General features: G+C 38.3%; 33 protein-coding genes, 3 long non-coding RNA genes and 1 pseudogene across 73 annotated transcripts; 16 read left to right on the top strand and 21 right to left on the bottom strand.

Moving 5' to 3' along the window:
* The first annotated feature begins 30,871 nt into the window (after positions 1-30,871).
* On the top strand, positions 30,872-224,162 carry LOC138178377 (uncharacterized). Of its 3 annotated transcripts, none has more exons than XM_069110173.1 (17): positions 30,872-31,385; positions 39,886-40,238; positions 47,226-47,427; positions 90,604-90,774; positions 166,995-167,159; positions 193,732-193,868; positions 196,487-196,775; positions 197,583-197,854; positions 201,412-201,564; positions 203,129-203,323; positions 203,981-204,369; positions 206,948-207,184; positions 211,460-211,639; positions 214,997-215,144; positions 216,888-217,157; positions 217,684-218,018; positions 220,128-224,162. In XM_069110173.1, the coding sequence occupies exons 4-17, from the start codon at positions 90,768-90,770 to the stop codon at positions 220,465-220,467; spliced, it is 3,117 nt and encodes a 1,038-aa protein (XP_068966274.1). In that variant the 5' UTR covers positions 30,872-31,385; positions 39,886-40,238; positions 47,226-47,427; positions 90,604-90,767; the 3' UTR covers positions 220,468-224,162. The 3 variants fall into 3 exon arrangements, with proteins under 3 accessions (XP_068966274.1, XP_068966273.1, XP_068966275.1); XM_069110172.1 differs by having other exon boundaries at positions 30,872-31,389; XM_069110174.1 differs by lacking the exon at positions 90,604-90,774 and having other exon boundaries at positions 30,872-31,389.
* LOC138177968 (uncharacterized) lies at positions 179,008-182,182 on the bottom strand. Of its 3 annotated transcripts, none has more exons than XM_069109363.1 (8): positions 181,954-182,182; positions 181,438-181,561; positions 181,220-181,364; positions 180,849-181,124; positions 180,584-180,749; positions 179,807-180,337; positions 179,459-179,659; positions 179,008-179,372 (listed from the first exon to the last, which is right to left on the bottom strand). In XM_069109363.1, the coding sequence occupies exons 1-8, from the start codon at positions 182,048-182,050 to the stop codon at positions 179,140-179,142; spliced, it is 1,773 nt and encodes a 590-aa protein (XP_068965464.1). In that variant the 5' UTR covers positions 182,051-182,182; the 3' UTR covers positions 179,008-179,139. The 3 variants fall into 3 exon arrangements, with proteins under 3 accessions (XP_068965464.1, XP_068965463.1, XP_068965465.1); XM_069109362.1 differs by having other exon boundaries at positions 181,438-181,564; positions 181,954-182,181; XM_069109364.1 differs by lacking the exon at positions 181,438-181,561 and having other exon boundaries at positions 181,220-181,392; positions 181,954-182,015.
* Positions 224,163-230,332: 6,170 nt separating the features above from the next.
* LOC138178380 (bifunctional methylenetetrahydrofolate dehydrogenase/cyclohydrolase, mitochondrial) lies at positions 230,333-232,591 on the top strand. Its single transcript, XM_069110178.1, has 4 exons — positions 230,333-231,246; positions 231,353-231,537; positions 231,628-231,996; positions 232,115-232,591. Exons 1-4 carry the CDS (start codon positions 231,173-231,175, stop codon positions 232,474-232,476), a joined length of 990 nt encoding a protein of 329 aa, XP_068966279.1. The 5' UTR covers positions 230,333-231,172; the 3' UTR covers positions 232,477-232,591.
* Positions 232,592-232,800: 209 nt separating this feature from the next.
* LOC138178379 (glyoxylate reductase/hydroxypyruvate reductase) lies at positions 232,801-234,519 on the top strand. Its single transcript, XM_069110177.1, has 4 exons — positions 232,801-233,198; positions 233,452-233,772; positions 233,852-234,309; positions 234,376-234,519. The coding sequence occupies exons 1-4, from the start codon at positions 233,011-233,013 to the stop codon at positions 234,501-234,503; spliced, it is 1,095 nt and encodes a 364-aa protein (XP_068966278.1). The 5' UTR covers positions 232,801-233,010; the 3' UTR covers positions 234,504-234,519.
* Positions 234,520-234,597: 78 nt separating this feature from the next.
* On the bottom strand, positions 234,598-236,619 carry LOC138178382 (mitochondrial thiamine pyrophosphate carrier). Its single transcript, XM_069110181.1, has 5 exons — positions 236,415-236,619; positions 236,124-236,291; positions 235,885-236,037; positions 235,319-235,521; positions 234,598-235,251 (listed from the first exon to the last, which is right to left on the bottom strand). The coding sequence occupies exons 2-5, from the start codon at positions 236,241-236,243 to the stop codon at positions 234,783-234,785; spliced, it is 945 nt and encodes a 314-aa protein (XP_068966282.1). The 5' UTR covers positions 236,244-236,291; positions 236,415-236,619; the 3' UTR covers positions 234,598-234,782.
* LOC138178381 (uncharacterized) lies at positions 236,567-237,432 on the bottom strand. Its single transcript, XM_069110180.1, has 2 exons — positions 236,983-237,432; positions 236,567-236,884 (listed from the first exon to the last, which is right to left on the bottom strand). The coding sequence occupies exons 1-2, from the start codon at positions 237,415-237,417 to the stop codon at positions 236,669-236,671; spliced, it is 651 nt and encodes a 216-aa protein (XP_068966281.1). The 5' UTR covers positions 237,418-237,432; the 3' UTR covers positions 236,567-236,668.
* A 567-nt stretch (positions 237,433-237,999) lies between these two features.
* On the bottom strand, positions 238,000-243,635 carry LOC138178378 (ATP-dependent RNA helicase p62). 3 transcript variants are annotated; one of them, XM_069110175.1, is made up of 7 exons: positions 243,540-243,627; positions 243,191-243,232; positions 241,902-242,891; positions 241,510-241,688; positions 241,366-241,425; positions 239,110-239,346; positions 238,000-239,024 (listed from the first exon to the last, which is right to left on the bottom strand). In XM_069110175.1, coding segments are annotated over exons 1-7 (1,602 nt in total). In that variant the 5' UTR covers positions 243,542-243,627; the 3' UTR covers positions 238,000-238,932. The 3 variants fall into 3 exon arrangements, 2 of the variants coding, with proteins under 2 accessions (XP_068966276.1, XP_068966277.1); XR_011172686.1 differs by lacking the exon at positions 238,000-239,024 and adding an exon at positions 240,112-240,528 and having other exon boundaries at positions 239,206-239,346; positions 243,540-243,629; XM_069110176.1 differs by lacking the exon at positions 243,191-243,232 and having other exon boundaries at positions 243,540-243,635.
* A 1,097-nt stretch (positions 243,636-244,732) lies between these two features.
* On the top strand, positions 244,733-250,080 carry mys (position-specific antigen beta subunit myospheroid). The gene is made up of 10 exons (XM_069109235.1): positions 244,733-244,940; positions 245,886-246,051; positions 246,162-246,468; positions 246,554-246,782; positions 246,886-246,970; positions 247,041-247,688; positions 247,768-248,079; positions 248,160-248,360; positions 248,441-248,944; positions 249,022-250,080. The coding sequence occupies exons 1-10, from the start codon at positions 244,933-244,935 to the stop codon at positions 249,085-249,087; spliced, it is 2,526 nt and encodes an 841-aa protein (XP_068965336.1). The 5' UTR covers positions 244,733-244,932; the 3' UTR covers positions 249,088-250,080.
* Positions 250,081-253,275: 3,195 nt separating this feature from the next.
* Positions 253,276-257,029, top strand: LOC138177816 (uncharacterized). Its single transcript, XM_069109019.1, has 7 exons — positions 253,276-253,434; positions 253,878-254,187; positions 255,155-255,280; positions 255,375-255,471; positions 255,596-255,746; positions 255,869-255,997; positions 256,119-257,029. The coding sequence occupies exons 2-7, from the start codon at positions 253,955-253,957 to the stop codon at positions 256,394-256,396; spliced, it is 1,014 nt and encodes a 337-aa protein (XP_068965120.1). The 5' UTR covers positions 253,276-253,434; positions 253,878-253,954; the 3' UTR covers positions 256,397-257,029.
* Positions 257,030-258,332: 1,303 nt separating this feature from the next.
* LOC138177817 (tRNA methyltransferase 10 homolog A) lies at positions 258,333-260,131 on the bottom strand. Of its 2 annotated transcripts, XM_069109020.1 has the most exons (6): positions 259,975-260,131; positions 259,609-259,868; positions 259,148-259,457; positions 258,835-258,981; positions 258,660-258,765; positions 258,333-258,585 (listed from the first exon to the last, which is right to left on the bottom strand). In XM_069109020.1, the coding sequence occupies exons 2-6, from the start codon at positions 259,788-259,790 to the stop codon at positions 258,362-258,364; spliced, it is 969 nt and encodes a 322-aa protein (XP_068965121.1). In that variant the 5' UTR covers positions 259,791-259,868; positions 259,975-260,131; the 3' UTR covers positions 258,333-258,361. The 2 variants fall into 2 exon arrangements, with proteins under 2 accessions (XP_068965121.1, XP_068965122.1); XM_069109021.1 differs by lacking the exon at positions 259,975-260,131 and having other exon boundaries at positions 258,333-258,564; positions 259,609-259,965.
* A 128-nt stretch (positions 260,132-260,259) lies between these two features.
* Positions 260,260-262,773, top strand: LOC138177906 (uncharacterized). The gene is made up of 5 exons (XM_069109225.1): positions 260,260-260,670; positions 261,499-261,802; positions 261,898-262,158; positions 262,321-262,473; positions 262,593-262,773. Exons 1-5 carry the CDS (start codon positions 260,378-260,380, stop codon positions 262,749-262,751), a joined length of 1,170 nt encoding a protein of 389 aa, XP_068965326.1. The 5' UTR covers positions 260,260-260,377; the 3' UTR covers positions 262,752-262,773.
* A 92-nt stretch (positions 262,774-262,865) lies between these two features.
* Positions 262,866-266,030, bottom strand: LOC138177908 (NECAP-like protein CG9132). Of its 2 annotated transcripts, none has more exons than XM_069109227.1 (3): positions 265,903-266,030; positions 264,878-265,274; positions 262,866-264,786 (listed from the first exon to the last, which is right to left on the bottom strand). In XM_069109227.1, exons 2-3 carry the CDS (start codon positions 265,229-265,231, stop codon positions 264,535-264,537), a joined length of 606 nt encoding a protein of 201 aa, XP_068965328.1. In that variant the 5' UTR covers positions 265,232-265,274; positions 265,903-266,030; the 3' UTR covers positions 262,866-264,534. The 2 variants fall into 2 exon arrangements, with proteins under 2 accessions (XP_068965328.1, XP_068965327.1); XM_069109226.1 differs by having other exon boundaries at positions 265,782-266,026.
* An 828-nt stretch (positions 266,031-266,858) lies between these two features.
* Positions 266,859-274,877, top strand: SA1 (stromal antigen). 3 transcript variants are annotated; one of them, XM_069110151.1, is made up of 19 exons: positions 266,859-267,016; positions 267,114-267,277; positions 267,336-267,514; positions 267,688-267,861; positions 267,930-268,134; positions 268,257-268,586; positions 268,669-269,274; positions 269,347-269,689; positions 269,760-269,993; positions 270,071-270,263; positions 270,335-270,521; positions 270,603-270,907; positions 271,000-271,211; positions 271,360-271,526; positions 271,644-271,695; positions 273,512-273,547; positions 273,756-273,929; positions 274,010-274,094; positions 274,707-274,877. In XM_069110151.1, exons 1-19 carry the CDS (start codon positions 266,994-266,996, stop codon positions 274,722-274,724), a joined length of 3,687 nt encoding a protein of 1,228 aa, XP_068966252.1. In that variant the 5' UTR covers positions 266,859-266,993; the 3' UTR covers positions 274,725-274,877. The 3 variants fall into 3 exon arrangements, 2 of the variants coding, with proteins under 2 accessions (XP_068966252.1, XP_068966251.1); XM_069110150.1 differs by lacking the exon at positions 274,707-274,877 and having other exon boundaries at positions 274,010-274,476; XR_011172684.1 differs by lacking the exons at positions 274,010-274,094; positions 274,707-274,877 and adding an exon at positions 272,523-272,946 and having other exon boundaries at positions 266,861-267,016; positions 273,756-273,858.
* Positions 274,878-275,187: 310 nt separating this feature from the next.
* Positions 275,188-282,051, bottom strand: mud (mushroom body defect). Its single transcript, XM_069110149.1, has 11 exons — positions 281,896-282,051; positions 281,492-281,580; positions 281,289-281,350; positions 277,062-281,203; positions 276,694-276,992; positions 276,398-276,573; positions 276,165-276,319; positions 275,893-275,982; positions 275,716-275,778; positions 275,503-275,619; positions 275,188-275,376 (listed from the first exon to the last, which is right to left on the bottom strand). Exons 1-11 carry the CDS (start codon positions 281,926-281,928, stop codon positions 275,302-275,304), a joined length of 5,301 nt encoding a protein of 1,766 aa, XP_068966250.1. The 5' UTR covers positions 281,929-282,051; the 3' UTR covers positions 275,188-275,301.
* A 68-nt stretch (positions 282,052-282,119) lies between these two features.
* Positions 282,120-283,172, top strand: LOC138178369 (uncharacterized). Its single transcript, XR_011172685.1, has 3 exons — positions 282,120-282,412; positions 282,784-282,988; positions 283,035-283,172. It is a non-coding gene; the product is annotated as an uncharacterized LOC138178369 (long non-coding RNA).
* Positions 283,173-283,306: 134 nt separating this feature from the next.
* Positions 283,307-284,585, top strand: LOC138178366 (thioredoxin, mitochondrial). Its single transcript, XM_069110152.1, has one exon. It carries the CDS (start codon positions 283,436-283,438, stop codon positions 283,859-283,861), a length of 426 nt encoding a protein of 141 aa, XP_068966253.1. The 5' UTR covers positions 283,307-283,435; the 3' UTR covers positions 283,862-284,585.
* Positions 284,586-284,774: 189 nt separating this feature from the next.
* On the bottom strand, positions 284,775-294,909 carry pcx (pecanex). 2 transcript variants are annotated; one of them, XM_069110147.1, is made up of 15 exons: positions 294,557-294,909; positions 294,028-294,274; positions 293,594-293,872; positions 293,139-293,491; positions 292,918-293,061; positions 292,593-292,837; positions 292,260-292,519; positions 288,852-292,162; positions 288,308-288,769; positions 288,095-288,239; positions 287,757-288,015; positions 287,331-287,684; positions 287,124-287,248; positions 286,777-287,054; positions 284,775-286,695 (listed from the first exon to the last, which is right to left on the bottom strand). In XM_069110147.1, exons 1-15 carry the CDS (start codon positions 294,707-294,709, stop codon positions 286,414-286,416), a joined length of 6,897 nt encoding a protein of 2,298 aa, XP_068966248.1. In that variant the 5' UTR covers positions 294,710-294,909; the 3' UTR covers positions 284,775-286,413. The 2 variants fall into 2 exon arrangements, with proteins under 2 accessions (XP_068966248.1, XP_068966249.1); XM_069110148.1 differs by having other exon boundaries at positions 287,124-287,236; positions 294,557-294,908.
* A 184-nt stretch (positions 294,910-295,093) lies between these two features.
* On the top strand, positions 295,094-304,994 carry LOC138178367 (mitogen-activated protein kinase kinase kinase 11). The gene is made up of 15 exons (XM_069110153.1): positions 295,094-296,189; positions 296,291-296,525; positions 296,606-296,823; positions 296,908-297,248; positions 297,383-297,563; positions 297,663-297,811; positions 297,896-298,068; positions 298,209-298,229; positions 298,398-298,644; positions 298,746-298,865; positions 299,407-299,604; positions 301,041-301,070; positions 303,348-303,759; positions 303,870-304,205; positions 304,268-304,994. The coding sequence occupies exons 1-15, from the start codon at positions 295,999-296,001 to the stop codon at positions 304,992-304,994; spliced, it is 3,579 nt and encodes a 1,192-aa protein (XP_068966254.1). The 5' UTR covers positions 295,094-295,998.
* A 4,179-nt stretch (positions 304,995-309,173) lies between these two features.
* Positions 309,174-311,081, top strand: LOC138190101 (galactose mutarotase). The gene is made up of 9 exons (XM_069132617.1): positions 309,174-309,243; positions 309,349-309,528; positions 309,606-309,754; positions 309,830-310,057; positions 310,111-310,275; positions 310,333-310,433; positions 310,502-310,607; positions 310,689-310,895; positions 310,989-311,081. The coding sequence occupies exons 1-9, from the start codon at positions 309,174-309,176 to the stop codon at positions 311,079-311,081; spliced, it is 1,299 nt and encodes a 432-aa protein (XP_068988718.1).
* Positions 310,720-314,613, bottom strand: LOC138190097 (ATP-dependent DNA helicase DDX11). Of its 2 annotated transcripts, none has more exons than XM_069132610.1 (7): positions 313,720-314,610; positions 313,165-313,641; positions 312,484-313,025; positions 312,127-312,350; positions 311,843-312,022; positions 311,551-311,766; positions 310,720-311,454 (listed from the first exon to the last, which is right to left on the bottom strand). In XM_069132610.1, exons 1-7 carry the CDS (start codon positions 314,400-314,402, stop codon positions 311,197-311,199), a joined length of 2,580 nt encoding a protein of 859 aa, XP_068988711.1. In that variant the 5' UTR covers positions 314,403-314,610; the 3' UTR covers positions 310,720-311,196. The 2 variants fall into 2 exon arrangements, 1 of the variants encoding a protein (XP_068988711.1); XR_011176201.1 differs by having other exon boundaries at positions 311,317-311,454; positions 311,551-311,689; positions 313,720-314,613.
* Positions 314,614-314,641: 28 nt separating this feature from the next.
* Positions 314,642-316,051, top strand: LOC138190100 (probable palmitoyltransferase ZDHHC24). 2 transcript variants are annotated; one of them, XM_069132615.1, is made up of 2 exons: positions 314,642-314,792; positions 314,858-316,051. In XM_069132615.1, exon 2 carries the CDS (start codon positions 314,983-314,985, stop codon positions 315,838-315,840), a length of 858 nt encoding a protein of 285 aa, XP_068988716.1. In that variant the 5' UTR covers positions 314,642-314,792; positions 314,858-314,982; the 3' UTR covers positions 315,841-316,051. The 2 variants fall into 2 exon arrangements, with proteins under 2 accessions (XP_068988716.1, XP_068988717.1); XM_069132616.1 differs by having other exon boundaries at positions 314,655-314,792; positions 314,843-316,051.
* Positions 316,052-316,187: 136 nt separating this feature from the next.
* On the bottom strand, positions 316,188-319,247 carry LOC138190098 (sulfhydryl oxidase 1). Its single transcript, XM_069132611.1, has 3 exons — positions 318,852-319,247; positions 318,258-318,510; positions 316,188-318,173 (listed from the first exon to the last, which is right to left on the bottom strand). The coding sequence occupies exons 1-3, from the start codon at positions 319,129-319,131 to the stop codon at positions 316,763-316,765; spliced, it is 1,944 nt and encodes a 647-aa protein (XP_068988712.1). The 5' UTR covers positions 319,132-319,247; the 3' UTR covers positions 316,188-316,762.
* Positions 319,248-319,703: 456 nt separating this feature from the next.
* Positions 319,704-323,615, bottom strand: tra2 (transformer 2). 2 transcript variants are annotated; one of them, XM_069132613.1, is made up of 5 exons: positions 323,466-323,615; positions 322,482-322,988; positions 321,957-322,171; positions 321,778-321,872; positions 319,704-320,923 (listed from the first exon to the last, which is right to left on the bottom strand). In XM_069132613.1, the coding sequence occupies exons 1-5, from the start codon at positions 323,478-323,480 to the stop codon at positions 320,913-320,915; spliced, it is 843 nt and encodes a 280-aa protein (XP_068988714.1). In that variant the 5' UTR covers positions 323,481-323,615; the 3' UTR covers positions 319,704-320,912. The 2 variants fall into 2 exon arrangements, with proteins under 2 accessions (XP_068988714.1, XP_068988713.1); XM_069132612.1 differs by having other exon boundaries at positions 319,704-320,288.
* A 613-nt stretch (positions 323,616-324,228) lies between these two features.
* On the top strand, positions 324,229-328,791 carry LOC138177899 (protein Loquacious-like). 5 transcript variants are annotated; one of them, XM_069109198.1, is made up of 7 exons: positions 324,229-324,439; positions 325,214-325,538; positions 325,857-325,992; positions 326,078-326,372; positions 326,831-326,980; positions 327,102-327,213; positions 328,655-328,791. In XM_069109198.1, the coding sequence occupies exons 2-7, from the start codon at positions 325,223-325,225 to the stop codon at positions 328,789-328,791; spliced, it is 1,146 nt and encodes a 381-aa protein (XP_068965299.1). In that variant the 5' UTR covers positions 324,229-324,439; positions 325,214-325,222. The 5 variants fall into 5 exon arrangements, with proteins under 5 accessions (XP_068965299.1, XP_068965298.1, XP_068965301.1 ...); XM_069109197.1 differs by lacking the exon at positions 324,229-324,439 and adding an exon at positions 324,460-324,756 and having other exon boundaries at positions 325,872-325,992; XM_069109196.1 differs by lacking the exon at positions 324,229-324,439 and adding an exon at positions 324,462-324,756.
* On the bottom strand, positions 327,257-328,360 carry Mthfs (methenyltetrahydrofolate synthetase). Its single transcript, XM_069109201.1, has 4 exons — positions 328,143-328,360; positions 327,782-328,037; positions 327,606-327,653; positions 327,257-327,527 (listed from the first exon to the last, which is right to left on the bottom strand). The coding sequence occupies exons 1-4, from the start codon at positions 328,299-328,301 to the stop codon at positions 327,355-327,357; spliced, it is 636 nt and encodes a 211-aa protein (XP_068965302.1). The 5' UTR covers positions 328,302-328,360; the 3' UTR covers positions 327,257-327,354.
* Positions 328,792-330,338: 1,547 nt separating the features above from the next.
* LOC138190252 (uncharacterized) lies at positions 330,339-333,856 on the top strand. The gene is made up of 2 exons (XR_011176245.1): positions 330,339-332,601; positions 332,709-333,856. It is a non-coding gene; the product is annotated as an uncharacterized LOC138190252 (long non-coding RNA).
* Positions 333,857-337,276: 3,420 nt separating this feature from the next.
* On the top strand, positions 337,277-510,940 carry Dh31-R (Diuretic hormone 31 Receptor). 10 transcript variants are annotated; one of them, XM_069110641.1, is made up of 14 exons: positions 339,445-339,796; positions 367,612-367,683; positions 390,081-390,149; positions 392,808-392,925; positions 453,498-453,608; positions 492,131-492,237; positions 501,498-501,589; positions 503,468-503,594; positions 504,429-504,655; positions 506,176-506,346; positions 506,651-506,774; positions 508,187-508,228; positions 508,324-508,407; positions 509,991-510,940. In XM_069110641.1, the coding sequence occupies exons 4-14, from the start codon at positions 392,808-392,810 to the stop codon at positions 510,186-510,188; spliced, it is 1,401 nt and encodes a 466-aa protein (XP_068966742.1). In that variant the 5' UTR covers positions 339,445-339,796; positions 367,612-367,683; positions 390,081-390,149; the 3' UTR covers positions 510,189-510,940. The 10 variants fall into 10 exon arrangements, with proteins under 10 accessions (XP_068966741.1, XP_068966742.1, XP_068966740.1 ...); XM_069110640.1 differs by lacking the exons at positions 339,445-339,796; positions 390,081-390,149 and adding an exon at positions 337,277-337,474; XM_069110639.1 differs by lacking the exon at positions 390,081-390,149.
* LOC138178608 (UDP-glucosyltransferase 2) lies at positions 394,678-406,672 on the bottom strand. Of its 2 annotated transcripts, none has more exons than XM_069110637.1 (5): positions 406,326-406,672; positions 399,177-399,593; positions 397,466-397,697; positions 396,622-396,850; positions 394,678-394,985 (listed from the first exon to the last, which is right to left on the bottom strand). In XM_069110637.1, the coding sequence occupies exons 1-5, from the start codon at positions 406,614-406,616 to the stop codon at positions 394,694-394,696; spliced, it is 1,461 nt and encodes a 486-aa protein (XP_068966738.1). In that variant the 5' UTR covers positions 406,617-406,672; the 3' UTR covers positions 394,678-394,693. The 2 variants fall into 2 exon arrangements, with proteins under 2 accessions (XP_068966738.1, XP_068966737.1); XM_069110636.1 differs by lacking the exon at positions 406,326-406,672 and adding an exon at positions 401,340-401,852.
* On the bottom strand, positions 410,364-420,980 carry LOC138178607 (UDP-glucosyltransferase 2). The gene is made up of 5 exons (XM_069110635.1): positions 419,647-420,980; positions 415,452-415,871; positions 413,748-413,979; positions 412,582-412,807; positions 410,364-412,228 (listed from the first exon to the last, which is right to left on the bottom strand). The coding sequence occupies exons 1-5, from the start codon at positions 420,046-420,048 to the stop codon at positions 411,943-411,945; spliced, it is 1,566 nt and encodes a 521-aa protein (XP_068966736.1). The 5' UTR covers positions 420,049-420,980; the 3' UTR covers positions 410,364-411,942.
* On the bottom strand, positions 424,023-429,913 carry LOC138177976 (UDP-glucosyltransferase 2-like; annotated as a pseudogene).
* Positions 432,811-447,978, bottom strand: LOC138178606 (UDP-glucosyltransferase 2-like). Of its 2 annotated transcripts, none has more exons than XM_069110634.1 (6): positions 447,480-447,978; positions 437,836-438,270; positions 436,951-437,373; positions 435,427-435,658; positions 434,414-434,639; positions 432,811-433,541 (listed from the first exon to the last, which is right to left on the bottom strand). In XM_069110634.1, the coding sequence occupies exons 2-6, from the start codon at positions 438,244-438,246 to the stop codon at positions 433,265-433,267; spliced, it is 1,569 nt and encodes a 522-aa protein (XP_068966735.1). In that variant the 5' UTR covers positions 438,247-438,270; positions 447,480-447,978; the 3' UTR covers positions 432,811-433,264. The 2 variants fall into 2 exon arrangements, with proteins under 2 accessions (XP_068966735.1, XP_068966734.1); XM_069110633.1 differs by lacking the exon at positions 447,480-447,978 and adding an exon at positions 439,173-439,374.
* On the bottom strand, positions 456,336-462,622 carry LOC138178601 (uncharacterized). Its single transcript, XM_069110618.1, has 2 exons — positions 462,579-462,622; positions 456,336-460,083 (listed from the first exon to the last, which is right to left on the bottom strand). The coding sequence occupies exon 2, from the start codon at positions 460,056-460,058 to the stop codon at positions 456,462-456,464; it is 3,597 nt and encodes a 1,198-aa protein (XP_068966719.1). The 5' UTR covers positions 460,059-460,083; positions 462,579-462,622; the 3' UTR covers positions 456,336-456,461.
* Positions 463,564-503,513, bottom strand: LOC138178605 (juvenile hormone esterase). Of its 2 annotated transcripts, none has more exons than XM_069110631.1 (8): positions 503,421-503,513; positions 473,656-473,944; positions 471,676-471,861; positions 470,479-470,681; positions 468,628-468,784; positions 466,519-466,845; positions 464,979-465,123; positions 463,564-463,884 (listed from the first exon to the last, which is right to left on the bottom strand). In XM_069110631.1, the coding sequence occupies exons 1-8, from the start codon at positions 503,496-503,498 to the stop codon at positions 463,722-463,724; spliced, it is 1,548 nt and encodes a 515-aa protein (XP_068966732.1). In that variant the 5' UTR covers positions 503,499-503,513; the 3' UTR covers positions 463,564-463,721. The 2 variants fall into 2 exon arrangements, with proteins under 2 accessions (XP_068966732.1, XP_068966731.1); XM_069110630.1 differs by lacking the exon at positions 503,421-503,513 and adding an exon at positions 477,326-477,523.
* Positions 510,941-511,346: 406 nt separating the features above from the next.
* Positions 511,347-513,613, bottom strand: LOC138178611 (transmembrane protein 19). Its single transcript, XM_069110649.1, has 6 exons — positions 513,248-513,613; positions 513,047-513,157; positions 512,505-512,792; positions 512,294-512,398; positions 511,890-512,105; positions 511,347-511,808 (listed from the first exon to the last, which is right to left on the bottom strand). The coding sequence occupies exons 1-6, from the start codon at positions 513,396-513,398 to the stop codon at positions 511,651-511,653; spliced, it is 1,029 nt and encodes a 342-aa protein (XP_068966750.1). The 5' UTR covers positions 513,399-513,613; the 3' UTR covers positions 511,347-511,650.
* Positions 513,614-517,557: 3,944 nt separating this feature from the next.
* Positions 517,558-529,429, bottom strand: spoon (A-kinase anchor protein spoonbill). 4 transcript variants are annotated; one of them, XM_069110629.1, is made up of 8 exons: positions 529,239-529,429; positions 521,924-521,990; positions 519,879-520,733; positions 519,290-519,802; positions 518,983-519,198; positions 518,784-518,914; positions 518,545-518,641; positions 517,558-518,465 (listed from the first exon to the last, which is right to left on the bottom strand). In XM_069110629.1, the coding sequence occupies exons 3-7, from the start codon at positions 520,687-520,689 to the stop codon at positions 518,546-518,548; spliced, it is 1,767 nt and encodes a 588-aa protein (XP_068966730.1). In that variant the 5' UTR covers positions 520,690-520,733; positions 521,924-521,990; positions 529,239-529,429; the 3' UTR covers positions 517,558-518,465; position 518,545. The 4 variants fall into 4 exon arrangements, with proteins under 4 accessions (XP_068966730.1, XP_068966729.1, XP_068966728.1 ...); XM_069110628.1 differs by adding an exon at positions 522,409-522,581 and having other exon boundaries at positions 517,558-518,641; positions 529,239-529,428; XM_069110627.1 differs by lacking the exon at positions 521,924-521,990 and having other exon boundaries at positions 517,558-518,641; positions 529,239-529,428.
* A 45,307-nt stretch (positions 529,430-574,736) lies between these two features.
* On the top strand, positions 574,737-794,504 carry E75 (ecdysone-induced protein 75). Of its 5 annotated transcripts, none has more exons than XM_069110620.1 (5): positions 574,737-574,944; positions 774,920-775,008; positions 784,297-784,441; positions 787,998-788,239; positions 788,595-794,504. In XM_069110620.1, the coding sequence occupies exons 1-5, from the start codon at positions 574,752-574,754 to the stop codon at positions 790,560-790,562; spliced, it is 2,637 nt and encodes an 878-aa protein (XP_068966721.1). In that variant the 5' UTR covers positions 574,737-574,751; the 3' UTR covers positions 790,563-794,504. The 5 variants fall into 5 exon arrangements, with proteins under 5 accessions (XP_068966721.1, XP_068966722.1, XP_068966723.1 ...); XM_069110621.1 differs by lacking the exon at positions 574,737-574,944 and adding an exon at positions 683,573-684,227; XM_069110622.1 differs by lacking the exon at positions 574,737-574,944 and adding an exon at positions 708,809-708,981.
* Positions 794,505-795,174: 670 nt separating this feature from the next.
* Positions 795,175-806,053, bottom strand: LOC138178614 (uncharacterized). The gene is made up of 3 exons (XR_011172758.1): positions 805,900-806,053; positions 805,559-805,814; positions 795,175-795,228 (listed from the first exon to the last, which is right to left on the bottom strand). It is a non-coding gene; the product is annotated as an uncharacterized LOC138178614 (long non-coding RNA).
* Between the last annotated feature and the right edge of the window lie 11,834 nt (positions 806,054-817,887).

Genomic DNA, 817,887 nt, shown 5'->3' with positions numbered 1-817,887 from the left:
ACGAGTAGTTCTGCACATCCGAATTTCTCAAACTTCGTTGCAGGGATTACAGTTTCTATCGCGAGGAAATTACGTTTCGACTTTAACGTCAACTTTCCGTTCTATGATTCCTTGCAATACGAATCATTTGTAACATTTTCATACGATATCGTGCAATTATTGAATGTAATACGCGCGATGTATAGAATAGAGCAACGAAGAGCGAATTCACATAGATAAGTATTAAAAGAATCATGAGGCAAGAGTTTGAACTTATCGATAAAATAATCATTCGTTCGATCAGTTGTTTGTCAGCTACAAAAATAACAATGATAGCAAAAAATATGATCCAAAGATAGATCGTTTAAATACAAGTGGTAAAAAAATAACAATTTCATTGTCCTCGATTTTTTCGTTCTCGTTTTGCGTGATATTGATCCAATCAGTGTGCAATATCGCGAGGTATATATATATAGAAAGAGAGAGAGAGAGAGAGAGAGAGAGAGAGAGAGAGAGAGAGAGAGAGAGAGAGAGAGAGAGAGAAAGAGAGAGAGAGAGAGAGAGGAAGAAAATAGTATTCGCGAACCAATGAGCAACAGTCGGATTAATTGTTCTTTCCGGCGTTGTATTACGTAGTGCACCTGTTGCATTCGAGCATTGGGAAAAAAAAATCGGGCTTTTTGATGAATGGAATTGGAAAACATGACGGATGTACGATTACGTACGTTGTAACAATGAAGTTTTATATAATACACTGTATCTATTATACGGTAGATCCGATTTTAGCCAGTTCTCATTACGATTCCTCTTCCGGTTTCCTCCTCGCTGAAAATAATTTGATTTCGCCATCATTTCCCTCGGGTGAATATTACTTCGCTTCGTAAACTTTTAATTAGCGGAATGTTTCGTTTTAGAAGTTATTCGGCCGTGATTCGATCGATTTTGTAATTTCAATTAGTTTTCAGAAACGGCAAGTCCTCTAGATTTCAGTTCAAAGACGCGTCTGTAAAAAACAAAATAAAAAATAAAGAAAAACACCAAGGGGGATTGTTCGTTTAAAGAGATCGAGGGATCGAGGGATCGAGGGATGTAAGCGACTTCCTGTCCAAGTATCTCCATCTGTTCCGATTTGGAAGAGACCGACGACCAAGTCGGTAAAGTTGCTTCCTTCGTTCTTTGTTTTCGATTCTCTGCGCTTATGGGATCGTTTCGGACGATGCTCTATCGTAAATCCTACAAATACATCTTCTGCAATGAATTTACGATAAAACAAAGATACAATTGCGAGGAAACTTCGTCGAAACTGCGTATATCGTCTGTAGTTTCAAACTAATAACAAAAATCGACGGAAGTAAGTATATACATATCCAGCGAGACGTCGTGACTTCGTAAACGATCGTCGATCACGAAGGGAATTCAAGGTAAGTCCGTAGTCGATAAAGCTGTAAAATCACTTATCGATAGATATTCTCTCCACGCATTTCCTAGTTATTTCATATCCCATCGAAAAAACCATCACGTAAATTACATCCGAAGTGCCAATAATTATTCGTTAGATCCAAAAACTCTTTCCACAATTCCAAATAAAGTACCGTTACATTCAAAGAAGGAACACGATGCCACGTCTCTCGACTCGAATAATCCTCTCCAATTACTTCCCTTCTTCGCTTTGCAATTAAGAAGAGCCAGCTTCCTACTTTCAATTCCTGTTCCCTATCTCCGGCGAACTCGCAATTCGCAATTTACCTCCGTTCTCTGCAAATGTATATCCTTGACACGCGTGTTGCCTCCTCGGAGGCAAGTTGGTTTCTACATCAAAGAAGAAAGTTATCGTTCCACGATGGTCCCGTTACGTATCGCGGCACACGAACCGCTTCTCGCGATTGCTTTTTCATGATTCGGCCGTGCGCTGGGAAAAAGACACGGCTGATGGTGGTGGTGGTTCCCGCGAATGCGATGGAGGTATATTTACGAGCTACATGGCCCGGGCACATATTTACTCGGAGGCTCTTTCACAAAAATTTATTCGGCCGTCTCGCGGGGATGCGAGCTACTCCCTGCGGAGAGGATCGCTAGCGCGTTTATTCGCGTGCTTCTCCCTTCTTCCGAATTTCCACCACGCGAGCACCCGGCAGCATAAAGTTACGGGCCCGCTGTAAAACTAAGCTACGCTGCTCCGAGCTAAGTTTCAAAATATTTCCTTCGATACATACACTGCCACTCGAAAATGTCGCAACATTTACTTATTTCTTTTTTTTTTTTTTTCTGAAAAATGATTTCATAATTACACGATTATGGATAAGTCAAATCGCTATAGTATCGACTTACTTTCGCACGAATTTCATTCTTTCTGGATGTTTCACGATTTGCGGAAATATGAAATTTGCGCAAACTGCATTCTCTGTATACGGTATAAACAGTAAAATATATTATAGCTATGTTTCTAAATATTTCTTTGATGTTCGTGGTCCGATGATTCCATGAAAAGGTAGTAAACGTTCGAATTGCCAACTCGTCGTACTTTCGTTCCACAAATCGTGCAAAGGTGTCCGGGTACGTATGATCGCTAACGCGTATATATATATATATTTTTTATTATTATTTAATTTGTATTTTACAATTTGTCCAACTGGACATTCGGCAAATTTTTCTAACTTAATTGCTAAATAACACGTGGATGGCTATCCCCAGTGGGATATCATCTTCGAGTTTGACTATTTTATTTCTTTAGCGAGTTCTGTGGAGTGTTTTCCTTTTAGTCTTCTTTCTATGAGAGTTTTGCTCGCGTCAGCAGCCAGCTGGTGCTAACGCGTACATGGAAAGGCTAAGCCGTAGCAAGTTACAGTTTCCTTCGTTCTGTATCCTAAGTCCTACGAATGTCCGTGTTTCTGATAACAAATTTACGATAATACGAAGATAGAATTCTGCACGTTGTAATAACTCGATCGCGATATAACACTTCGTTTCTGATCTAACGTTAAGAAAGAAAAACTGACGAAAGCGAGCAGCCACTGCGACTCGTAAAACGATCATCGGTCGCGAAGCTAATCTCAGCTAAATTACACTGTGCTAGGTTCTAGCTTTTGGTGGAAACGCTCCCCATATACGTACGCGTCGAAGCAAATATTTTTTAATTTAGCACAAAGTGTTGACACTTTACCGACCGCTAGCGATTCAACGGCATACGCGCGTCCGACCGGCAGCTCAGGCGCAGATTCTCCCTGACGCCGGCTCTGTTTCGGTTTAGACTCTCCAATACCATTCTTTTCGTTCATCGCGAACGGTAAGTTTTTCAAATTGGTATAAAACTGTGTGAGCTTAGAAAGCAACGCAACCGACGCAACTGATGCAAGGTACCTTGGTACTAAATAACAAATTACTGCTCGAATAATGAGAAAGATTGTCGGCGACAAAAAAGCCGATTAATCGGTTATCGGTCGGTAAAGTGTTAAGAGAGAATTCTGGCTGTTTAGAATAGCTGCGAGAGGATGTAAGGATGTGCCGAGGACGAAGGCAAAGTATTAGGTTGTCCGGAAACTTTCTTTCTTTCGTTTTATAAGGAAATAATGGACGCACAATGTTTTTTGTTTTATATCAGTTTATTGAATTATGTACGAAGCATACGTAATTCGACAAAATAATATAAAACAGAAATTGTCGTTCATCTATTATCAGCTTATGAGACGAAAGAAACTTTTCGCACAAGCCAATATTTGAGAATTTCTATGTTCTCGCGTAGGGTATTTGTCGCCGGCTTTGCTGTTCAGTTTCCTACATTTCTCGATATATTATAGCGTTTAGTCCAAAAATACGTAGGAGAAAAAAGAAAGCGACCTTTGTCTGACCCTTGACAATTCCTCCTACGTAGTCCTCTAATCTCCTAAATATGTCTAAGTTGTCCCCTATAATCCCCTGAAAGCATTTCCCTCTACCCAGCGTACTTCTCCAACTATTCTCGTTAATAGATTAAAACGGAACATCTTACAGAACTAGGCTTCAACGCTTTAGTACGCTGGCGTTAAGTAATTTGTTTGCGAAGCGTGTTCGCTTAGATATTCCTGATATCTTCTGTATTTACGTGGACGTAGAACGTGAACTTCGTGCTGGTAACAGTTACGCGACGCGAGTTAACGATTTATACGTTGAGCGCAAAAATTCTTACGTCGAACCTGCAGTTTCCATCTTCTTCGTCACAGCGAAACGGTGCTGTACGAAGGACGTAAGTTTCGAGGGAGGTAAAAACGAAAGACGAGTGAATAAAGGGTCGACGCTTGTTTTTCGAGACACCCGATGTGCACGGTGGCCCAGCTAAATGCGATCGTCCGAATATCCGCTTTATTTATCGTTATACGAGGAAATTTATAAAAATAAAATAAAAGGAAAGGATACGTGTGACGGTGGGCAGAATCTTTCCTCAATTTTATTTTTAAACGGAATATTTTTAAACGGAACCGCGTATTTCTCTGCTCGCCAATCGACGTATTTGTCTTCTTTATTCTCATATCGGAAACATATTAATTGATAATATTAGTAAATAATAATTTTATCGTTAATATTATCGTTAAAATATCAATAATGTTAACCGATATTATTATTCTTTGTATAGAGATATTAATATTATTCTCTGTACAAAAGTATTAGCATTGGAACTACCGATAGTTAACACGGAGCTATTTCTACCAAAACTAGTAAAAATGACTGATTTTTTAAAAATACGTAGTAATAGAATATTTGTATATTTATTGATTTATTATTTCCTTACGGAAGCAATTCCATGTTATGCAGTACATTTTTCGTATTATCAATCCATCTGGGACTATGATCCCTAAACGAGGGTTGACACATTCATAAAATTGTAGAACCAGTCATTTTCACTGGTGTGGTATTCTAGCGTTGGCATCTAGCTATCCAGCGATCGATCCGCAATTTTCCTGATAACTGATATCATCGTATCGAATGATACGCAGCAAAAATTTTAAAAACGTTTGTGGGAAATTGTACAAAACGAGGAAACTGGTTAATTGGGTTCGATAAACAGATTGCAGGACCCTTTTACACTTTAACAAATACCAGTCATTTTCACTGGTATTGGTATAAGTAGCCTTGATACAAAATTATTTTCAGTTTCAATACATACAAAACGAAATAAAATTCGTTATATTATTCTTTTAGTTATCGTTGTGAAAGTCATTACATCATTCTGGAAAAAATATAACATGAAGTGGGAATTTTAAAATAAAATTGTGAAACCAGTCAATGTGGTAGTTCTAATGTTAAGATAGTTGCGTCTAAAAATGTTCCAATTAGCGTAACCTTGCTCCCACAAGCTTTCTCACATACAACGATAAATAATGCAGATATTTGGATGATCGAAATTTAGTTGGACACTCCGTCGATTGGCCCGCAAGGAGTCGACGTCGAAATTGCAACCGGATAGAGGTCGGATGCGAACGAAAGTTTTCCAATAAATAACGTTTGCGTCGAACGGTTGTCTCCTTCTCGCGTTGCGCGTCGAAATATTGTAAAGAAATTCCGTGACGTCCACGAGACACCGATACGCGTCCCTTTCCTCTCGAATATTTATGAATTTTCAAAAGGCGAACGCTGCGCCACGTGGATACGAAGGAACGCGTCTATTTCCTTCCCTTTTCGTTCTTCTTCGTCGCTTCTACTCGCTTGCCGACCACGAGCTCAATTTCTAACGATTCCGGGGTACACTGTGCTTTTTGTGCCAATTTATGGTCAACTTAGCCTGGTCGCCAACGTTCCAATTTATCGCCGCGAGTGAATTTTCACGTTTCGAAAGAAGGAAACTTCAGCGAGAACCACGTCCGAAGAGTTTCTCAATTACAAGTTCGATGACTTCGAGAAATTTGACGTACAGCAGTGGAAAAAGCGTTTCCGCGTATCCTTATTTTCCAACGAAACGTCTTTTCATCAGCTTCCATACGTTTCGCTTTCGTAGTATGAGATTTTTGTACTCGCACGAAAAATCTAATACATCTACGTGATTCTAATTAATTAGTATGCAAATGCAAATACTCTTCGTAGCCATTGGGATACTGTTCGTTGGCTACAAAGATCGATATGCATAGAAAATCATGGGATACGATCGAAGAATATATTGCCGATTCTCGAGGTATCAGACTCGACGATAAAACGCTAAAAAAAAAAAAAAAAAATAAGAAAACGACGAGAATCGATTCGCCTAATTCATGAAACAAGGAAACACCCGTGGTGAATGCGTAGTCTATCGCAATGACCCGCATTAGTAAATATCTTCGAACGATTAAAATCAGATAAATTTCGTGGACTAACAAATTTCCAGCATTTTATTATTATTATTATTATTATTATTATTTAATTTGTACTTTACAATTCGTCCAGCTGGTCAATCGGTAAATTTTTCTAGCTTAATTGCTAAATAACATGTGGATGGCTACCCCCAGCGGGATACCATCTTCGTCCAACAACACGAACCATTCAGATTGTTGGACAGGAAACACTCCTTACGAAGTATGATCTCGTAATTTACTGGCAAAGACGATGTAATATTTAGTAAGAATTAAATGTTGTGGCATAATATATTATACAGGGTGGTTGGTAACTGGCGGTACAAGCGGAAAGGGGGTGATTCTAAGCGAAAAAAGTAGTCGAAAATATAGAATAAAAATTTTTCGTTCGAGGCTTTGTTTTCGAGAAAATCGACTTTGAATTTTCGCTCGGTACGCGTGCACTTTATCGCGTCTCGTTATAACGGATCTCACTGTAGACCGTTGTCTCGATTGACGTTATTTTTTTAAATTTTTAAGTTTTTATTCTATATTTTCGACTTCTTTTTTTGCGTAGAATCACCCCCTTTTCGCTTGTACCACCAGTTACCAACCACCCTGTATATTAGGTCGTCCAAAAAGTTTCTTTCGTTTTATAAGGAAATAATGGATGCGCAATATTTTATCGAATTACGTATGATCCATTTTGCTTTATCGAGATAAAGATCACAACGTTCGACAGATTAGGTTTCATGTTTGTATAAAGATGCGTCGTTGTAAAAGACGTGTCTGTAAGAGAAAGACACTTTTCGGACAATCTAATATATATATATATATATATCTCAATCTATCGTTTCCAGGAGAAAATGTACAGTGGCTAGAAAAATTAGACGCTATATTTGTACGTATTTTCATTTCTCAATGAAGCGTTTTTTTATCAGTTTCCACGCGTTCACGTAAATATGCAAATGCTACGATAAATACAATCAGCGAGCAGATACGTTTTGTAACCACAGTACAGAATTCACGGAACGGTGAACGCGTTAAGAATTTTATCTGACAAAACGGTCTATTCGAGCAACCTAATAATCTGCAAGCAAAAAGGGAACTCTGCTCGCGATGATCCTCTTACATGACAAAGAGCCTGGCCTGAAACAGCCTATATAGCCCGGCACGCTCTATCTATCCTTTTCTTTCTGAAACCGCTGCATAGGACGCGAGGCAAAGCGCAGGGCCGTTAAAGTTTGGAAAAACGAGACCGTCGGAAGAGGAAACGCTCCGGCTCGGTTATTACTCTCCATTTCCCAAAGCGTTTCTTCCGCGCCAACCGCACGGATGTTTCAGGTGACTCTACTTCCTGTCGTCGTGCATACTTTAAAATCGACAACATTTTGCCGTATCGGAAATTCTACGCCGCAAGCATATCCGTCCACGTTTTACCGCCGTACGAGGGTCAAAGTTTCTAAGTTGCCTTCCACTTAGGCTATCGAAGGTTATTTATATAATTCTTTTTGTTTATCGTAGAGTTGTTATAATAAAATTATCGTGTAAGTATCGTGTAGGAGAACAGCTACTAGTTTTTTATTAAATTTCTCTCGCATCGTCTTTGCGTTTTATTCTTCTCTGTTTATAAAGGACTCCTTCTTTTTCTTTTTTTCTTTTTTTTTTGATACGGAGAGATTATTCTCAGTTTTGGGAATTTCGTTAGCATATTATTCTATAAATATCGCGTAGTATCGGGAAAGATCCCTTTTGATATTGACATAGTCATGGTTTCCAGGATACGGCTCTTCTGTATCTTTGTCAGTGTCCTTATCAGCGCTTTTGTATCCTGCGCTTTCCTGTTTTGCAGTCTGTAGTTTTGGGAATTTTCTTGGACCATTATTCTATGAATATCACGTGGTATCGGATTCTAAGTTTCCTGTTTGATATAGAAGAATTGCCATTGGTTTCTTCGATCGTCCGTGTTCTACGTAGTGCTGTTCAGAAGTCTGTGGATTGCAGCTTGCGCGAGAGAATTATTCTCAGTTTTGGGAATTTTGTTCGCCTGTTGTTCTATAAACGTCACGTAGTATCGGCCAAGTTTCCCTTTTATTTGGAATATGGTTTCCAGGATTCTTCCACTGTCTTTGTATTCTCTTTCCAAAGTCCGTACATTCCTCTTTACACGAGGGAATTATTCTCAGCTTGGAGAATTTTGTTAGAGTAGTATCCTATAAATATCACGTAATATCGGATAACTTTCCTTCTCACGCGAAATCGCCATGGTTTCGATGGGATCGCCATGGGATTCGATCGTTCCGTTACCTTTCCGCTCTACTTTTCTCTCCTTAACCCGTTAACTGCGGAATTTAGTTTCAAAATTCCCTCACGGGGTGTGCGAATAAAATCGAGCAACGACGAGTATACACGTGGAACGCAGGCCAAATGTTACACATTTTACGAAAGAAGTAAAGCGAAACGAACAACGACTATATTCCAATCCGATAAAACGTTAACGATTCATAGTTGAGAAAGATGTGGTGGACGGTGAGACGTATTGTTGGTTAAATTAATAACGCGACGAGTTAATTCAATTAACTATATTTACAGATATTTTAAAATGTAGAATACAAAGTTAATCGCAAGCGTTGTTCGCTTGATGATATTCGTTGTAAGATTGCGCGACACTGCGGTTGTTTATTCGACCATTCGCGGAGAGACGCGATCGCGAGAAAGCACGTCAACGGGAGTCATAAATTACGATTGAATAATCGACTTCACGAACTGATCGATTCCCTTATTTCTGTTAGGATAATAGGGGGGGGGTGGTTCAATTGAGTATACATTGAATTAACAGGTATAAATTAATGTTTATTTCAACAACTTTATAAAGAAGATAGTTACACTGATGCGTATGTATAAGTAATTGATTGATCTAAGGGTAGAAACCCGGTAAAGATATGTTGACTATTCTAAGGATGAAGAATAAGCGAAGTTCAGTAACGATGCTGTGCCGGAGGAAAACTAATGATGGGACACGGGACCATCGGATTTTTTTTTTTTATTAATTGTTTACATTCACAATTTGTCCAGTTTGGACATTTGGTAGAATTTTTTAGCTGGTAGATTATCATGTGGGTGGCTATCCCCAGTGGGATACCATCTTCGTGTTTGTTAGGTTGTGCCCTTTGTGAGGTCTGCTGGGTGTTTCCTTTTCAGTCTTCTATTCATGTTTGTGGTGTTGATCGTTTCTACAGCTAGCCGGTTTGGGTGTGTTCCTATTCTTTCTTTATATTTTCCTGCGTGTCTGCTAATTTCTTCTTTGACCGTTGGTATTCCCAGGTCCTTCCGTGTATCCTCGTTTCTAACGTACCATGGGGCGTTTACTATTGTTCTAAGAATTTTAGCTTGTATCGTCTCTATTTTGTTTATATGGCTCATTGCTGCTGTCCCCCATAGTGGTATTCCGTACGTCCAGGTTGGTTTTATAATCGTTTTGTATATTTTTAATTTATTTTCTATGCTAAGAATCGTGGAAAGAAAAATCGGACGACGGTCGCCGGGATTTGAACCCGGGTTCCGAACGTTCGAGAAACCTAAGGCGCTAACCACTACTTTTTTTTTTTTTTTTCGTTTATTAAAACCAAGTTACATATTAATACATTTGGGTATTCACAATAAACTATGAATTTGATAATATGTGTTAGGCAAAAGTACCGATACGCGACGGTACGACATAGCCATACTATATTATGTGTCGGCGCTTTACATTTTTCTGTGTTAAGATCTAATCTTTGGATTTAAGCCGCTGTGAAGCGGAGCTTTTATGTAATTTTGTTTTTGGTTGATTTTTCTGTCCTGAAAACTTGATCGCAAAACAGGACGCTTCGGTAGTCTACTTTTTGGGTGCTGTATAACTTTGGCGAGAGGCGGGATGATAGGGAGGGGGCGGGGGAGGGGGATGTCAAATAGGTTTATTTTCAATATTTACAAATATTTACAGTGCAAACCACTACGCTGTCATCGTCCAACAACAGTTGGTGTCGTCCGGTGGTATTTGCCGTCGAGTTCTGCCACAGGTATTGTTATTAAAAACTTAAAAATTACCATGAAACAATAAAGGAAAGTACAGAAAACAATTCGAGGAATAGCCGATATACGCAGCGAAATCCACAAATGAGATGCATCGAGGAAAATAATCAACTGAATTTATAAAAAGCAATACGTTATACGCAGCATAACCGACATACCAAAGAGAATAATCAAATAATCAAACTTTTTTTTTTATAAAATACACAACAGTTTTACTGAAAGTACAAAGGAAACGTACCACTAAATGTTATTTATATCACGTTTTGCTAAAAGTCTGAGTTTCTATAGTAAATGGTAATCTTATTTTACACGACGAGTATACGCGTCGAACGCAGTTGTCTGATTAAACTTTACATCCTTCTCTTTGCGTTCTTTTTGCACGCAGAAATTATCTTTAATTTCGTGCATTTTTATTGAGAGAATTCTTCGTTTACCTATAACGATATTGCGTTATTAAAGTTACGTTTCGTTATTACATCGATCGACATGGATAAATAATAACATATAAACAATATACGTAGCGTATCGCATCGCGTTTACCATGATACAATATCCAGTATATTATATTTAATATGTAGGTTGCATTATAGGCTTGGACTGGGTATCTGGTGGAGGGTGGAAGGGTGGAAAAAAGTGCACCCTCGGTGGCAGCCAGTGACGTAAGAGGCTGCAGCCAGCGACCGGCAGATAAAGGGGATGATGTAAGAACAGGGCTGGAATAAGACATTCGCGCACCCCTCTAACGATCCTTCTTTGTTCGTTATCAATCCGTTATCTGGACTGGACGTTCACTCGTCTGTTCTAGATATTTTAGACGATTCCCCTTTTTCAGGAATTCTTCGTTCTTCGAAATATCGTGTTACGTTCGTGTTCGATACGCGTTATATTACATTTACATTTTCTTCGACGAGTAAGCGAGTCAAATTCGACGAAGATGGTGTACTTTTCCATTCGTTTTTCTCGTCGAGAAACCATTGCATGTATATCAATTAATTCCATTAGAATCCAGCGCGAAGAAAGAAGAAATTATGTTCGAACTTGAACGCAACGCCTGATTAAAAATTTCTCCAACTTATTATCTCGTTGTATTTGGTTCGAAATTATGGGGGAAAAGTTGCTCGTTGATCTACTTGCCTTCCCTTTATGTTCCAGCAGAAAACCGATAATATTTACGTAACACCGTAAGTAAAATGCTACGCGCGGTTCTCGCCTCCGCTCGCCAGTCGCCGTACAAGAAAATTAATATGACGATCATAAAGCGAGCTTGATGCATCATTATCTACGTTCCATAATTATTTCCTTTATAATTATTCGCGATACATCGTACAATTAATATGTACTATACATCGAGTAACGTTTTCGTGTTACGTATCGTAATTATTTCCAGAGCAAACGGAGGTAAATTACACGAAGAATGAAAAATTAATATCCATCGATTCGCGCACGTATTTTCTCATCGAACGACCGCACTCCTGCAAATTCACTCACGTTACTCGCTATGTATACGCGTTTGACACGCTCTCTCGATCACATCCGCGTAATTTTCGCGATATCGTTAAACCATGTCGAAAGTATCGGTAAACGGCCGTGTTCAAAAATATCCGGATACTTGCTGATCTTTAACAACACGTGTCTCAACCACAAAATTACGAACTAATCGAACTGTCTCGACTTAATTCTGTCTAATCGTCCTAACTACTTATGTCAGATCTGTAAGTATGAAAACGGAATTGGCCTAGAGATGGCCCTAGCTGATAATGTAGTTATCACTGAACTGCGTCATTGATGCCAAAAGTCTTTGTTGACATCTCACAAACATTTTCCACTCGGAACAATACAAGTTTCATACGACAGCATAGTTTGTAATAGCGTTGAACATGTCAAATTTTGTGCCTGGAAACTACGATTTGCGGACAGCGTTGATTTTCTGTTACCATTTGAAGAAAACTGCTGCAGAATCGCATCGAATGCTTGTCGAAGCTTACGGTGAGCATGCTCTTGGTAAATCACAGTGCTTTGAGTGGTTTAAAAAATTCAGAAGTGACAATTTTGACGCGAGGAACGAAGAACGTGGAAGACCACCGAAAAAGACCACCGAGCTGTTAAAACCTGGCGAAACCGTTAATACTAAGCGCTAGCAACGACAAATGATCGATTTGAATCGAGCTTTGCGTGAAAAACGACCAGAATATCAAAAAAGGCAACACAAAGTAATTTTGCTTCGTGATAATGCACCATCGCATACAGCAAAACCGGTCAAGGAAACGATCGAAGCGTTCAGTTGGGAAATACTTTCGCACGCGGCTTACTCACCAGACTTGGTTCCGTCCGATTACTATTTATTTGCATCGATGGGACACGCACTTTCTGACCAGCACTTCACTTCCTACGAAAATGTACGAAAATGGCTCGATGACTGGTTTGCCTCAAAAGAGCGACAGTTTTTTTGGCGTGGCATCCACCAATTGCCAGACAGGTGGGAGAAATGTATAGCTAGCGATGGGCAATACTTCGAATAAAATATTTTTAATCATTTTCATACAATAAACGTGTACTTTCTATACAAAAATTCCGGTTTCATATTTACATACCTGGTAATTGAATTTCACGCGATCCTATCGATTAGGAAAACTCAACACGCAGTTGATAAAACTGACGTTCGTAGCCGTCAGGCATCGATCTGAACTACTTTATTATTAGCAGGTTCTTGTCTCTGCTTCCTTTCATTTCGCAATCGAAGATCACAGGAGAAAAACGCGATCACTGTATTTTTCTGATTTTCCGATCTCGATGATTAACGACGTAATCATTCGCAAGTGTTTGGATACTTAGCAACGACAGTGCGAGTGTCTTCGTCGATGGTTGATTTTTGCCTGCGTGCCGTTTCTTTTACAAACTTAATTATCGCTGGCTACAGTGTGTCGTCCTTCAAGCAAAAGTGTTCCGTGTCATTTGCGACGCGTTTAGACCAATCGAGCGAACGATCGCTCTCTTGCCGCTCTCTACTGAAAATGAAAGATAAAATTGCGAATGTTTGCATTCGTTCGGTGAATGAACGAGCAAATGATTTCACGGCGCATTCTCGTAAATGTTTGGTTAAGTTCGAACGACAGTTTCGTTCGTCGCGAAGAGGGTAGAAATGTAGATCGCTTGTCGAAGAGGAGATGAAAACGTGATATCACTTTCTCCTTCTAACGGACATTTGCTTCGCCCATGAAAAAGAAAACAGAGCTTCGCTATTTATTTCCATCTGTTTTCCAACGAAACACATTTTCGCAACAATGTATCCGCCGTCTGTGGCTTTTAAGGAGTGTGTTCAGTCGATCAAGATTATCGTCAATATTACTGTCAATATTTAAGATTCTCAACATTATCGTACGTAGGAAACTGTCCATACTAGACGATCGATATATACAGGGTGGTTGTTTAACTGGTGGTACAAGCGGAAAGGGGGTGATTCTACGCGTAAAAAGAAGTCGAAAATATAGAATAAAAATTTTTCGTTTGAGGCTTTGTTTTCGAGAAAATTGACTCTGAATTTTCGCTCGGTACGCGTGCACTTTATCACGTCTCGTTATAACGGATCTCACTGTAGATTTTTAAAAAAATTAAAAAAAAATTTTTATTCCATATTTTCGACTTCTTTTTTCGCGTAGAATCACCCCCCCCCCTTCCGCTTGTTCCACCAGTTTCCAACCACCCTATATATACTGATAGTACAATATCGAGAGTCTTAAATACCGACAACATCCACGATATAACGTCGGTCGTCGTGAACGTTGCTTTACGTTTATCGCGAAGACACAGGCGAGTAGGGGACGAGCGTTCGTTCGTATTTTCGATTTATCGAATTTCATTGGAATGGCAGAAAGAGCGACGATACTCGTTCGATTCGTCTAAATCTTAAACGCTTCCTTTACGCTTCCTCTAATCTTACCGCTGCAACCTCCAAAGTCCGAAATTCAACTTCGATCGAACACGCATCCTTCCCCCTCCAACTTCTCCCTTTGTGACGTTCATTGTTCTCGCCGGGAATCTTCGGCCAATTCGAAAGTTCCTCTCGAAACTGTCCCGAACCGACATGACTGGGCGAGGCGGAGCTCGATCGCGGCTCCGTCACTGACAAACTGAGAAGCACAGATAAGAAGAGGGTGTGCGGGGTGGTGGAATCGTATGTAGGTCGTACTGTCAGTGCCACGACCCGGTTTCGTCGCATTCCTGCTACGTCCCACCCCCGCAGACCCAGAATCCATCCCCGAAACCAACGTCCTGCGTCACCTCGGCCGGTCTGCAAATCCCTAAATACATTTCCACCCTCTCCAACCCTCTCTCTCTCTCTGTCTCTCTTCCCTTCGTTCTCACGACCATGTTATAACGCCGTATTATTCTCGCGACACACCCCCTTTCACTGATGAGTTCTCGCCGAGCCTTTTTTCCTTCATCCAGCGAATTATTACCGAGGGTGGAAATCGCGTTTTGGGAGGAGCGGAACCGTAACGACGCAAAGGACGGATAAACGGCGGAGATTCGGTTTTTAAGGGCCCATTGTAGGTGGTATGGAAGATACGGTTTGTCAGTTTGTTGGTTTCAACGATTCCGTGGTTTCTTTTTTTGGGTTTTTGTTCGGATAGCGGTGGAAGTGGGTAATTGTAGCTCTAGATAATAGGGAAACGTTGCTGCGATGTGTCACAGGTTAGATTAATACTGTATTGTGGTTGGTTAATTGGTTATATTTAATGCACGTAGGCAGTGCTGCAGTTGTTACAGTTGTTGCAGTGTTACAGACCAGATAGAAAATGATACGTGTTTACTATTCCTGACAGATAGTGATTTTCCTAATAACATTTCCCTTGATATTCCTAAACAATGGTATGGATATTTTAACTATCGTCTTCAGGGCATCGTTTAATTAGAATTATAGGCTCTGCGGTGATAGGGAGTTCCAATGTTTAAATTGTATTTATTGGAAGAGCGAGAAAGATGTAGGTTCCAAAATGTGATAATTGATAACAGATATTTCTTTTTTCTTTTTGAGAAATTCGATTTTGATTAATTTTGAACCGACTCGCTCGAATGACTGGAGAATCTTTGCCGTGGCAGTCTGTTCGACCGTCGTTAAGATCGTCTGGTCTGTAGAAAGTCTGTAATCCGAAGTTCGATAATTTTTCCAACTTCGAAAATCGAAGGAAGACGGTCGAAGCGCCTACACCAGATTTGCTTATTAACAAGGAGAGAAAAAAGTTTGTGAATAGAAAAGCACACACGATCGAATGAAATCCGACAAAGTAGCGATTAAGAGAAGTCTACGTACACTGGAACCGAATTTCACTGTACGAGGAATGGGAAATAGAACGCTGAGAGTTAAGTCGCCCTAAAACTTGTCGTTCCTCGGCAAATTTTTCCCCCACAAAATTGAAATGAAATAATCATCGAAGAATTCTCGCGGCATATCTCTCGGCTCTTCACAGCGGAGTAATTATCCTCAGTAATTATTCAAATTGGATATCGCGAAACGATTGGCCGACACGGTTGGAGCACGACGCCTATTCGCGCTCGTTGTCGCGAGCTAATTCGAGCACCCAGCTGAATTTCTTTTCCTCCCCGCGTCCTCTTCGTTTCTCCTTCCTCTGAATATTACTCGGCGGGACACTCGAAAGCAACCGAAAACCCGAGTGTTTCGTCCCTTAGAACGCGGCCGCGCATCTGTCGCCGGCAATTATCCGAAATAATTACTCGAATCGTATATCGCGGACTAATTACTCGAAACAGTGGTCGACATATAATTCCAGCACGTTTAATCATCCTTCGTTCACGCTGGATTTTTGAAAATCCTGCGATATGCCATTCTCGCCTCTTTCACACCTTTTCTCTTCTTTCGCGATCCTTTCAGCATATTTGGTAAATATTTTGCGAACGATTATCGCTGGTATTTCGCCGATAATTAGCGCGCACGATATCTTTGCCGCGTTAGCTGCACAAGCTTCTCTCGGAGCGAGTCTGCACTTTTATCGCGTTACTCGCTGGCCCTGGAAAAATGTAGAAACCGCGTCAGTTGAAAAATCGTGTTTAACCCTGTTAACTGCCTTCGACGTGTATACTCGTCATTGCTTGATTTTAACTCCGTAAGGGATTTTTGAAACTAAATTCCACAGTTGACGGGTTAAAACGGTTTGTCGAATAATTTCGTCTACAGTTTCGTTCCGTATACTTAGCTCTTTTTCCAATCGTGCAAACACTAGCTACGGAAGCTTCCACTTTCCAAATGCAGTGCGAAGAGATTCGACAAGTTCCTATAACGTTAAAACGATCGATGTAGTTGGGAAATTATTTTGAAAAGCTTTGGTCGAGGCACGGGGTGCGAATGACGAAGCGGAGGAAAGGGAAAAGTAATTTATCGCCGTATATTCTCGGTTCGATTCTCAGACACTAAACTCATTACCCTGGAAGCACACGCGTATCACGAGTTGGTATCAGCAACTCGTCGCAGCCGGCGCTCCGCATTTGCATTTGTAGAATCCACTCAGACGCGTGTTTCGCGCAGAATCACTCCAAACAACCATTCAATCCGTCCAACGCGAACCCGGCCACTTGTCACCCTCGCCGAAAAGAATCCAATAACAAACACGCGTCAAACAGCCTCTCGTGGATCGAAAGGAACGTCGTTCCACACATTCTTTTTCATCCCATAATTAGTAGCAAGGTAATAAAATGTGAAAACGCGATATTAAAATTACGAAATAATATTTTTTAGCCACGCTGTTCTTCTCTCACGATCTGAAACTCTCGCTTGAAACGGATGCTATATTTCGATAGATATTATCGTAACACAGACAGTTTTGAAATATTTCAAATATTCTAATATAATTTATAACGTATTTAAATCTTACGATTTTTGGGTATTTCACGTTTTTCGCGAATAAAATGTTTTGACATTGCGAAAGAAGATATATTTAAAGGGATAGAAATTTGCAAAAGACGGAGCAACAACAGCATCGATAAATAAACCGTAGAAAAGTTGAAAGTTCGATGAAACGAGGTTCGTTTAATACCCTAATAGTTCAACGTAGTATAAATTCAGATTAGACTGTGATAATTTCAATCGCGTCGCGGAGGAAGCGCGCGGTCTGAGATAGCAGCGACCGAATCTACTGAGAAACGTTTCCTCGCGTTAAATCTATCGCTATGGATTAAAATGACGGCGTGCTACGATAACTGTGTGAGTTACATTAAAAATAACCAGATGCTACGCAGAATTAAAGAAAAAGTTGTTTGCTGTGGATTTTGGATATACAGAGTGTCGCAGAAATTCGGGACAAAACTTACGCTATTTGTTAATGAGGTCAGGTGGATAAAGAAAGTTCGCGTAAATTTATATCCGAAGATGCTTTATCGAAGAATTGTAAGCGTTCGAAAATTTGTCTTAATTGTTTGTTTGGTATTTGTAATAAATGTTGGAAATTTCTCCCTTCTGCAAGAATGCAGCTTCGAAATCTATCGAATATTCCTGCTGTCGTAGAAATTTATGGTAGTAAATGCATCTTGGATACAGTCCCGAAGCTGGTTTTCCTTTTCCATCACATTTTCATAAACCAAGAACAACTTTCCTGGAAATCCTTGGACTCTTCAGTCTTTAATAAATTTATCTTATATACGTTTTATCTTTAATAAACTCTTTAATAAAGCATTTTTTCGGACATAACATCTTTATTTACGTAACATTTTTCACCTACTTGATCTTATCAACACGTACTCTATGTTTCGTCCTGGTCTTCTCATACACCCGGTATTACTGCATTATATTACGTACTTTTATTTATTGCTCAATATGCACTCCTGATACGATAGATATTACAATACGAAATTACGTAACGATTCGCGTATATCAACGACTAACAATTACAAATCTTAAGCATATAAATGTGAACGTTGAAAGGATCAAAAATCTCAATCGTCCTTTCTATCAAATATCACGAACATTATAGAAAGTTATTGAGATATGTATAATTTTGTGTGCTAAACTAGATCAGCAGCGTAGTAGTGACACGCGTATGTGAATATGAGTGTATGGAAGTATGTGTGTGCACAGCGTCTGGAAACACAGACGAATGTAACTGTTCCATTGGTAGTGTGGTACAGAAGATGGTGAAACTCGTGCAAATGTATATCCACGAAGATCCTGGAAATCGTTCATTAAATAAATCTAAAACTATTTTGATATGAATTCTAAGTGTAACCTTAGTGTTGCTTTACTTTTATTTCGGCAATTAAGATGCACAAGTCTCAACAAAAATGAATGAAAATTAGATAATCCGATGGCGCTTTCGCGTATAATAATGGAAAAAATTCATTCCGCAACGACGCAAGCTTGAGATTATTTTTTGATCCTTGGGAAACTGCGACGAGGACGGTGTTCCATGTCTGGTAAGCCGGTCTGGGATCCCGTAGCCGGTGTTATCCTGTCGCAGGATGTCCGCGTGAGAGACGCGACGCGCTGAATATTCAAGATCCTAGCGAGCGTTTGCCCGAATTTGAATAGCTGGCAGGTCGTTCACAGACCCGTGGTAATCGGAAGATTTCGCGCGTGTATGCGAATGCACACTCGCGTTTGGACTTTCCTTTCATCGTCAGAGGTATTTCCCTTTTTTCATTCAGTGTGTTAACCTACCCTGCCAAAGTTACTTCGAAATCTAAAAAAAGAGTAAAAAAAAATGGAAAGAGAACGAATAAAATTATCGTACAATAGTTCTCGCTCTGCGGTTTCTTTCAAGCGTTTTGATCTTTCTTTTTTTATTTATTTATTAAAATTTACAATCAATTCTCGCATTGAGAATTTTCAGTAATTTTTTCTGGCGTGGCGCAGTGGCATGGCTAATTATTTATAATAAGTTAATACTTATTACAGATAAGTATAATTTATAGGTATGTATTATAAATAAGTAAATATTAATTAATTTAGATAACTAATTGAATCTAGCGTTTAGGTCTAGCGGGTAGTGTCTCTTCAGCCTGCGGATCTGGTCCGACGTATCAAGTAGTGCAGTAATTAGGGGGTTTCGGTGTTTGTTGACTCTTTTGCTATATCTGTCGCTATATTTTGATATTTCTTCTTTCACTGTTGGTATCTCGAGGTCGCGATGTATTAGTTCGTTGGTGACATACCAGGGTGCATTTATAATGGTCTTAGCGTTTTCGATTGGAAGCGTTGAAGTATTTCAATGTTGGAATTACTTGCCGTTCCCCATAGTTGGATTCCGTAGGTCCAGACAGGTTTTATTACGGTCTTATAGAGGGTAATTTTATTCTGTGTGTTTAGTTTGGATTGCTTTAACACGTTGACCGATGACAGTGATCATCATCCGGTGACCCTCGTTCTATTAGATCTTTTAGAACGATAAGTTTGTACGAAGCAAGATAAGTTTCATGGACTAACAAATTTTCAACAATTCGGGCTGTTTGTCTTCCGATTAAATTTATCGAAATTCTACGTATCGCTGTTCTTTGAAATTTCATAAGATCGTAGAATCTTACGTGGACAAAGTTGTGGCGAAAAAATATCAAACGAATTCCCGGAATTCCTCTTTATACGTACAATATTAAAAACCAGAATTTCATAATATGTTATCAATACGTTGCTTCGATACCTAATCGCTCTAAATTCGTTTAAAAGAGAAACATAATTGAGCAATCCACGTGTGTAAATGTGTGATTGGCGTAAAGAATGGAAATTGGCGATAAAGCTCTTGTAAGTCCAAACTCCGCACAATAGTATTAAACTTAGTAAACTTGAAATTCAGTTTCCTCAATTTACGAACTAATGATACATAGAACAGTGAAGAACTAGAGCGACGAATTGATTGGGAAAAATTACAAGTGAAATAACGAACCGACCCTCGACAGTTTAAGTTCATCTTCGAGAAAATCCGTTTTTTCTTCGCGTCTCGTGAAACTTTCGAATAAAATGCAACAACTTCCCGACAGGTTGAAGGGATCTTAAAAATGGCGCAAAGAGAAATAGATTGGCGAGTGCCTGGGAAATTACTGTAATGAGGAAAAGTGGACGCACACTGTCTGCAACAGACTAACTCTTTTAAGATTCGACCAAATGACTTGATTCTTTTTTTTTTTTAAATTAAGAGATTCAGTTTATTTTTGTTACTGGCTCGCATAGTAAATTTGTAGAAAATGACCTCTACTTTTTTCTTCATGATCCCGACTAATTGCGCTTTATTCGACAATTTTGTACACGTCATGTACGACACTGATCTTCCAACTTCTCAAAGAAAAAGAAAGAAAAAAGAAGAAAAAAGAAAACAGCGAAATTGTTTGGTCTAATTTAAACAAACAAAGAAACAGTATTTCCGTCTTAAGGTATTCGTCGCGTAGATTGTTTTTCCTAAAGTTTCTTTGAAACTTCGTCGATACGCTGTTTAGTATACTATCTATACGTAATTCAATCTTTACAGAGCTTAAATGGAAAGCTCTATCTAAATGGACATATTCATCTTCAGAGTTGAAAGTTTTAGCATGTAATCTTCGTAGCAAGCCGCTGCAAAAACTGGTTTTTGATTAATTATGGAAAAGCCCTTCTTAAAAAAGTTGTTAAGGAAACTACGTCGCGTAAAATGGCTAGAAGATTTTTTTCTAAAGAAGAACTCTGCTCCGACCTCATCGTTTTCGAATAAAAGTAATGTAAAATCCGTCATATCGGTAATTTACCAACGACTTTGAGCAAAACTCACCCGAATGGCCGTAAACTCTTTCGCATTTATAACAAAAAATAAGAATAAAACGTATAACAAAAAGAAACACGTTGTAGACAATTTGTATGTAAATATTCCTCATGACATACACGATATGTCGTCGGACATTCGTAACAATTTTGATGTTGGACGACCATTTGAGTAAAATACCGTTATAGTTCAAATTTCAAAAAGATAAGCACGCAAAAGATAATGTAATTCATTTGAAGAATGAGAAAATTATGCGACATATACAGGGTGGTTGGTAACTGGTGGTACAAGCGGAAGGGGGGTGATTCTACGCGAAAAAAGAAGTCGAAAATATAGAATAAAAAAATTTTTTTTTTAATTTTTCCATCGAGACAACGATCTACAGTGAGATCCGTTATAACGTACTTCGCGCGCACCGAGCGAAAATTCAAAGTCAATTTTCTCGAAAACAAAGCTTCGAACGAAAAATTTTTATTCTATATTTTCGACTTCCTTTTTCGCGTAGAATCATCCCCTTCTCGCTTGTACCACCAGATACCAACCACCCTGTATATCGTAGATATAAACATTATTTGTACTTACAAGCCAGAACAAAGATACACGCACAATATAAAAATTTCCCTAAAATATCAAGATATATTTAGACATACAGAAACGAAAAATATTTTTCCAAGAAATATAAATCGCTAATGAGCCTTATGATAATTCTCGTAACACTCCGCCAAAAATCAGCTTGCACTATCTCTACAGTCACTGTAAAAGTAATTAATACTCTTTCGTATTTCTTTCGCAAAACCATCACCTACACTTTTCCTTTCTCATTAAAAATACCGATAACACACGCGTGTCGTCGTCGATCATTGCGGCGAGATTCTACGCGGTATATGCGCTATGCCATCGGTCTCGAACGCGTCGTAACGTCAAGTCTCCGTTCTGTAGATTTCCGAATTGTTCGTTAGTGTGCGCGTGCAGAAAATACAATAAAAAAATTTCTTCCCAGAGAAAGAACGTCCGCGAATCGAGTCTCTGGATGTCTCAGTCTTGAGGGATATTGTCGAGTTGCGAACTCTTTAAACGACGCGCGTTCAGTTTTGCTCGTTACCGTGGCTGTCGGCGTAGGATCGGATGAATCTACGGAGACGCGAGGCAATTAAAGAATGCGTCGTCGCTGATGGTTTCCGGTGGTTGTTCGCGTCGATATCGCGTGTCGTCGGGCCTATCAGAAATTGATCAGAACGCGGGCCACGCGCGCAGGGATGCGCAGCCGTTGGGAAATCCGAGCCGACCTGCTGCCTCTGCTGGTTTAATTAATTTATCGCGGCCAGACGATGTCCCGTTGATTCGACTCGACGTTCATTATAGATATCCTAGCGGACATTACATCGATGTTCGCGCCTCATCTTCTGGGAACCATTTCCGTTTAAGCTCGGAATAATTTCCCCGGAACCGTAAACCGCGTTCCTCCATTTCCGCTTTTATCACTTTCATACCTTCTTCGTAATACGCTCGGGCTCCTTCCGCGAAGAAACTGCTGCCGGTTTTGGACAGTCGATTCGTTTTCCATCGTCCTCGCTGCCTTCTTATTCTTCGCGTGAAAAATTACTCCGCATGTCCGGGATTTTATTAGTAGGATCTCGTATCTCGACGATCGTTCGTTTTCCATTCGTCTGGTATCTTCACGAACAATACCGGAGAAGAATATCGTTAAAAATCGCTGGTATCGATACGCGAGTCGATGCATTGAGATGGGAAATTTACAAAACCTTGTGCGCGCTTGCAGAACACGTTTTCCACTTCTCTTTCGTTTCGCATTTCTCTTATCGTCTCTCGTGTTTTACTCCTACTACTTCTTCCCTTCTTTGTATCTTTATCGTCGCAGAGAATATCGCAGATGATTATACGACAAATATTATAACAAGCGATTAGCAATTGTGTTCTGACGGGAATTTCTCTCGCGTGTATGAGATAAACGAATAAATGATCAAAGTAAATGTCCGTTCGATTATATTACTCTGAGAATTCCTGTCCGCTATATTCCTACAGTATATTCTTTCTGTCTGTCTCGTAAGAAAAGAATTCCAGCGTAGCAGCGTCGGTTTCCGGTATTCTATTAACGCGACTACAGACCCAGCTGATTCTGCCTGCCTGAGAATTACACCTTCCACTATGCCGGTTCTCCTCGCCATTTTTTCCATGCTTCTTCCGTCTCCTCCACTGCCTGCCGTTCCGGCAGGTTTCTTCACGGCGAAATTACGTTCTGCGGGGGCCAAGAAATCTCATTTCCGGGGGCCAGAGTGTTATTCTATTTTCCGGCGTGTCTTCGTGCGCTAGCGTCAACGAGTTTTGCGATTCGGCCCGCGGAATAATCCCACAGAGAAAATGCGAAACGTTGTCGCAATAAAGGGCCACAGACGTAAACGAGCCACGGTTCTAAGGAGGAGAGGGGAGGCGGGATGAAACGAGGATGGTTCTTCCTCTTTTACCTTGCAAACAAGCTCGTTTCCAATCCCCGAAACGCCACTGTTACGACCGCCGGTGAGCTTAAACCAACGCCGCGCTCTTCTTTTCTCTTGAATATTCCACCAACGTTCGGCCAAACTGGCCAATCAAACTCGGTGGCTTTAGTGGTGTTGTTCGGGTAGAGGTATTGCCGCTCTTGATATGTGCGAATGGTTGGCACGCGGGTGTCGGAAACGTGTGATTTCGGTCGTTTTCTTGGCCGAATGGGATCGTTCGCGCGCTCCATTCGTATTTGGATTATGACTGTTTTCCGACTTTATCGCAGCTTTAGAGTTTGTTTATGGAGTATTATTCAACGAGCGGATACTCGCTTTGATCGTATTCCGCATCGTCAACCATTTTACTCACTCCACATTCTTTCGTCGTTCAATTTTCCTTTCGTTTTCATTTTTTCCCAATTACCAGCTTATCTCCTTCTCGTTACTTTAACTATTTATCGAAATAACGTACGCGTGTATCTTCGTCTTTGCCAGAGGGACACTAAGAGACAAGTATCGCTTTCATTCTCCGTATGAGGATTGCTGAGGTTATTAGATGTACGAACAGAGGAACGCGTGGATAAATTGTAAAGCAGAAATATATTTTAATACAGAAGTGTAAGTACAAGTAGGAATATAATTTGAGCTGGTCCCGATCCGCACGCTAGTAGTGTTACCCTATAACTGAAAAGCCCGAAGCCATCGTCACCTGTCAACTGTCTATGGTCTGCCTTCGTCCCAGTCTATACGCTGTCGATGGCTTCGGTGCTTGAGAAAACTAAAAAGACCAGATGTAGAGTTTTCTTAGAAGTGGTGACCACCTCACCAAGGATAAACGCGATGCGTATGTGTATGCGTAGATGCGTGGAATTTTACGTCGACGAGGGAATAAATTGTTGAAGTGTCTTGATGTACTTGTCTCTTGATTATTTAAGAAAACAAAGACACACGCGAAACGACACCTTCCGCGTGAATATTCCGATACAATGAGGACCACGTCGAAATTAAAGAGAGAAGTCGTGGAGAGAAGACAAAGGCGCTCGGTTCACGGGCCACTTAACCGACAGTTGTTTCGCACGACGAATCCATCGAAGCGGCGAGTATAAATTAGGTCAGTCGGAGCGGCCGCTCTGCGTTCGAATTTCATTTATTAGTCGATCGAGACTATCGATCGAGTTGAGATTAATCAACCGCCAACGTATTCAATTAATTGCCGCCCGATATCCCGAGCAGAGGAATTCCAACTAGAGGAATTTTTAAAGCAGGAACAGAGATTCGATAGGGAAAAATTGGGTTCGACGTTCGAATAGTGGTGGCTTTAACTTTTAATTATAGAATTTTCTTTCGGCAAATTTCCACTACGATTGGAAATTTGGGTCGTAATAATTGTTCGCGTATGTCGGACATATCACGGAGTAGTACCATTTACTCGTAGTAGCGAGAAGTCTTAATCGTTGGTTAGAAAATTTCTCCACTTACGTATATTACACGTCGATAATATTATTTGCAGTAAAGTGGCGTCAGCATCGATCGTGGCGTTAATTAGAAATTTCCCTCTCGTACGACATGTCATCGAACCATGCTGCTTAAACTAATACTACCGCTGTACTAATTGCACTTAAGAATTTCGATCAGGAATCTGTATTACAGATGCAGCGGAAAGTCTTAATCGTTGGTTGGAGAATGTTTCCATTTTTTCACATTACACGTCGATGATATCGCTTACGTTAAAGTATCAAAGTACCGATCGCTGTATCAATTAAAAATGTCCTTCTTGTCTCAGATATCACGCAGTTATACTACTTGAAGCATTTGGATCAGAGAATTAAAGATCCTATAGCTATCATCGACCAGATCTTTCCTATCGACAGATAAGTTACAGAGCTATAGTATTGGCATTCGAGAGTCAATCTGTTGATACCTCCCATTTATCTCGGACAGAATGGACATAATACTTGGTAGCTACTCGTAGACGTGCCTGAGGGTGCCAACAATCGGCGACCCAATAAACCAACCCAATAAACCTTCTACTTTCATCCCACGATAAACTTCTTACCGTTCTTCATCGCGAATGAACTGGCGGATATTATAGGGTTACTCTACTAGACTCCCTGTAGACCCTTCCAGCAACTATTCTCGTCTCGTATTATCATCTGCACAAAGAAACTTAGCAACAGTTAAAATCAAACGAGAACTAGGTGGAATTTATTTATCACCTGTACTACTTACTTACTTCTTACTACGCGAAGATGAGAAGATAACTGGGCAAAAGTATATGGGTCTGATCGGTTATTTCTGATAAATCCAACACCATCGTAAAGTATCGCATTTATAATTCCATTTATCCGAGCTCCATCTGTTGCAACGAAATTTTAATTAATGCTCGATTAGTTGAACTTTCGCTGGTTGAATTCGCTTACCTGAACGCCACCTCCTATTATACGAACGAAGATAATAAATAGCGAGGAAAATTGGTCGCTGTGAACTTCGATTACCACATACGAATATAACCTATTTATCCCGCGGCAAGTTCGAATAAATAAAATTCTACCGTACACACACTGAAACATGAAGGTATTTGAACGTTTGCCGTACTTTATGTTCGTATTGTATGTGCCGTATGAAACATTAATTAGTAAAATTGAATTAATTCCGAGACGAGACTGTCACGCGATGATATCGATAAAATTCGGAATCAAGCAACGCGTAACGCGATAGAAGACGCTATTTTCTTATCGAAATTTAGTCGAAAGTCGCGCGAGTATGCACACACGTGCGAATAGCTCGTCGATTAAAAAAAAATCCTCTCGTTAGGCCGGTAATCATCTCGAAATCGTCTTTTTCCATCGCATTCCTCGGCCGCTTTTCACTCTGCCCCACTCTTGGACAGACGGGGAACAGGGTTAAAGAGCGGAAGGAAGGTCCATTCACGGTCGTAACGGCGGAAAATCTCGGCTTCGGCACGGGGCCAGGGGCGAAGTGGCCAGAAGAAGCGGGGGGAGAGCGGTGAAACGAGCTGGAACCGTGGGAACGCGCGACTTTAAGTTCCGACGGAGGCTCGAGCTTTCGAGGAACGAAAGTGAAAGCTCTCCTCCGCCTCTTTCTCCTCTGCCTCTGCCTCCTCTGTCCTTTCACCGGCTCGCGCCGCGATCGCGGCGGGGACATGCATTTCGAAGAAGGTCGACGGATGCCTCGAGACCGTGCAATCTCCTTTGGGGAATGCACTTGATTTTCTTTCATCAGCCAGCTCTCTTGGCTATCCACCGGAAGGGGAAGATGGTCTTAACGAACAAGAGGTCGACGGCCTCGGCAGTTTTTTATTCGTTCGTGGCGGACAACTTTCGAATTAGGTGGATTTCTTTATTTGCCAGCGAACTTACCATGAATAGGCGATGCTGAATTTTTCGAGATTTTATTGAGCGCCCAGTGGTCGTTTCACGAACCGTCTCCTTAAAGAGACCATGGGGAGATATTCCGCTCGTTTTAGAAGAACGTTTGATGCTCGATTCGATATACAGTGGATACACAGTACACTTGTCGACGTCTTTTATGAATATATATGGATGCCTTATACGAAACAGTTTGACATTTTGTTAGTACCGTTGTGCCACCTAATTGAATTGATTCTGAAAATGTACGCGGATGTTTGAAGTAAGTATTTAAGTACGAGTATATTTTTCGTAGAGATCGTACAAGTATGTAAACTGGCAATCATCCGTGATATTAAGGAGTTTCTGTACTCGACCGAACTATTTTTAATACTTGTTATCACGCTTAAAGGTGACCAGTTCGTAGACTAATTTTTTTTACTACCAGGTATGTAAATATGAAAATGTATCATGCGTGTGTATGGTAAATACAAGTCTCCAGAAAATATCTTCAGATTAGATTCAAATTTTGCCTATATAATGTTGGCAGTCGCGTGTCACAGCGTCGATGAAATATCCAATCGTTTTATGTTTGTTACACGCACAATGTGCGCGTAGAAATTTTCTCCGGTAAATGTGCGGCGAAATGTTCTCACATTTCCTGTTCGCCGTTCTCTATTATCTCTGTACGATTTAATTTAACACGATTATTTGCTATAATAAATCGAGTAACTTTAAATCACATATTATTCGAAGAAATATATGTCCATCTTGATTTTCGGTTTTTCTAGCGGTGAAATGTTCAACGAGATAATACGTTTCCGTCTGAACATTCGCGAAATAATATTTCGCTGTATTTATTTGTATGTGTGTGTGTGTGTGTCTGTTTAAAAATCGCAGAAAATAGCGGCGAAATCTGCAACAAAAACGTGCAGCAACCTGCGAATATAATATTGCTACGCACACGTGGCTAAAATCAATTAATAAACCCGTTTGGTTCACACCTGCGACTCGCGGCGGTTGCAAGCGCCCGCACGCGACTCGCCCTCGCGAATTCAGGGGCCGGCTGTTTATCCTGGCACGGTGGAAAGTGTAATATTCATATTAATACGGACAGTCTATTAGCCGGCTGTCGATACCGTTAATTAATGGCAGAACGGCTGGCCGTGATTTAGAGCCGGCAGATCTTTTTTCTTTAGTTATATCGCCGGGGAAACGTGGTCACGATTTTTGCTGCCGTTACTTCCCATCGGATTGCCGTAGAATTGCGTCTGCGATCGATTTCAGACTTCGTCCGGCCCGTTTTTACTTTCCGTTTTTCCCCGGATCTGCTCTCGGCCGACCGATTCTTTAATAACTTCCGTACATTATCTCGCGAGCTTTCCGCGGGACTGTTTACAGTCTAAACAAAGAGGCGCGGTTGAAATTTGTAGGAAAATAGCGCGCTCTGTGAAAAAGCAAGTTTGCTTTTTCATTGTCATTATTATATTTCTAGCTTATAGATATCGTAACGGGGGTTGAGCATATTATTGTATTTTTCGGTGCGGTAGTTTAAAATTGAAACGAGCGATTATCGGTGAAATTTGTGGCGGAAGCGATAGCAGGGAAAAACGAATTAATAGTCGAACGTATTAAATAAAAAATACTCGAGTAAATGTTTAAAAATGGGGCAGGGTGGAAACGATCGATTACGCGTGAAACGTAGACGCGCGACTGTAATGTGCGAGCGAGCAGGACGGTTTGACGGAGGCGGATGGTTTGACGGATGACAGGATGATTCGCATGATACGCGAACAAATCTGTTCTTACACGTTGGAAGATTCGGGCTTCGTTTTTAAAGCGAAGTATCGCGCGTTTCAGACCGCTTTCCTGCAGAGCCGATCTAATAGTTTCGCGTCGGAAGAGGAACATTGACGCGAACCGACCAGTCCTGGCTAAACGAAGTAACAAGTAAGTTTTCTTTGCGAGTTTCAAACACCGAGCGCCGCGGATCCAAATCCGATTAACGTTGTTATTTCAAAGCGGCTATTTCGTGCTTAATTGAAAGCAAAGACGTTTCGTTTCGAATCGAAAGTTATTCGCGAACTTATTCGCTGTCGCTGTATCTTCGTTCTATATCCTCCAATTATAGTATATATAACTTCCGTAACCTATTGAAAATTCGCTATGGCATTTCCGATAAAGTTTATCGTGCTAGGTTCGTAGAAAAGTTTGTAACGCTAATTGAAAATAATATACGCTACGCGACGCGTATATACGTCGTTGGCTGGATCGATGTATACGAAAATCTACGCATTTAAACAATTTCGAATTTCACCCCGAAAGGGCTAAGAAAGTTTGTTCCAGCTTCTTGACAAAAGCCAATCCATGAATTATTTTGAAATAAATATTATTCGTCTTTATTTGTTCCATTCACGATACAATATACGCTACTAGTATTCGCAAAATTTAAACGATCGCCATTTTACAGCCGGGCATTACAAAATCGAAAATTTTGCACAACCGTTTAAACATCTCGTGCGAAATTTCGTCGAAATGCCCTGTAAACATCGGTGTCTCGATTAATCGATTCCTATGACGACAAGAAGTTGGGTAAGTTCGAGAAAATTTCGGCAGTTTGCAGAGTTCGAACAACCGCTATTTCATAGCGGTAATTGGACATCCTTCGAACATCTCCGTTTACCGTAAACAAAATCGATGCATCTTCTTTGTCTCTTTACGCCTTACGAAACACATGCCGCTTCTCAAAAGAATTCCACGTAGATTTCTCCGCTTCGAACGCAGTGGTTCGCGCTTCCCATCGACCAAAACGTACTACGTTTGTTCATCGATATTTGCATTACTTGATCCAAGATCTCTGGAAGAGCGTAGATCGGTCGCTGATTTGTATTCGCTACATGAAATAATCAAACAGTACAAACAGTTGGCGTATTCTTGCATCGATTGATTTTAATTCGCCACTTTTGTTGGATCTACGAGGAAATCGTTGTTTCAACGGTCGTTGCCTATAAATTCAAGCGTTTCCATCTAGTTATTCTGTTTAAATGGTATTTGCTGGCCAACTGATAATTTTTCTCACCGCATAGATCTTCTCTGCACCGGTGTTGCGTCTGCCTTTCTTGCGTTATCTTCATCTCAAATTTACCGTTACAACTATGCCCTTTCGCCTATATTTTGCTCTACTATTTTCCCAACTGACTGTATCTAAAACCACCAGTCCTTGTAAATGCATGTATCGTAACGTAATGTATCGTAACTCGCTCGGTACATAAATAAGCAAATAAGATCAAGAATGCATTACCATGTCTGTTACCGCCGAACCTGCGAAATTTCCTGGAAATCCCTCGGAAACACCGATGTCTCGATTAATCAATTTCTATCGCGACACCCTAACCACCCTCGTGCTCCTCGTCCGCGACTTCGCAAAGAACCCTTAACCCCCGGCGGCCCGACCACCCTTCTATGGTTCTCCCATCGGAGTGGGGTTGACCATCGTTGAATTTCGGTTCGGCAGGCATGTTGACAGCGTGTAGCGGAGCGGAGCTCGTCGCTGGATGCTGTGGTGGCCCGTGCGCGCACTAATCAATATGGAGGGGAGCGCGTTCGAAACTGGTAGGGGTTGCTTTCGCCCTACCGCGCACCACTTTCCCGGTCGTGTCGCTTCGATTCTTCCTCCTAACCATTTGCAACCGTTCGCCTATACTCGAAAAATATCATCGTCGACTATGCAAACACGACCGACATACGGGGGCAGAGTTAAGAAAAATTCCGGTTTTCGGGAAAGCAACGCGCCAAGAGACAAGACGGAAGGTGGTCTCTGCGGGAAGCAGACCTCGCACGCTCGCGGTTCGTGCGTACAGGGTTGACGGAGAGATGGAAGGAACACGGAAGGGGTGGAAGTGCGCGCAGCTGGGGCCGGAGAGCGCGATCCGCTCAGTAGGTATCGCGACGCGCTGCCGGCCGTAGCGCGCACTCTCCGGCCCTGACTCGAACTGGGTCACAAGCCCTCGGACGAGGCAGCGAACCTGTTCGCTCCAACCGGAGCACACCGGAGCCAGTTGCGCGCCACAGAACACGCCGACCTCACGCGACGCCGTTCTCTCTAATTGACTTTACCCATCTGTTTCTCTCACTCACACACACTCTATTTGTCTCTCTGTCTCTTTCTCTTACTCTATCTCTCGTTTCGATACGATCGCTTACTTTTCGACGCGTCGTACACGCTTCTACGGAGTTTCGTGACCGTACGTACTCGTTGGATATCTAGAACGTACATATCACGCAAGGATACACGCGTGTATGTATGCGTGTACACGTATACCGGAGGACGTGGCGTCCTAGAGAGGATCTGCAAGGGCGATCTCAAGATCGTTCGGATCGCAACGAGAATCATCGGGGTTGTTGGGAGAAGTCGATGGAGAGGAGACTCGGCTTTGGATGAGACCAGCTTGCGGAGGAATCGGGGTTGGTAGGTTTTACGCGGACAACCGGGCTATTCGTTAAGTGTTTGTAGTATTTGTCCGTGCTTCGGAGCACCTGGACAACTTGCGAGGAATTAGCATTATCGTTGAACGTACGTCGTGTATATGGCGATACGGGTGGTTTGACTAGTGGGGTGAACGGAGGATCGAATGGTGAGCGTGGTCAAGGACGTTCGTGGAACTTGGCTAGAGTTTTACGCAGTTAGAGACTGGCTGTGGGAGAGTCCGTGGAAGTTGTACGGCTCATCCTTGGCATTTCGAAACATCCTTGACGTTCTGGAAACGGGGTGAATCGGGTTGACTGATTCTTGGGGTGAGCGAGGGCTTTTAGTTGCGAGACTGGTCAAGGACGTCTGGCGCGTAGATGGTCTCTCGGTGACGCAAGTTCGGAGAAGTCTCCGGTGGCCTTCGTGTTCGACTTTAAACGCGTGTTTCTCGACGCTATTCCTAAAGTGACGTAAATTCGTTGCACATCGGACGGAAATAGTCGGTTAGAAATTTCGAGACGTGTCCAGAGTTCTGCGAAATTGGAGCACGACCCTATCACGGGTTTCGAGCGTTTGGTCGAGAACGTTTAGTCGGCGATTTCTCGGAGAGTTTGAAGTTGAGAAGTCGATCGAGAGATTGGAATCGCTGACACGTTCGAGACGGCAACAGAATCGAGAAGTCAAGGCGAGTCAAAGGAAACGTCGTACCGGGTGGATCGATGGATTCTTTGTGAGTTCGTTCGAGAAACGCGTGTTCTTTGATCGAGTTGAAAAGCACGAGCAAGAGCGCGACGATCGTACGAGCCGTTTTCCACGCTCGTAACGCCACCGAAACGAACAGTTCCGATTCTTCAAAGAGGGTCTCGTACATCCACTTAAACTTCACGCGATTTTTCACGCGCAGAAAAATAGCGCGCGCTTTTTTCCTTTCTTTCTTTAACGTTTTCTTCGCCGCCTTTCCGCCAGTGCTGTGATAATTATCTGGAATAACGTTCTCGAAACCTCGCGCTTTTCACCTCTTACGTTTTATGAATTTTTCCCAAGTGTCGTGCCAATTCTTCCAGAAGCGACTCCTTTGCGCACACGTTTTTTTCATCTTTGTGAATTATGTTTTATGAGTTTCTCTCCAAGTGTCATACCAACTCTTCCAGAAACGAGTCTCTACCCTTGGAAAGAAGGAAACCACGTTCTCTACTATCCCTTTACAACTGTCACAGGGATCATCGTGGAACCTATCTCGTTCGAATCTTTGCTCGAAAATCGTTCGTACAATTCCTTTTATCTTTTTCGAACTTTCACTGTATGAGCCTCGCCGATTAACACGGCGTTCCTCTTGTCACGTTTTCCGCCGAAAAAGCCTCTCTGCACTCGTCAACCGCGTTACTTCCAACGTTCGTCCTCGAGCGTGCTACTCGTTCATCGGTCAAAAGTCCCTGTTTCTTCTACCCTTGTAACCGTCGTCGCGTAGTTTCGACTAATAGGTCGCCGTGCCGTCGGGACGCCGAGATTTCACGGTATTAAAAACGATACCGCCGCGGAAATTCGAGCAATCTGTCTGATGGAAGGCCGCCGTTGACAAACTACTTTCAATCAACGTCAGAATATGCCGCGGTACATTTCCAGATTGCCCGTTTCTTCCGCGCTTCGTGTCCTTTTACAACAAACGCGAGCTACCTTCTTCTCCTTTCCTTTCGTCTATTTTCGTCTCGTCCTCGTCCTCCGCTTTCTCCTCTTTGCCCTTTTGTCCCGACGTGTTTGTCGTTTCGCTTCGCGAGAATCGTCGCCCACGCTCGCTGTCCGAGAAATCGGTATCTCGCGTGTCCACAGCAAAGTGTCAGGAGGTCATCCGTGACTTTCGGCTCTTTCGTCCGCTGTTCCTGGGGATCTCGTGATTAATGTACCTGGGGAAGGTCGGTAGACGAGCATCTTGGCTTTTGAATCGACCGAGGGAGAGTTAGGTTTGAGTTATCGGTGCACCTTTTCGCTTGGCTTTCCAGAAGGTCCAATTTATTGCCGAGTGTTTCGCTTTCTTTACCTCCGAGCGAATCGTTCGATACTTTTTCGAATAATTGCCGCAAGATTTTCGATTCCAAGGTATTCGTTGTTTGATCGTCTCGTTCCGTGTGTTCGAACGGTGAACGAGTATATAGTCCTTTGGTCTGTTTAACAAATAAGAAATGGCAGCAGCTTGAAACAATATTGTATTTCTTAGGTTTTCGTATTTATCGTATTTATAACGACAGTATCTCGAATTTTAAGTGGCACGAGTGCTTGGCTTTCGAAACGATCCAATTATTCCCGTTCTGTTCCTTCGATATCGAGTCGCTCGATATTTTTTCGAATAATTGCTGCAACGGAATTTCAGTTTCCGAGTCTCTCGACTTTGGTTTTCTCGTGTTTAAACAACGAACGAGTGAGTAGTCGTTGATAAATAAAGTGAAATTTGTTAACATTTTCCAATAAGCGTAACGAACGAGTGTTCTCATATTTATGATCGACGATACACGTCCTACGTTTCATCGTTTTATTCCACGTGCTTTGATGATAAACGAGTAGCCTTTTCAATTATTTTAGAACGAATGACAGCTCTTCGAAATAATGGGTATCTCGAATTTGAAGCATCGCAAATGCCAACCATTGGCGAATTTTTTCCCCCTGGGTTACGTAATATCTTGTAGAAGCGGATCGAGCGAATAAAATATCTGGCAGGAAATATAAAGTCGTCGACTGTTTGAAGTAGAATATCTCGGCCGAAGGTGCTTTAACATTTTTTTTTTATCCGCTGAAAGCGACTAAGCGTTCTACGTTATTTGATCATAGTCGCGGAATCATTAGCGACAAATGCACATAGACGGGATAAAATTGCGAAATACCATGATCGTTATAAAGGTTCGTTTCTCTGTAACTGTACGTGGAAACGTTTCATAAAGGTAGGATCATAATCGTGGTAAATCGCCGGTCTTTTCGCTGGATATCTCTGAAGCGATCGGACATTTTCAAGAACTCCGCAAAATGGTTTATGCTTGGTGCAGTTGTTACGCTCGGGGATGGTTGCTCGTATTTATTGGGTGTCGCAGGTACCGTGTTGTTTAATCGTCGCCAACGTCCGTGAATGGCGACGAGCACAAAGAGCCGAGGTACTCCTGGGTCAGTGTACTCGTGTAAACAGCCTCCATCACGCTGCAAGGCGGTAGTATAGCGTTCCATTCAGACCAACGAATACAACTTGCACGGTATTGTTGAAAGTGTTTCTATCTGTAAATTGTAATGGGAGTTCCTAATGAAAAGAGAGCTCTCGTTGCGACTCATTCTTTACGCACGGTTCGCTATCACAATTTTTCCGACGGTTCTTTATCTCCGATTTCATTTTATTCCGCGTCCCATTTTCGATATTTTTGTCACTCTGTTTATGCCGGGTCGTCGTTTAATGCTGCTACGATTCTATGCTATGATTCTTCAATTTTGATATTTCAATCTTGCTGTTATTTTAGCAAAAAGGAATTTTTAATATTTGGAAAAAAAAGAAAAGAAAAAGTATAATGCAAGTTTGACGTATTAATTAAAACACGACTTTTTTTCGTTTATATTTTGTACAGATCGAAGTTACTTCGTAAGGTTGGAAAGATGTAATTGAGTGAAAAATGGCCGACAGAACGGAGCAAGGTCGAGATCGATCGAACGTCGTTCATTTACGCGGTGTCCTTTCGAGTGGCGTGGAAAAATTTGAAATATCGCTGTAAGATAATCGTAGGTTTGTTGGAAAGCGTTGCGTTGGCCAAAGAAGGGGCTCGTTTTGTCTCAGACTCGATCGATAATTTAATCTTCGGGATTAAATTATTCCATCAATCTTTTTACACTTTCCAATTTGTCGCCAATAAATTTAACAATGGCGTAATCCTGCGACGCGGACGAGTATCCCGAGAAAGTTATACGATCCTTCTTAAATCTTCTGAATTTCCAGAGAAAGAGAGGTTTATCTTCGACTAAATCGATAACTTAATCTTCCAGATTGAATTATCCCACCGAGCCTTGTACATTTTTTTAGATGTATCGTCGATAAATTTAAAAAAGATCGCGTAATGCCGCAACTTTTCCCAGTATCGTCTGGAGAAGGGCGTAGGCTTCGGAATCTTCTTCTGTTCCAACGGAAACTTTAACTTTAATCTTCGAAATTAAATTATTCCATTAATCTGCTCGCGCTTTCCTAAGGCTGTAGGACTGCGGCGGCGTTTTATACGTGTTACGCGTTACAACGTCCAAGTAGAAATTGTGCGCTTTAACGCGGCTGTCTACACAGACGCATGGAACGCTGTCTGTCGCGTGTTGTACGCGGAAAACGAAGCGCGTTGGCAGTACGACGCACTGTTTGGTATCGGTGTGTGACACGCGCGTAAACTGCTCATCCAGCCAAGACGCTACTTCGGCGGAGAAAACGCGACGTGTAATACGCAGCCCGTGTAGTCGTAGCCAGATATACAAAATTGTCATGCTCGATTTAAAAATTCAAGCGGGATCTTCTCGTCCAACGCCTGCGACTCTCCGGCTGCGATCTTCGAACGCTCGTTCGAACACTCGTGTTTCGCGAAACTCGATTCACAGTAACTGCGAAAGTTATTTGGACGCCGTCGTATTTATTACGTACCATCGATGTACGAATCGATTGAGTGGAAACATATCAAGTTTCGTATCGTTCGGTCGTCTTATTTAAATATCGCAACAAAAATTTAATGAAAATGAAACATGGGAGCTGATAAAAACCGATTCAGTGGGAAACAGGGCTGTGCGCGAATATTTTTTTGCGGTGAAACGTAAAATGTGTGTAAAAAAGAAAAGGAAAAAAAAAATAGAATGTAAAGGGAAGCGTGTGAAACGAGAGAAAAAATCGCTGGCGGGTTTGACGAAGGGAAGTTGTCCTTCGACGATGGCAAGCAGGTCAAGTGTGCTCGTCCCGGAGATGACCTTCACGGGTGCAGGATGCAGAATTCTTTCCGCACTGCGCACCCTCGTTCCCTCTTGCTCGCTCGCTTGAGAACGTTCTTCCTCTTTGCAAACGTGCTAGACAACCACGAGAAGCCGCGTTTCTCTTGACCTTTCACCCGCGGAATCTTCTCTTCCCTCCTTTCTTCTCCTCGTCTTCTCCTCCTAAGTCTACATTGGTCTCGTTCGGGGTGGAGCGGTACAACTATCGACTGGCAACTTCCTGGACTCCGGGGCAACTTTTCCGTCCCGGTTCCACATTGGCCTCGTTGCTCTTCCATTCGACCTAATTTTTTCTTTCCGCGCCTCTTTCACGCGGGTATTCGTCTTCTGATAGACTGGTTCGCTCTTCGTTTTGGGTTGCGTTAGGACATTTTTTGGCATTCGGGGACACTGACCTTTGGGGAATGTTCACGGAGAATGGAGGTCAGTGAAGTGTACTTTCTCGGGTGACGATAGGTCGAAAAGTAGAACAGGCTCTGACAATGAGTTACGATCGAGGAAGAACCGTTCTTTGTCTTTTTCGTGGAATTCCAGATATAGTGGGCGATGAAATAACAAACTATAGTCTCCACGATTCACGTCTTTTTTTTGACAAAAATATAACAAACAGAAGAACGTGAAGAAAAAAGTTCCCAAGGGATCAACATCGGAAGCTCGGAGGAGTTGCACGTGGGAATATTCGGATGTTTTATTACAAAGCACGAGGAAACTCCAAATCGTTCTTCGATTCTTTCGGAATTCTGTCCAAAAATAAACGGGACATATGAATGAAATAAAGAATTGCTTCCTACAATCGGCGCATTTCTTGAAAGGAAGATAACGAGTAAAGAACGAAGAAGGAAGAAGTTTCTAAGTAAGAAAAATCATAAGCTCGTGGGAATTTTCCATCGAGCGTTCTTCAAGGGACGGGGGAACTCCAAATCTGTCCCTCCTCCGATTCTTTTGCAATTCCAGCCAGAAATAGAAGACTATGAGATTTCCTCGATCTATGTATTTCTTGAGAAAGAGAAAAAAAATGACAAGCAGAAAAATAAGAGGAAAGAAGCTTCTGAGAGAAATCAGAAGCTCGTGGAAATTTTCCATCGAACGTTTTTCAAGCGTCGAAGAAACTCCAAATCTCAGCTTTCCTTCATTTCTTTGAAATTCTCACCAGAAACAGCAACGAAATAAAGGACTAGTTTCTATAATATATCACGTATTTCTCGACCAAAAGCAAAATAACAAGCAGAAGGAGGAAAGGGAAGAAGTTTATAAACTCGAGAGGGTCGCACGTGGGAATTTTCCATGGAGTATCTCCCAAGGGACGAAGAAACTCCATTGGAAGCATTTGAAAGATCGTTTCGTCGGTCCAGCGACGAAGGAAACGAAAGTGGTCCGAGCGACGGTGGGAGGACGAGTCGAACGGAAACGGTCGCGTTCGTTTCGCGCTCCGGCCACTTGACGGTCGTTGATCAAAAGCGAACGCTCGAGAATTTCTCAAGGAGGGTTGTTCTTTGAAGCTGGAATTCCTTCGAGATCGCTCGGCCGTTTGTCTTTGACAATAATCACCGGTTTCCAGCACTCGACTGTCCTGTTTTTCAAGCGCGATACTCCCTCGTCGAAACGAACGTTCTCTCACAGTCGATGCTCTCTTTTTCTCCCCCCTTTTTTTTCCTCTCGCGTCTTTTCACGGCTACTAAGAAAATTCCTTTCGTTATTTCGACGCGGCGAGAGATTCGTCAAAGTTTTTTTTCGAATCCTTACGAACTTGCGAAGACAACAGTGCCGCGACGTTAATTCGTGTTAGAAAATTAAGTTGCATTCGATAACGTGTTGTATCGCTGGTGATTAGGTCTTAGAAAATGGGACGTAGAAACGAAGAAAGATAACGGCGAAAGATAAAGGAAAAATGTTTCCACGAAGCAAGAGAAAAGCGGAGAGGAACGATAGACGGAACGGCCGTAAAATCATTCCTGATGGTTAATTCATAGAGCGTGGCATGTATAAAGCGAAATAAAAGTAACGGGAGGCGGGGATAATGCGAGTGTTGCATGAAAAATATTTCTGCGCGGCAATAGGAACAGGGGAGAGTATGATGGATAAAATGATAGTGGTATAAAGGATGCAAGAACTGCGACGAAATAATAGCGATTCGAAGAAAAATCCTGCGGGAAAGTTGCGTCTGTATAAAAAACGAGCAGCGGTTTATAGCGAAATGGCGGTAACATGAAGAAGGTGTTCTACAATCTGGATAAGTAAACCGACGATATTGTGCGATAACTTATACAAAAACTACTGTATCGTATTCATCGAGCGTACAAAAGACGAGAGACTCTGGAAGTTTAAGGGCAGTTTTAAACGAACGACTGTATAAAAGATCTCTTTGAGAAAACATTTTTAGAAGACAGATTCGTATTAAGATCTTTTGCAAAGGTCGAGCGTCAAGGACGAATTATTCGCAGGCAAACTCGATTAGTCGGTGTCCTTGTTCACGTGTCCTTGTTTCCACGACCGAGGTTGACGGCGGTCGAGGACGAACGACGACCCTTCTCGGACCAACCCCTCACTGACCCCTTTTGTCTCTCCAATTCTTCTCCGTCTAACGTCATCTTGCGGTTTGGGCACGAAATTCGCACGAATTCCAGTATTCCAGCAATGTACAATTCGTTGTTCGACCTTACTGCGTAACATAAATCGCAGTGTTCGTTGTTTTTGGTAGAAATGAACCAAAGAGATCGTCGATGGTTTCAAATTCTCCATGGAATCTGCAAACATTCTTCTCCGCGATTTTTAAGCTTTCATAGGCTGTGTTAATTGGATCGTTTCTTACGGTTAGAGAAAAATGCCAGGCAAATTAATCTCAGTCAGAGCGATTTTAATGCTCGTGCAAATAATATAACACGGTTAGGGTGGAAAAACGTAGCGGCGCGTTAAAAACGAGGGAACCCTCGTTTAACCGGATAATAAAATTCAAGGTTTCGCATGCCGGAACACCGATCCCTGTTTTTTCCCCGAGTTTCGTCAACTACCGTTAATAGGAATCGAGGATAAGAACTTTCATCGGGAGCGGCCAGAGATTTCTCTGACTAAATTAAAAAGAAAATAAGTATAAAATAACGTCGCTATTTCTCCGGAAATTAAATATTCCGGCGTAAGTGGTTCTCGCTCACTGTTTTAATTCTGCCGCGCCAAGAAGTCCGTTAACACGCTGGAAATAAACCGCTTTCGAGATGAAAATTCTTCGCTCGTTGCTGGTGGAAAAGCAAGGAAGAAAAGGAAAAGGAAGGAAGAAAAATTGTAGAAGGTTTTTGCTCACCGCGAATCTTGTCCCTGGTTCTTGGAAACTCTTCGAAAACAGCCGTCAGTCGATAGAAAAGCGAGCATTTCCACTTTCCTCCCGCTAACGACTATCCTCGGCTGGCGCACGCTGAAGAAGCAAGTTCAGCCCGCGTCCTTGACCCACTCGCGTGTTTAACGATCGCCGAATCGGAGCCAGCCTAAAAAAAGGAAATTAATTAGAACACGGTCGCGTTCCAGAGGAAAGGGGTCGCGAGAGAGGAATTAAAGGGAGAATCGATCGGTTTCCAAGGGATCTGCGAGCACGCGAATTTCCAGCGAGGCGACATGGCCCACGAGTACAGGGATTATCGCGACGACTCGTAATCGCCAGTTCTACTTTTTCCTGTTAATAACTGGCTGAATCTTGTGGCGGAATAAAGTCGCCGAGGTTGGTGATTAAAACCGAAAGATGAGAAATTTCAACACCTAAAAAGCTGGGCCACGGCTTTTGGGATTAATCGATCGCGAGCTATGACGTTGTGTCGTGTGCATTTGTGACGTGTTTTGGATTTTCGAGGAATTCTGCAACCACGTCGCCGGCATCTACGCAGGTGAGCTTGTACAACAAATACGTAATATTTTGAATGAAATTTCGTTCGACTCGCGCATAGTAGGAATGGAGTAGTATAGCGATTTTGCGATTAAAAAACTTTATTCCAACTATACACGATGCTCCGTGAGAAATTGGAGAAAACTCGTCCGAGAACAATCTAATCAGCGCCAAGTTCTCAAAGTGGTAAATTACTTGAAATAATGCCGATTACCCAAGAACTGTAGTTACGTGAAATTTTAGTTGCGAACTAATTCTACGATCGAAGTTGGAACTCGTAGAGAATTTTCAAATAAAAATCATCGCAATTAACCTTCATCCGTGTCTCACTTTCGCTGATTCATCTGTCCCTGGTGAGTGAAATTGGGACAATGGTGAAACATCGATGAAACGAAAAGATAAATAATTGATTTTCCACTTTGTCGTTTATGTGCATTCGCGATAAGTCTCCTTCGGGGATAGCGAATTTCAATCGCACGTATTCCACTTTCCAATGCTTCCATCTTACCGTTCTTAGCTCTGAAGAGAAGACAAAGAGAATAACGAAGAAAAGGCGTCTCTTCTTCTCTTCTTCGAACTCTGATATTCAAAGCTATACGTGTCTAGCTGCATTTTGAGAGGATTGTACAACGAACGCATAATCGTCGCGCAACGATTACAAAGCGATGAATTAGCCATCGATGGAACTGATAAGAATAACGTACGTCGGATCGAACGAATTTTGTAATCTCCTGTAGCAAATATCGTCACACCTTTTTATCGCATGTTTCACCATTCATAGCATTGAATTCCATGTTAGACAAATAAAAGTCACAAAGTCTCGGATCAATCTTTCCATAGAAGGTGATCTTCTACGCGAAAAACGTGTCGAGTTGACACGAAACGAGGCATGGGCGAGGGTTAAACTTCGACTTGCTCGAATTTCAAAGTTGGCGAAGGACTCGTGGAAATCGATCGAGATAGTAGCGCATTCTTAGCAGCGTTCTTATCACTTTTGTCCGCGTTAAATCACAGATAGCGGACTAATCTCGTAGATTCACGTGCTCGTAAAGCAAGAAACGCTTGCAATATCAGATTTTCCGCGGATTCCCTCGGATCTAGTGGATGGAACGCGTCGTTGGCAGTGTTCTTAGAGAAAAGGAGAATCGATGGAGAAGTCGGTGTAATCTGGATCGTTTGGTTGCGAGTCGAGGCCACGTCCGCTCTGTTTCCCCGGATTTTTAAAGTTCGCTCGATACCTCCGCGCTCCGTCTAGGGTTATTTGCACGCTAGACGAGCGGCAATCCGGATGGAAAATTAATTTACCTTCAAAGAGAGGGCAAAGGAGCCGGAGTTGGCTCGCCGAGATCGGGTCGCTTCTCTATCGGTTCTCTCGATACGCCACCGATCGAGATCATTCCGAGCACTCGAATCGAATCCTTCTCATTTTCTAAGGAAGACTCGCGATACCCGTTTGGAAGAATAGTCGGAGTGAAAGGTCGAGATGCTTCGTTGAAAATGTTTCGGATGGGCCGACATCTTTTACGTTAGAATTTTGTTCGATTTAATACAACGTAGTCTGGATTAACGAAGGTGCTTACGAAGTATTCGAATTAGATCTTAATTAACCCCGTTGATTGTCTAGACACAATTACTCCAAGTTTGCTTTCATAAAGAAACTTAATTTTACTGGCGCGTATTACGACCTCGCTAATTCCCAACAAATTGATTTTAATTACGTTTTAACCCTACGATATTATAAAATCATTGGGCCGCGATTTTCGCCAAAGTTCCTTTTCGACGACCTGCCAAAACGTTCAAGGAACGAACTTTATGCCTTTCCATATTTTTAACAAAAATTCCATCGAAACAACTGGATGTTTTCAATGAGAATTGCAACGAGCAAGCTTTGTATTTCTAACGTAAAATCTGTAACGTATTAACTGTACGCTTTTAACGAAAATAGCAAACGAATCGACTTTATGCTCGAAACACAAAAATTACGATTAATCCCCGGTCGCTGTTTGCTCTGGAAAGAAAAGAAGAGAAGAAAAAACAAATCTGTATTTTCCGATGCTGGTAAGCAGAGCAGAAGAATAGAAGTACATCGAGCGTTCCGTCTGCCGTTTTTATTTTTTTTCGGACACGATAAAGGTTGCGACGATTCTCAGACCCGGAGCGTAACCACTGGCCGTAAATTGGCACACCCCCGAGAGTAAGACCTCGAATTTATCTCGTGGAATAACCGCGGACGTAGGAATGGGACGATCATTCGGCCCACGGCCGCCTTGTCGAGTTTTCTTTCTTTCTCGTGACACCCGAAGGAATTTCATTACGCCGTGCCGCTCATTCCTACTGACCGAAACAACGCTGCGCCGATTTCCTCGACACTTTTCTACGAAAACTTTGCCTTTTTATCGTGACAGCTATGTTTGTATATTTTTGAGAACGCTTGGCTGATTTTTATCTCGAGTCTGGCCGAATAGCGTTTATTTGAAAACGATTTTATGAAGTTAAGTTTCTGTACGTTTCTAGACGCGTTCCTCTTCCCGATATTTTAATATAATAACTGCAAATTGCTGGATATATCGGACGCTTTCAGTTTGTTAATTTAAATCTATATTTTTTGTATCTACAGTGGCGCACAGAAACTTTCTACGTGTATGCATATATACAAAACGTTTTAAAATTTCACAAATACCACAACGAGGTACAACTATCCTGATATTTTGGTAATCCTGTATTGATGAAATTTGAAACGGATTTGTAAATGTATATGCAAGTTGCAAAATATTTATCGCAAGCATACACCTCGCAAAGATCATCAAAGTATTTGAACAGTCAATTATTCGCTGTATTCATAATCATGATATGTAACCATGAGTTCATCTTTAATACCAATTGTGCGTTTAAAGCTACTATTCATGCTGTATACTAATTTTTCACGCAATGTCTCGCAACTTTTATATACATTTTCGGATTGGTTTCAAATTTCACTGTCGTAATCACGATAGTTGTGTCTAGCTTCCTATGATACACGTAATGCCTTCATTAACCCTTTCGCTTCGGCAGTCCAGTCCACCGTCACTGAACAGAAACGCGTGCCAGAAATACGCACAGTGTGCGTGGTTGCTGTATATACGTTTTCCTAAGTCTTAAATAACAACTGTGCTGAATAAAACAATCTCCGCTCCAATATGATAAGTATAATTTACATCTTTAATATGAAAAGGCTTACAAAATCACAGGTAATATAGGCATTTATACAGGGTGGTTGGTATCTGGTGGTACAAGCGGAAAGAGGGTGATTCTACGCGAAAAAAGAAGTCGAAAATATAGAATAAAAATTTTTCCTTTGAGGCTTTGTTTTCGAGAAAATCGATTTTGAATTTTTGCTCGGTACGCGTGCACTTTATCGCGTCTCGTTATAACGGATCTCACTGTAGATCGTTGTCTCGATGGAAAAATTAAAAAAAAAAAATTTTATTCTATATTTTCGACTTCTTTTTTCGCGTAGAATCACCCCCTTTCCGCTTGTACCACCAGTTACCAACCACCCTGTATATTTACAAGACTTTACGATCAAATGTTTAATATAATTAATTATGAAACGCAAATTAGTAAATATATTAATATGCAAAGATTAGTAATGTAATTCTGTACGATATATTTTGAAACAAGGCCAACGTTGCAATTTTTACACTCGTATCGTGATTAGGATCTTTTATCATTTTTACTACAAACGACAACACTTAACACGTTTGTCGCTCAGCGTGATTCGGCTAAGTTTCCTGCGCGTAATAGAACATAAATAGAGCGACAAGCGGGAATTCATTGTTTATGGCCTTCGATTCATTGTAAAGAAAAGATTATTTAGTTCTGAAATGGAAAAAGCGATAGCCTTTCAGCTAGAGTATTCCGAGGGATCTCATGGCAGATATGTCAGATGTTTCATTTAGTCGAGAAGCATGCTTGTGAGACGTGCATCAGTGATTTTTTCATCCTCAAAATGTTCAGTAAACAGTGTGAAAATATATTTGAAAATGAGGAGAGTAGTGACGACCGAGTCTACAACTATCGTTCCAAGTGCCCAAAATCACCCCAAATGTGTTTGGAACGTTTTAACAAATACCGTGCGATATAGGATAATGTAATATATTATCCAGAATGTAAATTAATAAAAAGTATGGTATAATGTGTTTTTAATATTTTTATCTTGTATATCCTATATTTAATTAACTCGAACTTTGATGACGGGGCTCTCACGGAATTATACCCGTCACATAGATATGCGTGACGTGGCGACGAACGTGTTAAGAAGTGATTAATCCAATATCATCCAATATCAATAAAATCGACAGAAAATGTTCTGCCAATAACGAAAAAATATATTATTGACTACAAATAGCACTTGTATATGCATCATTTGGACGCCGGGCCCACGAGTCGTCGTGTGATGCGACGTTCGAAGCGGAAGGGTTAAAAAAGACAGTCTGCGGCAAACGTTCTAATATTTTCGCGAATCACCGTATTTTTCACCATCGGAATTTTCTGTGATTATTTTCGATCATCTACTTTTCGATAAATTACGACCATGGTTCGGGTACGTGACGATGTAAATTTACCGAGAAGCATAATATTCTGTGACACGAACTATTGTGATTTGTTTACTTTCAGCCGAATGTATTAATTGATCTAATAGGATCTCGTTGAAATCCGGATGCGCTAATCTCGTCTAACACCGAAACGTAACCATTCTGTTTCGACGCAAGCTACTATGTGTAATTGCCTAAACGTTTCAACTCGCTTTAATCCGAGACTAACAACTTAACCATTCTAATTTTAATTTGACGTAGCTCAAAACTAATCCACTTTTAACACGCCAAATCATCTTCGCTAACTGTAACGTTACAGCTACAATAATAACTGGATATATTCCTATAATATTAGAAATAAGCCTAATCAGTGGTAGATAAATAATTCTAGCTAGTTTAGAGCTCGATTAGAATTTCTTTCGTCGTGGTTTTATAATTCTCACTGCTCGCGTGACTCTATGAAAATTGAACTTTCTTTCCAGCTTTACATTCCGGCACGAACCAGACACGCTTAATCTACCTAGATTCTGTTAATTTAAAATTTAAAGTTCTCGACTATCGACTGTGTGCCACAAAAGGCAGCGCGTTTCAACGCTGAATACTGTACGGTACACGGATTACAAAATTCCTACGATGTTAAAATTCGACTAACATCGAGAAAGAAATGGAAGATTTATCGTCGATGATACTTGAACATCTTTTCGTATAGCAACATTGTTGATTAAATAAATCGATCGATGTTCGTATTCGCGTTCGTTTCGATTCAAAGAAACGGTCAACTTGTTGTTTTTGCGGTAGAAATAACTTGGCAACGAATTTAACGCGGTTGTCTTCTTTCTTTGGCTAACAGTGAAACGTGCTACTTTTCGCGACGGATTACCGAAACGTGCTAGTTTTCGCAGCGAAAAAGCGCAACCTGCTACTGCTCGTCGCTATAAATGAAAACATGCTACTTTTCAAACGCAAACTCGGAAACCGCTGGCTCTCGCCGTTACAAAGTCCGCCAGTCTTCGTAATACAAACGAATCGCGTCGTTTTTCGCGACGCAAGCAACTACAACGCTTAAACGCTCCAATTTAAACACGCGGATCGATTCTAATTCTCTAGAATCTCCGTTACACCGTCGTTTACTAGTCACGCGTGAATTCCATAAAGGTTTAATCTTCGTTTGAATTCCAAATCAGCCGTGCGGTTGCGTGTTGGCGAGATCGGGACCGCGTTAACGGGGCTCGTTCTCCGGAAACGCGATTCGCGCGAACGAGCAGTGAGCTATTGCGTAACGCTACCGTCGTTACGTCCGCCATTAACTTACGTCCAGGCTATTCCACGAAACAATGTATTTAGCTTAAAAGCTTCCAACGACCATTTTAATCGGAGGAACACGAAACTGGGTGGCGCCCAACGTTTATCGCGGATAAAAATTGGCCAACGACACGAAAAGGACGAAAGTAGGGTAATTTGAATAAAATCGAGATCCGTGACAGCGATTAACGGCACTTTATCGAATATTCCTCTATTTTTCTCCGCGTTTCTTTCATTTTCGAAACACCGTTGCCGTAACGTCGTTGACGGATACGTGAATCGACGTTTTTCATTTTGCGAACGTTGAGAATGGCGAGACGCGAGTCGACGTTCCCCATTTTATTTGATTCGATACGTTTGCGAAAAACGCGCGTCAGATTCGCTTTGTTTCAAAGTATACCGTCAACAACGCGTTGTTAATGACGACTTTGATGTCGGAATTCTCAACTCTGATCAAATCGAAAGTTTATTGCTGTTTCACAGTATCGATCATGACGCGCAAATGAGAATTCATGGATATGGGGTGGCGATCGAGTAGTGGTAGGTCGAACGTTTTATCTGGACTCTATTAGTATCGATAACGAGAGAGTAGTGATTCTTCAAACGTAATGCGAAAATCGATGCGTACGTGGTATCGCGTGGAGATCGAGCCGAGCGTGACGAGTGTTGCATACGTGATGTCGTTAAAGTTGCAGGATGTCATGTAGCATGAACAGCACGATTGAAAAGCCAGAGAGTCCTGAGCGAGTCGTCGAAGAACAGGCAAAGAATCGGAATTAACATTTTCGAAATCTATTCTGTATCTTCTATAGTAGTTTCATTTTATATCCAACGAATAAAACCCTAATATTCTTATAGAGTTAGCAACGTTTCATTTCCATTCGAGACATTCGTCGATGTATTCAACAATTTTGAAGATATTCGCGGAGAACAATTTAAATGGAACACCACCACTACGTGCCATTGTATCACCATTGTAATTCTATTGTTCGGATGTATAATACCAGGCGGCGTGTATAGTCGTATTCTGTAACAGCTATTCGAGCCAAGTCAGCGCATAACGAAAAAGTTAGAAGCGCTTACGATAACCGATCATTTTCCTTTCTTTGCAGACAGTGTTTCATGTTCCTGAAATCGTCGATAGATCGTTGGTGCGCGGTGTTGCGATCGAATCGGGATCGCCAGTGATCGTGAAGTTTGAAAGCTGCTGGCCGAGCGTGTGGCTGGTAGGGCGAGAAGCCCGATCGACCAAGGATCGTTCGAACGAGGGTGTCCCTTTCACCGGAACAACGGTGCTGATCCTCGGCATGAAGGGTAAGTCCTTTGAAATCCTATTCACACGATAGAAACGCTATTCCTCCTCTTTTTCCCAAACGTGAAATATCTCTATCGTCGCCTTCCTCGCTCGCGAGCTTGTCTCTCGAATTTCCAGCAAGCAGAAGCTTATCTCTGACCCTCGACGCTGAGAAGAAGCAACCTGATGCGAACGCAGAGATCGAATACAGCAGTAGATAAAAAAAAAATATCTAAATTGAGCTAGGATTGCCTTTGGATACTATTACGCGTGACGCCAATGATGGTCAATCGAGAGGAAATTCGATGGCTACCATTGGACAAGATAGCAGATTAGTAGCGTAAAATTCACGCAATTTCTAGCAAATTTCACATTTACTGCATCTCGTCGCACGATATCAACGACAAGTGTCGTTCCGATCGGTTACCGATGTTTCTCGAAAGTGCTCGTATTTTTATGATATTCAATGGGAGCGTTAATGACGGAAGCGCAAAAAATTTGCGAAATCAACGTTGGCGAACGATGGCTGGTGGTTAGGACAGCGCGTAACAGCTGTTTTGCATAACCTAATTAGTCAGCGAGCCGCACACTCTGGCCGGAATTAAAATTGGAGCTCGAGCGGGTCTCGCACCGCCTCTCGCAGCATCGTTCCCTTCGACCTTTTCCGGTAGACTGGCTGCGAGAACTCTCGAGAATAGAATTTGTTACGTCGCCATCTGGCGTCGGACCATTTGCCTACCTTTCGAAGAGGTTCTACGGGCAAATAGCCCAAGACGTTATACGGTGGCATAGCAACTACGTTGGACATGGGAACACACCGAAGATTTCCACGAATGGTAACGATATTTCTCTCGGAAAGTCGTACTTTGCAAGGATATTCGAGCGTTAGTGAAACGTAAAATCGCGAGCCGACTCGGTCGAACGACCTTCGACCTCTGGAGTAACGTAAATCCGACGGCTAGCGCGAATAGAATCCTCCGGAGGGCTATTCGCCGACGAATTTGATTGCTATCACCCGAATTCTCTTTATGAAACGTTCCAAACGACGTGGTCGAAGCGACGTACGCGAAGAAGGATTTTCGCGAATGAAAAGGATCGCACGGCAGAAGGAAGGAAATTGGTGGACCACGGCTGGATGAAATCGGCAGGACAGAGATTAATCTCGCGATTAACAGAGCCGGTCGTCCGGTCGAAAACGAACATCGCGATCGTAGTGGCCTGATAATGGATTATCTGCTCGCGGGCATAATGTATCGCCCGCTGTCACGGCGGCCACGATGAATCACCTGGCTGCGACTTTCTCCGGTGAACGTCTCTCCAATTAACGCGACTGAAAGCGACGATTAAGCGATTCGCTGGTAAATAATTTTTAAGCTCGCGCTGCTCATTTTTGCGTAGGAAACGTTTCCAAAGTACCGATCGTTATCGTTTGGCAGCCACTCGAGTTCCTTTCCTCGCGACCAAAATGCCAGTTTCTACCACTCGATCTCTTCTTTTTCTCGTAGCATCGAGTCAATCGTGACACGAATAGTGGCATACGATAGACACAAACGTCATTAACACGCGAATTTTATATATTTTACGTCGATTGTAAAATGTTATTATACAGGGTGGTTGGTAACTGGCGGTACAAGCGGAAAGGAGGTGATTCTACGAGAAAAAAAAGTCGAAAATATAGAATAAAAGTTTTTTTTTTTTTTAATTTTTCCATCGAGACAACGATATACAGTGAGATCCGTTATAACGAGACGCGATAAAGTGCACGCGTACCGAGCGAAAATTCAAAGTCGATTTTTTCGAAAACAAAGCCTCAAACGACAAATTGTTATTCTATATTTTCGACTTCTTTTTTCGCGTAGAATCACCCCCTTTCCGCTTGTACCACCAGTTACCAACCACCCTGTATTTTACGTCGATTGTTATATATAACATATATATATATTTACATATATTTACATATATATTTATATATATATATTTACGTCGAAAATATTATATATAGTCCTTTTTATACGATATTACTTGGATTATTTGTATCGTTAAAAATTCTTTAGCTCGTCAGATTCATCTTATTTCGATCGTACTACAAAATTTAGTTACACGCGGGTCACCGATGACCACCGTAGCAGCCGGCGTGTTAATTTAACTCGCTTCCCCTCACAGGACGAGCTATCTCGAGATACGATAACGTTCGTATAATGGCCATGGTCCAGAGTTGCCCTATTATTCCAATTATGTACAATCGTAATCAACGTGCCATCAACTACGACAAACCTTGTATATTAATAATTGTTAATAATTACCGCAAGACGAAAATTTAAGCACGCGTTCTAGATGTCCGACGAATATCCTTTTCCTATCGATCGGAAGAATATGGCGATGGACCCAACCAGGGTAACCGATTAATTGTTAATCAACGGTGGCAGCGGCCGAATAATTAGCGGCGCGGCTATCGCCGCCAGGACTATCAACACAAGTTGCTACTTATTAACGGCGAGTTAATCGCGGCCGGTCGGTAATTTATTCCTCGCGAGTTCCACTCAGCAATGTCGAGTACAGCAAATATTTATCTCGGACTTGCTCTTTGAAACTGGCGAAAGTGGCTGTCTAAACCGCGCCTCTCTTTTTTTTTTATATTTGCCCGACGCAGCGGCGAAATTAAAATTCCGCCTCGAGGGAGGGAAAGGTCGTGGGAACTTCGAGTCTGGAAAATTCGCCACTTCTACTGTTCCTCTTTTTCCAACCGGTCTCTGCGGACACGGGGCGCGAGAACGTGCAATTAGTGGCACGAGTGGAAAGGAAAAATTTTAAATATCCCGAGGAATCTCTTAGATTCGATGAAATTCCATAAAAACGTGGAACTTGCGAAAAAATACGGTGCATAAGGTGGAAAATATCTTGTTCCATTGATACGTTCGATTGTCACATGTATCGATGCGACTATCGTTTGGTATCTTTCAACGAAGTAACGCGTGTCCTGGCTATCTTCAAGTAAAACCAAGTAAAAGAATTTCTTCTCAATCTCTGTCGTCACAGGAGATGGGAATCCTAAAGATTCTCGCGGACGTGTTAATGGACAAATGTTATGACTTGCCGCGCGTTTCCTCTCGAACGCGTGCAATGCCAATTTGTAAAAGTTGGAAGCGGCGCTCTGTAGCAAATATTTTGCCAATTAGTTAAATCGACGCGCAACAGGCGAACCACGGGCGTCAAGAGTCTTCAGAAAACTCCGCAACGTCGAGCCACACGGCACGCGAAAAATATAACACTCGACTCGAACGTGGAACAATTAATTATCCCGTATCGAAACATGGCGTAATTATTTAATTTCGCGCTTCTCTGTGGTTCGACTCTTTCGTAAACACGGCACGCTGATTTCCAAAGGTTTCAAGGGTGTTACGTAGGTAGCACTGTCGCAATTAATTGAATCGCGGCGCAACAGACGAGATCCAGGCGTCGAGAAGGGTCGTTGAAGACGGCCGATAGAAAATCCTCGGCAAATTACCGCGAAATTTCGCGTTTTGCGTTTGGATACGCGCCAGCCGTTCGGTTAAAGCGCGAGTTCGCGATGAAGGGTTACGGGGAGTAAGCTGCTGCTCCGACACACTGGATCGGCTCAAAAGTTCCTTTCTCTCTTTCTCTCTCTCTCTCTCTCTCTCTCTTTCGCTTTCTAGCCCCAGAAACTGCGCAGTAATTATTGCATAACTTCGACAGAGTCTCTTTGTTAACAACGAAAGCCTCTCTCGAGACGAGTATCCGATATTGAGCGCTCGAGGAAGCGTAAACTTGGTCTTCACGCTTCGGTTTCCGGTGGCCGTCATCGGCCATTCCCTCCTCTTTCGCCTAGCCGTTTGCATAACTTCTTTTTCCCTGGTGCGCTTTCGCGCGAGCATTTTTCTATTTCCCACGTGGGAAGTCGCGGGAGCTCGTAACATTTTGCATTACACGCTGTCCCGGCTCGCTTTGAACCTTTTCTGATTTTTTTTCCACGCTTTTCTCTTTTACACGCTGTCTGTCCACCGTTTTGCGTTTTCCGTTTTTTACAATTCTTCGTATATAGTCAAACAACTTCTTTCGCCGCCGTTGGTCTCGGCGAACTCAAACGTTGACAAACGAAAACCTCAAATATTTAGCGGTGGCACCTCCACCGTGTTTGTTTCTCATCCATTCGCAACTTTCTCGCTACTTTCGCCTCTTTTTCCTTCCGTGTCGTTCCTCTTAATTTAATAGCCTGTATTTCTCGCGGTTCTGTCCTCTCTCTGTCCCCGGTCTTTCTGAATTTTTCTCGCTTATCTTAGTCTCACCTCCTTTGACTCCATTTTTCTTCCATTTTTACACACCGACCCGATTATTATTTTTCGCGCCGGATTGTCAGCTGTTCGTCGTCAGACGGTTTAATAACTCAAGCGAGTCACCCTCTTCGTCGTTTTTCCGAGAGCAGCTACATCGTAAATATTGAAACTCTAACGATCCTCGGTGTTCAACGCGAGGCGTCTGAAAGACCTTTCGAACGTTCGAGCTTTCCCAAGCTCGAGAAGAACTTCGATGTAACACGTGTACAGACGCTTATTAAACGATGCATAATTTTACGCCATCTAATGAATTTGAAAACTTCTGCCAGAGCAAAGGGGAAGGTAAATCGCATTAGAAAGCTCGGGAAACTCGCGGGGAAACTTCGTTCACGGTCCTCGTGAATCTTCGAAAGTCCCACAGGGACTCTTCTTCGTTACCTCAAAGATCCACCACGCTTTCATCACTTTTTAGTACTCGCTTAATGGTCGATGGGAAATTTTTGTAAATTTTTCAAGTCGCTGCAGGGAGTAGCGTCTAGTGGAAATCCACCAGGACATATTAACGCGTTATTGATGGAACACTTAGAACAGACGTTTTTAATTTTTTAAACATCGCGTGGAGGAGACGCGAAACGACGTTTGTTATATTGTTCGATTTAACATATTTTATATACAATATAATATGTTGATACAATAATTATTTATGTATTGAATAAATAATAATATTACAAATTATAGTCCGTTCGTACAAACAATTGTGTTTATTTTATAGATAGAAACCAATTTAACTCACGTTGGGTGGATTATTAAACCTCTCCATTAAAAATTGATCTTAGTTCAATGTTATCTTAACGTGTTAAGATTTCTCTTAACCGATTTCTCGATTTCTTTACCGAAGGGAATAATTTTGGAATAAATCTTGAGCTGATCATCGAAGAGCATTAAAGATTTGTAATTAAGATTGTTTCGTTACTTGTATATAATTGTTCGCAAGTGTGGTTCCTTATGTTACGTGAATTTTAACGTTCTAATAGGACATTTGACGAGTCGACGTTCTGTTGCGGCACTTAACAGCAAATACCACCACTCGACACCAACTAGTGTCGGACGACGGCAGCGCAGTGGTTAGCGCCTTAGGTTGCACAAAATCACATAAAAGCTCCGCTCCCCAGCGGCTTAATTCCAAAGAATAAATTACATCATAAAAAATGAAACATGCCGACACATAACATAGTATGGCTTCGTCGTACCGTCGCGTATCGGTACTTTTGCCTAACACATCTTACCGAAATTCACAGTTTATTGTGAATAACCAAATGTACTAATATGTATCTTGGTTTAAATAAACGTTATAAGAAAAAAAAGCGCTTTAGGTTGCGAACGTTCGGGACCCGGGTTCGAATCCCGGCGACCGGAGTCCGATTTTTCTTCCACGCATCTAAATTAGAAGAAAAAAGTAGTAGCAGTACCCCATCAGCGACATCTACAGCCCAGCATCTACAAGTATCACGGACGACACATACGCCTCAGTTCCTTTAATATCGAAAAATATTCTTTGAATATTAAATGAATTTAATCGACGACCCAATATGAACAAAATATTCATACACCATGAATCATTCACTATGATTTCGAACAGGAGGTAACTTTTCTTGCCAAGTCGATGGAACTGAGATTTTCTAAGCGAGTTTCGCGATTTCAAATTCCTGTCCGCGTTATTAGACGGATGGAGCTTATGGCCACGGTAGATAGCTAGGTTTGAGAACTTGCGGATAATCGCGTTAAAACACAGCGAGCTACTCGGGCCCTCGTTAATCCGTTCCGATGAAGTATAGCCAGCTCGATAGTGGGAAGAGTCTGGCCGACGTTTGAGAAATTCGCTTTCGGTACCGCCTATTCCCCGATTGATTAATATCCTCGAAAATTCATCCAGCCAGCTGGAATTTTAATTTTCAAATAACGAGTTTCGTTTAACGTTAATTCGATTAACAAATTTCCGATTCGTTACACTGGCAATAAATTCTCAATTTTCCAATATCGCAGAATCACAATAACACTCGACGCTAGCGCGAATTTCAATAATATCCGATGGTAATCAAAATTTAATAATTGCGATAATTTCCATGCGATTTTCTCGTAGACTAAATTTAACTGCACGCCTACGTGTAACAGTTTGTATGGACTTTTTAGGAACAGTCTCAGCGAGGATCGGATAAGGACCAGACGACGCGTATCCCTTCAACGTGGGCAATCATCTCGATACTTTAATCCAATCTACAAGTCCATACACCCTTAGTTGACCCCTTACGATCCTCACGAAAATATCCTTCGCATGAGCTAAAGATCTCCATCTTGCTAACCTATCTTCAACATCATCTTTGTCCTTATCTTCATCTCCCTTGCTACGGCGATTCAGCGATCGCTCTGTCGTTCTATACCAGTGTTTTAAGAAACGTTTCTTGACATAACGTCGTGCCTGGTCACACTCACCCTATACCGGTCTTAAACAAAATTATTTGTTTCAGGGTCATTCGTAAGTAGGACAAAACGAGTGACTCTAAAATTTACAATCCAACACCGGCAACCAGAGAATTTTCGCGAAATATTAAAGTTACGACTACGCAAGCGAGGATACGATCGTCGTTTGTTGAGAAACATCCTGACCAAATTATTTCCCTCGAAGAAAAACCCGCTGTACGCAAATGTCTCGGTGACGAGTCCCTCCGCTTCCGGTTGAATTGGCCGAATCACAGGAAACGGTACCCCATCACCGTGGAAGGAACGTTTTGCCAGGTTGCGATCGCTTCGAAACTGGCTGACTTTCGCGTGTTCCATTTTCCAGGGCGGATCGATAAGCCCGATGAAAATTCCGGGTTCGGACCACGCCGGCAAACCGTGGAACGTTTCGCGTAATGCGTCGCGGTTCTCGGTGAGCCGAGACGAGCGTCGACCGGATAAATAATCGATCGATCGGCGTCGTGGCAGCGCGCAACAAAGTTGACGATGGCTACGGACCGACTCTGCCTATTGGCAGAGAGAGTTACGCAACACCTCTGGCCACTGGTGACCTCGAAACGCTGTGAACCGCTTGGAACGCAGCGCGAAATGCCTCGAATGGCTCGCCGCGTACCTTCGAAACCGGAAGTCCCAGCGAGCCGTTGCTAAAATTTCCGAATCCTTGCGAGGAATCGTTGGATCGTGTTTGATCATCGACTAAGAGGGTTTCCATTGATCGGAATTCTTCTGTTAATACGTTTATCGAGATTTTGCGTTGAAATTAGACGTTGATGGGAAGATTCGAGAATTTTCTCTGGATATCGTTCAGAGGCAACGAATCTCAAATTGAGAAATATTTTACGGATCTGATCTATTTTAAATTATCGATAGAGACTTTCTATTTAGTTCTTTTTGTTTTCGACTGGTTAGAATTGTCGTGTTAACTGGATCAGTGGAATTTTACGTAGAAATTAGAAGTTTAAGAGAATTGGATAGAAGTTAGAAGCGACGAAAGAGTTGGAGAATTTTCTCTGAAGATAGTTTCTAGCCAACGAACCTCGAAATTGAGGAATATTTTTTGCCTTGGTCGGTTTTAAAGTACCGATAGAAACCTCGAAGCATCTAACACGAATCCGATACAGCTCTATTTATATGACACAGTCACGAGTAACTGGATCAGTCGGATAATACGTGTCCATTGGCTCCTCTTTTCTCCGCTGTTTATAGGTTCGCATAATCGAAGCTAATTTTCATGTACGGCAGAATTTCTTTTATCCCAAACGAACGAAATATTTCGGATTCCTTTGCTAACCCCCATCAACCGCTATGAGTTTCGATAACAGAGATCCAAGTTCGGATAACTGAGATTGAACAACGATTTCGACACAAATTGTGTGAAATTATTGTTCGGGATTTGGAGTGGCCGCCTGGTAATTACCGCGACGCTTCATGTGAACCAGATGCGATCCTCGGGCAGGACGACCGTCAAGGGTCTACGCTACCCTAGTGCGGATCCATCATAAACAGTGGGCCTATTGTACAGTCAAGGTACTTTAGGACCCCACGGAAAAAACCCATAAGGCTCGAAACTTCTTTATTTTGTGGTACATCTCAGGAAGACCGGACACGCGGGCTTTCCCAGGTGTAAGGTCACCGGCGCGCGAACCTTCATGAAGGCAGCCAGCCCATCCTCGAACATACGTCTTTACCCAATGATCAGTTAGGAACAGACTGGAGACACACCCACCACGAACCTTCCTCTACGACAGCAACATCACCAGGAGACACTCTTTTTTTTTTTTTTATTTATTGTTAGAATTTAATCTTGAAATTAAGATTAATAAACTGTGGAAGACACAATGTGTGTATTGAAACAATACTTTATGATTTTTATTAAACGAAGTTACAAGTAAAATACAAGTAAGCGTTATGAATGTTGACAGTTGGCTAGTTGTTCACAGACTGGCTTGCTTAGTGACCCATGGCCCTTAAAAAGGTTTAGAACCCCACTCTGTATGCAGTAATGAGTGTGACCTGTGTGGGTGTCTGTGTGGCGTCACATGTGCTACAGAACCTTCTAGTAGCTTCTCGACGTGCCCATCGAGAATGTTCCATCCATATCCTTAAGCTTCTTCCGCCAAATTCTCGAAAGAGCATGCACGTGCTAGCCGCCATGGTACATCTCACGAACGTGCACTAGTGGGGATAGCGTTGGACAATGAAGGGAAGAATCCATACGATCAACCACCTTATCTGCATGCGATTGATATCGTTGTATTCCAACATTTATTAAAATTTACAATCAATTCTCGCATTGAGAATTTTCAGTAATTTCTTCTGGCGTGGCGCAGTGACATGGCTAATTATTTATAATAAGTTAACACTTATTACAGATAAGTATAATTTATAGGTATGTATTATAAATAAGTAAATATTAATTAATTTAGATAACTAATTGAATCTAGCGTTTAGGTCTAGCAGGCAGTGTCTCTTCAGCCTGCGGATCTGGTCCGACGTATCAAGTAGTCCAGTGATTAGGGGGTTTCGGTGATTGTTGACTCTTTTGCTATATTTGTCGCTATATTTTGCTATTTCCTCTTTGACTGTTGGTATCTCGAGGTCGCGATGTATTAGTTCGTTGGTGACATACCAGGGTGCATTTATAATGGATCTTAGCGTTTTCGATTGGAAGCGTTGAAGTATTTCAATGTTGGAATTACTTGCCGTTCCCCATAGTTGGATTCCGTAGGTCCAGACAGGTTTTATTACGGTCTTATAGAGGGCAATTTTATTCTGACATCACCAAGAGACACTCTTGCACCAGTATTGTAAGAGTCAACATTAACAGTATTCAATCAGTGACCATTATATTTAACAGGATAGCCAGTGAACTTAAAGACAGTTGTATTCAGAGTATTGAGTGGAACAAATAAGGTGAACTAAACCTCGCTCTGTACATTTATTATAATCCTCCACCTTGGACGCTAATAACGTTCGAGGCTCGCGATATCAACCGATCAGTTGTGCCTGACTGGTTGCTAGTTAGTCGAGTGTCGCAACAATTATATATCAGCTTAGACAAAACACGCGGACGTGTACGATCTCGGAATACGCAATCGTCTGACTGAAAGTACGTACGAGCGTAGTTCGAATAAAGAGGCTCAGCTCGTATAACAGACGGTAAACGGAAAGTGGTTCGTATAAGCGGAGCTCGGATAAACGAAATAACTGAATGTTGTTACTCGTTCGAAGACGAAAGTGAAATTAAATTGGACTGAAATTTGTAAGTAGTACCGAGGCAGAAATATTAATTCATATAAGCGATACATCGAGCGAACCGGAGTTGGATAATAAGAGTTCAGTGACGCATTCCAAATGTAAACCGAGTACTGCGGCGACGTTAGTTGGGCTAAACGGAGTTCGCATAAATGCAGTTTTATTATAAAAATACTCGCCATACGCTATCAGAGTTTACGCAGACAGTCTGTGAGATAATGCAAAAAGTTGTGAAAACATTACGACCGTTGCACAGGTTCGATTCCACGCGGACCACTAAAAATTCCGAGTAAACGAACTTCCTGCATGGCATTCCGACGGGAAACCGCGGAATTTCTCGTAACGCGGACTCCGCAACGATTCTCTTTAGCGACCAATCCGCGCTCGAATCTTCGTCCATGGAACATTAATTAGTGGACGGATCGATGCTCGGCGTTTCTTTTCTCTCGCTCAGCCTCCCTTGCCCCCATGTTTTCCCCGGTTCCTGTGTTTTCCTCATCGGCAGCCCCTTTATTAAGCCTCCGTTGTCCGAGCTGCTTTTCAATTCGGCCGCTTTTTCGTCGCGTGTCTTTGATCCATTGGAAACCGTGGAGCGTTTTCGAGACACGGGAAAAATCGCGGCGGAATAATGGAAACCGAGGAATCAAACCTGCTCCGATCCGAAACCAGTATTTTCTCCTTGTTTCCTCCATTGCTTTTCCTTTTTGACGTAAAACAACGATTTTAGAAAGAACGATTATCCGAAGCCTGCGCGCGTCCAACCGGCGGTGACTCTCTAATTGCAACGTGTTCGCACCAAGTGCTTGGCACGATATTTTTCATAGCGCGTTCCTTCTCAGAAAGTAAAATTAAACAAGCTACCGTAGCGTAATTTTCATTATGGAAATTAAAGTATCCTTCTTCGCGATTATGCAAATCCACGGAAACTGAATAAAAAAGAATCAAAATTTCGTCGAAAGAACGTACCTAAAGACGAGAAACGGAGGTGCGTAAAAAAGACAAGCGAGCAACCGTGGCGCCTGACAGACGCGTTTAATCGTCGAGCGGTGCCGGAGTGTTCCTCGAGACGCGGAGACCACTTGAAAAATTCATCCTCACCTCTGGCAATCCCAGAGGAAAATCGAACAGAGCTCGAGGACCACCGCGAGTCCTCCACGGTGAATTTTCCTCTTCGTTCCGGTCTTATCGCTCATGGATATTCATATTTCACTCGTTTATCGATCCTAACGGTGTGGAAACTCAATGAATTTATCAGGAAATAATTTCGTTAGCAACGTATTATGAGACGAAGCTTTTTCCTTGGTTATTTGTTCCCGGATGAGTGACGATAGAGCGAACGATAAAGAGTCGATAACGTGGACAAAGTAGCGGGAATCGGTCGGCGAAGTTGGCGATTAAAACTTTGCTCGTGAAAAGTGTCATCCGTTCGAAATCGGCGCATTCAGCTCGCGTAGAGCGATTCTATTTTCCAATTTTTCACGCTGTTCAAACGCGCGTACGTGGGTTCCCGTAACGCGTCGTACCTGGCCCTCGAACGACGCGAATGAGAAACAAATCGTCGTTTAGGTGTTAAACTACGTTGTCATAGGTCTGCGTTAACGTGGATTAATTCGCGACAGTTTAGATTTTGGATAACGCGCGTTGGATTAGGAATACGTTAACGAGTATCCATAGTGGTATAGGTCAATAATGACGTAGGACCACGTCTAGGAAAATTCACAGCAGCTTACTAAGCCGGATTAGCTAGCCGTTAATGAATATTCGCAGTAGTACGAGTCAATCATCAGGTAGAATTACCTTTGAGAAAATTCACAAAGGCTTAGCGAATTCGACTAGGGCTAGGTTAATGAATAACCGCGGTAGCATAGGTCAATTATGGCGTACGGCTATGTTTAGGAAAATTCACAGTCGGTAAGCCGGATTAGGGATACGCTACTGAATATCCGCAGTAGTAAAGGTCAATTACGACGTAGGGCTGCCTTTAGGAAAATTCGCAAAGGCTTGGTAGGTTGGATTAGGGATGCGACAATGAATATCCGCGCTAGTATAGGTGAATTATGGCGTAGAGCTACGTTCAGGAAAATTCACAGTGCCTTGGTAACTTGGATTAGGGATACAAATGTTCGCAATAGTATAAGGTCGACATTGACGTAGGTTACGTTTGGAAAAATTCAGTACAGACAAGAGTAACGTAGGCAAACCCTTGATCAATTTAGTAATAACGCAAGCTAATGACAGTTAGTAGGTCTACGTGAACGTAGATTCACGGTACTCGTTAACGCGTTAACGCGAGCACGGATCGTTGATTCGCAGTAGCGCAGCCCAACGACGACGCAGACCTAAATTCGGGAAACCATATGATAACCCAGATTTGCGGTAGACTAAGTCAACGTTATCACGAGTCTACACTGATCGAAATGCAACTCAACCACGATTGCTCCAATGTTACGCAAACTCAAACCTCCGCTTAACCCATCTCGGAGGTAACTCAGGTCTAGGTTAATCCCTACCCACCATCTTCGGAACTAGAAGCAACCCAAGCTTAGTCTAATCTACACCTGGCTTACCCTTAAATCCGTACTTACCTCGACCAAGAGGCAATGGAAGTCTACAACAGCATCGTGTACGCGCCGCTTCCACCCTACGATAAACTAAATTCACAGCTATGAAACCGAACATCAGCGCTGAACACACGTTTCACGCATAATAATATAATCTGAATGCACTGTGTCGGAACCTTGGTCGAACATCGACAAACATTCGCGGGACGTAGCAATCGTTCGAATTAGTTTGCGGCAAAATACGATTCATTGTTCGTCGTTGGCCAGCCTCGAATTCGATAAATTCGATTCGCAAATTCGTCGTCGAAATAGCGTACGGTTAATCACCGGAACGATGTTTTAGCCTATTGTGCGTCGGACAGTGGCGCAGAGAGAAGAAGAGAGAGAGAGAGAGAGAAAGGGCGGGGGGGAGAGAAAGAGAAGAAGAGAAGCGCGTCGAATATTTTTCCTGTCGCGTATTTCCACGCGGTCACTCGGTCGGGCTGGCATTAATGAAAGTTATATACCGCGATCGTATTAACGTATGAATTCGATCGTGTATTTTGCCGCAGTAGATACAACGTTGTCATTGTAATCGACGAAATCCCATGGATATCGCGAATAATCGATTCGAGGAATACGAATTAAATATTCATGTCGGCTGGGAATACGCGAAATCCAATTGACTTGCTCTCGTAGCAAAACGGTGCATATGTATTTTTTATTTTCCCCCCTTTTTTTTTTATGTTAGCAACGAAATAAAGCGGACCGGTAGTTTCATATTTTACGAGCAGATTTTCATTTTCTGAAATTCATCGGTGAAGATTTTACGAACAGATTTTCATTTTCTGAAATTCATCGGTGAAGATTTTACGAACAGATTTTCATTTTCTGAAATTCATCGTGTATATGTATGTATGGTCGTTCTAAGAGTGAAATGTAGATCATTTAGGCTACACACAGGCAGAATATGTGAATTATACGCATTGATGGCATGTACGTTACTTGTGGAATATACGGTCTAGAATTTGGAATATATCTGCAAATTAATCGACCATGCCTCAGACATAATCCCCTAGCATCAAATTTCAATCAAGTACATTAAGCGTATCGCATACAATATCGATTCCAATTCCTAACTAAAACATAATTTATAATATAGTTTGATTCACGTATGAAACACGTATGAAATCTCTCGATTGTCTTTGTACGATATAAATATAAAATATCCCCCGCTTGATCATGAGGAATGGTGGTAGAAATGACAAAAGCTACATGTGAAAAGCTACCGCTTAACTGCGTGCAGTGACTAAGTTGATCGCGTTTGCAATTACCGATAATGCTCGCGATTCGTCAGAGGCTCGTGGTTAACGCGGTAAAATATCGCGCGACGATTCGCTACCGCTTTAATCCCGCTATTTGTGCGCGTATGCCAAGCTGGCCGAGCGATTTCAACTTTATTACTCGTTCTTCGTTCGCTTCTCCCTTGTTATCCTCTGATAACGCGTTATTTAAATCGGTCGGTGATCTTGCCGATGTTAGAAAGGAATTTTTATTCCATGTATTATGAAAGTAAATTCGCGTTAACGTAAATCTCCGTTCATCCGAACTACTATATTTCTAGACCGATAGATCGCCTAATTTATGGTAAATATATGCAAACGTAGATCTTTACTAACGTCGATATAGATTACCGCAGGTTTGCCACACCGTTGACCTAAACTACTGCGAATCTAGGTTAACGTTAATTTCAATCGTAAATCTACGCTAACTTAGACCTTGGTTAACATCGAACTCAACTGCTACGTAACTCTTCTATGGTGCTATGAAATATTACTAACATAGACCCACGGTAGCGTTGACACACGCTAATGAGAATTTACGCGAACGTTGACTCGTGACACTGTGGCTGGTCGCCAACTCTCAGTCGGTCTACCGTAAACCTACGTTAACGAAAACCTACCCTAGCGTTGACTTACACTACTGTAAATTTACATCAACGTGCAAATGAACGGACGTGAGCCTATACCAACGTAGACCTTAGAAATAAATGACGTACACTACCACAGGATGCGCTAGAAACGCAGAACGGTTTTCAAAATTGAATCCCTAATCAGCTCGATTAGCGTCGCTGTAGTACTAGCCACTATCGCGTTCTCTGTTCCTTAGGAGCTTAGTCGAGATGGAATTCTCGATAACATGTTTCCGGCGCCGGTAATCTCTCACTTTGGTCGAAACGTAAGGTGTACGAACAACAAGGCAAGTCTGAATGGGGTAAAAGATCGAATTCACAATTGTTGAGGAAGACCCGAGAGACGCGTTACGTTATCTATCCCGGACAGGTTGAACGAGCGTATTCAACGGAACGGTGGACATTTAACTAATTTCATCCTCAAGGAGTAGCGTTATCCATTAATTTCCTACACAGATTCCATCGCTATGAGACAACAGATCTTTACGTTTCCCTCTACGATGCGTCTTTTTAACGTTACAACTACCAACGACTAAGACGTGAAATTTACCGATCAAAGAAACCAAAGTGGAAGAAACGAAAAAGTATCTGATACAAGAAAGAGAGGCTGTGTTCGGAATTTTGAGTGGCCGTTTATGGCACATTCCCTTCTTTAGGAAATTCCGAATTGCATGTCCTCCCCGAGCTGTAAACCTAACGACTCCGAGGTCGGGTAAAAAGTCCCTGGAAAGGACCAGCCAGAAGGGCATGATGGACAGACGAAGTCCAACGGCTGGTAGGGAGAATCAGCAACGTAGAAGGACAGTTCATCGACAGACATCGTACTGTACGGGTGAAAGACTTCACTCCCAACAAGATTTTACCACCGCCGTGCATCACATCACACGTTACGTTTATACAACAAGTTCAACACAGTGCTGGATTACTCTAACACTCGATATATTAAACCTCCTCAACCTTGAGCGTTAATTCATTCGAGGTACGCGATATCGACCGATCGGTTTGACCTGGCCGGTTGCTCTTTAGTCGATAATTCGCAACAGGCTGTTAAAGCCACGTATTTGATAAAAACGATCGTTCGAGTCCTGCGCCCAAAATGCCAGACTGCGTGCGAGTCCTAAAATGCGCCACTATCCGATTTATAAAATTTCTATTATCGAGATATGTATAATTTTGTGCGCTAGACTAATTTGGCCGCGTAGTAGTGACACGCGTATGTGAATATGAGTGTGTGCAAGTATGTGTGTGTCTCGAAAAACAAACGAATGTACAGTGACGAGCAAAAGTGTAAGCACACTCCGCTGATTTTATGTAAAAGGCGATACTACGACTAATTTTTCAAGTGATCGGTAAAGATTAGGTAACAGTAACTGCAAGCTACGTCTGATTAACAAAATGTAATAGTCCATTTTTATTAACATTAATAATGTACAGAACATTTTACAAAAATGGACATCTCAAATCATGTTTACAGTTTTGCACTTTAATTATACTCGTCGAATTAAGGTTTCAACCTAGTATTTTGTCCACTTTCTTTTACTTTTTTTAATGCTTTTAATCTACGGGGCATACTGTCAATCAAATTTTTAATTATTTGTGGTTCAATATTGTACCATTCCTGTTTGCCCGTCACTGTAACTGTTCCATTGACAGTGTGGTATGGAAGATGGTGAGACAAAGAAAATGCTGAGACTAGTGCAAATGTATATCGACGAAGATCCTGGAAATCGTTCATTAAATAAATCTAAAACTATTTTAATATGAATCCTAAGTGTAACCTTGGTGTTGCTTTACTTTTATTTCGGCAATTAAGGGGGTATTCTGGTCTAGAAATTTGAAAAAATCGAAAAATTTTTTTTTCATATTTCCAAAGTTTAGACATTCAAGAATATGCCCTTAAAAGGATTTTTCAAAATTTCAATTATTTTATGTGTTACACCCATTTTTGTGACGCGGCATCTGCTCCGGTCTGACCGCAACAAATGAATAGTAGACGATAGACGTTGTCCGAGTAAACTTGCCTCAAAACTTTAAACGCGTTTTTCTCGAAACTACTTTTTTCGAGTTGGCGTGCACGATATCTCAACTTCTAACGAACCGATTTATTTTAAATTTGGTCCGAATATTCTTTGTATACTCCTCTATCGTCCGGACCACGCTCAGTTCAAAATCTTTAATATTACTATTTTTTAAACGTTCGGAATTGTCAAAAAAACGTGCGAAATAAGGAATTTTTTTTCAAACGGCCGTTATTTTGTGAAAAAATGTTGTATTGACATTTCCAAGGTTCAGACGACAGCGGCATCCACGCTAATTAAGAATCCGTTCGAATTTTTTGTTTCGGATGACCAGAAGGGTTGATATCATGCACGCCACGACACCTCAATTTTTTGGCAGCACCCACTTTGCAGCTCGTAACTTTTTAAATATTGAGTTTTTTCAGTGAATTTTTTACGTAATCTCGAAACATCAATAAACAAATGCTAAAAAGAAGGATAGCAAAAATATTTTTTTTCGCTTGTACAGAGCTTCAAAAATCGCCCGAAATTCATGCCTCTAGACCAGAATACCCCCTTAAAATCCACAGTTCTCAACATGTATAAAAAGTAAAAGATTAAGAAAACGGGTCGCTATAAACACCGCGATGATTCTAGTATTAAAAAACCTTCAGATGTTTTTGCCGTACCCCAGAGAAACATACTTTAACGTTAATCCACATTATTACAAAGCTTTATCAACGCAGACGTTACTTTAAATCTACCGTCATTGTCTCGAACTGCTCTATATTCCTACGTTAACGACGATTTAAATTACCGTAATTCCGACGACAATATTAATCCTGGCTATCGCGCACTTTTATACGTGGTATGCAGCTCCATTCGCAGAATTAAACTTTGAGAAGAATCACCCGATTATAATATCAAGGCGAATGCCATTCGAGGCATTCCGTTCTAACGAAGTGGAGGGCAGCTGATTACAAAGTTCAATGCGCTCGTTCCGAATCGTTAGACGTTCAGAAGGAATCTGACGACGATCGTACATCACTCGGATACGGTTTCTTCTCCGTAGGATGGTGAACTCCGCGTGCAGCGAGAAAATAAGACGGATAAAGAATGGAACGACGGTCTGCTCTGCGCGAACATTATGCGGGGGGGCCCGTCGGTTAATTTGATTTGCAGATAAAAACAAAAATAGAGGAACGAAGGCTCGAGAGGGTGGCTCTTTCGACCCTCTTGAATTCATTCGATGGACATTTGCAAGTAATGCGAGAGCCCGGCTCTCGACTGCTCGGTGAAATTGGCGGCAAACATTTCCATCGTGTCCTAGGAAACGCTCTTAGATTCCTTCGTCGTTTAAATCGAAGAAAGGAATGGCGAATGGGTGAATGGAATGTCATTTTTCTTCGCGATATACATTCTCGTTCGAAAGTCTTAGGATATCGATTTTTAATAGGATTTTGATATCTCGGGTGAAAGATGTACTTTTAATTGCACTTTTAAGTGTATTGGCATCGTGTAATTTTAATTAAGATTCCATTTCTTTGTTACGTATGCTGTTTTCTTGAATTAAGAAGTCAACGTAGTAATTGTCCTGTGACTTTTGAGCGAGGATGTACGGTAAAGCGTATCCTCGGCTTTCGATTCTTCTATTCGTGTAACGCACGACGCTCGATATTTCCAGGAATAAATGAGAGAGAATAGACATGAAATAAATTTCGTTTCTCCTCTGTACCATTTGTCGTTTCGTCCGCGTATTTTATAATTTGTATCCAAGCAGCCCGGAGTATTTTTTTTCAATTCCGTGACACAGCGGCACGACCTGGGATAAAATGCTCGCGGTACGGCCTCGTTCCCGGCGATTTGATTACGCTCGAAGAAAATAACAAATCCCCTAATAAAATTTGAAAAAGCAACAGAAATAAATAAACCGTTCTAACTAGGGAGGAAAAATCCCGACGGAGCAATTATTAAACCGTAGAGTTGCACGCGCGGTAATTTCACATTTTCGTCTTTTCGGAGCACGACGAATCAACTAAAAAATCAAACGGAAATTCAAGAGAGAATTTCCTCGCGATAATTAACGGAAGTCGAAAGAAAAATAGAAAACTGAGAATCCGCACGATGAAAACTGCGAGACTAGAGTTTGAGGATTCCAAAAGGAAGAAAAAAGCGGAGGAAAAATCGGGGAAAGAGGAAAGGCCGGACCGGCCGAAGCAAATACTCGTGTTCCCGCGTCTTTTACATCGTGTCAACGCTCGTTCAGTTTGTCGAGGGTCGTTTGAACGTGCCCCAACTTCATGACTTATGGATACGTGTTACACTTCACCGATCAACTCGCGGCAACCATGCTGTTTCCGCTTGCATTCGCCCTCAAGACGCGGTTATTTTGTCTGTCGACCGACGTAGGAGGCGGAACAAACTTGTCTCGACGCTATTTACCTCGGTTACCTACTCTAATTTTGCTCGACAATGGACGTAGCCACTTCCGCATGTAGAAAATAGAAACTGAAATCCAGTCCGAGGAAACGTAGTCGTACCGTGATATTATTTAGATTTAAGCGTCGTTTAGCTTTATTTTAGGATTGATTTTCGAATTTATTTTGATATCATAAATATTGCACCATCTGTTCCCACGTATCGTATCTCGTATCTCGTTTAAATAGCGAGATCGAAGAAAATTGAGGCAAATTTACCGAGCTTGACTCACGATAGCGATCGCGTCAAGTTCAAAGCACCGATCAAAATCGCTTGCACGTAATCCAATAAGAGCATTCACCGTAGGTGGTCCGATCAAATCAAATGAAAATCTGTCGACCGTGGCGTCGGTTTGCTGGCGATCAAGACCGCGGTCAACAACCGAAAAGGAACATAGAGGACGAACGTTTAATTACATTAGCAGGACATTACAGCGAATTATACGATTACAGTTAATATTCTAAAAAATATCGTGACGCGTCTCGTAAAATAAGATTGTGCATTGAAATAGAGAAGAAATTTCAAAAGAATGGATAAGCGAATTGCAACGAGATTTGGTTGTTTTTGATCGAAAAATTCTAGATTCCCATAATCTAGGTTTTGTTCGAGTATGTACGAGTACAGTGGCAACGACGTAAGACGTAAGCAAAAAGAGTGTGAAAAATATCGGACAGTTATACGACCTCGTGCGCTCCCATAATTCCGTCTAATCCGAAATTAGCCGTGTTAAGGTATAGTTGATAAATTTTCCAACTCGATTTTCTCGGCAGCTAAGCCGAGAACGAACAGAAAATGTTACATTATATCTTTTTCTTACTTTTGCACAAGGAATCACGTCCTGTCTCCTTTTACCTGTTACTCGGTCGAATCCTGTGTATTACGACACATAACGATAACATTTAGTATCTTTTCAAGTATAACAATAAAGACGACTTAACACGCGTTATTATTCTCTGCAATCGAGTTTCCTCAATGGCAATATTAAAATTAGATAAATTAGCTTTGCTTTGTCTTTGCTTGGTCTTCGCTGCTTTACTGCTCCTCGCTGTCTTCCAAACTTGGAGAAATCTGCATTCGGTAGACTCGTCTAGGACTAAAATCCTGAAAGTCTAGAGATCCAGAGAGACTTAGATTCAGGTAATTAAAATTACCAACGTAATCAGCGTCCAAGCGAACTTCTTTCACTGCGACCAACACCCGGCATGACCCAGATTTTAAGCATCCAAAATTCAACACCGCCCATCATTTGGCCCAACGTAGACGTCATTATCTCCATCCTTTTAGCGCTTTCCACCGGCCTTCGTTTCTCCGTGTTCCTCCCCTTGCGATAAATCATGGCTCGAATCCAGAGACAGCGAAACAGGTTGCCTTAATTTGATTCACGAAAGAAATATTCCGTTCTGTTCTACCGCGACGTATTTAGTATGCCGCGGCGCCTGCTCCCAGCCAGCTAATTGGAAATTATGTAACGTCACAGCCACGACAACGTGTTTCCCGTGGAAGGAACGCAGGAATAATGTCGCGTCCCGCCTGTTTTCCTGCCGTTCCTTTGTTCCTCTCTTTAGACCGCGTCGCGGCGCCGCCATGGAGACTCGAGTTATTAAGGGCGTAATCAAGTTCGCCGATGACGCCTCTTTTCTTCTTACTTCGTTGCGACCGTTGCCCGCTGAAAAATGAACCTTCTTACCGTCACGGCCAGGTGGAAGACGCCCAGTGGTTTAATTAGTCATTCGATTGCTGCCTTGGCGGCTTCGTTTCGCGTTTTGTTACAGCGAAAATCAATTTTTCACGTACAATCGCGAGAAGCTCGCGAGATACAAATAGATTTACAAGCTTGCTGCTAGCTTAGCTACCGTATCAATTTTGTATCGCGTACTTTTTACCACGTTGCCTGACAGTCGCATATACCCAAGTGTATACAGGGTGGACGGTAACTAGCGGACAAGCGGAAAGGGGGTGATTCTACGCGAAAAAAGAAGTCGAAAATATAGAATAAAAATTTAAAAATTTAAAAAATAACGTCAATCGAGACAACGATCTACAGTGAGATCCGCTATAACGAGACGCGATAAAGTGCACGCGTACCGAGCGAAAATTCAAAGTCGATTTTCTCGAAAACGAAGCCTGAAACGAAAAACTGTTGTATCAAGTTGTCTTCTCATTTCTTCGCGTAGAACCGTCGCATTGCCCGGCTGTACTACGATTACCGTCCCACTCTGTAGTTACTCGCTGCTCTTGTCAAGTACAGATTTGTTTTGTAAAATCACGATATTTTTTGTACCAGTTGTGTTTAAATTTCCTTTCGTCCGCAACTCTGCAGTAATATGGTTTGAAATGACTTGTATATACCAACGTTTCAGCCCATTCTGTTCCACAGAATCCCCTGATAAATTAATTGGACGTGGAAATAATTAGTCTGTTTCACCTACAAAATTAATCGACTTCGTTACATTATTCCATGCAAAACAAACAGGCCTCGGCCCTGCGCCCCCTGCCCCCGCTTTATAGGGTGCTTCATTAATTGCCGCGTCTCGGTCGTCCACGTTTTCTATGAATTAACAATTACGGACTCACTGATAAATCAATTTAACACGGCACGCGATTATGCCGCGTTGACTCCGAAATTAATTGTAGCAATTATACCGTCGTTCGCAAAAACAAACACATTGCCCGAACGCAACACCGCGTGTTACAGACTGCTTTAAAAATGGTGCGTCACGCACCAAGGATTTATTGCGTTTCTCCAAATACATCGATCCATGACGGACCAAAGTTTTACAGATTTTTTACAAAATTACAGCGTCAGAGATCAACAACCGCGGGTTACTTTACAAACGAAGAAAATGAAACGACCCCTCGACTCTTTTCTTGATCGGTTTCGCTGTTTATGAATTCGTAAAAAGTCCTTGCAAAAATCCTTGCAATTATCGGATTCCTTCCGAATCGGATAATTCTCGAATGGAATGGCGATAAGGTGGTTTAAGCTTCGACGAATGGATCATTTCCCAAAAAACATATTTTTCTCATTGTTTTTTTCTGAGAAATAACATATCAGCTACTCACAAGCCGAAGTGATTGACGTCGCCTTTTGGAATTTTAAAAATTTTAATACCAAAGGATTTCTTTGATACTTATCTTGTATAGTTCCATTAATTTTCTCTACATTTTATCCTGTGTGGCTAGTACGATTCGCGTGGCTCACGTAATTGCAATTTTCACTGACGGCCGCGTGAATCATATTGGGTTGGCAACTAACTGATTGCGGATTTCGTCAATACCAGCTAATGATAGAATCCGCAATCACTTAGTTGCCAACCCAATAGATTCTCGGAGCGTCGAGTTATGCTTCTCACGGCTGGCAACATGTTAATCCCACGTTTTTCGATTTCTACTTGTCTCAACGATATAGTCGCGGCCAGCAACCTGAATTCCATTTAAGCCAGACAAAGCAAGGTCGAAGTTAACGTAAAATCTGATAAGAAGATAGGCGACTAGACGAACCCAGAGATACTCCAAAAGTCTGACAGACAACCTAATTTCGAGTTTCATCAGAATTAAGATACTCGCGTCGCGGAACCTGTCTGGATCTTCGTTGGTCTGGTACTTTCGATTCGCAATGGCCAGCTCGACTAAGATGGTATTTTAAAACGGTGCAAATAAAGCAACAAAGTGACGGACCATTAGCGGTAGCCAGGCTTCCGAAGCCAGATATGAAAAGGTCTTTCTAAACGGCCAGGACATTACGACGACGATAATTAATGAAACTGTACACCGTTCCGCTGGCATTAACTCGTTAGGGGGCTGCTGCTTGGGAAATTGTGCCCGTCTCGCGGAGATTAGGGTGTAAATGGTAATGAGCGAGCCGAAGGGAACACCACGAGCAACTTACGTTCCTGGTAAACGTATTTATGGCTCTTCTTGTCCGGTTTCGAAAATCCTTTGTCTTTTAGTATTACGCGAGTCTAGTCTACAAGGTTTGATTTCTGGTCTCTGATAAAGCTTAAATCCTGGACTGATAATATCCGCGATCAGATAATTCGAGCGTCTAGGCTCGCAGTTTCTCTCATCGCCATTGCGCGTTACAATTTTCGCTGCAACGTGAAGCGAAAATTCGTATGGTTCGCGAATAAAATTCAAACTTGTACCATTAGCCAGCTCCTACAGTGGCTCCGAATATTATTTGCACGCCGTTGTGTACCTACTACAACGTCGAAATACTAATTAATTGGTACGTTGAATCCCGAAACGCTCAGCGGTGCTTTCGCGCGACTGCAGAAATTTGGTGAAAACGAAACGTGCACCGCCTAATAAAAGAAAAGCTTCGTAGCAAAAGGATAAACGTAAGCGCAAATACTTTCTGCTGCTACGTAAAGGCATACAATAGCTACGAACATACAGAAGCAAGAACAGCATGGAGAGGAAGTAACGCGCGACCGAGTTAAAATAAACTCAGAATCCTTTTTCCCCCGTTTCTCGAATTTTTAACAATTCGCTCGTCGAGTCGGCCGTACACGTCATCCTCGATTACCGATCGATGTCACCGATCTCCGGTCGATCCTCGCGATATCACGATCGCCAAGATCGTTATACCTAACTGGTCAAAGAATCAAAGAGCCTCATCTCGGCTGCGCAAGGGAAATCGATCGAGCCGGGTCTGCCATCGTGCCATTTTCATCACGCGCGCCCCGTTAGGTTAACGAAGAAGCCTCCGAACAGGACACTCCGGTATTTATTGCGCGCGTAAACATCGACGATCGGCTCGAAACGACGTGTCCCGATATCCTGTCGAACGGCGGCGGTCCACTCGACTCATCCCCTCGACCGTACGGGAGTGATCGATATCGGTATCGGACCGAGCACTCCAACGTACGCGGTGTTCGTGTAAAGCCCGCGTGTGTACATTTTCCGCGAGGCTGGATCACGTCGAGCCACGAGACTCTGCGATCCGGATACCGCTCTTCTCTTCGCTCTCTATGTCCGCCGTAACCGACAGAGGCTGGACGAACCGAAAACAGGACGGATAAGCGTCCACTGGAAACACGCGATCCTCGAATTGAGAACGACATGGATAGAGATCGCAGCATTTCGATGCGATCTGACTTTTGTAACGTCCTGTACAGTACGATCTTTATCCGTGGTCCTGATCCAGGATCTGACAGGTTTTGGTTGTCGCGGGCTGTATTCTATCTGTTTCGATAATTCTACGGTCGTTTTAGCGTCTCCACGAGCGTGTGATAGAAAATAAAGAAACGAAGTTCTTGCTGTCTTGAGTTTCACTTTCCCAATTTCCATACTCTTGGATATTCCTCGTCACTTCTAATCTAGTGACTTGCCAAGTCGTTCTAGACTTTCTCTAGCCTTATTTTATCTATCGATCGCGCACGTTCAAATTCACCCGCCCTGAACCTAAAATCCAAAGTAACAACACGGTCAAGCAATTTTTCCGACTCCGTGTCAGACTTCCATTACCAACGACGAACACGCCGGTCGTATGTTGAACCGTGTCTCCAATTTAACCAACTTTCCCAGCTTGTGCCAAGCTTTGCCCTGTCTATGATTTTATTTTACCCATCTTTACTCGTGAAAAGCAGAAGCGACGCGAAACGATCGCACGCGTCCGAGTTCGGAAATCTTGCGTAAACGCCAAATACAAAAGTAACAACGCAATCAGGCAAATTCTCGGAACTCGTGTCGCAATATGCAAACACGCTAATCGCCGCGTTTCCATCCATTTTTCCATTCTTCGTTGCATCCGTCACGCTGTCAAGCGAACGAAATTGCATCGACCGGAGAAACGAGGTTGCATCAACGATGATCGAGCAACCGCGTTCCAATAATCCGCTCATCAGCGAGGATTAAAGGCCATTCCTCGTCGGATCGGATCGTCGCTTTTCGGCGAATGAAACATATCGCGGAGACAAAGGTGGATGATTGCTACCGTGGAAAGATGATAGGAACGTTCTACTCGTCGTTCGGATCGTCATCTGTAATGGAAACCCTCTGGAAATAATTGCTCTCCTTTTGCCCTTTTATCCAAGAACCATCGAGACATTCGTCGTTCCTCTTCCGACGTACACATGTCGGATCGAGTAAATTGAACGGTTCAAAGTGGAACAGAAGGAGGCTCGATCGAATCCGCGAATCTTATCTCTCATAGCGCGACTGTAGGATCAGGAAATGTATCCAATGTACGTACATGGACATAATTAATTCGTCTTATTTTCACTGGTTACGTATGTAGCGGCATATGAGTCAGAGGACAATTCAAATCGTGTCGTTGTTTTGCCTCGGAGTATCAAGATCGTTAGGATACACGTAATGTAAGAAGAAATAAACTCGGGGTAAAACAATGTCGCCGCTACGTGCAACCGTCGAACAAAGACGAATTCGAATTTTTCGACTCTCCCCCGACCAGTATAAATAAACGGACACGATCGCGAGCGGATCAGCTATTATACGAATTATACGAGTTATTTGCGAGCAATTATACACTGTCTTTGCGAATACGTTTGTACGAGCGACTTTGGACATTGTCTATATTTATTTATAATTTACTTAATTTATTTCAAATATATTTAACGGGTTGCAACAGCAAGTTCTCGTTACCGTTTTATCAATCCTCTACAATTCCACCACACTTTGGAAACTGGTTAAGACATGATAGTCGAAAATAACTGCACCATTGAACGTTTGAAACGATGTAAGTTTAACGCTGATGTAGAAGTAACATTTCAGAGAGGAGAATATCTTATTCTTCATTCGCCATAGCTGATATTTATTGGTACAGATGTGGTCACTACAGGAGGCTACAAGTAATAGCGGCGATCGGAATGTCGAGATGTCGATGACAACGAATTCAGGTTCGACAACGAATTCACGGTCAACGGGACGACGAATGCGATGTGATACACGTATGACTCAACGTACAAGTAAAACTTATCTGATTGAACTAACTCGCAGTCCAAGTGGAACTTCCCTTATATATTCTTCTCCCCACCTCTCGGGTCGATCTTTGTTTTTAAGGAGAGCTATATAATTATTCCATACCTCTGTCAAGTACACGTCCCTCCCGTGACCGTGGCTACGTTCAGTGACCCGTTATGTCACTTCCAGCCCAAGCCCATCGTCGTAAAATCGGATTAGAAAATTAATACTATTTCTTAGATTTATTACTTAAGTGTAGCTATAGTAAAAGTCTGGACTAGGGTATTGGAGTTCTTCCCAACATTCCAAAAGGGAAGCCCTGATGTCCTTTCATCTCCGACATATATATTACACTCTGAAGACCTCGATAACCTTCTTGCACGCACGCTTGTCGTCAACCGATTCCACCAGATTCTTCAAACGGCTTCCAACCGCCTTTTGTCTCAACTTAGCCTGGACGCCCTCTGACGCTTACACACACATTCACATGTACAGTGTAAATGAATCATCCACCTAACACGAGTATACTCGTCGGAAACAACTAACTAGTTAAAGAGACGTTTCGAAATTTCTTTAAACTGGGGCACAGCATTCGTTCGAACTAGGTCTAAACGTACGTTTACGAGCAGCCACACGAAATCCCGGTAATATCTGCCGATCTTCCGATATTCCACGAGGAGGAAGAATTCTCTGTAATCGTGGTCCAAGTTGGGCGGAAGGAAGCAAGCTCGGGGGAAGTTAAGCCTCTTGCTGGGTAATTCTTTCTAATTTGTCGATACTCGAAGGGGCAGGATATTCTCTCCGAGTCTGTAAAGGAGCAATAAGAAGATCGTTATCAACCGTTGGAAATTATAATTAACAGAATGGTGCGCGGAGCGAGCCTGAAACTGTAGCGGAGAGCCAGATTCGAGATTTTCGCGTGAAAACGGGCATTCGACTCTCGCAAGGATGATAAATGTGTTTCTATGGTAGCGGCCGATGATCGATACGAAGAAGCACCGCTGGAGAAAGTAGGGCGTAATTTTCTTCGGATTCTCTGGCGCGCGCGTTGTCTAACTTTTTGATAGACATTTCCAGCTTCGGACGAACATTGTTCCGGCGGAGTTATCGATCAACGCGTCGTTGGGACGTAACCGAAGCTCTCGTAGATCGCTCCATGCCCTTTAAATATTAAAACGCGCCAGTGCTTCGTTTTCTGTTGGCGGTACGCGTCTCGTTCTTTCCCTTCCGGGATATCCTTCTCGTTCCAACGACGATATTACGACGGGAATAAATGTAAACCGTACGTGGGATCACGGTGCTGCGAGATATCGCGTTCAAAACGAACTGGAGATACACTCGCGTTCGTGGGTATCGGGCCACCTTTCGGCCTCGTGTAACGCGAGATAATTCGTTCGAGTCAGTGTTTTTCGACCTATTGCACCTCCTGACGCGGACAGAGCAATTGCCGGACCGTGGATTTTTGTGCAATTATGATAAATTTAAAGTTAACATCCGCGGAATGAATATAATGTACAAAAGTACATAAAATAACGCGGGTTTACTCGTCGCAATTTTTAGTAAGCGAAACAAATTACCGTGTAGCTTTCATTTCTCTAGTTCTCTTCGTGAAAACACGAAACTGTATAAAAATTCCCGCTTATTAAAATCCTGCGGTATACTAAAAAATATATGATACTTGGTTCAAGAGAGGGCGTTCACACCGGACGGCTATTGTTGGTTTTATTTGACAGCCTAAGGAGAAGCGGGTCAGTTCCCTTGACTAACGTAGTCACATATCGCATGTTTGAAAAATTCTTGCAGCACCTGTTGAAAATATTTATGTCATCGAGCGAACGATTAGCCGATCGATTCTACGTTCGTGCAAGGCAACCGCGTTATAAATTTGTGAAAACTGTTCGCGAGAATGGCAAAGAAAAACGCGGTGAATATGAATTAATTACACACACACACACACATATTGTATATGCATCGTACACGTCTCTAACTTCGTTGGCGAAGTACGAATTAAATGCAAAACTCACAAACGTTTACTTCGAATGTCAAGAAGAAGTCTCGAAGTTGCAACAGAAAAGATGGAAAAACAGGAGCGTCGGGAATGGTTAAAGCAACGATCGTGAGACGTAACTGACATAAACGAGAAGGAATTTAACGCTATTACACGCAATCGGATTTTTATCGTAACGTTGAATGTACAGATCCTTTTTGCTTGTCTCGACATTCCATAGACTCGATCTGATTTCGCCTGAGTTTCGAAATCGGGCGATAATCGATAAAGGCTTTGGTAACTTCTGAATTATTCCTCAGGTTAATCTCGCTCTCCCCGAGTGTTCTAATACTTTCGAGCAGGAGCGTACGTATAGGTGAAACTCGATGCAAAGAGCTTCGTTATGTTCGATTTAATACGTAGGGACGGCGCAGACGATGATGCAATTAGAAGATGGCGAATTCAGGTTGAGTCGTGTCAGGTTGCAGGGAAAGTAGAAGCTAGGTTTAATTTAACCCGGGCAAAGTGAAATTTAGTCGCAACTCGGTCTAAGCAAACTGAAATCTAGACTCGGCCGACGACACGAGAAACCCAGCTTTAATTTAACCGAGGCATGTAGAAACTCTAGATCCGAAGGCGAACGTAGGTGCGAAAATTTTGGGATTTACGTTGACCTACATTCGATCTATAATTTAATCTAATCTAACTTCCAAAGTGCTAATCCAGGCGAGCGATCTGGATCTACGTTAACCGAGAACTTAAGAAGCCTAAGGCTGCTTTACTCCGGATCTCGGGAAACCTAAATCTACGCTGACCTAGACCTACGTTCGTTTACCTCTTCTTGGGTGCCCTACGGCAGCGTCGCCCTAGGCCTGGCAATTTTATCTCCGAAAGATCTTCCGCTTTGTAAAATCTAAAGACTGTCCCGAAACTTCAAGCTCGAATGCGATTCTTCAATTCCACGGATGTTACTTTCTCGTCCAACTTATTATTTCCGATGTATCGCAGGAATACTATTTTTCGTTCTCTTAACTATTTGCGATTTCTTCATAGGATCTAAGGATTCAAATTATCAACGCTAACGCTCTCAGACTACTATATCGTCGACTGACGAGACCTATTTTGGAACACGGATGTATAATCCAGTCACCGTACTGTAAATCTTGCAGCAACGATATTGGCAATGTACGGCATAAATTTGACGTGCTGCCAGACATAGCGGTCGCCCCGTGGCATTTCATTTTCACGACTCTGATATAATCCCCGACAATTGAAATCTTCAGACATTCAGCGATAGAGTAATAACCTTTGATATTACGTTTATAAGTAAAATAGCCAAAGGTTTTATACTTGGTCCTCCAAGATGCTTAACAGCATACTCTTTGTTACATGCAGCATCTCGCAACATATGATTATTTCAATCGCATAAATCGAACGTCTCTTCGCGCTATCTCCGTCTATTAAGAATATCGATATATTCGGTCAATCTCTAGCAACCTTGAGACGCTCCTCACGGCGTATACTATAATTATTTCTTCTTAGTTTACGCTTAAACTTGTACGTCTATCTTCCTCTTTCTTCTCTTTTCTTCGTATAATATGCGCATATATATTATTTTCCCTCGCGCTATAGCCTTTCGTAGCAAAGGATTCATCCTATAAATAAATAAATAAATAAATAAATCGAGTCTCCCCTAACTTGTCGTACGACGCTATTTCTCCGCTCCGTATAATCCCAAATAATCCCTCTTGCCGTTCTCCAGTCACAGCCACGGTCTGACCGCGACATTCTAAAATATGTCTTTGTTTACCGGTAAGCCGGAAGCTTAGGCGTCACTCGTCTCGAATCGATTCGGTTCCCCTGCCGATACGGGTCTACGTTACCAGTTCTTCTTCTTTTCAAAGCATCGATCGGATCTGGAAAATTATAAGGAGAGAAAAAAAGTTATTCTTTGATAAAAAGAGCACCGACGTTGTCTACGTCGAAGTTGTAACTGCCCTCGTCTTGACTCTTGCAACCCCCGTTTCTCCATTCAGCTCGACCAACCTTACCTCTTTTTTCGCTCGTTTTTTTCGCGTCCTTTTCTCCTTTCTCTGTCTCTGTCTCTCTCTCTCTCTCTCTCTCTTTCTCTCTTCTCATTTTTTCCCTCGTTGCTCCCCTTTCCTCCCCGCGCTTTTTTGTTCTTTCAACTATCCCTGGTAAAACATGTCACCCTCTCTCTGAGTTGTATTCCTCGCGAAGACGTTCTTGGTCCCTCTTCGTATCCCCGAGGACAAGCGTACCATTCTTCAACACGCGTTTTCCGTATTTTCCACTGGATTCTTTTTTCCACGGCTCTCTGCGTTGGTCGAGGCGGGCAAGGTTCATGTTTTCCAGACTGACAAGTGGTTCCTCGTTTTTCGCGGTCGCACGAGTGCCCTTCTTTCTGTTTTCTACCTGTTTTCTTCCCGTCCCTTTTGCCTCGCGCACGACGTTTTATAAAACGTATTTCTAGTTCTTCGTTTCCTTTTTCTCGCGCACAGTCGACGCCAGACTGTCAAAAAACAATTTCGCTTTGTCTTATATTAGATACTTTGCTCTCTCGTCGCACACAGCGTTCCATTCCAATTGTCCACTCTCGAGTTCTTCAGCCTCGCACAAAGGATTCTCGAGCTTCTAACTCCAATTTGAGTAACGGAACAGAAAGGCCACGGTGTTAACTCGCTAGTTTATTTATTTCGTATAAATTCTAACTTTCGAAACACCGTACGTACATTCTACGTGAAAATGGTACCTGATTAAAATTTCCTTTGTATTCTCTGTTTTACAAATCTGTTTCTTGTTTCTCGGATAAACGCGTTCACCTCCAAACGGCTACTCTTTTATGAGCGAATAGTCTAATGGAAACTAAGTGATTGCGGATTTTGTCAATACCACCTGATGACAAAACCCGCAATCACTTAGTTGCTAACCCAATATACAGGGTGGTTGGTAACTGGTGGTACAAGCGGAAAGGGGGTGATTCTACGCGAAAAAAGAAGTCGAAAATATAGAATAAAATTTTTTTTTTTTTTTTTTTAGTTTTTCCATCGAGACAACGATCTACAGTGAGATCCGTTATAACGAGACGCGATAAAGCGCACGCGTACCGAGCGAAAATTCAAAGTCGATTTTCTCGAAAACAAAGCCTCGAACGAAAAATTTTTATTCCATATTTTCGACTTCCTTTTTCGCGTAGAATCACTCCCTTTCCGCTTGTACCACCAGTTACCAACCACCCTGTATAACCGTATTATCACTGTGACTCGAAGTCCAATTCTGGGTCTTCCCTTTCCCAGTACACAAATTGTGTCAAATAAGATACCAAGTATCGCTAATCGATAACAGGAAACGCGTCAAGAACTATCTGGCAATCGTTCCCTAGCATCTAAAGCAAACTAAGAGATCCACACGTTAAATGTAATAAATTCGTGATGGCTGTCGCGGCACTCTTGATGGCACTCGTTCGTGATTCAGCGCGTTACCAGTGTACACAGTAGCTCGTAAGTACGTGGACATTCTGATCGATATTTATTAACCCGGTTATTACCAAGAATACATGAATTAATCAAAAGTAATTCCTCTGCTCTAGTATCTTCTTGTATTATCGGAATTAGAAACGCGTGTACATCGTAGGAAATTTAGACTGTTTATTAAAAATCTTATCAGTGGTATATTCAAATTAAATACATAACTGGTCCAAGTAACAAACGGTTTTAAACAATATTATTATTGCAATCGATCGCAGCAATCTCCTGATCGATTTGGAAGATCTTTTTTCATCGTTATTTCTATCCTTGACAAGCTAAGTGCAATAAACTCCTTAAATACAAAAATTGCTGCTCTGTCGACGAAAGACCCAGAGAAATAGCCGACGCGAGCGAATTTATTTCACTAGAAACGGTCTAACTTGAACAGTCGCGCGAGAGATATTCTCGAATTTGATCGCAAGCAAGTCCGTAAGCCAACGCCTAATCGTACAAGCTCTAACCGTCGATATATTCTCTGCTTTGAAGCGGACCTTACCACCTAGCAACAGAGTCCTCTCCCCACTCCTATACTCTGACCTGCTAATATGTAAAATGCTCAGTTTTTCTATACGTACATAGTGTACATACGTACGAACCTATATAAGCGTGTACATAGATTTCATTTACATTTACTGCAACGCTTATAAATATCAATCTCTTTGTCGTATATTAACTTGCAAAAGCGAGTCTTGTCGCGTCACGATATTCTACGACAGTTGTTACAAAGGATAAAATGTTGCACCTCTTCTTTTCTCGATATTCATCGATGACATAGAAAATGCACATAATGACGACATAAAAGACACGAAAATCTTTCAGGCAACAAATACTAATTTTAACGTTAACTTCGATGTTATTGATCTTTAGGAAGACGTCATCCAGTTCGAACGTTGCTCCAGTGAAAACCTCGCGGATCTCGACTTAATCAAGTTCTACCGGAGCAGGTTCACTCGCAGTAAACTCTTTGATTCTATTGTTGCGGCGATTACCAGGCTGAGAGCCTTCGGTATAGTCGTCGTCGATTCCAATCTCGCGTTTGCTGACCATTTAGGCCATTTAGCCACGCATCGCCGCTATTTCTTCTAGGATTTCATTAAGCTTGGCGCTATGGTCGTTTCAACACAATCCCTACATCTTAATCAAGCTTAACGCCTTCCTTGTATTCCCTCGCGTCCACTATGCCTCGGTCATCCGACAAACCCTATATGATCAGACAGAGAAACCAGCTACAGAGGATCCAGCACTTTTCCAAGGTTCGTTGCTTCTAAATCCGGCTAAGGTATAAATTTTGTCCAAAATTTCGCTAACGAGTAATCAGCCGACGAAGCTATTTTTCTATTCTTGATTCTAAATGGATTTGTCGACTGTCCACAACTACTTCCTATTAATTTCCATTATTTTACTTTTCCACTCCATCTCTTTGTTCTATCTTCCGTACTTCTCCAGATTTGGCTACACGAACGCTATATCTCGTGTATGCGAGTCAGGCGATACTTTATGCAATAGTACCATCTTCTTCTCTATCTCAGTGGCAGCAATTTCCAGCAATCTTAAAGGGAAGGTTCACGCAGCCTTAGCTAGCTTTACTTCAGTTTATTTATACGCTTGTTTGTCTTAGCAATTTGTTTGTCGTCCAGCGTCTGTATCATTCCGATACTTAAATATCTTCCTGCAACTTTATATCAGCTTCCCGTGAAAAGAAATCTTCCCTCGTCTAGTTAACAAATTAATCGAATCGTCAAATCGAAATCGTCGGCAGTCTTTCTGTCTCTAATTTTCTAACTAATTTATACTCTGCGAGAAACGAGCGACCAAATATTTTCTAGCTGTAGATGGCAAGATCTATCCTGAAAACCGACAATACGGCGGCTGATACGGTGTATCCAGTTTATCATCGGCGGAAATTAAACTAGTTTCGAGGCCGGCCAGAAACGATATTAGCCAGGCCGAATAATCGCCGTGGAAAACTGGGCCGCGTTTATCGAGTGTCGAGGCTCCATCTCATCCTCGAATCTTGCTTTTCTCTGTTCCATTACGTTCGTATCGCGATTACGAGATCATCGCGCTGCGCCAGTCCCAATCAACTTCCCCTTGAAACCGATCTATTGTTCCATTGGAATATCGGGCCGAAGTTACAATTGGTTTAGGCAAGGAGGATCGAAAATTACGGGCGAATCGAAAGGACAGAAAGCTACGGGCGTAGCGGGTTGTGTTGCGGTGTTGCGCCAAGTTGTATCATAGACCGCTCGCGTGCAAGTTCGAAGACGATGCTCCAAGCAACCGGGCAATCGAGAGTTTCGTTTACGAAGCGAAAGCCTAGATTCGTCGAAACTTGTAATTGGGCCACGGTGTAGTTGCATCGAGAATCGGTTGCAGTTCGGTGCGTGATCGTAAGACGCGAGATTCGAAACAGATCTTTGTAACTTTGTAGCAGTGTAGATTGTTCCAGTTTCTGGTTAGAACGTGGGAATGACCGTAAGCGTGTCACGATTAATGCTTACTATATCGCTGAAAACTCTAGCAACTTTGACCTTCGCCGCGCCGAATAGAATCAGTTTAGTAATATGTCGCAATACGTGTAATCTGCACGCGACAAAACAAAATATTATTTCCTGTACGAATTGTAACTGAATAAAAAGTAGTGAGTTTATAGAATATTTATACGATATAAGCGTATAAAAGTTCCATATTTTTTTTTTATTAAAATTTACAATCAATTCTCGCATTGAGAATTTTCAGTAATTTTTTCTGGCGTGGCGCAGTGACATGGCTAATTATTTATAATAAGTTAATACTTATTATAGATAAGTATAATTTATAAGTAAGTATTATAAATAAGTAAATATTACTTAATTTAGATAACTAATTGAATCTAGCGTTTAGGTCTAGCGGGCAGTGTCTCTTCAGCCTGCGGATCTGGTCCGACGTATCAAGTAGTCCAGTGATTAGGGGGTTTCGGTGTTTGTTGACTCTTTTGCTATATCTGTCGCTATATTTTGATATTTCTTCTTTCACTGTTGGTATCTCGAGGTCGCCATGTATTAGTTCGTTGGTGACATACCAGGGTGCATTTATAATGGATCTTAGCGTTTTCGATTGGAAGCGTTGAAGTATTTCAATGTTGGAATTACTTGCCGTTCCCCATAGTTGGATTCCGTAGGTCCAGACAGGTTTTATTACGGTCTTATAGAGGGTAATTTTATTCTGTGTGTTTAGTTTGCAGCGTCGGTCCGTGAGCCAATAGAATTTTTTTAGTTTGTTCTTCAGTTGCTTCGTTTTGTCTGTGATGTGGTTTCTCCATGTTAGTCTCCTGTCCAGGGTCATACCCAGGTATCTGACTGTGTCCTTGCTAGGAATTGTTGTATTGTTGATGGTGACCTGGGGGCAGGTTTGAAAAATTCAATATGCGGAGCAAAGTGACTCTATTCGATCGTTCGTACTGCTACTTTTGATGCGCGGTGAACAGTGTACAGGTACCTGTACAGGTATATGGAATAAGCGTAACACAGAAAAGTATATAAAACATAATTGAACGAAAACATGGATAAACGTCTATTTAGCTTTCGTCTTGTTAATCGCATCGACATAGATACGCAACTGCGTACACCTGCGCAGTTTAATTATCGTAAATCGTTGGCACGAGTGCGAGAAGGAAGAGAAAAATTGCTTGTTTCTTCTTTTTGCAATTTTGCAATCTTCCTGGCTACATCTTAAAATTTTCATCCTGAGCAGGCAACAGAAAGTAATTTCATTTCCTTTTGCCAGTAAAATCATCGAGTCTTCTCGGCTGGCTGGCTTTCTCCTTGCAAATCAGTCTGTTTACGGCATCAGTTGAATATTAATCGAACTCTATGACGAGAAACTTCTGCGGAAAACTCGGAGAAGTGTTTTTTCTCGGTATCCTTCCTGTTCGCCGACTTCTTCGCGGAAAGTTGTAATTGAATCGGCGACGCACTCGCTTCTTTGTTTGAATTTTAATCGAATCCTCGGCAGCTTCTTACTGTCGCTGGCGTATCGACGAGACCGGGTAGTTTCCGCAATTTAATGGACTCGATTATCGGGCATAAACCCGGCCGCAAGGACGTTCCCCTCTCATTCGCCAGTTCTCTCGCATAATTGACCGAGCCGGCCGCTTTTTTCTGACGAAACTTTCGATTTTACGAGTATCAAAAGCTACCATACGACGTTGTTTCGCTTTACAGAGTTTCAACTTGTCTCTTCCTTCGTCTTTGGAATTTTCCTCGGATTCTTTCCTTTGGATTTTTCTTGAATTAATCCCAAAGAATCCTTTCGCGACACAGACGGCTAAACTTTGATACGAAGGCTAAGATGTTCGTCTAAATTATTGCAAACGTGTTACACGTGGTTTAAGCTTCCCAAAGATCCAAGAAACGGAAGGTTACTATCCTAAGCCTAAATTGTCGCGCAAATAAATGAATCTCATCCGACTCTATATCGGTCGTAGTGGACCATCAATGCACCGATAAATTGCCTAAAATATATTTCAAAGGAAGCAACGACCTACGAGCATCCTCGAAGCTCATCAAACGGCCCAAAAGTTCCATTTTTTTTCTCCATATGGCCTTCGAGACGCGTGTTGAGAAAACGAAAGAGGGAAAATAATATAACAGGATGAAGGAGAATAAAAAAGAAACGAAAGGGCGGTTCGAGGGAAGAAACGAGCGAAACGAGCGGTGTAAAAGGATGATTCGGAAAGTTTTACAACGAAAGGCGAGGCTTCGGCTCTCCTCTCTCTCTCTCTCTCTCTCTCTCTCTTTTCCCCATTCTGTCTCCAGAGAACACCCATGAAATTCTCGGCCGCCATATTTCTTTCGCCTGCCCCTCGGTGCTTCCTCCGCTCGCCTTTAAATCCACCAACGCCAACCTCCTGTGCTCGACCATTGTTTCCCCGATGGGGCGAAACAACGAGACGAACGAGAAAGGAGGTCGGAACGACAGGGAAAATTGCCTGCGCCCCGTTTGCACGCGATTTGCAGGGGAAAAAATGTAGACGAGCCTGGCTGATTAAGAGTCGGAACGCGGTTCGCAAATTGTTTCAAAGCGAAACAATTTGATATCGGGTTGGCGATATGACCGGCGAAAAAACAGATCCTCGTGGTCGATCTACTCTTTTGCGTATTCGTTAAACATCGAATTCTTGTAAAATTAATATTTCATTGGCGATTTGAACAACGGTCGATTCAACAGAATCCTCTTTGAAAGTAAAGAGGAGGAAACACGGAATTGGTTGGAACGTAGGAATATAGCGTGGGACAATGTGAAAAATCCTGAATGGCCAGGGGGAAGTTTGAGAAAGAATTGGCAAGCGATGGCTATCGCGTTTGCGATTAATCGAGAATGAAAAAGAATTGAAATAAAACACAGAGATAGAAAAATCCATGTCTTTAAATATTTATCAAGTGAGGATTGAATCAGCCGGAAGTGCGACCGGTCTCCGATTCGAAAACGATGCTAAAAGCAACAGACGGAGGAAGAAAGAGAGTCGACGATAGAAGAAGGAGGAAGGAAGGAGAAAATAAAAATAAAACAAAGGGGGAAAACGGTGGGTGAACGGTTGGAAAACGATAGGGTGGAAAGTGCTCGCGCAGCTTTGGCTTTCCAACGGATCGTTGCTGATAAAGCGCGATAAGCGACGCCGCGGCACGTTATGAGGACGGAAACGATAACGCCGGCACATTTCCAGGGGAACGTCGACTCGCTTTTCCGCTCGGTCTTTGCGCTTTTCGAGCAGCCGGATCGACGCGACGCGGACCTAACCGGAGGATAGATCGTGCTGCGGCAGGTTCGTATCTCCAACAGCCTTGTAGCCGGATATACACCGGCTAATTGAATGTGTCCGCGTTTGTGCTCGGATTAAATCCCGCGGTCAGGATTCGTTAGCTGTCGTGCTGCTTGCCGGGTTGTTGCTGTTGTCGCGACCGTTACGCCGATAATCGCCTACACGCAGTTCGATGCTAAGCTCCTTTTCATGGATTTTCAACGACGCTTCGATGCGCGCCGCTTCACCATCTTTCCAGGCGATTCCACCCAAACGTATCTTCTGTTTATCCTTCACCGAACGGAAAGAGACTACGATCCTTTCCGGGAAACGATACGAAGTATCTGTTGCGTGCTAAAAAACGGTAGAATCCTTTTTTGTTAACTCTTAGCGTAGACTGTTTGCGGCTGGTTTAACTGCTTCGACCGAATATTTGGTTGGTGTCGATACATTCCGCGAATTTCTCAACTTACGTTTCTTCTCGTGTTAGCTTCAGCCGGAACCAAGCAGCTTTTAAAGGGGGGCTAAGGTTAATTCGTACAAAATAAGGCATGTTTTTGTGAATTATTTGCGACGACACAGTTAAAATCTCTTTATTAAAACCAATAGTACATTAAAGTATGACATTCGAAGAATATTGTTTAAAATTTTCACGGAGAAATATTAAAAAATACGGCAATGACAGCAATTATTCAGACGTGTCTCGGAAAAAAGTAGAATTGCTCATAACTTGGTGCTGGATCATCTGAAATCAAAAAATCAAAGTTTATTCGTTAGGTAACAGTTTTCCCCAGGTAACGCTGGGAGGGTTTTTCGAAATTTCAATTTTTCACTTTTTTGAAACACTTTGAAGGGAAAATTAGCCGATTTTGCGAAAATTTGCAGCTAATTTTCCCTTCAAACAAACAGGACAGCAAACAGGACAGATCTCTATATTCTAAGGAAAAGTGTACAGTTTTAGAACTGAAACGAAAAATCATAAACACCAATAATATTTTTTCCATATTTTACTCAAGCCTGAGGTATATTCTTGACGTGAGAGAAATACGATCGGGCGGAGAATGACCCGAAGAACACAGGTGCAGTAAAAGTTACAAGGAGTCCGTTCGACGAAAGGCTCGGGCTTGAAAGAGAAGGATATTCTTTCGAATTAGCGTCTTATTTTCCTTTGTGTAATACACTTTCTTTGACACGAGCATCAAAATCTTCCAACGTTAAACGAACAGCGTTCCTTCTTTTTCCGTATCCTGGTAATTCGATAATGAGAAAATTCCTTTTTATCGTGACTCTATCGCAACCGAACAATCCGACTCTTTCACCTACATACTCGAATACGTTTTACAGAGAACGCATTAAGCGACAGACCATCAGGCGCCTTCGTCGGAATCGTTTCCTGGTAACGATCATCCGTAGGCATCGATTCTTAGGCTCGGTTCCCATCAAAGAGATCCCAATTTCCGTCGATTTGTTTGACGCGAGCGATTCCTCGACACAAAAGCGCCCACCCACCACGGGCATTGTTGCCATCCAGAAGCCCTCTCTAATGATTCAGGATTACCGTCGGTCGACTCGTGAAACAGTTGTCTAACGACCGTCTCCGCCTGTCTCTCGATTCCAATTCTCCTAGTCATTTTCCTTGTGCATCTTCGATGTACATTTATGCACAACGGATGACTGTCATTTAAAAAGAGCGTTTGTACGGAGAAAGGTTTAGTCACGTTCGAACGGAAGAGCGTGATTTAAGTTGCCGAGGTTCCTTGCCTTTTAATACGCAGACTGTCGCGGTGGACATCGATGACTCGTGTTAATAGATTTGTTGGAATATTTAAAACTCGCGTGGATTAAGAAACGTGGACTTTTCAACGATACGACATTTCGTAAAACTGTTGCGTATTGTTGACATATGTATAATTTTCTGTGCTGGACTGAGTCAAATGCGTAGTAAAGATGCTTGTATGTGAGTGTCGGTGTGTGGAGGTGTGTGTGTGCGCGGCGTCCCAAAAAACAGATGAGTGTAAACTAGTCAGTCGGTTAAGAGTCGGGTATGGAAGAAAGTGCTGAGACGCGTGCAAGTATGTATCGATGAATACATAAGGAATCGTCCATGAAATAAATATATTGCTATTTTAATATGAATCCTCAGTGTAAATTTAGTGTTCCTATAACATTATTTCGGCTTCAAAGATCCACGATTCTCAACACGTATAATAATATCGCGGCTGCCAGGGCAAAACGTAACATAGAATTGACGCATCGAGTAGAATAAAGTGAAATTGATCGAACGCGGTGCACGATTGGCGTGCCGTTTTCAAGAAGCAACGAAACGTAATTTCTGATAACGCGCGAAGAAAATTTGGTTTCATAGAAACACACTTGGTCGGTTTTGCCTGCTTTTCGAATATCTAGACGAAATAGTGGAAATTCGATATTTCACGTTAAATATTTCTCAAGTAGCGTAGCTCAATAACACGTATTCGATATTTTTCTGGTAAATATTTTTCAAGTACCACGTCAAACGATTTTCGATATCTCGGTTTCAAATATGCGTTGAAATAAATAATATAACAGACACGGGTATCCGATATTCTCTTTTGATCTACTTCGTCCGATATCCCGTTTGGAAATATATACTCATCTTCTAAGTAGCACACTATAACTGCGGACAACCGGTGCGCTTCGATTCCATCGGACCAACTCAAAATACCCCTCGAGCAACATGCTAATTCCAAGTTTCGTTCCTTGGTAATTCCCAAAAGCCATTCGGCTCGACCCGAGCCTCTCAGCAACTAAAGCGATCAACTTCAGCCGTCATCAATTTCTGATTTCACTGTACGCATATATCAGTGTTCAATTTCTCTTACGTTCTACTTACGTTCATAACCGTTGCCCATCCGCTGCTCTATGGATATTTATGGAAATTTAAATTTTTACGAAAACGACCGAAACAGCAGCATTTATCGTTAGATATAACTTTGTTTCACCCGCTAAATATTTCAACGAGTACCTCGTTTTCGATATTTTACGTACCTTCGCACGTCGTATGTATATTGTATTGTACTGTATGTATATTCGATGCACTTTTGCATTTGTAAATGTCCCGTAAATGCACGAAAATCTGCGTCTGCAGTCTACTTACCAGGAACACGCGGTGTCGATAATCGTAAATTTCAACGCTTTGGTAACGTCGTTATTTCTCTACTCTTCTAATTTATGGATTTAATCAGCCTGGCTTCTCGGCGACTCGTAGATCCACGAAGACGAAAAGAGCAATATTCCCGATTGGCCTCGGGTCAACGATATTCTCGCCAACAGTTTCATCGACCAGAAATCGGCCGTGAAACACGCACGTTCACGAATGCGAGCGACGGCAACGAGAAGCTTCCGATTCTGCGCCGTAAACGATCGGGTGTAACGTACTCGATCGGACCACGGCGCCGAAGGATTCCTTCAGGACCGCAGAAATCGAGCCTCGGCTCGTACCCTTCCACGTATCGCGATAGCAAACGCAAATTTATAGCCTCCAGTTCGCTCCTTCTTCAGCCCCGCCCTTTCCCTCCGTCCCTTTCCTTACTTCCAGCCTGTTCTAAACGCTTTCGAGCTGTTGCAAATTGCTCCAGCTGTCTGGAGAATACTGATTCAGTCGTGGATTTCGCTGCCGACTCCCTGGAGGAGGATTAAACCGTAGGGTTTAATAGCGAATTGTAAGAATGGGTTTTGCGTAGTGACGCTGCGAATGTTAATTGCAGTGGATTTTAACGGATGGTAGATCGTGCGATGTAAATTCGAAACGAGACCCCGCTACGTTCGACACGCGTTTTGATACGAGCTGTTTATTTGTTGAGTCGGTTAACTCCGAGGAACAGAAAGTAGAGAAAATCGACCAAGTTACGGATGAGACGAGCGAAAGCGCTTCGGAGCTTAAAATTTAAGAAATTTTTAAAAATAGAGGTGACGGATTATGTTCACAAAGCGGGCGATTTTTGTAACACTGTTTGACACTAGAACTACTGATAGTTAACAGGAAGCTATTTCTACCAAAACTAGTAAAAATGACTGGTTTTTGAAAAATACGTAGTAATAGAATATTTGTATATTTATTGATTTATTACTTCCTTACGGAAGCAATTCCGTGTTATGTAGTACATTTTTCGTATTATCAATCCATCTGGGACTATAATCCCTAAACGAGGGTTGACATATTTATAAAATTGTAGAACCAGTCATTTTCAGTGGTGTGGTATTTCTAGCGTTAGCATCTAGCGATCCAGCGATCGATCCGCAATTTTCCTGATAACTGATATCATCATATCGAATGATACGCAGCAAAAATTTTAAAAACGTTTGTGGGAAATTGTACGAAACGAGGAAACTGGTTAATTGGGTTCGATAAACAGATTGCAGGATCCTTTTACACTTTGACAAATACCAGTCATTTTCAATGGTATTGGTATAAGTAGCCTTGATACAAAATTATTTTCAGTTTCAATACATAAAAAACGAAATAAAATTCGTTATATTATTCTTTTAGTTATCGTTGTGAAAGTCGTTACATCATTGTGGAAAAAATATAAGATGAAGTAGGAATTTGAAATAAAATTGTAAAACCAGTCCATTTGACTGCTGTGGTAGTTCTAGTGTTAAATACAGGGTGGTTGGTAACTGGTGGTACAAGCGGAAAGGGGATGATTCTACGCGAAAAAAGAAGTCGAAAATATAGAATAAAAATTTTTTTTTTAATTTTTCCATCGAGACAACGATCTACAGTGAAATCCGTTATAACGAGACGCGATAAAGTGCACGCGTACCGAGCGAAAATTCAAAGTCGATTTTCTCGAAAACAAAGCCTCGCACGAAAAATTTTTATTCTATATTTTCGACTTCTTTTTTCGCGTAGAATCACCCCCTTTCCGCTTGTACCACCAGTTACCAGCCACCCTGTATAGTTGGAGCTAAACTGCCGACGCTTTTACGTTTGTTTAACCCGTTCTCACACAACCGTTCAATTTTGGGCTATGAACGCATATATGCGTTCTCACATAACCATTCAATTTGGGCTAAAAATGGCGTTAAAGTGGCCTGATAAAAAAGACGTATAGATGTTATCCATCTCACATTCTGATGGTTTCGTTGGAACAAAAGAAATTAATTATCAAACTGGCAAAGCAAAGCGAAAACCAAAGTGTGTAGCAGACTACAATGCCTTTCGTAAAAAATACACAGCCCGCGGTGTGCTTCTTCGTGAAGAGTGGGCAGCCCATGGTGGACGCTTAACGTCGGACAACGCAGCGCTCAAAGAGTTAAAAGCGTAAATATCTATAAAATGTGCTAAATTCGACGCTAAATAAGATAAGATAAATAATTAAAATATGTCAATTATTATAGAATTGAACCCCTTCACGTGCCATTTTTCCGGATCTAGGTGGTCAGAAACGCACAATTTTGTTCTCGACGCAATTGTTTCTTGATTACGTGATAATATACTTTTCTGTTATTTTCTGCAATTATGATACTGTGTCCTGCCATGTGATATATCTGTGTTCTCGATGCGATAAGATGCAAAACGCGAGACAGGAAATAAAGTGAAACAAGTGTTTTTATACGTACGAACAAACAATTGTACTTTTATTAATAGAAGAATCGATTGGTTGACTACCTCGCAACGACACGAGCTTTGAAGGTTAATGGACGGTGCGAATTTCTTCAGTTACGTTGATGAAAATAGGAATTTGCATAAACATCTACGTAACTCGATTTAGTTCTAACTGAGGTCAATTTTCCCGCGTTAATGTGCAATTTAAATACATTAAGAACTGTATCCCGCGGCACGATCAAAAGCGGCAACATTCACAGTGCAACGAGGCAATTTCTACGCTCTTCTCAACCGATATTCCATGGTGTCTGTTGCAGGCAGTGTTCTATGTTCCTGCGTATTTTCCTGATCAAAGTAGAACCTACGAGTAAACCCGGACTTTCGAGTTACGTCTCCAAGCGTATCGATATCGTCGCCTCGCGGCCAGCAAACAAGCACAGGAAAGTGTCCTCTCGACCAGAGGAGAGTGCAAGTACTCGGCATGAAGGGTGAGTCCTTTAAAAGTTGCCTCGTTCGATGCTCGACCTATGGTCGATCGACCACCGTCGATAATTCTGACCTCTTGTTCGTGCACACGATGCTCTCATCTACGTTGTTTGCGTCGTTAGAAATTAACCACTAACCGACCGCCAACAGATTGTCCAATTTTGTTGCGTGCGCGGTTGTTATCGAACCGAGAATTTTCAAAATGATTTCTTCGTTATTCGCGTTGGCAATTGATCCACCGAAAATAGAACGTTACTGTTTCACGAACGATCCGATTTCGTAATTTATTTCACGAGCTCGGTATATTTCCGGTTACTAGTTAATGGACTCGATGATAAATTCATTCGAGTTACAACGTTTCATGGACACGCGGACTATTAAATCTACCGATTTCATCGAGATACGATTTCGAGGCTGGCAATTTAGACTGTTCTATGACAGTTAAATGATACGAGAGGAAACACAATTTCTTATATGACGCTTAAAGTCAAATTCAAATTCAAACACAACTGACAGATCTTCCACCTCGATTTTCTCGAAAACCAAGCAATTTTAACGAAAATTTTATTCCACCTTTCATTCTCAATTTTGTCTTACTTTTCCATAATTCGATTATCGGAGTTTTTTTTTTAAGGAATCACCTCGTGCTCGTATATTGTCTCGCCTCGACGAGCTCATCGAGTGTTCCGCTGATTCTCCCAACAGAAAGATCTATAATTAATCGATTGAGAAAACGCGCGACAGAAACGGTAATTGTTAGTCCAACTTCGCCAAGAAGCTTATTCGACCGTTCAACTCGATCGTCCACAACAGACGCAAGAAAAATCTACCCCTTTAACCCGCGGTGCGGCGAACTAGACCATCGAGAACTCGATAAAGAAGCGCAGCAGGCTGCGGAATTGTCCTCAGCGAGAGAATATATCTGCAGGCAGCGATCTCTCGTCCGCTAATCTGGCTCCATTAAGAACTTCATCGACCTTTTATCTCGGCCGAGCGTAGCCTCCGCGTTATCTTTTAATCGTTTAACCTACATCAGAGTGCGGAAGAAAAAGCTGCGAGGTACGGCACGGGTCGATTCCGTCGCTGCGAGATATATGGCTGGAAACGCGGCGTAAACCGAATTTCCAAGGCACAACGGCAACGTTCGGTTATCTCCTGGAGCTACGATTACGGCTGTAACTCGCGTTTATCGTCGGGAAAGCCGCTCACGCGCTAGACGGCGCACGTACGAAACGCATAATGCATGCGATCCGCGTAAATTCAACCAGCCGACCGATCGTTCGTTACATACTCGAGTTCTGTTGCGCGCACGAGCCCCGACAGGCTTCTTTTTTCTCCGACTTCGAGCGACCCGATCGAATTGTTTGGAAACGTCAAAGAGCCGCCAGCGAGGAAAATTAACAGCAATAATCCGTCGAACTTGATAGTAGGTTCGCGTTATTCGACCCTGCCCCTCGCCTTTCGTTACGTTTCGCGCTACGTTTTCCCCAGTTGTTTCTGCCCTTTCACGGGTAATCAAATAATAAAGCTCTGACGAAATAATTCGCCGCGAATTAAAATATCGTAATCGAATATCGTATGGACGAAATTGTTTTATACGAAGTTAACTCGATTAAATTATCTCGTATCCACTCGATATTTCAGAGCAGTGGCTCAGGATGAAGCGGCACCTTCGTGATGTTCGTTCGCACCTTTTATTTCCGACGATTGTTCGCCTCTCATTGTCACTGAGTCGAAGCTTTGCTCTTCGAACGAAAAATCCTGCAGGTTGGAACCTTTTTTTCAGAAGCACGGAAAGATCGTAACAAATAGAAGACGCGTCTAGCTGGGAAACAGCAAAGACGTTGAAACGAAATTTTTAGAATTGTTCAAATTTTCTCTGAAACGTTTCCCGTAGTTTCGTTTAATTTTGTTAGCGCGCCGTTCTTCCTCAAAGTCGGAATTCGCGATGGTTTCGTTCCTTTCTTCTGCCTTTTCATTTTTGCCTGATCTTGTTTCGACGAAAAGGGAGCGGCTTTCTTTTGAAACAAAACGCAATGGAAGAAAGGATGTCACTGAAAATGTAGAACAGCCGGGTTGACGGTTGCGTGCGAGCAATCTGCGTGGTTGGCTTGATCTGGGTCACGGAAATCGCTGGAAACGTAATTTCAGGATACGCGTTCGACGCCCTTTTCTTCGCCGCCTTTGGTGACCCGCTTTCCCTACGCGATCGCTGTTTCGATTTAAGGGGCTTTCCACGACCCGAATACGTTGCCTCACGCCGCTTCGTTCCATAGAAAATTGTTCTCCTCTTTTATCAGTTTTATTATCGTTATCGGATGAACGACGACCGAATAAAACGTTTCGAAATTAAAAAGTTTGAAGTTCAAATTGAAACTATTTCTGTTTAGCTTATAATCTAGCCGTCCAAAATTTAAAATGCTATCCGACGTTTAAAGTAAACTTTAGAATAATAAACGAGGGTAAAACGCGCGAGAGTATGGTTAATCGGATCGAAAGGAATTCAAGGCTATCTCAGAGCCAGAGAACCTTCAACCTGCCGCGGACAATGAGCTCTTTTATCAACGACAGCCATTTATATCGTAAATCGTGCAAAACATCCTGCTGAATTTCTCAGGAATCGTGGACGCCTAGCCGGTGCTTAACCCAGTCCAAAACACCTTCGAGAACGTCACTGTTCGAGCCAGAGGATTCAGAACCATCTTAGACGACTCTTCTTGCTCTAGAATCTTCGTGAAGAATTCTACTTCTTACACTTACGAAAATATTTCGTCCTTAAGCTCCAAAGTCAATTTTATACCGAAACGATCGTCCATGCTACGATTAATACGCCTTAGCGAAATGAATTTTAATCGTCGGAATTTAATCGAAACTTCGATCCAAAATTCGCTCTTATTCCACCGAACTGCTCATTGTCAGATCGAACTAATCCCAAATCTAATCTTATTCTCCTAAACATGGCATTCTGCGGTTCAAAAGCGCGTAATCGTCAGTCGTTGTCGCGGATACTTTGCAGCATGTATCTAGCCAGTTAATTCCAACCTAATTCATCTCGTATCGACGTAACAGCGAATGTTAGATCGGTAAATGTACACACTTTCTGGCGAATGTATGCGCATACTAATTGTCCCTCGAACGAATAGTCGATAATTTTGCTGAAATCTTTGCAAATGTACGCGTTAACAAACCAGTGTTTATCAAATTTTACACTCACACTGTGACGCCTACATTGTTGAACGCGATAGAGGTGTACCAAGAATTACAAATTGTTTACACAGAGGCGACAATAATCGATGTTACGTTTCCCCTTATAGACGACGTTCGATGCGTGTACTTTCATGTTACATTGTATGATATTGATTACATTGTATGATTGCTTCGATAAACATATTTCTCTAACTATTTCAAGTTACGAAGAGAAAACGATATACCTAGTTTTTCCAATTTTTGGATCGTCACACCGTTTCCCTTTGTTTCCTGTAAAACGAATAACGCGACGTTTTATCGGTAGCTAATCACCGTTGTACAAAGCTTTTTATTTCTACGATGGGTTTCACACGGCGGTACGCGTATGATAGATACCGAATATACGTTATTACACGTGCATACGAATGCGAGCGTTCGCACGGCGATTCTCACGAGACGCCGTATCGCGACACTCGTTTCGTGTATCTCGGCAACGATACTTCTCGTACCGAGACAGACGAGACATTAAAATAAATGGCGACATTTACACGGTACGCAACTCGCGATACGTCTATCACGGTACACGTACCTCCGTGTGAAACCGGCTTAACGAACTCGATACGTCGATAGAATCAAATATGTACATAGATTTTTATCACTGCATGCATCGCAGTCTTCGGATGTTTCGTTCGTCAGGACGCTAGTTCGTCGGAATATGTATGCGCCGTAATCATGGCCTTGTGTCTGTATAAAAGGACAGAGCAGAACAATGAAAAGAGAATAGAGGACGAAGGAAACAAGAGAAGGAGAATAGAAGACGAAGGGAACAAGTTAGTCTGCTGAAAGAATAGGTCAGCGAGGGTCGTCCGGTCCGGCGGATATCGCAGCGATTTTCGAGGCGCGCCGGGTTGCGCGGAATTGGGGCTGTAGCCCCCTGGCGGCCGAGCAAGGGGGTAGCACTGACACCACGACCCAGATACGGGCCATTGTGCACCGTATACTGTATACTCGGATTGCGTCACAGCTCGGCACAGCCGCAACGTCGGCTCCGGATTCCGGCCGAGGCTGCTCGAACTCGATCGTTTTCCACTGACGCAGTCGTGGCTGCCGTTTTTCAGCCACCAACCACCCCCGGCCTGCCTAACACCCTTCCTTCTATCCTACACGCCTGCCTGTCTTTTTCTCTTTCGGTCAATTCTTGACCCACTTGGCCAGGCTCGTTTTTTTCTTCTTCTTATCAACCAGGCCTTAGCCTCTTTGGCCACGGTTTCCCGTCGTTGCAATTCCAGGGAGTACAAAAATCGTGTGGAACTTTCGATAGTGGCGGTGGAGTAAACTCGATGGTAGCGAGGGAATTTTTTGGTTCGAAAGGTATCTCTTCTGGAGAACTAACGAGGACGATGAGGATGAGAAATATCAGACGTTAAGCTTTCACGAGGATCGATGCACGTCGTGCTTTTGCTTCCTCGACAAACGACCGCGTTACGAGTTCCACCTTTGCACTGGGGTCTCGTGACCGTGACGGTTCGCAGCTTCTGGTCTGTCCTGAGGGAGAAGAGGAAAAATTCGAAGCTTAATACTCCGCGTCCTTGGTTGTTATTCTTTTGGTCTTGCGGTAGACAATCGCGTTACGAGTTACACTTTCGCCACGACGTTTCGCGAACGTGGCACTTTGCTTGTTCGGAGCGGGCGTGATACTGTGAATTGTTCACAATTTGTAACTGAATTGTTCGCGACAATTCGCACTTCCACGTTCACTTTTGGAGGAAGCGAACTCTAATGTCAACGCGAAGGAGTAACTCGCGACACGATTACCTCTCGAAGAACGAAAAACACGATGTGTAAAGATAAAATACACCAACGTTCGTGTTCTTGCTTTCGTAAAAACATGGAAACGTTGAAATGCCGAAACTTGGACGAAGCAGAGGTAAAATGGAAAATTGCGAGCTTACTTTATCCGTTCCTAAAGTTACGCAAATTCACGGTGGTCCGAATTCGATTCGAAAGCTGCTATAAATTAGCGAATAGCTTAATTCGAAAATCGAGAAAGTTGGTTCCAAGTCTTATCGCGAGAGGAGAGCCGGGATTTTAGCAGATGCTAGCGCACTGGCATCGACGTAAATCGGCTCGATTTCAAGTTCACTAATGGCCGTGGTCACGGAGGAACGCGGTATGTCCAGCGTGAGGATGGTTTGGGTCGGTGAATGCTTTTCGTCCAGTGGAACGTCCAGTTTTCAACGGTTAAACGACTGCAACGCTTTTAGCCAGATCGTTAGCGTGCTTGCTCTGCCCGTTTCTGGACCGCTGCCTAAATACACGGTGCCCGGCAAGTTACGATTTCGAAAGTTACAGACTCTAGGTTGGCTGCAGGAATTTGCTTAACTCGAGAGAGTCCCGTCTTTTGAGCTAAATATGAGTCGGCTCTAAACACGACGTAGAGGCAGCGCGTACGTTCGTTTAATTCGATCCTTAATTTTCTTAATTGGAAAGGATCAAATTTATCAAGAGCTTGCGATTCATTTTACGCGTAGAAAAGCAGGACAATTTTGGTAATTGACTTTCTCTTGATATTTAACGGGCTTCCCGATTTTCTTTTGGATAAAAAGGATCCTCCGCGGATTCCAACTCGCAGATTCCATCTCTAGGCAATCGTGCTTCGATTGTAAAATATTACCGGAGGAAGTTTTATACGTAATAAGACCGAAGGAAACAATATTCGTTTCCAAAGTAGCAAAATCTTTGATCTCGTTCTACTCGGTTCCCGACCAGGTTACGGAGTACATCAAGAAATTTGATAAAATCTAGCCAATATGGAGAAAGTACGTGGAAGAAGAGCGAAGAACAGTGAACTGGCTGAGAGGGAAGGTAGAGGAGCAGCAGCTCGATCGAAGGTTGCTTCGAGTCGTCTACTCTATATTCTACTTATACGAAATACAGGTCCGGAAGCGGTGGTGCACGGATTATGCGAACGGAAGCTTATGGCGTGAACTCGTTGCAACGAAAAACCATCCGGCAACCTCGACGAAGCTGAAGCTTTTACGTCGCCCTACCACTACAACTTCTCATTGTTCAAATCTCCATTTTCATTCGACGGCAGGTACCGACCGCGTGATTACGAAATTGCGTGCAAGTAGAGGGCAGAATAAACGAAACTTTATGGAAAATTTAATATCTTTCAAATGCTTATGTTGCTCCGATTCTCCGATCTAATTTTCCAATTTTCAAATTCTATCGTCTTCGTCGAATTTATCAAATTTATTTCAAGGCTGTGACAACGTTCGACGAAACGGAGGAACAGATCGACGAGACTGTTCGTTTTCAAACGTCTCTTAATTTATCAACGTAGAGACTAAGCAAATGTTTCCGTGGAAAATTCCTAGGACTTTGGCTACGGGTTTTCGGTATTTACAAGCATCGTCGCGGCTGGGTAAACAGAAAAGTCCATTCATTTCGGAGAGCTGGAGGTGGACGAATGCTCGAATTCGCGGGAACGATTTAAAGAGAGCGAAACTCTCTTTTTCCCGGACGAATCGTTCCGTCCCTTAACTTTTCCCATTCTTTCGTCGGCCCCTTTGCAATTCTCCGCTGCGCTGTCTCCTTTTTCTTCCACGAACTCACCCCCTCCCCATCTTTGTTTCATCCGTTCCACTCTTCTTCTACCTTCTTCCTCCTCCCTCGTCTATCACACCCCAACCCCCATCCTTGTGTCCTTTTCACCGAGTCTCGACACGCTTTAACGCAGAAAGCTGGAAACTTGTGTTCCCATCGACTTTCTCTTCCCAGAACCCACTGTTTCCACGGCGTTCTAGTTGTACTTTCAATGAAACGCTCTGTCTTCCCCCTTCCTCCGCTCTTACAGCGCTCACCCTTCCTTCGTGTTTCTTCGTCGATTCCACTGGACTGCACCACCCACGCTGCTGCAACAGCTTTCTTATTTACGAGATCCTTCAGCGGCCAGCCTCTTCCGCTTCTTGCATCGTCCGATCGCTCAGAGTGCTTAGCCACACCGCGACCCTTCTCTTTCCTTCTTCTTCGCGAACTCTCCGTGTTCCTTTCGCGTTCTTCCTCGTCGGGGGGAGCAGCTGCTGTTGAACGACGTTGAACGACACGGGTGCTGCAGTACATACGTCTTTCGTTTCGATACCTCTTGTACCTTTTCTCCTCGAGTTTCCGTGTTGGCGCTTGCGTGCGTGTACGCCAGTGTGCCGATTCCCATTAGACGTGGCTTTTTTTTATCCAAGCAACACGAGAGGAGGAGTGGATGGACTGTTTAGGGAGAAGCTGTTGCACCTTTGCCGCTTCTTCTTTTCTTCTTTCTGTCGCTCCTTCCTTCCTCCGAGTAACTAACTCTTCCGTTATTTGCCTTCCAAGAAGAAACGGGTTAGGGTTTTAGAATTTAAAAAGTAAGGTTTCTCGGATCGAAGAAACGTCGAGACAGAGCGCAACGTGCTATCAAAAACACGAAAGAAAGAGCGCGAACGAACGTCGGACAAAGAATTCCTTAAAATCTGATCCAACGATATACTTCGTCGAAAGTATCGCGTAACCACTGTCAGAGTTAATCGATCATCCCTGTATCTCTCCATTTATACGCTACCCTTGGTACTACCTTGCAATTACCAGCGCCGCATTTCCAATACAACTCGCCAATCCTTCCAACGAACCCGAAACGCGTCCGGAAAGACTTTCATTAAAAATATCTACGAGGACGAAGGAGGGATCGGGACGTTCTCTATCGGATTCCAGCTAAATGAAACAATTTTTTCCCGGCGTGGCGGGATCTCCCTCGAAATCCTGGATATTCCCGATCGGGATTCGCCGTGCAACGGGGCAAAACGGATAAATAAACGAACAAATGGAGTGAAAAGAGAGCCGATTCACGGCCAGTCGTGGCTCAAAGGACTGCCAGGCATTCCGGCAGATGCAAAGCGCATCGAGCCAGTCCTACCATCCTGGTTCAATGGTTGTTACGCTCCTGGATAACGAACAGCCGCGAGACGTTCTCCTGAAAGCGCTCTGGAATCCCTTTGAGTCGCGTAAGTCGCTGTTTTCTCCTACTCCGAACGATACTGACCGTTTCTGCAAAGCGGAGAACGTGGAACGTTTACGAGGAGGAAGAAAATTGCTCGTTATACGAGCAAAGATTTCGTACATAGCAGAGGAAAGTAGTTTTGAAGGTAGTTGGTTAAGGATCGTCGACCGAAGATGATCCGAGTACGATTTAACGTTACTTTCGTCCATTGGAAGCGTGACTCGGGTTACTTCTTTCCGAATTCCTTCTCCAATTTCGTAAAAGAATTTTTCATAGCTTAATCGACTATTCTTGATTATCCGTACGCGAGCTGCTTCCTCTACGATGGCTTCCAAGAAAAAATTTACTCCGACTTAAGTCTATGATAATTTTGAGTTAACACTGACCTTACCAGGCCGGGGTAAATTACCGATATCAAAATGTAATTTAATAATTGTACATTCATTGTTATTACTTTTGTTCGTTTAACTTTATGTAAATTCTTATATTATCAGATTAATCGATTTCTCAATTTGTTGTTAATATAAGAATGTACATAAAGCTAGGTGAACGAAAGAAATAACAATGAATGTCTTTCGCTGTCTGCTTTATGTGACAATGTTTATACGAAACTTAATCCGACAAGTATAATAGAACAAAATGGATCACACGCAGTTCGATGAAATAATATAAAAGAAAAAGTCCTGTGCATCTATCATTCTCTTATGAAACGAAAGAAACTTTTGGGACAACCTGATACAATTTTGTTGAAGCGGTCGCCACTTCTAAGAAAACTCTACATCTGGTCTTTTTAGTTTTCTCAAGCACTGGAACAATCGACAGCGTATAAACGATAGACTTTTTTTTTTTCTTTTTTTTTTTTTGTACGTGGAGAAATCCACATGGACACTCCGCTGTTCTAATAATCGCGTAACAGCAGAGTAGTGTCGGACTCCTACCGACTAAAACTCCACGATGACCATCCTACGCGTATGACAGGAGTGCTCCAGGAACCTCTTCTGAATTAACTTCTGTTGCATCCCCTTCCCGCGTCCTCTTGTTCGAGCCAGTCCTAATGATTCCTTACATACATGGGACGAGGGCAGACCATAGACAGTTGACAGGCGACGATGACTTCGGGGTTTTCAGTTATAGTGTAACACTACTAGCGTGCGGATCTGCACCAGCTCAAATTATATTCTCACTTGTACCTACACTTCTGTATTAAAATACAGGGTGGTTGGTAACTGGTGGTACAAGCGGAAAGGGGGTGATTCTACGCGAAAAAAGAAGTCGAAAATATAGAATAAAAAAAATTTTTTTTTTTAATTTTTCCATCGGGACAACGATCTACAGTGAGATCCGTAATAACGAGACGCGATAAAGTGCACGCGTACCGAGCGAAAATTCAATGTCGATTTTCTCGAAAACAAAGCCTCGAACGAAAAATTTTTGTTCTATATTTTCGACTTCATTTTTCACGTAGAATCGCCCCCTTTCCGCTTGTACCACCAGTTACAAACCACCCTGTATATTTTCTACTGTACAATTTATCCACGCGTTCCTCTGTTCGTACATCTAATAACGTGAACAAATTTTAAATGAAATTTTGAAACCGGTCGTTCGACAAGCCCTGGTAAGACTAGTCTTAAATAACCGTGAAGATCTTCGATTGTGTGAGAAACTGAGACGACTATGAATAAATGCGTATCGTATGTTAAATACGTCGATCGGGAAACGACAGTAGCACGTACCACGTACTTGCTAATTTAAGAAGGAAACGCTCGGATATCACAAAGTTCCGTACAATTATCGTCAATTCAGGCTCTCCGATAATTTGTCAAACTACCAGACGAACTTTCCATCACGCGAGAACGGAGTTTCTCGCGGGAGGGTTCAACGATCGCCCGGAGAAACTCGGCGAGTCACGAAATTCCCGAGAACCGGAAGTTCTTCCAGCACAAGTCCAACCTCCGCGCGGCAATAATAAAAAGTCCGAGCGACGATCGCTCATCGTAATAAGATGGCGTGATCGCCGCCGAAGACAGGCTTTCGCCAGGCTGCATTAAGCCATTAAAACCACGCCGAGATTTATTCCATTCCTTGACCCTTTCTCGGTTCTACGTTCGATCGTCTTTCACGCAACTTCGTGCCAATTCCTCCAACACCGCCTCCCCCTCTCCTTTTATCAGCTGCTCGTCTGTCATTCGCTGTTTAACAAGACGAATCTATTCGTTCGCGGTTACACGAAAATCGAGGGTTGCTCGTTCGAGAATTGATTGATCGATGGATAGCGAACCGTTGATGATATCTCTTGATTTACCGTTGGAAAACTTGATCGGTCGTTGCAGTGAATTTTTCCGACTATCAACCGTGTTCAACGAAATGACAGAATTCCTTCCTTAACAGGTTCTACGTCGCAAGAAGATCGAGATGATCGATAGAAGTTGAGAAAGTATAGATAGTAAATTTAAGAGTAAAAAGAATGGCTATGAACTTACAGGTTACTTTGATCTTCTTTGAAAAGCTGATGAAAGTTTCATGTTTGATTAACATCGTGTAAAACAGGGGCAGTTTGCATTGTACGTGTATCGTGCGAGAGGATGGATCGCGAAATTCCGCAATTTTCCTACAGCGGAAGCCCGGTGTCAATCAATAATCGCTTAATTAAATTCCTATAACAAGCGAACTGCAACATAGTTTGCATAATCGAAACCCAAAAATCCCACGTTAAATATAACACGGCTGGATATGATACCAACTATCGTGAGAAAGAACCAATTGTTCCTTCTTCGAGTACTCAGCTTCAAACTCTAACTCGAAAAACTCTTCCGTGCTCTTGCGGTAATTTTATTTTCCAAACTTGGCTAAAGGTTGTCCGAGTTTTCTCAAATTTGAATCCTTCGGATCGTTCGAAACGTTCCCAAGAGATTTCACCACGGTACTCTCTTCTTTCTACATTATTTGCTCGTTTGCCACTCGACGAGACTCGGCGAGTATACAGATAGAATCGCGTTTAACAATGACATTCGTTCCCGTCCGCGACATGCTTTCTATTAAATTGATATTCATTGTTGCTTTCCATAGTATTTAATTACGAAACTGCGTATTTCTATACAAATTCATACCTTCGTGAAAACAATTTAAAAGGGAGAACATAGATAGGGGCATGTTAAATATCATAACGAATATTGTATTTCGGATATTTTACGTTTCTTCGTGTAACCGTACGTTCTATGAATGTTTGCGCCTTCAAATTCTCCACAAATTCATAAAAATCCGCAGTTTCATAACCATTGTAGATACTGTTGCGAGTATTTGACGAACGCAGCCTGGTTAAAGCCTATGTGAAACGAAGAAGACGACCCTCAACGATATCCGAGATATCGATTACATACAATTATAACTTTTGTGTTAAACGTGTTGAACGTGTTACCGTATTACACGTTTTGAATCGCACCTCGTTATACCGTATGCCGTACGCGCGTATAAATTATGATTATTGTAAATAAATAATAATTAGCAAGGAGGAAACCACCAGTGCTACATTGATTTTGTAATATTTTCTGTTTGAAACGGGAATAAAGGAACGCTCGGTCTGAAAAATGTAATTACCGTGTCAACAACGGAGTCGCAAAATGTTTCAGCGGATAAGCAAATAACATGGTGGCTTGGAAAACACAATTTCTCGGGCGTTTTCCAAAATCTGATAATCATAGGCGAAAGACACAGGACCAAGCCGACAGGTGAATCAGTGGAAAAGGGGCTGTTAATTGAGAGTCCTGCCGCGGGCCAATTTACCGGGAAATCGTTTCACAAAGCCTGTTACGACACTTTTCGGTTTAATTAACGAGCGATTTCGAGGCGTTCCTGAAACGTTTTCCCCGCCCCGAATCATATATTACGCGTGCCGACTCCTCTGGCACGTGATAGTTATTTACAACGCGCGAATAAATCTCTCTTCGATGAAATACGTGAAATTTATTGGCCCAACGTTGTCGACTGCTCTTAAATATGCAAATGCCGTTGCAGATTTGGGTAAACACCGCGTGCGCCGCCGCTTTTTCCAGCCGACCCATCGCCTCTCTCCGCGTCATCTGTCATTTCTTTCGATCGGCGAAGAAACGATCGGAACCTCGGCCCGGCGATATTTCGCGACACGAATGTCGGGCCGGCTGGAAAATACTCGGTTTATTTCGAATTTACAGGAAAATATGACGAAATACGGGGAAAATTTGTAATACCCTGTATATCATGGAAAAAGGGTTTGTTCGCTCTTCTGTGCAATTCGCGAACGTAGATTTATGGCGGAACGAAATTGTTGCGTAAAAGGAACGTCGATACGATGAAGCATCGAATGGTATCGCGACTCGATGGATGGATTTCCTGATCGAAAAACTCAGCTCCGCCACTTTCGATGAATAAATTTCTTCGCTCTCTACGAACACGTTGTACGTCGTTATACCACAGAAGCCAGAAACATCTTGGTTCTCCTTTCAATTTTCCTGGGACGTCCGAGCCACCGAGAACAATTCGAAAATAGTGCAAGAACCACGTAGACCGGTGGGTGGGGGGGGGGGGACTGACCGAAAAACGAACACATGGAAAGGCGAAAACCTCGAGTCGTTTTCGCAGGAATCGTGTCTAACTGGCTGTTTGTCTCGGAGCCAAAATTCCGGGCGAACCAAAGTGGAGGAGCCTGGAGAACGAGCCGGGGGTGTTTTCGCCTCGTACAGTCGCGATCGTAGGTCGTACGACCGTACGTCGGACAAGTAACCGAGCCGAACATGGCCGTAGTGACAAAGAGACCGGGTTCGGATCGCGTGTAATTTAATTCGTGGCGTGCTCCAAGTTACGACGACGAGGGTGTGCAGGGGGCTGATGTGCGGAACGGTGGTTACGGAAGCGCGCAACGCTTCGTGGGAAGGAAGAGAGGCGAAGAAAAAGGGGTTGGTTAAGGTAGATGTCGTTGTCAAAGTGCAGCTAGCCGAAAGACACACAACTCCGGGGGCCGGTGTGCGGTGAATCCCCGCTGCACCGTCACGATTTCGTGGTGGTGTGGTATTGATCCACCCCCAGAGAGCGCGACCGGGGCTTTTGCTCTCTCGTCTGCGTGTTCTCGCGCATTTGTGTCGGCGTTTTCTCCTCCCTGCGTCTCGCCTTCTTTGCCTCTCCTTTCGCGCCTTCTTTCCCGCTTCTTTCGGCTCTTCCTCTCGCGCTTCTTTCTCCTTACCGTTTCTGGCTCGACCACGGTTTCTTTCACGGATCCCTCGTTTGCCCCTGTTTCCTTCGTGCTCCACGGCATCCTCGCTCGTGTCTCCCCGCGATTTTTCCGTCTCTAATCTTCCCCGTCCCATTTCGTTGTCTCCCGCTGACGTATCTGTTTATCACCGTTTTTCTCCGCCTTTGTTCCACCTTTTCCCGACTCTTTGTCCCCTCCCCCCTGCCTGCCACTTTTTCTCGGTACGTCGTTTCTCCCGAAGATGAACAAACTTTTCGTGGCTTTCGTCGACTCTCGACCTGTCTCGTTCCGATGAAAGAATTGGAATTACGCTTGCATCTACATTCCAATGGGGATACTGCAGTCGTAATACGCGGGATATAGAATTCATCGAGTTGGCGGACGACGTAAGACAGCGATTCTATCCCGTAGGAATTACCCAGCCACTGGGTCTCGACAAATAAAGGATTAGAGCCGTCGCAGCAGTCCGACGTTTACGGCCTCGTCCCGTGGTGTCGTAAAAGTAATCGCCGCACGACGACTTGGTCGGTGATTTTTGTGTTTAATTGCCACTGTTTCGTTGTCCAATCTTTTCAGAAGCTGTTCCGCAACGACAGCCGATCGGACTTCCTCTGTTTCCCGAGGAAATTGCGCGATGTACGTGTCGATGGCCATCGTCAGGGTGTCAGGGAAGATAGAGCTGGTGGAATATTCATGCCTGCCGCATTATGTCTGCTCGTTGGCAATAATGTGACGCAAGCTGCGCCACGTGTGCAGCTGACAGCCGGTGGAATATATCTCGACGCATGCAGCTCTCTGGGGTCGATCGGCTAGGAAACAAAATTCAACGTCGTCGAGCAGTAGTTACTTCTCGCGATAATTCCATTCCCGTAATTTTCTCGGATCTTGACTACCAATGGCGAATAAAAATTTCCACAGTCGCATCCCGCGATAATTTCGTCTTCGTATTTCCCCGTGTCTCGACTGCCGACGAGTAAAAAATTTCGAAGATCCGCTAGAATCTTCCCTTTCAACTATTTTGCTTTCTGTGGCAAACGAAGATGTCAAATATTCGACGATGAAAACACGAATGATCGAGAAATTTCAGTAAAAAGAGTAGGCTAATACGAGAAGCAAAAATACGTCGCGACGGATGCGTCCTTTTTCGCTCAATTTTCCGCTTGATCCGCCTAACCGCGAAACCAGATTGGTGGTTTGCCTTGTACCACCTTGCGTGTTCCATAAATTAATTGTAACTTTCAGCAGGTCGTATTGTTCGCATTACACAGCCATTAATGGCAACAATACGGCCCGGTGACGATGGATCAATTTCCAACTGGGCTCCGCGTCCCGCTCGATGGATATTTCGACGTGGAAAAGTTGGCCGCCGCGCACCGAGCCGAACCAGCGTCAGCTATCTGGGTCCCACCGGTAATTGGAATAGCGGATTAGAATCGCGAATATCGAGCCCTGCTCAAACTTTCCCTATTCTAGGCCTAACCCACCGTCAAACTTGCGATAGAATCGCCGAATCGGATATAGGTACACCTGTCGGTTTCAGTTCGTTTCCGAAACGTTCGTATTAAATTTCTTAGATTAGGATCGTTTCGAATCTCACAAAGAGCCTATTTCGAAGCTTTGTTACGCATAAATTGTTACGCGTTCGAACGTTCTACGCGTAAGCGAAAATTAACACAGTAGGCTCCCGTATAACGCGAGTTCTTACAACGCGCCAAATAATAAAACACGGCAATTACCTGATTTGAGAATTAAATCTACTTTAGTCGAGCGTTAGATCGTTTTCTCCATCGTCACTGGCTTCTTGTGTCTCGTGGTTGTTTGGTCCTTCACTTTTACTATGACTAGTGTCTCGTATTGGTGACTCGAGAAAGCATACACTTGCAACACGTTGGTACACACAATACAAAGATATTTTGCAAATTATGTAAGGACGCGATGGATGAAGTTAAAAAGAAAGAACATTGAAAAGGAACTGGATTTCTATCGAAGAAAAAGTCGCAATGTTAGATCGGCTGAATCCCGGGGGAAAAATAAAAGATATTTCCATTTTTTAATACATTAATTATATGCTTTTTTGAATCAATTTCGTATATACGCCATTTATTTTTTAAACACTGCCCTATTTGATAAAACATAGAAAATAATAGTTGGCGTAGCAATAATCGTTTCAAACATGTTACTGTAGATTACACGAGAAAAATTCCCTATAACGCGGATTCGTATTAACCGCGTTATACGCGAGTCTACTGTATTCGTAGTAGATAGTAGTTTTGTACGTGTTTGTTCGGAGGCCAAAATGTCAATTCACAGAAACGATAATTCACGGAAGAGATTGCTCGTGGTGGATTCGCAAAGTGGCGAGATTGGTAGATGCAGGTCCGAATATTCGCGGTCACACGACGATCTGCAGTGCACATTCTAACGTTCACGATCGAGAGGAGGCAAACGGCGAATCAGTGGAATCTAATGGCTTTGGTCAGACCACGCGGCAGACGCTCGGTCGACGAAGTAGTTTCGGATGTTTGTGGCCAGACATGCTGATACGATCGTTCGACTACGTTGCACGCTAACGATTTTTCGATCGATTAATTAACCAGGGGCGTCTCGGTTTCGTTTCGAAGATTCGGTTTCGTCTTAACCCGTTGATTAACTTTACTTTGTACGACCGTGCATGTACATATATTGTGGGCTAATTTTACGTATTACTTTTTTGTGTTTATTAAATGTATCTATTTTATATACCCATTTCGTGTGGTCCACCAACGAAATTACCAGTTTTCCGGTAGAGATAGTTCGTGTGTTTCAATTACAATTGTAATTATTATTCTTATTATTTTTTATCATAAACACCATAACTGTTACGTCGGTTGACTCTCTACCTAAACCAGACCACACACCCCGGGCAAGATGGCATCCAGATGTCTACATATCCTTACTGCGTACCCTCGATAGTCTTAAGGATCCACCATAAATCTTGGTATTTTCATAGCTAAGGTCCCTCAGATCAAACAAATATTTTTTTTCTAAATCGTTTTCTACAGATTATGGTCTACGACGGGTTGACACGGGAAAATTAGTTTTTCTCGCGTATGACGAAGAGCTAAGACCCTTCCTAGTCCACCAACCTTCTTCTTATCTAATCAGAAGCAATGTCTACCGCCCTCACTTTCCTAACCAAAATTGTCACCAAGAAATCCGATGGTCCCGTGCGCTAGACACACCCATCACTAGCTTTCCTCCGCCACAGCATCGTCACTGAACTTCGCTGATTTTCCATCTTTCGAGCAGTCAACATCTCTTTGCCTGGTTTTTAGCCTTAGATCAGTCACCTACTTAACTTATACATACGCACCAGCGTAAATATCTTCTGTACAAAGTTGTTGGAAATATACAGGGTGGTTGGCAAATATAAAAATTTTTTTTTTTTAATTTTTCCATCGAGACAACGATCTACAGTGAGATCCGTTATAACGAGACGCGATAAAGTGCACGCGTACCGAACGAAAATTCAAAGTCGATTTTCTCGAAAACAAAGCCTCGAACGAAAAATTTTTATTCCATATTTTCGACTTCTTTTTTCGCGTAGAATCACCCCCTTTCCGCTTGTACCGCCAGTTACCAACCACCCTGTATATTATAACCTGACAAACTCAGTATTATACTAACTCAACCACTGCTGTTATCCTAACAGAAATTGGAGGATCGATTTGTTCGTGGCGTCTCGCGATTGCGTCTCTCCGCAATTGGTCGAATAAACAATAACTATATTTAATCATGCGGGTATTGAACGTTCCTTACCGCCTCTGATCCTGCGATGTCCAATACAAAAATTTAGCGGAGTAAAAATATCAAGATTTCAAGATTCCGGTTTCATCTCACAAAGAAAGGGAATCAATTTTTAAGTGAATTGCGCGCGTGAGTGAGCGGTAATTGACTTAATTAACGGTTAAAGTTTCACGGTGGAAGGGGGCAGGGGGCAAGACACGTAACGCGCGCCACTTTCGCGGCCCAGTGATATTTATTGGGAAAAGTTCGGCGGTCGAACCGCGGGACAAAAAAGTTGGAAAGGCTGACGCACGTTGGAACGGGAACGAGGAATATTGAAACGAGCTTCCCGGCTATAAATCGCGCTTGTCCGCCTCGTCCTACGGTTATTCCACTTAGGAGAAATTAAACGGAGCCTGGCAATTCCTGGTTCGCGAACTTCGATTCGTTTCCCCGCGTCTACGTTGTGATTAAGGAATCCCTAGGCTGTCCGACCTTTGTTCCCCTGCTTTTATATCAATTAGAAGAATTACACAGGAACTTCGTTAGCCACTTCCAAATATCGAAAGCTCGTCGAAGAGTCGAGTATCGACACTGGAACTGACACGAACTCGGCCAAATGACTTCTTCCAAATGATTTTCTCCTTTTACGTTTAGCGAAAATATACAGATATTTTTGCCACAGTTAATTTTTTATTTACAATTATATAGATCTATTTGCTTTAATCGATGTCGTTTAGGTGCATATCAAAAAGCTCGATGGTTCTAACGTTAAAGAATGATCATCAAAGCGGTCTCAGTGGCTGCCTAAATTCACGACGATGCATTTTCTACGAACGGATAAAGGAATATAGCTTCTATGATTCTTTTTGCTTTTCCTTTTGCCGCATGGAGCCAGAATAAAAATGATATTTAATTAATTATTCGCATCTACTCGCGGACGGGTCGAAAGACGAACTCGTGGCTGAAAGTTCACAAAGCTGCCGGACTAATTCCAATTAACCCGGTAGAAATTTCTGACTGGTCGATAAAAGCGACTGGGAGACGGTCAGCCGTGATAAACATCAACAACGGCCGCGTTTTAGCCTCTGCTGGCCCGACTGCTGCTCTTTCATCCGGCCAACTGTTCCTTGAATCGCGAGCTGCAAACGCTTCGTTCGACTGGGCTCAACGCTGTCTGCAGTAAAGTGTGAAATACCGTTTAGTCGGCTGAGTTGCCCGTTTATCGAGTATTTTCATATTCTTTCCTCGCGATCTTCCTAACTTCTCGGTAGCTGCGCGTACGAGATTCTCTTTACGTTTCCTTAACGACTACGAGTTTGCTATCCTACGAGTACGCTACCACCACTGTACGAAATAGAAAATACTGGAATATCGTAATAAACGAAGAAAGTTCTTCCGAATTAGTTTCAACAAATCTTCTCTATTTCGCGACATCAACAATTAATTCACCGCCCCTCGTTAAATAGAAAACATTAGAAAGTCTTTTAGAATTCTTGAATAAAAATTGAATAAAAATATATTAGATTTAAATTATCGTCGATGAGATTCAACAATACTTGAGTTACGATTTTTCCTTAAGAAGTACTTTCGCGTCATTGTAATTTCCTAAATTAAATAGGACGATAAGAAACTTTGTCCGACACAACCGAACACTCGTAAACCTGTATAAACCACAAATGAGCAAATCTATACCTACGTCGAATATACGACTATCAAACCAAAAAACGATTCTTCTTTTTCCACGTTTTTTCCCGATTGTTTGTTCTCCGTTATGACACGGAGAATGTTCGCGACATTCTCCAACCATCCGGAACGGGATCAAACAAATCGCGTTTCCACGGGAAACCTCGGCCACCCCGCGAGCCGGTATCGACGATCCGCACCGTAAAAACGTTTCCTGGCTGTCGCGAGTGAGAGGGGAACGGCAACCGGTCGAAAACAGTGGCGCGATAATCGCTTAGGCGAATAATTCCGGCTGCGTCAGGATGGATTCTTTGTTCTTGCGCCGGTTGCCCGCTCGCAGAGTCATTAATTAGCCCGGTTGTCGCATCATCGTCGGTATTAATTACCGATGCAAGCGCATAATAAGCCAGCCCGCTTAAATTACAATCGCGTTACGCCCCAGCCGGGACTTAACCCGACCGCGTCGCGACACTTCCACGTTCGAGGGTGTCGCGAGGGATGTTAGGCCGATGAATACACGGCGATTAACACGTAACGGAGCAAGGAAAAGCGTTGGCAAATTGGGACGAAGAAAGATACCTCTAGTATCGAAGTTGGTATCGACGCCCTGTAGAGCATTCTCGGGGGAACGTGCAACTTTATATCTTGTGGAAAGAAGGAAAGTTCGACGAGTGGTTTTTGTAAAATTGCAGTTAGAAAAAAGACGATGGAATATTTTTGACGTTTCGATATTTCGAGAGAAACGTTGAAAAATATAGACTTTTCTTCGCGCGTTTCTTGCGAAATTTTCTACCACGTTTCTTCGTCTATCGCTTGCTACCGTTACGATAAAACCTATAAAATTTTTACGTCTTCTCCCGAGCTTATCAAGTTCCCGTCAGGAAATATGTGGAATAATCGTTTTTCTACTCCACTAGGCACACGTGCCTCTTTTTCGTCGAAAATGAGAAACCTCGCGTTTTACCTGGGATTTTAACTGGCCTGGACGAAATCCATTTCGGAGAACGAACACGGTAATGACAGTTAACGCAGGCGACTGTAATTAATTCGCGCGTTTCGAGCCGGAATTACGTGCACGGTTACGTGACCTTTGTCGTTAGGTTGCCAGTCCTGGAGGAGTCCGAAAGGCGTGCCCGTAACCTGATCCGTATCACCTCAGAACTTAGAGTAACACCGTTCCGGACAAACGCGATCCTCGCCGCGCCGACCGCGTTTCAAAAGGATTATACAGCCAAGACAAATTCTATTTAGCCTCGTCGAGTCTTCTGCGTTCCTCTCGCTTCTCGCTGGATGATCACCGAGGTTCACTCTGTTGCATTAAATAATCGTTTCGACGACTTGGAAATCGCTTCGTCCACGTTATCAACGCTTGCCCGCGCGAGAAAAAGCGATGCAAAGCAAAAAGATAATTCTACGTTCTTGAAAATAGGTCACGGAGAACGAGAAGAAAATTTGACGATGAAAGCAGCGATAGAAACCATTTTCAATGTGTACGCTACTCTCCGATAGTCTGGCACACTTGGATGGGCTCGCGTATAAATCGTATCGAATTATAAATCGATTATAGATTAACACAGAGCAGCGGTATTTGCTGCCTTCTTAGGGAATTAGCAAACTGTAGATTTAAATTATCCAGTAAAAAGTTTGTTTGCCTAATGATTTTAAATATCACCGTTTGAAAGAAGAACCATAAACTCACGGCTGAATCTCAACGTCAGACGTTCTCGAGATAAAGAGCCTCTTTAAAATATCCATTTTGCGGTAATAGAACAAAACATGGATCATGCGTAATTGAATAGAATAATATAAAAAGAAGAAAAAACGTTGCAAATCTATCATTTATCCATAAAACGAAAGAAACCCTTGCGACAGCCTGATAAAACAGAGACAAGATAGAAGAAGAAAATAGTTTCACGATATTCGACAGCCACGCACGATACCGTTGTTGCGTATTAGCTTCTCCAACTTCGTTTTATCATCGTGATATTTTACGGTACGTAGCTGTGACGATCATAAAGAATGAAATCGTGGCTGTAATCTTACCTGTAATCTTACGGTTGCGTTGTATCCTACGCACTCGAGATAGGAGAATGCCTGGATGCTTTCAGACGATCAAATTCTTCGACTGTCGGCGGCGTTGTCGTGAGAACGCTCGTTATACTAAGATATCTAATTCCAATTCCTGTCGGTTGCAACATTCTTCTCCCCACGGACGTATGAATTTACGCTCGTCGTAACATTGTTCCCTCCTGCGCGCAACTTCGCAAATTGAGTCGTTTCCGGCGTCGTTCCCCTCCGGCGGTCCGAATTTCCACGCTCGTGTCATTTGCAACGTTATTTCCACCGGTTTCCCGACTAACTCGCGACTCTCTCCCTTCTCCGTCGACGCCGAAAATCTCCATTGCCGACTGGGTCCAAGTAAGAAACTCGATTTTCCCCCAATTCGCCGACGTTCCGGAGTTGTCGCTGTTAATTGCCGTGATATCGAGCTAGATAATTAAGGGATTAGTCGACAGGGCTTTCCCTCCCCCACCCCACCGTTTGTCGGATATACATATACGGTATAAATTAGAAGCGATGTGTGTCTCAGAATTAGTGCATGCTGTTTGGCTGCTTCCGATGGTTGCAACCAGCGTGAGCACACACGCGCGAGAGCCAGCTACACACCTCTGTACACATGTGATTTATGCAATTGCGCACCGCCACTTTATTGGGTTTACCAAGATCGTCGTCTCTGATACAACCATCCGCGGCTCTCTACTCTTAACTCAAACGCTATTGAAACTGATCGATGATAATTTCAGCTGGTTTGCCAGGCCCAAAGGCACAGGGGGTTTTTATTCTTCCACCGTGATTTGAAGTTTTCAACTCTGTTTTAATTATGGACGATGGATTTCCTCCGGCATCGTGGAGGATGTTTTAAAACTAATTTAGCAGAAGTTTCTTTCGCTCGGCTGAAGCGAATTTCCCGGGCAATCGGGAGAGAACGAAAACTCGAATCTAATTCGATCTAGTTGGTAATCGGTGATACTTTGTGGCTGAACGCTTTGAAAAAACTATCGAGCTTTGTCCTCTTTCGAGTTCACTTTTCCATCGCGTGTTAAGTAGAAGTCGCCAAAAATTCCGACAAATCGTAGAAGATTCGACGAAGAACCGGTGTTTGGAGTTTGTTACGCCACGAGGCTTACCACAGACTGTGTTTCTAACCGTCGCTCGCGATCCTACAGTGTCGCAGACAGATCGTCTTATCTGCTCGACGGAACATGTACAATGTATCGACGAGCGTGTCACGTAAACCTAAGGGTTGGTTGATGAAATAAAATAGCTGAGTCGTAACACGACTATCAATTTTGTTTTAATTGAACTTTATTATGAATTCAGCAATCACAATGTAGTACACACTGAATTAACATAAATCACAATTCACTGCAACCACGTTATGTAAGACTTAGTTACAATGATACGTTAAGTACGCGACTGTTATAAGGGTAGAGACCGGTAAAGATACGTTGACTATTCTAAGGATACAGAATAAGTGAGTCTTACCGACGATACCGTGTCTGAGGAAGGCTAGGGTTGGGTGTGTCTAAGGACACGGGACTATCGCATTTGTCGATGACAATTTTGGTTAAGGAAGCGAGGGCAGTAGACAACGCCTCCGATTGGATAATAAGACGGTTGGTGGACCAGGAAGGGTTTTAGCCGCCCTGTTGGCTATTCTAAGGATACAGAATAAGTCTTACTGACGATACAATGCTTACTGACGATAATTGCTGACGATAATGCAAGTAAAGCACAAACGTAAAATTGGCCGGTCAACTTCCCTGTTTGTGCGATTAAGCTCGAAAAAGCTGGCCGCCGAGAATCCGCGTAGGACAAACCGAAGAATAGGCGCGTTTCGAGATTCTCACGGTTAGCAGAGGCGATTCGTTCGACGATTGTAGCGCGACACTGGCGGTCTCGCGCGCGTACTTTGAATCTTAATGGCTCGATTTGTATTCACAACGAGGGGATGAATTTTTCATCGACGCGCGAAGAGACGACGGTCCGTCGCAGCGTCCCGACGCTTCAGCCATCAAGATGACCGATCATCGCGTGCTGACGCGCGGCCCTTCCTTTCATCGACCACGACCTTGATTCGATTTCTTCCTTATAGCGGCGGCGGGGAGCGTGACTAGGAGATAGAGCAGATGCAAATTTGCCACGCTTTGATTCAGCATTCACGATGTCGGAGCGAACTTAATATGGTCGTGCGCGGATTTTTCGAATTCTTTCGGTTCGTCTATATTGGAGTGGATTTAATATCGTAGGCCGCAGATTTCGAATTTTTCACATTCTTAGATTCACAAGTTTAATATGCGTGGATTTGGAATTTTCCACGTGCGCATAGTCAACATACTGGGCCAAATTTAATCGCGCATGAAATCGCGGGATATTCTACTCTCTCGAATTTCCTAGTTTTCATATCCGACGTTGTTATGGCCGTAATTCGCGTAAACGGCGGGGCAATGGCAGTGGGCGCGTTATTTCGGCACGATTCATTCCGCTCGATTACCGAGCTTGCGATCGAAATGTCAGAACTCGAGGCGACTTTCGCGACATTGTCGTCGAAGTCGGTTAATTAATTTCATTGGTGGCCGCGCTCCACCGTTCCGACGAAACTCTTCACGGTGCTCGTACGCACCGAAATTAAATCGTAACGAGACCGGTCCGACTGTAACCTGCGAATTAAAAGTTTTTAATTAAAAAATCCCTCGACCTGGTTCCCCTTTTTAAACGACCGATGAAAACAGAGAAAACCCGTTTCCTTCGGCTGATATCCCCTCTGAAACGAGACTAATTATCCCTCGAAGAATGTCTGTCCAGAGACGATCGTCGTTAGTCTCGATTTTTCCTTCTCAATCGCCCTTTATCTCTCTGCTTTATCCGGATCGATCCCGGTTTATTAGGTCCCTGGTAATTAACGGGCAAGTGCGAGAGGCAAGATCGACGCTTTTTATCCGGAAGCTTATCAGGCGCCATTATCGCGGCGGAGAATTGAAACCGAGGCGGGTAAATACGGGACAAACGTTTCCGTATCCGAGGGAACGCATGCAAATGGTTTATCGGGCAAAATATGCGGCCCACCGTCGTTTGAATAATCGCATATTCATGCGTAAGTTGGCGAAACTTTTGATCGCGAGCGAATCACTCTGGTGTCCCGCGCGTATAAATTGCCGCCCATTTTTCCCTCCTCGGCTTTTCCGCCGAATTTATTCCGTCTTTTTATCGTCCGCCTAAAATAAACTCGGTTTTTAAATCGCGTCCAAGATGCGGTGAAACCTGATGTTCGTTAAATTACGCGCCATTTTTTACCCATTTTAAAAATCACCTTTGGGAAAGATTCGGTTAAACTGAAGCTCGAGGTAACACGGAAAAGCTTGCGCGTATCGAACAAACCCTTTCGGAGACGTTCCACGTGAATCGTTTAAACGTTCGTTTCGTGTTCCGATTTAGATTTGATTTAGACCAGATCTCGTTTCAACCTAGTACCAACAGCCGCAGATACTTAAGGTTGTTCCAGTTGCTCGAACTTTACAATTAGACGTAGCTGTAATCTGATCAGGATCTGGCTCGAATCTAGACCAGACATAGTCTCGATTTAATCTGGACTAGGCGCAAACCTAATCAGGATTTAAACCACGCGTTTAGACAGCTTAGCTCGCCTGTACTAGACCGACGGTCGTTTACCGTAATTACTCGTGGCCGAGCTGCCGCGAGAAATCGAAGAAACGCGCACGAAGAATTAGAATGCTCGTCTAATCGCGTGAAAGTTACTGCGGCGTGCAAAAAGAGAATGAAAGGTACGAAAAGCATCGCCGTGGAAAAGGCACGTAGTAGAAGATATTTGGTCGGACGATGTTTCCTTGCAAAACCAAGGCCTCGTTTATCGAATAAAAAGCAGGCAGAGCGTTTCCGGAAATCAGGCGTATCAGACAGGCAGCGAGGCGTGACTCTGCGAATCGAGCTGGGATTTATATTTGCGGTCGGAAGGCCAGCTTCTGGTCACCCCTCTTACCCAAGCATTATTTCACCGCGAGCCAATCTATCCTACCGACCGACCAATTAATTTAATTGGCAAACCGTAATTTTTTATTATTCCTCCATCGCGGTGAATGTGGAGCGGCGATCACGCGCTGCAGCAAATCGATCGGACCTCGGTCCTCCGTCCCTGTCCATCGTTTTCCCCGAATACGTTCGACGGTCGTTCCTCTCCAGACGAGTACACCGACGTTAATTGAAACGAAACTGTAGCCGAGTTCTCCGCTGAAAAGCCACTCGAAACGATGCAGAGCTATCGCTTTTCCAACGACAGTGGAAATCGTGTAAAATATCGCTTCGATTCGATTCGAGTCATCCGCGCGGACTTCGACTTTGTTTACCATGCTGGAACAGCGAATATTTCTCCATCAGACCAACAGACTTTCGAAACTTTTGTCTCGTCCTATTCGGCGGCCGAACGACTCTTTGTTTCTTCGATGAAATCGCCTTTACACCTTCGAACGGTGGCAGTTAACGTTTCGTCGACTGCCTCGTGGGCAAAAGTATATTTCCCTGACCGAAAGTTGGTCGGTACCGATCCTCGTCCGTTAGTCGAGGAGGAAGTTTGGAAAGTCGTCGCGTGCCTGGAGATGGGGATAGGATGCCGAGACGGTGATCCTCTGGTGTACAATCGACGAGAACTTTAATTGGATAAGAGGGTCGTGTTGTGAGGCCGCTGCTTCCTCGAGGAGGGACGAATAAATCTTCGAGTCGCGAGGACAAATAAATCTTCGACTTGCGAGGATGTGTGAATCGGTCGAGACACATACGAAATCGGTCCGATGAGAAATATGTCAGAGAAGCGGATTTACAGAAAGAAAAGACTGTCTGGTTTTCTAACTCGCGGAAGATACAAATGTCGATGGAGATTATAAAAATAGGAGAAGCAGTAAAGAAGGAAGTAAAAGAAGGAAGTAAAGCGAAGAGGAAGGAGAGTAACGCCGCTGAAAGTTGGAAATCTTTATGATAATGCTCGCAAAGGAAAACCAACTGTACTTGTAATCATATTGCGTTTCGATGGTTTTTAACGAACAACGAAAATCATTCCTTGCGTAACGATAACGACAACGACAAGAAAATGTAAGAAAAAGAGAGAGAGAGAAAGAGAGACAAAAATTAATAGAAAGAATAAACCTGTGCTGTCTCGACTTGTAACAAACGAAGACAGCGACAGAAATTACAGAAGCGTAAAAATAAGGCTACTGAGCGACTCAAAATCTCTGAGAGTGCAACGATCATTTTAACGCGTTGACTGCCACGCGTGTTTTCAAAGAAATCTCCGTCAGGCCACGCGTACAGCAGTACCAAGCGTTCTCTGCTAGGTGCTCCCATCGATATTTTAGTAATGCGAATCGCTCAAGCGGTGGTCTCAGGAATGATCTTTCGTTTCGTTTGTTCGCAACATTAAAACCACTAGCTGTTGTTGAATATAACGAAGCAAAGTGTGGTATAGATTATTCCGACCAAATGGTTTCTTATGCCACCACAATTAGAAAAGGAATCAAATGGTACGGAAAACTTGGCATTCGATTCCTTCTGGGAATTTCTGTTGTAAACGTTTCGACGGTTTACAAAATTGCAACAAGGAAAAATATAAATATTAGAATATTTGGACGATTATTAGTTGCAAAATTATTAGGGTTGTCTGAAAATACAAAAAATCCTTGTCTTCGACGGAGTCGGCATAATATCGTCGTTGGGAAAAACGATTCCGGAAGAAGCATTAGACGCGCGTGCAAACTATGTTATGCGAATAAAAGACGTCGAATGGACCGAACAGAGGCAGAAAAGAATTTGAAGAAAACAACAACTTATTGTCCTAATTGTCCCGACCAACCTCAGCTATGTATAGAATGCTTTAAAGTTTTACATTCTAAATAATCTTTTTAATAAACCATTTTCGTATTTTTATGTTATAACAATTCAACAGTTTTATTATTATGGAATATCTTTTCAAATACCTACGACGATCCTTCGCAAGTAGTCAAATAAGCGACACCCGAATATGGGTTACGCGGCAGTCAACGTGTTAAAAGAAGACGAATTATACTTATAATCGTACCGAGTCCCAATTTTTATTCGCCGAACAAGAGGGACCATTCTTCCCTTTAATCTCTGTCTGCGTGCAACGCAATTAACAAAATTGTTGCACGGATAGCACCAATTTCGGAGCAAGCACGTTACGAAATGCACGATGACACGAAGGGTGTGAAATAAACTAGACAGAGTTTCAGGCAAGTCGCCGGGACTCCTACGACCGCTTAATACAGTTCGCACAATTTCCTGGCTGGACACGTGTTTACGCGAGCGAGCCAGAGTTTCCATCGAACGACGACTCCGACAGACTCCAACTAACGAGAATCCTTCTTGCGCGAAACGAGAACAACAGAGATTATGAGAGCGACGTTTTTCAACCTCGTCGAAGTTCGTTCGGTGGTCTGAAGAAAGTCTCTACGATTCGACTTGTCGTTTTGCCGAATAATTCCGCTAGGTTTTATCGTTATTCAAATGTGTTATAGCATCATGAACACGCGTATCTTCATTTTTCTTTTTTCTTTTTTGATTTTTGAGTAAATAAAGCAAAGCGCGCATTTTTATGCATCTATGCGAAATTTGAAGATGCGAAGATGCGTAAGATGCATTTAATATTCAAAAAAGTATAAAATATCCAAAGTATAGTATCATAATACATATTTAGTGGGTAGTAGATTTTTTTATCTGGATATCACGTTTCTATTTGTCTCCGTAGAAATATGAATTTGCGTAAACGTCAGCGGTGCAATGATAAGTTACGTTTCGTTCGTTCTTTGTAAAAGAGCAATTCTTTAATTTATCTCTGTCGACCAATTCTACACGAGAATTATCTTCTCGTTTAATTTCCCGATTAAACACGTATTTTGGATATATTCGTTCGATGTTTACGCAGACTAACAAAGCTAGGTTACAAAAATTGATTTATCGTATTTTCCTCTCGTGGTCTTCGAGTATGTTCAGTACCTTGTTTCAGTTATCCGATTGTATCTTGTACTCGATCTTGAATTTCCGTAATTTATCAAATGAAATATTCAAATGTCCGATGACTGCGCGTAATACAAATGTAACTGCGTATTAAAAATATATTCGGCAAATAATCGCCAAGTCAAAGATACCGGCAAGCCAAACGACGAATTAATTCGTTTGTTCCAGTTAGTAGATTGGAGATTATTTGAGGTGGATAATGGCATTGCCGTGTTGACGGTGACTGAACCTGACAGCTCGGTAATTAGAGTGACGTTCTGACCGTAATTTACACGGCGAAGATTTACGTATAACATAACCAAAGTTGATTTCTCCCACAAGATTATTCGGCTCGCCTCGTCGCCGTTTCAAACTAATTCCGCCAAACTAGAATTATTCCTTGTCTCGAAACCTACGCCAAACTGTATTTTAATTATCTTCGAAAAAAAACCTAATCACTATTGATATTTAATATATACATAAATTGTAGGATCTTTACTACAATTAGCTTATTTACAATAAATGGATTAAACGGATGTTGATTAAACAGAAAACGATGGCTGTTTAACGTGAACTAATCGCAATAACGTATTATAATTAAGACAACTAGATAATTAATTTGCAACTCTCGTCACCACGGTCCCACCCTCTCTCTCGACAACGCTAGCAACACTATCTCGATAACGCAATTCGCACTCTCTGGCTTCTCAACTCACAATGACTGTTAATTCGTTTTTGTCCCTTAGCAACCCTTTGTCTTTTGTTTTAGTCTCACGTCTTTTGTCTTAGCCCCACCACGCACGTGTTCCGCAGCCGCTTGTTTATAATCCGCCCGACACCCCCAGGCTCCTCGTCCACGATACTACAATATACAGGGTGATTTGTAACTGGTAGTACAAGCGGAGAGGGGGTGATTCTACGCGAAAAAGGAAGTCGAAAATATAGAATAAAAATTTTTCGTTCGAGGCTTTGTTTTCGAGAAAATCGACTTTGAATTTTCGCTCGGTACGCGTGCGGCACGTTATAACGGATCTCACTGTAAATCGTTGTCTCGATGAAAAAATTAATAAAAAAAATTTTTTATTCTATATTTTCGATTTCTTTTTTCGCGTAGAATCATCCCCTTTCCGCTTGTACCACCAGTTACCAACCACCCTGTATATACAAAATGTTCACACTATTAGTTTCCAGTGCTTTTCAGCGTTTTTCTCACAAGCGATAAGTACGAGTACACATTCACGATAATATCTTCTTCGCAAACGCAAAAATGCATATGCATTTTGCAGTTGCACTAGAGACTTAATTAGAAACCTTAAATAAAACCTCAAAAAAGTTTGCACTTAATTAGAAACCTTCCTCTTTTTGCATACGTCTAATCCTCTTGCCATTCTACGAAAAAGAGTATCAGGCTAACCGGATGATCGAAAACCGATTGGTTTAAAACGTATTTTAACTTTAATTTCGTAACATATCATACGAAGAACAAGGAAAGACATAACGCGATACTCGCGTACGTATGTTTTACGTACGATAAATTCTGCAAAATTAAAGTTAGAATACATTTTCGTTTCGCGTTTCCCTCGTACCCTGCATCGTACTCTTCGTTTACGAGAAAAACACTGGCAATTAACAGCGTGAACATCTATCGTATGCAAAGTAGCGGACGAAACAAAGTTCAATACTACGAGTTCTAGCAACTTCTGCGCTAACAATTTTTGTTTATTCATTGCTCTTGTTACGTATAGATCCATTTCGTGAAATTATCGTGTCCTTTTATACTATTTATGTTATAAACTTTCTCTCATCGCCCACTGCGTGTGTAAATCTTTCCCTACAAATATCGTTCTTCTTCAACAAGATACGTCGGGAAAAAATGCTAAAACGATTTGTTCCAGAGCGAATAAGGTGCGATCGACGTCTGGAGAGATAGGATGAAAATTCTGTGAATACCAGGCACCTAGAACGAGCAGCAACTCAAACGCGGTTGGTCGAAGCCGGAAGTTAGCGCAGGGCAACGAGTAGTTTCGCGGGGTGGCACGCGAAAATTTCCCCGGCTCTGTTTGCACGTGCACCGTGTGCACGCGGCCAGACTTTCACCTACATTCCCTGCTCGCTTTCAGCGCACGCCCGAAAGCAATTTCCTGCGGCTTTCGCGTCTTTGTTTGCTCGTTGCTTCGTTCTCGACTATCTCCACGGTATCGCGGAAGAGAGCCTCCTCTCTCTTGCCTCTCGATGTCTCGTTTCGATTTATTTGTAATTGAAACGCCGGGAAGAATGACCACGGAATGGAATGTTATTGCTTCCTCGGGTTTTTGGATTTGATCAGGGGGACCTGATGAAATTCCCAAGTAAAATATCGTCCGCCGGTGATGTATGGCCAAGCAAACTTTCGCAAAGGTTTAAGAATCAGCCAGGGAGACGTAAGAGGCTCGTTTCAACGACTTTTATTCAGGATATTTATATTCCTCTTCCCACGTGGAAACATTCGAGTAACGTTATCTCCCGTCCACGTTTGTTTGGAAAAAGAATAAGAGCGCTTCGAATTTCGCAATTGCGGAAAGTTTGTAAGAGATCAATGGAGCCGCTTATTCGCGGATAATTCCACGAAACGAAACATCGATGAAATTATACGAGACGAGCAAGAGCTTTGCATGCAAATTAAAAACTGCTTTGGCCTGTGAACGACTCGATTATCAGCAAATCACAACAAATTATCCTGGTTAATAGCTCGTCGTTTCCCTTCTTTCTATTAATCGCGTGATTACTCCGGCAAGGAGAAGCTTGAGAAAAGAGACCGCGACGCGAGAACAATCGCGTAAGCTTGCGACTTTCTGAACAACGGCGAGGCTAGTTTCAGACCAGGCGACTCCTTCGAGGCGTCCATTTTGATCGCATGGAACGTGGCCAACATTTCGAATTCAACCGGGACGAGGGGAAACGAAACATCCTGGCTGATGTATTATGACAATAATACGATGTATAGGCGGGCGAGTGGTGTGGAGAGGGGCAGACAGCAATTCGCGATGGCTCGAGGTAGCGGCTCGTGGAATAAATTGCTTGTTACCGGCAGCGATCCATAACGACTGCCATCAACACACTGGCTAACTCTGTATTCCCGGATCTGCCTGCTTTTCTGACACCCTTCTCTCTTTCCATCGCCCTGGATGCTGCGAGACCCGGCTTGGTAACACGAGGATCGCAGAGAGAAATTTTCGGCAGAATCGTTTCCATGGTGGGAGTTCGATTTTGCAACTCGAAATTGAAAGTTAGTGGCGAAAATTGGTATAACAGAGCCGAAGCAAGTTATTCCCGCGTTTCCCATTTCCTCCTCTGTATCGATATTTTTTGTTCATCAACTACGAGATATCGGCGAGAATTTTGATCAAAGTACAGATAGAAATTACACCAAGTAATTGTGATATTTCCTCAGAAACATTCCCACCAATTCCAATATTCAGAAAATGTCTGCCGTGGGAAGTTGCCGTCGAACCGTACTTGATACGCGATATTCCAATTTCTCGATACATATAATATCGCGTATCCGCTTCCTATGATCCATTTTCCTCTAAAACCTACGTATCCGCTTCCGCTTCTCTACCCATTACCTATTCTTCTTCAATTTCCAAACTTTACAATGGAAAAAGCCTGTTTCAAAGGAAAGGCAGCCGGCGTCCTCTTTCCACCACCTATCCGTGCAAATTCAAGGATCTCGTTGCACCATCGATCGAACGAAGCAACGACTACCGCGTCGTGTCTGCGCTTAATCAGCGGAAACGACCAGCTGAAACGTTCGTTGGAAAAATAATTTATCCGATTCGAAGGGCGGCGAAAACGCGTTCCTGGCGAAGTTAACGAAACCGTTCGCAGCCTCTTTATTCCCATCGTCGTGTTTCAACGCGCCACGTAAACCCCACAGCTCTTTCAGCATCGATGTTTTTTTATTTCGTCGGCTGGCTGCCCTCTCGAGCGGGCGTCGCTCGTGTCTGAACGGCTCGACGACATCTTGGCATTTTATTATCCTTGCACATAGCTCGTTATCCGGGGCTGGCGTGCCCCGGGGGTGGTGTAGTCGGGGATTATCCCGACGACAGGAAATCTCCACGCTGCTGATGTTATATTTTCAAGAATCTTTCAGAGGCTCAAGGAACGACGCCCGTCGACCGATAACTTGATTGGGTTTACGTTCGACAAAGAAACATTAAAGTATTCTTTTAAGAGTTTTTGCATTTACGATATGCATGACGTTTGTTTCAACGTGCTACGTTTTCCAGAATCTTTTTAAGCATCGAGCTGGTCGCGAAACAACTTGATTTCAATGTGAAGCGATTGGAAACTATTCTCTTCGGAGTTTTCGATTTCGTAGTAAAGACGGTCTTTTTCCAATTTCGATGCTCCCAGCGTTATATCTTTGAGAACGGTCTTTCGGAGGATCAAGCAACGATGCTGGTCAATGACGCGATTCGACGTCTCAAGAAACTATTCTTTCGAGAGCTTTTATTTTTCTAGTAAAAATGATCCTTTGCCAATTTCGGCGCTCCAAGTGTTACACCATCGAGGATCCTTTAAAGGATCGTGGAACGACGCTTGTCACGCGGCAACCTGATTCCAATCGCGTGATTGAACGAGGCAGGGTGGAACTATTCGAGTAATTAACTAACGAAGTAATTTACTAATGAAGTAATTATCTATTGTTGTATTTTCAAGGATCGTCTTTTGAAGGATAAAGAAACGACGCTCGTAGAGTGTCATTGTTGATCAAGTTTGAAAATGTTTTGTATAACAAACTGGATGAACTTGTAAACTGGAAAGTTCGCTATTATCGTTTGAAGGACAATCGGGGCAATGCAGTGGCAAAATCCACGCCGAAATGAACCCCGAATCGAACGCAACCGGCCACAGGGCAAATAGTTTCGCGGAATTGGGAAATCGAAAATTCCTCGAACACTCGGATGGTTTCGAGTTTCGAAATGTGACGGATATTTCGCTTGTTTCCTTGCCGAACAATTACATATTTAGGGCAGGCTGAATTTTATCGAACACTCGCGGCTCGCGCTGGAACACGATCCGCAGACGTTCCTCGAATATCGTGTCGCATTAACGTTGCACGACGAACCGGAAAAGGGAAAAAAGAGCATACCATTTTCGAGTATTTGCACACCCGCGAGCTTCTATTCGCGATATGCATTTACCGGATTAAAATGAAATAACACGGTACATAAAGCTGCAACAGAGGAACTTTACGTTGTTTAATAATCCTAGTATTTTTATCGTAATGTTGAATATATCGTTTAAGAGATGAAAAACGGTGATTGTGAATGATTTATGTTATCTGTTGCGGTGCATTTCATTCGGTTTCAAAAGTGAGATTTACGACGTGCAGCTCTTTTCTTTTCGTTGCTTGATAGACGCGTTTTCATTCAATCTTTAAACGTCTAAAATTAAATCTACATTCACGTAGGATAAAAATGACCGCCGATTAAGAGATTTCATACACTCGTTTGCTTGTTCCACGATAAATTTTCAATGTCCCACTTCGCCGTTAGGTGCAAACAATTTTCCTCGCTTTCGCCTTCGCGAAAGTAGCGACTGATGCCGCGAGAAATAAATTATTCCAGTCGCGTATTGCCAGGCCTTCGAGCGTAGCACCGTCGACATTGACCAGATAGCAAAAAAAAAGGACCGAAATGGCACAATTTTCCAACGCGTTGCGCCCAGTCCGCCAGTACTTCTCCTTCTTCTTTTCCTTTTTTTTTCTTTTTTTTTTTTTCTTTGCCACCCGGTTCCGCCGTATTCAACCGCGGAATAAATCAGCCTGAATGCGGCCGGTGATCGTGATCGTGATCTACGGCATCAGCCATAGATCGCGGTCTTTCCACACCGAACAAAGATCTATCCTTACGAGATACCAAGTCCGTGCGTTTCTCTCGGCTATTGCTCGCTTCCACCAGCTACCCACGCACGTTTCTCGTATCCAGCTACGTTTCCTGCCGCCATTCATTGGCTATACAGAACAGTTCTTTTCGTCCATAACGACCCATCTTTAGGAAGAGTGATAAAAGACAGCCGCAAATGGAATCAACGAGATAGTCGGGAAAAAAAGGTGTTCTCGTCTTCGGTTTCGACGAAATAATTTTGTTTCGCCGCGTCTTAGATATCCGACAAAGGGAGAAAATTTCGACGACTGGAGAAGATCTTTGTTCGCCAAGTCTGTCGAGGAACGACGTACTGCAAAATAGAGAGAGATTACTTGGAACAGACTACTGAGACAGAAACCACGGAGTGGAGAATATTTGTGATAGAGATGGAGATGCGACCTTGAACGACGTAATCTTCGCTGCAGACTATAGTCTTCCTTCTAGGGAATTTCGAACTCTGCGCAGAATGCTATTTAGGAGGTTTCGAGCGAACTTGGCCGGATAATCTACGGTTTAATACGAATGACAGAGCGAAGATCGTTTCGAACGAACGTGCGCGCAGACATTGCTATAGAAATATTCGTAATAAAAAGATACGATACGTAAGATCGTAATTATAAGTCGTAAACCGATGTTTATCGAGCTCCGACGGAATGTTTTTAACTTCTTCGAACGCAAACAGTTTCCGAGCCGTCTCGATCGATCGGAGAGTTAATTAATCGTTGGACGCAGATGAAAAATCGGGTTCGCCGGCAGAGGCAAGCGTTTTTCCAGGTAAACGCACGGCAGCAGTTCAACGACGCCTCTACAGGCCGGTTGATCGATGGTCTAATTTCTATTCAATTAAATCCGCCGCGGTACAAACTACCATTGTTCAAAGTCTACGCCACGGCGCTGGCTGGCTCGAGTCTCGTTCGAGTCTCGCTCGAGTCAGCAAACTTTTCTCCTCCGACGCTGGTGCGTTCGATTCCTGATGAAAAGTCGCGGCAAACCCTGTCCAACTTCTGTTTCCTGTCTGACCATGCTACGCTAGAATTTGCTGCATAAACCCTGCCGCTTCGTGTTTCCTCAAATAGTCAAGTCGCGAATTCCTCTTTTTAGATCGGATTAGGTTTCTCTGGAACTTGGGAAACTCGATTCGAGGATCTAGAAACGAGACACGATTCTTTGGACACCGATAACAGCTTTGTAGAGAATTCCACAGTTTGGACACTTTTCGATTTTGTACCCTTCTTACGTTTTTCTTTGGAGATCCTACAAATTCCCCGAACTTTCACTCAAAGTCGCTTCAATTCCCTGACAAATCTACCTTCGTTCTTTCCAAGCGCGCGTTCACAACACGCTACATTGATTGGCGTCGGCGATATCTGGGTCAACTTTCAACATCGCAAGCGTAAACAACGACGTCCGTAGAATTCTAAAACTTGGATGTCTTCCAATCTTAGAAACGTTGTTAGGAATATTCTATATCCCCTTTTGAAGATTCTACCAATTTTCCAAAATTTCGTCAAAAGTCGCTTTGATTTTCCAGAGAATCTCTTCCAGACCGTTGCAACTGCGCGCAGAAAGCACATCACTGCGCTGATAACGACGCAAGCGGAGATATACCGGTCAATTTGGAAAATTAACAAACGCGTAAACGACGACATTCCTAGAATCCTAAAGCTTGGACGCTTTCCAATTCGGAGAAATATTCTGTGTCTCCTTGCAAGATTCTACGAAGTGTGCAAAATTTCATCAAAAATCGCATCGATGTTCTATAAAATCTACTCTAAATTCTTCCAACTGCACGTACAAAGTACACCAACAACGATGGCAATGACGGAAGCGGCGATATCCCGATCGACTTTCAAGATTAAACTCGTATGCAACGACATTCCTAGAATTCTAAAGCTTTTGGACGCTCTCCAATTTGAGAAATATTCTGTATCCTCCTCCTTCCGATATCCTGCGAAGTGTGCAAAGTTTCATCGAAAGTCGCGTCGATTTTCTAGAAAATCTACTTCACGCTGTTCCGACTGCGCCGAGAAATCACGCCACATCGCTGACAACGGCGGAAGCGGCGATATCCCGATCGACTTTCACGATTAAAAGCGTAAACAATCAGCCCCGTTCCTCGATCCGCGGAAAATCTGGCGACGGTGTTCTTAGGAGGAGAGCGCGCGGGACGAAGTGGAAGAGGAACGGCGTAGAAGTCACGATGTCCGCAAGCCGTCATTGTCCCCGCGGGCTCTATAATAACTTTGCCAGTCAGCAAAATTCCTCTAATTGCTCGGAAGCCTGGCTGCTTCCGGCACGCGGGAAACCTCGCAGCTCGATCGGCTGCCGGTGAAAACGGCCGGAGGCGGCGGTGGAGGCAGAAGCGATGGGATCGAGAACGAAGCGGCAGTGTTACCTATCGATTGCACGCCACCCTGTCCTTTCAACCCTCTGCGACAGGTCTCCCCTCTTCTACTGATGGAACGATGAAATTGTTCTGTCAGCAGCCACCAGCCGTACCTTCAGACTACACCCTATCCTTTATCTTCGTCCCTTTTCTTGCGGATTTTCATCCCGTCGCTTCGCTATCTGCGCTCCTTGCACCGATATTTTTCCAGGACTTCTCGCTGTTTCCTGTCGAGCCTGGTGCTGATTTCTTGCTTGGACTTGCTTCGCGATTCCACCGGTGGGCCCTTGCTGTGCCGCATCCTCGATCTCGGCAGGATGAAATTTTGCGACGAACATCGTCGAGATACCTCTGCGAATGCGTAAGGCAGCGGTCCTGAGAAATTACGAACTGAATTTTTTAACGGAAGGAGAAACCTTTCGGCTGGCAGTTTTCCATTTCCGTGGAGTTAGCGAAGTGGTCCGGAGATTCGACGCTAGGATCAGCGGCCCGTAACGTGTACATAAATGTTCTATGTGTAAATCGGTGTAATTCGAGTGATATCAAATAAAGCAAGTAGATTCGTACGATTACGTCTGCATGTAAATAACAGTCGATATCGAATCCGGCAAAGGTGTACATTTTTGATAACTTTGAAAAGAAGAAAATCTGAAATCCCTCGCTTCCACGAGTTTGGTCGTGCTAATGTTAACGCGCATCGTCGCCGATATATTCCCCGAATAGTAGGATTCTCAGGCAACATGGTAATCTCCAAAATGATCGAAAGATCTGTAATTTCGACGTTATACCGTCGTTCCGCCCAATTATAGTTGCCGCGCGTTCTTTCAGAAAGTTGGTTCCCCCGAGCAACACGTCTGCCGTTTATCGCGTTTTTCGAGATAAACATCCAGCCGCGGATAATCCACCCCGGCGATGCCCATTGTTCGGCATTCATTAAACGTTCCCTTTCGAACGACTCGAAAATTCCATCGCGATAATGGGTCGTCCTTGTCCCGTCGAGTTTCCCGCCTTCCACGAAGAGGAAAGCCAGTCAGCTCGTCGAAGGTGAAGGTTCCCGACTCTAATTTCTCTGGTTCGGCGGTGGCCGCGCGTAAACTTGGAAATTTAATCTCCGGATCCTCCATTCGTACTCGAGAGTTCCTTCGTCGTCGGTAGAGGGGGAAGAGAAAAAAGAAAGAAGAGAGAACGTGGTATTATCGTGCGATTGCAGTTGCGGGAAATTAATTCGTGGCCAGTCTCGCCACTCTGTGTTCCCTTGATATCTCTTTCCGCATTTTCCTCTTTTTAGATTGCTCGTTCGAAAGGCCATAGAGATGTACAATGGCGCGGAAGATTAAATCTTGATGGACATTGTGTCATGCAGTGTCTATTAAACGAACAGTGAACGCGCGTTTTGTAGACAGAACACCCCGTTGCGCGATCGCGAACAGTAGCCAATGGCACATGATCCAGAAGTTCGATAGAATAGAGGCTTATTACGGTGGCGTCCGCTTAAACCCGACAGAAGTGTTCTTCTAAATTCAAATGACCTACTCTCCTCTACTGGGTGACTCGAACGTAGTGTAACGAAAACTTAGGAACAGAGGCGATGGACGAAAGTTGTTACATTATTTCTGCTCTGTTCTTGCTGGGTCTATTCTCTTCCACCGTGCAGGAACTCGAAAGCACCTCTGGAACAAAATCGTTACACCGCGAGAAGCACGAACCGATCTGCCGATTGACTGGAATTTGAAGAAGCACCACCTTCCTCGTTTCTGTTACGATTCTCGAACCTTTCTATCTTAACCTTGGTCTCGTTTCAGGGAACAAAGAGAATTCCTAACGATTAATAAGATACGCAACATAAGACTGGAACGAGAGACCACGTTTTTATATTTTTATATTTTTTAACGTTTTTGTATTTGAAATAAAATGCCAAACCGAGGAATATTTGTTAACGATCGAAAACAAGCGAAAGAGCGTAGCCACTGCTTAAATTTATTCAAAATTTCCAATAACCTAGTTCGATGTATCTACGCGCGTCACAGCCCCTGCCAAAAACCTCGGAGCGAATCAATCATTCCGCAAAATAATCCCAACCTCCGTCGAACGGAACCAGCCTTGCGAAAACCCATCCCCTTTCCCTTCGAATTCGCGTACAACCGCTTCTGACTGCACGAGGTCGACGTGCCCGGCGGTAGCGGCCAAAATCCATCGACCCTTTTCACCCTGTCGCGTCCAGGTTCGGTCGAACGGTAAGAAGCTCTCGTTTTAGGCAACGAAATTTCGGCGCGAGGGGGCAACGAAGTGGAGCGTGGACGAGGGTCAGGCTGTTATCGCGTTTCCCAGCTGGGCCCGCGGCCAACGCGTGCCATCCCTACCGAAAGAATCGAATAAGAGCGGCTGGCGATCGAAGAAAATTGAGCTGGCCTCGATTTTGTTAACCCCTCCTCCTGTTGCAAAAGCTCCGGGTCGCTTGGGATTCGATTTTCACCGCTCTCCGCTTAGGTGTTTCTCCAACTCCAGGCGACGCGGGTTTCATCTCATCGGGGATGGGCTCGATAGGGTGACCGAATATGAGCGAAGTCCATTGTCGAATTTCGGAGGATTATCATGGGGTAGCGTGTGCCATCTGGCAACGAAATTTTAGTCGAGGCGCGTCGTAAAGACCGGGTTGTTTGAGTCGAAGTTCATCTCCAGACTCGGACTATTGTCGTTCTATCCCATCTACTCGGATACACCGACATCGAATCGCACTACACCTAGGACATTCGTGCTGGAGGCGTGATTACTTCCAGCGAGGATCGTTTCAAACGTGGAACAAGGAACGTGTGTGTTTGTGCATGTCGGTGTGAGATAGAATATTTTCTTTTTTTTCTTTTTCTATAAATTCGTAATCCGACGTTTTGAAAATTGCACGTATACAGCGGGGAATAAAAGAAAGCTTAAAGCTACCAAGTAATTAATTTATCGATGTACATGCTCATGCAAGGTCTCTACGTCTAGTATGGCAGTCTAAATCGACTTTTTATTAATTCCAATCGTTATTGCGACTCTCTTGACTCTTTTATTACTTCTTTTAACTCTTTTAAGCACTCTGCTCTGATCGCTGTTCGTGGTTCCATTTAACTTTCCTCTCTCTCTCTCTCTCTCCTTTCCTTTTTACCCTATTCCACTTTATTTTACACTGCAGTATGAATTATGCTATTATTATATTCGTTACTTTCTTATCTTCATTATTATAATTTTATTCTAATTATTAATTTTACTTTCTACTAATTTCTATTATTATTATGCATTTTATTCCTGTACTTTGTTTCTATTATTACGTTACCCTGCGTGTTTATCTTCCTCCTCGTTTTAATATTACTCGTACTATGTCGTTTCACTTGCGTGACTGCTACTTGTAATGTTCGTACGAAAGGCTCGATCCCGTTGATCTGAGTAAGTAAATTCAACTAAACTTGATTAAATTATACGCGCATATCGCTGTATTTTGCACATATTTTCGTATTTTTCAGCGTGTCGGTAGACCGTCGATATACAGTTATCTATTCTAGAGTATTTGCATATTTATATTAATTCGCCGCTTTTCTCAAATACAATTACAATTACAATTACAATACAAATACAATTCCGCCTTGTAAAACTACGGTATTTTTCTAATTATATTTAAACTTTCTTTTATTCGCTTCACTGTAGAAGCAGCTTCGTCTTCGAATTTCTTAACTCTTTTCAATGTTAGGTCGGTAATTTAGAAAATTGTAGATGAAATTACATTTTTCACTCGTTTGTTTACCGTTTATTAATTCCAACTATCCATGGACAAGGTTTCTTAAGAAATTTACCTATGAACGACGCTTCTCGAGAAATACTCGCCACCGAAAATAAATTAAGTTCCTCGTCCTTTCTCCTCGATCAAAAGATATTTTCTTAGTAGACGCTTAGTCCTCGTAGAGAGAAGAATCCTTCCATGGCTGTCCCGTGTTTGTCGAAATATCCCGGCATTATGAGAGTTTCGATTACGAGAGCGAGCGACTAGCGACTAGCTCTTAAAACAAGCTCGATTTTAATTACAGCCATTAGAGGGCAGGGGCACGTTGCCGATGGAAGCGGCTAAATTGTCCCTTGGTTCGCGAGAAAACTGCAGGAATTTTATTACTTCCTCTCGATAAAAGTAAAGGAGAAAGGGTCACGACCGGAAGAGACATCGATAATTCGAGTTCGCGAGTTACCAAGAAGTTTCAGCAACGAACAGGAGGACGATCATTTAGATAATGAATAACTTTCGCCGACTGAAAGGTTGCTCGATGAAACAACCCCTGCTAGACAGCGAGAGTGAAGGGAGAACGAAGTGGCATTTTATCATAAAAACCATTGGAAGCTTTCGTTTGAAAAATATGAAATTAATTATGAGACTTTCAAAGCGAGTGAATTTTTATTACTGAAATTCTCTGAAACTCGAACCGCGCAAAAGGTTACAGTGACTAAAAAAAAAAAAACATATCTGTACACAACTGAATTATATTTATTACGCTCTAATTATATAATTAAATTAATTAATTCCAAGTATATTTAAATTTCATATCATTTGATAATACTTTCGTACGAAACTTCCATGATACTTTCTACGGATATTTAAATACATAAAATTACTGCTACTGCGAAACTACATTTCGTGCTACGGAAACTGTTTCGTGTTAGAAAAATATTATAAAAGCGGCAGCTGGTAAGAAAACGATTCGTTAGTAAACAAAGATACGTAGAAATATCTTTCGTAGTCACTATGTATGTTTAACTCGGTTCATTTTCTAAGTTGCCATCGTATAATCTAAATTCCAAGCGAACGGTGCTTAGGGTAACTTCGGTATAATGCGGTCTTATCGCAACTTAAACATGCCGGGTTATGGTCCGAGAATATCGTCCGCATGAATTTAGAACAAGGCGGCTTCGCTGAACGTTAGTCTTGGAATATTCCGACTCCTATAACGACTAAGTCGTCGAATAGTTTACGCCTGTCGTAACTCCGAGCAAGAATGGACCCGGTCCATCACTGGTTCAAGCTTGCAATAGCTTGGTAAGGTTATAGCCCGGACGTGGAACAGTCCATCTTGGGTTCGCGACTGTCTACGTTCACAACGGCGAGGGAAAGCTTAAGCTCGTCATAGCCATGGATTTGAAACGGCTTAAGTTCTCAACAGCTTCGACTCGTACAAACTTCTCTCTGCTTCTATCACACTTCGCAAAATTTAGAGATTCTAAATTTATCGTTAATTAAATTTACACCATTTGCTCGGCTCCATCGTAATTTTCTCTCGAGAAATTTCAAATTTATCGCGAAGTGAATTCGAAAGAAATTTCCTACCAGTTCGGTCTGCCCTGATTTATCCTACGATCTGACTTCGCCGTGAATCTACGATTTCAAACTGTTTTCTAACTTAATCGATTGAAATTCAACGTGAAACAAATTTCAAGCGACGATTAGAAGAATTCTTCGCGTTCGTCTTCGGAAATGAACTCCAGGGGTCTGAGATCAGCGTAAAGGGCAACCTTCTTCGGTCGATGGATGGTCCAAGGAGGAAGCAGCGATTCTAAATCATCGAAATGACGATTGCTCGTTGAACAACGTCGAGGAATCGACATTCACGACCGCGCGTAATCTCGCAGCTCGATTAAATCGGGCTCCTCTTATTTTTCTTCAGCCGGCTGGCCGATTCTACGAGTTTTACCCCTCGTTTTCGCGCACCATTGCGCGTAACAAAGTACTCGGCCGAATAATGAAATTCCGAGTTCGACTCCGGCTAGAATCACGGACGACACTTGCATTATTAACGAACGGAATTAAAGATCCGGCCAGGCGAACGCTGAACAACCGGCTGCAAGTAAATCACCGGACTCCGCAGTAATTTCGTAACTGGGATTTTTCTCGCGCGACCTCCTAGATGAGAAATCGAATCGGTCGAAGGGTGACGCGCCAAGTCCCTCGGGAATGGCAGTAGACTCGGCAATTGATATTGAAGAGTCTTAAAAGTCGTGGGAAGTTACCTGGGAATTTTCGAATCGTGGGACAATTCAAATTCGAAGAAGGGGAAAATTATTATACGAAGTCGGATATCTGGGGATTTACATTCGTTTAACGTTTCGCACTAAATGCCACTTCGTAGGCGGAGAACTTCGTAGGAGAGGAATTTAATTTCGCCTGATTTATCGATCCACCGGCCGAGAACGAGCCAGGTAGGTACGATAATAAATAATAACCAAATCAAATGAAATGGTACGACAGACGGTACGATAAACAATAAATAAGATTAGAGTGAAATTAGCAGTCGGTCTATATAATCAAACTAAAGGTCACAAGTAGAAAGAAAAGTGGAAACTAAAAGAGATTAACGAATAATTATCGTGAACATAATTATCGGACAATTCTACTGGCTCATTGGCAGACGTTCCAACTTAATCGTGCAGAATAAAATAATGTTGTATAAAGCCATATTAAAACCTGTTTGGACCTAATGGGACCCAACTATGGGGAACAGCGAGTAATTCCAACATAGAAATTCTTCAAGGATTCTAATCGAAAACTCTAAGATCCTTAATAGATGCACCTTGGTATGTTACCAACGAAACAATACATCGCGACCTTAAGATACCCACAGTTAAAGAAGAAATATGCAAATTCGGTAATAGATATAACATAATAATTAACAGCCACCAAAACCCACTAGTTACTCAATTTCTTGACACGACGGATCAGATCCGCATGTTAAAAAGACTTACCCTTTAGATTTGAACATTAGATTCAGCTAGAATCAAACGTACGATAGTCATTTATTATTCACGTTATAGTACCGCGTCAGAATAATTTAATTATAATTATTGAGATATTTTTTTTTATTTAGTTGTTTACCAGGTATGTAAATATGAAACCGGAATTTTTGTATACAAAATACACGTTTATTGTATGAAAATGATTAAAAATATTTTATTCGAAGTATCGCTAGCTATACATTTTTCCCACCTGTCTGGCAATTGGTGGATGCCACGCCAAAAAAACTGTCGCTCTTTTGAGGCGAACCAGTCATCGAGCCATTTTCGTACATTTTCGTAAGAAGTGAAGTGCTGGTCGGAAAGTGCGTGTCCCATCGATGCAAATAAATAGTAATGGGACGGAGCCAAGTCTGGTGAGTAAGCCGCGTGCGAAAGTATTTCCCAACTGAACGCTTCGATCGTTTCCTTGACCGGTTTTGCTGTATGCGATGGTGCATTATCACGAAGCAAAATTGCTTTGTGTTGCCTTTTTTTATATTCTGGTCGTTTTTCACGCAAAACTCGATTCAAATCGATCATTTGTCGTTGGTAGCGCTCGGTATTAACGGTTTCGCCAGGTCTTAACAGCTCGGTGGTCTTTTTCGGTGGTCTTCCACGTTCTTCGTTCCTCGCGTCAAAATTGCCACTTCTGAATTTTTTAAACCACTCAAAGCACTGTGATTTACCAAGAGCATGCTCACCGTAAGCTTCGACAAGCATTCGATGCGATTCTGCAGCAGTTTTCTTCAAATGGTAACAGAAAATCAACGCTGTCCGCAAATCGTAGTTTCCAGGTACAAAATTTGACATGTTCAACGCTATTACAAACTATGCTGTTGTATGAAACTTGTATTGTTCCGAGTGGAAAATGTTTGTGAGATGTCAACAAAGACTTTTGGCATCAATGACGCAGTTTAGTGATAACTACATTATCAGCTAGGGCCATCTATAGGCAAATTCCGGTTTCATATTTACAGACCTGATATATTCACAATTTGTCTGATTTGGACATTTGGTAGAATATTTTGGCTGTTTGACTATCACGTGGGTGGCTACCCCAGCGGGGTACCATCTTCGTGTTTGTTAGGTTATATCCTTTTATTGAGATATGTATAATTTTCTGTGCTGGACTGGGTTAAATGCGTAGTGGAGATACTTGTATGTGGGTATCAGTGTGTGGAGGTACGTATGTGCGCGGCGTTTGGAAAACAGATGAATGTAAACTATTCTATTCAGTCGGTTAACAGTCGGGTATAGAAGAAAAGTGCTGAGACGCGTGCAAGTGTGTATCGATGAATATCTTAGAAATCGTCCATAAAATACATATATAACTATTCTAATATTAATTCCAAGTGTAAATTTAGTGTTCCTATAACATTATTTCGGCTATCAAGATCCACAATTCTCAACAATAATTCTCAATGAGCATTGATTGTAAAATACTTTCGAATAAAAAAAAATAATTATCGGACAATTTAAATGATAAGGACAGAACAAAAGATTACTCTTTCCTCGGTAAAGCATGTAAATCCCATAAGGAATACGATGGTGGACGCAATAACAAATCAATACTTCAGCTTATTGCAAACGATCGGAAAGAAAAATGGAATACCCACTTATCACGTTGGAACGCGAAGTGGTACCAAACGAAATTCTTCAGAGTCCATTTACACATCACTGTGCCGTGTTCGTTTTGTATTCGTTCCGGGCGTTTATGCGTCGATATTTCTTAGCTAGGCAGACTTAGCTACAGCAGCGATAGTTTTGAACGAAGAAGAGGAAGAAGAAGCGTATAGTGTATATTCGTTGCAACAAAACCGTAAAGGAAGTACAAACCAAGTGGACACAGGTCAAACACCGAACATTGGGCAGCAAAGGGTTCATATCTTTTACATTTCATATCTTTTATAAAACCGTAAAGGAAAAGGGGAATTTCGTCTTTACAAGCAATCGATAGATCATGGACTAAAATTTTATAAATACTTCGGAATAACACGGTACTCTTATAACCGCGTAATTAGACTGTACGCGGTCTTCGCAGCAAATTTTCTTCGCTGTAAAAAATAACGTCACACGCGAACACGGGACGCGTTCAGATACGTTCGTATTTTAGAAATCCGTGCTATGACCGTGACTCTGCGTGTTCTGTCCGGCAGACAGAAAAAATACCAGAGTCTACGAAATGCGTTCGGGGCACGAATAACGAGCGAACGCGACACGAGTGATGTATTAAACTGTTACATCTAGAATTACGAGCAGCGGTTACGTATAAATGGACTTTTTAATGCGCTGCCATGCGCGAATCACAAACCGCGCCGTTAGCCACTCTGTGAACCGGGACGGTTTCTCGAACTGCTTGGAAAGCGGCTAATCTCGTCGAAACGGCTTCGAAATTTCCCAATTTCCTGGGGGGTCGGTTGCTCCGTCGGAGACAATCGAACGGTTACGTTAATGGCCGCGGCCTTGCCTTATCAGACGACATTGTTCGCCGGCCAATTAAATCTAACGGAGACTGTCTGTCTCGCGATTGTAACGCGCGGAATCAGCCTTCGTGGAGAACTTCCGGCGGGCGTTCAGACGTCCTCGAGGAGTAAATCAAGCTGGAGTATGTGCACGACTGGCTGCCGAGTGAATTAATTCGATTAGACGGGCCTGATTTGACTGACTCCTCGGACTAATTTACCTCCTCCACCTCTTCGTCGTCCTCGTGCTCATCTTTCCCCTCCCCTTGTGGCACGGTTAGCTCGACGTCATCAAGATAGATCGAGACTGATGATGAACGTCTGAGATACGTCGTGGAACCTGGCTCGAGAGTCGATCCGTCCGACAGGAAATTTGTTGCACGTCCTGTAATATTCAGGCCGTCGGATGGATGTTTATGGAGGATGCTTTCACGTTCAAGATGCACGAAGATGGCCAAACGCGTACGCGTATATAGGCGCGTTATCAGTGGGGATTTAGCGCAGATCCGCTGGCTGAAGGTTGTTTCAGTTTTACAGAGTTTACGAGCTTCTTCGAGAGATTGTTAATTAAGGGACTGAATTAATCGGCGACTGGGAAATTTCCAGGTGATTATCTCTGCAGCATTTGGGACTCTGCGGTACCTTAGGTTTGCCGATGCTTTGCAATTTTTTTAATATTTCGTGTTTGAGTTTGCCAGCGGTGGTTTCATTCGCGAAACTTCGAAGATTCATAAATTTCATTTCACTTGCAAAATTTGAACCTTTGTAAACTTCTTGGTTCGGCAGGTTTGTAGACTGAGGCTCGCAGATGCTACGGAATCTTCGTGAATTTTTAACGTATCGAGTTGAAAAACGCGCGGATTAAACGTTAGTTCTCCAACGCTTTGCGACGAATTGCGGCAATTGTCAGCAAAGATCGTGTCGATTTCACCGGAGTTTCAACAATAGCGCGTGGACACACGCGGGGAAATCAAGTATTTCCAAAGCAAACGAGATTGCCCGGTACGCGATGAATACGCAATTTCGAAATTAATTAACGTCCGAAAGGTATCGCAAGAGAATTGCTGCGACGCTACCGTGTTATTTTCGAGTGTCGAGCCTGGAACAGAAAGAGGTGGGTGGCGAACGCGTATCGTGACGCGATCAAATAGCATCGAACGCCAACAAATGCGCCAACAATTTTCCAAATTTCAGGCAGTCTGTAAACCCGGCGGCATTTTCCGAAAGCTGATCGACGTTAATTAACATTTGTACGTCTGAATCGGAAACAAACGAGCAAGCACGGCCGACGAATTCAGTTAATAGCCGGGTTCTCGTGTCCGGCGTTAATTTATGAATCGACCGTACCAAATGGAAATCCATTTGCAAGAAACTTCTGTGGAATAAATCCACGAAAACGATCCCCTGTCATTTCCTTCTGTATTCTTGGTTAACAAACAGCATATCCAGAACAATGCTCGCCGATCATTTGATCAATACACGGACGTTTTCGTACCGTGAGAATGATCGAATCCACCGTCAGGCTATCGAGGAACTGGCTAACGTGAAAATTCGACTGTACGTGTCTGTTTGACTACTTGATTAAGACAAATCGAAAGCCAATAAATTGGCCAAAATTGGAAATTTTCAATTCTCGTAATGAATCGATCGGATGCTCAGCCTGTTTTCATCGCTGTTTCTCCATTTATTCTACACCCCTTCCAAATTTGCTTCTACGTATCTACTTGCTCTTCGCGTTTAACCATTTATTCCTTTGTTCCTCCTCTCTCTCTCTCTCTCTCTCTCTCTCTCTCTCTCTCTCTCTCTATCTCGCTCTCTGTATGCTATCAATTAACATCCGACGGATATTATGCAGTTTACCTTTTCGCGCGTGTAGCACAAGCTTTATCGTTTTATTGGATATTTTACGAGTAATCCGGGCCAAACTCCGGCCGAAGCTTAACACGTCTAAAACGTGAGTGGACTCGCAGCCCGTGAAAGTCGAATAAATCGATCAATGAGGAATTTTCAGAAGCGGCAACTCGTTTCAGAGGCGAGTTAGCGGTCTTGCCCGACAATTAACTGTCCGCCGGATTTTCCAGCAATTTCCCAGCTGAATTAATCACTGCTGGTCGGTATCAACGCTCGAAATTCAGAATGGCGCGGTGTGGCGCCGGTTAAACGCGATTCGGAGACGCGTAATTGCCGCGAGCCGGATAGATTATGCGACTATCCTACGCGGCCGGCTTTATTACCACTTCGCTCTCTACCCCTGTGTGCATTGATTTTATCATCGCGTGAACCTAGTTTCAACGCATTAACCCATTTTCGAGCCAGTTAGTCCTTTGGCGCTGTTCGTTTCTTTCGTTCTTCTTTTTTCTCCAGAAAATTTTCTCGCTCGTTCGACGATAAACGAAGAACCGAAACCATATTGCTTCGTGGTTAATCATCGAAATAGTCGTTCAGGTATGACGAACGGCCTCGCCAAGCTGCGTCACAGCTGTGGCAATTTATGGAAACTCGGTGTATAGCGTATGAATGAGAATTCGCTTGAACGAGAAGAGATTGAGTGCCGAGCAAATGTTTATACCAAAGCACCGATAGCTAGCGAGCAAATTCGAGAATTGAACTGCACGTGGCAAGCATTTGTACATATCGCGAAAAATATGAGATTCTTAACACTTTCCAATCGGACGTCATCCGTGCACGATATTTACAATTTTTCTAGGAGGTCGAATAGCACGATAAATATTTTATTAACTCGAGCTACCACTACGAGTCCCGCCAGCAGAATATGGCGAACGCGTAGCGTTAAAAGTGCGTCGACGCGATTGTCACGTAAACTTAAGGGTTGGTTGATGAAATAAAATAGCTGAGTCGTAACACGACTATTAATTTTGTTTTAATTGAACTTTATTATGAATTCAGCAATCACAATGTAGTACACACTGAATTAACATAAATCACAATTCACTGCAACCACGTTATGTAAGACTTAGTTACAATGATACGTTAAGTACGCGACTGTTATAAGGGTAGAGACCGGTAAAGATACGTTGACTATTCTAAGGATACAGAATAAGTGAGTCTTACCGACGATACCGTGTCTGAGGAAGGCTAGGGTTGGGTGTGTCTAAGGACACGGGACTATCGCATTTATCGATGACAATTTTGGTTAAGGAAGCGAGGGCAGTAGACACCGCCTCCGATTGGATAATAAGACGGTTGGTGGACCAGGAAGGGTTTTAGCCGCCCTCGTGAGAAAGTTGCTAACGGAACATACCAGAAGTGAAGAAAACCAACTTTCCATGTTAACACGTGGTAAACAATAAACGTAAAAGGAAATCTAAGACAAGAGATACTCGCTTGGTCCGAAGGATCTTAACTATGAAAATTCCAAGACCCCTGGTGGGTACTTAAGACTATCGAGGGTACGCGCCAAGGATGTGCAGACATCTGGGTGCCATCCTGTCCGCGGTGTGTGGCCTGGTCTCTGATGTGAATTGACGTTACACGATCAACGGACGAGAATGTCCTATGAGAATAGAAAAATTAAGAGAAGAAGAGTTGTTGTTATCTTGTCGTTAGGAGGAGTCGTCGTTGTTATCTTGTCGTTGGGAAGAGTTGTCGTTGTTATCTTGTCGTTAGGTACAGTTGTTATTGTTTTAATTTATGTTCGATATAAAATAAATATTCCAACGATAGCGAGTTATATCGAGTAGGTCGCTTGTTGTTCTTCTGCTCGAGGAAGTTTGCCTTGTCGGCGTAACTGCTCGGCGTAAGAGGGCTTAGCCATCTTCCGGTCCGAAGTATCGGGCAATCGAAGAAAATCGCGCACCTCGGTAACGAACGGCAAGTTAGAACGTAAGTTTTCGGCCGGCGTGAAAATTAGAAACAAAAAAGAACACGATGGCCATTGTTTCGAATCGAAAGGGGAATTTATCGCGCAAACCTTTCCTGGATAGCAAATAAGTTCCGCAATTGCGACTTGGTCGAAGATATCCTTGTTACGTGAATCGTACAATTTTAACGCGCCTCGTAGAGTTTCAATGGAATTTCACCTAATGTAAAGCGTAGTTTAAGCTTTAATGTAATGCAGTTGTAAGAACGCAGCGGTATCGTACTCGGTTTCTGTTATATTTAATTCACTTCCACTTGTTTCTCCTTTTATTTATATTACCCATCGGGGCCTGTGTCGGAGAAACTTAAAATTCCAAAGAAACTTCACTATACCCGAGACTCGCACGTCTACCTGGAGAACAACCGAAATTATTCAAGAAATATTCTTCGTAGAGTGTGACGGATCTCGCCCCAGAAATAGGTCGATGAAGTTGAACCGGCGCGACTCGGGGTAACGAGGCAACGAAACGAGGTAACGCGATCGTTCCGATAGGATTTTGGCAGGGAAAATCGTCCGGGAAACCCGACAGGCGGCCCGTAGTCTCGTTCAAAGCGACGCCATTCAGACGGATAATGAAGCAACGCGGCAAAGAAAATAACGAGAGCCTCGGTGCAGAAGGGCATTCGATCGCTTTCTCGCCAAATTATAACGAGCCGGCCGCGAAATAAAATAGAGGACGATCGATCCGAGAAAGAAGAAATTCGTGCAAGAGCGCGGCAAGGCCGATGATACCGGAAGTTCCTTCCCGTCGTCGATCGAACGTGACGGGAATCAAGTGGATCGATAGGAAGGGAGAATAAGCTTCTTTCGGTATTGTATCCACTTCGATTCTTCGTGCAACTGAAACGTTTCGTGGATTAATCCAAGCTTGGATAAATTGTTCGTCCATTTTCATTGAGTTCGTAGGGTTTATCTGTGAGAAACAGGTGTCTGCCTGATAATTCGATCAGTCGCTACGGAAACGCTCTTTTGAAACAGCGTCCGAAGAATTTGAAGCAGGGTTAATTAATATTTATGGTAGTGGAAGGCAGACAATGTCGTTCAAATTGGAAGCCCAGACACTCTTCTCTCCTCGCTTCTTTCTATATTCGTTGCTTCTTGTTCCTTCATATATTATATACTTTCCTTTAAGGTAATCGATCGATTAATCGAGCGTTAAAAATGCATAAAGTTGAAAGGAAACACTCGACTAGATACGAGAAAGACATTGACTCGTAAATGAACGTTTCTTTTCTCTCCTAATATCGTTCCTTGCTTCTCCATTGTACTGTTCGTTATTCTGCCTTGGAAATATCCATAAGTACCACGAAAACGTTATCTAACCTGCCCCCAGGTCACTATCAACAATACAACAATTCCTAGCAAGGACACAGTCAGATACCTGGGCATGACTCTGGACAGGAGACTAACCTGGCAAAACCACATCAGAGGCAAAACGAAGCAACTAAAGGACAAACTAAAAAAATTCTATTGGCTCACGGGCCGACGTTCCAAACTAAACACACAGAATAAAATTACCCTCTATAAGACCGTAATAAAACCTGTCTGGACCTACGGAATCCAACTATGGGGAACGGCAAGTAATTCCAACATTGAAATACTTCAACGCTTCCAATCGAAAACACTAAGACCATTATAAATGCACCCTGGTATGTCACCAACGAACTAATACATCGCGACCTTGAGATACCAACAGTGAAAGAAGAAATATCAAAATATAGCGACAGATATAGCAAAAGAGTCAACAAACACCGAAATCCCCTAATTACTGGACTACTTGATACGTCGGACCAGATCCGCAGGCTGAAGAGACACTACCCGCTAGACGTAAACGCTAGATTCAATTAGTTGTCTAAATTAATTAATATTTACTTATTTATAATACTTACTTATAAATTATACTTATCTCTAATAAGTATTAACTTATTATAAATAATTAGCCATGTCATTGCGCCACGCCAGAAAAAATTACTGAAAATTCTCAATGCGAGAATTGATTGTAAATTTTAATAAATAAATAAAAAAAAAAAAAGTTATCTGCGCGTAAAACAAAGCAACGATACATTTGGTCCGCGATTGGTTCGCTTTAACAATCGGAAGAAAACGATGCTCGACGTTGGACACCGCGACGAAAATACTTGTAAATTACAACCGGAGTATCGGCGAACGGATAACGAAGGCCACGATCATCGAATTAGAGGGCTACGCTATCGACAGATCGAACGGCAAATGGATCGACGTCGATTACCGTGGGAAAGCGCGATACGGCCGCATCGATCTGCATTTGCCCGGTCGTGTCGATGATGGAAACGATCGGCGCGCCTCTTGTTACCTTGGTATCGGACCGCGATCGATAACGAGTCTTCGAATTCACGGGCCGAATACACGCAGTTAAGCTAATCGCAACGTGTTTCCCGATATTACGCGCCGCGCCTGTCCCTGTGAATTATTTTATTGCGCTTCCGGCAACCACCGCGACCACCCCTTATTTGCATCGAACGAGGTGAATTCGGATCAGCCGTGGAATCGCCGCGGTCGCAAAATCAAGCTCGTTTGCTCGATAAGAATCGAATCGTAATTGCAAAAAGTGGCCTTTAACGAGACGATTGAAAAATTGCTGCAAATTGCATTCCAATTCTCAATTTCTGTGACTCTTTTACAGGCCGCGTGTTACAGCGAGGGTTGACTATAGCCTGGGATCTCGCTATTCATCTCGAAATCAAAAATATTTCAAGTATAAATAGAAATTTACGAACGAACGACCAATCGTTTAATATAATTTACAAAGTGAATTTTATTTCGTATTTACGCGGTTCGTTTTTAACCCATCGCCGGTATTTTTCTGTGAAAGGGAACTTCCGCTGGATCGATGGTTTCAGGCCACGCAAATTCTTTAATCCGGCCTTACGCCCTTACGATCGAGGGTAATTTAGATCCATTAGATAATAAATCCATCGACAGATAAGTAATGATAGCGATTTTTCCGAACCATCGACTTAACGCGCAATGTTTTTCTCTCCGCGTTGTGCGAATGTTCTCTTCTCCACGTGAAAGAAGAAGATTGGCCGTTAAGCGCAGGTTGTTCCAAAAATGGCACGCCACAGAAGATTCTCAGATCCTGGACATATTGCCGCAACGAGCCAGTTTATCCGCTTTAATACGCAGGCTAGCGGCGTTCAAACGACCCGCGTAAAATCACGGGTCTCCTTTTGTCGCAAACGAATACGCCGCGGTTTCGCCAGAAACCGTGCTATCGTAAATCGGATTAGGCAAATCCGTTTTCCGGCCTCGACCTCGAGAAGCTCGTGCCACACCGCAACCGGCTTCCGATACAAGCGAACAGCATAGTAAGAAGGCTTTTTAATATCGTTGTTTCGTTCTACGGTCGAACCACGGTAATTCGAACACGGAGGGAGGAGGTGAGATTTTCGAGCTACAGAGGCTTCCACTTACCGAAATTTTTTTTTTTTTTTTTTTTAATTTCTACAGGGAATAAACAAAATTTTAGTCTTATAGAAGTATTCGAGTTATCAAGATTCGACTGTACGATATACTTGTCAGCGCGTATCCTAACCGGGTGAATCGTATCGCGCAAAGATTCTTAGCTGGGGATTGAATACGAATCTTTGGAAATGAACTTTTCGTTTTTCTTCGCCAAGCTTTGGTCCTGACATTCGTTTTTTCTCTCATGATAGCGTTTTTTTTAATTTGTCACTCTCCTAGAAGCGAGTGTTTTTGTATTCTGGAAGAATATTTCAGGCATGATGTCGTGTTTCTTGCTTAAATCAATCTTCCCCGTGTCGTTCAGAAGGAATCTTCCCCTCGAATATGTCCGTCAGAAGTATCTGCTTTAGATACGATGGGGTGGAGCGATTCTATCGTCTTCTTCCTTCGTTCTTTCGCGTCCTTTCCACCTCGTCGATCTGTCTTTATCGCAGCCAAGGAAATTCCTTCTCCTTCGCGTGGCGTGCAAGACTTACCGGCTAACCTCTTCCGCCTCGAGAATTCATCCTTTTCTTTTTTGCCCAACATCTCAATCAATTTCCAGCATTGTTCGTTAAAAACCCCATCACCTTGAATTTTACACGTATCTAGTGCTTTTTCTACGCCCCTTCACTTGATTCGCTTATTTTTATCGCGCTATTCTTTTTCTCGCCGATCCGCGCTACGAGGGAGTCCTCAAGTAACCTCGGTCAGTTTTTCAAAGTTCTACTTTTCCATTCTTCTCCTCGTTTTACCATCTTATTTCGTGAAAATCGTTTGTCTATCGGTATTAATCCTTTGCACTCGTTCGAGCGTAGCAGCAACTCGAGGTCTTGTAGGTAATATAAAATGATTTTATAGAAAAGTTAACTTGAAAAAACATTATATTTTAATAATCTATTTATACTTACATCTTTGAGTATATAATTTTTTAACATTTTTTCTGTATTTTGTTTTTTACGATAATTTATAAAGCATCTGTCAAGATGCATCCTTGGCTTGTCGGGACAAGTTTCGTGTCTTTCTCCTGCTTTGTTTCGGTAAAAACACACCTTACAATCCCTTTTTGTTAGTGTTAAAATTACATGTAGCCAAGCAAGTCGAGTACGACTTGGGCTTTGGAAGAAGGCGCGTTCTGTTATCCCGTTGACCGCGGATTCGTTATTGAACCTAGGATCATTGTCATTAGCTTCTCGAGTATCTAATTACCACGGTTACTTGTCAAATTCTGCAATAATCGTATCTGTACTAGTCAACGTCTTCTCTATTGCATAATAACAACGTGTAATCCAAATGCAGATTCGTTTCACGCCCCTAACCCTAATCATAATGTGAACCCGATATATATGTATAGCTGTCGTGTTTGAAATAAAGCAAACCATGCGTATTTCCGAATCCTTTCTATACCTTAACAAATGCTATGACGGATCTAACGTTTATCTGCGAAATCGTCAACAATTACGCGAATCGCCCTGACATCCTCAGTCTCGTAGAACTTGATATTCCGCCTAGAACTTGCAGGCCCCATCCGCCATTCCACTCATCTCGGCATTTAACGAACTTTGCTGCAAATAACTGTCTTGGCCGTATCTGTAAACTCTGTAAACAGGGTAACTCCTTCGTTCACCGACTCGACTTCTTCGCCGACTAATGACTATCGTTCAAAATTCTAGCGCTATTTGCTTCGCACGTATTAACTCGAATCGTAGATCCTCGATAGTACACGGTTTACGTTTATTTCGTATTATCTTCTTACCGACGTATCCTTGTACGTATTCTCGTCATTATTCGTACTTGTTAATTGTTAACTAATTGGCAAATAATAATAAGTGATATTCTCGAAAGATGAGAATCGGATGAAACTGTTGAGAATTGTGGATCTTTGAAGCCGAAATAATGTTACAGGAACGCTAAATTTACACTGAGGATTCATATTAAAATAGTAATATATTTATTTCATGGACGATTCCTTGTATATTCATCGATACATACTTGCACGCGCCTCAGCACTTTCTTCCATACCCGACTCTTAACCGACTGAATAGTTTACACTCATCTGTTTTCGAGACGCCGCGCGCACACACCTCCACACACCGACACTCGCATACAAGTACCTCTACTACGCATTTAACCCAGTCCAGCACAGAAAATTTGTTGGAATACAACGATATCAATCGCATGCGGATAAGGTGATTGATCGAACGGATTCTTCCCTTCGTTGCCCAGCGCTATCCCCACTAACGTACGTTCGTTAGATGTACCGCGACTGCTAGCGCGTGCATGCTCTTCCGAGAATTCGGCGGAAGAAGCATAAGGATATGGATGGAACGTTCGGCACGTCGGTGTCGCGCTTTGACGGCATGGCGCTTTGTATCGCGAAGCTGCTGGAAGGTTCCGTGGCACGTGCCGCCACAAACACATCTACACAGGTCACACTCATTACTGCACAGAGAGTGGGGGTTCAAAATCTTTTCAAGGGCCATGGATCACTTAGTTAGTCTGAGAATAACTAGCCAACTGTCAACATTCACAACGTTTACTTGTATTTACTGTAATTTTTGTTTAATAAAAATCATATAGTATTGTTTCAACACAAACATTGTGTCTTCCACAGTTTATTAATCTTAATTCTAAGATTAAATTCTAACAAAATTATACATATCTCAACAGAAACACCGAAGCTGGTAAAAGCTGTGGGATTCGAAGCTGAGCGAAACTTCAGCAATTCGTCTGCTCACCATTCCTATGTTCTTATTTCTTTCATCGTTAACAACCTTTTCCAATTCGTTCTACCTATTCTTCCTTCTCACGATCCACCTACGAATCACCAGAAATCAATCAATCTACCAATCAAACACCCCTTGCAACCCTCTCTCCCCAGACATCTTATTCTTTTCAAACCACAGTTCTATTACACTCGAAACTTTTCAGCTACCTGCCGTTCTCCTTCAAATTTCTATTTTTCGAACATTTTGACTCTATCTCTTCTCGACGTTATTCTCAACGCGATCATTTATTTCACGTTGCAATCGCCTTTGCGCGACCTGTACACTGTTTGATCGCTGGTAGCCGAAGCGACAATTCACGTGAGCGTTGTGCTCTGATTACACTTTGTTATACTTAACGCATCGAGGGCAGGCTCTGACCAGCATATAGCCTGAACCCACTTGTATTTTTGAACCGATTGAAAAGATTCGAAAGAGCGTATAGCATTTGACAAGCGTAATATCTTCTTAAAAATCAATGAGCATTTTTAAAGATCTGTAGCGGCACATGAGCCAGAGGACAATTCAAATCACGTTGCTGTTTTGCCTCGGAGTATCAATATCGTTAGGAAGCACGTAATGTGATAATAAATAAACTCCGGGCAAAACAATGTCGCCGCTACGTGCTACCGTCGAACAGACGAATTTGAATTTTCCGACTCTCCCCCGACCAGTATAAACAAAACGAACGCGATCGTAAGGAGGCAGTTATCAAGCAGCTATCAGTTAGTCGCGCGAATCAGTTATCTACGAGTATTTACGAGTATCTATCGAGCATTTATCGAGTATTCATCAGACTTGTACACTGTACGAGCGTCTCAGCGAATATTGTCTGTATATTAATTTATTTAATTATTTTAAATATATTCGACGGTTTCAACAACGACCAATCTCGTCTAATAAATCTCACGATCAAACATCCTCCTCTACAGATCATTAGAATTCTAGCAACGTTTCTTGCGGTAAACACGCGGAATTTTCTCCTTGGATACTTTTGTTTTTCAGTGGCAACAATTTGCTCTGAAATATGCTGCCACATATTCCCGGGCAATCTTCCGGTAAGAGGATCGTGAGAAACATGGCGCTTGTCCCAGAACCTTGAGCGTCTAGCAAACTTTTCGATATGATTTTTTACGTCGACGAAATTTCTTAAACCTCCGGACGAACTTTCAACCGATCGACGTTACATCCAACACATTGACAACAGCTTCGTATTACTCGAGCGTGTAATGTAATAAAAACGCGTTCGTAACATTTTGTTTATAGCACCAGTTGCTTTCTTTTTTACTGTTTTATCGAACAGTAGCTAACACGTTTTATAGGATACCGTAGGAAGTACGTAAGACGCGAATTAGCGTCTCCTGTCCTCAACGTGTTAACATTGCTACGTCTAACACCGTAACAAGGACGCAGTGGGTGCGTCGTGTATTCGTCGAACGCTGATAAAGCTACGTTAGCGAAACATCGAAAATCCCTTGCTGTCGAACACGGCTCACGCCCAGAGGCCTTTAACGGTGTTAGCCGCAACAGCGTTAAGTGCAACGATGCAAAGTATATCGGCATTACGCGTGATAACCCAGGCTGTGAAAGCATAGAGACTCTGAAGGCTCGAGACGGTCTTATCTTTCACGGGATAAAATAAAATCCTGCGAGAGCGTACGCCGTATGCGAAGCTCGTCAGGCAAGAAAATTTTCGCATTGTTCGAACGACGCCGTTGCTCGAAAGAGGGCAAAGTGGGAAGTTTCGAAAGGACGTTAACGGAAAGCCGGAGGCTGGAGTGGCGAAGATGCTCTCTCCTGAGCTTCGCATCGTCTCTACGACTGCACAATGGGCTTCCTTATATCGAAATCGCCCACGGGCCACACCTTTGCCTCTTTTATTTTTACGTTCTCTCTATTACTTGCAGCTATTCGTTGCTACGACTCTTTCCACGAAACATCCTTTCTTTGTGCTAGAGCCAGGCGTAACGTTCGCCGAACGCTATCCTTTTATCGCCACAGGTGCTCGCCTCGCTGTTCTAGGTTCTAACTATAGGTGGAATTAAGAGAATTCGTGAGGTATATTTGAGAAGATTTGCAAGGGGTAAAGTTCGTGAAAATGTTCTTGAAACGAGGATGAGTATGCCGATAAACAAGAGCGATGGGAAGATGCCTCGAGAGCTCTTGCACCGTTTTCCTTCTAATCAACGATAGAAGCGATTAGTGACGACGAAGAGATAATTGTCAAAACTTCCGAGAATCCGCGAGGATTCTGATCCTCGCTTGGTCTCGTTTCATTGCCGATAATCCACGATACTTTCGATTATTTATTCATTTCATTTTAAAGTATCTTACGAGGTATAATTCTATCGATGATATTCAGCGTAATGCATAGCATGCAAATTGAAATTACTGAATGTACATGTATGCGCGATATTTTTCAATACTTTGCGTTTAAAGCACGAAGTGAACTCTGTTTAACGCAACAAGTTCTTACTACTCTGCGAGGATTGTTTCAGATTATTGCAACGTGATTAGACGCCACGTGAAACTCATTTTTCTTTTTAGATTCTTAACCTATGCCACTTTCTAAGCCGCAGCTAAGAATCGAACTAGTTGGTTTATAATAATCTATGTTTAGAAAACTATTCCAACACTTTGAGGGATACCATGAGGAAAGTTCCTTCCGATTTACATTTCGATTCGATATACATTTATTGAATTATTTTCTCCATCCTTCAAACGCCTTGAATATTCCATCCTTCTAGAACGTCTCAGGTTTATCGGCGAAAAACTTTTCAATATGACTTTTTACGTCGACCAAACATCGGGACGAAGTTTCCAAGCAGCATTTAACGAGTGTAATATTTTATTAAAAATCAATCGACGTATTTAAAGATACTTCTGCTAACGTTTTTTAGCACGATATGCATGAAAATAGCAACGCACCCGAACCGGCTGGCAGCGGAAACGATCAACACATCAAGCATAGAAAGAAGACTAAAAAGGAAACACCCAACAGATCTCATAAAGGATATAACCAAACAAACACGAAGATGGTACCCCGCTGGGGATAGCCACCCACATGATAATCAAACAGCCAAAAATTCTACCAAATGTCCAAATCGGACAAACTGTGAATGTAAACAACTAAATAAAAAAAAAAACATGCATGGGAACAATCTGCCCGATAGAGAGATACCAAACAAAATGTATTATTCTATTAAATTCCTTAAAAATCTGGACGAGCTTTCCGAGCAATCGATATTATATCTAACATACCAATGACGGTTTCGTGTGATGTAAAAACACTCTCGTAACATTTCGTTTATAGCGTCCATTGCTCTTTTGCAGTTTTATTTAACGATGGTTAACATTTTTATAGAACGCCGCGTAAAATGTTAAACGCGCATTCGACTCGTTCGCTCTCTCAAATTGAAATTATACTAAATTCACTGAAATTCTCATCGGGGAAGTCACTTTCCCTCGGCCATAATTCTGTTTGTACGAAAGAAATTCTCTAAACATTTATTCGTCGCGGGTTACATAGAACAGACGGCGAGAAGAAAATGGACTGGGAAAATTCTCGAGGAAGATTCGCCAAGTTCTGGTGGTTAATTAGGTAGCGATTAATGCAATAATGTGATTCGACAGCCCTTAACGGACCCCCGACTACCCGGCTACCATTATGAAATCCGCGTGCAATTTTCCGTGCGCACAGAACAGACGAGAAAGATCTTAATTACGGCATTGTTCGCGAAACGCTGGCGTTCTGACGAATCTGTCGCGATAGAATGTTTCTACGTCGTCCAAGTTAATCGCCTGATTTTCCGACTAATGGCCTTTCCGATCGCGAAGGGTAGGGAATCGGTGAAAGAATACCAGTTAGATAAGCTGCAGCTTTGTTGCGAGCAATATCGCGCTATTTCCTATCGGGAAACGTTTTACGTGCGTCGTTTTGCAAAGGAAGATAGTTACGTTAAATTGTATTCAGATGTAAATACATCTGAAATACATGCTACTAACATATGGTTGCAGCTTACCGAGCAAAGCTGATCCTATTCGAAGTTCGTATAAACGATATTTCTGTTCGGATAAAATCGGCACCGTAGAAAAATGGCACTTGCGAGAACATTTGGAAATATTCTCCATCACAGACACCTTTCAGCTGCGCTGGGTCGCGAAAATATTTGAACGCTTGCTACGGCAAGTTTCTGTGTTTATAATCTACAGTGACGAACGAAGGAAAGTTAAAAATTAGCGCTTGTGCGTAACAACTACGTGGACACAAACATTTTTCGCCATGTTGATAAAAAGTCATCTATGTTACATTTATCTACAATTTTCTTTTTTTTCCAAACATTTTGATGTTTCTGTATCGCTCAGGCCTTAAATCGTCTTTCGTCCACCGCCGTACGTACGACAAGCCATTTATTAAATTTTCTCTCCATGTTTCTTATTCCCGTAAATGCAGAAACGTGACATCGCAGCAGCCTTTCTACGAGTAAAAATTTACGCTTGAACAAATCGACCGAGTCCAATTCCACGACTCTTTGATTACTCCAAGCTGTGCGTGGACGCTCTACAACGGGGAAAAACATTCCCCAAAAGAATTCTTTCATCGAGAATTTCAGATCCTTTTACCATTGATTCCGGCGAACAATTCTCCATAGTAATTCTTTGGCGGCATGGCTGGCACTACGTATCGTGGTCAGCTGGAAACACGATCCGGCAAGGGCGAAGCGTTATTTTCGTATATGAAAATTGGCACGTTTCCACGTAACGGGATACGCGGCTGCATATATCGATTCATATCGGGTTAACAGCCGGCCGCGATAAATCCAGCGGCTCGTTATTACCGGCGCTTGATAATAAGTCAGCAGGCAAAACGGTAATAAACGTTGTCACCTGTGCCGGCGATCTCGGAAGCGACGAGCCAGCGTTTCCCTCGTTATTACGCGATATTTTCATCGCGAGCCAGTTCCCCTCTCTTTACGGACGATTTTCGCCGACGTAATATCCCTCCGCCTTTGTCGTTTAGAATCGTAGCCGGTTGATAGCAGAAATTTGCAAACTTACAATCGCGATCTCGCGCAACTCGCTTGGGAACGCGAAGCTTTGGGCGCAGCAGATAGAGGACTGGGCTTTTGTTTAAACGTAAACGACGCGCGTATTTTCTCGTTTATTCCCGCATTTGGTAGAAATTTGCCAACCGGTTATCTCAAACTCAACCGACGAAATAGAAATTCGAAGTCTCGCACGCTCGAGATAAACGCTTCGCTCGTGTTCTAGTTTAACGTTCTTTCTTGCTTGTGCTTTCGCTCTGATTGTAGAAAAAGCGCCAGAGAAATTTCGGTTTATTATTTTAAAATTTTTCGGCGCGAAAAATCCAGTTACTCGGATATTCAACAGCCATTCTTCGTAGGAATTTAAGGATCTCTTTTTCGCTTATTTTCGATAGAAAATTCTCGCCTCCCGCGTGAAAATTTGTATTAGTAGCGCGGTTGAACTTTCTTCGTTCGTTCGAATATTTCGCGGAGTTTCGAACGGAGACGAAAAATCGAGATATTTCCGCGGACACGAGAGTACTTAGCGCGGCGTCGCCGATTCTCAGACACTCCGCCGCGGCTTGATCAATATCCGCGGAAAGAAATAGGTCGCTCTTATTTCCGGTCCCCGGTGATTCCATTTAAAGTTCAGACCGCCAGTCTACGCTGGCGGGAAGCCTTGATTTCGCTCTTTATACGCCCATAAACGAACTTCTAGACGCCTTTCAAACGCCCATTGTACTTCGACGATCCCTGTATTACGGTACTCTTATACGATATTTTCCCTACAAGTATTAGAATCATTTCACCATAATCCATAAAAATCTTCCTTTTTGCCAACGCCGTAAATTAACCTGCCAGCCGTCAGATTTGCCCAACGAAAGCTACGTTTTCACAAAAGAGAAAAGGTAAAAGCCAGAGTAAAATGAAATTTCCATCAAAGGGAAATCCTTTTCTCGACGTATCGATCCTTCGCTCAGGTTCTCGAAACTGGCAGGGAAGAGCCGCGTCGAAATTTCATCCGACGCGTATCAACGAATAATCAAGCCCCTTTTCACCGGAAATCAACGTGCCTCCTATCCCGGCCAATAAGAACGCGGCTACGGCAGTCGGAATAAAAATTCGAATAAAAATTCAGTTTCCTATGGAATGGCCAGCAGCATCGTGAAACCAACGGTGGATCGAAAATTTCCCCATCGAGTTATAACGGTGCTCGTAAATCACGCGTCCCAAGGGACTTTTTTATTGTTCCACCTATCGGACCGACGATAACACGAATTTTATGGACAAGAACGAAAAGAAATCTGTGCGATTCCGGTCGCGATTCCACCAATCTTTTGCCTCGTTTCTCTCTGCAGAGAGAAAGGGATCCCTCTTGCCGAGTAATTTGGCGGAATGTCAGTCGGCTGGCAGGCATGGCGCAAATTTATGCCAGATCTTGTCCCTTTTTCGGACGTTTCCGGCCGCTCTGCAAGACGATGCTCGCGATAAAAGCGTCAGGACGCTTTTCGTCACGGGCCACGGGACAAAAAGGGCCACGATGCCGTCGGTGTATCTCTTGCAAAGCCCGCGTTCGCCGTTCTTTATCGTCGAAACGTTGACAAAAGCCGGCCAGAGGCTGGAACCTCGTGGAAAAAAGTCGATGTGAAAAACGTACACGCAGAGAAAAGCCTCCCCCTCGCTTTATTCACCTCATCGTGGTCGTGAAACCATCCCGATCTCGAATATATCGCGCGCAGCCAACGACTTTCGCCTAACTTTCCCCACCCTGATTCTTTTGTTTGTCCTTGCTTTCTACCGCTTGTTCGTTCTTTGAAACAAAAGAAAGAAACGTAGGAAGAAATGGAACGAAACGCGTGCGACTCGCCATCTTTTCTCTCTCAGCAAGCTGTATTTAATCGCGAGAAATCGCTGGAACAAGTCTTTGGAAAATTGAATTTCGTGCACGCGAAAGATTAAAAATTATGGACGCTGCTATAGTATAGGCTATGATATAGCGAGGTCGTAAAATCAGTCGAGGACAAAATGCGCCAGGCGATTTGGCAAAAATACGAGCGGATAAGGATCTAAAATTTCGTGCAGAGGTGCTTTTCAATTTACAGCAGCTATAAAATTCCTCTATTTATTATTTTCTTTATACATATTATTTGATTAGGGACAAGCTCGTATCCGGTAGTACTTTTATAAGAAGATACAAATTTGTTATTAAGAAAAATGAAATGTAAAATCTAATGAAACAGGTCTAGAAAAAAAAAAAAGAAAAAAGAAAAGACAAAGGTGTACGCAAATACTTAGCCAATGTGTATTCCAAATAAATAGAAATAATCATTTTCAGAGTTTTTCCACTACCGAACGACGCGTCGCTAGCGCGAGTCTTCCATTTTTCTTCGTCGAATTAGAAAATTGATAGAGACACGGCCGTTTCTAATCCATCGATACGATTTACGGTGGTTGTCGGATAAGGCGAGAAACGCGGGCAGAATCTTCGTCGCGATAAATCCAATTCCTGTCATCGGGTCGAGATTGCTAACCTACTCGCCGACTAACTTCCAACGTAACGTCGATCTCCAACTCGATCGGGAGTTACCCTCTTCACCCTAAAACGTCCCTAAAACGGGACAGAGCGAGCGAGTCACGTTCTATCGTCTCGTGGAGGAAAGTACCACGAGGAATCTCGCAGGGCAGACCCAGTTGCCAGACTCCGTGCCATTATGACGACAGGAATTCAGATTCGAAGGACGTTCGAGTTACCGTGCCATTGTCGCAGCCAGTTTGATACTCGTAGCAATTACGTCGCGAAATTTCACCCTCGATGGATGGGGAGGAAAAGCTGTTTGCGTTTAACAAGCGACCATTTTCCGCCAACATTTTCCATACGGGCGTCGAGGACATGTCGATTTAAATTGGACAATCTGTTTCGAAAAGCGGCTCTGCTGCTTTTTGGCCAGCTGAAGTGCCGTTTAATATTACAGTTAATTTTGTTGGGTCTGATCGATGCTTTATGGATACTCGATAATGGTTTCTCGAACGATCGACATATAAATAGAGTTCGAGCGAGATCATTGAAGCATTTTCGGTGTAATTTTTCGGTGTTTAACCAACTACGACCCTCGAATTTTTATATTTCAATTCTTGCAATCCACTTTAGCGAACTAAAAGGAGATCTTTAACGTGACATCGACACGAGCAAGAATTGCTTCGTATTTTGTTCTAACGAAAATATACTTCAACGTTGGAAAAATATAATGGGGTCGAAAGTGACCGAAAGAACACAGTAGACTGTGTTAATACCCGAATAGCAAACGCTCCTTGCTTATTTAGTATTCAAATAACGTTCCACAAAGTACATTTTTATTTTACACTGAACGAATCTAGTCGTTTATTTTAACGAACTACGAATTGTAGGGAAAAGAGCATGTAACTGTGTCATTTACGAGGACTACGAGAAAATTGATAAGAACATCGGTTTGTTCGAAAGGTATAGTCTTCGAGAAGCATTTGTAGGAAGTTGCGTGATACATGTGACGAAGTTGCAAGGGACTATTTGTTACAAACTTCTACCAACTAGAGTAAGACGCTTAGTTCGAACGAAACTTGCGTGTAAGCTCTACAACGCGATAGTTAGTGTAACTCGCTCGATTAACACGTTGCGTCGTTTCCTTTTTAGAATATTGTTTAACAAAGCCGAGGAACCGTGAAGATGTTGCCACGCGAAAACGCCAACCAACAAAATATTTAGACTAATAGCATGCTATCTACCAGATTTTATAGCTCACGTGTATTTCTCGTACCTTTCCTACGCGTGTACTGTCGCTCATCGATATGTCACGTAAAATAAAAAAAAGAAATCGAAGATGAAAATAAAAACGAGAGAATTTATTTTCTAACATCTTTATTACACTAATGACAGTTTAGTTCCGAACTCCAGCCGTGACTTCCAAGCCTTTTTTTTCTTTAACGTGGAGGAAAGCCGCATGGACACCAGGCCGCTTCTGGGGAAAAGCGGCGTGGTTGTGCCGGACTCCAACCGACTAAATCCTCCACGATGACCGTCCCGGCTGCGATCGAGAGAGGCCCGGGAACCGGTGTAAGCGACACACCGCCCCCCTCCCCCCGCGCACAATACATCCCCTAATGGAGCGGTGTGCGGCGTTGCCACACCGCGCCTCGTCGCCGGAGCCGCCGTGCCAGGCAGTCTGGTTTCCCTACCGGACCGCTTGGCGGCCCCGAGGCGCTGAGTTGCCAGCGCCTAAGTTCGAACCCCATCGGGGGGCGCTGCGGACCTAGCGCGCCTCGCCGAAACGCGTCCACGGCCTCTGCCGCGTCCTCGCCGGCCGATCCTCTCTGAGTGGGAGTCCCGCACCCTTACCCTCTCCGCAGCCTCTTTCCGAAGCATAACCTGCTCAGAGAAGGAGGCCCTCCTCCCCCTCACCAACAATGAGGTCATGGCGCGGCAGCACCCACGCCGGGCAGTACTCCAGCGTGTGCCGCGCCGAGCCTACGCTCGCATCGCAGTGGTGGCAACGCGCGGTCGCCTCTTTCCCGATTCGGTGCAGGTACTCACCGAAGCAACCGTGTCCGGTGAGCACCTGCGTCATCCTGTAGGTCTGGTGAGCACTTGCGTCACTCTGTAGGTCAGGGGAGGCCCGCCACCGTCCAACCAAATATTCCAGTTTGGAAGGACGACCTCGAGGACCCTTAGCCCTGGCGCACCCGCTCGCATGTCGAGGCTGGCGCGCCACCTGTCGAGCAAAGCCCGCCCAGCCCGAACCCTAACGTCGGCGCTCACCGGGCCGACCCCGTCCGACAGACCCCGAGTGCGGAGATAGATCTCGCGACACCTCAGGGCCTGCAATTCGAACGGGGGAAACCCGCCGAGCACCGCAAAAAAAATCTCTTTTCTTTTTACGTGGGGAAATATTCATAGACACCTTTCTTCATCGCACAGGGCGGAACAAGGTAATGCCGGATTCTTACTGGCTAAACCACCGCGGGCGGGACTCGGTAGTCAGTACGAGTGATCGCAAACTCTGTGGCTACTTAACAAAGCACTCGTAGAAAGTACTACAACACAATACGGCAAGGGGTCTACTTGCCCGTTGTTATATTAGTTCTAAGAAGATATTTTGGCTTTCCATCTTTGCAAATATATCCAGGTAAGGATTCGAACTCGCGACGCGTTCTCTACCGTACAGGCCCGTACAGCGTAGCTGGCTGGCCCGCCGACTTTTCAAACCTGGAGCTCTTACAACTCGGTCGCATCCCTACACAAGTGGTTATCTTATGAAGTAAGGAGGGCCTCCGGGTGTTAGGTTTGGGCCCTGGACCTCCTGCTGCCGCGTGCACTCCCTTGCCGTTTGGTGGGTGTCCGTCCATCGGTTTTGAAGTGTGCCGGTCGTGACAAATACGTGGACATTTTTCTCAGCAACGCTGTTAACTCTTTGGCCTATAACCACGAGCGAGTGATTCATTATCCACTTTGAAATAATACATTGTTTTTGTTAACTGATCAATTGATCATGATTACGCCCTAGACGTCTTAAAAACACTATTTGTCCTCAAACGTTGTTTATTATTTCACAATTCCTTTTATAGTCATGTCATAAGAAGTATACATTTTGCTCTAGTTCGAGCACACGGCTGAACAGATGAATGGCACGGCCGCGACCGAACTTCTTGTTTACTATGGCTCGCGCGATCGCCAGATAGCGTGTAGGCCAAGGGGTTAACTGATCATTACTAAGAACGCGATTAACATTATTGATGATCAGAAGCAACACTAATTATCTTTATTGAAATATGTGTAATTTTCTGTACTATACTGGATTAGCCTCGTAGCAGTGACACACATATATGAGTATGAGTGTGTGCGGTAGTGTAGAAGATGGTTGGTTGTTTTGTTATTTAAATGACGAGATAACTCGAAATTGAAACCGTCAATTATATTTTAAAATAATAAATAAATACAGATTATGTTCGCTAAGATGCTCCTACTAACGGATTCGCTAAAGACAGTGTATAAATCGCTGATAAGATCGATCGAGTCTGACTGATCGAAAACTGCTCACCTAGCGATCGCGTTCGTTTCTTATACTGGTCAGGGGAGTACCGGAAAATTTAAATTCGTCTTTGTTCGACGGTTGCACGTAGCGACGACATTGTTTTGTCCGGAGTTTTTTATTATTACATTACGTGTATCCTAACGATATTGATACTCCCAGGCAAAACAACAACATGATTCGAATTGTCCTTTAGCTTACGTCCCGCTACAGGAGTATGTGCGTACGTAGCGTCTCGTAAAACAGAAGAATGCAACTGTTGCGTACGCATGGTGGTGAAGAAGAAGATGATGAGACGAGCGAAAAAGAGATCTGAGACGCGTGCAATGTGTATCTACGAATATCTTGTGAATCACATATCAAATAAACCTGAAACTATTTTAATATCATTTCTACGTGTACTGTGAGTGTTGCTATACATTTATTTCGGCGACTAAGATCCACAATTGTCAACGATCTTCTTACGGAATTGCGAACCGTGTGTCATATAAAATTTCGATCGTTTGTCTTACACCCTGATCGATGGTATGTTGAAATTATTTTTAACAGATTCGTCGAAGTATCAAATAAGGTTTTAAATATCTTTGTTGCAATCAATCATGGTAGTCTCTCCATCAATTTGGAAGATTATTTCCTACGTTATATAACTCGACGAGCGGACGAGTCGAGCGCAACGAACTCCTCAAACAAAGAAGCTGCTGCATAATGCAACTGCTTCACGCTTGTAGATATCAATCTTTTTATCGTATCTATATTAACTTTCAAGAACGAATTTCATCGAATTGTGATATTCTGCTACAGCTCTGACAAACGATAAAATCGTGCCTAATCTAATCTAATTTTCCAACTAATTAATATTCGACCAAGAATAAATAAATGTCCATATATTTCCACGAATATTCTTCCTCGATCACCGCGAATCTTCAATTTACAAACGTTTCGTGTGGCGAGCAAAGCGGAAAACGAGTGACATTGTAATCGATTCTAACTAGCCGTAGCAAGGTACGAAGAATTAAGCGAAACGTTTCAGACGAAACACGCTCGACGAGAACACAAGGTTTCCGTAAGGCGAGGGACAAACGGTAAAGCGAGGCGCGCTCGCAAAGACATTCCCGTGGGATTCTCGTGGCAAATGCGTGCCTTTTAGGCCGGCTGCACGCGACGTTTATTCCTCGCAAGCCAGCCTGTAATTGAATCTCACGAAAGGGGAACTTAAAATTTCAGCGACCGCTTTCACGTTCCCAGAGCTTCTGCTCGTTGTGTCCGGGATGGTTCGCGCGACCGTCGATGAATTTTTCAACGACGAAGATCGACGCTCGGAACAGCTGACGGGATCACGGTTCCGCTTAATCGGTTTACTTCACCGTCGGCTACGAGCCACGCGACGCTCGTGTTCTATTTATGACGCGTGTTCCACCATCTCGTCCATTTTCCATCGATCCATCTCGAGTTTCCAACTTCTTCCTCGCTGAAAACGAAATGCAAAACGGTTCGATACGAACGTGCAGGGAATGCGAATATGTCTACCAAAACAATTGGTGACAGAGATTTTTATTAAACGATTTATATACTATAAAATTGAGGAGATCGTATTTATTCGTATCGTAACAGACTCGTGCAAGCTTTGTAAAGAAGAAGCGCATACGGTAGATCGTAAAAGTCTACAAACGCCTCTTAAATGTAGAACATGATGGGAAAAACGTTAGCTTTACGCAGCTGTTTGACGTCTCAAAAACACAGTGTTAAAACGTCGAAATAACAATCTACTCACTTTCACTTTTATCAAGAAGAAAAAAGTAAAAGGAAATAAAAGGAAATGTGCTACAAAAATCACACACGCCTGTTGTATCTATTAGTCTTTCTTTCACAAACGTGTTTTGTACAACAATGCACCTTCGTACAAACGTGAAACCACGTCTGTGAAATGTCGCGGTGTTTATCTCGGCAGAACAAAACGGATCGTACGTAATTCGACAAAATAATATAAAAGAAAAAATATTGTGCGTCTATTATTTCCTCATAAAACGAAAGAAACTTTTCAGACAACCTAATACACGAAGTCATAAATACAATAAGCTTCGTTCATCTATTTATTTGTTCATTTATTTATTTATTTATTTATTTACGGGATAAATCCTTTCATATAACGCGTTAAAAATAATTCCGTGCCAAAGCGCGTTACTTTGACAAGACAAATAGAGAAAAGTCGATAGGTGTGTGTAGACTTTCTTGGCCGACTGTATACGTTCGAATCTCCATCAGGTTGGACATTTCGCCAATGTTCGGTTAAAAATTAGCCGACTTCCCGTGTATGTTTCGAAAGGCAAACCACCAATGTAACTCTCTCTTCGAGTTGAAAAGCAAAAAAGTGACGAATGAGTGGAAACGCTCTCGAAACCTACTGTTACAATATTTTCGACAGCTCTTTCGCCGAAAGGATTTGCAACTGAAAACGACAAACGCATAAAAATTGAATCTCTGACCGATCGATTGTTTACGGGGCCGATCACACTTTGTTACCGTTTGTTACGAAAAATGTCACGGTTCTATTGTCTCGATGCCTCTCGTACAGATAAATGGAAAACGCGGATTATCGGTCGATAGATCCACTTTGAAAAATCACGCAGCTGCTTCTGATTTGGTTCGTCCTCCGCTTCTTCGCGATCTCTCGTCCGTATCCCCTTCCGCTCGCGGTTTTCGAGCACCCAGACAACAGCTAGCTCGCTGATGAATAAAGGATCAGCAAACAGGATAAAGGCGAGCACGATGCCTCTTAATGATTTCCTGGCGAAGTCAGCGAATAAATTAATAATCAAGTTTGTCGTGGGCTTTGGTCGAGGAGCTGTTTTAGGAAAATTGCTCGTAAAGAACTTGCCAAGCTACTTCATTTAGCTTCTTTAAATTGAAAGATGCGATCTAGAAAAATTTAAAGTTGAATATTTCTTCTCGTATTCTCTTATTCTGCGTTCCTGATCTGTGGTTCATTTTGCGCTTCTGATAACGTTCTTATTCATCGAATCGTGGAACTTCGATCGTCGATGGGTTTGATTATTGAAAACATAAGATTCGAAAGAAAGATTTTACAGATAACAAGGAGATCAACGTGTTTTGTTGAAAACCAACAAAATTGTATCGAAGATTCGTGCGACGAGAAAAACAAAAATATTCCTGCCATAAGAGGATTGCGAGAAACAGCTCAGCTCAGAGCCTGCTAATGGAACGCATCTATGATGAAATGATTCACCAATCCCTTGTTACAAAAAACTACTACTTATTATTTTTATAATTTTTAATATTTATATTAAAAATAACCACTCCGTAGAAGCTTCGAATTTTTCTAAAAAAAAAAAAAAAAAAAAAATGTAACCCGTATCTCGACCGAGTTAATCTTCGCGATCGTAAAGGGCGCATCGGAGGTGAAAATGTTTTTCTCTCGTCCTTTTCCTTCTTTTTTTTTTTTTCTTTTTCAAAAGTCTCCCCGATACTCGTGATTTTCCCAGCACCCTCGAAAAGAGTAGGTGGCGCGAAAGAGCCGAAGTATTTATTTCCAGTGCCCTCGAACCGTTTAATTTTCCGCGTGCTGTTCGAGCGGACCGAATAATTGGCCTCTGAATTCTCGATTTTCGTCCCTCGCCCATGCTCTCGCTCTTTCCCCTTTTTTTTCCTCTTCGCGTTTTCCTCCGAGTGGCTGCCGGCTGCCAGCTACTCGGAAAGAAATTGCACGTTCCGTTGCTTCTAGAACGTTGAAAACTGAAATCCGCCTTTACCGCTTCTACACTCGATTCGAATATCGATGGTAGAGAAACCGCTTTATCGATGGGAGAACACTTCGAAAGCCGCGCGCCAAGTCGAACACTGACTATTTAATAAAAACTGTTCTCGGATGTACGCGACTATACGCGTAATTCGGCTTCCTCGTTCATGATTATTTCGTTCGTACGATAATACGAAATACGAGTACTTTCCAAATATAGTGGAACATCGATTGTTCCAACTGCTCGAGAGACATTTGCATATTCGAATAGAGCAATTTCCAGATAACGCAACAGTTACATTTCTCGCGTTCGTCTTCGTATATATAGAACATAAATATTATCTTTAAAGATTTCGTGTGATTTGGTAAACGCAAATCACAAGGCACTAAGAACGAATCGCAGGATTGTCATCGATAGCTCGAGGATTCTAAATAGAAAGAATCGAAAATTCTCCTTAGAAATTGTTGAGATTATTCGATGTGTAAACAGAGAAAACTCGTGGATAAATTGTAAGGCAGAGAATATATTTAAATAGAAGCGTAATTATAAGTAAGAATACAATTTGAGCTGATCCAGATCCGCACGCTAGCTGTGTTACCCAATAACTGAAAACCCCGAAGCCAACGTCGCCTGTCTATTGTTTATGGTCTGTCTTCGTCGCAGTCTTTTGTCTACACGCTGTCGATGGCTTCGGTGCTTGAGAAAACTAAAAAAGACCAGATGTAGAGTTTTCTTAGAAGTGGTGACCACTTCAACACCCTCCCTAAAACTCTACATCCCTACAAACAATTATCTCTTAATATTTGTCTAACTCTTGTCGAAAATATTTGAAAATTAATTTGTCAATGCCTTCGCAAGTACATTTGCCAGCCGCCTTTCTCTTTTCCATGCAAATTAATTTATTACAAAAAAAAAAACGAGAAGACCAAACAGATCATGTAGAGTTTTTCCTTTTTTTTTTTAGAAGTGTTAACCACTTCGACAGAAATTACGAATAGCTTCGTTCCGATTGTGTAACTGCGCTATAAAAATTCTGCCATGTAACAAACACAATTACAGAATCTAAAGAAGGAAACGACGATGAAAATGAACTGTCTAGCAACAGTCAAAGTTCATCGAGTACTATCGAAGGCAAGAGACGATAGACGTTAAACGCTTATACCCGAACAAAAGATTGTAAATCGACATCGACGAACTAATAAAGTGCCGTTTTACGGTGGCACGAGACAACGTTTAACGCCCAACGATGCGACTATAAAAATGAACTTTACGAGGAAATCGGACGATCCAGTATCGAGGTCGATAAATTTTATCAGATTTTCGCGTTTCTTGCGTCGACCACCTTGAAGTTTATCGATGAACCTAGCGTTCCGCCAACTTCTTTATGTGTTTTCCCAACGTTGCGCCGCTCGAGCGAGTGGAAAATTCACAGGAGATATTCGAAAAACTCCGCGAGACAGACTCTTCCGCCGGTGTATTCTACTTCTTTTTCCAGAAACTACCAAGGATTCCGAGGATGGGATTCTTCGCGCTAACTTTCATGCAAATTACTCTTGGCGAAACTTCTCCAGACTTTCTCCTTGTCGCTGTCTGTTAATTTTAATTTCGATCCAGGATTCCACCGAGACAATATCTTTCTTGCTTGTCTTTTACAAAATTCAAGGCAATCGTTCTCAACAAGGCGATATGCACTGACCCAAAAGTATCGGAACGAAAGTACGTGCTGTGCATTTTTAAATTTCATCAGCATCGAGACTCAGGTGGTTTCTGTAGGACGTGTAGAGTGTCAAAGATATATAGGGCTTCTTTTCAATAGTATATATTCATTAACAATTCTCGTTTTCAAATCTTTACGTCCAACTCTCGATTTCGACTGCTCAGTCTCGCTTCTCGGTCACAACTCAACTGTTTTCTCAATCCGATTCGTTTCTTTTTTGTCGCCTCTCGATATCCTCACTACGCACGCGTTCGTTAGGCGTCTGCAACCGTTGCCACGTACGCCTTCCTCCAAGTATTCGCCGGAAGGACCGTAAGGATCGGCACTTACGCTTCGGTGATATACTTTGTACCGACGAAACTGTTGCAAAGTCCTTGTTGTCGAGTGCCGTTACAATTGTATCGATGAATTTCAAAGCGATCGGACAAATTACAAAATACTTACTGCAAACATCCGTTTAACAAGAAACCATCACACAGCGTGAACAATTATTAAACGAGTAACAAGTGTTGAAAATGGCGCTACTGAATATCGAGATTTATCGGTAATTGAGTGTTTAATTTCCATCGAAATTTTCAGACGACCTTCCTACTTCATCGATATAATCGTGTTAGCCGAATCTCATAACGGCACTAGTGAAATATCGAAAAATGTTTCGTACAGCATATAAAACGTACGTACACGGTACGTACGTAATAGGTGGATAAACTTTCGAATACTGTAATAAAAAGAGAAACCTCGGTCCGAAGCTTAATAAACGATTTACAATTTCGAGGACTTTGTTTCATACAACTGACGAACCTTCGTTAACGAACGAGCGGAAAGAAAAAACGTCGAACGACGTTACGAGCTTTCTAAAAAGATGGGGCAACCCAGATTTTTTCGATGGGAAGGGGGACTTGGTAACAAGCTACTGGGAATTAATTCGACGAGTTCTCCGTACGTGAAGAAGCGTGGATACCGGATACGTGACCAGGTAGTCAGAAGTCGGGGAGAAAACGAGCGTCTGCTGGATAAGGTCCGAGGGTATGTGGACCTGGTCGGATCGACGACGTCGTCGCGTTCAGCCAATGCCGGAAATCGAGAGGACGTGCCTCGATATCCGTTCCTTATCGATTCCCTCCTTTCCCTCCACTTCCGCTTGCTCCTCTAATTCCACGAAACACACTCTCCAAAAGCTTGACCTGCTTCCGTTACTTGCTCTTTCCCACGTTTGCAAAATAGAAAGCAAAAATCCTATGGCAAATAAAAGAAAAAGACACTGTGAAGATTGAATTCCGAGTAAAATGGAAACCCGTGTGCTAGACAGAATTCGAGCCAGGATTGTTTCGTCGGGAAACGACGACCATAGTCGTTGATCCACGAAAACTTTCTTCTATAATCTCTTACTTCGTACGTATCTAGTATCGGGTTACTTGGGATAGCCGTAGCGAAAGTTAAGAAAGATTTGGCGATAAATAGACTTTGCGCCATCTATCGTTTCATCCGCTGAATTGAATTCCTTTAACACGTTGACCGCCACGACACCCGTATTCGGGTGTCGGCAAAGTTTCTGGTCGGGCCACGTAACCCATATTCGGGTGTCGCTTATTTGACTACTTTCGAAGGATCGTCGTAGGTATTTGAAAAGATATTCCATAATAATAAATTGTTAATTAATAATTAATTGTAGTAATAGTTGAGTTGTTATAAAATAAAAATACGAAAATGGTTTATTAAAACAATTATTTAGAATGTAAAACTTTAAAGCATTCTATACATAGCTGAAGTTGGTCGGGACAATTTGGACAATAAGTTGTTGTTTTCTTCAAATTCTTTTCTGCCTCTGTTCGGTCCATTCGACGTCTTTTATTCGCATAACATAGTTTGCATGCGCGTCTAATGCTTCTTCCGGAATAGTTTTTCCCAACGACGATATTATGCCGACTCCGTCGAAGACAAGGATTTTTTGTATTTTCAGACAACCCGAATAATTTTGCAACTAATAATCGTCCAAATATTCTAATATTTATATTTTTCCTTGTTGCAATTTTGTAAACCACCGAAGCGTTTACAACAGAAATTCCCAGAAAGAATCGAATGCCAAGTTTTCCGTACCATTTGATTCCTTTCCTAATTGTGGTGGCATAAGAAACCATTTGGTCGGAATAATCTATACCACACTTTGCTTCGTTATATTCAACAACAGCTAGTGGTTTTAATGTTGCGAACAAACGAAACGAAAGATCATTCCTGAGACCACCGCTTGAGCGATTCGCATTACTAAAATATCGATGGGAGCACCTAGCAGAGAACGCTTGGTACTGCTGTACGCGTGGCCTGACGGAGATTTCTTTGAAAACACGCGTGGCAGTCAACGTGTTAAATAAACTCTACGAGTTTCTAGAGTATCTCGTTTCGCGTGTGCGTCTTTCGAATAAATTTTGTACAAATCGGAAGAAACAACAACGAGATGAACGTTCCAGCTACGATACGAAATTTCTTGGATATGTGAGCCATTCAACGTTATCTCGTTAAAAAAATATAACCTGTTTTCTCTTCTAAATTCTCTCTCCTATTCAACAAAGAGCAGTATAATCGTTAAAACGTTTCGTTGTTTCATAAAGATTTGTAATAAGAACGCGGACAAACCGATATATTAACCGTTTAAAAGAAAAACTTTTGCTTTACTTCTATCCGAGGTGAAACCCGATACGCCTTGAATTCTCCAATTTTTCCAGACATTTTCTTGAAACCTAAGACGCCCGTCTATTTTCGGACGACCGACGACTCAATGGAATCGCGCAGACGTGGAATTCCCTGAAGAATAAATCATTCGGCATCCATTTCGCTGTCGATCAAACGGACAAATCGTTCGTCTTATTCCCTCCTTCGACATCTTCAAGTACCAACGTTACAAACCGGTTAAATCAATTCGAGATTCGACCGAGAGATGTTTGACAGAGGGAGGCGAACACGTGTCACGGACGAATGATAAATTTCACGCGTTTTCCACCGTAACTGCCAAGACGAATGCGTTTGTTTGCTTGCCAGCCGGTATTTCCTCTGTCACGTAAACAACCGTTTCGATTCTCGCCGTTTGAAACGCTGCGTGCTACGCAAGCAACGTTAAGTTTGTCTAAAAATGCTAACGTAAATATTCCATTCTTTCACTTTCCTTCTCTCTCAGAACTAAGTTCCTTCAAACGTTCATCACTGAGGATTTTACAGATCGATAACGGAGCCATATAAATTTCACAGAGAGCAGGCAAAAATTGAAGAATTTTGTCTAAAAAGAGTAATTCGACGGAAAATTCTCTCGCAAGAAAGAAAGAGAGAGTTAATTTTCTAATCCAACGAAATACCAGCATTCCAAAGCGGTAAAATAAAGCCAAAGAGATCACCGTAAAAGTTTATTCCAAAGTTTCGAGTTTAAAAAGTAAGAAAGTTAAAGAAGAACGAGAATCTCCACGGAATTCGCAATTCTCTCACTCTTCTGATTTCTCATTGCGATATTTGCTTTGTTGGCAGACGTTCCAACTTAAGCGCGCAGAGTAAAATAATGCTACACAAGGCCACACTAAAACCTGTTTGGACCTATGGGATCCAACTATGGGGAACAGCGAGTAATTCCAACATAGAAATTCTTCAACGATTCCAATCGAAAACTCTAAGATCCTTAATAGATGCACCTTGGTATGTTGCCAACGAAACAATGCATCGCGACCTTAAGATACCCACAGTTAAAGAAGAAATATGCAAATTCATTAATAGACATAACATAAGAATTAATAATCGCCAAAACCCACTAATTACTCAATTGCTTGACACGACGTATCAGATCCTTTAGATTTAAGCATTAGATTCAACTAGAATCAAACATACGATAAACACTTATTGAACACGACATAGTACCGCGCCAGAATAATTTAATTATAATTCTCAATGAGAATTGATTGTAAAATTCTTCCAAATAAAAAAAGAATATTCCCTTTGATCGACGTGCATTATTTTTAAAACACTAATTTCCCATGTTTCAGACACGCACTGGCCGGTGTTCGTCTGCGTTCTAATGGCGACGGCGGTGCTTTCCTGTCGGCAAAGCGAGTTCCAATGCAACAACGGGCGCTGCGTCGCCCTCAACAAGGTGTGCAACGTCGTCGACGACTGCGGCGACGGCAGCGACGAACCACGACAATGTTCTCGTGAGTAACCAAGCTTTCGATCGAATACACCAAGCTAACCTCTAGCCGTGTCCCTACTTTTGTTCGCTGACTTCCAGCAAGTCGCGTGTCCCCCACAGTGGATCGAGTTAAACGCCGCCGGAAGCGATCAGACCCGACTGAAAATCGAGTTAGACCGTGATCGAGCTTTCTCTCGCGACGCCTGCGGCTCCTCAAGTTTCACCGACGAAACTTTGGATAACTGTTGCGTGTCTCGTCGTACGATACAATTACGTCGTAATAAAATACGGTAAAAAATTAAGGAAAAGTTATTTCGTACGAACGAGGACGACACGGACGATTTACCGTTGACTTTGCTGCGTCCTTTTGTCGCGTTATCCCGAGCCGATCGTACTTTTCTATTGCGTTGAAAGATATATCAAGTTTCAGCAAGATACGAAAGAATATAAACGACAATGTTACCGTTGTACGGCGATTCTGCATCGTAATTTTTTCTAACGTTCTCTTAAAACGTTAAAAGCGTTTACCGGAATAAGATTGGAGCGTAAAAATTCAATGATCGTAGCAAGGTTAAATGACAGCGGAGTTAGGATTAAGATCGTTATAAAGAAATTTCCGGCTCTTGCACTGAATCGAATTAACTTGCAAGAATGAAAAATTCTCGAGAATCCGAGGCATTAAATCCCTTTAAAAAGCCTGGTCGGCAACTAAGTAGCAGAACCAGTTTAACGTTCGAGATTAACGTTGCACTTGCAGTTGCTTCTACTTTAAAGCGCTCTTCGGTCTTCCAATAGAATCGAGTTAGCTCGCGAGAATGAAATATCGCCACTCGTATAAACGAGAACTACTAAAATTACGGATGGATACCAAGAACATTGTCGTCGTATACGTGCATTCAGAATTTTAACGATCGAATCGAATTCGTTCGAAACGAACCAGACAATCGTCCAGGTCCCCGAGATTCAAATTGATTCTCGCCACGTAGAGACTGAATGACGAAAAGACTCGCGACCTTCGGCCTTTTTCACCGAATCGAAACAATAATTAGTCGGAGATTCGTCGGTTTTCACGGAGGAGAACGGTCCCCGGGGCAGATACAATCGCACCTCTTTCGACCTTTTCCATGCCACGAACATTTCGGTCGACTCATTGTCACGACGACTGAATGCAGTAACCGATCCTCTCATTGTTCCTACGGAGGCCGCGATCGAACCTCGTTTCAAAAGCCAGCAACTCAAAACGCGACCGTCCTCCCTTTCTCTATCGTGATTGCAGCAGACTCCAAAGAGTTTCTGCTTCGTTAGACCCCTTTTCTCCAATCTCCGTTATTTTTCCTCTGTATTTGTTTATCCCGACCCTCGCGGCCCACTCGTTTCGTTACGTTCGACTATAATCGAGTTCCGCGTGGCGCAAACGTTACCCTTTCACGGCAAGAAAACGTATATTTCCCAAACTAGCTGCGAAACGTAATGTCCATTTCGCAAGTCCTTTTCCACTCTCACGACTAGACTACGTACGATGAAATTCTTAGTAATTGAAATCTTCGGACAATGAGCGATAGAAGAATAACGTTCGATGTCGTATTCGTGAGTAAAGATAAAAATATTATAGGAAATAGGATATTAGTGTGTTAGTAGGTTTGCTAACGGTATGATTTATTTCAATATCACACCAACACAAAATCAAGTACGATGCACCGTCAGTCCATATGCACGTAATTCGTCCAATACATCGCAACCTTAAGATACCTACAATCAAAGAAGAAATATGCAAATTCGGTAATAGATATAACATAAGGATTAACAACCACCAAAACCTACTAGTTACTCAATTACTTGACACGACGGATCAGATCCGCAGGTTAAAAAGACAGTACCCTCTAGATTTAAACATTAGATTCAGCTAGAATCAAACGTACGATAAACACTTATTATTCACGTTATAGTACCACGCCAGAATAATTTACTTGTAATTCTCAATGAGAATTGATTGTAAAATTCTTCCAAATAAAAAACAAATCATTCGTCACTGACTCGTCTCGTCACACACTTCGACAACGCTGATATCACGTCGGAGACACAATAAATCACGAAACCGATAGATCGCCGGTGATCTCCTCGCGTCGCAGTTCGAGCGTTTCACGAATAAGGTGAAGAAATTGGACTTTGTATATGAAAATAGAATTTACTATGCAAATCCAACCGAGTGACGGTTCAAAGTGTTACAGAATGATTCAAAGTGTTACAAGAGACTGGGTCAAAATGTTTTAACGGACTGAGCCGAGCGCTTATTTTGGAGGGTTTTTATACTGTGGTTTTAGTCCCTCTGGAGGGGTTGTCGTCTGGTGTATCTCAGAGACGCCTATTCCGTTACTATTTGGTTATTGTTTCGATGACCGTGGTATGCAGGATGTCTAGCCTATCTTATTACTAAAGAGCCCCTCAACTAACTAACTATCGATTACCTTTTATATCCTGGCTCTGGTATATCTGGCACACCCATGTCCCATGGTCAAGCAGACCTTCTTAATTACCCAGAGTTTTCCCCCTTTACTACAATATGTTTCAAGTATGTTGGAATACAACGATATTAATCGCATACAGATGAGGTGATTGATCGAACGGATTCTTGCCTTCGTTGCCCAGCGATATCCCCACTAGCGTGCGTTCGTGAGATGTACCACGGTGGCTAGCGCGTGCTTGCTGTTTCGAGAATTCGGCGGAAGAAGCGTAAGGATATGGATGGAACATTGGGCACGTCGAGAAGCTAGAAGGTTCCGTGGCACATGTGACGCCACACAGCATCTACACAGGTCACACTCATTACTGCATAGAGAGTGGGGTTCAAAACCTTTTCAAGGGCCATGGGTCACTAAGCCACTCAGTCTGAGAATAACTAGGCAACTGTCTACATTCCACAATACTCACTTATATTCCCTGTAATAATTGTTTAATAAATATCACATAATATTATTTCAACACAAACATCGTGTCTTCCACAGATTATTAATCTTAATTCCGAGATTAAATTCTAACAAAGTAAAATAGTCAGAGATCATATCTTTTGTTGAAACCATTCAATTATGGTCTCTGAATGTACCAAGACGATTAAGAATTATTCCTTGTTACATACGGATATTTTAACTATATAAATCGATTGTCTATCCATTAAATATCTAAGACCAACGACTGGCTCTGCCTATCGTGATATTGACATGTTTGGTCAATCGTCAAAGTCCTTTAGATACACTTTTGGATCTATACTGTAATTATTTATTGTCAGTTTAAACTTTTACGTCTACTTTTCTCTTCTTTTCTATTCTATGTATTCTATTTTGTATATACATAGTGTCGTGAATAATTATAAATTCAACTCTATTTTTAGATTTTTCGTAATAATGACAGAACCGTTTGTATATGGTAGTTTCGTATTATACTATAAAACAAAACTAAAGATATGTCGGGTTTGTCGGGTTGGCGTTAGTCTTAGGGGCGTGTTGCGTGTCTTCATTAGGACAAGCCATCGTAGTTGTTCAATGGAGATAATATTTACAACTATATGTACAAGTGTTGATTCAACAGGGTTTAACAATTTAACCTGGTAATTAGACACTCTTAATGTAAAGACAATGTTCTTAGGTTCAAACGAATCCACGGTCAACGGGAAAACTCTTTGTACAATTGAATATATTTTGAAACGCAAAGTGACGTTAGCTGTGACGCTCGGTATCTTTCTGACTGACTGACAAGACGACGTGTGTAAACTCTCCAAGGTGATCACAAGAATAAAAGACTGATACGATCACATTTGTCAATTGCATATGACCGGGGATATCGACAAAATTCCAGGCGCCGTTACTAGACAGATCCGCGTAGAGCCGTCATTGCTCCTGCCCGGGGCTTGTTCGTTAATACAGCGTGTGTCTCTCGATATTGGTACTTCTACTGTTAAGTAAAAACGTTCATCCCGTGACCGTGGCTACGTTCGGCGACCAGTTGTGTCACCTCGAGCCCAAGCCCACTGTCACGAATCTCGGGCAAACGTAATCAGATCGTATCGCAACAACTACTTCTAGGTTCTATTATTTAAGTACAGCTATGATAAATAGTTTAGACCAAAGTATTGGGGATCTTGCCAAAATTCCAAAAGAAAGGCCCGATGTCCCTACATCTCCGACAGATACAACAAACACAAATTTTCTTTCTTTCAAGTCTGCAGGCAATTAAATTTCCTTTTAAACTTGTGCTTTGCCATGTGAAAAAATATAAACTCAATGTTAGTTTTGTTACTATTGATTACTCCTACTAATTTATTAAGTACGCTATCCACTAACTCGTTTAAAGCTCCGTTTTGAATATCCATCCACGCGGATTTTATTCTTTTTTAAGCTCGAAGACACCTTCTATAGCTGGATTTTCCTGATCGTAAAGAGGTCAATGCTGGCCATTGATAATTCCATTCGAAAATTTTCAAACCACTTTTCTCTAGTGGCGATTGTATAAACAGCGTCTTGTCGAATAATTGCCTTTTCATCTTCCATTTCAGTTATAAACGGCAATAATTCGCCATATAACATCTGGTGTCCTGTATCGTCCAATTTCCAACTTCTTCAATAATGGCACCAAAATCGGAAATGTCATAGATTAATCGAGGCGACAAGCCGCCGGCGCGATGACCACGCGACATCGTTCCGCCATTTGCCGTAAATAATTCCGAGCTGGTGGCACGGGTTCCACGCGATTTAACCCTTGGCAGAGTAGACCGTACGAGCCTCTGATCGTACGACGCCAATGTTAATGGAATCGTGGAAACACAATGTGTTCGTTCGCGGAACAAACGAAATCCACTTGATCGGACGCGAAATATTTTATACGATTCGTTTTACAAACACGACGCTAAAAATCTCACTTCTTATAGCATTCGATGGCATTCGAGTTTCCGAAAAGATTTCGAAAGAAATTACGAAACTTGCAACTACCTAACTATCGGAAGATAGAATTCGTAATTGCAATTGGAATTGGTAGAGAAATAGAAATACGATAAAAAAAGAGAGATATATATATATAAAAGGATAAAAGATGGTCGGAAGAAAAGGGGATTCGAAAAATCGTTCGATTTAAAACGAACGACTGCGTAAAAACGTGGGAAATAAATTTTCGAAAATATGGAGGACAGTAACGAGCGTCGCCGTTTTACGAGATCCATGATGAAATCGTTCGGTGCACGAAAGACAGGGGATGTTTCCCTTACTCAGACGAGCTGCTATCGACAGACCGTGACAAAATGGGGGTAGTTCGCCCGGGAAATCCGCGAGAGCAAAAACGACCTAAACCCCCGTACGACCCTTTAATTCTCATGATTTATCCCTCAAGGAAAGTCCGTGTCTCGATCATTGAAAAGAGACTCGATGTTAACCAAACGGTTAACGAGAAACCGACAAAATAATTAAAGATATCTCGTTTGAAATGGAAAGAACTTGGTTGATTATTGCGATGAACTCGAACGAACTGGAACGATTCGTTTAACAAAGCGAATCGCGTTCGACGAACGATATCGGCCCCTGCAAATTGCAGCTGCAACTTTTATTCGCCGCTTCAAAGAGAACTAAGCGGAAGTCTCGTTCGCCGAAGCAACGAGGAAAGGGGGTAGAGGCGACGCGTTAGGAAAAATATTTGCCTGTTTGTTCGACCCTACCGCTCCGAGGAAACAGACGGAAAAATTAATGACACGACTTTCCCACCGTTTCATCGATCCTTCTGTAAAAGAAAGTTTCGAAACAGGCGGTGGAACGGGAAAGAACTGGGATGGAAAGCGATCAGGGAGCAAGTTACGTGGAAACTTTCGTCGCCCTTTTCACCAGATATCGAAGAAACAATGGAATATGAATAGAAAGCAACGAGATTACCTGATAACCTACTTTAAAGTTTCATGCAGCGGAGCATCTTACGTAAGGGACTAGAAATGTTCTCGAATATTTTCTCCGAGGTATTTTACCAAGATTATAAAGTGGGAAGAAATATTTCCCCGTTAAGGAGAATTCGATATTTGAGACGCGTAAGGTATTCGAAAATTTACGGCAAAATTGGACTTTCTCGATTCTTCGTCGTGGATCGTTGTTTGCAATCGATTCAGAAACGAAAACGCTATTCAAAATTAAACGCGTAGTACTTGAAGACTAATTTCTCGCTTATTTCACGCTACGTTACGAACTCGTTAGCCGATGACTGACACGATTTTTCTACGACCTACAGTCACTTACGAAAGTCCGCATACGTCCCATCAAATACAAGACATTTTAAGGTACAGATAAAATCAAAGGTTTTGCAATTTCTAACGTAATTTTACTCGGAAAATTCTCGTGAGTCGAATGTTTCATTTTTTCAATGTGCAACCACGTGGACTTCAAAAAATCGAAACTTCCTTCTGCGTTTTTTTAAAGCTCCGTACGTATAGAATACCGCGTTAAAATGGTATTTTGAAATTCTAAAAAATGGCTTAGTTATAACACCGAATACGAGTGCGTTCTTTTATCGTAGAGAAAGGTTAACCTAAAACGTTAAACGCGCTTTTCTCGAAACAATGTTTTTCGATTTTTCAAACTCTTCATCCGATTAACTCGAAATCCTTATTACATCTATATCTACAATGTGGCGCACAATCTTTTTGATATCTTAATCGCTAAAATTTTTATAAATGTCTAAAGTTAATTCTCTTTTCTGTGAAAAATACAATCAAGTTTGTAACGAGCTACTCTACTTTCATATCAGTTCGCACAAGAATTTGTATCTTTTTACAATCCAGTCACATTTGCCACCGGGCGAAAGCACACAAAGTTCCGCTGGATACAGAGCCGGATAACGTTCTACTAATCTGCCGTTTTCAAATTTTATTGAAGAAAAAATCAATAAACACAGAGTTAAGACTCCCCACAGAAGTCTCGATCCTTTAGCAAATACTTGCAGACGAAAAAAATGTTACATCTACCTTATCTTTCTAAGTCTCCAGGGTTGCATATATTTTCCTTATATTTCAGCTTGTTTCAATTTTGTAGAAACGCGTTAACAATAATTGTATCGATACGTAACTTTGACGTGTGACTTTCGCGACTGACTGTATATGTCGCTACCGTAGTTAGTGCAGAATATTCTTTGCCCGGTTAAAAGCCAGAAATAATTAATCCTCGATTAACGTCAGCTACCCGCCAACGAAACCAAACGAGAAATTAAATACATTCGCATTCGTTTCGCGTCTCACACTTGGGCGGTTCCCCTTATTCGAGCACACGACGTATTAAACGCTATCGATCTCCCTGGCTTCCCTTAACACAAAACCACCAGCAACATAAAGCAACCGCGTTTCCTCTTATTGTCTCCGCACGGCCGCCTAACACCAAACACCACGGGAAACGCTACGCGATTATAAATGCGAGCCTGGTTACCTTAATATTCGCGGTGAGATTAAACGAAACAGAGGTGGAATTCGCAATTGTTGCGGTGGCGGCCTAAGAAAACCGGATATTCTGGAATACCTGCGCGAAACGCGTTACGGGCGGATTTGGAGAAACCCTTCGTTCTTATACGTCTTCGAGGTTCACCTACTACGAAGAATAAAGCCATTGAGTCGTGGTTGCTAAATGCTGGCAATTTGCCGTGGAGAAGTAGTTTTTAACGACAAGTCTATGGTGTTCGAGGAATGGAGAGACACGGGATAGACAGACACGTTGATGGAAGGCAATTTGTGCGTCTGCAGATCTTATGGGGTGTCGATCCTCGTTCCAAGTTGCTGGCAGTGGCTTCTTGTTTGCTGTTGGCCCGCGTTACCTCGTATTTCCGTATATTGATTTCGATTAGTCGACAGAGTGCCAACTATTAAAGGAGAGCTCTTACATTCTTCTGTCATCCGTATCTTGTTGAGATTCTGTACTCGACCTAATTTTACTTGCGCAGCCTCTATCTTTTAAAAATACAACCTGTGATTTTAGATAAACGCTAATTCTAATCTCGCAATAATAGGATTTTCACCAAATTCTACGATGTTATTCCAACCTCGTTATCTCGTGAGTTAGGAAAATTGCATGAAATTCGTAGTCACGAATTTCAGTCGGTGGGGCGGAGAGGGGAGGTGAATTATAAAAACCTGCCTTGAATACGTCTCGTAATTTGCCCCACAACGGAAAGCACACGAAACACCAGCCTATCTAGCAGCTACCTTCACGGAGCACAAGCTCAACCAGCCTGATAACAATTAACCCAGCCGCACGTAACGCGAAATATAAATCGCGGCGCGAGTTTCAAGCTTGCGAGCTTTCCTCCCTGCTGCGCCGATAAGCTGCTCGACGAACGAGAATAATATATCAGAGTCGCGAAAACGCACGGAGCAGCATGGCTACGCAATTATTTCGCAATAAACTCGCCAATTGATCAACGTCCCCGTCCCCGTCCCGTGTAGATACATCGTCGGCACATTGTCTCGCGGAGCGATCATTATAATGAGGCTAATAAGATCGCAGCGGGAGTCCAGACGCGGTAAATCATCGTTATCAACAAGGAATTTGCAGAGAGAACACGACCCAAGGTATAAATCCACGTAGCGTTTAACCAATCCTAAGGCTGAGTCGTAATTTTTGGTTAATTATGGCTCGGTTGCTTAAGCCTGCGGATATTGCGGATTACTGATAAATGGAGATCGAAAAACGAGTGGAAAAAGGTATTACAGCGAGAGGAAATGACTTATTGATTTTGAAATTTAAGTGACTTTCGGTGAATATATGACGTTATTTCTTATATACTGGCGACTCACAAAGCGTTTCTTTATCAGGTTCTATATTTCACGGGGAATTTAATATATTTTCATTGCGTTTATTTATTGTAGCATACGAATGATATCATAAGCGACGTGCAAATACTTTTTGTAGCCACTGTAGATATGCTCTGTTTTATGATATCGTGGTTGTATTTCCATTTTCTATAAACTGATTTTAACCAACTGTTTAAAAATTAGCTTTTCTAATCTTTGAAGAATATATGAGATCGGGTCTTTTACCGATGTATATACTTTCGAAGAATGTTACAAAAATTGTCTAAAGAATGTAAAGATACGTGTATTTGATTTTTAATAAAAAATACATCGTCAATTATATTTCGTATAAAATGATAAAATTTAAAAAGATAAACTTATTACTCGACTCGATACTTCAAAATGAATAGCATTAAGCATTAACGAACGAATATTTCGCGTTTTAAATATCATTTAACCAAGTGTTGGGAAAAATACTGAATGTATCTGTAAAGCTAGGCTAACAATCAAACTTTTACGCTTTACCAGGCAAAGGCACATTGAACGTCCTTGTAACGATCTCATAAACATCGAATCCAATCATCGCCTCAGCTTTCCGATACCCATAACCAATCTATTCCTAGCAAGTTTCACTTCGATCGTATATGCCTTGCGATAGTTACTCGCTTCCTGAATCGGGCTATAACTATGGGACAAGTTATACAGTTCGATAATGTACAGTTCAAAATTGATTCTCCGCTGAGACCGTCAGAGGACCGTTCCCCGATGCGAAGTAAAGCAAGTTCCAGCTGACTCAGTGGCTCGTCTTCGATCCCCATTTTTCCACCACGATCGTAATTCAAGAGACGGGATCGTAAAACGTTGTGGCTACCTGATTCAGACGTTGTTCCGTTCTCTTTTTATGCTCACCGATAATGGAGAGAGAGAAAAAAAGGAACACGAGGCCCGTTGATAAAACAGTCAAGCCGATGGTACACTCATCGAATTCGATGAAGGTGCACCGGGTCGTAGATGATCCAAGCTGGAGTACTGGAGCTGATTCCAGCAACTGAGGAAAAGTGGCGTGCCAATGGCGGGGGCGGATTCCAGTCACGTAGCCACGGAACCGGGTCTTCCATCCGGAAAGAAAAACAGCCTGCTCTCTGTGAAACAGATAAAAAATGAGTGGTCAGCGAAACTGGTGAAGGAAATGGTGTTCCGGCTGATGTGAAAACGTGTTGGATGTCGATAACGATATAGTGGATCGTGAAATGATGCGATATAATGATAGAATTGAGGTAATAAGTTAGAGCTAACTCAATGATACGTTATAATGATAGAATTGAAATAATAAGTTAGAGCTAACTCAATGATACGTTATAATCGCCGTAAAAGGGATTCGTTATTTCGTTGTTTCGTTATTTATTATCACAATGAGAATAGAAACGTTACAAATATGCATACAATTTTTATTCAGAGGAAACGTGATGATGGAATTTGAAAAAATTCCCAAAATATACCTGCTTTAATTTCAGATCCACCTTGAATGTTTTATACAATGTCCAGTCGCAAGTAATCATACTTTCTTCGACTTTATTAAAAAACAGACGATTTATATTCCAATGCCAAGTCTGTAGTTCTTCTCTTTTCTATGATAATCCGTCCGTCTAAAGGGAAGATACAGTATCTCGAGGATTACAGGAATACGGCAAGACATCTTCTTTAAAGAGATCTCCCGACGGCTCGCTTCCATTTTTCATTAAACAAAGACGCTGGCTGGCACAATTATGAATTTCCTTAAGCTCGCTCCTTCCGTTTCCTCTCATCCTTCCTGTCTCCTCTTTCTTCTTCTTTTTTCTCCCTTTTTTTTTATTAAATTTTCTCATCTATTTCCGTCGACGTCGGAGGTTTGAAAATAAGCCGACGATGTATCACCAATGGATACGACTACTTTTATAAACTGCATTCATAACGGAAGTCGGCTGTCCATTGGCGAAAGTTACGATAGGTAATAACAAACTTTGGTATTCTTCCCGCGACTCCTATGAATTCTCTACGCGAGCCCGGTTAATTTATATCAATTATACCGGTTAAAGCAATTACACGCAAGAACGAGGCTTGACGAAGCGGTACTGGTCGGGTTTTATTAAGAAGTTACCGTTCACCAGTCTCGTTATTCCTCGCACGTCTTTCTCGATAACAAATTCTCCAGGAAAGAAAGGGACCAGGGGCAAAGTACTATACTTCTGTCTTTTTTTTTTTTTTTCTTTTTGTAGAGGTATCGTTTAATCTTCTGCACGTTGTTCTTTTCTAGAATTATTCGTAATTTCAGTTAATAGCCAATAATACCGAGTCCTTACAAGTTGGAAAATTTCAACTAGAATCTAAGTTTCTTTTCTTTAAAAAAAACTCTATACTCGAATGGGTTTTGCTCGCGTCATTACTTCGCAGAAGGTTCGTCTAAAAGAAGCACAAGTGGCTCAGTTCCTAATAGCAATTTAGAATTTTCCTACAGTGAAAGCAACTCCAGACAGTAACTCCATTTACTTTAACGTTCGTATAAAGAACCTTTCAAAAACTTATGTACATATACACGAATACAACCAACATTCACTTTTCCACAACAAATTTTATAAGTCGCGACGAAAGAATTGATATCCATATAAAGTAGGAGCATAGAAAAGTCTTGTCATTTATCAAAAAACGTAACGATCTAACGTTTGACTACACGACGTCGCATGTTGGTCCTTTAAATAATTCACAAACATCCAGACAGAAGATTAAATGTCGGTGGCAATGATCTTTAAAGAGTGGCATACAAAGGGGCGCTTTAAAGGACCTACTTTCCAGTCGTCGAGCCGAGTGCTCTTTCTTTCTCCCTCTCCAGTCTGGCGTGTGCCTCTTTCCTCCCCCGTCCGCATCTTTCATGTTTCCTTTTCCCGGGTTCTTAGAACGGAACCGAGCCACCGGACGCTTTCTACCGACTGTCGAGGGTGAAAATTACGACCACGCGTAATTTCGCTCGAATATTATTCAGCTCGGGCGAAAAACGAACGAGAACCGGCCTTATTACCGTTCCAGAAAAATTGCCCCATTCAGCTTCGCTTCACGCGATTTTATTTCGTCCAAACGAGGTTTTACAACAAATACAGAACTTCTAAATGAACATCGACTTTCTTCGAGACGGCTCGGATTTAGAAGAGATTCTTTCCGCTGGAGTTACGTTTCAGAATGTTACTGAAATCGAATTCTGCAACAAGAAAATAAGTATGAGAGTGGGAAAGCGAAACGATGGAAGCCTTCGATCAGAAGTATCGTAAGTACGTGGCAAATTGTAAGTCTTGCTGGTCGATGGATCGTTTGCGCTGCTCTCTGGGATTGCGTCCTCGATGGCCCTGGATATGTTGGAACACTCGCAGAAATCTCGAACAGACCCTCCGTACAACGATATTTGATCAGCTGGACGCGATACAGCCAATAAAAGACGAAATAGAAAAGTATAAGATAAATCCAAGATTGCAAAGTAGAGAAGCTAAAGGTAATACCTTTCAGAGTGTTCATATTGTTATCCATACAGAAACTCATGTCACTGGTATCAGAGAAATCATAGTGACGAGGAGTAAACATACTGGAGGGGTTGGGTTTGTCTTGATCAGGCTTCTTTGCCGAAGGCGTCTTCGTCATCATTGATTCAACAAATTGATCTGTCAACTGACTTTTCCTTGGCTTGACTAAATCATTATTTGCTGAAAACACGCTAGTTTCTATTCATAGCAGGAAATATACAATGCTAGAAGCCAAAAGATTTAGTTGAGGAGGATCACGTTAAAAATTCATAAAAGATATGGATCAACCAATTCTTTTGGCCTATAATACAGCTCGATCCGACTTACTTTTCTCTATTTTGGTCATTGGAGACATATTGTAGCGAACTGTCTCAATCCTTGCGATTCTTGCACGAGGGGATGGATCAACCGAACGACTCTTCGTTTTCTCCAATGGAATAATCTTCATTGGTGTCGCCACAAACTTCCCTTCATCCAAGATCAATCTCATTTTCTTCGCTACGGGATCATCCATTTCCTCCTCAAGATCCTCGCAACGTTGGCCTGTGTGCTTATCTTTCGAAGGATCGGATGGCTGGTCCATGTGCTCCAGTTCCTGGCCCATTCCTTGTTCCACTTCCTCCTCGAATGCATCGATCGGTTCTGAAACCGAGATTCTGTCCACCTCGCTTGCTACATCCTCGTGCTCTATTTCCTGCTGTCCCTGGTCCAGGGAAGGACTCTTTGAATCGATCGGACGGTCATGAGGAATACTCTGATCTTCCCCGATATGGATTGAAATTTCTGACGGCGATTGTACGGTGTTACCTTCTGCTAGACACATTTCTTCCAACATCAAGGTATCCACTGATAGGGAGTCTGAATTGGACGAGTCAATTCTTAATTTAATTTCAGATAAATTATTATTGTTGTTATTATTATTATTATTGTTGTTATCATAATTATTATTCAGATGAATAAAATTTGTATAAGGTGTTGGATGTGAAATCGAGAGATCAAATCTACAATAATTTAATTAAACTAAAGATGGTCGAGTATGAAAAACGAAAATATTCTCAAAGCCCTTCTCTGAAGGATATCTCGTGATAAAACGTGAAGGAGCACCTATAGAATTCTCATAATTTTTTTCCCAGCCACTGTGCGAGCCGATCCTCGACCCATGGTAAATCTTGCGCATGTGGGAGAAATTAATCTTTGGCGGTGGCATTTCCAGCAACTTCAACGTTCGATCCCTCTTCTCTTCCTCCTGCTTCTTCAACTGTACAGCTAGCTAAGAACCGGAAGAAACCGAAAATGACATGCTATAAGAATCGTGCTATGAAAAGAAAATTAAGAATCTCGAAAATTCGTAAAAAGTTGTGAAAAAAACCTGCGTCTTGATCGTATTCAACTCCTTCTCGCGTGCTTCGATACTTCGATTAAGATCTTCCCATTCTTTGTCGAGTCCCATATGGTCTAAAATTGCGCGCGCAAGCTCGACGATTTTCGCGCGCATTCTCAGCCACGTAATTCGCTCTCTCTGCTTCAAAATTTTCTCGAACTCGTTGATCTTATATTCCACCACCATTTTATCAACTCGAAGCTTCTCCAATTTTACCTTGTTTTCTTTCCTCACCTTGGCTAAAGGAAATTCTTCGTATTTTGCCTAAATAACGTTGCAATCGTAGAATGAAATTCAACGAGACGATCTTCCGATTTTCATCTGGAATTTTACATTGCGATGGAAAGGAAATTACGTACGTGGTATGATTCCCATACTCTTTCGTATTCGTTGTAAATACTCTCATATCGTCCACAGTCCAATTCCATGACTTTGTAGTCGTTATCCAAATTAAGTTTCATTAGCTCGATTTTATTAGAAATTTCGTTAATGTATTTATTGTGCCTATGAACGAGTTTTCAAAATGATACACCTAATGAATAGACCAAAGTAGCGTTGATCCGATTATCTTACGTACTTGTTTAAAATGTTAGTTAAAATCACAATATTATCCTCTGTATTCTTTGCCGTTTCTTTCAACTCCTTCCTTGTTTGCAATTGTGTCTGCACCTTAGTCTTCAATTCTTTTATTTCACTTGCAACTTCTTAGACAAATTCATAAAAACACGATTTTCATAGTATCGTACTTGCAGATGTCACAAAAAATCATAAAATTTGATTCTATGTACGTGTTATTAAAGAATTAAAAACCATACATAACCTATATCATACATAATATCAAATCCGACAAAAAACTATCGTATTTCAAGTAGCTAGGAGGATGATTTTGGCCACATTTATTTAATAGTGTCAATGTTATTTCAAATATCAATCGATGTTAATCACTTCAAAAGCTGTCAAATATCGTTTCAAATGTCAAACGATATGGGATATCAAATATCATAAACTAACAATAATTTAACACAAACATCGATGCATATGACATTATTGCAAGGAAAATGGCAAGTAACAGTGAAATAAAGAGGTTACTTACCAGAGGACGTGTTCTTGGCTGCTTCGATTTCTACACGCAGACAGGTTTCCAACATATTCATGAACTGCGGGTCGTCACAGCTGATGCCAGATTCCATTTTCACTATGCAACACTACTTTCGCGACAAATCACTCGAACTGATAGAAAAATTTTAACAAAACCACAAAAGAATACGAAATTCCGTGTTACGCAGTACCACTTGCTGAGCGTTACGTGAAAGTGACGTCACGGGCCCTGTCGAACTTAAGAACGCGCTCTGATTGGCTGGCGCTGTTTCGCAATAATTTCGCGCGGAATTTAACGCGCCTTTTCAAACTATATTGATAGTTACCATTAATATACAAGGCAAATCAGTGGCTTTAATAACGGGATAATAACAGTAAATCCTTTTTTACGTAATCTCAATTGCTCAGGAAAACAATGCAACTGAAACTAATAAGGAACGTGATAAGGAAATTAATGAAAGATAAAATACGATTAAGTAAGCCCTTAAGAAACTAAATTCTCTCCTCTTAGCGCGACGAGCAATTCATCAAAACTCCGAAATAACATACTTTATGAAAATATTAATGCACAGACAACCGAGACAGAAATTTCAAACAGAAAAAACAGAAAATTCATGAGCACGGTACATGTAACTGCTGCTGCACCGTCGTGTCGCGTTTCTATGTTTACAGCGGCCCATTCGTTTACCTCGTTTCTCGCAGGTTGCACAACCTCCTCCGTACGAGCATAAAGGGAAATTTAATTCTCCTGTAGCGTAGGCGACGCGCGTAAACATTTTACGAGCAGGAAGCAACGAGCGGTCGCCACTGGCAACCGATTAATTTATCGGTCCTGGGGAAATTGATATCGAAAAATATAAGTAAAGGGTTGGATGCCCAGTGCACGGACACAGGGAACTGGCCACCGGCCAACTGGACGGCCATTTAGGTCAAAGAGAAAACCTCCCTCTTCCGTCGCCCGTCGCTTCCGTCCTGCTAGCGGCCACTCTGCGAATTGCCGATGCCTTTTTTACTATTTTCTCTCTTTTCGTAGCTGTCGTGTTAATGCTAAAGGTTAATTAAAGAGTTTGCACACGTTTAGTACGACGAAATGTTATAACGTCGGGATACGAGGAGGTGGTAATTTTCTGAAAAAGGATTTCTCATATAGCGAACGTGCCGTCGTACGCGAATTTTTTCAAGCCTCGCCAGTGACTTACGACGGTACGAAGACGCAAACGGTTAGCCGTTAAGTCGACGTAGAATTCTAGAATTCTTTTTTAACTTGGTCTCGTATTCGAATTCTTTTCTTAGAAGCTTTATTGGGTTCGTGTATAATTATGAGACACCAGATGCCTCGAATGCTTCGATAAACCCTGTTTCCAAACTTTTAAACGCATTCCTCTGGGCCAGGAAGCGATTTCAAAGCACGAAACGCTACTCCCTGTGAGCCACTTTAAAACCTTCCCGTTCTCGTTTGTCCGACGCACGCCCTAAAATAAATTCCGGAGTAAGCTTGCAAATTTTACGAAATACCTTTCACACACATTCAGCCTCTCGCCGCGTGAAAAAACACATACAAAAGGTAATTAACCCTCTATAACGCCGAGTAACTTGGAAATTGCATTTGTTCTCGCAGCCACGTTTTATGACGCTCATCTTGTCTAATTGTCGTCGTAACGTTCTATTCTACCGTTCCGCCGTTTACGGCATTTGTTAGCTACCGTTTCTAAGAAGTTTCTACCGAACCAAGGGACCAAAATCAGCGCCAATTTTCGTTCTGTAACGAGATAGAAATCTGATGGTGAAAAAGTTAAATGGAGACTCGTTTAACAAAGCCACTTGTTTCTTCATATTTATTCCGCGTACTTTCGTCGGTTTTCCTGTTCGAACCGACAATATCCATAGATAGCAAGGGCCCGACAGAAAAGCGGGAAAGAGGCGAAAGGCAAGAAGGAAGAGGAATTGAAGGCGGTGGCCGTTCTTGCGTGCGTACAAAAGCGGCGTTGTGCCATTACGGGACAAAACAGCCAGCCAGAGTCGTGTTGGTTCGCTTAAATGCAGCTGCGCGCGTGTCTGCAGTTTATTTAATAGGAATCGCGAACTCCGCGTTGTATACGCAACCATGGTATCCTTTTTCGCGCGGAAGGCGTTGTTTCGTCAGGCAACAAAACAGCGACCCGCGGCAAAGTATTGGGATCTTGGTGTAATCCGTCCTTTCCACCGACTGCCAACAAAACTCCCAAATGAAAACGATCACACGGCCAGAAGAATGCTGGATCCTGTTCCATCTCGCGGTTCAGTGACCTGTCTGTAATTAATATCACGTTTCGTTCGTTCTTTTCCCTTTTTCTTCCGTCATAGAGATTATTTCTCCCGCTTCTGGAAAATAAAAGGAAATCTCCAGGGAATTTTTCTCAGCAGAAACCTTTTTCGCGAACCTTTTCAGAAAGATAAAGAGGTGGCGAATGGAAAATTTCGGCGGTTAATGAGTCTAATTAGTCTATCAGTTTCGTCCATCGTCAGTTTTAAACTTGTCCCGATCGTTCCCCGTGTAACAACGTTAAAAAAAGAAGCACTTTTGCTATCGAAACAATGCTGTGATAAAAAAAAAAAAGAGGAAAAAGAGGAAAATTCAGAGCATTCCTATGGAAATGCATTGAAATTCATACATGCTAGTTTACCCCGTAACAACCAATCCAACGACGAGTTTAACTTTCCCGTTAAATCAGCACATTCATCAGCGCGAAACTACCTCTGTTACAAAAAGGGGGAACAACCGAAACAAGAAAGAAAAGATAGCTAGAAACCAACAAATTCGGTTTTATGAAACTTTCCGTTGAATGAAGCGAATGTACCGGTGAAACGTGAAACAGAAGGACACCATAGGGTGGAACAGACTTGTGGCAGATGAAAGAGGATGGCAGATAGTGTACAGCGCGCATCTCTGTGAGCTTTCGCAATTTACGAGGCGCAACGAGACGTCGACATCGTCAACGGGTGCTCGACGCCTTTCAACCGACACAGATCATGGCGAACGTAATGTTTTCAATGAGAACTCGCTGCCAGCCTCCTATCTTCCTTGTTTTTCGCCATTTATCAACCGCTAACCCTCCGACTGACAAGGAAACAAATATCGCAAAATTTTGACGTCTCTGTGCCTTCGAATGGCGATCAGAAAAATCGACAATCTACATTGAACTTTCGCAAACGACCAAAGTCTTTTTATAGTTTTCTGCTTTTCTATTTTGACGATTGCGTGCTTGAAAGTCAAAGAAATAACTGCTAGCCACCATGAATTCTCACATAAAAATGTATTGGTTCAACTAACTTAACGTAAGTAAGAAATATCGTCGTTTATCGAAATACGTTTTGTAAAATGCTTCCCTTTTTTCCACCCTTCCAGCAAATGCTTGTCTGGTATAGTATTCTTATATCTACTTTCCCACTACTCTCTTCTTTTGTTTCTCGGTAACTCAATCCAGGTCGAACGATAAGCCACACGGATTTAGAAAGAAGTGAAAAAGTCCTCGAGACGCGACGACTGCGATTAAAAATTCCAGGTGCGCTCGATTCACGAGCGACGTCGAAGCATGAAAGCAGTTGGTATCCTTTTGAAAACGAGCACCCACGTGAGGCTGCATCCACCCCGCAGCTATCGTCTCGGTCGTTTATCCGTGCGCGTACTTTATTTCCATATTTCGCCGCGCCACGTCGATCCTTGCGCGTTCGTTCAAGAACGTTCATGCGCATCGGTCGCCTCCGGCTACGATGTTTCGAACGAGGAGGAGGAAAAAAGGAGAAAAAGGAACAAGAACGAACGACGAGGAAACGATCCCTGAATTCCCCCTTAGCCGCCGGCTACGAGCTACCCTTCTTGGTCTAGCCCCGATAAACGGCTAGACGAATTTCTTTCCCTCCTCCACCCTTCCGGATGGAATTCTCGCGACGCGTCAAGGCGACGCTTTTCTCCGTTTCCACGTGATCCTGACACCGGATGATTAAAAAGGGAGAAGCGTTTCTCTGCCACAGCGAGACAAACTTGGAAAGAAAACGAGAGTCGAACGATTCATGAATTACCGATAGATCATAGCGCGGTGAAATATGGGGTAGATTTAAATACGTTCATTTGGAAAATGAGCAACGGAAGGAGGGAACCACAGTTGGAAACTTTTGGGAATTGATTGCCTCACGGGGCAGTATTTCGCCGTTGTTCTAAACGGGTAATCGCGAGCAGTCGGCGAGCGTGCAACTTGTTTATACGCTGCAGTTAAATCCCCGTTGCCAAGTAGGGCCCGGGTTGCAATTGGCGATACGCCAGCCACGCGTAACATCGCCTGGAAATTCCCCCACCGCAACTGCATTTCCCTAATTTCTCTGTTGTTCCAGATTCCCGTAAGGTTGCAAGCGAAACTCTGCTCTTTGCCCGGCGAAAGCACGCGAATTTCGATTCCAACGAAACGTATTTTATCCTTTTTCTATGATATGCTTCCCTATTCGATCGTCTTTTTCTAATATAAAGCCGCGTACCTTTTAAATCACTCGCTGCTCTATGAAAACTCTATGCAAACTTTAAGATTTAACGAATTGACCGACCTTGCGGCGGTATAACGGAGAGATTCATCAGCGTTGAAAGCTAGGAGATCGAAATATCGAGAGAAAGGGACGTAATTGCCGGTGGAAGAATGGAAGCCAAATGATCGCAGACATTCCGCGAAGGAGAAATCTGTCGGTCTCGCTCGGCTCGCGATCAAACGTCCCACGAATGATTTTCTTTTTCTATTGAACGGGGGAAGCCGCAGAAGCACTCCGGTTGATAGGCCACTGATCGCACGGTATCCCCGTATTGGCTTCCCCCGGTGGCGCCCTGGCGTACATCTCTCTTGCAAATGGATCTTCACGGAAACTAGATTCACCGGAGTCGGAATGACAAGAAAGGAGACGCTAAATTGGATGTACGGCTGGCTCAGATGATGGGCTCAACAGGCTTCCAGCCGATTCAATCGACTCGAATCGTGCTTAGAATTCGATAACTCTGCTGGTCGATTATTGTCCGTCGGAATTTTTTAAGAAGCTCCACTATCTTGCATTCTCTTCGTCGAAAAGTAAGAAGCGAGATATTACGATCGATCCGGTTACAGAGTAATTTAAACGCGACGGGCATCGATGCGTCGATCGTTAAACGTCTGGCGAAAATTACATCCGCAAGAGTATTTTTACGAAACCCAGGAATCTCGAACTAACGAGTAGGAATCGTAGAAACGCGTACGTTTTTAAAATTGCAACATCGTAAGGAAACGATTGAATCGCCGGATAAAGCGTAAGTTTCTGTTGAGATATGTATAATTTTCTGTGCTGGACTGGGTTAAATGCGTAGTAGAGATACTTGTATGTGAATATCAATGCGTGGAAGTATGTGTGTGCGCAGCGTCTCGAAAACAAAGGAATGTAAACTGTTCAGTCGGTTAACAGTCGGGTATGGAAGAAAGTGCTGAGACGCGTGCAAGTGTGTATCGATGAATATACAAGAAATCGTCCATGAAATAAATATATTACTATTTTAATATTAATCCTCAGTATAAATTTAGTGTTCCTATAACATTATTTCGGCTTCAAAGATCCACAATTCTCAACAGTTTCGTTCTAATTTCACGTCTGATTATAACGTTCGTGGAAAATGTGGCAGAAAACGAAAAACGATCGAACCGCGATCACATTTATCGTGCGAAATCCACTTTAAACGTCCACTATCGTACCGAAACGCACGAAAAACCAATCTGAATTCAAAATTCAAGATCTCCCATGCCATTCTAATCGAGCGAGTTGCTGCATGGAAACGCGTTACGAAAGCGATGAAAGCGAATCATCATCATCGGGCACGTAATCCCGGATCCCTTTACCGGCCTCGTACCAATCACACGAGGCCCGGAAGCGCATAAAACCCGACCGACATTCGCGCAGCGGTTTCCGCGGCGAGCATATCCCGCAGAATATCCTGCACCGCTCGTAAAAGTATCTCGTATCGCGGCGAGCAACTCTTTTCCTCGCCGTCCCGGGCTTTTTACCGCGTCGAAGAACGCGTTACTCGGTCTAACGTGGCCTCAAAGCGGACCGTTGCTCTCGAAACGCAAGATAAATCGAGGCTGCGCGGCCTTTAATACCGGTACGCACGAAAGAAGTGAAAGAAATAAGAAAATTAGCTCGTTCGCAAGCCAGCCCCGATTCCAATTTTCTCAATTTCGACTTTCCACCGATTCTACCGTTGCCGAGATTTCCCAAGGTTTGTCTGGTATTTTCGAAAGAGCAATCTCTTACGGTAGAATTTTCTCAGTCGCGACACGTTCTTTCTTATCTCCGCTCATCCTTCTCGTGCTCCTCTCGCTGGTAGAAGTCACGAAATACGCGCGAGTTTCCCGGTTGAACGGACGGAATTTATTCCTGACGAGTAGCATTACGCCGTTTCTATTCGATTTCCATCGTTTCTTCTCATTTCGGCTGTGATTTATCCACCCAGACGCTGTTTAGAAACATTCGGTTGTAGAAAGAATAGTTACATCCTTGTTACGATCTTGTACTGAAAAATTTGAAACGAATCCGCGAGTACTTTCTACGTAAATCTTCGGCCGGATAGAACGCAAGGGAAGGACAAAATCGACGAAATCCGAAAGTGGAGTTAGCGTAGCCGCGTGATTTAGCATCGGGCGTCGCGCGGGATGTTGCGATCGTCAGCGCGATAAATGGCAAAGTACTCGACGCGAGAACTTCATATTTTATTGCGTAATAAAATATAATCCCGCGACGAGGAGTAGCACAAGGAGGACGACGGGTCACGCGTCGAGGATTTATTACGATGCTACGGCACGAAGCTTCGTGAAAACCGGGTCAGCTCCGGGTACAGTGGCGTTGTCCGCGTATTGTCCGAATCGGAAAGAGGGACGAATCCGCGCCGGTTTCTGGCAAGAACGGCGGAAAAATCGGCGAATATAAAGACGAACTAGCTAAACAGAAAGAAGTAGCATCGAGATAAAGAGGAGAGTAACGATGGAAATAGGACAGTAGTTTAGGAAAGATACGGGGAAAGATATGCAAGAGGAATTATTAATCGCGACGCTGCAGAAAGTCTTTCCCCCTTTTTCCTCCATCTTCTTCTCGTTTTCATGTTGCCGTAATGCTTCGAGAGAAACGACGCGTCAGCGTACAGATGGTCGACTGCTTTTGAACAGTGACAAAAGCCCATAATTCGTCAAACACCATTACCAGACACATCTCGGAGAGGAGAGGAACGCGTATCCGACATAGCGAAACGCAGCCAAGTAGTTGATGCCAGTCATTAGTCAGCCGGAGGAGACGCAGCCGAGAAGCTGGCAAGCAGCTTCCCTCCGGGAACTTTCGTAATTTGACGTAACAGATGCACCAACTGAATTCGTAATACTTCGACAGAGGCGGCGGCCGGACGACTATCGGTTTCCGATACCGAATCCTGTCATTAAACCTAACGAATATTCAATTACACCTGGCCCGATTGTTCCGATTGGTGCAGCTTATCAATCGTTTGCATCGACGCTCAAGTACCGAGGAACCTTCTCTTTTTCCCGAATTTTCATTACTCGCAATCTTCTCGATAATTTTCCAATCTTCGCAAATTTCCCATATCCGAATTGCTAATTACTTAACACTCTTTTTATGGGGATGGGGGGGGACATTCTCAATGTTTGTCTCAAGTTTCACTATCCTCACGGAAACATGCAACCCTTTTCCTTCTACTCGTTTCAGGAAATCCAATAAAAAATGGAAGTTCGAAGTTGCAGCTAAACCCCAATAGCACCGATATTCCGCCAGTCGCCGAAACTTTCTGCGAAATATTCGATACTTCTTCTATTTCTCTCGCGATACGAGAATTCACAGCTACCACCGCAATGCGCATCCTGGATACTAGAGGAGTTTAATCATCTGGCTAAATTAAAACTCGAGTTTCAATCCACCGGCTGGGCCAAATAATTAAGCGTGAATAGCCGCATCCGTCAAAATTAGAGCTTGATAAAAGCGAAACATCGGTGGAAAATAAAACGAATATTCTTCGGTTATCATTTCTGGATAACACACGAGGAACGTGGTCGACAACGGAAATTCTCCGACCGGATGGCCGCAAAGAAGAGATATCTCGCGATTCGCGAACCTTGAAATTGAATTTCCAGCTAATTCTACGTTGCAGAATGTTCCATATAGCAGCCCTAGACGTCTAGGATTCATTATCGATAATTACAATCGTCCTCTGGTTCCTAAAATCACAGACAATAATTTCTATAGAGATCCATCCAATTATCAAATTACCACGGAATTGAAAATTCCGGCGGACGATCGTTTTTCTAGCGTGTCTCGTATAAAATGGAATACGTTGAAAGGCGTAATGGCATTTCCAATGGCGAGAAGCGAAACTAACAGGTGAAACGTTTCGTGTAGATTCGACGGACGATGAAAATTGGCGAGGTAATCTAGTTATAGCGATAAGTTACGACGCGAGGAAGACAAGGTGGCCAGATTTCAGGCGCGCTATTAGCCAGGCAAACTAGGATTCTGATTAGGAATGAGACCCCGATGCCTGGAAATGGCGTGCATTGTGTTCTCGGCCCATTCACCCCGTCGATAGCGTGTCCGTGTGTGTTTTTGTGCGAGCGCGCGCGCATCTGTATATACGTGTATACGTTCGTATTGGCCCACCACCGACGTTAGCCTCGATTTCCATCCTATATATACGAGCATGATGAGCCCTTGAAGCCCCACAATGAACTAGTATTGTAACGTAGCCGTCCTGCACAATGTAATTCTGCACGGAGCATGCGATAGAGGAAGCCAAAGTAACTTAATCAGCGAGCGAGTTTCGGTTTCTTTGACATACACGATACAAATTTTTCAACGATTATGCTACCGCTCTAGAAAATCCGTCCTCGGCGATGAACTCGAGAATCGTTCGTTGCAGAAGAAAAAATAAATACGCGCAACGCTCGCGAAAGTATTCGAACAGTCTTAGAAACTTTCTATGTATATGTAGGATCCTTACTACAATTAGTTTATTTACAATAAATGGATTAAACAGATGTTGGTTAAACAAGAAACGATGGTTGTTTAACGTGAACTGATCACAATAACGTATTATAATTAAGACAACTAGATAGTTCATTTGCAACTCTCGTCACCACGGATCCAACGCTCTCTTTCACGCGGACCTCAGTCTCTCGACAGCGCAGTTCGCACTCTCTGACTTCTCAACTGACACTGACTGTTAATTCGTCTTCTTCCCTTAGCATCCCTTTGTCTTTTGTCTTATTCCACCACGCACGTGTCCCGCAACAGCTCGTGGCCAGGGTCACGCAGACCTTTTCCGCGAAACTATTCGATCGAAGGACCGACGATACGTTGTTGGACCTGTCGGCACTTCGGCTTTCTCGCGACATTGTTTATAGTTCGCTCGATATCTCTTAGGCCTTTCGTCCACGATACTACATATATGTCGGGTTAAGGTTGGAATTCTGGGCGTTCGACGAACCTCCACTCGAATTTACCATCGCGGGTATAGCTGATATTGATACAAATGTGGTTATTACAAGAGGCCACAAGTAATAGCGGCGATCGGATGGTCGAGATGTCGATGACAACGAATTCAGGTTCGACAACGAATCCACGGTCAACGGGACGACGAATGCGATGTGATACACGTATGACTCAACGTACAAGTAAAACTCATCTGAATGAATTGACCCGCAGTCCAAGTGGAACTGCCCTTATATATTCTTCTCCCCACCTCTCGGGTCGATCTTTGTTTTTAAGGAGAGCTATATAATTATTCCATACCTCTGTCAGGTACACGTCCCTCCCGTGACCGTGGCTGCGTTCAGTGACCCGTTATGTCACTTCCAGCCCAAGCCCATCGTCGTAAAATCGGATTAGAAAATTAATACTATTTCCTAGTTCTCTTACTTAAGTGTAGCTATAGTAAAAGTCTGGACTAGGGTATTGGGATTTTTCCCAACATTCCAAAAGGGAAGCCCCGATGTCCTTTCATCTCCGACATACATATAGCATACAAACTGTGTGATTTGAAAATGTATACTGTAAATGTATGAAATTTGCAAGATATTTATTGGAAGTACTCGCTTCGTAGAGATCGCCAAGGTATTTGAATTACTCGCAATAATATGACGAGATTAATTATTCGCTATAATGTAAGTTACAATATGCCGAGATCATATTTAGCGCGAATTATACGTTTAAGACCACTCTGTTCATTCTGTATGGTTTATAATTTTTCGTTTTATAATGGTATATATGTGCAATAAACGTGTTGTAACTTCCACGTAGATTTTCAGGCTGGTTTCCAATTTTACTAGTATAATCACGATAGTCGTGTCTCATTACGCCGCTAACAAAGTTTCAAAAAGTTTCATACAATGCATATAATATATTCATGCAAATTTTCCAGCGGTAGGTGTTCGAATACTTTCGCAAGCCGCTACGCGTACGCCACGAATATACTTTAATTACTGAATTTTTAGAAGAATACCTATTTTTCCACTATACCGGTGAAATTCGTTACCATAATTATTTATCCCCGTTACTCGTCTACAAATTAGTATCGCTGTGTACTGTAGCGTATTATAAGTTTTGGCGAGAATTTGATCGCTCTTCCCTATTAATCGGCCCAGCGCGCCTTTCGACAAAATTTATGAAAAGGTATCGCCAGTTTGTATACGCCATTCATCGACTCAACATCCTCCTACATTCGCGAGTGGCCATTAAAATTCAGATCCATTGATCGGTAATTTAAAAATAAACACATTCGCGTTATTCCGTAATTACAATCGAATGAAACCAGTTACACAAGTCGCTTTGATCCGCGATTTTAAAGATACTTTTGTGAAAGCTTCGTATCCATTCAGCGCGTCCAATTTATCGCAAATTCAGTGACGGTTCGTGTTACCTCAAAACGTCCATGACCTCGAGGCATCGATACGTCGATTCAATCGACGTATCGTTGCACGCACTTCAAAAACAATACGAGTGTTTACGAATAGAAGTTATACGAATGAAAAGCTATAGGAATCCGGCTTTTCCATGATAGTTCGATGATTAGCGCCTGATCGATACACGTTGGATACGTCGCGTTGCCCCGAAGGAAGTACATACATACGTTTCCTTTCACGACGGACTTTGATCGAGAGCCGGTGTTCTCCTTTTAACTCGAGATAGAGGAGATCGCGACGAATCGAATTTTTCTGCGGAAAACGATCGAGCAAAGGAAACTAGCCCGGAGCCATCGATAATTCATCGAACGCCCCAGCCGATTCTTTGCCCGGTCGACCTCGAAATTCACCTCGATAAACCCTTTGATCGAGTCGCCGATACCGATTATACGGAAATTTGGCCGAAGATTTCTGTCAAGGACGTTCTATCGAGCGCGATTCCTTGACTTGACATAGCGAACGAAAGGAAAGTACAGTCACTTGGCTCGGTTAAAAGCTCCAAGGTAGAACGTGCACGCGTGGAGACATCGCAAAGTCAAATCTCGCTATCTAGAGAATTAATTTTAGTGATAAATCGTGGATATCGGTAATTCGACGAGTATTTCTCTAACTTTAGATTCGTAAGAGCGCGCTTCTCAACTTGTTGATCGTTCGACCGCGCCATTAGAATCGAAGCTCGATTTTCTCGTGCTCAAGCGACCTGGAACCAAGTAAGTTAGGCGACAAGACGATCGATAATGTTTGTTTCAGAGAGATCTTTATCCTTCGTGTTTCAGCCTGCAATAAAACATACTACGGCGACGTGGGTAAAACTTACGACCTGGAGCTCCATCGACCGAAGGAGGACAAGGTGCCTTACATTTGCAAGCTCACCTTCAGCGCACCGGGTGGCGATCTGGGAGACATCATACAGGCAAGTTTACCCGAAAGCCTCTTTGATTATCCTCCGTAACAAAGACCCTAACCTAGACCCGAACCTGTATTCCTAATTAACATACAGCCTGAATGGCTGCGCGGGGTAATTAGACAAGTAACGAGGTAGCTCGTAAATGCACCATCGCATAATCGAAGCTACCAAAGAAATTTACATCCGTCTGACCGAGACTTTTCGCTAAATCGCGGTATAGTTTCGAGGGCGAAAAAGACAGCCGAGAAACGTTGCTGCTTTCTCCGTTGAAAAGGCGCGCCAGAAATGAAAAAAAAAGAAAGAAACGCAAAAAAGAAGAATAGGTAGAAGAAGGAGAAGGAATAAAAAAGAATTGACAAGAAAGATGGAAAGAGAGAGAATTACGAGAAACAAGGCAGAACCGTGGTCTGCCAGACGAGCAGAAATTAACGGTGGAATTTTTAATAACGCAAATTGCTTGGATTGCGCCAGTTAGCCGGAGGGAAGCATAACCGAACGTCGTTTCGCGGCCTCGAATACTTTCGTAAACGGAACGAACGAGCGGTCCGAAAGTTTCTTCCGCGCGTTGCCAAATTTATTTATACGCGGCCTGTTTGCCAGCCTCTCGCGGCTCTTTTCCGCGTGTTTGCCGTTTTTATCAAAGCCATTCTCTCTCGACTGTTCGCGCGGCTCTTTCTTTCTCTCCGTTGCTCTATGTCCGCCCCTCGGGGAACGTCGATATTTTAATCGTCGTCGGATCATTCCACACGGGATTGATACTTGATAACTCGGTTACTCTAGCAGAACCGAAAGCTAGAGGGCTGAAAGAGATCGAAGAGCTGTTCTGTGAGATGTTCGCGCGTGTGCTTACCGTTAGAATATTCGACGCGGTAATGCATTGCCGGATATTAGCGTTTAATGGCGCACGATGGGAAGTTTCGAAAGGAAAATGTTACTACCGAGAGCTTCGAGCAAACAGATATATCTAATCGGTATTGTAATATCGGAATATATTAAAGGTGTAATTTTGTCCGATTAATTATAATTTATTAATAATGGATTGAAAATACAGATATTAGTTAGACAGAAAAACGATGTTTGATTAACAGGAAAACTAAATGCAACGCTCGTATTTACATCAAATAACTTGACAACTATTTGGTAACTCTCCCTCTCTCTCTCTCACTAGCAACTCTAACACTCGACAACACTCGCAACTCAATTCTAACGACTCTATGCTTCGACGTCTCGATCAACTCTGACCCTCGCCAATGCATTCCTGCTCGGTCGTGCTCGCTCTTGCTCTCGTCCTCTCATACACACACACACACACACACATACACACTTTTCGGCTCACATACTCTGGCCTCTCGATTGCCACTCCTTGAAATATGAAACCGTACTTCTGTTTTGACGCTGCTTATCTTTTCTCGCGTCACTGTTACTAGGCGCTCTTGGATGTAAACAAACCACAAAAAGACGACGTACACGGTGTTTTCTAATTTCAGCCGATCTCCAATCAAAGCTATTCTACGATATTACAGTATCTCTCGAGCATCCAACAACTCGATTTCTATCGTTACTCGATGGAATATTAGATCGAACAATTGCAAAAAGAGAAACGAACGTCTGAAGAAAGTAATCTTTTACCACTGAATACTCACTATGATACTGTCACGTCACAATAAATCACGAAACCGATAGATCGCCGGTGATCTCCTCGCGTCGCAGTTCGAACGTTTCACGAATAAGGTGAAGAAATTGGACTTTGTATGTGAAAATAGAATTTATTATGCAAATCCAACCGAATGGCGGTTCAAGTGTTACAGAATGATTCAAAGTGTTACAAGCGACTGGGTCAAAATGTTTTAACGGACTGAGCCGAGCGCTTATTTTGGAGGGTTTTTATACTGTGGTTTTAGTCCCTCTGGAAGGGTTGTCGTCTGATGTATCTCAGGGGCGCCTATTCCGTTACTATTTGGTTATTGTTTCGATGACCGTGGTATGCAGAATGTCTAGCCTATCCTATTACTGTTTCTGAGCGAGTGGTCTTCTTGAGCGTGTGACGATACAAAAGTCGAATGATACAGAGACGTAGCGCCAGTCATTCACAGGCCATGGCGACTAACTGCGCTTCCCGAAATTTTTTAAACGAGCCAAGTACTTCTGATCGATGCTTATCTCGTATGGAACTCCAGCGATCGAAAGGAAATTTCAGTTAACGTGCAACTAACTGAACTTCAGCTGGCTGAATTCGCTTATCCGAATACGAGTTCCTATTACGTGGGCGAAAAATAATGAGGAAAATTGGCGAGCTCCTCTTGTATTGAACTCCGATTATATAAACTATTTATCCGCTGACAGGTTCAAACGACTGGAGTTCTACTGTAATTACATCGATTTTCTCTGCTTTTTGTTTCATGGAGTTAATCGATCTGGTAAATAGATCATACTTGCGTGTGTATGTGTGTGAACGCAAAGCTCTGAACACTTTCGAGTAATAATATAATTTCTACAGCCGCGAACGCGCTAAAGGAAACACGATAAATTCCACGATGTTCTGACTTCTCGAAAAACTGAGAGATTACAGAAAGAGCGTAGTGTCGTAGGAAGTTTAATCGACGTTACGGTGCTGGCGATTTCAGTTGACGTTCGACAGCTTCACCCTGGGGAAATTCGTGTCGTTCACGGCGGAGGGCTGCCCGGACGGATCGCTGCAGATTTCGGAGGCCCAACGGCCGGACGTTGGTGGCCTCTGGTGCGGAACGTCCTGGGGTCCCGCGATTTACTACAGCGAAACCCAGACCGTCTCCATCACGCTGAAGCTGCTCAGGCTCAGTAAGGATCAGACGGGATTCAATTTCGACTTCAGGATGGTGTACAAGATGATCAGGAAGTCGGACGCCGTGGCACGCTACGGGAATCCATTCGTCGGTACGTACGTCTCCGTTTTCTTTCGCTCTCTATCATGATTTGTTTCCACGCCGATGCTCTTACGTTGATAACTTCGCCGCTCGGATGAGACGGAATTTACATAAGCTGGATACTTTTGAAAACAACGCGGTTCGAATTCTTCGGCGTCGAGGTCGTCGAGTTTGTCGTGGAGGGAAATCGAAGTTTCTTGTAAAGATTTTCTTTATCTCGAGTTCAGATGGATTTAGTCGTTTTTTCTTTTTTTCTGTCTTTTCTTTCTTGTTGCTGCATCCTTGTGTGGAGGCTGGCGTCTTGTAGTAACGTTGATAGTCAACGACAGTGATTATTAAATTAATTATGTAACTAGATCGTAAAGTGTTTTAAAGAACCATTCTCACGATACGGTGAAGCTTCGTTTATATGAACTTGTCGGGCAACAAATAGTTTATCCCTTAAATAGTTTGTCCATTGCGTTCATATAAACGAAGTTCTACCCTGGCTCGTTTGAATTTTCAGATGCTCGTTTGATTCAACGACGTTCCATGGAGATGACAATTCTATTTTCCAAGTAGATTATATTTCATTTAATTATCAATAATCGTCGTCCATTTTTGCCAAGACAAAAATAACTTCTTTATAAAACAGATTATATTTAAAAAACATGCATTTTAGAAAATATATATAAAGATATACGAAATTGCAGGAAAAAATTATCGATTTAAAATGGATACATACAAACATCGATCTTGTAAAATATATACAAAGACGTACGATTACAGAATAAACGAAGAACATAGAACAAAGAAGAAGTAAAAATGACGATTCCAGGTATGACGCAGCCGACAGGAACACCATCTTCGACGGAATTGACTTTGTCAACGTCCTCGAGCGACTACGCGAACAGCTCGATGGCGATGCCGGTACAGATGGTCGAACAGCCATCGACCACGACGAAACCAAGCAGCGAGCAGTACCTCGGGGATCTGATATCCGGAACCTACTGTTCCCGCATATTCAGCGACTGCGACCGGAAGAAGTGCAGACTGCAGTCTCCCAACTTTCCCGGATTGTACCCGCGCAATCTCACCTGCTACTACGCGGTAAGCCCGTTCGAAATTTTCCACCCCTGGAAACTTTCGAATAACCACCTGCCGCCCTGTAAACACGAAACGCCGAAGAACAGCGCAGAAAATTTTCGCAACTTCTTCTGTTTGCCGGATAGGATTCTTCTCGAGGAGAAATAGCTTTCTGAAAAGTTCCTTCCTTCTTTGATTGATAGAACTTGGTAAAAGTTTCTCTCGTTCGATAATTTACTTTTTTTTATACAGGGTGGTTGGTAACTGGTGGTAGAAGCGGAAAGGGGGTGATTCTACGCGAAAAAAGAAGTCGAAAATATGGAATAAAAATTTTTCGTTCGAGGCTTTGTTTTCGAGAAAATCGACTTTGAATTTTCGCTCGGTACGCGTGCACTTTATCGCGTCTCGTTATAACGGATCTCACTGTAGATCGTTGTCTCGATGGAAAAATTTAAAAAAAAAAGAAAAATTAAAAAAAAGAAATTTTTATTCTATATTTCCGACTTCTTTTTTCGCGTAGAATCATCCCCTTTCCGCTTGTACCACCAGTTACCAACCATCCTGTATATAAGTACATATATAAATAATATTTCACGCAAGGAGACGATTAGAAATTGTTCGCTGGCTGAGGTAGCTTCTCTTGAAAAATTGTTTCTTGGAAGATCCTTTTCTTCCAATATAGAAGACTTACGAGTGCTCCTGCTGCGTTACTATCTTCTTAGTTTATGTTATGTAACATCTCGCGTCGGGTTGGATGACTGTTTCTTTCGAAAATTAATAGACGGAGGAATAAAGTTCGAGACTTGACGATTTCCTAGCTTCGTGGGGCTACATGGGATTCGTGGAAAATCCTTTTAGCAAATGACCTAGGATGTTAAGCTGTAAACTCGCACGGTACTTAATATCGAGTTAGAAAATCGTCCGTACGAATTGTAGGAGCCTTCGCTGTTTATTTTGTACCGCAGAACTCGAATACGGGATCATAAATCTGTAGCGCGCAGTCCGTGGCGACGATTCCGGAGACCGCCTTTCTTAGCGAGTTATTTGAAAATTTATGTAGCTGTCCGAAAGAAGAAAGTTGGAACGAGTAAGTCGCGCGGTACGATGAAGCTCCTTCGTTGGAAATGGCTCGATTCCTGGTGTTTACGTAATCCTTGGAGGCTTCGTGAATTTTTCTAACTTCCCCGCTGTTAATGGATATCCGAGTTGTTATAGTAAAGAAGAAAATTTATATAAAAATAGTAGACGCGGATTCTGGTAGAGAAACGATTAACGTGTTTGCCTATCACCAACGTGATTCTTTTTACTTTCACGGTATTCACATTCGAAATAGCGACTTTGATGTACCGCATAGTCGCGAAAATGTTCGAACATCTATAGACGACTTTTACGAATATGTTAGTCGTGCGCGTTATACGAAACAACAGACTCGACTATCACGACTACATCTACTATATTATATCTTGTACAGGGTGGTTGGTAACTGGTGGTACAAGCGGAAAGGAGGTGATTCTACGCGAAAAAAGAAGTCGAAAATATAGAATAAAAAATTTTTTTTTTAATTTTTCCATCGAGACAACGATCTACAGTGAGATCCGTTATAACGAGACGCGACAAAGTGCACGCGTACCTAGCGAAAATTCAAAGTCGATTTTCTCGAAAACAAAGCCTCTAACGAAAAATTTTCATTCTATATTTTCGACTTCTTTTTTCGCGTAGAATCACCCCCTTTCCGCTTCTACCACCAGTTACCAACCACCCTGTATAATATCTGGCAAATTTTATATGCATTCCCAAATTGCTTTCGAACCTTATCACTGTGATCACGGCCTTCCTTTCTCGTCATAGACCTTAATAAAATGTCCAAATCTCTAAAACGTAACACGCACGATATAAACATGAAAGTTTCCTGCGATAAGCGTTCAAATGCTCTCGTAAGAAATACTACGAAGCAAAATCGTGCACGTAGAGAAAATATCGTTGTACGAAATTATTTGAAATCACAAATTACTAATTGTTTACGAACGCAATTGTAAAACCCTGGAACATCCTGCGGACAAAGGAGTCCACGATGATCCGCGAGGATGTCGATGAGAGGGTGTCGGCCAATCGAAATCTCGACGACGCTCTAATGAATATTAACAAAGCTGTTCTGTGGGGCGTGAAAGGAAAGGGGTGTGACGTTGGAATGTTCTCCGTGACACGCGAAACGTTGCGGGCTAATCCGAGGAACGGTATTTCAGGTCGAAATCGCACGACGGTCCGAGCAAATTGAACGGGTCGATGCACGGGCTCGGTTTCGAAACGAAGAGGAACGAACGCAACCAACGTTGGCATTCCGACGAAAATTTACGAGGCACCGCCACGAGTGTACAACCCGCGCACCATTATTCTCCTTTTGCCCGCTAAAGCCGATACGACCCGCTAAATACACTTCGATACGACCACTGAAATTTTCTGCACCCGCTCCTCACGAAAGTTGCGCCAATTTCAATGTCGTTTCCACGACAGTCGCAACGAGGTACTTTCGTTACACGAGGAATGGAGATTGGATCGTATGGAATGCGTGGTAAACAGGGAAGTAGAGAGGTCGGTTAGACTAGAAATAGGGGAAAATAAAACGAGGACGTTAAATGGCACGGGTGACGCTCGAAGTGTAATCGTTCGATAAGGAACGTTGATTAAGACGATAGGATCGAGACAGGAAGGCGATCGATACGACTATATCGTAAAAAATGAAGGACACGCGCACAATGGTGTGTAAACGTTTATGCTTTTGCGAGGGACGTACGCGATGGGAAATACGCGATCGCGGCGGTGCTTTGATCGAGAAGTAATTTAATTTACCACCCTCCTCTGAACATGGTTCATTCGATTAACCGATACACCTCTCTGATTCGAAGTTCGATAAATTGTTTTTCGGATAATATATGAGCGATACGAACATGCGTGAAGATGGATAGATAGATATACGCGTAACGATAGAGATAACGTTAATAAACAGGCTAAAAGAACAGAATTACGAAAGGAATGGATGAAACGAGAGCGTGGGAAGAACGTATGGGTAAGATAAAAGCGAGAAAATTGCGAACCAAAGTCTCTTTTTTTAGTCTAGAAATAAAGATTATTATTAATTCGATATTAGCGATAGAATACAGAATATGGCCTATGCATAATCCATTTTTAGTCTGACGTCTGAAATCAGTCCGCCCTTTGTATTTACGATCGTTCTTTTCTTTTATCATATCGGGTTATCGGACGAGTGTTAAACCTTTTTGAGGTCGGGTTTCTGCTCGCAGATAAGAGAAATTCTACAGGGATGGAATAATGGCATTACCCGATAGATGTTACAAGATCACCGAACAGAATGATGTACATTTGGTTTAATTCGTATCATAGAAAAGTGTTGGAATAAAGTTTATAATTCAGTTTTTATTTCTCATCGGACTTTATGATGCAGATTAGTCTTCTTCGTAATCGTCATCCTTATAAAAGTTTATAATTTAGAAAAGGTTGAAAAGTTATCCGACCGCTCGGAACAACACCTCCTAAGTATCTTTCGTATTAATCTCACGACACAGGTGAGGCAGCACGACGTACCAGCAGGGAAACACGCCTTAATCTCCGTGAAACAGCCCCGGGGCCAATTGGTGGCCATAAGAGCGAGGCCAGCCACCCAAGCGGAATCATCGCCTCGCGAACTTCGCCTGTGGAAGGACTGCGATGTGGTTCAGGTACGTAGTAAAACCCGAAACGGCGAAAATTGCATGGATCGAGATAAATCCGAGACGTCGAACGATGGCTAGCCAGGGCGAAACGCCACGCACGTGACCGATGGCGTGGTATCGGCCAAGCCGAACGGTCGTTACGCTCGCACGGTAATTCCGGCGGGTGTGCTTCTTAAATCACCAACACTCTGCCGAATTTATCGATCCGCAGAGAAGAGAAACTATCGCCGTGTGTTCCAAGTTGATAAGCGAAATTTATCGGCGAACTATAGGGCCAGACCAGATAAGAAAGATAACACGAGAATCCTGGCGAGTGGCTTCAAAATAGCCGACGAAAGTTTGCGGACGTACGTCAAACTACTGAAAGACCCATCCGATCGAGCGATTCGATTAATTGTTTTCTGAGAAATTGAAACGCGATCTTCTCGAGATTTACAGTGGCTACGAAAAGTGTTTGCTCGTAGCCTTGTGTTCCGATACGTTTTCTTAGCGGGGTTTCCGTTTTATTTACACGGTATGACATTTTTCGTAGTCGCATGAAAGTATTACTAAACGATGCAAAATTTATGTAATTGATACGTAAATGCTATGATAAGTACAATGGTGTGTAAATACTTTTTACAGCGCTATAAGAGCCAGCCAGTGTTCTAAGATTATTTATATTTTCATGCGCATATTTGATATTTGTAGTTTAGTATTTTGCTTTTATTTATTTTATTTATTATTGTTTAGTCCGTGCCTTTCGGCTTTGGACGAACTTTCGGTTTTACATCTCTTACATCTAATTCCCTTCTTACATGTCTACCTTCCCTCTTTTCCACTCTATTCTATTGCACTACCTTGCTTATTCTACCTCTGAATACTAAGCATTAGGAACTATAAATTATCAACTAACGACTAAAAACTATTGCCACTTTGGTCTTTAGCCTCCTTGTCGTGCCTCCTCCTTGTCGTTTGCCCTTCTCTTCTCTATTATTGCTTTCAGTTCTGCTAAACCTTCTCCAGTCTCGTTCAGCGTTTTTCCTATGTCTTTTGGTCCTCCCGTTATTTCACATTCTTCTATTACATGTCTCAGGTCTTCTTCTTTCCTTTTGCATAGTCTGCATCTTTTTTCCCCCCTCCTCTTTCCAGTATTCCCTTGCTTTGGTCTCGTTTCCGCATCTGAATCTTGCCAGTATTCTTCTGTCCTTCCGCTTCATCCTCCCTTCTAAGTACTTTGGTAATTTCTCTTTGACTATGTTTCTGTAGTGTATGTTGTACTTGGATTCCCTTATCCTTTTCCCCCTCTCTTCTGTTTCTCTCTTTCTTCTTTCTTCTATAATTTGGTCTGCTGTCCTTTCTTGCTCCTCTCTTAGTATTTTACTTTATATTTATGTTTGGATTTCTGTAGAACTTTGTTATTACCGCACCGTTCTGCGAACTTTTCGTTTAACCTTTTCGATTAACCGTGGCTGTTCGTAAAATATTCCATCGATCCTAAATAAAAAGTTCCAGTTCCTTTTTTCGTCGTACCATTTTTCCCACCGAATGGTACTAATTGTAAGAAAAGGAACGTCTTTTTGGCCCACAGGACTACGTGACCGTGTATGATGGCTACACGACCCGGGACCCGGTGATCCTCAAGTTCTGCGGAGGTGGTGAGCCGGTGCCGGAAGCCACTAGCAGCGGAACCGAGATCCTGGTCGAGTTCACCACGTCTCCTTACGGCACGTTCCTACATCCAACGCCGCCGCATTCGCTCCACGGCTTTCAATTAGAAGTGCAAGTACGTGGTAATTCTGTTCAAACATTCATGGGGCCGGAACAGCGTGCTTTACACCTGACGGTGGCGAACTACCGCCCCCTTGGTTCACGGATCGCATTTAAATGGTTGGTCGGAGCAGCCACCGTTACCACAATTTTCTTCGGGAACGACGAGCCAACGAGATAATGAATTTTAGGACGGGGATTCTTCTTCCCTCCCTTTTTTCCTCTCATTTCTTCCTTTTCTCTAACGAGTTAAGAGACGTTAATGTTGATGAATTCCTTTAGAATTGAGTAACGAATTTTAAAACTCGTATTATACCCTTTCTTCCACCATCCTTTTTCCTCTGTTTACTTTCTTTTCTATAAACACTTATAAGGATTAATAAATTCCTCTGTTTTCTACGTAGTAGCTAATCGTCTAAAAACCTGAATTCCTGTTGGAACGGCAACAACTATCGTTGCTGAAGTAGAACAAACTCGAGCGATATGCTCGAACGATAAATCGTCCAAGTTCTGATGTGCCCGGTACAACGTAGGTTATCCTTGAGTTTCCTCCCTCATTCGTAATAATTCGAGAAATTAAATATAATCCTTGGAACGTCTACAAGACCAAAATAATTCTTCCGTTTCTTCCCTGGTTCTTATCTCGTTGTTTCCCAACGAACTGTGCTTGCAGGTGAAGTTCGTGGACGCTGACTCGCCTACGTACGCGAAGAACAAGCATTGCGAGTTCTGGCTGCAGGGCAGCGGGGGTGGTGTGCTCGCATCTCCACGGCATTCCTTGCCACGGAACAGCACGTGCCTGTATCATCTTCGCGGCGCTGGGCCGGCGCTTCCAAGTCCAACGCCACCGCGTCCTTTGCCCAAGTTTCCAGAGCAGAGGCCGGGAACCGTGTGGAGGAGACCGGCACCGCGACCACCGCAGCCACAGTTCCGCGTCTGGCTGTCCATCCTCAAGTTCCACGTAGGCACCAGCTTGTCGAGCAGCGACGAGGACTGCTCCACCACCCTTATGGTGTGGGACGGCGAGATGATGCCACTCTCCGAGTGCTACGATCTTGCCTGGTCGGTTTAATCCCCTTTGATTAATCGCGAATGCCTCGTTAGAGCCGACGAGTTCCGCTTGTTACGCTGGTTTTTCCGGAAAACCGATCCTCGTCTTCGTATTTCGTTCGAGTTCCTGACGAATGTTCTTCCAGCAAGGCTACGATTATGGTGGATACGTGTCCCCATGGATACGTCGGAACAATCTTATGACTAAACTACGTGCTTTCGTGCAAATTCCTGATCTTTTATAGATCTAATTTTAGACAGACGAAACCTAAGTAGAAATTTATTTCATCCACTGAATGTTTTAATAGGTATAATACAGGCTGTTCCAGAATTGATGGTACAATCGTCGACGAGGTGATTGTACATGAGAAAATAGGTCGAATATATGAAATAAATTTTTTTCACTCGGGGCTTTGTTTTCGAGAAAGTGGACTTTGAATTTCCTCCGAGCACGCATGCACTTGACCATATCGTGGAACACAAACCATATGCCATAGGTTTATGAGTTATAACAAGGCACGTGATTCTTAAGATTTACTTCGTTGATGCAAGTAATGCTGGTCACCGGTACCGTATACGCGGGTGTGTTCTCCGAGTTAGATGATCGTGCATGCTTTCCACCGTATTTCCCCTTTTTCCTCGAACGCGAGAACGATCCTCGCTGTTAACTGTGGAAGACTTGTGTTGTCTTTGGAATAAACTTTTGATTCAATATGTATGCTTCTACATAAATGGATAAAGTAAATAATGGTTTGTAACGAGACGCGTTTAACCACAAGATAGTCAAGCGCATATGCGCTCGAAGGAAATTCAAAGTCGATTTTCTCGATAACAAAGCCTCGAGTGAAAAGTACGTATTCCACATATATTCGACTTATTTTCTTATTTACAATCAACCGCTTGGCGATTGTACCATCGATACTAGGACACCGTGTATTTCGAATATTTCGTATATGTTTGAACATCGTGCACATTTTGTGCATTTTTGCAATTTTCAATTTCCTGGAAACGTGTAAAAATCCGCGACCTACTTATGACTATGTATATGCACTTCGGTGGTTGGATGTTTCGTTCGTCGGAACGACAGTTTATTGGAACACACATCCACTGTAACCATAGAACTTCACGCGAAACGTCCGCTGGAAGAAATATAGCGAGATGTTAAATTGAAATACAAGGCAGCCACGAATCCGTCTATGCAGTGACATTCAGGGATGCAGCCATGTACGATTCGGACCAAAACGCTCTTTAAGATATCTTGCTTGATTGGATATATGTCAGCGTACAAAGTCGAGTCCTAAATCAAGAACATCACGGTTATTGCCAATTGATATCTGCACAACTTTCGTCACTGATACGGCATCGGATCCGTGGAGACGCCATTTCCCAGAGGACTCGTGAAAACAGGAGTCGACCTTTGACAAACACAAAACAGAGACCTTTAATCCGTCGGTTCTCCTTGCGGAACATCGATCGAAGCAATGACATATGACTTACACGCAGAATTCTACGTTTTCCAATAATAATTGAACCAAAGTTAAGATATTAACAGCTTTTGCGATATGATCAACTTGTAGATGAAAGCTTGAAATATCAATCAACGTAACGACTCGGGGAACCGCTTGCGTGGTCTCAGTTTTTCTTGAAACGTCAAAATGTATTTCCCACGGCTCTCGTTTCCTCGAATCTGTCGAAATTCCCTCGTCAAAATGCTCGAACGTTAGTCGAGTCTATAACGACGTTCTATTTCTTCCACGCGAACCGCACGCGAGAAAAAGATCGTCGAGTTCTTCCTATCTGACCAAAATTCGTGAACTCGACTGTAGCAGAGTCTGGGCTGCTTTTATATACTGCACGACCAACGGCTAAACCGCGGGATCCTCGTGTTTGCTTCTGTTTAGTTGAGTTTGCTTTCTTGTTACGCCATGCTGTTAACAGATCTTCTTGCCTCGATGTAGTTTGGTTTTTCTTGTCCGAGAGTTTGGAAGGGGTTTGGGTTATGTAAAGAGGTTTCGGGTAACTTGTCCCTCGGTTCAGAAATTTCTATGCAGCGATTCGGATGATTTATAGGTAGACCCTCGCTGTTTGAAGCTCGGAAATTAGTGGAAAGTAGATTCGCCCATGAACCGTAGACCGGTGTCCCGCGTTTCTTATCTTAATCTCGTCTTAGATGACGATCTTCATTTCGTTACGATACGTCAAAGTGGATACGAGGAAAATGACGAGATTAACGAGAAAATTGACGCTGCAACGATTCTCCAATTTATAATCGTTTAACAAGATCAACTTGAGGCATATATTGAAACGAGAAATCGTACGCATCGACGATAGCTTTCTCGTATTTCGTTCGAACCAGAGATATTTTTCAAAGAAATACAATTACATCGGGAATGACCGAAAGAACGCAGCAATAAAAAGAATTTCCAATTAGACGAGTCTCTTGTAAAGCTCACGTGACGCGCTATTCGCGAAGATTCTATCGTGGCCCTTCTCTCTTCCAAATTTCATCGCACAGACGCCACCCGCTTTATCCACGCCCCGGGTTACTTTAATCTGCTTCGATCTCTCAAACATAATCCATCTCGAACAGCGAGAAAGAACACCAACGTCACGGAGACAGATCCGCCGAGCCATCGCACCCTCAGGCAGCCCGCCCCGCTGGAAACACCACCCTGTTGGCGCGTTATTGCAAGGACAAGGTGCCGCGAACCTGCGACCACGCCATCCTACAGAACACCAGTCGTCCCTGTTCCCTTGGCGAGAGCTTCGTATCCAGCGGAAGCAGTTTGACCATCGAGATGCGAATGGTCGAGTCGACGGCTCTCAGGCGAGTGTAACTCGATTGCACGATACGGGGGGAAAGAGGGAAAGCGAAATGGGGATGAACGAAGAGAAGGGGAGAAGGACGGGTGGAGAAAAGCGGTTTCCGTTTCAATTACACAGGCCGCGTGCCGTTTTGTTCGACGTTGTTTCACGTGAGCGTTATCGATCGACACGGCCGCGTATTATGTTTTCTCTCGAGCGGCGATGTAATGAGATTTCGCCAGGAATATCCGCGGGAAGCGAGCTTTTATTGGCCCCGACTTTTCCCGAGCTTCTCGAAAATTATCGGCAACGATCGGTGATTAGAGAACGAATCCTTTAGATATCTTGTTCAATCTTCCACGACTGTGAACTTCCTTTTGGTTGCGATAAGCGAGAGCAACTGTTTGTACATCTATGGCATATTTCAAAGCGCGAAAGTTTACACGGTACAGCATAACGCGTAAAGATAAGTAGAAAAACAGTTTGTATTTAAATTGCATTAATCCACGGTTTAATAAATAACCATTACGAACGAATTATTTGCAGCGATACGATAACGTAGGGATGAAAGAAAATAATACAGGGATCACGGCCAGATTAGAGTCACACAGCATCGTAGAAGATTAATACCTATAAATCGAAGTTATTGGATATTTTCGTGCGAGCTGAATGTTTCACGAGTTTTATTCGATATCTTTAATCTTCGATAATGGGAAGCAAAGATTATCACGGACTGACAATCCATGATGAGAAAGAAGAGAGCCTTTAATCCTTCGCTCGATGAAACGTCGAGTAATCGTTTCTTTCGATCGACTGACGTTTAAGTCAAAGGGAACGAAACTTCTCGAGGCAAATTAAGATCGGAACTTGAAACGAAGATTTTGAACGGAGACGTATATTTCGCGTAGAACCGGCTTCCTCGAGAAATCGGAGGTCGAAGTTCCGGTATTTCGAGATGTCGTGCTACTCTTTCCTTTTCCTCGTTTTTTTTCCTCCCTTTCTGCGCGCTCAAGGGGTGGAAAGCTTTGAATATAAATTCAGACGAAATTTGCTCGTGACATGGAGCTCGTGGAATCGATACAGAACGTTACACGCGAGGAATGCGGAGGTTTTATGGCGACGCAGCGCAATATCTGCCGCACTTGCACGTTTTCGCTACCGACCTCCCGTCGTCAACCTCTTTTCTTCCGTTTCTCCGCCACGGTTCTCCCAATATCAGTTATTTATAAGAAGCGATTTTTCCTGCGCGTCGACCGCACCGTTGCAAGTCACTGAAACGCTCAGATTCCATGGAGCCCGGGTCTTTAGAAATTTCTCTGTGAATTGAAAGTCAATCCTGGAACAAACAGCTGTCGCAGTGTTTCCTTCGCAATTACGTTTTCCGATTATTTCGTTCCCCTTCGTGTCGATATATATGGAATTTGATTTATAACAACGCGATTAGAGTTAATAACTGTAGAAACTTGTAGGCAACCGAAGTAGAAGAATTTCACCAAAGAAATCGAAATGGCACGTGAACGAAGAAATATGTGACGTGGTCTGGTAAGGAAAGGGTTTAAAGCGTCGAAAAGTCGATTAAGATCGTTTCGACTTTCTCGTGTTGTTTCCTGAGGAAAAGCACCAAGCCAATTTTCTAGAATAATTTTATTGACTTCGCAAGTTAACAATTAACGTCGTGTATTGATAACAATAGTAGACAAGTATTTATTGCATTAAGAAAAATTGTGAAACATTTTTAAAAAGTGAAGAAATCAACCATCTTCCTTTAAGAGGTAGAAAGGCTACCTTTCTCTACCCTTTTCTTCTTGAAGGCCTAAAATAGCTGCAAACAAAGCAGACAAACTTACCACGGAGTGCGTAACTTTAAACGCATTTATCTCGGAAAGTCATTTTCGCGTGTTAATCTCATTTTACCAGAGCACGTCACGTGTATATAAAGTCGGCTACAAGTATTAAGATACCAGCTGATATTTAGTACAAACTGCATGCTCTTTGTTGTTTTTATTTTAAAATATGTATAATGCAAAAATAACTGAAACACTCGTCAACACACCCAGCTCAAGCTACTATACCTACAAACGTGAAATTTGGACAGTATACTGCTCTGAGAAGGTAGTCATGGGATACGAAGAGGTTTTTGGAAATATAGACCCAAGAAGGGTAAAATGAAGATACAATTTTTTATTATGGGATATCCACTTCCCACGAGTTGGTAAAGTTGGGGACGTAAAATTCAACATGCGAACTCTCTATTGAAAATAAACACTCGTTGGAGCGTTCTTCGAAACTCACCCCTTGGAGGAGGACGCAGAAGGGTTATGCTTTTTTCTCAAAGGATAAAGGTGTCTCTCTATTCGTTAAAATCAGAAACGCGAAAATCGGCGTATGAACCATTCATTAAAAATAAACAAACACGTATCGAAGCAAAGCAAATTCTTTGAAATTCATTTCCTAAAGGGTGTTCAAACAGAGAGTTAGCGATCGTTAACTCAAATACTACCGCGGGCGGGCAGCTATTGCTATTATAAATCTGTTATTTCATTCATCATATATGTACATACGGAATGTGATCGAATAACGTGTACAAGCGAGCACGAGGTGATTCTATATGAAAAAATAAGACGAAAATGTGGAATAAAATTGTTTCGTTTAAGACTTGGTTTACGAGAAAATCGACTTTGAAAATTGATCAAGTATATTTGAACATGGCTAATTCCGGACTGGGCAGGATTAAATAATCGACAGGAGGTCGTTCTGCGTGTGAAAATAAGTCGAAAATGCAGAATACAAATTTTTCTCAGGACGCTTGGTTTCCTAAAAAATAAATTTGACAATTTATCATACGCGTGTAAGTACCAGATCGGTTCTTAACTAAACAAAATAAAACCTCGAACGGAAAAATTGTATTTTATATTTATCACTTACTTTCGTTTCTACAATAACATCCTATCGATCGTTTACTCATATACAGTCGGATAATTAGCCACGTTCGAGCATACTTGGTAAATCTCCAAAAACTAATCCTTCGATGAAAAGTTTGTATTCCATATTTTACTCTTATAAACGTTAAATACCGTTCTTAATAATGTTAAATATAAAAAAAGAAATTATAATATAAAATACCAAGTAAAGCAAAGATCGTTAGATTCTTTTAACAGAGATGCGACGAGTGTCGCGATATTTGTGACCGGCGGTCGTGTTCGATAAAGTGAAAATTGCGATTACCCTACAAGACAAACAAATTTCTAAACTCTCTCGGGAAGAAAGAAGGAAAAGAGCAACCTAACCCGAGTAACTTTCATCCCTATTGCGAAGAGCCTTGTTCATCCCTTCACCCTTTGCGATCGCATCGTTGGAAATGCCTTTCCGATATGCCATTATACAAGCTCGACCGAGGGAGTTCAATTAAATCGAGCGGATCTGGATAAAAAGAAAAGCATCGGGACTCGCGTATGGGAGCACGAGTCATTTTTTAATTGGCCGCACAAGGGGGCGGTGATGATCGAGGAATCGCCTCGTTTAACAGGTTAATAAAGCTAGGGGAAAGGGAGGGTCGTTTCATGCGGAAAGGATTAACTAGACCGTGCGACGCATCCGCGTTCCGTGCGGCTATCACGCTCGAATACGCGGTCTTCGTGTCGGGCTTGCAGTGAAAAATAAAATGTAAATAACCCCTTTTGCGACGTGCTTCGATAAGCGACAGACGTCGACAACCTGCGAGGGATAATTCCTCTCTATAGTATCGAACGTTGATGACCTGTTACGCGTTTCGATGAATAATCCCGTATTTTTAGCGCGTCCATACTTTTACGATCACGATCACGATGATGAGGATGTTCTCTATATACGAGAGACGTGTAGTGCGGTCTTTGTACCTGGCACGAGTTGCATTCACCTTTCCGGTAATTATAGTTATCGTATAACAAGAAATTTTCGAAAGGAACGAATTGCACAATGTTTTTACATGGAAGCGTATATTTTATTAGGTCCAGTCATAAGTTAGTTCGTATTTGGTTAAACGAATGCTATAAAGTCTATCCGATCGAAAAGCGATTTATTTCAGTTTTCTAGAAATCTCGCATCGGAAAATTCCGACAGGTATTTTTACATTCTTCGAATAATATTCATAACATTTTCGAAAATCCACGCGCCGATGAATTTATTTCTCAACCCAATCTACTCTATGTATATGTAAAAAGATCAGTGAAAATTTTCAAATTGTCGAGGCTCGACGTTCCACGTACCTTTAACAAGCTTCAGACACGTACCGATGACGAAATTTTTCTCCATTCCACAGGCCAGTAAATTTTCGCGCGCTCTACGAATTCGTGGATCTACACCAGGACGGCGATCCTTACGGCAGCGGGCCGTGTTCGAGGATCTTCTACAGCCGCAATCGGGATCATTATCCCGATCGTAGATTCCAGGCGCCACGCGACATTTTCCTTTATGGCCGTGGCGGCACGAAAAATATGAGGTGAGTCCACCTTGCCGCCACTTAACTATTGTTCCAGACGCTTTCTCGATACCGTAATGTCCTTAAGGCTATGGTGAAAGACGAAGATCGGGGCCACTGAACGCCAGCTATAGCCTCGACGAGGATTTATGTCGCTCGGGGCAATTCCTGCTCTTTATATTCTCATCGTTGTTCCTATATGAAAGAGAAAAATTTTAAATTACAAACAAAGAACTCAGCAGCAAAATTAGGAAAATAAATTCGTGGATGAGGAAATGATCGCGAGTAGATAAAATCTTGGGTGCTTTTTGCTCTGACGAGAAATAGAACGATAATTCTGTCGTTTCCGCCTCTCGATGTTATCTAAAAAGTATTGGATATCGAATAGAGAATTTACTCCGGGAATACTCTGAAGAATTTAGAAAATCCAAACGACTGTCTCTTCGTTAAAAATACTCGTCACCTTTAAATCTGTAGCTTTCTACCGCATCTTGAGTCTTGCACAACTATAAATCCCAAATAGACAGACGAACGTAAAAGGGTACAGTAAAGCGTTATAGTAACGATAATCGTGTGCTTAACGATGGTAGGGGCAACGAAGTCAGGTTCGTCCCATGGGAATATGTAAAAGTTAACACTTTACCGACCGCTAGCGATTCAACAGCATACGCATGTCGACCGGCATCTCAGGGCAGATTCTCCCTGGCGCCCGGCTCTGTTTCGGTTTAGACTCTCCAATCTTTCGATTCTTTTCGTTTATCGCGAACGGTAAGTTTTTCAAATTGCTATAAAACTGTGGGAGCTTACAAAGCAACGCAACCGACGCAACTGAGCAAGGTACCTTAGTACTAAATAACAAATTACTGTTCAAATAATGAGAAAGATTGTCGGCGACAAAAGACCGATTAATAGGCCATCGGTCGGTAAGAGTCGGCGACAAAAACCGATTAACAGGCCATCGGTCGGTAAGAGTCGGCGACAAAAACCGATTAATAGGCTATCGGTCGGTAAAGTGTTAAGGAGAGAAGCAAGACGCGCGAGGTTTCAATCGACGGTCTGTCCATTTAAAGGGCTGCCCGGAGAAAATGACGGGACGATCTAACGAGGACAAACTCTTTCTCTTTCCGTCGGCCGCATCCGGCTTGCACGGTGCTCCTTTTACGCGCAAACGATTCCGCGATTTCGAATGAGACGCACGTCAGTAGCTCGCCTCTTCGTTTCACCTTCAGAAGCGATAGCCAGCCGTAAATAGACCCTTTGTGCATCGCGACGAAAGTGTGCGCGTCTTTTTCTTCTTTTCTTTGCCCCTCTCTCTTCTTTTCTTTTTCTTTTTCTTTCTTTTTTTTTTAGAGTTTCGCTCGGCGTCTCGTCGCCTCTCGTGAAGTTCCTCGACCCTGTTCGGTATCGAGGGTGAAAAAGAGGAAGAGGAAGAGTCTTCTTTTTTTAGAATACCTTCGACAGTGTCGCCACAGTAGATCGCTCTTCGTCAAACGCGATTATTTTCTGACTGCTGCTGCATCTTTTCGTTCCTCCTACAATATATCTAGACTCGTCTGAAGATATAACCGACCAACGTTTCGGGAATCGCGAGGTCGGAAAATTTTTAACGAGGCAAAAGACGGGTATCAAAGTGTACGCGACTGAGACTTGCACGCGCTACAAATAGCGTTTACAGCTTCTTCTTATCTGCTGCAACTTCACGAGCTTAACAAACTTAACAAACTTCCCCGAAGTAATACAGACGAAGTAAAATAAAGACGTCTCCTCTTTAAAATTTCTCCAAATCGCCTGGTAAACTTGAGCAAATCGACAACACCTGTTCTTCCGCTACAATCCTCCTCTCTCTCTTCCATTCTTCTAAATTTCTCACAACCCTCGAAACAGTCGTACAAGATCCTTGCCAACCTCCCCTATTACAGATTTCCCTCTATTTACCCTTCGAACCTCCTCCGCTTCCTCTAAACTCCACCTCAATCAACAAAACTCCCAAAAGGAAACACAAACATCGTCGAAAGTCCTACTAACACTGAATTTCGCCGTTTGCTTTCGACCTCGCGAGAACAACTCTCCAATTCCGTTACCGTTCATTGATCCTATCCCGCCGAAAGTTCCCTTGGCCGGCCATTAAAGCCGGACGTCCTGTTTTATGGGGCCATAAAATGGACTTTACGTCTTCGCGGCTGGTCCTTTCTCTTTTCGCACGACCGTGACTACACCTACTTTGAAAAGTCTTCGTTCATAAGGGGTGGCCCGGTCGTTATCGTGAATAAATGCAGCCCGGTTTTTCCCATCGATCGTCGCTCGCGTCGTTATTTGCTGTTCAAATAGAATTCCACTGCTGCTTCACGCGTGGGCAGGCTGTATCGCGTGCTCGTTTACTTTGTTCGTAATTATGATTACGCGACACTCGTTGTCTGGGGAAAGGGACAAAACGCAGCGGCCAGTAGAATGTTGTAAAACTATCTGGGAAGCACTGCACGAGACACTTGTACAATTTGTTTTTTTTTCTAGAAAGAGAGAGAGAGAGAGATGTAATATTTCGAGGGTGAATTAGGTTTTTCTGGAATTTCTCTCGACGCGATATTTCCTTGAAAATTGCAAAATTTCGAATTCTCTATCGATATCTTTTACGTTCATAGAATGCAGAGGAATTGCCCTCGATCGTTTTATTTTCTCCTGCAATCTGCATCGTTACTACCTATCGCTGGCAAAAATTTAAAAAATCGTCGCGAACACTCGCCAGATATACAGTGACGTGGAAAAATTCACAGCCAGATAATTTTTTCAAAAGGTGACAGGGCGGAAAGAATTTTAAATAACGTCGAGGATGTCAGAGTATGACAAGTAGAAGGAAACGCTATCTAAAAAAAACTAACTAAACTAACACAAACGCTGTTACGTTAATCGTATAATATTACCGAAACTTTTTTAAAATACCGCTTTTTTGGAGCGATAAAGCGAAAAATCTATCTGGCCGGATACTTTTGCACGCCGCTATACTTCCTTATGTTACCGCTTTCTATTTATCTATCATACTAGACCATTTCTATTTATCTATCATACTAGACCATTTCTATTTATCTATCATACTTCAAAACCGTGCAATACCATTAGCGACATTAACAAAGAAAACAAAATAGACAAAACTTGGTCGAGATAATGCTCGATACGAGTCCGCGAAGTTTGCAAAGGAATAGAAACCGATGATTGCTTTGACCGCTGATCAATTAACGAAGGAGAAACGTCGTTGACCGGTCACTTTCCTCCTCGTAATCTCCTCGACGTGGTATCGATCGGGAAAGCGATTCCTTTGCGTGGCCGACCGGCCATGTAAATTCGATTAAGTGACACGAGTGCAGGCTACAACGGATTTTCCAGCTGCGTGTACAGATTCGAGGGCGAGCACGATGAGATCGTGAAGCTGCGGTTCAACAAGCTGTTGAACGGAAACCGGACGTGCCGCAGCGTCTCCAGCCCGAACTTTAATCGACTGCTCTGCGTCGGATCGGACAACTTCTCCGTGAAGGTGAGTCGTATGACGACGTTTCCAAAATTTCAATGAAAATCTCGAATAAGAGTCTGATGCGTACTTCCTGGGGAAAGACGATTTTCACGACGCTTTCACGACGGGTGTCACGTGTGTATACGCACGACTGTGATAACGTACGAGTTGTAGAAAAATTATTGCAAAATAAAACAGGCGTTTGCAAGTCATTGAGAAAATATAGAGGAATACTGGAATGCTTAGAAAATAACTTAATTTAGAGGAGAACGCAACAGAATTACGCAGAGAAAATAAGAAACTTTCGCTGTAAAAGTCACGTGCAGAAAACGCCTGGCCGTGAAAGCGTCAAGCTGCTACGCTCTTCCATAATCAAACACCTAACGCGCTACTTGCGTTCAACGTTGCATCGCCATCCGCCGAAATGTCTGTGTTATCGTGCCATATTCTACGTAGAACCGTATTTCACTATTAGTTCAATCTTAACCAAAATGTGATTCGAGATTTCTATCCGTTCCTTCAAGACTTCCGCTACCTCTGGCGTAAGATAGTTTTTGGAGATAAGAGGACGTCGGACGTGAATACGTTGGCTCGCACCTTGGAGCGAATCTCTGGACAAAGACGCGTGAATCGCGAAATCGTATTCAGTTTCTCAATTTTCCTTGTCTTTTTTTGTTCAGCGCGTTTTCAATACGAATTGCATAATTTTGAGGGGAAGCGTTTATCGCGCGTGATATCTTTCGACGTACGTATTGTACTTACAGGTCGTGGTTTATTCGCTCGTTCGATATCCTTTTTCTTTGTACGGTCATTGAAAACGCACCGAAGCGCTTCAGATTCTTCGTTTCACACCCTTTTTCTCGCGTGTAATAACGAGCCAAAGTCGCATGTTCCAATTAATCTTCGAACGAACTTCGAACAGGCATTGCTCCATTTTATATTTGCGCGACACGAGAGCACTAGAAGGGCCATTCATCTTCCTGAATACAGTTGTTAACCCGACGAACAACTGCACGGTTCCGACAAAGCTGTAAGCCTGCCGTTGTTCGTATAAACGCAAGCAATCATACCGTCATACAGTTCTGTTTAAAGATTAATCACAAAATCGGAGTAAACGATATTCGAAGATATTCGAGTTAAATTTACAAAATTCCGTAAGGTCCCGGAAATATCTCTAACGCGATTAATCTGTAAAATTGAATCAAAGGCAAACAATAATCGGACGATTTACTAATTGGATAATAAATTCCCAAGACGCTACTAATTCGGTCGAAAGACCGGAGCACAGCGGCAAGCGAGCAACGATTTTAATTTAAAGTTTGCCAACCACGATCGAAAGAATCTCCGTCGATAGTTGCGCCGTTGGCTATTGCGCGAGGGTAAAGTCTGTAATTAACGAGACCGCGTTTTCATTAAAACTTTATCAGAAATTCGGCGTGTAAACGGCGGTGTGATCGCGGAGGGATGTACGACAATCGAACCGAGGCGAACGAACGTTCGCGTGACCAAAATAAATCTGAAATTCCGATCGAGCAGCGAAACCGTGCCACCGTCACCGGCCATTTTCCCGCTCCGTCGTTCGTTCCATTTTGTTATCGATCGCAGGATTTACGAGGGGCACGGACTCGCGTCCGTGAATTTAAAGCGCAATTACAAACGCTAATGTTCTCCGATCGCGTTTGTTCGTCACCGTAGCAATTATAATAATCTGTCGACTGATTAATTCGTAAGCGACCCAGGGGACCGAATCATGCTCCATATCTACAGGTGCTCGATCTTCCATGGCCGAACGCTCCGCCTGTCCAACGGGATTGCCTCTGCTCCAACCGATCCCTACCGATGAACGTCAAGTCCACCTCGAATATAGTCGAGGTACACTTCACCGTCAGGTCTATGGACGCGTTGGATGACTACAATAATCTGTTCTTCGAGGGAACCTGGGACTTTATCAAGACCAGCCCTTGCATGCAGAAGCGAAGAGTGAGAGGACCATCCGGAGAGATCAAGTATAAGGTGCCGGTTATAGACGAGGATGAGGTGAGATTTTTTTAGCTTTAGAGAAATTTGGAACAGACGAAAAAGCTTGAATCGACGCGTTCAATGCGAAATCTATACGTATCGACTTTAATTACTTCTCATGTTCTTTAAGGAAATCAAACGAACAGATCCTTTTTTCCATTCTTTTCGTCGCGAAAGATAGAAATCGTACATCTCACATTGAACGTGTTACGAGAGGTTGAAGGAGAGTTTTGGACACGAAGTATATCGGAAGCCTGTGGTAGATCGCTTAGATTTGCTTTCGTATGGTCTCAAATTGAGGATTACCTTCTAAGAGCTCCGTGACATAAAATTGATTTACTGTAACAGAGGACAAATTGAATGGCTGGCTACGACTATGGCGACGAAGGTTCCAATCGCTCGAATCGTGGAACTCGAACTTTCTCAAAATTGTTAACCCTTCTACGAAGGGAGAGGAACTTCCGTTTTACGAAATAAATATTCGCCGAAATAACTCGGACATGCCATACTTGAAATCGAAGAGTTCTGGGTGGATTATTTTCAGAAAAACTGCGAGAAGCATCCATGGCTGATCGACCCAGGGCCGAACCAATATCTCTACGTGAAAATGCACGGCACGATAATGTCGAACACGAGCAAATGCGCGACGAAGAACCGGATCGTCGTGCACACCGGTGGCGCTATCCACGTGTCGGTGTGCCCGAAACCACCTGCGGAATCGAGTCACCACGTGGTCGAGGTTTTCAGTGACGGCTGGGCCGTCAGCAGCAACGCGATGATCCTAGCACCGGGCCAAGACCCCGTCAGGACTGTAGCCGTCGAATTTATCGTCAAGGAACCGGAAACCTACACGGTCACCTGGCTCGAGCTCACTAGAAGGTTGGTAATTCGAAATACCTTTCTTATTTTCTTTACGAATCCTCTAACACGTTAACAGCCATACGAATATTCGGATAAAGATTTTCCACAATTTAAGGGGTGATTCTTGACGCGGAAATAAGACAAAAATCAAGAATAAAAAATTGCGTTTTCGATCTTGTTTTTTAGTTATTGACAATTAAAAATCGGTCAGAATATCCTCCTGAATATCCAGAATATCCAAACCTCCTTACACGAACGAAAGGAGGTCAGCCTGAGCAGCGGGGCGCACAGTCCTCAGTCCCAACGACATACGGGCCGCAGGATACCATACAATTTGATTTTTCCAAAATATTATATCGTGCTTGAATGCTCTTCTCCAACCATCTTATCCAAGTTATTCATATCGTTGAAAGTTTGCCGGTCCATAAAATTTATCTTATTTTAATCGTTCTAAAAAATCTAATATACCCCGGGTCACCGATGACCCTCGTGGCAGTCAACGTTCTAAATTTACCAATAACACATTTGAACCCATATTGCTTCTTGTACCTACGTGTCTTACGGTGCCTACTCAACGATGCGATCAAACTAAGAGCGTCTTGCAGTACATATCCAATTGAATCTAACTGATAATACGCTATTTGTGTCGCAAGAAATTCATATTTTAATTAAACATCAACCTCGAATGGGTTAATCATGTAGATCCTTGATTAAACAAAATTTACACAGCTACTCCCTCCGCGTATTTAGCGATAGAAACCTCTTGGTTATCTTCGTTCTTTCGCTTGAACGATTCTGAACGAGGAACCTAAGCAGTAATCTGTCCTTTCACGTTACCTTTGAACCTCGCCAAGAGCCTTGCCCTCAATTCGCCGGAGTATCTACAAAAAGCACCGACAGTATCTCATTCAGAAAGTTGTCACTGATCCCCCGTTTCACCTGACAAAACGCTAGTTCTAAGGTCTTGTTCGAAAACGCGACAGAGAAGAAGTTGCCAGCATTTCACATTCTACACACTCGGAAAAACCTCGAACAATTCTCCGTTCGTCTTTCTTTTAAAACTCTTAGAAACTCGTTTGGTCAAGTGGCACGGAATCTCTGGTTTCCTTAAAACAACGTTCCCAAAATTTCACTGGGAAAAATGCCAAACGTCTTCTCTTCGCCCTCTGCTTCTGATACTAAAATCCCATTCTGCAAAGTGCTAATAAATCGTTAGCTCTCTTAACAACCAATCTTGACGATCTTTCCTCCTTTTAGCACGTTGTTCCCAAAATTTCGCTACTTCTCCCATTGCTTATCCGCTGTAACTGTACTTCATCGAATCCGCTTAGAAAAGTGCCAAATGTCTTTTTGGTTCTCTCGTCTTCTACCAGAACAATTCGAAAAGATTTCACTGCAAAAGCATTAAAGGAAAGTATCTTCCCTTCGCTTAAAACCAAAAACTCATTCAGAAAGTCTTTAATCTTCTTAACAACTGCTAAGGTACTATCCTCGGAATTTAATCGAGAATCTTCTTGATTAAAGTTGAAGGGTCTTTTCTTTATTTTACGCGTCTGGAACGTAACTTCCTAATGAAACGATGACTTTACTTTCGAATAGCACACGATATACCGTAGAAAGATGAGAAGTTGGTCGACACACAGGAAGCACAGCTCTCTATCGCTCGCCGTCAGGCTATAGATTTTACTTGTGTACACTATGAATTTTAGTGTATACATAGTGTATACATTCCTTAACAGGATTACAATGTCCCGCTTCCATATACGTATCATGCACAATATTGGAAGCAGTATTACGTCTTAAATATAAATATTTAATTAATTATTTAATTACTTGTTAAATATAAATCCATTCGGTAAAGTTCTGATATCTTCTTTTACCTTTCATTTTAGAAACTTTCTTTCGTCCGCCACTGTACGTAACACTTTCGGCTAATACGCGTGCTTATCTTTATAACCGTACCAAGCTCATCGAAAATAAGTAGACCGCTCATTTACCTAGTCATCCTTCCTCGCCTCTGCACGATAATACACAACGTAAGAAATGTTTACAGCTATTCGACGCTTAAGCGTCTTCGGAAAGATATCCACCGAGATTCCTAACCCTATTCTCAACTTTCCGGTGCAGACCATCGGTGACGTCGAGCGCAGGGCTGCAGATGCCACGCGACTGCGAGCAACGGTGCCCCGAGCTGGACGCGTGCATAAACGCGTCGCTGTGGTGCGACGGGATCTCCCATTGTCCATCGGGCTACGACGAGGCTCTGACCCACTGCTCGGTCCTCCTGCAGCTGCCGCCTCTGCACCTGGCCATCGGCATCCTCGCGATCGTCACGATCATCGGCGTGATCTGCTTCGTGATCTGGCGGATCTGCAGGCAACGGGCGAACCGATCGATATCGCAGCACCGGCTGAAGAGCATCTCCTCGGAGACGGCGATCATCGACGGGAAGGAAGTGATTTGCTGACACAGCGACAGTTCTGTGCGATACGTCGAGGTCGACCGGGTGACCACCGTGTGACGATCGCCCACGGTCGTCCCATTCGTCGCTCGTCGTGGCGTCGTCGCGTCCCATTTCGCGTCCTCTTGAAGGGGGCGCCCGTTCCGGCGCCACGACGACGCCCGCCTCCGCGTAACGCGCAGAACTGCTCTGCTACCGGTATACTTCGCAGGAGACCTAGACTCTGCTCCAAAAGGACGGTTCGCTGCTCGATGACCTGCACCGGCTTGCGCTTTCTTTCTCGTACACGGATAGGTCCACGGTGTTTGCGCGCTTCTTTTGGCGTCTTTGGTTGAGCGAGAATCGGCTCGGATTCTCAGCTTCGACGACAGACGCGCGGACTCCGGGATAGATGCTTGCAAATGTTTTAGGAGGATGGACCAGAGCTGTTCATATTTGCCATACCCGTTTCTGTGTTTTCTAACACTTTGAGGCTTCCTTTGGCTTTCGCTTCTGATATTTTAGAGCGTTCCTGGATTTTTCTTTATCGAGAACAAAATCATGAGACCACGAGAATGGCGTCTTTGTCTTCTTCGTGATCCAGATTAACCGGAATAAGTTGCCGAGCACCTCGCGTGCCTTGGTTCCTTCTCGCGTGCTTTCTTCGATCACCTTCGTTCGCTATCTTTCGTCGATTGGTTCGAAGAGTATCGCGTACGTTGATCGAGAACTTGAACAGCCCCGGTCCATTCCTCCGAGCTGATTATTATTTAGGCCGAGAGCACAGGGCGACGCATTTCCGAGGATTTCTCGGTTAGAAAGTCATCGAAACTCGAGGAATCGAGTTGCTTGAACGAGGACAATAAGTAATGAGATCCTAGTGATATCGTTTCGCTGGTAGCGTAGCTAACTTTTTGTCTCCGACGACCAGATGATATCGATCCATCGGTAGATCGAACGATGGCCGATCGATCGATACCTGGATCGTACGTATTGGCATGGTAGAGGAGCCTGAAATTCTGTTGGACTTCGCGCTCGATTAAACGCCGACCCAACGAACAGAAGAAGAAGATGTCGGTCCGTGGCATCGAGCAGGGAACCAACAAGAAATACTCGCACTATGGTCGTTCGATCGTCCGTCGAGGTGATGTCTCGATGAGGACGGAAGACGCGGTTTTAAGCACGAGCCAATGGCTCCTCTCTCTCTCTCCTCCGCTCTCATGCTCCCTTTTGGTAAGCGCGCGAGATCCTCTGTAAAACGCTCGGTTGAAGTCGCGCGTGTTCGGATGAACTACCGCTGCTTTCATCGTGATTCACGTAAATCGATGGTAACCATGAAATTTTCGTCTCTGATTCTTTTTTTCTTTTCTTCTTCTTCCTTTTTCATCGAATCGATAGAGACTCTGTCTTTGAGAAGAGAGCGAAACGTTGTCATCTCTATCGACTGTATCAACGTCAACAGGGGACAATGAGAGCAGAAAAATTGAATAGTCTCGCTCTCGCTTCGTTCTTTCACTCGCGAATTACTTTGGAAAAGAGTTTTTCGAATTCTATACGCGAGTTTAGCACGTCTATTCGAGCAATTCGTAGAAGAGTTGGCCGGAAACTATCGTCTTTGGAATTTTGTTATCGGGAAAAAGAAACGTTTACGCGAGAGAGATCTACGAAGATGATTCGACTTAGGATGATCGACGTTGATCACGATGGAACAGTATGGATAGTAAGCCTATCCGGGAACTATAGATACTGACCAAATGTTTCGAGTGATTACCGTTTAGACGACTTAACGATACTGTCACACTAGCGATAAGACGACTTCGGGAAGAACGAGTACGAAGAAAATGACGTAGAAGTATGGTAGCCTGAAATTATGTGATATATATAATGCTGTTTTTCACGGAGCTGTGCTCCGTTTAATAATGATTGTTACACCCTGGCGAAAGGGGTCGTCGGCGACGAGAATCGATGTAAGCGCCAGAAGGGAAGCGTCGAGTTCTTTTTCGCCTCGTAGAATTGGCGCCGCGACGACACCCGACGCCATAACTTGTACACCATGTTCATACTTGTACATAACTGATTATTTATCTATTTGTATCGGGTAACACGACACGTTCGTGCACGCGTGTCCGTTCGCAGCTTTCGCGCTTTTCGCATTTCAAATTTCCAATTATATCACCGGCTGCGCGCGAAGGAAGACGCGACTTTGATCGAAAGTATACTTGACCTTGGAAATTCTGCCCACTAATTCGCAATTTCAATTGCTATAGATCTAATGGTAGAATGATAGACGAAGAGATTTCAACGATCGTTTCGTGTTCGAAAGTTGTACCGGCGAATGCGATTTAAGAATCGAGCAACGCGATAATTTTCTTCTGCTCTTCTGTTCTTTCGTAATGGATCGCTGCGAACGGAGACCCGTTCGAAACCGCTTTACTACTAGCCGATAAGCGTAGAGCTCGCGAAGCGCAGAAGCAAAAACGAAGGAACAAAGCCGACGGAAGATACGAGGCGAAGCGAAGGGAACCAGAGACAAACCGAAAACGATCCAAGAAAAAAAACTAACGACCGGTCAGCTAACTGAAAGCACCGCCATCGTTTCCCGCTGTGTTCAGCGTGCACGTCAACCACATCGCTCGGTGAAGGAAAATCAACGGGACGTCTGCGCTACGAAAGCCACAATCGACGACCGTTCGGTAACCGGCCCTCCATTATACGTTCATGAAAAGACAATCGTTAACGTATTCCGCGTGGAATCGCATCTTTTTCACTCGATTTATTAATTCTATATGCTTTGAACGAGCCACCGACGAGCCACATCGGCGACGTTCATCGGCTCATCCGACATCCCCTCCACGCGAATAATTCTCGGCAAACGAACAAAATGAAAATAAAGTTGGACGAAATCGCGCGATTCGTTCGATATTTTGGCCGTACAGTTCTTTAGGTCTAAGTCGTTCGAAAGATTTTATAGTAATTTTGAAGAATTGCTCGGCGTACGGGACGGCAACGTCGGCCGACGCGTCCACATCGACGCGACGATGCAAAGAAAAGAGGGAACGGAGGAAATTTCTCGTCGAGTTGTCACCGGATTTCGTCCTTACGAGAAGACTTGTCCACTGGGACGATGCAAAAAGTATATAGGAAAACGCACGCATGCTTTATCTCATACCGAAGTTGATCATAGTTCACTCGCCGCGTTATCTCGCGTTCCACTCGATACGAATCGACGAAGCGGCGCTTGTACGCGCGAAGAACCGTCGATCTCGCTCGAGAAGCAACTCGTGCAACGAACCATTCTTGTCATTCTGCAATTATTTTCTCGCCTCTCCCACCCTCAATTTATCGATGTATCATTCGCGTTTCTTGCGTTGCGGGGACCAATAAATTCGTACGACCGCCGGAGTTGGCCGTGCCAAAATGGGGAAGGAAGAGTTTCCACGGTTTCTTTAGTCTCGATTGTTCAGTTTGCTCGCGTGATTCCGGTTCGCCGCCGCGATACACCCCCAGAGAATCGAAGACTGACGCTTTAGTTTCGTGTTCTATCGTTGCTCTTACGACGAAAGTGTTACGTGATATCTGTTCACTGCCATTTCGTTTCATTTATCTGTACGCGATTCAAGCATTTTTCGAGAGATTCGGTCGACCAGCGAAGAACGGACACCGATCGCAGACGTTAGAAGAATAAAAATTATCGAACGAAAAAAAGAAGAAAAGGAACGTTTCGCACGTTTAGAAAACAGACGCTAATCTTTCCCGCGAAAAGGCTGCCAAAGAAGAGATAATCGCCTTTAAAATTTCAATCATTTAGGACGAATCGGTTGCTCGTATCGAACGTTCAACGAAATAGCAATAATCTGTCCGAGAAAACGAACGAGAAAGAAACAAGAAAAGAGAGATTCACGATAAAACGAAATCGGTATACGAAATACATATAACGAAACCGAGAAGATCCCGCAGCTGAGAAAAGGAAAAAAGGACAACGTCGAAAAGTCCTCTGAACCATACGCAAGAGGATTCCGCACGGAATGGCGAAGCTTGTTTGATTTATCACCAGACGATCGCTCACGGCCGAGTTCTCGTTTTGGTTGCCACCTACGCCCCGGTCGAAGAACCTTAAGCTTCCGGAGAATCGGTCGGATAAAAGGAAATAAAGGAGTCGCGTGCTCGCGGACAATAGGTTCGAGAAAATTAAAAAAGAAGAAGAACAATCCGCCTGATGAATCAACGGTGCGGTTCTCTTTTTCCCTCGAGTGTGACTTTCACGAGATAAAATATCGCGACGAAACGATCGCTGTAAGAGGCCTGAAGCCTCTGCGAACGCTGTACCTCGCGGCTTCGTCGCCGATCACCGTTTCCGGCGCGTAATTTTGTTCATCGTGCTCCGCGGTACGCAGTATAGAAGCTAATTTTCTAAGATTCTTCTCGATATCGATCGTTGTTCTTTGCCATTCGGCTTTACCGAATATACTTGTACAAATATTGCCATTAAATCGTTTGTTCCGCGACCTTCGAGCAGATAACTCGTTTTCCACTTTTGTCCAAATCCGACGTCAAGCTATTAATTTTCCACGTCGATTCGTTCTTTTCACTCTTCTCTTCAAATTGTTCGACGAATAACGACGGATAACGCGAATCCAACGATTATCGTACGGAAACAACGTCTTCGTCGTATATATTGTTAACTGGAAAATCGCACAAAAGCGTAAATCGGCCAGAATTTCTAATATTTCAAAAACCACCACGAGCTTCCCAGACGAGAATCGAATACGTGACAGGCGATGAACGAGATTACGCGCGGGGAAAAAAAAGTACGTTTTCCCTAATGGGACCGCGTTGTTCACGTGCACGAGGACAGTAAAGGTTTATTGCCACGACCGGATCAAACCCATACGCAAACGAACCAGCCGCACGGTGCAATTTATCGGCGAACCTTTATTGACGTCGCGCATGAAAACGCGGCCCGCGTGTTTAGAGACACCCGCACGGCGACAGGGCATCGGCCGCGGAATCGCATCGACGTTAAACCAACCCGGCCCTAGTAACTCATATCCTCTGAACACCATGCTGGCTCTGCGTTTAGCACTTGGCTATAGATTCGACCAAAGAGCGTTCCGCGAATTTCCCAAAATTCGGTTCAACTCTCGCCTTGACACGTTCGCTGCTCTCCAAATCCACTTTTTCTTTCGTACAGTGAGTACATGTTAATAAAAATTGTCATACGTATCTTTATTTATTACACGCGTTTAGTAGGAATTAGCATGAAATACTTTTCCATAATTTCGGGATTTTCAGTACACGTGCCACTTCAAATCGTTACGATACATAACAACGAAGGTATAGACCGACTGGAACGTGCTTCGTACGCAGCGAACGTGTTAAAATGAAAAGTGAAACTACGATAAATATGTCAGGAAACGAAACTTTTCGTCTAAATTTCCATATTTTGAATCGCTTAAGTATTTAGATTACGTTATGTTTGTAAAAAGAAAAATGTTCTGGGTTGTGAATTTCTTCGAATATTCTTCCCTTTAATTCTCGAATCGTTCGGATCGTTGAATTTTGAAACCGTAACTTTCTGAATTTGAGAATTCGTGGCGATTACAGGCCGATGGACGCGTACGGGTGTGCGTGTAAATAGATTACGAACGACTCGATTGTAAATAAAGGTAAAATACACGTACGAGTTTTAACTAATTCTAGATGATGATCTAAGTTAAACGAGTAACTATGTAGAGGATTAGACGTTATTAATTACGATATAAAATCATATCCATGAGCGCGCTGGTATTAAGGAAGGGAAGGTCGACGTTTAAGAGCAAGTGTTATCCTCGCGCTTTGACGATACTTGTCTTATATTTCAACTTTAATCTCCGCGATATGAAATTGACGCGATTACGTTTATGAAAAATATTCAACTGTTACGAGTGGTTGACAGAGAAAGCTATATTCGTTTGATTGTATTCTCGCGGATATGTGCTTGTATTTCTTTGATTCCGTCTGCAATATATCGTTGTAAGTATCGTCAGTGAATAATTAATTAGAAATGAAACGAAAGAATGCTTGTTATCCCCTCGATTAACACCAGTCTCCGTTGAGACACCATGAACGAGAGAACAAACGAATCGACGATGTAACGAGTATAAGAGACTTCCGGTAGGCGCGCATCGAATCGACAAAAATTTGCGCGGTTCTATGTACATAAGTAAGCGTAAGTGTTGCCGAAGCGATAATGGCAAGAACCGAGAAACTGCACAAGACGATTAAGTTTAATAATGATTTCTCGATAAACTGTTGTACGTAAAAAGAAAAGAAAGCGTGATATAAATGAACGAACGACGGTAAAACAGAAGGAAGAAAAAGCGGAAAGTGAGAAAGCGTAACGTAAATAGGAAGTTTGTAAAACTCCGCGAACTGACTTGTACAGCGTTTATCTCAGGCCTGTCCACGTATAGGATTCCCAAATCGTTTATTCTTCGTCATAGTCTCGTGATCTTCTCGAAAAATAGTATAGCGTAAAAGTAATCATATCGTGTAGTGTCGATACTTTAGAGGATAAATTTACAGTACAAAATAAGAGAAAAAAGAATTGGAAGCTATAGCTCTAGCAAGATTCAAGATCCTAGTTCCGCATCTACGTTTCTGCTTAGTATGTGAAACTTAGTTCCTTAATTAGAAATGGTATCGTTTTCTCATTTTGTGCTCTAACTTTGTTCGTCGAAGAATCGACATATAATTAACCGATCGAGTTATCGAGCACTTTCACATGCTACGATAATTATATGGATACAGAGTGCGGGAAATGATTTGGACACTATAGTGTATCCTGTGAACAGGCCTGGTGTATCTAGTAGCACAGAAGTTGTATGAGTTCCCGAACTCTTCCCGAAGACTGCCGAAAACGCTTATTGTTTGAAACGCTTCGGCGCCCCGCAATAATCATCGTTTCGAGCGATGAAAATTAACGAGTAAGCATTAAGTATCGCTTTCTCTGTCGTTTTCATGCAGAGTCATACACGATCGTTTATAGCAGTTGGTAAATCGTTCGCGTAACTCTCTTTTTTAAGATATTCGATATCCTCCTTTCCTCGTCTTACTTTTTCCTACGTTATAAGTAACAGATTTTGTAATGTACGATAATTCTACGTTGAGCGAATCTGATATGAAACAGGATGTTACCGACTGTCGGTATACCGATATTTGAGTTTAAAATTCCCTTCGAACGATTCGTTCGCATCGCGATAAATATGTATGTATTTATATACTTACATTCAACGTTCTTTTTTTCTATGCACGATGGTTCTTTTCTTTCTATTCGCTCGACAGTTTGCACCCAAATTGTTCGAAAGCTTAACATAGAAGTTAAACGATTCGCTAATTTTTTTTAACACATCGCCCACGGCACGAATATACAAAATTATGCAACAAGGAATATACACTCAATACCTCGAGACAGCGAAACTCTCGATTTCTGACACTATTACTGCAAGAAAATAATCATAAACACAAACGGAAGAATGCATTACGATGTAAGAATAAATTATCCAATTTACGGTGAGCGTGGAATCAAGAACAGGCCCGACAATAACATATGTGCACATGCGCTCGTGCACCGTACATGTTTACGAAGATGTACTACCTAAAAATGTTTATAGATGCGTCTATCAGGCCGATCACATGTATTGAACGTGAAGTAAAACGAAAGAGTACTTACATTACCCACTTAACGAGATACTTTCGACATACAAATGAATTCAATGCATTAATGAACTTTACTCCAAATTGTGAAACATTACTGTGACGTTTAAAGTGAGAAACTTTAACAGCTATTACTATTCATAACGTAAACGTGATAATTGATTGATTAACACTAATAAGATCGCATCGTTTGGTCTGAAAGACACTTCTATGGAATGGTTAATGAGAATGAAAGAGGATCGATCACCGTCAGACGTAAAAAATTTCAACAGAACCTCCGGAAACATGCTCACACGACATGCATATAGTTACTAATTATACCATTATTGATTACCGATTCGAATATCGAGTATGCGACATTTTTAATAAATTATTTTGAAGATTGCTTGACTTGTTTATCCTTACCTTATCCCATCTTGTTACTTCAAATCGTAGAGATATTCAATGATGCAAATATAAATCTTGAACACGATTAATTTTAACTTTGATTTAATAACTTCTGGATAACGGATCTTTTTGCTGCACTTCCAGCTTCTTAAAATTGTTGCTTTCGATACAATTAAAGACTGAATGCACATGAGCGATATTTTACCGTCCGATCCCAATACGACCATGTCTTTCACTGTTTTCCTATTACAACGAAATGGACATATGATTGTACTCGATCACAACGATATCGTACGATAAAATATCGCTCGTGGAGTTCCCGCGTAAATCGACCGCCAAAAATTATATCGATAATAATCGAATATCGCGATATTTAATTACACATTCTACCGCCTTACTAGCGTTGTACGTGCCAGTTCTATACTGAATCGATAACGTACCATATGACTTGATGGTAAGTAAAGAAACACGGAAAAACATTGCAAGTCTATTCTGTACCTCATCTATAGTTACCTAATCTCAAATAAACGAAATGTAACCATTGAGTAATAGGACAGACGTGACATTAGATGGTACATTACGTTTTAGGTTCTGAAATACCGACCTGGAGAAAAATCTGAGTGTTTCTTACGCCCTCTGCGATATGTTGCAGCAAACATAAGTAAATATTAATGTTCAACTTGAGAGCGATGAAGACGATACAAGAGTTGGACGAGTTTAAAGCCCCATGCACAACTGTATATGCGAACAAATATCTGTTACGCTTTAATTCAAAATGAATATCAACAACGTATTGAGTTTTGGTTTGGGTCAGTTTTTCCAATCCAGTCACCTGTCTGGATAGGGCCTTAAAATATGTATTGCAGATGAAACCGGTAGTTCCAATAAAAATGACTTTTGATTTGGCTTTGTTCGTTTTAAATATGTAAAGGAATGTATACGTGATGGATAGTACATTTCTGAATAATATAATATGAATAAATTATACATGAATAACATTTCTAATTTATTTGAAAAATATCATTTTTCTTTTAATTACAGTATATCTAAATAATGGATTTTTCTGGGTTTCATTAGGAAATTATCATCGCATTACAATTAATTCACGTAGGAAATCAAAACAATCTTGATCCTGCGATCGATCATATCATTTTTAAAGTTTATTAACAAACAGCGAAAAGATTTAACATCGTTAATAGCGTAAAGTTAAAATAGTTAACGTAATAATTAATGTACCTTAGATTAGTGTCTATCTAATATAGATATTAGACCTCTAAGGTCTATATCTATAGAGGTAGAAATCTAGTTTAGTTTTACTTTCAAATGGGTTTTAGTTCTATGATCTAGATTAAGTTAATCTTAAATTTCATTGTTGTTCGATGAGGAACAAGAAGAAACTTATTCTTTGTTTTAAGTTTTAGTTTTAAATATTATTCTTAAACCTGACTTTTGAGTTTTAATTTTAAATTGTGAAGTCAGCTTTAAGCTTCAGTATATTTATGAAAATCGATGTACTTGATTGGCATCTTTATCCATAGAAGCAAGATTTTGGTAACTCTTTTGCTCTTCTCATTGGTCTTTTTATTTCTTTCGTTATTCTTTTATTGTTTTCATTGGGCATAATTTGACTATTTGTGTTATCAATAAATTGTGTTACGAGTTTCCGATTCAAACTACCTGTACTTCAGATATATAATATTACAATTTTATTTGAAACTAATTAACCGAATTATTTAACTATTATTGTGCAGTAATTTATTATTTTAATAACATGTAATGTGTAACATGTTCTTTTCATTTCATTATTTTAATAGTGTGTAATGCTTTCTGAAGTATTGTGAAAACATAAAATTCTATACTACGTTCTGATTATAGGATATCCTGTTCTATATTTTATTTAATTTCATACAAAACTTTAGTTTTTATTCAAACCAGTACTATACTGAATCGATATCGTCACATGTGACACGAAACTGGTAAGAAGCTTTTCCCAAATCGGTATTTTAGAACGTGAGACAAGAAAACTCATATAGTGCCAGGTCTATCTTATCCTTAGTCAATGATGAAAGTAAAATTAATGTTACTATTGTTATAATATCGCTATAGTCAGTCTGCTATAGTATACATATGTATATTATCGTTATCGTTACCAGAAGAAAAGTAGTCCCATAGAAAGTTTATATGCAATATTTCTATATCTCGTTTATGATATTATATATCACTTTCTTAAATAATATAAGTGAAATTACAATGTCATTTTCCCGAAATAAATATGTAAAATATAGATTAAATGTTAATTCTTTTTACAAATAAAACAGTACCGGCAAAACTAGTTTCGAAAGTAAAAAATCAACATTCCCTTTCACTACAAAACATTGCAAGATTTTCACCAGTAATCGCTGCAAACTATTTAGTATACTTTCACCAACAACAGGTTCACTGTGTTTTTTCATTATCACATTATTTATAAAAACTGATAGATATCATAATTTCGAATTATAATTACATAAAATACAGTATGTATATGTGTTATATTACATTATGTTATGTTAAGTACTACAAGTAACAATTTATATATTGTTATGTATATAAATGATCAAATATTTTACTATAAAATAATTAAATATATAAACGATTTTATACTCAAAACATGTTTCACTGGAAGAAAGTCTTAGGAATTAATTTATATGGATCTTTGAGACAATTACATACTTCAAAAATATTGTAAGTAATACATATTCAATTTTTAAAGACTTAAAAAGTTATAATATAATATAATATAATTTTCTAATTGACTCAATATGAGGTACATAACATATATTTTTTTTAGACAAAAAGCTGTTATAATAAATGGTAAAGAAATAGCTGATGAGATTCAAAATGAATTAAAAGCAACTATTCAGGATTGGATAAATGATAATAGAAAGAGACCTAAACTCGTAGCCATAAAGGTTGGAAATGATCCAGCTAGTAAAGTATATGTTGAAAGAAAGATGAAAGCTGCAAACTTCATTGGTAAAATAACACTAATGTTTAAACAACTTTAATAGATGTAATTGATACATTGAATACATGTCTAACATATTTATTTTATTGATAACTCAGGAATTGAAAATTATGTTATTCATTTAAAAGAAAATAATTCGCAGCAAGATCTTATTAAAGAAATTGATTATTTAAATAAAGATGAAAATGTGGATGGGATTATCGTGCAATTGCCATTACCAAAACACATGAATGAACATGAAATATGTCAAGCAATTATACCAAATAAAGATGTTGATGGTTTCCATTTAGAGAATTTGGGTAATTTAGCATTAAATAACAGTAGGTTTATTCCGGCAACTGCTTTGGCTGTAAAAGAAATAATAATTAGGAGCAATATTGAAACTTTTGGAAAAAATGCAGTGGTAGTGGGAAGGTCTAAACATGTTGGGTTACCAATTGCATTACTATTACATGCTGACAGCAAAGGTATAAAACGTAAATATAATAATAAAATGTAAAATAGCAAATTCAATTAAATTTTATATATATAGAATGTAACATTGCAAAAAAGTCAATGAAATCATAATAGCAAATTAATTCACAGATGAAATAGGTGCATTAGATATGACTACAACAATATGTCATCGCCATACTCCTCATACTGAATTAGAAAAATTTACAAAATTGGCAGATTTGGTAGTCGTTGCAGCTGGTATTCCTGGCTTAATTACTAAGGAAATGATAAAGCCAGGAGCGTGTGTAATTGATGTAGGGATTACAAGAATAAAGATGGACAATAAATACAAATTAGTAGGAGATGTAGATTTTGAAAATGTGCAGGCAATTGCTGGACATATAACTCCAGTACCAGGAGGTGTAGGTCCTATGACTGTAGTAATGTTAATGAAAAATACTATTTTGGCAGCTAAAAGAAATTATAACAACTCAAAATCATCTGTACTTTAAAATATTAATGTTTAAGAATATGGACCATACATATTTCACAGCACAGTATTGATATATATATAAAGTATTATGTTTTCCTATGGAAATAAAATGGAAATAATAAAATTTTCTATTTTTTATTATGTTTACTCATTACATCAGAAAATGTCTTTTATTACTCACATATAAAAACTTGATATCATGTCATCAAACAATTACCAATGCATGTTATTACTTTCGATATACGAAATAAAAGCAAAAAGGTATACAAAATAAATTAGAAATTATATATAATAATAAAATAATAAAAGTATTATTTTTAATAAAGAAGACAATTTTCTAACATTTTCGAACCACCAAAGGATATTGAAATTACAATTAACATATATATGGATTTATATAGTAATCTGTTTGAACTTTAAAACCATAAAAAAAAATTAAAATATTTAATTAATGATAAGTAAAGGTTATATTTTCCCGTATTTGATGTTTCTGTTCAGTCGAGACTGAACAAATATATAAGATAATAAAAATCATACGTCTATTTAATAAAAAATGTCCTTATCTAACTTCACTTTCTACACGAAATCAAATCAAAGGTCGCTACTTTTAATTGCTTTCAAACTTTTAAGACGTAACGATCAAAAATTTGTCACATCTAGTCCAGTTAAGATGAATCGACCAAAAGTTTTGATCACCCGCCCGGACATTCCAGCTGCCGGGTTAAATTTACTTAAAGAACAGTGAGTATATTTTTAATATTTAAAGAACACTTAAAATACATTTCATTCTCTTAAATCATATAAAACACATTACCCAATTTTTCATATCCTATTCTATGAAGTTACGTTTACGTAAACATACATATGTATAATGTTATACTTTAACATCTCAAACATTTCGTGCCAATATTATATTTTTGTCTTTGATTTATACGTGCTTGCAATGAAAAAGCTGTTTATTAATATTTCTATTTCTTTTTATTTTATATTTTAGGTGTGATGTTGTTCTATGGGAAAAACCTGAGCCAATTCCTAAATCTGTATTATTATCAAAAATACAAAATATGGATGGAGTTTATTGTTTATTGACAGACAAAATAGATGAAGAAGTTTTAAATGCTGCCGGACCACAATTAAAAGTTGTGGCTTCTATGTCAGTTGGTGTTGACCACTTAGATTTGCAAGCTTTGAAGAAGAGAAATATTAAAGTTGGTTATACTCCTGGTATTCTAACAGATGCGACAGCTGAATTGGCTGTAGCATTATTACTATCTACGTCTAGAAGATTAATAGAAGCAAACAGAGCCATTTACAAGTATAGAACAGAACATATTTTTTTATGTATTAAATCGCGTAATTAAACATACATTTTATTTCAAATATAATTTATATAGGGGTGAATGGAAAGCGTGGTCACCAACTTGGATGTGTGGACCAGGATTATTTGGATCAACTGTTGGAATAGTAGGATTAGGTCGTATTGGTATTCAAGTAGCAAGATGTCTTAACAGCTTTAACACTGCTAAAATATTGTATACAAGTAGGAGTATTAAGCAGGAAGCATCCGAATTTGGAGGAGAAAAAGTAGAACTTGATATGTTATTGGAAACAAGTGATTTTGTAATTGTAACAACAGCTTTAACTCCAGATACAAGACAAATGTTTAACAAAAATACATTTAAAAAAATGAAAAGATCTGCTATATTTATAAATGTCAGTAGAGGAGAGGTTGTTGATCAATCTGCTCTGATAGAAGCTTTAAAAAGTGGAATAATCAGAGCTGCTGGTTTAGATGTTATGACTCCTGAACCTATTCCATTAGATAGTGAACTTTTGAAGTTAGATAACTGTGGTAAGTTAACTAAGATCTATCTGTAGTAAAATATATAATAAAAATAATGATTTACTTATGTTTCAGTTGTATTACCTCATATTGGTAGTGCTGTTACAGAAACGCGAGAAGAAATGTCAATAATTACTGCTAAAAATATTATAGCAGTCTTGAAAGGAACTCCAGCTGAAATGCCTGCTCCACTTCAATTATAAATATAACTTAAGTTATATATATATATATATATATATATATATATATATAACTTAAGTTACTGAAGCAAAAATAAATTTGTGAGGAGAGACTAAATCAGCTTTAAGCTTAGATTGTTATTTACCATTATAACTTGATTCTTTATATAAGTATGATTATATGTTTATACATATATATTATGCACTTAACATATATGTATAAATTATTTTGTATATATGACAGTATGGAGAGAATATTATATACTGTACTCTTTTAATATTAAAACTAGCATTATAATAACTTCACTTTTCTGAAATATATAATCTCAAGGCTTTTAACACTATTAAGCTTTGCTCATATATTGTAAAATGCAATGCCGTTGTCATACTAGCTTTCAATTGTGATGGTACTAAACCTTTAAATAGTCCTTTTACTCCTTCCTTTCTTATAGTTAATTTTAAACAATCTATAAGTCCTTTACATTCAAAAAAAGTACCAAAACCTTTTCTACCATTTTTGAATCCTTGTATTTGTAACCTTTTCCTACTAAGATCAAACGGATATACTGCAGTTTTAGCTAATAGACCAGCTGTACTACCAGATATTAGAGAATTGAAGAAACTAGTATCAGTTTCATCGTAATATTTCTTATACATATCACTGAAAAATGCATAAAATGCAAATTGCAAACCTGTATGTGGCACAATTTGCAATACAGTTGGTAATAATCCATAAAAAAAAGCCTTTGGAGATTCATGTCGTATTATACAACTGTAAATATATTTTATTAAACAATGTTTGATTCGATGGAAAGGTGTATTTACAGTATTTAACTTGCCTGCAAGAATGAATAATTCCTTTATAGACTACATGATTATTTGATTGTGCTACTAATCTGGTCCTTAATGTATCGAAAGGAAATGATACAGTTGTAGCTATAAAACCAGCACCTGCACCAGCTACAAACTTTGTTGAATATTTCCATTCATTTAGTAATGAAAAATTATGAAACTTATGCATAAGCACATTATATGAATAAAACTGTAACATTTTAATATTTAATTATATATTTTGACAATGACTTTGAAATATTTTCATATTTAGATAAGGTATTCAAGATTCAAATGATCAGTGTTACAAATGATACTGTTTAAAATTTGTAAATATTATTCTATTCAGGGAAAAATATTTTCATATTTCTTAAATTTTGTTGCGTTTTAATTTATAAATTATAAACTTCAAGAATATGCAACACACAGTATCAGATGTAAGACTTAAAGCCATAATGTCTCTAATACAAATTAATAATTTTTGAGATTATTTTATATAATATTTATTTCAACTGAAAGAATTATATAATAGAACTAAAAAGCTACATGAAAATTTCATAAAATATACATTTACCTGGCTAGTCCCATATATAACTGATAGTAATTGGGCAGGTACATGTCCTTTCCAAAAAGCTGAAATACCTTCTTCCTTAAATATTAAGTAAAATGCTTGTAGTAAAGAGTGATATTTACTAACATGATGGTTAGCAATAGGTTCAACTTGTAACTACAGTGATAAAGAATTCTCTTTAATGTCTATGTATAACATTATAAACATTGTTGTTGTATTACTTGTGATATATGTTCTTTTACCTGAAATCTAATTTTCACAACATCGAAAGGTTGACAAGCAAATCGTGTTACAAAACCACTAACACCTCCTGCTATAGCATGTTCCAAATTATTACTATTACCTTTTGATGAAGTGTCCATTATTTTCTAAACTTGGTACTTAATAGATTGTAAATAGCATAATAACAACTGAAAAATTGAAAATAGGATTTTTTTATAGAAATAATAAAATACTTTTATAAATGGCAAGTCAGTATTTAAAAAATACATGTATGTAATATTTATTTGGAAGGATAAAATCATTTTTCTTACTATACATAACCTAAATTATTCTCATTAGAAAAATCAGAATCCACATCTGTTCACGATAATTATCATGCCCATAAAATAAATATAACCTTGTGTATGTGGATAATACATAAATGATTAGATGAATACTTTTGATATAATTATAAATATAATAATATATTTAACTAAGAATTTATTGAGATATATAGTTCACAATTTTCTTTTGACGTATATTTTATTATATAACTAACATTTCCTTATTTGTTATTTACACAAACTTATTTGTTATAATTATAATCAATTTCTTGTATTATTTCGGAGACTGACGAATAATCGTCAAAATTGGAGGCATAGTTTAAACTATAATAATCCTTCACCAGTGATGTTAAGTTATATCCCCAGACACTTTGAAGTACAAGTTTTATATTTCTCCTGGATGGAATGTTCAAATGACCGTTTACGGCTATTAAATCCAAATATTCATTAAAATTTTCCTGTAAAAAATATATTCCACAATATTTTTGTTTAATTTATTACATCTTTATTTAAGTCCTTAAATACGTTAAAAATCAATTCAACGATCTATACTCACATAATTCTCTAATTTCCATTTATTCCATAATTCAATATACAATTTAAACAAATTTAAAATTATTACTTCATATATAGAGCAAATATTTTCGAAGCTATCCTCAAGTTTTTCTAATTCGTCATTCTTTAATGCATCATCATTCATTCTCCGGAAATACCATTTCTTAAAAAATCTTTTGTTTGCATCATTTTGTATGTACAAACATTTAATATCCGTCATTATGCCAGAATTGTTAATAAGTACTTCGTGACATAGTCGAAATCCATCATCTTCTGAAGATTCGATTAAATGAATCACAAAATCAGAATAAACAAGCAGTAATCCTGTAATATGTTGTGTAATATTTTTCTTTATTGAATTATCAAATACTTGTACTATATTCTCACAATCTGTAATTTTTGCACAAAAAATAAGTCTATACACAAACGTGTGCATTCTTGAAATATAATAAAGTACACTTACCTTGGACAAGTTGTTTTATCAATAAGCAACATGTATTACGCTAAAGCGTGATTTTTAAAATTTAACCTTGGACAAGTTGTTTTATCAATAAGCAACATGTATTACGCTAAAGCGTGATTTTTAAAATTTAAAATTTTAATTTAAATTTAAATTTTTCTAAGTATGAAATGTAAAATCTATTTGATTTTCTAATTGTTTTTAAGTATAGAAATGAACATTTCGTTATGTCATGAATTACAGCTACTATAAATATAGGAAATTTTGCAAACATGCAATCGTAGATAAAGCATTTTTGTTCTTTAACCCTTTCACTACGGCAGTGTTCTCCGTCGGAGTGACACCGCTGTACGGGCTACCGTGCCGCCGTAATAGTGGTACTGAACAGAGTACTGCGACGGAAAGCGTTCATATGTTACGCGGGGCTCATAGTTAAGTAGTATCCCGCGGACGTCGTCTATAGGCGACACTTGTCCACACAGGTCGTCACGCGGATGCCGCCTATAGGCGATATACGTAGCGAAAGGGTTAAAGGAGAGAATATATTTAAACCACGTGTATTATTATAAACATTTTATTTTCTTTTACACCGAGTTTATTTTTGTAGTTGCAAATATGATACATTAATGTGAGATATTTTTGTCTTTTGAACAGGTTAAATATACATAATAAAAAAATAACCGAAATGGTTATTCAAGTGCTACAGTATTTTTGTAAGAGTTGTTGAATCAATGGAAAAGGTTTTCATAATGCATAACTTTACTACAAAATGGATTTATCGAGCAGATTTCTTTTGGCGAATTAATACTACGATATTGACACAGAGTATACATATGCAAGTAAACAAAGTGTAGTTTTACAGTTAATATTCAGTATGTTCTCCCACATAATTTCACAGACACCAACAAATAAATGATTTTCACTGTATGACCAAGTATCAAATTTGCCACATTGAAGAAGTGGAATGAATACTGATTACATTTACTACGTACTTATATCTTACTGAGCTCCAACTTCTAAGACGCGTAAATAATTATAAATTAAGTTTTTACTTACTAAAAAAATTTTAACAATTATGAATATTAGCAACCAATTGTCAATAAAGGGGGAAAATTTTTTAGATCAAACTTAATTTTTTGAAATTGTCAACCATTTCCTATTAACTATTTCTTTTCGTACTTCTTACTGCGTATTTTTCACTTTGCGTGCCTCAATGAATGAGCAAGTAGAAATGTAATGCAAAATATTATTATAATGGAAATTTGACAAAGGTATTGTATGTAGTTTACTAAGTTTTACATTATCGCTAACTACAACGATAAGATTATAAATAGAAATTTAAAAAATTAACCGAGCACGGAACTAACGTAAAGCAATAGGGCCTTAACGGAGAACTTTTACTAATCACAGAGAAACAAATTGTAATAAGTTTCAGATCTCCAGCAGGTTACTTGTTCAGAAAGTTTGCGATCGGAAGTTGAATTAAACCAACTACGCGTCAAAGTAACTTAGATTATCGAATCGTTTATGTGTTTTAGGGAAAGCAGTTTCTCTTCTGCGATAATTTCCATAGCCCCAACGATCTGAAAAATTACACATAGAACATTTAAGCAAATTAAACAAAATCATTATATGATATGAATTTAGTTTCATAGTTTTCATAAATACTTCGTGCAGGATCATTTCCAGGTCTGTCTGCAAGTTCCATAAGTTTTGGATTGATAACTTGTTTAGCTTCCTTAAGTACATTAATTAAACCTTTAGCCTGTCGGCTATTTTGTGGTGTAAAGAAGGCATAACTCGTGCCTGAATTATTTGATCGGCCCGTCCTACCAATTCTATGAATGTAGTCTTCAGATGAAGTCGGATAATCGAAGTTGATCACGTACTTTACGTCGTCGACATCTAAAGTTGTTTCATTAAAATATGTACTAGCATAAAAATATTGAGCGTGTTAAATATGATGTAAGATATGCTATATTTAATAAAAATATTAATTTCTTGGCAATATATACTCAATATGCCAACTATAATATGAAATCCATATAGATTATATTATCATGACCTTTTCTTCTTTAAAATTTTTATATTTATTTGTTAAAGTCGAAGCTAAATGTCATAACAGAAATTAATGCGAAAAACTAATTATTTTTATCTCCATATCTTTCCATGAGAATATGCAGCTAAGCCTACACTACATCACATATCAAATACACATATTTCAATATTAAATATTAAAACTTCATAACAGTTAATAAGTAACTTCTAAAACCTTACTTAGTAACATAAACAATAGAATATTTGTATTACCTTTCTCTATGCATATTCTGTACACAAGTATTCATAACATAGAACAAAAAGTTGAAGAACTTATAAAACGAATCAATATTGTAGATATTTAAATAAGAAATCCGTCACAGTAGAAGGAGTGTATATCGTTTCCTTATAAATTCTTTTTCTTTAACAAATATAATGAAAATGATTTTAAGTAAGATTTACAGTAACTTCTTTTTCAAACACTGTTACAGTTTTATATTGTCTAATATTTCACATTAAGGCGCTTTCATTCCTAATTATTAAAACATTGAAGATAAATTAAGAATTGTATCAGTTACAGTACATATAAATGTATATGAATGTAAGTTAGCTGCATAGTAATTAAATACAAACCCTGTTATCGTTGATGCACGTTCCGTATGACTGCATACAGAGCGCCTCACGATGTGTGCTATTCTTAAATGCAACTTCACATCGCAACGTCGTGTCCTAAGCATCACCACCGAGTAGCGATAGTAGCAAAATCAATAGATTGTTGTCTCTCATACGGGCTGAGCATTGGCTATGAAGTGTGATGGTTGTACCAAAACGTAACCAACGGTCTTACCTCACAACCAACCAGCGCCGATAACGGCACCACCCGCGCACCACTCTACTACTTGCGTGGTACACAGGCTGAACACAGAGGCACATTAAGTACAATATTATGTGCAAAACAGAATTGCGTATGTACAATGAGTGAGCCATGTTTTCTTTATTGAACGATCGTTTTTCATCGCACACTCAATACAATTTGTGCACCATGTGCCTCTGAAACAAAGGACAACCAGACTGATTAACATAAATTACAGGATGCCCACATATATTACTAAAGCACTTCTCTTATATTCCAATCTTTATACTCTCAATTCTTTAACACAAGCACATTATTTAATCCCTCTTTTCTTTTCTTCTCCTTTTTTTCTCATTTTCTCCGATATTTTTTTTTTTAACAAAATAGATAGCATTACACGTCAATAAAGCTAATAGAAAAATTAGGATGAACAAAAAAACTTTGTACAGTGCCTGAAGTATATAACACAATTATACGATATAAAATAAAGAAAAAATGCAGCACCTTCTTAAGTAGTAAAAATAAAAGCTTACGAAAATTTAACGCTTTTCATATTAATACAAATATAATAAATATATATGTATATATAAATTTTAAAGGAATAAGTAATAAAAGTTGAAGCTACCTAATGCCATCTATTTATAGTATATTAAGCTTATGTAAAGTTTGAGAATGTACACTAAAACTATTTTTTATACTGCATTAATATTATTGTATCGTTCTACAATTTCAATAATTAACTATAGAATTCTACAAAGAATAACATTGTTGAAAAGTCCTTATTTATCAATTTTTCTTATTTCTTAATTAACAGGATAAGTTATTTAATGTTAATCATTTTTATTCCAAAAACAGTGGGGCATCACCTTCATATAACCAGTCTGTGCTACATCGCCACTTTACCCTACCCTACCCCTTTTTAATTAAGTACAAATTTTCTCAAATACAACTGATCTAAACTTCAATAAATTCTTCAAAATCTACTATGTTTTAACAAAAATAAAAAATGTTAAACAAGTAACTCTATTACTTACCCAATCCACGAGCAGCAACATCTGTTGCTACAAGAATTGAATCCTTATTTCTTCTAAATTCTAAAATTTAATATAGCATAATGTATTAATTATGTGAATAATGTAATGAAAATGTTATCAGAATATATATATATATCAACAGACCTGTAAGAACAAAATCTCTTTCTAGTTGCGATTTGTCACCATGTATACATACTGCTGGCCACCCATATCGACGAATAATTTTAGTAATACTCTCCACCTTTTTCTTTGTCTCTACAAAAATTATTGTCTTCCCACCTTCTGGACTAACATTACTAATCTCCTGAAGAAGATCTTGCAATCTAAAGTAGAAGAATAAAATATTAAATTGTAGGCAACCTTCAAAAAGTAAAATATTAATATATTGAATAAAAAAGTCAGTTCTTCTTAGAGATAAAATATTATGAAAAATCACGAACTATCATATATTACTTTCATCATAAACGATAAAATAAAAAATTTTCATTTTGACATAATTTATACTATTAGTAAATCGAAATATTTAAAATACATACTTTGCTTGTTTTTCATGTTCTTCACAGACATCAACAATCTGAAGAATATTGTGATTAGCTGATAATGTTAATGATCCAATGTTCAATTGTGTATAGTCTACAAGGTATTCCTCTGCAAGATTTCTAACTTCTTTCGGCCAAGTCGCAGACCACATCAATACCTGTCTATCTGGCCTAATTTGTTCAATAATTTTTCGAATTTGAGGTTCAAAACCCATGTCTAGCATTCTATCTGCTTCATCTAATACCAAGTACGTACATCTACGTAAATTAGTTATACCTCGTTCCAAGAAGTCAATTAATCGTCCTGGTGTGGCAATGCAAATCTCAACTCCTTGTTCTAAATCGCGAGCTTGGCTTCCTTTAGGTGCACCACCAAAAATACAAGTGCTTCTTACATAACCAAAATTATAAGTAACTTTTTGAATTTGCTGCGCCAATTCTCTTGTTGGTGCTAGAACTAGAGCAATTGGCCCATCACCATGATTTAATGGTTGTTGACTGCTAATATGTACAATTGCAGGTAGGATGTATCCTAAAGTTTTCCCAGATCCAGTTTGTGCTATTCCAACCATATTTTGTCCAGACATTGCAATTGGCCATCCTTGAGCTTGAATAGCAGTTGGTTCACTAAACCCCTGCTTTCTAATACATTGCATTACATGATCAGGAAAATTTCCTTCTTCAAAATGTTGTATAGGATTAGGAATTTTCTCCCCCTTAAGAGTAATCTGATTCTCCTGTCTAAATATATCTATTTCTTGTGGATGACGTGATTGAACATTAGGATGTGGTATATAAAAATCTTTCTTAAAAGGCTTTAAATTTTCAAAACTCCAGTTTGGTTTTTTTAAGGATCCCATAGTGCCATGCATATTATTTTTGTTGCGATTTTCAAATCGTCCATTTCTATTATTAGCATTATTTCCATATACAGATCCCCTTTCTTTTGTTTTATAGTTTCCACCATGATAACTAGCTCCGTATGTCCTGTAAAAAATTTAGACACGTATTATAATTAAAGCACAATATTATGTATTTTATATGGATGTAGAGAACAAAGAGAATCAGCTCCAGATAAAAAAATATGTGGATTCCGAAGGCATGTTCCCAAATTACTATTCCTCCCATAAGCATTCATGCTCCATTGATATATACAAAATGGAGGCATGCCAAAATAGGAGGTATAATTAAAATTTTCATAAGAAATTGTATTTAATCCTATACTGCCCCATAACTGTTAATATGTATATACAAACTATATATAACTGTTATACGTATATACAAACCTAATTCTTAGGGACCCAATAGCTCCCATTACATGTCGTAACCTTCAATAAACAATGGCGGTTTTTATGTATATGCAATTAAAAATTTATCAAAAGTATTTTTGACAAGGTACTTTTGCAGATAAATGTAAAAACATTTGTTCCAACATAAAACAGTCCGTTACGTAACATTACATGTCAATAAATTTTCGGAACGATATTATAGCGAAATGCAACGACGCATTGCGAATATCATATAATGGCCGAACATGAATGACTTTGAAAAGAGAGATAGACAGAACATTGAGATATAAATATAAATTCTGAACATAAATCTTCAATTATAATTAAAAATAATGTTGTTACTCACATATTTGATATAGTAATGGAAACTTTTAGTTCTTAATTAAATTACAGTTGACGATGATGACTTGTGTTCAATCGATCAAGGTAACGAATCCTAAAATGACAATTAATTTTTATCATTGTCAGATTATATTTAAAATATGCAAAAATATTAAAAGGGCAAATGAATTATCGATTACGATGCAACATTTACAAGTTTGAAAAAAAGAAGTGAATTACGAACAACGGTCAAACGTCCTACTTACACCACATCCAGGAACAGAAAGAACAATTTAATATGTCCCGGATGTGACGTATGTCAGGGACAAACGTATTCGAAAGTGGGGATGCGCAAAAGCTCCGAAAACACCTCTTTTCGTCCTCTGCGCATGTAATACAAAGTCGATTTTGATTGACTTGAAGGCAACAGACAACGTTATTCAACTCAGTATATTATTTGCTGCACTTACGTAATTTTCTAAATTGCAACTATATATACTTATATGTTTTTAATATTAATGTATTTAATATTATAATATCAAAAAATTTACTCTCGATTACATAATATCATGTAATGATTATAGTTTTTCATCAAAATTATTCTATATAAGATGCTATATTCTATTCAACAACGAGTCAGGAAAATAACGACAATTGGTCACGTGATCTCCAACTATTGGTTGATAGTTGCTAGTAAATTATGATCTTTGAGAACAACCTGTTTTATTACAGAATAATACATTATCAATAATTAATACAATCATACATTAATCTGCTTATGGGATCAATATTCACAAAAGTTTCTATTCTATAATATTTTAAAATTATTAATTCATCTTTGTTTCCCCAAAATTTTAATCGTCTAGTTTTATTTAGTCCTCTGGACTCAACTCGTTTAGCAGAATATACATATATGATGTTAGTTTGGTAATATTATTTAACGTTGCTAGCTTATTTATGTTATTAGTAAAATTACATTTTTATTTCTCTTAATATAATAATATTATTTACAGGATTAATGTACAGCAATAAGAATGTATAACATTATATTTACATCAAGATCTAAATAAGATTTCAAATATTCCGCTTTGTGTGTATCGTACACAAAAGGGAAAGATAGTTTTAAGATTGAACACATGTAGCGCTAGTATTCTATTTGTTCATTTTATTCGAAAGAGATGTATTCTCTAGGTATAATTAAATACTTTATGCAATACGTACAATCAGAATCAGGATCAGTCAGACAATCAGAAAACGTGTAGTGTGGTGTAACTAGTGTGAGTCTATCACGATCTGGTATAGACAGTTGGTTGTGGAGTGCGTGCATTTGATGGGTTACCTTTTATGGCGATTCAAGTAAAAGAAAACATTGGTCAACCTTGTGATGTTCTAATAACAAATTGAAAGAGATATTTCTGATGGAAAAGTAAGCCCTCAGAATTTCTTATCCAGTTTTTTTTGTTTTTATATTTGTGGTTTCGTTTAGGAAGAGATATCATTTTGTAAATATAAAGATGACGGCATCGTCGTGAATGAATAAGCCGTCTGTTTTAAGCCGTGAATAATGGTATTTTAAAGATATCGAATACTTTTAAAATATAAATAAAAAGAATTCTTCGAAATTTTATAAGTGAACATTTTTTATATTTGGATTATGTACAAAATGTTACTGAAGTTAAGAATAAAGGCATGGGAGAACTTTTATAATCAAATCTCAATTTTCTATTAAATAATTAATTATATTTTGTAAATACTTTATTTTTTCTTTAAATTTGCTTTCCTACAGGTATATATATCTAACATAACTTATATACATTTCATAAGGAAACAGTTATAAACAAATTTTACAAAATAAATTTTTTAATATTTTGATATCAAAATTGATTATTTTAATTATTATTTGGTTCAAACTTATAGCCATAATGTTAAAATAAAATGATAAGGTAACATGAGTTATTTATGGGTAACTTGCCAAATAAATTTTATGCTGTATTTATAAATGAAGCACAGTTTGTCCCACTTTTAGATAAGTAACTAATACCATTAAAAGTTTTTAATATATTTTTATCCATAGAAAGTGAATCCATATTTCATACTTATTCTTAGAGAATAAAAATGGGAACTAAGAATGTATATTTTAAGAATATGATGAGTCAACAATTACAAGAATATTACCTCATACCTACCTTATTCTTGGTAGAAATGATTGTACAAAGTCATAATTTCATTAAAATTTAATACAAGAGTAATAGAATTGTTATTTTATTTTAGAAATGTATCTTATCTATGATTTAGAAACTACATTAAAAAGTATATTTATATATAATCTATTAACTGCATTAATCTAAAAAGATTTGTATTTTATATGCAGAATGTTTGGCAGCTTCAGATGGATAATAGCAATAGCAATTGTTATATCATTAGTAAAGGCAAATTACTCACCTCCAGAGAGATTGACTGGAATGAATCCTTGTATAAGCAAACAAACATGTCATGAATGTATACAAACACCACATTGTGCCTGGTGTGCAGCACCAGTGAGTTTTTTTGTTAAAATATAATTACATGTATATTAATAATATAATAATAGTAATATTCATATATAGTATATTTTATGTAAATAATTAAAATATATTAATCTTTACAGAAATTTTCAGAAAAGCGGTGTTTTCTACCAAATATTAACACTAAAATATTTGCGACATGTCCTGGCGAATATACATGGAATCCAGACAATGTTTTTAGTATGATAAGACATAGAAATTTAACAAAAGGTGGTTATGCATATGGTGGTGCCAACAGTTATGAATATTCATATATGAATTCTAGCACACATGGCTCTAGTTCACAGTCCACTAGTAGTGGTAGTAGCAGCAGTAGCAGTAGCAGTGGTAGCAGAAGACAAGAAGCTGTACAAATTTGGCCACAAGAAGTTAATTTGAAACTTCGAATAAGTAAGTTACTGTAGTTATTATATATTAAACTATTTTGGCAGAAAACAATATTTACAATATTAGAGATATGATATAAATCTTCTAGATGAGGCACATAGAATGACTTTTGCTTATTCACAAGCTGAAGATTATCCTGTTGATTTGTACTATCTTATGGATTTGAGTAAATCTATGGAAGATGACAAGAAAAAATTATCAGATTTAGGTCAACTCTTAGTAGAAAGTATGAGTAAAATTACAAGTAACTTTCGATTAGGTTTTGGCAGTTTTGTTGATAAAGTTGTAATGCCTTATGTTAGTACAATGCCTAAGTCGTAAGTTTCCCATAAAAAATTATAATCTTTCTGCATGCACAATTTGAAATTACTATTTTACATTTCATTTAATGATAAATTTATAGTCAGTTTTGTATTTTAGATTAATAGAACCATGTGATGGATGTGCAGCACCATATGGCTACAAAAATATTATGACATTGTCTCAAGATACAAGTCATTTTGCAGTAAGTATATAATAATATAATTTTGCAATGAATATTCCATAAAAATTATTAACTTTTCTTATCTGTGTAGAGTTTAGTGCGAAATGCTTCAGTATCTGGAAACTTAGATGCGCCAGAAGGAGGGTTTGATGCAATAATGCAAGCTATAGTTTGTAGACAGCAGATTGGCTGGCGTGAAAAGGCTCGTAGACTTTTAGTATTTTCTACAGATGCTGGTTTTCATTATGCAGGCGATGGTAAATTGGGTGGAATTGTCAAACCAAATGATGGTGAATGTCACCTAGATAGTACAGGACTTTACACGCACTCATCATTACAAGACTATCCAAGTATTTCTCAAATTAATTTAAAAGTTAAGCAAAATGCTATTAATGTTATATGGGCTGTTACGGAAGAACAAATAAATGTATATAAAAGACTGACTAAACATGTAGAAGGATCTTTTGCTGGTAAATTATCAGATGACTCGAGTAACGTTGTAGAATTAATTCGTGAACAGTATGATGCAATTTCAAGTTCAGTTGAAATGAAAGATACAGCTAGCAGTGCTGTGAAGGTAAAATACTTTTCAAAGTGTTTGGGTACGGGACCGCTTATTGAAACTTCAAAATGTGACGGATTAAAAGTTGGAACAAAAGTGGAATTTACTGCAGAAATCGAAGTCACGAGTTGCCCAGAAAATAGGTCTGAATGGAAACAAAAATTCGATATTTATCCAGTAAGAATAAAAGCATTTGCACTTGTCTACATAATTTAATATTTAAAGTTAAAGAAACAAATTTTCTTATCTTTTTTAGGTTGGAATTAATGAAACGCTTACTGTAAATTTGGAAATGTTATGTGACTGTGAATGCGAACGCGAAGGTGCTATGTATGAACCGAAATCACCAGAATGTAATGGTGTAGGAACTTTAAAATGTGGCATTTGTGAATGTTATGATGGATTTTTTGGAAAACGCTGCGAATGCAGTCCTCATCAAGAAATGACAGGATTAGATAAACATTTCCAATCTTGTAGACCTGATAATACTTCTCTTGTAGATTGTTCAGGGAGAGGAACTTGTGCTTGTGGTCAATGTGAATGTGAAGAAAGAGAAAATCCTGAAGAAGTAAATATAGATATATGATTTTAATATAAAAATTTGCATCTTTTTTGATTGAGTATATGATGTTGTTTTGTTTTTTACAGATAATATCAGGTCATTTTTGTGAATGTGACAATTTCTCATGTGATCGAGATCAAGGTCATTTGTGCTCAAATCATGGAACATGCGAGTGTGGTCAATGTGTCTGTAATGCAGGATGGACTGGTCCATCTTGCAATTGTAGATCTTCAAATGAGACTTGTATTGCACCAGGAACTACCAATGGAGTGTTATGTTCAGGACATGTAAGATTTTTATTGCTTTGAGAAGAAAAAGCTTTATCTTGTTTTACAAGTTTAACTTCGATTAATCTTTTATCATTTAGGGAGATTGTGTTTGTGGTGAATGTATTTGTCATGAAGAAGGAAATACTAGATATTCTGGTAAACACTGTAATAAGTGTCCAACCTGTCCAAGCCGTTGTGAAGAATTAAAAAATTGTGTATTATGTCAAATGTATGGTACTGGTAATTTCACTGATAAAGAGGAATGTGCAAAAAATTGCAAAGAATTCGTCCCTGAACCAGTTGATACAGTTATACCAGATGTGGATAAGGATGAAGTTCCATGCTTCGGTATAGATGAAGACGACTGCAAATATAATTTTGTTTATTATTACAATGAAACGAATTGTCTAAAAGTCAGAGCTCAGAAGGAAAGGGAATGTCCACCCCAAGTTTACATGCTCGGTATAGTATTGGGTGTAATTGCAGCTATTGTTTTAATCGGTCTTGCATTATTACTTTTGTGGAAACTATTAACAACTATACATGACAGAAGAGAATTTGCAAGATTTGAAAAGGAAAGAATGATGGCTAAATGGGACACGGTAAAAATATTAATTTATCTTTAATTTTGTATATTTTGTATGCTACAAAACCTTTCATTTCAATTATCTTTAAACAGGGTGAAAATCCAATTTATAAACAAGCAACTTCAACATTTAAAAATCCAACATATGCTGGAAAGTGAAAATCATGAAAATAATCCCTATTTAATGGAAAAAATTATTTCATTGCAGAAAATTGTGTTTTTATACATAAATATAAATTTTTGATTGATTAATATTTAAATGATAAACAAATTTTATTATGCAGCGAATGAAGCTTTAGCACTAATTAAAATAATTATTAACATTATAATTGATAAGTATTTAATGGAATTTAATGTAATATGAAGTTATCAAATTATTCATTAAGTATGATATTATAATACTGCCATATAACGTAGACTGCTATGTATGAATGCGTGCGTATGTATGTAAGTGTAAATTATGTACACAATGTATACAATGAAAAATTATAACGTAGAAATCGGTATCTGCATGAAAATACGAAACGGTTTAAAGATTTAAAATGTTAATCTTATTGTAACACTTATATAGAAGTGCCTTTTTGTCTTTTGTGACAAAAATATATTTATATAATTTCTAATTGTCGACTTTAATATAAAATTTATGAGATGTAACTCTTTCAGAAGACTTCATTCACTCTTATCAAATTAAAGTAGAGTGTGATGAATTTTTCTTTTAAATATATTTATTAACATTTTTCATACACCCACAATATTTCAAATAGAAAATATAAATAAGGTACATTTTAATATGTGATATTGTAAGACCTAAAATGTTTTTATTTACAAAATGTTCAGTTGTTTTCCACCTAAGTCTTCCTGAGTCTCATATATGTTTTATTTTTTATAAAAAAAGATCTAAAAATATATGTAGAAAATTGTATAAATGTAAAGAATAGCAAAATGCATAGTAATAAGTATAAATCATTTTGCAATTTATAACAAATGCGAACCTCGAGATTTTTCATTCTAAACGTTTATGAATTTTTATCCTTTATTGTGTCTATAGATAGATATGCAGTTAACGAAACGCTCGTTAAAGCAACATAAATCGACATTTTAAATGTACCGAAAAACTAATGCTTTTATAATACATTGTATTAATAACTTTTACACTACTTTATTGTTATTTATATGTTCGCGTTCGGAACAAAGAAATAAACTTAGTATAACAATAACTAAATTTTCCAAACAATAAATATTTCAGATGTATGCAAATAGTATTATTACGAAATAATTATTTCGTGATAAAAATGATGTATTTGATAAATCATGCACTTGAAATGAAAGTTTTACTGTCATTGATAATGATAAAAAGATCAGCTTATCTTACATTTTCATTGTAAGATAAATAAATATAGTAGAACCTAGTTTATGCAAACAAGTTAATCCTGAGCATCTTTTATTTGAACTAGGATCAATCGTAATTTTGTAATACGTGTAAACACTTATAATGAGTATGTATATTAATACATACAATTATTTGTTTTTATTCAAAATAAATTCTGCGTCAAAGAAGGAAAAGTTGAAATCATAACACTTAAATCCTAATATTTGAACTAATAAGAAGAGTTCGAAAGGATAGCTATCTACTGAATTTCTATTATCGGAATTAGTCGGTTATCCGAACTGTCTTGTCCTTATCCTCCAACCTGTTCGGATAATCGAGGCTCAACTGTACAATATTGTGTTTTTATGTGTTAATAATATATTTTCATGTGTTCATTTGTACGTTTACAGCCTGGTTTTCGCAAATAAGCCACGTGTACGTATATGATCTGCTCCAACATTAGGGTAATGTATTGATCCTAAGAAGAAAGTACTACAGAAAGTGAAATAGAATTTAATATCTATATATATTAATAATAATGATATTACAAATACAAGTTTTGTTTATAAATAATTGCGTATGTAATATATAAAATTTTCGTTAAATTCTCTTCTAATTTTTTTTATTTCTTTCAAATTACTATATTTGCAAAAATTAAAAAGCAGTTACATTTTTAATCGAAATATGATACTCGTGCACAGTAACAATTTGTTAGAAATTTGCTTATAATATACAGATAGCAATTTGCGCGTAAAGTTGGCGTCGCGACAAGAACGTAGTACAATATTATGTTGTAGTTGCAATTTTATGATAAACTACATGATTTTATAGGATACGTTATATTTTAACATAAATTGTATTCAAATATGTACAAATTATCGTTGGTAAAATATCTGTAATATAATACCTGGTAATACATAATCAAATTATCTTGTGCGATTATGTAAATACATAAAAATAATACAAAGATAAGTGCAGAATAGAGGTCACGACGGAAATAAAATGTATCTTTGATTACGTAATTTGTAATTATTATTTACTATAAATTACAATTACTTATTTTGGAATAGGTAAATTATATTCTATATTATTTCAATTATTTATAATATAATTAACATTGTATATTGGAGTAATTATTATATTAGTTCAATTCATCGTATAAAAATTTTAGCGCATGACTAAAAGAATGTACTCTTTATTTCATTTAATTATCATCTTTCATTAATTTTTGATAGCAATAATATGATAGACTTTCTAATACCAACAAACTATATAATGAAAATTATCCGTGATTTTGTAACGGAATCGAATAGTTGTCGAATGAAAAAAAGAGAATTATGTGTAGAATGTCCTTAACCTGTTAATATCAGAATTTTAAATATATTTAACAACGATAGCGGAAAATTTTAGGGAAGTTTCTAGTGACCAGTTTTGAAAAAATTTATTGAAGGACGATACATACTTAATAATTACAAATTATTGGTAACTATCACAAGTAAATCACGTATAAACAATTATCTATATACTTTTACTTACCCTCGTTTACGAAAAATCGTTAATAAAATCTAGTTATATGATAATGACATTGAACAACTAGACTAAACATTTTGTTTTGTTTAATTTTGTTTAATCTAATTTATATGTCATCAAATTTCAGAAGATAGAATACCAGATCATTTATTACGTTACTACGATATAGTAGAAGTGAAAACATGAAAGAGTCTGACCTAGCATAATTTAAAGTGGAATAAAATTATTAGGAAATGATAGTAGAGCAAAGATTTTATTAACCAGACAGAATTCTAATATACAGGGTGGTTGGTAACTGGTGGTACAAGCGGAAAGGGGGTGATTCTACGCGAAAAAAGAAGTCGAAAATATAGAATAAAAACTTTTCGTTTGAGGATTTGTTTTCGAGAAAATCGACTTTGAATTTTCGCTCGGTACGTGTGCACTTTATCACGTCTCGTTATAACGGATCTCACTGTAGATCGTTGTCTCGATGGAAAAATTTAAAAAAAAAAAAAAAAAAAAGAAATTAAAAAAAAAAATTTTTTATTCTATATTTTCGACTTCCTTTTTCGCGTAGAATCACCCCCTTTCCGCTTGTACTGTCAGTTACCAACCACCCTGTATAAAGTAAAACATTTTCACTTAACTAACCAGTCTATTAATTAATTTATTTTTTACTTGTAAATTCATCGAATAATTTTATAAAAAGAAAAAGAAAGAAAAAGGGTTAAATTGCCATTTTAAAAAAATATTAGTGCATACAATATCATACATACATACATATGTACATACATATATATACAGATATATCGTTTAAATATTAAACGTAATTTTACATTGTAAATATATTAAGTGATAAAATTGCTAGATAAGTATAACGTGAATTTCATAAAATTATTCATTTATCTATAAAAACATTTTGTTGAATTCTGCAAGAAGATTGGGGAAGTGACATTTTTTATATAAAATATAATGAATATATAATTATGAATAATATTATAGAATATAAATTTATATAGAACAACAATGAAATTAAATTTACTTTAAAAAATATGTAAATTTATAGAAATTTTGTATAATTTTTATAGAAATGATAAGATAAAAACTTTAAAGTAGTCTGACTATTGAATACAGTAGATATAAATTACAATTGAATGAATTTTATAATTAGGATATAAAATAATATGAATCTTATTGTATATGTATATATACAAGTTTCGTGAGTAAATGACTTTTTAAGCTTCCGGTGTAATTCTTTCTATTCTTCCTAATTGTAAAATGTATCATTTTTTATTTCACAAATTAGATATTAACTATTTTAGCATAAATTAAGAATCAATTTTTTAATATTATATAAAATGCAGTGTTGTATCAAATATTAGCGGATTGACTAAAATTTTGAAATTTACGCAGTTTCATTGCTGCGTTTCCTGCTGTTTGTACGCGGTGCAACCACGTCTCGTGTCTCGCAGTCACGTGTTGGAGCTAGTAGGTGAAGGTAGGGTACGTGAAATAACGCTTGAGGGCGTACGTACATCGTATCAGTAGCACGTTACGTTAACTAGCCATGAACTAGTGCTTCTAGAGAGATACGAAAAAAGACAAAACGTGTAGTTAAGAAAAAGGTACATATTCATAAAATTAACAGGAACGATTGTAAAGTACCGCGAGGGTATACACTCAGTTCTTATATATATTTCGTCTCTTTTTCATTTGTGTTTCTTTCCCTTACTTTGTTCTTTCTCTCTTTCTTTTCCCTCTCTCTACCTCTCTCTTTCTCTCCTCCCTTTCTCTCTCTCTTTCTGACTCATTCACGTTGCACTCGTTTATACTGTATCAGCCGTGGTCATAGTCATAGTCTTAATCCATCCTTTCGTTTATATTCATTTCTATCTTTCTCGCTTTCCGTTCTTTCTTCTCTGTCTTTTCAGGTCATCTCCTTCTTTCTCAGTCTTTCTTTCTTTCTCACTCTGTTCTTCGATGCAAAGCAGAAGAAACCCCCGCGGTTGCTCGTTCGTTCTCAAAAGTCTTACTCTCGTTGTCACGCGCTAAAAATACTCCCGCACAGTCTTCCGAGGGTGTACCATGCCAAAGGAGTACAAAAATTAGGACGACAAAAGCAGTCAACGTCGACCTGGAACTGTCATGGAACTGCTTTCGAGAGTGGCATGTTATTTTCGATGGATGAGGAACGCAACACCTCATGATGCAAGTGAAGCGGAGGACGAACATAAAACTATCGAGGATGAACGGTATCGGAATGTCGGGTGCAATTTCGAAGCCTCTAGGCGACTTTGTGGCATTTTGGAGAGTATCCTTCTTTGGGAGAATTCTGTGAACAGTATCTCCGTCCTCATCGTATTCAATATATTGTTTTGGTAAGTCCGTATAGCATTGTAATATCATATGCGTCACTACTAAGATATGCTGTTATGCGTGATTTCGCGAAATTTGATTACTACTGTACCGATACACGTTTTTTCATTGTAGAATTAAATTTTCATTTCAGCTAGATTACAAAATAAAGAACCTTATAAAATTTAACACAATGCCGAAGAATCAATATATATAACTCGTGTTTTTTCTCGTTATACGTAAAGCTCTGTAATGTTTTTCTTTTTCTAGTAAACAAGCTTACTATAGTGACATTTAATAAAAATTTTATACGCATTAGTAGAAGTTATTGCGAGGCATTCAGCTGTTTCTAAACCTCTTCGATGTAATTCGCCTTCAATGTAATTTGTCTTCTAGGTCAAGGTTTGTAAAAGTGTGCGCGTTTCGGCATTTAATTTGTCAATAGTAAATAACAGTGTCACTGTTTAAGCATTCTGATACTTTATATCATTTTTTGTACGTGTTTCTTCGTAATAAGCGTACAAATAACGTCAACTATATGATGTTTTTTTATGCATGTTACAAAAACAAGTTGAGATAAGCGGTCATTGATGGGTTTCCGCAGTTCCGAGTAGTACATTCTAAAATCTCTTTCTCCACGATTATATTTCTTCGTGACATTCATATTTGCTTTGTTGAATGAATTGCATGTTTTCTGCGTATTTTCCCACCGGATCTACAGCACTATTCTAGATGGCAGTAGGTGTTGACAATTAAAAAAGTAACGTATGATTGGAAATCGACCAGTCCATATTACATATAAATTCAATATTTATTTCGTTATTATGATTGATTATATATTTAATTATTTATATACTTTATAATGAAACTGTGAATAGAAAAAATTAGAAATAATTTCATAATTATATATTTCTGAAAATTAAAAAATATTTAATCATATATCTATACAAAAAAGTTTTAAAAAGTATTAAATTTTTATATATTTTTCAGGGGTATTATTGTATTAGAAATTCGGGGATTTGCTGCAGCTAGCAGTGCTGCACTAGTCACTGTACTCTGCTATAGTACCTTGGAAGCCCATGTTCAGAAGGATAATAAAGCATTGGACACAGCTGCGTATGTGTTAAAGTTTCCAAAACATTATGCTCATATACTTATAATTATCTTATATATACAGTTAATTCAATTAAAATGTATAATGTATTTATAGTTCCTATGCAAAAGCAGAACAGATTGAAAAAATAGGAAAAATAATAAAATCTGCAATTCATTGGTTGAAACAGTTAAGGAAAGAGCAACCAGGAGTGGTAATGATTTATTTATAAATATATTTTATAATATAGAAATAGTAAAATATATTTAACTAATATATATTTATTTTGACTACACTATAACTATGAAATTAACTCTAAATATTAAAAATGATTTCAGTTTTGTACTGCAGTATGCTCTCTTTCTTTGGGCCTATGGATTATTGGTCGTACTATAAATGGTATACTTCTTACATATACAATATGCATGAGCATTTTACTTGGACCTCCATTGCTGTTGAAGTTACCTAGCAAAATGGTAGTACAAAAAGGTGATTAATATAATGTCAAATGTAAAAAATTTTATTTTTATTAATAGCAAGAGCTAATAATGAGTATAATGTTAATTCTGTATATGATAATTCTAAATGTTATTATTTTCATTTTATTATAGAGTGGGATAGTGAAATTGAAGAATTTTTACCAGCAGTAACTGAAGACAATCTTCAAGTTCTTACAAGAGCTGGAGAATCAGGGGATCAATCTCCAACACCGACAAGTGTATTGTCTGATGCTCAAAATGGTATAACCAATTATTCAATACTAGTATTGTTAAATATTATTTATTTAAAGAGGTATTTCATACCTATTTAATAAATACCTGTTTTTATCAAATCTTATTAAAAAGAATTTTTTGATTATAGAGTTTCTTATTGATGAAGATCTTCTGGGTATTAAGATGCCATCACATGAAGATGGAAGTACTGATGGTGTAGAAGTTTCTGAATTAGACCTTAGTGCTGAAGAAACTGATGTGGATGGTATTAAATTTCAAAGTGGCCATTTTGAGAAAGGATCATCTTCTGAAGAAGAAGCAGAACTTGAACCAATATCAAGTAAACTAGTTATTCATAGTGATGAAAGTGGTAGCGAATTTGAAATAATTGATGATCAAGATATTGATAATTTAGACGTTGCATGAAAATAACTGATATACGAACTGTGAAGTTATTATGCAGAATAGGATTAAGTCGAGAGGTGACTTTGTTTGGATAACGATTAAGTAAAATAATTATTTTATTATAATTTAGCTATTTGCTTATTTACAAATATTTGTGCAAATCTAACATAATACAGTTTTGGATAAGCTAAAAGGATATTATTTTTGTTACTACAGAAATGATACAAATTACTTTAAATTTATAAAAACTTTAAAAAACTTATCAGTAAAATTTAGATATTCTTCTTATGTCGTGCAAATGATAGCTTCTCAGTAGTTACATTGATGTATACTTATACTAAAGTATATTCGTGAAATTGTACATATTATGTGCAACAGAGAGAATTATCTTAATTTTTATTTTTGAAGATATACGATTTTTGATGTATATATATATAAGAGATCAATTATCAAAAAACTTTGAGGGAAAGAGATAGAGATGAGCAAATAACGATTGTCAATTTCAATGTCACTTTGACCTTCATGGCCAAAAATGGTTTTGTATATATGTATTACACACAGAAAATAGTTACCTGCGAATTATAATTAAGAAATTAGAAACTACAATGTCCATTGTGCAGCAGGTAGAAAATAGATAAATATTATCATAGTAAATATTTACTCCGTTTTTGATATTACAAAAATGACATGTAAAAATGATTTTATCTATCAGGAATCAATTTTTTCTACTGCATAAATATTGAAATATTGTTTTGTGTTTCAAATCAATTACATTATTTAATTTTTGCAAAACAGCTTTAAGTATTAAATAGAATGTAAATAATATGTATGCATCAATAATATATTTTATTGATTACAAAAATCTCACATTAAAACTCTATTTAAAACTTAAAGAATTGGTCATAAATTTATTAAAAAGAATTTTTAAAATAATTTTTTAACAAACAAAGAGAATTTCCGTATAATAAAGTCTAAATTAAATTACAAAATAGCATATATTCTCTATCTTCAAATTAGTTACACATATTTTGGTATAAGATTGCTATTAAAAATGATACCACTTATGTAGACAATTTTATTGATAGAATTGATAGATGAAGAATTAATATCAAATTTTAAAATTTATTGTTAATTTTGCCCAAATTTTGCAAAAAGCATTTAACTGTATTTTATAAGTAATATTTTATTCATAAAGTATAAGAATGAACTTTAATGTGGACAAACAGTGAACATTAGAAATTATTAAATGATAAATCATTATTAAAAAGTTTCGTGTTTTGAGGAATATATGATTTAAAAAAAAAAACAATTTCTAGATATTGAAAGTTATTTTCCAGTCATGATAACTCTATTATGTCATACAAAGTATAAAATTATAATATTTGAAGTAATAATACAATAATAAAGCTAGAATAATATAAAACTTAATTTTATACAAATCTAATTTATTCTTATAACTCCGAGTCAATAAAAAATAATTAGTGTAAATGATATATGTATGTGTAAATTTTACATAAATATAGAATATTTTTGAAATTTTCTTGCAAAATTTGAGAAAAATTAATTCATCTTTTTTAAAGTGTAACAATTTTTTGTTTTACCTCCACATTTTTATTTTGCATTAGAGATATATTTAAAGTGAATCTGTTAAATTACCTTAAATAAAAGCAGACATCTTCAATTTATTTAGATCATGTGCATTAATGCTTTGTAATTTGTGTTACTCTATTTCTAGATTGTATCCCACATCTACACGTAATGTACTTAATGTCTAATTTCTTAGAAAAAAATTTGTCTCTTTTTATTAGTACATTTGAATTTATGTATTTTTTATTTATAATAATTTACATATGTGTACATCAACTCGTGTATATATATGTATCTTTTATAAAATATATTACGATAATAAAATAATTGATAAAAAAATAAAACAGAGTACATATACTACAATATTACATTTACTTTTTTATTTACAACATATTTTTGTTACGTACACACATTATTCATGTTTTCAAATTCATTAATTTTAACATTTGATTCTATTTTATTATTTGCCTGAAAAACGTCTTCCTTGTCATTACAAATATGTAATGTATCTTTATTGTTTTCTAATGGTACAATTAATTGTGCATTCTTCCTTTCTGGTAAAACTTGTAGAAATGCTTCCTGCCATGTTTTTCCTTCACTGACTCTAAGTAAAATTTCAAACACTAAAAAGGTTTGTGTATATATATACATAAAGTTTATATGCTAATTAATGAATTTAACTGTATATCAGACATACCATGATCAACAGTCAAAACTTTCCTTGCTTTCATACTTAAGAATTTATCTAGAGGTAATCTGCCATGTGTTATACCAGCTTGTATAGCTAATTTATGACAGAGACCCTAAAACATAAGTATTATATAAGAAATTTATATGAACTCATCTTATTTTTTTTATAAACCTTAGCTTACCTTATGACTGTTATGATCAACAAGACCACCTATAACGTACACATAATCACATTCTAACTGAGTAATAACATTTTCTGATTCACTAGTAAGATATATAATTTTTTCCTTTGCATAAACATCCAAATAAGGTTCTGCATGAAATTTTACCTATACATTATTATATATTATATACAGGTTGTTAACTTTAAATCAAACATTTAAATTATTTCCATATTAGATTAGATTCCATAAAAGTTAAGATATAAATTATCTTAATCATACTTAACAATTTTTATCTTTCTAAACTTATTATAATATCATTAAAATAACATACATCCCAATGTTCGTATCCATTGTGCTTTTGCATATCAGCTTTTGACTTCCCATTAAAACTAGTAAGGGAAAATTGCATTGGTGCAATAGCTCGTCTATTCAAAGTATAACACCTTAGTATTTGTTTAGTTAACTTTGCAATATCCTTATCAATCATTAAATCATCGAAAGACAAATCGACTGTTATTCCAATTTTACAACTGCTATCTGCCATTGTACTTTTCTTTAAAGCTTTCCTGGATGGTCCAAGATCTATATTATTTGCACGAGCAAATGCTCGTTTCTGTCTTGTTTTTTCTCGCTCACGTAATCTATGAAATTAAAATAACTTTTACCTAATAACATTATTGTCAAATGTAATTTGATATAATTTAATAAATTTTGTATCCCCTTATATAGCGAAATTATCGAATACGTTGTAAAATCACATAATTCTTTAATTTATTAAAGAGAAATAAAAACCTTCGTTCAACCTTTCGTGTCAACCATTTTTCCCTTTTTTTTACTTTCTTCAGCTGATGTTTACTCAAATTTGGATGTAATTCTGATAACTTTTTATCTGTATTGAAACATGTTTTCTGTTCACAAATTTTTGCATATTGTGTATCATTTCCAATGTTATTTGTACCCTTCTCATTCTCCATATTTTCACAAAAAATATGGAAATGAAACTCGCGCTCTGTTTTTGCGAAAGGATCCACTAAGAGTTGTAGTATAGTTGCCTAAAAAAAATCTCGTTTCATTCAGACGCAAACTGCACTTAAAACACTTGAGAAATTACAATAAATCTAAACTGATACAGTATACTTCTTAACAAAATCGTACAACGTCATCAATTATTTCTGTTTATTTACATTTAATTATTCCTTAATTCAAAAATAACTATTATTTTATTTATATAAATTTATATTTAATATATTTATTATTCTATCAATTATAATAATATATAAATTTTTAGATAGTTTATTATTTTTTTAGCGGTTGTAAATATCGATAAATGTATTTTTTTGAAGGAAACTTTTCGACATTCAATTCTATTTGAAAAATTAAATAAACTAATCTAAAATTTCTGGGGAAATTATAGTAGTGAAAATAACTGTTGGCAATTAGTTCAATAATCCCTAAAGAATAGAGTCATCTGGATGAAAATCTAAATCATCTTTCCGTAGTGAAAGCAGACGATTTTATATAGATCCGAAACGTGTTTGATCGGTTTTTGTGAAGTGAGAGAATGCAAGTTATTGGGGTTGACGGTCGTGTCGTCGGCTATCTTTTTTGTTTTCTGATACTGCAAGCGAAACTAACGAATTCAAGAACCTCTTGGAGGCTCAGTGCTGACAAAGTCATCAAAACAACAGACTTCGTGAGCACAGTTGAGGATGATCCTATTCTCGATATCCTGGCGAGCAGCATTAGTATCGGAAATGGACACAGTTGGAGTAGAACAGCTATTTCTGAAAAATACGAAAAGATACAACCCTATTGTCAAGATTGTAAAAGTGTTGTTTCTGGAAACCATGAACGGTAAGAAATCACAAGAGTTTGGTTCATCTTGGGTAAGAGCTATGTCGTATATCTTATTTCAGAATGTCAAATTGATACTTTTAGTACCTTTTGAAATAAACTGGATTATATGTATATATTGAGACTTGTATTTTTTAAATATATAACTCAAGAATTTATAAATATCCGGAATAAATTATATTAAGATTTGATGTTTTATGATTTTTTTGTATACATAATACCTATAGTATTCTCACAATAGAATGATGCACACTTTTATAATAACATTCTATTTAGTTGAACAATATTTAAAGGTCTGAAAGGATATATTCCTTAGAGATAAAAGCTTTTGTTCCATTTTTGTATTTATTTAATGTAACTTATATCAATGTTTAGCACACATGTAACAATATCAATGAGATTTTAACCAAAACATTGTAGTTGGTATTTGACATTGCTTTCTATATTACATTGCATGTTTTGCATGTTTTATATAATTATCAGTATCCAATTTATTATTATAGTGTATGTTTCACCTGTCATATTCTCAAAAAAGTACAAAACTAAATATTTAAACTGTATGAAAAAGTATGAATACATAAAATATATAAGAATCTGTAGTTAGTTAATTTAAAAAAAAATTATATAAACATACTTTTATATGTATAAATCTTTTTATATACTTGTATATTTTAATTATTATCATTATTCTTATATTTTAGATTTTGTTCTTAATAATTATTATAAATAACCTGATGCAATTTTCTGTTTCTTCCTGTAGTTAGTATTTGTGTGTGGCTTACTATTCTTTCAGCGTTAAAAAAGCCCTAACTTTGGTCCCCTTGGCAGACGATTCTCGTCATACGTGTTAAAGGATACACCAAATGCTACTGAATCTTTCCCTCTATCATCTCAACTGTCAAACGAGCAAGTCATGTGCACTTCTGGTCAACAATGTGAGGATGTAATTCTAGACTGTGGAAAGCCTGTCAATTTCACTTATTATGACAACTTGCTTGGTGTTGCAAATAGAGATAAGCATCCACTGGTTCCAGAACCTAATGTAGCACTCATGTTTAAGAAGAATGGTGGCAAAACTATGGATGTTGACATTGATCTGTTAGAGAAACGTTTAATGAAAGCAAAAAGAGAGGTACGATTATTAAAGAATACTTTGTTTATAAATAAACAAATAGGGAGACCTAGTGCAAAGCTATATATATATATATTTTATTCAATTTGTTGTAGAAACCAAAATCTGTCCAACTTTACAATCAAATAGGAAATTTTTGGCGTATAAAAGGTGATGCACAGAGATCAATTGAATGCTTTCGAAGAGCGCTTGCTGTATCACCACATAATGCAGAAGTTTTGTTAAATTTAGCTCGAGTATTATTAGTTCAACAATATTTGGATGATGCAACATATTTAGCAAGACGTTCTTTGGAATTACAACCTCCAGATCGTAATGCTTGGGAACAATATCTTACACTTGGTCAAATATTTAAGGTAACTGAAAGTTGTAGAAATATAATCTGTTTCATATAATCACAGTGCATTTAAATATATATTCTATTTGATTATTATTTATAATACAATATTATTTAAATTTGTTTTGAAATATTATCAAGACATAATTTATCACTACAATGTTTATTATTTTGTTTGTAGGCATATGGTCATTATCAAGAAGCAGCTGTACATTTACGACATGCTTTAGAATTAAAACCAGACCTCTCTGAAGCAGCAGAAGCTTTAAGAGAGGTAGAGTCAATTCCGGCTGCAAGCATACATATCTATACATTACTGATAATAATATGTCTGGTATGTAAGATAAAAAATATATCATTGTATTGCTTCATTAGTGCATTTTACGCTAAAAAAATATAAATAATTGTTATTCATAATATATTGAAAGAACTTTCAATACATTTATGTTGCAGGTACTTGGAGTACTGTTAGTAGTTTTAAGCAGTGTAGAGTGTGATGAAGATTCTAGTCTAGTTAATGGACAATTTCAACGTCCAGTTCAACGTCACTTTAGTCGCGCTATGGCTATGCGCAGTTTACGACTTAATGTTTCTCGTAATAAACGTTGTTGATTATTAAAAAAAAAATGAATAACCTTGTGATAGAAGAAAATTTCAGCTACTATTATCATTTATCTAACTACGAAGTATTATTTGTAATATGATTTTTAATAATTATTTAATATATTAATAATTATGCAATTTATTATAATTATAAATGAAAATATACAATCAAAAGCAACACCATTTTTCATTTACTACAAAAAGAAAAATAGCGTTAATGACTACATATTCGAGTGCAAACTTTTTAAGGTGTGTAACTATATACACACATATGCGCACGTGATTTAATATTAAAGTATTTTCATGACTAAGAATGGAATGTCATTTACGGAATTATAAAATATTTTTGTTGTTACGTTAAATATTAACATAGGTATTATTAACAATATTACTTAGCATCATTTACAATATACAGTAATATTAGAATATATAAGTAATCATTTTATGTACTTATTCACAAGGTCTAACGAACTTTTTTTTTATCTGTGAATAATTTACAAATATAATTTAATATCATCTTTAAATAATAATTTTTAATATATACATGAAACAATGAAGTTCTTTTACTTCTACAAATAAAAATATCTAATAAATTTATTTTTTATTATTCCGAATATATATTAACTTCTCGTTCATTTAGTATATTTTCTGAATTTTATATAACAATATTTTTAGATGCAAAACAATAATTTTCTCTTTTATTCTAAAATAATTCACTTTAGTATATAATTTCTTCAGATTGTTTCTAAATTTATATTTGGCCAACAAAAATGTTCAAACAAAATTTATATCAATAGCATCAATATAAGATAAAATTTTAGTGTCACTTTTAAAAATAAAAGTATGTAATATAAAGATCTTACATATTTCATAATACAACTGCGTGATAGCACAATAATGTGAAATATCATTTTGTAGATTATTAGTGAAAAAAAATCGAAATATAATCTAGAAAATTAGGCCGTACATTTGCACAATTCCTGCTTTATGTACAAATACCGTAAATTAATATTAATTAAGACTATATAATATAATTTAATTCATATTCCTTTAAGGGTTTTCACAAAGAATGTATCCATGCAATAGACAATACCAGAAATAGTTTCAGTGTATTTTGTATTTAATACTGTACTACTGATAAACGTCTTTGTTATTAGTAAAATTTTATATTTGATATCATAAACTTATTCTTATTATTCTTTAATCACTTAATACATTCCTTATAGTTCAAACTACCTCCCTTTTCAATTTGTACAAGACAATAAACTTATTTGTTAACTATTTATATAAAAAATATGAGTATTTCACACATTTTATATAATTTGTTTAAATAAGAGATATAATATGTACATCTTCTAACATTTGTGAAGAAGGAAAGAAGAAAAATTAAATATCCGTGTGAACTTTTTAGTCTATCTTAATGTTTTATAAAAACATACTAATTTCAGTAAATAAGTTCCATTGAAGAATTTTAGTTAATTCTTAAACAGAATATTTCATTAATTCAAGTGAAACTCCTTTTGATATAATTCATTTTGTAATTGAATCAAAATATAAATTTAAAAAATATGTAAATACTATATCATAATATAGTAAAATATATGTAGTTGATTTACTATTCACCATGTACATAGAAACATCTTTGTCAATAATTACCCTTAAAAGATATCTATATGCAACATGCATGCATATTAATATACATGTGCACACAGTGAATATACAAATTACAATATGCATATATAGTCTATGATTCTACAGCACTGCTATATTAAATTTTAATACACCTTGCAAGTTAAAATTGAACCCAACTGGCATTTCCTACTGTTGGTGGTTGTTGAGTTTGAGATTGCTGTGATGCACTTGCAAATTCTCCCCATTCAGAACTTGGTTGATTTTGATTCTGAGCAGGTTTGTGTGCAGGAGATGACGTTGGAGTTTTTGCGGGTGGTGGTGCAATTTTTACACCACCTGGTGGAGGTGGTAAACCCAAGTTTGTGTTGGCACGCTGTTTTGTTTTAGCAGTAACCTCACTACCATCCTTCTTCTATATATTATAAATATAAGAACTTTGAAATTCATTACATAATTTAATATCTAAATTTTTATAACATCCAATACTATAAAAAAATCCTTACAGTGATTTTCATGTTTATTTTTATTGTTTCTCCTTCTTTAAATCTGAGGTCTAATTCTTGTTTTGGTGTATCTTTTTCCTTTTCAATTTGTTCTTGATTTTTGAGCCATTTAAAATGATCTTGAAGAGCAACATTTAAATCAAAACTATCAGATCTATCCAAAAATCCAACACCAATAAAAGCTGATCTTCCATTATCATCTTGAATTCTTAGAACAAAATAACGAGAAGAATCTGTAACTGGTTCAACTGCAATTCCTGGATATTGTTCAATTGGACATTTTGCAAATAATTCTCCAGTAACTTTATCTTCCAATTTAATAGTAATTGAGTCTCCCTGAGAGACAAGACGCATACGTCCAGTCCATGTAGGTTCTTGGAGATTCCAATCAGCTGCTCTAAAATATAATATGTATATAAAAATAAAATATTTATTCACTCTCATTAATTTGTCAACATCAAAATTAACATTTTTTATATTATTTTAATATAAATAAATTTACATTTAATTAAACTAAAAAAGATGCATATTTTTTATGTTATAAATATTTAGTATTTAAAAAAGAGGTCTTTAACACAGACATTTTGTAACATAAAAATTTGGAATTAGATTTCCATAATTTTAAAAGTTTTACAAGTCTAAATCTTATAAAACTTTATGATATTGTATTCCAGATGTAGTACTAATATTATACTTTTAACGATTTCCGGTATAACTTTTGCTGACGTATTAAACGTCACAGCTAAAATTAATAGAAAAAACGTATTTAAAATGACAAGAAAATATGAGATCTTTCAAATGGCAGTGAACAAAGTATCATATTTAAATATATCTTTGCATACATTGTCGTTTTATAAAATGAAATATTTTTGAGGAAAATACTGTCAAAAAGAATCAATCGTACCGATAACCCCTATTCGTTGACCTTGGCGGTATTTTAAATACAAAGACTTCAGATTTCACAAGTAATACACTTTCATATGTATCCATTGTATTTTTTGACAAATCACAGAGAAAGTGCTTACGTTCGAGAGTTGAAACTTAACGAAGTGCTGTTTCAAAATTCGTTTATATTTTGTGACGGATCTCTGCCGTGATTTGATAACTTTATCTCCAGTCACGCCTCCTATACCCCACACAAAGACCGTTAACCATGGATTATTTCACTAGTGATAATAGATTCTCTTCTGCCAGTAGCACTGGTCCAATGTCAGTTTTTGCGTAGAATATATTTGTAATTTGAATTAAAATAAAGAGGGTCAATTTTTATATATTCATTCTTTATTTATTGAAATGTTACTCTAAGATAACATGTTGCAAGTACTAATGCCAATATTTATTACAGAAAATAAAATTTCTCATAATATGTATAGAAAACATTATAATTATATTATTTCAAATATAAATTATTAATAGAAATATCAAAGGTATTTTTAATATCTTCCTGCTAATAATATTAGATAGTTTACTAGATAGACAATTAGATAGACACTAATAAAAATTAGATAGTTTATCTATTTTTTAAATTTGTTCTTTATACGGATGTTTTTTATAAGGATTCAATTTAAAATTTAGATTTATGAGTATAAATATACTGAAAAATTAATTTAAAAAGGTCTGTTTTTATTGTTCATATCATTTGATAAATGACTATGTTCACTGGTACATATTTACGTTTATTATAAGACCAACTATTTATATTCATAAAATGCGCGGGATTATTTGACAAATTCTATTAATATGTTCTTAATTTTATTCGAGACAACCAACATTTTAATCAAATGCATCGAAAAGCTATAGGAACATAAGAATTCATGGTCCTCTCTAATTCCCACGTTTGATGGGAGCTCTTTTTAGGTTTAGATGAATCAAACCGGTTAATGGATACGGACATAAGTTTGGAGTTTATATTTTATAAAAATGAATTTGCGGGAAAATGATAGACACCTAGCGGTGAGAGTGCCAAACAATCAGTGAGACACACATATCCCGAAACGTGAAAATAGCAAATCAACTTAAATACATGATCCATGCATAATCCAACGTAAATACGTTTAAATACATTTTTATATAAATATCTTCATTAATTTATATATCATAATATAATTTATATAATATGTTTACTTCAATTCAAAAATTGTAAGTTATATTATTTAAATATTAAATATATATGCTTCTAGTAAAAAAATATATATGTAAGATATTTACAGTATATTATAATGTATTGTTTGTTTAGCCCTGAACATTATCCATCCGAAAGCTATAGTTCTCCAAGTACATCACAACCACAATATCAGGAACAGACAAATTTTGAGAACCAATCCCAATTTGAACAACCTATGACACCAGCAACTCCAACTAATATGAGAATTACAAGGAATACACGTGCAAGATTACGTGGTATGACTCAAAATGATATTTCTTTGTTATCTATTTCTAAATAATGATTCTTCTGCAGGAGGACCTATACAACAACCAAAGTATAAAGAGATAGATACGGATTACATTCCAACTACTAGTGGTAGAGGAAGAGGAGGTAGTGGACGTGGAAGAGGGAAGCGAACACATCATTCACATAGTTTGGAAGATGAAGCTAGTCTCTATTATGTCATTAGAAACAATCGGTCTTCATTAACTGTATGTTGACTGTCATGTTCAAAGAAAAGTTTGTTAAAAGTATTTTAATTATAATAAATAATAAATTCGTGGTTAGATATTTTTATGTATATATATATATATATATATATACACACATACGTACATATATATACATTTATATATACATATATACACGTATACCTTTTTTGTAGACTATTGTTGATGATTGGATAGAAAAATACAAAAGTAATAGAGAAAATGCTCTTCTTATGTTAATGCAATTTTTTATTAATGCAAGTGGATGTAAAGGACGTATTACTTCTGAGATGCAAGCAACAATGGAGCATGTGGCAATAATTCGTAAAATGACTGAAGAATTTGATGAGGTATGTTAATATCTATTTTTTATAAATAAATAGTTTTCTCATATAATTCATAATAATTTGCAAAATAGGAAAGTGGAGAATATCCATTGATAATGACTGGTCAACAGTGGAAAAAATTTCGTGCAAATTTCTGTGAATTTGTCCAAATTTTAGTTAGGCAATGTCAGTATTCAATCATTTATGATCAGTTTTTAATGGATAATGTAATTTCATTATTAACTGGTCTTTCTGATTCACAAGTAAGAGCTTTTAGGCATACTGCTACTCTTGCTGGTAAGATATATTTTTATACATGTTCATACTTATATAGCTACATTTATATTTAAATATAAAAGAAAATATATTTGTATTAATCAATTAATTAAATTAATAATATGTTGTGCTATTCTTCATAGCTATGAAACTCATGACAGCATTAGTAGATGTAGCTCTAACTGTATCAATAAATTTGGATAATACACAACGACAGTATGAAGCTGAAAGGCAGAAAGCTAGAGAAAAGAGAGCTGCAGATAGATTAGAATCATTAATGGCCAAACGAAAAGAACTTGAAGAAAATATGGATGAGATAAAAAATATGCTTACATATATGTTCAAATCAGTATTTGTACACCGCTATAGAGATACTTTGCCAGAAATTCGCGCCATTTGTATGGCAGAAATAGGAGTATGGATGAAAAAATTTCATCAAAATTTTTTAGATGATTCTTATTTAAAATACATAGGTAATATATATTAACGTATAACATTAATATGATGGACTTATATTCATTTTATAATATAAGTAAATTTGTTATAATTTTCTAGGTTGGACGTTGCATGATAAAGTTGGTGAAGTTCGATTAAAATGTCTCCAAGCATTGCAACCATTATATGCATCAGAAGAATTAAAAACTAAACTTGAACTTTTTACAAGTAAATTTAAAGATAGAATTGTTGCAATGACATTAGATAAAGAGTATGATGTAGCAGTACAAGCTGTTAAACTTGTCATTTCTATTTTAAAACATCATAGAGAAATTCTTACCGATAAAGATTGTGAACATGTATATGAACTTGTCTATTCCTCCCATCGTGCTGTTGCACAAGCAGCCGGTGAATTCTTAAACGAACGTCTATTTCGCCCTGATGATGAAGCAGTAGCTGGCGTTAAAACTAAACGTGGAAAGAAGCGTTTACCGAATACTCCACTTATTCGAGATCTCGTATTATTTTTTATTGAATCCGAGCTTCATGAACATGGAGCATATTTAGTAGATTCTTTAATTGAAACGAATCAAATGATGAAAGATTGGGAATGTATGACAGATTTACTACTAGAAGAGGCTGGACCTGAAGAAGAAGCCTTAGATAACCAGAAAGAGACATCTTTGATTGAATTAATGGTTTGTTGTATAAAACAAGCTGCTACAGGTAAGTTTTTGTGTTCTTGTATTTTTATGGAATTGTATGACAAATATAAACCTCTTGTAATTTTCAAAATAGGTGAAGCTCCAGTTGGTCGGGGACCAACTAGAAAAATTTTATCAGCAAAAGAAATGAAACAAGTTCATGATGATAAACAACGGTTAACGGAACATTTTATACAAACATTACCGCTTTTACTTGATAAATACAGGGCAGATCCGGAAAAACTCGCAAATTTACTTGCTATTCCTCAATATTTTGATTTGGATATCTATACAAAATCTCGACAAGAGCAAAATTTGGATTCGTTGTTGAATAAAATTCATACAATTGTAGAAAAAATGCATGACACCGAGGTTTTAGATACGGCTGCAAAAACATTAGAACATATGTGTATAGAAGGACATGCTATTTTTACCAGGTAAAATTTTATGGTGGTATATATTGAAGTCTTTATGAGAGAATATTTATTACTTGATGTTTCAATTCAGGTGTGATGTAGCACGCTCAACGTTAATCGATTCCATTGTAAATAAATATAAAGAAGCTATTGATGAATATAGAAATTTAATAGAAGGAAATGAAGATCCAGATGAAGATGAAATTTTCAATGTTGTACAATCTTTAAAAAAAGTTTCCATATTTTACTCTTGTCACAATATGAATCCGTGGGGAATATGGGATTCTTTATATAAGGACATTGAAGATGCCAAAGATCCATCTAAGTAGTACCATTACATATTTTGTATTATATGTTTGCTAGAAATTTTATTCATATAGGTATATAAATATCTTATTACAGATGTTTACCACATGAGGCAGTTAAGTATTGCATAAGTGCATGCTTTTTTGCTATTTTATGGGGACAAAATCATCTTATGGAAGCTGCAGATTCTGGAAATCAAGGTGAAGATGAATGTCGGCAATTAAAAGAGCGTTTGCATTCTTTTATGGGTTCTATGCGTTATTTTGTTAGTGGTGATGTAAACGCCACGGTAATTACTTTATTCATATTTTTTACTATTTTTAATATGTCGATTGTATGTATTTGTCAATGTTGTTTCAGCCTACTCCACCTATTTTGAGAGAAGAAGCATATAATACAATATGCGATTTATTAGTAGTGTTTTGTAATCAATTAACAACACATTCTAATCCTTTAATGCATCAGTTAGTATATGAACCTGACCAAGCAATGCAAAACATGCTTAATCGATTTATTCAAGAATACGTATTTTTTGAAGAAGAGGATGGTATGATATATTAATTTACTGAATATACACATCTTTTGCCTCACAAAGATTAATTTCTGATATAAAATATTGCAATTGTAGATGAACACGATGAACATTCAAAGATTGAAGAATTACATAAAAGAAGAAATTTTTTGGCTGGTTATTGTAAATTAATTGTATATAATATGATACCTACAAAAGCAGCGGCTGATGTCTTTAAACATTATGTAAAATATTATAATGACTATGGTGATATTATCAAAACTACATTAGGGAAAGCTAGGGACATTAATAAAACAAATTGTGCTTTAACTATGCAACATAGTTTAAATATTTTGTATAATGAAATAGTAGCAGAGAAAGGCAAAGTTAATAGAAACAGTGAGGAATTTACTGCAATTAAGGTTTGTTTACATATATATATATCAATATTTTACAATTCAAAAAATATATAGAAAATCTGTTTTGAAATAAAGATATGTATTAATATCTTCAGGAACTCGCAAAACGATTTGCTTTGTCATTTGGCTTAGATGCAGTAAAAAATCGTGAAGCAATTACTGCTTTGCATCGAGCAGGTGTTCTTTTTGCAATTACACCACCAGATGGTATCGAACAAGATCCTACAGGGCCACCACCTAATTTATCCTTTCTTGAAATCTTATCTGAATTTACGAATAAGCTTCTTAAACAAGATAAACGAGTCGTGTAGGTATAATCTTTATTCAAAACTTTTTATTTATATATTTCTTTCTTAATGAATTTGTTATCTTAATTAATATTTAATTATAATATAACATATGTATATATTATATATTTATTTAATTAGTTAATTTTATATGCATTTGTGTCACAGATTAAATTTCCTTGACAGAAGATTACAAGCTGGAATGCCATCCTCACGGGGAGAGGATTGGCAACCTTTACTTTTGTACAGGAACAGCTTATTACACGGCGAAACAGATCAAGTTCCAGTAACAAGTAAGCGCGCATATACAAGACGTAAGAAGGATCATTTAGCTGGTATGTTAATAAATATATTATGTCTTAATTGAAATTTTTAATAATCTATATTAGAAATATTAATAAATATTTCAGCTTTTAACGATACTTGTAACAATTTATATAAAATGTTTGCAGAAGAAGAAGAAGCAGATGAGCCTGAAGAAGGTTCTGATCATGAGTTTTCCGGGTAAGTTAGGTGTTCATATGAAGCTAGTAGAGAATAATATATTTTTTATATTTTTTATATTTACTAAAATAATTATAGAAGTAGAATATTTTTTTCGATAAAAATTCATAATAGAATCAATCTATAATTTAAATCTATGTATACCTATACGCAACACACGCTTTATTGCTTTTAAAATACAAGTTATGCTATGAATGACAAGTATTTAGTATAGTTCTAGAAAATATTGCAAAATTAGCTATTAGATATACACGCTTATGTAGATATTAATGCACATGTGTATAATGTGCACATTTCTTTTCAGTATTATTAGTGTTGCATTCTCGTGTTAATGAATGCCAAAATCGTACTATGAGTAAATTTGTGCGTAGTTTAATTACTAATATAAATACTCTTCTCTCATTATACTTAATATTTATTTTGCTTTATAGTATGCTTTATTGAAATGTACAATAAGATATTACTATTAAGAATTAAAAGTGCAAAAGATATTCTAAAAACGTAAAGTATAAAAAATTGTAAAATAATTTTATTAATTTAAAAGTGTTTTATGCAAAAATATATGTGATATAATTTTGAATGCAATAAATATATTGTAAGCTTATTGATATTTTAAGTTTTATTCTATGTGTATTATTAAACAAATATTTTTTTATAGCCCAAAATTTTTAGGAATAAAACATTTTTTAATACACTATCCTTTATATATTTATCATTTAATTGCATGCTTGTGCTAATAAATACTTATTGCCATTGGCGTCTTTATGTAAATTATAAATCTGTTGTGTTTGCATGAGTAGTAATCTTTTATGAATCGCTTGTTGCAGGCTACCTGATCGTTATTCAAGCTAAGACTTAGTTTTTAGCAAAATCTATAATATATTATAATCATATAAGGGGCAAAAATTGTATAAGGAATTAATGAGGTCTATTATTCTTGGTGCCTGTTTTAAAATCAACTTTCAAACTAGTGTAAGGAATTATATGTAATATTGTCAAAATATCAAATTAAGTATCAAACACATACCTAAATAATGTAAAGAGCAAATGTTATGTGAGGAATTGATGAAATCTGTTATTCTTAGTGCCTAATTTGGCTACTAAAGAACTCATCTTCTATAAACTAGTGTAAGGAAAATAAGATAAAAAATGAACAATGATATTATGAAATGATAATATTTTTGGAACACCTGACAAAAAAGTACATAGAGAACGATGTGTGTTCTATTGAACCTAAGAACTTAAAACCAAGTAAGTTTAAAATATCTTGTATTCTGTTTATATATTGATAATATACAAATTGGTGATAGATATAATGAACATGTGATATTAATTAAAATAAAACCCTCTTCTCCTATGAGTTCCCAAATCCTACTATCAAAATTTTAGATCCATAGCGAATAAGTAATATTATACTTTGTGAAGCTTTCTCCTCATTAAAATTTGCAGGAAATGTGACAGAATTAACCCATCGTTTCACATTTCCTGCTTAATATCGGATTTCTATATTTTACATTTTTTAACACGCCGTTCTCTATTATCACCGCAATATTATAGAAATGTTTTTAGGTATTTGGTTTGTTAATACTTGGGTTAATTCTGTGTACTTTACTCGAATAATTTATCGTTTTTCGAATGTAATGACCAGACACATTAATACGTATGTACGTGATGCGAAATTTTATAATATATGCATATGTTCGTATTATATGGGAAATGTATGTGAAACTTCAGAGTTATTTAACATAAATTTTTGTCCCTTTATTTATAATATTAATTCTAATATATTTCCATCAATAAAAGCTTTTTCTTTCAGTAAACACAAGAAGAAACGTGGTGCAAGGAAACATCAGTGAGTAAATTCACACATCTTTTTGTCCATGTTACAAAAGTAGATCAAATTTAGATTTACGTATTTATTGAAAGAAATAAGTTTGCAGAATATATACATTTAAATAGAAATATAAATTTCTTCTGTTTAATTAAAAAAATTAATTTTATAAAATAAATTTGAATATCTGCTTTTTTTGTAGTATTATTAGTTTGAATCTTTATTGCAGATTAGCCGTTAATAAAGTATCAATAACTCGTGGATCTAGGGCAACTGGAATTTATGAAACCAACGAAGCTACACAGATGCAGACATCTCCATCAGCAATTATTGAAGATGCATCAACCAGTCCTTCTCAAGACATAGATAATAAACTTAAGACATTACAAATTCAATCGAGGTCGTAAGTAATGAATCCTTAAGTTTGATAAATCCAAGTATTCTTTCAAGTTAGAACTATTTGTAATGAAAATATTTTCTTAGACGAAGAAGTCAAGATAATATAGAACCAAGAGAATTAAGAAGAACTTCTAGAAATTCTGGTCGTTATGTAGAAGGACAATATATGGTAAGTTATAATAATCTTTCATTCATAATGTTATACGTTAAATATTTAAACATTATTTAATCAATCTTCACCTACATGGCCATCACTGAAATCTAAAGCTTATTAACTTCAAAATTTTGATAAATTAATTTTTTTAATAACGTATAATTACATAATACAGAGTCAAAGAATATCATAATTTAAAAACTACATTAACTTAAAGTTTTAATTCCATTCCTTGTCTGCACTCTAAAACTGTGATGGTTGTTAGCTTAATATTGCAATGACTATTTGACTCAGCTATCTAGAGTAAGAAGATTAAATTTTATGTATATATAATACAATAATATAAAGAAGCGCGATATAGTGCTAAAGATGTAGCTCTATAACATTTCTCTAAAACACTTAAAACCCTTGATATGTGTGTAAATGTATTTACATGAAATAAAATTTAAATATATCTACAATATTTACATTAATAGAAAGATTGTGCACATACATTGCATGCAGATATTGTGTCACAATTTCGTCCTTATTCAATGATAAAACATTTACAGGCGAACAGTTGAATATAGTATCGAAATAAATATAGTTTATATCAGTACAAAGTAATAAAATGCTTTTCTGTTATAGGAATCCGATTCCGAATAATGAAGTACAATAAAAAAGAATATATTCATTCAAGATAAAACTAAGAGGAAATGATTTGTGATACTTTATAATATACATGTCGTACTGAATAAGTTTTAAATGTTAAAAATAAAAACTTGTTCAATCGACGTTAATTCACATTCAATTATTACGTTCCATTTTACGTTTTGAGACTACTGCATTTTTAATATCATTTTCTTAAGATATTATTTTCATTATTTAAAGCCATATATTTTCTTTAGAATTTACTAGACATAACAGTAGTACATTTCATAATGGTGGTATTCTTCTATGCATAAAACTTTTGAACATTATTGTTATTAAAAAATTATTTAATGACTGTCCAAATAACATATGAATATAAATATTTTTTTGTATACCATTTGCTTTTTCGAATTGTCTGCTGTTGTATTCTATTCTACTTTGTATTATTATATTATATTATATTTGTTACATATATATATATTATACAACTATTATATAATTAGATGTGAGAGCCTTAATGAAAATACATTTCTTTTTTACAATTATAATAATAATTATTATTAAACATTTTATATTACGTACGTACGTACTCTCATCTATCATTTGCGTTACGATATTTTCGGAATATGCTACTTCTTCTACGACCTCTTGGTGTAACAATAACTTTCTATAAAAAATGTAATTTAATATTTACATAATCTATGTAAAAATTTTTTATTTATTATATTATTAAATGTAAGAAACAAGAAGTATGAAAGTAATAAATTATTTTTAAACAATATAAATAACTTACCTCGTCTTGACCTCGTGGAAGGAATAAACTTCTCAGTGTTCGTGGTGTAGTCGTTGCCCTCTCTTTGCCGTTTCTTTCCCTTAATATTCTTGAATTTGGGCTTCTTAGTTCATTACCCTTCAATTTTTAAGTATATGTTAGAAATAAATCTTCAGGTCAAATGATACAAATATATTGATATACAAATATACTAGTATCACTCATTACACTTACCTGTATTGATAATCTTCCTCCGTTTTTACTAGGAGTTGGAGGCCCAGGCTTTTTATATGATGTCTGCAAAATAAATATTAAAATGTGTATAATGTGACGCGAATAACGGGAGTTTTAAAAATAATGTTATGCCCTAAAAATTCATTATTTGTTTGTAAAATTATCTTAGGTACATACCTGAGTTCTATCCTTTTTCTTAGCTTTTTGTTCAGGAAGCAAACTTTGACTCAAACTATCATTAAATATATCATCTGGAACTGAACCTGCCTATGATTGAATTAAAAACAATAAAATATATACATCTTTATATACACACACACACGCACGCACGTACGCACGCACGCACACACACATACACACACACACACAAGTAAAATTAATATAGCAATGAATTCAGAATTGCAATTATATAAATATAAATTATATATGATATATATATATATGCTTACTTTAATCTCTTCTTCTGTAAATGGTAGAGGATGAAATTGCATTTCAGCAGGATAAGATGACTTTAAATGAGGTTTGCAAAGAGCATTTCTTTTTTTCAAAATAGATAATCTATCTGCATCAATGATATACGAAGAATTACCATCTTTCATGTCAGCTAATAATTTGAATTTATATAATTAATGGTTTAAATTATTTGGAATTAGTTTTATTTAATAAATTATTTTTAATTTACCTAAATAAATATTATCAAGTACTTCTCCTTCTTCATCCTCCGCATTAAATGCATTGCCCATTGTTTGTATACTCTTAATACTACATCTTTTTTCGTATGTTGTTCTTTCCTGTATTACTGAAATTTTATGTAAAACATCTTCTTTAGTTTCTCCTAATAAGTATTTTTTCTCACATCTGAAAAAGAAAAGATTTGAACAATATCTGCTAGGATATCTAAAAATAGATAGATCTGCAAATATCTAAAAGGATGAAGTAATTTTTAATCATTATTCATTATTATAAAATCAGTCTTACTTAGGATTTTTATGTTCCATTAAAGAAACTATATTTTGATCTAAATTTTGATATTTAGTTTTTAATTCAATTAATTCCTTCTGCAATTTTTCCTTTTCTTGTTTTTCACTTAACAGTCTTTCTCCAACATTCCAAAGCTGTGAACTTAAGTTAGCAACATGTGCCTTATATTTACTTAACTCATCTGCCTGTTTACGACATTGTAGTTCCATTTTTCTTTGTAATGACTCTAATTTTTCTTGTACACATTGTTCTTGTTCTCTATTTAGCTTTGTTATTTGTTCATTATATAGCATTTTCTGTAATATTTGTTACAAAAATAAGTAAGCTATGAGAAGTGCAATATGTACAAATATTAATATACCTACCATGTTTTGTTTAATTTCATCTATTTTAACTTTATATTTATCATGAATATCTTTTAGTTGAATATCAATATCTTCTTTTTTTGATTGTTTGCTTAACTCATTCTTTTCTTCTTGCAGTTTTAAATTCTGTTCTTTTAATTGTGTTACTTCTTTCTTTAAGTTTTCTATCTCTTTTAATGATGTTTTCATTTCTTGCACCTTAATACTAAGTTCACCAATATCATCTTTTAATCTTACATTGTTTGTGTGTGCACAGTTTAATTTACTTTCTAAGTTATTCTTAGCTTCTGTCAGTTCATTAATTTGGAATCGTAACTTTTTCTCTGACTCAGATTGGAATTTTGTTTCATCACATTTAAAATCATTTTCAAAAGAAATAACCAATTTTGAAAAATCATCTATTTCATTCTGCAATTGAGTAATGTTTTCTTGTAATATTTTATTTTTATTTAATTCTGCTTCAATAATTGTTTTCTGGTCAAAAAAGATGTCTGAAGAAATATCTAATATCTGTTCACCTTCTTCTTTCAAGGAAATATCTTTTATTTTTTGTTCAAACCATAAAAATTGGTCCCATAAGATATTCTGTAAGGGTTTTATATTTTGAAAATGATGAATATGATACTTGAGTAATGTATTTTCTAAATATGTTTGTTTGCTTTGTATATGCTTTAATTCATCACACACAGATTTATCTATCATGAGAACACTATAGGAACTTGTTAATAAATTGTCCCATTTTTGTTTTAATGTATTTAAAGATGTATCTAAATTTTCTCTTGACTTTATAATGTTATTTAAATAATCTTTTAATGATTCCTTATATTTGATGAGAGTATTTATTCGTTTTATACGGTCTTCTTGTAAATTATTTAGTTCTTGTATCTTAATTTCTAATAATTTTATTTCTTCACATTTTGTAATATAGTTATCTACCATTATTGTTTGATTTTTTAGAGTTTTATTTAAGTTTGTATTTTCATTTGAAAGTTGTAAAATTAATTCACGTGATACCTGTATTTCATTAATGGACTCCTTTAAAGTTCTTAAAATATTTTTATTTGTATCATCATTATTTATGTCTTGTACATTATCTGTAGTATTAATATAAGAATTTTCATTCTTAGTAACTTCTGCAATTGTAAATTTTAAGTCATTTGCTGAATGTTGTAATTCTTCACAAATTTGTATAACTTCTAATCTTTTTGTATCTTCAATTTTACAATATTCCCTATTTTTATTAAGTTCGTCCTTTTCTTTCTTTAGTATTTGTTGCAATTCTTCTATAATTTTATTTTGTTTATAAGACTCTGTTTGTAATTTAAAGTTTGTACTTTGCAAATTCTGACATAATAATTTTTGGTCTTCAAGTCGTTTACAAAGTACTCTTTTGGATTCATTGAATTCTTTTTGTAATTCTTCTAATTGTGAACATTTTTCCTTTAAAGCTTTCTCTTGAGTTTTTAAAACTGCATCTTGATTCATTCTTACTTCCTGTAGATTTATAATTACTTCTTTCAGTTTAACTTCAGAAGCAATTGTTTCTTTTGATAATTTTTCAAATTTATTTTCCACAAGTTCCAATGTTTCCTGTTTTAATTTTACTTCTATATTTAGTTTATCTAAGTGACACTGTTTTTCCAATAATTTTGTTTCCAGTTCTTTTATAAAATTTTTCATCTTAATTTCTCCTTCTGTTTGTAAATGCATTATATGATCTTTTTCTAACTTTAAGGAAGTAATTTCATCAATTAGATTTTCTATTTTTTTGTCTTTAAATTTGAATTCATCTAACATATTACATACTTCTTGCTGAGATTTTTCAAATTTATCATTTACATTATTTAAATCCAGTAGAATTTTGTTATTCTCAGATTTAAGATCTTTATGTTGTTTCTGAAATACTTCTTGTACCTCTTCAAATTTTTCCAATTTTTGTGTAAACTCTGTTAATTTTTGTTTAGTACAAATTAATTCTGTCTCCAAATGATTTGTTATTTCCTTATTTTTTATTAAATCATTTTCTAACATAACATTGAAACTTATACTATCTTCTAATTTCTTTTTATTATCTGTAAGTTCATCTTTCAGTTGGTACTTGGAAAGCTGTTCTTTCGTGTAATTAGTATATAATATTTTGTAAGCATTTAAAATACTTTTAGTAGTTTCTTCATTATATTTTTTATACTCATTTATCTGATTTAATATATCTTTTTTCATTAAATAAAATTCTGATTCAAAAGTTCGAATATTTTTCTTTAATGTTTCTATATACATAGAAGAAGCTTGTAAGAGTGCATCTTTTTTATTTACTTTTTCTTCATATACATATATGACTTTTTCTAAAGTTTGTTTTTGGAGTTCAATTTGTTTTAAATACAAAATTTCTTCAGAATATTTTTCTGTAACATTAGTAAGCTCGTTAATTTTGGTTGTACTTTCTGCAACAGTTTTTCTTAATTTTGATATCTCTGTAGTATTCTGTTCATCCTTTTGTTCTAATTTAGATATTTGTAATTGAAAATTTTCAAGTTTTAATTTAGCTTCATTCATGTTATTACTTAATGATTCCAATTCTAGTTGCTTCAAAGTATACTTCTGATTAAAATTATATAATATTGTTCGTAAATGTTCTATTAGTTCTGTAGTTGTTTTGTTGTCTAATTTATCTTCTACACAATCAGTTTCTAAATTATGTAATATAATCTCTTTCAAATTTGTATTATATAGATCAACAGAAGTTTTATATGAACTATTTTGATCTTTGATATCTTGAATATATTTAAGATTTTCAGATATTTGTGCTTTAACTTCAGTAAGCTCAGTGTTTAATTTAACATTATTTATATTTTCTTTCTTTAAAGATTCTTCCAAATCTTTAATTTTTCCTAACAGAGAATTCTTTTCAGTAATTAATACACCTTTGGATTTTTCAACAACTGACAAAGTTTCTTTTTGAGAAGTATATAACATTTCTAAATTTTTATTTTGTTTTATTAGAGATTCTTTCTCTTGTTGTAAGGTTTCGATTTGTTTAGTCGATTCACTTATGATTACATTTAATTTAGTTTCCGTACTTTGTAATATTTGCCTCTCTTTCTTTAAAAGTTGTGTTGTACTTTCATACTCTTGATTTGCAGATTTCAGTTTTTCATTTACAATATCAAGTTGTGTCTTTAGTAAAGCAGATTCTTCTTTCGCTTCTTGTAATTGAATATCAATTACAGAACTTAAAACTTCACTAGTATTTAAAGATGCTGAAGATGAATTTAAGGGTACTATATCATCAATTTCAAAACTTTGTTCTTCAATTGTTGTTTTTCTAAGTTCTTTTAAATGAGTACGCAACTCTTCATTGGTCTTTTTTAAATTTATTAGTTCCCTATCCTTAATTTCTCCCTGAATCTGCATGTTTTCTAAAGACTTTTCACAATTTTCTACTTTGTCTCTAAAATATATATATTGCATTTGTATAGATGTTAACTTTTTTGTCAATGTATCAGCATCTGCTTCAAGTTTATCTATGTTACATTGCTTTTGCAATAGCTGATCTTCTAAATGATCTATTTCCTTCCTGTAATATTGTTCATAATCTATTGTGCCCTTATTCTTTTTGCAAGATTGTGGAGTAGTCGGTTTCATTTTTTCTTCTCTTAAAACTTTTATTTCTGCTGTCTTTTCTTGTAATTTCTTCTGTAGACTTTGTATTTTGTTTTGTTGAATTCGTATATCTTCCTGTAAATCAATTTTCTCAAACCTCTCTACTTCTAATTCACTTTTCAACATTCTTAATTCCCTATTTCTGTCATTCAATAACTTATGACTTTGAGCAGACCATGTTACAGGAGAATCAAAAAAGTTCTTAAGAGCTTTTCCTTTAGGCGTGACAGGTATTTTTGATGCATCATTCTCTATTCTAGCAATTATTTCTTTTAATGTTTCTTTGTTTATGTCTTTCTTATATGGAATAGTCATTTCAAGAAATGATTTAATCTTAAGTTGCGTTTCATGTTGCAAATTAAAACACATTTGATGATGAAATGATGGTTCTTGAGGTACAAGCAATAAAAATAAAGATGCAATATAAATGTGTTCCATTTCCTCCAAATTTTTATCATCAAATTTATATTTTGGATATTCATCTGTAAAAAAGATATAAAAAGCATATAATATATTCCTATGAAATAATTATATAATACAGAAAATACTTATCACATATTTACATACCTTGTAAGTATTTTATTATAATATTTTCTGTGTCTGTACTATCTTTAGTACCAGTCCATGAACTATAAAGCAAAATATGTTTGACAAGAATAAATATATTCTAATAGAATGAATATTATGAATGCACATTATTTACATTAAAAAAGAAACTCATTAAATATTTCATTAAAAATTTAAGTGTAAATATATAAAATATTACTTACAATGATTTTATTAATTTCTTGTAAACCTTCCCATTATCCAATTCTTTCAAGTCTTTAACATTTGTTTCTGATATATCTAAACAATTTAGCTGAAAAATATGAATTTTTGTTAGAATAAATTATAATGTAAATATTTACATTGCACTTACATTATTTATAAGTAAACACTTCCAAACATTTTATAAATATAACCAAAATATTTATTATTTAATAAGTATTTTATTATATTTTAATTGTATATCAAAATATTTATTAATGAATATCTGTAATAGTGTAACAAAAACTAAAATTTAATTTGTTCATCTTAATTAAATAATTGTATTATAATATAATTTGGAATAATTCATTGAAATATTAGTTATTGGTTGTTTATAAATTTCTTTTTATATGGCATTAATACTAACCCATTCCAATAAAACTCCGATCCATAGTTTCATGATATAAAAAAGGCAATTACTTATTTACGCTTGTAAAAATAATAATAGTTAGAACTTATACGCTCCTTCGACGTATACTTTTAACGTTCCATTGAAGGTACGTTTAATTTCAAATATTCACTGCTTGCTTCACTTTGCAGGTTAGGCTGCCTATTTATATTATTATAAAAATATCCCTACATACTGCATATATATTTACTTAAAGTCCCTAAACTTGCTAAATTTTTGCTATTTTTTAAGAACAATACAAAGTTTATAAAAGTTAACAATGTAAAATGTCTATAGAATAAGCTAGTCATTTTTAATTTTAATTTTTCGCTCTCGTAAATATGTGTAAATATGAATGTGGACTTGTATATACATATTATCTTATTAAAATATAAGTAGTCAACTTATGTTATAAACTTATTTGCAACAATTTATAGCTGAAAGGTACAGATTATAATGTAATTGTATGTTGATGTTTAATTATCTTTTTCTGTCAGTATGTAATAAATGATTTTTTAATATTTTTTATAAATAAGTTATTGATATATAATATAATTGTGATATTTTCAAAAAATTGTAAAATGTGAATAGATAAAGGTAATATGTATAGAAGAAAATATTCATATTTATTATGGATTTTATGCATATATTGTTTAAATAACGAAAAATAATGATAAACATTCATTATTACAATAAGAATTTAAGTTTTTATATTTATATATCTTTATTAAGTTTCTCTTAGCTTTCTTATCTTATCAAAATCATTATTTAACATCTATATGTTCTATAATTCTTGTATTATTAATTCATTAAATTATATTAAACCATGTATTTATATATATAAATTTATGAATTTCTTGCTTTTAGTGGCATGACTAATTTGATATTTGGAGTTGGTATAGGATTGTTTCTTATTTTAATTCTTTGGGCTTTGGCTCTATTAGTATTTATTATTTCTTTAAAAATTGAAAAGAAAATTGGTACTCTTGCTATATTTATAGTTAGTATATGCACAATCGTTTTACTTATATTGCCAAGGGCATCAGAGAAATCTAATACCAGTGACAAAAAGGTAAATAATTATTTTAATATGAAGTTTTAATATTTATTTATATTAGATACATAATTTGTTACAGATATATGATCATCTATACATCTGGCGTATCTTATTACTAATATTATTAGTAATATCATCTATTATTAGTCTAGTGGGATATGTAAAATTTGAGATAACAAAATCTATCAGACCAGTTCGAATAACTAATTGGATCTTTTAAAAACCTGTAGTAAGTATTATTCTTTTGTTATAATTATTACAATAATGATATTCAGTTAAAGCAAGTTTAAAAGTACATTATTAATTGTTTCCATTTCTATGAATTTTCAGAATTTACTAATAAAACAGAAGTAGTTCTTACTAACTATATAAGATAATTGGAAAAGACTAGTTTAGCCTGATCTTTTTATATTTAATATTTTTGCTTAGTTTGTGATATAGTAACATTTAAAAAATTATAAAATGTTGCGTAGCATTACTAAGCTTTCATCAGCTCTAGTGAGATCTGTTTCTTCATCATGCCAGAAGAATAAGCAATTTGAAATAAATAATAATAGTGAATTTGTTAGCAAGGTAATGAACAGTTCAGTACCAGTCATTGTAAATTTTCATGCTGAGTGGTGTGATCCTTGTAAAATATTGACACCTAAATTAATAGAACTCATAGGACCAATGGATAAACTGGATCTTGCTATTGTAAATTTGGAATCAAATCCAGAATTAGTACATATTTTTGAAGTAAAAGCTGTGCCAGCTATTATAGCAATTTCAAGCGGATTAGTAGTTGATAAATTTGTAGGTTTAACTGACTTAGATATCATAGAAAATTTAATACAAAAACTTACGAATACACCGAAAAATTCTGAAAATGATAAGGGAAAAATTTAATATGTATCTCATATATTATATAAAACTATTAAAATAAATAATTTAATGCATTTTTTTAGTTTGAATTGATCTATGCAATTTTGTTTCATTGAGCAATAATATTATGTGATGCTAGGGTAAAAATATGAAATAGTAATTTCAAAAAAGATAACATTTTTATTTTTTTATTTATAATTTTTATAATATCTTGTGTTAATTATTTTACAAACATTTAGTAATTTGTTATATATATCAATAATATTATAACATGGTTATAAAATGATTTTTGAACTGATTGTGTATTACATACAATATGCTATATTAATTAATATTAATGGCCTTTTTTAGTCTACCTTTTTGTGACATTAACTGTACTTATTGATCTAATTCTAGTTTAAAACTGAAGTATATTTCAAGGAACTTACTTTCTTTGTATGATCGCTATCGCTATCTGTATATCTTTTATTGGAATACAGTTAATGAGATTAATGTGATTTATTTCAATAAAATTCGTTTAAAGCACGTTATGCAATAAAGTTAACAATGGCTCATTAAATAATGAATGCAAATCCAAGATGATAAAGCATAAGTAATGCAAGGATTTAAAACAAACTGTTATATAGTTTGACTTCTAATTTTATATTTATTTTTAACTTTGAAGCAATTCTGTACAATCTATGTATGAAATTACTGTTAATTACAGATAGTAGGCCAAAAATTTAATAAAAAACATTTAATTCATGTATTCCCTGGTAAAGTAGAATTTTTTATCCCTTGGCAGCAAGCGATACATAAATGTGTACCAACAATTAAAAGACTAGCTAAAATTTTTTTATCAGTCAGATGCTTTCAAAAAACACCATAATAAGGCAATGCTGTGATTCCTTGGTTACTTGCAAAACTTTTTATCTTTTGTGTTAAACATATTTAAACCTTTTTCTACTTTTTTTTTTTAAGCAAAAGAGTACTTTGTACTTTTGCAAGTAACCCTATCATTCTTATTAGTTTAGTAATCAGTATATATTTTAATATGTACAAAATTAGGTGAAAACTTTCAATGAATCACTTTCGTAAGAGAAGAAATGATAATAAATTTATTTTTCTTCTCCGGATAAATACTGTGGTGTATTTGTCCGTAATAATATTTATTACGATATTTGGTTTTGTTTGGCTTTATTATTATTAATTATTATTCCCAATGAAAATTATAAGAGGCATATATCAAATATAAATACACCATCATAGTTATCCGGATTGTTATACAATAAAGATATACAAGTGAAAGATTGTGGAGTTACATTTAACACTAGTATTAATGCACCGATATGTTTTGTAGAGGCAATCTCATGGCCCCACAAAATTACACATTCAGTAAATACATTTGGACGCTTTAATCTTGCAGAAATGTTATGCATATATATATTTACAACTTATATATCAAATAGTTTAAAAAAAATGTAACAAAATGTAGAAAAACACGAATGATATATACAAATTTCTTCTGATGTTACTTGTTGTTATTGAGCATATTCGATACTAGTAATATAGAAATACGTTTTTCATTTTGTAATAAATAATATAATTTGTAATAACTTTTATTCTTACATTCTAATTGACTCTTAGAGATTCGTTATAAATCGTACTAATATAAATTCAAAATAAAGATACTGTTCATTGAATAATATTGTTAAAAGTTTTAACAATAGCAATTATTGGGTTTATCTTCTTTAACTTTACCTTAGATTGTTGGTAATTAAAATAATAACTTTGCAAATTGAAGGTTTATGATTTCATTTTATAAAATTATTAACAATGATATAAAATAGAATGCAAATATAGCAAAATTAATATTTAAATATATTCAATATTATTACATTTTATACTAACAAAAATAATAGTTTAGCTAGTTAACAACAAGTAATATCTAGTTTTCATCGCTAGTAAATCATCTAATCATTATATAATACAGAATATAATACAACATGATACAATTTACTTTGCATTGAATAACTTGGCGATTGACATTAGTCTTCTCAGTAAATGTGTAAGAAGTAATAATTTTTTAATTACTATAGTAAATATTAACTGCTTCTTGTATAAGTTTTGGAAATTCATCTTTTTTGAGAATATTTTAAAAGAACTGTATCTATTGGAAAATCATTACAATGAAAACAACACAAATATGAATGGTTAGAAAAGAGATATCGAGAAAATGGAAATTTTAGAAAAATTGTGTAATGAAAAGTATTCTGTAGCTATATGTATATGTATATGTATATGTATATGTATATGTGTTGTGACATACATGCGCTGACGCACGAACGCATTCTCCCTTTCTCTCTTATATATTAGAATTAAGAAACTAGTGTTAAAATTCGTCGCTTTTCAGTATTTACAATTTCAAGAACAATCTTTCATCAAAAACCTTTGTATTTATTATTTTGTAACTGGAATGAATTCTTCATTTTTAATGCATTCTTATCAGTATTTACGATGCATGACGTAGATTCAAAAAGTGACTGTATGAAAATCGCCTTAATGTATATTACTGCAGAAAATTAAAAAATACTTCATCATACTTCTGCCCCCAAATCTTTTACACCTTGTTCCGCTATTGGAACATATTTATCATCAATTTTGACAAGTAAGATAACTTTATCTACGTGAGACCGCCGATTAGGATCACGATGATTCGGAGACCAACAATGAACAACGCATCCTTCCATACCTCTTTCAGGTACCCAATGCTGCCATCCAGATCTACCACCCTGTTGTCTCATTCTCTCATCTGGCCAAATTACGTCTATGCGGCGACCCAAATTAATAGCATCATAGACTTGGTTAGGATCTATGATCTGATAACAGATAAATATACATAATTTTTTATGAACTAAAGATAGAGATGTGTCTCAAAATAAATTTTGTTTTCTACTTACACGTACTCGTTGTAAGATTTCATCCTTTTCGGGTTTATTTATGAAACTCGTTTCACATTTCGTTTCAGTTTTAATATCACTATTGCTAAGAAGACCGGCTAAACTAGCAAGTGTCGAAGTTGTAGGTTTTCCAACTGAAGCCAAAGATCCTCTGTTTCCACCTAAAGATCCAGTGTTTGCTCTTCCTAAAGAACCACGTCCAGTCGATCCACCAATTTGACACCCAGAGTCTATGGATTGTGAACCAGATGTATTATGACCTGTTGATTGTCCATAACCTACATAAAAAATTTTATTTTTATATTGTAAAGTCATCAATGTAGATGATGTATGATAATTGGAAATACCTAAATGAATATTATATGTAGTCATTGCATACACTCCATCATTTCCAAAGCCTCCATCATCTTGAGATCCTGTCCCTCCTGACGAACAACCCTGACCACACCTTCTTCTGATTCTATAAATAATACTTGTAATAATAATAAATTTTATGAACTTTTCATTAATAAATTATGGTTTATATAATTATATGACATAATAATAAGACATACCTTTGCCATAGTTTTAAGATATTGCTTTTAATTATATCGAGACTCAAAGGTCCACCGATTATGGAACATAATTGTTCATTAGTCTCTGCATAACTAGTTATTAATGGTGAAACGTAAATTGGGTATCCAATTGGTTGATCACAGGAACTATTTATGATGTTCCTAAGAGCTTGTTTAGCATTTTGTATAGAGCCTCGCTCAGGATTCCTATTTCTCAAGTAAACTAACTCTTGTTGCTGCCCAGCCCATAAGCCACGAACACATTCACGATTCATTTTAATCACCCGAAAACTTAAAAAGCGTTTGTTAAGCATTATCACCTTATATTCATCAATACCGTCATCAAGTACATGTCTATAAATAGAAATAATGAATATTAATAATGTAATAAGTCAACATTTTATAAATATCGCATTGTTAAAATACCTGAGAGCTAAAAGACTGGGTGCACCATTTAAGACAGCATTTCTCCACAGTGGATCTGCTTCATGACTAATCACGAGATTTTTATCATGGCTATCTATAGCTTCATAAAGAGCAGACGGTTCACCATACTGCTCTGGACTCATGAAATGATCTTGATGTAGTTTTAATGCCATTCTTACACCTTTTGCCACGACATTTCGTAATAAATCTACGTCATATAAAACCCATTCATCTCGAACAGATGTTATACGGAAATCTCCTAAATATATAAATGTACTCTTTAAACATTACTCTTAAATGTAATCAATTTTTTCATTATTTATTATAAAATAATGTACCTTTAAAAAGAGCATGTAATCCATATAAAAAAAATTCAACACTGGAAACCGTGTTATGAGATAATGCTCCTAAAACACGTCTTCCCAAAAGACTTAAAGCAAGACATAAAGATACCAATGACGAATTTCTTGATTTGTCTAATGTCTAAAACAGTCATAAATAAATAATGCTATACAAACGTTAATATAATGTATATATGTTTGAAAAACTACCTTGTCTTGTTTAGTAACACAATACTGTATCCAATCTAAATAAACATTACAGAAACTACTTCTTGTGATGCCGCATGTTCGGATATCGTAATCTTCATGAATGCTCAAGTTAAAAACTGGATCCAAATCAACGAAATTTTTGTCAAGCGTTATTTTTAGGGCGTCCGAAATATCAGAATTCTCTAACCAATATTTCAGTTTTGGTGATTTAACAGCATAGAAAACAATACTTTTCACATAGTAAGTAACTAGTACTTTACGAAATTCAAACACTTGGAGCATAGAAACTGCTGAATTATCTGAGATCGAGTATCCTTCTAAAACGTATTTAGCACTTGCAACTTCCCAAGCTAACCAGCGTTGACTAAAAGCTGCGTTTACACTTAATACGTTTGAAAAATGACCCATTTCACAACAACAACAATTGTCATTATCTTCAATTCCTTCAGTGATTGCTTCTACCTAAAAATCAAAGCATTTGCAAATTTGAGTGTGTTTGTTATTTTGTTTAGAATTTTCAATATCTAAAATAATATATATATACTTCTCTTTGCTGACAATATGTTCCCCTGAATTCAAGACCTCTTAATTGAAAGGTTACTAGACCGTTTCCTAATTGAACAATATGTACCAAGCAATTCAAGTAATCAGATGCTAGTAGAAAACAATCGCCTTGTTCCACATTTCCCCACCGACCAAGGGCAAGGTCTCCATACAGGCTATGTTGCAGAGATCTTGTTAATTGTTCATAGAAAATTGAATTCAAATTATTATCATCTGCTCCTATGTTTCGATCTAAATGCGAAGACATTCGGGTATTCGAGTGATCTACTCTTCTTGTCTTATAATCTCGTTCCCAAAATTTCACTGGACGTACATATGATGATATAAATATTGCACTGCCCAAAAGAGGATTTAAAGGAGTACTTAAAAGTGCAGATATCCCTGCTTGTAGGAACAGCATAGCAGAATGCGGAACGGAGAAAGGTTGGGCAAATGCATGAAACGCACTACCCCAAGTAATTTGCCAAGGTGCAATATATGTGACTACAAATCGTATTTTCAACAGTAGTTCATAAACTTTTGCGAAAACTATTCCTGTGATAAAATAGTCCACCAAAAATGTTTCGCTGAGATTTCGAAAATCTAGTTTGAAGAACAGAACAGCAAAAATCAAAACCAAATAACGCGTTGATGGATCAGAGTATGCAGATCTTAAAGATTTTAATCCACACACAACTATAATCAATGCTCCCACACTTTCTCCAAACTTAGCTACAATTTTTGATGAACATTCTGTAAGTGCTCCCAAAAATACAACTGGATAGAGAACGTTTCTTTCTAAAAAGCACAGACAAACATATGCCTTTTCAAACCACATAATCTTCACAGGTTCACGAACTTCAAATTGTGCATATTCATGGCTACGTAATACTGGTCTTGATAAGCACAGCCATGGCAATTGTTTTCGAAGTTGTGGTACAATGTAATGTAGCAAAAGTCCAAGGCAACTTGCAATACCCCATAAAACTGGATTCAGTTCTGGTTGTAAGGCTGTAAACACAGTTGAACAATGGATTCCAAAAGATAGAGTACCTATCACTGCACAAACTATTAAATCATTTTTTAATCTTGCATTCACTGTTGCTTTTAATTTTTCAGGTAATGGATCTACCAATTCTGTATCTGACATTTGTTCAGTAAATTTAATTTTTACATGTTTTTTTCTTTCATAAATTCTAAGTTTTACTTCTTTGTATGTTGTAGGTACAGTATCTCTATGAGATGTATTCTCAATGATTTTAGCTTCTTTTTCTTCTGTATAAATTTCTGGAGGCCACAAATTTGTTTTAACAATGTCCCATATTACTGTAGGATCTGAAGATGATCTACTTAAATGGTAAGATATAGCGACTAATAAACCCGCAAAAATAGAGAATAAAATATGCTGTGAAGATTTAGGCTCTGTAAGTGCTCCGTAAGCAAATCCATACAATATAACAACAGTGACTATGCTGCGAGAGAGACAATATATTGAAGAAATTAAACTTGTGGTTGCATTTCCACCAAATAAATGGATATCTATATGTTCACAGAGATACATTAGAAAAGTATTAATTTGTGGAAGTAACCCAAAGGAAAATATAATAGGAAAGCATAAAAGAAAAATTAATAAAATATTACGGATCTGTAATAAAACATCATAATCAGTAATCCGTAAACCATATATTCGAAATTCAGATGCTTTAAAATTTCTCAAGGATTCATTAAAGATTAATATGAATCCTGAACACAATATATAATAAACAGGCCGAGAAAATACTATAATGCGATTGAAGCCATGTATTGGGGAAGCTGCATCAGGCTGAACGGATTTTAATAATGAATATTGACAGCCAGCAGTTACAAAACAAAGCATGAAAGCAAATATATCTCGGTAAAATCCTTGCTGGAGCAATACGAGACCCAATCCCGCAACAGCAACTGCTAAAAACGTCGAAATAATAATCTCAAATATTGTCAAATTTCGATCTAATAAGGCCAACAAAAATAAACGATCGAATCGCACTTTGATATGCGGTAATTTGCCAATTTTCCATTTATAGTAATATTGCTTGTCTTGTCTTGATTGTTTAGGTTTGGATTCAGATCCATCTAAGCCACCAATAAATCGATTCCAAGATAGACTTGTATTTATGTCACCCACTGCACACGTCTGTAATGTTAAGGCAGGCCTATCTCGGCGATTTGAATCTGTTGGGTAAATATTCAAATTGAAATATCCCAATAAATTTCGTAATCTTTGATTTCTCTCTGTCATTGATTCTATACGTGATAATATGTCTTGATGGAACTGATCTCGTTCTAAGGTTTCAAGTTCATATTGAATAGAATTTCCATTATTTTGATGAATTTGATCACGTTCCGAAGTTTCCACTGGATTTGACGATAATGAATTTTGTGCTTTGGTTTGATTGCTTTCTGGACTGGACAGAACAGGTGGTGTATCTATTATAACACTCAAGTCAGGAGAATTCAAAGATAAACTACTATAACTATTACTCAAAGAGTCTATTAATTCCCAATTCGCATCATAATGTAAATTTTGATTAAGTTGCTGACGTAATAATGTATTTAACAATTTATCGTTATTGTTAGAAGGAACTTGCGCAGCTGCAGCAACACCAGATCCTTTTTCATCGAAGGTGTAAGCTAGCCAGCGGCCGTTTTCATCTCGAAAATAAGGTACAGTTGCTTCTACAGCATCGTTATGATTAGCAACTAAATGACATTCTTCGTTTGATATCAATCCAAATAAAGCAGTAAGTGGAACGACGTTATCATCTCGATTCCGATCTCGTGGTACACGAGTCGATCGAATCGAACATTTCAAAGGAACACGTCTTTTTCGTGCCGTTCGAGTCTCTGAATTGCGGCTTAATCTTAAATCTGAGACGGTGCTAGATTGACCTGGTAATTCTCGGCCAGATGTCAATAATGTAGCTAACAAGGAAGATGCAAGACTAAGTGTACTTAACTCGTTGTTTGAACCGCTAGTTTGCTCGAATCTATCAAATCTTCCATCTCTTCTTCTATCTTTCTCTCTTTTGACTTCTAATGTTCGTTTTAATTTCTGTCGGGTTTGTTCAGTAGTTGTAATATTATCATCTATAGCTTCTATTGCAGGTTTTGGACGGCTTTGTTTAGGTATTGCACCTTGATGACGTTTGTTATCTGTTTCTACTTGTGGAAGTAACATTCTTTTTGCCTCATTTTCCATATTCGATGAGTATGTTGTATAATCAAAAGGCATCATATTAGATGAACCAGAATCTGGTTCTTTACTATGTAATCCTGTGGAATAAAGATTTACGAATATTATTACTTTTTCTCGCAATTCTCTTAAAAATAAATACCCATTTTATATAAAAACTTAAAAGTTAGAACTTACCTTTATTTGTTCGCGATTCTATTGTACAATCACCACCTTCAAATAATTGATCTATTCCAACTATACTTCCAACGTTTAAAGGATCATCTATATTTTTCGATTTATCTTGTTTATCTTTAAACAAGTTTTCTAAATCCGAGAATTCACGACTGCTTTGGCTTGCATTACTGTATCTTCTTTTAACACTGGACTTTGGTTCTTCAATTAATGCATCACGAGAATTTGCAGAATCATTATCTACACCACCATCTTCATTACGTCTAAATATGAGGTCAAATTTAAGAAATTTATGGATTAATCGTTTAATATTTACTTTTATTATGTTTAATTTACCTTGAAAATCTATCTTCAAATCGGCTAGTACTAAGACTTCTGTCCCGATTAGAGGTAGCATTAGTTTCACAAGTCTTCCGAGTAAGTAATGGACTATAAGAATCCTGAAGGCTATATCCTCCAGAACTTTCATTAGCAAACTGTTCATCACTTTGTTCTTCTATAGGATGTACTATTTCTGATCCATAACTAAGATATGGTAATAATTGTAATTGGTTTTTTTTTAATGTATTTTGAGGTAATACCTTTAAAATATATACAGTTTTTTAATATAATTTTTCATATAAACACATATATTACTACAACCATATTATCATATTGATACCTTTTTAGTATTAATTGTTTCAAGACTTTGCGGGTGGAGAGGTAAATTATTGTCATCTGTAGTGTTTATATTTTTATTAGTAGCACCAATTGTTTCAAGACTTTGTGGATGAATAAGTTGTTGATGTGGCTTTTTTGTAATAACCTTGTAAACAAAGAAAGTATTTTAAATACATTACTTAATTATTCGTTTTCACAAATAGAAAATTCCTTCATTTTTACCTCTAAAGATTGTGGATGTGAGGAAATTTTATTTTTTTCCGTATCTTCTTTTTTGGATATAATTTCTAAACTCTGTGGATGATCATTCATTAAATGTGTTTCCATTGGAATTGAGTTAGAATTGAGACGCCGAACACTTTGATTTGATTTCCAGTAAGGATAATCATCTCCATGGTGTTCCAATTCTAACGAACTCGTTTGTTTTATTTGACTTTCAGAACCTGTTTTACCAAGACTACCCTGTTTGGAATGACGATTTCGTGAATCTTCAGATGCATGTCTGCATAATTTTCTTGAACCTTGTCGATCCTCTTCAGTAATTACAACACATTTCTGTCTTTTCAATCTTCTTTCTATATGTATTTGAAATTTCCCAAAAGAAATATTAATATGTAAAAAAAATAGGGTAATATTGCATTATAGAGGTTATATCATAAAAATTACAAAATTAATACCATTTATTATATTTCGAAAACATGGTTCATGATATTGTGCAGAACCTAATTCTGTTTCGTGTATATTTATACTAGATACCATTGGTTTAGTTAGCTGTTGTGCTTCTTCTGAACTTTCTGAGCTATTTTTTCTATGAATTTCTACTTTCAAATCTATAGTTGAACTAGGTTTATCTCGATTATATTCAGATGTTATACTATCTGCATCTGCATTTTGCACATTTGATTCAATAAAAGAGTTACGTGATGAGCATTCTACAGGTGGTGTATCTGTTTTTCCTATGTGTAAAAATAATAAATTGATAGCAAAATTTTTAAAATATAATTGATATAGTTTTAAAAGTTAATTGTATTGAATGTAAAGATTAATTTTAACATGTAAATGGTAAAGTTAATACATAGATTTAAAAAATAAAAGATATAGTCTATAATACCACTTAAGACTTGCAGTTCTATTCCATGATCTACTTGTTCCTGTGATTGTTCCCTGCATTTATTATGCACTGTGCGTCTTTTTTCACTTTCTGATCTTTGTTGGCTAATAGCTTGACCTGATTCTTCTAAACACTCAGTTGTATCATACATGCAATGAAGTGTATGGTTAACATACTTTATCGTACCAAAAAGTGCTCCAATTGAAGAACAATATGCTATCCAAACATATAACGTTGGTGGAAAATACTATAAAATAAAGAATTGTCATCTTCAAAGTTTATATAACAATTATATCGTATCTTTAAGCGTACATTTATGAAAAACTTATATACGTACATATGCATTTGTATACATATGATGTATGCATGTATATGTACACAAATCAAAATTCATAAAGTCCAAATAACAAAACTTAACACATGTTATGTAAATCTACCCGCAGTTAATGTAAACACATACAGTTTATGTTATTTAACTAAAATGAATGACTTGCAACTAAAATTAATGCACACATATAAATATACTTACAAGATATATAATAAACGGTAAACAAAGTAAGAAAAGCCAAATGTACAAGTGAAATGTATTTGAAAAAACGTCGAGACGGGGATCGTAAAACCAGCCTCCTGTCAGGCTCGCCCAGACGCCTTGTCTTAAAATTTCCAGCATTTGAGAACCCATACCAATTGCAAAAGTGCTCCCTCACCATCTTCCCATCACTTGCTGTTTTACAGCTTTATTCGTAGTCTGTCTTTTCTATTTGAAAAATTGCGTAGCAAACAATAAGGCGATACATTTTATCTTGGCTTCTTAATCAATGGATTTCGCGCACACGACTTACTGACTTTGCAGCCATCTTCACATCTCAGATGATTTTGAACATGAACAATATGATTACATATATGATCAAGCTTCTATTATGTTTTGCAAAATTACTTTATACGAATTGTTTATCGACACTTATTATAATTGGTAATAATGCAAGTGAAACTCATCTAGTATTGTTCAAATATTTCCAATATTCGTTAAAATATATGCTTTAATTGATTAATCGTCCGTGGTAAATATAGTTTCTTGTTGGACTAATTCGCGATCATCATGTTGCGGATAAACCTTATACAATTCAAATATCATAAGCAACCTTTCGAACATTCTTTCTATGAATCGTGGTCCAATATATCACGTCAACGGTGGGGCCGTCAAAACGAAACATGGCGTCCGTTAGGTTATTGCTATGAGTGCTGGTTCGTTTTCTATCATTAAATGTGGAATCATCGTGCGTTTTGCGGGCTGACGCAAAGCGTCGTGTCCTCGGGGAGGCAAACACGTCGCTTTCAACCCTGCATGTCTCTCGTACATTATTCCTAGTGCCGATTCAATGAAAAGAATCGGCCTTACCAATAGTGGCTTGTGGGTATACACACCCCGACGCGAGACTCCAAAGTGGTTTTATGGCATATCGAGCTTTTTTCTACTCTCCTAAAATTTTTCTCCACTACTCTACATAGGAGTATGGTCGACGAAAAATCACAAGATCTTCGTCGCTTTATTGCCGGACTCACGAATCAAAATGCCGGTCACCGTTAAAGTGTTTTTATGCAAGGGGTGTTAATGATCACCTCTTCTCATCTTGTTTCTCTTGTAAAATTTGTGTGTAAAATTAAATTATTGTCAAAATATTTCATAATTGGTTTACATTTGTGTATTGATTATGATTGAAGAAGAAACGTGTGTTAAATGAACATGAATTGTGTAAGGATGTGTACAGTGTTGAAAAAATAATGCAAGGTGTATATTAAACTTTCACCACTTCTTATATATATTTGTTTAGTTTATTTGAGACAAACTAACAATACATTTAAAGTGTTCTATGTTATTTGTGATTCTATTAATAGAATATTACACTAAGGTTACAAAACAAGAGGGTGTAATTTCCAAAAAGTGGAAGACTAAGAAGAGTGTGAGGCCATATGCCGCCAGCCGGGCTATCGGCAAGAGGCTTGTCTACCTTGATGGACCACGGACAACCAGATGCTCGTCATCGGAGCGAGCGATTTCTACTTCATCCAGAGAATGGATCCTCTAATTCTCATAGTCCTAACACAGCCAACTCATCTCCACGATACCAACATAATAGTAGAACAAATAATCATTCCACAAGGTATAAAGTGTGTTATTATTATAGGCCCATAAATGTGTAATGTTTTACACACTTATGATAGTGAAATAAAATATATCTCACTTAAATTTTGTGCATTTTAGTTACGGATATTTATATGGGCGTACATCTAGCAACAATATGTCTGATAGCAGTGTTTCTGATACACATAGTGGTGGTACAGCAAGAACTGTTTCTCAACAGACTAGTCCATCTCATGGTACACATTCCTCTTCTCAGTCGAGGCAAGACAATAGTTCTACAATTTTCACAGCATTATTTGATTATGTTGCCCAAGGCGAAGATGAATTGTCTTTACAAAGAGGTGAAACAGTTGAGGTAAATTGTTTATTATAAATATCTGTAAAATTAAATATCTTTGATTAGAATGCATATATACATTTTATTTTATATGCTAGGTCTTATCTAAGGACTCAAAAATCTCAGGTGATGAAGGATGGTGGACTGGAAAAATCCATGGAAAGGTTGGTATTTTTCCAGCCAATTTTGTCGCAGAAACAGAAACTATTGATCGAGTTTCATCGGTGATTGATAAAGTTCAACCGGTTGAAATTGACTTTGAAGAATTACAATTAGAAGAAGTGATAGGTGTTGGTGGATTCGGAAAGGTTTATAGGTATATAAAATACTATAAAATATTATAGTTAAATTTGTTAATAGTTCTTTAGAACAATATTTATAATAATTTGTAACATTTTAGAGGATTTTGGCAGAAACATGAAGTGGCTGTTAAAGCAGCCCGCCAAGATCCAGATGAAGAACCAAGTGTTACATTAGAAAATGTTCGACAAGAAGCTAAATTATTTTGGTTATTGAAACATGAAAATATTGTGCAATTAGAAGGAGTTTGTTTAAAAATGCCAAATATGTGTCTCGTAATGGAATATGCACGAGGTGGTAGTCTGAACAGGGTTCTTAGTGGTAGAAAAATCAGGCCTGACGTACTTGTTGATTGGGCAATACAAATTGCTCGTGGCATGGATTACCTTCATAATAAAGCACCTATAAGTCTTATTCATAGGGACCTAAAAAGTTCTAATGGTAAGGCAATTAACATATTAATTGTAAATAAAATATCATACTTCATCATTAGTTGAATATATATATCATTATTTGAATATATATATTTTTACATGGGATATGTTAGAATAATACATATTATTTTTTTATAACAGTATTATTGAGCGAGCCTATAGAAAATGATGATCTACAATATAAAACTTTAAAAATAACTGACTTTGGATTAGCAAGGGAAGTTTATAAAACAACTCGCATGTCAGCAGCCGGCACATATGCTTGGATGGCACCAGAGGTTATTAAAAAGAGTACTTTCAGTAAAGCCAGTGATGTTTGGAGGTCAGTTTTATGTACCTCCTATATCACTTTAATTGTAATAAATGTATCTATATAAATAGTAAAAAATTTTGTCTTCTTAACACATGAATACATCTACAGTTATGGCGTGCTTCTATGGGAACTTCTAACTGGTGAAACACCTTATAAAGGAATAGATGCTTTGGCAGTAGCATATGGTGTTGCAGTAAATAAACTCACATTGCCTATTCCATCAACTTGTCCTCAACCTTGGAGGTTTTTAATGGAAGGTACAGAATTATATAATCATTTATATAATTATGAATTATTTTAATTTGTATAACCTTTAAAATAAAAAATGTTTTACCATCTAGCTTGTTGGGCATCTGACAGTCATTCGAGACCAGGATTTGCTGAAATTTTAGTAGCATTAGATGAAGTGCGTAGTGCATTTGCAGCTACACCACATGAGTCATTTCACACAATGCAAGAAGACTGGAGGCTTGAGATTGAACAAGTTCTTCATGGATTGCGCATGAAGGAAAAGGTATAAATTCGAAATTTCTTTGCCTTGCAAAAAAGGACTTCTACAAAAATAAAATCTTTTCGTTACTGTAATTAGCATACGCATCATTTATATCAGTATAAATAATGTTTATAATCCTTCTTTTATATGCTTATGCAAAGGCATGCCGTTCATTAGAAGAGGTAAGATAATGTGTAACTACAGTTATTGACGCTAATAATTATTTTGGTTTATAACAAATATATGTACCTATCTATACTATATTATCACTACACAAATTTTTTGTTTGCAAAAACGCATTTGTTTATCAAACACATTATTATAACCTTTTTTATGTGTTTGTTTATTAGGAACTGCGCTGCAGAGAAGAAGAATTAACAAAAGCACAAGTGCAACAACGACAACATGAAGAAAACTTAAGGCAACGGGAACAAGAATTAGCTGCCCGAGAAATAGATTTATTAGAACGTGAACTTACTGTAATGATTATTCAGCAACAAAATACTCCTACACCAAACAAAAGACGCGGGAAATTTAAAAAATCGAGGTTAAAACTGAATAAAAAGGAGCCAGGAAGTAATATAAGCGCTCCCTCTGGCAAGTATACTGTGTTATAATTTATCTTAACAATTTTGCATAAAATTTAAAATGCTCTAATTATAAAGTTAAATAACCACCATATGTTTTTATCCCTATAGATTTTCGTCATACAATAACTGTTCAACATACAGCGTTAGATCGAGGAAAAGTACGAAATCCATCGAGACCTAATAGTCCACCAGGCTCGCCTAGTATTCCACGACTTCGTGCAATTGCATGTGAGTACTTTGTTTCTAAGATTTTCAGTAGTTCACAATTTCAATGAATAATGAATGATTTTGCTCTAAGATATTTTTTTAGTATTTTCAAGAAATTTAAATTACACTGTTTGTGCTTTGTAGTCACATTGTATTAATTTAACAACGATTTTTATTAGCATGGTGTGAATAATTGGATATATTTTGATATATTTTTGAAAAATTACATATATATGCATATAATCTATGTTGTGTTTTTCGTTTCCTTTTTCTTTTTTTACTCTTTTGTAAGAATGTAGAAAAGAATGATAATTTGAAGATTAGAAGAATTATATGATTGTAATCATTTAATGTAGAAAACCAAATGCAAAACATTTTATGATATTGAAATATTTTTTGTAACTTTTAGATAAAAGAATTTCTTAATAATGAATATTACTAATAGTCCTCATGAAACACCTTTATCTTTTTGAAGCGCGCATAAAGTTTAACAGAGTCTAGGGTAGGAGGGAAACTTAGTACTGTAGTGAGTAGCGTTTTGTTTTTTGTCTTCCTCCTTTAGTACCGGCAGATGGAGTAAAGGGTAAGACTTGGGGACCATCAACACTCCACCAACGCGAACGTGGGGCTATTATCACACAACCACCAAATCCTGCATCTCCAGGTGGCAAACGGTGGTCTCGCTCTGCTCCAGATCTTGAAAAGACACCCCTGCGTACCGCCCTGTTGGCACATCGTTCCCCGCTTCTTCAAGAAATAGGTAACCCCTCCTCCAGAAAGTTGTACTCCTCAGCAAATAATTTGATAGACAGTCAACCAGGATTTAACTGTCACACTAGGATTAGCTATAACAACATTCCAGAAAATTCTAACAACATTGTGCAAAGCTCGAGCTGTTCACCTTGCAATATAGGCGAAGACTCAGTTATTGTGGACAACGATATTTATGAGTCTGTGGTCTTACATAACAAATCGGCAGATAATCTTAAAACTCATTTCTCGGATGATCATTCAGTCATGGACAATTACACAAAATCTACAGTTGGAAATAATTTAAAAGCTTCACCTCCTAGGAGTCAAAAACATGTGATTGGTGACTGGGAACAGTCGTATTCTTCAAATTTTGTACAAAGCGTAGCGTCTAGTTTGGTTGGTACTGCGAAACGTGTAAAAAAGAAGAAACGCGAGAGAAGTAAATCGAAAGAATCAAAGCGCAGAGATAGCTCAGAATCACGATTAGCTGCTTTTGCTGATTTCTTTCGTTCCCCTTCTGGATCAAGGAAAAGCTCTTTAAATTCTCCGCATAGTACGGAACGAAAAAATTCTGTTACCATTAAAATTAATGATACAGATGGGTTAGAGTCAAGCCCTGAAAATTCAATAGGTAAAAAGTTTCACCATAAATCCAGAATTTCTAAGAGTCCATTAAGAGTCTTCAATAAGATGAAGGCTTGGGGAAGTCGGGATGCTTTAGATGATAAAACTGCTGTTGTTAAAGTAGAATATAGTGCTCTAGACAATACGATATCTATACCACAATTTAATCGACGTGATTCCGATCAAAGTAGTGCAATACCTAAATTCTTGACTGCTAATTCACGAGAAGGAATAGATTTCGAGAGTCTCGAATCAGAACTTTGTAATTTTGATTCGGAACATTCAAATGATAGTTCCATTTCGAAAAATTCTTTAGGTTTATTCTCAGATAATAAATGCAAAAAATCCCCTACCTCTTTTGATTATGTTAGTGGTATATCAGATGCGTGTTTCAAACAACGTGCTCCGCAAGTAGATCAAAGTTTCAAATTGAATTCCTCTTTAAGTAAAAAATCAAAGAGTAACGAATACTTGCGTAGTTGTGAAGATCATGTTGATACTATAAATTCAGTTATACATGCATCTGGTTATATACAGGATTGTGAATGTCAGAATTCCCAAATCAATTATGAAGGGAAAAAGAATTTAATCGAATCCTTAAGAAATGCTCCTTCCCATAGAAGTTCAGAAGATGTGAATACAATTATTTACAACTCACCTAAGACTTCGATTGCAGAGAAATTTTTAAAGAAGAATGATAAGTAACATTGCATTTCACAAAGATAAAGATGTGCATATCACTCGTAGACGCGTTTCACGAAAATGTCTTCTTTTTGTTTTATATGTTTTAGTAACAGTCCTATATTTTCTTTACTGCAGGCCTTTCTGAGGAAAACATCTATCCCACTCGTAAGTCTCTTTATATTGCTGTGCAATTGTTTCACATTTTATAAGAGACCTGATTGTTTTTCTTCTATATCATTGGTTAATGATATTTTTATTTTTTCCTTTTACATTATTACAAAAGTAAAGATCTCAGATGGATAGTGCCTTTATATGTTTATATTTTCCTTCTTTATTTTTCTTTTGCTAAATTGTATTTAAGTAGATTGTGCTTAGAACTATTTTTATTAGAATGCATGAATATGCAGTTCAGTTAAATTTTTTATTTGCTGATTATCTAAAAAGGATATCTTTAATATATAGATATATTTTTAGTGATACATGTACAGTTGCATACATTTAATGATAAACTCTGTTTTCCTTTTTTATGTTGATAATATGTTTAAGATTATTTTATTCTGTTGAATTTTTGGAATGGTACATATTATTGCTATGTATCTTATAAGAATTTAATTTTTTAATTTTACCAAGAATCAGATAAAGAATTGAAATTCGTCTTATCTGCATAAATTGATAGCCTTGTTAATTAATTTTAATTGATGTCTATCAAATTACATAATAGATATATCATTTTAGGATATTTTAATAAAGGGTAGTCAGTACCCTGCAATAATCTAAAAACTATTTATCCTAATTTAAACTGATAAAAACTTCATATTTTGAACTGTAATTTAATGAGTATATAAAATGTAAATGCAGTCTTTCTGGTGTTGGTTCTTTTCTGATGTTATCTGGAGTATATAACATTCTAACAAAGCAGAGCTAACAGCCTCTTACTATGTCAAAAGAAATCATGTGCTTCTGCCACTACAACAAAAATTAATGCCTTCAATTAGAGGCGTTTATGGAAAAGAGTGTTTTTATATAATTATACAATCCCCAAATTAGAAAGAAATTAAATCAAAATTAGAAAATTATTATGCAAAGTATCATATATTAGTTGCGAGAGTAGAGTTGTATCTTTTCTTCATTGCTTTATATGCATCTAGATCAATTTCAGATTTTGTTAATTATTCAACCTAATTTAACAGCGATTTCATTTTTGTATTATAGATTTTCGATATTTTTAGATTCTGAAATTTTGCACACGTTACATGCAACACATGAAGCAACACGCACACTTGTATTTAGAAATAGAAATTTTTTCAATAAAACCTTTTCAGTTGGACACATTGAATTTTGTTTTTTCGTTTTCTGAATTTTTACGCTCGGTTTGTGGTTATATTTATAATATTAAACAAATATGTATATATATTTTGATTACTACGCCTATATATTGAAACAATATATTTTAAATATTATCTATATAGATCAACAATTTTTAACATATTTGTTTTAAATAATTTACTAACTAAGAAAGAAATAAACAATAAATATTTTATATTATTTTTTTCTATATAAATCAATTTTTTATATAACTACCTATAATCGAGCGTAAAAGAATCCTTTTGCATGCTTCCAGTAGGATCCTAACAGTTAAGGCCATTTGGGTTTGGTCTTTTTCTTGTCTTAAAATTCCAATCTTATTTGTGATAAGCACACCATTGATTTTGTATATTCTTATCATATAATATATGTATAAAACATTTTTATAGCAGTATTGTACAACTATTTATTTATTTATTAGTGAACAGGCAAAATCTATAATAAATAAATATTAAGAGAGAAAAAAACATTCTGAAATGAGGAAATGAAAATTATATAGGGTAAAGAAAATTTTATTTAAGATTAGTTAAAATTAGTGCTTATACATATTGTCTTAAAAATAGTTTTTACCTTCTTCTTTCTTTACACTCTGCTTTACTTTCAAAGTTTCAACATTTTTCAACATTTTTGGTTTACTTTCAAAATATGGGTTTTATGCATTTAACATGAATGTATTTTAGATAATAATGTACAAGCTTTTTGAAAATTATTGATAACAAGAAATGGTTCAAAGTTCGTGGCATGTAATATTTTAATATAATGCACGTAATACATTGTGCTTATACATATCAATAATTGTAAGTAATGCAATAACAAGTAAGCATGTTATAACTTTGATACTAAACTGTTTATGTTAAATTTAATATAATAAACATGTATAATATTAAAAGGCTTGTAAAATTTGCACATAAAGGTAAGGAATAAAAAATAATAATAGTAACATAGTGTCTTAATCAATTTAATATTATGAAAAGGAAAGTAAATACTTTAATCATATTTTGTAATTCTACGTACACATTTTTATAGATATATAGCAATATCACCATTATTATTGTAGAAATCTGATGGTTTTTGTAGATTATACAACCTTACCACCTGATCTCTCAACTGACTGGATAACATCAGATTATCCTTTGAAGCCTGGGTTAACTGGACCTTACATTATGCCAATGCCTGTACCAATGCCAACTCTTTACAATGGGGAAATGAAGAAGCCAAAGTTAAGCATAATAGAACTGGTTTTATACAATATCGCAGCTATGTTAGCTGGAGTAGCTACTGGATATGATGTAAGAATGTCAAACATATCTCCAATTCATCCAAGACTATATCCACGGCTTGGTGAGTGTGAAGATGAGCCTCCACGGTGGTGGTTTCAAGCAGATACTGGATCAAATCGTAACTCTGGTTATCTTGGACCTGATTATGAATTTAGTTCAAGTAGTGGTTATCCTCATAATACGTATCATGGACCAGCTAGACATTACAGGTATGAAATTAGAACATTAAATTTGTAATAATATTTTCTTTTTTATATATATACATATATTAACATGTTCTTTATATATTCATGTTATAAATAAGACAATTATTATACAGGCCATTCTTAAGTAATATGGGTGCTATAGCACCTGGTCTTCCACCCAGTGTGATGCCTGACAAACCTCTAAGATTCACTGATTCACCACAACATTATGCAAGCAATACAAGTTCTAATGCACCAACACCAAGTCCTAGAAGAAAAAGTAGCAGCACTAGTAATGAAGATGTGTACATACATGATGCAGGAAGAGTTGATCGGATGGAAAGAGTACCAACAATATACATGGGCAATGTTGCTCCTTTTCCAGACTATGGACCTCCAGTATATACAGTTGTTCCACCAGAATATTACAGATCACCAGAACCAACATATTTTGTACCTACAGATTATCAGTAAGTAATTATTTTCAGATATGGATTTTTAAATATTACACTTAAACCTTTTTCTCCTTCAGTGATAGAATGCTTGAGTGTCCCGAATTTCCACATGCTTATGATAATCCAAGCAGCATAAATAGTCCAGCTCGACCAGTTTCAAGACTTCCTTCGTATACTCATCATCGTACTTCATCAAATGTCTCAAACGCGAGTACATCGAGTCAAAGTAACATTAATCCAACATTTCGTTTAGAAGATGAGGATGATTATTCTTTATATTCACCTGGACATTATTACCAACGATCTTCAAATATTGTCTCAAATGTTGGAACGTATAGTCCTAGTATGCTTAATCATGAATATGGTTCTCAATTACTGACGCGTCAGAACTCGCACGATTCGAATTCAAATTCTGGAGAAAGACCCAGTAATTTAGAGGTAGTTAGTCGATTACGGTCAAGTTTAAAACGATCTAATTACTCGTATAATTCTCCAAATAAAAGCGTAAGTAAAAATAATTCCGGTTCGGGTACTCCAACAAATCCTACTCCACCAGATTCTTTAACATCTGAGGATTCAAGTTATGTTTCAGCTAAGGATAGTCAGATCTCTATAAGTAGGGTTCGATTTTCTCCAGTAACATTTGATCGAGATGGAGTTTCGCGTGAACATAGAGAAACGTTACTTGATATTCCCGTACATGGACAAAATCAAGATGCTACCATACCCTTACAAGCTAATCGACGAATGAATAGAAGTAGAAAACCAAGTATTTCTGAATTAGAAAGAGAATTTTTGTCATAGCATTGGCTTATTTAAAATGAAAAAAAATGGTAAAAATTAGGGATTCGAAAAGTTTTGTCAATCTTGAAAGTAACACTTAATTGCAATCACACGAATCAAACAGTTTATGATGCGGCAGAAATTTATCGAATCATAACTAGAAAATACAGCGATGCACGTTGTCAAAGCACTGCCTCCTGCAAAACATTTTATCATGTATTGGTCATCAAATACAGTAAGAATGTAACATTCCATATACTGAGACATTCTTATAAAAGACTCTTGTATTCAATTAGACTATTTTTAATTTGATAAAGAACTGATATGTCTCATGTATGTTTTGTAGAAATAGTATAATTACCAAGATGACAATTTTTGCATTGATCATTCTGTACTACGCAATGTTTTTAAATCATATTTTATGTATTATAAATGTTTTATTCATACATTCCGCACATCCTGCATCTGCTGTTAGCATCTAGCATACAAATATCATATATTTCTATTATTTGCATGAGTACTTGAAAAAATTTGGAAAAGGATAAATATTTTAATTCAAATACTCTGAAAAAACGTATATAAAATCGTATATACATACTTGTTATATTATACAATTTAAAATATTAGCTCCTTTTTCAGAATATTAAAGATTGAATTCTATACATTTATTTGTTTGTCTAATACCACCTTAGAGAAATGAGACTTTGTTGTTCCTTTAGTTCTACAACTGTCTGCTCATATTTATTACAAATATTAATGCTAATCATAATTTACATTCCATCAAAATTTTGTGACTGAAAGAGATAGTTAAATGTTGAAACTAATTATTGCATAACAAAATGAAACATATAATCAGGAAAACATTGATGATTACTTAATAGGATTGTTCATGATTTTTTTTAACATTACTTTATGACAATATATGTATGTATATTTGTAGAGTAATTTTATATTGTGAGCAATAGATAATAGTAACCTTTCCTAAAGTCACAGTGTTTTCCTGCATATGCTTAGGTATGAAACATAAGAAATTCATAAGAATTATAATAGATATACGTTTTCTTTTGATATTAAATTATCAGGTCTCATATATTATTTTATTAATGTTTAATCTTTATACAAGTACCATGGCACTAGATACACGTGTGAAAAGTTTGTACAGTAGCAATGTTAATGCATTTGTATGCTACTAGAATAATAGGTTTAATTTAGTATACCATGTGCAGTTAAAACAATACTTCTTTTATATATGAAAACAGTATGCATTGAAACAATTGGCATACATGTAGCAAAATGTTTGACATACTTAGTTCATTTATATAGCCATTTATTATGTGATATACTTTCAAAAAGTTTAGAACAAGGACACTCCATATACATAATCACTATTGTATATACAAGTATACATATATTGGACAGTTATTGTTTGTTTAACAATGTAATAATGATCAATACATTCCTTTATATTGGTTTCATTGTATAAAGTATGTGTATGAGTGCCCTAGAAATTATTTTGTATTTACTTAAAATGCTAATACATGATCAGAATACTGAGAGTTATGCAAATTTATTTCCTATCTTTTTTCAATCACTTGGATAGAAAATAGAAAGGAAATTAATTTATGAAACTCTCTATGATGGTTTATATTTTGCATTTTTATAATTGCTAAAACAAACTGAACTAATCTTGATTTTTATGTGTGTATGTGTTTAATTTATTGATTCTATACTAAACAACAACTAACATATGAGTTAGATTAAACTTACAAAAGGTAATCAAAACTTATTTACATGTTGCGTATGTTCTACGCTATTTTATGGTGAATCAAAATAATTCTTTTCTTTTTCTTTGCCTCATATGAAATATTAAATATGAGAAAAAAACAGATCTTTATTTCAAAACTTATATGATTTTATAATGATTTCCTGAGTAATAATCAGTATTGTAGGATATGTCTCAATATATATAAAATATAGAATTAATGAAAGAGAAAAGGATAAACTTTGAAGAAGTATTTCCTGGTCATTTTTATCTTCTAATTCATTTCTTTGTATAAATAATTTCTTTTATCCATTTAAAAGTTTTTGTACTGCTTCACTAAAAAATTCTTTTCAAGATAAAACCAACCGAGTATTGAAGATATATTTAAATGTTTTTGAAATAGAAATATTGGATGCATTAAATTGGCATTTATGCATATACAAATTTATTAAATGCATATAATATTAGATATTTCATCTGAATCGCACTTATACTTTTTCAAAGTTCAAATTGTGAAATCTTGCATATAATTAAAAGTAATTAATCGGTTGACTGAAATATTTATGATGTTATTAGAGACCTATAGAATAAATATTTCATGGATATGCCTTTCTATGTTGTACAAAGATATTCTGCGGTGCTAGTATCATGTACTTAATATGTTAAGAGAGACAAAAAAGTTGAGAATGCTTCCAAGGTAATTGAAAAATATTTAATGAAATCTTAGAATGCTAATATCAATACTTGTTTATAGTAACCGTAACTTACTTATACCGAATGTAATATTAGGCAGCTATTAATTATCAATTGTGTAATGGCATATGATTGCCAACAGTGCTAGTCTAAGCTATATTTATTTTTTATATATCATAACTTTTTTAGCTTAAAATAGAACAAATCCAGTTTTATATTTCATTAAAGATCATTTATATATTATATGTTTTGTTAATTAGACAACATGTATGAAGAAATATTCAGAATAACTATAAAAAAATATATAACTTCATATATATATATTGCCAGTAAATATATTCCCTAATTGATATGTTAAAAAATTTAATTTATACAGATAAGATGATTATTTTTAATAAATCGAATCATTTCTTTACTTAAACAATTTAGTATGACCAAATATTGTTATTCTAAATACGTTTCTTTCAATATAAACTTAAATTGTAAATATTTTCTTGTTGAAGTTACACTAAAACTGCATGCTACTTATAAATAGTAATTTGTACAATAACACCTATGACCAAGATGATAATTATGAGATGAGTGTGCTTTTAATGTACACGAAGTGTTTGCTGTGGTATTTTTTCCATTATTTGTATGTTTATTTGTTGCAAAATATATTAAGCAATTTTATTATCCTCAATTATATTTGAAGATAATTAATATTGTGGAGTTTATCGCAATTTTATCACAATTTTTAATTATTCGATATTCATGTGTGAAATTAATCTTTTGTCAGTATTTTTTTTGTAATATATAGACTTAGAGGACGTAGAATGTACTGCAACTCGTAAATCCGTAATTACTGACGATTTATTTAAATTTTAAATTACTCTGTAGTTGTAAGAATATACTAATAAGCTAAGTGCAATGTGTTCCACGTGTATTTAAGTAACAAGTGACTGCTTTGGTGTGCGCCTTAAAAAGTAATGTAATGCAGAACCCAAAGCTTGAGAAACGAATCTTTTATGTAATATAACTCTAATAACAATTGTACGAAGATGGTAGGAATTTCAAAGAATTTTCTGCGATGAAAATAGTTTGCCAAACAAAGATATTGGGCACTGCATAATCACTAATATTTATGAGAAACTCTAAAAATCAGAATGATATATGAGAAAAAGAAACATCTATCCGATTTATTATACAAAATTACAAAACAAAAAAAATGTGATTTCGTTGAAGAAATGCAATAAGATATATTATTGTCTTCGATTTTTTACTCAACAAATTTAAATGTAATAAAACATACGAAAATTGAATGGGAAATGTATTGATGCGGTGTCTGATTTGCACTAAAAATTCATGTATTTTTCCAAGCATTGTACATTATTCTATAAATATTAATTATATAAATTATAAATAGTAACCGGAGTATATATATTACATTAAGTACTATAATTATTGTAACATTAAAGCATCACAAATTGTAGGTGATGCCTTATTATTATTAATAATAAATCATTTAAAATAAAATAAAATTCCTTGTATTACTGCATTTTTATAGTACAAACTGCTTTTGTATATTTGAAAACCAGCAAATGATTTTCTATTGTCTAAACAAAAAAAGAATATAGTAAAATATTTTTTATTTTTTATGTTTAAAAGGTGAAAATTATTGTTTTATTGTAAATTTTAATATCATTTTGTTACATTCAATAATTATTGAATAAGGTATTGCCGCAGTCATAATTATGCTATTAAATATGGATTTTCATAGATGTAATTGTAAAAATATAACAATTACAGAAGGAATATTTGGAGAAGTCTGGGTTGGTAAGCTGTGGTTGAAATGATCTTTCTCTCTCTCTTTAGTTTGTTATGTAAAATTAATGTAATTTACTTGTAATATTTAAAGTAACAATAGATTTTTGTAATCAGATAATCAAGATCAAATTTTTAATGACCCCATACCAAAGACTATAAAATCATACACTATGATAAATACTAATCGAATGGAAGTTGTTGTCATTACTTGGGGTGCTACAATTATATCTCTAAAATGTCCAGATAAATATGGACATTCTGTTGATGTTGTCCTTGGTTTTGATGATGTAAAAGGTATAATTTCAGAGTATTAATTTCTTAACATTATAATAACGAAGCTAATAGTCATTATTAAGATGCAACTATTACAGGATACTCAAATCCTATAACAAACCCATTTATTGGTTGTATATTAGGCAGATGTGCAAACCGTATTAAAAATGGACATATTACTATTAGAGGTAGAGATTATGAATTAACAAAAAATGATTTTAATGGGAAACATCATTTGCATGGAGGAGTAAATTGATTAGTTACACCATATAAATAATAAACAATATTATATTATATAAATAATAATCAATGCTCTCACTAGACAAATGGATTTGGGCGTAAAGTTTGGGATTCATATATTACTGGATGTTCAGTTATTATGAGTTACTTAAGTCAAGATGGTGAAGAAGGGTATCCAGGTGCAGTGTTAACTACAATAAAGTTTAAGTTAACTCCAGAAAATAAGCTTGATATATGTATGAGAGCAACAACTTCAAAACCAACAATAGTGAATTTATCACATGGTTCTATGTTTAATTTAGCTGGACATGTAAGTAATATATTTTTAAATATACATTTAGTTAAATGTGTAAAATGTAATAGGATTCTGGAGAATCTGAGTTACGAAAACATAAAGTACTATTCAATTGTGATCGTTGGACATTTGCGGATTACACAGATCCAGTTCCAACAGGTGCTATACGTGGTGTAGGTGGAACAGTGATGGACTTTCGAATACCTCGAATTTTAGGAGAATACATGGAGAAGGTATAAAATAACTGCATATTTTAAAGATATTAAACTCTTTCCTTTAATTATTGCTAGGTTCCACCTGGAGAAGGTTTCGATCATAATTTATGTGTTACAAAATCTGGACAATCTGGTAGTTCATTTGTTGCCAAAGTATGGCATGTAAAAAGTGGACGGTATATATAAACAAATATATTAGTTGTTTATTGAGTAATACAATTGTTTTAAATATATTGGTGTTTAGTGCTTTAGAAATTTATTCAGACCAATGTGGGGTACAGTTCTACACTGGAGGCCGTTTGCCACCTTATACTATACCAGAATTTTTATCTAGTTATGATTTATTAGAAGTAAATCAATGTTTTAATTATCAACAACATGTTATTTATGTAAGTAATAACTTGTATATCATAAATTTGATTCGACTATAGGACATTGAAGAAGCTGAAGAAATTGGTGAAGTTTATAAAAATGATCATGAAGATGAGGAAGAAGAAATAAAAGTTGAAAAACATTATAAAAAAGTAACGACTGTACCTAAAAAGGTAGAATTTATCTTAGGAAAACATGGAGCTCATTATAAAAAGTATTGTGCTTTTAGTATTCAACCACAAAATTATCCTAATGCAATATATTATGTAAGTATTTCTTATGTACATATAAATGATAATAGCACTTTGGCTTTTTTAGTAAAGTTATAAAGATTGACATAATAGATGAATTGTTTTCAGTCACATTTCCCATGTTCTATATTATATCCTGGTCAAGTTTATTATCATGATCTGACATATAAGTTTGAAGTGCATCTTGCAAATTATATGTAGGAACTATATGCAGAATTTTATATAAATGTTAACAAAACTTACTTTTAATAAATGTAATAGTAACAGTAAATAATTAATAATACATATAATAATGTTTAGATATCTTTTTTTCTGTTTATGTTATTTTTTTATTGGATTTAATTTTTTTTTTATTGAAAAATTTAGATATAGCACCAATTGTGCTACCAAAACTTTTATGAATGATTAATGTACGTTGAATCCACTGTGGGAGTGCTTTTATTTTATAACTATAGCGTTTATCTAATAATATTACTGTTGAATAATCATTAATATGTCGAATAGCTCGTCCAATACATTGGTTTACTGCTTTCATGCATGAATTTTCATAGAAATTTTGACCCGCATCTGATTTCTAATAAATAAAAAATAAATTGATGTACATGCATATAAATTATATGACACTAAGTGGTTTTTCTTGCCATAATAACGAGACAAAATAAATACATACAATATTTTCGTTTAAATATTTCATCTTCTCTTGTAATTCCAATGATTGGATATTAGGATAAGGCATTCCCACAACTATAACACATCTTCCCAAATCATCAGAAAAATTTAATCCTTCGCTTAATTTTCCTCCCACCACACTAAACAATAATGATCCATTCTGTGAATTTTTTGGATTTTTTACGTGAAGTGAATATTCTTTTAAAATTTCATGTACCTATAATGTGTAATTTATTTTAGATTTGTATAAAAATTGTACAACAAAATTTGTAAAAAGATTATGTTATTAGTACCTGAGAAGCTGATTTAGGTTCTCGAAGAATATGTTTCTTTAAAGACAGTTTCCTAATAATACCAGAATTTTCCAAATGTTTATATATTAATTCTTCAAAATTATAGGAGGGTAAAAAGACTATAATACCAGCTGGTATGATATTACATAAATTTAATAATGCCCTCCCTAATTCATCTAACTGAAATATTTTTATTGTGAAATTTATTATATTTTCTATCATTTATTTTAATTATTGGAATTATTTATATTATTATTTAATTATTATTAAAATATCATATTTACCAATTTTGTATTTTCTCGATTTTGAAAATTAAATTCAAATTCAATACCAGTTGGGCCATGAGTTGTTATGCTACATACTATGTTTTCTTCAGGAATTACATGGTCACATGAATATGTGACAATTCTTTCAGATGAAGCACCTGCTGCTATGAATAACTGATCTGTAAATTCATTCATTGGTGCCATTGTCCCACCAGCTAATATTACAGATCTAGCATCCCGAACTGTTAATAATTATACATATAAACAAAAATTATATAAAATAATGATAAGAACAATGTAATATGAAATACTTAATAAATTAATATGAAATATTAAAATAAAATAAAATAAATTAAATTAAATTAATTTGCATACTAATATCATGGAAGTGCGCTGCTGGATTTAATAAAAGGAATTTTATGATACTTTGTCCGACAGTTGGACCTGGAATAATAAATATGCGTCCATCACTACAGTTGCTTCGTAAACATTCTAAGAAACTTATAATTGTCATCATTGGATTATTTGAGCGATCTTCATCTAATTGAATGTCTGTGATTGTATCAAACTCCGTGCTTTTTGTCTTAATTGAGTTTAAAAACTGTTTTACACCACATGTCTTTGTATTATAATTATGAATTTTTAAATTTGTGTCATACTGTTCTATGAAACCTTGTAATTTATGATTCAGTCGAGAATTTTTAATGAATTTCAACAATTCAAACATATTTACTGTGTCAATGTTTGTCATAATTGCAAATTCTTCTATCTTATATAATTTTGGAGATGCTTCTATATTTATAACATCATCAGGATTTGATTTTATAGTAGCCCCCAAAACTGTTATAAGTTTTCTCAAACAAAAGCTCAACTGAGTTAAGCTTAGAATATTTTTTGCTGAGAATAATGTTTGAAATCTAAAATTAATATTATTTATATTCTCAGATATATTAATAAAATGTGTAATACAATAATAATAATAATAATAATAATAATAATAATAATAATAATAATAATAATAATAATAATAATAATGCTCAAAATGAGATATGTTACCTTTTTTGATATTGGGAAAGTTGGCTATAACAACGCAATAAATTTCTGCCTGTAATTATAACACTATGCATATTTTCAATGGCTTCAAGTAAATTATGTGCTTCATCAATTATTAATATATTTCCTTTTAAATTTATTCCTGAACTAATTCTAGTGTTCTTATGCAATATGGTATTGTATGGCACCAGTATTAATTGACCATATGAAACAGCTTTTCTTGATGCATAATACGCACAAGTTTTAAGATTTTCTCCTTTTTGCACAATTTCTTCAATATCCTGAATCTGCATTAAGCTTTCTCTTATTAGTAAATCTTGGTTTCCTGGCACAAAAGGGCAACTACTTGTCATTTTCTTTCTTTTAAGATCTTTTTCATCCTTAGCAGTTGTCTTTTTCCTTTGTAGTTGCAAACAGCATTCATTTATTAAATTTAAATGTTTCAATTTTTTTACATTTTTATTAATGCAATAATTTTGCCTAAAATTATTAACAAAATTAAAAAAAGAATTAATTTATATTTTATTTCATTTTTATAACATAATACTTAAAAACCACCTGGACGTTAATGTTATTACAGATACATTTTTTGAATAAGGACTCTTTCTGAGTTCTCCTATAAATTGAGATAATTGAGAATGGGTCCTAGAGCAAAAGAAAATTTTTATATTTTCATAAATTTCTTCTTTGTCTTCATCTTCAGAACTTTCTGAATGTTCAACATCTTCTAAAAGTAATTCTTCCTCAATACTTCCCTTTTCGTTATTTGTATCAACCGAATTTTTGTCTATTTCACTTCTGTCCTTTGCAGAACTTGTTGCAAATTTAGTAGATGAATCCTTTTTCTTACTATTTAAACTTTTAGTTTTTTCTTTCAGACTATTCTTTTTTTGCTCATACTGAACAATATTGTTTAATTTTGTTTGTAACGCTTGCCTTCTGCGGTTTAATTCTATTTGTTGAGTTTGTACAGAAAACCAATTATCAGTGGAGTTAATATATTGTTTAATTTGTTCATCGAGTTCAGAAATTGCATTTGTCAGTTCATCTTTTTGCAGTTCTTCATAATCAAATAACCATTTTAAAGCACCACAAATAATTGACATGGATTTACCAGTACCAGTTGGACTTTCAAAGATTCCCAACTTAGAATTTTCCAAACATTTATATAACTCTTTCATAAACTGAGTTTGTATTGGATACGGAGGGAAAGGAAAAGGAAATTCTTCTGTAGTTTCCATATTTGTAATATAAAATTAATAAGTTGCAAATTAATATGATAAGATTTTCTACTACATACTATTTATGCTACTTATGCTATTTTTATTACTTTTTTAAGTATCTTCAAGTAACTAAAATACACAATAAAATAATAAAAAATAAAATTGTTTAATAAAGTATTGTTACGGGAAGTGTATTTGCGGAAAGTTACATGTAGCGTACTTACATATGCGTATATGAATGGCACTTTCAAATCAAATCACAAAAGAATGCTATGAAGTGAGTTAATATGTACATTGACTGAAGAATCAAACTTCGCGCGTATACAAAATTTACGAATAGTGATAACAGGAGCAGATTTCCATGCACGCTTAAAATGACGAATTTAACAGTATGTACAATGTGATCCGGTAAATATATAATATATGAAATTAGTTAATTAAAAAAGATATTTAAAAAGATTTCAAATTTTTAGGTTATAACGAAATAGTATCACTGTAGAATAAACCAGTATTGGTGAGAAGTGTATATATACATATTAAGTAGATATTATCTACTGAATAGAATCACGTGTTTAATAAAAGCATAAAATTGTTAAAAATGATAATCCGAAAAAGAATTTGGCCTCGCACTTTAAGCGACTTTTTTTCAATGACTTTTGTATTAACAATTATACCAATAATATATTGGTTCCAACTATGGGTGGTTTTACCGGCAATACACGAACATGGATCATTGCCGTATATTTTGCATTTCCTTTTTGGAAATTTTATCATGTTAAACATAGTCGGGAATTTTACATATATAATATTTTGCGATACTAGCACTAGAAGAGATATTATGCCAATAAGTGCTGCAAATACTAAAGATGGTTGGAGATTGTGTGCTTCATGTGAAACTCTTGCACCTCCACGCTCATGGCATTGTCCTACATGTAATATATGTATTTTAAAGAGGGATCATCATTGTATTTTTACTGGATGTTGTATTGGTCATTATAATCACAGATACTTTATAATGTTTCTTTTATATTTATTTGTAGCGACAACATATAGTTTTTGTTACAATAATCTCTTTATTTGGAGTAAAATGCATTTTGAATTTCCTATGTCACTTATTAAAATCATTTTTCCCTTAGCAATATTCATTTTTGGATTCGATGGTTCTACAAATCAGTTTTATCTCATTCTGTATATTGTATCTGCAGTAGGAATGTTGTACACAGGAGTTCTGTGCATTTATCATTTTTGTCTAGTGCTTAATGGTAATATAGCTAATGAGAGTAATAAGAAAATACACATATATAACTTAGGTTGGAAACAAAATGTAAAGGAAGTATTAGGTAACCGATGGTACCTTACATGGACACTTCCTTATATAAAATCTCAATTACCCCATAATGGTGTAATATGGGATACATCGAATTCATGGCAATATACAGACTTTAAAAACAAATAAATATAAATTGTAAAAATTTTGTAAAGCTTATAAAAGCAAATTTGTTAAACTGATTAATTTGTATTATATACTGTATATATCACAAAGCATGTATATTTTATTACATTGATGTAATACATTTAAAAGCGTACTATTGGAATAGATTAAAAGTCAGATTATTGTTTACAATTGTACTTTAACAATTTATTATAAATATATGAACTTAATTATACATAGTAAATCAGTACTTAATTTTTATTCTTATTATAGATAAATTATACAAATTCAAGAAAATATTACAATAAATGCCTTTTAATAAAATAGTGGAAGAATTTGATTTTAATATCTACACATAAAAGTTTGATTCAGTTCATAATATATTTGTCTAAGGATTGTCGATTTTACATACATAAAGATTTAATAATTGTAATAATTTATATTAAACATAATATAATTGTACATTGGTAGGACTAGTTTTATAATTATTGTTATTATATGATGTTATATAGTGAACTTAAATATCTTTTACTACATATTTTTCAATTTAATACAATAATATTAAATGTACAAATATATCGTATTTGTCAATGAACGTTAAATTGTAAAAAAAGTGTCCTATGGCAAAAAAGAATAATCTCGTTATAAAATTTTATACATTAAACTTACATAATTATCACTATGTCTTTTCCACTATAATCTCAAATACAATACATTTATAACAAATAAGAATAAATACATAATATGCTTTATGAATAATGATTTTAGTCAACATCATTTGAAGAAGTAATTAAGATTGTATATCTACCAATATTACATTCTTGTAAAAAAATTGTATGATTGGAAATGATATATGTACAATATATTTATAAGCATAACTATATTTTCATAACTTTGTTATTAATTTTTTAAAGATGTATTCCTTTTTAAGTTTTATATATCTCAATTAACAAAAATAAAAATCACATTTTGCAAGTAAGCTAACGTAATGTCGTTTTCTATAAGTTCTTTTGACTGCAAATTTTATACAGACTAATATAAGTATGATAGCAGATGCAACATATAACACAACACAAATACTTATATCAAAAATTGTAAAATCCCATCCAATTTTCTTATTATTTGTATATTTACTCAATACTAGTCTTTCTTGTCTTATTTTTAACTTATTGCCATTACTATCTTTATGTGTGTTGACTGAATCATAGTAATTTATTCCTTTATAACTATACTTTGTTTTAAGGTAATATAAAACATGTTCTTCATTCCAAGTGCCATTTTCATATCTACAATTTGGACAATGTTCAACTGCTGGATATTGAATTTTTTTATGTTTTGGGTCTTCTGTATCATCACCTGACAGTCTTGCATTTACTTCATTATGAGCTGACCACAACCATAAGATACTGTCATTAGCATTAGACACATCAAACATTTTGTTTTTTGAAGCCATTTGGACAAAATGTTGAGCACAATCAGCACATCCAAAAAAGTTTTGTATGTACCCATGCATTGCTTCTAATATTTTTCTTGGTTCACGTTCAACGTCCTTATTTAGGATAGCAAAATTAACTGTCAACATATGAAACATTGTCCACAGACCACAGGGATACCCACGGTATCCTTCTTTACTGCCTTTACATCCAACCCACTTTGAAGGTCCAGAGTACACAGGTGACATTTCTTCTTCTATAGATTTTACTATTTGACTAAATTCCTCCCCAGATATATTATTTCTTTTTTTAATAATATCTCTAGTGATTTCTAGAAAAATGTTACCATACCTCAGAGGAAAATAGTCAGCCAATACATTTAAATATCTTTTCAATGCATCCATTTTTTTATCTTTTATTATTTTATGTAATGGAATTTCATGAGAGATTGAATATCTTAAGGCATTTTCCAAATCAAGTTGATATAAATGATCTCCACTTATGTCTGTACTTTCTGGCTGTGGTGTTGCTTGTAATTGTTTTGGAGTGCTAGCATTTAATTTATGATTTTCATTCTTTATTGAATGATTCTTAATAGGATTTAGCTCATGAATAGTTTCTGCTTTTGAAATCATAAATTCTTTAATTGCATTGAAAACACCTTCTCTTGTAGGTATTCTGATTTTAAGAACCTTTTGTGTCTCATTGCGAGCTAAAACTATCAAACTTGGAAAATTTGTGACTTTGTTTGTCTCACATAATAATTCATTGTCAGATAATACCCTTCTTATTTGTAATGTTGTAATTTTGTGCATATCTAATATAACTTCAGCACCCAAATGTGAATCTGTCCTTTCAAATAGTAAGAAGACATATTTTATAGCGTTTGGTATAGCCTTCCAAATATTTGTAGTTTCATAATTTCTATAATATCAAAACATAACAATAATTAGCTCCTATTATTTAAAAGAGCAAATATAAAAAATAAAGAAGTATAAATTGATATACCTGTATGGTGCTATATTAGGCCATGAAATACCTCTTCCTTCTTGTTGTTCTCTTCCTAACAAATCTATTAAACTATGTCTAAGTTCATTAATATCATCATACTTCTCCATCAATAATCCTAATGACGGTGGATGTGCATTTACAGAAAAGTATTTAAGCATGGGATAATGCATAATTTCATACTCTCGACAAATTGGATTATTATCATCATCGGCACAATCTATTGCAGCAATTACTACAATATCTTTCCATGCTAAAAATATTATTGAAATAAATTATTTGGAAGATATGATTAATCTTATCCATAATACATATTTAAATATCTTAGATAATACATATTTAGATTTGCCAAAGGTTTCTTAAAAACATACTTGCCTAATAATAATAAATTCACAATTGTATATATTTACTTAAAGTGCTTTCATAAATTATTATGATATACAGCAAATATAAAAAGCGATATGTTTTAAGAATTATATTAAGTAAGATAAGTTCATACGAATAAATAAGTTAAGCGATAGTGATACATTTTTATGTGAATTATTAATTATTTTATAATCGTTAAAATTGACTTTACTTACCGTATTTACTTACCGTAGATATCATTAGCAAAATCTTTCCACATCGGTGCAAATCGAAGACAGTAACCACACCAACTGTTGTAGAATTCAACTAACCAACCCTTTGTATCTTCGTAAACGGATGACTTAAAATTAGTAACGTTTAAAATAACGACATTATCACTAGTATTATACAATCCTTGTGTAGGTATTTGACTCTGATATGGTTCTTTTGCTACGGCAGCATTACAATTCACTATTATTACACTAATTAACCATAATTTCCATAACAAATTAACGTCAAAACGATCCATGTTTTCTTTTGTCAAATCGACTTCTACTAATCACCGTCGTATACGACGTGATACTAATGTGCTACCAAGTGCTAGTAATACTTTTATCAAGATTCAATATATGTATATATGATTTCTAAATAAGGTACGTTCTCATGAAAAATATTACTAACAAAATATTGATAAGTGCTGTGAGTACATAAATAGATACATAACTATTAGCAAGTACTAATATGTTAAATGGTTGTCTCTATAAAAACTGATTTTGTAGGTGCAATAATATTAGCATATTGGAAGGCTTCTTTTATATTATTAACAAACTTTTTAAAGTTTATGCATATTATACTATAGATACCTTTGCAGTTATAATTCATACTAAAATGAAATGATAATTCTAAGGTTTTCTTATAAATACTCTCTAATTTACAAAACTCCATATTCAATTTTTATTACTAGTTCAAGTCATGAATTTGTTATATATTTATAATTGTTAGTTTTCATAAGATACAGATAAAGGTTCAAAAAAATTTTGTGGATTACTAATTACCATAACTACTTATGGTTTTGGAGGTAATAAATGACAGGTAAATAACTTATATTAAAAAAACACTGTTTATTAATTATTTGAATTTGAATTGCCGCTGCTTATTCCTATACAAAGTGAAAACAATAGGATGTTACCCTTAAGGATAAATAGGAGGTTTTAGGATGGTGGAGGGAATAAGGGCGAAGGTATATATGTTTATTTATTATATAACACCTATTTACGGATATATTATTTAACCAAATCAACTGATAAAGAATATGATCGGTATAAACCTTGGAGCAGCTTACGCTCTTCCCTACTCATAAAAGATTTCGATGCTTCTTGAACATTTTCTGAAACGTTCGACCAGTTTCACCCCCAACCACTGGCTTGTCCAGGTCGGGGGCCTGACGATCAACGATTTCTTACTGTCTTGAGGCTTGCAGTTCTTCTAGGCTTGAGACTTCTCAGCCGGTAAGGAATGCGATTCGGATCATATTCTTTGTCACAAGCGCGAAAAACCTTCGGATCTTCGAAATTCGAGCAAGACAAACATCTTCAGATATCTTGTCTTCAACTTTTCAAAACTTTCATTTTTTCAGAGTGAAACTTCAAACTTCCCTCTATCATCCAATACCTCTTGATTCAAAACCTTATAAACAAACAAACAGGTTAGAGAACTTACTTCTATTTTTAAGTTTATTTTTGTTTTGTTTCATTCTTTTCTGTATGTCTTTCGGTCTTTCCGTTTTTTTAATATTTTTCTTTTTTATATAAACATTTAGCAATACCACATTTTTTCCTGATTCGTAACACGTTTTAGCAGTTATGTTAAAAAACAGAATGGCTGGAATATAATTTTTAAGCAAAATTTAAATCAAAGAAAGATAGAAACAATTATATTCCAACCTTCACATATTAGCATCGTATTACAATACGTAAACCTTATCTTCATAACAATTCCTTAGGAAATGAAACATTGTGAAAATAAGGTTTTGTTTGCGTCCATTCTAACCTTACTCTTCCATGCAAAGAATATACTAAACTTCTTTGCATATTAGATTATCTGATTAACTGATATTGTACGATCGTAATTTAAATGCCGTATATTAATTGCATATAATGCAGAACTAGGTAAGGTAAGAATAGTAGTAAGAATGTAGCGTTTGCATTTTTTGACCCGGTACAGTATTGTTAGAAGAAATTTGAGGTCAAAGGGTCAAGTCACACAAATGGTCTCCCAAACACCTGGCCTCTCGCATCACACTCGTGTCACTTAATATCGACCTGAAATTCATTAAGCAACAAAAACTATGATTGTTTGACCCATGTTACGGGTTACACTTAGTTACTACCGTACGATTTATCGGATGCATTCCTTGATGCTCCTGTCTTCCATTCTTGCTAATTTAACTACTTATTTGTACTTAAACATTTTTCTTGAAGTAAATATAAGCGGTCTACGAAAATATGAGTCTAAATTAAGAACTTCAGTTATAAGTGAATGATTATATAAATTTCGAAATCACTTACAATTGTGTTCATATGTGTATTCTGTATATGTAAATATAGTTTTCACTCATTAAAATGTAGCTATATATATATATAACACTGAATAGGAGAAGTATATTAACAGACTGTTTAATATCTTCAGTTTAGTCAAAGAAAGCTAATCTTTGTGAGAAATCACTTCAAACAGTGAAATTTTATTGCATGCAACTCTTTAAAACATGTTAATGTTTTGTATATTAATAGTTCTGAAAATTCTGAAAATAATTTAAACTAAAATAAAAAACTCAAGTAAAACGTTAGATTTCATAGTTGATAAATATTTCAATATTATTTAAAATTTTACAATAAATTCAATATTATATACTGTATATGTATATATTAGCATATGTGACTGACATTTAATTAATTTTTTATGAATAGGTTTAAAGTATTTTTATAATTTAATGTATTTTTACGTTCATAAGTGCGAATCCTAGCGAATTATAAAATATCAAATCAATGAGTTTTTGTATTTTGTTAGATCTAGTTATCTTAATTGATTAAATGCTATGTAAATATTTTTAAAGGAGACACATATCCATGTAGACTGCTTATATTAGGTCGTGTGACAGAACAAAAAGTAAACTTACGTGGTGAATAAGAGCGTGATCGAGATCTATCGTAGCGTGAGCGACGGCGATTGTAGTATGGGCTAGGTGAACGTCGATAGCTTCCTCTGTAACTACTGTTTAATGAAAGAAAAATAATAGTCTTTCTGTCTTTTTGTAAGTTTCATTTAGGAATTATATCTTGAAAAATACAAACTCACTCTCGTCTTCGGGGTCCATCCCATCCTCTATCATGTAAATGTGTAGGTTTTCCCATGTAAATTCCTGGAGTTGGTGTGTGAGCTCTTTGTGTAATCGAAAAATCTACCCTTATTCTTCGACCATCAATATCCATCCCTGTGCACTGTTCTTTTGCTACTTTAGCATCTTCAGATGACTCAAAATATACAAAACAGAATCCTCTGGATCGTCCAGTCTAAAATATAAATATTTATACATCAATATGTTATACGACTTTTAATAAAAATATGGAAAATAAATATATATAAAATTTTGTTCTGTTTGGTTTTTAGATAAAATAAAATGTGACCAGAGGCCTTTAACGTTTTACACAAACTTAATGCATGAACGTTCTAAATCTCTGGTATAATTTACTATTCCCCTTTTCTTTTTTTAATAGTTATGGGGTTGTATATGTGAACATTAATGTTAGATCTTTCCACAATTAACGTATGTTAGTATGTAAATATTATATTGTAGTTTATAAAACATTAATATTCAAGTACCTTTGCATCAATTACAACTTGTACACGTTCAACAGGTCCATATTTGGAGAAAATGTGATGTATTTGTTGTTCAGTTGTAAAAATGGAAAGCCCAAAAACACCCAAGCATCTAGAAGGGCATGGATTATCTCTGTTTCCAACATGACGTCGTCTAGATGACATTGGACTCCGAGAGTGTGAACGATAAATGTTCCTATCATGTTCACGAGAGTAACGGGAGCGAGAGTATGATCGAGACCTGCTTCTAGAATATCGACCACCCCTATAAGGAGAACGACTACGACTGCGACTACTACCACGGTGACCTGCACTAGCATATTTGCTACTGCGATATGACTTTCTTCCTCTTGAAACTGAACGGCTTCGTGATCGTGAATATTCTTTCACTGGTCGGTGAGATTCTTTACGTTCCCTTGATTTACGTGATCTTGAATGTGAACGTGAGTCTCTTAAACCTCCATCTGCTGTTCTTGGTCTTCTAGGACTTGCACTACGACTACCACTCCGCTGGAATAAAGAATATAATTTTAGTTCTCTGCAAGTATTTTAATTTATTTGTTTTTTTTACTTTTTAAACTATAAATTCAAGAACATTATATAGAAATGAAATAGAAAAATAATTTATATTGTAAATTAATTGAACTATATTTTGAATTTTCCGAATATTGTTAATTTTAATAATCATAGAGATTCAAACGCTTAACCTTCTAAATTATAGTTAAAACAGAATTACAATAAATTAGTTGGGTCAACAAATATATTTTATAAAAATAAAAAGGTTAATAACACCACTATCAATAAATCTGCAAATTTTTAATGGTTTAAGAGTAAAATAAGAGCATTAAAATGGTAATATAAATGTGAAACATAGTTGAACGTTGATGGATCGATAATGGCTGTGATCAGCCGCATGTCGTTACGGCCACAATATGTATAAAATTACACGTAAAAGTAATATTTAAAAAAGGCAAATGTAATATTTACCTCGATATCACTCATTATAGATCTTCAACTATAAATGAATAGGATAAATGTAGCAAAAACCGGCCAAATGTTTGGAATAGTGCACCGTAGCGTCTGTATGCAATAATGGCGTATAGTCTTTAGACCGTTTCAGCGGGTAACAGCCGGAAGTGATGACACAAGGTGGTATACAAATGCGAAACATACCAACATCCGGTGTTGCCAAGAAACGATAGTGAAAATTGAAAATGGCGGTGTATTTCTCAAAATAGCGCCAATTCAAACATAAATAATATTGTAGATTCAGTGTCCCTACAGATTGTTGTATAATGTTCAGATTTTTGTTTTTACTTCATAGTATATTAAATGAAATTTACCAAACGTATGAATTATTATTTATAAGGAAATGTGACTCAAACTTCAAGGAATTTCGTTAAAATTCGTATTGTATTAATAAAACTCACTAAAATATATGAAACTATTATATTCAAATCATATATAAGTTCAAATTACAGCAAATATCAAATTAAAAAGTCATTAATGGGAATTTCGGAAAAAGAAAGATTCATTATATTTTTCATTGGAATAGTATGTTTTGTATGTTTATTATATCTCCTCTTATATATGTTATGTATTATATTATATTATATAGTTGAAAGAGAGATATTCTAGTATTTTTACATTCTAGATAAAAAAAATTTATTGTATTTTAAATACGGCAAAACGTGCATTTGTTTCTATAAAACCACACCAGTAATGCACCTGCGCAGAAAGATGCGCGTGTTTCCTGCGTCTATAAAAACTGTTCAGATTGCATACTGCGGCAGAATCAGAAACGAGGAAGATTCTCCGGTAGTCAGTAAACCATTTTTCTGTCGTCAAACGGATCAAGCTTTTTGTGAGACTTGGATCGGTCACAAAAAGCGGGATTCGCTTTTCGTATAGGAATTGGCCTGTTAAGGAGCCAGTTAATATATATAGAACGTTTGAAAATTGTGAGTAAAGGTAGTGACTTTTTAGATTTTGTGTAGCGGACGATACTGTGACCGATTGCTCTATGCTCTTCTTTATCATCGTTTTAAATAGAACCCTGTCAGTGATGAAAGTCGTCATTGGCTCCGTTCTCGGTGAAATCGCAATAAAGCTTAACCTTCGTATTTCGTTATTGAATTTTCTATGCTTTACATACTAGAATTAATCAATGAATTTTATAACAATCATGGCCGCCAGCCGGTTTTCCTACCGTTTTATACTGCATAGATCTTGTGCTCGTCGTTAAGTACCTTACTAAAATATCAATATGGATTCACACGTTAGTAATAACTTATTATTTTATTTTTCGTTGATTGTAAGGTTATTATATAAAGGATAGATGAACAAAATATATATTAATAATATGATATGACATATCAGAAAGTTTGCTTTTTCACAAAGAAAATCTCCTTATGTTATGACTTTACAATAAGGGTTATTGATTTGAACATTTAGTAAATAAAAATAGTTTGGATGATTTCCAATGCTTGACATCTTTCATTAATCTAAAACCCTTTGATTGTTTGTTTAATAATATGAAGTTTATGATATAGAACTTAATGGAATGATAATAAGTAATGTTTTAAAGGAAACTGTATAATTGAATGAATACACAGTTTCATGTTTGATAATTGTAATATGTTATAAATAAAAGATATGATTTTATCACTTATTACGTTTTTTAAATTGAACTTTTATTAGAGATTATATATATAAAAATATGTTGTAATTTATAGATTGCAGAAATGGAGGAAATACATCAACCACAACAGGTTGGGCCTAATATGATGGCCAGTGTAGGTGGGATTCCTAACCACTCAAATAATGTTAGTCGGCGTAATCGAGTTCGATCATCATTACACAGTTTGATGATAGGAAAACGTCCAATAAGTGAGGCCGCTCAATTGGAGATGAAATCATTGTCCAACAAAACACCAGTTTCTATTCTTCAGGAATTGCTTTCTCGTAGGGGCACGACACCAAAGTATGAGTTAATACAAGTAGAGGGTGCTATCCATGAGCCTATTTTTCGTTACCGTGTTACTGTTGCTGATGTTGTTGGTTTGTATCTAATTTTGATAATGCAATATTTATTTTTCAACTCATTGATTTAAATCAAGATACATCCATTCTAAGATAGCAACTGAAACTAGCATTATAATATATATTTTTACTTAATTATAAGTCATAATCATTAAATATAAGTAAACTATAACTTTGAGTTGAACACGTAGTTTCAATAGAGGTTAAGTTAATGTTTGTTTTATTTACTTTAGTATTATTTAGTGTAGTATTATAAATTTACTTTTATATAGAAATTAATTACACATTTACATTGAGCAAAAGTGTAAAATGATAAGTATCTGATGATTGAAGTAGATCCAATTGTTTCAGCAATGGGGACTGGAAAATCAAAAAAGGAGGCAAAGCATGCTGCTGCGAGGGCTGTATTGGATAAACTGTGTAGACTAAATAGTGAATCACCAGATTCTCCACTTCCAAATAATCTATCAGAGTAACAAATATATATTAACAAACATATATTTTTTGTATATAATTTTTTATATATTTATGTGTTTAATTTAGTTTATTCTATACAGTTCTGAGAATTTACAAGAATTATCTGGATATGGAGAAGAAAAAATAATTACAAATCCAATTGGAGCATTACAAGAAATGTGCATGTCACGTCACTGGCCTCCACCAAAATATACAATAGAAAATGAAGAGGGCTTGCCACATGAGAGGCAATTCACAATTGTCTGTTCTGTTTTAAAATATCGGGAAGTTGGCCAAGGAAAAAGTAAGAAAGTTGCAAAAAGGCATGCAGCTCACAAAATGTGGCAAGCCTTACATTATATGAACACAGAAAGCTCCAATATAGATGAAGATGAGGTAAGACTATTTTGTTTACTTATGTATATATAAAATAAATTTATTATAAAATTATAAAGTATAATTTTATATATTTTTTATACATTTGGTATGATGCAATAATTTTAAAATATTGTTTATATAAGTTGTGTATTTGTATGTGTATTGTTTTTGTTGTGTATGTGTGTGTATGTTTAGTGAAGTGGAAGTGATTTGGCACTGGAAACAGTATTATGAAATATGAGCTACCTTTCTGATCACCCTGAATCTATAACGGATAATTATTAATATTTCAATTACACATTTTATATGTGTATTTGTATCGTAAGTCATTTACACAACAGCATATGTTTTTAACAATAACATGCTTGGATCATTTCCACTTCATTTTACTCTTAATATATGTGCAGTCATTGGAGAACTTTCTTCAATAATACGCATTTAAATAAATTCTTACGTATATTAATTGTCCGTTATAGGTTTTACAAAGAAATGCAAATGTGAATGCCCGTTATGCTGATTTGAGAGGTAGCAAAATTTCAACATTAACTACTATTCATAGCCTTAAGGTTTCACAATTTCATAAAAGTCTGAAGTCATCCACTGGTGTTAAACTTTTTGAATTACAGGTTTGTAATACAATTAATTCAAACACATTGGTTTTACTCTGTTTCAAAGTATAAAAATAAAGCAATTTGATTAGATTTTTTAATTTCATTAAATTTGCTTCATTGTTTCTTTTTGTTATAGAATACATGTTTGAATGATGGTGATGTAAATTTGGTACAGTTCTTGCAAGAAATTGCTTCAGAGCAGCAATTTGAAGTAACTTATGTTGATATTGAGGAAAAGTCTATCAGTGGTAAGTTATTCATTTTTCTTTTTGTTAAATCAAATTTCATCAATTTATATTAGTTAATGTATTTTTATATTTAACTTGTTTATTAGAAAATACAGTTAAATTAAGAACATGAATACAAAACGTAAATTTTCTCATAATAAATTATTTTTCTGTAAGTACAAGATCCAAAAGTATATCATTTTCAGATGTAGGAATATCTTCACACAATTGTTCATTAAATGCCAGTGCAATTAAGTGCGGTATTTTTTGTTGTTTCTTTAAACATAAGTCCAAAAATTTATCATAATAACCCATTCCATGTCCCAAACGTTTTCCTAATTGATAATACATATTACTGTAATCTTTAAAATTAAAACTTTTCCAAATAATCTATACAAACTAAACTTACTTACCATTAGCAGTAAATGCAACACCTGGTATAAGTATTAAATCTAATCCACCTAAAATATATAATTTTATAAAATATTAAATTTTGTATCTTGTTAGTTTTAATGAATTTAGAAAATATCAATAATATTATAATCTAAAATGGAGCATGATTGTATGCATTAATTATTTCAGGTTTTACCAGTTTGTAATGCGTTTTCTCTAAGTTCATTAACATTTGGTTGTTTAATATTCCATTTGGTTAATGGTAGTGTTTCATAATCTTGCATCGAAAGTAGTTTAACCATTTCCATTTCTTTTCCTTTATACCTAGGAATAAATACGACTTTTTTTCTTTCAAATATATATTTTAATATTTCAATTGTGTCAATTTCATCTTTTGTGCTTAGATATAAGGAAATTCTTGTGCTTTCTCGAAACTGTGGTAGAGAACATAGCTGTGCATGCAGAAATATGTTTGTCATAAAGAGTTTCAGATCAAGATGCAACATAACCTCTTCTTTATATTATGAATACCTTGATTATTTCTTTAATATACTTACTTTATCAAATACCTTCATTGATTGTCTTTGTTTCTCTTCAGTATTAAGTTGTGTAATAATATCTTTCATTTTTTTACGTAAAGCACTTTTAGCAGATTTTATTCCAGTCATAATTTCTATCAATATGCACCTCTTACAAAAAAGAACTCTATAAAACATGTGTATAACCTATGACATAATTATTATACATCACAATTATCTGTAATCTATATTTAGGTATTAGGTATTCATATATCTATATTTAGGTATTCATATATCTTTCTTAAAATAGTCTTTTATCTTATCTAAATGTTCAAAATTTTTAAGTTTACCAATTATCTTCATATATCAGCTATATCATATTTCATTTATCTGAATGTTCTAATACTTGTGTTGCTTTCTTTCATATTGTTCATTATAATTGGAGCATTAATTGAAGAATTATAAATAAAAAGTAATGTTTTGATTATTATTTCCATTATATGTAAATATATATGGATTGGATTAGATGAATGTTTCCCTCCTTATTACAGGTAAATGCCAGTGCCTTGTGCAGTTGTCTACCTTGCCAGTAGCAGTTTGCTATGGTTGTGGTGTTACTAGTAAAGATGCTCAAGCTAGTGCTGCTCAAAACGCTCTGGAATATCTTAAAATCATGACCAAAAAGTGAGCCAGCGCTTTGCTCCTGCCAGCTGTCACTATCAATTGTAAATCACATAATAATTTACTGTCCAAAAATCAAAATAGCAGTGCAGATTCCAAAATTTTATCAAACAATCAAGTAGCGGATAAGGGTAAAAGTCAAAAGCTCGATCACGTGGGGAACAAAAATAGATTATCAAAGCCATCCGTCAGAGCAGTAAACACTGCAATGGGGAATAAAGATGCTACATTGAGTACCATCACCACAACATCAACTGTTACAGTTTCTTCAAATAGGATGAATTCATCTATAAAAAAGAATAGTGGAAACAACGAGAATTTAAAATCTAACGAACAACTAACAAAGAATACGTCAATCGTAACCGCAAATCAATCTAGTTCTACTTTCAGTAGTGTAAGAGGTGTTACTGCAACATGTGTTGGTGGTAATGTTTCTCACGAGAGTACATCTAAGTCTAAAGATTACTCCGCTAAGAAGTTTTCCAATGAAATTGATTCGAAAATGAAGAATTACCAAATACAATCCGAATACAAAGAATCATCTGTAAACAATCAGGATTACAAAACAAGGAATAGCACAACTATGAACAACTTATCATCGAGGTTCGTAAACCAGTCGTCGGTTCAAACGTTGCACAGGGAAAGCCATGGAACTGCTTCCAGTACACATCAATCTCGGCCAGCGTCACGGAACGATAACACCGCATTTGCCGTAGCTAGGAAAGCATTGGAACAACAGAATTCTGCGTCGAAGATGACACCGATCAATTTTCCACCACTGCGTGCTCCACAGAGCATTGTGAATGTTCGCCATCCTTTTGTCACAGAAGCAAGAACCAAACATAATGATATTGGTGGTCCAAACTCCAAATCGAAATTGAATGTAGCGAGTTCTCTGCAAAGTGGTGTGAAGGATCTTGATCATAGTAGGCAAACTTTCCATAGCTATGGCACATCCCAGATCGCTGGTATTCCAAATGTTCAAAATTTAAGCAATGTCACGGCGAATATGTCACCTTATGCCAGACCAGAAAGCTTCCCTCAGCCAACCGTTGCAAGTGTGCTATTTCCTGACACATCTCAGTTTCCTCAATCACCTCCATTCAGTACAACGCAAATTGGACAGCTGAATCAATATCAAACATATGATCCTGGCAGTTTTGCAACTACACCAGTGAATGTGAACCCAGTAATCCCTCAATTCTCTGCAGAGAGTTCTATTCCGTATCCGCAATACGACAATCCTCCTCAATTCGTGCAACCTAATCATTATCCGACTGCGGATATAGCGAATAGTCAGTATCAGTATCAAGCGGGTGTAGGACAACTACAAGAGTCACCAATGTTCATACAAAGCCTGCAAAGTCCTATCGCCGTAACAGATCAGTATGCTGCTCCAAATTATGCTAGAACGGTTAGGGCAGAATTGATACCACGATTGAGGAGGCCACCAAGATTTAACAAGTAAAAATGATTTTCTACACACACACGCGCGCGTGCGCGCACATACACACATACTGTATGTATATATATAATATATATATAATATATATATATATATTATACATACACAATATATTCTTGAATAAAAATTCGTAGCCGTAAATGAAGGAAGGATAAAAACGAGGAACATAAATCGAATGATAACGGCACGAATTCATGGAATCGTATTATACCTTTCAATAGAAATGAAGAACGTACACGTGTATCTTGCGTGCAGAAATAATCGGGAAATTTGCCAATCTACTTGGTTGAACTATCGATATGTTAAGTGGAGGAGATTTGGTAAAAGTTATTTCAATTTCTGATCCATTTTGAAATAAATTTTAACCAGTCTATGCGAATTAATGCGCGCGTGGAAGTGATAACTAGTATTTTGGCAAAATTGCACGAGATGCACGGTTAGCGTTATTAGTAGTCGTTCGAAGAAATTCTGTTTGAAATGGTTTGATACGTAAATACATGTACAAAGCAGAAACGTATTACGCAGCGAAGAGAGAAGAAAAAATCATTTTGACTTGTTTCCATCATTAAATGTGACACGGCAGGGCATGATAAGTTGAGCTTGATATAATTTTGTGACGTAATTTATCTAATATCATTGAAATTCGAGACAGAGAGAAAGAAGAGAAGGGGAAAAAGATGGAGAAAGAGAGAGAGAAAAAGAAAAGTTATTACAACCAGATTGTTAAATTGTACATAAATTATAACTATTGATAAGAATAGTTTCATTTCTATAAATATATAGTATTCGCGGAAATATGGTTCTGAACAAATTTGTTTTCGGTCAATCGAAGAAAGCAAATTTGTTAGTAAATGGAGCAGAACCCATAGCCATGTTGCACATAAAAATCGATAGAAACGAAGAAAGATTTGTGAAATAAAAAGAAAAGAGAGAAGCAACTGAATTATAATTATAATAACGATAAGTCCTAGTTTTAATGAATGGTATCCTACAAGCTATACTTTGCATAGAATTAGTGGAGGTTTTCCAATATTTGCATATTACTTAGCTTACTGCTATGTTTTTAATGTGCTTCACTATTTATATATGGAATGGCGGTGTAACGATGTTCATTGCAATGCGACCGCATGCAAGGATGATTCATTTTTAATAGGAAAAAGAAAGTGGAAAGACTAACGTTTAACATATAATGTCAAGTAACTCGCTTAATTTGAACATCGTGTCTCCATTGAACGTATGCACAGTGCAAACGTAGCTTTCGGCGATCCGAATATAATGAAGGCGATCGCGATAAAGTAACGATATAATCTTTCAGTGGTGTATGTTTTTCCTTTAGTATGGTAGCTCATAAACTCATAAGCATCACATATTAATACGCGTAAAATTAATCGTTAAGGGAAATCCTCATTAAGTATGCATTTCGTATTAAACGAAACTATATATTCGTATGTATTGAATTTTTAAATTGTCTACGTGCGTCGACGTCACCGGATAAGACATTTATACTAAACGGAAAAGAGAACAACAATATCGCGTATGGACATATATACCGTCAAGAGGATACGATCAGGAATCAAAAAGAAAAAAGAAAGGAAAAGATGAAAAGTGAAGGTAAGACGGGAAAAAAGAGGAAAACGAAATAAAAAGAAACGGTAAACATATTGCGTAACAATGCAATTTTTAACCGTGGATCATCATCCTGTTTGTGAATAATGTGGAATACGAAAAAGAATTATTGCTTTTCCAATGAATCAAGAGAATAAGCGAGAAAACGTTCGTTGTAACATCGATCGACGGACAGTGTGAATTTTTATCTTGCGTTCGATTATTATTCCCATGTAACAGGAATCTGCGTGTGCATACGCAATTTCGTTCAGCGATGATTTTTATCCCCGTTCATTCGCAAGAAACGAATTTCGTTGATTACCAATGGTCTGGTACTATTATTAGATATTAGATAGAGATAAATTATATTTATGTCTTGAAAATTCGGGGATGAAAACGAATTTATTCACATACTGTCTTACTTTCTCGTATTTCTCATTGGAAAGATTAATGCGTATTATAATTATTGTTAATTTATGAAGTATCGAATATAACAATAGGATCGAAAGTGAAATGCAAATAAAATGTGAAATTTTCCGTGTAAAAAATGTCATGTATGAAATAGTGTATGCATACTGCATTAATCATCGATTCGATATAGTGGTGCAATAACAAGCCCATGGATAGCCGCGCATAACTGCGATACCTTGCCCGCGCATTCGACGTTATTGATAGTACAAAAAGTTCATTTCCTGTAAGGATAAATCGCATTGCGGGTCAGGGTACCACGGAAATGCGTAGAATTGCGTGAAGAGAGAGAAAGAAGAGAGAGAGAGAGAGAGAGAGAGAGAGAGAGAGAGAGAGAGAGAGAGAGGCAAATACGAGAGAGAGAGAGAGAGAGGCAAATACGAGAGAGAGAGAGACAAATATGAGAGAGAGAGAGAAAGAGCGAGCGAGCGCAAGCGCGCACGAGTAAGAGAGAGAGAGAGAGAGAGAGAGAGAGAGAAAGAGAGAAAGAGCGAGAGCGAGATAAATAATAGAAGCGAGTGAGTGAGCGAAACGATAATGTGCCTCGACGACACGAGTATCCGGAGGAGATAAAGGAAAATTAATGAAACCCTAAGCCTAAGGTGATGTCTCAAGAATTGCGACATAATTTTCTGGTCGGGCATATTTCATACATTTGGAAAATAGGCATTACTTACATGCAAAGTATAGAATGTGTATGCGTGTAAACGAAAGTACACTGCTAGATTGATACCGCAATCAGTTATTTCTTTAAGGATACAAAAAAGCGATAAGAAAGAAATGAGAGAAAACTAGAAATTCATTGTAGAAAAAACAGAAGCATTATAGAACACAGCGATTCGATTTGCGGATCGTAATCGTTGAAACTAACGAAATTTCTTCTGAAACGCTTAATTGCTACTACGGGTGATGATAATTTTCTGTAATTATTATATTTATTTTTTTAGAATGTATACATGGAATTAGAAAATTCGTCATGTCTTCTGTTTTGACGTTCGATTCCATTTAGCATGAGATATTTTTTAATTTTTTAATAATTTCTTTCCTTTTTTTTGTTTCAAACTATAAAGCGCTGCTTCGCGTATTGAAAGTTTGACTACAGTTTCATGTGTATCCTCCACTTGTAAGCAGTTTTCTGTGCCAATCGAGATTAATTCGTTGCGAAATCTGACTTCAGATGGTAAAACGGATACAATACCAAACAGCGCCTCATCGCCGAAGGGCGTTATAGAAAAGTTGTTGAAACTTGCCAGTTCGTAAGGGAACATATCAACACATAATGTAAAATTGGAAGAAAATGATATATTGTATATTTGTCAGAAGAATCGCTCTTTCTATCAAACGAGAAGTTTTGTATATTTTTGTTTATCAGAGAAATTTCGAATTGATGGCGGTACAAATTTTTTGATGTACATTCTTTTTCCGAAGAAGAATTTTTTATTTTTGTTTTCAATTACGCAAAGTCGTAACTTGTTCTTTATTTTTTTTGTTTATGGTAAAAATCAATGCTATATGTATTTTTTACGTATACAAATTCTTCGCATTTTACAGTGATATATGCACCCTTGAAATAAAATTGGAAAAATTTTTCTAAACCGTTGATCGTAATCGAAACGCCTCGTCGATCTTTCTCGATTTCGCTTTAGTTTTCTGTACTGCGAATACCAGGAGAATCCCCGAGAGCGTTTAAAGATCGAGTCGATCCATCGATCAAAAATTGTTAATCGACGCGATTAGTTTGCTTGAAAAAAATTAGTCGATTCGATTAACTACTTTAAAAAATAAACGAAAAAGAAGAAAAACAAAGCGTCGATTTATCGTACCTAGACATCACTTGATATTCTGTTGTTTAAAGGGATAAGGACGATAATTTCGAGCGAAAAAAAATTAGCGTGCGATCTGGCTATCAAATAGCGAATTAAGAGCATAATGAAGGAAATATTGTGATGCATAATGAGACAAAATATTATAATAGAGAGAGAAAAATAGACTTCCCACCTTCTTCGACTACGGGGAAGCACTTCTTCGTGGACCAACCTAGGAACGAGAAAAGGGGACGAGATGCTTTCGATTCGATCCACGAGGATATAGTCAATATAATACTTTCTTTTTGTCCATCACGTCTATCATGATATTATATTATATATACATACATATATATACTTCGTTTCTCTTTTCTCGTTCGTATCCTTTACCACGGAAGCGGCCTTTTAAGCTGCGCAAAAGAAGAACTTGATTTCCAACGACTTTTGAAGTCAGTGGACGAATAAAAAAAAATGAAAGAGGAAAAGAAAGGTTTATTAGCATTTTTCAACGGGATTCGTCGAGTCTCGTGTATTAAGTAAAAAATAAATTGAAATTAAGCCAACACGAAACGACTATATATTTTACTTATGATTTTACTGTTTAAGCGCTGCTGCGTTTTGTAACGATTTTGCATACAAAGGAAATTAAAATGAAACGAAGAAATTTCTGTAGATTGAAAGGTACATTTTCGAAAATATTTTGTGAACGAATGAACTTCCATTGCATCTATCCTCATTGTTTCTATCCTTTTACCCCACCCCCATAGACATACTTACCTATTTACCTATATACGAATACCTATATACATACGCGTGCGCGCGATGTCGAAATACAATTGTAAAAAAGAAAAAAATCGTCAACTACCAATTCTCTTAATCTTTCCAATACGATCGATTTTTTAAATAAGCGAGAGCAAAAGAGAGAGAAAGAGACAAAAAAGCCTTAGAAGAAAGAAGGTAATATTAGTCTATGATTCAAAAAGGAGGAAGAAGCATTAAAATTTTAGTGTCGATGCGTAGACGATATTTGTCGATAATTTCTTTTCCCTTTCTGTGAACTTCGAACTATTACTACAGAATCGTCTACCGGGTAGTGAAGAATACCATGTAAATTTCAACGATACGAAGGATATGTAGATATTAATTTGTTCCTTACTGTAAGGAGAAAAAAGGAAAAGAAGAGGAAGTAAACACTTTTATAAGATGTATAATATTAAAGATCCAGCGTGTCTGGATGTAATTTGTAATTTTTATATGTGGAGGGGGACGCGTTAGTGATTTTTTTATGTTCTCTATTCTATCTTTCCACTACCTTCTACTTCTTCCGCTGCCTTCCTTCCGGTCTTTCATATCTCCCTCTTCTTTCTTTCTTTTTTTTTGTAAGTTAAATTATTCTGTGTTTTGTAAAGTAATATCGTCGGTTTTGTATAATCGACACGATTTACCGGCACACAACACGGACATGACATACAGATAACGACTTAAAATAATATAGCGAGACTCGTTTCTGTAAACGAGCGGCATATAATAACTATAATCAAGGTTGTTTTATGTATGATTGTGCGTGTAACATTGTTAATAAACTAACGATGCTTATGAAAGTTCTTTCACGCTCTATATCTCCACTTGTTCATTTATGATTCCTTCATTTCTTTCTATGTTTCTGTGTTTCTATGTTTTGCTTTATATATATACATACATAATAAAAACTAACTAAACTAAAAATAAAAAGACGGGGATCAATTTTCATGCGATATAAAATTTCGACCATGAAACGTTGCTAAATAACGAATCACAAACGTGCTCTCAGTTTTTACCGTAGTTGTTTCTATCTCGTTCCGGAAACTGATCCAATTTTCATAGTACGTACATTGCCGGTTATAGGTATTAGAATACCTATTGATGTTTAATATAAATTGAACGCTTCTTACTACTTTTACTTTGCTAGTTATTTTATTATAAATTTGTAATTTCGTTCTCATCGTATATGTCTTATAATGTAATATATTAAATACAGTAAATTTTATTAGATTTTCAAATATAAATATGTAACAAGTAGGTATTTGTATACTTATGTATAGTATATATAGTATAATATTTATGTATATAAACTCAATCCCAAACTACATATAGGGTCACAATTGCGTCACGCGAACAATCGAACCATGTATCTAATAAAGAACACGCTGACACGTGTATCTGCTTATACAGCTGTGAAAAAAGATTGTCGTTATTCACGTGACTATTAGTAGCACGCCTTACGTGTTCCTGTAATGACAAACGGCTCAGATTTGACAGTAACGACAATGACTCGACATATAAATTTATGCAGTTAAATTGTCACCCTCGAGCACATGCCCTTGTACGAACAGCGCTAGTTAAAAAGATTCTTGCGACTTGATAATACTACTTAACTGCAGTTTAAAGACGTTAAAGACTTGAAACACGATTTGTTATTAGGCGTGACTGTTACTAGCAAGCTACACGTTCTATAAATTTAAACATTGCCTCTTTGTTAAATTATTATTTACGTTATTTTTCGAAAACTTTTATTTCATGTACATTTCTAAGTGCTCGATAAATATCATTTAAATAATCGAGACAATTAAATACAATTTGGTTGTTGTTTGCTAATATGTTTGGCGGGTTAATATGTTTGAATTTCGTATATTTGTTTGCGGCGCCAAAATGCTGTTGGTTGCCGCATACATATTTCAATACGATATATTCTTATTCGTATGTATAATGTATAATATATATCTTATTGACAGAATAAAATTATTTAAGCATTTTATGATGCATTTACTAAGTTAAGTTGTTACTATAATATTAAAAATCTCAAAATTTGTAACAGAAATATTACAAATTTTACGAAAATATGACCATATCTTAAATTTAAATATTTTAATTAATTCCAGCATTACCAGTCTTATGGCAATGAACGTGTTAGTACGATATTGATAAATATTGTAGTTTCCTAACAGATTGCGTATAAAATTAAGAATTTTTGATTTTGGTTATGCGTATATTTATGACGGCAATTTGAATCCAGTCGAATCGCAGAGTGTGCGCGGTAAGGGTTGAAGCATCAGCAGCGCCATCATGCCGGTAGTGGTTGCGCGCGCACTTCGAGTCACGTTTTCTATCACTAGAAGTGTTCAGTTGCCGATGCGCGGCCGCGTGATTCGCAGTTTTTAAAGTTCTTGTTCGAAAAAGTTGCTCAGTTTTGGTGTTTGTGTGCTCGTGCTTCGGTTCGGCTACGAAATAGTGACTGAAGCTTCGTGTGACAAAACGGTGATTCATCAAATCCCAGCCTCGTTAAATCTGACACATCTCATATAAATCTGGTAACGACGCTAAATAATTCGCGGTAAAATAACCATTGTAAAGAAATCTCAGTTTTCATTTCAAGTATTATAACTTTTGTTAATTAAACTTTTCGTAACATGTTACTGTACTACGTCGTGTCATGGTAAATGATTCGTAAAAAGCATATTGGTACGAAGTAATTGAAAATTTGCATCGGTATGTGAATATTGGCAGGCATATAAACTTTGATTTAGACGCCATTTAAGTATGAATGCACTTTTAACGACCTCTATGAATGTACTATTAGACCGTTGTGACATATTTTCAAATACTGCTCCTTTTTTACTGATTCTTTGCTTATTTTCTACCGCTTCTAATTTAAGGAGCCTTGTTTATAATTCTTCGCGAAGTAAATTTTCCTCCTCACGTAAACTTAAATATTCGAACAGGACGAAGGTAAACGTAACATATCGATGTTTTCATAGGACATTGTAACAAAACATCGTTATAGAATAGAAACAGATTTTGCTCGATTCTTATTGGCTTTCTTAGGTTAGGATTAAATGTAGATTGATAAAATAAAGTGATTGTGTTTAAAGAAGTAACGGTTGCTTCTAGGGGATATCCCTAACAGTTACTTTTTTGCAAAGATATTTGATTTGGTAGTATTTTTGCTATGAAATGTTTTCTATGAAATTATTTTTAGTATAGTTTCTAGATAATTTTATGCAAGACGCATTAAGTTAATATATCGTAAATTACATTTGGCAAATTTAATGTTATATATAAAAATGTAAATCTTTGTAAGATTGCTTGTTGAAAAGGTTATTTTTTAAAGCTGCGTGTCAGCAAATCGGAATTTGGAATTTGAAATTGAAATATTTTATTAAGTTATCGTAAATTTCTTGCTCTTATATTCATTTTGTTTCAATTAATGATTGTAAGTATTGCAGTATATTTCCCTACCGAATGTTCACAGAATTTGCTCGTTACTTTAGGTTTTTACTTTCTATAAGAAAACAAATTTTACGTAGTAAAACTTTAATCAAAATAACCGAACTACCACGCCGTCGCGTCCGAGAGATTTCATACTGGTTAACTGTACCTTATTTGCCAAGTATTCCGAACTTCTTTGCATCAATGTAGCTTTCGAACTGCTAACAATAAACCGGAAATGCTTGAGAACAACGGGATCTATTCCACGGTTGATTGCCGTTTGTTGTGCTCACTTTTTCCATTGTCGAACGTTCAACCGCTATTAAACGTTTAACATATATTTACTGAGAATGCTTTCGTAAAAAATAAATTAGACGATTCATGTCGTAATTCAGAAAGTTAAATTGAACGAATCCGATGAAAATCTCAGTCGTAACAAGGCACGATTGTTTCACGCATCAAATATTTTTATTCAACGAGGTTCCGACGTAAGTTCGAAATTTTACGTTTTTTTACGCAAATACAAAAATAAGAAAGTTTATACAGAAATGTTATTATCCCGCAAAAACCTTTAAACGATAGATTATCAATAGGATTAATAGGATTAGACTCGTAGATTATTTACAGATTATTCATAGAATAATCATACGATTTTATTATGCACAGATTGTCATAGATTGTCGTTCGTAGATTATTTCCAAGATTCCAATATTTGTCTATTATTTGGAACATATCGTACATTTGAAACATATCCATGGATTATTCCTGAGATTGTATTACATGTAAATTATTTGTAGGATTCTATCATTCGTAGATTATTCGCGTGATTCTATCATACGTAAATTACTCGGCAATTATTCAGAAAAGTTTCTTCTGTAAAAAGATAAAATATCATGAATAAATTGAATCGTAATGCGCACTACTATAAATTCACTTGCCTCGTTCTTCAGAATAGAGAGAAACGTGTTTTAATACTTGATGTGTATCTACTTTGCGACGGGCAACAAGATTCTGCACTTTCCCGATATAATATCATAGCAAATTCGATAATGATTGTGCATTTTGTATGAAGTAGGAAAGGCAATGGGAAAAATAAAATAAAAAGAAATTCGATGGTTTGACGAACAATCGAATGTGACTGATAATATGAATTCGATTAACTGCAATTATTACAATTACCAATGAAATTAAATGAACGACTACTGTTAATGAAAACACGTGGATACTCCGTGAACTTAAGATGCTCGTTTCTTTCGTCGAACTGAAAATGCTTTGATCTAAAGGAGAATCGGTTGATCGCGGCTGCAGATCAATTAAATCAGTTCGGTTAATCTAGTCGCGATTAAAATGCAGTGAATGATAATGAATCGCAGCTTCCGCGCATATTTCTGTTGTCTGTACACCGGTTGATCATCGTGTCCTTGGTAAGTACCTTGTTTTATTATTCCAATGATATTGAATCTCTGCGAACCGTATAGCCCTGACACTCCGACAGCAATTATTCCCACAGATTCGGTCAATTATTTCCCGTCTGCACCTCTCATTGTGTTGATCCGCGCCGACTAATTTACATTAGCTTTCCACGGTGAAACGATAATTTCCAATTTAGAAAATATCCGCGACCGAGGAGGTCTTTTTATTTCGAAATGTACGTGAAATTTGAGAGGGTCGCACGTTGAACCGGAATCGAAATTTAGCGATTCGAGTTTAGCAACAGAATTTCGGCTTGTTAAAAATAAACTAAAGAGTAGGAAGTTAGTTATTTCGGTTTATATTCGTTATGATGTTTTCTAGCGATAGAAGAAGAAATAATTAATTGGGAGTATTTAACCGCGAAAATATCGCGAAGAATAAAATATCGCGAAGAGAAACCTTGAAACGTTCGATTTCATGACACAACGCTCGAATTACTGAAATTCCTTTTCTTCGTTCATTGCTCTAATTCACTTTGGAATGAATGTATCGACTAAGAAATTAGTTCAAGTTATGAATTGTCATTTATAGATCGTGAACTACCAAATTCCGTTTATCGATCGCCGTAGATCATTTTAAAAGAGAAGATCCGCCAATCTTTTTTTATAAAGGCAACAGTAAAAAGAGGAAATCGTATTCCACTCGTATGTTATTCGATTGGGAGAACATCGATGCAGGAAAATCTGCAGCGGTGGATTTTCATGAAGCCTTTTGCGCGTTTGCCAGCGACGAATCCTATAAAATATTCAATGGGAAAGGTCGTTTTAATTTGAGCGAGTAATCTCATACAATATGAAAAAATCTGGGAAATTCCAATAATTTTGTGTTTTTCACAAAGCCAACGATCAAATGTTTCAGGGTTTAACCCTTACAGCGTTTATATTCGACTTGCTTGTTGCTAATTTTAATCGCGTGTTACGCGGTTATCATAAATTCCTGCATTGAGAATAGGAAAATCGCCGTCGCGTAGAGAACGAGAAGTTCTAAAGCGACTAAAGAAATTTTAGGAAGATCCCGCTGGTGTTTGGTCACAGGAGCCGCGTTTCATTGGTATGAGAAATCGGCGTTTCGAAAACCCATTTCCGGTGTGCGTTTGAACGTTCGACGTTCAAACAGAAGAGGAAAAAAGAGAGAAGAACGATACTTGTTACACACAGAAATGAGAACGCTATCGTTGCGTGAAATATATGTATGTACTGCCTTTGAATCCCTCGTGGACAGTGGACATTGAAACGCGAGCAACGGAAGAAAACCAGGAAAGTTTCACCATGTCGCTACTCACTTGTTTCATATCCTTTTGGTTCCGTATTCGGTCTCACGTGTAAAATCCAAAGAATGTTTGCTATTAAATACTTATTGAAAACTCTTATTGAAATGTCCTTGGAATATTTTTCTATTTCTCTTTCTTCTCTGGACGAGAACGATTACTCGCATGATCTTTCCTTGCGCCATGAATAATACGTTTCGTCGAACATTTTCTTATCTCGTTGCTAATTCGTAGAGTGAAATTGATGTTTCTTATTTGACAAATTTGCATGCAAATTTATACTTGTTAACTTGTTGTTCCTTGTTAAAGTTTCCTCGATCGAGATTGAATCTTAATTATCAGAAAACATGCGAACTCCTCCGATTAGGACAACTCTAAATGAACGTTTCTTTGGCTAACGAATTTCTATCTGATCGATGCTTCAAATATTAGAAGCCTTTTTATCTATTGGAAGAAGCTCGAGATTGGAAAATAAAATTTCGAGAGCTGCGTGGTAAGACTTGCAAGGAGCGAACGAAGCTTGCGAATATCTCGACGTTATAGCAACCACATCATCGAAATTGAAATTCTCGTTGTTGTTTGTAAATCGACCATGTAATATTATGCTGGATTTTATGGTGGATGCTCCGTTTTCATGGTGATCCATCACGGTTATTTACGTGTAAAGGCACGAAGATGTTGTTCGAAGTATCGAAGTGCCCGAAGAACAAGCTTGAAGCGTGCAGGTATGAATATCGAAATCGAAAATAAAATTTATTCGCACAGGTGAAACGAGAATATACAGTTGTTTTTCGGGATCCTTTATTTTAGAAGAGATATTTCTGAAACAAAAAGTACCGCTTAATTTCTATTTATTCGTTTTGTTTCTCGTAGAAAATGTAATAGATTCTTATTTTACTTTCGGTAGAGTATCCTCGATGAAAAGTAGAATTTCATTTTGTTCGGTCGTCGGACGCGAAAGATCGAAGTGTTTATTTTTAATGAAACGATTTATTCAATTTGTATTATTCAGGTGCGAAGTACGGAGGGTTTAGATTTCTCTATTTCCTGCTCGTGGGAGTTCATTGAATCGAAAATGGGTTATTCGGATCATAGACAAGAGTTAATTCCCAGATCGAAAGTCTGTCGCATGTGGCTTCTTATCATTAAGCTTCGGCTTTCGCTTTTGCCTTCTTTTCTTCTATTTTAGCATCTCTCAAAATAGAATATTACATAATACAGTAGGTAGTTAATATTACCTTGAGAATAACTTGACGAGACGGCTATACGCGAAATACTCAAGAAAGCCATTCAGAGAATTTCTTGAAAGAATCTGTCTCGTAATAAGATTTGTCTTATTATAATTATTTTTTACTATTATTCGAACGATATGATTAATATTAGATGAATGATCCTTTGCAAAATATACTTCGTACGTTGCCCTTTGCTTTGTCAAAAAACTTTTTAACTTGCCAACATTAGCAGACTTGCGTAAGACTTAATTTTTAATCGGAGGATTGAAGCAGTTTGTTCGTCGTTGATTGCCTCTCGGTTAGGCTTCAATTAAATTTCGATTGCCTCTCAACTATAGCGTTTGGTCGAATCATGGTTAACCTCTGGCTCAGTCTTCGTTAGGTCCTAATTAGATACCAGTTGAATCTCGGCCCTATACGAAGTTACATCGTTGCATCCTAAAACCCGGATTAGCTACATTGTTTTAATCGGAATTTCCAAAATTCGTAGAAGTCACGGTCAGATAACATTTCCTACTATTCGTCGAAACTTGTTTGGTATACTATTGAAAATAAAATGTTAATAATTATTTTCCTTCACCGTGGTTCCTATTTGAGGACCATACAAAAGAAACAAAGAAAGAAATTCCTACAAATCGCAAGCCTAAATATTTTACATATAGCGTGTGTGATTAATACTTTTCAATCTATTGGATAGGCAACTAAGTGATTGCGGATTTTGTCATTAGGCGGTATTGGCAAAATCCGCAATCACTTAGTTGCCAACGCAATACGATGAAAATATTCCCATTGCTTCGGAAATAGCTTTGTTTCGAAAAATTGAAAATAAAATGTTAATAATTATTTTCCTTCACCGTGGTTCCTATTTGAGGACCATACAAAAGAAACAAAGAAAGAAATTCCTACAAATCGCAAGCCTAAATATTTTACATATAGCGTGTGTGATTAATACTTTTCAATCTATTGGATAGGCAACTAAGTGATTGCGGATTTTGTCATTAGATGGTATTGACAAAATCCGCAATCACTTACTTGCCAACGCAATACGATGAAAATATTCCCATTGCTTCGGAAATAACTTCGTTTCGATAACGATAGTCTTAATTAAACTTGCGTACTTTCAAAAGACGAGCAACTTGTGAAAATTGCTATGTCCAGTGCTGCGTCGCGTTCTATCTCAGGATAACCACGAAAGCAAATACACTTGTCTGATAAAAGTGCACCGGCGTGGGCGCGGCGCTGTGCCTTACAGGTTCGTGGTTTTAGCGTGCCATAGAGATATTCTGGTGACACACATGTACCATAGTTGCAACCGCCTATGTATATTATGATACCGAGAGAGTTACTCCTTGATGGTTAATGGCCACGTTAAGAGTATTATTCGGTAGCTTTCCTTGACCTGTACCAGCATCGTCTTCGTTCGTGCGACGTGTATTTCTGTGATCGAAATAAACGCGTCGATCGATCGGAAAGTTTCGAACCCCAGAGTGTTTCGATACGAATAATTTACGAAGGAAATTAGGAAGGAAGTCCGTCTACAATTTAAAGTTTAACACGGCTAGCTAATATATCTTCGATTAATCATCGGTAATTTCGAATATCAAATTAGGCTAGTCAAGCATCGATATATAGCGATTGAATAAATTATTCCGAAGCTATCGGTGATTAAATGCGTAGCAAGATTTAAGGTCGTCTAGCGGGTCTGGAAAAGATGAGAAGACCATTTGCGAAGAATTTGTGACTGGAATATTATAGTAGTATGTCTTTCATTCTCGGGAATGTTATAGCAGGATATTGCATTTTTCACTTATTTTTCCTTTAGCTACTTCTAAGCTTTCGTAGCTCTTTGTTACTTAAGCCTTCGCTTTATAATATCTCGCGATACTCGCGGCGTAGATTACGAATCAAGAGCAACAGAGGCGAGCTGTATTTGCATTAAATTCCAACCTTAACTGTAACTTTAGTTCCGTATTGTGTGTTATGCAAAAGATTATATCTATATCGATAATAATTCGCGTGCAATATTTCAGTGTTTCTCCTCGGGCATAACGTCGAGGCGATAAATAATAAATAGTCAACGTCGATGAATATATTTGTTAAAAAAAATCAGTTAGACAAGGGGATACTAGGATTATCGGAGTAGTAGAAATTTGTTTCTTTTCGTAATTAGCGTGTTAATTAACGTGTGACCGATAATAAAGCTACAGGAAATATTGCATTAGAAACGAATAAGGATATTTGCATGTCGTTGACCGTGGAAGATGAGTTCTTACGCATAATTTAATTTATTTCGTTTATTGTAATTTTAGAGTTGCAGAAATTCCTGATTAAAGGATCACCTGGTTAATAGATTAATCCAACGAGTTGTAGGTGGAAATATTAGTAATTTGTAGGTGGGAAAGAAGTTAAGGTAAATTAAGAAAGGTCAAACTCTAGAAACAACCGGATTTGAATAATACATTTTGCGTGAAAATACGTGGATAGAGTCTGTAATTTAGATTCTGAAATATATCTGGATAAATCGGATTCAGGGTGATGTAGAACGCTAAATTATTCTCTTATCCTCAATACCCGTGTTACGTTTAATCAGACTTATTTTCCATTTAATTTGCCCATAACTTATTCGATATCCTTGCATCTTACGAATTAGGGACTACCATTATAGGTGAATCGATAATAGTATTTATACTGTGTTAATGTTCTTTGGCGCGATAAAACTACCGAAGCAAATGATTAAAAATACACACACGTAGAGGGAATATGTTGAATTTCTCGAACAAGTAGGATCAACGATGTGTGGCGCACTTTGCATGAGAAAATGCTAGTGCAATTTTGTTATCTCTCCATCATAAATTAAGGTAATCAATTTATAACGAGTACTCGGCCGTTTTCACAGAATATCATGAGAGAGACTCGAACAAGCCGTCAGATATAGTATTATGAATTTCACATGTCGGATGTAACCATACGTTGTCTGATATTCCATAAACGTCTATTTTCTAGTTTCTGTGGATCTTGCTAGGAATAATTTCATTCGGCTTCAACTACTGTCACGGACGATACCCATTGCGAATCAATAGCGAGAAATAATATAATTATCTATCACCCCACGAGCTTCCTTTCGACGATGGATTCCTACCGCGATGCAATTAGGGTTTAGGAAAACTTCCACACGCTGAGGACTGCCACGAGAAGGCATTAATGAGGAATTACAGCGATGAAAAAGAATTGAACGTTTCAAGGGCAACACCGGCGAAAGAATTTCATAGATTAAAGAATGACGATGCAGATGCATTGAAATCCAATAACGAGAAAGCAGTTAAAGAATGTTCAAAAGCAGGTTGCGGTAAAAAAGAAAAAAAAAAAAAAGAAAAGGGAGAAAGAAAACGAATACCTAAAAAAGGAATTTCAGTAATATAGAGAATGATTCAAATTCATCGGAAATTTTATTCCCAGTAATAAAAGAAGAGTAGTTTACAAGGATATTTAAAAATAAATTTCATAAGAAAGGAATTTCAGTAATAAAAAATTACTGAAATGTATCAAAAAGAATTTTCGAATAGAAAGACCACGACATTAGGACACTGACTGAACTTACAGTAATAAAAAGGAGCACAACGCAAGGACAACGAGAGAGATGATTTTACCTATTATCTATCTATCTACGTAGCTTGCGATAGCAAAGAGGAATTGCAATGACCAAAAGGTAAATAGCACGGAAGCATTAAGCTGGGAATATCGAATCACGGGTTAGATTATACTTGGAATAACAGTGTCTCAAATTACTGTCAATTCGCATGTTCAAACGTTTCAAACTCACGAATCTTATCTCCGTGTCGAATCTACATCGAGCACGAGATATAATTATTGCGAGATAAGTCAGCGCATTATAGATTCGACGTATAGATAAGATTTGCGGAGTTGCGATGTTTGAACATTGATTTACTGCTGTATCGTACTCGTACTGATTTCACCGAAACGAAACCGGAGAACATTTCGTTGCACGTATTCGCTAGATACACGAATCTCGTATAAAACTCGATGCCAGCCGAATTTGGTTACCGAAAGCTCGTGATTTTGCCCGCGCTACGATACACGGTTAATCGATAGCCTGGTTTCGATACGATTGTTGCACATGCGGTCGCGTGCTATCGAGTCAGAACGAAGCCGACTGAAAATCCTTTACTTTCAGCCGCTTTCTCCTTCGAGAGACCCTCGTCCGCGCGAAAAAAAGAGCGTTTGCCCTGTGTATACGTGGAAAGAATGTCCGACAGACGAGGAGAAGAAACAGGGAAAGAAAGAGCGGGAAACTGCGATAACACGTCAAGAGATCGTAAAAGCTTCCTTTATTTGCCTTTGAGAAATTTTGCTGGGTGATCTGAGCGTCTTTGAGGGGCGAGAAATGGAAATAAACCGAGCTTCGAGACAGGCTCGTATGGACTTCTCTGTTTGCCAATATTTTTCCCAATTCCGTTTGGAATTGTTTATTTGACTTTTCGGACGGTTTTGGGAGCTGAACTGCAAGCCCAGCGGGAAACGATAGCAACCTCGAATGTCTGGCTCGTATGTGTAATGAAAAAAGTAGGGCGAAAACGAGGCGAGGAATCGCTTAATTCGCGTTATACTGTGCGGTTCTGTTTGTTTTCCAAAGTAAATCGGTTACTGTCGAGTATTGTATCGATAGCTAGCTGGGCAAAGGAACACAAATAATTCCGATGGTTTTCTACATCGTAGCTTTTTATTGGATTAAATACGGAAAAGTTTTATTACCGCGCGGCTCTTCATCTTTGGCGAAAGTCGTAGTAGCGGCTGGATAAATATTGCGTAGGCTGTGTGATACGTATAATTCGATTCGAAAGTTTTAGGACAGTTAGCGTATTTCTTAGGTTGTTCGGAAAGTGTCTTTCTTTCGCAAACGTGTTTTTTACAACAGTGCACCTTCGTACAAACGTGAAACCAAGTCTGTGAAATGTCACGGTGTTTATCTCAACAGAACAAAATGAATCGTACGTAATTCGACAAAACAATATAAAATGAAAAACGTTGTGCGTCTATTGTTTCCTCATAAAACGAAAGAAACTTTTCGGACAACTTAATACTTGGAAGCTGAGAGAATTAGAATTACTATTAGAAGATCGTTTATTTTAATTCTTCATATATAATAGCAACGAATGTACGAAGTTCAGGTATCGGTAAAGCAAAACACATTTGTTTAATTCTCACATTTTGTTTGTAGAATGATCTTGACGCGATGAATGTAACGTAACTTGAAAGTAAAGTATAAACAATTTTAGGGAATAACGTGGAAATTCATAGAAAGCTTAGAAAGAAAAAGCACATGTGTACAGACATATTGAGTTACCTTTTTACCATTTTGTATAAAACCCTCACGCGCATACCATTCCGTAGAGGCAAAAAAATTAAAAAAATTCATGAAATATTTTACGACTTATACTTCGAAGCATAAATAGATGTAGGATAAATAACAAATAGATAGTAAATAAATGGCGATGGAATTTAAATGTTACTTGAATCGATTTCCATGAATAACGTCCGATGTTTAGAGGGGTAACTGGAAGCATAATTTTCCTTCTGACGTTCAGAAGCAACTCTTGCCTCGTTGCTTTGAACCGCAACCGTATCAAGCCATTCTTTGATATTTGACGACAGGTAGATTACGAATTAATCGTTTGGCACAAAAGCGATATACGTAAGACCTGTTTGGCCGAGCCAATGTTTGTATCTCGTTTCGCTCTGCTATCGGTAGAATTCGGTGTAATCAATTTTATATTGTATTATTCTACCGTTTGAAAGTTCGTAATTAAAGTTCGTGCATACAGTTCGACCGATCCACAATGGAACTCGTTTACTGCGATCGATGGAGCGATATAATAAAAATAGAATAGTATGCAATTAAAGAACTATTAACCTATTTCGTTTTCCCTTTAACTCCGGAAGGAATATATTAATAGCTTTAGTCTGAATTTTTATTTCCTTATCACAAACCAACGGGGAGTTTCGGCAGCTTTTACATTTGAGTGCCTCCGATTGTAAAAAAGTGTTACGAAGCAATTACCCAGTTACTAGGATTAAAGGATCGCCAAGGATGATTTTATCGCACTATTCAAACGAATAAAGGCGAGAAAAACCCTCCAATGGAAATAAGAAGCGAATGCTTCGGAAAAATTTCTCCAATTATTTTCAGTGGTATATATATCATTAAATCAAATAATTCTGTTAGATTAATTTTTATAACGTTACTTGAACAAATTTACGTTCCATAACATCGATCGAACAAATTGAATGATCAAATAATTTGGTTAGATATCTGTGGTAATGGAAAATGCCTATGTTTTAAGACGGACAAGAAAAAGCAAACAGGCAAGCAAATTGGGAAGCAAATAAATTCACACGAACGGAGCTTCTCTACGAAGAATAGATCCATTGACTTAGCCATCAACGAACGATTACATTTGGCAATGACGAACTGCGCTTTTGTTCTTTGACTGCGCGAAGGTTAATTCCGCATTTGCTAGCCACGTAGAACGCGTTTCAAGTGGAAGAAAATTTGGAATGTTTGCATGTATGAGAGAGATGGAATATACCGCATAGAAGAACGTAAAGCGTTTCAGGAATTCTATTCGAAGCTCTTAAATTACGTCTCGCTTCATTCTCCTTGTCGAGGTTGAGGATTTTCTTAGACGCGAAAGAAGAAGTTGTTTTGCGTCGCGAAACTGAATAAAAATTACGATCCTTCTATCAACAAGTTTCTATTAACACGGCTATTTGTATCGTATATTTATTGCCATAGTTGCATATGCGTGATACAAAATAGAAGAACGTTACTATTATTTATAAAAATATAGCTGACACTTATATGAATGAGCTTTCGGCGAGACGTCGTATTTAAATTTAAATAGACCTGGATCGACAGTGAAATTAACCAGACGTTCGTAATAACGTATTTCAGCACATACGATGCAAATTTGCGCATACCACGTATCATGTCCTAATTTTATGGCAGAAATTTATGAGAGGCGGTTTGAAATTACGTTGACGGTGTACGACACGAATTTGAGATACAGCGGACTACCAAACATTTAGAATTCGAAAAATAACGAGACCAGAGACTTTCGATTTAAAATTCAGTTCTTAATAAATTGCGGGACGCTCTATCCAAACAAATATAGAGGATGAAAATATTTCGAGTTTTGATCACGACAAATCGAAAGACTTTCTATTACAAAGTGTAAAACATTGGACACTTTGGAATTTCAAATATATAAATAGAACCTCGATTATCCTGGTAAATATGCACTGTGGATATACGTTTGTCTAAGTGAGACACATATCGTCTGTGTTGTCAACACGTCGTTGTCAGTTGATCTTTATGTTGCGCAACAATATGCCAAAACCTAAGTGTATCGTTTTATCAATTCAGGAGGAACGCGAATTACTGACTCGATTAAGGCACTGATGGAACCATAACTAATATTAAATAGCAGCATCTTGCGGCACTGGTGAATCGATAGTTTACCACATTAAAAGGCGAAAGTGTGAAATTTTGATGTAGACGCAAGTTGTGTTGAATCTGTAATTTTTGCAATTACGAACATTTGCAGCATCAGAGATAGTCATCGGGTGATGTGAAACACGGCAAGAAAGTATTTCCCGAGAAAGTGCTAAGTCAGGACGATTGGAAGAAGAAAGACGATTAAGACGTATGTATTTGATACGTGCAATATGTAAAAAAATTGTAATTTATCACGTAGAATGTAGTTGGATGCGTATCGTTCGATTATATGAAAAATTCGAATAATCGAGATTTTATTGTGTAATCGATCGAAAGATTTTGGATTCAATATATGGAAATAGGAAATCTTCGAACTCGAAACCAATTGAACGATCTCAAGCTATGAACGATAAGTATAATAGCAGTTTTATCCTAACTTTAATGAATTTCAAAAATTTAGTAATGAAATATTATGAAATTTCGAACTTGTATTATCAATATTAATATTATTCTCTGGCAAAAGTATCGGCAACTTGGTATACTTTTTACATAAATAAATTGACTGGTTGAAAATTTGAAACGATTTACAGGATTACGTGAAACTGTAGAATGAGTCTTTTTATTAATTAAATTCTCTTTATTTTATGGTCAGGGTTAATGGAACGTTGTTCTATCGGCGTATCTAAATTGAAAGTCGTCGATCGATCGTCGCTGTATCGAATTATGAAATTCATTTGTGACGCTTGGCTTGTTTCCTTGTCGCCTGATAAAATTATGTCATATCCCCGTCAAAGCAGTCGTTTACAATTAGGATCGCGTCGCGTTTTCGTGAGTTCGACGTTAAAGAAAGATACGTCGTTACGTTCTTTTACGATTCGTTTCATTTCTGGATGTTGAACGTCGCGATGCTAAACAGAAATTCCATTCAAAAGATAACGGACCGAAGGAAAAACGCAGGTGATGAAAAGATTTTGAATGTCAAATAGTTCGTTCTCAATAGAAACGTTCTAAATTTCAATCGTAACGAATCTACAAATTTTCCATCGACGGAGATTTTCGAATTTTCCACGAATCGAGAACTTTCGAATTTGAAAATTTGAAGACTGCGAAGAAATGAAGCTTCCAAATTTTAAATACGGAAGCTTGGAAGATTTAGAGTTTAAAATATAGAAGAGTAAGATATTTTTAATCTCAGACATAAGTAATAACAAAAACTTCGCGTTTAAGATATAAATAATTAAGAAATTTCTGACTCTTTTAAATTTAAAATAGAAGTCTTCGAATCTAAAACATAAAGAAATCCAATGCCGTAAATTAAAATCGCGGCGAATGAGAAATTACAAACTTTCTGGGGCTATGATTATATTGAATCTTCATTACCGTTATAAATAATTAAGAAATTTTTGACTTTTTAAATTTAAAATAAAAGTCTTCGAATCTAAAACATAAAGAAATCCAATGCCGTAAATTAAAATCGCGGCGAATGAGAAATTACAAACTTTCTGGGGCTATGATTATACTGAATCTTCATTACCGTTATAAATAATTAAGAAATTTCTGACTCTTTTAAATTTAAAATAGAAGTCTTCGAATCTAAAACATAAAGAAATCCAATGCCCTAAATTAAAATCGCGGCGAATGAGAAATTACACCCTTTCTGGGGCTATGATTATACTTAATCTTCATTACCGTTTTCTAATCTTCATCGCCATTTTAATATCTAGACGCTATGTACTTAGATAGGCATATCGCTGCATTAAAACTCGTTAAAGTTCGCGTGAAGTTTACGCTTTAAAATCTCGTACTTGTCTTGACGGGGAACACGACCGGCAATTATACTTGTGGCAGGATATGTTACGTTCTTCGGGCTGCTATTTTAGCTGACACGAAACGCTTCGTAAAGTATTATTCGGGTATCACGATACCGTATTCACCGGTGGTCGATAAGAAGGCAAAGTCTCGTAAAATGCAAAATCATTGCGTCGAAACTGACATACATCAGTATTTCTCCTCCCTTTGAAGAGAATTTGAGGTGGCGATCAACGCCAGTAACTAAGCGGTCTATCGTTTATTTCGAAATACCATACCGTACACAGACGCAGATTTTTTTGCACGCGTTAACTTGGATATGAAACTGTTTTGCAGCAATTAACAGGATGGGTTTTTAGTAAATTTTTCCGAAATTAGTCAAACGTGTTATAATTCTATAATAAAAGAGACGAAATGGTCATAATCATCAGCGTAGAATTAAATATGAATCATATTAATTAACTCTTAATATCAATTCTTTCACTAAACTAATTTTTTCCAGTGGAAAATGGTGAACGGTAGTCACTGATGGGTTGACGAACTTAATAAACTTTTATTCTAAAATGGATTCTCTTTTTTTCTGGCGGGCGATTGCGTATTGTGCATGACAACGAGTCGAATAAAAATTTTATTAAAACACCGATCCTGAAACGATCGAAACGAAAACGATAGAATATACATTTTTTTATTGCTTGCTCGGCAAAAGCGATATATTGGATGATTTTATAGAATATTTCCGTTCATATTTTAGTAAATTTTTTGCAAAAGGTTAATCGTAAAGTTTCTACCTAGTCGAAGGAAAACATTACAAGAGGATGTAAGTTATTACGGAAAAGATATTCGTTTCGTGATATCGTTGTTTCTCGATAAACTTCGACTACGTTGCAAAAGGCAAGAGACGAATAGTCCCTTTGGTACAGTCTGCGTGATATAAGGCGCGATTTTGAACCGAATGAAACGGCGTGCCGTGGCGAAGCGCTGTAATTTCAAAAGTAGAAAGTTTAATTAAACGAAGTTACCTTGGCGGACGTTTAATTGGAGTATTTACGCGTTTCCAAGCACGAATGTTTCCAGCTAGAAACGTTTCCACGCTTTTGTGTATTTTATGTTTTGTATTTATTTTGAGAATTTATTCGACTGTGAAGATATCGGTTAGCGGAGGAATCATCGACTAACGTTAAGTGAAATTTCATTTCCAAATCGAGCGAAATGCAAATGCGTTTGATTGATGGGAATTAAATGAAATGCAAAACGTGGCGCGTAAAATTATTCGAGCAAAAGTCGACGATTCGATTTTGTCGCGCACCGAATCGGTAGAGGTGTTGCTATAATTGAACATCGAAAGGCGTTATATCATAGCGCACAGTTTCAAAATCAATTAAAGAAAAATTCCACCTGAATTAGGATATTTTACACTGTCTAGTGTTTGATCAACAATGGTCATTGATTCTATTTACGTTATTTCTCAAACTCTTAGAATGAATTTAGCCGGTCGTTTCAGCCACTGAATTTTATACCTTCGAACTACGATATCTTACGGATCGATTATGATTCTACATTTACGCGAAACGGAAAAACGGTGGAAAAATTTAGAAAAACTATTTCTACGAGTTACAAGAGAAACCACGACGAGTTAAGTATCACACGTGTCGGCTACGATCTCCTGACCGAATTTTTAAATCAAATAATAATTGTCAGATTTGAATAATAATAATAAATATAAATAAAAATCATATGCGAGATTTATTCGTTTTCCTGTTATAAGCGTCCTGATGCTAACGAATTAACGTACAAATATGGATATTTGTTTTTCGTTATATAAAAGTTTCTGGTGTCAGAAAACAAAGAAATAACAATTATTTTCCATAAACCGCGTATCCGGCGAAAATGATCGATTTGTTGAAGGTATTATCGACGGGAAAATCGATCCGTATCTTTTATCGAATAGAGCATAAATTTCATTGGAGGCGGCTCGATCGGCCTGCACGACTTTTACCGTAGAAAATAGCGCGCGATAAATTGATTCGAACGGTGGGAAGCACGCACGCTGTTTCGTTGATGTTTTCATTGGTTGTACGCTGCTTACTTTTCCCTCGATTCGATTTACGGCAGCGGGTCTCGTTTTGCCGGGAATATATATATACCGAGATTGAAAATGTCTGGAAAATGAATGCACGTACTTGCGCGCAACCAGAGGGCGACGATGAAATATGTCTCGGGGATTTTAAGCTCGACGAGAACGTAGTTTGTATCAGACAATGGCCACGATGAGTCTTTTCCTATACTCTTTGCCTGCGTAGCACGCTGTCACGTTGACACAATGATACATGTTATTCTTTTTAAGCCTGCGATGTTACGCCCTATGCAGAATCTCGTTAACACTGTACTATAGTACGGAATATTTCAAACGAAATGAAAATAATTAGAATAGAAGGTTCAGATGGTCCAATAACGCAATTTCACTAGCGGATAATTGCGACGCTTTTAACGCGATTAATAATAATTTTGTCGAGGTACGTTCTGAAAATATGTTCGTTTGAATATTTTTGAAATTAATCATGATATCGACGTGAAAGTTTAAGGATATACTATAGACACTTCGATTATTATTTCTATATTGTTCATTTAATATTGTTGAGATATGTATAATTTTCTGTGCTGGACTGGGTTAAATGCGTAGTAGAGATACTTGTATGTGAGTGTCGGTGTGTGGAGGTATGTGTGTGCGCGGCATCTCGAAAACAGATGAGGGTAAACTAGTCAGTCGGTTAAGAGTCGGGTATGGAAGAAAGTGCTGAGACGCGTGCAAGTATGTATCGATGAATATATACGGAATCGTCCATAAAATAAATATATTGCTATTTTAATATGAATCCTCAGTGTAAATTTAGTATTCCTATAACATTATTTCGGCTTCAAAGATCCACAATTCTCAACAAATATTATACATACTATTTGATGTAATTGCATCTTATGTTTAGATTAATTATAATTGCAATGTGGAATATAAATAAGAAAGAACTACTATCTTTTAAAGGTAGAGAAAATAAAAGGAGAATGTAGAATCCTATCATAGTATTTCAAAATACTTGTCGTATTAAACGATCCCCGAGGAGAGTTCTACCGTATAAGATGGCTGGAAATAAAATATTTCCTTGTCGGTTTTACCATGTGTAAACGAGCTTCTCTTACAGCGAATTTCCCCGAATATGAATCCCATATTTTTCAAGATATTACATACACTTTAATTTCCAACAGGAATTTTGATGGAAACATACCGAATCTTAAACCTTCTTCCCGGTAAAACGTAGATAACCGTGACTTATCGTGTTGCAGTCTTCGTAACGTAACAGTAGGTTGCAAGTAAAAATAAGAACTGTGTTGTTCCATTAAATCGCATATTTATTCGTATCTGTGTTCGCGTGTAAAAATCATTATACCGTTGGCTAACGATTAAAATGCCTATAGCGCGAAGAAATATTTAAACAATGAAATATTGCGTGAACAGTTGCCCGTTGAAGTCATTCGTTTCGTACGCATTTTACACAGTTTACTAAATCGACTATGGAAACGCGCAGTTATTAAATTACAGGTGAAACGTTTCACTATCAAAGAGATTGAACGAACGTCGAGAGCCGGTCGGTTGAATTCAGTGGTCACGAGCCAAACTGCATCTCGAGGTTGTTCAGGATGCGATAAATCCGTGAATTACATCGTTGACGTCGTTCGACCGCGGCTGAAATAATAATACACGCCGGTTCTGTGTGTTTTATCCAGCTGATAGAAAAACAGTGATCCACGAGTCGACGATGTTCCTTCCGATTCGACGCGTTCGATATGATTCGGTAATTTTGTTTCATCAGCCGTTTCGTTTCGTTTTATTCGCCCAGTCGACTAGATTCGCTGGGATGTCCAAGTGAACATTTCATCGCGCGTGATGTTTATTTTACACCTGCAATTCCCCCACTCATATCTCCTTCGTATCTCATTTCGTCTGTCGTCGTTGCAAGGGAACTTCCATTTCAATTTGTAATTTTTAGAATTCCGCGGCGTACAATTTCTCGAGACCGTTGTTTAAATTCCTTCCTTTCGCTCTATCGCGATCTGCCATTTCTCCCTTTTGTCTCTTTACGGTATAGGAATTTTGTTTGGTCCGAGGAACATTTGTTCACGCGCGAAACTTGCATGTTTTCCTGATCTTGCTACGAAAATGTCAATTATTTCTTCGTTCGTCGATATTTCATGATTCTCAATTTCAAAACGATCAATATGCTTCGAAACATTGACGATACGTCGAGGGTATCCTAAAAGTTACAGAAATTACAAATTTAAAAATCCGTATGCTTCGCAGCATTGATATACATTTCTATATGTATAGATTTTGAAGCTTGGGATTTAAAACGATATCTTCTTGCTAAAAATACGAATCTTATTTATCGACTTTTGAAATTGCTCAATTTTTGTGAAAAATAAATTTCCGTGACGTTTTCTATGGTAAGCTTCCTATTTATATCGTAAGAATCGTAAAACTGAATTGGAAGAATTATTTCAGTTCTCTCGGCGAATCGATAGCATCGAATTTAGCGTGGTTGAATAATTAAAGGAGTTTGGAAATTATTAATTTCGATAGTTCACATTGAATGTAAGTTACTGTAGCAATACGTATATTTCCATAAAGAGACTAACCATGGAAATTAGAACAATGCATATTCAAGATGTACGGTCGTTTAAAGCGATGAATATGGTGAATGAATTAAGCTGCGAGTGTGATATTTGATAGGAGTTTCATAATTTAGTAGGGCTAATTACTGGACTCGTTAATTAATTTACTCATCATCGTGTCAGGCAACGACCACCATTTCCACAATAATTATGAAATTATACTATCCACTCCTTTCGCAAGATTAATGTCCATTTGTTTGCGCCTAAAATGAGATGTTTTTCGGTGAATAATAGAATAATCAATTTCCTGTTATGGATTAGTAAATGAGTGACGAGTTTCAATTTATTATGACCCACATAAAATTCGCTGATAGATTTCCCATTAATTGTTATGATTTCCACATTTCTGTCTGTTCGTTTTCAACGTTATAATTACGTCGAAATGTAATACTTTAAATCAATTAAATTAGGAAGCAATTATACCTAATCTATTCGCCTTTGTTAATACGTATAACAAAAGCACCATGGAATATAGATCATCGATATAATTCGAAGGCTATTTATAACTAATCAAGATAAACGTTTCAAATTATTCTAATTATAAATTGGAAACTAGAAATTATAATAAAGCTATAATTATTATTATTATACGAAAGTTATTGCAAAGTCGCATAAAGTTATACAAAGCCATTCGTAGGTTACGCACTATTAGTTTGAAGGCGAGGTCACTCAAGGTTATTTGAGGTCACCGAGGAGCATTCAAAGTCACTGGAAGACCACGTGAACGTTGCCCTAAGGATAATTCAAGGCAATTTCGAGATCGTTTGATCGGTTAATCGTTCGGTCGATATTTGTAATGTAATTTGTATGCAGAGTAAAGAATTTAAAAAAAAAGAAAAAGACGAAGAAAATTCGATATTATAAAATTTATGGAAATTGTTCGAACGAGCCACTCGATGGCTCGATGGATGTTCGTACGAACAGCGAGGGCCATTAAATATTTGTTATCGATGATATCCGCTACCATAAATTGTTTCGTGGACGCAAATCAATTTACGTTAGGAATTTTTCGTGTCCAGCCCCTTAAATATCATTTTTGACCGACCACGATATCAATTAATTCCTGTCCTTCGATCGAGCTCTCTCGCCATTCACTTCCACCGATACGTATCTGTAATTATAACGATTTGCTCGTATACGAATACTTTGTAATTAGATTTCTTTTATCGCGCATGAAATTTACTCGCTTTGAACTCAATTTTGAACGATGGATCATTAGTGACGTTGCAATATCGTTTATTACAATAGCGTTTTACAAAGTTGCTGACCTAACGTGTCTGATTGATATCTGACCCTATTATCTGCTAACGAACTTTTCATACAGTCATCGTATAATATAAATTGATATATTATTTAGGAACATAAAATGTAAAACGTGTCTCGTATGCTTAATTGAACTTCGAACTTTCTCTTGAGGGCTGCAAGGAGAAAAAAAATGAATATTTAAATTCGAATTCTATTAAACTTTAGTAATACAAAGTTGGGTGATCGATGTTCTTTATCAAGATGAGGTTCCGAACGATCTCGTAGTATTTTTTATTATTTCGCAACATCGCATTTTTATTACAAAAACGTTGCCATTAAACTGGATGAGAATATTATCGAGAACTGTTAATATTTACCTGGCATACAAATCTAATTATTATTTGTATATATATATCGAATCTTGAATATCGAGTCTCTATTTTGTTTCTGGTTTCTTGTTCTGTACTTGGTTCACTCTTACGCACATTTTTACCGTGTTATTGCTCAAGATGCTATTTTTCACGTTTATCAAGATTCAAGTGTCTTTTCAAATGAAATTGCGTTTCATTACAGATGTAAAGATAAACGAAGAGAATGATGAAGCTAATGATAGGACAGACCGCCTCATATAGTCAACGCTTCCCTCGAACTTCAAACACTGAGACTGGGTCGATCTCTCAACTTCGAGCTTCATAATTCAAAACTTGAGAAATTTCGTAGACTTTTAACTCCGTAAACTCCAGCATTTAACGGAGTTACTTTTAAGACAAGATACTGAACTTAGGAAATTCGACGAGATATCAAAATATCGATTCAAGAAAAATTATTATTAAGCAGACTATAATTTAAACATTAGAAATTGATTATTCGTTGTAAAGCCTTTTTTGGAGCTGCTTCCTCCATATTTCAATACGAAACACAACTTAATAAAAAACTACGCTACGATATACTTTTGATGATTTTTTCCTCTATCGATTCCTCGAAATACATGAAACGCAATTTAATATAAAGTTTTATGAAGATCGCAAGGCAGACGTTAGAAATTCCATCAAAAATTCGTTTTTCCTTCCGCATCTCTTTTTACGACGACTTCTTGACATTCTAATAATCGACCACCTTCTTGAAATGTACGAAACATCGCGTCGCATTTATCATTCACGCGATAACGATGCAAACGGAGGAATTAAAACCGAGCGTTTTATCGGGTCGAGGAGTTGGTGCACGCTCGGTGCTTTTTCAAGGAAACCATAGTATTCCCGTTGTATAAACGAACAATTGCGAACGTCCATGGTTTACGTGGATAAAGGATGTAATGTGTGGGCAGCTGCATCGGAACTGATACAATTGTTCACGTATTTTGAGCACATTGCGTCATTATTCGTTCTAACTAGATGCATGTTCGGTTTTGATTACGCAAGACAATATCCTAACTGATCTTTCCTCTTGAATTTACCGTACCACAAGATAACGACTCATTCTGTAAGCTGGATACTGTTTTCCACGTTTTGAGTGTTATTTGTGACGTTGAAGTTCTTCGAAATACTTTAAAATTCATTGGAATTCTTCAATTCATTCATTGGAATTCTTCGAAAGACATCGACTGGAATAGTTTCAGCAGAGAAATGATTGATATCAGGAATCGTTAAGGCTATTGTTCGTAAGTATCGGCACGCTTATAGACGCGATAGTCCAATCCTGAAGAATCTTCAGGAAATTCATTCTTATTATAATTTCTTACGATATCAATTTATATAGCGAATTTACTTTCCTTTGTATATTATCGATTATTTAAATCTTTTATATAGAATCTGACTCGTTGCGTGATTTATGGTTTTCGTGCAACAAAGTTTAATTTAAACTTCAATCTTAGTTTCAATTCTCCCGACAGAGCAACGTTAAATATAAATTATGCATAATGTTTTGGTACTTTGCAACTGACACAATGTAGCCAGTGACTAGCTAAATAGCTTAAACTTACCTACTAAACAAAATCCTAAAACGTTCTTTCTCTGAATAATTCCTTAAATCGAATTTCAATTTTCTCTCGTATCTAAGTGATCCACTGGAAGATTCTAAGAACCAGCACGTAATTCTTAATTTACTATATTTTCTGTAACTCTTGCATACGTGTAAATTTCTATCCGATTAATCGTCTTATTAGTAACCTGTGTCAATTATCGCCTTTTGTACGAGATCGGTCCGTGTCTTGATACCGTTGATACGAAATGAAATCTCATAATCCGCTTTGTCTTTAACAAGAACTGCAGAACGATTAACTTTTTAATCGAACGGATACTCAATTTCTTCGTACCAGTTGCACAATTTCTTAGAAAATGCTTCGTCCGTCATTGAAGAGAAGTCGAAGGGAAGGCAGAATACTTTTCATCTTAATGACAAGTTAGGTATCGATCGCCTTGACAATCGGAAATCGTTGGCAATCGAAGTAATCAAGGTTTCAATGGTTTATTTCACGGAGCAATCAACTTCTCAGTCGGACGTTAGTTGGCTGGAAAAACAGTTAGCTGCTTGACAGAACAAGCTTCAGACATCCTCGATAATCATCAAGACATGGCATATAACCCGTAGTTGTAAACGGTTGTAGCACCTGTTTGTCACTTCGTTGAAATAAACACGTTAAACGTTAGCGTGCTGCTGGAGATTTGCTCTGCCGCGTGTCAAGTGGTGAGATTAGATGTAACTTCTAAATCCTGTAATTCGAAGAGACGTATATGGATCTAATTGAGCGAACTAAAGTAATTAAAGACACACGTCGTATGACATGTGAATTTAGACGCTTGCGAATATTACAATGTTTTGTAATGAATCGTAATATACGAAAAAGATGGCCACCTTTTCTGGTAAAATAAGTAAACTTTTTTTTAAAAAAAAGCGGATGATTACAAAACATTTTTGTTCCTAAGCTGTTCTGGAAAAAGAAAATCTATAGTCAGTTTAATTTCTAGAAAAAAGCCATTACAGATTATACCGATTAAAAAAGAATCTCCAATTTTAGCAATAATATTTGTTAAATTAACCCCCCCCCCCCCAACCCCCAACCTAACCCCAATCAAATTGCCAATGAAACAAGACCTTTTTCAGGATTAAACTAGATCAAAAATACTTTTAGCAATAATATTTGTTAAAGTATTTTTGATCTAGTTTAATCCTGAAAAAGGTCCTGTTTCATTGGCAATTTGATTCAGAAAAATATTCTCTAGCCAGCGCAAACCGATTCCTAAAAAAGGAAAAAAATCAGTTAAACTGTTTAAACGAAAGATCCCCGTTTTCATCAAAAAGAGCTCCTAAAAAGTATCCTTAATTTAGTTGAAACCTAATTTTAAAAAGACCGCTGTTTTACGTTAATCTGATTTCTGAAAAAGAGTTTCCAGTCGGCCCGACCGACACCTAAAAAAATCCCAATTTATTCTGTACCAAATTTTAAAGAAGAAGAGTGTCAATCTGGCTGATTTCGGCAGTAAAAAAAAAAAAAAGAAAAAATCTCCTCGCCGAAACCAATTTGTTTCCAAAAAAAATTTTCTGCGTTCTAACTCGATTCCATTTTATTCAGTATTTTACTTTCAATAATAGACCATTTGGTCAACGTCCAACGAAAAAAGCTGATTGCAATTGTCGCAATTTCACGTTTCATCTTCCGGTCATTTTTAATCGTCGATGATGTTCGATCTTAACAGTTCGAAGCCGTGTTAGTATTAAAATGGCACGTTAGCCGCGTATTGGAACTGTTACTAGAACATAAATACTAGTGTTAAATACTACTCATGGACCGAGCATTGAGTTTATTAGCCGAAACGAGTGGCAAAGTTGCGCTACTTGTTCAAGGATGGTATACTGTTGTTGTATATATAGGGTGTCTTCAAAATCACGACACAAGCGGTCGAGTGTTAATTGCACATAGAAAGATAAGCGGAAAAAGAGAATAATTTTCTTCGTTCGAAGCTCCGTTTTCGAGAAAAATAAGCTCGGAAGGTGCAAGGTTGTATGCGTATCAGCGGATCCCGCTGCGACTATACGTGTTTCTTTGTTTTTCGAATAAGAAGAAAGAAAAGACAGGTACACGATGGCAACGATATCGCGCAGAAAAATACCGCTCGTCTGCATTTAAGGTAAAATGTCGCTGATAGAGTTGCCGCGTAATTAGAATGAACGATAGATTCGAGTGACTCTGTCTCGTTAATGAGCAGACCGGTTAATTGGTATTTAAATAGGGTTGTTTGAAATTAGCAATTTTGTGGGGGATATTAATCGATAGGATTACGATACAAGTATCATACATATAAAATGGAATTGATGAATATTTAATTGGCGATATTAATTACAGGATATATTACTCAAGGAAATTATAGTGTTTTCGAATTACGTGAGAAATTACACTTTTCTATAATTGGTTTTACGTATCCGGCGCGTTCTTCGATTATCGAGTTTGTAATAAAATCAATGGTGACATTGAAACGTTTATTTTATCGCAGTGCAGAAAACGCGGTATAAGTTTAGTTGTATCGAAGGAAATTCTTCTTTTACGATTTTTATTTGTGACTCGAGGTAAAGTCGTCTTAGTCCAAAGAAATCGTATAGGAAAACAATGACGCGTTTAAATGGCCTTGCAATTACTTCTGGAACCGCAATTTCTCTCGGTGTTTCTGGACTTGACGAGATTTATTTAGAGTCGAAAAAAAAAGAACTACATTAAAGTCACCAGCACGAAGTCTGCTAAATCTCACTGCTTTTTAACAAAACGATAGTTTCGCTCGATGTCAAACGATTTTCGTTCATAGAATTTGCACGCAGACGAAAATCATTTAGACGCAGCTGCAGAGAACAGCTTTCGCTGTAACTACGATCCTATAAATTGAAATACTATCGTGAGATAAAAAAGATTTGTAGGGCGTAGATCAATTCAGTTTGCAAATTTGTCTCCTTTCGTTCTTCTTTATTTATTTTTATTGGGCTTTCAGCTTTAATATGCTCTCGTTCCAAACAAATTTATAATTTTTTCTCCGTACATTTGCTAGGTAGATAGCCTGTTCTAAAGATTCAGTTTTACTCTTGTCTTATAAACCTTCGACAAATGCATATTTCTCATTGTTCCCCCCTCTTTTCGTGTTTTTAATTCTTCAGTTATTCATATCTTTTCCATGGCTTCAAGTAAAGTGAGAAAACTTTAACCCCATGTAGTAACCCCATTCGCTGATTTATCGCGAATTTACGTACAAGCTTTTAGACATGGCATAATTTATCGTAAACTTCCTTGACTGCTGCAAACTGAGTTTCGCCTAGATTTTTAAATTAATGGAAGCTCGAAATATCGTTCCATGAAGCTTTAAATCGTTATCTTAATTTTCCCACTTTCAGCCCTTTGTTTCAATGTAACTGATTCTGTGAAAGTCATTATGACTAAATTACCTTAAACTTATTAACTTAAAGATAATAATATATCTTTGAATCAAGAATGACCTATATCGGTGAACGAATAAAATTATAATCAAATTTAAACGAAACCTATTACGACTAAATTTTATTAAACTTTGAGAGAATTAACTTTTACACTTACTTCGAAGGAAATACGTATAACTATTTTTCAATTTAACAAATACGTTATTCTCACGCGTAGCGATATCACGTATAATTATCCTCATTTTCGAAATTGTATGCGAACGTTATATCTGTAAAAGTATACTTGTGAAATATAATTCGCTCGATAAATAAATCCATGGGTATAATTAGACCATCAAATCCAGGCGAAGTAAATTAATTTTCGGCAAAGAACCACAAATCGCTGACCAGGAACTCCGTAAACTCGAAGGTTTTCGTATCGGTTCAACTTCTTGGCGCAGCTGTTGCTATAAATCTATTTTAACATACATGCTCCGGACGTTTATTGATGAACTACAACCGCGAGCTTTTTTCCACGGAACCTCCCTTCATCGCTTCTCGTTATCGCAATATTGTTTACAACGCTTGTAACCTTGCTTTATCATTCAACTTGTTGCTGATATGTTCTTTCGCCCATCGAACTTAACTCGAGAAAATACACGTCGAGTTAAACGGAAAGAACGTCCACAGCTTTCAAACGCGATGAGAAAACATCGTGTTACGTTCTGTCCAATTTGTCGATAGTTCGACTGCTAGAAACGATGTCAAGGATTAGATTCGTGAAACGTGAATGGGGCTGGAATACAACAAACGAATGCTGTGCCGAATAATTCTTACGACTAAAATCCGAATACTACGACAAAGACGGATGATAAAACATACAGCGACGAATAAAAATGATGGTTGTACTTTAAATGTTAAGCTTCTCAGCTGCAGCCAGAACTTTATCGTTACATTATTATTTCTTATCCTTTGTAAACTTGTAAAGTTCATCGTGTATTTAATCACTTTTTAATCATCTCGGAAATCTCAGTTAAACGCGTTCTTTTCAATTACTTTGCTTTACAGCATTAGTCACGAGCCAGTAAAATATAATAGAAAAGCTAATTGACCGAGACCTGGACGAGTAAAAGAGTATAAACGCGAGACCACAATGTGTAAAAATTATATAAAGTAATTTTATATCATTTGTACCCTTGTGTTCTTTTATCTTTCATTGAAGTTTTCTACTCTCCAACTCGTTACATTTATTAGACGAAGCTCGAACGCTTTTCTTTATTTAGTACTTTATATTACAAAGGACGTACGCGATTCGAACGAAATAACAAAATTTGTGAAAAATAACTAGAAAATGCAAGCAGTGGAATGCGTTTAATTCGTATCAAATACTGGCTGTTGTCTTGCAGTACTTACGGCTAAAAGTGTATTTCTGTATCTCGGTGTATGATAGAACAGGCTGCTGTTGTAACAAATAAGGACATCTAAAGTTCATCAAGATCGTTTTAGCCTACTTCACTGTACCCGTATCGACGAAAAGTTTAACGTGGTAAAATTACGTAACATATGGTCGTTTTGAATGTACGTTTAAAAAAGTATTTAATCGCCGGTAATGTGTGTTAGTTGCGTCATAGTGACGACCGACATGGACTGGCAGTGGAAAGTTGCGGTCGGTGGTTAACTCGTCGGAAGCTGGCAGACAGCCAGACGCTTCTACTGATGCTGTTCCTAGGTTAAATCGAAGATCGCGCAGTGTTCGTGGAAACGATGTTGCTTGAAACGTGACTACTAGTCTTTGTGGAGAATATTTGGGATTAAACCGTGTTCGTGATAGTCTTCGATAGATCTGCTGCCTTGAAAGAAGCGGTTGAGCCGGGAAAGAATTGCTTACCCTAGTCCTTCCAGGAATAACACAAAAGAGATCTAGACACTTGTTTGTTTTTCACATAAAATGATCTGCGACGATTTGATTTCGATATAGCATGTAATTTCGTAAAAGTTGAAAACAAAATGAATTACTACGAGGGACAAAGAAAAATATGTACAATTCTTTCAATTGCCTCTGACAATTCTCAAGGTAGTTGACACTCGTTAACATTTTATTTGGAATATTTTTCAATAAATTCACGTCGTTGAATTTTGTCCTTGAACGTGGCGATCGTAAGGAGATTGCGGAGATTCTCTCGCTATTTTTTTTCTCACAATTCTTTCTAGCGCGTTGGTTTTTCTATTTTATTTATAGTACTATGATGAAAACTATTCTTTTTTAAAGCGTAGAAATATTTCTCGTATCCGTCGTTTGTATAGTTGGTTTCTGTAAACTGTCTATTACCCTAACATACCTTTGTATCTTAATGACTCTATTTATGTTGCTCAATAATTTTCAGTTTACGCAGTTGTTGCATATTTTTCCACCGTTTCATCTTTCATAAGTTAATTAAACAGAATACGGCATATTTCTCAATTTTAAATAAACCTTCGAATTCGGGTCAAAGTTTCTATCGAGATGTTATCATCGTTGTATCGATGAATTTGCATTTTTATCTGTTCGTCAAACGAATTGCCCCGATGTCGTAAGCTATTGCGTTAACAGCGTACGAGCACATTTCACAGTGTGAAAGAGAACGGAAGCTTATTCCGATAGTGATCCGTATCTGTTCTATCGACTGTCGTTCCTTTTCTTTTTTTCTTTCTCTTATTACCGTTTATTTTCTTGTATCGTTCAAAACACATTGCAGAGAAATTGCAGAGAAAGTGGATTTTGGATTATCGAATTTTTCTACTCAATCTTCGATATGTATCGATGGAACTCGGACTCGCGGAAATAGCGACAAAGAATAAAGCTGAAAAACATAATACGAAGAGCGCCAGAGATTGGATTTCTTTTTATAGCTCGAGATGGGATTTAAAGAAATATCGAATATCTCAAGATAAATCGCCAAATGAAGGTAGCGTAACGTAATTCATTTCTAAAAATTCCTTCGACAAATCTTCTTAGCGAACATTTTCTCCCCTCGCGTATTTCATGGATTCGCATCGTAATTTATCGGAATGTCTCTCGTAGCATCTCGCATCAAACAAAATTTGTCATTTTCCACGTTTCTTTAAATTCTGGCAAAATTCCTAGCCCTTTGCTTAAGTACGTACGATATCATACGCGCAATTTCTTTACGGATCGTCTATTGTCCGTTATCTGTATTTTTATTAAAGTTTAGCTTTATTCGTAATTTTTTAAGCAGAAGATTTTTTCTTTCGCTCCCCCCACCTCCCGCTATCATCGCCTCTCCTGAATCCTTTGCAGCCGATATCGAGCGAAAGTTTGGAGTTGACTTCTCTTCCGTTTGCGTAAGATTTTCGAGCTTATCGATGTTAATAGAACGTAATGACGATATTAATAACCGAAGTGTAAACAATTTGTTATCGAGCAAACTCTCGGGAGTGTAAAAAGCATCAGCAGATTTATCGAGGAAATTCCCTGTAATTTACTATCCGTTTGCGCGAGATATCCGAGTTTAATCACGTTGATAGAACGTAACGACGATATTGATAATTGAAGTGTAAACAGTTTAAAGTTAAACAGGATCGTGTAGACGTTTCATATTCATTAAATTTATGGAGGAAATCGAGGGAGAGACGTTGGGGATTGCCTCTTTTTTAATCCCTTTCGGTAGATTCGTCGTTGCTTGTATTCGTGGCAATTTTTGGTTCATTCTGATTATGCATAACTGAATATACAATTGTGTTCCATAAATATGTATGGAATTTGCAATTATAGTAAAAATAAAGAAAGTGGTTGATTTATTTAATTTTGCTTTCGACCTGTAGACATTTTGGCTTTTATGGTCAGTATAGTAATCACCTTTCTTTAATAGCGTGTTATTTATTCATTTATTTATAATATATATTTACATATGTTTCTTCAATGATAGTAAGCACAGCTGCTTATGTATGGCGATTGGACAAAATGTTTCCCTTTGGCTATGTGATAATCTCTCTACGTAAACGAAATAATTTTTGACACATTGAATTGTTCGAAAAGTACGTAACATCTTTGTCAGTTAATACATTCCATATGTCTCGTGTTTGATGAGACTGGAAGATTCGTAAACTTTCATAAACTTTTGCAAAATACCTTCTTTTTCTTTGGCAGCTGCTGAGTACCGTTGAATGTTAAACGAACGAACCAGAGAAAAAAATGTTGCATTGGTGCCAGTTTCCAACAAAAACGTTATATCTTATATTTTGGTGAAAAGCGGATAATAAAAAGCGGACTATTATTTATCTTGGCTTTTACGAAATCTTTTTATAACGAGAGAGTGAGTACTTCGAAAGCTTGCAGAAATACCTTCAACGTATTAAATATCGAAAAAAAACAAGTTTTTCGGAAAAGCGTTCATGAAGCTACGTAATAAGCAATAAAAATTTCCGAGAAAAATGATGCGCGTATTACTTGATAAAGCGCGAGCTCTGCAAAGATATGTTAGCTTTAAATATTTCCTAAATTCGTTTGTGAACCTTCTCGACGATATAACGTACAGATAAATTCCGATTTTTCGTTCTAATATGTATTTTCATCTCTGTTTGTTACAGAGATCGCCACAGTTCGAAGACGTTACGTGTTCTGCTTCATTAAAAACGGTTAATATGGATATGCAAACTGAGGTGAGTAGACTTTTTGACGAAATCTTTACATCTACCATCATCGTTACTACGTTGTAACATAGAGTCGTCCTGTATACATATATTACATAGTCATATGAACACACACACACGCACACATACACACATATATATTAGCAAAAATAAATATGAGAACAAGATAAATTTACCTTACGACCGAATAGTACGAAATTCGTATGTATATTAAAAGAAATTGAAATGAATGGTATATGGAAAATATTAAATTGTAACATGATATTCGTTTCGTTTTCTCAATTTATATAATAAATATAAATACAGGACGAATCTATGTTATTATATTAATTATACAGGGTGGTTGGTAACTGGTGGTACAAGCGGAAAGGGGGCGATTCTACGCGAAAAAAGAAGTCGAAAATATAGAATAAAAATTGTTCGTTTGAGGCTTTGTTTTCGAGAAAATCGACTTTGAATCTTCGCTCGGTACGCGTGCACTTTATCACGTCTCGTTATAACAGATCTCACTGTAGATCGTTGTCTCGATGAAAAAATTAAAAAAAAATTTTTATTCTATATTTTCGACTTCTTTTTTCGCGTAGAATCATCCGCTTTCCGCTTGTACCACCAGTTACCAACCACCCTCTATATTACAACACAATACTCTGCTATTCGATCAAATTTGAGTTACTCGATTGTGGTTAACACTTGACTGCCACGCCGAAATCACATGTTTCGCTGAGGACGCCACGGGAGTATTTTTATTATTCATAGCATATAATGGCAAAATAATAATAAATCGATGATGTAAGACAACATTTTTCCCCAATGGGCCGTTTATCTTACTGGTGGTCACGGGTGACCACCGTGGCGCCTTGGTAACAGTTGATAGCGACATATTATAACAAGGTTTCGTTTATTTCAACAAACCATTCGCATTCGTTATTTCGTCGTAAACAAAACGTGCAGAATATATCGTTGAAACGTGTACGAGATATTAGTAAATGGTATGTAGTAAATAGTAAGGTATGTTCACACTTCCAACTTCAATTATATGATTATAAAGCAGCATTTACGATTATTTTCTGAGCTGTGTTTATAATAATATTCGTAGATTACCCCTCAAAGATATCGATGCAAACACAGTGCACCGTTAGATGCAAGATTTCTTCTCATTTTTTTTTATCGATGTTCTAATAAAAATGTTTAATTGTTCAATGCGGCACTTTTTATTTCAAAGTATCTTTTATTTATCTATATATTCAAAATGCGCTAACTGTCAATTTTCATACAATTTTTACAATCTTAAGAAGTTCAAGCGCTCCGGTTATCAATGACCATCGTGGCAGTCAAAGTGTTAAGCATCGTTGAGTATTATAAGAAGTTCAAAATACTAATTATAATAATAGTATAGAGACAACGTAGGAGCAGAACGTGCTCACCGCGATCATTAACTAATTAGACCGAGAATTGCCAGTGTCTGTTAAATCGATGCAAAATCTATCAAACACGTTATAAGAATTTGAGCGTAGTTGTTTTTCAATTTGAAAGAGGAATAATCGTGTCATTGCGTAGATGATATTTAAGGTGAATCATTAATGCAGCATAATGACAGAATTGGAGGATAGTAATTTTGATTTTCGTATATATTTTTCATTTTTTATGTACATTTTTAATATTACACCAACGTACATTTTTAATATCACTGTAACGTACACTTTTAATTCTTCGGTCGAAATAATATTGAGTTTATAAGAATAATTTTACGTAAGCTTTGGATGCAATCGTATCAGAATTTGGAGTAGAAGTAGAAGTTCCAAATATTTCGTTACTCTTTTGAGAGAAATATTTGTTGCAAGATCAGCGATCGAAATATAAAGAACGTCAGGAAAATAAAAAAACTGAAACTGAACGAAGGATAGACTAGAAAAATAAATTGTAGAAATTGCATTGTTAATGGTAACGTGACTTTGACTATTCGAGTTTGTATTATTCTAGGTTGATCTTTTTGAAAGTTGAAAAATTGATTTATCTAAGTGTAAAAAGACGTAATTCTCTTTATGCGAAGCACAGAAACGTTTCGCGGTTATTTTTGAACACGCAAGGTGTACAAGTTGAAGAAAATCCGCGTGAAAAATGAATCTGTTCGAAATAGAAAGCAACGGTGTCTTTTGTTAAGACTTGTCGTTCTTTTAATATATTCCAGTCTCTCTCCGCTTGTAAATTTCAAGGTGAACTGAGATTTGAAAGTGACTAATATTTTTTCGAAATAGAAACGAAAATTTAACAAAACGCGTTCTAATGTTAGGTGATCGATTTATACATATTTCACGTTTCTTCAGAATCCTTCTATTCGTTCGTACAAAAGCGATTTATTACGAACGTTCCGACAGATATAAACATTTTTCATTTATTTTCAAAATGCTCCCGAACATTTTAATTCGATGCGATTCTTCGATGGAAACGTATCACCAGGGAGATTTAATGAAAATGTACTTGTTCGCAATGGAAAAAGGAAAAATAACGCTTTTCAGATACCGACGGAAATCGATAAAACAATGGGAAATCGATTTGTAAATAATAATATTCTTGGTTAACAGGATCACGAAGCGAAATAAGTGTATAATAATATGATAATATGATAAAAATATAATACAATAAATAATCCTATAATAAATACAATTTTCAACGAGTTGAACTTCAAAATATATTAAATACTGTATTCAGAAGAACATTGTATTCGGTGTGCATTCGCATGAAATTCAAATAGGTTACTATAAATCTGTTTGGCGATCGTGAACGTCGTGATATTTCCTGATTTATGATGTCACTGAACGTGTGTGAAATTCAGTCGCTCAAAACTATAAAAGTTTGAGAATAATGACACAAATAAATATTTCAGTGGAATTCTAGAAACTTTGCACATTTATTTTATTCGGTAAAAAATCATTGCGACAACTTATCATTGAGTAAATAAATCAGAAAAGTTGTTACATCATCTGATAATAAACTATACATTATAGGAATAAAAGATATTAGAATTTTCCAAATGCCAATGAATCTTCCCAATATCAAAATAGATACAAGTTTTATAATTTTATAGTTTGATATATCTATATATCTAAATGCATCGAAAAAAGTGAAACCTTTCGCGTTTGAGCCAACAATATGACGAAGTATCGCGAAATAAAACGTTAACGAATAACCACGTCCTTGTTCACGATTCTTAACCTCGAGTTTAAGTAAATATGAATACCAGTTCTGGCTTACTATCAGTTCCGGCGTATTTGCATCTTTCATGCGTTTCTTTTATTCTTTTTCGTTTACGTTCCGTGAAACGGCACTTAAGAATATTACGTCCACTTTAGTCACGTTAACATAATCTTACGAGCGTTTAACTACAGTGTTTTAAATTTAAAATTAAATATTAAAATTAAATTTTAAAATTAAATATCTCATCGAGGACATATTGTGCGTGAATGTTGGAAAAATAAATTCCTTCGTTATAATTATTCGATTCTTCGTTTAGCTCGTTAACAGGCTGTAAGCAATGCCGCCACGATTATTCAGAATTCGTGCTTAATCAACGAAATGACGGATTTAATTAGCAACGCGGATCTTCTCTAGCAAACAATTTCCCTAAAAGTGGAATCTCTCTCGTTCGAGAAATCCGATGCCATCTCAGTCGAACGACGAACGATACTGCTGAACGTCGGTGCATTTAACGAGATTTACCGATCCTCTGTGTGTTCCATTAATTACGACATCGACGAAGTATGGTCAGCTCACTTAGCAGTCTGCGAACGTTGTCAGAAATGTCGCTATCAGAGAGAATATTCGAACGTGATTCCTCATTAAACCAGGAACACTCTGATGGATAGCGATACGTGCACGACCGCACCGTGTTACGAGGCAAACGTGATCATCGTGCTCTCGAAAAATTCATGGAAATGTTTCAAAAATCTACTCCTATTATTTCGTATATTCTTACTGTTCTTGCAGTTACAAAATCCAAAATGCAGTTGCAAATGTTGTTTAGTATTAGTTTAGTAGTAATAGATATTGCATTTTTAACGTTTCACATCTTATCTCAAAAATCCACTCTTTCCATTACTTTGTAATAGAAAGCTAAAAATCTAAACCAAATATTCAGCCACTGTCCATGTTTTGATATCTGTTGAAATATAATTCTCGTTTTCATGCACATAGAACCAGCCTAAAAATCTCCATTACAGTTTAACGCCACTTCACCTGCGCTATACAATTTGCACCTACCGTCGCACCGAAAGCATTGCACTAGCTTATTAATTAAAGCTCGCATTGCTGGCCCTCGTTTGCACGATTGCAAGCTGAAATTACCTTATCACGAACGACACGAATTATCCAGAATTCTCCTCTGTAATATGTATTTCATACGCCTTGATAGATTTCGAGATACGTTTATTATCGCGAGAAGCGTATAAAAGATTTTATATCGGCCGCTATAAAGCGGCCAAAGAAATAGACTCGTCGATAAAAATATACCGATGGAGTTTTACCGGTGTGTTGATAAGCATTTATTCCGCACATGGCCTCGTGATGACTCTCAATGATTAACTGCTGTTACGCTATTTCTGGCAACGGTGCTTCGCGTTTTAGCTTTAATTGATTCTCGTTCATGGTTGCCAAGATACGGTCCTTAAAGTCTTCTCCTTCGATAGTCGAAGCTCCGACGACGAGGAATCGTTCGGATAAGGTTGGCGAATTTTCACACGGGATCACTGTACCGAGGACGAACGCAAGAAAAGATGGAAGGAAAGCAACAGGAGGAATCATGCAACAGATGGAATTAAAATCTTCGTCAATTCTTCGCTTATATTGACGTTTAATAAAAATATTGTGGATGAAATAAGTAGAAGCTTTGAGGAGATCGAAGTGAAAAGAAGACGCAGGAGCATCGTGGTTGTAGAATTCAGTAGGAGTTATTTTCCAGTCGTAGAATCTGTTTACGACCATCGTAGAACCATAAAATGCTCTTCGAAATAACGAAATCCCGTGAAAGGTTGTATTTCATGAACTGGAAACGTAAAGGCTGTCTCGCGTCGCATCGAAAGGATAAAACGAGACGCGTGCCATATTATCAATGAACGATCTGGATGATGGTTTTGGAATTTGTAAAACACAGTTCCAGCTATTTCGGAGTTTATTAGCTGTTATTATTGGCTTGGAATTCGTCTTGGATCGTACGTTCAATTCGTTGCACACGAGCAAGTGATATCGGATTTTACAATGTCTGCAAAGTAATATAATAGAATTGTACATTCGGTGAATTCTGAAGTACGTAGGAAATTAGGTACAGAGAGGACAATGGAGCCGCGGAAATCTACGCGCCATGATTTTTGAATAATAAGTTCTTCTACAAGCAGAGACTCGATTGCAACTGTGGAATCTCCTACTTTATAACTTTTGGATTATAAAATTCATCGAAGGAGACGCCGGAATCATAAAATTTATATATTCTTATTTTTCTCTCTCTCCTCTCGTTCTTCCACAATTTCGAATCTCTCATATTCTTCGGTTTCTGCATCGCGTGATCAATGGAACCGTGAAATTTTCGTAATCCATGATTTTTAGACTACGATATTGCGCGTCACTGGTCTAGCAAACCAGAATTGTAATAAATAAATGCGTAAACCGATACAATTATCACGAAATCATTGCGAACCAAAGCAACTACGAATTTTCCAATAAATTGTTACAAATGTATCGAAGCACATAATATGTTAGATGAGGTACCAGATCGGAAGATTCGCGAGTTGTCATTGCAATTATATGCACAATATGTTCCATGACTTGATCCCAAGCAAGGCAGCCTGTGACAGCATTACGTAACAGCATCGATGAATTTATGGTCGTGATGAGTTGCTCTATAAATTATTCATTTGCTACGCGACAACAGCATTTGAAAAGGGATATGTGTACGTATCGTGGAATACTCTTCGATTACGGAACGAATACAAATGAAACAAGTGTAACCGAACAATTTCAGATCCAACGAAGTTTCTAAGAAGAAACTTTTGTAACAAAGAGAGTTAAATGAAATTAAAACAGCTACTAATTATATCTTAGGAAGACTAAACAAAACGCATTATCTCGCAAAACAACGAATATTTTCCTCTAGACGATAATTTAATGTAAAACTTGTTTACATAGGATAGAATAGTCTATCTCTTTATATAGAATGGACGAAAGTAAAAGTGGATAATTATGAATAGATAAACATCGAGGAACGAAGTTATATTTTAGCTGCAAGAAATTGGCAAAGAATGCAGAAAGTGTAAGAATCGATTTATTTGAAATATCCCATGTTATAGAATATTTTGTAATGCTACGTGAATTTGGAAACAAACACGTCATTCTACGCATTCTACGCACAAGTAATTCAATTACTTAATATTAAAAAGTAAATTCGGTACGGAATACATCATGCAACACGGACTAAAGTATTAGGTTGTCCGAAAAGTTTCTTTCGTTTCATAAGGAAATAATAGACGCACAATGTTTTCCGTTTTGTATTAGTTTATCGAATTATGCATGAACGTAATAATAGAAAAATAGAACGAAATGGATCATACCTAATTCAATAAAATAATATAAAACAGAAATGTTCATCTATTCTCACCTTATGAAACGAAAGAAACTTTTAATTCTGTATTATCACGCTAATCGTTAAAATATTAGATGGAAAGATAAGTGCTGCTTATTTTATCACAAAATGAAGATTCGTAATTAAAGTAGGAATTGTATAAATTTGTTCCAGTAATTTATCCTCTTGCTTCGAAATCGTATTGACGTCGAGAACTTTAGGCATACGGAAACAGTTTGTCGATCTATTAATAAAGTGCATCATATCGAACGTTGTATACGGAAGTAATGTTTTAGTTTTTGTCTTGAAGAAAAGCAGAAGTGCAACGAGCTCGGTAAAGATTCCGTGAACGTAATCGTAATTTGAACATTTAGATATTACCGTGTGTCACATAGCTCTTATTTCATCGAAATCGTACAAAGAGATTCGTTTGCAAAAAGATAGTTGCGATTTAGATATTTTTCTAAAAAACAAAAAAAAATAACAATATTAAAGAGAATTTTTTTAACCATTATCGGTATATTAAATATCTTTTCATTTCAAAATACGCGTCGATCTTTTTAACTATTTCTTCTATTTTTAACTATTTCTTCCATTTTATATCCTGAATAGTTCATCAGTCTGAGAATTTTCACGCACGAATCCTGCTCAATCTCGTTAATCGATTTCCGTGAAATAATTTCTTGGATCGACGAGTTACACGCATCTGCGACACGAATTTGTCCGGTAATTGCGTTTCTTCTTGTCTATAAAAATCGATTTCGAGAGAATACACACTTGCAAGCAGCTGTTTCACTCGTTTCGCTATTTTAATAAAGTTTCTTCAAAAATTCGTTTTACGTAGTTTCGTTGGACGATGCTCGCTTTGTACGTTTCATGTTTTATGTACTTTACTCTATAAATAGGTTGCGGATATTTATGCGTTTACCAGTAAAGTTCAGAGAAATTGAAAATACGGACAGTGCACTCGATGCGCAAAAATATACAAAATATCCGAAATGTAATATTTTCCGTAATATTTAGCGAACGAAACAAATTTTTAGATTCCTCCTTTTTTTTAATTATATCCAAAAAAAAGAGAAAAAGGGAAATGAGTAAAATGAAAAAAAAAAATTAATTTGAATAAGTATCCGCAGTTCAGTTATAATATTTGATGGACGAAAAATCTTTTCTCAGGTTCAGTCTCTTTAGCTGTGTCGATAAAAATATGTATTCGCATAAATATCCGCTCTCTATTTATTAGTTTCACCATCGCCGGTTCATTTTTCTTCGTTTCTCTTTCGGACGATACCTGACGATAGCTCGCGTCGAAAGCTACAATTTATCAAATCGAATCGAATTGAACAGCTGAAGGAATAAGATACAGTCTCTTGATAATGTCGGCCCAATAAAAGAAATAAATTGACCCTGACTTGGTGAACTCGGAGAGAAAATTCGATTTTATCGGAAGAAACATTTCAAGCAAATTACGAGAACGTTGTTCCTTATTTTTAAAATTTAACCATTACATTGAGAAACCAGTGCAAGTAATTATCGAGTCGAACATATCGCCCAAAGTGGCAACGATAAAATTCTGTGGTATTAAAATTAGTTTGGAATATTAAAAAAGAAAGTGTCGTTGAACGTTCTTCTCTCAAAGTACAGAAATATTTTTCTAACGCCAAAAGGTTGGCGAAATCGTAGAGCTGAGCTTTCGTTGGGACACGAGGAGCGATATTTCCACGGTGAAGTCTCGTAAAAGGAAACTCGCCCGGTTTAAGCGAGCGCGGAACTTGTAACTACGTGCCTCCTCGTAAACCATTCTCTCTTCTTCGAATCCTCTTCATTTCCTGGTTCCAGCACGTTACCACGGGAAATCTGACGGGAGAGCGTCCTTGCACCCAGTTAACCGACTGAATTTCCACTGCACACCTTTCTACCACCTCATTCTAACGCCTGTATCTTCTCCTATTATTTTTACGTAAAACGATTTTCGCTGTTTCACGAGAAACAGAATCACACAGACGGAGAATCAGAGTTTTCAAACAATTAGGGATTTTTTAAAAATTTCGTTCGACGATTAAGGGTTGAGAAGTGTCATGAAGCCAAGTAGGATTATCTGCTAATGAGTAGAAATTGCGTAAACGCAATATTTTTAAGGAACATAAATAAAGCAATTCAGCATGTACATAATACTTTATAAAGCTATACAAAAAAGTCGAGGCAGAAATAAAAGAATTATTTCATACAGGGTGGTTGGTAACTGATGGCACAAGCAGGAAGTGGGTGATTCTACGTGAAAAAAGAAGTCGAAAATATAGAATAAAAAAATTTTTTTTTTTAATTTTTCCATCGAGACAACGATCTACAGTGAGATCCGTTATAACGTACCGCACGCGTACCGAGCGAAAATTCAAAGTCGATTTTCTCGAAAACAAAGCCTCAAACGAAAAATTTTTATTCCATATTTTCGACTTCTTTTTTCGCGTAGAATCATCCCCTTCTCGCTTGTACCACCAGTTACCAACCACCCTGTATAAGTAGATTTAACGTCAACTGTGAGGCTGTTGACGATGCAAGCGAATGTGCTTAAAGTTCAATAAGTTGTATGTGTATCATCTGCAGATCTAAATATTGGGGCCTCAGTAATAGTAGTAATATCTTCAGTGTAGCGAATGTGCTTAAAGTATCGCGTCGATTATTTTGATTTCTTTAATGAATCTTAGCGGTTCGTGGATGTTGTTCTTCTTGACATTGTCTTTGGTACACGGATTCAGTTTCTGCTTCATGCGACGCGTGTTATACTTCTGGTAGGATAAAATAAGATGTTCCCCTGTGACTGGTACGTATCAATCTTCGCATAGATCCTTTGTCGATAAATAAAAGTGGGAGATTTTTGCGTGGCCTATTCGCGTGCGAGTAACAGCGACTTGGTCTGTTCTGAGCAACGAGAGGGTTAAATCGTATTTTTGGAAGAGCGAGACGCTGATGTTTTTAACGTGGGTGAGTGCTGTTATAGTCTCCAATCTCTTTGTCATCGCTGGATTAATCAGTTTTTAGGATCTATAACGAAGTGTTCCACGAAGGAGGTCATAGAATATTCATTCGAATTTGAGGACGTGGCGGCCTGTTTAGCGACCTGGTTGGCGACCTCCTCGTTACCTTGGATACCGATGTGGCCTGGAATCATATTAGTTTGATCTCGTTGCCTCTGTCGATGATTTTGCGACGGGGGAAACATTATTCTTGTCGTTATTTGCCTAAATATTTCAATTTCTTCAACTTCCAAAAATTGTAGAATTTAGACAGACGTTAGGAATTGCTTCTCGTGACCACGATGTTAGAATCCAGAGTTCGATGAACTGGAAATTATTTGAAAGAGAGATCGCGAGTGAAATGTTGTCTTGTTAATCGGTTCTTTTACGTTCCTAATATTCTCGATCGAATTATCAAATATCACATGACAGGATTAATACGACAACTGGAAACTATGGAAGAGACCTTCTGATAGAATAATTATCTCGAACATTGCGTTATTAGCGTACTTCGTAATTGTAATAAAGTAAATAAATGTACGGGGAATATTCCAATTTTCTGTCACTTTTTAAAACAATTTCGCAATACAGTGGCAAGTGAAATTCCTCGCTTTTCATTCGATTATGGCCACTTTTAGACGCAAAGGCGCGATATTTCCAGGTAATCTGATCCCAGGATTCTAACTTGCTACGTGGAATACGGAATCGAAGCTTCTTCCCGCGAAATATTTTACAGAGATTTGCTTCCGCTGACACTCGCTTGATTTCCTGTTTGTTCCACGCAATCGTACGTCATTTTTCCACATTCTTTCGCCCGCCAATCAATTCGATACTCTTTCAATCGACGTTAATTCCAGATCATTTCACGCATGAATGAATAATTAAGTGGGATCATGCAAGTATTTGTTATTTACCACCAACGCTTTGTATGAATCTCGATTAAACGCGCGATGAAATTTAAGATTTATCGAGACACGAAGATAGCCTTGATCAGCTTTGTTCCACAGATATTGTAATATTCGCATACACGGTCATCGTGCCCGTTTCGTATCGCGATTTCCAATGAAGCAAATAAATATTCTTATCTTATTAAATATTATTCTTCCTTGGAATCTCGTTGTATAGATCGTATTGAATCGATGTGATAGCTTCTGTCACGCGAGTTTAGCACATAGGTCTCGATAATTACGTCTTTAACCCTTTGCACTCCTGAGTCGAGTGCGACTCGACGTCAGTTTTTATCTCAGCAGCTCCTTCGTCGAGTTCCACTCGACGTTCTTCCAGTGCCACCTTTTTTTGTGAAACGTGCGAAAGAAAAGCAGGATTGCATCCTGGAAATTGTTTCAAGATATATCATACGCTTAAAAATTACAAAATTCAACGATAGTGCGAATAAAACTGGTATTTAAGTGAATTTCTTCCTTCCTTTATTTATTTAAATTCTTATTTTTTAGTTAAAGTAAACTTCAAATGAAATATTTAAAAGCTGCTGGTAACGACAATGAAATAAAATTCAGAGCGCAAAGGGTTAATATTCATAGTTGTGTATCAAGTGCTATTTGTCATTTAATTAATTTTTTATCTTCGTGTAAGAATTTAGAACACATTTTCGCCTGTCTCGAATGAAACCATATGCTTGGATCAGAGAAATAAAAATGATCAGATAAGTTAAGTTAAAAATGATCAGAAAGGATGACAGGATCGATTCTCTCTCTTCTTAATATTTTCATCAGCAACGTGACTCGCTTCCCCAAAGAAGTATTTTTATACTTCGAATTTTAACTGTTTCCATAATATCGCGCAAGTGTTCCTTGGAAACATGCGAGCTTAACCGGTATCGCGTTCTTTAAACTCTCTGGCAAAGTGAATGAGCAGAAGCACGCGCAAAGGATTCGCGTTCTTCTTTGTGGAAAAACATCTCGGAAGGAGAAAATTGATTCTGTCAGCGGAGTGATGAGTTGTAAGTGTGTGTGCGTGTCTCTCCTGTCTCTTCGCTACTGTCGCGCACGAATTATACTTTCCTGTCCCTTTGCTGGAAATCGCGTACGTCTCGAATAAGAGACAAGTTCTCCTTTCGTTTATCAAGTTTAATAAAGTCTAGATGTTATTCTTCGAATTTAATACAAACGTTGATATCTTATTCCTTATTCTTCAGAGAAAGATCGTTGCATTTTACAATTCCAAGATTAAAAATAATTATTCTCTATCGGCCATTACGACGTTTGCCATTCATTCGTAAGTACACATTGTATAACGATTGATTAATTCTCATCTGATCGTATTAATCCTTCCATTAAATGCGGCTTCCATTAAAGGCAAGAGATGTATAATAAATTCGTCCTTCATCCGTAAATGATGGAACATCCATAAAAACTCGCATATCGCGTGTCACCAAATATGGGTGACACGAGTATCGAAGTATTAATCCATCATACCACACTCTTTGTCCCTTTGATGTCCAAAATCCACAACGAAGGCAGTGTAACTCAACCAAATTCGTGATAATTAATCGATAAAAATCCCGACTGAAACAACAACACGTGGCTATCGTGGAACGAGCGTCGTTAAAATGCTTGTACGGTCGTATCACGTAACCAAGACGGTAAAAAAATCTTGAAGATTTTATACATTTTTGTATATTTACATATGCAAATCGTAGACATAAATTTCCTATAGATGCATAGAAATCCACGTACTATGTACTATTTTACATATTACGTGTTAGAATCGTACGATAAACCTGCAGCTCATTGACAATCACATCTTCACACGTCCACTGATTTCCATTCGCATCCAATACAATTTCATACATATTAATTTCTCATTACGATCTCGTTGCATTTACATTACGGAACATTGAAATGTTGCAAAATACGTTATTTCACTATTTATAATCCATGAAATGCCGAAAGTTTTCTAGTCCATGAAATCTATCTCGTTGCAACCGTTCTAGAAAATTTGATAACGTAGGTCGTCGATGGCAATCAACGCGTCGAATCAACAAACGCGTTGAAGAATGACAGCTATCGAGAGAATTTACGTATAAGGAAACTCGAAGGTTATGGGAATATGGATGTTGGATGTCCGAGATCCTGCGGACAAAAGGAAGGGTGAAACGACGAAGCTTACTTTGCTCGGCGTAATGGAATTTCATTGTGGGTTATGGATGACGTTCTTGTTCGAAAATCGCGGGCAATCGAGAGACATTGAGCCGGGATAAAAACACGATTATAATTGAGTTTGAAGAGGATCTCTCTAATGGATAGTCGTTTTCGTTCGTCCCTGATCCAGATCGAGGAATATTCGCGTAATTTTTGATTACGAGTAAGAGCGAAGGTTTCTCACATTTTCTCTCCACTCGATTTTTTCTCCTCGTTATTTTCCGATCCAACGAATATCACGGAAACTCGTATCGAAGGGAGACGCCTGACAGACGTTTGGCTCTTTCTGCGATAATTCGTCATGAGCCAACAACGAAGCGACGTTCTAACTTCGTATCGTCGATGTACACATCCGGAGAATCGCGGATGTTCCATAGGTTTTCCCTTTGCTCGTTTTTCACCGTACCAATTCAGTGGCGAAATTTCGCTAGTGGAAATGAGCGTCGCTCGGAATGCGGTGTCGTGTTTCGCTAATGATCATTCTCGTCAAAAAGCTCCGTGCTTTATGGTCTCTCTGCTAACCAGATACTTTTGTTTGTAATCCGATGTTGACGTTGTATTATGTTACTGGTGAGTAAAACTACACCTCCTGTCTACTTTCCATTGCCGATCTAATTTTAGTTCTGGAATTCGTTGCAACGTTAGAACTACGAACGAGCGAAGTATATCTGATCATCGGTTCGACGGACTAATCGCTTGTACGACAAAGGTACTCTGAATATTCTGGAACATGCGTTAAATATTAAAATACTCTGCATAACAAACTTGAAACCGACGTATGAAAATTATAGGAAAGTAGAAGAATTATAAGAAAATGAAAAGTAGGGAAGATACGCGATAAAGAAGATCAGTCTTTCATACTTATCAGGGCTGTAAGTATGAATTTGCCTATAGATGGCCCTAGCTGATAATGTAGTTATCACTAAACTGCGTCCTTGATGCCAAAAGTCTTCATTGACATCTCACAAACATTTTCCACTCAGAACAACACAAGTTTCATACAACAGCACAGTTTGTAATAGCGTTGAACATGTCAAATTTTGTGCCTGGAAACTACGATTTGCGGACAGCGTTGATTTTCTGTTACCATTTGAAGAAAACTGCTGCAGAATCGCATCGAATGCTTGTCGAAGCTTACGGTGACCATGCTCTTGGTAAATCACAGTGCTTTGAGTGGTTTAAAAAATTCAGAAGTGGCAATTTTGACGCGAGGAACGAAGAACGTGGAAGACCACCGAAAAAGACCACCGAGCTGTTAAGACCTGGCGAAACCGTTAATACCGAGCGCTACCGACAACAAATGATCGATTTGAATCGAGCTTTGCGTGAAAAACGACCAGAATATCAAAAAAGGCAACACAAAGTAATTTTGCTTCGTGATAATGCACCATCGCATACAGCAAAACCGGTGAAGGAAACGATCGAAGCGTTCAGTTGGGAAATACTTTCGCACGCGGCTTACTCACCAGACTTGGCTCCTTCCGATTACTATTTATTTGCATCGATGGGACACGCACTTTCCGACCAGCAGTTCACTTCCTACGAAAATTTAAGAAAATGGCTCGATGACTGGTTTGCTTCAAAAGAGCGACAGTTTTTTTGGCATGGCATCGACCAATTGCCAGACAGGTGGGAAAAATGTATAGCTAGCGATGGGCAATACTTCGAATAAAATATTTTTAATCATTTTCATACGATAAACGTGTATTTTCTATACAAAAATTCCGGTTTCATATTTACATACCTGGTAATTAGAAATCATTTAAATTGGCAAGAACGCACCCTTGTGAATCTATAAAATTTCTATGAAGAGTTATGAACTGGTCGAAACGATTGTTATATTAAAATATAATATTTCAGACCTCTAAATATACTAGTTTAGAGATAACTTTGGATATTAAGTATTAGATACTAAACGATGTTAACGGGAACTGTATTATACAGGGAATACAGTTCATCAACTGTGATTATTTTCCTAAAGAGGCAATGAGTGTTTGTGAGGCTTTAAATTGCATAAGTAGAAGGGGTTCTAAATGGAATATCAGTTAGAAGATAAAAGCTTTAATACAACAGAGAGACTAGTTCAAAGAGCTTAGAGGGAATTAATTTTGGTATTCGTCGTAGTAAGAGGAGCATCTGTTAGCATCCATGTATTGTGTTAAAATCCATCAAACGTTTGGATTACCGCCAAAATTTGTTTCACATGCTACGTACATATCCCTACCTATTTTAGTATGCATGGAATTCGAAAAATTTTAATTAAAGTGTTTGCGGCGCTGTTGCAGAAACTATGAAATTAAGATGCTATGAGATAGAGGCAGTGCATTAAAATTGTTTTAATTAGTTTGTTCAAATAGAACAATGGCTGTATATGAGCGAGAGAAAGTAATTACGTAATAATAGAAATATAAAATTACGTAACTTATCGTTACTCTGATATTGTTTATTTATCGATTGTTGTTAAAATACATCCAAACAAATTAGAATTTTCGTGCAATTTTATTGTATCAAAATTATGCTCAGATTTCGCCGCACGCGTTACCTTTTGCATAAGATACCTGAGAATATACAAAATAATATATCGAATCGCTTCAGCGCGTATCGACTGAAATTAATTTTTCATCTTGTTAAGCTGCGGTTGCAGTGAAAAATTTGCACGCAAGACGCCGATGTATAGGCGTTGCAAAGCGGAAACAGCAACGAAAACCCCGTGGTTTTAGAGAGTACCAACATCAATTTCATTCGGGTCAGAGTGCATCATTGCTAAATCGAATGTTTGGACAAGCATGCAAATGGCAACAGGTTATACGTGGCATCTGTTGCTTCTCGATTCGATTACCGCCGCTTCTAAAAAATTGGGACGATCATCGTTATTGATAGATATGTAAATTCCGAGAGGGAGAACAAATTTCTAGGATTTTCAAAGCGGCATAAAAATATTGGACAGTATTTATATTTTAATTTTTAAATTTTCATCGTTACACAGACATTTCGTTGATAATTATTTTCAACTTTATCGGTAAAATTTAATGACGCAAATTATGAACATTAAATTTCGTACATTAAATTCTCAAGATGCTGCCTAATCTTTGCTGTATTTTATTCCAAAATATACGGTCACTTATAAAGCATTAAACATTTTCATATAAACGATTATATATGTCGGAGATGAAAGGAAAGCCGAAGCCGTTCCTTGGAAATTTTGGGAACATCCTCTAGTACTCTAGCCTGGATTTTATCATAGCTGTAATTGTTCGAGATTTGTGATATCAAGATTGGGTTCGAGGTGACAATTGGTCGCCGAACGTAGCCACGGTCACGGGATGTACGTTTTGCCTAACGGAGGTCTGGAGTGGTTGTATGGGTTTTCCGAGAAATGTGGTTGTGGCGGCATGCGGCCTCGGGAGCGGGCCTAGCCACGTGTGATACAGTGGGTCATACATTGTATTACTAATCAAACTCCAGGCAGAAACTGCCTAACAACGGCGTTTGGAACTTTCTCGATGCTTCCAACGAGTCTGCCTAGCAACGGCGTTTGAAACCTTCTCGATGCTTCCAAACGGGTATAGAAAAACAAATGCAATCGTACAGCGAGAAAAATCTCGACGAGGCTGGCATTCTTGCGACTGCTTTGGAGAGTGACACGTCGAGTTTTCAACCATCGTATTTCTGTGCTTAAGATCAGTCTACGCTTAGTAAAGAGTTACCCCGTTGGCCGTGGATTCGTTTGAACTCAAAAATATTGTTAATAGCGTTCATTAAACTTATTGTTCGTAAATCATACTATTCATTGAACTTACTATCCGTTAAACGTATTATTCATTAGACTTATTATTTGTTAGACTTATTATTCGTTCAACTTATTATCCACTAACTTATTATTTGTTAAGCTTATTATTCACTAGACTTATTATTTGATAATCTTTGTAGTAGACTTGTGTATACGTGTAAATATAATCTCGGTTGTGTAAAACAATGGTTAATTCACGTGAAGAGTTGTTACGCGCCCAAAATTCCAACCATAACCCGACATATATATAAAGTAATATATGTAATAACATATTTGTTTTTTAATGTATAAAATTAATAGAGAACATCTTAGTCGTTTTGGCATGTAACGCACTAATTTTCCAACGAAATTCTCTCGTATTTTATTCTATACAGTTTATACAATTTAGCAAATAGAATGTAAAAATATGTAGGAAATGGAACGCAAATCGATAGAGCTCGTCGACAAAACTTCACAAACGAGAAGATTAATGGTCTGTCCGTTTTGGGTTACCGAGATAACGCCGGAGTCGATGTAGACATTGCAAAAACACGCAGCGTTAGGGATTTCACGTCTTACGATGTAATTGATGTACTTAGCGTGCATCAACAACGGCAGTTTGTTGAAGCTTCACGTTGTTCCTCCGAGGATAAAACCAGACGATTAAGAGCTCATGAAAGATAAACAAAATGCTACCGGAGATAACGTACGAGTTAGATAATCGACGTGTTTTTACCTGTCGCGTAGTTTAGGGATTCACGATCGCTTAACTTCTACTTTTAATATCTTTCCATCTAATTAATCGAGATTTTTGAACACGTTACAATAAATAAAACGGAGCGTCGATGCTTTTTGCAGCTACTGTATATTATTATTACGTTGTTACATTTTAGTATATTTAATAAACTTTGCCTTTAATACTGTGATTATCGGTCTGTAATACGTATCTAAATGTTTCGTATATAAATCGATATAATTCAAACGATATTTCCTTCTATAAAGGACATTGGAAACTTAGAAACTTTTGTACGTCAGAACTATACATATATCAACGTTATCAACGTTATCAATACACATTATCAGAATACGATAGTTTGACTCAGATTGGCAAAGCAGATTGCCAGGTGCTACTTCCGAGCAACAAAAAGAACATGTTTTTTTTAGGATCAACAAAACCGATCAATGCTCGATCTGCGGTGATCAGGAGTTGGAAAATGCGTAACGTTTTCTGTTCAGCTGCGTTCGGTAACGAGCTTGCAGACGCCATATGAGAGGACCGCACCCACGGTTTTTACAAAATTTAAACGAACAACAAACCAAATCGATTTACCGTTGCCTTCGAATCGCGTTAAAAACAGGGGCGTTTTGCCTACATGAATAGAACATAAGCTTAGAAATAGGGCATATGGTAATAAGTTTCTCGTAAACGGAGTATTACACCTGTGTTGACTAAAACACAGCGCGATAGCCGTAAGTTTGTATATTATGCTGCGCGCCTTCGTATATTATTATTATTATTATTAATTTAGATGATATTATTAAAGTTAAAGTAGATAGATCTATATAATTATGTCTCTATCTAAATAAAAATCAATTTTAATTCTGGCGAAAATACCTGTATACATTAAGTTGTCCGAAAAGTTTCTTTCGTTTTATGAGGAAATAATAAACGTACAAGGTTTTTTGTTTTTTTTATTATTTTGTCGAATTACGTACGATCCATTTTGTTCTGTCGAGATAAATACCGCGACATTTCACAGACTTGGTTTCACGTTTGTATAAATGTGCACTGTTGTAAAAAGCACGTTTGCGAAAGGAAGACGCTCTTCGGACAAGCTAATATTTTCAGTAATTGTAAAGAAAGAAAATCCGAGATTCCTGGTCTCATTTTGGTAGTTGCAGCGTTAAAATTCGCCGGGACATTTCGACTTTAGATCGACTTTAGATAGAATCTTCCTTCGTACGTATCGTACGGAAATATTGCGAAACATCCTGTACGAATTGTTTTATCGTTGGATCTGAAAATGCGTGCGCGAGCTACAGTGATTATAGGGCATGGCGCTGAAGGGATAGCGTGGCGATTCGATCGACGCCGGGGAAAACAGGATGCAGTCAACAGGGTGGTTCGTCTGCTTTTGTAGTCACAGTGGGAAATCAGATGAAACCGGACTCCTGATACGGCTGCATCGGCTTCGACGTAAATGCATACGGTGGTCGTGTGTATGACGTTTGCGTGACACGCGAATGCCGGGAATCGATAACGTAATTCCACTGGACGTGAGAGCAGAATCGATCACGTGGATCGCGCGCAAAACTACGAAGCAGGTTTTGTTAAATCACACTCCGTGTAATTTCATTTTCTACCGGTATCGAGCCTCGACGCCGCAATTATGCTACGCGCGTCTCGCACTCCTTCTAAATTCAATCTTCACACGTACGTTATTGTCCGTAAATATTCCTATATTCGGATCTCTTTGCATAATAACAAGCCGTAATTTATAAGACGCGTTTTTTTTATAAATCTGTAATTCTAAGATGTTACATTGACGATATTAGTAAACCGACGAGTTTGTTACGACTTTGCAATTTTACACCGAATGGAATAATCGACTGGCTCGTCTCGAACTAGTTCAAACGAAGAGTTTCGACATTCTTACAGTTACTAGAATTATGCCGATGCTCGTGACAAGTCCAACGTCGTTTTTGATTAAAATAGAGAGATTTTAAAATAGGAACGCGTGCTCGTTTAGTCGTGTCATATCGCGTTTAATCGCCGTCTCGTATCGATTATAATCCGGATTTACTTCCGGTGCGTATACGAACATGGAAATTTGTCTATTTCTAGCGTTAACACAGGTAAACGTTTAAGGGAAGAGAAGGTAAAACTGTTTCAGTTATCCAAGAGAAAAATTCACGAGAGGCGTTCGATTTGTCAAGCACGATTCTATCGAGTAGATGAAATTTGAAGTTGTCACTGCGGAAATACATGCGTATCGTGATAGTCGGTTTCTAGGTGTTGGAAATTCCACGATATCACTTATCCGACGATTTGCCAACATCCAATCGTACGGTCAATTTGTACGTCCCGACGATTTGAATCTATCGAGCGTGCTATACTAAGTACGGTGTGCGTCTATCTGACGTGGTTGTCGGATGAAACTGAAACGCAGAAATGTTTACTATTCGTCGTCGTTCCGCTGAACGAATGTAGTAGTATGTTTTTCACGGTTGATACGGTGTATAGCGTATACGTGTATTCGTTGCAAGTTAATGATTCGCGAGTTTCCGCTAAGAAATTTATACGCTGCAAGAGCGATACTGAATTTTAGTAAAATAATCCGTTACTGGTCTGACAAAATAGTACGGGATGCGCTTTCGTTTCGATTGAAATGAGTGATTCGATTCTCAGCCATACGTGGGTCGAAATTAATTACTTTTTAGAACCAACGAATCTACAAACACGTACGTCCAATCTACATTTTTTCTTACGGATAGTTTTACGAAGTACATGCGTCTAACATCGAAATTTCTTTCCAGCTAAAACATATTTTCTTCGATGATACGAGTTTCTTTCGTAAAGAGAAATAGTTGAGTGTTAAAACGACGAATCTGTGATTATCATTTATTAACATTTATCTTTAATCTCTCGATAAAATTTCAGCAACTTTCAATGCCATTATGCAAAATGTTGACGAGGTAGTTAATTACAATATGCCCTACGGCGACTTACTAGCGTATTACCGTGGATATAATAGCAAAATTGGGACGCATGTGGCGTGCAAGTGCAAAAACGAAAACTATAGTACGTTCAAGGCGAACATTCAGCAACTCTTTTGTGCAACTCGTATGCTGTAACAATTTATCTTGCTACTTTTTCCGCCATGCAAATCGTTCTATCCTTAAAGATCGTTTCTTCGAAATTGCTATCGTATGTTATTGTCGTTCTCGAACCATCTCCGTTTTTGTTACACGCGATTTAATAAAAATGTTGTGCCGAGGTAAAGCGCAATGAAAATTTGTCAATCTCGTTAAATCCAATCAATCTCTTGCATCGATCCTTTCTATTATAGATCGAATGAAATAAATACTATTTGAAGGTGACAATGATAAATAAGAAAGGCGTTAAATCAGTTTCAACGATGCTTTTGCGTTTTAATTACCAAGGTGTTCAGTTGGGAACTTAAGGGATTCGAAATTCCCTTTCACACGCAGTCTGAGCGGAAAGCGAGTTTCGTTGGTTAAGAATCTTCTTCCATTTCGAGTGAAATGTTCTTTTGTTTGTTAAACACACTAAAGATTTCTTCTTCCTTGTCCCTTTTGTTTCGTCAAGCAAACAGCATTTCTCTATTCGAATTGAAAGCTGCATTAGAGCATAAAGCTGCATTAAATTACCATTCGCGGCTCGTTATACGATTATGTCGAAATCAGTGAAATTAATTACGGTGGAAGTTGGATGAACATGTAGATATATTTCTTTAAAATGGAACGACTGAGGAATATTCTTTCATTTTTTCTTTATAAGTACTCGCTTATCTCGTGTTAATCATTACGATGAGTAATTAGCAGACTGTAAATATTTCTGTAAATTAATATTTTTCTAACACGAAGAAATGGAACCTATGTATTCGTCTCGTCCACTTAAATGAACTTCCAAAATTAGACGTTAAAATTGGCGAAATTGTAAAATGGGGAAATTCCTTTATCCGCAAACGAAATTGCCAATTTCATCGATTCCTATTAAATACGAAATTTTAAACAAACGTCGAAAACTCATCTCTTGGCTGAGTATGCAAACGCCTTAAGCTAGCTACTTTTTAGGAGCAACAAATTCCAAATGTTCACCAGTTAAATTCCGCCTGTTTGTCGCAGCAGGCAAAATATTCCAGGACCAAGAACGTTATCCTTTTACGAACTGGTCCCGTGAGTCGTCGTTCTTTTTTCCTCCGTACGGAAACTTTCGTGGGGAAAAGTGGTCCCCGATCGAGTGTATCGAAATTGGGATGGAGGCGAAACAGGAGGCGAGAACTTGCGGAACTTGCTATTCAATTTTCGTGGCCGAGCAAGTTTCGCGGAGCGCTTCGCCCTCTATTTTGCCATGTAAATGAAGAGCGATGCATAGTCCGCAAGTCCTTTGGAACTGCTTTAACAGGATGGCATTCCCCGATGTGTTTCACGTGAAACCGCTGTTATGGGCAGAATCCACGTCTGCGTTAGAAACGCGAAATCGTACGATATTGTCCGATGAAAAAATAGAGAAACAGAAAATTTCTATAATAAACGATGTACCATAGTAACTTAAATTACAACTTTAAAAAGAAGATGTACATCCATTTTTACTTTTTTTCTTTTGTGCATCGTTGTATTTACGAAAAATGCCAAAGCGTAGAAAAATGGATTTCTCTACGTCATTTGTCTTTTTTCCTTGTCATTTTTTGTCTAACTTCAACTAGGACGCTTACGCGAATCGTTCTGTATAGTTGTCAGGAAAATTCATTAAATCTATCAGAAACCAGCGATTCGTCGTTATTGATGGTTTATTCTCGAAACTAATATTTCGCACGGTGGAAGCGAAGATCGTCGAGTTGGTTGAGCGATTATAAAGAAAGAGCGAAGCGTGGAAATGATGAAAAATGGTAACAGCCATCAAATTTCGTTCAAAGCGCACATCAAGTACTAACGTTTCTGTTTGCTTTGGAAGGAAATCGAATTCTCGTTAGAAATTCTGAAACTGTGATTTAGGAATCGGGCTGAAGAAAAGATCGATTATGAAGGTGGATCTAGAGACCCGGTTCGTGTCCGCTGTTCAGTTCGACGGTGTTCTTTTGTTAATTTCTTCGCTTTGTTTCTTTTTCTAGTTTCAATTCTTTGCACGCGTGCCTTACGTTCACGGGATATTTAAGTGAGCCGCTGTTACGGATTAAACGGTAACTTATTTCTTCGATATTAGTTTTCTTTTGCTTTCCGTGAACTTCGTTAATACTCTTCTCTTTACTTTTTCACTAAACAGAGTGACAAGCAACTTCTGTTTTCATTACTAACACAAAGTATTAATTTTCTTCTCTTTATTGATCAATGCGGATCAACTGTTACGAATTTACCGTGGCTAATTTTACTTTATTATTAATTATGCTTTCTAACATTCCACGCAGAAATTAACCTTCTTTTACTAATCCTGTTACATTTATTTCTATCTATTCTACGATGAACATAGGCGAGACTGAGAGTGGCTAATTTTACTTTATTATTAATTATGCTTTCTAACATTTCACGCAGAAATTAAATTTTTATCTATTCTACGATGAACATAGGCGAGACTGAGAGTGGCTAATTTTACTTTATTATTAATTATGCTTTCTAACATTTCACGCAGAAATTAACCTTCTTTTACTAATCTTGTTACATTTATTTCTATCTATGCTACGATGAACAGAGGCGAGACTGAGAGCGTCTTATTCGCAAGTATCCGAATCATTAAAATGGAAAAGAAACGTGTAATAGAGTGAATCGACGTGGAAAATAACGAATTATGAAGTTGTATGTTTAACGTAGAATTCTGATGTTTAGTCGCGTTAAACGTGATCGATCAATGTCGATAAATACTTTGTTCGTTCTTTGCTTTTCTTTACCACACATCATCGCTCATTACGAGTTTCATATTTAAAGTTCTTCAATAGACTCGAGGAATGTGTAATCACTGCGCTCGGCAATAAAATTATTGATTTTACTTCGCTTCTCGTTTTAATAAGAGGATCAATGTCAACCAAAATTGTATTCGATAAACGTTACGTCGTTCGACAATTTATTTCGTTTTCTCTTCTTCAGAAATATTATTCTCCGATAATTGCAAGTCATTTTAATCAACGAACGAATACGCCTTTCAGAAATTTCAATGTTAAAGCATTAAATATCCATTTCTATTAAAATAATATTAGGTTTTAGTTAATTAAATAACAACGAGCAGGATCCGCATCTACGTAGGTTGGTTCGCGATAGATCTATCAGAGAAACGATAAGCAGACGCGATTTCTCTGCGGAATCGAATCTGGTTGCGCTGCAAAACGTAACTTATTGTTTCCTGTCCTGCCGTCAGAATGAACGCAATAACTCGCTTCGCCAATGAACTCGTTACAGCCATGGTATATCGGTTGAAACGATCTCTATTCAGAAATCGTGAAAGCTTCTACGTTGATTGATATTCTATTCCAATTTCACGTTTGAATTATACGAAATTTAATTATCACCGCCGCATCGACATTGTAAAATATGCCCAGACGTTTATCGACATATTTAATCGTGGAATGCCATTGTTGAATATCATCGAATGACAAGTGGGTCGTGATTAGTCGCACGAAATACGTATTATTTTAATTACGTCAGGTAGACAAGAAATTTGCAATTTTTTTTTTATCATCGAGAATTTTCATCGCCTTTTTTATTGTCGACATTAATCGAGCTGCTCGGGAAACGCGCATCGTTAATCTTGGCCAGAAGACACGATTTGCTTGTTCCATCTTGATTAAGAGATTCTCCAGGCTTCCGGTAACAATTTTCTCTTTGATTTATAGCACGCGAACGATGAATTTTTATGCATCTATGAAAAATGTCAAGGCGCAACAATGCACAGAATGTGCGTGATGTAGAAATTACGATAGTTGATGGAACGGAAGTTTATATAAATTTAGAAGTTACGTCTTAACAATTAGCTAATGCGTTAAAATTATTAAACTGGTATAAATAATAACTAGATAAATTTTATTCGAGATAAAAATAAGATGTAACAGGTTGAAACAACGTGTCACTTTCAATCACGAATAAAAAATAATTTATGCGAAGGACATTCCGTATCAAAATCGTTCTCAAATAATGTCTTTTCTCTTGAATTAACGCTTTCAACTAACTTTCAACGTTATACTTTAAAGGATAAACGTAGATTATTTTACAACGCAATAAGATTTATTCTCAGAACTGTTCTCGATCATCCTCGAATGATAGCTGTGTATGTTACGCTTGTGCGAATGAGGAAATTTGTACTTCTGACGCAGTTCACATAACGGAGTTAGAAATTATCTCGCCAAATGTTTATTTAAACAAACGAAATCAAAGGAGATATTCGTTTGATAGACGGGCAATAAAATAATTTACGGGAAAGTGTATTTGTTTGTCGAAACAACTTCCAAGATAATTACAAATCAAATAGCACGGTACTTTATTTGAAGCATCGTTTCTCAAGCATTTCCATCAAATTATATTTACCAATTTGAAATCACGTAAAACTCGATCGCGCTGTAGTTAATTTCACGTGCTTATTTTCTATCTCATTCGCTTTAACCCTTGCACGGTGTAGCATAAAAGAAAAGTATAATATTATAAATCTTACATATTATTATACGTATGCATATTACGTAATTATTGAAATTTATTGCCCACGAAAAACTGATAGTATCTACGTGTTTTTACGTACGTGTATCCGACGTCAGAAATACAAGAAGCTTGCGAATCGTTCGCGTCTTCGTTGCACCGTGAAAGAATGAAATTCAACGAAGAATTAGATTACGAATCATTAAGAAATTGCTTCGTTGTAGATGCCAGTGAATACGACCGTAGGCACTACCCTTTTGGACGAGGAGCTTCGGCGTATTTTGCAGGAAAGGGAGCTGGAATGTTTGCAGTTGCAGGCCATGAATTCCACGCCACCACCAGGTAGGATTCATTCGTGTTTGGTTACTTGGCGATATAGACATTTCATCCTTGAAACATTCGCCTCTGAGAACTCATTAAGTCAAATTGCGGTGCTATCGGATTTTCTAGCGATAAATTAAAAATCACGGGAATAATTCCAATATAAAAACGCAAATTCTTGCACGAGTCGCTCACTGAGAACGCGAATTTCAAGTTGACAAGGTTTATTGAAATTTGTCGCGTGCGCCAACGTAATAAACCCAGGTCAACACTCGAAATGTTATTTTCGTGTTTTCTTTGTTTAAGCGCGGAATATATTTTTAACTTTATCCGACGTGTTCGCGAGTCTACGACATCCGAGCCCTATGCTACGTAAAAGGAAAGCGAACATTCTAAAACAGAGCATATTTTTAGACGATCGCGACATTTTCTCGAGTAATGTAAAGGAGTAAATTTGTGGATATTTTCTTGATCGTTCGTACTCGGGTGATTTTCACGATACAGTTGATCAGCGAATCTAGTACACTTTAAGGTGAAACTTTTTGAAACCAAGAATTTTCCTTTCTCCTCGCCATTTAAAAAGAATTACAATGAAAAATATCCGTATCATTTTGGGGGACAAAATATAAATCAAAAACAATCCAAGTCGACACGTCTAATTATTAATTAATAATATAGTGGAAGTAGAAATAATATAATTATTATGGTAAAATATATGTCGGAGATGAAAGGAAAGCCGAAGCCGTTCCTTGGAAATTTTGGGAACATCCTCTAGTACTCTAGCCTGGATTTTATCATAGCTGTAATTGTTCGAGATTTGTGATAGCGAGATTGGGTTCGAGGTGACAATTGGTCGCCGAACGTAGCCACGGTCACGGGATGTACGTTTTGCCTAACGGAGGTCTGGAGTGGTTGTATGGGTTTTCCGAGAAATGTGGTTGTGGCGGCATGCGGCCTCGGGAGCGGGCCTAGCCACGTGTGATACAGTGGGTCATACATTGTATTACTAATCAAACTCCAGGCAGAAACTGCCTAACAACGGCGTTTGGAACTTTCTCGATGCTTCCAACGAGTCTGCCTAGCAACGGCGTTTGAAACCTTCTCGATGCTTCCAAACGGGTATAGAAAAACAAATGCAATCGTACAGCGAGAAAAATCTCGACGAGGCTGGCATTCTTGCGACTGCTTTGGAGAGTGACACGTCGAGTTTTCAACCATCGTATTTCTGTGCTTAAGATCAGTCTACGCTTAGTAAAGAGTTATCCCGTTGGCCGTGGATTCGTTTGAACTCAAAAATATTGTTAATAGCGTTCATTAAACTTATTGTTCGTAAATCATACTATTCATTGAACTTACTATTCGTTAAACTTATTATTCATTAGACTTATTATTTGTTAGACTTATTATTCGTCCAACTTATTATCCACTAACTTATTATTTGTTAAGCTTATTATTCACTAGACTTATTATTTGTTAATCTTTGTAGTAGACTTGTGTATACGTGTTAATATAATCTCGGTTGTGTAAAACAATGGTTAATGCACGTGAAGAGTTGTTACGCGCCCAAAATTCCAACCATAACCCGACATATATATATGTACATATTTATATATATTTGAACGATATTTTAATATTTTACAAAAATTACGCAGATGTATAACGGAGATACCTGTTATGGACGATTTTTTAAGAAAGGCAAATCGAATTGAATATACAAAATAGTTACAGTATAAACGACGCGTAAGAAGATTCACATTCACACCTACACACACGCACGCGTTAAGGCAATTTATTTCTGCTTTTTCGACTCAGAAGTTTGCTCTTTTATACAAGGTTTACATCCAAATATACAGTTCTTCAGTTTTTGAACCAGAAGAACGGTGATATAGAGAACAACCAGCAAACAGACGATTAGGAAACCGTAAACATCGATCAGATTCTGTTGCCACCAGTTAAGGTGGATAGCCGGTGATTGCAGAGCGAATCCGTTTCTAGCAACGTACTCGACCCAATAGATAGCGGTGTCTACGGCGCTCATGGGTCTGTCTTTGAATATCTTCGATACTGTTTGCATGCTCGATCTGAAAATTCGTAAATCGAAGGTATTAGAATAAAATGACGCAGAGAAACGTGATATTTTTGGCGGAGAACAGCGGCGAAAGAGAGAGAACCGTAAGGTGGACGTTGCTGGAAAAGTTCGCTGCGAATGTTGGGAAAAATTTAAGGGAGATATACCCTGTGACACTAAATTTATAAATTCGTGGTACGAATAGAAGTGAGAAGATTCTACGCTGTATGTGACTGGAAGTAAAACAAAGATGAAGAACGTGGAAATTACTTTGGAGGCTTCGTTTTTGTCACATAAATTTCGAAGGTTTAATCGTTGTTAGCATCGATGTAATTTTCGAGAATTTCATTTCTCGAAGCGACATATTTCGGTAAACTGATTAACCGCAAGAATTGTCAATTTCCAAACGAAATCTACAAAGTAATGTCGTGAAAATGAATATTTCTCTATATTTTCCAATTTCACTTCCGAGTGGCTCAAACGATAAAATTACGCTAACAAGGGATAATCGTGATAAGGAAAGAAACTGTAAAATTGTAATAGTTGAAGATGATAAGATGAGGAACAATGGGCAAAACGAAATGGCACGGCGAGCCATAAATTGGCAACGATGAGAGGTAATTATCGCAAAGGAAGGAACTACAAAATAGACAGTAAAAAGGGGGTAGTTACGGCAAGAGGAAGAAAGGTAGAAGCAAATGGCGAGCTGGAACATAGAACTGCAATAGCGAGGCACAGTTACGGGGAAAAATTGTTAAGAGTTAGGAGAAGATAATAATAAAAGGCTACGAACGACGAAGAAGTAGACGAAAAATGGTGTACGCAAAGTAGGAAGATACGTAAGAAAGAGGTGTTGCACAGTGAAAAATATGGAAATGGAAAGGATGGAAGGAAAGGGTGAGAAACGTATAGGAAGTTAGATGGCAGTAAATAAGAAGCTGAGAAATTAGGATATGTGCGTGTAGTTATGCAAATTTAAAGTTTGAACAGCTGTGAATTTGTGAATCTCGCGACTTCTAACTTGGGGAAAATCTTTGGAACCGGTGTTTGCGTATATTAAGTTTCGAAATTGAGAAAGTTCAGCGCGAAGTTCGGTAACTGCTGGAATCTTCAAAAATAAATTCTGCAGTCGTGCAAATAACTAAGAACAAAAGCATTAGATGTGTATACAAAAATACTGAGATACCAGAGAACGATATAACGAAATTACAGTAAGATTGTTCGATTAATTGAGATTTAAGAAACTCATGTTAAAATCGATTAAGGCCGATCAAATGTGATTAGAAGTATAAGATAAATCAAAAAATAGTGTCATAAAATTAGTAAGAAGGTTTCAATCCTTTCTACTGTACACGTTTTACCTTCAGATTTACAAATCTCATTTTTTAGTCCACATTGTCCAACGTTAGATATATTAAAATACTTAACTCTTCATACGATTGAAATTAAAGAAATGCTTATTTGAAAAGTCGATAAAAAATAATCGAACGCTATTAAAAATACGCAGAAGAATATGGAAATAAATTTACAACTTTTCTTCGGTAGACGATTATTTTGTGTTTAAACTTGTTAACGTAGCTCTCTAATCACGTTGCACGTTACAATTATAGTAAACATTGGAATATACTAATAAAAGCACGCGTACTTACCTATACGTTTTATCGTGCAAGATCGTATCAATCGCATTGTAAAGGTTTTCCTCTGTGACATTTTCCGCAGAGCCAAGGTTCACGGCAATATTTTTACTAGCTGCGTTTCTCAAATTCGTGATCTGATCACCGAACAGAGGAATTCCAATCATGGGGATGCCAAAGTAGATCGCTTCTAGCGTACCCATTAGACCTCCGTGCGTTATGAACGCCTTTACATTTTTGTGCTCTGAAATTGAAGAAAACAAGATGTTATTCTCTTCTCGCCTAATTATCGTATATCGCGTCCTTACGGCAATTTCCAAAATCGAGAAATATATGCGCGATCTTTAAAACGACTACACGCGATGATTTTGGTGGCAATAAAATATAGCGATCTTTTCGATGCACGAGATTGATGATTATCAACTCCTTCGCGATGACACCATCGATAGGTGATCAGGTTCGATGCAAATATCTATTTTTATATGACAAAATAAAATTAGTCGCGTAACTACAGCAGGAAATTTTATACTGAAAGTATTTTAATTAAATTTATGATATCACTGAATTTGATCAAAATTTTTATTTCCATACGATATAATAATCGAGCGTTTTTGGTACGCGAGTCGATGCAATTTTCGTTAATAAGGCAAATACACAACGCGAATACACGAACATAAAAATCATTCCATGTTATAGTCGACATACATATGTACATGTATCTTACTATTTCACGCGTGCGTGTGTGCGTTAACAAATGTTTATTTAATATTTGCGAGCGTATACGTATATACGATCTTTATACTAAAAGAATTAAAAATATACTAAAGGAATAAAAACTTAAATTGATTAAATTACTCACTGAATACAGTCGCTTGAGGGAACCAGGATTGTATCATCACGTTCTTTGGCAATCCAGGTAACAGGTCCTTCTTTTGCGCCACCTTCATGAGCACTCGAACAGGTGCGATTCTCTCGAAAACTTTGTAGAAAGTTTCAAGAAGAGGTTTAGGGAACGTCTCGATCCTCACCATCGATCCAAACGTGAAGAATATGCAACCGTGTGTACTTTCGTCTAGCCATTTCTTCAGCTCCTGTTGGTTCAAGATAAATGTATAAAGATGTACCTTCTTTTGGCGCGGATTGCGAGGAATTTTTCACTTTTTCACAGGCTCATAGAAGTATTCGAACATCCGTGGACGTCTTTTATGAATATACTATGCGTGCCATTCGAAACGTTTCGATTGTCACAATGAGATCATGGCACTATGAGACTATTATGATTATATTGGTAGAATTGGTGAAACCAATCTGGAAATACGTATAAAAATTACAGTATAAGTATATGGTGTTCCACAGAAATCACAAAAGTAGATTTGCATTTCAAATATCTGTTATATTAATAAACTTCGATATTCAGTGTTGCCATACTAATTTGAAGCTTTTTATAAGCTTAAGATTCGGACGTATACGAATATTTTATTAATTACATGTTTGCAATAAATATCTTACACTTTTTATATACATTTTCGTATTGGTTTCAAATTTTATCGATATAATCGCGACACTCGTGTTTCGTTACAGTGCCAATGAAATTTCAAGATATCTTTTATATCGTAGAATATGCATATAAAACTTTTCCATGGTAATCGTTTGTCAGTGTACATACGAGTCGTCATATTGAAATAATTTGATCTCATTAAGAAAAGAAAAATTAGTAGCCAATTGGTGACGAATTAAAGACTAATTAAGCATCGTGAACGAAGAAATAATAATTCTTGTGTAGCGAATTGATTACTAGTTGCGTGCCTACCGGACACGAAGTCTTTTTTAGAACTTCGAATGCATTATGGTAATTACACGTTGCATCATAATCTTGGCCAATCATCTTAATAGTACCCCGAGATTATTACACTTTGGACAAGGTACTTTGTCGTTGTACTTTAATTTCTCTGTTTTTCTCTTCCGTGTCTGGTGAAAAGCTTCGGTCGAATACATTTTACGAAAGATTATAGCTACAAAGTTTTTAAATTTGGTGTATCTTTAATCTCTTGGATTGTAATCTTCGGTACTCGCTCGATAATATCGAGAGCAGTTGACACGATTTTCTATTTTCCCAAATTCCATGTCTCTGGCAAATATATCTAGCAGTACATCTTTTTTCAATATAATACATAAAATAACAATTATTTTATGTATAAACACTCCGCCACACTAACCCCAACCACTGATTAAATCAAACGTTGGAAATATATTTCGATAAAGATAAAAATCGGAGAAAGTAAATTCAGTATGTAAATGTAAAAATACTTTTTGCATCCTCAAGAATCTATTTTTTCTACAATATTTCCAATACCTTTACCGCACTATACGAATATCTGTTAAATCAACTATTGGAAATATTTTCAAGAAAAATAAATGTTCGTGAGGTAGGAAACTCAGGGTGGGATTTCGTTTGCATCACCAACGATCCAGCTTTTCTAAAATATTCCTTAAAGTGGTTTCTACCTTTTCTATTTATGGTCAGAGTAAAAGGAAAACATAAAGAGAAAAAGAAGTCATGTTTCACTCACCGGTGTCAACGGATCCGAATTTTCATTAATGTGTAGTCCACCGACCTCGATGACCCCAGTAGTCATCGGTCTGACTCCGTTTATGCTATGATGCGAATTGACCAAGATAGCCGCTATATCTTGATAAAGTTCCGGGATGCCAGCGTCTATATTAAAGAACTTTTTCACATAAACAGCCTGCTCGTTCAGATAGTAGTTCATCTGCCATGATATTAGGTTCGTTAGGAGGGTATTATGTAGCCTCTCCCAAAAAGTCATTCTCTGGCCGAACGACGAGAATACGCCAGGCATGAAGGAGGGATTATTCGGATTTCCTGTGAAGGTGCTGAGCCATTCGTGAAAAGCCGAGGTGACTATACCAATCACGGGCCTGTTTAGGTGACGGCCGAACGCCAAGTAACATGGTGCAGCGAACAGCTGGAAAAAATATACAGAATCGCTTCAGTCTTCTAGTTCTGGGATGAACGAGTATATAAAATCGTTTCGGTTTCTCAATTGTCGGATAATTAGTTGCACGAGTATTTCGACACTTAAACATAAACCTTCGCTTGTAAATATAAACGATATAGTAGAAATGAAATTCTTTAAAATACGTTGATCAACACCGGTCTGATCATCGGTCTTTTATTCTACACTTTTGACTTATCTTTGTACGTCGACTAATTAGTACTATCCAGTCCTAGTATACGTTCGAGTATACTTGATAAATTTTCAAACTCGACTTTGCTCGAGAACTAAACCTTAAATGACAAAATTTTATCCCATATTTTGTTTTTATCTTTTCACGAGGAAATCACCTTGTGCACGCTTGTACGTGTTATTCAGCCACGCTCTGTATGTGTAAAAAGAGTTGTTCTGAATGTTGACCTTGACAATATATCTCAACACCGTTGAAATCAACGAGGTCGTTCGTTTTGTAAACATTTAGCGTTTCGAGAAACCATATACACTGTTGTTTTAAAACTGCTTGGATAGTCGCTCGGCTGTGACAAAATGTATTATTCCGTGCGATGAACGTCTGACTCGCGAACGATTTACATCGGAGATCGAACGATCGGTCGGCTACTGCGCTTTCGTTAAGGACCGAAGATGATCCGCTAATGGAAAAACGGCTGAATTGTTTTCGGAACTTGATGGCGTGGAAAGTCGTTCGATGTTACTTTGTGGAAATTTGCTTAGCCATATTGAATAGTTTGGAAACGAATCGATGATTCGAATAGGTTTTGCGAGAGTATTTTCCAGTTATTTCACTCGATAGTCTGTCCGTTTTTTACAGGTCAGCCTGTCTTCGTGTATTCTATTTTCAAATTATCGTCTAACTTTAACGATAACTATGATTGAAAGGATGATAATCGACGCGTAAAATTCAGAAAAACGATGATGGTACTGTAAGAAGGTTACTCAATATTAGACGAAAAGAAACAATTTTATTCAGTCGTATAGCTGTAAACAGTAAGGAAGATTTGTTATGATAACGAGGATGAAGCGATCGTTATTCTTTTATTAAAAAGAAGCGCAAGATTATGATAGATAGCAGTGTGATAATTCTCTTAGTGTTGTTTCACCAATATTACATATGTCATTTTATAGATAAAACAAATATCACTATAGGAGATAATATGATTCTGTAGGTAAATGATACGCTGTATATGTTAGACGTTTAGAAATGCAAGTAATGTTTACGCTTGAAGATGCTAAACTTAAATGACGTTATATTACGCGTGAAATTAATTACCATGCTGTTGGCGAAACGACGATTTATAAACACTACGAGGAACTAGAATAAGACGTCAGTGTCGCGTGTTTGTTCTTTCAACCGTTTTTACTTATGATATTCTACTACAAAACATTTTAATTGATGTGGACTATACACTATGTTGTTAAAAATGGCAATACTGCCTACGCTAAACAAGATGATAAGCGAAAACTATTTTGTCGCCTAATAATATTTCCGGCTCGCGTACGCGTTAAACGAATAGAAATAAGAGAAAAATGTAATTAAAGAAAAAAAACGCAGATACAAGAAAAATGAAGAAAAATAACATTTCAATTCCCCGCAGTTTTCACTCAAGCTTCCCGCTATAATTTAAGAAATAAAACTATCGATGAGATGAACTATCGTGTTTCAAAAATAAAATATCATCATTATTATCTAAAACACACCTCTGTTATGACAAGGTCGTACCGATCCCTAGAGCTCCTTATAATGTCTTGCAATTCCTTATGTGCCAATAATTCGCAAACCGAATATCCTGTCACTTTTATTAGGTTCTTTACATTCATGCGTCCAAAGCGTGTTATATTTTCCATGTGCATGCTATTTACCACCGCCGGTAAGGATCCATCCAAAGAAATTTGGTTATAATTCGGCGGTGGATTCTTCATAGGGAAATGAGTAACAACGTCCACTTGATGACCACGTTCCGCAAGGCTCGTCATCAGTCGTTCCGCCATCACCCAATGACTTTTTCCATTGAGCGGAAACATGCCGAGAATTCGTAGGCCACTGCACCAACCACACGCGAGTATCGTCAGAAATATCGGTAGTAAGATTCTCATCGTGACGACAAACAAGTTTACACGTTTCTTCCTTTCAGATTTTCAATTTCTCTTCTTCGTTCATCACCCAATGGCTCGATGAAGTTCTTCGAGTATTCCTCGTCCTCCAACCACTGATATCTTCTTTGGATTAATTTGAAATTATTTCGAAATTACGATTTAACATCGAACATTTATTTATTTTATTATAAGTTTTTCACTTGAGACGCAAATATATCGAACTTTGACGACGAAGCTCTTTCTCGAGAGAGCTGCAGAAGTATTTCTTGCTCCGCGATTCACTCGATGTTGAATGACAGAGCTCGAGTGTCGCTACGTACTAATACACAGTGTAATAATCGCATATACTATGGTGAGAGATTACGTAGACGAATAATGGAATTACGGTTGTTGGCCACGAGATAACACGTGACGTTGCCAGAATGATGAATATCAAGAAGAAGATTTTCTTTAGGCTGCTTTGCGATTAGATAGCATCTTAACAGACGAATGATGAAATAGTCCGAGAATTTGGTTACTCGTTGCAATGTGCTTGCTCACGTCCGTGTATTTATGTATATCTATATGTATGTATTTTAAGTTTCCGGTCAGAAGAGCGCAGCTAGTCAGAACAGAGAACAAGTTAATCACTTTACTATACCTATACACGTAAAATAGCTACACGCGATGATTAAGAATGGGAATAGTTGGTATCTGTAGCCTATTGTATGAACGCGTGTAAATAAAAAGAAAAACAAATGTTGCCCTTAGATACTGATTCTACTTGCTATTTTTTTCACGTTTTGATAAGAACTATTGTGAATTGATGTTTTAATATTTATCAAGAATATTCATCAAGAAGATTTATTATTCACTAAAAGGCTTGTTACGTCATTAACGCGAATAGAGTTAATTTTCGGAGTTTAATAGCCATATGTATATAAATTATTCTTCTGACAATAACAAAACATAATTACGAGTCTTCTGCAACCTTTAATGAGTTTTTTCCAGATAAAGTTAACGACTCGAATCGTCACTGAAACTTGAAGTCGTATGATTACGATAAAATCACGTTTCCTTTTCGATCTTATAATCGCTTACAAATAAATAATACACGATAAAATAATAAATAAATTAATAAAATAATCACAAGCTAACCTTCTGCGGTCCACGATCATTTATCAAACGAATTTACTCATTGACAAACACCAGATTTTTAACCGTTGTTCGATCACGTTTATCGTTGCTCAAGTAAAAGACTACAAATTGTCGCGAAGGAACACTCTCACTGCTGTATCCGTGAAAGACAGCGGCGAACTGATGTACGAATTTGTTTCGCAAACGACACGAGATCGTGAAATCTATTTCTGAAGAAGCGGCAGAAGCGATCAAAAACCAGATGTGGCTACGATAGTTACACGAGGTGTATGTGTTGTACGTGATAATTGTAGCGCTGCTGGCTGTAGATGTCGCTGATAGGGTGTGATATTGCTGTTTTTCTTCCATTTTTGATGCGCAGAAGAAAAACCAGAATTCCGGGGGTTGCCGGGATTCGAACTCGGGTTCCGAACGTTCGTAACCTAAGGCACTAACCACTGAGCTGCCGTTGTCCGCTAGCAGTTGGCGTCGAGTGGCAGTATTTGTTGTCGATTGCCGCCACAGTTAGTTGTTTCAGATTGAAACATTTTAAAACTCTACATAACGCGAAGCAATCTTATAGTTGCATAAGAACGCAATTTCTGTCGGGATCGGAGAATTTAAAGAAGTAAGATTTTGCATAAAAGAATTTTCTAAAATCGTTAAAAATATTTTTGGCCACACTAATGCAAATATTAGTCATTATTGCAAACGTTAGTTAATGTCATGTGTAAGATAACTCAACATGAAATGCGAGATATTGTACAGTACCGCGCAGATAATATTTGAATTCGGTTGGAAATACGTATTTATGTAACTATCAAACGATCGTTCTAGAACAGATGGAATTCGGTGGAAATAATAATCTGTCAGAAACCGGTTTCTTCGGTGTTTCTAAATCTCTACACTGGTTCTCTAGGAATATTCTCTACAGAATGTTCGACATATACGATAAAAACTTTAAACGAAAAAGTTGTGAAACGATTAGACGAAGTAGCTTTGTAGAATTATAAATAAAGTATCTCCTTGATCATTGCTTTGCAATTATTTTTTCTCAAAGATAGTTTCACAGATAAATCACAAATAGTCTAGAGGCGCTAATTGAAGCAGTTTGAAGTATCAATCAATAGAGAGAACATTACGCGAGAGATTCCACTATTTAGTACGGTTCGTAGTTCTCGATGTCGAAAGTTACTTGAAAAAGTTTTTCTCACAGATCATATGCCATGTTTGATAAGATATTTCGTAGATCATGTGCCGCTTCGATTCTACCACGTTGATTCTATGCACTCTATATATTTATTTTCATATAATTGCTATGTACACTCTCGTTCAAATTGTCATGTTTTGTTTGGTTGTGAAAGCGTTCCACTTTCACGTTTTATCGCGATGAATCTTTCCTCTTCGTCAAATCTTCCTGTCGTTTCTAACGTTCTTCGTATCGCGTTATCAGTGTATGTTGTCTAACATCAGCGTAATACAAATGCGCCTGAGTTATCGATGTTATTGATAGATCCCACTCTATGTCGTACTATCGACAGGTTGTTATCTCTGCACGACGTATCTGCCAAGATGCAATCTATCAATTGCAGATTTTTTTCATTAAAAGATAAATTGCGAACATATAAACTACCTGATATTTGTCGCTGCAGTTAATTACGTAAATATTTATGAGATAAATAATTCTTTTTTGTTGCTTTGTCGTAATCGAACCTACGTTAATCTCTTATCGGTGTTGCTCATCTGAGCGATTATTGATTCAAGATATAAATTTATGATAATTAATTAACTGCAAGTCGTCATACTGTGTCATAATTACAGATCAATTTTAATATGCACTCGCGAATGATGGTCGGTTTCTATAGAAAATGTTTCATTTAGAAGAATATACAGGGCTTTCAAAAAAAAAAGGTAATTAATGGATTTATCGCGTATTGACCAAGAAGAGTAAAAAGAAAAAAAAGAAAAAGCGTTTCGATGTGAAATCAACTTTGATTATTTATTAACGTAAACGTTGGATGTTACATTTAACTGAAATTTTGCGATTTTCCAGTTGTATCAACGTAAACGTGAAACGACGAATGAAATATTCGTGTTGTCGATTATAATGGTTCGGATAATGATAATGCATGCTGAATAACGATCAGCTGGTTTTGCGATCTAAAACGCAGCTAATCAATTTCACGGCCGAATTATAATCGAATTGAGTATGTACCTGGAATCATCAAACTTCATCGGTATTAACACGTTTTCAAACGTTCGCGTGACAATTATGTTAACTAAACATTATACATTGCAAATTAATTCAATTCTGATATATTGGACATGACACCAGTACGTGAGAGGTAAATTTGCGAAGATACACAAATATCCATAAATCGTCGTTTTAATAATTTATTAGGTATTTTTCATTTCAATGGCCGGATATTTGTTTCTTGGAAAAATAACGACAGTTGGGAAATCTGGTCGGTAAGATAATATGGACTCTCGTGTATAAAGTTCTGATAAGAGCATAGAGAAAGAATTTTATCGCAGAGGCAAGGGAGCCGAAAAATTCTGAGAAAAATTACGACTATTAATTTATTTAATTCTCCTACGAATTACGAATCGAATTAAATAATTGAAACGATTTGTAATTACAAATGTCGTAATTTGCTTTACGTAAAATTTCCTCATTGTACTCTCTCGAGTGATAATAAATTAGATTGTCTTTGAAGTTACTTCCTTTGAATAATGTGATGAATTAAAGTGTATTAAGAATTTCATGAGAATCTTTTCGTAATCTGTTAATTAAGAGGCAAGTAAAGTATGCCGTTGAATGTTTATAGATAAAGAAGCATAAGATTAGCATATGACAAGCAACATTTTTAATAGTGTCATGACCTGTTTAGTTTTATCAATTTTATCAATGAATGAATATTATTGTAGAAGATAATACTATTTTGTAAATAAGTGTATACTATTTTAGAAGACAATTGAAATTGCAGGGTGTATTTTTCAAGGTGTTAAAATTAAGTCATGTTATATTACATTCGACACTGTTGTTTATTGCGTTAATCATGAAACGACCGACCATTCATGAACGCTAGAACGGACTAGAACGAGACTAAATTGCACAGAATAAGATAATAATCGAGAACCACATTTTTGCGACTTACCGCCAATTTACTGCCAATTTTCATGCTGCTATTTCTATCTCGGGTATTGAGAAGGACAAAATAAAAAGTCTCTATTTTCTTACGAATAACAGTTCGATAAAAATAACACAAAAGAAAGAAAAGAATAGGCAAATAAAACAAATAGAAGCGGATAAATAAATAGAAAAGAATAAAATAAATAAAATCTGTATTCCTGCAATTTCGAGTCAAATTCGTTTCTTTTCGATTCTTTTCGATATTCGATACAATTCAACAAACATACCGAAAGACGAAAGATCGTGTCTCAAAATAAAATGTTATAATTGTTAGAACGTACCTCTGTTATGACGATATCGTAGTGGTCCTTGGGCTTCTTTATAACGTTTTGCAGCTGCTCATGTTCGAATAACTTGCAAAGATCTTTTCCTGCTACGTCCGTAAGGAATTTCAGATCGATGTTTCTTATGCGAGTTACGTTCATCGCGTGCACGTTATTTACCGGTGACTGTATTGTTCCTTGCACAGAAATTTGCTTGTAATTCGGCGGTGGATTCTTCATAGGAAAATGAGTAACAACGTCCACTTGATGGCCCCGTTCCGCAAGGCTCGTCATCAGTCGTTCCGCCATCACCCAGTGACTTTTTCCATTGAGCGGAAACAAGCCGAGAATTCGTAGGCCACTGCACCAACTAGCACAACCTATGTAATAAAAATTAAAGACACATACTCTGAAGTTAAAGACATCAAGGCAGGGGTTCCGCAAGGAAGCGTCCTAGGACCAATGCTATACACACTATACACGGCCAACATATCAACAACTACCAATAGCAAAATATTGACATTTGCGGATGACATAGCTGTACTAGTCAGGCACACCAACCCTGTAACAGCAGTCACATTACTACAAGAACATATCACAAAAATAGAAAAGTGGCTTCAAGATAAGCAAATTAAAGCAAACCCCGATAAATGCAACCACATTACATTCACACTTCGAAAACAGATACCACCAAACATTATACTTAACGGCACGCACATAACACAAACAAGGCAAGTCAAATACCTAGGACTCCACCTAGATACACGATTCACATGGAAACAGCATATTAAATCAATAATATACAAAATACAGACAGCAAGGAGACAAATGCATTGGTTAACAAGTCGAAAATCCAAACTAAGCATAGAAAACAAATTAAAAATTTACAAAACGATCATAAAGCCAGTCTGGACGTACGGAATACCACTATGGGGAACAGCAGCAATGAGCCATATAAGCAAAGTAGAGACAATACAAGCTAAAATCCTCAGAACAATAGTAAACGCACCATGGTACGTCAGAAACGAAGATATACGGAAAGACCTTGAAATACCAACGGTCAAGGAAGAGATTAGCAGATGCGCAAGAAGGTACAGAGAAAGAATAGCAACGCACCCGAACCGGCTGGCAGCGGAAACGATCGACACGTCAAACATAGAAAGAAGACTAAAAAGGAAACACCCAACAGATCTCACAAAGGACATAACCTAACAAACACGAAGATGGTACCCCGCTGGGGGTGACCACCCACATGTTATATTATTACACTACTAAGATATAACATTTTATCAAATGTCCTACTGGACAAATTGTAAAATTTAAATCAATCAAAAAAAAAAAAAAAAAAGACAAAAATAAAAAAACAAAAAAGAAAAGAACAGCACCAACCACACACGAATATCGTCAAAAGTAAGAGTCTCATCGTGACGACAAACAAGTTTACACGTTTCTTCCTTTCAGATTTTCAATTTTTCTTCTTCGTTCACCACCCAATGACTCGATGAAGTTCTTCGAGTATTCTTCGTCTTCCAACCACTGATATCTTCTTTGGATTAATTTGAAATTATTTCGAAATTATGATACCGAGATTCTAGAACACGTTTGATTTAACATCGAACATTTATTTATTTTATTATAAGTTTTTCACTTGAGACGCAAATATATCGAACTTTGAGGACGACGAAGCACTTTTTCGAGAGAGCGGCAGAATCATTTCTTACCCTGCGACTGACTCAATGATGAATAATATTGTACGATATCTATACTGGTATACTAGTATCACTCATATAGTATGTCACTCGCGCGTTGATCTCTGATCTTGTACATGTACATGCAACGGAGTGATGACACTTTCAGTGTTAGTAAGATAATATGTAACTGTTCCAGAATGTTAACAGCTTTTCGAGTTTCACTTAGAACGAGATGAACGACGAAAGATCGAAAATGACTGGCGGATTTGATTATTCTTGCACGAATTGCTTATTCACGTTCGTGTATGTATTTTTGCAAATAGGTGTTGCGAGTTACCGCGTGTGCTGTTCAGAACCGAGCACGGGTTAATTACTTTGCGTAAGCGTAATTACAACACACGTTGTTCTAACGAAGTTATTAAAAAACATGCGAATGGTTGGTGCTTACTTTGCGTTATATCAAACGTTTTTGAGTGATAAGTATTATCGTACTGATGGGTCAAAAGCTGGAATTATTGTTCAGATAAGATATGGAACTTCAATATCGAAATATAATATCGAACATATGTCGCGTGTGAATACACGTTAACACAGCTAAAGGATAATTATTATGATTCTATCTTGTCTATAGACAAATAGATGGACGATTATGTTGAAATCAGCTGTTACGTCTAAGTTTCGTGTCTCAGTTTCGCGTTTCACGTTGCATGTTCCTAATGATTCCGACAAAACCAACAAATCTGAGACCTGTCACTTTCGCATGCACTATAGTGCCACTGTTAATCAACAAAAGGAACAAAGCAATCTTCGAAACCCGTACACGAGAATCATTCCTCCATTTACCCATTCATGGACCGAAAATTTATTCGTTCTTTCTCTTCATTTTCACTTTTTTGTTCCGGATATTCGCCATTGTGTTCCAGTCTCCTGTATATAGCCTCGATATTCCTGCCCGATCGACCAAGACTTTCCCTTGAAAATAGCACATTGTCGTTCGAACGTACCCCGTTTCACGGATCAGCCTTCTCGAGACTTTTTTCCGGTTGATTCGCGAGCAACGACGTTTCCCAAGACCAACGTCATTTCCGAACCATCTGTTTGTCGATCGATGGATTCACATTCGAGAAGACGATTCACAGCTTCCACGTCGACTTCATCGTGCGGTAGAACCTCGATTCAAATGTGATTTGTGGCTTCACGCGCTGGGATTTACGGCAATAACTAACTGCCGCGGATAGTCACTCGACGGTTTTCGAGTTACCCGGCTCACCTTCCAATCGCAATCGTGTTTTGTTTCGTGCGAGAGAGCTTCGCTTGATTCTGCTGCATTTATAAGGTTTTCAGTCAGCCGTATGATGCTCAATTATGGAGAAACTCGGGATCTGATAATACCAGAGAATAAAATGATCGAAGTGACCAGTATCGGTCTTTCGTTTTTCCAATTAGGAATTTAGTTTCATCGTAACAAATTGCATTGATAATTTTTAATCTTAGATTCAAGTAACCCGATAATACCAGAGAATAAAATGATCGAAGTGACCAGTATCGGTCTTCCGTTTTTTCAATTAGGAATTTAGTTTCATCGTAACAAATTGCATTGATAATTTTTAATCTTAGAATCAAGTAACCCGATAATACCAGAGAATAAAATGATCGAAGTGACCAGTATCGGTCTTCCGTTTTTTCAATTAGGAATTTAGTTTCATCGTAACAAATTGCATTGATAATTTTTAATCTTAGAATCAAGTAACCCGATAATACCAGAGAATAAAATGATCGAAGTGACCAGTATCGATCTTCCGTTTTTTCAATTAGGAATTTAGTTTCATCGTAATAAATTGCACTGATAATTTTTAATCTTAGAATTAAGTAACCTGATGTAATCCCATTTAAATCAACCAGGATCAAACGGTATCAGTTAAGAACTGGGTATAATTCTAATGGGAAATACTTGTTAATACGAGCTTAGATTTGTTTAATACCATGTATTTGCTTTATAAAATAATTTTCGTCTTAGTCAAATAAGTTATCATCTTATAATACCAATAAAGATACGATGATCGATAAGATGTAATACTATTCCGATGATCTTCCATATCTTCGTCATACAATTCGGAAAATAATATAAAGTAGATTAACGAGTAATTGTTATTATTATTTTCCGAAGGTATCGTTGATTGATATTTTATAGCAATTACCTCGTGACATCTGACAGTATAATCATACTCCCATAAACGAGGATATCGATAAGAAAAGTTCGTTGTCAAGAACTTCTTCGCGTGTGTTGGTTTCGTTATTACGGTTTCTTCGATATCACGTAATAATTTATATTGACAGTGAAATAAACGCTACAACAATCGGGACGAAATAAAAATTTGAAATTTTTGCCTCTTAATTAAAATTCCGAAAGAACGAGGAAGAACAACTCGCTTCTTTTCATTTGCATTTTTTCTGAAAAACTCGACGATTAGTAAATAAAATGCCTCACTGACGCTTAATTGTATATAGCGTGTCTCGGTATTTAGTTGACAGTGTGTAAAGAGGAAAATTCCAGCGGATAAAAGCGTAGTGACTAGGGACACGTATCATCGATAAAAATATCTATTTTCGAAATTTCCAGGCTGACGTTGCTTTTCCGAGCGTACTCTTTCATAACGTTGAAAATTCTGAGAGGCAAAAATGCATTTGACACGAACTGTCAGCATCTAGAGGCAAGCACATTTGCAACGATTAAACGCGAAACGATCATTGAACATTTTGTTTCAGTAAATCAGTATGAACGATATTTCGCGAAATTCTTTCCCTCCACGAGTTACAAAGTATTTTCCGATTTTTAAAATATTGCACCACGTTCTATATGATTTTGGAACAGAAGAAAATATCGTTTTACATGTGTTCGTACGTTCTTTGTTTTATGCTCGACAACTTTCAGTGTACAATGACGAGCAACAGAAGAAACATAATAACAGAATTTTAAAATGATTATTTCATAACCCTATTTACTACTTAACTATTATTGTTACTATTAAAAATATCTGATTGTCTTGAAAGATAAAAACTGGAATATGCAAACATGTACATACGTGCTCTTCTTTATCATTTTTCTCACAGCACTTTCTTTTACTTAATTTACTTAATTTACGTTACTGTAAGAGTATAACAATAATGATACTAATAATAGGCTTTCGCCTATTGCGACCTTAATTCGTCGGATACAGAGACCTTCCTTATTTTTCACGCCAATGTTCTAATCATCTTTAGATCTATTTACTATTAAGCAGCAGTAAATATATATCGTGTGCATATTTTTTGTATTTTTCACTATTCATATATATACACGATATATATAGAAACATATATATGAGTCGAATGTTTGCGATTCGATATTTTGTCTTGGCCGGTTCGTATGGAATGGATTTACAATTTAATTGCACTTACAAATTTTTCTAAGTAATAATATATCTGCGTCGATACACTTTTATAAAATTAAAAAGAATTTATCTAGTATCGTTAAAACTGGAAGCGAGCGATGACACGAGTACGTTGGTATATTATCTTTAAATTCAATTCGATTAATTAAATTTCCGTTTTGACAAAAAGGATCTGTCTTTTAATAGCGAGACCAGATAAAACGTCGAGTTCAGCTAATCGTCGAACCGCCAACGACTAATTACAAAAAACACGATTACAGGGCGTGTCGCGTAAACAATTCACTACGAGATCTTATCTCTCCACTAAAGCAATCTTCTATGTACTACATCTATTTCCCTTTCGTTTTTTTTCGTTTTTGTCAAAAATAATATATATAGTACGAAAAATATTTTTATCGCGTTTCCTTTTCTCTTTCGATGGAAAAAGGAGCAACGACTTCGTTGAGGAGAAACGAAACAAGATTTCACGTCATCAACGTAATAAAAACAAAAAAAAGGAAAGGAAAGAAGTACTTAAGAAATTTTCTTCTTGCGTAACTCGTTGGAATCCGAGTTACTAAACGTTAAATTAAACACGAACTGAATCGCGGTCATTATAATATAGAGAGCGGCGATAATGGCAATCAGAATAAACGCTACAACGTCCAATAGTTCCACTTGCCACCATGTCAAGTCCATGGCCGGTGATCTGAGCGCGTTTGCACCGTGTCTGATGATGTATTCGACCCAATAAATCGCTGTGTCCGCCGCACTTAACGGACGATCCATGAATTTTCTCGAAAGCTTCTTCGCCGTGTCCCTGAAATGCGTACAGACACTTGACGAACTTTGTAGACGCGTACTTAGACTCGTCACGATATCATGGCTCAAGGCTATTTAGCATTTTTTTATCTCGTGACACGCGATAACTTGTGCCAAAAATATAATACTAAATGACGAAAGATTTTCTTTGATATAGGGATAAAATAGTTCAATGATAAAATAGTAAGATAAAAAGAGAAAATACTTTTTGTAGAAAAAATGCGATCGCGGTCTGTCGAAATGTTTGCCAAATTTAGCGGAAGATAGAGGAATTAAAATAGGAGCAACGAATGAACGCGATTAGGTGACTTGTATACGCGTTTAGGGAAAAATTAAAAAGAGGAAAAATACCGATATTTTGGATCGTTCAAAATGCTATTCAGGGCGTGATCCATTTTCTCCTCGGTCAGAGTGTCAGTTTCTAATCCTACTGCAATATTGAGCTGGACGTAGGTGTTGATATTGATAAATTGATCAGCAAACAACGGTATACCGATCAGAGGGACACCGTATTGAATTGCCTCCTGGGTACCCATAAGACCACCATGGGTGATGAATGCCTTCACATTCTTGTGTTCTGGAAAAAAGAAAATAAATATCCTGTTAGAACGAAGATTAAAACGATGGTTAAAGGGAAGCTTCGTAATCTTTGCTTGATCTCTCGAAGGTTTATTACTTATGGAATTATGATAATGAAAACTTAAATGAAATAAACGGAAATACATAGTCGGTTAACTACGTTATTTAATGTTCGGTAGCAGAAATATATAGAAAGATGGAGTATCGAGAGTATCGAAGATTGAATATTATTTAATTGTTAAAAATAATTATTATAAATAATTGAATTTTCTGCATTGAAATTGCAGATGATGGAATGTTGTATGGACACTTAATCTTTAAATTTTAAAGGACGCTATTAACTTTCTAATCGATTAAAACTTTTATCAAAAAATCTACTTCTATCGTCTACCGTGTTACGCAAATTTTCGTCTCTGATGATCATCAATGAATAATGAATAAGCTGGTAGGATGTTATATCCTTGAAAGAAGGAAACGAGAGGGAAAAGAAGAAATCTTTGGCACGTGTATCTTGTTTACATCGAATCAAATACGCTATAAAATAATCTTTTAATTCTATAAAATTCTAATAACGTTAGAATATCAATGTGTTGCATGAAAGATGCGTGTGTGAATTAATCAACGAATAGAATTGAAAATAGAAACCATATTTCGTCTAGTCGCAACGTTGCATCGAGCTGAATATTTAACAATCAATTTTAATATCGAATATATTTATTCGTAATTCTGTTCCTACGTAGAATAATCTTTTAATCCTACAAATATCTTTTGGCGAAATCAAAAATGAACGAATTAAAATTCCTGCAGAACTTTAATGGACTTTACCTTAATAGACTTTTATCCTTAACGGGTCTTACCCTTAATGGACCTTACAAATCTTATCTGTCTAAGTACTTTCCTTCTCTCAGTTTCTAACACGTTCAGTGATGATTACTTACGGAGAACTTTGACTTGTGGCACCCATGGTAGGACATGAACGTTCTTCGGCAAACCAGGCGGAAGTTCGTCCGGTTTTGCGATTTTCATCAAAACACGGACAGGTGATATTTTACTCAAAGAGTTGTAGAAGATGTTAAGGAGTTTCATTGGGAAGGATTCGATCTTCACCATCGAGCCAAACGAGAAATAAACGAATCCATGTGTGCTCTCGTTCATCCATTTCTCTAGACTCTGAAAAGAATTTTCCCATTACAATATCTCGAATGTCGTTATATCTCGTGATGTTTCAAACGAAAATGTTAATTCGTATGGTATCAAATTTTGCAAACATTGTTGAAAGCTACGTTTCATTGTTTCATTTTACAGAGCGTATAACTATTATCATTGCTATTCTAACATTTTAGCTTACTGTCGCGATTGTTTTTAAATATATAGTCGTGCTGCAAAAGATAAACGAATTTGTGAAGTCAAATCACCAAAAATTCTCTGTGACAGTTGATTCTAATATTCTAGCCAATAGAAAAATAAAAAGGGAAGACAGGAAGGAAGGGAAGAAAGGAAGAAAAATAGAAAGGGATTTATATGCATCAATTCAAATAGTATAAAATTATACAGTATACGAATTGATTACATATTAAATATACCACATTTAAATTTCTAATATGCAATGAAAATTTAAGTGCAATTAAAATTGTATGACCCCAATAAATTTTAATTCAAATAGTACGAAATTATACAGTATACGAATTGATTACATATTAAATATACCACATTTAAATTTCTAATATGCAATGAAAATTTAAGTGCAATTAAAATTGTATGACTCCAATAAATTTTAATTCAAATAGTATAAAATTACACAGTATACGAATTGATTACATATCAGATATACTACATTTAAATTTCTAATATTCAGTGAAAATTTAAGTGCAATTAAAATTATATGACTCCAATAAATTTTAATTCAAATAGTACGAAATTATACAGTATACGAATTGATTACATATTAAATATACTACATTTAAATTTCTAATATTCAGTGAAAATTTAAGTGCAATTAAAATTATATGACTCCAATAAATTTTAATTCAAATAGTACGAAATTATACAGTATACGAATTGATTACATATTAGATATACTACATTTAAATTTCTAATATGCAATGAAAATTTAAGTGCAATTAAAATTGTATGACCCCAATAAATTTTCATTCAAATAGTACGAAATTACACAGTATACGAATTGATTACATATTAGATATACTACATTTAAATTTCTAATATTCAATAAAAATTTAAATGCAATCGAAATTGTATGACTCCAATAAATTTTAATTTATATAGTATTTGAATTGAATCGATTTGGATAAGCGAGTCTCTCTCAAAATTCTTAATGTAACTAAATTTAAGAAAATTTGTTCCTACATCTTCCGATTCTCAAGATATTCTACGAAATATACTTACGATCTTTCGATCACTATCTTTATCCCTTCGATACGAACGAGTGCCGATAGAAGGAAAGATACTAATTGTTAAATATTTTTCTCTGTAATCTAGCGAGTTCTCCTATCAGCCGTGAAAGGATTCGCAACGCAACAGGTAAATAGAAGAAGATTCGTACATCGAATCTATCTATATATCTAAATATCATACGTATTAACCGGAACGTAAAGAGAAAGACAAAAGTAAAGAAATAAAATTACGAGTGGTAATTCGACTCCTTCGTCTCGTACGTGCAATCCTCCGACCTCGATGTACGCAGGAGTAGTGTGCTTGATTCCATTTATCGACATATGCGAGTTACCGAGGATTATAGATATCTTCTTCTCCACTTCTCTGATATCGGGCGCGTCAGGGCTAACGTATTTCCTTAGAATATCCGTCTGTTCCGCGGTTTTTGCTTTGAACTGCCATTTCGTGTAAACGGTGTTCACAAAATTGTACATTCTCTGCCAGAAGTTCATATTCTGCGAGTAGGCGATTAGATTGCTTGGCGCGAACGCCAAATTTTCCGGATTCGCTATGCACTCGTTGATCCATGGATAGAGGACAGCGGAGCTCGCTCCTATCACTGGCACCTTTAAGATATCACCAAATATCGCGAAACACTGCGCGCCGAATACCTGAAACAGGTTGAACAAACGGATGGGATTTATTTCCATGGAATTTTTACAATTGAAATTTACAATTTTCCTTTCTTTCGATCTTTTCGAAAGGGTTTGATGGTTAGAAAGAACCGAAGAAAGATGGAATTACACGGAGTGCTAGTTTGGATGCTCTAAACGAATCTTCATCCAATTGAATCTTTATTCTGATAAAGGTGCTGAAACAAGAGTTTAAGTAAATCATCGCGGAATTATTAGCTTCGCATAAGGGTGTTTAATGTAGTTCTAAGTTTTCAATTTCAGAAGAATTTAAAAAGAGATTGGATATTACTCGTAAAAGTAATATCACTTCTGAAAGCAATCTATCCAGTCTCAACTATTTTATTCTATTTTATTCTATTTTATTCGATTCAACTATTTTATTCGATTCAACTATTTTATTCTATTTTATCCTATTCAACTATTCTATTCTACATTCTTTCGATGATTTTGCTTTTCTGCCTGAAGAGTAACGAGAATTCGAAACATGGAACAATTCGTACAGTTATTAAAAGCAATAGATGTCTCATTGCAATGTTTCTTACGTAACCATTTACGACACATTTCTATGACATCGTGAATTTAGCATAGCCGTGACTTTCCATCTTCTAATCTTTCCAACATTCCTTATGATTATTCAACTATCGGGAAGGGAATAGAATTGCTATTCAACTGGCAAACAAAATATAGTTTACGTCTGAAAAATTACAATCAGGTTACGTGACAACAGAAAAACGGAAGATAACGGAGAACTTTATCGACGATATTTTATCAAGAAATGACTAAGCATCCAGCAGCACTTGTGATAAGTGGCATTTATTGTTACTAAATGATGATAGCTTTAGATAAATGCGGATGAGTGGAAATGATTTTACATAAAGTCATTAGACTGAAGTCTTTGCGTAACAGAAGTTATTTAATCGTACTTATCTGTTATCGTTCGTTTGCAAAAAATGTTACAATTTCTTTGAAAGCTTTAAAAAGTGTGTATCTAAAACGGGCCGCAAAAAGTAAGCTATGGCGAGTATACTCATCGAACACAGAGTATGCGTGGCTGTTATAGCATAGAATTAAGTTGTAATGAAATGACTGTATTATTTTTCAATTTTATTACTGACAGAGCTGGTCAGAACACAAAATATCGCTATTTTTTCGTGACGAGTATACTCGTCAGAAACAGCTAACTGGTTAACGATAGAAAATAACAATTATTTATGTAAAGATTTCCGATATTCTGAAATATTATTTACAGTGTAAATTCGTTTTCGTTGGAATTTTCATACTACCAAAAGTGAATCTGAAATTTATCTGTTCGTTAGATTAGCGGAAAGGAAATTAATTTTGTTTTTATTTTAAATAATTTTCTGTAGAGATAAATAAAGTTTCGTGACTTAAAGAACATAAATCTAGATTATGTTTGATCGGAATTATCATCAGAAAATGGTAATTTAAAAAGAATTTTTTCGATATAATTATGTTATTCTGGCGTATAAATTAAAATATCTTGACAATATATTTATATGTATCATAAAATGATTTATCGGTTCCTAATTTAATTTAATTAAGTTACTTTAATTAAGATACCTTCAGATTTGTTGTAATTATATCGTGAAAGACGACAGTATATTTTGAAATATCGAATTGTCAAGATATCGCAAGGATAGTCTAACTAATAGACTGTTGCCTCGAAGATTTAATGTCTGAAGTATATTGGCGAGCAATAAACTGATGGAAAGAGGTGCGGACGAAGGATATTGCTTTCAGGGAATAATTGTAAGTTGAACGAAGAACGAACAGGCCGGTTACTGGTGATTTTGATAGCGTTTTCTTATAACGAGATAACGAGCTAAATTGTAGGTCTACTTTGAACAATAGGTCTTCATCGACTAATTCTACTTCCAATTTACGAACGACACTTTAGACACTTTGGAATACCAAATAACCACGAGATCTCTTACTCGCCCTATAACTATGTGTAACAAATCCTCTATTTTTATTTATATAAATTAGTAATTAGTAGAATATTTATGCGATTCTATCTTTATTTTCTCATTTACTTTTCCTCCTCTTTCTATGCGTTATTTCATTTTATAATTATCGTCGGATTCAGCAATTTACTGTTACAATGTAACAATTGGTTCCTACACATATTACTTTTGACAAATGCTTGTTTTAATATAAAGATGTAATTTATTTATTTGCCACAGACAGTCAAGTGTGCATTTCATAAATGAACGCGAAATGCGATCAATTTCATTTTCATTGACATTCTAATACGTAGATTATCTAACGCCCTGCGTAACGTCTTAACGTAACACGTAGATTCTTCTCGTCCGTATACAGGGTGGTTGGTAACTGGTGGTACAAGCGGAAAGGGGGTGATTCTACGCGAAAAAAGAAGTCGAAAATATAGAATAACAATTTTTCTTTTAATTTTTCCATCGAGACAACGATCTACAGTGAGATCCGTTATAACGAGACACGATAAAATGCACGCGTACCAAACGAAAATTCAAAGTCGATTTTCTCAAAAACAAAGCCTCAAACGAAAAATTTTTATTCTATATTTTCGTTACTAACCACCCTGTATATTCTGAAAATTTTGGGAACAACCATGATTGCTTAATGATTCGTAAATATTAATTGCGATATATATTGCACTTGAAATCGTTACATTTCGAACTGCCAAGATCTATCGTACAAATGAATGCGGTATATCACGTGAATGACAGTTACATAACAACAAATGTTCATACTTCTTTGATGTCCGATTCTAATCTTACATAACATTTTAATTATAAATGCGTATTAATTATAAACGTTCTCCGTATCGTAGCCACGATGCCTTTCTTTTATCAAAAATATATCCTTTGAAAGTTATAATTTCGAACGAAGTAAAGTCCAAAAGTACAAATTATTTGTACAATGCAAAACTTTATGCGCTGCATAATAGCCGTGAACTAAGAATAACATTTATATTCTATCCACATGCGTTGTATATGTGTTTGGCATTCAGTTGATTTGAATATATTTCTAAAGGCTATAATCTAGAATAACCTAGATGATTTATTTTATTTCATCTCTCCTCCCCTAAAGCTCCTCTCTAGCGAGCTTTTTCACCAACTTTCTTCTTATAGTCGAAATTTCTCGTCAAAGAACCTTCGTCTTTATTTCGAAAGCTTACTATTAAATTATCTATTCGTAATAAATTACCGAGCACTCAGAAAATTAGGAAAATTTGCAATTTCAAACTTGCATATTTCAAAAGTATATCTCTTAAAAAAAGTAAGTAATATAGCAAAAGTGTATCCTTTGGTATTGTTAATAACGCTAGTAACAGAATTACGCTTTACCTTTTATCTTTTATTACATTTCACGAAATTTCGATATCAATAAATAATTTCATTAAATCCTATCTTATTTTATATATTTAACTGTATTCAGTGGACGGATGAAATTGAAGACCACAGGAGAACAGACACGCTAAGTTGTACGTCTTCTGTATATCTCATAGCGGAACAATGTTTAAATCTCCTAAGCTGCCGATCGATCCGAACTATTACGAACATAAATTTCTTCTTCGCTCTTACAACTAACTACACGGCTAATCTGCTACAATTTTGAAATATCCGCAGAAATGAACCACCGATGAAGCGATCCACTTTCTAAGAATAGGAATTTCATTATTCCCGTGAATAAAATGATATCGTCGAACAAGGACCTTTCTCACGCGATATTTTATTATAATTCGTACCTCCATTATGACCGCGTCGTAAGGTGGATCGTTAGGCGGGTTTCGTATAAGTTGCTGCACCTGTGAGTTGTTCAAAATTTCACAAATATCGTTTCCCGCCAAAGTAGCCACAACATGAGTAGCCGAGTCCGCAAACAACGTCTTTATTTCGTCGTAAGTCATATTGTTCATGAATTGTCTCGCTGTCGGTAGCACGATTAAATCGTTGTAATTCGGATACGGCTTCGTCAAAGGGAACGTACTAATCACATCGACTTGATGTCCTCTCCTAGCCAGAATCTTCATTAATTGTTCGAACATCATAAAGTGACTCTTTCCATTGAAGGGAAACACGCCTAATATTCGATATCCGTGACATATCGATAATATCGTGCAAATTAACACCACTGGCAACAGCTTCATTTTCCGCAAACACTTTCTAGCAGATTCACTTCACTTGCAAATTGTTCAATTAGTTAATAACAGAAGTTTACCTAGTTTACTATCAATCGTGCAACTGAATTTTTACGAAGTTTCAAAATACGGAACATGATAAGGGACGTATGAATTTTTAACAAATTTTATCGAAATTACGGTAATTTACGAAGCTTCTACGAGTTAGCCTTTATAAAGCCTCGAAATACGAAACCGACAAGAGACGAGTGAAATTTTTACGGATCACAATAGCGCGTCGACTTGATCTCGCGATTGACACGGTCTAATTCAAAATCGACATTATCAACGTACACTTCACAGAAATAGCCACTGTTTTGAAAAATATTTCGCTGGCCGCAGAAAGATTGCAATCCAGTTCACTGGTTCCCGAAGAGAGCAGCTTTTTATCTTCGACCGCCGATTCTAGCGAAGTCCAGGGAACGTCGATCGGTATAAAACGTTAATTAATCATGAGCTATCGATCACTAACTATTATTATATATAATCAATTATCAATACGATTTGAAGCATCAGAGATAAGTTCGATCCTCCAATGATCGATTTCTCTCACAATCTAAAATGCAATACGCGGCCAACAAGTGGAGAAACTTTCCAATCGTTGTTTATACGTATCATTTCCTATTGAAAACAGCTGCCGAGTGGAATTTCATCGATTACGCTTATCCGCCAGTACGCATCTTCCTTCCGCGCTGTTGATCACCTTCTGCACGGATCGTCGGCCAACTACGTATTCGAGTTGGATGATCACGATAAACTGTCCAAGTCGCTTCGGCCAGATTACTTGCAAAATTTTCTCGAGTAACGTTCGTGTTTTCGGTCTCTTCGAATCATCTGACGAGTATGAAACGCAGTTTTATAAACGCCGCCTCGATACTGGCTTATTGTGTTTGTATTGTAATCTTCCAGGGTCAAGGAAACGCGAATATATAGGTAGGCAAAACTTGAAACGGAGCCATTGTAAAGAGTAGTTATTGCTCGGTCGCCAATAAGTTATGTCACTCGTGACGATACTGATTGCGTATTGCACATGATAAAGTTCAATGCATCAATTTAGAAAATTGTATAGATTATCAGGTTAAAAGTATTGAATCGTCGTGAATCAAAATTATATGTGTATATATATATATTATTTTATATATATAATATAATATAATATATATAATATATATACATATATATAATTTTATATATATATAATTATATATATATATATAATTATATATATATATATAATTATATATATATATATATATATATATATATATATATATATATATATATATATCGATATATATATCGTGTTGCTCATAGATAGAGAGATAGAATTACAACAGTCTGTTGATAAGTTTGTCATTGGAGTTTGTCATTGTATTTTAAATGAGCTATCATAGAACGGGAGGCTAATAGATACCCGCGTAACTCGATGGGTATTCGTTTCCCTTGATACTCTAAATGAAACGAATAAAATTTGCTACTTTAATTATCCCGATCTTTTTGTTCCGCTGAGTAGGAAAATTGCATTTTGTTCGCGGAGAAATTTGCAGTTTCTCGAAAATTCGTAATAATCTGATTAGCATCTTGATTGGGAACTTTGCAAGAGTATAATTAGAGTTTAGGAAAATTTGCGCTAGAAAATGGAAGGATAATTCGAAGATCGATCGTTTTCTTCTCGCGACGTTGAAAGACGCAGAGGAATGATATGTACTTTACTTTCTGAAAATTTCGATTTCTTCTAAGTTTTCCTTTTGAATTGAGGAAACTGCGTACAAGTGTTATTATAAGTTTCTCGATGATTCACGCTGTAATTTGAAAAATTGCCTAGGCCAGAGGAAATTCAAATTAGAAAATGGAAAAGTATTTCAAAATGGACTATGCATTTATATACCTTTTTACCTGTTATTATTACTTTTGTATACTTACACAACTGCTAATTATTATGTCAGCTTTAAATCTCATTTTGCGGCCAATGAGAAACGCAAACAATGTACAGAATGGTAGAAAGGGAGGCTCAGAAATTTTAAAGCAGATGGTATTTACTAAATGATGGAAAATGGTCTCGAACGATAATCAGTCTTGAAAATCAAACAACGACAAGTCTCGAAAGACAAACAACGAGAGGAAAAACTAACGTTTTTTAAAAACTAAACAATTTTTCAGCTCGTGATCCTCTCGCTTCATTACATAATCTATTATATATAAGAATAATGAATTATCCTACTCTTATCGTTTCTTTTTTATTTACAAAAGTCTTTTACATTCTCCCCTTCCTTTTTTTCCACACAGATACGCCTAACGTTCACTTACGACATTTCATATTTTCAGATATAACTTGTTACGTCACATTGACTTATGGTACACGATAATTTCTATTTCAATACTTAAATTTAATAACAGCAATGTTATCGGATAAAGCTTAACTCATGCGTTAACGCTTCCATTATTTCTTTATTCGATTTTGTCTCTGGTGTAGTATTCGAATTGCAAAATATTCGGCTACAGCGACACACGTTTCAGGAATTTTTCACGTTGCTGAAGCGGAAAATTGAACTCGTTCTTCGCGGAAATAAGGCGCGACGAATTTCGGTTGACTGTTGTTGATTCATAAATGTGTAACTCGTACATTTCTTTTTATGGATGATATTTATTGCACCATGTTTTAATAAAATGTAATGTATTATATTATTATTATTATTTAAAATGTAATTAAGTAAAATGTAATTTGTATTCAACGCGGCCAGAGTTATCAACGAATAACTAATAATAAAATTGTTCATATCCTTACGAACATCGAGCCACTTCTTCTGTTTCGTCCGGTAATTTTCATTTCTAACGTATCAAACATTTTCTTCTACGTGATACTTCAAAATTCGTTAACGATCACTTTCTACAAATTGATCGCTACTGTCCGATCTTGGATCGTTCTGCTGCGAATTCATCGGTCGTAAGAATAAACGACAAGCAAAGTAAAACTTCTCAGTTGTATCTCTGCAACAAGATACCTCACAGAATTCATATTTTGACAAGCCAGTTCATAAAAACTAGTCAGTTAAAATAGTTAAATAATATGAATCTACAGAATTAGGTGTAAATTCCATCGATTTATTTTCTGTCGTTTTACCGCCTATCGCTTGCAGCTTATCCTTCTTTCGTATAACCACAGTTTCGCGCGGATTTCTACAGCGAAGATCCTTTTCAGCCAAACGTTCGTAAGGACGAGTTTTCAAAACCAAAAACATTTTCCGTGAAAAGCGTCTCCTGTTTTTTTTGCTACTGCGACTTAACCAAAAGATCGTAATTCCCATGCAATTCTTATAGATCCTTATAGAAATCCTTAGATCGGCTCATCAGTGATTTTCATACACATCTGCCACTTTATTTATTTCGGCTTTATTTATTAATCGTCAGTCTGTTAATCGTGATATTTCCCCGTTAGAAATTTATCTACTTGTGAAATTATATCGCTGTTTTGCAATTTGAGCATACGCTTATGCAGGAAAATATAAATTTTCGAAGAGTGGTTTTTGAAAATTCACAAAGAAGCCTTCGTGGATCGCTCGAACGATACCAGAAGGCTGATTTAACACAAGATACACCGCTATCCGCGAAAACGGTACAACCTTACACTTGCAGCATTACGAAACGACTAAGAATGGACACGTCTATTACAAAAATAACGTAACGTTAATAGCGGCCCAGCTAATATTTTCCTCTTCTGACGCAAAACTGATGTATTAATTATAGATTATATGGTTCTAAAATTAAAAACATAACGCGAACCGTCTGTTAAATAAAAGAACATTTTGTCTTATCTGTGCCACTATCAATTCCAAGCAGCGATACATTGACAAAATTTTTATTCTTTTTTTTTTTATATCAATTACAACTTTACAATTTATATGCTAAAATAGGACGTAATTTACTTTTGATAAAAACACAAGGACAATGTTTAAATAAATATATTGTTGTTTTACCAGAAGCAAATTATTGTTATGAATTTGGTTTACATTAATACCGACACGTTCATACGAAAAGAGGTGAAAGAGAATAACATAATCTTTTTAAAAGGGTACGGTCTATTTAAAATTATTGAAGAAAAAAAGGAGACACGTATCGTAATTCACGTTGGCCTGTTTAATTTTCTGAAAAGGATTCAATTTAACTTGTTTTCCCGTTCGGCGGTACTTTCGGTTTTTAATTTTTAGAAATTTGTAATTGCGATTTTAACGAGAATGAATAACAGACAGAGGGTGAGAATGAAGCACGCGATTAGAACAACGATGATGTCGATTAAGTTTAATTTCCACCAGAGCATGTCCACTGCGGGAGATTTCAAAGAATTTGGCCCATTTCTGATCACGTACTCGATCCAATAAATTGCGGTATCCAAAGGGCTCAATGATCGATCTCTGAACTTCCGCGACATCCTTCTCGCAGAATCTCTAAAACGTGGAATAAGAAAAGAAATACTTAAAATTTTGGAGAACTTTTGTCTTCGTTACCTGATAAATGTTTCTGAGAAGTATCTGACAAGTATTCTGACAAGAGCTGATTAATCAATTTCAAAATTTTTGTTGATATAAGAATTTACATAAAGTTAGACGAAGAAAGGAAATGACAATGAAAGTACAATTTTAAATTAGATTTTGAAACCGGTTATTTGACCGGGCCTGGTAAGGTTAGCGTTAATCAAATTTTGGACTCTAAGGTGACCAAAGAAATCATTAAATCGAACGTATCTCACCGTAGGAAGAAAGATACATCTTCCTATCTTGTAATGCAGATATTCTTTTCTAAAGTTTTATATTCGGAATATTCAACAACGTCGTACAAATGGGAATACAATTTTGATGGAACTTTCTCCTCTAGATCTGTAGAAAATGAAATGGACGAAAATACCGACAGAAATTCAGCAATCAGTTGGTTCGATGACAGAATATCACTTACCAAACAAAGATTCATATATTTCTAATACTACAATTTCCGAGAAAATTACACGAAACATTAGCTACAATTAGAAAGATCCGTCTAATTTCGAAATTAACAATTAAAAAATAACGAGATGATCTTTTTCTAACTATTTTCAATCGCGAAAATTTAGAAAACTTATAAAAACGAATGGGATGAAATTTAATTGTGGGACACGTACGTGGTGGGGCTATGAGAAAAGACAAAGGGACGCTTAAGGGTGAAGGGGTGTTGAATTAACAGGCAGTCGAGAACTGAGAGTCGAGTTGCGAGGAGTCCTAAGTTGAGAGTCGAGATGTGAGAGTCCAGTTGTGAGTCGAGATGCGAGCAGTCGAGAGTTGAGTTGCCGAGTTGTTATGAGTTGTAAACTATTAATTGTGAGTTGTGAATTATCCATTTAGTTGTCTTAGCTGTAGCACATTATTGTATTTATTGAGTTGGCAACTAAGTGATTGCCGGTTTTGTCATTAGGTGGTCAACAGTTCACGTTAAACGACAACAGTTCATCGTTTCCATTATAAATAGATCAATCTATCGATAAACTTATCATATAGGATAGAAATCATTGGAGACCCTAATTTCTAATATTTCTGAATAAATAAAATCCTATAATAACATAGTGGAATAGTAACGTTAACAAAAGAAGAAACATTAAAAAGAGCAGCAAGATACGGAGAGAAAGCCCTAGAATCAAAAAAGGAATTAGTAAAGGAAAGAGAGAGAGAGAATGGGGAAATGGTCATGAAGGGAAAAGAGCAAGAAAGAGAAAGAAGGGACTAGAAGAGGTGAGAAAGGGAGGGACGCAGATAGAAGCCGGAGAAGAGCAAGAAAGGATGACAGCAGACCAAATTATAGAAGAAAGAAGAAAGAGAGAAGCAGAAGAGAGGGAAAAAAGGATACTGGAATCCAAATATAACATACATTACAGAAACATAGCTAAAGAAAAATGACCAAAGTACTTAGAAGGAAGGATGAAGTGGAAGGACAGAAGAATACTGGCAAGATTCAAATACAGAAACGAGACCAAAGCAAAGGAATACTGGACAGAAGAGAGAGAAAAAAGATGCAGACTATGCAGAAGGAAAGAAGAAGACCTGAGACATGTAATAGAAGAATGTGAAATAACGGGAGGACCAAAGGACATGGGAAAAACGCTAAACGAGACTGGAGAAGGTTTAGCAGAACTAAAAGCAATAATAGAGAAGAGAAGAGCAAACGACAGGAAGGATACACATCAAGGAGGCTGAAGACCAAAGTTGCAATAGTTTTTTAGTCATTAGTTGCTAATTCATAGTTCCTAATTTTTAGATCTTAGAGGTAGAATAAGCAAGGTAGTGTAATAGAATAGAGTGGAAAAGAGGGGAGGTAGACATATAAGAAAAGAAATAGACATAAGAGATGTAAAACCGGAAGTTCGTCCAAAGTCGAAAGGCACGGACTAAGCAATAATAAATAAATAAAAATAATAGTAACGTTAACAAATATGTGTAACGATATTGAAAAGATAGTAGAAGATATTATTAATTTAGCTATATTTAGGGTCGTGTAAAAGTGCATTTAGCGCGATATCCATGGAACGTAAACGTAATAACACTGGCATATTCTTATCAACCATGATACTGATGTTTCTCATCTGATCCGAGAACACCGGTATTCCTATCATTGGAACTCCATAGTGGATAGCTTGCTGAGTTCCCATAAGTCCACCATGCGTTATGAACACTCGTGTATTTCTATGTGGTTCGAGAAATTCGATAATACCTTGTCATATTTCGTATGAAAGAGCAGACGTTAAATCCGTTGAGATTTACTCACCGAGTACTGATATCTGAAGAATCCAAGATCGTATCATCGCGTTATCTGGCAGACCAGGAGGCAATTTTGTCGCGTTGGTAACCCTCATTGAGACTCTTATCGGTGAAATTTTCGCGAACGACGCGTACAAGCCCAGCAACGTGTTCAATGGCAGAGGTTTCGATGTTCAGCAACGAACCTAGCGCGAAGTACACTAATCCGTGGCTGGCTGTTTCCAATCAATCGTTCATTTCCTAAATTGGAACACGAAGAATTAAAGGAGATACGATTTATTGTACGTTACACAAGCCCGCGAAGCTTACTTCTGATTTATATCGGTTCATAGATTTTTCCTACGATAGTCGACATAACACGAGCGAAATGGAAAAGTTCCTTCAACGATACGAAAGAGAGTAAGATCCTGAATATTATCGTCACGATCGTACGTCAAGTTGGCCGGTCATAAATTCGAGAAATAAATTCCAGTTGTTTATAAATAATTTATATTCGCCCGTGCGTTCTTGTCTGTGGCAATTACTTTTTAATTTCAAATATTCTTTCGCGAGCAAAATTAACGAAATCTTCCGACGGCGATGATTTACGAGCCGGTGAAATTGGAATTTTCATAGAACGAATCGCAATATATGGGACGTTTAAATGACAAACTAGAAAGTGAAGGAAATAACAGAAAGAGATAAAAATACAACAATAGGAGTTATCAGTCTCTGTATGAACCCACCAGGGACGACGTGCATTCGTCGCCTTGAATATGTAATCCTCCAACTTCGATCTAAAGACCTAATCCCGTGAAAAGAATAGTGCGAGTTCACCAAAGCCAGGGACACGTTCCTTTCCAATTGTCTGACATCTGGCAAATCCGCAGCCAAATATTTCCGCATTGTTTCAGTCTGATCGGACGTATAATGGCGAAAAATCAGCGTTTCTTTGAAGTTAACGAACAGGTTGCGAACTCGATCGAAAAATGTGTCGAGAAACGCGTTCTCCACTACGGCTCCGGAAAAGAAAGCGAAATTGAATGGGCTGCCCATAAAATCGTCGACGTAAGGCGCTTGCAGGAAGCTTATAACGATGGTCACCTGTGTTTCCAGAAGTTGGCCGAGACCTAAGTAGCACGGCGACCTAAAGTACTGCGGACGAATGGATACTCTTAGCGATGAAATTTCAACTTCTTGATAGTAAAATCGGAGATCGAGGAGTAGATCTCGAAGTATATTAACAAATCTAATTAACGTTATAACGTCTTAATGCCGTTCGATCGCGGCTAGTCAACAGACGTTAGAAAAATATTGGAAATGGAAAACGATACTGGTGAAATCGTGAACTCGAGGGAAAACATTAACAACGTAATTGCATTCGTCGAAAAAATTGAAACGTATGCCCAACTATGGAAGTGGAGATACTAAACATATACATGTATATAAGTTTATAACGATGTATGGTTTCTTATTATATGTATCATGTAAAACTATAGATAAGCATACAGATAGAAAAATTGACCAGTCTTTATTTATGCTACAACATAGATAAATGTAACTGTGCCAAGTCGCTTATGACTTTGATGGTTGATGCGATTATAAGTGTTAAATAAAAAAAAAAGGAAGATTCTAATTAATGTGATATCAAAAAAAAAAAATAATACATATTTCACAATTAATCACTACTTGTTATATTAATGTAATATATATGCTAATATTATAAAAATATATTTGAATGGTATCCAACAATTATACAGGGTGGTTGGTAACTGATGGTACAAGCGGAAAGGGGGTGATTCTACGCGAAAAAAGAAATCGAAAATATAGAATAAAAATTTTTTTTTTAATTTTTCCATCGAGACAACGATCTACAGTGAGATCCGTTATAACGAGACGCGATAAAGTGCACGCATACCGAGCGAAAATTCAAAGTCGATTTTCTCGAAAACAAAGCCTCAAACGAAAAATTGTTATTCTATATTTTCGACTCCTTTTTTCGCGTAGAATCACCCCCTTTCCGCTTGTACCACCAGTTACCAACCACCCTGTATATTTAATACTGGAACTGACAAAATGACCGTATCACAATTTTTCATAGAAATTTTATAGATTTAAAATAACGCGTTTTTGAGGATTTGAATAATTTTTTGATAAAGTATATAGATAATACAAATACTTCAGTTTTATGCTTCAGTCATAACGTTAAACATTTATCTTGTTTACGTTTAATTACCTCAGTGATTATGAGATCGTATGGTGGGTCTTTGGGTGGATTTTTAACGAAGTTTTGCATCTTTTCGTGGCATAGTAATTCACAGAAATCTCTACCATATTTTGTTGCAGTGTAATACGTTATCACTGTTTGTTTTAGCGCGTTGTACGCTTCTCTCGTTCCACTTAAATCGATAATATCCGTGCAATCAGCGATCGGGACTTTCGTTGGGAAGTGGCTGATCATATCGATTTTGTGCCCTTTCTCTGTAAGTCTTTGCACAGGGCATGGAACATTCTGAAGTGACTTTTTCCATCGAACCGGAAGAGACAGAGAATTCTGTAAGCGTCGTTTACGCGAGTAAAAAGAGCCACCAACAATAGGAACAGTATTTTCCGGCATTTCATTTCCTTTTCTTTCTCTTTTCCAGATATCTGCAAAGGATATTCAATTGCCTTCTAAGCGTTTTCCAATCTTTCAATAAAATTAAATTTATCTGTATTAAATTTTAATCAAATATCAATAGAATATGGAAAATGTAATAATTTAAATATATGAAAACTCGGAATCGAAAAGTTTGAAAATTTGAAAACCTGAAAACTCGAGAGTGTAGAAAATTAAAAATTTGCAAATCAGAAGCTTCGAAAGTTTGGAAATTTGAAACATTCGAAATATTTTCTACGGTATCTTAACCCAGCACCAATTGTTTTATATTATTAGCAACATAATTGTCTATTTTTATTGTCAAATTATTTCGATTCAAGATACAGTTGGAATTGTGTAACTCGCTGTTCAAGTATCTCACAAAAGGTCAACTTTCCAACTAATCTACTCAGCCACGTCTCGAATAAAAAAATTATCCAGCACTGAAGATAACCTTACGCACTAAAGATTTATCTTCGATTATGCGCTGAATGAACAGCAGATGTATTAATATTTCAGGATGAGCCATGGATTGCGCGAACGTCTGTTACGAGAACTTGTAAAAGGCTGATTGTGTTTTTTACGTAGCTCTTTTGTCGTAATTATTGTAGAGTCTAGAGGAAGGGACAGTCACATGATCATGCAATTAAAATATTATCCTGAAGAAAACAACGTGTAGACTTTATTCTTACGTTTCTGTTAATTTTTACCTATAATTATATAGTTTGCGTGGTTTGTTTATAATTTCATACTTCGTCGATGAAAACGAAGAAAGTACAAAGAGGAAAGTTCTATAGAGGATAAATTTTATACAAACGACGAAAATTTAGATAGTAGGAGTATATTTAGAAGACTTATCTGGCATTTCATTTCCTTATGTTTACTCTGTTTCTATAGTTATCATTGATAAACATAGTCATAGCGAAAACAAGGTTTTTAAATACTCCAAGCTCTTCAATTTTCTAATGTTAGAATTTTCCAAGCTCTTCAATTTCCGAACGAAATTTCTTTCAAATTTCTGACCACCTGATTTCACGAATTCGCAAACGTCTGCCTGTGCAAATTCTCCAATACTAAAGTCTGCAAATTTTTGACTCTCGTATCCTCTGAATCTCCAAATTCTCAAACTCCGTGATCACGGAACATTTCAAAAAATAATTCCATTATCTCAGTTCCATTATTCATAACGAAGAAGCAATCCATCATAAGTATTCCCATTAATCGTGTTATAAAATTCTGTCTCTCGCAAACAAATTCGTTAATTACAGAGACACTGGCCATTTGAATAGGCATTTCCCTGCTTTCTGTCTCGAATATATTTCTCAAAAGAGCATTCGACGTTGCGTCCGAATTATTTATCGCCAAGTTTGCTGTCTTAATTTTCCGCATCGCGTGCTCCGTGAACGGTCATTATTAATGGTTCGTTGAGCCGAATGATGAAAAATATCCTAACTCTACAGAACTACCAAAATTTCATGGTATTTTTGTTTCTTTTTCGACTATTTACAAAAGTGAAATTGTTTTCGGATGAAAGCGATTTTCTTAATGTCGTGTAACTTTCAAAGAAACTATCCCCTGCTACCGCCAGTTTTAGCTGGTCGGTTAGGAAAATGTCGCAAGTTGCAGTTCCATTTTACGCAGGCTAAAGCGTACAATGATACCGGATGAATAAGGTTTAGTGTCTGGCATGGGAACTCGGTAAACTGCTTGAGAACTTGTCAAATGTTTACGTAATTTTAATACGATTAAACGTGGCCCTGTCCATGTTTAATTATACTTGATCAAACTTCCAACGGCTCGTTTAATCGAGTTATAAGTGGCTTCATCGTTAAGTTCCTCTAGCCCGGCTCTTCGTTGCTGTTCTCAATTGCACGCGTAACGCGTCCTGTATTGTCCCTTTCCGATGTCTCTTTAATTGTCAGAAATGTTGTGTTCTTGGTTTTACAGTGTATCGATTTAACATTTATCGTCACCTCGCGATGAAATTTGCATCAAAGGTATTTATATATTGGGTTGTCCGAAAAGTTCCTTTCGTTTCATAATATGTTTCATATATTATTTATTAATATCCATTTGGCATATCTCCTTTTTACTCTATCCAGTCTTTCTTCCATGTTCCAGTCCCATACCTCTGCTCCAAACAGCGCCACGCTCTCTACCAGTGCTCCAAGCATCTTCATTCTCCTTTTGTAGTCCTGTTTGAATATTCTTTCTCCCACATTCCATGTTTTCTTCATTGCTATTGTTGCTCTCTTTTTCCTGTTTTGTATGTCCTTTTCATCACTTCCGTTTTTCTGTAGTATATACCCTAGGTATCTTATCTTGTCCACTTCTTCTAATTCTTGCTCTCCCCATTTCCATTTTCTTTGTCCCCTTTTGTTCCTTCTTTTTTCAAATCTCTTTTACCTATTTCGCTTCTTATATATCTACCTCCCCTCTTATTCACTCTATTATATTGTACTGCCTTAATTATTCTACCTCTAAAAACTAAAAACTAATACCTAAAAACTATTGCAACTTTCTCTATTATTGCCTTTAGTTCTGTCAGTCCTTCTCCAGTCTCATTTAGTGTCTTTTCTGTGTCCTTTGGTCCTCCCGTTATTTCGCATTCTTCTATGACATGTCTCAGATCTTCTTTCCTTTTACATAGTCTGCATCTTTTTTCTCCCTCTTCTTTCCAGTATTCCCTTGCTTTGGTCTCGTTTTATATCTGAATCTTGCTAGTATTCTTCTGTCCTTCCACTTCATCCTTCCTTCTAAGTACTTTGGTCATTTTTCTTTGGCTATGTTTCTGCAATGTATGTTATATTTGGATTCCATTATCCTTTTCCCCCTCTCTTCTGCTTCTCTCTTTCTTCTTTCTTCTATAGTTTGGTCTGCTGTCATCCTTTCTTGCTCTTCTCTTGCTTCCATCCGTGTCCCTCCATTTCTCACCTATTCTAGTCCCTTCTTTCTCTTTCTTGCACTTTTCCCTTCTTGACAATTTCCCCAGTTTCTCTCTCTTTCCTTTATGCACTGCTTTACCACTTCCTTTTTTGATTCTATGGTTTTCCCTTCATACCTCGCTGCTCTTCTTAATGCTTTTTCTTTGATTTCTGTTAGCTTGCATTCTTCTATCGATCACAACATCTTTTATTTTATATTATTTTATGAATTTATGTATGATCCATTTTGTAATAACAGAATAAACATAATTCAATAAAATAACATACGACAAAAAATGTTGTGCATCTACGACTTCCTTATAAAACGAAAGGAACTTTCCGGACAACCTAATAGATACCACGCGAGATATTGGCACAGTGTAACAGAACGAAGTTGAATAAAATTGTCTAGAAATTTATATCAACGATGTTCAAGTATATTTCCAGTGTATTTCTAAAGGACGTTTATAGATGAAATATAAATTATTTGATTTCAATTTAAATCCGAAATATTCCATTGCAATTAGATGCAACACCAGAGTACGATTTACGCGAATTCGCGGTCGTTTCACGAAAATTTCGCATCGACTAATTTGGCCGCGTGGAGCGCGCGTCCTTTTCAAGAGAAGCTTTTCGTCATATCGCTATTTCGTTTTTAGTGCTTCTCAGTTTAATCGTTTCCTCTGCTAAATAAATAAATAAAAAATATTAGCCGATTGCATGGAAAAGGCAAAAGCTCGTTGCATCTCTCAAAGGGAATTTGTTAAGAAAATTATCTAACGACACGCTTCTTTGAAAGTACACCTCGCAAAAGAACGCGTAATCTTCTATCCTGTTAAGGCTTTTGCCGATATTCTTCGTCCCGTTTCTCAGTTCAACTTTTTCTCTGTTCCAGCGGCCCTTTTATGGAAGCTTGTTAATACGATATTTAATAAAACTATTAATAAATAAATTGCGAATGTGAAACACGCAAATAAGAAGACGAAAACATCGAGTAGATGCAACTTCCACCAAGGTAATTTCACAGCGGCTGATCTTAAGCTATCTGGTCCATTTCTCAGCACATATTCGATCCAATATACAGCTGTGTCTAACGGGGACATCGGACGATCTCTGAACATCTTCGACAATGTCTTTGCAGATTCTCTGAAACAATAATGAACAGTATCAGACAGTGATTGTTTCCTGCCCTACCATTTCTTCTTTTTTCTTTTAGAATTTATGTGTGATAGTGTGACGTCAGGGAAGGACGTGGTAAGGAGGGGGGTAATTGTTCATTAGCGTTGTCAAGATATGTTAATGTTGTCAAGGAGTGTCGTGAACGTTACCAAGATATGTAAGGGAAAAATGAGCATGGAAAATGCTGTCAGAGTTGAATTTATCGTGGTCGTGTGAAGTTCGTTGTGTCGTTGTGTCGTAGAATTAGTGAGAAACGAATACGCGAAACGCGGTATTATATTCGATTTCGTGCGAGTGCAACGATATTGTATTTATCATACTGTTTTCTATAAATTTATAATATAACATTCCTACATTTATATTGTATGTTTCAAATTTAAAGGACTGTATATTTGACTTTCCATAGAAAATATATCAAATAACGAGAAAAATAATGAGATATATTAAAATAGCAGTAAGTAACATAAAAAATTATATTAAATTTACATAGATAGATAAGATTATTATCCGAATAAATTTCTCCATGGATTATTATTCGTTACATTATACAAATTTTTCATTTCAAAGTACTTCGCTTTTTTTTATCATGTTGAAATCATCATGAGATAATACGACTAATCATAGGAATCGAAATGAAACTTAAAAACTTAAACGAAGGATTCGACCGAAATATTTTTGTTTATATAGTTTTAATAACAGTGTCAGCAGTGCGATTTGATACGATCAGATAAAAAGTTAGGAAATATCTTGTCAATGTAGACTTCCCGAAATATTTGTCATATTAATTGTAGAGGAGATTATTTGAAAAATCGTTGGAACGATCGTATAAGAAACTTTACCTGTATCGGGGATCGTGCAAAACTGCGTTCAACGCAACGTCCATGGAATGTTCGGTAATGTCATCGATGTCTACTAGAACTGCCACGTTCTTTTCAACCAAAATGTTGATGTTTTTAATTTGGTCACCGAATACCGGTATTCCTATCATAGGAACTCCATAATAGCTAGCTTCCTGGGTTCCCATAAGGCCGCCGTGAGTTACGAATACTCGCGTATTTGGATGTTCTGCGAGAAATACGTCCGATAATCCTTTAATCTGATCTGATTTCATTGGAGAACTAAGCACGTCTGAGAATCGTTACGATCTCAGAACCTCGTTTTACGACTCTAGCTTTAACAAAGTTTCCTTGCAATTCGTGCATTTCTTAATCAATTTTCAGTATATTAACAATAGACATTAACGAAAAATCGAACAGGTTTCGTACAATCGATCCACGCAAATATCTCCTACGCTATACAAATTACGCGAAATATATTCTAAATATAGTATAACGTATATATATATACGTTATACTATATAGTTATAACGTATATAGTATAACGTAATATAGTATTTCAAGTAAAACTAATTTACCAAATGTCCAGCTGGACAAATTGTAAAGTATAAATTAAATAATAATAATAATAAAAAAAAAAGTGAAATTTACCCTGTTTCGAGGGTTACGTTTTGCGATGGTCACGAATTTTACTTAGACGGACGTGCCTTCGAGGTTTCAAGGCTTTGTTTTTTTTTTTTTTTTTAATGGAACTATAAATCCCTTTGGCATACAAAAAATAAATCATAGTTCCGTTAAAAATCGGAAAGACACGTTGAAATCCCGAAAGTATTTCTGCTTAGAAAAATTTGGCGATCCTCGTAAGACGTTCCCTTTGAAACAAAACGATCAACGAATGAAAAATTTCAACGCACAGTTTCAGAGGTATTTGCGTGAATGGATTTAGACGAGACTGACTGTACAAACTTGTAAATGGCAGTTTGAGAGTACTTTTTGGAAGGATATGTTTCGCTTACTCAACACCGCAACCTGAGGAATCCAAGGCAACGTCAGCACGTTATTGGGTAAACCAGGTGGTAACTTCGTTGCGTTGGCGCTCTTCAACAAAACCTTTACCGGTGAAATTTTCGCTAACGACGCGTAAATTTGCAATATCGTCTCCGTTGGCAACGTTTCGATGTTCATTAGCGAGCCCAATGAGAAATATACCACACCGTGGCTTGCCATGTCTAGCCATTCCTTGAGTTTCTAGATCAAGAAGATTATTTATATTATCGTATCGTTTCGTTAAATTTGATTTGGCAAACGTTTAACACGTTGCCTGTCGAACGTTGCTTCTACTTTCCTTCCTCCAGATGTTATTGGGGTGGCAACTGAGTGATCGCGGATTTTGCCGTTAGATGGTAATGACAAAATCCGCAATCGCTTAGTTGCCAATCCAATAACATGCAAAAGGATAGTTCTTAAAAATATATTCTGCAACTTTGTCGATGAAATTAGAAGAAAGCCGAATATCATGCTACTTCGTACGAAAGATGAACGTTCTTCGTGTGCTATGTAGTTGTCAGAATGATTTATAGTATTTCGTTAATGGAAAAGTTATCTACAATGTAAATTTACGATATACAGGGTGGTTGGTAACTGGAGGTACAAGCGGAAAGGGGGTAATTCTACGCGAAAAAAGAAGTCGAAAATATAGAATAACAATTTTTCGTTTGAGGCTTTGTTTTCGAGCAAATCGACATTGAATTTTCGCTCGGTACGCGTGCTGTACGTTATAACGGATCTCACTGTAGATCGTTGTCTCGATGGAAAAATTAAAAAAAAAAATTTGTATTCTATATTTTCGACTTCTTTTTTCGCGTAGATTCACCCCCTTTCCGCTTGTACCACCAGTTACCAACCACCCTGTATACAATATATCACGTACAAAATTTTTTATTATTGATGCCTAATTGCCATAAGTATTGGCCATAGAATTATAGAAAAACGATAGAGACCATTTCATTATCGATTCAACAAGGTTTCAATTACAAACAATTACAAATTACAAATTCAAGTTCAAAAATTCAATTACAAATTCAAATCTCCAATTACAAACCACGATTAGAAGATTCCACGTTTGTAAAGATCGCTTGGCTCGCGTTCAAAATTGGAAAATACTTTGCGAAGAGCGTAACGTAAGAATATAACGCGAGTAATTTGCTTCAAAGGTTCGGAATGAATACGAGATAGCAATACGTGCAGGATGGAGAAAATTCAAACTTCCAAGAATTGCAGTGCAGCAGCGGAAGAGATCGACGGGAAGCTAATAAGCCTTTTAGGAAAGAAATTTCATAAAGTTGCAGCGGAAGATTTTAAGGAATTATTTAAAGGAATTCTCAGAGAAGAATTCGAAGAAAACTAAGGTCACAGAGGGATCTCTCGAAAGTAAGTTTACACGGAATACTACGAAGAAAAGTTCAAAAAAATCCTCAGAAAGTTTCGAAACCTTTGAGCAATGCTGGAAGAAGATTACAGGAAACTTTTCAAGACATTACCGGGCTTAATTTCGACTTGTCCGCTTCGACATGTAATCCACCAACTTCGACGACCGCCGGTGTGACTGGTCTGATCCCGTAATAACTATAGTGCGAGTTCACTATAGCCAACGACACAGTTTTCTCCAATTCTCTGATGTCGGGTATATTAGGTAAACCCAGGTATTTCTTCATCATATCGGTTTGTTCGGCTGTGTAGTGCTGAAATATCAATGTATTCTTGTAGTTGGTCAAGAAATTCCACAGACGATCGAAGAACGTGTCCACTACGGCATTATCGTTGTAGAAACCGGAGAGGAAGGCGTAACTCGTAGGATTTCCCATAATATCGTCGACGAATGACATTTGCATGGACGATATGGCGATGGCCACTGGCGCATTCAGAAGTTGACCGAATCCTATGTAGCACGGCGAGCCAAAATACTGGAAGAAACATTAATCTTCTTAGAGTTGCAAACTCTATCTCGTCTGATCTGTTGTCAGACTTTATGTATTTGTTCGTCTTACAATTTTTCCGAATTGAGATATATCGTGGAGTATTTAATTACACGGTTGAAGCAAAGTGTCATTAACGCTTTCGCTGCTGTTAAATACGCGATTACCGCGTCGAATTCGTAAAATTCAGCAACGAAAGCGTTAGACTTAGTTTCATAGAGAGAAAAGATATTTGACGAATGAATAGAAAAATACTCGTATTCGCTACAACGTGTATTATCTTCATTTTGTTATCGTTAAGCCTTTTATCGCCTTTTATCGTTTACGTCTTATAAAACGTTTCGATCTACGAACATTTGTCCTATTTATGTTTTAAACGCTTTGTTTCGCGGAGAGAGACAGAATAGATCGAAATTCGGATTCGTTGCTCTTGATTTTAAATATATTCACCTCTACGATAATCAGATCATAAGGTGGATCGTTGGGTGGATTTTTGATGAATTTCTGCATTCTTTCATGTTTCATTAGATCACACAGATTATTACCAAAAACTGTAGCTACGAAATAAGTAATTGATCGCTGTATATATTTTCCATAATCCGTGGTTAAACCATTCACCACGGTTTTTAGGGTTCCATTTAAGTCAACGACGTCCGTGTAATTAGCCAATGGAGCTTTCAATGGGAAATGGCTAATTACGTCGACTTGATGCCCTCTTTTTGCTAATTCCTTGCACAGGACATCGAACATCCTGAAATGGCTCTTGCCATTGTATGGGAAGATGCCCAAAATTCTGGAGGCGTCGTTCGCGTGTATGAACAGAGCCAGTAGCACGCAGAACAATGCCTTCTGATGTTTCATGTTCGTGCCGTTTTCTCTTGATACCTGTAAAATTATCTTCTTTAAAATAATGAAATTATACCTTTGCGAGATAGTAACTTTGAATTATTTCATACGTCGATAATACGAACTTTTGGAAATTCAAAAATTCTGGAGTTCGAAAGTTTCGAAAGCTTCGAAAGTTAAATTTGAGAGTTGGACAAATAACATTCCTTCTTTTTTTTTTTTTTTATAAAAGTGGCACCACTCGGACGGATGAAATTACATGAAACGAAATTACATGAAACAGCGATATTTTCATTTACACACGAAGATTTCGTAATAATTCTGCCGCTTACATTTATTCAGTAGTTCGTGTTATCTCCGTTTATCGTTCGAGATATTTTCAAATTATCAAAATTGTAAGTGAAAGGTTACAGTCGTATTAGTGTTCGCAATGTATTCGCATCATTAATGAACTAACAGAAGTTTAGTAGAAAGTTTAAAAAGAAATTTATTTGCCAGAAAGTAATATTGTAAAATTGAAGTTCATTCCACTTATATAGTCGTCAGTTTAATAGATTAAGTTAATAAAAGTTTAGCTTCAGGCAGTATAAATATGTTTTCGTTGATTAGTATAATTTTGTAACACGCTTCGTAGAAAATACCGAATTTGTACTTCAGTCGATCGATGGAAAGCCAACATGTAACATAGTAACTACCAGATATAAAGTAGATAAATAGTGGCAAAATAAATGATAGAAACGAGATTCTTCGTAATCCGTAAGCGAAACGATGTTCTCATCGATGTGAAACGATGTAAGCGAGACGATGATCTATCTAGTGAGCTGATTAAAATTCATATACATGACTAAAAATAGACTTCAAATCCGTTATATCTTCGTCGCATCGTTTCACATCTTAAAAGAAAAAAAGAAAAAAAAAGTTAGAAATTCACAGAAACTCACCACAGTTTACGAAAAAGTTCTCAACTTCGACTAAAAGGTAGCTCTTATAGTAATACTTCACTCGAGTACTATATATATCAGTGCTTGTGTTTGAGGCAAAATTTACAACGTAACCAAGAAACCAAAGGTTTCGAAAACTTGTGTCTTTCGTCGACGTTGATCTGCGACTGTTAACGTTAAGTACTTTGCTACATCTATCGTTTGCCTTATCGTCGCATGTGTTAACACGTTTCTCTGTATTGTACGTATACATTATACGTTCGTATTATATGTGTTTTAACTAAATTGACATATAGCAGTGCGTTACAGATAAGTATTTATATCGTGCATGTCTTTACTGTCAAACAACGTAGAATAATCACATATATTTACAAAGTAAATAAGTAAGAGAAAATAGGGAAGTTCGAAATATACAAAAGGTCGGTCGCAAGAAGTTTCGGACATCCTACAATTTTAATTTTTAAGCTCTATAGTTTCAGTAAATATACGAGCATGAATAAGAATGTACTACGTTACGCTACGATATAAATAACAGTAGAGGAAAAACATCTTCAGTTATTGTTCGTTGTTGTCTAAATATTAATCCTCCATCGGCATTATGGAGGTGCCGAGTGTCTTAATTTTTACACTCTATAGTTCAGTAAATATACGAGCATGAATAAGAATGTACTACGTTACGCTACGATATAAATAACAGTAGAGGAAAAACATCTTCAGTTATTGTTCGTTGTTGTCTAAATATTAATTCTCCATCGGCATTACGGAGGTGCCGAGTGTCGAGATTCGGGCGAAATTTTCATCGTCCAATTTCTCCGAAACGGAGGTGCCAGATCCCGTGGTTCCCGTGCCTAAAAATCTTTACTTCGCTCGATTCAGTTCTGAATACCACGAGTAAGATAAGCAGTGTTCTTCAGCGACCCATATTTCCACTCACGTCGTTCTTCTGCTAAGTGTTTTTTACATGCATAATTATTTCTATTTTAATATACGTAGCAATCTCTTAATCATAATATACTTAATAATAGTAATAACTTAATAATAGTAGCATAGTATATACATAGGTTAATAAGTGTGAAATATGGAGCTTCTCTTTCTCGGAGTGTCGTATCATTTTCCAATAATAAATAATCCACTCGAAAATCTCATAAATATAGGTCGGGAGAATAATTACACTTTCTTAAGCGCCGACAAATTTCTTCGTATTTCTTCGAAACGTCATAATCCTATGGGCGAAATCCTACGACAACTTTTTGTAATATTTGTTTGACACGAAACAGCGTACCTTCGTGCAAATTCCCATTTTATTGGAAAAATGTTTAGACATTTGGCTAGAGTATCACCTATATAGCAAGTTATAACGAGTAGCTTGGAATTCTTTTAGATTTTTTTAAAGCCCGAAACAATAAGAAATCAGGTCAAGGACGGGAAACTCATAATATCGACCGCGTTAGTAAAAATCTATATTGCCGACGGAGGGTTTGAAGAAAAGAAGAAACGAGAAAGAGTGAATTTTTATATCAACAACAACTCCAACAACGTTCAGAGAAATCTCTCATGGAGCTAGGTGGTGGAGTGCGTAAATAAATACAAGCGACGACGAGTATACGCGTCAAACGCACCGTAATAAAGTTCTTGTTTGACGTGTATGCTCGTCAAACGATGTTTACTTGTTAAACATTTCTCTTCCATAAACAAAATAAAACAACGAATTACAAGAACGACGAGAAAAACACAAAAATTTTACACGATCTTAACAAAAACCTTGCTGACCGCAACTCCAAAGTATTTCTAGTAATTACAATTGTTTACTGCAAATGAGATTCGTTAGTTCGCAACAATATCATAAATAGTACATTTTTCAACCGGGTAATAATTTTGCAAATTACAATAGATAATTCTATACTTTTTTTTTTTTTGGCCAAGTATGAATCTATAAACCGTTTCTTCTAAAACCGAGTTTTCAAAAAAATAAGCTTTGGAAAGAAAAAATAAATTTTGACAAAAATTGCAGATTCTCAACTTTGCAGACGTTTTGTGCTCTTACAGTAACAGCCACCGAGCTGCTATCGAGACGAATATTTAAATATGTTTAAATAATGATCAAAGTGAAACAAGTGTCCAAGGACACGCCACATTTTGCTTTCCTTTTTTCAATTTATTTGGAATACTAAGGGTCTAGAAGAGAATCTAACAATAGCAAGCGGCAGGACAGATATTTCTACTATGAGAAGCATCGGGAAAAATGAGAAAATCACGTTTCGTATCGAACATAAAAGGGAACAAATTTCGGCAAACATAAACAGCGACGTTAATGGTACTCAATGTCGGAGGTTGCCTGCCGCTCGGTGTAACAAAACCGCTAAACTCGCGCGGCTGTTACTCGCCGACATTGAATACCATCGTTGCCGAGTATTGTACAATAAAAGCACAAAACATCTCCAAAGTTGAAAATTTCCAATTTTTTTTCAAGATTGATTTGCTCGAAAACTACGGCCTATAGAAACAAACTGAGAGCAAACGTTCGCAGCTTCGTGTTCAGTTTCCAAAAGTTTACAAGAGTCATGTATTAAAGATCGTAAAATTGGAAAAAAAAGGAAGAGAAATAAAAATTTGTTGAACAGAGTAATCAATGGCAAAACTGCTGCCGCCAGAGCGTTCTTTCATGTGCCCGTTTTAAACATGCGATACACAATCATGGAATACTCCCTCGAAGAAGAAACATATTTTTCACTGCAAAGTATGCAGAAATATTCATCTTTTTTTCTTCGTCGCTTTCCTCTAAATTTCTCAAATCTTTCACAACTTTCCTTCCTCTCTTAGCCTTTGGTTTGACTCTACTCGTTGATTTTCCCTGTTTTTAACTTGCTTTAGCGCTCGTTCCGCTTTCTCTCTTTCTAATTTTCGTTTGATGGGCGATCCATTTAACACGTCCGAGTGTTCCCTTCTTTTCGATGCTCTTTTGGTTTCTATCTGGGTAATATTCGCTGTATAATTTTATCTCGTTCATTTTTGACCGAAACAGAATTATATGGACTTACCGTCTATCATAATGTCTCGTACAAGCTGGCTGTTGGATTTATTTAAACTTCCAGCGACTGCTGAATCGAAAGGCATCCAAAATCACCTTTCCAAAGCTTTGTCACTTTTTACTGAAAGTAAAATGGTCGTCCTTTTTCAATGTTATTTTCTGAAATTTGCGCAATATCGAATTTACAGTTTTTTCAAAAATATCTCGATTCTACAAACAAACAAAAAAAATATTGTTTTCAATCTTGAATATCTCGTAATAGTTTAATAGTCGTAGTAATAGTCGAATATCTCGTAGTTTGGCGGTTACGCCAGTGTTGCGGATAGAATTTCTGAAATGTTTTTAACTATTTCTTTACTACAGAAAATTATGTAGCCGTTTTGTCATAATTATCGGATAATTTATCGTATCAGTTACAATTTTGCTCACTCGTATTAGCAAGTAAGAATAAGCTATGAATCATAATATGGAACATTGTAATCGGTAACCTTGTGCTGTAATTACTGTTAACTATATGTGTTATAAATTATACTATGTAAATATATTGTCGTTTTTATCAGGCAAGTTATCGCTTAAAGTCAAAGAAATATTTATTATCTTGAATTGAATATTTTGTCAATACCACCTAATGACAAAATCCGCAATCGTTTAGTTGCCAACCCAATAGTATCGTGGTAACCGTACAAAATATCATACGCAAATAGCAATAAGGTGTGGTGGTAATCGTAGTACAACCGAACAGGATTTGATTCTACGTGAAAAAATAAGTCGAAGACGTAGAATAACATTTTTTCATATGACGCTTCGTTTCTGAGAAAATCGAGTTCGGAAATTCGTGGGTACAGCGAAGTGTCGGTTATCCGAAGTTGCGAAATATTATCCGAGATACTGTGAACTGTATCGTAACTTTTACTTTCTTTTTCGAATTTTTAATGTGGTTAGTACGAAAGCGTAAAAGATAGTTAAGTATCATGAAAACAATTAATCTGCCTTTCAACCGATCAAGTAATTGATTAAACTTAAAAACATGTACGGCGTTACATCGTCAAAATGCGTTGCATAATTTTATTATACAATTTTTAAACGTTAAACCTTTTACGCACAATATATTTAAAAATTTATTTTTCTCGAAAATGAAGCATTTTATGGAAAAATTGTATTCTACGTGCTTCACTTCTATTCAAATGTAGTTTAAAGCCCGCTCGATTATTTACTCTTCTTCAGTCTCCACTTACCAAGCTAAAGTATACTCGTCAAATGTCAAAAATCGATTTCCTTGAGAACGAAGCACCCGATGTGTATATTACTGTTAATATACTAACTACGTAATATATAAATACGATTACATAACTGCAATAACACAGCGTGTTTTATAAGCCGAAAGAAAAATATTTGTTAATATCGCAGGTAGCCTTTATGATAATTATCAGGCAGTGATGAAGTTTTAATTAATAAACGAAAAAAAAACCTTTACTAACCTGTTATTAAAAAGTGTGTGCTATATGAGATGAGGAAATTTGACCAATTGCATTGTTAATCAATTTGTAAAAAGGATGATATTAAAACGATGGATGTATAGTTTAGTGTAATTACTGTAAAGTGTTGTCGTTTAAAAAGTTTATTGCAACCACGATACATATTGAGTCGCTACATCGTACTAAACACATGATGTACGTAGTAAAATATGTTGAACTTCATGCACACTGAATGATGTCTGGCGAAATTTTGTTGCACTAAATAAAAGTACAGGGGCATTGATAAATATATTTCACGGTGTAACAATACAAAAATTTAGAGGAAATAAAATATGCCAGTATGTGGCCATTAATACACAGGGAGATACGAGATTTTGTGTGTTTTTATAGAATAAACACGGAGCACGATAAAAACAGAAAGAATAATAGGAAAAGAATAATGGAAACGGAATAAGTAGCGAAAAATAGGAAGCTAAGTTTACGACATTGTTATAAATACGAATATTATTATAAGAAGAATAACATTGAGTATATTATGCAATACGTTACTGTATTGTCTAAAGATAAACATAATTACGTAATTATGTAATAAATGCGTACGTACACATTTCGTACATTGTTTGTTGTTAATGATCATTAATTAATCTTGAAGTGAAACAATAACAACAACAACATAGGACACGACACGACATAATATGAACATGAACATGAACACGAACATAGATATGAACAATAAATAATAAAAAATAATAAATCTATTATATTTAACGAATATAAATTACGGATAAAATAAAAGATTGAAATTGCTACATGTAAATATTATACAGGGTGCGGCCAAAAGTTATGCGCGAACGAGGTGACCTTTACAGGAGATGAGAATAAGATTTTTTTTTTTTTGAAAGGATTAATTACTATAGTTATATATTCAGTTTGAAAGGATTAGTACTATTAGTACTATTAGTTACCATATTACTATTTTCTTGAAAATAAAGCCTCAAGGGGAAATATTGTATTCTACGTTTTTTACTTATTTTCGCTTTGTTATCTGGAATAACGTCGTATTGTTTATAAATACGTTTACAAATAAATAATTAGTTCAGTTTAAGTATACTTAATAAATTTTCAAATTTGAATTTTCCGGCAACTAAACTTCGTACGAACAAATTTTATTCCATATTCTTTTTTTTTACCTTTTTCGCTTGTAAATAACTTTCGATAGCACCCTGTATAATCGGCTATTCTAGACTTTACAGGTCGACGATAATAATGTGCTATAAATCAAAATTATCAACATACAGTTTCCTCCTGTTGCACGAATCAATTAAAGCTTATCAAACATTGCTTCGTAAATACCAGTCGAAATACAATGTTATCTCGTAGGTCGAAAGTTAATGATATTGTTAACTTTCTACGTTGTTACAAAATATTTTCCTAACCTTCGCTGTTTCCATTCCTATCTCTAGTTCCTTATTATTTATATTTATTTTGTAATTTTCTGTTGTCGTTCTATATCAATGATAAAAATTCCACTTTTTCCCCCTTCTTTCATCTGTCCGACTGTTCTGTTTACAATAAGATGTGTTTTGTTGTTCCATAGTACAGAATGATTGGTTCAAGGACGAACATAAATTCACCTGCCTGTTATTCGTGTAAATGTGTAACAAATAGAGGATTTGGTTCAATCGCAAATTCACCGGAGCAATTTAATTACTTCTGTATAATAAACTCGATCAGTGATCGGTGATTAAATATAATTGGCGTGTATTTAGTTAACGTTTAAAATAAATTTAATCACTGTTTGTTTCTAAAATAATTGGCTAATTAAACTAGATATTTGTCGTTTGTTATATCGATATTATCGTTACACCTGCTGAATAATTAATTATATATTAATAATAATATGCTATATTGATAACACCTTTTATTTAATTTAAACATAGTTTAAAGTACAAAGTACTTAAGATCGTTAAAATAGAAATAACTGAAGACTGACGTTATCATATAGAATATGATCTATATAGATATATGATATACAGGGTGGTTGGTAACTGGTGGTACAAGCGGGAAGGGGGTGATTCTACGCAAAAAAAGAAGTCGAAAATATAGAATAAAAATTTTCTTTTTTAATTTTTTTTTCTTTTTTTTTTAATTTTTCCATCGAGACAACGATCTACAGTGAGATCCGTTATAACGAGACGCGATAAAGTGCACGCGTACCGAGCGAAAATTCAAAGTCGATTTTCTCAACAACAAAGCTTCAAACGAAAAATTTTTATTCTATATTTTCGGCTTCTTTTTTCGCGTAGAATCACCCCCTTTCCGCTTGTACCACCAGTTATCAACCACCCTGTATATTAATAATAATATGCGATATTAATAACACCTTTTATTTAATTTAAACATAGTTTAAAGTACAAAGTACTTAAGATCGTTAAAATAGAAATAATTGAAGACTGACGTTATCATATAGAATATGATCCATATAGACATATGATATAGAAAGATACTCTTGTTAGCTTGAAAATTCGTGTCGTTTTAAGCCTTAAATCTTCTTAACCAACGAATAAATCATCGCTTGATTTGATCGTACGTGAAATTACTTCCGAACTAATCCCTTCTGTTACGGATCACGTTGAACGGCGAGAGACAAAAAACGCAATAAAAGGAACTATTGGCGAATTACGAAGTTCTGTTCGGGCAGTAATTCTTCAGACTCGTGAGAGTCAATGTCGTCGAAGAGATTTATCGTTGCAACGATGGGACGTTTCCACTTACACGAGGGACCATCGTTCGAAATTCACCGAGATTTTCGTCTTCTCGCTCTATCGAAATATCGTTAACGCGTTGACACTTCCTTCTGTCTCATGCACATCGTGAAATTGTATTTTAGTGAAAATTACCTAGCTGTATATTTCTATGAATATAATTCAAGAAACGAGTAGATAAAACTGTCCCCCTCCAAATCTAGTAACCGACTATCTCTCTTCGAATATTTCTGCATATTATGCGCCTTCTATTCGTTTTTGTATATTTAAGGTCCCCGAGAATGCATAACATCTCGCGTGCTTTTTATAATCAGTATCGAGAGCCCTTAAATGAAAGATATAGAGAACAAGTATAGAACTTTCCCCGTTTCTTTGTTCTGACGCCTAATTAGATAATCTTGATGAATAATATGGTTAAATTTAACGAATCTCGGTTTCGTTACCGGCGTACTAAAATATTAAGTAAAACGGACTAAATAAATATTGATTTTCATAACAAACCTGCGTTACGACGTTTCATGCTTCCCTCTCTTTAACGAACGCTTTAAACTTATTTAAATAACGTTTCGGCTCGAATCTCTAACGAAACGATATGTTATCTTAAAATGACAATTTGTGCATTGCTAGTGCGACGAATTATTTCGATAATTTTATTAATTTCAATATTTTATTAATTCGTTAATAACGAACAGTAAACGAAAGCACGAGAATTGGACTTGGTTTCATCTATCAGTCGTTAATAATTCAAAGAGTTGTACGTATTTCTGTTCAAGGTGAAGCAAGTATTCGTCACGGTACGTATCAGTGACGGAATTTATTGTACAATTTTTTTTATACGAGAAAGAACCGACGAGAAAGGTCGGTACCATAAATCAATCGAGTTCCATCGATCAGCGCGGCTTAAAATTCATTTGAAAATATATTTTTTAACGCACTGCGCGTTCAAATAGAAAATGAAAAATGTAGCGAGAAAATTAGGAATTCTGCGAGAAATCGGAATATCGGAATATTTAATTAAAACATGAAAAATTACACTCACATTAAATTCCAAACACTTTAGTCGCCTTTTGCATCCGCGAACATGTTAAAAATTCGTTTTACACTCTTTCGATCCTTTCCTTTTCAACCCCGCTTCGGTGAAAAATCGTGGCACGTTAAATCCACGTGCCATAAGGAAACACGGTCCCCAAAGACTGGCTCTCTATTTTTATTTTCTTTAACGTGGAAACTATGTCACATGGCGAGAGGTAATCGGCTTCCTAGTCACGTTAATTACGAGTTTCGACCGGCAATTTCTCGAGGAAAATGTAACCATGTGCACGATGTAAGTTGCGAGTGGAATAGGTGACGTTCACATTAATCAAGAATACGTGCCGCTGTACATTATATTGTTCTGGCCAGCGTGTCACGTTGTTCTTCGCTCGAAAGCATGTCCAGCGTTCGGAGTTAACGACTTGTTACACAGTCGAAAGATGAATAGGCCATTTTGCTTTTCCTTTGAATTTCACGCAGCTTATCAACCTACAATATACTTGCGTGCTGCGACTGTTTGAATTTCGAGTAAATGCAGTTCCTATATTTGTTGAAAACCAATAATTGCTCTACTTTGATACGGTTCGAACGGTTAGAGAGGGAGGCTATACTTCTCCTTCTCTCGCTATTCATGGTCAAAAAGTTGAACGACATCATAGATTACCGTATATGATCTGGAATATTTGAAATAAATTTCTCATTTGTAATATATTCTCTAGTTGGTAGGATAATTAAAAAAAAATATATACTTTCCATCCTTAACTTTCAGAAGTATTAGATCGTTGGAAAAGTTTCTTTCGTTTTATAAGGTGATAATGGATGAATAACGATTTCTGTTTTATATTATTTTATTGAATTAGATATGATCCATTTCGTTCTATTTTTCTATTATTACGTTCGTGCATAATTCGGTAAACTAATACAAAACAAAAAACATTATGCGTCTATTGTTTTCTTATGAAACGAAAGAAACTTTTCGGACGACCTAATACTTTAGTTCGTGTTGCATGATGTATTTCGTACCGAATTTATAATACTTTTTAGTATTAAGTAATTGAATTACTTGTGCGTAGAATGCGTAGAATGACGTGTTTGTTGCCAAATTCACGTAGCATTACAAAATATTCTATAACATGGGATATTTCAAATAAATCGATTCTTACACTTTCTGCCTTCTTTGCCAATTTCTTGCAGCTAAAATATAACTTCGTTCTTCGATGTTTATCTATTCACAATTATCCACTTTTACTTTCGTCCATTCTATATAAAGAGATAGACTATTCTATCCTATGTAAACAAGTTTTACATTAAATTATCGTCTAGAGGAAAATATTCGTTGTTTTGCAAGATAATGCGTTTTGTTTAGTGTTCTATGACTCGAACGATAGTAGACATTTTCCATCGAAGAGATAATAATGAGTTACTTTTATGCTATTCTACTTCGTCGGATTGCTACTCGTTTTATCGGAATATAAAGTACATGTAGTTCCTTTGTAGAGACTATATTTAATAATAATATATAAAATAATCAATATTGATTTATTTCTTATTTTAAATTGGGCTATATGATACGAAAACGGTAAATACGTTATGAGAGATTGACGAATTAGCCATTTCTCGATTTATTTATTTCTATCGTCGTCTTATGACAGAGTATTATACCCTCTGAAAGAGATTAAATTTGTTCAAGCTCGAAGGAAAACAGCTCTTCTCTGTTTCTTTTTCATACAACGAACACAGGAAAGAAGCTATCGTTCAGAGGATCTGATTGAGTGTAGTAAAGAAAAAAAAAACGATTATTTCCGTTTATTTCGAAGTTAGATCTCAGCTCACGCCCAGCTTGTTCGACCTATTAAACGCGATGGCTCGTTAATTTCCAATCGATTCTGATTATGTACATGTAATCGTTTTTCAAGGTTTTCACTAGCTTTCCATTAAAAGCTTCCATTCTTCTTTCGAATTTAATTGTCTTATTATAAGTTTAAATAGCTCGAGGTTACTTTCGCGATACGATATAACAAAGGAAAAAATAAAATCTTATCCTACGACAAATTTGCATTATTTATAGATTAGGCTATTTTCCATTGCGTTACGTATAAACTAAAGTACGATAGTCGATAAATAGCGTTTTGCAGTTATTTTTACAACCTTTTATCATATGCCGAATAAGTAGGAAAAATTAGAAACCAATTTTTCTATCTTTTTTTTTTCGTTCCAACACAAGTTCAAATAATATTTAAACAGTACGTTCAACGAATTCTTGCGATCAACTCGTGTTCTTTTCGCGTCATTCTTCTCTTCAAAAAATCCTTACTATTCGTTCAAATGTTTAATTAATCGATAAATCGTAATGGACACTATCCTTTTCGTATACAACATTCGTTTCCACACCAGATTCTATACGTTGTGTAAACAATATATATTCTACCTATTATTCCATTCGCCTGGATATAATTTAACACTTTGACTGCCACGCCGAAACCACGTGTTTCGCTCAAGACGCCACGAGAGTATTTTTATTATTTAAAGCATATAATGACAAAATAATAATAAATTAATGATGCAAGAAAACATTCTTCCCCAATGGGCCGTTTATCTTATTGGTGCCTTGGTAACAGTTGATAGCGACATATTATAACAAGGTTTCGTTTATTTCAACAAACCATTCGCATTCGTTATTTCGTCGTAAACAAAACGTGCAGAATATATCGTTGAAACGTGTACGAGATATTAGTAAATGGTATGTAGTAAATAGTAAGGTATGTTCACACTTCCAACTTCAATTATATGATTATAAAGCAGCATTTACGATTATTTTCTGAGCTGTGTTTATAATAATATTCGTAGATTACCCCTCAAAGATATCGATGCAAACACAGTGCACCGTTAGATGCAAGATTTCTTCTCATTTTTTTTTATCGATGTTCTAATAAAAATGTTTAATTGTTCAATGCGGCACTTTTTATTTCAAAGTATCTTCTATTTATCGGTTATATTCAAAATGCCTTAACTGTCAATTTTCATACAATTTTTACAATCTTAAGAAGTTCAAGCGCTTCGGTCATCAATGACCACAGTGTGGCAGGTCACATATGACCAACGTGGCAATCGAAGTGTTAAATATTAACGTTTATCGTTTTCGATCCAAATACGTAATATCTTGTTTAAATTGCACGGTGTTATACAGCGGAAATCTCCAAAGCGCATATTATTCGTTTGCTACGTTTCACCGTCATGATGATTATCCTTGCAAATGGCCAGACATTTTGTCGAACAAACGATCACCGACGATCGTAATTTATGTACGCGCTAACGTCGATCGACGTTCAAGCTCGTTAATCGTTTAACGTTCTTCGATCATTAATATCACGTTCGATCATTAATAACACGTTCGATCATACGTTACGATATTGGATTTAATTAAACAGCGAGATATTTTAGCAGGTTGTGAATCGAGAGCAAAATTCTCCGACGTAATGGTGCACTTTGGAGTCATTGTCCGATATGAACAATACGAACAACCTAAGTTGAGAGGAAAACTTGATCGATCTCGCGCCGTTTCTATTCACGTTCGATTTGTATCAAAAGTTTGTAAACTATCTATTGTTTTTAGTTGACGACTTAGATACAAAACGAACGAGCGAATCGACGTTGAAGCTAAAAGATTGAAGAAATATTGATTTGCATGGTGTCGGATTTGGAATTTTGCACGCGATATTTGTTGTCACTGCAATATTGAAATGCTCTGGAATAAAATGACACTATCCATGATCGCCGGCGAAATAAATATAAATCGTGATTGAATAAATTTCCAATTCCATTTGTAGACGTAAATAGCCATTGCGCTTTTAATTCTCTTCGCGATACGTTAGCTGGAATTAACGTTTAGCCGTTTTATTGAATTCGTTAAATTTTCTATTTCTTTGTACATTTGCTGTGATCGAGGTCGATACGGATAGTCGATAGGATTTCAAACGTTGGTTACGTTCCCACGATTCTCTGAGAAATTGCAAATAAAGCTACGTAAGTATATACAGGGTGGTTGGTAACTGGTGGTACAAGCGGAAAGGGGGTGATTCTACGCGAAAAAAGAAGTCGAAAATATAGAATAAAAATTTTTCGTTCGAGGCTTTGTTTTCGAGAAAATCGACTTTGAATTTTCGCTCGGTACGCGTGCACTTTATCGCGTCTCGTTATAACGGATCTCACTGTAGATCGTTGTCTCGACTGACGTTATTTTTTTAATTTTCTAAATTCTTAAATTTTTAAATTTTTAAATTTTTATTCTATATTTTCGACTTCTTTTTTCGCGTAGAATCGCCCTCTTTCCGCTTGTGCCACCAGTTACCAACCACCCTGTATAAATGTTTTATTAACGAATAATGCAATGCATTTGTAAAAACGGCATTCACGAATAAATTGTCACGAATCGCGTGATTATTTACTCGTCGCATTTCTAAATATAATCCTTTTAACGATACGTTTCGAAGATCCTCTTTATTCATACTTACACGCGTGTGCCAACTTAAACCGCAAATAGAAGAGGAACAGGGGCATAAAAGTAAAAATTCGAAACTCAATTACAGATCTAGATTTGTTTGAATATTGTATTTTACTGGTCGACGTTTTGTCTTGCGAATTTCCTCGTTAGGATATGGAAATTTTCGTCGAACGAAGGGAAGAAGGGAAGAGAATAGAAGATGGGTAAGGGAAAAGAAAAACGAAAAGGAGAAAAGAGAGAAAAGGGAGGAGAAGTAGAAGAAGGCAGGGACAAGGAACATTTTAAAAGGGGCACGTTATCCTACGTATTATTATCAATCGCAAACATATAATAAATTAAACTCAACAACAATTTTTTAAGGCTAATTTAAATTAATTTAAATCGTTGGAAAATTCGCAACGAAATATACGTAAACTGAATCTCAAACTCTGTTCGCCGCTACATACCATTACATTTTCACATCACGTATTCTACATACGCGTATTATACGCGTATCAATTTCGTCTGATATTCCCTGATATGACGTAGAAGCTATCAAACGTGAAATGCACATGTTCCAACAACTAGCAGAGATTCTTGAAATTCACCTACGTCTCTTCACGTGCTGAATACGTACCTTTCCAGTCACTTTTCATCGTGTCCGGAATCCCGTAAAAAGATTCGTTCAATTTATTTCATGAAACGGCGTTTATTACGACAAGAATTAGCTTCACTTCTGTTACGTGATCCGAGAGTATCTGAGGTGATTTCCAAAGCGTCTGGATATCACTGTTTCAATTAACTGCGGATAGTATTCCGTCGGAGAATGAAAAAGGAGAAGATACTACGTAATAGCTGTTATCCACAACATTTGCATTCGCTCGAAACGAAATTGAGAAACACGATTGTACATGCCAGAAGAAGAGTTCTAAATATAGAGATTCTCTTCATTTCCCTCCTTGTTTTTCTCTCTTTTTTCATCTCTGTTTACGGTATGCCATTATACGAAGAGAGCTTAAGACAAAAGTAGCCGGCTGCGAGTTAACGATAGATGCTGTTTAAATTGTTTTGGCCAAATAACAAAGCTTATGACTTTAACGGAGTTATTACGAGATCCGATGTAATATAACGCGTTGTTTTCTTGCGAATGCTCCCAGAAACCTATTGGGTTGCTTTCCCTCGGATTATTCTCTCAGATTATTTTAGATTTTAAATAATATAGAAAGTATTAGGAAGAGTATACATCAAAGTTACGAACACGTTGTAATTAAATTATTACATATTGATAAAGATTTAACTAAAAGCCATTGATCTGTTTATTTTTTATTTATTTATTTTTAAGTCTTATTTATTGTCTGAAATTGTTATCGATATAAATCGAAACGACCGAAAGAACAAAATGCTTCCCTCGTTTAAATATTAAGACGAGTTTGACACATTCTCTAGCTACGGATAGCGGAGTTAAAAATGCGAAAAGATCGTTTCATTTAACCGAAACAGGATAAATAGTATACTTCATAGAGAAATGCTTTTTATATCTTTCAGAGCCATACTGTCGGATGACATTTGACGGATGGTCCTGCTGGCCAAATACTCCAGCAGGAACGACTGCATACGCCCAGTGTCCAAATTTCATCACTGGTTTCGACGCCTCGCGTAAGTTCTTTTTTTACATCACCAGTTTCACTGTACAATCGCATTTTTTCCATGAAATACCGTGTACAAAGGAATTCAGTTAGAGACGCGAAAAAAGACCTACAAACAAAAAAAGCGAAATGTACCAAAAACACGTATACCCTATTTTTATGCCAATTTCGAAGAAAGAAGAGAAGAAAGAAATGTCAGTTGGATGAGTAAATGCGTATCTATACATATATTTTTATGTACGTTGGTCGATCTTTTCAAAACTGCTCGATCAATCGAGATGATGTTCCTCTTGGAAACGCGGGATCAATGGGCAATGAATGCCATCATCATTACCGTGGTCGCGTGTTTTCTCAAACTTCTTCGCTTTCGATGCTTTCTTCGGCAGAAATATTTCCTCCGTCGTGTGCTACGGTTAGATTTTTTGGTTTTTGAAGTAAATGGAAAAATTTCAGGAAGAAGATGCGCTGTGTTTCAGGTATCCTTTTCAGTTCGATCATTATTTAAACATGTAAGTGTTTTCGTCTCAATAGCAACTCGATAGCTGCTACTGTAAAGGCAGAAAACATCTGCAAAATTGAAAATATGCAATCTTTTCGAAATTCGTTTTTCTCGAAAACTGGGCTCTAGAAAGAAAAAGACGATTTGTACTTAGTCCACTAAAATCCAGAAGATTGTAAAATTAAATAGTTGTAATTCCTGTTGAACAATGTTATCTGTGGTATTTTCAACACTAAGTGGGCCTCGTTTTGTGATGATTGCACCATATTTAAAAAGCTTGAGGTAGTTACGGACAGTAAGTGGTACTTTGTTAAAGTCATGTGAAAGTTTTATATTTCTATGATCATTTATATAATTCGTTATTTTATTTATTTATTTTTTAAGTAGAAAATCTAAAGGGAAATGTCTAAACAATAACACGTGATTACTTCCTGTAGTTTGGTTTTCATTTAAATTGTATTTCAAGCGTTCGTATTTCTCCCATTTTCTCTCCCATTTTCTCTTACTCTCGAGTGGATTGTCCTATCGGAATGAAATCTTTCGCATCTTGTAGAAGTAATACACCGATTGGTCCCAGTTGCAAAATTTGTTCGATTTGTTCTATTGTTATCGCGAGGAATTTGTCGTCCACCAATTTCGTTTACGGGTGTTCGCTGATTGTTCTGCAACTGTTGGACCGATATCGAGATAATTCCTTTCTCAGTGTATAGGGTATGTCCTCTCGTTGGCAGTTTATCGCACAAAGTCCTCGTAATCTGCATTTCTATAAGCGCTCCTTTGTCGGTTGATTGAGAATTGTGGTTTATCGAAAATTTTGTTTGGTGCAAAATCCGATACGGCTAGGTCGTCTAAACTTTTCACACGACCAAGTGCGACGTAGATTCGGTGCTTTGCAAAATTCTTTTTATATAAATACTAAATCAGTTATACAGGGTGGTTGGTAACTGGTGGTACAAGCGGAAAGGGGGCGATTCTACGCGAAAAAAGAAGTCGAAAATATAGAATAAAAATTTTTCGTTCGAGGCTTTGTTTTCGAGAAAATCGACTTTGAATTTTCGCTCGGTACGCGTGCACTTTATCGCGTCTCGTTATAACGGATCTCACTGTAGATCGTTGTCTCGATGGAAAAATTAAAAAAAAAAAAGAAAAAAAAATTAAAAAAGAAAATTTGTATTCTATATTTTCGACTTCTTTTTTCGCGTAGAATCACCCCCTTCCCGCTTGTACCACCAGTTACCAACCACCCTGTATATAAATACTAACCATCACTATTCAAAGTATAATATTTGTAGCAGCTTACGGCTAGTTTATTCGCGTGCGAACAGCCGATGAAATATTGCAATTATTTACAAAGCGGACGACCTCACCGATTCCAATGCCTTTGAGATACATTGTCAGGTACAACATATCGAACAACTTTTCTCTATATATGTTATCGTCGCTCGGCTTCAGTTTCCGGGAAAGTTTCTGATTCGACGACACGTATGATTTTAATAATCGAATGAAAGCTTTCTTTGATATTATGACGCAAGTATTTTCAATTTCGAGCAACGGTATTATTATAACATAAAGCTTAATATGAATTGTATCTGTCTCACTATTCAATAGCTTAACGTATTCGCAGTAACGTCCATCGGTCGCCTCACAGCGAGTAATATCGCTTTTTTGGAAGAATTGTTTACGGTCTACGTGGAAATGGTGGAAAATAGAAATGGGAAATGAAAAACTTAAATCGTTATCATATTAACTGTTGTTATTACGTTAATTACATAAATTTATCACAGAGTCTTGAATTCTTTTTATTTATAACATGTGTAAATATCAGGCTATATAACACGATAAAATTCCTATATAAATACGGTAGAATTCCAATAAAGAAGAAAGACTACGCCACGTATTTGTGCAATACTTTATTACATGGCTCGTATGCGTACTATGACATCGAATGCATAATTAAATGCACGTAACGTTCCGGGACTCGTATCACAATGGTATTTTCTTAAATAGTGTCTTTGAGCGTCTTCGCGTGCTTAAAATTTCTATATGTACAATATAAAAAATACATCTGACAAACAAATAAATCTCGCGAGCTTCATACGAGCTTTCACAGTCTAACGATCTATCTAATCTCTGAAATTGCGTGGCATCGTTCTCTAACTCGTATCGACAAGCATAAAGATCTATCGTTCGATCAACTACCCAATAACCATTTATCGCGAAAATCACAATCGTTCGTCCATCGAATAAAATGTAAAATACTAACAGCAATTGCACACGCGATTAGTAACTGACAACCAACGATCAATACCGAACCATTGACCATCCTCTTCAGACCGAATTCGATAAATCCATCTTAAAGCTCAACTAAGATTCCAAATTTCTTTTATTAATAATTTCACAGACCAGGGCTCTGACCGCCGGAAGCTTACATTCCATTAAGTGTATTAAAAGCCGATCGCGTCTCTGCTGCTGCTCGTTTGTATTAAGGGAGTGCATCAGTTGCGCTGCCACTAGCACAGATGGGATGGTGGAGGTTGTCATCAATCCCTCGATTATCCCTAAATCGATATCGATTTTACTGTAATACCTGAACGAATCCAATAGCGGCATATTCCGTAAAACATCAGATATGAAAAATAAAAAATGCGGCGAGAATATCTTGATAAAATCAAGCAACTTATCGCTCACATCTGATCCGAATCGCTGTGGCGTGCACGCAACAAGTTGCGCCTTCGAAAATGTTAATATCAAGTACGATGTGGGGTCCAGCAGAGGATGAAGAGTGGACATAAACACCGACAATATTTCATCGATCAACCGTACCTTATTTTCCGAACGCAAGGCCGTGTGCGTGACGGTATCTACCAACCTACGAAGAGAAATGTTTGTTGATAAAAAATGGATATTTTTGGTAGCAGGGAGGCTGCAACCACGCACGATGGCCGCCCTAAGGAAATTGGAGAAGATCTTCAATCGATCTTCGAATTTATTCTCCTCTGGGAGCAACATAACGTTAACCGCAAACTCGTTTAAACTTCTGGAGAGAGACTGATTTTGATGAAAGAGATATTTTTCAATGAGGAGTTTGATGAAATTTTCGGTTAGAAGATTGCAAATACCTACGTCTATGGAGCTCAACATGATACTCGTATAATGCGCAACCTTATCCTTATGGAGACCAAGCTTCTCAAGCATGTCGATCATGCTTAAGACTTGTTTAACAAAATCGTCCACGTAATTGTCGGGAAGCAGTTTGATCGTTGAAAGTACCATGAGGCAGGCTTTTTCATCTTGCAGTGTGAGCGTGGACATCATACGAGAGAGCAATAGCCACGTAGGGTGTTCTGGTTCTTTCTGGAACAATTTTACGATTATGAAGAATATGACTTCACGGAAAGACTGATTCTCTTCGATCTTCCATTGCGTTCGCAAGAAGTTGAGTAAGTGATTACGGGACGCCATGACACGCATCAATCTCATCCCGTGTTTCCGAACGGCTGATTTCTGACTGGATAACATTCTAGCAAAAGGTATCACATCCATTACATTCGTTCTTCGAGAAACGTTTACCAAAGCAGTTAGGGCCAGTTGTAGGTAGTCCCCTTGGAACAATCTATTCAATATTGTCAGAGGCACCGGTGGATTTGCGAGCTTGATGCCATATACAAGGTGTTCAATGAAACTGTAACTAGTTTTCGCATTTGTTTGATGAGTATTCAGCGTCTTGTTCGTTGGGACCAACGGTTCTATGATCTTTGTGAACGTATCTCCGTAAACGAGAATGCTTAAGATAACTAAACAGATCTCATCCTTCTTTTCAGTCAGATCTTGAACACACTGTTCAGCGAATTTAATTGGAATCTCCTTATACCAACGTATAGCCTTGATGAAGTGTTTCGTGTGCCTTTTCTTCCAATTATCCTTGCAAGCGTTTAGATATTCCTTCCAATGATCCAGAATGTCTTGCGGGTTTCTCTTCAGAAGTTTTAAAGCCTCGCTTATTTCTATTTCAACTATCTTTTTGGTTCTTGGCCAAAAACGCTCGTATAGATCCATTTCGTGTTTCATGAACGTATTCTGAAGATATGCAACTGCATAAATGTCACTCTGTCTGATCGTAGATAAAATTTCCTCTATCGCTTCCAGCAACCATGGATAGTTTTTGATCGTCATGCGTTTTATACGAGAAGTTTTATTCACGTGGACCTGGTTATAATAATAAATCGAAGAACAGAGATCGGAGAGGATTTCAACTCTGTTTTCCTTCCAGGGAGCCTGGTCTGAATTATATTTTTGTGAAACGGCCTTTAGGCATTCCTCCAGACACATTCTCTCGTAGTTGTGATAGTTCTGAAGAATATTCCAGTAGCCTCTGCATTTCATAGTCTTTAAGTCTATCAGCATATCAATTAACTTATGAAACGGTTGATTCTGATTTATTTTATGGTGAATGGCAGCTTCTATCATCTTCACGCCGACGTCATTCAAGGCCAACAAGTTCTTTTTCACATGAGCACATTCTATCATGTTAATTAATATCGTCCAATAATCCTCACCCATTTTAGGAAGATTATAGAGTTTCAGCAAAGTTTTGAACACCTCGTGTAGGAACCAAGATTGCTCGTTACAGTGCTTGTCCTTTAAATACGTCAAGACTTCTATCAGTGCCAGATCATCATTATTTATCTTGCAAGAATAGATCATTCTACAAGCTAGACGCGTTCTATGTTCCATTTCTGAGGTTTTACAAATTTCTGCTTTGAATATTGTTAACGAATCTGCAGTAGCTAAATAACACTCCCAGGTAACTGTATTTTCGTTTGTCTTGTACTTTCCAATTTCAGCGCATAGTTTGAACTTCGCCTGTTTGATTCGTTCCTTGGGATGCAATATTTCCAATAAATTAGCAGTTACCTTCCCCGGATTGTTCAAAATAGAGCTATTATATGCTTGCTGATAAGTTCTCAAGAAAAGATCCCTCTTTTGATCCTGTCGATAGTACCTCAAATAATCCAACATGTCATCAGTGTTAAAGTCTGTGATATCATCCGGTAATAGTTTTGGAAATATAATCTCCATGTAGTTGTTGCTGATATTCTTCAGAGGAAGTATCTTAATGTACAACTTGGGGTTTCGCTCCAGGTATTGTTTGCCATTTTTCAGGAACACGTTGACGCTCTTGTTGCTCAGAAGTATTTCTGGTGGATTTTTCTCGTGCATCTCGTATAGTTCTGCAAACGACTCTAGTCGTACCTTGACCAATGCCGCCAGAAAGTCAGTAACATCATGGATATTCACCGGAGGAATTTTTCTCGCAGAGGGGTAGTCTGTCGGCCTGCTCAGTCGAAGATAGCGCACGACGAAGTCTGGATTCTTGCGGAAGAACAGTTTAACCATTTTTCGACTTAGTACCATCCCCTTTTCTAGAATCATGTTATATGCAAAAATTTCACCGCATGCTAATAGCAAGGGTAAGGCGTGCTCTAGACCGTAAAACGAGTCTACTGATAAGAAGAATGTTTCAGCGAGGTGAGAGTTCCTGGATGATAAGTGCAAGGCCAAAGTTTTGATGATCCGCGTTCTAGTGTTCAAAGAAACGTATGGAAATATATTTTCGAAAAAATATTCACTATTAGTGATACTTTCGTTCGTGCCATTGAAGAAGTTGCTGGCTTTCAAAGCTTTGTTCACGACCAATTCGTCTTCCGATTTTAGAGCTTCTGCTATAGCCTCGTAAGTGCTCTGATTCTTGGGATCTTTCTTGTTTAACATTATGGCTGCCTGAATTTGTATCAGAGGTACAAGAGGTTTTGGGATCTTCTCAAACTCGACTACATCTTCCAGATTGTTGGACACGGATAGCTGTTGCTTCACGAAGTCCGCTATCCATTTGAACTTCTCACCAGGGGTGTCGCCGGGAACTGTTTGAATAGCATCCAAATAAGGGGTCGGCGTAGCCATCTTGATCCGGGCTGAGTCCTAGATGCTATTGAGAATAATGTTTATTATTATCATAAAAACGAGTAGTTACATGAAAAATGGGAATAATGGGTAAAAAGACATTCCTTCTTTTTCGTTTGAGAAACCAATGGATTTTCTTGTGGAAATTAACTGCTTGTTTCGTAGTATTGAATCACACTTGTGCCAAGGATCGTAGTTCGCGAAAAATTCTATTACAACTAACGATAAGTTTGAATTGTAATTTCAACTTCAATTCTTTATACTTTAAAGTGAGGACTATTCAATATAAATTATCTGATCAAGGTAGGCTATCGCTACTATACAGTATTTTATTGTATTAATTAAACCAAAAGTGACAGAATTTTATAAATTGATAAATTGATGTCTTATTCCTGAAATTTTCACTCAAACATAGCCTTCCTTTAGAATCAGATTATAAACTTTTTGTTTCTTTTGAAGATCTCACGTGTTCTTTCGCGTGTTTTGCCTTCTTTCGTGAAAAGTCAATACTTAGATCTCTATCATAAATTAATAGAATGTTAATAACTAAATTTTTACGTACGTAGAGGAACCTATTGACTTTGGAATCCTGATGAATAACGAGGATCTATGCGTCAATCACATATTTTCTCCTCAACAATTAGCGACATTTATGACTTTTAAATAGCTAATAGCAATGTTTTGTAAATGTATTACGACAATTATCCTATTTGCTTTCCTATGGTTAAACTTACGCAACAAACGTTCTGTATTTTTACTCATTAACCCCTTCCCGTGCCATTTAGTTCGACGAAACAGATCAGACTGATGTTCGTAAACCGGAAGTAACATTCAGTCACGATCGTAATGGGCAAAAAAACAGTCCGCGAGTTCGGCTTGTTATGTTTACGTTTGGCCCAAGTATCTGGTAGCAAGTCAGATTCGCGATATTCATGTTTGGGCCAAAATCTTCATCGCGAGTCTGACTCGCTAAAGTACGGGAAGGGGTTAATAAGGTAAATGGACTCTCTTGCAACTGATCAAGGATAAGGAAATAAAAGAATCACTACTTTTCATCTCCTTATAGTCCCTATTCTTCTTCCTTTCTGTAACAGCTTTACGATAGAAGGATGATTATAAAGAAATCTATAAAACATTCCTCCTACAACATCTGCTCCTAGAAGATTTAATCGCATTAAATGTGAATATTCATTTTTAGCATAGAAAAAGCCTCTTCTTTTGCTGCTTTTAGTCGATAGTTGAATGGAAATTGATTTAAGTTGATTCAGTGTGCACACGTTCAACGAGAAATAACATGATTTATTCAGAATTGATTAAGATCTTGTTTACTATATACATAGAGTAGATACTTCCTCTATAAGAATAATTACGTCACGCTAATACATGTACGTTAAATGACTCATGCAAGGTGTTGTGATTTGTTTGTTCTATTGCTAAAAGTTATTAGCCTTTAAAGAGCTATTACATATTGTTTCATCTGTTACTTTTACGCCAAGTAATCGATGTTGATTAGCATGCGAATGTTGTGGATTAATATGCGATACGTTTTCGATAATGTGATAATGCTTCTGGATAGTGAATAGTTTATTTTCTTTTTTAATTTATATTGTTAGGTTTTAGGAAGTTTTGTATTACGATTGAGACAGGGTATGAATAAATGGGAGCAATGTAAAATCTTTTGTCCTTTAAACGATAATAAAGCTTTTTCGAATTTTTTAAGTGATAAATACGATACGAAATATATATATTGCTATTCCTTCTAAAAAATTAAAAGATGAAAATTGAAAATGTTCGTATCGTTTAAGAAAAAATATTTTGCTTAAACGGAAATATCTTGAAGTAAGTTGGTCCGTTCTTATTTATGTGTGTAACGATTTAACGATATTATCCTCTATTTATTAGTATAGCGATTTAAATTCTGTGAGAAACAAAAAGTAACGCGATACCGTCCTTCAACAAGAAATTTAAAAATGTACCGCAGCAAAAGAAGAAAACTGACAAAAGCGGGAAAGCAAAATACAAGAAAAAGAAACCGTTTATCGCATATTAGATAAAATATTCACATTTAATGCTGCCCGTCAAAGGTTAAAAACGTTTTTCACACATATTTCTAGAAAAGACAAGTATTTACGGAAATCTCGTATCCAGCTATAAGAAAGAAGGTCTATACAATATATTAACACTAACATGTTTACCATGTAAAAAATCTTGAGTTCTTCAAAATAAGGAAAATAATTTTATCTCTTGTAATCAAGCATTTTCAAGAAAAATAATTTCTACGTGCTTATCGTTCTCTCTCTCTCTCTCTCTCTCTCTCTCTCCCTCCCTTCGGTTACCAATTCTGAAAAAAACAGTCGCAACTGCGCTGTTTACGGTCCACCCTATATAGGAAATATCTCGCGGAATTATTCTTAACGCTCCTGAAAGCCGTGGATGAGGTAATAATTGAATAATACGCGAGGACATTACGTATCGTCGTTTACATGGCTGATAACTAAATAACAAGATGTCTGTGTATACCTTTATCTATCTTGGCGATGGTGACCGATGAAGGAAGCCGAGAGAGCGGCAATCGTAGATCGAAACCGGTCTAAATTTTGTCGAGCGATTTTCTAGTACAATGATCTGCGGAACACTGAGAATTTACCCGTAAAGATGCGATTTCGGTTATTCACGCGGGGATTTTTAACTGTCCATAATTCCGGTGGTGAAGGTGCGATGAGAAGTTCGCGACAAAACAAGGAATCTTGCTATGAAACGAAGCCAGGTCAACGTTGACTAATCTCAAACGTCACTCGCGTGTTTATACGGCGAACTTAGGTTAGGTTAGGACTGCGAGAACGAGCCAATTCGCACAAAGCGCCGATTCGTCGCATTAGGGCTGATCTTTAAGTGTATATTTTTATTCGAACGTATTTATTTGGTGATTCAGTTAGGTCTCGTTTAAGTTTTCGTGCAACTTTTGCGATAAAATTTGAAAGAATCGCACGATTGGGATAGTTGGAAGAATTTTGTGGCATGGATGATTCTGCGCATGCGCAGTTGTATATACAAGCGTGCGCCGTGCTTCCAGAGTCTTATAAGTCCACGAGTACTTTTGGCAGCAAGCCGGCGATGAGCGTTCAAGCAACAGTCGACTTTGTGCTGTCGACGAGTAAACATTACGATTTATTATTGAATAGATGTTGAATAGAATTAGTATTTTGGAAAGTAGACAAATTTTGTACAGGTTATCACATAATATGTGGCGGATATTCGTAGGATGAATTCTAGACATTAAAAACGATGAAAGAAGTTGGACTACGAAAATGTCGTTTTCAACCCCCTAAATATTCACCATATAAAGTATTCGAATATTGTTCTAATAAAGGATAGTAGATATAGTAATTCATACAGTAGTTAGTACTATTTATGGATTAAAGCATTTTCGTTTCGTTAAATAATTAAAGTTATTTGAAGAATAATAATTCGGATAGTAAGGAAGAAAGTATTAACATAGTTCGTAAAAAAAGTATTTTATTTTTGCATCAAAAATAATACACGTGCGAATATTTATGAATACAATAATGAATATAAAATATCTCAAATGTTGGTTTATCGACGAGATAGGCCTGCTATCTTAATGTTTGATCCTTTATAAATGTTAAATCATACGATCGAATATTACAATTTGTTTTTGAGTTTCTTCCAATCGAATCTCTGTCCCTCTTTACTGTAGCTTTCCATTTTGAGCGTCTTGTTAATATTCATATAAATATACTTATCCCCTTGAATGACTGGTTGCCAAATCGTTGGAATTAACTCTGTAGTCTTTGGTGTTGGATTCCTTCAATGAGAACAAAAATTTCCTTTCTCAACTCTGCTGTATCGATTTTCGATAATGTCGTAACAAGTACGTGTGCTAACGTTAGTTCCACGATGTAGCACATTTTTAACAAACTTTAGAGCTATTTCACGTACACGGACATACATATCGCCGTTCCAGCGCAATGACAACGTAACCGCAAGTTTGCAAATTTTGAAATAAATTCGTTACTGGATATATCTAAGATCTCTAATCTTTTCACTGTAAAGGCAGCTAAAAGTTTCATATTCTTCCGAATATTTCTGTCCACTAGATGGCAGTAACTTCGTTATTGAAATATTTGTGTTGGCTACCGTATCTCATAGCAATAACGACGTAAGCGTTAGTTGCGTCGCAGACACACTTAAAAGTAACTAAAAGGCGCAAACAAAGTTGCTTATCGCGACATTACGAAACATTTCCTCCATTATTTAGTTATAAATTTTAATGAATTTTTGGTTTTATTCTTCCCCTGACAAATCACTTTTTTGCAGTTGCGTGGAACTTTACACTAAAATGACGATATGTGTAGCCCGATACAAGTACGAGATAACCGTCCGGAACTAAAACGTAGAAACATATCCATGCGAGAAGTATTCATTCAATTGCGTAGCCGTGCATTTATTATTTCCCTTTTTAATTAAGATATCTTTTTGTTTCAAACACACGTTTCTCAACGATATTCAAGCTGGACGTTTCTGTTTTGATTTTTACATTCATGTATTATTAAAAAACGAAAAGAAAACATTGGCTTCGTCTCATTAATAACCCAAGAGGGAAGAACGAAGTTCCGATATTCTTATTTATATTTTCAACTTTTTATTTCTTACTTTTATATCTCTGCCTACCCTATGACGATGGAAAAATTTAAATCACAGTATGTTATTTGTTTATTATCATCGTGTAATTTCCGCGCGAATTATTCGTTCGCAAAATTATCATCGCGGTAATTATACATTTCGGAAGAATCGCCAATGCTCCTATCGTTGTAGTATACACGAGTATTCGGCATCTGTATGCTTCTCCATGCGAAAGAAATATTGGACAATAAATTTGCAAGATAGGAAAACACGTACCCAGTTTTTGCGAAGTCTGTCCACATCTGAGTGAAGCACTCCATCATTTGGTACATCTCGCTACCAACTTCGAATGGTTCTATGCCCATTTTTTCCCCTACATTCGCATAGAACAAGTACTGCAACTCTTCCGCGTGTGTCGCTCCTATAAATGACCAAAAAGAAAGTTACATTTCTCCAACTGCTCTGAGCGACAATCTAAAATCATGTTCTGAAACTTCTACAAGCAAAAAGTTCAAATTGATCTCTTGGTCGGTACGGCAGTCTGATTTCGACGACTCTTTACGGTTGTCGTTATTAGGGGCAACTGCTGAACATCGTTAAAGACTGAAGCGCACTGTTAAGCGTGTAACAACGTAAACAGACGTTCATTCGCTTCAGCTTTGGTGGATAGTCGAATCTTTGATCAAAGATTCCAAGCTTACACTTGGAAGACTTCGATCTCAACCATAGGAACTTGGGTACGTTAATGGTCGAAAGTTTCGAATGGCTTTTCCAGTTGTATCTATTTACATTTACCGAATCTCTTGCTAATTTCGTTATCTGTTCGAAATTGATACTGTTAATATTTCATTAGTGACGAAAATTACTAATGAAATATTAATAGTAATTTAACTGTACTATTAATTGACTATTAAATTATTAAATTTCTATTTATCTTAATCTATTTTTTATTAATTATTAAATACTATTAATTAACTATAGTAATTTAACTTAACTATTAATATTTCATTAGCATTTTTCGTCACTTCGTAATTTTTGGTAAGAAATCGTAGATTATGAAAATTGTTATGTAAATTTTGTGCGAGAACTGATTGCATTTCTTGTATTCTTTAACTTTGGAATACCTTATTTTCATCTTATATTGGTATTAGATTCGTCTCTTGCTCGTGAATACGTAGAGAAATACGGTGAAGTGTATTTTGAAAGTTGGTAAATAATGTGTTTTACATGTTATTTTTATATTTTATTTAAAATCTTTGTTAGTAACGCGTTGAGAAAACGTTACTCCTTATATCGGTCAAGATATTTGACACTCTAAAAAATCATAAATAACCAGAATCTAAACAAGCATTATCAATTAACAAAAAATATGCAAAAAGAGCATTAACAGACATTATCTATGCTTTTTACAGCGATACACATTTTTTCTATGTTTCGTCATAATCTATAACATCGCTATAGTATCGTCATGAAAAATATAAAATTACTCGATACTCCTTACAAATACAAATTCTTTCCATTAAATAGAAAATACCATATTTTGGAAGAAACCACTTCAGTGATGAATTTCTGAGAATTTAACCAAAGCTCTATCGTACTTTCATAACAGAAGAAAATATTTAAGAAACATAGAACGATCATTTATCAAAATAAGAGTAAGCTATTTGGGTAAAGGAAATTATGTTTGTTTTTCCTATTTCTGCATTGTTTTTTTTCCCCCTTATAAAATACACGACAGAACCTTCTTGGTTACACGATCGATAATAATCCGAGGATTTAGAAACATATTAGAAATTGTAATTAAAATATGAAATACCTGGCAGAGTAACATTAAACGTCGCTTTCATTAGCGAGTGTTCTGGTTCGAAAGTGAACTTGTAAAAATACGTAGGGTGGTTGTTCCTTTCCATCTGGACATTGACAACCTCGTGAATACCCTGAAGGAACATCACGTCGCTGAAATAATTTGCATATTTATCAGCCGTTTTCTCGCTAATTGCATCTTCGCCCAGATACAAGCGTTTCACTTCGTTCGAACTGATTCCTTCCCTGTTTAAGTAAATCTTCGTCTCCTCGGGGATTACCAGCTCAAAGTTCTCGTTCACTTCTCGGATAGATTCCGCGGAATTAGTTCCCCGAAATACTGAAAATATTTTTACACCGAGCTTTAACAATAAATTTACTTTCACCAAAAATTTTCCATCTTCTCTCGGATAATCACGATAATTGTCTTTCGTTTTAGTAGATTTCTAAGTTCGAGGATATTAAGCCGACGAATATTACGGTAATTTTGTGAAAATTTCTATTGGAAGTTAACAACCGTTAAGATCGCAGCTATTATCGTTTCCCTTTGATTTCTAAAGATACGTTTTGTGGAAGTAAAACTTACTTCTCCAAGGTTTAGGGATTTACAGAAACGTTTGTATAGGAATTCTCTTTCGATTTGTACTGTGACTATCGTTTCTTTTAGATCGAATTAATCCCCCAAGAAACTTCTCTGTGGATTTCTGGACTTAAAGAAATACACGTTGTCCCAGACTTAAACGGCCAAACTGTGAGGGAATCTGATTCTACAGGCAAATAGAAGAAAGAAATGTTACGTAAAGTTTGTTAACCCTTTGCACTGCGAATTTTATTTCAATTTCGTTGCCAGTAGCTCCCAACGCTTTTAAGTGTTTTGTTTGAAATCTACTTTAATTAAAAAATAAGACGATTTAAATAAATAAAGGAAGAAAGAAATTCACTTAAATACCAGTTTTATTCGCACTATCGTTGTATTTTGTAATTTTTAAGCGTATGATATATCTTGAAACAATTTCCAGCATGAAATCCTGCTTTTCTTTCGCACGTTTCACAAACAAAGGCGGAACTGAAAGAATGTCGAGTGGGTCTCGACAAAGGAGCTCCTGAGATAAAAATTGATTTCGAGTCACACTCGACATAGCAGTGCAAAAGGTTAATAAACGCTTTGTTACAGAGTTACAAACAAATGTTCTATGCGTAAAATAAATAACGACGCATTTTCCATCACGACACACGGAAATTGACTGGATTATTGTGTCAGCGTAGTTACGTGTTTCTTTTATCATCTGTTAACAATCCCCTGTCGTTAATCGTTGTAAAATATAATAATAAAGTAAAAATGATTCTTTTAATTCCTTATTGCAAAATGTTTCTCTTGCGCTCCGATACAAGTTTCACGTCAATGAACAATGCAGTTATTTACGTTACAATGTTCTATAAGGAGAATTTTCTTGAGTTTCAATAGCCGCGTCGTTATCCGTTTCACGCGTACGATATTTCTATATAATTTTGTAACAAAGCGCTTATTGATTAACTTTACATAACATTTTTTTCGGCTTTTTTCCTCTGTACAGTAAGCCCTTGCACTTTGGCCATTTAACTTTGGGATACCTTGTATATAAATATACATACACGTAAATATACGTACAGTAGTAAAAAACGCGAAAATAAGAAACGGGTTTAAAAATAGCGCCATTTTTTACAGAAATAAAATTGATTTTCAAATAGTTCAAAGAAAAAGCGACTTCTCATTCGTCTCAGACTAATATCGTACATTTTTATAATATTATTACCCGCTTTATTACCTAAGCTTGTAATGGGTGAAAGCCTAACACAAGGATAATACTGATAAATATAAAAAGTAAAAAATAATATATATAAATAACAAAGATACAGTTAGCATAATTTCTTATATAAATTCTAATGTAAATTCTTTTGAGGAAAAAAAGATTATACTGAACAACCTCGTTTGAATAACAAAAGAGTTAAATGAATAAAGAATTGCATTCGACGTCAATCTAAATTGCAATCTTCCAACGAAATCTTTGAATAACAGGGATTATTAGAACGAGAAGTTACATTAAGAATGTAAAAAATTGCACGAGAAAGAAAATGAACTTACTACTCAAGAACAAGCTTCCCTCGTTTGAATTGAAACCTATAAGAACAGGTACTTGAATACCTGCTTTAGCCCTTACCGCCGGATGTTGAGGCATAAATGGATTTGCAGATTTGTCATCGACGCCTGGTGCAAACATTCCGAATGTAGCGTAACGTTCCTGTAAAAATTCATCGCGAGAACATAAAGAAACGTAGCATTTCAATTTCTGAAAGGAAAACCTAGAGGAACGGATGTAACAAAAGAAACGGAAGCTGACGAATTTAAATGAGTTTTCCGATGCAAGCATTTTATTGAAGGTAAAACAACGCGTCGATTTATTATTATCAATCGAACATCGATGAAATTTACAGTGAAATACATTTTTCCCTCGTACGTAATGTCGACGATCACCGATTATTTCCATCGGAGAGCGTTATATTAATTGTAGAATTAATTGAATATTTTAGTAGCGCGATAAAAGATACCTGCCGATATCGAGTAACGATGAAATAATTCTATTATGATTATTGCAAGAGGAATCAATTGAACTCTAACTAAAGCATTTTTACAAAAAACTATCACAGTTAATATACTAAAGAAATAATCTTAAAGAACGAGACAAACGTGTTTAAAACGATATTTGTTGGTTGGTTTAGAATATGACAAGTATACTTGTAATTTTTAAAAGGTATTTGCAGCACAATATATTCCGCAAATAAATCCACCGAATGTGAAATATATTTAAAATTAAGAGGATGAAAATCACACGACTGAAACTGAAACGATTATTGCAAGAAGAATCAATTGAACTCTAACTAAAGCATTTTTACAAAAAACTATCACAGTTAATATACTAAAGAAATAATCTTAAAGAACGAGACAAACGTGTTTAAAACGATATTTGTTGGTTGGTTTAGAATATGGCAAGTATACTTGTAATTTTTAAAAGGTATTTCCAGCACAATATATTCCACAAATAAATCCACCGAATGTGGAATATATTTAAAATTAAGAGGATAAAAATCACACGACTGAAACTGTAACGATTATTGCAAGAAGAATCAATTGAACTCTAACTAAAGCATTTTTACAAAAAACTATCACAGTTAATATACTAAAGAAATAATCTTAAAGAACGAGACAAACGTGTTTAAAACGATATTTGTTGGTTGGTTTACAATATGACAAGGAGAAATATATAGAAGTAGACTTGTATTCTTTAAAAGGTATTTGCAGCACAATATATTCCACAAATAAATCCACCGAATGTGAAATATATTTAAAATTAAGAGGATAAAAATCTCACGACTGAAACTGAAACGATTTTGAACAAAGACAAAAGTCGTTTAGTGTAGACAAGGTGGTGGAATAAATTGGCTTCGTAACATCGCTCGTTCTCAGTGGGAAAACCGATTTCGCAATACTTGTTCAAAGTTGTATCTTTGTTACAATTGATACTTTTTAATCAAACTTCTCGCAACTGGGAAACGGAATCATGTGAATTTGTTTGGGAAATTAGAAACACCGGAGGAATTGGAAGCGTATCGCTGGACCGGTCGAAACTTTCTGCGGTTGTTCCATGTATCTCTCAACTGCTCCTATAACGTTGTTTCTTTACTAAAATAATGTTCGTTTCGTGTTTTCCGAGTTCTGGAATTTACTCAATCTATCGTTTAAATGTTTCCTGTGAATTCCGTGAATTTCGTTCTGCGATGGAGATATGACCAGCAAGAAAATTTCTAACACATTGTTTTCACAATTGTTATTAATTTTTCATTGAGATTTTACATCTCGAACCATGTAAATAATTGTTGTTTTATTTCATAAAACCAGAAAATTTTCTATTTAACGACTGCCTTTTGCGAGACTTACCTTTGGCGTGAGAAGCTTAGTTTCGAGATCCACGAGCTTTTTTGCGTCTATCGTCCTCAGGAACTCGACCACAGTCTCAGGATCGGTCGAGGTTTCGCCAAGTTTTGCGGCCAACTGGAATCCGTACTTGCTCGGTTTCTCGCTTATAATGGCCCAAGGATTAAACGCCACTCCGCTCTGTAGAATCGCTTTGTGGAACAATCCTGTGCAAATCAAATTCAAACTCTCAATCTTTTCAATGTTTTCGATTTTCAGTGAATCAATGATTTTTTCCATGAGCGAAGATACAATACGACATACAGAATATTTGTACAGCAGTTTATTCTTACAAAAATATATCCGAAAAGATGGAATATAGATCTTTTATGCTCGATACATTTTCGAATCTGATTTTCTTGGAAGATTATACTCTTTTCTATCTTTTTTTCTCTTCTTTTTACTTATCTTCATTTGTGCGCAGAACATAGTAAGAATGGGGAGACATGCTACATAACACGGATTTCGATTTTAGGGTAATGGGATAGAAGTAACGCATGATGATACGTTCTCTGGAAAAACGAGTGGAAGTGCACAAGCGAAAATGTTTCGTATATGGTGGGTGTTCCCTAAAAAAAAAAAAAAAAAAGAGAAAAACAAAGAACTATATTCGAAGAAAAAAAAGGAATTTATGCATGTTACTTTCATTTCGACGGAATAAAAATGTTATTCGCTGGAATTCTTTTGATTATGATAATTTCGAAAATGATGATATTAGATTATATGACGTCTCTATGATTTAAAATTAGAATATAATTCTGAATATAATTCTTCTTCGCGTATTTCATCATTTCCCATCGCATTCGTATACCGTAATATTGAAAAAGGATAGTGTCAAAGAAAAATTCGAAATATTTCGTTCTCAACGTGTCACTTACGCAGCCAGAAATTCGTTTTAAACTTTGCTCTTCTAAGTGTCGTTATTAACGAGAGAAACAAGAAGATGGAAATCTGATGTAATTTCGTTTTTCAAAACTTGTATCCTACACACATCGGATTACCACGTTCCTGTCCGTCTTTGAAATTCTCAATTTATTCGATAGTAAGTATGTGCTTTCCAGCTACTCTCTGTAAACGTGTATTTAAGTCTGTAAATAATGCCTAGATAGAAACGTTGAATCGTCCTTCTAGCTGCATCAAAATAAATATTTGAAATCCTACCGTGAGCCAATGGAGATAAAGTTAGGTAATGGACCGACGATGCACCAGCGCTTTCTCCGAATATAGTGACGTTGTTGGGATCTCCACCAAAGTTGCAAATATTTTCCTGTACCCATTTCAGGGCCATCACTTGGTCCTTTAAACCTTGATTACCCGGCGCGACTTCGTGTTCCAAATTCAAAAAACCTGCAACAAGAGACGAGGATTGCAAATCGACATTCTGTAATCTGTACATGCTTGCGCGATATTTATTTTTGATATCGTAAACACGTTGTCAAATATTATCGCTCTTGAAAGATCGATACTCTCAGCTTTCTCGCTAAAATTCTTAATCCTTTTAGATTTGAATTTTTTTTAAGCTTCGAGAAATATTTGCTTCAATCGTTAGTATCAAAAGTTTGAATAAGTTTCGTGTGAAATTCTACGAGTTTAATTGTAAGTTATCTGGTTGAAGAATGTTCATATCGCGTAACGCAGCGTGGATTTTAAAATTATTCTTCCAATTAGGCTATATATTATTAAAATGTAAATATAAACCGGATTAATTTTAAGGTGCAGAAATAAATTTGATTTATTGTTTGAGCTGTCTTGTGTAGTTAGGTTGTATGCAACGTCGTGAAAATGTCAGGTAGAGAAATATGATTTATACGATCCTCCAAGAGGATTCATTTTACGGGCTGATAAGTTTTTGGCTTTGAATGTCCCACATTTTTCAACGATTTCGTTTCATGTGGGATACCAATGTGGAAAATACGAATGACAAATGACTTTCTGATAAAACCGAGTGCAGCAGGGACATCGAATTTTTCTTGAGAATTGCTTTTGTCATTTGCTCGAACGATAAAGGCACTTTGCTGTATTGGGAATAGCGTTTCGTCGAAAGTAGAAATTCTCTCTTGTTCTGGTCAATCTGTTTCTTACGTTTTGCATTTTCATGTACCGAGATACATGCTGATTCAAAGAATAGAAATGTTAATCCAGATAAGAGAGGAAAACAGTAGGGAAAGTAATTTTACCAATAAATACTAGTCAATTTCTTAAATCAATTATTACCAATTCCATTTTGAAACGATTATAAAAGTGTATTTTTATAAAAATAGAATTAGTCCCTTCTTCTCTGAAAGGAAATAAGGTTCTCTTGAGAACGTACATACTTAAAATGATTTGCTCTCCTGTTCGCTTAATTTGTTATATTTATTATATGCAAACTAATTCGATATCTTCGTGAAAAAAAAATTTCCTGAATCATTGCGGTGAACGAGATAGTATCAGCTACGTGAAAAACAACGATACATCGCGTAAAAATCATCGATAGAGTGCGATATGAGATAATTAACATTATATAAGAACTAACGTAATTGAATAAAAAACAGGAAGTCTGATAAACTAGTCTAAGAAAACGTTTAGCGCAGTTCGAGATAAAATGATTTATAAGCTACGCTAATTTTTTTTTTTTTTTTTTGAGGGCTACGTTAATATACATTAATGTAGATAATCGCATTAATTATACATTAATTTACATTAATTTAATACATTAATTTTTTTTTAATTTTTTTTTTAATTTTTCCATCGAGACAACGATCTACGGTAAGATCCGTTATAACGAGACGCGATAAAGTGCACGCGTACCGAGCGAAAATTCAAAGTCGATTTTCTCGAAAACAAAGCCTCGAACGAAAAATTTTTATTCTATATTTTCGACCTCTTTTTTCGCGTAGAATCACTCCCTTTCTGCTTGTACCACCAGTTACCAACCACCCTGTATATCTAATTATTATATATTATACAACCACCCTGTATATTACTTTACTGGTTATATTATCAATAATTTTATATACATAATAATAAAAAATAATAATAATAGATACATAATATATATTATAATACAATATATTATACCAGTATATATTATTAACAATTATATAAATATTACTAACAATCAACTATAGCACGAGCCATGTTAATGACAGACGCACTCACCCAAGACACCGAGTCTGTAATTAATCGTGACCAGAATAACATCCTTCCGCATGAAATACACGGGCCCATAATACTCGTCGCTGCCTGACCCCATCATGAACGCACCACCGTGGATCCATACCATCACCGACATTTTCGTCGATGTCGGTTTCATTGGTTTGTACACGTTCAAGTAGAGGCAATCGTCGTTTCCCTCTAAATCGTGCGACAACATGTTCTTCTGACAGCAACAGTTGCCGAACTCCGAAGCGTCCCTTACACCTATCCATGGCTCTATGGGTTCTGGATCCTGAGCAAAGACAGAAAGAAAGATCCCGTAGTGATACGAGGAAGTTCCTTTAATCGTGGCATAACGATAAAACGAATGTTGACCGCCACATTTATCGAGGCCAATGACGAATTTATTTTGCTGAATACCGACAGACATTTATGGGCAAATAAATTTCAAGGAGTATTTTTTACGAAGAAGGCGTATTTTAAGCGTAATATTCGGAGAAACGAAGCGTTAAGGTAAATTATTACATATTTCGTAGAATATCGATGCAAGTTTGTAGATATTTCGAAATGAAATTCGTGCTATTCCTTTGCGAAGAAGAAAAGTATATTTTAAACGTAACATCCACAGAGACGAAGAACACGCTCGTTAGAAGGATTATCACATACTTCGATGAATACCGGTATTTTCAATTTTCAAACGAATATTTTTCTTTTGTGTAGAACGAAATGCATCTGAGTATACAGGGTGGTTGGTAACTGGTGGTACAAGCGGAAAGGGGGTGATTCTACGCGAAAAAAGAAGTCGAAAATATAGAATAACAATTTTTCGTTCGAGGCTTTGTTTTCGAGAAAATCGACTTTGAATTTTCGCTCGGTACGCGTGCACTTTATCGCGTCTCGTTATAACGGATCTCACCGTAGATCGTTGTCTCGATGGAAAAATTAAAAAAAAAAAATTTTTATTCTATATTTTCGACTTCTTTTTTCGCTTGTACCACCAGTTACCAACCACCCTGTATTTAAACGTAAGAGAAACGTTTGGAGACAAGCACCAAAGTGACAGAGAACATTTTCATAAATTTTATTGAAAGTATGCGGAATCTCTTGAGGAAATATTCTTCGATATTGGCTCTTCACTGAAAGAACTACACTAGCCTAGAAAACCTGCATCGATCTCGATCTTAGGTATTCCTTCCTGTAACGACAAACGTGACAGTTTTGCGAAGGCTCTTAGAGTACACGGTGTTCTTCTTTAGAATATAGAACTCTTGCATTTGGTATCACGTATCTGTATGCGCGTGCGTACGTAAGTAGTACGTATGTATCATGAAACTTTTGAACTTTCCTCGTTATTCTTCGTCTTGGTTTTCACTTCGAAGCGGTTTATTCGACGAGTTGCGTGAGCACGTTTTATTATCGAGAAAATTACCGATAATAGTAGAATAATCTGTCTGATGTAACCGTTGCATTCCGCGTAGAGTAGAGGAAACAATTTTCGTTTTCGCGGTTTTTAATTCGACGTTTAATTCCACGTTCTTACGAGGGACTGGTTTCTGTATCGTTAAAGATTACGTTGAATAACTAGTACATATAAAGATTATTATCAGAAATTAAAATAAATTAACTCAAGTATAATAACACAATAATTATCGAAAGTATTTTATACGAGATAATTATCACAGGTTAGACTAATGTTAAAATTGAACAGGTGCTAACAAATGGAGTGAAAATTATTGTAATTTATATAGTTACGAAATATCGCACTTTTATCGGCAATATCACACAACCCGGAAACATCAATTTTCTGCATCGACAAAGAACTGTCGTCGAAGATTATTTTATTAATCAGATTCATCAGTAGAAAAGGATAGCGTTTGTAATTCTTAATAACGATTATTTTCTGTTGAAAATGACAACGTGAGTTCGTGCTCGTCATCCATATACAGATGCGTTAGTTATAAGAAATAGTAACTGGAAGATAATCCTAGTTACGATCGATAGATTTAATCGATAGGCTTAAGATGCTTTTTTATTTTTATCCCTAGTTTTTTGTAAGCGCGTGCAATGAAGGTTTTTTTGGCTCAGAACGGTGTGATAGATTTATCCATTCAATAAAATAACAACTATCGTGATCCTACTTCCGAGTATAGAAATAACAACATTTTCAATTTATAAAGCTACAGAATCCTAAAGAACCTCCTTTCCAGTTGTGTCATTATTATAGCGAATATATGTCGCACGATAGATACCGCGAATAAATTAACTTAAAGATCGCATAGAACGAGCGAAGTAAATTTTCTATGTTGGAAATTATATGAATTGGAAATTCTATTAACACAATGTGTCAAGGTCGTAGCGAATGATTCAATGGCAATTAAAAATATTCTCTTAATAAAGCCATAAAATTGTACTTATATGCAGTGGTGAAGTATTATTATATAATAATTTGAAATTCATCCAGTTACACACTACGAGTATTTAAATGATACCTTGAAGCGGTTGTATTTTATTCAATCATTACAAATCGTATGCATTTGAATAAAATTGAACATTTCAATGTATTTGTACAATTGCTGTGCAAATATTGCGATCTGTCACTCCGTACAGGATATTTTTTTCTTTTATTAATTGAAAAATTATAAATAAATGGTTTCTCTTCTCGATCCCCCTGTTCATCCCACAATTATGAATCCACAAATAACAACAGTGGAAAACGTATTTTCAAAAATTAAGCACAAAACATTTTAATATGAAACTTATATTTATACCTAGTTGCACGATACGGTAATCATATTTGATAACTTTCAATGACAGTGTCACTGAGATCGATGAACAATGGTTTAACCCTTATCACTCTGCCAGTGTGCTAACATATCTACTAATTATATACATAATTATCTTTTATCTTGAAAATTCCTTCCGAATATTCCCTCGCTATTTTCGTTATTATAGTCTCTAATCAAAGTCTATTTTATTTTACGTATGACACTGTCCAATTATGAAAAAAGATAGGATCTCGTTATAGCAAATTGGCATAAACACGATGATACGGCGTTATTACAGTTTATCGATATTTTTCGCAATTTGTTTAAAAATCGATAAGTACAGTAACGATAAGCGTGTATAAACTGAGGAAATTCTTACAGGAAATTCAATTTAATTTAATTTGCAATTGTTTCACGTGTGATAACCTGAAATATAAAATGTACAAATTTGAAAGCTTTTCTATATTTATAATGCTTCCAAGTATAAGAAATTTATTAATCCTGTCTATTATTGATCCTTATATCTCTGTTACTAATCCTCAGATTATACCAAAAGACAGAAACAAAACGTTTCGCAATACAGTTAATTGGATCTAAATTAAACAATTCCCCATTGCATATCGCTCTATGTTATGCACTTGTTGTATAAAATTTGAATTATTTACATGTATTAAGACACATCATTCAAGTACCACTCGTTTTTTAATATTACTTTTTATTCCAGCATATTACAGTTCTCTAGATTTTTAGATCAAATAACGACACAATTTTTCCTGTTATTGCCTTTTCCTATGATCAAACGGAGAAAAGATAAGAGAAAACGAGGAATCATTTTTCCACTGTCATATCTAGTTTAAACACGCAACGGAGTTTCGTCGTGTGGAACGATCGTTTCACTGGAAATTCACCTTAAATCGAAGCGGCCCGACCGGCGGCTTCGCGTATGGGATACCACGAAACGAGAGATACCGGTCACCATAATGGCTTTCCTCGATAACGCCACGTAACTGGCCTTGTTTCACGCGTACCACGGTATTGTCGTGCGCCATAACGCGAAACGAATCAGCTTTCGACGATCGACGATTCGAGTTGAACTGGTAGCACGCTGTAAGCATTGTATTAAATAAGGACCTGTCTTCTCAGTTGGTTAACCACGGTGCTGGTTGGTGGGGACGGCATCTGACGATCTGCTTAAACCTTGCCCAAGGTTATAGTACGCTGACTCTCTGCCGTTACTCAGTATACATTGCCCGATGGTTTAAAATAGAAGTGCAGTAGAAAGTAATATTTCTTTTCGTTTTTCCACCGAGGCAGTTTGAAACGCTACGAGGAGATTATTTTTCAGTATATCGTACGTTGTACAGCTTCGAATAAATTACAATTAGAATTACGATATATTATTTTTTGAAAAAAGTTATTCGAAATGCAGAAAGACTAATATTCTTTTCTGTTTTTATTGAGGTAATTTCAATGTCCATAGAAAGATGCCAACCCCGGCCTAATTATTCTTTCGTAGGACTACAAAATAAAAAGAAAACTCGTAACGAGTCTCAGTTAAACAAAACTCGTTCCTTACTGAAGATGAATAGTTTTAACAAATCTAAAAACAAAGGGAATATAACTTTTGCGTTACTATCTGCTATAACGTTACTTCCATTGTTTTTCTATCGTTAAAAGCATTTTTTAATTTCAGATAAATGCGAAAGAACGGTTATTCCACGATAAGATGGTGGACGATAGATAAGATTGTACGATACAATTATAATCGCGAAGGTAGATTTGTGATTTTTGTGAAAATTTTAGAAAAATAATTTCTACCTATAAGGAAATTTGTATAAATCACACATTTGAAGTGAAGTATATATAGGATGGTTGGTAACTGGTGGCACAAACGGAAAGGGGGTGATTCTGCGCGAAAAAAGAAGTCGAAAATATGGAATAAAAATTAAAAAATTTTAAAATTTTAAAAATTAAAAAAATAACGTCAATCGAGACAACGATCTACAGTGAGATCCGTTATAACGAGACGTGATAAAGTGCACGCGTACCGAGCGAAAATTCAAAGTCGATTTTCTGGAAAACAAAGCCTCAAACGAAAAATTTTTATTCTACATTTTCGACTTCTTTTTTCGCGTAGAATCACCCCCTTTCCGCTTGTACCACCATTTACCAACCACCCTGTATATTAGATATGCAGTTCCTACGTTGTGAAACTTCAAATGTTTGATTTATACAAATTTTCTCATATGTAGAAGTTATTTTTCTTAGATTGTCACAAAAATTACATATCTATCCTCGCGATTATATTTTTATGGTACAATCTTATCTGTCGTTTAGTAATTATCGTATCGTAATTAAGAAATACTTTTAACGATAGAAAAACAGTCGAAGTAACGTTATAGAAGATAGTAACGCAATAGTTATATTCCCTTTTTCTTTAGATTTGTTAAAATTGTTCATCTTCAGTAAGGAACGGCTTTTGTTTAACTCAGACTCGTTACGAGCTTTCTTTTTTTTTATCTTGTAGTCCTACGAAAGAATAAAGCTGTGGTGTAATGTGAAAAATTTTCTGGGTCAATTACAATTCAATTACGTCCAAATGTGTTCTTTATTCATCTCGACTTGAGATGGACCGGTCAGATTACGTTTTACGAGAGGAGAAAGAAGAAACATTCGTCTGTGGCAAGAAAATGTTGTTTCGGAAATTACTTGGCGTTTAAACCGAAGCAGAGCCATTTAAGCCATTGTCTTTCTAAGAAATGTTTTAATGACTTTAAATATGCATATTATTCGTTCCTGCTTATCTTTTACACCAGTTTATGTTAATAATACGCGTTATCGTAATTTTATACTGATATAATGTTATCGTAATGAATATCAGACTATCGACCTTGATTTGATGGATATTGCGTGGCATTTGGAAAATAATAGGACTTGTTTGTTACACAATAATTTATGTAAATTTATTAACACGCTGGTGATTAGATTCCATCAGCAATGAGATATAATATGATAATGAGATATGATATAATGAGACTGCATTCTCATTATATCAGATTAAACTATTAAATAGTCTGCCGGAACATTTATTATTAAAAAAAGGTTGATTCTATAAATTGATTTCTTTCTAGGTTGATTCAATAAATAAAGGCGATAAGTTTAAGGTGATAAGTAAATTAATTTATACATACCATGGTGTTATTACTTTACTTAAACAGTTACATAAAAAAGGTACAATAATTAAATACGATTCACTACGTGAAGAGAAAGTTTATTACATTTCCTGGAAGAGAGGAAGCAAGAGAACAGAAGTAACAAGTGAAAGGGAGAGAAACTGAAAGTTATGAAGAATCGGACAAGAGAGAATATTAAAAAGGATAACAAATATTTCAATCGCCAGTTCCATAACAAATGATACATCGATACTTTACTGAATCAATTGATTATTCATTAACAACGCGTCTAACGTTCGGATCAAAACATACACACTTTACGTTACGTACAATTTTTCTTACGTTTCTTTATCATATTTTTCTCATTATTTATCGTACTCTTATCGTTACTTATATAACGAACAAACGTGTCGTTGTTTATTATCCCAGTCAACCGTCGAACAAATCAGTCATTAAGATTTCTCGTCGAGGCTAAAACCAGAGATGAATGAAATGAACTTTTGCCCTCATTTCCCTAATTGAAGATCACGGCAATATCTTGACGCAGTTGTTTTCAGCGAAGCAAAGTCTATTTTTCTATGATATAACCGGAGGAAGAAAATTATAGATCAGCAAAATTTCTTCTCCAGATAAAACCTCCATTGTGAGTCGATCTTTTCATCGAAATTAGGATTTTTAATAATAAAACAGTTTTCGAGACGTCTGCTATCTCCTCTGTTCTATCTTTGTCTCAATAAACGAGCAAGATCCATAGCATCATGAGAAGGGAGACTGTATGATGCCAGTGTTCCAACCGATGAATTGTGGCAAGCAATTTGCAAGGAAGCTTGCAAAGGCTAAATATTTGCCGATCGTACGATCGTTTCTTTGCTCTCGTTCAATTTTGCCCCTCGCAAATAGCAGACAGTCAACAAGCAGATGCAGCTAACTTTTTACGAGGTGACGTTTCATCGTCAACCAGCTTTTACGACGATGACGAAGTCTGGAGAACAGCTATTCTCTTTGAAGCATTTGACGAGGAAAATCTGTCCTCGAGGTAACCTTGATTGCTAGAAAAGCTGATAAAACCAAGTTATTTCGAAAACGAGTTCTTCATATTGGTAGATAACGTAAAGTACAAGGAGAAAATCAGCTTTCCACAGAGGTGGAAAATTGCAAATAGAAAGCGCAGGATTAAGGAAAACTTAGAATTGTTACTTGTGTGTTACTATGAGAGTATTAGTAAGTTTTATACCAAAGATTTTTTATCACTTTGGTAACACTCGTATATATACAGGGTGGTTGGTAACTAGTGGTACAAGCGGAAAGGGGGTGATTCTACGCGAAAAAAGAAGTCGAAAATATAGAATAAAAATTTAAAAATTAAAAAATTTAAGAATTTAAAAAATTAAAAAAATAACGTCAGTCGAGACAACGATCTACAGTGAGATCCGTTATAACGAGACGCGATAAGGTGCACGCGTACCGAACGAAAATTCAAAGTCGATTTTCTCGAAAACAAAGCCTCAACCGAAAAATTGTTATTCTATATTTTCGACTTCTTTTTTCGCGTAGAATCACTCCCTTTCCGCTTGTACCACCAGTTACCAACCACCCTGTATATGTACTTTAAACACTTGCACCTTAAATATGAATTATATTGGATCATCCCATAAGTAGCATGGTTTCCCTAAGAGTTCAGTTTGCTACCATCGGAGTATTAAAAAATTGAAATAAGAAACTTAATAGGGAAATGTAGTGAATTATAAAGAGTATGGGAAAATTCATCGTCAGATAATTAACAATTAATAGTAAATCGCATACGTTTCATATGTTTTATATGTTTCACGTGTTTCTTAAACAGGGGGAGCGAATCGCAAAAAGAGTAGATGAACGAGCGAATTGGCATGTTTGTAGATACGATTGATACAGCTACTTAATTAACCTTTAGAGTAGTAGCTATATCAATAGTTAGTGCTCTACGCTACAAAGATAAGCGAAATAATGGAAATTTCCTGAATGGAGTATTATGCTTAAAAAGTTGAGAAATTTCTGGCCAGTCTATGTAGCTGTTCGAAATTTTATAGTTAAATGTAACGTCAGCTGTGAGTCTAAGTAGAAAATCCGAAAGTCGTTAAGAACAGATCATAGTTATGGCATGTGATCGTTATGAATTCTGTAGGAAAGAGAACGTCTTTACGTTCGCTTGAGTTGAATTTTCTCAATGAAATCAACATGCGTCCGGCGGTGATCATAACATTGAATCTTCATTCAATTACAGTCAATGACGTGATAAACCGGTAAGCTTTGCATTTCAATGAAACCTGTTCTTTCTTATTAATGGCTGCACTTTGCGTTAAACATGCTTTATGCAGTGCATAAAACACTGTCTTTTGTGAACAACATTTTACCGTACCTCGCAAAGGATATTGATTGATTTAAGCGTACGAGATATAATAGAAAAATAACAATTTCGACATGTCCTGTAAATGTTATAACATGTTATTCGTATTATCAATGTCGCTGTAACACCATCGGTGAAGAACACGTTTAAAGGACAGAGGAATTTTCAACGGAATATGCAAGAGGATTACAGAAGAAACTAGTTTAATCTAAGTTTAACGTAGAACACAATGCGTTCTTTGAACGAATACACAGTAGTAGTTCTAGAAACAACTCATCCCACACAGTGTAATAATATTAATTTCGAAATGAATGGTCATATTTCACGCGAGTTATGGAAGCTAGACGTTCCTATTTAAATGCTCGCCACCGTATACCAAGAAGCATTTTGGATTCACCCCTCAACTAGCTCTAAGAAAACTACCACCAACACCCTCTATAAATCATCAACGTTCCTCACAAATTGCACGTCCTCGACGGTGCTGTCTTTTAAATAACAAAACCAAGCAATCTGCTAGGCTATCCATGCATAATTTCGCTCGATAACGATGCGTCGTGCATGACAAATCGCCACTCTTGATCCGTCTCGGTTCTGCTTAACTAAACGGAGGCAATAAAACTCGCGCGTATTCTTAAACAATGACAAAACTTCCGTAGAATACCAAGTCTATGAGATTGGTTAAATCACGGACGAGAACTTTTACCATAATCGTGACGATTACCATTCCCTGATTTATGTCCGTATTTGCATTGCGTTTACATGCGAAAACGATCGCAACCGATTCGATAAATATCGGTAAAAGAGCAGCTCTAAATGTCCAAGTCGAAGACAGATCGAAATAGTGGCGTTTGTTGTCCGTTTAATCAAAATGCAGATGTAATCTGGTAAATTTGATGGTGGTAAATTTGAAGAACTCGAAGAATACTGTGATATAAAGTACGATACTCTTAGAGCGAGAATAAAAGGTAAAGAATGGCAACAAAGTCAATGATTTCAAGAAATTTAGGAAGCTCCTAGACGAATCAATATACAGGATGGTTGGTAACTGGTGGTACAGGCGGAAAGGGGGTGATTCTACGCGAAAAAAGAAGTCGAAAATATGGAATAAAAATTAAAAAATTTTAAAATTTAAAAAATTAAAAAAATAACGTCAATCGAGACAACGATCTACAGTGAGAACCGTTATAACGAGACGCGATAAAGTGCACGCGTACCGAGCGAAGATTCAAAGTCGATTTTCTCGAAAACAAAGCCTCGAACGAAAAATTTTTGTTCTATATTTTCGACTTCTTTTTTCGCGTAGAATCACCCCCTTTTCGCTTGTACCACCAGTTACCGATCACCCTGTATATTGTAAAATACTATGTTGTCAATAAATATCGAACATATGAGAAAAATGCAGTTTGCAAATGAATATTGTCGATACTATGTTGACAATGTATATTGATCGTCTGACAGTTCTTCTGCGCGTACAATGATATTGAGAACTCTGAAATATCAATTCTAACACCGTGATATTGTTGTACAATATACAGGGTAGGTCAGTAAAAGAATGACCAGCTGAAGCAACTCGTTATCTATTGATTTTGTCAAAAAGTGTTTGAAATAAAATTTGTTGTACTCGAGATACTTGATCAGCTGAAGTTTGATTTTTTAATACCTTATATTTCATGAGATATCGAGGTAACCTTGAACTTCTGAAATGGCACCTTATACGCTCTTTATAACATTAGTCGATCCCATCGGACAGTCTCTACAAAAAGGTATTAACCTATTTGTACGGAAAAATGATTAGTTTAGGAGATATTTTAATTTAGATTTGTCAAGTTTAACGTATGAAAGACAAAGAAAAACGTGTTCTTTTTTTTGTAAAAATCAAACTATATCTTCATCTGGTCAGGTTGCTCTAGTGCAATCAATTTCATTTCAAAGATTCTTTTTATAAATTCAGTAAGTAGCGAATTATTTCTGATGGTCATTTTTACTGACTTATTCCTGTATATCTTTCGCCTAAGGGCCTCTACTTTTTAAAAGGAGTGGAAAGGAAAAGGGAAAGTTTCTACTTCTTGTTCTCGGAGGTTATCTGCTATGTATACTAATTTTATCGATCGCGTTCCTTCGTTAGCATTTTCACTCCATGAAGATTCCATTTCACAGAGGTACGGATTACGTCTGAACACGTTAAGGAAATAAGCGATTGAAGTAAATGGCCAACGTCGGGTAGAAAATCGCATTCGACGAGCTAAATTTCAACGAGCCTCCACTCTTGAACCGAGTTCGGTTCAATTTCGATGCACCGGAGGGGAAGAAGCTTGAAATAAGAGTCCATCACACATTTCGATTACTTCTGATACGTTCGAGCATAGGAAGAATCCTTTTTCAATAAAATCTTTCGTTTCAGTATGTTTTAAAACAGCACAATGGAAATTTCAAACAATTGAAATATCATTGCTAATTATTACACAAGAAGCAATCAAAGCAAGAGAATATTTGACTTTTTCCCTGTCTTCGTTTTGCAAACGAAAGAAATGTTCAATTCACTTGAAACGTTCAACATAAAATCGATCTTTATTATTTATGGATTTTTATATCCATCATACTAACCAAGAGTTCCATTGACTTATTTAAATTCCTCGTGGAAAACTATGCTTCACCGAGACTTTCAATAATTTTAGAATTACGATTCTTCAGAATTACAATCCAATGAGACGTCTCGTAGCTTCTGTGGAGATTAACCTTTTAAAAAATCCATAAGAATCCATTGGAAGAATCTCAAAAAAGCCGGCTCTTAGCAATCCAATCAATTCGAAGAATTCGTTCTTCCCAAGTTTAACAAATCTTCAATGAACCGCGATCTTTTCTTCCAAATTCTTTGACGCCCTTACGGACTAAGAATTATTCCCTCAATTATTAATCAACACGATCAAGAAACCGGTGATCGAGGTACTTGCAGGTTTTCCGTTTACCTCTTTGATTAATGGCGGAAGTGAAGCGGAAATTACTCTTTTCCTCCATCCACGATCTGACGTCTTAAGATCGCCTGGAAATTCATTAGAAACCAATTAAACGTTCCGCGTTGCGACACGGATATTTAATTTGATTTCTCAATTCCTTGAACTATTGCCTTTTTCGCCAGCTCGTCGATAAATCGGCGTTTACGTCACGTTCGCTTCAGAATTTTTCTTTTTTCTATTTATTTATTTAAATTTTACAATTTGTCTAGTAGGAAATTTGGTAAAATGTTATATCTTGGTGTTGTAATAATATAACATGTGGGTGGTCACCCCCAGCGGGGTACCATCTTCGTGTTTGTTAGGTTATGTCCTTTGTGAGATCTGTTGGGTGATTCCTTTTTAGTCTTCTTTCTATGTTTGATGTGTCGATCGTTTCCGCTGCCAGCCGGTTCGGGTGCGTTGCTATTCTTTCTCTGTACCTTCTTGCGCATCTGCTAATCTCTTCCTTGACCGTTGGTATTTCAAGGTCTTTCCGTATATCTTCGTTTCTGACGTACCATGGTGCGTTTACTATTGTTCTGAGGATTTTAGCTTGGATTGTCTCTACTTTGCTTATATGGCTCATTGCTGCTGTTCCCCATAGTGGTATTCCGTACGTCCAGACTGGCTTTATGATCGTTTTGTAAATTTTTAATTTGTTTTCTATGCTTAGTTTGGATTTTCAACTTGTTAACCAATGCATTTGTCTCCTTGCTGTCTGTATTTTGTATATTATTGATTTAATATGCTTTTTCCATGTGAATCGTGTATCTAGGTGGAGTCCTAGGTATTTGACTTGCCTTGTTTGTGTTATGTGCGTGCCGTTAAGTATAATGTTTGGTGGTATCTGTTTTCAAAGTGTGAATGTAATGTGGTTGCATTTATCGGGGTTTGCTTTAATTTGCTTATCTTGAAGCCACTTTTCTATTTTTGTGATATGTTCTTGTAGTAATGTGACTGCTGTTACAGGGTATCAGTTTTTCCTTATCTATTATTTGTTTTAAGCGGGCGTAAATTATTTTTTCTAGTATTTTGGATAGTACGGAAAGTAGTGAAATTGGTCTGTATGATGCTGTTTGGTATGGGTCTTTGCCTGGTTTAGGTAGCATTTTGATCTGTGCTAGTTTCCATAGTTTAGGATAGTATTGGATTCTTAATATTGCATTGTAAATTATTGTGATTAGTCGTACCGCTTTTGGAGGAAAGTTTTTTAGGATTTTACCATTGATTAGGTCGATTCCTGGTGCTTTATTGTTTTTTGTTTTCTCGATTATGTTTCTAATTTCTTGTGCTGTTGTTTTAGGTATGATGTAGTGTTTGTCAGTTGAGGTACTAGTGGTTACTGCATCTTCGTCGGTATGACAATTGAGGTTGCTGTTATTGATATTATGTGGTGTAAATGTGTTGCTTAGGTGGTTGGCAAATTCTTCCGCTTGTTCTTCATTGCTTCTTGCCCATGTGTTATCTGCTTTGTTCGCTTCAGAATGAAGAACTTTTATCGCGGAGAGGCCACTTTAAAAATTCGCATATGAGAAAACATTACGACAGTTCACACACTGATGCTGATTATGTATAATTGATGAAAATCAGTCTTTGAAACAACCCGTGACTTAAAATGATAAATAGAAATTATGTAACCATGCAAATTCAAAAATCATGGCGAAGAAGATGATTTCTTTATTCTCATGTCATTTAATTAATTACTTAGTTAGTTAGATTAAATCGAAATTGTTTCGATATTGAAAATTTTGACTATTGTTCTATTTTTACTGAAACAAAGGGAGTATGATAAAATAATTTGATAGATTTAGAATTATTTAAAAAGAAAGTTAGAATTATTTAAAATCATCGTATTATTTAATCTTAATGGATTTTGATAATTCCATTTTACAAAAAAAAATTATTCGATTTCATTGCTAATTCGATTGCAATCCTAACGGTATAAAATAGGACAGGAAATGGTTTTGTAACTATGTTGATGTAACTGATCGTTAAATTAGTCAAGAAACACAGAAATGACCGCACCTGTATCTACCTGTATATCTACATACAATAGTTCCCTGATAATTTCCTCTTTCAACTTTCCTCCTCTTTTGCATTTTTATTTTTTCTTGACGAGTAGAAGAATACGGAAAATTAACATATGATCGATCGTTAATCGCGCGTAACATCGAATAATCAATATCTCAATAATCGACTAATTGTTCTTAATAATAATACATTATTTTATACCTAATAATAATCTTACAATAATTTATTTATCTTAATTATTTTTTCAACGTACAAACGATCAAAGAATATACAGAGATGGGAAATTGAACGATGAAAAGACTAAACATTTTCCAAATTATTTTACTTTTTCTACAATCTATTTCCATCGTCCCCTACCATTTTCAAATTATGCCATTTCCTTAAAGTGAAAAATTTTTGTTGTCATACGTGAAGCGCAGAACTCTTGCACGAAATATTGTACTACAATAAAACTGTATAAAATACTGCAGAACGTAGTCTTCCGAGAAAAAGAAAAACAGAATCGTACAAAAATCGTTGAGAAGAGTTTCACGGGGTAAATAGTGCGGAAAGATTATAAAAGAGACAAACGTATGTAAATGTATGGGAAGAGTGTTTAAACAAGAGAACGAGGGAGGAAGGAGAATAAAAAAGAAGGAATGGAAAAAGGTTTTATTCGCATTTACCATTCTGTGTGGAAATCGTTGATGAAAATTTTATACGATAAACAAAGAAAGAGAAAGTGACGAAGGAGATAACGAGGAAAAAGGAAAGAACGAAGAACAATTTTATTTACATTTATCTACGATTTTAATGCTGGGAATGCTGGAAATGTTGGGAATCGTTGACGATGGTTTCGCAAGATATAAATTCTGTCGCTATCTGTGAACCGTCCGCTACGTTTAAGGCTATCGCACGATTTACGTTTTCGCACGTCTGCTGCACATAAATATACGTGTAATATACGTAATAAAGCAAACTGTATGCTTCAGATTTATTGTTATCTAACTGTTTTAGCATTCTATCCATTGCGCGATGCATTTTTTATCGTGAAAAGTTTTTATCGTGAAATACACACGTATAAAAAATCCGTTGCACTGCTTAGTTTTACACGTCCATTCTCTTATCCGATATAATACATCCGCGTTATCTGCTTGCACTTCATTTTCCTCCAAATTACGTCGTTCTCGTAATTGGTAAAAAAAAAAAAGAATAATCGAAAATTGTCAGGTATACAAAACTAAAATTGTTGGTGAATAAATTAGTCACGCGATTAAATTCAAGTATTATTATATCAGATTTCTACGTTAATTAAAAGACTCAGTGCTATCGTATATTCGCTTTCACAGCTGTTCTGTTACATTCACGCTACGGTAAATATACCACTAAATAATTATCTCGTATAAATTGGTTTGTGTAATTTTATCGAATCGATTTACACGAAAATACATCAAGTTACAAAATGGTAAAATTAACCTTTCAAACTTCGCGGCCACTTAATTCCTTTAAACAACAGCCAACGTTGGAATTTATTTTACTGTACGTTATTTTCTTTCTTTATATCTCGATACTATCACCTGTTCCGCAGTTGCAACGATCGAACTCAACCGTAGTAAAAGCATGTTCTTCGAATTGCTGCGCGATACATTCTCTTCGAGAAATTACGTTTTTACTATGTAACAATGGGAATCGAGAAGAGAAGAATCGTTGTAAAAAAAGAAAGAACCATTTTCGTAATAGACGGTCGATCTCGAATACTTTGTTATTAATTTAAGTGCCAAGCACCAGAGATCATTGGTAGCGTAGTCTTATTCTCTTTCCTATGATAATCGTCCTTCGAGCATTGTGCATTGATTTGATTTCAATTATAGATAGGTAGTTTGAAGTGTCCAGTTTGCAAGTCGATGAAAACAAGTTGCAGGTGGAAACCTTGTTTATCTAACGATATTTCTTCGATTGCATCAACTATAATTCAGCCAACACAGCAGTGAAATCAATTTTCCTATTATGGGAACTTTTATGTCTTCTATGGGATGTAGAAATTAATTCGTAATTTTAAATTTAATTAATTCCATAGAATTAAACGTATCCTCAACGAGAATGCGAAATTGCTTGCTGTTAAATTAAACACTGTGCAACGACGCGCCGCTTATGGCTATCATAGTTAATAGGATGATGAATTTCATTAACTCCATCACAAGATTGATATATAATTGGTCGATCTATCTTAGACAGATTTTCTAACTTTTCTATTTTATTTCTTAATATCATAGCTCAGTTGCTTCTTCTTAATTGTTACTTATTTTTTTATTTCTATTAATCTATCACTAACTCTGCTAACGTTGCATTGTGTCTTTTCGCTAAAGAGATTCATCTTTCCCGCGAAACTAATAATAAATAATTAAAATATAATTAGAATTCAGATAGAAATGCATATTCAGAAATGTAATTGGAGTTTCATTAAACTTGTAACGTTTCCGTGGAAATGAATTAAAAAAATTTTAATTAATATCTCTCTCGTGGCTGTGACAATCTTCTCTCACGATATTCACAACAAGCTTTTTTCCAAGTTTAATATTCCTTATTTTTTAAAGCTTCTCCGACATTCTGTAATTTACATATTTCATTCTAATCAAATGAACATGTAAATTACCTTACGTTCATAAATAATGTTCTTCGCTATTTTACTAATTTGCTCTTCGTGTCATTAATGGAACACGCCATTAAGTTGAGAGATACATATGTATACCATAAGGCGTACAAATGTACCGCCGTAAGTCATTCAACAACGTTGAATGAATAATAAATCTTGATTGCATTATTAATATCCAGGCATTTTAAATCACCTAGGATTTGCTTGCTCAAAATGTTAATTTTTCTTCTGTGAAACGTTTCCAAGTAGAAAATAAAATTATTAAGATAATCAAATAAAGAAATTATATCATAATTAAATAGCAATTATTATGCAATTATTATTATTAATATCAATAATTAAATAGCAAGTGTAGTATCTATGTTTGATATATTACGATCTTCTTTCCGCAAAATTCTTAACTTCGTCTTAACAGGACATCGTATAATTAATGTAAAATATTAAGATGAGCGATAAATGGAGAGGATCCGCGACGAATTTTGCGCAAATTATCTTCCCACGCAAATTCACGTCACTAAGAATACGAAGTTGTATTCTCTACTTCTTCGTTCAACCGAATATCACGAAATTTCTCAAGCAGAAATTACATAGTTTTAGAGCGAAGAACGCAAAGTAAAGCAAATATCATCGTTTCGGACGTGCTTTAATGAAAAATGTTAATTTAAATGTTTGAGAAAGGGACTTTAAAGCAAACGTGAATTCTTGATCCATCCGACAGTAATACGTTTTCATGTCAGAAGTAGCTTTTCGAAAGCTTTACGAGTTCCTTGCTCCCTGCAAAGATTTTCTCTTCGCACATCCTTTGCTGTTCTTTGTGCAACTGATGCACGTCGACGTGTTCCTTGCGGTTAAAAACGTGACTTTTATACAATATATATCGTACATATACAGGAGCGCTTTTGAAGTTTTTTTTTTTTTGGAGGGAATTTCGAGATGAAACACGAAGAAATAAACAGAATGCACATAGACATGTTTTTATAACGCAACCGGTGCAAGTTTCGCACCAATTTATATTCTATTTATTCTATTCTATTCTATTTGTTTACGTTCTTTACATTCTATTTATTTTCACGATTTAACGTTCGCAGATTTTTTGACGTTACAGCTACCAGAGTAATCATACTGTGCGATGGAGAAGCTTTCTAAAAACGGATCTTTTCAGACAGAATGAAACCTTCTGTGCAAAAAGCTCGATTCATTATCTTTCATAAAAGAGTTACATGGAGTTACAACGATGCATTTTTTGGAGATTTTAATGACGTTTTATGAAATACATACATCAGTATAGAATATGTATATTTGTAAAAATTATATACTTTTGCGCGTTACGCGCGTTTTTTCCTTTCAATTTAATTCCTTTGCTACAAGTTGCGTAGCTTTTCATTGATAATTCGAGTATGTTATCGTATTTTTTCTCGTTCTATAAATAATTTTGATAAGATTTAATAAAAACTGCTGATACACGTTGTGAAATATCTACGATGTAACAGATTATCCGATTAGATTGCGGAAATGATCGTCGAGTTAAAAATCCAAATGCGAGGCTTTAGACGTGCAAATATTAAAAAAGATATTTTTTCTCCTGCGCCTTATCCACCGAACGCAAATTTTTTCGTTCATTTTCTAAAGAGTTAGAGAGGATAAGATAGTTCCCTTTGTATATTATAACGACTTTCTTTTTTTCATTTTAATGCTTCACGAGGGAAATAAAATTCGTGCCAGACTTAATTAAATCGATCCAACGAAATTCTCTCGCGAATATCGAAAGAATTAACCATCGGTGTTCCTTTTCAACGACGTATTCGATTTTTAATTTGCGTTTGTCGTTTGCATATGCGTTTACGTGTAATATTTATCGTAAATGGAAACGTGATACGCGATATCATTTATAGCTATTTTTACCTTCTACTTTCGATTTGCCTTTCCGACGCGTAAAATGGAACGGGTTAGAACGTTTCGAGAGAATCTCCATGTGTCGTCGTCGCTTTCTTCGGCAGAATTTTTCATACGAGTTTCTTTGAAACGTAGAATATGAAGGATCGAATATTGGCGATGTTTTCATCCAAATGAAATTCGTTCTGCAGAAATCAGAGAAGAAATTATAATATTATATATTTCTGTTTTCTCGTATTTTGATATTTTAATGTTTCCATATTCCTACAATAGAATGTTTTAATATTCTCAAAACTTCGGTATTATGTTTCAATATTTTCGGGAAAAAATTGTCATTTCGACGTGATGGAAATTCAAGTTCTCAACGTTCTCTATTTTCCTTGGATTCTCGCCAAATATATTTCATATCTGTATGTCTTACGATATTTTTAATATACATTTCCGCGTACATGACGTTTATTGAAAATGTAATAAAGTTTGACGTAGCTGTCAAAATATCGACAAAAGAATCGGAATAGATTATTTAATCGAAGAATTCGAAGAATTTCAAGAATTGTTCGATTCAAAAAGAAAAGTTAAATCGTGGCGTACGAATCTTTTTGTTTCAGTGCAGGCACATAAATATTGCGAGTCGAACGGTACCTGGTTTCGACATCCAGTATCTGACCAAGTGTGGAGCAACTACACGACATGCGTCAACCTGCAAGATCTCAGTGTAAGTGAAGCAGCAAAAATGTTTATCTTATACGTTACATTCTACGTGATGTTATTTGGCAATGCTATCAATGTATCATTATAAAAATGCATAGAGAGAATAACAATGGAGGGGAAGAATTCACAACTATGCACGAAAAGGAGAACTAAAGAGAAAGATTAAAGGAAATTGGTAGAAATACGCAGAATGGGTAATTAAATATATATAATACTAAGAAACATATATGAAATTGAAATTTATTCAAATTAGATTTGTCCGTTGATTTATTAATATAATTTCCTTAATATTATTAAGAGCTGAATGAATAAATATAGTCTTTTAATATTAAGGGAAAAAAGTAGGAAAAGCAGTCATAGTAATTAAATATATATAATACTAAGGAACATATATAAAATTGAAATTTATTTAAATTAGATTTGTCCGTTGATTTATTAATATAATTCTCTTAATATTATTAAGAGCTGAAAGAATAAATATAGTCTTTTAATATTAAGGGAAAAAAGTAGGAAAAGCAGTCATAGTAATTAAATATATATAATACTAAGGAACATATATAAAATTGAAATTTATTTAAATTAGATTTGTCCGTTGATTTATTAATATCATTTTCTTAATATTAGTAAGAGCCGAAAGAATAAATATAGTCTTTTCACAATAAAGAAAAAAAAAGTAGGAAAAGCAGTCATAGTAATTAAATATATATAATACTAAGGAACATATATAAAATTGAAATTTATTCAAACTAGATTTGTTCGTTGATTTATTAATATAATTTTCTTAATATTATTAAGAGCTGAAAGAATAAATATAGTGTTTTAACATTAAAGAAAAAAAAGTAGAAAATATCAGAGTATGTAATCGGACCTTAACAATTTTATAGATAATTTCCTACGCAAAAGGAAATTAAATATCGGAACGTGTTGATAAAATGGCACGACGATACTGTTATAAATAATATCAAGGTGCAATCCTGAATGGGAATGCTCGTCGTTTCACGAGTGACACGCGTTGAACGACAGCCTCGAGGGTAGAGGATTATTCTCCTGATAGCGGTGTGATTTAAACGAGGGAATAAGATCGGGGATCAAAGGGGATGACGGCGAAAAGGGAAACGTGCTAGCTTGACAGTCGCAGTAATAAAGGAAAAACGCATCACAGGACGAGCGACTGTGGTACTCGCATCGAATAGAAGCTGCCACTATAGGACGAAAGTGGGAAATAAGTGCACGAAGATAGCAAAATGATACTAACAGAACACGGTGGACCAGAGAAGATTCCTTTAGCTCCATTTTTCCTCCTACTTTAATTTTTCGTTGAAATGAAAAGGAAGAAAGAAAGAAATTCTTTCGCAAATTAGTTTTGTGTTGGGAGAAAATCATCGAGACACTGAACCGACATTAACATAATTTCGATTTTAGACATTGACATAAGGCAGCTGTGATGGAAAAATTCCAAAACACTGAGATTCGAAGATGCAACGGTGGATCGCTTATTTGGTCAATCGTGAAATTGTTAATCGTAAACAACAACGTATTTCTTCGACGTATAAACCAATAACAAAACAACTCTGAATTTCATGGAACAGAATATTCCAATGAAATTGTGTAGCGTTTTATTTCAATGAAAATGTCTTCCTTGTAAAGTACGCGAAGACCGTTAAGTGACCATATACAAGAAACGATCTTCGTCTCAATCGAACATGTCCTGCACTTTCTTCTACCTTTAACCTAAAGCCACTCGAGGTTGGCAATAAAGAACTTGTAGCGGCACCTGAGTTAGAGGACAATTCAAATCATGTTGTTTTTTGCCTCGGAGTATCAAGATCGTTAGGATACAAGTAATGTAAGAATAAATAAACTCCGAGCAAAACAATATCGCCGCTACGTGCAACCGTCGAACAAAGACGAATTTGAATTTTCCGACTCTCCCCCGACCAGTATAAATCAGCGGACGCGATCGCAAGGAAATGGGTTACGGTCAGTTGTCGATCAACTATCAACCAGTTATCAACGAATTATCAGCGATTTAATTAACGAGTCATTAGCGATCCTATTTTACAACTATTATACACTGTCTTAGCGAATCGGTTAATACGAGCGTCTTTGCGAACATTATCTGTATACTAATTTATCATTTTAAATATATTCGACGGTTTCAACAACGAGCAATCTCGTCCATTGAACCTCACCGACCAACCATCCTCTACGCATAAACCTCTACAAACTTAACAAGTGTGGATTAAGGAAAAGAGCCGCTCTTCCTTCTTCCTTCTTTCACTACGCTTTTATCTTTCTCCATTCAGCTACTCCTTTCAGCAGGAATTTTAATATCCGATACAAATCGCGGAATTTACGATCGAACGTGACGATATAGTATCGGACGGTGGAAATTATGACCGCGGCGAAAATAAAACAAACGGTACCGTTTTGTTCGAGATATTACGTTGAATAGGAGCTTTTGTTGCTCGGTTATTTGCAACCTTCCCGATTCTTTCATGGAGCAATGCAACTTTTGACTTTGCCCCCCGGTTACTGTTTCTTCCATCGAACGTCGAATTTACCTTCTCATATTTTCCATATTTATGGTCAACTATCCAGTGGTTGTATTGAGGTATCTACGTATTTATGGGTAGACGTATTTCTCATTTATCGCAAGTATTTTTTTAAATGTCCCTCCTGCCAGGTCACGCAAGAATAAAACGTAATAGCATTTTTCATAAATATTACTACGTTCATAAATATTACTAGTTAGAAAATGTACGATGTCTCGAATGTCAATAATCTGTCTGTTTGTGGGTACCTTTTTACCTTTTAACGCCTTGTTTCATTTCTGCTCAAGGAATTTTTAACTTCATTTTTGCTCTATCGTATTTTTGCTCGATCGTCGCATGATTCCGTTTATTTACGGTCGTTTAACGCTTAATGAACTCGTCCATGCAACCAACTATCGTTCGTACAACTATTCTATAGTGCAAGAGGAGAACGCGGTCGTTTGCGGTCGGATCTCGCAAGCGACTTCCTGTTCTCGAATATTTGATCGATATTGGCGAGGACCTAACGTCTTCTTTCTACGCCGCCGTGGTTTGCGTTGACTATGACATTTCACTCAAACGCTCGAATTTCACGCTGTCAGTGCCACACGCTCACAGCAATATCTATTAGGTTGTCCGAAAAGTTTCTTTCGTTTTATGAGAAAATAATAGACGCACAACGTTTTTTGTTTGATATTATTTTGTCGAATTACGTACGATCTATTTTTCTGTTCTGTTGAGATAAACACCGCAACATTTCACAGACTTGGTTTCACGTTTATATGAAGCTACACTGTTGTAAAAGACACGAAAGAAAGATACTTTTCGGACAACCTAATATACAGGGTGGTTGGTAACTGATGGTACAAGTGGAAAGGGGGTAATTCTACGCGAAAAAAGATGCCGAAAATATAGAATAAAATTTTTTTTTTCAATTTTTCCATCGAGACAACGATCTACAGTGAGATCCGTTATAACGAGACGCGATAAAGTGCACGCGTACCGAGCGAAAATTCAAAGTTGATTTTCTCAAAAACAAAGCCTCAAACGATAAATTGTTATTCTATATTTTCGACTTCTTTTTTCGCGTAGAATCACCCCCTTTCCGCTTGTACCACCAGTTACCAACCATCCTGTATATTCTGACGGTTTCAACAACGAGCAATCTCATTCATTAAACCTCACCGACCAACCATTCTCTACACATAAACCTTTACAGATCAATTCCGAATTTCGTCATTGTAGAAATTTTTGATCAACGAACGACCGTGATTAACGAATTGAACGAGAAGCTTGTCAAAATAAACTTCATAATGCGAGCGTTTACTTCGAGAAGATCGAGTAAGATTAAATTTCCATAGAGGAATCTATTTTCAGTCATCGAAACATTTTACCGTGGCTACTCGCGACGACTGGAAAATTCAGAAGAAAATTCTCTGAGATAAATCCTAGATGTATATTCCATTTTTGGAAGAAAAATACATTCGTACTGTCTTTTTATTGATTGTAAATCAATCGATCTTTAATCCATTATTTTAACAGCATTTTAACAATGCAAAAAATGTAAAATAGAATTGCGTCAAATTTTATTCCAAACACGAAGATGGTACCCCGCTGGGGGTAGCCACCCACATGATAACCAAACAGCTAAAAGATTCTACCAAATGTCCAAATTGGACAAATTGTGAATGTGAAATATTAAATAAAAAAAAAATTTATTACCCATTTATAAAGGATACGACGATTTTCGGTAACAAATAAAATATGAACAAATAAAACTCAACTGTATTATGACCCAGTATACCAGGTATGTAAGTATGAAACCGGAACTTTGGAATAGAAAATACACGTTTATCGTATGAAAATGATTAAAAATATTTTATTCGAAGTATTGCCCATCGCTAGCTATACATTTTTCCCACCTGTCTGGCAATTGGTGGATGCCACACCAAAAAAACTGTCGCTCTTTTGAGGCAAACCAGTCATCGAGCCATTTTCGTACATTTTTGTAAGAAGTGAAGTGCTGGTCAGAAAGTGCGTGTCCCATCGATGTAAATAAATAGTAATCGGACGGAGCCAAGTCTAGTGAGTAAGCCGCGTGCGAAAGTATTTCCCAACTGAACGCTTCGATCGTTTCCTTGACCGGTTTTGCTGTATGCGATGGTGCATTATCACGAAGCAAAATTACTTTGTGTTGCCTTTTTTGATATTCTGGTCGTTTTTCACGCAAAGCTCGATTCAAATCGATCATTTGTTGTCGGTAGCGCTCGATATTAACGGTTTCGCCAGGTTTTAACAGCTCGGTGGTCTTTTTCAGTGGTCTTCCACGTTCTTCGTTCCTCGCGTCAAAATTGCCACTTCTGAATTTTTTAAACCACTCAAAGCACTGTGATTTACCAAGAGCATGGTCACCGTAAGCTTCGACAAGCATTCGATGCGATTCTGCAGCAGTTTTCTTCAAATGGTAACAGAAAATCAACGCTGTCCGCAAATCGTAGTTTCCAGGCACAAAATTTGATATGTTCAACGCTATTACAAACTATGCTGTTGTATGAAACTTGTATTGTTCTGAGTGGAAAATGTTTGTGAGATGTCAACGAAGACTTTTGGCATCAATGACGCAGTTTAGTGATAACTATATTATCAGCTGGGGCCATCTATAAGCAAATTCCGGTTTCATACTTACAGACCTGATAGTAGCGAGTGATCTAGTGTGACTATGGACAGGCATTCGACGGGAAGAAATGTTGGGTCTTTAAATACTTTAATGCGAATAGGCAATCTTTTTTTATGGCAACTTGAAATCTGGATACCGTTACTTGTTTTCTTCTCGACAATTTATTACTACATAATCCTCTCTCTCTACAAACTACACGGTAAATAAACGTTGCTAATAACCGAGCATTATAGGGCATTAAAAGTAACGACGACACTTTATCTATAGGCTTTATTATATATCTAGCGCGCAACAGCATTGTTTACTTCATAAGATTTGCAAAATTTCCAAGAAAGTGTGCACGTATATCGTAGACCAACAGATTTTATCGTAGACAGACGATATTCTCTTCTTTACGGAAGATAAATCTTACGGTCTTATAGCATTCTATTCGTCGACCAATAAAGCTCGAAAATCCCGAGTACATAGGTCGTAATACGCGCTTTGCAAAGAAACCTTCGTCTACAATATTAAAAGGAAAGAATTAAAAAGAAACTAAAACCATTCCGAGAACTCCCTTGAAACAGACTAGGGTAACTTTTATTTGAAAGAAAAAGAAGATGGGAAATAACAATTGGAGATAATAAATTATCTTCGTATTTTATTTCGAAAATAGATGCAAATAACAGTGCTGAAACAATAGGATTAGAAACTGTTTGAGAAATCATTTCAGGAAGCATTTGTTCAAATACAAAATAAATAATTCTTTAATAACTAAACGATAAGATAATTCAACGAGGAATCAATTTGATCAAAATAAATTTTCAAATCTTCAAATTTCAAGACAATGTACTAGCTAATAGTCTTGGAAACATCTTAAGCAACATCAAAGGCTACTTTAAAATCCCAAAGCAGAGAAACGTAATGTATAAAACAGTCGGTAACTGGATGAAGAAAAAGAAAGAAGAAGAAGAAAGTACTCCTTTGAAAATCACAATTTTAATAGCAAAATATCTCAGGAATCTGTAATACCGCCAAGTACACTCGCATGAAACGACCGAGGTGAAGTGTCTTTATAAAGATTATCGTTGTTGCCAGAGACAGGAATCTCGATACCAAAGAAAGCGAAGGGAAACGCGATATAACGAGGAAGATCTCGTTTCTCCGTGCCAGAAACTGCCCAAGAAATGGATAAGACGAATTAAGATATGGGTAACTGAGAATCTTCTTCTGCTTCTTGGTTAGAGCAACGATATGATCCTCGTTTTATGCGAGAAACACGAAAGACGAGTCTCGTGGTTCCCTCGACGACGAATGAAACATGTGCCGAAGCAATAAAACGAGACGTCCTTATAAACGAATGTCCACGAGGATCGTGTTGACGTTTTAACCAGTTATCCTGTTTCATCCTGTTTCAATGGTTTTCATTCGATCCGGGGATTCTCGTGAGATTCGTGGAAACATCGAGTCTTCCGCTCGTGGATCTTGTCATTAATTTTTGTTGTCGCGAAACATGCGAGAAGACGATGCTATTAGAGAGGCTTTCGAAGCTTTCGAAAAATCGCTATTTACGATTTATCGGACGGATGAATATGGCAAGACCAGACTGGAAGGTGTGACGAACATGTAACATTTTTGTTGAACTTTCAACTTCCATGTCGCTCGATGCATCTTAACGTGCAATTTTACTCGTTAGATCAGAATATTCTACATCTTGAAAGATTGTCATTACACGGTCAATTTACAATACGTAGAAGCACATTTTACCTTTGGAAAACGTACATAAGAATATTCTATTGTACTTTGCAATGAATTGTAATGAAATAGCGGAACATAGCTGACTAAATAGACGGAAGTTGAGAATTGATCGCGTAGGATGTCATGTTATGCTATAGCGCTGAAAGGATTACGGACGTTTACGTTAATTTATAAAGAATCATTAAGAATAAATAATTAGAATCTCTGTTTTATTGATTTTCTTTCCTCGAACGATTCCATTGACATTCTATTAAAGGATAATCGAAACAACCTTCGGGAAGTCCTCTAAATGGATGTTCCTTTCGCTGTAAGTTTGAAAAATGTCACAAACAAATTGGAAAGTCAATAGAAACAGAAGGCAGAGAAGCCTATGGGGAAATTTCGAAATTTGCGACGAACTGTCCGAACGAAGAGTAGTATGACCGGTCGCACTTAATAGCAAGATCAATTCAATTTCAGCGGGACTAAAGGCCAATAAATGTAATTAGACGACGCGAAAGTTGTCGTTCAACGCACAACCAACTGTTCAACTGCAGCAACTGCGATGTAACTTATGGTCCACATTGATCACGTTGTCTACATAGAAATAAAGAGAGAAATAAAGAGAGAGAGAGAGAGAGAATAAACATGTCACATTCAAAAGTAATTGATCGCGCAATCGGATTATTTTCTGCTTTGTGCTATACGTGTAGCGTTCATTGGATCGTCAAGATCATTCCTTGCCGCAAATTACGCGATGCGTTGCATCACGTTCAACGTATTTCTACAATTGTCCATCTTTCTATTTTAATCCTTTATTGAAAATATTTCAGGAATTAAAAAAAAAGATGACTCGGTAATTTCTATGGTTTGCATTTGATGAAATGGACGATAAAATATTTGTTGGTTTTTTGGATTTTATGTCACTATTCGAGTTAAGACATACGCAATCTCTGAACAGCGAAACGTGCACGTGAAAATAATCAGACGATTATACAGGGTGGTTGGTAATTGGTGGTACAAGCGGAAAGGGGGTGATTCTACGCGAAAAAAGAAGTCGAAAATATAGAATAAACATTTTTTTTTATTTTTAAATTTTTCCATCGAGACAACGATCTACAGTGAGATCCGTTATAACGAGACATGATAAAGTGCACGCGTACCGAGCGAAAATTCAAAGTCGATTTTCTCGAAAACAAAGCCTCAAACGATAAATTTTTATTCTATATTTTCGACTTCTTTTTTCGCGTAGAATCACCCCCTTTCCGCTTGTACCACCAGCTACCAACCACCCTGTATGTAAATACGCTTACACAACCGATGTTAATCCTATTATGATCCATGACACGATTTATCTTTCTAACTGAACGTTCTATGACAACGTTAGATTTTTAATATGCATGATAAATATTTTTTAGATATAACGAAGTAAACTGCTCGTTATTATAGTATCAATGTATAGAATATGAACGATATTGCTATTCTCTGATTCTTAAAAATTGATCATTTCTTCGTCCGAAAAAGAAAGTAGATGGTGTAGAAAAATGATTGGCATGAAATACAGAGAGAAACTCCGTAGAGAAAAAAATTGCATTTCATCTGCTGAATATAAAATTTCGCGATACTAGATTTTGTAGAAGGTTTCCTTATGTCAGAATGTGTAGGTATCTTGGAATTTTCTTCGAGGTATTATATCCATACCTTGTTTACGTTCTCGTAGGAAACTTATCATTATTTACATTTCTGCAAGCAAGCATCGACTGTTCTTCAGCTTCATGCGTTCCTGCTGCTATAGTTCATATTTATTCCACGCTCTCGTTGCAATTCTCGTTTATAAGATTCAACTCTTGATCGTAATCTTCCATACGAAAAACAAACATTTGAAGCTTGGTCTCGTTTTTTATCCGTAACGTTCATAGACGTTTCGATTTTTGCGCAAGAACGTTAACAAAACTTGTATCCATATCGTTTTTTCTATTCTGAAAATCCTAATGGGAAACTAGGAATATGAATTTTCTAAATCGTTTTTTTAACACAAACGAGATAGGAATTACTCAGAAGCCACGCGTTCGTCAATTCCGTAAATTAAAATTCATCTTGGAGTTCTTATTATTTCCAATATTTATGCTGTCTCCTTACAGCACATAAAATCCTTAAAAGTAGTTCGTTTATTTTTCGAGCAATTCGAGCAATTTTTGATTGCGAGTTTATAGTAAATTGAAAGGTCTACAAACAGTGAAATCAGTCTTCTCGCATCAATCTGTATCTTCTTCCCCATTTTATTAGTCAATTTATCGAGAATGATTTCGCTAATAACGACATAAATTTCGATTTCAGTGGCAGCAAGGAATTAGTGGACTTTACGAAGCTGGATACGCAATATCGTTGGTAGCGTTGCTACTGTCGTTAGGTATTCTCACATACTTCCGGTGAGTGGACGAAAGTGCAGCTTCTTTTTCTACTTTACCCCTTCCTCTTATTATTATACGCCTATTACTTCCCACCTCTTATTCTCTTCTATCATATTTTCTTTTTTTCTTCTTAATAGAATAAACATTAAAATAAACGTGTTTGAGCGGAAATTATGGAAATCGATGGTCCGTCTGTTTCGAGAGACATTTTGCAAAAGTGACACGCTTTACACCCACGACTGTTTGCACGTAAAACAAACACGGGGAATTCTGTTTTCTGGAATTTATACGTCAACTTGTTTGCATGTAAAATATAAACGAAAATGCTTCAGATTGCTATGATGGAAACATTGAACATTAATATTTGCGTTATTTCTTAATGCAATTTAATTACTCAGTTAACCATGTTTTATTATGACGATATATTGCACAGAATTTTTAAAATATATTTATTTATCTTTCGGCTTCACAATCCGGAAAAAACACCTGGCTTACATATGTTTTCTAACTGCCACTCATTCCATCCAACGCAACACGCGTCCATCCCATTGCAAATACATATATTGCCTCTTATATCAAACATTGCAAATTAAACATCCTGCGTACAGAGTCAATGAGAAGTGTTGTCTAAAGTAACTCGTTATCTATTGACTTTATCGTGGAACGTTTTAAACCAATTATGTCGTATGGATGCAATTTTATTCTCAAATATCTTATATTCTCTGAGGTGTACGAAGGTAACTTTGAATCTTTTTAATGGCGCCTTATATTTCTTATACCGTTAGCTGATCCACCTGGACATTCTCCACAAAAAGGTATTAACCTATCTATATCGAAAAACTAATAGTTTAGAAGATATTTTAATTCTAATCTGTGTCAAATGTAATGTATGAAAAACGAGGAAAAAAGAGACGCGAAGCGTTATTTTTCTATCTACGTTGTCTTTTCGTCTTTGGTACGTTAACTTTGACAAAGTCTACGAACGCAATGCAATTTTTTGTATAGAATGTCCAGCTAGATCGGCTAATGTTGAAGAGAATATACGGTGCCATTTAAAAAATCTCAAGGTCGTCTGAATTTCTCGCAAAATGTCAGAGATGCATATACATGGTGGTTGGTAACTGGTGGTACAAGCGGAAAGGGGGTGATTCTACGCGAAAAAAGAAGTCGAAAATATAGAATAACAATTTTTCGTTTGAGGCTTTGTTTTCGAGAAAATCGACTTTGAATTTTCGCTCGGTACGCGTGCACTTTATCGCGTCTCGTTATAACGGATCTCACTGTAGATCGTTGTCTCGATGGAAAAATTAAAAAAAAATTTTTATTCTATATTTTCGACATCTTTTTTCGCGTAGAATCACCCCCTTTCCGCTTGTACCAGCAGTTACCAACCACCCTGTATATTAGAAAGTAAAATTGCATAAATCAGACGAGTCTTTTGAAACGCAATATAATTTATTTCAAGCGTTTTGTAACAAAAGCAATAGATAATTTCACAGCTACAGCAGTCTTGTAACAAGTGTTTTAAAACGCATAACTCTAAACTATATAAAACACATTTTTTGTCTTCCTCTTCTAACTAGCAACGATATTGCTGCTTCGCATACAGAATGTTTAATAATTTCGTAGGAATATTAGTAGATGTGCTTGTCAGTAGCCTGATCATTTTCTTTTTAATTATTACCTATTTATGCTCGCGATACAAAAATGTATCGAAAAATTCTTGTACGAATGTGAACTCGTTTCTTTATTTCCAAAGCGCTTTACGTAAAAGCAATTTCCAACTATAAAGAGAGCGAAAAAGGAAACAAAGAAACGAAAGCGAAGAATTAAAAGAAATATTTCTTACCAGGGGACAAAGTTTCTTCTTCTTTATTATCCTTCCTTTGAATACAGCTCCCTGAGGTGTGCAAGGACCACACTTCATATGAACTTGTTCGCCTCGTTCGCTGTAAATAACGCACTATGGCTGGTGTGGTATAGATGCATCGTCGCGAACACGGATTTACTATTGAACAATGAGGTACGTATGAGGCGCCCTCGTTCTCTCTTGGTTCTTTCTTTGCTTAGCACTCGACCCAGTAACTCACGCGAGAATTTCGTCTCGCGGCGTATCGTTTCAATAATTAGCGTAATTATCGTTTCGGTAAGTTCTGAATTTGCTAATCGGCCACGAAAATGGATATCTCCGCCTCGGTTTTTATTTTTTCTTGGGCTATCGGCTATTTCAGATAGGATATTACATAACCTAGATGTGCCAATTACTCTTTTAGAACGATGAACGTGGAAAAGTAAAGCGAAGTATAAGATAAAAACGCCGATGTACGACCGTCAAACTGATGTACCGATTATCGGTAACAATTGGAACATAATGCGTTACATAAGATGAATTTATAAATTGAATTTATAAAGAAGATATGATAATTGCGAAACGATTCTCACATATATTTTGACAATTTTTTACTGCGTGTTATTCTCTTGCTTGTACAATTGGAATATTAAATTAACGTTGGACGGCAATAATAAAATAATAATAAAAATAAAAACAATACACAGATTTAAACAACACGTTTAATTTAAATTTCAAATAGAATGGAAATGAGATTATTTTCGAGAATGACAAGAGAAAAAGAAATTCCTGCACATCTGCGTTAATTTATTACATTCGTACAGCGTTATTATTATCTATAATTAATAATTAGTACTTGGAAGCGTACAAAGTATTTGGATGCGTACAAAATAAGGAATTTCAAAGGAATTAAAAAAGTGAAATAAAGAAATGAATCGATTGTACATTACATATATATAGAGAGAGGGATATATATATATAGAAGTGAACAGATTGTACAATTTTCAGATAACGTGTCGGCTGCTACACATTATCCTGCATTACTTTCTACTTACTAATTACGCCTGGATGTTGTGCGAGGGTTTTTATCTGCACACCCTGCTCGTTAGCGCTTTCACCAGCGAGCATAAATTAGTAAAGTGGCTGATGGGTCTCGGTTGGCCTGTACCTGCGGTCATCGTCACGATTTATGCCTCTTTAAGGGCGACCAGTGATGACCCTGCTGACACCGGACAGTAAGTGCGACAGTAATTATCAAATCAATGACTATTTCACATATGCACCTCGCAAATATCTTAATTATAGTCGTATTAACGTCTTGGCACATAAATTTTTGCTATCGGATAATGGTGTTTTCTGTTTCTTGGAAATGGATATTAATAAAAAGAGTGTGAGATGGGATAATAATACAAGAGAAATACAAGTTATAGAGTAAGAAGTACAGCGAATTGTTGGTAGAATTTTTTCGGGATATCTTTTTCGAAAGTGCAACGAAGAAAATATCAAAAAAGATATAAAAAGAAAAACAGTAAATTTCTTGTAAACTGTGACACACGTTAAACAGTAGAAGGTATACAAAGAAAAATAAGAGATATGAATAAAAAAAATTACAGAATGAATAGCCAACAGAATTTTTCGTGAACATTTTGTGGAACATTTTATAAGAGAGATATTGAAAAATACAAACGACGGTTGATTTATCACATAAATCCTATTACGAAAACTTCAAATTTTGTTATTTCGATATACACGTGTGTTTTGCTCTAGTAATTTCCAATAGCAAAATCTGTCAAACATATTACCCTTCGAAAATACACTTTCCTTTAAAAAGAAATAAGTCTTGGTTCGCGTTCGAAATAACTTTACCAATTAAAGACGCTATCGATGGGATTCAAATTTATCAAACTATATAAATATGCTAAAATTTAATAGAAACAGCAGGCTCTTAACAACTGTGTTTGCAAAGGGAGAAACAAGCTCCTATCTGATTTCAAATAGGCTACATATACGATAGCTGCAAGTAGGAATGTACCTGCGGCATCGTGACACACCATGAAAGACGTATATCGAAGGATCAAAACCATGGCAATTGAATTAGCGTCGTTCACCAAAGACCACGAACTCCGTAATGAACAAAGGGATTCTGTTATAGGAGTTAATGATCAGCACGATATTTATGTCGAATAATGTTCACATTGCTTCACCACGTGGAAGAATATTTATTAATCGTCAGGAAAGTGTAAGACAAATTTCGCATTTCGCGATCCTTGTCAACGACAAACTTTTGAACCTTCGACCAATAAAACCGTAATAGTACGCTCTATGAAATTCGTGTTCGCCACACTGAGGCCATAAATTCCGCGGATTCCGCATAGCGTAAAATCAATCGATCGCAAAATGTCTTCAGCAACGAGCGTCTTGTCACTGGACTATAAAATCAACAATGAAAGGGTCGAACCAAATAGAACCAAGAAACTCAATAGAGTGAGATATTTTTAAAAAATCAGTTAGGAACAGGGGCTTGAAATTAGCGGAATTTCAGAAAATTTGGAAATCTTTTGGAAGGTAGCTTTCAAGAAGCAATTAGGATTTCATAAGCTTTCTTTTGATCGAATATTCGGTTGTAAGCTTCGAATTGCTTGTTATATGAATATTTCTTCTTGATCGATGCGTTTAATCTCGTGAGGGGTAGTTTGAACGAAAATTTCTTTACAACGCTATGGATAAATTATATTAGACTGCTTTGATATGTTAGATGTTGGATCAACGAGGGTAACTATATGAACGTGCTGGTCTACCCAGTCTGCGTTTCCACCCTGTTGAACGTGCTTTTCCTCTTCAACATCGTTCGAGTTCTATTGATGAAACTGAGAGCTGGTCCTACGATTGGCACGCAACCTTCCAGGTCTATGCGTCAAGCATTTCGGTAATTAATTATAATTCCTTTCCGTGTATTAGTTTAGTTAAGAGAATTATTCTTTTACTCATAATTAGAACTAAAGAAATTTATTCAACTTCTTGTTCATCGATTCTGGAATGTTTTTAAGATACTATTGACAGTCGACGATACTCTGTTTCTTCGTTCTTTTTAATCGACAATTTATTACACAAGTGAAATAATAAAAATTGGAGAAAATAATATTGAATATTTATATAATCAAATTATAAATTAATACAAATACTAATATTAGAATTTAATATTTATAACTTAATATTTTTCTTCTTGTCAGAGCGACGTTACTCCTCGTACCTCTTTTGGGCCTACATTATCTTGTCATCCCCTTCAGACCGCCGAAAAATCACCCCTGGGAGCAATTTTACGAAGTTCTCTCCGCCATAACGGCCTCTTTTCAGGTACGAACGACTTCATGTTTCTTTTTCAACACAAATCAAATTCGACCAATACTATCTTCTTTTACTTTACACTCAAACTTCATCACAGTTCATAATGTAATTATTTAATTTTCTCGGGACACTGAACACTGGTATATTCCTCGACTTCTTACATTTCCAATAACTTTAAATTGATCAAAGGATCTGAGTGAATAAAACCTACCACGTCAACAAATTCTTTTTCTTCTATTCTATTTCAAATTCTATTTCTTATACGTATAGGTAAAAGTATTAAATACATTCGATCTTCAACTTTTATTATACTTTCAATATCTTCAAATTAATTAAAAAAATTGAACAAATAAAAATTATCAAGTCACCGAGTTCAAAAATGTAGAATATCAAATTTCTTATACAGGCAAATATTATGAATATTAGATTTATATATATATATATATATATATATATATATATATATATATGTCGGGGTATGGTTGGAATTTTGGGCGCGTAACAACTCTTCACGTGAATTAACCATTGTTTTACACAACCGAGATTATATTTACACGTATACACAAATCTACTACAAAGATTAACAAATAATAAGTCTAGTGAATAATAAGCTTAACAAATAATAAAGTTAGTGGATAATAAGTTGGACGAATAATAAGTCTAACAAATAATAAGTCTAATGAATAATAAGTTTAACGAATAGTAAGTTCAATGAATAGTATGATTTACGAACAATAAGTTTAATGAACGCTATTAACAATATTTTTGAGTTCAAACGAATCCACAGCCAACGGGATAACTCTTTACTAAGCGTAGACTGATCTTAAGCACAGAAATACGATGGTTGAAAACTCGACGTGTCACTCTCCAAAGCAGTCGCAAGAATGCCAGCCTCGTCGAGATTTTTCTCGCTGTACGATTGCATTTGTTTTTCTATGCCCGTTTGGAAGCATCGAGAAGATTTCAAACGCCGTTGCTAGGCAGACTCGTTGGAAGCATCGAGAAAGTTCCAAACGCCGTTGTTAGGCAGTTTCTGCCTGGAGTTTGATTAGTAATACAATGTATGACCCATTGTATCACACGTGGCTAGGCCCGCTCCCGAGGCTGCATGCCGCCACAACCACATTTCTCGGAAAACCCATACAACCACTCCAGACCTCCGTTAGGCAAAACGTACATCCCGTGACCGTGGCTACGTTCGGCGACCAATTGTCACCTCGAACCCAATCTCGCTATCACAAATCTCGAACAATTACAGCTATGATAAAATCCAGGCTAGAGTACTAGAGGATGTTCCCAAAATTTCCAAGGAACGGCTTCGGCTTTCCTTTCATCTCCGACATATATATACACATATATATATATATATATATATAAATATAAATATCAAATTTGTTCAATTATCGACAATTCTTTCGCAGGGTCTCTGCGTGGCCGTTTTATTCTGTTTCTGCAACGGTGAGGTAAGTAGAAGAATTCCACCTACACCAGTTCTAGTTAGTTAGTATGCAAAGAAAGATAAGAAACCTGTTCGCTAATAAATGTTGCTCTTGCGTAGGTAATAGCGCAATTTAAGAGAAGATGGGAGGGCACAGCTCTTCTGCGGAATCGGGCCAATTCTTGCACAGCTACCACCGTCTCGGTACGGCAAATTCACAAGACGTAGAACAATCATAACAACCATAGAAATGAAAGCGCCTTAAATGGAACACCATCATTCGTATTTCCACATCTCTTGTATTTTACGTCTGTATTCTTTTCTTGTTTATATCATATTTTTCATTCACAATTGTTCACGCTATGTAAACTGCTAAGATTATTCATTTTCTCCTCTGTTCTTTTCTCTTTTTCTTAATCAAATCAGATTGATTTTCTTTAATCACTGAGAAATCATTTAAGGTTTCGACTGGATCCTGATTGTGTAATATTTGTTAAGAAAATAATGCCTAGTTCTAGAGGAAAGTATGTGTAGTTTTGTAATTGTTCCTTCTTATCCTTAGAGGTATTATAAACAATTATATCTACAATGTTTATTAAAAGTTGAAGAACCGTTGAAATGTCTCCAGACTTTATTAGAATCTTGTTAAAATTATTAAGTTTTCTAACACTTGTAAGGATTTGGAAAAGTTCTTTGAAGGTTTTTAAAAATTCTTTGAAGAACCAAATAGTACTTACGTACAGCCTTTCATGAAAATTCTGTAGCATACAGAAAGAAAGAAGTAATCTTTCTAGAGAAAACGGAAAGCTTACTTTTTAACGAAAGACAGTAAAAATTGTTTAAAACTTTGGAAGTTTCCCTGGACCTTCAAAAGCTTACAGTACCTACGAAAGCCTTCCGAAGGAATCTCTAGGGAATCTTCCATATTGCTGAAACTGTTACAGTCTATGAAGAAACCGCAATTGATCGCTTAATAAATCGTAAGAACCGCTTTGTACATAGCCAATCGTTTGAACTACGTTCTTCCTAATGTCGTAATGTTGCGGATGTCCTTCATAAATTTTCGAGATTCATCCTTGCTCGAGAGAAATGGAGGTCAAGATGCGAGCAAGATATTTATTAAGAATGGTCGCATGACTCTGCAGGACAATATTGATCTCTGCAGCAATGCAATAACCGAAATTCACTGTGATCATATAATTTAATAAGGTCAGACTCACGCTTCATCTTTCATCCCCTTCATACCGAGAACCATCTCCCTATTCTTCGTCAACGTCAAAATCAAACAACATGTACCACCTAACAGACCAGTAGATCCTCTAATTTCATCTGAAATCTAAACTTCATCTCTCTGCATTTATCACTTTCTCAGCACGTACGAACTAGAACAATCGTTGTCAGTCTATTAAAGTACGCCCCGCTGTCCCACCAAGAGTCACGGTCACGCTTCAACGAGCACAATAGCCAAAGCAAAAAAGTCAAAAACCAAAAAGAAACTTAAAAGTAAAAAGCAGAAAAATATTGGATTGCACGACTAGTCAATGGTGCGATGCGGACCGCGATCAAGTCCGCAATAAACGGTGAAAATCCTAAAACTAACATCGTCCAGCCTGCCGCTGTACATAGGCCCTAGAATGGCACGAGCAACAGCTAACTAACAAACAGAGAGTGGCGTGAACGAAAGGGAGAGCGAGGGAGAGAGTTGTCCGTGTCGTGCCAGTGACGACGTGCCCGTGTCAAGACCATTGTGGGACGTTGACTGTTTCAGTTTATCCGCTCGACCGCAGGTCCGATGCCGGGAGAGGAGAAGGTGTGACTATCGGTCGTCCGTGCTGGAAGTTCCGGACGAAAAACGAGCCGTGGACGACCGTCAGCAGATTGTTCAACTGGTCGCCGCTACTCCCGTCCCCAATAGTCACAACAATCACGCCAGGATGCTCATTAAGTCCAACGATTTGTCCGACTACGATCAGACGCAGTGTTGATAATTTCGACGGCTGATCAATGAGAGACTGAAACTACTGAAGCTGGCGAAAGAACGTCATCGAGCGAACATCAAAGAGAGTTTTATTCTATGGCGAAAAGATTAAGGAGCTTAAAGATCGCGTCAATAATATAGCGAACATGAAGGGGTCCTTTTAAGAGTGGATGTAGTAAATGATGATTTTTTTTATGAAGATTGTTGGAAGCGATGAACGTCGTTTTATTCTGAAATGAGAATGTTGAGAATTAGCGAAGAAGGTACATATACAATGGCTACAAAAAGTATTGACAAGTATCCTTATCTTCCAATGAAACTTTTTGTCAGATTCTATACGTTTTACTTTCACAGTATCAATATTTTTTAGTTATATAAAAATTAAATTGTACAAAATTTAATATACTTGGATCGAATTAATTAGTATATAGATGTTATAATAAATACAACGGTATGAAACTGGTTTTTGTAGCCACTGGAATTTGATAATTAGAGTTGTGAAGGCCAGTTCTGTATAAGTTCTAATGAATGAGTGATATTATTGAAAAGAGTATACATTATTTTTTGATCTCGAATTAATTTAAGATAGGAGAATATAATAGATCGCTTGTTTGGATATTTTGTTTTATTAATTCATAGGGATTGTAAGCGTGACTTTTATTTACAAGGAAATATTCTTTGGAGTATTTTTTCGTATTCACGCCTTGAGAAAGCGTTAAAAAGAAACAAAAGGAAAAGATATTATGCTTGTACTTGCACACATATATACATATATATATTTTATTGTAGAATTAGGATTTACTGAAGAAGCTTTTTATTTTCTTGAAAAGATTGGTAAAATAATCTGGTACAAGAATCGATGATTGTATTAACTAAAACTTTGTAATTAATTGAACATTCAAAATTTTGAGATAGACGAGTTTGTAAAAGATTAATGTATATTGAATTTGAAACACATTGATATAATTCAAGTTCCCAAAATCCTTTCTGTTAGATTGCTTATCACTTTCAAATTTGAAAGGCAAACATTTTCATTCTATGTTAACGAACAAAACAGTTCTTAATTTTTACATTAAATATCACGTAGGAAGTAATGTTAGACAATGTATATATAAAACGTATACATATATGATTTTATTAATAAAAAATTGTGCTATTTTTCTTAATAAGTTTTTATTAAGATTTAAATTACAATCAAAATTGGGTTATATAACTTTATATAACATAAAAATGTATTAAAAAATATTAAATTGATTTCAAGTCTACTTTCAAAGGATACAACCTTTACATATTTGCTTTTTATAGATATAAATTATAAGTCATCATATCAAATTTCGTCATGCGATTTTTATACAAAATAGAGATGTAGAAAATATTCGCCATAAATATACTTCTTTCATGTATATATAGTTGAACATGCAAAAAAATATATATACACCTAATGACATTATAATTATACTTATATTTCCTTAAATACTTAAAATTAATTTTGCAATTTCTGGTAGTATAAGTGCAGTGATAACACTAGATAAAAGATTTACACTGTGATTATCCAAAATTTGTCTGCCACATATGTGTTTCACATGCTTTCCAGGACGTTCTACTATTTTCCCTTTCTCATTTATTCCTATGGTTAAAAATACAAATTATCAATTTGATTGTAAGTTACATTTATATTCTAAATGACAATATAAAATAGATATCTTACCAGAGTATTGCAACATAGCTCCTAAAAATGAGTCTATTACACTACCAAAGAGACCTCCAATTCCTCCAATAATAATAATTGGCCACTGTGGTGCTGCTAATTGCAGTATAACTGTGTCTACAGTTATCAATACTGTTAAATAATAAGACAATCCCACAGTTATACCACCTAGTATAGAAGCGAGCAAACCTACCCAGGAAATACCACCATTTGTCCCTACAAATAGATTACCAATGAAATGAAAGACCTTAAACTTGATATAACAATCGTTTAAAGACATTTTTAGATAATGACATCATTAATAAAGACTAGTATTTCCATATTTAGTTCCTTATCTTTGGCTACTTGTCCATTATATTTTTTTCTTATATAAATACAGAACTGTTAGGTTTCAATATTCTTACCTCGTGGAACTCTTTTTAGTGTGGTAATAAGAAGAGGATCCTTAGTACCCAGAACTGTCCCAATTTCTGAAGCCCAAGTATCTCCGTTACAGCAAGCAAAAGCTCCTAATAAATTATAATAATTGACAGCAACAAATACATTTTTGAAATTAAGTTTCTAAATTCTAAAATTATTTACTTTGAACATAATATACATTATTGATGAATATACCTAAGATTCCTATCGACAACCAGGAACTTCTGTAATATTTGTCAAAATCAATTGGGTGCTCTGCACTTCCTACATCCAATAAGTATAAGAGACCTAATTGCGTTGCCATACCACCATTACATAGCACTTGAATCCAATTTCTTTGACCTCCTTCCTTAAAGTCAAATTCAAACTTTTTCTTCTCTTTGGCACAAAACTTAGTTGCCTTAGTAGAAGAAACAAGGAATGCAAAGAGACAAGCCACATGAGAAAAACTGGTAAGTGTCAGAACAAAACCCATAAATAATCCTGCAATACAATATTCCATAGCTAGTTTACAATGCAAGTAGAAACTTATTAAATATAAGTTACATAATATAACCACCATATACTTTATTCATAGTTATTTCAATTGTTTGCATTTTACGTTATATATTTTCAATATTTTATTGTATTTAATAATGAACGATATATTTAACCAGTCATATTATATAAACAATACTTTATTCTGTCTATAAAGCACATTTCTTATATATTGTAAAATTCGAGATAAAGTTTATTACCAAGAATAGCGCCGCTAATATCCACACCCTTTCTTCTCAACCCCCAAAAGGCCATAAAAATTGGAAACACAACTACGGTTAACCATCTCCATGGTGATATGACTAGATGCTCTAAAAAAGAAGGTTATATTTTTCAAAACAATCGGAACAGTACAATGTAAAACAAAAAGTCGTCATACTGCGACTAATTATTTAACATACGTTTAAAGTGATTTCCAGAATCCGAATAAAAAGTCGAATATGCTACATTTATAACCCAAAACACCATAGAAATTGGAATTACACAGGCACTAAGAAGTACCGGTACTAATACGTGTGATCGTTGACTCTTGTCAGTTGTTGATGAATCCATAATTGAGATCACAGCCTAAATAGTACGCAATACCAAGTAATACTAGCTTTTCTTCAACTGACTTAATAATTAGGGTTGATATATGAAATTACTGATTAATGCGAAAGCTGAAACACAACCGTAATATATGTAAAATCGTAATTTCTCAATTTCCTTCATCACGCTGGTACCAACTGTAGGACTGCATATTCTCTGCTATCACTAGCCATCGGTACAGTCAGAGAAACATTTGCGCATATTCTTAGAAAAGATACATGTATTAGAATACCTTCTTAAGATAAGATGGGAAGTGTACAATTCAGCGCTGATCTTGAGTAAATCTTCTTACGGATCTTTATTTTCTTCTATATTTCAATCAGCTATTTTTTCGTTTCATATTCAGTCAACTGAATAAATGATCCGTTATTTAAATCGTTCTCTTCAGCTAGAACCAAATATAATAAATAATACAAAATAATATAACAATTAATGAGAAAGTTTTTCCTAAATAAGACTTTTTAGTTACCATATTCCTTTAAATTTTTAATCTCATTAGTATTGATAATATTCTTAACGAAAGAACAAAAATTGCTTAATGGTTTATTTAAGTATTAGAAATGTATTGCTTTTTTTACATCGATTACGGCAAAGCTACTTTGGGGACAGAAGCAACAATTAGGGTACCACAAACAGCTAGCAGTAACCAACAGCAACAAACAGCAATCAGCAACAAGCTTTTTGGAAATGAATATATAATAAAATAAAAAATGAATTATTTACTGTAAAATAATTATACAAAATGCATTTAAGAAGAGTTTCAATAAATCAGAATAGTTTAGCATAGTTTAGCATCAGAATAGAATAGCATCTTACATTACCCACAAAAATTCAAAAAATGAAATCGGAAAATGAAATAGAATTCGCAAATTTTAAAGAGGAATTGTATAAAAAGGAACACAAAATAGCTTTCGGAAATCTCGAGAAATGATATCAAATTCCAATAATTATCGAGATAATACTACCTTCTGCAAGATTATATTCTCCTAGTAAAAAATCGAAGATTTTGATGAAAAATTTCTTCGAAAATCCGAAAGTTTCAACTTGAAAAAATTCTTAAAGTATGACGTTAAGTTGCAAGAATTATCGAAATTGTTCAATCTTCTATGTTATTATGTTTTCCTGATACAAAATTGCAAAATCGGCAGACAAATTTTCCGAGAAGCCAAAAATTTCAATTTCGATGTAGAATAAGTTACTTCTATAACCTTTACTTACTTTACCATACTCTGCAAGAAGCTAAGCAATAGCGGCGATAGGGTGGTCGAGATGATTGTGACGAGTTCAGGTTCGATAACGAATCCACGATCCACGGGATGACGAGTCTCAATATAATACACAAATCGGGTAAATTTCTCGATAACTCAATCAATTCGTCCAACGACTAACTAACTAACTATCTCCTTAACTAACTCTCTGAGCCAAATGAAACTGCCCTTATATACTCCTGTCCCCACTTCTCGGGTCAATCTTTGTTCTTAATGAGGGTCATATAATCATTCCATACCTCTGTCAGGTACACGTCCCTTCTGTGACCGTGGCTACGTCCAGTGACCCGCTATGTCACTTCGAGCCCGAACCCATCTTCATAAAGCCAGATTGAAACATTAAAACTATTTCTTATTTTTATTACTAAAGTGTAGCTATAATAAAAGTCTGGACTAGGGTATTGGGGTTTTTTCCAACATTCCAGCCGGGAAATCCCGATGTTCTTTCATCTCCGACATATATGTAAATAAAATTATAAATAAGAATATAAATAAAAACATTGTTATGATTGCTGCTTGCGATCTAAATCGCTGCAGCTTTGTTGGCGTTTGCACGTGTGTACCGACGAAGAACTAATTAGTTCGAAGGACCACCCTCGTTCGGGCAAAAAGAAAACATTGTATGTAGTTGACTATTTAAATAGAACTATTTACGAAATACTGGGAGCTGCTCAGTAATCGTGCCTAATGTTGCGCGTAACTATTCTGTATAAACTATTTTGCGCGAGTGTTCTAACTATTCGATGTATGGATGATTCTAAATTAACAAAGTTCAACCGTTCGAGTCGTTGATTGCTTTGAATGTTCTATAGGTTTTAACGACGAAAAGCCGGGAAAAATGGCCTTTGTCTTCGACTTTTACAGCCCCCTTTCACTTCCCTTTTACCTACAGCCTCCCTTTACAGCCAATTTCAAGAAGGGGTAAGAATCGGGCACAAGCAATGTCGTATTTAATGGACATCGTTTTGGCATCCTTGGAGAATTTCTACGATTTCGTTAGTTTATGGTCACCAAGGACTGTTACGGCTAGGTATACGTATACAATAGGAAAAACCGTTGACTGTGAGGCCTAAGTTGCTGTAAACGCACATGAATAGCAGTTACTCGGAGACCCGATGGCCAACTGTCGGTAATTGGTAACACAGGAGTTTGTAACAAAGAAATCTTAACGGTAACTTTGCTGACTCAAACATAAATTACAAATCTTTTGAGAAGTTTGACATCAAAGTATTGGGATCAGGTAAGCAGGTAAAATTTTTATATAGGATAGACAGGATAACATCAACAGACATTCACTTTTCAAGGGGGATAGAAACTTAAACAATAAAATTGAACATATTTGTTGCCGTAAATATTTATTGTAAAAAATATAGCAGTTTCGCAGGAAGAATAAAGATAGTACAATTAAAATGATGCAATTTAATGAGAATGCCGAAGATTACATTGAGATATATACAAAATGAGTTTAATTTAATCGATAATGATAAATGAAATCGTAAGAAACACGAGTAATTGGGTGCTATTGTTGATCGTGTATGCTATATACATGTACGCAACGTAAAAAATATCCTACTTAGAATTTAAGAGGCTAATGTAACAAAATCTTATTATCTGTACTTCTTCTGGTTGGAAGACGTACCAAATAATAAAATAATATATTTGTATAATTGTTTCGTTGCATACATACGATTAGAATTGTAACCCTGACGTAAGAAGATTTCAACGAATTAAAAAAATTCTCTGCTTTCACGATGGTGATACATTGAAGCACATACAGTTTAATAAGCGGCTTAATAACTGTATCCTATGTATATCCCTATACAAATATCTCTATAGTGTTTACGTATCAATAAACTGTAAATATTAACATGTAACAGTATAAAACTGTTTCTCTGCAGCAAACATCACATTTTTTTGCTACTTTTTCTCGATTTTTATCACGCTTAATGGTATTTTATTTCTATGCATAACAAATATGGCTGCGGTTGGTGAAAACACCCGAAAGTAAACCGCAGAACACATTCTATGATTAAATATAAACAATACACCGTACAATCTATAGAAAAGACTACCAGTCTCTTCGTAATCTGCTCAATAGCAGTACATAATTGAAATGAGATAAACGTTTAAGTAAATAAATATTAAGCGGGATCCTTAGGAAGTAAGAAGGTAACAGCTTATACCTGCCGCGATAACCGAAAGCAAAAATTATATAGGAAAAAATTAGTATTATGAAAAAAACTTCGTAGAAAATGTTTCCTATGTGAAAAAGATATTTGTTTAAACGTTTGTTAATATCTGTTCAACGTAATATAGATTATACGATAAATTACAACGTTAAATATATAGAAAATATCAATAATGAAGTTTTCATTTAATGAGAGTAATCCAAATTATTTAACGATACCACCGTGATCGTTTCTTTTGTATTAAATACAGTATGAGAAAAGGAAAAGAAAAAGAGAAGGAATAGAGTATTCATACAATGATCTCACACGATTTAGACAAAATAGGTTTCCTATATACTTTAATTTACATTTAAAAATTACGTTAGAATAAACAAATTTGACCTGTAGTAAGTAATACAAGTCACACAGAGACGCGAATTTCCCGATTCGTCCAGTGTAGTTATAATGCAATCACTTTTCTCTATTAGTGTTTGATAAGTATAAAATATATAAATTTCTGCTACCTCTGTATACCTTGTCATATTTATCATTACATACAGCTAACATGTAACATTGTTTTTTCATTTTCTATTATATAACCATTATAAGATACATTATATAAATATTTTATAAACGTAGTAGTAATGTTACATTATTTACAAACATATGATTGAAGTCTGCTTACAGATAGAGAACTTAATAATCCGAAATATTTTCCCTTGCATTTTGTGTTTATTTGAAATCCGAACTTAATGTAACAATTTGTATTTGTATTATTACTATCATTAAAAAAAAAAAAAAAAAGAAACCAGTAGGACAAATTAGTTCCACAAGTTTTTAGAAGTAAAAGTATCATGGACCATACCACGTAGCTTTTGTAATTCATGAAAATCTGTAATTTTCATTCACTGTACTTTACAGAAATGTATATTACACTATCATACCGTAAAATAACTGTTCCTATGTTATAAATCATTTGAATATCGTTTTAAATGTACAATAAATGTCCCTTTTCTTTCTAATTTCTTATTACTCGAATTCAGCCGCTAGAATGTGGCGTTTTATAAATATGTATTATATATCGTACATTTGGCATTTAATAAATCTATTGTACCTCTTGACAGCATATAAGTACGGGGAGGAGTGTTTCCTTTTGCTTAATTATCTATTGTCTGTTTAAGTTGATCTAAATCCTTTTTTCCGTCCAGTAACATGATAAATACTATTAAAAAATTTTATTAACCATGCACGTAAAAATGCCACACTCTAAACACAATAGTTTACATTTGTACTTGTTATAAATCATACATGAGGAGTATTTATAAATGCTCGTTAAATATTGTTTATCCTTACATATGTTCATTGATACGTAATGTATTAACAAGAGAATGTATATGCAATATGTCATGTAATTCAATCTAGATTTAATAAATATGATTCAATAGATTTAATAGATGACATATCGAACAGGATGTAGAAAATTGCTGGTGTTAATAAAAACATTCAAATTAATGTTAGGAAGTATCATTTCCTTGGTATTTTTTCTTAACGTATGAAATATGAGAATGAAAATGAATCATATACGCATATAATGACTAAAAAAATTACGTGATCACATATTATCACGGTTTCTTTACAAGTATAGTTATTATAGACTAAATTTCTAATTCATACCTTAAGAGATTAATATACCTTCTTCTGGAATTGTATTTTCTAATGGTATGGATTCCGCGAATCCACGAGCTATTAATTCATCGGCGAGAGATATCACCTGCAACATATAACAAATTTAACAAACTCATTCATTCGAAAAAAATAATTAGTTATGTTATAACAAACTCATACAAATATTTATATCTTTAATCAATAAAAAAAACCTTAAAAATTTTGTTACAAAACTAGCGTTTACTTACCCCATGTTTCTGAATATTAAGATAGAGACTAATATATGTGTTTGTATTGATGTAACCTTCTATTTGAGCTTGACCGACAATTCCGGTACACATGTGAGCAACTGTATTATAAGCTTCTTGGTTCCATTCACCTGTACATAATTAACAATTTATATATGTATATGAAAAATTGCACACGGAAATGCAGCAATGTACGTACCATCTTTTGGTTGCACATTTGCCAGGAATATTTCAATTGCTTGAAACGGTAACGTAAGATAATCTGACCTAATTTTCCTCATTTCTGAACTACTAAACACCCAATAACCACCGTGATCAACGAGTCGTACTAAATGCTGTTCGCCATGAGGATCTGGCTGTTCGACGTATACTCTGACCCACGTATTATACCATTTTGCAACTAAGATCATACCACCTATAAATTGAATAAAGAAAGAATATTTGAGAACTTTTATTACAGCTAAATGGAAAGAAAAAACAATTATAGAAATACGATATAAACGTACTAGTAAGTTCATCTGGAGCTGATGGCGACTCCGTCGTGTTATATAACTGTGTCATCCTTTCGTCTAAAATCCGTAGGGATGGATAGGTAGGATGAGTAGGAAGCTGTACAAATAATCTGTTTGGTTTCACTATGTGACATATAACAACATCATTATTTACTCCCTCCACTAATGATAACTGTCTTAATTCAGCAACCCAAGGGACATCTTCAGGTACTATTAATGGTGAAATCTGATGAAGTGTCAACTGTGGAAACTTTTTTTCTGGAAACTTTTGTCGTATCATTTCTAGAGCAATGTTTATTCCTTCTGTGGAACCTTCTATGGCACAAAGTTTTTGATCTCTCGATATAGGATGACGTTTGAGGACTATGCTTACTTCCGCTTTATGTCGAATATTTTGCAAGAAACTTCCATGCCGACCAATTAGTCGTCCAACTAAAGATTGTGGTATGCTAAATTCATATATCATTGGCATTACAGTGTCCTTTGTATGACCCTTGATACTTCCACCTACAATAAGTATGACATTGTATTAATGATATAACATCCTTAAATATAGATCATTTAATACTCATCCAATGTTTACCTTTTCCACTATCTGTACTCCCCTCACTTCTTGCTTCATCTGTGACACTGCCTTCTAAGACACCAGAAACTGGACTATGGTTAGCAGAATCTCTCTCAGATAATGTTCGAGCTGGTGTTTTAACATTATCTTTCAGCGGTGTGGAAACAGATGGTTCTTCGCTTGGTAGATAATTACATTCATCGTTTGTATTATTCTCTTCGTTCTGATTGACAACTTCTATTGATTTATTCTCAGGCGCTAACTTTTGTTCTTCTTCTTCGACGATATTTTCAAATATCTTTAATACTTTATCATCAGAATCAGCGGCTTCTTCCAAGGAGGAAGCACCTCTACTCTTTGCAACCATATCGAAATTGCTTATTATTGGGTTACTACCTAATTGTATTTCCATTTTCGACGAGGTATCTACGAAACTGTACCATGCTTCACCATCATCATTAGGAGGAGTTCTAGAATGCGCAGAAATACACGGCGAGCCAGACCTTTTTTGCGGAATATCTAAATTCTCGCTTGTTTTTCTAGGGATAGAAACAATCTCTTCTACCCGTATGTCTTCTACCCGTTGATTAGAAGGACTCAATGAGCAGGATTCATTAGTTTGTATGCCAGAATCATGAAGGCTTGAATTAGAATCTGACGAAGCAATCTGCTTCTCCTGATCAGTAATATTCTCCTTGCTGTGACAGTTTTTATTTATTCCACCTGGATCAGCTCTGTCTGCTTGACGCCGTTTGTACCACAATAGACCAATTATAAGGGCAAAAGCAGGCAAAGTCCACTTTACCGTTTGAGTATGAGTAGCAAACATTTTTCCAATCCACTGTAGCTGTTGATCTTAAGAACCTTTTTATACTGAAAATAAATATAATGCATAATTAAAACGTGTACTAATAAAAAATCTAAAAATTGTAAATTAAACATAATGATTATGAACGATAGATTAGAGTGACAAATTATTACTATGCAACAAATTATACAATCATCTAAAATATTGTAATCAGTTTGATAAATTTTATTTTAACACGTGGTACGTTGTTAGCATCACGTTTTTTAGCTCGTTATATTTTTAAATTACGATAAAACCGCCACATTACAGCGAGCGCGCAAAGTCGATGAAATTTAATTCTTATTCAGACTCTCGTCTTACTCGGTTTCCTTTGTTAATTACCGTTTCACAAGCGTAACTTCCGGTCACAACTGTATTCATTCGAATATCTTAATTAAGAGTACAGACACTGTATACAAACAAACGGCTTGTTCTTCAAATATAAAAAATTCATTGTCATATCCAATAAGATCAAGATTAAATACTCTCAAAATCTACTCGTTCTTGTACACTTTTAAGGCACAACATCAATTATAATTTAAATACAGGCAAAAACATATACAAAGTTCATTCAATAAATTAATTAACACATATACGCACAAATATGCTACATGCTTATCTATTAACATCCCACTGAAAATCAAAAAATTTGTAAAAGTAATATACAATAAGACAAGTTTTTAATCAGAATTGTAACTACAATGAGAATGTGAAATACAAATGAAAGTTTAATTCTTTTTTACTCGAAGGAAAGTTTCGAATAGAATTTAAGTGTAAAGTGAATTTAAATTATAATTTCCGAGACTGCTAGTAAATAAAAAACCGATATATGAGTTCATTCATGGAATATTTTATCAATCAAAATTTTCATCACCCCGTGTAATTTTCATCGAATAAAAAGTCGGGTTGACTCAGCCTTTAAAATGTATAGAATGTTTCAAAATATGACACGCTATACGATTGTATCAAAACACGTGGTTTATATATGGAACGTACAGAACATCCTAATTTCATACTATAAACTCGCTATGTATCGTACACTTCAAAATATATAACACAAATAAAAATTATACAGAATGTTTCAAAAAAAAAAAAGAGAGAAACACTGTACATATTGAAAATGTACGTCAAATCTCGTAACATATTCTCATTACGTATTATATTTCTAATATTTTTCTTTAAGAAGATTCAATTTTGCTCGAACCGTATCACGTACTTTGAGACACTCTGTATAGTGCATTCACCCTCGCTTGATGCAGGCTTGTAGTTCCCATCTGTGATACCTGAAGTTCAGAGAAAGCATCCGTGTCATATTCACAATTTAATAAAATTAAATAAAATTAAAACAAGGAGTCTAACACAAAGAATTTTCAATTTCTCAAAGGCAACAATACGATGAATGGATTAGATCGAACGTAAATTGTAGACATATGTGATGGTAATCTGTTTCTCTCACTTTCACCAAATTTTAGACACAATTAGAAGATACAATTTTCATTGCTTCTTCATATTTTAAAAAAACGTACGATATAAAGTAACTTCAGATATAATTCACAAGTAAATATTTTGCGTTGAATCTGATTAGAATAAATTTCTTCGACTTTTGGCGATATATGAAACACGAATTCCGTATAATTCCATGGAACTTCAAGGCACCAGACGAGCAGTCCTCTAACGACGAAGGTCAGATATACGACTCACCGATATTACGTCCATTCTTATTTCCATCTGTGAGATTGTTCGACACTTTCGCAAAGCCGTTTACTCGCTTGGAAAATGGACGCGCAGGTATACAGACCGGCAAAACGGACGCACAGGTATACAGACCGGCAAAATGAACGAACCAGTGAAAATCAAGAGTTCCGATAGGCGACCTGAAATTAACAAGCGGTTCGAAGACACTATTGCTAACACGATCAACGCGGTACTGCGGTTGTGGGACGATTACGGCTTTCAGCACGTGGTTACCTCTGAAGAGGCCAGTTCAACTGGAACCGCTAACAAATGCGCAGGCGCGAATACGTTAAGGGGCGTTCACACGATGATGGTACTAATAATGTTTACGAATTCTTTTCCTTTCTATTTTTCCTTTCTTTCAATTTTTTATAACGTCAAATCGAGTGAAAATGTAGCGGTGAAATCGTGATTTTAATATTTAGGTTGGCTTAGAAGTATCGAATATAGAAGAGCAAAATTTAATTTTAGAAAATGGTTTGTTCGTGAGTGAATAGTTACGGAAGCGGTTTGAATTACAGGAGTAACTTATTTCGAAGAATAGCACCGCTAATTTACACTACTTATTCGCAGATGGAAATGTTACTTGCTATTAAACTGTTTATCGAGCAACACATGTTAAAGTTTTCGAAATATATTATCTGTTATTATGGACAATTTGTATCTTCCGATGATAACGATTCGCCTAATAATTTGCCACGATGAAAAATTATAATTTCCCGAATTTTGCACCGTAGAAATAGCGTAATATGCGCGTCGCAGTTATAGAGCGGCGCGTTCACGCTTTTGTACAATATGATTCAGAGAGTTATCCTATCCTGTTTATCGCGGAATCTTCGCCGAAAGTAAAAGGATTAAAATTGACGATGAAACGAAGGAATTGCGCAACGTGGCATAAAATCACAAGTTTCTATCATAAGAGCTAGCATAAGATACAGAGTATCTATCAGGCGAGTGTAGGTCCCACAAGTGCAAACCGGTGACTTTTAAGATATTCAGACTACCTATCGTAAAAAAAGACATATATTTCTCAATCGAAAAAAGTTTCTCGATTTAAAAATACGATAAACGAAACTGAAACTTGTGAAGTGGAAGAAACTCATGTTCCTTTTACTTAATAAAAATACACATGACTAAACATTTTCACTTTTTTAATTAAAATTTTTTGAAATGAGGAAATTTGGAATAGTGAAAATTAGAAATGTGGAGAAACGATTACGCGACACATATGATAGATAATGCGTCTGTCTCTTACGTCACACAGACATTCCGCTAGCATTGATTCGTGTAACGATCGAAAATGTATACTGCTGAACGAATACGATCTACGCTCATTCATGCGTTTCAAATTCCAACGTAAGGCGCGAAGAAAAATTGAACATGGTGCATCTACAAGTGTAGCATATTCGATGACATATTAGATTTTTGACCTCGACTAACGTTGGATATTGCACCATTGTGGGAAGATATTTTTGGTAACTGATAGCTATAACAATTCTATTAATGGTAACTATAGAGTATAGTATTTATAAAACGTCGAAAATGAATGTAATTATAGCGTGATTAATAACGCGGCGCGCGACTATGATTCATACAGCGATATTAACCATAAATCTGTTAATTGTAACTATGATATAACATTACTATATAATTTTAGTTTAGTTTTTATAACATTTCGTAAATGACAGCACGGTGCGTAACTATAATTCATATAGTAATTATTGTATAACTATAGCAGTATTTATAACACAGTAATGACAATTTTATTTTTATATGTCGGAGATAAAAGAACATCGGGATTTCCTGGCTGGAATGTTGGGAAAAACCCCAATACCCTAGTCCAGACTTTTATTATACCTACACTTAAGTAATAAAAATAAGAAATAGTTTTATTATTAATAGTAATAGTTAATGTAATAGTTTTATGACGATGGGTAATGTTAACAGTAATAGTAAGTTTAATGTAATAGTTTTATGACGATGGGTTCGGGCTCGAAGTGACATAGCGGGTCACTGGACATAGCCACGGTCACAGAAGGGACGTGTACCTGACAGAGGTATGGAATGATTATATGGCCCTCATTAAGAACAAAGATTGACCCGAGAAGTGTGGATAAGAACATATAAGTACAGTTTCATTTGGATCAGGGGGAGTTACGTAGATAGTTAGTTAGTTAGTCGTTGGATGAATTGATTGAGATATCGAGAAATTTACCCGATTCGTGTATTATATTGAGACTCGTTGTCACCATCATCTCGACCACCCTATCGCTGCTATTACTCATAGCCTCTTGTAGTGTCCACATTCGTACCAATCAACATTAGCTACATGTGCGATGGTAAAGTAAGTAAAGGATCATCGAACGCCCACAATTCCAATCCTTCTCCGACATATATATACCAGGCGCTTATAATAGCACGTTATCATCATAGTGGCATAGTTACAGTATGGTAATTATACAGGGTGGTTGGTAACTGGTGGTACAAGCGGAAAGGGGGTGATTCTACGCGAAAAAAGAAGTCGAAAATATAGAATAACAATTTTTCGTTTGAGGCTTTGTTTTCGAAAAAATCGACTTTGAATTTTCGCTCGGTACGCGTGCACTTTATCGCGTCTCGTTACAACGGATTTCACTGTAGATCGTTGTCTCGATGGAAAAATTAAAAAAAAAATTTTTATTCTATATTTTCGACTTCTTTTTTCGCGTAGAATCACCCCCTTTCCGATTGTACCACCAGTCACCAACCACCCTGTATAGTAGTCAGTTAACAAAACGTAGCAATAGATTTTAATATCTTATTGTGTTATCAGTATACCATCACTATATGTATTATAGTAGTATCGTTGCACTCTGGTATAACAGCAGCGCAACATCGAGTTAGTACGAGTATCGATATTGTAATTCACAATTACATTATAACTATGGTATAGTATAGTTCATAATGAAGTAATAATACAATTTTTTAATTTTTCTATTACGTATAGCAAACTGTCAAACTCTATTATTGTTATTCACGCGTTATATATATACATATATTTTCTCCTTGGCACAATTTTTTAATGGCATAGCTGATACCATCTAAATCGGTCGTGCGCTATCTTGAACATTTTTACGATACCGATCTTTCATCTAATCGAAAGTTGTTTTAGAAGCATATAATCGATAGTAACCTTTTTAAGCATCAAACTAAAAAATAGGCAAAACACCGCCAACATATATATTCGCTTCATTATAGAATTTATTACTAGTTTCTTGGCAACGTCTGACTGATGTATTACTAGAAATATGTATGTAGCCGCCAAGCAAATGTAGCAGCATCTCTTAATAAATTTCCAAATTTATTATTGGCCACAGAAACCGAAAAGTTTGCCTATCTACTGGCATTTTTAAATGCCCATTAAAAATACACGAGTTTTCATTGAGCGTTAAACACTGTCAAAATCCCTGCGATACGTTACGAGAACTACGATTCATCCACGTATACCAACAGTTTTATAAGAAATTCAATGTTTCCCTGCGATCCATCCGTCGCGAGTACAACAGCCGCATCGTCTTTAACGATAACGGACGCCGAATAACATGAACGAACGAAAAAAACGGTTCGCGAATTATCATCGAGCATTTTCATCAGGAAGACAACTTCAAAAGCTGCTTAATCTCTTTCGACACACAGAGCGTACAAGAAGTAAGAGAGGAGAGATTGGCCAAGGTGAAGCAAGAAAACGACTCGAGCTGTTATTCGTGCTGCCCGAAAGAGAGAGGAGGGATACATACTGGACAAACCGAAAGGGGAAAAAAAGAAAAGTTAAATTAAAATCAAACCGGTAACGGAGATCGGATCGGTGAGTAGTCGCTCTCTGTCACGAACTGGATTACGCGCCACAATTTAATTTCCAAGACAAAATTCTTAGAGAATCCACAAACTACACTAAGGCGTGTATCGATCGTTTCGACAATTCACCAAACACAACTGCCGAACGAACCCTAAGACGTATACGAATAAACGTTTGTCCCCCCCCCCCCCCCTAGAGTCTCTCCGATGGTCAAAACCATTGAACACAGGATTAGCCAGGTATTCAACGCTTCACCAATGAGCAACCTTTTGTGTAACTTGTTAACTGCATGCTTCGAAATATTTCCAACGAACAGCAGAAACATTTAGAAACATTTTGTTCACATCGGCGATTTCTTCAAGAAACATGGAACAGCAATAAAAAGTTGCTCTTTGTTGGTTCGGTGAAGATCCGGCTTATGATACACACTAGACGTTACTAGTCTATTCGACATGCTTGCTTAATGCCTTTAAAATCAGTTCTGGTTGATTCGAGTTATTAATTTCCAAGACAGATATTATCTCGAACACCCGGATGCGAGGATATCTGGATCGCGGATGTTGTATCTAGGTCCTCTTTGCCATTTCTCCACGATACAACTGAGCCGTGTTTGTAAGGTGCTTTCATCTCAAAATAATGCATGCAATCGTGACTATCACATCGATGGCTAAGGAGGAGCGCGCGCGTCGTAATTACGAATCGAGATGGACGTGCTGTTTGTAAGCGCCACTTAAAATTTCGCGCATTAGTTTTATCAGTGGACAGAGAGGGAGACACCCGTCTACGAGTGGACAGATTTTATCCGGCAAGATCGTTACACACTGGGGACAGTATAGAAATGCGAGAGACGAAGGTGACCGCGACGGTTCAACGTGCTCTTGGAATGTCCAACCTGCACGCGCAGAGAGAACGATGAAGTAACCGAGCATGGGTAACGAGTAACGAGTATTGCGAGGAAGGAGAACGAAAAGAGGAAGAGGAACCCGCGAGAAGAACGATGAAACGTGCAACAAAAAGGGATACAAAAGAGATCCTGCTGTTCGCGTGAAACACGTTTTCGTACGAAACTTTCCTTCCAGCACCCTCTGTGGGAAATGTGCGAATCAATCGTTCGAACAGTTACAGAGTAACGTTCAGTTATTTCGGATAAAATTTCAATTTAGGGACGCACCACGTTACAGATCGAGAATCGATTGAATAGTACATGCACTCTGTTGCAAAATTGTTGTATCATTACGACGTTACGTAAAAGAAATTGTAGTCGATAACGGACCAAAATTGAAGTACTATTAAGTAAGTGTTAACTGCTACATCGAGATGTGATATTTAAAATGTTGTGGAATATTTACGTTCCGTTATTTATCACTTTATATTATAAATGTATAAAATGTCAAGATACGGATAAAATGTCATAAATAAAATTAAATACGTTGCATATGCGTTGATTAATCTGTGGCTACCCTTAACCTCCGATTTAATCGAAGACCTGTTAACAACATTTCGTATCGCTATAGATTAGACATTTTGTGTTTACATTGTATCCTATAGTACTGATAATAAACTCATCCATCAGTGAATTCAAGGAAACGTACAAATCTACGTTATCCAACATAAAAGTGACCTTGCAGAAATGTTCACTTAGAATTTTGATTAAAATAAATTAAAAAGTATTTTTCACTTTTAGATACTAATTAATATTACAAATTATATAGAAAAAGTGAAATACTACATTCTAACGATAGAACTAGTTAATAGATAAAATACACTTTCGTACTATTTTTGTTTATCAATCAATAATATAGCGTACAAATGGCAAATTACATTTTGATTGACATATTTTATTTACAGACATATTTAAATTTATATCTGTGCCACACAGTACGTGTTTCAATAATTTATTATCGAGATAAACTCGAATAGCGTCGTAAAAATAAATGAAATTTCAATTTTATTTCATACAGGTGGTCACGTGACTACGCTTGATGATTCTAACGTTATACGGAAATAACCAATGCCATATTCAGGGACATCTGCCTTAGGAAGCAACATGATCGGAAAGTGTACAAACGTATCTTAGAAATAGCACGTAACTAAAAGTGACTCCACAGTCTGTTGACCCTTTAAATGTCCGTACACACATGGAGGAACACAACATGCTATAGGTAGTGCAGACAGTATACAGTATCCTACCAAATGGCCTGCTTTCGAAATACTTTATCGATTGTTGTTAATAACTAAACAAGATAATGAAGATACAAAAATGTCGCTACAAGTATCAAACATATAGTTTCTCGACGGTAACTACACAGTCCTATATGATCTATCAAGTACGCAGATATTATAATTAAATCAGTGTACTTTAGCTCATACAATACATTCGTACAAGCTAAGATAAAATACAACGGTACACGAGACAACCAAACGTATATATATATAACATGGGAATTAGTACGCAGAAAGATTTAAGTTTAAGGAATGTACGTATATATAACCATCCAGGAATACGTTATTTCCAAATGTTGTGTACGACTAAAAAACTCAATCGCCATACGACGTGTGCCGATATTTCACTGTAAAGAGTGAAAGAGTAGACACGCGATTCGTACCATAGAGAAAACGAAGAGGATACCGGGTATAATGAGACAAACCGCATGTTATATATTTAAATTAGTCAATCGAATTGATATAATATGCCCATATTGTGGTCATCGGAACTCTCGCTACGCACTGTAAGGTCACATTCGGTGAAAATAATAACCTCAGTCACCACGTTCGAATCGTGTATCGGAATTTAATTGCCCGACAGATAATCGTATTGTCTTAAATGAACATCTATATTAAACACAGATTAGAAACAATTTAGGAACTCTATAAGTTTTATATCATGGTAACTAAAAGATAACAAAGGAAAGCCGCTAGGCGAGTCACAGCAGCACGAGGTTTGCAAAAATGACCGACATACCTGTATAATTACTTGTCGATCGGCGTCTAATTTCTTCTCGAGTTTCTGTACGTATCTACTCAGCGATTATAACCAAGTGCCAAGAACACTGAATGATCAACTTCTCTTGAATTTCGAATAAAATCACATCACGCAACCACAATGTTTTTCCTCGCTTGTGAGAGACAATATGGCGGTACAAATTCGGGTGCAGCATGTCCGGCACGATACGATCGTAGCGCCGTACAGTGAAAAGGAAACGATTCGATATTGGCGCCAAACTACTAACGATTTCAAATTTTCATGATAACGAAAAATTCAGAAATTCTAGATTCAAACAGCTTAAAAAGTTGATACAGAGATTCTTTATTATATAAAAAAGTAATTTGATGATAAATAGTTAATATTTAGTTTGTAGAAAAAGATGGATAACCGTTATATTGTCATGCACTGCCATCTTGTGACAGAACATTGATATTATTGCAATCATGTGGCGTCGTATATCAATCGACAAAGCATAGACGTAGTTTCTGTATAAATAGTCGTTGGTAATGTAGTTTTTTACAGCTCATGTAGTGTACTGCATACGATAAAAGGATACATTTATGTGAAAGTACAATTGTTTTCTTTAAGATGGCAGACTGTCTGGTTTGAAAACGTGGGAACGTTCAAACATCGCATAATAAAATATGTACAAAACAGAAGTAAATGTATGATAAATTATTCGTAGAAATATTTGTTTTCAACGATAGCATTTTATTAAAAAAGGAACAAATATGTAGAAAGAACATAATAATGATGTGTTTCTGCGACAAAGGAATAATCTTTAATATTGTTTTATATGAAAATTAAAAGCGCGAAAAAATAAATTCAGACACCATTATGTATCTACATCTATTCAAAGAAATATCTTATTTTTAAAAGTGATTTTCTATAAACTCCATGTAGAACATGGGTTTGACCTAGACATAGGATGACCTCGACGTTAAAATGTATACGCATTGGTAACATATCTTTAACGAGCCTCGCTGTATGACTGTACAATGTTTCTAATGTATGCAGACTTCATAGACATTTTATTACCAATTTTACCATAAGAATTATGTGATTTCATATGAAAGAAGTACCTCGTGACACTTACATGCATAGACCAAGCGTAAATCCTGGCAAAGGGTGGGTCGACTCTCATAAAAATGTAAATGATAATAGAACGGCGTGTTCTCTATTCTGCATAATATCGACGACGGTATTCTATAACGTGTAATGCAAACGTAGTGGTTATTTCGATGAGACGACGCAGCTCGTGGCTTTAGCAGAATTGAATGATTTTTCGTATGAAAATCCGTACATTGTTATACGAAACATTTATTATTCAATCTTTAAATTTAGTAATTAACATTGAACGTCGGCGATATTTGAAATTCTTGATAAAATTCTATACAGCTACGAACATCAAAGGAAACGATTGAATGTAAAAAGACATAGAAATTTGTAAAATAAAAGCCAATCTCCTTCGAATGAAAACTTACAAACAACATTTAACAAAACTGACTGTCACATTCGACGTACACTCATCGAATTATCAGATCTGATTATGCAATAGAAGTCAGAGCCTGTAATTTCTCACTGCATAATCGATTTACTGACATCATCAGTTACTAAATTATTATGCAAGAGGGTCCAGTTCATTAATCAATGCCTACTCAAGAACAGATAGGCGAAGAAAAAGATGTCACAAAACAGGGGGATAAATTCGAAAATCGACCGATAGTTCCTAAGCGTGTATACGCGATTGCTCAGAATCTAAAGGTCCTCAGATAATCTATGAGATGGTTTGATCTGGATGTGTGGCGTCGGAACGCAAGGTTACAGCGGTCGTCGGGTCAGCAACACCACGGTCGCCCTCCTCTCACTCTCTCTCTCTTTCTCCCCGTTCCCTTCCTCACCTTATCATCCTTCCCTCTCTACGTTCTCCTGCCCTTCCTTCCTTCCTATCGTCTCTCCCCTCGCAACCAGCTATATAGCAAGCCAGCCCTTCCTCTCGGTCTTTCTCCTTTATTTATCCTCGCGTTGTCCGTGTCATGTTGCGCCATCTTCGTTGTATCCGTTGCGCTTCTAATTAATAATTATTACCTACAGAAGTAAGTATTTTCCTTTTTGCCAATTTATCGACATTATTATCGATAATCATATCAAGCACGAATAGAGATCTTTTCCTGTCATGCTGATTATTACTGTCAATTATTAATTATAGATAGGAACCTTTCTTCCAGTGTATCCATCGGGATTTTTATTAACAAACGTTACAGAAATTACGTATTCGCTTAAATTCAAAATCTGAACATTGAAATTATTTCCTAATAAACGGTGGAAAGAAAATCCTATCTTTTATATATTTCTTCGTTTATGAAGAAATTTTTCGTCGTCGAGTACTCGATGAATTTAGACGATACGATATTTACATTCGACCTTGAGTGTCGTTTTAATTTTCCATCAGAGGCATCCAATCTGATTATTGTTGGCTCGCTAGTGCATTTAACCCTGCGATTGTTATCCAATGCGGTAGTCGAGTTGCTTGCAAACAACGCGGTGGAGGGGGTGTCTGGGTCACCCCCTTTCATGTTAGTCTGTCTGGCTGGTTGGCTGGCCGGATACCTTGCTAGGGTTCGCAACCCCAGCTTTCGTACCGGCGTTATATAGCCTATGACACCGAAATACATCGATTGTTTACATCTAGATCACGTGCATCAATCGGCCTATTGATTAAACAACTGTAATGAGCCGGACTAATTACGAACATGGTAAAGGATTGATTCGTACCGCACCCTTCGCAAAGCTCTGATTGCTACTGTACCGTTTCCTATGCATCGATGTTAATTATCATTGTATTATGCTTCGAAGGAAGCGGGTTTGAACGTATGTTCGCGCGAGGAAATAACGAACGACGAATAAAATATGATTGTCATAAAAGTATCGATCTTTTAATGCGCGTGTCCGTGACATACACGAACGGCAACACAAGCTTCGACATTTTATATTAAAATGTACATTAGAACTTCATTTATTGGAACGAAATCGTAATTAATGGCCGATTAAATGGACTGCTAGCGATTGAATTCAGTTATCTGAGCGTGAACTTCGATCGTACGAACGAAAAGTAATAAGTAGCAGAGGAAATTGGAAAACTCTTATTATACGAGCTGATTGTCCATGGAGGTTACATCCAGTTTGCTTTTGTTAAACAAAAATTGAATTATCTTCATCGACGAATCAACGAAAGACTTGTGCGTTGGAAGATTAAACTACGAAGCTATTTTCTGGCTGCGATAAGACGAGAAAATTGAGCGGGTTCGCCGATCACGGTACCGTGAACAATTCTTCGACGTTGATCGCCGCTTCACCGTGACGGTTTCGAACGAAAGGGAAAACCTTAGAGAAAACTTATCACTTTCGAAGCAATTGAAACAATCATCCCGCCTGCTCTCTAATAACACGAACGCCCATTAATCTTAATTAACGGAGAAAGTTTAAGGCCTAATTGCGAAACATTATGCGGGAGAGCTGTCTTGAAGCGTGTCAACCGATGGGATCGGCGATCTTCTGTTTGCACGCACGATTCTTCGATATTTGCCACTTTATTCCTTTTATCGTTAATTCGTTTAAAAATAAAATAAAAGAGACGATAGTTGTATATTTTTTCTGTTTTATATTTTTTTCTCTTTTTATACAATTCTGTTATAAAGTCTTTTTATTTTTTACCCCTCTTCTTTCATTATAGATGAATGCATATCGTGCGTAGGCGGTGCAACGGTTTATCAAGCAGACAGGGTTTTGCACCCCGTACCATTGACGTTGGCTAGGGTTCCAGAAGCAGCTATAGCCATGGTGGAGGGAGATCTGTTCGCTGGAGGGGGTGTCTGGGGCAATCCCCTCCAGTCTGGGGGTTCCCAAACCCAAACGCATTTCCCGGGGTTCGCAAATCTCTCGGTTGCTCGCGAACCTGGCTGAAACTTCGCCACCATGGCACAGTTTCGCCTAAAACTTCCTCTTGCTTTTCGACTCGTACCGTGCCCTGGCGAATTTTTGAAAAATTCCATCTCACCTTCGAAGAAAAAAAAACGACAAATTTATTTAAATATACAGTGGCTACAAAAAGTATCTACTGTACATTTAGTTACGTGCTAATTAATTACGTCTAAATATATTATAATCCTGTATCACTTAGTAATACTTTCATATGTTTGTTAAAAGTTGATATTATAAAAACGAAATGTACAAGCTGATGAAAGAAGCGCTTCGTTGGAAACTAAAGATACTATGACTTTTCATAGCCACTCTATGATGATAAAGTTTCACGATGTTTAATATTGCCCCAACAGATTAATAATTACGTAGCGATAGATTCTATCTTTGTATTAGCTTTCTATATTATTTTTGTATTTAGAGGATACGTTTTAACGATTCCGAAAATTATCGAGTAAAAGCTGATACTGAGAGAAGGATGCATACAGGTAAAAAAAGGAACATGATTACACCTTCGTTCGTGTCGATTTCTAATAGATTTAAACGAAAGTTGAAAGTGGACGATTCTTTCGACAAATACGTTAGCGATCGTTGATGTATAAGATTTTTTATTTTATATAAAAAAAAAATTACAGATATTACTTCGTTTATTAGAAATTCTTTATGAATGTTAAGTTCAATGATGCAATTTATTTAAGTGGTGAATATGTAGACGTCGGAGATGGCTGGATTCCAGGTTCAAGAGAAGTCCGGATGTTCCGGTGAGCGCATAGCGGTCGATACGTGGAATTCGTTGACATTGATCCAGCGAATTCGTCGTATAGCTATCGGTGAGTCACCGTGGCTCAGTGCCCTTCAACCCAGCTCCGTTCGTTTCCTAAACTGGATGACTCCAACGCGGTTTACACATTCGATTTGACTATATTAAAGCGGTTGTTATTTCTCAAAATTATTGTTTATTTTTCTCACTCGTTTTATCCGACAGCTCCAAATTTGTAGATGTGAAAAATCTGATCTCCAAATTGAATAATTTAGTAACCAGTTGCGATGAGATACCCGGTTTTGGAACATTACTTTTCAAAAGCTTTTCTTTTTTTCGATGAAATTGTTCTTGAATTTTCTTAAAATTGTTTTTATTCCATTACTTATAGGAACAATGAGTGGTCTCCGGAACTCAGTTTGCAAATGAATTGTAGATATAGCGATAATAAATATATAACTATAGATTTTTAAAAATTCAAGATTTGCGACTGTTACGTAAACCTACACCCTATCGAATATTTCTACAAAATATATTTATCATACAATAGAAATTATAACTGTATAAAGTTAAATAAAATAAACAAAGTTAGATACATTTAAATATACAATTGAATTTGTGAATAAGCATTTCCCTATTTACACGATCGCCACTAGGAGTGAATAACTTACAGATGCAAATGTATATCTACGTATGAACCCCTAAAAACGACATGGGTCAACTTGATTGACAGAGAAGTGCAGAAAGGTGTAAAGTAAAAACGCTGTTTTATAACAATTGCAGTCATGGAAGAATCTGAACATTTTTTCTTTTTACAATTAAACATTAATTGTATATTTATGTAACAAAATTGATTTATGTAACAAAAGACCGACGGAAGGTGGACTTCATCAATTTGGCTTCGGAGAGGATCATAAAGTTCATCAAAGAACGATCATTCGAAAATCATTGTTTCCACGTTGATATTCGAAGCGAAATGTCTGGCAGACGAAGCGAACGAAGGCGAGGAAAAAAGATCGATGACTGACGAGTGGTAAAACACGGCGAAAATGAGCCGAGGAGCATAAAAGTGGCACAATTGGTTCAGTGGGGCGGTGCCCCTGCGGCCTTGGCTCGGGACACTGAACTCCGTAACCATGCGAAACGCGACGCACGCGGTGCCCCATGCACTTCTCTCGCCTCTCTCTCGCTCCTCTTTCTCCTCCATCCCTCGCGCCACTCGATTTCTCCTCCCCTATATGCGCTTCGAACCGCGCTGCACCCGTTTCGCACATATGCAACGTCCAGTGCCGGTCGTTTCACTCGGAACTAGGCCCCGCGAGGCCGGCAGCCGGCCACGCACGATGCCTGCGCGACGCGCCTGGCTGCGTGTGCACTAGCGCGCGCGCGTGCGCGTCGTCGTATAGCAGATCGGACGCGGCGCCGTGTCTCGGTCGAACTCCAGATTCGAAAGGAGGAAGAAGAATCGATGGAAACGGAAACTATCGAGGAAATTCGTCTGGTCAATGACGGAGAACGGATTTGGAATAAAAGCGGTGATCGATTATGATTTCGGTTAACGGATCGTTCAAAAAATTCGTAGTGTTTTTAACAATCGATTTATTCTATTATATTTCGCATTATATTTTGTATGTGTTTAATAAGATGTGGGAAAAAATTTGTGGGACTTTGTTTAAAAAATGACGCTTCTAATTGCACGTTAAATATAACAGGTAGAAAGAATAATTTCAGATTGGTTGATAGGATAAGGTCGTATTCTGATAGAAAAGAGAAACTTTATATTTCTACGAGGAATTTTTTGAAAAAATCGATCACGAAGCTATAATATGCTAGTTCCACAAAGACTCGATATTGACAAATTTTTCCTGAATTTCTTTTTTGTTCATTAAGTTCAATGTTCCGGTCAATTTTATCTTGGACCATTCGAAAGGGAAAACTGTTAGGACTATTATCAAAAAAATTTCGTTTATTGTTGGTACGTTGGAAACGTGTCGAAAGCTCGCGCAGTGAAGCGTGCTGGGCGCCCATCGTTAGCGGGAACGAGCGAGACAACGCAGAAACGAAGCGAGAGGACGAGTTAGCGTGTTAGGCGTGCGGAGAGCGTTCACCCTGGCCGGTGCGTCGGCCCTTCGCACAGCGTTTCTCAAACCTAAGCGATATCCTGCATTTATGAGCTTGGCCCTTAGGGAGAACGCTGGAAGGGTGTCAGGAAGCAGCAGAAGTTGGGGTTGATCTCGATGGAGAGAGTACCGACGTGTACCACGACGTACGTGTCGAAAGTGGAAGCATTATCGTGTTGAAAATAATAGACTGAGAATTGTAAATTTTTAGTCAACTGCTACGCAATATGAGGATGAGTCAGATAAAATCGATGTGAAAATGTTTTAGAACCGATACAGAACCATTTCAGAATTCTTTCAGAATCGAGATGATAGTAGGCTGCGAGACCGTAACTGGCGTCGATATTCGCTAGAATTTCTTTCAACCGTGACAGTTATGGCATCGTTTCAATTTTCCATAACTAGACCGTGGATGTTTATGCAAATTTATCTTTTCATAAATACAGATAAAAGAATCCAATGAAATCACGTTTGGAAACAACCATGCTTTATCCTCTAAATCTGGTAGCATATTAACACTTTCATCTGTTGTTCCAAATCTATTCATCTTTTTATTAACTAATTTTTATTAACAATTATTTTCTAACCGTTGATTTCAGTATGTGTGGAATTCTACTGCACGTAAATCACAGGCGTAGTTCAACGTTTAATAATAGATTGATTATAGTTATTGCGTATGATTCTAAGGTTGTTATGAATAATCGTTGGATGAAGCGATGATTTTGGCGAAACGCTTACGGTGAATCGTGCACGTACGCCACCCTCGGAGGCCTGGCGTGGTCTTGTCGTTGTCTTTTTGCCATTTCATCGAAGTCGCAAGAATTCGAAAGCCGAAGGACATCAGCGGGAACAAAAACGTGCGCGAGCATCCTTTTCGAACGTATTGATGCTCGCGTCATATGAGAAAACGTGCATTCTTGGTCTCATATTCCGAGTTGGAGAACTATATGGAAGAAATTGATGTGCAAAGTATCGATTTTATGTCGATATATTCGTCGGATAGCCGTATCAATTCTGATTTCCAGATTACGAACCTATTAAGGTAGTTATATGAAACATTTTTAGACAGCACTGTAATCATATGGATATTGATATTAGTTATATTAAAATCGTCAAGATGAAGATTAATTATTAAAAACTTGTTAATCTTCTAAATGAATATTTTACATATCTCTTAGCAAATACATTAATAATTGGTTGTCAGTTGTAAAATTAATTAGCCCGTGGCTATTAATTTGCTCGCTTAATAACGAAGGGTCGGAGACAGACAGTGATGTGTGAAACATCGGGACAGTACCACGTAACTTCGGACCATGTGGTGTATTTTGAGCACAGTCATTGACATGTCGCTTACTCTTACTCCAGAGTTACGCTACACACGTGGATCTTCAAAGAGATTTAACTGAAACGTCTCTTATATCTTCTAAAATCATTCGAAAAAATGTCCATATTTATTTATTCTATAACAATTTCCATATGCTTGAAAAACATACTTCTATCACAGCGATCTTTGTTCGTCGACAATCTCAAACGATCTTCTTCAAAAATCACGCTCGAGTTCGAGAGAAACTAAATGTACCATTTAAATAAAACGTATCTTTTTAAATACGCTCGAAGAATTAAAAAAGCCGAGAGGAAAGAGAATATCGAAGGGCGAAAGGGAATAGTAGAACCGACGAAAATTCGCATAATCATGTCGATGGAGAGGGTCCTGGCCGCAGCTGTTCGCGTCGTGGCGGCGCGTGTTCGCGCGGCATTGGGCATTGCACTCGGCGCTTCTCTCGAGGGCGGTCTCCCGGGTTGATGCACGCGGAATGCAAGCCGAATACGGCCGAGGATGCACGAGGCTGCGCTGCTTCGTGGAGCCGTGGAGTTGTCCGCGCGCGCCTCGCAGCTGCAACGGTCATCGGGTTCGATGCACTGGCGCGCGCGCTTCTGCATGCACGATTCTGCACGAATGACTCAGCCAAGCGGGCGCACCACGGATACGACCTTGACCTGGCTGCACGTAGGTGTATCGCACCTTGGCGGGCCTCGCGTGGCCGAAACGTTGCCCGTAAAATAGTCGCCAGTGGAGAATCGAGGTCGCGAAATCGAAATTTCGTCTGCCTTCGCGTGTTGTCCGGTTTTCTTTTTTATGATCTTCGAACGATTACTCGGCAAAGAGGGGAAGTCGTAAAACGTTATGGCGCGATAGCATTGTGTAACGAGCTTTCGAAACGCCAGGCTGGGTCCGCTCCATCCTTTTGTTCAGAATGTTTGCATCTCTTAGATTCGAGGTGGTGTTTCAATATTCACGTTGGTCGAATTCTTAGTTAGAATAGAGAAAAGAGTCAGCGTTCTTATCCGATCGGTTCTCTTGTCATTTTTCCTTGGATTTGTTGGTCGAATGGGATTTCGATGTTCACAGGTTAGCCAACTTTTTTAGTAACGACTGGAATCAGACTTTTCACTCGATTTAGTTCCGTCAGCAGTTTATTTGTGCGACTCTGATCAATTCTCCTTTGGAGATATTTGGATTTGCTGCTCCTGAAATGGTGTTTTACCGTTCCAGAATTTTCTAGGAAAGATCGGAGTTAAAATTTTCTGTCAACGCAATAGATACGTCCGCAATCGTATTTGAATAGCTGGCAATTGCCGAATTTAGCACAATACTGGAAATTTTGTTTTTTAACAAGAATTAAGTATCTAGTTTTCGTAAGGGTAAATTTATCATCCGTAATAAGAATCGCAGCTAGAATATTTATAATAATCGTCGATTATATTCGTTTAACTGAACAGCCGCCACAATGCTGTCGCGAATATTCTTCAGATTGTTTCCTATATTATTAGAACTTCCAGCTGGCTACGAGTGAAATTAGAATTGAATATTCAAATAGCGATCGTAACGTTCCTCTTTCACGTACTCGTTAAGGTACGTATCGAAATTAAGTATTCGAGTCTCGCGCGTTCATTCTCGCGGTGTTATTATCTTGTTGTTCCTGCTAATCTCATTATTTGTTGCACTACTTTTTTATATTCTCAAGGCCTGTCTGCCGTTTCCTTCGAGGTTATTGTTCCAGTCTCGAGTTCATTGTAACCAATGCCATTGCACGGAGATATCATTTTTTTCGTACGCGCTATCACGAAAGAAACTGATACATCGAAAATAGACGCACACACTGGCTCGGATAACGCGAAAACAATGGCAAATATCGTGGCGATTGACCGGCGAGAAATGTATGGTGAAAAGTTTAAACGAATGTATTGTTGTTCTATAATCGTCATGGATGCAATTAAATCAGAACCTTCGGATAGTTTATTTTAATTTCATCTGTAAGTGGTTCGCTTCGTTTTCTTGTGAAAAGCAGTCCCACTTTCGAAATACGTAAAAACGATACCAGCGATTTCTAATTGTTTAGTGGTTTAAACAGAGTGAAAGTAGTCTATTTTACAAGATTGTTATTCTTGTAGATTTCACGCGAGATCAAAATTACATTTTCACTTTTAATCTCATTTTCTATCCTTCTACAGTGATTAAAGATCATCCACGACCATGAGGTATAAACCGAAAGAACTATCGAAACAAAATAGTATAACGGTGAACATCGAAAAGCATAAAGAGTAAAAAAATAAAATTGATAGCATTAGAAGGTTGGACATTTTTTCATACATTTTATAGATACATTTTATCATAGATATTCGTTTAATAATTTTCTCCCAGATATGTTTTATCATTCTCAAAGCATTCGATCAACTCTTAATCAACTTCGGCTAATTTTTCCAATAACGCGTTTATCACTTTCCTCGAAGGAATTTCTTCCAAGGTTGTTCGTAACATAATTCCCCTTGTTAACCTTCGAACCAGTGTTTCCTTAGAAATGACGATTATTGCATCACACAGTGGCAAACTTGTGTCAGTGAAAGAAAAAAGAAAGAAAAAAAGAAAAAGAAAAGAAAACGAAAGAACGTGGAGTTCCGAGAAACCAAAAGGAAAGTGTTCTCTTTTTAAGGATCTTCCTAAGCGATGCAATTAATTTACCCATGTGCATAGTTCAATGTGTGTCCTCGAGTATCGGGTTCAACGTCTGCCGGACGAGAATGAGACAAAGGCTAAAAGGCCCTACCTCCTCGGGGTATCTTTATAGAACACGGTGTCATCGACATGCGACAGGGTGCATCCATTGTAAAGGTCAACGAATCTATTGTGCATAAACTTATCGCGAGGCATGCAGCCATCCTATATCGTTTGAACGAGGAACGATCTAATTGCATTGCGTGAAAATGCACGATCGAATGAAAGTCTCGAAGCTTTCGCCTTGAAGAAACATCACTCGACCATTGGTACTTTACGATTCACGATGCGTTCCATGTTTTCGTTCGTATATTAAAAAGAAAAATTCAATCGCTGTCGTTGACTTTCCTAAGGACGGTGTCTATCAGCTGCTCTATCTCGACACCAGTAAATCAAGAAACAACTAAACAGAGCGTTATTGTGACAGTCGAATGACCCGCTGCCTCTCTTTTCCAACCGGTAGACGGTTTAATCTCCAGCGATTGGAATAAAATCAAGGAACGGCAGGGGAACGTCCTCTACCGTCTCAGACTAAGTTTGAAATATTGAAATTTCTTAGTTGATAACTGTATTCTTTCCTCAAATTCTTTGTTTTGCGATCAAAATTACTAATCGATGAATTGCAAGCAATCTAACGGTTGAATAAATCACTGAACCCCAGGAAAACGGTTTATACATTTTACGCAAAAATCGATCCCAGAATCTACTAGATTTCTACGCGATTCTTCCAGTGTCAAACTAATCAGCGAACGTCAAACGATTCGATCGTACCGCCAAATCACCGAATTCCCGGATAATTGACCAATTTCCACGAAAATCGCTTCAGCTTTCTCATTTCCCTAATTTTCCATCCAATTTGAAACAGTGGCTACGAAAAGTATCTATACGATCTTACGTATCTTCTAACTTTCCTTTTTTTTTTTTTTATCAAATTCTATATGTCACCCTCGGAGTATCAAATTTTTATAATCCTATGACATTGCTATCGAATACGAAATTTAATATAATTGACTTCGATTAATTAATATCCAGACACCACAATAATTGCAACGGTACGCAAATTGTTTTTCTAGCCACCATCGTACATATTCGATTTCCCTGGATCTATCAACCGGACGTTTATATCCCGAGCAATAAGATTGGAAGCACCTAGAAGAGCAAAGTGTCCCTGAATGACTGAGAGGGACTTTCTCTTCGTAAGCGAGTCGAGCTCGAGCGCAATTATTTAAATCGGTGCGTCGACTCTGATGCTCGCACGGCAAGGTTACCGGGATGCATCGACGATCTGTCGTCCCCGGCCAACAGCTACGGCCAAGTATTTATACATCAGCGGAGGGATGTATTTCGGTCCCGCGGACGCTGACGCTACCACGCGGTGGCGACGGCCCGCGCTCCTCTAACCTTGAACTGATGAACGTACGCAGCCACCACCCGACTGCCATGTCCTGAGCTATTCCTGGACAGTCACCCTGGAGGACGACACGCCGATACGCGGCAAACTCGCGTTACTTTCGCCTAGATCTAGTCACCAGGCAGTTAAGAGCACTGGAACTCGCGTTCCTCTCTGTAACTTTCAGGTTATGAAACTGCGCGGCCCTTGAGAGAATGGATGATGACGTTTATGAACACGAGGTGTTCGAGGTTTCGCAATGAGGAAGCTTTCGTGATTTTGCACACTTTATGGAACCATTCTGAGATTTTGGATGTTTTATGGAAACGTCTGATATTTTTGACATTTTATTAAACCTTGCAAGACTTTTCGTATTTTACGTAATATGTGTAACGGTTGACGGGGTGTTCATCGAGTTGTTTGGGGTTCGATAATGAATTTTATGCGATCCTCTGTGATTTTTGGCATATTATGGAATCTTCCGAGATTTTTAACATCTTATGCAATCTCTTCCGAGTTTTCATACATTTTATGGAATTTTAAAATTTTAGGTATATTATATATATATATAGGGTGGTTGGTAACTGGTGGTACAAGCGGAAAGAGGGTGATTCTACGCGAAAAAGGAAGTCGAAAATATAGAATAACAATTTTTCGTTCGAGGCTTTGTTTTCGAAAAAATCGACTTTGAATTTTCGCTCGGTACGCGTGCACTTTATCGCGTCTCGTTATAACGGATCTCACTGTAGATCGTTGTCTCGATGGAAAAATTAAAAAAAAAAAATTACCGGTTACCACCCTGCATAATAGTTGATTGTAAGTTTACCGAGCTGTTTGAGATTTGGTAATGAGAAATCTGAGATTGTTGGCATTTTATAGAATCTTCAAGCGTTTTATCGTTTTTATTAGGAAATACATTTTGACCAGTTGATTTTATTTTGTAGCTATTAATTGTATTCATATCAGAAGGAACTTAGGACAAAAGTGTTTTATAGTGTTTTTCATTTAAATATGAAAAAGGTTTCTATAGAATTCTTAATGATTTTATTTTCACCCTGTTACTTCTACTTTTTATATTACAAGGACGTTAGAACAGGAGGGTGAAAGTTTCACTGTGTTTGTAGTTTGAGAGTTCGCGGAGTGGTTGATAGATTTTTTTATTGAAGCATGAAAAAGAAAGATGAGGGTTGGTTCGAGATGTATCGAGGCTGTAATATCGGCCTCGAACACGACGACTTCTCTTGCGAAAGGTATCAAGAAATTCAAACCTAAACCGAATTCAACGTTGAATTTACGCATGCTTTCCAAACATTTCCATTTCACCATCCATAATCCTAGTCTTCTTGCCGCGATAATATCACCCCTTCGAACTTCGTCAAGAAGAGCGACGGCTGAAGGAAATATGAGATGCTTGCGTTGATTTTAAAGTCGATGTATTACCCTAACAGGCCTGGAGCTTGAGGAATATTACTGCCAATTGGATACTTTCTCCCCGTTTCATTTAACGATCACAAAAACCATGAAAATTACATTTCTTATCTCCTATATTCTATTAAGTTTCCTTTTAATCCTAACTTTCTATAAATCTCCAGTGAAATATTTCAATTTAGATATGTCCAAAAATCACTCACTTTCTTACAATTTAAATTCTCAATGGCGACGAGAGTGAACTTCCAGTAAATCAATTCCTTATCAAAACATTTCATGAAAAGAAACTTCGCTTGTACGCTTATAACAACTGAACAGGGTTTTTTCACATTGCCGAAAAAACGCCACGAATCAACGTGTTTCCTTCTCGTTCTGATTACCTTCTCGCAAAGTGACGAATCAATTGCATCAACAGTAAAATTCCACCAGGTCTATTTCTCCTAAAGAATCTTACATATTTGTAATCGCCAGATTGCGGATTTTTATGCAAATTTATATTGTTATCAGCGCAACTAGAGAGACAGAACTTTATTTTAATCTTACAGATTTTCTTGTATTATACGTATTCTGTCTGTTTCTGCATCTTTCGGTTTGTCACAAACGCATAAAAATCAACCATATCACATTATACAATAGTATTACCGATTTCCATTAAAATCGTCGATTCCCATCTTTCCTCCTTAGTCTGAGTGTTTTTCCAAAATACGCTAAATCGATCGCACGAAGGACGAACCTGACTTTCTTAATGCGACAGAGGTTGTCCACCACTGCGTCGACGATCGACCCCGACGTTATCGTAGTCGTCGGAAGGGTCGCGACAGAGCATATGAAAGTCGGAGGGCAAAGTAGCGAGGGTAGCCAGGCCAGGGTGAGGGAAAGTGCAATGTCTGTCTGCCCCATTCCCTTGGACGTCGTCGCCACACATCTAGTCTTGTCTGTCGAGGGACAGACTATATACACGTATATGGAGAGGATGAGCGAAAGCAGACGCCGACAGTGGTAAACATAGTGCTCTTGAAAAATAGAACACTCGTTAGCGTATTCGAGCGTGTCAGAAACGAGGGTTGAGTTGGAAAAAGAAGGGAAGGAGAGGCTGACTTTCTTGTCCTCCCTCTCTTTGTCTACGTCTCTCGTCGGCTAGGATTCGCTTTCCACCGACCGATTTAACAAGGACCTAGCCGCTAAACGTTTTCCAACTTCCGTTTTATCCTTCCAATCCAGGCAACGCGTTCACCGGATGTTCAGATAACGTTAGACGTGTTTAAAAATAATTTGGGACCAAACGAGCACCGATGACAGCTTCTGTTTCTTTTTTTAAGTTTCCACATTCTTTTTTCTATGGTAAACGTATACTCTGGCTTACTTGGGATATTATCTGCTTACTGTTCGTTGTAAATGGTAGCAATTTCAAGTCACGGAATAATTGTTCGTTCAAATAGTTACAAGTTTAGATTATTTAATAGCTGTTCATTCAAATCGTTGCAACTTAAATCACGCGAATATTTGTGTAACTAATGATTAGAGAGGTTAATTCTACACTTGAGAAATAGAATAATCGTAAGCCAGGTTCGTTCTTTTCAAAATCGAGTTGTATAGATCATTTTACCGTTCTTGCTTTATATCGTTAAACGCGAATAAAATTCCTAATGGATTCTCCTAGCTTCTTAACTCCTTCCTTTCGCTTCGTTCCTTCTGTTCCGTTCAATGTTTCTTTCCTTCCGTTACTTGCCTTCTTCCTTTTCCTTCTCCACTTTCATCTCGTTCCCTTTCTTCCGTGATTTCCTTTCCATTCGTCTTTTTCGCTCTTTCTTCCTCCCTCTCCATTTCCTGCTTTTCTTGCTTTCTGTCCTTCCATCCTTGCTTGGTAAATAATTCACTAAAACAGCCATTCGTTACATAACAAATAGTATGTGTATACCGATTTGTGGGAAATTTGAAAGTGAGAAACATAAGAAAGTGAGAACATAATATCCAAAATATATAGTATTCAACATAGTAATTAATGTATGAAGCAAATTCCATTCTTTTAATTATTAGGTTGTCCCAAATGTGTCTTCCCTTTACAAACGTGTACTTTACATCAGTGCGTCCTTATACAAACATGAAACCTAATCTGTCAAACGTTGTGGTCTTTACCTTAATAGAACAAAATGGATCATAGATAATTGAATAAAGTAATATAAAACAAAAGATGCTTTGTATCTATTATTTTCTTATAAAACGAAAGAGACTTTTGAAACGACCTAATATATCGACGAAAGTATGAATTGGTATAAATATTTGCTGTCTAATAATACATATACAGGGTGGTTGGTAACTGGAAAAAAGAAGTCGAAAATATAGAATAAAAATTTTTTTAAAATTTCTTTTTAATTTTTCCATCGAGACAACGATCTACAGCGAGATCCGTTATAACGTACCGCACGCGTACCGAGCGAAAATTCAAAGTCGATTTTCTCGAAAACAAAGCCGCGAACGAAAAATTGTTATTCTATATTTTCGACTTCTTTTTTCGCGTAGAATCACCCCCTTCCCGCTTGTACTACCAGTTACCAACCACCCTGTATAACATCAACAAACAAGATATATCGTTATCCCAAGAAACTAAAATATAAAGAATCGTTCATAATCTGCAAAATATCATCATTCTACGATTGTCTTATCTCGTTCAGAGCGCATCGAAATATTCATGATTAACCAGAGCTAAGACAAAATGAAATTCGTGAGAGGGTCGATCGCGTCTTTTCCGTCCGATTACTCGCAGGGGGTAAGCGTATCACGTTCCACGAAGTCAGAAGGCAATTTGTCATGGCAACGTGGAGAGCGTTTCAGCGAAGTTTGGAACGGGGGCATTGGTGCCATCCTGGCTGCTGCAACATCGTGCCGCATAGCGTTCGCAAGAACAAGAAGATACCGTTGATCGTCCGACCGAGCTCTTGGCACGTTCTCAACAGAGTTGAATGTACCGTCTAATTTTATGCACACCCTCGTGAGCACTGTTTTTCTCTAGGTCTAGTGCAAATACCTCGTCCTTTTCGCCAACCCCATCGACGATGATCTGTGTCGGCACACTTTTTTGCGCGTCTCGAAACTTCTCTTACTCGAGTCTGCCTGTTCGCGAATAACTGGACAGAATAGAGCACGCAATCAGCATGCTTATGTATATTGTCTCGACGAGCGTATCGATTGCTAGCAACTTGGCACAGGGATACGTGTAAGTACGTATATTCTTTGTTTCGAATGGAACCAGAGAAAATCGAGAAGTCGATGCTGACCGAGTGCATAGATCGAAATGCAAGGGGAAACTCGATGACTATAAATACTAGTCCTTTTAAATTTATTTTGCATTTTGGAATTATTTACTATTATTATTATTATTATGCATTATGGTGTCTTTTCTTATAAGAAATAAATTTGTGGGAATAGGTCATTTGGTTATTGACATGTTCAATATTTGCACGGTATATGTACACGCAGTTGGTGGCTAAAATCAGCAATAGAGCTGATTGCTTTAGTTTTTGAGAGACTCGATTTAGGGGTAGTTGAACGAAACTGGATATTGTTTATTTTCTACCGAAATTTATTTTTACAAGGTTAGATCGTTTCATAAAATATCATAGATATTTTCTTAGGTATTTTATCTTCAATTACTTTCAAACAGTCTACCGAAATAGAACGTATTCAGGTATTGAAATCACGAAGAAACGGGATCGTCGTCCAGTTACGAGTGAAGCTTCATCGAGAATTGTCAGCGCGCGTTTCGAGGAATTGCAAAAACATGCAAATGACCAGGCCAAAAGGGGTGAAGTCGAAGAGGGTGAACAGGGCGCACGCGCGTACCGGAACTCGTTCTTGCACGGGTTCGTACCACGACTACGTAACACACAAGCATCGGTCAGGGACGAGGGAGGAGGGATTAGTGTTCGTCTGATGTGAAGAGACACGGGAAAGGAGGCTCTCTCTTTTGAATGTCAATGTCTTTGTCTCTCAACCACGCTATTGCATCTCGCGAAACGGTTCCCACTGACGTAACCTAGAGGGTTCGTTTCCCTTCCACGTTTCCCGACTAGTTTCCGAGTACGAAGAATATATTTCTTATGGAATTAAAAAAAGAAAAAACTATCTCGTTACGTACGTCGACAGAATTTCAGATTGATATTTCTGACAGAATTTCTTCCACAAATTCATTTACGAATCTTCATTCGCTTGAGAAACTTTTTCGTTTGCTTTGCAATTATATTTACGCACGTCTGTCTTATTTTCAAAGCAATTCTCTAGAACTGAAAATATAGAACCTCTTTCTAGAACTGGAGATTTGGGACTACGAACTCTCTCATCTTCTTATTTTTCCATTTATTTTATCTACCTTTATATATTATTCTATGTTCTGTCAAAGATAATTACATAATCATTTTTATATTCTTCGATCTACAATAATTACTATTAACTAAATAATTTGCGACAGTACAACGACCAAAGAAATTCAATATCCATATGCTGACATGAAATCGCGAAACAATTCTGTGGCCATTAATTTTCCATCCCTAACTAACCGGTATCGTGGTCGAATATGGACGGCACCCTCTATGTTCCAATGAAAACAGCCTAGCACGCTGCATCTTACGATCGTTGCTCGTGAGATGATTCGACACAGAATTCCCATAACCCTTTTACCGTTAGCAAAAAGCAAAAGGCGAGGCTGGCTGGTAATGGAGACCAGCCGATTAAAGCTGGGCGAAAGTAGCGTTCCGCTTCGTTCCACCCCATAATCGTATTTCTGGCCACATGAAAATCGGTCTCCGAGCCAAGAAGCCAAGCAAACTTCTCAACCCCTGGATGGGAGGGGTTGGCAGAGGAGAAGGCGATGCCACGAAACTACGAACAGGGGGTAGTGGAAGGGAATAGAAGTGAAACAGCAACAGAAGTCACAAAATTCAATTGCAGAGAGGGAGAGAGGAGAAATTCTGAAGCCTCGAGGAAACAAACACGTACTGTTCCTGTTTCGACAAGTAGATTACCGTGCAGACAGTGAGGTGCCATGCTGTTTACTGTCAAATTGTATTGTCACGACTTTGTGGCATAAATGTAACTGAATAAAATATCATCAAAGGTAATTGAAAAATTCGCGACGGTATGCTAGGTCAGGATATTAGGAAAATTAATTAATAACAAAATTGGTCGTTAAACAAGGTACTCGTGTTTTACATTACGCTTTGACAAAAGCGTGGATATGTAAGGGTCTGAAGTCTCAAACAGGGTCACATTTTGAAGTTTTATCGTTGTACTAGGGACGTCCTATACATTGCGTAGTGTAGGCTAGTGAAATAGAAATTTAAATTTATATTTCAATTCCACGTTTTCTTAAACGTGCTAACATGTATGGAATATGCAAAATATATATAATATTCATATAATATTCAAAAGTATATAAAATATTCAATGTGGTGTGCACATTATAATATTTATGGATGGAACAAATCTCTCTTTCTAGATCCCGTCTCTTTAGCTGTGAATTTACACGATCGTCCAAACTTTAATGATAATCGCCATCCTTTATCGCGCGAAACGCTAAAACAGAATACAGTTTTAAACGGATTTGCAGAATCTCGAGTTACGATAATACGCTACTTTCATTTCCAGAATATATTTTTGAAATTAGTGTTGAATAACATAAACGAAGAGGAAGTTGAACGCCAAAGCGATCAACAGGGACGCCTCGGCATCGAGCCATCTTCTTCGAAAAGTTCGCAGAAGCCCGCGGTCGAATCTCGGGGGTGTCAACGCCGAACAAAATCTAGCGGATCTCTTCGTCTGTCGAACCCACCCCGAAACAAGAATCCCCATGCACAAATGCATGAACCTTGATTCTGAATGCAACCTCTCTGGCCGAAGATTAAACGCTGACCCTTCTCTCTTGAAAATCCAGGAAAACCCGATCCAAGGAAGCTCAGATGCTTGCGCATACAGAAACAAAAGTAGCCTCGTCCTGCTCACGATAATAGCCTCGAAATAAATAAAGGTAAAACTAGATCTAGGAGAAACAAGGTGAAGCGGGGAAGGGAGTCTCGGTGAAGAATAAGGGTGAAAGGGGTGGCGAAATGCGGACAGAAGGAACGAAAGAGAGAAAAAAAAGAATAATCCAACCGATGAAGATGAAAACGTGAAAGAAAGAAAGAAAAAAGGAGAGACACAGAGAGAAGGGCACACAGGAAGAAAGGAAACGAGGGAAATAGAGAAAACGAGACAGAAACATCGTCTGGCTTCGGGGCTCTCTGGAAGGAGGTTGTAGGCTAGGGAAGGTAGGAGGTTGAGGTCGCCGCCGCTCGCGGGAACGAGGCATTGACCTCCAGTGAGTTAGGATGTCTGCCGGTATTGATTCGGCGGCGGTGCAGCGGACTCGGGGGCGGCGAAACAGGAATACGGGAGTACCGGGATGTCGGAGAGGGTTGGTGGCCTGTGACGCCTGGAGGGACGACACCCCTATGGGTAGGGGGTTGGCTGGCTGGCTGGCTGGCTGGCTGGCTGGCTGGCTGGATACTTGGTAGGACAGAGACGCGTTTACGTGTATGGGACTGCGCTGCACAGGGGGAAAGAGAGGGTGCAACGTACTGGGGCAAACTTTCATCTCACTCGTGGTCCCGTGCCTCCGATATCTCTTTCCCTCTTTTGCTCGCGTTTGACGCTCGTCCGTTCTGCTTTTCGCACGAGCAAAAAGAGGAACGAGCTCGCAGACAGGGCGGTTGCCAAGCTGAAAGACCTATTAAAAAATCCTACGGACCTGGAGCCAGTTCGAGGAAGATGGCTCCTACTTATTAGCGCCAACAGTATTGGCGAAGGGGACGAAGAAACGGTTAACGGAAGTGCCGTCTTGTTCCTCAGATTTTCTTCCTTTTCCATCATCGTCCTTCGACCGAATCTGGGGTAGAAACTTGTTGCTGGAGAAATTTTGAGATTTCTTCGGTTAGAGAGTCGATGATCGTCGAGGTTGATATTGATCTGTCTTTCGGGCTGAATTTATCTTAGATTTGCTTTCTTCGGTGCTTGAGGAATCGATAGGATTTTGGTGCACGTTAATGCAACGGTTCTCGAAGGTTAATGATTTCATGGTTTGAAGCGACGATGATTGTCAAGGTTGATATCGATCCGCTTTTCGAAGTTAAATGTACTTTCCTCAGTGGTTAGGGGATTGGTTATTTCTTTACTGGTAATTGATAGAACAGTCTTCGAAAGTTAATGAATCGATAGTTGGTTAACTTTAGAATGTTTAAACGATAAAATTTCAATTATTACAAGACGCGGCTGTAACAGGGCGTCAAGGATGGCGGGGACACAGAAGTTGGTCCCAGTGGCGTCGTACCTCGGAATTTCATCCGCTGTATTCAAATTGTTCCGTTAATTAACCTCCTGTTGCACTTAGGTGCTGTTCGCAACATCACAGGGACCGAACTAGCTAACAGGAATCATTCGTTTTCACTTGATATAACGCGCGGTACATTCCATAATAAATAGAATTCTATTTTCAATTAACTTTCATGTAAGATTCAAAAATCCATCATTCCGATGAAAGGATTAAAGTGAGGCAGCTGCAACCTTGTAGAATTAAATGCCCAATTATTAAGTGGTCGGCCATTTAAAAAGAGGATAGCGCCTTGTCATGTCGGTGTGACGCAAACTTCCACCTGGTTGCAGTCGCGTCTCGGGGCGTGGCAATGGCATAGTGGTACTGCAGGCACGAGAGAGCGAAAGTTCGCCCCAATTTAATATATAAACAGACAAAAGTAATATCAGAACAACTACGTACAACAGATGGCGAATGATATACTTTTCACACATTTTTCATTACCCAAACATCATTAAATGGTAGATTTTTCTTTCCTAAAAAAAAATTGTTTTCTCGGACATAATAATATGTTGTTTCCTGATCCAAAACTTTTTGATCTGTATTTTATCCATGCATAAGGTGTTGCGTTATCTCATCGAAAAATGACATTCAAATTTTTATCTTTATTTGCTGCGTTTCACCCTTCCAAGAATAAACTATTCTGGGGCTATGGAAAAAATATCCCTTTCATCTATCAACAATGACACAAACAAATGTTTTCTGATGTTTTTGTAAAGAAGGCACGATACACTAACACTAGAATTAGTTGTAACCAAAATAAATAAATTATTTGAAGCATAACGTTGCATATACACAGTGTTAACGTCTAACTGAGAGCAATATTTGTTCGAACTCAGAGTTTTGGTTTCCTTGCAGAAGCTCGTAATAAACAATTTTCTTTCAATCTTCTTAAATACACCAAAAAATATTCCTTTTACTGTCTCGGAAAGGCTGGAAGCTTTCTTAACTATAAGGAAAAGGGAAATGAGAAGTGAATGATGAACGAAAATTGAGAAGTTGAAAGGCAAGGAAACGTCGAGAACTAGAAGACGCGAAGGGGTGGGAGTTCAAGAATGAACCTAAGAGAAGAAGGTGGTTTCTTGCGGAGGTTGCATTCTTCGCTGCACTTTTCGGCCGCATCTGAAAACAATGCATCGCCCACGCAGTCTGCCAGGCACTATTCGTTATTGCTTCGTTCCTTTTCTACCACGACTACGTTCGTCGTCGATTCACGGTCACAGTTTTGCACCGAACAACGATCCGTCTAGACAGACAGCCCTTCACGGACGAACCTTCCACCTTTTTCTTTCTCCTCCTTTTTATCCTCTAGCGTAGCGCGCCTACTTCAACGTATTCACAAACTACTACTACCTGCAACGTCTCGAATAACTCGAGCATCAATCGCTACAAACCGGCGATATCGTTCCTCGCCGATACTACGTGCGCCGATTCTACTCGTGTCGTCACGTATTTCACACGATAAAATATGGTCGGTGGATAAAAATGTTTATATAATATGCATTTATAGGAGAAAAGTTGCAAAAATGCACAGGATGCATATGACACGAAGAGAAAAAAGCATGAAAAGTCTATTTTTGTAAATTTTTTTACTTTCGTGTCAATTTGTAGCTAAAAAGGGGTATTTCGACACAAAATACTTGAAAAGGGGAATTAGGTCAATAATAAATTCGGATTTGGAAGAAATCGATTCCTCTGCTTTCGCAACTTATTGCAATGAATTAATATTATAAACTCGAATTCAGAAACACGTGGTTTAGTCTACCTTCTAACGCAGCAAATAATAATTGAAAAATTATTCTACATTTAGACTGAGATCATAAGAAGCGTAAAGAATCTAAATCCACGACCTGAAAATATTATATAGGTATATCACATAGGTATACTTCGCATGATCTCGAGATCTAGTACAAGTAAGTCACTGGTAACAACGTATTAATTGCTGTTCGTGTGAGACGCGGATGCAAAAGAAATTAAACCAAAAATTTAAAATGCAAACGTAGTGTAGAAACAGGAAGTGGTCCAGCCGATAAAAATCTATTTTCTACCGGGTGTTCGCGGGGCGAGGAAACAGCTCTGGTTCGTTTCGTTCTGGAACAAAGGCACGACGAGAGAGATCCGACAATTCGAGTGGAGCCTTCGAGGCTGCATACGCGATGAGAGTGTCCTTTGCATGAGCGGACATGAAAGGAGTGCATCCTGTCTGCATAGGATACGTTGCAACACAGCGGGCGACGACCCTCCATTGCGCGATCGATGCACGCTTTCACGAGGGCTCCACGCCGCGGCATACCAAAGCCATTTTTAATTAATCGCAATTATGCGGGGATCTCGAGATTAACGGGATGCTGTGTTCCACCCTCCCCTGGAGAGAGAGAGAGAGAGAGAGAGAGTATAAGCAGTCGAATTTAATCTTCGATCGCTCGCTGATTCCTAGTCCCTGCCGACTTGCCTCTGGATAAATGTGGCTGGTAACTTTTACGCCTGGATGATGCTATTTTTATGACATATTTGATTGATCTGTATATCATATTTGAATACGAGTTGTTCGATAATGTATTGACAGTGAAATGTAACAAATTTCGTTTTATATCGTAAAAGCAATGTCTGAAAAACGTTGCCTAATATTTGGTGTAAGGAAATGTCAAGTAAAAGGAAACTGTACAACGAAGAAACGTTGTTATGTTACGTAATATCAATTTCTCTCTTAACAAACCAATTAAATATTTTATTAGCTTGGAGACATTATATCGAAGATGTATTATTATAAAATTATAATTTATATTTATATAAATAAATATAAGGCTACACGTTTCTTTGAATTGTAGAAACTTTTTGAACAACCCGACAAGATCGATAACTACGTACAAACTTAGATTCAAGGTTCACGTTGAAAAATAATTATTTCTCGGATAAGAATGTTTCTTTGTTCTCCAAAATGTCTTATTTGTTTTTATTTTTCTTCTGTTTGAAAACGATCAACTAAATAACTTTTTCATTTTCTGAATCTTTCAATAGATTATTTTTTTCCCACCCTATTTTCTCCCTATGATATCCACGAAGGGGAATTGATCAACTTATTCAGCGAAACTCGATGTCGAAAATGGCGAATTGAACGAAATTTGTCATTCGTGTCGCGTACGTTCGATCAGACCGATTCGAATTCGCGGGGTAGGCAGAGTATAATTATTCGAGCGATAACCATGCAAAGTGTATGTGCACGCGATACGCGGGGCCTTTGGCCAGCTGCTTGTGCACAGTCACGGGGTCATTAAGCTTCAGGGGCATTGGCCACACTGAAATGTTTCCGAACGTGTCTAATTGCGCTCGGATCCCTCGCGTTGTCAAGATAAATACTGTCGATCCGCTGCCACGGTATATTCCGTGCCTTTGCTGCATTTATATCTCCTTTGACGCAAGCGCTGTATCAATATTGTCGAAAAAAATTAGCCTGGCGATGGGGAATGATCGATTTAATCGCGGCACGAATGAACTCTGCATTGGGGTGCGTTTCACGAATCCATTTAGATCAGCCAGACAGATAGAAGAAGTGCAAATTGAATTGCTAAAACGTTGAATGACACTGCAGTAGCGATGACTAGGATGGCACGATAACGAAAAACTACGAAATTGTAACTGTTCCATGATGTTCCATGTTCTTTATCTAATATGATAACAAAATATTACGTTACGTAAAATATACGAAAAACTCAAAGACACAGAATACAATCTTTTCATAAGAGGCCCAGTCTCACAGAGAACTGATTTCCAATTATCTCGATTTTACTGACTTCACTGCAAACTGGCAGGCACTTCAACAGGGACACCACTACTTTGAGATCATAGTACTTAGATAACAGATAAATGTACACATACCATGCGAACGTTCAAAGTAAATTCTGTCGAGCAAACCTTCGTACGAAAAAAATTTGTCCCCATACTTTTCATGTATTTCATACTCTTTTCTGCTCTTTTCAATATGTACCACCAGTTACATCATATTATGTACAAGCATCCAATCAATTGTTCCCAAGAAATCAATTATTGGCTGTTCTTCCAGGAACCACCTACGAAAGCAGACAAGCTCCCGAGCAGACGGTCGCAACACGCTTGAAACAAGAGGGTAAAATCGAGGCGTTTTCCCCGAAGATCGTGACGACCATGCATTACACGATGTCGTTAGAGAGACGTCTGGTTACGTAGGTTGAACGAAGCACCGTGACAGAAAGAAACAGCGACGAAGCCGCGGAGAAAATGGTGGATGGCGGTTTGGGGTAAGGGATGGCGGGGATATCAATGCAGTTTCAGTAGCAGAAGTGCCTACGCGAGACGGATTAATTGCGCACTTCATCCTCGCCGAGAAAAACCCCATGGCGTCCTTTGCCGCCCTCTGAAAGCCTCTCTTTCGCTCCTTTTTTCTGTACGCGCGCACGGGTTGCCACGCAACTCTCGAAAAGTACTGCTGCCTCGATTCTCTAATTAGCAAGTAATTGGATTCGTTACCCGGTAAGCGGCGCGGGACGGGTCCAAAACTCGCTTCGCAAGGGAACGATTCTACTCCAGATCTGTTTTTTCTTTCTCCATTTCATGATATTTAGGGTGGGTTTCTTTGTCAAATCTCACCCCCATTAAGAGCCCCTGGTCGATTAAGGTTTTCGAAGTGTGCGGACCCGAGCATTTTCTTGACGTGTACTTAGATTCGTAGGGAAGGTTTCGTAGAGTGGTTGCTCGGGGGGATACTTTTACGGTAATTTTTTACTTGTTTGATATTGAAATTTGAGGGGTTTTGATTGGACGATGTTAATTGCATGTTGGTGCGCTTTGGGAAGAATTTCTGGATTTTGAGGCGTAAGGATTTTTATCATTTGTGCTGTGTAATTAAGTTTTGAAACAATTTTTTTAAAGTAGCAGATAATCTAGGAAGAAAGTAAAATTTTATCAATTCTATTTCTGAGAATTTTCTAATTGTCACGAGTAGTCCCCTTCGACGAATATTTCAAAAATCAGAAAGTTATTCACCGTGGAATTGATACGGAAAGTTTGGTTTCTCATATATCGAGGATAATAAATTTGCTAGCTCGTGAACCAAATTAAATTTTACAACGCTCCAGTATGTGGAATATCGCAACGTGGAAGTTAATGTAGGAAATAAAAAAAGTTCTTCTTGTTTTACGAATTTGTTTGCGTGCATAATTCATAATTAAAATATTAATTAAATAACGAGTGACGGATATATTTAGAAAATAAGATAACGAAAATAACGAATAAATGTATTAATATTTTACAAGAGAGTTTCATATTTCATATCATAATCCAGTTACTTCATCTCAGCACATGTACTTTGTTAATGCGTCTTTTTCTAAAACAAGACGAATAAAAAGGGAGGGATAGAAAATTGTTATCAAAGTGCATTAATATCACGTTCTACTTTAGAAGAGGAGTAGTGCATCGAAGGAAGGGTCGAAATATGGCATGCAGGGAGAGCTAGAGCGATTTAATATTGAGATACTCCCACATTCGCAGTCATTGTCGATCGACGACGTTGATAAGCGACGATCTACAGGGTAGTCGATTAGGATCTCGTTAATGATACGTGCTTTTCGTTATTTCCAGCCAGATAAAATATTCAACGTGGTACGCGACGTGGGCAACGATATTGGAAATCCGATCTCGTGCTGGCGCACCAAGGAATTAATAAATTTATGTAATTATCACGAGATGGATTGCGTTAAACCATGCTATCATGGTGTACCATGAAAGCGCAAATACCGACTGATCGATAAAGTACTACAGACACGGACGTTGGTGCATTATTTTTGTAGGAAATTCATGACGGATTAAATTAAATTCCTATCTGTATTAATTTAAGCCTTGGATAATAATCTTATAATAGACATAGAAATTATCTTTAATTATCTTTAATCTTTTACAATAGACATAGAAATTACAATAGAAATATTTTATCGTAGAAGTAAAACAATATACTATACTATACAATATACTATAGAAACAATATACTATAGAACAATATACTATAGAAATTATATCTCTTTTTATTTTTATTACGAACATGATGAATTACAATCAAAGTGTGTTACAAAATAGTATAGAAATAATATTAATTTACTCTATCACCATTGTGGGAAATGCTTGCTATTTGTTACTATTTTCATTACAAATATATTAAATCGTAATCGTTCTCCGTGAAATGCAAATTCATTCGCCTTCGAAATTCGAAACAAGAGAAGTATTTCAGTTTCACTCCAGCTCACCCCTTACTTACAATTTCATCAACTTCTGAATCACCTAGCTATAATTATTCCCAGGCATTTAAGATCCATACAAAGCCGTACATATCTGAGCAACCTTTCGCGTGTTATGGTAGCACGGGGCAAAAAATATCAGAGATGCAAATTGGAAAGCAGGCTCGCTTAAATACACGGTGCTCGCAGTGCACTGAATAATGTCTCCGAGATGAGGGTGTGCGTTTGGGGGAGGGGGACTAGGAGGCTCAAAAGATGCCCGACTGCAGCGTTTTAGGTATTCTTTGGCTGCGCGAAATCGAGCAGGCTGACGGACGCAGAAGGAGAACAGGGGAGCAAGGGTAGAGGGGGTAAGAGAAGGGGTGAAACAGTGACAGAGAAGGGGGAAAGAGAAAGAGAGAGTGAAACGAGAGGGAGAGACACAGAGGCAGGGTCGAGTAGTCGGTGAACACGTTCGTGCAAAAGCTTCAGCCGCATTTCCATGTGATGGTGCAGACAGGAAGGGGTGAGCAACCCTCTTGTCGGCGTCTGGCGCATAGGCGTAGATGCAGCGCTCGTGCTGCCTGTGACCGGGTCAGCGAAACCCAACGAGAGAATAAACTTTTTCCACACCTGTCGATCCCTGCTGGTGCGTTGCAGGTGCGCCCGGAAATTCCCCGAGTTTCTCCTTGCTTCCTCCACGGAATACTAACGAATCGGGACTTGGACCTCGAGCCTTGCTATCGTCGATCAATCGAATTTTCAGCAATGTTTGGCGCGTTGTGGCAATTATTATAACGCAAGTCGATCCACTGCTTTTTTTTTATAAAAATTAAAAAACGATTGGCAATGAATAAAATAAGACGAGTTTTGAAGTATATGGAATTTCATTCGATGAAATATTTATGAAAAATTCGTTACATCTTTCCAAATTGTGAGAAACGGCTTAACTTATATCGATACAACTTAATCAACTGTGAAACTAAGGGGAATTTTATATTTATACTAAACCTGAATTCCTAAAACCTTAACTTACTCCACTAAGATTAAAAATGTGTTTAAAAATTTCCACTGCCGTAGTGGATTAAATTTTGTTATATTAATTATTCGTATTATTCGTTATTTGACTGAAAGTATAATTAGGGAAGAAGACTATTATGCCAGAATAGACATATCAGATCGTATAAAAATATTATTAACACTAAATAAGGAATCTAGATAAAAAGTAAAGTACTAAATAAAACTCTCCTACTACGACATGTAAAACCTAATTCGATCCAACTAACCGAATAGCTCCAATCTACCCCCAAAAGTTTGCAATAAAACGCGATCAATTCATCCATAATTTCGTGCTCTTCGATTCGAAATACAAGATGCATTTGCCTCATCCCTCACCCAGAGGAAGCAAACTCGGAAAAAAAGAGAACGCGGAAGAAAGGAGAAACACCGCGACAATGCAATCAAAATACAACCCCTCGAACGCCACCCCCGCAGAAGTTCACTGTAACCAGCCAGACAATCTTCAGTCTCAAGTAATGACAAGCCACGGTCGGGTCCGTTCTCGACCCTCTCCACGTCGCGTCGTCGCCGCCGCCGCCGGTTGCATCCCCGTGAGCGTACGGGGGTGGCTGTCGGTCGGTCGACGTCGGCCAGAGGAAATGGCAGAGGGGTGAGCTCACTGTCTAGGTGAGGGCCGTCGCGTGCGCGCGCATCTACGATGCAGTGGAGGTCATCCACCTGAAAGGTCGGGGTCACACTCTTGGTCGTAGACCGCCGCCGCCGTCGGGACGCAGGGGTTGTCGGCGGCGCAGAGTGGGCGTATGTGTGGGGGTAGTGATCGCCATAGCAACCCCTGCGCGCAGTCAAGGCTAGACTGTAGGTTTTCAGTGGCGGCGCAGTACAATGCGTACTATCGTCTGACGTGGGCATAGAACGCCGAGAGGGGGTTGAAGACAGGGGATCAGGAACCGAGTATAGGGTGGGAGGAAAAGTACCGATTCCGTGAAGTCGGTAGTGGGTGGCGATTTTCACGCATGTTTGAACGGTGAAAATCGACGCGGATATTGGTAGCAACCTGCGTTAATCCCTTCCGTGAATATAATATAATTTTCTTGTAAAAGAAAATTTGATACGACATGTATATATATATACGTTTAATTTGATAAGATTAATTTATCTTTTTGTGTACCGTATTTCGCCAATGGTATTTGTCGTATGGTCTTAAATTAACGATTAATCGAATTTTATCTTTTATATATGACAGTACTAAGAATCAGGATCGGAAATAAGAAAATATTTTCACGTACGTGTGACTTCGGTTGGGGTTTACTGTTCTTACTGATACTGTTAACTGATTCTTACTGTTTATGAATAAGTTAAGAAGATACCGGTCTTCGTTTTTTTCATTAGGATTTCTTATAGAATTCTACCCTGCAACGTCGATATAGGTATTTCGAGCTTGAGCTTCCACATATTAGTGCATGTTCTTTAGCAAGAAAACAAAGGAAGCAGATGTTTCTTTATCAATGCCTGTAAAGATATGCATTTGCATAAACAGTCGTACTCTACCTATCACATTGAATCGAACAACAACCTGGCTATATAAATTTGATCTCTACCTAGAAAACCGATAAAACACCACGAATAAACAGACTTCATATCGGACAATATCGCGAGTTATTGATTAGGTACGGTTAAGCACGCGATTCGTTCTTACTCAACGTCGTTGATGCATACGATAAGTGCTTTGTTCTCGCGTGATTTTCGGCGGGCCACTTATTCAAAGTAACGCTTAGCGTGGTCGCGGCCGGATAAGTGTATAATACCCGACAAATTGCATGGTGCGATACTTTGCGAGCGTGATAGCTTTTAAAAATGCAGCCGGCAGAACGGAAGCGGAGGGATGGTATTACGGTCGAACGCGGCTGGGAATGAATTGCGAGGGGTATCCTGACTTCTACTGTACCGTTGTTGCGACGTGTGCTTCTGGGTGAAATCTTTTTCATTGTTGGATCTTTACTCCCTCGTCTGTCCGTCGCTACCCTCCGAAGAACGCATGTGTAAATTTATCATAGCGCGTTCCAAGTGCACGTCCACCAAGGGCGGCAATTTCATGGGCGTTATTTCACGGCGGTTATATGCGCCAGCATTGCGGCGTAGGGAATAATTATTTCCCCTTATTTTAAATAATTATTTCTCAGTATGGTATTTTCACTGAAAGGGGATGGTTTGTAATAGAGGAGACGATTTGTTAATACCTTCGTTAGCGCAGTTACGGTTTACGGAACAGTATACAAAACGGTTTCTAGTGCTTTCTAAGAAATATAGCAAAAATTGAAAAGTTATATGTACATATGTACATACATTAGACAGAAATACATATCAATTTATTCTTGTAAAATTTATTCTTGTAAACGACGCAACCGCGGCATAAAATTATTAATCATGCGCGTTGCAAGGCTTATTTTGGGCAACGATTTTGTTTTCGATAGAAATCAAAATGCAAGGCCACGTCGCGTCGCGTCGCGTCGTCGTCTCGTTGGATGACGCTACATCCGCCTATTTATCCAGATGGGATATTATTTTTGGATTCCTGACCTACCACACGTGTTACGATATTTTTTTTTTTTTTACCTTCTCTAAGAAATAAACAGAGATAATTCTGTAATTAGATTCATCGACCACCGCTTATCGAATCGGTCTTCCTCAAAGGCAGTTTCTAGCTGCGAGTGTACGCACTCGTTACAACATACTGACATTTCAAGACTGATGAACCGGTGATTCCGTTTAATGACATTCTTATCAACTGTGCAAAGTCAGCTTAACTCTTTATGTTGATGTTTATTGGGAAAAATTGATAAATCGAGTTAACTTCATAGCTATCCTTGCTTACCTTCGGAATTAGAAATATTTTGTATATATGTTCCATGATTTTACTTCTCCTTGCAGATTATGATAAGATTAGTAATAAAATATTAGGCGTATTTCATGAATTTCACCGAAAATTAACTTTCGAATAGGAGAAACTCCAAATCAGAGATAATATCCATCGTAATTTCCACTTTTATCACTGACTCGCATCAAAATCATACTACTCTAATTGCAATAATTTCCTGTAAAAAAAGAAATGCAAGTAAGAAGAACGGAAGCAACATTTAATCGTTGTCTAGGATTTTTATGAAACACTTTTTTTTAAACACACGACGGAAATCATGAAAATAACTGACTTCAGTCGATTCTGTTATTGATCGAATTACATCAGTGATTCACCCAAAAACGTTCTATAATGATTTAGTAATATAGAAGAAAAGAAAAAGTGGAGAAGATTATATGGAAATTGTATGGAATGTTATCATGTAAATTTGTTACAATGTTTTCATTGTAACTCGGCGCGTGAATACAAATACGTTTTGCTATCGATTGCGTCCCAGTAACAATGGGTTCTGCCAAAATTCAATGTCACCGACAAGCGATTGCACGTGACGATTGAACAATCATCGGAGAAATGACGTCAGCCCAAAACAATTGAGGAAATTGATGCGTAATATTTTAAAAACACATCGAATTATTCTGATCTTCAATCTTTTGTTTATTATTTTTTTACTACTACCTTCCTTCATTGCTGTTCGAAATCTAATATACGAGTTTTGTAGGAAAAAATTAAAATAAAATTCATTTTTATCGCTAAAGGTCCAGCAATGATATAATCATGGTAAATATGTTATTAAATCTAAATAAATGTGATATTGTAATTTTTCATACTAATCGACGATAATTTTATTTTACAAATATGGTAGAATATTGGCGATGGCGAAATTAAGATGATATGAAGTAGAATGGAGGTAACGAAAAAAATGTAGGTAATATTTTGATTGGGCTTGGAGATTTAAAGGAAATTGTAGAACGTGTCAGTGGGAACGTGACAAATTAAATATATTTGAACGAGTACTAAACTCCAACGCCAGACAGGTCGATAAGAAGTTCAATGTCAAACGAGGCTGATCGAGATATCGCCGTGTAATGCGATGATCCGCTGGTACGAATTTCAATTGATGTTCGATTTTGCCGTAGGTCGTTATCAATCGTCGACCGCGATACTTCCTTCCAAAAATATAGATTTCGGTTAAAAGAAGTATAACTATACGCTTTGTAATTACATACTTCGATTGATCATTTACTTTTTTCTCCAGAGCCAGCAATTCATTTAATTATAATAAAAGACAGATCGAAATAAAATATACTGAATGATACAAGATACTGAAATTCCGAAAAGATATGATACGTATAATATTACACGTTAATAATAATACGATAGTAAAGGTGTAATTCTGATAAGTGTCATAATTTTTTTTATAAATATGTTCGTAAAAGAACTGAAACTTTTTATGCAAAATATTAATAAATACTAACGTAAATACCAAATCATAGATGTTCTATAACTTCTATGATTATCTATAAAAAGAAAGTGCGAAAAATACTACCGAATCACGGATTATTCTAATCTGAGGTTATTTCCATTTTGAGTCATATTTGTCTATTAATCAAATACGTTCGTATGCATAATTTTGAAACACTCTGTATAAAGATATTCTCTCATCACTCTCGATGAAGGCTATGAGGTTAAGGAAACAAAAACGTTGATACATGAGGTGCATTCGCGTCTGTAGATATGATATCTGAATCAGGGGGATCGTCCTCTAATCGACCGTGCTCTGTCTCAATGCTAACACAAATTATCACGGGTGATACGAACCGGCTTACAGTGTCGTCTGTAAGTCGTGATAATTTCATAACTGCCGTGTACGGTATTATTTGCTCTCCTTTACTCGTACAGTTTGTACAAATTATCCTGTAACTCGGGAAATATCCCTAGATCTTCTCGTCACTATATTATTTACCTTAACTTTATCGTAATTTTATTTTTAGAGATTCTGAGAATTGTAGTTGTATTTTATTTCTATTAATTCAAAAAAATTTGTCGTTTAATGGGCTTAGTATTAAATCTTATTTGATATAATATTTTATTTCGTCAAAAATTGTCGTCAATTGAAAATGTCATTGTCGTTTGATTAAAATTTGCAAAACAGATTATAAGCCGGCATTAAATTGTATTGTGAATCCAAACGAATATTTGTGGGAAGGATTAGCTTGTTTCACTTCGCTCGAATTTTAAACAATTATAATTTGTTGTAAAAGGCATGGGATTTTAACCTTGAAACAGCTATGCAAAGTTAGGAATACTCTTTTTATATTTACTTGAAAAAGTTTTTGCAACTGTTTTCGAGAGATTTAACAACAACGATCGTGTAAGAATAAATTAATCTTCCGATTAAATCGTATTCCGAGCCATGAATGCGGTGAACCGGTACTGGCAGATATATCTGCGCGTACAAGAAGAAAAGAAATACATATGGGGAATAACAGTTTCAATGTTTACTACAAGTATAGAGAGAGGGAATGATATCAGTTTGTTATTAGTTTGGTTGTAAGTACAAGCATTTTTAAGACTGAAAATATTGCAAATATCACAGTCTTTTGTCATTGAAATTCAAATTCACAATTTTCGAATTAAATATCATTCAGACGAAAATTAACGATTTTTTAACAAAATATTATAGCCTTCTACAACTGAAAGTGCAATTCCTAAGTTTCGCATTAAATAAATAATCTGCCATTAGAAATAAAATTTAGGATCTTTGAATATAAAGTGGATTTTAAGAAGCTGAATTAAAAATATTTCAACTCATAGGAAAGTCTACAGAGAGGAACGAAAGAATTCTAAAACTACACACGTTACACTCAAAGTTGTACGTTCTAATAGACCTTGTAGTTTGAATCATTCTATAGTCAACAACGCAAAGTTTGCCGACTCTGGAGACTAGAAAGTTTACCGTGCAGAAATGAAAACAACGGTCGGCAGTGCTCCTCGGTTAAAAAAGTAAAGATAAGAAATAAGTGAAAAACGTTTTGCAGGCGATTACATATCGTGGTCGATGATCGCGAAATTCACGCGAAAGTGTTTCACAAGTTATGTAAATGACTAATTTTCACGGCAGGCTAAAGCTCTTTCTACGGGTACACAAGTGGATCGCGCGACTTTCTTGCCTCGAAGAGTGAAAGCGACCGGATTAATTCATTCCGAGACACGCGAGTCGCCTGGCACAGTCACGAAACGCAGAAATCACGCTTACTTTGAGACAGGTCATGGCTTTTCCGCTAGCCATGCCACTTAAACTTCCCCTGCCTTTGAATTTCTCCCGCCTTATCGATAAGAAGCACGCGGTTCCTTTCAATTTCTCTGCTTTTTTCCTCCCCTGCCTGTTTTTTATTTCCTCTTTTCACATTTTTTTAACGATACTGGCTTTTAGCAAAAACTCTACGGTCGATAAGATTCGCATATTGACACATATGGAGGGAAAAAAGAATTTGAACTTTAAAAATGTGAACTCTTCGTTAACCTGATAACTTTTTGTGCTGCGTCTGGCTTTCCATCGTTTTTTAAAATTTTTTATCTTAAAGCAGTTTCTAATTATTGGACCGAAGTCTCGGTATTTATCGAAGGATTATTTAACGCTACTAAAATATGGTTATTGAAACTGCATAGCTTTTTCTATCAGAGGTATTTCTAATTTAGCTAATAACGTTTATTCTAACCGTATTTTTAAATCCTTTTGTTAAAACGACAATTATAAGATCGTGTTATTTTAATATAATAAATGAATCAAATTAAATATTCGTACACGAAAGTCGTTAAAATGACCAAACAAGAATACTTGATTTAATTCTGAAGAAATCTTATTTTTAAGAAATTTTAATTTTTATAAATCTAATTGTATTTAACATAATTTGAGTCGCAAAATTATTTTCTTAATACGTACTTCTCTCATATTCGATGCATTTAACCGTGAAGTTGTAGCGAGTAGTTTTACCTATTTGAGCAACGATAAAAAGAAACAAACTGCAACACGTAAGATAGGTGGATTATGAAGCTTAATAAGAATAAAAACATTCACCCTAAAACGTGAATGTTGCTTCAAAAAATCTTATCTTACTCGTGATATTACTCACAATGTTACTCGTACAATCTAACCTGAAACTGTGTATAATTTTCCACTCTCAATATTATTCATATTCTTCTAATACCTGTCTTAACACTTTTGAAATACATGTGCGATATGAAGAAGAAACTAGCACAACTGATCAAGAATTAAGAACCAAAGAAATAACTGGCGTGTTGATCGATTAACACATTCGATACACAAGGATTTCTACGATTCCTACCTTCCTTGACGAAAAAAAAAAAAAAAAAAAAATAAAAACGATTCTTTACTTTAAACGGTTTTATTTAAAGAATGATTAGAGCACGAGTTAAATTCTTGAGAAATATAACAAAAATATCGATATATGTATCGCCCTCGTCACTGAACAGTTGCCTTCTCTTCGATACACGTATCCAGCGCGTATTGAACGTGTTAATCAATTCTGTCACCCGTACAATAAAACGACATCGGTCCAAAACGAAATTGGTCCAGGAAGCGTGCAAAATCCCGATCGAAGTTGCGATATATGCAAATGGGGCGTCGTCTAGAAAGGAGGCTAGCGAGGCGAGGGTAGATCAGGTCGGTGGCTCGCGAAGAGACCGTGAACAAAGACCGGTTCTCGTATGAAGGTCACTGGTTCAATGGCGCCCATATACACGTCGGAGCGTTCGTTCTCTCGAAGGCCGTTTCACTTTCGTCGAACGCGACCAAAAACCGTTTCTTCTTTGGGCCGCGTGCACACCGGCTGGCCCCTTTCTCTTTCTCTTTTCTCCGACGCGTCGCGTTGCCTCGATTCGCTCCGCCGCTCGGCCGATCCACTTGCACTTTCGACCACCAGGTTCAAGGCCAACTTGCCCAGAGTCACGGCGGCCTCGTTGAGAATTCGCTCGTCGCTTCGAGACAACATGTATATCGAGGAAACGCAAGCTTCATTATGATATCATGGACTTATAGTGTTTGGTGGATTAATTGGTTCGAACAGTTTGAGATTGATAGAGTATCGTCTGTGAGGTAAGCTGATTTGTGTAAATTTCGACTTGCTTGTTCGACGGTTGATTATGTAGAGCAAATAGTTTACGATTGACTGTGTACAGTAAGCTTGTGTATGCGAAATAGAGTGGTCTGTGTGAATTTGGATTTGGTTCCTCGATGGTTGATTCGAGTCAGAATGGATTTTTGGATTTTATACAGAGGAAAATCGCTAGTTTCAGCAATAACGGTGGGAATTTGTATAGAAATTTTAATTTAATTATTTGATAGTTGGTTAATTGGTCGGAACAAAGAGTTTAAAAGTGACTGGATATTGTCTAGCTTTTGTGTGTGAGATATATTCTACCGTGTTCATAGAAGTATAAATTTGTACGCATCTCTATCTGTATCCAGAATCTACTTGTCAATCCACTATCGATTGATCTTGGATTTAAAATAAAAACAATTTCTAATATAAAAAGAAGTACGCGACGCTTTCGCAGGCAAGAGCAAGTTGGACGAAGACCGGTCGTATCAAGGATCCCGCGGTTGTTGAAGTTTCGCGATTTCACCTCGGGTTTGGCGGCGCCAGAAGGTGATAGCGGAGGAAAGTTGCGGCCCGGCGAAACAGTTTCGCTTTCTTAAACGACTCTCACGCTCGCTCTCGACGGTGTACCCGGCCTCGTGCCCAGTTTTCAGGACCCCCGTTGATCGCGATCCGGTTTCTAAAACTCTCGCCACGGTGTCTCGCTTTCGTTGGGCGATCGCCATACCGCGGGTCTCCCAACGGAGAACGAAAGTGGAGAACGGTCCAGGTCAGGCCAGCACCAGGTCGTCGAACCAGCGGAATTCCCTCGCGTGACGCCATCGCGCGCTGAATTCGAACTCAATTTCTCTTTCTTTGTCGATCCGGTGAAAGCATTCAGCGTGTTTACGATCAACCGCAAGCGATCGTGTTTCTATAAACATGAAAAGGCGCTCGGCGCTCTCAGTGGTATACAATACATATTTGGGTTGTTCTGAATCTCCAATTTTTTGGACTTGAAATAAGCATCTAAATTTCTTAAATGTGATTCTAAAAGGTTTTTATGTGGTTTCGAAATATAAATAGAGAAGACTTGTATTTGTTATAAATATTTCCTGAGAGTCTTGTTGTTATCGGAGACACAAGAATATGGATTTCTTAGATGAGATTGCAGGTTTCAGAAAGATAGTTTTGTAGTTAAGGTATGTCAAATTGTGAGTACAGGTGACGCGTATTCATTATGAAAGATTTTGTCTTAAAAATTCTTTTAAAAATACAAACTTCTTGTATGCTACTCTGGAGAACAGTTATTCTATTTCTAAGAAGATGGTAACTCTCGAGAATCAAAAACAATTCTGATTCTCCATTACCAAGCCAACGATCCGTGAAGCTAGACTCGTAAGAAAGAAAGTAATAAATAAATACAGCTCGTTAGTTTGATTAATCAGATTATCTGATCCACTCCAACCAACAGTGCCATTGGTATGTACAATTAAACTAGGAAGCTCAGAAATCAAGCTAGCACATATAGCAAATGAAAAGAATGAAAAAGCGGAGATAGCGACGTATTTAACTATATCGAAGTCTAAAGGAATTAACTGAAAAACTGAGAAATTAAGCTGATACATGTAACCACAGCTAAAATAGTAGAACCTGGGAAAATACTTGTTCATTTATTGAGTATTATAACGACTATATTTTGAATATTTGATATATTTGTACGTACTCTATGCATTCTATGTATTTTTGCATTTTTTAAATTTCCCATAAATGCATAAAAATCCGCATTCTACTATATAGGAAGTTGCAACAGATATATGACACATACGTGTATAACAAATCTAAAAATTTGAGACACGAAGCTAACGACGTACGTGTATTTAGGTTCCTCGAAGGGAACTCGGCTAGAAGATGACCTATATAGTCGAAGTCTGGGTTAGCTCTTCAAGGCATTCTGACCGAGTGAATCTAGTATGCGCGGTATCGGGTAGCCGAACACTATATCGGCAACAAGACCACGAACAAGGAAGGCTTTCTCCGTTGACCTTGGAACCCAGCTAAAGCCCCGCAGCTACATGAACTTGAACCAGTCTCGTGTTCTTTCCTTACGTCCACTGATGGCCATCGTTAATTCCTTTTCTTAAAGTCGATGTTTTCGGGACAATTACAAAACCGGGCACATTAACGCGCTCTTTTTCAACGAGGGATCGATCGAGGCTGTTGATTGTGTAATCCGACCTCGATTTCAGGGATGTTGGACCCGGTCTTCCTGGGATAGGCAGGATTTATGCTCGTGTGAATTCATCGGCCAAGGTCGACTTTTTACAGAAGCTTCGTAAACGTGATTTTGTTAGTAGCTGGCAGTGTAGACTCGTCGACCGATTGGCGCAGCATAACATAGAAAGTAGCTTAAGCGCGGTGAAAGTCTAGTTTCAGGCAAACAAGTTACACAAGCTGATCTCGTTCATTGGAAGATGTTTAGATTACGGTTACGAACGTACGGATTTCAATGAAATTCTGATGTTTAAAGCGTGTTAAAGCGGATGGTGCGTGAATTAATTCGTTTTTGAAATGTATATACTACCGGTCATTACTATTACTCATTATACTTACTCGAACAGTACAATAGTACAATAAATAGAAATTAAAAGCAACATGAAATAATAGTTAATAGTATTAAACATCAGTAACTGCTCTAATATTTATGACGTATATTTGAATTTTATGGCACGTATAGTTTTGAGAGTTTCGCTGAATATGTTGTGGAGCATTCTTGAAGGGGATTAGTGTATCTTTTTTTGAATTACAGAAGGCTACGGACGACACAGGGTTATTAAAATAGCTAGACGTCGAAGAGACGAAGTGTATCGGTTGAAAGTGAACAGGCACGCAGAGGTATTCTCTAAATAGACCGAACATGAGGACCTCCTTCGAAGACCTTGCTGTCTCACCCAACTGTTCCTCTTTGTCCCAGACATTTTATCCCGTTTTAATTATAGGACTATTTTCGTTCCTGTTCTCTCTTTTTCGCGGCTCTTAACCCTTTAAGGACACACGTTAGAGTTACATTCTATTTGTAACCTTTTTTTATCAATTTACATTATCAGAGCCAGTTTTCGTTATTGCGATTGTGAAAGAGAATCGTTTAATATCTTTTCTTGCTAACAGTATATAAGTTACTTTGTTTAGGTTTTAATTGTTATGCATTTAGAAAATATTTAAAGTTGCGAAAGTGCATAGAATCCATAAATACAAAATATTCAAAGTAGAGTACTCGATACAATATCTAGTATGTAAAATAAATCTACGCTTAAGTTCTCTCTCTCTCTCTCTCTCTCTCTCTAATTGTGTTCATAAATGTAGAGATTTGCATAAAAGAGTCTACTAATGTATCGTTCCACTGCTTGGTCCGTAATGGGTTAATCGATTATCGTTAAAAACACTATGATTCACTGTAGAAAAGTAGACATCCCTTTTTCTTATTTACACTCGACTACTCCGCATCTAGATCGTATACTCCCCTACGCATCTATCTCTGAATTTTCTCGGCAACTCTCCCTTTCCATTTATTTCACTTTCGTCAAATCAGCTTCCCCCTCTTTTCTTTATCATTCTCTATCATTTCGTCCGCTCCTCTCCTCAACCAGACGTTCTCCATCTCTCGAAATATCTCCACGTCGTCGTCTCTATCTCATCAAGTTGAGCTCTTTCCCTCTCGCTGCTAGCTCGCCCCACTCGTCGCTCCTTCTCTATTCTAACTCATGCGTGCTATAACGCGTCTCGTCCCTAACCTAATCCAACGAGAGTCGTGCTGAGCCATACCACGGACTACAGCCAGCCGCGCACTACATTCAGACCGGTTTGATGATTCAGGTTCATCTAGATCTAAACAACTACGACCTCGGCCACGTAATACGTTGGTCGCGAGACTCGCGGCCAGCCACCACACGTAGATTACCCCCTGTGAGAATGGGCAACGAACGGGGCGCATTATGCGCACTCTGCAAGTAGATACAGGATTCTTTGGAAGAATATCGACTCGTAGAAATACAACACGCTGCACGATATCGTAGATAAATAGATTTAGGTAGCACGATTTTCTGAACGATCATTTTAATATATCGCAGATCGATAACATTCACCGGTAATCGGATTAATCGATATTCAGAAACTTATCTTGAACTGCCAACTTCTTCTTATCGAGTCAGTTACAGAGCATTGGCGTTTATTGCAAAATCAACGAATGAGAACGTTTAAACACGATAATAAATCCGTTATCGGTAAATAAATTACTGACACATTTTTTGAAGGTATGTAGAATGAAAAGCACAATGTGAAAAATAATTAATTTCATTCATACACCAGATATATTTTTATTAGCAATTTTAAAAACAATTTCAAATTCTACTGACAAATACAACGGACGGAAAACAGCAACGATTTTTACCATGATATTCTATTCATCAAAAAAATAAAGAATCTAATGTATAAATTCCTTTCCTCTTTAAGTACACCGTGACAAACAAAAGAATCGAGACTACAAAGCGGACAAACGAATACAATTAGTCGTTGAAGCTATTCTTTACGACGTTTTTGGCCACGAGAAAAATTCAACGTCAAGCGTATAAGCAATATCAATATCCAGAACAAAGGTTATAACTCGTATCCCTCCGTCGTATGTTATGTTATTAAGCCTGAAAATTCAGTGTTCCAAGACATTCAGGAACAATGGTGCGGGAACGAGTGTTGGCCTGAAATCCTCGACAAGGGAGACCTTGACCTTCGCTAGACGACCTACAACGCCCGCTTCGTTCTGTCGTTTAAGGGGATCCTTGGACGAAATTCAGAAGGGTTTAATGTCTACGCCATTATACTTATTATAATCCATTCTTCCGTGTCTCGACAAGGAAAGGGGGATTCGTCTCAGCAATCGGTCTTCTCGACGAACCAGATGAATGTGCTTCGCAATAGCCTCGAATAGAGTTCTTTACAGAGCATAGATATTGTATGGTATAATATATCAACTTCTATGTTAAATGTACCAGCTTGAAATCTCTCGATTAAATATTTTTCTCAGTTGTATTATATAATTTTAAATTAATTCAATGTAATCTTTTAATAATCCAACAAAAATACTTCCATAATTTTATAGTTAAATGCTCTCATAATAAAAATATTGTTATAGTTCTATAAAAGTAATTTTAACATAGCATAGAATCAGACGAAATATTAAAACACGCCGGGCAACTCAAATTTCCAAGAACTTTTTAAAACCAATCCTTCTGTGAGTGACCTTACATTAAGCTTACTATGAAAACAGGCTCACAGTGCATTTTCAAAGCAGAATCATCTCGGTTTAACGGAACTATAAACGGAGAAGCTTTGAATCAAAAGAGTTGCATCTTGACATGTGTCTTGTACGAGGGCTCGTTTCAAAGCAACTGTGAAAGCACCGCGTTGATCCAGGAGTACTGATGGCTAGGTACGCCATTGCACTGAGATAGATGGATGGTTATAGCGAGTGCGTCGAAGCGGGATGCGGGGGCTGATCGATAAAAGCGGCAGTCGGGTTCACGAGCCTCATTCAAGGACAAGGCCATGTGATAGCGGCCGCGCAACCGCGGCCGCGCAGTCAGCCACCCCTGCCTATCGGCTGGTCGTTTACGTCAGGCTTGTCGCTATACTATGCAAAACCCTGCTCATATTCCGTTTGAGAAATTAGCCGTGGATTATGTAAAATCTCCCTCTAAGATAGGACGGATAAGCACCCATTTGCTGCTGTTATTAATCGACGTAAATTTGGTAAACAGAGGATATTCTCTTACATTGGGAGTAGCTGTACAAATTTTTGCAAATTAGAAGAGCATTCTATGCAAATATTTTTGCGAACGTAACTTGGAAATATGAAATCGTAGAATCATCTTCGTTTCTCAATTGTACCGATATGTCTGTGATTATAGTTGTAATATAAAGGAAAGATGAAAGATAATTGTAAAATTAACTCTTAAAATCAAGAATATCGCTTTTCTTTTATTATAACGTAATGTTTTAATTATTCTAGAAATGTCTTGTAAAAATTTATATCGATTAACGTGTTTTAATGCAAAATGAAATTTTGAGGTACAATTAAATACGCAGTTGTATAATAGAAAACGTGTCTCAACAGCGCGAGCAATCGTCTCCCTCGGTTGTGTAGTACGCATCAGCCACGCACACGCGCCTAGGTCAACCGTGGGTGGCACGATTAGCTCTGTCTGCTCCTCTGCAACCCCTACTATCCCATTAGCGCAAGTTCGTTTGCACTTGTGGACGACACGCGCGGTCTAAACGTTCGGATACGCTCTTGTAGCATATGTACGAATATTGTCTTCATATTTGCTCTCCTATCGTAATTGCGGGCATCTCTATCGCATATTTAAAAAGACGTTCGCGTGTTGTTCGCTGCGACGCACTTGTCGCGTTCCGCCGGGTATCTGTCTTTCGTACGAATGCTGTAGTCCTTCGTGTAGTTCGCGCGCTATGAATGCGCACGCGCCGCGGGACTCGTCCCAGCGTACACGCGCGCGCGAATGAAATTCAAGAGGGTAGGTGTGATGGAAGGTTTGGCCTCTCATTTGCTTCCGGCTGAGAGAGTGTGCATATACGTGTGCTTCTTTGTCTCTGTCTAATCCGATCAAGGAGACGAAAGAGAGCAGAAGGGATAGACAAAGATAGGGATAATGACCGAAAAAGTTAACACAAGAGAAAAGGCAGAAACAAATGAAAATAAAGATATCGTGAAAGAGAGAGGTAACGAGCGAGACAGCGTTATCACGAAAGAGGGAGAGTAGTAGCGACCAGAACAAGGAAGGGCAATAGACGAAACCGAAGAGGAGAAAGAATAGGGAGCTGGCGCGCGTGAAATAAAGACAGAGAGCGGCGCGGCAGTGTGTGCGCACCGGGAGATCGTGTTACGTGGCGTAGTGTGGGGTCGTATCGCGAAGCAGCCGCTTTATATACGTGCGCTGTCAGTGCACGCGGATAGCGCGCTGGAACGTCGAACGCTATAGGTCGAACCATGCTCGCTTGCCACAGGCTATAGGCTATCCATAGGGGCGCGATAAAGAGCGAAATAGAGAGCGAGAAGGGGCGAGAAACTAAGGGAGACGGAATCTATGTAGAACGAAGACGAACATACGCACAGAAGGAGACGGAGGGAGATAGACAGAGGGCGAGAATGAAACGGAGATAATACCGAGAGAGAGAGATATCGGGCGTGAGGGAGATATCTAGATGAAGGAAGAGAGAGAAACAAGAGCGCTTATGCACCGCTGAATCCACCGCGGCCTGCCGCACTCTCACTTTCGCCGGCGCCGATGACGGTTCTCGTCGTCGTCGGCTCACTGCCGTCTGTGCTCCAACCACCGACTTTTTTTTTCGTTTGACCGTGAGTGTGACACGTAACGCACTAATCCTCGCGCTTTTCAACGAAGAGTGTCTCGATAAAGAAAGAGAGAGATAAAGTGTGGAGCATAGAGGGCGCGCTCTCGTAATGATCTCCCGCGTTTGTCTCGTCCACGTGATCGATCGTATCGATTATCGATCGAAGTGAGAGAAACGACACGGCCGCGAGTCGCGTACACAGTTCGTAATCGAAGCTAGTCGACTTGTCGCGAGACTGAACGGAATCACGTTGCTTTTTGATTTACCTCGTGATGAAACTCGAGTAGGGGTTGACGCTCTTGGAGACCTTCGCGACGATAAACCGCGGTCAACCGTGGAGGTGGATCTCGATCGCTGTCTTCGTCTCGGCCGTATATATTAAGGGTGACAGAGGAAAACCGAGAGTGCTCGAAAAGAGGGGGAGAGTAACTCTCTGGCACGAAAGCGGGAGCGAGAAAGCAGAAGGGAGGAGGACGCTGCGTGGGTGGTGGGAGAGAGGGAAAGGTCGGCGGTGGCTCGCGAGGGACTGACTACTCGTATTCCGAGGACTGTTGTTTTCGACGAACTGCTAAGAAACACTCTCGTCCACGCGGACCGGTCTTACGTGTATTCTCCCTTTACGCAGTCTCGCATCGTACGATAACGACTAGTTGTGAGACCAAGATCTATCAGTGATACTTGAATGTTCAGTCGAACGCGATCGGAATTGTGTCTCGCACGTGTTATTCGATATTGTGAAACGTTAAACGTGTGACATCTGTCGACACGTTGGAGGTTATGAATGGAGATATTTCAATCGAATTTTCGAACAAGTGATTCACTATCGTTTTTTAGTAACTAATAGAACTGGATTGTAAATGTGTTTACATACATGCATCCAAGAGGCGGCGTATTGTGTTGAAATATTACATCAGTGATTTTCCAACGAACTGTGTATCTTGAAGGATATTCCAAAGGACACTCGCTCGAAGGACACGTGCTATGAGGGACCAGAAATTGTGACAAATCTCCGAGATATTTGAAAGTGGACAGTGACTGGAATTTTTCTGTGGCACTAGGATACGTCGCGTTTGTATTTCCATGGATCGATTTTCCTGGATGATCGCGGTCTCTTCGGTGAAACGTGATCGCTAGTCATTAGCGTGGAGATAGAACGCGCGGCGCGCGTAAAGTGAGTGATTAGTTCGGAGTGTCGCCGCGAGGGCTTCCGCTGCAGGTGTCACGCCGTCGCAAGACATTGACCGTGACATTCGAGAGACATCCGCGCGGAGATACGGTGAAACGTAGCCACAAACGAGGTGAATCAGTTAGTGACTGAATCATTATTCTAGTGCACGCGTTTTTTCTTTTATTCCTTTTACGATATACTGTGTGACCGACGAAAATACCAAGCCTCGATCTTGCTAACTCGTCCACGAGTTTGATTTTGATCGTCATCCATGTGCCTGCGTGTTTCGTGAATGAAGCCGATCGTAACGGTTGTTCGCGAAAGATTTTTAAGTGCAATCCCGTGACCCGCGGCCGCGGGTGAAATATATTAAACGTGGCTCACACGGCGAGGGACAGGGCCGCCGAACTTCAGGCGGAAGTAAGGAGCGCGATCAGGGTTCTTCATGGCTGGTGCCCTAGGCCGCCCCAGGGTCACCGCGGTGACACGGTCCTGATGTCACCACAGACTCAAATGCGAGGAAATCATAGAAACGGAGGACCAACTCAGCAACCACCGCCAGCCACTGTCGTAGTCAGTTCAACGTCCAGTATGAGACCACCGCCACCGCCACCGCCCCCCAGGGCTAGAGCCTCCAACGAGGGCAAAGGCCACCACGAAGAACCGACCAGCTCCATTCCCGATCTCGGTGAGCTATACATTCTTTTCCTTTCTTTTGTTCTTCTATTATAAGGCTACATTTTCTGTTCGACGATTAAGGAAAGTTATTATGTAAGTCTTTGAACTATGGAGCAAAGTATTGAAATCTCGAACATGGATAGTCTCTTTATTTTGTTACTACGTCTAGGGAAAGTGAAATAGTTTCTCGAAGGTTAGAAATACTTTTTAAACGATAGATATAAAAAGCATGTTGCATATTTCAGGAATAGGCTAATGGCGAATATTTCTTGTAACTTGTTACAACATTGCAGCAGTCCATGTTAAACACGGATTTTTCATTGTCGAGAGTTTATTTCGCTCTTAATAAAAATGCACGAAAAATGGTGATTAAGTTTGGATTTTGAGCCTTTCTCACTTATCGAAATCTGCAGAAATGGATAATTTCATTTGATATAATTAATCTGCTTTTTTTAACGATATCATGGCGTCTTTTACAGTGACGTTTGCAAAAATATCGATAATATTTAGGGTTCAGATGGTAGATCGTCACGATTACGATCGTTTTTTATTATGCTATCGAATATTCGTAATACATCATATCGTGTGCGTAAAAAATAGGGTAATTTTATCACGATTATCTACTCTTAACGATCGAGTCGATTGGTCCCTGAGCGAGCAGATTTTAGATTCATTATAATGCTTAAATCTCGGCATCGGACCTTGAACTTTAACTTGAATTTACATGGTCTATCCGTGTATCAGTTAATAGCAGAAATTCTTTTCTTTTCAACGTTCTGTTTCAAAATTATAAGACTCGATAAACAAGAAATGACAAATTGTGGGAGTGATTGGAAGTTCTTGAACAGTAAATATTTTAATTTAATTTCTTATAAATATTACGATATGAGACAAGTAACGATACGATTATTGTAATCTGCTCTATCTTTGGATTTTTTAAATTCATTTCGATATGTTAAACGAATTTATAAGGAAACTAAAACCAGCGATCGAAAGATAACAATCGAAGTATCGTGTACTCGAATGGAACAGTCCATGTAGATACCATAAGCACACAGTGTATAATGAAAAAGAATCATTTACTGAAACGAGTGTTACTCAATGAGGTTTCGAATAGCTAAAAATTTCCATTACCCTTCCCAACTCAAGTCTCTGCTTCAAACACATAAAATAAATATACATTACATCAAAATAAATATACATTACCTCTTTCTATTTTCGTTACATATATTTCTCCGACCTTCAAATATTCCCCTCAGGAAAAACTTGTCTTTTCATCCTTCAAAAAGAAGCAAGTCACTGTCCATTCACCTTGTGACAAATTCGAAGTAAACCGCTATTGCCTGCTTGAATGAGAAACACGAGATTTCCCTCGTTTGATCAAGTTACAGGAACATAATTTACAAGCGAGAATAAGAAAGATGTTACATGAAGTTTCATTGTCGATGGAGTACGGAATATACTATATTTCAAATTAATTGAGAATTTTGCTAAATATCAGTAACCAAATTATTAATCATCCATAGGCGAAAATATTTTTTCACAGGCAACCTGGATCGTTTATACCCAAATCTAATCCTTTTTACTGTTTTACGCTTCTCAAACTTCCTGCTAAATTATATAATTATACAATATAATTATATAATTATATAAACATAGATTATGTCTGTAATACCTTTTTCAATAAAAAATGTAAACTCTTATGGAAATAATTGTAGGATGAAATTTCGTTTAAATCGTGAACGATTCAATTTGCTTACGCAAAGTTAATTTGTTATATCAGTTCTTGCCGTAATTAATTTCCGTATTTTATTATAATCCTGCACAGGGATGTTTCCCCCTTCCCCCTGGTATTCGTAGAAACTGTTCGCGTACCGACCAGTGTACTATGTTTAGTGTTTACGTCTGTACGTTTCATTAACGATAAGCACCGGCTAAGCGCTATCGTCTGCGCTGTTCGTGACGACCGGACGTTTGTGTAACGCGAAGGCCGAACTCGTAGGAGATCCGGGCAGAGAAAGTTGACAGCAGCGCGACGCTGCAAAGCTCGATCGAGCCATTTCGTGCCTAAAAATAAGTTTTTCATCTCTTGGACGGAGTAAAAGCCTCCCTCTTACCGCTATCCGGTGTGTATACGCTTTTACTCCGAATATATCGGCGGTCGTGGCGTGTAAGCAAACACTGATACTCGTGGTTTTACCCTGCGGATGCACGAGCTTTTCTATTTCCTTCTTTTCTTCTTGTATTTTTTCTCTGTTCTTTTTTTTTTTTATGTTTCGGTTAAATCACAACGGGAGGGGAGAGGGCGATGTAACCTCTTTGTCGAGCGTAGTGATTTTCGCGTGTAATGTGGTGTCTGCGTATAGGGTGAACAGATGAAGGTTTGTCTGTGGGGATTTGGTAGATTTCATAGGGAGAACGATGAGGTACGACGTTGGAGTTTAGGTTAGGTTTGTAATTGATAGGGGTGTGGTGTCGGTGAAATATGGTTGTTTCTTTGGAACAAATGATTTTGTATGATTAACCCTTCGTGGAAAGGGTTAGACGATATTTCACTCTAGGATTTCTTTGAAGCGAATCTTTAGTTTTTATTCGTGAACGTTGCAGAACTTTGGCTCGGTGAAAGATTGTATAATATAATAGGCATTACTTTAGGAAGTATCTCAGAATTTTCCCAGATTTTTTGATGGTCTATAAAAGCGGAAAAATTAGGGCACGAACAATTCCGTTTGCCTAAGGAGAGGGAATAAATTTGATTATAATAATTGTAATAAAATACGTATAATAATTAGAGAGTATGCGTAGCCTCATAGTTTGATAAAATGATAGTGTGTAACTTTGGCTTTTAATAATTCAATTCATCACCTCCGTCCATTCAGAGAAGCATCGTTTTGCTAAACAAATTATAAAGACCGACATAAATCACAAATTTGTAATTCCTCCATCGCTTGAGCATTTTTCTCTTGCAAGAGAGGTACTCGGTGTTCTCGGCGAGCAGCATGATTGATACTCGTTTTTACGCGTTGTATACAAACGAACTTTGTTAAACAGAGTCGAATCACTCGAATGCACGTGCACTTGAGCGACATAAAATCTTGTTATTCTCGAAAGTCGAGCCTCGCGAGACAGGAACGCGTTTTACAACCTCTCTTATGTTCGTTATTAATTCAAAATAAATTGGCAACAAGCTGGTAAAGGCAAACGTACCGCCGGAGAAACTGCGACCGAAGGTGAATTGGAAAATGAAAGTAAATCGATGGAGTGGCTCAATAGACACGTTGTTGGAGCGAGGACTTGAGACGAACCGCGTTACGGGGGCTTCGTCCCCTGAAAGCTAATATCTGACCTGCTTGATAATCGATAATCGATCCGTGGTCGATGAACAGAGGCCTCCTTGCTGACGAAACAATCTGCATAAGGCGAACTGCTCGATTCGCGGCTGCTTTATTGATTCAGACGGCACAACCTACGAACAACAAAAAGTCAGAGATATTGCATTCTATCCGTTAATTATACGCCATTCGCGTTTCTACGTAATTATGAAGCATTATCATTTTGTGATCATAACAATTTACTGCCATGAAATCAGTAATTTGAAATAATTCCCTTGTAAAACATTTTTGACTGCTTAATATGGAAAGTTGATTGTAGGTTATTTTGAAATTCTGTCTAGTATTTTAAGGATTTTATTTAGTATTTTAGGAATTTTATTAGGGTTTCTAAACATTTTATTTGGAAGTTAGACCTATTTTGGACAGGAATTTAGGAGACTTTATTTGTAATTTTAGAAATTGTATTTATTTCATTCAACATTCAAGGTATTTTTAAAGAGAAATTCATTATTTTCAATAATATATTTTAGTGAAATTTTGTATCTTTTTTTTTTATAGAAGAAGATCAATTATCGTTATTGAATAATATTGAACAATATAGTCCTTAAAATATGAGAAATATAAAACGAACTGTGACAAATGTAAAGCAGTACAAAATTATAATTTTTGGTACATCGAATCAAATAGTCCACAAAGTTTGGTTTCGAATTCACATCGATTTATCGTTAATCGAAAGTGAGTGAAACTATTTGAGTATGCTGGATACCTGTTTGAACTTGTGTATAATATTAATCTCACAAGTATCTCGGTCCCGTTGGAAATTTAAATAACAAACAGTTTTGGTATGGAAGATCAACCGGTTTGTTAAGATGACGACCTCGATATGCAAATACAATTTAAGCCATCGACATGTCGCGCTTAATGTCAGGGTCGTTGATCTATTGATCGTAGGATTGACAAAAAATCAATCACGATTTGCACATTCTAATCTACATATGTACATCAATTCGTTTCTTTCGTTATATATCGACCAATAAAATCAACGATACACACCGATACAATTCGTTTAATATGAACATTACTAGTTTCTTCTTTTTACTAATTTTTCCATTTTGAAATCCCAAAGAAACTGAAATTCACTAAGACGTCATTCATTTTCATGCTGATGCCGATAATGTTAAATATGATGTAATACAAATTCAATTTTTCATTTTAAGTGCCTGAAGAAAGTAAAGTTTTATAGGTCATAGATACGTTTTATAATATTTTCAAAAATTACAATGGTAATGATACAAATTATACAAATATATAAATTAAATATCTGTTTATTTATTAAACGCCATGGGAAATACATAAAAAATATAGAAACAGTTTAAAAGTAATTAAATACTGTATAGCATAATGCTAATTAAAAATTGTAAGGCAATTTTATTCGATCAAAGGCAAAATTTCGAATTCTACAAATTCATTTGAGAAAGCCAGGGGTTGAAAGTTCCTGTTCGCACTACTTCACGATACTCCATATGCACGACAGGTTGTCGGGTTTGATTTTTGCTTTGATAAACGGCGGTCTGTGGCAGTTGAGAAAATACGACATTCGTTTCCATGACATTGAACGGGTGGCACGTTATCACAGCTACGATGACGTAGCTGATAAAGGTAGTGGATTCCACGAGCGACGAGGGTTTAGGGTTCGAACGAATCCAGTTGCTACTCTTGAGAACGTGGTGAGATCGTGAAAAACCGTTTTCTACGAATCAAAAATCGTTTTCTATAAATCAATTGCTCGGGCAACGATTTGGAGAATTGTAAAATTCTTAAAATTTCAAAAAGATGTTAATTGGTCCGTGACGTATTCACCAAAACGATCCTTGCTATTTCTTATTTTCTTATTTCCTAGTTTGCAAACTTTATATTTGCATAAAAGACTGTTCAGAATGGTTTACATGTTTAATTAACGCTTAATTAACGTACTAGAGTCATTCGAATTACGATTCTTTCGATTCGTTTGATGCTTGATTTAACGTTATCAGTGTCGAAAGATAAAGAATACAAAACGTGCCGTGGCCTCGTTAGCCGCTCTCGCTTTTGAAAAATGTGTGTTAATGATGTTTGCATTAGACGACGAGATACATTCAATTTTTAGATCACTATGTGTGTTAAGCGTTATTTTTCGAACTTTGACAGTGTATATCGACAAATAGAGGGAATTATGGAATTATATGGAACAGTAACTTTTCCAAGCTTTCCCATATTCGTTGTCAGGTTAATCATCGTCTACAAAAATATTATTTGTATTGTATTGTATCTCAGAAGGCATCGTTGTTTTGATCGAACGCCGTATTGTCTGATAAAAGGAAAATTAGAGGCATTTGTTTCACTTAACATGCGTATCAGTTTTCCTTGGCTTCATGAGAATTGCTTATGACAATAGTCAGTGGCTTTTCACGATCTGTGCTAATCTTTCGACGAAGGAAAAAAGAGTCAATCTTCGTGCTTGCTCTAAATATAGATTCGACAAGATGACGCGAGTGCCGTGACCTTGGCCATGAGAAATTCCGGAAAGCGCGCCGAAAACCCGCTGATACGTTTCATCGCGGAGGTGCCCGCATATTGTATTAATAATGAATGTTCCGTCTCATTTAAAATGCCATTTTTCTTTCCACGCTTCAACCTATTCAATGACCCTTTCTACTCGAATTCTTCAAGCAAGTTTCATTCCTCCAATCAGCAAAATAAAACGTCATTTTTTTTTTTAATCAGAAATATAAAATTTTGGATCGATGGGAAGTAGTAAAGTTAGTAAATGGGAAGTTAAAGTATTAAAATAGAAGTTTTTATGGGGAATATCGCAATTTTTTTTCCTGCTGATTTATATTATCGAATGTTTGTTCCTTTAAGATTCTGTTTCTTTCTTCAAATAGTAGGGGAAAAGAATTTCTAGAATTTTCCTCATTTCTATCTTTTCCTCCATCTGGATTCTAGACTTTTATCAAGTTTGAAGAAACAGAACTATTTATAGCATCATAATACATCACAGAAATATTTTGTGTCTATGATTTCTGTAAAGTCTATTACTTTAATATAATTCTTCCGAAATACTTCTACTTTTTCTTAATTTTGCCATTATCTTTATTATTAAGCGTTGGAAGTTCTTCGAGTTATTTTTCGCTTCAATTATCTTCTATACAAACGTTGGATCCGCAAATTCGATATTCGTATCTTACAAACAAATAACCCAAATTATTTTCAATGAGTAAAACTTAAAACATTTGCCCCCCTTTCTATCTCTATTTCGATAACTCGAAAAACTATTCATTTATCAATCAATATTCCAATACATGTATACTGTATACCTACATTCCAATCTTCTTGTGTTTAAAACCACACATTTTCCAAATTCCAATTTTTTTTTTCGGATCACTTTACCAAACAGCCAATATGCACATCGTTTGGCTATAAATTATGCACGCGCGCTTTATGCAAACCAAATTATATACGCGTACCGTCATCAGCCGAGTCGAAGCGAGGACGAGCACTAGTGGGTTTGTTTGCGCGAACCGCAGACGGGAAAACAACGCAGCGGATTTCGTTTCACGGTAGTCGGAGCACAGGCAGCTTTATTTGTATTGCAAAGAATGCAGGTAGACACGTTGGGGGCGGCGGAGGCGGCAGTCGTGATGTTGATTTTGACTGGGTTAAATCGGCGTTTTAAAATAGTCCCCGGTGTTATCGTGGCTCCGTATTATCGGCTGACTGGAGGCCAAGGCCTGCTGACGTGTATTCCCCGATTCGACTAACCTAACAGAGAAAGAGACAGAGAAAGAGAGAGTCTTGCGACGATTCTAGGTTCCGTTGTACAGTGACCTGGAGAGCGACATCTCGTGAACAAAATTCAACATTTCGACTTTAATTTCGTACGAAGACTATAAGACGATCGATGAGGCACAGTTTTTTGCTTTTTTACGCGAAGACGACAAGCAAAAGCTGAAGCCCCCTTTTCCTGATTTTGTAATTTTCTGTTAGTCGCTGAAGTGAGAAGAAGAATCTGCTATATAAATTAAGGAAATTTTACATGAACAATAGTACAATTAATTTCGTAAAAATGTTTCAGCTTCTTCGACTAATCTATGTGTACAATTGATTGGGACGTATTTTCCAAAAATCTGTCACGTGTTCAAAGCAAATTCCAATATATCGCAGTTATTACATTGCATTAAAGTTGAGAGAAACGTTTCGTGGAACAATTATCTTCTTTCTTCCTAACATTTTGCTTGGAAACATACAAAAAATTCGGCGGAAAAAATTTGTCTGGGTCGATTTAAAAATAGTTTAAAGCTGCTCGGTTCCGTAGAGTTCAATGTCAGCCTGAATAGGCTGACACGCAGAGGGTGCGAACCGCTGCGCTTCGCAACGTGTACCATGGGCGCAGACACCCTTCAGTCCTCGTTTCAAGATGCGTCCGTGTGCGTGCATTTGCTACTACATGCAGGCAGCACGTGCGCGTCAAGTGCGTGCAGCATTGTCGCTCGTATGCATCATGCACGCCAGTGGTTTCCAAACTTTCCGTTTCGAAATCCCACCCCTATAAATCTACAATTTGCATTGAGCGTATTACGTGGAAATCTATTTTCTAGCTCTCTAATCGCTATACGCATTGAATTGTAATCCCCGTTTGACTTCTGCATATTTTCCTACTCATATATTTATGTGATATTTTATCATTTGGATTTTTTCACTTGACTTTTACGTTCTTGTATATTTGATGTTGTTATTCGTTTGAGAGTAAATGCGAGAAGCAATAAAATAAGGAATGGAAAGTCTCGCATAAATTTTCTGCCGTATCTTTCTAGGAAGAAAACGTCAGTCCCTAAAAAGTTGGTAGATCGGAAGAAGGGTCACGGCTCGAAAAGTGGCTACGCCGTCGTGTTAACTGATAAGCAGAGCAAATATTTTTAGGGCCCCCGTGTCTTTATCTCTGCCCTCGGAATCGTTGGAACCTGTTCGTTCTCGAAAAAAGTTTCAGTCGATCCATTTTCGCTTCTTCCCTCTGGAAGATTTTTCTAATCTCTTCTTTCTTCTCTATCTATACCATTTCAGGAAATCGAAATTATTTGATAAACGCCACCTACAAATATCGGAGAAGGTTTAATAATTTCATACATGTTAATCGTCTCTCACCAATGGCTACATTTGAAAAAAGGCAAATCGCGAGCTTTTTATTGTCACGAAAGAAGATTAAAAAAAGGTTGGTAATTTTGTACACGTTGATCATTTTTCTTCGATAGTCCAATTCAGAAAAAGAGAAACTGCGAATTTGTATTACGAGCAAGGGGGTGGTCGCGATTAATTAATGCATCGTGTAACGTGGATCGACAGGGTCACAGAGAAGCGTGCCAACCGTCCAGACATACTCCCCTTCCCTTTCCCTTCCTTCTACCCCCGCTAGGTCATTTTTTTCACCGGTCGAATAGCTGTCCCACACACGGTAATTTACAGAATGATCCGAGCTAGAAAAAAATATGGCAAAGTCGCGGCGGATAGGCGATAATATGGGAGCACGTCGATGTTGAAGGCTTCAGGTTCAAGGGTAGAATGCATCGGGCTAATTACTTGTTGCGTGGCGTGTATCTCGGCGATCTTTCTCGACCAGACAGCTAGTTTGTCGGATCGTTATTCGTCTCTTGTAATTTATACGTTGTTTCCTTCTTCGTCCCATGTCAGAACGCAGATGAATATATCTCGTATATTTTGCTGTTCTAATTAGTATTAATTATTCAATCATATCATTTGTTGTAATTTTCTTCTAATATCTTTATCTTTTTTATCACAAATGGTTTATAAATAGATAGATACGTAAATGTTGATTCATTTTTCAAAGAAAAATTCAATACTTTATTATCTATTTGTACTTATATTCTTATAGCTTGAATACACGTGTCATATCACACATACATATAAATCCTATCAGAGCCGTTAATAGAACGCAGATAATTATGTATAATCACAACTCTATGAAGAATCTAAATACGAGATTTGTTTCATTTACTAGGTATCGCAATGAGTGCTTGCATTTGGATATTTCCTATATTTTTATGAATGTGACAATATCTTCAGAATACGTGTCAAGCCAAAGAGTACTCGTTATAATATTTAGTAGATGACACAAATCTTTGTTTAAGTCGCATTTATTTATTTATCCTTCTAAAAGTATGGATTTGCATAAATATCTGTAATCATGCATTCCGGATATTTCCGTATTTTTAAATTTCGCATAAACGCGCAGAAATTAATCCATTCGTCGTATAATAGTCAAATAATAAGTTTCCATTTTCTAGTCAAAAAATTAAAAAATCCACGATACTTACAACTCCAAATTGCTAAATTCGTCAAGTAATTTTAATTGAAAATTTATAATTTTCTAACCAACAAACAAGAGGTACAAAATCTATGAAATTTTTACACGATTCGAGAGAACTCGTTCGAAATTCCTGGCCTCCGATTGTGCGTCAGTGAATCGGTATTTCTCGAAGTAATTAGTGACTTTAAATGTCCTTCTTTCATTTCTCCCGAGCCCATTGTCTGACTAGTTCTGCTCCGTTTCAAGCGACACGCCGCGCCGAGACACCCTGTACGCACGAACACGCTTAAGCGAACGCGACTTCACGTACGAGCGTTTGGCCTCCCTTTCATCCTCCACCATTATTGTCTGCCCTTTTTCTCCGTCCTCTTCCATTCTTTATACGTAGCCCTCGACATCTCTTCTTTTCTCGTGCCGACGCGTGTCTGTCTGGCTCTCTTCTCTTCTCTTCTTTTAGCGACGAGAAAGGGAAAGGGAAGCGACAGGGCTCCTCCACGGTACGGTGGTGGAAACGCATTCGTCGGAATGAAAGATTTTTCACCCCTTCAGCCAGCTTGGCCGTCTCTTTGAGTCTTAACTCGATCTTAATTGCCGCTCGGTGAATGGGATTGCGGGACTTCGGAAATCGAGAAAAAAGCTTTTTTCTCGTTCACCAGACGATGCAGACTGTGGTTAATGTTATTGAGGAGTTTCAAGGAATCGAGTGTCTTTTAGTATTTTTAATAGGGTTTCATACAATGTATGAAGTAAAAGTCCTTCTTCGCATCGAACAAACGACGCAGTCTGTGGTTAACGTTATTCAGGAATTCCAAGGAATTTTTCTGAATATTTTTTTGTACGGTTAATTGCGCTTTTATTTACGATTATACGAGTAATATTTAGATGAAAATTCTTCATGGTGAAAGTACTGGCAAAATTAAATTTCGTTACTGCAATTATGTAGGATATCGATCTTAAAAAATTTAATAATGCTATATACAGGGTGGTTGGTAAAAATTTTTCGTACGTTATAACAGATCTCACTGTAGATCGTTGTCTCGATGGAAAAATTAAAAAAAAAAATTTGTATTGTATATTTTCGACTTCTCTTTTCGCATAAAATCACCCCCTTTCCGCTTGTACCACCAGTTACCAACCACCCTGTATATAGGTATTATTTCGTTTCGAGGGAAAAATCGAAACGAATTTGTGGCTTTTTAATCGAAACGGCAGTATAACGCCTATTTTAATGTAAATTTAAGTGCGTTGCTTTATGTATTTTTATTTATTGAATCTTGTTTTTCACGTTTTTAACAAACTGCCGGAATTTGACATTCTCCTACCTATATTGTAATTCGTTCCAAACAGGCATCGTTACAGATCGCTGTAACAGACATGTGAAAATATCGCGAAATTTAACAAGTTTTATTACGAATATTTAAAAATTCACATGTCATACGTGTGAAGAAAGAAACGTTTGAAATTCATAATACCTCCAATAAATAATGTTCCTTTTTTTACAAAAATATAATTCGTCTTTCGAAATAAAATAATCACATCTTCCTATCCCCCCTCCCCAAAAAATACTATGCGGAACACGCTGCAATTAGCAGAAAAATCTCGTTAACAAATTTCATGTTAAACGATAATACGAGCTGGAAAATTAAATTTGTAACGTTTCCTAAATATAGAATTAACTTAATTGCGAACGGTAGATCAAAGATCAAGCATTATACTGTACAATTAGTTGGCAAACGAGTTTCATCGAGTCTTTCTTTGGTAGGTGACGGTCGTGTAGCGACAGAGATCTCTTGATTCCGGGCTTGTCAGCACCGGATATTTCAAGTGCGACGTAAATCCATCGTATAATTATTGTTTCTTGAAACGGGCCGACCACTTCGGCCCGTCTCGTCGGAACGTCTGAATGCGTCAATCGTGACGGCATTGTTCGTTCAATGAAAGCGATAGAATGGTGGCGAGAGCAATGCTCCTCGAGAGAGTGCATCGGCGAAGTGCACCGCCTTGACCCTGCCTCTGCTGCACCGCTCTTGATTCCATGGCCCAATTTAAAGCGGATCCGAGACTACATTTTCAAAACAACCTACTCTCGTTCTTTCGTTCTTCTAATCTATCCCTCTTAATCAGAGGAGAAAGAAGAAAACGACCGTTGTTTATAGAAGATTTTATTTAAATGTACATCCCCGTTCAAAAGTTTGCGTTTACGAGGATTTAGTATATCATAATAATCATAAATATCATTTCCAGATATAATTACTTACAATTTCGATACTAATAATTAATTACACTTTCAAAACAGCGTTGTATCGTAAAATATTTATTTATCTAAGGAAGTCATTGTTTCCTTTGAAATCCTAACATTCGCTAAACTTTTGCCCAAAAGTATATAAGAGAAGTTCAAATTTGCATTCTTTTATGTCACGATGACTGTATAGCTTTCTTTCGTTTCTATTTGTTTGTGGTATAAAATTGTAAATATACTGAGACGGATATATATATATACACGGTTAAAGATACAGTTGTTATACGGTAGTATATAAGATCGAAGATTCCTGGTATCTAAATATGACACAGAGCGTATCTTGTAAATTTTATTCCTCTTTTTTATGACATTTTTTTAAGTGGAACTATTTCTTTGAAGTTTTATAGGCGAAAGTTCAAGGTAAGGGACGATGTCTTTTCCAAAGCGGGATCATGTTGAAAACAAGGTTTTAAAAAACGTGAAGTTTTTAGTGCTTGAGTCACGTGGTGCTTGAAATGCAGCAGGCACGGTAAAAACTTCTTAAGCTTTTTTTCCCCCCCTATGTTTTCCTTTCCGTGAATTTATGTAAAAAATTGACAGCATATGGAATTAAATTTTTTATATGAAATTCATGGATATAATCTCTGTGGGATTCTTAAAAAATTAAATAAAATAAATTCTTGTTTACCATCAAAAGCAGGTTGTGTAATGTTGCACGATCTCAAAAAGACGTAATCGTAGTATCATTAAGCTCTCATACCAGATATTCTATCAAAAATAAATTTTGCAATCGTGTTATCATTTTTAATTTATCAACCGTTTATCACTCGCGTATTATGCATAAACAACGAACAAGTATCTGATTGCAGATCTTTACTAATTATAATATAATATAATATATAATTTAATAAATATATAATATGATTGTATTTACGTATGAAAAAGTTATGCAGAACGAAGATGAACGGATAAACTGCAGATTGCTTCCAATTCTTTTCATTTATTTTAGAATTCCAGACAGTTTCTTCCCTTATTCCTTCGCTTCGAATGTGGCTGCATTAAAAAAAGAGAAAAGATTAGTGCATAAAATAACGAAGCAAGAAAAAGTTTATGGGCATCTGAGGAACGATAATCAACGGTCGAGACAGAAGAATTCGAGGCGTATAGTAGTTGTTATCAGTCAAGGCCAAATGATAGGAAGCTTCGCTTTTATGTAGTTTCATTTCATCGAACGACTCGTTCGTTTTAATTTTTCTCTCTTCGTATTTTAGTTGTAATTCCACGAAGAAATTTTTTCAAATTTTGTGACATTTAAAAATACTTTATTTCGATTTCGAATTCGAAGAATTATAGAAATAGACAGGCTGATTTTAATCTGTCCTCGGGCGAAGGATAGACGGCCGTAAATTTGGACAAATTTGAGATTCTCCGAAAAGAAACCGAAAGTGCATTTTCCTCGGTGCTTTTTTCTTTTCTTTTATTCAAGAGCAGATACAGATATAGGTGTAGACGTAATTTACGTGTCCTACAATATTGCGGATTTATTTTGAAAAGTCGCAATACTTGCCAATTTTTGGGATCGTGTGACACGGATGTACGTTTTGTATGAATCTTTTTTCTACGTGTTTTGTTTTCTACGTATATATGTAGATTTGTTATCAATTTTACCAATGGCCTCCTACAAAACCATGACCATGCCATGTTTCATTTAATTATTCAACGAGAATTAATCTACTACCATATACCTTATACTTGTTCAAGTAAAATCGCATCGAAGGAAATAAACAAACAAAATTCGACGAAGAAAACTGGATAAATTATTGCATACTGTGTTACAAAAATCCTCAATTCTCGTTCAGTGCCAATATTTCACCCCATACTCTACTACAAAAATTCTCATCTTAGATCGAGATTATCAATCAGAATCCATCTATTACCAAATTGCTTGTATTCATTTTTATCGAAGTGTGTCATCCCATCAGGAGGAAACTAGAAGAAAGAATTTCTTGAAGAGACCTCGGATGTATCGATATCTACTTCTTGCCATTTATCTGCAACTTTCTTCGCCCTACTCTCTATCACAGAGAAACCTCACTAATCTTACTCGACGTCGTATTTCGTATACGATAATATAGTATATATTCAAATGTGTTATTGTATTAGTTTGCTGGTAAAATATTGAACTAGTGGAAAACTACACCGACTCGATCACAATGACTGAGAAAATCAGCGTGGACCGGCAGGAACGAGAGTTCGAAAGTACCGCGGTCCGCGAACTATTACCTAACGTTCTAAGCGTTTTCTCCTTTCTGAAAGACATATCGCTATTCAGCAAAATCTAACCAGTAAATCTCTCTCTACTCACATTGTCGTCGCCGATAACCACACAGACGCAGCTGATGCGACGTTAAAATCTATATAACGAAAAAATAATAACAAAATAGAAAAATTAACAAAAGAAGATGGACAAGACTCTACAGCGGAGGAACCTATCAATTTGGACGCTGTAACGTCGCTAAAGGTAAAAGACATTATTCTTGGTTGTGCAAGCGCAGAAACGGAGCGTTGCTGACGGAAAACGCGTCGGGTCGGCGTACCGCGATTCCGCCAGCTCCACCCGCTCGAATAGAGGCGCGCGCGCTTACAAACCGACGCCAGTGGAAAGGGTGACCATACGAAGAGTTCAGTGTCTCGCAATGACCCCTGTTCGCTCGGCAGTGCAAGGCAAGGGGGAATGACCTAGTCCCCTTGCTCGCTTGCTACCGCTGCTGGTACGCTCCTGTCGTGCCGCAACCCGCTTCACCTTCGCGTCACGTCGACATTGCGGTTCGTCATCCCCAGAGGGAGGCACGATTCCTCTTTTCTCGGAACTTACACGCCACCACCCTCTTAACTTCCTCCTTCCATCGGCCTTGCCTCTTGCCTTCGATTGATCATCTGGCCGTGCACTTTTCGTTCTGTTGATAAATTATACGGATTAAATAAACGACAGACGTTTAGGGGTACGTGTGATGTTTTAGGATGATTTGATTGAGAAAGTGGGAAAGAGGGTATGGAATTGCCGTGCCTAGTGGCCGTTGAAGTGGAAATCGGTTAGATGGAAGTTTATGAGATTGGGGTTTGTTGAGTTAATATGATATAAAAATTGAATCGTTTTGGTTGAACGTGGTTTAGTACATACGCGACCGCTTGTAATTATTCTTCGTTCCTTTCTTTTTTATTTTCTTCTAATTCTATATTATTTTCAACCTATTATTTTTTTAACAAGCTAGATAATGGTCTCTTGCTATTGGTGGTATATACGATTCTTTATTGGGTTAAGGAACACTGTTTTGGTTACTATATTGGTTAGAAATTATCTTAGTCCTTATCAGTTACTCAGGAAATGTCCATCGTCTAGTCGTTGGAATAATTAGGAATAATCGATCATGTGTAATAAGAATAAGAATATATATATAAGTACACTTGTTCAATGCTTTACGATATATAAACTTAATTTTCATGACAATTTTAGTCCACGATATAACCTACTTCCGCCTTATACCGAGAATGATTATTCTATTCTTCTTATACCGACTGTATAAATACATATATTTTTCGCTTAAATATTCCATATATTATCATTATCTTCGATCCATTCTTGGTCCATTCTTCGCCTATTCTTCTTTCCTTAACCTAATTACTTTACACACCACAAAATCCCACCATAAATACATCTTCACTAAATTCCCCTTGCCCCTACTTCTCATTACGGTTGCATAATTTAAAGCAATCTGCTTCACGTCACAAACAGCGCGCCCTTAAAAGCGTTGAAAAATCGTGAATAGCAAGTAGGAGGAGGGGGTGGGAAATCGTAATGGCATAAGTCAACTCACTTCCAGTTTACATAAAACAGCGTTGCGCGCTTATCAAACAAATTATATTTACAACCTGGTCGTATCTAAACTACGGATATCTATGCAAATTCATATATTATATTTATGCATATAATTTAAAAACTAAAACGTAGGTAGACACCTGTTTCATTTACTAAATATCATAGTGAGTACTGTATTTTCGATATTTTATATGTTTTTGCATTTTCCGTGCAATCGTGCAATCCAAAAGATTTTCTATGGATGCATAAACATTTGCGATCCAGTCACAACTTAATTAATTACCAAACTTAACGAACGATCAGCGTTTCATAAATGAAACACGTGACTACATTCGAATTATCAGAAGCTTGAGTCACAGCGCTATGATTTCCTCATATACCGTGCGGTCCCTCTGATAAACAATACCGTCCCCGTCACGCGATCGTCGCGAAATTAGCACTCGCGGCAGGTGCGATGGGCTGGTATATATCGCGGCGGTGAATAATTCACCGCCAATCGGCCGACGAGAGTCAAGGTGGGAGCGGTTGTCGAACGTCGTCGCCGCGACATCGATCATTGACCTCCCCCGAAGTTTAAGGTCCCGACAAGTGGATGGATGCCAGGGTTCATCAGCACCGACGTCGCCGCGCGATCATTGGAGGGGATGATGAGAGAGAGAAACAGAGAGAGAGAGAGAGAGAGAGAAAGAGAGAGAGAGAGTGGCTCCCTTTTCATCGCGCGAATCGGAAGAAAACCAGAGGAAGAGGAGAAAGAAGGATTTTACGATAGCCCTCTTTCCCGTTTTCTCTTCTTTCCCCGTTGCACCCTCTAGCGGGGTGGTTTATGCCTTCCTGAGAGACCGATATGCTACGCCGAGACACCCTCTAACCCCTTGAGCCGCGACCCCTCGAACACAAAGTCTTTTCCACCCCTTCTTCGACGTCGGCGGGAAAACGACCGTCAGAGTAGCGAAGAGAAAGAGGGGAGGGAGAGGGGCGGAGGAGGGGGAGGGAAAGGGGTGACGACGATGCCATTGCACTGCACTGGGTGAGGGTCATTACTCCGAGCAAGGCGAGCCGGTGACCTCGGCGCCAACGCCCGGAATCGATCCAACACCCTCTGCCGCACTCCCCTTGCCACCCCCACCAGTCTGCCGTGTCTGACACGGGGTGCAATGCACCGTACGATTCTCTACTTTTATTATACTTGTGCGCTGTGTGTATGCACCGACAGAGGGCACAAGATACTGTTACCTTTTTGGGGCCGATAACGTGGCATCGCTTTGTTGACAGATTTTCAGCCACTGACCCTGTTTTCGTTCGGTGAACTTGGCATTTTTTAACCTCTTCGGTGCGGCGCTCGTCCGCCGCGTAGTGTCATTTGGCGGCAACCGCGAACACTTGAACCGAATTTACACCCTTTCACTTTGGATAACCGTCGCGAATGATCCGTCGAAGAATATCGTTTCCATCCGCGTTTCGTTCAAAGTGGAACCAATCTCTACCTTGAATGGATCATCCACGATGATCGTACAGAGGGAAAGGTATGGATTCGGCTTTATTTTAACCGATCGCAATCCGATGATAATCAGTTCAACTGAGAAATTGGACAAGGGGTGACAGGCTACTTATGACGAAGTGTCCAAAACGATCACATAGGATGACGTAAATAATCGAGAGAAATGCTGTAAACAGATTGACGATGTTGCATTTAGTCGACGCTCGGTAACGGGACGCGCTTGATGACTATCGACTATCGAAGATGTTAAGGGACAGATAGTATGTTGCAGTCCGGTGACCCAGACATTGAGTCACGCGATATAGGTTGCTATATGGAAGAGGCGTCTGGCTCACCTGCCGAGATTTATGTTATCGGTATATTGTTGTAGATTTTTACAACCAATGTGTATTCTCGTGGAGCTAAACGAAGAAGTATCGGGCCTAAATAGAGATTTTTTTTACCCTCAACGGTAAAATAAGGTTCCCGTGAGGAAAGATTTAGTAGGTCGAATGAGTCAAGTGTTCGTTTCCGTGAACGTTTTAATGGTTCTTTAGATATTGATTTAGGTGGTTGTTTCCACAATCAAAGCAAGTAAGGGGGAAAATTGGACGAAATTATTTAAGGGCGGTGCGAGGGCGATAATAAAAGAGGATGGCGGTACCGGGTAAAGTGAACGAGATCCGGGTCATTTAGTGTGATCGACAACGAGGGTCGATCCGACGCGATTATGGGGTGATTGGGTGACTAGGTGAGTTCGAGCGCAAATTTTACTTTTCTTTGGGTCGGGAAAGGCTTCGATGGGACACGAGTTTGTGGTTTGTAATGATAGCCATTGAACGCGAAATTAAATTATTAAATTTGTTAAAAGCGCGTGCATATTTTTAACAATTATCGAAACAGAATATCTGGAATACAGAGTAATTCTATTATTGACATGATGTTGATACCTTGCATATCGCAAGTGATAACATTTCTTTTAATTTTTACCTCCAAGGTGTTAGAAGAATCACGTAACTGTAACTAGTTCTGTCTGCGTTGAATATCAACTACAGGTGTCTCAGAATGTCTTTAACTGGAAGTAGAGTAGCAGGTAACTAAACATTGATTTAACGCTATATGAAACCAATATATCTCATCGAGTATTAACATTTCTACACATAATGAGTCACTATTAGCATCTTCATTTATGTCAGCGCGGAAAACGAATTATAGAAATCTCTTCAAAAAATAGAATCTACTCCAGTACATTGGAAGTATTATCAATCGTTAATATTCTCATATAGCATAATATGGTAATTAATATAATATATTATGGTAATTAATAATAATTCGAAAAAGATAATTATACGATGTAGTTTATTAAAAAGCGAGTAAATATAATTATAACTTGATGAAGTAATTCCATATGAAGAATTAACGTGGGTAGAACATTGGCACCTGTTAGACGTGTTTCATGGCCGAGTCGAGCAAGAAAGATTAATCAGGACGAGGTGATAATTTAACCGAGGCTCATTAAGCAACGATACGCGCGCGAACATCGTGGGTGTTTGATACTCTCCTCGAGATAAATGCCGATGACTAAGGTTGCATGAATAGCGTACGAGCTCGTGAATGAGAAACGGATGCCTGTAATTTACGGTGAGTCATTCAGTTCGATTCTAATAGAGTCTTCCCATTAGCGCGCCATTACCTCTTCATTCTACGGCACGTAACGACATTTTTCTTTCCACGTGTAATTATAATACGAGTTGTCCTTTTCTAGAATTAAAAAAAAGTTTTCAGAATCTCAGTTCAAGAAGTCCGACAACTCCTTTCTACTTTTTAGTAATTTATATTCTACGAGTTTTTTCTGTAACATCTTACGATAGATATATCTGATAGACGATAAGTAAAAGCATTCCTCGATCGATACATCGAAAATTTTCGAAATTTTGCCGGCCGATTTTTCTAAATTTTCGAGATTCCGAGGATACAACACAGATGGCTCTTTCATGACGGGCCCAAACTAGGCCCTGAATCTTCGTGGCCCTTCGTCGCCGCTAGGTGTCGACAGAAGTTTTGCAAAAGAGAAATCCGTCCCTTAAATCTTCTTTTAGATTTTCTATAAAAATAGATCTATCGTTTAGTATCATTAGAATATTATGTCTCTATTCAATTTTCAAATAATCTGTTAATAACTTGTACATCATTTTAAGCTAATTTTTTTCTTAATCTTACGAGGTGTAACCTTCCCTATTATTCAACTTCTTTTTTTTTTTATTTTCATCACGATATTAAAGTTCGTTTTATATTAGGAATAGTCTCACAGATAACAAGTTGCTTAAAAGGTCTTAATATCTTGCTGATATTGACGAATTTCTTCCAACTTCCGGTAGCCATTGTCCGGACAGTAAAGCAGCCACGTGTCGAGATGTCACATCCGTTACGCAAAACCATCTCTTGTGTAAAGGGGTTTCGTGTTACGGCGTGTGTCACGTTTTACGTTTCCTTTGATCTTCCAGATGTATCGGTGGATTCAATAAGTGTGCTATTTCTTGTTCATTTATGTTTGTGAATGTTTGCCACGCGAATTAATTTTTGTTCTTTATCTTACATCGATACTCTTCTTTTTTTCTTTTTCATTGATTCGATTAAATTTTTCTTCTGATTTAAAAAAAAACAAAGAAAGAAAATGGAGCGGTTTAATGTTACTTGTATACAAGATAGTCACACGTTGTAGAAATTGGCGAAATGGGACCATTCACGTTTGAAAAGAATCCCTTTTATACCTGTGAAGGATAGAATGATTTTGGAAACGAACACCGTGGGAACTGATCCGAAAGGGTTGTTTGCATTGAGGTATGCAGATGCGTTTTGGGAAATGGACAGACAAATATATATTTATACCTTTAGTTGCCCCTTTTCCATCATGTATGGAGAATCTCACGAAATAGCATCAGCATCACCTTGTCCGGTTTTGTATAGAGTGAAACATTTGATCTCGTTGTCGAACAGGAATTAAACAATAAATTAATACATCGAGTAATTATTCTATTCAAAATTACAGCACACTAAACGTCTTAGTACAATATATATACAGGGTGGTTGGTAACTGGTGGTACAAGCGGAAAGGGGGTGATTCTACGCGAAAAAAGAAGTCGAAAATATAGAATAAACATTTTTCTTTTTTTTTAATTTTTCCATCGAGACAACGATCTACATTGAGATCCGTTATAACGTACCGCACGCGTACCGAGCGAAAATTCAAAGTCGATTTTCTCGAAAACAAAGCCTCGAACGAAAAATCTTTATTCTATATTTTCGACTTCTTTTTTCGCGTAGAATCACTCCCTTTCCGCTTGTACCACCAGTTACCAACCACCCTGTATATATTGTAAATAGCGTAAATATAGACAGTAGAACTATTAACTAATATTTATTGACGGACACTTTGTCAAGTCCCGTGTTTTCATTACTTAACAATATTTTAACAAATTTCAACGTTGGGTTTCTTCGAAAACAATTTTTCTTCTGTCCGCATTAAGACGAAACAATCCTACAATTTTCCTTACTAATCTTTTCCGACGACCTTCTCTGAATAACCACGAACTATGGCCTGCTATTGTTCACAGACTTTCTTCTTGAAATCATTTAAAAGTTTGCACGTTTGACATACAATACCATAAGTAGTTTGCCGATTCCTAAGTAAATTTATATTTCTACAAACACCATTAAAAGAACAGGGCCTGTGTGCAGTCGTTTTATATAAAAACTGCGCCAAGTACCTAAAGTATAATACTTCAATAAAATACTGAACTAAATCTGCGCACAAGTTCCATCTTTTCAATTCTATGCACTTTTTGCATCTTTAAGTTTTACACAGAAATCATCGCGATTTAACCGTTCCATGCGTTCGTTCGTCTTTAGGTTTTCCTTATATTCCCATAACCATAATTGTTACCAATTTCGACAATATTCTCCCGTACGCTGAAACGAGCATCTATCGAAATCATGATCGACACGCGGAAGTCGTAATCCTGCTGCATCGCGTTACACGTTGCACGCGTCGCACCCCCGCGAAACACGAGACCTTGGTAGCTTCCGTGAGCCTTGCTCGTGGCATAATAAGGGGTGTTCTCTGCAAGTTGCATAATACCGAAGTGGTACGCGTGTCTGAACGCAGCTGTTCGCCGCATCTCGTCACGCGCGCTTCTCATTGTGACGCGAGGCCGGAAAAGAAGCGGAAAGGGGGACCCACCGGTTGGAAAGGGAAAACGAGCCGCGCAACAACCGGCCAGAAGGTTACGCGAAGGATCGAATTTTGATTCGAACACGCCCTCTCCTCCTCGCGGCCTTTTTCGATCGACACGCGTGCTGGTACTGGTGCTGGCTCGTAGTTGCACCTGCCATCAGGCACGCACGTGCGTGCATCGAATTCTTCGAGATTCGAGATGGTTAGGGATCGTGGAATGATCGGTCGTAGCGATGAATAAAAGTATGTACCGATCAGATTTTCTTGTAGAATCCTGTAGAAATTTGTAAAATAAGATGTTCTTCTGCAATCTTCTATTGCTTCTTTTTTTTTCTTTGTATGATTAAAGTTTCGAATCCAGAGTTTAAGTATGTTATTATTCATCGTGATTTAGTAGCTTTGGCATAAAAGGAAATGATAGAAGATAGATCGACGATGGATTGCTTTCAGCGAGTTAGAAGATTTCCCATCGTTGTAAAGGAGGGCAATGATTGTTGTAGGGATGGATTTTAGAATCATTTGGAAACTGACGTAAAAGCAAAGAAATAGGGTAAAAGTGACGTAGGAATTGGGATTGTAACAAAAGTTTTGGTTTCTTACAGCAGCTGTTTCGAAGATTTGACATAATCGTTTTAAGGATCGAGATCATGATCGTTGAAAATATATCTTCTAGTATGTATTCATTTCATTTCTAATTTATTTCATTTCTAATAAACATTGCGAAATGAGCTGACGCCTCAAAAAGTGATTTCGCGTAATATAAAAATTAATTCCAGTCGGTTGATTAGTTGGAATTAATCAAAAGATCTTTAATCAAAAGCGCACAACCATTCACATGTAATGTCACAAGGTAACACATGGCCATTGACCATTTTTCCCAAAAGATCGAAAATCGAAGCCCTTTCATTCGCACGGTGATGCATCGCGCAACGTTTGCAGGCTTCCTCTTTCCAGGGCCGAAAGTTACATAAAAGGGTTTTTCTGAAAGCTTTGCAGTCCGACAAAGGGCGATCGGTAATCCGCATCTGTCCACTCGTGTTGCGTAAAATGGCAGAAATTCTGAACCAACGTTCACAATTATCGTTTTCGTCTATAGATCAATCGAGTTTCGAAAGTTTTTGGAAAATATGTGAATAGAGTTGGTTAGAGTTATGAAAGGAATGGATTTAAAGGGTATATCGTCAACTTGATGCGACGTTTCCTGCGTCAACCAGATGCAAATATTTCTTTGCCCATAAACGTGCATGCTATTTCGGCCGATCTTGAACGCAGCTGTCGATCATCAGGCGTATTCGGTCATTCTTGGTGAATTTTACGTAAATACCAGCTGTAGAAGGCTGGGGAGGTGCGCTCGACTAAAGCTGCTCGAAAGGGTTGACCTGTTGCGATCGCAGCTGCCCCATAACTTTCGACGCTCTCGTGGACGGAAGTTTGCATCATCGATTCGCAAACAACCTCGTTCGACGTTTCAGTTTCTCTATTTTCGGTTTCTATTTCGGTATCACGGTGGCTAACAACGATTCGAAGAATTTTATTCGAAGCTCGGAAGAATTCTATTACTTTCGTTCGTTAGAAACTTCTCTCGCCAAATTCCATTAGATTCTGTTAAAAACACCAGTCCATAAATAAATCCGACAAATTGATCCGAATCTGAACGATGATTCGTTAGATCGATCGATCAAGATCACTTAAGGATCGTTCCAGATTCGGGTTAGCCGTTGTTTCAGGGATGAAGAGTATCCGATGGTCGAGCTGAAAGAGGGGGTTTAACCGAGAGAGAGGAGCATTGGCCCGAGTGGGGCCACCACGGTGCATCGGCCTGCATATCAGTTGGCCACAAGTGTGTTAGTGAGGTTATGTGTCGTCCGTGTTCCCGGCAATACTGGTGCGCGATGCAATCTGCACCTTTCTCCCGTTCCCCCCGCCATCGCCATCCCTATGTTTCTCGTTCGTCACGGTCCTCCTCCTCTTCCTCCTCTTCCTTCTCTTGCTCGCGTTCCACCGACGACGACGACGACGACGACGACGTCGACGACGACAACGACGACAACGACGACAACGACGACGAAGACGACGACGACGTTCCATCGTACTTACTTACTTTTGCTGCAAGGGCTGCGCAAGATTCACGGAGGGGGATATCCCGATGGATAACATGGAGGAGGAGGCTGAGAGGCGGAGGAACTCTCAAGGTCCATGGCGTGCATTGATCCTGCTCGGTCACGGACCCTCTAGTCTTCTCTCTGTCGTCCGCTGGTATCCTCTCCGTTACTTGGCCTCTTCTCCGTCGATTTCTTCGTGTTCCACCCTCTCTTTCCTCGGCACTTCTCTCCTCCTAACCTTCTCCTCTCGCTCCGTGCGCCGTTTCGCTTTCTTTTTCTCCATCGCCGCTCTCTTCCCCGCGTCGCGTTTTCTTCTCTTTGGTCTTCTATTGGGTCTCGGACGTCCCACCTTCCCCCGTGGCCTCCTTTCTCCTTCCTCCTCTCTTTCTTTCCTACTCCACTCTTTCTTCTGCCACCCTCTTTCTTCCACACTTTTTCTATGAATCTCTTTCTGTCCGCCTGTTTCGTCGATCCTTTTGTTCTCTCGGTCGTTTTACTCCATTCCACTATATCCTCCGCTAGCAGACCGGCCGTTACTCTTTTTCCACCCTAGCCAAGCTCTCATAGAGCGCCAGGAATCCTCGCCAGGATTCGAGACTTTACGATCCAACGTGGGGGATGCGTTTTTGGAAGCGATTCGAAGTTCTCACTGTAAATCGAAGTATTCCATCGGATGATTCATTTTAGGTAGTTGGAATTGTCTTCGGTTCACGGCTGGAACGTCGTGGTTCGCCCGTTATCGAGGCTCGCGAGTACGTCGGTTGGCCTGGAGGTGGGCAAAAAGTATCGCCCGCGAGACAAGAGTAGCGATTACGGCTGCAAAGAGTCCTGTTGCGATAACCGCGGGTAAACGAACTCTTCTTCTTCTATTGCTTCGCTCTTCTTACTCCGGCCACGAGCTTACGCTCTTTTGCTCCCTCGTGTTTGCGCACGCCAATGTCGGCTGTGCCGCATTTCCGTTTCACTTTCTTCGCGGAATGCTCGGTCCAGAGGCGCTCGCTTGCAAATCCATTTTCCTCCCGATTTTCGATGATGTTTGAACTTTTTTTTTCTTTTTTTTTAGATTTTATATAGCGTCCTTTTATCTTGTATTTTATTCTGTTGGTTATTTCTTCTTTTTCGACATACAGATCGACAACATTCGATAGATAGGTATCGTCTGTAGATTTTTCAATTTTCATATTTATATTTTGTCATATATTTACGTGTAATAAAAGTCAAATGATTTTTCTATTTTGGTTTTTATTTTGCTTAAACATTTCGATTGAACATTTGATGGATATCTTCTAATATTTAATCTAATACTATATGCTACTTTCTAGATCTAGATTTTTTACGTTTCTAAATTTGTATATTTATATTTTATGACATGTATTTATGTAGAGTAGAATTCGACAGAATTTTCCTATATCACTTGTTCCTTCTATATTCTGCTTGCATTCTAATTTCTGTAGTAAAAGTTTTATGATCACAGTCGTCGGTAGCTCTGATATTAAACGAGGAAATTATATACTGTAAAAGCCTGAGAATTTTTTTTGAAATCTAAACTAGTAACCACTTCGCAACTGATTATCAGTTGTGCTTGTGTAATTAAGGAAGTTCTGCATGCCGATTAAGGAAGCTGATATTTAACAAAGTTCTGCGGTTATAGATCGAAGCTAATTCATGCGTTATCATGTATCAAACAGCAGCAAAAAATCTAGTTGCGCTGTTTAATGAGATCGAACCAACCATCAGTTGCAATCGAGACGAGATGGAAAGCTCAGAGAAAGTGGTTGAAATGACATTTGCAGCATCGAGTCACGTTTCTGCCAATCCAACGTGGTATTTGCTACGAAATAACTTAGTCCGCGAACGAGTTTCACTCACTCTAACTTCGACAAACCTGTTACGTCGGTAATTGTACCAGTATTCTACTCAATGTCAGTCATTTGACTTACGAAAGAAGATCCGAAGAACAATTTTGGATAATGGTTGATATAAAATAATCCCGTTGATCTTAGAATTCTGTAAATTCTACGTTGCACTTTTATGCTTTTCCAATATGGACAATTGTTCGTCTGTTTTTTTACATTGTATACTTCTTCCTTTCCTTTCGTAGGTTTTATGTTTCAGTTTTATAATTACATATTTTTCCTTTCCTTTGGTAAGTTATATAACTCAGTCATAGGTAATTTTAGTATTAAAACATGGAAAATCAAGTTCACGGATGATTAAAGAAACGGAAGCAGATTGAAGCTTTCCGATATTGTACCGGTCTTTTTTTTCTCTCAACTGTCGCTAAAATTCGAAAATACGTAGAGGATAAGATACAGATTCGTAATTTATTTTTATCTCGTCACCCTATAATTCGAGAGCGGAAAACGAACTTAGAGTACTTCAGCACGGACAAAATTTGTTTCTTTCCGTAAAAATGTTTGGTCACGGTGGACGTTTTAGAGTTTCGACGTTTAAAGGTTCTTTGCCCTTCTGGGAATTAACAAGGAAACGATTCTGTTCGGCAATGCCGACCTTGACCACTCCATCCAACCACCAAGAAAGTCAACTACCCGCCTTGTCCTGTTTCCGTTGATTGTTTCCCACCGAACTTTGCCCATTTACCAGTACAAACAGCACCTGATCTTCCGAACTTCCTTGTAAACGTCAAAAGGATTGAAGAGAAAGGGCTAAAGGAACTGTTGTGTAATTGATACTGGTGCAATTTTTCTGTGCTAAATTTACGTTTACTTGTCGCAAGGTTGTAGAACGTTCCTTTTATGCAATTCTGGCTGCAATAAACAGATTGTCCAACTGTCTAATTTACAGTTAAGTCGACAAGGAAGGGTTGAACCCTCGAATGCCAGTTGTCATTTTCACAATTCGGCAACGTTTGTTCTAGTTAGACGAACACAATATGAAGTAACATGCGGACGCAGTAAATCATGCGACTCGTGGAAAGTCGCAAGCTGCTTGCGAAATCGTCGGCAAATTTACGACTCTTACGAAAGGGTTTCGTCGAACTAGTCCAATATTTAAAACGACCAGAGCAGATTCACGGGAAAGAGCAGCATTGTAAATTATATCCGCATGGAGGAAAAATTCGATGCGCAGTAGGTTAGCTTCGAGGGTACAGAGGATAGTCCGCAGATATTCGCAATTGTTAAGTTAAGTTGGCTTGACTTGGGTTCGACGAAATACTATTACAAGTTTCTTCCGGTATATTACATTTATGCTACATACTGTTCGTTATTAGATTTGCCTCTGGTAAATAAATAATTTTCTGTCATTTAACATTTAAATTGTATAATTGTAATGCGAATAATAATTGCAATACCGAGCGGTACTACGGTAAACTTGTAGTTAAATTGTTGAAGTAATTACTTCAAGAAAAATTGTACATTTTTATTTATGTCTATTCGTGACCCGGAGACTGCTATTACGCAGAAATATTCTAAATAAGGAGAGATCCATATTATTGTTCCCTTGAATTATTATGTTACATTATGTTGTGGGTTGCAACGTTTAGGGACAAAGGAACTAATTTTTTTTTTATTTAGTTGTTTACATTCACAATTTGTCTGATTTGGATATTTGGTAGAATTTTTTGGCTGTTTGATTATCATGTGGGTGGCTACCCCCAGCAGGGTACCAAAGGAACTAATAAACAGATTTCTATTTGTGTTCCCTGTAGCCTCTAGCCAAAGCTATAAGGTTAACTTTTTTGGTAATGTCCTTTTGCCATAAATATATGGTCGTGCTATCATAGCTTCTTCTATTGTACTGTATTGTAACATTGTAAAAGTGAGGACCTGGATCAGCATATACTATGCTTATATTTATACTTATACCTTTAATTATTTCAATACACTTTTCTATTACAAATTCATCCACTCGTTCTTCAACCTCAACCTCAACATAAATGAAGTTACATAATTCTCAAGTAATACGAGAAAATGAAAATGAAAGATCGCCAGAAGTTACATCTTTTGTTTTACGGAAGTACGATTTCGAAATTGAATATATCGTCGATCAATTCCGCGTTACGAACGTCTCTCTTTTTATATGATTTTAATGTTATACGTATATTTCTCTCGCGTTTGTGTATTTCAAAAATATTGTTTCTCATAATTCGCTATTCAGCTACTTCTGAAACGTTTATATCTTTGGGTTTAACAAGATTCCTTTTCAACAAGCTTCACTCTTTTCGTTATGTAAGCGTATTAAAACGTTCCCTTCTAGCAATCAAGTAGCATGACAATTGGAAAATCAACAGAAATAGATCCATCATACATCGCTGCTAAAAATAAGACCGGAAGGTTCGGTCTAACCACCTTCACACCAAATAGCGCAGTACTCTCAGCAAATGACTGGCACAATTCGGAGGATTCTACGAAACGAGGCCACACAGAATTTCCCATGACGTTCGATCGGCTAATCGGCAGAAAAACCGTCCGTGGGACAGAATCGGCTGCCATTATGTTCCTTTCCCCACCCCTTTCGAATTTTCCCCTTTCCTCAAAAAAAAAAAAAAAGGAGGAAGCACAAATCTCGCGTTTTTCTTTACAATACGAATATGTTATTTCATCCCGTCGAGATCGAGCGAAGCAGACACACAAACGCGTGGAAGAAGCTTGTTGAGATATATCAGAATTCAGCTGGTGGGCTTCCAGGTATGAATCTCGATACCTGGCGAGATTCTGAAAATTCGGAAACCCTTTTCACGGTGGCGCCGATCGACACGGATAAACTCGTTTCCCTTCGTTCGCTTATTTTCGATTCGAGAATCTTTCATTGAGAAAATGGTTTTCATCCTTGCTAGGGATCAGGATGCTCCAGATTCGGCTATTATTATTATTGGGATCCATATGGCAAAAAAAAGAAAGAAAATAAGATAGGTAACAATCGAGTATCGCGAAGCCAGAGAGGTTGATCGCCATTGTGCATCTCCATATTCGTTGTGTATTATATACGTACGTGAATCAGTTACGTTAACGTTAAAAGTTATAGTTGTTTCTTGAACAATGTAATTCTAGTTACGCATGGATCTTTTTCCCAGGAAGAAAGTTTCTGAGTAGTTTGATGACTTTCGCCAATTTTTATTATCTGATTCTAGTCGTCTTTTTTAAGCTCTATTTTATCACTAAAGTACAAGAAATCAGAAGAGTTCGAGAAACCAATACTTTCGATCATTTTATTAAGAATGTTTCCCAATTTATTAATTTCTTCTTATTCGGCAAAAATCAATACAAATATAATATTTTTCAGCTCAGAGTTCCTTCAATATATAAAATTCTTCAAAAACGTCAGCTTAGATTTGAATTGGGTTTCGATAAATTTATTTTGAAGACACGTATTTTTATTTAAAGGAAAAATTATTTCCTGAGAAGAGACAGTCAATGAGTGAAAATTGGGAAAGGTCACTAACCTGCATAATCACCCTAAAATTGTGTGTCTAATCATCGCGTACATTTACCTGTAACTACGAGCTATAAATCAACATTTCCTTTCGAGAAATTCAAAAAAATCTTCGCGTTATCAGATTAGAGAAAAAAAAATGGTCAATCGGTTAGGAAGACCTTAGATTTCACCGAAAAACCACGCTTACCCCAGTATTACTGTAACGGCTTGTTCCTATCAGTCACTTCCGGTCGTTAGCAGACGCGTTACGTAAGATTCATGCTCGTGGAGCGTGAAGATCTGGGCCAGCAAGGACGAATTCTTTCACGGTGGCCCGTAAATTTCCTGCGACGTTTCCTTGCTAAGCGAGGTCAGTACTGCCTTTCAAGTTCGCATCGTAAACCAATAATACTATTTACGTCTCGAATGATGCGATCTTCTTACACTTAGATTTATGGGCCGTCACTTATTTATTGCCTGGATAGTTGCGCGAAAATGTACAAGTTTCATGTGGTTATTTATACTTCACGTAATCCTAAGCGTTTTATCTTGCACCGTGTTCACGATCAAGCTGATCTAACAGTATAGTTTTGGCGAAAACGGTTCCCTATATACAGTCCGACACGATGGAAAATACGATGGCGTGCAAAAATTTCCGGCTACATAAATTTGTCTCTTTATCTTCGAACGACGATACCCGAGATAATTGTAAATAATATTAGGTACCAGAGTATGATAAGTAAAAGAAGATTGTGTAATACACAAACGCTATTATGGTACTCAAAACGTAGTTTTATCGTATTACTCGATATTTCTTGAAATAACGTCTTTCAAGTATAAGATGAGAAATCTGTGTGGATACTTTTGCACGCCACTCTAACTAATTAACTAACTGAAACTAATTAACGTTTTATACTTAAGATTGATTCATTATACAGGGTGGTTGGTAACTGGTGGTACAAGCGGAAAGGGCCTGATTCTACGCGAAAAAAGAAGTCGAAAATATAGAATAACAATTTTTCGTTCGAGGCTTTGTTTTCGAGAAAATCGACTTTGTATTTTCGCTCGGTACGCGTGCACTTTATCGCGTCTCGTTATAACGGATCTCACTGTAGATCGTTGTCTCGATGGAAAAATGAAAAAAAAAAGAAAAATTTTTATTCTATATTTTCAACTTCTTTTTTCGCGTAGAATCACCGCCTTTCCGCTTGTACCACCAGTTACCAATCACCCTGTATATCCTATCGTGGTCAGGATAAAATTCGTAGATTATTTAGTAAATATTATACGAAGCCTGTTTTAACGAAACTTAGGTGATATCTACTTCTCTACCTGTTCACGTGGATTTGTTCCGGACTGTATATATCGAAGCAAATACTTTTAAACTTGGTATAATAACTTAGTTTAGCTTTCTGGTGAGTTCCCGGCCTCAGAACCCAGGAAATAAAAAGCTTCTGTTCACGGTGCAAAGACCTGTTCCGGAGCAAATTAGCCGTAACCGAATCGTTTCGTAATTGGGAGAACAGTGACGAGACGTTTCGTGAGTCGACTGCTGTTTTGTCGTTCAAAGGAGCTCGTTCGAGAATTCTTCTTGTGCCAGGTCTCTCCTTACCTATCTTTTTGCTTGTTGTTCTTTCGCTTCTCTTTGTGTAACTTCTCGAACGTAATGGTCTTTTGATCATCGTATGATAATATGCTTGATCATTTGAAATTTTTATTAAGATTGCTAGGGTGGTTAAAACGAGCAATTTCCAATGTTTAGAAATTTTGTAAAATTTCTATTAAAAGTCGGATTAAAAGTTGCTTTCGCTCTGTGTACTTTCTCGTGTGCTTTTCATGCGATCTCTTCTGTAATCCAATTTCTATACCTTAGTCGTTGCGATTGACAGAGTTTAACAGTGTATCGAGCAGTTGCATGTCGACTTTCTGTTGAAAATCACAATAGTAATTTTGTATTTTCAAATATAATTTAATTCTCGAATATTTCAAACGATGGAGGATGAATATTTTTCCAATAATTCTTCCCGAAAGAAATCCTCTTCGAAATAGGACTCAGGTTAATCAACTAGAATAATATTTCGCTGATAAATCGCGAAAAAAATTCCGACGAAGTCATTCTGAGGGCTGAGAGGGATATATAGCGAAACACCGGCAGAATTTACATTATAAGTAGGGCCAGTTACTTTGTCCCCGGGATATTCCTTCAAAAATAGCCTAATTAAATTTGCATGGTAATAGGTGCCTCTTTTGCTCGATACGAATCTCGTAAAGGCCGCGGTGAAATTTATAGAATTAAAAGGAAATGTGCTCGTGAAAGTAAGTTCGTTTCATCGCCGGTCATTTGACTTTCGATGTTTCTTATTTACTACGCTTTGTTTTCTTCCTTCCTTCCTCTGTTTTTCAAATTTCTCATTATACTTACTGGAAACGCAATATCGGGCTCGTCAATTGACCGCGATAATTAATTATGGAAGCAGAATTGGATTGTTTGGGATAGACGGATATTCGAGCGAAGCTAAGTAATTTTCTGCGTTGTAATTTGTTAACTTTTTCTAATTTGCAAGCGATTTTTTAAGCGATGAATTTGAAAACTGATTATTTGACATGTTATTAGTGGCGCAACAAAAGGTGAAATATTTCGGGTAATTTACATCGCGACAGCCCATGGCCATTTTTTTCTACGAAGATTTATAACTTCTACAATTAATGTTAGTATTCCAAATAGTAATTAGCATAATTTTTTTTCTTTTTTTTTTTTAAGTTATTCTCTTATCTACCGTGTTAGTTCGTATATTACAATACTTCCTCGCTGACTCATATAGCCTGGCATATGGTTATTTAAATAATTCTCTCGTTTTTGATATTTTCTCTTGCAGCGATATTTTCTCTTTCTATTATATTAGAAACCGGTGCCTCGTAATATGCAGGTTTGATTATTCTGTGCAAAGTTGCAGATTGAATTTTACGATGTTGAAGCTTAAGTAACTCAAATAATCCCACCTTACTACGTAAGTACGTTTCACGAGATAGTTCGCGCGTATAGAACGTTGAACGTCGAAGAAGAAAACGTCTGGTAGAAGAAAACTGTGTAGTTCGCTCGGTCATTCGAGGATCTCTGGTTCGCATGTGCAGCTGTTTGTATCTTCATTCTCTGCGTGCTTGACATAGTGACTGCAGATGCAGCCAAAAAGAGGATCCCAACGAAAGCGAGTCAACGTTCTATGGCTTATGCAATAAAAGTTTGTCCTGGCTGGATGCATTCGCAATCCCATCGGCGTCTTGTAAAATTATTCTATGACTTGTATTTATTGTCTTTTTTCATCGCGTGCTTAATCTTTGATTAAACGATTATTTGACAAGCTTAGTAGAGATCATCATTAGACCGTACCATCAGATTGAGATTATTCAATTTTAATACGGAAATAAATTCTATTCATTGTATTTATTGGTACGTTTGTCGTGTGTCATGCCTTTAATGGGACGATTATTTTACAAGATTAGTCGAACTTGCTATTAGGCTCAGGTGATACCATTAAAACAACGTTAATTTTAATACAGAATTAAATTTAAAAATACAGTTATTAAATTTTAATACAGAAATAAATTCCATTACTCGTATTATCGTTTATTATGTCTCTAATCAAATGATTATTTTACAAGATTGATAGAACTTGCTATTAGGCTTAGGTTTTTTTTTTATTTAGTTGTTTACATTCACAATTTGTTCGATTTGGACATTTGGTAGAATTTTTTGGCCGTTTGATTATCATGTGGGTGGCTACCCCCAGCGGGGTACCATCTTCGTGTTTGCTAGGTTATATCCTTTGTGAGATCTGTTAGGCTTAGGCGATACTATTAAACTAATGTTTTTAGATTCTGTATGTATAATATAGGAATTTCATAGTAGGAAAACATAATTAGGAATAAGAACGTAATGGCGAAGAAAGATGTAAACACATAGTATGCCCTTCTGTTACCAAGTAATCTTAATTTCTCTGTAGTTCATTAAATTACGATTAAATTCATAGAATTCCGCAGAGTCACGCGTTACGCAAGCGACATTAACGCGACATTACGATCGCGTTATTTCTAGAATGTTTAAGATCGTTCGTGGCTGGTTCGCTCATTCAAAGATCGTCTGGCCCACATAGCCGGTTGTTTACAGCACGATTTCTCGCGCTGTACCGGCGCGGCGCATCGCACGACCGACGTTCTAGTGCAAAGACCTCCGGTGCACAGGACGATGCACCCTCGGCCTTGTCCCAGCTTCCAAGCGCTAACCCTTCTCGCAATCGCCATTCAACACGGTTTCTTGGGAATTTTTAACCGATTTAATCGTTCTGTAATATCTTACGACCGTTGTATAATAAACATTTCTCGCTGGCTACGTGGTTCGACGATTTAATTCCTTTATGAATCAAGAGTTCGTGTTACCTCCAGTTCTTTATTTGTTCTCATTGTTTTCTTAGAAAGTAAACGACCTGATTAAGAAGCCAAATAACCAATAAACGCATGCATAGCCGGTCTAATGGCAAACAAATAAAACTAAAAGCTTTTCTACGTTTATAATGCTTCGATTCAAAGTGCAAGAAGTACACTTTTAAACGCCACAGTATAGAGGAAACACTTCTTTACGACGCAATTAGTATAACACAACGATCAATTTGTCACTGATCATTTCCCTGTTTTTACTTTCACCGTTCTACGCACACCAGCACGTAACTTCCAAACCACATCTTCTTACAGAAAGATCGATGACACGTTGACTGTCCGGTGGTCATCGACGACCCACGTTACTAAATCTTCCGGAATGATCACGATAAGATTAATCGATTGAAAAATGCTTAGCGATATGAACTAGTCGAACTATTGTATATAATGTTTCGCAAAAATGAAATCTTTCCACCTGGTGTATAGATATATTTTGATTTTTCGCCGCGCTCTGGGTAAAGTATAGGCAAAATTCGCGCGACAACGTGTTAACAACGTAACGTTTCTCCTTTACTACTTCTATTCTTTTCTTAAGGAAGACAAAGAATCTTTGCAGCAGCGTGCCGTCGAATTAGCTCCACGGAATACATCAATGTTTTCTTACAAAGGCAATTTCGCGGCGGCATGTGAACCAGGCTTAAGGCGATTCTCCGGCAGAGTGGAGGGACGCGGCCGTGGCAAAAGTGCAACGCTCCGGCAAGGTTCACTGTACACTCTCCGCGCGATGCCACTGACCCATTAATACATATAAAGCTCGGCTGCACGCCGCAATTTGCATCGGCCGATAGCCAGCATTTGAATTGCTAAGCCTCCTTATGCAAGTATAATACAGTCGCGGTTTCGGTAACGCTTGATCGTTACCAAAGTGGCCGACAGCCTCCTTTTTCCACCTAGACACGCCTCTATCTTTCTCGCTTTATTCTCTTGCCCTGATGCAACCCGTGCAGTATACCACCCTCTGTCCATCGAACTCTAACGGTAAAAGGAACAGCTATTCCTTGGTTGCTTTTTCTCATTCTTTCCGTGGCAGACGCGATCGATCTTGCAACTCGCGAATCGAATGGAAACCTTCGATTTCCTCTCCTAAGACGATTGTCCTGATTCTAAGACGAAGCCTGTTGTCTGAGAAGAGTGGATTATTTCGTTGGTTTGCATGCTATTATGCTTTGAATGTGCTGAAGTGATTACTTTAAGAGAAACTCTACACCTTTACCTTTGTATATCTGTGACCTGGACACCGCTGTTACGAAGAGAATAGAATTTAGGGAAACAAAAAGTTCGAAATAAGCAGAGGTTCGTATTATTGTAGCCTTGAATAGAAATTATGTTTTGGGTTACAAGGTCTAGAAACAGAAGAGCTATAAGTAGATTTCTATTGCTGTTTCTTGTAGCCTTCAGCTAAGGGCTACAAGGTTAACTTTTTGGTAACGTCGTCTGTCATAAATATATAGACGTGCTGTCATAGCTTCTTCTATTGTATTGTATTGTAACATTGTAAGAGTGAGAATCTGCATCAGCATGCACTATGCTTGTACTTATAATTATACTTATTTCGATATATTTTTCTATTACAAATTCATCCATTCGTTCTTCTATCGGTCAACCTCAACAGAATGTAACTGATTATTTGTTTATGGAGCATGTCCCCTTTTTGTGCGAAAATTAACACGAAATTCCTGATTTTCTTACTAGGATACACGACGATGAACGATAGTATCGATACGGTCTGAGATACGTTCGATAGAGATTCTAATACTTTTACCGTATACAATTTTCCGAAGTTTCGTATAAAAAGAATTTATTTAAGAAATTATTTATGTACTTTCTAAAACGTTAGAAAATTTTATTAAAAATCCGCTCATTGAAAGCATCTAAAGTTAGTTACAATTAGGATCCGAACATTTCACGAATTTTTCAATCCACATTTTCCGATTCCTTTGCGATCACACAATCTTCCAAAGTTTCATGTAAAAAAAGAAAAAAGTAGGAATCATTCGCGAATTATTTATTTCTTCGATCATCCATGTTACTATTATTCCCATTTCGTAAAACGTTGCTTAAAAATTCGACTAAAAATCCACTCGTCTAAATCGACGCTAAGTATAACCAATCGATACAATTTAAAATCTAAACCAAAGTCTACAGAAATCCCACGTTGCTCCGATCTTCCAGTTCATTGTTCTCGATTCCTTTATCTAAAAATTTCCTGAGCTTTATATAAAAGGGATAGCGATCATTAGCGCGACTCAGGGCAAACGGTGCGCACTTTGTTTGATATGTCCGATATTATCGAATTATCGGCGAGAGATCGAGCTTGAACTGGTCGATCCTTAGGCATCTGGTCCGGTCTATCGGGCAGGTGGTCGCAAAAAGGGACTGGCGTCGCGGACAGTCAGTGAAGGGAGGGAAAGGAAGAAAGGAAGGAGACAGCTCAGTCGTTGTAAGGTCCTCGACCTTCGACGTTAAGGGCAGGGACCCCATCTAGGGTGCACAGGCCGCCCTTTTGCCTCGCCTTCTTCCTCCGCGTACGCTTTTGCGTGTACTTTCCATCGGTTCGGTCGCCTTTCGCGTCAGAATCTTCGTTCTGTGACGTAGGTCATGAATATAAGAGTCATTCAAGAAGGAAGGATAAGTGCCGATTAGAACGATGCTTCTTCCGCATCTCAGTAATATTTAATAGAACTAAATTGGTCCTCCATTCTTGGCTCGATTCGGTTTTGAAAGCAGCAAGTTTCGAAACGTCTTGCAATTTTCTTAGCGAGGTATATATTTAAGAATTTGAGTTAGTAGAGATTTATATGCGAGATTTATTTTATATATAAAGGTTTGTTAATGAAACGTATGTTGGAAAAAATGTAGTTTAAGGTTCTCGAACATTTAGATTGTTCGATTCAGACTATTTAGGGTATTTATCGTTGGTGATAAAAGTAGCTTCGGTTGTCATATAATCGAAGTATCATACGTATAGAGTGACAGACCAGTCAACACTTATCATATGCGTAAGATACAGTTACTTGCGTTGTATACCAATTTACTGATATTTTTTAATATCTCGTAGCTGTTATCTGATTCGTTTCGAGTTTGATCGATATAATCACGGCAATCGTGTCTCGTTACGGTACTAATGCTCATTCAAAGCGTTTCGTGTAACACATACAATATGGACATAAACGATTTCTATGATAAATGTTCCAGCACATTTGTAAGCCAATGTACGCACGGTAGAATTCCATTTATCCGAGCTTCTCGAGGGGACAAACAATTCATAACAGTTTATAATTGGAGTTCACGTAATGAGAGTTCACCAATTTTCCTCACAATCTGTCATTTTTCGTTCACGTAATAATTCACGTTCAGATAAGCGAATTTTACCAGCAAAAGTTCTGTTAATTGGACATTAGGTAAAATTTCGTTACAACAAACTCAGTTCCCAATTGCTATCGCTCGCTCGAACGTAACATTGGTTCCTCGGCCCCAAACCCAATCCGACGAGATAAATTCCAAACTTCAAAATTGTTCTGATAACGTACAATCTTTCCATTTGATAGCGGGTTATTGGTTTATGATGTCCTTGCGTGTCAACTCGAATCGATAGGATACAGTCGAAGGTACCGTAGGGTCTTCGACCTCGTGGCGAGCGGTGAAGGTCCGCGGATAACCTACTCCTTGGTTAGTGCACTCGCTTACGTCGCTGACCGGGACGTCGATCCCTCGAAGAAGGCGAAGGACCTCCGTGAAATCCTGGGAATTGCGAAATAGTGGACCAGGGTATTCGCACGATACAATGTAAAAGCAGGGGAGAGACCAATCGCATCTCTCGGACGTTTTCTTTTTTTTTCAGGCTTCAACTCAATGCATTTTGTACGGTGAAACTGGTAGAATGTGTGTTTCGTGTGGAACTTTGAGAAATGCGTAAGAAAAGGAGTAAGAATACTCGAACAACGCCTGAATGTGCATCTTGCAACGCGTTATAATATGCTGTATTAAACATATACAGGGTGGTTGGTAACTGGTGGTAGAAGCGGAAAGGGGGTGATTCTACGCGAAAAAAGAAGTCGAAAATATGCAATAAAAATTTTTCGTTCGAGGCTTTGTTTTCGAGAAAATCGACTTTGAATTTTCGCTCGGTACGGGTGCACTTTATCGCGTCTCGTTATAACGGATCTCACTGTAAATCGTTGTCTCGATAGAAAAATTAAAAAAAGAAAAATTTTTTATTCTATATTTTCGACTTCTTTTTTCCCGTAGAATCACCCCCTTTCCGCTTCTACCACCAGTTACCAACCACCCTGTATATTAAACATGAAAATTCTGCGATTGAGGTAAGAATGAGAGTTTGGAAAGAACTTGGTTTTAAATATCACTCGCAGTACATTTTCTTCTCTTTTGAAGTCTCCAATAATTGGCTCTTATGGTCTTACCTTAAACTATGGAGAAATGTAGTAACACGCGAGTGAATGTTAATCCTGTGTTACGACGAAATCAAAGCCGCGTTAAGTACCACGTAAAAGTTTTCCAAAGTTTTGTGTCCAATTTCTTTTATTTTGAGATGTAAATTCGTGCATACACTTGCACGTAGATGCACACGTATTTGGATTATTAAAATAGATATTTGAAAGGAAACTGGCTAGGGTTAGGTTATCGTAGGCATCGGATTTGTACTGTGGATTTTGAGGAAGAAGAGCGCGCATTAAGAGGGGAGATCGATAAAAGTAACGTAGCGTCAAAAACTTGGGCAACCGTACCATTTGGTGGAAATGAGACCAGCACTCTGCAAGTAATTTCCCAACAGGGCTATTCCGAAGGATTCTGGAAATTCGGTAGAATTTTACGCAGGATGCGTTTCGATTACGATGTAAATAATCGTTTCATTGGTATCGTAACGATTGTGCAACGAGATTTTTTATGATTACAAAGTTCCTTATTTTTACGATTATTTCACGGCCGATATAAATGGAAAACAGCTCCTTCCTTTTTTTATTCCTATATTTTCCAACGTACTTTTTTATTTCTCAGTTTCATGTAGATCTCAAAAGTGCATATTTTCTATCCAAAACCACCAAACGTTTAGTTTCTCTTTTTATTACTTATAACTGTTTTATTTCGATACAAAATAGGAAGTTTACACTTTATACTAGAAAGCTGGAAAATTGCATAAAGCGGTAAAAAAATTTAACACTTCGTTTACTTCAACGTTTCTCTTACAAAAGATCTCTATATAAAAGCAAGAATTACATTCGTTAATCTCGAATAGGAATAATAATCTCGAAAGAAATCGTTAACGATCTCAACGAAAACTATAAAACAACTACTAAATACCTTTCACCACATCAAACATTACGTTAAATACTTTCCACCTTCCGTTGTAGAACAACCACTAAATACAATGTCCACCGTGATAAAAAAATTGTAAAAGAATTTTCACTCCGATAAAAGCGGAAACGGAATCTACCACAGATTCGCTTCCAAAGAAACTTCTAGCAATTTCTATGATAATCCTTTCACCTTAAAACGACTAAATGCATCATCAGATCGATTCAAATTTCCCACCTAATAATGAAATTACCTACGAGGATCAGAAATAAAACGAAATTCGTATCGTCGCAGTGCAAGCTATTATTTATTAGAACGTGAAAAATTTCGCATCAAAAAAGACGGCACGAAATTTTTAGTTCCGTAGGCTGTCAAATTTTCCGGAGGTGCGTCCCTGGAGGAAAGCCGAAGATGCGGGTTTCTGACAAATTCGATCGTGGGCGACCTTCAGACGAGAAATTGCGGCAGGCCTAGGAGCAATCTAAGGGCTGGTGGAGGCTATTCGTGCGATTTCTTTTCAGTGGCGTTGCAGCCGGAACGGTTGTCGATCGGTCGAGACACGGAGGGTGGAAAGTTGAAACGCAACCCTCGGTGGGCGTTGCAAGGGTAGTTTAGTGGCGGTCGTCATGGAAACGGCGAAGCCTCGGCGTATACTGCACCCCCGTTACAGACCTTGAATGAGAATCGAAGGGCAAGTCGCGGATGAGGGTGCGCTGAACTTCCTCGCGTCATCTTTCCCGACGATTTTTATGTTGGTTGCGATAGCATTTCCGATTTTCCTCCGTTCCAATAAAATCGACGTTCCGTCTATTCGTTCGCAGAAGCTTATTGACTCTGTTATCCTAATCCGATTCTATTAGGATTCTATTCAATTTTATTATTTCCACATTAATCCCTCGATTTGTTTCTTTAATCTTCATTTCCATTTTCTTTTCAGTTTTACGTATCTTTCTTTGCATCGTTTTACGCCGGTTTGCAGGTGTGTTAGGTTTTAGACGAATTGATTTAACCTCGCAGCTTTTGGGTCAAGTGAAATATTTAAGAAAGTCGACGTTCCCGTAACTCGATAGACAGAACAATCCGTTTGTCCGTGGCGAAAGCTCGACCATTATCGATGAAACAGCTTGCGAGCCGCTTTTCTTCCGGATCAAAACCCATCGTTTCAACTGCTTCTGAACTGGCGATACGTATAATTCCAGGACAATTTTGCCTACTCGGTTCTAATATATTTGAAGTTACTCGCTCATTTGCAATCTCATTTACAGAATGATTAACGACAGCAGTACAGTAACTACATTCTTATTCCACGTATTATTAAACTGCGGATTTCTTATTCAAATCCGTGTACTTACGAACGCAATTAAAAAAGATATAAATCCGGTGGAAAATCGTTTTATCCGCCAAGCATTAATATTATAGAAGGCACTAACAATTTGAGCATTTTATATCTTCTTCGTACTGTATGCTGTCCAGTTTTCCACTTTCAAATTTCCCATAAATACGTAAAAATCCGCAGTCTACCTATTAATCAGTATTACTTAAAAAAAAAAAAAAAATAAGAAACCTGTGCAGAAAGGGTGAAACCAACCGCAACATACCAGCCCCTAGCGTCGTGGTCTGAATCGTGAATCCTGACCTTAGCCTTAGCGCGATGTTCTTGGCCTGCCGGTCGATCCGCGGCGCTCCTCCTGCTTGGCTGGAAACAATACAGGAAGCCGGTCGAAGAGACAGACGATGTCATAGAGAGCAGTTTGAATGTTGCACTTTATCGATTGCGTGGTAGACGGTGCGTTGCTATGGTTACACCTATACACCCCTAAATCCACCTTCGGCCCTCTAGGCTCGTGCTCGCCCTTTCACGGGCATGCAGCTTTTATAGGGTGGTTTACGATGCATCCCCCAATCAGCCCTTCAAGGCTACGCTCTCGTTCGTCCAGGAGGATCCTGATCCTCAACAAAGGTTTGCCTTTGCCTGCGTATCGCGATGCACGCACAAAGCGCGACATAAAACCAAAGTGGGTGCAGCCCTTGGTCCATAGACGCGTGCTTCGCTCCTTCGCCGTGGAACGCGATTAAACTGCGATCATCGTAACAAATTCGAAAGGGTAATTTTCAGGAAGCGTAGCTTCTCGCCGAAAGAGGAAGTAGGAGGGAACGGGGGAAGAAGGAGCGGAGACGCGAGCCTTTTCGAGGCTTCTTCCGCCATCTTTTACCCTCGTTTCATCTACGCGTGTATATGTACGTGTGCAAGCGTGGAAAGAGAAATCGAAGTTGCTTCGTGAAACTACCTCCTGGGGGCGTTCTCGCGTTTCCAGCGCGTCGCGACGATTGCGGAATCGTTACTGTAAATTTCGGCCATCTCCGAGCTACGCAGGCATTCGCCTGGTTAATCTCTCGTGGATGGTTACTTCGGCTGCTTCAGGCTGTTTGAGATAGCAGAGAAACTGTTTCTCAAGCGTCTAATGGCTTTTATTTAAGGTTCTTCGTGCAGGATTGTTAAACGAGTCTTGTCGAAAAGTTTGGTAATTATTAGGATTCAGGGAGATTCGGCTGGCGAATGTTTGGTGGTTTCAGCACCTTGCAAATAGGCAGCAATGTTTCTACATTGTCTGATCGATGACTTCTATTTAACGTTTTTCATGGCAACTTACTATCGATCTTATCGAATTTGTTATTAAATTTGGAATTTATTTTCCTGTTCAATGTATCGCAAATGGTTACTTTAATTGCTCGAGAACGTTTGAAAGTAGGGGAAAATAATTGCAAAGTGTTTTAACCATCTGTATACAGCGATCTTGTTGCACTCGAGTTACCGTCTTACCGAATCTTATCAAATTGTCTAATAAGATTTTTAATTCTAAGCGAATTGTACGTATAAAAATCACTGATCTCCTAAACAGAAAAAAGAGCAGATTTCACGAAAGAACCCTTGCTAAACTCAGCCAAAAACAAACATTAAAGCAAAACGAAAAGAGGGGAAACAAACACGTAGCACGCGACGTATATTATCAAAGCAGAAACCTGGAAGGAACTCGAGCGAAGAAAAGGGGGACTGCAAGGCACCCCAAAAGTCTGTCAGTGCGGACCACAGCCGAGGGGTGCTGAAAATTAAAGACGAATAACGGCGCACGTGTCTCTAGGCCGAGTGAACAAAGCGTCGCGATCGAATTAGGAAGCGTCTTTGTTCACAGGGACGCAAGGCGTTGAGGGTGTCGCGGAAAAGGGATAGAAAGTGAGACAGAGAGGGAGAATGTAGCGACCCTTGGTTTGCTCAGGGTCGAGGGACTGCGATCTGTACTGGAGGGGCTGCGCTGGTCCGTCTGGAGGGGCGGCGGGACGAAACGGGCGGTTGAATATATCTCGCGTCGTGTCTCTCGCTCTTCCTCTCTCTGTCCTTCTCTTTCCATCACCCTCCTGGTGATTTCGAACGCCGAGGGTGCAAAAAGTTTGGAAATTGGGGCGCGACCAAGTCGGAAAACGACGTGCCCTGACCGTGTCTGCTGGAATCCGCCGTTTACTTCGATGTTTAGGAGAATATTGCGCTTTGATTTCGAGGATGTGACTGGAAGATGTGATGTTTGCGATTGGAAGTGGAATATATGGAGCTTCGAGGAAACTACAAGGCAAGGTAAAATAACGAAATGAACGAAAGCGTGTTGGAAGCGTAAGCATCGTCGATACAAAGCAAAGAAACGTAGAATACTAGTTCGAACTTTGAAGATTCAATTTGTAAGTTGAGTCTCGAGATTTGTATACTTCAACTATCTAATTTCAATCTCGTTTGGAAGAATTCCATATGGAGAAGCTCAGTCCGCAATCAAGTAATTGCATCGCCTTTCGCTCTCTTTTTCTTCCTACACCTTCGGACGATATTTCTTTAACTGCTTGTTCCTTAATGTTGCTTTAGCGACATTGTGCGTGAGTTTTTATCCGCGTTGTAATTACAATGATTCTTGCGAATTGTAAGATACGAATGAAACGGGTGCTGCGTCTTTCTTCAAAATTACAGGATTCGATTTATTTAATAAAATATCAGAAAAATAAATCTGAACTTTGAAACGTGGTCTTTCGTTCAAATTTCACTTGAGCAAGTGTTTGGCCGCGACACGAATTGAGGATTAAATCCTACGTTGGAGAAATATAACATTTCACCTATGGTTTATCGATTACCAAGTCGTGGAACATCGAACACGAAGAGCATCGTTTCTTGGAATTCGTATCGTTTCGTGCATCATTTGTACGTGCAAGGAGGAAGACAGGATTTTACTCCACGTGCCGTGACCGTTGTCAGGGTAACGTCGTCCTTGTCCCGCGCAATCATTCCCGGAATCCGGTCTCTCGTGGAAAGCTTGGCTTCCGGTATTGTGAGTAATAGTACGCCAGCCGCTGACAATGAGGTATCGCTCTCATTCGATCGTGATCCAACCGCTCGATTGGTCCTTCTACTGGATTTTCCCACGCATTTTTCATTCCTTTACTTCGCTGTTCCAACGTTAATTCTTTTCGTTCTATGTTCAGAGAGCGTTTCATTGGTCAAGGATAAGACGCAAAGTTAATATTTATCAATTGTATCAAAGATTTTTTTAGAAACTCTTAATGTAAATTGCGAATTCAGCAGAAAATAAATATCCCGCAGTCCTTAAGATATTCTTTCTCAAAGGAACACATTTCACCTCAACCACGCCTATGCTTCGTCAAATACTACGAAAATAATCTCGTTAAAAATCCAGCATAGCTTCGTTTTTGTTCTCCTCATCTTTACTCGCTTGAGTCCTTTTCAGGTGTCCGATCGACCGATCAATTAACCGTCTATTTTGTGCAGATCTGCCTAACTTTCTCTGTAAGTTCAGAAAATTGATTATAACGCGTCCTGTCAAAGATCAGCCAACGTCAAAGAATCCTCCTAAAAATTTGCCCCAGCTTCCCAACGGGACGTCAATATTTCTTCCTCCTGCCTTCGCATCTGTTCTCCCTTTCTCAGCAACGACCGTCATAGAACAGTCAGATGACCGTACTAATAGAAATCTGTACACGCGATACGATTGTCTCGATTGGGGCACAGGACGACGATAACCCAAATTCCCGGAGGATCAGCAAAGTGACGATCGGTTTGGGTTAGGTTTGGGGTCAGTGGATGAGGAGGAACGTAGGCAGCACGTGCCGCTTTCCGTTGTCAGGGCAACGATGACCTTGTCCCGCGCAATCAACCCCGGAATGCCGAGTACCCTCTCTTCCGGTATCTTTGCCAATCTCGAAAGGCCATATGGTGATAATGCGAGTTCTCGCGCCCGTCTCATCCGAAAACTGGCTCGTTTCTCCCTTTTATCGCGAGCTTTTATCACAGAGCTTTATTGTTTCCGCGTTGCTCTCTGCTGACTTTGCCTTATTTCCCTTCACGGGGGTTGCTTTATGTCCCTTGGATAATAATTGGATAATCAAGTTTGGTCAACTAGGTGAGTAGTTCTCAACATTTATCGAGGCTGTTTAGTATTATCTACTGGAACTAGCAAGTGTGCCAGAATCACGAGTTTCCTGGTTCCTTTACTATTATGCAAATATAGAAGAGCTTGTAGGATATTTTAATGCATAGTTAAGGAAGATTTTTGTTAAAATTATCTGACATTCGGTTAATTGTAATTGTTTGTACGTTGAACGTTTAGGGATACACCAATCGTATATATATTGAAAATCCGTTTGTGTTTTAACACCGATGGAATTAGCACGAGTAACGTATCAAACGGCGAAAATTGAATCTTGACGCGAGAGTATTGGCTGCATGTTGCCACGTGGAGATTCGATTACACGTGTCGCGAATGCGTGCTATACTTGCGACACTAATTGAGAACACAGCGACTCGTTTATGGATTGTTAAGGTATCACGATTTCTGAGAAAGTCAAACGTCATATCGTGTCGTTAATTAACCGTTTTATTATCGATGTTAACACACGTTATTACTAAACGTTATATCGTTCCACATGCCACCAATGCAAACCTTACGATCAGTAAATATAATTTTATAACATATAGTCGATATAATATTCTAAAATAAATCTACAAAAGACTTTAACAGCTAATTAATTTAATATCAACTGTTATTTATACTAGTATGATTATTTACACGAAAAGACTATAATAAATTCGTTTAATCGATAAACTAAAATATTTTCTACTTTCACGATAAAAGAAGGAAATTTTACTTCGATCGAAGCGAAGTGAAATCACAACCTCATTCGATATTCCATCATCTCTGAGCGAAAACAATTTTCTCAGGAACGTATCGCAACCCTCGTTTCCGGTTTGCTGGGTGACCGAGCTTCAGCCGCGGCACGCACGTTTCAGGTACGAGTTCATGGGCGAAGAACCCCGTGGTCGCTGATATATAGTCGCTGGAAAGCCCGGAACCGAGCGAGCTCGGTGAAGGCTAAATGGGGTGAAGGTCTCCGGGGTTGGAAGTCCTGGCGGGTCTCTAGGGATGCTTGGAGAAAGAGAGAGAGAGGGGAGAATCGAACTTGCTATACTCGAAGCTTGACCTCGAAAGTACCGTACGTTTAATTCCGCCTTTTATTTCCAAACGATCTTCCAATTTTCGTTTTCCTTCTTCTCCCGGTAACGTTAGGTCATGTCGACTGTTCCAACAATTTTGTGAGATATCCCGTTGCAAGTGGATTTAGGGTCGAATTTTAGGCGTTCAGATGTTTATTAGCAAATGTGTTCGTAAATTACTGGACTAATTGCTGGACTACTTGATACGTCGGAGCAGATCAGCAGGCTGAAGAGACACTACCCGCTACACCTAAACGCTAGATTCAATTAGTTATCTAAATTAATTAATATCTGCTTATTTATAATATATATCTATAAAATATACTTATCTATGATAAGTATTAACTTATTATAAATAATTAGCCATGTCACTGCGCCACGCCAGGAAAAATTACTGAAAATTCTCAATGCGAGAATTGATTGTAAATTTTAATAAATAAAAAAGAAAAAAAAATGTGTTCGTAGACGGTCATCGCGATCATGTGATGACCATTGTAGGCGATGTGCTGCTGCAAACGTAGCTTCTAACAAAGTCACGGACAGTTCTCAAAGTTTACAAAAATATTTCATCGCTTGCATTCGAGTATTTCGGTAGAAACGCGAACAGTATACGCACGGATGACAAGTAGACGACGAACTATTTGCGGCGAACAACTTTAGGGCTTAGGAAATAACGTTGAAACACGGAGCGTAGTGGAGAAGGAAAATGCGAAGGTAGAAGTGCAAATGAAATTTGCGAAACACTGACACGAGCGGATGTGCAGCTAATAGCGTTCCATTAAATTCGTATATCGAGTTTAATTAGAATTTTTATCGAGGCAGCAATTATAATTAACTTGTATAATATGATCGTTAAAGAAGATTCGAGTCTGGAATTTTGTTATTCCACTATTACGGACGAACTAATTGGCTAAGTTCTGTTTGATCCATGTAATAGCAACGAGGAAGTTCATTTTAGGGAAACAGTTCCGATAAGATATTATTTAGCGGAGGACGAACGTTTAAGGGAAACTTCCTTTTACGTACACATTTATAGGATCCGGATTTTGCCGGATTATTGGCTTATAATCGTGTTGCACGAGTCCTTGAAAGGCATTGATTAACGATTCAAGAGGGTTCTTGCTCGAGATGGCCAGGTTATTTGATCAGATCAACTCGGTTTAATGTCTGTCGGACTTATTCCGTGTTTCTTAAGCTCTCCGCCTCTCCAATAATAGACATTCAGACAAAGTTATATTTCATCTCTATATATCACATAGCCAATTATAGCTTGACGTTACTGAACATTCGATGAAATGTTAACGTTAAAATGTTAACTCTTACATTTGTTTTACATCGATCTCAAGGGAATCTCATCCGACTCAATGTTCCAAGTAATTCAAACAAACGCTAGCGAGCGAATTAGACCAAAGCTTCTCAAACTGATCGTTTACACAAACGAATTACTCTCGCTGCTACGAATCACGGAATTCTCTGGTACACAGTGCAAAGAAATCAAACGATCTAAAGAAGCTTCTAAAGCGAACTACATTTCCATTACACTTCGTCGAATCCCCCAAGACGCTTCGAGCGAATCTTTCGCTCGACCTTGGATCCATTCTCTCAATTTCGACGATTGCCACGCGTGGACCACGTTTGTCATATTTATGTCCTCGTCCCTAACCTAGACCAAGCGACGCAACAGTGACGTCTGCACGCATCGTGCACACTGCTCTACTATGCATGGATAAGTACACTCTTCCTCTCGTTCCTCTCCTCTGATGCGTCACGGTGTTGCTGACTTCGTCGGCACCCAACGCTCGTCACAAGATGATAGCGTGGCGCGTGATCGCTGCATCGTTTCGTCTTTCTCCGACTAGACGTAGCCTGCACTCGTTCGTTCGACTCGCATTGGTCAAGTTGCTCGTGCGCTTTCTGTGCGGACACACGGCTTGCAACTATATAAACGTACGGGGTGGACGCCCGGTCAATCACCCCTGGCGCGATCGTTCGCGAACATCAATTCGTCGTCGCGGTCGTTTTCGGGAAAATCGACTCGTTCGAGTATCTCTCTTTCTTCGTTTCTTAACGATTCGTTCGAGTACCTTTTTTCTTTCTGCGGTTGGTTCTTTCGTTTGGGTTAGATGCGAACGACGGCGGATAGAATTTATTATCGATGTTGGAAAGTTTGTGAATCGAAGCTTCGCAGTAATTTTACTTTTCTTTTCGCACGGTTTCTGTGAAATGACAGTGAAATTATTATTGGCTTCGTGTCATCACTTTGTTCCTCTCGTTCTGCGAATTCTTCTGAATGTGTATTATTATTCGTTTATAATTTTATTATTATTATATTATTCATTTATTTGGAATTAATTTGGAATTTGCGGACTATCCAGACTTTGAATTCGTTCATCTCTCTTTCGGGGAACCTCTTTGAACGTAATCGAGCGATATGATAATGAGATTATAGATTTAATAACCGTTTAGTAATTTTCAAATTTCGTTTTCTCTTTCGAAGGATTTCACTGCATATGAAACCTTTGTTAGCAAATCACTCGGAAACCGCGTTCCTATTCGTAAATAATGAAAAGAGAAATATTGTCAGGAAGAAAAACAAAAGTCCTTGGAATGTTAGACAAGGATCTTAAGAATACGCCGAATTCTTCTGCAAAATAAGTCGAACTTATCTTATCTCGTTGCTAATATATCAATTTTATCTTTTTATTTCAGGTAAGTCCAAATCCATGAATTTTAACGTTCTACGAAATCTTTGCTCTTGGTGAGTACCAGCTCTTTTTCCTACTAAAGCGTTACAAAGCCGTTAAGCTTTATCATAGAACCTCCATAAAGATATTATCACGCGGTGGAAGTTAAGTTTTTGCTTAAACGAAGCCCAAAGTTTCGCCGTGCTTCGTATAAATCAATGAACGTGAAATCAAATTTATGGCTAATGTTGCGCTGACACGGGGCAGAAAGGTCGAGCACGTGTCTGGAAATTGGCGCATGTGCGACCTGTTGCAAAGGTGAACCGCGTCTCGCGATTCGTCCCGCGGTCAGCAGATGTCAGACAGCGACGCGATACTAGCTCTTTCTGTCGGCAAAGTCGTTCACTTCTATTTGGCCGCTCGTTCGAACGCGGTCTGACTTGTACTGCCACCTACTACTTGCGAACGACTCGTGAGCCTCGCTTACTCGATACGAAAGTTACCTTCTTCAACCCCGTCGGTTTTTAACGATCAACGCGTAATTATTTACGAGTTTGTTTATCAATTTTCTAGTTGGAGAATACCATGTTTTTGCCTTGGAAATTTATGAATGACATTTTTTCCGGATAAATTTTCATTTATATCACTTTCCAGAGATGGGAAAAAATTCGATGGTTTTCAAATTTTGAATTAGTTTTTCGAATAAAGAATAGAATGCTATGATAGAAAGTTGGAATATTTCGTAAATATACTACGCAACCGATTACCTCACACATTTTCAATTTCGTTTCAAACTTTATAAACTTTACGATATAATCGCGATCGTGCGAATCTCATTGAAATATTAATGAAATCTCAAAATGTTTTACATATAACGCAATACGTATATTTATAAAAGCTTTTTAATTGCATCTCTTCATAAATACAATTTAGATCGTCTAGTAATATTTCAACATCGAAACATCCCTTGAGGTTTCCATAACACGAACGATAAAATGCAAAAGAAAGGTCCGATGGAAATTCGATAAAACGAAACGCGAATAAAAATCAAAGAGGGTTGTTGTTCGATATAGTGCGGTCAACGCATGTTGTTGCAGCACCAGCTTTCCGTATTGTTGCTCGAAGTGAGAGGGTAGGCGTTCGGATTAAGTATCCTTACCGCAAAAGTGGGTTGCGCAACTGCATTGCTACGAATCGTGTGGCAACTGCAGCAGCAGCAGCTTTATACAGTCGAGCACCCGGCGAACGGGCGGTTTCGCTTTCTTCAATGTCCGACGCTAACATTCTTGTCTACTCGGCTCGCGCGATATCGCCGGCTCGACGACGTGAAAGTCGTCGGCGAATGCAGTTTTCACTTCTCCGCCAACAGCTGTCCCATGTTGCGTCGGTCGACGCGCGCATTTTCTGTCCACCCGATATCTCCGTACGTCGATTCGATGAGAAGGAAACGGAGAGTGGGACGAGCCAGGCAGAAGCCAACCTGATCGGCTCCATCGTAACGACGTTACTGATTAATGTTATTTGACAGTCACAGCGTGAGACGTTACATCCAACGCAATGAGATCGATTTTTACGGATATCGTTTTCCAAGTGACAATCAAAACAGAAAAAGTAGTCAGTGGGTTTCAGAATTTCGCGCAGAACGAACGCGGTAAAATGTAATTGGAAGGAACGTAGGAAGAGGATCGATCTGACGATGACAAGTCGTTCGACTTTTTAAGAGTCAGCCACTAACCACGTGCATTGAAAGTACTAGAAAGTGGTATAAAAATTCAGAAATTTGTAAAAGCGATAGCTGGATCAGTTTCGATTTCCGAACCATTCGACCGTGGACGAGTGGCTGAATCTACTTTGGTAGCTTCATTAATTCTGGAGGAGCGATGGCTAAGGAGAGGGGCGTTCTAGAATTTGGAACGAGTTGTTGAATCATCCTCTAGAAATTGTAGTGTTTCAAAAATGGTATTTTTTTAAATGAGTAGACTTCGGCGAATATTAAACTTCGGTGTCGAAAGTTTATACAAACTAATCAACGAGTGCACAATAGAAAAATATAATAGCTCAAAGCGATGCAATTTGATATGCATTTTGATATAAAAATACAATGAACGTAATTCTAATCCAGCACGATTAATCAATTATAAGAGAGAAAAAAAGCATTCGTTCAACAAATACCAAAATAAGCAGAATTATCGCAATAACTTTGTAGACAAATAAATAAAACGGTTCCTCTCGAAGGGATTCTTTCAGAATTTTTACCAACGTACAGATAAAAATTGTCTTCGCATCTACAGTACAATTTTCATACGCTAGTCGTTGATACGTTTAATTCTAAAATTTCAAATAAACGCATAGAGAAGTATACAGGAGATGAGTAAGAGCCGCGTGGGTTGATCGTGTCGAGTGGCGACTCGACGCGGATCTCCGTGAAACTATAGTGATTTCAATGCACCAACGTGCACAAGCAGTGCTCTTTGAGATGATGTCGCCCGTGTGTAAGTATATACGTTAGCGTTAGCTTACGATCCGTGTGTCGGTGACTGCTAAACGCGTGGCGGTGCGCGTGTGTGCTCGTACGTTGTCCCGCACACAAACGAAGCCAAAGTTCAGTCACTCCGTAACCTCCTTTCGATCGAAACTATTACACACTAGCCAGTGACTCTCAACGGAGACGGATTTTTACTTTCGTTCTCGTTTCTTCAAGCCGGGTCTCCTCCACTTGCAGCTTTCCATCCGACTCGAACGACGTCGATGTTTCAGAAACCGATCCCATTTCTCTTTCTTTTTCTTTTTAGAAATTTAAGTAGCTTTTTTTTTTAGAAAATAAAAACGAAACGACTTGTCTTAGTTTGTGCTACTGTTTCTCGTTTACGGTGCAGAAATAATTCACTTTTCTTCGTTTCTAAATTATTTGTATTTAATCGGTTAACGCTTCCTGTAGCAGATATTATATATACTATACTATATATACTATAATGTAAGCGATTATTTGATACATTATTATAATAATAATATTCTGTTCAGAGATTTGTAACTCTTATCCATTGGATTACATCCAAGCAAATACTTATCGCATTATATTTATTACAAACTCCTATTTTTCATCCTTACTGTATAATTCTATGTTCATAATTCAGCCATTCCGAGGTCGACAGTCACGATCATTCATTCATAATTTCCCCGTTTGCCTACATCAGAGATATTTTCACAGAAATATTTCCATATTTATAAACATACGAGGATTACTCACAAGTACTAGAAACTCCCTAAAAAATTATTTTCATAACAATAGTCGTACAATTTCTAATATTCTAATCGTCTAACTTGTCGATCGTTTCCATTTGTTGCCGTGACTAAACTCTGATCAGTCGAAAAGATCCTCGTCTTGGACCACATACCTATGCCCATCAGGTTAATGAATTTCAGCGAGGATTAGCCCCGTGTAAAAGAGCATCGGTCGAGGCGTTTCAAAGGCCATTGTCTCGCTAAACAATACGAAAATTCAACGACGTAACGCTCGATGGTCCATCTGAATAGAGGCACGTTGACGTCAAAGTCAGAGGATTCCGTGACGCGATTGTTGCCTGAAAGCTCGCCGGATCCCACGCGTCTCTGCCCCGTTGTAATTCAACGTCACGAAACGTGGTTATACCTCCTACCCTAGACCCTGATGGATGACCAAAGTAACGGAAATCCAAAGCAAACGGCCCGTGCTATGCAGGATCGTTCCGCGATCGTTACGCGACCAGAAGCCAGAATCAGCGTTTGGTCCAGGATCGAATCGTCATCCCTGCGTTGTCCTGTAATCTGCGTATATCGGTGGCAGAACACGTTGCACGCGCACGAAAGTAAAAGTAGGCGGACAGCACGCGCTGAACTGGTCGAAACGCGTCCTCGAACGGTCGCTGCACCGCGAGGAGTTAGCCGGCCTCCGTGTGTTGTGCAACCGGTCCGGTAACTGTAGTTCAGTTTCGCTGCCTTCCAGAAGTTTCTCGTGCACACGACGCCGATCCCGCTTTGTCACTGGATCGGCCCTCTCCTCTAGCCTCGCTCGATTGATGAGCTACACACTCGGGTACCTGCTGCCCCGGATCTTCCATCATTTCGCTTTCTACGCACGCTCTTTTGCGGGATAATCGCTACGGAGGTTGATGGACTATACTGCCCTCTTTAGTCGAAACGTTTTACTCCGCAACGTCACAAGAACATTTGGTGGTTCTATCATTTTCCTTGTCACGTTTTTCGTTTAATTTAATTCTGCAACGATGCGTTATCCGCGATCTTCTAAGTAATTTTGCACGTTGCGCTATAATTACAACCAGGAAGATTCTTTAAGTTTTTTCTTTCTTTTAGATATTCGGATATTATAGTCTGAGACTGTGTGTTTGAAAGCTTTCAGAAATTTGTTATGTCGAACCTGAGGAGTATCAGCGTGATAGTAGCAGATAATAGCGAGCCATTCGGTTAGAATATCTGGTCGTTATTTTCTAACAGCCTGTATAATACAGTATAAGTTTACACGAAAGGTAAAAAGCACGAGGAACTGGAGATATTTTTGAAGAGATGCCGGATAGGATGTTTTAGATAAGAAGAGCAGTAATCGTGATCGATGATCTGTAGCGTGGAAGGTTTCGTTGGCTTTTAGCGTCAAAGTCGAGCTGGACGGCTCGATCGAGGACTTGGTAAGGACGAAGTCAGTAGAAAGATGACGATCGCTAAGGATCGTAAGGATATGCGTGGGAATAGAGTTTGGTCGAGTTAAGCAAGCCTTTGAGAGCGTGTTCTCGCGCGAGAACGAAAGGACAAAGAGTGGTACAACCACTTTCTCCGGTTGCGTGACACTTTCGTAGATCAAGGATCCGCGAGCGTTGCTTTCTTCGATCATCCACGTGTTTCAGCTCTTTTATTAATCTCGTCTCTAATCTTATTTTAATATCGATTAATCTTGCAAATCCTATTCATCCATCTGTCTATGTACATATACGCTGCTCAAAATATAAATGTTCCTTGATTTATGGACTTGCAGAACTTTTGTGCTATTCATTTGTCAATAGAATCCTTCTTATATCTACGCTATCAGCCACGTGTGTCGGAAATATCTAACCGCTACATTTATTAGAAATTTTATTCCATGAAATTTTATTTGATTCGGTGTCTTGCATAACGCAAGACATAACGAAATACGTAAGTAATGAAACAAAGAGCACGTTAAACGGCATTGCAGGACTCGATAAAAATACAGCGGAGTCTCGAGTTTCCGAATCCTGTTTAGCCGATGTTCCGTATAATCCGAGATGCTTCGAAACTAGCCATCTTTTTTCGAATTTTTAACACCAACAGTACAAGACTGTACACAGCTGGGCGTGTTCTGACGAGCAGCTAATCAAACTTTTAACCGACCAAACGCTAAATTAAACCTACGCACAGATACAACGTTACGTTATCAAAATATGCTGTACGATTTTATTACACGAACACTGACAGACTACTAATTTCCGTATTATCCGAGTAGCCGATTAACCGGTCCACGTTACGTCGGATAATCGACATCGATGTTGCGCGATGTTAATATCAAGATGAAAAAATAGAAAGAGCGAGAAGCATTCAATCTGTACCAAACATCGGCAACTGTCTTTAGTACTTTGAACCCGACAAATCTGTCTGACGACCGATCGGGACGAAAGCATCCGACCGACGAAATTCCCTAGATCATCGAGCGCGATCCAACATTCCTCTCCCAGTCCTGCCATCGTCGAGGTACCTTTCGTCGCTTGAAAAACGATCGAGACTCGCGGCTTGTCTAGCCAGCATCCCGTCCCTTGCCGGGATCGAAGGTCTGAAATGCTCCCTCGCGTGTAAGTACGTGCCAAGCAAGCGTTTGCCCGGCCGAGTTCGCGCGGTGGAAGAGGTCCTAGGGACACGTCGTTCCACGAACGGTGGCTGCGCTCCTCGGTGGGAGCTTAGTCGGTCGTTGGGTTGCGTTGAGCAAGCCGAGAGCGAGCAGCAGTCACCTCGATAGCGAGTGTTGAACCCGCGGGAATCTAGGCCGGCGCACTGACACACCGCGTGTACGAAAGGCGCGCGCGCTACCCGGCATACACACACACACACACACACACACACATGTTAATACATGTTATGTAGTTCGAGTATATGTGGCCCGTAACGTATGGAAAGCGAAACTTCTTGTTATGCGTTTTGGGAAGATTTTCAAAAGCACCTCGTGGGATATAACAAGCAGGGGAACTACGGTGCAGGATGTAGGTAAAAAGGGTATTTTTAATCCTTTCGCTGTGCATTGAAAGGATGGTGGTTGCAAAATTTAAGGAAAGCTTGCTTTATATGTATTCTGCGTTCAATTGGATATAAAATGACTATCGTTGAGACGTACTTTCCATATGACAGAAAGTTGTTACACATTTTGCTAAGATTCCTAAGGACGTCGCGTGATGTACAATGGAGATGGCGTGGAAAGTGTGGGTGAAAGAATATTTTTAACCGGATTTAAACGACCGTGTACAATTGCGTTGTAGGATTTAAGAAAAAGCTTAAGAAAAAGTAGTGATTCTTGTCGATATGTACCCGCTTCCTATTTTAGTAGGAACTTCTTATCATGCGTTTCAGACAGTTTTCTCGGGTTATCTCGCAGGATGCAGTTAGGATAAAAGGTGGAGGGATGGAACGGGTAATTTAGGGAATCTGCGGTTGGAAGAGAAATCTTCTTTTCTGAATCTCGTTTATGAAAGATAAATGGCAAGCTTCATATTACTTTGCGTGTTGATTTAAATAATCAATATTCCAGGTAATCTAGGAATATCTGATACTGATGGGAAAATAATGGCTCCAATGCGTGATACCTTTTACGTCTTCGCTCGTAACTCGAGTTTCCCATTTCCGTACCAAATTCTAAGTAATCACGCATTACGACGTAAGTTCCTAAATAATAACTTTCCACGTGTTACAAAGGCGGATTAACGTGGAATCCCGCAGAGATCGAGAAGGACGCAGAAGAATGAAAACTGTAGATCGAGTACGAAATGAAGAACCTTGAGAGTGAGAATGAGAGTGTCTGCTTAGCCAAGCAGCCACATGGAGGCAAGATATAATGATCGATAATCAGAACGATTTGCTAATGTCTCGCAGATGGCAGAAGGTTGCAATTTTCAGAGGGAAAGAGAATGTAAATATGAATAGAGGCGCGTGCAACGATAGCAGGCGCGCGCATTGCATTCGCGACGCAACGATTCCCGAGGATAAGCGCAGTTTTTCACTCGAACGCGGATTTTCTAGCGATGATTAAAGGTTGTTTAACGCGCGTGCAAGCCACGCGGCGTCATTGATTTCCATGGTACGGCTTGTCCAGGATAGGCAATGCCAACCTAATTGCCACTCTCGCTGCTTCGTTGACTACATGCCATTTTGCAAATACGTTCTAAACTCTACGGATCCTGTTTTTACTACTGCGATCGCGCGTTTTATTAGTTTTTCTGTGTATTATCGTTTCTCTTTGAAACGAACCCGTGCTTCATGTAAGAGATACCTGCTGATTCCAGATTCAATGGAATTTTTAGAATCCATAGGTTTCCAAATTAGAATCAACAGCGTGATCGAAGTTACTGTAACCTTCCAAGGAGGTTTTATAAATACGCAAAAATCCACTTTCAAACGGTTTCAATGATCTTCTTCTTTTCTACGAAATAGATACGTTTTTATCCTGGCAGCGTTTGCTTTTTTTTACCACAAACCTGACATTTCGATTTCTTCAGTACAAACGCTACACTCATCAATGAATGATTAGTCATCGATAGTGGCAGAGTCAATTGTACAATTTTAAGGATGATTCACTTCGAATTTCCAACGACTGGTCGCCGAAATTATTTACCAGTTTACCATCAGGAAATTAGAAAAATCCGCGATCCGTTTTTCAATTCCAACGTGAAACGAATCGCGCTAAGAAGCGAACAAGAGCAATTCAGGTCTATAACGCGACAGGATGGAGAGCGGTTTTCTAATTCGTAGGTTGAAAGAATCGGTTGGGGCCAACCGCCGGGGGTGGCAGGAATGCTCGTGTCTGGTGGAATGCCTGTTACGAATGCGATCGCATAGCGAAACTTGTTGTCGGTTCTCGGTTGAAACAGGTCGGGCTCGTATCGAGCCGAGTGACAACGACGACAGTGCGTTATTAGAGGCGTTTGATGACGCAAAGAGAGTGAGGCCAGCGCGGCGCGCGCGACAGAGAGAGGAGAGAAGGGAGAGACACGCCAGGTCGTTGTTCCCTCGCATTAGTGGGACACTTTCGGCGTTACTGGCACGGATCACGCACAGAGCCGTGCACACACAACAACCGTACGAGAGCCCTCTCTCCGTTTTCCTCTCTACGCTTCTCTCTTTCTCTCTGATTACTCTCCTCTCCCTGCTCGAATTCTCCTCGATTAATCGATCCCAATTACTAAGTTCGCGAATTACATAATAGCCGCTCTCTGCTACGTGTATAAGTATGTTTCGCTTGGAACGCCCCTCTTTGACACATCCTGTTGCCCGTTTCGATGGAAGATGCTGCTCATGAAAGGGAAAGTATTACACGTATACTTAGGTGTGCGACTATGTTCGAGAAGGGTTTAACTTAGGCGTCAAATGGATTTCGTTAGGTAACTAGTTATTTATTAGAGTCGATTTACAGAGATATACGATGGCGAATAAAAGAAAGTTTATAACTGATACACTGCGAATTTTATTGCCTTTTGTATTATTCGATTAACGTTCTTTTCTGCATTGGTAACGGTCGTCTGTTCTCCGATATATATCGTATGTATTCGTTGCTCTTGTTAAACATATATATCCATCTTATAAAATTACGGTGTCTTTATGTACTTCTCATTTTATGAATCTCTTTTCGTCTGTTATTGTATGCAGTAAGGAGCAAGTCTTGTTTGAACGCGTGCTATATGTGTATCACTTCGTCGATTGTTTCTTCGAAATCGAACATTACAATCGAAGTACAAGTATACTGTAATTAATTTGATCAGAGGATACGCGATTACGAGGAATTTCATAGAACGTGCGTTAAGTGTTTCATTTTTAAAGTAGGTGCTTGTCGATACGTTATATCGCAGTACGATACTTTTGGATGAAATATTAATTGAGAAAAAGATTCCAGCATTGATAGCATAAAGATCGTACTCGAAAGACGAGGAAAATTCTAGCAAGGATTTAATATTTCCCAACCGCGTAAAAATATCTCCACTTGAATTCTAAGATCCTCTAAAGATACAGAAACACGTAGATCCCCGGTCATCGCCAATTTATTCCAAGCGATTTCGATCAACGATTTATGCGATTTAAGTCACCGATTTTAATCGTCAATTCTATAAAATTATATTTCAAATCTCAGAAATTGAGTCATTGCCTCGCGCACCCTTCGAAGTCTGAAAGGATCGTCGTAAAGATTGTAGCATTTTCGTATGAAAGTCGCTGTAGACACTTCGCCACGATATCGGCGATCTGGTTGCCCCGAAACAGAAAGTTGTCGCGTTAAACGAAACGACGAGCGTGTAATTCACGGATGCACTAGTCTGGCGACGAAGAGACGTGAAATTTCGCGCACCGCCACCAACGAACGAATATTTCCGTCACTTTCGAATAAATCCACTTAAACGCTGGCATTAACGTCGCTTGAGAACCTGCCAAATAACCTTCATTGATAGCGGCCCAACGATTAAAGCGAGGCTGTCGTCGCTGTGAAACATCGGTACCGACGAGTTCACGTGCAACAGGAAGCGATCTTCGTCGATGAAAAGATGAAGCTCAGCAAAAGTCTCTGCTACGTGTTCTTACTATTTACGATTTATATGTAGCTTATACGATTATCTTATAATCGAATAGTTGAATGTTGGTCGTTCTGGTCGACTGTATTCGTTGATATTTGGTAATTTATGGACCGCGGATTTTTATGCATTTGCATATAGAAAATTTGAAAGTGTCAAATTGCACGGAACTCGGTTAATATGAAAAAGCGCATAAATTATCCAAAGTGAACTGGTTTCTATAACGCTTGGTCTACTCTATCGAGAGTCCAGTTTTTAAGTTCTACTCTTGAAAAATATGAATTTCCATAGAAATGTACAGTCTAGTAATTCGTAATCGATAAGAATGATTGGAATCTATACGCACTCGACCTATAAAAATGTGAAATTCATCGTCGATGATACAATATCGTGAAATTAATCAAGGATAACGATAACGGTGACATTTAACTGGCTGTTTTATAATATTCGTTAATTCGCAAGTGGTGAGATATAATTTTGTCAAATATAAATATCTTCGATGGTACGATAAACAATAAAGACGAATCAGCGAACGAGAAGGAAGAGCCGAGCGATCAACGTACGGCAGCTTATCCATTCGATAGTTCGACTAACAACAAGAGAATTCGAGAAAGAAGCGAGATTATCGGCGTTGCTCGAATCGATACGAAAACGTCGCTGTTTACAAGAATGCGAGAGGAAAAGGAACGAAAGATATTTTAACAATAAGGAACGCCGACAGACAGAAAGCAAGAGGAGAAGAAAGAGAAAGAAATAGGAAACGAGAGTCGACGACAGTTCATCGACATCTGCGAGAGATTCTAACAATAACTCGAACGTTAGACAGATAGGCACGATTGCATAATCGTCGATCACCAATGAACAACCAGAGATAACCGATTCGCGTATCGAGTCGCGATGGCGCCAGGTTCTGCTCGATTTCCTTTCATATGTCCCATTTTGTGCGCGCGGCATCGCAAATGAGATAGTGAATGGAAATGGTGGCCGAGTTTTTATGGAAAAGATGGCAATTTAATAGTCCGTCTTTTCATAAGATAGAATAGCATTTTGAAAATTTTGTTTTCCTTTCCTCTAGTACCAGTTAACAATTTCTCAATGTAGATTCCACGTGAGAAAAGATGAAAAAAAGAGGGAAAAGAGAAATGAAGAATTTATCTGGCTTGACTCTTCCGAATCAAACTGTGCGGCCCGTCAGTTGTTAGAGATGAAAATCGCACGTGACGATAGTGACAATATTCTTCAGAAATAATTTGTTCAATAATAATAATTTTGTCAGTAATAATAATTTGTTGTTTGATAATTGATTTGCTAATGACAGAGAGTAATATACACATTTGGAAGCACAATGGTTGGAAAAAGAAATTCACTTAGTAAGTAACCTTCTATCTTCTTTTTTCTTCCAAATGAGATTTCCAGGAAGAACAGCTTCAAATTCCAAGGGATCATCGAATAACGAATTTTATGAAAACACGCGAACAGAATCAAACGATTGCCTCAAACTGTATCGGTTATTTGTGATATCTATAGATACCTACTCCAAGAAAGAGCAAAAGAGAAGAAAGAGGAATAAAAGGAAAAGCGATCCATTCTCTGCTAGAAATCCTCGATCCTTTGTTAATCAGCGAAGCTTTCAAGGCGCGCACCGCGCCGAGTATCGCACTCACCGCGTAGCCCTGTTTCCTTTCGCACGCGCGCGCCTAAGTGGCACCTTTAATAACGAGACCGAACTGCCCATGATCGGGTCCGCATGCCTGGCGTTGGCTGCATTTAGCCGCTAATGAATTTCGTAAGAGTATCGCCAACTACGAACTGCATCGGCCGCGAGTGGGCGGTCTTATCCTTGGCGCTTTCTAACGAGCCTCGTTCGTCGTGTGCATCGGGCCCGCCATACTTGTTCCTCCAAGTCTTCCACGGGGTTCTCGACGCCTATTCACCGAGGGATGAAGAACTCGCGTGACCGTTGGCCGTTTCAGCGGTGATTCGATCGCGCGAGGGACGACGAAGTTAGTCGAAATTACTTTTTGAATTTATGAGACAGTCGGAAGCGTGATTTCTTACTCGAGGGTTAAATGCTACTCTTGTTCATTCGTTGAGCGATATCGTGGATTTTTCTTTTTTTTTTTTTTTTTTTGGTTGGATGAGTGGTAGAAATTTTGGGAACGTACTTGTTCGTAGTGGCAAAATTTAAGAGAAATCTGTAAGTAACGTGTCTTCATGCAATCGGTATCTTATTGATTGATATACTTCATCGATTCTTTCGATGACTTTTGTTCGTTCTTTTCTTGGATTATGATTTCCAAATACCTGCGTGGTATGGTTGCGAAGAATAGAAAAATTGTTTCACGCGTACGGATTAAACTCCAGGCGGAGGAAAAATTATTTTGAGAAGTATCATACAAAAGTTGGGACACATCGCGATTAGGCGTGAAACGGGGTGTGTTAATTTCGTCCTGTTTTTCGGTAGCTGATGACTGTCTAAAGATAGTTAGAGCGTGGAAAAATCATCGTAATAACACATTTTGGAGGAATTGTTATTATCAAACTTTCTTCTAATTTAAACAAGTTGAAGTTAACAACAACTGACTATGAATAAGGAAAGAAATCGGCATAAAATTAGGATTAAGCTAGTAATAATTTAGTCGAAGTTTTAAATGGGTCGAGGATAGTGGTGGGTTGTAAGGAAATAAAAAGATTTTATGGTTTATTTCGCAGTTTTATGACGATGTGGAAATAATTTGATTATCTCTGTTTTTTTCTTTTTTCTATTTTGAAGGGGAATGTACGACCGAGTACATGCGTGTTTATGTAATATTTGGAATATTTCAACAGTTTGCGTGGTTTCACACAATCATCGAAACCTACGTCTAGCACGGCTTAATCTCTTCACGATTACACGAGCGCGTCTGCACGTGCCATCCAGGAATTTCACACGCATTCAGAAGCTGTCGTGATTTCTTTCGCTTTCTCCGACAGATCTCGTCATCGATTTGCATTTACGGACGCAACCTCTCCTTTAAAAACTACCATCTAAATTATCTTTCCCCTTTCATCTCAACCAAACCTGTGATTGCTCACGAAATTATCACCTGTTACATCTCATCTAGCCTACTATAGTCGGCACGACTAGAGTTGATACGCGAATTCATCATTTCTCTACTTGATGGCGTTCAGCAGTAGTGATAGATTCATATTTCACTTTTAAACAAAAAAAAAAATACATTAATAGACTCGCAGTGTTTCGTACAACTATACGTAATTACAGAGCAAATAAATCTTCATTGTTGATAAATCTTATTCGGATGAGATCATATCAAAACGTTCTATAACCGATTGCACAATCTAGTACGGTGTAATTCAACGTGAAAAAATATGTCGAAAGTACGCAATAACATTTTCTCCTCCGAAGCCTTGGTTTCGAGAAAATCGAATTTGAAAATTTGTCCGATACGCATCCGTGGAAATAATTCTGAATGAAAAATGTTCAAACTATATTTTCTTAGAAATAAGACTGTAAACGAACTAATATTACATCACGTTCTTTATTTACGTTTCTTTCTGTCAATTTTTCCATTCGGTGAAGAATTAGTCGAGCCGGTACGCGCATACCGCACCACTTTTCAGACTCAATTTTCTCAATAACGAAGAGTCATATAAAAAAAATATATTCTACGTTTTCCATTTATTTTTTCACGTAGAATCGCTTTGTACTCGATTATTGTACTGTTATATACAGGATATCGTTATAGCGTTGCGTGATAAAGGAAACAATGATCTCGTGACACGTCGAGATCAAATCCACGCTATTCACCTGTCAACTCCGATCTTCTCGACACCGAATTGTTCTCAACATTTTCGGAACAACGTAACGTGTTGCGTTCCATTCTCACGAATCACGAGTCGTGCGATCGAACGCACGGAAAGCAAATATCATTGTACATGTTTCGTTTGAAAGGACCAAGGAAAACAACAAGGAAAGAGCGTGATTTTAATATCGTGAAGGGAAATACCACGGTGGTAGGAATAATGGCGTTGTTCTCGCTTTCCCGGATGAAGGAGGATAGGCTCGCGTGGCCGTGCGTTCGATCGGCTATTATGAAACTGCGAGTTGAAGCCGGAGCGTGGCTCGGACGTCGAACTCGATTCCGTTCACGCCGTTACGAAAGCAGGAACTTTCGAGTTGACGTATGCGTCTGCTAAGTCGGGATGAATTTCTATGAATCCGGGATGGAATTGTATATTTCATGCCTCGATCCTCCATTATATCGCTTGACCCATTAATCTGAATTTCCTAAAGCATTTTATTCTTCGATTTTTCAATTTCAAGAATTTTCCATCCAATCGATGAAACCTAACATTTTTTCTTCCTAACATTTTTGTTCGTCGCATCAACGGATTTTGCAGAGGTAAATTTCACGTTTGATTTTTTCCAAGTATTTTATCGTTTAACTTTTTATATAATTTCAAGGATTTTTCGTCATCGTCGGTCATCGTTCTTTCAACTCTTCTTAGGCTGATTTTGAAAATATAAAAGGAAGACGCTTTCTTATATTGGAACATGCGTGATGTCATGCGTTGAAATTTTTCGATATAAACACGAAATACGAAGGATCAAGCAGATGTAAGCACATGTCATTCAAGTTTCATTTGTACAGTTACGATAACCGACTAGTGTTGCTAATTGTAAGATACGAGATACGAGGCTTTTCTATATTAATCTGTCGTAAACTATCTAAGAATCATCGTAGGATGAAGGATGACTCGAATCCTAAACAATGATATTTGTCGTGGTAAACGATAGAAACTAGTAGAAAGGTGTCTGCGTCATGGATGCGTTTCAAAATATTATTTACATGCTGAAAACCACGCGTGTGAATCTTTTGTATTACAAAACGAATGCCGAATCAAACAATATTACGTACTATCTGCGATAATATAAAAATAGATATCAAATATGAGTCGGTGCTATTAATACGAGATCGCAATTCATTTATTGTGTTTCCAGCATTTCGAATAATTTTAATTTATCTGTATAAATTTTGCCGCAAACCAATATCATAATCGATATTCGCTTAACGATATTCATTTTTCATTTTCAATAATAAATCTAAAATTGCCTCTTGTAATTTCAAAAGCTTTTTGAGCTTCAATTTTAAACATACCTTTTAAACTTCAAATTTAAACTCATCGTTGCTCACCTTGAATACTATGCCAATTTCCAATGAAACGTTTGTTCGATAATACTACTGCAAACTACTCTTGTTGAACAAATTTCTGACCATAAGCATCACGCGTCAAATATTTTCTCTTACACGATGGTTGACGAGGGCCGTTCAATTTTTTCGCAAGCGCACAAATCAATTCATGAGCAGCCGGAGGCGACGGTGTTCACCGGCCGAGTCAAAGGGAGATACCTGGTGTAGCTAGCGGATTTGCATGCCGTGGCACGCCAGTTGAGAGAGCGCGAGACCACTAGCTACGCTTGTGAAACTTCTGTTCGTTGAACAGAGAAACTTAGGCGTTCGCGAGCGGCCAACTTTTACGCGGCTGACTCGCGACGCTGGTTCGTTGACTCGCGCGATGGTTGCACCAGCCCTCGCGGCGTTGATTCAGCTGTATTTCCCCGAGAATTTTTCGTGACACCCGCTCGAAACGCTCTCTATGATCCAATCAACCATTTCGACCATATAAATTGGCCAGTTTGTAAGAAATATTAGATCGTAACGTACGACGCTGGCAATTTCGTTGCGTCAAGTTTCTATACCTTTCTTTCTCCTCGATGAATATTTTTATTTTCTTAGACATATCGTTTTATAGCTGAGAACATTTGCTTTCATAAATATATCATTGGAATTTTTCTATATTTATCTGTACGAACGTGTATCTTTTAAGATTCAGCGGAGCATGAATAAATTTAAACTTTCAGAATATTTTATATATCGATACTTTTAGAATATAAATATTTAACGCGACGATCGATTATAATTTATTTTTAAGCATTGAATCATCCTAGACGTCTAATCCCAAAGAATATGCAGTCTGATCGATTTAAAAATTTAAAAATCAATTTAAAAAATAGCAATTTAAAAAAGCAATTTAAAAATCACATTTGGATACAACACGAAGAAATCAGTAAGAAACGATATAAACATTCGCCGTGAGGAAAACTTGATCAACCATCTATAATTTACCATATTTCTCGACGTTAAAGCGTGTTAAACTGGCGTTGAATTCCAAAGAATTTCCTGTCTAATCAACCGCGAACGATTAATGCTCTGCAAACACAAAATACCGGTAACTTGGGGAGTTGGTGCGCCATTATGATCGTAAAACTATCAAAACTGAAAGGATTTACGTGGTCTCGAGAACATCTGAAGCCCGTTATTAAGGGACATTCGCGTTCCACCGTAAAACGAAACGGACCGCCGATAATCGGGATAACGAACTGTGCTCCCGGCTGAAGGCAACAGCCAGGCGAATGGCATCCCAACGAAAAACTTCCGATTTCTCGATTCCCTCGTAACGGTTTAGAGCTGTTTTGTCGTCGTAAACGTGGAGCGGAGAAGTGGTACAGTTGGGAAACTTTTCGCGTTAGCTTTCGTCGCGATATCGTGTTGTTTCTCCGAAACTAATTTTATCAAAATCAAGCGGAACAGGCCAAGGTTAAAGAAGAATTATTTTAGAAAAGCAAACGAAGATTCTGCGTCTAATGTACTTTTATCGGTACTTTGACAATCTTTGAGTCATTTTCGATTCAATCGCTTTTTTCTACCATTAGGAAACCCTTTTAAATTCGAAGAAGAATCGTTCGTGCAAAATGCACGGATCATCGTTCTCGTTTCAAAAGTTTCCTTTAAATATCGAAAATCTTCTGGTTTGCTAAAAGAGAGAACAAAGGTAGGACCTGTAACACAGTTAATGTAATTTTCATTCAATTTATTAAACTGGTTGAGTACCTTTTTCGGTACAAAGATAATCGTAGACGAAGTCGTATAGAGAGGAGAAGAGAAAGAAAGGGAATACCAAGGGGGCAGGTAACGATACAGAGAAAAGAAACACAATAGAAAGAGAGTGAACAATTGAGTAAACAAGAGCAATAAGACAGAAGGACGGTTTAGCGCAGGCAAGCCTGGCATCGTTATCGAGTAGTATAATACATTGTAGAGCGTGTTTTTAAACGTATAGTTACATTCTCCGAAAAAAAAGGTCAATTTCGTCGCTATAGGAATTAGCAAGAGTACATATTTGGCGAAAGGGGTCGACAGCATTGAAACAAGATGAGTAGAACGATGATCTAAAAACCTTTGGCGCTCTAGAATGGTCTAGAAGGACGAGCTGGTGCATTAAAATTGACAAGTGATCCGAGAAGAAGATGACGAGGTTGCTAGTTTGTCTGTGAATAATCTTACAAAAAAGAAAAGAGAAATAAAAGAGAAAAGAAGAAAACGAAGATCTGCGCTAGTTCTTCTCTCACGTGAAATGATACGTAGCTTCAGCGTTAGAAGTTCGTAATCACGATGAAGAGACGAGGAGAAGACGGTAGGATGCCTCGTCTTGTGCACGAGTTGAACATCTGTTTTATCATGCAGAAACTTAGGATACTCGTTTAATTTGTAATTTCCAAATAACAGAGATAGAAAAGAATAAAAATACCAAGCAACAACTTTTACCGACCCTGAATCACCCCTTGTTTAGTTGGCTAATGAACACGGGACCGAAGGTTACGCGTGTAAAAATACATTGATCAATGAACGTCGGATCGAAGGGGATGCGGCATTAAACGAGGACCACTGTACAGCGTAAGGCCTCGAGAGTGCACTGAGCTGCACTCTACGCACCCCCGCGCAAGGGGGTGGTAAACGTGTGGCGCAAATGTGTCAACTAGCTGCACTCTACCTTCGCTGTCGCTCTCTTACTACACTCGTTTCGTCCGGGTTCCTCCCTGTGGGATTTATTTCGCGTTTAACCGTGTCTCTATCAGAGTTACATCTATTTGCAGTTGTATGATAGGACAAACTATGCGATCCTCGGATTAACGTTTACGCTACTAATTGACTAGCTTGATTTTAGTTGCGTTTCTCGACAGTTCGCTTGCAATTGTTTCTATCGAATTTCGATCGGCAGTCACTGCGACGAGTACAAACACGAGTAGGTGCAAGCTGATTCTGTTCAGTCGTTCATCTTCTTTTTAGAATTTTAAGCATTTTAAACGAAAGTAGGTGTTATTTTAAACGTTATTGCATTATGGTAATTTTGAGTATTTTAATTGATTAGCTTGATTTTAGTTGCGTTTCTCGACAGGTCGCTTGCAATTGTTTCTATCGAATTTCGATTGGCAGTCACTGCAACGAGTACAAACACGAGCAGGTGCAAGCTGATTCTATTCAGTTGTTCATCTTCTTTTTAGAATTTTAAGCATTTTAAACGAAAGTAGGTGTTATTTTAAACGTTATTGCGTTATGATAATTTTGAGTATTTTCAGCTATTGTCTGAGTCTGTCAATAGTGTCAGAAATAATATTTAAAATTGTTAGAAGAAGTAGAAACAGTACGGACTTATCAACGAGTTATAAATTTTATAACGAAAATTTAACAGATTTTCGATGATAGAAAATCAAATATTCACGAATATAAGCAAGTCGAAGCAAATTGAATAATTTCATATGTGTTAACTCGAAACTCGTCCAATTTGTCCTATCGTAGAACAACAAATAGATGGAGAGGAGTAATTAATAATAATCTTTAATTGTCAAGAAAGAGTTATGTAATTATCGAGCAACGCGTTCTATTAAAAACTTGCCATTTCGCGATAAATGGAAGCGGTTCCACGCTAATCTCGAATTTTCCACGAAACAAATCACTTCCACCGTACTGACGCGATAATAATACCGATAACGAGTGTTCTCGATGTTTACGCATCCCTCGTGCTTTCCGCTCTCTATCATCTCTCTCGACATTTAAATAGAATTATACAGAATACAGGGAGGTTAACAAACCACGAATTCTTGGCACTGTTTAAAATATTTTAATTCCCCGGAATTCTCTTTGAAGCGAATCGGGATCAATTTCTTGGATAAGTCGATTCGGTTGACTTAGTTCGTATCTATAGTTCGTCATCACAGACTTTCGTCTCATCCCTTGCTCGATCTTTTCTCCCTTTAAAGGGCGGAAAGGCAGCTTTTCGCGAGAGAAACCTCGAGGACTTAGCGAAAACTTGTCCTAGCGATATTCCCAACGGATAATTACCTTCGTTTCTCTTTTTATTCCTCTCTTTTTCTCGCCTTCTCCTTTCTATTCTTTTCTATTCTTCTCTTATATACAGTATCGAAGAGAAGAAAGTTTAAAGCCACGTATACGCGTATACGTATTAGTAAGCTTTTTATTATGTATTTTTCACCATGTTGCTAACAGTCGCCTATTACGCGGTGTATTTATGTATATCCGCGTATTAGTAACATTTGTATCGGATATTTTTCGTCATGTTGCTAACAGTCAGCGTATATGCACATTCGTATTAGATATTTCGCACCATATCGCGGTAATCGTGTGCATTTATTCGCTTGTCAAATATAATACCGTGCCGTAAAATTATGTAATTTGCCAGACGTAGTTTTGTTTTGTAAACTTGTGCAATTCGTCAAATACGATCCTGTTTTGCAAACTCGTGTAATTCGTCAAATACAATTATCCTTAGTGAACTCGTGTAACACGTCGAATGAGATTATCTTCAGTAAACTCGTGCAATTTCCCAAATACAATTCCGTTTTGTAAACTTGCGTAATTGCGTAACAAGTTTTTACTGTAATACTTACGTTTAAACTTTCTTTTATACGCTATCGTATACGTACGCACCGCGTGATTTTATCCTCGTCGCGAGTATTAAACGCGAGATACGACTGCCTCGGTCGGACGCTGTGGAAGCTGCGAACGAACGCCCCCATTTCCGAAGGCCGTCCCCGGACGACGAACCACCGACACACCGAGGACGGGGTGAGCCGCTTCGAGTCTCTCAGCTCGCAATTACTAGCCTTAGGCTGCGTTCATAATCGCTGCTAGCGAGCCGAGGGTTACTTAATCTGGATAGTTAGCAGAGTCCAGGGTGTCGATGGAAATTGTTGTAACTTCTGATATTGACTGAGACTTTGCAATGTGGTTTATGATGTACTTGCTGGTGCATTTATATTATCTGTGTATCGAGTATGTGATTTTTGAGTTGAAAGATTTTTCATTTTATTGTTCGCAATTGGGAACGCTGATGGAAATTGTTACTGTTAAATTTCAACAAAGATGGTAGTTCGTTTTCCAGGAATAATATTGCTAGTAAAATTATTGGAAGATCGAACTCGAAATTGTAGTAAAAGATTTAATAACTTACCACGCTACCTGGCAATTTGCTTGTTTTAATAATCGATTTTTGCGGATTCGAACGATGATATCTTAAAATCTATGTCAGATTAGCATCTTCAGTGTTAGGTATATTTTATTGTATAAAGCGTTGACCAACGTATCGAAGGAAAATTCGTGTCCTAAAGCGCTAAGAACTATTAGACAGGGGGCAGGTTTCTGATTGTAAAAGTATTTTGAAAGAACTTTGCAATACCGTAAAAATTCCCCAACTTTAACGTTCTCTGCAGAGTACTACTTAATATTCAAAATCCACCAACTGTGTCAAAACTGAAATTTCTAAAAAGAAAGTTCAGAGTCCCACTATACGAAAAATGTTAGATAATTCGGAAACTTTTCCCTGCCGTTACTTTCCTTTATTTTCCATCCAATTGTACATTTCTAATATTAAAAAGTACCCGAAATATTCGTGAAATGTGGAAAAATTCCTATTGAAATTTCTCATTTCAATTTCACGTTGAACGTTCTTTTCAGATATTAAAGCTCCATTTTGCTTCGCTAGAATAGGCAAGATCGAAATGTGAAAATTCGAGAATCGCGACAAGGTTAAGTATCCTAAAGTCGCGTTCACAATCACTTCGATCGCACAAACGTTTAAACCACCACGTACATGATTCCAATCTTAAAACCTCAAATAAAATACAAAGTTCGATCGGAGATACACGAATATTGAAAAAAAAAAAAGAAAAAAAGAAAAGAAAAGAAAACAAAGAACGTTCGACTAGGAAAGAAGATCGTATCTGAGAGCGAGGGATGCGCGGTTTCGTTTGCTTTGAGGGCCCGCGACGGATCGTGCAGCGGTAATATTGGACTCATGCGAGCGTGCCAGGATCCTCGGCTTTAAATTGATCCTGGCTACACGAGGAAGGGGAAAAGGTTGTGTAGCAGGCAGTGGTTGAAGATGCGTTCGTGTGGTCTGTACGTCGGCTGGATCACCCCGTTTCTCGATGGATAGTTCGTCGTCTGATCGACCTTCGGAATCGAGGACACGTATTACATTGCGACTAAGAGGCGGAAAGGGACATCGCTGACGTATAAAGACGAACAATATTTTATAATATGGTAAATTATAACATATTTAAAAAAAGACCATCGGTGGTTGCATCGATGTACCTAGTTTCAAGATGGCTGACCTTGGAGTAATTTTTTATTTTGGTACAATGACGAACGTTTCAAATTTATTCTTCTCGAAGAGCTTCTTAAAGGTGGGAAAATATTCATTTTGATTATTTATTTTACGTTCGTTAATTTTTCTTGTTTCTTTTTGCAAAAGGTATCTTGAACCGTGAAAGAAAGTGTACTCATCGATCGAAAGAGATTTCGCTGTCATCCTCGTGCGGCTGTCGCCGTTTTCGAAAACGTTTACGCGGAATTCGAAACTCAGGCGACCTGCGGATGGAAACTGCAGAGATGCCGGCTAATCGTCCGTACTCTCGACCTCGTTCGTCTCGATGGGCACGGACAAACGCTGGAAAACCTTCCCCCCCAATCGTTGAAACGAGCTCTAATTTTCAAATACGCCTTGGAACGGTCGTTGCAAGCGTTCGAACGCCTTCCAGATGTTCGTTGGGAGAAATTTCGAGCGCATTAACCTTGAACGAGCCTTTATTCGTAAGGGATAAACGCGACAATTGGGGGCGGCAAAGGAAATGGGTGAAAATGGAATGAAAATCTGGAGATTCTAGATCGGCCTGGAAATCTTGCTACTTTCAGCGATGATTAGTTTTACTAATTTTATAGAAGTTTGTAGAATACAGATGACGACCTTATCGTTAGAATGTCGAGTTCGACAATTTTGTAGAACTTCGAATTTACTAAATTACGTACAATGAATTAAAATAAGATAAATTTCATGGACTAAGAAAATTTCAATAAGGAGAATGATTTACGTTTGGAGAGTCTGCAAGTGCGGTATAATATTTTGCGAAAATGAAATGTTATAGCGTAGTACATGCCGATAAATCGCGGCTACCGAAATATTGTATCTTGAATATGAAATTCACGTGCCAATCAACGCGTTAATGAGATACCAACTGATATTTCGTTTGAATAAAAAAAAAAAAAAAAAAGGAAAAAAAATGCAACGAAACAAAGTTTTTTCTGTAACTTAAACGAGGTTTTTAGAGAACGATGGCCGGATGAATCGCGAAAAAAAACGTCGTTATCCCGCGAACAGGCTTCACGCATGGAGGAATCGTGAAATCGCGCGGCAACTAATTCAGAACGTACCCTCTGTGTGTATCGTAACGCTGTCGTTAATTCATCCGTGTTCTCGACCTGGTTCGTCTCAATGAACACAAACACGCGTTAGACAATGTCTGCGGCTTCGACCGCGATTATTAAAATAAGTTACGCCGCGCGGAAATGTGTCCAGCGGAGGGTTGCTTTTCGGGAATCTTGTTGTAACGCGTTTCCTTCGCCACGATCGGTATTTTCCACGTGCCGATCGTCATCCGTTGGCAACTTTTTCGAAAATCAATTTTGGATATCACGAATTGACTGTAGATTTTTATACAAATCTATGTTTTCAAGAATACAGGCTGGTTGGTAACTGGTGGTACAAGCGGAAAGGGGGTGATTCTACGCGAAAAAAGAAGTCGAAAATATAGAATACAAATTTTTCGTTCGAGGCTTCGTTTTCGAGAAAATCGACTTTGAATTTTCGCTCGGTACGCGTGCGGTACGTTATAACGGATCTCACTGTAGATCGTTGTCTCGATGGAAAAATTTAAAAAAAAAAAGAAAGAAATTAAAAAAAAAAAATTTTTATTCTATATTTTCGACTTCTTTTTTCGCGTAGAATCACCCCCTTTAACAACCACACTGTATAATAAAGGAAAAGAAAAAATAATAATAGCTCGGTAGAAAATTGTTTTATGTACTAAATATTATAGAAAGCGCGATACCGTGAACATTTGAAATATTTTTTCTTTTTGCGCAATTTTGTAGCTTGTAATTTTTCTACAGGTGCATAAAAATCAGCAATCCAATTATGAATATTAAAAAGAATCGACACGGTGATTCGAACAATAACACGTAGAAATCCAATGCGCTTTTATTTGAAATACTTAAAATTTCTGGGTAGAGTTTGTACGTTTATACGCAAACTTTTCTGTGGGTTAGCGCAGTTATGTCTAAGTTAAAGCAGCGTTGATTACACACGAGAATTAAATCTACTTTGTTAAGTATCTGAAAATATGTTTTCTGCAGAGTGATTTTTGCGTCGACAGAATAACAATGTAGTGAGAAAATAATGTTGTGTCTGGTGTATTCATTTTTTAAAAGAGATTTATAATGCGTAGCGGCTGTCTGTGTGTCGTGTAAATTTATTTCTATTTTCTTACAAATTATAATTCTCTCTCATCGGATAGAATAATGTAATATACAGTACGGTTCGTAAATGTTCGTCCATTCGTAGAGAACGTATTTATAATTATAATTCAGCGCCATAAGACGAGAATTGCGAGAAACGTGTATATAAATATTTCATTAAAATTGTTCATTTATTTGTCGTATATACATAATCGAACCACGTAAAAGTCAAACTCGTAAAGTCTACTGAAATTCGTTAACCACCAATCGTGTATTAAATTATAACACGATAATTGATACACCGATATATGTTGTGATTTTTAAACTTCAAAGAATGGAGTTGATCGTTTATCATAGAGAAGAACAAATCTTTGAAAAATGATGTCCATCTGCGAACAAAGTAAATCAACTTCGTTCAGATTCTATCGGCTTCCTACGAGCATCACTCAAAAATTCAATTTTCCAAATTCCACTTCAATCAGCGAAACCATCGAGCAAAAGTCTCGCGAGAGCCTATTACCAAGAAATAAATAAATAGGTACTATTGTCAAAAAGTTAACAAAATTGAATTCTAAATTCACGTTACTAAGAGCCATTTCGAACGTAGATTGGTACATGCCGAGCAAATAAATAAAGAAACCGGTATACCCAGCGTAAATGAAGAAACCAGCAGACACAGCGGGTTATATCAACAACGGCTGAAGAAGAATCACTCCAACAACCTGGCCACGAAATTACTGGACACCACGGAAGAATGCGAAAGATTAAAGAGACGCCAGTTTCTACATCTGCCGTACAAATTTATGGACATAAGCTTTAACTATTATTTACGATAGCTATCGTAGTGGGTATACCACTAGTTGTACTCGCATCCATGTCAATTGAACTCATCAGAGTCCGCGCTGATTGTCATCGAAAGGAAAAGAGTAAAGTCAAGAAGAAAGAAGAAACTTCACGTTAAATAGGAAATCATCGTAGAATAACGACAAATTGACGCGAACGAAAGCAAAATTCGCGAGAACGATCGCTTTCGCGAATCTCACCGCGTGTGACGCTTTGAACTTTCACCATCTCGGGAGAATTCAACGGTCAGTCGAACATCGTCTCGAGAAAGCGCGACTTCATCGAAGATAAAGAAGAGGGTTCTAGATGGCGAGTGAAGGAAGCACGGAATATCGGGTTATAAATTTTGCGAGCCACCCTCGAAGCTCAGGGTTATTTCACCCGGACGGCTAAAGCGGCTTTTCAACCCCCTGCCCCTTCTCTCTCTCTCTCTCGGTAAAATCATATATGTCCCCGATTACGAAGGTCTCCGGGCCGTTGAACCGTCGAGGACGGGGTGAACTGCTTTTTCCCGGAGATATATCCGACTTTTAGGTCACAGTCAGAGAGCCGTGCCGGTGTCTCGGCTCGCTCGCGGAGCCGTTTCTCGTCGATTAATCGTCGGTGATCCGATCGTCGTACGATTATTGTCCGATCGTTGGCCTCCACGCGAGTCGATAACCACGTAAGACGTTACTCGGCGAAACGATCCGATTCTTTTATTCGATTTTCATTGCACCACGAAGATTTGATTTTTCCTTCGATGGACGTTCGTTGGTATTAAGGTGTTTTATTAGTCTCGCGTGGAATATTTTTGACGTTTTATCGGTGTTTTATAGATATTGTTGCGCTCGGATGATTTTTAAGGATCGAGCTTGCTCGAGAACACACGTTTTTGAATGTTCGTTAACCTATTTACTCCGCAATGTTGCGTTGCGTTCGTGGTACGGGTCGTGGTTATGATTTGACAATGGCAGATTATATTTGCGGCGTAATTTCGCTTCAACCGCAATTTTGGCTTCAGTTCTTCGGGCGAAAGGCTTCTAAATGTGAACTAGGTATAATTTTTATTTTGCTTCAGACATGATATGGCAAAGGTTAACGGCTAACGGATTCGATAAAGCGCGTATATTTCTCCTTCGCTAATTTCTCCGTGAACGTTTCAAATGAATATTCCAACGGTAACGAAGGTCCTAGGATTATAATGTAACTTCCTGGTATCAGTTCAACTCACTATTGCCTACTATTTTCCGTTCGCATAACAGAAGCTCACGCTCAGATAAGCAGGTTCGACCGGCAAAGGTTCGGTTAATCGGGCAAGAATCGAGATTTCGTTGGAATAAATGGAGCTCTACCGTGCTTCAAAATCCGCAAATTTGGTACGAAATGAGAAAGTAGACCGCGATCGAGGATAAACAATATGACTGGCTTATCGAGAGACATTAGGCGGCTTGTATCGAAGAGTATCAACGACCGACAACACGAGCTCTCGGTGAATTTCGTTCTGACCGGTTCATTGGCCTGTCCTTCGTATCTGGGCCGCTCCTATCCACCCATATCAGCCTCTTTATCATAATTCATGCTGGCCGAGTCGGTGCATTGTTAACGTGACGCGCGATCGCTCTCGTTTATGTGTATATACGTGTGCAACAGCAGCAGCAGCAGCAGCAGCAGCAACAACATTGAGCATATAAGAGTGGCATAATTCAGATGAAAGTAAACTGCAAGCCAAACGCTTTCGCAACGAGAGAGACCGTAGGTGAGACACCCGTTCGTTTTCTGCATTGCATTAATTCTTCTTCAAGTACGTATGTAGTTAAGTACTTACTGGTTACCTTCTACTTCCGGTTACGTGAGAATTATAGTTGAGAGATATTTAAGAGGTGTCGGTTCCAGTGCATTCCGAATTCACGGGGGTTGAACATTTTATTACGTTAAATAAGGTGTTGCGCTTTGAAACGAATCGTAAAAGGAACTATAACACGTGTATCACGTTGCAGATGTAAGATAAATCGTAACATTTGTACCAAAGAAGTCGGAACGAAAATAAACGGCGCAACGAAAAATATCTTTATTTGTATATCTTATGAAAAATTATTCGAACCGACAAATGTACATCGTTACAAGTTTATTAAAGAAAAATGGTACGAATTTAATTAAAATAGAAATTTAGAACAATCAATTAGAATATTAAAAGAAACATAGGAAGAATCTTTTGAAGATATTACGTATCAGTCTACATATAAACTTGCTGAAACTGCAAACGATTCGAACTCGGTCACCACAAAGTCACCTTACCACAAAGAACTACCCTCGCAGACCCAATCTCCCATTTCCATTCCAACCCTCATTGATCCGCCAATCCTCCAAAGTCAACATACTTCAAATCACCGTCCGACAAAACACCTGCCTCTCCATGATCCATTAATCGAACCTAAGAATCATCGTACGTTCTCGATCATCCTCCGTTTTCATCTTCGAAGCTTCGGTTAGTACTGTACGAAACAAAATATTAGCAAAAATTTTCGAGCAAAAATAGTCGAGTCGATGGGTCATTGTATTTATTTAAAACAATATCAGCATCGCGCAAACTATCGCATCACGAGATTAAAATTCCCCGTTCCTTTAAATAAATCTTCCGCTAAAGAAAGTTCCACGCTACTAAGAATCGACGTTGTTTCAAGGTCGCTTCGTCACGATGACGAACCAGCAGAATTTCGAGAAAAATCGAGCGCGACATAGAAACACACGGTACATAGTTTAACTATTTGTAAGGAAGAGAATCCAATTGCGGAGGGGGGTAGTTTTCGACGAAACGAAACATTGAGAAAAATTTCGATAAATATGATGGGAAACGTTGACGACAATCGTATTTAAAGAGTTAATCGAGTCGAAGGGGGCTGCGACAGCATCGAGAAAGCGTTCGTGGAGTCGCGCGGCTGAACGCGCAGGTTGTCTCGACCGGTTGAGTAAGCGAGCGGACGGTAGTCGCGCGAGCGCGTTCGTGCTCACGCTCGCGGACGCTCGCGAGCAAGTGAGTGAGTGAGTGTTGGCGATGACGTCAGAGCACGGTTGCAGCGCCCTAGATTGAGGGAGGTCACCGTGTGCCAGGCCGACGGCCCGGCGAGGTCGTACCCTCGGTCTCTCCGCGGCGAGTACGCTTTTCGTCTAGTCGTTTCTAGGTTAGGTTGGGTTACGTCTCCAGAACGTGGGAGGCCGGTGTGTGCAGCCTCGGAAATCCGATACGTTGTCTACTGTGTCGGCCTCTAGGTCATCCAGGTATCCGAGGTGCCTCCTCTTCGGTCACTCGGCCGCCGATTTACACAGCCACCATGCTCCACTTGCCACCCTCGGTTTTCGTGGATCGACGTAGATCGACGCTCTGTTCGCTCTAAACCAGCGATTTTCCATCTCTCTCGTCGTATCATACGCATGAACTAATTATGCTTTAGAACTGTGCGACACGCCAAAAGATACGGCGATGGCTAAAGATAAAGCTTAACGACTAAGATGGGGGGAAAAAAGCTGTAATTTTGCAGAACTGAGTTTACAAATGACGAGAGAAATGAACGTATAATTACGATACATGTGCTGTAACAGACGAGCGTTTAACACAAATTTTCTCACTCATGCACACAAGTATTAAGTTTTAACTATCTTCTGTCCGTCATTGTATATTATTGTTATTGTTGTATTGTATATTGTATATTGTTTGCTTCAAGACAGGCCAATCACACTGCACGTTTATCCGGCTATCGTTGTTTTTATTCGATAAACTATGTAAAGTTTAGATCGTAACTCTCTCGTTCTTGACACCGACTATAGTCGGCATCCATGCGAGGACCTGTGGATAGGAATGCCGAGTCAGTGACATATGGTCATGAGCATTCGTAATGAATCACGGGCACTAGCGTCGATTATAGTCGGAAGTGATAGCGTGTATCTTTGTTCGAGGATTTTACGGTGATAGATCGTTCATGAAACAGCCATCGAATTAGGTGTTTCACTATTGCGTTTCATTTTGTTTGGCATCTGGAAGAACGAGAAAGAGAATTTATCGTTACGAATCGTAAATAACAACGTTTTGTAAATCGTTTTTAAGAAATGAGAAAGTTTCTACGAAGAAGGAGGACCGGATTAGACGCACGATCGTAACTCGTTCGATTTTAAGATTCGGATGGTGCGAAGGAACGAGAAGAGGAATAATTTCAAGCGACTTTGCTCGAGAATTAAATATCAGATCCGTGCGAATAGATTCGCAGCAGGAAAAGTGGTAGATTGTATTTTTTTCTTAGAAAATTCTATGAGAAAAGGATGTATAGGTACAAAGACTGGATTACGTATTTGATTATGACAGAGAAACGTCGAGAGGATGTAACCGAGAGAAAATTATTCTGTTTGAGAACCGAGTATCAGTATTAGTGCAAATAGATCTTAAGAAAGGAAACTATAAATTCTACGAGGAAGATTTGCTTGACAAGCAAAGATCGAGTCAGATATTTCAGTTGTATCGGAATGTATCGCGAGTATTGGATTGGTTATGTACTACTGATACAGAGATAGTAGATCTGTTGACAGTGATTTAATAATAGTAGGCGCGTATAGCGTCACTCACAGGAAACAACGACCTCGGTATATCATTTGTGCAGGAATAGACACTTAGCGATCGATCATGACTTTTTAAAGCAGTGGACCCACTATACCCAATACCGTGAAACTCGCTATCATAAACCAGTCAAACTTGAAATAATGACATTGCTGACGGAACTCTCGTCTTTCTACTTTCACGACTCTAAACGTTAAATTCGAACTTCTCGAACATTTCTCCAACCTCCCACTTGCATTACGGGTAACATCGATAAAACGAAAGATTCAACGATTGTAAATTGTTAGACTGAGCGAGTTTGTTATATATTTGCGGACATTTGTGGAGATTACGTCAAAATGTATGAAACGAGAATACGTAAAATATCCAAAATACGTTTTGTAATCGAAGAGGAATACTTCGATGGGAAGTTCGTAGCTGACGAGTCCAGAGATTCGTTAAGGAAGTTCCGTAGAGACCAAAGAGCAAGCAATATACTTGGAATTTGCCTGGAGCCTAGAAAATGATACGTTTGTTCGTAAAGTGAATATAAAATTTTGGTCCCGTGGGTCGATAAATATGTACCGAATTTGAAAACTGTTCGTAGTTTACGTACTCTTCATTTTCAACGGATGACACAAATCTCCGTCTAAGTCGTAGACATTTTCAATTATGCTGGCAAGAGTATGGATCTGAATAAATATCCTTAATTGAATAATTACACTTCGGAGAAATAAAATCCTGGCATTTATAATCGAGCGATCGATTGACTTTGAAACATTTGCATTGGCCGTTTCGATCGTGAAGAAACATCTATCAATAACTATTATGTCGCGCGAGGGTCGAGGCATGTTTCTGCATGAAAGAAGCTCGATACACATCGTGGAATCAGAAAAGAGGCACAAGGTGGCTCGTCTACGCTGCGAGAGATGATCGATTTCTTTTTCTAGACAAACCGTGTTCCCACAGGGAGAGAAGTTTCTGACTGGATAGGTGTGATTTCAAGGATATTCGGCGTTCCACCGTGTAATAACCCACATCAGATGGATTTGCATACGCGATCTATTCATGCGAGCGGGCTCCACTCACTGGACTGTGAATCGAATGACTTGTAGCGCAATCACGCGGCCGGGCGCCATGCGATAATCCGTCGATAAAACGAGACAGCCGAGTTTTTTTTTCATGCGTTCCAACCTCCGGATTTCATTAGCCGTTGATTCAGATCGCTAGCCATTTTTCTCGCTGGTTTGCCGCCTGTGTCGACAACTTGTCCGGTGACACGTGTATCGCTAGAACGATTAGAACTCGAGCGACGATTATAATTATCTGATCGATTCTTTGAATATTCTCGTTGTCTGTATCGTTATCGGTAACGATAGTAAATCACCGCTACGATTTTTTAGATTTTTATCGTTTCTATTCTCATATTCGGATTGGCGTAGTTTACAATTTCGAATTGCGTTGCAAAGTATGACAGATTAGAAATTGTACTTTGCACCGTTTTCACCGTGGTAGGTGAAAAAGCGAAGAAGTTGCTTACAAATTTACTATATAATTCATTTATGGTAGTAAGCATTCTCTCTGCGAAACGCGATAGTTAGATGTGACAGTTAAGTTGCGGTTTAGTGAAAAATGCCAGCCTGAATATCTGATCTTAATTTATTATTATTATTCAGATTAAAAAATTTACACTAACCGTGCACACGCTATTTTTCAGAAGCTAAAATTCTTTTCTCTTCTTTTTTTTGTAATAAGAACTCCGTCAATTAAATTTTGACGTCCTCAATTCTATTGTGGTAACAGAACATTCGCAAAATTTTCATACGAAACCTTCTTCGTAACAATGATAAGGTCCGATTATAGAAGTAAGAATTCGATTTGGAAAGAGGGGGTAGTTTCGTGCTTGCATTGTCTTGGAGTACAGCGAAACTGGTATTTATCAGCTCGGAACCGAACCAGTGTTCGTACGGGTATTAGGAATCAGCGCAAGTATCCGAAAGAGGCGGTTAACGGAGCGAATAGCAGGCTGTAAATCATATCGAGGCTGGTATCTACGATCTGCATAAGGGGGTGTCTATATGGGTCTGGTCGCGTGGTAAAAAGCACGTAGATAGAAGGGACACGTGCCAAAGCTCGAAATAGCGAAGAGAAAATTGTTATCTCATTATGTACACAGCACAGTCAACATACTAAAATTCATTATCGACGTGTACAAATTCCTAGAGCATTTTATATACGTAGATTTCACGAAGAATTCTAGAAAAATGACAAAGTATATGCACGAAGAAAATAGAATCTTATAAATACCGGAAAATTCTTATACCGCGTTATATACAGCACTGTTAGTGAAATTTCTAGGACACTGAATAAAAATCTCATATAAAATTGTACAAAAAGATTGCAACGGTCGTGTCTGATTCATCGGTCGTTGATGAAAGTTCCCGAGTGTTGGAACATGTTCGTGAGTCGCTGTGAAAGATTCTAAATTCAACGATGGAGATATACGTTCGGATAAATCCGCTAATCAATTGTAAAAGAACTTTTATGTGACATAATAGCACGTAGATGTAAGGGACACGTGGCCAGGCTCGAAATAACAAAGAGAGAGAACACGAAGTGGCGATTCGCAGATAATGTCGGCTATTTGGTGCGCTACTGCGAGCGTGCGCTCCCCGTGAAGCCAGTGAACAATGACACCGTCTCGGGACGATCCATTTGCGACGACGACGCTGTGTCCCTCACCTATATTTAGGACAATGTAGAATATCGGCCCGTGTACTTCCGTGGCCCCGACCACCGATGTGTTATACCGTGTGGCACACATCGGGCAAATTACGGACTGTCGCGTGGCGTTAGGTTAGATTCGCCGGATCGAGATCGAGTTTATATCGTAGCGTATGCATATGTTGGTTAGAGAGACCCGATGAAGTCGAATTCGCTGCTAGTAGTTAATGAGCATCGCGATTAAACAGGATTACCAAGGCGCGATTAGCGGCCTCGCAAAGTTTAATCGCTGGGTATTTAGGGGATTAATTCGAGGATTTGTTGAGTGTAGAGCGGTTGCAGCAGTACTCATCCTTTTTCTTTGTCTTTCGTTGGGATTTCCAGGAATTAGATGTGCAGAAGGTGCAGTGTTTTTTACCTGGAATATTGTAGTAATTTTCTTTGCGGTGTTTCGGTAGCGCGTATTATATTAGAAGCTTGAATTTATTTGTTTTTATTTATGAATATAATACGAATGAGATTAGTGAGACGATTTCTGTTATTCAATGAATTGAAATGAGATTGAATGGTAAGAAAGGGAGAATATTTGAGATTCATATAGTTAGTTATTAGAAAGTGGTACATTCAACGGTACGTTAAAAGATTGCCAATTTTTCTTTTGTTTTTTTTTTTTCATAAATTAGTTGAATAGTTCATTCCAGGTTAATATAATCCTATGTAATATGTGTTATATAACAACTTATTAAAACAGATATAAAATCTTCTTTCTCGTCTAATTCCCCCGCCGTCCTATCATTTTCTGGAACGCGAGCGTGACGTCAACGAGCCAGCCAGCCGGTGAATGAGAGGGGTTTAACCCTGTTCAGCCGAACTCCATCGCCCAAAAACTTCATCTGAAATTTCCACAAAAAGATAACGGAACGCCTCCAAGTCTCCAATTCCTGCACACGATACACGAGAATGAGAATCCATTTCATCAAACCCAACGCGTTCTCCCTTCTCTTCAACTTAAAACCCTATCCTTTCTTTCAGTCTCCGATAAATTCCAATTCTCAAACTCGATAACAAACCAATCTCGTAATTATCAAAAAAGAAAAAAGAAAAAAGTAAAAATAAAAATACAAAAATTTATGAAAATTGACGCGAAACACATCTTCCCCCCTTCCCGATATAAAACTCCTATCCTCTTGTCTTTGATGATCTGAGCAATGACTTCCGATAAACCGTCGATCGTCTCGTAATTATTTCAAAGGTAAAAAATTGGTAACATTTCGAAATTGGCGTTAAATTGATCGTTAGCGGGGGAGAAAAAAAAAAAACGAGCGAAGGAGGGGGTTAAGGGAAGAGAACGAGAGAGGCAAAGCAACGATGGCTTCGCGATAGTCGGACGGGGTGGCGAGGGACTCCGGGTGGCGGTGGGGCGAGGGGATGGCTGCTTCTGTCAGTGGAACAACGTACCGCCATGAACCCGCGACGACTCCGTTGCACCGCGGAATCGCGTATCACGCGCGTCAAGTGCAACGATGCATTCACTGCAGATGCATGCCTACGGACACTCTCGTGTCGACGTGTATACGCGCGTGTGCACGCCTAGCGTATACCGGGTGTCCACGACATTACGAGCATGTACGAGATAATAAAAACTTGTTCAACGAACGATATAAACGGACGAATTATCCTACCGATACGACTTCGTTGGATTTGGTCGAGGTATGTAGAGTATTACGCGTTTCAGTTTGTAATTGTCAGGATGCTTATGAAGGATGTACTGCGATTCGAATATTATCAGAAATATTATTAGAAAATTGTTGAGTATTAAAAGTCATTATTTAGTAATTGTTACCGGAGATTAAAATGGCTTTCTGGCAAATAGTACCGCTATATTATACATTCGTATGGTATAAAAGAAAGAAATATTGCCTTGTTTGAGATTTTAAATTAGGGTAGATGGAGATTATAGTATGTTAAATGCATAAAGAATCTATATATTCTATATGTTATAATAAAAATTCCACTTGCGTGATAGGAAGTATTTAATACTTTTCTCCATTCTGCCCACTGAGTTTCTCGACCGTTACTTAAACAATTCTTCAATCTGTTACAAATACTTGGATAACAAATTTGATAAATTAGAGTATTTTATAAATCTACGTAGAATTTAACGCGAACGACCGCTCTATGCCAATATCCTCGTTACTCTAATTTATATTCCAAATAGCAACTTAAATCTCTACCAGTCCGTGGTTAGAGTCGACTTATGCATGTCGAACATCGCGTGGGAAAGTGTGGTCGTTTGGCAGATAGTTGGTCGAAACGAAAGGTCAATGTTAGTCGTCACGACGTGTTTGACGTCATCGCGAATTAATCGCTAAGCTAGTCGTCGCGAGTCAGAATTAACGCGAGGGCGAATAAAACGGAGACGACGAGTGGATAGACGTCGAGGGGGGTCGACGCTAAATTCGATGCGAGAAGAAGCGACGAGAAATATGCGTATTTTTATGAACGTGATTAAAACAATGGAACCGAAAAATAGGGATTTGGAAAAATTTGGAAAAAGTGGGAAAATGGTGGAGAGCAGGGTTAAAACGAAACAAATTTGCTTAAAATATGAAATAAAATTTATTCCATGATAAATCGTATCGACAAATTTTAATATACATTTTTAGAAAATACACTTTTTATCTTTTTAATTTTCTCAGGATAATTCACTGATTGTAGTCGTAGATTACACAACTGAAAATAAAATGTATCTTTCTGGAACAGCGAGGTCGATTTTACGTATTACGTGTATTCTGTGCATTTTTTGCACCTTCAAATTTCCCACAGATGCATGAAAATCCGCAGTCTAACAACGACGTTCGTCACACAAGGTATAGACAACGCGGTCGTGTTCCAAGTGCAACGTTCACCGAGAGCCTCAAGGTTTCGCGCGCGCGCGAGAGGAAAGAAGGCGCGCGCGTAAAATGCTTCTGATCGGTATCGATGAAAAAGAACTGCGCTCTCAAGGTACAGCGGGCACATAACAGCAACGGGAGCTATTCATCCCACGGTACCATGGAAGGACTCGCGTGCACTTGTCCGCGACAACATTTAAATGTTATCCTTTCATTAAACGACTATGAATTATGATTTCGTAGCTATTTTTAGACCTTTGGGAACAATGTAATCTGTGACGATGGGGAGATCTAAAAGGGGAATATTGCGTATTTATGCATCGATTGAGTTACTTCGTAATGGAATTAGTCTTGTGATCTCATTCAAATTTTTGTGTTTCGTTGGAGTCGCTATGAAATATTGTAAAGTATTATTTTTATTGACAAAAAAATGTCAAAGGTAAGAATATCGCTGTGTAAATGAATTTACGAAAAAATTTGCTTACAAATTTACCCTAACAATGAACTTATAAATATTTATAATTGTCCTTTTTGCGAAACAAAATCCTCGGTTTCAAGGAGTTTCATTGTAAAATTACCTCGAGTAGGTAAATCATTGTAACATAAGAATTTTCAGGATGTAAAAGATCGATACCCCCTTCTTATCTGTCGTTTCACTGAACGAGACGAGAAACGAAGAAATACCCGAGGTTTTATTACTTTTCGTGTCATCTTTGTCTTTTCTCGTACAATTTATATTTAGTCGTTATTTCTCAACGGCCCGTACAATATAACTTTGCTGAGAAAATAAAAAGGCACGGGGTACTGCACATATTTTAACGTACCTTGAAAAATAAAGAATGTAAAAAAAAAAGAGATGTTTTAAGTAACAAGGGTAGAATATTCAGATGGCACGATAAAAAATTTCTATATGAAAAATTGTAATTTTAATTAAATGTGCAATATTCGAAAAAGTATCAGCGTACAGTTTCTCAAAAGTTGAACAAATTAATATGAATCGATACAGGAAAATACTTACACGTGATAAACTTATGGATCATGAATTGCAGATGCAGCGTTCCAACGCTGGAAAGTGCAGGCTCTCGCGTAATCTGCGGCCTGCATCTGCTTAAAGTAGCAAATAATGCGCATTGTTCGCATGCGTCACGATCGATGCGCGATCAGCTCCGTTTCTAATAAACCGGCCACGCTCGTCCCTTTCCCTTATTACGCTCTACATACGATGCTAGATGAACGCTGAGATTAGTTGGTGCGAGTTAAGCGAACGAGCAAAACACGTCTTGAGAAATATTTCGTTCACGTTTCTGCTGCACGAACTCTGAGAAATCGGATGAAGTACCGATCGATATTAGATGGTCGAATATGATATCGTTCTTAAGAATTATTTTTACAGATCTTTCGTACGAAATTTTATATAAAAATTAGCAAGGTGTTTTAACCTTTAGCAAATGTTTCAACCTTTTCCATATACAAAGCATCGCTTTAATCTTTTAAAACTAACATCTCGTGATTATTTTCTAGCGATTATTTTTCCTCAAGTCTTGATATTAGAAACGTTTTAATTTTCTGGCGTTAGATCACGACCGTGCAGAATCGAACGCTACATTCATATTTCATTGAACGCTGTAATAATCTCTACACGAACCTCGATATTATAATTATTTGTATTTTACAATGCGATTATATTGTACGTCTTGCGCTATGTACATTACATAAAATGAAAATGTGTTTAAAATACTCGCGAAGATTTTTTTTTAAGTTTCATAGTTATAATAATCGAATAATCAGAACCTCGAATCAGATTTTCCTGTAAGAAAAATCTGAGAAGTTCGATACGTCGCGTAACGAAATTCTCTGTTAGTAAGATAAACAGTATTCTAAGATCACAATCAGAGGGCAGTTTAGAACGAATCGGTTTGGTATTTATGCTACCGAGACAATGAGTAAGGTGTGCAATCGTTTTATAAAACGGCACAAAGCCTGGCGTAGAACACACATTGGTGCAACCTATCGGATCAGGCAACGTTACCAGCTAAAGGACGGACTGGTCGTGTAACGCACCGATTTCACCATAAACCGGGCTCGATATTTCTGCCAGACGGCAGCCTTACCTACCATAATTTGTCGCTGCCTTAGCCGCTTAGCGTTTCGCTCGCTTATTATCGTCGATTGCGCCGTTTACTCGGTCGATGTGCTGCAACCGCTGTAGCAGCAGGTGTCTTTTCACAATCCGACAATATTTTCGAGAGACGAAACTCGAGTGGATAAGAGACCACGTTAGAATGGAAGAATCAATATCGAGAGAGTCGTACGGATCGACTGTATAAATCGACGAAGGATAGAAAAACGATGACTTGACAAATATCGTTACTTCTTTTTTTATTGGTACGATTATTACTTTCGGGAAATGAAACTGGAATATGGAAAAATGTCGATATTACGAGTATTGTTATTTTTGAATTATCATGAACGTTACAGTCATTGTTTTCGTGCGATGAAGCTCAAATGGGCGAAAGACATTATTGGAGTGGAAAAATCGAATAGTATCGTGAAGTATCGTTTTTTTTTTTTTTTTAAGTTGTCTTGCAATTTATGAATATTATCGCGTTGTTATTAATATCGTTGATTTTTGAGAAATTTATTTAAAAAGTGGAATCGACCTGCTTTTAACTTTGATCGGTGGTTCTTTGTTTCGAACTTGTGTAGCAGTGATATTTAAAATGTTTTCACAATTTTGCATTATTTCTTCCAATTAATACCAGACACCCTGTGGGTGTTTAAAAAGATTTTCAACAACTTCTTTAATTATTACTAAAAAGTTATAAAGATCAAAGATAGTCGAGACGTTTTATCGTCAAATTCTACCTTTCAGTTTAAATTTCATAAGACGTGAAACTAAATCTGAAACACTGGAATTAAATTTTACTACGGTGTCCATTGTCTGCCAGGCTGGAAAGCTTAAAAGTTGTAAAAGGGTTACACAGCAGGAAGATGAAATTATAGGAAAGACAGCGGGAGAATGATCGGAGAGAAACTGAGAGCGCACGCCGCTTGTACTTTCGAAGGTAATAGCCTGGCAGACCGATATCCTCGGCGAAGAAGTGATGCAGGTCAGTGGCTTGTTCCTACGCAGATGCACCCACACGCGAGGACAGACTTACAAGCGCGATAACAGTCGCCAAGAAAAAAAAGTCGAACGTTGCTCCTTCGAGATACTGCACGAAATCTGTGTACTGTACACACTGTACACAGTACGGATGTCTCTCGAACAAGGAATATCTCCGATAAAGAGCGGAGAGAAATCGAGAAGATTTGTACGAGCCATTGCTTTCGACGAACCGACGAACAAACACACACGCCAACTAGACGAATAATCTGTCAATAAGATTTTTACAAACACTTGAATATAATTCATACACACGATGTTTATCGTTTATCATTTGAAGAAAATTTTGACATTTGAACTCGTCAAATTTTAATCATCGATTTATATATAGAAATGAATGAATTCAGTGATGAACTTAACGTAAAGACTTTTATTGAAAAAGTCTGTGCAGCCTACGTTCGGGTAAAACGGAAAGAAAACTTTGCGCTAGAATTAAATATATACAGGGTGGTTGGTAATTGGTAGAAGCGGAAAGGAGGTGATTCTACGCGAAAAAAGAAGTCGAAAATATAGAATAAAAATTTCTCGTTTGAGGCTTTGTTTTCGAGAAAATCGACTTTGAATTTCCGTTCGGTACGCGTGCGGTACGTTATAACGGACGTCACTGTAGATCGTTGTCTCGATGGAAAAATTTAAAAATAAAAAAAAAATTTTTATTCTATATTTTCGACTTCTTTTTTTCGCGTAGAATCACCCCCTTTCCGCTTGTACCACCAGTTACCAACCACCCTGTATATGTACATAATAACATAATTAGAGATTGTATAATAAGATAATGCGTTGTTTGGTAGATTTAATGTCGAGATTTTTATTCGAGGAAATATGTCTGGGCATAGGAATTACTGTCGTGAAATACCTAGAGTCTCGAATAGAATGACACGGAAGGGTTTTAAAATGACGCAACGATGTGCAATCGAGATAGAAAGTTATTACTTTTCTATGACTTTCTAGTTGCGCCCACGATGATCGTTGTGTCGCGATCGTGCGCGAAACCATCGAGCACGACTACTTTGTCTTCGTCTGTTCGCAACGTGGATACATAGTTGCTTTTTTTTCGAACCTCCAGTTTATCTGTTCTTGAATCAGAACCGTTGCCAGGTACAAATTATGTATTACGAATATGGCAATCGTTATTTCTATCCAGAGAACTTTATGCTCGTCTCGACATTGCGATATCGGAAGATATTTTTTTATAAATGACGGATTAGATAGCGACGTATAATAATATAAAAGAACTGAGAGCGGTGGTTGACTAATGATGTTGTCATTCCAATTCCTTAATTTCATCGTTGTGTATTTGCATAAAAAGCTTCTTCGTTCAAAAAATAGAACCTGTTAATCCTCATTAAATATGTATGAGGATCAGTCATCTTATCGTCGCCTAGTATATAAATGTAAACGTTATGGTCGTAATATTTCTTTAGTTTCGATCAAAATCTTGTTTTAAACGAGTCATCTCGACTTTCTTAGAAATGAATAAAAGAATCGTATATCTTCCTTCGTTTATCTTAATTGCGTTGTTCCGATCGAATTTTTATTTCTTGATTGAAAATATGAATTCACCAATGGCGCAACTTGTACACATGTAAAATTTGCTAGATATTCTTTTTTTAGAAATTTCAAGTCACAGTTTCATTACTTTATCGAGGTGATGTCGGTCGGAATCTTCGCGTTTTCGCGTATCGTAATAACTTAAAAGACTAATTACAATTTCTCTCTTAGTATAAATTCTGGTATCCAATATACGTATGTACGTTCGACCTGATTCAAAGGATTAAACCGAGGATACGAAGAGCGAGCCAAAAATGAAAAATTAAGAAATTATTAAAATGTTTGAAAAATGTCGGTTCTTACGTTAGAAAAAGAAGATTACGTGAAAAAGAATCCACGTGTTCCATGTTAAATTAATAATCTCATCAACTATGTCGAATAAAATTAATCTTCTCTGTCATGTACGTTCGTTGTAAATGTAGTCAAAATTCCGCTGCCTCGAGACCACCATCTACTTATTAATGATTAATTACATTCTTAAAAATAATTTCCTACAATTTCTTGCTCGTCTAGATTTTACGCAATGTCTTTCGAAAAATAGAAAATTACCTCTAAATTAATCCACGACGATCCGAATAAATAGCCATCCATTACAGAAAAGCAGCGCATACGCCAACATTACCGAACAGCGTTCCACCTTGGAGAAAAATAAAACTACCCTCGATTCGCCGTAAAAAGCCTCGATCTCATAGCCAGCGATCTAATTCCATCGTACACGAACAATCCCAATCTCAATATATCATACGAGCCGTTCCACGCAAATCTAGCAACAATTAATCATCGAGAGGGTTAATCGTCCGTTTAACGAAGACTCGTGACCAACCCTCTGCATCCTACCACGAACGAAACACGACGAAAGGGACAAAGTGGTGGGGGTAGGTAAAAATCAATCGGGCGGATCGCGTTCACCTGCACACGGCCACGGTACGTGACGAATGCATCGCGTATGCGATTCCGATGCAACGGCCTGTCCCAGTGAGCGGTCGTTCACCCGCGCTCCTCTCGGGCCGAGCTACGGAGCGGAGCCGAGCGGACGAGCGAGCGAGCGAGCGAGCGGGCAGGCGGGCAAGCGCGAGGAGCCGCGAGGCCAGAAGAAACCAAGGGGATTCTTTTCTCCGGATTTAGCCTGGCTTTTGCATTTTTCGCAGGCGGTGCTACTTTCGGTGGGGAGGGGGTGGCTGCGATACGAATAAAACCGATCGTTCCCGCTGGACAGAGAGAAAAAGGGAGAGAGGAGCGAAATATTTCAGAGGAAGGCGAAAGAGAAGGGTAGAGGGAGGGAGAGTGAGAGAGAAGCAGGCCGACCCCGAGCTCCAACCGAGGACGTTGCACTTTGACCGCGTCTAATATAAGACACGAGCTGATACAAGCGCGAACGGAGGACGCACGCCGCGATAGCCATGGAGATGGTAATCGGACCGCTTGCTGCTTTCGATTCTTTCAACGGAAGATGGTTATGCAGGCAGACGACTAGGGACGATGGAAGGGTGGTATTTAATGTGGAATTTTTTCGTTGGTTTTGTTAGGCGATGTAGGAATGTCGGTGGTAAAGTTAAAGGCTAATGGGGCTGTGATCGGTATTCGATAAATGTTTGTGCATTTGTGAGAAGCTTCGATGGAGAAGAATCTACAGAATTCATATAACGTGCGAAAATATGCGGGGAGAAGTTGTATCTATTTTAGTTTCGTTTACAAACATATGAATTTGTATAAAGTTAAGCAATCTAGCGACTAGAGACGAATGATTTTTCTTCTTCTTCTTCTTTCGTATGGCGCGAGACGAATTTTTCTTCTCTGTTTAAAAGAATAATCCGATTTTAAAAATCCCTTTCATCGTTATCGAAACCGTTGAGGGTAATTCAAGGTTTCAAAAATATTGCACAGCTTAACCTGTCCGCCGAAATAAACTATACCAAGTAGTTCGATAAATCGCATAAAAACAGTTTTCACGCTGATTACGACCATATATTTTTCACTTGTTTGCCTTCCCACTCTTCCTTTTTTTTCATTTGATAAAGTAAACTTTTGAAACGAGTCCGTGCCATTTTCTGCGATATCTTAATTCCACTTACGTTATATCGTGGCGGTCCAGATTCTTTCGGGCTTACAATGAACGTGCACTTGGTGACTGAACTCTTTCTCTTTTTTTTTTTTTTTTTTTTTTTGTGTAACACGCACGAATTACTCAACGGGGGGACTATCCCAGCGTTTTGCAATCGAGTGCCGCTTTACGCAAATTGACAATCGGTCGTCTCGCCTTCACAGGAATTCCATAACAATCTCTTTTTTTCCTTCTACCAAAATGGGACGTTTAAAGTGGAGTGTCCGAATTATCGTAACCTTGGCACGACGAAATTTGACATGGTTGCGAAAGCAGGCGTTGGATCGAGCACCTTCGGACCACCAGGCACAGTCAATTGATCCACGATATTGCTGCACCTACATGCTTATTACGAGAAAACTGATGGACGCATCCGCGTTTCTTGTCACAGGCCATCCTTCCGCTGAATATCTTAAATTGATCAGAGAAGATGAAGCATTTGCTTCCTAAGAAGTCCTTTGGATAAACAAAAAATAGCGGTTATCGACGATGAATTTTTATCGGTAATTCATGGTACGAAAGATAATACGTTGTTTGATTCGACTACGATATAATTTCCAACACAATTTACAGATTCAAAGCAATATAATTTCCACGAATATCATTTATCTCAATTGGATGAAAATTTGCAATTATAATTTCAATTATATGTAGTAATTTTACCACTGGTGAAGAACGCTAGCAAAATTTTCAAACGATCATAGAGTTACTATCCTTATCTTTTAAATGTATTATTATTATCTTTTTTATTTTTTTTTTTACCAGATAATTTGAATATCCGCGAACAGACTGTTTTTTTGACACGTTGAACATACGTCTTTCGATTACGTTCATTGTTAATCAAAAGATTAAGTATCTACAGAAACATTTCCAGGTTGATATAACAAGGCATAAAAATTTGGTGAAACGCGTGCATGAAATTTACGATCGCTTCGAGTGACACGTAACACGAGCATTAAAAATGATCATTAAAAATATCTTCGTATTATGTAACATCGTCTTGATATCGATATACGTTGGCTGGCGTACTAGCGGCATGTAAATCCGGCTTAAAACGACGCTTGCCCTTTTCCATGGTAGTTAATCAAAAGATACTAAACTAACCGCTACTTCATGTGTTAATGATATTCCATGAACGAACTTCGACTATCATAGCCGCTCTAATTGCCAGCTTAGTAAGGCTGTCGAGATCGCATTCGTCAAAGGTCGACGTCGACGAACACGGAACGATCGTGATTAGAGTTGGCGATTAATCGTTCCCTGTCGACACGTGGTGGATGATTCGATCCCTTTTATCAGACCTCGATCAGCTTTTTCGCCTATATTTCGCTCGATTTTATAGCAACTTTATTGGATCCATCGATTATATTCTTAGCGAATTACGATTCACTGATTGATTCACGACGTGATATCGTTGTCTCGTAATCAATCGAGGCTCGATATTTATTTTGCTTAATGCTACTTGATGCTATTGAATTAGGTTAACTCTATTTCGGTCTCCGTAACAATGAAACAGTAGAAATTAGAAAGGAGATTTGGAGAGAATTTAGGTAACAATTGGAAATTGTGTAGTTTGTAACCTTTGCAAATTTTTGTATGGAAATTGGCAATTTTTCATAGCAATAGAGCGATGGAAATTATAGAGCAAGTTGGTAGAAATTCTACGAAAGAAATTCGAAATTTGAAATGGATTTTCCTGCAAATTTCTGTGTGCAAGTTTCCACAATCAAATGGATAACTTGGTTTATTGGCTGGTAATACTACGTGTAGCATATGGTAAAACGATTATTTTAAGCTGAGAAATATAAGACAGTAAAAATTCTACAGACTGTATTAAAATATTTATATTGTTTATTTAAAAGTGATATTAGAAATGCCGAAGAACGGTTACAAAATTCCTTCTGCATCTATTGATTTTATCGATTTCAGCGACTATAGTCAAATACAATTCCTAAATTCACCATCGTACAGTCCACGCAGCATAACGAAGCCGGCAATTATTTTCCCAACTTTTATTCCAATTTGTGTAGCACGAATTTGGATAGTATAAAGCAACTATTCAAATCAGCAACAAATTAGCGATATTACGGCCAATAATAATATCCCGTCCTAACGAACGTTCAACAAATCACAGATTTACAACTTGATTTATAGAATCCTTCGACTTTTATCGCTTCCTGCTATGTCGAAGCAAAAATTCACCTCGACCTACTACTTTAAACGAATAGACAAATTCGAACGAGAGATCGGCGTGCGATTTGACGGATTGTTTGGTGAAAAGTGAAATCGCCGGTGTCGATTCAGCTTACTCGACAAGAACAAATTTATTATGTTGCATTTGCACGGTTAATCAATCATAAGAAGATCGGGATGCAGATCGAGAGGCAAAGGAACGTCGTTTTTTTTACGGCTGTGAGAATCGATGCATAAACGTCGTCGGTCGTTCGAAAGTTTACGAGCTGGGAGACGCTAACTTTGCGTCGAATTCAATTACACTTTCGCGTTCTTCGCTGTCATACATCAGCTGCGAGATGTCGATTCCAGCGACCACCTATTTTCCCAGAATCAATCGCAGGTTTACGTGACGCCATTGTCCTTGCGAATCTGCTTGCGACACGTGTGGATTTTTCTAGTTACTTATGTAAATACGGTAATGTACGGTAAACGTTTCATTTGTAAATTCTTTTGTATGTCAATTTATACTTTCGAATATTTCCTTCAAAAGTTTCGAATGTAGAAGCTGAGTGAAATTTAATATTTTCCCTCTCACTATTCCAGCACTTATGTACGTTTAAATATTACAATTTCTTTCTCTATTTGTTCTTGCATTTTATAAAACTATTTAACGATGATGAATTATCACAGATTTAATTTTGTTACATTCCATAGAAAGTGTAGTTAATTTTATTTTACGAAAACAGTTGAGAATTATACCTTGCAATAAGATCGTACGTTTTATAAATACACGTGGGATTTTGTAAGAAAATCTGGCCAGATAGTTTTGTTCATTACTGTACGTGAAACGTAATAGATATCGTGGATATTTTGCCGTAATTAACAATAATGTATCGTGACGATTCAACGATCTTTATTCACGTAGTCGTTTACGTGGTTATCGGTTAATTAACGACGTACAAGCCGTTCCACGATTATCTCGTGGACCACCACAGTCGTGGGAAGATCGCCAAGTATCGGAGATCTATTGGACGTTGGAGCAAATTGATTCTTCGTGCCAGACGCTCTTAATAACGTTCAGCGTAGAGAGAATGCGGCTCGATGCCGACCGATTGTTGTTACTTTCCTTCGGTTCGTGTAATCGGTGAACTCGCAGGAAAGGTTGATAACCTTCTGCTGCGTTTCTGTACAGTTACTTGAACAATTATTTACACAGTTACCGAACAGTCACTGTGCAGAAACCTGTAAATAATACATATAGCGATTTCGGGTGAAAAGGAAAGTAAAGATTTTCCTACATCAAACAATATTCGGGATAAAGATTCTACAACGATTACGATATCATTGATTTCCAAATCCTGGAAGCTACACTTTAAAAAACTGCTGCAACTAAATAAACGGGAAAATTTAATGTATTCGGACTTAATTAATTAGCACGCAAATGCTATAATAAATACAATGTTGTTCGAATAATTTTTGTGCGTATTATAGCGACGAACAGAGTTGCAGAATAGTTTTCTTGAATTCAACGAAGAATCTCATCTTCTCCAAGAAAACTATTCTGTAACTCTGTTCGTCGCTATAATACGCACAAAAATTATTCGAGCATCATTGTATTTATTATAGCATTTGCGTGCTAATTAATAAAGTCCGAGTACATTAAATTCTCCATTTATTTAGTTGCAATATTTTTCCATGATTGCGAGAATGTTATACTATGAAAATGAAATGTATTATAAAATAGAAAAAGGGAAGCTCCTCGCTAGAAAATAAGAATATAACAGAATTCCATTTATCCGCATTTGCGAAGAGACAAATGATTTACTTTATAATTACAGTTCGTATAATAGGAGTTCGCTAATTCTCGCTACTATCTATTATTTTCCGTTCGCATAGAAGAAGCCCGTGCTCGGATGAATGGATTCAATCGACAAAAGTCTCGCAATCGGGCATTAAATGAAACTTCGTTCCCATAAATGAGGTTCTCTACTGTACGCAGAAATACTTCTGGTAGCCGGTGTATACTCACAAAAGCCAATAAATTACATGTCCCGAGCAACTAGGTGAAAAGGAAAGTAAGAAAAGTCGGTAATAAAGTTAATTGAGTCCAACGGTTCTTAATTTCATGTATACACGGTATTATGCAATGCCGCGAAGCATTAGAAAGTGGATGCCGGTTACATGATCGGAATAGCGCGCGGCCACGCGCGTGCACCTCGCGGCAGATTTTCTTTCTTCTCTCTTTTTTCTTTTTTTTTTTTTTTTTAATTTATGTTTCGTCTTTCCTGTCGGATTCGTGCACCTAAATATTCTAGGTCGCTGATTGTGCAACAGCAACTCGAAACAGCGTGTCAAATTGATCAACAAACAAAGTGTGTGGTAGAAGACGATCCTCGAGTTTTAGGAACGGCGTTCTTTGATGAATTTCACCTCGATGACCATCGGCAGGGTGCTAAAAAGTGTAAAGGGAACAGCGATTGGGAAACGGTGAACGTGGAAAGAAGAAGACACGTAGAAAGTGGCGGAGGAAAGTTAAAGTTGAGAAAATAGGAGGTAAACGAGACTTTTTTTTTTTGGTACACGTCGTAGGATTTTCAAGTATTTACGGCTGATTCGTGAAGGGAATCAGAATCGATTGGAATTGGAAAAGATTTGGGAAGTTGAGATTCGATCCATCTTTTTAGTTTAGTTTTCCAATTTAGTTCACTTCTCTCGTATGTAACTGTTTAGCTTAGTTCGGTTCTGTATATAAACGTATTTTTAGAATTTTTTTTTTTTTGGAAATTTAGATATTGCTATTGTAATATCGTAGAATAGCTTCGATTGGAAATCGGCTGAAACTAGAAAAACACCGTGTACGTTGTCCTTTGTGGTTTGTTTATATCTAAGAGCGCCTATGTGACTAAAGTGACCTAGTTCTTACAAAGGTATGCGGAAAAACGATAAACAGCGTTAGAACAAAAAGGACGGTTTCGGGTTCAAGGAGCGATGACCGAGAGGTCAGAGTGTGCGAGTCGAAAAGCGAGTGTGTTGCGAAGGGCAGAGTTGATCGAGACGTCGAAGAGTAGAGTCGTGAGTTGATCGAGACGTCGAAGAGTAGAGTCGAGAGTTGATCGAGACGTCGAAGAGTAGAGTCGAGAGTTGATCGAGACGTCGAAGAGTAGAGTCGAGAGCTAACCGAGTCGTCGAAGAGTAGAGTCGTGAGAGTTGAGCTGTTAGTGTTGTAGAGTTGTTAGAGTTGCTAGTAAGAGAGAGAGAGAGAGAGAGTATTACCAAATAGCTGTCGAGTTATTTGATACAAATACGAGCGTTGTATTTAGTTTTCCTGTTAATCAAACATCGTTTTTTGTCTAACTAATATCTGTAATTTCAATCCATTATTAATAAATTATAATAAATCGGACAAAACTATACTTTTAATATATTCCGATATTACACTATAAATTATTTTGATCAATCCTATTTTACAGATTTTTATTTCGAATACCTGTGCTTTAAATATTTGTACCAAAATACTACCATTATACAGATTCTGAAATTCCTAAAGTATGCTCCAATCATTCGAGATACTCCCATTGTAGATACCTACGATTTCTACTCTGGAAATGATTACCATCAAAGTGCTTCCAATTATACCAAATACTGCTATTTTAACAATTTCGATGCTAAAACTACCTATTAGTGAGATATCGCCAATTAATTCTACTCCCATTGTAACAAGTTCTACTTTATCAATTCTACCTACCAAATATTCCAGGTTATACCTATTTCTATTGGAAAATCTCTGTTATCAGCCAAGGTTTCTACCTTTCCATTTCCTAAATCACGTCACGACAAAAGATTTCCATTCCGATTCTTACAACCATTATCTTCCATTCGATCGTCCTTTTCACTGTAATAAGTTATTTCTATAGACGAACGGTGTCGGCACGACCGAAACCAGAATGCACAATAATAAATGACATTTGCCGGTGCTACCAACTACGACGTAGCAGAATGTAAGTCGAAAGGTTGGCGGAAAATCGGCGGCTCTTTAATTACCGGCCAATATCTGGCGCAGAATGTGGGTAACTGGGTCTCGTCCCTGTTTCGCAAGCAAGTAGAAGCGTAGGCCTGGCCGAGGTAGGTTGACTGGAACGGTTGGGCCGGGAAAGTGTAGCCTACAATCCAAAGTTGGAAACGAGGCGAGATACGCGTCTGCTGACGGACATACAGATGGATGGATAGCTCGGACCGGATAGCCGATTTCGCGGGATAACGCTGAAGGGTGATCGATCTCGCACAGTCTTCGAGAGATCTTCATTACGTTCAACAGAGTCTCTCCCGCTTCGTTCTCGTAATTGCTCGCTCATTGGTCAGACAGAGAGAAACAACAAAGACTTTGAAAAGGATATCGTTTGGTCCTGGTTCGATTGAAATTTATAGTTTGTGGGTGAAATGTCATGGAATGGTAGAAATCTCGAACTATTTTGATTTTCTAAGATTTAGACGACGTGACCTGTATAGATAAGCAAACTGATCGATTTAATCGTTTCAGGGAAAGTGAAGTGTTATTAATGAAATACGAATTCTTTATCAGTACGTGTATAGTAGGTCTTGAAGGTGGCATTATCTTTCTCAACACGTATTATCGAAAAATTATCAGGAACTTGAAGTATCGGATGTTCCAGCCGAAATAAGTGCAAATTGTTTGAAATTTAACACGTGTGACTTAACACGCGAACATGAGAATGTACGACATTGATCGTAATTATTTAATAGAAGCAATAATTTATATAATTTAATATGAGTTTACGATACAAAATTTTCAAATTATTCTAGGTATCTCTTTCTATCATATATTCTATCCTATTTGTTAAACAAAAAACATCGGAAACTTGCAATCTCGAAAGATGCATAATTCAACAAATTACAGGTAACTCCACTTTTTGTAATTTTCCCGCCAAAGCGATTCTATGATAATTGATACTTATCTTACGTAATTTCATCGATTTTCTCTGCTTTTTTGTTTCGCGGAGTTAACCGATTCGGCGAATAAACGGTTCAATCGTAAGTCGAAGTAGAATAGGCGATCGTTTATTCTGGTTAACGTGCGGCGGGAAATTTGAATTTCATAAGAGCAACGTTCGATCGATAGATCACTCAGGCTCGAACGGAATCGGACATCTGGAGTCGGTGACCGGCGTACATACCAACACGGCTCATTGAGCAACTGCATGTGCAACCGTGGCTGCATGTGCGAGGCTGCATCTCGGTCTCGACAGCCGTGCGAGAGCAATGATTACGCGACGCAATGTTTTCGAAACACCTCCGCAACTTCGCGGGCTGCCTTGCGCTCTCTTTTCTCTACGCCTCGATCCGCTCGTGGGAATGTATTAAATTAGAGGCGTAAACGGATCGATGTTTGTTACGGCATTAAACCAACTGTTACAAATCGGTGATTAACGGATGCTGCAATTTTTTTCACGATTCCTCGATATTTCTCGTATATTATATGTAAATAATAATGTCAGTAATTAATAAATCGCAAGTTTACTTTCTCTTTAATTTAATTCTCTGTTAGGTATCGAATATTGGGTATTATTAAGATCAACGTTAATTTAAATATTAATTTAACACCGATCGTTAAGAATTTATGTTATAAACGAAATTTTTAGAATATCGGAATTTTATGTTCATTAGGATAATCAGATGATTTCGAATTTATAAAGTTAATTGCTGGAAATGTATTTCTTACGCGGAGAAGGATGATTCTCCTATATCGTAATACTTTTTACATTTCTATAGAGTTTCACCACTTTTTCTGTTTCTTCTTTCACACAGCATGTTTCAATACACATACATATTAAGCCATCACTTTCACGTAGGGGAAAACAGTAGTCTTTGCGTCATTCTTTCTTTCGCGATCCACCTATTAATCCAAATCGAGATCACGTTGCACAAAATGTATAAATGGTAAATTAAATTCACTTTCCTTTTTTTTTTTTTTTCTTTCTTTTCCCTAACTTTGTAAGATGGTTCGTGGCGTTTACGGTTTAGTAAAAACTGGATTTACATATTACGGTTTTCGAACGACGAAGCAACAAGTCTCCTATCGTGGGGGCTGAATGTTTCAACGCTTCGCTGTTTCAAAGATATTTGTCTTTCATAAAAATTCATAGTCTTCATCAAACATCGGCTAAAAATTCTCAAGCTTCCACGGATTTACGTTTAGGAAATGTCCACGTTTCGAGTCAAAGCTCGGATGCTTCGACGTGTCGTTTTCCTTAAATTTAACAGCTCCTCGATTCTCCTGTTGAAAAGAAACATCGCATCGTTAAAAATTGCGAATGTCCAACTCGTCACCTAAGAATCGCGAGTTCGCACTATCCCGCGCTGTCTCGTCGTTCAAAATTTAAACTATTGGAAAAATCAGCCCCTAAAGAGTGAATCTTAAAGTTCCTTGCACTTAAAGTTCTTCGCAATCTCTTCGTTCAATATTTAAAGATCGCCAGAAGTCACTCGAAATACATAAGTAGTACACTCTCTACCTTTCCCACCTTAAAGCTACTATTCTTTTACCTACGAGACTTAAATTCGTAGATGAATGGCGTTTACATGGAAGCGCAAAAGAAAACACATCAACGTGACGTAAATACACTTAGTATATTAATAAATAATAATCGTAACACATTGCCCATTGTGAGAGACCTGATCTATGTGGGTCGCGTGAATTATATGTAAAATTCGTCTGAAAAAAAAACATATTTTTTCATTGCTTTTTGCCGAGAAACGCTACATGATTCATCCTGTCTGGCAGAAGAAGCCAGAGATTTGTAATTATCGCGGTTAACGTATTTTCCTGGTGGCACAAACAACTGGTCGAAGCATGTTGGAGTTAACAAATATTTAAAAAATTGTAAGTATCATCACTGTGTCAACATGCGACATTCAAGAGAAATTTTATTTTTCTTAAACCATACGCTACATTCAATAGTTGAATGTAGATTCACGAGCCTTAGAAGTACGTCATTGCAAATAAATATAAATTACAAATCGCCTATCTACATACTATAGATTATTTAAATACCATGATTGTGGCGACGTTCACCTTTGAAGATAAATTTGAAATACCGCCACTCTGACGACATCCAATTTCAAAGCTATAAATTTCTGCGACTGTCCCCCGCTCCGAAAAGTGCCAATTCGCAAACAGATCTCACGATCGTCCACGAGCCTAACCGATTGCAAGAGAGCGCGAAAGGGGGCCAGAAACGCGGAAATGCGGTTCTCAGCGGCGTTACGCTACCGGATAGCCGACAGTCAGATAAAGTTCCTTCACCCCTGGGCGTCGTTACCGGGCCTGTCGTAAGAGGCACGCGTTTTCACCGGCTGATTGCCAGGCCCAGCCACGTTTTATCGGTCGATCGATCCGCGGATTTATGCGGACGGGGTAATTTTATGGTAGCTCGGCAGCCTGTCCCGTGATACGATTGTCGTTGTTTTCGCGGGCAAAAAGCAGTTGGCCCCGGGTGGTCCGATACGGAATCGCGATACCAACCGTAGCAACCATTGTCGCTGGTAGACGCCGGTTAATTTGGATACCGGCCTGATAAATGAACCGTGCTGGTGCAAACGCAGGATGAATAGTCGCGCAACTGGTTCCAAGCAGTGCGGCACAGCGACCAGATTTTTAGCGACCGTCTTAATTTTTCCCCTTGACGCAATAACAACCAAGTAGGTCATCGGGCTGGCCGGCTCGGTTTCTAAATTCTTTGTCCGCTTCCGTTTAGCGTTAGTCACGAGTTTCTTCCAGCTTTGAGATCTTTCGAGTCTTTGTGAGCAGAGATTTCTCGAGTCTGACTTGTTGGATACGATGGCTAAGCCGAGAAATGAAGTTTGATTCGAGGGCAAACCGATTTGGCAATTTTAACCAGATCTTGCGAAATGTTTCATCGAGTTAATTGCAGTTATTCAGTTCCTTTGCGGAATTATTTGACTTTTCTTTTTCTCTTTCAATTCTCATAGATATATTCGTCCTAACTTGGACGATCATGTTCATCCGTGTTTAATCATTTGTTCGTCTGAGAAGCTTCTTCGCTTTATAACATTCACTTGTACAAGTTGCTACTTCTCTCTTCAAACTTTTCTATTTTTTCAAACACAAGACGCGATCAATTCTATGAGTGCTTCGCCAGAAACGATTCTGTAGTCTGAAAATGATCTCAGTTTAAAAATTGTGCCTTTCGTTGCCATTTTTCTGGCCAACATACCCTGTCTTTTCGCTGGCACGGAATTCGAAGACGTTGGGATTTCGACATAACGCAGTCGCAACTCGATTTTTTTCCCATATAGCGGAACCGGCGGGAATCGAAAGCGCAACCTGCTCGTCAAAAATTCCCTCGGCCGGTGGGTAGCTGTCGCAACGAGGAGAAGACGAAGTCCCACGCGAGTCTACGAGTACGTTGCACCGACATATCTGTCGTGGCCGGTTGCATATCTCCCTGGGACCATTGTCTCGATGCAAGTAGGCCTGCATCAGAATGCAATAAAATTGTCCTTCCCCCCTCCTCTATGGGACCCAATGACGATGGATACGTGGGCAGCGCGTGCGTGTGCACGTGTGGTTAGCTTCCGCGGGAATGTGGGCAATCGCGGGTTTTTCTCATTTTCAGAACCAGCGATAGTTTTCTTCGGTAAGATGATCGACGATATTGCTTACGAGATAAAGAAAGAGAAAAGAATAGAACGTATACGTAGGTATTCCGATAATTTTGATATATTTGGTTAAACTGCTATGGAAATTAATCCTTTGCACTTTGAGGTCAACTCTGACGCGAGAATGCCATTTTTTTCTTAGGATTCGGGATGAAGTAGAGTGAGAATTGGCAGAGAAGAAACAGGGGAAAACAAGGGCGGCGCAAGGGGTTGGCAAAGTAGCTTTAAAACTATAAAAGTCAAATTAAAGTATCCAGTTTAGTGGAGTAAAAATGAACGAATTGATAAATTAGGAAAGTTGGGTAGCTTTGAAACTGTGAGAGGTCAGAGTCAGAGAAAGAAACATTGCCGTTACGCTTTACGACTGTAATATTTCAAGAATTCTAAGGAAGTTAAAGGGTCCGTAATTACACAAAAGAATACCTATTCTCCTCTCTTTCAAAAAAAAAAAAAAAAAAAAAAAAAAAAGAAGAAAATGTCCCACTGCGGCTAATTTTTCATTTCAAATATTTGAAGAAAATTTTATTCGTTCATCGCGCGTGAAATATCTGTTCTTCTTTTTACTGTTTTTAATCTACTGTCAGTATATTTTATATTAACGGTACGATACCAAAGCTGTCACTTCGTCAGTGAATTTTTCTGGAAGAAATATCTTTCACGAAGCTGTAGCGAATTTCTTTGTCCGGATGCAAACATGACAGAAGTTTAATACGCGAATAATATTGTAAATACTTGAACGAGACGCTTATTCGCCGACTACGGGACTTGGATCCTGCACTTTCTTATCAATGCAACTCTGGTTACGTAGTTGCTTTTGAGCACGTAACACGTTGCACATGCAACCGAGACAACGGTTACGGTAACCAGTCGTACATCAGTGTCCATAGTCCAGCGAGAAGCAGATAAGGTCGACTGGCGAGTGTAATTTGCGATGTTCGAGTGATATCTTAATCAAAGGAATATACTGCTGTCATAGTAGTTACCTGGACGGATTGGAATTTATCCGTAGTGCTTTTCAGATATGAAACTTTCGTTTCTTCCTACAATCGTGCATAATTTGTATAATTGTAATTTGTACTCGACGCTTCTTCATTTTCAGATTCTTTCCATACTATTGAATTTTACCGAATTTTCTTCGATATTGTTTTATACAAATTTGTAATTCCACGCTGCGAAAATTATTCATCCGATGAGATCTGAAAGAATATTAGGATACTCGTGATAATTTGATCGATGATAATTTACGAGAAGACAAAGGTAACAAGCAGAGTAAATTCAGTTTTATTGCAAAATTCAGCAAAAATATTGCAAAAAAAAAATATAAAAAATATTTTATTGTAAAATTCAGCAAGTAAAAATATCGCAATTATAACGATTGTTCTGTATTAGAGAAAAATAATTACCTACTCGTAATTCCAATAATTATGCCAATAAAGTGGCTCCAAAGCTGCGAAGTAAATTCTTTTGTGTTTATATATGTACCACTACAATGTTTAACACACAGAGCGAGCACAAAGCGGCGAAGATTCTTGAAAGTTCTCTGTTTGAACTGTGGACAAGATGATTTGTCTGCTCTCCCAGCGGAGATGGAATCTGTCCGAAAGAAGAACGGTGAAAATCTTTTCGAGTCACTGTAAATGATTTACGAGTGTGTAACGTGGCCACCGTACTCTGGAAATTTATGATCACAACGCGCGAAGAGAGTGCGAAAACCGCAACCATAAAGTTTAGCCGCAACCCCGTGACCACTTGACTCTAGTTTGTAAATTCTCTACCTGGCCACTACCAATGAATTCCCTGCTGGGATGAGCATAGAAAATTTGCGAAATTTCCTCCATTGCCAAATAGTTTAGCTTAATGATTCTCGCCGAAATGAAAATCAGTTTGGGTAAGCTGTAAGCCGCTCTGAATTTCGCCACAGTTTCTTTAGTTTGCTCCACTTAAGACGATCTACGGCGCTTTTATTTCAGATAGAGTTTGCGTACGTTATTTTTAAATTTCAATGAAGTTAGTCTTTATACAATGTCGAATTTAAAATCGTACTTCGTTGTTGCTTTCCGATTTTCACGTGTTGAAAGAAGAAAGAAAGATGATCGTTCGAAATTCCCTGCAGTATCGCGGACTTTGCAACAGTTAGTTTAAAAACGTTCGTGCGTGAAAAATTGCTTTTTCTCTGATAGGTTTCTTCTACCGGGAGAAAGACGAAGCGTTTCCAGATAAATACATAAATCGTGCTTGATAAAGCGTCGCAAATTTCAATTATCTCTGCTATTAACGTTATGGTATATTACATCAATCGAACATGACAACGATAGGTACGCGCAAGGAGACGCGATCAGATAATCAAGTATTCAGGAGGCTGATTCAGCGTTCATTACCGTGCAATTCATAGCTATCTTATCGCGTGAAATTTCATCATTAATACCTTTCAATTATTCCCCTCGCTATTTCTACGGTATCTCCTTCTTTAGAAAGATTTATTTATCTGCCCTCTTTATTTCCACCTAATCCATCGAGTGAGATTCCAAAATTCTAGGAAACGCAAGCGTGGAAAAGTACTCGTCGAATATCTATCAACGAAAATTATCGTTATCATTTCCACTTTATTTCCTACCAATAAATGGAATCGCTTTTTCCCGCTGAAGTTTCACCCTCTCTTTTATTTTCTGCCCTGCTCGGCGAAGATCTCGAACGAAGTTTACGAACGACTGAAGTGGCCAACGTATTAACTCCGCGAGAGGATTTCTTCCACGGAGGAAAAACTTTTTCGCTTCATCCTCTGTTCGCCAACAGGATCTTATGATTTCCTTTCCTTTTCCTTTTATCCTCAGCTGCAATGGTTCTCCCGACGAACAGAGAGATTAGCTAACAGGTGTTCCAGGTAGACTCGGCTGGGTCGATTACACGCTTCGCCATGGAACGTCGGGATCTCAACTAGTGATAAATCTTCCCTGTTGTCCGCACAAAGGGGATTCAAGGTAACGGTGGTTCGATTCTCGACGCTTTGAACGTGAAAGGGAGCAGAGAGGAGCGCCGCTGTCCTTAGCTTCATCCACCTTTTTTCCTCATTTTTACTCTTTTTTCTCGTTTTACTGCAAGCTGACAGAAGACTTTATTTGAAAAATCGCGCAGTTGCGAGGAATCTCCTGAGGTTAATTCCTCGATCATTAATGCAGTACATGGATTTGAAGCAATCAATGCGTATTGACAATTATTCAACTGATTCGTAACAGAATGAATGATATTGTTTAGTTAAGGAAGCTGCGAACAATATTTCCTGCAGATATCTCATTATACAATTAGCTTTATAGTAGCTGCGCACACAGCACAATGATAAGAAGACATGTAATCTGTAAAAAGAAAAATGTGTTATTCGAAGGGTTGATTCTAAGAAACTGAATATTTCAGACACAAAAATTAATAAAAATAGAATTTGGATGATTGAATGGTAAAATTCGATTAACGTAACAATCATGTATTTATGATATTTATACATATGAAATATGTATTTATACATATGAAATTGTCAGGAAATATAAATAACAAAGAGATATCACTTACATTACATTACATTAAAGCATGTACTTATTGTAGCTTTATTTGTAGTTTATTAATCAACGTTAGTAGATCCAAGTTGTACAGGTGAATTTTAATATTAAAATGGATAGAATATTTTCCTTTGAATTGGATCTTCTCATTTTCTGTGGAACCCAATTTAATTAAAAGAAAATGTTTTGCACCTATATTATGGTTTCAACAATCAAAGTTTGTTAGGAGATTGAAGCTCAAAGCGACGAGAAACACAGGGAGCTCTGCAGTCGCTTGGAAATTAATCTCCTTGGACGTTTGAGCTCAATCATGGCGTGTCTCTATGGTCACGACCGTAGTTAGGGCAGGTCGGGCTTCGATTATATTTAGAATAGTCACGTCGAGTCTGACAGTCTCTAGTAATATATGCAATTCGAACCATTTAGCGGATTTACACGATGACCATGATCTAGACGCGAAGCGAAGTCGTCCAATAAAGTTGTACGGACCACTTCGATGTAGCCTTCAAGTAAAAACAATTAACCTCCCGCTGACTCTTGTCCTATTTCAATAAAAATTAATCTACTACCAATCGTCCAGTAAGAAATATTCGAATTCAGATACTACGTTCACTGATTTATGAATTTTGTATGTATTATTACGTACAACATTGATGTCGTCGATTAATTCAACATGACAAGTTATAATGTGCATATGTAAGACTGTAAGAACGAGTTGATCATATTTACTTATTGACGAATCGATAAATGTCATCATTATTTATAGTCCCAGGCATGCATTATTCGCAATATCTCAAGTTTGAAAAAAGATAAATGCTTGGAATGACAAATAAAAGATAATAGCAAATTTTTCTTTGGCGATTAAAGTTCTGTAACCATTAAAAAGTGTACAAGTATTTAAAGGAAGTACTAAAAAGAAAATATTCCGCTGATTTTACCGATAATATACTTTATGGTACGATCAATCAGTGTCTTACACAGTTATTTCAAAACATTAATATACAGGGTGGTTGGTAACTGGTGGTACAAGCGGAAAGGGGGTGATTCTACGCGAAAAAAGAAGTCGAAAATATAGAATAACAATTTTTCGTTCGAGGCTTTGTTTTCGAGAAAATCGACTTTGAATTTTCGCTCGGTACGCGTGCACTTTATCGCGTCTCGTTATAACGTATCTCACTGTAGATCGTTGTCTCGATGGAAAAATTAAAAAAAAAAAATTTTTTTATTCTATATTTTCGACTTCTTTTTTCGCGTAGAATCACCCCCTTTCCGCTTGTACCACCAGTTACTAACCACCCTGTATATAATAATCTTCGCAAATATGACTTATTCGGTATAAACATTCTAATCGATTTCGACATCGTGTGTCGTCATCAGGGACCATCGTGGCGTCACCGGAAGTCTAGAGCCGTTAACCTCTGTGATAATCGATATCTTACACATTCTCTATAGCGTTATCAAATATAATATGTATTCGAATTTTATTGCTATCTATTAAAATGTAATAACTGGTAATCGATCTATAGGTTGTGATAAGAGGAGGGAACCTGCGAAAAACAAAAGTGAGAGTGGAGGATCGATTCAGAAAGGAATCCAAGTGGCGCTAGAATTATTCCCGTTAGAAGGCAGCAGTCTGTCATACTGGCCACGCCACGCTAACCGTTTATTCAAGGCCCGTAGTTAGGGCAGGTTAGGCTTGGACTGCGCCCAGTTTGCATCAATTTAGATTCAACCTTCCGTTGTGTATTGTTAGTGCCACTTTGTCGGGGCAAATTTCTTTCGGGGAAAAAAACAGCAATTCTCATTGAAATCAATAGATCATCGATCATTTGTATAGCTGTCAAGTATCGTCGAATTTTTTAAAGACAAAAAATTAATGCGAAAAAACAAAGAAACAAGAGGGACAAGGTCAAATCGAAACGAATTGCAAGAGGCGATCAATTACGAGGAATTATAAACTTCGCGGAATAAGAAAATAAATAAAGAAAAATAAATACGAATAATCTCAAGATTCGCCGATAACCGTTGACAAATCGTTGAACTTTGATATTCAAATAACGTATCACTGGCCACCTGTGTGAATCTCGTTGATAACGATAATACTTTTTATCTCTTATCTACTTGTACTTTCATTTATCAGTCGTCTTTCTTCTATTAAAATACGTCGCGAAAACTTCAATCGAGGTCCACAAGAAAAATCAATTTCTATCGATTTTCTAATGCCAATGATATTTTATGGCTGAAAGGGAATATCTTAATATGACTACTTACGTAATTGAAGGAAAGACTTGTTAAATCTAAAGATACAAGGTTATAGAAATAGCTGCATACCACGACAATCAATATTTTACTGTATACTTTACTTTTACTATCTCGCTTTAATATTACTTACACTTTAAATATTCAAGAAAGCAGCAAGTATGATTTTTCAATTCAATTATTCCATTCTTAACATATCAATCTGAGCCTTCTTTCACGATCGAAACGATATTATTAACGAAATTTCACAAGACACGTTTTCCTAGAGTTCCTAAATCCTTACATAACAGAAACAAGTTTGGTCATAAAAGAAACTAAATTTCACAAATAAATACCAGAAATTACAATTTATGCGATTAATCTGTATGACGTACAACTGTAAAATGCAACTTGTATATTTATTAATATTATTAGGTAGTAGATCATTTTGTAAGAAGGCCCTGAAATGAAACAATGAGAAACGGCTTCTCCTGGAACAAGATAACGCGTTGTCGGTATCAAATACAAGACGAAATTCAACGAGAGACTCGATGACGTTAGATAATAGAAGCAGAAGCAACGGTCTAATGGTTAACGAGCTACAATTGAGGCAGGTTAGTCCCAACCTAGGTGGAAGCCGGATTAGGGAGGCTCGGATGGGTACGCGTTCCGCTCACCTGTAATCTAACTTCTACTTTCCGTAGACGTAACCCACGTGCTCGATGGAAGTGTATAAAGGCACGTTCACACAGTTGCTACTGTGTACAGTATATGTACATACGTGCGTGCATGTTTGCCACCGGGGTTAAACAGCTTTCACTCTCCGAGTGTTAGTGAGTCAACACAGCATGTCAGAGGAACGCACGATAGGTACATATCCTCTGATTGTGTATCACACACCGATCAGGAGCGTATGCTTGGGTGCCATCGGTGGGTGTCTTTTAACAGTTTGCGGTCGAACGTGATCGAATGAATTTTCACACTGAACAAACATTAATAATAAAATCATAGGATACGTCCGAAGAACGAAACTAATATTTTCATAAACAGGATGTACATTTTTTGGAATTTCAATCAAGATACTTCTCGTTGTTCAGAAATATCGAGTACCGAGTTTAACATCGTAATCGATTATTGTCTTTTGATTTTGACACTGCGGAATTTCTTCGAAAGACTGCAGGTTTTGCAATAAAGCACTTCTAAAATCTTATCAAGAATCCTACGTATTTTCGAATATATCTGCTCACGATCACTATCATATACATACCATCGAAATGATGCCTTCGATGACTGAGAGTGGACATACGACCAAACCCGAAAAGTACTTTGATCGCTGACAGATTGACGGCGTTCATACAACCAAGGTACTAGCAAAGGGTTCAATCAAGTAATATAATTTTGTTTCACGGTGGTAAATACTCGAGGCGATTTTTATCGGACAAAAGGTTAATCGAGAAGCCTTAATCATGACCCTAATGTTCGTCATTTGTCGTTGAAACGTGGAATTTCATGTTAGACTGGGTATATTTGGCGCGAGGCTGAAACGAGTAAAATAGGACCGCCGGTTTCATGGTGGTCCTTGACTACAAATTTACTTTTGTTCTCCGTGTGGTTATAGCCTGCGATTTTACGACGCGGTTTCTTCGTGCACGCGTGTACGCATAATAAAGGCTAGGCTTGGCCTCTTCGTACTACCGATAAAAATCCTTGATCCTAATGGCGGGTCAACCGTGCCAATTGGCCATAGGAACGAGCCGGTTGTGCCTTGAGGATACCATCGTGGTTCAATCTCGATAAATCCGCCTCGTTATCGTTCCAAAACGAAATTTTCCTTCTTTTCTTTGAGAAATAAAATTCATACACGACCAAATCGTTTAACGCGAACTCTCCGCTCGGTGGGGTAAACAGAATGACGTGTTGCTCGAGCATACCTCCTCGAGCACGTACTACTCTAATTTCAAATCTATCGAACATGACTTCGATTTGAATATTTAAATGAATATTTAAATTCTCTTCTTGCAGATAACGTGTCTATGTATCCGTGTGTATATGTATAATCTCGGTTAGTAGTAATCGTTTAGCAAAAGCGTAAATATCTCTCTTTAAATTATGAAATCGAAGTACATAGCATATTGATTCATATACATCAATGTGAAGTGACAGTTGTTAAAATTCGTTCAAACAGTGACAATGAAATGAATAAAATAACAAAAAGTTGGGGATTCGTTCGTACAGTAATTTCTAATTCATACACGTTCCATGATATGTCATATTGTATCAAACACGAACTTCACACTGCACGGTGCAAATATTACCTTATATTATCATGAAGAATGACTTTATGATGCAATTGTATACTAATGTTGAAGATAATCGCGGTAGAAATTATAATATTGAAAATTCATGTCGAAGAGAGAAACCGCGGGGCGCCAGTACGCGGTATTACGCGAATGTGAATCGGCAGTGCACGGCGCAGGCGCCGCGAAGCCGCGGCACGCCACGCCGCGGCGAACTCACTCGCGCACCGCATCGCACGCCACACACAACACATCAACTAATAACGTGCAAGCTTCGATTTGCTGTTACCGCGAGGGCCACGCGGTCGCCATAGGAAAGCAACAGCTCGTATTATCGTGGTGGTCGTATGTTGTGCGCGCGAAGGAAAGTGTGCCGTTCAGAAAAGCAAAAAGAAGGGGGACTGTTGTTCGCGAGCGTGGACAGAACAGACTTCGAGCCTAACCCAAAACAAACTCGCGAGTTTTCGCGCCGGTGTCTCGCGGCCAGTCTCGGTAGAGACAGAGACAGAGTGAAGTTGTCAAACGAAAGAATGGAGAAAGTAGAGTTTTAACGTTTCGCGCGATTCGATTTGAACGGACGCATGGAAAGTCGTGTTATGCCATCCTTAACCTTACACGTGAGATCATTGGAGGGACTATTACTGAACGAGATTGTCGTTAACGATCGTGCGATTGGTACGTTAATACTAAAAGCGAGATAAAAGAGCGGGAAAATCGCAGAGAGTGTAATAATCGCGGCAGACTGTCGTGACGAGAAATGACCGTGCAAGAGTTCAAACCTCGTGGCAGTGCGGCCGAAGAACAACAGCCGTCCGGTGATATTCTGTCACCGTCTAGCGAGCCACTGGACAACGACAAGGAGCAATCGGCCCAGGTCTGTTATCGTGGTGCGCCCCAGGATAGTGAAAATCTATTGGGACGAGTATTAGCCGGTAAGCCCCCATATCCATTTTCGTGACTTGTATACGCGTTTCATCCGTTGAAAAAGGAAAAAAAAATTCAGCCTGAGGGTCAGCTGAAACGAAACGGATCGGAACGAAAGGGAGAGTAAAAATATTTTCCCGCTCGTTTACGACCGTTCGATTTTAAATCGATTATAGGGTCGCGTGTGTATGTTACGTAGAGTGTGTCCACCATGCACAACAGGCTCGTAAAAACATTCTTAACCTAGCGTAGATCACGATTCAGGTAGGAAGGAATAGAGAAAGAGGCAGTTTCACTTTCCAACGGGGTTGGAATGTAGGTCGCGGGGCCCGGGACGAGGCTAGTTCGTTGCCCTCGGTCGGCGGCCTTCCACTCGGCGCTCTGGCAATTTTTCTCCCTCTCCGTCTCTTGGTTTCGTCGTCTCTCTCCCACCTGCGCGGCTCGATCTTCCCTCTCTTCCTTTTGCTCGTGGTTCTAGCCTAGATAGTGAGCCTCTCTAGTGGGGCTCCCACCCTAGAGTGTTCGCTGTTCTCCCTCTCTTCCACACACACGCACGCGTTTGTTCGTTCGTTTGCGCTCTCTCTCTCTCTCTCACACACACTCACTCCTTCTGTCCCGTTCGAGCGCTTCCACGTATCCTCTCCTTTTCGCGTCGTGTTCGTCTCTCTCTCTGTTTGGCCTGAACTCGTCGTGAACTCGCCACGGCGTTGTATAGAGAGGTACAGAGAGTGAGTCGGTCGGTCTCTTTCCCTCACGGTGGTCCGTAGAACAGGAAAGTAGGTCGGTGGGGCCTTGGCGTGAGGCTAGTTCGTTCACCCTGCCTGGCCCGTAACTGGGGCAAGATGAAATTAACCGAGCGGCCCGCCACCTCGCCCCACCGTCTCCTCTCGCCTTCTCCTACCTCCGTTCGGCAAGTAGAGTGAACTCCGCGACTCGTGTGGCCAATCGCCGGCGGGCCGGTTCAACAAACTCGAACTGGGTCTCCCTACCGACCCGTTCACCTCTATCTCTCTCGATCCTTCTCGATCTCTCTGTTCAACTCACGCGCCTTCCCTTCCCTACCAAGTGTAGAGTTTAGCTACTCGACCAACCTCCCCACCCACGGCTATCATCGAAGGTCACCAACACACTCGGCCTACCCGTTCGCCCTCTTGTTCTGCTCGCGTAAAACAGACCGATGTGCTTCTCATATACAGTTACACATCGCGAGCCGTTCATAAACGTTCGCCCACCTTTTGTTCTTCGCGGACTCCCCACATCGGTTTCTATTTTAAAACTTTGTTTCCTTTTTTGCTCCTTTTTCTTGGTTCTTTACTTTTGCTTTTTCGATAGAAGTTGCATTTGGCTGGAGAGGGGAGGGTTCAGAAGGTTGGAGAATTAAGTATTTGGAGCATTGCAAATGAGGGTGGAATTGGGCGAACCGTTCGGTAAAGGATTTGTGTACTTTGGGAGAGGAATTAATATTGGCGATTGATTCCCTAAGAAGATTAGGATGTTATTCGGATGAACGTAATAATGCTACTGTAATTAATGTAATTAATGTACGACACGGACGAAGGAAACGAAACTGTTCTATGATGACATAAAATTATTCAGATATTTTACGTAATTAAATAACACGTTAAATAACAGTGTATTCTTCCATTAACTGTGAACGTAAACGTGTGCGCGTAAACAGCCTTCGTAGATAAAGAGTTACCATTCAACTAACTGTACCATCACCTAATATCCACGTATTCCGCTGCAGAGTTTTTCATCTCATCGACTTTCATCGCTTTTCTTGTTCCAACTAACCTACTCGCCGAAACCTGTATAATTTCACCTATATCCATTCCTGAGCTTAATGTAGTCCACACATACCTGTCCAACACCTACGAAGAATTGCGTGAGTACGCGATTCGGGCAAGAGAGAAGGAGAAAGAGAACTATGACAAGCGTACGTACAATACACGTAGGTACGTCACACGCACATTGTACGCACACAGGTCCGTTCAACCGGCTGAGAATTCTCTTCGTAAGCCCCGTTACGTAACGCCACGATAGTGAATTACGTATGGGCTACCTACTCACCAGCCTGTCCCTCTCTCTTTTCCTCTTTTTCTTTCTCGATTTCTTTTCTTTTCTCTGGGATCTCGGCTGTCCCGCGGAGAAAGTACATTAACCGAGCTGCTGGACCGTGATCACTCTCGCCTGGGCGGCCATGTTGGAATGCTTTCACCGTTTCTCTGTTCCTGTGAGCCGCTGCATCCGCCGTTCGGAGCACTGACCTGCCTCAACGAGCGTAACTACGAGGTGGGTCGAGAATCGTGGCTCTCTCGATCGAGCTGTTCCGCTCGTTGCATTCCGAATTTTCACCAGAATTCGTGCCACAACACGGTCGCGCGAATATTCCAGGTACCGCGACCCGTTCGCGTGAACGTTTCAGGCACTGCGACTTGTTCGCGTGAACATTCCAGATACCGCGACCCGATCGTATAGAACGTGGCTTACTGCGATCGCTTCGAGTCGCGGAAGCGTATTTTCAGCGGTGGACGATTGGTACATGTTATAATTTCTATTAGACTCTTTAGTCCTTTACTTAGAAAGGGTTATGTGATTTAGTTAGACTGATTTTGATAGACGCATGATCTATACTAAGAGAAACGAGCGGAGATATTGTAATAGGAACTTGCTTTTTCTTCAGGTAGGTTCTTTCAAGTTGAAGGTTTATAGAGTTCCATGGAAAAATCTTGAGCTAAGCTTCAGTATTAACGGTGGAATTTCATTTACATATTTTTAACGGTGGTTCGCGTTCAACGAAGTGTATTCAATCGATAAGAATTCATTTAATCGAGCAGTAACCAAACTTTCGTTCAAATGATGGAGTTCACATAACCGTGTAAATTACTGACACAAGGTAATCCAAACACAAGGTAGTAATCCTCTTTTCGAGGATCTCAAGATCTCGAAGATACGCTGATCCTTATTAAAAATTGCTGATCTCTGTAGACCGAACTAGACAAGTACACAACTCCTAATCATCTTCTTGCTTAATTATCAACGATAGATACTCATTGTAACACCTAATCGTCTCTCTTACATATACATCCTTAACGATACATCCAAATCGCTCAAAAATTGCTCATATCCACCAAATACACCTAAGACTCGCATTCGGAAGCACCGTGTTCCATCAATGACTCAGGGTTAATGAATCGGGAGTAGTCGGCGAGCGTGGTGGAACGTACCCAGGAAAGCGCGAAGATCGGCTAGCGTACTTTTCTTAAAGCTAAAGCAGGAGGAAGAAAAGCTCGTTTCGACACCCGACAGCCGCGCGAACTCCATCGAGCATTTTTTAATTGCGCTCGTGCTGACGACTGGCTAACCTCAAAAGCAAGACACACGGGCAATGGCCTGGCCTCCTCCTGGTCCCCAGTGACCTCGATTGATGCGCTGTGTCCTCTCCCAGTCCACGATTACCCCTCTTCCCCACTTCTCCCGGTTCTCTAGCCCTCTCTTCCCTTCTGGTGGCTAGAGGAGCGTTGACTCGACATCGCCCAATCAGGGGCCGGTTCGTCGACTCTCTGAGCTGCTCTCGGGGTCGTTCTAATCTCGCAACGTCCCTACGCCACAAGCCAAACCGACGAGAAGCCCGATAAGAGTACGATCTCCCTTCTTCCTCTAATCTCTCTCTCGCGGCTCTTCTCTTTTTCTTTCGCCTCTTTATTTCTCGCGGCTCTTGGTTCACGCTGCGTGCGGGCCCGCGGAGCGAGCCGCTATCTTCGTCTGCGAGCGTCATCCGTCTCGTTCCCGCTCGAACGTACACGCCAGCACGCCAAGGTGAACAACCTCGAACCGTGTCGCGGTTCTTATCGCCCCGCGAGCTTGGACCCTTATCGACGCGAGCGCGCGCTTCTTCTGCCGAAGTTCGCTGAACCGATCGCGAAAATTCTCTATGCTTCTACTCGCATGTACACCGTAACTCCACACTTTGTAGTATAATTGAAGTCAGGAAGATCGAGTAAGTGGTCCAAAGTAAGACGAAAATCAAGAATAGAAAAATTACGTTGATGGTTCCAGTTTCGAAATCGTGATACTATTTGAAGAAATCGCAATGAATGTTTGATATTTACTTAGCCTTTTCCGCTGACTCCATAATCCCAATCTTCACAATGTTCTTACTTAAACCGTAAATAAGCGAAGCGTTGCTCGAAGTATCGAACAATGTTTCTCCACAAACATTCCGCTTATTTAAAAAAAAGAACTGAAAAAAGTAACTGAATAGTTTCGGTGCACTAACGTTGCGCTTATTTTAAAGATACATGAAAAATTCATAAAAAATTGCCATGAAATCCATACCAACGAATCTTCCATACTCGAACCCTTCCAAACTTTCGCAAACCAGTCCATACGCGTTCCCACCATTCGAAGTAACACAGTCACAGCCTTCAATCCTTTTAATACGCAAACAAATCAGCAATACCCAGCGATTCTCGCAATAGATCCGCTATTCCGTTCTAATTTGCGAGTTTCGAAAATTCCGGCGGCTTGCAACAGCGCCGCGTGTCCTTCGCCCGCTTCCATTCGCTAGAAACTTTCCAGCTCGGAAAGGACACCACCCGAGATGCATAATTTCGTTTCGCAGCGGCGGCTCGTAATTCGCGCTTTCACCACGTTGCCTAGATGAATAGACGTGTCCACGTCACGGCAGAAAACGTAATAGAGTCGAATGGTCAACGGCTGTATTGTGTCTAGCGTTTTTTATCAGCAGCTGAACAGCGGCCGCCGATCGAGTCACGGTTCACCAGGAAGAAAGTAAGAGTGGTCCGACCAGGAAGTTGAGGCAGTGGCGAAGGCGGTCTGTCCGGATGCCGATGAAAGGGAAGGCCGGTGGTTTCTCTCTTTCTACCAGGCTTGATCTTGTTTCTCGACAGATTCGTACGTGGTCGTGACTTTCTCTCCGCTCCTTCGTTCTCGAGGGTAGAATTTTCTTTGTTCGGATGCTTGTCTCGATGATGCAACGTGATGTGTACGTGGGTATTTCTTCTTTATTCCTCAGTCTTGTTTATTTTTGGAAAGTTACAACGATCGATGGAATTTTGGGACTGATAGAAGAGAGTAAAGTTTAAGAATTTTCTGACCATTACTTCGCTCTCGAGGATGGAATTTTCTTCTTTGTTTTGTGACTGTTTCGATGGAATAAAGTTGAGTGGGTATTTAATTTGTTCTCTTCCTTTTTACCTAGTTTTCGGTTTAGTATTAAAGTTGATAGTCGATGACATTTTGCGATTGATAGGGGAGGATAGAGTTCAGTCAGCATAGATTTCGCAGTTGGGATGATCGGTATGCTGACGACATGGAGATGTTCTAGGTAAAATTAGAGGGAAGTGGCGAGATTCACAAGGGGGATTTGAAGATCTATTAGAGCAAGTTAGAGCGGTGCAAGAGCTGGAACCTAAAATTGGAACGGATAGAGCAGTGTAGTTGCGTGAATTGGTGGGGTTATGAACTGGCAAAATCATTTTCATACATCCGTACCCTTTCGTATCCATAAATCATCAGCTAATACCAACAAATTTTCCTCAAATTTGTAATCTGTCTGCGCAGTAAAAGGTTTTATTTCGAACTTAACCAAACATTTCTACACTTCAAATTACCCATGCAACTCGTGGCATTAAAGTAACAAAAAGGAACCGCTTCTAACTATTCAAACTCACGTTATACCACGATCTTTTCCATAAATCAGAATATCTGAAATCTCTGAAATGTTCGATGCCATCGAGCCACGAGAATCATCGCGTTTCTATGGAACGTGATTCCGCTGAAGATTGCTCCGAATCGAGGCGAATCGAATCGAGCGTAAACCAAGGGGCAAAAAGAAACAGATCGTAGACGATTCCGCGCGTTTCACGGAAATTCAAGCAAGCTTCACGACTGCTCGCACAGTCAACCCCCGGAAACTCGGTTGAGAATCAGGCTACGGACGACGGGAGGCGAGATGGGATTGTGGGCGGTGTGTGGGTGGAGGGAGAGGACAGAGGGTAGCAGCCCCGAGGGCAACGAACTCTGACCCACCAGCCAGCCCTGGTATTGCTACCCCTTCCCCTGGACCGGCTGCTAAGTATAGCATTTCCACCAACCTGTCGCCCCTTGCTACAGATATTATATCTACACCGTAACCACCCCCTCCTCTTAGCCACGACCTCTTGCCCCTCTCGAAAGCACGGTAATTTTGTTCTGTTACCGCTTTATCGCTGCAGCTGCACGCTGAGCCACCGTTTAGCTGGCTGTTGCTGTTGTTTTCGTTCTTCTTCCTTCTTACGTAACGCGTTTCTACTTACAATTAGTTGCGAAGACGAAGACTATTCTCTTCACCGTTCAGTTCACGTAGATCAGATTGCGATGCAGTATGGAAAATTTTATCCATTTCTATCTACATACATGCGAGATAACAGTTTTTAAGAATTTACTGGAGCGAAATTTTAGTTGGTGCCATATTTTTTTTTTTTTTTTTTAATTAGTGCCAACTGTTGTTCATTGACTCTACTCATCCCATTGTGAATTTTGATTATATGAATGAAAAAGTACAATTCATTTAAAGAATTAATGAACTCCTGTTACACGAATTTCGATTGATTCAGATGGATGCAATTCTACGGTACATCGAAGAAGCATGCTCCTAAACGATCCTCGTCTAACGTGTTCGTAGTAGTGATATATAGGTATACGCGTCTGATGCGTCGCTGTAGATATATACGTGTCTGACGCGCACAGAAAATTCTACTGTAGCACTGTGACTACCGCTGACGCGATACTAGCATCATACGAGTATCAACTACTAGTGCATAATATATACATATTTATTTATTTCATATATTTTCAAATAGCCAAAGTTACTGAATTTTTCTATAAATAATAATAATAAACTAATACTAATAACTACTATTACTACTACTACTACTACTAATAATAATAACTATTAGTTAACAATAGTAATAATAAATATAAATAAACTAAATCATATTTTGTTTATTCGTGACATAAAAATTATATTCAAAACTCGGAGGGAAGGTTCGTTTTAATGTTATCAAAGTTTCGCCTTAGAGCTTAGCAAAAGACGACGCGTATCTTTGAAAGTGTGGGAAGCCAGAATAGAGACGGACCACTCTCTTCGCGAGTAATCACGAAAAGTAGAGTAATCGCGGTCCCGATTGAATTTCTCCGCGACGCGGAAATGCGTCGAGCATTGTTCCTTTGCCGTCCTTGCGGCTTGTTTGCCCCTTTGAGCTCAGGGCAGAGCCTTTTACCTGGCATCGCGAATATGGTGCGCGGCAAGGCGGACTATGCAACTTGCATCTTGAAGAGAAGAATCGAAAAGACGAGAACTTTAAGAGCCATGTTGTAATGAGGATTGCCGGTGGTTTTGGATCAAAGAACGAAAGCAGATCGTTTCTAAGACGACGTTTGATGTTAGCCTGTTTTTGAAGTCCATATCATTTGTGTCTATCTAAATATCCTCGATACTCGTATCCTTTGTACTAGTTGAAGCAAAAAATTCGTAGACTATTTGTTGTAAGAAATTGGTGTTACATAACATTTTTGTTCCAATACGGCACAATAATACAGCAGTATCTAGTAATAACCCAGTAAGCAGAATACGAACTTTTCACGGAATTAATATACGCTTTTAGCAAAAGATTAACATATTTTGTCACATTAAAAACTGTAGCAGAAAGTATACATAATTCATGTGTTAAGTTGATCGAGAAGCTCTGTTGATACGCTTTCAGGGATTATGCATTTGGGGATTATTTGGGACATTTTCGTAATCACGCTAATTGGAACAACCGTACGTTCAAATTTTCTAAATACAAATTATAAAGAAACTTTATTTCTTCGCGTTTATTATAATCGCCACATGCTCTGCCTAACAACTTCCATGTCTTTCCTAAAGTTAATACATTCGCCGTAACAATATTATCCTTAACACCTGCTCTTCCCCTACCTCTTCACCTATCAACTTCACCAACCCTCCCCACAAACCTCAACGCATCTGCCAGAAAACCAATTTCCAAAATCTCTCTCGTCCACCAATCTCACCCTCTGCATAGCCAGGCACGTGCTGCGCGTTTCAACGAAACGTTAGCCGCATGGTGGAGTCGCGTGTCTAGTTCTCACAAAGATGCACTTCGATAAAAGCGATCTCCTAGCGATCATGCGATTATCGTAATTCAGTCCGGTACATACGGCGGTGGACCAACGGAGATACGAAAGGCTCGGTGGTGGGGGCGTACGCGGCGGGAAAAAGCGGCGCGCTTTTCCACCCGGTAGTTGCATACCGCGCCACGTGGTGGGGGTAGGGTGGAACGGCCTCAATAACGTAAATTATCCCGCCAAACGTAGGCGGACCGTATATATCCGTGTCGAGTGGCCCCCGCGAAAATAGCAGAACCATGGACCGTCCGAAAGAGGAGGCGAGGACGAGTGCGAGTAGGAGAATCGACGGAGCTAGCAAGGTGGGGAGAGCAGAGAGTTGACAGTGGCGGGGATATGGCAGGTAGCGGTGGTGGGGGCAAGAGAAAGAGAGATCCGCTGGCCTAGTTAGGGTGAGTGCCACCCTCGTCGGTCAACGACCTCGCGACCTCGACGCTCGCAATCCGAGCGACTCCTCAGCCACCCCTCCATCCCCTTGCCACCCTTCCACCCCACTCCACCCTACCAGCGCGTCGCCACGACCGACACCGACGAACGTCACTTTCCGCGCGCATTTTCCTCGGCCTGATTAGACCACTGGGAACACGTTTCCTACCTCGATAATTCAACCTTTTCTGAAGTCAGCGCGCCTCGTGTGCGATATACGAATGACGATAGTGCGCAGGAGTGGATGGGGATCTTGAGAGCTTTCTCTCTTGCATCCCCTTTCTTTTTTTCGTTCTGTCTTTTTAGGTTGTTTCGGAATGAATGTTTATGGGATATGCGTAGAGATTTTGTAGTGTCAGAGCTGAGTTGGAGCTTTTAACCTAGTAAAGGTAATTCTAATTAAATTAAAAATTAATGGTGGTTACGGTTTCGTGGCGATTTCACACGACCAATTTACGTTGGATTCTGAGTTTTGATATCGCGGTTGCGAAATGGAATTCGAAAGATCCGACTAGTCGAATTTTCTTCTTGTTGCTGTTTCTTCTTTCATCTAGGTTTTACAATTTTGGTGAGACTTTGTTGAGATAGAAATTGAAGTACTTAAGATACTATGACACAAAGTACGTTTTTTGTCAAGTTATGGAAATTTTTGTTGCGTCTTTTGTCCCTTAAGTTATTCTGATATTTTTCCAGCATTTTTATTCTACCTTAAAAAAGGTACAAGAATATCAAGTAGGTTTTCCTATTTATTTTTAACGTTACGTGTACACAACTTTTGTTTCATCGCTTGATTCTTGATGTTAACCTAACGCCACTTGTATTGGATGAAATTCAATTTTAGTTCGTAATTTAGCTTTTATTGATAAAATGGAAGTAATAAGTAGGTAATTCTAATTGCGGTTGCTTTACAAAATTATAAAATGATATCCCTACTCCGTTCTATGGTTTCGTTCGATAAAACGCATTGAGCAATTAATTAGAAGAACGAAACGCCCAACATGGCGTGTTTAGTTCTGATTCATTTGAATTCTACGCGACGCTCATATATCATTCCACGCAAATTTCCAATGCGTACTTTCATTTTCGACTTCTCGCCTGCATTCTCTACGAGGCAGAGCATAGTTCGCTGAAACGTGCCTTATGTGCAATCTTTATTCACCAAACAGAGGATCCGGATTCCACGGGCGCGTTCGCAAACGTGGCAGAAATTCGTCGGTACGCCAAAAAGAAACGCGTGAAAGAAACATTACGAAAGCTTGACCGAAGAAACGTGCACGCAGGTAATTCGAAGGAAGAGAAAGCAATTAAACCGTTTCACTATCACTGGGACCTCCTAGTTGAGCAATATTTCACCAGTCGTTGCTCGACATTTTTCTTCTCTCTGTACTCGAAGTTGGGTTTGCCAGTAAAAAAAAAAAAAAAAAAAAAAGACGACATCGTTTGTAACCTACTCGAAAAAAAGTAACTGAAAAAGATAAGAAGGGAAAAAAAGGGTTGGTAAAAAGCACGTTCCAGTAACTTCCAAATTAGGAGGACGCTAAAACAGCGTCTGTTTCGAGTAAAAAAACGTAAAATATTTTATTGCTTTTTCTGCTCGTCACGTTTTTTCTTAATCCGCTTCGTGGATAGTTTGGTTAAAATGTTTTAGAGTGGAAGGAACCTTAAGAAAAAATAGAGGACTTCTAATCCTTTGACTGTTTTTACGCGTTTACGAGCCTGGGGACCGTGTTGTTTGCGAGGGAATTGTCGAAAGAAATTGACTTTGCGACATCGCGATACTTTTTAAACCCGTTAGTGCCTCGAGAAACCTTCACCCCTTTTTTTTACTGACCGATATTACCACGCACGACGAACCCTCGGCTTTTTAGGGTTATAGTTACAGTTAAGGTCTGGCAGAAAATGCAATCGTTTTGGATTTTTCTACCATTAACAAAAGGATTTGGCAGGACAACTCTTCCGTCTCGTAAATCATTGATTTTTCCTTTGGACGATGAGGAAGGTATATTGCGACGCGACTTGTTTCTTTGGAATTCGGTATCTTTTCACTGTCCGGCGAATTTTTATCGCCGTCACCATAAAAAAAAGACACGAAAATAAATGACACGTGCGGTAGTAAAGTTTGTTTGTGCGTCAAATTCTTTCTAGAAGGAATTTTTGTTATTTAGAATAAATTTAGACATTGTATCAACTGTGATTTATTATCCTTCTGCAAACTCATCTATGCTTCCTCTATAAAGCCTGCTCATAATTTAAAAGATATTACTTGTCGCAACGAATATCGATTTATATATCGTTTGTTTTAACAACTGTACATCGGTCGGTCTTGTCTTTTAGCCATTTTATACCAAAGGAGTTACTTTCTTTAATCAAAAAATCACATCAAAAAGAAAATAATTAACAAAACTACTTTTCGTTAGCTCACGGATATTTATGGAAATTTAGATTTTTATGAGCACAATTGAAGAAACGGTATCTAAGCAGAGGTTTCAAATATTAAATATTATAAGGAACATTTTACTTTCAATATTTCATATATTTTTGCATATTATGTACAGTTTGTGCAGTTTTGCACGTCTAGATTCTCTGTAAATAGGTACACAAACATCCGCAATCTGCTTATCATCTTCTTTCCCTGCGATCTTCGTATCAAATCTAGACCAACAAGTTAAAAATTCAATGAATCACCGTAACGTTGCCCTCGGACGATCAATAATATCGTCAATATTTCAAGGTACTCAACGAAAATGTGGTTTCTCAATAAATATTGACATATCGTTACATATCGAACGTCCGATGTCTCCCTAAAAGAATATCGAACGATTCCTCAAAGAAATCCAGCGTAGACCCACGTCGTCCAGGTTTACGTACGATTGCCGTAACGTAAACTGTCCCCGTTCCCCATTCACGAGGTTGCTGAAACAGTAACGCAGTGGCGCGCGAACGAACGATAACGGCTAGTTAAGCGCCTCGTGATTGCAGTCTGATAACGGGATATATCAGGGTGAACGAACCATTGCAGAGAATAAGGGGACGTCCTTGGATCGCGACTCGACTATAATTAATAACAATCTCGCGGCGCGATCGGTGCAACTGCGAAACACGCACGCACGCTTGCGCAATAAAATCGCGACAGTTCGCGCGCGCCAGTTACAAAAGCTCGCGCGCGTCAGGTTTAACGCACGCGGCCGCCGTGGAAAGTGTGCGAAACGGCATTGCGACTTTCACATTCGTCGAGGCCGTTAATTTACTTTCTACGTCATGGTTGCAGCAGCATGCGACTTACGGCGCGCAGCTTTCCTTCCAACGATCGAGGAAGATCCTGAGCGATGCGGTGTTCACGTTCTCCGGTGATCCACTTTTGGCGCCAGTGCTCTACGTTACATACGTATGAGGCGAAACGGTGAACCACGGCTGATGGATCGACAGATTTTGCATAGAGTTAAACGGCATTTGAGACTTTGGATAGCTGGGATTTATGGCTTACCAGCTTGGGGATTTTCTGTTCTTGAATATTCAAATTCGTTAACTTTCGGATGTCGAGTATTTCGAGATTTCGAATTTTTTAATCTTCGAATATTCGACTTTCAAAACTCTCCATCTTTCGATACTTTCGAATTTCCTAGCTTTTACATTGCGATGTAAATAAAATTCCAATTTTTTTTTTTTCGATTCCCTTCGAAATTAGGATCCTAGGTATTTCGGTAAATAAAGAATGATGATTTAAAAGCATCGGAAATACTTGTAAACATTCTCTCAGCAAGAGCATCCATGTACTTTCAGTTTCTTTTCGCCGGAAGTTCCTTTTCGATATAACCTCTCCACTTCAAATAAACATAACCTCCCACTATGATTGAAAAGCTCCTATTTTCTCCTTCGAAAGCACACAATTGCTGCAATCGCTACTGCTGGACCTCTTAATCCTCCATCAATCTGAGCATACACCGAAACGACTATAAACCTGTTATCAGAGCTCGACAGAAAGGCGATCCAGCTTCGACTAATCTGGAAAGTAAACGTGTGCCAACCATTGATTACGATAATGAACAGGCACGTGTAAAATGTCACTATAGACGAGGAAAAATTCCCTGGTTACATGTATAGAAGTAAGAAAAAAAGGCAAAGAATGGACGAAAGAGAACATAGGAGTGAGGCGGTATCGTAGAACCGTTTATTCTCGTTTGATGTCGACGAACCACTTGCTGCTCGGATTCCGGCTTCGAAGGACGCGGTCGTCGATCCGCGACGAAGTCGTCGCGATCGACCGACAAATCGCCGATCAACGCGATTTTTTCGCGTTGCATCTCGTTATTTGTCGTTCTGCCGCTCGTCGATCGCGCAATATGCAAATGCGATTACCGCCTAACGGTTAATCACCGATGTAACTAACGTGCTGTAAATTGCGAACAAGACACGCTACACGATCATTCTATTTTTTTCTCCACTTTGTTCTTTCCTTTTTTTGTATCTTTCTTACATTCCTCGTCTTTTTTTTTAATCAGATTTCTTTTAAATCTTTCATCTGATCCATATGTCGTTGCTTATCATTTTGTAAATCGAACGAGCAGTCGTCATTAATTAAAGGCTCGATAGAGAGATCGATTATTCTTCCCTTCACCAGGCTGGTTAGTTTTTGCTCGTTGTTTGATCCAGAGATAGGGCGTCGCGCTCGTGGATGTGATTTATGTCCTGTTCTCTAGATTCGTTTAGTCACCAGATCCTGATTATTTCGTTCCGCCGTTGAGATTATGAGTATTTATAATTATTTGCTTGAAACGTGCTTTTTTTTAAGTTCTATAATAATCGTTGATGGTTCTTTTTACGCTTCCTACGTCGAATTAATGTATTTGATGGTCCAGAAAATTCATTACGTTTTCGATAAGTCTAAAGTTCTACTGTACTTTATTGCAACAGGAATATGCATACAAAGACAGTATTATCGGATAAATTGCAATGCGCAATTGCAACTACGCTTAGTAGTTACTTATTTTAAGAAGTCGAAAGGAATCTTGGCTAATTTAGCTGTATGCCTTTTTATCGCGTTTATTTCCGAATCGAAGAAGCAGTGGAGGAAATCTGACTCACTCGAAGTCGATTCGAATGACGAATCACGCTTCCCCGAAATAAACCGGGATGTCATGTTCTACCCGATGCCAAAGGACGAAGGGTCATCCTATTAGTCTCAGGAGTGCCGTTGGCCTGTCCCTTTCTTTTGTACACGTGGTTGACCTGCGAGAGATCAACCCTCATGTTATTTCCAGATTTTACTTCCTCCATCGGAATCACGTTCGGACGTATACAGTTAGGATACGGTAGAAAACGTTTATTTGGGCATTAAGCATGGTAAAAGCAATTGGTAGGTTCTTGATGGGATTGACCGTTTCGTTGGCTCTTAGGAGAAACAATTTTTTTTAACCCCTTCCTTCTTTTTGTTTCAATATATAAAGAGCAATATTTGATATTTGTACTTGTCTATGATTAATAATTAACTTTTATGAAGAGCAATATCAAAGAAACAAACGAATGTTCTATATCTGTTAAAAATTATAACCATCGTTATGGCTAAACGAAATTTTATCGATGAAAGATTAAATTAAAGAAAGACACACGTTCGGAAAAGATTGTAATAGAAATTTTCCTCTTTACGGATCTTCGTCTACCTTTAAAGATTCTATCGTAATCATATTTACATATTTTTCATTAGCTTTTTATTTGCCTTTACATTGCTTCGCGCCTCTACCACCAACTTACTGCAATTGCATTCTTGTCCCCTTCTATGGTATCTTATGTAAAATATTAAAATGTTTCTTCGATATATTTGCTACCGCTAACATTCGGCTATTTGTTCTTCATATCTTTTCCTCATTAGCAAAATTTTCATTTCATATGACAACAATAATACGTATTTCGTTTCAACATGCTCTTCACTGTCTCGCTTCTCTTCTTAAATCTTTTTATTTGAAACGCACAAATTTAAAAGAACAGATTAGAAACACTACGAACGAGAATTTAACGATAAATGAAATCGTTAAATCGGTACACAGTCCGAATATTAAATAAAAAAATTGGAAGTCATTATCAAAGTGCCAATTAAAACCAACAAAAATTAAAAAATTAAAATTTAAAAAAATTACGAAAGAATCGTATCATTAAGTGCAACCTAGTTTAGCCGATTAAAGGAAGATTTACGAATCTCGAAGCAGGTTCGATAGGATTTTTCGAGACGAAATAAATACCTAGTTGCCCGTAGAAGAATTCCCAGGTGGCTACGGTTGCTATCGACAGTTACGCGAAAATCCATTGCGTTTCGATCGCTGGAAGATCGGTGCAGGATGGCGAATAACACCGCGATAAAAGTAACGAGGAAATCGGCTTATATTAAATTTCCCCGCTTTACAAGACAGATATCTTGGCGTGTAATAAAGATACCGGGGCTAGCTGTTTCCACCGTTCGACCCCAGAAATCCCCGGGGTCGCTGGTATATCGGGTCGCGAGGCCAACGAACTCGCCACGATCCCTAACCCGGTCAACCGCGACACAGATCCCACGTAGCAACCCTCTAACCCCCTGTTCCCTGTTTATGCGTTAGCGTAACATCGATTTCGCCGAATTAGAACACGCGTGAAGCGATGGCATTTCAAAAATTGCTCGCCCATGGTGTTTGCCTCGCGTCGTTTCACCTTTTTTTATCTTTTGGATTTTCCTTGTTTCTCTGTTCTTGCCGCGCAATTTCAAACGGTAATTGCTAACTGATTTAATTTTACACGATATTAATTATTGATGTGGTAATTACAACATTTAGTTCCATTTATTTTGTACGATGAATATTATATTTTATTGTGAGATGGTAGAATATCGTTGTTCGTTGGTTTAACCGGTGCTTTGTATTTTTGAGAGTTCATTTGGATGATTGCTGTTATCGTTATTACGCTGCTATAGTATTTTATTGAAACGTCATTTTTGGATTATCGCGGTACGTATCTGATGAATATAATCCCTGTATGCTTTTAATTGTTATCTTCTGCATTTTATAGAATGTCATTTACTTATTATGCGAACAAGTAACTTCGCCGCTGTATATAATTTTTTATAATTTGCTGTAAAGTTATTGGATTTTCAAGTGTCTTCGTTGCCGAAGATGTATTTTCTTGAATGAGTGTTTGCAATTATATAGTTAGGAAAACGTCTTTTCTTTCTGAAAATTGCGTAGATTCTACAAGGAAACGGATATGGCAACGTTACTGTTATACGATGTAAACCATGCAACAGGCGAGTCAGAGGTGACAGCATTTTCCAAACTACATACTGTTCTACTATTGGCAATATTCCACGGACTTTCACAGAAAACCATTTCTTCTCTCTTCACATGAAAGCTTCCATTAAATAGAGATTTAGCTGTGGAAAGGTTCAGAGGAACCTTCCCAGAAAACATACTAAAAGAAAACAGAGAAAGCAGAAAAGAAACATAAACATCTTACGATCCTTTTCAATCTACTAAACGACACTGACCAGATTCCAAGATAAATAAAAAAGAAAACAATTGATATTCGTAATATTCCCACTTTCCTTCAATTTGAAATCTATAAAATTTATCAGGGCCGTTTCTAAGCAAATTTTCTCTTACACCAGATAAGTCAGCCTTAAATTTCGAAAATTAATAATTTTTCAGTAACTTAATAACTCATTTATGTATCTAATGCTTATTGCATCTCTCAAAATCTCTTCTCTTCCATTCGTCTTTATCAATTACCATCGATCTATATCGACCATCCATCTTCCCCAACAACGTGCTTGATACCAAACCCATTTCCATACAGATTAGAAGGTTTACGTACAGGTTACGGACGCTTTTGGTCAAATGATTGGCCGGTTAGTGGATTAACATTCACCGCTGGCAGAAACACTGTTTTCACCTTGCACAATCGGGGCGCGCGTGCATTCGGTCAGTGGAATCGGTCAGGCCGCGATAGTTTCATCGTGGCTCGCGTATTATGCAACAATTTCATTAATGCGGTGCGAGCTAAGGGTCTACGACCCGGCTATGGCCAGGAATAGCATAAGCCACGGCGTTGAGGAGGGATAAAAAAAATACATATATACGAGACGAAGGAAAAATGGAAGGAAAGGAAGAAGTATGAACGACGACGCATTGGCCATTCGCGGGGGCTTTCTCTGTTCGCCGGTCTGCATGTGCCTTCGTTATCCGCCGATCGATCTGCCATTTCGCTCGAGCGTAACTCGCACACCCTCGATTCGTGCACTCGTTTCGCCTTCCGTCCCTTGCGTAACGCCGCGCGCGTGATTGCGTGCTGCACCGGCTTGCACACGATGCACTACCTGCCTGTTTAAATGGCACTGTCCAAGGAATTCAATCTCCTTTCGAGCTTCGCTCCGCTCTCTAAAGGAATTTCGATAGATCGAAGATTCGTTAAGACGTTGGCTGCCACGCGAATTCTCTATATTTTGACCTGGGAGTCGCAATTGATCGAAATATGCTACTATATCGTAGATGATATGTAACTCTTGCAAAATATTATTATATTGCGATTTCTGTACTCTTTCTCCGATAATAATTTCCCTTCCTTTCTTTTCGTTCGCATCGTCGACAATTTTTGCAACGAAATGTAATCTATCTTATTCTAACGATTCTGACAAAATTTAGTAGAAACGACGATCACCGTGGCAAACGACGCGTTTGATCTGTTGATCGAGAAAGACGAGGCCAATTCGTCGTTCGAATTTTCAAACTTTTGCATCGTGTTTATGGATTTATTCGTGGATTTTCTGTATTTTAAAACGCGCCCTTTTATCTCTACGGGAAACAAATCGCGTCATTTTTAGGTTTCCATGTATCGATGTGATCTGCTCGAAGATGACTTGTTTTTTATTGGATTAACAGGTTAACTGGAACGAAAAGTCAATTCGTTGCGTAGATTGTCAATTTTTCCACGTAATAGTTTATTTTTTTCAGAGTGACTTATTCCTTCACGCGCTACTCTATTCCTGTCGAATTCTTCGTTGACAGCAAAATGGATATAACTGTAATTAGTTTGTCTTTATTGCGGTCTAATTTTCTGGTTATAGAAGTTGATAGGGTTAAAGGGAAGTTGAAGTTAACGGTAAAAACACGTCTTCTTCGTATAGCTTTTTATGCTTGGCGTTATTGCTTCCCTAGCCCGTTGCTTTATGACTCTTACCGTGGGTACTGTGACGTCAACGCTAGATATTTACTGCATTAACGTCGACTCTAAAGCAAAACATCGGCGTGTTGTACACAATTGACGTCCGGTAATCCATGGTCTCGTAATTTGGAATTAAAATCAGAATTAAAGTTCAAGCTAAATATCCGCTGAATTTTTCGTCGCGTAAGAAATTGAACGACAAAGAAATTAACCAAGTGTTCTTTTTATGTAACGTCTGGAAAGGATCCTGTCGAAAGCATAGCTGAGACGTATTCACAGAGATTTGAGAAAGTTGCTTTTTCGCTCTGCTAGTTTTCACAGTTGTAGCTAACTTTAAAGTACACAGAATTTTGTAAACTGCGAATTTATAAATATTTCCATAATCGAATCATACAGGGTGGTTGGTAACTGGCGGTACAAGCGGAAAGGGGGTGATTCTACGCGAAAAAAGAAGTCGAAAATATAGAATAAAAATTTTTCGTTCGAGGCTTTGATTTCGAGAAAATCGACTTTGAATTTTCGCTCGGTACGCGTGCACTTTATCGCGTCTCGTTATAACGGATCTCACTGTAGATCGTTGTCTCGATGGAAAAATTTAAAAATAAAAAAGAAAATTTTTATTCTATATTTTCGACTTCTTTTTTCGCGTAGAATCACCCCCTTTCCGCTTGTACCGCCAGTTAACAACCACCCTGTATACTAACTGGTTCAATCGAGGCCACGTTATTTTATCAAGCAAGTACTTAGGTACGTTCCAAGTATCGAACGAATGCTTTCTATTGCTTAGCGTAATTTTGTAAATGACCACCGCCAATTTGTAGAACTTTTCAAGGTGTCCAGTCGTCCTATATCACCTCGACTTAAGAAATGTGCAATACGTCGTTGTGTAAGCCGGTTTGTTTTGTAAGGTATATTATGAAAAAAAGGAAGTTTCGATGTTTAAAATACTTGGTTCTGCTTCTCGCACGTTCTCGCTTCTGGAAAAATTACTCAAGATTTTGTAGGAAAATGAGGAAAATATTAAAGCGCGAACGAGAAATTATAGATACGAAGAGGAACAAATATCCTCGAAGAAATTCCTAAACGATTCATTGCAAAATTTATAAAATACTTATCCGCTGAGATTTACAAAATTCTAGAGCTCGGTGAAAAAGTGATACAAGTATAATACATACTTTTCGAACAACTAAGGCGAATACAACATGGATATAATAAGTATTGGAGGATAGAAAGCTATCTACAAGACTTTATTTCCAAGACTTTACGACTGATTTAACAACCAACCACAAAAATACAAACTGTAAACCTTCAGTTTAACGAACGACGATCATCGATCAGAAGACGAATCGATTCTCTTCGCTTCCTTGGGGAAAACAATTCTTTCCATGAAAGAAATAAATTCGTCTCTATTCTGAAAGGTAAACTTTGTCAAATCGCATGTTCTTTCGGCCACAAACTTTTACTTGCAAATTTCCAACTTGACAGTTAAACGACATCGATCAAAAATTGATCAATTTTCTCTTTACCCTTTACAAGACTTTTTTTTTACAAAAACGATTCTATCATTAAGAGATCGCCAAAAATAGTTTGAAACTAACAGAGAGTGTGCAATTCGTATCGTACATTTGATCATATGCAGTTAGATCCAGAAGAATTTTTCAGTCGATTGGAAAAGGGTCGTGCGAGAAAGAGGCGACCGAAACGTGGCTCGAGGCGTCCTGTAACCATGAAGTTTACAACACAGAGAAACAAGCCGCGGTGCTTTCACTTTCCGAGAGGCAGCAAACGATTGACATCATCATCGTGCTCCGCGTGTTGTCGTTCCATCGTGTCCCGGTTTGCCTCCGTGGATCCGTTCGACTTCCGGCAAACTGGCCGATTTCGCAATCGAATTTATTTCGTCGTCCGGCACTTGATGCAATTCAGCCGGCGAATCAAATCGACTTAAACGGTTCAATTAACCGGCTCATTTGTCCAGTCGTCCTGTTCAACCATGGTGTCCCTTCGTCGTCGTGCTATTCGATCGAATCGTTTTCGTTCCAACTTTATTCGCGACTCGGACGTTATTCCGTGGATTGTCTAATCCGCAGGATATTTAGGTGTGAGTTCTAGATCGAGGGGAATTTAAACGGAAATTAGAGAATTTACAGGCAGTTGGAATGAAAATTGGAGAATTCCAGTGAATATAGAACAGTGGCTCTTCGTGTTTAAATATAGTCAAATAGAGTATCGTGGATTTCTCGAGGTATTTGATCGAATATCGTCGAATTTCTATACGTTCATCGTGAATGATTCTTAAAATCCAGGTAAGCAGAGAACAGTTGACTCGAACGTTAACAGATTTGGAAAAACTTCGCTCGAATTGCATCGAATCTAGGGAAGATAAATTAACCTTGAAAATCTATGCGAACTTTCGTTTGATATTGTAGTCCTGTAATAATAATCTTTCTGCTTCTCCTTTAGTATTGGACAATGCTTGATAAAACGTGTACTTGCACTGGTTTGATTCTAATCGTTGTTTAATCGAAATCAATAATTTCGGGGAAATTACCGTTCACCGTTGAATCCCATAAAACTCCAAGTAACGCGTACTCGCAGAAAGTTTCAGCAAAAACTAGAACGAAGATCATAGGATCCTGAAACAAAGAACGTCTATATATAGCCTAATCTAAGCACCAAGGTATTAAAGGAAGATTAGACCAAAGGTCGTTAAGACGAACAGAACTTACGGCGAAGTCTGTCCCGAGTGTGCAAGTCGTACCTAATAGAGAGACTCAGGTGGTCGAATATCTGGCGAGTCTGTTTCAATAATAAACGATGGTTCGACTAGCGAAATATCAGCGGTGGAGGCGGTTTTAAGGTCGCGCGTACCGAATTTCGGCCGGTGAAGATTAAAGGTGCGTTGACATCGTTACGTCAACGCGGTTAAATTGGTCGGGTCGTGCGCGCGTTGCGGAAACTAACGCGTGCACGAGGTCTTATGTAAACCCTGCTTACTAACTTACATAAATTCGCTCCTGTGGCGAAACTCATGTGCTCTACTAAAGAGCGAGAGAAAGAGCAAAAGAAAATCACGAACGCAAGGACCTGCTTCGCAATACCGAAAAATGGCCAGCAGAAAATTGTAATGAACGCAAGACAAGATTTGGTATTTGCTCGATAAATTAGTCCAATATTATTTCGCACATAATACGTGTATTTCTGCGTAGTGTTACCGTATAACGTTATTAATAACCTTGTAATTGACCCGACGTTAAACTCGAATTACAGTAAAAGCAAAGGAGGAAACGAAAGAAAGAGTCACGTCCTCGTACCGAGTCCTCGAGTTACCATTTCCTTCGCGAATTTCCTCCCCCCGTGACACGTGTTAATCATCCCGGAGGCTGTACCGGTGGTTGAAAAGTCTACGTCGAAAGAGATCCAGATACGGAGACGCGTCAGAGTAGCGGGGAAGGAAAGTGGAAGAAAAAAGATTGCAATGGTAAATCGAGGTCGTTCGCCGCTCCACTTTTCCGGCGTCGATATTAAAAATTAGCGCGGGCCTCGGTGTCCCGTAGCGATCAAAACGAAGCGAGCGGAAGATAGCTGATGAAACTTTCTTCTTCTTTGTATGTAGGAAAGTAAGAGGAGCGAAGAACGAGGTGACGTGCAGATGTGCCACACCGTGATTTTTCCAATTTTCCTCGTGCACGCACACGCGTGTGTCGCTCGATCAAAGAGAAAGGACGCGGATTTACTGGTCTTCGTTGTATAGTCTTTCTCTGTTCCTCTTGGCTTTGCGAAACGTTCCATCCTCGTCTTGCCAACGCGATGGTCTTTCTCGATCTTTCCGCGCGGACGCATGCGTCAGTGATCTCTCAAGGCCTTCGCGCATTAACGCCGAGTGCTGTTTGCTTCGTCCCACTTTCCTTAGCGCCCGGTCAACGACCCAGCGGGTAGGTGAGTTTCCAAGGTGCACCAACACGTACACCCGTCTCTTGATTCTATTCCATCCAAGAATACATCGGCGCCGCGCGCGCAGTGTCTCTCAAGCTCCGCTTCGATGTTTCGCCCTCGCCAACACCTCGTCGCACCCCTGCTCGTTACACGGAGGGATGAGAGCTTTCTATGTATACTTGCTGACAAACAGCTCCGCGCCAAGTGGCTTGGGATTTTTCGCTCGGGTCAGGGTTGGAGGAACGATTTTGTGCAATTCGTTATGCAGGTGTCAAGAGAGAGGATTATTTGAATAGAGAGAAAGGTGAAATGTCGGTCTTTAATTCAAGTTTGTCGATGAGGGTCGTTCGAGGTGTAATTACGATCCCGAGGCATTTTTCTCAGCAATTATATTGTATAGAATATAAATGTTCTAGAGAGGGGAATTTTGAATCTGGGTTGGTTTAATGGAAGCTGAAGAAAATTTGGAGCAGTTCGTGTAAGGTATTATGTGCTCGTAATGGAAGAATGAGCGCGAGAAGATAGACAAAACAGAATTTTACACAACGAAACGAATAAAATAGAATGGGTAAAATAAGATACCGTGTAATTCAAATCTCTTCCAAATCAGATTAATAAAACAAAATGCTGAATTATTTACGAAATAATGATCTTTAATATATCTTCTAACTGAACATCACAGTGTCGCGATTCTCAATTCTGACTCTCATTTAGCATTTATCGCTTCTACTCAGAAGTCTCTTTCTAAATTCTATCATCTCCTTCGTTTGATTAATTAATTTCGCGCCTTGTCACACTTTTTTCCTATTGCAACCGAGAAGACTGGATTTTGATGAAAAAAGAAAAGTGGCATAAAGCGTCATGGAAAAAAGTGGATTTAGTGACGCGTTAGCGATAGCACAGCTAGGGTTCATAAATTTGCGGGTGTATTTGCACGCGAAAGCAATCGCCAAACAGTTCTAACGCGCTCCGCGACGAGGCGCCACTGTCCTTTCGCGAATCCCGAGCCGCGAGTCGGTACGACAGGAAATTCGCGACTCGTGGGTCGGTATCGTGACGTGCAAATTCCTCCTGATAACATTATCACCTAATAGATAGCAGAAGGACCAATTTCGGCCCGCCGCCACTAGCGGGAATTTTGAACAGAGGGTAGAATGGTAAACAGGAGGTTGAAGGCAGGTTTCAGGTAGCTGAGGGAAGGGTCAGGTACGAAGGGTGAACAAGGGAAACCGAATAAACATTCAGATCTCGTAAACCGAAGAATGACCCTCGTTCGCGGGCTTATTTCTAACTCCACGATAGAGATTTTGTGGAATTCACATAATCAGGTCAGCAGTTTAGCGAGAGACCCGTTTCATGCGCACTATTGTATGAATAATTGCGACAATACGTAGTTTTTACTGATTCATTTTATTGCGAGTTTTAGAGAATATTATAAATTACGTAGTGAATAAACAGATAATGTTAGAAATATATTTTGTTTTATTTATAAAAACGTGAATTGACATAAAAATCTTTAACGCACTAGTAAGATAAATATAAGAAACTAGTCAGAAATATACTTTTAAAAATAACGTTTTCTCTACCTGTCCAAGATCGAATTCTAATGAGAAATAATTGGAAAAATTATCGTTTGCATTGTAAACGCGTTATCGGTAAATTTCGCTTCGTATGAGACGCGTCTATTCCTGGACGATTGGTGTCGTGTGGCCCACTTGTAAGTACGCGGGTAATATAAAGGTAAGTACGACGTTCAATTGTACGCGATGGCTGACAGTGTAACGGAAACACTGGAACGAAAGTGACGTATTTATCAATCAGATAAAAGCCTTTCAATAAAATCGGACTAAGCATCCTCGTTTATTTATTAATGGCTTCGATTCTTTCCCAACCGTTCATTCGTTTCCAATTACTAATATGGTATAACGTTTTTCTGTTATAGGTAAGTGAAAATCTTCGCTTTCTTTGCTGCTAGCTGTACCACACTTGGCTGTAAGTAATTTTCAAATCAATCGCAGATTAAACTAGTCTACGTCTGGTCGTCGTAAACATAGATTAACATATGTCGATATATACTCGTTCAACGACAACCAAAATACATAGAAATCACTAAAAAGAAAAATATTACGAATGAAAGACAAGTTTCAAAAACTATTTGCAATTTCACATACAGTATTCTACCAAACTTCTGCGCTTTGTTTTATAATTAGTCACTATGTTTTTATTATCACTACCAATCCCCACATAGAAAAGTTATTTGCCTCGGAAAAATCTCGATCTCGAAATAACAACACGAGTTATATAATAATCGTACTGGAAACGTACACAGCCTATCACAAACTCAAAGGAAAACGTGATAAAATGCTTAAACTCCGCGTCCGACTCCCTTCTATCTTTACCACTCTCGACATCGCGGCGCGTCGAATTCCGCGCCCATAAAGCCAGTCACCTGTGACAACACGAGTGCACGGGGTTGAAAAAATAGCCAGCGCTGTAAATATCTAGCCGCGTCTCCCGTCGCAGTTTCAACCCCCAGTTGGTTACAACTAAAACAGTAAAACAACCGGATGGTAAAAGTGTCCCGGCGCAAACACGACCCGCGTGCGTCATCGCAGTCCTACGCAAAGGAAGCGCGGGCACAAAAGAGCACCGGGAGATATCCGCGAAAGACGGAAGGGTCACTCGTTGGGCCGGAGATCGCGTGGGTATAACGGTGGCGCGTGCGCGGAACCCTCGCAGCTCTCAGCTCTCACCCTCTCGATCAACCCCACCACCCCATTCATGGACATCAACCCTGGAGAGTACGCGGTGCGCCTACCATTGTGGCACACCGACAGTGTCCGACACGTTGTCATTAGTGCGACACGGGTATGTCAGCGAACGTGGCGAGCGACGATCCACCCGAAATCGGGATCGTCGATCACACCATGAACAACGGCGGGCCTCTCTATCCCATAGAGGTGTGCGAGGCCACCATCGCGGTCAACGAGACGCAGAATCCCGAGAGTCGTCATCAACGCGTCAAAGGTTCGTTCCTCCCTTTATTTTCTCCTTTCTCTCTGTGTTTTCCACAGAAAACACGAACTTGAATTCGGCTGTGATTCATATTCGTCGTTACGTTCGTCGTGTTGTGACACTTCGTTGTTCCGGTTCTTTGTTATGGCTTGTTGTTTGTTTATTGACAATGGGGGTGGGGGTGGGGGGTTAAAGGTTACGTATGGTGATTCGAGGATGAGATTTACTCGTGTGACAGATCACCTGTGAAACACGATATATTTTAATTGAATCGTTTCGTGGTTGCGCCTGATTGCGTATGTTTTTCGGTGCTAGGGGGAGTTAGGTGACAGATGTGATAGGGTAGGGGTTGCGTGATGGGACAGGATAGTTCAAGATGATTGCATGCTGTACGATGAAGTTATTTTTGCTCGGAGTGGGATTATGCTCCGCGCAGGTTCCAGATATTTCGTGCTACGTAATCAGGATATCAGCATATCTGTTGAAGAAACGTCCTAGGATTAGATACGTTTTCGTATATCTGTATAGTAATGTTTTTGTTGGTCAACGTACTGTGTGATGGTTACATGGACAATTTATACGGTGATTTCCGGAAATCTTCTCGGAATAAGTTCCTTAAAGGGGATCCTTTGTTCGAGACGTCTCTTTAATCAGCAGCTGTGGAATCAGTTCTCTCTTTAGTAACGAACCTTATCGCTCATCCTCGTTCTATATCATCAAATACTACGGCACTTTCTTTGAAATAACGTCAACAACGTTAAAATAACATCAATTACGACCAACAACCGCGCTTTCTTTCATAAATGAATAAGTTACGACACTTTAGACGAAGCTGTAACACCTAAGTGTCTATGAGTATACGAAGAGTCGAGAGAAGGATCTAAGTAAAAATTGCATTGCGTCATAAACTATGCTTCGGTTATTCCCGGGTTTGTTCTCGCGTATGCAGCTACCTCTCTTTCGCCGGGAAAAGCTTTGACACTGAAGCGTATCGATTTTTCCTCGAGCGGGGCTCACGTGCTCATTGACATTGACATTGCCCGCTACCACGGCCAGCCTACCTGCCACCTAGTGTCCACGAACCGATGCGTACCTGTCAACCAACTTGGTCAATTCGCTACCCGATGGCGCTGCGAACGTTCGCGTTTCGTTTGCCCCGTGCGCGCCACTCGGTGATTCCCCAAGTTCACCGGCTTTTCGCGAAAAAAGTCATTGCGATCGCGGCGCGGCGCGGCGCGCGTTCCAATAATTTAGCGCCAATTTCGATTTCCTTAGTGTCGCCTCAGCTGTTTCTGTAATTATAATTCAACTTTGAGTTACATCTCTTTTTGACGGATATGAAATTTCTCGTACTTAGGAATATTGGATAATTATTAATTAAAATGCTTTACGAAATTGTGATATAGCGGACAAAGAAGTTTACAACCTGCTGTTATAGGAGTGAATGCAAAATTTCTGAGATTTGAGAATATTGGATAATTATCGATGAAGATAATAGATCGCCCCAAAAGTTTCTTTCGTTTTAGAAGGAAATAATAGATGCACAACATTTTTTGTTGTTGAATAATGTCGTTGTTGTATCATACATAATTTAATAAAAAAATAGAAAAGAAGAAATGTGCACGCATTGTTTCCTTACAAAGGGAAAGAAAGTTTTGCGATTCGCATGTTTATAACTTTTACCGTAAGATTCGATGCAAAATTTCAGAATATAGGAATTTTTGATAATTGTCAGGTAAAGTGCTAATAGACACGGAAGTTTAGTGTCTTTTATCGAAATTTTAGAAATTCACGAGTATTCGATAATCGTCAATTAACGTTGAAGAAAAATTTGGCAGTTCTATAAAGTTTTATATCTCTCGCGAAATTTTACAAATGCTTCTGAAAAATCTTTTCGTTTGAAGTAAAATTGAGTTTCGTGGAGACGAAACAGGGCGAGATTTGATTATGAAAGTGGCGAACTACGATGGCAATATAGGTCGTATTGGGTGTTGCATCGCGGCTTGTTTTCGTGGAACAAGAATGTGCCGATGGCCCACATTTTTAACGACACGATGGATTTCCCAACACGGCCTGGCCGAAACGCGCAACGGGGTCATTGCGCAATGGTTTTACTTCTCTTTATCCAGACTAGAGGCCTGGCAGCATTACATAAAAGCATTTATCTGTCAGGAGCCAAGCATCTAGTCCTGTTGAGCGACGGTCGCGTTCAACACGTTGCTACTCTACTTCCCTCTCTTAACTGCCATTACAACGTGTACAAGAAACGATCCACTTCTCGATAATGGAAATCATCTCAATCGCAATTCGATGGTAAATTCGTGACATTTTTTTATTCCATTGAACAATGACCAAAAACAGGCGCAAGTATACCGTTTATATATGTTCCTTAATACGACGAGTAAAAGATTCTGTTTAAAAATATTCCCTGTGATTAAATATAATAAACAACGACTATTAATTTCCTAAGTACTATGGGCGCATGTATGTATTTGGTTATCGATATGGATCATGGTCGTGAAATTTCGTTAATGTGGACCATTCATGCAATTGAAGTATAACACGAAAACACATTTCCTTTATTCTATACGATTTTTCGAAATATACATTTAATATTTACTTGATGCTTCAAATGGTATCCCAAAATACTCATAGCAAATATTGTAACAAAGCGTACATAGTCACGCGTCTTATCCAAAAGTTACTCTACTTAATGGACTTAAGTGGATACTTAAAGCGTTTAAAAACGATCACTCGTATCAAACTTCGTATTCGTGTGGACACTTGAAACCGACTTTCGGAAGAATTTTCTATGAGATCAAGCGTTTCATTCTGTTTAATTCTTCCACGTTCAAAGCCAGAATTCGATCTTCTCCTCTGGCTGTCGATTCGCCATCCGAACTCCAGTCAACGACCACAATACGAACAATAAGTCACCTGTTTGACATCCTCTCTTTGCCTAAATGTACTTGCATACTCCGTTGATCAACAGGGAGCCCCAAGTGGCTCTATTCATCTCGGCTAGTTCCACGAGAGATCGTTGTGTGCCCGTCGCCCATTTAATACCATTTTAATCGATCCGCTAAGGCGAGTAGGCGCGCGCTAACCGGACACCTGATCCCGATGGAAGGCTACACTCGCCGCGGCCCTGAGGTCCCCAAGAGAGGGAGGAAAAGAGAAAAAAAATCACGTAATAATAGATACGAGCGTGCACCAGCGGCGGCCTGGCTCGCTGTGTTTCGCAACGCTTCACAAAGGCTCAGGGCCGTTGTTCTATGACTACAACAGAACCGCTCGCGAGGTCTACGCCCGCTATCGAGGTCTCTTTATCCCTTCGCTTGCTATTCAAGACTCCCGCCTAGCTTAAAACTGTCCGACATCGACCGTTTCATCGGACGAAATGACGCGACTTCCGGAAGTCGATCGCGACGACTGGTAACGCGATGACGCGACCTCACTCTGTCGTGACACGCGTATTTTTCTTCGTTCGATTTGTAGAAAAATTACGTTTCTTTTTTTCTTTTTTTTTTTAAGATCGCTTGAGGTCGACTGTTTGCTCTTTCTTTTTATTTCTCCTATCATTTAGACGTATCAATAAGAGATTTGAAACAAGTTCTATCAGATTCGATGATGAGGCTCTTTTCATCCAAGTCTATATATACTTCTAGATTTTATCGTCTAAATTGCGGGTTGCCCTTTTTAGTTATTTCTTTTAATAGACGAATCGTATCGTTGTTATTCGATGTGTGTGATTTTAATAAAATCACGCATCGAAGTAGGTATTATCATATAGTTAATAATCTTAAAAATATGTTATATTGATTTATAAAGGAACGTGATAATTAGTGGTTGAATATATGGAAATATGGTTCGGTGATTTAAGAAACTGCAAATATGTATACATAAATATAGATGGATTTTAATATCGTTTAATTTTATTAATGGTATTATTTATTGAAGCATGTAACGTATGCATTTTATTGCTTGTTCTACACGTGTTGCAGTCGTTATGCTTAAATGGAATGTATGCACCGAAAATGCGTGTATCGATCGTAGTAATTTCGCACCTGGCTATAATAAACCCCGTTCACCACTTTATTATCTATTCTTCACATCGATCTGACCATTTACAGTTTCATAACAGTTATTCCAACCTACCATTATAAACTGAATTGCACATTTAATTAGGTTGCCTAAATGGGGTCAAGCAAGCTCCACCCACTCAATTTGCATAACATATCCCTCTCTTCGTTATGATTTAACGAATATCGCCATGAACAAAGATTTTCCGTACAAATGATGCTTTATTTTTTATATTATTTTCTCAGCTTCCTAATTAGGATTAATTGTCCCAATATTTGAGTTCTCTTTTATCACAATTTCACAAATTCCACGAAGAATGGAAATCTTTGTTAAACAAATACTATTCTACATTCATCAATACTAATTTTCTAATTTCTATAATTTTCTACTACATCGACCGTCCAGATGTCTTACTTTCTCGATTGCAATCGTGCAAAAATCTGCGGTTCAAGTACCAAAATATTAAATATTCTCTTTCCATTGATATTTCTTTGCATTAGTTTCCCAAATTTCTAATTTCCCAACTCCTGAATCTTCCAAGTATTCAAATTTCTCGATTACGCTTTAAAACGCCACGAAGAACGAAGATTCCCCTTTACCCAAATTTTCTAATCTCCTAATATTTCAATATTCTGATCCTTCGAACGACAAAACGAATTTCCTAAGCAAACACAATTCTACGTTCGTCGGTGTTCCCGCAGATAGCTTTTCTAGCGTCCTAATTTTCTCATCTATGTTCTCGCGAACGCTTAACGTCCTCTAATCCCGATCTTCCGATTTCACCAACCGCCAACACCTTCATCCCACCTAGATCCTTTTATAATCACCTTTCGCCGACAAAAGCCACAATTTCAACACGTAGCACGAAACGTGCAACACCTAATTATCTGTGAACCCTAATCCGACTGTAATCGATACGAAATCCCAAGACAGTCGACTGGAATTTATGGAAGGCAGCTCTCGCGGAATGGTTGGACGCGTCACGTGCCGGCGCGTGCACGAGCAGAAGAGGCACTCTTCTCGATCAGGATGATGAATCGCGGCGGGAAGCGTGGCTCGGCCACGTAACTGGGACGAAGTCCCCGAGGCGCCAGGCGGATCGTATTCTCGGAGGAGCACGGCGTAAAAACCGAAAAGATCGTTCCGTGGCTATGAGGCGAGGTGAGAGTGCTTTCACCTTTCTCCCTGTTCTTCGTCCTCTGTCGCACCAGTCCACGTCTCTTCCTCGCTCTTATCGAGCCGCTTTTACTCTCGATCGCTACTACCTGCTGCTAGCTACTGCCGCTTGCTGGCTGCTTGCGTCTGCTCCTCCATGGAGAAAGCAGTCCTCCGACTTCGTCGTTTTCGCCACATTTCTTTCTCTAGTTCGATCGTTTCTTTCCTCCTATCTTTTCTTTGCCTTTCGAGATCGCGTGCGAACCCTTTCTTATCGCTATGTCGCTTTCTTATCGACTGTGTATTTCCATGCGAATTCAGATCTTTGACGATATAATTAAGAACACAGAACTCGGATAGAAGATTGTTTTAATCCACTAAGTATGATAGAGAGTATTGTACTTTGGATATTTTATATGTCCTTTCGTGTTTGTTGAGGTTATTTGATGTGTAAACAGAGAAACACGTGGATAAATTGTAAGGTAGCAAATATATTTTAATACAGAAGTGTAATTATAAGTAAGAATGCAATTTGAGCTGGTCCAGATCCGCACGCTATCAGCGTTACCCTATAACTGAAAATCCCGAAGTCAACGTCGCCTGTCTATCGTTTATGGTCTGCCTTCGTCGCAGTCTTTTGTCTATACGCTGTCAATGGCTTGAGAAAACTGAAAAGACCAGATGTAGAGTTTTCTTAGAAGTGGTGACCACTTCGACGGTGTTACGTGCATTGCGCGCGATTTTGTATCTTCAAACCGTAGAGGAAAAGGACAGTGTTTACGTATGGCAAGAGGACGAGGTGTTGAATCGTTCGCTGCGAGCTTTCATATTTATATTTTCGTGAATAGCATCAAAGAAGAAACGAATGTCCTGCGAACAAACTTTAGGTAAAAATTGGAAAATATTTGTAGGACAGATTAGCAGAAGTTTGTGATTTTTAATATATTATTCACCGATCGGAAACATAAAATTCGTCTATTAATACAATTCCTTTATCTTCGATAGCTTTCAGGATATCCTAGAAGCTATGCGTTCGATCACCAATTATAATCCATTAGCTATTTTCACGCTCGAGATGTGAGTGACAGCCGATAGAAGAGACATATGTCGAATATCTTTGGCTGAACTATGAGTCTGTAAAATTTGATCGAAATCGAAGTATCGCATATGGATAGTTTCTTTTGTTAGAGTTGAAATATATAGAAATCCGTTTCTACTGAAACTGGAGCAGTAGGTGTAACTTCGATGTTTTAGATCTACATAGGTAGAAAAGGGGCTCAGTTTCAAGCTGTGACGCACGCACGTCCTTGATTATCCCGGTTCTACCAGGGACACCGCTAATACATTAACTTCTTTGTTATAGATTTACATGTCGCGGCAATGATTCACTTGCAATAACGATTGAATAACTTGTACACAATTTCTTAATCATTATACATGTAGATACACCGGTGTAGATTGCGGTCAAGCGATTTGTGGTTGCAGGTGGAATACATTCCTGAGTAACTACAATATCCTTTAAGCCTTCTTTTCTTTTTTTTTTCTTTTAATATTCCACATACTGCGTATAATTGCCTAATATTATTCCGTTCTAGATTGGAAAATTTCTGCCCTAGTTTAATTCTAAGGATAACTTCACGATAATTGTTTTATACGTATCTTCGATTATCGTATCGATCGGTGTACCGTTTGGATGTCGTGTAACAAAATTCCCAAAATTTGTCGAATTAATTAAAAATACGAAGAATTCTTTACGTTAATCCACCACTCTATTTGTGACAATTTTTGGAAAATATAACGACTTTCGTTAAATGAGTATTAGGTAAAAATAAATATGTAGCTATCTGTCTACTTAATCATCTTATAATTAAGTTTCCTAGATTTCGTTTTGTAACATTTCCGTCATGACCAATTATATCGAATCGAGTTCGGTTCACAGAAAAATTACGATGCTTCCCGGATGATCTAATACTATTCACTACTTACTTGATACTATTATTTCTTTACTTTCGCTTTACAACAATTAAATACAAACCCTATTATATAATACCCTTACATTTCATAAAATACCATAGTCAATGAAGTTTTATATAACAATTTACATCACCACGTTACGCGAAATAATAGAAATCTTGCTTCGTGAAATCAATCAATTTTACATTGTACAAAAATAAAATTTACATTTCCGGAATAGATACGAATTAGCTTATTTATTTATTCAGTGACCCTGTTCAAGTATGCCGCCATTAACCCACCCCTAGAAAACCCATCAAATCAAATTAGTATGTGAACAGAATTTATACACCTTCACGTATTATCATCTTTTCCTACGAATTCATTTCAATCAATTTCACCTACAAATCTCATCTCCATGGAAACGACTCCTCAAGTGGCTCCTCAAATAGCCACAGAGAAAGACACCCCTAATTCGATGGACGTTGGTGAACAGCGAAATCTGCTCAGTAGATGGTAGACGTTAAAGAGTCCCCTTCTAAAAGATTCGAAGGCTGGCGTTAAAGAGCCAGTAAGAGGAATTTCGTCACGAACGGCAGCTTTTACGATATCCAGCGTTGTTGTTGAGCAACGTGAAACGGGCCTCGGCCGTCCTGGATGTCGGACGGTAACCCCAGCCGAATCAAGGCCGGCGCACACGGAGACGGCTCTTACTTTCACGCGTTAGAGACGCCGCTTGTGCTCGCTTATATCAGCGATGGGACTTTACAGGGACTCTGGGACCAGCTTCCAAGCTTGCCCACACGACCCTCCTTCTCTTCGAGAACTCGTGACACGATGTTCTGTTCGTTGTAAGAGGACCGCGAATTTTTCTACGTTCATGGGAAAATGTGCAAGGCTACGTATAAGCGGGTATAGTATGGAAAACTATGGAGAATATTGAAAGCAGAGTAGTACTTATTATAATATGCAGTGCATGAGACGGATTTCTATCGAAGCTTTTTATTCTTTTTAGTTATACCGATAAATGTATAAAAATCCTCGGTTTGGCTAAAGGTGTCGGGATCTGCTCGTTACATTTACATATTGGAACGTTCTAACGAAATTAGAAAGCGCATATAGCGCGAATGAGGATTTATAACCAGATCGCGAACTTTCATACAGATTCGTATTTTTGCGGATTTTACGTTGGGTATTTTTCTATAATTTTGTATCCGTGCGTGAACATTCGCTGTCTGTAAAATAATAGGAATCAGCAGGTGCCGTAATGTTTATGGTAGCTTACGTTTGATACGAGATTCATCAAATTTTATTTCATTACTGTTGCTTGATTTCTCGAAGAGCGATGATTGTCTCGTGTTGCTGCAAGTCGAGTTAACTTCGCTGTTGAAGTTTGGCTCGTGACAATGAGTAGAAATGGCCGATGAATAGGCGGAAAGTGAAAGAGGAATGTGTTAATCGTTTCACTGTTTCGCGTCGGAGAAAGACTTTCGAATCGTCGGTTGAAAGTAAACTGTAGAGTCGCGAGCAGCCGTTACTTTCGCCACGCGCATGCAAGCTTTCCGTAAAAATGTAATATCTGATCGTTAGCGTAAACTATGACGTGGTCGAAGCTCCACGTAAATCATGTGAGATCGTGATAAATGGTCTCGCCCGAAGGTCGTGATATATCGATTTATCGAGCCAGTATCGCGACCAAACCTTACCATTACACCGAACAGGATGGAAAAGTAGAAACATATTTTCAAATGTGATAGTATACGATTGTTTGATGGTATAAGCGAATTGATTTATTTCGCAGTTCCTCCCTCTCTCTCGCTATCTCTCCTCTCTTTCTCTCATTCATTTATATATTATAAATTAATTCCATATTAATATCCCTTTCATGAAATACATATCGATGGCAAACCTGTGACCTCTCTTCTCTTTCTCTCATTCATTTATATATTATAAATGAATTTCATATTAATATCCCTTTCATGAGATACATATCGATGGCAAATCTGTGACAAATAACACAATGTATATTAAATTACGTCATACGTAGCATCTATTGGGTTGGCAACTAAGTGATTGCGGATTTTGTCATTAGATGGTAATGACAAAATCCGCAATCACTTAGTTACCAACTGAATACATGCACCAAAACTAATATCACGATCTGACGGGAATAAGAACTGTTTTCTGAACCAAGTTTAGTAGATTAGTTATCGAGATTCGTATGGAATGGAAATCGAGTTGCTTCTGGAGATTCGCGATAAGAGATCGACGTATAGATGGTACATTATTTCTCTGTCGACAAATAGACTACAATCGAGCGATACCTGGGGCCTCGATGGCCTTGCTATCCGCGCTGGACCGAAACGTCTTGCGAAACTCAGATTATTTTCGATCATCTACCTATTTGTTCGCGTCGAATCTGCCTCGTATCCCCTGCCATTAACAGTGCTTCGCATTCTGCAAATGGTATCGTCCCACGATACTTTCCAGACATTCAGCATTGCTGCAACAACGTCTGATTAATCACTTCCTCTCTTCGATTCTCTCCTTCCATGGGATCCTTTAACTTTCTGACGCCTTTTAGTGGTAATTAGTATTTACGAAGGACACTTATAACGATCATCATGCTTAAGTATAATAAATAGGCTCTTTAATTATGATCCTAAGTTGATAGTGGATTTTTTAATTAAATTTACTTGTAATTTTCAATTTGCATCTTTAATCGTGTTCAGATGTCCGTACTATTGTGTCTTCGACTATACGAAATAATTCTCGGTGGAAGAAAATTGTTTCGTGTTAAGAAAGTATTCCCTTTATCGTTACAAATTGCTTGCTTGTTTCTTCTATGAGATTCCCAAATCAGCGAATGGAATTTTCTACATCCATTCTCCTATTTCCCAATATTCCAGTTTCAAACTTTCTCCACTTTCTGTACATTTCGAACAATCTGAGGAATACGTTCGAGATGTGAAAAGAAACGTCTCGAGCCAAGTATATACATACATACACATACAGCGGCTCACGAGAGTATTCGAATACTTGTCACGGAATATTTGTACGTTTATATTTCTTTAACAAATTTAACAATGAAACACGACCATCCAGATTGCGTGTAACACATTTGAAACCAATCTTCAAATGTCTATAGAAGATACAACTTATTTATTGTAAACGCATATTCGGTAAAAAGAAACAGTACACAGCACGAATAGTCCTATTAAAGATACGATAAGTACGAAAAATAATCCTACTGAATATTTAGACTTGTTAATTTGTACCAAATATCTTGTTATTTATGTACAGATATATTTTCAGATTATTTTTAAACTCTACCACTACATGACAGTATATGAGTATTTATGTTCCAAGGTTTCGTAAACATTCCACTTCACTTCTTCCGAATAGCTGAAAGTCAAGTTTACGAGAACCTCGGCTTATCAAAATCCAAAGAAACGCCAATATATCGTCCGATAAACATCGCGAAAGTTCAAAATGAAAAGTTTACCAAAAAGAGTTCGCAACATCGTTACTCTCTCGTTACGACGTTAATGAAATTTCATTTCGTTTAGTACAACGTGGTCGTACGATGTTTCCACGAGCGTTCTAATACTTTCGTGAGCAACTGGTATACCGAATGGTCGGGCGGATTGGAAAATTTCCATGGGCCAAGACAACATGATACGTTGAATGATGGTGAAGTTGTCCCGTTGGCTGGTCTCTTGTCTGCCTCGGCGTGTAAACACCGTGACGATCCTAATCTCTTGCGCAATGGCTGGACGCCCTTAATGAAATTTCAGGTCAGCCCCAGAGTGACGAAGCCGGTCATTGCCCTCGACTCGTTCGCTCGTTCCACTTTGCGGCCTCTCTCTGTGTTTCCTGGTTTCGTTCTACGCCTCGGTTTTGGCGCGGTTGTTTTGGCGCGCACATTCCTGATTGACGCGGCTGACCCATAAATATGCTGACGACCAAACCGTGAGCTACGTTTACTCTGCGATTAGCATCGATACCATCGTTTGTTCTGCTTTTTCTCTTATTTCTAAAACGTTAAGCTGATCGTTCTTTGACCTTCGCGCAGCACACGCTATATAATACCATTATCACGAGCGTGAAATATTTTATTTCGTCTCGATGAAACGAACAATCAAACGAGAAGGTTCTTTACCTATGTGATAATTAAATTTGTAGAAGAAATTCAATCCTACGAATTAACTCAAGATAAATGTAACTTAGATTTATCATAAATATAAACTTGCAATAATTATAAACTTAGTCTTAACTAATGTTTTAAAATGTATTACATTAGGTTGTCGGGAAAGTGTCTTTTTTTTACAGACGCGTCTTTTGCAACGACGCATTTTTATACAAACATGAAGCCTGATCTGTCGAACGTTGTGATCTTTATTTTGATAGAAAAAAAGGATCATACGTAATTCGACAAAATAATATAACGGAAATAATATAAAAATAATATAAAACGGAAAATGTTGTGCATCGATTATTTCCGTATAAAACGAAAGAAACTTTTCGGACGACCTAATAGCAACAGTGAGATATGTACGCGAGTCAGAACTGACCCAGTCTCAGTCTTTCGAACGAACGAAGATAAGAACAAACGTTTGCCTGTGTATGACACATTGGATTCTTTTACGTATTCTTTTAGGTATTGCAAATTAACTGCACGTGTGGAAAATGCGATCGGTTGGTGATAAATGAATGCACCGAATGTACGAATGTAACGGGGTAGCATATTTTTGTTCGTTTTGAAAGCATTACTTAAGAATACAGTGACACTGGAAAGATGATTAATGCGTTGGTTTCTCCGTCTGGAATAATATATCGTTGTCGTTCTACATTTGCTTCTGTATATCTTTACGTGTGTATAGAATTTTACTGCCAACGTTAGTTCGATTCCTCGCGAAAGTTTAACTGTTTCTATACAACGTGAAAAATCGTGCACCGTAAAGTTCCGAATATCCCAGAGGAAAGCACAGAACCACAGCGCTATTCTCTGGCTGAGCAAGCAAGAATAGAAAAAAATGCAGAATTAAACATATTCGAATAGCTCGAATTATCGCGTTTCGCGCTAATAACTCGACGAACCTCGGTTTGTATCTCGGTGAACCCTGAACGGTAGCCTTCCACGATCTCGCCTAAGGATTCACCGTTACGCTAATCAACAGTAAAAAGCGCCTACTCTCCTAGCATCCTCTCACGGTATCTTCGTCCACTTCTTCTTCTCTTCCTCCTTCCTCTTTCTCTAAAATTGGCCAACAGCCTATGCCCGTTCGCTCTAAAACTGCCTTCTGTTACGTCACTGTTACGCGAAAAGTACACGTGGCCGATAACCTTGATTTATATTGCAGCAGGTCTGAGCGAGTTAAGTATATTTTTCTAATAAAATGAAATTTTAAGAATCTTCTTTCAAATAGTTTCATCGGCTAAACACTTGGAAAGCTCACGTCTGACCCAGCACTGTTTCGATCTACTTGAAACTTCCAACCACGAGCGATTTTCCTCACTTTTCCTGTGCAAAATCGTAGACGAAACTTGTACACGGTACAAGCTTGTCGTTAGAAAACATTTGACTCTTTCCTTGGAAAATACGTGTTTCAAGATGAGGCGATCGGTGGTAAATAAATTTTACAATCAATCGATTATACGCTACGCGGAATTCATAAATTTACGGGTTCGGTACGGCGAGCACGCATTTCACAGAACGTATTGTTACGGTTCCAGCGACGAAATGGCTAACGCAATGCAAAGAAACAAAGTGGAGATAAACGAAGAAGTATCTTTGATTCTTAACTTGCAACTTACAAACTGCGATTTGACAAAATAGATAGTACGCGGTTTCCACGTCTCTTCTCGCTGGAAAATTAGTTCGTCTGTCTCAACTTGTAAAATATAACACGAGTCTTTGTAACCATTCTTCGTCTTTCCTCCCACCTTCTTCTTCTTTCTCGTGGCACGTTGGAGGAGTTGTCGCGAGCCGAAAACCGGTCCCATTTTCGCGGGTACGTGGCTCGTGCACGTGCGCGAGCACGAGGACACGGTGGCGCGCACATAAACGAAGTGCGTTGACACGGAATGTCCGCGGAGGGCGAGGAGCTCGGCAAGAGGAGCCATAGGTCACTCACCGCGCGGCAAACGTTCCCGCATCCTTGACGCGTACGCCAGGAGGAGGATCCTGCCGGCTAACGGAATCGTCGATGGCCACGCGTGTGCCAGGACCATCGAACACCCGCTCCAACCTTCCGCTCCTCTGTCAGGCGACGAACGTGAAATTTTGATGAATCTGAGAGATTCGAGGATGCCAGCCGAATGCGTTATAAATTTGTCCCGTTTTTATATTTATTGTAACATGGATAATACTCGTATGTATTAATACATATAATATATATATATATAGGAATATGCGATATATGTATTAAAAAAGGATGAATTTATAGTCTGTAGTGAGATATAATAGTAACCAATAGTACAGTAAGTGGAGGATTTTTGGAATATCGAGAGTATTGGAAATATTTCGTTGCAAGTTAATTCGATCTTCTTTATTCGATTCATAAATTGAAGCTATAAAAATCGTTACGATTTATTGGAATTATTGTTGTATTGTTAGATTTGTTCTCGGCGAAGAGACACGTTTAATAATTTAAACATAGTTTGCGAGTTAAGTGACATTTACCAGTTTGTCACATGATTATCGGTATCTTGGTTTTGCGATATGAATTATTCGACTATATATAACTTTGTATCCCGAATTCGTTAAAATGCCCAAGTTGCGAGTTGAGACAGACACAGTAGATTCGGATAGCGTTTCGTCAGACATAGACGTTCGGGATATTTAGCCGATGAAACTATTTGGAAAACCGATTCTTCGCGTTTCTTCTTGTTAGAAGTGAATTATCCGAATGATACTGTTTCTTTCGTCTCCGTATAATATTTTAAAAATACTTTATTAACACATTAATTCAGTCCTGTCTAAAGATTCGAGTAAATCGAGATAAAGTAAAGATAAAGTAAATCGAGATTACCCGAGTCTAGAGAAATGTTCGAACAAGAGGTTAAATAAAATTAAAAGGAAAAGATTAAGATTAAAATTTATTTAGACTCGGAGATGAAAGATATTTTTTATATCTTCTGGTTCTAACGTTTTTCAATTGAACGATCGAAATCGGTAATTTCTAACGGCCTCTAACGAGGCCATGCTAACTCGGTGGCAAAGCCCGAAAGTAACGACTGTAAACACTAAACACTTTCATTCACAGCTCTGTCTAGGCCCTGTGGATTTAGGCTGACTGACCCCTTTACCTCATGGCCCCCTCCGCTTCTGTCGCGTTAGATTCGTGTTAGACAGCGGTCTGGCTGTGCCGCGCAACTTTCTCTCTTTCTTCGATCAAACCAAACGATGACATTACCTCGTTCCTCGACTAATCACCAACTTACGCGATCAGCAACCTCGAACCTATTAATTTACAACTATAGATTTTATGGATCTCCTTTTTTCTGGAATATTTCAGTTTTACTTCATTCGAATCTTAAGCGAAAACAAAAAAATGAAAGAAAGAAAACGAATGTTTCGTACGAATCGTTTACTTGTTGGAGAGATTTATAAATAGAAAAATTGGAAATAAATTAGTTAGTTTGCGATTATCAAATAGTCGACAGCTGTACAGAGGATAGCACACGCTGTCGCTCGTAAATCTCAAACTAACTTCAAAGTTTTTCATATTGACAGGAATCTTCTTTCTACTAAGAACCGTGTTCGAGGCCAAGCGGAAGCTCCCTTCAGCGACAAACGCCTCGACATCCGCTTCCCGTTAGAATAACCCCTAGAACGTTACGTAAATATAGCTTAACTAAACGGCAATGTACTGTTTCTCACAAATATTTGGCAAGAATCTGTATACCTTTGCTTCCATAGCGAATTACAATTTCGTATATTACTTGCAGATATACGAAAAAATATATAAAACAAGAAGAAAACGAAACTTTTATCCATGTTTCGTCTTCACTGATTTCATGTTTTTCGCTGACGATTTCTCTGAAAAATTACCAATCGATTATTTCGATAGTTTGGACAAATTCGGAAATGAGAACGCTGTACGAAAAATATACATTTCAAGAAAATATAAAATTCACGTAGAAAGACAAACTTTCATAGCTTACGTTTTACAGAAAACCTGTCATTTCTATTTTACGAGATTTATCGAACCTTCGTGCGAAAAATTCTAAATCGTCGGTTCCGATAATTCTATCGTTAACCAAGAACAACACGTATTCCACGAACAAAGGCGACACGCTCGCGCGCCGATTCGTCCTCCAAGGAATCTCCTTCGAATTCCACCGCATCCGTATCCGGAACAGTACGCATCTCCCCTCCTGCCCCGTTTCGTGTCGTCTTGTCGGACAATGGCAGCCGCGATGTACAGGCAAAAAAGGAACTTTCGCGGAGCGGAGCGTGGGCATTGGCATTTCGTCACTGGCCAGGTTGAACAACCAGGTTGAATAACCGGCGTTACGTCACTGGCGTGTACGCGTTCACAGACGGCCAGAGGAAAGAGGGGCAACGGTGCCAACAGGCCGAGAAAGAGGAAGAGACGAGACGAAGGTAAGGGACGGAGGTTCTCAGCGTAGCGTGCAAGGTGGGGACCATGGAGGTCGATCACCTACGTACGGGAGTCAGTGACACCTTCAGGCGAGGACGATCTTTTTTTCCTTCCTTCCCTTCTGCATGCCCTCTTCTCTTTTCTCTTTCTGTCATCCTCAGACGTCGAACCCGCTGAAACATCTAACTAACTGCCGACTGACGTTATGAATGAACACGGTGGACGAACTTTGGACGTGTGGTCGATTATTATTATCGTCGCCTGTAATAATCGTGTTTGCAATTCCACGTATTTTCGATTCTTAGGTTTTCGATCGTCTTCTCGTTACGGTACGTCGCGATTCGTTTCCAAGTTTCGTGAACGTGGCAGTTCGCTTCTTCGCGCTAGATCTGACCTTTCTCCGAGCGAAACGTACTGAGGAGAGCGCGATCGGGTGGCAAACGTATCGTCTATGCACCGTGGAAGTTTAAAATCGACGAAATGTACGGGGATTTGTTCGGATAAATTCGTCGAAAGCAGGACTGTGTCTTTGGTTATTAGCGCTGTGTGCTGTCATTCCTGTCCATCGAATCGATCATCGCGTTGGAATTTGTACAATGATAGAAATCAGAACTCTGGTGTGGTAGGTGGATTCGTTGAAAAGCAGCGGTGTCTTTGATTATTAACACTGTCGTATTCGTCAATTCCGTCTATCGTATTAGAAATTCCAACTGACAAAGTGGTGTACGAACAAGTCTGTCACCGAGAACCATCGTAACGCATACGTATACGCAAAACATCGGTCTTCTCCTAATTCGGCATTGCAAGCAGCGTGTATCGTATTGAAAACGTGTAGCACACCATTACAACACCACATCGTTCAAATCCAATCACAGTCTACATGAATCGTATGTGTATCACCCACGATGAATACCGATAACGAACGCGTTGATCGATACGAATAAAAGACAGAAGGAAATGAAAGAGTCGATCGAACAGTTGGAAACCTTCGGCTCGTTTTTCCCCTGACCGTGTCGTACCATCGAAATTCCTCGAAACGGTGCCAGTGTCGGCGTCCACGTGACCGTTCCACCGAAAGATCCTTGACGAAATTATTTTGCACGACTCTGTAACGCCACGAGCGGTTCACGACAGCACCGGGTCAATGGCCGCCGGTTGTTGTTTCTCAGCGTGTCTCGGGAATGAGTATCGCGTCAAAAATACCGGGCCACCGTCTCCGTGAACGGCCACAGTGGTCAAGGTCTTCGGAGCTCGCTAGCCGGAACAACTCGACTGCTTTCGTTTCGTAAGGGGGAATTACGCGCGTTTCCCTTTTGGCTGCGCGTTACGGCATCCGCAACTCGCCGATGCACGGAACACCCTGAGGTCTTCCGTCGGCTGTGTATCAATGATCGTAAGAAACGACGCGACAGAGGATTGTATACGAGAAACGTGACGACGTTTCCTCCATTGAAACGTCGATGAATATTCAAACGTCGACTTCGATCGTCTGGTTCGCGTCTAGCAGGACACAGTTGCGATTGGATGAGCTGTTGCAGATGGCTCGCGAAGATTCTCGCGGGATCTGCCGTGCTTCGTGAAATTCCCTCGAGCAGAGAGAAAACGTATAGAGACTGGAAAACAGTATATGCGTACGCCGATCTTGAAGAACGAAACGTCTTCTTATCGGGCTATAGGAGCATTGGGTCGAGGAGTAAGTTCGATAGATTTCCATTGACGTACACATTTCTAAGAATTGGAAATTAGAGAATTAAGAATTAGAAATTGCCACGAAGAACGTAAGGATACGTGTGCTTGAATTTGTCCTTCGTCTTTTTAACATACATTTCACGCGAATGTAACGATACTTGGCGTTGGTATCTCGAGGAAACGCGAATGAGCTTATTGCTCGATCTAATACATGTCATTGTTGTAGTATCAAATTTTTGTAGTCACGATCGATAATTATGTATACGTGTAAATAATCAAATGGACCTGGTTGATTAGTAGACCGCGGATTTTTACTCAGTTTCATATTTCCAGACTATTTTAAACGTTCAGACAATTACTTCGCTTCGAATATTTCTGATATTTTTGCGTATTGCATAAATTTTGTACATTGTCGCGGTCATAAATTTTCTATAAATTCGTGAAAATCCGCCGTCTGCTAATCAATATATAAATACTATAACGAGGCCAATTGCGCGGAAATATTTTCCACAGCCATTGAACGCTTCGTTCGTCGAACGATCAATATCTAAACTAAGAAGGAATCGAAACAAACGAAAACAACACGTCGAGAGAGGACATATCCGCTTATACGTGCTCCCATGCGTAGTTGATGGACATTGACGTTGGAGGGAGGTGACATTGTAACAGCTTCCGCCTGGCAGCATGAAATTTCGAAAGAACGGGCCGCTCGAGCCGATGACCGAAGAAGGTCGACGAATACGGTGCCCCTGTACTTTGCCTCGTTCCTGGCCTTAGTTAACGACGTTGCGGTAGTTGTCTTCGGTTGTAATGGCCACGTTCAAGTTTCCTTTAACGTCCGGCATGCTCGAAAGCGATCGCCTCATCGTAACTACAATCGAATAAATCCGCCATTGTTCCACGTCGATTCTTGCCTCTGGCTCTGATACACGCGTCCATATACAATCGTCGATCGTTATCTTGATGATAGTCAATCGTTTTTATAGGGCAAACGAGAGAGACACGTTAGAGTCTGAAAGTAATTTTTTCATCGAACAGCCTTTCTATAGCCATTGTATAAGGGGCAAATCTTTGACTAGCCTTAATTGCTTGAACTGGGTTCCCGAAGGTGAAAAACTTCAGCTTTGTAAGGATCTAAGGATATTTCTAATTAAACGTAGATTTAGGCATCGTTAGGTGATAATTGTTAAATACAAATTGAGGTGGGAAATATGAAATGCGAGATACAGGGAAGGGAATTGTTTCAATCGATACTGAAATTTTCTTTGAAGATAAAATGATGTAAGAGGTTTTATGCTAATTGAAGGGATTAGAAGGAAATATGGAAAGTATTATTTTTGATTAAATACGTTATTATTTTAGAAATGCTTGGGCATGTAATTTTACAAATACGTAAATACGTGGTATCAGAAATTATCGCTAGCTTTAAAAAAGGGAATACATTGACGTAAAAAAGATGGAATGAAAATAGACGTTTCTTTCATTTCTCAGAAATATTATGTAACAAACAATATTCCTTTCGATGTTTTATATATTTTCGACATTACATGTCGTCTGTGCACGTTGGCGCCTTCGAGATTCCCCTAGATAAATATCAGCGGTCTGCTAATAACGATAAAGCTTGCCTCGTGTGTCGTTCGAACGAATTGAGACATACTCGCACACACCCAGACGTGGAAACTGACGTTAAATCGCGTGGCCGGTCTATAAACGTGTATACGATTTGCATACAATGATCCGTCGTTGTACAGGGCAAGCTCGATATTGTTCGCTTTATCTGCGTAAACTCGCTTTCATCACGGGCGGCAGGTGCCCTTTAAAGGAGAAGTCGAGCAGAGATCGCGTGGGTGGGATCGGAGAGATCGAGCGAGCGTTCGCGTTCGATGGATCGAAGCGGGTTAATCGGAATCGGGAGCACGTAACGAAGGGGATCGAGACGCCTCGCGGCCACTCGGCCGAGATCGACCGACGAGAACTGGGCAGCACCGCTGCTTCGAAAACGTGAGAACAACAGGATCGAATCGGACACGAGCCGCGAATAAATTTCGCGCGATTAACCGAACCGATAGCGACATTCTCTGCTCTCATATCGATTCGCCGAAATTTGTCTTGCCCGTAATTTAATTTGTAAATTTAGTTGGGCGATGTACAACTGTTATAACATTTACGGTCTATCGAAGTTAATTGCATTCGCGGAAAATAGAATTCACATGGAAATTTTTGATGTCGCTTTGTCATCGATTCATTCGGTTTTCTAAAACTAATCGCAACCTGTTTCTTCCGACTCGGTTTGCGATTTCAGCCTGACGTTCTTTGTAACTTCTATTTCCCATAGACAAGTAAGCGTCGAACTTGTACAAGCTTTACAATACCGTGTATCGCAACGATAATTTATCCTCCTCAAATGTTTCTTAATTTCTAAATTTATAAAAATACGATAAACGATAGGAGCTACGTATTATCGCAGTTATTTGCGAAACAGGCTTCTCCGTAACGAATCGCACGAACACGTTCTCAACTACTTTCCATGCCCCAAAACAAATCACGGAAATCTTTTCACGGCTTCCCTACACAACTATTAAAGAGAACAACGAAGTAGAAGAGAAAGGAGGAAGGCAAAAGAAACAATTACGAGAGGTCTATAAAAATATTTGAATGAGAGATAAGAGTATAAAGGTTGGTGATAAACTGGTCGATTGGAATGGCTCTCGGCTGGCACGCGATGTCGCGCAGGCCGTTCACCCTGCCGGCAGGGCGAAAATAGAGGGTCGATTTCCGGTTCCAAAAAGTCGATGAATCAGCGCACGGTCGGGGGCCGCGGAAGAAACCGGCCTGATGCTGCTCGGCCATTTAAATTTGCGCGCCGCGAGCGTCGGGATCCCAAAAATAGGTCGGACGGTGAGGCAGCTCGCGCGGCTGACTTCCTCGTTCATTGTCGCGAATTCGGTTCGCCTAACTGTAGATCCGTCGGTGCACTAGCCGATGCACATGCCACGACCGCGTGCAAAGAAGCGAAGGATAGAGAAAGAAGGAGGAAGAGAGGTCGTTGCATCGTTAGAGGCGAACGCAACGCCGCTGGAAGCGCCGCGGGACCGCTGTGATACGAATTCCTTTTATTCCTTTTCGTAATATCAGCCGTGTACTCTTGCGCTTTGCCATCGGTCACTTTCTTGCAATCTTGTGTTTTTTTTCTTTTTTTCTAGCATCGTTCGGTCGCGTTTCTCCTTTTGGAAGAAGAATTGCGACAGAAATGGGTCTATTAGTTTTTGTTTTAGATAAAACTATAAAGGTATTTAAACATTTATTGTAAACTTATTTTGTAGAGACGTTATGAGACATTTTGAAATTTCATTATCGCTGTGACGAAGCGTGGTTGCCATGGGCCAAGTTTGAAACAGATTCCAAAATACATATGTAAAAATCCTAAAATTGTACATCTCTTAAAACGAACATTTCATCTTTGCATCTCTGACAAAACAGCGAACACGTTAAAAATTCACGATGCAACGATAAATATTTGCAACGAGTTTTCAATTAAAACGTGACAAACGCGACGAAGCCCGTGAGGTTAGCGGCTGATGCACCTCTAAAGAATGAAACCACCACGATCTAAACCAGGAACGAAATATTTCACCGGCAGGATTCCGTTAGCTCGGAACACCCATGCACGGTTAGGTCCTTGAAGAAAAATCGATCTGGACGAACGAGGATCGGCGCGTTTCTCATGAGAGAGCGAGAGAGCCGTGGCAGTCAAACTGTCAAACCATCCTCCAAGCTCCCCACGTGGCCGTGGAGAAACTAGCTGGATAATCGCGTCTGAAGAGAAGTCAACCGCGGCCAAACTCTCCTCTGCTCGTTCTCTCGGTTGGTTCTTTAAATTCAGAGAGATAGTTGCTGAAGAGAGAGTCTACGGCTCTCGTAGCGTAGATTTACTGCCTGGCCATTCCCGTTCCGACCAAAGGATGCGTCCCTTCCGGGCACTTAGTCCAAGGGAACAGGCTGATGGAGTCGCGCCGCGTGCGTCCCGGTTGCGGTAACGAGCCACGGCGAGAGCCAATAGCCCGTAGTTGAAGTCCACCACCGTTGGTCCCCGCGATATGCACGCGTTGGCGTGGTCCCGCATTAGCATCGATATAGCGAGGGTCAGGTCGGGTTCAGTGAACCCGATGCATCGCGCTCTCGGTGCGCCGGTGCATCGCGAAGGAACGAGCAAAGAATGAAAAGTGGCTCCGCCACGGGCGTTAGAACGCCTCGATCACGCCGTTTCCGATCATGGGATATGGAGAGCGTTGCCGGCCTTCGTTTTGCTCGCCTTTTGCTGCCTGGATATTATCGAAGCAAGAAAATCTCTTCGCGACGAGTTACGTCGTCGATGCGCTGACAGATAGACGGAGAGAGTTATCGCTATTTTGTCTCCTCTTTGAGTGAGAGAGAGAGAGAGAGAGAGAGAAAGAGAGTGCGTTTGGTATCGAAGAAACAGGTGTCCTCAGTAATATTCTCTTCTTGCGGCATTTTTCTAAATAAAATATGTGACCAATCAACGCAATCGTACTTGCATTCACTGCACATGTAGACGGATATGTACGTATGTAGGTGTAATAAAGAGCTGAAAAGATGATGAGGCAAAGGAACGCGACTCTGCTAATATTCTACGAATATTGCTAGTGTATTGACTTCGGTTGCTTTTGATGAGAGATAGGAACGAGAGCTGAATACAGATGAATGGCAGTAAATTTTCAGCCGAGGGCGTTTCCAGATGTTTGGCTTTGATAGATGAAATACGAGACTGGAGAGCATTATTGTTAACTTGAAATGCTTTTAGTGGCGAATATGCTTGATGAAGATCGTTGAACAAGCGTTCAAGTTTGAGACACAAGGTGTTTGAAGATGTTGGGAAAGCTTCGACTTCGATAGATACGACGATATTGCGCTGTTGTTGACCCAGGTCATGTAGGATAGATGAAAAAGGTCAGGGGTATGAAACGTTGTATCGTCTACTTTTCATTGATATCTGCAATGACGAAACAACATCGCGTTCGTTTTCGTTCTCTCGTGAAACCTTTAAAATTCAATAAGTGACCCGAAGATGGCCCGAGGCGGAAAGTGGATTGATCCGCAGGTTGCGCCGCTTATCGAATAACCAAATTCGTGCTTGCCTACTTTCGTCGTTACGTAACGAGATGGTAGTTTCGTTCGACTGGAAACCATAGTGCCCGAGGGATCCGCTTCGAGCGAACCTCACGGACCGTTAAACCTAAGAAAAAGAATGTCTAATCGTAAGAAGTCTATGGCAAAGTTACGAACCGCTGTTTCAATAATTACGACATCGATTACATCATCGAATTAAAATCCAATACGTTGGACGCAACGAAAGTTTGATTGGATCGAGAACGAGGCATCCATGACTCTATTTCGGTTTGACATTTCGCGAGAAATAAACGTGATCTCGAACGAGGAAACACGATTCTCTCTCGTCATGCAACGACGATTGACTTTTCCAGATATATACACATTCGTTATATACTTTCACCGACGATGTTATTCTGTATTGTCTCGCGACACTCTCACTTGGCTGGTTGCTGACTGGAGATACGCAACGATAACAGTGGAAATCATCGCATCTGCTGAAACGTCTGACGAAATCTCAGCGAGCACTGTTTCGACCTAGATCCATTTCCATCCACTGGCAACAAAGCGCTGGAATTAATTATGGCGATACTTTTAACCGTTTCGAAGAACATCCTTTATCTCGTTCGTAAGCTAGAAATTATAAATAACGATAATGTCTAACATACGTAACGAATCTTAACATCAAGTCGAAGCCAAACCTAGTCCAATCTTCGTGACCAAATAACAAAAGAATTATAATCAAACACGATACCAAAATTTCGCTAAAATTAAATCTCTCCGCATCTAGAAAATTACAAAACCCCTCACCTACTAAAACTCCGAAACTTTTTCGCCTCGCCCCAGTGGCCCACATATTACCCCGATTACCTGGAACCCCAAAAACGTCGAAGCAATTTTCAACGGTGTAGCGGCGGTCGTCTCGAGCTCTACGATTAATTAGTGGACGAGCAGCCGCGATTCTAATTGGCGACGCGGAATGGGGAGCAACGAGTGAAATTTCGCGCAATTACATAAGCTCAGCCGGCCGGTGCATAGCTGGTGCGCCGCTGCACCGACCCACCCCTCTTCGCTCTTTATCTTCCGTGGATGTAGAGCAATATGGTTAGAGGTGAGTGACCGGCGTCCAGTTGCGTTCACTAACCTCCCTTCTCCATCCAGTACAACGAAGAGGGTATCTGCTGTTGGCGTGTGGCCCCACTCTGGCGAAGCACGCGAGCACACCATCGTATTTCCCCGTCAGCTCGAGTTTTGCTCTTCCACACCATACTACATGCCTCGTCGTTCGTCGTCATTCGTCGTAGTTGAACCGGCTCCATACGCCTTCTTCTTCGTCTTTGTCCTCTTCTCCTTCTTCTTCTTCTTTCTCTCCTCCTTTCACGCTCGTTGTAGAACTTGAGGCACGCGAACAGAACCTGCCATTGGGGACCACACGATCCACACTGGACTCGATTGCACTATCGGTACTCGTATGAATTTAGAACGGCGGATCTGGAGCGCTAGAGACTCCATAGCCACATCCCCGTGACCATCTTCTCTATATCGCTTCTGGCGCCTTCGCCTGTTGATGCTGATCAGGCGTTCGGCTTCCGCGCTGAGATCTTTTTCGCCTGCGATTCGTTTACGGTAAGATCGCAGAAACAAAGCTATTTAAATTCTTTTATGCTTATCAAGAGCTACTTCGATATCTTAATTTTCTCTGGTGGACTGATACTGTTATATTTCCGTCTCGTATAATTACGAAGATTTTGTAGTTTCCACGGTGTTAGCTTTTATTTATCGAATTTTTATCAAAGTCGATCTCAGACTTCTTTCGTCGTTATATATTATTTATAAATTGTTCTCTGGACCCTCTCGTTCAACTATTTTCTAACTTACATTAAAGAATTGACAGGTCAGAAGTTGTAGATTAAAGATTATATCGTTTTTCGATTTCCAAATAAAAAATGTACAAGGACCCTCGGTTTTCTCGCGAGCAAATCAAACTTCGATAACAACGAGTTTCGAAGTGTCGTTGCTCTATTCTTTCGATTTTCCAGAAGAACGAAAGTAGTCGCTGGTAGAACCACTTTCGTGCGGCGACTCGAGAGATCGAAGAGCGCAACGAGCTGGTTCGATCTTATCGAGGCCGGGTTCGTTGCTATCCGTGTTCGGTGGCCCGTACGATTGGCCCAATTGGGGTCTAGCGTTTCACAGTTAGACCTAATGGGACGAACAATTACTCTCACGGAAGAATGTCGATGGGGAAGCTCGTTCAAACGTTTCCGTTTCTACCCGTCCTGTGTCGCGGTGGACGAGCTCGATCGGTCTTCAACCGTTCCTCTCCGAGACCCCGTGCACATTTATTGCTTCACTTTTACTCGTACCGAAACTTACTTTCGGCAGTGGCCATTCACTCGGCCCGCTGCACCGTCGTGCCTCCATTATTTACGTTCCATCGATGATGTTGGTCGATGATGAATGATTTTCAAAGGTTTTACATTTTTCTTTTCTTACAGGAAGCCAGTCTTTTCAGCATATTTAAAGTACTAACAAACTGAATTTTTGACTCGTGTTCTTTAAGGACACTGGTTTTCGAGTTGTAATAGAAAACTGAAAAGTCTTAATGTAAAGTAAATAATGTAAATAATGTAATAACGTAATAAATAATAATAAAGTAAATAATGTAATGCAAAGATAGCTCGTGACGTTCTCATATGTCGTGTTACTGAGTCGACGAAGAAAATTCTTGTTGTATGATCGAGTGATACTTCCGAGTTATGTCCTTACGTTCATAGAATATCACGAAAGTTACTTGGAGCCGTGTTGCGAGAAGTCGACACAAAAATCCTCGATTCAAACCAACAAACCAAACAACATTTCTCTTCGATAATTTCTTACTTATACAAACACCCTTACTGCATTCTGTTGGGAAAACCACTTACCATTTCCAATTCTCATCTCATCACCCGTACACCAACTAAATATACACACCGAAACTAACAAACACTCCACTAAACTCCCCACTCCGGAACTGAAAACCTTCTAATCACACGGTTCACCCGAACACCCTAGCATCCCATTTACACGGCTGCAGTCCACTCCTACGCCTGATCTATCTGCCACAAATACAATTCCCTGGAGACTCTGTGTGCCAGCTGCTGTCTAATTAACAGGCTCAAAGAGCCTGGTATTTCCACATCAAAGTAGATATAGATCGTCGTAGTCAGTCTACATATATAGTTCAACGATCTACGATACGATTGACGATCCTAAGGGAACGTATCGATCGGATCTGGAATCGATGTTTCTGGCATGGAATTAAGGAACTTGTACAGTAAAATAGAATCGCTTGATTCATCCTAAGTTTCAACATCTTTACCGATCGATCTTAAACTTTTAAACACAGAATGATCAAACGCGTATTATATGTTATGAGATACCATTAGTATTACTTTTCTATTTATATCACCAATTATTCAAGTAACTACTATTGTAATTAGCGTTGCTATTTGCCACACACAAATGATATTTTTCGAAATATATCGTTCTAAACTTAATCTTTAATGCTCGACGAATCGCAAGATTTGCAAACGTAGATCGCTTGGAAATTGTTTCTAACCAATTCTATCGAATCGCAAGATTTCGCAATGTACAGTGGTGGACGCTTTAAAATTGATACCTGTATATACGAGTGTATATTAACTTCGTATTAGGCATTTCTATCACGCTGATAACATCGTCTATTACGTTTATTTATTACTTTTGTCCATTACAATTCTGTAAAATTATAGCGTCCCCCCTCTTCAATATTGAAACTTTCTTTTATTAAGCAACCGACGATCGCCTAAAAATCGAATCCGCCGCGCCACTAAAACCTCAACTACTCGCAGTTTGACCGAAATACCTTTCCGAGTGAAATAACCCTATCTTACCCTATGGCCAGGATTCGTCGATTCTGGCCAGGTTTTCGCTCGTTCGGCACAATGAGGCTCGTTTAATGCACAAGAGGGAACAACGTGGCATCGCGAACGTGTGCAGGCGTGTACCCCTTCCCCTGTTCTTCCCTCTAACTACCTGTGGACTCGTCGTTTGCCTCTCTGGTCGTATGTGTGTTGCTCGCGTGCACGGTCGCGTGCGTGCACGTAGAGGCAAGGTAGGCGAGCGAACGAGCGTGTGTGCGTACATGCTGGCCGAGGGTCGTGCCGATGACCGATCAAAGAGAAGTTCGCGTTGTGAATACGTGATACGTAACCGTCCAAGGCACACGGCCACTGACCGACGCTGTACCGACTCAACCCGTGCATTGTCCTCGCAGCACGCCGATACCGAACTGACGCCTTATAGTTAGGCCTCTTTGGCAGCGTTATAAACGGGTTCATAGACGTTAGAACAGGAATAGAAGGATTTAGGGATTAATCAGCGGTGATTTAGTGTAATTGGATCAGAGATTTAGGGTTCGCGGATTTTAGATTGGTTTGTGGGATTTCGACTTTTGCGAGAATTTGAGCTTGCGGATCGTAGATGCGCGTTGACGGAGATGGCGTTTTGGATTTTTAAATTTTGGCAGAGATGGGATATGGAGATTTTAGGTGGATTTTAGGTGGAAGATAGTCGACGGAAGGACTTGAGGATTAATTGAGGATGTAATTAGGGAAGGTTTGAAGTTGGTGGATTTTGTATGTTTCACGATTTTACATAGACTTGGGTGAGATTGACTTTTGGAATTTTGAGTGAGTTTTCGGATCGATTGGATCTGGAGATTCTAAATAGTGGTTGTAAGAGAGATTGGCTTTCAGAGTTTCCAGTGAATTTGCCGAGAAATTGGATATCGAGATTTTACGTGGAAGGCATTCGATAGAACGATTTACGGATTAATCGCGTTGAGTCGCTTCGTTTCTTCGGTTTTTGCGTTCCGTTGAAATAAAATCAAAGTACAAAGCGAACATCGAAGGAGCATTACGTTTGTTCGTGAATCGAATGTATCTTCAAGTAGTATATTTTCGAAAGTCGTTGTAGGAAGTTCTGACTGGTTTCGCGTTATCAAGTTACGTATTCAAATACAACATACTAGCTTCGCTAATCTACGATACAAAAATCCTGACATTGAGAAACAAAGCGATAAAAGTAAAGGTGAAAATCGACGTGGGAACAATGCGGAGTACGTGCGCACGCAGAAGAAAGGTTAGGAAACGCTGGATGGTTCGTTATCGAGATATCCCCGCTAGTTTCACGGGTTCACTGCACCCCGCAATGGGCAAGATAACTGAATCTGCATCCCACTTTTCAAACGGCGCACCACGATACTCGAGTAACCGCATTTGGATGGTTGCATCCCGATGCGAACTTCCATGCCATGCCGTCCCGATGCTATTTTACTGCTCGACCAGTCTTGCCGGTCAACGAGAAATATGAACTGTATCGGCTGTTGTATAGTTCAGTGAACCGGGGGACGCGAACATTACCTTCGCGGCGTGGCTGGTTGCTGGGCTTTGCTTTGCTATTGCTGCCGTTGCTGTAAATCGCGATTCGCAGCTACGCTGGCCACGATTTACGACCTAGCGTTAACCCGACGTCCAATATAATAATCGAATAAACGACCACGGTTGCACGGGTTGCGAACCTAACCGTAAGCTCGCGTCTCGTAGTCGTCAACACGGAAAAACTCATCCGTGTACACGTCTCGATCAAAAATCCTATGATAGTCAACGCGAAGAAGAAGTTTTAATTTATGTTAACAAAAGCATCAAAAATCAAACACGTAATAAAAATATGCAAAAGTGGTGGTATTCATATGAGAAAGAAAGTATACTCGCGCGTGTTGCTGATATTCGTACGCAGTGACTTTTGAAACGCGTGTAAAATTACAAAACTGATAGTTTATAAAAAAAGAAAAAGAAGACCAATGGAAAATGAAATACCGAAGTTCTATCAGTTAAGAGAATAGCGTTATTGATAGGAATATTTTATTTTCGAGCGACGAAAGTAAAAAAGAAAAAAAAAAAACAGTAATGAAAAAATTACAAAAATCGCAAAGTTAGAAAAATTGTCCGTATCAAATTGCAAAATACCAGCCGCTATTAATCGAACCGCTATTACCACTCTAAATGCTTAGATCCCTAAATCCTTAAGTCCTCTCTCCGATCGAAACCTACATACAGATTTCCAAAATTTCAATCAAAATCCGATCGAAAAGGCCAAAGGGCGAAAGTGAAAACTCGCGGCGGAGCGAGTTCAACGACCTTCGAAAATTTGCGATCCATTCTGATCGCAGTAGGTACATACCAAGGCGCGACATTAGAATTTCATGGTAGTATCGCGTACATATTTAGCACGGAGCTGCGATCGAAACGGACAGGCTAAAGGCGAGACGAGTCGATGCACTTGTCCGCTTTTGTTAAACGGCGATTCGATTGCGCGTATCAAAGGGGGCAGCGTGGAAACGAGCGGACTTAGCATGAGGATGACGTGTCCCTCTCGCTCGCGCACAAGCGCATAGTAAGCTGCAACACGCGCTCACCACCTACTCGTTACAGCATCGGGGACACTGACACGCCGCGCCGTGCAACTTTGCTGGACAGAACGTTCTCGTTCGACGTGATTTATACAGGCCGCGCGCGCTATCAATGCCATAAACGGGCACGAAGCTGATCGTTTGTTAAAAAAGTAACTTTGCGATTGGAAAACGAAGCTTTTCTTTTCATGCCAAGTGCTATCGTCTCGCTCGTTTTCGAATAATCGATCGAGTGTATATTTGCATAATAGTGGAACCGCTGTGTACATTTCTGTATATTTGTTCGGATAATATGTAACTAATAAATTGATTTCGTGAACGTCGCTTTGCTCGAGCAACGATAAATAATAGCGATAGCCGATAAAATGAATTTATTCGATAAAGCAGATAAACGAAACGAAACGTACGATAGAATTTCGTGGCTACGATTAATTCGCTGGAATTAATATGGATTTTTTCGTTACTTCTGTTTGTGTAATTATTAATCAACGTGGTCAGTGAACTAACTACATTATTTTGTGATTATTAACAACTTCAATATGTATAAATATATATATATATATAACATGTAAGAAACATCATTTTTAAAGCATAGTGAAAGAAACTTTGAGAGAGACGTTTAGCATTTTATCGATCATGAGAATCTTATGACAAGATCAATTTAATAGCTGAAATTTGACTGTGTGAAAAAATTCTTTGAGTCACGAAGGAAGAAATAAGAACAGAGAAAAGAATGTTATCGCCTTGAAGTAGGCGATTTTAAACGAAATTAGTAGCCGCGCGTGGCTAATAAAAGTCTCGCAGTAGAATAAGACAGTCATGGTCGACCGGCTCCTTTCTTTTGCGAGGCGAGGCCGACTTCCGCGGAGACGATCTTCCTTCTTAACAAGATAAACGTGTCCAAGAATCAATAGATAAAAATCGTTAAGGCCAGATAAAATGGAAGGGTTCACGGTCGTTGACAGTTGACCGTTTAATTTTCAACGCGACGCACGATTGGTCATTGAATCGTTAACCCGTACGGTCCGTTCTCGATTAAAGTATATTATTCGACAACTCTTTCGCTTGTTCGACCTATAGATCCCACTGCGAAGATTCTCGATTTCGATGCTTGCTTTTTGTTTGTTCGATTGTTGGATGGAAATAAATAAAAAACAAGGAAACATTTATAACAGCACTGAAACGCTTAATTTTGAATTTCTAAAAAAATTCGAAGGAAAATACGAGAATCTCATTGGAGCTTTTTCATCTTTTCTTTCTTGATGGTTCACACGTTTTTCAAATTTTTTAATCAAAGAGTCTGTCGAATATTCCCAAATTTTTTAATTTTCAATGTTCAATGTTTTCGAATTCCTTGTAAAATAGTATGGACAATAATGCAATGAAGAATATTCCACGGTCGATCCAAGATAACTTGAGCATAGCACTTGGTGCTAAAGTTTTCCAAGTAACCAAACTGTCTAACCCAAACTAGTACCATAAACTTCGTTTGGTTCTTCGATGTGACATACTTAGATTAATTACTACCAAACCAATTATCAAGATTATTCGAGCAAGGTATGCATCGACGTGTAATATCTTTGACACCGTTCTTCTACAATTCTCCAACTCTAAATCTATCACAGAATTCACCCAACTCTTTTACCTACTATATTTACATTAATTAATATCAAGTCGATTATTAATATTATTCAGTCGAGTTGCGGTTAAACGATAAGTTAAACACGTAAGATCCACTACATTAGATATCGTAGAATTTTCTAATCTCGAATCAGTATCATAAACTACGTTGAGCATGTCGATGCGACGTATCTAGATCAATTATTATCAAACGTCAGTACGTAACTTCCAGCTTTTTAATTTTATTCAAAAAGTACAAACTTTCATAAATATCTGCGATCCGATTAACATTATGGTTCGAAAAATTGCGCTCTACCAAATAACTAAACCTGCAGGCGAGCCCTTCTACGCTATATTCTACCATGGAATGTTTTAACATAAAAATCCTCGTCAAATATGAATTTTCACAAACATCCGCGATCTAATTACCAACATGATCCGAACAAATTGCACTCGACCAAATAACCAAATCTTCAGGCAAACCCTTCCGCGCTGTATTTTACCACGAAACGTTTCAATATGCGTAAGAGTCCTCGTCAAATACGAATTTTTCTACAAATTCGTACATCAAATATGATAAAAAATCAAAGATAGTAGGAACAAACTGTACTCGACCAAATAGCCAAATCTTCGATCGAAACCTTTTACGTTATATCCTACCACGAAACGTCTGACGCAAAAGCCCTCGTCAAACGTCTTCAAACTTGGCCTGACATCGTTTCACGGAAAATTCTCGAATTTCCACAATGCGCGGTGTCCCGGGCTTATGAAGCGGCGAGTACAAAGTGCAACAGTGTTGTGTACCGTTACGAAAGGCAAGAGCGTGCAAGCTCGATCCTCAACTGGTAACACTGTTCCACGTATACCAACAGGCTTCCAAATTGGCTCCTAACTGCCCCCCTTCTGATGATAAATTTCGTTCGCCTTCTTCGTTTCCCCGGAACCGATTTCCCTGGCCAGCTTTCGATGAAAAAGCGAGTCTCGTCCGGTTTGCTCGGCCGGCTTCTCGAAGATTCTTGATTTCGGGGCATCGACAACGAGGAGGCGATGAACTCGGTCACCGGGCAACAAACTGCAGACCCCACCAACGCGACCATCGCCTTTCGTCCTTCTCTGTTCGTCGTTCGTTACCCCGGCACACGGTTTCCTTCTCTGCCGTTCTCTCCCCGTGGCATCTCTCCTCTCTCTGTCCTGGAAGAGGAGAAGGTCCGTGCACACGCGAGCCACGCCACCGTTTCGTAATACACCTTCATGATGCTTTTCAAGGTGACCGTGAACTTCTGAGCACGTTTCCCCCGCGCTGAACGGGGGGACAATCGAGCGGCATCGCGAGCCGGAGGACGTTCGGCATCCACCAAGAATTCGCCAAGGGCTCGTTGCTTGCACCATACTTTTTCTTCTTCATGGATTTTCTAAATTCTTATGCGTATTTCTGTTCTTCGAATGCCTTTTGAAAATCTATCGGATTTTCAGGTCGCTTCTCTTTTTTTGAGCGTTGTTCGAACGCTTTTGCAAAGTATATTGGATTTTTTGATCGGATTTAGCTTCAACGGAAAAGTTGGCTTTTGATCGCAGGTTCTTCGCAAATTGGCTTCTGTTGCTACACATTCTTTGCATACTCGTTGCAAATGTATTGGATTTTCAGAGGATTTTTCTTTCGAGGAGATCGCCGGACGATTTTGCAAGATATATTGGATTTTTTGACCGGATTTAGTTTCAATGCAAGTTGGCTTTTGACTTTTCGCAGATTTTCTTCCGTCTGTGCAGATTCCCTCCATGCTTGTTCACAGTATCTTCGATCGCGATTGCATTTTTCTTTCGCACAGATTCTTCGAACTCTTGTTGCGAATACATTGGTCTCTTATTGGATTTAGTTTCCGGATAACAGACAGATTTTTCTTGGATATTAGCGGAAATTAGATTTTGCTTCCTTCAAATGATATTCAAGGAGAGAAATTAAATAGACGAATGATTAACTGATATTATTGTAGAGATTCGGTTATTCTTTTTAATATTAATGGAAATTTATTAACGAATTTCAATTAGCATACGCGACGTTATCAGAAATCGAACAGTTATCCTGGAAGATGCGACTGGCGTCCATTTGCGCCTGCTGTCGCTAGAGTTCGACATCGGTGACCCAACGACACGATTCGGCCAGCGGCATTAGGTAATTCGGTGACGAAACGTGACTTCTCGCTGGAACATTGCCCCCACCTTCGTTGGCCGGTCTCTTCCTCTTACTTAAGCTCACGAACCTTCCTCGTCACGTGTCGGATCGTACGTGAACGCCCGTGTGGAATAGCGGTTCCTCTTGCGTTCTGTAACAACTACTCGAAGCTTCTTCGTCGTTACGACGTATTATCGTTGTATTATTCGACGTAAACTTAATCCAAAATGCTCGCAAAAGACCGTCAAAGATCGTTCAAAATTACGACACTCGGTAATTTAAATCGGTTGATAAAAAAGAAATTGGTGAAAATTGGCAAGAACGATATTGATTTTGTTAGGTAGATTTTAGGTCGCGATCGAAAGTTCAGGATGATCGATACGTGTGTTGTCTTGCTTTTCCTGGCAACCGTTATCAGCACACAGGCCGTTAATATTACGTTCCACGTCGTGAGCTAGAAGGCTGGCGAACGTGGCGGGAAACAGGGTTAAGAGTGTGTCCGCGGCGAAGTTTTCGTTTTGCGCGAACGTCGTTCGTTGTCTGACGTTTGAACGACGTTCGTGATTATTTAACGTTCCAGGTGAAGGGGTTGGAAACTGGTTTCTAGAATAATCGAAGCTGCCTTTCAATGACTCGTGAAAATAAATATTTTCAGCGATGCTAGGATTGCGAGAGAATGTTAGGAGGATGCTGCGAAGTTGCTCATGAGGAGGAAGAATAGTATGTTTAAAGTGAATTACAAGCAATCAAGCGAAGAACCTCGGACTTTCAATTGCAACTTGTTTTTCCATTATCAGTCTCTTCCGATCCTAACGAAACGTTCTTCCTACTAAAAGCAAAAAAGATTCGCGCCTCGTAAGATTAAACTGACATCGCGACAATCCTCGCCAGCTTCGACCAACCAACCCAGAAATCTCGGGCTTCGAATCCCAATCCTAACCTAACCCAACATTCTCACCTTCGCATCCCAGAAACATCTCTCGGCCATATCCACGAAGCTCCCCTTTAAATCCTTCTCGATCCCACTAAATTCAAGCAAAACTTCAACCTCCTTTGAAGCTGCTTGGATTACCTTATCTCTGGCGGAAGGAAGAAGAACAGCGAGTATTGTACAAAGAAGCCAGTTGCCCCCTTAGAAACACAAGTAAATTCTCGCGAGTTAGTGATCGAGGCAGTTACCCACGACCCGATCCCAGCAATTCTCTATCGTTTTTTATTTTGTAGCACGTTTAAATCGATTACTAAAATTCTACGTACACCAAGAAATGTGTTACATCGATCGAAAACATTCGCACCAGACCGTATATTTCTATTTCCATTTGACGATCCGAGGGAAAAGAGGTCAGTGCCTTTGACTAAATTAGACACTGCGCGTTAACCCTTTGAGATTCGCGGTATTTTCGAGCTTTCGTTCCAGTGGGTCCTCGTTAATTTCGTCAGACACTCTTGTCGAGCGGTATTTTATAGTATTCCGATGTTTCGATATCTTGGCAGCGAACTAACATAATAACACGTATAGATGGATATCAAAAAGTGAGTGGAAGTAGGTAGGTTCGATACGAAAATTGATACGATTTTTCTTTACACAAAAGTGTAAATGTTAATTAGTCGATAAATAATATATCGTAAGGATGTATAAAGATAAGGTTGTGTATATGGTACATATACACATTATATATTATATACGAAATGCCTAGTTACACAGTCGGAGGACCTTGAAAAGGACCAAGAGTTGTCGCAGCGCTGCGTTTGAAAATCACAAATCTGTTCTTTGCAAAATTGTACGTCACGTAGTGTCCAAGAAGAGAGGAGGATCATCGTCGTCGGCATCGTCGTCGTCGTCGGCCACGAGAAGGCCTGAAAAAGTCCGTAGCCTGCACCGTTGACGTGGCTGGTGGTGGTGTGGCTGCTGCTGCTGGCGGCGCTGCATAGCACGTTGACGTTGTTGCTAGTGTGGGTTACCTGGTTAGTGACCGGCCAACCGAGTTCACTGGCATCGGCCCTCTTCCAGGTTGGCTAATCTCGCGACGAACGGAGAACGCCCGCTCCCTCCTGGCACCGCGACGCCCGCGCCGCCGCGCTTCTTCCTGCTTGGTCGTTTTGCTCGTTGAAAAGCAACAGAGATTCCCTTGGTGGCTGTCCGCGGGCCCGCTCGTCGCTCGCACAAGCGCTCCAAGCTCGACTGGAACAGTTAAGGACACGTTTATTAATAGATTAACGAGCATGAGAACAGGGAATCGCTCGCTACTGGTCTTGCGCCGCGTTCCCTTCTCGCTGCTCTTCGAGGCCGCCGCGATGAGAACTTCTCGCGGGTACACCCCCCTTCGGAACTAATTGGCTTCCTTCGAGAACCGATTTTCACGCGAGATGCCACGAGATTCTTACGCTCTTTCATTTCTTCCCCCTTTCCTTCAGTGTTTGGTGTTTCATCTTCTTCTCTTCCCCTTTTTCTTCTGTTTGGAATTTTGATTTGGCTTAAAGGACTCGCAGCGTTTGGTAGGTAGATACGAGTGGTGTTGCTGGCTGAACTGCTAGGAATTGCATATTTTGATTTTTCCCCCTTTTCCCTCAGTGTTTGGTCTCTTCCTCTTCTTCTCTTCCCCTTTTTCTTCTGTTTGGAATTTTGATTTGGCTTAAAGGACTCGCAGCGTTTGGTAGGTAGATACGAGTGGCGTTGCTGGCTGAACTGCTAGGAATTGCATATTTTGATTTTTTCCCCTTTTCTTCAGTGTTTGGTCTCTTCCTCTTCTTCTCTTCCTCTTTTTCTTCTGTTTGGAATTTTGATTTGGCTTAAAGGACTCGCAGCGTTTGGTAGATAGATACGAGTGGTGTTGTTGGCTGAACTGCTAGGAATTCCATATTTTGATTTTTCCCCCTTTCCCTCAGTGTTTGGTCTCTTCCTCTTCTTCTCTTCCCCTTTTTCTTCTGTTTGGAATTTTGATTTGGCTTAAAGGACTCGCAGCGAGTAGGTAGATACGAGTGGTGTTGCTGGCTGAACTGCTAGGAATTGCATATTTTGATTTTTTCCCCTTTTCCCTCAGTGTTTGGTCTTTTTCTCTTCTTCTCTTCCCCTTTTTCTTCTGTTTGGAATTTTGATTTGGCTTAAAGGACTCGCAGCGTTTGGTAGGTAGATACGAGTGGTGTTGTTGGCTGAACTGCTAGGAATTGCATATATTTACTTGTATGAAGTATTGGTACTACTACTACTAGTACTACTGCTACTGGTAATCGTGATTTATTTAATTGGTAATTTTTAATCTATTTTAGATCGAAGTATGAGGTCGATCTGTGTGTTTTTGGGAGCCTTTGTTCGTTTCTTTTTTCTTTGCTTTGATTAGAGATTTCGAGATATTTCATAGATAGGAGAGAAGTTTGTGATCTGATAAAAATACGGTCAATATGCTTAATAGGAGAAGATTCCTCGGTTCTTGCAGCTCTTCTTCTCTTCTCTTTTTTGACAGTTTTTTAGTCCGATCGAAGAGTGAGAGATATTTAGTAAATAGAAATAACATGGACGATTTGGTTTGCTCCTTCTCTCTGATCTGTTTTGTTCGAGCGGAATAAGAGTCTGGTCTGTATTCAAATGGACTTTGACGAGCGCACGATATTGTTTTTGATCTTGTTGGCCTCTTTCCGCACGGAGATACGTAATCCTCTTATCGGCGAGCGAGTGAATCAAGTAAATTTTATCGTCCTTTTTATATTGCTTCGCGATCTTCCTAACTGTTTGACGATCCATTACAAACGTAAGACTTTACATTCCCATTCGAAACACAATTTTTTCATCATCTCACTACCACGACTCGCGTCATTCACATTACAATTAATATATACACCATATCCGAAAGAAATCAAAATAAAAAGTATATAAATAGGTAGATAAAATAAATATAGAATAAAAAAAAGAAAAACAATCCTTTATATTATACTTTCCAAACGCATTGAAATCAAAAAATAAGCCATTACAAGATCAAAAAATGTTTATGGAAAATTATCAACTAATCGTACGAACTACTCTACTATTTCTAACGTTATCAGGTAATAGATCTTCAACAAACATCTATGTACCTAACTTGTCGGAATCAAATCTCATCTCCTATCATCTGTCATCGATAAAAACGATCTTCCTGTTTACCAAAGTCCTGTTCACTAAAATTTATCAATTATGCTTTTTTTGAAGTAATCGTATTCCGTTCGAATCGAAAGGCCATCGAACTCTCGTGGAGTCATCGGATTAGCGGGGCACGTTGGAAAACACGAACGATGATTCAGAATTCAGGCCCGTAACGAGCCTGACTAATCTAGCTTGTCCGATTGGCCGAGTGACGCACGGGACGATACGCTGGCAGGTCGTTTACGCGCACGCACGTGCGTGCCACGAGTAGGTGTGCAAGCATTCTCCCCCTCGAGATTTATCGAATAGAAAACAAGTGGATTCCCGGGATCGCGGTTCAGTAACCTGCTCAACGTCGCCGATAGATCCGCTTTAACCGCCTATTTCTGTATCACCACGTTTATTTCTGCCGACGCGACGAACATATCCACAAGGATTATTTCCATGTCGAAAACGCGCACGAATCACCGGAGATCATTTTCAGAATCCGTCTATCGTTCGACAGTAGAAATCTCTGACTCTTTCCTCTACTTTATTTTTTCTTTGCCTTCTTTAAATAGGGAAAAGAGCGTTTCTTCATTTGGACAGTTTAAAATGATACTCGAGAGGGAATTTTGCGGGATGAAACGGAAACGAATGATTGAATTAGATTACATCGGATTTTTTCTGCTCATTTTGCAAGCTCGTGAATTCACTGTATCTTTTCTTGGAGATAGACAATTTTCAGGAATTTCCTTTTTTAGACAAATCGATCCGCAAATTTGATTCCGTGAATTTTGGGAACTTGCGAATTTAGCGTAACTGGTTTCTTTTTTTTTTAGAAAATATCGTGAGAGTATTTTTGTAGAAAAATTGGATCGAGACTGGACTTTTGCGTGAATTTTAGAAACAGGAATTGTTTGTAAATACGATGAGAAAATATCGAGGGATCTTTTACGGTGTCCTCGAACGATCAACGATATTGTCGATATTTCAAGCTTCTCAACGCAAATGCAGTTTGTCGATAAATATTGACAATATTCTATTGACAATACATATTGATCATTTTAGTTGAGTAGCTTGAAATATCGACAGTATATATCGATGGTCCGAGGAAACCCTTAGGGAAATCAAACTGAAAAAGATTACATTCGCCGGGCACGCGCGGTCCCAGTTGATGAATCTTAATCTATTGACAGCCGATGAATAATAATTTCTGACTGAAAAAAAAGAAATCTAACCGCTGTATCCGAGCACTGACTCTTCCACTCGCGAAATAAAATAAAATTTACATTTTAAATTGGCAAATTAATATAAACATGGTCGCAGCTGGTATGCCATATTCTACTTTACGACCGATAAATCAATAACAGTTTTTAACTTAGAAGCTAAAAAATGTCCGACCATTACCGAGGATCATCTATTTATGAAATGAAATAGGATTGAAAGGCTTATGTTCCAACATCTGAAACTCACCTTACAAGCCTCCGTATTTTTTTCTCCAAGTTCCCCTAATTAGAAAATTTTATTCCGCCAATGGTAGAAATCGTCTCGCACACGTGTCGACAGGTAACTTCCTCGAGAAGGATCACATCAATATGCGCGAGGATCGTTCACCTAGCAAAACTGGGCAGTCACTCTTGGCCGAGGCAACGAACTTTCGGGGCGATGTGGGTCAGAAAAACAAAAGCAACGCCGACTCTCGACTGAAAACGAACTGGCGAGGCTTTTTCTCGAGGAAGAATTAAACGAATCAATTAACGAACAATCGAGAACATTGGAGACGTTGCGTTGGCGATTGGCCACGAGTTATACGAGTCTGGAAATTATATCGAACTCTTACATCGAACGTCTGATCGTAATAAATGGAACTGCAATTGAATTTAATTTCGAGTTTCGATTCATTCGATTCCCATATTTCGATCGATAGTTTATCAATGTATTTTCGATCACTTAACACGATAAAACATTCGTACGCGCATTATCTGCGTTATGTAGAACATTTTGAAATTTCATTAGCGTTCTAGCGACACACGACTGTACGTCATGATCGTATGCATCAAATTTGTAACTGATCCGAAAATGTAGCTGAAAATATATCACAGGAGAACCGTATCTAATTAATCCGCTAGCTTATGGATTTCATGAAAAAGCTTCATTTTCATTGAACGATAAATCAAGATACACGGTGGTTCGCGATATGAACAATCGCGTGATTTAAACGTTAGTCGATGGAAGTGGTGGACGTGTTTGTTGACGGGGAATAGAAACGAAGTAGGAGAAGGGGCAACTGGTCAAAACAACGATTGCAAATGAGCTTGTTTTCAGAAGACGACGTGTCGGTGACGCAGTAGCTTAGGTCGATGACTTTGTCATTCATACTCTTACGCAAGCGTGCGTAAGCGTAGAAACGCGAGAGTACTGTTATGTAGGCTCATTGTCAGAATTTTATAAGAGCTACTCTCCGACTATGGTACATCGAAGTTACAGCAAACGTCGTTGGATTTGAATCGATTTAGCTAGCAATATAGTTTGCTAATCTTTGCCTAATCTAAACCTAAATCTAATAGATCATTAATTTGTTAATTTCACTTACTGTTAGCTTCTACCGACTCTTACATCAGACTTTCGTACTTTATTTATTATGTTCTACATTTTGTTAGAAAATTTACTTCAAGTAATTCATAATGTATACAGATTAAGTACTTTATTGTAATATGCGATCCGCTCGTAGAAGAAATTGATGAAATTATATAGCACGTTGATCGTCGTCAGTCAAGAAATTTCAAAAACTCCAAAAAAAAAAAAAAAAAAAAAAAAAAGGAAGAAAAGCACGGTTAACCACTAATGTCAACGTCGAAGAGAAAAATGTAACACAAAAATGACTAACATTCCACTCCATCGATTTTAGATTCTTTTTTTATCAACCATAATATTCACACAATAGGAATTAAATGAGTTAGAGATTCCATTTAACATGTGCGCAACAAAAATCAGGAAACAGAACAGAAGAAAAAAGGTGATTAATCGATCCTCCGGTTGATTGTTTCATTTTTCTAAACCATAATGAATCCGTGAGAGAAATTTGCTCGTTTTTCATACAATGATAGAGCATAGGTATAGGAAGCGGCGTTGTTTGGTAAGAAAAGGCGCTCTGGTGGCGGGAACGTGGTGCACTGGTAGTGCACTGGCCCAGGGTCGACGCCCGACGTCTCTACGATCGTTATGTCATTCATGCTCTTACGCACGCACGTAACCTCTCGCTACGCAAGCGTGTGAACGTGTGCATGCGTTCTAGGCGCAAGAGACGTAGGAGTACTGTTACGCACCGTGCACCGCCGCAGAATACGACGAAATTCGTACCTCGGAATTGTAGGTCGGCCACCATGTCGCCATTCCTCCAACGAATTCTTTCGCCTCTGCTGACATTCCAAAATCCGATACAAAGCTGAACTCTCGCCACTAAAAGTCCTTTCCAAGCTATCGGGAAACATCGTTGACAATGATTGTCGTTGTGCGAATTTTGCGAATAATCTCATTTAAGGTGATTTTTCAATCACGTCGTAACGAGAAACGAGCTGGTAAATTCTAAGCAGGAGAAACGATGTCATCGATGCTCGATCGGAATTTTGTCTAAAATTTATAAAGTTTCGTAATCTATGTGCCATTTGTCGATATTGCACTGATAAAGATTTCACCGAAAATTCAAAACATTCTACAAGAAAATCCCGCTTATTAAAAATCCTCTCAGAATCTCAAAATTCTGGTCATAAAAGATTCCATTAAAACGCCACCAATGAATTATAAAACATGTCAAGAATAAATTCTTAAAGAACTTCCAAATATACGATCTACGAGAATATCTGGAAAGGGTTACCTGGCCAAAAATCTGCCTTGAAAACCTCGATCACTTTCATCCCTATCCTCTACAAATCTTATTATACCCTATCCCCTGAGATCCAAATCTCGATGCAGCAAAAATAGTCGAAATCAGCGGTTCTTGAACTTTCGTTTACCCTTTAAATAACTTCCTTTTCTCGGGAACCTCCAAGACTTGACTCAAAATTATACCATCAGCAACTTTTTCGAAGAGAAAAGATTCGTTAGAAATAAATAAATACACATTCAGAGATGATTAGCGATAGACGAATTAATTATTCGGATAATACGATAATAATTTGCGTATGTTGAAGACTTCGTAACCATCCGCGGAAGGACCGCAGGCCATAGGTTAAGAACCGCTGGTCTAAATCTCTCGCAACCTAAGAGATTCTCCGGGCGACAACCAGGTGCGAAAGAGAGTAACCCCGAACGAGAAGAGGTCTCTTCCTCCTCCCAGACGTCACCCTCCCTGCGAGCGAGTTCAAGGACTCGGTTACATCGGCCACGGTGCTCGAGAAGGGTACGGAGGGGAAAAGGAGGCGAGGCGAAAAGGAGGAAGAGCAGGCCGAGGAAGAAGCGTGAGCCGAGGCAGGACGCGAGGATGTGCAAGGGTAGCCGAGAGCGTTACACCTAGGTAGGGCATTGCACCGGTGCGACGCTGCAGTCGAAGTCTTTGGCCGACGCTCGCGGTGCAACTGCAAAGAGTTGCATTCGCGTAGCCGCGTGCAGTGACCCGCCCTACCGTTAGGACGGCCCCGAGGATGCGTTCCCCTCTTCTACTTCTTCTTCTTCTTCTTCTTCTTCTTCTTCTTCGTCGTCGTCGATGTTATACTCTTCTTCTTCTTCTTCTTCATCGTCATCGTCATCGTCATCTACCTTTGCTTCTATGCTCCTCCATCTTCTTTTTTGTCGTACTTCTTCATCTACTTTTGCTGCTTCTCCTCCATTCTCTTCTTGGTCTCTTCTTTCTCTTTTTCGCTGTGTGTCGCTCCTTTCTGTTCTGAGATATATCCGTTTCCACGCCGGCCTCTCGAACGTTCCTATGTGCACCAGGAAGCGAAACCGCGCGTAACTAGGCGATGGTATGGGCGTAAGGAACAAGCTTCTTCCGACACTTACCTTACCAATAGTATGGGCAGGTGACTATGGACGGCGTGAAAGGGCGCATTATGTGAGCCGTTCATTGGACAAAATGATTAGCTTCGTTCGTTGAAGCTTTCCAGGTTTAGCGTCTAAAGAACTTGATCGTCGATTTGCAATTGATTTGCAATCGACGTTTCATAATTTCTACAAACACCATCGGATTCGCTGGAAATTTTGTACGTATAATCTGAATACTTGCGTTTTATGGTAGTTACAAACATTTTTTTTTTTCAAGGTAATAGGAAAACTTTCGAGAACCATCGTACATATGTACGCAGTTTCATCAATTTTCTCTACTCTTCTGGTACTCTGGTGTTATCCGATTTGGCAAATAAGCGGCTGCTATGATTGTCCTGTGGTTGCAAGCTTGATGAGAGAGTTTTTGCAGCAGAAAATTGACCGAGAGGTAGGCATCGTTAGCGGAACGCCTTGCGTCATTATTATCGCTGAAACAAATTACAGTTTTGATATGTATCGTCTTCAAAAAATTGGTATTAAAAATTACTTTCCAGGAAGAGTGGTCGCGCTTCTTTATATATCATGTACTAATTATACTCGAGTATTCAATCGTTGCAACGAAAGAATTCTTCCGTTTTAAATACCGAAAAAGCTTCTCAAAATACATTATTCGGAGAAAACATCCAGTGTAACCCCAATCTAATAATTGAAGTGTTAAAAATAATTAAAGTTGTTAGATATTCGATACAACGATTCCATTTATCGTTGTGAAATCTTACCCGAAATATCCTGAATGCAAAAAGAAAAGATTCGCGTTTTACAATAACATCGTTGCAATAATCTTATAAAAATTTGATGGGGAATTTTTCACCGGTTATTTGACAAGTAACCGATGGACGATCGTGGTGGTTGGATAAACTCGTCTGCGCGTTTTTCGAAGCCGCGTTTCGCGGTTTCTTCGCGAGTTGACAACCCCGTAACGCTTTGTCTTCGTTCGCTGAATCGTCTCGCTCGCATCTCGCGGAAATGCAAGATAAACCGCACGCATGGAAATGACGCTGCTTTCGCGCATTATCGCGCATCGTGTCTGTGGTCACGTTTGATCCGGGGGCAAAAATCGCGCGCAACGCTCGCCAATGATTTCAAACAACGATAAACTCGGCCGTGTTCAGCTCGATAAGATTAGATCGGCTAAGGAGTTATTTAACAGAGGATTTCACCTATTAGTTGCTACTAAAGTACGACCGTGTCTGCTCAGCATCTAGATAGTTGCTTCACCTGTTACATTTTTTACCTTGAATAATAATGTTTGTTTCGATGCGTCGTGCATTTTTCGTGGAAATGTAGCGATTTAAAAATTTTGCGACTGATAACGTAATCCGTCTTTCTGGGGATAACTACGTCGAAATAAATGATATCCGACAAATCTGCTTCTAAGTTCAAGCCACTTGTACGAGCAACTTGTCTCGCCCGATGCAACGTTTTAGTTTCGAAGCTCCACCCTTGGTATCAATTATGTGGATCTTCGGAATTTCAAAGTCCTATCTTGAATTATGACGTTCCTCTTCTCAAATGAGAGCTACAACTTTATCGAGCCCTATCCTAATGTATCTAAGAATATAGTTCACTTACCATTGATTCTCACAGATAATTAAAAATTGCCTAACAATGAAGCCTCACTTTACCACTTCACTTATTCACTTTACCAATATCCATCGGTATCCTTTAATAACTTACATCGTCTCAGATGTCGAGCTTAAACAACCCCCGATACAGAGCATCGAACAGTGATCATGTGTAACCTAATCAAAGCCAATCCGGAACAGACACATCCGATGATTATGTATGTGAGACGACGAGTTGTGAATTTTTGCACCTTTTGACACCCTCGCAACCCTCTTTGGCTGCGTGTCGCAGGTGCCGCGGCTGAAGGCGTCACGGGACCGCGTGTGGGTGCGGGGTAGCGGAAGGGGGCGGCGGTGGGAGGTCAGTGACCGTTTTCCATGCTGGTAGGGGTCGGCGCACTCCCAAGATCGGCGCGTGTGCACGTGCGTGCATGTCGGTGCAAGACGCGCGCCGGTGCAGTCGTTACACTCCCACGTCGCTATGCAGTCCCGTAACATTCGCGGAAGCCGTGTCTCCCCTCCTCCCCCTCTTCTCACTCTCCTCTCTTTCTCGCTCTTTCTTTCTATCTTTGTCTCTCTCTTTCTTTCTCTCTCTCTCTCTCTCAATGTCTCATTCCGTGCTTCTTCGCGTTCTTCTCTCCTTCTTTTGCACCAAAGTCTCGTTTCTCTTCTCCTGACTTTATTTCCAACCTTCCCTTCTCCTCGCACGGTGGTACACGCGGTTCTCTCTCCCGAAGGTTCTATACTCGTTCCCTCGTTTCGCGACAGCATAGAGAGGACCGCTTTGTTGCATGGACCGATTTTGACTTGGCAACCACACTCGTGCGCCCTGCTGCAAGATAGCAGATGGATAGTGGAATGATATAGTGGCTGGAGGTGTACAGTGGCTGGCGAATGTAGTCGAACAACCCTAGAAATTTTTTACCTACACGACGTATCGTGACTGTGTTGGTAGAACTTGATACACATCTGAGAATGTATATCGAAGTTGAAAGGTATTCATTGGCAGCGTGCACTTGGCAAAGATCAAAGCATTTGAATAGTCAATTAATTATTCGCTGTATTAATAAGCCATTATACTAAGTAAGGCTAGTCTTTAGTGCTAATTGTATGTTTAAGGCTGTTATTATTGTTCATGCTGTGTATAATTTTTCGCTGAGTGTACGCTTGCGATAAATCGTTTGTTTCTTATTGTATCGTACGTTGTAAAATAGATTACTGTAAATGAATTATTACGAAAGAAGACCACCAACGTGTGCACAGCGATAGACATTATCTTGGTCGATTTAAAAATTGTCTCGAGAGAAAATTGGCCCTATTTATGGTTCATTATAAACTAATCAGACCTGCATTCCTCTCGCTAGCCTCCTTTCCAGTTACCAACAGAGTGTGATGCACTCGTGACCATATAGTGAATTATGCTATGCAGGGTGGCAACCGGCTACCATCAGCTGCCCTCCTCCTTTTCAAAGCCTCACAGCCGCGCTCGTTTCCGCGTCCTCTTCGCCCTGGCCCTCGTAGCTTGCTTCTCTTCGTCGTTGAATTGCTTCTCTTTATTTTTTTTTTTTTTTTTCTTCCTTTTTTCCCGTTGACTTATGAAGAGGCAGGAGTTTTGAAGAGATTTTCTGGAATTAGAGGGATTTCAAGAGGCTTGTTTTTGGAGTCCTGTAGTCGAGGGTTGAGGATTGACGGGAGAACAGGTTTTACGAAGCGAGATGGTTTTTGGATATGTAGTTTAAGGAGTTACGTATCAAGGGAGATTTTCTTTTTTTCTTCAGAAAATTTATGTTTCCGATGTATTGATATGAATTGATATTATACAGTGCGAGCCCATTTGCGTGAAGGATACGCGAGGAGAAAATAACAGAGCGTTTGTAAAATAAATGGCACAGGGATAAAGACGGTAGTTTCGAATTTAACGCTAAGAGTGGAAGGTATACACTTCGTCATCTGGCAGAACATTACGCGTACAGAAACAATATGTTCCGCTATTGAACGCAAATTTCACGTTTCCACTGCTTCGGGAATAATAACCCTTAAATACAAAGAGCAATCTAATGCCATCCATTATCATTCCAACTACCAGCATAATTTATTATTCAATCTCCCTCTATTTATTATCGATCGCTTGTGCTGATTTCCATACCGTTCCTTTCTTCTCTCAATGATTTGTCATCCTAGGGAAATTGATATGAAACGTTGAAATCGATAAGTTTCAACCATACGACAAACTCTTCATTCGCTGAATCGTGAAAACGATCGATTCGTAATTTTTTACAGAAACCTTCCAAATTTATCGCAATGCATTTTTACACTTTCGTCCTTATCGAACGATATTTTCATCCCCTTCCTTTTTTTCCTTCTTCATTTAACATCGCTTTCAAACTTCATTTTCTTTCTTCTTCGCTTTCGAAATATCATTCCATCCTTGCACATATCCTTCGTGTCAATTCCTTTCGTACACATATCGATTGGTATACTATCAAAGAAGAAATATTCTTATTCTGCCGGAAAATAGCACGAGAGTCGTGTTTACGATCGAATTTGGCGCCAGGCGAACGTCTAAGGACGTTTGAGAATCGTGGAGCGAGCGATTTGGTGGGGGAAGAATTACGATTCTCTGTGGATTGAAGATCGATCGAGCGAGGCCGGTTATGCAAAGGCCTCATTAATCGCTTGCGGACTCGTTCTCTGGGTCAACGCTCCGAGGACGGCGACTCGGTCGGCGCTCATTGTCTCCGGCGTCGGCTCAAGGACCGTGGCTCGTTCAGGGTTTCTCGCGGTTCTCGGGATCGATGACCGTCAGAGGATCGCCTCTCTTCTTCCTCTCTTCTTCCTTCCCCTTTTCTTTTTGTCCCCACCTTCGCCACGTCGGAAGGAGAGTCCGCCTCGTATATACGTTCCTCGGGATCCGATCAAAGCTACTAACGCGGAAATCGACCTTTACGTCGCCCTCGTCGGCCAACCTTCTTCAACCGTATTCGATTAGGTGGCGCTAACGAATGCGAAAATACGGTAGAATTTCATTTATCTATACTTGTCAGGACACAAACAGTTTACGGTTTAGTTGGTTGATTTTCAACGATTCTTCCCACTGTCTGCTCTTTCTTCGCGTGTCTATCAGAAACTCGCGTACGAATAAGTAGATAAAATTCATGTCGGTAAAATTTCAGTTAATCTGGCATTGACTAGTTTTACGGAGTTTTGATAAATGAAGTTTCACTGTGGACGAATAGCACGTAACGCGCAAGGATTATGTAAATGGTAAATCGAAACGCATCGTGCGAAAATCTAAGATACACGCACTTCGTAACTGTTTTCATCTGGTAGTACATCTGCTGGTTAAAAAGTCGAAGAAACTTAGCTTATTTAGTTTATTCTGTGTTTTACATTGGAGCAGAGTATGATCGTAACGATAGAATAACAGATTTATAGTAAAATATTTAGAAAGTAAAAGCAGTGGATTTTTCTCTGTGATATTCAAGTAGAGACTTCTCAAAAAAGAAATAAGGAAACTATGTGGCAATTTTATTAAGGTAAAAGTAAATAGAATAACAGATTTATAGTAAAATATTTAGAAAGTAAAAGCAGTGGATTTTTCTCTGTGATATTCAAGTAGAGACTTCTCAAAAAAGAAATAAGGAAACTATGTGGCAATTTTATTAAGGTAAAAGTAAATAGAATAACAGATTTATAGTAAAATAACTAGAAAGTAAAAGCAGTGGATTTTTCTCCATGATATTCAAGTAGAGACTTCTCAAAAAAGAAATAAGGAAACTATGTGGCAATTTTATTAAGGTAAAAGTAAATAGAATAACAGATTTATAGTAAAATATTTAGAAAGTAAAAGCAGTGGATTTTTCTCTGTGATATTCAAGTAGAGACTTCTCAAAAAAGAAATAAGGAAACTATGTGGCAATTTTATTAAGGTAAAAGTAAATAGAATAACAGATTTATAGTAAAATATTTAGAAAGTAAAAGCAGTGGATTTTTCTCTGTGATATTCAAGTAGAGACTTCTCAAAAAAGAAATAAGGAAACTATGTGGCAATTTTATTAAGGTAAAAGTAAATAGAATAACAGATTTATAGTAAAATATTTAGAAAGTAAAAGCAGTGGATTTTTCTCTGTGATATTCAAGTACAGACTTCTTAAAAAAGAAATAAGGAAACTATGTGACAATTTTATTAACGTAAAAGTAAATAGAATAACAGATTTATAGTAAAATATTTAGAAAGTAAAAGCAGTGAATTTTTCTCTGTGATATTCAAGTAGAGACTTCTCAAAAAAGAAATAAGGAAACTATGTGACAATTTTATTAACGTAAAAGTAAATAGAATAACAGATTTATAGTAAAATAACTGGAAAGTAAAAGCAGTGGATGTTTCTCTATGATTTTTAAGTTAAAAAAGAAATAAGGAAATTATGTACCAATTTCATTAACGTGAAAGTAAATACAGAAACGATAACATTGAAAATGATCGATTGGAATTAATCAAAAATCGTAATTAGCTAGTGCTAATGAGTCGAGAAGAAGCAATTCCCCTTGGTATTTAAAGCGAATTGAATAATAATTCATTCGATATTTGTTGAGAATCACAATGTCCAGCTAGCTGGATTAAGATCTGGCGAGGCCATTAATCTTCCGGAGATGTTGAATCGTTAGGCAATCGGACGAGGGACGATTACACACGGAAGTCGTGGGCGACCTTGTGATTCGGCAACGACCGTCCCTAAGGCCGTCTAGACGTACGTGATGAATCGGTCGAAGGTGGATTTTACGAGTTTCCCCCACTTGTCGAATCCTACAACGTTATTCAGACCTTTTCCAAACTAGAATAAAAGTACGACCCTGATATTTATTTCTCAATTCACCTGTTCTCTGGATCGATTCCATTTTTTATATACCATATTCTCTGATCGATATTGCCGCTTTCGATCATTTCATTTAAATTGATTACGAACTTCGATTCTTCAGTTCTTCAGTTATCAAAATAAATTATATAAAAATATTACATATAGCAAACGACTCACTATACTCGTAAATTTTCTAATCGTTTCCAACATCCTCGAACAACCGTAAGAAACATCAGACCAGACAATGTAGACAATACCAATGTCTACCAAATCAAATTTGGTAATGTCTATCAAAGTAGACAATGTGCAGCAATAAACAGACTGCAAATTTCTGTGCAACTTCATATTTTTACGGAAACAGCCAACGAGAGAGCACTTGCAAGTAAAGTTTCGTTCTAACTACGAACAACCATGACAACTGTACTTTAAATTCTTCGTGTGTTCTCCTATGCATACTATGTCTTCACCTTTCAATTAAAAAGTAAATAATATATCATCGCTCGTATATCAAAGCCAACTCCGGTGCTGAGTTTTCAAAAGTGCTGAGTTTGCAAAAGAGATCGATCGTTTGGCGGTTTACAACGAATCCATCGAGTGACCGTGGTACTGTCGTGGTACACGAAAATATCGTCGCCATTGAGCACGCTAGTGGCGTGAAGAATTGTTCCTTGAGAATCCTTCGGCCGGTTTGCAGGTACCTGTAGCGTTAATGCGATTATAGAACGTCGTTCGCCAGTCAGCATTCAACGATTAGTTGTCGTCTGTCTGTTGTCCACGAAAGGATTATCCAAAACAGACTTCTATATAGCTATTTTGCAGCGTCTTGAGACGAGACGAGATCTGATGTGGAATACGGTCTAGGTTAGGTACTTATTGTCTGAACAGGCTAATCGTCGTGTTCCCTGTGGCGCATACCGAGATTTCAACGTAATTGGGAGACAATGGCGGACTCGTTATATTGCGGGAATCGTCGTGGGCGTGGCGAGTGCCGTGAAAGGGTTAAGAAGTCAATCGGTCACGGAGGACGAGCTCGTAAATTCATCGGCCGCTTGGAATTTCACACCAGTAGCAGTTCAGACCTTACCTCGGTCCCTGTTCACATTCTTTCAAGTGTATAGAGTTGTAGACTGGTCGAAAGGAATATACAGCGAAGCTGGAAAAACGAGGCTGACGAGAACTAACTGCTGGAGCTCTGGGAAGAAAGGAACGCGGTGATTTTTAGGGAAACGTGTATCTAATTTTCGTTAAAGGCGTTGAAAGTGGGAATTTGCCGGTTTTACCGTAGAATTATCGTTGCAGCGCTTGTTCGGTTTGTACGTTTCCCAGTGATATATGAAATAGAACGAGAGAATCCTAAGAATCAATATCGTTCGTTCTTTTGACAATTGTATTTTATTAACTGTATACAATTTATTTCAATTTATTAACTAACCTCGTAACCCTCGTTTCTATCTTCTGTCTTCCATAATAAAAGCTTGAAATGATTTGATAATTAAATTTAGAGTAATAAAGACTTGATAACATAGTTGCTTGAAGCATGGTATACATAGAACGACTATCAAATTTCATATTTAAATACACGTTGGAGGTTAATTATTCCGGCGTTAATTAAAATAATACACGTAAACCGTCCGAAAGCCAAATCGATCGACTCGATCGATTGGAAAGTACAGGAATACTTTCTCAATTTACATTAGAATTCAGCATCGTTTGTGTCATCATCTTCCAAACGAACTCATCAAACTAGAGAATTAGTTTCTCGAAAATTGAACGTTAATCCCGTATTTATGCAATGAGATGGAGAAATTCATAGAAAATAGAGTAGAGTATATTGTTTAAAAAAAAAATACGAGGACATAAATCTGCCAAAGGACATCGGGATATCTGAATTGTAAAAAAGCATCTAATTTGCGAGTTATCGGTGATTCAACAAGTAGAAGCAAAGGCGTCGAGGGAGCGCGTGGCCAGTCGACGCGTTTCTCCTCGTTTTTCACGACTAATCGACAGAGGAAAAAGCGGTTTACCGCGGAACTCCGTGAGAGGAGCGAAGGGGTGGAGGAAGAAGAGGAACGAAGCGTGTTCGACGCGATCGAAGCGGCGACGCGAAGCAGGCCACTTCGGGGCCGCGGCTAGTAGCACACGTTCTTCAGCCTCTTCCTCCACCTCGTCTTGTTCCTCCTCTTCTTCGTTCTCCGCTTCTCGCGGTCCCCTTTTCTCTTGGCCATCGTGCTTCCACCTCTAATCTCTTTTTGCCGGCTCGCTGGTATTCCGACGAACGCGCTTTCGTTGAAACACCCGTAAAAATCGTCCTTTTGTTATCCAATCGTATCGTTTTAGACTTTCGTTAAATTAATCGAATCACCTTTGCTTCGATTGTTCGTTCCAGGAATAAATTGCTCGATTTTCTTCAATTTCGATCCTTTGGATTTGAACGGTGACTCTGATATTGCGTGTGAATATTTGAAATTCAGTCGTCCTCTTTCTGCAATTGTTCTTTTTCGAAGTTTAATTGCTTTCTTAGTTACTTTCAGAATTGTCGATGGAAATTACCAAGTTTAAACATCGATGCTTTAAATTAAATCGTCCTTGTATCTGTCGTACCTCGACAAATAAAATCCTATCGTTTCGATGTTGGACCGCGATTTCAAAAGCGATTTTAGATACCCAAAACGTTCAACCTTCGAACAAAACCGACCAGTTTTTATTATTAACATTTTATTTCGTTCGCTCGAGGCCTTTTACCTAGAAAACAACCTGCGCGAAATTCAGAAATTCCCCAACGATTTAATCGTAATGCCTCGAAAATTCCAAAAAAGAAGCGATCTGCTAGGAATAAAAAAACACTGGCCGAACAACAGAGAAGCACGGTACCGTGCTGCAAACGCGTTCATCGATCACAAGAAGGAATCTGTTCGAGACATTCCACCATGTCAGATCGAGACGTTGGAACTCGAAGAGCGTGGATTATTTTTAACCGCGCGGATAATCACGGTTACAGAAAGTTGCGGTATGCATTATTACGTGCGTGGCGTAAAATTCGGAGCAGCGACCGTGGCCGTTCCATTTCAATTATGTTCAGTTTCACGGTACCACGACTGTCCGTCAGCGTGGATCTCGTACCGGCATCAGTCTATCGGCAAACGAAACCGTAATGGAGAAACTAGTCGGTGGAATAGATGCATGTGCACGCGTGCAACAAGGTGATCGAACGGCCTGGTTGCCTCGGTTTGCAGGTCGCGGCGCAAGTCGTCCATCGGCCGACCCGCAATCACAGGCGCCAGCAGAGAAATTACTTTTTCCATTTTTCTTTCGCCGCGGCTCGAGCCGCTCCGACGATTTCTACCCACCAATCCTCCCCTACTCTTTCACCGATCGATGTGCTTTAATTGCTATTGCTCGTTCTTCCTTCTTTCCTCTTTTTTTCCTTTTGCCGTTCTATTTCTTTGTTTTACTTGACAATGGAAGGACATGTGTTGCGAATGGAAGACACGTTGACGTATGTGTGTTAAGTTGTACTGTCCAATTTTGTTAGATCAATTTTCTGAATCTTTGCTTTCGTCGATAAGTGTTTTTATCTTTACGAGTGTATCTTTGTACAACGCTTTGGTATATCATTTTCGTTTTACAACCTGACGAGACATTTAAACGACAGTATTTTAAGGAAATAAAACGTCCTCGTTAAAATAAGACGATTGTTAAAGAATAATTACAGATCGTTTAACTTTCTCGAGAAGCCAATGAACAAACAGATACGATTCACAGATTCGTTAAAAAATGTTATCAAGCATCGGGTACAAAATAGCCAGACAATCCTCTCTCGCGTACGCGTAACAATAGCCCAACTTCGATAACTAAAACTCCATCGATGGTGTTTCGTTTCACCCCCCACTTGTTCCTCAATCCACCCAACAGACACCCTTTATACATTGGCCATTGAAGAAGGCCACTCGGCGATCGTTATTTCCAAAACATAATCCATGAACCAATTAATCAACCATATCCTTCATTGTGTTTCAACAAAAGCAGTCCCGTTTCCATTTGATCCAAGTATTATCTGGCGACAGTTTCTCCACGTCAATCGTTTGATACGATAGCGTTCGACGATGGTTGATGCGTGGAACGAGAAACGATCGATTGCAGGTCGAAAGCGAGGCGGTGTGGCAGCTCTCGATTTCGGAGCTCTCGATGATTTAATTCCGCCGAGGCCTGCTCCAAACGAGCATACCGAACCCGTTCGGTGCCGTTGACACAGATCCCGGGCCACTGTGGTTCTCGGGCGAGATATGATCGGGGACACGCGTCGCATGAAAAGAATTACGCCAGCAGAGCGCAGCGTGCATCCTAATGCGCGTGTAGCGGCTGCAAGCACGTCTCGCGACGCCAGCTGCTCCTCCACGCCCACCGAAACCTTCCGCCTTCCTTCCGCCAACTTCCCATTTTCTTTTCCTTTTCTTTTTCGTTTAAACTTCCCCATTTGGCTTTGCTCTTTTTCCGCGCTGTTCTTCTTATTCTTTTTCCGTTTCTTTATTTTGGCGGGGACTGTCGTTTTCGTGAATGGTTGACTAACACGAAGAAGAAGAGTAGCAAGAAGAGGCTGGGTTTCGATTATATCATATCGCAGGAATGTAAAGTCAGAGTCAAGCTCGTTACGATTCCAAAATCAGTATTGTTTTTTTATTTATGATATCATATAAGCTTTCGAGAATAGCTTGGACGTTAAACGTTCAAGTGACAATATGAAAAACCTTCGAATCTCTTGAAAATCAACGCTGCCGTGCGTAAAAATGCAACGCTTTTAAAGTCACCTGAAACAGAATCGCGTTTCCTTATCGGTAAATGAAGTTGAGGAAGTCTTCGAGATCTTTCGATCGTAGAAAGCTGGCAGAGTTAGAGATAGTTGGCGGTGTAACGAGCGATCGTACGAACGCATCGTACCATCTAAAATTTCCAAAACTCTTATCGGTAAATCGCTTGAGGGTAGCTTGGAGAATTTTCGGTTCTACATACAGAAAGTTGACAGTGCAACCTGTGCTATGCTAGCTTTACAAATATTTGCTTCAATACGTATACACGGTACGTACAATTGTCTCCGCCAGGAGCTGAACCAAACTGCGCCAAATTTTGCCTTTTGACGAAAACCGGCAAAGACCAGAAACTCATCTAAATTGCGCTAAATTTCGATGAAACTGAAACCCTAGCGCGGCTTACCTTGCCTTTCGGTTGCAACAATTTCCCATATACGCGTTGCAACAAATACCTTGAAACTGAGTTTAACATAGCGTAGCTTAGTGTTAGCTTTTCATTGGATCGTCGTCTTAACGAGCGATCGTCCAGGTGGATCGATGGTCGATCGTCGCGCATACGGCGCGCCGGCAAGTTATATGGTTATACTTCCGCAGTGGGCGCTATAGGGCAGGCTATGGGCATAACGGTGCGCGCACCGCGTCACGCACATGCGTGCGTTGATGTCACTGAACCTGCAGCAGCAGCAGCAGCAACAACCAGCAGCCAAGAGTTAAACGCCAACTACTACACAAGGCGTAACAGCAGCAACAGCAACGTTGGTAGCAAGCAACAATATTGCTTGGACAGCGACTGAACTCGCAGACCGCAAACAGCAACGCGCTCGCGCGCACGCGGCACCGTTCTCTTTTCTGCACGCCTGCTGCACCTTTCCGAGATTACCACCTTATTATCGCAATATGTAATCTCTGCGGTGGTTCTTTCTCACGAAAGAACGGGCCGCGGGACAATGGAGGCCCCGCTAGGGACTCGCACGAAGGCCCACTCGCGTAATTACGCGCCGAGCCACGCAACGATACCAGCCGTTAGCGGATCGACCAAGGTGACGTTCGAGAATTTTAGACACCGCGGTACATCGACGCGTTTATCCTTTTGCTGTTGCTCGAGGCGTTGCAACATAAATCTCGTTCAGACTAGCCGCGCCGTACAAATTCGTGAATTATTGGCTTGGCAACTAGGTGATTGCGGACTTTGTCATTAGGTAGTATTGACAAAATCAGCAATCACTTAGTTGCCAGCTCAATGATTCTTTAGCTGGCACGAGACAACTTTTGAAGTTTCTTTAGGTTCTTCTTGCTATTAGTTACCAACTTGACTAATCTGGATTAAAGTATTAGGTTTCAGGGGCAATTTGAACGATAATGTTCACAATCGTTAGTTTCCTGCGCAATCTCCGAAGTTGATCAGCGCCGCTTACAGTGATTAGGTTGGATACGGTGTAATTCTGTTTGCGTTCGTTGAACTCTTAATGGAAAAAGTTAATGAAATTCTTAATATTCGTAGGATAGGGAGATTGGATAAAGAGATACTGAGTGTGCTGCGTTCTTAAGTAAAATAGAATTAAACGATAGGCTAATGAATATCATGTGCAAACAGTAACAGAGTGTTTATATGATTGTAAAAAGTAAAGTATGTAGGAATGATATATTATAAATAACAGAAAGAACAGTATGATAAACACAATATCGTTGCACTCTCACAAAATCGAATACAATATCGCGTTTCGCGTATTTCTTACTCACTAATTCTACGTCACAACGACACAACGAACTTCTCTCGATCACGATAAATTCAACTCTGACAGCATTTACCACGCTCATTTTTCCCTTAACAAGCCTTGGTAACGCTCACAACATTAACATATCTTGACAACGTTTATAAACAATCACCCCTCACGCCACGTCCTTCGCTGACGTCACACCATGCAACAAGTATTATTTTAAAGATTTGATTTATATATCAAATATTCTCCACTGTATAATAGTTTTTCTCGATATATACGAAGCGTGTGAAAGACATGATCGTTGCAACGATTGATAATGCTCGAAGTAATTAAAAGCAATTAGAATTTACTCGGATAGCGGTGATAGGTAGTAAGAATACGACACTAATATCTATATTCTCGATGGTTTTGTTAGAAACGTTTCACTTGATGCTACTATGTAATGTAACGATATTACTTAATGATATGGCGCGAAGGCGTGCGCCCAATAATTGTACATGAACGACCGTGGCCGCTGCCATAGTCGCCAGTCTGATCATGTAATAGCCGAGAAAACACCAGGAAGCGATCGACGATGGATTCTGTAACGATCGAACATTGGCCAGTCATTCGAACTCATCTAATAGCCACGCTTGATAATAATCTATAATAATCGTTGGAATATGCAACGGAATCTCAGTCGTCACGACTAACATCCAGCTCTTTACGAATTCTTCCTTTTCGAAGAAGATCGTTCGTAGTAGCCATCCCCTTGGGATCGATCGTTGCCGGTCGATCGTTGTTAGTGGAAGCAATCGATATGCAATTGAGTATAATAAAATAATATGACAGCCATTATATCTATTATTAAATGTTTTTATCCTTATGCTCTTTCTTATTCTATTCGAAGCTTCTTGAGATTCTTCAATTCTTTGTGAATCTCGCGATTGTAAACCATGTCACTGTCACTACGGTTAATTAGCTCTAAAATTAAATTACAACAGGATGATAGAAATGTCGTGTTTCGTATTATGTTATTTCGTATAGTTTCACATGAAATTTTCGATAAAAGTCTCGAACGTTGTAAAGATTAGGAAAATGGTTGATGTTTGCTTCCCTCGATAGTAAGGAACGCGCCTGGCCTATGTTTTATCGCAGATTCTCTGAATACTCTGAAAGCTTTGTTCGCAAAAAAGCAGCGTGCTTGAAAATTTTGAAGGGCATTCCAATTATCACTGCGCGTTATAGCAAGTAACACGACCTGGCCAGTATGAAATTATATTATCATATCCGCTGAAATAATATCCAATTCGGATTTCCCACTTTATCATGACGAAGAAATTGGCAGAAATTCTTCAGGAGGTCATCGATACGGGGACACTCCAGTTACCAAGTGTCGATGATCTAGGAAGTTGCCTACGAAGGCAAAACGGCGGTCGGCGACCGGTCGTTCAGTGCCAAGGACACGGCAAGGTAGACACAATGAAGACTCCATTGCCGCGTGGAAATGCCTTCTAATTATGCCGTGGCTCGTTATATTTTTATCTTTTGCCCGCAACACCCCGCCAACCTTACGGGAAAAACAGTTTAGCTCATAGCTGTGTGTAATTGTCTCAACTTTCTCAGGCTAACGCTACGAATTCTTCGCGTGGCGTTTACTGCTTATTGTTTATGCCAATTAACGTTCCCGTTTACGGGGCTGGATCTCGTTAACCAAGACGTTCACTGGTCCCTCGATGAAAACGACTTTGCAATTCTTTCCTTTGCTCGCCATTGTGCTCGACGTTCGCTGACTTCGAATAGATTATGCTACTCTAATATCTTTATTGATTTTCTTTTTTTTTTTTGCTTTTCGTATATTAGTAAAAATACACGTACACACGGACGATAAATTTTGGAAGAGTAGAGGTATAGTAATATTGAAATATTCTACCAATATCCAATGGTACGTAACTTTATTAAGAATATGTTTCTATGTAAATTATGTTTGTGAAATTATTATGCGGTGTAATGTAAATTTGAATGTAGATACGTATACTTACGTGGATATAAAAAGTAGATAGTTCTGATTGAACGAGAGTTACGAAGCGCTATTGTGATCATATAATTTGAATTAGCTGGAACAGCAATGATTAAAATTTCACTTCGCACTATAAATTTCATATAAATGAAATTATATAGAAAAGCATATCTTCAAATCGAATTAAACTACTTAAATTACGCGAAGTCGATCAGAGCAACGATTGATTTAAGTACCATCGGACATTCCATCGCAGAATCTCGTTCTCCGTGTTATCTGTCGATAATTTAATGCTTCCTACCTCCCTCGACAGTTATATCACTTCTAACTGTGCAATAAAGACACACCGCTTATCACCGTTATTGCAATTTGTAGTCGAAACGAAACATTAAATCCATCCAGCTTACTAATCAAACGAATAACACATTCGTAATTGTTTTATTCCTGCCGTTTATGTAAATGTATATTAATTATATAATATTATATAACTGCGGATATTAATTGATATAAATAAAAATTCTACTCTGACTGCAAACAAAACGAAATCTGCCTGCCAGATTTTCCTTTAACAATCTGTCGTTCGCAGTTTGCTTCTTCGAGCTTATTATTATATCTCGCACGATCTCTCTTTATTTAATCCGTTTATTTCATTCCATTGCTTATAGAAACACTCGACTAAAAACCATTAATCTTATACATACGAACAAAACATCTGTTACAAATGATTCAACGATAATATTTATTTCAAACAACAACAACAACAACAACAACAACGATTTAATAATTATTCATACACGTGACAGAGAACTTATCCGTACGATTTGCCCTCGCGATAAAAACTTAGGCAATCGCCACGATTTAACACCGGTTACCTACTGTAAATCTTTCCAATTAATTCCCTTAACTATCGTTTGATACATTGGCTGGGCTGAAAATTCAATTACCCGGAATAATCAAGCCGACGTCGGAGAACCGCATTCCTCGTTTAGTTCGGTCAACAAACAAGCGACGATTAACATAATTAGCGGCCTATGATCGTACGATGATACCAGTGGGCATATGACTCGTCGAAATGTTGAAGAGATTCGCGGAAGGGACGAACGACGAAGGAGGACGATGAATTCGCAAACGGCGGTTTTCTACCGCGTTCTAGAGGTCGTCGACCAACCGCACGTCCGGATAATCGTTCGTATAAATTTCTCGGGTGCCGCGATAGATTATGCGAACGCGACACGTACCCGCTTTCGACGCGATGTCTCTCTTATTGTTGAATCGAACGCTGGAATCTCCGACCACGTTGCGATTCAAAGTAGAATTTATTTTGGAGTGAGGTGCAAGATACTCTCAAGAGTTTGCAAATGTGCAGAATCTCATTATTTACAATTTTGTTACAATTATTTTATCGCACAGATTTTTAATTTTATTTTATTATTTTCGCGATACGCTGACGACCATAAGTACAATTTCATTATTTACAATTTTATTACAATTATTTTATCGCACAGATTTTTAATTTTATTTTATTATTTTCGCGATACGCTGACGACCACAATTTAGCGCAAACTGTGTATACTTTTCACTGCTTTTATCGTCTGGGTATTTTGTTACAAATTTGTTATTACTTCAGTCTTATTGTTTGTGTGTGTCTTTTAATGTAAAATACTAAATATTGTACAATCTATTAGGGGCTCTTCATGGATGTATTTATAGCTGGTAATTATACGTATAGCAATTCTTTCGACAAAATTCAGAAGATTATGGAATTTCACGTTTCATTATGTTCCACGTGTAGGTTCACTGAAATTCTTAATTCAGGAAACTATTAATTTCCATACATGAAATGGTAGGAGAAGTTTGCTAGCGAACAATAGAATTTATAATTTCGCTCCACGTTAAAATTGTCGAATACGAAATTTTACTCTGTTGTTCGTCGGTCAATTTAAAAAAACCCGGTCATATAGATAAAACGGTGGTAAAACCCTCGCCTAGTTAGGATCATCGAATTTCGAATTCTAGTACGTATTTCGATGATACATGGGATTATCGAGATTGGAATTCTCGATAAAGTGGGCGGGTTTGGAATTTTGTTGTCGATTTAGAGCGATCTAATTCGAAATTTTGCCGCCTACGTTGCTTAATCGAATCCACAACCTTATCAACTGCACGCAGTACTCTAATTCGAAACTTCAGCGATTCAATTTCATTTAAGAATTTTTTAACTTACAATTAGAAACAGCTAATATCCAACTATGAGCCAACTATGATTCGAACAATTAATTTAATTAGCCAACGGTACGAGAATATTCTGGAGGCGAAGAATACTTATCGTAATTAGTTCAACCGGGATAACTAGCTTCGAATAGTAACTGCAGGTGGAATCCAATTCCCTGCACAAAAGGCAGGAAGTGGCTGGTCGATGATTTGAGAATATTCTCGCGTGTCCACGACCCTTGTAAATTGTTATAAATAATTTTAATTCACGCCCCTCTTCCTAATTTACCGCTGTTCCAAATAGAGATCTTCCTCTTTTTATTTCTTAACATCGAACGATTAGAAATTGTCTCGTTGATTTCTCACAAATTATGCGCGAGTGCGACGAAACATATGTAAAATTTAAAATATGTAAATTAAAAAATTATATCTGTACCATCTTTGGAAAAAACTATCGTTAAAATTACTTCTCATCGTTTCATCGTTTCATTTTATTATTTTCAACTCTGAAAATTATGGTATTTCAAAGATGCAGAAAGATAAAATTTGTATTATTTTTGAAAATTTTGTAGAAAAGGAAATAGCGTCACAGAAACACTAAATGAGATTTTGCAACATTTCTAACAGGAGATTCTCTATCTACGTAGAACTATTCACAAACCTCTAAATTTACAGATGAATAGGTAAAAACAGTTTGAAGACCGCTCTCCATTGATCGTGCCATTGATGAAAACATTGCAGCAATAATTGCGAATAGTCCACGGCGTACTGTGCTGAAAATTGGTGAAAGATTGCGGATAGATGTTGGAAGATTGTAAAAAAGTATGTCGCGTATCTTCTGGAATAAAGAGACGATTAAAATTTAGCATGTCCATATGCTTGTTAAACTCGATAGGAATTTTCGGGACGAGCTAGTATTTTTCTTGTTTTCTATTTTTATTTTTCCTGTTGGCACCTCTTTCCGATCATTCTTCGTTGGAGTCCAATAATGCCGACACGTGCGATCGCTTTATACTAACCGATTAAAAATAGATACCACGCGAGGGCCATGGTGTATTCGTTGCATATAAATGCGTATCGCTGCAGGTCGCTAGCCGATTTCAAGGAAACGACTTCGTCTGACCTCCGTCGCCGCCGGCCATTATGTTCGAGGTCCGTCCAACTTTGCCGTTGATACCTCGCCGATTTGCCAGCCAAGCTCGATGCTTTTTCACCCAAGGATTTTATGCAATCAACCGATCTTCTTCGCTCTTTTGTTTCGATCTGCTTTAACGAATGAATTAATTAACGAATAAATTTGCATTTTTTGAATGATCTTGCGCGAACGCTTTGCAATGAAAAATTCGTTGGATTCTTGTGAAGGATGAAATCGTTTCGAAAACGAACGTTTTACAGGTAAAACGAACCGTCTCGCTTCCTTTGGAACGATAACACAAAGCATTAAAAGCTACGAATATACTTGGGATTCGTCCAATGACGAAAACACGAATATCATTAAATCGATGGTCAGAAATTTGTATACATTCGCTGTATATGCTTCTATACTAAATAATTTTATATAACATGCACAGTTGGTCATAGAAATATTCGACCATGGTTTTAACACGTTTTATCCACGATGACTAAACAAATGAAAAATAACGTTTAAAAGAAACTTATCCTCGCTAGAACAAAGTAAACGAAATAAGGCAGCTTCTATAACAACGAAATTATTAAAAAATTCAATAGAAAATATTCAGATAGGCAAATATATTTTCAATCAATTCACGTCGAAACAAATGACACGGTTCGTCCTTTCCATTCAAACCAAGTACAACGAGTCCTGCCTTCGATATTCAACCACGACTAAGCGAAATAATCCTCAAGAACCTGTCAACCCAATGACCAATTGGTTTATGACACGAATCGTGCAACGAGGCCAATAGACCGATCATCCGGCACGACCCAAAAATTCGTACATCAGCTATTCGACCATGGGCAAGGAGCCACTAAACAGAGACATCCACTATCCTCGTTATATGGGATATTCTAATTGAAAGCAACGTGGGACAAGGACAAGGGAATAAACAGGCGAGGACGTGCTCGTAGGAAGGAAAGAAACGAAAGGAATGAAAGAAAGAGAGAAAAAAAGCAATTTTAGCCGAAGAAGGTCGACACGGTGGACGGCACGAGGGACAGAGAGTCATAGCTCGTAATAGCTGCACCATAAAATCATGAAAATAAATTATTGCGTAGATGATGGTGGACGTTAACTCTCGGTTCTTGTGACACGTCTGTGTCGTTGCATCGACCGTTCAACCACTCCTGGTCGAGTGGCTGTCGTGCACACACCGTCCAGGAGAAAGTTTGCCGTTTATTGCTGCCTCATAAACGCATAAACGTGCCGAAAGCAAGAGGAAAAAAAAGTCGGTGCAACGTTTACGAGGGCAAACCGTCCGACCAAGCCTAAATCTGCTCTGCAAAAGGGTTGCGTGTCCAGGCAAGGGTTGAAGGGTCTTGTGTTTGGGTTGCTAGTTTATTGTCACCATCGAGTCGGCCCTTCCGCACCATTTTTCCCCGAAAATATCGTATTTCTTTGCTCTAGATCTTACCGTTTCGTGGGATTTCGAATTGACAATGGGAGACACTTCCGGTTCTTAAGGAAGGTAGGGTTACGCCGTTGTAATCGAGAAAGGGGAATCGAGGCACCAGCTTTGGCGAGTTTGTTGGATGGTTTTTCAAATCGTCGCGACGTGAGAGTTAGATTCGACGTTTTCAGCGCGTGAAATGTAAATTTATATAATCTCCTCGTTAGGATATTTTATGACCTCAATTCGAAATAATGTGGTTGAATTACGCCAATAAGTGAATGAATATGCATGCCAGACGATGTGGAACAAGGCAGAAATATTTCAAAACGTATGTACATACGTCAATTTGTAATTTGCACATATGAATGCCTTATTCAAATGAAAGGAAGACACGTCTTATGGAAGAGTAAATAGAGTTTCGTATTTTCTCATAACTTTTTTAAATTACTCCTCTATCATTACGTAACATTTTCCCGATGATTTTTATGCGATTATTCGCGAAGTTTACTATTTCGATATCTTATCTACGTTTAATTCGTCACTACGAGTATAAAATTCTACCTTTTCTCAAACATTCGATGTAAAAAGGAAAAATCTGTGGTGCTACGATCGTCTCGTGTTTAAACAATTATGGCAATGTGCGATATTATAAATACCCAGACAGTGACAAGACAATTACAATAACACACCTTTACGCTCTGTTCTCTGACAGTTGCTCTTGATAATTCCACGGTACTCTTACGCGATACTTTACCAGCTGATAATATCAATAAATTGCTCCAACAATAACGACGTAACAATTATAAATACATTTCTTACTAAACACCTTGCTAAAATCTATATAACAGAATCGTCACGATCGGCCATTGATCCAATAAGAAGGAAGGAAGTCAAGTTCGAAGCATACACTGTTGAAACGCGTAGGTGTTCGTCATTGGACAGGTGGCAGAGGTAGATCGCGTGGGTGGTTGCACAATGCAGCGACCCGAGGGTTGATTCGAACGCGATAGATCACGAAAGGTGCAAACGACGCGATTAATCGGCCAACGTTATAGAAGAGTTTCGCTAACGAGCAATCGCACGAACGTTAGCGAATTTTTCTGTTCTGCAGTTCTATCCAGAAAGGAAATGGCGCGTTGCACGACGCTGCATTGGCCGCCCGCGAATCATTTGATCAGCGGTAAACCGATCCGAGTGCAGCCGTAAAATTCCACGATCGCCGGTGGCCTAGTCACGAGGACGCTAAACGATAAGGCTAATGCTAGTCCGAAATCTGGAGATAGTTTCGTTACGAGCAGGCAACGAAAACGGCGTAGCACGGCGGAAAGTTCATCGAACCTGTATCACGTTTTTTGCCTGTGAGCACGCACGTGCCTATCGTCCTTCGAATCGGAACTGGGCTCTCGCCTTGCCGCGTGTACACGTTCCCGAATTTTGTATCAGCTCCGAACAATCGATTCGAGTAGGTGACCAGGAAATCCCTGTCACCTCGTAGAGCAAACGGAGTTTCGTTTTTAAAGGATAGAATATTGAAACTAGCAACAACCTAGTGGGAGTGAATTAATATTCACGGTAAAGTTCAGGGCCGTTCTGCACAATTGAATCGATATCATTAATGAAATTTGAAGAGTCACCAAGTATAAGTCGCTGATGTTAATAAATGCTGTTGCATAATAGCGGCAAGAGTGGCAATAAAATCCAATGAAATTTCGCGTATCGCGAGTTATCTGATTATACTACTCTACATAACTTATGAGATTGTAAAAAGGAAAACTCTAATCTGTAATTCGTAACTTGTCGATTTACCGGTTCTTCGAAAGTTAGGGGAACGCGGATCCTCCAGTGTTTCGAGTATACGTAGATCCGTTTTAATGAATGAGATCCACAACGGAGAATTTCGAGTAACCGGATATTACACCAAGCATGGTCCCAAAACCATATATACACGTTCGCTAGTCAGAGCCATTATATCCAAAGAAGCTTTGTCCAAATACAGAAAAGCCATTAAACATAATGTGTCCGAAGAATAAGTTACCTGAGCACCGCTACCTTTCACCGTCGGTCTCTAAAAGAGTACACTGACATCGATCAATTAAGAGGCGTCTCGACACAGAGGCATATAAACCCGCAATGTCCCTAAATCGAAGATGGAACGAGCCTCTCGAGAACCATATAGTTAACATGTATGAGAAAAAGGGACATAGAAATCGAAGGATGAAACGGGACAAGGAGTCGCGCAGAGGATCGTAGTCTCTGCTGGAAACAAAGACAGAAAGAAGAGGTTCGGGCAAGGCAGAAGAGAGGCCGAGAGGAAGCCGGCAAGGTTAGAGAGAGACGAACGAAGAAGGCAGAAGGCGAAACGACAGAGGTGTACGGACTGTGGCTTGGTTGGCTCGAGCGAGAGGGCGCATGGCCTTGGCCGCTGCTGCGGGGTAATTCAGTCAAGGTTTCGGCCGATGAACTTCCTCCGATGGGAGGAAGGAGAGCCGGCCGGTAGAGGTCCGAGGCGAGTGGTGGGGCGAAGCTTCGGCCAATCGCGAGGACACGCGGCCCAGCGTGCGGCCACGCGATTGGTTGGGCCCGTGACGCCGGTGCCCGGGCCCGCAGCCGCCGCTTGTCAGTGACCTCCAGCATTGAAAATACGATGAACTCTCTCGGGGGGCTCTCTGTAAGAGCGCACCGGTGCGCTGTGTGTCCTCTACTACATACTAGGTAGCCAGGGCGTAGACATTGTAGATGGTCGAGGCAGCCTGGCAAGCAGGCAGCCACATCAATCCCTCCCCTCCACAAACCGGCGTCGCTCCGAGTAAGGGCTGCACGGCCCCCAGGTAACCAACACTCGGCAGCGCCGAACTCCAGTCAGACCAACGCGAACCTCCCTCGAGCGAACACTTACTTTCACTCTCTTCTCTCTGCCATCCCAATACGTGCGCTCTTTCGCTCACGGTTTCCTCCGGCACTCTCCGCTCGTGGTTCCTTCCTCGCTCACGTTTGATACACCACCCGGTCGTTCATTCCACTCTATCGACAGTGTATAACACCGGCGAGGTGTTCATCGGTTGCCACAGAACGCACCTGCCCCTCGTTCCGGTAGGTTCTCGGCAAACCAGAGTCAGTTTCCCTTAGTGTTCACTCCCCCGGTCAGTCGAGTTCCTTACGTTACTTGATCACGTGATCGACTTCTGTGCGTTACACGATAAACAGACTTGGAGATAAAGAGAGAAGAAAGCAGACAGGAATTCGTTTCTTACGTAGATTTCTCGAGCAGCGCTTTTTTTCTTGGTGATATCGAGGAGAAGTGAGTTAGTGGTTATTAGTTAGTGATACTTAGGGAACATGTAGTGAACTGATGTCGGTCCTCGGCTCAGTGCAGTGCCGTGCCAAGTGGATGATACATCGAAGAACCTAAGATATTCTGGATTCGTTATTGTGATCGAACGATAGACAAACATCATGATCCTGACCCCGGATAGCAGCGCACAGGCTACGATGGCGACGTCACCGGCACCGGAATCGCCGATCTCGAGCATGTCGTCGCATGGCTCCCGCACGTCCAGCGTGTCGCGCATGTCTTGTGTCTCTCAGGGCATGTCAAGCCCTTATCACGTGGCTCAGTTACCCCATCATCTTAGCCCAAACATGCCTACCATGGACTCTACCGTTTCGTCAGCGAAACCTGAGCCCGAATTGAACATAGGTACGACTCGGAACCACTAATCGAAGAAAAATTAGAAAAGAAAAAAAAAATGAAAAAATTGCTCAAGGATGAAATAAAAAGACACGTTTACGTATAATTCTATTACCAAACTTATCTTCCGATACATTCTGTCGAAAACTAACGTTTGAATTTAATTTGAAAAAAATTCGACAAATTCTCGGTCAGGTTCAACTATATCAGTACGTATAAGGAGATCCAATTGCTTTGAATCTCGTGGAACTGAAAAACGATCGTGCGTCGTGACAGTCGAGTGAAAGCAGAAAGTTGTAACACGCCGATGCTGTAACCCGCCGCGAGAGAGGAGAAAGTGTTCTTCTTTCTCTCCCACCTTTCTCCTCCCAGACGCGCGCTATCCGCCACGTGGAGAGCAACGTGAACCCGACACGTTACACGTCCACGTTATATACATATTGTGCTAGTGAAATCACAGTGCGTAATCTATATTTCTTTTTTTTTCTGTTCTCTTGCAGAATTCGACGGGACCACGGTATTGTGTCGTGTCTGCGGGGACAAAGCGTCCGGTTTTCACTATGGGGTACACTCCTGCGAGGGATGCAAGGTGAGTGGAAATTCGAACTCGATATACAATACAAATCCGCGTATACTTCGCATATTTCGTTCGACGCTTTTCGATCCGGTTTCGTTTTCAAAAATATTTGCTTACTCGACTTTGCGTTCGAACTTCTCCGTTGGAACTCCATTTTTTTCTTCCAACATTCCGTACAAAAGTTATAAATTGATCTGAAAATCGTTTGAACGAATATCGCAACGAGTATCGCCGACATTCTTGATACTTTTTACTCGAACTCTACAAGATTTTTGGAATAAAGGATGTTGGAAATACGTAAGTACGAATTTAGCATTGATCCACGAGTACCGTGAAAAGTATCGATAATGTGGAGCCGTAACGCGATGTGACCAGGAAGTGAACGGAGTTTGAATGTGAATGTACGATGTGACCAAGGCTACGGAGAAGTTATCGACCCGGCGTTGCTCGACCTTGTGCACGCGGAAATCGCGAGACGTTCGAACTGGTCCTTGACGTTGCCTCCTCAACCGGGCAACCTCTTCTCGTGGATGAAAAATCTTGCCAAGGTCTCTTTTCTTCCATCCATACGACGATCTTTATATCGAGAGTTCTGGTCAGGGAAATGACATTCGAAGTATTATTCGCGTTAATTGCTGATCAATTGCGATATTCTTTCTTGTATATAATGATTCATAGGGCATATAAGAAGATCATCCAAATTGATCGAAATTATTAAAAATATATATGTCATTTATATCTTGCAATTTTATTTTTCTATCGAGAAAGAATTTATAAATTTCTACGATACAGAAGATAGGTAAAAATATTTCGAATGTACGAGATAAATTTCTTGGAAAAGATTTAGCGTGACTTTTGAGAAAAAGTGGATAGAGTAGCACATTCAGCGATCAGATTTTTCTGGAATACGAGGAAGGTCGGGGTTCGTACAATGGCTTCGCGGGCGGTTACGCAAAAGGAGCGGAAAATGTGGCGAAATTCTGTGTGGAATGATAACCTTCGCGTGAGAAGGGTCCGGGACAGGTAGACAGCCGTTTCTCTCCTCCTAAAGACAGTTTTGTGTCGGTGGTTTTCGTGTGGCCGAATTTTAGGGCAGGTACGTGCAACGCGAAGAATGCACATCCGTCCGTGCAACTTCCTGTCCAGCTTGTCTAGATTTTCTCTATTCTTTCGATTCGAATCGACTCGTCCCTCTGTCGACCATTTAAAATTGAAAAGAAAATGAGAAGAGGGAAAGTCCCTTTTCTCGATATCATTGGGAATTCTACCTTAAAAAGGTTCGTCAAAAATATTTCGTAGTAAAATGATTCATCGTTGGAGAGGATATAATTGTTTTAACGTGGCATTTCGAAAGAAGAGTTCTTTCCCCGCGAAACCTCGAATCGAATGTAAATCGTTTCCCTCGAGACTGATAATTACGCCCCGCGAAGGCCAACGTCCTCGTGCTCGTCATTGTGCGACTTCAAGGAGGCACGTGGTGGGGGCAGCACAGGCCGCGAATTCGTTTTAGGAAGTGGCAGTACGCTACCCCCACTCTTGCTATTCTATCCCCTCCACGTCGATTAGAGACGCGTGGTGAGGGATACTCCGCCAGGTGTTGTAAACCGGTGCGCCAGTGCTCGCAGATCTTCTTCGTCCGTCGACCTGATGGTTTCGTTCTTGTATGACATCTGCTTACTTTATAAGTTGTCTTACCATGTACGTAATATAAATTGAAACACTTAGTAGATGCATTCCAGATACATTCCAACGTTACTAGTTTATCTTCGACATTTATAATTGATGATTTCCAATAAGAAAATTAATCTTCTCCAAACTAATCGATCAATCCTATGTAGATTCGATCAGTATTTGAAAAGGTAGCTTAAAGCTTATGAGTTTAGAATCTTCTCAAATAGTACGACGATGACTGAGTCAATCTGCTGAATCCTAGATACCCTTGTAAAGACACCCCAGAGTCATTTGTTCGGTGTCCGGACAAAAAGAAAGAGAGAGTGACTTGGCAGGACCGCCGAAAAGCCAAAGAGATGATGGCGGCCTACCACGCAGAAGAGAAAGTGTCTCTTAACCCCTGCTGACTGCACTTTACCTCGACTAAATTTTCGAAACGGAAAAAATCGAATCGACCGTTCTTCTGAACAATATCTGATCAAGAATTAGACTCTCTTAGGGTCCCCTACCTTGATCTCACATCCCTGGTGAAGAGAACGATCAGAAGAGGTGAGGGGAGTCTCGGGCTGGGTTGACTGGGTCAGTAACTTATGGCCGTGGCGTAACACACAGGCAGTTTACGGCAAACGAGTCGACGTCGAGTGACCTAGCCGCTAGCGGTAGAGACCGTCTTATAGGTACTGGAACACGCAGCGAGGGATCAGCGGTGGAAAGGGAAGAGAACGCGGAAGAGTGTTGGATATCTTTAAGACTAGGTCGCTCGGTCGCACTGCTGTTGCACTATTTCGCCATACCGCTGGCCACAAGCTACTTTTCCTCGGCCCCTGAGCTTCTTGAGTTGTTCCAGTCTCACAGCTTTACGAGGTCTTGCCGAAATCTAAATCTGCTTAAGGTTAGGATCAAAGTTTAGGGGATATTCGCATATATAGGCCCCTGTAAATTAAGCTTTTCTAGGGAACATTGTAGGTAAAATATTTTATGGCACAATTAGGATACACTTGGATAGAGAGATTTGGGTAGTAGGTTAGGTCACTGGTGCCCCATGTTTTCGGGATGGAAAAAGTGACGCGAAGATGGCGGCCGGCGTGTGGCTCGCACTGGCCCAGATATCTCGCCCAGGCCGTTGCCCCCCACGACACTTTTCGTGTACGCGTCACTGACCTGGGCTCAGTTTTACAGCACGAGAGATTCGCGGCGCCGCAATCAGCGCGCGCGATAAAACCGCGATAAAAGTCACGACATTCCGGCAAAGCGGGTAACCGGCTTGATTCACGAAACGTTCATCCGAATCTAATCAACCCACCCCCTAGATCGCTATGTCATTCTATACTTACCCCTCTAATCTTATTCCCCTATACAGATATGTCTATCTAGTTCACCCATCAACCTCTTTTAACACCGACCAAACCTAACTTTCCCATCTTCAACTCGAGCATTTCCAAATTCGTCAAGGAAATTGTTTTTCTGACTTCCACTATACTCGCATATCAGAGTGTTATACTTCGCTTCAATCCTTCTTCTCCAAAAGCCACGTGCAGGATATCGGAAGATAGAGGCTCTTGCCTCTCTGAAAAGCGAGACAATTCTCTGTGGGGGAGGGAGTGCGAGATTTCTCGTTTTTATTTTTGCGTCGACGTTCCTCTTTAAATCTGACTGGCGCGGGCGGCGGGGCAATCAACGGTGGAGGTGCGCGTCGACTCTTTTTCCGGAGGGTTGAAACCAGGCGACCGGTGCATTAACCCTCCGGTCGTCGACCCCCGAGCCAGTTACGTCACACGCTTGTTCCCTCCTCCCCCCTCCGTCCCAATGCCCCCTTCCATCTTCATCGTTTCCCCTCCAGATCCCTCCCAAACCCCCCACTACTCCTCTCGCTCTCCTCCTGCGTCTGCTGCACCTCCTCTCCTCCTTTTCCCCCCATCTCAAACCACCTCCACCACCTCCTCGTCCATCCTCCTCTTTCTTCACCTCCCTCTCGGCTAACCGTCATTTTTGATGTCGTAACGAGTCGTGATCTCATTTTCATTTGATTGCGCGGGTATTTCGGTGCTCGGTTGGGGTTACTGACCCCGGTGCATCTACTTTAGAATCGGGTCAGCCGCTTATTATCGTGGTAGGTGTTCGCTCGACTCGGTATCTCCGGCCGGCCGAAGCGGCAGCGCGTTTCAAGATAACGCCGCTGCCCCGCCGCGCGGAATCGGACGTCACGCTCCTCTACGCCCGATAAAGCCACCCCGTGAAACACGACACCCCACGCTATGCAGTCGTTTCGCCGGGGCATGTTTCTTTGCGGCTAATCGGCCGGCGATTTTTCGGGGTGCACTGCACTCCAGTGACACAGTTGTTGGGGATGAGGATGAGAAATTGGGGATCAAGATGTTTCAAATGTAGGCTAATCTTTCTCTTGCGTTTCGTTCCTTTTTCTTAAATTTCGTTTGGATGACGTAGGAATTTGATTTGTTAAAATAGATGCGATAGGTTAATCAGAAAAATTTTGTAGAATCGTGTGACAATCATAAAGAAATTGCATTTGATACAGACGTGTTTTATGTTTTGAACGATTATTATTATTTCGTACAATTATGTTGTGACAACTCTAAAGAGTAATAGAATATTTTTAATTTTTGCGTTATACTTCAGTAAAATTCCTATTTCAATTTCTAATTAAGAAGTAAAGAAAGTCGAGTTCATTTTCGAATAACCGATGTAGATAGATTGGATTGTTGATTTCTGAAATTGCAAGTGCTCTTATTTATTCGATACAGCGTTGGTTTAGTTAGCGATCTGTGACAAAATCTCGAGCGTCGTGGAAACGGAAAATAGTTCGAGTGGTGACCTCGGCGATCGACTTCCTTGGTATCGATGCCCGGGGAATAGAGCAGCGAACTGTTCGAGGTCAAACGAGAGTATAAAAGCTGGTCGGCCAACGGCACCATTTCTTTTCGACGCTTCTACTGAATTTACCAGATTCTCGATTCTTCCTTATCTGCCATCTCTTTTAGAATATCCGATACCACAATTGTAACATATATTTTTCCCCCTTGATACAAATCGCTTTCAGCTATCGATATAAAAATGTCCATAATATTAAAACCAACATATATCGTCCTAAAATTACGATCATAGTTCTCTGAAACAATCGCACAAACAATAAAGTTTAACTACGATCAGAAACATAAATCAATCAATAGATTCTATCTTATACTTTCCAACCCCTTCACCAGCAACTCTTACGAAAACCTAGTACTTTATCATATTTATTATTAAATATCCAACCTAAAAACAGCATGAAAAACCTGACAACAAATCACCTGAAGAAGAATTCATTTCAAAAAGCGTTTCCCAACCAGCTTCCTATCAAAACTTGCTCCCTCTTCTCAATTTTCCATACCAAGTACCTCTGGCGCATTCAGCCGCTCATGGACGACCAGCATCATCTCTGACCTCGGTGATCGGTACCACGGAGCGATCAGGCATATCGGTGTCCGGGCAGTCGCGAACGAGCAAGCGAGCTGCGAATTCTTGGGGTCGTAGGTGCGCGTCGATGCGAGCGCGCGTGAGCGGTTAATGCCCCCGAGCAGAGCAGAGAGTGTCGCGCCGTTTCGAGCGAGAGCGCATGCGCCCGCACGGGCGCGCGCATTATGTACGTCACCGTTACTCCGTTTCGTGTCCTGTCCTCTCTCCCTTCCCCCACCAATTCTCCTTCTAACCCACGGTATCACTCGTTGTACGTACCTCTATCTCGCTCTTTGTCTTTTCCTCTTTCTTTGTCGCATCTCTCCTCTCCTCTCTTACTCTCTCCCCCTCCCTCTCTCTTTTCCTCTGTGTTTCCCTGTTCTTCGTTTCCCGTCTTCGTTGTCCCCCTGGCCGCTGTTCGCCCGTGGGAGCAGATACACTCACCTTCCCCTACCAGGACACCCCCTCTCCCACCCAAAGGAACGTTCCACCCCCCACCACGGTGGTACGGTCGCGCGCTCCGGTCGTTGGCCCCGCGACCACGTCGTGTGTATATCCCACACTCTCCTTACCTACATCTGTATAGGCTCGCATCTCGATGTATGCACGCGTGCACCGATGCATATGCACGTCGGCCAGCCAGCCGAGCCGCGAACTCGCTCCTTTCGCGGAAAATAAAAGCGAACACAACCGGTGAACGTGACGCGGGACACTCGAGGTCTTTCGACAGGGTTAACGCCTCGCGTGCGAATTCTTTCGGGAGGATGGATGCACTTTTTTTTGGAGAGTAGAGTAATCGTGGAAGTGGGATTTCTGGAGATGCCGGGATCCGTTGAGCAACGAGAAACTTTCTCGAGCGAAAGTTTCGGCGATTAGGGCGGGCCACTTTTTGGAATTCTGTTGGCTAGCTGTGTCACCATAGGGGTTAGCTACTATTGCTAGATTTGGAAAGCGTAAATCTATGTCAGGGAGTTGTATGTAGGGTCTTAATCAATGGATGAAAGTTTGTTCGTACTTTCCGAAAAATTTCTCCGATTTTTCTTTGTAATCAACCGTCAAACTAACATTTACTAATTTTCTATATGTTGTAATTTCGATATATGTACCGAATATGTAAAAACAGGACGGGTTTACGTTACAACACAATGCAACGCGATTTTATTTGTGCAAGTCGTTTCTTTTCGTGAATCTTAACGAGCTCGAACGAATATCGAAACAGATTTGCTGCTAAAATGGACTAGATTTAGAGCAACGTTGTATCTACTCTAGATATTCCGCAGGATTAAGTTTTCGTCGATTGCAGGGTAAGATCACGACGTAACGTGGCGATCTGTTTGCATTTTCCGTGGCTGTGACACAATGGTGGCGCGTGCGCCAACTCACGTAAGTCGGAGCACGACACGCAAAGGTAGTCGCCCTCTGACCCGTCAGGGGGAATGCACAGAGTTTGAGAGATCGATGCACCGCATTCTCCCACAATCCCACCCCTCAATGCTGGTTCCACCTCTGCCGGATTCCCGCCAAGCAAAGGGGTTCAGCAGGGGTTGCTGGCCTCGTCCGGGCATCCGTGATACCAGCTCGCACCCGATAACAGCTTCCGGTCGTCCCTTCCTAATCTCCTGAACTCCTGTGAAATTTCCTTCGATCAGTCTCCAATTTCTACAAAAAATTACCAAACAGAGTCGTTTATGTCGGTAAACATTTCTTAATATTAATTAGTCTTTTACTCTTTTTCTAACGATCGTCGATTTCTACGTTGATTGTGACACTTGAATGTTTGAAGATCTTCGTAGTAGGTTTAGTATAGACTCTTTCAATTATCGTATGCGCCAATTTAAATTAGAACTTGGGGATAAAGAATACCAAACTAGATCAAAATATCTCATCGCTTGGATATTAATCGGTTTTTAATTCGTCAGAAAAAATCCTCGATAAATCGTAACAAAACTACGATACACTATCATGCTCATTACTTTATCTAATCTCCCTTAACCTAACTTACAGAAAATTCCTCTTATCCCCAAACCAAAAACATCTTCATCGACCTTTACTGTTCTAAATCAAAAAAGCCTGATACAAAACCAATTCTATTCATATCTGTCACCATGTACGTGTCCCCTAAACTAAAAAAGCTCCATGACAAACCGATTCTATTAATACCTATGCAAGTAGACATTTAATCGTCGTGTAATCCCGAGGCAACGAATTCGTGACCTGGTAAAGCGCGGAGCCGCGTTTCGTAGAAAACAAACGCGAGGCAGGGTTCATTGGCCCGGGTTGTCGAAGGCAGAGAGAGGATTTCAAACGGAAAGCTGGCCGGGACAGCGTCGTCGATCGACGGCAGGGAAGCTTAACATTGGCAACGCTGACAGTTCATTGACTTGCATCGAACGCGTGCACCGATTGACAGGCCGGGCGCGGAGGTGCAACGGTACATCGTTCTCTCGTTGTCTCTCTCTCTTTGGTCCGTGCACGAAGTTGAGGTAGGCGAGGTCGCGTGTCTGACGTCACGAGAGAGTCACTTGACGACCAACAGTGTGTCGCCAATTCCGTACGCATACGTGCAATGCACACGAGCCCGCGCGCCTGCGCCTCTGACAGTACAGCGAAGGCCCGAAGATACGACGACGACACACGACGACGCCGTCGACGCCGCCGACGACGACGACGACGTTCCACGCGTCGTTCGTTACGTAACTGTCCCGCGAGGTCGTTGACCGATACGCGGCCGGGAACTTCCTCCGCCCTGACCTACCTCTTTTCTCATTCTCAATTAGCGGCTGCTGCATGAAAAACCGACCCAACTGAACAATCTCCGACCGCTTCTTTCTCATCCATCGTATCGTGCCATTTTATTCTTCGTATCATACGTTCGTTTTATTATCGTTTGTTTACGTTCACTTGGCAAGACTCGTTGAAATAAAAAGATACAATTTATGGAGATTCTATGTTGGTTTTAAGTTCAAACAAACGGAGCAGAGATGGATCGATGAAGCTGGGGTTATTCACCCTTTCCGGTGCAAAGAAATCATCGTAGGCTGGTCGAAAAAGCGAACGAACCCCCGAAAAAGGGCGCATAGTTAGGGTTGACCGTGTGTGTGTATATGAAAAAAAGAGGGGTTCCCGCGTTTATTCGTCGACATTCTTCTCTCGAGAAGAGTATCAGGGATACACGGGAGGGTAGGAACAGTTTTCGAGAGGGTGGTTCCTTGCAGAACGCAGCGAGGTGACGGTATGGTGGTGGAGGAGGAGGAGGAGGAGGAGGAGGAAAAGGAGGAGGAGGGAAGGAACCCGTTAGTAGAGCGTTCGAAGCGCGCGCGAGCCTCTATGGTCGCATTCGACCGACAAGGAGCGCGATATATATCGAGGGTTTGCCAGCACGCGCGAACGGGACAGGGAACAGAGACAAAACGGGACAGAGACGTACAGATCGGGAGAAAGAGCGAGAAGGAGAAAGAGGGAGTGGAAATACGAGTGAGAAAGAGAGAGAGCGACGAGGCGAGGTAGAGTGCGCGCAAGGGGGACTCTCACTTTCACGCGGTGAACTGCGGGTGAACGTCCGGGAATTGGGTCAGAGTGTCCCCCACCTCGGCGAGCCAGAGGCAATGTGCCGAGGCTCTATGCTCTCTGTGCTAGAAAGAGCCAGTCCACAGCCAAGCTTCGATACAAACGGTCGCTTCTTTTTCCCCCGCCGAAAACTCGCGTTCCGAGTCTCGCATGATATCATACAGGCGAGCAGTTACGCTTGATTCGCTGGTGAGTTTGGTGGTTCGAGACGCGTGCATCGTTTTTCACGTCGTTTCACCTACGACGTTTCAGTGAATCGTTCGAACAGGACTGTGACACGCGAGATACAGCAAAGTTTCTTGGACTTGTCCGCTTCGCTCGCGAGTTCTCTTGGATCGTTCCACAGTTGCTAACCACGTTGATACATACTGTGAATAATAATATAGGAGGAGGAGGAGAAAGAGAGATCAGTGCGCGTGCTGAAAGACACGCGATCATTCTTGAGGGAAGAAACGTGTGAAATAGAGAATACAAATCTGTCTGGGTGAATTAATGGGGTGCTTGTGCGAATGTGACGTGGCCACCCCGCGTACGGGGACCAATTGCTCGTCGGGGTCCTCCTCGGACAGTGACGGCCAAACTGACGAGGGTTTCGTTGGTGATTCGCAGGGATTCTTCCGACGCAGCATTCAGCAGAAGATCCAGTACAGACCCTGCACGAAGAATCAACAGTGCAGCATCCTGCGTATCAACAGGAATCGCTGCCAATATTGCCGTCTCAAAAAGTGTATCGCTGTCGGGATGAGTCGTGATGGTGAGTATATTTTTCTATATCTACGATGTTCCCCGCAATTTCCCTATCTCTAGGGAATAATTGCTCCAGAAGTTTCGTCATATCGTGGAATAGTTAACTTTAACAACGCCATCGTAGTAAACTTGCGAAAAGATAAACTTAATCGAGAAACGAGACGTATCACCGTACCAGAAGCACCAGATATCTTTTCTCGATAAACGAACTCGTGATCGCGTAACACGCACGTTTGTCCCAAAAAAGTAGTTTCTAAAATCTAGAGTGGCGGGTCGTTGACCGTTTGCGTAACGCCGCTCCCCGCGACACAGCGCGAGTGTCGCAATGGGCGAAAGTGGCCAGTTCGCCGTTTGAGAAAGCAGTTGCAATTATATACTCCCCTCGAGGCCCCTCTCGCTCACGAGCTTGCTTTCTTTTCGAAACATCAGGACCCGATTCAGCCCGATGACCTCTTTTTCCCGCCGCGAAACTGCTCGCGAGTAGATTCGACCGACAACGGCCAGACCTACCCGCGGTCAACGACCCGGGAGCATCGGCAGCCCGCCACGGACACATCCACCGCCGCCTGATCTATAAACGTCCGTATCTCCTTCGGGAATCGGTCTCGACCAAAAATAACAAACAAGATTCTCAAACATTCTCTTCGTACTCCATATACGTAGAATCATATTCGCGCTTCTGATAAGTTACTCTCAATCGTCATCTAATCGTTAAGGATCTCTCGTTAAGAATCGTCTGAATGATAACGATCGAGCTGATTAAACGTCGAGTACATAGTTTATTCAGACAAAGGAGTCAAAGTTTGAAAAGCGAGTCTCCCGCTGATAGCAGCATGGATCGTGCCGCGGGGTCAATAGTCGGGCATTGCTCGGCTTGCATGCGACTCCGCGTCTATAGAAAGAGTACCGCTACTCGCCGCTACGTACCCGGTGACCCTTCCACCTCCTTCCACGTTGCCCCCACTACTTCACCAGTCGCGTACACTATCACGATCATCTCCCGCTTCCCCCTACTGCGGTTTACTCGATCTCCTTGTCGAAGTTTCCCCTACCACGCGTCTCGCAACGACAACGCGCCGTCGCGTGGCGCTACGCTCCATGCGGAGACCTCGCGAACTTCGTCCCCTTCGCGATCGCCTTACCCCTACCACGGCTGCGCGCCATTCCCTCCTCCCCACTTCCCCTATCGCGGTCGAGCCACCTGGCGGTTCGAGCGCATGCTCGTCCGAGACAGTCCCGCCAAACAGATCTGACTCGACTCGGCCGCCTGGCAATTTGCGTCTGGAGGCTCGGCGAGGAACCTGCTCCTGTGCTTGCGTTCGATTTTGTCGTCGCTCGACAGTGATACAATTCCTGGAATTTTGCGTTGATCGACGCGGTCAGGAGTTAATCATATTCCTTTACGACGTACATGATACACTCTAGATAGCGAACAACGTCAATGACAGAGGGGAAAAAAATACAGTTAGACGTTCGCGAATGATCTCCGGGTAGAATACCGTCATGATATTAGAGCCCCGGTGTCTGCAGCTGTCTAGCGGTGGAATTTGTACGTGACTTAAGGGGCCACGCGTTATGAATCGTGATCGCGATATGACCTCGTAGTCACCGGAACAGGCAAGCACGTTAACTACCTCTTTCGATCGAATGAATTTAAGACACGCAGACGTAAACAGATCGATCGGTAAACAGATAAAGAGAAATCGAATTCCAAGAGATATTGTCATAGGAAGTTAATTTTGTCGAATCGAAAGGACGTGACATCCGATGATAGCGGGAGAGACATCGATCGTCCGTGAACAGATAAGTCCAACGACGGCAGCTGGTGACAGGGCAAATAGCCAGCGAGCCAAGGGGTTGCCCAAGGTCGTCGAGGGTAGCTTACCCCCAGCAAAGGAACTTCGCATCTGCGCACATGAGAGAGAGTATCTCACTGCTTTCTCCCTCTCTCTCTCTATCTCTCTCTATCTCTCCCTCTCACTCTGTCTCTAATAGAATCCACTCTTTGTCGCGCATTCACACTCCAACACAAAGAGAGAAGGAAGAAAGAAGCATACACCTAGAGCGGTGTGTGTAGACGTGTATATAGGCGCACACATACGTGTATATACATAGTCACGTACACCCTCTCTTTTAGTGTGCTTGCTGGCCGCTACGCTCACCGTGTACATTCGCTCGCTATATAGTATATATAGGTCGGCGGTACGCCTCGTGCGGCTGTCGCTGAAACCAAGTTCAAGGCCAAAGGCTCGGCAAAGGCCACAATCGTGGCCGGTGGTGGGAGTCGTTGATGGCTGAATAAGTGGAGGGGCTGTTGAACGCAACCCGCGGAACATCACTCAGTCGGCTGTGATGCTGTCTCGCGTTTGCACGCGTCCTACTGTCGCGCTCCTTTCTTGAACTCTTTGCCCGCCCGTGTGCGAACCAGACAGCCGTGTGTCTGGCGGCGCGCCGTCCACGCCGCGCCACATAACACGATCCTCGTCGGAGTGACTCGCGGCAGCCACGATAGTTAGCCGATAGTCAGCCATCAAACGGATTACAATCCATTCCAAATAAATATACGAAGAATATAAAAGCGTCAGAAAGGGTAGAAAAGAAGAGGAAAACATTCGTAATTGTAAAAAAAAAAAAGTTGCGTGTATGCTGTGCCGAACGAATTTAACGCGAACGTCGACCCATAGTGATCGTGCCGATGGGAGATTAATTTTGGTGCGCGGTGCAGTTCGCTCCGAAGCTACACGCCGCAGACACGATTAAGGGATCGAGCATTCCACTCGATCGTTTTTCCTCGACCGTCATGGGAGACGAGTTACCTATATTGAAAGGAATCCTCAACGGAGTTGTCAACTATCATAATGCACGTAGGTGTTCCAGAAGAGACTTTTTTTTTTTTAACAAAAGAGTGTTATCGAAATATCGTTGTTTCCCTTTCACGACCCTCCACCCGTCGACCCGCTCTCGTGACTTTCTAACGGAGGAAGGATTCGTAGCGCAAGGCCAAGGCAACCGCCACTTTCGTTTCTCGCGCGCGAGAAAGTCGTGCGCTTTCCCCTCTCGATTCTTTTTTTTTTTTTTTCTATACCTAGTGCAGATCGTGTGTAGGCATCAAGACATTTATCCACCTGTCTGAAATATAACATGCGAAACATGTGCTAGCCCTAACTATATATCTAGTGCGGTGATACGTAATACAAAAATTAAAAAAAAAAAAATAGTAAAAATATACAGAAGCACGAAAAATAAATCAAAGGTTATTTTATGAACCAATGGTGCTTCCCTTGACGTTGAACGAGTATTAATAAGAAAACGCGAGGGTGTTTCATGAAATGAGACGCGTACCAGTTTTCCTCGTAATTGCGCGCGTGTCAGAAGCGCTCGAAGGCCGCGGGACGTAGCCCGACACGCCGTGTCCGTTGCATGATTCATTCATTGATCGCATTAACTATTCATCGACGTGTCCTTCCTTCTGCTTACCACTGACCAAACCGAACCGTCTCGTTCGTCTCGTTGATTCTCGTCGGTGTCTAATCGTTGGCCATTCGTGTTGTTTCTGGTTATAGCGGTGCGATTCGGCCGTGTGCCCAAGCGCGAGAAGGCCAGGATTCTGGCTGCTATGCAGCAAAGCTCCCACAGCCGTTCTCAAGAGAAGGCAGTAGCGGCCGAGCTAGAGGACGAGCAACGTCTCCTGGCCACCGTTGTGCAAGCTCACCTCGACACATGCGACTTTACCAGGGACAAGGTAGCGCCGATCCTGGTCAGAGCTCGAGAGACGCCTAACTATACCGCGTGTCCACCGACCTTGGTGAGTATATATACGTTGTTCCCTCGTAAACCCGTTTACTGACATTTATTTCACTCTTCCTCTCTTACTTTTTTGTATTTTTTTTATTATCGTGTTTTTCTTTCTTTTTTTGTACGTTCGCTTTCGAGACTTTGCATTTCGGACGAATCATTTTTATTACCGCTTACGTCAATAGCAAACGGACCTTGGATCGTCCGAGACACAGTCCATGCTACACGGAAATCGAACCAGTCGTCCTCGACTGAACGAGGAAGTTAAGCTTTTTCCAATCGTGCTCGAGACACTTACGACTTTTCTATACGTATAATAATTTACAAGATTCTAATCTAGAATCGGTATTTGTTCACGGTTGCAGGCATGCCCCCTAAACCCCAATCCTCAACCGTTGACTGGGCAGCAAGAATTGTTGCAAGACTTCTCGAAGAGGTTCTCACCGGCGATACGTGGTGTGGTGGAGTTCGCGAAACGCATTCCTGGCTTTAGCCTACTGGCACAGGACGATCAGGTCACGCTGTTGAAGGCCGGCGTGTTCGAAGTGTTGTTAGTACGGCTGGCCTGCATGTTCGACGCTCAAACGAACAGCATGATCTGTCTAAATGGACAGGTGCTCAAACGGGAATCGATCCATAATAGCAGTAACGCTCGATTTCTCATGGACTCGATGTTCGATTTCGCCGAGAGGGTGAACTCCTTGCGGCTATCGGACGCGGAGCTGGGACTGTTCTGTTCGGTAGTTGTGATCGCCGCGGATAGACCAGGATTACGCAACACAGAGCTGGTCGAGCGCATGCACAATAAACTACGGAACGCTCTTCAAACTGTCCTGGCACAGAACCATCCTCAGCATCCGGATATCTTGAGAGAACTGCTGAAAAAGATCCCAGACTTGAGAACTCTGAACACTCTCCACTCGGAGAAATTGTTGGCCTTTAAAATGACCGAGCAACAACAGCAAATGCAAGCTCAACAACAGCACCAGCAACAGCAACAGCAAACGCAGCACGTGATCAACGCTCAGCAACCGCAGCAACAACATTGGCCCATGGAGGAGGAACCACCTGCATCTTGGGGTTCAGCCTCGGATGTAACTCTAGACGAGGCCGTGAAGAGTCCCCTAGGCAGCGTGTCGAGCACCGAAAGCGCGGAAGTCGCTTCTCTAACGGAGTACCATCACGTGGCTCCTCCAAGTGGTCACCACGCATCCAGCGCTCCTCTTTTAGCTGCTACCCTAGCTGGCGGTCTCTGTCCTCATCGTCGACGAGCGAACTCAGGAAGTACGAGTTCCGGCGACGATGAATTACATCGTGCCTCTCTCTCGAAGACGCCTCAGCCACCTCAGTGTCCACGATTCCGTAAGCTAGACTCTCCAAGCGACAGCGGTATCGAGTCAGGCACTGAAAAGCCAGACAAACCAGCGAGCAGCAGTGCCAGCAGTGCACCGACCTCCGTCTGCTCCAGTCCCCGTTCCGAGGACAAAGAAGTTGAAGACATGCCCGTGTTGAAACGAGTACTTCAAGCACCTCCATTGTACGATACTAATTCTCTGATGGACGAGGCGTACAAGCCTCACAAAAAGTTCCGCGCGCTACGCCAGAAAGACAGTGCAGAAGCTGAGCCAGCAGTGATCGTGCAGCACACGCAGTCGCAGCTTCATCTTCACCTAACCTCGCCACCGGCTCGAAGTCCGTCGAATCAAGTACAAGCTCAATGTCCGCAAACGGCCAGTCTATTGAGCAGCACGCACTCGACGTTAGCCAGAAGCCTGATGGAGGGTCCACGAATGACGGCCGAGCAACTGAAACGCACGGACATCATTCACAACTATATCATGCGCGGAGAGGCGAGTCCCAGGTCGCCAACTGCATCGCCCTCGCCGGCGGAGCAGTGCGCCTCCACGACCACGATCACCGCCCGTTCACCCCAAGGATCTCAAGGGCTGCTACAGTGCGCTACCAGCAGCTACTCGACAACCAGATGGCCCGCTACGTCCGTCATTACAACGACGACGGGCGCCCGGCAGCAGCAGCAACAACAACAACAGCAACAGCAACAGTCTTCCTCGGACTACCTCATGGTCGGGAACTCGCCGGCCTCGTCGCCAAGGTACTTATCCGCGGCGGCGACGAGTAGTACGAGCACGAGTCCACGGCCTGCCTCGAGTACGGCAGCGACGCTCGTCCTGTCCGGCTGCCCGAGCAACATGATGGAGCTACAGGTGGACATCGCGGACAGCCAACAACCGTTGAATTTGTCGAAGAAATCACCGTCCCCGTCGCCCAGGCCGTTGGTAGGCCCGTGCAAGGCGTTGTCTCTCGAAGCGTAGTGGTCTCATGGGGTCGTATGAACGTGTCTTGTTGTTTGTGACGGATGACGGGTCGTTGTTTGCACCCCTCCTCCACGCTCTACCAGCCAAGTCCCGCGACAACGCAGTTACGGCGCTTACGGAGCAGCGCAGCCCACCTATTAAACGAAGCGACGTCACGGATGGACGGTGTGTTTCGTCGCGACGAATTCTTTTTTTTTTTTGGTACAACAATGGTGGTGTATAGTTGGTGTCGCGCGCGCCATGCGCCGCTCCCCTCCCGAGACACGAACCATGGAAAAGTGCCAGGACGCTCAGCAGCGCGTGATAAACCAAATAATTTATTAATTTAAACTATTAAACTATCGAATTAAAAGAAAAGAAAAATGAATTGCGCGAGACACACGGAAAGGGAGAATACGGTGGCCAGGTGGCAAAACGCGAAACGTTCTGAACCAGTTTCGCGGACACTTGATATACAATGTAATAGGCGTGTCTACGCGATCAGGAAGACGGAGAACGAATTTGGGAGTGCAAAGTGCATGGGAGGACGCTGTCTGTTTTCTTTGTTTCCGCGCTCTCCGGCAGTACGTGTCGCGATCTATGGACCGTGGACGATGGTGGGTGGATCGAGTCACGAAGCACACTCGAGAAAGTGATATCTCGAGGTGTGTTGCCACCGGGAACGGGGGAAACATGGAGAGTTGCGTGCTTCTTTGAGATTCATCTCTATACCTAAAAACGGAAGCTTACCTACCCATCTACCTACACCTTACCACCTTATCGACAAAACTGTGAGAACAACAGCAAACAAGAAGGAGAGCTATCTGGTCTAGACGATCTTGAGAGATAGCGTGTCGATGCCCCTTTATAATAAAGGAAACAAGAAGAAGAAAAGGGGAGCAGTAAAGGTGAGGAAAAGAAGTGGAAGAAGGAGAGGAGGATTGAATGTTACAGAAAAAATTGAGTAATCTATCTTACATGTGATAATCATGGAAATCGCGCATCCTGTACAGTACTCCACCTCATTCATCGATCATCTACTCTACTATAATTATTGAATATTATTACAAGTAATTAATATTATTGTAACATGTGTAAGGTATAATAATCGTAAAAAAGAAACGTTATCATCTTGTGTATGTGCGCGTAGGGAAAGAAAAAAAAGACGAGCGTACGAATGTGCGAGAAAGAGAGAAACATAGAGCGCAAGGGAGAGAGAGAAAGAGTATGCGTGCATGAAATCGACCAGGAACAAACACACAAAAAAAAAAACAAGCGATAATAAGAGCAACAGAAACGAACGAATGGAACGTGAGCGTGCTTGTGCAAGTGAGTCGGGGCAAAAATCGCAACAAAAGTATAATAAAAAACGTAAAAACACGAAGACGCGGATAAAAGATATATGTATAGAAGGAGGAAGGTTGAAGCGAAGAAAAATCGAGGAAAGAAAGAAGGAGAAGGTAAAAACAAACGGCTTTTTAGATCGGGTGACTGTGTCTTCAGTCGGGAAAGCGCGCATTTTAAAACGGTTTTAAATAGTAGAAAATGAAAAAAAAAGACGATGTTTCATTCAGAACATGTATATGAGACTGACCCGGCCCGTCGCGGCCTCCAGAGTTTGCAATCAACCGTACGTAGTACCTTTGTAAGCCGTAAAACGTATCGTGCCTCTCGTCTCCATCGGATAAACGAGTTTTAAATCAACCATCTCTCTTTAACTTCCGATGTCAACCTCAGAATTCGGGTCGCGTCCAGTTGTTTCTCCTTATCGCGAAACAACTTGCGAGAAAGCATCTAAACAGTCGTGTTGTTCACCCCGCGAGAAAAAAAAACGGGAAGAAAGAGATATGGGACAAAAAAAAAGACATGCGACGGAGCGTGCTCGCACGTGTTGTCGCGTGTCGTTGCAAGACAGTGATGGATTAAAGAAAATACATAGAGACAGATAAATATATAGAGGAATAAATACAGCCATAGAAAAGACACGTTTACAGAGAGACGGAGAGGAGAGGCGAAGAACGCGTATGACGATAGGAGAGCGTGTGAGATGCGTGTGTGTGCGTGAGCAAGAAGTAGAGAGTCAGAGAATACGAAGAGTAACAAAGACAGATAGAAAACGACGAAAGGAAAGAAAGAAACGAGAAGAAATGCGGAGGAAAGCGAAGTCGCGTGGTGTAGTAATTCGGCGTTAAAGAAACCATACAAAGTAACAACGGCGCAGTGTAAATAGTAGATTCGTAAGGCTAAGTCCTAGAAAGGCGCGAGTGGACGAGTTTTTTGCTTTTTTTTTTTCGAGAAAAACGAAATTGCTCGGTGAGAAAGGAAAGAAAGCGAGAGCGAGAAAGAAATATGTAGGGGAAAATATAGAGCGAACAAGCGTGTAAAAGAGATGAAAAAACATACAGTGCGAAGTTATATACGCGGCGGGTCGCCCCCGACGTGTTGTTGAGACGCCCGCCCCACCCCCCTTATGTCCCCCGTAGTACAGTTGACACCGAAAAGTATCATATCGGTGCAGGAGAGAGATAAGGCATAGAACACAATGAAAAAAAACCATAATGGAATGTAAAACAGTGAATCGTGGCGAAAAAAACGCAGCAACAACAACAACAACAACAACAACCTAGAGAAAATACACGAAGAAACACACGCTTTGATGTAACAAAACCACATAAAACATATATACACACGCGTATAGACACGGAGCAAAAAAAAAACGCATAGGTCAGCTCGAAACACGAAGAACAACGCGAGAAAGAGAAACGATAACATCATACACGCGAGTAAAACAAGAGTAAGAGAGAGGAAGGAAGTGATAGGATGAAAAATGGTAGGGCAAAAAGTGACGCGAAAAAAAAAGAATTGCTCGATGGGCACGCATAAAAACCGTTGTCTCGCTACTTTTTTTGAGCGCAGCACCGTTCGAATCCCCTCAATCCACACACGCAGACAAATTCACACACGTTTACACACAACCTTGAAGAAGCTTCGTAGTGAAACCACTCTGTGTATTTATTGTACTCGAGGACAAAGTCATTCCCTCCCCTTTTTACGCTGTGTATCACAAAGCGCAACACACATAACACACACGAACATACACGTACACCACGCTCCCTCGACTCGTTTTTTGACCCTTGAATCCTTCTTGCTGTCACCTATCGATAACCTCTACGAAACGAACATCCCCTTGTTTCCTTCCTGCAGCATATTAGCCAGTCCCCGCTTAGAGAGCAATCCAGCCATGTGAACAGTTGTCCATCCGTATCGTCGTAGCCATGTCAAGCGTACATTTACGTGTACACTGGCTGCGATTTTTCCATATCTCAAGCTATTATCCACAGATCGATGCTATCGTCTCTTCAGCAAATCCCCCAGTTCGTCCAAGTATAATTGTCCTTTCCATGTCCAAGTTTCCCAACGAGTTCTCTCACAATCCTTGTCCTCAATACCCTGGATATGTCCCCGCAAGCGAACTAGCGTTGATATTCGTAATACTTGTTATGCATAAACTACACATAATGATTATTATAATAAACGATACATAAAGTATGATATATTTCTCTATCCATTAAGAAAAGGAGGATGCAAGCAGCTGTTGTTTCTTGGTGGAAACTTGATATGAGAGAGAGAGAGAGAGAGAGAGAGAAAGAAAGAGAGAGAGAGAGAGAGCGAGAGAGAAACAGTGCAAGGCAGAGCGCAAAACAACAAAGATATAGGGATGAAGAGAAAACGTAAAAAAAAATCATAATAATAATAATAAACGATAATATTGAATGGTGGAATGAATAAAAAATAAGAAAAAAACATTGTACGGAAAAAATGAACATACCGAAAGTGTACTGTATTACAATTGCAAGAATACAAACGCAGCCCCGCATATTGCCCAGTGAGCACGTCGTTTTGTACGCTTGGGAGTTGTGAGGTCGTCTGAATAAACATTGTCTGGTGAATTATACAGAATATCTTGTCTATTATTTATGCGTTTAGTCCTTACCCTGATAAATCCACCTTTTCGTTCATGGTTACTTTCCGGAGGAATCGCTTCCTCCTTTTTCAAATTTTTGCTTCTACGAAAATAATGGTCTCTTCTGGTTTGAAACTATAGAAGTTTGCAGTTACATAATAAGCGATCGTTAATATATAAAGTATCCGAAGAAACATTGGAAGAATTGGAAATTTGTTAATTCAAAGGAAAGACACTTTTATTTCGGGACCGTTTTATGGTACACAATATTCGATGGAAGTTATTGGACAGCTTAATATATTAAAAAGAACAATGATATTTAAGAGAACGTTGCGCAAATTTTTAGGAAAATTTACGACCGCTAAATTCTCGTAGTGTAAACGCATTAACTAAATTACTTCCACTTTAATTTCTCTGTCGTAAAATATCGATTTTGTATTTTTCTTTTATGCCTGGCAATTTCTTTCTAACGTCATCATCTCCAAATCGTATTTGTCAAGTTAAAATCATGGTACATAGCATTAAAATTATTTATTTATTCTCAAACCGGGAGAAACAAAGAGGATTATTGAGAACGATTTGCTCAGAAATGATAATAGAATCGATTTCATAAGATGCAGAAAGTACATCAGTTAAAGGGAGAATTTTCTTCTTCTCGATTTTCGTCGTCCAGGAAAACAAAGTATCGTCTATTAATTGTTCCATTATTTTCTTCTTTTTCTGGAACAGGATTTAAAATTGAAGTCATGCTCTTAAAATGATTTAAGCGTCGTTTTAAAAATGTCCTCGTATCACGTAGCTCGTTTCTCGCCCCGAAGTTACAAGACACATTTGTGAATTCTAAATTCGGAAATATTTTACGCAAGCGACGTTACTCCTTAAGTGCCCGTTTTCTTGCAACTTAGTTTTTAGTGTCGTGCAATATCACCCCTGAATATTTCAATACATTTCAGAAACAGGCTCTGCCTACTAGAGAAAAAAGGAACGCTCAATACATGTAAGTGAAATATTCTAACCATATTTACAATATTTAAGAATTATTATCCACCGATGTTCCATCTTTTGAATTCTATTAACAAAAATACGAATTTACATAAATAACAAATATTCGCAGTCTATCTCTATATTAAATATTTTTAGTAGTATCAGCTTATTTTATTCATTTCACCTTATTAGCCCAGCAATTGAACTCGATGACATGGATTACAATATCCTCAATATTTTCGTCCCACGTTTCTATGAAATATTGTAATTACATCTACGCTATTTAATAAGCAAAACAATTACCATTTACTTTTAGCTGCTCCACTTTTTAATCCTTCGTATCTCTATGATTCGTTCGGTCATAAAATTACGAATTTGCATAAATAGCCGCAGTGTGCTGCAGCGAAAAATAAAAGGTAAGAAGAAGAAACCGAATAAAATGGAAAAAGGAAGAAGAAACCAATAAACCTGTTTAACAGTTGAAAGCCGGTAGTAAACACGGGGTGAATCAGGAGGATTAATCGTTGCGCGAGCTGTGTTGCATAATTGGCCGGGTTTTCGAAGCATGGTAAAGGGATGGGGTTGGTGTAGGATCCTTCGGGGAATCGAACGGGGCAATGATACGAACTAGCAGCGAATTCCCATAGCAGGTCACGGCGCGTGGCACTTCGTGGGCGTCGGTTGCCACGCAACCTATCTCACCTCTTCGTGTCCTATCGCTAACTTTCCCCTTTGCTTCCTGCACTTTCCACCTACCCTCTTCTTCCCCCTTTGGCCGTTCTCCTAACCCCGCCTACCTAACGTTGCATTATACGAGCACGGAGTGCATCTACTGGTATTAAAGCACGCGCACCCCCGCTTTCAAACTGCTCTGATTGCCACGGGACGAGAAAGCCGTGGGTGGAACGAACGTCAGAACTCGTAACGACGGAATTATCCGGGTGCGTCGCCTCGTTTTCACCTTTGTTACGCTTGATCTCTTCTCTTAGCTTTTTATTTGTTTCACTTCATCACCCGGTGCATTCCTTTCCTTGATTCGTGCTGTTGTTTGTGTAATTATATTTTGCATAATAGCTGCAAGGATGGTATTAGTACTTACAGCGAGCGGAAGAAAATTTATGAAATCAGATGCGTACAAAGACACCATAATATAATTACAAGATGGGTTTGTATTTTGTTGAGGTTGAGGTTGACCGATTGAGGAACGAGTGGATGAATTTGTAATAGAAAAGTATATTGAAATGATTAAAGGTATAAGTATAATGTGTAAGTATATGCTGATTCGGATCCTTACTCTCTTAGTGTTACTAGACAATGGAATGATAAGGAGCACGTTCGTATATTTATAGCAAAAGAACATTACCAAAAAAGTTAACCTTATAGCTTGGGCTAGAGGCTACAGAGAACATAAATAGAAATCTGTTTATTAGTTCCTTTGTTCCTAGACCTCGTAACCCAAAACATAATGTATGATATATTCAAGGGTACAATAATATGCACCGCTCCTTATTTAGAATATTTCTGCGTAATAGCAGTCTCCAGGTCACGGATATACGTAAATAAAGATGTAGAATTTTTCTTGAAGTAGTTATTTCAACATATTTAATAACAGCAACGAATAAATATGACGTATGTACAAGGGCTATTACATATAATACATGGAATACGACTGTTACCAGTAATATAAAAAGCTTTTGAAGAATGCGGAAAATTCATAGTGTATCAATTTTAAGCTTCCTTTTATCTTCTATTGTAACCACACGAAGGTTTGTAAAGACATCGTAATTCTATGATACGAATTTATATTTAACAAGAGTAATCGATAAATATACTATATGCCACAGAATACGCGATTTTATGCAACTTTCAACACAAACTTTCAGCATAAAAGTTGCCAAAATTCATCGATTTTCAATTTTTTAATTTTTCCTATTCGCTGTATATCAGCTTCGTTTTCCATTGAAGTATATCTTTTTATCAGATTCTCTCATTTCATTTTTATGACACCGCTATGAAAGTGCTACTAAGTGATACGAAATTTAACATACTTAGACCTAATTGATCAGTGTTTGAATGTCGTAGTAAATACATACATCGTATCAACATGTTTCGTAGTCCTCGCAGATGAGGTAATATCGTGTGTAGCAGTGGCTAATTTAGATTTTGGAGTATCATACGAGACGGTGGAATAGGTGGGTTGAAATTGGATGGGAATAGAAATGAGTAGAATGGTAAACTAAGTTGCGAATGACATTTATTTAATTGCAGGTTTAGATAGAACGTTGCTGCTTGTTGCGCAGTACGACTTTAATTTCGGTTGTTAGGTATATTACTTTCAAACTAGGATTTGTTTTTGTCCGACGAATAGTAACTCAGAAGTCGTGTGAAATGAAAGTGGGTTTTAACAAATCTACAAAGTTCAATTCACCGCTCTTCGTTGCACGCAACAAATTCTCCGTAGGACTAATTTTTGATAATATTTGTACACGAACCTTGCACTATCAGCGCTAATTTTCCTATACAACGTAAGCTTCTTGCAACATTTACGAAGCTGCGAAAATTCTAATCAAAAAAGAGACCCTATAACGTACAAAGTATTAGGTTGTCCGAAAAGTTTCTTTCGTTTTATGAGGAAATAATAGACGCACAAGGTTTTTTCTTTTGTATTATTTTGTCGAATTACGTACGATCCATTTTGTTCTGTTGAGATAAACATCGCGATATTTCACAGACTTGATTTCACCTCCGTATGAAGCTGCACTGTTGTAAGAAAACACGTTTGCGAAAGAAAGACACTTTTCGGACAACCTAATATAATTGTAGACGTATCCTTTCAACGGGATACTTGTAAATTATCCTGAAATGTTTTATTTTGCAATTTCTTTTCTTTCTTTGTCCGTCGTTAACTAGTTTCCTTTTACGAGTGTAATTAATACATCGGATTCAGATTCTGAACAGAGATAGGATACTATTTCAGGACACTTAAAAAGAAAACAGAAAATTCAGCCTTACATACGATCGAAGATTTTCTCATTTCTGTTGCTCATTTTTCGAGTTCTTCGAAAACACGTAATTCGTATCATCGCATCGTTTGAATCGATCGAACGCGGACGAACGAAATTGTCCATTCGAACGTGTCTCGATCTACAGCGTCGAAAGGGGAGATCGAGAGCCGCGAGAAACGGCATAAAGCTGCACATGAAGCTCGTTCATACTCGGAATTCAATTATCGGCCGGACCGATGTCGGGCATTGTCTTCTCAAAGGAGTCGTTCCAGCGGACGTAGCCGACTCGAGGCCACCCTTGACTGCCACTCTTGGCCGCGTGTGCTGTCCCTGGGCAAACGCACTACATTCCCAGACTGGGATTTAGCCTCCAGGACGTCCTCATGGACGCACACACCACGATTCGTCCGGTATCCAGCCCTCCTCCTCCCTATTTTAACCGCTGACTGAGCGTTTTAAGCTCGATTCATGCGTCTCTTAATCGTGGACAAACCACTTTATTCGTTTGCTATTGTGAAACGAGAAAAAGTGTTCTTTATGCAGATTCAATTTTTCTGTCTTTTTAAGTGCAGTGTACTGTTTAGCTTCTTTATATCTGAAGTGTAGTTAACGATATTTAGTGAGCCAAGAAACCTTTGTCACTTTCATTTCTTTAGTTGTGCTCTTAAAAATTTCAATTTGCATAAACATCCACGGATTAATAATTATTACACCTACCGTCAAAGTTCTTTCAGAACACAAATCAAGGTTTATTATGCAGTCTATATTCTTCTCACATCCTTCAATCCCATAAGTTTATTTATATTAATAATTATGTTGAAATACATATGTATTCGGACTGGGTCGCTTGATATTAACATCTTGGTCTACATCAACGCTATTGCTCTCGTTAAAAAATCTTCCAAATGAAAGTAGAGTGAACAGCCTCGTGGATACATTTGATTAACGACGTTATTAACGTCGATCAGTCCCGTGAAGATCGAATTCGTCTGTTCAGATGGCCTCGTATATTTTATCGAAGCAGCTCGACGTTTCTTATTAGGAAGCATTGACCCAGCGGTTTTCACCATTTTTCATCTCGCGCATAAACTAATTACTAAAATTTCGCGACACGTCAAAGAATATGTTGTAATTTGATTCAAAACGGGGTGTTCACAGCGGATGGCTATTCTTACTTTTATCTGAAAATCTACGAGAAAAGAGGCCAATGTCGCAGACTAAATAAGTTTGAAAAAATGTTGCGTCATACCGGTCGAAAATCGCGGGGTTAACCCATCACAAACTCGTTCCTATAGCGTCCAGACTGTTCAAACAGTAGGGTCGACGTGTGAATCTGGCTTAATAAAAGCGGCCGGCTCTGCTCGGCTTAAGGAGCGCGTTCAAGGTCCGAGCGAGGTCGCAGACACATTCGAGAACGGTCAGAGCATCCCCCCTTGCGCGAGAGAAACCCTCCCCCCTTATCAATGCGCGAGACAACGAGGCGGCGGATGTGGATCTCAATGAGACTTTGCATCGTCCGCTCTTTCCGCTTCGAGAGCAAACCGCGCCTCCTACGGGATGCAAGTGCGAGACACTTTGTCCTCCCCCTTGCTTTTTCTATCTTCCCTCCCGCCTTCCCTCTCCAACCCCCTTTTTGTCGCTGTCTCGCTATCTTTCCCTCCTTTCTTGCTTTTCTTTTTGCTCGTTTCTTTCGCCTCGCTAACTCGCGGTGGAACGACAAGCGACGAGAAACGTTGATGCACGTGATTTTTCACTGCAATATTCACTTTTTACTTTCAATCCTTTGCTTTTTTATGCCTTTTGCTTCCGTTGTTTATTTTTGTTTTCGCCCTGTTCGTTCGTTCGTTTTTGTTTGCCTTTTAACGTGATCGCGAAAAAACAGATTTCTCTTTCTCTTTGGATAACTTGTCTGGGTGTTTTGTAATAATTTTTATTCCCCCTCCACCTTCGCCTTTTTTGCGGTCCTTTTCTTTTTTTGCCTTTCGTTCGTTGATTTCTGTAGGCGGATGATTTTAATCGTAGAGGTTTCTCGTGTAATCCGAAAAGGGTGAATGAATGGATTTTTCTTTCTTTATCGACGTGTCCGGATGTTTTACGATAATTTTTATCCTTCTCCTAGTTTCGTCTTTCTTTCAGTTCTTTTCTATTTCGCGCTTCGTTCGTTGTCCTTTGTAGTCGGGTGATTTTTATCGTTTTTAGTGCAAGTCTTTCGGCTGGCTTGTCTGGGTATTTCGTGACAATTTCTTCTCCATTTCTATCTTGGTTTTTCCATTCGATGGTAATTGTGGATATTTTTTATCTCGTATCACCCGTGTTTCATTCGTATAATTTCGTTAATATGATTTTACTTTTATCCCGAGGGGGTGAACAGGTATTTTTATACAGAAAGGTCAAGTTGTTATTTGTTAAGTAGCTTGTATAAGTGTCTTGTGATAATTAAAAATTTAATTGCGAAGAGCTCGATAAAGATAAGAAAGGAAAAACCAAGTAACCTTTTCCTGCTCTTTTTTAAAAATTCATTATGCTGTCAGCAAATTCCATTTCGTGAGGCCTACATTTTTATTCTGATTTCTAATTAAATATGTGTATTTGCCACTCTCAAATATTTCATAAACATTGCTGTAACTTTAGTCTCTAGCGCTTGGCGTTTAAAAAAACCTCGCGGATTTATCACATGTTTTTAAAAGCCTTGTATTTTGAACTTGACAGGTTATTCTCGGTTTTAGCTGCCCGATGGTGAAGTATCTCTGTTAGCTACTAGATGACATAAAAGTCAGAAAATCGACAGAAATCGACGATATCGTGCTTTTCTCTCGTTCAAATGTTTCAGCGGGCGTTTTTTGAAAATCGAATAATCAAAAAGTCGAATAGACGTCAATCGATGATAACGTAATGCTACTTTGTTAATCCGTGATAATTCTCGGATTACGAGGAATCGTTTCTCCATAAATTCAAAATTATCTTCTATATCTTTTGCTATATTTTTCAATAGAGAAATACTACCACTCTGTAATAAATTCCGACATCAAATTTTGCTGTTGTTGTATTTTATTATTTATTGAAGGAAAAAAAGAAATCTCCCATTTCTATTCAACCTTTGGAAATTTCTTTTTTAAATTCTTCTTCAAAGATGTATCTTTAAACGTTTATTTCCAATCGATCTCTTACGAATTCTTTTGAAATTTATTTTCTACTTTCAGAACAAAAATTGATAAAAGTTACAACGAGCTACGGAAAAAATGTCCTTAGAAGTTTGGACACGAAACCAAAACGAGTTTATTAGATGGGGTGTAGAAAGGAGACGAGAGAAAAGGGTTTCACAAAAAGGACTCTCGAGCAGACATCAACGTAGGCAGTTGCCGAGCAAAGAAATCGCTACCAAGGACACTCATTTACATGACTATAGCTGAGATCGCAGAATTACGTATTAGAATATAATCAAAAAGTCCCTTTTCCATTTGAAAATTTTTACCTATTCTTATTCGCTGATCTAATTATTGCCTTATTTCTAATTTACATCTTTATGTAATATAATCTCACCAAAGTATTTTCCTCTTATTACCTTTCGTATCAAATATCCACTCGTAAATAAATTACCAATTAGTCTAACGAACTACGTAAATAAATTAATTACCTTACCTTATATTAATTATACCGTAAATACATTTCCAGTTAGTCTAAGTGACCTTTTCACAGAGGTTTAAATTGGCTTAATAAAAAAAAAATACGAATTTCCATAGTTAAATGTACATATATAAATAAAATAGTATAGTGTAACAATATTCGTTCTGTTTTCCTAATGAAATTGGCTTAGTAAAAACAAAAAAAAAGAAAATACAAATGTCCATAGTTAAATGTACATATATAAATAAAATATAGTATAGTGTAACAATGTTCGTCCTATTTTCCGAATGAAAGAAACTTTTGCTTAAGGTCCATTTTTTTTTTTTTTTTTTTTTACTTACATCCACTAAAATATGAATTGTCATAAACATTCACAGTTTAGAAATAAGGAATGCTATATGTATAACACTTAATCTTCTTTCGAACTAAACCTACTTTTAGTCCCAGTCAAACATAGTGCAGTGTAATAATACGTGTGTACACAGTTCAGTGTAAATTCAACAGTGTAACTGTTCGAATCGTGACAAGTCATAACGAAACGAGTGCTAAGTGTACGACTTACGAAAGTTGAGAACGATAATTATCGCAACTTAAATAGCTGTAAAGAAAATCACTGAGAAGGGATTTAACAGTGCTATACTGAAATAACAGTAATATATCGGTGCAACGTTTAGTTGGATAAATTGGATCAAAAGAGAATTTCTTATCGTCATTCACGAACCCAACTCGTGTGTGCAATAGTACGCGAAGGCTGATAGAAAATCGAGATTATACGCGGCATTGATACTATTTGTGAAAGCAAATAGGCGTAGTACGGTTTACGAGCTCGAAGCGAGGGATTTTATAGAAAAATTTATATTAAATTACCTTTCTATCGCCGTACGTTCGTGATACTTGTTCAAGCTCCTGTGTAAAACCGTATGATAGTTTAATATTTTAACTCACAAACAGTTAATAGAATTTCTCGAGGCAAATTACGCTACTGTGTTATTTTTAAAATAAATTTGTAAAAGTTTCGAATGTTTTCACGTGAAATTTACGTTAAATCATATTTCTGTTGTTGCACGTTTTTGGAACTTTTGTCGAGCTTTTGCGTACCAATCGCAGTTTAATAATTTAAATTACAGTTAGGTATTTAATAAGATTTATCATTTTCAATAGGATAAATCATGCTATTATCCCGTTCGTAAAACAAATTTCATAATTTTGAAATGTTTTCATATCAACTACCCTCCAACAAAAATTTGAAATATATGAACGTAACTTATTCGAAGTTTTCATCTCCTCTAGCGCTCGAACGATCCTTTTTCTCAACTGGAAACGATTTTCTTGGTTGTTGATTTAATACGACTCGACCAACAGGAATCAGGGGATTCGTCCGTGGAGGAACGTTATCGAAGCGTCACATCGATTTTCCTTGTAATTTTCCCTTAAAAGAAGTCCTTGCACAACATACGTTGAAGTGAATACGTTTTTTAATATAGTAACATCGCCAATCGTAGCTGATCATACTGTCCTTTGTCCTTCGTCGTTATATTTTAATAAACATCCGAATCATATTATAAGCAATTAGCTTAAAAAAATAATATAAGCAATTTGCGACAGACAAAATCACAGTGGTCTTCTTAACTGCCACTAATAATTACTAGCTCCATTTCACAAAAGTTTGGAAATAATCTTATTCGCAAATAAATCTGGCAAGTGAACATTTCGAGCATCGAACCAACATGACCGGATGAAATTATTCCATTTTGAGGAGCAACGAATCTCGTTTTTCTTATGTGAGTAGTCAAGTGACCATTTTACGTGAACAATTGGTGGATTATATTTACACGCTTTATAGAGTAAATATCTTTCCCCCTCTCAAAACTATATATTTCAAAATTTATTTCCAATGTGTGATGATTAGGATACAACATATGGGAAATAGGTTTAGGAAAATTTGCAGTCTGATTTGGTACGTTGAAAACAGAAACAGCGATGAATTTCCTCGAAACGAAGCTTATAAAACTTTCAACGTTTCACATACTTCGCGCGTTAGGCGCATCGTTCTTGTACATTTTAATTTCCCGTAAACATCGTTCACAGCTTAGCAATACTTAACGGATCGTAAAACCTGTAATTAAAAACGTGCGAAGGAAAATCTCAACTCCCTTCGGGCAATACAATTTCAATCAGCGAAATCAAATTTACAAACTCTTGACTCTCGGACCATTCTGTTTCTTACGTTTCCTTACCGTGCTTCCTCTTAACAGCTTACTTACCTACGCGCCACAACTGCTCTTTTTCGGCGACGTACAGTTTCGACGAGATTATCCAGGATTTACCATTGCTCTCAGCTCTCGTTCTCTCTCTTTTCTTTCTTTTTTTTTTTTCTTTACATTCGCGAGCCCATGGATGGATGGTCATGATCGAAGGGTGTCGGAGAGATCGACGCTCCCCTTTATTAGGCCCGTGACGTTCTTCCGGGTGAACGTTCCCTCGTCCTTCGAGGCCTCCCACCGTGGCTCGTGCACGAGCCTCCACGTGGCAAGGTCACGACCCGCGCGAGAAAGCAACCTTGCCCGGATCTTTCTACCCCTCGTCGAAGGGAGGATTTACGAGCGTACGCCTACCCGGCGAGGCACGCGCGCACCCTGACACTCCGATACGACCGATACGACCGTTCACGCGTTGTTGGTCCTGTGCCTGCCCCCGTCACGGCGAATAAAGGCACGATTGAGTTGCTTATCGATAACTTCGCTTCCTTTGCATCTTCTTTCATTTCTCTCTTTCTGTTTTATCTTCTAATACGTTAGTCCGTTGAAATTACGAAATTCCGTAGAAACGTACAGTGCGAGAGCGCAGTCTAATTTTATTGTCTCTAACGAAGGGAAATGTTTATGCAAAATTGGATTTATGTAACAAAAGTTTTATATTAATCTATGAATTACTAGTGCTCTTCCGTTTGAATTAGTTTCTTCGGATAGAAAAAGAGATCCCTGTTGCAAGTGGAAAAAGGAGAAAATGTAAGAATTGGCGGAGAATAAATAGCTACCTTAGGGAAACGTGTTTTCAATGATTTCGATGCGATATGATCGTATTATAATGAAGCAAATTCGTTGGTATTACGCAAGAGAATTAATCGACGCTGATACCTGGTAGTTCGTGGCTTGTTGAATTTTACTATTAATATTAATAATTCAAACACTCACTTTCTGTCTTCTCTCGTTGTGTCTAAGGTATAGGTCTGTTAGGCGAGAGTCTTACTGAAGAGTCCACACTAGCAGATCTTGGACGAAACACTCACTTTCTATTAATAATTCAATTGCGTGCAAAAAGTTGCAGATCGTTGTAATTTATATGTGCGATTAAAGAGCAATTCGTGACACCATTTTGGATATTTATTGGACGCAACACAGCGACCAGAATATACTCTGCCACCCTACAACACTTACATCCCTTGATTCCACCCTCCCTATTCGGTTTCAATAGTATCGTTCCTGGCCATCCGCTTCCCCATATTTTTTCATCGTAGCCACTTCTTGGAAAGGGGATGAAATCTCAAAGAGGAACTTCCGTGTCTATTTTCGCTTGATATCATCCCGTTCTCGTTGGATTTTATGGCCATAAGAATAAATTCTCCACGCACCTCGTCCTTTCAGTTCCTAAGATTATAACTCGCCAGCGGATGTTTATGTATTTATGGAAATTCTATATGTGCAAAGAATAAAAAGGATGGTGAAATAAAAGCGGTTGATATAACATTTGCTCTAACAAATTTCTATTTATTCTTTACCTTCTTAGTTGTGTTCGCGCGAAGTAAATAAAAATATGAATCCGATGGCTGAGAAAATCTGTATATCATTGCGAGCAATTGGGAATCTCTTAACAAAAATTCGATTCTTAATTCCACCGATCCTCGATCTAATATTGCGTAACATAAAAATATCGGTAGCTGAAAAAGTTGAGAAAATCTCTACAACATGCGAAAGAAGGTCGACCGTATCGAAGATCCACAAGGGAAGAACAAAAGTCAGCAAACACCGGCCCCTTTGTCATTTATTTCCTCTACGTTCGATACGTGACGCGATAAGACGATTGTACGCGTCTTCCGCGTTCTCTCGCCGATTAATGACACCTGCCTACCGTCATTTTCCCGGAAAAGTAGAAGGGAGACGCTATACTTTTTTTCCCCTCCCTATTTCTCTCTCTCTCTCTCTTTCTTTCTCTGATCCGAGATAATAAATTCAGGCTGTCCAAGTTACCGGTGACACGGGTCGTTTATCATCTGCTACTACGTAGGATCAGTTGGCTGAAATAAATCTCCTTACCGAGTTACGGATTTTATTCTCCACCCTATACTTGCCTGATGCAATTGCCGAAGAATGGAGGCCGCAAATGGACGGGATTCAAAGTCAATGGGGTCGAAAACGAGATCAATGCTGCGTATATTTTTTCATGTTTCTCGTATTACGACTTTCTGCTGAATATCTTATAAGATGAGGAATTTTTAAAGGTATTATTTAACCATATTATTGTCATAGAATTATTGTAATGCTATTAAATATCAATAGCAATCGTTAGGTGTACATTGATGTTGATTATTTCATCGAATTAAATTGTACTACTTATCGTAGAGTGAATTGCGCATCTATTTATTATACAGAAATTAATATTTATAAATAATTCGTAAATAAGCTAAATTTATGATAACCGGTATCATTTCCAGTGTAGTGTTAAAATTTACGTTATTATTTAATTGCTTAACTATGTACCTTGTTTTTTTTACAAATTGTCTAAATCAGTTTCAACGATCAATTGTTTGAATTTCGATTAAAAAATACAGATCAATAAAAGTAGAACATAGATGAAGCGAAAAGGAGTATCTTCGGAACTCGCTTCTTATCAGTGCGATATCTTTTATGTAACTTTAAATCCGAGCCAATAAATCAACCGTGTTTACTAAAAACACATATCGATTCTCGTTTACAATCGAGGACGTTGTAGCTTTCGACGACGGAACAGCACTGTTCGTTTCTTGATTTGCCGTCGCGTTCGCTTCATTAGGAAGATTTCACTCGAACGACTTTTAGAAAATCAGACGGTTCTTTATTTCTGTCGTCCAAGAGAAAGAGAAGCTCTCGTTTGGTAAAATTACTTCGCGCAAAAATCATCTACGTTTCAGAGTTATATTTGAACGTTCCTCGAGTCATAAGTCTGCGCGGTTAGAAAGTATGTCTGATCAAAGACGATCCGTTTCCACTTAATCGTTTGTAGTTTCACCGTATCGAGTTTCGTGTTACTTACTTGTAATATTTTGCTCGTGTCTCGTCAAATTAATCATATTTCTAATAATTTCTGATAATTATTGTTACAAGTAACATTAGTGTCTTTGAAATAAATAAAATTTTCATATTTCCACAAATATACGAAAATATATAAAATATTCGTTTATGGTTGGCTACGTGCGACGAACACATAGAAATTTAATATATTTTTTTTGTTTTTGGATTAGTTTTATAAAGAACAGCCAGTGCACGAAAGAAAATATTATTAATTAAAAATGTTAAACAACTAATAATCAAATCTCTGATCAGAATATTAACGTTAGAAACTGTTTTTGGAAATTTTGGAATTTCATTCAGAGATTTTTAAGGAAATTTTCAGAGTTCTTTCTTGAAAGGATTTTTGTCTTTTCTTTGTTGCTGAAAGATTTTCTGTTGTTAAATGATTTTTTGCCTCCTCCCGAAATTTCGGACTTTTTCTTCTTAGAAATTCTCGAGTTCGTAAAAATTTAGACAAAATCACTCTGATACTTCCAATGTTATTTTCCCATATAAAAATGAAAATATTACCAACACTTTCAATAAAACAAAGATATTTACAATGAGAAAAAAACGACTACATTTGCAACGTATCACGAAGAGACGTACATATATACATACGTACATGTATTCGCCATAAGATATAGTGAATATTCTATGAACTCTCGAGATGATCGATCTACTAGACACAATGAAGCCATACAATAAAAAGAGATGACAGAACAGAGCGAAAGACGAAAGTCAGAGTCTCGAGACTGTGTCCCTTATCGTCAAGCCTGGAGTTCTCGAGTTCTCGAAATCTAGATGTAAAAATAAGCGACGACGTGACCTTGACACCCGATCGAACCTGATCCGAGAGTGTCGTTGAGCAATCTGCGCAGAAAACGCCAACGTCCCGACGCTCCTTCGTCGCCGCTGTTTTCAACATCACGTATACCGATTTAGAAGACATAAATATATTGTATATACATATGTATGTATAAACGACGATGTCATGCTCTTCTTTTTTTTCTTTTCTCTTCTTTTTCTCGTCGTTTTTTCTAGATTGAAAGACAAAGATGTTTCATTGACAGGAAGATAATTTGTTTTTCCGATGAACGTAAAGAGATAAATACGTATATTTATGGTATAGAAACAGAAAGAGAATAAATATAAGAGAATCTTTCGTTTCGATGTTTTCTATTAATTTCTATGTAACTTGCGATATCTGAAAAACCTAACGCCAATGCACATACCTGAGAAATTTTGTCAATAATTCGAATAAAATTTTAAATTTCATTGACAGGAAGATAATTTGTTTTTCCGATGAACGTAAAGAGATAAATGCGTATATTTATGGTATAGAAACAGAAAGAGAATAAATATAAGAGAATCTTTCGTTTCGATGTTTTCTATTAATTTCTATGGGACTTGCGATATCCAAGAAACCTAATGCCAATGCACAGACTCAGGAAATTTTGTCAATAATTCGAATAAAGTTTTAAATTCATATTTCAATATTTGAACTAAGTTCCAATGTCTGGCAAACTAAAATTGGTCCCGTTTCGTGAATTATCGCGTTATTACGCTGTCAATTTATTTCCTTCGTGGTCTATTTATTCCCCTTGAAATCGCTTCTCTTATTCTCCACGTCAATATACCAGTTCGTCACAAATCAAATCAGTATAATTACAGAAATATTTTATTCCATAATAACCTGATATCCTGACGAGACCAAATCCTACCTCTACTCGTCTTTTGCTCTTCGAAATAGAAACCTGACTTTTTGAACCATTTATCATATATCGTCTATAAAATCATAAATCAATAGATTCATCGACGAATGGAAACGAAATCGACGAAAAGGACAAAAGGAAAAAAAAAGAGAGAGAGAGAAGATTAATGAAATATTAGATTACACCGTTAAACGTGAATGTGGCGTACAGTTTCGTGACAATTTATCGGGGACACAGCGCGATCGACAAGGACAATAAAGGGGCAAGACGTTCGAATCGTTTCAATCCAGCTGACTGATCTAGACCGAACAGATAGAGTGTTGAGGTAAGCCGGAATGGAATATCGCGATCAGGGTTACGGTAAAAGTATGCCGGGAGAGCCTAGAAGTTGAGGTCGTGTTGAGGCCCAAGGGTGCGAAGCTCGAACGAGACCTTCGCGAATCGACAACGATCGCGTCTCATTGGACGAATCGGCGTGACGCAGAACCTGCTTCGATCAACACGTTGGTTGCCACCGTTGGTGGTCATCGGTGTCCCGTGTTTCAGTGAATCGTTTAGGATAATTAAAATAAGAATTAAAAAAATGTTCAACGACTATCCGGACAACTTTGTTATAGGAAAAGTACGCAAATTCGATGTAAATTTTCGTAAGATTCCTGCGGATCTGGTCCGACGTATCAAGTAGTCCAGTAATTAGGGGCTTTCGATGTTTGTTGACTCTTTTGCTATATCTGTCGCTATATTTTGCTATTTCCTCTTTGACTGTTGGCATCTTGAGGTCGCGATGTATTAGTTCGTTGATCACGTATGAGGGTGCATTTAAGATAGCCATTGAATTTTAAAAAACTTATATTGTTTAAATAAGTCTATTTTATTACGTACAACGAGTAGCTATATCAAAATACAATTGTTTCGATAGTTTCTTACATTTATTATTTATTCGATAGATATATCAGATAGAATATAATTCACAAGAAACACGGATACACGTTACTAAATTGACTGGAAAACAGACTCCCGAAATATTCGTGGATTTCCAGCGGAAAAAGTTGGCCATCCAGTTTCCGGCCAGGTTTCAATTCGCCCTCGTTCTCCGCGTGTCGACCGTCGATGAAAGAGAAAAATAAGTGTCATACGTTCACAATATCGCGGCGAAATAGCACACGTGTAACACAGCCGAACGAAAAGGACAAATTTTTGTTGTGTCCGTACATAAAGAGAAAAGTTCCGCGCGTGCCAGTTCAATTTCACCGGTTTCGAGCACGACTCGGTTTTACACGCGAAATTCGCCTTAGTTCCTCGAACAAATCTCCCAGGGGATGGGATTCTCGGTAAACGTTCTCGATGTTGGAACCGAACCGCTCAAGGGTGGAAATTGCATCGGGTAGTTCGGATCGTTTCACCACTGACTTTTAAGGATACAGCAGAGACTAATATACGGGGTGATAAGTAAATAGGGTTTAACATTTTCAGCCGGATTCCAATCTCATCGTAGCTTCAATAAGCGAAGAGCGTAATATTAACTTGTAATATTTGAACGAAATTATTAATAAATATGTACATGGATGATCGTGTCTATATAGCGATTATTTGATTTGTTTAATTTATTACTGCACGAAGAATATTCCATGATAAGACTTCAAACTTGCTTTCAATACCATGGAAAAATTCATTCCTTTGTCCAGTCACTACAATGCCCATTTTGAGGACAAAAATTCAGAATGTTCATCGAAACGATGAATTTGATTTACGTTTTCTATTTACTTCAAACTATTTCATTTAAAAATGATCCGACTTTGCCGGTTCGATTTACTTTGGACTTGTATTAATTGCAAATATTTCAACATTAAACGTTTCACATTTCTACTTGAACATTTAGAGTCTGAGCTTTGAAACTTGAAGAATAGTTAAAAATCCTAATTCTCTTGCCTCGTACTCCTCCACACTGATTTTTGATCGAACGTTTGGACCTTTAGAGTCTGAGCTTTGGAACTTGAAGAAGAGTTAAACATCCTAATTCTCTTGCCTCGTACTCCTCTACACTGATTTTTGATCGAACGTTTGAACCTGTTACGTCGGGCGACACTCTACGTAGACCAGGTCACACATCGCGAGCAAGATGGTAACCAGATGTCCGCTGGTCCTCACTGCGTACCCTCAATAGTCTCAAGGACCCATCATAAATCTCAGTAATTTACTAGCTAAGGTCCTTCAGACCGAACAAATATCCCTTTTCTAAATCGCCTTCTAAAGAGTATTGTCTACTACGGCTTGACACGGCAAAGTTAGTTTTTCTCACATATGATGCTTCCCACCAGCAACTTCCTATCGAGGGCGGCTAAGGCCCTTCCTAGTCCACCAACCTTCTGTTACCCAATCAGAAGCAATGTCTACTGCCCTCACTTTCCTAACCAAAATTCTCATCAACAAATCCGATGATCCCTTGCGTTAGACACACCCACGACTAGCTTTCCTCCGGTACAGCATCGTCACTTTACCTCACTTCTCCTACGACATTAGGAGAGTCAAGTCAACGACTTCTCCTACGACATTGGGAGGGTCAAGTCAACTACTTACTTAACTTGTACATACGCATCAGTGTAATCATTTCTCCATAAAGTTGTTGGAATAAACATTAAGTTATACCTGTTGAATCAGTGTAACTACTCAATTAAACCACCTCTATTATCCTAACCGAAATAGGGGATCGATCATTTCGTGGCGTCGATTATCTAATCGTAACGGGAATTTACGACTCCCGTTGACGTGCTTCCTCGCGATCGCGTCTCTCCGCGAGTGATCGAACAGAACCTTTAGGGTCTGAGCTTTGGAACTTTAATAATTAAACATACTAATTCTCTTGTCTCGTACTCCTCCACACTGATTTTTGATCGAACGTTTGGACCTTTAGGGTCTGAGCTTTGGAACTTTAATAATTAAACATCCTAATTCTCTTGTCTCGTACTCCTCCACACTGATTTTTGATCGAACGTTTGGACCTTTAGGGTCTGAGCTTTGGAACTTTAATAATTAAACATCCTAATTCTCTTGTCTCGTACTCCTCCACACTGATTTTTGATCGAACGTTTGGACCTTTAGGGTCTGAGGTTTGGAACTTGAAGAATAGTTAAAAATCCTAATTCTCTTGTCTCGTACTCCTCCACACTGATTTTTGATCGAACGTTTGGACCTTTAGGGTCTGAGCTTTGGAACTTTAATAATTAAACATCCTAATTCTCTTGTCTCGTACTCCTCCACACTGATTTTTGATCGAACGTTTGGACCTTTAGGGTCTGAGCTATGGAACTTGGGTAATAGTTACGGATACTAATTCTCGTTTTGTCTCATCGTCTTTCGATCGCAAAAAAGGGAAAACAGTCTGAAAACAGGGATAATCGACGACGACCAAGGACGAAACGGTGCGATAAAGTGATCGGCATTATCGCGAAACGCTATCGACTCTTACTTCGATCGATTTCACGGCTGTTGAATGTTTGTTTCGCGATTCGAAACGACACATGGCGAAACGTGGTTTTCCGTTCGCATGCGTCCAGTACAGGTTTATCGTACGTCGAATCTGTTATCTGAGTTCAACAGCGTACGAATCTATTCTCGTAGAACGTTTCTGCGGAATGTAATCGATGATTCGTTAAGTTTCAATAATTCGAAATATTACTCACGATCGCTGCTCATCGTTCGGAACTCGTTCGCACATCAATCACGACATTGTTCTTGACTGCGGAAAGATTCGCGGAATTTTCGATTGCCAATTGCGTTTCCACGGATTAGATTTGGGATTTTCCACTCCCGGGTGGATTCTTCACAACCGCGTTTGAAATTTTCCACTGCAAAGCGCGTTTTCATGGGCCAGGCACGAAACTTTCGAATCCCAAGTGCGTTTACTCGGCTTATGGCCAGGATTTTTGACTCGTAAGCGCATTTTCAACGCTTCGAACGTTCGACCTCCAAGTTTCCACGCGTTAGGTTTTGCGATATCAGAAAAAAATTTACGATAAAGTTTATTATACAAACTTCATAAGAGCGTAAGGTGAAAGACGACTGCCTTCTCTCTCTCTTTTTTTCTCTCTCTTTTCTCTTTGCACAAGCATAGGAGAGTTTTTATAGTTAAGACAACAACTACTAGCTTCATCGAAAGTAAAGTGAGAGGAGAGGAACTCGCTTGACATTGCTGCTGATAATGAGTGTTTGCTGTTTGTCGGCTCAAGGTCTGCCCCCTCTCCTCTCATCATCATCTCTTTATTATTCTCTTAACTAGCTAGTAGTAAACGTCTGTTACTTCTTCCTTTGTTACTGAATATTTGTGAATATTCGAGATTCTCAAGTTCGTTTAACGAATGCCTTGCACGCTCGTAGAAACCACTTTAATATCGTACAATATCGAATACAAAGAATGTTTCGTTTGTTAAAAAGGTTGCAGTACATTTATTCAAAAATTTATGCTGCTGTTCGATACGAACGTCTGATAAGAATTGTACTTAATATGAAATATGCAAAAATACAGGAAAAATTGAATTATACGAATAGCGTGTGTAATGGCTAATTTAAACGTATAGATAGATAGTCAAGGTTCAACTCTATTATATTACGAAATAGAATATTCAGAAAATTGTAACGTGTATTCGAACAGTATATAGCGTTTTAGATGAAAATACATTTGGAATCTTTTTTTCATTTTTTATATCCTCTTTATTTATCCTCACCGCTGTGTATCCAATTTATTTGCCACGTGTTTGATATACATTTTTTTTTCTTTTTTGTTTTTTTAATTGTATCCAGGGGTGTGGAGTTTGCGGAGAGATAAGCTTCTCTGATATGGAAAATGCCATTTTACCTGATGAGGTCAAGAGAAATGGTTCGATCCGACGAGAGGAAAATAATACGATGTATGCAGTAAAAATATACGGATAGGATAAATATTGAAATGTTAAATGACCAGCGACCGCTTCTTTATGAATCATTATGCTCATAGAGATAAAGCAACTTTATCAATTGCATTTCCGAGGTCGTTATTCATCGGTCTATTTTCCGTCTCAAAGTCTAGCTCGCAATTACATTCGATAGTGAACGCTATTCTAATCGTAAAACTAATACTTACAATTTACTATTTTTCAACTATTTGCATCGTTATAGAAGCTCGATGTTAAAAACATCAAAGGAATTCAAAATATTCCTTTTCAACTTTTAACCAGCTTAAACGATTTCCTGGTTCGTGCAAACTATTCCATTTCGTCAGACAAGTTCTTTTCCATCTGTTGGCTCTTAAGGGGTCGAATTTTCAAGGGTAGTTTCGTCCCACAAACTCGTGTTACCGCGGCTGACAACGAAATGTGTATCAATGTTTCTTGTTCTTCGAGCCTACGATGTTTCGTCCAAATTGAAACCGAACCGTTTTAACGATTTTTCCCTTTCACCATGCTACAATGTATCTCCTCAATGGAGAAACAAATGTATCGAAATTAACACGTTGACTGTGGCAACAGTCGTCAAACATCTACTTTGCTGGATCCTCCATACGTCACGTTGTATTTCTCACGGCGAGAAACGTGCAAATATTTCTACAAACTTAACGAAGAATTCACTGATTTCCATTCTGTATGAATCGATCGAACGTGGTAGAAGAAAGAGGGGAAAAACCTTAAGACCACGAAATGAAACTTTCCACAGGCGGACTCGGTCTATTCCGTGTTTATCCTGCGAAGCTACATGCCCGCCTGCCGTGTGAATCGCGATAAGGGTTATCGTTTGGCCTGGCAGATCAAATATTTAGCCATACAGAACGCACGGCGACGAGAGTGGTCCGCATTAACTGAAGGATCAGCTAGAAACGAGGCCGCCATTCTATCGACGGATTATCGGTCGATCGATTTTCAACGCACCCGTATATCGTCCGCGTTCCTCTTTCTCTGCTCGCGTCTCGATTTCGTGTCAGTATGTCACGAGGGTATTTTTCTCGTTCTACGAGTCTTCGAGTTTTACTTTTCGCGATGAAACGCCGCACAAGTGAGAGAACGTTTCGGGTTCAGACGTAATTTAGAATTGATCGCAACTGAAACTTCTTTCTTTCTTATTTAAACGATTTTATCTTGTCGTTGGATGATCGTCTATATCAGCCGCTATAGTTGTAAATATAACGTAACGCGTGTAAAATCAGTGACTTGATTAAAATCGTGGTTGAATCATCGGTTCAGTTTTATAGGGTTGATTCGTTTGAAAAATCTTGGCGATTATAGAGAGGAATTATTAATTTCGTTGTTATTGTCGAGATAAAGAGTTTGTAAAGTTCAAAGTATGCCACGCAAGTGTAACACGCACAGCATCCTGTAGAACAGAAAGTCGTGAGAATTCTTGGAAGAATTTTATTAGTTCATAATTTAGATTAAAATAGAATTCCGCTTTGACCAAACGCTTTTGAAATCCGCGATATATTGTATTGTCAGTGCGGTAGGCAAACTTATTCTTTGATATTATAATAACGTAAAATATACAGGGTGGTTGGTAACTGGTGGTACAAGCGGAAAGGAGGTGATTCTACGCGAAAAAATAAGTCGAAAATATAGAATAACAATTTTTCGTTCGAGGCTTTGTTTTCGAGAAAATCGACTTTGAATTTTCGTTCGGTACGCGTGCACTTTATCGCGTCTCGTTATAACGGATCTCACTATAAATCGTTGTCTCGATTGACGTTATTCTTTTAATTTTTTAAATTTTTAATTTTTAAAATTTTCAAATTTTTATTCTATATTTTCGACTTCTTTTTCGCGTAGAATCACCCGCTTTCCACTTGTACCACCAGTTACCAACCACCCTGTATAGAAAAGATACAATTACCGAAATAGAATGTTCAGAAGAAGAATTTAACGAAAATAAAAGACAATGTCGCAAGACAAATATTAAAATAGAGAATAATTTAACAACAGATACTTACTGAGCCAACTTTTAAGGAAACCTGAATCCGGGAAGCTGGAAAACATCTCGTCGAAAGCTGTTATCCGCTATTCGCTTTGCACTACCATACGCGCGTATATGTCTTTTGTACAAAGGACGGCGCTAGACGAAAGGGTTAAGCGAAAAAAATTAATGGAAAAGCGCGAGAGTGAAATGGTAGCGCGGCACGAAAGAAAGCGGCATTAATGCGCGTGCAACCAGGTTAAAAAGGTCGTCGACCGCGGCGCCGTGCCGCCAGGAACACAGATAGAAAGGAAAATCGCTACTTTCCACGATTAACGATCTACTCTCCAGGCTGCTTTTCCACGATTCTCTGCAGTTACATAACAGACAATTACAAAGCAGTTACTCTTTAATTTCAGCTATAAAGCAAATTGAAATTTTCTACTTCCTCCATTGAAATTGGTATTGGTAATATACAGGGTGTCTCAGGACGTGTGATATCAGGTCGTCAGATCGTCAGGTCGCGTTAAACGATTACGTTTGCTGGATAAGACGTTTTAGAAGGAAATAATAGACGATAATAATGTTCTTTGTTTTATATTAATTTATTGAATTATGCACGAACATAATAATAGAAATATAACGAAACGGATCGTACCTAATTCAATGAAATAATACAGGGTGATTGGTAACTGGTGGTACAAGCGGAAAGGGGGTGATTCTACGCGAAAAAGGAAGTCGAAAATATAGAATAAAAATTTAAAAATTTAAAAATTTAAGAATTTAAAAAATTAAAAAAATAACGTCAATCGAGACAACGATCTACAGTGAGATCCGTTTTAACGAGACGCGATAAAGTGCACGCGTACCGAGCGAAAATTCAAAGTCGATTTTCTCGAAAACAAAGCCTCGAACGAAAAATTGTTATTCTATATTTTCCACTTCTTTTTTCGCGTAGAATCACCCCCTTTCCGCTTGTACCACCAGTTACCAACCACCCTGTATAACGAAATGGATCGTACCTAATTCAATGAAATAATATAAAATAGAAATTGTTGTTCATCTATTATTACCTTATGAAACGAAAGAAACATTTCGGACAACCTAATACGATCGGGCAAGGGACAAAATTTCGTGGTATTCACGGAAACAAGAAGCGAACGCGTTCGAGCAACAGTTAGGCGAGTACACGTGCGAGTATTAGACAACCAAATTTCAAACTCGATTTTCTCGAAAACGAAACGTCAATCGAAAAAATGTTGTTCGTTTCTTTTTCTTTCTTTTAACTTATTCTTGCATATAGAATCGTTTTATGTTCGATTACACCAACCTGACTGTCCTGAGAAATCCTGTACACAGTGGCATAGTTAGGTTAGTATTGGTAGCAAATAATATCAGTAATAATCTTTAATGGGCGAGAATTTTGAAACTACAACCATTTATAAAGATCTATATATACCTCTTGAAATTTGGAATATCATATAACAAAAGCATTAACTTTTAAAAGAAATAGAGAAATTACATTTGTACTTGAACACTATATTCACATTCCAGGAAAGTCTAGTCTCATGTAACTAGTAATTAGTCCAAAAGAAATACATAAAAGTCACTTGCTTTCATTGTTGTTACACGAGGATACTGCAACTTAAACGTTGGATAAGAAGTCAGCATCATCGAAAGCATTGGCAAAGTACGACATTGGCCGCCTGTTTTCCTGATAGAATGTCATCGACCGGGCTGCTCGTTATCGTCGAGCGACGCATCCACGAGAGTGAAAGCAATAAAAGGAAAAAAGAAAAAAAAAAAGAAAAAGAAGAGTGAAACCGCTCAGCATGC

This window comes from Bombus flavifrons, chromosome 3, assembly GCF_040668555.2.
Source record: "Bombus flavifrons isolate JBK064 chromosome 3, iyBomFlav1_principal, whole genome shotgun sequence".
In the NCBI taxonomy this organism is placed as follows: Eukaryota; Metazoa; Arthropoda; class Insecta; order Hymenoptera; family Apidae; genus Bombus; species Bombus flavifrons.
Note: the sequence above shows the minus strand (reverse complement) of the source record. Positions and strands in the feature narration are given on the sequence as shown.

Excerpts from the sequence above, each read along its gene's own strand:
- LOC138178377 (XM_069110173.1), top strand. Across the intron at positions 207,185-211,459 it reads GTCGAGTCGACGGCTCTCAG|GCCAGTAAATTTTCGCGCGC; the intron begins GCGAGTGTAACT and ends TCCATTCCACAG. Across the intron at positions 218,019-220,127 it reads TGGCTCGAGCTCACTAGAAG|ACCATCGGTGACGTCGAGCG; the intron begins GTTGGTAATTCG and ends TTTCCGGTGCAG.
- LOC138177968 (XM_069109362.1), bottom strand. The coding sequence starts at position 182,050 with ATGGAATCTGGCATCAGCTGTGACGACCCGCAGTTCATGAATATGTTG. Across the intron at positions 180,750-180,848 it reads TGAATACGATCAAGACGCAG|CTAGCTGTACAGTTGAAGAA; the intron begins GTTTTTTTCACA and ends TCCGGTTCTTAG. Across the intron at positions 179,373-179,458 it reads CAATATGAACACTCTGAAAG|CTGATCAAATATCGTTGTAC; the intron begins GTATTACCTTTA and ends TATCGCGTCCAG.
- LOC138178380 (XM_069110178.1), top strand. The coding sequence starts at position 231,173 with ATGTTTCACTGGAAGAAAGTCTTAGGAATTAATTTATATGGATCTTTG. Across the intron at positions 231,247-231,352 it reads TTACATACTTCAAAAATATT|ACAAAAAGCTGTTATAATAA; the intron begins GTAAGTAATACA and ends TATTTTTTTTAG. Across the intron at positions 231,538-231,627 it reads GAAAGCTGCAAACTTCATTG|GAATTGAAAATTATGTTATT; the intron begins GTAAAATAACAC and ends TTGATAACTCAG.
- LOC138178379 (XM_069110177.1), top strand. The coding sequence starts at position 233,011 with ATGTCCTTATCTAACTTCACTTTCTACACGAAATCAAATCAAAGGTCG. Across the intron at positions 233,199-233,451 it reads TTAAATTTACTTAAAGAACA|GTGTGATGTTGTTCTATGGG; the intron begins GTGAGTATATTT and ends TTTATATTTTAG. Across the intron at positions 233,773-233,851 it reads GCAAACAGAGCCATTTACAA|GGGTGAATGGAAAGCGTGGT; the intron begins GTATAGAACAGA and ends TAATTTATATAG.
- LOC138178382 (XM_069110181.1), bottom strand. The coding sequence starts at position 236,243 with ATGGACACTTCATCAAAAGGTAATAGTAATAATTTGGAACATGCTATA. Across the intron at positions 236,038-236,123 it reads TTGTGAAAATTAGATTTCAG|TTACAAGTTGAACCTATTGC; the intron begins GTAAAAGAACAT and ends TTATCACTGTAG. Across the intron at positions 235,252-235,318 it reads GGAATTATTCATTCTTGCAG|TTGTATAATACGACATGAAT; the intron begins GCAAGTTAAATA and ends ATATATTTACAG.
- LOC138178381 (XM_069110180.1), bottom strand. The coding sequence starts at position 237,417 with ATGCACACGTTTGTGTATAGACTTATTTTTTGTGCAAAAATTACAGAT. Across the intron at positions 236,885-236,982 it reads AATGGAAATTAGAGAATTAT|GAAAATTTTAATGAATATTT; the intron begins GTGAGTATAGAT and ends TATTTTTTACAG.
- LOC138178378 (XM_069110175.1), bottom strand. Across the intron at positions 241,426-241,509 it reads AAGAGATTTTGTTCTTACAG|AATTTAGAAGAAATAAGGAT; the intron begins GTCTGTTGATAT and ends ATTAAATTTTAG. Across the intron at positions 239,025-239,109 it reads TGGAAATGATCCTGCACGAA|ATCGTTGGGGCTATGGAAAT; the intron begins GTATTTATGAAA and ends GTAATTTTTCAG.
- mys (XM_069109235.1), top strand. Across the intron at positions 246,783-246,885 it reads GTTAGTACAATGCCTAAGTC|ATTAATAGAACCATGTGATG; the intron begins GTAAGTTTCCCA and ends TTTGTATTTTAG. Across the intron at positions 248,080-248,159 it reads AAAGAGAAAATCCTGAAGAA|ATAATATCAGGTCATTTTTG; the intron begins GTAAATATAGAT and ends TGTTTTTTACAG.
- LOC138177816 (XM_069109019.1), top strand. The coding sequence starts at position 253,955 with ATGGAACTGCTTTCGAGAGTGGCATGTTATTTTCGATGGATGAGGAAC. Across the intron at positions 255,472-255,595 it reads GGAAAGAGCAACCAGGAGTG|TTTTGTACTGCAGTATGCTC; the intron begins GTAATGATTTAT and ends AAATGATTTCAG. Across the intron at positions 255,747-255,868 it reads CAAAATGGTAGTACAAAAAG|AGTGGGATAGTGAAATTGAA; the intron begins GTGATTAATATA and ends ATTTTATTATAG.
- LOC138177817 (XM_069109020.1), bottom strand. The coding sequence starts at position 259,790 with ATGGAGAATGAGAAGGGTACAAATAACATTGGAAATGATACACAATAT. Across the intron at positions 258,982-259,147 it reads ATGGATACGAACATTGGGAT|GTAAAATTTCATGCAGAACC; the intron begins GTATGTTATTTT and ends AATAATGTATAG. Across the intron at positions 258,586-258,659 it reads AGTTTTGACTGTTGATCATG|TGTTTGAAATTTTACTTAGA; the intron begins GTATGTCTGATA and ends AAACCTTTTTAG.
- LOC138177906 (XM_069109225.1), top strand. The coding sequence starts at position 260,378 with ATGCAAGTTATTGGGGTTGACGGTCGTGTCGTCGGCTATCTTTTTTGT. Across the intron at positions 260,671-261,498 it reads GTTTCTGGAAACCATGAACG|ACGATTCTCGTCATACGTGT; the intron begins GTAAGAAATCAC and ends TCCCCTTGGCAG. Across the intron at positions 262,474-262,592 it reads TACTGATAATAATATGTCTG|GTACTTGGAGTACTGTTAGT; the intron begins GTATGTAAGATA and ends TTTATGTTGCAG.
- LOC138177908 (XM_069109226.1), bottom strand. The coding sequence starts at position 265,867 with ATGGATACATATGAAAGTGTATTACTTGTGAAATCTGAAGTCTTTGTA. Across the intron at positions 265,275-265,781 it reads TCAACGAATAGGGGTTATCG|AGCAGCTGATTGGAATCTCC; the intron begins GTACGATTGATT and ends ATTATATTTTAG. Across the intron at positions 264,787-264,877 it reads AAATAAACATGAAAATCACT|AAGAAGGATGGTAGTGAGGT; the intron begins GTAAGGATTTTT and ends TATAATATATAG.
- SA1 (XM_069110150.1), top strand. The coding sequence starts at position 266,994 with ATGTTTACTTCAATTCAAAAATT. Across the intron at positions 271,527-271,643 it reads TAAGAAGGATCATTTAGCTG|AAGAAGAAGAAGCAGATGAG; the intron begins GTATGTTAATAA and ends AAATGTTTGCAG. Across the intron at positions 271,696-273,511 it reads TCTGATCATGAGTTTTCCGG|TAAACACAAGAAGAAACGTG; the intron begins GTAAGTTAGGTG and ends TTTTTCTTTCAG.
- mud (XM_069110149.1), bottom strand. The coding sequence starts at position 281,928 with ATGAAACTATGGATCGGAGTTTTATTGGAATGG. Across the intron at positions 276,993-277,061 it reads ATGAAATTAAACAAAACATG|AAAATGCTATATAATGAACA; the intron begins GTAGGTATATTA and ends CAAATATTACAG. Across the intron at positions 275,620-275,715 it reads GAGGAAGATTATCAATACAG|GGTAATGAACTAAGAAGCCC; the intron begins GTAAGTGTAATG and ends TAAAAATTGAAG.
- LOC138178366 (XM_069110152.1), top strand. The coding sequence starts at position 283,436 with ATGTTGCGTAGCATTACTAAGCTTTCATCAGCTCTAGTGAGATCTGTT.
- pcx (XM_069110147.1), bottom strand. The coding sequence starts at position 294,709 with ATGGGTTCTCAAATGCTGGAAATTTTAAGACAAGGCGTCTGGGCGAGC. Across the intron at positions 292,838-292,917 it reads AAACAATTAATACTAAAAAG|GTATTACCTCAAAATACATT; the intron begins GTATCAATATGA and ends TATATTTTAAAG. Across the intron at positions 288,770-288,851 it reads CATATTGTCAGCAAAGAGAA|GTAGAAGCAATCACTGAAGG; the intron begins GTATATATATAT and ends TTTGATTTTTAG.
- LOC138178367 (XM_069110153.1), top strand. The coding sequence starts at position 295,999 with ATGCCGCCAGCCGGGCTATCGGCAAGAGGCTTGTCTACCTTGATGGAC. Across the intron at positions 296,526-296,605 it reads AAAGAGGTGAAACAGTTGAG|GTCTTATCTAAGGACTCAAA; the intron begins GTAAATTGTTTA and ends TTTATATGCTAG. Across the intron at positions 303,760-303,869 it reads GGACCAGCTAGACATTACAG|GCCATTCTTAAGTAATATGG; the intron begins GTATGAAATTAG and ends ATTATTATACAG.
- LOC138190101 (XM_069132617.1), top strand. The coding sequence starts at position 309,174 with ATGGATTTTCATAGATGTAATTGTAAAAATATAACAATTACAGAAGGA. Across the intron at positions 310,276-310,332 it reads TAGGAGAATACATGGAGAAG|GTTCCACCTGGAGAAGGTTT; the intron begins GTATAAAATAAC and ends AATTATTGCTAG. Across the intron at positions 310,896-310,988 it reads ATCCTAATGCAATATATTAT|TCACATTTCCCATGTTCTAT; the intron begins GTAAGTATTTCT and ends AATTGTTTTCAG.
- LOC138190097 (XM_069132610.1), bottom strand. The coding sequence starts at position 314,402 with ATGGAAACTACAGAAGAATTTCCTTTTCCTTTCCCTCCGTATCCAATA. Across the intron at positions 313,642-313,719 it reads GTAATAACATTAACGTCCAG|GCAAAATTATTGCATTAATA; the intron begins GTGGTTTTTAAG and ends TAATAATTTTAG. Across the intron at positions 311,767-311,842 it reads AACCTAAATCAGCTTCTCAG|GTACATGAAATTTTAAAAGA; the intron begins GTACTAATAACA and ends TACACATTATAG.
- LOC138190100 (XM_069132615.1), top strand. The coding sequence starts at position 314,983 with ATGATAATCCGAAAAAGAATTTGGCCTCGCACTTTAAGCGACTTTTTT.
- LOC138190098 (XM_069132611.1), bottom strand. The coding sequence starts at position 319,131 with ATGGATCGTTTTGACGTTAATTTGTTATGGAAATTATGGTTAATTAGT. Across the intron at positions 318,511-318,851 it reads TTTTGCTAATGATATCTACG|CATGGAAAGATATTGTAGTA; the intron begins GTAAGTAAATAC and ends TAATATTTTTAG. Across the intron at positions 318,174-318,257 it reads CCTAATATAGCACCATACAG|AAATTATGAAACTACAAATA; the intron begins GTATATCAATTT and ends TTGATATTATAG.
- tra2 (XM_069132612.1), bottom strand. Across the intron at positions 321,873-321,956 it reads GATGGACCCCGAAGACGAGA|TAGTTACAGAGGAAGCTATC; the intron begins GTGAGTTTGTAT and ends TTCATTAAACAG. Across the intron at positions 320,289-321,777 it reads ATCACGCTCTTATTCACCAC|GTTTTGAATCAAGAGGTATT; the intron begins GTAAGTTTACTT and ends TTTGTTTATAAG.
- LOC138177899 (XM_069109196.1), top strand. Across the intron at positions 325,539-325,856 it reads TACTGTTGCTGATGTTGTTG|ATCCAATTGTTTCAGCAATG; the intron begins GTTTGTATCTAA and ends TGATTGAAGTAG. Across the intron at positions 326,981-327,101 it reads TTAAACTTTTTGAATTACAG|AATACATGTTTGAATGATGG; the intron begins GTTTGTAATACA and ends TTTTTGTTATAG.
- Mthfs (XM_069109201.1), bottom strand. The coding sequence starts at position 328,301 with ATGTTTTATAGAGTTCTTTTTTGTAAGAGGTGCATATTGATAGAAATT. Across the intron at positions 328,038-328,142 it reads CAATGAAGGTATTTGATAAA|CTATGTTCTCTACCACAGTT; the intron begins GTAAGTATATTA and ends CTGCATGCACAG. Across the intron at positions 327,654-327,781 it reads AGAAAACGCATTACAAACTG|GTGGATTAGATTTAATACTT; the intron begins GTAAAACCTGAA and ends TATATATTTTAG.
- Dh31-R (XM_069110638.1), top strand. Across the intron at positions 503,595-504,428 it reads ATTTACTATTGAACAATGAG|ATAACGTGTCGGCTGCTACA; the intron begins GTACGTATGAGG and ends TACAATTTTCAG. Across the intron at positions 508,229-508,323 it reads TCTGTTTCTGCAACGGTGAG|GTAATAGCGCAATTTAAGAG; the intron begins GTAAGTAGAAGA and ends GCTCTTGCGTAG.
- LOC138178608 (XM_069110636.1), bottom strand. The coding sequence starts at position 401,735 with ATGAGAATCTTACTACCGATATTTCTGACGATACTCGCGTGTGGTTGG. Across the intron at positions 397,698-399,176 it reads ATTCGGATCCGTTGACACCG|GAGCTGAAGAAATGGCTAGA; the intron begins GTGAGTGAAACA and ends TTGAACCAACAG. Across the intron at positions 396,851-397,465 it reads CCCTCAAGCGACTGTATTCA|AGCACAAAAATGTAAAGGCG; the intron begins GTGAGTAATTTA and ends CTTCAATTTCAG.
- LOC138178607 (XM_069110635.1), bottom strand. The coding sequence starts at position 420,048 with ATGAAGCTGTTGCCAGTGGTGTTAATTTGCACGATATTATCGATATGT. Across the intron at positions 412,808-413,747 it reads GCCACAAGTCAAAGTTCTCC|AACACAAGAATGTGAAGGCA; the intron begins GTAAGTAATCAT and ends TCTTTTTTCCAG. Across the intron at positions 412,229-412,581 it reads TTGAACGATCCAAAATATCG|GGACACGGCGAAGAAGCTTT; the intron begins GTATTTTTCCTC and ends TACGCATTTCAG.
- LOC138178606 (XM_069110634.1), bottom strand. The coding sequence starts at position 438,246 with ATGAAACATCAGAAGGCATTGTTCTGCGTGCTACTGGCTCTGTTCATA. Across the intron at positions 437,374-437,835 it reads ATGATCTGATTATCGTAGAG|TATTTTGGCTCGCCGTGCTA; the intron begins GTGAATATATTT and ends TGTTTCTTCCAG. Across the intron at positions 435,659-436,950 it reads ACAAGTCGAAATTAAGCCCG|AAACTCAAGGAATGGCTAGA; the intron begins GTAATGTCTTGA and ends TTCTTGATCTAG.
- LOC138178601 (XM_069110618.1), bottom strand. The coding sequence starts at position 460,058 with ATGGCTACGCCGACCCCTTATTTGGATGCTATTCAAACAGTTCCCGGC.
- LOC138178605 (XM_069110630.1), bottom strand. The coding sequence starts at position 477,466 with ATGGCGCACGACAATACCGTGGTACGCGTGAAACAAGGCCAGTTACGT. Across the intron at positions 468,785-470,478 it reads CTAAGCTTCTCACGCCAAAG|GAACGTTACGCTACATTCGG; the intron begins GTAAGTCTCGCA and ends GAATTTTTACAG. Across the intron at positions 466,846-468,627 it reads GGGAAGCTTGTTCTTGAGTA|TATTTCGGGGAACTAATTCC; the intron begins GTAAGTTCATTT and ends AAATATTTTCAG.
- LOC138178611 (XM_069110649.1), bottom strand. The coding sequence starts at position 513,398 with ATGGATTCATCAACAACTGACAAGAGTCAACGATCACACGTATTAGTA. Across the intron at positions 512,399-512,504 it reads GTTGTCGATAGGAATCTTAG|GAGCTTTTGCTTGCTGTAAC; the intron begins GTATATTCATCA and ends ATAATTTATTAG. Across the intron at positions 511,809-511,889 it reads AGCTATGTTGCAATACTCTG|GAATAAATGAGAAAGGGAAA; the intron begins GTAAGATATCTA and ends TTTTAACCATAG.
- spoon (XM_069110629.1), bottom strand. The coding sequence starts at position 520,689 with ATGTTTGCTACTCATACTCAAACGGTAAAGTGGACTTTGCCTGCTTTT. Across the intron at positions 518,915-518,982 it reads AAATGTGCAACCAAAAGATG|GTGAATGGAACCAAGAAGCT; the intron begins GTACGTACATTG and ends AATTATGTACAG. Across the intron at positions 518,642-518,783 it reads TTAATATTCAGAAACATGGG|GTGATATCTCTCGCCGATGA; the intron begins GTAAGTAAACGC and ends TATATGTTGCAG.
- E75 (XM_069110619.1), top strand. The coding sequence starts at position 774,185 with ATGATCCTGACCCCGGATAGCAGCGCACAGGCTACGATGGCGACGTCA. Across the intron at positions 775,009-784,296 it reads ACTCCTGCGAGGGATGCAAG|GGATTCTTCCGACGCAGCAT; the intron begins GTGAGTGGAAAT and ends GGTGATTCGCAG. Across the intron at positions 788,240-788,594 it reads CCGCGTGTCCACCGACCTTG|GCATGCCCCCTAAACCCCAA; the intron begins GTGAGTATATAT and ends TCACGGTTGCAG.